The sequence below is a fragment of the Bactrocera dorsalis genome, chromosome 3 (assembly GCF_023373825.1).
Source record: "Bactrocera dorsalis isolate Fly_Bdor chromosome 3, ASM2337382v1, whole genome shotgun sequence".
Taxonomy (NCBI): domain Eukaryota; kingdom Metazoa; phylum Arthropoda; class Insecta; order Diptera; family Tephritidae; genus Bactrocera; species Bactrocera dorsalis.
Genome location: NC_064305.1, coordinates 85966312 through 87119744, shown reverse-complemented (window position 1 = coordinate 87119744; position 1153433 = coordinate 85966312). Strand labels below are relative to the sequence as shown.

The window sequence follows — 1153433 nt, the reverse complement described above, 5'->3', positions numbered from 1 at the left end:
TCACATTCGGCTGCATTCGTTGCATGCGTTTATTGTGCGCGACACATTCACCGCGTAATTGCCCTAAATTTTAATTGTATTCGCGCATAAATGTTGATAGCGCTGAACACGCCGAGCGCGCACGACACTTGCAGCAACCGACAAAAGCACGTGGCACATTAAACAAAGGGCGCAAGAGGGGAGTCAACAGAAAAACAGCCAGCAGCACAACATTTGAGGTTTAATGTTCGCAGGAACAATGACGACCACCATTAGACTAACACATTACCAACAACAGCAACAACAACAAGTGCAGCAACAACAAGTGCAGCAACAACAAGTGCAGCAACAACTGCCACAGCCAACCAGCAATGATTTCCGCTGCAGAAGTGATGGTGGGTGACCTGCTGTCGCTTTGTGTTGGCAATTACGGCTGTTCTTGTTGTTGTTGGTTGCTGACTCCTGCCGTTGAATGCTGGCAATTAAAGCAGTATGCACGCATGAATGACAACAGCAGGAGCAGCACCAGCAGCAGCAGCCTTGTGAATTACATAAATATTATGGCGCAGAAATAACAGCTGCAACAACAACAACAATAAGAACAACGACACAAGCGAAACATGTTGCTGCGTAACAACGGCGACATTGTTGTTGGCGTTAATGGTCGCCACATTTGCTAATGGTATGCTGCTCATTGCTCTAACCCGCATGCGTTGTTGTTGTTGTTATTGTTTTTTTTTATTTTTTACTTGACTTGCGGCACTGCTGCTGACAGTCAAACGCTTACGCTCAGCGTTGGTTCACATACACCAATGCTGAAACATCAGCAACAGCGCAACGGTGGCGCCGGCAGCGACGTCGGCAGCGGCAGACAAAACACCAACGATGCCTGTGGATGGCAGCAACATGGCAAATGCCAACAACAATGAAGCAATTACAACAACTGGCGCTGCAAAAGAGCAGTTAGGCGCATGTAACGCGCTGAAATGAATAATAGTAGTTGCTCCTTTGTATTGTTGTTGTTGTCTTTTTGTTTGTGCTTTGACCGCAGCAAAGTGCGTTTCTATGTTTTACTCCTCCGTTACGGCTGCTCCACTGTGAGGGTCCTGTGCGTGCTCCCATTTTATCCCCAGATTTGACATGACCTGTGCGCGCATTGCCGGGTAATTATTGTCGATGATGTTGTTCTCCCTTGAAAATTGCTTAATGTACACACTGGAACTATTTTTATATAAACAAGTTATCTCAATTTTACGAATTTCGGAAAAAATGTAGCGACTTAGTAGTACTTAGTACTTTACAAGTTCCATATCACACATCTATAATGCACCCTTCAATCCAGAATGCTTGCTGATGGACGGAGAAATGTCCATCCGGAACTCAATTCGCTCAGTAATTTGATAAAAGTATGACCCTTGTACGAGGGTTGCCTATTATATTTAGGGACTAGAGAACAAAACACAAAATTGATAATCAAAAATCGCTTGTCTGTTTTTCAAATATTCCTCATTAAGATCTATGCACTTTCGCAATGGAAGCCACTTTGATTGATCCATTTTGAACGCATCAATCGCCATTTCAAGTATCAAAAAAGATCCACCTCTTACCCTCCTAACATTACGATTCGAGTCGGCGATTGGTTTTCCTGATTTCTTGAAAGTGAACTGGTAACCAAGCAAGCTTCTGTCGAACCCCGCTCCATAAGTGAGCCCTGGCGTTATCTTACTTCTTTTCAGACACCCCAAATACTGACAGTAGTAGATGTCTAACCGTTTAGTGTAGGCGTTGCTAAGATATCTTCGCTAAACAATATGCTGAGTAGGTTTCTGGTACTGATGCTCACTGAATTCCAGAACATTTTGTCGAACCTGTACTTCAAGACTTGTCTGCCATTCGGTCCGAGTATAATAGGCTCAACGGAAGAGTTTTCACCTTGCTCTGGTTTGACAGGTCAGGAGCATGGAAAGGATCTACCTTTATGCAGCTATGACTGAACTTGGCATCTCGAAAAACTAATATTTACTATAATATCAGCTTAGAAACGCAACAATACTCTTGCCAGCTGGTGCTACTTCAATGTATTCGAGTTTCGGTGGTTGCAACGTGCTAGATTGCGATAGTGGATTTACTTAAATTTTAACTGAACTCTGAAGAATGAGAATAAATTTAAAGATAATTCTCGATTAAAATTCATGCATTAGTATTTGACAGATCACGTGGGATTTCAGACATGGTGTCAAAGAGAAAGATGCTCAGTATGCTTTGACATTTCATCATGAATAGACTTACTAACGAGCAACGCTTGCAAATCATTGAATTTTATTACCAAAATCAGTGTTCGGTTCGAAATGTGTTTATCGACAAATTTTGTTCAGCGATGAGGCTCATTTCTGGTTGAATGGCTACGTAAATAAGCAAAATTGCCGCATTTGGGGTGAAGAGCAACCAGAAGCCGTTCAAGAACTGCCCATGCATCCCGAAAAATGCACTGTTTGGTGTGGTTTGTACGCTGGTGGAATCATTGGACCGTATTTTTTCAAAGATGCTGTTGGACGCAACGTTACGGTGAATGGCGATCGCTATCGTTCGATGCTAACAAACTTTTTGTTGCCAAAAATGGAAGAACTGAACTTGGTTGACATGTGGTTTCAACAAGATGGCGCTACATGCCACACAGCTCGCGATTCTATGGCCATTTTGAGGGAAAACTTCGGACAACAATTCATCTCAAGAAATGGACCCGTAAGTTGGCCACCAAGATCATGCGATTTAACGCCTTTAGACTATTTTTTGTGGGGCTACGTCAAGTTTAAAGTCTACAGAAATAAGCCAGCAACTATTCCAGCTTTGGAAGACAACATTTCCGAAGAAATTCGGGCTATTCCGGCCGAAATGCTCGAAAAAGTTGCCCAAAATTGGACTTTCCGAATGGACCACCTAAGACGCAGCCGCGGTCAACATTTAAATGAAATTATCTTCAAAAAGTAAATGTCATGAACCAATCTAACGTTTCAAATAAAGAACCGATGAGATTTTGCAAATTTTATGCGTTTTTTTTTTTTAAAAAGTTATCAAGCTCTTAAAAAATCACCCTTTATATACATTAGGAACCAATGATGATAGGTAAATGACGGATAATGAAATCTCGATTATCACTTTATCATGCGAGAGTATAAAATGTTCGGTTACACCCGAACTTAGCTCTTCCTTACTTGTTTTATATAAATTTGATATAATACACTTTTAATAAAAGGCCACATATAAATATTACATTTAATATGACTTCATCTTTAATTCAAATAAAATCCATCCAAATTTAATATTTTATTTCAAAGCAATTAGTTGGGCAACTAATTATTCATGAAATTTCACACATAAACGCTGATCATTCAATTTGCCTCGAAACGAGTTCGGGAAAAAAGACGAAATTTGCATATTTAACAACTCGACCAGTACAGTTGGACACGCCTAACACGTGTGCATTTAGCTACCGAAGCATAAATAATTTATGTATGAATGGGTTTGTGTGTGTGTGTGTGTTTATGTAAATTAGTAATGTTGTTAGTATAATTGCAATAATTTTTCTCAATTACAATTACAATGTCAATTACATTTGCAAACGATCAGTGAAAGCAAAGGTGGAAGTAGAGCTATGTCGCGTGTATGTGTGTGTGCGTTTGAGCGTGTGAGTTTGTTTGTGTATTCTGCAAGTGTTTGTGCAAATTTACACACACAACGACGTGTTGTTCATTTTAATAATGGAAATTCAATTATACTGATAACTTTTCAATATTTCTTCTAAGGACTAAGGTGTTTTGTTTGGCAAGTGTTTGTCTGTAAATGTGAAGCATAGAAGATTCCCCCCTTCGACAAAAAAAAACCGAGAACACGGTTTATTTTGATACCTTAATACTTCTAAGTATTGTACAAGAAGACTTTCAAAAATCGATGAAGCTCTTTCAACCTGAGGCTGCTAAAATCAATTCTGGCCATTTTGTCTGGTTCATGAAAATTATGATTTGACAGATATTTCAATCTCAGTCTTGCAAAAGCTGGACAATGGAGGAGCAAGTGCCTGGTCAGTTTTATCTCATCTTCATTCATACATACATTAATTGTTAACAACCTAAACAGTTTCAGCCTTGATTCATGCAAGCTTATGGGGCAATGAGCTGTAAAAATTTGTTAAGAGCGAGTACTCAAGTAGATTTCACCGGCGCTAGTTTTTGGTCAGCGCCTAAGCTGATGCCAAGTTCAGACCTACAGCGCTAGAACACAAGAGTATAATGGAAAACCAACTCATTCTCAATCCGATGTAATCGAGAGAAAAGTCTGCCTTCTCTTGAGGTTTCATTGGCTTTGTTGTTTTCAGTAATTTCTCTAAGAGCAAGCATCCGAAAGAGTGTGATTTTGAGGTAGCAAGCTAAAAGCTAATATTATCGCTCTGCTGCCGGAGTTGTTGCTCCCTGAAAGAGGATTCATTTCGAAGCCCTACACCGACTACTATCTTAATGGCAGCCATCTCTCCTACAAAAATGTTATGCTGATCTGGTGGCCTAATGTTATGGTTGAAAGATACCTTATTGCAGAAAACTCACCCTCAAATCTACCGTTTGTGCTCCGATCATTCGTGAACAAGTTCCCTCTTCTCTTCTCTAACGGCTTTCCATCTGCCTACGTGCTCTCCGCCTCGTATTCTTAATTTTCGGGTATGAAGTCGAAGAAGGAGAATTTTTTAATGTCCAATATGAACTCTTTTAAGTATAGAGAATCGCTCATTCGACTTATTCAATGTTCTCAATTCTTCGAGAACCCATCACGGGTTATATAAATATATACCTCCACTGTCATTCTAGTTCTTCATCTACATTTTGAAGAAAATTTAGTTTTTTTCACCACGATGGTAACTATTTTTTACTGTCTGAAAGTTGTGAGAGCTCTAGCAACTTCTGTTTACAAATTATTTGCTATAAGTAAACTAGATGATGTATGATCATGGCTGACGAGGTTTCGATATCTATCATTCTATTTTCTTTATTTCTTAGCGATCATTGGAATCCTGGAGCAAACGTTATTAGTATAAAATATTTTACCGTCAAGTGAGCCAGAATATTTCTGGGTTCGCCTATGACTAGATCTCAATCAAAGAATATTCCACAAAGTTGTCCATTTATGGTGGCTCACGCTCACAAATTTTGAAAATAACACATGCACATTCAATTTATAAAAATTTATAAAAATCTGTCTAAATATTTGTATTAAGGTTAATGAACTTCCTGTGCCAAACCCACCCAACTAACAAGCAATCATTTTAATTTGTTTGCTATTTGTGAAACCAATTTTAATTGTGGCTTTAATAAAACTAGAGAAATGCCTGCAATTGCTGCCATCAATTATAGAAACAGAGATAAATCTATGCATATGTTGTGCGTTGCTAACCATATTTGCAGCAATGCGGTTTTACCTGTGTTACACTGACTCACTTGTAGTTTGCATATCAATATATTTATATATGTACATATATGTATATGAATTTATACAGTATTTATATTTACATACATATATTACATACATATAATATCAGTGTATAAATTTTGCCAGCCGATTGACAGCCTGTGTCTGATTGCCGCGCCAAATGCTTAACCGCCTTGCTTGTTTGCCGCTTGCCATCGACAAATACCTGTACAAACATAATGCTTTAGCAGACTTAACAGTATTTCATAACATATCTCCTGTAAATGCTTGAATGAGCACAGCAGGCTTAGGCTGCTATCACTATGCATGCGCACGTGTGCGTTGCTTGTTGATAATGAAATCTGCTTTAATATGCAATTAAATTATTGTATCCAAATTCAAATTGCTAACTTACACACTTTCGTATAGTTCGGTGAGCAGGAAGTAGCGCAACAGACATTTCGACAAATAGCAGATAATTATTTTCATAAAATGATGATGTGTTGTATGTATTACAAATATGTTTTCAAAGGTAGTTGCGGTAGTCTGATGGAACTCTATCAGCTTTTTGCTTGGAAGTGTATATATTTTCATATTCATACATATATATGAATTAGCAGAAAGTCCGAAAATGTGAGTGAGAAGTTAAAGTTCAAACTTATTCTTTAGTCTTTAATAACTGTAGACTTAAATTGAACTAAAATGTCGTACACAAACTATAAAAGAGTCAAAGTCGGTATATCAATTCGCAATACACTGAACTGCCTACCCAAGAAATTTCAATATCATCACTAGTTTACTTAACTGGAAAATCTCTCTTTCTCTTTGGTCAACCTTTGTGTTAATTTCGTTGTCTGCTCCTGATATTTGGCATTATTCGAGCTGTGACTCTTTAGTGTTTAGTGTGCGTACGAATTCTGACTCTAAAGTAATAACAGTACATTTTTGGAGAGGAAAACCTTGAATTGATCATAGTTTTGTAATATAACAAGCCTTTCAATAAAGACAATAATTCATGCCAAAATTAGTGAAGAAATCTCGTTAACTCAAAAAGTTTTCCATACAAGGACTTGAATTTTGTCGGTCAGTTTGTATGACAGCTATATGTTATAGTAGTTCGATAAAAACGATTTCTTACGATATCGTGGCAATACCTTAAAAAATAATTTTTCCTAAATTTCATGAGGATATCTTGTTAAATAAGAAAGTTTTCCATACAAAAACTTGATTTTGAAAGATCAGTCTGTATGGCAGTGAAATGATATAGTACTCCTATATTGGCGATTCCAACAAATTATCAGCTTCTTTTAAAGAAAAAATGCGTGCAAAATTTCAGTTCGATATCTCAAAAACTGAGGGACTAGTTCACGCATACACAGATAGATAGACGGAAATGGCTAAATCGAGTCAGCTTGCCACACTACTCATTTATATACATATATACCTCACAGCGCCATCGATGTTTCCTACCATTCAGGGCATAAAAATATGACTGACGTACCCCTCGTCCACTCGGCTAAGCACACAACAGATGTGAATGACGCCTTATACATACTTCCCACAATCATTTTCTCGTTCCCAGAATCAATAGCCCACAAGCTGCTTTGCGAATCGCAGCCAAGCTATACAAATGCAGTGGAAAAATCGAAAAAATGCAAAAAAAAAATGAAAACCGTGCAATTGCAGGTTTGCGTTTTTCCACTTCCGTTGTGGCATTGTACTTGTATGTACTGGCTTGTTTTGTGCGGAAATTGAAAATTAGCGCGAAACCGCAAACTATGTCCGCACATATGTATGTATACAAGACTACAGCAACAGCGTTAGCTTCCTCCCCACAATACCAACGCATGCTAGTACAAGCAGATAGGAAATGAAATGAAAGTGTAAACTAGGCGAAGAAAATAGATTTTCCACCAGCGGCGAGCAACAAGTTTGCAAATCAGAATATCTGCGCTTTTGTGTATTTGATACAATGTTTTGTTTCCTATCTCTTTTCGCTTTCGGTTCGATGGTAAGATCATGTATAGACATTATATATGAATGTTTGTATTTCTTTTGGAATTATTTAATTTTTTTCTGATATCATGTATGTCGATTGATATCAAAACTACTAAAAACTCTTTTATATGAAGAGTAAGTATTTTTTTATATGAAAAATTAATATTATTTTTGCTATAAGTACTATCTAATATATGCACATATTTTCGTAGACTTGCCTTATTTTGTTTCCTTTATTTACTACACTGCCCCCAACCGCAGCCAAAATGAAGAGAAATAGAAAACAATTAAATTAAATTGTATCGTACGCTCCAACGCGCTGAGCAACCGCATCCAATATAGCGACTAGAATATGTTTCTTTCTGTTTTGCCAGACTTGTTTTATTGGCAATTAATATTGCCATGGTGAACTCGTTCTGGCTTTGATTTTTCACTATTATTAGCAACGCTTGTATTATATATACACTAACTATTTGTTTAGTATATATATTTCTCATAATAGTTGTACATATTTATATTTGATCAAGTATTGATCCGAAAGTTGTTTATTGAAAAATATGGATGGGTTTGGAATATACACAATTTTGTAGTAGTTGTCTCCGATTCACCATTTCTCTACTCGCTATCCTTGCCCGCTGCTCTTTTATCAAAGTATTTAGTTGAGGTATTGAGTTAAATTAATACAAGAAAGTGAGCTAATATCTAATTGAAAACTGTTATGCGACTATTCTCTTCAATTCTACAAAGTTTTGTTTTACATATTTTAGACCAGTTTTACATTTGCAAATGGTTCGTATGACAAAAAATAGCTGGTACCGAGACAATTTTTGAAGCGTAAGGCAAATCGTACCGCAAAAGGGGTATCAAAAAGATTGAGAATAAATATAACTACGTGACGCTCTTCGTGGTCATGATGGTGATAGATATAATAGGCCCTAGTCTTGCCATTGGCATAATATTTATATGGGAGTACGGTAGGCAGGCAGCTGCATTTTGGTCATCATTAGACCCATCTAGAACCGTCTGGTAACCAATTAAGCCTTATACAGCAACTCATCAAGTTTGGTAAAAAATCTAATTTTATGCTAAACAGCTGCCAGTGTTTCTTAAGTTGAAGAATTGAGAGCCGTAAAAGGTATCCTGTCTCATCAAGCTGAAAGCTAGGCATTCGAAAAGATAATGTTCAAGCGTCTCATCATCATCAGCGTATGTTACGCATTCCACCGAATCAACTTTACCAATTTTCTGAAGGCGGAAGCTTAAGTGTAGGTACCGCGTGATGACACCTACAATGTTACTAAGTTCCCTTCTACAGATTTTTGGTCTGTCTGCCATCAACACTACCACAAAGTAGCTTTGCATGTATCCTATGTTACTAATGTTCCAAAACATGAGAAGTGTTCCTGTAGAGATTTGTCTTCCTCTCAAATGTTTCAAACAGCGGTTGAAGGAGCTGAATATTCTAGAAGCGAGCTAAGTTCTCATTCCCTTCATTTCCTTCAACATAGATATACATTGACTGGAAACTGAATATAAAAAAATAATAAAATATATATTTACATACTACCTGAAAAGGAAGATATATGTGTATAAAATATAGAAATATGTATGTATAATATAAAATATACATATATTAGTTTAATTAAATCGACCTTAATATTATAAAAAAAGTTCAAATCTAGAGAAAGCCAAAACAAATTTTATCCTCCAATAAATACTTATATATATTACACGAATAAATCTTGGGTATCTTAATAAATAAGCACAATACTTTATGCATGCATTTATACATACATACAATACATTAAGCTGAGCTCAAACTACTATAAAACTAATATTGAATTTATGGGCCAAAAAAAACCTATGTACGCGAGAGATCTATCCCTGCCAGTGAAAATGGTTCGCCTAATTCTAAAAGGTCATCAAAAGAGGTGTCTCTCATCCGAGGCTATTGTTCCATTGGAGCGATTTTTACGTGGCGGGTACCAAACCCAGCGCACAACCCTGTGAAAGGAATGTTTCGCCTTCTCACTTTAGCTCGCCTTCAAACGGATGTTCTTTGGCTAGCCGGAGGTACTTGTACAATTTTATTTTACTCTAATCTAAGCTTTTTGAAAAATATGAAAAAGTTTAATGAAAAAACACTAAAACTTCACATTTTGATTTTAAAGTTGTATGGGGTATTCTAGTCCAGAAGTAAAAGATATGTGAATTTTGTTCATAATTCGACTAAACTAGTTAGTGAAAAATATCTCCCTAGACGGTTTTTTATCTAATTCAAATTCAGTGGTTATAACCATTTGAGTGTCGAGGCAACTGGACCGGTTTGAGCCGTGGACGAAACATAAAATCCGTTGTCAAGTCGATTTACTTGACATATGGCAAATACACTTTAAATATCCTCTATCGATTGAAACAACAAAAAATTAGAAAAATAAAATTTTAGTATTTTTCTAAAATTCTAAAAAAATAAAAAGAAATGTCGAACTTTATTTTTGAGTTGCCGCTATTTTCTGAATTTTTTTATTATTTAATTTTGCAGTTACTTGAGTTAGCTGCACGCGTACTAATCAATAACCCATCATAATTTTAGACTAAAATACCTCCTTAAATATGGTTTACGAATTTCTAAATGGTAAACAATCTCCTTGAGACACATTTTTTGGAAAAATTTTTGTAAACTTCTGAACGGTTCAAAATTTATATTTTAAAATTAAGCTGAAAGTCTTGCCTTGCAGCTTTCCTTTCTTCCGCACATAGCCTAATTTTAACCCATGAATTCGTTACTCTCTTCGTTTTGTCTCACCCTAATATACAAGTACATGCACATTTATTTGCACAGCATTTATTTAATAACGCCACTAACAATCTTAAGCACTCGGCCAATGATGGATTACATTGGGCATAGCAACAGCGCTCTTTGTCAATTTCACTATTTTCTTTATAGTTTGACAAGCACCGAGTCTTTGTGATGCCTTGAGGCAATTATTCATGTGGCATTAACTCGGCTGCAAAAGTGCAGATGTTTGCAGCATTCGATGGACTTTGACCAGTGAAAACTTAAAAATGCACACACATACACATACACTTATGCAATTGTAAGCGATAGCCACTGCTTTGGCTTCGGCTTCGGCCATTTATTAAAGAGCAAAGTGCAGTTCATGGCGCTTATGCCCCAAATGTAAATATGTAGATTAAATTGGGCAAAGTTCTTTTGACAACTGCCTAAAGAAGTTTGCCAGTGAAATGAAAATGTGCATATGTATGTATATGTGTTTGTATATCGCAGCGCAGCTTGTGTGCCACATGTGTGTATATGAGTTTAGAGTTTGCTGCAAGTTGTGCACTGCATGTTGCCGATTTTCCTACTAAATTTGGTCTCAACTGCCGTGCGATGTCCATTGCATTCGCACTTTTGTCACAATTTGCCAATATACGTGTATCAGTTAACACTAATTCGTTCGCACACAATCCCGTTCGAATGGTGTTATACGGTCATGTATCTACTTACTTTGTCCATTTCACTTTGATATCCTATGCGCTTGCCTAAGTACTTAAGTCCATTGAGCGCAAAAATACATGTGGCAACTGTGTGCATTTGCTTGTCTGTATGTATGGGTGTGTATGAGTGGAATGGCTGTACAAGTCTACATATGTACTCGTTTTGGCGGCAATGTGGAGATGCCTTAGCCAATTTTGGTGTGTCGGTAATTTCGGAATTTTCCTGGTTTCCATTGAATTATAGTCACTCATTCATTTTCCCCGAAATGCAGTTATGTATGTACAAGTGTTCGAATTGTGAGAGAGGGACAACGCAATGGTGTCATTAACTGTAATGCATGTCGGAAGCGTTCGAAGCATTTGTGGATACGAGCTCAGCTAATTTTCCGTGACTCTGTAGCTTAGTATACTCATGTTGAATACTTCTGATCGGTGGGATGGACGAAGGTATAAGCTCACAATTGTTTAAGTCTTGAGATTCTGAACGCGGGACAATCAAGAAGGAAGTGTTGAGTTGTGTCCATCTTATCTTCTTCCATATAGCGTTTGGCCAATGACCTGTTAAAAACCTCACAACCAGGGAGAGGCTAGCATTAATGAGAGCAGAGAGATCACTAGATCTCTTTCTACTTTCTTTTGCGACAGCACATATACCGAGGGTAGTCCAGCATTGGCCAAACTTTCACAAAGCCCAGCTGTCTAGTAGTAGAACCCAGGAGGATACGGACCAGCGGTTCTAGGACTACTTAACTTCTCTGAAGAAAGCTGCACTCCGGAGCATTAAATCTACTGTTCCTGTTACTGTTACTGGTACTACAATAGCCAGAAAGCCTGAAGCTGGAGTTGATAGAGAAATGCTAAGAGTAAACCTCTCCACAAACTTTCACCTCAAGCTTTGCCCCATTCGTAAAGAATGCCCTTCTCATCCAAAGGCTTCTATTTTATATATTCTCAAAAATTATTTTTTGAAACCAACAAGAACGAGCGGTCTTACTTGAGCAATAATATGGTAATTATCCAAAGCGTTTGGACTTTACGTGAATGAATTCTTAACTTGCCAGATGTACCTTAATTGCCTAGGGTAGGTCTCTTATAGCAAGAAAAAGTTTATAGACTGAATTATTAAAAATCTTATGTACGAAGAGGTTAAATGATGACATCTATACAGCTGACAGCTGAAGATAGTGAACTCTCTCTTTCGTTCGAACAAATCCATACAAAAACCACATATGTACATATGTCCCAAGTTGTATCCGAGTATATATGTATATACCTACTTATTCTTAACACAATAACAGTTGATGCCTCTCTGCCTTGTTTTCTTTCCATTGTAACTAGCAAGTGTCTGCCGCAAATTTCTCGCTATTTTTGGCAATTTGTTGAGCAAATAACCTCGAGGTAATTCTATCCGTGCAAATATCGGTAAATACATGTGAGCATATGAAGACGCTGTAGAATTGTGGAACGAAAGCGACAGTGCAAATATGCACAAGTGCCAATAGATATTTTTTGTTGTACATGCAGACACATTTATATGGGTATACTATATATAGTTAGTAATATATTGTATGTACCTTATGAGTGAAAGTCAAAATCAATGGAAGAAAATATATCCAATAACAAGGATTTTAACATGCATTTAGCGGCCAAACTGGGTAAGAGCTGTAGGACCTGTAAATTAGACGGTTGGATCATGAGACCATATTAGTCAACTTGCAATACTTCATATATTATTAACAGACAGTTTACTAATGAATTTAAAGAGATTACTATCTGATAATAGATCTCGTAATTTCAGTTATGATTTGTCTATATTCCATAGGGAACGAAAACTTTTTCGTTAGGATTTCTCAAACCGGTTTTGAGGTTTATTTTTATACAGAGAAACATTTTTTGAAGAAATGCGGCATACATTTCCTGCAGGGTATGTACTACTATTTGTACATACAACACAACTGCAATAACGTAAGTGCAGCCAATATAATATGTCACATCTCTCACATTCTAGTGCTAAAACTGGGCGAGATTGGATTATAACCATGTCTACTTTTAGTATTTTACCGTTACTTGCACGCATAAGTTTATTGAATCTTACAACAGATCACAGCTTAGATAGCTTAGACAACTTAAATACGAAAAATTGACATTGCCTGTATATGCCAAACGCCTTGTATCCTTCACTATGACATGCAATAACAGTAGGTATTTAATCAAGTTTTTTATAAATATTTGCAGCACTCATTTTTATAAATAATAATAAAAATAACTATTGAATTCATTACCCCGCTGCGGTCGTACTTAATTATTTGTTATTTGGCTTTTATTACACAATTCGTTGAAAAACAAATAGATATTGAGTAGAAATTTCAATTTTCTCAGAAACGTCCCCAACTGTTTGCTAATGCCAATTAAAGCCTTGGAAACCGTATAATCTGTCACCAACACATTGCCATGACACCCATACAAATGAATTTTCCAGCGATGAGCGTGCCGTTATATACATACGTCAAATTGTGGCAGCGCTCACTCTAATTGTACGCGGAAATGCCCAGTCACTGACTGATCCAGCATCATTTGTATGCAAGTTGCGTTTCATTTGTTGGTCGCGTGGAACTGTTTTTAGCTTCAACTGTATTGTTAATATTTGTGTTGTTGTTGTTTGCGTTAATATTGTTGTCATTGCGCTAATGTTGTTGTGTTTGCGTTAATGTTGTTGTGTTTGTCTTTAGCCGATTTCAGAGAATTAGTGTTTTGTGTGCGTTCTATGAATTTTCTTTTTGTTCACATTCATTTTCCGCTGGCTATGTGTCGCCTCGCTTCCGTTTCGCTTTAGTTTTCACATGATGCCGCCCCCCCTCACTGCCGTTTTGGCGATTTCAATTTGCGCTAAGTTTCTTTGGCTTTTTAGTAACTGTTTGTTATCTTGTTGTATATTTGAAATTCTTTTGTTAATTTCTTGGCACTTTTGATTTGAATTTCCGTACTGGACATTTAAAAAAATTAAAATAATTAAAAAAAAAATAAAATAATTTTATGAAAAATTTTAATATCAAATATTCTTTTTTAGATATTTCATTGAAGTTCTTTGAGGTGGTTTGGTATATCAATGACCATTAAATTTTATAAAAAAAAATTATAAAAATTCTTTGAAGTCATTTTGACTTAAATACTGTTTCATTATATTAACATTTACTCTCTTAACTCTCTCAAAAGAATATCTTGATGACTCTATTTATATAAGTGTAAGCATATGCAGTAACCAAACTCTACTGTTGAATATCCATTTTCATTCCACACACTGCCATTTCGCTTTGGCTCAGCTCCTTTCACATCTACTGCAGCTATTCCCCACATCGTTTGAATTCTTTTGCCTCCGTTCTGTGACTTTTGTACCGAAAATTGTTATTCTATGGAGCCGTTTGTACACGAAAGTGACCTCAGGACAAAAGTTAAATATTGCCTTATTTATCGAATAAATATGTCTGCTAGGCATTCTCACGTACACAGCAGATTTTCGAAAGTTTTCGAATACTGCAAATATGCAAAGCCACGATGGCAACGAAAGCAAAGCCACACCCATACAAGTATATCAAATAATGTACTTGCTCCTTACTTATATGTGTTAATATATATTGCTGTGTACATATGTATGATTTTGCAAATATCGAAATTGCTTACTCAAAGCGTTTCGTATGGTCACAGCTGCTGCTAAATCGGCGACAAGGCAACGCAAGTCTAAACTTGTGCTGAGGAGTCAAAAGCGATAGCACAATCATAGATTAATAAAGGCGATTGCTTTTTTTGCTGCATTGACACGAATGTTGTCAAAAATTGATGTGTGTAAGAGTGTATTGGCATATAAGTATGGTTATGTATGGGATTGTGTATCTGTGCACTGGGTGCACTGGGTTCATTGCCTTTCGTGCGCTGTTTATTAAAGTTACTCATACGCACTCGCGGCATATTGAAGTGAAGTAAGTTGTTAAATAAGAATAAAAGTGTATATATGTACATACATATGTAAGTGACTATTTTTACAATTGTTTTATTGAAGACGTTTTGTCGATTTTATTTTCAAAATTGGTGAAAGTTGAAAAAATATTAGGAAAATGGTATTTTAAATATTGACTGCGAAGGCATGGAATGCAAGAATATACTCGTACATACTACGAATTTGGAGATGCGATGGTTTTGTCTTAAACGGAAATTAGTTGTTTCTTAAAAATAGTTCAAAATATTAGAACTGGGAATATGAAACATGGAGATTACATGGAGAGACCAGCTTAGGTTAGGGGTTTGCGCAACTGTACTGGTTCCTTAGGTATAAAGATCAAGCTATTGATATATAACACAATACTCAGAGTGGAAATTGAAATCTGCGGGAGTATAGAATATTATACAAAACAAGAGAAAATGTTAACTTCTCTTCCACAGAAGCTATAATACCCTTCACAAATATTAAAGATCCCTTACAAAAACTTTGATCGATAAGTTTGTTTGGCAGTTCTATGCTATAGTGACCCGATCTGAACAATTTCTTCAGAGATTACACATTAACCCATACTATTTAAATTTGATGAAGACATCTCATCAATTGAAGAATCATTCCATTGAAGCACTCAATTTCGATCGTTCAGTTTGTATGACAGTTCGATATCAGCCATTCCATGGATGAAGATGCCTGCGCTTGACACGAATTATAACAGACTCCATCACACCGTGGGGACCCCAGATGTTTAGATCATAGTCTTGCCAATGCGAGACAAGTGCACAAAGATGCTTCATTGATTCCCTGGTGCCTTGCTGTAGACCTTTTCTGCAGTCTCCTTGATCTGTTAGCCCCATTCTGCGGACGTATGTCGCCGTCAGACAGTGACCAGTTAGTATTCCGATTAGTATGCCAATAGGAAATTTTTGCACTTTCGATCTACTGTTTGCACATGAATTTTGTAGTTTTGCGCATAGGTAGCTCATTCCCTGGGGTTTTGGTTTGCTTTACCATGATTTTGTACAGATTTGCTGCTTGGCTGCCTAAAAATATAGTCAGTGTTCTGGCAACTTAAAAGTCTGCCTTTGACGTTATATCCCCGCACCAACTCCATCGTTCATTTTCGAGCCCCCGTCCCTCGCCCTTCTTCATACATTTAACCCTTTATATCGAAAAATCAATTCCCAGCATTGCCTTTGACCAGCAAAGCTACACAAACACATTCAATAAAGCAATCTCTTTCACCTTATTTGCCGCTTAGAAATAGTTATTATAGCATCTTGATGACAGTAATATCCAATTAGCGCAGAGCTGAAGAGCTAAGCACAGTTTTCGCTTCAAAAGTGGACGCGAAGCGTTCAATGAGTTGCCAGAGTCTTTATTAAAAGCAAAGTGCCATAAAAAAATGTGCCGCAAAGCGCGGAGAAAATTTATTGTCGTGCAGTATGAAGACGTTGAGGGCAAACTTCGTCTGACGTTGGTTGCGTAACTTTAAGCAAGAAAGAAAAAAACCTTTCAATTTACTTAAAACAAAGCGGTTTCCAGCAAAAAAGTTTAAAAACTATTTAAAAGGACGTGAAGTAAGAACACCTTAGTGCAAAAAAGTTTCGTTCTACTTGAATGGTGGTAACTTAACCGTTAAAAAACAATGAATACACATGTAGGTATATGAGGCAAAAAGGGTGTATGTGAGGTGGATGTGTTTGCCAGCACATGCTTGTTTAATAGCATCCACGCTTGTGTCTTGCTCAAACGCTCCCAAAGTGAAGTGGAACAAATTATTTAATAATGCTGAAACACATCGAAATATATAGCACAGACGAACACAGAGCAGGTGGCAGCAAGCTTAAAAGTATGCAACAGCAATTTAAGCAAGCTAAAAGCCAACCAAATGAATGACAGTGGCTGGGGCATGTGAAGAGACATATGGAATTTGGCTAGAGGCAACTATTATGTGACCAACAAAAGACGCTAGAAAACACTTCCGAACACGTTTGGCCATCAACAAACTACACATACAACAACTCACACATACCATAGTTTGCTGACCAAAACGATAAGCGCTCAGGACAAGCCATAACATTTACGGTTAAGTTGTGCTGTCGACCGTCATTGGGCCATTGCGCTCACTTGACAATTGAGCACTTCGGCGGCACTACCCAGCACGAAGACGGTCGCCGGGCGCAAGTTAAGTGGTTAGCCTAGCCGACTGGCTGACTGGCAGGCTGACCGGCTGGATATGCGGTTGAGCGACTCCTTTAAGGAGCCTTCGAGCAGCTGCTGTCACTTCGCTGAAACTTAAACCCTAAGAAAGAGTCAACGGCTGCGCAGGCATACTGGCGAAAGAAAGGGGAAAAAGTAATTTTTACTTAGTTAAATGCTTTTATAGTGTGTGTGTTGTTTTTTTTTATTTCCTTCTGGAAAATTTCTTCTCGTCTACTTGGCCACATGGCTGTCTGCTCGCTCCACTCAATTCGAAAATCGACAAAAAGGAAAAGGGCAAAAAATACTACGCTCTATCGTTACAAATAAAGGTCAGTGGGAGGAGGTTAACGTTGAGTGTCAGCACATTTTGTGTTGTCAATTATTTTGCAACAACAACAAAAAAAACGGCATAAAGTTGAAGTAGATCTTGGTAAAAAAAAGGAGTAAATTCGGAAGGAAGTTGCGGAAAGCAAAAAAGTAACAGTATTATTTTATGGCGTTGCCACGTTACTTAAAATTAGTAATAAGTTTAATTTCCACTGTAAAAAAATTTAATATTCTGTAGTTCACGCTACAAAAAAGAGAAGGGAGCAAGGGTTACATACCTTAAATTAAAACAAGTAAGGAAGGGTTAAGGCCGGGTACAACCATACATTTTATACTCTGGCCGAGAAAATTTATTTCAGAATTCCAATATACAGATTGACCGATATTTTTGGTAAAATGTCCACAGTATGAAACGGAAGTTCATTATCTGTAAGTTTGAATAATTTTGGTCCGACTTGAACACTTTTTGGTCATAAGATGGCACACCTAGAAAACATTATTTGTGCAAAGTATTTTTTTTCTATCTCTTACTGACTATATTCCTTAAAATTTGTATTGCTATGAACATATTTCACAGAGACATTAGTGGATACCTGGATATAGAATCCTTAAGCGATAAGGCTGAGATTACATACTAATGAACACTTACGGTTGAAGTTTAGCAAAATGTCTCATAAAACTAAAATTTCGGAATTTGTAATTTTTTATTTACTATTTTTTTTCCTTATTCGGGATTTTTAGTTGATATTTTCGGGATCCCGAAAGTTTTAAATTTTTCGGGATTGTTATTATTTTTTTAAATTATTTCAAAACTTGTTCTTTTTTTGTTATTTTTTTCCACGGTCGTGCTTTTTATTAAATATTATTTTCGGGATCCCGAACAATTTCGACATTATTATTTTTATTTTTTAATTATTTGTAACTTGGTTTATCTTTTTTAATTATTTCTGATTTATTTCCACTTTCGAGTTTTAAAATTCGATTTTCGGGATCCCGGAAACTTTTTTTGGGGATTATTATTATTTTTAGATTATTGCAGAACTAAATTTAAATTTTTTCAATATTCATTACCATTAAATTATATTCTCGAGATCCCGAAAATAATATTTGCGTTCTAATGAAATATCAAATACTTAAACAGTTTACAAAAAAATAACAAATTTTTTTTAAATATTTCAGATTTACTTCCACACTCGAGTTTTTAAAATTATATTTTCGGGGTCCCGAAAAATTTTCGGGATTATTATTTTTTTTAGATTATATCAGAACTTGCAATTTTTGTTGTGAATCTAAATTTTTCCCAATATTCGATATTATTAAATTATGTTCTCGAAATCCCGAAAATAATATTTGTTTTCTATTGAAATATCCATCATTTAGTTTACAAAAAAAATTGTTCAATAATATCATTTCATCAACGCTCAGCGTTTTCTCATTAAAGTGCGCTCTTCTAGAAGTTATGTCACAATATAAAAACAAAAATTCAATTTGGAAAATAATTTAATTTCATGCTTCTAATATTCAATACAAATATAATATTAGATATTGCAAACTGTTTATATTGGTGATAAAAGTTCGAAGAAGTAACAAAATCGCAATTGCTTTAATGGAGCAGAGCAAATGAGCGTTTCGTACGAGGGAAATTTTCAGAGGCGGACGTGGTGTCAATGTGTCACAGTAACGCAGCATATGTCTGTGGGCTCTCTCATAGCTCTCGCAGCATGCCACACACCACACTGCAACACTGCACCACACAAACGTGCTTGCGATATGCACTTCAGAACTTTTTTTTGCTGTATTTTCCAACAACAGCGCGCCAATGCACTTTTGTTGTCAAAATTTTACAAGCTGCGCTCCATTTCTCAGCGCGTCATCAGTTCGAGATCGTTAAAGTCACAGCGCGAAATGGCAGCAAAACAAAATCGCACAGTGCGAGGAAATAGAATCGAAAAGTCATTACTTGTACAGTTACTACGCTGTCAGCGCATGCTGTGCTTTATCAGAAAGCGAAATAGCGCCGTTTGATGCGCGCACTTGCCACCCTGCAACAAAATTTATGGCCACGTTAAGTAGCAGCTACTAAATCTTTGTGACTCTGTGCTACTTTCTGCGCCGCTCACTTCATCAACGCACACAGTTACATTTGCATGCAGAACGTGTGTGTGTGTGCGTATGTATGGACCCCTCCCGCCCACGTGCTGCCGAAATCTCATAAAACACGTTCTCATTACACATTTAATGGCTGCACGCGAAATTATTTTAGCTCGAGCGCATGTCGAGCAGAACTTTTTGTGTTCAATATAAAATAAAGGCATTCGGGTTGTTAGTTAATGAGATTCAAGGTAAATTTGCCTGCCGATGTATGGGGGGGCAGTTTGCGTGCTGATGAAGTTTTGAGCTGTCTCGCTTGGTTTCGTACGAAAAATATGTGCGTGCGATGCCGTTTAGCCTAAATGAACGCTTAAATAGAATTGACACTCTTCAAGTGTCAAAGATTGCAGTGACAAATCTTTCCAGCTGTCAATTTTATATTCAATTTTGTCAGCTTCTAATTGTGTGACAACTGAGACGGATTGTATTGTGATGACATTTCAATTAGAGGTTCAAGAGTGATGACTAATTTACGGTTGCGTGGGATAATTATTTCGTTTCGACTAAGCAATGGAAAATTCTGAACTTTTTTTAATATATATAATATAAAGACTGGCAAAAACGAGTTTATTATTTTTTGTTGCAAACTGAAACATTCATTTGGCATAGCTAGAATGCACCGAATTAGATTAAATATCTATTTTGTTCGATAACTTGTTGCCTTTTCAAAAGCGGTTTTATAAGGAAATTATCTCATAGAAACTTTCGTCCCTATTGGCAAAAACTTGGGATAGCCGATTTTCACCAGTTTCTCGTGAGACGACATCATTAGCCGTATGCAGGAAAAAGCAGTAATCAATTGATGTCATTCCTGACTATATGTGGATACATATGAACATCACAACTAAGTTTCCTGAGCTGCTAGCCAGTCGATGTTTGTTACCTACCATTGTTATGATGAAATACAACCTCTTGTATTATCCAAAATAGACCGAATCAGGGTGATTGTTTTCCTCAGATGGGCTCCTTTTGTTAGCGGCACTGTTGGGTGTTTTCGTCTTTGCTCTTTGCTGGTGTCGATCTTTGACTCTGAGGAGTTTATAATACGAAATGCCATTTGACACTTTGATGGATTACTAAAACCATCTATTAAGGAAGTTTGATAGATTTCTTTTTCTTGATCTTATAGTATTAAGACCCCTTTACACAAACTTGAAGTCTATTGTACTTTTTTCTGTATATTTCTGCCATTAAAACCCTTTTTTGTAAAATTCGTCAGTCGCTCAAAGAACTGATCTGGCCTACACTTGTCGGCTCCTTGAATTTTTTGAGTTAGTATCCCTACGCACTTTACAAACTGAAAAAATGAAATCACATATGAACTCTTTCGCATTATTATGAATATTTTCGTAAATGGTTCTCTAAATATTTCATTAGAGCTCCGTTGAAGCGAACTATTGTCCGACTATGTTCTCTTCAAAAAAGTAAATTTGGCTTTTGATCAGACCAATGATATCGTCGATCGACGATATCGTCAAAGATTGACAGAAAACATATCGGCTCTCTTAGGTCTTTTAAAACTTATAAATTTACTGTGAAAGCTAAGAGTAAATTACTTTAAAATTCAATCGCATTTTGTGCTTAAGCCAGAAGGGCCTAACTTTCAATTAATTGACCTATTTATTCAGATATCATGACGATGTATTAGATTCTTCTTTATTGGCGTAGACACCACTTACGCGATTATAAACGAGTTTAGAACAGCGCGCTAGCCGTTCTTTCTTTTCGCTGCTTGGCCCCAATTGGAGATTTCAAGCGAAGCCAGGTCCTTCTCCACCTTGTCTTTCCAACGACGTGGAGGTCTTTGTTGTTAATATTCCAGGTCTAAAGCTCTCGCAACCGGCTTCGTATGAACCGGCAAAATATGCTACTAGTGTAGTGAAGTCCGTCAAATTATTATATATTATATCGTTAATCCACTTTACTCATTTTTATTTTGAATTCCAGTTTTGATATGAGTTACTTACTTTAAACAGTTATTTTAAACGATGTCTATGTGCACACCTTTAGTAATATTTTCAAGTGGACTTTCAACCTTTTGAGACTGAAGTATTATTTGTTAACGCCAGACAGGTGGCAAATAAAATTACGACAAATTAACTACACAATTAAACTACATACACACGTTTGCACGATTGTAGCGCTTACTTTTCACACGCTCACACCAATACATACATCCATACATAACTGGAATACAAATAAATCGCTGGCGCATTGCTCTATTAAATGCTGCATTGCTATTAACTGGCGGCTGAATAACTCAAGTGCTGCTCACACATAAACACACTTATTTACATACGCACCTTTGCCCGTCGATACCGATTCACGTGTTGTCTGCGTTTTATTTGCACGCCTGTGTGTGTGTACACTTGTGTGATTATATTGAGAGCATGTAAAATACACTTAAGTTTCCACTTAGTTAAACATAGCTCTCTAAATGAGCATATCACAAATCGGTTTAACTATAAGCAGCACACATACATACATATATACACGCACTCCCTTATTTAGCTATGTATATATCAAATACTTGTATATAAGTACATGGCGGCGACGACTTGTTGAATCAATCTCTAGTTGTAGTTGTTTTTGTTTTGGTATTTTTTAAATATTTTTGTGCAACCGCGAGGTGAAAGCTTCAATTCACATTTATCATATATGTTAATCGAAAAGTTGTTGTTGTTGCTATTTCTATACCGCTTAATGTTTGGCACTGATTTCCACCAAATTCACTTCGAACAGTTTTCATACATTAAAGTAAGTATACCTACAGTAGCAGCATTTTGCTGCAACATATACAGTTACATTTTATACATGTGTTTATGCCCTTAAGGATATTCCCGTTAATGCTGGATGGCAACAACATTTTATTTTCATTATTATTATCTTGTGTTACTATGTTTTCTGTTTCATTAATTATTTTGTTGTAGTTGTTGCGCTACTACGTGCGCGGGGGTTGGGGAGAAACTTTCGTAAGTTATTTTTCATGTTAAATTAATATATAACATTTTCACATACATACGTATCTGATATAAAATAGTTGTAAAAATGGCATTAACAGTGCTTTAAGAACATATTCTTAATTACCACTAATATGTAGCGCCAATTTTTTGAGAGAATGCGTTTTTTGACAGGCTAAAATAAGGAAATTTTTTAGAGTTTGAACAAAAAACTGCTACATCAATTATTTTACAATTTTAAGTGTATGTTTATACAATATTTAAGTTTGAAAAATTGTTACTATCAAAGATGACTCCTTTCCTCCACGAAAATAATATTATACCAACGCACCAATTTGGCTTTCGTGAAAAACATGGCACGATTGAGCAAGTAAATAGAATTATGTACTAACGAAATAAGAAAAACATTTGAGCACAGAGAGTACTGTTCAGCTATATTTCTAAACGTGGCTCAGGCGTTTGATAAGGTATGGCATGAGGGCCTTTTATACAAGATTAAAAATATTCTACCTTCAGAATTATATAAAACATTGGAATCGTATTTAAAAAATAGAAAATTTCAAAACTCGGCCATTGCACCGTTATTCCCGGTGACATATCGGAAAAACGATGCGCCCGAGTTGGCAGAAAAAATCATTATAGGATCATCCAAAGTAAAAAATACGTATTTTATTTAAAACTTTAACTTAGAACTTGGACGAAGGAAAAAAACTGAAAATTGGATTTTTGCAGACATTTTTACAAAAAAATGAAAATTTCGAGACATCGTTTCCTTCATCTCATCCTTAATCCAAAGCTTTCAGAATTGTATTTCAAAGACCTCTGTAAAATTTCATGAATATCGGTTGATTAGTTCCCGAGAAATCTTTCCAATAGACTTCAAAAATACAGCTTTGTGAAAAACGCGTTTAAAGACGGTGCACTTGACCTAGCTAGCCTCGAGCGCACAAGTTCTCAAGACTATCTCTGAAACTATTATTCGGACCATCTTGAAAATTTGGGACAATATTCTAAAGGTGTTGTTGAGTTTAATAATACAATAAAACGATAGATTGTTTGAAACCCGTAAACCCATGTAACCCCTTAAGATCGCACAGCTGAAATTTTGAAGACAAAAGACAAAATTTCGTTTGCGGAATTGTTGCGACCGTTGGAAAAGGTTTGCGCTGTTCAAGGTTTAGCAAAAACACAAGTCTATGAGTGAAACAGAGCCTTCAAAGACGGTCGAGTGATCGTTAAAGATATGCCTCGTGCTGGACGGCTTTTGACCTCTTCAACTGATGAAAATATTAAAAAAAGTGAAGGATATCGTCAGACAAGTGTTAGAGAGATGCCAAAGGAGCTCGATATCGTTCGCGAGTCCGTTCGAATAATTTCTGTAGATAATTTGGATATGAAATGAGATATTTTTCAAGTAGTTGGTGGTGAGATTTGAATTTTTGTATCTGATGAAGAGACAAAAAGGGAAATCTATATCTATAAGCAGACCCTTCCCATTACAAATAAGAGTTCATACTTAGAGAAACTTTCTTAAAAGTGCCTAAAGTTCGAGTTTTGTTGCAAAAATATCGTTACCTGGAAAGTAGTAACAAGCAAAATCGCTTACTCCATCTGCACCCAAGGTAGAATACCCTTCACAGATAAAGAACTCATACAAGAACTAAATAAACGAAATTCTCCCATTCAGTCACCCACCACTCCTTAAAAAAAAACTCTATGTACAAATAGATTCTCCCATTCAGTCACCCACCACTCCTTAAAAAAAAACTCTATGTACAAATAGATTTGTACGAAATGCTTAAGAAACATTAAATCGTCTAAAATATCACTATCCCTCTTATAGTATTCAATTTCCTTGATGTTATATTTCAGTCCGAAAGAGCCATTTTACCAATTTAAAGCTGCCTGGCTTTCAACAGTTTTAAGCCGTGTTTATTTCTGTTTGCCAGCTATTTAATGGCACCCCCACCCGCTCATTACTCTTATTTCGACAGGTAAGAACATTTCACTTAGCATATTCACGCACGCGCTCGCATAGACGAGCAAACACATACAAACAAATATATAAGTTGTAGATGTGTGTCTACTTTTGGGATAGTAAAGTTCCCCCAGTTTAATGTCGAATGCGCCTACATCTTGCCAAGGCTGTTAAAATTAAATAAATATTTAATGATGGCAGTGTGTGCGCGCGTAAACAACGCAACGCGAAAATTATCGCATGCGAGCAAATGTTCACGCGCACATACCTACAGAGTAATTGCTCTGGGGCGTTGTAGCCAGTCAAGCCGAAGACAAGCTGTTGAGCTTAACCCTGCAGGTGAACGCAGCAAAAAATAAAATAAAAAATGGAAAGGAAGAAAAAATGAACGAAGAAAAGGGAAAAAATTTAAAATTGCAAAAACGGCACCCTCTCAGAAAATCCATTTATTTGCATACACATATGTATGTATATTGTAGATACGCCTATGTGTGGGGGTGTTAGTGCGGGTATTTGGCTCAGAGCTATATCAGTTTCAAATTACCCAGCTAAAATGCCTAAATGTATACTTATAGATTTACCTTATTCAATTGCAACCGTTATTTGAGGCAAGAAAATGCTATTCTCGCTTATTTATCTGCGATTATTTTCCATTAGGCAACTGCTTTTAACGAAACTTGCCTCACTATGGAATAGCATTATTTTCGGTTGGATTTTTTAAGTAAGAGCAAATTGTATATTTGTGTGCTTAGGTTATATGAAGCAGTTATATATATATGTATGTATGTGTATTAGGGTGTTTTTTTAACTATTATTTTTTTGCAATCCCGTCACGAAATTTGCTTGGAAATACCCTAAAAAATTCCCTGAAAATTTTAGCCCTTAATATTAACATTAAGAACCGGACCAAGGCCTGTAAAAATGTTCCATAGAAAATACACTACAATCGTGTGTTTTTATCTTTAAAGTCCTACAGCTCAGAGGTATTTTATGGCATCGCTTTGACTTTAGACGCATATTTCTCAGAATTGTTCATTCTACAAAAGTCTCAAAAACTCAATAAAGTCGTAACTCACCACGGCGAGGTAGTACGGGGCTCTAAGCCTGATTTCTCCATGAAATTCGCATTTTTTTGTATTTATCTCGTAAATGACAAGAGCTATAGAAAAATGTTCATGACAAACTTGTAGGAAAATTTATTTGCTACAAAAAAAGTCCGAGACCAAAATAGCTATCATTAATACTTCTCGAGATATTCGGCTTTTTAAGTAAGGTTTTCATAGATTTTTAATTACATACCATCTATAAAAATTCTATAAACACGCTTCTTTTATTTTGCTCTTCTCTAATTCAAATCTCTTCTAGTATAGTTGTTGGAATTAAAAAAAGGTACTCCAACAATAGTTTTGAAATATAAAGGGAATATTTATACACATTCAAAAAATAAAATAAAAAGGTTCGAGCAAAATAAAGCTATCTGCAGATTAACAAACTGGCGTTGAAAAAAAGTTGAATTTTATACAAAATTCGTGTTTGACTTATATTCGATTTTTGAGCAGATGGCGAACTTTACGGAGAACTTTATAAAGAACTTGTTGAAAATGTGATAGTGATATTTGTCTTCGAGTAATATCTCAGACGGATTAAAAGAATGTAGTTTTGAGAAAAACGCATTTAAAGTTAAACGTATAGAGCTGCTTGAACTTTGCGGCTATAATGTAAAATGATATAACTCAAAATCTATATATATATATATATATATCGACCTCTACTCTATGTAATTTTTGCAAAAGATTCAGATTTTTTGGTACTCGTATACGTCTGGCATGAACAAGATTCATACCAAAACATTAACCAAAATGGTTTAGTTAATTCATAATGCATTTCACAGTCTTGCGGGTTTCAAAAACTCGATCTTTTTATTGACTTATTGAACTCTACAACGCCTCTAGAATATTGTCCTAAATTTTCAATTTGATCTGAGTAATACTTGTAGAGCTAAAGTGCTCGAAGCCGGTTGGCCAAATTTCTCGAGAACTATTCAACCGATGTTCATGAAATTTAACACAGATATTAAAGATACAAGATACTTAAAGACTTGGATGCAGCATTTGTTTTCGATTACAACTATTTTACAAAATTTTCAGTTTTTTTCCTTTGTACAAGTTTTATGTTAAGGTTGTAACTAAAACAATGTTTTTGTTCCCAAGGAAACCCAAGTAACCCCATAAAGGATATCCAGATTTTCTGTTATCAATCTCATGACAACACGTTGCCTTTAAAGCACTGTTCCTTTAACATGTTCAATGTTATCATTTTCAAGGTGGGAATTGGGGTAATTCGTACGAAATGTTTGTTCTCGTGAATTGTATCTGATAGCAATTAAAATCTCCTAACTGAAACCAATTATACGTTAAAATATGATATTCGAAGAGTATTATGCAAAATTTTAAAGAATTTTCATACAATATGAAATATTAATCACAGCAATTATTCGAAAGTGCTTCGGAAAATATTTCAAGTAAACTCGTTATTAAATTTTTCCCAATGCAAAAACCGAACCGACAAAGTTTTGGGTCGTAAACGATGAACACTAAAACTCACCAATTATCATATTTATAAAAAAGTAGCGACCTAATTGAAGCTACGTGTTTGATTTGGTATTGTTTCTTGCTTTGGATGCGATTTTTTATAAGCTTGAAAAATCCAATTTGCTAGGAAACTCAACTGACTGCTAATAAATCCGAATATTGTTGCTTTTTACGGAACTTTAGAAGGTTACAATGAAAATACTTTAATTAAAATACAAAAAAATGCTGGCTGAACTCATTAATAGTCATCAAGCTAAACTCTGCAGTGTTTAAATAATAATTTGAGTATATTATTAATATATAATGGAGCTGTAGTTATTACTGTCTCTAAAAACAAATATATCCAACATAAAATATAGCAAATAATATACAGATAACATTATTATTCTCATTAAGCCAATTATAATAATGAGAGCTTTGGAGCGAAATGGAGAGAAATTATTAAATATGCGTATATTTGTTTTTGTTTGTATGAATGTAGATGTCTGTCTCTATGTGTGTGTGTGCTTAACTACACAAATTTTAATTTACAGTTATTCAAGCTTTGTTTACTTAAGCCGAATCACATTTAAATTTGCACGTTGTTGTTATTGGCATGCCATAGTTTGAGAGCAAATTAATTTTAGGTCAAATATTTGGCAAATCAATAGAGATAAGCAAATAGATGCGGATTTAATGGAATATGTGACAATGAAAACATTCGAATATCGAATACACTTTGCAAATAAATTTCGAAAAACCCCATTATGTATTGTATAAACTGCATTTCATGTTAAACTGTTGCGAATTTGCGTGAACCCACCACCAACACTGCCACCATAATTTCTATCACTAGCATTCCCATCATTACTGTTACCACCACTGCCACCACCAGCAATCGCCTAAATCCACCGCTATCACCACAACGTTAAGCGCTGATGCTACCCGTTAAACAACCCGAAAGTGCGGGTATTTTATCAAACCGTCGGAGAAAAATAAAAAAAAAAACAAAAAATTTAATTATGCTTAGTGAAGCCCACTGTACACCTGTTCCCAACTTGCTTGCACCCACCTAGTACACCATATGATTTTGTTGTACCGTTATTACTTTGTTACTGTGATTACCTTACACCTAATTGTAGATAGAGTATTCGTGCTTAGCAGAAACCAAATAACTGAATTATTGAGTAACCATTTCACCTGTCGTGTACATCTATCTAGTTCTCTCTCTCTCTTTCTTTATCTTTCTCTCCTTTTCACGGTCTTACGAAATCTCACTATGTATGGTTCAACAACTTCAACGTCATTGCACTACCTTGTAAACGTAATCCCTTCGTATTTCTATACAAACGCGCTCATGTGTGCCCACCCGCCTCTCTGCCCGCCCACTTTTGCTTGTACCTACTCCGTTTGCACCAAATAATACCATTTATCGCTACCCAAAACTACTCGTCCATATTTTATTATGCAACAAACATGATTACGACAACAACAATAACAACAACAACTATACCATATAACAACTAAATAGACTTACCACCAACTTCACCAATTTCCGGTTATTTTCATAGTCACAACGACGAGCAACGGATCTTAGATGCGGACGAACCGGAAGCAAGTGGTCAAGCGACGTCGAAGTGGCAGCGCCATACACATAAGCTGGGCAAGCCGAAGCACGCTCACTTGACGACAACAACAGCAGCAGCAACAACAACAATAGAAGCAATAACAACGGATGCAGATAATCAAGCGGCAACCGGAAACTCGGAGCGCTCAGCCCCACACACAAGCAAAGCGAAAGCAATTAAAAGTAAAACTAAAAGAGTGATATTCAAAGCCAAAACTGCATCGATCCGACGCTTAAAAATGAGCAACAATATTGTTGGCAAAAACATTGGTGGCACTGGTGGTATGAACATTGGCAGTGGTGCTGGCGCGGGACCCTCTTCGCATTTACAGCCACGCAATTATTTTTCACTCAATCGACAGCCGCAAAACTCGCAAAGACCGCGTGCCAGCTTTCCCGAGATAATGCAGCCACGTCTCTCACTGAACGGTACTTTGCGGCATTTGGTGCCATCGCCACGTCCACTCTACCGGGATCATAGTTCGCGCTCCATACAACCGCTAACGGCGAACGAGCAGCAAATGGCCGAATTAGATGGTAGTTTCTATGGCAACACGCTGGGTTGCTTCAGTACAGGCGGCAGCGGTGGTAGTGGTAATAGAGGCGGTGCTATGGGTGCGGGTGGTAGTCGCAGCGGCTTTGGTGGTGGTGGCGAAAGTAATACGGGATTTCACACAACTGAGTTATCGATTACGCCGACTCTAACGGGCGATGAGCAATATATCGATTTAGGTAGCCTGCGTCGCTTCTCGATCGATCGCCAGAGCTTTCTTGGTAAGCGTTGTAATCATTTTAGTGTGTTGGGGTGTTTAGCTGAAAGCTGGGTGGTCTAAACGCATTCACTCATCATACTCATAAGCATTTCCCTGCATTTGTTGTGTGATAAATATTGAAGAGCTTTCATTGGAAAGCTTTCATTAAGCTCAAAGTTCATTTCACGCATACAATTTAAAAACAATAAGGCTTACATATATTTTTCATATTATTGTTTCACTTCAAATATTTAAACATATTCATATACTATCCTCTTTCTTTATGTTCTTAAAAACTATATTTTAAGAGCATTTTTCTTCAAATTTTAGTATAATTATACTGCAAAAAGAGTATGGAGAGTTTGTAACACTTAAAAATAAAGTCAGAGACCCTAAAAAGTGTATATATAAATACTCTGCATGAGGAGCTTAGTCTATTCGTCTGTTTGTATGTTCGTTTGTATATATGAGAACTAGTCGCTCGGTTTTCAAAATATTGTGACGAAATTTTCCACACAGTTTTTTCTCCCAGAGTTAGTGGGAATCGCCGATATTCTCATACAATATAATATAGCTGTCCTTGTTTGAACTGAGGCATTAAAAACAAATTCTTGAAGATTCCAAGTGTAGCCAGGTCCTTTTCCTGGCCTTTACAACGGAATGGAGGTCTTCCTCTTCCTTCACTTCCTTCTGCGTCAACTTCTCTGAGAGCTATAGTGCTTTCATCCACTCGGACCACATGATCTGGCTTCTCTTAATTCAGTGAACATCAAACGGGGTGTCTCTCATCCGAGGATGTTTTGTTCTTTTTACTAGGGGTGTTTTTCTACGAGGCGGGTCCCAAACCCAGCACACAACCCTTGGAAGGAATGTTTCGCCTTCTCAATTTAACCCACCTTCAAACGGATGTTTTTGGCTACGCAGAGTATACTTAGTCTAAGACCGGACGTCGTGAGCTGTAAGCCATATGTAAAAGATTCGATTCTGGCCACTTCCAAGTTCCGAGAACTTCCCTCCCTTTGAGAACTTCTATTAGTGGCCCCATCCTCCAGATATATTTGACAATATATCTTCACGAAATTCGGCTCGAATTATTGTCCAAGACAGCAGTACAACATTTGAAGAAATTAAATTGTAATTGTATTATGTATCATTTCTTTTCGTTTAATTTAGTTCCATAAGTATTTCGGATATACCTTAATTGAGGCAATTAGTAAATTGTCTACACTAATCGACACAATTAAGCGGCTGTCTGAATAGCCTATTCCTTCATATATTTGGTTTTATTCACTTTTTCTTCGTCTCATAAAATTCATAGCAATTCGAATAATCTGTTTTACTACTTCATAAGTCATTTTAACCCTATTCACATCACTCTAATAACCATATACCCGTAATATAATAAAAAAAATCAAATCCATCCTTCATAAACCCAAACACTTCGCCTGGAAAATTTTCAACACAGCGAAATTTTATTATTAAAATTTATTAAATTTTCTATGACTAATCGAACACTGTGTGTCTCCTTACACTTACAGATCTCGGATCGAAATTTAGCATGCCACAGCCGAAATTCGGTCAGAGTGTCTCACAGCAAGGTTTCTTTACATCACACGACAGCCTCGCCACACCATGCGCATCACGTGCCTCCAATCCACATGTGGCCACTGTAAGCACTGCCTCCGAAATGGATTTACTGCACAGCAGCAACAAACAGCGTCGCAAGTCTCGCGGCCGCCTGAAAACGATGTCCGGCGAGCAACCGTTACTCGATTCGTGGCAACGCTCAGCGACGGCGCGCAGTTCACAAGACAACACATTGGCCGGCGGTTTGGCGGGGAGTAATCAATTTAGCGGGAATTTCTGCAACGGCACTGATAGGTGAGCCATACATTACAAGTTTAATTGTGTTATTAATTATGTATAAATATATATATATGTATGTGGGTATACATATTTTGTTTGGAATACGGTTATCCGAAAGTATTTCGATACCGCAATTCGAAAATGTATCTTTTACCTACAATTTGTGCGGAAGTTCATTGTCAGTGATATCGAAAATTGTCTCTCTTTCTCATTGCTTCTATCCCATCTCATTGTATATGCATACATACATATATACTTGATTGAGATGTTCACCCGAGGCGAATAATAATATAAATTCAATGTTACATACTTACGCTCTTATTCAATCACTTAACGTTTCACTATGTTGCTAGAGAGGCAACAAATTGGCGTAACTGTCAATTTATGTTGCTAAGGCATCACACAACTCAAGCTCTTATACGATGTCAAGAAGCGGCAAACCAACCCCTTAGGAAATGTGCGCAATATGCAAATCATTCTACAATTGTATGAGAAAATATTTTTCCAGATTTTGGTTAAGGTTTTATATCAGTCTGTTCCAAATAGACTAACTTGAAGTTCCGTCACTGTTTAGCAAGGTCACAAACCAATTTCAGTAGTGTCAATAGATGACGCCAACGCTACTCTCATAAGTAAATGGGTTAAGAAAGGTCAAACTAGGTGGGAGCTACTATACAAGAATGAAAAATGTTGTTTTGACGAGTTTTCCTGACACTACATTTTTTGTAAAAATTTGTATATTTTTTTTGGAGAAACAAAAACAAATAATAAAATATCTTAAAACCAGATCATCGTAAAGTCATTAGTGGGGCCTAATAAGCGGCTATTGTTTTCATTTCCTGTATATTTTGTATTTTCGAACAAGATCTGAATCACTGATTCGAAACACACACCTACTGAACCCATCCGGATTCAGTGTGATGCTTAAGAGAGCGTCTTGCAGTTTGAGGAAAATAGTTCAACTCTACATTTTTATGCCATGACATATTTATAACTTGCTCATCCACTTCCTCCAACTCAATAGTAATGCTAAGCATGCAATTTGCATTCCAATATTTTAGTGCGGCGCACTAAATCCACTATAAATTTATAGCTTCTATTCACTTACCACTTTTATATAGAAAAATCGATACGACTTCACATAACATAGTAAACATAAAAACATACCTACTAATATAGAGGAGTTAGTATGTTAGTATATACAAATATGTAACACGTCCTCACATTCGCTGCGAATACATGGAACTAAAGGCTTAACTAAAAACCCATGAAAGCTTTAACGTTCAATAAAGCTTAACTCACAGGTGAATGTGTGAGGGTAATTTAAAATGCACTGAATTTCAATGAAAGCTCACATTAATAGCTTTCCAGCGTATACACAATTAATAATTCAATTTTGTTTTTTTCTCTTTCTCTCTCTCACACTCTCACACTCTCTCGTTTTGCAGATATCCCCGCTCACGTTCCGGTACCTCAACGACCACTGCCCCGCCGCATAGCGGCCCCTCACAATCGCATCAATCGTCGCATCAGCTACACCATTCGGCGTCGGTGTCGCATGCGCACCATCAACCGTCACATGCATCACATTTATCATCTACACAACAACAACAGTCCGCAGCATCACATCATCAGCAGCAACCACATCGAACCGCCTCGCAACGATTTCGTGCCGCCACTGCCTCGCGTAAATTCCACTTTGTGTTCGATCCAGCGGGGCGTCTATGCTACTACTGGTCCATGGTTGTATCATTAGCGTTCCTCTATAATTTCTGGGTGATAATCTATCGTTTCGCCTTTCAAGAGATCAATCGACGTACGATTGCCATTTGGTTTTGTCTCGATTATTTCTCCGATTTTTTATATCTCATAGATATATTCTTTCACTTTCGTACCGGTTACTTGGAGGATGGTGTATTACAAACCGATGCGACAAAATTGCGACAACACTATATGAATTCGACAACATTCTACATTGACTGCCTATGTTTGCTGCCATTGGATTTTTTATATCTATCAATCGGATTCAATTCGATATTGCGTTCATTTCGTTTGGTGAAAATCTATAGATTTTGGGCATTTATGGATCGTACCGAACGACATACAAACTATCCGAACTTATTTCGTTCGACAGCGTTGATACACTACCTACTTGTGATATTCCATTGGAACGGATGTCTGTATCATATTATACATAAGAACAATGGATTCGGTTCGAGAAATTGGGTCTATCATGACTCCGAATCGGCCGATGTAGTTAAACAATATTTACAAAGTTATTATTGGTGTACGTTAGCTTTAACGACGATCGGGGATTTGCCGAAGCCCAGATCGAAGGGTGAATACGTCTTTGTGATATTACAATTGCTATTCGGACTGATGCTGTTCGCGACGGTGTTGGGTCATGTGGCGAACATTGTAACGTCGGTGAGTGCGGCACGCAAGGAATTTCAAGGTGAGTACATCAATGTATTTTTCTAATATCAATAAATATAAATTAATTATTTATATATTTACTTGGCGTGAAATATAAAATTTCAAAATTTTATTGTCAATACCATGGTGCCGGCAGTTAATTGGGGTACAAAGCTGATTGGTTTTCACTATATTCTAGTATTTTTTTCAATCCTTTACACTTTTGCCGTCGTATCTTAATTCACTGAAATATGTATGTCAATGTTGTCGTTGCTAATTCGTAAAGAACCATAAATTTTCTGCAGAACCTTTCTCTGAAAATTCATAAGCCGACTCATCAGATGTTTTGTCATCATCCATGCCTTTGCACCATATAAAAGAACGGAAATGATTAGTGACTTGTAAAATTTGGTCTCTGTTCGTCGAGAGAGGACTTTACTTGTCAATTGCTTGACGTTGTTGTTGGTGTTAATACTGGTTCCAAGATAGATGAAATTATCTGGCTGGTTGAGTGACTCCCAAAGATTGGAGACCTAATCTGAAGTCTAAGACAATTAAATGGTACTATTTTATGAAGAGAAATCTGGCTTCACAGACCTCACATAAACATTAAGTACCTAATCAACTATAAGCCGGATGAAAATTGCAACAAACTTTACTTGAACGAAATAAAAACTCGCGTTCGCTTAACAAAACCAACAGCAAAATGTGTGTGTATATTTCTATTTCCATTTGAACTTACAAAATGGAGGTTGAAGGGTTATTCTCCCTCTTATAAATAAATACCAAAGCTTAGCCGTGGATGGAGCAGCTATTTGACATAGTGATAAGACTGCTAACTATGCTGACGATTGGATATGAAATTTGGAGCGTCAGCGTTCGCCTTGGTAGGGGAAATCAAAGCAAATTCCATAATCTATAAGTCAAAATATACATAAGCATTAACAGCAGCAGCAACAACAGTGATAACAGCAACAACAATGGCGATAACCATAAGTTACATTGATGTGCCACGGCTACGGCAACGGCAATCTCAGCGCGATGCTTAAAAGGCGTGTTAACGCCATACAAGCTCTCAGCTAAATGCTTGTACATAAATAAATGAATGACTGCACAACGGTATGACTGAGCAACTGAGCGTATATGTATATGTATAGTAGGTAGGCTAGAATGAGGATAACGCCCTCAAGCGAATGGGTATTGAAATCTTAATTCCACTTGACTTCATTGTCGCTTGGTAATACCGAGCAATAAGAAGAACAAGAAATTAACAACAAGAGAGCACAGTCAAAGTGCATGCTACGACTAGAGCAGCACAAGTGGTTGGATAATAGAGCAACCGAAGAATTGAAGTGAAGTCGGGTATTAAATAGAGGAGCGGAGGTACACAACAGCTGATAGTAGCGCCAAATGTTCAAAGCAACGAGGAGGAGGGGAAGAATCGCGGAGAACGCTTAAAGCTTGAAGCTTTCATTCATGCTAACGGTGTGAGGGTTGCGATAGTAGCTAGGATAATGGCGGGGTTAAAATATATACATATACATATATACATAGACTTACAATTTGATGTATCTATATGGATATTATGAGGCAAAGCAGTGGCTATAAAATATGAATATTGCTGTCATGAAACTAACTGGCGATACTGGCGCCTATTTCAGCTTTGATGCTTTCACCGTTATCAGTCGGTGAGTGAATGAAAGCTACTGACTTTCAATGCTAGCAACGACGACGATGATGTCGACGAATTTCCAGTTGAATAAGAATGCAGATACAGTGCCGTTTTGCCAGTTGATTTTCATTAAGCTCATTTGAAGTTCAATCAAAAGAAACAAAATTATAAAGAAGTAAGGAGGTGTTGAGGTAGGGCGCGGTTCTTGTTTTTTCTAAATTTGTCTGAACTAAGGGCATGTGAAATATTTTTGGGTAGCCGTGAAATTTTGTAATAACAAATGTGATCCATATACATATGTCAAAGAATTAAGACACTCCTTTCCGCGATGCGGATGTTAGAGAAAGATTCATCAATTTCCCTTTTATGATTTCATATGTTTAAAAAAGTAATACTTCTTGATTTCCTTCAGATTTACATTACAGTCAATGTCTACAACGTAACATCGTAATCAAAACATTATATGGGGTTCATGCATTTTCGGAACTTACTTTGCGTGTTTAGTGTTATTAGTCAAGCTGGTTTTGAGATAGAAATTTTTAGCTATTCGTTGGCTGTACCACGCCCATCGTCCAATATTTGAACCACTGAATTTTTGTAGTTGTTATATTTAAGATTTTTCCTCCTTTTACACTTTTGCTCGATTTGCTAGTGAATATTAGGTACCGCAAGAGCTCACTTTTGACAAAAAACAGGGACGATGTTTCATAGCAGTACTTGGAGTTGTTCCAGAGTAATAAACCCGAGTTTTTATATCGATATGTGAAAATGGATAAAACATGGCTCCACCATTTCACTCCGATATTCAATCGACAGTTATTCGAGTGAACTGCATACAATAAATTTGCTCGAAAGCGTGGAAAAATGCAAAAGTTAGCTGGCAAGGTTAGCGCGTCTATATTTTAAGATGTGCATGGAATAATTTTTATTGACTACCTTGAAAAGGGAAGAACCATCAACAGCGACCATAACATAGGATTGTTTGAAGGAGGAAATCGCCCAAATACGGCTACTTTTAAAGAAAAGGAAATTGCTGTTTCGCCAAGACTATGTACCGTATCACAAGTCAGCGAAGTATGGCAAAAATCAAAGTGCCTGATTTTTCAGTTGCTAACGCGTGCAAAGTATTCCCCAGATATGGAGGCTATTTCTTGTTCTCAGATCTCAAAGAAATGCTCGCTGGGAAGAAGTTTTCAGCGAACGAACAGGTGATTGCCGAAACTGAGGCCTATTTGGAAGCAAAGGATAAATCGTTCTACAAAAATGTTATCAAAAGGTTGGAGGGTTGCTATAATCAATATATGTATCACTTTATAAAGGAACAATGTTGAATAAAAAAAAAACGAATTTGCAAAAATATTTTCTTTACAATGGTAGGCCGAACATATGGAACACTTCGCAATTATAAAAAGTGTATAAAAAATGTTAAGTCATATTTCACTAAAAAGAAAAAATTATAGAAAAATTCTTCAATGACTGTAAAATTGTGCTTAAGGCAAACATTACTCAACGAAAAGCACTTATCATTAAAGAAAGATAAATACGGCGAGCAATAAAATTTTTAACTAACAAATTGTATAAAGTTAAATCATAAACATAGAAAACTATTTTCAATAACGATTTAAAAACGAAATTCAGGAAATATATGTGTACATCTATGAGAAAAACATAATAAGTGTCGAATGTTCCGAGAATACTCGTTGTTGGTGTACAGCTATGACGAGTACTTAAACAGCACAATCACAAAGCAATTTGAGAAGTTTTTTGGTACGAAGTCCTATCTCTATTATTGGAAAGTGGAAAAAATATTTTCGTATTTCTAATTAAACTTCAAGTTATTTTTTTTGTATTTTTAATAATAAGTAAATAAACAATTCTTCTATTTTTTTTTTTAATTTCAAAATACAGCGAATTAATTCATTATTTTCACCCATTTTTGAACAGCTTTTTTTCAACTTCCCCGATTTTTTTCTTTTTTAATTTTTTCTAAACTTAACTTTAGTTTCTATATTGTTAAATATTTCTTAAAAATATAAATAAATAATGTCCCAATAAAAGGAAATGAAAGGAACAGAAGCCACCAATATTAATCATAACAAATTTCACATTTTTCTATTAATCAAAACCTCGAAAAACTGGACAACGTCCACTCCAGAGGCCAGTCTTCACCACCATGATATATTATTATCTGCGGTCTATTTGACAAATGTTCTCTTAACCGTTATTAACTACTTATAAATATTGTACAACATGTAAAAACTATTAAAAACGATTACACGATGGCGCAGACTTTGCGAAAATAAATCAAATTTAATAGGCAAAAGTTTCCATTTAAGTAGGTGCGAGTAGATTTATTGAATAGTTAAGTTGAGGCAAGTGATATCTAAGTGCGGGAGCGAGTACATCATAAATATTGGCGAGCCAAGCAGAAGGCTATGAATAAATCGAAGCTTGATAGAGGAGGAAAGTTTCCACAAAAAAGTTATGAGACGTTGGCTGCAAATGAATTATGTTGCCCACACACTACAACCACCACAGCACTTACATACTTGTATATCAAAGTGAACCGCAAGCATAAGTGCACAACGGGCGCACGTGCTACGCATGCCCCACCGCCGTAAAGGTGCTTTGTCACTTAAAGTATCATTAAGTCTAATCGGATGGTAATTTGGCACTTCATTGCGGGTAAACACAAACTCAAAAAGCTGAAGGCGTTGCTGAACTGAAGTGCGCAGAAATCTTTTTTCTGCTGACAAGCAGGTTATTTTGGGGCGTATTTTCGTTGGAGAAATGTGCACCGTTGTCATAATGAGCAACTTGAAATTAATTCAAAATCACGTTTCAGCTATTAATTCGACAACAATTTACTCACACAAACAAACACACACACATGTTCACAAATATCTGCGAGGTGAGGTTAGTGTACAAGGTTGATTGCAGGTTGCTCAAGATAAACTATAAACCACTGCAGAGTACATTGCGTGGTAAATGGTATATGTATGTACACTCACACACATTCATATATATCAGTGTTTGTGTATTGTAATTCTTCGTAACTTCTCACACCCTCTCACTCTTTCTGTTGAATTTGCTTTGCGCATAAAACGACATAAGTCTTATTTTCGGGATTTTATCTTATCTTCGTATTGCTTTCCTCCTTCGTACATCTTTCATCTTAGTCAGCCCCAATCATTTTAAATTACGTAAAGATACATACATATGTAGAACATGGTGGCCGGGTCATGACAATATCGTTTTGACTCGAAATTCTCGATTTAGTACGCGAGCGTTATGAAGGGGAACATTGTCTTGGAATTGGTCTAAAGAAATGACTTAATTTTGGAAAGACGGAATCCAACAATGTTTTGAAGGCATCGCCTTTCATCTTCTGACCGATAAAAATCAAGTCAATTGCTCCATAAAATGGCACAGAGAAAAACAGAAATTCTTGTAAAAATTTAAATTTTCCCAAAAAATGTCCCTAAGGGATATTTTTCGAAATAAAAAATTCGTATAGTTAAAAGCTTTGTAAAGTAAAAATAATTGTTATTGTTGCGAAAGCAGACGACAACGAAATTTCCCACAAAAATAACACGTAAAAAAATATTTTTCCATTAAATTTTGAACTGTTTAAGAAATAAAACAGGAATTTTTGTAAAAAGTAAAATTTCCCAAAAAATGTACTTTAGGGATATTTTTCCAAATAAAAAATTCGTATAGTTTAAAGCTTTTTAAAGTGAAAAAATTGTTAGTACTACGAAAACAGACGAGAACGAAATTTCCCATAACTATAACGTGTAAAAAAATATTTTTTCATTAAATTTTGAAATGTTTAAGAAATAAAACACGAATTCTTGCAAAACTTTAAAATTCCCAAAAAATGTACTTTAGGGATATTTTTCCAAATCGAAAATTCGTTTAGTTTAAAGCGTAGCTCATTCAGAGGGGTTTTTTCATGATTTTTAGATGCTTTAGGAAAAAACACAGTCCACGTCATGTATTCTAAATCCGATTGTTCAGATAATGCTTAGTGTTCTCGATATACATCTGGTTGTTTTAAATATCTATCAAGAGTCCTGAAGCTGCGTTTGATCTATTAGACAATTCCGCTAGCATTTTTCCAATCTTCAAAGCACTTAAAAAAGTAATTCTTTGTGATCTTGTTGAGCTTTCCCTTCGTTGCAGTTTTTATCTGCTCATTCGTAGGGTAGCGTCGTCTTTTTATGGACTTCTTCGGTTTTAGAAGTAAAAAAGTCATAGAGGCCCAGGTTTGGCGAATATGGCGGGCTGCGACATTATTAATATGTTGTTTTTGGCCGAATATTCGCACACAAGCAGCGATGTGTGAGTAGAGATATTTCAATAGTCAATTTGGACCAACGATATTCGTGCTTTTCTTTAAGGTAGCTTCACCATATGTCACAGTCTTACTTAAGCCACTTAATTTTGTTTTTCGAACAAAATTTTTTCCACATTCTTTAGTACATTTTTTGAAAAAACAAGAATATGATGCAAAACAGCTATCAGACATCAACTAAACAATCAAAATGATAGACCTTATCATAAGTAATCATCAAAAAAGTTAAAAAAAAAATTTAAAAAATATTTAATTTTAAATACTCTTATGACATTTGGGTTTTGTTGGGCAAAGCTTTTCTCTTAATTATTAAAGGTTCAAGTATTTTCTGTTTCCTTTACTTTGATTGCTCTAAATATTTTATTATATTTTTACGAAAATATGTGATTTACGGTATGCACAACTTATTTTGGTACTAATTAAATAGTATCCCATTGGCTACTCAACCTACTGTCAGTCTTCTTTCTACTAGTTTGATGCACACACACAATGATAAAAGTCTTGTCACCATATTGAACCAATGTGTGCGCCATGAGTGACGCTGATGACTGCTGTTGTTAAATACATTAGAAAATGTTGTTTTTGCAATTGTTTTTGAATGATTTCAGTTGTCAAATGTTGACACAACAAGCGGCTGGCTTTCAAAAAGTTATAAAAATACGTTTAACTGCTGGCTAGCACGCAGACATACGCTCAAAAATTCACAAAAATTTAGCAGAAATGTACACTTATAAAAATATTTTTTTTTTTTTTTGCAATTTAAATTTGGTTTGCCATGCCTTGGCGACCCGTTGTTGCTATCGTCATGCTTGTTGAACAGTGATTTTTAAATATATGGTATTATATTCGTTTTTTTGTTGTTGTCGCTATTTTTCAAACTTTTTCGCTAATAGCACACTCGAACAGGCACAGCGAATGTTTGTGACAAGCAGAGAAATAGCGGAAATCACACAAATATGGATAGCTTTCATGAGTGCTTAGTGACCAAACAGCGAACCAACACTTTGTGAGTTGATATATGGCATTTGTGCATTACTTTGCATACATTTAGGCGCTGAAGTGTTAAATGTGTGCATAAGTATCTAAGTATTTCTGAGCCTGATTTAGTTTACAAAAATGTGCAGAATTTTGAATTAAAGTTTTTTTTTAATTTGTATACACTTCCAATTGCCCTACATGGCGTATGAGTGGCATTTCTTAAATATGAAGGGAACAACTGTTACCCAGCGAAAGGATGCAAGCATTTTAATAGTAGCAATGCACGCATATTAACACTCAGTCTTAAAAGTAACTCTACAAAGACTTATGTTTATTCTAAATTCTAACAACAACAACAGAACAAGTCCTATAAATCTTGCTTGTGATGCAAGCAAGGGTTTGAAATTTCATTTCGAATTAACTATGCGCACCAACCGCCTTTTTGAAGCGACAAAACTGTCAAGTTTGTTCTCACACCCGCCCTGTCAGATAACTGAAGTGCCATTCATTCACTAAACCCCCGTTATATAATATTAAGCATTTCATACACGTTTTTGTGACACATTTATTTTCGGACATTTAAATTTATTTATGAGTCATTTATCTGTTTCTGTTTCTGTTTGTGCTTCTGTTGCTGTTGCTGTCACTGTCTGTCTATCCTTTTTCTCAAAGCCAAACAACCGAAACAACAACAAAAGTAACCTTATATAACATACATGTTTATTTATCGTTTGATTACATTTTCATGGGCCTTTTAATAATTTGCATAGTTTTGAGTTTTCAGCAATTGACAGCACTGAAAGTAAGCATTGCCCAAGTGTCAAAACTAAAGAAGCACAAAAACAAATATACACATAGTCACACGCAGTTAACAAAATAATCATAATGCGATTTTATGGACTGGAATTTATAAACTAAAAGCATTTCATTGCGCATGAATAATATTTGAGTCGCATTTAAATGAGAAATGAAATGCCAATAAATATTTATCTTAGTGCTTATATGTATGAGGGTTTTACTGCATTTGATCGACTTTGTTCAAGCAATATTTTCCGATTGTTAAATGTTTAATTTTTGTCTTGCCTTTGTCTGTGATTAGTCCAAATATTTATCAGTTTGTGAAAAAATGACGTAAAATTTTATTTTCGCCACCGAAAATGCAAAACAACGTATCATCAAAAAACCGAAATTTAGTTTTTTATTGCTTAAGATTCATTGCATCATATTACGTATATGTAACACAAAATTTTCAGCTTATGCGGTCAGATATAACCGATAGATAACCAATACATAACCAATAGATAACCAATATAATAACCATTTAATAACCATTTTATAACCAATACTCAAATTTTGTGCCAATATTTCTATTTATATACATAACCACTTAATAACCATTTTATAACCAAAACTAAATTTTGTTTCATATCTATTTACAATCGTTTTTCCGCTTATCAACTTATGAAAAGTGATGTTACGTTATTTTAGATTTTAGGTGACGATTTATAGTCTGCTAGTAAATTGTATAATTTACGAACAGCAGTCAATAATATTTATTTAATAGCATTTCTACCAACTTTGATTACATCTTTTTATATCTTTGCTTTTCAGCACTTATTCCTCAAAGGAAAAAGCCTCGTATACTATATATTAGCTTTCTCGTCATATTCTCTATAGTCCGAGTGCAAAAGAAATGTATGCCATTTAAATAGTTGATGATTTGTTAATATAACCTCAACTTTTTATGCCGATTACGCATAATTTCCCTGTGGAAACTAACATGTGTCGTATCCGTTATTAGATATTTATATCCCCAACTGTTGTTGTTGTTGTTGTTGCGCACGCTTTGCTTTTTTATGAGCATGTTATTGCAATCAGCTGGCTTGTTGCTGTTGTTGTTCTATGACTTGCTACTTAGTGCGGTGCTGCTGCCGGTTTGCCGCTAAGCGTGCTTGTGGCGGATTTGCATGCCAAACTATTCACTTGACATATTTTTTCCAAATCATCCCACACACACGCATACGCACATACAAACGCGTTGTCATTTAACCATCAATCACTTCATTTATTCATTCGTCCGTTCGCTTGTTTGTTGTTCGGACGGTTGGTTGGCTGGTCGCTGGGGTGGCAGTGGTGCAGAAACTACCCAAACAAACTAACAAACAAATTATCATAAAATATTTAGCATAAGCTATTCATCATCATCTGTTTTTGCGCCATTTTGCTTGTCACTTTCTTCTCTGCGTCTCGGTTGACCCGCGCTGCGTCCCGTCATTTGACTCACTCAATTTGTATTTGCATAAATATTATCGAGCTGTGGTGGCCCGCTTGTCGCTTGCCGACAGAAACTGCACTAATAAAATGGGGATAATGCTGATATTCCTTCTGCTGTTTTGCATATATTTTCCCCTCACTGAACTCACTAAATTGCTTCAATTTGCCCTTTCCTCACTTAAGTGCGCACATCCCTTAATGCGCGCTTGTGCGAACTGGCTCTGGCTTATGCTCGTTTTCTTTTCAATTTTCTCCTTATCCCGGTTAAGTAAATATGTTCTCAACATTTACTAACGAGTCACGCGTTTGCAGTTTGTCCCTTGTACGCCTCGATACGCAAATCATTTCGAAATGTCATTAATAACTCGAATTAAATTGAAGTTGAACACTTGTTACCTGCTGCTGTCATGTGATGTCCCTTTAACTGCTAATAGCCTTTATTTACATATGTAACGCTTAGGTTGAAGACATCACACTTGTTACTTTATTTTCTATTTTATGGGGATTGCACAAATAATTTGTTTGTTATTGATGTGTGTCCCCAAGAGAGTTGAACTAAGTACATTTGGTGCTCTCGAATCTATAAGTTGGGGACTTCCAATTTATTACTCAAAAAAGAAGTTTTTGGATATGACTTCCAAAAACTAGGTCGAGTTATGGAAACCACAGTTTTTTTTCATCTCTCTTTAAAGGTATTAACAATTTATTGTGTTCACTAAGAAAATTCGTTTTAAGTGCACTTTCAACACAATATTTTCATTGCGGAAAACCTTTTATGAAATTATACATTCTCCATTTTGGTCCAATATCTGCATTTGGGCAAGAGATTGATTCCACGCTAATAAAATGTTTGATTCTTGTAGGCAAAAACTGGTCCGATTGCTTGTTGACATCCAGATTTGAGATCAAAGGAAGGGGTTCTCTTTTGAGGCTATTGTTCCGTTTCCATTAGGTCTTTTTTACGTGGCGAGTCCCAAACTTAGCGCACAAATCTGGGGAAGGATGGTTCGTCTTCTCACTTTAGCTCGCTTTCAAACAGATGTTCTTTGGCTAGCCAGAGGATACCTGGTCTAAGGCCGATAGTCGTGAGCTGTTTGAGCCGTATGTTAAGAATCGTTTCCAATCACTCCCAAGTGAATGGCAATCAGAGAACTTTTCTCATTTTCATGAAATTCTACACATGATTCCATCCTCCCTCAGTCAGGATCGGGAAAAACTTCTCCTATCCGATCGATACCAGCGAAGTTTCAGACAAGCGAAGTTACGACGACACTGACATAGTTCAGTGAATCAAAAGACAGCGGCTACGCTGTCTAGGCCATGTTGTCCGAATGGAGGAAAATACTCCAGCTCTGAAAGTATTCGACGCAGTACCCGCCGCGGGAAGCAGGGGAAGAGAGGAGATCGAAACAAGTAATAGTCCGAACGTGCAAAGTCTGGCGATTATGTGTGATGTGGTGGCACCAACTGGAAACAATTTCAAGGGGAGCATAACTTGAAGACCAAATCACTTTGAGATAAATAACTTTGGAAATTTTTAATTCATTTAGGCACTGTGTCAGCCTATTTTGTTTTCGAAAAAGCGAAAATTGTGTGCCAATCAAATGTAGATATTTTAAGACCGGCCGCATGTGCACAGGGTAAATCAATGTCAATCAAATCAAATCTTTGGCTAAAAATAAAAGGGACTGTGGACTGTGGCGAAGGCTTTACTTGACATAAGAAGCATTAAAATGCCATATTTCATGCAATTCAAAAAAATCGCCCTTCACAAAGAGCCAAGATTCAAGAGGCTTAAGCGCACTCCAGCACAAAGCGATTGCAGAAGGAGACACAAATAGTAAAAATTAAAAGCACACAGCATACCAAACTATGAACTAGCCGCTGCTAACAACGACTGACTTACCGACAGCAGCGGTCAGCAGAGCTGCCACAGTCCACAAAGTGCATGCCGTACTTACTTATTCATGAAAGTATTAAGCATTCCCTTAAGTACCAAAGTATGTGTGCTTGTGTGCCTGTGAGATGGTGGCCCAAACTCGCTCTGACGGCAAAGGAAATGCCACAGCTGCAAGAATCTACGAACAAATGTATATGTATGTGTGTTTGTGCATATAAATTGAGCGTTTCACATGTATGGTATGCGTCATTGTGCTTGCTTATGTGCGTCAGACAATTGTAGTTGTCTTTGTAATCACCTACTTACTTACTTACACACCACTTACTCATTTATGAAAACTCACCAATGATTTGTGGTGAGTCAAGCCAGCGCCTTGAAGGCATTTTGTCACCCCAGACGCAGCGCGTACAATTGATTCGGCTTAACTGGCGAGTAAACAATGTGTATGTGTGTGTGTGTGCATGCATGTATGTATTTGTAGTATGCAGATGGTTGCAAATCATTTACCTACATTTTGCATGTGTAAAATAGTCTCCAGTTACCGTTTATCGCTGTGGTTTCCGACGCTTCCTCACTTCAGCGCCAGACAAGCGTCGAGGAGCGGAGCGACAAGGACGATTAAGTGACAGTGAGGCTGTACATATTGTGACATGTTGTTGTGGTTACTGTTATTGTTGGTGATGCTGGTTGTTATTATTGTTGTTGTTGTTGTTGCTGGTGCTTGTGTAACACAGACAGAAAATTGATTGAATCATAATGTTGATGCTTAAACACAGCTGGTGGCAGTGCGGTTAACAGTGCAGTAGCAGTGAATCTGAATATATTTATTACGTCACACATTAACATGCCACTCATACGCAGTGGTGTTGCAAGTAGTTCATATGCTTTCTGCTGGCTAACTTGAATTTTTTCACTAAAATATGAGTGTTGTAATATGCGAGTTTGAAAGAGTTTCGAAAAAAATTGAAAAAAATATTAAAATTTTTTTTTTAATTTTTTCTTATTTTTTTTTAATTAAAATAATTTTTCTCTGGGGCAATTAGTGTGCGGTGCATGTAAAATGTACCGCAGATGCCATATTGGTTCACAGCAAATGCAAATTATAGTAAAATATGTTAAAATATTGCCAACAATGTAAACAAAAACAAAAAAGTCAACAACAATAACAACATCAACACTTGCCAAGAATTTATAAAGTTAATTACCGTAGCATTAAATTACTAAACGAACCGGAAAACAATTAAAAAATGACTCAATTTACGCCAGTGCCAATGTATGGAGGTTATTTTTGTTATTGCTGCTATGCTGTTGATAGATATTGGCTGTTGCTGTTTGGGCCACAACAAACCGACCATGTCCTGCGGCACTTGCCGCACTGTTGGTGTTTTTTATGCCACACATTCTTTTTCATTACTCGCACCTACACACACATACATATGTACATGACATACACCGGCATGTGTATGTGTGTACAGTTAGCTCGTCTGTAGCAGCCACACGCGTGTAGCCAGCTTGCAAATGAGTTGTTGTGGCAAATTGCATTCCTTTTGTTGTAGTTAAGTATTTTTGGATTTCACATAAATTTTAAGAGCTGCTTGTGTGTGCGTGTGTGTATGTGGATTTCAGTGTGAAATTTCATTGCTGTACCGTATGTTGCATAAACATCAAAATGCAATTATGTTTGTTCGTTTGCCGGCGTTTGGTGTGGCGCAGCGCGCTTTCGTAGGTTTGCAATTGGTAAATGAGTATAATGGGTGGTTTAAATGGAAAAAAATTTAAATTAATTAGATTACTAAAAAATTTAAACTTAAAAAGTAAAATTATATATCAAAGGTATCTTTAAAACGTTAACCAAGACGGCACCGTAGTTATAATGCCCTGCAAAAAAAAATTTATACTGATTGGTTAATACGGCAGCTAGGTGCTTTAGTAATCAGATATTGGTGGTTCCGACAAATAAGCAGTTTTTTGGTGAGAAAAGAACTTGTGGAAAATTTCAAACCGATATCTCAAAAACTGTTGGAGAAGTATGCGCATATGCAGTTGGGCATGGCTAAATCGACTCGGCTCGTCACGGTGATCACCTTTATAAAATATGTATATATTTTTATGGGATCTCCGGCATTTTATGTTGTTTTCGTGTTGCAAACTTCGTGGCGAACTAATAATATATATTTTTGCTTATGTGATGTTTTATCTCTAACTCATTCACTCATACTATAGGGTCTCAGTGCACATTCTCTGTTAGATACAATCGGCGAAGATTTGAAGACTCAACTGCTGCTTCTAGAAAAAGCATGTGCTCTGAAAAGAAATTCAAAATCTTATATCTATTCCTGTGACAAACGCAAACTCTGAACACTCTTTTTCGACATTTCGCCGCATGAAAATGTGTCTGAGGACGAACATGCTTCAAGATATGTACGAGTATATTGATCGGCCTGATGTTGCTGCACACGCATCATCATATTGAAGTCGCTGTAGAAGAAGTTCTCGAAAGATTCTCAAAACTTGGCCCACATCATTTTGTTTTGTGAAATTTTTCTATTCAATACATGAACTGATTACGGTATCATATGTTGAAATAAAGTATGCCACCCATACATCCACGATTTTAATGTGTTTTTTTTTTTTAATTTAGTAGGGTTGTTAAGTCGATTTATATATATTTAATATAATAGTCCTCATCTTTCAAGTAAATGTTTATTGTGGGGTTTCCGGCTACCTTTGCCACGATATTCAGCCGATTGATCATCTGTTTTCGGGTAGTAAGCAACTATCCAAGACTCATTGCCAGTAATACAAGGTGCTTTCCAAAGTAAACAGGACTTTTTGAATCTAACGCCCCCTGGTGGCGCCATCTATATGTCGACGGGTGCGTTAGAATATGCTATCTTTGTCGTTTTTATGACATTTCATTGATTGGAAGTGAAGTTATTGAATTTTAAGTGTCAGTATGTTTGTGTTATCGGTGCGAAAATGAGCTTCGAACAAAGAGCCAACATTAAATTTTGTTTTAAAATTGGTAAAACTTTTACCGAAACGTTTCAATTGATGAAAAAAGTTTATGGCGATGATTTCCTATCCCGTAGCAGAGTGCACGAGTGGTTTCAACGTTTTCAAAGTGGTCGTGAGGACATAAGTGAGATCAACATGTGGGCTAATCAAAATCCGTGATCACCGGAAATTCCATCGAAACTGTGGGTGAATTCATCAAAAATCAGCCGATATCATCATTAAAATTCATGGAAATTGAATTGAACATCTCCAAAACATCGATTTATTGCATTTTGACCGAACATGTGGGCTTAGGAAAGGTGTGTGCACGATTTGTACCACACAAATTGACTGACGACCAAAAATTGCTCAGACTCCAACATTCACAGGACGATTATTTAACCAAAAATCACATTTCAACCATTAACCATTTCCCGTATTCACCTGATATGGCACCGTGCGACTTCTTCCTTTTCGGAATAATGCATTTGCCCATGAAAGGAAAGCATTAGCATAAGTTGTTTTTGCCGAAAAAATAGTTGTTCTGTTTTTTTTTAAGTCTTCACTTAACTTCAGAGAGACAAGCGTATACTAAGCACTAATGATTATTTTGATTTGTGATGTTTGGCATAGATGTTATTGACAGTCATACTAACCTTGAAAATGGGATCTATGGGATGAGGTTCCGCAATTTCCTAAATTTAAGTAAAAAGTCTTACTATTTCTTGCCCACAGTAGGATGATTATGAATGCGGATACAAGAATCAGTTTGAGTATTACCACCAATATGGATATGAGTATGATAACGGGCATGAATATTCAATTAAACTGAAATATAAGTATGAACATAAGTATATATATGAATGAAAAATATTGCAGATAAGAATGTCGATATGGACATGAGTACGAATAAAGATGCAATTATAGACATGAATATGATTATGAATGTTGAATTGAATTCAATTAAAATATATGTATGAGCATGAATATTAATAAAAAGGTAAGAAAGAACAATAATACTAACAATGATAATTATAACGGGATTATGAAGCTAGCAAGTCATGTTAATACACATGTTTGTTATTACCCAACCTTCTATGAACCACACTATTACTACCAGCCAAACGGCTGTATATAAACGTGGGTATGTATAGACCACAGAATTTACTTGCAAAAAGTAACGATGAAATCGGAGCGAATAATGTGGTCAGAGCACATTAAATTTTCTCAACCTTGCCTGGTCGTTTTTGCCACTTCAACGTGCTACATGTTATTGCCACGGTGGTGCCTATGTAGGTACTTGCAGCAACACATTTTCGCTGCGGTTTAACGGTATATTAATAGTACAACATACGAAATGTGAAAAACTTGTTTACCGTTTTTTGGTTGCCACGCCGCTTTTCCTTCCTTTCAGCGCTCTCACCATTTATTACGCTTTTCTCTTGGAGAGCAGATAAGCTCCCGCTGGATATGGCGCTGTCAGGTTGCTGATGTTGCAATTGCCGTGCGACAGGGCGGCGATGGTGTTGCAGGCATGCCAGTGTGTGTGTGTGCGTGTAAAATTTAAAATTCCGCAACATTGACGCAACAAACAATGCGTAAAGATAAAGCGCAAAGCAGAAAAGCGACGAAAACGTCGAAATGTGGAAAGCGCGCGGCATGTGTGCCAACGTAAAGTAACTGAAGCAGTGGTGGAGTAGCAAAAAAAAGTACAAGCAACAATGGCCAACAGCTTAGCTCAGCTGGTGTAGTGGCGGTATGTGACGTCTGATGGCTGACGTCGACGTGCCACATGCCACATGCCGCATGAGATGGAGCGCAATGATAATTTCCGCAGCATTAAGCGCAGTAGTTGTTGTTGTTGCTGGTTTTTGTTTTATTAACATTTATTTTTATGGCGTTCCCCGCTTTTTGGCGTTGCCATTTTTTCACTCAGCAAGTTGCTATTATTGCCGTTGTTTTGTGTTTGTTTTTGCTTTTGTTTTGTATTGCTGAGTTTATTGCAACATTTTGCCCATTTTTGTGCAAATGCATGCACTTTGCTGTTTTTGTGGGTTAAAAGTTCACATCGAACAATGCATGGCGTCAACGTGATTCTGCATACCTTATATATATGTATGTACATATGTGTGTGTGTGTATGTGCGTGCGAGCGTCATTTTGGCATGCTCAAATATTTGGCAGCACTTGTTTGGAGAATGCCTTTGCATAAACGGAAAACGTTGCAGGTTTACTTTATATCAAAAATATCAAGCTTCAACTATCACTAAGAAGATTTTTTTATTATAATATAATTACTCATTTTATTATCGATATATATTTTTTTGGTTATTATCTTCTATCTATTTTTAGGAAGACTCATAAAACCCTTTAATTACTACTTGAAATTCAAGAAAACCAGTTTTTTTATATTTGATTTCTTTATACAGGCATATTAGGTAGTCGAAAAAGTCTTTTCGTATTTTTAATCAAACTTCAACTTATTTTTTTTATATATTGTATAATGAACTTTAATGAACCAAATATGTATCATTTTGGTCGACCACTTTTTACCACTTTTTCTCGGCGAGAAACAGCGACAAGTAATTTTCAATGGCTCCTCTTGAGGCCAACTTTACTCCACTAAGGGAGTTCTGCATTGACGGAAACTAATGGTAGTCCAATTGTGCAAGGTCAGGGCTATTTGGTGGATGCATCAAAACTTCCCAGCCAAGCTCTCCCAGTTTTTGCCGAGTCATCAACATGTGTGTGTCCTGATGGAAGGCGAAGTCCTTCCTGTTGATAAGTTCTGGCCGTTTTTTTTCGATTGCTTGCTTAAATCTCATCAGTTTCCAACCCCCAAAAACACTCAACATACCCTTTCGAGCCGTCAATCCTGGCTTTGCGACCATTTTTTGAGCTTCACCACGCTTGGACCATGATCTTTTTTGCACATTATTGTCGTAATTGATCCACTGTTCGTCTCCTGTTACCATTCGCTTCAGAAATTGATCGATTTCATTTCGTTTCAGCTAAAAACCAGATGTTAGTTCAGTCCATAAAATTTAAGACACAGACAATTCATGTGGCACCCAAACATCGATCATTGTTCAAAACCGTTTGATGATGAATGTTAAGTTCTTTAGCGATGTCATGGCTGCTTATGTGACGATCCCGGTCAAATCTTTTCCATAATTTCATCGACTTTTTCAACTATATGTCGACCAGAGCGAGGCACATGTTTCACATCGAAATTTCCAGAACGGAAGTGAGCGAAGCATTGTTGTGCTACACGAACTGATACAGCATCGTCTCCGTAAACTTCACAAATTTCATTGGTTGCTTGTGTGGCATTCTTCCCTTTTTTATACCAAACTTTTTTTCAACTTCCCCGAATTAATTTTTTTTTTTATGAAATCTCATTTTTCCAACGCTATATGATATGACAAAATGTGATTGGTAGCACTGGAGATATACGACTGCAACGCCATCTATTGACAAAATACGAAAAGATTTTTTCGACTACCGTATATAAATATGCCCAACCAACTAAAGTAACTAAAATATACAAATTCGCAAACAGCGACACCTCAATTAAAAATAGTTTAAAGTTTTTAGCCAGCAACAGTGTACTCTTTTTCGAAAAAGTAACACCAAATGCAACCACGGTGACTGTATTTACTGCTCGTAGTATGTTTAGTTGCGCCGACCGCATTGTTTACGGAATGTTTCTGGTCACGTTTACGCAATTTTCGTTCAGCAAACAATTAACACTTGTCACAAACCGGCTAAAATAATGCTGAAAAGAGCTGAAAAAGAACGAGCCATTGTCAACAGCATGAACTTATCACGCACACATACACACACACACGCATGCAAAACTGAAATTGTCCGGCATCATGCACACGCACACACACGCAGCAGCAAGCATACGGTGGCTACGTTTTTGCCGTTACTCGTCCTTTGTCAGCTTTTAGTCGCCAGTTGTCAACGCCACCACAACAACCGTTAGTCCAGGCTTAGAACAATAGTTGCATGCCACGCTCACTGCTGGCCCGCCACTTGCACAGTACCCATGCCCGCTGCGTCGGCGGTTGTTGTTCTTGTTGTTTTCTGGTTTATGTGTGTATTTAGCGAGCACGTGTCAGCGCCAGTTGGTGAACCGGCAGCCGAGTAAATAAGTTAGCCGTTGTTAGTAAACAAATGTAGCGTTTATCGCTCGCGTAGCCGGAATTCATAAATACTATATGGGATGTTATATATACATACATAGTATAAGTTAGTTCTTTTTAAAATTCGATGTAATAAAATATTTATATGTACATATGGGTTTTAAGGACTAACTTTTGTCTATTCTTCAAAAATAAAGTTTGTAAAAAGATTATTCTGGTCTAAAAAGATGCTGTTGCCGTAGATATAAAATCGATGTTGGCTATACGCTGAAATTCCACCATGATAGTCCTTATGAATGGATAGCTGCCAAGACTGAAAAAAATTCATGAACCGGACTCGAATATTTTTTAATGTCCGAAACACTATTTTGTCAGTATTCCGTTCAAATTATCTCTGATAAATGGACAGGCATGTTGTTTTAATATATAAAATGATCACAGCAAACAAATTAACTTGCGCTGGCTCCACTTCTTTCGCGGCTCAATGGAAACTAGTGGAATAATAGTAAATTGAGTGAATACTCCTGGCTGTCATTGGCTCACATTTATTAGTTCAGTAGTAATAAAATGCTGACTTGCAACTTCTGAATCTAAGAATATATTTAAAGACACGTTTTTGGTAAACTCCACTTGTTGACAGCTCTCTTATGCGGACATAAACACTGGCGGTGTCCGGTTATGGGAAATGTATCTTTATTTGAGCTCACAGTTCATGAAACTATCAATTGCTTTGCCATATTTGGTTTTGGTTCACAATCCTAGGTCATTGTACAGGAAATACTTCCAACTTTAATAACCTTTTTCATTTTTTTTGTGTCCGCTACCCATTCGGCTGGAATCATGTCGGCAGTTGGGGAATTTTTTTCTGGCTCCTCCGAAGACAGCACATACCTCCGTAATTTTTTAACATTTTTGTAAAAAAAAGTCACAAAATGTAGCTGAAAATATGCCTTATTATATCTAAAGAACTTCGCAACATTTGGTCGAGCACTTTCTTTAAAAAAAATCACAAAAATTGCCAAATTTTTCATTTTGTTGAAATGACACGTAAAACAAAAGGTCCGGTATGATGTCCACGATTGCGGCCGTAATTTTGAGTCAAAAAAAAATTTAAAATTTGAAGACAATTTTTTCGAACACTTATTTCGGAATTTCCATTGATTAGAAGAAGATATTTTGTAGACTGGAATTTCCATCATTTGTTCAGGCTATTCTATAGTTCGCAGTATTTTGAAATTTCCATGGATTTCAAGTATATTTGGCGATGAGTTTTTTAAGTTCATGACTAATTCTCGTAGGTAGAAAGGATATATTTGCTTTTGTTAATGCTGTAATAACTTTCTACTAATACAGCTAAATCCGCTCGTGTTTTAAGAATTCTCCGCAGGCGTGGGAAAGCACACTACGCTCGTGTGACTAGTATTAATGCAGAAGGCAGGTAGTGAAATGAATTTCTGGAAAATACGCTGACATACGCCTCTCAGTAAACAATTCTAAGGACAGTCTTTTCCATTCATAGGCTTTTATTGTTGCAAATTGTTCTCAGAATAAAGTATACGCTTTTACATGCAGTTTAACCTTGAAATTAATGAATATGCATTCGATCGTTCTGCTGACCTGCGAAAATCAGCCTTCGCATTTCTTAGAAACAAGTTGCCATTCACCCTACATAATCCCTCACTTCGGCTAGATCGCTCATACCTTCTTACCTGCGGCAAGCACATAAAACGCCAGCAATTTTCGCATCTCTCTCTCAGAACGAAATCAACCTACAGTAGCAGCGAAACAATCTCAACACAAGTCGGAGCATAATGGCTCACTTAAGAACACAAGTCGAATTGCAGAAACTTCTCGAAGAGTTCGAGAAATTACAAGTAATTGCAGATAATGACGAAATGAGTGCAGAATGTCATAGATTCATGCAAGAATTAAATTACCCTAGGAATGAACGTCCAGACGTTAAGTTAATCTTGGACGATATGAAAGTTACACTCACCAGGATTTTGCAGATATGTCCATATGAAGAGCCCAGCAATATTGCGGTAGAGGATGATGGAATCGTCATAGATCGATAACTAAACTAAAGATACGACAACTGCTGGACTTACTGGATTAAAGGACATTTGCTAACTGAGTTAAAGGATGCTTTGCTGGATGAAGATATTTGGTAACTGGATTAAAGGATACCTTGCCGGATTAATATACTAACAGCTTTTGAAAATAATGATTTTGTATTTCTCATACAAATATAAACAATGAAAACGGCAATGCTATCATTTTTTATTATTTTTACGGAAATTTATTTAGGAAACCTTAGAAATTACATATCCCAACAAAAAAAGTACTTGATATATATCATGATATCATGATCACGGCGTTACCAATTATTCCACCGGCCCACAAACCGTGGTTGTTTTTTCTGCTTGAAATGGCATATCTTGAATCTTTTCAGGCTTTTCAGTTCTTCGTCCCTAATACATACCCCTTGGGTTAGAAATACAGAAATAGACCTCATCGCTGAACAAAAATTGGCTCGAAAACGTCGGATCTTCTTGGAACTTTTCAAGAGCCCATAGAGCGTAGCGGTGAAGATCGATCGATTTTGTACTCTGTCAATTCAAGATCGCGACATAAAATGGGCCAAATCATTCCATACTTCAGTCCAAGTTGCTGCGAACGGCATCGAATCGAAAAGATTTGGAGGTACCTCAAGCTACTTCTACACACGATAGCATGTTTTTAAGTAAATGGTTCAATTTATATAAAAAATTATATAAATTCGTATCATTTGTATCGCTGAAGGAATTATCGATATTAATACTTCATCTAATACTATCGCCCGTATTATTTTAAGCTTAGTCACCCTTTCCATCATAATAAACATGCAGTGCACGAAGTATTTAAATTTGTCAGCGCATCATATTTCACTTACTGCTATACCTTGCACAATATGTAAGCGGTTTAATATCGCTGCCAAGTCGTTTATCGCCTACTATCCGAAATATGCGCTTAAATGCCTGACAAACGCAACATTCAAAGTATATCAACTGAAATGTGCGCTTCTCCGTAAAGGCTTCGTGCTGCTGCTGCAGCTGCTGATATTTTCCGAGGGCCAGCTAGCGTAAACAACATCAGAAAGCACACAAATAAGCGCGCAACACACAAAAGTTATGTATGCATAAGAGGAGGAGAAGAAGAAGGCAGAAAGTTGCAAATAAAAATACATTAGAGGCAGCAAAAACAGAGCGGCAAAGTGAAATGGAATGAAAACAAAGCGTCAGCGTCAGGAAATAACACCTAAATTGAATCAGCTACAAGGGTTGGCAGCATGCCCGCTTGTCGGCCTGCCAACTTGCCTGCCTATTTGACTGCTGAGGCTGCCTACCTGCCAGGCAGAGCCGTCAATAATGTGTTTCAATGTTGCAACAAGAAGTTGCCAACAACCACTTATCCACATACAATGCATACTTTTAACTGCAAATGCAAAGGCACTCACAAACACGCACATACATACATCAACATACATATGCGCATGTGTAGAGAAATGCACTAGCATCACTTGCGGCGCACGCTGCGTATGAGTAACTTTGCATTGCCATTGCTGGGGTATGTACCGCGTCAAGGTAATGGCATACAAACACAAGCATGTATGGCACATTCACACACATACACGTATGTGGCATCTTTATATGCATTTGTGTGCGTGTGTGTGTATGTACTTGTTTGTGCCATCCACCGACAATGATATCCTTGGGAAATGCACTTTTCAAGGATATTAGCGTCATGAAGTGCAGAATGAAAAAGAAAAACACAAACTTAGTACAGCGCATAGTTAGATTTTATATATTATTTGTGTGTGTGTGTTTTTACATATTTTCATTTTGGTGTTTTTGTTATTGTTATTGCCGCAAACAGACGCCCGTACGGAAATAGTAGTAGAAAATCGTAATGGGTAGTAAAAATAGAAATTTTGTACAGACACAGACATACACTTACTTACGCAAGCATGCAAACTCTATTATACACACTGTTGGAAGCCATAAAAGATGCACATATATGCAACTATATATAAATAGATGTGTGTATTTATGGATGTATTTGCGCGCAACCCATATTCTAAAAATAGAAATTGCGGCGACTGTTGGCGGCGTCGTTGCGACGGAAATATCGATTGGCAACATGCGGCGTGTGGCTAGGAAAAATTTGGGAAAATTTGAAGTTCGAAAATTGGAGAAAATTTAATCTTTGGAAATTGCCGGTTCTTGTGGATATTAATGTTACTGCATTCATTAGAACACATATTTAGAATTTTTAAAAATATATTATTTGAATAATTTTTAGTTTTTTTTTTTTTATTTAGAAACTAATGACAAAATGTGTAAAATAACTGATAATAAAATAATTATTTGAAGAGTAAATATGATTTTAAAAATATATCACATGATGTGTTGTGATACAAAGTGACATAAGCTTTGCCATTTGTTTGAATGTGTGTTAGAGATACATATTTTGATTACATTTTGATAAAATACCATGTGATATGATGAAAAATCATATTTTGAAAAAATATCATGTGATGTGATGAAAAATCATATTTTGAAAAGATATCATGTGATGTGATGAAAAATCATATTTTGAAAAGATATCATGTGATGTGATGAAAATTAATTTTTTGAAAAAATATCATGTGATGTGATGAAAATTAATTTTTTGAAAAAATATCATGTGATGTGATGAAAATTAATTTTTTGAAAAAATATCATGTGATGTGATGAAAATTAATTTTTTGAAAAAATATCATGTGATGTGATGAAAATGAATTTTGTGAAAAAATATCATGTGATGTGATCATATTTTGAAAAAATAACATATGATGTGATGAAAAATCATATTTTGACAAAATATCTTGTTTTGAAAGAATATTAAGAGTGTGATGTGATTAAAAAGCATATAGTGAATAGTCACATATAAAGTGATGAAAACTCATATGATGAGAAAATGTCATATTATGTGATTTCAATGACAATTATCATATGTGATTTGATGTAATATGTATTACTCTAATTTTTTAATAGTGTTTAACCTTTTAAATGATTAAAAATAACCCGAAATAATGTGATGTTATGATTTATTTGATTTGATAAAATATTGAATAATATTACGTCATGGAATGAAATGGCACCAAAAATATAAATATTATATGAAGTATAATATCTATTACTTGATGTAATAATGTGTAATTTGAATGTGGAATATTGCGATATGAAAGAGTACGATAAAGTTCAAAAGATTGAAGGTCATATTATAAGAAACTTGATATGAGAATTCAAGTAATATTATATGATGAGATTCAATCATTCTGACTTGATATAAAAGGTTTCATTTGATATGCATTGATGCGATGCTCATTACAGAGGTTCTTCTGAACAGATTCAAGGCGAAACTACCGAAATAGTAACGAATAACTCCGCCAATACACAAATAAACCAGAAATCACACAAAAGTATACAAATTATCAACCACAATAAAGTGAAATAAGTGAAAAATATTGAAAACAATTGAAAACAATTTCCTACATGGCACTATGCGGTCACCCCGATTCGCTCGCTGCACCACAAGTTGAATGAATAGCAATAACGGAGCACAAGGACATTGGGGACGAGAGCATTAAGGCGGCAGCAGACAAGTGCTCGTACTTCTTGTGGGGATTAGGAAGGTTTGCTGTTTGGCTGATGCTTTAACTTTAAAGTGAAAAAAGTCACAGAAAATAAACGGAGAATGCTTAAAAGTAAATAGAGAGAAGGGAGAGAGAGAGAGCACGAAAGCAAGTGAGTGAGAGTATAGCAACACCAGCGACTGTGAGGTCGTATGATGCCATTGCAATGGCATTGCAGGAATCAGCACTCGGCAAGAGAGCGGCAGGCAGTGCGGCGAGAGAGCAACAGCGCAGAGACAACGTGAGGTCGTCGTCAGGATGAAGGCAACGCTCAAAATAGCTCAGAAATTATTGTTGATGCTATTTTTAGAATTTTCACTGCAAGCACAAAAACACGCACACACATACGCAAACACAAATGGTGGCGCGTTTTCAACGAATAACAATGGCAGTCATGATATCAACAGCAACTGCAACAACAACAGCACACTATAACAAATAATGATCTACTAAGCAACGGAAGAACAAGCAGCAGCATAATAAATGAAACCCTTCTACATGCTCAGCAATGAAAAAGGATAATCGCATTGGTAACGAACGCATCGAAGGTTACAGGCAACAACAATAACTGCAAGAAGGGAACGATGGCGTGAGTGTAAGCTTGTATGTGTATGTATGTATGTTTGGTGGTGCTGGTTGTTGCAAGCGTTAAACTAGTCAAAGTGCAATTGGGTTTTAGCAGCGCATAATCCACACGGTCACACATACACACATCATGCATACATACATACACAAATACATAAATAAAGTGAGCGCCACTTGCGAGGTGTGCGAAAGGCGAAAAGGCAGTGGGGTGAATTGCAAAGAAATTGGAATAAAAGACTCAAATTCGCGTAAGAAATTTAATTGTTACGTGATATTGTTGAGTGCGCCACAGTGTGCGTGCGCGTGTGTGCGTGTGGCATGTGTTAAGTTTACTGCTGTTCAGGGTTAACAATGACTATAACGAAACTCGTTGAACTTTTGCAACTTGTAACGGATACAAAAGCGCGCCGCCGCCGCCAACATCGATAGCGTGCACCTTGTAAGCTCGGTTGGGGCAAATGGAAACGATTTCTTTTATGTCGCAGCACTTGCACTTTTTCCTTTCATCGAACTGCCTGGCTTTGACGGCCTGGCAGGGCTCGTGACATGCCTTTGTGTATGTGTGTGTGGGTGCGTAAGTTGAGTTGCGGCAACTTATGCATTTATGCCGTGCTCACCTTTGTGCATTCACTGGAGAAGTGCGTGCATTAAAAGCGCATAAATTGCAATGGAAACGCGAGTAAACCCAGATGCTTGTGCCATTTCTCTTTAGCCTGACTTTTGCTCGCCTTTTTTGCAATAAAAGTTGTTTGTGCAACTATGTTGCAGTTTACTGCGAATGAAAACAATGTTGTTGAGTTTACTAAAAGCGATAGGCTGAGCGTAGCATTTTATACATACATATTGATGACAGAGTGTAAATGCTGAAAAAAAGAGTTTGAAAAGAGTTTTAATATTCGCTGTTGTTGATGTAGTGACAGAATTCTGTCGAATTGGCAGCTCTTGACCGAATAAAAAAATCTGGGTCTGTTCCTGTTACGTAGACCCAACTGTCGTGGGAATGGTAACATTCGCTGTCTATAAGCGGTGTCATCTTTTGTTATTCCGGATTACAAAACAAAAATATAGTTTCTCACAATATTTTCCATTAAGATCTATACACTTTTGCATGCGTTTGTCCCAATTCTCGAGACCCTTTGATTGAGATATGCGCTCTGGCCCATCAACCGCCTATTCTGGTGTGGAAAAACATTGATCTCTTAGTTTATTTTTCACATAATGAAATAAAAATAAGTCATTCGTTGCCAAGTGAGGACTATACGGTGGTTGACTCATCAAATCAATGTTTTGACTGTTCTTTCCGTAGATGTGTGAGAGCTAGCATTATCATTGTTAAGAGTAATCCGTTTTCGGCGGTTGATTTTCCTGATTTCTTGAAAGAAAACTGGCAACAAATGGTTATGTATCACTCAAAATTAGCGCTGGTCTTTTTGGAATGGCCTTCAGCTCCTTCCGCGAATTTTGTTTTATCACTTTGATCGACTGAAAACCGGTTCCAATGAGCGGCAATTTCAGTATGAAGAACAAGAAACAATCACACAAAGACAAATTTGGTGAATACGTTGGTTAATCGATGGTATTCATTACCTTTTTAGCTTTAAATTCGGTAACAATCGTAATCTTTTAGTAAAAAAAAATCAGCTTTATCAGACGAATCAAGAAATAACGCTTTTCATATCCACAATATTCACCAAAATCAATCGAACGGACACGCAAGAGATGTCGAGCGCTCTTTCCATCTCTCTAACACTTGCCTGACGATTTTCAAGCATCATATCCCTCAATTTTCTCATATTTTTACCAGTTGAATAGGTCGAAGATCGTCCAGAACGTGGAGAAAAATTTAATAAAAAATAACGACACTAATTTCTGTGACTTTGTCGCGGTTGTATGCAATACAAACTTTGTAACAAAACTTATGGCAAAACTAAGTCTGATATTTAAAAACAAGGGTGGTGCTTTTCTGATTTTTTTTTTTCAAACCTAAGACTCAGAAAGTCTTAATAAAACATGACTAAAGAGCAAATTTTAATAACTATTGAACGGAGTAATGAAAATTTACTATAGAAAGTACTTTCTTTCTAGTACTTCTTTGTATAGCTAGAAACTCATGAAATTATAAAAAATGTATACTCTTAAAAAAAAAGTGCTCTATGACTATGGACATATAATAAACTATGCTATTTTATGTATGCATAGAAGAAGAATATTTTCTCTTAGGTAATAGAAAAAAAATATATTTGAATTTTATGCTGATTTATTCCACGTAATACAAACAGTCGAGCAACAATTCTCCGGGCACACATTAAGCCTGTGCACAAAGGACAGTTATGCCTCCGAATGCAAGTACAACACCAACACATGTATATTCCAAACATTACCTAACCCAACCTTAAAGCCTTATAAACAAAGGCCGTAAGGGTAGAGCAATGAGAAAGTCTACAAAACTAAAACAAAAGTTAAATAGGTTAAAGGGAAAAATAAATTGTGACTAAAGTTAAAAATGCTCAGCAATGCACAAATATAAATATCACAATTTCATATTAATATTTATGCAATGCCTTGTGCCCCATACGAGCCATGGGTGCAGAGAAAATAAATCTACAAAATATATAAAAAAAAACAAGCAGAAACTGCATGCCAAGGGAATAAAAGCGCATACACATACACACATAAACAGCAAAACACACACACAAATTACCAAAAACAAAAAAAGCGCAAGGCACGTAACAATACCGAAACACCAGCCTTGGTGGAAAAGGTGTTAGCCGGTGATGAGCCCAAACCCAAATGCCGAACTGAGCGCACAAAAAAGTGCAGCAGCACAAGGGCCGACCCCAGCAACGTGGAGGCACGTGGACGGGGTGAGCATTTGCTAGTCAAAGACAACACGGCGCTTGGAATTTGTAAACAAAGCGTCGAGCCACTGACACGGCGCTCGCTGGTCCTGCCGCTGCCGCTGCAGCATTTGTGCACTGAGTGCATTTGGGCTAACACACCGGGGCGTATGAGTTATTATTGTTTAGTGGCTGTGATTTGTAAGCGATGAGAACTACATAGAAAGATTGCCGTAGTTATCGTGCGAGCTCCAACTAATCCAGCATGAGTGCAAACTACTTTTTCATGCACGTTTGCCAATGTGTTTGTGTGTGCGTGTGTGTGTGAGCTCACAACAGACGCTTTCATGAAATGCACAACAATAAAAAATGTTGGAAAATAAAACAATTGCGCCGCCATTTCTCTGTGTTTGCCAGCAATCAACGTAGTTGGAAAAAGTCTATTATATCTGCGCATCTCACTGTTTGCTATTGTTGTTGTGCTGTGACAATTCTTTTTTGCTTCATTTGTGTGCCTGTGTGTGTGTACACATAACTGTGGAAGGTAAAATTTATTCACCAGCTGCTTTGGTACCGAGCTGCAACGTGGCAAAGCCGCTATTTATTCTTACCGCTCCACCGCCAGCACCCGTTGCTTGTTTGTATATTGCGCAAGCTTTTCATTTAATCGCAAACAATTCTCAGCAATTTTGTCAGACAAGTGTTAGTGGTAGTGTTTTAGAGTTGTAGCTTCGCTTAAAATGTATGCGCTGGTGTCAGATGTGTTTGCTGCTGTAAAGTAGAGAAATATAGTTTGGAGTGCAAACAGGGTGTGGGAAATTAAAGCTGTTTCCAAAACTGAAGCATAAAATGCATTTCAAGTGTTGCAGCAATGCAATAAGGCAACATTTCGGTTATGTGTTCAGTAGACATACATATATTTTGGAGTTGTCCCTAAATGTTTATTCTTTATTATAAAGTAGTTTTTGAAATTATGAAGAATTATATATATAAGGATTTAATGAAGGACATGCGATGTATAATTATATTGAAATAAGCAAAAATTTGATGCATTGATTAACTGAGCGAGCATCGGTTTCTCATAAAAAATTATCAAGATCGTCGTATTTTCTGGCTCCATATACCCAAATAGAACGATTGACTTTATATGTTAGATTGGAAAATATATAAGATACTCATAAAGAGCTTGCATCAATAACAAGTAGTACTGCGACTACTATTATTCGGTCCGAAATATCCTCGACTTGCTTTAACAGTTTTCGTTAAGCCCATCCTGTTCATTTCTGATTACTTCAATACTTTGCTACTTTTTGTAGCCTACTTTTCGGGATTTTCGTATGCTAATGAGCTGAACTTTTTCCTATATTATTGCAAATAATCTTTTTAACTAATCGCAAGTCCTTCTTAATAAAACAGAAACACAGCAGAAAAAGCAAATTTAAATTTCCCACAAACAACCATAAATATATATCTCCTATATGCTGTATATATTTAACTATATTGCGCAAGCTTCTCATTTAATCGCAAACAATTCTCAGCAATTTTGTCAGACAAGTGTTAGTGGTTGTGTTTTAGAGTTGTAGCTTCGCTTAAAATGTATGCGCTGGTGTCAGTTGTGTTTGCTGCTGTAAAGTGGAGAAATATAGTTTGGAGTGCAAACAGGGTGTGGGAAATTAAAGCTGTTTCCAAAACTGAAGCATAAAATGCACTTCAAGTGTTGCAGCAATGCAATAAGGCAACATTCCGGTAATGGGTTCAGTAGACAGTGGAATTATCCCTAAATGTTTATTCTTTATTAGAAAGTACTTTTCGAAATTCTGAAGAATTATATATTAGGATTTAATGAAAGACATGCGATGTATAATTATATTGAAGTAAGCCAAAATTCGATGCATTGATTAACTGAGCGAGCATCGGTCTCTCATAAAAAATTATCAAGATCGTCGTCTTTTCTGGCTCCATATACCCAAATAGTATGATTGACTTTATATGTTAGATCGGAAAATATATAAGATACTCATAAAGAGCTTGTATCAATAACAAGTACTTCGAGTACTATTATTTGTTCCGAAATATCCTCGGCTTTCTTTAGCAGTTTTCGTTAAGCCCATCCTGTTCAGTTCTGCATACTTCAATACTTTGTTACTTTTTTTAGCTTACTTTTCGGGATTTTCGTATGCTAATGAGCTGAACTTTTTCCTATATTATTGCAAATATTCTTTTTAACTAATCGCAAGTGCTTCTTAATAAAACAGAAACACTGCAGAACAAGCAAATTTAAATCTCCCAAAAACAACCATAAATATATATGTACTATGCGCTGTATATATTTACATTTAATGCCATGTACTGGCTTAATTTGTGCTTACAAAGTCTCTGGACTACGAAGCTAGCAGTATACTTATAAGTAACGGCAAAGGAATTTCCTTAGCAACGCAGCCAGCTGCGGATTGAACTATGAGCAACACGAACACAGAGACAATAAAATCCGTAAGACAAACTGCCGCAGCGGCAATTGTAAATACTTGTACAACTACTTAAATACAAAAGCGACGCATTGAATGGGCCTGCCGCGCTGGTCGAGAGGTCGTGGCTCTGGCCACGGGTGCGCTGCATAGCCCGAAAATTCAATGACTTCAATCCAACCGCAAACTTTATCGTTGTTGCGGCTGTCGCAGTGGCGACTAAAAGTTGTGTCTTCAACTTCTTACTTTATGGCCGCCTTACCACAAGGTTCACAACAATGCCTTGCCACTTAAGGCGACCCAGCCATTGCAACTTAAACTCAATACACACAGTTCAACTACTGCAACATAGTGCTCTCCTTCTCGTTCCTCGGTCACCGGCAACTGCAAACAATTGAACTGTATTGCAATTGTGGCAACTGAAGTGGTTGCAGTGGCAGTGCCAGCTGTTTAGGCTCTCTCTTCTTCTGCCGCCGGGTGTCTCCACAAATTGGTAGCGAGGGGATGTGTAGTTTAATATAGCTCAACTGCTGACTGGTAAGCTATTTGGCTGCACATTGCGGCAGTCCGTGATTTTCCGTTATTGCTCTGCAGTTGCCGCGAACACATGTTGCGCCTAGTTCAACTCAATTCAAACTGTCGTGTTTCGCTTTTGTTCACCATCTTCGGATTATGGCCAAATTGCGACAACATGATAAGATTACAATTTTATGGCTGGTGAGCGATGCGACATTGATGGTGACATTGGTGAGGCGACTTGCGGTTGTGGTTGCGGTTGTAAGCGTACTATACTCGACTAAGAAGGTGCTTTGTGTTTATAGTTCACAATTGGTGCACCGCTACACTCGAACACGAAGTGCACCACAGCATGTGCTTCGGCAAGTGCAGTTAATATAAAGTGAAAATTTAGTTATTCTAATTCGGGCATTTTAAATGCTTTGAACTGCACTCCTCTTTTAGATTTTCGTAATTTTTTTTTAGTTGTTTAAACAAATTAAAATATTTTGGTTTTATTTTCGGAATTTAGCAGGAGTCAGTATACATTGTCACCTCGTCGGCAGCTGTAAAGTTCGCGTTTTTATGGTCAAAGTTTTAGAATTTGCTGCAGCCGATGAGCGCTGCGCATGACATTCGAATTTTATAATATATATACATACATAGCTGATAGAACATTTAATTAAAAAAAATATATATTTTTGAATTTTTGGTGGGGGTAACTCAGGAATTAAATATTTCTGAGAAACTGTACTGTGTTTAAAGTTGCATATTAATGAACATTTGACACACATTTTCTCTCAATCAAAAGCATAACCCGTTGTAATACTTGTATTCTTTACGAAAAGCAAAGGAGCTGCCACCTGTTGGAAAATTTGTATGTAGTCAAATTATGTTTTTAGTTACGGTTTTAGTACAAGCTCATGCGGTTTTAGCTTGCTTATAGTATAAAATACTGCTTTAAGTATTAAAATATTTAAAGTGTTGCCACCTGTTTAAAATTTTAAATTAATAAATTCGATTAGTTCTACAAATTAGTTGTGAAATGCTATAAATTTCAGAAATATGAAAAGATTTGAAACGAAAAAGGAGTTGCCATCTATATAAAATTTGCTCTTAAATTATATTAATTCTACAGATGAGTATTAGCATACCACTAATCTGTTAAAAAAATGTACTTCTGATGAATTTTTTCAACATGGTTGCCACCGGTTTGTTGTAATACTTGTATTCTGTACGAAAAATCAAGGAGCTGCCACCTGTTGGAAAATTTGTAAGCAGTCAAATTATGTCGAAACTTTACAGTTTTAGTACAAGCTCATGCGGTTTTAGCTTGCTAATAGTATAAAATACAGCTTTAAGTATTAAAGTATTTATAGTGTTGCCACCTGTTTAAAATTTTAAAGTTAATAAATTGTATTAGACCAAAAAATTAATGTTAAATGGCTCCGAATCTCACAAAATTAAACTATTTGTAGCGAAAATAGAAAAAAGAGTTGCCATTTATTTAAAATTTCTTCTAAAATTAAATTAATTCAGTAGAAAAATATTTACATCTTAGTAATCTGATAAAAAAAATCTGATAAATTTTGCAATATGCTTGTTACCTGTTTGTTGTAATACTTGTATTCTTTACGAAAAATCAAGGAGCTGCCACCTGTCGGAGAATTTGATTGCAGTAAAATGATTTGGAAACATTATAGTTTTAGCACCAACTCATGTGGTTGTAGGTTGCAAATAATATAAAATACAGCTCTAAATATTAAAATATTTATGGTGTTGCCACCTGTTTAAAATTTTAAAGTTAATAAATTGTATTAGACCAACAAATTAGTGTTAAATGATTCCAAATCTCACCAAATTAAACTATTTGCAACGAAAACAGAAAATGGAGTTGCCACCTGTTTGAAATTTAATCTTAATTTGAATTAATTCAACAGATAAATATTAGCATCCTACTGATCTGATGGAAAACAAATTTAATTATGATAAATTTTGCAACATGGTTGCCACCTGTTCGAAAATGCAAGAAAAAAATTATAAGTAAGATATATAAACAAAATGGTTAAAAAAATCTGAGTTGGTGTCAAAGAGCATAATGCTCAAAATATTTTTGAGCTGTGTTGCAAGCTATAAATCACACTCAGGACGATATACATACATACATATGTATATAATATACCACCATATTAGTAGCCACCACATACTCGAAACTCCGTTCAATACTTAATTTGATATTTTATATTTTGACTGAATTTTTAATTACAATTTTCTTATTTTGTTTAAACTAAAAGTTTTATACCTCCAAATATGCACCCTTTATGGGAGCAAGATTTAAAAATACCCTCGATAAATTCTCTATTAATTATGGTGATCATGAATACATATAGGTGGTATGAAAGTCTGTATTAAGTCAAAGTTAAGTCGCTTTGGAGAATTATCCGTCAATATAACCTTTACAAACACCAACACACACACCAACGCACTTTTTCGTAATTTAAAATTTTTCGTCATTTTAAATCAGAGTCCAGTAATTGCCTTCCTTAAATCAGATTCCGTTAAATGCAGCCTCATGTTGCAGAAAATTATGCAACGCACAGCAACTGCTTAAATGTGTTACGCGACTACAAGCACAATGCACTCACACTTACACAACAACGCAAGCGCCGCACACACCACCACAGACAACTGCGCAGTACCAGCGCCGTAGCAGCGCAGCACCAGTGCATTAAGCGACGCTGCGATCTCTGCATTTAAAAAGGCAACTTTCGCATTTTCAACGTTGAAATGGAGAAATTTATTTGGTTTTTATCTCGCGACATATTTACACCTGACAAGGTGTAACCGCAAGCGGCCAGCGACGTATGCAGTGGGCCTTACGTGCATAAATTGCATTAAAAAGTTTCGCGTGCAACGTGCCTTGGCGTGCGGCAGATAGACAGTCAAATAACGTCAATTTTTAATTGTGACAACATTTCCGGTGATGAGCCTGATGGGAGGGAAATGACGCGGCTGCAGATGCGAGTCAATACACGCGTTTAACGGTTGAGTGTAAATGTGTTGGTTGTTGTGTCGGCAGAAGCGAAGAGCAAGTTTAAGTGCATACGACGACTTTTGGTCCTTATATAACATCTTACATATACTGATTTAAGTATGTTGAAGTTGGCGCACACTGCCTGTGCTTTAAATTTATTCAGCCACACTGAAAGGTTAATGATGCCGTGTCACCAGTTCGCCTCAATATTTACACCAATTAATACGCACACATATAAATTCATCGATATGTGTCTACAGTCGTGGATTTTTCGAAAGTATTGTTCGATAGTAGCAAATATGTGTGGACTTTTTTCTGCACTTTTTGGTAGAACAATGGTTTCTTAAAGGTGGTGGAAATTTGTAAACGAAGACTTTTTCTCATCGATAAATATATTTCTTTTTATAAACGATTAAGGCCGAAATTTTGGTCAAAGGCCGAGGCCACCATTTTGTCAAAAAATTTTAGTTTACTTACTCCTTTGATTAGTATCTACAAGTAGATTTAACATTATTTTAACGAAATCTGTTTGGTGTTTTCAATTTAAAAAGAACTAGTTCAAAATATATAGCTGTAGTTCAGGAGCGAAAAGAAAATTGATGGGAACATAGTCGGTTTTAGTTATGTAATTATTAAAATCAGCTTCCAAAGCGTAATCTTTTCACTTCTTCTTTAATAATGTTCACAGGAAGCTTATCCACTCGCAAGAGGCAAATTCCAAGATCCATAGAATAAGGGATATGGATCATAGAAATTGAAGTGACTGATATCACAGATCAAAGCTTTGTGATATGGAAATGTAAATTATGAGGCTAGTTACCTTTATTTTCTGAACAGAATATATTTCACTTGGGGTGTGCTTTTACGTGGCGGATCCCAAACACATCGCCCAACTCTGGGAAGAGATGATTCGCCTTCTCACTTTAGCTTGCCTTCAAACCTACGTTTTTTGTCTCCCCAGAAATTACTTGATCTAAGGTCGGAAGTCTTGAGCTGATTGAGATTATACGTAAAATAATCGTCTCTGACTACTCTCAAGTGAAAGGTGCTCAAAAAACTTTCCTCATTAGGCTTGTAATGAATTTTATGAGATCCAAAAGAAACCCTCGGCGGCACTATGCGAATTACTCCCTCAGCTATTGAGATATAGATTTGTAATTTTAGATACATTCTTTCCTCTCAAAGAAACGGCTCATATGTCAGAACCACCAATACCAGGCTACTTTAGCCTATAGCTGTCTTACAAACTGGGCATCGCAGCCAAGTGCTGGTATAGAAAATTGTTTCATTTGTCGCTGTATCTTCACGAAGTTTTGCACAGATTATTACTTAAAATAGTATTAATACTTCGATCGGCTCACTATAGCATAAATAAAAATCGTTGTATATGATCTATGAAATATATTTATGAAATAGGAATGCTTCTGTGAAGGGCATCATAGTTTTCAGGAAGACAAAGTTAGAATTATTTCTCGTTTTTTAGAAATCCTCAGATAAACTTTTTCCTTAAAAAAATGAACAAATAATATGTTCTCTCAAACATCATATCATTCGATAAAGTATAGCATCCGGGGTTATTTTATAAAATAGAAATATAAATGGCTCCCAGCGCCTTACTTTCTACTTATGAAGTCGTCTTTAAGTGACCGTAAATTTTATGTCCAAGAAAAAGGTGCATTTTCTGAGTTGTATTGGACTGATGCTGGAGTTCCGCAAGGGAGCGTCTTGTATCTCGTGTTTTATACAATATCTACAACTGAACTGCGGCTCATAAATGATTTAGAAGTAGCAACTTATGGTGATGATACGGCATTTACTGCCACAATCATAATGACACCTCACAGCATTTACAACAACAAATTAATATTGTCGAAAAATTGCTAAAGAAATGGTAGATAGAAATAAATACACAGAAGTCCGGTCAAATAACGTTTACAGCGCAAAATGTACCTCCGTATAATTCATTGGCTCTACAATACCTGAACGTGAAATAGTCATATACCTAGGTCTTTATATGGGCAGAAGACTTACTTGGAAGGTACACGTTAAAGAAAATTGAGGAGCTCAAAGTTTAAACAAGGAAAATGTATTGGCTTTTAGGCTCACGATCACAACTTCTTCTTGAAAATAAAGTTCGATTCTAAAGTCAATTCTTAAACCAGTGTGGACGTATGTACGTGTAATGCAGTTAGGGAGGACGACAAGTACATCTAACATTGAAATGCTCCAAAGATATCTAAAGGGTGATTTTTTAAGAGCTTGATAACTTTTTTAAAAAAAAAAACGCATAAAATTTGCAAAATCTCATCGGTTTTTTATTTGAAACGTTAGATTGGTTCATGACATTTACTTTTTAAAGATAATTTCATTTAAATGTTGACCGCGGCTGCGTCTTAGGTGGTCCATTCGGAAAGTCCAATTTTGGGCAACTTTTTCGAGCATTTCGGCCGGAATAGCCCGAATTTCTTCGGAAATGTTGTCTTCCAAAGCTGGAATAGTTGCTGGCTTATTTCTGTAGACTTTAGACTTGACGTAGCCCCACAAAAAATAGTCTAAAGGCGTTAAATCGCATGATCTTGGTGGCCAACTTACGGGTCCATTTCTTGAGATGAATTGTTGTCCGAAGTTTTCCCTCAAAATGGCCATAGAATCGCGAGCTGTGTGGCATGTAGCGCCATCTTGTTGAAACCACATGTCAACCAAGTTCAGTTCTTCCATTTTTGGCAACAAAAAGTTTGTTAGCATCGAACGATAGCGATCGCCATTCACCGTAACGTTGCGTCCAACAGCATCTTTGAAAAAATACGGTCCAATGATTCCACCAGCGTACAAACCACACCAAACAGTGCATTTTTCGGGATGCATGGGCAGTTCTTGAACGGCTTCTGGTTGCTCTTCACCCCAAATGCGGCAATTTTGCTTATTTACGTAGCCATTCAACCAGAAATGAGCCTAATCGCTGAACAAAATTTGTCGATAAACACATTTCGAACCGAACACTGATTTTGGTAATAAAATTCAATGATTTGCAAGCGTTGCTCGTTAGTAAGTCTATTCATGATGAAATGTCAAAGCATACTGAGCATCTTTCTCTTTGACACCATGTCTGAAATCCCACGTGATCTGTCAAATACTAATGCATGAAAATCCTAACCTCAAAAAAATCACCCGTTATCTTAAGACTTTAAGAAGCATTGTTAGTGCTCCTTGGTATACAAGCTACTTCGAAAACCACAAATACTTAAATGTAACTTTTGCTAAAGACGACTGCTGATTTCGTCGGAAATACCTAAATAGACTTTCTAATCATGAAAACTTATAGGCAATAAATTTATTGGACGACAGTATGGATGTTAGTGTGCTTAAAACGAACTAAAATTTTCGACCTTACAAATAGATTTTAAGTAGTTTTACGAAATTTTAAGAATATCAGCAGGTTTGGTCAACAATATAATTTTTTTAACACAAAAAAATAATACTTTTAATTACATAATACAAAATATTAAGTATTTACAATTTTACGCCAAGTTAAATAATAACAGTACCACATATTACGAGTAAAGTTCTCACCTAATACCATTTACTAATTGAATGTTCTCTCTTCCTTTATACTCTACATGCAAACACACACACGCGCGCATTGTATTGCCGATTGCTGCCGGGCTGACTGTGCTGATGAACTATGCGCCTAAATTTAACTCGTACGCTGCTCAATGATTTACAATTTGTCCGTATACAATGACAACAACAACAACAAAAAAACAATTCCAAATCAATATATTACAACAATGCTCATGCGATTATTGTGCCCGTTGCCGCTGCTACTGCAACAACAACATTTACTGCTATTGCAAACAACTGTGAATGCAGCCAAACTGGACGGCGTGAAAACGTACATGCGCATGCGCCGTGTGCCCAATCATCTGCAGGTGAAAGTCATTAAATGGTTCGATTACCTGTGGCTGACCCAAAAATGTTCCGACGAGGAGCGAGCTGTATCCTGTCTTCCTGATAAATTAAAGGTAAATACACACACACACACACCTCTACACTCACATGCTTACACATTCATATACATATATGTATGCATATGCGTGCATTTGAGCCGAGCATAAGCGCCTATATGTAGACAACTGCTCGAATGGCACATAAACAGCAACGAAATTGCATCGCAGCCACTTCAGCGCTCCATCCACCAGTGAATGGCTGATGTCATTACATTGCTGGCGGAAATATTTTCACCAATGTGTATGACCAACTAGTTGGCAAAAGCATTCAACGCACTTATGCACACGCATCCACACACATACACACGAACACGTACTCATTTTTTGCATTTTAGTGAAGCATTGGCTCGGACACGGCTGTCGGTTATTGGGCATCGGAAATTTTGCAATTGGCAATTTTCGAATTTTTGTTTGATGCCCTATCTGCCTGCCGGTGACTCAAATAGACGCTTTACACACACACACACACACACACGCATAGACTGGCTAATGTAGGCAGCCTGCTTATGCCGGCGCTTAAACATTCACACGCATTGGCAAACACATTGCTGCTGCATTTCAGTTGATTTATGTGTGTTGGTAATTGTATTTCCGAAATTTCACTACACATTTCGCATCTCATTTGTGTTTTTCCCCCTTTTTTGTTTTCTGTTAAATTGCAAATATTTTTCTGTTGCTCCCTCTCCCTCTGGCTAACTAACTTTCCACTGTATATTGCATACTTACAGGCTGAAATAGCAATTAACGTCCATTTAGATACACTTAAGCGAGTTGAAATTTTTCAAAATACCGAAGCGGGTTTCCTATGCGAATTGGTGCTACGTCTGCGGCCGGTACTCTTCTCACCCGGCGACTACATTTGCCGGAAGGGTAAGTGAATTCAAACACACACAGATATCTGTACAAATTCAGATTCAGTTTACTAGTTCGGTATTCACATATGTGCCGTTAATTAAGTGTATTTGGAGCTTTAGTCGCAAAGCTTTAATTTCTTAATTGATAGTTAGCGCTCACACGAGTGCTTGTTGCCTATACTTTGTGTCCCAACTGACGATTTAAACGTGTTTGCGTGCCGTTTGTTAAATAATAAAATTAGACTGGTTTTGGATTTCTATTCTGGGTGTGGGGTTTTGAAACTTTTATATAACCTCGTTTGGCTTCAATTATTGCACTAGTTGCATTTTGTAAGCCCGAAAACCAATATCCTTCTGCAAAAGCTTCCATAAAGTGTAGGGCACAGCTTCAATTGTGGCGTGCGTGGATGATGGACTCATTACAAGATTTATTCTACGTAAATTGCCCATCCGTAATGATGAATACTTAAATAAATTAGTATCTGGTGGCTATCTGGAGGGACTATTGCTCAAGGTGGTGTTTTGTCAAATATTCAAGCTGTACTTTTTCTAAAGAAGACTGAGAAAAAAGCATAAATTTCTATATCGGCGGGTCCTATTATTAATATATTTTTTAAAGAAAAGAATCCTTCGATACTTTGTTCCCCAGAAGCACTAGCGCCTTCAGAGTTCATCGTACCGCGTTTCTGGGGATGCTTTCCATTCACCAGAGTAAATATAGTGTACCACCCAATCCCTCCCATTGTAAACAAGCTTGTAAACAAGATAATAATAATGCTGAAGCATATTGTTAAAAGTTGTACTAAGTCCACTTCGCATTGCACCGGAAAAAGACATTCGGGCAATCGGGTTTTGTGCTCCGAATGTTATTATACTCCAATTCTTAGCCTATCTTATTTTAAAAACCATATCCGCGCTTGGTCGACATGTTCATCTAATGTGACAAAAAAGCACGTAAAAGTATGAGTGGTACAAAGCTTGCAAAGATGGTCGAGAGATCGTTGAAGACCTGCCTCGTTCTAAACGACCTTGAACCTCTTCAACTGATGAAAAGATTAAGAAAAAGTGAACGATATGGTGCTTGAAAATCGTCAGGCAAGAGAGCTCAACAACTCTCGCTAGTCCGTTTTAATGATTTTGTTGGATGTTTTTGGTACGAAACACGTTCTTGCTCTACTCGTTCCGATTAAGCTGAATTTTTTTCAAAAAGAATGCAGTAAGCTGATCATGGAGAGCATTATAAGTGCCAGTGAGATATGGGTTCATGAGTTTGGCATGCAAACAAGTCAACAATCATCGGAATAGAACCAGTTTTCAGTCGATCAAAGAGATTTCAGTTTTTGCTGAAGGAGTTCATTTGAAAAGTTTTTCGAAGACTAGAAAAATAGTTAGCATAAGTATACTATATCTATATCTCATAATTAAGTATTTTACGTTTAAGTTACAATTTCTGGGTACTTTTTTGTCACAATGTATATACAGATATTTAAGTTATACAAAATCCTTTCAACTGAATAGTTCGGTGTTTTGGAACACTTCGTATGTTTATCTCAATGATTCACTTACACATTTTTAAGTAGGTAGATAAGAACCGGTATATATTTCTGCAAGGAATTTAAAATAATAAAAAAAAATTATCTTCAGTACTAAATAAAAATATAGTAAAGTAGATATATACATGTATTTACAATATCTGTTTTTTATATTGAAATTTAAATTTATTAACAAATATTTTCTTTTCACCCATTCTTCTTCCAACAACCATAAAAAACAACAACAATGACGCCGTAACAACACCTTTTAATCTCCACTGGTGCACCAAACGCACGCTACAACAACAATATGCTTGCAAACGAAATTTGTTTGTGTCGCCACACTAATTGGACTGTTGTTGTTATGATGTTGCCAATGATGACGATGATGTCCTTAACTAATCACAACAACAACGACGACCACAACATGATTTGTTCGTTGCTCGGACACTGGAAAATCCAAATTTGTACGAAAATTTTACAACGCATCAATGAAAACCACTACAACAACAACAACAAACACAACAACATAAATTGTCCATAACTGTAATGGTGTGCCAAAACGTATGATATCGTCTATAAACGCACGTTGTGCCGCACTGGAAACACACATCCAACACCACGACCAATTGAACACACAACAACCACACCATCACACTGACATGTTGGCTAATGAACTGCGCGCTGCTGCATTTTGGTCACGAACTTCTCATGCCAAACAAACTGTCAAACCATGCACGCCACACACTCACAACTCATGCTCATACATACACACATATATATTTGTGCTCACATGCATGTGTGTGTATGTTTGTCGTTTGATGTTTCGTGCCAATTTCTTATGCCAACACCAATACCGGTATCCTTACGTTCACCTCAATGACGACGGCGATGACGATAATGAATTGTCTGTTGGCATTCACACGACAAAAACAACGACAAACTACGACTACAACGACAACGACAACTGTTCCTTGGGCCATACTTATGTCAACAATAAATCACCTGCTTGGATATCTTAACGTCACCGCCGGGACTCCACCTCGCCGGCATCGGCACATATCTCTGCCATTGTCATGCACTCATCTTGGACACTTGGCTCTTGGCCGCTGCCTACTATCCGCTCGCCTCAACTCAATCGCCAAAACACTCAACACTCAACCACCGCAAACCACTGAAATCAACACAAACCACTCAAACCCGGCTTAACCCTCTGCAATGCCGTCTGAATGCCGTTATTGCCTACAACCACACTGCCTATCGGTCGACGCATATCATCTCTCTAATCTGCCGGCAACTACAAATGTGCTAATCAACCGCTCACACCGACAACCAACATACGACAACACTACTCCGCCGCGCTGTGCCACCTTCTTGCAACTGCCGCACACACCCCCAGGCGAGGTTGGCAAGGAGATGTACATAGTGAATCGCGGCCGTCTGCAGGTGGTCGCCGACAATGGGAAGACGGTGATGGCTTCACTGAAGGCAGGTTCCTATTTTGGCGAGATTAGTATACTGAATATGGGCACAGCAGGTAAAGAACTTGGTAAATATCAGTTTTAGTGCGCCAGGCGGAACAATATACACGTAAATAAGAATATAAATTTTCTTTTCGTGAAATTTGTGCGATTTCCCCTAACAGTTGTTGTCCATGCCCCTTATATATACACAGCAAACAAGCCAAATATTAGAACTATAAAAAATACGACACAACCATTAAGTTGTCCAACAGTCCCTAAGGCTTCTTTAGTAGCTTCATACACAAAAAAAAAATCAAAACAAAAATAAATGTGTCTGTATCCCTCCACAATCTACAGTTAAAATGCAATTTGGTGTTGCTTGTGTGTGTTGAAGTATTTATTTGTAATTCAGAAATATTTTCGAACTAGTTTTTACCTTAAAATGCCAATTTTATTTCCTCTCCTCTCTCGATGTTGTGCAAATCGTAGTTAATCACATAAAGTCTCCAATTACAGTTTAATAGCACACAGTGGCAAGTATGATAACGACTCAAATTACATACCTACATGAACAGGGTGGCGTAAAAGTATAAGAACATTTGCTTACTTAACACTTTTTAAAAAGAAAAATTTCTTAAAAAGAATTAAAAAAAAAAGATTGTAAAAAAATTGTAAAAATATTTATTTGAAAAGGATCAGCTGTATCTCTGGAAACTCCTCTCAAAAAAGACGTTTCTCTGAACTGGATCCTTTGAAATAAAAAAAAAATTATTTAAGATCTAGCTATTAATAGAATGAATAAGAAAAATAAAATTTTTTATAAAATGACAATTTCGCAAAAAAAAAATCGATTTTGACCTTAAATTATTTTTTATACCCTGAACAGGGTATATTAAGTTTGTCACGATGTTTGTAACACCCAGAAGGAAGGGTCGGAGACCCTATAAAGTATATATATAAATGATCAGTATGTCGAGCTGAGTCGATTTAGCCATGTCCGTCTGTCTGTCCGTCCGTCCGTCTGTCTGTATATATACGAACTAGTCCCTCAGTTTTTAAGATATCCTTTTGAAATTTTGCAAACGTCATTTTCTCTTCAAGAAGCTGCTCATTTGTCGGAACGGCCGATATCGGACCACTATAACATATAGCTGCCATATAAACTGAACGATCGGAATCAAGTTCTTATATGGAAAACTTTCACATTTGACAATGTATCTTCACCAAATTTGGTGAAGATTATTTTCTAGGGCAAAAATGTAATCTCCGAGAAAATTGTTCAAATCGGTTAACTATAGCATATAGCTACCATACAAACTGAGCGATCGGAGTCAAGGGCTTGTATGGAAAACTTTCACATTTGACGAGATATATTCACGAAATTTGGTATAGAATATTTTTTAAGCCAACAATGTAATCTCCGAAGAAATTGTTCAGATCGGATTGCTATAGCGTATAGCTGCCATACAAACTGAACACATAGTTACTAACAGAAATGCACCTGTGAAGGGTATTTAGCTTCGGTGCAACCGAAGTTAACGTTTTTTCTTGTTTTACTATTTTTTTGTAAAAAAAATATTTATCGGTGAGCAAAAATCTTCGATTAAATACTAAAAAAACACATATTTAAAAAAATCGTGTTAAAATTTGAGACTAATCGGCTTAGCCGTTATCGATTAATGTTGGTCACCGATTGTGAAAACATCCTTTTGAGAAAAAAATTTGAAAATTCTAATTGTCTATAACCCTTTAATACATTTACGTTTCATTTTACACCACCCTGTTCTAATACTTTTAACTCTATGTGAGAGCCCTTCAGAAATATTACAGAAAACAAAAACAAATTACCCATATTTGACTAGCATGCGATAAAGCGAGAATCTTTACATATTCTTATGACAGCAAGTGACACTTTCAACTTACACACGTGTACTCACACATACATACATACGAACATTTATCGAAAAACGTTATTATGCCGTATGAATGCCATAAGTATGTGATATTTTTTCTAGATATGCTATTAATATTCATTTTTCATACATATGTATGTATATTTTTGTAAAACTTCGTTATATTTTTATCCTCCATTTTTAGATTTATTTGGCTTTTATTTTATTAGATAAGTCTACGAAATTCAAATTTCAAATAATATTGTTTTTTTTTTTATTAAATAATCAAAATTACTATTTAAAAAAAATTAAGAGATAAGTTTGAAGTCGAACACATCTCCCACAGCGGATATAAGGATGTTTAATGCAATTTTCTTATCGTTCAAAGTCATCTTTACCAGCGGAAGCTCTCCACTAGACCTCTTTAAACCATTTGGCAAACTGTAAGATTTTGAATACTCATTACCGATTAGTTATCATGACGAAACAATTTTTTGTTATATTCTCTATATTTTTCATCTGTGGTATATATTAGCTTTTGAGTAAAATTTTTTTTTAACTAAATATAAAAAGTCAAAAAAATGACATATTTATCGCAGAAATGTGAATATGAAATTAATATCACAGATAAGCGCACCGAATATAATAAGATTTAGGCCAACTTGCAAGGAAGATGAAACTAAGAATTTCAAAGTATTCAGACCTTTTTTCAGAACTTATTATTATACAAAAATTGCACATACAAAAAAAAAGTTTTGAAAAATGGTCTGAACGGCGCAGGTTAAAATATCTTTCCGAAAATCATTTTTCTACCTGACTTCTGCATTTCATTTACCTTCGTTTATAAAGAAAAGTCGAATAAATTTAAGGCGTGTCTCATTGCGAAGCTGAGGAAGAGGCACACACATTAGACCGACTCGTTATTTTTTTTAAAGAAATACTTCTCTGATACCCAAATATTTAAAAGTACTTTTGTCGAGCGTTGAAATTCATAACACTAAAATTTTTCAAATTATTTGCTTCAAAGAACAAAAAAATGTCTTGCACGAAAGAAATTTTGAACATTTTTTTTAAGAATCAGAAATTCTCTATATTCTTCATATGATGGAAGGTTGGTTGTTACACATTTCATATCTTCCAAGACTATCTTTATCCGCGAATGCTCTTCTTCTGTCGAGTTTTGAATTAAGTTCGTTTTTAGTGAGAAAAGAAAAGTGCCCGTAGTTTACAGTTGTGCTTATTTTTACGAAATATTATTGTGATGTCAGCAGGGATTAATGCTCATATAATCTCTCTTGAAATTACTGAGATTAATTGCTTTGAGTTTTATTTTTTTACTGAAATACAAATTGACAACTAAGCAGATATAGTTTGTAAAGGCTAAGAACTAATAGAGAGTTAAATACATATATGCCATTTTGCTCGAACTCATAATGCCACTTTCATAAAAACCCTGGTCCTTATTGCCAAACAATTGGGACAGTTCATTTTCACAAGCTTCTCTTGAGGTGAATTTTTCACTAAAATTATTCGCTGCAGGGAGAAACAGGTAGTATTCACCTGGTGCGCAGATGAGTATTTAAGTTAGATGCATAAGATCCTTTCGAAACAAGATCTCGGGACTTCGCGTTGTCCTCGTGGCACACAATTACTCTTGAATAACACAGGTGTGCTGCTCCTGAGCAATTATTTCTTTCATAGGGTCTAATTATTGACTGTACAGCTCTGAAAAGTTTGGCTGTAACTAAGCAGCTCATAGTAGATGATTCCCCAACAACCCAACCAAATATACAGCTAAACGTTCCTGATCTTTGCTTAGCCATCGTTAGGGCACAATAGACCCAAGGTCGCAGTGCATACCTCAATTAATTCTAGCCATCGTTTGACGAAGTGTGATTTCCATTGACGTTGTGCGAAGTGAACCACTTCTCATCACGAGTTAGATGTACATACATACATATGTATATGTACATTTAGCCAATAGAAATTCGACTCTTAAGTTTTTCTGCTTTGATTCATGAGACACCCCATTGAGTTCCTATTTTTCTGTAAAATTGATCCTTCCAATATTATGCGCCTACGAAATCTCAACTTTAAGCGCTGAAAATATTTATTAAAGTATATACCATACACACATAAAAGCGCTTAAATGTTGTGTTTGTAGATAATTAAGCATTATAATTATTGTTATTAAATCGTGCATTAACATACACTAACACATATGTACATACATATAATATATGCAGCTACAGCTGCAGCTGTTTAAGCCATCCAATGAGTGAATGTCAATCCCGTATTAATCGTGAAATAACTGCAATTTAATTGCATTATAATTACAGGCGCAAAGTGCCGAATGCGCTACAAAAGCAGGTTCAATCAAACACAAGTAATTGCTTTTAACTTCACACATCGTGTATATATCCTTACTATATGGTATACATAATTATGACCGACACACACACACATGAATGCATAGCCAAGTGCTTGTTTGTGTGTGTGTGTGTCGCCAGTTGTCAATGCTGTTGTAGGAACACAGCGTTTGCGGTTTGTCCTTGCTGCAGCGTCTATACACACACACATACACATGCAGACATTTTGTATTCGCGCCTCATTTGCTTATTCTCTTACAACTCGTAAACTCGCTCATTATCAGTTTGCAATTAATATTGATAGCAATAATAGCAGAAATCGAATTATAAACGAATAATTTCATTTCATATTAAAATGCAGCTATGCGCGCCGCCGCCACTTTCAGCTTGTTGTTTAAACTAAGTATGTGTGTGCGTGTCTGTATGTGTGAGTGTTTAGCGCATAATTTCCGTTCATAAAATATGTCAAAAGCATTGTTGGCGGGTAAATTTTTTGCTCCCATTCCCCCCGCCTTTTCGGGGAAATTAATGAAGTTTGCAGAAATTTCGATGAATTTACGCAATCGATTGTATTCAGCGAGAGATAATTGTGGTCCCTTTAAAATAAAGCACACAAGTTGCATTTGTGTTGGTGTTGTAAATTAAATTTTTGATATTTGAAAATTAAGGCTTTAATATTACCATGTAGAAAAAGCCTCATTTTTCATTCTCCGTCCAAATATTTGATTTTTCAAAGAACTGTGTGAACTTTTTCTTCGTAGCCTCTACTTTTGGATTCAACAAAAAATGGTATAAAGATATTTGCATTTGGTAGATATTAGATCGACCCATTCTTCTGGAAATTACATAAGTTAATTTGAAATTAGCTACTTCAGTTTTTTGCTGTTTTTTTATTTACATACATACTACTTTATATACATTTTATACATATATGATCCCACTTAACTCAACTTAATTCTAAATAAATCGTACAAGTTAGAAACCCTACATGCTATTTGCGATAAATAATTTTCTCAGGTTTCTCTTGCAGCCATCTTTACTCCATTAAGTGTGTTCTGCATTGCCCGAAACAAAAGGTAGTCCAATATTGCAAGGTCAGGGCTATATAGTGGATTCGTCAAAACTTCCCAGCCAAGCTCGAGTTTTTTTTTTGTAGCCACTCTTTTTGAAATGGCTCAAAACCGTTTGATGACGCTTGTTAAGTTCCTTAGCGATGTCATGGCTGCTTATGTGGAGTTCCTGATAAATTTGTTTCATAGTTTCATCGACTTTTTCAACGATTGGTCGATCAGAGCGAGGTGCATCTTTCACATCGAAATTTCCAGAACGGAAGCGAGTGAACCATAGTTGTGCTACACGAACTGATACAGCATCGTCTCCGTAAACTTCACATCTTCTCTTTTTTTATACAAAAATTTCAAAAAATAGCGAATTTCTTCATTATTTCACAGCTGTAATTTCCAGTCCCCAATTTTAATTCTTCAGTTAAATGAAGCTTATAATCTCACCTTTTCAACACTATATGGTATGACACAATGTGGTTGGTAGCACTGTATACATATGACCGCAACGATATCAATTGATAAAATACGAAAATACTTTTTCGACTACCCAATATTTATAATATGATAACTTCTCTACGATATGTGTTTTTTCTTGTTCTTATTACATCAAGTTTTAAAGGAAGGCTAGCTCATATGATATAGCTCTTTGTCTTTCATACAACAAAGATAAGTTTCTCTATCGTTAAATAATATGAGAAAGATCTTTCTAACCTTTATAACACAGCAGTCAAACTAGCAGTGTAAGTAAAAATGACAGTTATGTTATGGAAAACTATCCTATTTAGCATATCAATTAAAAAAACCAACAGGGCTCCACAGCATCAAAATGTGCCCTCACGAACGCCAAAAATGCTTCACAGCCATTTTTATCAATTGCGAACGTATTGAATAAATGGAAAAATAATAAAATAAATTCCGGCAATGCTGTGTGCTTAATCCTGCAAACGCAACAGGCGGCGGCATATACTTGAAGGGACACAAATTAAATTGAAACAAACGTGCGACGCGTCAACCGGTCGTAAATATGATTGTTGCACAATGACGGAAGTCCGGCCAGCGTGTGCGTTGCAATTGTTTTTCCATTGTACCGGTGTTTGCTATTGTTGTTGCAGCGCTGCTTGACACTTTATTCTCATTTGCAAATGGGCTGGCACATTAATATTTTTAATTAATTAATTAATTTTACAATGCGGGCGGGCGGGTGTGTGTCTGTGGTGAGGAACGTGCATGTGCGCTGTGCCGACAATGTGCAGGCCTAATGTGCAATTATTGCAACATTAAGTATGTATGAGAGCACGTAAATGAATGTACATACATATCCTTATGTACATATTTAAATATGTATATAGCAATTATTGCAGTTGTGTTGCATGTAAGGTGTCCCTTTGCATTAATGAAAGCTGCCACAAGTATTGAAACAAAAGCTGTTGACGCGGTCATCACAGCTCTGTTTTATCGGGAAAGCCAGACTTCTCTATGCAAGCCTATAATAACTGTGAAATTTCAATTAAATGTATTTAAAATCTTTCACAAAAGTAAACTCTTTTAACATATTGAAGTCGCTGGGGCAAAATCTGGTGAATACGGAGGATGCTACAACAATTCTAACTTTAATTCATGTATTTTAGCCATTGTCAAAATGCTCTTGTGACACGATGCATTGTTCTGATAAAAAAGGATTTTTTTCTTCTGCAAACCGGTTCTTTTTTCACGAGTTTTTTCCTTTAACTGATTCAAAAGGTTGCAATAATATTCAGAATTAATTGTGTTAGCAGTTTCTAAGTGATCCCTAAACAAAGTTTTTCTCACATCCCAAAAAACTGATGCCATAACCTTCTTGGCCGATTTCCGGACACGAACTCGTTTCGAACCCAAATAACTAGGTTCACACCACTCCATAGCCTCTTGTTTTGATTCAGGATCATGGTGATAGACCCAAGTCTCCTCCATTGTAATGAACCGAGGCACAAAATCCACTTTATCCTTTTTAAAACGCTCCAAATTTTGCTGAAAAAGTCGCACTCGAATGTGCTATTGTTCCATTGTTAGCGAATGTGGCACCCATTGTACACACAGCTTTCTAAAACCTAAAATTTTACTTAAAATATGGCTCACACTGCCTAATGAAATGTGTAGAGCCTCTATTAAATCTCTCTCAGTCAATCGAATCCATATGCTGTATTTTGGCTCTGATTTGTGGTATTCATGTGGATCGTCTTCAACGTACGACTGCATTTAAATTCAGCAACCCATATTTCCACTGTTCTAATTGTAGGTGAACAATCATTATACACTTTTAACACTCGTTCGGGAATTTCTTTTGATGCTACACATTCCAAAAATAAAAATTTTATCACTACACGGCATTCAATTTTTTCCATTATAAAAAATACTGTGACACGGCGACACTAAATGGCTAGTAAACACAAAATGAATTGACAGATTGAAATAAAACTTCACATACGCTCATATGAAGAAAAGAATTTGGGCTAGTGGCAACGCCCTCTCTTATCGAAAGACAAAACTTATTGAACCGCCTGGTAATTTCTAAAACCTTTCCGTTAAGACCGGGTAATTTCCAAGTGATTCAATTTCCAGAAGAATGGGTCTATCACTTGTTGTTTCAATGAACATTTTGCGTAGTTTCCAGAATTATGGGTTTATCACTTGTCGTTCTAATGTCTACCTGCAGTTCGAACAAAAATGCAAACAATGGAAAATAAGAGCAAATAACTTAACAAATATATCTTTTTGGAAAACACTTTATACGTTTTTTCATCGGGTTTTTATTCTTGGAAATTCCGCTTATGTGAGAAACTCTGGCTTCGCGCTTAAAAACATTTTTTTTCGTTATTTGAAACTATACAATCTCGTATTCTAGATACATACGAGTATATTCATCATTTTTTCACTAAACTCTGCATTGTACCCAGAGCAGCCTTGGTGAACAGCCAATGATATCTCGTTTCGACATCAGATAACCGGTATCCGTGTTTCAAGCTACGTGAGCGAACAGTAATTTGACTTGCACTCTTAGAAGAAAAAATCCTACGAAAATCACTGCAATTTCACTTTTTGGGAAAAACTAAGTGTAACATATCATTTAACTAAAGAACGAAGAAATGTGCAACTTTTATTCTAGAATCTATTTTAGACTAACAAATTCGAAAAGTGCACATTTTTAAGAAATGAAAACAATAAGAAAATGTTTTTCGATTCAACATATTTTATATTTTAAATCGATGTTTTCAATAAACAAAACTCATTTACCAAAATTGGGTTCTAACATTTCTGAGACGAATATTTGATAATATAATAACTAACTGAACATTATATAATATTTCAAAATCGCCTTACTATGCTTAAGCAAAAGAAGATTGCCTGCTCATATTTCAAAAAAAGTCAGTAAGCAACACTTTTTTCCAGCGACGAAATTTTAGGGTTCGGAAAACCCCAAGAAACACGAAGATACAGCTAATCACCTGCGTTCGACAAACTTAATCCCATAAACCTTCGGTGTAATACAATGGCGGACAATACGCCATTTTGTTTTAGCGTTTTTACCTGCGAACAAGTGCATAAAATCGGATCTATTTCTAACGTCACAAGCAGAGTATTCTGAGTGTTAATACCGAACACAACTAAACACAACAAACTAAACATTACGCGCTTTATACCATACGAAAATATACTATATAATAATAATGGAGCAAACTACTTTCAACAGTGAAATGCGTCAAGCTTTTGAAAATGTTCGCATGCTTAAGGAAGCAAAGAACCAAGAAGAATTTAGCAAAGCCATGGACGCTATGTACCTTACAACCGACGGATATCTAAACGAACTTATTTCAACAGTTATAGAAAAGAAACAAACATTGCTCAGGAATATGGAAATGGAGGCAAGTGAAGAACTCGAGCAAATGGAAGTTGAAGAACCCGAACCGGGTACAAATAAGCGCAAAGCCAAACCACATGATTATAGCAGCTTCGATGGTTATTGTAACCTTGTGCTCGCGACACTTTCAGATAAACCGCCTATTATGCTTGTACCAGTTTTGTCTCATAGCTGCGATGATACTGATGAAGACCAACTAGATGACGATGATAACGATAGATTAATAATTGACGAATCTATTCAAGAGGAACCTGATGAGGATGATGATGTAATTATAATAGACGAATCGTCTCAAGACGAACATCATGAGAATGAAATTATTCTCATAATTGACGAATCGTCTCAAGAGGAATCTAATGGGTATAGTGAGGTGAATAGTGACAGTCCCCAGACAGTGCCAAGAGACAGCGGTGTAGAGATTGCATCCTCAGAGACAGAGTCAGAAAGCGAAACTAGTGAAAGTCCTAGTTTACCAGTATCAGGTGCCCAGCTACCAGAGCAAAATGAAAGACTGAGCGTGAACAATGAACCAATTGACACTGTAAGAACCCCTAGTTTACGCGCAACAGTTGGGGAGCTACCAGAAGAAGATGAAAACTCTGAGTTTATTACGATTGGCCCGAACGGCACACGAGTGCCAAGAACAGAGTTCAACAACATATCTTGGGATTCGGACAGCATTAGTACCAGACACCTACTCAACATAATATTTGGTGAAGATATTTTGGCAACACATACGCTCAGCGGCAAGCCATCTCCGGCTTTTAAAGGCCGGGAGCGACCAGCCAAAGGACAGCTGGATATCAACAAAATAAATGATTTGACTTATTGTGTGATGGAGAAGACAGGCTGCAGTGAGCGCGATGTACGCACTACAATCACAACTAAGTGCGCGGACACCGGCAAGAAATATCGCAAAAGGAATATCAAAATCAGCTATATGGACTTTAACAAGGAATAGCATGTAGGGTTTCAAACTTGTACGATTTATTTAGAATTAAGCTTTAACTAGGGTTAGATTTATATCAAAAAAAATATATTACAATAAAAAACAGCAAAAAACTAAAGTGACTAATTTCATATTTTTTTAAGCCGTGACAGCTTGTTTATATGTGAGTCCGAAAATTTTGGGAATTTTTATAATGATGTAATTTCCAGAAGAATGAAAGAATCACTTGTCTTGTAGTCGGAACAAAAATGATTTATAGGGGAAATAAGAGCAAACAACTTTATATAATTTTTTGTTGGGGTTTTAAATGGAAATTCAACTCAGAAAAAATGTTTGTGTATTTAGTCCTTATACCATCAGAAAGAAGAAAAATGAAAACGACTTTTCTAAAAAATCGAACATGAGAATTTTTAAATGAAAACTAGGATTCTTTCGACAAAGTCAAAATAAGGTCGAAAAATATATATTTTAAGTAAAAATATAAATAAATATTTTTAAACAAATATTTTTTAAATATTTTTAACTAAAATTTTGTGGAAGAGAAAATTGATTGTATAGGGTAGTCGAAAAACCGTAAAATGTTTACACAATAATCGGGGATTAAATTTACTTTTCAGAAAGATTTTATACGTTTTTTTTATTATGTTAATATTTATGGTTGACATGTATTTCAGTGGCGGTTCTTTGAGAAAAAAAAATTAGAAAGTATCAATTTTAAAAGCTTAAATTTTTATTTTCTCTTTTTTCATTAATTTGTGCAGTTTTTATACTCTTTTTCATATTGACTTTACATATTCTTTTTTAATGCGATTTTATTTTAACACACTTACTTATGCATCGAATATTATTGATTTATCATTTTTCTCCAAATATTCTTCTAGAATGTATGTATATGTATGTATGTATGTGTCTATGTACGCTGTGTGTAATTCTATAAGCATACCGTATATTCTTCTATGGAATTATTGAAATATTTTAAACTCAACTCTATCATTTATACCCGTAGTATACACCCAGCTACTGATATATGTATGTAACACGTACAGGCAATACAGGTACCAACACACACACACATAATGCAATTTTGTAGTCAGCCTACAACAAAAATAAAATAAGAAATAAAATTATCTACTTTTAGTACATAAATATTTCAATACCAATAATTATGCATATTTTATTAGCGTTGATCTTCCTCGTTGTATTGCTTTGCCTGGCAGTAACTGAACTGTTTTCCAGCATTTACTTCCATTGCTTTTTGTTTCAAATTAGTTATTGTAGCAACAACAACACAATAACTTGCATCCAAGCATTTCTTACAGTTATTTATACGCACACATTTAAACATCGTTGTTGTTGTTTTTTTTGATTTTGTATTTAGCGCACTTTTTCATAAATACGTATTTATATGTAGAATCATGTTTGCGTATAAATATTTTTTCACATTTTTTAAATTATTTATGCACAAATACATTTTCACACCCACCACCACCACAAACCCTAGCAAATAGCAGCAACATGCTAACCCTTTGAATTTACATTATTGAGCCGATTGCAAAAACTGCCAGAGAATGCGATAATTTTTAATTTATTCCCCAACCAAATGGTCAGAGGTGGCAAAAAATTGTTGATTTTAATAAAAAAATGTTTATTTTAATTTAAAAAAAATGTTGATTTCGTTACGAAAAAACCGCTTGAAATTTGCAAAATGAAATAAATTGCAATTTGCGGTTTTGCGTGTAATTATTTTGAAAGCAAAAAATACAAAAAAAAAATTATGTAAAAATATGCTAATAAAAACGCCTTTTTTGGGTGAGATAAAAAATTACATAAAATAATTATGAAATAGCTAAGCTACACATGAAATTACATAATTTTGGAAAGAACTTGTTAATGGTACTTGAAAAATTAATATAAATGTGCATTAAAATATTTTGATTAGCTTAAATTGTAAAACGATAGAAAATGGTTGACAGCCTTTAGCTCTTCAGTTTGCGTTATAGCTTTAGGTGTCGAAAATTGATTTCAAAATTTAATTATTTTTTGTAGTACATTTATGAACATATAAATCTCACCTGGCAATGATATGTTGTCATTATAACAGATAACAACTTCGGAAATTATTAAAATTACTGCTATGTTAGTGAAGCGGGAGAGTTATCTCCACTGTCAATTTTTTTTTAAACAAACTTGTTTATTATTATAGTTTTAGCGCAGATAAGCGAAAAATTAATTTATTTAAAAATTATAAATTTTGAATTCTAAAACTTATATCAGAGAGATCTAATCACGGTCATAATAGAACATTTAGTATTGTCAGAAATTTTTAAAATAAAAGGAAAGTTAAATATTGGTAATCAAAATGAATATTCAAAAGCCTTTGAAATCAATAGTTGCATGCGATCTGCGATGGCGCTAAGAAAGTTCCACACCTGCTGAAGTGATGCCGGCCTTCCTCCTAGATGAAACTGAAAACGTTTTTCAATACTAGAAGATAACATCCGCATAATGTCCGACAGATGAAAAAATTCAAAAATTTAAACATGGCGGAGTTTTTAAAAATAAAGTTGGTTTTGCCCAAATTTTGAGTATTAATGGCTTGGCTAATTTCAACTATCAGTCAGATCAAAAACTGGTTCGCCATTTTATAGAAAACTATGTTTATATGGATACTGCAGAAAAAATTTATTAGTGGTCACATTATTTGTCTCCGAGAAATGTCTCAAGCAGATTTGACAATTTTAGTTTTCAGAATGATGAAAATATTAAAAAAGTTATGGTGCTTAAAAATCGTCAGGCAAGCGTTAGAGAGATGGCAAGAGGGCTCGGCCTCTGTCGCGAGTCCGTCCGAATGATTTTTGTGGATATTTTGGGTATGAACAGGTCACTTTGGACATACATTACCTATCCCATATTCATGAAGAGTATTATAAGTACCGATGAGACATGGCTTTAAGAGTTTAACATGCAAACAAGTCTAAAATTATCAAAATAAAGGAAAAAAAATATACAAAACTAAAAGACCCACGCCAAAGCCGCCCAAAAATCAAAGTAATGATCATTGATTTTTTCGATATTCGTGGTTTGATGTATCATGAACTTATTCCGGAAGAACAGACGGCCAATAAAAAGTTCTATTTGGCCGTATTGAGGCGTTTGAGTGAGAGCATCCGGCCGGATAATGCACCACCGCATCAAGCCATGATTGTGACGGATTTTAATGAAAAACCCATTGAATAAGATCCATCAACAACTGCATTCACCAGATTTGTCTCTGTGTGAATTTTACTTATTCTCCAAACTGTTACTGTCGCTCCGTGGAATCTATTATCAGTTGATCGAAGAGATAAACCAAAATTCGATGAAAGAGTTGAGGGCCATTCCAAAAAGTACTTAAGAAAAGTGTTTCAAAAACTGGAATATTGATGAAAAATTTAATATTTTGCATTTTACTTTATTATCGGGTATTTTTTGTCACAATATAGACCGATTCTTATCTCTCTTAGTGACAAATTTCCAGAATCTATCACAATTCATAATTATTTTTTTTATTTGAGGACCTGCAAAGATTCGCCTCTGAAAGCTTTGAAAAAATGTATTCAAATATTTGAAAGCTTCGGAGCTATGATTAAGAGCTTTTACAAAATATTTAATAAGACCCAATTTAGTTCGCAATGACAGTATTATTACAATTTTAGGATCAAAAATTGTTTCCACCAAACAGTGTTGCTGTTTTCGAGCAAATATGTCGCCACTTTTAGTCACAAAATCGCTTTGAGGCACAATTACCGCATAATATTTCTGCTTAAAAAAAGCGGAAACCTTGACACAAATTAATGAACTTTTTTAATTTAAAATTTAATTTAAATCTATTAATTTTTATTTTTAAATTTATTTTTATTTAAAATTAAAATTAATTGATTTCAAAGAATTTTTTATTACCAATCTCTAAAAAGAAATTGTCCCAATTAGAAAATAAAATCAATGGAACTTAGCATAGCTTGCTCTTAATTCACCATTTATTCACTAACATCCTGCAGAAGCATTTCATAATCCTCGATTTTAGTTTCAGTTTGCATGCGACCCCATCACACATATACAGACAATTTTTTCGCTGAACTTAATAATTAATGAATTTTCAATTTTTTTACATTTCAACAATATTTTATCCAAAAAATCAAAAATAAATAAGGTAATCGTCGCACTGCCTCGGTACGCTCGGTGGGCTATAGCGACCTTTTCGTGCTGAGCAAAAAGGATATGTGGGACGTGTTGAAGGAGTATCCGGCGGCGCGTGTGCGGCTCGAGTCGATAGCGGTGAAACGTTTGGAAAAATACAAAAAAGCGCCGTTAGAGAAAGGTGTGTATACATAAATATAAAATATGTAATAATAATTAAAACAACCAAGCGTTGCCGTTTGCCCCACCCAAACTGAACCCCATGAAAATATTTTTAGTATTTGTACTGAAATTAAGATTTATTATAATTATTTATTTATTTGTTGGAAACTTTATTTCTGTAAAAAATTATTACACATAATTAGTATTAAGCCAGCGTTAATTGCCCACTAGTTGTGATAATTATATAATTATTTGTTAATTTCACATGTTTTATGAACACACCAAATGCTTCCTACCCAAAAATTGATTCGTATTTCATTATTGTATATATTGCATTTGACAATATAGTAAAATACTTTAATGTAGTTGCCATGGGACGCTGCCAATCGACGCCCGGTTTGGTGGAGAGTTGCGGCCGTACAACATTGGAGGATATGTGGCTGCCACCGCCGTCGGCATTGTCCTTCGCGCAGCAACAACAAATACAACAGCAGCAGCAACAACAGCAAAGTGTATCTTATAGGTGAGTGGGTGCAAGCGGTTAGACAAAAATATGTATACTTTCCTAAAAAAATTTAATGTCAAGAGAATTTGTTGAAAAGTGTAGAAGCAGTGGAGGACAGAGAAAATAATGTAAGCTTTACTTCCACAGACCTCTCTTTTGAATTTACATGTACACTCAACGTAACGGCCAATATATATTGTTCCCTATAAACAGGCATTATAAGTCAAAAGTATTCCTAAACTATGCGGTCAATCTGATCAAATTTTCCCCGGACTGGAGAAAAATACCTTCAAGTATTTTATTACATTATCTTTATTATCGCCTTCAAAATAGGCTTCATTTAGACCAATAGAAGCATGCCAACATTGATGCAGTTTTTCTATCTCGAAAAGTAAAATGTCACAGGTAAAAAAATCGGACTTTCATTTTGTGTTTGACCAAAAAGCCAGATACAGATCTTCTGATACAAATCTAGTATTAACCCACCTCATACTCAAAATATGTACCAAAACGTCTTGAGATCCTCTTCTACTCCTCGAATGTCAACCCGATGATTTTCAAGTACTCTTTCTTTAACTTCTTCGATTCAGACAATTTTTCGATGACTTCGAAACTTTGATCTACTCAAAAACCTGTGATTGTGCATCATCGAAAATCATCCGATATGAGCTTTTCCCCAAAGTAGGACTCACAATAATTGGACCATCATTATTGACTCCCCGAAAGCTCCGAGAGCTTGATTAAGAGCTTCTTATCTGCTTTATAGTCCGAACCGGTAACCAAGTGACTACTCCAGTTCCTGTCTATGGTGAAATCTATCTTCATATATTCTCTGAATATAATTTTTGAGATTTCGAGCTGTTTGCAACTTCCAAAAATCCCTAATCGTCATCGAAGATGTGGCTTAAGCAATTCAAAAGTTTAAGAACCCTCATTTGGCTTAGTAGAAAAAACATTTACCTTAAAATCATGCTAATTTATACACGTATTATAATCTATTATTAATTAAACTAATTAAAATATGTTATTTTCAACTCGCAGTCGTGCTCCCAGTCCCCGCTCAACAATCACCTATACGGAACGCATCACACGCGCAACCGACTCACCCGGCTCGGTCAGTCCTAGTGTACATAGTTCGGACGATCGGCCGCGCAGTCGAGCGACATCGCATCACTCAACACGACTACAATCGCAGCCAAGTCGAACAGGTATGTCGGTGGTGAAGAATTAATTGTTATTATATAAATTAACTATTGTTTTAATTCATTATTATGCCACATAATGTCGAAAACTTTTCCCTTAATGCTTTCGAAATCTTTTCACAACTATTCTTACTTTCCTTGCTTACCTCGTTCCACAGGACACATCTGCGATTCCAGTTCGCATTTAGAATGCTACGGTGGCGGTCTGTCTGCTGCTAGCGGTGGCATCGGTGGTGGCGGCACTACGCCACTACTCGGTTCACATGAAGCCTTAGAAGATGAAATCAAACGTCTGCGCGAGCGCCTGCACACTGTGGAGTCGGAGAATCAAGCTCTAAATACGAAATTATCACAACAACAATGGGATTTAGAGAATCGACTAGCCGAAATCGAGATGCAAATATGCGGTGTCTCGTCCACGTCCAGTCTGGATCCGGAGAATGAGACCGAGGAGATGGAACGCAATCGTGAGAGTATCATATAACACGGGAGCGAGCTGCCCCATCAGCCGATCGGTATGATGTACATATCATGTTTAACATGACTCGCATTGTTGTTGTTGTAGTTAAATGTTAAAATTGTCGTTGACATTTTCGTTGTACACAAACATTTCAACTACTACTCACACACACACAACACAACTGCAAACTCAACTGTGTCACCCAGTGTGGATGCAAGCAGCAACAAATCAGAACACAATAGTATCACCAACACCCTCGAGCGCCCGTGGTCCAGGAAATGTTAAACTGAAAATATACGCTCTTTTATTTATGTATGTGTGCTTGTCGCGATACATCGCATGTCTAACTGTCACTCAATTTTGTGTTTGTATTCCGTAAATTGGCCGAGCGAGTATGCATACAGACGCACATACCCACACACAGACACAATAAACCCACACATTCCTATGACCAGCACCACAACTACCACGTTTATATCTGTATACATACATATATGTGTACCAGCAAGTCAATATGTTTTATTCTCTAAATTCCTTTCATTACATTGTTATGGGAAAATCAACAAACAACAACAACAAGAAACAACCTAACTATTCGGCAACATTTTCAATTTCCGCTTGCAACAATGTTTCTATTTCTGATTGCATTGCCGCCTCTGTCATTCGCATCAGCAATGTCATCATCATACTCGTCATCACCATCACCATCATCATCAACGCTATCAGTGTCACTGTTCGCCAAGCATCAGCGATCATCTTCGTATTTATTCAAAATTTGAATGGTTCCCAACAAAAAACTAAAATACATAAGTGTTTCAAGAATTTTAGAATTTTTCTAGATGTGAATATTCAGTGATTGTTTTTGTTTTTATCAATATCAGAGACTGTGGAGAAATAGCCGAAATTTGCAAATAATTAGAATACAATAAAACATGTCAAGAAAAAGCAGTGATTTTGAAGTTCATCGAACAAAATTTTACATACAACAGAGTCCTTGTAAATAATGCCGTTATCACCTATTAAAAAAAATTTTCTTAATGTTCCAATGGGTCTTTAACATTGTTCGGTCGTTTTTCTTTTACAAAAGTGTATCGTTTGTCTAAGAAAAGCATGCACAATGGTATTCAAGTATTGACCATCTGAAGATAGAACATTTTCTCATTTAAACGGCGATTCTATCCCAAAAAACTGTCCCGACTTGACGAATCGCGCCAATTTTTGATATCCTCTTCTGATGTGAGCTGTAGTGAGTGAGTTTTGCATCAACCGGAACAAATGGTAGTCAGAAGGAACACGATCTGAGCTCTAAGAACGAGGTGGCGTAAAACTTATCAGTCTCTTTCTTTTAAATAGTTTTTAAGCAGTCTAAAAATATGAGGTTCAGCGTGGTTATGATGGAAAATGATTGTCTCGTGATAAAACCCGAATGCGGGAAAAACTGACACTTTTTAAGCAGAATGTGGAGTTGCATTATCACCGGGTGCTGGACCCAAAGTACGGCAGTGAAGGGCCTCCAACCCTAGCAAGGTGGCGTTCTGGCGGTGGCTTCTCTCTTAGAAGCGCTCCAAGTGCTCATATAATACATCTTTGGTCACATCGTCATTCTCTTCCGTTGGAGCGTCGACGGAAATCAGCGATCTATTTAAGAACTTCGCTTTGATACAGATTTTGACTAGATGTCCATTCACCGGGAAGTTGGGAGTGAATGGCAAGACTCGGCGATGGAGGTTCTCTCTCACCACGAATCTCACACCGAATTTTCGCTTTTTATAGGGCCACAAGGACCTAATCATCTCAGTCCTTGCTCCGTCCATCGTATTTCTTGGACGGCGGTGATGTCAGCATTTACTCTTATGAAGACATAAACCAGCTGGACAGCGGCACCTTCCTAATTAAGGATACAAACATTCCAGGTGCATGCCATTAAATCGTTATTCTTAACGCGTTTGCCATGGTCGTCATCAAAAGGGGGGTATCTCTTCCGAGGCTATTGTTTCGTTTTCATTGAGAGCATTTTTTACGTGGCGAGTCCCAAACCCAGCGCACAACCCTGGGAACTAATGGTTCGCTATCAAACGGATGCCATTTGGCTATTCAGAGGATACTTGGTCCAAAATCTTCAGTTTGAACGTGCGAACCACTTCTGGCACGTTTGTTTAGGTAGAGCTTACAAGATCGCCAGAACGGTTTCCAAGCACTAATTGTTAACGAAGAAGGTTTTGAGTTTGGAGGGATTGTCAGAAAATCAACCGCTACGAGCTCTTTTCCTAAGTCGGACCTGCACTTTCAATAATTTGGTCATCGTTACTGACTCGCCAAAACCTTGGGAGCTGGATTGAGAGGTTCTTATTCACTTTGTAATCCGGACCGGGAACTAAGTTATTACTCCTGTTCCTGCCTATGGTGAATGTTAATACGGATGAAAAAATTGCTCCAAGAACCAATTTTTATGGCCAATAGAAACGAGGGTTTTTTCAAGAGAAGCATTATGAGATTACCTTCAAACTTGCCACAAGTTATTCTACGAAATAGTGCGTATTTGGCTTGAATCAAATGACTCTATTCTAAAAAAGACCTTTAATTTAATGCAAAAAAATGAATTTATTTTTCATTTGCCAAAACTAGACGGTTTATGGATTATTTGTGGAGAGTTGATAGGTTCAAAGAAGAAAAAAATTCAAATATTTTCTCATTTCTTATTATAAAATTGTTAAAATAAAACCATGTGGAAAGGGAATCCAAACTATCAGCAACCAATTTTTTTACCGGAAAGGTCTACAATGTTACTCAAGCATTCATGCCGAAAACATACCTTCTAATTTCTTATAATTTCAGAATGAAATTTATTTTTGTTACAGTCTCTGATATTGATTTACCAAAACAATCTATTTATATTATAATATTTTCTATTCCTAAATGTAATATGAATGTTTACTTTTCTCACACACTGTTTACTTTCCATAAAAAACTTTTTAACCAACAATTTAATGCAATTTTGCTCATCAAATGCCCAAATTAACTTACACAACAAACTCCAAACTATTTCTCGAATATCTATGTATATGTTTGAACAACACCAATACAACAATAATACAAACAACAGGAGCAGCGACAACAACCACAGTAACGTCAGAGGGAAAGCGAGAGGAAATGAATGTGTCCACCGCGCTCACATCAACTGAGCCAGAAACATCAAAGTATTCATGGTCACGTTACCTGAACATGTCTACACAGACGCCACCCTCGCGCCGCCATCAACGACCCAGCATGCAAGTGGATAGCGCCGAAGATGGCGATGATGATGATGATGACGACGACGACGACGATGATGAGGATAATGACGTAGACGATGACAGCGATGGCAAGGATAATGAAAATGACAATTTGATTGAGTCCGATGAAGAGGGCGAGGCCACCACACATTTTGGTGGCAGTGCTGGTGGTGTTAGTGGTGGCGTTGGTGCGGATGCTTATAGGCCACACGCCTCTACATCGGACGCAGCTAAAGCTCGTAATCGGCATGCTGATCGGGTAGCCAAGTTTTCATCGATTTGAGAATTTCCGCCAAACCGATTAGCGTTTTATTATGAGTCACATATGCGAAGGCAAGAGCACACGGTGTATGCCCAGATGCGTTGGTTTGTAGGCTTAGAAATATTAGATGTAAATTCTTTTCAATGTACAGGTGAGAATCGTAGCTTTACAGTCAGCATATTCAATAAATGCAATTCGTGTACATCCCAGGTAGCTGCCAAATAGTTTTTGTATGTATTAGAGTAAGATACCACAGAAGCCAATCACGCACATAACCACACACATACATCCATTTTGATTCATGAAAATTGTTGCCAAATATTGCTCGTTTTACGGATTTTTCCTTCGCTAGATACTATGTTCGATTTTGGAATGAATTTAAACGCTTATGGGAACACTAGCAATATAGATACAAGTCAAATAAAATATCGTTTCTTGCAATCTAGTTATGGTACGAAAATCTTGTTAAATATCAGAGGAGCGGACGAGAGCTTAACACTATTTTTTATTAGAATGATTTCTGTACATTTAAGCCTCATATTGTCCACAGTATCTATAATGGGCCTAAACCAGTCTGCTTGTTACAATTTGACTTTACTTGAAGCATAAATGAAATATAGAAATTTCCTGAGATTTTTCTATAAGCCCTTACTCTTAATTCTTTTTTTTGTGGATATACATATATTGAACTCACGTCTAACGCCGTTTCGATTAAGAGGCATACCTAGTTACTGTGAAAATATATTTTTCGTGTTACAAGCGATCTCCAAGAGCGTTAAAAAAGGTCTGTCTCTGATGTATACACTTTTACCTTAACTGACCGAACTTCTTGGTTGATCAAACCTAAAAAACTCTCATTAGAAGATATTGCCATAATTTCTTGCAACTGAAAAAAAATATTTTACCAAAATTGTTTGCGTCTTTTGACGATTTTTGATGATATCAAAAACTGGTAAGCCATTTTATGAAGAACTACATATAGAATGTGCAGAAATTTAATACTGATCGAATCATATGTCTCCGAGTAATCCTTATAGAAATTTCGGAAACTACTGTTACACACAAAGTGCGTTTAGAGATGAACTGATTAAGCTGTCCGAACCAAGCGGTTAAAACTTACAAAAATACAACTCAAAAACTATATACGATATCGATGCAAAATTTTAGACTGTTATTTTTAAAGCTTTGAGCTATCGAAATATGAAAGAAAAAATATGTTCTTTTTAAGTTCACACCAACCTTATGACCCAACGAAATATGAAAAAAAATTTCCTTTCAGACTTCATACTAGGTGCCCCTTAAGAGACATTGCTAAGTATCTTCGAAGTCAAATACGCAAAAAAAACAATCTTCAGAACTCTACATCGTAAGGAGTTATTTCATAATTTAAGCTCTTTTTAAAATGCTGGTTAGCACAATCAAAGAAACAAATTTCGAAAATCTGATTCCTGAAATCTAGTTATTTTCTAAATGAACAAAGTCTTCTCCATTTCGTTAAATTTGATGTCTTCGAGGTTTTCCAACTCTAACTCAAATACTAAAAAGTCCATATGGTAACAATTTGACATTTCTCATTTTGTTCTTATATGGAATATACAAAAGATATGTTAAACTCTTGCATTCCAAGAACGAGATAGCGTAATCAATGCCTCTTCTTCTTCTTTATTGGCGTACACACCGTTTATGCGGTTATAGACGACACCCAGCCCTCACAAAATCGAATTACGCCAGTTCTTGTCTCGAAACATGTTTGTGGAAACACTTGCGCAGTGAATTTTTATATTTACTTCATACAACCCCGCACATGCTCCCAAACGTGATCTAACACTGCCATAAAAACAGTTTTCACGAATCGATCGAAACAATCGACGAGCGTCACACCACATACCCGCGCAGTACCCCCTCAAATAATAAATCACCACCAACAGTCACTCAAACACCCTTAGAATTGCTCACAACTGATGACGCCACACACTCTGTAAATAATAGTTAATCATTAAAATTTGCTGTAAATATAATCATCTTAGATTTTTTTCTAATTGGACGAACATTTAGCTCTTGAACACACACTACCACTGCATAGTATATATAAAGCGGTACAAGTACAAGTGAAAGCGTGTGAGTTGGGCGTGGCATGTAATGGCGCCCAAATGCACTATTGTGCTTTGTAATTATAATCTAAATGAAAGAACTAGATAAAAAGAATAGAGAGTTAGGGTATATTCAAATAAAAATCAATACTGTAAAATATATATACAATTTTAGCGCGTAAGTGTCGTAGTTATGGTAAGACAAATTCTTGAGTAATCTATTATGAATACTTGTAAAATGTATGTGGTTAAGAATGGAATAATCAAAAACTAAGTTATACTCGAAAAAGGTTTACAGTTATTCAAGAAAAAGCATTAGAACAGCATTCACTTACATACATACACATTTACATACGTTCATCAAACGAAATTAACATAATTACGATTCAATAAAACATAAACTTATTAATAATAATTGTCATGTGTATATTGGAAACGATTTACTTTAAATAAATAAAATACTTGAAATTAATTAGGTAAGAAGAAGAAAAAATTAAAAAAGAAAAATCAATGAAATAACTAAGCAAATTTGTACTATTGGAAAAGAACTGCCAAACAAATGAGTAAACAAACAAAGAAGTTAAAAAAAAATTATAAAAAAATTAAAAATAAATTATAAAAAATTAGCTGAGTTGTAAAATTTAAAACTAAAATTATTATTATTAATAATAATTCCAAAAAAGTCGCAAAGTTTGAAAATCAAAGCTTTTCAGCGTCATCGTTAGTGTAGCCAAGAGATATTCACGAAATGACTAAAATTTGCATAAAATGAAAGAAAAAAAATTTAATAGCAGAAATCACCAAAACTAATGAGCCAAAAAAAACACTAATGAAAAGTAATTAATTTGTGTAGTTTTAAAGAGCATAGCAGTAAATATTTACCAATAATTCCAATGACTTGTCTACAAACTACATAAATATATATGTAATACAAAATATATAGATAACTGTGTATGAATAAAAAATAATAACGGTATCAAGCAGCAGTTGCTAATGTGAGTCAGGCGTATTTTGTCGTTTTGTTGTAATTGTATGTAACGTGTGTATGAAAGTTTGTAAAATTTTAAAAATTCGTAAACAATAAAAAAAACTTAGTGCAGACAAATTAAAATTAATACAAATAAACACAAAAAAAAACTAAAAACCAAGAAAAAGAAATTAATTAAATTATAATAAAAAATTACGACATTTTCAAAATAGGTAAATGAGTTTAGCAATTAATATTAAATTTAAAGCAAGCCAACAAACAAACAAACAAATAATGAACTACCAAACAAGGAATGCGAAAGCAAAACTAGTGGAAAATAATTAGTTTACAAAAACTCAAATGAAAACCTAATTAATTAGCACATAAGTAGCAGTTTAAATTTAGGTGATACGTCAAATTTAAATTTATCGCTGAAAATACAATAACAAAAATCATTGAATTTTCAAGGAAGGCAAGTGGAAGTTGGTAAGGTGTTGCAGGCAAGCGGGGCCAGGTTAGAAGCATCTATTTCGGTTGTTCAGAAAAAAACAAAGAAATGGGTTTAAATAAAAACTATTTTTTTTAATAAACAATTTTTTAAAATAAAATCGGGTTACATTTAGCTCAAATTTTTATTAAAAAAATGCACATATTTTTTTTACGAATTCGTAATTTTATATTTTTTTTTAATAATATTTCTTTCAAAAGTTCAATTTTTTTTAATTTTCAAATTTTTTATTTTTTAAACCCATAATTTTTTTAATTCGCTTTTTTCTTATTCAAAAATTAATTTTGTTTTTCAAAAATTTAAAGTTCGTTTCAATTCATAAATTTTCAAAATAAATAATTCCAAAAAAAATAATTCATTTTTTTTTTTCAAAAAATCATAACTTTGCTTTTATATTCATAAATTTTTTATGTAAAAAGTATAGTTTTTTTTCAATCAAATCGAAAAATAAACAAAAAAAATGTATAAAATTAAATTCAGGCTTGTTTTTCAAAAAATTTATTATTTTTTTATAAATTCATACTAAATATTTTTTTAATCATATTTCTTTTTAAATGATAAATTTTTTTTAAATTTCCGTTATTTGAGTTTTTATTAAACTCAAAAATCGTAATTTTCCAAAATTCGTTATTTTCAAAAATTCATTTTCGATGAAAAACTATTAGTTTATTTTCAATAAATTCAAACAATGTTCAAAAAAATTACTATTAGTTTTTCAAAAGTTCATAATTTTTTTATCAACAAGTCATATTATGTTTTCTTTTCTTCAGTAAATTATTTTTTCTATAAATTTTTGTCACAAAAACTGATATGTTTCTGTTTTTGTTTGCAAAAATTTAATCTTTTTGTTCAAAAATTCAAATTTTTTTTTCAAAAACTGATCACTTTTTTCAATTCGTGTCTTCTTTATAATATTTTTGCTACCTTAAAAAATTAAATTTTTAATTGATAATTTTTTATCAAAAAGGCAGATGTTTTTTATTCATTATTTTTTGCCAAAAATTCACAAAAAAATTTCCAAAAAATCATGAATTTTTAAGCTGATATCGGAAAAATTTATATTGGGTTTTTCGGAAAATCGTTGGCAAATTTTTGAAATTTCAAATTGAATGGAAGTAATGGATTCAAAAATTAAATTATATTTGTTTCGGCAGAACTGGTTTAAGTTCTTCATAAGCTTTCTGGGAAAACTAAATACATATTTCTTTTTTAATTTTTTTAGTTAACTTATTTTTTCAATTTTGAAATAACGTACAATAAACCCTAATTTCGGTACTAAATCACACCGAATCTCTCCTTTGTAATTCTAAATTACTTAAAATAAATATTATTGTATATAAATAGTTAAGTTTTTGCCAAGCATATTAACTAAAAATATTTGAATTCGTTGACGTTGACACAATCCAGATAAAATTTATAATATTTGTTGGTGGTCTTCTTTTCGAAAATGTCTAAATTATTATAAGTGTTTGTGAGTCAAATATTTATTAAAAATAGCTAACAATTAAGCTAATTATGTTATTAATTACACAATGAGAATTTTCGCCTTTTTGCAATTAAAAAAGCGCATTTTAAATAAAAGAAATTAATAATTAGCACAATTAATGCAGTACTAGCCAATATTTTGCTCTCCATGAGCAATTTTCTTTTGTAAATATTTTTTTCTTTTTTAAATAAATATGTTTTTAAATAATAAAAAAGTCATAGCCATAGTTAGGCAGCAAATTGTCGATTGTAACAAAGCATAGATGGCGGTAATAAAAATACTTCATAGTAGAGCTACAAGAGAAGCTTGGAGTTCATAGATTCAGCGCCAGCTCATTGTAAAAGATGTATGCACCACAGCAATGGCACAACAAAAATTACCGTTACTAAAAGTACTCATTCCATATTTTGATAATTTTGGTATAGCAAGTATAGCTATGCATTGATTCGCTTCGGCATAGTAATATAAATTTAAGGCCAGATTTTCATCTCATCTTTTTATTTATTAAGGAATGTTGATTATTCTAAAAACTTAAATTTGCATTGCAAAGCAGTACAGAGAGATTGTTGCTTGGAATTATGAATGCAAACAAATTCCACAAAAAAAAATTATGCATTGTAATTTCTATGAAATACAGTGTAAATCTTAGTAAAATAAAATTAAAAAATAAAAACTACTATTTGAAAATGTAAATGTACGACATTTAAGTAAATACTGAAAAAAAATTCAAAAAACCAGTCAAACGTGTAAACTGAATAAAAATAAAAATTTAATAAAAATAAATATTTAATAATTCATAAAATATAATCGCTTATTACTCTTGTCGGAGGGTGGAATATTAAATTTGGAAATACAATTTTTTCATCCGTGAAAGGTGGCAACTCTTTACATTTTTTTAAAGTAAGAACTAACTGCTTTTACATAACATATATTTACATTGATCCATTTTGCAGTATTTTTCGTTGCTGTAATTTTGTTAGGTGGCAACTATGTGCTAAAAAATATTTTTATTAATTAAAAATTAAATGTACTCTAAATATTTTCAGCAAGTTTTGCTTTAATACCTTTTTTCTGTGGTATTTTCTAAAGTTTTAGTTTTTTCGAGTGGTGGCAACTCTATTTAAAAAAATGTTTTTTAAATTAAATATCTCTTTTTACTTTAACACCCTATTTCTGAAAGCTTTTCTGTAGAATTTTCCAACTTTAACTTCATCGAACTGTGGCAACTCTGTTTAAAAACAAAAAAATTATTTTAAATTAAACACCTCGTTTTACTTTAATAGCTTACTTCTTACAGCATTTCTGAAGTCTTATTCTAAATTTTAGTTTTGGTGAACGGTGGCAACTCTATTAAAAAAAAAAATTATTTTAAATTAAAGACCTCTTTTTATTTAACACAGTATTTCTGGCAGCCTTTCTGTAGAATTTTCCTAAATTTTATTTTTTTTCGAGCGGTGGCAACTCCATTAAAAAAAATTCAATTAATTGCCTCTAAAATGCCTGTCGGAAGGCTTTCATATTTTCTAAATACCTCCACAAAGGTTTGTTTTAACGCCTTAGTTTTTATTTTTGTCGATACGTGGCAACTCTATTTAAGAAAAAACTTTATTTTAAATTAGAAACCTCTATAATGGGTGCCGGATGGCTTTCAGAAAGAATTTAAATTTACAAATATCATATAACATTTTAATTAGGCGGCAACTCTATTGCAAAATATGGTCGGAGTTCTTTTTTATAAGCCCAAAATCATGTTTTTATTTTCACTTTACTAAATATGAAATTAATTGAATATTTTAATATATGGCAACCTTTTAAGCAGGAAAACAGAAACAGGAATTGCAGCTACTTGTAAGTATCCATCATATCAAATAATTGCAGATTGTTAGCTCATTTCCTATGAGGTATATAAACCAAGTCTTGAGTCCGAAAGAAAAAGCCAGATATGTGGGTCCTAGATAATCTAAGCTCCTTTGCTTTTATTAAGAAGAAATTACAATTCAAATTTGCTGTATTTCTAGTAATTGATTCACTAATCCTCTTCGTGTTAGCCCAAGTCGTGGATATTCTTAACAAAATATACTTCATTCGTCAATTGTCTCTTAGCTTCCAATACTCTACACTTATCAATACAAAAATAAACCAACAAATTAAGCAAAATGTAAATATTTACCTACAGAAAAGCAGCCACTGCAGGTGAATAAAGGTAAACAAAAGACTTAAGCCACAAGCGCAGCACCGCCTACTTCGACTTTGACGTTCAACCAAGCGACTATGACGTCACGCATTTCCAATGAGCTTTCTCAAAGCATATCACTTCCAACTGGAAGCGCATGTAGCTGAAAGCTCCTCGAAAGCTTATCCTAACCACGGCCCACTTTAAGTCTACCACTGAAACCGACCAACAGTTGCCGATCGTGTCTGAAGCTCGTCACAAGTACCACGGAGAGTTGCTTTCCACAAAAATTTGCATTGTGAGCCAACAACTATAACAAGTGTGCAATAGAAGTAATACAAAACGCGGACAAATAATCGCCAAAAGTGCTAAAAATAGATTTGTTGCGTTGCAAAAAGCGGTGAAATGCAACAATTTGTGTCAAAAATATAAAAACATATTTGAAAAAATTAAAAAAAAAATAGCTGCTCAAATTAGCGATAAGCATGTACTTGTATAACAACAACAGCAATTCGGCCGCTTTTTGCTACTTTTTTGCTTTTATTGTTATTTTATTTTTTTTTTGGAATTTTTCTGTGTCTATTTTGGTCTATTACTCTTAAAGCCGACGCTGCCTCGCGAGCTACTTGTTCGCTTCGCCTCGGCCGCTTCGTCGCAACGCGCCGCCTGCTCAATTTGTTGCGCGCTGCAATTCATTACTCGCAGTCGGCTTGCCGCACCAGCCCATTTGCCCATTGTGCGCTTGTAGGGCACTTGCCACAAGCGCGCTCCACACGCACACCATGGCTCCACTGTATGCACTGTAACTCACTCGATACTCTTTTGATGGCGTTTTTTTGTTTTTTTGTTGTTTTTTTCTTTTTGTTTTCCATCTCAGCATACTTGAACGCCAAGTACCGCAACGTCGTCGCCAGTCAACTCCGCTACATGCCACTTCATTTGGGCTGTAATTAACGTGCGCTCGCAGGTGCCGCTTTTATCTTATCCACATTTGTTGCCTATTCTGCGCTGTTGTTTTTGCTGTTTTTGCTGTCTTTATTCATTTTTGTCTTTTTTGTGTTTTTCTTCGAGTTTTTGTACCGTAATAATTTCTTGCTTTTGTTTCTTTCATGTTTGTTTATTTTTTGCTTCCTCCGACTTTGTTGCATCTTTTATTTACCGCTTGTCTTTGATCCGCAGTTCTCACGTTTTATGGTTTTATTGAAATTCCATCTTTTTGCCGATCATCGGTTTTAAGTTTATTGCTTTTAACTTTTACACTAACGGAAACAATGGACCGGTCTGCTTTGTGCATTTTCAGATCAAATTAAACCATTAAGATAACTTATCGTGTGTCGAAATGCATTGATTCATTTACCACACGTAAATATGTATGTGTGACAGCGATGTATGAAACATAGCAATATTGTTTTTCAGGTGCGGCTTATAAGCTTGCGCGCTTGGTTCATGACACAATAATGGCAGACTGGAATATGTGATGGAGATATATAAGAGAATTGCTTATAATAACCGAAATTATTTCGAAAACTTGTTAGAATCTTATAAAATTTCATGATGAAAAACAATTATAATCGTAAATTAGTCATTACTTCAACAACAACTTTTCAGGCTTTATCTTATAGTTAGGGAATATTTAATAAAATATTCTACTCTTCGTGACTCAGACTTTATTGAAACACTAGAATTAGATATTTTCTCTGGGAGAAATGCTTAGACTAGCATATTTTACTATGCAATTGACCATCACTCTAAGCTGTAATTATTTTAAAAAAATTTTCTCCCGATAAAATTAAATTTTTAGAGTTTAAAATTTACAAGAGATAAACTACCACAGTTTAAACCATCAAATGCAATTTTGAATGTACATATATTGTATGTGCTCAAAAAATGAATACAAATAAAAATATGAATATAACCTTCTCAGGTGAATTTTTTAGTGATCCGTTATAAACAATTTCTTCGGAGATAATATCGTATTCGTACAAATATCTAAAAAAATCCGTAGCAAAACTTAATTTTGATTGTATGACAGCTATAATATGCTATAGTGGTCCGATATCGGACATTTCAACAAGCAAACAGTTTATAGGCAAAAAAGTAATGTGTACAAAATTTCAGAGGGATATCACAAAAATATATAATATTACTAATATTTAGTCACGCAGGCCAAATTGCCTTAGCCCGTCAGGCTGATCATTCATGTACGAGTATGCCATACAGGTATATGTATATACTTTATAGGGTCTCCGACGTTTCTTTTCTATATTACAAACACCGTTGCAAACTTAATATGCCCTGTTCAGGTTATAAGTACAATTTAATTTGTTTGCAGATACTTATTTACCCTGTGGTTAGAATCAAAAAGGTTTAAAATGCTCGCCATAATTTTTCCTTCCATTTGAGCTTAATTGTATTACCACCAAAGATATGATCCTTTCAAAGGCTTATTTTTTCAGTATTTCTTACATTTCCAGAATTAGCTGTTAATTTCCAAAAATCACGCAGTAAAATTCTTAGCAATTTGATTTGAGTCATTGGACAATTTTCTCGCATGATACAAATATATCGAGTTCGTTGCTTAACTCTTCAGCTTGCAACATTTTTTGGAAGCATGTTAGTTTCGTTGAATATCAGAAATATTGTTATAAATAATTAATAAATATTATAATTAATATTGAAATTAATCATTTTGATTCGCTTAAAATTTTTAGTTGTGGAAGTCACAAAAAGCCGAGCTAGAGTTTAGAAAAAATCCCCATCCAAACATATTCTTGAATGGTTAAATTTAGAAAATAAAAAATATGTTTATTTCTAGACTAGCATACCTAGACTTAAAACTAATGTTATGAAGGTCATTTGAGTGTCTTTAAGCAATTCCGCATTTACCAAGGATTAGCTTTAAGAATTTCTATAATCAGACTGTCTGAAAAATACTTTAAATCTACATTCGCTGGCTCGAAATATAAAACAAGCTGTTAAGCTCAAAAAATATGATGATTTGAAAATCAGATTATTAACTTTTAGACTTTTATAGTTTTATCACAAAAAGATTAAAATTGTGTGTCAAGAGCTTACCAATAATTAAGTAATTTTTTTATAACAAGCTAGCAATTGTCTCCTGACATTTTTAACCACCAAACTTAGAGTTCAATTTCTATCTCATAAGTTCTACGAGCACAAGTATTCAAGAATTGCCACAACTAAATCATGATTTTGCTTGAAATGCGTTTAAAATCGTAAAAAAATTAAGTTGGTGAAAAAATACTTGTAATAAATACTTTTTTATTATTTTCATTGAGGAAAAATATTGGTATAAATATTGATAGTAAATATTTTTTCTCAAATTTCAATTTTTTAACTTCGTCTACCACAACTTCTATATAATCTCTTCATTGTGTTTTTATTTTTACTCTCAGCTGCAGTTAATTACGTAATGCAGTGCAAAGTAATTAACGCTGCCATTGTTTTACACTTCTCGGTTGAAATGAGCACACATACATAGTTAAACAAATAAGAGTGTGTATACATACGCCAACATTCGTTCTTTGTCAGCCAATTGGCCCGCTGTTGCCAACAAGGAAGTGTGCTGCACACTCGCCCAACACCAACGCTGTTGCTTTGCTCTCAGTTGCAGACCTCAAGGTAGCTCAATTGTTGGCGATAGTAGCTTGATAGTACCTAACTTGTTGTTAATGTTGTCAGGGTAGTCCGCCGCCTGTCACTTTCATTAACAGCAATGACTTTGGTCACTTTAGTTTTTTCTTTTCATTGATGGCTTTCAGCATTTGCAATTATTTTTCGACTTTTACACGAACGCATAAATAATTCTCAGTTTTGTATTTACTGGCTTTTTTGTTTTTTTTCTTATTTTTCATTGCCAATGCTCAATTATACTTATTTGCTTTTCCATGCTGATTTTTACTGTTGCTTTCGGCCATTATAGCCGCGTGCGCTTTTATCTTGATGTTCGAAAACAAAGCTGACTGAACCAGCTGGTCCATGGTTTTCTGCAACCAGTTGGCTTTTGCAGTGACCTTGGCACGTTTTTGCTTTTATTTTGCTGTTTTTACTTATGCTGATTTTTTAGCGAGTGTTTAAAATTATAAAGCGATAAATTTAATATGTTGCTATGGTCCAAATGAAAGTGAGAAAATATTACTAAATAATATACTAACTTTTAATACCGTTAGCTTTAAGTGTCTCATCATATAGTATGCATAACCTGCTAAGGGAATAATTTTGTATTTATTGAAAATCGTTGCAAGAACTTCGCTTTAAACCTCTCTGTAACAACTTGGTAGCTGGAAAATGCGTATTTTTGAGAGAAGACATTTTATTTTATAAATCAAAAATGTAAAAGAATATGTTCAAGTACAGAATTTAGTACATTTTAATGATCAGTGGTTGTTTTGAAAAAAAATTTCCTTGATCTCGTAGCTGATTTCCTTGAAGACCTCCGAAAAAGATATCTGGCAGTGAGGAAGTTTTTTCTGCTTAAAATTATTCGAAATCAAAAAACTAACAAAAAAGAATGCTACATATACATATAGATGGTTACAGGTTATAATCTAAGGGCTAGTCAAAGTTTTGATACCTGATATAATGGATTAAAATATCGAACAAAAAATGTGTCTCATATTTGGTATTTTTTATCAAACCGAGAGATCGCTGAAGACATCCCTCGTTCTGGACGACCACTTCAACGAATGAAAATACTAAAGAGGTAAAGATTGGTACTCGTCAGGCAAGTGCTAGAGTGATGGAAAAAGAGCATGGCCTCTCTGGCGAGTCCGTTCGAATAATTTTGGTAGAAGGTCTCTTTGGACATTTTTGATCGTACGAATTCCGATCCCATATTTATGGAGAGCATTAAAACTGCCGATGAGACATGTGTTTTATGAATATGACATGCAAACAAGTCAATAATCATCAGCCGAAACCACTCAAAAATCGAACTGATGCTTATTGCTTTTTCGACATTCGTGGCTTGCTGCATCACGAATTTGCTCCAGAGTGACAAACGGTCAATAAGTTATTCTATTTGGACGTATTGAGGCGTTTGCCTGAGATCATCCGTCAAAAAGGGCCTGAATTGTGGAAGAACAATTAATGGATTTACACGATGACAATGGACCATCGCATCGCGCCGCGATTGTGACCGAATTTAAAACGAAAAACGCAATGAATACCATCGATCAAGCCCCGCATACACCAGATTTGGCTCCGTGTGATATTTTCTTGTTGTCCGGATGGATGAAAACACTCCAGCTCTGAAAGTATTCGACGATGTACCCGCCGGGGGAAGCAGAGGAAGAGGAAGACCTCCACTCCGTTGGAAGAACCAAGTGGAGAAGGACCTGGCTTCGCTTGGAATATCCAACTGGCGCCACGTAGCGAAGAGAAGAAATGACTGGCGCGCTGTTGTTGACTCGGCTATAATCGCATAAGCGGTGTCTACGCCAATTAAGAAGAAGAAGAAGATATTTTCTTGTTCTCCCAACTGAAATTGTCGCTACGTGGAATCTACTTACTATCATAAAGAAAAATGCATATCTCGCTTCCAGCTACTTGATTTCTCTTAAATATTAATATTGTTTTAAATATTATACTGAAATTCACTTCAGCGAATTTTGCTCCGCTCCAATTTCGATTTCGAACTGAATTTTAGTTTGTATTTATTGCTTTTGCTTAATCTCAAAGTTTTTTTCTGTTCAACGTGGGCGGATTGCTGCAAGCCATCATTGAAAAAATAATTTCAAATATTCTTTTTTTAGAAATTTCGTATGTGACATATTTATTTTTGAAATTTTTACATTTGATTGCGACACTGGTTGCTAAAAAAGTCAATTAAACTTTTGGATAAATCTGCCCACATGCCAGCGGGTGCAAAAGTCAATGAAATGTGTCAACAACAACGCCTACACCCTCGTGAATATATCTTCAAAGTCGCATATGTATATATTTGTATATAAATATATATTTATTATTTATTTATGTATATATATACTATACGTACATATATATATATACTATATATAAACCTGTGTGTATGCCAAACACTCACCAATCCGCCAGCCACTTGCAAAAACACCAACTGCGACGTTGTTGGCGTTGGCGGTGGTGGCGTTGAACACGTCAAAACAACTCACTCACACACACACGCGCAGGCAACCAATTTTGGCGTGATTTTTCGGCGCGTAAAGCGTTAACTTTTCACGACTCTCCGCTGCTGGGTAACAGCGAATAATAATAAATAATTGTCGAATATTTTTTGCCAAGTATATTTTCTGGCTTGTGTTTCAATAAATTAATTTTATCATCGATTTGGTAAACAAGCCAGAGTTTTTTATAATAAAAGCGCCGTGCTGCTCACTCACTATCTTTCTATTCAATTTCTACAATATTCGCTTGTCTCTATTTTTGCAATTACTTCGTGCGGTAATCACTTGAAACCTTTTTACTTTTTATTGCGGCGCTCACACGTTGAAACCCTCGGGCGGGCATTAAGCTCGTGTGTTGCGCTTTGCGTGCCACCGCCACCGCCGCCACTCACACACAACACCGATAAATAAAAGTGTATTTTTGGAATGCTGTTGATTAACGCTGTGTTTGCGTGGTTGCTTTTTGACCACTTCGTTCGCTACACAACTGCTTTTGCTGCTATTGTTGTTGTTGCCAACACTACTATTTGCTGTTGTGAATTTGCTCATTTTTCAGCTTTGCGCATTTCTCGCTGCGCGAACGAGTTTCCCCATTTTTGTGTTAACATATTTTTGTTGTTTGTGCTGTTGTTGGCATTTCTGATATGAATCTGTTATTGAATTCATTAAGCGAATCTGCAAACACACATATGCCACGAAAAGCGAAATCCGAACTGAATTAAAAATATTTATTTAGCAACAAACAGTTGTGTGTGCATAAAATAAAAATTAAGCTTAGTAGAGCGAGATCGAATGCGATAAGCATATGCTGGAGAACACTTTCACTTGTAAGCGCCATAAAGTTCTGTTGTGGAATAAATTTTGGTAGATATTTTTTATTTCTCTTTTCTTTTGGTTCTAGTTTGTTTAAAATTTCGAGGTATTTAGTTTTGTTGTAATGTGTTTTTAAGCGAGAAGGTAAAATAGTATATTTAGAATAATGCCGTTAAAGGCGGTTTGTATGGAGACTATAAATAAAAAGTCGGATCGATAATCTCAATTGGACTTTTTGACTATCCGGATATATGAAAGGTCTCAATATCCATTAAACGGTATTAAGATTTGATTAAGATGACACGTGTGGATCACTGATGCCATAAAAATAGTCGTCGAATTCGAATCAAACACCTTATGAGGCTTTTACATTACACTCTCGTTAAGTTTCGAAATCACAAGCTGTGCAGAAATTAGCTTGAAGTGGATGTACATAGAACATTGTATGTGCAAAAATGTTTCAAGAGCTATATTCGGCGTTTTGAGTTACCAAACTGCTTTGAAAAATATATATATTTATTTTGAGAATTTTCAATAGGAAAACAACTGCAATCTTGACATTATAGGCACCCTATAAAGTATATCGTCACTTAAAATGCAAAACTACGTAATATCGAAAATTCGAAATTTAGGTTTTTAGTACTTAGAATTTACTACATCATATCAGATATATGCATCGTAAACTTTCAAACTTCTCCTCTCCAATATATCCAATACATAACCGATATATAACCATATTATAAACAAAACTTACATTCTGTTTCAGTTTATGATAACCAATATATAACCATTTTATAACCAAAACTCCATTTTTGTTTCTATATGAGTGGTTTCTATTATATCGATTTTCCTTCACTTAGAAACTTATGAAAAGTGATTTTACGTTAGACATGTCCTCCGCCCGCACTGGTATCATAATTTTTGTGATGATGGTCTCAAATTTTACAAACGTTCTTTTCTCCGTCAAAGAACTGTCGGAACAGACGATTACGGATCACTATAGAACATAGCTGAACAATGAAAGCCAAGTCCTTGTATGGAACATTTTTTTATTCGAAAAGACATCTTTACGAAATAAAAAAATTGATTATTTTTCAAGCTAGCGCTACATTATCCGAACAACTTGTTCAAATTGGAACACCATAGCATATAGCTGTAATCCAAACTGACCTTCAAAATCTTGAAAATATCCTTTATCCTTACTAAGTAATGGTAAATCGACTTGAAGGTTGCTTTTGTCAAACAACCTGGCTAAAAAGAACTAGTAAAAGCTTTTCCTTTGAAAGCGAATTGTTGCCAGGTTAGGTTTTCAGTTTAGTTATGCATAGAGTAGTTATGCCACATTCAATTTGTACTTCCTTTGCATGAAACCTGATTTAGGTCCCCTTTGAACTAAATTGCCATAAGAAGGCGGATGATCCAATATTCTATAGTGATATACTCAAGGCTTACTATGTGCAAAAATGTCTAGAAATATTCAAATAGAATTAGTATATCTCCGCTGAGGGAAAAAGTCGATAAGATTTCTGTTCTTCTTTTTTTTTCAAATTCACCTTGATAAACAAAATTTAACTCTAAATAATACTAACTTCAACATAAACATAGTGAACTGTACATAGACTTACATAGCTTCGGCTTGCATTCAGTTCAACATGAACCTTTTTTCAAAAGTACGTAGCCATGAATTTTTAAATTTTTCGATTAATTTTTTGATATGGATTTCTACCTCATGAAGTCAATGTCTTCATGCCGTTTATTATAGGTTTATTAAAGGTCCTTATAGGTGTTGATTGATAAACGAGGGATGCACCGCGAGCTTGGGTTTATTGTGCACACAAAGACTCACCCAGGAGTCAGTAAATCTGAGTTATTTTAACTGAATCTGGGCGTGATTTTCAGTTAAAGACCTTTGCAATCGATCGGTAATGTTTTCCGCCCACATTTTCAATAAGACAGCAGCTTTATATTCAGATATAATAAACTATTACCTCGTCTAACTCTTAATCGATTTCACAGGTTTAATTTTTTCAAGTTGACTTGATCTGTATAGTAAATTAATTACGAAACAGTCCCAGCTGCGCATCCAGGCAGACTTTACTAAAATACGTTTATCATTTATTATAATTACCTAGAATCTTCTTTTAATAAATATTAATAGTGGAAATTATTCCTCAAATTACTAAATAAATCTAGAGAAGGGCTCAAACTGACTAAACAAGAAACTGCTTTGCTTGAGAAGGGCTTAAATTTATTAAATAAGAATCTGCTTTCCACCTCTCTACTCGCAACTGCAACATTTTAGCTATACCCTAGCTCTCCCTACGTCCAGTTTATCAAACCTGCCACTAATATTATCCCACCCTGCTGCATCGCCATCACTTCTAAAATTTATAATTGATTAGCAATCGATTTATCAACTCGTTTCCACCAATTAACAGCGAATACTCTTCTAGCTGCTATTCTTGTTTTTCCTTTTCAACTTCTAGTATATTTTACGCTATAATTAAAACATAAAAATAAAATTTTAAGCATGCACATCTGCTCATTAGCTTAGCAGCCAAAATTCTGGGAAAGCGTTGACCGAATTTCGCAGATGAGTCGTGAATTTCAATGGAACTTGCGTTTGCGTTGCTAATCCGACGATGAATTTGTCAGTTATGTGTGCTAAATGCAGTGCTGATGTTGGCTGTGACAGACGAAACTTAGAATTTCATAAATGAAAATGTTGCGCAGCGTCTTCCTCCACCACTTCTACATTCACATTCACATGCTTATTCATGCCTCTAGCTCAGTCAGCAGGCAGCGCAATGAAACGCATAAACATATTTGTTGTTGTTGGTGTGGCGCAGTTGCGCTGAAAGTACTGTTATAGCAGACAGTCGCTTCCAAGTTCATCACAGAATGCGCACATATGCTGGCACATACATAAATATATGCTGAGTTGGTAATTATGCCATGCATGGCAGCGCAAACAGAAGACTTAAGACACAAACTCGCAACAGGTAGCTCTCTGGCATTTTGTTTTCATTCGTCTTTTCTACTTTCCGCCCTACAAGCACATCATTGCCAAGTGAGTGTATTATGTAACGCATTCTTTTGACTGCAATTAGAAGCGCGCGTGTAAGCTTATCGCCTGTTTGTGGGCTTAGCTGCTGCTGTCTCCATTGTGAACGTTTCAATTAGAATGCAGTGCATGAGGCGTCAGTTAACTCTATCTATGATAATCAAGTAACTGCTTTTCTGGCACATGTGTGACACACGCGATGAGACACACAAACAAATATATAGTTACATGCGGTATCTTATTGTCAATTGCACACATACATCGTAGCATTGCAGCAAGTACAGGTATTTTTAATGAAGCGCAATAAATTTGGGTGGAAATATATATTTTCACATTTTTTAATTTAAGTAGTAAAATCTCTCTGATTTGTTGCCCAGGCTATTTCAATGCAGCTCTAATTTGAATTTGGTTAAGTTGTCAGAGTTGAAGCTATTTTTTTTTTGTCAAATCAGAGCCTTAAGTACTTCCAAGCATGGAAGTCAACATTTAGCTCAAGGCAGATCAGGTATTTGGGGCGATACTAGAAGAGTATACGTGAAATTTTCTAACCTAGATAAATATACAATGCGGTTGTGAAAACTTCACAGAGTTCTTAGCCAGAGATATCAGCTTTTTTGACTCCAAAAAAATATATAAAAAAAAATTTTAGTTACCTTTCAGCCAGGTCACCATAAAAGTGAGAATTTACACTTTATTAAATTTCAACTCTCAAATAATTTTCCCACCTCCAAATGAGCCTTACTAACATGAAAAACTGCATAACAACTAAAATCAATTTTAATACCCCTTATTATCTAATATATTCCACCGAGTGATGACACCAATCAAAAACGCGACAGTGACAGTGAAACAGCGACAACAACTAAATGATGTTGTTAGAAACTCATAAAATAAACTGATGTCATCCTAAATAAACGAGCAAAAACAAGATTAACATAATAAAAAAACACACAAAAATGCTTTTAAACAAAATAAGCAAGTACGTAGTTATCTAACAAAGCAAATTAAGCATTGAGCGGCGCGCGGCGAGTCAAAAAGCCAGAGCGTTGTAATGCTGACACGCCGAAAAGTGAGGTTATCCGCTTATCGCGGCGACATGCAAAGCGTTTTTGCGAGTGAAACAAGTAAATAATTGTAAAATTACTTAATATTTACAACAAATAAGCAAAAACAAATACAATTTGAGCAGCTAATGGCGGTGTGGTGAGATAAAGCTGCCATTATGCGGTAGCCCGGAGCGTCGTTGACGAACAGTTGGGCGTGGCGTTATGGGAAATATTATTCAAATATTTACAACAATTAGTTCAGGGAAGAAGAAGTTCAGAGAATGCAGTAAGAAACGATAAAAAGTTGACTTTGTCTGCGCCGATGCTGTAATACTACAATTAATAAAGTTTTCATATAAGATTGTGATCGGTCAGCTTGTTTGATAGCTATATGCTACTCGTATAATGCTATCCGTTCAGTCCACTTCACACACTTCAGATTTTTTTTATACATATTTTTTCTCCTTTTTTACAATTATCGTTTATGGAATTCAAAAAGACAGCATCGGTCATTATGCCTCATGCAACGATTTCACTTTTCTTAATATATTTGCTAAGCGCCATCAGTCACCTGTCAATTGCAGCGAGAAGTCAATTCAGAAAGCTTGTGATCTCATGAGTGACATTGTCGCATGAAGACTGACAGTCCGCACTCATCTAAGCACAACAACACACATACACACATACTTATATACATATGTATATAGCGCTATAAGCCACAATAACATTTATGACTGCACAACTTGGCGCGATTAAACTCACCTCAGCGGCTGCGGGCCAAACTCAGCTGACATTGGCATTGAACTTAAAATGCGTGCAATTAGTCATTGTTTGGTCGATTTGTATGCAACTACCCGCCAGCACAAATACATACATATATATTTATTTATGTACAAGCACATATGTACTGTATGCGCGAGGTTCTGTAGCTAAATAAATAGGTGTGATGTGTGTGTCTGTGATGAAGGAAAACGGGTTGAAAATCAGAAAATGACTCGTGCATTAATCGCCATCACAAACAAAAAGTAATAATAAAGCACAAATAAAATACAGAAAAACAACAAAACAATATACAGAGTTCATAAAATCAGTTGAAATGCTCAAATGGGTGTATGAAATTGTTTTCGAATGCAGTCATGCGATTAGCTGTGACTGTGATATTTTTCTTTACAATCGAATGCACCGCAACACCCAAGCATATAAAATTATATTATACATATATTTTTGTGTATGTATTTGTGTGCGTGCTTGCATTGTCTTTGTTTACTGCGATTATAATACTTTTTGCTTAAACTAAAACTAATTTTACAGCAAATTAAATCTGTTTGAGCGTGTGCAGAGGCATCTGGCTTTGTCTGTGAAATTCAGTTCCTGGTTTACATTTTTCTGATTTGATATACAAAATAGATGCATGCAATCGAGGTTAAGCTAATTATAAATAAATAAATAAATTCATGGCAAATTTTGATAAGCAAATGTCTGGCATTCTTTTTATATCGACCCTGTTTGGATAGCTGTTGAGGTCAACCCAATTTTCCATCCCAATTTTCATGTGAAAAATTATAAAAAATTACTACTAAAAGCAAACACACGATTTATTTTACTCATTTTAGAATAATGTGATGTGAGGCAAAATTGCATTCATCGCTGGCAGAAATTTTAAAAGCTCCTAATGAAGACAACACGCAGCTAAAGTATGTTTAAAACCGTTAGATGCTGAAAATTCCTACTCATAACAGATTTTAAACTAAAAGAGTTATCAACTGTTAAAAATTTCAAGTTACAAAAGTTGATAATACAAAAAAAAAACCTGAGATGAACATACTGGAAAGCTTTATGGCGCTTACCGTTGAAAACATTAGTTGAGAGGGGTTGTCAGCTGTTTAAAATTTATGCCAGCCAATTTTATGAGATAAACAACTTATTAAAACTTGAATGTGAAACTAAAGCAGTTTTATTCAAAATTCGATACAAATATTTTTCGGAGAGTTGCCACCTGTTTAGAAAGGTATATGTTTAAAATTTATCTTTCAGCCATTTTAGAAGCAAATGATTACAATTCGAGCAATTTTATTCAACTTTCACTTCAAATATTTTTGTGGGGAGTTACCACTTGTTTAGAAATTTTTGTTAAAATATTTTGGTAAAATAAATGAATTACTCAACAGTAACAAAAGAATAAATATATACATACGTATGTATATATTTATACGATAGTTTACAGTTGAAAATACTGAATAAGGCTGCCACCTTTTTGAAAAGAAAAATTTAAAACAATTCACCTGATTACAATTTGAGTATCACATTGTAAAGCATTTAGACGACTTTCTATTAAAATTTTTTTGAAGAGTTGCCACCTGTCAATAAATTCCTATTCCAACATTTCATTAAAACAAAAGAATTAGCACACCGACAGCAAAAAAGGAAAAAGATGTAAGAATATTTAAAATTAAAAATACAGACTTAATAGGGTTGCCACCTTTTTGAAACTTTTAAAACTAAATCACCTGATTACAATTTTAGTATCACATTATTAAGGTTTTAGGCGACTTTCCATTAAAATTTTTTGCCACATGTCTATAAATTCGTAATCAATCACTCACCCTTTCCATGGGTATCCGGTAGGTGGATTTCCGTACGTCTGTCCATCGTACTACTGCACCCTATACTCGTAGTAGAATTTATATTACAATAGCTGTGTAGCACTAGCGCATGAGAAAGGGAGAGAGCCTCTCGTGCCGAACATCTGCCTACACTCATGTAACGCATTGCTGGCTTTTCCCACTCTGTTTTCCACAATAATGCTTCCACAGCAGTTTTTCTGTCCAAGACTATTCCAAAATATTAACTATTTCGAAACATATAAAATATATCTAGGACTGGCTACAAAAGAGCCTAAGCCAACCCAGTTGTCTAACAAAACCTTTGAGAGATGTTGTACTCGATCTTAAAACTTCATAATGGATATAACGTATTTGAAAAAGCATCTCTTTCTAATTCGAAATGACTTTTAAGCAAGGAATTCTTGAGTCTAACGATATATTTGTTCAGCACATCGACGTGCAGACTACTTTTTCACACTCCCCGGTATATTACCGACTTTCCGAAGCTATTGGCGATTGCAAACATTGTAAAGCCGAACTTGCAGTATCTGTGCTTCCCGAAGTCAAAGTAAGGAGAAGTTTTCCACACCTTCATATCATATTTTCCACTCTTCGAAGACTTCTCTCTCGTAGACGTACGAGGCACTTTGTGCGATATTGCATATCCTACAAGCGCATTAAATTCGCCAAAAATGCATTGCTAATGGCTCACAGGGCAAATTGTAAAGGCAACAACAACCACAACCAACAATATCAGCACCGAAATAAATTGCTGTGACGTTCAAGCAAATATTTTCGTGGGCGAACGGGTGACGAACGTACGTTTACGGTGAATTCGAAAACAATGTAACGGGTATGGCGATATTGGACGACGCACACACACACTCGCACCCACGCACGCATGCACACAGCTGACAACGCGCAGATGAAAGCGAATACTGCGAAGCTGATGTCTGATGGCGGCAACGCGAACCAAAGTCGTAAAATTTTTTATGCGCAATATTTTGTAATTCTAAATATATGTGTGTGTGTAAGCTTTTGTCTGTGTGTGTGTTGCGTTTAAAATTGCGATTTTTACGAACCAACAAACACACACAAACATGTACAACAACTGCAACTTGTGTACACTTCGTGCGTTGCACATTGTTTTTGCTTAAGCCTCACGGTTCTTTTCGCTCATTTTTGGCATTTAAACTTCAAACGATAAACGTCAGTTTGATTGTTATTGTTGCTGCTATTTTACGCAATGCCAGGTTTTATTTGCATTCGCATTTCGTTTTTGCTCGTTATGGGCGCTTAGCAACAACAATTCTAGAAAATACACCAGCCAACTGGCGGCCTGCCTGCCTGCATGCAGAATTGTACACAGCCTTAGTTGCTGTTGTGGTTGTTGTTGTTGCTAAGCGTATTTGTGTCAGTTAAAGTGACACAAAACGGAAAAGGCGGCAGCGATTTCCTGCGCATTGCAACTGTCACGACGCTGACGCAAAGCACTGCCACCACAAACACACTCTCAACACTCGCACAGCCAGTCACACTCATACATGCACACAATGTCACCAGCCATCAGTTGCGGTGCACCTTTTTGGCAATCTGCAGCGAAGCGGATTAGTTTTTACTTTTTACGCCGTCGCAGTTTCAATAATTCTTCAATTTTTTCGCTCGAAAGTATTGAGCCGTGCCGCTGCCACGCTGTCAGTGTGTCTGTGTCGTTGCATTTTCTTTGTTCGCGCGTATATTTTTTTGTTGACAACGCGCTTGCTTCGCACCTGCTTTGGCGCTTAGTTTTGATTGCCAGCGTTCGCAAGCGGATTTTCTCACCATAAATTGTGGTTGTGACATTTCTAATGTATTTTCCCATATGGATTTTCAGTTATTTGTCGAAGTTGTTTTCGTTTCTCAATTGAAGAGGTTTTTCTTTTCTTTTTTGTGTAAAGTGACTTTGTGACGAATTTTGATTGAGTTTTTGGTAGAATTGGCATAAATACATATGTGTATTTCGAATGCAAATTTCGCTTACTGTAAATTTTTCACTTACCTTAAGTTTGCCATAAGTCCGTTAGAGAATATTGTTTGCTTAGGAACAGTTCTGTGAATTTTGAAGATTTTCTAGGAGGTATTTGGTATATAAGTAACTTAAAATATTGTGTTCTTTATTAAAGGGGGTTCGTGGGATCACTTCCAACGTAGAATAATATATAATTCCTCACACAATATTGATTCATAAAGTATTTACTAACTGATCCGATTTGACCCTGTCTAGTCATTAAAAATAAAAAAGTTTGTCCTAGATTAGCACAATTTTTATTTATGTTTCAATGAAGGTCGTACAGTATCGAAAACTTGCTTCATGCGTGTCTTCCATGCACTTCTGTTAATGATGATAACATTAAAAAAGTTAGAGAAACAATGCTTGCAAATCGTCGTGTTGGCATCAGAGAGATTGAGGAGAGGTTCTCAATATCTCTTTTGGATGCACTCAATACATTTTGGTTAATCTTTTGGATTTAAATCGGGCCAAAAGAATTGAATATTTACGTCGTCGAGTAGAGTAGACATTCCACATTCATCGTAGTTAACATTGGATTTAAGAATATGACGTCGAAACTGTGCAAAAGTCTGCCAATTTGCTACAAATATGCATCGACACCCACCGGCCATCCTCAGTCATGCCTGTATTGACTCAGAAGCCTATTTTATAATAAAGATTTATATTGAATTACGTGACAAGAATTTTTGTCTGTCAGTCCGGGTCAATTTTGATCAGACATTTCTACATTTTGACTTCGGTTGTATGGAAATTCATAAATATTCTGGCACCTAGTAGACGTAAAGTTGCTTACTTCTTACACTTTCTACTGCTGCCCTGCATCCCAAGATACTTATGGCCTATACGCGATACGAGGTTACTGTCTTGATTGCTGCTTGGCTGCCTACATAGATGTTCCTGCGGTCTTCTCGATCTATTAGCCGCCGCTTTCGCAATAGCAAAAATCTCAGCTTAAAATATACTGCAGTAGCCTGTCAACTTAAAAGGTTGCCTTATGCACACAAGCAGATCCGTTTTCTCCGGGTTCAACCCCACATATCTTTCAACTTCCTAAAATATATATTAAATACGTGCTAAATCACCTCTGTTTTAAGTCGTAAACTAAACTAAAGTTGTAAAAATATTTTAGGTTTGGCAAAAATTACTAAAAATCAAAACAACAAAATACCAGAACTATGACATCACGACAAGCGAACAGTCTTTTCCGAGTTGTAATGTGAGATTCCAAATGCGAAAAGCTTTACAGTCGTGTAATACATACAAACAAACAAACATACCCACTCGTACGAGTACTTGCGTTAGGAGTATTAGATATTGTCGTAGAACTCAGCATGAGACGCTGAGCTGAGCGCAGCTGGTTACTCAAGCGCGCAGGTGTCAACTCGAAGGCAGCAATTTCTGGAATTTTTCATTTGGTTTCACTCAACCGTCGCACCATAGGTGACTACTTTTGTGGTTCTGTTAATTTATGTGTGTATGTGTATGTGGCCATAATGAACTGGCGACTGAGGCTAAGCAGTTATCGGCAAATAGAAATGAAAAACTGTTCACGGCGCTTTCATTCACAAGTTATTGACTTGTGATTGTGCACAGAACACGAGTGTAGTTTATAGTTATGCTTATGTAATAACGCGTAATAAGTATAAACAGTTAAGCGCATTAAAAAGCGTAATAAATCACTTACTCTTAGATACTTCAATCAAAGAGTTCTATAATTGGAACTGAAGAGTCTATAAATCTTCATATAACTTTTGTAGTTTCAAACTAAAAATACTACAATATAAAAAGGGTAATACTTGAGACTTCTTACTAAGTAGTTAACCACCCACTTGTTACGAAAAAAGTTCATATTTCGCGTTTGAATTATCGAGGTCACACTTTCTCGATAGGTCCGCAAGTTCACCTGTGTTTGACGCAACAAAATTCCGATTTCTTCGTTGCTAAATCTTTGAAGGTGCTTCGTTTCAGAGATCTCTACCTTTGACCCTGCTCAAAACTGAATAAAAAGTTGTCCTTTTTTTGAAAAAAGTGTACTAAAATTATCTGGAATATTATCACGAAACATTTAACCTTCTCAACGGTTCACCTTTATCCCCATTTTGGAAAACTTTCAAAAAACCATTTTAATTGATCGATTAATTTTCTACTCTCAAATTCAGCGTTCTTTATTTATAGTTCCGCAATTTCAACTCAATGTCAAAAAGTATGAGGTCCGAGGTATTTTAGCACTGATCAAGCTAAGGCAGATCATTTGAAAGGGAAGTGTGTAATGAATCAATCGCAACTTCTTTGAAGCAGCTTATCCAGAATGAGATCACTAGACATCCATCGATTTATACTAAGCCAGAAGGAGCTTGTGATTGGTAGTTAACCAGCGTTTGCCGAGCTCGCCTGAGGCTCAAACATCCAACAGTGAACCGCAGCGAAGCTCCTACCAGTTCTCACTCTGCGGCTAGTGGGACAGAAATACTTTTACAAAAGAGTTCATCAGTTTCGTAAAAAAACATTACTTCTTTCCAGTGTATTACAAACAATTTTCTTCAGTGTAATCCGTTTTGATCGCTGATTAGCATTGTCGTCTGCACTTTTTGACGCTTGTTCGCTGTTGTTTACTTTGCTATAACTTTATTTTAAGCCTTTTTAACCCGCACTCTTTGATGTATGATTTCGCATTAAGTTGCTCACTCAAAATTCTACTTTACTATTTTTCGACTTCACAACAACAGCAGCAACTACGCAGCAGCGAACTGACGAATTTTTATTTCTGAGCCAAAAACAAGTTAGTCAAGTCGCAGCAGCAAGAAAAAAGCTCAGCACACTAAGTGAGAAGCTAGGAGCAGAAACAAAAGTCAGCCGATCGCCGGCTAAAGCGGGAACCAGCCACTTTGTGTGTGCTGGTCAAGAGCGCCGCAACACAGAGAGATCAGTTAAGTGAGCGCGTGGTGAGAGAGCGCGTGCAGTGTGCGCGTGCGCATGTGTGTTGGTGAGCGCTCGCATTGTTCATTTTCATTTTCGAAAAGCGAGCATGACGTCATCGTTTTTTGCGATTTGTTGACGTTCTGTGGCAGGTTTCGCAAGCCAAGTCTAAATATGTCTGTAAAGAGCTAAGCTGTTGTTGATTTATCGTTGTTATTGTTGTAGTTGCTTGCTACGAAAAGTGAGTAGGCCGACTTGAAAGGTTGAAACTGTGTGGGTTGGCGCTGAGCTGAGTCGAGTGTGCACTGGTGTTGGTGAACGAATCAAGCGGAGCGGATTTTTGAATAGATTTTTGCTTTTTGTTCAAACATTCGCCAAAACTAATTGGCGAACTTGGCTAAAAACGCGTTTCAGTCTGAGCGCAGCAGTGGCTGAGCGCGCACACCCCAGAATTCGACGCGTGAAAAGTTGGTAATTTTTTGTGAATAAAATCAAATTTATCTTTGTAGCTTTGTTCAAAGGCTTTTAAGGCTGCCTACAAAGGCAAAAGTGTTGGCAAATATTATTATATAATTGTTGAGTAAATTGAAATCGTGTTTAAGTAGTGTTAATTGTAGCTTTTCTTTCCTCAAATTTCAGCGTTAACGAAACGAAAAATTCAAAATCGCAATTTATTAAAAGAAGCTTAGAGTTAGCAAGCTGCTAAAACGCCCAAATAAGTGAGTGCGCAGCAGGTGATTGCCTACCGAATAAATCTCCTCCGACAGGCAAATTGAAAAATTGAAAAAGAACAAAGCCCGCACTCGTGCTTGTGCGAGTGTCTGTGCAGTTGAGTGTGTGTTAGTGTACTTACATATATTTAGTACACAAAATTAAATTAACGCTAGACGTAACTGTGCGAAGTTCACTATGAAAACAAAACGCAAATTGTGTTAAACGCCGAATTTCGCACATTTTGTTCTACTATTTTCACAACAACAACGAGAAAAAAAGAAAAAGAATCCGAATATTAAAAAATAAGTGCACGAATTGCTTCAGTGACAGTGTGTAGTCATCCTCGCGCAGGATGGATGTGAAAGATATTAAAGGTGCCAAAGTGACACACGCCGGTCTGCTGAAACACAACACCGATGGCAGCACCGAAACGCAGAAGATCACCCATGCCGGCTTGGTGGCGCGCAGCCCCGAGGGCACCGCCGCCAAGGGCATGAACATACGCGGCAACGAGGACCTTTGGGTCGAAATACAGGCGAACACATTTCGCAATTGGGTGAACGAGCATTTGCGTCCAACGGGCATGCAGGTGAGTGTCGCGTAGATATATACTTAGAAATGTATAAAAGATATACTCAAAAATATAACGGGTGATTTTTTGAGGTTAGGATTTTCATGCATTAGTATTTGACAGATCACGTGGGATTTCAGACATGGTGTCAAAGAGAAAGATGCTCAGTATGCTTTGACATTTCATCATGAATAGACTTACTAACGAGCAACGCTTGCAAATCATTGAATTTTATTACCAAAATCAGTGTTCGGTTCGAAATGTGTTTCGCGCGCGTGTTTTGTTCAGCGATGAGGCTCATTTCTGGTTGAATGGCTACGTAAATAAGCAAAATTGCCGCATTTGGGGTGAAGAGCAACCAGAAGCCGTTCAAGAACTGCCCATGCATCCCGAAAAATGCACTGTTTGGTGTGGTTTGTACGCTGGTGGAATCATTGGACCGTATTTTTTCAAAGATGCTGTTGGACGCAACGTTACGGTGAATGGCGATCGCTATCGTTCGATGCTAACAAACTTTTTGTTGCCAAAAATGGAAGAACTGAACTTGGTTGACATGTGGTTTCAACAAGATGGCGCTACATGCCACACAGCTCGCGATTCTATGGGCATTTTGAGGGAAAACTTCGGACAACAATTCATCTCAAGAAATGGACCCGTAAGTTGGCCACCAAGATCATGCGATTTAACGCCTTTAGACTATTTTTTTGTGGGGCTACGTCAAGTCTAAAGTCTACAGAAATAAGCCAGCAACTATTCCAGCTTTGGAAGACAACATTTCCGAAGAAATTCGGGCTATTCCGGCCGAAATGCTCGAAAAAGTTGCCCAAAATTGGACTTTCCGAATGGACCACCTAAGACGCAGCCGCGGTCAACATTTAAATGAAATTATCTTCAAAAAGTAAATGTCATGAACCAATCTAACGTTTCAAATAAAGAACCGATGAGATTTTGCAAATTTTATGCGTTTTTTTTTAAAAAAAAGTTATCAAGCTCTTAAAAAATCACCCTATATATATTTAAGAATAATACTTCTGTAAGTAGTTTTCCGTTAATTCTTATGGAGTTGCATGAGTTTCCTAGGGTAAAAAACAGCTTTTTTCGAAATTTGTTTTCTCATATAAAAGATGAAAGATTTTGTTAGAAATGTTCATACACTATTAATAAAAAAATTCTGACATTTTTGGAAAAAAATATTTTAAACTCGGCCATTACCGATGGCTCGAAAAAAGATACGCCAGCGTTGGCAGTAACATGATCATACAAAATAAAATATGTGTTTTAGTTAAATAACCTAGAACTTGGACGAAAGAAAAATACATATTTTTTTTAAATAGTTGCAATCGAAAAAAAAATTCCATAGTTCAAGTCTTTAAGAATGGTATCTCAATGACCTGTGTAAAATTTCATGAAGATCGGTTGAGTACTTCTCAAGAAATCTTGCCAACCGACTTCAAAAACACAGTTCCGAGAAAAACGCGCTTCAAGACGGCGCACTTAGCCTAGCTAGCCTCGTACGCACAAGTTCTCAAGGCTGTATCTCCGAAACTAATACTAGGATAAACTTGAAAATGTAGGACAATATTCAAGAGATATTGTAGAATTTATTAAGACAGTAAAAAGGTCTATTTTTTTAAACCCGTAAACCCATTTAACCCCTTAATAATTGTGCATTCAATACTTCTATTTCGACATTCGAAGATAAATGCTTCGATTTTGAATGCTAACTTCAAAAACAAAAATTTCTTTTTATGTCTCAACCGCTCAAAAAGCACTGCAATTGATACCTTAACAAATCGCTCCTTGTACAGTGTACCTGAAAACACAAAACCCTTCACATAATCGATATCTAAAGATCAAAAGTTCCAATTTTATGCTCGTAAACCGTTTATTGGTATATTCTCGTTACAAATTGTTCTGATGAGAGCACTGCCAGATAAACTAATGGATCAAAATCAAATACTTGTAGGGTATAGTTTTTTTATTTGTGTAGGGAATTATGGCTTAAGGGCGAAGGAAGACAATGTTTTCTTTTTTTTCAACTGTAAACTCATTTCATAAATATCTCTAGAGGGTTCGGTATAAACAAACAACTGGTAGAACTATATTTTTATGGGCAAACTTATTGAAAATTATATCGTAACAGACTTTCATGCATAAAATATAGAGAATTCAGTGCCTTAACAGCTGCTTTTTATAAGCACTTTTAGTGAATTGATATATTTTGTATCAATAATTGAAGTTGCCTCTGTGTAAATGATGGGGTTAGAAAGCTTAATTTTTGTTTATCAAAATCTCTTAATCCCTCGCCATTAGCAACTGTGACGTTCGTTGTCTCAAGGATTGTTCTAAACTGGGGGCAAATTTTCATGACAGGTTTTGAGATAGAAAAGCAAAATATCTCCATAAATAAAAAAAAACATTTAACTGCTTTACTCATCACAGCTTCTCTATTGAAGTTGTAGGCATACTCGCTATAGCTCCTTAGCAGATTCTCCGCGGTTAAACTAAAATACAAAAACCTGAATTATGTTCTAAGTAAACTAAAGTTGGCCACAATAACTCTGTATTCATTGAGTAAGTATTTATTTTAATTAAAGGTATATGTTAATTAGAACACAAATGAGTGGGAAAAATCGTATGCCAGCAATATCCGCGTGGCAAATATTTAACTACTTCTTTGTTAATAACAACAATGTCAAGCCATTATTTAACTCTTTATGGCAGCTTGAATTCGGAAATAAGGCGTTTTCATTGATAATACAAATTAGTACATATGTACCCATGTATATACATATATACATATATATACCAACACATGTGTAAGCAGTCTTTTCCTCGTACTACATTTAGAGCTGGCTCCATGGGCAAACGTGGACTTGTTCGCCTAATATGTTAACATGGCATGAATATAAATTACACCAATCCACCGCATTTGTACACACTTAAGCGCTGATATGTAGAGACGGCTGTGGGGGACGCATGTGGGCTTAAATCGCAATATGTGTGTGATTATGCGAGAACACGTTAGAATCAATGGCGGGTGAGATGTGTGTGCGGGTATACAGCGTACGAGTATGCTGGCATATTTCAAGCAATTTGCGTGTGGGTTGCACATTTTAGGCCATCTTGCCATTGTCACAACCACAACAGCAACAAATCTTATGCTTAATATTTTGTTTTTATTTTTTCGTTCATATAGAGAACTTCATTGTGTTGTGTGTTAATAAGCAATGTGTTTTTGCTATTTAGTCACAATTGTTCAAGTCAGCGATATATATACAGGTATATGCATACATATGTGTGCGTATAAGTTAACTGCAATTACGTTTTGCAATATCCATTTACCTATTTTTGTGCGGAAATACTGCGGAAGGAACCTACTTAGCTTGACATGCATAAATATTTATTCACAACTTTGTATATAACTGTCTTTAGCTGGCATGCCCACACCCTCTTAAGCATGGCATGGTGTACATTTGTCCACCGGAAATGACTGGCGATTTGCATGTGTTCTACAAATAATGCCGTAAGCTTAACTTTAATATGTTAAGTTGTGAAAACGAATGGCTAAAAGTCAGCGAATTTTAAATACATTTAAAGGGTTTGGTAATAGAATTTGAAATGGAATATGTATTAAGTGCATTTTTATACACAAAAAATCTTTAAATTAAGAACTTTTCAAAAGAAAACTGAAAACTGCGACTAGTAATTTTCACAGACTTCTCTTGAAGCCAACTTTACTCCATTAAGGGAATTCTGCACTGACCAAAACAAATGGTAGTCGGATGGTGCAAGGTCAGAGATATATGGTGGATACATCAAAACTTCACCGCCAAGCTCTTCCAGTTTTTGCCGAGTCATCAAAGATGTGTTTGGTCTAGCGTTGTCCTAATGGAAGGCGAAGGACTTTTTTTTGATCAGTTCTGACCGTTTTTCTTTCCATTACTTGCTTCAATCTCATCAGTTGTTGACAGTAAAATGTAGAATCAATGGAGCAGCTCATAGTGGATGATTCCTTTCTAATCCTACCAAATACCTTCAGGGCGTCAATTATAGCTTTGCGACCATTTGTTGAGCTTCACCACGCTTGGACTTTGATCTTTTCCGCACATTGTTGTCGTATTTGGTCCACCTTCACGCTTTAGAAATGGTTCGATTTTATTTCACTTCAGCAAAGAATCGGAGCTGTTAATTCGGTCCATTAAATGTACAATTCATGTGGCACCTAAACATCGAGCTTCTTTTTGTAGCCAGCCACTTTTGAATGGTTCAAAACCGTTCGATGATGAATGTTAAGTTCCTTAGAGATATCGTGGCTGGTTATGTGACGGTCCTGGTCAGTCTTTTCCATATCTTTTCCATTTTCAGAGCGAGGTGCAGCTTTCACATCGAAATTTCCAGATCGGAAGCATGCGAACTATTGTTGTGATACACGAACTGGTACAGCATCGTCTCCGTAAGCTTCACAAATTTCATTGGTTTCTTGTGTGGCGTTCTTCCCCTTTGATACAGAAATTTCAAAATATAGCGAATTTCTTCATTATATCACTCATTTTTGAACAACTTCCCCGAATTTAATTTTTTTTAGATTAAATGAAGCTTAATCTCATCTTTCCAACATTATATGGGTTGACACAATGTGATTGATGGCACTGAAGATATACGACTGCAACAACGTCTATTGAAAAAATACGAAAAGACTTTTTAGACTACCCAATATATAACTTATATGATCTTCGAATGTTACAAACTGCATGGCACACTTAATACACCCTTTTCAGGGTTAGATACAGATTCTTAAAAATTGTTTGGAATTCTGGTGGTTGAGAATTGTAATTGCTTATACTCATTTTTGTATCTAATTCAGCAACAATTTTTTTAAGCAAATATAAAAATTTATGATTTTATGATGCGTTATGACAAGTGGTGAGTCCCCCATATGTTACCAAGTTGTAAAAATTATTTTGAAAATCATTATTGCTAGCAAAAACCATTCAGATCTGCTTGAAGACGTACTTTGCTTAACCTGTGCCACAATCATACTTTTTGTAGCAAAATATGTTAGTAATTGGTCGCCCATTAAAGGAGAGTAAACTTAGAATAATTATCTGCCATTGCTCGTAGAAGTTATGGATAAATAGTATCTGGCGATAGTTTTCCATTGAATCAACATTGTTAGCTGTAGCTGACCATATCGCTCATTTGCTGCAAGACCGGCATAAATCAAAAAACGTGATTTTTGAGTTAATGCTGCAGAATTGTTCGTTATATCATACTTCATGTTGAGTGAAAAATTCATACGGATACCTCTTATATGCTCCGCTTGAGAAGAGGTGTAAGGTTGGAGTCACCGTGTAAGGTTGTAGTCAGTTGAAAACTTTAAACGCGTTTTCTGGAGAATCGATTTTTTTGACTTATGCCGGTCTTGCAGCAAATGAGCGATATATGAAGTGAACTAAATGGATTTTAAATAGAAAAAAATCTAATTAGACTGCTTAATTAAATTCTACGAATCAATTAAAGCTATTATTGATACAGTAATTAATGTCAATGAAATGTGTTGATTTTCAGATTTTTTCGAACAATTTTTTACCCACTCTAGACAAGTGACAGTAGAAAAATGCACTGAATAGCGGTGGAAATCAATCAAACGTACCGAAATGTTTGTAATAAAATATTGCACAATCGCCACCCAATATTGCACATTTATTGTTTACCTGCTTACGTCACAGCAAGCGAAACGATAAATTCCTTAGAGTCGGCACTTTGTGTTGCATGCCGCATGCCAATATAGGTTTACAACAGCTAAATGTACAATAAATAATTTACATAAACTTTTAGAAATGCATGTGTGTGTGTGTGCTAATGGAAGCATGCCATGAGTTGCGTTTGCATACAGTTAATAGCACGCTCTCTCCCTTTCGATTGCGTTGCGTCTCTGCGCACGTTTTCCGTCTAATGAGTTTGGCAGGCGGCTCAAACGACTCGTCTCCACTGTAGTAGCTACTTGTTGTTGCTGTTGCAAGCAATTACCTGCGAGTTGCATAAAATCGTAATTTGATCGCAGTTTAACGATTTTTGCATTTTTTGCTCTCGCCTGTTGCTCCATTTTGCATTTTTGCATATTTGGCACTGTTCAAGCGGAACAATAGCAACAACAACAAAGCAGTGTTAGTAAACCAGTAGAAATTGTGTAGGAACTAGTTAGAAATTCACTTTTTATGCTTATTGAATTTCAGGTGGAAGGGAGAAAAGACGCTTTTATCGGCATTTATTGAAAAATGAACAAATAGTTGTCTCCCTACTTTTCAGTGATCATCGATATATTCATTTGTTTTGATTTTTTTATGAAGATGCATTCAGTAACTAAATAGAAACCAGTAAGATAGGGCTAAGTTCGGATGTAACCGAACATTTCAAGCGGGTTATATGGAGACTAGTTTAAGTTGTTACCCGATTTGATCCATTTCAGCCACAAAGATGCACCGCTATTAGAACATGCTCTCTCAATTTTATTAAAATAATTCCCACGTTTGCCGATATACTAACATAACTGGTGATTTAATTGAAAAATTTCGGATTCCCTTGATCAAGTTTCCGCTATACAACAGCATCTTTGAAAGCAGGTGTCTGGCGTTGGAAAGATTTTTTGCATAAAATGCAAAAAACAAAACTCAAAAGAATAATATTTCTATAGATGCATATAGGAATCGAAGGACTAAACAAAATGTTTCAAAAAAAGTAAAAAATCGTCAATAGTTATCGAAAATGTAATTGAATGATATTTATAGTTTATCGGTTTACTCATAAATAATTCAATTTATCGATATAATTGATGAGAAAAAAATTAATTGATAGAGGTTCCAACGTACGTATCGATATTTTTCGATATTATTGATTAGTTGAAATGAAATTTTATATGTTCCATCGTGCGGAATAATAATTATTAAAACTATAATATATAGATATTTTTCATAGGTAAATATGAAATTGATATAATAGGTTATATCGTTCATATCGATATTTATCGAAATTATAATTTATCGATTTTATTGATTAGTTGAAATGAAATCAATACGTATTGTTCAAATATTCTCAGCGCAAATCGATATTTATCGGTATAAAATTTATCGATATTTATGGTTTATCGTTACTTTTGGATAACTAATCGTATTGATATTATTGATAAGGAATTGGGATTTATGGGTTCCATAAGGCGAACCGATATTTATCGAAAATATACTTTATCGATATTATTGATAAGTAAAAATGTTATGGATCTAGTTTCCGTCGTGCCGTTAGAAGCCAATATAAAATAAAGCAAAGGCAGATAAAAAATACTTATTTTCAGAGATTTTTTTCTAATATATGTACATTCGTTATACAAGCATAGAACATTTTTTATTTCATAAGTCAATTCAACTGCTTAATACAATATTAAACAGAAATTATCGGATCAAATTTGAACCGAACTTTCCAAGAGAAAAAATCTGGAGACAAAATTGTAACTTTTCCAAAGCTTCGAGGATATGTCTGGCATAAAAAAATATCTTCAAAATAAGTCGGCTCTCTTGATGAAAAGGGTGGTACCTTTAAGATTTGCTTGAAAGTACTCATCACCCGACTAGACACTGTAAAACTGAGCATCCTCCAAACTATATATAGTATATATGTACATATATATATAGATCTCTATAGTCTCAAGGTCACTGAGAATCTCCGATTTCACATAAATTTTATTATTGTAAATACTTCGCAATTCAAGCATACTCCGAGCCCATTTCAAGAGCTTGACAGCACACTCATCCCTCGAATGCATTAGCGCTTCATTAAAATTCCATTAAAGTCATTATTAAAAAGCAAAAACAGTTTATTGTCAATGAAATAAAATTCATTCAAATAAAGTCGTAAAATAATTTTAAAAAATTTTAATGAGTGCAAAATGAAAAATATTTGATTGAAATATTAAAAATGCAATGAATGAAGCTAAACCCACAAAATACGAGAAATTCGGAATTTGAATTTGTATTTAATAAGCGAAATGAAATTACAAGCTAAATATAGAATTCATATAGCGCCAAAAAACAACAAATAATAATTTAAGCAAAAAGTACATGCCTCAAACACATACATACATACATATGTACTTATTATATGTATTATAAAAAGCCGTGTAGATAATATTTACCCTACAACAATGAATAATCGAAAAGTAACTACAAAGTGAGAACACTGGCATTACCAAATTCGGCGCTGCGAATGCCAAGGCTACGACTGCTCGGCACAGCCCATAATTTCAGTGCACGTAAATACCTGAACTAATACAACAACAACAATGATATCAGGCGATAATTATCTACAAATAATTACACATGTATGTATGTACATATAAAGTGCGATTAGTGCAAGTACCGGCAACAAAAACAAATATGTGAAACGCAAATAAGGATAAAATCGGAAATTCTTCCACGCCAACTCAGCTACACTCGGGCTCATCGTAATCATTCATTGGGGTTTGACAATTTTCGAGCGTTTTTATGTTATTTATTGTTTTATTTTTCATTTTGTTCAGCTTTTGTTTTAAAGCGCTCGTGACTTTGTCATTTGGAGTTGTGTGACCCTTCACATGCATAATAAATAAGATTTCGTTTATGTCCACTACGTGTTGGCGTGTAAACAAAAGTAGATGGAGATATGTGTATGTGGGTATATAATCCCAAAAATTGCTTAAAGCAAAAAATAAATACAAAAGCTTCAAAGGGTGACGTAATGGCGTTGACAAGTTCTTGAAAAATTTTCGAAAAACTGTGATAAACGAAAACTAGTTAGTATTAATTTAAGAAGAATACTTTTGAAAGCGTCACTTGGAGTACAAACGTTGTCAGTGATATGGGCTACCTTTCAGGAATTATTGATTGGTTACACTGATTGTCACACCAATCACAGATTTATATGGCTTTCATAATGCCAGATAGAGGTTCCTCATACTTCGTCTTGAACTCCGAAGCTGCTAGATATTTAAGCCTAGTTCTATGTATTGTATATAAGGTAGGACAGAAGCAAAGATGTTCCAGCGCGATGATGGCGATAAAGTCAGATCCTTAATGATCAAAGATGTTTTTAAATCATCAAAGCATTTATAGTCATTACACATTTTCTACGTTTATTTATCGAAAATTATTTATCAATAATTATAGTTTATCGATACATATCGATCATTTTATTTATCGGTTGGTTGAGATGAAATTAGTATAGATATGTTTCATTACGCGTATCAATTATTATCGAAAAGTTAATTGACCTACCTTTATAACTTATAGGTTGTCTCACAGATATCTCAATTTATCGATATTAAAGTTTAGAAATTAATATACGTATAGCACATATAATCCTAGGAAAAATCGATATTTATCGACGCGTAATTTATCGATATTTATCGGAATTGGAATTTATCGATATTATTGAACAGTTGAGCAGAAGTTAATATACTTATAATACATATGATCCTGGGGAAAATCAATATTTATCGACACGGAATTATCGATATATTGGTTTTTCATTACATATAGTATGTAGATAACTAACTGTATGGATATTTTTGATAGGAAAAAATTAAATAAATATAGGTTCCAATGTGCGATATCGATATCTATCGAAATTATAATTAATCGATCCTATTAATTAGTTGGACAGTAATAAATATATGTACTTATGGTACATTTCATAATTCAAAACGATATTTATCGACACATAATTTATCGATATTTATAGTTTATCGTTACTTATGGGTTATATATGTATAATAGTTATGCTTGCGAAGCAATATATTTTAAAAATTTAATTTATCGATATTTTTGTTAAGAAAAAATGAAACTGATACATATAATGAGTTACATCGTGCGTGTTGATATTTATCGAATTTATAATGTATCGATATTCTTGATTATTTTAACTGAAATTAATATACGCATTTCATAATGCAAATCGTTATTTATCGACATAAAATTTATCGATATTCATAGATACTTATTCCATCGATATTATTGATAGGAAATTAAAATTTGTAGATTTCATGGAAGGCATCGATATTTATCGTAACAATATTTTATCGATATATGTATATCGAAAATATGCTTTATCGATATTATTAATAAATAAAGACGCAACTGATATAGCTTTATCGTGCGGTTAGCAGCCTGTAAAATAAAGCAAAACAAGGTAAAAAATACTTAATCCGCATTTATTAGTGACGTTACGTAAGACTTCTTTAGTCCTTCTCCATTCTGTAACAAAATCGTTTCAACAATTTCCATTAAAGTTTACCAAATTTAGCACATACTCATTATAGTGCAGTATACAACCAATTATATGCACATACCTACGTCCAATAATCTGCGATCACGTCATTTTCTGATTACATAAAGCAAATAAGAAGCCATTAAACCTTCGGTAGATACAATACCAAGATCCGAAATTTAATATGGCAAATAAAAGCTATGCAAATTAAGCAGCTACAACTTATTATGTTGACTTAAGGAAGCGGAATACCTAGCAAAACAACAAAAAAGTTGAGTTACTTGCAAAACAAGAAATTCCAAAAAACAACTTTAGTGGTACACCAACAGCCAAGGCAGCTCAAATATTTATTGTTGTTTGCTAATGATTTAATTTTTACGCCATAAATATTTCTTTTGTTACTGTTATTAATATATTTCTTTTAAATGGAGCTTTTGTGTTTCGTTTTTTTTAACGAAATTATTTCCCGCTTGCCAGCGGCTCACTCACGCTTTTACCGTTGCTTGTTATACACACACATACGTATATGTATGTATGTGCTTTAAAAACCTTGCTAGAAGCAGAAAGACATTTAAGCCAAATATTTTGCTGTCTGCTTAGCACACGCTTGTTGTTGCATTTGTTGTTATTTTAATCAACTACCAAAGCGTTTACAGGCGCCCAACAAAAGAGCGACGCAACGCGTCAGTCCGCAACGGCAGTGACAACAGCAGCAAAACAAAACACAGCGTTGCCAACAAATGAGAGTGAAATGAATTTTTAATTGAGGCCAACGCACCGCGACGTAGTTTTGGTCCACATTTTTTACGATTTTTCCCAATTATTTTTTTTGGCTTAGTCGCCAACATTAACGCAGTGACCAACTGAATTTGACTTCTTTCGGTGTCTTTCCGCCCTCCGCCGCTACACTTTTTCTACTAATACTTCTTGTTTTTACTTGTTGTTGTCATTCACCGCTCACTCGCTTAGCCATATTAATAAACTTGTTTGTCGCTTGACGCGTTCACCCGCCAACACCACTAAACCGGGCGTTGCGGCCATCACCCCACAGCGCCACTCCCCGCCCTAGTCATATATAGTGAGCCAAAGCAATGAATGAATTTTGTTATGTCTGCATTCGCGCTCCACGCCGCCTGTTCGCTCAAACATTCAGCAATGTCGTTAGCGCGCCAAGTTAACTAGCGTCCATCGTGCCGTCGTGTCGGCTAATTTGGCCGCAGCTGACTGACTTTCGATCGCTGCAACCTTTTTGCCTCACTTCCTCTGGCTGTCAGGCCATTCATAATACTGTGCCGCCTGTCTGTTGGCCGCCTCCATGCGCTGGCATTAGACGCTGTTGCACATACTCGCTTTGGCGCTGCCTTCAATTGCCCGCGTTGTTAGTTAGAAATCGCGGGTCGTTGCTTATTGCATTTACAGTTTGGCGGAGTTCTGCATTTTTCAGCCGGAATGCAAAGTTGGCCCACACTATACAAGTGGCTGTGAGTGGCTGCCGTGGTCTCGAAAGTGAACCGCTTAAGCCGACTTAACTAAATATTTGTTATTGCTCGACCCAACCGGTCTGTGCTGTCGTCACTTGGGTTCAAATAGTTTTACTTTCTTGACGTAAACAAGTATGGTTTTGGGTGGAATTTCATGTTTAAGTGCAAGAAGTCATGTTCTGTATGAATTTGAAACGTGAAATCTAAAATTTCTCTACATACATATATGTATAGCACGAATATGTGTGTACTTAGTATACAGTGGATGTAGTGTGCTTCTTCACCTTACCGCTGGACAAATGGTTTTGGTAGAAAGTCATTGAAGATCTTTGAACCTTTGTCTTACTTGGGCATTAACTATAGGCTCCCAGCACTATCTCTTCACGAAACATGAGAAAAATGAAGAAGTTCTTACTGTAGCAATCATAAAATCGTCATATAGGGGGTGGTGATCTATGTCGATATTCCCTACATCTTTAACAAAAAAACACAGAAACTTCAAATTTAGTGTGGAATGTTTATTAAATTTCTAAAAGGCTATACTTGGCATTTATTTTTTGAAGATTATCTCTTTCAAATGTTGGCCTCAGATGGTCCATCCATTGAGTCCAATTTTCCATGACTCGTTCGAGCATTTCAACTGGTAACTTGCGAATGACACGCGTGATGTTTTACTCCAAGGCCTCAATCGAAGCGGTATTGTTCACATAGTCATAAGACATTACATATCCCCACAGAAAAAAGTCGAACAGTGTAAGATCACATGACCTTGGTGGTCTATCGACCGGCCCAAAACGTGAAATTATCTGCTCATGAGAGAACACGACTTCTCATTAAATCCATTGATTGATTTGATGTGTGGGTAGCGGCGCCATCTTGTTGAAACCAAATGTCGCCGAGATCACGAGCTTCAATTTCCAGGCATCAAATAGTCGGTGATGATGACGCGATAACGGTCTCCATTGACGGTTTCGTTCTCATCGGCATCATTTTTGAAGAAATATGTACCGATGATTCCACCGGCCACAAACACCACCAAACCGTTGTTTTCTATGGATGAAATGGCAGCTCTTGAATCTCTTCCGCTTGCTTTTCGTCTCAAATGCGGCAATTTTGCTGGTTTACATACCCATTGAGCCAGAAATGGGCCTCATCACTGAACAAAATTTGGCTCGAAAACGTCGAATCTTCCAGAAACTTTTCAAGAGCCCAGAGAACGAATCGATGTCACTTGGTAAGGTCGAGCGGCTTCAGATCTTGCACAAGCTGTATTTTGCATGCTTTCAATTTAGGATCTCGTCGTAGAATGCGCCAAGTCGTTCCATACCTCAGTACGAGTTGCTTCAAACCGACTCTCCACTGTTTCGTATACACTCTCTGCTACGGCTGCTATATTTTCTTCACTGTGTGCTGAATGTGGTCTATTCCATAGAATATTATCCAATAGTGAAAGCTGAGTCTCAAGATGAGTGTTGGTGTTGTGAATGAGACGCTCAGTAGGCCGATTATTTTGATCATAAGTTGAGCGCGAAGCACTTTCTTTACAGAACGTGAATTTTCGTTATAATTTGAACGATTTGTAAACGTTGTTCAGGCGTAACTCTTTCCATGATAAAATGCCAGCAATACTGAACAAAAATAAGATGACAGCTTGACAGGACTCACGCGTGATTTGCCACAAAAAGTCTATTGGAAAAAGTGCCTCAACTTAGATCAAACGTTACATATACATATATATATGTATTGGAATGTTATTTTTTATACAATTTAAAAAATAAATTCTTCAAAATTTAGTTGATATTTCAATTTCCAAATATGAAATTTGTTTATGTTTGTTGCTTCAAATACAAAACAATTGCATTTTTGGGCATAGAAAAATTACGAAATTATTAAAATATTTCACATACTTACTAACCACTTGAAATTCATTGAATAAATAAACACCGACAATATTTAAATTTTTTGAACAAACATTTGTATGAGTGTGTGTGTGTGTGCGAGAATATAAGCCAACCAAGCGAATACGAATGACTTCATATTTTAAATTTGTAAATTACTTAGACTCAGGGATATATCTCTATTATATATGCAAATACAGATGTACATATATATGTGTATGTGTATGTGTGAGCATACAAACACTAATCCATACAAAGACATTTACATGCAAAAGTTGGTGTAAAGTTGAACACCTGTCAGCCACGGTCGTCAAAAACAAAAACTCAAACTGTCAGCATACACACACACACAAACGCATAGAAAAACACATGTATGTATGTGTGTGTGATTTAGAGAAGTCGTCGTCATCAAATTGTGCGGTTGATTGTACGGGATGTGGGGGTGTCAACTGTGTGACAACGCCAGAAATGTTGGTGACGATGACAAATGTCGCTGGCCAAGAAACTTTGGCTCCAAAGTGAAATAAGCTAAGCGCACGAGGTGAATTAAATTAAAAAACGATTTTTTTGTTGAATTTCGCCTTTTCGAAAAAATCAGCCTCTTAATGGCTGGCTGCGAGTGCGGCACAGTGAGTGTGGGCGCAATTTTTGCTGTAAAGCAGCTGCGAATGTATTTGTGTGTGGTGAATTTACTACAAATTATTTAAATTTATTATACATATACTTTTGTTAACTGTTCTCATATGATTATAGAACAATATACATGTATATACTTATATATATATCAACAATTATGAAAGCTTAGCTCGGCGTGAGCGTCACAAGTGTCACAATTCATTTTGCAAATTAATTTTTGAAAAAAAAAAATCTCAAATTGTACTTGAATGAAAAATAAATCGTGGGCAGCAATACCGTTATTCTCTGTAAACATATTCTAATTCGCCATTTTCGTAAATATTCTCCACTCAAACGTGCAACCACCCGTTCAACCAGTTCAAGTGGCAACTTGTTATTTATAAATAGTTTTTAATTGCAATTTATTGAATTTTTGCAAATAAATTTAAGCGAAAAATTCGCAATTCAAGTGCAGTTTGCCCAAAATGGGCAACCAGTTCGCCTTCCTTTCCAACCGAATATGGCGAAATGTCGCGTCAACAGACAAGTTTAACAATTCGAAATCGCTCAACTTGAAAACAGCAGGCACACACATAAATTTTTACAAAAACAAAATGTACAACAAATACATAAAACCATCTGCTGTAAAAATCTATATACACATTTATATGCTTGACTTGTTGCGCGGAAAACATTTTTTTCCATATACAACAATAAAAATTGCAAAATCGCACACATATGTACATATATGTATGTATATAGGAACAAAATTTGCTCGTGAACACACCCAAAAATGCGCCCAACTGATGGCCGCGGCCGGACAGGTAGTTATGCACGTAGAAATCTTTTATTTGCAACAAACAGTGAGTCAGTGGAAGTGTTGTAAATTCAACTATGCGTTTATATGGGTTTTTAGCAAAAAGTTTTGAAAATTTAATGCAACTGAACAATGTTAAAAAATTTTTGAAATATTTTTATTAATAAAATGTATTTTACTTTGTTTAATTATTATTTTTTTAAGATAAAATTGCCACTTTTTTGAAAATTTTAATTAAAAAAACAGTACAATGTGATTAACAAACTCTAGACGTTTTCAAAAAAAAAAATTAAAATATTGAGGTTGCCACCTTATTAAAATTTTAATTCAACAATTTCATTAAAAAAAATCTGATTTATTAAAAAAGAAAAAAAAACACGAATAATATATATTAAGGTTGCCACCCTTTCAAATTTTAATTCCATAATTTTAATTAAACAAATATATAGTATGTTGTAATAAAAAACATAAAAATAGGGATATCAAAGTAAAGACGCTTATAAAAAATATATTTTGAAATTTGAGGTTGCCACCATTTTTAAATATTAATCTTTGGTAAATTTGAAATTAAAAATATATGGCGTATTCAAATACATAACAACACGGATATGAAACTATAGGCGCTTACATATAAAAAAAATTAAAAAAATTAAGGTTGCCACCTTTTTGAAATTTTGAATCAAAAAATATGATTTATTAAAAAATATAACAATATTGATATCAAAGTACAGACGCTTAAAAAATAAAATTTAAAACATTAAGGTTGCCACCTTTTTAAAAGGTTTAATTGAAAATATGATTTATTAAAAAATTATACAGAACTGATATTGAATTGTAATTGCATATAAAAAATAAAATTAGAAATATTACGGTTGCCACGTTTTCGAAATTTTAATTCAATTGGTTTTGCGATTTATACAATTTATTGCAATTGCAAGAGGCTTAAGAAGGCTAATAGATTAATTTTATTTCAGTAAATATTGCCACTTGTTAAAATTTTTTGTTTAAATTCCCTTGATCAAATATACAAAATGTTGTGACAGTTTAAAAAAGGCCGATTTTTGGGAATTATGTACAAAAAAACTACTATATCAGTTGTTCTTAAAATTATTTAAATATTTAAGGAATACCATGTTATTAAAAAAAAAGTTTTTCAAAAAAAAAAATTGGAAAAAAATTTGAAAAATTTTGAAAAATTTGGAAAAATGAGTAATAAAAAAAATTTTGAATTTTTTTTTTTCAAGATACACGTGAACTCCAACGGCCCCAAATACAAATATGTCTTCCACGGCTGCAGTGATCCCAGTCCTCTGTGGATGAAACCTGAACAAAAATTTTCTACTAAAAATATTGTCCGTAGAATGACTTACTGTCAGAAAAGTCAAAAACTGACAAAAAAGCGGCGTTTAAAACAAAATCTGGAGTCTACCAAAATTTTGGCAGTTTTGGGCCTGACAAATTTCGATTTTTGATCAAAGGCTTATAGAAAAGTATATACAGAACACACCCGAAAAATTTACTTTGTTTGGATCATTCTTCTCCGATTTTTGGAGTTTATGAGTAATACAAATACGAATATCGTCCAAGTGAGATTCATCTATATTGGATCAACCTTACGACCTTTCCTAACTTAACTTAGTCAATGAATTTGGAAAAAAATAGTTTATAGATATACTGCTGGAGCTAATTGAACTGATTAACTACAGTGTGAAAGGTTCTAACTTACCATTTTTTTCAAATATCGTTTTCAAATTTTAGTTTGTTATTTTAAAAAACAATTTTTTAAATATTTCATTGTATATTTTCCCTTCAAATGGAATAACCCTAAGATTAGTTATCTTTTATTCTCTTATATACTAAATAATTTAATTAGGCCTCCTATACCGTTACCTAATTTGACTCCAGCTTACATAACTCTATTTTCGAAAATTTCAAACAACTCATTTTCACGCACACACATACTCGTACTCACATGCACAAAAATTACCTTTTATCTTTTGGTGTTTTCCTTTTCGCGCAAATAATTTAAATAAATTCATCAGTTGGTGGCACACATTTGTGGCAACCGCAACACAGTAGCCACTGAGCGTAATGTTTTATTCAACAATCGCACACAATGGAAACACCAATACAACAACAACCATCGAGCCAACCAGCAACACCGGCAACACACTGGGCTGGTGGCGTAAGTGATGCGTTGACAGTGATGGAAACTGCTGCTGCTGCCACATGTGATCACACAGGAGCCGCGGCTGCCACTAACAGGCCGCCCCAGTGTGTCCGAGCCAATGAATTTTGCAAGCGAGGCGCTCATCGCCGCCGCTGCCGCTGCTGACATGACACATTCATATGGCCCATCAACGGTGCGGTGTTGTCGTGTCCCTGTCACTTTGGCTGCTGATGCAGTGGCAGTGAGCGGGAGTTGAAGGCAGCCGACTTGGGATTCGCTCAGTTAGTTATATGCATACAAACACTTATGACGTTATGACGGCGCTGTAGGCTCCACGGAAATTCCGCTTCTCATAACTGTCAGCGATGTGCTATTTATTCTTGTTGTTGTCGCTTTTTCATCTACACATTTGTTGTGGTGGCGATGTTTTGGTTGCATTTACATTTGCTTGACTTATTTCTCATGCGTTAAGCGTAACTAAATGTTGTTTGTGTTATTATTTCTAAAATAAATATGGGAAATTTCTTAAACAAATAACTTTTACTTGAAGTGAGTTGAATGCGAAGAAGTAGAAAGTGTGAGCTGAGTATTGCTTTGACAGTTTTTTTAACGTTGTAAATAGTACAAAGTAGATAAGGGAGAATAATTATAGTATTTGTTATTATATCCCATGCAGATTCCCAGAAGCAACTCTTTTTTAAGCTATCTCAAAATGAAATAGAAATCCTGTCAATGGCCAGCGAAAAAGTGAAAACCATTAAATATAGCATCCAACATTCCACTAACCTGCAATGAGAATCACTAACTATATTTGTTCGTGCTCGGTAACTTCAAGTCCCTGTATCTTAGCTCTTTATTCTTCTTTACTGGAGTAGACTCCGCTTACGCGCTTATATCCGAATTTACAACAACGCCAGTCAATCATACTTTTCGCCAATTGGAGATTCCAAGTGTAGTCAGGTCGTTCTTCATCTGGTCTTTCCGACGTAGTGGTTAGTATTCCTTTTCCTCTGCTTGACGAGTACTTTGTCGAATACCCTCAGAGCTGAAGTGTTTTCTTCCATTCAGACAACATAACCTAACTAGCGTAGCCATTGTCTCTTGATACACTGGACTATGTCAATGTCGTCGTATATTTCGTACAGTTCATCGTTCCATCCACAGCGGTATTCGCCGTTGTCAATGCGCTAAGGACCATAAGTCTTCTGCAGAACGTATCTCTCGAAAACTCGTAGGGCAGACTCAGCAGACTTTATCATCATCCATTCCTCTGCACCACATATCAGGACGAAGATAATGAGTGATTTGTAGAGTTTGGTCTTTGTTCGTCGAGAAAGGACTTTAATTTTCAATTTCCTACTCAGTACAAAGTAGCACCTATTGGCAAGAGTTATTCTGCGTTGGATTCTGGGGCTGACGTTGTTGTTGATGTTAATGCTGATTCCAAGATAAACAAACTAATCTATAACTTCGAAGTTATGACTGTCAACAGTGAAGTTGATGACAGGAGATGGTATCTCCTCTATTTAGACCTTCAGCTCGAATCAAACTTCACACGATCATAAAAGAGATGTATGAATCAAGAAAAAAATTATTTTATCGATGTCATTTGCACTGGCGATGCATCAGTCCAATTTTCGGTATAAATACTCACATAGAAATGAAAGCTGAGTTAAAAACGATTTTCTTTTACTATGATTATTCCTAAATTTCGTAAAAGCACCGAGCACATTGAATTTGAAAACATCTCTTAATCTATGTAAAATCTGCGAACCTCTGCGACCGCACCGCTGCCGCGCTCGGTCAATTTGACAGTCGGTCAGGCGGCTCTCGAGCTGTCATTGCCTGTTAAGGGCAAAGGTACACAGATAGACGCCACACCCAGACGATCGCTTGTCTGCCTTTAGCAGCACTCGCCGCTTTAGTTATTATGCGCATAAATATTTGTTTGAAATACGAGCATGTGTAAGAGTGTGTGTGTGCGTGTGTGGACATGTAATTTCGAAACGTTGCCGGTGCACTCGAATGGGCGCAGGTCAGGAAAGGGGTTTGGCTGGCGGTGTGTCGTGTAAATGGCTTTTGACTCGGCCAACTGACAATCGAAACCCAGACAGACGCTCGCGTTGTTCGCAGCTCAGCAGCTCGCCGAATCGCTGTGAAATGTGAAATTTGTTATTTGTAATTTGTAATTCATATGACAGAGCTGGAGTAAGGTTAACACGAACGGTCGCATTGTAACTTTGCTATGAAATTGAGGCGCTCTGTTGTAATTGCATGTGAAATTACGCACGCACACAAACACATACACAAATGGGGCTGCAAGTGCAAGTGTCTACATAAATTTGTGTGTAGACTTGTGTGCGTGGTTTCGCTGATTGTTGTTTGATAAATGCGCCAAAGTGGGTCAGTTTGGTAGATTAGTGTAGAATGCGTGCAAATATGTGATTTTAATGCCGGTATCCTAGCAGTTAAACTATGTAGACAGTATACATACATATGTTGTTATGTAACGACTAGATTGTTATGGGTCGATTAGTCAAAAATTTATAAAAATAAAATATTAAAGTGAGATATTTTGGTACAGGTTTGCGATTTTAACTAAATTACGATTATATAAATATTAATAATCATATATGCAATTCTTATTAACTTTTAAATAGTTTCACTTTCTGACTCATCCCAAACTAGTGAATTGGTGTCTCAAACTTAACTAGTCCGTTCCCAACTAGTTTGTAACTAGTTGAAAAATAAATGAAATACTGAAAATGGTATAAAATAACAGAAACGCAAACAAAAAAATGTATTTAATTTTTTTGAGGTAACGACCTGAAAATTTTTACGTGTCCTTTTCTCCCTAAAAAACTGTATACTCGTATTTGCAGCAACCTGCGATCGGATCACAATAGCACAAAGCTGCCACACAAACTGACCGATTAAAATCAAGAAAAAGAATTTCTTATACCTGTTTATGTTATAAGAGATGCAACTATGAAGGGTATTATAGCTTAGTCGTAGCCAAAGTAAACATGTTTGCTTGATTTTCAATAATTTGGAGGCGCCTATTTTTAGCATTTCCAACGCTGCACCCCTTACAGCTTTTGCTAGAGCATCAACTGCGCAACTGTTTCAATATTTATTGACACTGACTGCTTTGTAAGCTTTACAGCGTCCCTCTAATCATATCTACATACATTTTTCTCAACACACTTGGCCTTTCCCCACCACAACACTGCACAGCTCTCTATTTGTTTTCGTAATTATTTATTATTTGTCATTGCAAAAGGCTATTGTACATAATTTTCCATTTTTCCCGGCACTTTTCAAACTTTGCTTTGCACAGCTTTTACTTTTTTCAGCTTTTTTTTGCTTTCAAACGTCAAATATTTGTCTATGCTCTTGATAGCGGTTGTTGTTGCTGTTGTCAGTGTGCTGAATATTTGTTGATTCTCAAGTTTACTCTAACTATGAGCAAATAGAGATGACAGACACTAGCAAAAGCGCTACAGACAAGTGCTAATAAGACACACATACTCGTACACATACTTGATCACACACATACAAACAACAACAATGTATGAAGCCACAAACACCGAAATCGTAGCGCTAATTAGACCCGTATTCAAGTCCACTTCGCTGCCGCTATAAAGTAAAGTGAAATTTTGTCATGTTTTTAGGGTTTCAAATGGGCTAGTGCGTGGAAATGATTGCACACATACAAGCATACGCATATTTATATGTATATGTGAAATATATGAAGTATAGGGTTTCCCTTTAAAGGCAAGCAAATGTCCTTTAACTTCATCGATATGAAAAAATGACAGCAAAAATTTTCTCGAAGGCAAGTATGTCTCTTCTTTTTCATCTCTAAATCCATGCCTTGATATAATAGACCTCTTTAGCGACCTAAGCCTCTCCAATTGAAAATCACGATGCAGTTTCTCATAAGAAAAATATTACGTTTGGAAGAAGATTAAAACTTGTGGAAGCCTCTATAGAACAGATCACAAACCAAGAATTACAGACAGACTTGAGAAGCCACCCAGCACATACATACATATCGATTGCTACACTCAACGTTGGTACAGTCATACATTTTAAACGACAAACATATCATAAAAGAACAACCACTTAGCTCTCAACTACCACAACACTTAATTTGGCACCCCTTACACCTTTTCCTCTCTCTCTTATATAGAAATATAATTGCACAAAGTGTCACTATTTAACTGCGAAATCTTCCTTCAACGCCAATACACATAGAGTGGGTATAACTTTGCAATATGTGTGGCGGCCTTTTACAGGCATTTCCAAGCGCTACTAAGTGTTAACCGATGGACTACGAGTGCCATACATCGCAATGCGCACGACAGACAAACAATTAGTTATTACAAAACTTATTCATATTTATTTGCGTAACAAAGTGGGGTGCCAATTGACAGACCTCAAAAGTCAAAGTGCTTGACTCAAACTAATTAACTCGCTCAAAGGGCAAACTATTTTTCTCTAATTATGTGTGATTGCGTGTTGGTGAGTGTGTGTGTGTACAACGTTTATTCAAATACATTATTTGCATTGACAACCGATTATTTGTTTTACTTTTTAAATGGAACTTATTTGAAAAGCTTTTGAGGGCACTTAGTTAAGTGAGTAATTTAGAAAATTTTGTACTCAAAGCCTTGAGGACTCAGCGGAAATATAATGAAAAGGGTATTGAATAATATTGGGTATATTTTTCCATATTGACACCCTGAAAATTTAACCAACACACACTGAATGTAGGCAATTTTTAATTCTTGAGGGTTGAGTTGTTTCCACCTCATCTTCTTCGATACAGCTTCCGCAGATGGCGTCTGGTAAGATTCCCAGACCTAGAACACGGATGACAAGGGGACAATGGTTCAAAACTAGTAAGAGGTTAGCCTTACTAAGGGCAAAGAGATCACAAGATCTTTTGGCACTGATCTTGAACCAAAAGATTTTGTGACCGTGCATCTATCTGTGGTGGCCCAGCGCTGGCCAAGCTCCCGCGAAGCCCAACCATCCACTAGTAGAACACAAGAGGATACGGTGGCGCCAACCCACTCTAATTCTACTGATAGCGGCTCTGGATTGAGTTTTCTTGAAAGCTCATCAGCTTTACAGTTTCCCGGGATTCCGCTGTGGCCTGGCACCCATACTCGATGATATTGATAGCGAGGTTAGGCATTCCTTGGTCAACCCTGAACGGGTTAATTAAAGTTAAAGTTAAAGTTCAAGGCTAGTATCGCCGCCCTGCTATCTGAGGGGATGGTTACGCCTCCGAAATAGGTTGAACTCCGGGGCAGTAATTCTACTGTTAGGGTTTTTTAAGCAGAGGTTGTAATGGCTGCAATCATGCAATAGCAAGGAAGTCTCAAGCTGGAGTTGATAGAGGGCTCCTGACAGTAAACCCCTCCTCCAATCTTCCTAATTCTGCATACTCTCTCCGAAAATTCCTTGTTGGCATGCCCTTAAAAATAATTTCTTCATGGAGGCATTCCACAAATACTCATTTTTCAACCGCTCATATCGACGACAGAAAGGTATTAAATCTTTCCGATAAGGGCATCAACAGATTTGATTGAGGTTTTGAGAAGGATTGAGTTAGGTTATAAGCTAAGTCTATGACAAAATCTGAGCATATATAGGGCTCAAACTGTTACTTAAAGGATGATAAATATCACAATAACAACCTTCGTAGACTCTTGAAAAGTCAACTTCATTTTTCAACCTAAAAATTCCTTAGAAAAACTCAAAATCAATGATGCCATTACTATTTTATTTTGTAGGTTATCGACTGGGCCAGCGATTTTTGTGACGGTACTTGCCTGTGCGCACTGGTCGAGAACCTACAAACGCGTCCACTCAAGCCATCATGGAATCGTCGTCCAGCCAATCAACATCATTATCTAGAGAATGCGACCACGGCGTTGAATGCCATCGAAAAGGATCACATCAAACTCGTCAACATTGGTAACGTGGATATTGTAAATGGCAATGTGAAGCTCATTTTGGGTCTCATCTGGTCGCTGATTGTACGCTATCAAATTGGACGTAGCAAGTTCCCGCCAAGGAAGCTCATGCTCGCCTGGTTGCAAGCGGCGCTGCCGGAATGCAAAATTACCAATTTGACCACAGACTGGAATAGTGGTGTTAACCTGGCCGCATTGTTGGACTACTGTCAGCCAGGACTGTTTCCACACTGGCGTTCGCTGGATCCCAAACAGAGTGTACAAAATTGTACGACGACCATGAATTTGGCACAAAGTGAATTTGGTGTGCCGAAAGTTTTGGAGCCCGCATATTTGGCTTCGCCGTGGTTGGATGAACTGTCTGGCATGACATATTTATCGTACTTTATGAAACCTGGTGGACCGGGTTACAATGCGACATTGCGTTGGGTCAATACGCAGACCAAAGATTCTGTCAAAAACTTTACGGTAAATAATTTTGTTTGATTTTACACATATTCTTATAATATTTTGTCTTCAATGTTGTAGACCGACTGGAATGATGGACGCGTTATGTGTGAGATCATTAAGGGGCTTGGTGGTCCAGCGCCTGCACCGGAAAAACTCAGCACAGACCCTTTTCATTATGAGAACAACATAAGGAAGGCGGTTGAAGCTGGTCAGCGTCTAGGCGTTCAGCCTATACTTACGGCCAAAGATATGGCTAACCCTGAAGTGGAACATTTGGGCATAATGGCCTACGCTGCACACTTGCAGTGGGTGCCACCGCGACCACCACTGTCGGACATGATAAATGTATTGATGGAGAGTAATTCCGGACGTGTCGGCGAACCGGTAAAACATCAAGAAATACCAAAGCAGTAAACACACTTTTGACCCTCTCTTGCTTTTGTTTTACAGACGCACTTCCGCATCGATGTGCTTTCACGCGAGATCAGTCTAAGTTCGGTGAAGGCATTCATAGTGCCACCATCAGGTCAGCCGCAGCCCGTGCGTCTCAATCCACACGGCGAAGGTGTCTACATACCCGAAAAGTATGGCATGCATGAGATAGTTGTAGAGGTTGGCGACGATAGTTTGGGTGGACATTTTTTCCGTGTGCTACCACGTTTCATACAAGTTGCGCCTCCAGGCATGGCACCGTGTGCCCTTGGCAGTCTGGTCGAAGTATTGGTCAATGCCACTGGCGCACCAAAGACGGAGGATATTCTGGTCACAGCCGTCTCACCGACCGGCATCTCGCATAATTGCCCGTTGAAGAAGGTCGAGGAAGGTCACAGTGCCATATTTAAACCGGACGAAGCAGGTATCTGGGAAATCGCCATCACCTATCAAGGACGGCACATACAAGGTGGTCCATTCACCTGTGCCGTCTTCGATGCCAGCGGTGTTTCGGTGCATGGCTTAGACGGCGCCATGCCCTTGCGTGCACATTCCTTCGAGGTGGACGCACGTGGTGTTGGTGTCACCGGTGAACTGCATGTGGATATTGTGCATGATAAACGTTCGCTGGTCTGTTCCGTTGAGAAGATTGTGGAAAATAAGTATCGAGTCACATTCATGCCACGTCAAAATGGCAAATATCGCGTCTACGTCTATTTCAACGGCTACGACGTCAAGGGTTCGCCGTTCATTATGCGCGTCGGCACCAAAGGACGTTCGGGCAAAACGCGTAGCAGCCCATTACATGAGAGTAAACATCGCGCCGAGAGTCCCTCAATGCATTACACCTCTACCACGAACACCCGACACAATGACTATAGAAACACATCAACGGCGGCAACATCGTCACTGTCACGTCGTGACTTGCTGAATCACAACGCTGCGGAGCGTCAAAGATCGTATTCACCGGCAATATCACCGAAGATCGACACGCCCGACTATCGCACCACGTCCAGCTATTACAAGCGAGAGAGTGAGGTAGGTAGCAAAGCTTGAAACGGAAATATTAATATGAGCTTGGTAATGCTATAAAGTGCTAAAATCATACCTCGCGTCTCAGTTGAGTTTTAGGCAGCTATTTTTAATTACGGTAACTGCAGTCCTAAGACCCTCAGCTATATATGTAGATTGTATATATTTATTTACTAACAACATCCGCTGTGATTAACCCCAAACTGTAAAACAAAAGTCTGCCCACCGCTCCACACCGCTTTGCACCCAAGCAACCGCTACTAAACCTAGAAACCAAAACCAAATCAGACAACACTAACCCAACACCGTTACTCTCTTCCCTCTTCACATATATGTTGTGTTTTTTGTATCCTTACATTTGAACATTCCCCGCACACTCCACGCAAACTCGCAAACCGCCCAACACCAAATTCTCTGTGTAGGATAAATTGGCAACTTCCCCACCACCACCACCAGCTCCCCAGCCTCCCTCACGTGAATACTACAACAATTCTCCCACTACCAAATACATCAACTCGGCCGATCTATACAACGTAACTGCGGGACGTCGCGACTCGAGAGTTTCCTCGTCGTCGTCCACCACCAAAAACGACTACTACTACGACAAAGAGAACGAACTATATCACCGCAAGCGCGACGATCGTGACTTGAAGTTAGCGCCACCGCGCGAAGATCGCTACGAAGACACAACGTCATCGCACTACCAGCAATCCCATTTCCAACAGCAGCAGCAGAGCCATGTGGCCAGCGCCCGGTCGGCAACAACATTCGCCTCACGTCTCAGTCCGATACCGAGTGTAATTAAATAATTTGTTATTGTTGTTTTATTATATTGTTTTGTTGTTGTTGTTAAAAAATATGTGTCTGTTTCAGTGTTGTATGTTTTTAACCTTGTGCTGCGATTGTTATTGTTATTGATTTCAAGTGCTCAATGAGCTGTCTATTTCTATGAGTAAGACTTTGCTAATTTTTTTGCTTTTTTGTTGGACTTCCCACAGATACGCTCGAGTGAAGTACGCACCCACAGTCCATTGACAATCAAAACTTCGATTCCGTACGAGTCCAATGCGCGCACTTTGAACGCCAGTCCACGTCACACCTCTATCTCGCCGGTGCAACGCCATTCACCCAGCAACGCCTACATTTCGACAGCCACACATCGCATCGGCAGCCCAGTCACAACAACTTTGAATAAGGTGACTAAAACATAATTATTTCAATGGTTTTGTATAAAATAATTTGTTGATAACCTTTACGATCAGAAATTTGGATATCTAAGCGATATCTTCCTTTTAGAGTTCACAGACCATAATTCTTTGTTTTCGACTGGAGGTCAAGTAAGACAATTAGTTATATAAAACTAAAGGCCTTAAGAGCTCTTCTCCAAATTCCCAAAATAAAGGAGAACATTCAATTATACGTAGAGAAAGATTCTCTGTCAATTTACTTCAATTATAGGACCAAACTCCTTCAATCGGGTTACTGCTCACATAAAGGAACTCCATTTTCTCTTTACTGACATAACCATCTATTCATCAGACTCCATACTCTGATGTTTTTTGACTTCATAGTAAATAACTTATTTCTCTCCATATTTCAATATTGCTTTAGAACGGTCTAAATCGCTCCGATTACGAGACTTCTCGCACCGTTGAGAAATCTTCGACATACAAATCGACCTCGAATTATGTTGCCGATTCGAATATACGTGCCAGTCCCTCACTCTACACAACTGCCGAACGCCTACGACGTACCGCTTCTCCTGAGCCGCGCATCGATCATTCCTCGAATGTGCGTGTCTCCTCGATCAAACCGGCCACGGCACGACGTGACAGTTGGGATGTCATCAACAAAACCAAACATATGCTTTCACATAATTCGCTTGAATCTTTGGCAAATATGACAGAAAAGCAATTGAACACGGACCTCTCATACAATCGTCCCGATATCGATCATGAAACGCATCGTAATACACAATACAATAAATTTGCATTGCAAGAGCAAAAGTATCACTCGGATCGACGTGGTTCACGCGATTCTGTGGACGATGCTGAACGTTACAAGTGAGCTTCTTCAGCACAAATACGATTTTCGGAAATAGTTTAAAAGTTATTTTTTAAATATTTACAGACCCAGTGCCATTACAGTTAAATCACATTCGAATAACACTTATACCGACAAATCCGGTGGGTATACGAAGACAGTCAAGGAGTCCAGCGAACATGTCGTTACTGAACGCACCTCTGGTGGTGGTGTCAGTGGTGGCGGCGGCACCGGTAACGGTCATTATGGCTATAGTTCGTTGTCGCGATTTCGCCCCATAGAGAATAGCGCTACTGGTGCCCGTGCTATACGCGTACAAGATATACCGAACGGTGCCATCGGACGTCCCGTGGAATTTGAGATTGACGGTTCGAAAGCGGGTTCCGGCAATTTAGAAATATTGGTCAACGGTGGCCGCGTCACTTCGTCGGTGCGTTCACTGGGTGGCCAACGTTTCGTGGCTAGCTTCACGCCGCACGAGCCGGGCATACACACTGTACAGATCACTTTCAATGGAGAAACAGTGCCAGGTAACACGCATATTCATGTTTTTTAATAGTTAAACATAAGCTTTCTTAATTTTGTATATTTATAACTGTATGTGTGCTTCAAAGAAAGATTAAATTAAAACATTAAACGTTTTTTGATGTCTGCCATAATTTAAAAAATCCAAATTTTATAATTTTTATGCCTATGTCTGATTAAAATGCCGAATTACTAACCTCTTTTACATTAAAAGCGAGCTTTAAAGGTTCTTGCCCAAGATAATTTCAAAGTTCGCTTAGCCAAGACACAGCCACTTGGTTAACTTTGAAAGTTTCTCAAAATATTTTGTAGCCTTGTTCCAACCCAGCAACACAGTTTTGAAAGCTTTGTGTTTTTTTTTGTGTCCAAGTTTTATACAAAGTTGAAGTTACCTTAAACTTTCACAACTACAGTGGCTCTTAAATATCAGTAGCGGCTTTAAACAGTGTGTAGGTGAGACATTTCAGTTTTATAAAATTTTGACGACCTTTCTTTCTTTATGTGATTAAAAATCTAATTATTATTTTTTGTTATTTTGAAGTAACTTAAGAAATTACGAAAAATTAATGAATAAATAATTTTTTGAAAAATTAATTTAGATAATTATTTACAATTTAATTTAAATTAATAATTAAATAATTTATTTAATAAAATTAATTTAAAAATATAATTAATTCATTATTTTTTTATTTCTTATTTAAAAAATTAATTAATAAAAATTAAAATAATTAATATTTTAAATTACATAACACAAAAAATTATGATCAAAGAATATTTTTCAAAATTAATTTTTTAAATAATTTAATTAATTTTGAAATAATTCAAAATTTTTTAATTTTTTTTTTCAAATTTCGAAATAATTTAAAATTAAAAATAATTTTAATTAACTTTTATTTAAAATTACTAATTTTACTTACATAACACAAAAATAGAAACAAATTTATGAACTAAATTATTTTACATTATTCATTTTTAAATGATTAAATTAATTTTAACATATTTTTTATTTACTAATTTAATTATTTTAAAAATATTATTTTTGTCATAAATATTTTTCAACATTAATTAACCGAAAAAAGCAAGAAATTTAATTAATTAATTTTTTTAATTAAATTAATACTTTTCATTTAATTATTATTAAAAAAAACTAATTAATTTTAATTTTTAATTATTAAAAATAAGCTAAAATAAAATTAAAAATATTAATTTAATTAAAAAAAAAATAATTGTTAAATTTATTAAATTTCTGGCTTACTTTTGTAAATTAATTTTTTAGATTTTTTTTCGAATAATTAACAGGTATTTTTAATTAAAAAAAATTAATTTAATTTTATTTTTAATTAAAAAAAATAATTTAATTTAGAATAAAACATAAAAAAATTAACAAATAATGTTGTCCAAATTAATAAATAAAACTATTAAAAAAAATATTTTAAAAATAATTTTTATTTATTAATCTCTTTTTTGTGTTATTTAAATAAGATAAAGTTAATTAATGTTTTTAATTCTATTTTACTTCATTTATTTTAATTTATTATATTTTAGTTTATATTTATTTATTTTAATACATTATTTTTTTTTTGTAATATTTTTGTTTTTACATAAAGTTAACTAAAAAATTGTTTTTATGCAATTTTTTTATTCTTCTGGTAATTCATTTTACTTAATTTTTTATATTTTATATAAATATGTATGCATATTTGTCAACATTTACCATTTTTAAACAAACTCTCTCCAAATCTCGAATCAAACTCTCTCTGAGCTTAGCTCTTCTCAGTACAATTCTGAGCATCTGAGCGCAATAAAGTGATCTCAAACGCTCACCGGTAGCTACGTGCCCCACACCATTGCTCATGCCATGCAACCGCTCTTCTGCTCTGACTCTAGCCCAACTCAAAATGAGACACACAGGTGTTTTGTTTTTGCAAACAACAAAAGCATTTACCATACCTGTACATACACGCACACATACAACGCAACCGACGCTCACTACCTGTTTGCGTCTGCAGAGAGTCAATGATCACTTTGGCCGCCACACTGAGCTAGAGTCTAGCCGCTGAGCAATGGCGTTGGCTTAAATACCTTAACTCAGCGGCAGGCGACAGTCTTAGCTCGCGTTTGCAACGAAACTGACACGTCTGCGGAGAAAATTCAAATAAGCAAAACTGCACATTAATTGGGGGAAAATAAGAAATAAAGTAAAAAAGAAACTATTGTACATAAATTACACAAACAAAATGCAAAGCCAATAGAGTCATTGAAAAGTGAACTATGCCTGTGTTAAAGCCATTGAAAGCGCATTGATATTCAATTCAATGAAATCAAATTGAAAGGAAATTCGCATTGTGAATCATTTCGAGCAGAAATCACAAAGAATTGCAGCGCTTGCAAAGAATGAAAAGTGAAATGTGTTTTTGAAAATGTGTGAAAATATCAAAAGTTTATTGAAAAAGCATAAGCAATGCTTGCAAAATATCACTTCTTAAGCGATTCTGCCTAACGGAAAGTGCTAAAACAACGGAATTTCTACGCGCTGTGTGAGTGTGTGCGTGCATTCCACAGCCATGAGCCAATAGCCGAAATACCACTAAAGCGCAGTGAAATTAGAAAAAAGTTAAAATAGCTAAAACAGCTAAATATTCAAAATCGAATTGAAAAAAATGATAAACCGACGCGACACCAGAAGACAACTCGCCCATTTTCAATGGCCAAATATGCAAATGTTGCTGCTGTTGTTGCTGCCATTTGCTAGCGCTATTTGCGTCGTCTAGCTGGCGGTCTGGCTTGCGCTGCCTGCCTGGCTGGCTGGTTGCTTGGCCGACTCTTTGCCACTGCCAACGCTGCGCCTTGCTTTGCCGCTGCTGGAAAACCAGTTTAATGAACTTTTTCGTTTCGCGTCTTGTAGCGCCAATACGTTAATTTGTTGTTATGCTTTTTGTGTTTTGTTGTTTTGTTTTTAACTCTATCATTCTTGTGTTGTTGTCGCTCAATTGATCTCCGCTGCCGCGTCCAGCGACTTAGTTTTTATTGGATTCTTCGCTGTTCTAATTTATTCATTTTCAAATTTAAATAATATTTTTTGGGTTCGGTGATCCAGTGTTAGACTTAAGCAGCTTTGGATTCATATTTTTTTGGGAGAAGTTGGAGTTAGGGTTAGTTACTTGTCTTCTTTGGTTAGAAATATTAAATGAAGGAATGAATTTTTTTTACTAAAGCAAATGCTATTGGTTTTTTATCTATCAAAGCCTATCCTTAGGCAGGAAATGAGGTTCTTAGCTATAGCAGTTGGTTCATGAGGTTTCTCACTTAGAGTGACTTAAATGTTGATATTTTGAGGAAAACAATTAAAGGAGATTTCGACAACCTTTTTGGGAGAAATTGTGGTGTCTGATACCAAATATTGGCTGGATGAAGGTTATCCAAACTCTTGGACGGTAAGCATCAAAGATGATAAACGTCCAAAATTAGTACATTATCGACGAAAGCATCAAAGTATACAGCTTTCCTGCTTTGATACCTGAAATAAGTTATATTAGTTTGCAAAAAAGTTTGTAACACCCCGATGAATAACTCAGATATCCTATAAATTACATGTATAAATAATGAGCCTGATAAGCTAAGTCGATTTAGCCACATCTGTCTGTCTATCGAACTGAAATTTGCACACATCATTTTCCTCCAAAAAAGCTGCTTATTTTGTCGGAACTGCCGTTATCGGACCACTATAGCATAAAGCTGCCATACAAACTAACCGATTGGATATAAGGTCTTGTATGGAAAACTTTTCCATTTGACAACATATCTTCAAGAAATTTGGCATGTACTATTATCCAAGGCAACGGTATAATCTCTGAAGAAATTGTTTAGATCGGACCACAATAGCATATAGCTGCCTTACAAACTGAACGATTGGAATCAAGGTCTTGTATGGAAAAATTTTCCATTTGACGAAATATCTCCAAGAAATTTGGCATGTACTATTATCCAAGGCAACGGTATAATCTCTGCAGAAATTGTTCAGATCGGATCACTATAGCATATAGCTGTCATACAAACAGAAAGTTTGAAATCAAATGCTTCTACGGAATGTGTTGTATTTGTGAAAGGTTTTATAGCTTCGGTGCAACGGATTTTAAATTTGTCTTGTTTTTAAATAATTTCAATATTTTGTTTTTCAAAATTTTCCAAAAATTAAAAAATTTTGCGAAAACTTATTCATATTATTACAACTTCTCTACAGAGAAAATATTAAGTGCTCATATTTGTTAATCAAATGCAACACTTTGACTGTGAAACTCAAAGTTAATATTATTTATATAAAAAAATGACTTCAACTTAAACTTTAAACCGCCTTCTGCACACACACACACCACTTACAGGCATTTATCTACAACTCTTCCCAAGTGTATCGCTACGCTAGACTAATTTTCTCATCCGCTGTTGCGCTTTGTTGTGTTGCAATAGAGCAGACACTTGCTTACTGTGTACATAAAAGCTGTCAAGTGCGTTCTTGTTGTTTTTGTGTGCTGTGAACCGCACTCATTGATTATCATGTCACCTTTATCTTGTACAAAAACAAACAAACAAACGCACTTTGCTACAGACAAGTTCAAAACTTTTCCCCTCACAGACTCTTACTTACATTTCTCACAAGCGTCAGAGCGAGCGCTTACCGCGCACCGCGCAGTGTTAACGCATACACACACATACGCACGCGCGCTTGCACTTCGGTTACCAAAGCTTTTATCACCTTCGAATCGTATCTGTCTCAAGATAGAAAACTATGGAAACTTCTGCCACATATTTCAACGAGAATAACAGATTTTCTCAGCGCTTTTTAGGTAGCGCGCCAACATTCTCACACACACACGCGCGCACGCCGAGCTATTTGTTCTCGATGCGCGCGGCAATTTGTTCCGACCAAAAAGTTCGACGCATTGCTCTGCAGCGGAAGCGTCTAAATGTTGGCAATAAATCTGTGAAAACGACTAATTGTTGTTGCAACTGCATTTGTTTGTTTGCTTACTTAAGCACACATTTGTTGTTGTTGTTGTTCTACCTGTTGCATGCGCAGCATAACAGCGAGCGGTGTCAGAGACGCTGTGTTCTCTTGTAAATTGCATTGAATTCGCTTTACCTTTCGCGCCACTTCCTTCGCTTCCTCGGCGGTTTCCTTTCTTTGCAGTGTTTTTGTTTTTGTTCGCACAGAAAATTGCTGGTTGTTTTCCCAGCGCATTCGTGCTGTCATGGCTGTCATGGCAATGCACCATAAACACATCAACAAATGTTACTATTTCCATGTGCATGTGTGTGTGTGCGCGTGTGAATAAGACACTGCAACTGTAGTCTCAGGAAGTGGGAATTGCCCATATTTAACATGCCTTTTTGGTGAATATTTCCGTCAAGGCGCGTATATGTAGTAGTGTGTATAAGTATGTAATCCATGCGTTGTGTTGTTGTTTACATGTTTTTTGTAATGCGGCATTCTTCGGAATTTCAATGCCCCCTTCCTGGATTTCTTACATTTTTCCTGCCGCATATTTTCCCATTCCAGTCATTTTACATTGTTGTATTTATTCAGTTTGCGCCCTTCTCTTGGCTTCGTGCATTGATTGGGAGAAATTTCCATTGCATTGGGTTTCGCTTGAATTCCTTACGTTGTAATAACCGTATAATTTCTTAAACGTCACTATTTTTCCCGGTTCATTGGCAATTTAATAACACGCTGGTGGGCTCTTCAGCGAAGAAAAATGTTAGTTAGCTTCTGCTTGAGTTGAGTGGTAACAAAAAAACATGCATTCTTATTATCTTATGGCTCAGAAACAAACTATAGTTCTCATGGTAGGGACGGACGGATGTACTCTACATATTACTATGCTTTTATATATAGTAGTATAAACCCTCTAGCTACTTATTTTTGAAGCAAAAGGTCAATAAGTTATAACTTATCAATAATATTGGGTCACCTTTTTAATAACTCTTCATATTCCTCAAATTTACCTAAGATCTTACTCTAAGTCCTAGTCGAAATTTATTTTTACTCATACAAGGTTAGTTTCTTTCTCAAAGTAATAGAGTCTTATATGTGGGCTGCCTTCAAATCCTTTACATGAGCTGCCAATACTAACATTGAATCTATGCGATTTGAAGTTATAGCTAGCCATCGATTGGCAGGTATATGATTTCTATAGCTATCGACAACTAATTCATGACATACAATTTTTTTGATATTTTGAAGAAAAATGTCTGGTATAAGGAGTTTCAACATTTTTTAACCAAAAATCTTCTTATTTTACCACACTTATAAACTCTTTGAGATCGTGTTTCTTTGGACTAATGATCATTAGCTATAGATTTAAGATTATTTTGACTATCATGCATACGTATACCATCTCAGACTTATGTCTTATATTAGCTGAGTCCTCTGTCAAAAAGAAACCTACCAATTGTTTTAGAAGTTGTTTCTTCCTATCTATATTCCTTTACACCTTTAATGAAAAAACTTCTCCACAAATGATTGCATTTAAAGTTTTGATCTTGATGTCTGACTTTGCCGCATATAACTCACCTACATCATTCTTGAGGTACTTGAGATAAAATACATATGGTACAACGACTACAAAGATATTTTCGTCATAACCAAGCATGAAGGAGTACTTAGGTTTTCAGCAAGCAGTGGTTCTCACATGAATTCCAATATACATATTTTATATTAATGGAACAACTGTGACTGATTATGTTACTTACGAAACCCCGTAGATATCGCTTAGAGAAATCTTTTAAGTAGGAAAAAGGAACGGTTTTTGTTTCATCTTCATATAAAAAAATACGTGTCCACGCTGTTTGTCCGCGATGGACTCCTAAACTACTGAACAGATTTTAGCAACATTTAGCACACTTTGTCCAGATCAAACCAACTTAGAAGATAGGATAATAAAAACAGTTCATAAAAAAAATACAGTGAAATCTCTCTTAAATGGGCGCTCTATTAAGCGGACATCTAGTTACATTAACCTCGCTGATGGGCCGGTCTCACTGTTTGTTGATGTTTATTAAAAACAATCTATTAAAACAAAAAGGCTGGTAACCAGACATTGAGAAAGCAGTCTTAAATTCATTACTCCGTTCCTCAAACGTTTTCGTCTTTATTCGTAAATAAAATTTTCACTGTAATATTAGTGTATTATATGAATAATAGTATCAAATGTATGTATATCACAGCAACGCAAGACCGGATTCACTGGTATAATACATATATTTATTAATATCAGTCATTGGCACACTATAACTCTAGATCGGCATCGGATTCCAATATGTAGACAATGTTTTGGAAGGATGGGTTATATTCCGGTTATAATGAACTTTACACTTTAAGCTTCAAGCTTTGATTAACAAAACATGTCTTTGTGAAAAAAATTCTAATCTCAGTTTACATTCAATACCAATTTAAATTTCTTTACCCATATAAGACTAACCGTTTTCTGTAATGCATTAGTTTGAAAATATAGTGCGCTCCATTATTGTGTATTTCTCCTATTGCTTAGAGCGTTTAGTGTACATTTTCGGCTCGCTTCATTAAAAGAGTGCCAATGGCACTAATTACTTACAAATTTACAAGCGAAGACACATTAATACAAATGTCGAAGTCGGAGCGTTAAGTAGCAGCCACTGTTTAGCAAATATTGTGTTAGCGAGCCAAGTCAAGTTCAAAGTCATTAGGGAAAATGCTTAATGAGCGAACATTTTAAGAGGTTTGAGAAAAGTATTTATATATAATATACAGAGGAAGTAATTAAGGAAGTAAAGAGTGAGAGAGATTATTAAAAAGGAAATATAATCGGAAGATAAGAACAGAATGCGTTGACTATGATCTTATGGTTTAAATATTTGTCGCGATGCCCACGGATTTTACAATTCACAGTTTCATTTTTATATTTATCTTCACTTGCAAGCAAGCTAAAGTATTAGAAAATAAGAAAAAACTTTAACTTCTGCTACACCGAAGACATAGAACACTTCTCAGACTCATTTTTAATCTCATGACAGCGTGTAAATATATTATTATCTTCAGCGGTCGGTTCGGATGGCAGCTCTATACTTTATATGCTATAATTGGCTGATCTGTAGAAATGATATGGACTGTAGTACGAGGGTTGCTATATATATTTCTAGCCTAATAATGTAAATAGGCATATTTATCAACGAAAATGTTTTTTTTTTTTTTGTTTTTTTCGTTGGATTTGGCTCGTCTTGGAAGACAAACACGGCAATTGTATTTTTTCAGCACTTCTTTACACCAATCCACACGGGCCTTTTTTTGAGCGGTTGTCAAATTGTGCGGGATCCAACGAGAACAAACCTTTTTTACGGCCAGGTGTTCATGTAATATCGAATGTATGCTGGTGGGAGAAATGCATAGGCATGCCTCTATCTGAAGGTATGTTACATGACGGTCTTGCATTATCAGTTCACGTATGGCATCGATGTTTTCTGGCACAACGGTTGTTTTTGGACGACCTTCACGGAATTCGTCTTTGAGCGAGCGTCGGCCACGATTGAATTCGTTGTACTAGTTTTTCACAGTGCTATAGGATGGTCCTTCATAGCCATACAAAGATTTTAGTTCATCGATGCACTCTTGTCGTGATAATCGTCGAAAGTTGTGAAAAATGATCGCACGAAAATGTTCACGAGTTAATTCTATTTTTTGGCCGAGATGAATTTTTAATTCCCTGTAAATAAAACAATTCACGATTAAATGACAAAACGTTCTGAGTGATGTTATGCTAAAAAATGTCAAACTTTCCAATGGAAATGTCAGATTGCACCTGACAACACTTAGTGTTGCCTACGTCAGAGATACATATATATAGCAGCCTACGTACAAGAGATGCTCCAATGTGTCCCTGGTGCCTGCTTTGGGCATTTCTTGCAGTATTCTCGATCTGTCAGTCTTATACTATAGACGCGTGTTGCTACCAGACAGTGACCAGTATTCCGCTTCAACTAAATTAGTTAAATAATAACCACAACTAAACATTCGCAATCAATAATCTGTATACATATTAACATATGAATTTGCCCACAAATCCCTTAGTTAAAAGTGCCATTCCACTTTTCAATGCGTCCATATCACTTTTGCATTTTGCATGAGACTTTAAAGCTCCAATCATCTTTGTACTATTCACCTCATACGCTGTTGTGCCCGCCCGACATTCCATCGCCCAGCAAATAGGCGCCTAAGAGAGCTGTATCTCGCTGAGCTTGCTTGACACATATCTTGGCATATTTTGCGTGCGAGTTTCACTGCGGCGACACAACAGCGACGCGACAACAATAAAAGCAAACAAATGACTTGTAAATATTGGCACACATTTTCACATTCTAGCCAAGTTCGGCGCCCCCTTACCTACGTTGTACGTACGCTGTGCGCTAACTTTGGCATTCCCTACGCAGCAGCTTGATTGGCAAAACACGTCGGCAAACTTTGACTGAATGCAAAATACACACACATGACTGTAAACGTAAAAAAGAGTACACAAAAAGCAGTGAAACTGTATTTTGATGACTGCTTTATTTTATAGAAATTGCTGGCGTACATTAAAGTGCGTCGCTTAGGTCTTTTATGCTGCATAAATACAAAAGTGCTTGTGTCTTTACCTGTTGTACCTGTTGTTGAATAGCTGTTAGGTATTTTTATAGCCCGCCAGCCAGCCAGCTGGTTTTCAATAGTGCGCCACGCACTCAGCGAAAAGTGAAAAAACCGAAAAAATGCGCAGCGAAACAACGACAAACGTGCGCGCATGCGCAAAGGTCCATTGAGCGGCTAAGGCAGGCTGGCGCAGCCAGATGGAAGGCAAAAAGCGGCAACTTTGCAAAATGCGCGTGTAAAAAACGAAAATGTTCGATAAGAAATAAAATGAAAAAGTGTAAAGGCGCAGCTGCAACAAATGGGCGCTGCGAAGTAATTAAGTGAAGTGAACTTTTGACCCAAAAAGCAGAGTTTATAGCTATATGAGCTAAATAAAAATATTAAATACATAAATACACAAAAGAATTGTATAAGTGGAATAAAATATAAAACAAAAAATAATTCAAACAAAAAACAAAACAAAAAATATGAAAATAAATAAAAATATAAAAATGATTTTTCTTAAGAAAATATATATTTTTGTGTGAAATAAAAATATTAAAATTTTTTTAGAAAATTTTTTTTATTATTTTTTTTTTTTCAAAAATATTTTTTTTTAATAAAAATGTGGTTTTTGTTGAAGTTTTCAGCCTACGATTTAATCACAAAGTATTTATGCTCAATACATAATATTTTAATATACATAAATTAAATAATAATATTAAAGTTTTATATACAAAATAAAGCAATAAAAGCAAATCAAACAAAAATTCGCGCCAAACAACGCCAACGTCGTGATTTGATACAAAAGAAAATTCCACAACAGCACACTGAGTCAGACGCGCAGGTGCACAAGCACTCAGTACACGGCACAAGCGAAAAAAAAAACACAATAACAAAAATCAGTTGCGAAATCAGTGGAGCGGAGAACATACGCAACATTACGCCCAGCCGCGTTCTTGCACTGTCACTGCCAACAGACAACGCCACAGCCACCGCACACTACCCACCAGCGACGCTATCGCGCCAGCAGCCAGCACCAACAGTCGCCGACAACATCGCACCGACCAGCGCACGTCTTCGATTGCCACTTTTTCTTCTGCTGGCAACCGCATTTTCCTTATCGCCGCCAATAAATTCCAGCACCGTTGTTATTGCCGCAAGTGGCACACGTAACCGCTGTCGCCGGCGCACGAAACCAGCAATCACAACAAAAGCATAAGCGTTTATACGAAAATAAGATAACAGCAACAACAAACACTGCAACGACAGTGGAAAATATTGATTAAAGAAGGAATTCGCGCCAACACAATCGCTGTATACTGTTATTGCTGTTGTTGTTGTGGCATAAAATCCGGAAATTCTGGTCGCCGAAACATCAATACAATTCAAAACTAGCCGCTAGAGCTGCGCTGTCGCACATTCAATTCGGTCGCTGCAATTTTCAGCTACGCCAGTGGAGAGAGGTGAGATTTGCGGCATGACTACGGTGTACTTGCCACACATGCACATTATTTATGTTGAATGCTTATTTTATAAATATTTTCCGGTTTCGCGTAGATTTTGATCGCCTTGCGGCACCTCCAATTAAATAAGTTGTTATGTGGCAACAATTTATTTTGACATATATACAGACATACTAACGCAACATGTTGCATAAACTGTGTGATAGCTCCCGTGCGGTGTCTAAGCTGTCTGTTGTGGCATGCCACATGCGTGATTTGGTGCTTTTCCACATGTATTTTACGATTTCTTTGTGAGCTTAACAATAGAATTTATGTGTGTGCTTTGGACGTTTAAAACGTTCTTTGTTGCTGTAACGGTAATTGCTTTCATCGGTGAAGGCAGATGTTGTTACAGTGTTCTCACAGATATTGCTTGTGAACGGCATTCGCTTATCAATTCCAATTATATGTATCTCTAATGGTTAACAATCATATTCCTCTACATGTATAGATATGGTACATTAGAGCGGGTCGATTTACAGGGTGCAAAAAAAAACAAAAAAAAATCTCATAGGCGGGAAAGGCTTTTCTCTAATGGTTAACGATCACACTCCTCTATATACATATGTATGTAGATGCATATTAGTGCGGGTCGATTTATAGGATACAAAAAAAAAATACTCGCGTATGTGGTAAATGTTCTGTGGATCATTCTGAACTACTGCTTTGCTTGAGAGACTACGGTTCTGGAACCGGTTGCGGGTCAGCAATTTTTAAAGTGTAGCTTTTGAGGGACTTTCAAAATTTGTTCGTCAGTTTTTGAGTTATTCGTATGAAATTTAATACGTAGGTGCATTTTGCTATTCTATTTATCATTTGTCGGATTTGGATAGATCGGACAACTATATCACATATCTCCCATACATCCGAAATTTCAAGATTTTTGAATTTCGTCTTAAAAATTGTTGGCTCGAAACTCAATTCAGATCCATAGTCTTTTGGACAAAATGGTTCAGAGTGATCCGAAGAACTTTTTTCGCATACTCGTTTTTATAGAAAAAAATCGACCCGCTCTAATGTATAAATAGTACTATCTAACACTATTATCTATATACATATATGTTTTGTAAAAAATTGTTTATACCCTGAACCCGAAGAAAACGTCAGGAGACTCTATACAATATATTCTTAAATGATAAGCGCGTCGAGCTGAGTCGATTTAGATATGTATGTCCGTCTGTCTGATTATTCTTCAAATTAGTCCCTCACTTTTTGCGATAAAGATCTAAAATTTTGCACACGTCATTTTCTCATCAAGAGGCTGCTGATTTGCCAAAACCACTGTTATCGGACCACTATAGCATATAGCTGTCATACAAACTGACCGATCAAAATCAAGTCCTTATATGAAAAACTTCTTCATTTGACGAGATATCTTCAAGAAATTTCGCATGGCGTATTTTCTTAGACAACGGCGCAATCTCCGAGCAAATTGTTCGGTTCGGACCACTGTAGCATTGAGCTACCATACAAACTAACTAAATCAGATGCCAATATGATAGCTGCAGTGCAACCGAGGTTAACGTTTTTTCTTGATTTTTCCTCTTTTTTTGCCGCTAACAAAGCGCCGCTGTTGCCAGTTAGTTAGTAAGTCAATCAGTAAGTCAGTTGGTGGTGCATGCAACATTGCCACAACTGCGCCATTATAACGACTTTTATTTGTTTCAGTTCCATTGTATCGCTATTTGCTTTTGTTTTTATTGTTGTTCGCTTAAACTAACTGTATTTGCATTTTATTCATGGCAAAACTACCGTTTGGTATATAGCCCACTTTTTGTGCGTATGTGTGTGCGTTTAAATAGTTCATAACACGGCCCATATTTGCTCCTCTGCCACTTTAACACATTTTATCTGCCGTTAGGCACACTTCGACTCAGCCGCCATATTTGGCTATACAAACATACAAGTTGAATGAATAATCCAGCGGCGCTATACACATTGATATACATACATACATACATATATATATATATACATTTGTATTACTTGTCTATAAACGGAATACTACCGATTTTTTGTTAAAGCCTTTTTGGGCCTCAGCCACATACAGGCATACATATATACATACATACATAGAATAACATATATTTATATACACACATTCAAATTAAATGCGTTCGTGCGCCAAACTCACGCCAACAACGTGCTCTACAAATATTTATGTACAACAAAGTGTGGCGGCGGCTTGGTTAACCCAAATACGTGGCTCACATTTTAGTTAGATAATTATAATAACAATTAGTGAATTATGCAAAAAAATGGCAGATAAATGACATAAGTCTGCTGGAATTGCCATTAAGCAACGAAATTTTTTAACTAAAATATTTTACTCATAATAGTTAGTCGTTAATTTTCCGAGTTATATATTGAGGTTAAGCCCGAAGCAGTGAGGTTAGCACTGGGGCTCCATGGAAGGATTTTAATATTATTTAAGATTAATATCGAGCATTATTTCAAACAAAAATTTATATATTTTGCCTAAAATTGTAAGCTCTTAAGACACTAGGAAAATATTAATCTTCTTCTTCTTCTTTACTGGAGCTTACGCGGTTATAGCCGAGTTAACAACAGCGTTTCGGGTCCCAAACTCAGCGCATAACACTGAGATTCGCCTTCTCAATTCAGCTTGCCTTCAAGTGGATGTTCTTTGGCTACCCAGAGGATACATGACCGGAAGTCGTGAGCTGCTTGAACCATATGTAAAAGAATCCTTTCTGGCCGCTTCCAAGTGAATAGAAATCAGAGATCACCATCTCCAAAATATATGTACAACCAAATAAATACATATAAAAGTACATATGATCAAAATTGACCCGGACTATTAAAAAATTAACTTTCACATATTTTAATATACCTTTATTATCGTTTTGAGCTAACACAAGCATCCCATTTTCATATATTTGTTATAAGGTTCGGCCGGAATGACCTCAGAGCCTTCAGCGAATTTTGTTTTTTTACGGTTTCGACTATTTTTTGGAGCGCCATTCGTTAGATTGTTTGACAGCTTCGACGTTATGTTCTTAAACCCACTTCTCGACATGAGTGATGATGTATTTCATGAATGTGGGGTCCACAGCTATGATGTCTAGCGTTTCTTTTTAGCAAAAATTGCAAAACTTTTGGTACGGGTCTAATATTGACACGCTCCATACCCGAAACATTAGCCAAAATGTACTAAGTTCATTCTAACATTGACACGCTCCATACCCAAAGCATTAGCCAAAATGTATTAAGTCGATCCATAAGAGATAGTCCCTCAAATTGTGAGATATCGCTCTGAAATTTTGCACTTGTTCTTTTTTCCACTAGAATCTGCTCATTTGTCAAAAACGTCGATATCGGACAACTATATTATATAGCTGTCATACGAAATGATCAATCAAGATCAAGTTCTTATATGGAAAACCTTTTTATATGACAAGAAACCTGCACGAAATTTGACAAGGTTTATTCTTCAAAGCAATGCCACTATAGCTGCCTTACAAACTGAACGCTCAAACTCAAGTCCTAATATAGAAAACTTGTTTAATTGAAAAGATAAATTTACAAAACTTCGTTCATAGTATTTTTGAAGACCGGGCAATAATATATGAAATTATTGTACAGATCGGACCCCTATATCAAATAGCTGTCATACAAACTGATTGATAAAAATCAAATTGAAGGTCTTTTTATACCATTTATGCTATAATAAATGTAGCTGTTAAGGGTATTATAGCTTCGGTGCAGGCCAAGTTAAGTTTTCTTATGGCTATGCATAATGAAGTATATTGAACAAAAACATACACATAAATAAGTGCATCCCTAATGCGATTTCTTTGATATTTTGCGCCACCTTCATTACAGAGCCATCAACTTCGCAGAACATTAACTCTCGTAAATTACCGCTACCGGTATTAGATTTGAAAATTTTTTCGCTCTTTTCTAAGCCACTATCAAGTACGATCATTTAAGTCAAAATCACTTACTTACATATATATAACTATATATACATATACATATATATGTAAGTATGTGCTCATTTACTTATGTTTAGTTTAACAATCCACAAACGAAACTGCTTGTGTATGCCTGAGACGAACACTGCAAGTTGGCTTTAACCTTTAAATGCTTGTCGAAATACTCGTCCATCCAGCAAAACAACAACAATAATAACAACGTCATGCCCGCAGCCGCACATACGCGCTCCAATAAATGGCGCATGGCAAAGTAGTTTGCGATTTATGAGCCAAATACTTGTTGGTGCCGCGCAAAAATGCAAAATCGAGCAAAAGAAGAAACAGCAAAGTGGAAAAAGGCAGCAAAGAAAACAGCTGCAATAAATATATAAATAACAATAAACAAGTCAATATATGTGTACATATGTATGCAGAAAATATAACTTTATGCTGATATGAAGTGAAGTTGTGGCTGACTCCACCAGCGCACCATCGCGGCAGTGCACTAGCGCATTGTTGTTGCCAACTTTTGTGGCCTGCAAACGGTAAAACATGCAATGTCAACAGCAGCAGCGGCTTAAGCATAAACACAAACAAACAAACAGCCGTGAGCACACAGCGACAAGCTGAAACAGTCCCCGAAACCGAGTCGCAGTTGAGGTTATGTTTGCGCTGACTCGCCCATCAAGTTTTGCATTTTCAGCTGTTTTGTGCTGGCAACCACAATGCGGTTGGGCCGTTGACTGACGGACGGACAGACGGAGATAATGCTAGTGCGGTGGAAATGCAAGGGTGGGGCAGGGTAGTGCAAGTCTCTCTCGTACGCATTTTAGCCCATCGCCAGTTGGGTTGGTGTAGGGTTTCCGCTGTCACCGCAAAAGACACACCAATGGTTGATGTAGTAGGTGCAGAGGCAGGTGAGCGCACAAGTGTGCAAACAGGTGGACATGACGCACTTATGCACAATTATTTAATATTTTTTAAAATGCATAAAAATTAAAATTTAAATTCGAAAATGCGATTCGACAACAACAATTTCATTAAAAAAACGTTGCGTAATCAGTTTGCGGGGAATTCCTTGCGGCAGCACATTTCTACAATATTGCTCACTGCCACTGTGCTCATACGTAGTATATAATTATGTATACATATACATATATAAATGTATATATATTATATATGAAATAATTTGCGCTTTAAGCTCTGCTAATTGTTCTTTCCGCTTAATAGTCTCGCCGCGTCGCGCAAGCGAACGCGCTAATTGTCTGAGAGAGCAGAGAGAAAATGCAAAAATGCAAAGAATATGGAAAATAAATTAAATGATATTTGTATTCATGTAAAAAGTCAGCTTATTTGCATGTATCACACATCGGTTGCCATTTAATTAGCGCCGACAATACTTTTTGCTCGCTAGTTTTCCTATTATTGTCTGAAAATGACCCTGACTCAGCGCCCTTATTAGCATTTTTGCAAGTATAGCCGCATTTTTGTGTCATTTTTTCTACTGTTCCTACCGGCGATGCGGCTGTTAGTCGTCATTTGCGGTTGCTTGACTTTTGAATGGATTAAAATATTCTCTTTTAAAAATAGTTTCATTTTGCAGACTGTTTAAGGCTGATAACTGTTATAAAAAATCTTATATTTCGCATTTTGCAAATGCTTAATTAGTATATTTTTAACTATTATAATTAATTATATGTTGAGCTTTAATTTAAAGTAATACTTTAATTATTCAACTGACTTTAAATGGGTTCAACGAGCCGCATCCAATTATTTATTTTTTAACTGCTTAACCCTCAAATAAAAAAATATCACGGTTTATTAAAAAAAACAGAATTTCTTGTGTATTAAAATTTCAAAAAGCAAACAGTTTGAGTTAAGGGTCTATATCCTCTTGGAAATAAGAAAAATGTGCGTTTTGGGATTTGTTTTTTTTTTAGCTTTTTTAAAGAGACATTTGATTTAACAAATAAATAAAAAGGATATACATTTATGGGATATCATATACTATAATAATCTGCAATCCATTTTAGAAATGTTTGATGCCCTTGTTCCAGTAACCGATTTTCAGGAGGATCTCCGAAAAAAGGTGGCTGACGTTGAGCAAGATTTTTCTGCTTAAAATTAACTGAAATTCAAAAACCCAAAAAGTTCTTATTTATGCTGTAGAATAAAGATCGAAGTTCTCACACACGTCAGTTTTGAAGAAACATGGACCAAGGATACCACACGCTCACAAACCACACCAAACCGTTGTTTTTTCTAGATGAAATGGCGGCTTCGGGCTCTTCGTCCAAAATGCGGCCATTTTGCTTGCTAACATACCCAATGAGCCAGAAACGAACCTCATCGCTAAACAAAATTTGGCTCGGAAACTACGAATCTTCTTGGAACTTTTCAAGAGCCCATAGAACCAAGCGATTTCACTTGGGAAGGTCGAGCGACTTAAGTTCTTGCAAATGCTGTATTTTGTACGTATTTTTCAATTAAGATCTCGACGTATAACGCGCCAGGTCGTTCCATACGCCAGTCCGAGTTGCTGCTAACGGTCCCGAATCGACTCTTCACGGTCATAGTGTACACTCTCAGCTATGGTTGTTATATTTTTTTCACTACGTGCTGGACGTAGTATATTTGGTCAAATATTATCCAATAATGAATGCTGGGTTTCAAGATGAGTGCTGGTGTTGCGAATAGTACGCTCAGTGGGCCGATTATGTTGACCATTAGTTGAGCGAAGCGCATGAAACACATTCTCTACAGAACGGGAGTTTTCGTAATAAAATTGATCGATTTGTAAAAGCTGTTGTTGTAAAGAGATGACCCGTAATCGGTCAAAATCCAATATAAGTATGGAATATTTCGTAGTTGTGAAGGGTATTATAGCTTCTAAGTACACGTTTTTTTTTTCTTTTTTTAAATTTTCCCTTTTTTTAGATGCAGTTAAAGTAAAATTTACCGCTATGGGCTTCGTAATAATAATTGCATTAGCAGCTAATAAAATTACACATAATTCCCTTATTAAATTAAATGAAATCGAAGAGAAGGGCTCAGTGCACATGTCTACAAGCACACAAAAAAAATAATTTTAAATTTTGAAAAGCACTACTTCATTTAATTTAAAAAAATTGCAAATTATCGTCGGCCAGATTTAACAAGATTATCGCAATTTTCAATTTCACACAATTTAATTCGCGTGCATCTAACATATGTACACACATACATACATATGTGCAGTACATACATGTATTTTCATCGGATCAGCATATTCAGTGAGCACTTCGGCATTCCATTACACAAATTCACTTCAATACTTTTTTCCACAGTCAATTAAATGCACTCAAGTGCTCTTTTGCCCTTAATTTGCAGTTATGCAACACTCAGCGAAATAATTAAAAAAGAGAAAATAGCAAAAAAATAAAACAGTTCAACAGTGTGGAAAATAAACATTACACTAATCATTAAAACTCTCACACATCACAAATCGCCAGGTGATTACCTTGCCAAGCACGTAAATACATATGTATGTAAGCACTTAAGTTTGAATCTAAACACAGCATACATATTTACATACATTTATTCAGACACTCATACATATGTATATGTTTATTAAAACACACATACATGTGTACACGTGCATATGCATTTACATAAATATGTAATTGCAGTAAAACATAAGTGGCGAAACGCCATGGAGATATTTTATTAGAGCTCTCTCGGTAATGCTGCAAGTAATTATGACATATTTAATTATTTCCCATAAATTTCATAAATTAAATGCGCATTTTACACAATTTTACGTAATTTAGAAAATATGATCTGCAAACTTCCCGCTTGAATCGTTTAAAACTTTCAAGTTTGTTAGGTGAAACTCCTAAGTTTCAGTTTAGACTAGTTTCGTTGCAATATAGGGTAGTCGAAAAAGTTTTTTCGTATTTCCAATCAAACTTCAACTTATTTTTTTTATATTTATAATGAATCAAATACATATGTACCATTCTGATCGACAAATTTTTGCCATTTTTCCGCTAGAGACATTATTACATCATTATAAAACGCTTCTGGTTTCTCGGCGAAAAGCTACGACAAGTAATTTTCTCAGGCTTCCCTTGAAGACAACATTGCTCTATTAAGGAAGTTCTGCACTGACCGTAACAAATGGTATTCCGATGGTTTAAGGTCAGGGCTATATGGTGGATGCATCAAAACTTCTCAACCAAGCTCTCCCAGTTTTTGCGGAGTCATCAAAGATGTGTGTCGTCTAGCTTTGTCCTGATGGAAGACGAAGCCCTTTCTGTTAATCAGTTCTGGTCGTGTTTTTCGATTGCTTGCTTCAATCTCCTCATTTGTTGACAGTAAAATGTAGAAACAATTATTCAACCAGATTGGAGCAGCTGATAGTGGTTGATTCCTTTCCAATCCCACCAAACACTCATCACGCTTGAACCATGATCTTTTTCGCACGTTGTAGTCGTATTTGATCCACTTTTCGTCTCCTGTTACCATTAGCTTCAGAACTGGTTCAAGTTCACTTCGTTTCAGCAAAGAATCACAGATATTAGTTCGGTCCATTAAATTTTTTACAAACAATTCATGTGGTACCCAAACATCGAGCTTCATTTTGTAACCAGCCCTCTTTAAATGGTTCAAACCCGTTTGGTGATGAATGTTAAGTTCCTTAGCGTTGTCATAGCTGCTTATATGACGGTCCTGGTCAATGTTTTCCACAATTTCATTGACTTTTTCAACGATAGGTCGACAATATATACCTTATTATGGTAAATTTTCTCTAACAAGCGGTAACTACTGTAAGATAGTAAGATCTTGGGTAAATCTTTCGTAATCCTAAAATTATTACTCTGTAGCTGTTGTCAGAACCAACATCTAACGGTATTCTACTGAATCCTAATATCCTCACTTAAAATTATGCTGCTTTTCGTTGTTGTTTTCATGTGTAAATTTATGGGAAATTAAATAGAACTAAAGTTTAGTGAGCAGCGAAGTGGTGAATCGAAGACGGCTCCTAACACTAGCCTACCGAGCGAGCAAGCACATAGCTGATTGCGCTCGCTTGCTATACTCTTCTATTTAGAGCGAAGTCGTAAAGAGAGGTAACTGTTAGCAACGAAAATGAGGGCGCTGCCTGTCGATTGTATTATATCAATTTTGTCTCAATTAGAATTTTCTCTGAGTCTCACACAATATTCTTTCATTTAAGCGAAAGCTTCAGCTATATCTTTTTATCTCTTAAGCTGATCCACACAATGCACTCTCATATTGATTTTAAAATGGACTGTTCGCGGCTCACAACTCTCCAACACGTTATCCTTTCTCCTCGGTAATTTTATAATGTCTGGCTGGCTTTTCAATAAATTTGCACATCAATTACAATTAGTTGCATTATCACTCACACTCGCATCGCGACTGGTTTCCGGCCGGTCCATCGCAGCATAGTCACCACACACACACACATACACATACAAAGATTGAAAGTGGACGCCATTAGCAGCTGCAGCAATTACCGTTTATTGTTTTAATGCCGCTGCTGGTTGTTGCTGTTGGCGTTTGCTTGCCTCTGGCATTCAGAAAATCTGCGGAATCCGCGATTTTCCTTCAAAGTTGCTGGCGATCATTGCTTGGTGTTGCATGTTGCACAAAAATTAAAATTCATTACTTTTTGCTGCCACCACAACCGCTTTGCTTTATTTGTTGGTTGATGCCGGTTGATAGCGCTGTTCACTGGCTTACTGATAGCTACCATTTCGCTGCGACTTGCCTGTGCTGCACTGGACTTTTTCCTCGTTTTCACTTTAAGGTATTTAATGTGCGCGCAAACACACTTAAACAAACACATATACACAAAAGCACACATACACAAGCATATACATACAAGTTCACATTCATACATACAAATGTTAGTGCTGTTGCAAGCTCATAAAGCTCATGTGTGTTATGCTTTATTATCATTTCAACAATCTTTATTGTTGTTGTTGTTGTTGTCTGCATAATTGTTAAGCGTTTTTGTTGCTGTCCACTTGCACTTTTCCTTTTCCACAAGCGAATGCGGCCTGCTTACTTGCTGCACGCTCGATTGCCAGCGCTGATGCCTGTCCATCATCATCATCACCCATTCACCGCGTGCACCAAGCACGTGTGGTTGTTATTGTTTTATGTTGAAAATGAAAATGTTTATTAGCCTGCGCCACGCCCCACTGCACCGTGCGCGAGCAGCAGCAAAACTCGCGCCATTATTGCTTGATTTTCTGCATGCATATGTGTGTGTGTGTGTGAAAGCGAGATTTTAGTCGCTTAAGCAATTCGCTTGTCGTGTTTTCAACTTATTCATGGCATGCCTTGCATGCAGAAATACCACTGTTGTTGTTGTTGTAGTGCTCATCAATTCGTCACATCGTCAGTTTGCCAAGCGGTCGCCTTGCATTAACATAAAGTTGTACTTTTCAGCATATTTGCTGTTGATGTTGTCGGCAGCAGAGCCAGCGAGCAACGAGAGTCACTGCCAGGTCTCGTTTACTACTTAAATATGAAAAGTAAATACATCTGTATGTATGTGTACTCATAAATATCTATGGAATTATTTGTTAAGCGCCATTTCTCGTTTTCACTGTTGCCATATTGACCGCTGATCCATCGCAATCGGCCAACGTTTGCTCGCACTGCCAGCGGCAACTACGATTTTGTGTCAACAATGGCAAGAAACGCGACACTCATCGCGCTCCGGGCAGTTGACAGTGTGAAAGTGCAACTTGTTTTCGCGTAAAGCGACGCGCAGCCTTCATCGGTGACGAAATGAAATGGCGCTTAAAACAATATTGATTCACCAGCAGCATCAACTGGTGTTCAACCTTATGATTTAATCGTTGCATTTTCATTTAATATTTTTTGTAATTCTGATTTAAACAATCACATTTCAGTGAAATTTATAAATGCACAGATTTAATAATACGTTTTGGAGATATTTTAACTCTTTAAAACAACAACAATGTTGGTATTTGACATTAAAATTGCATAAAGCAACAAGTCCTCCACTTTTCTTTGTCTTCTAACTGTGACTGTCGAACAGTCTCTTTGGTATTGCCTTAAGTTTTCGAGGCATGCGATGGTATTTATCTTCGAATCGTTTCTGTGTTTACGTCACTTTAGTGCTGCCTTCAGTCTTTTAGAGGATTTGTGGTTTCTGAAAACCTTACTTCTTCTAACAATTCAAAGATATAATACTTCCCAGATGTGTCAACACACGTTTAAAAGGGATCGTAGAATGAAAATCTCTCAGCGATTGAACCCAGGCTATACCACCCTCAGAATATATGTGTAGAACTCCTTTTATGTAGACAGTCTTATATAAACAGTTTCTTAGATACTCTGTTCTTTCTCTGTTCTATTTTTGCCAGATTTCGAGTTTTTAATTCATCACTTAAAACGTATTTTTGGAATACGTTCTCAGTCTTAGTTCTTCAGATTATTATAACTAAATATAAACCTGTCGAATTAGGTCAAATTAGTCTGGTAGGCCAATGAGCCACGCATAGACCCGTTTTGGTCCTTTGCGATACCAGATTGAGTTCATTAATAGGAGGAATAAATATCCTAGGATGTCCATGGAGAGTAGTCATCCTATCGGATACCTACGCTTGACAAGAATTTAAACAGACTCTGTGGCTCCACAATCGATACCTCCTCCGGTGTATCAAACCGTGGGGACCCCATATGCTTATACCGCAGTCTTGCCAATGCGAAACAATTGTAGGACAGAGATGACCCATTTTTTCCTGGTGCCTTGATCTAGACGTTTCCTGCATTCTTCTTGATCTATCGGCCCCATTCTGCGAGCGTGTGTCGTCAGCTGTGCAATTAATAGTGGTCCAAATTGTTGAGATATTACTTTTGAAGGGCCATATTCCCATGGAAGGCAGAAACAAGAAATTTTTGTACTTCAGTTCGGCTTAAAAATCTAAATTATTATTAAAGATTTTGTGATTCCGATCCCGACAAATATACACATGAAGGCTGTGTGAAAACATCTGGTCGATCGGTCCAACAGTTTCTGGGAAATTTTTCTCACCACACATTTAAGTTTTGGAAGCCGATTACGCTAAATTAAAAACTTCTTACAAATACGCTCAAATCACCGAAAATAATCAGAATCAATTCACACTTTTTTGGAGAATATTTTCAGATATACTACGTATTGTCCCATAAGGATTAGACGTAGTAAGATTAGTTTTCAAAACGAAAAATGGCAGTCAAGTCTTAGCGTTCCTTGTTTTTAACTATCTTAAAGGTCATGTACAAGTCGATACGTTTGGACCTGTACTGATAGCTGAACCTTCTTTACAAAAAGTATTTTCGAGCCAGAAATACTTTCGCAAGTTTATCTAATATTGATAGCCAAGCTCTGCTTGCCACTAGAGCTCCTTTATATCATGGTTTTTCGATAGTCAGAATGTAAAGACTCAATCGACACCAAACATCAGCGGGTTTTCCAAACATACATCATAATAATTTTCCCTAGTTTCTTACCACAGATCTTATAAATCTTTGGAATTACAATAAATTTGGACTTGTCCACATTTCAAACAGCAGCGAACGAACTTTAACCGAATTTATATCATATATAATGTGTTTCTACACACGTAGGACGTGTCCACATTTCAATACGCTATATGGCTTATTGACGAAGCCATTCATCGAAAAATGAGCCTCATCGCTGATGATGATTTTTCGATGAAAATTTTGATTATTTTCAAGTTGTTGCTCAGACCAATTCACGAACGTACGACGATTCTGGTGGTCAAGCGGTTTCAGTTCTTGCGTCAACTTGTTCTTGTAAGCATGTGGGTCAAAATTCACCACAATGACATCACAGAGATGCCCAAAGCTTGCGAACGATGTGTGAGAGACTGATTTGTGTCTTCCTTTTGTTTGTCTCACTAGCACGGGGACATTTTGTACTGTACTATTCAAATTTTTCCACTAAATTCTCAATTGTTGCTCTGACAGGACGATTATGACGACTATAAATTGGACGTAGCACTCTTAAAGTTGAGGCCACTGACTCCGAATTTCGGTAATAAATTTTAATAATTTCGACTCATTGTTGGATCGTATAACTTTCCATTATAAAATGGCAAACCTCACTGAAGAAAAATTTCACAAGAGCGGGGAAAAATCGTTATATGCCTATGTCTATCAATCTCAGTTATAGACACTCTAAGACTTAACTTTATAAAAGCATCATTAACGTTAGATGGGATTGAAAATTTGTTCGTTTCATAATTTTTTACTTACTACAAAACGTTTTTTAACTGCACAAAATTTGCAAGAAATACAAATGAGTTCAAGTTCATTTGAAATTTTAGCAGCAAAAAAAGTGAAATAAAAGCTCACTTCTTTGATTGTCATGCTAATTGAGAGTTTATGAAAGCTTTATAAATCATATAACAAATATAATTTAAGTAAGAAAGAGTACATTCAAATATAAATAATAAAGCAGTGTTCGGACATTGCAAAAAATAGTAACTCTTACTTAAGCTTTTGCTGTTTACACGGCATTGAAATTTGCTTGCTTTCAACAATTAGTGCTTGCAGGTCAGCAAAAATCCACAAATTCCGCAATTAATGGCTAACACTTTTTCAAACGGCTCTGCCGCATTTGGAAACGCCTTACATAAAGTTTGAATGGTTTTTGCAGATTTTAGCTCAATTTTTTGCATTTTTATGCTTACTTATTTCGAATACACAATTGAAAGCAATGACCCGAACACTTACTTAAGTTAATGTCAGAGGCAAAGCATAAAATAATTTGCCTAATTTCCGAAGTATAAAAAATAGTATTGAAATCATAAACAGCCGAAACGGTGTCAAAGCAATTGCTGTAAGTGGGACCCACCAGCGAGTGGGTAAGGGCAATTTGTCGCCAGCAAGAAAGCCTTGCAGCACTCCGGCATTCACGCCTGCTTGCACAGAGGTATATGGAAATATTTAACTAAGTGCATATGCAGATAAGCACGTGCAAGCGCAAGCCTTGCTTATGAGTACAGAGATATGAGTAATCAAAAGTTCCCAAACCAAATAAGGCTCTGCTGCACCAGCGCTATTGCAATGGAACTGTGTCACGTCGATTGGCGACTTTTACTGCTAACCCATACTTGCACCGTTATTTGCTTTTTGTTTCTATGCAATTGTGCAATTATACCGTTTATCTGTGGCGCCGCCGCTGTTGTTGCCGCAATCACCGTGAATGCGCACAAATTCGCCACAACCCGCTGCTTACACGCCTTGCCATATTTGCAAGAGCCAGCGATTTTCAAGTGAACGAGGCAATCATTTTCCGTTTTGTTAAACATTAAATGCAATAAAAATTGCAAAAAAATTGCAAAAAAAAAAATAGAAAAAATTGTGGAAGTGTCTGTGTGGTTTTTACTTCCTGTCGCCGATTCGTTGCGATTGTAAACAGCTAACGGAGTTATAGTGAAAAAAAGACTGTAAAAAAGCGAAAATTGCATAGATTGCAGAAATTATTTTTCTCTCGCCCGATTAGGCGTGGCCCACTTAAGCAGTGTACTTTAAAAAACATATAATGAAAATAAATTCCGCAAATAAATGCAGGAAAAGTAGAAAGTACGCGGGTAATGGTTGGCAAATAATTGCATTGGAAAGGAAAACCACTTCGAATAACTGTTTATTTAGAGAGCAAACTATATACGAGTTAACACTTAATAAGAGAGAACACTAAATAACGATGAAATAAAATTTGCCGGAAGTTGAGGGTAACCTTATAGTTATTGGGAATTTTCTGCATTCAAAAAAAATCAGCTTACTTTATACTTAGTTAGTTAAGTTAAGTTGAGTTAAGTTCAGTTAAGTTAAGTTAAGTTAAGTTAAGTTAAGTTAAGTTATGTTAAGTTGAGTTAAGTTAAGTTAAGTTAAGTTAAGTTGGGTTGAGTTAACTTAAGTTAGGTTGAGTTAAGTTGTTAAGTTTTGTTATATTGCTTATGTCATGTTGTGTTAAGTTAAGTTATGTTTTGTTATATGTATGTATTATGTTATGTTAAGTTAAGTTAAGTTGAGTAAAGTTAAGTTGAGTTAAGTTAAGTTAAGTTAAGTTAAGTTAAGTTGAGTAAAGTTAATTTGTGTTAAGGTAATAAGATTAATAGATTAATAGTAAGAATTTCGAGAAATGAAACTTGAATGGTTAAGCTCCGAGAACACTGTCTTTTCAAAGCAGTTCCCTAAAGCTATCCAGAAATGTTGTTTGTTTCGGCAATAACCTCTTCAAGTAATTTCTAATATTTTACTTAGTACCTAATCCTACCAATATCGAGCCAAAGCCCCCACTCCATACAACAGTTTCCAAAAACAACTTGCAATTATTTCCAGCAACAGATTTTCCCAATTTTCAGCGAAATTTACCATTTAAGCAATTTCGTTTTCATGTATGTTTTGTGTTACATCGCCAACCAATTTCATAGTTAATTTGAGCCTCACATGCAATTGAAAACCAAAGTACAGTGCAAGTGATGAAATGCCTGCCTCTATTATAAACACAGTGCCCGCCAAAAGTGACGCTCCGTTTGGCACGTTTATGAGTGATCTTGATCTTGGCAAATTGTGAGCTCAATGTGACACACATACAGGCGCACATAAATGAGCATCGTTTAAAAAAGCATCACCAGCTTTGGAATACAATCCTCAACTAGGCTGGTAAAATTTGAAAGCGCTCAGTGTTGGGAAGCGGGTGCATGGCAGCGGGGCATAGTTGATAGCTACCGATTTCACACAGTTTTAGCCAAGCATATCAATTACATTGAAGCAGGTAAATACGTTTGTAGAAGCAATTCCGTAGAGACAAAAGTTAAACGCATTTTAAATGGAAATGGTAAAAGCAGAAGACTAGAGATGTTGGGAAAATAATGTCAGTATGTTTGTGGTTTAGCAAATAAGGTAATTGTGGTGTTCAAATATGGAGACTGTAAGAAAAAGAAAATCGCTGTAGAAAGACAAATGCGAGCTTCGCACAATAAAGTTGATGACGAAAAGATCTATTACTTTTGCCTTGAAAAGGCTACACGTTTTTCAAGTTGTAGTATAGATATAAAAATTAATTATTTTCCCGGATTTGGAAACGTTTTCAAGAACACGACGACATTATGTGGTTAAATCTCAGGAAGCTAAAAGCTTTTAACAGAGAAAAAGTGGAGAGTTTTCTTCCAGTATTAACAGCAACAATGCTTTCATAATAAATATGTATAAGTTGGTTTGAAACTATTTGGTAGAAATCCCATAATCTCATATTAATATTCCTAAATGTGGTGGAAACTCTGATCGTTTTATAAAACATTGTTTCGAGCCTGTACGATCTTATTTATATAGTATACTGCCTACACAACATAAGAAAATTTTTTTTATTGATGATGATCCGATTGAGGGGAAGCTTCATTGAGTATTTGACGGACGTTCCAGTGAGTTCGCTGCGTATGCAGAATCTTCTTGTACATGTAAAGGGTGATTTTTTAAGAGCTTGATAACTTTTTTAAAAAAAAAAACGCATAAAATTTGCAAAATCTCATCGGTTCTTTATTTGAAACGTTAGATTGGTTCATGACATTTACTTTTTGAAGATAATTTCATTTAAATGTTGACCACGGCTGCGTCTTAGGTGGTCCATTCGGAAAGTCCAATTTTGGGCAACTTTTTCGAGCATTTCGGCCGGAATAGCCCGAATTTCTTCGGAAATGTTGTCTTCCAAAGCTGGAATAGTTGCTGGCTTATTTCTGTAGACTTTAGACTTGACGTAGCCCCACAAAAAATAGTCTAAAGGCGTTAAATCGCATGATCTTGGTGGCCAACTTACGGGTCCATTTCTTGAGATGAATTGTTGTCCGAAGTTTTCCCTCAAAATGGCCATAGAATCGCGAGCTGTGTGGCATGTAGCGCCATCTTGTTGAAACCACATGTCAACCAAGTTCAGTTCTTCCATTTTTGGCAACAAAAAGTTTGTTAGCATCGAACGATAGCGATCGCCATTCACCGTAACGTTGCGTCCAACAGCATCTTTGAAAAAATACGGTCCAATGATTCCACCAGCGTACAAACCACACCAAACAGTGCATTTTTCGGGATGCATGGGCAGTTCTTGAACGGCTTCTGGTTGCTCTTCACCCCAAATGCGGCAATTTTGCTTATTTACGTAGCCATTCAACCAGAAATGAGCCTCATCGCTGAACAAAATTTGTCGATAAAAAATTTTCGAACCGAACACTGATTTTAGTAATAAAATTCAATGATTTGCAAGCGTTGCTCGTTAGTAAGTCTATTCATGATGAAATGTCAAAGCATACTGAGCATCTTTCTCTTTGACACCATGTCTGAAATCCCACGTGATCTGTCAAATACTAATGCATGAAAATCCTAACCTCAAAAAAATCACCCGTTACTATATATATATATATCAACCAGAGATTGACGATCAATAATCCTGTGTACTCGTATATACGATCTAGTCTCTCATTTTTTTAGATATCTATCTAAAACATTGCATTAATCCAATTTTCGAAAAAATCGTTCAGGTCGGTTCCCTATATGTGGCTATCATACAAACTGTACGATCGGAATCAAGTTATTCTAGGGAATCATTTGTTTTTGTGAAGAGTTAGCTTCGTTTTTTCTTATTTTTCGATACAAATTTCGTTGGATCGCTCTAAATAACTTTATAAATATTTTCCATAAAACATTTAGGAGAAGTTATTGGGTCTATAACTATATTCGTCGTCCTGTTTTCAGGCTTAGAACGATTATTAAAAACATATATGTATATATGGAATAATATTACTCAAAGTATTGCCCATCTGAAACAGAACTGATTCCCAACTTTTTGCAATGTGTGGAATTTGTCCCAAAACAATTAAGCTGGCTTGACGGCTAAGAATGAATCAAGCCAATTTTTCATACCCTGTTGTAGTGTAAACAACATTTTTGTGAGCGCTTAACAAATGGTAGTCGGTGTCCCGTCTGGGCTATAAGGTGGATGAGTCGAAACTTCCTAGCCGCCATTTTCAAAAGACCAGTTATAAGTCTTTCAACACGAGGCCGAGCGTTGTCATGATAGGAAATCGTGGTCGTGTTTCGGTCGGTAGTATTTCTCATTTATGATCTCACCCGATTTTAGAAGTTCATATATCAGCACGCCTATCTGATCCCAGTAACTACAGAACATAACCTTAAATCCATGTACATTCGGGTTTGCCGTTGAATTGACTGAAGATTACCTGAGATTTTCTTGTGTTTGCCTAAAATCTTACTCGAATAATGCGTCCAGCTGTACATCTTCAAATTTTTTGGGCTGCTCATGAAGTTCTTCGTCTTCCATGGCACAAAATGAAAACCTGAAATCGAATCCATGCAATCCCTTAAGAGTTATTTTGATGAAATGGTAAACTGGATTCAACAACTTGATCCAACAACTGGGTCTCATATCGGATGGTTCCAGCTGCAATTGTCAATTGTCTGTATTAGCATTTAAGGTGGCTACTAAACTTTCGCACGTTGCCCAACAGTCTTCTTAAGTATGTGGCTCCTCAATGCATATAAAATAAAATTCATACCGACATACATTTATATATTGCAAATACTCTCCCGTCCTTGCGGCGGTCCGAATTCCTTGAGCACACCGTCGATGACTTCAGTAAGCTTCCTAAGTGAATACAACGGAATTCATAATTAAAATCTCTGCCACTCGCCATTTCACTTTGTATGCAACTAATTGTTTTCATTTGCACAACATTTTAATTGCTTTCTACAAACGTGCGCGGGGTGGACTTGTATGTATAGAAAATTTTATGAAACAATCTCAAGCCGTAAAACATCTGAAAGCATCTCAATGAATAGTTAAATTACAAAAGCAATTAAACAGTTGCCGGGTGCAAGCACACACAGGAGGCGAAATTTGAGTGCTTGGAAACAATAGAAGCTGTGGCATGCAAGATGCAGCTTATTACAGTTAACTATGGCAAGAATAATGACTAAATTGTAAGATGCGCGCAACTACCCAGAAACTGTTGCACCGTTAAGAGCCAAACGAAGCCACACCAAGCCGCCAACGAGGTGGTCGGTCATTCTAGCCAGCCGGCGGCCGAGCGCACCAAACAATCTCAGAAGGCTGAAGCACCACAATATAGAGGCTACAATTACGCGCCAACAACAACAACCACAACAAAAACACCGTACACCGTACACCGTACATACCTTCCGCGTAACAACAACAACGCAGCGAGTGCAATGCGCTGCCATGCACTTGACCAAAAGGGGTGGCAGTTGACTAGCAGCTGCTCAGTGTTTGTGGCACACAACATGCGAGCGGCAAGTGCATGGCCATTCCCAGCAAGCGCAAGCGCAAGCTCTACATGCCCATTTAGGTACATATTTCGCTATAAATTATGTGTGTGTTTGCGAGTGTGTGCGTGCTGTGGCCAAACTTGTAAGTCATCATCACCGTAATCATCGCTTCCCAGAACGAAAGAACGAACGACGGCGCACACCTACACACACACACACACACCATAAGCACATGCATAGTAAATACGCCTTTGCACGCTGAGTGCCCCGGCACAATGCCTTCATTACGTTTGGGTACATAAGGCGCTTGGTTGTGCTTCTCGTGCTCGATTTGCGGAAGGAGTGCATGTTGCCTGCCACGCTTCGCTGCATCACTGTCGGCATAACTGACGGACTGGCCAACCGTTGGCCTGCTACTACCGGCTGTAAGTAGTAACTAGAAACTTAAACGACCTGCCATCAGCGTCCGGCTGCAGTCCATTTTTGCATGCTGACGCGCCATCCGACAACAACTTCTGGTTCAATACGCTTCGACGTGCCGCTTCGTCATGCTCGGGGTGTGTGTGCTGTTGCAGACTTCAACTTTGGGCATTTCAGTTCAAGTGTCCGATAGAAATACTTTCCCACTTTACTCACGTTCCTCAAGCACTTGGCATACATATCGCATACATATACATAAATATATACCCGGACTGTGCTTACTTATAGTATGTAGGCTGCTCCGGTTGTGTGCACACCTTGCTCGGCTCGGTCGCCGCAAATTCATTAATCTACTCTATTGCCACTACATTATGAATGAATTGGCTAAAGTTTATTACCACAACTCTGACGGCCGCCGCACCATCATTTGACCATCCTGCAACAAGTGGCAATTTTATGAAGTTCACAAGTGCGTCGGTTAGCCGACATCTTAAAACTTCAATAAATTAATTTGATAACTTTCTGCAGGCATAACATAGAAGGTGCTTGATTTGCTCACTTCGTTTCTGGTGTGTGGGTTGCCATGTTGCATGATTTTTTTTTCCAAAAAATGTTAATATAAAAATGTTGAAACACTCTACGTATCACTTATTTAGTAAGCTACTAGCTAGAACGATTTTAGAAATCAAGTCTTTCTACTTTTCCATTATCAAACACTTTGACAGCCAGAATGAGGTGATTCGAGATCCGCATTGTCACCATACAAGAGATAGGATCATGATATGTTCTGACCACATATGCATTTTCCATTTAATAACGGATAAAAGTGATGCAAATTCTATTAAAAGTTGGTCCGCAATCCTCAAAATGGCGGTCGTTATACTTCTTCTTCTTTAATGGCGTAAGCAGCGCGCGCCAGTCCTTTCTCCTTTTTACTATATGGCGCCAATTAGAGATACTAAGCAAAACCAGGTCCTTCTCCACCTGGTCTTTCCAACGGAATGGAGGTCTCCCTATGCTTCTCCGGCAGTTTCTGCGACCAAAACTTTCAAAGCTAGAGAGTTTTTGTCCATTCGGACGACGTGACCTAGCCGACGTAGTCGCTGCCTCTGAATCTCTCGTACAGATCATGGTTTCATCGAATGCTATATTCTCCGTTGCCAACGACCATAAATCTTCGTAGAACCTTTCTCTCATATTGTCATCGTCCATGCCTCTGTACCATGTGGCAGGACGGGTATAATGGGCGACTTATAGATTTTGGTCTTTGTTGGTCGGTAGAGGGCTTCTTAATTGCCTAATCAGTCCAATTGTTGTCAAAACTGGCTCCATGATAGACGAAATTATCAACGACTTCGAAGTAATAACTGTCAACAGTGACGTGGGGACCAAGTGGCGATTGCGACGACTATTTGTTTGATTACAGGAGATATTTCTTACTCTCGTTCACTACCAGACTCATTTGCTCGCTTCCTTATCCAGTCTGGAAAACGCAGAACTAACGGCGTGGATGTTGAGGACAATAATATGAGTAACATCGGCGTACGTCAGCAGCTATCCAGTCTTATAAATGATTGTGCCTTCTCGATTCAGCTCAAATTATTCTCTCCAGCAGTAGATTGAAGAAATCGATAGGGAGTCGTCTAGTCTGGAACCTCGTTTGGTATCGAACGGCTTTTAAAGGGCCTTAGAGAACTTTATATGCGATGTTGAGGGAACAGGTTGGAGAAGTGTTCCCTTCATAACTTTGGTATGCTCTGGGCAACAGTCACTAGAACAAGTTAGTCCGCAAACCGCAAGACTTCCATTAGCGAAGAGACATGGGATAACAAATACATTGGTTATTTATAGCGATGGCAACTTTGATTTTACATAATCTACTCTCCCCTCCATGTTTTTGTTTTTGCTAGGAAGTCATTATCTTCATCAATTTTATAGCAATTACGAAGCTTTCAACACAATAAATTTTCCGCCGCAACTGAGCAATTTAACAAAGCAAAGTACCGTAATGCAATTAAAAAGTGGGTTCATGTCAACAACGCACAAACAGCAAGATAAAAAACGAAGGCTTAGTAGGAAACGTAATTAGAAAAAATTAGGAAGCAAAGGCCTACAAGTGCCATAATAATAACAACGGCAACTTCGAAATTCCTAAAGCAAAAAAAAAAAACTCATGAAGAAGAAAGCATAATTTAAATAGCTCTTAAAAAAATGTATGATTTATTAAGACAGTAAAACGAAGGAGAAAATATTTCAACCTCCAATGGAGAAATATAGTTTTTATAATCTAAATATTTCAAAAGATTTTTATAGAAGAAAGTTTATGACTATATTTCCTTAAAATATTTTCATGACAACTAGTTACTAACGTTTCCGTATTCCCTCTCTACTTGCAGGTTCACCGTGGCACGTTGAAATCATGTCCACACCCGGTCTAACAGCACTGGGCGAATCTACACGCCTTGTACCCGCCAATACGCCGGCGGTTTTTGAGATACTGCCGCCTCCTGGACAAAGCCTAAGCAAGGGCGAGTGCGTGGCTACAGTTTTGACACCGAGTAAGTCCAAACTGAATGCCAGAGTCACCCATGAGGCGGCAAATGGTGCTGCACGCATCGAATTTGTACCCACCGAAGTCGGTACGCACATCATTGAAGCATCAATTGTGGGCACAAAAATAGCCGGCGGTCCGCTGATCGCCAAAGTCTACGATGCCAGTCTAATACAAGTGACCGATGTGAATGGCGGTGTTGTCGGGCAACCGTGTCAATTCCGCGTCGATGCGAGCGCTGCTGGCGAAGGTCAGCTAGAGATATCGATTAATGAAGGCGAAGTACCGAATCACGTCCAGGTCGTTGGTGGCGGACGTTGTTTGGTCTCCTTCACACCCGAACAGGCTAAATCACATCTGATTGATATTAAATTTAATGGTGAAACTGTACGTGGCTGCCCGTTTGTTTGCCCTGTGGCGGACACTTCGCGCGTCATGTTGAATCTCTCGAATCTCGAGTTGGTACCCGTCAATCGGCCGGCATCGTTTCATATCACCGTTAGCGGTGGTGGAGCTGCCGAGTTGGCGGTCAGCGTACGTGGTCCGCATGGTGAGTTGCCGGTGCGCGTGACCGGCGACATACATGCTGGCTTCACAGCCGAATTCACACCCACCGCTGTCGGTGGTCACTCGATCAATGTGGAATATAATGGTTTCGCTGTGCAAGGTACACCATTTTTGGCAAAATCTTATGATGCCACCAAAGTAACGGTGGGCAGTGTGTCGCGTGGTACTGTTGGTCGTCCAGTGCAGTTTACGGTGGACGCTGGCGATGCCGGCGAGGGTAATCTGGAGATTACCATTTCGGCGAAGGGGCAGAACATACCGACGCAGGTGCATCCGCAAGGCAGTGCAAGGTGACTATTGACTTTAAGCCCAGCTCGTTAACGAAATTACTAACTTAATATGCTTTCTTCCCGTCCCCTTACAGATTCTCCGTTTCGTTTGTGCCAACTGAGGCGTGTGAACACACCATCAATGTCACCTTCAATAAAATGCCGGTGCCAGGTTGTCCGCTAACGGTGAACATCAGTGGCGGCGTGTCCGGTCCACAGGTGTCACTGGGCGGGCCCGGGCCGGTGCATCAGCCGAATTCTTTTGTTATCAATCACGCTGGCGGTCGTTTGGAAGACATCGAGGTCAACGTTGAAGGTATGTATGCGTTGCGGTGTTAGCGCACTCTCCAGCTCTCTTAAGTTTTTTTGTGTTCCCCCATTTACATATATTTGTGTGTTTATCTATGTGTATGTACTAATCCCTTACATATCGTCGTTCCTACACTTGTCACCGTGTTCAGTTGCTCATTGAAATTGGTTTTATATTATTTCGTTTTATTTTTGTTGTTTAAATTTTTTTTTCCAATTTGGTTGTGTTAATTCTTTCTAAGTTTTCGTTATTCACAAAATGCAATTTCTAGTCACACAACAACACTGTTTTTATCATTAAATAAACGTTTTACCTTTTTTTTTGTTAAACCGCATATTCGCCATCTTGCATATTCATGAGGCATGCAACAGATAATGAATATTTATGATGTAAAAAAGTGTTTAAATACCAGATGAGAATGAAACATTCGGTTGAACTTGAAGTTAAATGCAAACTTAATTTTCTCGAAGCTGTAAAAGAAGAATTTCTTACAGAAATGTAAATTAGTTTGGCAGAGTAGTATAATCGCAAAAAATAAAAAGATTTCCGATCTGTTTCTCACTAAGACAACTCATATATACCTATTGGCCTTTATATATGGTGTAGAGTCAAATCGATGTTTCAAAATCTTTTTATTAAGTATGTTGGGACTAAGGGATGTATTGATACGGTTCAACCTACACACAAGGACATGTTCTGAGCATAAAAGTATTATTTGAATTTCAGTGCTAGATTTCACAGATTAAGTGACATTTTTTGTAAATAGTTAGCTAAAGACATGGGGTCCACATATTTATTTGGTGAGTTGTCGTACTTTGAGCAGTTTCCAACAAAAATGTTATGTGGGGAGTGGGCGGAGTTATGATCTGATTTGAGATATTGACATACGTGGTTTGGGTGATATTCAAAGGGCGAGGTCATGCCCACTTTTTAAAAATTGGTAAGCCACAAATGCTTCTTCCTACAGTTGTATACCGTAATAAATTGTAGTAAGTCTAGCCTCTCACTATGCAGTTGTGGGGGTTCTAACAGGTCATTACACAAGCGAAATCCACGCTGTGAGGTTGAGAATCCTAACATTTCCTTCTTGAACCTAACTTTAGGGGTTACATGGGTTTCCTCGGGTAAAAAAACAGTCTTCAACATTTTTTACTCATATAAAAAATTAATTATTTCATTAGAATTTTTTATTGTTACAAACATACACTATTAACAAAGAAATTCTGAAATTTTTGGAAAAATATATTTTAAATTCGACCATTGCGACATCGTTTCCGTTGACCCCTCGGAAAAAAAAAATTAGCCAGAGTTGGCAGGATAACTCCTTAAAGATCATCTAAAGTGAAAAAATGCTTGTTTTAGTTAAAACCTTAACTTAGAATTTGGATGTGAAAAAACTAAAAAAATGGATATTTGGCAGACATTGTTACAAAAAAATAGAAAATTTCGCCACTTTTTTCAAATAGTTGTAATCGAAAAAAAATCCAATTCTTTAAGAATTGTATCTCACAGATCTGTGTAAAATTTCATGAAGATCGGTTGAGTTGTTCCCGAGAAATCTGAGCAACCGACTTCAAAAACACAGTTTCGAGAAAAACACGTTCAAAGACGACGCACTTAGCCTAGCTAGTCTCAAGCACACAAGTTCTCAAGGCTGTATCTCCAAAACTATTACTCAGATCAACTTGAAAATTTAGAACAATATTCTGGAAGAGTTGTAGAATTTAATAAGACAATCAAAACAAAATCGATTTTTGGAAACCCTGAAACCCATGTGACCTCTTAAGGGATGTTAGGTGCTGAAGATGATGGAAACATCTCACTACTTCCTTCTTGAACCTAACCTAAGCTATGGCATTTTATAGGTGTTCGTTTAACGGTATTTTGTATGCGTGGTAGTGATCGGATTGTTCCCGTCTACAACACCAACCTTTTTATGGTACCAAGGGACATGTGTACCAATTCTACTCGCCCCATTATTATGATAATTTATATTGTACATATAAATAATAAATGCATATCTCTCTTGATTAGTATTACTGTGGCAAAAATACAGCAAAAAAAGTTTTCAATTTCATCTGGTTAAGCTTATAACACAAACCTCAAATATTCTTAAGTTCATTATCTAGCAGCCGCAACCACCTCACGTCAGTCAGAAAATACGCATGTACATATTATATATCTATAGTATATATCAGAGTTAAGAGATACTAGAAAATCACCTATAATAACTATGAGCACACCCCTCAAATCTACTTGCATTCATATGATGCATTGCATTTAAGAAATAAATGATGAAAAAAAAACGAAGGAAGTCCATGCTGTGACCTAATTCTTGCAATTAAATTCGCTAATATCTTTTTGTTTCGGATTTCCAACTTTTAGTCAATTTATTCGAGAGAAACTGTGAATATGACTTAGAAGTAGCTTAACTGTATATAGAGGATAGAAATAGCATAATTTTGATCCAATGACCTTTGCACTTGTCTGGATAATATTGATTTAGAATATGCAGTACTATAGTTGTTACGCTGGGTAGGTTTCAGTTTATATTATTCCTTTACCTCATATGGGAGTTTAGCAAGGTCACCAGCTCTCTTTCTTCCGTTCATACTTTGTAAAACGTTGTCTCGAAATTGGCATTTAATCTCAAAGCTGACCTGAAATCGATCAAAGGATCTGCTTGGGTTTCATAAAGTCAAAGCACTTTCGCCTAAAAGTCGAATCTAGTCTAGTTGTATAAAAACGATAATTTGAAAAAGAAATGTTATTTTCTACAGGCAAACCGAATCTAACGAAGAGTAGTAGTCAAACCAACCATTCCACCGTTTTCACAATGCACTTTTCTCATTATTTTCACCGATAAGGACAAAAATTAGGGACTTTATTGAATAGTATTAATAAGATCCATAAGTCTATATGTACAAGTATGTACCTATATGTGTCTATAACCTATGTCATATGTGTCTATATATCTCCTCAGTCTCCAAAATATTTTATTTGTAAATATATCACCTCAAGTTCAGAATCTTATGACCGCTATGTTTGCACCTTTCGAGTTTTCGAAATTCAGTTTTCTCTTAATTTATTTTTATGCAATAGTAATAGTGTTGTTATTGTTATTTTTTATTGTTAAATATTCGATTCTCACTTTTGATCTGTATTATATTTCAGGGCGGCGAAAACTATTGTACTAGACACTCTTTCTACTTATACAATTATTTGCATACCATACTTATATATATAAAACTATATATTTTACGTACATAAATGCATATATGTATGTATATATACATATGTATATGAAATAAAGTACACACATACAAGTACATAAACAGGAACTAATAGCACACTATACAAACACTTTTTCACTCGCTCTCTATCTTTCGCTCACTTCTTATTTGACTTGATTCACTTTAGTGAAACGCAATGTAATGATTAGTAATGTAAATTGGTAAAAAGTTTTTTCAATTTTTTTAACTAACTTCTTTTTTTTAATTTTAATTGAAATTTATTTTCTTTAAATGGAAGTAACGAGAAGTTTTAGCCTTCAACATTTTTTTAATTTTTCCAAAATTATTATTTTTTTATTCAAACGGTCTTTAAAGTTTTTCAAATACTTCTTACTAATTCTTTATGTTTTATACTTTCATTTTTATTATAATGTATTTAATATATGATTTTATTAATGTTGACAATTAAGGGAATTATTATTTACAAATAAAAACATACTCACAAATAAAAAAATAAATAAAATTATGAGTTTTATATTCTATTATATTTTTGAGGATTTCCAACGTATAGCAAGTGGCTGTCATCTGAGTTGTTTTACTCAAAAACGCTTAAATGCAAAGAGTATTATTGCTTTATTAGACATCTTTCGTTCATAAATCTTAAGTTAGAGGATAGATCTATGTTGAAAACTTATATCACTATTTTAAAACAAGAAACTCAAAAGAAATTATAGATCTGGAAATCAAACCATGAAACACTTTTGGGAAAAGAAAGTAATGTAGAACGCCTTAAAGTCTTCTTAAGCCTGTTTATGAATGTTTATTATCATTCGAAAGATCATTATTTGATATATATTTTGGAGGATTATTTCTTTCAAATGTTGGCCAGGGTCCTTCTCAGATGGTCCATCTGTTGAGCTCAATTTTCGATGACTCGTTCGAGCATTTTGACTACTAAATGACGAATGACAAGCGTGATGTTTCGCTCCAAGCACTGAATTGAAGCGGGATTGTCCACAAAGACTTTAGACAAATGTCGCCGAGATCGGGAGCTTAATTTTTAGGCATCAAATAGTCGGTAATCATGGCGCGATGCCGATTGTTACTAACGATAACTTTCTCACCGGCATAATTTTTGAAGAAATATGGACCGAAGATTTCACCGGCCCGCAAAACACACCAAGCCATTATTTGTCTCCGGATGATATGGCAGCTCTTGAATCTCTTCAGGTTGCTCTTCGACTCAAGAGCAGCTACTTTTTTACATACCCATTAAGCCAGAAATGGATCTCATCGCTGAATAAAATTTGGCTTGATAACGTCGAGTCTTCTTGGAACTTTTCAAAGAAATGCGCCGAGTCGTTCCACCGCCAGCCCGACTTGTTACCAACAATGGCGAATAGACTCTCCACGGTCTTCGTGAACAAGCTACGGCTACTATATTTTCTGGACTGCATACTGGACGTGGCTCAATTTTTTTTCTCCGATATATCTCACTTTTCGAATCATTCCGTCATTTATTGGTTACCTAGAATAACGTGGCCTTCTTTCTAACATATGTACATATGGCACGCATGAACATACATATATAGTTGACAAGTACATATGTACACATATGGGTGGGGGCTAGAGAAGACGTACATACATGCCATTTTTTTACAGATGGGGAAGGTTGGGGCAAGGCTTCCGCCAGGAGCCAGGAGCTCTCATTCAACTCTTGTTACCGACCACTGTAGATGTACTTCTCTGAAGTGTGGATGCTTTATTTTCATTCCGACAGCAGAGCTGAACTCGCTGACAATGAGCTCGAAGCTAGTCAGCTAGTTAGGTGTGGAGAACCTCACTAGCAGTATAATCAAGCTATCCATAATATTATACTACTTGTCTGGGTGCCTAGTCTCATTAGTCAGTCTATGGTGAAAAGATAAAAAGTAGTTGGAAAATATTTTTAAGGAAACCATTAAAGAACGTCATTTGATACCTGATTTCATCAGTTGTCAAATACAACTCTCAACAGATTAGCTGTCAATTAAGCGGCAAATGTCAAAATATGACTCTCTCAACTCAACAACTCTCTTTAGTTATAATATAAAAGATTGTAGCTTTAATTTTTTTAATGTATATAAAGCTTTCGATGAGATTGGTTGTTTCTAAAATTATATAATTTTTATGTAAATTTTATTTGACATAATTTTTCCTTTTAAGTATGCAGCTACTAACAAAAATGGCTTCTAAATATAATATTATTTTATACCCTCCTAATACCCTCGTATTATATGAAACTCAAAACATTTGTACATATAATATATATATGCAATATATAGCTATGTAGTCAGTAGTATCTAGTACGCAAGCTTGAAAAATCGCATTCCCAACTTATCAAGTAGTTTTTAACAGCAAAAAAAGATTTTTTTCTAACTTAGTCCAAATAAAGTCTGCCAAATGTTATATAAACCCGCTTTATCAGCTATGAGTAAAACACTAAATGACGCTCATTTCATATAATTAGTCATTTATTTTCTTTAATAAAAACTAATCGAGCTTTTTTTCAAAATTTTTTCTCATTTATTCATTTTGAAACAAAACACACACATGCCAAACCCCATAATTAATAACAAAAACGAAATAAATTTGAATAACAACAATCCCAACTAACTCTGCCAATCCGAAACTAAAACAAACGTATTTGCTTTTGCTAAACAAAATATAAATACTTTACCCGTATTTTGCAAATTTCAACAAAAACCACATTTTTACGACGTTAACTCTATGCTATGTTCGCGCAACGAAAAAATAAAAAATAAAAACGAAAAACAAAAAACAAACAATGAAATAAAAAACTTTTTAAAAATTAAAACAAAAAAATTAAAAAAACTAAAAAATTTCCAAACTCAACCATAAATCAAAATGCAACAACAAAATCAAAAATAAAAATAAAAACAATTTGCTGTAACAAAAACAACAGGACCTGCCGGTCAGTCAGTGCCCGCACAGGTTCACCAAACCTCGGAGGGTATCTTCAAGGCAGAGTTCGTGCCACGCGTTGTCGGCGAGCATCGTGTGAATGTCACAGTCAACGGTTTGTCCACCGCTGGTAGTCCCTACGCAGCTAAGGTAGGATCATGCAATTGTATCGCAAGATTTCAGACACTAAGGTCCAAGGTCACAGCATTTTGGCTCCATAATGTAAACATGGAGCCAAAGTGTTTAGACTAATGGCCCACAAAATAAGTTATGATTTTACATACTTACCCTTATCATATCATTACATAGGTTTACGACGTGAATGCCATCAAAGTGAAGAACGTCAGCAATGGTACGGTTGGTAAACCGGTCACATTTCTGGTGGAGACATCGCAAGCGGGTCCAGGTAATCTTGAAGTCACCGTAAATGGTGGTCGTGTACCGACTTCCGCGCAGGCGCAAGGACAACACACCTATGCCATTAGTTTTACGCCACGTGACGCACAAAATCACACAGTCGAGTTACGTTTCAACGGGCAGGATGTACCCGGGTCACCGTTTACATGTCGTGTTTCGGCTGCTGCGCGCATACAATCGCCAGAAACTTTGGATAAAGTTAGTGTTGGACGGTTGTTTGAGTTCGTCGTTGAGTCCGATACGGAACCAAGTGTTGAAGTGCTCGGTCCGGCTAGACGCAGTGTGCCCGTCAAGATCGACGCGCTGGATGGCATTGGCTATAATATTAAATTCGAACCTGTCGAGGTTGGTGATCATTCGGTGGAAGTGCGTTTACCTGGTGGTGGGCATGTCGAGGGTAGCCCATTTCTGCTCAAATCCTATTCGGCCGAGAAGGTCATTGTCACCGATATACGCCCGGGAGTGGTTGGTAAAAGTGTAAGCTTCGGCATTAATGCCAGTCAGGCCGGCGCGGGCAATTTGGAAATCATCGTTGCAGTTAATGGTAAAAATGTGCCGAATTATGTGCAATCAGAAGGCAATGCGCGTTTCAAGGTGAACTTCAAGCCTACTGAGGCTGCGCCACACTCGCTCTCGGTGCGTTTCAATGGTCATCCAGTACCCGGCTCGCCATTTACATGTCAAATTGCGTCAGCTCCGATTAGTTTGCCACGCGCTTTGGCTACCGGCGAAGGTCTCAAGCAGGCAGCTATAAAAGTTGATAACACTTTCGAACTAGAGGGTTTCGAAGGTGTAGAGCCGCAAGTTTTTGTAACCACGCCATCTGGCGACAATATTATATGTCAGTTGAGTCCACAGGGCGGCGACGCATACACAGCAACTTTCCAACCCACAGTTGTGGGTCGTCATTTGATTAGCGTGACCGCAAGTGATAAACACATCAATGGTTCACCCTTCTCGTGCAATGTCTTCGATGTTTCACGTGTCAGCATCAGTGGTTTGGATCAGCAATATGGTCCAGCCGCGTTGGGTGTGCCCGTCACCTTTAGTGTGGATGCCGCTGGCGCTGGCGAAGGCACACTTGAATTAGTAGTTTCGACAGACACGAGCACTGTAAAAGCCGAAGTGGTCGCCTGTGCACGTGGTCTCTATGATGTCACCTTTGTGCCGCAGACCACAGAACCACATTATGTCAATATTACATTCAACGAAGTGCCCGTCGATGGCAGTCCATTCCGCGTGGATATACAACAGACAACACAGCACATACAGATCGGTAGTTTGGCCACCATTGATTTTCCGACAGATGATCAGATTGCAGAAATTATGGGTCCCGATCATAAGCCAGTGCCTTATACCATTACTAGACAGACGGCCGAGTTCCGCACTCACATGACCGGTAATTATTTGATACGTTTCATCGATCGCGATACACGTCAACACATCGGCACACGCACACTTACGGTCTTTGATCCATCGTTGGTGAAGATCACTGAAGTGGGTGAAGCGATCTGCCAGCAACCAGCTAGCATCTCAGTATCACTCAATGAAGCCGGACAAGGTGAACTGTCTGCGATTGTCAAATGTGGTGCTTCGGAGGTACCACATTCCATACGCGGTCCATCGAAGACAGGTGTTTACGAAATCGTCTATCATCCGACACGTGTGGCACCGCACAAGATGACCATACTCTTCAATGAAGTGCCGATTTCACTAAAACCACTGGAGATCAATGTGCTACCTGCGAATGTTGGTAAGGAAATCAGTGTATCTGGACTCGGATTATATCAGGCACGTGTTGGAAAGACGACATCGTTCGCCATCGATACCGTTAAGAGACCAGCACGCGAATTCGATGTAGTGGTATCTGGTCCAGGTGGTCAGGCTCTACCTGTCCGCTGTTATCAAACTAAGAGTGGACATTTACAAGCTGAGTTCACAATCACGAAACCGGGTCAGAGCATAGTTGGTATGTGGTTTGATGTAGGACCTTTACTTTATTTAATTCAATAACACTTTTACAGAGGTGCTTCATCAATCTAAGCCACTGCCTGGCAGTCCATTCACATGTGAAGCTTTTGATACCAGCCGTGTCGCTGTACAGGGTGTACCAAAAGGACAGTTGGCGCTGCACAGTCCAATCTGTTTCACAGGTTTGTTCACTCACCTTAAAGTGTCAATTTCATTTTATGTAAAAATTCCCCTTTCTCAATTTTTAGTGCGCACTGATAATGCCGGTATTGCCGAACTAGAGGCCTTCGCCGTCTCCCCAACCAATCAAAACCTGCCCGTCCACATTACCGAACAGTCAGAGGGCATATATAGTGTTGAATTCGTGCCATCCCAACCGGGTGCTTATAAACTAACAGTTATGTACGGTGGCGAAACCGTACAGGGGTCACCTTTCACCTTTACCGCCTCCGCTACAGGCGTAAAGACCGACACACGCGCAGCCGGCAATGGTCTGGAGGTATGCCAACGCAACAAGGAAGCTTCCTTCATTGTCTACTGTCCCATTGCTCCGAATGTGCAAATCGAACGTGTCGACGAGTTTGGTGAACGTATCGAACCGAAAATCAAGGTACATACTATAGCATCCACTTCATTAAAGCTCATTTAGTAAAACTCCAAATAAATTTCCAGGCACTAGGCAACAATGAATGGCGTATTTCGTATACTATTCTTTCCGTCGGTCATTACGAGATACGCGCCAGCTGTCCGAATCGTGGTAACTTACCGGGCTCACCATGGAGCATTTCCTGTGTGGAAACTTCGAAGATTACACCTGTCGGCGGTTGGGGCACACTGCTTGATCACGATGGTCGCCTCATCTTACCGGCGCGTATAATTTTTGATGTGGAGAATGCCGGTCCCGGCGAACTGGCCTGCTCCATAGATGGCATTGAAATACCCGTAGACAAGTTAAGCGATGGCAAAATGCGCATCTACATATCTGCTGATAGTTTGGCACCGGGTGAGCATGATTTAGACCTCACTTGGAGTGGTCTCACCATTGTGCAATGTCCGCGCAGTGCTTTTGTCACTGGCCAACAAGCCGCCGACAAAGTGGTGCTCACAGGACGTGGTCTAGCGGCAGCACAAGCTGGTGAGGCAGCACATTTCACAATAGATGCCACAAATGCACCGGCCGGCCGACCCGAGGTCATACTGGTGCATCAAGACAATACTTCGGTGCCAGTAAGCATGGCGCAACCGCGACCAACGGAAAGTATTTGGTTGGCCTCCTACACACCGCAAAAGTCATCTTCAGGTCCGCTGACCTTATCAGTCAAGTGGAATGGTCGTCTCGTCAAAGGTTGTCCACTCACAGTCGCCGTCGGTTCTTCGATGGATGCTTCGAAAGTTATCTGCTCGGGTGAGGGTCTACGTCACGGCATTGTCGGTAAGGATATTAAGTCGTGGATTGATACACGTCGTGCCGGTCCCGGTGAGTTGACAGCTCACTGCGCTGGACCACGTAAAGTGGCTTATTGTGAGCTATATGATCACGGCGACGCCACATTTACGCTAAACATCAAACCACAAGAGCCGGGTAGGCATTTATTGACGATCAAATATGGCGGACAAAATGTGCCCGGCTCGCCGTTCGCGCTGAAGGTCGCTGGTGCACCAGATGCTAGTAAGGTAAGGCTCTCTATATTAATCGAATATCGATCAAATACCGACCGAAAACGACTTACTTTTCTGCCTCAAATGGTTTGAAGCAAAATGTACTAATTAGTCGTTAGATGTACTAGACAATAGACGATATCCTCTACTATTCCGAACTTTCTTTTTCCAGGTACGTGTCTATGGTCCTGGCATCGAGCACGGCGTTTTAGCCACCTTCCAATCGCGTTTCATCTGCGACACACGCGGCGCTGGCGCTGGTCAACTGACAGTGAGAGTACGTGGTCCGAAGGGCGCATTCCGTGTGGAAATGCAGCGAGAGAGTCAAAAGGATCGCACAATACTCTGCAAGGTATGTAAAAAGAAGCGGAACTCTTCTTTTCGTTACATTTTTTAACTCTCTTGTGTCTCTCTTGCAGTACGATCCCACAGAGCCGGGCGATTATCGCGTCGAAGTGAAATGGGCTGGCGAATTTGTACCCGGCTCACCGTTCCCGGTTATGATATTCGACACAGAAGAAGAGTTGCGACGCTATTTGCAAGGTATATGAGGCCAGAGTAGTATTAGCACAATTATACTGCCCAGCCCTGCCCTCAGTCAACTAACACAACAACACTCACACCCACACCAACACCAACACCACAACCACCAAACATTACCAATGCAACATAATACATTACCAGCATCACCGCAACACTATTATCGTTCCCAACAACAAATACGTCTATCGCCACTGCTGGGCAGTCAGTTACTGAACCAGCATTACATAAGCAATCCGGATTTCATCTACGATATGGGTTCGCGCAGCTGCTTGCGACGTCGCTGCCGCCACGACAGCAATTGCGCGCTGCTTTGACGCCTGAAAATAAATGGGTTCATAAAGGAAATTGAATATGTACACTAACGGTTTAGGAAGGTGTACTTATTTTCGGAAGAAAAAAAATGGAAAATCACCCAAACGAAATTGCGGTTCAATGGAGTAACTCTGCGGCTACATACGATACTACAAACTGGTCACACAAATCAAGGACGAGAGAGGGCAGCCAACTCACAGTAACCACAAGTAAAAGTGAGGCATTATTTTAAATTTATTTTTTTTTAATATTTTATAAAATATTTAAGCGAAAATATTGTGTGGAGTTGAAGAATATAACAAATAATTAAATACTTAATTAATTAAAATTAAATTATAATTAAGCTATGATCCGCCCAATAGCGTGTATTTAAGCAACGAAATCTTCCAATTTGTTAAAAATGCAAAGAAAAAAATACGAAATTTATAAGAACAAAATTATCTAAAAAAATTTAGAAAAATTTGAAAAAAAAATTAAGAAAATTTTGAAAAAATTAAAGAAAATGTGAAAGCACATACATATACATATGTATGTAAGTGTGTACTTACAAAGCGATTTATATGAGCTAATAAATTTTAGTGTTTCCATTGTTTTTTGGTGAGTATGTTGTTATATATTCAAAAAAAATAATAATAATTGGAAATAATTAGAAATCATGACAAATTATGATTTTTTTTAGTTGAGAAACGATTTAGTATTAAAAAATTGTTTCTTTAAACACTCTTTCTTGTGCTTTTTTGCTAACAAAAATACTAAGCAACAATTTACAAAAATATATTATATTAAACTATGATACAGTTGATTAACCATTTTATTTTATTTAAAATGTTTACACAAATATTGAATAGTAATAAAGAATATATTTTAGCTAAATAAATGGCATTTTGAATTATAATATAAAACAAGGACATACATTGCTTCGGTTGTGCCGAATAATACCCTTCACAGACAAAAAATTTTTCCATATAAGGACTCTATTCTGGTCGGTACGTTTGTTTGTTGTCTAAACAATTCGATTCCGTGAAGATATCTTGTCAATTACAAAAGTTATCCACACAAGGACTCGAATTGGATCATTCAGATTATATGTCAGATATATGCTATAATGGTGCGATAGTGTTGATTCCGACAGCGTTTTAGAGAGGAAAGAATGTGTATATAATTTCATATCGATATCTCAAAAACTGAGCGACTAGTTCAAGTATATGGAGTGGTACGGATTTAGTTCAGGACGCTAATCATCGTTGATGACTCGTCAGAAGCTACCGGAGCTCGGATGGAAGGTTTTATCGCTCCACCATATACATAGCCCGGATATAGCGCCAAGTGATTACCATCTGTCCATCTGTGTTGGTGTGAAGTTGAACTCAAAAGAGGCTTGTGAAAAGTGGCTGTTCGAGCTCTTCGCAAATAAGGAGGGTGGCTTCTACGAGGGGGGTATTATGAAGTTGCCGTCCAAATGGAAACAGATTATCAAACGAAACGGCGCATATTTGAACTAAATTCGTTCACTGTAACACTTTTTATAAAGCATTGAATAAAGAGCAAAAAAGCGGAAGGGAGATATTTATTTTATTAATATATACTTCGTAGGGTCTCCTCCCTCATATTCTGGGTCTAACAAACTTCGTGATAAACTTAATATACGCTATTCAGAGTGTAACAAGTGATATTATAAACTTTAAACAAATTTTTTTTTATTTTTCGCTCCACGACAGCTGGCAATCCCAACGTGCTGCCAAACGCCTTAAAACAAGCTTCAAACAACTTCAACTAATCTAGTCAATAACCGTAAAGCTTTCTGTCGCAAAATACCGTGAAAGTTAGTAACCTAAAATTAAACCTCCTGGAACCAAATCTACAAGCGTTGGTTCAGTGTAAAGTCTACAAAAAATTCTTGCAGAATCCTTTCTACACAGAAAAACATAGAATTTAACGTAAAATTTGCCGACAAAATATTTGCTCAATATGCCATAATTGTGGAGAATTTATAGACACAAACGTTATAAACAGCTCATAATAAAGGCTGCGAGAGCAATTGGCGCCCTCTAGCGGTCGTTAGTTATTCTGATATACTATTATAGAAATATTTGGAAAAAGCTAACTCCACAAGAGTTTCTAATGAAGCCTTACATAGATAATGGTCACAATTAAAATAATTATTATTAAATAAAACAATTAATTTTTTTATATAAAACTTATCGTAAATTATTTAGCAAAGTCGCACACCTCTTATGTCTGCTTTTGAAGCACATAAACCAACCAGTTAACTGTTCTACTGTGTTAAATTACGATATTACATTTAGTCTCCACTTATTCTAGACACAAACTCTTTATTGCTATAACATATTATAGTGAGATGGAATTGAAAGTAGCATGCAATAAATTTTAAAATCAAGGAGTACTCACAAATTTACAAAAATATTTATGTACATATGTATATGCTAAAAATTTTCATTTATTTCTTGCATGTAATTTTCTACATATATCATGCAAAAGTTTTGACATTTACTTGTACATACATATGTATGTATGTATACAGAAAATAATCTTTCCTTGCTACCGAAAGGCTTCTTAAGAATTTAACTATTTGTAGAATCCTTTCAAATTTGAACTCAAAAATGAACTTTAACAGAAGAATGGTTTATGGCTACATTACATTTAGTCACAATTCTTAATTAATGCCTTCAAAATGGGCTGATTTTAAGCTAACACAAGTCAACGATTAAATCAAAATTCCATAAGTACTGTTCCGTATTAAGTGAATTAAGTACTGTTCAGTGAATTTTGTTTTTTCGGGTTCGGTTCATTTCCGGAGCGCCTATCGAGTGATTTGTTGGACAGTGTCCTTAGCTACTTTGTTAAGCTTGTCCTCTGTGACAGCTTTTGAATCTCTTCGGGTTACTCTTAGTCCAAAAAGCGGCAATTTTGCTTGCTTATGTACCCATTGAGCCAGAAATGGGCCTCGTTACAGGACAAAATTTGGCTCGAAAACGTCAGATCTTCTTGGAACTTTTCAAGACCCTATGGAGCGCAGCGATGTTGCTTGGGAAGGTCGAATGACCTCAGTTTTTTCACAAGCAATTTAAGACCTCGATGTAAAATGCGCCAAGTCGTTCCATACGTCAGTCCGAGTTGCTGCGGACGGCGCCGAATTGACTCTCCATGGTCTTCGTTACACTCACAGCTACGGCTGCTATATTTTCTTCATTGCGTGCTGGACGTGGTCTATTTGGTCGAAAATTATACAATAATGAATACTGGGTCTCAAGATGGGTAATGGTATTGCGAATAGTATGCTCAGTAGGCCGATTATGTTGACCTTAAGTTGAGCGAAACGATCGAAACACCTTCTTTACAGAACGTGAACTTTCGTAATATGGTTGAACAATTTGTAAACGTTTTTTCTGGCATAAGCCTTTCCATGACGAATGACCAAACAATACTAAACACTTATAACATGACAGCTTTACACGACTCACGCGTAATCTGTCCAAAAAGGCTATTGAAGAAAGCACCTCTAAACAATGATCCAACACTTTCGGCTGATATCTTTAGGGACTATTTCATACATAAGTACAGGGTAGGCCATTTAAAGTTGACCCATTTGTTTCTAAAAAAAAGAACAAAAGAAAACAATGTTTTTTGTTCATTTCAAAAATAATTTATTTTGGTCCAAGGGGATTTGTTTCAGCTAATATTTAAAAATTAGATCGCGTAAATGGGCACCTTTAGCTTTGACAGCTAAATGCACTCTTTTTTCGACATTTTCCATGACTTTGGCCAATGTTTCGGGATGATATGGCGGCTGTTTCACGTCGAATGTGGCTTTCAGTTGAGCTAAGGTCTTTGGCTTATTAGCGTATACCTTGGATTTCAAATAACCCCACAAACCCACAACGAGAAATGTGCCTCGTCTGACATGATGAGTTTTTCGCCAAAAGTCAAGTTCGTTTCAGCATTTCGATGGCCCATTTGCCAAAATTAAGGCGTCGCGGATAATCAGCTGGGTTTAGTTTTGTGCCATTTGAATTTTATATGGAACATCTTCAAATCTTTATGAATTATGCGTCGGAGAGTGGTGCGAGAGATGTCTAATTCCTGAGAGCGGCGATAACTCGATGTCGATGGAGTCTCCTCAATACTGGCTCGTACAGCTTCGATATTTTCATCAGAACGTCTTGTGCGTTGTCTGGATGCATGACTGGCATTACTGAGATTACCGGTGTTCACAAATTTTGCGTATAAAGACTTAATTGTGTTCTTAACTGGAGCACTTTTCACTTTATTTTTTTTGCGAAACGCACGTTGAGTTAACACAATTGAAAAGTTATTTTGAATATAAAGCTGAACAATTTCAGCGCGTTCTTTTGGAGTGTACTGTTCCATGGTATAAATTGTCTTCGAATGACGCTTCTAACGCGGTATGACATTAGCCGATTTGTCAGCGCTGTTAAAAGTTACAGCGTTGCCAGATGGGTCAACTTTAAATGGCCTACCCTGTATGTGAAAGCTCGGTTGTTTTTCACCAATCGAAGCTTCAGGCGAGTTTTTTGAGGTCTCTCAGAATGCTAGTAGATGTGTTGAAAATTGCCGAAACCTCTTTTTTACGAAAAAAATAGCCTCTAAAACATTAAACTTAAATGGCTTAAGTGAAATGCACACCGCTGACTTTTGCATAAATAGGCGACAGATAGCTTTTAAAATGCATGGACTTTACCCCAATGAAACATATAAATGCAAATAAAATAAAATATTTGCATGTTTTCTTATCTGCTCCTTACACAGAAGCCAGCGCCGGAATCATCCCGGAGATAAGACCAGCCCAGCTTGAACTCAAAACAAATTTGAATGTTGAAAGAATAAATAAATAAATAAATGAAATAAATAAAAACGCATGCATCATACTCACGGGCACTCGCATAATTGCATGTGTATGCAACAACAATTTCAGCAGCAACGCTGCCTGAATGGCATTCCCCTCGAGCGCCGTTGCAAGACCATTCAGCGCACGGCATCCGCAGGACCACACGACGCAATTTCGGCGCGCATTTTAATGCGAGCTAAAATGGCAGAAAAAAATGAAAATAATAAAAAATCATAAATATGCATTTGGGCGAAAAAATGAGAGAGGAAAAAACGGAACTAGCACAATAACACCAACAACGGCGAACAAGCATGTTTGCGTACTCATTACAATAATTTCGGGTGAAACAACAAATTTGTAATGCAACCGAAAAAATATGAGAACGTAATCTATGCGCTGCAATCAGCTGTGGCCTGCTGCTGCCTGCCGCTACCGGTTGCCAGTTGCCGGCACAGACCAGCAAGCAAGCATTTTCGAATACATGCCGTTGTGGCAGTGGCAACGATTGCGGCCAGCAGCCAGGAGCCATGTGGTAGTCGAGCGCCGCAACTAGCAGGAGCTGCTGACTGCTGCATCAGCACCGGCAAGGCAAACGCCTGTTGTCATGCCACAAATGGCCGGGTGTGCGTGTGTGTGCGGCGATGCAATGGAGTAGACATCCTTTTAGCCACGTTTTCACAACTTGCTCGGTTGATTCAATTTTTCAATTGTATTTTTTCCTTCCAACGATTTCTTCGCAGGTTTTTGTCTTTTTTTTTGCTGCTTTTGGTTTGATTACAATGCCGGGCATGCATAGGAAATATGATCATGCATATGCTGTCGTGTAGAATGTAGAACGAGTTGAATGGTCGCGTACAGAAAATGCATCTATAAGCTGACATATGTGAACAGATGCGGTCATAAAATTGAATACGCTTAAGTTTAAGGACAGTGAGCTTGTTTGCGGATGTGTCAAAGCTTGGGGGAAAGGTTTATAGAGGGGATATACTGTCAAGAACTCTATACCAATTTCAGCTTCAGAGTTCCTATTGCAGTTTTTTCAAAGCTCGAGTTACTGCCATTAAAGTAGCGGTAGACTTACTGCTCTGGAATGCAGCCTCCTTCAGAGATGTAACTATTCACTCTGATAGGAGAGTGGCGCTACAAGCCATCAGCTCACTGGCCGTGCGTTGAAGGCTGGTTAAAGTGCAACTAACCTTGTTATCGAGAGCATCGAGTCATTTTGTAATAAGACTAGCATGGGTGCCAGGCCATAGCGAAATAGCAGGTAACTATAGAGCTGACGAGACATCCCCCGCTATCATTATAATGCAACCGATAGGTGCTCTATTCTCTAAGTGTGCTCTTTTACTAGATAGGTGGAGCTTAGCCAGCGCTGGGCTACCATAAGTTCATGCATTACCGCTCGAGATCGATCATAAAAGATCCACTGAGCTCATTGCCTCTTTATCGTTGAGAATCCTACCGAACGGCAGCTGTAAAAGCGGTATTGAGGAAGGCGACATGCAAAAATTTTAAGGCTCTCATCTTGATTGTCCCGCGTTTACGAAATCAAAGCTGAAATACTTAGGATATTATGATTTCAGAGATCCCACTGAGCTGGTGGTATCAGAAATTAACCGCCTACTGATTTACTAGAACGAATACAGGATGACTTTACACAGGACTGTAGTCCAAGTAGCGTCTTTGGATCAGCCATCGAACGTAACTTAACCTAACCTGACATAACCTGACTTCTTAAATAACTTTTGTGTTTGATGATATTTATAATTTCTCGGTAAGAGAAAATGAAATATTGCTTCCTTGTTTCAAAATTACATGTTAAGAGACTGGCCTGAACTTCAAAAATTAAATCGTGTTTCGTCTGGTATTTGACTAAGTCTCTTGTTCTAAAGACGTAAACTAAAAATAAGCCTGCTTGCCCTTCTTACAGACTTAGAGCTGATGTCATATTGTAAAATCGTATCGTTCGAGAGTTTCTGCTATTTTCGGATCTATAATAAACTATTGACGTCAATATTTACGAAATTTCGTTTGCCCGTTCTGAAGGCTCCCCACAACAATAAAAATAGAGCGAAAGATTGAGCGAAAAACTATTTACGGGCGGAGTGAGGTCGGGAAAAGCAAGAGGAGGGTTTGGTTGAATTTTAAAGGTTGCTATTAAAAAAAATTATATGACAATGATGTAGGTAAGTGAGGTTAGGTTAGTCTGGATTTGGTCCTTTGCGATATCAAATGGAGTTCAGCTTTGCGGTCCATGAGGAATAGTCATCATTTAGGATGCCTGCGCTTGACGCGAATTTCAATAGACCCTGTGTCCTCAATATCGATATCTCTTTCAGTGTCTCATATCGTGGGGAACCCAGATACTTAAAGTGTAGGCCTGCCAATACGGGACAAGTGCACAAGAGATCCTCCGATGACATTTTCAGCAATCTTCTCGATTTGCCAGTTAGACGTGTGTCGCCATCAGACATTAGCCAGTGAGTAATCCGATCATGTTCCTACGGTATCTTCTATCGAGTGGCAGTAGGAATTTTGTATATTTCCGATTCACGGTTTTACACATGACTTTTGCTGTTTTGCACACAGGTAGCTCGTTCCATCTGGTTTTGATTCTCCTTACCATGCTTCTGCCCAGATTGTCGTATAAACAAAAGATGGGTTTTCCAATGTTCATCACGTTTTCGGGTATAAGCGGTACACCATTCTTGGCAATCTCACCCACTATCTCATAATCTCCGATGCCTTTGTTTTATCATCATCTTCGGCATTAATCTAGAATTATTATTTCGAGAAAAAATTGATCTTAGCGTTCCCACTTCGCTGTCTGTTGCTGTGCAGCATACGCAGATTGACGCAGGCATGTGTCGCACATTTATTCATTCGTGTACTGCATGCAACTGCTGTTAGCATACAAAAGTGCCAACAAGAACGACACCAGCTACAACAACAATAGCCATGTAGGAAGCTAACAAAGTGCAAAAATGGAATAAGAATCAAATAAATCGAAAAGTAAGTGAGGTAATAAGAAAGCGATCAGCATCGGTTGTTGCGTATCGCCCATTTTTCTGCCGTTTTACCACAGACTCAACACACACACACACAGCCACACAAGCACAAAGCACAAGCGAAAGCAGGCACGCAGCCACTTAGTTAACTGCAAAGATGCCTTGAGGCCAACACTCGCACTAGTTAGTGGTGCTCACCATGTAAACAACGGCACTGAGCGACTCTTCACACACGCACACATACACATATGTAGATGCATGTAAATATATGCAGGAGCATCAATATTTGTATGTGGGACATAGTGACACCGCCAGTGGCAACAGTAGCTGTTGCAGTGGCAAAAATTATTGCAGACAATTCAGTGGGGAAGCGAAGAAAAGCAAAAAAAAAAGAAAAAATGGTAAAAAAACAAGCGATAACGGCGAAGATACAAAGATGATGACGCTGAGGGCACAGATGACAACAAAAAGCAACATGCAACGCAAGTGCCACACATGCACACCCACAGATATACTCATCATTTGGTTACATGATACACTGAATGCAATGTGAGTACTTGCCACACGTCATGTCACCGCTTTGTATATACATATGTGTGTTAGTGTGTGCATAGGTGCCGTTTATTTCGCAAACTAAAAAGGTGTGTCAAACAAGCAAACAACAGCAACAACAAGGCAAATAGCTGAAACAACACTGCTGCTTGAGAAGCAGAATCCTTTTAACTGTGCAAATACTTGCCGCAGCCGGTGTATGTGCGTGTGTGCTTGCGCCTTTATGTACACTCGTCCAACTCGAGACGCACTTAAGCGTGCCACAAGAACACATGTTGACAATTCACCATGCAGATAAGCGTTCCTTTTCGGCTACTTTTTCGTTTGCTCCTTTGCCTTTGCCTTTGCCACTGAAACTTTGCACTAAGACTACACGTCGACGTTGCATGTCGTCCTGCAGCAGAGTGGGCGCGAGCAATTTACAGCTCACACACACAAAGCCAGCCATAAATTTATTCCATGTGTGTGTGTGTGTGTCTGCGTATAAGCTTGCCACACACTTGGCAGTCATGTCCTTGGCCAAGAGCCTGTCACATTTGCGCAGAACAACAACAGGATTAAAGTGCACTCACACTCCCACAAATATACAAACACACACATACACAAATACAGATATTCAGTCACACGAAAAGCGCAATCAGTTTGCGAGGTGCGCTGCGGCGGCGGCTGTGTGTGGTGAAAAGCGCAAGCACTCAAGGATCGAAATGATTTAAATGATTGAATCAGCTGAAATTGCTCTCTCGGCTTACGGCCAGGCGCACGCACGCAAGCAACCAAATCTGCATATACATGAGCATGTCTGCGTGTGTGTGTGTGTGTGACAGGACATTTCCGTGTGGTAATTGCAGTGGCGCCTCTTCGTGACACGCTCGTCCACCCGCGCTTTTAAACGAACAAAATTGAGTGCGATATGCAGTGAGGGCAGGCAGCAGCAGCGGCAATCCCGACATTTATGCGGCAATAAGACATAAGCCACCGGCATTAAGACATTGTAAGATAATGCAGCAATGCGTCAAGCGGTTGCATGCGAGGGGCGGTGTGAAGCCTTATTGAGTATGTAAATATCTTTTGGTTGAGGGAATCAATTTAACCTACATGCCACTTTGTCAAGGAAACACCTTATCAAGTCTTAATTGAAAATGCGATGGGAAAGGAAATCACTGTTGCTTAAATTAATCACTTCGGCTATTGAACGATTTAAATTTGGATTGTTTTCCTTTACATGGTATTGTTTTTGTTATTGATAGTCTACAGATTGTTGCTATAAGAGAATGTAATAAGGTGGGTGGTACTTGATGAAGTTCTACTACAAATAGCAGATCTTCCAAAATTCTAGAATTAAAGCAGTTTTTGAAAAGCAAGTTTTAAGAAAATATTTTCCACAAACAAAACGTTTTGGGAAATTTGAGGTTCGTAAAAAAGTCGGCAGCAACTTTCAGAACAAGTTCCATTAAAAATTACAAGGTTTGGTAAAAAAACAGAATTTCTGTGATCTACCTAGCAAGCAAAAAGCCCGCAGCATTTTAAGAAGAGCAAATTTTTTCTCACTATGGTTTCTAAAGAAGCCTTTACATCGATAATAGCGATCTTTAACACAGTTCTTTTAATATTTTTTTAATTCCAAATCTTTCGTCACACAAAATTCTATATCTTTTGGGCGAATTTTCCCAAAGCTTTGAAACTTTTACACGTGTCTTTTGTAGGTTAGGCCCAACCAAAAAACATACCAATTTAATTCAAGTCACTGCTTTTCATACAATCTCAAAGACACACCACAAAATGTAAGCATTAACTCTCCACTTGATATTTTTACAGAAGAGTATAGGTTTTTGATGCGATCTTAATTATCGGCCAAGCTATACGGCGGCGAAGAACTGACAAGGTGCATGCATCTTTTTCTTTGCAAGATATGGTCGGATGAAAACATACCTGACGATTGGAACCTGAGTGTGCTCTGCTCAATCCAAAGGAACCCCTCAGTCTGCGCCAATTTATGTGGGTTAAGCTTCCTTAACATTGCATATAAGGTTCCATCGAGCGTACTGTGCGAAAGATCGAAGCCCACCGTCAACAAACTGATTGGACCTTATCAATGTGGCTTTAGATCTGAAAAATCTACTATCGAGCAGATTTTCACCATGAGCCAAGACCCAAGAAAAGGAAGATCAACACATACGACATCTTCGTTAATTTGAAAGTCTCCTTGGGCACCACAAAAAGGACCTGCTTTATGCCGCTATGTCTGAACTTGGTATCCCCGCAAAACTAATATGGCTGTGTAAGCTGACGTTGAGCAACTCCAAAAGCTCTGTCAGAATCGGGAAGGACCAGTCATCGCATTCTCAACTTGGCTCGGACGTCACTATTGACAGCTTTAACTTTGCAGCCGTAGATAAATTCGTCTACCTTCTAACCAGCATCAACACCAACAAAAATATTAGCCTTAAAATCCAACGTAGAATCACTTTTGCCAGCAGGTGCTACTTTGGGCTGAGTGGTAAAGTCCATTCTCGACGAACAAATATCAAACTCTAAAATTCATTTATCATTCCCGTCCTGCTTTATAGTGTGGAGGCATGGACATTGACGTTATGAGATGAGTTGGACTTAGAAGTGTTCGAGAGAAAAGTTTTGTGGAAGATTTAAGTTCCTTTGCGCATGAAACAATTAGTTGTACGAGATATACGGCGATATTAACATAGTTCAGCGAATCAAGAAACAGCATCTGCGCTAGCTAGAGTTGCCCGGAAAAGAAAACATTTCAGCTATTGAGGAAGACCTCCACCCCGTGGAAGAGATCAGGTGGAGAAGGACCTAAATTCACTTGGTATCTCGAATTCGGTCCAAATAGCGAAAAGAAGCAACGACTGGCGCCCTGTTGTTAACTCGGCTAAAGAAGAAGAAGAACCGATCTTGAAAAATTTTTCGAACTCTGCTAATGCAGTGTAATGTTTTCCTTATCATTGTTGTTTAGGCTGTAGTTGTAGCAATTTAGACGAAATAGCAGTCGGACTGATTTCTGATCATATTATAAGCATATATTATTTGCTTGATCATTAGATAAGTAAAAACACGGGCTTTCCGCACTCTCTGCTGGACGAACTCTAAACAAATAATGTACTAGAAGATATTGTCCACACAATATTTCGATTGAAAAAAATTAAAAATTGAAAAAAATGTGACATAAAAAAATTTTATTTCAACCTAAATTATACAAAATTTTTGATCAGATACGGAGAACTATGTATATACCTAACATGCAGAAAAAAATTTATAATGATCGGATCATTTGTCTCCGAGTATCACTGCAGCAAATTTGAAAAATATAATATTGAGATGAACGCTAGCGGTAACACAAAAATTATATGAGATATCGTTTCAAGGTATAACCTAACGAATAATAAAAAAAAACATAGGTTTCGAAATTGTTTTCCTTAAACCAAACAATATTGTTTCAGCTGGCGCTATTATTAAGCTCGTTTTGAGAGTAATAAAAACGAATTTGTGGTGAAATAAAGCAAGGAGAGAGAGTTGCTCTCTCGTTGAGAGCAAAATTCATATTAACTGTCAATTGGATTGGTGACTTGATTCGTTTCTTTCGCTCTCTGTTTCTCTTTGTCTCTCTCTACTTAAGCATGCCTTCGTGTATCAGCTTTGCTGAGAAAGAATTTTAGTAAGCTGATTCAAAATTGTATGGAAATATAAAAGAAAATAAATTCAAATTGACAGACAAGGCTGCACCTGCTGACTATACACAATAATTCACCGCCGCCAAATCTATTTATTTTATTAATTTTCTTATTGTCATTTATCATCATTTTATTATTAAATGTCAACGTGAGAATCTTCAACTATTTATTACAAAAGTTGCGACGGAAATTCCGACTTCCTGCAGCGTTTTAAAGCTTTAAACAATGTTCCAGTTAAGTTGTGTGGAAGTTGTGCCTTTGCAGCAGCCTGTGGAGCTCACACTTTATCTCAACTAAAATGTACCTAAAAACTGTTTAACAACTATAACTTATCTAACTAACTTATTTGCATGCCAAATTGTTTTTTGTTGTTGCAGGGATGCATATAAATACTGCAGAACGAATTGTAAATGAATATACATATGTACATACATAGATGTACATACATATGTATATATTATACCAAGAAAGTGACTCCGCACAGCGAGGACATGCCACATTCAGCACAGCCAAGCACACCAACAACTGCTTAAGCGTACAAATGTTGTATGTATGCAAGTGCATGTATGGATGTGCATGTATGGCTGTATGTGTGCGTGCAAGTGCGTGAGATCACTTGACAGAATTTAATTAGAATTTCCAAGTATGCAAATCCAATAATTCATTCAATAAAGTAAATACTTAAAGGCTTGTTGCTATTTTGAATGCATGCATATTTCATTAAATTGTATACGCTTATTAATTGCTCGAGTGCCACCACCCATTTTGGAACATTAACAACAACAACGACTCATGCTTTCACCTACTTCGAAAGCTTTAAGTGCTGCAATCAATTTGAATGAACGCATTGAAGCGAGAAATCGAGGAATGAGCGAAGTCGCATGTGCGCACCGACACAGACACAGCTCAGCGTAGCACGGCATAGTAAGACTGGGTTTACACACGAAGACTTTAGTCGGTCATTATCGGAATGTTTTTTTTGGGATTGTCTATTTCATTCACACGGGTGGTAAGAGTTCGCCAACTCGGAGAAATTAAATAAATAATTTATTGATATTATGAAGGTAAGGGGTTGCTATTATGATTTAAAAATGATTTCGGGCAAATGACCGTCCCGGTAAGCTAGAATGAATTCCAGTTGAAAGGCCCATTTTTCGACCACTTTTTGCAGAAATTGAGGCCATAACGCGCAATCATCAATCATCTCTAGTTTATCTTCGTAGACAAGTGCCGTCACATAACTCCACAAAAAATATTCCAACGGTGGTAAATCGAACAATCTTGACGGCCACCCCTTAGACCCACGCTTTCCCACGGTTCTTATAAAAATTGAGATCGGTTTTTATGTGTTTTTGACCCATTCACCAAAAGGAGGACACGCTTGATGGTCGTTCAGCTTCAAATCATGCACGAATTGGATTTTTTAAGCCCGCGAACCAAAAAATTCTTTTATAAAATCTTCCATAGAGTGGACAGGCAGAGCTCCAATTGATCGACTATTTCGGGTCTTCTTCAATACCCTGGTTCACAGTAGCAATAGCGCTCGACGTTTATGACGATGCTCATTATCCGCTGGAGTAAAAATAGTGTGAAACCAATTAATGGTTGCTTAGCATACCGACTCTGCTGCGCGGTTATATCGACCGAATATTGGACGCAGCTCAAGCACATGCGGCACTATTCCTGCGTCTTTCGTCAAGGTCCCTTCGCCAGAAAAAGAGCTAGAAATACAAAAGCATAAATTTGGGCGACAAAATTCTGCCAGTATAAACACAGTCTAAAGGATAGACAGTCGTCCCGCATTTCTCTAATGGGGTAAGTGAGTGCACAATTGCATGAAATACGACCGACCGAAGAACGATGGCAATGCAATGTGAAAAAGGCAAATAATGTAAACGTAAATAGAATAGACGAAGAAAAAAATAAATAAATAAATATGTATATAAATAGAATAAAAATTGGACAAACAAGCGAAACAATCGAAAGGACATTCGAGCGTAACGAAGAATGCGACAGGCAAAGACGCATGGGGTGGTCGGGGGTCGCACGAATAAATGTTGTATTTAGAAATAGTAGCTGTGCTTGCCAAGCGCGCCGTTGTTGTTATTGCAATTATGTTTTTATTATTGTTATTTATTTATTTTTGGTTATTATGCCTTTGCCAGTTTTGGCTTTGTTTGCTTTGCTTGCTTTGCTTGCTTTGCTTGGCTTGTGCGCCCTTATTATTCCAACATTGTTTTTTTTTCGGCGCTTTTTTATTTGCAAAGTAATTGAATTTTATGCACGAAACAACAGCGACGAGTGGAGAAAAAATGGCGAAAGGCGAATGGCAAATGGCGAGTGACATTTGCGCTTCAAGCCGAGCAACCCTTGAGTGCTAAGTTTTGCCTCTTCTTCGCATTTTTCTTTCTCATTGCGCGCCCTTACTCAAACTCAAGTAGATTTATGCCTTTAATAAAGCGCATATTTTTCCATCAATTTAATTTCATTTAATTTAATTGAAGCCCGAGCACAGTGAGCCACTCAGTGCGGCGTCGAGTGCGGTAAAGGTGCGAGTGATAACGGTAGCGCGGGTGGCGTGGGTGCAATTGACGAAGGTGGTGGCGTTGGCAGGGCACTCAGTCACTCGGACAGCAGGCTTTGTAAGTGTGTGTGTGTGTGTGCGGCGCCCTCATTTAACGGTACTGCGCGCGTTGCATTCATTTAAATCCTTAAAACTACGAATGCGAGCAGCTGCCGCGTTGACAACGACACAGCCAAATCCCACGCGCCTCACTTCGGGCGCACAAGTACACGAGTGCGCACATACACCGGCTCACTCACTTCGCAGTGCACAGTAGTGCTTGCTACAAGTTGTAGAAGCTGCAGGCCGCAGGGCACTGTTTGCTCCCAGAGTGCGGGCGTGTAAATATAAATATGTGTGCTCGCTTGTCGGCAAGTCATTTGCGTTGTTGTTGTTGCGGTGACATTGCGGTGACAAAAATCACTCGCACTCTGTCACTATCTGTCGTTGCCGTTGAGCGCTACGGCGTTGCTGCGCTCGTATTTGAATGTAATTAAAATGCCAGCCCTACCCCTAATCTCCCAAAAGCCACTAAAGCCAGTCGGCGAAAGCGCTTCTCCCCCTCCACCACCTATGCGTTCTTATTACACTTTCACCATTCAACTGCGCTGTACACACACACATACAGATGTACGTGCATATGTTGTATTTGCTCGCCCGCACTTTCGCTGACAACATCGGTGGCGTTGACGACGCCGTTGTTGCTGCAATTGCCGCAGGCAATTTAACTTTCTGCGGCTTTGGTGCGGTTTCTGTGTCAAGGATGCGGCTGCAACAAAAGCCATGTGACTTGCAACGACAACAGCAACAACAACAATAGCAGTAGCAACAGCAACAACATCAACAATTACCGTAGCAGCAGCAGCAACAACAACAACAATAACGGTAGCAACAACAAAAACAACACCAATAGTAGATGTTGCACCAGCAACAACAAGAACATAACCAGCTGCAACAACAACAACAAAAACAACATTACGAACTACAACAACCACAACAATTTTTTTGAAATTACAGCAACGAAAACAACAACAGCAGCAAAAGCTAAGGCAACAACAACAAAAACAAACAACCTGTGACATCTCAACAACAACAACAGCAACAGTGACGTTGACGACGCCAACGACAATGAAAAAATGCAAACAAGAATAACGGCTCAGGGGATCAGCACCTCGGTTGCCGCTGTTAGTTTTAGTTGCTGTTGACACGTTTACGATGAAGTTCAAAACTCATTGCAACGACAACGGCGTTGGCAGCGGCAACGGCAGCAGCAGCAACAGTAATGGCATCAGCAACATCGTTATCGTCTTTATAGAACAATTCCGCCTGCTTTCGGTCTCGCTTCGTGGTGGCGTGGCGTGGCGTTGCATTTGCTTTTGTTTATGTAAAAATCAGGAAGTCATTTTTCACACAATTTCAAAAGTTCTCATCTCGCTTGCAACGCTCCAAATGCTTTTGTTGTTGTTCCATTTTCCACAATCTAGCTGCCTTGTGGGAGTATGCACTTATTATAACTGTTTGCTGTTGTTGTTGTTGTTGTTGTTCGCATGCATATTAAATATTCGGTTTTAGGTTGTGCAACATCAAGTCAATTTAACCAATTTAAAGTGCCACAAAATTTTTAAGTGATGCTTTTATTAATGAAATCATTTAGTTTGCACTCAAGCGCATTTCGGGTCTTTTATGTGCGCACTTCGTTAAAGTTCAGTTTCACTTCCCCACATTCAAATTCATTTTCCCACAAAATTGTGTGGGGAGAAAGGAAAATTCATTAGAAATGGCAGTAGGAAACCTGGCAAGGCGGATGTGGGGTTGATAGATTTAGTCCCAGGAAAATGTCAGTGGAAGAATATAGCACAGCCACAACCACAACAACAACACTAATACATAAATACATCAATTTCTTAAAAATTATTATCAGAGTAAAAATTTATTACTTTGACTTCAATGATCCGCGGTGAGATCCATATTCTTCTGAGTTTCTCATAGAAAACTTGCAACACTTCCGGTGAGTATTCCATTCAAAATTCGAAAAGTTATCACATTTGCCATCGGAAAAACTATTTAAAAGTATTTGATACATTTTTACACTTCTTCAAAAAAGGAGAAGAGAAGATGATTTTAGCTTTTTCAAAAATGAGATGAAGTTTCCTTAGAGGGAAAGTTAGAGGCGGAGTTTTCTGCATAGCTGTAGAATAATGGATCAGTGTGGCGTTTTCAAGCAGAGATGGCTGTCATTACGGTGGCAGTATATGTATTGCTTCGAAAAGAAGATTTTTTCAGGGATGTGACCATCCACTCTGACAGCAGAGCGGCAATTCCAGCTTCAGGTTGGGTCACAGTGCGCTTAAATCATCAGCGTACGAGGCTGATAGAAATTCCCTCTGCTCGTTGAGAGAGTTTCGAAATGTAGGAATTAAACGGCAACGTGCAGAGGACACCAACCTGCGGAACCCCTTCCTTCATTTTTCTCAATTTTGAATTTTTACCTCAAAAGAGTACGGAAAATTACCGATTGCTCAGGTAGTTCAAAGTCTACCTCTTCAACTCTGGACAAAACACAGATTTTTCGATGTCCTGAAGAAGCGTTGTGTGGTTGACTGTGTCAATGGTTTTTAATAAGTCCAACTTTATGAAAATCTTTCTTTCGTAGGGTTTTTTTTTGGTTGAGGACATGCACTATCTAGGCATTTATGTCGCTAAGTACTGTGGTGGTAGAATACACTTTACGGAAGCCATGCTAGTGGTTTGCTAGACTAATGTGGAGAGTGAATGTCGCGAGTAGCAAGTCCTGAAGTGTCTTTACTACGGCAGAAAGTAGAGTTATCGGGCGATAGGACTCCACTTTGTGGGCGGATTTCCTAGGTTTCGGTAGTGGGGCCATACTTCCAATTTTCCGCACATCGGGTATTTGAAGAGTGACTAGTGGCAAGTTGAGGACCTTGGCTAGGAAGCTTACTTCCATCGAACCTACGTGCTTAAGCATTAGCATATTTATTCCATCCGGGTCAATTGATTTGGAGGATTTATTGATGAGACTCCAAACCTCCTCATCGGTGAAAGTAAAGGGTGTGCATTCTTTTTTTGCATTTTGTAAAGCCGTCGTGATGGATTTGTCTATTAAAGGATGCAGTGTGAATTGCCGGGTAAAATAGCTCGCGGGTCCCAAGAGGAATGGCCATTGCATTGAATTTAATCTTGATCATCATGTCTCTTCGGGTTGGACAAAGCTTTAACAGTAGCCTCACGTCGATGGAGAGGTTGCAAGACTTCAGGTGCTCTATCCATTTTGTCCGCTTATGTTGATTTACCATTTGCCGGAACTCCAAAATCAGATGGTCTGATGCGAGAGCAAGCATATGTCGCCAGATTATGCCAATGAGTTTTTGGAAAATGTCTGCCGAACCTGCGAACCTATGTCTTTTCTTTTCAATCCATCTTCAGAAGTTCAATAGTCACTCGTTGCAGCGCAAGAGCTCTAATTGCCTTCTGAATCTAGAGTGACTCTCGCGTATTCTCGTGATAGATGATGTTGCAGTTAAAGCCTTGCCTATCCAAAATTGGCATAATTCTAACCACACCTTTTGTATGCCCATGATATCCATCTAACTCAACCTTTCCTCATTGTCCCACTCAAACGAGACAGCACGATTCCAGGGCCGAATGAATTCGATGACATGTTGCTCTTACTAGCTGTATCCTAATTGCCTATATGGATCAAAATGAGTACAGACTTTTCACAAATACACAGGTTCCACATGCTACTGCTTCGTAGTAGAGACAATAACTCCTACAACTGCTTGTTAAAGTAAATGAATAAGGATTAATTACGCCAAGGCCAGGAATGGAGCCATGTGTAGAACTTCACACAAGAGAGTATCCTGAAGGCCATTCACTTAAGAGTGGTCAAAACGATTTTTTACATATGGCTCAAACAGCACTCGACTTCCGGCCTAAGATCAGAGAATATTTGGCAGCCAAAAAACAGAAGGCGGAAGATCCCTCCCCAGGATTGTGCGCTGCTTTAGGACCCAAATGAAAAGAAGAAAAAAGCCTTGGATGAGAGAACGAGGGCAAGATGACATATCTTCTGTCACCAAACAACCGGTCTTCACACTTGCGATTTGGCTTCCACGTCACTGTTGACAGTTATAACTTCGAAGTCGTGGCTAATTTCATTCAAATAAAATGTATACATTTAAATGCTGAGGGTGACGAACTGAGTTGATGTAGTTATCTCCGTTTGTTTCTATGCCCTTCTGCCTCATACGGGGACAATTTCCGAATAAATCGCTCAGATTGGACCACTATACGACAAACTGCTAGAAAAAATTGACCGATCAAATTCAAGGTAGAGACCTATTTATACCCGTTTATCCTACCAAACATTTACTTGTGAAGGGTATTATAGCTTCGGTGCAGCCGAAGTTAATGGGTTTTGTCATTCTATTTATTGTTTTGGTTTCTATTGAAGCTCTATTCTTTTATATAGGGTGGGCCATCTAACGTTTTAAATTTGAATTATCTATATTTCGACATTGGAAACGTCAAATACCATTTGGAAAGTGACAGATATTCAGTAAAATGTCTAAAATTTACGAAATGGGGAAAAATCATCTTTTCGGACGAGGCTCATTTCCACCTCTATGGTTACGTTAACAAGCAGAATTGTCGCATTTGGGGCACAGAAAACCCGCACGTAATCGTCGAGAAGCCAATGCACCCAGCACGAATCACTGTATGGTGCGGATTTTGGTCTGGTGGAATCATCGGCCCATTTTTCTTCGAAAATGAAGAAGGAACCGTAACCATCAATGGTGAGCGATATCGCGCAATGTTAACCGAATTTTTCTTCAAGCAAATTGAAGAGGAAGACTTGGTATATTCATTCAACTTGGGCGGGTATATAGCCATTTGAACTCGAACTCTTTTAATAAATGCGAAGACAATTTAGCAAAGGAAACGATTTCTCAACCACGCCAAATATGCCACTAAAAATAAACATTTTGATAGTCTCATCTCGCAGCTAATAAAAGCAGCCGAATCTAAGAATTAATTAATTTCTGGAAGAAGACGCAAATATTTGTCTGCTAATTGCAGCAGCTGCCACAAAAATAGCTGAAATGAATGCGCTCACTTTCACTTTCCCCGCAACTAGCGGCGTCATTCCTAGCTAAATACATTGATGCAGACATACAAACAAGCATATGCAAGCAATCATGAATTTCTATCTGCAATTATTGCACAATATTAAACGCCCCTAAATTTCACAGCACATTAAATATTTTCCTAACCTAAATAGCGGCGCTTTGATTTATGGCCGCCATGTACACTCAAGGCGTTCTGCATTCTTGGCGCAAGCACACACACACACACATACATATATATATATATAAACATACAAAAATATTTAGTTATGTGGCACAAACAAATATGTACCGTTAGCTGTGCAGCGAGCGTGCAACTATAAATTTTCCACAAACGACAAGTGTTGCCTGACGGAGGAAAAACAAATTTACGCTTTTCGCTGGAAAATGCAATACAAACACACGCGCACACACACACACACAAACATGCGCACGTACACAGTACAGGGATAATGACTTTATGCATTCTAAAAGTGAAATGAAGAACACTAAAACACTGGAAACGCCAGCGCAGGGCGACGACTGCCGAGCGACAAGCGACAAGCGTTGAACGCCAATTAAGACTTTTTAAAAGCGTGTTGAGGTCAACAGGAAAATTAATGCCGCAACTCGATGGCTTGGCCTGGCGCGCTGTGATGTGGCGCGGTTTGGTTTGGTATGGCTGCCTGACCGGCCGGTTGCATGCCGCGCAAAGTGGCACACAGCTGACGAAGTGCTTGACTTCGTTGGAAAATATGCTCATAATTTTTAGCGCGAAACAAAAACGAGCAACAACAACAATAATCATAATAATAACGGGACGCAGCGAGAATAATGCGCAATGTGCTAAAATGCTGAATGCGAAACAGAAAGCGAAAGAGCAAAGCAAAACGGAAAAGAAAACGCGGAAGACGCTGCGTCAACGCAGAAATAATGACTTTGTTCTACTGCCATATGAGTGTGTGGCAAGTGTAGGCCGCCTTGCAGCACCAGCACTGAAAGCAGCGAGAGTGAATGGCGCCAGCGACCCGTTTCTGCATTGTGCCTGAGCGGTCAAGGTTTATGCCACTCGACGGCTTAATTGGAATTCACCAGTCATCGAGCTCGTAAAAACCACAGCGACCTCAAGACCTCAAATGAGTTACAACATGTCTACCTGTGCTTTCATGCTGTGTGTGTGTGTTTGTGTTTGTGTGGCAGTCAGCACATCAAAACCGACGCGGTCGACATATTTAAGCGACGCTACGGATTTAACGAGCTACTTCCGCGTACGCCGCTGACCGCACACACACACACACACATACACACATACAGCGCATACAAAAGGCTTGAGTGCTTGGCGTCCTGCAGCAGTGAGTGACGTGACTCTGGCGAAAACAAATAAATGAAAGTGAGAAAGAAAATGAAAATAATGAAAATAGCAAAAATAATAAAAATAAAAATTAAAGCACTTTGACCCAAAATGAGTTTTCGGTTCAAATCCGTCAGGTCAGCACGCCGCTGTGTGCCCGGCTTTGCGCCATCAAAACCAGCGGCCAGGCCAGCAAGTTGGCCCGCAAGCCGGTGGCGTTGAAATGATTTATGGTTACGACTTTGGCAGCTCAGCTCCTCGGCGCGAACGCTGGCAACATTTCGCATTGTTCCACACACACACATACACAGGTTGCTGCCCAACACGTAGTTTATAAATTTTTCAATTCTATTTTCATTTTCAATGCCCATTTTCATGTTATTGTTTTACGATATACAGCAACTACACACACACGCATACACTCACATACACACAGAGACAAAAGCATACACTTGCGAGTTTATTTGACCGTGCACGCTTGGCTTGTACGACTGTCAACACTCTGGCTTCGTTAGCCGCTTGGTTGGTTGCACAGTTAGTTGACTCGTTTAGTTGGTCGGTTAGTTGGTTAGGTTGATTTGGTTTGTTTGCCAATAAATTTCGTTACCTTCTTGCACTTGCTGCAGTCGGGCGCTCAAACACACGCACACATACACATATAGACACTTATACTGCCGCACATAACTGTCTATCTTCGAAGCTAGTACAGCGTAATATCTCTGAACGACAGTTATCCATGTAAGTGTATGCACCAGCGAGCAGCAGCAGCAGCAGCAGCGCTCGTCGCTCAGGTCACGATGTCCCTTTTGAAAGTATAATCGAATTTATTTTCATTCAACGCTGCGGAGGATGCACCAGCCAAGCACCGCACACACACACACATGCGCACTTAAGCGCCATTACTTATGTATTACGGACACGTACTTAACACACTGCGTTTCATGAAATCCTTTTTGAAGTGCGCGCACTTGTGGCAACTAAGAGAAGAGATTGGCATACTTTTGCCAATTTCTCTTGCTTTTAGTTTTTAATAATTCGAAAGTGGCTTTGGACGCTTTACAGCCAGCAGCGTGTGCATGCACTTCTGGCTTCGCTCTCTACATCTATACATATGTGTGTGTGTCTCGCTAACGTATCCGTTATTTAAGTGCATAAGTTTGCTTAAAACTAAAGCAGTTAAGCGCGTAATACGCAACAACACCTACAGGTGATAAGCCCCCGGGCTAGTGTGGTAAGTCCGAGGTGAGTGCTTAATGTGTGGCATGTAAAGTGTATGCTGCCACATAACTGTAAATATATAGGAAGGAGTTTATTTTTAGGAACCATTAAAGTTAATACACTTTAAAACTGACTTTGAAAATGGTTTAAATGGTTGAAAGTTTACCAGAAAGTGAATCTGAAGTGGCTGCTTCTGGATATTAGCATTTTTGAGAATTTTTTGTTTTGAAGAAATGTTTGAGATCTTTTTGACCGAAACTAAATAGAGATATTAGTGATTCGGCATTTAAAGGATAACTTCCTTGAATATTTTTGGATCACTGGGTAGAATTATTTTTTCATTACATACATACATAAATAAAAGGTGATCCATTTCAAGGATCCCCACTTAAAAAAAAACTCCAGAAACTTCAAATTTAATGTGGAATGTTGATTATCATTCGAAAGAATATTCAGTGCAATTATTTTATTGAAGATTATCTCTTTCAAATGTTGGCCTCAGATGGTCCATTCGTTAAGTTCAATTTTCGAAGACTTGTTCGAGCTCCGACTAGTAACTGGATGTTTTGGTCGAAGGCCTGAATTGAAGCGGGATTGTTCGCAAATTCTTTAGACTTTACATAATCCGAATAGAAAAAGTCTAGCGGTGTGATATCACACGATCTTAGCGGCCAATCGACCGGCCCAAAATTATCCGCACACCGAAGTCTCCTCTCTATAAATTCATTGATTGATGCGATGTATTGGAAGTGACGCCGTCTTGTTAAAATCAAATGTCACCGAGATCCCAGGGTTCAATCACAGGCATCAAATGGTCGGTTATCATGGCGCAATAACGGACGGCATTAACGCCAGCCCATTGTTTTTTCTGGATGGAATGGCAGCTCTTAAATCTCTTCAGATTGCTCTTAGTCATAGATGCTCCAATTTTGCTTGTTTACGTACCCAGCCCGAAATGGACCTCATCGCTGAACAAAAAGACCGAAAACGTCGGATCTTCTTGGAACTTTTCAAGTGCCCAGACGAAAGGGATGTTGCTTGGGAAGCGCGTGCAACTTCAGTTCTTGCACAAGCTGTATTTTGCACGCTTTCAATTTAATATCTCAACGTGATATGCTCCAAGTCGTTCCATAGATCACCCCGAGTTGCTGCGAATGGCTCCGAATCGATTTTCCATGGTCTTTGTGTACACTGCCAGCTACGGCTGTTATATTCTCTTCACTGCTTGTTGGTCATGGTCTATTCGTTCGAATTTTATCCAGTAATACTGGGCCTCAAGATGGGTGATGGCTCAGTATCCCGATTAAGAATGTGCATTTTCGATTTGTAAACGTTGTTCAGGCGTAAGTTCCGTTTCTCTCAATTGGGGATATAAAAGCTGAATCGAAGAAGGTTCTGATGGCCATCACGACGGAGGATTTTTCCAAATGCTTGGATGACTGGAAAATTCATTGACATAAGTGTATTGCAGCGGGAGGGGATTACTTTGAAGGAGATTAAATGGATAAAATTCACCTTTCAATTTGATCACAGTATCTTTTGCGAAATCTACTCGACATCGTTTTGAAAAAGATTCAGGTCTTTTGGTGCGAGTCCAGAGCATTGACATGTTCCTTACCAAAAATATTAACCAAAATGTTTCGAGTTAAGCCATAGAGATGTTGAGACTCCCTGCAATCACTTTGATGCCAACATAATGATTTCAACCACGTTTTTAAAGCCTTTTTGAAACTGTCACATTAACAGAAGAGGGTGGACGTCTTTATTCAAAAGAAAATTTATCGATTAGGTTTGAGCGACCACGTCCGGGTCAAATTTGATCCGATATATGGTACTGAAATAACGATCATCCTCATGTATTTGATTTACATACTATATTAAAAAAAAAAAAAAAAAACGAGCATTGACAATTTTCTTGCTGAATTATATTTATATAGAAAACATGGATATATTTGTAAAAACTAATTTAAAGCAGAAGCTGGAATAAAAGAATATAAAATTGTGCTACTACTATCTACTATACTTAAATCATGACCATAACAGCCCATGAGGCATAAAAGAAAAATGCCAACCAGAGGATATTTAATGTTATGAACAAAAAGGAGGGGAAAACTAATATTTTATTGTTACAAAAATACACTATTAACAAAGAAATTCTGAAATTTTTAAACTCGGTGACCTCTCGAAAAAAGCGTGCGCCCGCGTTATCAGGATAACTCCTTATAAAAACTAATATTTCAGTGAAAATTTCGCGACATTTTTTTCAAATTTCAAAACAAAATTCCTTCGTCCAAGTCCCTTAAAATTATATCTCAGAGACATGTGTAAAATTTCATGAAGATCGCTTTAGTAGTTCTCTAGAAAACTTGTCAAGCGACTTCACAGTTTCGAGAAAAACGCGTTTAAAGGCGGCGCACTTAATTTAGCTAGTCTCGAGCGCAGAAGTTCTCAAAGGCTTTATCTCCGAAACTATTACTCTGAATAATTTGAATATTTATGCCAATATTCTAGAGGTATTGTAGAATTTTTTAAGATAATAAACAAATTCGATTGTTTTGAAACCCCTTAAGTCACTTTGATGTGCAAATTTTTTCACAAAAAAAAAAAAATTTTTTAGGCAAGCCGCCATTTTGTCAAAAACTTTTGACTTGTTTTTTCGATCATCACCTATACTTACTTATAGTAATAATAGTTTTTTTTGGTTTATAGATTTGACATAATTTTAATAAGATGAATCTCACACATTTTTCGGAGGTCCTCCTAGATCGCCTGGGATCGAATCAAGGGTATCCAAACTTCTTAAAAAAAAATATATGAATTTAACGCTTTTTCTAACTTCCGAATGGATATAGGCTCTTAAGGCGAAACATCAAATAGTTGACACTTAACGAAAGGGAAGCGTTTATGAACCAGTTCTCGGCAATCACTTTCGGAGTCGCTTGGAAACCACGGTAAACTTGCACTAACCGACTAAATTAGAAATTTTCATGCTCAATGTACTCACATGTAGTGATTATTGTACATACATAAATACATATATTACCCGTACTTTTATATACTGTTATTAAAGTGACTCAATTAATAAGATATTAAAATAATCTAGATACAATAAATTTAATATCCGACATGCGTTTCACATGACAGCTTCCAGCCAGCTTAGCGAAAAACGATAAAAAATCACGACTAGTCAACAAATTAAAAAGCAATTAACCGAGCGAGCTATTTAAATTATAATAATACACAGCTCATTAGCACATTAACGGCACTCAAATTCATTAGAGCGAGGAGATGTTCGATGTGCAACAAAAATTAAATATTTTTGGTTATTTGTTTAGAATTTATGTGACTTATTTGGTAAGAGCTGCGTAATAATAAAAGTTGAAGGCAAAAAAGTTGGAATAATAAACAGAAACATAATTTCAAGCATTTTGATAAATTTTATTCTTACGACGCTCGTTAACCTTACGGTTGTTTATGCAAAGGGGAGCCTTGACAAGGCGTAGAAATTTTCTAATGGCAAATCATTACAGCTCACTTAACAGCAAATCGACAAATGCAAAGCTTACAAATTGGATGAAAAGTATTGTGTATATATTAGTGCGTGTGTGTGTGTGTATGAGTGTGTGTGGGTTAGAAGCTGGGCGCCGTGGCAAGAAGGAACGAAAGAATGAATGAAAAATGCAAATGAACACACAAAGGCACTCATTAGAAAGTCACGTGTCGCGGAGGGCATTGAACACGCGCCGGCACGAGCTGCCTGTATATGACATACATACAGACAAGTAGCCAAAACAACCCGTGTAGTAAACAAGGAAGCGTCGCAGAAGTGGTAAAGCCGAGCCGAGCCATACAAACACATAAATTTTCTATAAAAATAGATAGCTGTTGTGCGTGTGTGTGTTAGTGGACCAACAAGCAGTCCAAATGGCGTCAACAGAAAGTGAGAAACAAATTAAATCGATTTAAGTTTGCTTTGCGCGCTTTTTCTCGATTTATTTTTTCACACTTTATTTTCTGTTTTTTTTTTTATTATTTATTTTTCTATTTCTGTTTTAATTTTTTTCTATTTCTGTTTTTGTATTATTTTCTATTTGTAAACTAACGAGCCAGACGCCATTAATGCAAATAATTGGAAGGCGACGAGTGTCTGCAGAGCGTGTCATTCAGCTGGGAATCAGGACAGCGGTTGGGCGGAGCGGCAGGCGTTAATGAGCGGCTTGTGGAGGTTGCAAGAACGTATACATACATTTGTGTGTGTATGTGTGTCTTTGCTTGTATTTGCCACTACTTTTCATTACACGTTCGCATGGCGCTACAAGTGTGCGCGTGTGTGTGTGGGTGTATGAACTCACGATCATGTTGTTGACACGAAGTAAATTAAAGAATATGAAAAGGCGCAAAATTAAGTCTCATTGAAAATGTCAAAATTGCAGCGCGGAAGCCACAAGCGCGCTGCTCGTGATTGGTGGCATGACACCTAATTACAAAAAATTGCAAAAAAAAGCGCAAAGTAGGCGGAAAAAATTAAGTGAAAGTTGCGGTTTTCCGGGGAAAACAAAAACGCCCGCGCAAACACAAACAAAAACACGCAAATTTGCGTTTACAACAACAAACAGCGCAGTAAGTAGCAGCCTTGCCACTAAAGCCGCCACCGAAATTAGAGGATTTGCGTCGCTCAATCTCAGCGCCAAGCTCAACTCAAGCTGCAACCTTGAAGTTTCAACGCCGAGCGCTCTGTCCACAGTCCTCACTGCTTAGTGCTGAGCACTCGGCGCGGTTGCACAATTAGCCACCGCACAAATCCACACATATTTACCGTAAATTTGTATGTTTGTGTGCGCATGCATAGGAAATTCGCTTTGTAGCGCATTCTGTATGTGTGTGGTGTGTGTGTGTGAGTTGTTGCAACAAGCGCGTTGCAATTACCCAGCGGTGAGTGAGCATTGGTTGTGCTTTGCTCCGGCTAATTAAAAATTAAGTACATTGCGCATCCAAACATAGGCGAAGGCTTGCATTGCAACGACAGCAAAAGCAACAACGACAACAACGGCGGCAACAATAGCAACAGCCGCAGCAGCAACAATGCTAACAATAAAAGCAACAAAAACAATCAGAGCAGCAACGACAGTGATAAATATGTATGCTTGCAGCCAAGCAGCCAGCCAGGACGGCAGGCAGGCAGTCAGGCAGTCGGCATCCACTCGCTTGTTTGACTGTTGTGTGTCTGTGTGTGTGTGGGTGTTGTGCGCTTGCGGATTGTTGTCATACGGAGCATTGGGCTTAAATAGTTAGCACGAACAGGAGTGCTGAAAGTGGCGTCAAAGCTGCTCGTGCGGCAAGTGAATTGTGGCTGCCGCAATGGCAATGCTATGGAGATGCATTATTTAAGCGCCGCAAGCGGCAAGCGGACGTAATGCATTTGACCGACTGCAGACAGTGGTATTACTACTTTCACAATTAAATTTATATAATATTGTGCGGCAAAAAATTAAGTTTTAATTTAATTGTACATGTTGCAAAGTGGTGAACTTTTGAGCTTTTGGCTGCTGAAGTGTGCCAGCAATGCAATTACATAGATTAAGCTGATTAAGCAATCAGTCGCTCAAATAAAAAACTTTGTGGTAATTGAGAATTTGCGGTGAATCTCGGATATCTCTGGTATCTCTGGTTGTACGCAAATTAATTTAAACCAATTAAATGTGAGCATTAAGAGGTGTTGAGTAGTGTGGCGTGGCCAGCATAATATTTGAGGATTTTAACTGAAAAGAAAGTGTGGTGGAAGTCCCAAAGGTGCGTGACGGTTCCAGCTCTGTAGAAATTTTGGTAGAAAATAAGAAGAAAAGTAAACTTATATTGCACCAAAGCTGCAATACGCTTGACAATTGCGAATATTACAATACAAAAGGGTATACAAATATGTTTAACTTGATTTGGATCGGTACGTTTGCATTGTAGCTATATGCTATAGTGGTCCGATTTGAACCATTTGTTCGAAGATTGTGCCACTGCCTTCGATAATAGTTCATGTCGAATTTCGTGAAGATATCTCATCAAATAATAAAGCCTTCCATACCAGAAGTTACGTTTGATCGTTCAGTTTGTATGGCAGCTACATACTATAGTGGTCCGATCCCAACAATTTTTTCGGAGATTTTACCGCTGCCTTATATAATTACTAATGTCTAATTTCATGAGGATAACTCGTTAAATAAACAAGCTTTCCTTACAAGAGTTTGATTTTGATCGATCAGTTTGTATGGCAGCTATATGCTATAGGTGTCCGATCTTAATAATTTTGTAGAATATTGTAGCGTTTTCTCTCACAATTATCTGCTTCAAATTTTGTGAAGACAGCTCTACAAATAAAACTGTTTTCCTTACAAGCACCTCAGTTGGATCGATCAGTTTGTATGGCAGCTATATGCTATAGTTGTCCGATCTGCACAGTTTATTCAAAAAATATAGCGCTGCCTAGGACAATATTCTGCGCCAAATTTCATAGCGATATTTTGTCAAATCTAAAAGTTTTCCTTATAAGAACCTTAGTTGGATCGGTCAGTTTTTATGGCCGTAATTTCTTGTAGTGTTTCGATATCGACCGCTCCAACAAATGAGCTGGTTCTTGAGAAGAAAAAGGCGCGTGCAAAATTTCAGATCGATATCAAAGATTGTGGGGCTACTTCGCTTATATACTGACGGACAGAGAGACAGACTAACCTGGTTTAATCGACTTAATTCGTCTCGCTGAGCACTTATGTTCAGAAGATCCAGAAAGACTATGGACTGCTTTATATCGTTATACAGCAGTGGAAATGGCGCGATGTAGGTGATCATCTTTTGAAGTGGTTCTTATTTTAATGGATTTTGTAAGACCAGAAACAGATCTGAAGAACTGATACTTAATAAACGATGATTTGGAACAGACGATAGTAAAGTTTGGATACAATTATTTGTGTCCAGAGTTTGATGACCTCATTCCAAACACTCAAGAACTGCAACTCTACTCTACTCCAGGTTCAATTTAGGGACCTTCTGTAGATTGATCAGGATTTTCCATCTACCACTTCTTCTATGATAATTGTATCAGAGAGAAAGCGACTATATGCCTTATAAAAGTACTCCTAGAGAGTGAGTTTTATAGAAAAGGATACTGAAAGCTGGTACTATTCTATACCTACATATATACTATTATGTATACTAAGATACTGAAAATCATACTATTTATTTAAGAAAATAACATAAGGAAACCCAAAGTTGTATATAGTGATAGTTAGTTCAGAAGCTCGTACTTAAAGCCGCGTTATTAACAAAAACCAGAGAATGAGCTCTCATCTCTTTGGTGGAAAGCTTGAGAAACTCAATACTAATAATGCTCAAAGTCTTGAGAACTGAATTAATAATTAATAATTTTAGTATTTAGGGTCTCATGTAATTGTCAGCAGGCTTTGAGCTCAAATAGTGTCAAGGTAACATTTCGAATTAGGAAAAATATTTTCTTTCTAGAGAGGATAGGAGGAGACTCGGTGTCTAAACCAGTAAATGAGAAGAAGAAGTTAGCAAGAGAAGTTCGACTATGCCTCAAAGGAGCAACTCAGGTCAAGCTTGTCTATAAAACTGAATTTTCTGTAAAAGAGAAAATCCTCTATATCCTTATCGCGGCGTTTTGTTTGCGTGTAAAGTTAGCAAAATTGTTATTTAATTGATGTTTTCAAACAGAGCTCGCCGCAGTCACCAATTTCGCTCAAAAAATTTTCGGATTCAACACACTCAAGTCCCTCGATAAACAAGATTACCGCTAACGCCTTGCAACATGGCAAAATTTGTTGTATAAAGGCCACTTTTTCAAGTCTTTAAAATTGACTTTAAATAAGGCTGCGGCCAAGAAATTCAACAATCCGTTTTCATCGATAAATTAGCGATCGCACATAAATGAACTACTGTCCCCGCGGGCGCTGTTGCAATTGCGTTACGCCATTAATACGCTCGCTATTGCCACATGCTCGCATTAATCATAATTCCTCGGTTTCAGCTTGGTCTCGCTAATAACCGCTATGAGTGCACACAACCATACCGACAGACACAAACACACATATACACTGAGATGTGCTTGTGACTTTGTGCGCTGGCGAGTGTTGCAAGCATTGTATTGTCCTGCTAACTCAACTGCATGTATGTGTGTGTTGTTAAAGCCGTGTGCGCGAGTGAACATGCGAACAAGCGAGGAGCGCACAGCCCAAAGCCACATGCGGCTTTTGTGGCATTTGTGCGACGACTGATTGCCGCATTGTTGCAAGCAAATTTGCTATTTTGCCTTTGTGCAGCCAATAAAATTGCAATAAATTTGCAATTCAACCGCAACCAAGCAAAAGTGAGAGAGACCCACCGCCAAATCTACAGCGACAGACAGGGGGAAGCAAACGAATGCTTACAGCGGTATCTGCAGCGGTGCGCGACGTACTTGGCGTGGCACAATGAACGTACCGTACGTAATGTACGAAAGAGTAAGTGGCGGTGCATTTTGTGGTTTCGGCGGAACATGCACGCAAATTATTTGCATAATAGCCTGCGAAATACGCAGCTAATTGGCAGTGTGCTCAGCGGCGGCGCTACGCTGGGTGCCGACGCGTACATGAGGGCTGAGCGGCGTGGGCTGCGAGGGTTTGGCTGGGCGTGCGGGGGAGGTGAGACAAACCACACACAATTCAATTGCGAAAATATGCAAAATATGCGCACACTGCTTGCTCGTCTGCGGCGGGTTCGATAGCGCGCTTCCAGCTGTTGATGTGTGTGTGTGGGTGTTTGCGTGTTTTCGGCAAATTTTGGCAAAATGGAAATTTTGTAAAATTAAATGCAGCACAGTTGCTTTAAAGTGGTCATTATAATGCATAAACAGCGAGTTCACACACACCCACACACTCATACTCATACTCTTACTGATATAATATGAATTTGAGTGCAATGCGCGTCATGCAGGGTAGTTGGCTGCGGCATGGCCTAACAAATTCTACAAATCTCACAAATTCTGCAAATTGAGGCATTAAGCATTCACAATTCATGCACATTGTTAATTTCTATAAACACACACACACAGCCACACAGCGATTGTGGCGCATTAGCACAGCAGGGTAATTCACTCGACACTGCAGCTGCTCACACCTGCCAGTTGAAATTGCACTGAAGGCGACACTAGCACCCACAGGCCACCTAGTGACGGGACAGTACAACAAAAGCAAGAAAAAGCGTTAACTTTTGTTACACTAAAGCTAGCTATACCCTTCACAGCTGCATGCTATATAACAATACATGTTATGAAAAGTGCTTTATCTTGCTTTCGATGGTTCGGTTTGTATGACAGCTATACCTTATAGTACTCCGATCTTAACAATATTTTTGGATATTATAGTATTGCTTTGGAAAATAAGTCGCGCCAAGTTTTGTGAAGATATCTCGTCAAATGAGAAAGTTTTCCATACAAAGACTTGAGTTTGCTCGATCAGTTTGTATGGCAGCTATATGCTATAGTTGTCCGATATGAATAATTTCTACAGAGTTTACATTATTACTTTTAGTAATGATACATTCCAAATTTCGTTAAGATATCTCGTCAAATAAGAAAGTTTTCCATACAAAGATTTGTGCTTGATCGGTCAGTTTGTATGGCAGCTATATCTTATAGTTAACCGATCTTAGTAATATTTTCGGAGATTTTAGCATTGCTTTGAAAATAAGTCTGGCTAAGTTTCGTTAAGCTATTTTGTAAATTAAAATAGTTTTCCATACAAGGACTTGAGTTTCATCGGTCGGATTGTATGGCCGCTATATGCTATAGTTATCCGATGTGAACGATTTCTTCAGTGTTTACATTATTCACTTAGGTAATGATTTATTCCAAACTTCGTGAAGATATCTCGTCAAATGTAAAAGTTCTCCATATAAGCACTTAATTCCGATCGTTCTGTTTGTATGGCAGCTATATGCTATAGTGACTCGATTTCGACAAAATCGACAAATAAGAAGCTTTTTAGGAATAAAAGAACGTATGCAAAGTTTCAGATCGCTATCTTAAAAACTGAGAGAGAAATTCCCATATATGTATACTGACCGGAGGACTGATGGACGAGCTAAATGGATTCAGCTTGCCAAGCTGATATATAAGTATGTATATCTCGTTTTCTTCTGGCAGTTACAAAGTTCATGGCAAATCTAATATAACCTGTTAAGGGTATAACAACGATTGTTGGAAATTTTAGTTTCAAAATTTTGCACCATTTTATTAGCTGAACCATATGAACCCACACACACACATCTACATATGTATAAATGCATGTAAAGGAGTTGCTAAATACTTGGTTAAAATCCATTTGCCATTGTAGCGAATTCACAAATTTTCACAAATAAGCCTCAGCAGCAGCAGCAAAAGAGGGATCAAAGGACATGCAAGCAGCGCCTCATTGTGTGAAATGCAACAAAGGCATTGCACACACGTGCAAACGGTATCTTTAAATGTGACTAAGCATGCATCGCAAACGAGTACTTTATTTGTACAAACAAAATGCTCGCATTTGCAGCATCCTGCACGTGCATGTGTGTGTGTTTGTGTGAGTGTGCCGATAGGATCTTCGAAATGTTATCTTGATTTGTGTGTGATTACACGGGCGGCGCACACACATACATATGTATATGTGTGAGTGTAGACAAAAGTGTGCATGCACTTTGGGAATTATAGCCGCCACACAATGGCTTTAATACAAAAAATGCAACAAAAAACCTGACAAATATTGAATAGATATTTACCTTCTTAAAAATACAGAGAATAACAAAGTGCAAAAAGGCTGGAACTAACAAAGACACACACACACACATGCATACATGACACATAAGTACAAAAGTTACAAAGGTATTACATTTCTTGCCAAGTCTACGGCACATCCTGCTCTGTGTTGCAACTTTAATCCCACATTTTGTAGTTGTTGTAGTTTTATTGTGTATTTAATTCGATTGCCGCCGGTGACAGCGCCCATTGGGACGGACAGCGCTGTGCAACAGTTGGATTTTTGCTTTCAGTTTTACCTACTTTTTGTTGTTGGTCCCTTTGCTGTTCTCTATTTAATGCTGAACTCGTTGCCTTTGGCTTTTGTACGTTTCTACTTTATTTATATATCTCCATATCGCCTTTTATTTAATTTTTTTGTTTGTGGATAGTTTGAAAGTTGAGACTATTGTCAGCTAGTTTAGCAGTTGTTACAGTTTTCGGTTGTACCTTTTGCTTTGTTTTTTTTTTGCAGTTGTGGACTGACTCTATTTTTAAATTTTTGCTGTAATTGTGTGGCAATTCTACTTCATATACATTTTCTCTATGTTTAAGTATTCTCAAATTTCTTTTCTTTTCCTTTTTGGCATTGTGGCTCGCTGCTGGTTTCAGCATGTTTTATTTATAAACATTGACAAGTCACTGAATTTGGAATTCCCGTTAAGTGTGCTGTTAATTATGTCCGTTCGAAGTGTTGAATATCCTTGTTTATAGTTTTTGTGAATTTTTGGGTATTTTTCTTTCGGTTAAATGAGTTTCAAATTAACTAGGGAAAAGACGTTTCGAGGAACAGCAATTTCTGCTAATTAAACATAAATTCACATAGCAGTTAAATGTAGTTAGCTGTGCGAAAATTCAATAAGAACAATGTATATATTTTTTAATTGAATGGAGTTTCTACCAAGTTCGTAGAAGTTCCAGGGGCGGATCCAACTCCGGAGAGTTGCCTCCCCAAAAGTAAAAAGTTATGCGTTATTTTCATCATAAGTGACAAAATTATATAGTTTCCCCCTCAAAATTATACTCTGGATCCGCCACTGGTTTCATCTCAGTTTCGGCTGAGAAGTATGATCAAATTTTTTGAAGAGAACAAATAAATTTTTTTTGAATAATGTCCGACGTTGCTAAGACTAAAACCGTCCAACGATATCAATATCATCGACATAGTATTTCTCTAAGAGCAGATTGAAGAAGTCATGCAAAAACGAGTCACCTTGTCTGAAACCTCGTTGGTATCAAACGGCTAGGAGAGGTCCTTCCCGATCCTGATGGAGCTTTTGGTATTATTCAAAATCAGTTTACATAGGCGTATTAGTTTTGCGGAGATACAAAATTCATCAAATTCAGACGTAGCTGCATAAAGATAGCTCTTTTTCGCGCTGTTGATGACGGCTTTAAAATCGACGAAGAGATGGTGTATACGGAACTTCCATCTTGAAAAAAGACTTGAGGCATGGAGAAAATCTGTCCGATAGTAGATTTTCAAGATACCTACCGGTGGGCTTCAGTCTTTCACGCAGTACGCTCGATAATACAATATGCGATATTACGAAGGTTTATCCCACGGTAGTTGGTGCATGTTGTGAGGCCTCCTTTTTGTGGATTGGACAGAACACACTTAAATTCCAATCGTTGGTCATACTTTTGTCGGACTGTATTCTACAAAGAAACTGATGCATCCCACTAATCAGTTTTTCACCACCGCATTTGAATAGCTCAGCCAGCTCGCGCCACTTTATTGTTCTTCAGAACGTCTGCTCCATCGTCATCGATTAGAGAATCGAGTTCACCATTTCCTGGTGTTAAGCTTTCACTGTCATTCTGTGTATTAGCTCTGTGGATTACTTTAACATTTTTAAACTACCTCAATGAAAGCCAATACATTTGATATTTTCAAGATTTACTACTTTAACTACATGTAAGAAGACTAATAAGTAACGTTATTTTGAATGGCTTTTCTGAAATCGGAGTCTAATGTAAAGATATCGCGACCAAGTCCACCAACCTCTGCCGAAAGTCATTATATTTGGTGGAAATTTTCTGTGAACATGCTCTAGTTGAGCGAACGCGCCAAAAGTAGCAAGAATGATTAAGAAGTGGTGATTTGGCTTGAAAGACGAATAATATCCTACGCGACCGAAAAAATCTGAAGTTGAAAAACTGGAAGTATTACTAGTTGAAGATATCAATCATAAGTGAGCTCACAATATCTTTGTAAAATACTAAATCAGTAATTTCTAAACGTTTCAAAGCAGTCGGATAACTTAAAATGCATGGGAAATGGGTGGCATATAAATTAAAGAAAGGAGGCACTGAATAACTATTTTGCATGTCAGAAGTCATGAAAGTCACAAAAAAATCGTGTGTGAAACCTGGCCAAATCAAGGGCACAGCCGACTATCCAGGAGGATAAGGTAATGCTCTGTATTTGGTCGGATCGGAAGAACGGGTTGTATTATGAACTTCTAAAACCGGATGAAACCATTAAATTCGAATTCTACCGACAGTTAGTGATGGCCGAGAAATTACTAGAATTTGCGATTAGACACGAGACAGTAAGGACGTTTTACCTCAACCGCCTTACAGCCCAGACCTAGCTCCTTATGATTACTATTTCTTACAGTTGATGCAAAACGTCTCCACTGTAATACGATTCACATGAAAACAAGTCAGCAAACGCGATGAAATCCAGAAATTCTTCTTCTTTTAGAGCTTTTTGTTGTCAAGAGATCTTAAATTATAGGGCGAGTATAGCCAAGGCAGCTTTTTTTTTAAACTAAAATAAGTAAATAAGTTTAATTTGAAATATGAAATGGACAAGTTTTCGTTCTAGGAGACAAGATGTTTGAGAGTGAAAGGATTGGAAGATATATTAGAAGCATATCAAGACTTATGAAAATTACTAAAAAAAAATCAGCTGGGAACTTTTCAAGTATTCATTAAAGTTTAATTACAAAAAAATTCTCGCTCTTACAAATATGTACTATAAAGATTATTAACAGGAGTCTATCCACCCTCACACCACAATTCACGACATACAGAGGGTACATATCCCTTAAACCTTAACATATATTATACCAAACGAGCAACCACAATCTAGTGTCGCTTTCACACGCCTCGAGTATTGCGTTTGATGATGAAATCATAATTTTTACTGCAGAAGGCAAAGGATCAACTTGCATTAAAAAATGCTGTGCCACCCTCAAAATTACAACGCTTACGTCAACTTATCAATAAAGTGAGTGACACAGGCTATGCTGATTTTCTAATATTTTATAGAGTAAATCTGATTTATGCAACATATCGATCAAAATATACATAATCCCATTGATTCCGCATAAATCTGGATGTAATGAAAATCAAAATGAAAATGTGACAGCTTTCTTTATCAGAACCTTGCGCGGCACAAAGGGGATGTGCGTCATTAGCATTAATTTACAAACGCGTTTAATTTAAGGAATTCCCTGCACTGCGCCAACCGCCACCATTACCCAACCAAACACACACATGCACACATAATGCGTACATAATCATTTCGTGAACGCACGCTTTGCGGCTTTAGATAAAGCATAGATATGAAAAAAGATAATTGCTGACTTACTTGCCAGCGCTAGTTCCCTAGCCACCCACAGCAAAGCCACACACACACACAGCAACACAGGCGCAAACAATGTAGCCGAAATCCTCGGAAATATTTCTCTATTAAAAGCGGATTTCCTTGCCACACCTATGCGGCTGCAGGCAGCAAGACGCGCTAACATGCTTTAATATTGCAAAAGCTTTGTGCTTTGCCTCATTTATGCGCGCCTCAACCCCCTTGTCCCCACACAGCGCTTTGTTCTGCGCAGCACGGCGTAGCATAGCCAAGGCTCAGCTTGTGGCCCGCATTGCAACAGGAAAATTCGATTTTTCACATTTATCGCTGGCGCGCGGCTGACTAGGGCTTTTAGCCTGTCAGGCTTTTGTGTTGGCTGGCGCACCGCGGGGTGCCTGCAGTTTCTTTGCAACATCATTTTCATTTTCATTTTTTTCTGTTTTTTTTTTGTTGCGTTCCACACTATTTTTCGCAAAGTCATTTATTCCGTGATTTTCGCTGCGCCATGTCGCAGTGAATAAAAAATGAAAGTGCAAAGTGCCAACTGAAAAGATGAGGGAGAAAGTGCAAGGCGCATGGAAAACAAGCGCGCACTGTGAAAATCAAGCATAACCGTCATGCCGCATTGAGGCATTAAGTCAAAGACATTGGCCGACCGGACCCGCATCCATGCAGCGCTTGCCTCCAGCAAAAAAACCAATGCAGAGAAAAAAGAACAAGTGGCAAATCCCGCTATCAATTGCATGACAGCGTAAAATGGTGGCGGCGCGCGGTGCGGCGGTCGAGAGATTGCTGCAAATAAAAAACGAGCCGTAAATGCAAAAAATCTGCAGTGTGGCAGGAGCAGCGCACATACGCGCGCCCCTGCATGCAACTGCATGAATCTGGCAATTTGTCACAAACGCTATCAAAGGACATTCGCTGCGCGCACGCACATATGCGCACACACATGCGCGCCTGGAAATGTGTGGTTCGCGCTGTGTGGCGGCAGGGTGACTGATTGACTGGCGACTTTGACTGGCGCTGGCCGAGTTAGCGGCTGTAAAGCACCGCTATATGCGGCCGCGCGCGGATCACACGTATGCATGACCGTATGTGTGCGCGCTTGTCAGCACGCGTTAATGTCCTTCGTGTTACACTGCCATTATATCAATTTTGCAGTCGATTTTACTTGCTTTTTTTCGTTTCCATTTTTAATGCTCTCACGCGCGTATATCTACGTACAGCGCCCAGTAATCAGCAACGTTGAATCCTTTGTTTGCTTGTCAGCAGGCTGGCAAATTGAATTGCGTCGCGCTTAAGTGAAATTGACGATTTCAGCGTTGGCATTGGTGTTGGCGGCGTTGATGACAGCGTCTGTTGCCACCGCTGCGCGATAACCTTGAATGGGCGCGCATACTCACATACATATTTATATCTATATACATAGTATATAACTTAATGCTCGCTGCCTTAAACGCCACATGAGCTGCCTCTATCACCGCCCGCGCGCACTTATTGGTGACGCGTCGTCGCGTCTGTCTACCAAACAATGCCCAACGAAACCCCGTAATTGCAGTCTATTCCAGTTAAGTGTATTTTTGGCAAATCCGCTGGCAGTCGCCGCACCTCGCTTCTTTAAAGCGACAATTTAAATGCCTTTTCCAACTTCCTCTCCGTCGCTTATCCGCACCCCAGTACACCTGCACTTCGCGTCACCCTTGGCTTACTTGTTTAATGTAATTAAATTGTAAATTAAGCCGTTTAAATTTTAAAATCAATAGCTATGGCTTGGCATTAGAAAAAACTCCCTTTATTTTGACGCGCTCTCATATGTGGCACGGTGCTTAAGCCGCACCGTGGAAGGACTGCGAAAAGGTCCTCAGCGTGCTAGAAACCAGTAGCTGTCATTGAAAAGGCTCACAATGCATTAACGAAAAATGCTTCTTCGGCGGAAATGAAATTACACGCACACCAGACAGGGTGCCACTTTGAGCGGCGAAACGCCCTTGATGTGGGTTCGACAGACGGCAAATGCGCAAATGATAAAATTAAAATAATAAAAGGCATTTGATATCGATTTCCAGTTTAAAGCAATTTTATGCGTGCCTTTCACTTACTTTTGATGATACAGTTTGTATTTAATTTCTATTCAATTAAAAAAAGTATAAAATGATTGAGGTTTTTAAGATACGATTTTTTTTTTGAAATTCGAATTTTATTATATATGGTATATACCAGTATATATTGCTCACGTTGATCCATCATATCTTTTAATTTTTCGAAACCTTTTTTGTAGTATTATTAGCATATTGCTTAAAAATAATAATTTCTTTCGAGCGAGCATTCGCTTGAGGACTGACGCAGAAAAAAAATCGCTGAAAATTAGGTCAAATTCAATTCAATCGTATTCATGCTATTTTGCAACTATTTTCTTAAAAAAAGTACGATCGTCCTTTTTCAAATTTTCTTCAAATAACAAAAGGTTTTAAGACCGGAGCATATTCTTCTAGAACCCCCAGAGGTGGTCTAGTGACTGATGCCCAGAGCATACTGATATTATGAAAGGAACACTTTTCCAAACTGCTTAATGGAAGTGAAAGTATAGCACCAGGAAGATGACCATGAAGCGGACGTTCCATTGTCCGCTTATACAAAAATTCGAATAGCAATCACCCAGCTAAATAACAACAAAGCCCGTGCCTCGTTGATTGACAGCACGAAAGGAAGCTGCCTTTATACCACTATTTCTGAATATGGTATCCCCGCAAAACTAATACGGCTGTGTAAACTAACGTTGAATAATACCAAAAGCTCCGTCAGGATCGGGAAGGTTCTCTCCAACCGTTCTCCGTTCGATACCAAACAAGTTTTCCGACAAGGGGACTTCCTATCGTGCGACTTCTTCATCTGCTCTTGGAGAAAATAATTTGAATGCTTATCTGAATAGAGAAGGTAAAATATTCTAACAGAGTGTATAGTCTCCAGACCGGATAAGAAAGCGAAGAAAAGTGAACGAGGACAAGATGAAAATCTCCTGTCATCAAACAACCAGTCGTCACACTCACGACCTGGCTCCCACTTCACTGTTGACAGCCATAACTTCGAAGTGGTAGATAGTTTCGAATATATCTTGTAACCAGCTTTAACACCAGCAACCTCAAAAACCAACGAAACTAACTCTTTCCAACAGGTGCTTCTATGGACTGAGTAAGCAACTGATAAGTAAAGTCCTCACTCGACGAACATGGACGATGACAATAGCTGATGAGTCGGCGTTACGAGTTTTCGAAAGAAAGGTTATGCGGAAGATTTATGGACTTTTGCGCATTATGAACGGCAAATACCGCAGTCGATGGAACGATGAACTGTATGAGATATACGACGAAATTGACACAGTTCAGTGAATCAACAGTGACAGCGGCTACGCTGGCTAGGTCATGTCGTCCGAATGGGTGAAAATACTCCAGCTCTGGGAGTATTCGATACAGTACCCGCCGGAAGAAACAGAGAAAGAGGAAGACCTCCTTCCCATTGGAAAGACCATGTGGAAAAAGACCTAGCTAAACTTGGAATCTCCAATTGGCCACTGTTAAAGAAAATTATTCTATTTCAACTGACGTTTTAGTTAAGCAGCAGTGCGCCTGTTTCAAGCCACAAAATAGAGGTCGCATTTGGATGGGTTAAATCGTTGATCCGTTGTATTGCCTAGAACTCATATATTGATCGTAAAGACCTTCATAAATCGACGAAAGTATGTCTGCCTAGATATTTAAGGCTCGCTCTTGCAAAAGCTGGACAATGTAGGGAAAAATGTCAGGATGTTTCCACCTCACCTTCATCAATACAACTTTGCCAATTTGCCCCGACAATATTTTTAGTCAAACTCCGTGAATGTCTATTAGATAATGATCAGGAAGAGTGCATACAACTGCGACAAGGAGCATTGCTAAGAGAAGATGGTTCAGGAGAGGTGGTTCAGTTGATCTCCTGCGTTAGATTTTATAACAGAAAGATTATTGACAGCAGTGTTCCGATAATCTAAGACTAAACTTGACGGAGAGCTCCCTACAGAAAGCTCCGACCCCAACTTACCTTTCGAGGTTTGAAACATCCGTGAGAAAGCTCACTACGTTTCTTCTCCAGCAAAATCATTAGAAAGAAAGAAGCCATCAGGAGTAGACTTTGTACTAGTGGCCCAAGTTGTTATGGACACAGACGAAGGAGGATCGAATTAACGCTGTTTGAGTTCTTTCATAGACCCAGCTTTTCTGAGTTTTTGGGCAATCTTTGCAGCACTGCTTTCCGACTCTATCCACGGTAGCACTGTGTAGGGACATTTCGTTGTTGTTATCCGTAATGCAACGCAAATGCCATTAAGAGCCGTTATTTGAACACGTTCATACGACAACCGAAGCCTTCCTTACTCAAATCTTAATATTTTTCACGCATGAAAGCTTTCTATCAAGTATAACTTCAAGTATTTCACCTTCCATCTATGAGAATCACTACGTAACAAAAGTATCTTTCTATTTCTAATGAATATTCCTCTTTACGTCTCTAATTACTTTGTATTTAGTCTCTACTTCTCCTAATAACAAACATTCAAGCAAATCTCCTCAGCTTCGACATGACATCTACAGCTGTACACTTCGTGTTTCTTCCTAGAAAATAAGTGTCAACTTCCACCAAAATCGTCTGCTCTCACTCCTTAGACAACCGTGTGCGCTCAGGTGATGACTGTTTAGAAGGACTGTACACTTCAGTCAATCAATATTTCCACGAACACCCGCGGTGGTCCGCTGCCGTAAAATTAATTACTTATTCTACTTGTATATTCATATTTTACGCTTGAAGAACACAGAGAATTGCGTCACCATGCCAAAAACAATAACGCACACAAATCTGAGATTAAATTGTGCGGTCTATGAAATTAAATGGAAAATCTGGTGCTCTGATTGCAATCCAAAAAATTAGATTTCTTATTCCACTCATTTCCGCTGGCGCCGCAGTTAACTGCGTATTTACAGTTAAACATCCAATTAAGCAAAAGTGTCGCATACCTTCGCATATATATGTATGTATGTATTTGTATTGTACATTCACTTCGCTCATATCCTGCAAAGGAAATTGAATTTCGAATTATCACAAAAACCACTTCCTGGTAGTGAGCGGGGCAAAAAGGTGCTTATGTTTTGTTCGTTTAAGTGCTGCGCCAGTCATGGCAATTAGCTATGTTTCTGTAATTCTTGTTTCGTAAGTATTATATTTGGTAAAAAGGTTAGCTAACTTTTTGTTATGAGTGGCGTTTCGTGCCCTTCCAAAGAAAATCAGGCAAACAATAGGAAAAGGAAAGGAAGCAAAGGCAGCAAGTTGTCTGCTGCAAATGACAAAATGCCCGAAATAAATCGCATGTTTTTAGTTAATTAGAATTGTATTGGATTTCAATTAAGGAAACCGTAATTCTAAGACGAAAAATGCGAAAATATTATGTCACTCAAAATTTGTTGCGCAATTCTATGTTAAAAATATAATATTTGATATAAATTATAAGTGATGAACCGAATAATTTTTTGAGTTTTGAGTCAGGTTAAAACATAGCTCATTAATGACTTGAAGATTCAGTTTCGATTTCTTGATCATCACTTCAGTTGTAGAGAAAACTTTAAAATGGTGATAAACTGAAGTCATTAAATATCCTCCCTGATGATTTTCTCCTGGAAAAAATGAGGAATCCTTCAAGCTGGGTAAGAAGGAGTGCAGCCATCCTGGCCTCAATTAGTGCTGTCTACTATCGTACCTCTGTAACTTGCTATCTCGTTTTATAAGCATTTGGTGATATCAATGAATACTTATATCTACTTGTATTATGCTTTTAATAGATAGTCATTCAAGGTTTAGTACCTGATGCGTTCAAAGTATTTTGTGCCGAGTTTCATAAAGCAGACATTTCAGTTTAGCTGCAAGCTAAGAAGCCGTGGCAAATGTTGTTATAAGGTAGACCTACATATTTTTACCGCATGCTCTGCAAAAGGTCGATGACCCTTTATAGAGCTGTAAGCTGTATTTTGATCGTTCCCAGTGGACATGATATAAACCTCACCTCGGATTCATCTAAAGAGATTCCTAGCTTAGCTTTCGTCTGCTTTTCGTTGCTGAACATGTTCCTGTGGCCGGAAACCCATATTATGAACAAGTGAAGCATTTGGTTACTTTCTTTATCCTCCCATAATTATTCCATAGAACTCCACAGGTTTTTTAAATACCTTGAACGGGGCTGGCTGAGTTTAGCATCCGGATATGGAGAGAAGTGCCTTTATTACAAGTATTAGAGTATTCTTCCGCCCCTACTCTGCAGTTCATTTTGGAACGGTATGGATAGAGACACTATAATCCTCCCTACTAAATATTTTCTTCATTCACGTCTATAGGGTAACCTCACCCAAAAGTGACTATTGAAATCTAACCTTGGGAAGATATAATCTGATTTATTTTGGTTTAACTGATATATGATTATTTTGGTTTTACTGATATATCCATAAATATGCTTTATTTAAGAAAAAAGACATCGGATCTATTGTTTATCCTTTGAACTCTAATATAATATCCAAAATATCTAGTTAGACCTGGTCTGATTCCTAGGAACGCGTGTGCATGCAAAAAGAGTTCTCACTGGAAATCAAATCTCCAGCTTAACTTCAAAATTCCATTTTCGAGAACCTGTGTGAAATGCGTTCTTGAAGCAGTCTGGTAACACTAAATTTTATATTACATACAACCTGATCAAAATTAGCCAGACTGTTCAAGACAAATTTTTGTGTTCCTGAGTAGATCTCCATAAATCAATACACGTGTATTTATGAAACACAATTGAATCGTTGAAACATATTCAGAAGTATTTTTGGGCATAAATTCTATCAAGAACATAAATACATACTTGAATGACACAGATCATTCAACGAAGGTCTTAAAGACGCCCAAAACTTGCCTCGTACGAATTATCCACCTCCTCTGCTTACCAAACTCTGTTAAAGAAAGTATGCTTCGAAATCATCGAGCGATAGCAGAGGATCCCAAAATCTCTTATGAATCAATTTAGGGTATGAAGTATTGCAATGTTAGATTCGTACCAAAAGACCTGAATCCCTTACAAACGACATCGATAACAGGTTGCCACAGAAAGGCTTGACAACGTAGCTTAGGATGATACTATTTATGAATATGATTTCGAAACTGTTCAACAATCTAGATAATAGTGCTCCAAAAATGAGTTCAAACTAAATTTCGTTGAAGGCACTGAAGGTCAACCCAGCCGAGGCATTTAACAAGTGTTTCTATACACTGGATGGATTAATTGTTGGAATCACACTCAAAAGGAACCTATTTTTACTTTGACTTGATTGAAGACTTGTATCAAAATAAATGAATATGTTGTTTCTTCTCAGTCCGGTTTAAATTTGATGACATGGTGTATATAACATATGTGGTGTTAAATAAGTACCAGCATGTTAATATGAGATTTTTCGACAAAAAAAAATTGGCACAAAGTTTAAGAAGGTACCAGACGAAGGATTGCCAGATTTTTTCCGGAAGCATCAGAATAGGGAATATTTCGAACTTATACAACAATGAGCTTTAAAAATAAGTGAAAATAGTGAAGAAATTCGCTATATTTTGAAATGATTTGTATAAAAGGGAAGAATGCCAAGCAAGCTACCAATCAGGCTAGACCACATATACTCGTATCTTTGATGACTCGGCAAAAACTGGGTGGGCTTGGCTCGGAAGTTTTGATGCATCCACCATATTGCCCTGACCTTGCACCATCAGATTACTATTTGCTTCGGTCAATGCAGAACTCCCTTAATGGAGCTCCCTTAATGGAGCTTCAAGAGAAGCCTGTGAATTACTTGTCGCAGTGTTTTGCCGAGAAACTAGAAAAGTTTTACACTGATGGAATATTGTCTCAAGCCAAAAAATGGTAAAGAGTGTTCAACCAGAATGGTACATACAACTATTGTATTTGTATTTGTTTATTTATTTATTGTTTTGATCAAAATTACGAAAATACTTTTTCGACAACCCATTATTTAGATATCAGTTGAACTAACGATCAGAGTTTGTTGTGCAGATTCGATTACTAAAGAGAGTTCTCACCAGACTATAATTTATAACCTATTCTATTAATTTGACATCGCATCTTTTTCCAAGGAACTCAATTAGAACAATTTCATAACTGTGTCACAGCAAAAGCCAACTTTTACACTTGGACTCCTCTGAAAATAATAAATCACTTTAAACAAAAGATTTGATGTTTCTCTTCTCTGAAGAGTCAATTTAATTAATGGTTCTCCATAAATGCACTTCGCTTTGATATTTATCTGACACTTGTGACCAGCTGTCGATTGTTTATGGCAAAAAGCATAAATAAATGTGTCAAAGCGGAGAAAAATAATGCGATGTGCATAAAGGTGGAATAACAAGAAATGGAACGCAGGAAAAGGATAAACTAAACTACAACAACAGCAAAAACAACATAACGAGGCAAGATGTGAAACGTAAAAGCCGCTTAGTGCACCGACGATTATGCACGGGGACCGCCTTCTGCGCACACTGTTGCAAGATAACGCACACAGAGCGAAAAACGGAAAATGCAGACACACATAAATGTGTGCCTCGATGCATGCAACACAATGCAATAGTTTGTTGCAGCATTAAATGCTGGCATACAGGAATTTTTTTTCTGCTCGTTTTTTGGGTTTATAATAAATTGCACATTTGATGGCATGTACTCGTATGCGTGTATATGTGAGTATGGGTGTGTGAGGTTATGAGTAAGCGTATATGTGTGTGTGTGAGGGTATGCGTGTTGCGATGTGTGAAAATTGTGTGCGTATGCGATGAATTACTGCAACTTGCAGCGCGCAAAAAGGACACACATTGTGATGCGTAGCTGGAATACGGGACACAATAACGGCAAAAATGAAAATTCCAAATAAAGGCGAATCAGAGCAATTACGTAGGAGACAATGTTGTGTTAAAAGGAAAATGTTGCAGACATCAGCCATATTACCACACACTCACATACACACATACATATGTATATACATACAAACCTTTAGAGACATTGGAGTTATTGGCTATGCTGTTGTTGTTGCTGTTGTCTGTTTTTGTTGTTGTACTTGTTGTTGAATTACTATTGCATGTGACACATTTCCGCACAGAATTTTATGATGCGAATAGAAATGTGTACGGCGTAGACGCATTTGCCGCTTGCCGCTCGTGTTGCATAAACAAAGGCGCACCAACGACAATGCAGGCGAAGAAGGCGTAGACAATAAGCAACAACTTTATATACATATGTGTGCGTGTGATTCAGTTATGGCAAAGTAGTTAATCCACACCACATTTGCACTCGACTATTATCCATTTGTGTGCAACATAAAGTTATCCTTATTATCCTGCGAACAGGCAACATGCAACATGCAATTCGTAATACCTTTTCTCTGCCACAAGAAGTTTATTAGCATGAACGCTTACAAATGTGTATACTCGCCGGAGTACGAAGGATGCTCGTTGCTTGTACAGCTCGAAAACTCTATGAAGTCATAATATTGTACACACACATACACACACATTCAAGCTGACTTGAGAGTAAATATCTCCACATACATGCATACATTTGTATAGGTTGATCATTTATATTTATGCCTTTATCTGCTCATACATACATACATACATGCGTGTATAAATGTGAGTGAGTGCGCCCCAGAGTGGTCTCATATTCGATTGCCTTGTCCGAGCGAGCATTTTTATTGGTTTATGGAAAATGTGCGATAGAGTTTTATCTCGGCCTCGGGCTATTGTTACAATTCCCAGGATACTTTTACGCAACAATGCGAATATGTTCACATACGCACACACACATACACTTTCATAACTACAGAACATGCATGTAATTTATACAACACACACAACAATACATACATATGTTCAATACACACATATATCACACTGAGGACTAAGTAAAAAAGCTCGTTTGCTTTGCAAGTTTATGCCTTCTTATGCCCGTTAGCCGTGCTGCCTCTGCAACGGCAATGAACAACGGTTCGTTGGTTAAGAGCATTTGATGCTGAAATTGTTATGTGCGCATTAAAGTGGGGATTTTCTATGGTCAAGCAATATAACTGCTCATATACATACCACTACATAGTAGTAATTCCTTGTGTGTAAGTACACACACATACACATGCACATGGTGGAGAAGGGTTGCATGTTATATGAGCAAATAAGTATGTGTTAACAGTTGCACACTGGGCGTCAAATGGATGGTTACTTGAAGTTGAAAGTCGTAGTGAAGGGCTTTAAGGCGTAGAAATGCTCAATTACTGCTGAATTACAAAAAAAAAAATCTTGTTGAGAAATTAGTTGATTTTGCGATGCTTGGCTTTACATCATTCAGACTAAATCTTTCAATATTTTGATAATGGTTTGAATATGTCACCTGATCAAATTTGACCAGGATCACATAAAGTACGTATATTAATCCAAATTCTTATTATCGTCTTCAAAATAGGCTCCTAAGCTATTACAAGTATACCAAAGCTTAATCACATTTTCTATATATCTGTTATAGGGGTGATCCATTTAGAGGTTCCCTCCTTAAAGAAAAAATCACAGAAACTTCAAATCTAATGCGGAATGTTTTTTATTATTCGAAAGAACGTTCTTTGGCATGTATTTTTGAAGATTATCTCTTTTAATTGTTCACATACCCATTGAGCCAGAAATGGCCCTCATCGCTGTACAAAATTTAGCTCGAAAACATGGGAACTTTTCAAGAGCCTATAAAGCTTAACGATGTTGCTTGGGAAGGCAATGCTGTATGGCGTCTTCAGTTCTTGCATTGTCTTAATTCCAACGCTTTCAATTTGAGATGTCGGCATAAAATGCGCCAAGTCGTTCCATACCAAGCTTCGAGTTGCTACGAACAGCACCGAATCGACTCTCCACGGTCTCCGCTGGTCGAACTCTCATCTCGATCGACTATTATCTGATAATGAATGTTGACCATCGCACGAACTGCCATAAAAAGGCTATAGAGAAAAGTATCTCTACTTAGATCACCCGTTACATAAGCCTCTGCGGGGACAGTCTTCAGCCAATTTTGGGTTTTTCGGTTTTGGCCCATATTTGAGGCGCCATTCGTTAGATTGTTGTAAAGTTCCGACGTCACATTTTTAAACTCATATTGTACCACCAATAATTATACGTTTGATGAATGAAGGCTTCTTAGCTTCATTGTGAAGCATCTCTTTCACGACCTCCGCTCGTCGGCGTTTTGCAAAAGATTCGCACTAGTTTATTCTAGAAGACAGTCCATCCGTCATCGCGCGCAAATATTGGAGCTGTGCCCATCCACTTTATGTAAGATTTTACGGAACTATCTTGCTTTGCTGGCTTACAAAACTCAAGGGTTGAAACCGAACGACTATTAATCGCTTCGCATTTTTGGTGAATAAGCCCAAAGCGAGATGGCCAGCGATTAAGCCCACTTCTTGTACGTTAATAAAGAAAATTCCGGCGTTCGCAGTAATAATAAACAAGCCATTGTTGAGAAGCCTTTACATTCTCAAAAAGTCACTGTTTGGTGTGCTGTATGCGTAGAGTGAAACATTGGTCCATATTCCTTTAAAAATGAAACTGTTAATGACTGAATTTGAGAATTTCGGCGTGAACGACCTTTGATTCCAACAATATAAGGCTACATTCCATAACGCCAACGAAACAATCAATTTATTAAAGAACTTTTTGGTGTGCACATTACCTCGCGTCATGGGCTTGTGGAGTAGCCTCCAAGATTGCGCGATTTTCTATCGTTGAACTATTTTTTGTGAGGTCATGTGAGGTCGCTTGTATTTGCAGATAAGCTTGAGACGATCGACACCTTGGTAGAAAATATTCGGCGCGACGACACGAAACGTGATTGAAAATTTGGTCAATCCGATGGAAATTATTCAATTATATCATTTTTAAACCATAATGGCAAGGCCAAAAAATACTCGGTTTCGAAGTCATTAATTGCTTTCCTCTTCAAGAGATCGGGACTACAACTGGCATATTACTTTTATCCAAAAATAACAATATTCTTCTAATTTTTTCGCCAACTGCCTCAAACGCGACTTAACGAAATCGTTTTTCCGTAACAAAATCCATCCATTTCGTATTATACACGTCCTTCTAAGAAAACTTCTTCTACACAACAATTACTCGCACTCATGCACTTGACGCGCACTGTGTATTATGTCATCATAATAAGCGAATTTATGTACTATTCCCAACACAACACAACCCAATCTGATAAGGTTTGGGGAGCTTGGGAAGCGCCGGCAACTTTTTATGCACAAAATGCAAGTTTTACTATAAAACATTTACGTCGCCTGCCATTTAGAACTAATAAACTTCCTTACGAGTATATAAATTTTGCCATGTATATGGCGATTATAAAACGGATAATAGTGTGAAAATTGCCATCTGATATTCAATAGTTGTTAAAGTGACGGCTTAAATTCTTTGTAAGAGTTAGTCATTTGTGGAATTGACGGAAATGTCGCTGGTCTTCGCAGACGGCAAAATAAGTATTATACAAAGGATATGTGTGGACAGTTGTTCAAGCATGCTTAAATACGCTGACAGATTGAGGCGTTGTATTTGTTCCAATTTATGTTATAAAATGAAGGAATTTGATGACGTGGCTGTCAAATATAGACTTTAACAGATAATAGATCATGAAAATGTATCTGAGCTTAGGCTATGTGACGTCAAACAAGCAAGGGTAGTGTTGATAGATGTAAGGATATTTCGAGCTTGAGAGACTTTAATTGTAAAATGCTGTGATTATTGTGTTGAATTACTTTTTTGTAAACTGGAAAATCATTGTTTTAATGTCTAGGATTAAAGTATATGGATATCGGATATGAAATTTTGAAAGATTTACCGTGGTTGACCCATTAATTGTACCACAAACTGTCTTTTTAGTAATATTTTTACAATTTGAAAGAAAAACAACGAAGCCACGATATTTATGCTTAAAGAAAGTAATTCGTGGAATTTATTCTGACGATTATGTAGCCTAAAATGTATACACCCAATTTTAATACAAGTTTACGATATAGTAAAGCGAGTACCTTTTCAAAAAATATTAGGTCTACAACTTTACTTTCGCCGTTTTCCAATAGATGTCTCTGGGCCAATGTAATATTATCACAGACATACAATTTTTCTCATATCTCTGGTTGAAAGAACTTGCTGTGCTTTTAAAACCTCAGTTGAATAAGTTTATGTTTATCTTGTTTTCTGAAATTCCAATTCTTTTCGCTTTGTCAAAACTAGCAGTATTAGGAAAATGTCGAATCGAACAAACAACTAGATCAGTTAGATTAAAAGCGAGTATAAAGAGCTTATACGAGTTTATCGAGGTGCTCACATACTTTCTTGCTTTTAATTCAATAGGATAGCTTTATTGTTGCTTTCGTATGTTGATTTTTAGCAAAAGTGCGGTTAGCAAAGGTAGCAAAAGTAGTAGAGTGGTGAAACGAACATACCTGTGTAGTGAAAACGGCCGTGCCTAATTTAGTATTAAAAGGTAATCAATGTATTTGTTACTAAAGAGCACAGTATTCGAACGTTTCTCAAGAGGAGTTGACGCCCTCAAAATCAAAGCAGAAGCATGGACTGCTAACCATTCAGTCTCCTATTATTCTTCCTTGATATATTTAAAAACCCATTTAAATGACTTGATCAATATGAGAGTGGAAAAATGTGGGACTACCATCTTTGTCCCGGTAAAATATCGATAATTTTTTTTTTGAATTTTTTGATAAAAACTATTTTTTACGTTTAACAAAGAGTTAATTACATCACGAACACAAGTTTTAAAGGGGCACAGGTCATTCAGTGAGGATCGAAAAGTCCTTGAAAATTTGTTTCATGCGGATCCCTCATCTACATATGTATCTATCTTAATGACGATAACAACAAAATGTTAAAGCAACAGTGCTTGAAAATCATAGTGTTGGCAACAGAAAGATGACAGTGGATCTCAATATCTCTTATGGATCGATTTAACATATTTTGATCATTGTTCTAATGCGTATGAAGAGTATCAAAGCTAGACTAGTACCAAAAGAACTCTATCTCCTTCAAAAACGTTGTGTAAAGTCGCATAAAGTGATGCTTAACCATTATCTGAGGAGCCTGTATTCACCAATTGCTACATTTGTGATGAAAAGATGCGAGTTTATAATTTTGACGTCGAAATTCTCCAATAAGCTAGCGAATGGCGCTTCAAAAATGAGCCGCAACCAAAAACTCGCTAAAGTGACTGATGGTCCTCCCAGCCGAGGCTTATAACACCTGCTTGGAAAATTGAATTAGGCGTTGGCGATCTTGTATTGTCACAAAAGGAACTTAATTTGATAAATATAAACATAAACTATTTAAATTATTTATAAATACATACCAGGTTGGTTTTGAGTGGAATGGATGATATGAGCTCTCCAGGGCAAAAATGTACTTTACTTTACATGCATTGATTAATTTAAATCCAGTTGCTAGTCTTGCAGATTTTACCAAAATTACACAAATTTCAATGAAATTTATTATTCAAGTTAAATAAATCAAACAGCGAAAGGCTTTAATGCACATGCAAATATTATCTGACAAGCTTTAAATCAATAAATATTTAGTCACATGCTACTAAATTCATTTCTAATGTCTGCCAGTGTTGGTGAGCGTGTGTATTTTAAGTATTTTATTTCATTACAAACACTTTTATGCATTCACACACCATTTTCTATACAGCCGCATGGATCTATGAGCGCCAAACGCCATTGGCGAAACACCTCCATTCAAGCGCACACATCCTCACACACACATACACCTGCACACGTACATCTGCCAAATTTATCCCATCACGCTGTCAGCTTTACTTATCGGTGATTTTAAGCCCAAACTAAACCGTAAAGTGTGCAACGAAACCAAAAATCGAAAAAAATAAAAGCAAGTAAGGGAGGGCTAAATTCGGGTGCAACCGATACTTTTGTACACTTGCAATTTGCAAGAATCCAAGCCAGGGAAAGAAGAGAATTGGAATGCAGCAATTTTATGAAGAAATATACTAAATATGTACGTATAACTCACACACTGACTGACATATTCGGAAATGTTTGAAAATCCTGATATTAGTTATATGGGGGCAAGGTTAAGTTTTCGCCCAATTTTTTTTTATTTTAGGCACAAAGATATGCTGTTATAGGTGAAATACGCTCTGTAATTCTCATTCAGATAACTCAAATATTGGCAGATATATGCAGTATAAGTCACTTGGAAGCTCGAAAATATATATGTATATTGGGCAGTCGAAAAAGTATTTTCGTATTTTGTCAATAGATGTCATTGCAGTCGTACATCTCCAGTGCTACCAATCACATTGCGTCATACCATATCATTTAATATATTTAACAAAAAAAAAATCGGAAAAATTGATGTTTGATTAGAAATACGAAAAGACTTTTTCGACTACCCAATATATATAACCCTACATCTATCTCAATTCTTTTTTAAGTGATACATCCAACCGTCAGTTGAACAAAACCATTATACCCCGTAGCAACATGTTGCAAGCGTATAAAAAGCGATAACAAGCACGGCGTCTGCCTCGAATCCTATTACGTTCATCGAATTGAGTGGCCATTTATAGATGTTGAACAAACAAACTGCGGCGCAGCATAACAATTGTATGGCAAAAAAAAAACTGTGGCAGGTTCGTAATGAGCTGCAAAAGCCAAACACAAATAAACCAGCATATGTATATGTGGGTAAATATGAGCTGGACTATGAGCATGTATGTGCGTGTGTGTATGAGGGCATTTGAGCATGAAGCATGTAATAATTCACTGTAGGCAAACAAATACCCGTAACAATAGTAAAAATTTAATATGAAAATATTTTCGCTGAATATAACGAACAATAAACTTACAAATGCATACATATGTACGCATGTGTGCGTGTGTTTGTATTGCTAAGTGGAATGATGGAAAAACAATTTTATTGATTTAATCCACTATGCAGTTGAAACAATAATGGAGTTTTTCAATCACGCACACATTTAATAGTGTAAACCTAAAGCCAGTGGCGCACACGCGCACACAAACACAAATAAAAGTGAGTGTGCAATAGAGATTATAGCGCTGCAAGGCCGCATAGTAATAATGCTGGAGTTTAATCAACTGATTACAAACTACTTTCTTTAGCAACTAGTCGGCGAACTATGCTTTTCTATACAAGAAACGGTTGTTTTTGACGAAACGTGTTCTCCATTAACTCTACCGCAAGGCGTCAGAGAATGTTCTTAGAGACAGGGAGGCAGTAGATACAGTGACTGCCGGAAAGCGACTGCATATATACCGAGTTCCGGGCCGCAAGGGCATTATAGGAAACGAAATAACTGATGAAACTGCCAAAGGCTTCAACACCGCTCGAAAACACAATAATGTTTCGGAAAGGGCTGACAGACGAATTAGAATGGTTGTCTGCCCAGTCACAGGTCACAACATGCAGGCCTCAGCATTATTGAAAAATGTAGAAAGCGCAGGGAAGAACATAGTCATGAAAAAGACGCTGGAACACCTGCTCTGCTTCTGTCCGGCCTTATCTAAATCTTGGCATAAATACCTGGACTACATCATCTAGTCCTTAGAATTAGATAATAGGTATCCGTTAAACTTCGCAAAAAGTGTAGACTGAGCTTTCAAATGCCTGTTGGTCCTATTAGGTACTACTTGTTTGGTATTGGAGAAATATAGATTATTGGCCGTAACTCATTATTTTATTACTTCACCGTTTAGTTCGATAAATAGTTGTCATTTCGAAGATGATTTTATAATGGTTCCTATGGGCAAAAAAAACTGGGACCTTTGATTTACACGAACTCTTGGACTAATTTTTTACCAGCAAAATTGCTCACTCTAGTCAAAAACAGTTCTTAACCAATTGCTGTCAAGTCCAGTCTATAATGAAGACGCATAGCAACCTCTCAACTAAGTTCGCAAAGCCTCTGACGAGTCACTATCGAAGTGTATGACCTGACGTCATCTTGTTGAGAGAAAATTCCTCTACTATTAGCCCAAGCTGACCGCTTCTTTCCCCCAGGCAGGCCAATTGTTAATAGTAGAGGCTAGCGTTAAGAGTTTGGGCATAGGGCAGCGGCTCATAGCAGATGATATCCTGGCAATCCCATCAAACACGTAGCAAAACCATCCTGACCGGCAAACCCGACTTGACCACCGATTGTGCGGACTCATCGCGATTCATTCACGAGAGGTTTTTTGGGGCGTTGTTTTAAGGGACACAGTTTTCATCGCCAGTAAGCAATCGCTTCTGAAATCAATCGATTTTAATTATTTTATTGATATTTTCGTCAATTATCTTCCTAAAACGTTCTGCATTCTTGACACCATAATTACTGGAACAAACCGTTGAAACTGAAATCTCGGGTGATTGGCTGTTAATTATCAGGATCCTACACTCACATTTCCAGCCGCCTACCTCGAAGGAAAACTGAATATTAGGACCTAATTTCTCTAAACTAGTGCCAATCGTCACTCGTCAAACTCAAGTAAACACAAACCTCTCAGAGATAAGTATTTCTTCAGTACGAAATCTTATGTGTCTAAGTCCATAAAGCGAAACATAATCGCACTTAGCATATGTATTACATAAATAAGTGAGGATTGCATCGCAACCTAAGGTCTATTGTGCCTTAAATTATGGTCAAGTGTTTTTCGGCCTAATTCAACTTAACACACTAGTTTTACAGTAGTACCATCTATAACTAGTTACACGCTCTTCGCTGCAGGGCAGCTATATAATGCATCTATGCATGAGTTTGTGTGCGTGCATGTAAAAATATTTATTCAAATGTGTTTGTGTTTTGTTGTTGCGGTGTGTGCGTATGCGTGTTCGCAAGTCCCTCTGGGGCAAAAACTGTAATCCACAAGCTAACAAAACAGAATGCAAAAACAATAATACAATAACATAAATGTCTTTGTATGTATTTATTCGCATACGTGTGTGCATGTGTGTTTTTTCAAAAACACTTTTGCATATGCTAGAAATGCTAAGAATTCACATATATGTATGTCTATGTTTATCTATGTTTTTGCATCTCAATTCAACAGTATAGTTCCAGAATTTCAAATAACAGAAGACAATCGTTGGCAATATTTTGCCGCCAGTTAAGTTGTAGGATTTTTTATTATTGAATTGCTTTGTCTTCGACAATCTCGTCTTGCTTTATTTACATGTAATATATATGTACATACATATATAAATACAAATAGAATTCTTTGTGATTTTCTTAGTAGTATTGCCAGTATGAAAAAAAAATTTTAAGGCGATTGTGTAAATTTTACTTTTTATGGGAAAAGGCATTAAATTCTTTATGATCCTCAAAGCGATTATTAATCTAGAAAATAAAGTACTTCAGAAGTGGAAAGGGAGAGAGAAGAAGCGGAAAATAGATCATTTTGGGTAGAAGACCGTCTTTAGGACAAGAAAAAAGTAATAATACCAACTTAATATTTTATTTGGAAGAATTCTCGATAAATGTCTCAAATTAGCCTCGGATGAATTTGAGTTCCGAGAGAGAAAGGAAAGCCTCACCACATAGAAACACATGGGGGATTACAGCACCTATTTATAGATATGTCTCTACCGACAATCGTCTCTTAGCCTTTACATTTGCATATACATATCATATTTCTGAGAGAGAAGGCTGAGAATTCACACGTGCCTGTAGTAGTATACCCTTAGTAGATTCAATATATGGGTAGGTAATAATATATGTAAAGGTAATACATTTCTAGATTCCTTACTTTTTTAAAGAAAAAACACAGAAACTTGAAATTTAATAGAGAATGTTTATTATCATTCAAAAGAACATTATTTTTTGAAAATTATCTCTTTCAAATATTGACCGCAGCTACGTCTCAGATGGTCCATCCGTTGAGTGATGATTTGATGATTTTTTCGAACATTTCGACTTCAAACTGGCGAATGACACGCGTGATGTTTTCTCCAAGGCCTGAATCCAAGTGGGATTGTCCACATACATTTTAGACCTTAGTTTCCCCCACAAGACAAAGTTTAACGGCGTGTTATCATACGATTCTGGTGGTCAATCGACCTGCCCAAAATGTGAATTTATTGCTCACCCAAGTGTTCTCTCAATAAATCCATTGATTGATTGATGCGATGTATGGGAGACGGTGTCGTCTTGTAGAAACCTTATCGCTAAGATCACGAGCTTCAATTTCAGATATCAAATAGTCGGTTATCTTGGAGCGATAACAGCCGCCATTGAGGGTTAGGTTCCATCCGAATCAGTTTTGAAGAAATATGGATCTATGATTCTACCGATTCACAAACCGTTGTTTTTTCTGGATAAAATGGCGGATCTTGAAGCTGTTCAAGTTGCTCTTCTTCTTTATCAATAATAAAATTTTGTGGCAACTCTGTTGACTATAAAGCCATATATGTAAAAAAGTAAGCATCTTCAAAGGTATGTGCCGCTTTTGGCAACGTCTCATGTAAGTACGCCACGAACATCTGTAATTGTAAAAGCGACGACCGCCTCTCCGCCCACAACACAACGCATCCAGTCTCTCACTTCGTTCTCAGTCGCGTGTTCGAAAAACTCTTATAAATACACATTCGAATGTGTGCACGCGTGTTTAGACTTCTAGCCCTTGCATGCCGAATTGACATAAAAGTATTTGTAAAAATGAAGTTTTTTGCATTCGATGCGTTCAAGTGGAATTGCCAACGTTTTACCCAATATCATCGTAGATGCTCATCCACAAAAGCAATAACTACATGCGTAAATACACTTGTATTCGCAAGCACAACAGCTTGAGCTCACATAACTGTAGATACATATATTTCTGCATGTACTTGTGTGTAAGTATTTAAGTATGGAGATGAGTACATTCACTTCGTTGCATTTCGGATTTGTATGCAGATTTCCCTCCTTCGTCGCCACTTCTGCTCAATCACTCACAGCACGTTCAATTTGTCTGTCCGTGCACTCAAACAACCGCTTATCCGATTGCGTAAATCCCCACTAGAAATTGATAATTAAGTTAATACGATTTTGAGACTATTTCAAAAGGTCAGTTTTGGTACTTGAATGGATCATTTATGGTATCACATCATCTTTGAAATTTGTCAACTTCCCGTACAATATTTATGGACCTTGATCTTCAAAACCATCACCGAATTTTACCTGCTTCAATTTCGTCCAAGTTTTGAAGTCAATTTGCGGTTTTGCTGGAAAATTTTGTCCTCATATTCATAATCCCAGGCCTTGTCATTAGTAATGATGTCTTTGATGAATGTAAGCTCCGCAGCTAACTTGCCAGGAGTCCCTTTCGAACTTCGTTTTTGCAAAAAGTCAGGTCTTTTGATCCAAATCTAACATTGACAAGATTCATACCCAAAACATTATTCAAAATGTGTTGACTCTATCCATAAGAGATGTTGATATTGTTTTATTTAGATCGATAGGAGCTATTTAGATGTAATCTCTCTAATGGTTTCCCAAACAATTCTGCAACTTTTTCAAAGGTTATGTAGTAGCGCATCCCTTGGAAATACAGAATTTCGAGAATTCGTTGTCCAATTTTTTTAAGGTAAAAGCCGACAGTCAAACTTTTCCTATCATAAACACTACTTGGCTATGATCAAACCAAATTTTTAATCGTCTTTGTTTGTGCGCTCGATTTTAATAGAACAGTCCGAGTCAAATTTGACCAGACGGTATATATTTTCCAAGCTTTATCTTAAGAGGAATACCAACAGCGACTTATTCCCCGAATACTTGTTTTCATATAAGTATCTTCTTTTTTTAATGGAACAGTCCGGGTCAAATTTGATCAGACGGTATATACTCTCCAAATTTTATCTTAAGCGGAATAACAACCGCAGCTTAGCTTAATCCCCTAATACTTGTCTTCATATAAGTATCTTCTTTTTTTTAATGAAACAGTCCGGGTCAAATTTGATCAGACGGTATATCTTCTCCATGCTTTATCTTCAGAGGAATACCAACAGCGACTTATTCCCAGAGTACTTGTCTTCATATAAGGACCTACCTGCCCTGTTAGCCATAACCAAAGTAGATAGCTTAGAAGAAGCCTTTCTATACAAGACTTCAAGCAACCCTTTAGAAATTGAAAAATTGTCGAAAGTTTGAGAAAAAACATTAATATGCTTAATATGCTTATATTCCACCGAAGGTAATGCAACAATATTCTGAAAAGTATAAGGGGTCAAACAAAGTTGACAGCTGTCAACAAAAAATATACAAAGGCACTTAATTCCTAGCGGGTTCCTTGCAATTTGTTTCAATTTTCCAGTATTTGTGCGCATATTGCATCTTACGATTGAGCCGATTTCAATGATTCATTGGGTTTCTCCTCTTCTTTTATTGCCCTGTTCCCTCCGTGTTGTTGTTTGTGTTGCCTTCGAAATGAAATATCGACTCTGCAATGACCTGGAGATGCTTGCCTGTTATGAGTGGCCTGCAGTGTTGCTGTTATTAACCGAAATTGTTGGCATAGTTTTTATGCATGACTTTGTTGTTATTGCTATTTTGGTTGTTGTTTTATGAAGTATTTTGTCATTTTCATTTGGGGTTTTCATTTTCATTTGACTGAGTTTTCGATGTGCCACAATTGATACGCCGATCAATGGATGACTGCATAAACACATACATATACGTATATATGTATGTATGTTTATAGGGATTCATATGAAGGTGAGTAAGACACTCCTTGCTTCACTGCAATACCTACTCAGCTGTCGTCTGCTCACCGTCTCCTCCCAAGATAGTTTGTCTTGTTCGGAATTTTTATTATTCCCTTGTTGTTGTAAGCATTTGTTGCTTTTGCATGGAATTGCTACGATGATTGAGCAGATAGCAACAACACAGCCAAAGAATTAGGTATCTTCGTGCATTTTGAAATTGTTTGCTTTTCGAAGTATTTGCTCTGCTCGTTTCTACCATTGAGTTCGAGTTTCTTTCAAAGCGAAGCAGGCACTTATGGTACAAACACACACACAGGCACACACACGAATTGTGCGTACTTGAGTGTGTGCGTGCATTTACCTACTTAAAGTGGGCTTAAAGAGATCTTCGCTTGTAGATTTTAATTATTATCCCTCAAACGTTGAACTCAAGACGTTAACCGAGCAAAGCCAATAATAGCAACAACAAAAGCGAAAATTAGGTGTGACCTCAGAGCAGCCCGTCCGTAGATAAATTGTGGCGATAATTGGCTCAGCGCAGACTTCCTTACACACCCATACACGTATACATATAAGCACACACACTCGCAGTCAAGCTGGCGAATCGAAGAATCGAAGTGAGACGTACGTTTGTCATCTGGGAATCAGTGCTTAAATAAGAAACTAAAGCAATTTCGTGCATTTGTGAGCCATACGGATTTATATGACTTGAAGTTACGACCTGAACTAAAGATTACCCATCAGCACTATTACGAAGGTTGCTCTGACTCCTCGCACCCACCAAGCCAAAAAAAAAAGTCGTACATACTCATTGCTTATCTGGCTTCGGTTTTATTTTATTTGCCACACATAACCACAATTTCTCGATAGCGTCGGTTGTTATTCTAATGCTTTTGGAAAGCTCTTGGTTTGGCTAACAACTCCCCAGTTGCTGATAAACATAAAAATCCAGCAATTTAATGGAAGTGCATTCAATGCGAAATGCTCGATGTGTGAACGAAGTGGTGCGAAATGCCCGCCAAATATATCCATTGAGTGTTGAGTGTCAGTGGAATCATTAAAATATCGTCGCCATCGTTGCGGACCAGCAGAAGACGTTCAGGATGAATCAACCCTTAAGTGTATCCTTTGGACTGTGGCAAAGGCGCTCGATATTAGATTTCTTTGGGTGCGATATTGTGTGCGGCACAGTGTTTCAGTTTGCTTGCAAAGGTACCAAAAATTTGTTCATGTCTGTCAGCAATTGCCGGTTGGCTATATCGATCGGATATGATAATCTCGTCGAAATCAAATCCTTATAGTTAAATCTGCAATGAAGACTGAATGTCAAAAAATATGATATTTGAAGTGTTTTAACTTTTATTTGGCCAAGGCGGAACATTCGAATAGGTGTAGAAAGAGTCCTTCAATACAAGACTTCAAGAAAACCTTTAGAGCTTTGAAATGTCGGAAAATTGAAAATAAAATTCGAATAGAAAATGTTGAGAGGCTTTTTTCTCATTTTCTAACAAGTAGCTGATGCAATCGCACCGCGTGAATGCCAACGGACTGTGTGCAATTAGAATTCCTATAGCCCATGAAAGGTGGGTTTTACTGAGGGCGATCCCGAACCTCCTACGATTTGCTGGACCAGCAGGATACTTCCACTGCGCTATTGCTAGTAGTTGACGAACGCTTGCTGAGCTAGTTTAAGGTCCAATCATACAGTAGTGAGCCGCATGAATCCAACAGAGCTAGTTGATTATCTAAAAATAGAGAGACAGGAAGAAGCTAAACATAGCAAGCACGTCCAGCTTAGCGTAGTTTGCCAGAAGCCAGTCTGGAACGAAGAATCAGCGATTATCTTTGCGCTGTCCTACAATCGGAGCGAAAAGTCACCGCTCTGAAAGAATCGTTTTATTGATAGTTGTTATCCAATCACAAGAGGTTTTTTATCGGACGTCGATAAAGGACCTCATTACAGTTATGGACAAAAAAATAGAATCAATCCGTGGTACTAATTTTCCATTCTCATAAAAAATTAAGGATGAATTGATTTAAATTCAACTCAGTTATATTTTTTAATTATGATTACTTCATATCAAGTGCCTAATGGTAGCCAGTAAAAATATTGGGGAACAAAAGAATTCATAAATATTACAAAAACAAAGTTAACAATATATTTCAAAAATTGGATGGACAAAAAAATAGAATCAAAAACTTTTTCAATAAAAGAGAAATATTTTTTAAGGGAACTAATTAGGAAAAATTGGTAGTAATTTCAGGTCAGTGTATTCGTAACGTGTAATCCCGATGCACTAAATCTTCTAAGCATAGACCTAATTAGGCCTACCGAAAGTGTTTCTGTGGAACAGAATACCAGACCTTTGTACCTTCTCTCACAGAATTATGCTTTATTTTTCGAGGGGGGAAGGGGGCAATATTTTCCTTAACAATTTTTCCGTAAGTTTTTTGATGATGATTAAGATCTGCTTATTTACTCTGGCCAAGGCCATAACGCTAGCAACCACATGAATCTGAAAAACTCACTTTTCGGCAAGACGCGAAATATGTTTTCGGGTCGCTCTCTTGTTGGAATTGCCAAAATGGCAAAGGCCCAAATTCAGCCAGAATGTGAGAATATGAGCATTATCTAAAACCTTAACGTATATATAGCGGTCTATGTTATTTTGTTTCCAAAATATAGGTTCCCGGGAACACAATATGAGAAACAATACTAATACCAATATATTAGCTCCCCACAGCGTTTGAAAGGGACCTAGTAGTTGTAGCGGACGCACATTTCTCTTTGTTTTTTTGGACGCTCGGACTCATGCATAACTATCATTTCCTATCATATTAATTTTTGCATTGAGACTATAAACTGTCGAACCCATTTTTTCATTAATTTTCAGACGCACTAAGGTAATGTGTCGTTTTGCAAACTGAGTACAGATTGTATCTATGCCATTTCTTCAGCATTGGCAACCTTAGGGAACCATGTGCCAAAGCAATTTTTCTCCACAAGTCGTCTTCTTAATACTGGTTGCTTCGACGAAATTTTTGCAAATAATTCTTATTGAAGGCTGCAGATGCCTTTATATCTGGTACGTCGCATCGGCAATCATGCGCTATTCGAAACGACCTTGCGCAGTCATTTTTTTGTGATCGGGCTCTTTTTTTCAGACATTTTAAGGCACAAACGACCAAATATTTGAGACATATTTCATATATTTTACAATTTGCCGGTTCCGCATGACCATACCCTTGCCAAATTTTGGACGCAACAATCTTTCCCCCTCTAAACAATGTTTGCTTGACCCATTTTGTTAAATAAATTCATAATTGATCCAATTAATTCCATTCCGACAGATCTAATTAAAGTTAATATAACTACTTTTTAAACGCTTTTTTAAATTCAAACATTTTTCATTTATGAAACTATCTTCGCCCTATCTGATTCTATTATTTTGTCACTGAAGCACGATGGCATGCTATTTCACACTTTTTAAATTACAGTTAACGCTGTAAAACTCGCCACTGCTATCTTTTCTTATTTTTTAAAAGTACATATATTGCCTTTGTTATTATGCCGAAAAGTACTACATAGATGAAAAATTTCAAAAAAATTATGATATTGTTTTCAAAGCAACACCTTTGATTCTATTTTATTGTCCATAAAACTGGTAGCAGTGTGGAATGTGGCCAGTCGCCATATCAGCGATCTAACCGCCTAACCTACAACATAAATCATCGATTAATATTTGTTAGAAAAGGTTAACGATTATTAAAAGAAACACGTATCTGAACAGTCGGATATCCTCACGCACACTTTGACTTAAAACTGAATCACTTGGATTCCTGGAGTCGCAAACCAGTTCCAGCGGGCTTCTTCTCTGCCCATATTACCGACGAGGGAGTTTTGGGGATAGAAAAAAACCATTGGAGGAGGAGAAGCCCGTGAGCTTCTTTAACTGCATGTGTTAAAATCTGCTGTCTCACTCCAGGAGACTGGACGCATTCACTCAGATACTCAGAAGCGGCGATACTAGCCTTGGAACTCATTTACAATGCGTTCAGGCTGAGTCAAGAGAGTGGAACTGGTGATAAGACTATAGTATGGATTCCGGGTCATAGTGGAATCCCATCTCTTTAATAGCTGTCGCAAAAGCCTTTTCGGCCAAAGATCTGTTCGCAGGAAGGTGTAATGATCGTCTTTGCCCTCAGTAAAGCTATCCTATGATCTCAGTTGTTGGGCTTTTAACAGGCCTTATTGGTGTTCATGCTGTAAGGTTGGGACATTTTACCAGACGCCAATTTTGTAGAAGCTGTATGGAAGAAGATGTGGTATTAGTAAAGGTGATTTTTTTAAGAGCTTGATAACTTTTTGTGTTAAAAAAAAAACGCATTAAAATTTGCAAAATCTTCATCGGTTCTTTTATTTGAAACGTTAAGATTGGTTCATGAACATTTACTTTTTGAAGATAGATTTCATTTTAAAATGTTGACCGCGGCTGCGTCTTAGGTGGTCCATTGGAAAAGTCCAATTTTGGGCAACTTTTCGAGCATTTTTCGGCGGAATAACAGCCCCGAATTTCTTCGCAAATGTTGCTCTTCCAAACGCTGGAATAGTTGCTGGCTTATTTCTGTAGACCTTTAGACTTGACGTTATCCCGCCACAAAAAATAGTTCTAAAGGCGTTAAATCGCATGATCTTGGTGGGCCAACTTACGACCTTACCGGGTCCTATTCTCTGAGATGAATTGTTGTCCGAAGTTTTCCCTCAAAATGGCCATAGAATCGCGAGCGTGTGTCCGGCATGTAGAGCCATCTTGTTGAAACCACATGTCAACCAAGTTCAGTCTCTTCCATTTTGGCAAACAAAAAGGTTGTTTAGCATCGAACCGATAGCGATCTCGCCATTCACAGTAACGTGCTCCAACAGCATTCTTTGAAAAAATAACGGTCCAAATGATTCCACAGCGTAACAAACCACACCCAAACAGTGGCATTTTTTCGGGAATGCATGGTCAGTTCTTGAACGGCTTCTGGGTTGCTCTTCACCCCAAATGCGGCAATTTGCTATATTTACGTAGCATTCAACCAGAAATGAGCCTCATCGCTGAACAAAACACCGCGCGCGAAACACATTTCGATACCGAACAACTGATCTTGGTAATAAAATTTCAATGATTTGCAAGCGTTGCTCGTTAGTAAGTCTATCATCCGATGAAATGTCAAAGCATACTGGCAGCATCTTTTCTCTTTGGACACCAATGTCTGAAATCCACGGGATCTGTCCAAATACTTAATGCATTAAAATCCTAACCGTCCAAAAAAAATCACACGTTATTTTCGGTCGGAGAAACAATGTTTACCCATTACGATCCACATAGTAAAATATTCCTTTAATCAGATTAAATTTTAAACAGTTACTGATTAAATTTTGTGCGCCTAAATTATTGATAGCGTCTCACTGTTATTTGCCCGTCCAATCATCGATTGGTTTGTCCGATTCGTTACGCTGTTCAAGAAGATTTACATAAGTTTATGGAGCGTGTTGAAGGCAAACGAAATAAATTGCAACGAAATCCTATTAAGCCATTTCAGCAAAGAATTCAGCACTTGCACTCGCCCACGGGGCCACAAGCGCCGACTGGCACACAGACCGTGGCATATGGATGAATGAATTGTGGGTGCGAGGACAGGCGGAAATCAATAAATTGTTGCAAAAGGATATTGCATTAAGAAGCAGCGCCAGCAGTCGGGAAAGAAAGAGCATAAATAGCAAACGCAGCAATAATATGAACGCGCTCAGTCAAGCGTGGAGGTGCCGCGTAATTTATACTAATTCGAATATCAAATACGAGGAAAACTGAAAATCTGAAAATTGAAAAAATAAATATCGCAAGAAAAATACATTTTTGCCTTCACTTCAACGAAGCAAAAGGAAATGCGTCGCAGTTTTGAAAATATTCCGCTAAAGCTTAAATTTCAGTCTGGCAACTGTAAATATTTGGCACAATTTAAATGGAACTGACACAACAATGCTGTTAATTTTAAGCTTAAACTGAGTTGCATTAATCCTGCCGCAGGATGCTGCTGCACATGGCAGGCGAGCGGCACTCCAGTCGGGCGTATCTGTTGTTGCGCCCACTTGAAGCCGCCTGAAGTGCTTAATGCATTTTCCGGCTCGGAATGTTTCGCTTGTTGTTTTTCTAATCTCATTCATGTGTGTTTTTTTTTACTTGCCTTTCGCCTGCTACGAATTCCAGCTCATGCATGAAAAGTATCGGCGTCAGTCAAGTGCAACGAAAAACAATTAAAGTGAGTGTATGATTGAGTGCAATGCCAGATAAAATTTCGAAAATTTCAGTATTGAACACAAAACCTAACAGTAAAAACACGCAAGCGCCAATGTGTGCACACTTAATTACAGCGGTGTGCAACTTAATAGGAGTACGCTGTTAACCCAGTGATCATGATTCTTGAGACCGTGAAAACGTTGGGCTCCATAAACGTCATGAATCATAACTAATTTGAGCTCCCAGCGCTATAAGTTTTCCATTTGTAGAGATAATGTTTAGAGTTATGTATGAAAAAGTACTGAAATCACCGATAAGGCGATACAGCCTCCCTGGATAGTTAAAAACCTGTATATAACTCAATATCATTACGGCTTTTTTATGTAAAAAGACCCACTCAAGAAACCTCAAGTTCACATACCTTAAACCCGTACCATTATTATCACACCTTCTTGAGAGATGATTCACAGACTTCTCTCTCTCTCTCACACTTCTCTTTCTCTATCTCTTATGGAACCACTATAAAAGAGTGAACGGACCTTTCCCATGACGGTTTCGTGTTTCAATCCTTAACTATTTCGGACTGGGATGCAATTGTAAGTCAAGAGCTTATATAACATTGTGATTCGTAAAAATTGCACACTTTAATTGTCTTCCACTAAACTTTGAACATGCTTAGAACTAAGAATCTGCTTTTTTTTGCCAAAAATGTTCGAAATTTTCAGTGTTCAGAAAAACTGGAACATACATTGGAGAAAAATTACGCTTAAAGTCTCTTCTCCGCTCATGTCTTAGATTTTACTTCGATATACTGAACTAAAAGAGATACACAATGACTTATGTTTTTGAGTAGAGAATGAGAGAATGCATTTGTAAAGAGAAGTTTCATAGTTACATTAGGACAAGGTTGGATGGCTGATCCAGAGGTCGCCCTTAGATTGCTGGATCCAATCTTTGTTAAGTCATAAGACAAAAACTTCATTATTCGATATAACTTAAAAAAATGTTTTGTGGCTGAAACAAGTTTGCTTAGACTTTTAATTTTTATTCCCACCAGCTCGGTTGGATATCTGAAAGTATTAGCTCCCAAGTGTTTAAGCTTTGATCTCGCAAACGCAGGATGTCTTTAAATGCTTTACATCGTTTTCTTCCAAACAGTTTTTGCAGCTGACCTCCGGTAAGATTCTCCACATTATAACATGGACGCCGATGAGGCGATAAGGTCTCACTAAAGTGAGACTACTTTTACTAAAAGAAAAGAGCTCATTGGATATCTTACGATTGATCTCGGGCCAAAAGTATCTTGCGACAAGACACGAGCCAAAGGTAGCCCTACGATGGCCAAGCTCCCGATAACCTAAGCTATCCAGTAGTAGAACATACAGGCTGCTTGGATCCCCTCTTTCGTCTCAAAATGCTTGCCCTTTATTTTCGGGTAAGGGAACCAAAAAGTCCGGGATGGCCACATCTGGGCTGTAGGGCGGCTGCGGAAGCGTTGGGATGCCGGCCTTGGTTATATAGATGTTCACAAGAAAGGCTATGTGAGCCGGGGCATTGTCGTGGTGCAACTTCCAATCAGCGACGATGTCTTGTCGGACCCGATTGGCCCTTCTTTGAGTCTCTTGAGAAATTTCATGAAAAACTTGACGTTGTCGGTTTGTCCAGGAGGGACAAATATATGGTGGAAGTGGAAGTCAAAAAATACAATGAGCATCGTTTTCAACGCATGATAGTTTTGTTACGAAATGATTAGATACTCTCGATAACGAGGTTAGACAATCCTTAACCATCCCTTAATGCACGGTTAGTAAGCTCAAAGCTTGTAGCGCCAACCTGCTCTATCAGATTGGATAGTAACTTTCCTGAAGGAGGCTGCACTCCGGAGCAGTAAATCTACCGCTGTCTTCTTGGAAGCAACATCGGCTTGAAAAACCATGAAGTTGAAGTTGATAGAGAGATACTTAGTAAATTACTGCTAACAAGATAAAAATACCTTACAGTGACCAGCTTGAGCCACAAAAGTCTCAAAGATCGATAATTCACTATAAAGTAAAAAAAAACGCTTAACGTGTCTATGCTTATGAACAACACTGTATAAATTCACATTTGCCATAGTTCTTATGCCAATAGATATGCATGTGAATTTTTCACATTTTCAAACATTTCCCATAAGTGTTATCGAGTGCTATTCGGGGGCACAGACGCCACACACATATACACTGAGGCAAGTGGCTTAAGAGCACCAAACTCTCTAGCTGTAAGGCACTTCGGCACACGAATTTCCAATTGCGGCTTATTTTTCACATAAAAATTTGTATAACGCACACTCGTAAAAGGCAGGAAAGTATTAAAATGCATTTATGTTCGGCGCATTCTTACATATAGACATTATATCTTTATGTGCGGCCATATGTATGACGCACTTCCCTTTTATGATAAGTGAAAATTACATTAAGTCAATAATTTTCGGAAATATCAATAAAAAAATTTCAAAGCAAGCAGACAAAGGGAATTTACAACAAATCTAGCAAATAGCTTATCAACATGCACACTCATACAACATACACACACTCATATGATGGGGAGTGATTGCCATGCGTGGCACTCAAGCAATCTTTTTTATGGTACCGTTATAAAAATGTTTCTTCGTAATTTGCTTAAAGTTCAAGTTCAAAGCTATCACTTCAACACTTTTGAAGCATTTTTAATTTTTATCGGCATTTAAGGCCGCACATCGCTCTGAGCGTGTGGGGTTGGCCGGCAGCACCATTAAAGTAATCCATAGCATTCCATCCTTCCCCCCAGCACGCTGCACGCTTAATACATTGGCTCCGTAAGCTTTACAATCACACTTTTGTCACGTCGCCATAATATTTCCTCCCCTTACAGCGCCGCTACGTTCTCACCCTCCCCCTTGGATATGCTCAATAAAACTCTTCATCCATCTTTTCGCCGCCTCCCGCCACCACCTACATACAGTTGGCCGTCTTTGGTTCCTTTCATTTTCGAGATTTCATGATAGCAACTCCATTAAATCGTTACGGTGACATCGGTGATGTTCACCAAATGGCCGTTCAATTAGTTTGGTATTTGGTTTGGTGATACCATCGCCGGCTGAAATTTCCATAAACATTTATTGGGCGGAGAAGACAAAAGCACCTCAGCTATGGGGTTTTAAAAGCACACATACACACTCCTGTGTTTATGTAATTGCTGAGTCTATGTATGTATGTGTGTGTATGTTAGTGTGTTGCTCCAAAAAATGCTGGTAAGGTGAAGCGTGACAAATGCCACATTTAACACCTCAATGTGGGGGTCAGCATAAATCCCTTTGGGGAATCATTTATTTGGTGAAGCGTCGGCAAATGGATATTGCATACGTGAGAAAAAGGCAAGAAACCACCGCAGTTCATATAGAGTAGTTGGGGCAGAGTGGGGTCTTGCATTACTGGCGTGTGTGTCGCAAGCACTATCGAAATGGAAATGAAACGCTTGGCTTAGCAGCCATTTTCAATTTTAAGCAAATTGCTTTGTTTAAATTGTATTTGCAGTGGAAGAAGTCATGAAATGCATAGAAAACAATATGGAGTGTAATTTTAGAAATGAAAAAGTATTTGTTTAAGGTTGCAATGCTCGAAATTGCTTAGGTAATAGTCACAACACTGTAAAGGCTAGAGGAATGGAGGTCTCGTATGTAGTTATATTTCTGTTGTCGAGTTTAACTTGAGAGCAGAAAAAATTGATTATTGTCAACCTATTCGGTTGAAACTTCACTTGAAACTCCGTTCAAAAATATTTATGAAATGTATTTGTACCAGATCTATAAGACTTGTGAGTAAAATGTACCTAAATGATAGAGTTTTTTGAATATTTTCTATTTTAAACATATAAATAAGTGGATCGATAACTATATTCACATGGTTTGCCATGAGATGGCATGCCTTCCCGAATGTATTCCCGTATTTCAATGCTCTGAACGTGTGAAAGAAAAATTCCACATTTACATCCAGCGTAAACAACAATAATGGAGGATAGAGCCATGCGTAGAAGTTCACGCAAGCGAGAAAAGTTCTCTGAGCGCCATTCACTTGGGTGTGATCAGAAATGATTCCTTTACATATGGCTAAAGCAACTTACGACTTTAGGTCTTAGACCAGGTATCTTCTGGTTAATCAAAGAACATTCGTTTGAAGGCGAGCTAAAATGAAAAGGCAAACCATCATTCCCCACGGTTGTGCGTTGGATTTGGAACCCGACCAATGAGAAGAAAGAAACAGCCTCAGATAAGTGACCCCTTTTTGATAACAACATTGTTAACGTGTGAAAGATATTAGAGTATAGGCTAACATAACCGCCATCCAAGAAATGAGATGGATTTACAAGTGACCATACAGAGGAGTGCAAATGCGGTGCATTATTCGTGTTGGGAGAAAGACTCCGTTGGTGAGTACTGGCATACACCCCGGCGGTTAAACGGGACCCGAAATATGGTTATCTCTAGCACTAGAGTCCAGCATAGAAAAATTCATCAAGCTATCTCATCATCTCCGGATCGAAAAGCACGCCTTCAGTCTTTAAGACTATCGTGCGGCTTTTTCCATTTACTGCTGCAGAAAATTATCCGAACTGCAGAGCTGAATCGAGAAGTTACAATATTTTATAAGAATGTACAGCTGCTGGGGTCGATGATATAGTGAACGAGGATGAGACGAAATATCTCTTGTCATCAAACAAACAGTCGTCGCACTCGCGACCAGGCTCCAATGTTACAACTACGAAGTCGTATGATAATTTCGTCTATCCTGGAACCAACATCAATACCAACAACAACGTTAGCTTCAAAATCCAACGCAGAATAATTCTTGCCAAAAGGTGCTACTGCGGACTGAGAAGCCAACTGGAAAGTAAAGTCCTCTCTCGACGAACAAGGACAAAACTGTACAAGTCACTCATCATCCCGCCCTGATACATGGGGCAAAGGCATAGACGACATGATAAGTCGACGTTACGAGTTTTCGGGATAAAGGTTCTGCCTAAGTTATACGACGACATTGACTTAGTTCAGCAAATTAAGACACAACAGTCACGCCGGCTAGGTCATGTCTTCCGAATGGATGAAAACACTCCAACTCTGAAAGTATTTGACGCAGTACCCGCAAGTAGAAGCAGAGTAGAAACACTTGGATACACTTGGAATCTCCAAGAATGACTGGCGCGCTGTCGTAAACTCGGCTATGACCAGGTAAGCAGTATCTATGCCATTAAAGAAGAAAAATTACACAGTAATATTGAACCCTCAACTTTGTACTGAGAATGTGTTTTTGCGGGGACTTCTTCCACAGACCCATAATATGAAAAAGAGCTCACCAAATTTTTCGTTTGCTAACCTTCGTAACCTACGTAACACATCTGATTTGTTATGTTAAACATTTCTAAGTTTATCTGACCTGATTTTATTTATTTTTATTGTAACCCAACTAATTTTGAATTGTTTTACTCACCCTCCAAACATATCCTCTTTAACGGCTTGAATAGGAGCATCTGTTTGTTTTTCACATTTATGTAGCCAAGTTACAACAACCTCAATCAATCTTCGACCACTTGGATCTGTATCATTGTTTTATTTAACAGCTGCTTGTTCTATCGGTTACCAAGTCAATATGACAATAAGCAGAAAGTAAACAACCGTCCCTTTCGAGAACCGCTGTTATCACAGCGCCCACTCCAACATATTAACCTACTCTCCTGCTCTTAGCATACACTCAAGGGTACACTTGGCAACCACAAGTAAGCCACTTGCAAACAACCATGCCCATTTGTAAGTACTACGTTCATACATATGTACTATGTAAGTATACAAATGTTTGCTGGAGCCTCGATGATTGTCAAATATCATCTGGACAGCAGCTGATTGCCATTACCCAAACAAGCAGTCTATGACAACGGAAAGAACCATGTAGACTTCCAAGTGCCATAAGTGCCGCCTACCGCCTGAGTAAGCAGTAAGCATCGTTCGTAAGCGAGCATCCTTTTTTTCCGATACGTTCGCTACAGCAAACGAGTTTGACGTACACGACTGCGCCGCCGAGTGTCAAACGAAATGATGTGTGGTTTTGAATTACATTTTAAATACCCTTAAACACTTGAAGCAAGCATCATTTGCTACACAATCAACTCGACCGAAGCGAAATGGCGGCGCAAAAGTGTCAACGGCAAAGGAGTCGAAAGAAAAAAAAGCAGAGCGGCAAAAAATGATTGGAAAAAGACGCTTACTCAACTGGGATATTGAGGAAATTTAATACATGAAAGAAGTCAAAGTAAACATAACCGAATCCGGGCGCGGGGGACGTATGTAACATGTTGACGGCATGGCTGGTAAACTCAGCCTAACCGCTGAATAAACTGGTACATATATTTACGTAATATACAGGGTGGTACATTTTGCGCTTTTCTCGACTGAATGCGAACTTTTGTGAATTGTATAGCTTGGGAGATGGGGTCATGTGTAGAAGTTTCAGTAAGTCGGTGCAGTTTTTCACTGTCATTCACCTGGATGTAGCCAGAGACGATTCTTTTATATATGGTTCGAGCAACTCACGACTTCCAAGTATTTTTTGGATAGGCAACAAACTTCCAGGGAAGCTAAAATGAGAAGGCGAACCATCTGCGGTGGTGCAAACAGTTTGAGACCCCCTACATAAAAATTCTTTCTAACAAAAAATTAACCAAAGCCTCGGACACGAGAATCCTCCTCCAAAACGGTTTAGCACATAACTGAAAACGTTACTGCCAGGTCCCAGCTTAACTCGAACGCTCCACAGTAACTTCCAGTTCATACACACGCGGGATCCATTTGAAGACGCTGCAGGCGTCTTCCTTTGATCTGACCCCGTCGAAACAGCACGTTTGCTGGACCTACCGTTGGATGACCTCGACTACAACTTATCTGAACTTATTGGGGACTAGAAACCCGTTACAACAACAACAATCTGTAAACCTTAGACAACACAATGCACTGGAGTGAACCCAGCCAGGCCAATAAGAGAACAAGGCTTCTAATATACATACTTATATAGTAGAAAGAACGTTTTACGCTCTAAGCAACCGACAAATTTGAAAATGGTAATTCAAGGACCACCCTGTATGTACGCCTTTAAACTGACACAAATATGTGACTGTGACACCTTTTTGTTTAAAAATTCGATTTTTTCCGCAAATAGCATAAATGTGTAAGCATGCTTTTACAAGCGACGAAATGGCATGTCGCATCCTGTTAGTGAAATTTTTTATATGTCATGCTACAAATGACAGCAAGGACCCGGGCCGCACACGCACACACGCGCTCCATGAACCACCCGCATGCGTGCCATATGCCTTCAGCACAATTTCACTGCTGTCGATCTCTGTCCAACGGCAAAAGTACGCAGCTAAGTACATATGCGAGAGTGTATATATATATGTGTGTGTGTGGGTGTCCAGTAGGTGCCATAACCACCAAGCGAGCAGCAACTGGCGCACATCCTGTGCACACACAGCGGTCGATCGGATGTTTAGTTGATTGCTTGGCCTATGTAAGCTGACAGCAAAAGCGTGGCCAGTGCTCGGTTGAGGCCGCTGCTGCCCTTGTTGCCTTGGCCGCCCCTACCGCAGCGCTGGCTCCTTTGACACCTTTTTTCGATTAGACCCCCCACACATGTCGCACTCTCTCGCCAACACACACACATACACACAAAGACACACCTAAACCGGCGTTCCGGAAATTGCAAAGGCATGTTTTACGCTATTAAGCAAAGCGCAAAAAAACGAATTTGCACAAATGCGGCGAGCAGGCAACAGCGGAAAAAAATTATACCATGTTCACCCAGTAAGGCCACAAAAACAAGGCATATCCTTTTTGGCCACCGCCGCCGCTGCAAGGGTGCGGAAAATCAATAAAGTTCCATTTAAAAAATTCAGTGGCATGTTTTGCATGCCACCGACTCACTTCAATAATTTCTCACCAAACCAATTCAATTATGAATGCCATTGAACGGCGTTGGCATTGGCGTTGGCATTGGCATTGGCAATGCGAGTTCGAACAACGGTAGCGCTCAGGGCCAACGGCGTCCATGCTGCTGCGGCTAACGTTTGTGTGTGACACGTTCCAGCGCCAATTCAACCCAATTTGTTACAGTTACTTTGCTTTGAGCTCTACACGGCTCGTCCATCGGTAGATCGTGCAGTCGGGTGGCCGGTCGGTGTGCCAAATATGCCTGCGGTCTAAAAAAAAAATCACTGCATATTTGCCTATGCTGATTTTGGCGCTCTCTGCTCGCCCTTAGGTTGCTGGATTTGTGGCATATTTCCAATTTTTCTCAATTTCTATTCGTATTTCTGAAATTTGTCCTCTTTTTGTGTTTGTTTGCACGCCGACATTTTTTGTTTTCGCCCATTTTGGCTTAGACTGGATTTGCTCTGATTGAATTTGGATTTTATCAGCTTACATTTTGGGCTGTGCCATGCTGCTGCTGCCGGCATTCAAAAGTGTAAAATTACGCCTTTTAAATATGCTCATTTATGTACATATGCATGCATTGATTTGCTTATCTGTGTGCGTGTGCTTTGGTTCATTTATTAATGATTTGGCTGCACGCCATGCAATTGCTGGCAAATAAATTAATTTTATGGTGCTTTATGACAGCTTTATTTGTTATATGGACACATAATTAGTGCTCAATGGCCGCACATATTCAACTTGCATCTGAGTATATTTATGTGCCTGTTTGTCCTTAGATTATTCGTGCTTATAGCTTCCCTTTCCCGCGCGCTTTCAATGCTCGCCTGACAAGCCGACGTCAATGAAATTTAGTGCGAAATATTATTCATCGCTGGCCACAACGCAACACAATACAATAATCATTTCATTTCAGTTCACAAACTAGTACAGTGCTAATTAAGTAATTGAAACAAATGTTGTGTGAAACAGTTGAAGTGAAGAAATTAAACATTATGGCAAATGAAGCCGAAACGCTTTAGAGCTGTAGCACTGTTTGATAGACCGGAGACAGATCAGCATTGATATTATACCAAGGGTTTTAAACTGCTTATTTCATCTTATGGATTATTAACGTCTGCAAACTCTTCAACAGATACCTCAGAAAATCTTACCTTTAATCTCAATTTAACACTCATTGTCTGCTTCCACCTGCAATGATTAACATTCAAAACTATAGGCTGACCTAATGACGGTTTTTTATATTAGGGGGAAGCACCAAAAGCTGAAGTGTGGAACTTTAAGCCACTAAACCTAATCTCCTCTCAACTCAAGACTCTCCCACGGCACCACCAGATTACTTCGTGGGAGGGACAAGACAGCCTCCCTCCCTTAAGCCTCCTTTATTGTGTGGACTAATGAATCTGTCAACATGAATGCTGACGCTTCGCTGACAGCTTTCCATTACTTAGTAGACTGGCACAGAAGTGTCGATATATTATCGATAGTACAACACCACCGAATGTGCTTTTTAGTTTTTCGCTAATATTTGCAAAGCGAGGGCAATAAAATAATACATGTTCAGAGTCTATATACTCTATCGGTGTCGGCCAGTTCGGTCTAATGTCATTGTGGAATATGTAAAGCTAGCTTCTAAAGCATTCATGTTCAGTAAGTAATTGGGGCAGATGGGTTCCCATGTCCTCTATCTATCCATGAGTTAGATATGCCGATGTTTAGTCCGGGGGTCCAGCGCTCTTAAGATGAGAGATTCCACCACTGCGGCCACATAATGAAGTTTTTGTTCCTCTCTCCTTCTTGCCTGTATTGTTTTAGACTGATGGCTGATATAATCGCTTGAGTTCATCTCCCTGGATGTTAATAGGCGGAATATTCGCTAATTCTTCAGCAGCGTTGATATGGCCGCGAAAGAACTTATACACGGAATTTGCAGAAAGGTATAGCACTCAAATTATTGGCCGGAAGCATACGCTTTTCATCGCCTGTATCCATATTGGTGCATTGCTTATTGAGTCAAAAACCAACCTTGAGGTGAGCTCAATTAGATGGCTGATTCCTAGTCAGAAATAGAATTATATATTTGATCTCTGGAATGGATAGTGACCTAACCACTTTGCTACTGAGGCCCAAACTGACCTCGTCTCCTGCTCATAGGAGTTCCAATAGTAGACACGTGTTTAACGGTTTTTTTGTTTTCCCCGACTGAAAAAGACGGGCTGTAGTTAACTGAAAAACGGGAGTAAATTCCTTGGAAGATTGCGATCGGGTGGCTTAACGCTTTATGTGCCGTTAGAAAGAACGGAGATCTCATACGCCTTCCCTCAGGTTGTTAACTATTTGACTCAGCCAATGTAATTCGGTCGAAAGTATTGATGGAAATCGGGGCTAAATCGTCGAGCCGATGTATGGTGGTTAGCCAATAATGAAAAACTATTAGGTTGTAAAACAACCTTCCTTGTGACAACATCGGTTAGAAATGGTAGTGGTCGAATCGTGGTAAGACGGCGCAAACGTTTGCCAAGCCGAGACTGACGATCAGAAAAGGTTTGATATGTACTTTGGTGGGATAGTCAGAGAATAACCTAGAGCTGTTACTTTGTTGCCTAAACTCTTAGTATGACTAACAACAATTCTAACTGTCTGAATGGAAAAAAAAAAATCACCAAGAAAGCGGTACAGATTTGGCGAATGAAAGATAAACTGTGCTCCGTCACTACCAGACTGCATATTTCGGTAGTCACTCGCCAGATGTATTCACCTTATAGTCCGGGCACGTTATCAAATGATCACGCCTGTTCCTGGCGATAGATTTTGTTTGCAAAAATTCCTCTCAAGGGAAGCATGAGAAAGTCCCAGTTTTTATGCAACTGTCCAGGTTTTTTCTGCAATATGAAATTACGAATAAATGACAACAGTTTTGAGAACAGTAAGAGGCGTGTAGCAATATGAAATAGATACGGAGGATATAAGATGGCGTCTTTTTAGCAAAATATCAACATCGCCCTCCGATAAACCTGCAATGGCTTCCAGGACATGGCTAAGCCTCGGTGGATTCAATTCCCAAAGTTGATTTTGACATCGTGGAGGGAGTTGCTCCCAAAGGTACCCTCCAACCGCTGATAGAAGGCATTTTTGGTCACATCGTTCTTCTCTTCCGTCGGGACGTGGACGCAAATCAGCGGTATGTTGAAGAGCTTCGCTTGCGGATTGTGGCTAGACGTTCATCCATCGGGTTGAATGACAGGACTAGGCGACGGAATTTCTCTCCAACCACGAATGCCACAATGGCCTGCTCATCTTAGGCCTTGTCCGGTCCGTTCCACTTCTTGGATGGCGGTGAAATCAGTCTTTACTCTTACGAGAACATCAACCATCTGGGTCAAGTGCATATCCGTAAATCGTTATCCTTAATGCACTTGCAATGGTCGTCATCAAAAGGGGGGTCTCTCATCCAAGGTTCTTTCTTCTTTTCATTGGAAGTGTTTTTTACGGGTCCCAAATCTAGTGCACAACCCTGCGTAGGAATTGTTGCCTTCCAACGGATTGTTTTTGGGCACCCCAGATGTTTTGGGCTACCAGAGAATACATAGGTCTAAGACCATCGTACCAAACTAATCAAGATTTTTTTCCAATATTGTTCATTTAGGAACACTTGTAAGTTTGGCGAACCGAATGCGCCTTTTATTGTAATCTTTTAAGTAATAGATTCACAATATATACCACCCTAATGTACACGCATACATATATACAAGGTAATAAATATTTGTTGACATTCCTTATTTTCCCAAATGTAGCATTTATCTAAACAATACTGTTAGTGGCTGTACTAAGGCATTTTGTGGTTTCGGATTAATTGACTCAGATTGTATAGAAACATATTTACAGGCGCACACATGCATACACCTATATACGTATACAATTCTGAGGCATATTTGTGTCCACATTAGCATGCATTGTGCCTTATTCATGTTGCATGTCTGCACCATACTAATCCCTATGCAGCCATTTTGATACCCGAACACACACACACACACTAATACATGCATGTACCTGTGTGGTAGATATAAATTAAATTATTTATGTTTGTATGCTTAGGCTTCTGCGAGTGAATCCATGTTTGTAAGTATGTATATATTTATAGGTGTATATACGTAAGCATGTGTGCTTGTATATATGTATCTACGTGCACACAATTGTATTTACGAGTTATTTACGAATGCACGGCTGGCCATATGTGACACTGCTGTTTAGAATTGCGACTAATCACCGCGACCACCACTGGCGGTCTGTTTGCGTTTGAAGTCCAAACAAATTGGCATAATTTATGTGAGCCTTTGACTAATTCTCCCTGCTTAATTTGGGTAAATTCGCCCGCCGACAGCAGCAGCAGCAGTACTTTAGCGACAACAACAACAAAACAGGCAACATTGATTATCTTTTGCTCGCAGCCAGCGAATGCCACCAACAGTTCTTGGCCGCTGTTATTGTTGCTGTGTGGCGCTCCTGCTTTCTTGCCCACGCTGCCACGCATTCAATCATTTTCCGCCCTTCATTGTTTACTTTTTTCGGAATTGTTGTTGTTGTGAAAATTTCATAATTATTCACTTGCTTTCTTCAGCGGCTCCATGCTACTATGCGCCCGCAACGCAGACTCCTCAAATATTTAATTTTCTAAAAATCAGTGAAATTCGATACTGTCGGCTAGATGATGTTGCAGGATAACGAAATTTTCAAATTAAAGTGCATAAAGCGGAATGCCGATAATTATGGTGTGCGTATGTAAGCAGCCATGAAGTAAATGAGATGCGTGGCATATGCTTGGATGTGCGTTTGTGTGTGTGTGTGTAAAAATGCGCTCCTTCGACCGTATGTCCTGTTTCATATTTTCCAGCGCAGCGCAACAAATCGATCTGAGAGCAAAAAAATAGTAACGCAGCAAAAAAAAAAATTAACAGCAAGAAACAAGGAAGGTTAACTGCGGTTGCACCGCAGCTATGATACCCTACACACGTGCATTTCTTATAGCATAAGAGGGTATACAAATGTTATTATCCTGTTTTTGAAGTAGATCTGTCAGTTTGTAGTACAGCTAAAGTTGTAGTGGATTTATCAGAGCAATTTTTTTTTAGAAATTTTAGCGTTGCTTTGGAAAATGATCTATGCCAAATTTCAGGAAGATACCTCGTCAAATAAAAAACTTTTCTAAACAAGAACACGATTTTGTTCGTTCAGTTTGTATGGCAGCTATATGCTTGAGATTTTAGCGTTTCTCCATCCAGTAATCCACACTTAATTTTATGAAGATATCTCGTCAAATAAAAGAGTTTTCCATACAAGAACTTTATTTTTATGAGTGGATTTGTATGGCAGCTATATGCTATAGTGGTCCGATCTAAACAATTTCTTCGGAGATTAAAGCGTTCATTTTTACAATAATCCATGCCAAATTTCGTGAAGATATCTCACCAAGTAAAACAGAGTTGTCCATACAAAAACTTTATTTTTATGAGTGGGTTTGTATGGAGCTATACGCTATAATGATCCGATATCATTTATACCAACAAGCTTCTTAGAGAAAAAAAATAATTTGTATAAAATTTCTGATCGATATATCAAAAATGTATTACTATTGGGTTTTTCAATAGGTACTCTACAAAAGTAGACCAATAGGAACACATTTCACTTCAGTAAGGTTTTTCATTTCATCATGGAAAGATATACGATCCAACAACGAGTCGAAATTATTAAAATTTACTACCCGGTTTCGGAGTCAGTGGCCTAAACTTTAAGAGTGCTACGCCGAATTTATGGTCGTCATAATCTGATCCTGTCAGATCAAGAATTGAGCATCTAGTGGAAAAAATTTAATCCACAAGCACAGCATAAAATGTTCCCGTGTCAGGGAAGACAAAGAAGTGCCCTAGTGTCAAGAATATTGCCTGCCGCTAGCGCATCAATTGTGGAAGACCCAAATCAGTCTCTCACAAGTCCTATGTTTGCAATTTGGGACTGAGCAATAACTTGAAACTGATCCGGATTTTCATCGAAAAATCATCTTCAGCGATGAAGTTCTTTCTGGCTGAATGGCTTCGTGAATAAGCAAAGTATGCGTTATTTGTCAGGCAAACAGCATCCACACATACTCCAAGAGTCACCATTGCATCCGAAAAAATATACGGTTTGGTGCAATTTAGCGGCGGCGGCGTCATTGGCCCGTACGTCTTCCGTGAAAGATCAGGACCGGCACTTACTGTGAATGGGAATCGCTACTGCTCAATGATAACCGAATATTTTTGATCCGAATTGGATTATATGAACCTGAACAATATGTGGTTCCAACAAGACGGCACCATCAGCCACACAGCGAATGTCATAACCACTTTATTGAAAGCCAATTTTGGTCAACGCGTTATCTCAAGAAATGGCCCAGTCAATTGGTCGCCTTGGTCGTGTGATTTGACGCCGTTAGACTATTTCCTTCGGGGCTACGTCAAGTCTATGATCTAGGCCAACAAGCCAGCGACGATTGATGAACTTCGTACGGATATCGAACGTGAAATTGCAGTAGCATCGGCCGATTTATGCTTGAAAACCGTCGAAAATTGGGTTCAGGGTCTGGACTTCTGCAACCATGCACGTGGTGGCCATGCAAAAGAAATCGAGTTCCATACATAATGAGATCGAATGTACTTTTACAGGAATAGAGAGGTTTACCGATATCCAAAAACCGTACTTTTGTAGCGCTCTTATTGAAAAACCCGTTACAAACAGGCCGAGTCGACTTAGCTCGTCACGTATTATTCATATGTGTAATATGTTTCTTTCTGAGAGGCATAAACTTCGTGGCAAACTTAATGCATCTTGTTCACGGTATAAAAAACAAGCGTGTGTGTGAGTCTGCCTTTGTAGTTGCATGCCACAGCGCCGTTGCACATTCATAAAATTATTAACACGGCTGCTGTTCGCGCTGTGCCGTACATTGTTCACGCCATATGGCACAACACGGCAAGGATAACAACAGGATAACAACTGTTCGGAGCGTAAACGCAACAGAAAATAATACCGTAAATCCCCTATTAAATAAATGGGAACAACAACGCTAATAATAATTTGCATTGCAGCTGAATGCCAAAGTAATTTCTGTGTTTTATTATGCATTCATTACGGCTGGCGTTCGCCCAATTTATGAAGTGCCTATGTACATACATATATCCATGCAAACTTGGCTGTGCATATGTGTCTGTGTGTGATTCAGTGATTGCAGCGGCGCTGATGCACAGCAGTCACCAAAGCGGCGCACGGTGTTGAAGTCTCGGCCGAGGCTTAATAATTATGCGCGCAAAACAATGCCGACAACGCAGCCACTCGCACACACACGCAAACACACAATTATAGTGATACATGTGCCTGTGTTGGTGGCGCATCCGTTCACAAGTGAGCAACCAATAAATACCTGTGCAATTTGATTTATTCACTCGAGCGCATAGATTCGCAATTGTGGAGGAATTTATAATGAAATTGAGTAGCACAAATGCCGAGTGCTCGCATCGCCGTTGTTGCTGTTGTTTTTATAATGTATGCGATCCAATTTCCGAATAACACAATTACAAATCCACACACACGCACACACATTGATGCCACAACCACTACTATTATTATTATCATTATTATGGAAATTACGCTGATGTTGTGATAATGTAGTGTCCACTTAATGCTGGCAATTGCTTTTCATGGCGAACTCGCTTAAAAACTTTTATTGCTCAGATAAATATAAAATTAAGCTCTATATAAATTGATTTAAAATACTTTGTGAACAAACATAAAACAACTATGTATGCGAAATTAAATATGTGGCATGTCTGTAAGGCTTTTTTGTAATGAAGGTGTAAAACAAATTAAATCAACAATATAAAATATGAAACTGAATTATGATGGCTGCTTTGATCACTGTCGAGCCGAAAATAGACAAAAACAAAAGAAATATGTAGTTTCTTAAACAATAAAGTGAAAAAGTGGCAACATTGTCACTGTTCATATTTCACCAAAATCTTATAGCAGAATAAACATTTTGCAACCACTTCCACAGCAAAGCAATGGACTCTTGATATAACTACTATTTCAAAAAAAAAAAACAAAGGAAAATGTTAATTTCGGCTGCACCGAAGCTATGATGTCCTTCACAGGTGCTTCTTTTCGTAGCATAAAATAATATACAAGATCGTTAAATTGATTTTAATCTGCCAGTGTTAACAGCTGTTACATGTTAAAGTGGTTCGATCTGAACAATATGTTCTGAGATTAAAGCTATGCCTTGATTAACAATGTAATCAAATTTCGTCACGATACCTTGCCAATTAACAAAGTTTTCTCTACAAGAACTTGAGTTGAATCGCTTAGTTTGTATGAAAACTGTATTCTATGGTGGTCCGATATCGACAATTTGGACAAATGAATAGATTATTGGTGAGAGAAGGACGTGTGCAAAATTTCATATCGATATTTCAAAAACTGAGAGACTAGTTCGCTAATATATTTTATTTGGACGGACATCAGACAGACATGGATGATAAATCGACTCAGCCCACCTCACTACTTATTTATACATATACTTTATAGGGTCTCCAACATTTCACACGAATTTTATATACCTTGTTCAGTCTATAAATATCTTCTTTAACTGTTTTTTTTTTTTTTATCAGAAGCTTGCGACATTCGTCACTATAAATTCCCATACACCTTTATCATTCCATTCACCGTATTTGCTTGTTGCCCAGAAATTGAAGAATTTTCTGATGTTCACTTCCGAAAAGAAAACTGGCAACGTGGTTCACTCCCTACTCTCCGAATTTGTTTCATTTATTTATTTTTTTCTTCTATATATGGTAGCAAATTATAAAATTTATAACAAATTGCCAATTATATGAACCTTTTTATTACTTTTATATGTTCTAGGCACACTCCAGTCAGGGCCTTTTTATGTTTATTTAATATACATATAATTTCATAGATTTTTGATTTATATAAATTCTACACTATGAAAATGCAGCCCAATCGAAATATTGTAGTACTTCAAAAGAGTGTAAGACAATTTTCAATAATAAAGCACCGCAAAATGAGCAAAAGTGGCAACATAGCTGAAATTGTCGCAAGACGTCAATAGATAATTCAGAGAACTCATCTGTACGCTGTTACTCCCATGGTCAGAAGCGTTTCAACGGAGAAGTTTCCCGGAACCATACTGCAAATCGTTCTAAAATTTTATTGAAATCGGTCCAGCTGGAGTCTGTAAGGAACATCTTTTTTTTATATATCTAGAAAGTTCTTCGTCTTGCTCTCATCCCATTGGATAATATTATATAAATAAAATTAGGTAAATCTCATTACATTATTTTATTAGTTTCTGTATCTAAGCTACTTTCTTTCAAAATCAAGCGAAGACAATTGCAGATTCAAGTCAATTCACGCCCATATGTAGAAGGACTATCTTTTAAGTAAATTTTTACAGGTTTCCCAACACTAAACTGATAATGGTACAAAAGTATTGCAACATAACGGATAAATACCATTGGAAAGTTGATCGAATTTAGATATCCGCTGCTTCATCAAAGTAAAAATTTCGTAAGACTCGTTGAAGTTTAATAAAACGAAATGGAAACTTATAACAATTTTGACCGTAAATTTGAAATTTTAACTAGTTACAATATCATTAGATAGTGTATTTCAGCTTTCAAAAAGGTTTTCGAATATCTTAAGCTTTATTACTAGTGATTCATGAAGAACTCTCTCTACTTAATTGGAGGTCTCTTTTTATGCTTCTCCTTTAGTTATGCTAATTCCACTTCCGTTCGCTTTGTCCCAAACATATTCTAAGTATACTAACCTTCCCTAATCTAACTTCAATAAAAGAAAATCCTTAACTACATATACTTATAGTATGTACAGTAATGTGACAGACAGACACTTTCATATTCACTTCATTTCAAACTTAATATTTTAGCTTGTGGCAAGCAATTGCATGTCAGTCACTAAATTTGATCCGTAACACGCATAATAATCCTTTACCGCAATAACTGTCTGGAATGTCCGATGAAAACGAAACACAAAATATATATTTTATTTATTTGAAATACAAAAATGGTAGAAAATGCTTTAAAATGTTTTATGCTCAGACACGTGCATATGTACATATGTATGTGTCTCTGAAGTATTTATGTGTTTCTACTGCCATATCCTTATGAAAAGTAATATGAGGGGCGTTTCGACCCGAAAAAGGGCGATGCGAACACATGTCGGCTTTTGGCAGTTTATCCGCTACTCAATCAAAGTTCAGCGGCTACCTACAAGCATATTGTGTTTGCTCTCCAGTGTACTCGGTGTTTTTATATTTTTATTTTTTTCCGGATTAATTTGTTGCTTGTTTCACTCGCTTATTTACTGATCAATTATGAGGTGAGGGCAGACCTTAAATGTATGCTACATGGGTTAGCTTGTTCAAGGGTTTCAATAAATCGCCATATGGTGTTGTTCGAATTATTGCCGGTGTTTGTTGCAATAAATATTGCATTGTTGTTGTTGAAATTACTTGTGATTATTTTGTTTGCCGCCTTAAACGATAAACTTCAATGATTACATGATTTTTTATGAAGTGTTCCGTTGCAAACAGGCGGTCAATCTGCGATTTGTGAAAGAGTTTATAAACACGCTGACATATTTATGTTCACACATATTTACTTATGTGTAAGTGAGTATTGATGTCCGTAAGTAAAAATAGGGGTTTCAATCTTGCAAGGTGCCAAGATATTTATAAATGAATATAAACAACAATGAAGTAGGTCGGATCTGCAACTGCATATTTCGGAACGATATTCCCTGAAAGCATTATTCCTTTAGTCTATGTCTACATACGAAGTGTTTAAAGCGAGATGTAGACGATGAAGGAAGAAGATCTCTCAGCTTTGTGTTCTTATTCATAAGTTAACACCCGAAAATTTTTGTTTGAATAGTCTTGAGTTGAAAGTAAGTAAGGATTAGTTGATTAAAGCCCCGTACTCCAGTTTTTGATTCTTCCCATCTACTTTTGTTGCCCATTGATATTAGGAACGGCATTAGTTTCACTAACCCCTAGAAGCGGCCTATGCTTAGTCCACTTAATATAAAGTCTCCTTCATTTATTGGGAGCTTCGACTCAATTTCTGAATATTTCGCTTAGCCGAGTTCATGATGGATTCCTTCTTAACAAAAGAATGTCTCTTGTAACGTAATATTCACGGAACGAGCTTCTCTATTATTTCATTGGGTTCACGACATCTTGGAGTATGATTGTTGATGTAAATACTGACGGCATCTTCTTTTTATTGACGTAAACACCACTTACGCGGTTATGGCCGAGCTTCCAACAGCGTCCCCGTCAATATTTCTTTTCGCTGTTTAGCGGCTATCGGAGATTCTACGTGTAGCCCGGTTCATCTCCACCTGAACTTTCCAAGGGGCCTGCTTTTTCCAGCGAGTACTGCATCGAATACCCCCAGAGCTGGACTGTTTTCGTCCATTCGGAGGACATGACCTAGCCAGCGCAGCTGCTGTCTCTTGAAACGATCTAGTTTTGAAGCGGAGGTTCAAACAAAAACTCTCGTGGTCAAACCGCGGTAGGCCGGCGCAAACGGTGTCACCACTGAGAGTATGTCTGACAAGCTAAAATGTCTTGCTTTGGGTTTGGTAGGGTTGGCAGGGGATCATCCCCTATGAGATGCTCCCCTAAGGCCAAATTCGTATTCGGACCTGTACTGTCTACCATTCAAAGGAAGCAATCGTAAAGAAGCGGCCAGCTTTGGTTAGTAGGAGGGGGATTGTGTTCCATCAAAACTCCGACGGCTTGGTAAAAAGGTTCTATTGCAACCTGGAGTCACCAGATTACCATCTGTTCCTGTCTAAGGCGAACGACTTCATCGATGAAATATTCACCTCTAGAGAAGCTTGTCAAAATCGACTGTCCCAGTTTGTTTCCAATAGAGTCTCTAAAAAGGCCGTATGAAATTACTTCCGAAATCAGTGCATATTTGTCATAAATTGGAACGTTTTCTTGGACTCGAACCCACAATACACAATTGTTAGTCCCGTACTAAATCAAACTGTTATCACAAGCGTCAGCAAATAATCTTTCTGCTTACGTAACTACACTTCTTTGTTCTCACACGAAATGAGATCACTGTAAAGTCGTCGACGCGGAAAACAATCAAATTCCAAATGAAAGGCATTGTTTAGGCGGCAAGGACAAGGTAGTCTTGCCATAGACATTTTTATATTTTCATAACACAAATTGCTTATATCAAGGCTGGCGGATAATATTATTGCCCTGACAGCAGTTGTGAAAAATATCTGCGAAATAAAACATAAAAACTGGAAAATGTGGTGCCGCGCACAAGCGCAAGGATAAGGACGAGTCAGCGTGTTGAAAAGGATATGACGATTTAGTGTGACGCCAATCAAATGGAAAACATAAAAGCAGGAATAAAATGAAAAGAGCAATCAGGACAAAAAAATATTGAAAAATAGAAATAGTTCGTAAATACATTTTGAGCGATAAATTTCAAGTGAACAATAGTTATTCATTTCAGTAATCACACATACGCACACACACACGTACTTGCGCGCTGGTGTACATGTGTCAGCGATTGTATTCTCGATATGAGGTCCATTGTGTTTGGGTACAACGCGTGAAACAAAGGTGGCTCCAATGAAAGCCGCGGGATAGTAATTGATGCCGAACACAATCAAATAAACGCACACACACACACATACAAATGCACGAGAGCGGCGGAAAGCTCATACACACAAGCGAGCACGGACTCAGCGGAGCACTGCTTTCACACATTAATCAAATTCAGCCGAGCTCCCTAAGACAATGCTTACTCAATTTCCACACAAAGCGCTCACTGCACAGCGAGGACCTGATTGTTTTACGAGTATATGCGATTGATGAATTCTTTAATGGCCCTCGTTGGCAAAAAATGTCAAAAAGGGAAGTATCCGATTACAATCTCGCCTGCGTGCGGACAAATGCCACTCGGCACTAATGCAAAAAATGGCATAAATTAGCTAAACACCAATAGCGCGGGGTGAAGCGGCAACGCTCGGGCAGGATATACGTCGCAGGAAGTGACTTTTTTCGTTTGCTTGTTTGTTTGTTTTGCCTTGATGGCGCAAACAGCTCTTAATTATGTAATCAGCGATCAGTTGCTGCAAGTCAAAGTCATTGAGAGCGGAAGCGCTACGCTGGGGATGTTGAAGTTTACTCAAAATGCCAGCTGATTAAATGCAAAAATCATACATTTTAATTTTAATTGAAATCGCAGACGAGTAAGTATGCATGTATGAGTGAAGGAAAAATGCGGAAGGAAGGAAGTTACTTCCAATTGTGGTCAACTAACGTTTAAGTTTGGTTATTGATTACTTGCTCACAGAAAACTTTAAAATCATATTTCAATGTTATCCTCCGATAGAGTTCTTTTATGAATGGAGGGAAAAAATACATAGTTGGTTGGTTGAAAAGGGAGGCGCAGAAACGCTGGTCTCCTAGCGGCCGCACTAAGGGCATAATTAGACCAATTAAGCTTAAAAAATATATATAGTTTAATAAAATATACTCATAAAAAGTTTAAAAGTTCTCTTCTTCCGAGAAAAAAATATGGTAATTTTAATCTTCCAGTAAACCCACCGAGGTTAGTTGTTGCCTTTAAGAATCCTTATTAGTCCAGTAAACCCGCCGAGGTCAAACAGTCTTGTAACAGATGCTTTGAGTTTGATTTTATTAGAGGTTAGTTTCTGTCTTTAAGGGTTCGCATTAGATGCTATCATAGTCTGATTATATGTTAAAGGAAATTCCGCATAATTTGCTTTGTAAACTACTTTAACCAAAGAAGACTACTATTTCGTTTGATATGAACGTCACAACTGACAAATAAGTCATGATATGACTCCGTGAATCATTCATTAGATTACTGAAAATATTTCGTCTCGTCGTCCTTAACCAATAGATCCAATCGCCTTGCCACCATACAAAAAGAATAAATTTAAAGAAAGCAGAAGAAATATTATGATTGTTTAGGCCAATGATTCCATTGTTATTAGTCTTGGAAGAAGTTAAACGATCTTATAAAAAGTGCTTTGAACAGCTGAACAGCCTATGAAGTTGTAACTAAGTGCACATCAACTGGGTACTCGACCACAGGCTTACAGCTAGGAATGGACTGGCTGACGAGCTTGCCTTCCCGGCAACTTCCACCTGAATATTATGACCGGGACCCTGTATTGCGGTGTGTCATTATATGTACCATACAGTAGCTGCTCGGCAAGAAGGAAAGAGTAGGCAGGGACAAGTATTGGCAACAACTCCAAGGCATGTCCCAGACAAAGTTGCTAATGGATGATTACAACTTTAGCAGGTTTAAAAATGTAATCAATTTCCCAAGAAACAAATTCCGACTACTTGCCGCATTCTATATTGACCATTGAGAACTCAAAAAGTTCATATTTAACACGGTTCTGGCCTCTTATCTGCGATATGAAGCTGGAAACTTCCTTTCTAAGAAGCGATCACATCACTCCTATAGTACTTAGCAGTATATTGGATTTCACTGATGTGCTGAGACTATGTTCGACTTGAGGAGGGCACAATATACCTTAGGGTACAGAATTTGTCTGGAAAGTAATAGGACTGATTTTCTTCCGCCGCGATTATACTTCGAAGCGTTCGCACACCGACTGGGTTCGGTAGAGGGCGTTCCGAGCTAACGAACGAGCGGAAGGTCAGTTGTCTCTGAGCACCTAAAGAGTCAGGACAAACATTTTCGAATCACGTGTTTCTGTGAGTAGTGCAAGACGAAAATACAGCATTAGAGCAGAGGTACGCGATTATGTGTCCGATTCTGTGTGAAACTCGGTAAATCTGCGACAAAGACGTTCAATATAAACAAGCAGGGCTTACCCAGATGTTGATTTAGCAAGAAGTGGTGTGTTCGATGGTATCAGACCTTTTTTGGAGGACCGGGAAGAGGTCGCTGATGAAGACCGTGCTGGGAGACCTACGACTTCGACAAACACCCACAATGTAACTGGTGTGCGCAAAATTTTGAACTCAGGCCGTCGACTAAAGATTCGTTTAATTGCCCAGATGTAAAGTTTATAAAAATCTGTGGTTCATGACATTCAATCAGGTCCGACAAGTCATTGCAGGCGATTGCAAGTTGCACCGCCAATTCTACACTCTTACCAAAAGATCTGAGCCGAACCGAAAAAACTAAAATCGCTAAAGCCTGTTAGATTGAGCCATGACAGCGCTTGTATTGGCTCATAAGGAGTCTATTTTCAAAGCGATAATAAAGATTTGTGTTGAAAGACGTGAAATTGTCTGCAGTCCGGATCAAATTTAATCATATGGTATATGAAGAGTCCACTCGTTGCCGTTCGTAGCAACTTGGACTAACGTACGGAACGACTTGGCGCATTCTACGTCGAGTTCTTATCTTGAAAGCATACAAAATACAGCTTCTGTAAGAACTGAAACCGCTCCACCTTCCCAAGCGACATTGCTACGTTCTATGAGCTCTTGAAAAATTCAAAGAAGATCCGATCTTAAAGAAATTCAAGAGCTGTCATTTCTTTAAGAAACAACAACGGTATGGTGTGGCTTGTGAGCTGGTGGAATCATAGCATGAGAACTGACTATTTGATACCTGGAATTGAAGCTTGTGACCTTTGCAACATTTGCTTTCCTCAAACCGGCGCCACTTCACACACATCATAAAATGAGTTTAGTAAAAGAACAATTCTCAGTTGTTGTTCCCTGTATTTTTTAAGTCTGAATGATCAATAGTGATAGTGGAGACTGACTTTCGAATTCCCATCAAAATGCTCTCACAGTCCTAACCTATAATTCCCATAAAAATTGAAAACGTATACCACAAATACCTTTTCAATACGATATATTCAAATCTTAAATTAAAGTTTCTAGCCTGTTGACTAAAAAACCTCAAACTTTTAAATTTTTAATTTCCATATTAAAGATCGCAAATACAGATTCCGTTCATCGTATCTTTTTCCCAATTATTCCCAGGTGTCACCAGTGCTATCTTCTGAAAAAGAGAATAACCCACCAATCATCTACCTAACACAACATTATAAGAACGCAAGCTATTAAGACACTTCCTGCAGCTGATAAACCTTTTCTTTTCACTTTCAATACCAAAATGTTTAGCAGTTAGTTTCGAACGCATTCCCACTTTTATGCCACAGCTATTTTGAGATAAAAAGCTTATCTCCGGAGAATACACCCGACGAAAACCAACTGCTATTGTCTGATTGCCCACCTTGAAAAGAACACTGCGACACACACAAACACACTCACAAGCGCACACAAATCCAAATTACTGCTATCTCACTGTCATTTAAAGTGCAATCAGCAACAAACTCAAATTTACTATCAACGTCACTCTGTCGCCCGGCGCGGCCAAAGGACCCACATCACGCACATAAATAACTCAGCCAAACGAAATGGCTCGGCAACAATAACAAAACACACAAATGTAGAAAAAAACCAAGCAAACTGAAGATGAAAAAAATTAGGAAGCAAGAAAAATTGTGAACGACAAGCAAACGACAATCCATTTATCCTTTAAAAAGGTCCTTAAAACAAGTCGCACATTTTGTCGAGTTTGGTTTTTTTTCTTTCGGTCTTCTGGATATTTTTGCTGCTTGTACAAATGCGGCCAATAACAGCGGCGATGCTTAACAATGAAAGTATCACAAATTTCTTTAAGCAGTGATAAAAGCAGCGCACAAAAAATGCAGAAAAAAGCGAAAAAGAAGTAATAGAGATGGAGAAAGAGATACCGGCTGACAAGACAAAGGGAATGCATTAGAAGCTGCAAAAGTGATTTCGAATAAAAACATCTGCCGGCTGCTGGAAGACTGGTCATTGGCTGCTTGGCTGCAGTTGATGGCCTCAACAAAGTGGTTTAATGAAGGAGCCGAAGAGCGTGTAGTTAAATGCGGAATAACAAAGCGGAGGATTTAGTTACGCACAGACACATCGACGCACACAAACACACACACTCTCACAAATGTATGTAGCACCCTATATTTTATTTATGTGGTATAATGTACATGGCAAATGAATTGTGAGTAAATGCAGAGAACATCGAGACGCTGCAAAAAAAATGCTTAAACACTCTTCTATTCTTCTTCCTAATCGAATGCAGCCTGCAATCATTGTTGCATGCCACCGAGCCATTATCCAAGTAGCACTCTTAGGTGAAAAGAAACAAAATGTCGAAAATTGATTTTGCAGACGGTGCAGCAGCGTGTAACAAACAAGCAACGCTGCTGCTGTGCCTGGGTGCGTGTATGTGCCTGCGCTTGGGAGCAAACCGATGAGCATATAAGCAGCTTGTGGCACGTTGTGTGTTTGCGGTAAAAGGAGCCTAATTTCAGATTCGAATGCATTTAATTTGTATGTCCGAAATCTAAATGCATTCTACGCTGTCTTTGGAGGCACAAACAGGCATACATACATATTTGTGTTTGGATACATATTTACCAAGCAGCAGAACATGTTTCTCCTTAGGTAAATGCCCTTTAGGGAAATTAAGATGAATAACACCAAGACGATGCATAGTTATGAAATGACATTTTGTTTGCTGAAAAATAGTTTTGCTTATTTTATTTGAGATGAGCTATCAATCTGTATGGGTATTCTTGGTCGCATCACCATCTGGTCAAATTTGACCCAGACTAACAAAAAATATAACTATTTTCATGCATTTTAGTATAAATGTTTACTATTCCAATCAAAATATGTACATACATATCGTAGATGGACGAAGCGCATGAGACACGTTTTCGATGACTTCACGATGTTCACTAGCTGCTTTATGCCGCTGAAATACTTGTGTTCGTGATAGAATACGCGCCTCACAACACCTTTGGAACATTTTCAACGATCCCATAGCCATGATTTCATGAGAAATTCAATATTCCCAGCGAGCTCGTTGTTCGTTATCGCTATCAATTTGCGCATGCAGTTTAAAGGAATCAATCCGGTTCAAAATTAAATCAAGTGCTGAGGGCACTCTTAGAACATTAGTGCATCAGAGACAAAGGAAAGTGTTCAGAGACTCGCTGAGCTATGCATAATAGGAGCTTTAAAAATAACTCCAACGGCAGCTCTTCAACTTGTACTAAACCTGCCGCCTAAAAACCTCTTCGTTGAAAACTGCGCTGCAAAATCGACGAGACGACTACTGGCTGCAGGCGCCTTTACATATAGAACTTTCGGCAGAGCTAGAGCTACTTTCATCTAGAAAAGAATGTTCAAAGTAAACATACAAAAAGGTGGTTGGCGTAAAGGTATATTAGCTACGCGCAACACTTTAAACATCTATGGATGGATCGAAAAGACCAACTCCGTCGGTGCGAGAATATACACTCCAGAGTTAGGCATAAGGCAACCTTTTAAGTTGCCAAGCCATTGCAATATATTTCAAACTAAGGGTTTTTTTATGCGAAAGCCGCGGAACTAGCCTCTAATACACCTGCAGGGAATTCCAGAGTCAACATCTACGTAGGTAGACAAGCAGCAATCAAGCCAATAACATCGTACCACATATCGGCCAGTAGTATCTTGGAAAGCAGAGCGCCAGTGGAAAGTGTTGCCAGAAGCAAGCAACTTCACTTCTTTTGGGTGCCAGACCGCAATGAAATAGTAGATGGGATTGCCAAGAATGGTGTACGGCTAGCATCATAAAACGTGAATAACATTGGGAAACCCATGCATTGTCTATACGACGATCTCGACAAAAGCACGGTCAAAAAAATTAAATCCCGATGGAACGAGCTGCCTGGGTGAGAAGCTGCAAAAGTCCGATTGATCGGAAGAACACAGAATTCCTATTGCCACTCGATAGGAGAGACTGTAGAACATGATGAGAATACTTAACTGGTTACTGTTTGTTGGGGACATATGCTGGCGATGACAGAACGAGAAGACTGCAGGAAATGTTTAGAGCAAGGCACTAGAGAAACAATAGATCATCTCTTGTGCATTTGTCCCGCATTGGCAGGACTACGCTTTATTCATCGGGGGCTTCACGATATGAGATAATGAAAGAGGTATTGATAGTGAGGCCACAGAGTCTGCCGAAATTCGCGTCAAACGCAGGCAACGTAAACGATGACTACTCCTCTTGGACTTAGCAACTGAACTGCGTCTGGTCTCGCAAAAACTAAACCTAGCCTAAGAGTGCTGAGAAAGGCTAGAGGTGGCACCATATTATATTCCGAATCAATCTAAGTTTCTTATATTATTTTGCATCTAATTATTGCTCCAACTACTATACAGGAAGATAGATTTAAAAAACCTAGGAACCAGCCAAATTGTGAAGTTATTTCTAAAAATCGGTCGAACGGTTCCTTCGAAATGATTCGTGTAGAAACAATGAACCACACAGTCGTTTTTATGCTTATGGATTATAGTTCATCAATTATTGTCTCAAATTATAATCGTCAATATTTCTTAACACAAGTTCTGTTCTTGGACGACCATGATTAAATTCATCCTACGTCGAGATACGGTCAACCAAATATATTCGGGTTAAACTTCTTTCTATTCCATCACTCGGTATATGGCTTTATTTAAATTATAACAGTTGCCAGTTCTATTCGCCACTCTATAATACTTAGCAAATCGTGTCAATTACCAGTTTAATTCTCAAACAAAATATGTAGAAAAGTCGCGGATCGAATACAACACGAAATTTATTTTCACAATTTATTCGCTTCCAATTCCTACTGGGTACATATATCACGCATATTTATATCTAGATGAAAGTGTATGTGTGTTCATGTATAAATACTGGATTTTAATGAATGGGTGTGCATTGAGTAATGAATGAAATTTTTATGGGCATTTGTGTTACTAATTTTGGAATTTCATTTGCTTTTAGCAGCAACGAAGTCGAAAATCGAAGAAACGATATTCCAACCATAGAATTGGACGCAAAACATGAGTAATAGGAAGAAGTCTGCATTGCATTAGACAAATTAAAGCAAAACACATAAAATCTCTAAACACACAATCCTTTCTAGGCGGGCAAATGGCCAGATTTTATTTGTTTTGCACATTTTTTCTTGTTTTCTACAATTTACATGTCTATCTACTGTTCTTTATAAAAGGTGTATAAGAAGGATTTTTTACCGAATTTTATCCTGCTTTCTTCTACAAGTTGCACTCCTCACTAATCCTTGTCTTTGATGCCTCAAGCAAATTTTGAAGCAATTGTATCTGTCTGTCGGTATTCTTCCTTTCAAAGTAAGCATTCTTATCGATTTTTTAGATATTTTATGCGCCGAGCACAACTTCTTACACACAAGCAAACATTTAATGCGTAAAATATAAGATACGATCTTTTATTGCCTGCTCTTAGTAAGCATTTGGATAATTGCTATTAATTAAAATCACTTTCATATACCCAAAGATACACACACATATAAAGTATGCACAGAACCACAAAAATGTTGGTTGGTATTTGTTTCAGCCACTTTGATGATTACTGCGATAGAGATTGCCAAAGACCGAATTTCCGAATTCTCTTCTATTCGGAGCGTAAGTAATTCAATCAGCATAACTCGACGTGGTATTTGCAGTTGTATTTGTGTTCTATAGAAGTATGTGTGCTTTAGAGAGCGGTCGAAAAGCGGCTTAACTACAAATTTAAATATCCACTGGCGTCTATTTGAAGTATTAATGGACATTAAAGGATGCCTGAACAGTTAGAAGTTGGACGATTTAAATTAGGTTTAGTTTTTAGGTTATTAAAAAGGATATAGATTAAATCCTGTTGAGAAAATGAGATTAAAATGTTTCCTCACGAAGTCGTCTATATTCTGGCGCCTAAAAGTGTTTTTGTCAGCAAATTTCTCTTCTGACTAGTTCAATAAGGTCCAACATTCGGATCTTATCTCTACTTAAATATAATATTCTGGAAGAGTAAGCGAAAGCGCAAGAGCAGTTCAATTTGGAGCGCTACTTTTGAGAATCGTGTTAGACTGCGTTCACACGCGGACGCTTTTGACATCGCTTATTGCTTTAACGCGGGTGACACGAGTCTGAACTCGAGCATCAAGAAAATTGACGGCTGAAGCACAACGCGAACTCCAAAAACTTTACGGAGGTGCTGCTAAGCAAGTTAAACAACGTGTCGTGATTGACTTTGTCGCTTCAACGACTACGATTTGGATATTAACGACCGTTTGCGTGAAGGAAGTGAAAAACAAACTTCGAAGACGGTGAATGAAAGATCTTACTCGATTAGGATCCGTGTCAGATTCAAATCCGTGTCATTGCAAAGAGACTACATGCGCTGGTAACGATTAACAAACAAGAAAATTCGGTTCCTTATGACCTCAATACTAGGAGAGGTACGAAACCCCATTAAAACCTAGCAGGAAACGCTTAAATGGGAAATCCTAACCCACCCGCCAAATTTCCCAGTTATTTGACGGTCCTATTGTTATTTGTTCCGCTCTATGGCACATGATCTGGCGGAGAAACAGTTCTACTCATAAGACGACATCGAAAAATGCATTTTATATGCAACAACTTAAAAACTGGCGAAACGAACAAACAACTGGCATAAATCTAAAGAATTTAGAATATGAAACGATTATGCCACTTTAATGATGCATCAACTTACACATTTACAACTGTCTTGTACTGAATTCAATTGGATAACTTTAGATATAACATTTGGTAACTTGTGAGCCTTGAAAAAATGCCAAAGCTTCTTTGACAGTCATACAAATGTCCAAAGCGTGCTGAATAATATTGACATCACTTAAGTTATCAGCGATTTGCTGACACTTTCCAGCACATTTAACTTAACTTCGTGTATTAATATACACACGCACAGGCATATATACATTGTTCGAACATTAAATGTCAATTCACTTCATAAATTGTCGAACGTATAATGGATAGCATACACAATGACCTCTTACGAAAAGTCATCGCTGATGATCAGCTTAAACTAATGGACTGCGAAGTATTGTGTGCAGTAATGAATGTACACTGTGCCACTTACTAACACTACTATTGTAATGGACGCAGAATAATGTATCGGTAAAAGTGGAATGTAAGTCAGAAGAGCAAAGGATTTTGTGTGTTAAGCTGGCTTTGTAATCATGGCGGTGGAATAAGAACAATAAGTGCAAAAGCAGCGCACTAATAAATCAGTTTTAAACACGTGATTGAAATACGAGCGTAAAGGGCAGTATGATTGAGCTTTAAAATGCTTATTGATTTTTTGACTTTGTCATAAAACGCGCATATTTTTCGGCATCCAATTGAATTTTCAACATTAATGCAGCATGTCAGGGGGTAGATGTGCTATACATCCTAAGTTCTGCCATAAATTCTGTTACAAGTTCAGGCCGTTATAAAAATGAAACCATAATATATATTTTTATAAAGATAATTTTATTTACTAGACACATTAAATAAGTGATATACAAAATTGTATTCGAAGCGGTAACCTTTTACTTTCACACAAGCCCCAAACGGTTCAGTCATTGATCAATAGCAGCACGCACAGTTTTTATCGGTATTGGCAACACTGCTCGAACCAAACATTTTTTGAATCTAACCATATTACTTTGAAGTATTCGACAGGACAAAAGGAGGTCTCTCACCCGAGAGTGTTGTGCTGTTGTCATAAAAGGTGTATTTTACGTGGCGGGTTCCAAACCAACCTAAGTTCTTGTAAATGTTTGAGCTCAAATTTTCAAAGCAGCTCCCTTCAATCTAGACTTTTGAAATTGGATTCCAAAATAGTTTGATACCAGCTTATTTTATGATATCTATTAAAGATATAAACCCTTATAAAGACCAATAATGAGCATAATGCGACATCTGAACTCATTCCAATGCAAATGTGTGAAGTTTTCACCTTTCAATCCACCCCAAATTGACTGCGATCTCTCTATCGTAATTTGACCTGTGCAGCTGCAATCGCTGTCGCACATCACAACACCACAGCATTAACACCTTTAAGTGGTTTCGAATTACTAGCAAACCAATAATGAATGTGTGTTCCTGTGACGACGAGCGAAAATCACGCAGACCGATTGTAGCCAGTTTCAGCCACAAAACAGCTGCATTAGACGCGAGTGCACAAACATGACACCAGACAATTAAGGAAAACGCAGCTACAACTGAGTCCATATACAAAACTACATATGTCTGTGTATACATATTGTATATGTATGTTTAGATATGTATCACTGTATGCATACCTTCATAGTAACCACACTCATACATACACACCGCCACTTAAAGGTGCAATATCTGTGCTGGCTTCCTCTCTTGAAAACCTGATATGCCCAAGCTCGCATCGCATATGTATATCTTCCAGATCACGCTTCTGCCACGCGTGCCACATCTTCCGCCAACGGCGGCTGCCACATTTGATTTTGTGCGTCCCGCATTGATAATCGCTTTGTTAATGATGCCCAGCATCTAATGTTACTTTTTCGCTTGCTCTGCTAATGATATTTCGGCTTGAAATTCTTTTGATTACACTTCCGCTCGGCCTAATCTGCCGTAACTGTAACACCAGCGGCGGAATCGGCGCAAATGCGCGCTCGCACCAAAAGCTGCACCGCATGCTGTGGTGTGGTGTGGAGTGTGTGTAAATGAGAACAGCCGGCGATGTGAGTTGAATATTTCATTTTGATGAGCGCTGATGATGCCGCAATTTTGTGGCGGCGGAATTATCTCGCTTTTCTAATTAAAAATCAATCAGAAGCATTTATGCATCCCCGGCATGAGGAAAGTTAATTTTTCCCTCGTTTTTACTCCATTCCACCGATGCTGGTAAATCGGATGTGGAGGCATTGATAATTTGCGAGTTCATTAAATTTTGGAAAATTAAAAAACAGATGAACTTTTAATGACTAAAAGCCAGATTCTGATACTTGAGGAGAGGTAGGTATATTTTTTCTCGGTTATTGACGTTGAAGTGAATTTAATATGCAACAGTAATTATTAAGCTAAAAGTTTTTAAATAAAGACTTGTTCAAGAAGATAAAGGTTGGATATATTTTACTTGCCCATAGTATTATAGTCTATTTAATCATAGCAACATTTGCGATACTTCCAATAAGATATTCATCATAACCCTTATTGATCGCATTCGACAGAGGCACTGCAGGCCCAAGAAGCATCTGTCCAACAGGGACATGATCTCTTGCTCAGACTGCCGGTTTCGCGATTCTTAATTAAACTCTTTTCCAGTTATAGACTTTTGTCCTGTTGCTTTCATAAGACTCAGTAAAACTTTTCATTACTACTCCCAAAGGTAAGTTTTAACTAACCAATTTTAAAGTTGATCGTATTGAGTTGATCATCAACCCTTTACTACTCTTCAAAAGAATCACTTTAGAAATAAATGATGTTAGAACGCTAATAATGTTACTCGTATTATATACCATTTTAACCACTAAATGTTTGTCGACTTCGAACTTCAAGGTTCATATAGATCTGTGAGTAAATATTTTTTTTCTTGAAATATAATAAGTATTAGTTATACTTAGATTACAATCGCCAAATTAGATTGCAAAAAGAACTTTCGGTGAGCGTAAGTTTTATATGAAATTTTGTATACCCTTAACACATGTCACCGGTAGAAAAAATTCCTTGATTCAAATTTGGTCCGGATTACTAACTATTTTAATAAAAATATTTATTATTGGCTTCAAAATTGGATCATGAACGAATTTTGTTATTTTTTTCGGTTTCTGCTCCCTTAGTAGATTGTTGGATAGTTTCAACATCATTTTTTAAATGTCTCGTCACCGACAAATATGGGTTTGATGAATTTTAAAGTACTCAGCTATGTGACGAACATCTCATCTTCCACAGTTCTTGCAAAATTTTCAGTCTGTACGAGTCTACCATTGACAAACCTTATACCCAAATATTTAATCAAAATGTTTTGAGTTCATATATAAGAGTAGTTGAGATCTTCTGCTATCTCTCTGATGCTGTTACAATTCTCAAGCACCGTTTTCTTGACTTTTTCAATTGTATCGTCATTAACACAGGTGGATGGAAGACTCGCATGAGACAAGTTCTCGATTACTTCAAGTCCAATGCCTAGGGCAAATCAAATTGCATTCTTAACTTAGATAGGCAGACATCAATGCTGTATAATTCCAAATAAAAAGGATGATACATTTAAAACATGTGGAAGAAAATGGGATGCCAGTGATGCTTCTAAATCAAATTGTGGAAATATTTTGACATTTTGGTTTTACTATAGCGTGCAATTATTATTTTAGATTTTATTTGCCATTACCTTTGATTTAAATAAGAAGGCTCTCAAAGGCCTCTCAAGGTTTTCTCGCAGGTGACTGAATTTATTCGATTTTTAAAGGAGTCTGCTTTCAAGCGAAACTTCAATATGAGGGATAGCAAAAAATATATTTAAAAGTGCAGGAAAATATTATTCGAAATTCATCGGGTTTAAAAAATTATGAAGTCGAATAAATAATGGGTAGTCGAAAAAATCTTTTCGTATTTCTAATCAAACTTCAACTAATTTTTTTATATTTATAATGAACCAAAAATGTACCATTCTGGTTGACCACTTTTTGCTATTTTTTTGGTTGAGACATTATTCCGTCAGTGTGAAACTTTTCTGGTTTCTCGGCGAAAAAACTGCGACAAGTAATTTTCACAGGCTTTACTCTATTAAGGGAGTTCTGCCAAGCAAATAGTAGTCCGATGGTGCAAGGTCAGGACTATATAGTGGATGCATCAAAACTTCCCAGCCGACCTCTCCCAGTTTTTGCCGAGTCATCAAATATGAATGTCGTCTTGCGTTGTCCAGTTGAAAGGCGAAGCCCTTTCTATTGATCAGTACTGGCCGTTTTTGTCGATTTCTTGCTTGAATCTCATCAGTTTCTGTCAGTAAAATGTAGAATCAGTCGTTTAACCAGGCTGGAGCAGCTCCTAGTAGCCCAATCCCACCAAACACTCAGTATAACCTTTCGAGGCGTCAACCCTAGCTTTGCGACCATTTGTTGAGCTTCACCACGCTTGGATCATGATCTTTTTAGCACATTATTGTCGTATTTGATCCGCTTTTCGTCTTCTGTCACTATTCGCTTCAGAAATGGTTCAATTTCATATCGTTTCAGCAAAGAATCACAGATGTTAATTCTGTCCATTAAATTTTTCACAAGCAATCCATGTGATACCCAATCATCGAGCTACTTTAAGTAGCCAACCTTTTTTAACGGTTCAAAACCATTTGATAATGAATGTTAAATATGTCATGGCTGCTTATGTGATAGTCCTGGTCAATCTTTTCCATAATTTCGTCGACTTTTTCAACGATAGGTCGACCAAAGCGAGGTGCATCTTTCACATCTATATTTCCAGAACGAAAGCGAGCGAAATATTGTTGTGCTACACGAACTGATATAGCATCGCCACCATACATTTTATAAATTTCCAACACCATATGATATGACACAATATTATTGGTAGCACTGGAGATATACGACTGCAACGACATCTATTAACAAAATCCGAAACGACTTTTTCGACAACCCAATATTTTCTGATTTTTTGGGGACTGTCAAAAGTAAAATAAAGAAAGTCGAAACTGTACGAATTAGTCCTGTGGAAACCCTATGCTTGGAAGTAACAGGGAAAAAAATTGATTTCAAGATCATCAAAATGTCTAGATTAACTTTCTAAATCTTTTATTTTTAATTTACCCGAATAGCATATAATCTGTAGAAAACTTAACAAACCCAAGAAACTGGCTTCTGTTATTAAATCGAATTCAACAACTTTCGAAATTCTTCGGAGGAAGTAATGGAAATTAGATCTAATGTGGACTGTAATCATTAGTATATTGATTGTAGTCAGGATTGAAGGTTGGCAGAAGTTATTTCATAAAAAATATAATGATATGTATAAGTTAACTAAGAATTTAATGACATAAAATTAAAATTTTCGATTTTTAAAAATTTTTCATGTCAGGTTCTTTTAGTTAAAACGAAAATTCAACTAAATATAATTCTCATAAACAATAAGCAAACAAATATTCATAGATGCAAAGAACATTTCAAGAACATATTCACTTCGGTAGAGTGTAGGCTGTAGTAATCGAAAAAATGCTTAATTCAGCACTTAAATATGCATTTCAAATAAATTGAAACGTTTTCCATATTTGACAAAAAACCATAACTCAACACCAGAAACACACACACACTTACGAAGCTTCGGGCTGTCAGAAAAAAGCTTCAATATAAACAAAAGCGCCTACTGAAAGGCGTTTTTAATAATGGCTAAATAAAACTTAATTAGCTGAGATTTACATAAAATTTTGGTGAATTGAAATTCAGCAGGCCACACCAACAACAGCGAAAATACAATGCCACTGACATTTGAAGCAAAATGCAAAACAATAACAACAATGAAAGAGCTGCGGCATATCATTGGCGGTGGAATTAAAGAAATCAAGTGAAGGTCAGTTGGGTTTCAGAGCCAGCCAGCAAAAAAAAAGAAAACAAAATTCAATTACAAATGGAAAAAATAATAGTTACGCCCACACAATGAATTTTAAGACGGCCGGCGGTAAATAATATGATTGAGGTACGAGTTCCGCTCGTAAAAAGGCTGTTAGCTATTAGCACGGCTATTAAAACACATTTACTTTTATTATGGAGAAAATGTCGGAAAATGCTTACAATAGAAACGCCGACACTTTGACTCAACTGCACGCACACTCGCACACTCGCACACATGCACACATCCAAAGGCAGCATTTGTTGTGGCAGCGATATAAAACAGGCAATTGCCGCTATTTTTGGTGTCTCATTTCTATTTACTTAAAATTTTTACACAACTTGAAGGAAAATAGAGACGCGCACACGCATACACTTGCAGTTAAGTTCAAGCGATACGCAGCCAAAGCGCGTAAACATCCGTCAAATTCACAAGTGTTCCTATAAATACGTCGATGTGTGTGTCTACGTAGTTTTGAGTGCCTGCGAGCCACTTGATGCACTCAATTTCCTCATTTTTATGCTTCTGCTATTTTCTTTTGCTTTCTTCTACATCTTTTATTTATTCTATCGGCAAAGTGTAAAACTGAGATGTCAGTGAATCCAAGTGAAATTTGTTGTCTATCAAAGACCTGCCACTGTTTGTTTATTATGCTGGCGAATGCCAGAAGAGCGCCAAGCGGTGTGCAGATAACAACCAGCGGTAGCGCAAAAGATAACAAAAACAAAGCGTAAAGTAATGAAAATATAAAAGAAATTGAAAACACACAAGGCGCATTTGATAAAACGCTTTACCCACATATTTACTTACTATTTATTTATATATTCGTATATTGTTTTTGAATACAGAAGCGACTTGTAAAATGCTTGTTGTAACTACTCAAAGTGCTTCCTTACAAATAAAAAAATATTTTTCCAATTTTGAAGTAAGAAAATTTGCTTGAAATTGATTCAATAGTAAGAAAGCGTTGGAAAATGTTCAAGGACATGTTAACTCTCATGAAAACTGAGAACCCAGAAACAAATAGAGAAATTTAAAACTGATTTCATATAGTCCTTCCCTATACGATTTTCTATTTATGGTTGAAAAGTGGTCACCGACCGAATTCGGTCGGCTATTTTGACTTTATTATATGGTGTGTATTTCTTCACATATATCTAATTTAAATCTTTAGATATATTTTCTGAAAAGGGTTTTCTTCTGTATGCCTAATAGTATATAGATTAAGTGAAAATATTACAATTACACAACTTCAACAATTAGCAAATAACAGATGGAAAAGTAAAACACAATGAAATATAACTAAGCAGATATGGCCAAAATATGACAAGAAAAGAACTAACGACTTATTAAATAGGTCCAGGAAAAATATCTACAGACTAATTGCTACCATAACGGGGCATAACAGGATCGACTGTCATAAACAGCTGTTGTAAACACACTGGTTGACAGATCGCGCTAATTTTTGGTATCATAATTAAGGACAGTTTTACCAACCTAGAAAAAAATTCCATATAAACAGAAGATTTAAATGAAGAACTCTCGATACTTTCTAGGCAGGGTGGACAAGTGTATGCAGTGTCGGTAAAAACACATTGGACTAACTCGATATATATATATGTGTGAGATATTCCGTCATAACTTTTTACATAAATGGATAGAAGAATAATTTTTTATTGCAAAAGAAAGATCGCATCTTCTATATAAAGGGGTCAGTAGGATCATCTTTTTTCCATTTTTGTTTTTTTGATTTTCTGTTCCTTTATACCCTTAGAATTAATGCAGAAATCCACTTTACCAATGGAAGGCGTCGAGAAAGCCCTAAAATAATAATACCGCTTGACGTTCGGAGCACTCGGAGTTCACACCACAAACTTTAAACGCGTTTTTCTCAAAACACACTTCTTTAAACTGGCGGACATGATTGCGGTCGAACTACTCAACTGATTTGCTTAGTTTTTTTATGTTCACAAAACGTTTAGCTATCGTCCCTATATTTTTTATAATTTATTGACAATGTTATGACAAAATTTATGTAAAAAAGCATGGGGAAAAATTAAAAAGAAAAAAATTTAATTACTTTTTTATTTATCAATATTTTTTTCATGATTCTAGTAGGGACGACAGACGTCATCAAAAAATTCCGAAAAAATTTGTTTATACACTCCACGATATACCTCATGATATGTGAAAGAAGTTATATTGTAGAGTAAAAATTACTATGAAAAAAATGACAAAAAATAGGCCAGATTACCCTACTGACCACTTAAGAAACAACTCAATTTTATTGTTCAACTTTTATTTAAAGTTTATAAATTATAACAGAAGGGGAAAAAATGAAAAGTTCGTGCGACATACTAACTCATCGTACATTGTGTCCGATACTATATATTATAATCGTATAGATATAATATTATATCATGCGGATCCATCTGTATATGAAGGAAAATTAATCTATAAATGTCTCATGTCATTACTGTTCTATTATACGGTGCAGAAACATTGACAATGATGAAACGAGATGAGAAAAGACTTGAAGCATTCGAGAAAAAGTTCTACGCAAGGTCTTGGGGACTATCCACGTGAACGATGAGTACCGAAGAAGATGGTACCACGAACTATAAGAGGTGAATATTAATAAGCGCATAAAAATACAACGATTGCACTGGTCAAACTATGTCATACACTCGGAAGACCAACCAGTGAAAAGATCGTTCCATTCCATATCAATAATGGGCGGAAAAGCAAGGACATCAATGCACCTAATGGATGGGCCAAAGACTTAGGGACCTGTCTGCGGGGATGCACTGGCGTGACCTCGCAAAAGACGCAACGGGCAAAGTTTTGTGTTATCGGCCCAGACCGACACAAAAAAAATTATCACATTTATACCTTTTGAGGCTATATTTTTGCCTAATAGTTTGCAAGTATTTTTTAAATATGGAGGATTTGAATTATCTAATTTATCTCATACTGATTAAAATCTTAAACTTGTGAGGACCTCTAACTCTTATTTCTTTGGTTAATAAAAATATTTTGTTGCTTTTTAAAGCGTTTTTCACTCTGTATATTCAAATAAATAACAAAATTATGTAAAATTCATTTCGAATACAGTTTTCCGAAAAGAGTTATTGTTTCAAAGAAAAGACATTTGCAACGAAACTTTTACTCAACCGTTTTTCAACATCACCCTTTACCTATCAAAACCACTAAAATACAATAAAAAGCAATAAGAATAATTTATATAAGGTAAAATAATCGAGTGCTATATCAGCTATCAGTAATTTATTAATAAACCTTATGAACAACGAATACATCTGTAGATTTTGTGATAGCCAAGGCAACAGGTGCGATCGGGTTCGTGCCTTAACTCTTTTGATATTACATACTATAGTATGTTTGCTTGTAAATTCATAGTGCATTGTTCAAAGCATAATTAGCGTGGAAAATTAATGCAGCTAAAGCCAAATTTACGACATTAAGTCGAGTTAAATCGAAACCAACAATAACGTTAGGTTCATGCCAAGCGCGTGGATATTAGTTTACCACGAGAGGTCAGACCACAAAAGCGCCCATATCACTTTATAACAAGTTCTAGACATTTTATTTATCTACTTGATATCAGTGTCGATGATTTCGAGTGTATAACATTTAAAATAAATATCACGACATTCATACAAATGACCACTTTAAGGCACTCAGACGCCGCTTCAAAAGTTACAAGTACTTCGTCTGCTCCATTGACTATGAGCATTTTGAAATCCAGCTGCGCTTGGCATCGTCTCAACGACGCTTAAGTGCATACGAACAAGCTTATCTGTGTGTTTTGATGCTTCACAGCGGTTGTCATGTGACTTTGATAAGCTATTGCATTCCCATGGTGTGTATATATGTCAATATCCATGGAAATTTCAAGTATTTTTTTATTTATTAATTACCCCTTATTTACTATGCCCTCCATTTATCACTAAATATTTTGCTGTTCGCGTATAAGTGCACTCAAAAGGAGGCTTAGGGTGTAATTTTCAAGAGATCTTGCATGTTCAAAGCTTCTTGCTAACTTTGTAGACATTTAAGACTCGAAAAACGGTATTTTACGGCAAAAATCGATATCAGTCATCCCGAAATCATAAAATAACCGGTAAAATAACCTATAGAATAAAATAATAAAATAAATTCGGCGAAAACCACAAAAAGGTTTGTCCCTATCACTGGATTAACTTATGTTAGAATAATTGTATCTTTTTTGGGTTTTATTACAGAAGACATCATTTTACATAGTTAAGACCATTTTCAACTATTCGTGCTAAATTTGTCTATAGATAGAATATTCTGGATTCATTGATGAATAGTAGGAGATATTTTGAAAAACCACAGCAAACAAGATTTTCTTTCAAAGAAAACCAAACATAAAACAATAGTAACACATAAAACTCCATCGATACTGTCATCTTAAGAGCTTGATAACTTTTTTTTAAAAAAAAACGCATAAAATTTGCAAAATCTCATCGGTTCTTTATTTGAAACGTTAGATTGGTTCATGACATTTACTTTTTGAAGATAATTTCATTTAAATGTTGACCGCGGCTGCGTCTTAGGTGGTCCATTCGGAAAGTCCAATTTTGGGCAACTTTTTCGAGCATTTCGGCCGGAATAGCCCGAATTTCTTCGGAAATGTTGTCTTCCAAAGCTGGAATAGTTGCTGGCTTATTTCTGTAGACTTTAGACTTGACGTAGCCCCACAAAAAATAGTCTAAAGGCGTTAAATCGCATGATCTTGGTGGCCAACTTACGGGTCCATTTCTTGAGATGAATTGTTGTCCGAAGTTTTCCCTCAAAATGGCCATAGAATCGCGAGCTGTGTGGCATGTAGCGCCATCTTGTTGAAACCACATGTCAACCAAGTTCAGTTCTTCCATTTTTGGCAACAAAAAGTTTGTTAGCATCGAACGATAGCGATCGCCATTCACCGTAACGTTGCGTCCAACAGCATCTTTGAAAAAATACGGTCCAATGATTCCACCAGCGTACAAACCACACCAAACAGTGCATTTTTCGGGATGCATGGGCAGTTCTTGAACGGCTTCTGGTTGCTCTTCACCCCAAATGCGGCAATTTTGCTTATTTACGTAGCCATTCAACCAGAAATGAGCCTCATCGCTGAACAAAATTAAAGCGCGAAACACATTTCGAACACTGATTTTGGTAATAAAATTCAATGATTTGCAAGCGTTGCTCGTTAGTAAGTCTATTCATGATGAAATGTCAAAGCATACTGAGCATCTTTCTCTTTGACACCATGTCTGAAATCCCACGTGATCTGTCAAATACTAATGCATGAAAATCCTAACCTCAAAAAAATCACCCGTTAGCTTATAATCGTATATAATTATATCCCCAAACTTCTTCAAACACTTTTCCCTTGAAACCCAAAACGATCTCGCCTGTAATTCTTTACTCGCTTACCGTTAGCTTTCAATTTGTTTGCTTGCATATTTACTTGTAATTCTCATTTCGAATTCATGAATATTCGGTGTCATTTGTAACGCATTAGCACGACGCCGAGGTCAGCAGTCATCGGTCGGCAATCAGCGGACGCAGTGGTGTATTTGACAAGCGTTACACGCAGCTAACCGAAGCTTAACACGACTAATCGGCTTTGTCAATGGTTGGGCCACGATTTACATTTACATAACGGCATGATGTTTAACAAATTCTGTAATTAATGCTATTGTTTATCATTTCCTATAATTTAACGATTAGAATACCCGCAAACAAAAGCGTGTTTCTAACGATGTGTTATGTAATGAATGCAGATTACAAATTATCTTAGGCCAACCGGTTAGATAATATTATATTATGTAGTAGCAAAGTATTTTAAATAGCTTTTAAATATTTAATATAGAAATATTTAAGAAACAAATTTATTGGACTGTTTAAATTCTATAAATATACGTGTGATCATGAAATTATTAAGGTGATATGTAAATAAACGTTGTTAACAATTAAAATAGCTCAACTACGTTTTTGTTGAATTTGAAAATGTGGATAACACTTTCATTTTGAAGCCATGTGGCATATTTTTTTGAAACATCTTATATTTTCTTGCCTAACTTTGATCATTTGGAGAGTATTTTCAAAATCTTTTATATGTAATATTTTTGGACAAAGTATAATTATCATTCGGTTCAGTCTTTAGTCAAAATTGGGTCATCTATAACAATCGAGGTGAAAAACATAGAACAGAATCTTACTTCAAAGCCTTAAAGCTCATATTACGTTTTAAGTGACATCTGTCTAAAGAACAATATAAATAAATGCTTGCCTCAGAGAACGCAATAATACCCAGCCATATCTAACGAATATACTAAAAAAATTACTTAGAAATACAATTTTTGGCGGACCAAGTTATTTAATATGATTTAAAGTCCAAAAAATATCACGATATCAAGTGAGGATCTAAACCAGTCAGCGAAGTTCTTTGAATTCCAAAACGTCATTATACACCTGACAAGTCATCCAACAAGGTAACTATTTGGTAAAAACTCTTCATAGATCAATTACCTACTTCTGGCGTGAGCTAGTAGGTAGGAAGGATATGTAACAACGCACATTGGTTTTTATAACCCCAGCGTGAAACCACATGTGATTTAAATCTCTTCACTATATCATGTCCTCTCTAAACTACACCGTGGATGTCTACCAATAAGACATCGACTTGTTAACGTCCTTATTTCATTTTTAATTATCTGCATACAGGGTTTGTCCTGAAAGTAATAGGACTGGGTCAATTTCTTTAAAAACTTTCAAAATAGACTTCTTTTGCGTCGATGCAGCGTTGTTCCATTTCCAAGCATTGAAGGCGTCACGGAAGGTATTCTCCGGAATAGCTTTGAGAGCCGAGCTGAAGGCCTTTGGATCCCCTCTGTCGTCTCAAAGGCCTTTTCAGGCAAGAAAACAAAAGAAAATCCGGGAAGGCCGTTGGCGCCGGCGTTGGTTAGGTATCTGTTCACAAGAAAGGCGGTGTGTGTGTGTCCGACTCTCCAGGTGCTCGGAAATAACCCAGTCGGTGCGCGCACGCTGGAAGTAGAGTCACGGCGGAATAAAATCAATACTATTACTTTCCAGATAAACCCTGTAAGATTTGAGTGAAGGTTGTTAGTGCTGGACTCGTACCCTTTTAGCTTCTACCTGAAATTTCCACAAAACAGTGCTGAGTAGAAGTCCCAAAAGATGTGCTTGAAAATGTAGTTTAGGACCATACATTCATCAAACGCCTCTACACTGATCTTGAAATGTGGACTTATGAATGCGACGTGAAAAATGTCCAACAGTTTAGCAAATGACGCTCCAAAGATAAGACAGAACCCAATAAAAACTAAAATTCACTCAAGGCACTGAAGGTCGTTCAGGGCTGGTCAAATAGCGCTTAACCTCACATCCAATAGCATCGAGTGTCTTTGTTAAAAGACTGCTATGGGTGTCAGGCCAGAGCGGAATCGCAAGAAACTGTAAAGCTGATGAGCTAGCAAGAAAAGTCACCTGTGAACTGCTATCGGTAGAATGGAAGAGGGTCGATGCTCGCATATCCTCTTGTGTCCTAATACTAGATAGCTGTGCTTTGCAGAAGCTTGGCCAGCGCTAGATCACCAACGGTACATGCGATCGTAAGAGGTCTAGGGATCTCTTTGCCCGCAGTAAGACTAACCTTTTATCATATTTGAGGCTTTTAACGGACCATTTCCCTATTGACGGCTACGCAGTAAGGCTGGAAATCCTACCAGACACCATCTGCAAAAGCTATATGGAAGAAGATGAGGTGGAAACAACTCAACGCTTCCTTCATGACTGTCCCGCGTTTGGGATGTCAAGATCTAAACACTTGGGAGCGCATACCTTCTGTCATCATAGCGTTTTGCTAATTTATAAGTTCGAACACAGGAGTTCTTTTTTCTACGGCCTCACAGAGAACTACATATAATAATCTATGTGCGATCTTTGATTTAACCTAACTAAAAAGGTCGTCACAGACAAAGATTATAATAAGTAAGTATATGGGAAATTGGTATAAACGTTGACATAATTTTATTGGGCTCAGCGGAACTTATTTTGAATTTGTACTAAAATACATAGTCATTAATAATCCGGGTTAAATTTGATCATACAAACCGTTTTGTTTTTGTTTTTTTTTTTTTTCAATTACAAAACTTAGAAATTGTACTAGGTTGCCAACCAAAATTATTTTCAAATTTAGCCTTTTCATTTTATAGTTTAGGTGAGTGAATGTATATGGTGATAGGTGATAAGAATCACTTATTAAATTAATACGAATAATAGCTTATATTTCTTACAAACCTAACAGTTTAAAATAAATAAAAATCAAAGCAAAGAATTCCCATTTTTCATTTATTGACAAAACATAGTAACCTAAAATATATAAAACACACAAAAAAGGATCCCAAAACTCCAAGCTTGACCGCGACTGCGTTTCGCACAGACACACATACACACGCAGCTTGAAGTCGCTCGTTTTCTAATTACATTAACGTTTGAGCGCCGCATGAAGCGGTTTGCCTAAAAATGAAAAATAAGAACGTAAACGTAATCCCCAAACTCCTTAATTAGCCTGCAACACACTGTGCATGCGCGCCAGCATAATGCTTTTTTAGGATCACGGCAGACGCAGCACGCAGCCAAGCGACGGGAGAACTTCGGGCGTCACATGTGGTCAACCGCATAAGTTTCATTTCATTATGAAACCGAAAATACACCGAAAATGCACAGAAAATATAGAAAAATATGTGTGTGTGTAGCGTAAACTTTACAAAAAACCCCACAGTATGAATTTACAACACAGCAGTGAGCCACATAAAAACAAAAACAACAACAACAACATGGTAAACAACATGATTATTAACAGCAACAACCAAAAATTTAACAAAATTCAACGAAAAGTTCGTAAAGTAGAAACAAAAAGCAACTTCAAAAACGGCAGACAAACACACACACACACACATATACCTTTAAATGCATATACTCACACACACACACTTACAAATGCGTAAACTGATAACAGCTTACAAATAGATATTATGATGGACGAGCAGATAAAATTTTGTAAAGCGAAAACCACAATGAACGTTGACGTCGTCGCAGACGTGGCAGACACCACCATCAGCACCAACAACAACAATAACAACAATTGTGCTGCAACAAAGACAGCAATAATTTGAGTAAAGTGGTCGAAAAAGTTATGGGCAGAGCGCTGAAAAAGCTCGACTCAACTAAACATTCATCAAAGTGGACGTACAAGGCAACCAAAACAAACACACACACATACATATATATTTGTATAGTATATGTGAGTGCATGTGTGGCAGAAAGAAAATACAAATATGTGGCAACATGATTCTTGCTTGCTTGTTGGCGCTTGGCTGCTACATGCATTGTATGCAAGCTTGCCAAGAAGCTGCTAGGCGGCGAGGTACGCTAAGCGCATATATATATATACATACAAACACACTCACATACTTACCTACGTACATGAAGGTATGGCGTACCGGAAAAAATTCTGATGAGCGTCTAATTTGTGAGATTATGACAGCGGCGGAGCTCGTGCGCCGCGTGATGAGTGCGTGTTCGGTGGGAGGGGCGCATGCATATGCACTTGGACAGGCAGGCAGACAGACAGACAACCAGTACGTTGCATAGACTGACAGACGGCTGACAAGAGCTGAGTAACTTCAGCAAGGCAAGCGACTTGAAGGTCTTACTCACTCACTCGCTCGCTCGCTCCACCACTGATGAGCGCACGGTAATAATGCAGACAGTTATAAAACTCTTTTTTAATATAAAACTTATTTTCTATAGCTGAAAAAAGAAATTATCTACTTTCTTCTTACTTCCCGAAAAAAACTTATTATTACTCACATTTGTTACTTTTTGTTTTGCTGCTTGTTTTTGTTAATTCCGGCGCAACACAATCAACTGTTGAGCAGCATCAGTCAGCAACGACTCACCCCAAAGTGTGGCACCAGCTGTCAGCTCACCATTTCAGCTTTTCAGCCGGCGAGGATGGGCTCGTGCTGCCGCCGCTGCTTTGGTTGTGGAAGTAGTTGTTGCTGCTGTTGTTGTAGAAGTCGGCGGAGGGCAATTTGCCAACGCCAAAAGCCTTAAAACTTTATGTTTCGAAATTTTCGTGTTGTTGGCCGGAGTTGTTGCATTTGTACGGTTGTCGTTGTGTCACGGCATGATTTTTATTTAATTTTATTTGTGAGTCGTCTTTATGACTTTGTTGCTGTTTCGGTTATATTCGCTGCGCAAATTGAAATTATACACTACGTCGGGGCAATTTTGTTAAATTTGAGGGTATTTCAATTGACTTTGAAGCTGACTGACTGCTGCAAACAGCAGTGAATGTTTTCCAAAGTCATGCAAAAACACATTTTCCTGCAAACACACCGACATACATACATACTTACAAACATAAAAACACACATATTTTTATATACGAGTAAATGTAACTCATTTGTCGACAGTTATAAGCGTGTATGCGTGTGTATGTCTGTGGTGGAAATCGTATATAATTTATTTAATGACAATGCTTTTGGTGTTGTTGTTGTTGCTGGTGCCACTATCATTAATATTAGTTTTATTGCTATTACTCACATTTGTCAGCTTGAAAACCCTTTTTGGAGAAAAAAATTGTAATTCATTACTGAGTCACTTTGAAATTCTTCTTTAGATAGTATGAGGTATGGATAGTGGAGAACGTTTTGAGACTGACTTATCTAGTGTGACAGCCTAAAAAGGAGATCTTTTGCACTTCAAGAAACTACTTTATTAGTTGTCTTCAAATTTAAAAGTATATTTTTACATATTTTAAGAAATTTGTTAGCCAAAATTAAATACTTTTCGAGTTACATGTGATCTTCGACGACACTAAATAAAAATCTTCCATTCTTGCGGTGAGCAATTCAAACACGGCGGCGTAGAACTGACAAGGTGCATGCATCAGCTTCTTTGTAGAATATGGTCGGAGAGAAGCAGGCCCCAGTACTCTTCCCAATCCACAAAAAAGGGACCCCACAATCTGCGCCAATTACCGTGGGATAAGCCTTCCTAATATCGCATATGAGGTCCTATCGAGCGCAGTGTTTGAAAAACTACTGCGCACCGTTGACAAACTGATTGGACCTTATCAGTGTGTCTTTAGACCTTTAAAAGGTACCATTGATCAGATTTTCACTATACGCCAAATCTTGGGAAACACCCGTGAAAGGAAGTTCGACACACACCACCTCTATATCAATTTTAATGCTTCCTTCGACAGCACGAAAAGGAACTACCTCTATGCTGTTATGTCTGAACTTGGTATCCCCGCAAAGCTACTACGGCTAAGCTGACTTTGAACAACACCAAAAGCTCAGTCTGGATCGGCAAGAACCTCTCCGAGACATTCGGTACCAAGCGAGGTTTCAGACAAGAATAGTCCCTATCATTAGACTTCTTCAATCTACTCTGGAGAAAATAATATAAGCCGTTAGTTTTGCTTTCCCCAGACAGAAAAAGGAAGCGAAGCAAATGGGTCGGGTTGCGAACAAGAACAAGACGAGATATCTCCTGTCATTCTAGTCCTGCTATACGGTGCGGAGGCATGGACAATGACATCATCTGATGAATCGGTCTTGGGAGCGTTTGAGAGAAAAGTTTTGCCGAAGATTTATTGCCCCTTGGGCAATGGCAGCGAATAGCACAGTCAATCGAGCGATATGAAATATACGGCGACATGGACATAGTTCAGCGAAATACAGCGGCTGCGCTGGCCAGGTCATGTTGTCCGGATAGAAAAGAATATTCCAGCTTTGAAAGTTTTCGATTCAATATCCGCCACTCCGTTGGATTAGGTGGAGAAGGACCTGATTACACTTTTAATTTCCAATTGATGCCGGTGTCAATGTGAATAAAGAAGAAGAAGAATAATCAGCGATTCGATTTGAGGTCGGAGGTCTCCTGGGCGACCGAAAGAGGTGGTGAGAATTTCAAGCCGATCGTAGTGAGAGTTTCCAAGAAAACGCGTTTGAAGTTTTGGGAGCCGATTTCATCAAGTAGAAAAATTCTTAAAAATGCGCTCAACTAACGAGCTATTTGTCGGATCAATATTTTCAAATATATGATATAGAAATGGGTATTTTGAGTTTCAAGTTGACTATCCGCTTAAAATAAACTCTATTTTTGTCAAGAGTTGAACAAGCCAGTATATTTTATTTGTACTACTTGTCTGTTCGATTTGAAATTATCCAAGCATTGAAGAATTCAAAAATCTGAACAAATCAATTCTACAGATAAAAGTGATAATATATAGTACTTACACGATTGTCTAAATATTTTTATCTACAAAATCACCAACAACGACGCTTCAGTCGAATTTGTAACCTCCCCACTTGGCGAAGTAGGGTTGCAAATCGCTTGAGTGTCGTGTTAATATTGTTTGGAGCGATGATGCTAATGTTGATGAAGATTTCGGCTAATAACACAAGCAATGCATTCTGAGTGGTTTTGAGCAAAAAAAGCACAAAAAACGACGAAGCATCAGTCAAACTTCTTGGGCGAAGGGTGCCGATGAAATTTCAGCAATAAGCAAATGCCACATTTGTTAAAGCACCAGGAACAGGACGCAGTGCACCCCACCAGTGCAGCGACAACTAATGCCCGCATTCTCCCCGCACATGACAAATGTGCGTTTGGCAAATGGAAATGTATGCACAACACTTTACTGCTTGTCACGCAGTTATATGCATGTATGTATGTATGTGTGTGTGATTGTGGATGTGTTGCTCGCCATTATATTCATTCAAATATTTGCACTACACAGTCCGTCCACGCAATTCGCTCGTATCCTTGTCAACGCCATAACTAAAATTGCAACTTATCTGTTTCCCTACTCGCCCGTTGTTGCTATTGTTGTACACCGCTCTGCTTTCAGCAGAGGGTTACACAGTCTGCGCCCCCTACCCAGCGCGTCATTTCGCCCTGCATTTGAAGGCACTCAGCAACCCTCGACTGAGCTGAACTCAAAAACCACAGACTGCAACATGTTGTGTCGCCCCCAAAAGTGGCTGATGATTTTTCATATTGAAGTGGAAATGAAAAATGGTCGCACGAATTTCGCAGATTAGCCGGGCAGCGCAGGCACACATACATGCAGACAGAAGTCTGGCAAAGCGGGGTTTGCAGTGAGTCATATTTGCTAAGCGCAAACAAGGGTACATGCATATATATATATATATGAAATGTTCTTATATATATATACATATGTATATATGTACATATATATATATATATTCCACTTACATATATTTCCGGCTACATACTCACATATCTACATATGAGCATGAGTAAGTAGTTTTTTGGCGTTCGCAATGAGAATGCACATTGCGGCATTGTAATTAAGCAAGAGGGTGGATTTAATTGAAGAATCGGGCATGCATTAATGATGATGACTGTAGGATGTGTAATTAACTGTAAAAATTGTCGAGGAAATATGCAACTTTGTATGTGCAGAAATACACACACATACACATAAGCCACAACTAGAGCGCGCTATTAAGAGAAAATGTCGCCATATTAAATATTTACTTGCGTTCCACACACACATACTAAGCGGCATTCGTAAAACTAGGGTTCGCACCCCCACATGGAATGCATGCGTTTTATGTTTATTTAATTTAAATGGTGCAAGAGATTTTAAAATTGCCACTCTCACATGAATTTGCGGGCAAAATTGGCAAAAGTTGCAATTTTAAATTCGAAATTTTTTGTGAAATAACTAAACAAGAACAGAAATAAGAGCAACATACTTACATATTCATTGCTATTTGTGTGAAGAATTGTTTTGAAAAACTCTGTGAGGAAATAAATGAAGACAGTTGAGGACCAGCATAAAAAACCTGTATGTCAAAAGTCAAAAATAAGACACAACAACTCAAAACCCCATCTTTTATGAGGAACGTCGTCGAGACTTTGTTTCCTAAACATCACCTTTTTTCTTATGCTAAGCCTAGAACCGAAGTCGTAGAGCCACCACAGCTAGTTTGTGAAGAAGAAATATTAGTCATAGCCGGAAAATTTAAAGGCAGCAAAGCGCCTGGATTAGATGGCATACCAAACAGAGCCTAAATGGAAACCATGACTCTGAAACCAAAATTATTCTCCAAAATGGACGATGAGTGCTTAAAAGAAGTGTTACTTCCCGACCTATGGAAAGTCCAGCAATTTGTTCTACTTATGAAACCAAAAAAGCCTTCGGAGAAACATTCATCATATCGACCTTTGTGTATGCTTGACACAACTCACAAAGTGTTCGAAAGCATAGTAAGAAACCGCTTAAAGTTAGCAATCCAGAAATCTTGCGGATTATCAGAAAAACAATACGGCAAAGAACGACATACAAGAGATGAAAAGGCGGAGCAAAATAATATTTGGCACTGATCAGCCTGAATGAATGGCTTCAACTTAACAAAGTGGACAAAGATAACCAAGGCTCTGTAGGATATGAGCTATTTTGAAAACAGGAGACTATATTTCGATACTGATGAGGGCATCAAGAGCTACTCTATTTCGAGTGGGGTATCGCAATGCTCGGTCTAGATCCCTTTCTATGGAACCAAATGTATGATGGGATGCTAAGGAAATGACCTTATTGTGGTAGCAGTGGCTAAACACCTAGATGACATAAAAGGTCTGCGTTAATGGTTCTCCTCAGTGAATTTAGAACTGGCTGAGTAAAAGACAGAAGTCTTGTTCATAAGTACTAGAAAAGTGTAAGAAAGTACTTATATCTGTCACCAAAGGGGAGTGTGAGATTCATTTACAGTCACAACTAAAGTATATGGGAGTAATAATGGACGCAAGGCTCAAATTTAAGGATCAGCTAGAATACATTGAAGGTAAAGCGAATAAAATCCTAAACGCCTTAACAAAAATTATGACAACTAAAGGATGCATGAAGTCCAGTCGGCGATTTTTACTCGCAAAGGTAATGAAATGAGTATGGATATAGGCGCTTGGCTTTAAAGCATATGTCAGACAAGTATGTACAGTGCACATGGTGACGGCACTAAGAGTTATCAGTGCTTTCTGAACAATTTCAAAGGAGGCAGCAGAAGTAATAGCCAGTATGATGCACATTGACATCCTGAGTGACAAATACGAGCAGATATACAAGTTAACAGAGTCGTCTATAGTAACCAAAAGAGTAGAGAGAGTCAAAAAGTTAACAATATGGCAGTAGCGGGGGAGAACCTCTTTCAAAGGATGGTGGACCCGTAGACGGATACCGGACATTCATTCGAGGATCGACAGACGACATGGTGAGCTAGATTTTCACCAAACCCAAGTAGACATGGGTGCTTTATAAGCTGCCTGTACAAATTCCAGCACGGCTTTAGTCCGAATTGTCCGAGGTGTTCGAGTGCTTTGAAGATAAAACTGAGACATATTGAGCAGAGTAGGCGTCCATCAGTCCATGACTAAGAGGAGACCTAAATGTCTTATCATTCCCACGAAGTAATACTTATGTAATCAGGTAGTTCCGTGGGAGAGTCTGGAGTTGGGAGTAGGTTAGGTTCAGCGGATTGACGTTCCGTACTCCGGCTTTTGGCTTAAAAACTAATAATAATAATTAAATACTAAATATATTTCCTTCAATATTTAGTATGAGATAATCTCTAGGATAAGCCGTAAGCCCTGGCAGCTAGTGCTTCTTACTCTGTAAGATAATAATTGTATTATTATTTTTCTTTTAATAAATAAATAAAAACATAAAAATCTCTAGGAAGAGAATTGGGAATCATTTTGTTCTCAAAGAAAACAGGTTTTAATCCTCAAATGAGCAAATAAGAGTATTTCTCTTTTTCTCTCATTTGTAAGGATTTTTGACTATTACAATCAAATCCCAATGCAGTTCTCTATCATTACTTTCGACTAGAGTGAGGTTTCAGAACTAACCATTACCTTAATGTATAATCTAATAATTTGTAATGTTTGAGGCTAAGTTTGCAAACATATTGTTCTTGTAATCCACAATACCCGCAACGTTTGAAGGCGAACTCGAACCAATTCGAAGACGAAGGAAATGATGTTTCCTCACAAACCAAATTCAAAGAAAACCATACAGAATCGCCGCGACTGAGGGCTATTGTCAAAACGTTTGAAGATCGCTGTAAACGTTGTATTTTCACCCATCATACCTAGAAGAGTCTATCAGAGGAGGACAAAATGTATATCAATAAATTAATAAGTGTTTTCATCCGAAAATAAAAAAAAAAATTTACACATAAACTAGAAATGTAATTCTTCTCTCCATCGATCATTAATTTCAACAAGTACATATGAGAAATTGCACTTTCCCCACACAAAGAGGTTACACCGATGTGACCCTCAGCACTTACAGAGCTGTTTTAATAAACTGTTAGAAAAAAGCAACAACTGCAGTGATTCATGCATTTTTCACACATTTGAAGCATTTGTCATTCAATTGACAAGAGAGGCAATCTCGAAGATCGATCTCCGCGCCATGATGCGACTCAATCAAAAACATGTGTGTTTGCTTCCTTGCTGTTGGAGATGGATCTAAACATTATTGTTTGTATGTATTAATGCACGTACAGCGCATACAGCGTAAACATTTTACTAGCCAATCTGGGAAAGTACTCGCTTAGCAACATAACACACATACTTTGGACATATTTATCTGGATATATGCAAGCGAACATGCATGAATGAATAAAAATGTACTCGTAGATGTTGTAAGAAAATTAACTTTAGAAATTGTGTGGCGTGTAGGAAAATTCAAGGGATTCAAGTGGTTCTGTTTTTAGTGGACCTTCGGACGTAGCTCGGTGGGTAATGGAAATTGGGCAAATACCGACTACATGATTCCACTTTTCAACTAGGAAAGAGGGTTCAAAGTAAACATAGAAAGAAATTGCTGGCGTGAAGGTATGTTAGCTACACGCGATGGCTCGAAAATAGATGATGGAGTTGGCGCGGGAATATACTGCCCAGAGTTAGGCGTAAGGCAACCTTTCGAATTGCCGGACCACTTCAGTATATTTCAAGCAGTGGTCTTTGCTATTGCGAAATCCGTGGAGCTGGCTGAGAAAGGCATTGAGGGCAATGAAATAGTGGACGAGATTGCCAAGATTTTCATTCGGAAGTACTCAAAATTCCTATTGGCACTCGATAGAAGGGACGGTTGAAACGTGATAGAAATACTAACTGGTCACTTTCTGGTGGCGACACACGTCACACACATCGTTAAGGTATCAATAGTGAGGCCGCGGGATCCTCACAATGTGTGCTTACGAAGAAAGAAAACTGCTCAAACAACTATACGAATGATTTTCCTACAGGGTGCTTGTGCGTACGGCGGTGATTTTCCAGCTTGTGTGTAGCGAAGCAGAAGATCACTCGATATTCGACGCCTTTAGCATAATTTACATACCAAACACCGAGCCATCTCGCTGCCAACCCAAAACGTGCATACAAAGAATATCTATAAGGAAAAAAGAACGTTGTGCCCAACAAAAAAGAACATAAAACCAGAACAAACAACAACAAAGCGAGCACAGCGTATGCACTTATAGTGCAGTGCTGCACTGAAAATAACATCAAAAGCAAAACTAACAAAGCCAGCAACAACAACAACAGCGGTCATATAGCACCACGCAGCTAGTACTTTGTATGGCTGCATTGACCGCGTGTACCATATCTCATAGATACCAAATGCATAGCCGCTGCTTCACGAGAATTTTTTCCAGGCAGTTTTCCTTTTTACTCCGCTTTTGCCGCTCCACTGCAGCTTGTTGTTATTGATTGTAAGCTTGTAGGTTGTTGTTGTTGTTGTTGCTTTTACTTTCATAAAATGCTTCAATAGCTTCCTATGCCGCTTTACGCAGTTGTTGTTGTTGTGAATGTTGTTGTTGCTTTAACTATTGTTGTTGTTTCCATTGTTGTAGTTGTTGTCATTGCAGTTGCATCGGCATTTTGTTTGGCTTCGTTTGTTGTGGAAAAACTGCAGCAGCGGCAACGTACCCACCAACAACAACAACAACAACAACAGCACCTACTACAACAAATACAGCAACATTAACTATTACTACAACAACAATGTGGCAATATGCACGTTTGCATGGCAATCAATGCATTCGAAGCATAAACAACATGTTGTTGCTTTGTTTTTGTTGTTATTTTTTCTTTAGCTTCTCGGTTGTTTGTTTTATCACCAACAGCAATCACAATTTTGTTAGTTTTCTAATCCCTCTGTGCATTTACATTTGCTTCTGTCGCTTTGTTTTCTTTGCCAGTTTCTCCTTGCACTCTCTCACACTCTCTTTATCAATGCGTGTTCTCAAAATTGTTTTTCTCGATTCTTAACTTTGCCCCATTTTCCAACTTGTAAAGATTTTCTATTTGTTATGCTATTGAAAATATTATTTCCTTTCAGCTTGTTTGCATGTTTGTTTGTGTGTATGTGTGTGTGTGTGCGTGTACGGAAATTGAGAGTGAGAGAGGCAAGCGAATATCGAAGCGATAAAAGCACTTTAAGGTAAATTGCTGAAGCAGGGGCGTTCTACTTACCACACATGTGTGAATGAAATTGGATTAGTTTCTTGTTTTTGTACGCTTTTCTTGAGATTGGGGTCGCATTCGGTCTTGAAGTGGCTTGCAATACTTTTTTAGGGGTCACAAAGGTTTCCTCGGTTAAAAGACAGTCTTTATTCAACAATGGCATAATGTGCAGATCCAGAAAAACGTGGGTATTTTGTTTTCCATGTATCACTCTGAAATACACTTGCCGCTATTACTTATAATGTAGGCTTCTTCTTCTTCTTTATTGGCGTAATCGCTCTTCCTTTTCGCTGTTTGCCGCCAATTGGAGATTCCAAGCGAACCCAGGTCCTTCTCCACATAGTTTTTCCAACGGAGTGGAGGTCTTCCTCGTCCTCTGCTTCGCCCGTCGGATACTGCGTCGAATACTCCTGTTGGAGTATTTTCATCCATTCGGACGACATGACCAAGCCGCTGAATCTTAATTCGCTGAATCATGTTAATGTCGTCTTATATCTCGTCTTATATCGTTCAATCAACTGCGATATTCGCCTTAATCTTTTCAATTTTAAGTATTTCGGCTAAGGTTGTCCAACATCAAAGTAAGTAGGATAATTTTTTTATTATCAGTCTGGAAACAGAGGATGAACTCGTACTAAAAATGAAAAATATAAAAAAATTAGTGTTCTCAGGCATTAAGAAGATTCAGAATTTTACTGGATGACACAGTAACCACGTAACCACGTAATACGAGATATGACAATTAAGTAATGAGACTGATTCCATAAAAACCGTATATTTGAAAATTATTCTACAACTCTGCCATCCCCTTCAAATTAGTCCCTTTGGACAGCTATACATCGATTCCAACGCGTTTTCCATGCCTCGTAACATTTCTGGAACGCTTAACTGGGATGCCCGCGAGTACCCTCGTCACGGCCGCCTGGGTGTCCGTAATTGACTCAAGATGGGTTCCTTTGACCACCGATTTTGTTTTAGAAAACCAAAAAAATCATAGGGTGACATGTCGGGCGAATAAGGCGGCTGTTGCAACACGGCGATCCCTTTAGAGGCCAAATACTGGGACACGCTGAGAGAGGTGTGGCACGGCGCGTTGTCGTGATGAAGGATCCAGTTACGAGCGATGTCTGTGCGCACGCTGTTGACTCGTTTTCGCAATCTTTCGAGTACTTGGCAATATAAGACTTAATTCACAGTTCTTCCGGGTGGAACGAATTCTTTGTAGACGATTCCACGGCTATCAACAAAGGCAATAATCATCGTTTTCACCTTCCTTCCACCTTGCTCATGCGAGCTTTTTTCGGGAGGGGGCCGCGCGTAGACAACCATTATAAGCTTTGGCGTTTGGTTTTCAAAGTCACAGGTTTACCACAAGCGCGGCAATAAAATCAGTGTCATTACTGATGATAAAATGAGGGAACATTTATACAAATCTAGTATTCTTACAACACCACTGGTCTTTCAATATCCACTTCCGCGAATGTAAAGCATTATTGATCAACTTTCCAATCTCATCCCAAAACATTCTGGTTTCCATGTCAAGCTAACCAAATTTATCTCTTCAATGACCCTCTGAGTGAACCTAAGAATCTTTTTCGAAAAAGCAAAAGTTTGTACAAATAATATATTGTAACATTCAAGGTTCCAAATTTATGGTTCAACCAAAGCCAACATTCACCAGCCTACACATTTCCATACAAATGAAAACAATTTACTCAAACCAATTGTACCCCCAAACAAATCTTACAGACTGCTACTTCCCACACAGCGCCACTGTGTTTTATTGGCATTGCGACTACAAAGACATTTTTGGCAATAAAGGATCGAAAACAATAACAGCAGGAACTATTACACGAATAAAAGTTGGAGACAAACCAAAAAACTGTAATAAAGTCCAAAGAGCAAAACACGAAGGACGAGCCTACAAACTGAATTTACTAAATTGCTTATACTATGTAAGATACACACACTCACATACACACACACAAACACCCACACATGCCACCAACAGCAACGCCGGCCAATATTGGCAATTGGCAACACGACAGAGAGCAGGACTTTGCCTCCGATTACAAGAGAGCGGGCGAGAGAGAGAGTGCGAGAGCGCTGGAGCTTGTGAGTAAACTAAAACTGTTTAAATAAGAAATAAATTTGCAACAACAACAATGCGAAAGGTGAATGCAAAGAAGCACGTAAACAAAGCCGAGAGCATAAACAACCAGCAGAACCCACAGCCATAAGAGACGACAGCAACAACAATAACATTGGCAATGCAATGGTAAATAGTAAACAAGCGAAAGCAGCATGGGGAGTGTGGAGTCAACGCTGCGAAGGAAATGTAGCCATAAAAACGTGCACGCTAGGCAGGCAGTGGCAAACATAAAAGAGGCAGAAGCGTCCAAGCAGTCAGCGCGGAGGCGAAAGAACAAGCGCCGCGCAGGACGATCTGGCCGATTCAGGAAGCACAACAAAGCAATAAGGTAATAGCATAACAGCAATGCAACAACAGCAACAATACACAGATACAGCGCACACGGTGGCAGGGCAATATAAACGGAGAGTAAATGCTCTGAATGTTTATTGCCTCGCCGTTGCACGTGTAGAAACTGCTGTTTGGCTTGGCCAAAGCCGAGTGCATGTTCGTGTGCCGGTGTGCGATTATCTGTGTGCATGACTTTATTGTTTATAGTAGAGTTGCCAAGGGCGGCGGATGTGCGACTGTGGAAGGGAATCTTAAGTTTTATAAAGCACACAGGAACCGGGAAGAATTCCATTCGAACGCTTCTTAAAAAGAAGCTAATATTTTCATTTCAGAAAAAATAATTAATTTTTTAACAGTTATTAACAGTTTTTAAATTTCACGTACATATTTGTCATCTCCGCTATGATACCGAGATACCAAGTGTAGCTTTCTCCACCTGATCTTTCCAACGGAGTGAAGGTCTTCCTCTTACTCTGCTTCCACCGGCGGGTACTGCGTCAAATACTTTTAGAGCTAGAGTGTCTTCATCCATACGGATGACTTGACCTAGCCAGCGTAGCCGCTGTCTTTCAATTCCCTGAACTATGTCAATGTCATCGTATAACTCATACAGCTCATCGTCCCTTCAAATGCGATATTCGTCGTGGCCAAAGCGCAAAGGTCCATAAATCTTTCGCAGAACCTTTCTCTCGCAAACTCGTAACGTCGACTCATCAGTTGTTATCATCTTGGATGCCTCTGCACCATATAGCAGGACGGGAATAATGAATGAGCTTGGTCTTTGTTCGCCAAAAGAATACTTATTGGCAAGAGTTATTTTTCAATACTTGGATAGATGAAATTATCTACGACTTCGAGGTTATGACTGTCAACAGTAACTTGGGAGCCAAGTCGCGAGTGCAACGACTGTTTGTTTGATGTCTTGCCATCGTTGGATAACAGATCCATTAACTTCACTTCTTTATGTATAAAGGCCTGAGGCCATGGAGTAGAATTTGCCCGCTGTAAGGTACGAGTACGTAAGTATGTATATGCCTGTCGTAAGAGGCGACTGAAATCCAATATGCACAATGTCTGTATTTTTTGCCTTGCCTGAAAATTTCCGCATAGTCTTGTCAGAAATGATGCTATAACACTCAGCTTAAACTGATATTATAGACTTTGAATGAGTTTCTTTCTAATGAAAATACATTTGAAGTTCAAGTGACAAATGTCACATGAGTCATTGAGTTTTTGGGTGCTCAAATGGTAGTAAAAGGTCTGTCCGGAGACTGTAACATACTACCACGGGGAGCAGTTAGCCGTTGGAGTTCGCTACAGTCTGCTCATCGGGTTTGGCCCTTAGGAAAAATTCGTGGTAGCTCTGGTTTAAACCTAAAGGCAGGTAGAATGAAATATTCAATACAGTGTGAAGTCGCACTGTGGCCGAATGCCGGACTCAGAGCACGGCAGATGTTTTAGATCGACCTCGAACCCGACCAAGGAAGTTCCACCCGACCATAAAAAGAGATTTTAACTGTGTAATCACAAAAAATTCAGCAAAGCAAGCGCGTTTCAGACAAACTAACCTACAATATGGTTATGCGCCTAAAATTATGTCATTATTATTATTAAAACACTATATTTCGAATTCATTTGAAATCTTTGGCACAAACCGAGATTGTAAAAATTGCTACGCACTGCGAAATCTGCTAGGACACAACAAACACCCACAAAATGTTGGCAACTCTACGCCAACACTGTGCTATCATTCATATAGACTTTTTTTCAACGTTGCTTTATTGGAATGTAGGCGAAGGCAATATTGATTGCCGCGGCCGGGCAGAGGACGAAGAATGCATTTGTTGACGAGCCGGCAACGGCAGTGTGCTGCAGGGACGAACGATTTTGGTGGTTGTTTGTTTTCATACCTAAAGCGCTCTCACAAACACACACAAAAGACGGGCAAGCCAGCCGGGCAGCAAGCAAGCAAGCAAAAGCAATCCAACAAACAAACAAGCAGATACACATTTGTTACTTCACATACACATACTCTCATGAGAGCACGAAAGTGTGGTGAAGAGCTACATTATGGTTATGGCTAAGCGTGCGACGACGTAAACAAAAATTTGAATTTTTCAAATCAGTTTTTGGCGGCACTCCAAGCGGTACAGACCGGTCAAATCGCCAGCAAGTGTTTGCGTGCGTACGTGTGTACGAAATTTTACGAACGTTCGTGTGTGTGAGTGTGCGCGTGTGTTAAAGCGGGTGAAATACACGTAACGTAAACACACAACGCTCGACGTGATTAAGGGAAGAAAGTGAAGCGCCAATGAAATATATGCAATTGATGAATGGAACGCCGGAATCCTGTGCGCGGCAGGATATGCATACAAATCGCATAGAATAAATGTAGTGAAAGTGAAAAAATTATAATTGACAACAAAAACAAAAAGAAAGTTATTAAAGTGCTAGTAAAAATAACAAAAAAGAATTAGAATAAAAATTTTGCCAAATTTGATTTAAAGTAGAAAAATGTACAGAAGCTGACCAACATGCAAGACTGTTGACCACATACACCCCCGTAGGCAACAACAACAAGAAAAACCAAAAATAATTTCCTTACACAAACGGTAAAAACGTACATTTCCGCACTTAAAGCAGTCATTAAGCACACAAAAAGCCCAGAAATTGCAACTAATCTCCGCTGCAATAAAAAAACACAACAACAACAACAACATAAACAAAAGAAATTACCTAAACGCAATCATTATGAACATGGAAGCCAGCAGGAGTGCCACCCCCATAAATCAAATCACTTCCACTGCCAAAGCCACCATCAGTTTCAGTGCTAGCAACAACAACAAAAACACCAGCAACAAAAATCACAATAACACCGCTTCCAGCAACAACATTTCGAGTGGCTCGGTTGTCTTTGAGAACGGCACACTCATGGGTACCGTCTACGACTACAACACGAGCTACAGCAGCAACTGTAGCAGCAGCAGCAGCAACAACAGCAACAATAGCATTAGTAGTCATAGGAATAGCAGCTATTACCAACAGCCGGAAGGGCAGTTTGCCAGCATACCGGAGATTGTAATCAACGGCAGCTACAACAGCCATCAGAATCTACACCACCACCAACAACAGCAACAACAACCACAAAAGCAATATCAGCAAACAGAGGCTCACATGGGCGATTCAAGCGGCAATTGTGATGATTCCGCCATTGAAAGCACCGCACTACTCTCCTCCACCGACAACACCAACACCTTCCCAACGATGAATGGCGTTGTAGATCTGGATGCCGTTGAGGCGTCCGATGCCGTGGTGAACGACGAATTCGAGCAATTCCTCTTAAATCGCAGCACCTCCGATAGCAACATACTCGAGTCCAGTATTTATAGCGAACTCCAATTTCCGCCCTCAATCGGTAGTCTCAGTATTGGCGGCGGCGGCGTGGGCGCTGCGTATGTGGGCGCTGGTGCTGGTGGTGTTGGCGCTACTGCTGCCGTTGGTGGTTGTATGGGCACATCAATGGCTCAGCAATGCCAACTGGCGGCCGCACGCGCTCAACTGCAATTGCCGCCAGTGCCAGCGATGAGCGCAGCAAATGCCGCCAACGCTACAAACCCCACCACCAACAATAACAATAACGCCAGTGTAACCGAACTAGCCGAGCTGCTGAACACGAGCACCTGTTCGCGTGACTCATCATCGCGTGCCAGCAAACGCTCACGTACGCGCAAGTCGCACAAATCGAGCAGCAAGGCGAAATGGAATGCGAATGTGGCAGCGAATGCGGCACAGGGTGCTGCCACAGCAGCAGCGGCAGCGGCTGCTGCCACCTATCCACCACAATATGCGGCCATATTTCTGGATCATGGCAATATGACGGCGGCTGCCAATGCAATGGGACAGATTGCAAGTGCGGCAGCTGGTACGCCCTTCTTGAATGCACCGATTGTGGATGCCGCAACGGCGGCAGCATACTTGCAACAACAGCCGTATCAGCTGATAACTACGGCGACGGCGCCATATGCGCATCTCGGCAGGCATCTGCACCACAGGTGGGTGAAAAGCAGGACTATATAAATATATATATATTTAGTATAGGAGAATGCTGATATACAAATATATGTGAATATATATATACATCTATAAATATATATAAAAGTCATTTACGCATTTAATTAGCTATATATAATATACTTTCGATATACAGCGCTTTTACGGCTTGCCTGTGTTGGTTCTTGAGTAATTCCGATGCTGCCTTGATTGAAAGTGTGGTGACACACAGCGAGTTTATGCGCATTTTTCAGCTTAAAGCCCATAAGTAAATATGCAGCTTTAAACATCACATTTTTAAAGCTCATACTTATGCGGGAGAGTGACATGTATACACGAAAGAGAGTAGGTCACGTTTATATTATGACATTAAATGTCATTTACTGAAAACATAACATGTTAATGCCATAACGGTATTTTTATTAAGGAAAACTTAAAAAACTTGACATGTTGCATTTTCATGTCACAATTTTTTGTAGCAGAAAGAGTATACAAGCCATTAGCCACAGAAAAATGTACTTTTAAAGCATACATACTTTCTTTTTGTGCGAAAATATTAAAAAGGGAAGCGTGGTTTTTGCTAAGATCGTTTTTAAATTGACCTATTTGCAATGAAGTTTCGAGTTTTGTGATAAAGTTTTGAGAGTATGGAGAGCGCATGCGCAAGCCACACATGGATCCCAAAGTAACCTTACCTTTAGACTAGTTTTTGTTGTTTTGCAAACTTCATTTAGTTCTTGATCGAATTATATGGATTCCAACTTCTCTATATATACACTCAATGCTAGAAAATATGTTTTCAACAGCAATTCCCTACATTTAAACATTAAGAGTTAATTTTGCAATTTTGTTGATTTTTAGTGCCGTAAATTATATATGCTCATTAAATAAAGATAACTGTTTTATATTTGGCTGATATTCTAGAACTTTTTAAGTAATGAGGATCATCAAGGCATATATTCAATATTATGTTAGCATAAAAATCTCAACTGTATGTAGAATATTCTTCGTTTTTCACGCTAAGGAGTAATATTAATTGCTAGAACAACACATAATGCATGTTCTCAGCACGTAATGTATAGTTGGTCAAAGGATCAAAGCTAACTAATGAGAAACAATATTTTTAATCAATTACCTGACTTGCGAATATACAAGCTCTGGGTGGGATCCAAATATGTTTCTTAAAACACGTGTTGCCTCTGGTTGAACATGTTGATTATAGACATTTTTGAATGCGCTGAACAGAATATATCAAGTTTGTAACAAAATTTGTAACACCTATAATATATGTATGTATATAAATGATCAGGATGACGAGGTAAGCCGATATAGCAAAGTCCGTCTCTCGGTCCCTCTACCCGACCATCTATATAGGCGCGAATTAGTCACTCAGTTGTTGAGATATTGATCTAAAATTTTGTACCCGTTCTTTTCCTTCCATGAACCTGCTAATTTTTTGGAACCGCCGATATCGGACTACTATAGCATATAGCTGTCAGCCAAACTGACTGCTTAAAATCAAATCCTTGTATGGAGAACTTTTGCATTTGCCGAGACATCCTCATGAAATTTAGCATGTATTATTGTTCAAAGCAACGCTTCAATCTGCAAACATTTTGTTCAGATCGTATTACTACAGCGTATAGCCATAGTGAAAACCGAACGATCACAATCAAATTTTTGTATAGGAAATTTTTTATTTGAAAATATATCTTCACGAAATTCGGTATGGGTTATTGTCTAAAGTAGCGATACTATATATAAAGAAAACGTTCAGATCGTATCACTATAGGGTATAGCTGCCATACAAACTGTACGATCAAAATCAAATCCTTGTATGGAAAACTTTTTGATTTGACAAGATATCCTGATGAAATTTAGCATGTGTTGTTGACCAAAGCAATGCTACAATATGCGAATATATCACAGAGATCGGATCACCATAGCATATAGCTGTCATACTAACCGAACGAAAGCGATCAGGTTTTTGTATGGAAAACTTTTTTATTAGACAAGATATCTTCACGAAATTCGGTAGGTAGTATTTTCCAAGGCAATACTACAAACTGTGAAGAAATTGTTTAGATCGAAGAACTATAGCATATTGCTGTCATACACACTTACAGTTAAAAAAACAATATAAAGGTATTTTTATGCACTTTTGTACTATAAGAAACACAACCTTTAAGTATATTACAGCTTCGGAGCAGCCGTAATTAACGTCAGTTTCTGTTCCTTAATTAACTTAATAATCTTTAATAAAACATTTAACATCAAGTTAACGTCGCTAAGGCTTTCTAATTGCCCAGTATACAACGAAAGAAGCAAACAATTTACGTTTCTATAATCAATACTCCTCTCATGCACCCTTGTTAATCCTTAAAACACTGCTGATTTAATGTAGTACTATGTCCCGACACAGCATGACCTGTAGCATAACCTCCAATCTCCGCCAGTATCTCAAGAAGCTATAAAAAGTTTCTAAAGTCACGTGTACTTCACTACTCTCAACAACATATGCGTGGTATGAGTAGCCAAACAGAACATGTCTCCGCCGCAACTACGCCTTTTGCTTAGAAATCGTGCTGCTGCAACGGAATGTGTCCTTAAACAAGACACACACAGGCACACATACCTATATACATACATTGCGACAAAATCAAGTTATCACGCACGAAATCCACAAATCAATACCAACATTAACCAACATAATTTAAGTAATCAAACAAAACACACGCACACACTCGCACTCACACACACACACATGCATATGCATGTCTCCAATTTATGTGTTTTGCGAGCAAATGAAAATTTATCGCTTTAAGTGTATCGATATTTGTGGGGCGCACGGCAAAGCGTCAACAAATTTCCATCATTTTTATTCCTGTCACAAACGCAGCCAAGTCGGGCGTTTGCAAAGTGTGAACAGTGTTGCTTGCGGCGGCGCAGCTATTTTCGGAGCTTAAAACAAAGGACGATGTCCTTGTAACATGCGTTTTTATTGCATGCAGCACACACAAACGCACGTATACCGACACACATTCATACAAAGCAATGTTGGCAAGCAATATGACGAGGGCGGGGCGGCGAAGTTGATGATGATTTGTTTTTGGCTTCTTCATTGCGACGACAACTTTTTCAATACATTCCCATTCATTACAACTACTTGCTCCAGTTTCTTGTTGTTGTTGCTTTTGGTTTCTTTATTTGTTTTGGGTTTCGGTTGTGCTGTGTTTCGTGCCACTGCCGTTTGCTGGCTGCGCCAAAAGTCCACTCGAACCGCAGCGATGCGAAGTTAAAGTGGCTCCTAAATCAAAGTCAGTCATCCAAAATGTCGAAAACCACCCCAGCAGCAGACGGAATACGTGTAACAAATGAAACAAAAGCAGAACTATTCCGAAATGAAAAAATGCGCTCCAAAAAAGCCAAAAAAATGAGGGAAAAAATCAAACGGACACCAGCCAACGTACGCCAAGCATATGCATATGAAATACATAATGAAAAAAAAGTGGAGCGGAGCACAAGAACCAGAACAAAAACGAAAACGAAAACGGAAAAAATCAGAAATATTGTTTGGAGCGGGAAATGAAATCAAGCATCTCTCGAAAAAGTTTCAGTTTGACAGGCGCATTTAAAATTGTAATTGGCATGCTCCATCACGATGCGGGATGGATGGACAGACGTGCAGATGGACGGACGGACAGCCAGAGGCCAGACGGACAAGCGGATGAATGTCTGAATGGGGCTGCTCTTGACTACTTGCCGGTTTGGCTGGCAGCTTGACTGGGTAAACGCGGCGCGGCGCGGCATGTGTGCGCGCGCTTGAGTGTGTGTGTGGACGACGTGCAGACAGCCGCATGACTTAAACAAGCGCGCACACAAAGCGCTTGCATGTATGTGTGTGCGTATGCTGTGTGTGTAACATTTGGGGGCAATGAAAACCGGGGGAAAAAAAAACTTGCGCGTTGAAAAAATTCACTCATAAAAGCGCGCTGCGGCAAAGCTTCGGGCATCCAGCAGTCGCAGCAGCAACGGCGGCGCAGAAGATGCGGCAAACTTTTACGATTTTTTCAGCGCGCATTCTTCACTGCGTACATGCTATTTTTCGGTAGCCTCCCCAGCGCCAACGTTGCGTTGCGCTTGCCGCGCTGCCTCACTTATCATTGCCCGAAAATCTTGTCACGCTAACGCATGCAACAACGCACATGCATACAAATGTGCCACAATGTGGCGCAGTAATGTGGCGCGCTGGTTGCTGCAACGTACACACAGTAGCATTGAGTGGAGCTTAACGTGGAGCCTTCCCGGTATTATTGTATTGTTTAATATGTGCGCGCATAATAGTTGGTGATTGTCGCTCGCCGCCTGCCGCTTGCCGCACTCATTGTCTCCGCGCCTTGCCGCCGCAATCTGCGTCGCCACGCGCTTGAGGCCGCCGCCACCGTCACCGCCACCGCTCAATAGTGCTGCCTTAATACGCTTTTGTGGCATATTAAACGTGCGCGACGAGGAAACGCATTTATAGCGCTTCATTGTCGACAATTTCATTTCATTATTATTTTTGTCCCTTTGAGCGCGCTCTCATGCATACATATACACACGCACACAAGGTGTATATGTTTGTTGTATTGTGTTGCTGCTATTATTTTATGCTACTTTATTTTATTTTATTTCATCTTTTCTCACCGAGAAACTTTGCGCTTGCCTTGCCATTCTCGGCGCAGCGCTGGCAGTTAGACAGACAGACAGTCATAAGCTGCTATGCTTACGTACTTACTTACTTGCTTACTTATAAGTATATGCTTGCGTCGTTGCGTATTCACTGCCAAGCGTATGGCGTGCGACTTTGCATACACACTTTTGTCCATGTTTTTTGTGTGTGTATGTGTGTCTGTGCGCGGGCTTATGAGGAAATAGCGCCTGACAGGCGAAGCCAATAGAAATTCCACAAATGTCGCTATACTTTTGTAACACACAAAGCGCGAACTATTTGTAGTTGTCTTTGTTTTTTTTTTTCTTGATTTTTTTATTTTCTTCATTTTTTATTTTTATTTTCCTCATTTTTCTATTTTTTTCTACATTTTTTATTTTTTTATTTTTTTTTCTGTGCCTTGTAATACTTTCACAGCTACTTAGTTGTCATAGCAGAAGCGACTCGACTCGTTCTAAGCAAACGTTGTAGACTTTTCTCTGCAATTTATTTATATAATTTTGCCTGTGTGTTTTCTTTTTGTATTTTCTGTTTCTGTTTTTACTGCTACTTAATTTTTATCTCTTCCTGCCGTCAGCCATCAAACATTTGCATGTCGCTGCTGCCAAAAAGTTTTGAAATGTCTGCTTTTTACTATTTGACACAGACAATGTTGCAGCTGAAAACGTGTGTACTCCTTTGAGTATACCAGTTCATTTACTCACACACACACACACAAACACACGCAGCAACAGAAACAGAAGCAGCAGCAGCAGAAACAGAAATTAATGCGCGCGTCTGTACGTGCGCCCGCCATAATGGGTGGCCCTTGCATAAATCTACTTCACACCGCCAGCCGTTGCACAAGATGCTAGGGCAGAGCGTGGAAGTGGGCTGACTAAAAGATGCAGTCAAAAGCAGCAGTCACAACAACAACAACAACACCAGCAATCGGCAACAGCAGCTGCCTTTGCCGCTGACGCTGCCTCCGCAGTGCGAATTGTGAATTAGAGCGTACACAATAATAACAAAAAACACGATTAATTACTTTAATGATATGTACGTTGATAATTGTATGGTACTTAGTGTCGTTGGGCTGCCAACTAAGTGTTGTAATTGACCCAATTATATAAATATATATACACATGTGTATGTGCGTGCGTGTGCGCTGGTTTTCCGTGTGTGTGTGGGTAGTAATTTGGCATGAAATTGGGTAGCTACTTTGGATTAAATCTGAATCTGAAAGTCCTCCTAACAATAATACGAAGAAAATAATTTAATGCTATAATTTGGTCTGCTACGTGCCTAGCTAAATATGTCTGTATGTATGCAGGCAAGTACTGTGTATATGCGCTAGTTTGTTGGCTTCCTGTTCTAAGTCATTACAATTAAAGTAATAACAACAAAATGTTGACTTAGAATGCACCCAATGGACTATAATATTTCACATATAAGACGTTTCCATACATGAACTTGATTTTGATCGCTAAGTTTGTATGGCACCTACATATATGTTATAGTAGTCCTAACGGAACAATTTCTTCGGTGTTCGTATGATCATGCTTTGTACAATAATACATGCCAATTTCAAAAAGATATTGGGTAGTCGAAAAAGTCCTTTCGTATTTTGTCAATAGATATCAATAAATATCGTTATATCTCCAGTGCAAGAACAAGATTTTGTTCGTTCAGTTTGTAAGGCAGCTATAAGGTACACTGGTTTGATATCTCGACCATCCCGACAAATTAGCAGCTTTTTGAGGAGGTAAGAACGTGTGCGAAGTTTCAGATCGATATTTCAAAAACTATGGAACAAGCTGGAAGGATATCTACAGACAGTTGGATAGATGATCGACTAAATCTACTCAGCCTGTCACGCTGACCATTTATTTATACGAGTAGTATGTATATAATATATAGATTATCCGATGTTTGCTTTTGATTATTAAAAGCTTACTCCTCGTTGGAAATATCGCTAGACTTGCGTAATACTTCTTTAAAGTTGATATTTAGACATGTTTCAGTTTTAGATGATCACAGTTGTAGTTAGAGAAGATCGAAAAGCATGTCCTTTATGTTACTTGTTCACATTCTCAATATAAAATTACGTACTCCTAGCCAGAGATCGATGAAACCTTTTTCTTGAATTATTTTGTTTCGAAAATTGGTTAACTTCAAGCTTTCTACCATCGAAACTTCCAAATCCGTGAGCTTTCAGGCGTTTTCGCAGTGCTGAGAAGCTTTAACATAATACGAGCATTTACTCTCGCTGATGTGAAAGCTGTAAGAGAGTATTTAATCTTTAAATAATGTCAATTATTGGTTGAAATTGGTGAATAAGAAACAGCTGGAGCTTTATTTAGAGCTTTTGCTGTTTCTGGCAATGAATAACAGCTGCAGCTTTACTTAGAGATTCTTTCTATTTGTATTTTCCGTAGAAATATAAAAGGGTTTTGTTGATGACGATTCCAGTATTAAACCAACTCCAATTAGTTGTCTCCAATTATTTAACTGATGTATTTTTCAAGTACTTTACGTATAAGACTTAAATCTTTCTTCGTGCTTTCACTCCTCGCTTTATGTGAAAGCTTTTTGTACACTTTGCATTCTACTTTTATCAAATATATTATATTTCTCACTGGAAAAGACAATGCGCGCAAACGAAAGTTCGTTGTAAAAGCTTATGTGAAAGCTTTTTCTACAATTCCGATTCTACTTTTATAAAATATATTAAATTTCTCACAGAAAAAGTTAAGTGATGGGTTTTTTTCAAGCAATATGCGATTAAAACTTAAATATTTTTCCGAACTTTTACTCCTCACTTTATGTGAAAGCTTTCTCTATACTTTGCATACTACTTTTATCAAATATATTATATTTTTCACTGAACAAGGCAACGTACGCAAACAAAGGGTCGCCGTGAAAGCTTAAGTGAAAGCTTTTTCCACAACTCCTACTCTACCTTTATCGAATAAATAAATTTCTCACTAAAAAATATAACTGATGTAAATTTACAAGTAGAATACAATTAAAGCTTAAATCTTTCTCTGTGCTTGCACGCCAAACTTTATGTGAAAGCTTTTTCTACGCTTTGTATTCTACTTTCAACAAATATATAATATTTCTTATTCAAAAAGACAATGCGTGAAAACGAAAAGTTGTCGTAAAAGCTTAAGTGAAAGCTTCTTTTACAATTACTATTCTACTTTTATCAAATATATAAAATTTCTCACTGGAAGAGATAATTGATGTTATTTTTCAACTACTCGGCGTTTCTTCCTCTGTGCTTTCACTCCATAATTCTCCCTTTTCAGTCCCAGAAAGTTCTTCGAAGCTATTTTCACACCCTGTTTGTGGTCTACTTCTTTACAGAGAACATAAATTACTGTTAACCATACTAGAAATACCAACAGATTTGATTAAGCGCTATAAAACCATCAGTACTGACATGTAAATAAAGTAAAATTAAATTAAAATTTGGCAACATAAAAAACACCGCAAATAAATTAAATCAAATTGTCAATAAAATTAACTTTTTTTCACATACAAATTATTTTTTCAATTAATGCCATATATTACACATAAATGATTGCAATACTTTTTCGAAGTACTTCAATGGAGTTTTTCTCGCGCTCACAACGCAATCAAAATTGACATCTTCAAACCACAAACCGACTAAACCACAATTGCACTCATTTGCTCTGTAGAGACTCTATAAATTATATATTATACACAACACATTGTCTGTCAATCAGAATTAACAAAAGGTATTTCATTTAAGTACCATACGAGTACATTGATAAAGGTGCAATAAAAGTAGGAAGGGGAGTGCGGAAGGCATGAAATCAGATTGTTGGCGAAAGTATGTGAGGAAAAAAAGAATGTTTATAAAAAAATATATATTTATATATTTTTTTATACATTATAGATATTAAAAATGGTATGTTAGTAAAAAAATATAAATATTTATGATACATAAAAAATATATTAAATTTGCTTAAAAATACGAAAAGACTTTTTCGACCACCCAATATTTAATTGCAAACTAAAACAAATAAATATTTTATTATTTTTTTTCTTCAACAGAAATTAAATTATAATCATTTAACGCCATAAATTATGTGTTAATTTAGCTAAGGCATGCCGAAAAAATTAAAAGAAAAATTTTGATAAAATATTTGTTCGCACAAAATTAATGTCATAGTGCAGCATAACTTTGATGGCAATCAAAATGCAATTTATCAGTGAAAAATTCTAACAATTTAATGGTAAATTAACTTTGTTGCAAGAACCGTAATCAAATATCAAATAAAATGCAGAAAAAGCCGCTACAGACACTGAAACAACACTAACTCATTAAAAATCTGAGCAATCAAAGGCATTGACAAAAAAATGACGAATTTTCAAAAAAAGCACAAATTTACAAAAACAAGCAGAAATTTACAGAAACAAGTACAAATTGACAAAAATAAGTAAAAATTTACAACAACAAGCACAAATTTACAGCAACAATTACAAATTACAAAAACAAAAATCACAAAAATGCATGCCCTTCTGATCATGTGTCTATGTATTTGTATTGGCATGCGAAAATATTTGCGCCGAAAAAACCAAAAGTTCTCCACAAAAACGGCAATTCAATTAAAATTAGATTATAAATATTCGCTTTGTTAATACTTTGTTTCAATAGGCATTCCTGCCATGCAAATAAAAGGCAATACATATCTCATGTAGTCAGGCAAAGAGGACATAAAGCAGGCGCTTGCAATTTATACAATGCCAATTTCGGCTTGTCAGAAATGTGTGATTGAAAATCAAACACTTTTTAAGATACTTTTTTTTATAGTTTATGACAGCTTTGTCATTTTCTGACATTTTCAGTAGGAAGAAACCTGCATATCAGGCCACACGACGCGTGCCGAGGACTTACGAAGCTGCATAAATGTGATAAAACAGCGCTGGCGGCACGGAAAATCGAATTTTAAAAATTATTTTTGAGAATACTAATAAAATTAGTTGGCAATGCACGAAATTTACATATAATTCTTGAAATTCTTTTATTTTATTTTTTTTCTTTTCCAACGTACATGAACCACAACTAAATTTCACGCTAAATGCTGGCCAATTCACTGTTAACGCATAATTAAATGGCTTACAATGTAACAACAACAACATGCCGTATTTAATTAAACTGCATCTACAATTCAGTATTGTGTGAATTTTTTCAATATTTTTCCAATGCAAATTAATTTCGGCACAAAAAAATTCATCAAAAAATAATAATGATTGCAAAGCATTTAGTTATTGTAATTAAATTAGTTTCTTTGTTGCAATGCAATTTTCACAACATTGCTGCATTGTCGTTGGTAACCAAGGGCATATATACAAAGGTATATAATATATATACAAATGTATATATGTGTGTATTTGTGTTTTTGTGTAGCTGCAGCGCGCTGAGTAAACTAGTTAACAAATCCTCTGATAACCGCGAAAATTTACATTTACTCGGCGAACTTAATTATGCAGAAAAATAAATTTGCATAACTGCAAACAGTTATGCGTACAATAAAATTTATATTGCGCTGCCCCGCATGCACACACACACACACGCACACACACACATCAATGTTAGATTAGCATTTAGAGTGGATAAAGTTTGTAACTACAAATAAGATTCCAGATAAATCAATTTTAGCGCTTTGCAATGAAAATAATGAAAAAGTAACCGTATTCGTTTAATAAAGTGGATTTAAATTAAAATCGCACATAAAAACATAATATTTATTTTCGAGAGATTTACAATGTTTCAGCAGGATTCGTTGTGTGGCAATCAACATATGTGAGTGCATCAACTGTTATGCACTTGGAATTAATATGATTTTAGTAGTCATCCGTTATGAGAGCTTTCAGTGAAATCGTTATTTTGAGCACTTGATATTTCTAACGGTACTTTCTTTGTGAACTTAAATTGTTAACTTTCATTAGACGAGAAAGGCGACTCAATACGGTATAATCTGTTATGACCGTTATGTATTTTTAACAGGCTTAAAGTTTCAAAGCAGTTTAGAAGCATACGCTTGCATCGCTTACGGCATATAATACAATATTAAGTATTCCAACTATTTCACAAGATTAATGACTAAGAGCTTTCAGCTACTTGGTACTTTCTTTGAGACCGTAGATTTTTCACTTTCATTAGATGGGTCTGGCGACTCAGTATCATACTATATTACATATAAATAGAAAGTAAATTGAACTTCAAATCGAAAAGCTTCGTCAACTGTCTTATTTGAAACTTTGGCCAGCTTTCACTTTACTCTTGAGCTTAAATTGATTTTCACTTTTTTCATTTATAGAATGTAAATTAAATTTGAAGCCAAAAAGTTTTGAAAACTGTCTCACTTGAAGCTTTTCTGAGCTTTCACTTTGCTCGGAAGCTTAAATTGATTTAAATTTATTCCATAAATTGTAAGTAATTGAATTTCAGACTAAAAAGCTTCCATAACTGCCTGCCTTGAAACTTGTTTGAGCTTTCACTTTTCTCTGGAGCTTTAATGAACTTTGATTTATTCCATAAATAGAATATAAATTGAATTCGAAATCAAACAGCTCCGATATCTGTCTTACCTGAAACTTTGCTGAGCTTTCACTTTGAACTGGAGCTTTAATGAATTTTCATTTATTCCATAAATAGGTTGTAAATTGAATTTCAAACCAAAAATCTTTCATAACTATCTTCCCTGAAGCTTTTCTGAGCTTTCACTTTGCTCTGGAGCTTTCATAAAATTTCTTTTATTACATAAATAGGGTGTAAATTGAATTTCAAACCAAAAATCTTTCATAACTGTCTTCCCTAAAGCTTTTCTGAGCTTTGACTTTGCTCTGAAACTTTAATGAATTTTCATTTATTCCATAAATAAGAAATAAATTTAATTTCAAACCAAAAATCTTTCATAACTGTTTTCCCTGAAGCTTTTCTGAGCTTTCGTTTTGCCCTGAAGCATCTAGTAAAGCTCACTTATTCTATTTAGAAAAAAAGATTATATTTTTATGCTTGAAATGTGCTAGCTACATGTAAAAAGAAATTCATTAACCGGTTGAGAATAATAAGCTCAAAATCATGTACTGTCATACATACAAAGCACGCTCTTTGGTTGCAGTTTTTTAAACAAAAACAACATAGCAAAATAAATTAATTAAAATTTAAAAATTCTTCAAAATTCTACAAAACTTAATTATTTTGAATTCATTTATTATATTTGAATATAAAAGTTGACTTTATTAAAAATTTTTTTCTTTTATTACGAGTACCATTGCATATTTATGAGCGTCAAAAACAGGCTCTACTTTTTAATTCGTATAATAACAATGGCAGCACTCACACACATACACACTCCTACATAAGTAATTATTCATTTTCGGAAGCTGAAAATATTTGTTTCGTTAGGATTTGATTTCGCATACGCTTGCAAAATCAATTCAAAAGCGAATTTCCAATGAATTAATTAAAATATATTTTAATTAAAAATATGCCACAGTCCAAGTTTTTAGCGCTATAAGAGAAATTTTCAAACAAATTAGAATTTATATTAAAATTGGTGTGCAATCAACTGCAAGCAGCAGTGCACATGCACACGCACACACACAAATAGCAATGGCAAATCAATTTAAGTAAGCGAGTGCATATGTGTGTGTGTGGGTGCCTAGTTAACAATCCCTATGCACAGCAGTTGCCATATGTCACATTTGACGGCATATCTATGCATATTTATGTGGCCAAACGCACACACATAGATAATTAATATATATATATGTGTGTATGTATACCTTCGTATGATTATCACATTGTCGTGCCGCACACTTGAACGCAATCGTAGTCAAACACATACTCCGCACAATTGAAATTTAAATTGCTTTTGTCAGCTGAAGTGTGTAAAATCACTTTAACATTGATAACAAGCAGCAACAACAACAACAACAGCAACAAGCAGCAACAGCCACAATAGCAAAAAGATAATGCACGTATCACTGCAGCCATGAGCAGCAACAGCAAATCAATTTGATGGACACTTGCATTAGAGTGTAGCGGTCATTTAACACAAGCAGATTGTACAATATATACATTTGTGCGTTTGTATATATATATAATGCCACTACCGTTATGCTGGTGGCATTGTCATAGTGATACGGCCAAGTGCTGCCGCTTATGAACCACAAATAAGTGCCATACAATCTTGATTAACACAAAATTATTATATTTGACGAGCAGGAAAATTTGTTTGCTCGCTTTGCTCTGTGTTTGTACACACATACATAAATAATTATAATTTTATATATGTATATACTTAATATACACTGGACAATTGAAATTAGCATACGCTCACATATAAACATTTTATAGGGTGTCAAACGTTTCCTTCTGGATCCTACAAACTTGATAGTATACTTAGTATACACTTTTCAAGATATAGAAATTGGGAGATAGTTTTTTTAAATGTGATTTTAAATATTAAATTGTTACTAAAATATTTATATATTTCTTTCATTGAGATTGCAGCTTATTATTCTCAACCGGTTTATCAACTTCAGTTTATAGGTTGCTAGCACATTTGAAAGTTTAAATACATAATTTCTTTTGCTAAATGGAATAAGTGAAAATCTATTAAAGCTCCAGAGCAAAATGAAAGCTCAGCAAAGTTTCAAGATGGGCAGTTAAAGAAGCTTTTTGATTTCGATATGAATTTACTTCCTATTTATGATGTAATTGAAAACTTATTAAAGCTTCTGAGCAAAGTGAAAGCTCAGCAAAGCCTCAAATAAATTGTTATTGAAGATTTTTGACTTTAAATTCAATTTACAACCTACTTATGGAATAAATCAAAATTTATAAAGGCTTCAGAGCAAAGTGAAAGCTCAGCAAAGTTTTAAGGAATGCAATTATGGAATCTCTTTGACTTTAAATTCAATTTACAACCTATTTATGGAATAAATGAAAATTTATTAAAGCTCCAGAGCAAAGTGAAAGATCAGCAAAGCCTCAAGTAAGACTTTTCATTTTAAATTCATTTTCGATTATATATATGGAATAAATGAAAATTTATTAAAGCTCCTGAGCAAATTCAAAGCTCAGCAAGGTCTCAAATAAGGCAGTTCTGAACGTTTTTTGATTTGAAATTCAATTAGGTCTGATTTATAGAATAAATGAAAATTTATTGAAGCTCCAGAGCAAAGTGAAAGCTCAGAAAAGCTTCAAGTAATGTAGTTAACAAAGCTTTTTGGTTTGAAATTCAATTTAGATCCGCTTTAGGAAATAAATGAAAATTTATAAAAGAAAAGCTTCAAGTAAGACAATTATGAAAGTTTATTTATATTTAATCACAATTTTGTAATAATAGTGGAAGTAATTGTAAAGCAACTTTTTGGACTGCCCAATATAAATCGATGTATATACTTTGTGTGTATGTATATATGTATATTGAAGATAATGCCAGTTGACAAACCAATCATTTAAATGTGTTTTCATTATAAATGAACAAATATGCCTACGTACGTGCTGATATGCGCTATTTTGCTAACACATATACTAAAATGTATGTATCATGTATGTATATACTAAATGTGTATATACAAGAACAACATAAAGTGAAGATACCAGCTAAAATGACCTGAAAATCTCAAGTAATCATCTAATTGAGCGTACTCACATTGTCCACACAGCCGATATATACAGATTATTTGTATGCATATGTGTATATAAGTGGATATGTAAATATGTATGCACTTTAATATATATATATGTATGAATATGTATGAATACTGGCATATGTTTGCTGTTACACATTTATAACGTACTTAAGTACGCCTTTGTCAGTTAGTATGTCAGTTTTTACAGCAAGACACACACACACATGCATTGCTGCAACACAGAACTAAAAGGCAGATGATTCAGATTTATATGCTAATTGACAGCTAAAAGCAGCTTAAGCTCTTTACATGCTTGCTGTAAATTTTACATTAACACGAGCATACATACATATGTATGAGCAAGTGAATATGGATGTACATATATAAAGGAATATATACATAGGTAGAGGTGTGCATGGCAGCTAAGCGCTTGCTTGAGAGTCTGTAGAACAAGCAAAGATGCGGTGCTCGTAAGTCTTACTGTGGGCGCTGCCACAAATGCTGCTTCAAATGCAATTTAGCTATATTACAATAACTCGGCAGATAACTCGATATTTTATGTGTGCGCTTGTGTGTATGTGTGCTGCAGCTACAAGTGCATGCGAGTACAAGGCAAATAGGCGACATTGTCTTGCCGGCACTCAAGCAGCTTGTCGCTTTGTTAAGTAAACAAGCGCTTGATTTACAAGCATGCTTGTAGGCAATCGAACTGGCAATGTAGCAGAGTGGCTGCAACAACAACAACAGCAGCAACGTTAGCAAGCAGTGCAGCAGTCAGGCAACACTTACAAATGCAACCAAAGACATACAAACACACATATGAGTATATGTATATGTGAGTGTAGAAGCTTTAGAAGCACTTGTGTATGTATGAGTGCAAGTCCTTCTCTGTGTATGTGTGACTTTGTGTGGCTAACACAAATATTTATGCCAAAGATCTATATGCTGTCACACACACACACACACGCAAATAGCTTTAAATTTACTTGAATTAAATTGAACACACAAAACTCTGCTGGCGAGCATAAACTGTTAATTACATTGCCACACTTACAAATTCATCAAACAAAAAATACAAACACACACACATACACACGCATATGGATACTTTGTACAAACAAGCATGCAATAACTGGCAGACAATTGGCCCAAACTGAGTATAAATATCACTGCCACTAATTGCTTGCACAAACAAATACTAACAAGCGCACACAAACACCCAGACGCAGCTCTAAATACACACACAGTTCTGTATGTATACACACACAAACATACATAGTTAGCTTTCTATTGATATTTCTTTAAAAAGTTTACCTCAAGCAAACGCAGCGCTCATCAGCAGCTCCATTTCAGCTGACCGTACGTCGCCTTGGAGCCGGCAGCCGGCTAAGTGAGCCCAGCGCTCCATTTGGGCGGCCAGTTGCTGGTGTGTTTGCTCAAGTCATTAGCGCTACACAAACACCATTATTAAGTTTTACATGCAGACTTCGGCCGCAGGCAAGGCAACAACAAAAACAACAGCACTTAGCAGCCACAGCAGCTGTGCAGCCCCAAAATTGCTGCATATTTTAAGGCAGCGAAGCCCAAGCACTCACAAATACAGCCAGCAAATGAGCATACTCAAATACATTGTTGAAAATTCAATAGAAGAAAAAGTTGGAAATGCATTAAATGCGTCAAATTAATTTGATACTCGGCCGAGTTCGTACACATACATAGATGTACATATGTATGTATGTATGTACCAAAGTTTTATATTCGTATTAGAAACCCTTCGAAATTGTCACTAAGCCTAAATGGCAGCTGTTTTAGTGCTGTTGTTATTGTTGTTGCTACCTTTTGTAGTTACAATTTATTTGTTGTTATTGTTGTAGCGTCGCCTTAGGCACGTAACAATAGCCACTAACATTTTGTAAATTTATTTATTTGACAATTTCTAACGAACGTTCGACACGTAGCGCACAAACGCTCATAAAGTGCTAGAGATATGAGTTTTATACCCGTCCATCCACACATACACACGTACACACTTACGAATATGCTTTTATTGTATCACAAAGGAATACTGGCACAAAAATGTCACAGCATGAAATAAGATTGCTGTATATGGCAATGGCATATTGAATTAAATATTTGCACCCAACGAACATTTGTGGCATGACGCAGCAATTCGAGCAAAAAACTCAAACTTGTCGCTAATATTTCCACTTATGAAGTGTATGCCTCAATTATTATAGATTTCAAATATTAATAGTTCTCAGGGACAATATTACACTGCCAAGTTTGATCCCTATCCCCTTTTTGATTTCAACCATGATAGGTCCACATAAAATCGCTGTCAGCGCTAATCAGCTGATTGTTGAAACGGAACACATTTAGATCAGAACCACTCAGGGGTGGATTCAGAGTAGAATTTTGTACTTGCAACTCAAAATCCTTTTCGTCGCAGAGTGTCACTTATGATAAAAATAATGTATAACTTTCAACTTTTGGGGGGAGATGGTAACGCTCCGCAGTTCTCCTTCTATAGATCCGCGCCTAGAACCACTAAAAATTCAGCAAAGGATTTACAATTATATTGTATTGTAGGTTAGGTTAGCAGTTATAAACAAGCAAATACAAAATTGCTGGATAAAAGTGTCATAAGAAGAATTGACAGCGTCAATATTCTGATAGCTGTCATTAATCATGAAATTAATTAGTGTTTTACAATTACAATTTGGCGACTATATATATTTAGTTATACATATTGAATAACAAGTTGTAAAAACCCCTTAAAAATTTTAAAAAAAGAAATGCCACACAAACTAGGAAAAGTTTAAATTTTGACAGCTGTCATTAATCACAATATTATTTAGTGATCACTAAGCAAATAAGTTATATATTCTATGAGCGTAGTGGATTATGTTCATAGCATATTTTAAAATTAAGATCAACTGATAATGACAATTGTCAAATTACAAACGAAATTTACTGCTAGAGTGAAAAATTGCATGAGACTAATGACAATTGACAGCTGACAGCTGAAAAGTGACAAGTCACCAAAAACCTGCAATTAAGTGTATTAACAATGATTTATATATTATGTATTATAATTATATTGTGTACTACAACCACTCAGAAATATTTTAGCATATTTTACTAATGACAAGTGACAGCTGACAAATTGATTAGAACCAATAATGTAATTATTTTAAAGTAAAACCACATACAGTGTTAAAACTTAATGATTCGATTATATAAAGCATATATATAAAAGACCAGCGTAGCGAGTTGAATCGATTTAGCCTTGTCTTACTGTCAGTCGGCTTTTTTATAAGCGCACCAGTACCTCAGTTTTTGAGATATTGCTATGAAATTTTGCACATATTATTTTCTCTCAAAGAAGTTGTTTACTTGTTGGAATGGTCGATATCGGACTACTATAGCATATAGCTGCCATACAAACTGAACGCTCGGTATCAAGTGATTGTATGAAAAACTTTTTTATTTAGTGAGATAAGTGCACGAAATTTGGTACAGATTATTTTTAAAGGCAAGGCTATAATGTGCGTACATATTGTTCAGATCGGAGCTCTATAGCACATAGCTGTCATACAAGCTATCTAATCAAAATTCAAGTTCTCATAAGAAAAACTTCTTTAATTGTCGAGATATCTGCACGAAATTTGATATAAATTAATGTCCAAGGCAACGCTATAATCTGCGGTCATATGATATTCTTCAGATCAAACTATTATAGCATAAGCTGCCATACAAACTGGCCGATCAAAATCAAGTTATCTTTTTACACCCCTTTTATGCTATAAGAAATGCACTTCCCTCTGTCTAAAATTTTTATATTTTTTTAGAGATTTTTTTTAATTTTTTTTTTTTATTTGTAAGTATTAAAAAAATTTTATTTTTAAATTTTCAGTTTTTTTAAAATTAAAAAAAAATTCAAAATTTCTTATAATTATTTTTTTTTAATAACCTTAAATAACGTCAAAAAAGCTCGCTGGTTACTCAAAACAACAAAAAAAAATTTTTAATTTTATTTTCAAGCAAACTCTTTTACTTACTATAAAAGCCCACACATACAACGAACGTTCGCTTTTCTTCAACTGTTCGCCCATGAGTGCTGACTAAAGTGACATTTGCCACCTCCTGCTGCCAGCTGCGACACATCTTTAAATATTTTGTGCATTTTCGTTACACCTTCAAAAGCCGCCAACACCCAGTATATAGTACTATATACCTCATACTTTATCGTATATATAGTTATAGTGTGTTGTCTATTTTATTTAACTTAAAAAAGTTAAATCCCCGTGCACACGGCGTGTCACTTGATTGGCCTGTGTTAGCAATGGACTCACCGATGGCCAACAACAAAAGCAATTGCTAAAAGTTAGCTAGCTATCTAGCTAAAAAGGTAGAGGCGCACATGTATGCATGTGTGTGTTGGTGTGGCAAGAAAAGGTAAAAGAAATCAGTTGGTGTCCACTTACAATTTGTTGCCGCCACTCGTCGGCCAGCGCGGCTGCCTGCCGACACTTGTCCACCCTCAACCACAGCCGCACGAACTTTTTCCATCTAACTAAGTATACCTGTGTGTATATGTGTATGTGTGTGTATGGGTATTAAGGCTTCATGCGTTGCTATCACAATTGCTTTGGCTTTAGCTATTGTTGGTTTTCAGATTTTTTGCTCACCACTTTGCCATTGGTACTTTACCGCAGCATTGCGCGCTGCTGCGCACACCCGCCCGCGCGCTCTTGCCGTCTGCAGTGCGCCGTGTACGGTTCGGTGGTTGTGCTGTATGAACTTTGGTTATCTGACACCGCAAAGGAAGTCCATCAATATCATTTTTCATGCATGTCTTGCGGTTCTGTACGGTGCTTGTGGTCATTCATGCTGCTGCCAATCTTGCCCAGCGCCACACTCCGCACACCTCCACTCCTCGCAGCGTCCAGCTGCGACTATCTTCATTGCCTTGTCGCTGTGCTCGTTCTATGTTTTTTTTTTTTTTTTGTTGTTTGCCAATACTTTTCATTGCGTTTGTTCTTAACTAAGTACATTGCTGTTATTGCTTTTATTGCCTTTTGGCTTGTACACTGTGGTTATTGCAATTTTTTCTCGCCGTTGTTCTTGCCATTGTCTTTTTTGCGGTTAGCCAGGTTTTAGGTATTGACATGACTCGTAGATACATTAACTAGCATTCTCCTGTGGCTGCGTCTCCTCCACTCTTTTTAACTTTTTATTATGGCATTTTTTCATTTTTTCCAATTCTTTCTTCGCCTTTTTGCTATTTTCCCCGTTTTTCCATTTTTATTCGTTTCTTTTTGTTGTTGGCGCGTTTTGTTTGCAATTTATTTTGAGACTTTTTGCCATTCGCTGTCAAAATGGATTATTTTAAGTTGTCTGCTTTCAGTTTAAATCTTTTTCGCAAAAATTTCTTGCACGCGCAGTTGGTGGCAAAAAATGGTCAAGCGCGTCTTTTGGTTGGCTGGCTAGCTGACTGGCTGGTTGGCTGCTAGGCGGCGTTCTGTGTCGGGCGTGCGGTTGCATGAAGTTTGGGCATTGCGCTAATGAATCACTAAGTGGCATCGCACCGCAAAAAGCTTAGAACTTCTCTAGCTTTTATGAAAATTGAATGACGTCGGTTTATCCAAGCCACTTAGTCACAGTGTTGAAAGCTTTTTTTCTTTCTCACTTTGATTGCCATGAAATAAATGGCGCTCAGTACGCCATCATATATGGAATTACCCACAATGAGTTGAGCGACATGAAAATCTTATTGAGTGTGCGATTAAAGCGTGTGTGCTTTAGTTTAATGGGCAAAAGTTATGTCCCAGCGCAAAAGCAATAAATCTCATGTAACAAATGTTTCGATGAAGAAAGTTGTATGGAAAATGTACTGTCTTAGTCCGCGGGGAATACATCGAATTGCGTAGAACTTGTTGTCAGAAATATAACAACTTAAAATTGGTTAGAAAAACTGTTATGTGGTATAAAAAATGTTACTAAAGTGTATGTGGCATAAGAAAAATCATACTAAAGTGTAATGAAGTGTAGTGGAAATTTTTTAAATCATACAATACAGAATCGCATATCACTTCTTATAAAGGTTAAAAAATTAAATAAAAGATTTAAATAAGAAAAACTGGAACTTCAGGTTTCCTTTAATACCTTTCAAGGGTGCATTTATTATAGCAACTACATATATTAAGATATGGTTACTTCTAAGGAAAGCAAATTTTGGAAATCATTATCTTGATTTTGATCGATAAGTTTGTATGGCAGCTGTATGCTATAGTATTCTGATCTAAACAATATGTCGGGAGCTTGTAGCGCTGCCTTAGATAATGATTTGTACCAAATTTTGTGACGATATCTCGCCAAACAAAAAAGCTTTCTATACAAAAACTCGCTTTTGAGCGATCGATTTGTAAATTCTTGTCACTTGTAATTGCTGGAGTTTGGTGACTAGTGACCACTTGCCAAAAAGTCGTAATAATTGCGCCGAGTGATAGCAGATCATTGATAAGTCGTGATTGACTTCTAGCATCCAGGCTTACCTATGACTTGTGACTTATGACTCCTGACAATTGACAATTGACGAGCAATTGGGGTTTTGTGACTATTGACCACTTACCTAAAAGTAGTGAAAATTACGCTTACTATTGGTCCAACCTTGCCTATGACTGGTGACTGGTGACTGGTGACTTATGACTGCTGACTCCTGACAACTGACAACTGACGCTACTTATCGCTGCCATTACTGACAACTTATTATGGTCATTAATAACAAATTTTTATCCATATATGACAACTGGCAGTTGACTATAGGTAAATCCCCTACAACTATTGTTCATAAATGTTGGGGGGTATATGACAACCGACGGATGGTAAGGTAAAACTATAGAAAATTACTACAAACCCAACGTAACTTAAAGCTATTTCGAGTGGTTTGGTCACAATAGCCACTATGACACGATCAAATGCTCAGCACTACGATTTTTTTTTAATTTCTTTCAATAAAGTACAAAAATTTAATTGAAAAGACAAACATTTAAAAACTTCTGTTACAAAAAATTTATAAAAATATTGTCAATATGCGTAAATATTTCAGCTACATACTATACATATATGAATTTCCAACAGTATGTCCAATTCAACTTCGCTTTGACAAATAAATTCATGAAATATCCAATAACCATATTAATATTGCATTGAAATGAAATTGTTGCAAATTAAAAGCATTTAAAATGGCAAATATTTGAAAACAGCCTTCCCGCTGACGAAATTATTCCGCTGTGCGCGCCGATAAAAAAACTGTATACCAAAAAACAGCAGTAAAAACGTTGCCTACATTGCGGCGCGCATGGAAAAAAACTCATGTGAAAGCTGTCAATTTAAAAACACCAAATAAAATACTAATTAATTTCGTTATTTCTGTTTACCCTTCTTCGCACACTTTTTAAATACATAAATTTTTTTAAATACATACATTTTTTTAAATACATATATGCAGTTACGCCCACAAATACATTAACCCCAGCGCTTTACATGAATTCAGGTCAGTATCGCTGCGCACTTTTAGGGGCGCTATTTCAAAGCAAAAGCATTTGTGCGCGGTCACTCTGCCGCCCTTTACTACTTTTAATGCAGAAACTTATCGCCGACAAATACAAATAAATTTACAATACTCATCGTAAGCTACTTTTACGAAAACTTAGCCAATAAAATGTTATTGCCATCATCAAGCACTCTCGTCCAACTAACGCTCAATTGATGGCTATCCAATTTTCTCATGGTCCATAGCGGCAACGCAACCATTGTTTAGTGCCTTTGCCTTTGCTTTGTGCACAGATATCTCTGCAACCCGCTTCCCTCCTCTCCTTGCCCTTACGTCATTTATTACTACGGCGAACAAATCATTTTCATTCATTGGCTGGTGCTCACGCTTACACATGTTTTTCGTTGTGAGCAGAAGTATTTTGCAAATTTTTATCAATGAACTCAACGCTCAACAGCTACTCTACACAACATTAACCTCATTAAAGCAACCCTGCTCGTGTGATTTTCAGATGCTGCCTTTTTTCGTTTTTTCTTTTTTAATTTGCTGTTTTCTCTTCATTTCTGCGCTCGCTGGCTTTCATGAATGAGCTGCACTGATTAAAATTATTGAAGCTCAACTCCTTTGCTGGCGCAGTTTGTGCGCACTTATTTATTTACTCTGGTGAAAAAGCATGCGGAGTGCAGTTGTTGTTGCTATTTTGTATTATTTTTTGTTATTTTTGTATTTTTTTTGTGTTTTTTGCTTTGAAGTATCGCATTTCCTACGAAAAAACTGCATTTCTTCGCATTTTTATTATTATTCCATTTTCGCTCTTCTTCCTCTACTTCGTTGCGCTGCGAGTTCAGTCACTTCAAGCACGGAAATCCCCCACATTTGCTGGAGTTCAAAGAATTTTCATCTTCAATGAGCACAGCAAGGAGTTTGAAACTTGCAATTTGAGATTTTATATTTCTTTTGCTCGCCGCTCGTTGCTCGCTGCTCACCGCTGTGTAGTTAAGCAGTTGTGCGGCGCGGGCGGATAAGTAGTTGCGGTGCGGGGTTGTGATGCGATGCGTTGGTGATGAATTGCGAAAATCGCAAGCAAGTTACTTAATGCAGTGGCAACTAACCCTAGCGGATTTGGGGTGCAACGCAAATCTCTGCTCATATTTAAGAGAGAGATTGTGTGCGCGCGTGTGTGTGTGGGTGTGTTTGTGTGAGCGGATATGAAACTGAATAAACTTGTTGTGAAGTTATCAGCAAAAAAGCAGCAGGGTCTCAAAAAGTGGTTGATGATTATAGAATTATGCGCAGCGAACCACACACACACCCACACATACATGTACACACATACTTACATATATAACACATATATAGAGATTAGCGCGCACACAAAATCATTTGCCATAATCATCATCATCAAACAAGCACATGAACATTATTTTATTTAACCCCATTTTCACAGCTGTGGCTCAAGCGCGCGCTCGCCCCCGCGTCTGCTAGCTGCCCAGCGCTGCTGTGTTTGTGGCTCGGTGCAGCTCAGGAGCATCTAATAAATTTGCTATTTTAATATTTCACATTATTTTATGGTAATTTTCGGGTTACAGCGGGAAGTGGGTGTTGCTGGTAGCAAACACACACACACAAACACACAAGCGCAGTTACTTATAAACGCGCGATGTGACTTCATAACACCAATAACATTACTAAGCGCGCAGGGGTGGCGCTCGTGGGTGCAGGGGTCGCGCGCGTGTGTGATGCGAGGCAAAATGGAGCGTCACAGCAGCTGCTGCACTAAATCTAGCTCGCACACTAACAGCGCGCACGGCTTACCGCTATCTGTGCCTGAAGGGGGGTTGTCAGCGCGTCCCTTGCCGGCGCTGGCCAACGCCGCGCGCGCACACAACAATTGAAATTGAATTTTAATGCTGCCGAAAAAGTACGAGCGCTTTATCATTGCTCATGCAGACCCGCGCGCCAAAGTGTGGGTTGAAGTTGCGCAACAACAGCGCTGCCAACCGCAAGCTACAAACGCAACAACAGCAACAATGGTGAATGCAGTGGCCGCGGCGGCGATGGCGTTGGCAAAAAACGCTGCGTCAAAAATGAGAAAATTGGTTTTATTAATGCAACAAACGAGTGTTGCATGCGTCAGTTGACACTTTGCGCGCTGCCACTGACGCAAGCTCACAGCGCCTACACCGCCGACAACGCCTGCCGCGCGCCCAATGTTCAAATACAGCAAGCAAGCATACAAAATAATAACAACAATAGCAAAAAAACACATTTGTAAAGGCGTGTGTGTGTGTGTCTGGTCGTGCAGGGTGATTTCCGCTTTTTCGCCGTTTTATATCTGCCACTTCAACAACCCTTATCAGCTTTGTTTTGTCGGTTTCGCTTTTTGTGTTTTTGTATTCTTTCTTCCGCTTTACCATGTGTTTGTTGTATTGTGTTGCGGGTTTTCGGATATTGCATGCGGTTTACCAATTTTTTTCACATTTACCGCAAACAAATGATAAGCGGCGCACAAATTTATTCGTTATTTTGAATTTCAAATTTATCACCGGCGACAGTAAGCAAGCGACAAACAACAATACATAACAAAAGCAACAACAAAAACGCATACAAGTGGAAAGTGGGAGAAATGTGATGCTGAAATGTAGCAAAGCATAGCGCGTATTTAATTTTGATAAATGATTTTTGCGGCTAAAGGTTTTTGGCATGCAACATACAAATAAGATATTCATTAGCACACACACACCGCCACACACGCACAAACCACACACAGGGCCGAACATGCTAAATACCGTCAGAAACCAGCAAATAAATTAAAGCGCCGCCGCCGATTTACACAACAATAATTGTAATTTTTCGGTTACTCACAAATGAATACATACTTCATCAAACTTTCCGCATCCTGCCACTTGCCACACGGTTGCTGTGCTGCTGGCGCGCCACCCGCGCCGCCAACGCACCGAACTCAGCTGTCGTTTATGCCGTGTTTAAACATTAATTACCGCCTTTTCAGCTCCTTCCTGCGCTCCCTCGACACGCACACACACACACACGTACTTAACTACACACAAACACACACACCCCGTGCCCGCGTTGAAGCGAAAATTCCGAAAACCAAATGATTGAGTTGGCAGTGATTTGGCATAACAATGGTGGCGGCATGGCCTGGAGCCCTACAACCAAACTGCCGCTCAAACAAAAACAAGAAAAAAAACACATTAATAACAATGAGTGTGAGTAACGGCGCATCAGCTGCCACCGTTTTGCTGTGCACAGACACTGGTCCATGCGGGCCGCACTCAATCTTATTATTATCATATATTTATCGATGCGCCAACGGCATTCGGAATTTAGCTATTAAGTACATAAGACATGCCACAAAATGTTGGTGGCAACAAATTATGTGCTTATAGCTGGCGTAGGGTTGCCAAGTGGTACGTTTTATGACATTTTTATCATTTTTTGGTAAGAAAGTGCTGGGTGCTAGGTGTGCAAAAGAGTACTGAACTCGTGTAAAAATAAAGAGCGATTTATGGAAAGGTTTTGCCGTTCGTCAATGAAACTTACGTCCTAGTTCTTCATCCTCAAGACAGCAGTGTCGACGTAACCGAAACAGACCCGAAGTTTTATTAATATGAAGCCCGACAACTAGGCAGCATTTTCGAAATTATTTCAGGAATGGTTTCTGTCGCTACATTGCTAACCAGCTCGTTCTAAGCTAAAAGTTTAAGGATGAAAATAAGGCTTATAGCAAAATTCACTCTAGAATGTAGATTACATATTAGTACTGTAAAACTCTGTAAGTCTACATTATTTTAATATTTTTTTTTATATTTTTTTTAACGTTCCAAGATAAGTTGAGTGTTCTATTTGTCAGTAAAAAGCTCCTCAGTTTGCCTATGTTTCACTTTATACTTTTTATCTTGTTTTAGGATAATCTTTGTAATTCTGAGATCAATTAAGTCCATGTTATTGAGAGAAACCAGTAATGAAATTAGTCTCTTCAATCATAGTTAGTTTGGAGTTAAGACTAAAAACCTATACTTTAACTTTAACCTATACTATTCCTCTTTCCCCTTCGTATACGAAAGATTTAGTTCCTTACAGCAACATACTTCCGACACGTATGAATATGTCTTAAAATTTTCAGTTTACTGGAAATTTTTTATATATTAAGCTTTGAAAAGCTTTAAAGCTCTTAATTTTAAAAGCTTTTAGCTTTTTTGGATTAAAAAAATCTTATTGTCGGATAAAAAAGTTCAAATATCTAAAACCATTTTTGGCAAATACAAAAGTCATGGTCTAATATTCTTCCATGCCGAAAGCTTTTATACTCTAGTAAGCTTACGAAAGCTTATTACCGGCTTAAAAAAGTTTAAATGAAATCGTTATTGGAAAATTTAAAAGTCATAGTTTAATTTTCTTTTATACCGAAAGCTTTTCTATTCTAATAAGCTTATACAAGCAATGCAGCAGACCCATAAAAAGCTTGTAAATCCAGAACTTGGTATATAAAATTTGCCACAAAGTCTCGATTTAGTAAAACTCGAATCCCTGCATGTACACGAACTAGTCCTTCAGTTTTTGAGATGTCGACATGAAAATTCGTAAGAAGCTTCTCATTTGTCAGAACCGATTTCGGACCTCTATAGGATATATGAAGCTGCCATACAAACTGAACGATCCAAATCAGGTCCTTATATGGAAAACTTTTTTGATTGACAATATATCTTCACGAAATTTGGCATGAATAATTGTCCAAGATAGCGGCACATAATCCGAAGAAATTGTTTAGAATGGACCACTATAATATATAGCTGACATATAAACTGACCAATAACAATAAAGTTAACGATTTTTATACCCTTTTATGCACCTGTGAAAGGGAGTATTGATTTGTTGCAGCCGCAGTTAAAGTTTTTTTCCTGTTTTGACAAAAAACGTTCTGCGCTAATTATAAAAGACTTCCAATAAAGTTTGGTTAGGTCAAAGGGTCGATCCTAACAGGGAGCTCACTTGGACAGCTTAGGTTATTTTTGTAAAAAATATATGAAATACTTTTAAAAAATATATTTTCGATTGTCTAACAAGTATTTCAATACCTATTAGTTCAATCTAAGAACACTTGAAGAAGAAATCCCGGTATGAACTCACTAATTCAGAACTCGTAGAAGCTCCAATCAAATGATCAAAAGTTAAGCGCTCAACAAACGCGCGCTAAGCTCTTACAACTTGGCAATCAGTAAAATATATTACCCACACAATAACAAAAAAATAAATAACAGTTGCGCTGCATACCGCAATAAAAACACATACAAAAAGAACGTAAAAACAGTAGCAGAGTCGCTTTGGGGTCGAGTGTCACACGCATACAAAAGTTTGATAGAAATTTTCCGACAGCAACGAGTGCAGCGGACACACACACACCGGCAGAGGGGAAATCTGGAAAAATATTGCAGAGATTCAAATAAATAAAAACGCGGCGAAGAAGATGATAAAGAAAAGGAAACGGCAGCCGCAACAGCAACAACAGCAGCAGCAGCAAATAAATTATAAAGGTACTTTTAATCAGCTTAAAGGGACTTACAATTAACCAAAGAGCAGTAGCAAAGATAGTACGTGCATGCAGCGCACCAAGAACAACAACAAACATACATATACATATATATACATGTATATACATTTATAGACTGAGATACGCGCGCTTGAATGTGTGTGGTCGCCGAGGTGAAAGGGTAATGCCGAGCAGCGACAGAGCTGCTACGGCGCAAAAGCATATTACAGCAACAACTACAAAGCAGAAATGTTGAGGAAAATAAAATAGCGCACCAAGTTAAATGAATAGTAAAGCATAATTTATTATACTTAAGATCGCACGCACAAAGGCAATGAAAGCGCGTTGGCATTTAATGAGAAGCTGTGCGGCATTCATATGCCACACACAAACGCACAGAGTTGAGAGTATGTGTGGCTGCTTTTTATGGCATGACACTAGAAAATAGTGAATGTGTTGGCGCGTAACGGTGGCTAAATCTAATTAGAAGGCAGCAAAAGCCTAAAAAGTTTCACGCTGCTACCTTTATGACCTTTTTCTATGCGCGCACGAGCACACACACACATGCATACGAACGTACAAACATGAGTTTCATGTGTATAAAAGCTTTCATACACACACACACATATGCAACTGGCAGCACATGGCTTTGGTGTTGCTGATACTGGCGCGTTGTTAGTTATGCGGGCGCAATGCGCTTAGCGAGTGATTTTTTTCCAGCTATTTACTTTTTATGCACAAATAAATTTTTTCCAGCTTCTTCCAAATTGCTCATACCCACACAGCAGCAGCTCAGCAGCTTTCACAGTCATATGAAATTCACATTAAGCTGGCGCAAACTTGTGGGAAAAAATATTTTTCGTTATCATTCTGCTATTACACCACCTATGAACACACACACACTCTTATATGCACACAATTACATAAAAACCTACATATTTATGTAGTTATGTGCCTTTGTAGGTAACTAAGTGCAATGCCATTTCAACTTAGATAAATGCACAGGAAGTGAAACACACACACGCACACTTCCACACTCCAAACTTATGCGCACATCTCCTCTTGTCGGACGTACGCCGGTGTTTGTGTGTATGAGTGCGACATTTACAGTAAGCTTAGTTGAGTAACACAGTTTATGACTAGCTTTGCGCAGTTTGCTGACTTTTGTCAAGTCTTCATTAACGTCACCGTCATAATAATCAGCGACTTTTCATAAGTCCTCATTATCAACACCACATTTTATACATTCTATGCCAGCGCTGCCAACTAATACACACCGTTATCTCCGTTTGTATGTGTGTGTGTGAGCGCATAATTGGACATTAGTGTCATGAAAAATTACTGTTAATTTAGTAGCTGTTTGTTTAGCTCACATGGTGATAAATAACAGTGAAGAGCGCAGACTAAGGAACATGTCAATTTTATGCGATTTTGAGGTTGGAATTTTTTGCTATGGTATTTTCGGAATTTTACTAAAGTTTTGAACAGAATTTTTTTTTGTTATAATGTGAGTTCTTAAAAATTTTATTTGCACAATTTGAGGTCACATTTTTTTACAAATAACGGTAATGAGAGGAGACTAGCGAAAAAGTAAATTTTATATTATTTTGAGTTTAGAATTTTTCATTATAAAAATTTCAGAATTTTTTTGGAAAATTAATTTTTTTTTTGTAATTTGAGTCTCTTAAAAACTGAGTTTAAACAATTTGAGTTAAAAATTTTTTTTCATGTATTTTTGAAAAATTTTCGAACAATTTTTCAAGTTTACCATAGTTTAAAATTTTTTTTTTTGTTATTTTGAATCCTTTACAACTTTTATTTATAAAATTAGAGTTTAGAATTTTCGAAATTTCAATTTCAAAATTTTCAATTTTGAGATTAGAATTTTTATTGTATCTTTTTTCAAAAACTGAGCCATTTTTATTTTCCTTTAATTATAGAATTGGAAAATTGCCTTTTCCAGCATATTAGACCATAAAACGACCCCACTACTCCCCTCTTTCCGACATCAGATCGACCATTTCACCTTTAACTTTGACTTTGTGTTTTTATAGCTTCTAACTTCAGTGATAAGTGTGTTCTTAAAAGCTTCAAGAAAGCTCTTAAAGCTTTCGGTTGAGCTTTTATTAATAATTAATTTCTTAATTATTTAAAATATTAGGTTCTGACTATAGATTGTCGTAAGTCTCAATAAAGCTTTCTGAAAAAAATATTTTTCGGTTGAGCTTTCACCTTTAATTAATTGTATAATAATACTATCGTTCTTAAGATTTAAGTTTTACAATTTTTGTTTGCTTAGGGATTTCAATAAAGCTCTCAGAAACAGCTTTCGCTAGAGCTTTCACTTAAAATTAATTTTATAATGGCATAAGCAAACTTAAGATTTTGCGGGTCGACTTTATTTTTTGTTTTTAATTTCAACAAAGCTCTCAAAATAAACTGAAATAGTAGTGTACTAGTAAACTTCTAAAATAAATTTAAAATAGTGCCAACAAATTTACAAAACAAAATAAAAAACATTTAATCTGCACAATTTGCAACCAATTTTCGCAATATTTATAGCAATGCTTTCCATTCAAGCAAAATCGATAATTATTTCTTCACACAAATCCTGCCATGGTGCAGATACTGTCGATGAGCTGCCACCTCACATTCATATTCTCTCTGGAAACGCTCCCTCCTTGCAACAGCATTGCTATTAAAATTACTGCGCTAGGGTATTTTGCTTTTGTAATTATGCTGAGTACCTCATTCGACGTAGCCACCTACACAGTGCTGCACACACACACACACACGCGCGCACTTATGCATGCTTTCATAACTAACTAACTAACTAAGTAATTCAACGGCAATGTTTGTAGTGAGTGCAACTTTTTATTATACAAATTGCTACGAGTATCTATGATTTGAGTGGAGTATCTCATGCGCATAGCGCTTTTTTAATTTCCATTCGCCAAGAGCGGAAAGCGTGCATAAATGAATGCGTAGGAATGGAGTACTCAGAGCCGTACTTTATAACGACCCAGCAAACAAAAGTTGTCCACTTTGTAGTATAAGAGCTGAAGAGCAGTGTTGATAAATTGTAAAGAAATTTAATAAATATGCCACGATGGTCGCAATTTCTTTTCGAAAGTTTGCTGAGGACAATTTCGAATTATTATTGCTGGCACATACAGTTTGATAAATAATACAATTTTTGAAGTGCAGATATGTAGTGAAAATCTTCAAAACAAGAAAAATATTTTCAGTATTTTAGTTTAATTTTGATTAAATATTTTTTAATAATTCAATAAAACTTGCTTCTATGACTCGAAAATTTTGACAATTTTTTCGAAATACTAAATTTAACATTACATTTTACGACATTTATACTAAACAAAAAAAAAAACAAAAACAGAAACAGAAATCTTTAAAAAGCTCAGAAATCGACAAATGATTTCGAAAATTTTTCATTAATCACATAAAAAAAAAACATTAAAAAATTTAAATTTCAAATATTAAAAAAAAAGATTTTCAAAACTATTTTGAATTATAAAAAATCCACAATAAGAACTTTCAAGCTTTTAACAAAAATTCGGAAATTTAAAAAACTAATTAAAATTTCAAAAACAAAAAAAAAATTTCAAAAATGTTTTGATTAAAAAAAACACAAGTTATTATTGTAAAATTTCAAAAATTAAAAAATTCAGATTTTGAAAAATTTTTTGAACACTAAAAAAATCCACAACAAACATTTCAAAATTTTTAAAAAGTTCGGTAATTAAAAAAAATTTAATTTAAAATTTCGAAAATTAAAAAAAAAAAGTTTTTGACAAATATTTTTGAATTATAAAAAATTACGCAATAAAAATTTCCAAACTTTAGAAAAGTTCGGAAATCCGAAAAATGATTGATTGAAATACGCAAAAGTGCTGTCGTTTAATAATTAAAGAAAGCAGAACAGAATTTTCAAAATATTTTTGAACTTTTTTTAATTACAAAAAATACAACAACAAACACCAAAAATTTCCAAATTACAAAAATGTTTTTTTCATACGAAAAAATTTCAAAACAATTTTAAAAATTCAGATAATCGCAAATAATTTTAAATCTATATATTTTTCAATTTTAAACAAGTTCGAAAAGTTGAACTACCAACTCTTAATTTCAAAAAAAGAAATAAATTTTGAAGATTTAAAAACTCAGAATTTAAAACTTGTTTTTAAATATTTTTTTTTTATAAAAAAATTCGAAAACATTTTGAAAATGTGAGAAAACCGCAAACGATTTAAATACATATTATTTTTTTTAATTTTAGAACAGTTCAAAAAATTTCGAAAAGTTAAAAAATCAGATTTTTGATGTTTTTAAATAGTTTTTATGTTATTAAAAAGGAACAGAAAATAATAAATTAGAAAATTTTTCGAAAATTACAAATTCGAAAGTAGAATATCTAAACATATTTAATAAATGTTTGACAGATTTCTAAACCTTTTTGGGCTATTAAAACTGTTTTTATTTGCTTATCTTAGAATTAAATTATATTATTAAATATTATATTTACAATTTTTATAGTTTAGTATTTTTTTTTCTTCAAAAACAATCTTATAATTAACTGCACTGTAATTTTTGATACAAATTCTAGCACTTTCATTAACAGCAATTTTTAAACTTTAATTATTCCTTTCATCATCAACTTGTTTAAAAATAGGACACCGCTGAATACACCCAACTACAGTGTATGCTAAAAGTATACAGTATATGCCCTCATTATTTTAGTACACATTCTTACCTATTTTCCGCTTTGTTCGCATTTTTGTCTGCGCATTTTAATAACCTGCTTCCTTTTTATTTCCCTCATAACCTAGACGTTTTGCTATTCGCCATATTTGCTTCGCCATTATTTTATTATGACTTTTTTGCGCACATTTTTCCATGATTTTTCCATATTTTCTCTTATAAATCTCGATATTTGCACAATTTCACTTTATTTCGTTTTATTTTATTTTCCTCTTATTTCACTGTCTGGCTTGCGCTCATTTGGTTTCTTTGCACTTTGTTACCTACATATTTTCGCTATCAAATCGTTCGCCTCTAAATCAACTCACTTTTCACATTTCCGATTTTCGCTGCGCTTTTCGCACATTCACAGCACACAAACTAACGCGCGGCGGCTCAAGCCACCTCAGGCGGCTCACCTCCAACCCTTTCATTCATTAATTTACACACTTTTGCACTTTGGCGCGATTCTTTCTATGCGAGCGCCAACTTTTTGCTGCCTTCTTTTCTTTCAATGAGATTTTGCGTTTGTTGTTGTTGCTTTTCACAGCAACACTCCAACACAGAATTTCATTAGAGACTTGCAAGCGCTTAATTACTGCTGAGATTTCTCACGCACTGTCGGACCGAAAATGGGTTGAATGGGCTGACTGACGCTGACGCTGCCGACAGCTTTTGCCTGCGACTCGCCTATGGCTTCCTGCTTTTGACCCCAGCTTAACTACTCTAAACCTCTGCCAAGCTGCCATGCTGCCGGCCATTAAACGCAGCGTTAAAAGTAGCAGCTAGTGTCAACAAGACACAAAAAAAACGTATTATATGGCAGCATTAAAATTAAATATTTCGCCAGAAAAGCGCAAAAACGCTGAGAGGTAATGTAAAGTAATGTTGCAGCGCATTAAATCAAAAGTCGAGCTAGTCAAGCAGCCGTGGCGCGTTAAAGCTTGAAGGCGCACGTTGACGGCTCTTCGCTACTTGTGTGAAAGTGTGTGCGTTTGTAAGCTTAAGCCGCACAGCGCACAGGTGCAAAAAAGTCAGCAAGGCATTAAGCGCATTTTCTAAGTATTGTTTTAAACTTCTCATTATATCCGCAGCCAAGAGCGGCGAGCACTTACTAGTTCATTTTGTCGGGCTTTGTGTGGCCGCATGCGTCGGTGATTTTCAAACACTTCATTGTTTGCATGTGTGGCAGCGAGTGGAGACATATGTGGCACGCTAAATGTGCGTGCTTCCTGCCCCAACAAAGCTAGCGCCTTCATTTCACTACAACTATTTTTTTGTCGGAGTTGGTAGAACTTTTTTCCTGGCATACCATTTCCAAATCAGCTGCAAATCACTATGAACGCCTATAATTTAACTGTCTAATTCAAAGACCACTAATGGGCGCCCTTGTGCTGTTACAGATGCCGAGGCATAGTGCTCGCCTCACGTATGTCTCATACTTCACACGTCTGCGTCGGCACGCAAACGCATTTTGCTTTAATGTATCCTCCTTTTTAGTGCCTCAGGAAGTCACTTTACTAACCAAATATACACTTGCGCAGGCGCTATTGTCCGCTGCGGCTTTGTTTGTCATTGGCGTTGCATTTGCGCATGCGCGTCAAAGCATTGCGGCTCATATCAATGAGCAGCCTGAGTTGTCAATATTCTCACAATTTTCCCACTTTGTTCTATTGATTTTTAATGCGTCAGCTGTGGCGGTATTTCTTTGGGTTGACAATCTTTTGTGCTGCATAATGTCGCTCAGGTGTTGAAGCGTCAAAAGACTTCTTGCGATCATATATGTATGTATGTGATGGTAAATATTTGTACTGGAAATCATACAACATGAATATGCCCCAACAGGTGTGCGCGTTTTCAATATTTTTGTGCATAGCGGCTTTACTGAGTAAAAAAATTAAAAAAGGACTATGAATAAGTGAAGTTAAATATGCTTAAATATTGGAATATATAGTTACAAAATATGTAGAGCTTTTAAGAAAGCTTTTAAAAATTTAGAAATCAGCAAAAGCATAAGAATTAATAAAGTTGCGTCAATATTTTTATAGTTTCTAATCTCAGATATGAGTTTGTCCTTAAAAGCTTCCATAAAGCTCTTATAGCTTTCGGTTGAGCTTTCATTTATAAATCAATAATTTCATAATAACATACGCGTATTTAAAATTCTGTATTCTAGATTTTCTTGATTGTATATTTTCTCAACTCAACAAAGCTCTTAAATAACTTTTGGTTAAGCTTTCACGTTTAATTAATTTTAACTTAACACTACCGTCTCAAAATTTAGGGTTCTGCATTTTTGTTAGCTTAATGATTTTGAAAAAAATCTCAAAAAAGCTTTCGCTCGAGCTTTTACTTATGATTCTTTTACAATGGTATAAGCGTGCTTAAAATTTTACGTTCTCATTGAATCTTTACTTAAGAGTTTCAACAAAGCTTCTAAACTCAGCTTTTACCTGAGCTTTCATCTGTAATTCAATTTATAGCGTCATTGGCTTATTTAATATTCTAAATTCCAACTTTAACAGATATGTATTTAAAGAACTAAGCTTCACGCTTTAGTCTAATTTCTTAAATGAAGGTTTAACGAGAGTAATATTAAGAGCTTTTTTAACCAAAGTGAACAAAATCGTTTCAAACTACCAGTCTTAGCCTAATACTGGAAAATGGATTTTGGGATGTCAACGAAAATAATATAGGGGATTTAGGACTTGAAGCTTTTAATAAGCGAAAGCTCATTTTATTTTTTTATATTATAATTTAATGCATGAAAAAAGTTATATATGCGACAATTCTCGCTTTTAGAACTTGGCTGTGATGAAAGCTCTGCAGATTTCGCAACTACGTCAAAAGCTTATATACTTAGAACTTGAAGAGGTAAATTATAAAAGACATTTTATTTTTGGTAAAACATTTTCTTTTAATTGTGAAGTTAAGATGTGAAAGTTTTTGTAAGCTTTTAGAGCTTGGCTATGGTGAAAACTCTACCAAATCCGTAAGTGCATGAAAATCTTATAACATTTGAACTTGTAGTAATAAAATATCAAAAAAATTGTTTTTGATATTGAATGTCTTATTTAGTTTATGAAATAAAACCGAAAGACTTTTAAAAGCTAAAAAGCTTTTTTTAAGCACAAAAGCACTTCAGAAAATTATCTAAAGAGCTTTTTTTAAACATAAAACATTCCACAAAATAATCTAGAAATAAAAATAAATAAAATGAGATACAGCCGAAAAGCTTTTATAGGCTAAAGAGCTTTTCTTTAATCAAAAAATTACACCAAAAAATAAACTAAAAATTAAAATGTAAGAGAAAGCCGAGAAGCTTACATAAGCTAAAGAGCTTTTCTTTAATCATAAAAGCTCTCCGGAAAATCAATCAGACATAAATAATTAACGCAGAAATTTATCATTAATATAACAATTATATAAAAAATAAACTCATTACCAACAGCGTTTCATTAACCATTTCTGCTTTAAAATGAAAACAGCGTTCACAAGCAATACCATAAGCTAGCAGTACCCTTTCGCTCGACTACCATATAATCCAGCATTAAAAGGCAATTAATTAATGACAATGTCAACCATAAAGCCATTAGCTGAAGCTAATTTAAAAATACGCTTAAAAAAGGAAAAATAACGCGCATTTCGCTTGGGAATAAAAATGTATTAAAATGTCGTAACGGTAATAAATACGCATATACACATATATACACACATACAGGTCTGTGTATGTGTGTGTGTGCTAGCAAATGGACATTGAAACAAATGTGGCAAAGACGTGCTCAAATTGTAATTACAAAAAATATAATTGATGTACACGCACACATACATATATACACATGTGCAAACCCAACTTGCAACATTACGCAGCTGGCATGTGGCAAGTGACCACACAACAGCAACGGCGCAAGAAGACAGATTACTAAAAATAACAAAAAATACAATTTTGAGCCAGAATTATTATATAATTTTGGTGTCCCCTAAGCCTTTACGCCGCTGGCCGCAATGTTGCATAAACATTGCTGCAAAGTTTGCAGACTGCCGTTAGTTCAGTCCACTAGCAGCTTACGCAACTGGCAGTTAAGAAAGGTAACGAAAATTCAATTAACGGCAGGTCTAGTGGCTACCAAGCAACCAGCTTTAGGTGCCTAGGTGTGTGTGTGCGCTCATCAATATGTGGCAGCCACAAATGCAGCAGCAGCAGGAGAAGCAGACGAGTTGTAGGCACACTTTTTCACACATATTTTTCGATTTGCTTTTCATCTTTATTTTTATCTGCTTGCCAGTGTAAATGATAAATTCGAAATTGATGGCTTTTTCACACCCCGTCATAATTTAGTGGCAATTTTATGAGACAAATTGTAAGCAATGCTGTCACTCGTGCGCTCCGAGGCTTATAATTAAATGCCACATGGCACCTTCAGGCCAATTCACATTAAGACTTTTTCAACAACCCTCCTGCACTTTGATGTAAAAATAAATTGAGAACGCAGAGATCGGTGAAATAAATGTGTAGCCGAAGATTTATGTGGGCATTAGAGAAGAAAAAATTGATGAACCGAAAGTATTTGTTGAATAAAATTTTTGTATGTCTCTGGAACACATACATATGTGGGGCTTCTGCTCGCACGCCTTCCAGCAGTCCTCATAAAAATTCCTTCAAACAACGCTTGGCTTTCAGCAAAAATCTCTAATATTCTACAAAAATCCATAGTGTCTTCGCTGTACGCTCTTAAACGCCTTTGTGATGCATGCAGCTAGCACTGTCAACCCGTTCCCCGCTCCACATTTGTCTAGCAGACTTGCAGCTCACACTTTTTATGGACTTGGAAATTGTTATTTGAATGCGTTTGCATCAAATGCCTTTTTACTACTTCAATTGCTGCTTTTCAACGACTTTTCAACGCACAGTGCCGATAATAAAAAGTAGTAAAAATTGTTTTTTTATTACTCGCCACAATTTATGCTCGTAGAACTACCGCATGCAGCCTCACTATGTGACGGTATGTGTGCTTGGCTATGCGTACACGTGTCCATTAATTGAGTTTATTGTGTCGCTGTGTGAGTGTGTTTGTGCGGCTGTTATAAATTCTTCGCATTGCTGCAGGCTGGCGAGCTTCAAAGCACATCAAATGCATCACAGCGCCTTTGTTTTCAAAGTTGTTAATGCTTTGGACGTTTCTTGGTGGTTTCTATTTTCTACTTTTAATTTTTTATAGCCTTTTTGTTTTTGTTCAATATTTTTTCGTTATTATTATGTTGCAATAGCGTAATTAAAAGCGTCATTAAATTATCAATTTGTAAAAGTTTCAACAGTTTTTGGTTACTGTGCGCCTTGCCTTTGTTTTGCTTGATTGATACGTTCAAAATTTTGAGGTCAGAGCGTTGCAAAACGCCTATAATCGAAAGTTGAAGGGAAGGTCAAGAGGTTTCATGGCATTGTGTTCAGGCTTTAATGATTGCTTATGAGGAATCATTAATTTATGCGTTAAATTGATTAGATTAAGAGTTTGAACAAATATTAAAAGGGTGATAAGTTAATCAGTATTTTAATTTGCTTTTTATAAACAATTATATTGAATTAAATTTTTTTGGTAAGCCGAAATATTTTTCTATCATAATTAATCCTTATCGTTTACCGTTATCGCTATCGCCTGTTACTCTTTGTTTACATCTGTGGTCCCTTACAGATTTGTATAAATAAAGCTTTTACAACTATTATGAAAACAAGCTTTCACAAAAAGTTTTAAATAAATTTAATAAAAGCTTTCAAAGCAACTTTTTTATTTACAAACCACATTAAATTAACATAATTATGGAAATCCTTAAAAAAATTTTAGTTCTGCGATAACCAACAATTATATGTTATAAAAGCTTTGACATCTTTTTTTGATAAAAGAAGCTTTTACAAAAAACTTTATATAACTTTAAAATACTAAAATCTTGCGAAAATTTGAAAGCTTCCAAAGTAACTTGAAAGAAATTTTCTTTTTTAATCTTAATGGAAAAGCTTTTTCATAAGTTACCTTTAAAGTTTGCATTCGGTTTACACGAACACTTTGTTGCAACTAAGGTCACCAGCAAATTTGAATAAAAACAGCTTTCGCGCTTTTTTGATACAAAAGCTTTCTCAATAAGCTTTAAATAACACTAAATATTCAAATATTGGGAAATGAAAGCTTGCAAAGAAACTTAAAATAAATTTCTAAAACAAAGAATTAAAAGCAAAATCTAAAACATATCGAAAAGAATAAAAGCTCCAGGCTTGATTTAATATACATACATACATTCATGTTACAATGTAAACGAAATTTTAGTAATAAAAATTATAAATGAAATTTGAAACATTAAAAGCAATATAAAAGCTCTAAAGCTTGATATATTATTTACCTATCGGCTTATAACTAACTAAAAAAAATTTAATGTTGAAGAAGTATAAGCAAAAGTAAAAAAGCTCTAAAGCTTGATTGGATATTAAGCTTTCAATATAAACATATATTAATTTCAAATGCAAGCTTTAAAACTATAAGCCTTCATCAAAGCTTCAAAGTTGTATAATAAAAAGGTGAGCTTTTACAAAAGCTTCAAATAATAAAAAAAGTGAAAAACTTTAAATTTTAAATATTTCTAAAAATAAGAATATATGTCATATAAAGCTTTCAAAAAAGCATAAATTGATATCATATATCCCAAAAAAAAAAGCTTTAAAAACAGCAAAACTTGACTTAAAGTACTAACAATAACCTTAAGTTATAAGCTTTCATCAGAGTAAAGCTTAGACAAAGCTTTCATGTAAAATGCAACGAAGTAATTAGAGCTTCCACAAAAGCTTTCAGGCACGCTTTTAAAATGTTATAAAAACCATAAATTCTTTCATTACTTAAAATTAATTAAAAAGGAAATTTAGTGGTGTTAAAAAAAACTATTTCCCGCATTATAGCACTTAAGGGGTAGGCAGTCAGATGCATGAAAAAGATTTGGAGAAACAAAAACTAGCAGACGCCTGCGATTTTCCTCTTTCACTGCCAAGATATATCGCCTTTTTTACAACACTAAATTAACGAGAAGAACAACACGCCATATAATTTCAATTTATTTTCAACACCATAAAGAATATCGAACCATAAAACAATATTGGCTCTACTAAACACAATAAAATAACAAATGAGTATGGCCACATGTGTGCTTGGTCTACATACTCTACACACGATATACATATAAATATGTATGTGTACCTCTGTGTTCTTTTAATTATGGAGCCCCAGCACAAAATTGAATTTACAAAGCAATCAATTAATCCCCTTACAGATCGGTAGCTGGATAAATATGGCTGGCAAGGGCTAGCTGCTGCATTATTAGTAGGAGTGTATGTGTGTTCGTGACTACAGAGTGTACTATGAAGTGACTCTAACATATGGCGTTTTAATGACTTCACAAAGTGCCGAGGGCCAGCAAAGCGAAGAAGCACGAACGGCAGGCACAACAATAACACTAAACTATTTTTTGTGCCAGCAAAGGTTGCAGCAGCTTTAATTTGACAACACTTACAAGCAGCGTTTAATTTGTGAAGCAGCAACACATAAGAAAACAACAAACAAAAAAATCAAAAATCGAAAGCGGAAAATCAAAGAAAAGCTGAAAAAATCGAAGCTTTCGTGTGGCGCCGGCGGCGACAATGCTGCGATTCGACACGCACGGGCTATTTGCATCATTTGTCAGGCGCGTAATAACAATTTATGTTTGTCAGCTAATAGTACAACAACTAGCTAGTGTACAACAACAACAACAGCAAGCATAGCAGCGCTTGCATGGCAAGTAGTGGCATGCCACGGCTCTGATAAATAGTGTGAGGTGCTAGGTGTAGGCCTAAAGAAGTTTGGCAAGCTGGAAGCGCTTAGTAGCCAACAAAAACAACAACAACACGCTGTTGTAAGCCAAAGTTTGTGATTTTGCTGCCAAGCTATTTTTCTTGCTTTGTTTTTGTGGCATTAACGAGCTGTAGCTTCAAGCACTTCGACCAACTGCAACCAACAACAACAGCAAACACGTATACTGCGCCACAAATCGATTGCGCTAGTGAACTAAGTATGCCTCTAGATTATATTCCAAGCGACGCCTCATTTTTCGAGTGACACGCTCGTAGCACGGGCTTACCGCGGCGTTCCACATGTGTTATCAGCGTGCCGCACACACACAGCAATTTACATATAGTATACTACAGTTATGTGTGCGTACGCACTTTGTAATCTTAAGTGCTTTGTGGCGCTCCAACAAGCACCAAAAGCTGGTGTGTGGCGCACAGCCGAAAAGCCAATACGAGTGCGTGTGTGTAGTTGGCTGCGCGTTAGCATACATTCGGGCGTTCGGGGCGTCACCAAACGCAACTGAACTCGCCGGTGTTGGCTAATTTATGATGCGCTCGCTCGCCTTTAGTTGTTGTCATTTCATGTACATATTTTTGGTTATTTATTGAAAGCGCTCGCAGCCGCAGCTTGTCGCACTGAAGTGTGGCTAACAAACAAACACACACACTCACATACGTACTTTCATATTCACATATATATGTATATTCACAGTCATTGGAGTAAATGTCCCAAAAGTTGTGTTTTTGTGTGAAATTTAGCTGACAACCGCTGCCTGCTGTTCACTGCCTGTCACAGATTACAAAATAATATCAAAAATACAACAAAAAAAATTTGAACAAAGCAGAAAGAATAGAATAATTTCAAATGCAATGCAGCGCATGACGATCAAATCAAATGCTCGTTTATTGAAAAATATATGAGCACAACCATTTTATATGTACAGACGTGAGCGCACAACTGTAAGGCCCTGTAGCGCAGAGAAGAAGCGCTGCTGAAATAAAGGGTGGGAAAATTGGTTGAAAAAGATTTTTCTTACCGAGAAACCACGTTTCAAATTTGCTAAGAAAAAATCTTCATAAAAAGCGAAAAGGTAATGTGTAGCTTTACTTTCGGCCAATAAGAAGACTACTACTGATTTTAATAAGACTTTGAGAGCAACAAACTACATTCGTGTGCTGTACGATAGGCGTACCACAAGTTCATAAATCAACTCATAGAACAGAGAGATCAAAAACGACCGGTCTTTAGGCGAGCGTTTCAGAGAAAAAGACAAATATTCCTAGATATTCTCGCTAACTTTCCCAAAAACTTTCGCTAACTTTCTCCGAACTGCCACGAATAGAGTCGAATAGACTCGAAATGTGATCCCAAAGACCTCAAATCTCTCGCCAACTTTCCCAAAAAGCTCCGAACTGCCACGAATAGAGTCGAATAGACTCGAAATGTGATCCCAAAGACCTCAAATCTCTCGCCAACTTTCCCAAAAAGCTCCGAACTGCCACGAATAGAGTCGAATAGACTCGAAATGTGATCTCAAAAATCTCAAATCTCTCGCCAACTTTCCCAAAAAGCTCCGAACTGCCACGAATAGAGTCGAATAGACTCGAAATGTGATCCCAAAGACCTCAAATCTCTCGCCAACTTTCCCAAAAAGCTCCGAACTGCCACGAATAGAGTCGAATAGACTCGAAATGTGATCCCAAAGACCTCAAATCTCTCGCCAACTTTCCCAAAAAGCTCCGAACTGCCACGAATAGAGTCGAATAGACTCGAAATGTGATCCCAAAAATCTCAAATCTCTCGCCAACTTTCCCAAAAAGCTCCGAACTGCCACGAATAGAGTCGAATAGACTCGAAATGTGATCCCAAAAATCTCAAATCTCTCGCCAACTTTCTTAAAAAGCTCCGAACTGCCACGAATAGAGTCGAATAGACTCGAAATGTGATCCCAAAAATCTCAAATCTTTCGCTAACTTTCCCAAAAACTCCACACTACAACTGCAGCATCGCTCTTTCTCGCCCAAAACTCATAAGCCTGGTACTTTTCAAGCACTCCAAGTTGTTTCTCTGTGCTTTTTGCGGCCACTCAACACACCTCAGTCATCGTCGTGCCCTACAGGGCTGCCAATCAAACCGAAATGTGATGAATTGAAATCAAATGACGTGGCATGGCATGGCATAGACAGGCGAATTTTATGGTGAAAAAAGCGCGTTCAGGCAATAAAATGTGCTTCTAACAACTGCATTTAATCATCGCGCGTGAGCAGCGAAATGACAGTGACAGCGACAACGCAAACAACAACAACAATTACACAACAACACGGCATATGAAAAACCATCAACGAATGTAATCGAAATCGGCAGCAGCAATACTTCACACGACTGTTTAGTTTTTCGGTTTTACATGTAAATTTCTATTTTGATTTACGAGGGTGCGATATGCAACACAATTTTTTGGAAGTGTCTGCCGTTGCTCACAACATAATTTATATATTAATAAATATGTGTGCGTGCATATATACAAATCGCCGACACTTGTGCTGTATTCCGGCTTGTTGATGCCCCAGTTTTTGCATATTCCACATGTTGTTGTTGTTGTTCCGTTAGATTTGTATCGCTTGTTAGTTTATTTATTCGATCGTTAGGTTTTACATTTTCCATTTTATTTATATTTTTGTTGCTGTAATGTTTTATTTTTGTTATTGTTATCGCGTGTGCTCTCGTGCGCAGTGATTTTTTCACAGCCAAACAGTTTTTTTACGAAAACACAAATTTTACACATTTCCCCGTTTTTTGCCTTCGAAAGTTAGAAATTAAATAAATTCGTTTAATTTTTTATAGCTACTTTTTTTGGTGCAAAATATGCCGTTAAAAAACGCTAACACAATGATTCCGATACAGTTTGATGTTTCAATTTTGCAGTATCGTTTGCCGAGCGCAGCGCTTTCGGTGCTTGAAATTGAATGTAATTCCACTGAAGAGCTTTTACTCGTTTCAAATGGCTTAAAATACATAACTTATTGTGGGCATACATACTCGTATAAGTATAAGTACATACATGTATACATATGTATATGGAAAATAGTAATCGAATTAAAACTGATTGGAATAGCATTAGCGCTGAATATTGAGACAAGTTTTAAGCTGGAAAATTTTTCCTCAATTTTCCGATATCACAACAGTTCAAGAGCTTTTGAGGCTTTGTGGAGGAAAATAATAGATTTCAAATATAAACGATTTTTTTCAAAAAAGGTCCTGTTACTAAAAACGGCTTCGCAACAAATCACTCACAGCAAAAATTAATTAGATTTAATGCTCGATGGTTTTGATTTGAACTTTTATTCCTCGGAAATTTTAATTTTCAGATGAGTTAATCGAAGAGGATTGGTTTATAATCAAAAGAGGTTAATAAAGAAGAAAATAAAAAATTCAAGTTATTTAAAATCAACATAATTTAATTTTACTTTTCCTTAATTTACTTAACTTAACTTGACTTGACTTTACTTAACTCAACTTAACTTAACTTAACTTAACTTACCTTAACTTAACTTAAATTAACTTGACTTGACTTGACTTAACTTAACTTAAATTAACTTAGCTTAACTTAACTTAACCTAATTTAACTTAACTTAACTTAACTTAGCTAAACTTAACTTAACTTAACTTAACTTAACTTAACTTAACTTAACGTAACTTAACTTAACTCAACTAAACTTAAATAAACTTAACTTAACTTAACTTAAATTAGCTAAACTTTACTTAACTTAACTTAACTTAACTAAACTTAACTTAACTTAACTTAACTTAACTTAACTTGACATGAGCTTAACTTAACTTAACTTAACTTGACATGAGCTTAACTTAATTTAAATTTTAACATTTCTTTCTATGTCCATACTCGTACATTACTTTACTTAACTGAACGTAATTTTACCTAACCTGACTCTTACAGCGATACTTAACTAAGTAAATGAAATTCCAGTTGGAAAACCTGCTTTTCACACGTTTTTTCGAACAATACAAATTTTTTGGTTCTGGTTTCAGGCAGCAATTGAACAATTTATTACTCAATTGAACAACTTTAAATAATAAAAAAATTTTAAATATATTTAAACTTATTATATTCTTAAAGTACGTCATAAATAAAAACTTATTGCCTCCTCCTTTCTAACGAAGGGAAAACGTAAAACAAAATCCTTTAAATCAATCTCGTATCCAAATTTTTTTCTCTTCCACCAAATTATGGAGTTTCGAACTGATTATACTTCACATTACTCAAATCCCCCACCTTAGCAATCAGTGAGCACCTGCGTTGAGAATTGTAAAGAAAATCGCTCAGAAACAAAATGGCCATAAACACCTTAGATTTTTTTCGCTTTGAACCGCTCAAGCAAAAGGATATAAATCTCGCAATAGACGCGTTGACCAACCCAAAGAAAAAAAACGAAAAGAAATAAACGAAAATGGAATCAATTCTAATAAATTGAATGCATTTCTTTTTTGTTTGCTGCCTTTGAGATTATAGAAATTGAAGTAAGTACTCGAGAAAAAAGTGCGGTGCGAAGGCAGGCGGCAAACAGCTGTCCATTTACTCGACATAAATTATAGTCAAATGAGTGGCTGACAGGCAGACACAGCGCACACAAACACACGCATTGCCGACTAAAGAAATTAAGGTTACACACACACACATAAAAGCAAATTTTAACAAGTTAGGTAGATGCTTGAGCATCATTGGCATTTAGGCAGGTGTTGCATGTCAATAGGATGAAGAGCGCAAAAAAACGAACGGACGAAGCCGAGGAAGAAACGAAATTAGACATAACACAAAATAAGGATCACAATTTTGAGCATAAAAGCCTTTGCATGTGGAGCAACAGCAGCAGCGACGGCCGACCAGTGTGATACTTTGCTGACACTGAGCATTAGAGCTGAAAGGCGCTGTGACAAGCAGACAAAGGTGAATGTCGGCAAAGTCCTGTGACCCTGCCAACATCAGCTGCGCTACCTGCACGCCGCCTAGCGACGTTGGTGGACAAAGACGCAAGGAGTTTAAGCGACGACAAAAAAACACACTATGATTCACTGTTAGGCACTTTGCTTATTGTTTGCCGCCCCCCTCTGCGCATGCATGTGACGGCTTGCGTGCGGAGGGGTGTGTGTGTAGGTAGACACATTAATTCCAGCAAAGATTTTCCACTTTCCTGCTTGCTTGCATACTTCTCTAACTGCGTGTGTGTGTGCGTGAGTATTTCCAATCGTCTAATGACTTTGTGTGACGCACAATTTCTACCTGCCCAGCAGCGGCGCTGGCGCTGGCTGTCTGTGGCATGCAACATGCAAGATGCTGATCAACAACAAAGAGCGCTGCTGATAATGGCGCTGGCAGCTGATGCTGGTTGGGGATTTCTCTTTTAATTTCTTGCTTATGCCTTGCTGTGTCAGCTCTCCGCGTTGCTATGTGCATGTGGCATGCAGTGTGGCACACTGAAAAAAAGCAGAAAAAACGCCAGCTGCATTGTGTGCAGGTAGCGCAGAAAAAAATATCCACTTTATTTATATGTGTGTGTTTATCGCCAGCCATTCAAAAGTAACCCGCTGTCAACTATAAATATTTTTTCCGAACTATAAAGTGCAAACAGCACACACACATACATATACATGCATGTTTATTGATAAAAAAATATTGTACATTCAAGCAGCAGCCATAAATAATAATTTATTTATTTTCATATTTCATCTCTTCCTCTTTGCAGACGCTTCCTTGACACACCCACCGCCGTTGTGGACAATCCGACCGGTGTTATCGTCGCTGGAACGACTGGTGGCGGCTCTGGTCCGGCTGCCAACGGCACAATGGTCGGTGGTGCGGCCACCGCTGTCAGTGCCACCTTCCGCAAATGCTTCTCACGTCCCATTGTGCCCTTTATTATCGGTATATTTGCGCTTGGCGGCGCTGCGTGCACGCTGGGCGGTGTGGTGCTCGGTGCGACGGGCCTCATTGAGCACACCACCCAATATTTGAGCGCTTCACTGCTGATGATCGGCATCGGCCTGTCGCTACTCATTGTGGCCGGCATCATTTGGCGCTTGTGCACACCTAGCGATGCGGATGAGTGTCCCTGCTATCGCCTGATGGAGACCTGCCGCAACTGTAATAGTCCCTATTGTAATAATCGCATACTGCCCGGTGGTTATTTGTATCCAGAGTTCCAGCATCGACCGCCGCCGCCATCGTACTTGACGTCGTTGCACGAGTGTGCGGCCATTGGGTGAGTAGTGCGAAAATAAAGATATGAATTCAGAACAAAAATACACAAAAACAAAAATTGACTGACATTCATTTTGATTGCATTTTAACGCCTTGAATTATGCTTCCATTTACAGTTTAATCAACGGTGCTGTCTACAGCGGCCTACGTATGAACACACCACCGCCTTTATATCGTTCCACGAACTCTCTGAGGTATGTACACGTGCTCGGCAATAATATTGTTATAAATTAATTACTTAAAGCACTACACTGGTCAACATAGAATTTGGAGTGAGTCAAATAAAATTTTTAATTGGAATTTTTAAGTTTTATTTTGCACATGCTTGAGGTTTAAGACAAACCATTTTGATGTTAGGTAAAAATGTAATTTTTAATTGCAGAATATAATTCGAAAAAAAATGGTTACGGAAAGTGTCTGGTACTGAAGTGAATAGTCAAAATTTGGGGATCCCGAAAATCGGTACTTTTCTGCATAAATTCTAGATTCTTGAGAAGGTTAATTCTTTACTGGTATAATTTCAATTTCTCGGCTTTCTTTTGTTCAGACCTTACGAGAGTAAAAAAAGAAAAATTCCAGGATCTCGCAAACTTGGATATTTCATTTACTATAAGTTGCAAGTACAATTATTTCTTCCCGAGTCTTTTCCACATTCGTGTGTCTAAAGTACCAAAAAAAATTAAAAAAAAATCAAGTATTTCGGGATCCCGAAAATCGGTACTTTCCTGAATGAATTCTAGAATCCTGCGGAGGTTATTTCCTTACTTTTCGTTTAAATTGCAAATGCAATTATTTCTTTTCTGCCGCTTTCCCATTTTCTTATGTCTAAAAGCAGAAATAAAAAAGAAATCAAGGGAATTCGGGATCCAGAAAACCGGAAGTTTTGCGAATAAATTCTATTATTTTAACAGGCCTTTTCCATTTGCTAGTGTCTGAAGGACGACTTAAAAAATTAAAAATTTCGGGATCCCGAAAATCGATAGTTTCCTTCCTTCCTTTTTCCAAGAATTTTCCATTTACTGATGTCTAAAGAAGAAAATAAAATATAAAAAATTTCGGGATCCCGAAAACCGATATTTTTGTAAATGAAGTTTAGGATCTTGAGCTGGTTATTCCATTTTTTGTTAATTTTTTTTTGCATTGAGCCACCACACAAATATTACATTTTTACTTTTCGATAGCACAAGCAACAATGCAGATCTTTATAGTCAAAAAGCCTACTTGACGAAATCCACTTAAAATAAAAAATAAAACTAAAATAACTAACTCCAGTTAGACTCACGCAAAAAAAAACTATTTGACCTGTGTAGATAATTATCTAAATTAACCCAATCCCTCAGCGAATAATTATTTAACTAATAGACCAATTTTTACGCTCCTACTCTTTACAGCGTTTTCGTGCCCGGTTCGAACAGCAACACGCACACGCTGACAACGAACACACCCACCACCACCTTCACGCCCACCACAGTCATGCCCAACAACAACAACAGCAACAGTAACAACAACAACAATCAGTCAACACAAAGTGGGCCACCGAACTATATGCCACCTGTCGCGCTTCCCAACGCGACGACAGCTGCAGCTGAGCTGCTGCCCGAACAAACGGCGCTCATTGAAAATTTACAAACACAAATGCAAACGCAAACACAAACACAACAGGCGCTGCCGCCAGCGCTGACCAAAGAGATCAATTATCTGGAATTGGACTAAGTAGCAAAGGGAAAAGCAAAGCGAGGCAAAAATCTATAACCAATACATATACAATAACATAGAATGTTGTTAGCAGCAGCAGATATGCAGCCGAAGCCAGCGACAAAGTGAATTACTAAATACTTGTAGCAGTTAGTGACTAAAGCCCAGTCAGGCAAACTAAGGCAATTGTGCTGCAATGCAAACGCAAACAACTCTACATGCATACATATATAGTATAATAAATATATATAAACACACACACACATACAGTATGTGTGTGCAAAGCAAACGTGTTCATGTTACATATAGAAAATGTCGGGCAGGCGGCTCATAACTGTGTTGCCGGGGTTGCGCGGAGTCGCCTGTCAGCCATTGACTGATTTATTTAGTTTTAAATGTGTGTCTGTGTGAGTTTAGTGCTTAAGTTCTAGCTATTAGCAAAATAATAAATTGATATAGTGTATATTTAGAATTAAGCTGTGCGCCAAACCGAACTGAAATTGCATCTCCGGCTAAGAAGTCGCTTACACGATTTGCATGCAACTGTGAAAACACGCATACACACCTGCACACACACACACACACTCTCACGAAACCGTTGCAAGCATGTAGCAACTAAGACTAACGGCTATCTTAAGGCAGATAGCAAGTGTAGATGTATGTAGGTGTTTAAGAAATTTAAATCAAATTTACAACAAGTGCAAGAAGCTGTTAACTTTAGCAAACACAATTTTAAGTACACGCATACACACTCAGTTGGAAAATGGTAATTTATAGGCATGCGTTTTGTTGGAAAATACTTTTTGGCTTATTTTTGATGAATTTGATTTCCTATAAATTTATAAATATTCCAATGCGCAAATGCAATTGTGTGTGTGTTGTCTTTAAAGAAGTTAGAAAAATATGCAAAAGAGTTGGTTATTCACACACACACACTCATACACTAACACCTAGTAGTTATAATAGTTTTATATGTACAAAAATGATTTTAAATGTAAATAATTGAAAGAGCAACAAAATGTGTTAATCTCACAACTAAATGTACAGAAATGCAACAACATGCAAGTGAACAACAAATGCATATATGCAACACCGATATATATACACCTAGTGTTATCAATTCACATGTAATCGTATATACATACATACAGACATATACCTTATATACACACGCGTATGTTTTATATATTTAAAATATATAAATGTGAGTTTTACATACATACATGCACACACATATATACTTGGATATGTATGTGTTGGTAAAGGCAAAGGAATATGTTTCCACCACTGTAACCTATTCGTGAATGTTGTTTTTAGTATTTTTCTATGCCAAATTTTTTAATAAATATAAAGATATTATTATGATATGCGATTTCTTTTATTTTCATTTTGTTTGGATCTATTGGAATAATAGTGGACAAGGTTGCGAAAAATAATATTTATTTTCGTATCTTTTTCTTTACTGGTGTAGGCACAGCTTACGTGGTTATAGCCGAGTTAACAACAGCGTGCCAGTCTTATTCTTGCAATGAGGCGCTAATTAGAGATTCAAAGAGATTCTCCACCTGGTCTTCCCAACGGAGTGGAGGTCTTCCTCCGGTGGGCTTTGCGTCAAATGCTCTCAAAACAGAAGTGTTTTCATCTATTGAGACGACATCACCTAGCTTGCGTAACCGCTGTCTTTTAATTCACTGCACTATGTCAATGCCGTCGTATATCTCGTACAGCTCATCGTTCCATTGGCTGCGGTATTCGCCGTGGCCAATGCGCAAAAGACAATAAATCTTCGATAGATCCTTTCTCTGGAAAACTCGTAACCCTTACTCATCAGATATTGCACTTTACTTTTGTCTACTCAATCAGTGCCTGTTGGCAAGAGTTATCTCGCGTTGGATTTCGTAAAGCTGGCATTGTTGTTGGTGTTAATGCGACGAAATTATCTACGATTTCGAAGTCATAACTGTCAGCAGAGTTGTGGGAGCCAAGTCGAGAATGCGACGACTGTTTGTTTGATGACAGGAGATATTCCGTCTTGCCCTTGTTTACTACCGCCTTCTTCTTGCGTTACACTTTCACTGCCATTCAGCAGGCTGGAGAAGTGTTCCGCCCATAATTTTCGTATGCTCTGGGCGTCAGTCGTTAGATCACCTCTGGCGGTTCTACAAGAGTATCCTCCGGTCTTGAAACCTGTAGTCGACGCATCTCTTCGTAGAATTTTCGAGCATTTCCCCTGATTGTCTAGCTCTTCGTACTCGCGTCTCGCTTTCCTCTTCAACTCTCGATATCTATCCTATTTCGCACGTGGTCGATTGTAACGTAGCAAGCTAGGCCGTCTGTTTTCTCTCCACTGCGACACGGTATTCCTCATCGTATCAGCTGTTCTTTTGCCTTTTCCGAAAACCTATCGTTTCATTTGCAGCTGTACGTAAGGAGCTTAAAGTGCCTCACCACAGTTTCCTTACATCCTTCAAAAGATCCAGTTGTGGGCAGTTTTCGATTGACTTTATCGTACGTGGCCTACTTTTCATCACCAGTAATCACCCGGATCAGATGTGACGATTCACAAATGGGAATTCGGTGCGTTGCGCTAGCTCCTGTAGCACCTATACATCGAGTTTGTTTTTACATCCAACCTTACTTAAACTGCTTACATGATTGTGGGACTCGACGACTCTCATTGCTCGATAAATTTAACAATTGGCCTTCCAGATCGTTGTGCATCTTTGACATAAAAATTTCGAATTAGGTCTGATTGGCCGTTACAGTAACAGGATCGAGAGTTCTATTCAAATTTTAAGCCTTCTGGCTTACGTTCTGGCTTTTATGTTGTAAAAAAAAATTATTATTTTTTATTAAATCTCTACAAGCATCATTTTGGCCAAATATTCTCCATCAACCTATATAAAAATGACATTCAAAAATTTTTAAATGTTTAAAATACGTGCTTCTCTGAAATAAATATGTTTTGCCTCTTGTGGAAAAGCCTGAGATATTCTTGACCACTATTTCTTTATCAAAATGCATTATAATTCCTTTAAATCGTTACTTCGCCTAAAAGTGTCTACTCAGAATATTATATAACTATATTTTGAAGATTCGATTTTGTTTAAATATTTTATCATATTAACTGTTTAGCCACCACTGTAGATTTTCATTTACAAACAAGCTCAACAGTTTCGGCAAATGAAGGTTTGTGTCTTTGATAAGCGTGAATATGTAAAACATCGTGTCGGTAAAGCAAGCCGGCGCAAAAACATAGAATACGCGAAAAGGTTTTCTAAAGAAAAAAAAATTAATTAAAATGTGTATTGTAATATGTAAATAGTAATGAAATATACAATAGTCAATAACAATTTAAGTCAACGTGGCTTTAGATCTGTAATTTCTATCTGTAATCAAGTATGTTGAAATGATACTAGTCTTCTATACGCCATTATCAGCTTTCTAAGCTTCAGCTCTGTTCTGTTGTGAAACGATTTGCAAGTGTAAACAATAAGTTAATCTATATCTTTACTGAATTTTCAACAGTTGTATTTTCGCTTCGCCACCCTCCAAATTTTTGGCATGTCCAATACCGCTATTAATGCCTCAATTATGTTTTAGTATTTCAATAGAATATTGTCGATTGATGTTGATTATAACAAAGCTCGGAGCTTCACCTTTACCACAGTATTCGGTCGATTGATCGTCTGTTTCCGGGTCATGAGCATAGATCCAAGAATCATCGCCAGTAATAATACGTTTCATGACATACTGGTTGTCGAAAAGTATTATATTGTTTTAAAGACGTTAACGCATCGCTGTTTTTCAAAAAAATTTAATGATTCCAGAACCACCCGTACTTTCACTTTTCTTAGGCCCAAATGATCTTTCAAAGTGGTTTTTACTGATTCCTCCGATATTCCAACGATGCCAATAAGATATCTGACTGTTATTCGTCAATTCTCAAACATTAGTTCATTTGTTTTATTGATGTTTTCATCATCAGTTGATATTGATGACCATCCTGGACCTGGTTTGGCGTCAACGCGTTCTCGAAATACTTTCAATAATTTACACCAAAGCAAAACAATTGCTCGCCTCAAACAATTATCACTGATCACGTTTTCCAATATTCCGAGAGTTTCGGCACCAGAACTTGCAAGTGGATATACGAGTATCTTCTTAAGAATGAGTTTTCAATTTCTCGCACCTCCAATCCTTTTAGCCATAGTTTGCAGCCATGAACTATGTAAGATATACCGCATAACCCAGATATACGTTATTAACTAATTAATTGAATTGCTTAATTATCAAAAAGTGTCTAACGGGTGTGAAAAATTAGGTCATTTAAAGCGCTTAGAATTACTTACTCAAGCAAGCCTCAAGATGTTCACACGGTCCATCCCATACATATGTCTCTGTCCGAGCGCCACCTTCGTCAAGTATTTTAAAATGCACGAGACAACCAAAATAACTGTGTCTCGAAGTGTCGCACAGGAATGTAACCCATCGGCTGTTGTTTCTTTTAATAACCGTATATCCCCAACTCTGCATGGGTATATGTGTGTACCGTAAATATTTGGATTGTAAATGTGAGAAAAGTGAAACCACGCCTCATCAATGGAAAATGCGTTACCAACAAATGCCGACAAATCTATTAGAATGTGCATATGTCCATAACACTCACTTACAAGAAGCAGCGCGATGAAAGGGGCTTATTAAAAATTTATAAAAGTTATTAACAAGGGAAAGGACACGTTTATAAATACAAGCACACACACACACATGTGGCGGAGTATGAGTAAATAATTGCTAGTATGGGAGCAAAGTGTGTTGCTGCAATTATATACGCATATATATCAATACATCGAGGACCTCGCCGATGTTGGAATAAAATCAGCAAACGTTGCATTGTTTCAAACAGTTACTTTTCCAGTTTCGGTACGCACGTTTCGAAAAAATATTGCTTCTTTTGAAAAATTGTATAGAAAGATATTTAATTGAAATTAAATATGTTTAAGAAAATACTCATCGGTTCGGCTATTGCGCTCGTGTTGGGGATCTTTGTTGGTTTTATTGGGTTTCCAAAGTTATTGAATAAAATGATAAAAGGGGTAAGATTTGGTAAAAAGTAACAAAAGTGAAAAAGAGAGTTTAGAAATTGTGCTTTAAAGAGGTTAAAAAGTGGACTTAAAGAACAAATTGCTTTGACAAAGAAAAATATAAAATGAAATTTCAAAATATATTTTTTCGCAAAAATGCGAATATGAAAAAACTTCGTAAAATATAAAATTTTATGTTTAGCAAAATCTTAAATAAAATTTCAAAATGTAAAAAAAAAGCAAAAACAACAAAAAAGAATTAATTCAACTTATTTTCCTCTGTACAAAGAATTAATTTAAAGAATATAATTTGTTATGAAAAATACGAAATATTTTAAACGGAAAGTACACAGTTGGGAAAACTCCTTTCATCAGAAAGAAGAAAGATATTGCTTTTCCGCGAGATAAAAGACTACCAAAAAGCCATTTCTTTTGAAAACAGTTCAGTGAGAACCCAGCTAATAAAGCTTAGAGTAGCCAAGGTCTTATACAAATATCCGAGGTGAAAAAGTTGTAATTATAAGAATGGCAATTGTAAACTTAATAATATAGTTATGTATATATTTATTTGAAACATTTCAATTTTCCCCGTGGAACATCAAAAACGTGATACAAATTTTTAAATAAATTGCTAACTCGGAGGGTTCTTTTTTAGACCCTACATAAATATGTAGAATAACAAGTAAAAACTTGAGATATTTTAATTATAAGGTACTTCGATAAATCATCAATCGCCTTCTCTCATAATAGCATATATACATTGTGCCAAAAAAGTACCCAGAAATTGTAAATAAAACACAAAGTGTTTAATTATTCATCAATATTTATTTCCTCGCCTTCAAAGTAGTCCCCACCAGATGTATTTTACTTATGCCAATGATTTTTCCAGTTCCCGAAACACTTTTCAAAAGTACTTTTTGTAATGACCACCGGCTCCTTCAACGATTTTTGTTTTATCTCTACCCCCGACGGAAATCGGGTTCCACGGAGCGGTAATTTCAGTTTGGGGAACAAGAGAAAATTACACGAAGCCAAATCCCACACAATTCCGACTGTTTTCGACAGATATTCTCACCCAAACGCATCAATACGACCAAATAGTACTCCTTATTGACCGTCCGTAAGAAATTTTTGACGGATCAAACCACAAATATCGAAAAACAAAATGATCATGACCTTTATGTTTGAGTGGCTTTGGCGTAGTTTTTTAGTTTCAGCTCCTTTTTTCCCCTCCATTTCGATGCTTGTAAACTTGTTTGCATGTCAAACTCGTAAACCTTTGTCTCGTCGGCAGTTATTATTATTATTGCTCTCCATGAATGTGGGATCGGATTCGCACAATCAAGCATGTCCAAAGAAACCAGTTTACGGTACTGCTTTTTGAAAAAAATTCAGCTTTATCGGACGCGTGGAGCAAGAACGCAAAATACCACCAAAATCAGTCAAACGAACTCGCGAGAGATGTCGCGCTCTCTTGCTATCTCTGTACTACTTGTTTGACGATTTCCGAGCATCATATATAACCTTCAGTTTTTAATATTTTCATCAGATGAAGAGGTCGAAGGTCGTCCAGAAGGAGACATGTCTTTAACGATCTCTCGACCGTCTTTGAAAGCCGGGTATGACTCGTAGGCTTGTGTTTTTGATAAAACTTAATCACCATAAGCGTTTTCCAACATTCGCAACGATTTCATACACAAAAGTGGGTTAGAAATACAAAATTTTAAACAGATTCTTTCTTCGAGATTTTTATTATAGGCATTGGTGGTTCCCAAAAAAAGTGATTTTTCATAAAATACATATACCTTGGCTTAAAAATGTAAATTTAAATTGTAAAATTAATGTCGGATCCGAAGCTGATCAATGCGAGGAACCAGTTTTAAAACGTTTTTTGGCGCTGATCGCGTGCTGTAGAGCTCATTTGTATTTTAAGTCTCATATTGTTCATACAAAGAATTACCATAAATGTAGTAGCACAACATTTAGAATAGCCGCTATTAATAATTTCAAGAGAAAGCTTATGACGGGAATCTCCTAAACCATTATTATTTATTAACATATTCAAGGCCAAATTTATGTCGGCAATTTCTTAATCTATCGGGAAGTAGTAAATACCCGTATTTGTTTACACCCCTTTTCTCTCTTACGCACAAAATATTCATTAATTAATTATATTTCTTGTTTTAAAAAATTTGTTATTCGGATTGAGTCCTTTGCGGTTAAACAAAACAAAACAGTATAATTCAACGCTGATTGAAATCAGCTTTGCGCTCGGCTGGGCTTTGAGCATCCACTCGCAAGTACGATTGGTGCGATTCAAGAGCTCACTGAAAATTGACCTTATATGAGCTATTCATAGTTCTTCATGTATTATCGAACGAAAGTAATGCGACGTCTTAGCATTAAAGAGGTCATATAGAGTCTTAAGGGGTTACATTGACTTTCTCGGGTAAAAAACAGAATTTTTCAACATTTTTTTTTTCTCTTAAAAAAATTATATATTTTTTTAAGTTTTTTATTATTACAAACATACACTATTAAAAAAGAAATTTTGAAATTTTTGGAAAAAAATATTTTAAACTCGGCCATTTCCGGTGACCCCTCGAAAAAAAGATGCGTCTAACTCCTTACAGGATCATCTAAAGCGAAAAGATACGTGTTTTAGTTAGAACCTTAACTTAGAACTTGGATGAAGGAAAAAAATCTGAAAATTGGAATTGTGGCAAACATTTTTACGAAAAGATTAAAATTTCGCGACTTTTTTTCAAATAGTAGTAATCCAAAAAAAAAACTTCGTCCAAGTCTTTGAGAATTATATCTCAAGGTCCTGTGAAAAATTTAATGAAGATCGGTGAAGTAGTTCTCGAGAAATCTTGCCAACCGACTTCAAAAAACGTGTTTAAAGACGGTGCACTTAGACTACCTAGCCTCGAGCGCACAAGTTCTCAAGGCTGTATCTCCGAAAGTATTACTCAGATCAAATGAAAATTTAGGAAAATATTCTAGAGGTATTGTAGAATACATATAATACAATTAACAAATAAATTGTTTTCGAGCTACGTAGACTTTTTTCCCTTCCAATGACTATCGAATCGAAACATTACCAAACAAATAAAATGCAGCTCCAGAACCGCGGATAGATATTTAAAGTATCCAGAGTCATATGAGAAATATTTTACAGGAAAAAGCACTATCTGAACAATCAGTACGCCTCATAGTTAGAATTACTTCAAATTCGACTAAGTCTGCAACTAACTAATATTAAGGAATTTGTCGGAATAAAAGCAAGCCTTTCAACTGTTCATCGTACAATCAGAAAAATTTTAGAACACCTAAAGCGTCTAGAAGACAAGAAAATCCCTCTCTGAATGAACTACGCAAAGAAAAACGGCTTCGATTCGCGAAAGAATACATGACGTGGACTGTTCAATCTGACACTCGACTTCATGATTGGCGTTCAGTTGTCTTTACTGATGAATACAGTTTTAATTTAGGTGGCCCTGATGGCTTTCAATACTATTATCACGAATTGCGGGAAGATGAGCTATACTTAAGTCGCCACCACAGCCGAGAAGATAGAGTCACGGGGTGCTATCACCTTTTATGGAACAATTAACTTGATTTTTATCGATCAGAAGATTAACGGCGATCACTTCAAAACATTGTTGGTGTCCGTATTTCCAAAATTAAATAATCTCTTTGGTACAATTCCTTGGACTTTTCAACAAGGCAATGCTCCTATTCATAACACTCGAGTAGTAAAATCGTTTATTGCGAGTCAAAATGGTTGGGACTGGGTAACACGGAAGGTATACGAAGGAGGAAAGCAATACCATGATAAGGAAAAATTTACTGAAGCTCGGAGCGAGATTTCCTTGACCTGCATAGATTCCCTGTATCATTCTATAAAGGACCGGAATTCATTACTGAATTTATTTCTTTTTAATTTCCAACAAATCAAATATTAACACGAACTAAAAATTTAAGTTAAGCAAAGAATTGAACTGAAGAAAAAACTCTAAGAAACTACCGTTTCTTTTACAAAAAGCAGGCACCTCTAAGAGTGAATTTACAGATGTATTTTATAAAAGAAAATTATTACTTAATTTTCATTTATTTTTATAAAATTGTATAATGTACTTCTATTTATTAAATTCCTCCAAAAAGCAATTAAATCTAAAACCTGGCAGCGAACCGCGACAAATGTGGGAGAAATTTCCCATCGCACTGAATTTTTCAATTTACGTCTTCAACGTAACAAATCCCGATGAAGTGCAAAATGGCGGAAAACCACATGTGCAAGAGGTCGGACCATTTGTATTTGAGTAAGTGCCGTTAGCTAACATGTAACCCACTCCAACACATACACATACACATACACATACTAAAATACTTCAAATGAATATTAAATACAATATTTAAATGTCATAAAGGGAATGGAAGGACAAATACGATTTAGAGGACTTTGAGGATGAGGACGCGGTGGCCTACAATATGCGCAACACATTCATTTTCAGACCTGATTTGGGCCTGAGCGGCGAGGATTTAATCGTGATGCCACATCCACTTGTACAAGTAAGGCGTTTTATCCATTTCACTTGTTGTACTTGTATTTTTAACTGTCGAGTACACTTAAACCGCGTTACAAGATCATGGCTATAGCCGTCAAGCGTGACAAAGAAGCCTTGATCAACATGATATCCGAGGGTCTGCAAGCGCTATTTAAACCCACCACGCCATTTGTGCGTGCACCGTTCATGGACATTTTCTTTCGCGGCATCGATGTGGACTGCTCCATCGATCATTTCGCAGCCAAGGCGATTTGTTTGAATTTTCACACCGGCGCCATCAAGGGAGCGGAAAAAGTGAACTCAACACATTTCAAATTTTCGCTCTTTGGCGGGGTGAGCATGCCGTTGCAATAATTAAATAATAATTTTTTATTTAAAATATTCAACTGTTATATAATTTTAGGCGAATCACACCGACGCCGGTCGCTATAAGGTCGCGCGTGGCGTCAAGGTTAGCCGTGATATTGGACGCGTGCTTGAGTTTGACGACTCTGACGAGCTGAGTGTCTGGGATGGTGATGAGTGTAATCAATTTCGCGGCACCGACACAACCATCTTTGCTCCGCTAATGAAGCCCGAAGAGGGATTGTGGTCGTTTGCTGCCGATTTGTGTCGTTCTTTGGGTGCCGAGTTCGAGAAGAAGACCACTTATGCTGGCATACCGGCATACTATTACACTATCGACTTGGGCGATCCAAAGGTGAAGCTCAATTGAGACATCTTCTAATAGCTGTATGTATTTTAATGAAATCGAATATTCATTTTTTTTTTTCAGAACGATCCAGATAAGCATTGTTTCTGCAAGGATTATCCCGACGACTGTCCACCCAAAGGTACCATGGATCTCACCTTGTGCAATGAGGCACCCATGATTGTCTCGTTGCCACACTTTTTCAAAGCCGATCCGCAATTGGTTGCGGACGTAGATGGTTTGGATCCAGTGGAGGAAAAGCATGGCGTATTTATTGTTTTCGAAAGGGTAAAACTTGAATTTAAAGCGTTATACAATAGCATAAGTACATATCTGGAAAATAGTGGAGCAGCAATAAGAAGATTCTTTGGGTTGTGGCTTCGAAACTTTGAAAGTTGACAGTATCAGCAGCATGAATGGAGTTCCATGATTTTTTGGTTCAAAAAGCTTTTCTTTTCGACAAAAAAAAATATTATTTCCTACTTTAAGAACGATTTCAAATACTTAATACTATAATAATAATATTTTTCCACACTTCAGATATCTGGTACACCCCTCTCTGCCGCTAAGCGCCTGCAATTCAGCCTCTCCGTGATGCCCGTGCCGGAAGTAGAAGTTATGAAGAACTTACGCACACTCACCATGCCGCTCTTTTGGGTCGAAGAAGCGGCCAGTTTGGATAAGACATGGACCGATATGTTGAAGAAAAAGGTTTTCTTGTAAGTAAACAATGTAATTTGCTTAAATTAGCGAACTTTCCAAAATATTACCACGCAGAGTCATCAAAATAAATAACGTCTTTAAATGGATGTCGACAATTTTCGGGGCCTTGGGTTTAGCAATCAGCCTCTATATGCTATTTGGTCGAAATCAAATCACCACAACCAATGTCACACCCACAACCGAAGCCAGCACGATCGATAAACATTGAATTAATTAACGGCTAATTTAAACTGTTTAAGTGACGTGGCGATAATAAGTTAGAGAATTTAGTTGAAACTTAGTCAATGTGTTGTCTTATTGTAGTTATTGTAGTCCGTCATATATAGATACATATGTACATATATTTTTATTGTATTGCAATTCAATAAATGTGAAATAGAAATGTGACGATTTTTGCAATCATTCGGACAGTTGTCGCGATTCTCATGAGATGCCTTGGTAATGACCACCTAGGTGTTACCACGATAATTTGCAGCACTTAAATAACCCAATGCTAATTGGGTATTACCAAGCCAAGGGCATGCATGCATAGAAATGCCTGTCATTATTTATGCCGACGTGTTAGGTCAATTAGTAGTATTTTTATCATTGCATTTCTCCTGGAACAAAAAAAGCTTCAAAAAGTTTAATAAAAAGTGTGCTATAACATTCACCTGTCAGCAAGTTCAGCTAATGAGACGAAGCCACGTTATTATTGCTAGTTAGTGGCGCAATTTTTTCATTTGAACTTTCGAGAATCTAACTTTGATTCCCACACATGATATAAAAACTGTTCATAGAATGTTTTTAACCAGGCCCAGCTATGATTAATAGCGTGCTTTTAATATGTAAATACAAAAAAGTATATTCTACATATAAGTATGTACTTTAAGGCACTCGTTTTGGATTTTCAGTTTTTGCGCTTAAAAAAATTATATAACGTAAACGATTTTTGTCAAAAATATCGGTCATTCTACCAGATATATTATTGAAATACTGGGAGCTCATTTTTTTATTGTTGATAATAGTATACTCTTTTAACAAAAATGGATTGATTTTGTCCAGTACTGCCCTTAGATTCCATAAATCTAACTTAAAGATTTTCGTACTTCCAGTTGACTTTATACCACATATATCGGCCAATATGTGAGTTATCTTAATAAAATTGAGAACTTGTTACTGATAACAGTACATCTTTGTCCTAGAAATAGATCAAATCAGGTGAAAACTTGCCACAGTCCTAATAAAACTGAAATCCATTGATTGATGCGATGTGTGGAAAGTGGCGCCGTCTTATTGAAACCAAATATTTCCGAGATTCGTGCTTCATTCTCATCGCCATCATTTTTGCAGAAATATGAACGATGATTCCACCGACTCACAAATTCTAGCTCTATTGGATCACCCGTTATTTGTAAAATTACTTGTAAACATATTCTCTAGATATTTCCCTGGCTTTGATTCATGCAAGTTGCAAGAGTATAAGTCCGACTCGGCTACACCCAAAATTAGGGCTTCCTTATCTGTTTTATTTTATTTTCTAAATGTATCACTCTATCTTATCTTTTGTAGTAATGAAGAGAGAACAGTAATTAAGAAGCAAAGTATTATAACGATTAAAAGCTAAACAATAATTTCTATGCATATGGTAGATTTTCATTTTAGCAACAAATTTAAAAATATTTATCGAACACGATATAATATATTAATTTCAGGTATAACTTACATAAGCCTACTGAATAATATGAAGCTCAAGGCCAAATAACAACATAATTAAAACCCAACATTTAAAATCCTCAAGGGCTTTCCCAGAATTGATTATTTAAATCCTCTAAAAAATAATAACCAAACAATGTACTTCCCAGAAACACACTTTGCTACCTGCCTCATTCATTACTGATCCCCCGAGCATAGCTACCGTCGTGCGTTTCTACCTGCGCAAATTTCTTAAAACACGAGCAAATTTCGCAGTCGCCGTCAAAACGTGTTACAACGTTCATAAAAACGGATAAACTCTCCCTAGTGTCGAAAATTAGTAAATTCATTCAGCATGAACGTGGAAGACCCAAAGCCAGATTTGGCTGAAATCTACAGGGATTTCAACGTACTGCGTTCCATAAAAGATCCCTTAGAAATGAGAGATAGGGGTTATGACCTCTATGAGAAACTCGATTATTGTGTAGAACCTCATCCAATCCTGGCCGATATAAAAAAGTGTGTAGGCAGACTGATAGAGATGACATTTATGGAGGAGGATGCGCGCGGTGATTATTTAACATTAACAATCAGGGAGTTCGTGAAAGCTTGTAAAGGTTGTGGATCCTATTTGCATTGATAAACATATGATACTTTTTAAAATCTGTAATTCTAAATTTAAGGTATTCAATATGATAATTATAAAAGTATTTTTCAAGGAGTTTGTAAAAGTAGAAAAAAAATGGAAATAAAATATATTTAATGAAAATAATTATTTAATTGTTTAAATTACTTTATGCCTCATTGTTTGTTGCAGAACATTATTCTTGTTACTTAATTTAGTAATAAGTAACACATGGTGGCCATCGATTGAGGCTGAAAACTTATTACCTGCCTGTGCCGGTTTTAAATTGTTTAGATGCAAGACATTTTTTTAACAATTTTTTTCTCCCAAATTTACTCTCTTCATTTACCTCTCTTCTAAAGAGGGCATACTATTCCTTTGATTGCTCTGATTTTGGTCAATAAATTTCATTCACCCAAATTCATCCTTACTTTAAGTAAGTTTACGGAAGAAATCTTAAAAAATAGTCAAATATATTTCTTTCCATTTCCAGAGAAAATTTATTAACGTATGTAATGTATGAAAAGATAAGGACTTCCACGAACATAGTTAAAAAAATGTATGTTTTGATTTTTGATTTGAAAATTAGGGCTTTTTTCGAAATTATGTCAATATAAGGGGGGAACTTAAATATTTTAAGCAAGTAAAAATGGACTTAGTTCGGGGTAACCGAACATTTCATACTAATGCAACTTGCAAGCCGCATTTGTCTCAAATTTTTTGTTTCTAACCAAATTTCATGTGCAGAATCATTGAGAATGTCGAAAAAGGGTTCAGTTTTATCAAAAAAAAACTGCGTGTGGTACAAAGGCTTCAAACACGAGTAGGTCGAAAGATCGTTGAAGACATGCCCCGTCTGGACCACGACCTTTTCACCTGATGAAAATATTAAAAAAGTGAAGATGCAGTGCTTGAAAATCGTCAGGCAAGTATAGGGTGATTTTTTAAGAGCTTGATAACTTTTTAAAAAAAAAAAACGCATAAAATTTGCAAAATCTCATCGGTTCTTTATTTGAAACGTTAGATTGGTTCATGACATTTACTTTTTGAAGATAATTTCATTTAAATGTTGACCGCGGCTGCGTCTTAGGTGGTCCATTCGAAAAGTCCAATTTTGGGTAACTTTTTCGAGCATTTCGGCCGGAATAGCCCGAATTTCTTCGGAAATGTTGTCTTCCAAAGCTGGAATAGTTGCTGGCTTATTTCTGTAGACTTTAGACTTGACGTAGCCCCACAAAAAATAGTCTAAAGGCGTTAAATCGCATGATCTTGGTGGCCAACTTACGGGTCCATTTCTTGAGATGAATTGTTGTCCGAAGTTTTCCCTCAAAATGGCCATAGAATCGCGAGCTGTGTGGCATGTAGCGCCATCTTGTTGAAACCACATGTCAACCAAGTTCAGTTCTTCCATTTTTGGCAACAAAAAGTTTGTTAGCATCGAACGATAGCGATCGCCATTCACCGTAACGTTGCGTCCAACAGCATCTTTGAAAAAATACGGTCCAATGATTCCACCAGCGTACAAACCACACCAAACAGTGCATTTTTCGGGATGCATGGGCAGTTCTTGAACGGCTTCTGGTTGCTCTTCACCCCAAATGCGGCAATTTTGCTTATTTACGTAGCCATTCAACCAGAAATGAGCCTCATCGCTGAACAAAATTTGTCGATAAAAAATTTTCGAACCGAACACTGATTTTGGTAATAAAATTCAATGATTTGCAAGCGTTGCTCGTTAGTAAGTCTATTCATGATGAAATGTCAAAGCATACTGAGCATCTTTCTCTTTGACACCATGTCTGAAATCCCACGTGATCTGTCAAATACTAATGCATGAAAATCCTAACCTCAAAAAAATCACCCTTTATTAAAAAGATGACAAAAGAGCTCAACATCTCCCGCGACTGATTTTGGTGGATATTTTGGGTACAAAACATGTTCTTACTCGACTCGTCCCGATAAAGTTGAATTTTTTTTTCAAAAAGAGTACCGTAAACAGGTCTCTTTGGACATGCTTGATCGTGCGAATTCCGATCCCACATTCATGAAGAGCATTATAACTGCCGATGAGACATGGGTTTATGAGTTTGACATGCAAACAAGTCAACAATCATCGGAATGGAGTGAAAAAAACGAGCCGAAACCAAAAAAACCACACCAAAGCCGCTCAAAAATCAAGGTGATGCTCATTATTTTTTTTTTCGGCCTTCGTAGTTTGATGCATCATGATTCATGAATGTATTCCAGAGCAACAGACGGTCAATAAGGTGTTCTTTTGGCCTTATTGAGGCATTCGCGTGAGAACATCCGTCGAAAAAGGTCGGAATTGTGGAAGAACAATTAATAAATTTTACAGGATGATAATCGCAGCGCATCGAGCCACAATTGTAACCAAATTTAAAGGCAAACACGCAATCGATCAACCACCGTATTTACCAGGTTTGGTTCCGTGTGATTTTTTCCCTTCTCCAAACTCAAATTGTCGCTCCTTGGATCCCTTATTTTCAGTCAATCAAAATAATAAACAAAATTCGCTGAAGAAGCTGAGGGCCATCCCAAAAAGTGCGTACGAAAAGTGTTTCGAGGACTGGAAAAATCGTTCGCATAAGTGTACTACATCTGGTAGGGATTACGTTAAGGGCGCCAAAATAAATATTGATGAATAATTAAATATTTATTCCCTTAATGTTACATATTTTATCTTTAATTTCCCATAGGTTTTATTATACTATGATTTTTTTTTGTTCTGAAAAATTATCTACTCTCCATTTCGACGATTTCCAATTTTCCACTGAAATTTCTGTATCCGTTAAAAATATGGCACGCGGTTTTAATTTTGAAAAACTATATATTTAGAGACAATTTTAGTTGAACTAATTATTCTCTTTTTGTTTGAAACTTTTTTTGCTGAAGCTGGAGGAGAGAGCTTTTCTGAATACCTCAACTATAATCAGTTATCATTTGTGCATTTCAGAAGCCTTAATATCGTTTCGCCAACCTTCTGTTCTCAGATTCATATATCCATTGGCTGAAAAATATCTCAGATGACTTTTAACTTAGTATATTTACTTTTATCGTTTAGATTAATTTACGGATTTCGTACATAAATTCTTTGCAATGTCCGGCAGGACTATTATTCTACCTTCATTCATAAGTCAGTTTTTCTTCCATTAAAAATGGCAGAAATAAATATTACGACATTTACATCCCGCTACTTCCTTTGGCTTGAGTTTGACATGAGCTACTGCATGCTCGTGACGTCATAAATGAGCGATGAAAATTTGACTGTTCATTTAGTTTATCGCGTAGTGGCTCGCAATCTTATACCCTATCGTGCCTCCGTCTAACTAGTGCTTCACAAAACACAAAATGCAAATTTTAAATTTCAGAATATCAATATAAATGTTTATTAATAATACCACAGCTCTTAAAACTAATGCAAACATCATTCAGTAGAGGAGGAAAACATTTTATTATTATGTTAAATATTTTATTTTAGCCTATAAACCTATGCTAATTAATGATAACAGCTAACAAAATATCGATAATTTATTGGTATTCATTATTAAGCACATACAATTTTAAACAACAGCGAATTTATATACAAAAATATTTAATTTCCACGAAAGTAAACTCACATTAAAAAAATCAAAAGAATTTCACATACCTTTTTAAATTTAATTTGACTTTGGTTTGTTGTATTAAATAATTTAGCAAATCTTTTTTTAAAGAACACAATTAATATGGTAGAATATGGATAAAAAAAATGTACAGTAACTCAAATAAAGCCGCAGAATAAAAATTTAAAAATAATAAATTTTCTTCGGCAGCTTTTATTCATTATATTTTATATATATATTTGATAGTTGTCACACGCTTTTGTACACATAATAATTAAATATATATTAAATAGTTTTATGTAGTTACAATATTTACAATAACTTTTTCTACACAAAAGAAAAAGTCGAAAATATTTGCACACACACACACTGTAAAAAATGAAAATGAGACTATGCGCTCTGCCAAGAACAGACTGCAACTGCAGAGAGAGAGAAAGAGAGAGTGAGAAGAAGTATGGCGGCAGTATTGTGCACATACTTAGACACTCTTTCGTAATTGTATATCACCGAACTAATTATTGATGAGAAATTAGTTGAGCTTTTTTACTTTGTGTTGAGCATGGCGTATGCTATGTTGCATGACTTCGGGGCGGGAGAATAAACGTTTCAGCAGATAGTAGATTAGGTAGATAGCGCCCATGTAGAGAGCGACTACATCGATAAGGTAGTATTGGATCCAACTGAAAAGAAAAATTATTATTTTAGTGAGATTTATAGAACTAATATTTGAAAAGGTTAAGAAATCGGTTACATAACTGGCTTAGATTAGGTTAGGTTAAAAGGTCGATACTAACAACAATCTTATTCCGGCAAAAGACTCGGCCCGTCCCTTGTTGTACCTAGAACTCCTATTAAATTGATCGGAAACACTATCATTCATAAATGGACGAAGTTTTTCTTCAGGCGGCTTATGTGTTCTAGGCAGTTGACAATGTGGGAGAAAGTGCCTGGATGTTACCTCCTCACGTTCTTTCATAAAACTTTAATAGTTTGCGTCCGACTGGATTTTTCCTTTACTGAATAAATGCCTATTGAACAGGGTAGAGTAAGAACTCCTACGATTGCACGATTGCGGCAAGATGAGCTTTGCCAACGGCAATATAGTGCAGTAGATTTCCTACAAGTATGTTTCACTCTTGGCCAGAAGAATCGCGTAGTCACACAGAGGGTAGGCGTCAAGCGAAGTGTATAGGTCCAAGATGACAACGGGGATCTTTCTCGTTTCTATTCCGATATGAGGGCAGTAAGGGCGCTTCCTCTGAGCCTAAAGCTAAGCTTGACGGAGAGCTCCCATTATAAATCCCATATATTCCTCGATCCCATCCTATATATTCTTCGAATGTATGGAACGAATGAACGAAAATACTAGTACGTTCAAACTTCTTAGCGAGTGTGGCCTTTTTGAGAGCCCCCAATATACGAATACAACACGAAACATTATGCGTTTAACAATGGTTTCGTAGAACCAAAAAATACCTTTTGGTAAGAGTCTCCGAATTTTATATGGCTCTTCTACAACTGTATAAGTAACCGATGCCTGATTTAACCTCTCCTCATTATTTGGCTTCCATGAAAGCGTTCCATCAAGGATAAGCTCTAGGTATTTCACCTTTTCATCGGATTGAAGGTGTGAGCTCTGCCTTAAGTATCTTTAGATTTTTTATTGATACTCGAATTTTTGAAGCTTAATCGTTCTAAATGGACTCCTATTCTGCTTTTCTCTAACGAATAATCAGTGAAGCAATATCCTTTCTAGAAAACGCACTGTTGCAACTTTTACAAGAATGCTTCAGCTTCTGTTCTAAATTTAATGCCATTAGAATATAAATTCCGCAAAAAGTTTACTCATTACCGATCTGAAATTAAAAACTATGACTCTTCTTCTAAAGATCCATCTATTCGTATTATTGAATAATCTCGTTAAAATTTGTAAGGAACTTTGAATATAAATAATCTTCAAAACCAATTTTCGAACATGTTTCTCAACCTAATCACTTAATGAAATATTCAATCAAGTTGCTGAGCTTACCTCATATTTCTTGCCGGCGATTGCAAGTGGTAAGCTCCTTTGTGACGCAAAACATATTCTGTCCAGTATATGGATGTTTCCAAGGGAGTACTACGCTGATCTGTCAGCAATCTTTGGCGGGATCTGCAACGTTTACAAAACCAAGTTAGTATTTTTTCCTAAGCATAATTATATATCTATACATTACCTCGCCGCATTTCTATACTGCGGATCATGTATGACCTTCATTAAGCTCTTGTAAAGCTGACTAACAGTTAAAGTCTCCAACTGTAATTTGATCGCATAACCATCCACCTCCGCCTTGGCAGAGTTCACATCGTGATCGCAGAAGACCGGCATTGTCACAACTGGCACACCGTGGTATACCGTCTCGAACATGCTCAACAAACCGCCATGCGTAACGAAGGCGCGTAGTTTCTGATGCCCCAAAATATCCTGCTGCGGCAACCAACGACTCAGGCGCACATTAGCCGTGAGATCTTGCATTTCGGAAGCATCACCCTCATACTTCCAAAGCACATGATATGGCAGACGTGCGAACGTTTTCACCAACAAACGACGCAGCGACTCCGGCATGTTGGCGGCCTTCACTGATGATCCCATCGACACATAAATGAAACCTGATTCGCCCGCCGAAGCAATAAACTCCTCGAGATCTTTAGGTAGCGGCTTAGCGGGCTTGCAGTGTATGCAAGCGATTTCGGCGACGTTCGGATTGAGTGCACGCGGATATGACACCACAGCGTGGCCATTCTGCAGTATGAAGCTGACATTTTTCGAGATATCATAGGGATGCGGAATATTTGTGTCGATGCGTTCGCGCATCACGCGATAAACGAACGCCATGACTAACTGTTGGGGAAGAAGCGTTGGTTACTTTTTATTGTTAGTTAAAGGAGTAACTATATTATATACATTACCTTGTGCATAACATCCTGAAAGACTTGTATGCCGGTATTCATCGCCCGCTGGAAGATATTCATCGTGTCCGTAAAGCTTGAATAGAAATTCGGCGTTACCGCATATGAACCGGGATTACCAGACTTTGCCAGACTGCCGGTGTAGAAGCCCACCGTATTCATATACATGAACGGTATTTTGTATTGGTAGACCATGCCGAGTGCACACTCTGGAAAGGCGCCATCCAAAATAGCTAAATCAAAGCTGCGATTCATGAGCTCCCTAGTTTCGGCATCCTCCAGCATCGCATCGCAGGACTGAGTGAGAGAAATAATGGCAGAAAATGTACTATATAAATATTTAAAAAAAATGTGAGTAATAATTTTTGGAATATATAAGTACAAACCGATATTTCAGCAATTGCTAATATAATTTCTTATGAATTTCCATTAGCAAAGTTTCTCAAAAACAAATATGAGTTACTTCATATTGAAGCGTCGCCGCACGTAATATTGGGCAAATGCTTAGGCTTATGTATAGTTTGGTACGTGTGCACCTTGAAACGCAAATGCAACAATAACAGCAAACACAATAAACTGCGACTTATGCTGTTACATTTGCAAGCATAGACAGTGCGAGTGTTTTGTAATTTAGTACGCGACTCTGTTGTAGCCGTTCGCCGGCTCGTGAATACTCTTAGCAGCCTACTTTATGTTTCTAAACATGCTTTTCATATGAGATATAAATTTAAAGCAGTTTCAAGCTGTTCTTTGGGAGTTTCTTTCATTTGGATTTTATTTCACGAACAATTGAGCATAATTTTTTACTATATTTAAATATAGTAATTACAGGCGTATTTATGTCGATGATAAGTTGAAAATAAATTGAACTTCATAAACAAAAGTTATCATTATCTATTAATAGCTGTAATTTCCGTAAATAATGACTTTATATTATGTGCTTCCACTACCAAGTGCTGATATACCCTTCATTAAATGAGGCAACAATTTAAAACCGCAGACATAAGTGACTACGTAGAGCAACCCTTGTACAAATGCCACAACCACCCCGGTGAGGCCTTAGATTCCGAGCGAAAGAGTGAAAAGCAGTAAGAAATAGTTTCCCCATATTCGATTTAAGTGGTTGTTGGTATTAAGGCAAGTAGTTTGGAGAATTGAGTCATTCATGTAGAAGTTCACGCAAGTACGGAAAGTTCTCTGATTGCTATTCACTTGGAAGTCGCCAGAAACGATTCTTTGACATATAAGGCTAGCATCACCGCCGTCCAAGAAATTCGAAAGACGGGACAGGAACTGAGGCGAGTAGGTCCTTGTGGCATTTACTACAGTGGTCATATAAAGGAGCACAAGTTCGGTGTGGGATTCGTGATGAGAGAGAACTCCGTCGCCGAGTACTGCCATTCACTCCTGTGGATGAACGGCTAAACACAATCCGCATCAAAGCGAGCTTCTTCAACATATCGCTGATTTGCGCCCACGCCCCGACGATGTGACCAAAGATGCCTTCTTTGAGCGCTTGGAGCGGATCTATGAGACGGAATACATGTCTCTTAACATCGACTCGAACCACTATCTTGTTGCAGCCAAGATTTGCACCGCCTCTGTGCCACAAAAAACGCACGTCAACAAATACAAGGAGGGTTTGAGGTCGAGAAGCTTCAATCACAACAGATAGCCGAACGATTTTCTACTCGATTTGCAATCCTGCTATCTGAGAGCACTCGTCAACAACTCGGTATAAGGGAACTGTGGGACAGCATTTCAAGCTCCTTACGTACAGCTGCAACCGAATACATTGGTTTTTGGAAAATACAAAAGAACAGTTGGTAAGGGTGGCGTCCAATTCAAGATCTCACAAAAAAATGCTGACTTTCGTCCTTACCACGTTACAATCCAAGTATTTATCTATAAGCAGTTATACAGAAATTTCTGTGATCCACCCTAATGAAGATAAATTTGGCGTCGGCCTTAGACTAATTAGACTCCATAAGGAAACATATGAAGACCCTTCACTTTGCCGTATACCGCTGACCGAATTCCAAGATATTCAAATTACAATTCTATATCCTGATTTAGTGCTTAATAAGGCACTCTATAGGCTTTTTTAATGGTGTTTTGTGGTCGTGGCAGTGGTGCGATTAGGCCCATCTACGAAATTCTTACTTTATTGCCCAAGGAACGGGCATACCAAGCTGCACCAAGATATCTCAATTTTTACTCAAGTTACAGCTTGCACGGACGGATGAACAGACAGAAAGTCACCCGGATTTCAACTCATCTCGTTATCCTGCTCATTTAAATACAATATATTAATCTATCTCGCTTACTTTGAATATAATTGTTATACTTTATAGCAACATGTTGCAAGTTGTCCGGGTCAAATTCGATTAGTGCTTTATATTATCTTCTTTTTGGAGAAAAATATGTTACGTCTCTTGTTTGTTAGAAATATAGAACTCTATAGAGGATATAACTTTTCTGCTTTCTGCTTAACCTCACACCTCGTTCATAAAAAGCTTCTGAGGCTTTACCTCAGCACTACAAACTAAACCAAGTAATTATAACTAATGTTCAATAACTCACTTGAAAAGCATATCGGAATGCGTCCCACATCGACAAAGGCATTTCACCAGACATACGTGAGCCCAATAAATCCCAGTTCGTATAATTTTGTATGTACTCAACCAAGCCGGCTGGTGTGATCTCGTGCAAGCCGTTGATGTGAAAATCCGATGGAAAACCATTGAGAAATGTTATGTTGTGACCTCTGAAAGTTAGAAGAAGAAGAAGAATAAAACAGTTATAAATAGTATTTCAATATAAAAGTGATGAGACTAAATAAAATTCAAGTCAGGTGTTAGGAAAAGCTTTTAAAAATCTTAAATACGTGACTGACTGCATCACGTGTTTGAGACTAACCGAACTTGTGGGTAATAAAATTTTTGTGGAAGGAAAAATAGTTGACTTGAAATCAAAATGGAGATAATACTAACACGTGATGAATTGAAACAGTTTCCCTAAATTGTTCAGAGTTTCTAGCTATGAGAATTTAAAGATATAAAAAATATATAAAAATCACGTGTCACATTGTTTGTTTGCGATGGACTCTTAAACTACTGAACCGATTTTAATGAAATTTTTAACACTGTGGGCAGTTTGGTCCAACTTGAAAGATAGGATAGTTTATAACTCTCCTTATAGTCGCATTATTTATTTATTGCAAATTATTTGTTTATTATTAGCAAAGAGCTATCCACCAGTTGGTGGCGCTAAGAGCGGTATTGAGTGCGGTATGTTACAGTAGATGGCGCTACAAACATTAAAAACATTAAATGAAAATGCGTTGTTTGAAGTTTATATTATTTGTGGTAAAGTTATACGAGTCTATGACTTCCAAAAAAAAAAAATAAAAATTGGGCGGGGCGAAGTTCGCCGAGTCAGCTAGTAATATATATGATGATAGATTGCTTATTAAATTTACTGGAAGATAATATGAAGAAGATGTAGAAAAAGATTTTGGTTTTTCTTTTACAGTTAGAAAGCGTCCAAAAAGCTCTTTAATTAAAATACTCATGATTTAAGTTTAATACTTTTATTATGAAAATGAAATTTTAGTGAAATATTAAAAAAAACGTGAGAACCAAGAAATTTTAACATATACTGATTACTTTATCAATAAAAAAAACTTCGTGACCTTTTTAAAATTTTATTTTAATTAAATCTGTATTATTTCTTCCATAAACTTGTAACACACTCACCTGTGTATCAGTCCTTTCGCCAGCTCCCAAAAGGGTATTTTATGTGACTTGGTGCCGCCCATTGTGACCATCAGTATGTCGGCAGCCATGATGTTGGTGGCAAAAAATAGCAACGCCACGCCATACCACACTCGACACGCCATGTTGAAATCTAGCATTTTCGATAAGAAATTAAATATATTTCAAAATTTAGTATTTTTTTGGAAAAATCGTGCAACTTTTCTTTAAACTAAAATAAAATATTTTTAAAAAATTTCCGAATTATTCAAAGCGCCGACTACGCAGAACTCAGCACCTGCACCGCCCTTTATAGAGATTGTTGAGCGATTTAGATATTAATCTAGCGGTAATATGGATGTAATTGTTGTATGGCAAATCGTTCGTAATTACACACTTTATAAGCATTTAAATTTTTGGCTACATTTCTGCCATACATATGTACACTGCTGATGAAAAAACTAACAGCGCTGCGCCAGTAATATGCAAGATTTGGCTTTGAGCCATTCAAACGTCAGCGTGCTGTCTGTGTGTACGCGTCCGCACTTTGATAATGGTTACAGTAATCGTAAGTACATTTCCGAAAGGCAAATTTTATTGAACACTCAACGGAGTCGCTTGTGACGCAAGCAAGATTTCAATGTGTCGCTTGTCGAAGCTTTTTAGTCAGTATGTCTCATGGATCGCGCCAAATGCGGCAAATGGCAATAAAAAGTGATAGGTATATATGTATATTGTGTTGGTTGTGGTTTCTATAAATTGAACTATAGTTGGATTGTGATCAATTTTATCTATCTGACTTCGAAATATTTGTATGGGTCTGGTAGTAAACGAAGGCAAGACGAAATATCTCCTGTCGTAAAACAAACAGTCGTGGCTCCCACGTCCCTGTTGAGAGTCATAACTTCGAAGTAGACATAGTTCAGCGAATTAAGAGACATCCGAATGTGTGAAAACACTAAAAATCTGAGAATATTCGACGCAGTACCCGCCGGGGGAAGTAGAGGAAGAGAAAGACCTTCACTCCATTACGGAGACCAGATGGTGAAGGACCTTTCTACACTTAGAATTGCCAAGTAGCGCCAAACAGCGAAAAGAACCACCACGTAAGCATCGTCTACGCCATTAAAGAAGAAGATTTAACAAATTACTAAGGTACATGAAAATAGATGCTATTTAAATAATTTTATTATTCTTCAAATTTTCTTCACTCTAAAATGTCTTCTTCTTCAAAAGGCCAAAGAGCTACTGCGACTTTATTATAAGCTTTATTTTGACATAATTTTCTCCTTTTCATTGATGTGTATTTTTTTTTATTATAAATATATAAATTTTAATACAAATAATATTATATTAACTACATGTAAACACTGCTATTCCTGTGTAAAATTACTCATACGCCCTAACGCACTGAAGTGTTTAAAACACACTACAGCAAATTGGGAGAGAATCAAAATATAAATATTTGCAGTGTGATTAGTAGTTGGTGTGATTTAGTGAAAAGTTTAGAAAATTGTATTTTTGATTTATTAATGTTATTTTTAGCCTCGCTTTTAAGCAAATTATGGAAAATCACCGCAAAAAGTTTGTATACAGCGTGGAAAATCACCTCGAAATTAAAAATAAACATTACTAAAAGCACACAAAAACCATAAAAAATAAAGATAACTCCGAAAATATGAAATTTTGCATAAAATAACATATTAAAGGAAAATCAAATAAAATATTACTTTGAAATAAACTCAAATATTCAGCAATATTTAGAGCTTTCGTATAAATATGCAGCAAGTTTAAAACTAGTATTTGAATTAAAAATCAAGCTTATTGCATAACAGTAAAAACCACATTTTTTTCGAAATCTACAAACTCAATAAGAGGATAAATACATTCGTCCATTAACAATTCACACAGTTTGGAAGCTTTTACTAACAACGCGCCAAACTGAAAAAAACGCCGTAGCATTTGCGCATGTGTGTGCGTTTAATCGACCATGACCATATTGAAGCATTTGTTGTAGTTTTAATTCTGCAATAGTTGTTTACGTTGTGTTTTTCATGATTTATCCAACGAAAGCCAAACTGGCTCGAGGCGTTTTCAATTCGACCATTCTAGTTCAAACGCTGATGTAATTACATGAATTTATCACTTTTTTCACTCAGCTCACCATATATCTCTATTGTGTAATCATGCACACTCATATGTGCGCATGTGTATGTAGAGTATTTGTTTGCACGCTAGTTAGTAGCCTTATCACACACATGTCATTGTCCGTGCCGCTGCTGGTTCATGGCTGTTTGAAACGGTTTTGAAAATGCAACTCGGCTGCGCTGAATGCATTTTAATTTCCAATGCAACGAAAATCGTTTGATTTTCTAGAGATTGAAAATATCATGCGTGTAAAAATACACAAGTATATAGACACACATATAAATAAATAGACACAAGCTTAACCGCACGGGTCGCAGCTTAATTGCACATATCATTTTCTTTTTAGAATAGATGAAGTTTATAATTTTTTTAATAACCAACCAATTATTATTTACAAAAATTAATTGACCACAAATATTTAGGTTCATTTATCAATGAAGTTGGCAAAAAACATGCATAATATTTTTCGATTTCTTTTTGTATTCAATTAGACTTACTAAGTGACTAATTTACTTAATTTCTTAATTAAATAATTTCATTTAAATATTTTGATAATAAAAGAATAAAGATTTAAGTTTTAGTTGTTGCTTTTTCTAACATATGAAATGCTGTGTCCAACTCTTTCAAGCCGTCTAAAAACATTGGTGAGTTTTTGTGCGAAATTCCGTCTCAGAAACCGACTTAAATGAATTAAAATATTTTCCGAAAAATTTTATACAAAAAAAAAAAGAGTAGACACTTATTTTCAACTTTTCTCACTGTTTAGTAATTCCAAAGAATAGTTGATAAAGAATTTATTACTATTTTATAATGGAAAAACAAGAAAAAATGTTAGCTTCAGCTCCACCGAAGCTAGAATTCCCTACACAAATAAAGAAGTCATACAAAAACTTAGTATTGATCGCTCGATTTGTATGGCAGCTATATGATATAGTGGTCCGATCATGGAGAATAAGTTCGGTGGTTAAAGCGATGCCTTTGACAAATATTAATACCGAATTTCGTTGTAATAACTTGTCAAACAAGAACTTAATTTTGATCATTTTTTGACAGATGTATGCTAGTATAGTGGTCCGATATTGGCAGACAAAGATAACTAAAAATCTGAGAGACTTTTCGTTTGAAAACTTCTTGGTTTATTCTAACTTTAATACAAAGAATTATGTGTACAAGACAGCGGCAAGTAACCTCGTTTAGGGAACGAACTGGCGTTCGCACGACAATCAAGTCTACGGAACCGGAACTGACCCGGACTTTAATTTGGTCCAAAACTGTACTTCAGAGATGTTTTCTAACTCTATCACGAAACGAACTACCATAATAATGATAGCCTTACTCAAACTAGAGTACTGTTACTATTTCACGTTCGATATTCGTATGAAGTCAATTGCCACTGGCTTGTTGGCATAGAGCATAGACTTGACGTAGCTCTACAGGAAATAGTCTAATGGCGTCAAATCGCACAACTGAGGGGGCCAACTGACGGAACCATTTCGTGAGGTAACACGTTCACCAAACTTGATTTTCAATAAATCGATTGAAACATACGCTGTGTGGCTTGTGACGCTGTCCTGTTGGAACCATACATCCAATGCGGGCCAAAAATTTTCGTTTCACATGGAGCGGTAGAGTTTCCCATTCACAGTAACGTGCCGGCCTCGAAAATCAAGGAAGAAATACCACCCAATGACGCCGCCGGCCCATCGTATTTTTCGGGATGGTGACTCATGGAGTACGTCTGTATTGCTGCCGGGCAAATAATGCATATTTTACTTATTGAGGAAGCCATTCAGCCAGAAATGAGCCTCATCGGGGAATATGATTTTTCGACGAAAATCCGCATCATTTTCAAGTTGTTGCTCAGCCCAATTCATGAACATACGACGATTCTGGTGGCCAAGCGGCTTCAGTTCTTGCGTGAATTTGATCTTGTAAGGATGTAGGTTAAGATCTTTTCGCAAAATTCGCCACAACAACGGAACAGAGAAGCCCAACGTTTGTGACCGGCGTGTGAGGAACTGATTTGGGTCTTCCTCAATTAATGCGCTAGCGGCAACAATATTTTCGACACTGTGGACACTTCTTTGTCTCACTGGCACGGGAATATTTTGTACTGTGGCTGTTGATTCAAATTTTTTCACTAAACGCTCAATTGTTGATCTGACAGGACGATTCTGACGTTCACAAATTGGACGTAGAGCTCCTAAAGTTGAGGCCACTGACTCCGAATTTAAATAATTTCGACTCGGTGTTGGATCGTATATCTTTCCATGATGAAATGGCAAACCTTATAGAAGAGAAATGTCAAAAGAACGGGAAAAATATGGGCTCGCTTGCTGTTTCTATTAGTCTACGTTTGTAGCGTCCTTATTGAGAAACCCGTTAATTTAAGTTCTGAAAATTGTAATGTATAAATATATACATACATCTCAAATCATAACTATTTCTAGCAAGCAGAATTTATGCTGGAAAAACAGCAGCAACTAGCAGAGGAAAAGCTCAGAGCGTAAAAACTAAGAGTGCAACTACTTTCTGCTAGAGGAATTTCTACTATCATTTTGATATTTTTCTGCTGCTTTTTCATTATTTCGCTATTTATGAGAGTAACTGTCAATCTTCTTCTTCCTAATAGCTAGCAGCTACCAGCAGATTAGATAGAAACCGCATAGTAAATACTATTCATTTTCAATCCTCCCCAAACGCACATATCTATTCCTTTTAGAATTTAAGCAAAATTTGCAAAAAACCACACCGCTGCACCAGCAAATCAATCATAATTTGATTAACCGAAAGCCCGACTCTGTGTTCATTTCATAATTTCGTATTTTTGCAACCGCAATTAATGACAAAAAACCAGTCGGTTGTGAAGCAAAATTATTATTATTACGTTCGTCGGCAAATACCGAGGTAAGTATTGCTGCTTGTGTATGTGTGGTCATTAGAGGCCGCTTCGCCATGGCGCGTGCGTTGACGTGCCTGCACACCAGCGATTACATCGAAGCGTCGCAGCGTCATCACTAAGTATGCCATCGAAGCGTGTTAGCGCAGCGAAGCAGAGCCGAAAGTGAATTACCGCAAATACTCGTACGATAGAAGTAAGGCAATGCAATTACCCGATGAGAAAGTGACAAGTGGAAGCACGCACTATTGCGACTATGAAGCCGAAGCGGCGCGTCGTCAGCATGCGGTAAACGGCGTCTAAGTTGAGTGAATAGTTAACGGATGCGTTTAGCTGCACATTACATTGTAACGAGTGACGTTTAAATCAGCTGCGAGATCATAATCAGCTGCCGGACGTTTTGAATTTTTGTAATCAGTAAAAATTAGTTCACTTAGATTTTAATGATTTTTTAAAGAAACCTTTTGTGGAGAATTCAAATACTTTTTATTATAAGCTTTTGTATCTAAAGCTTTAGTATCTAGAAAATAATAAAAATAGTTTACTTTACTTTACGTTGCTTTTACTGCACTGTCTTAATTTATTTTTTTCTGCTTTCATGTTTTGTAAAGTTGGCTAAAAAATATAATTATTTTTTTATTATAAATTTTTGCTTTTTCAAAACATATCCGCAATTGCCTGACGATTTGGGTGAGTGGTTTGTTTGTTTACGCCATTATTATATTGATTAGCATTTAAATTGTCAAGTGCGCGTGTTTCAAATGCGATTTTAATCACCTCTTCTGCCATTAGAGGAATTTTGGTGCAATTTAAAATTATTTAAATATTATGAAAAAGTAATTTATTTATTTATTTCATATGACTGAGTATGTATTGGTTTCTAGCGACAGTTAAACGAGTAAGTGACGTAGAAAACGATGAACTGTCAATGAGACACTAAGGAAGCCTTATTTATAAGGCAACGGAATGTTGAAATTAATATCAAAGTCATATGAAAAGATTAATACAGAATATAAAATCTAGTATAATTTATAATAATTTCAAACTGAAAAAGTTGGTCACAAGAACTTGATCTTGATCGTTCATATATAAATAATATGCTATAGTGATCAGTTTTGTCAAATGAGCTTCTTGAGAAGGAAAGGTGATGCAAAATTTCAGAACGGTATCTCAAAAACTAAGGGACTAATCACCTTACAAAGAGACGGAAAGAAGAGACGGCGAACGTAATATATTCTGTTCAGAAAAAGATCTACATATATTTTGTATCTTCGGATTGAATTGATAGTTTTTTTAGTCATACACCCAATTTGGGTCAAATATGCACCGTGCTTTTAACGTAGTTTCATAATACCATATCGAAATCTTAGTTTCTGTTGGCAAAAAACTTGTACAGTCGATTTTCACAATATGGTCACCCTGATGCATTGAAACGCAGATGTGAAAACTGCAAACTTGTCAGAACACTCCTCTCCGTACTACGTCAGGATGCCACTTGATGTCTCCCATCGAACACCTGCATAGTGAGGCCGTATACTCGCGTGGTATTTTCGCAGAAATCGTCCTGCTTGGAGCGAAATCGTTTCCTAGGAGCATCAAGAGGTCTTCCTTAACTACGTCGACGTAATAAATCAATACAAGGACCATATTTCGGACGCAGCTAACTTCCAACATTCATTGACCGCGATTCACAGTGAAGCCATTAACGCCTTCACCGCCTCCCTCTCAATGAATGACTTACTTGGAGTCAGACCACCACCTATTGCAAAAGATGAGCTCGAGAAACGAGAGTAACTCTTGCGTAGCTTCGTTCTGGATACTGTAGCAGGTTAAACTCCTACTTATCCAGAATAGACCCTGACATATCAAACATATGTACAGCGCGTAATGAGGCTCCCGGCGTCGGGTTGTGCAGGACAAAACCATTCCCGTCCTCTTGCAGAAAGCTGGCCGCTCCTAGACGGAGGTAAAGGAGTAGCGCTTAGTAGCTTAAATTGAAAATGGTTATATTGGTGCTTCTTGGACATCCAAATAACAGAACGAAAGAATTGCGCATGATAGGTCCCTACAGTATCAGGACCAGAAATACAATTCATATTCACATCTCTGTGTCTAGATCTCTCAAACTAAGTTTTTTTCGTACGAAATCTTATATTTCTTCTTCTTCTTCATAGCCGAGTTTACAGCAGCGCGCCAGCCGTTCTTCCTTTTCGATGTTTGGCGCCAATAGGAGAATTCAAGTGTATCTAGGTCCTTCTCCACTTGATCTTTCTTCCTCCGCTTCTTAATGAAACCAACTGTCAAACCGTCAGCGTTCCTGACGTCACGAACTAATGCATTATCTGCCAGTTTCACTGCAACAAAAATACAAGAAGAATCTGTCGTATTCTCTAGAGGCATACACATTCTATGCTCAGTAACCTGCAACTTCTGTGACTTCTTGCTATCGTTTCCGAAACCAGAATAAACCCTACTTTTACAAAAGCAATATTAAGAAATAAAATTTATTGATGGAACCAAAAGCAATACCGGCCTAGGCCTGAAACGATATTATAGAAACTGGTTATATTTCAAGTGTATGAAAAATTGGATTAACTGTTAACGTCAGCCGATGTTTCAAAAGAGTTTTAATTTGAGTGTGATAATTAAGATTTGTATCATATTCAGGAGGAAGTAACGGATATCAATAGTTCAGATCGCTACTAATAGCATTACATAACAATGCATTGCGCACTATTTGAACTTAATTGCTAACAAGCTTTATCTACTAACACATATGCAACATGCAACAATGTTTCCAAACTGAATGACAAATGCAATGGTATTGCCGACCAGCCTAACTACAACTAAATATGAATATTAATTATTTAACAACTTCCATTGGAAATCCACTACGGAATGCGACAAATGACGACCTACAAACGGTGGGGAAGTACTCAGACTAATGAAAAACTGTTTAGATGCAAAAACGTCAATATATTACACATTAAATTGGGACGCGCTGTGACAACTGAGCGACAGTTCCAATACAACAGCGGTCATAAACAACCAAAAACAATACGAAATAAGCGATGAGCTGATAGTAGTTAACACGATTCACTGCCACTGTCAGAGCAGGCGCACCGCCGACGACGCGCCAAAGCTGATGATGGGCCAAGTGCCGCGCGTTTGTAAACCAAATGTTACAATCAAGCAGTCAATAAAGAATGAATGAATGAATGAAACCGAAATGGTTGATGTGTGTATGTGCTTTTTTGTAAATATGTAAAGGTGTGTGTAATTGTGCGCGTGTAATGACAATGTGGATTACAGGCCGCCAATGCGGAGGCGAAAATTGCACGTCAGCGTCAGCTTATACCTCAATTATACATATGTGTGTCTGTATGCTTGTGTGCTATCAAATAGATATATGCATATTTTTGTATAATTCCACGCAATTTTTAATATTTTTATTGTTATTGTTATTATTTTCATTATTAACATTTTATTGCATTTGCTTTGGTCTCGCTTGCCGTTGCGCTCATTATTATGTATGCCGCCGAGTGTTTTTGAAATATTCAATAAAAAATACTTTGGCATTTTTAATGCGGCAGCATAGCCAAAAGCTGGGCCAACTCAACTTGAACTAAAGCGAAAAGTATAATCAATTATTTTTGGCTTGTTTACTAAGTAAACTCGCTGTGCAAATGCTTACAGACAGACATAAGTAAAGTGTGCCATAATTGGTCACGGTGTCGATTGCTTACGTAAATGCAGCCGAGAAGCATAATAAAAGTTTTAATACAAAAATTATTTGCATTTAAGTAAAAAGTTTATAACGCAAATCGAAAGTAATGTAAAAGTAAGGCAACTTTTTCGGGCTGCCAAAAATCCATTCGCGATGTTTAATGACTCAATTTAATTGCTCGAAAGCATACTTTCAATAAAATTTATTCAAAATTTACTTTCAGTTAATAAATAATTATTTAAAAATAGCTTGGAACGGTGAATATAGTTTTTTATTACTAAAAAATGCTTATTCTTCCTTTCAACGATTTTGATTGCTATTTTTTGCAAAAAGTTTCGCAAATTTCATTTTCATGCTCCAAAAACGGTACTAAGTCGCTTTAGCGGTTTTATTCATTGACGAATTTCAAAAATGTTACTGATTCTTTTTTGCAAATTTATCGAATTTCATATACATATTTAAGGACTTTTTCCGAAAAGCTTAAGGTTATCTGACAAATTGTTTCTGAGATATTACCGCATTTGTACCTGTAAGAATTTTTTAAGTTACTGTAAACGGCTTTAGGTAAGTTAAACTTCTCCGAAACCACTAGAACGGTGAAAATTATTGAGTTTGTGCGCTCGATAGTCTACTGTGCCTTATATCACATATGTATATATAATCCTCGTCCTCTCCCCACTCTCTCTTCCTCGCGCAGCAACTCCTTTATGATGTGTTGCCTCACTGCAAAGCATGTTTGTGGCCCCATCATTCTGGAGCTGACACAGACCGGGCTAGTTTGTGGGCCAATGTTGTTAGCGTTCGTCTGCAAAGTGAATGCCTGGTTGAAATCCGGACATGGGAGGACAGGAGCTTCTGTTAACTTGTTCTTGTATTCAAATATTGATTGTTACTCAGGTCCCCATTTCCAGTGCTACTCATGGTCGCGAAGTCGGGCTCAAAGCGTCGATATTATCCCAAGTAATTGACGTACTTCTTTCACGTTAGTTGGGGGCCTCAGCTCCTGGATGGTTGCCACTTTCTCGAAGTCGGTGTGGATGCTTTTGTCACTGATCACGTAACCTAAATATCAGAGTTCCTTCTTGAAAAACTCGCATTTCTCAGGGTTAAATCGGAGGTTGGTCTGGTGTAATCTCTGCAGTACCCTTCGTGAATTCCGTATGTGTTCCTCGAATGTAGAGGCGAAAGCGTCTGGTTCCATCTCAGAGCCTATGGCCTGGTCTAGTACACTCTGAAACTTCGCAGGTGCCGAATGTAAGCCGAATAACATACTCAGATACGGTGAAAGCTATGTATAAACTCTAAAGATATCTGCCAGGAGCCGTTCTTGAGATCCAGGCTGCTAATATACCGTGCTCGTCGTAACTTCCCTACTGCTTTATGCCCCGGTACCCATATCAGGTTTACATGGTCGCAAACTGATAGACGGTTCAGCCTTCCTATACACTTCTCTATTAATTGCAATTTGACTACATAAGCTGAGATTGCTTTTAGTGCCGCTTGACTACCGCTGAGTATAGCGATACGCTGATTGCGATATTTGCGATAGAGATTGATTTCTGAATACCGACTTAAAGCAAAAACTTCTGCTTGAAAGATGCTCGGAAAATGCTTCAATGCTTTCCGGTGTTTTTGAGCCGCCAGTGAACCACCGGATAGTGCTGCCCCTCAGAAGTACTTTAGTCGAGCGTGGAATCACTTCGCTCCATCTTACTGCCGAGGGTAACTCTAAACTTCTTTGTAAAGTTTACCCTCTGCGTAATGCCGTCTCTTGGAAGTAGAGACAGTCGTGTATCTTGCCCTAAGGCATTCATTTGTTGTGACGACATTATCTCCCCTTTGCCAAAACCCTCTGCTGCCATGAGTAGCATGTTATGTTTCGCTGCCTATTTGATCACTAGATGCAGCATGACTGCAAGCAAGTGCTGCGGTTGTGCAAGTGCGCATTGCCCCTGCATCGCAGACGTAAACAAGTCTTTGCAGCTTCTATAGTTGAAGACCGAAGACTGCATTGTCCTCGACGCCAAAGCAACCACTCCATAAGTGACGAAAGCCCTTACGACCATGGTATACAGCCACCTGAGGATACCTGGCTTGCAGCCCCAATATCTGTTAGTAGATATTTATTTATCAATAAAATTTTTAAAAACAATTTTCATTCTTCAAGCCACTCTGAAGTGACAATTTTTTGAGAAGCCGCTTTTTTGACAAAAATTAGTCCCACGATCATCGCCAGCGTTTATTTAAGGAATTACAAATTTTCTGGGTTTTGGATTTGAGATAATTTTAAGCCGAAAATCTTGCTCACCTTCGGAGGTCCTCCTGGAAATAATCACCTACACTTTTAAAAATTATTTGCAGATTATTGAAGTGCACGATTTTCTGTCATCTGACTGCTAACAGCTTTACTACTCACTTTACTAGTCATCATTTTTTAGCAGCTTATAATTTCAAAAACTGCCTTTAATTTGCTGCCATTTCTCCTATAATTTATTTGCAAACGCTTATATGCAATATATAACAATTTGCTAACAATGAAGATTCATCGTTTTGAAGTTTTAAGCACATGACATCAGGCACAACAAGTCATTCGGCTAATAGCCAGGGCCTTTCAGCACAAGTTGCGCGCTTAAGTCTTTTGTTTTTTTGCTATTTTTTCTACAAAATAAAAATATATTCGCAGACGCTAAATTATATTTTTATAAGTGCATACATTTATTTATAATTTGTAAGTACTTTTGTGAAGCATGTGTTCTTCAAGCATGAAACCTGTATTATTGCTATGCCGCTTGTAGTGCTTTAAGTATAACGAGAGCGACGCAGAAAGGAAACGGAAATAGAGTGCATTTTAGAGTCGAATGACGTTTTAAAAACCATGAATGTTTGGTAAAAAATATGAAGATCACACATGCGCGACATTCAAATGATATTTACTAAACAACTGACTTTTTCTCGTCCAAAAAAGTCTAAAACCTGCAGGAAATCAGGAAATATACAATTTTGAAGGGGTATCCAGCGGAAAGTTAGATTTATTTGCAAAGCATTTACGTTTATAAATAGTAAACTCTAACTCTAAATTGATTTTTATTTCACCGATTCAAAGTCCAAAACGACGATTTTACATATCAGAATTGCTGTAACGCTCAAACAAAAAGAAAACGGACCAACTTATCAAATTAATGGCAAAGCCGAATATCAATGACATCAAGGTAATGATTTGTATTTTGTGGCATCAAAAGTACATGTTGTATTACAAGCTTCTAAAACTGGATGAAGCCATTGTTGGGAAATACTATCGACAGAACTCATGGAAATTGAAAAGAGCATTTGCTGAAAAAGACTCGGTATTTAAAATAGATTTTATGCATTCTTGGCAGCCAAGCCGTCTGAGTTCTTTTGGGATCCAATTCACAAAATTCCCAGAAAATGGGAAAATATTAAAACTTCAAATGAGCTAAATTTTGAAAAAATAAATTTTGTATGTTTGTTATCGAAAATCCATATTTAAACCGGCACTTTTTTATGATCTTGCCATTTCGTCTGCAACCTTTTCTTTCAACTTATGAAATCGAAGCATTTATTATGCGCCAATAAAAGATGAAATACGAAATTATTCCACTGAAACGAATTAATTTAATGCAACAATAAATTATGTGCCCAAATTGCTCTTAAAGCGACTGTAAAGCTTACCTTTTCATTGGAAAAAAGTATTTTTGGACAGTCATATATATACATACATGTACATATATACAAAATACTTATGTGAAACAATAAAAATATTTACATGAATAAACACTGTTGCATTATCCACTCTGCAATAACAGCACGTGCGCACATACAACCACATACACACATATACATATACACTCGAATACATACACACAAATGGACACATATAACTCTCATTTAGCCTGACTAAATTGCAATTAAACTTTAGTTATGGTGCCATGAGGTAACAGTCGGCAAACCAGTTGAAATAACAACAACAGCAACAACAACAACGGCGTGCAGCCTGCTCTGAACACCTTCACCAACAGCGAAATGCATTCACTTTAAAGAAAATAATGAAAGCACCACACAAAAACAACATTAAATTGCACCAATACTTGTGCATTCAACAGCGAAGCCATACATAACGGTAGTGCAGAGCAGAGCTACCGCCTTTAATGCCGCTCGCCAGCGCCGCAGCGTCTTGATCGGTGTGTTTATGTAACAGTAAGGCGCTGTGCGGCCACAATTGCATTTGCGCGGCTAAATAAAACAACAACAATAACAACGGCGACAACGAAAATGCAATGAAAGCCTTGCAATCGCGATATTTATTTGGAATTTGTGTTTCATTTTCCTTTTTTTACTTGTTTTTCGTTGCTTACTCACCTGCGGCGGCAGCGCCACACCAATGTTACGTTACGTATAGCCAGTGCCGTCACACAAGCTCGTGGCATGCCGCAATTAAATTACTCATAGCAGCAAACGGCAGCTGTCATTCGACTTTTTTCCTCTCCGCATCTTGAAATGATTATTTGCGGATATGTTGTTGCCATTTGACCAGTGTAAAAGTAAAAACAGTTAGGGGACGATAAGATCTGATTTTCTGCGTTTCTTCGTCGCTTCGTCGCTTCTTTCCCTCTTCTTCAGCAGTTTGAGCAAGTTTTTTGCCCAGTCAGCGAATGGTAAGGCTGTTTGCTGAGAAATGAAACGGATTTCTAAAAGTGATTTCAAAGTAAGAGCTGAGTTTGGAGAGCCTATTAAGTATATGTAGTTTATCCGTTTTCGAAATATCGATCAGAATTATTTTTCACGCCCTTTTCTCCTCAAAAAGCTGCAAACAACTTCCATATAAGCTGACCTATCAAAATCAAACTAAGATCTTTTTATACTCTCTTTACCTTTAATTTTCCCGCCAGGAGCCCAAAAACAGAATTTGAAGTAAATAAGAGACCTCACCAATGGAGCTAAGCAAGATTTGTCGGTATACCCACGAACTATTATTATTTTCAAACGGGATCCTTTTTGATTCGCCTTCGAAACGACTATTTCATATTCCTCAGCAGTGTTTCAAACCTATGTACTATTATAATTCAACACTTCGCCTTTGAGCAAAATCCGTTTTTTCGATAGCTATTGGAAATCCCATAACATATTATGTCAAGTTAATTTTTTTTTTATTCTTACAAAATTCAGAAAAAGTATCAATGTCCCCCATTTCACTGAAACTATAAAGACGCACGCCAAAAAGTGAAAAGCCGGTGTAAAGCTTCCAAAACTCAACATGAAAAAAATTTTGTTATCGTTTTTTGTATGTAAATAAGCGAACTGACAAAATTCGCCCCGAGCGTTTCTTCTCTAATTTATAATTATGAGTCAATAGCTGTTGTTGTTAGCTTGTTTCCAACACATATATGTCAAGGCCAATGCGTTGACCATCGGCGCTTAAGCAGCAGCATCAGCTGTGGGTCGCTGAACTTTCGACAAGACAAGGTGCTTCGTTTGATATCTAGCGCATGCAGACAAATTTGAATTTGTTTACGATATTTTTCCAAAAACAACAATAATAATCAATAATAATAATTATACAATATGTATAAGGTATTAAATATTCCACAATATGTCAATATATTGGGTAGTCTAAAAAGTCTTTTCGTATTTTGTCAGTAGACGTCGTTGAAGTTTGATTAGAAATACGAAAATACTTTTTCGACTGCCCAATAATAACCAATAACATTTATATAAAGTTCATTTCCCTTAATTTGTCGTTGGGTAACATTAGATCACAATTCCACTACTAGTTATTTTGAGTATATATGTATGCGCCTGTACATAGTATTTACTTTTTTCTTAACACAATGCAATATGTAATTTTTGAACAAGAAAACTCGAAATTGCATTAAACGACACCACAAAATGCAGGCAGACACGAAAGCGTACGAAAATAATAATATTAGCTTAATATACTGTTATTACATGAACATACAACACATAGACGTATATATACCCACACTTGTTGCATTTGTAATGTTACATATTCGCTGTTCATTAAGGAAATTATGACAAAGAATTACAAAACAATATTTGTTGTATATTATTGTTTCATTGCTCATTAGGCCACAGCGACTTTGGTTGAAGTTTAGTAATTTCTGGAAAAAAAATTACTATACGATAATAGTAATACTATAATACGAACAAATGAAGAAATTACTGCAGAAAGTCTAGTCGCAAAGGCAAAACGCTGCTTATTTCAAGTATGAGAAAGCGAAGACGAGCAAATCTCTCTCTTGATTGCTCCGAAAGTAAGAACTCCTGAAGTTCCCAACTAGCTACAACTCTCCAAGGAGAGGTTACGTGTATACGGGAGTCAAACGTTTCATTGGGTTAGTTGTCGTCAGTCAGTTATGGATTTGATTATTAACAAATTTATTTTATTTGTTTTTTTTCATTTATAATTAAATTTTATACAATTTTATTCCAGCTCATTTATAAATGTACTATTCATATTTAAATAAAGTGCATATAAATTTTATAACTTATTAGTTTTTGAAATAATATTTTTAATATATTTCCCAAATTTTTTTTATTGTTACAATTATTTGACTCCAAAAAAATTTATTAAAATTTATTTTTTTCAAAAATATATTTCTTTTAAATTTTTAATTTTTTTTGTTTAAAAAAAAATTTAGTTCTATTTTATTATATATAAAATTAAGGATTTTTAATTCATTCATTCCATTTTTACTCAAAAAAATTTATTTAATTTTTTTTAATATTACATTAATAATTTTTATTTAAATTTTTGGACTAAGAAACATTTTTTAATTTAATTTAGAATTTGTATTAAATTTTTTTTACTTCAAAAATATTGGCCAAGTGAAGCAGTGCAACTCGGATGCGCCTTTTGGAAAACTAAAATTTTTTGGTACTCAAGAACGATTTCAGCAAATGGCCACAGAAGGAATGCATACTAAAGAAGTCAACAGCATTCTAAAAGACAAGATAAGTCAGACCGATAGCTCAAGAGAATAATAATAATAAGAGAAATACAAGCTAAGCCCTTGGTACCATAAATAAGTATAATCGGAACGATCTGACGATCAGAATCGATGACAATTTGCCATCATCACCCAAACAGCGGAATTTGAAATTGACACAATATTCCAGTGACGATATTTTCACGCAGTTTCTTAATTAAATGGCAGACAGTCCACTAATGGAGTTAATTAGCAATGTTTGTTTGAAACGGCAAGCACTAGAATTAAGCATTTCAGACAGTCCTCTAATTGAGTCGGTTAACGATATACTATGGAATAATTTAAGAGCGGTTTGGTATGACTTAAAAGCACTAAAATAATAATAAATTTGAGAGGTATATACTGATCTGTCCACCTATTATTAAAAATCCCCTTTGTATGAAATTATGTAAAATACCTCAACATAATTATAGTTTTATGGCTTATAATGTAAGCAAGAGATAAAATTCGGTCGCACCGAAGCTATAATACCCTTCACAGGTCAAATTATAGCATAAAAGAGTATAAAAGGTCTGTGTCTAGACTTTGATCGATCAGTTTGTATGGCATCTATACATACATATGTTACAGATATCCGATATTGGTTCAGTTACTAGTGTATAGCTTTTTGGGGACAAAAGACGTAAGAATGTACACGAACACCATGGAGAGTCGGTTCGGTTGTTACGTCGAAATTTGTGCAAGAACTGAAGCCGCTCGACCTTCCCAACCGACATCGCTTCGCTCTATGGGCTCTTGAAAAGTTCCAAGAAGATGCGGAGTTTGTCGAACGAAATTTTGTTCAACGAAAAGGCTCGTTTCTGAATCGAAAATTGAACTCAACGGATGGATCATCTGAGATATAGCCGAGGTCAAAATTTGAAAGAGATAATCTTCAAAAACTAAATGCCAAATAATGTTCTTTCGAATGATAGTAAAATTTGAAGTTACTGTGTTTCTCTTTAAGAGTAATGTAGGGAATCTCGAAATGGTTCACACTTTCTACGATCTGCGAGGTTTCCTTCTCGGTGTTACAAACTTAGTGGCATACAAAATATACCCTGTTCAGGGTATAACATCCAGATGATCACGGAAATATTAAGAACAGATACAAGTGTAACTCTTAATGAGTTCGGTAGGCATTTAACGACGCATCAAACCAGTTTAACCAGGGATTTGCGAAATTCATACGAAAGAAATATTCCAAATGGCAAACGCCATAAATTAAGCTACATATTTACATATCCACAATGTTGCTTTTGTGCCACAGTTTGTCTGAAATTATGCCGACCACTCATGCATATTTAACATTGACAGTGAAAGTACAAGTGAGTTAGCGTGTGTTGGTGTGCGTGTGTGTGGTCATACATAAATGTGTTAATGTGCGAATACGTGTGCGTGTGTTGCGACATAAGACGCGGCGGCCGCGATGACGACGTGTTGTTCCAGTTTTAGTTGCCGTTTTACTAAATATTTATTGTGTTTTTGTTGTTGTTGTTGCTTTTTGCTATTGTTTTTACTCTTTAGTTCCTCCTGCTACACAGCCAATGAATGTCAATTTCGCCATCGAACGCTTGAACGCCAAAGTGGCCAAGAGCGCTTGCATATACACACACATATATATACATACATACATGTGTATTTGTGCAAAAACATATAAGCGCTTTATAAGCAGCGATTACATGAATTTTCATAAATTTTAAATAAGCGCTAAATATTCCAATTCATTAAAAATACAGTTACCTCATCGCTCGACATTATTTGAAAAGCAAGGTTCAAGCTTACGACCACATATATGTATTTGATCATAATATATATGAAGAAAAAAATTAAAAAAAAAAAAACCGTTCGTATTGAATTTCGCTGCGCGATCAGCTGATTTGTCTAGCCGGTGAATGACTTTAGCAGCCGAGCGGCATACGCTTGCGCAGCGCCAATAATTACCGCATCACTTGAATGCTCTCCGCAGACGTCACTTTGTTGGCAGTTGTTATTGTTGTAACGTTTTACTTTTTTCCAGTTTTTTTGCACAACTCTTTTGCGCCAATTTCGCGTGGACGCTATAAAATTTATTTTAACATTTCCATTTATAATCTTTTTGCTCTCTTTCTCTCTCTCGCTGGCTCGCTGCTCTTTTGGCTTGTACATTTGCATAACGGTGACATCGTAGCCAGCGCCGTTGCTGACTTTGTCACTTTTGGCTTCGCCGTTTTTGCATTTTCCGCCTTTTTCTTCAGCAGCGGCCCAAAATTGTTATGTGTTGTTGTTGTTATTATTATTTTTTACCCATGTATACATAGTAGCTTTGCATACAAGTATGTACTGCTTTGTATATATGTACTTACATATATGTATGTATGTATATAAGGCTTGCTCTTTTGGCCTGTAGCTTGTAACACCACTGTATATGTCGCTGCGCAGGCGCAGATTGCCAAAAAAATTCGACGTTCAGTCAAACATCACATTTAAATTTGCGCTTAAATGTTAAGTGAAAAGAAATTTAAGCGCAAAAATGTCGGCAGTGCACACATACAAAAATTGTTGTTGTTGTCAGCTGTAACTCCATGGTTGACAAAAAAACTTTCTATGTTAATTTTTTCGTGAATACCTTCTTTGTTCGTCGAGGCGAAACGCAGCCACTGAAGACTTTTCAATTTTAATTGTTTGCCAATCGGCAGTGCAGTCCAACTTAGGAGATTCGAACGCTTCGCAATCGGGTAGAACCACAGGCATCTCGCTATATATGTTGCAAAAAATAATATTTACAAATTTAGGAATAATTATAGTACAGTATATTGTAGTAGCTCACATGCATATACCATACATGCTGCTGGATCACACAAAGTGTGCAGAATCTCCCAAGACAAATCAAATATTTGTAATCCAAAGGACCTAAATTTTTGCTCGTCCAAAAGCTATTACGAGGATGGAGTCATGTGTAGAAGTTCACGCAAGTGAGTAAAGTTCTCTGATCGCCATTCACTTGGGGACTTATTTTTCAAATATCTCACGACTTCCTATCTTAAACCAAGTGTCCTCTGGGTAGCCAAAAATATCCGTTTAAAGTCGAGCTAAAAAGAGAAGGCGAATAATCCCTTCCCAGGGTGGTGCGCTGGGTTCGGAACCCGCCACATAAAAAAACACCCCCAATGAAAAATTACCAACAGCCTCGGATGAGACACCCCCCTTTTGATGACGACCATGGCAAATGCATTAAGGATTACGATTTACGGGCATGCATTTGGAATGTCCATTACCTTAATTGGGAAGGTGCACCGCCCAGCAGGTTGATGTCCTAATAAGAGTAATGGCTGACATCATCGCCGTACAAAAAGTGCGATAGACGGGACGAGGAGTGATACGAGTACGTCTTTGTGGAAATTAGTAAGATGGCCATATAAAGGCAAATTGGGTGGATGTCTTCTGTGAGCTCCTATGAGAGCTGCCGCCACTACAATAACACAATCATGCTTAGATGAGGCTGATCGACTTTGCCGGTGCCCAAAATATGGTTATCTGTAGTCCTAAATTCATGAAACTACCTGACTGTCTCCGGATCGAGGTCCTAACATCGCTCCGAGGTGCTAACATTGTTTCGGACCACTATCTTGTTGCAGCGAAGATATGCACCCGTCTCTGTGGAGCAAAAAACGCACACAAACAAGGACAATGAAGGTTCAACGTCGAAAAGCTGCACTCACAACAGACAGCTGACGATTTTCTATTCGACTTGCACTCCTGCTCTCTGAAAGCACTCGTCAACAAATCGGTATAAGGAAACTATAGAATGGCTTTTCAAGCTCCTTACATACAGCTGCTGGTTTTAGGAAATGCAAAAGAACAACTGGTACGATTAGGATAATCGTGTCACAGTGAAGAAAAATCAGACTGACAACCTCTCAATGTTGCAATCGACCGCGACACGTACAAGATGAGATAGATGTTGAGAGTTAAAGAAGGAAGCGAGGCGCATTTGCAGACAAAAACAGAGAGAGACCGAAATTTATGAATACGAAGAGCTTGACAAGCTGGCCGACAGGGATAAAAATTCCACGAATTCGACGACTAACAGAAGGTTTCAAGACCGGAGCATACTCTTGTAGAACCTCCAGAAGTGATCTATTAATCGATGCCCAGAGCATACTAAAGTTATGGAGGGAAAACTTCTCCAGCCTGCTGAATATCAGTAGAAGAACCACACCAGGAGATGGTGAACCCGATTCCCCAATCGATAACAATAAAGCAAACGTTCCATTGCCCGACTATGAAGAACCTCGAATAGCAATTACACGTCTGAAGAACAACAAAGCGGCGGAGGCTGATGGATTGCCGACCAAGCTATCCCAAGGTAAATTTTTCATCTTTTTACCAGCTCAGCTTAAACCCGTTAAAATCAAGCCAGCAAACCAAGCAACAATATAGATTTACACAAGACAGAGTTCACACGCGAAATTGTTTGGCGCTCAACTTTGTATAATAGGTTGTTGACGTGGGGACGGAAAGGTAGAAGGACCGTGTCACTGGAGCTTGGCTGACTGGCAACAGTTTGCTGCTATGCAATTCGACAATCCTTGTCATTTTGAAATGAAAGCCTTGAATTTTTAACCAAAATAGTCTTAGATGTGTCATCTGGCCCATTGAAGAAATATAAAACGGACGAGATATTCTTTTTGTAAAAAACGTGAAGGTTATTAATGGAAGCAACACACAAGCTTCAGAGTAAGTTGGATAGCAAAAGAAGTAATTAATGTATTGAGAGCGCAACTCTCATTTGAAGGATAGGTCATTGCACTCATGATCAGGAAATGTTTAAAATTTTGGAATTTTTGTTAAGAACTGAACTTTCATTATAGCCGATTTCAGTTCGCCGATGAGCGTACAACATTTAAGTTCCTATTATTAGCGATATTCGCAAGACGCACTTCAGAAGTACGAGGAGAACCCAATTATCTGCACCAAAAATGTAAAATGTGAGGTAATGAAAAGGAACTTATTCCAATATCTTGAAAGAGACCCATACTGGATTGTTTGTCACTTAAAAGAGGTTACAACACAAAGAGAACCGCGAACACTGGCTTTCAATACTTCTTTCTGATTGACGCCTAGTAACACAAACGACTGTAGTCTAGTGCACTGAACATCTCTTACATAATTTGACTAATCGACTTCAACTACTGTAACATAGCTCTCTTCTAGTCGGTCTTTCTGACACAGATTATAGTTGTGCTTCTTCTCCCTTAATGAAATTAACTCAATTGGTAGGAGCTTGTGGGTAAGATGACCCATCACATATCTATAGCGGGAAGTCTCACAACTACAAACAAAACTCTTACTAATTTCTCATTAACAACATAATATATTTAACAACCTCATATCATTTTGTGATTTTGTAACCTTTTTCCAAATTTCTTATATTTTTATTGACCTTCGAAGACATTTGCCCTCAATATTGAACAGATAAACAATATTTTCTTCTTGTTTTCTTGGTAATATTTTGTTTAGGGCGTGAGAGTTAAGCGCACTAGTCATGTAATGACATGTACAAACATACTTATAACATAAGAATATGTATGTACGTACATGTGTTTGCTTTTATTTTTGTTTATCATGTTTTGTTTTTGTTAATTTGAGCAATTGCCTTCCACTGACAATGAATTTTATTTGCATGTCACACGAAATCTAATCAATTTATCAAAATCGTTTAACAAATGTTATGCGCCCTAAGTGACTTATAACAATGCAACGGTAAATGAAAACAAAAAAACTAACAACAAAGAGAAACAATTAAATTGCGGAATCAAGTGATGCCATGAACAGCAAAAGCATTGAAATGCAAAAAGGAAGTGCAAATTCCATAAAAAGCGACATCGTGTAAGAGACAGCATAGGCACACACACCTATACTCACACATGCATACACACACACAAATATTAATGAGTGTAGAAGCAGTGAATAGTCGAGTGAAGCAAGCAGTTGAATGAAATTGGCAACAAAACCCAAAGAAATGAGAATTTTATGCGCAAAACTACGCAAATGCACAACAACAAAACACAAGTACAATATAAAAAGCAAAATACATACTTATATTCACAATATAACAGTATCATTAGCGTTTGTTTGGCGCGCTTCGCAAGCCTTTGGCATAGAGATGAGTTATTATTGTACAACAACAACATGCATGCGCAAACAATGTCGACAATCAATAACGTGTGTATAGTTATAGCGACACAAGACACAACAACAACAACTGTAATATGCTGTTAGATGTTGTTGCATGTGCAAAAATGTTTATGCATTCCTTGTTTGACAACAAAATGTTGTGGATTTACACACATAACCACTTCCAATGTGTGTGTATGCGTACGTGTGTGAATGTATGAAGGCTGCAGGTGTGGTAATAGCCGCATCAATATTTCTATTTGTAACTCTTAACTTTTTATATGTTTAATTATATTTTTGGTTGTCAAAAAACTTTAGAAGGCAAGTTATGTGTTGATGGGGTGTCCATAATATTTCGAAATGTTTATGGTTGACGGCATTAGTTTGTCGGCGTATTTAGCAAGTAAAATTTGACAACGAAAATGGTAAAATTGTAAATATTAATATTAGCCAGAAACAAAGCTTAGAAGATTATTAGTGGAAATTATGAAAATTAAAAATAAATTAAAGTTAAAGAAAAAATTAAAGTTAAAACTTAAATTTTAATAAAAATTAAATTTAAATTAAGAATTGAATTAATTTTAAATTATAAATAAAATTACAATTAATAAATAAAATAAAATTATAATTAAAATAATTAATAAAATTTAGAATAAAATTAAAGTTAATACAAATTTGCATTAAAATTAAAATTTTGTAAAGAAAAAAATTAAAAAAAAATTAAAGTTATAAAACTAAAATTGAATTCAAATTTCAATTAAAATAAAAACAAAATTCAAACTAAAATTTTAAAATTAAGAATGAAATTAAAATTTAAAATTAATTTTCTCCTGCCGTACTTTGGGATCAGCACCCGGTTGCAATGCAACTCCTCATTCAACTGACAAAGGATCGATTCTTTCTGCATTCGGATTTTAATCACAATCAGAACGATACTCCCCGAGGGACCAGTCTACATAAGCAAGCTGAAGGGAACTCCAATGGTTCCTGTTCTCCGTGGTAGCAGAGTTAAGTCTCCCGTTAGACCTCGAAGCCGAAACTACTACTATTTGCGCTTCCACACTGCTCTGACTATTGTCCAGTGGTTGGATCCCACTCGAACATTTCACACACACACCATTTACGCAAGAAGTTAACACTAATACGACCCCAATTGTTCAGCATTCCGATTAGTGGAGATCACAACGCTAACATCTAAACGTCCATCAGCCCCCATTACCATCCAAATCCCTAATGTCCGAGTACATCAGGCATTCTGCAATAAAATTCTTGACCCGCACCTCATACAAACAACCCAACATATCAGATAGGTGCCTCTGGTGCAATAATGAATTCAGAGACTCATGCCCCATAAGCAGAAAAGCCAACCTCAGACCAAATCTAATGTCTAGGTTACCCTCAACAAACCCAACGCCCCGGATGTACTCACAAGTCATCCGATCCTTCGGGCTATTGTCCCAACGGCCTTGCTACCTACACCTTACCCTATCATCTAGAAGCCTCTTGTGCTCTAGATTTCCCTCTCTCTCCACGTCATCGTCGGAAATCCAATCATTCCGCAGCAATGACACACTCAAGCCTCTTCTTAGCCTGAATGCAGCAACAGGCTGTATGACAATCAGTTAGGGGTGCAGCTAACACTCCATGCAAACATGCAAGCATAATACAACGGCATCAAGAGGAGTTTTCCGCAACACTTTATAAGTGGCACAGGCCACAAGCAATCACTCTGCAAACTGTGTCGTACTACGCCTACGAATGGCGCGACTGTAAGCACATGTGTGGAGTGAAACATCTTATTTCACTCATGGTCCGCCCAATGTATTTGTTTTACGTCACATACCCGTTCATCCGGACAGTCGGTGGAAGAACCGGCGACAATCTGTCTTCCCGCACCTAAACGCCAAGTATTTGCTATTTGTAAAAATTGTCCTCCCACACGCTCTAACTCAGACCGCAAGCCCTACATTTACAGTGGGGCCCGATCTGCCCAAGCAGAGAGTCCATCATGAGATTCCAAATACCAAATACCGCAGATGGATCTCTGTGGGCAGCCATGAACCGTTCCGATCTCCAGACTCCCATTCATGCCGACAAATAAGTGCTTTCTGTCCGAAAATTAGCTTCGCCAAAGAGTATTTTCCGGACAGCCAAGCTTCTCTAGTCATTGGAGCACTCGACCCCAGCTTAGGTAGTGAAACGCCACTTGAAGTCAACAAATATGCCAAGAACATATTTGTTGACATTCTCCCTAACAACATTCTGAACATCAAACCATACATCCTCTACACCGTGCTCTTTCCTCAACCCATACTGCTATCCGACCACATAAACCACGTAAGCTTCTGAAGCCGTTCCATTACTCTTTCCAGCACTTTTTCAAGTACTTGAAGGAGACTGATGCTTCGATAAGTACGAGGATCACTCTTGACCTTATCAGGGGACTTCAGGAGAAGACAAATCCTAACACTTTTTCACTCGAGTGAAAAATATTCCTCCCAGACGTACTTCCACAAGCTTTTACACAACTCTCCGTTCAAACCATCGAAACCTAGGGACCTCCTCCAACTCTCCATCATCTAATGGAGGGACAGGTACCTCTCGTGCTCACTCGCCTCGTTCACAATGTGGATACTATTAGCCACCACCCATTCGTTTAACCTCACCGCGACTGTGGCTTTGATACCCAGACGTGTGCCGGGACACCTTACTAAACCACATGGAGTAATTTTTGTATGACAGAAATAAATTTCGTCACACATTTTAATAAACAAAATATAGGCAGTCAAAACACTAAACAATCATTAAACTCCATTCATAAAAAATTGCCATCCACCTTCTTTAAACTCGCTTTCAATTGTTGACTTAAGTACCGCTATTTTGCGTTTACAGCTCAACTGTACTTGAGCGTTGTAATTGTAGTTGATGAAGTCTTTCGGCAATTAGCCGTTGCTTTGTGCCTGTTCGTCAGAGCGATAAAAGCGACAGTTCACCGCCCTGCGACATTAACGCCTCTGACCTTGACTACAATTGGCCAAACGAGACCGATGATGATGATGATACCACACCGTTGTCAATGAGATGCGCATTTGAAACGAAATCAGGTTTCTTTGAGACAAATTAGATGAAATTTATTTTTGTAAGGCGATTTGCGGCTGTTGAATAGTTTGATGATGGATTTGTGACAGTGAGTTTGTAGTTCAACGGAGGTCGCTGTGAACACTAACTATATAAAACTTACTACATATGTAATCTGCAAGTGTGTATGTATGTAAGCATATGTTGGTGTGGAGTATGGGTTATATAACTTTCAAAATATTTATTTTTTTCAGGGTTTGAGTATATATTTAGGTTCATTATTTCGAAAATTTTCATATATACAAGTTTGAAATATTTTTTAAATACATATATTTTTAATATATTTGTAAATGAAACTCATAAAATTAAAAAAAATTTTAAATCAATAAGATGTCCAAAAAGAGGCATTAAATAAAATTTGAATATTTTTAAATCAAAAAATCTTCAAAAATGTACATTAAATTAAATTAATTAAAATTTAAATATTTTTCCAATCAAAAAATGTCTAAAAATGGCATATTCCATGCCAAAATTAATTTCCGACCTTAACTCTCGACAGACATTCGTTACAAAAGTTTTAATGAAAAATTCTTTTCATAAGCATATTTCCTTATAATTAAATTAAACTGATTAAATTGCATGTTTTTGTTATTTTTGCTAACTGAAAATGCTTTTCCATCAACGCATCACTTCATTGTAATCATTCTCTTTAAATAATCACGTATTCGGCTGGGTTCAGTAGACGACCTTGCTTGCTTACAACTGTCAGTTCCTCATTAAAAAATATTCCTATCTAGCCATTTTGCCAATTTATAAACTGCTTTTGGCGATAGCCGCCCGAACAGGTTGAGGTTATGAATATACTAAAGGAAAACTGAAACAAGTTCGCTTCTTAAGTCTTTTATTATCGCCCTTTATAGCCCTTTATAGCGAGTTTAATACAGAGCTGTGTGACAGCACATGTTGTTGTACAAATTTTCCATGATTTTAAGCAACTTCGAGCTATTTTCTGTAAAGTCGGCAGTGTAAGAATATGCAGGGCTTGTGCAAAATTGAGTGCGAAAATTGCAAAAAGGAAAATTGGTGCGAAATTTACAGAGTTTCAGACCGAAAATTATTTTTTTGTCTTCAAGCGTGTTTTATTAACAATTTTAGCACATTTTAGTCTTAGTACTTCTTTGCCCACATCACCAACCTATAATTAACCACTTGCAGCGACGCAGCGAATGTCACACGGCACTGTGCCTGCGATTTCTCGCATTTTGCAACATTGCAAGTGGAAGTTAAGCGCGCTGGTACTGCCACTTACAAGAGTGCCAATTTCGCAGTTGACCAACGTCATTTAATAGCTATCCGCGCGCGTCATGCGAGCGGCGCGGCGCGCTCCCGCTTAGTGGGTCACACATGCACGGCGCTATCGATTTGGAAAATGTAAATCTGGTTTACAAAGTGTTTTCCATTTTTTTCGATTTCGGTTTCGGTTTTTGCGTGTTTCACTTTTGGGCTTTGGTCAGTCACATGCACCAATATAATGCTGGTAATTAAGTAATTGAATTGAATTCGCTGGAACTTGTGTGCAGGCAAACTTGATTTTTATGCGGAGGAAAAATGTGTGTGCGTGTGTGTACAATACATTTACACCTACTTGCGTACATATAGAAAAATAAAAAATCTTATTTTATTTGGAAAACAACAATTGCATTAGTGTGGTATTGCAATTGTGTGTAGTAACCCAGTTGCAGTTGTAATTTTAGTTTTGACGCTACAACGTGACTAAACCAAATTTGTTAAATAAACCGCTTACTTTTTACAAAAAAAAAAAGCATTTGGTTGAAAATGCGAAAATAGTGATACAAACTCACATTTTGAAAAAAAAAGTTGTTGTGAAAGAGAAAAATTATTTTTTTATACATCCTTCTTTTGAAAATAATTGAAAAAATAAAATAAAAAAAATATTTTCATAATTTAATTTTTTTATAAAAGTAACTTTTTATTTTCAAATCAGTTAAAAAAATTTAAAAAATGTTGGAATGGCTTAGTAAATAAATCATTTTCCTGAGTTACAAAAAAAATATTATTTAGATAAATGACTGTATTTTATTTTAGTAAGTTAAATTTAATATAATTTTTAATTAATTAATTCAATTAAATAGAACAAAATACAATAAATAAAATAAATTAAAACATAAGATAAAAGAATAAATGAAAATAATATCATAACTTATTTTTTTATTTTATTTTATTTTATTCATTTTAATTAATTTATTTTATTTTGTTCTATTTAATGAAAATAATGTAATAATTTTTTTTATTACCTATATATACTTTTTTTAATTTTTAATTTAATTTTCTTCTATTTAATTTAATTAATTAATAGTTATTTAATTATTATTTTTTAATTAAATTAAATCTATTTATATTATTTTCTTCAACTAATTTTAATTTTTATTATAATTGGTGGTCAAATAATTAAATATAGTTTAATTTTTGAATAATTGACATTATTTTGTTAAAAAAAAATGTAATTAAATTTATTTACTTTAATTTGATTTTATTTTATTTTAATAATTTTCAGTTTTGGTTTTACTTTTTTCCACTTAAATTAAGTTTTTTAATTTCATTTTATTTTATTTTCATTAAATAAAAATAATTTCTTAATAAAAATGTGTATCAATAAATTGAATTTATTAAAATTAGCAATGAAACAACTTGATTTAATTTAATTTTGAATTATTATTTTTTTAATTTTTATGTTTTTATTAAATTAATTTAGCTTATTTGTTTTTTTTTAATTTCTTTTTTAATATTATGTTATTTTTATTTAATTGAAATAACTTTTTTAAAAGCATTGTTAGTCCATTTAATTGAATTTTAAACCAGTTGAAAGTATTTTATTTTAGATTTTTTGATATAATTTTATTAATTTCATTAATTTTAATTTTATTTTAATTATTTATATTTTTTTTAGTTTTGATAAACTTATTTTTATTATTAAACTTAATTAAATATTATTTAATTTATATATTTTTATTTTACTTTCTTTATGTTTTATGTTATTTATTATAAATTCGTTAAATTAAAAAAAAAAATTATGAAAATTGGCAATGAAATAATTCAATATAATTTAATTTTCAATCCCTTGACATTATTTTTTTCTCATTTCTTTCTTTTTTATTCAAATTTTTTTATTTTACTCCAAATTTTCTCATCGATTTATTTTGGTTTGATTTTAATTTTTTTAAATTTTATTTTTTGTTTTTTTTTTTACTTAAATTTTTGTTTATCAAAAAATTAAATTTTATTTTAAATAATACAATTTTTTTAATGTAACTATTTTTTTAGTTTTTTTTACTTTTTTGATTACAAGGTAATTCCATTTAATTTAATTTTTGAATAATTTGGCATTATTTTATTTTAAATTTGTTGATCTAATATTTTTTATATATATTTTATTTATTTATATATACATTATTTTATTTATTTCTTTTTAATTTCATAATCCACTTCTCTCAGTTTTTTATTTTTGTTTATTTATTTTTATATTTTATTTTTATTTTATAAGACCACTATTTATATTTTTATTTAATTTAATTTAATTTTCCCTGCATTTCTTAATTTTCATTGAATTAATTAATTTGTTTTTGCAACTTACATTTCCTCCTACTTCTCAGGGTTTTCCTTAACTTATTTGTCTATTTTTTTTGTATTTTTCCTTCGCACCCGTTCCGCGTCGAACAAGTTTCTTCCTTTCTATTCGGTCGCGTGCTCTGAGCTGGTCTGTCGTGCAGCCGCTGTTGTCGGAAGTTAACGTCCTGTTTTTCCTTAAATAGCAGTTATGTATGCACCATGCGCAGCAATCAGCGCGATTCGCTTGCAACACAGCGCGACCAGAAGTTGCAACACAGCTTCACTTTTCGTTGAAGGCTTTCAAAACGGTCACTGACTACTTTATACATTTGTTTTAGCTTTATTTTGGCTCAAATATATGATTTCATGCTTTTTTGGCGCTTCATATACATATATAAGTGTGTGTGTGCGAATATTTATGCATGCATGTACAGATCAAGGCGTTTATTTTTTTGATTGCGACAACACACTTTCACCACTGGCGTTGCACAATTAAAATTTTAAAACATGCGAAATTATTATTTGGAAATTTTGCAACAAATTAAAAAAATTTAAAAAAATTCACAAAACTATAACGGTAATTTGAAATCGGAATTTTATTTCATATTTTTTAATTAAAATATATGTATGTATGTGTTAAACGCTTGCAGATCCATGCAACTGCTTGTTGTTGTTGTTAATTTTTTTCTTAGTTTCCGCAAGTTTCTTACAATTTCTTTGCTCTGTTTGCTTGCTTTTTAACATGTAGCGAGTAGCGCCACCGAAGAAAGGGAAACCCAACGGAACTGTTGTCACTTTTTCACGCTTCACTTGTTATCAACAGCAAACGCTTTGTAGCGAGCAAAAACGCCAAATAATATAACAGTAATTTGTTATCGCAGCAAACAACAGCGAATCATTATTATTGAAAGAAGCGATTGAAGACTTCTTTTCGCTCGGTTTTTTTTCTCACAAAATCCTGCTTACGCTCGCGCAACACAACAACGGGCCGTCCGTGGTAAAACGTCGTAAACGCGCCAACAGTGAAAACTAACTGAACGCGCATTGATAAAGTCGACAAGGTTTTGGCCAAGTAACAGTAATAGCCAGTGCTGATCGGCAAAGCTCACTTTGGCCGCCGCGAGCCCAACTTACAACTCGTAATCAGTCACTTGAAGTCGAGCGAAGGCATGGAGCGCTGAATTTTTCGCTATAAACAAATACATACACACATATTGCAACGCCAAGCTGTTTTAAGCGCTTCTTTACATGAATTACTGGCTGTTTCAGAGCGGCGTCGCAGCAACAATATTAAGTCGCTCTTCGCTTAAGAGTGCGAAATTAAAGAGCTCAACTTCGTCGCTTTTTGAAATTGAAAATAGTTTTCCAACTCCGATTTTAAAGTTGACATGAAAGACTTAAGCAGCAAACTTGAGCTCGTCGCTACGATCGCCCTCACGGATTGTAGAGGATATTTATTATACAAAAACATTTAATATACATAAATACAATTTCCGAGAATATTAAGTAAAAGAAAATGCTTACGACTCTCGCTAAATGTCACTTTATTTAATAATCCCACATACATTAATAGTATTTTTTGATATTAATTGTCCTATCAATACATATAGCTATTCTTGTTAGTTACCGTTATATAGACAAACCAATTACATCAGAATATTGCTGCTGGTATATACTAATAAACGTTCACTTCTGGTTTTTGTAATTTCTTACGCATGGTATATTTATTGTTTTCATATTATATATATTTATTATATATAGAATACAATAGGCGGTTATCAAGTGGTCAATTTGAACATAAGCAAATATGTTTTATGATTATAAATGTAGCTTTATAGTTTACCAGTTACTTATGTATTTAAATAATTACATAACTAGATCAGAATGTGTCACATAAATTTTTAATATTAATTATAATAAATTATAAAACTATGGTAGGACTTAGTTGTTGCGCCGTGATTGACGCAGATTTTTCTCAATTTCAAACTGTCGTAAATCGGTGCGTTGTAGGAAATCCTGGCGCTCCAAGTAGCTGAAAGTGCATATTATAAGTAATTATAAATGATATTTCATTCAAAAAAAATCAAAAACACATACCCATCTTTGCCTTTGTTAAATGTTTGCAACTCTTCTTCAATACCTTCATTCTGTTTGAAGCTCTTCCAGTCTAATTGCGACTTCTCTAGTACTGATATTTTCTTCTTCTTACCGATCTGGTTGAGTATGGAGCCTAAACCGCCAGCGCTGCTGCCACCTGCCATTGGTCTTTTTAAGCCTACTGGCAAACCGGCTCTCAATGCAGACGTGCCTGCTACAGGGCGTTTCACAGTGTCTTTGTTTTCTTTAACGCTGTCAGCGTTAACAACTTTTTCTACACACACTTCTTCTCCCGCAAAATCTAGAATTTCGGTCACAGTAACCTTATCAGGTTTTTTGGTTTCGGCTTGCTTTTCGTTAGAGGTAGATTTTTCGTCACTTTTAACTACGGGCTTTTTTTGACTATTAAGTCCATTAGTCACACTGGCCGTTGATGCACCATTTACGGTTGCTTGTTTTTTAGTTGTTGTTTTTGATTCGGCATTTTTCGGTTTCACATCGCTAAGGAAATCTGCCCAGAGTGCATCAGATCTAGATTTATCCTCTTCCTCCGATTCCAAAGTATCCTTTTCTTTACCACTATGTAGTCGCTTTGCAGCATCTGTTTGTCGCGTGTTACGCTTGCGCTCTGAGTCGGCAGTTGTCGTACACTCATCATCCGTATCACTCGAATGTGCCTCGTCTTGGGCACGTGCACGTTTCCGACTTTTCACCTTTTTCAATTGTTTCTTTGCGCTTTCGGAATTTTTACGAGTTGATTTTTTTATTGTATTTTTGGAGTTACTGCCCTCTTCATCACTACAACTAGAAATTTCACTAGAAGCCTCTTCTGAAACTTCAATGCCGGCTTCTTTTTCCGGACAGAAATCACTGTCACTTTCATCACTGTCATGTAATTCCTAAGAGCAATCACGTATTTAATTAAATATATTCTCAAAATCACAAAACTTAAATACTTACTACTTCGGGGTCCATTTTGCGAGTTCCTGCTTGCAATATAGTTTATAAAATAATTTCAATTAATACTCCACGACAGTTGCTGCAAATTTAAGTTTATATGTACATATGTGTCTCTCGAAAAATCACTTTTTCATTTCTATTCCGCTTTTAACTTCTCTTCGGTTGTCAGCGCAGCATTGTGAGCAATTACCAGCTGATGTCTAAAGTGAGAGTTGCCACAGTTTGAGTAAATTTAATTAAATAATTTTAATGTGATATGTGCGGAACGAAAAATTATAGTTTTCATAGACTCAGTAGCAATACGCTTTAGGCCAAAAAAAAGCTGAAAATTAAAGAAATTTTGTACGTGTCAAGGTTTACTTACTTATTTTACAGTTGTATCAAAGATTATTTAATAAAAAATTATATGACAATCACAACTTTTGGCAAGCGATATTATTTGTTCACCACAGATGTCGCTGAGCGTCACATTTAGCTGTCAATTCAGTGAAAACCAATGTTTTTTAAATAATTACGAAGGCGGCAATGTTTTGAAAAACAAAGATATATTGCATTCAAACAACAATCAAAAGAAATGGACACGAAAGCCGATAAATTACAGAAAAAGGCAATTCGAGATCAGCAAAAGCGTATCAAACCTGGCGAATGCCAGAAATATGTACGCATGGTCTTGGACAGCAGTATATTAAATTCGAGTATTCCGGGACTTGGTTGTGAATTAAAATTAGAAATCGAACAACTACAAATAAAATATGCAGTACGCGATTTACCGTCTAAATTTTGTATCATTTGGGAACGTCAATCGGGTCAACGGGAATTGCTGCCAAATGAATGTTTAGATTCGCCGCTGAGCGCAAAGTGGGAATCGGAAAATCAAGTTATGCAATTTTTTTCTAAACAAGATCTGAAGAACACAACAGCAGCTGAAATAGCGAAGAATATGGAAAATAATTTTCCAGATATGCAACCCACTGTAGCCTTATTAGCAGATCGAAATAAGAATGCGGAATTAAACACTACAAATTCTGTGCTCATAGATTTACAAGTCTTACATCAAGTAGCCACAATACAAGTAGCACCAGTGTCTAGAGAAGTTGCTGCTACCTTACGTCGTTTCACAAAAGCCATAGCGGAAGCACCATTCAAGCAACAGAAAGCCGAGACTTTGGGCACATTTAAAAAATTCCTAGCCAACGATAAGAAACAGTGTGTACGTGTGGTGGGTACAAACGGTTTAGGGCGCCTTTGGCAACAACATTTAAATCGTTTGCCTTTAGTAACCCTGGAGGTAGCTGAGACTATAATCGCACAATATCCATGCCCCAAAAAACTTTTGGACGCATATAAACGGGATGCAGATGAGGAGAAAAAGATAATGGCCGATTTGAAGATCAATCGCGGTGGCCCACAGCCATTGCAGTCGGATAGGCGTATTGGACAGGTATTGAGCGGAAAGTTACATATGCTGTATAACAGCAGAGATCCCAATGCAATTATTTAATCATAAAATTTCAAACTTTTACGAAAAGTGTAATATTTGCATGCACGAGCGCTAGGAATTAGAAAATATATAATTAATTTAGCAATTATAGAAAATTTTACTTCGATTAAGTTATACATTAGAACAATGGATTACATAATATTTTTTACCACTTGTTTATTGTTTATTCCTTAACGTTATATATTATTATACATAAATTAGGCTTTTTCAATATATGTTTATGTGTTTAATTAGTCATTTGTTCATCAATTTTATATGGTCTAATGTGAGGCCTAGCACTAAATATTTATAAGTATAATTATTAAATATAATATCGTAAATTAGAATATTATTTGGTTAATTATGCACAATTGCTAATAGTATTTGTTATTCAGTTATAATTAAAAATCACATATTTTCATATTCCGTAATTTTGTTATACAATATTCACTAATTTTTTCTATCATTTTTGTAGTTATGTATATATTTGCTTAAGTAATTTGACAAATTGTACATTCAAAACGCTGTGGACACGACGGTTCGCCAACAAAATTTTATTATTAAGATTTTTTCTTTACTTTTGTCCCTAAGCGTTTGCCCGCATTAATTAAATCATCCGAATTATAAATGTTTTTAATTGTTATTATTTTTGTCAATTACGAAATTTTATAAAGAATAAAATAACTGTTCTATGGAGTTTACGTACACATATTTCGATATTAATTGAGTTTTAAAATCTTAGCGAATATTGTGATTGTTCTTACTTTTTTTTGGACATGCCATTTCTTTTCTATTTGGCAAATGTGAATCGATATTATTTAAAAAATCATACATACATACACAGGAAAAGTACGCGACATACGAACGTATTTGTAATAGGAATAAATTTAAAGATAATTACTAAATATAATGAAATAATTTCCAACTGATTTTTAAAAATCAAATTAAGAATTTCATGAACACGTATTTAATAAGGAAAGTCATCACTCTTTCTAAAATCACGAATATGTGAAAATGTTTTAGTTCGCCGATTTGTTTAAGTTACTGAAACCTGACCAAATAAAAACGTATTGTGAGATAATTTCAACTTGATATGTGAGCCAACCGTTTGACTTGAAATGTAATTAACAGTTATGTAAATGCAAACATTAAGCTATGTTCCAATATTTTTGTCATAAGTGAAGTTTTATATGTTTTACTTTTTTTCTAGCATTTTAAGAAAATATTTATATAACACTAATTGGCCGAAAATTTGTACAAATTTTTAGACAGTTAAAATTAAGTTCGTTGGCATGTAGCATGGCATGGGTTTCACTCCGGTAGTTTTTAGTATTTGATTATAATTTAAAAAGCCCAATTATATATGCACGTTATATTTTAGTATGAGTAGTGAGTAATTAATTTAGTTCTAATTTTTACAATGTTTGCATGTGCTCATGAATCACCATATTTCGCTTACTGACTAATGATGCATGTAAAGTGTTCTTCCTTTTAATGAATGAATGCTTTGACAAATACTTGTATTTATAATTTATTTAATTTATTTGTTTGTAGGTGTATATAATTTCGATAAATAGTCAATAAAGCAAATATTAAACTAAAGCAGATGTTATGTATATTTGGATATGAAGAGAATAATGAATAACTAAAACATATTTTTGTTAGAAAACTTATTACATAAACACATGTAGAATATAAATTATCATTATATGAACATTTATGGACTGGTAATCTTGTAACTATAAATATACATTATTATTTTAATATTTTTTACAATCGTAATAATTATTATTTTTTACTTAAACTCTATGCGATTATCACTAAGACTTTACGTGTGTGTCTGTATGTGTATTTGGAACTGTCCGTCTGTCAGTTATTCACTCACTTTGCCATACATCCCCCCGTTTTAAGCGTCCGCCACATTTCTATAGTGTAGCCAAAATTCGTGTAAAACCTAAGCACGCTGACACTATCGTTTGGCCTACACCCCACACCATTGCATATATTGGCGACATTGGCAGACTGGAGGCTCGATGCACGAATGCTATCACTGCGCTACTTACTATGCCACTCATGGCAGGCGATAAAAATCCCATTACTAGAATTAGTATAGAAAAGAAGCGTCCGAATTTATGTTTGCGTAGGGTCACAAAAGCAACCAAAGCCGCGCATGTGTGTATGAAAATGGAGGAGAAGAGCGCCCAAAGAAATATGTGATACCACATTTCACGAAATGTATTGAGGCCATTTAGTGAGCGTAAACCCATAACATCGGCAATGGTGTCCAACTCATCGGTGTCATCAGCGTCGGACAACATTACAAGTTGAATGGTAGACGTGTTGACGGTGGTGGCGAGGTTATAGGTGTAAATGAACGTAAGAGGCGTGTACTTATAGGTAAAGTTGAACGGTGGCTACTGATCGATGTTGTTTATATTTATAAAGTACTTGATTAACTTCAATATAGTATATTAACGTTGAAATACGGCGTCGTTAATTAATTTGTTATAGTTGTATCTTTTTTTTGGTTGTATTTGTCGATTTTGTTTTTTATATTACTTTACTCGATTTGAATCGTACTTATGTGTAATAGACGAAAATATCACAAACTTATTTGCTGATGTACCACTTTGGCGGGAGTACAAGTATGGATGTAGCTGTTTGATAAAGTCGCTCTGCGGTGCCGCTTTTAACTAGTGCAAATCTCGCCATCACTGGTATATTCATATAATGATTCCATCGCTACACTGTCGATAGGCTTTAATTCACTTGGTTGCCAACATTTTCATGTAAACCCTTTTGCGTTCACTTATAGGTCGTAATTTCGATGTTAGCAAACGTGCTGATATATTAAAGATGTCATGGAAGGCTTTAGCATGGCGGAATATTTTTAATCGCATTATTGAACCTAAAAAATTTAATTAAGGAAATTTAATTATCGATATTAACAAATATTATTAAACTTAGACAACAAACAAAATACCATACAATTATATACGTACATACATGACATGAACAAAATGAATACATTAGTAATACATTTTTAAGAGATAAGATGCATTTCCTATTCTTTGAGTAATACGTATACTTTCCGCTTTTTTGTTCACAAATCATTAACTTTGATCTTTAGACAACTAGAGTACATGTATGTACGAGGTATCGAATTGTTTCATTCAATGTTATTTTTTATTAAAATGTTCACTAAAACTTTACAGTGCAATTATTTTTATTTACCTTTTAATCAGCCCCACAATCAATGTCTTCGACAGCTGCTTTCCCACATACAATTAGTTTGCGTCCTACAATTATGTATGTGAATCTCCACGTTATTGCCAGAGAAAAACATCTTTAACCGATTTGATTTGATTTCTAAACATTGCTAGTGGTTATAATTTAAATGCACATTTTTAATTCAGTTTTCCACAAATACTAATCGATTTGCAAATAGCAAACCATTACTCCCTACTTCCACTCACTTTGTTGTACACCGCCCGTTTTGTTCAGATTTGCTTCAAAACCATCCTAATTTCTTTAACACTATTTAGGTATGCAAATACTTGTCAGTCACTATTGTAGAAAATTTGTTGTAGTACCTTATTTTTTCGAAAATCGCGACCAAATTTAATTTTCTGTGCAAGTTATTATTTTTCTGGTAGAAATCGCTTCGTCCATAACAAAGAAAATTATTGTGCATCTTCTTCTTCTCGTTTAAGGAGGCTACCAGAGTAGCGATTTTGTGAAGATAAAACATTTTCTTAAACCATTTATTTGCATAAAACTCAAACTTATTAAAGTAACATAGATATTAAATAAAAATATGTATTTAAATAAGTTATAATATTTTACTATCTACTTTACTATTGATCTACTGAGATCGTTTTATGAAAAGAACTTATTTAAGCAAGGTGGTAACATACTTTTTATCAACAGCTGTTCCTATTACTATTCACAATTGACTACTTTTCATTTTGACGTTTAAGAAAGATAATAAAACAAACTTGTTTGACATTCTTTAATTGACATTCGGTTTTTTTAGAAGCAACGCAAAACACGTGTAATCAATAACTTTATTTCAATTGTTTTGTTAAAAACTATAAGCCAAAATGTATCTGATGTACACTTTAAACGAAAAAGGAGAGCGTGTTTACACGTTGAAGGTAAATTTAATTTTCTTCGGTTTAAATTGAATATAATAATAATGATATAAATTTTTCTCTTTAGAAACGCACTGAAGATGGACATCCAACAATCTCTGCTCACCCAGCACGTTTCTCGCCGGAAGATAAATACTCACGCCATCGTTTGACCATCAAAAAACGTTTCGGTTTGCTGATCACACAACAACCTGAACCAGTCTACTAATTTTGATACCTATATGATGCCTGTACCTTGATAAGTTCGTTTTTAAGTAAATAGGATACAAATATGAATAACATATTTTATTAACTAAGGCTTAAATATGAGTAAATAAACACTTTATATTAACTAAAAAATAACAGTACCAGTCAATTTATTTCAATCAACCTTACGTTTCAAACCTGCTGTAAAATCAAATAGTTGAGGATTTCGGAACTCTCCACGCATATCAAGCACGTAATATAGTGCACGATTTTTCACTTTGATAGGCAATTGATTGCGTGCTGTCTCACGAGATTCCTGTGCAGAAATACATTTCAATGGCACGGTCATTATGCGGTTTCTATTAAATGGACCATAGGTAACAAACGCAACATCTTTTCCACCTTTACGAAGTATAAGATAACGCACCGAACGCAAAGTGAACAACCAAGTGGCACACAGAATACCATAGCCTACAAACAAATATAGTTAGTTTACATTAAAATAGCAATGCAATTCGCTATACAACCTATTAAGAAAGAGATTGTTGTGATGCCATTTCTGTATTTGTTTTCGCCTAAGTTTATTTTTTGATACCAGGCTAACTCTTCGCCAGGTATTTCCTGCACGGGCGCATCTTTAAGGGTTGTGAATGCAAAATGCGACAGGTAAGTCCAAAATACAAATTGACACAATCCAAAGATGTTCAAGACATTGTAATATTTTGGGTTCTCATATTTGAAAAGTACCACATCCTTCGAAACATTAGTGTTCACATTAAAAGCGGGCGAAGATTGATTACGCGCCGGTGTTCTCACAAGAATTGTAGGTTTATTTAACAATGATAGTGCTTTATGAGTAACCGGCTGATTTAGGTTTTGCGCAAGAAATGGTGTACGATGTAGCAAACGACAGGTGCTTGTACGAAAAATATTAGCAGTTGAATTTACGGTGATATGTAATAAAATACTCATTTTGCAAATTAGATCTTGCTGTGCACTATGTAATTACGATAACCTCAACATTTTGTCTATTTTCTTAGTAGTAAATTCTTCAAGCAACAGCTGTTTGGCGGTTTGTTTTGATACAGTGCCAGAGTTGCTGCTCAACAGAATGACTGTAGTGCTATTTTTTGCAGTTTGAATATATGCATTTTTTAAACGTTTTTATGAATGGTTTGTGGTTTGCAATATGGGTTTTAATTGAATTTTTGTTTTGTGAGTCAAAAAAGTCTTGAATGCTTTGATTCGCTAAAATATACGCTTAAAATTATTATAAATATTAGGACACTGTTGTTATAGTTACGTTTTGACTTTCTTGTGGATTTACAACCATGCAAGGTGTTCGGTACATTCGCCTGACAGCTGTCACTTGCCTGCCTGTGCTATTAAACAAACTCAGAATTATTGTTGTTTGTGAATGCTAATCTAAAGGTGTGTGATTGCGGACGATCGAATGTCAGTTGAGGAAAATTAAATTCGATTGAAAAATAAACAATTATTGCAAAAAAACCCACTAATAGTGAAATAACACAGTAAATAAATTATATCTAATTCTTGTGAAATTCTATTGCAAAAACATAACTAAAGTGAGATTGTTATGAATTTTTGGTACATTGGATACAGAATTTTCCCTTCAGAGTGAGTTTGTTTCTAATTTACATTGCTACTATTATCCTGCGTTATTATATTGTTTGCTATAGTATTTTCGATTTACTAACTAATTATAGCTTCCCGCCTTTAATTTCATTAATTTTTAATTGCAAATTATATTCTCTACATATACAATAGAGTTGCCAAAAATTAACACTTGTATTTTTATTAACAACATCAATGAACATTTCTTATTGAGTATTATTTATAGATTTTAAAATAATTTTAATTAGTATTGTTATTTTAAAATATTGCTTATTATCTAACCCCACAGGATGTATTTATATGATTTATGTGTTATCAATGATCGCATATCCGGTCTCTGATCTCTTAATAGCTGAATGAATGCGCTGTTCTTTGCAAACAAGCTTTTTATTTTCTAGACGTATTACTTCTTAAAATGTTAAGTTTGGATTAAAATCTCAAATTGAACAAAATTTGTTATTATCAATCTAATAAAATTGCTTACATTGTGCTACCAAAATGGCATGCCAAATTGCTTGGCAACCCTAATTGGAATGAGGTACATGGCTTGAGGTAAGAATCGCCCGAGAAAAATATATGCTGAAATTCGTTATCGTCATTTATTAAGTAGCTTGAGCTAACCGATTCTATGGATAAATGTAATATTTATGCATATAAGAAAACCTGAATTGGTTCGAGAAATCCAAAGCAAATATGGCACACATTAAAAATGTAATAGGGAGATGAAGCGATCAATAAAAATAAGATCCGAAATTTTGACCATTGGCACTATCAACACATTTGAAAATAGATATGTACATAGAAAGCAATCAGGATAAAATCATAACGACGTAATTTACCACGATTACGGGAAACATAACCTCAAAATTTTCTACAATCGATATTATAGAGGCAGAAAAATAGAAGCAGAGCGAGAAAATGCGAACAAGCTCTATATACATATGTACAGGCACACATACATACATCTATGCAAATAATGCTATACCAGCAGATATCGAAGAGCACTCCGCGATACATACATACATAAATATAGCAAAGAGAAATAAAACCGTTGGCGAAAGATAATGCCGTGCTTAAATCTGAACCGATTTCGATACTACCGTAAGAATTACGGTTATAAGTATTAAGGTTAAGACGGCACTAAGATCGTGTCGAATGGGTCAATTTTGGAAAATTCCAGTTTGAACATGAAATAAATTTCTGATTTTAAATAAAACCAATAAATAAGCATTGATACATACATATGTGCATATACTAACCGATATGTGCGTTAAATTAAACAAACTAAATTTACGCTTAATAATTTTCGACCGAATCCAATATGGCTGCCTTTGGCGTTCGTGTCGCGACATCGTACATTTTGCTTACATGTGGCGTAACTTTGTATTACGTACTATCAAGAGAAGCCAAGCGACGTATTGGGACAGACAGACATACATTTGCACATTATAAATTTACTTCGTGTTTGTAAAACTTTGATGTAAAATGTCAGGGGTTTTAGTCCAAGACTAGAATATCTTAATTTTCGACCCTATTGCCGTATTGATGTACTTAACTGTATAGTCTTCTTTTATTATACTTAGGGAATACAATAATTGGTATACATACATATGTACATATACATAGCATTGTATACTTACTTAGAGCAAATATTGCGGGGCGGGACAGTGTATAGGCATACATATATATACATATCTAGTACCTTTAATGATATTTACACAAATTGCATGATACAAATTTTGATATGTTTTTGGAGTATGTATTCGCATACATCTTTTCAAGACGTGTTTATGTCTATATTTACAAACTGACATGAATTGCCTCTGGTATCCGAAAATTCGGACAATGCTCATACCGAAATTAGAAGATGAACTCAAACATTAAATATCTACACATTAAATAAATATATGCATATTTATAGTGATTTTAATATTATTTTTATTTTGTCGCCAACCCAACATTCGGCTGCTCTTATATGCTTGCTTTATTCGCGTTCGGTTTTTTCCATACATTTTCGCTAAACGGGGAAACGACGAGTCGTTAACCAAAAAAGCGACTCTGTCATATTGTTATTTGTTGGTTAAACTACTGTGATTTTTATTATTAGCTCAAATGCAACTAACTGTTTTACATGTTATATATTTCATATATCGGTTATGCATATCGGGCTATTTCTTTTTATAATCCGTTGGATATAATTCCCTCTGAAAAATGTCTATATGCGTGCCTACACCTCTGTACATACATATATATTTATATATACTTTTCTCATATCATTCCATCGCATTCATACACATTGTTGTCACCGATTATTCAGCGCTGTTTTGAGCAGGCAAGAGCTGGTGCTCTTTCTGCTTTTATACGAGTATACCAATGCTTTTCGGATTCTGTCTATGGTTGTTTGTGTATATACGCTGCAATCTACCATACCCGTGATTATTGCTTTGGACTTTGCCTGTTTTCCGTTTTTGGTTTATAACTCGGTAATTTAGTTCGACCAAATTTCGTATTTTAACCGACTAACTGAATTACTACCGAAAAGTTACTACTTCCGATGTATGCAAATGTCCTTACAAAAATTTATAATATTAATATTATTTTTTATGAAATTCAATATGCTCTCTGTTTTGTTGAAAGATTTTTCTAAAATTATCACCCGAAATTCTGGTTCATATGCGTTTTAATAACATTTAATTAACCCACAAAATACTCGCCGCACACTTTCGCTTACTTGCCTTTCAATAAGAACGTACTACATACGCTTCAATCTGCCAGCTCGTCAGCGTTTCTTACGTGTCCCTGAGGTGCTTTGCTCTTCGGCTGCGTACCTGAATTTCTAGCATTCAAACTAGAAGATTTTGGAAAATGTTGCCTTTCTGAAAGTATGAACAAAGATATTTCACTATTTGACCCGTCGGTCTTGGTGATTTGCACGCTTTTCGCCATCTTCGTGCATAACCACACTGTAGCCAGGCAGCTGTTTGCGCGCTTATCTGCTTGCTGCTGTCTACTTATCTTTAGCATCTTACTGTGGTATTCCCATTGTTACACTCGAAATAATTTTCCACCTATTATCCTGGATCAAATTTTCTATCACTCCACGATTTTTTATAAAAATCTTTAATATAAAATTTAATAGTGATGTCACCTACTTCTCAAATTCTCTTAATTACTCTCCGCATGTGAGTTCAGTGCTCTCTTGCGCTCTGGTATGCCTTCAGGTTTTTCGTCTGTTGGTTTGTAACCAACACAACTGTACATACGGGCAGATTTCTTAATATTTCTACAATTGTGCAAAAGGTGCGCTCTAGTGAGGAAGATTTCAAAATTTACGTAAAAATATAGAGCATTTAAGAAATTTCGTCGAGCGAAAATGGTGTGAATGGGGTCTGAGTTGGATATTGGTGAGTTATCTTTAGTTATAGTACTTACGTGTGCGTGTGCAGGTCTTCACGGTATACATACACAATCGGGTTGGTATTATGCATATACACATATACATACATACATATATAGGTATAAGCAGATATATTGTACTCAAACTTGTGAAAAAAAAATTGTCGAGGTGGCAACATCTTTTAACTTTTTTTAATATTTCTATCAATTTTTTTTTTAAACTTATGCAAAGAAAGTATACATATTTATCGAAGTTTTTCATAATTTTATTTTTTTTCCTTATAATTTTTTTGAAACTAAGTGCCACTAATTCATATTGTAAGAAATTAAAATTGACAAAAACTAACCATTTTATAACCGTTCAAATAGTAAATTACCTAAAATTGTTTAATTAAATAATTTTCCCTATTTTAGTTCATAAAAAATATGTATGTAACGCATCTTTGTATGTGCCTCATTTAGTGCTTTGTTTTGCTCTCTTCATTTGCTTGAGCAGACAATTAAATGCCGCTCTCTTTGCACGCTCTTGTGCGCTCTTTTATATGCACATGCACACACACGAATATGCACAGACGGTAACGCACATCTGCCGTGCCCACTGGCGCTGGTCAATCACGCCGTCAGTTATCGGTCGTAAAGCTATAGTGCCAATGCCGTCAATATCTTCCTTGTTTTAATTTCTTTTTGAGATACAAATTTTATTTTTTGAAGTAGAAAATAATAACAACAACAGTAAAAAGCACAACTTCGCTATACGTAAGTCGCTCCTATAAGTCGATTCATTCATTAACTCGCACGTTGGGTTTGCGTCGCTTCTTCGCGCTATTCCCCTTAAAGCTATTGTCGTTTGTTGTTTTTGTTTGCGCTCCAGCCAACAGGTTTTGCGGCAGAATTCTTACGCAACGAAGCTGGTGATTTTTAAAGTGTCACCCGTATGGAAGTTTCTTTTTCGGTTATTTTCTCTAAAATGTTTGATTTAAGAAATTTAGCATTGTTTGGTCCGACTATTTATAAGCACATCCATCTTGGTTCGTTGTGGAACCCAATACAAGCCCACACATCCATACACACATACAGTTATATTATAATGCAGAGACAGTTTTCGCTATACACACGTGATATACGCAATTTTATGATTTGGGTTGGCCTCAGCTGCCTACCAGATACCCAAAACGCGTATAAAGTATTGCTAACCTTGCCAGAGATACCACAATTTTGTGTATCTACATATTGGCGCATAGTGGTGAGTTTGTTTGTGTGTTACGCTCTCACTAATGTTGTTCGTCCGTCCTCACCATTTCCGAGATATTTATTCAATTTAGTATTAATATCCGTACACTCCGCACCCATGTAAGGGGTATATGAATTAAATTTTTTTATAGCGTATAGGTTTCAAACTTAAGATTAGGAACATCCTTATCAACTATCAAGAAGCGTAGGTACTTTTTTATCTAACTTTTCTTTACACAAATGATGATATGATGATATATCTATATTACATATTTGCAAATTGCACCCTGGCCACACCTATTTTGTTGTTCCTATCTGTATATATAATATATGCACATGTGCGACTACAGTCGTGCATTATTAATTGGCAGCGTTGTTGCTATATTAATTATAGAAATGCCTGTGTGTGAACTTTCTTGGTTTGTTGAAATTTTGTATGCGAAATAATCGACTTCTTAGAATGTAAATATGCGTGAGAATGTTGATTAGTATTTATCACATTCTTATCAAGGTCATTAAAGGATAAGAGAACGCTAAGCTAGCTCAGAATATCGGTTATAATAGAGAGAGAAAGAGAGAGAGAGATAGAGAAAAAACATCCAAGGTTTTTCGACTAAAATATCTTTAAATAAGTAGACATAATTCGACTGATATTTGGAATTATGAGTAGTTCATTCAAAATCCTGTGTCAAAAATCGGACGTAATACTATATAGAGCTGAATATAGTGATTTTGGACAATAATAAAGGTGAATGTGGCCAATTTTTATAGTCTCCTTCATAAAATACAGACATTTGATAGTCCTAATCCCGAGCTCGTTCATGGTTTTGCCGGTTAATAAGGGAAGAAAATATAGTTTCCTTTAGATTTTTTTCATATTCTGAAGACTATATTCAGTTTTCTATGAATTTTATAACATCTAGAGGGATCGCGGCGACTATGGGTCATATATGTAGCTGTCAGACGAACTGATCGCTCAAAATCAAACTCTTGAATGGGACATCTTTTCATTTCACAAGATATCTTCATGAAATTTGGCACGGTTTCTTCTCTAACTCGATCTTACACGATCAAGAACTTACTTACTCAATATTTATTTCAATTGTTAGCCAAAATAAGACTACATTCTCCCACTGCTGGATTTCAATAGATACTTCTAGGTGAGTATATCCTCTAGACGAGAATGGCATAATAGGGGAGGAAGATACCATCTCAGTCTATACCGACGGTTCCAAAATGAACTGCGGAGTAGGTACGGGAGTATATTCCGATGATCTCGACATTTCTCTCTCTATCCGTCTACCGAACTCGGCTAGCATCTTCCAAGCGAAAGTACTGGGCATAAAGAAGGCTTGCAAAGCTCTATTGAATAACTACGAGCGGATACATAAAGCAGCAATATACACGGTTAGCCAGGCGGTTCTTCTGGCCCTGTCATCGCCCACGACTAATTCCAGCATAGTCCTTAAATGCAAGAAAGCACTGAGCTCACTAGAAGCACATTTTCGACAACGAAAAAGCAGGTGATTTGGCAAAGGCAAGAGCTTTCCTAAACGAATCCGAGGTAGAGCTAATACCAAGCCCGCTAGGATCGATCAGGAGAGAGCTCAATAAACAATTTCAACAAATTGCAAATAACAGAGGGAGAAATATAAGAAAATGCAATATAACAGAGCATTGGCCATTTGGAGAACATGCGAACATCCAAAATGGGTATGCCCTACTACAGCATCGGCCGAGTAAATGAGTAGGGAATAAGGAAACAATTTTCCACTATCTCTGTAATTGTCCAGTCCTATCGCAGAACCGACACAGAACACTGTACAAAAGTATATCGGACATTAGTAAGAAGAATAACATAATGTATTAAACGAAGTAAAACACAGAAGGAAACGTCGGAGACCCCATAAAATATACGTATGTATATCTAAATGATCAGCATGACGAGCTGAGTCGATTTAGCCATGTCCATCTGTCTGTCTGTCGGTATATACTCGAACTAGTGCTTCAGGTCTTAAGATATCTAACTGAAATTTTGCATCCGTTCTTTTCTCCCATACAAACCGATCGATTGGTGCTTGCATGAAAAACCTTTTCATTTTATGAGATATCTTCGCGAAATTTGGCAAGATTGATAGTCTAAGGCAATAATACAATCTTCGAAGAAATTCTGCAGATCGGACCAATATAGCATATACCTGAACAATCGGGTATTATAGCTTCGGTGCAACCGAAGTTTTCGTTTCTTGTTTTAATAATCTTCAATATAGAATATAGTACTCCGTTCATACTACAGTACAATGCGTTGCTATATTTCTGCACACCACTGTTTTTGGGTGGCAGTGCGGAATGAGTGTCTACACTACCTTATGTTGCTGTTATTTCGTACGCAACTATTCAAATACATTGTATTGAAATACACACGAACACACGGCTTTGCCGCTAATGCAGAGATCCTTTGTTAGCTTACTTGTGCTCTTCGGTTTTGTTAGTGTTTCGCTAGCAGCGCTCTCTAAGCTGCAATGCTGGTGTACGTTTGAGATACATAACTGTAAAAACTTCTTTGATGAATAAGAACTGGAATCTTGCCTTGAGCTTACATTTAGAGGAATTTTTGAACTTTTCTTCAAAGGTATTTATGGATAAATATGCAGTTATGTATAAAATACATGTTTATACATATGTAAAGGCAAGTTAATACCAATATTCGTTAATTTATATGTACATATGTATATTTATACAAAATTTAAAGTGGCAACTATTTTTAGTTTGATTTTTTTTTTTTTTTGAAAAAATGTTATATACATACATACGTATTTTAAAATAATGTAGTACAATTTTTCATCATAAATCTTGAATCGATTTTACAAAATCGTCGACCGTATACACATCTACTATTTCCAACCGATTCGTGTGCATACAATGTTTATACTTTCACCCCCTCTACCTTGGATCCACATGCCGACGAACCATCTATTTATATAAGTATGTGTTCGTTTTTCATACGAACGAGTTGCTTCGGCTCTGGCTGTCTTACATATTTCGACTGGCTCTCCGGGTGCTCGTGCGTTGGCTTTGCTTGTTTGACAACTTTGTCGCTTTCGGTCTGTGCAAAAATTTTCTACGCTACATGGTTTTCCATAAATTAACATTAAATATATAAAACAATGTTTTTTTATGAAAATGACAGCATTTTATTTATTTGGTAGCAGTTCCTAAGCGCAAATAGTCTGGAAGTAACTGCAAAGCAAAATAATAAAATATTTTTATTTTGGAAAAATAGTAATATTTTGTCTAATTTTAATTATTTGTATTCCGTTTGACATATGTATTTTTTGGTTTTTAACTTGACTTTTGATTCTTCATTTAAAATGTCGCCGTAAATCACTATCTCGCTCACACAACTCCAGCTGCGCTAAGTTCGTTTTCGTTCGTGGATTGCTGAATGTTTGTTAACTACACACTATGTTTGTGTGTGTATGTATGTGCGGCGGTCTGTTAATACCTGCAACTGTAAAGTTACTATACCGACCATAAATTCTTGAACTATTCCATAATTTGTAAGCGGTTTTTCTTGATTTCTCAAGTCCGAGCGTTTGAAAGGCGCATATGCTTATTGAAAGCTCGCTTGCTTATCTGCTTCATCATCTTGAAGAATCTGCCAGTACTTACCTCTGCGACTTATGGACCCCGTTTTAAAACTGTAGCATCTTATGCTTGCTGGAAGTGCCGAAAAATCGGTTAAAAAGTTTGAATTGTCGCCTAAAGTTAGCGTCCACATGCTGCGGAGACTTGGTGTAGATCGTATCTGTGTGTATACTTGCTTGTTGGTGTGTTTATTATGTGAGTGTGTTTGTTGTAGTTGCAGCAAATGCATTTGTGCAACATAACTCTTCAGCTTAGCCGCAAATTTTGTGTCGCTGTTGCTGAGGCGCCACCGGTATAGCCAATAACTGTTGTTTTGGCGCTGGGTGTCGGGGCGCATTCACTTCTATGTGTTTGTACTGTGAGCTTTAACTAAATCAGCCGGGTTTTTATGTATCTAAATAGAGTTTTTAAATCTTTTTTTCAGCTATATTTGTGAAAAACCGTTACCACTCAAACAAATTGAACTTTTTTCTACTTTTTTGTATTTTTTTAGGTTATAATTTTTTTACGCTGCTTTTGCTTTCATTTATGCTTTATTTTTTCGTTTTCAATATTTTAAAAAATATTGGTTTGAGTTTTTTTAATTAAATGTGACGTTCATTAAATCCTATTTTCTTTCTGCTGATTTAAGTAGAAAGCTTGTGGCTAGTCGAAAAAGCTTTATTTTAGTGGTGCTTTGTTGTTAAACAGCTTTCGCGTTGCTGTAGCTGTCATCAGCCGAACTATATTAATTGTGTAATATCGCGAATTTCTCAGACATGAAGTCAATTTTTGCATAATTTTCCTGCACGTATGTATGCATCTAACTATATTTAAATATGTATGTATGTATGTATCTATATTTATATGTATGTATTATATGTTTATATGTAATTATACATATTGCCTCCAATATTAGAGTAGTGTTTCGTCTGCGAGTTATCTGTGCTTACATCCTAAGTCCACCATTTCATTGCCAAACCACTCGTTTCGTCGCGACTAAACGCAGTTGGGATCCACATACGTTCCACATGTTACGCCGTTACTATGTTGCTTAGTTTGCGACACTTCTGCATAACTTTGTGCATAACTCATAAAATATGCCGCTATAACATATATTCATCTATACATAAATAAATAAATATTGCTGCCACCTAACCTATAAACCATCGGTTAATCACGTAGTACTTCCAGATCCCTAGTACAGCGTTTCGCTCGTTTTATTTTATTAGTCCACTTCTCGACCTATTTTACATTGATCCGAGAAGCAAAAAAAAGCAAAAACTACCTGGTGCTAATCGGCATACGAGAAATCGTACGAGCTATCTATCTATCGTGTTCAAGCAAAGACGACAGTTCGTTCAAAATTTTATGCTCGCTACATTTTCAGTTCTTTGTATCACGTGAAATTGTCCGGTTGTGTTTTCGTTTCACTCGTGTCTAGCAGTTGCAAGTTGCGCCTGGGCGTTTGTTGTTGTGTGTTCTTGTATGCCTGTGTGCATGAGAGTGTACGTGAAACACAGCATTAGCAGACAACAGTTTTACGGACTTGAAGCGCAAGTTGTATTCTGAAATATAAGTCGGCAAAAAATCAAATTTTCGAAATCTATATTTTTGTATGTAAGAATGTTTATAATTTATTTATTTTTTTTTAGTTTCTTTAAATAGTTTGTTGTTTGTTTTAATATTGGCCACTCATTTTGTTTACATGCTCTCTGCTGCTCTCTCTCTCCCTCGATAACGCTCTTTTTTGGCGTTTACTCTTTTGCGCTCTTTTTTTCTGCAGTGTTTGTCGACTTTTCGCGTGTTTCATATAATCACCGCTGATTCTATACTTTTGGTCTATGCCGCGTTGTTGTCTTCTATCTGATTTTTATGATTTACCGTCGTTTTGTTTTTGCAATTTTTATTGCACATTTTCTTTTTCGTTCTTTTCTCGTCGTATTCCTTAATTATGGCATGTGGCTTTCACTGTCGGGTTACTGAAGTCACTAAGTCGTAATTTCAACCTAGGCTTAACTCGATAAACCACTTTTTTGTACATTATTCTACCTTTGCTTTGATATTTATTTGTCGCTCAGCGTGTTTAGCTGTGTTAATTAGCAGAAATTACTCATAAAATTAAAATTCTTTGTTGTAAATTACTCGAACCTTCTTTAAACCTATGCATATTCTTATGTCTTCTCCCCCACAAATTATTTAATGTAATTTTATTTTTTTGCTTTCAGACAACTTTAATGCATAACGCAGAGTAAATACTTACACCCACAAGCCACAAAATGATGGAAGTTAAGCAGAGCGCACCGACCGACTTTAATAAGCTTGCAACAGCGAGTAGTAATGGCAAGCCCGATGACTTGGATGTCATGTCAGAATTGGAGACAACAAAACTGAAAAGTGATTTATTGAATACAAACGGTAAATAGAGCGTTGTAATTGCGTTTTAATTGATGGTGCTTTGAGTAAATTGTTGCACAAAATACCTCTTTGGGGTGGGCTTAATTGCGACTTCTTTAGAAGAAGTGCCAAAGAGATAGGAAAACAAAAAAAAACCGTGCCCACGACAGTCGGGTATAAGTAGCCGGAACGTACCCGGATTTTTATGCGTTCAATGGACTCCGCACCTCGAAATTACTTCAAGACTGTTTTCTGACGCTACAACAACAAAAGAAACAAAAAAAAAATTTCGATTGAATCGAAGTTTTAATATCCTTTAGGGGTGCATTTTTTATAGCATAAAAAGATACAAATTATTTGATTATAGAGTTCGATCGATTATTTTGTATGTCGGCCCAGGAAACATGCTGTTTCGTCGCGATCGGACCAAAGGGAGAAGGGTGTCAGATGAGTAGGGTTAGTAAGGCATGCAGAGAGGTGACAAGTGTCATGTGGGTACTCATTGCGCGCTGGGCAAATATTTGACACCTTCGATACCTTGCCAAATAAAAAAGTTTTCTCTACAATGACTTGAGTTTGAGTGGTCAGTTTGTATGACAGTTATGATCTTTAGAGGTCTGATTCGCGGTGCTGACAAATGAGTAGCTTCTTGGAAAGAAAAGGAAGTGTGCAAATTTTCAACTAATATCTCAAAAATTTACGGACTAGTTCGAGTATATGCAGACGGTCGGATATATTTTTATAGGGTCTCCGATCTTTCTTTCCGTCTCATAATAGTTTTCATACGTGCTCAACTCCAAGCTCCATCTCAAATAAATATTTACAGTTATGCATCTTTTTAACACCCCAATCTTTTTAGATCTGCAAAAAAATGGTTTAATCGGTGACGGGTCAAACGGTTTCGTCGATGCCGGCGATGGTCTGGATCTCGATGAACTAATTGATTTAAATGAGGCTGTCAATCCTGAATTGGAAGAGGCGTTGCTGCGCGAAGACGATGATGATGATAGTGGTGCAAATGTAGTTGATAAATTGCTGGCCGAGGTGGTGCCGAAAGCGGCCGCCGTAATTGATGAAAAAAAGGCTGACAAGGTCGAGGATAGTACAACGCCTGCAACAGCTTGTCTGGATAATACAGGCGATGATCTGGATAAGTTAATATCGAAAATTAATGATCTCGAAGATTGCATTGAGACATCGTCCTCGGACAAGGCTGAGGCAGTGAGTAAAAGTGCGGTCACAGCTGAGAAAGCGGAAGCAGAAGTAGCTGCAGAAACGTCAAAGCAAGTATCAGTGGAGAAGGAAGATGCGGTGAAGGTTGGAAATGCCGAAGAAGGTAGTACGCCGGGTAAGAGCGTTGAAAAGCCCGAAGGTGATGATAAGGAGAATGTCAAAACATCAAACTCAAATGATGAGAGCATTGAGGTTATCGAAGGAGAGGAAAATAAAGAAGTGAATGCAAATAGTGATAAAGATAGCATAAATGAAGAGGGTGATAAAATCGAGGAAGCGAAAAATGAAAAACAAAAAAATAATGCAGAAGACCCGTTAGAAAAGGAGCAAACTGAGAGCGACAGCACAAAGAAAGACTGTAAACAAGTTCTTGATGAGATTATAGAAAAAAGTGTCGGCATTACAGCAAAAGACTCAGCCGAAAAATCAAACCAGGAAGTTAAAGAAGTCGCCGAAACGGAAGCTAAAGAATTACAGAAAACATCAGCGGAAAACACAAACATTGAAGATAAAGAGTCCATAAAAGCCGATGGCACTAATGCCGAGGCGGACCCAATTGCTATCGAGGTGGAAAGCATTAACGCTAAAAGCAAAGCGGGAGAGGCGGACGACTCCGATGACGACGTTATTTTCTTTGAGGGCAAGGCGGAAGCAAAGGAAACGAAGGAAAGCAATGTTGATACAAACAAAAAAGCTGACGGTCAAGCTGTCCAATCCATGGTGGTCGACGACGATGATGATGTTGTACTATTGCTTGATGATGATGATGAAACGTCGTTGACAGGGGCAAAAAGCACAGACACCACAGAAAAGCCAATAGCGTCTGAAACTGATAAAAATGAGAGTGCAACAGCTGAAACAAAATCTAAGTTAACTAAAGACAGTGGTAAGACTACAATTGAACAAAAAACGGAAAATAGCGAAAGTGTGGCTGATAAAACAGCGCTGCAGTCAGACAACTCCGACAATGCCTGTGACAAGTTTGAAAGTGAAAAATCAGCGCCGACGCCACAAAGGGACGATGAAACAAAATCCAAATCTTCGGAAGCTGTCGATGAGACAAACAGTAATTGTAGTAGTAGCAGCAATTTGTTACAAGAAACACAAACCATAGACAAGGTCGGTACAGCTGGTAGCACTGGGGACGATGATGGCGATGCCGCGGATGAGCCGGAGAATGAAGAAGACGCCGACGATGCCGAGAGCAGCGGCGCCATTGAATTAGTGGAGGATGATAGTCGTACCGCTGGTGAAGAGAAGGCAACCGAGCCACCGAACAAACGCTCACGCTTGAGTCTTGAGACTGATGAGAGCTTAAAAGCCGATGAAGAGTCGCGTAGCAGCAATAAATCCACCGATTCTGCACCTAAACTTGATCCGTTTGAGGTAATCAAGATTGGGGAGGACAGTAATGACGGTGAGAACAGTGAAAAGTCGTTGGGCGTGCCAACAACTGTTGCAACAAAGCGAACGCACGACGAGTTAGAACAGAAAAGCACAGACGAATCAACATCCGAAGCGACGGAGGAAGTGGCAAATAAAAAGACTAAAATAGACGAGACTGTTACGATTGAGGAAGCTATAAAAACAGAAACAATGAATGTGACCAAAAGCGGTGTGGCCACAGATGAAAAGCTTGCAACAGAAAGCAAAGTGGCGAAAACGGATTTGGCGGATGAAAAAATCGATTTCGGCAAAGTATTGCCTCAACTTCGTGCCATAGCTTCAGACATTCCAATTCCCCTCTACCCAGCACCCAAGCTCTCCAACGGCGATGCACCCAGATTAAGTTTGGACTTCTTCAAACGGTTTCGCAAGAACTTCGACAAACTCACCAAAACCGATTTGGAAGAGTTGGTGCTGCAGAAAGTTGTCGAAGCCATCGTGCACAAAAGTGAGTTCGCCGAAATGCGCGAAACTATCGACAAGCAAGAGAAACAAATCACAGCGCATCGAGCAAAAATCGCCGAAATCTCAAAACAGTTTCGTGATTTGGAAATGGTGCACAATCGTGTGCTAAAAGATATCGAAACAAAGAATTCACAATTCATAATGCCCGTCAAAATTACACGTGCGGTAGGTCTACAAGTGTACGTACCGAACAAGCGCGGCACAGACGTTGTTCCACCCAGTACTCAAACCCACGTGTCCACATCGCCACAACGTGGTCAAATGCCACCACCGTCTTCGCCGCCGCGCCAACCGAGTATCGCGCCTGAAACGCGCTCGACGCTGACCACTGCTGCGGTGGCAGCCTCTATGAATGCGCGACGCGGTTGCGTACAAAAGGTAACACCACAGCGCCCCGTGGATAACGGTACGTCGCCAACACCACGCCCACCCTCATATCGCATAAATCCTGGAGTTTTGCAAACGGCCTTGACACAAGGTTCCCAAACTACAGCTCCTGCGGCGGCGGCGGCGGCGTCGTCGTCACAACAAGCCGCCGGCTTGCCGCGTGTCTTGAACAAGGGTGTGGCGTCGGGTCAGCAACGGCTGGTGCGCTTCCCTACCAATGAGCAAGTGCGTGCACAACACTTACAACAACAACAACAACAATACGCCGCGCGCCAGATGGCGCAAAATAACATGTAAGTATAGTTTTAATGAGTTTTCCCCTCACATTTGCCAACTATTACTTATTCTGAGAAAAAATACTAAAAACTTTATTTTATAATTCTACAGACGCAAGTTGGCTCCAAAGACTAATGCTGTTGGTCCCTTACCCACACAGCAGACACAGTTCCGACGTCCGGTCGAAGCGACGGCTGCCCCGCCTAACGCGTCCGTAGATCACTACATGAACCAATTGAACCAAGCCTCACCCGCAGTGGGCAGTGTGACAATAGCAGCGGCCAAACCGAAGGAGAAAGCTGTCATTGATCTAACCGACGAGGATGAGGTTGCCAGCGCTGCAGCGACAACGACCCCTATGCAACGGGGCGTCAACACCAACACACAGATCTTGAATAATAATGCGCGCGCAGTGCCACCGCTTACGCGCATGCCACATAATTCACAGGTAGCAGTGCGTTCGACAGCGGTGAATGTGCGTCAGCCACCGGCGGCAAAACCGAACAACAGTGCATTGATGTCGAATATAAGCACGCCGCCCGGCACCAGCATTACGCGTGTACACATAACGCCAGCGAATATGCCAGCAGCGGCACCGGTACGCAAATACAATCACCCTGCGCCACTGCCAAACACACCGCCGCAACCCTACAATCCGAACTGGAAGCTGCCACCGCCACGCCCTACCATACGCATTAGCAATCTGGAGAATGGCATTGTTATTTCGTGGACCATGGAGGATTCCATGGAGCGTTTTGCCGAGTGCGTCACCTATCAAATTTATGCCTACCAAGAGACATCGGGCCCGCCGGCGGTTGATTCATGGCGCCACGTGGGCGATGTGAAAGCGATGTTACTGCCCATGGCCGTCACGCTAACACAGTTCCAAGAGGGTCAACGTTACTACTTTGCGGTGCGTGCGGTGGATGAGCACAAGCGTCTGGGACCCTTTAGCTTACCCAAAACATGGACTTAAGCATGTGGCTAGGAGTTTTAAATTTTTAGACACGTTAGTTAAGCATAGGGAAATAGAGAGAATCGCTGTTTCATATTCGCATGAGTTTTAATTTTTATTATTTCATTTTATTATTTTATTTTTTTAGATATATTTTCCAGTTTAGTTAAGTGTTTTAATTATAGGCCTCACAACCTCATATTTATTGTTAATGAAAGCAGAATTAACCGTTTTGTGCGAGTATGTAATATAAAAAAATATAATTGTTAGCTATAGCTGATAAGTTTCTTTTGAACTAAAAACAAGAACAAAAACAAAACACAAACTAACCTATACAACAACATCATCACAGTCATGCGTTAAGAGAATTGCGTTATATAAGTTATCGATTATTTTTCACCCCCTATGATAATGTTTCGGCGAATTTCAAACCCCCAATAAATAGAATATATATGTATGGTATGTAGTCTAGTACTAACGAATTACTCGTAATTCTAAAATTAGGTCTCAATTAAAATAAATATTAATTAAAATTGAAATATTGGCATATTTGAGTATATTAATTGCAGCATATGTTTAACATAAGTATTTTTAATCGATATTAATATAAATATTATACCTAATGACATAGTTACATAGTTCAGCAGAAAAAGCAAGATATTGAAATTACACTCAAAATAACACAAAAACAAGCGAATAAATTTATTTAATTAATGTATGAATGGATTTCATTTTTAATTGCATATTTTTGGAATGTACTCGTACTATTATGAGAAAAAAATAGTAAGACTTTGTTCATAATTTTAAAAAGTTATTCTTCAAATTTATATCGTCCCCTTCAAATTAATCCCCCTTGATTCCAATACACTTGTGCCAACATTTTTCCCAATCCTTGAAACAGTTGTTAAAGGAAATTTCCGGAATAACCTTCAATTCGCTTAGTGATTCACGTCTAATGGCTTCAATTGACTCAAAACGGTTGCCTCGGAGCGGTCGTTTAAGTTTGCTGAATAGCTAGAAGTCCTTCGGAGCTCATTGAAGCTCTGGCGAAAACTCACGAAGAATCAATGCAGTATGAAGGACGCATTATTGTGCTGCAAAAACCAAAATTTGCCAGCTCATATTTCCGAACTCTTTTTACGAATAGTTTCGCGTAAATGACGCATAACACAGAAATAATATTCAAATAATTCGGAGTTCACCACATCTCAATAATCGAAAAAAACTGTCAACATAACCTTGATTTTTGCCCTGCTTCGTCGCGGTTATTCGGCTTCTGCTCAGCTTCGCCACGATATTCGGCCGAGTGATCGTCTGTTTCCGGGTCATAAATGTAGCTTAACGGTTCATCGCCAATAAAAATACATTTCATGACATCCTGGTGGTTGGAAAGCATGGTTTCACTGACGTTAACGTCACGCTGTTTTTCGAAAAAATTTAGTGTTTTTGGAACTAGTCGTGCTTTCACTTTGCTCAGGCCTAAATTATCTCTCAAAATGGTTTTCACTGCTCCTTCCGATATTCCAGCAATGCCAGTGGGATCTCTGGCTGTTAATCGTTAATTCTCAAGCACCAATTCCGTTATTTATTGACGTGTTGATCATAAGTTGATGTTGATTGCCGTCCTGGACGTGGTTCGTCGTCAACGCATTCTCGACCTTCCTTGAATACTTTGTAGCAAACAAAAGCACTTTCTCGTGACGAGCAATTATCACATACGAATTAACGCAAAAAAACCTCATGAACCCAATTACCAACTCGGAATCGGTGCTGAACCGCAAAAAATCAAATCATTTCTGAAGCAGTTGGTTAACGGATGATGAAAAGTGAGTCACGACAACGTCAAGTGAAAACGGTTGTTTTCGAATCGCGATGAGGCGGGACAAACAGACACCGAGCCTGGATTGACGGTCGGGATGGCTTTGCTATGTTTCCGGTAGGATTGAGAATCATCTATTATGAGTTGTTCCTCTGCTCCATAGTTTGAACAGCATTGGTTGGGAGGTTTCTAAGCCATCAACCTTATAGTCCGCACCCGACACCAAGTGATTACAACTTCATTTACAACAAGATATTGCAACCTCGTTTGAATATCTTCTTCTTCGTCTTTGTTGGCGTAGACACCGCTTACGCGGTTATAGCCGAGTTTACAACAGCGCGCCAGTCGTTCTTCCTTTTTACTGTTTGGCGCCAATTGGAGATTCTAAGAGTAGCCCGGTTCTTTTCCACCTAGTCTTTCCAAAGGAGTGGAGGTCTTCCTCTTCCTCTGCTTCCCCGTCGGGTACTGCATCGAATACTTTCAGAGCTGGGGTGTTTTCATTCATTCGGACATGACCTAGCCAGCGTAGCCGCTGTCTCTTAATTCGCTAAACTCTGTCAATGTTGTCGTATATCTCGTACAGCTCATCATTCAATCGAATGCGATATTCGCCGTGGCCAACGCGCAAAGGGCCATAAATCTTCCGCAGAATCTTTCTCTCGAAAACTCGTAACGTCAAATCTTAAGATATTGCCATCGTTCATGCCTTTGCACCATATAGCAGGACGGGAATAATGAGTGACTTGTAGAACTCGGTCTTTATTCGTCGAAAGTAAAGTAGTCTACTTCTCAATTGCCTACTCAGTCCGAAGTAGTACCCGTTGGCAAGAGTTATTCTGCGTGGGTTTTCGAGGCGGACATTGTTGTTGGTGTTAATGCTGGTTCCAAGGCAGACGAAATTATCTGCAACTTCGAAGCTATGGCTATCAGCAGTGACGTGGGAATCAAATCGACGACTGTTTGTAACAGACCCATTTGCTTCACATCTTTGGCCAACCTGGAGAAAGCATAACTAACGGTACGGTTGTTATGGCCAATAATATCGATGTCTTCTGCGTACGGCAGCAGTAGCACACTTTTGTAAAAGACTGTACCTTCTCTGTTCAGCTCTGTAGTTCGCATTACTTGTTTGAAACCTCGTTTGATATCTAACGGCTCGGAGAGGTCCAGAGAGGAAATATTGCTCTGGTCTGTTCGAGGATATGTGGAATCTATCCGATATGCGTCCAGCCGAGTTTTTCTTCTGTTGACTTTAAAATACAAAATTACTTTAAATTTACAAATTTAGTTTCGAAATGTCATTAAAATAAATCCTAATGTACCCATAGAGCCTCTGCGGGGACATGCAACCGTTGCACTCACCGCAGATTCATTAAGCGGCTGCACTCAAATTTGTAGGCAAGCAAATTATTGGTTAGTTTCCAAATATGCTAGTGTGCCATGAAATTTGTTATCCAAAATCATGCTGAGAAACATTAAAAACATTTCAAGGAAATAAAAATTGGCGCAAGTTTGGTCACCTAATTGCAAACGAAAGCCAACAATTTCCTCACTCAAACACGAAGGAAAACTAATCGAAATATGTTTGTGACTTTAATGCCTAGTAGGAAAGGTCAAAATTTCGACAAAATCAATGAAGTGGCAAATATTTTACTTCACGGGAGGTTGGATTTGGTTTGTACACCTGATCTTCATAGTTAAATTTGCAGATTCGGCTTTCGAGGACCCCGAATATTTTTACGGAGAAGAAATATTGGTTCTTGCTTTTATTGAAAGTCCATTCACTGCACTTTTGGCTTAAGTAATCAAAATATTTTACAGCCAAAAAGAAAATATTTCATTAATTCAGCTGGATGAGTCTGGAAAAACAAATAGGACCTATAGAAATAATGTTTTTCTTTCCATGGATGACATAAACAGTTATATGTATGATAAAAAAATATGATGAACGTCACACGCTTACAAAATTGAAACAGAGAGTGAAGCAAGAAGCAAAGATCAAAGTAATCCTAAACCACTTCCTCAAGATGTAGTTACCTACACCCATCCTTTGAAGCGCGAATTTTAACCGACTTGTTAGTTTTTCTCAATTTCCTCCAGGGTTTACTGTGGATTATATGTATCCATGTGGATTTATGTACACTCATGGTCTCCACGACAATCACTTAGATTTGGCATAATTTCAAATATTGTGAGTGATTGTTTTGTACCAACTTTCGCTCTCTTGCTTTGATTAAAAGCAGGTCAATGAGACTCAAAGTCAAAATCAAAGGTTGTCGGAATATCCTTCAGTATAAAAGCATTAAGGAACATAAATAGCGCTCTTATTCTAGCAATTGAAGCGTTTGATTGTTGAATACGGACTTGTAATTAAAGCTGTCACATGAAATGTCATCAGGAATGATTTGACTTCTCAGACTGAAAAGAAGCTTAGATTTGTATATTTTAATGAAGTTGGTTAGATGGTAAGCCATTTTAGTTTTAATTTTAGGCTCTATTAAAAAATTCTTAGACAGTTTCACAACTATAAATGTTAATATTGCTAATATTGAAGTAGAGGTAGCAGGTTTTACGTAGGTTGCCTTTTATATTTCGAGATTAGAGAACAAAAACAAATATTAATCACCGAAAATCGTTTTTTTGTTTTTCAAGAAGAAAAAAGTGACCTGCGACCTGGATTGAATTCACCATAACATTGACAAAGACTCGTCTTTGCAGAAGTTTAAGCGGCAAAAATTTAATTAAGTTACTCAGATAGACCACGTCGAAAGTTGTGAAAAATAAAAGTTCGAATGTATTTACGATTTAATTCCAATTTTAGACCCATGTGAATATTTCAAGTTACTGTAAACAACAACAGCAAATAGCAGTCGTATGTCAAAACGTTCTAAGTATTATAGCAACAAAAATGTCAAACTTTACGATCAAATTGTCAGTTGCTGGAATGCAACACTAGGGTTGCCTGATTATAAAAGGCAACCTACGCATGTAAATATACCACTTTAGGGTCACTTTTATCGACTGCTTGCGTTTCTACAATTACTATCTATCTAGTAGTTCTATCGTTTAGTGATTTCAGAAAATTTAAGAGTTTAATCGTAGCCACTTTTTTCAATCTTCCCAACTTTAAAAGTTAACAGAGACGCTCCAGATCCTTAGAAATCATGTCCATGAAAATGAAAGCGCTGTGTACTTATCCTCGCTATGAATACGAAACTTGCTCTTTCACTTTGAAACTTGAACATCTCATAAAATATACGAGATTTTAAAATCTTATTTTACTCGCATTGAGTCGACGAAATTATCGGACAAGATCTTTAGAAATGGGGATTTCCTTGCCCTCAATTTCTATGAGAGTTTGAGAGTTCATCTCTATCTTGACGCGCGTGTCAGAATTTGCTTGCTTTATTTTGCTTATCATGTAGTGTACGCTCTATAAAAAATTGACTGCCCAAAGTATATTTAATATCCGAGGTCCATGTAATAAAATTCTTCCGATTTGTAGATGTTTAAAATGCTTTCGCTAAACATTTCCTTTTGTATTTAATGTGTGCCTCGACCGACTCATTGTCATTGCCAGTAGGGGGCAAGGATAAAAGTTCACGTCGGCTGTCCTTGAAAATAAACACGATGTAATCACACATACATCCGGATAAGCGATTTCAACTGCACTCGGAGTTAATGGCTGCACTCAAGCGTTCGTTTACACAAATCAAATTCGTTACGAAATGCGAACGAGCGCGTTCAATGCGCCAATTGCAAACAAATTTCCATACATGCATTTATTCATACGAGGATGTAATGTGAAAAACAATTCGCTAGTGAGAGGCATTGTCCGTACAATGAGCAAAATGGCAAAAGGGGGCGTTTAAAAAGTTAAAAAAGTTGAGTTTTACCCACAACTCTGGTATTTTTTGGTTTGCCAAAATGGTATTTTTGATCTGAGGGAAAAACTGGTAAGTCTTGTACAGAGAATTATATATAAAGCAACCAGAAAAATGGTACGGATCGGAGCATTTGTCTCCTATTCATTACTCGGACCAATACGAAAAATGCAGTTTTCAGAAATAAACTGAGAGAGGTGACAGAACTAAGCGTCTATATTAGAAGACCGTAATTCAAAACCTATTTGAGATATCGTAAGTAATTTCAGCACGTTAATTTAAAGTTATGACCTACCGAACTATGAAAAGACCGTTTTTCTTCTTACATCTCACACTAGGTGTGCTCCTTAAACGAACCTAACCTCACTCGCCTGCAATATCTTTAGTTTCACTACAAGGAAATTGCGTCAATTCACAATTGCTGCTTAAACGCTCGCAAGTTTTCTTACACAGCTTGTGGGTATGTAGTTCCCGAAAGGCAGCCATTGATTGCAACGGCGATATTTTAAATGCAAGGCGTCATCATCACATTTCCCACTTTAATAACGACCGACAAACTCAGACATTTCACAAAGAACCTTGACATTCCCAACCACCAGTCAGCAAATATTGTGCAAACCGGTCGATTCACCACACCAAGCTAACAATATTGTATATCGGTACCACAACCACCAGACCCACACCACTTCTACTTAGCAGAGAGCAGCAATGAAGAGCTGCACCAACAATGGTGGCGCGTCGCCAAATGCGAAAAGTAAGCAATAAAATCATAGTTCTTCAAAGTGTGGATGCGGTTTGGTGCAGGCACGAGCAAATTTGTTTAAGTGGGGAGAATGTGAGGTGGTTTGTGTGAGGCCTACCCAATCAGTGGAATGCGCTGTCAACTGTTGTTTGTGTAATCGTTTTTCGCTTTGGTTTTGTCCGCTTTTCCATTTGCTTTGCCGCTCTTTACCTTGCTCTTCGGCTGATTTTTATTTTACAGTTTTTTACCATGGATTTTTTAATTTTTACTTTTACTTTAATTATTTTTTTTTTTACTTTCTCTCATTACAGTTGTATGCTTTTTTCTGCCGCATAAACCTTGAACGCGGACACATTTATGTGAAGGAGAAAACGCTGAAAGCCCACTGAAGGACTTTCGAAGCGGCTGCAACAAGCGCGCGCTTTATTTAGTTTGTGTGGAGAATAGTGGCTGTGGTGAGTTTCGCATTTGCAAAAGTACTCTGTGGTGAGCAGGGATAAATTGAGAGCAACGCTTGCGGTGGAACGCGGAAGAAAGCACACACATTGATTTGTTTATAGGTGTGTGAACATATTTTTCGGATACACGTGTCAACTGTGACAACAAGACATCGTGTTGCTAGCAGTAAATTGACCTCAAATTAATACAAATATGAAACGGTTTCCATATTATATTACTGTGAGCAAAAAATAGTGAGACTTTGTTCATAATTTTTAAACTTCTTAGTTTAGTCTTCAAAGTCGATGTTGTGCTCCTCAAAGTAATTGCCTTTGGTCTCAATGCACTGGTGCCAACACTGCTCTAATCCTCGAAACAGTTTTTAAAGTCAATTTACGGAACAGTCTTCAATTCCTCAAAAGGGTTTCTCCGGTTCGGTTGAGTTTGCTGAATAGCCAGAAGTCACTCGTAGTGAAATCATGAAGAATCAAGGCAATATGCGACGGTGAATTATCGTGATTCAGAAACCAAGAATTGTCGGCCCATATTTCCGGCTACTTTTTACAAACATCTCGATAATCTTGATTTTTGGCCTGCATTCACGTGTTTTTTCGGCTTCGGCTCGCCTTAGCCTCCATATTCGGCCAAATGATCGTCTCTTTCCAGGTCGTAAGCATAGATCCAAGACTCATTGTCAGTAATAATATGTTTTATAACATCCTGGTACTCGGAAAGTATTGTTTCACAGATGTTATGCGCCGTTGTTTCTTAAAAAAATTTAGTGATTTTGTAACCAATGGTGCTTTCACATTTCTTATACTCAAATGATCTTTCAAAATGGTTTTCACTGATCCTTCCGATATTCCAACGACACCAGTAAGATCTCTGATTAATCGTCGATTCTCAAACACCAATTCCTTTATTTTATTGACGTGTTGATCATCAGTTGATGTTGATGGCCGTCCTGGACGTGGTTCGTCGTCAACGCGTTCTCGACCCTCTTTGAATAATTTGTACCAATCAAAAACACTTGCTCGCGACAAACAATTATCACCGAAGGCCTTTTCCAACATTCTGAACGTTTCGGCACCAGAAATTTGATTCCGCACACAAAATTTAATGGAACTTCTTTGTTGAATAATTTCACTCATCGTAAAAACCGTAAAATTCACTTTATGTACTTCAGAAAGACAAGCTTATACTAAACACTAATGATTATTTTGATGTGACATTTGACACAGATGTCACTGACGGTCATACCAACCTAGAAAAGGATCGATGAATGAGTTTTCACGCCAAATTTAAATCAAAAAGTCTTGCTATTTCTTGCCCATAATAGTATATAGGATATATGTATACGAAGTGTTACGAATATAGACCAATATATTTAAATACGTACGTATATATGTAATCATATTTCTACATTTATTACATTATATAAACAATAAATCTTTTGATACCCACTTCGTTGCCAATCATATTCGATTTACCTGTATTTGTTGTACTTGTATTATTACCGAAGCTTTGCATAATAACGCTGTCAATCGATAATGAATTATTTATTTTGCCTAACTGTAAATGTCGACCGCTTAATACATAACTGTGGGCGCAGAAAAGGTGTGCTGCTTCTGTCGTCAATGCGCAGCCCTTTGAATGCAAATCACTTCCATACTTTGATACCAAGGCTCGATTGGCTCGTGCTGACTTTGCTGCAGCGCTATACCGAACCGTTATAAGTATATCGTGTCTTGTATAGCGCAAAAACAACAATAATAACGGCAATGTATGCAAGTCCTTGACAACTTTCACGGTTGCAAAACACATATACTTTGGAATTAATTATCAATTTGGGCTCATGACAAATTGCTAATGAAATAAATATATGTAACTGGGCCACTGAGCGGAAATTTTTTTTACTTTGGTAATATGTGGCAGCTATGGATTATAAACGTGCGAGGAAAAGGCCGATTTTGCCTGTAAAAATTGAGAGACACCTATTCTAGCCTTTTGATGTTAGATAATGCTGATATTCCGTAGTGTGATTTCTTCATTCTTACCATTCATGTCTTTAATAGGTTCAGCCTACTGAGCGTACTATTCGCAACCATTATCCATCTTGAGACCCAGCCATCATTATTGGATAATATTCGACCGAAAGATCACGTCTATCACGCAGTGAAAAAAATATAGGAGCCGTAGCTGAGACTGTGGCAGTCGATTCGGTGCGTTCTCAGCAGCTTGGACTGTCGTATGGATCGACTTGGCTCCAAGAAGGCATTCGATTCAAAGGCTGTGATTTCAACCAGGAAAAAAACAACGGTGTGGTATGGTTTGTGGGCTGGTGGAACCATCGGTCCTTATTTCTTTAAAAATGATGCCGGTGAGAACGTAACCGTCGCTTTTGATGGGTGAAATTGAAGCTTGTTATCTTGGCGACATTTGGTTTTAACCAATCAATCAATGAATTCCTTGAAAGAACACTTCGGTAAGCAGATAATTTTACGGGCCTGTCGATTGGCCACCAAGATTGGACTTTTTTCTGTGGTGATATGTAACTTCTAAAGACTATGCGGACAATCCCGCTTCGACTCAGACCTTGGGACAAAACATCACGAGTGTCATTCTCCAATTACCAGTCGAAATGCGCGAACGAGTTATCGAAAATTGGTCTGAATGGATGGAACATCTGAGACGTAGCCACGGCCAAAAACTAAATGCCAAAGAATATCTCTTTTTACTTTAAAAACTAGGGAACCTCGAAATGGATCACCATATACATATATGGTGCCGAAGAATATGGAGATACAAATGAGAAGGGTCTTCCAGAAGATTTACGATAAGTTATAAGATCGCTATTGCGACATTGTATAAGGGTCATAAGGGCCTGATGAATTTTTATCCGAAACCAGATTTACGGGTCGAGTTAAGCACCAGGCAATAAAGGTGTTGGTAGGAGTGTTGTAGTATTGCAGCCGCCATCAATATAAGTTGGCAAAATATAACTCAAAAACCACGTGGGCTAAAACATACTGCCAGAATTGAAGTCGAATCTAATCAAATTTAAAATTGACACGAATAAGTGAATAGGACCAAATGATGTCCTTTTTCCCCGCTAAGAAGTCAAGCTTCTTGAAGTCTGAAAATTATATTTACCAAAACTTTTTATTGTTGCAACCTAACCTAAATCAAGGTAAAATTGCGCTGTTGCATAGTATATCATCTACAATAACAATAACAATAAATCAACAAAACATTCACAGATGATTTTTGAAATCGGAATGCAAAGAATGTGTCAAAAGGCGATTCTGCGCAGTAGACAGTGAGTGCAATTGCGTGGGTTGCCAATGTCAAATCAAATGCTGAACTCACCACAATAACAGTAAAATAGTAGTAAGTCCGCTAGAAATCAAAGACTTAAAGCCCAAGTGCCTTCGACACTGTCAAATGCACAGTTATTCCAACGGAAAACGTAGTGTTCTGCTGTTCCATGTGATGGACGCAATCGAGTGTGCTCTTAGCCAATTCGAATTTAGTTAAGGGATGACTGGCGAATGTAACGGAAGCGTTTCTTTCGAGCGGTGCGCGATTATTTATTTGAATATTTGTTAGTGTTAAGAAACAAGAAAGTTATATTAAGATAGTGTATTGTTGACGGGTGAATTTGGAAGTGAAGTTGTACTGAAGTATTATTTCTAAAAGTGAGTGGATTATGTGTCATTATTTGTGGAAATCGGAAATTTACAGAAAATGAAAAAATCTGTCTTATTTAAATTAAAATCGGTTTTATCGTGTTTCGATGTGGTATTATACGTAATAATCAGTAACTAAAAATATGGAAAAATATTAAAAAAGTTCAGTATAATAATCGAAAATATGAAATAGATGTTAGAATTGTTAGGAAACAAGTGAATCGCATCTGTTGTTAAAACAAATGTGAAATATAGAAGTAACATAGCTTTAGTGAATAATAATTATAGCCATAATAACCACAGAAACTTCTTCATCGTAATTTTTGGAGATGACAAAAAAGTAAGAATATTTATACAGTGACTAAGTAGTTATAATCAATTTTTATATTCTTTATTTCAAAAGTTATTATTTTTTTAACTCAGAGCTTTATAACTTCTATGAGAATGTATATGAACTTCGCCAATGGAATTTTATTTAAAAGAAAAGTATCCATAATAACTTAACGAAGGTAATCTATTCTCTACGAAAATATCTAAAATCGTTATAACAATAATTTAACATGATCTAATTTGACCCGGACTGACAAAAAACCAATTTCACGTATTTTCATAGAAATCTTTATTATGGCTAATCCAATACAAGCAAGTCGAAGTTTGATCCTATTTTCTTTCAACAACAAAGATTGTTGAAGAATTTCGACGTCATATTCATAAACCCACGTCTCGTTAACAGTTCTGATGCGTTTGCTAAGTTTAGAGTCCTCAGCTGGTTTTTGTAAAAACTTTAGGTCTTTTGGTATGAGTCTAACCTCGGCACATTTTATCCCCACAATAACAACTAAAATGTGTTCGGACTATCCACAAAAGATGTTGACATCCTCTGTTATCGTTCTGATGACAAACTGACTATTTCGAAATAATTTTTCTTTAACTTTTTCGATGTTATCGTTTAAGGTGGATGTCAACAGGCATGTGGAAAGTTTACGCTAACTTCACGATCTTCACTGAGTGGTTGTACTCCTCAAATACTTGTGTTTATGATTAAGTCGATTCTTTAAAGCACTTCTGCAACATTTTCAATCTTCTGTAATCGTGATTACCTTGGAAACATAAATTTCAAGTAAACTTTTTCCATAGTACATATCACAAGACAAGCTTTTCAGGCCGGAAACTGCTGTCACATTAATTGACATTTAGAGATCAAATTTCACAGGAGCATAGATGAGAAAAAAATGATATTTGGTTTTTGGATCAGCCCCAGTCAAATTTGATCAGAAGTATTTTTAAATGGTACGTCCCTTAAATTTTGCGTCTACTTAAAAGCTTGGATCTGAAGTTTCATCTAACTAAGAACTGTCTTGAAAATTATTTGGACATTTTTTTCTGCCATTGCAGCAACAAGGTGGAGGGTTCTTGTAATTTTTGTTACTTATATTGACCTATGAAAATCTCTAAAAATATTATTTATAATTTTCTTAGTGTTTAGACCTTCAGATTTCTTTCATGCTAGAAATATATGCGGTGGTTTTCTGTTACTATTAAGTATTGTCAACGAGCAGAACAAGTTTTCTGTAATGGATATTGTTGGACCAGTTAGTAATTATTACGATTTCTTCCAAGACCATAACCGTTCATATTAGTACATAAAATAATTAAACAAAATATTAAGAGGAATTCTTGTCTAGACGCCTAAGTTTTAGACATTTTCCAAACTTAGATAAAAAATTAAAAATATTTTTACTATTTATTTTTTTTTTATACGATTTTTATTGACATTAAGGGAATATGAAAGATATATAAAAAAAAACAAAAATTGCCGAATTAGTGGCGGTGGTAGTGGGGGTTCCAAAAAACGGTGTTTTCAATCCTTGTGGCCTTAAAACAAACAAAATAAAAAAAGTTGTTCATTAGTAAAGATGTTGATAAATGATTGACGTTTGTCAAAGAAAAAATCACAAAACAGCTTCGACTTTTTGAATTTTTTCGAGCTTTTAAAATTAAAAAAAAATACTTAAAATTAAAAAAAAAATGTAAAGTAAAACAATTTTCCAGTTTTTTTAATTTCTAGACAAGAATGCGCCATTAAGGCAGTAAATGAGATTTTTTGAGAATCCTCACATATTCTTGCGATTTCCAATGCTCTAGGTTAGGTTAGGACAGGTTGTAAGGTTTGTTTTCGCTACAAAGATAGCGCAGGATTACACTCGAATAGCTGTGAATACTGGTTCTTTCTGATTCCCAAAACTTCCGGAAATGGATTACAATACTCTTATAGATCGACGATGTTCTTTGAGCCTATCAAAAATTTATTCAAGGGGCTAAGATCAACCACTGGAACGTCGCCGGGTACGTCAAAAGTATGAGTACCGATATATTTTAATCTCAATCTAGCGAAAGCTGGACTGCTGAAAAGAAAGCACCTAGATGATTCGAACTCGCTTTAGCTACAGCTCGCGGCAGCTTTGGCCTTTTGCGTCCGACATCTCATGTTAGATTATTAAACATCGTCCAGTCACCAGAACACCTGCCATGGCGACGAGATGAACCTTGCAAGAGCAAGTAGTTCGGTGGATCTATAGCTCACCACTTTAGGCGAACAGGATATCATAGCCCATATAAGTTCTGAAATTGAAAACACACCATGTAACATATTTATCTGTGGTAGATTTAAGAACTCTGCAAATAAGTGTGTTGAGTATGTGATTTACACCAAATAATATTGGGTAGTCGAAAAAGTCTTTTCGTATTTTGTCAATAGATGTCGTTGCAGTCGTATATCTTCAGTGCTACCAATCACATTGTGTTATATCATATAGTGTTGGAAAGGTGAGATTCTAAGCTTCATTAATTTGAATATGGGGAAATTGAAAAAAATGTATAACTGTTCAAAACTGAGTAAAAATAAGAAGACATTCGCTATATTTTGAAATTTTTGTATAAAAAAGGAAATAATGTCACGCAAGCCACCAATGAAATTTTTGAAGTTTGCGAAGACGAATATTATTAGTGATGTTATAGGATAAGGAAAATATTGGAACTGGTTTCGAGCAATAGATACGCCGACAAAAAATCAGTTTCATCGTCTCTTTACTATTCTTGAACTGTTTTCACAGATAAAGAGTGCAAATATAGTTTTTTACTCTTTTTGATCTGCTTTCATAGATAAAGAGGCCAATTATAGAGGTCAAGTTGAGAGAAATTATTTTTGTAACAAAAAAAGAATTTTGTTTTGTGAAATATTTTAATTTTTCATATCAAGTAACACAAAACTATCGAATATTTATATTTAAATGCTCATACCGGAAAAAAATGTTAACCTATTCACAATTAACAAACAATTCCATAGAGAATAGCGCGCTGATTTTCAATTAAATTTTTATTTAAAGCCAACGGCAGCGAGTCTTTTTTTGGTTACATAATTTGACATGTAATCGTAGATGTTGCAAGCGTCAATCGTCAACGTCAACCCATTAATTGAATTAAAATTACAATGACAGGTATTGTGAATGTGTTAGTGAATGGCCGAGCGATGGCTGGAGGCATATATAAATGCAAATAGAGATAAAATAAAACAGAATACACAAAAAAGAAAGCATAAAAATTTGCTGGAAAAGAAAATACATACATACTTACATATGTGCAAGCACACATACATAGCAAGCATAACGGCAATAACGGTTTGGGGTGATGTGGTTGCGTTAATGCTATTAGCAACATGACAATCGGCGTTTTTTGCGCGTCACAAGCAGTCAACTACCCTTTCACATGCACAAAAGTCGCTACTCGCACACATGCATACAAACATATGATATGAAACGGGCGCTGCATACAAATGTCTCAGCCTTATATTGGATTTGTATAAAGAAACAACACACCTACACAGGCAGGTATGTAGATGTGCATGATATCGCGCGCGTTGTCATTGTTTGGCTGTGCGACCTCACCTTGTTGCACGGCCGCATAAACAAACAGACGGAAGCCATTACCACGCGCCACTCAAACGCAAATATAAATAAACACTCCAGCGCAATGCGAGAGGAGAGATATAGCCACATTGGCCCACCCGCTGTGTAAGCATAGTTTTGGGCGCCTTTGAGTATTGCCGCGTGTGTTTGTGTACAGAATCGTTTTACATGAAAAAACATAACCGCTTGCGTTGTGTAGTGTACCACGCTCGCCTATTTATGTATGCCAAAGTAAGCAAGCACCACTCCTCAGCGTCGAGCAAATAGGTTTCCCATTTCTGTACGCATACAAATGCGAGCGCGGCGCATGTGTGTGTGTGTAACCAGCTACCTTTGGTCAGCAAAACATAAATTTGGTTACCACACACATACACACGTACATGTATATGATGACCAAGTCCTGCGTCTCAACCAGACTCACAGCCAGTAGTGTAATCCACTAGCATAGATAGGCATAAATGTAGTGGCCGCTGCGGCTACGTGCGCATAAATCGCTCGATTTCGCACACTAACACACACACACACACTTATATGTATATGAATGCATAGCACGACTCCCTGTTGGCCTTCAAAGTTAAATTTAGTGGATATCTGCCAGTTGACATTATCGCATCATGGGTGCGTTAGCTAAACGCAACAACAACAACAACAACAATAACAACAACTAAAACAAAGAATAACAACAGCAGCAGTGTGCGCTCCAAAATAGCATGCCTTCCAACTCGACGCACTCACACTTTTATTAGACACTATGGCATACAGCCGTTTAGTGTCGCTGGCAGGATTTATGAGCGCCGTAAATGCGTTGCTTAACAAGCTAGTGCCCCATGCGCTCGTATATTTATCACTAATAATAGTGAATTGCATTAAAGTTGCGTATACGCCGTGTGTGCCCGCATACGCTTCGATATATGTAAGTACATACGTACATATACACATACAAAGTATGTCATACATATACGAGCATATACATACATATATTCGACTGGGTGTTGCCGCTAAGTGCCAAGTGCAGGCGAGCATTGTAGGCCCATTATACAATGACAATGACAATGTGTGGGCGCACAGCCTATTATGAGTGCCTGTGTGTGTGTGCGCATGACCATAAAGGGCTGGCTTAAGTGAATCTAACAATAAAGGCAACTGTTGAACGAAATACCGTTACACATTGTAAAATTCACAACTACCATGTCGCAACAATTTGGTCACAAAAAAGGCGAAATCGGCTTGAATGTCTGTTAAATCGATTATTGATTGTGAAAAGCTGTCGTCTTTGTTGTTATGAATTTCTATGCCGTGCGATAATATTGCCTACAGAATGGGCTTTTAAACATTTTACGCTTTTAGCAACAGCATACACTGCTGTATATATACAGCTATGTGACCTCCACAGCCTTTTGTTCCGCACTTCATGTTTGTATATAAAAATATATATTTGTATGTCTTTAGTTCACACTATGGCTCACATCGCGTTTACTTGACGCAGTATTTTGTGCCTTTTCTATGCACTATCCTTCGACACATACTAACAAATAACACTTTACCTTTCTGCACATTTAACATTCAGCCAATTTTCCTTTCACATCATCACAATAATAATAAAAATAAATGTAACAAGCCGCTATTGAGTGTTTCTGTGTGCGAAAAAGTCGTTTGCTTTTAATAAACCACGAGGCTCGCCCTATGTGTGCTTCGTGCGAGAGCATAAAAAATTCAATATCTGCTTGCTGCTTCCGTGTAGCTTTTAGCAGGCGGCAATATTCGGTTATTTGGTTGGTTAGGAGTTTAAGGTTTGCTGAGCCGTATGTCAGATGTTCAAAGTAGGCGGTATATTTTATATACTCACTATCACAGATCCCTAAAATTTAGTTATATAGAATTTTTTAAGACTTAATCCACTAAAGTCTTTCAGCTTCAGATTTCGAAGATTACATATATTCACAAAACTAACTTCAAAGGTTTCTTACTCCAGTAAATCTCAACAAATATAGCAAATCTATCATCTTCAACTTACGTGATTTATTTTTAACTTTGATGATTAAAAAAATACAAAAATATATACGAAACTTTCTCTGAATCGCCTCCCTTCTTATCTTCTTGCTTCGACCAGCCATGACATCGCTAAGGAACTTCACATTCGTCATCAAACGGTTTTGAACCATTCGAAAAAGGCTGAATATAAAACGAAGCTACCGATGTTTGGGTAGCACATGAATTGTCTGACAAAATTAATGGACGAATTAACATCTGCGATTGTTTGCTGAAACGAAATGAAATCGAACTACTGAGGCGAAGAGTAATAAGAGACGAAAGGTGTATGAAATACGACAATAAAGGGGAAAGGGATCATGGTCCAAGCGTAGTGAAGCTCAACAAATGGTCGCAAAGCCAGAATTGACGCCTCAAAAGGTTATGCTGAGTGTTTGATGGAATTGGTAAGGAATCATCCAGAATGTACTTCTCCAGCCTGATCGAACGATTGATTCTACATTTTACTGTCAACAAATGATGAGATTGAAGCAAGCAAAAAAACGGTCAGAACTGATCATCAGAAAAGGCTTTGTCTTCCATCACGGCAACGCTAGATCACACACATCTTTGATGACTCGGCAAAAACTTGGAGAGCTTGGCTGTGAAGTTTTGATTCATCCACCATATATAACTGACCTTGCACCATCGGACTAACATTTGTTTTGGTCAATGCAGAGCTCCCTTAATGGAGTAAACTTGGCTCCAAGAGAAGCCTGTGAATATTGGTTGACGCAGCTCTTCGCCGAGAAACCAGAAGGGTCTTACACTGATGGAATAATGTTTCTAGCGAAAAAATGGCGAAAAGTGGTCGATCAAAATGTTACATATTCGGTTCATTAAAGGTCATTACAAATATAAAACAAAAGTTGAATTTTGATTACAAATACGAAAACACTTTTTCAACTACGCTATTAAATTTTGATATTAAAAAAAACACAAAAATAAATTATACGAAACTTCCCTGTAAATCGTTTCTATATTCTTGGTTCGATTGGTTTAAATATTCTAGAGTCTGATACACATTAGCAAGAAAAATGCTCTAAGTACATAAAATAATATTTTGAAAAAGTGAGGTTAAGTTGGCAAAACTTGTTTCCTAAAGCAGGTTACACTTTTTTTGTAGATTTTTTTCAATATCATAACATATTTACGCTTAGCCAAACCCAAAAACTTTATTAGTGCATTTTTTGAAAAGTGAGGTTAAGTTTTCAAAACTTCGTTCTAAAGGTTATTAGCATTTTTTTCTATTTGCTTTTGGCTCGATTACATAAAATATTTAATATTTGAATATAAATAAACACGAAAGAGTCACAGAGTAGACTAAGTGAGTGTTTTGAAAAAGTGAGGTTAAGTTGTCAAAACTCTGTTTTAATGCATATTAACAGTTTTTTCTATTTTTTTTACCCGATTTAATAAAACATTTAATATTTTAATACGAAATAACAGGAAAAAGTCACTAGATGCATTGAAAAAGTGAGGTTAAATTGCGGTTATTCTTATAGAGAGCACTAGATAAAGTTCACGTTCTTGCTTCAAAGTATCAACGTATCATTAAATAATATATCATCAAATAATAATAACGCTGTAAAATATATATAAAGCCCTTAACTGAACTTAACACAAAAAACATAAATTATCAAAACCCCACTTAAAGCATTCTTCCCACTAGCGACCAGCGATCATTCACAGTTGAAATTCAATTTAAAGCATCGCTCAACTTGAGAAGCCCGAAAGCGCTTTAAAATTCGCATTTAATTTGCTGCTATTTTAATGCTTCAAATGTGCGCCTCTCAGCTATGCGGATATACCAGGAAATCCTGTTATACGCATGGCGGTATGTGTGCGCAAACTGACGCAGGCGTTGCTCTTGGCTTTGATGTCGCTGATGGCATTTTATTGCTATGATTATTATAGCTTAAAAGCCAATGTATTTTATTGCACAAATTAATAATAAAACATGAATGAGAATAGCAATCAATCAAAATCGGAAGCAGGCTTTAGGAAAAGCACGCGAAAAAAAGAGAAGTGGAGCGGCAGAGTGGAGGAGATAAATTTTTTTTTTTTTTTAAAACAAGGCAAAAATACTGATAAAAGTGAGCAAAACAAAAAATTCCGTTATATGCAATAAAAACCGTTATAAAATTATGGCATTTGTTGAAAGTATATTTTCTATTAGAGCGGGTCGGTTATTGCGAGCATTATTGCTCTCACTGAGATGCTTATACCATAAAATAATTTCCCCAGAATAATGCTTTGGCATGTATTTTTTGAAGTTTATATCTTTCAAATGTTGGTTACGACTATGTTCTAGATAGCCCATCCTTTGAGTCCAATTTTCGATGACTTATTCGAGCATTTCGACTGGTAAATGGCGAATGACACACGTGATATTTTTCTCCAAGGCCTGAATCGAAGCGGGATCGTCTGAATAGACTTTAGACTTTACATATCTTCACAGGGAAAAGTCTAACGGTGTGATATTACAAGATCCTGGTGGCCAACCGACCGACCCAAAACGTGAAATTATCTGCACACCGAAGTGTTCTCTCAATAAATTCATTGATTAATGCGATGTGTGGAAAGTGGCGCCGTCTTGTTGAAACCAAATGTCGCCGAAATCATGAGCTTGATGGCGAGCGATGATCTCCCGGCCCACAAACCATACCAAACCACTGTTTTTCCTGGATAAAATGGCAGCTCTTGAATCCCAAATGCGGCAATTTTGCTTGTTTACATACCCATTGAGCCTGAAATGGACCTCAGCGCTGAGCAAAACTTGCGTAGTCAAACGTTAGATCTTCTTGAAATTTTCAAGAGCCCATAGAGCGAAGCGATGTCGCTTGGGAAGAACGAGCGGCTTCAGCTCTGGCACAAGCTGTTTTTTGTACGCTTTCAATTTAAGATCTCGATGTAAAATGCGACAAGTCTTTCCATACATGAGTCCGGGTTGCTGCGAACGGGGCCGAAACGACTCTTCACGGTTTTCGACCACAATTATCGGCTCATCCTTATGTACATATGTGTATTTACATTCATATATGTATGTATGTAAGTTTATGGTATACGCGGCACTGAAACAGGATATGCGAGCGATGATGATACCCCATTAAAAATGTAATGCCATTTGTCAGGCGGCCTTGTGACTTACAGAATGTCATGAAAGAGCGCTGAGACCAGGTGGAGGCTGAGCGTACAGACATTTTTTGGTGGCGAAATGGGCGCGCAGGACAAGCTCGTAACAACGCACAAAACTCTCATACTTACAAGTATATACAAACATATATGTATACACACATACAAACATGCGCAAGCGAATACAAAAAAAGTTGAAAAATGTGGGGTAAAGCGTTGGAAAATGAAGTGTGTGGTGGAAAATGAAATGGAAAATCCTAACGAAACACAAATAAAAACACAATTTTAATGAAGCTTATGTTGACACGTACGCGCTGATAAGTGAATGTGTGTGTGCGTGTAGAAATACGCAGCGCAATTTGTGGATACACAAACAAAGATATTGTATATACATATATGTACGTATGTATGCGTGAAAAAAGTGATAAAATGAAAGAAAAATACGCAGATATTCAATAAACACACACACACGAACATCCAAGCGCATACCGTTACAGCTGCGTGCGTGTGGCGAAAAAATGCGAAATATTCGTGAAATAAATTGCAAAGCAAGGAAGAAGCCAAAGAGAATGAAATGAACAAAATGCTGAAGTCAGGTGTTTCCCAATCAAAGGGACCAAAACAAAAACAAACAACAACAACACTAACAAGTAAAAAGTAGCGGAAAATCCGGACAAACAGAGCAAAAATGATAGCAAACTGGGATAAGAACTTCCAGATGAAGCATAAAAATCGACAACACGAGCTATGACAGAGTAAATCAGCACAACGGCAGGGCTGTGGAAGGAATGCGAAGAGGCGCAGGATATGTGTCCACACACACACAGCTGCACAAGGGTGCGTGGCAGCGCAGGACAGTCCGAATGCCACTCGGAGTAGGGTCACTACAGTGTAAACGTGGCTGAGCTGGGGTATGGCAATAGTAAATCGCTTATAGCATTAAAATAAGGGAAATATTTGCGCGAACGTTCGAGAATTGATTGCTCAGTTTAACTTAAAGCCTGAAAAAATGTGCCACAGAAGAATGCAAAAGAAAAATCACAATCGCCGCACACACACACACGCGCGCTTTAGCAAATGCAGAGCAGCCAAAGGTGCGGAGAGCGCGATTTGTCTTCGGCCGACTGTTGGCTGTGAAGTTAAAGATAGACCTTACTGCGTCCGACATTTCGCATTTACTTACTGGCTAAGCCTAGTTATTAAGTTTGTTGCTCAGTCGCTGTTCCTTTCACCAACTTCGCATTGTGGTCGCCCGCATAGATAACGGCATAGGCAAGTGCTGACAAAAAGGTCAACTTGTTTGCGCCGAATTCGAGGAAAAACCCAAAAAGCTGTCGAAATATTTTGCCAGCGATAAGCTGCGCCGTTAGGCGATGGTGTACCGTTAGTGAAGTTGTTGTTGGCAGGTCAATCAGTGTATAAACTGTAGAAAACGTGCCACCGACAGACCAACTAAAAAGCGTCCACATGTAGTTATGTATGTATACATAAGTAGTTGTAAGCAAGTAAAATGGAACTTTTTCATAGACACCTTCGCATACATACAAATACTCAGACACACATACGAATATGGACCATGTTTCTCATGTAACACATGTCGTTTTGTGCAAATGGCGTGCGTGTGTTGGTCGTGTGGCAACCTTGAGTTGCTCGTTAGTGCCGTTATTCGCGTTGCTAAGCCGTGGCCACTGGCTAGTTGTCAAGTGCAAGTATTTGCGAGTTCGTCTGCGGCAGGATTTGTGGCATGTAGGAATTTTGCAGCTTTGCAGATTTTTGGCGACTTATGCGCTCAGGTGCCTTGAATTTGAAAAAATTATATCGAAGAATTTGTAAATTTATTTTATTTATTTAGATGAAAACCAAAAAAGGATAGAGCCATGTGCAGAAGTTCACGCAAATGAGGAGAATTCTCTGAGCGTCATTCACTTGTGAGTGGCCAGAAACGATTCTTTTACCTATGGCTCAAGTAGCTGACGACTTCTGTTTTAAAACTAAGTATCCTCTGGTAGAAGGCGAAACATCCATTCCCAGGGTTGTGCGCTCGGTTGAGAGAGCCCCCCTTTAAATGACGACTCTGAGAGTATTCGACGCAGGACCCGCCGGGAGAAGCAGAAGACCTCCACGCCGATGGAAAGGCCAGAACCGTTCATATTTGTTTAAAATATTTATGTTCTCTCTTTATATTGACGTGATTTCTTAAAAGCCCTAATTCAGCGTCAATAGATGGGCTCCCTGTAATACTTATTTCTAAATTAAAAAAAAAAAGAATGTACAAACCATGAGTGTAAGAAGCAATTGAAATCATTAATTTCATTAAATATATTTTTTCCATTTTTTTATTTCCATTTATTCTCTATTTTACAAACTGCATTAAAAACATTTTTTAATTAACATATTGAATACCTCAAATTTTGAATTTCGGATTTTAAAAAGTATTATGTTATGTGTCTATCAATGATAGCATCCACAAAGTGTACAAGATTTCACGAATTCTCTAATTGTTTTTGTTAAAAACGGACCGCGAAGTTCCTCGCCCATATATGTCATCGCTATCAGTCTGAGTACACATTTTTTGATATCGGCCAGGATGGGATGAGGCTCTACACAATAACCGATTTTCCAGTGGAGTTCATAACCCTTATCTCTCATTTCCAAAAGATCTTCTATGGACCGCAGAATGTTGAAATCTCTGTAGATTTCAGCCAAATCTGGTTTTGTGCTTTCCACGTTCATGCTGTACGAAGTTACTAATTTTCGACACTAGGGAGAGTTTATCCGCTTTTATGAACGTTGAAACACGTTTTGACGACGACTGCAAAATTTGCTCGTGTTTTAAGCAATTTGCGCAGGTAGAAACGCACGACGGTAGCTATGCTCGGGGGATTAGTAACGAATGAGGCAGGTAACAAAGTATATTTCTGGGAAGTAAATTTTTTGGCTATTATTTTTTAGAGGATTTAAATAATCAATTCTCGGAAAGGGTTTTAATTTTGCTGGCATTTGGCCTTGAGTTTCACTGCATTCAGTGCGCTTATGTAAGTTGTCCTTGGAATTTATACTAATACTCTTCGATAAGTATTTTTAAGCTTTTGTTAAAATGAAAATCTACTCTACATCGGTGATGGAAAATAGGGGATGTTTAGATGTTATTGTTTAGCTTTTATTCATTGTAATACTTTCCCTCGTAATTACTATCAAAGATAAGATAAAAGCATATATTTATAAAATAAAAAATAACAGGTAAGGAAGAGCTAATTTCGGGTGTAACCGAACATTTTATACTCTTGCAACTTACACGAAACAAAGCCAGGCAAATGTCTTTAGATATTGGCAATATTAAAGAATCTAGCGAAAAGTTCAACAATCAAATTTGGTATAATATTGGGTAGTCGAAAAAGTCTTTTCGTATTTCTAACCAAACTTCAACTTATTTTTTGTATATTTTTAAAGAACCAAATATTTATCATTTCGGTCGAACCCTTTTTGCCATTTTTTCGCTAGAGGCGTTATTCCATCAGTCTAAAACTTGTCTGGTTTCTCGGCGAAAAACTGCGGCAAGTAATTTTCACAGGCTTCTCTTGGAGCCATGTTTACTCCATTAAGGGAGTTCTGCATTGACCAAAACAAATGGTAATCCGAGGGTGCAAGATCAGGAATATATGGTGGATGCATTAAAACTTCCTAGCCAAGCGCTCCCAGTTTTTGCCGAGTCATCAAAGATGTGTGTGTTCTAGCGTTGCCCTGATGGTAGACGAAGCCTTTCCCTTTGATCAGTTCTGACTTCTTTTTCGATTGCTTACTTCAATCTCATCAGTTATTGACAATAAAATGTGGAATCAATCATTTGACCAGGTTGTAACAGCTCACAGTGAACGATTCCTTTCCAATCCCACCAAGCACTCAGCATAATCTTTCGAGGCGTCAATCTTGGCTTGGCGACCATTTGTTGCGCTTCACCACGCCTGGACTATGATCTTTTTCGCACATTATTGTTGTATTTGATACACTTTTCGTCTCCTGTTACCATTCGTTTTAGAAATGTTTCGATTTCATTTCGTTTCAGCAAAGAATCGCAAATGTTAATTCGGTCCATTAAATTTTTCACAGACAATTCATGTGGTACCCAAACATCGGGCTTCTTTTTGTAGCCTTTTTTAAATGGTTCAAAACCCTTTAATGATGAATATTAAGTTTCTTAGTGATGTCATAGCTGCTTTTGTTGCGGTCCTGGTCAATCTTTTCCATAATTTCATCGACTTTTTCAACGATAGTTCGACCAGAGCGAGGTTCATCTTTCACATCGAAATTTCCAGAACGGAAGCGAGCTAACCATTGTGTGCTGATACAGCATCGTGTCCAGGTAAACTTCACAAATTTCATTGGGGGCTTCTCTTTTTTATACAAAAATTTCAAAATATAGCGGTCGGTTGATTAGAGTGCAATATCGATTAATATAACACCTTTAGATATATGTTTATGCTGACAATCCCACTTTGATTCAGGCCTTAGAGAAAAAACCACACTTGTCATTCGCCAGTTACCAGTCGAAATGCTCCAACGAGTCATCAAAAATTGAACTCAATGGCTGGACCATCTGTGACATTGCTGCGGCCAATATTTGAAAGGGATAATCTTCAAAAAATAAATAGCAAATAATGTTTTTTTCAAATGATAATGAATCACCCATTAAGTTTGAAGTTTCTGTATTTTTTCAATAAAGAAAGTAGGGAACCTGGAAATGGATCACCCTTTATATATAGTTACTATAAGAAACGCCTCTATGAAGGTATAGCAACGGTGAAACCGAAGCTAAGTTTTTTTTTGTTTTTATTTTACCTGTAATCCTTAGTAATTATAAACTAATCAATTAATTTTCTACAATTTCCAGCAAATTCTCGGCATAATCCACATTCATACATAACTGGAAGCTATACATAACTGTTTCTGAGAACCCCTTGGCCGAGCTCTATACTATATTGTTGTGTCGTTACTAAGGCTGTTGCTTACATGGTTTGTGTGACGTCAAAGACAAAAGCTGAAGTGTTGCGTTTGCCCGACATTCGAAAAACAACACAAGTTGCTTTCAAGACAATGAAGAAATCATAAAAGAACAACACGGAAAAGCAAACAAAAAGATGGATTAGTGCATTTATGAAAACCAAAAAACAAAACTGAACGCTTTTCGTAATAAAACAAAACAAAAGTGAAGCAAGGGTACAAGCAAAAAGGAAAAAAGTGTTTGCGACTAAGTGACATCAATGCTAAAAAGTGAGACAAAAGTGTATACAATAAGAGTTATGCCAAGAATAACACATAAATATGTCTATATGTGAATGTGATGCAACCGGAATAAAATGAGGAAGTAAAAAACCGCTATTATATTCTTTCATCAAAGCAACGTCAGCATTTAAGCCTACACAAACACACGCATAAACACAAAGCAACCTTATAGCATAGACTACCGAAAGGCCGAGCGACCTTCCGTACAAGCGAACTGGCACTCAGCCAACTCTCAGCAAAGCTGCTTCTTCAGCAACGTATTTTTCATCAACACGCTGACACTGACGCTGAGGCGCAGTTAGCGTGTGTTTGTGTTGGTGAGTGATTTACGCCTACGACAAAGGCAGGCTGAGTGTCTCACAAGCGGCCGCATCCTTGCATCATCAACGTCTTAACGGAATCCTGCTCATCTCGAAGGAATCGTGCTAGGTGTGCCGCACAATAAATCGCAATGGCAAGGTAAGTGCCAGTGTCCTTATCTCTTTACAACCGACTGAGTGACTACATATACATACAAGTACATATGTATGCCTATTTACAAACACATATCTACACATATCTGAGGGTTTCGCAAAAAGAAAACTCATTTTGCCCCACACTTTGTCGCCTGCGTGCCTCCTTAAGCATTGTATTTTCTTCTTCGCTGTTTGCTGTTTACTTATTTCTTACTTTCTTCATTATTTGTATTTTTATTTTTCAATATCAAGCGACCCCACGCTTTCGTTCAACTGACAGCCAGCACCTCAGCGATATCCTTTCAGGCATTTCAATCAACTATGCCACATCGCGGCGGAGCTCTTCAAGCACCTAAAATATTCATTCGCTCCTTTAGCGTTGCGGCAATGTGTCGGTTTGGCGGCGTTGGCTTTTTCGTTGGCAACAATGGCGGCGGCAGCGGTGGCGTTCATTCTCCATTATTTGTTGTGTCAGTCAATTTGGTATGACACGTTTGGGGATTTGTTGCTGGCAATTCGTATTATATCAAGTTAGTCTCACCGGTAGTATTTAGTTGTTGTTATTTTTTATTATTATTTATATTACTTTTGTTATTTTGCCTTGTTGTATTTTCCCAAAGAACATTGTGTTACTTTTTTATCAAGGATAATGGTTTCGATACTAATTGGTTTGGTTTAGGTTTGGATTTTAAGCTCACTAATGTGGACTTAAATTGATTTGAGGCACTTGTCACAACATAATTAACTTCATATTTATACTAATGTTATAATAAAATAGTTACTAAATTCATGTGAACGATGTTCTCAAAATAAGAAGGCCATACGTGTTTTAGAACTTGATGATTATGAGACACCAGTCATCACTAATATAACTATGTTACTGTCAAAGTTCAGAACAAAGTGAAACTGCTATTCCATATTTTTTCTCCTTCATGGAAGCTCTTTGACTTTTGACTTACATCGACCAGCTTTAAATTATATAGCCGAACACGAATATAGCCGCATCAGTCGAATCTACAATACTTTCAATCTTCTTGCAATACTCGTCATCCAATCGGAGAGCTAATGATCAATATATAATTATATTTCCGAATATAACATATATATAGGCGTTTATCTATCCAAAGATAGGTTAGGTTAGGTTGGGCTGAGTCCCCACGTTGACGGGTGGATCATACTTAGACTGCTAAGTACAGTTTTTTGTGAAGCCAGATAAAGACTCCTGTATTTGGATATTAATTCTCGGCAGTACGCTTTGAAACCATCACAAATCTGATCTTCTAAAGTTTCTTATTTCTATGTCCACTACTTCACTTCGATGTTTAAAGGTGTGAGATCATAAAAAAGCTTTATAAAAAGTTAATTTTCATGCTCTTTCTGAGCAGTTTTATGAATCGTATCCAAGAATGCCGAACGATCGTTGTCCAGTTAGAAATTCTACAACCGTTGAGGTCGAGGTTTGCTCACTAGATTTCTTACGAAGTCGCTCTACTCTTGAAAATGATATCAACATGCCGAGTTCGCCTGTGATCCGACCAGCCAGTGGTTAACCGCAAGAAGCCAGTGAGATGCTTCATTTCCAGTTCCCACGAAACAGCTAGTGAAAAAGATGGTCAGGTACGACCTAGCAAGCTCATCAGCCTTACAGTTTGCTGTAATTTCTACTTGTCCAGGCAGTCAAACCAATCTAATCATGAAGTACCTCTTGTTGTTGTAACGGATACTTAATCCTCTTTATATAAGTTGTCATTGAGGTCATCCAATGGTAAGCCCTGGAAACGCGCTGTTTCGACGGGGTAGGACCATAGGGAGACGAGTGTCAGATGAGAAGGGTTAGCAGGGCAAGCAAAGAGATGGTTAGTGACAAAGAGATTAGCGGGGCTCGTTGCACGCTTGATATATGTTTTATATGTCAGGGTTGATTCGGAATAAGTAAGAGTTTAACCTGCTACAGTATCCAAAACGAAGTTGCGCAAGGATCAGTCTTGATTCTTGCGGCAAACTCGAGCCCTCGAGCAATGGGTGGTGGTTTGACTCCAAGTACGCCATTCACTGAGATGGGGTCGGTGAAGGTGTTACTGGGTTCACTGTGACTGACGGTCAGTGCATGTTTGAAGTTTGTTGCGTCCGAAGTTTAGTCGGCGTATTGTTTTTATATCGTCGACGAAGTTGACCAAGGACCTCTTGATGCTCCCAGGAGGCGTTCCGCTTTAAAGCAGGTGACTGCAGGATGGATTTAGTGAGGGAAATGTTAGGTTTCGTGCAGCGAGGAAGCAAGAAATCGTTTTCCATTGCCCGAGGTCATTAGTGCAATCATTAGCGTACGAGGTGATAGAATTCCCTCTGGTGGTTAAGGGAGTTTCGAGATGTAGAAGTTAAATAGCAACGACGATAAGAGACCACCCTGCGAAATCCTCTGTTTATTTTTCTCAATTTAGAGTTTTTACGTCGAAATAGTACGGATAACTGTCGACCTTTCAAATAGTTTCGTAGTTCAGCTCTTTAGACAGCGGAGATGTTTCAGGGAGCGAAGATTTTTCGATGCCCTCAAGTAGCGATGGTGTGATTTACTGTGTCAATGGCTTTTGATAAATCCTCTACTACGAGGATCGTCCTCTCGCAGGATGGTTTCTGAATAAGATCATGAACTATGAACTATCTGGGCGTTTATGACGCTGAGTGCTGTAAAGGTACTGTGCACCTTTCGGAAGCCATGCTGGTGGTTTGCTAGGCTCAGGTGGTGGCACTGAAACTACCAAGATAACAAGATTTGCACCAACTATTATTAAAGATCAGACGACACCTACGAGGCACAATTAAAATGTCGAATAATTCATAAAAAATGATGTTTCACAAAAAAATAGTTTACTCTTGTCCACTATAGTAAGGTGCAAAAGGTAAGTACTTCAAGAGAGAGCGCTTCATTCTCTAACTTAAGCATTTACACCCAAATGTGTGTTTGTGATTCCCATTTTCAATCAGCACTTTACGCAAAAGCTTAAACATGAAGGAATATCCCACGACACACCTCCGTTTATACCAAAAAAAGCTCTGAAGCACCTTGTCTTTAACACGCCTACCCCAAAAAGGGTTGCATTTATTATCTGCCCTGATGGGTGTCACGGCATGCGCTAGTTTTCTGCCACACCAACTCCCCCCGTTCTCGATATCTGTGCGTAGCATATTTGAAATATTGTTGGAACACGCACGAAATTCCGGCTTTCCGCTTGTCAATCTAAAGGAGCCAGGCATATGTAGTAGTAAGCATTAGCATATACTTATATATACATGTAAAGCCAGATGGGCGGGTCACACTAACAACACGATTACGGTGCATGCTTTTAGGCGTTGGAACACATGTGCATGAGTTAAGTTTCTTCGCCTCGACATTGGCTGTTTAAAAAATGATTTACTTTTCATTTCACTTAAATTGCTTGACATTTTCTGATATCCTTGTGTGTCGGCATTTTAGTGCCGGTGTGTTGGTGTATGTGTGCGCTTTTGGGTCGATGATGAGTCGGCAACTTCATTGCCCGGCGGCGCGCAAAGGTCTGACTTGTTAAGTTCGAACAGCTGTTGGCGCGCTGCGACGGCTCACTTAGCCCCGTCAACTGTGCGCCTTAAATTCAAATGTCGCAAATTTCCCATTTCGCTGGGATTAAAGTTTTCGTGCACTAAGACCTTCGGCGCTGCCACTTTTCGCTTGCGCTCCATTTCACTCACTCACACCCACGCTCGCTCGCTTATTCGTTTTCATAGCGTCTGACGAATGCTCGATTCATTTGTTTGCATTTGCATTTGAATTTCGGGTTTTGAATTTGTTTGCTTTGGTCGGTTTTGGGTTTGTTGTCAGGCCCATTTCTATTGTGCGCCCATGCCACTCGTCTGTTTCCGCTCATTCGTGCCTGTCGTAGCTCCTTGCGGGTCTGCCGGTTAAATGGCCCAGCACTTGGGTGTCTGTCCGCTTTGTGAGCGTGAGTGTGCAGGAATTGAAAGTGTTTTAGCTGTCCAACATGGTACGCTCGAGGGGATGTGCGGAGCGTAAGTTCAAAATGTGTATAAAGTGACTATGGAGTTTTAAAATTATGTAAATTTTCTTCACCAACACTTGGCCGACGACACGTTTGCCCACATTTAATGTGTTGAAATTTATGGCTTAAACTCTTCCAACCTTCCAAGTAATTTGAGAACGGCATGCGGTTGACTTGTAACTGTATTTTTGAGTTTTTTTAGGAAAACGAGATTACGTTACTTTTAAAACAGTAAAGTTTCTATAGCAAATATTTTTTAAGGACCGAAAGGAGAATATGAATACAAGGAATATATCATCATCTAAAATGCAAAATAACGTAACATCACTTTGCATAAGCTTACAGGGCGAGGAAAGGCGATATAAAACCATATTGAAAGAAAATTTGAGTTTTGGTTATAAATTGGTTATATATTGGTTATCATACACTCATAATGATTTTGAGTTTTGGTTATAAAATGGGTATCAATGTATACCAATCATACAGTCATATAGATAAATTTGAATTTTGGTTATATATTGGTTATTATAACTGACAGCGATTTTTGATATTTTTTCATGATACGATATTTGACTCCTAGTCAAGCAAAGACATATAATCTTACTTAGTTGGGATCTATTCTTTCAAATCTAACATACCATAACCTTCATATAGAAATCAAAGGTATATATGTATAACCCTAACCCTTAAACTTTTAATATAAGGAGCACGGTCTTGTATTATTCCTGGACATTTCTGGAGCGTTCAACAACGTGTCTACCGAATCTGCTCAATAGTCAATAGTTGTTGATCCTGCTATACAATGCGGTATCAGAAGCCTTTTGACCTCTAGAAGAGATTTGAATACGAGCAGAATGGAACGATGCTAGAATGGCCACGGAAGTCTATGAAGGTACTCCGCAAGTTGGAATGCTATCTTCGCTTCTGTGGACATTAGTAGTGAATAAACTGCTAAGGGACTTAAGATGGCAAAGTCCCGAAGATAGAGGGATATGAGGATGACATTGCAATCTTAATAACGCATAGGTGTCTACAGATCCTTAGCAGTATTATGACAACCATTCTCAATACAGTCCAGATTTGGGCATCTCAAGCGGGTCTGGGGTTGAACCCGTAGAAAATGGAACTGCGTGTGTTCACAAGAAAGCACAGAATTTCTCTATGGAAATTCCCTTCGTTAAATGGGGCACAATTGACATATAGAACCTTCGGGAATAGCTCGGTAAGTAATGGGGGCTTGTCATTGTCAAGCCACTAAAGCATCGATGCAATGAAATAGAAGACGAGATTGTCAAGAATGGTGTACGGCTAACAGCCGAAAATTTGATTAACATTGGTTTAACCCATGCATTGACTGTAGGAACATGAACGGAATACTACGTGGTCTCTGTCTTGTGGCGACACACGCACGCAGAGTGAGGTTGACAGATCGAGAAAACTACAGGAAATATCTAGAGCAAGGCATCAGGGAAACCAATGGATCAAATCTTGTGGACTTGTCCCGTATTGGCAAAAACTACGCTGTAAGCATCTGAGGTATGATGCACAGGAAGTGGTATCGATAGTGGCTACAGAGTCCCTTGAAATTCGGGTCAACCGCAGAAAGACATGTTATTTAAGTCAATTTGAGGGACAAAGACTCGCTTAACGACCACGGAAGCCTCAAGGAAGGAATTGTACAAATTCTATGCAGCCTTTCGCTTGGAAACAAGTAGAGAAAACGCAATCGAACACTGTCCGTAGTATGTAAATTTACAGAGTGGTCATAGTTGGTACTATATAAGCGGCGGATATGAGAAGATATGTTTTTTTCTGTTTAATGTCACTAAAATAAAGTGCGAACTAGGCAACTTTCCAAAGAGTAGCGCTCACTGAATCTTTTTGTAGGGTTTTTACAGCAAAATCATTCTACAGAACCCTAATAAACCTTTAAAATCCTCTCCTAGATACTCAAAAAAAGTGTAGATTTTATCACTAACTACAATATCTCATAAAAAGGCACATATTCCAGTTGTTACTTTGTTGCAACATGTGCCAGCATATTCAGCCACTCATAACTAATGCTCGTGCCAAGAAAGCAATTCTCCACTTGTAGCCACTTTGTATGACTTCGGCATAAATTTTACACAAAATGGCGAATGTTCCGCTTAGCTGGATTTGGTGAAAGTTAAATGCACATTGCATTTTGCATTTTAATACTCTCATTTTTTAATTTGCATGCATATGAATTTTTTCCGCACACGTGTCAGCATGTTTGAGTGTGTTGGTGTGTGTTGGCGTGTGTGTGTGTGGCGGCCGGTTGCATTTGGGTTTGCATAAAAATGAAATGCGCCGTAAAATAATATGTGTCAGCATTAAAATGCAGCGCGCACAACGAAAAATGCCAGAAAAGGAACATGCGGATTTCGCACGAGCAGTTCGCTGAGCTCAGTTGTGCTTAAACATACATATGTACGCACATACATATATATGAACATACGTGTGGTCGTTGTAGTGGGCGTATGTTGTAAGGTAAATGGCAGTGATGAGTTTTTGATGTCCGATTTTTATGAAAACTTGCACTCGGAACAGTTGGTGTTGATGTGAAGCATAGAAATATGCTGCCAGTTAAGGCTGAGTGATGTTTGGACCTTATTTCGGGAAGATTATGCTAAGCTTATTACAAGAAGTTGTGTGCTAGTAAACTAAATTCAATGAAGAATTATTGGTTTGATCAGCTTCTCTATTCCAGAACATTTTTTTTCAGAAATGGGACGAGAAGACTGTCATAAATGGGTTAATAGAGCAAATATGGGAAAGGTAGTTTTAACAGATCTTTGTAATTATGTGGTGATTGTTCGAAACCTCGGCTTCAGACTGACATATAGAAAAACAAAAAAAAACAACATTTTCAGGTATTTTTACACATACACATATTTGTTATAGCCTTCAAAATAAGCTCCTGAGCCAACACAAACAATCCGATTATTGATAAAAATGCTTCGGCTGGGATGATCTTCAGTGACTTCAGCCAATTTTTTTCGGTTTTGGCTCATTTTAGGATAGCCATTCGCTATATTATTAGACAGTTCGACAGGAGATTCATATATCCACTTTTTATCATCAGTAAAGATGTGTTTGATGGCTGTATGATCCTCAGCCACGTTGCCAATAATCTTTTGCGACCTCTTCTCGATCGTTTCCATGACAGTCGGCTCTACGTAACCGGAACGGAACCGGATTTATATGTCAACTTGGTAGAATTCTACTGCTACAACAACAATAACAAAGTCTTCTCGTCGTCGTTTTCTCAAAAATACAGTTGTTTTAGTACTACTCTAATATTGACACATTTGATACCCTAAACACTAACCAAAATGTGTTGAGTCGATCCATGAGAAGTGTTGAGATCCTCTGCTATCTCTCTGATGTTAACATGACGATTTTCAAGTGCTATATAACCCTTTACAAGGGTGTCCGAATTCGACACGCATGAGGAAATGTTCCGATGACCACACGACCTTCAGTTAACGCTTTGTCCCACTCAAAACTTCAGATTGTGATAAAGTAGACTGAACTAAACGAAGCATATGATCTCTAGATCAAATTACATACAAACAAAAACCAAACGTTTAAAAGTATAGCGAAGGATCGGATAAATAATTCATTCGATTTGCCCGCGCAGCTTAAATGGGCCAGTTCGGGTCAAATTTGATCAGATATTAATTTGACTACTTTATTGCGGGAAAAAAATCATAAGCTACAGAATAAAGACTGGTCAAACTTTTGCACTTTAGTGTCCAAATGCCTATCAAAGGAAGCATATAGCGTATCTTGTGTAGTGTCTTTCAGCGAAGTGAAATCAAAACGATTTTATGCTAAAAACAATAAATTACTTCTGAAGAGACCGTGCTGAGCTGCAAATAATGAAATCAAATAAATTAGATCTACTTCAAAGAAAACATAAATATCATTCCTGGTGTTAGATTATGTATATGTATATATAAATAAATATGCATATTAATACTTGTTTTCGTTAGTAGGAACCCGCTGTTAATTAACTAACGGTCGAAAGGCCACCGGATAAACAGCAAATGTTCGCTTTAATTAAGCCGTGTCAACAGCAAACACAAATTAATACTAATACAAAAACAAAGGAGCAAAGGTATTATTGAGAAGAGGAAAAATAATAACTTACATATACACAGTTATGTATATTTGCAACATATATTTTTTTGAAGCGTTTGAACCCTTTCATGCTGACTGTTACCTGTGGGTTTGACCTTTACTCTGAAAAAAAGTAATTTAAAATATACATTTCTTAGAAAATGAAGACAAATTGAAAAAATTTAAGTGTCATCATAAGCGTGGTAATAAATGTTGATGCCCTGTTTGAGACAAAATTTCTCAGCCGATCTTTTCCAAATACTTTTTGAACGGTCTTGCACATGAGCTTGACCATTGTCATTAAAAAAAATTACTGCCTCGTGTCTAGTCGCGAATTACGGGCACACCCATCTGGTTCCACCATATACTAAGCATAGCATTACCTTGGTCTCATCAATATTCGGCTTTATAGTTGACTTGGCTGCTTGGTCAAGTTTCACATACGATTTTTTGCGTTTAGAGTTGCCATAATGGATCCGTTTTTCGTCACCAATCACCACCAACTACGAACAAAATACGATGACTTTCGGTAGAGATTTTCTTCATACTAAAACTCTGAGTAAGGACTCCCCGAAAAAATACATTTTTAGGCACAAAGTTCGACATATTTTAGTTAAAAAAAATGTATATTTTACCTTTCAATGAGCGGCTGGTAAGTTGCCTTTGAGCATACAGAGAGTCAGGACAAACATTTTCGCCCGACGTGTTTCTGTGAGTAATGCAATCCCGTAAAGTCAGCGTTCATTCCGAGGCTCACATCGCCTTTCTTGTGAACAGCTATCAAAACAAGGCCGGCATTCCAACACTTTCGCAGTGACCCTATTACTTTCCGAACAAACCCTGTAGACCTACTGGTCCTTATTAATGCCAGATGGAGGTAAAAAATTCGTCACAGGACGTGAACGTTGCGAACTTTAAGAGCGACTTGATGTCTACGTTTGATACTTCGTCCATTTTTCTGAGCTCCGAAGCTTCTAGATACTTGAGATAAGTTCTTGTTGTTGTTGTTGTTTTAACGGATTATCTAATCCCGTTAGGATGGTAGGGGTCACTTGTGTTGTCGTCCATTGACCCAAGAAACGTGCTGTGAGGAGGATGTTAGATGAGTAGGGTTCGTAGGGCATGCAAAGAGGTGGTCAGTGTCATGTGGATACTCGTTGCATGTTGTGAGATGAGTTCTAGATAGCGCTGGGTAAAAGCATCACGAGGTGTTCCAGCGACTCACTCATGTATCTTCCCTACTTTCTCACTTTCTGAATTTATCGTATTTATTTATGCCCATCCGGCTCGCATGTGATGCCAGTAAGTTGTGAGCTGTCCAGAAGCCAACAGCCATCCGGAAGTTCTTTCGAGACAGTGTGCATCACAAGCAAGCGAGCTTTCCTAAGGCACTCTTGCACATAATCTGGATGATCGTGCATATACTTAAGCCATTCCATTTCGAACCGGTCCGCTTGTTAGCCCTTTCGGAAATTTCATTGTAAATCGTTCTTAGTGACTTTCGTATTTCCTGTACTTGTTCCGTAGCTAGACGGATGGCACTTTTGGTAAACTCATCAGCTGCTTCATACGTACCATAGAAGTCTAGTGATTTTCCAGGTTCCACTTGATCTGTCTTCCAATGTAGAGTCAAATTGGTATGAGCTGGGTTATAGGGATAAAATGTTTCGAAACATATTATTTGGAAATTTATGTTTTTCAAGACATAATTGGTTTGGCACTCTAAGACTCCGAATCTTTTGCTTACTGGGTGTCTGCCAAACTCCATTGGTTAAGCTAGCACACTACTATGACGTCAGGACACCTTGAATCCTTTCGAAAATTGCATCTAAATGCAACTAATAGAGCTGCAAGCAAATTGAAAATGCAAAACAAAACACAACAAAACTGAAAGGAAAAAATGTTATGCATGTAGGTGAGAATGCATAAACTAGCGAAGAAAAATTGCTGCTAAAAACAAAAACAAAAGCAAAGAATTGCACAACCCACACACTCAGCTCGTGTAGTCACATTAATTATTCACTCAGTAACCTTTGAAATGCAACAGTGTTATGTAACTGTAAGTGGATGATGACGCTGTAAGAGAGCGAGGCGGGGAGAAGGCGTGAGAGCTAAACAAATGGCGCAAAATGAATGCGTCAATGCAGCAATGAAATGCAAAGAAACTAACAGAAACACATACACTTGTAAGTATATCCATGCGCGTCTGCCTACTGCTACAAACATACAAGTACTATATATAAGTATGTGGGTGGTGAGGTGGGCTCATGAGTGCTCAAATAAACGGATATGGATAAGCTTATGCGAGCTGAAAGGACAAAAGGTGACAACTGCTGCTATTACGTCTGAAGTGCAAGTGGGAGTGTGTATGTGTGTGTGTGTGTAAGTATCATTGACGTGGACTACTGCCGCCTGCTTGGCTCACAGCTACACCTGCGCTTGTATGCCAAGGTTTCTTGCACGTAAACTAAGCAAACTGAAGCCCCAATGCAGCAGGGTCAGTTAGAGTTAATGCTGCTTTGGGAGTAAACCTTTTCCTTAGCTTCTTATGAAACTTTGTGAAAGCATATGTGCAATTTTTTGCTGCTATATAAGTTTGTGCTTGCGTTTGCGCTGCTTTTAGTGCTTGCTTGTTGGCGCTTGCCTTGCTCTCAAACAGAGCTGCCTGCGTTGAACTTGACTGACGCTTGCTTACGTGCTTATTTGGTAGTTGTTGCTGAACCTTTAAGCTTAGCTTAAACTTAATAAATGTGATGCTGCTTGGGAAGCTCATATGAAGCGTGGGCACGTACATCGGAAAAGATTGACCAGGACCGTTAAATAAGCAGCCATGACATCGTTTTGAACCATTTAAAAAAGGTTAGCTACAAAGAGAAGCTCGATGTTAGGGTACCACATGAATTGTCTGTGAAAAATTTAATGGACCGAATTAACATTTGCGATTCTTTGCTGAAACGAAATGAAATCGGATCATTTCTGAAGCGAATGGTAACAGGAGACGAAAAGTGGATCAAATACGACAATAATGTGCGAAAAAGATCATGGTCCAAGCGTGGTGAAGCTCAACAAATGGTCGCAAAGCCAGGATTGACGCCTCGAAAGGTTATGCTGAGTGTTTGGTGGGATTGGAAAGGAATCATCCACTATGAGCTGCTCCAGCCTGGTCGAACGATTGATTCTACATTTTACTGTCAACAACTGATGAGACTGAAGCAAGCAATCGAAAAAAACGGTCAGAACTGGTCAACAGAAAGGGCTTCGCCTTCCTTTGGGACAACGCTAGACCACACACATCTTTGATGACTCGGCAAAAACTGGGAGAGCTTGGCTGGGAAGTTTTGATGCATCCACCATATAGCCCTGACCTTGCACCATCGGACTACCATTTGTTTCGGTCAATACAGAACTCCCTTAATGGAGTAAAGTTGGCTTCAAGAGAAGCCCGTAAAAATACTTATCGCAGTTTTTCGCCGAGAAACCAGAAAAGTTTTACGCTGATGGAATAATGTCTCTAGCGAAAAAATAACAAAAATTGGTTGACCAAAATGGAATGTACATATGTATATGGTTCATTAAAGTGCATTATAAATATAAAAAATAAGTTGAAGTTTGATTAGAAATACGAAAAGACTTTTTCGACTACCGAATATCTTTCTTATATATCTTTCATAGGGTCTGCGATGTCTCCTTTGGGACGTTACAACTTTCATTCCAAACTTAATATACCCTGTTTAGGGTATAAAAGGTAGAGTTACCCAAGTAAAATGGGTTGTCTCTGAGCCGCTTCGGCTTCAAACAATCTTTACTTGCGGAAATGTAAATTTATTATAGCGCGCTTTTATCCACATATGAGTAAAATAAGGCAAAATTAACTTAAAGTATGTATGCGCTCTTTTTCTGTAAACCTTTACCAGTTGTGGCAGCTGTCTTTGCCAGCTGGATGTGCGTACACCAACAGCTGTCGATTACCATACAAGTCGCTTCATTGTTTACTGACTCGACTATAAAAGTAGTTTTGTTTTTTGTTGTTCTCTTTTAATTAGCATTCTGCGTCGCTGTTTTTAATTGTTGTGATCCTATGTCTCGTCTGTGACCCTTCAGCCAGACCCTCTCACATATATGGTAAACATATGTGGCGTAAACATTTCAAACGATTTAATGCGCTAAAATGTTACGTATACGCCCCGGTAATGGCTTAGACGCTTGGCTAAAGCGGATTTTCATTACATCGCACTGGCGAAGATACAAAATTCACTTAAACACATACACACACATACCGTGAGATTTACTGTCTAGTTATATATAATGCTTGAAACGATAATTCAGCCCTCACAGGTCTTATGTTCATCCACTCATTCATTGCGCTGCTAACACTTCTTCATCACCTTTGTGTTGCGCTTAGTCGTTTCTAGTTTCAATTACCGTCAGTGCCATGGCCAATGTTGCTGTCGCCGCACACAACACAATGTGCTTTATACACTCCGCACCCCCTTCCTCTCCCTGCCTCAGCTTATTATTTTTATTTTCTGTTGCTGACTTTTTTGCTGCCAGGATTATTGGCGGCTCAAGCAGGCACAAGCAGCTGTCGTCTGCGTCCAGTTCGTGGGTCTTCGTCGGCTGCGCTTCTTCAGCTCCTTCTCTCTAGTCTTTGCGTGGCTTAAAGGTCGCCGCTTGCGGGTGCGAGGCTGTCAAAGTCCGTTCGGCGGTTTCGTCAGCAGTTGTTGCTTACCGTTAGGCAAATACTCGACCATAATGTGCACGTCGATTAGGAAATTGGAAATTGGTTTTAGTGTTTGTCGCTTTTCTTCATTTCTTTTTGCACACTTTCTTTTGGTATTTTGCTCTTGCTAATACTTTTGTTTGCTGGCGCGTGTATGTAAATCGCAGACTGCTCAGTCAAAATGAAAACAAAAACAGTTACCCACACTTAGCGTTTGCTGCAAATTAATATTGAATGACCTTTGACGCCTGCAGCCTTAGACCGAAACCTCAACTCACGCTTTGGCACACATACATGCATACATATACATCTACAATATGTGTGCAATAGGATATGCTTATAAACAAATCGAATAGCTGTGGATTGCAAAGTGAAAGCGGTGCTGGCTGTTGTAATATACTTAGCTAGCGCAATCCGCTTATCGTTCTGAACGCATGCCAGTAAATTTCCATGCACTTATTTACGTCTCTTCTTTATTTCCTTCTCGCTCAGAAATCACTTAATATTGTGCTGCGGAAATTTGCGTGTGGCATACACTGGCGAAAAGTGATTCTTCTTTTATTTTTGGGAAAATTAAATTTCTATAAAAGGACAATCATCAAAAAATAAACATAATTTCAGTTTAGTATACAAGTTATGAATATTTTTGTATGCCTTATTGGATAAAAAATCGAATGAAAAAAAGGTTATGAAAGTTTAATATACGAGGTATGAGCAATGAGACTGATTCCATAAAAACCGTATATTTGAATATTATTCTATAACTCTGCCATCCTCTTCAAAGTAGTTCTTTTGGGCAGCTATACAGCGATTCCAGTGCGTTTTCCATGCTTCGTAACATTTCTGGAACGCTTCGACTGGGATGTCCGCGAGTACCCTCGTCACGGCCGCCTGGATGTCCGTAATCGACTCAAAATGGATTCCTTTGACCACCGATTTTGTTTTAGGAAACAAAAAAAGTCACAGGGTGACATGTCGGGCGAATAAGGCGGCTGTTGCAACACGGCGATCCCTTTAGAGGCCAAATACTGGGACACGCTGAGAGCGGTGTGGCACGGCGCGTTGTCGTGATGAAGGATCCAGTTACGAGCGATGTCTGGGCGCACCCTGTTGACTCGTTTTCGCAATCTTTCGAGTACTTGGCAATAGTAGACTTGATTCACAGTTTTCCCCGGTGGAACGAATTCTTTGTGGACGATTCCACGGCTATCAAAAAAGGCAATAATCATCGTTTTCACCTTCGACTTGCTCATGCGAGCTTTTTTCGGTCGGGGGGCGGGCGGAGACTACCATTGTGAGCTTTGGCACGACTAAGAGCACTATCACCATACACTCTTACAATTTTAGCGTGCGTTTCCGAAGCTGTTTCGCCCAATCTGGCACAAAATTTTATAGCGACGCGTTGCTCTTGATTTCGTTTTTCCATTTTCGTGACGAGCACTACAAGCACACGTCTACTCAACTAGCTAGAGCGATGATATATATATCAATGGAGAGGGGAGGAATGCTGGAAAAAGAGAAAGAGAATTTCACAGACGGTCACAGGTTTACAACAAGCGCGGCAATAAAATCAGTCTCATTACTTAATTGTCAAACCTCGTATAAAATAATGACAAAAGACTCATTGTTTGAGAGGAAAATTTTTTCTGAAACGAAACTATGGCAAATTCCGATAAAATGTACGACTTTTTCAGTACTTGAAACACTTTTCATAAGCAGTTTATGGGATGGTCTTCAGCTCCTCAAGCGAAATTTGTTTTATCCCTTCTATTGATTGTAAACGGGTTCAACGGAGCCTCAATTTATGTTTGGGAAACAAGACAAAATTTCACGAAATCTCACGGTGCCATATCTGGTGAATACGGTGGTTGATCGATGGTATTAATTGCGTTTTTGGTGCTAAATTCGGATATAATCGTGGCTCGATGCAATGGTGCATTATTATTGTGTATAATCCATGAATTGTTCTTTCACAATTCCGGCCGTTTTTGACGGATATTCTTACGGAAAGGGATCAATACGGCCAAATATAACTCCTCATTGACCGTCTTTTGAGCGACTTTGGTGTTGTTTTTTTGATTTCGGCTTGTTTTTTGCCTCCATTTCGTTGAGTTTTGACTTGTTGGCATGTCATAAGAGTTTGAATAATGTAGGACCGGAATTCGCACGATTAAGCAAGTCCAAAGAGAACTGTTTATAGTACTCTTTTTAAAAGATATGTGCACTAAAATCATTCGAACGAACACGCGAAAGATGTAGAGCTCTTTTGCCATTTCTCTAAAACTTGCCTGATAATTTTCAAGCATCATATCCTTCAATTTTTAATATTTTCATCAGTTGAAGAGGTCGAAGATTTGACAGAACGAGGTATGTCTTCAACGATCTCTCGATTGTCTTTGAAGGCTTTGTACCACTCGTAGGGTTGTATTTTTCATAAAACTAAATCACCATAACCTCTTCCAATATTTGCAACGATTTCGCACACGAAATCTGGTTAGACATACAAAATTTGACACAAATTCTATGTAAATAGAAACAGCTGATTTTTGTTTACAATATACATTTTTAGCTTGAGTCATGTCCGAAGAAGTGTAAAGTTGCCAAAACTATTATACATAGCTTTATGGTTATCATGTGGGGCCAGTTGATCAATAAAACAACAGCTTTTGGAAAGCAGCCATTTTGTCAAAAAGAAGCTTTTTTTACTAGTGCTTGTATTTATCTATAGCAATAAAAAACAATTTTCCTTTTCGGTTTTGAGATAAAAAATCTTTTTCATCGCCTGTCACCTTTTTTCAGAGTTCTTCTAGAAGATCGGTTACGCAATCAAGGGAATCGAAATAATTTCTGAAATAACTTCATTTTAAAGGAACTTTTGAGAGTCTTTCAAAGTTTTGGATTAATTAGAATTATAAAATATTTGATTGCATTACCGAATTTTCTCTCAGTGCATACATAACCCGAATAAATATGACAATGTATGGCCATATTGAATGTCCGAGAGAAAGCTTGTAAATGTTGCCTATCATTACCATTATGGTAAGCTGTGCCATTGCATTTGCACGATTGTCATTAACATTTTTACATGCAAACAAATTACAAAAAAAAAAGAAAACGAAGGAGGAAAGAGGAAACAGAAAACATATGTGTAGCCGACAGACGTAGGACACAACTACGAGTAAAGACGGGGAATAAATGAAGTGAAATACACACACATAAACACTACGAGTGAATACGAGTACGTCAACCTGCCTGCCTGCCTGTATATGTGTATATGTTTATGTGCGTGTGCCTGCGTGTTCGAGGTGAATATGGTCAGAAATGACAGCAAAAAGGCAGACCAATGGCCAGTGGAAAACAGCATCTATCCGGGAAGGAAGGATACCGAGCAGCAGAAGGAAGTTAAGCCACATTTATTAGTGCAAGTGTGTGCGTGTGTGTGAGAAAATGTGACTGAGCTGCTGGTGTTGAGAAGGAAGGTAATGTTTCGTTGGATAATGATGGAAATGGTAGTGAGGAAAATAAACTGCCGTTAGTCAGCATATTATGGTGAGCCGGAAAGTGTTTGTTCGTCAAGCGTTACGGGGTAAATTGTGCAGGAAACGGGCATATACAAAAATTAGTATATTTATCCATGCATATGTATATATATAAGTATGTAGGCGTACTTTTTTGTATTTTTTGTTGGAAATTCACAAAAATTGCTTGGACGTGAACATGTATTAATATGAAATGTAAGCATGACAAGTGTAAAACGAATAACTTAGGGAGCCTATGCTGTTTACAAGTAGGGATAGGGACTGCGGAGGCACCCTGTGGAGCAATTTCGATTTGGTAGCTTTAAAAAAATGGGAAAATGGAATTTGTATATTATGAAAGTTAAATTAGAAGAAAGTATACACACATTTTCCGAATACAAATAGGAGAAAATTTTATAATTATGTATAGGGTGGTTCATATAAAAATTTTATTTTTTAATCGTTTCTTTTTGGATAGTGAAAGTAGCTGAAAAGTAAGAACACCTCTTTTTTATGATTGAAAAATATTCTTAGTTTGCTTAAAATGCTAATGTTTTGAATGCCAGTGTATTGAAAACACTGAAAAATAATAATATCCTTTATAAATAAAAATGATTTCGTACAAGAACTTGCTTCCGATCGTTCAGTTTGTATGGCAGCTATAAGCTATGGTGATTCGATTTGAATAATTTCTTCGGAGATTATGTTATTGCTTTAGATAATTATATAGACCAAATTTTGTTAAGGTATCTCATCAAATGAAGAAGTTTTCTAAACAAGAACTTGCTTTGGATCCTTCAGTTTGTATGGCAGCAATATGCAATAGTGATCCGATCTGAGAGATTTCTTTGGATACTGTATCATATCTAATGGTAATAGCTCACGCTAAATTTCGTGAAGATAACTCGTAAAATAGAAAAGTTTTCCATACAAAAACTTGATTTTGATCGTTCAGTTTGTATGACAGCTATACGCTATAGTTGTTTGATATCAACGGTACCGACAAATGAGCAACTTTTTGGAGAGTAAAGATCGTGTGCAAAATTTCAGAACAATATCTCTAAATTTGAGGGACTAGTTCGCGTTAGTACCGAGAGACAGACAAAAAAAAGAATTTTGGAAGAACCAAAATTATGTACGAGTATTTCATAAAATTTCAGATTTTTTAGTCACATTTCGAGTGAGTCCATCATGAGTTTGTTTTTGAAAATTTTGTAATTTTTCATCATATAAAAAATATGCATACGAACCACCCTGTATATATAAATGTCTTGCTTTGCCATTTACGGTTGTATATCGGTGAGTTTCAAGGCTGAGGCCTTCACGGATATTAACTACTTAACTTTTTTGATTACAAAATATTTCTTGCTGGGTATGTTTGTGAAGCCTCGGTTGTTTTATTTCAGGACATTTAGTTGTAGGTATAAGAAAAGTATTACCAACTTAATCATTAGCTAATAGAAAAAGTTTTACATAAAGCAACTAAAGTAAAGGCAGATTTTAATACTTAACTTTACGCACTCTCTTACTAACATACGTACATATTTACACACTAACACTTACTCACTTTCGAATGCACTCTATTTTGCATGTCAAACTCCCGTCTTTTGTTTTCGTCGTGCCGTGCAAATTAATTCTCGCTGAAACATGAGAAAATATGTGAAACGCTGCAGATTAATTGGCTTAATCAGTTTGTATCGCGCGCTCGTCTCACATATACTCACATACTCACCCTCCGCTGGGTTCTCGTTCTCGTTCTCGTTAACCTTTGCGTACCGCAAAGGCATTGCATGCCCAGACTGCGGTTCTGTAGACATACCGTTACATGGTAGGGGTAATCCAAATGTTGTGTTACATTTCACTGTTATTCATCAGTGCTGTCAAAGTAATCTGAATAAGTTATAAATAAAATTGGAAATCTGACAAGACGACACGCCATTCGCAGTTCGCTAATAAGTATTTGTTGTTGCTGTTTATTCTGCAAATTATTTTTGTACATTTCTATTTAGTTCTGTAGGAGTCAAACTGATTAGCTGATTGACAGTTTGACATTCAGTATCTTAGGAATAATGAAATTGTTTTTATTTCGGGTAAACACTTAGAAGATTTGAGATTTCAAGATGTCAATGAACTTGAGGTTTCCCATTCCTTTCATGTTTGAGTTTATTACTGTAAAGAATGCGTTAAAAACTCGTCCAGGATCATATCTTCACCTAAGTATCGTTCATTCAATCGCTGTTTTCATTTTTCGGAACGCTTTCTTAATTACCTGGTTCTTTCTGTAATGTAAGGTCTACTAAAAGGTACTTCCATACTTTACCAGTGGATGACTTTAGAAATAATATAGATAGGGGTACGCTATACAGTGTTAAAAAGATAAGACTACCTACCAAAAGAACTTTACAGAGAGAGTGATTGTTTGACTCAGCTTTGTTTAATCTCGCGCCGAAATATTCATGAAAAAAAGGAAAATGTCCCTCATTTTACAGTTTTCCTTCGATAAAGACGAAAATGAAAGACATGTTCTTTCACTGCGACTGTACCTCGGGTCGTCCGCGCACCGACTGAATTCGGTAGAGGCCGTTCCTAGCTAACGAACGAGCGGCTGGTCAGTTGTCTCGAGCATCTGGAGAGTCAAGACAAAGGTTTTCGCTCGACGTGTTTCTGTGTGTGGTTCAAATGAAAATGTAGCGTTCGTAGGAGCAGAGGTATGCGATTAAATTCTGTGGAAACTCAGTAAATCTGCTACTATGGGCGGCGCACATACAGCCGGAGTCTAAACTTAAAGCTGTACTGTAAACAATTGGAACGTCTGCAGGAAGCAGCTATGGAGAGGATTTGTGCTCTTTCAGATCAATGCCACGCCACAGCTTGGTTCGGAAGATCTTATACATACACCTTATGGTCCGGACCTGCACCAAAGTGACCACTTGCTGTTTATGTCTAAAAGAGAATCAGTTTCTTGGAGAAAATATTCGCCTTAAAAGAATCGTGTGAAAAATCGACTGTCTCAGTCTTTTCAAATATGTTTGAGGGTTTCTGTGACAGTGGATTATGAAATTACTTTCAGAATGTCAGTAATCATATCTGCAGATTTGTTCTAGATCGGATCTTTCTAATTATGCTAAAGAAATCCGTCAATGTAATACGGATTTGTGTTTACATGAATTTATATTTTGCTAAGTTGGAGTTTTTGGTTATGCGGCAACTTAATTTATAGGTAGCTTTGGTTTCTTTGCTTCGAAAACTTCCTGTAAGGGGTACCTCGGGTAAAAAAAACCTTTTTTCAACTAAATCCTTCGTTCAAGCCTTTAAGAATTTTTTCTCAAAGTTTTGTGTAAAATTTCATGAAGATCGATTGAATAGTTCTCGAGAAATTTTACCAACCGACTTCTAAAACAATGAAAAGCCCGTTTAAAGACGGTGCACTTAGCTTAGGTAGTATCACAAGTTCTCAAGGCTATATCTCCGAAACTATTACTCGGATCAACTTGAAAATTTGGTACAATATTCTAGAGGTGTTGTAAAATTTAATAAGACAATAAAATATTAGATTTTTTAAAACCCGTAAACCCATGTGTTATTCTCTCAGTTATGAGCTTTTTTTGCAGTTTACAATTTTATTCCACAGAATTTTTCTTAAACAACTATTAAAAACTGATAAGAGAACTTCAAAAAATGGTTTGCTGGATTTTTATTTTCAGTTTCAGTCAAATTTAAGGTGCCTGAAATTAATTAATTGCAACTGTTTGCTTGAATTATTACCTCTTCATTGACGTGCTCTTTCTGGAAATTATTTTCAATAAATTTGCGTAAAATCCTTTGAAATTTTTCTTCAAATATAATTGAGTGCATTGATTTGTGCACTTTTCAATAAAAATGTGCTTGTAGTCAGAGCAATATAAAAATTCACCGAACGATGTCGAAAGTGTTGATTGAGAGCTGCATTTTAAGCTTTTCGCTGTCGCAATAACCCAACTGGAAGTGACATGCTTCAAGTGTGAGTGAAATTGACAATATTCTTAGGTTGAAGACAAGCCAGCGAGAATTTAATTTCAAGTGCAGTTGAGATAAAGTATGGTACTGACAGTTTTTGGGTTGAGGAATACTTCAAATTTGATAATTTCATATCCAAGGATGAATTCTAACCTTAAAATTTTTGTTCTTTGGTTGAATAATTTGAAAAAATTTAAATCTTCATATCCAAGAAAGATTTCTAACTTTAAAAATTTATTTTTTTTGCCATAAAAACAACTATTGTCTGTTTTAAGAGTAAAAATGTAGTATTTAAGTGTAAAAACCTCCAACATAACCTCACTCATCGACATAGTCAACATAGATGTTGCTCTGTATATGAAAAGTAAGGGACTATTTTCCAAGTGGGCAACTGCGAATACTGTACCGCAATATTTTCTTCCAACACACCGTTACACTTCATGCACTCTCAGGCTAAGAAAAATCCGCTCGCATAAAAGAAAATCGTCTACAAAGAGTTTCTCGAGAAATTTGCACATGAATCGTTTTACGAATACACACATACAGACTCGTGTCTCATTCAACTTTTGTCACTTGTAAATGCGTATGAATTAAATCCGTCACGCCGAGCTACGAATATTTCCAATTGATTTGTTGCCAATCGAACTGATGATGTGTGCACTGTCGGCAAAATGACGCAATAGCAGCAAGGTAGACATCCACGTGAAGGCAGGAGAAATACAAAATACAAATGCGATAAATCATAGCAGTTGTAAATATGCGCCCAGGGAGCACTTTTGCAGCGCCAGCAAGGCCGCAGCTGTGCTGCTTCACAAAGTGCGCTGCAATTTGCTGTTGTTGTTGTAGTAATACTGTTTATTGAATTTCACCGATTTATTGATGCGTCAAGTTGGACTGCTTGGCCATTTTTCAATTTATTCTATTCTGCACATTTGTTAGTATTTGTTGTTCTTTTGCTTTTATTAAACATTTTTTGTTTTGCCTTGACCAGACAGAGCTTGCATTTGAATACAATGCATTGTGCTCACAGTTGAGTTTATTGCTTGATGTCTGGGCATATTAGCAATTTTCACATCAATTGCTTACATTTTTCATTAAACTCAGAAAATTCCTTTTGAAATCACTTTTATTCAATATAAACGAATTTTAGACTTTTGTGCGCATTTCATGAACAATTGAGGTTAGAAGTGGAAGCTGCTTTATTAAGAAGTTGAGGTAAAAAGCAGCTCTCAAATAAGACTGACTTAATAGCTGAGGAAATTTAAATAAAATAATATCAGATTTGTAAGAACTCGAAATGTTTTATTCAAAATAACATAAATTCCGAACAAAGTGACCTCTTGTTTTGGCAAGTTGTGAGATTGGAGCTTATTTTACAAAATTTGGTTAAGTTATGTTAATCTGATAGGCATAGAACAGTTTTGTCCTTTGCGATACCATCTAGTAGTTCAGTTACTAGGTCCATGAGGAGTAGTGATCCTTTACGATGCCTGCCTTTGACTCGAATTTCAACAGACTCTGTGGCCTCACTATCGATACCTCTTTCAGTGTATCTTACCGTGGGGACCCAAGATGCTTACAAACGTAGTCTTGCCAATGCGGGACAAGTGTACGAGAGATGTCTGATTGCTTTCTGGTGCCTTGCTCTAGACATTTCCTGCAGTTTTTTTGATCTGTCAGCCGTATTCGCCGTGTGCGCCCATCAGATAGTGACCAGTTAGTATTCGGTTAATGTTCCTACAGTCTCTTCTTTTGCCAATATGAATTTTGTGTATTTCTGATCTACCATTTTGCTCATGACTTTTGCAGCTTTGCACCCAGTTATCTCGTTCCATCGAGGTTTGCCTTTCTTTTCCTTGCTTCTGTTCAGATCGTCATATAGACAATGGATGGGTATCACAGTGTCGAACACATTTTCGGGTACACCATTCTTGGCAATCTCGTCTACTATTTCTTTGTCCTCAATGCATTTGTGCTCTGACATCCGCATTAGCGGCCGGCATATACTGGGGTAGATCGGTAACTTAAAAGGCTGCCTTATGCCTAACTCTGGACAGTATATCCCCGCACCAACTGATAATACTTTGATATCGACTTCTAGATAGGTTTTTGAATCAATACAAGCACACCAACACTTAATCCAACCATACATTCACTTGCTGTAAGCCTGAAATGGCTTCAAAGAACTTAGGACTTTTCGGTTTCGGTCTATTTTTCTAATGTCATTCGTTTCATTGTAAAGCAGTTTTGTTCAGTTCGTTTTTGCATCAGATTCGGGTCTTTAGTGTGAGTCTAATATTGACACGCTTCATACCCAAAACATTATCCAAAATGTGCTGAGTCGATCTTTAAGAGATGTTGAGATCTTCTGCTATCTCTCCAATGCCACCAAAACGATGTTTAGGTACTATTTCTTTAAGTTTGCGATGTCTTTAACAAAGGTTAATAGAGGACTTGCATGAGGCTGATTTACGGTGACTTCGCGATCTTTTCTGAATGCATTGAGCCACACAAATACTTGAGTTCGTTATAAAGTAGACTCCCCAAAACAGTACTTCAAAATTGTCACCGTTTCCTTGGTCATGATTCCTGTGGAAACATAAAATTTCAAGCAAGCTTGTTAACTTTTCGCGCAGTTTTTGTTAAGCTTGATCTGTTGGACCTAGCTGTCTACATAATAGGTTTTCTATATTTTGATGATAAGTTTATTAATATTCGTCCTATTTAAGTAAGAGACTTTTCTAGTATTTTAACCGACTATTAGTCCAAAAAATGTTTTCTGTAATATCTTTAGTCTAGATCCGCAGTGTACGTAGTTAGCATTACCGTTAAGTGTATGTACATATATATAATTCATAAATTTTCTGCTCAATAAAGTCGTTCATTGCAACACTTTAATCCGTGGACTCCCACTTTTCTGCTTTAATTGCTGACAGCTGTTAAATGTTATGGAACTTTATATCCTTTGACAAAATGAATTAACAAGGGGATTATTTTATTTTACGGGACAAATTACAAAAGGGCTTAAACAACGCTCAAACAACAATCACTGCAAATCGCTTCAAATGCAACCCAGAAATCACTTAATCTCGTGAATTTTATTTCAGCCGAAGTTTGTTTGCAGGCATTTGTACAAGGGGTGCAAGCACTTCCCTCCCGCCTGGTATATATTATTTACATGATTTCCTCTTCGACTCCATTTTATGGGTCATGTCCAACATGTTTGACATGCAACTTCATTGTACGTCCCTCTAACACTCCGACGTATGTGTGGTTGTACGACTATTTTGAAGTAAATTTGACGGCCCAGCAAACAGTCAAGCTAAGGACGCGTGACCAATTCGGACTCACCTACCGCTTTCCATCGGCTCGTAATATCAGCTGTCGGTATTTTTGATATTGCGTGTTTCATGACTAACGGTAATTAATGCCAATTGTCGCACTACGCGAAGCAGCAGCACATGCAGTCAACAACTGTTCCACATCAGAACACTCCATCACACTTCAACCCCCAACAGCAAAGGCCGTAAGTAACACACTCCGGTCAACCGCCAGCAAAGCCAAAGGGGCACAGCACCGGCTGTCAAAAGCTCGAGCTACGAGCTACCTACATAAATAATACAAACAAAAATTCCAAAATTGTTTGCATTTTTTATACACAGATTTGCCGAAAAGTTACCGGAAGCCTTGCCGTCACAACACAGCAAAATGGGTTCGCCTCTCGAAACCCCAAACTCCACGCTTCCATTTCGCTTTGCATGCTCTTTCTCGTATTCAGCGTTTTTAATTTACTGTGTATGTGTGCGTTTTTCGAGTATTTTCGTCTAAATTATAATTTGGGCAATAGAACTCGAAAGCTCACCAAATAAAAATTAAATAAGGACATAAAATATAGGAAGGAAGAAATTCTCATTTCGGGTTTTTTCTGGGCGTAGTGCTTGAGAAGTATTTTTTTGTTTGGCAAAACGTTCGAATAAGAAAAGGCAATAAAACGTGGCGGACAAACAGAAATTAATGAGAATATAATTTCACGCACAACAAACTTTCCATCATAAAGGAAATCGTTGTGGGCAAAGTGTTGAGTGCGTTGGTGTGGTGGGGGCGCAAAAAAATGGTCTGGCTTTGCGTTAAAGGGTAGCATTTGAAAAAGGAAGTCGGAGGCAGTGGTCGGGGGGTTATTTCCTAATTAAGTCGTAGTAGACCGGGAGTAGTCACAGTGGGCAGTAAATGGTGAAACTGTGAGAGAACTCTTAATGCATGCAGAGCAGATTTCAGTATCTTAGAACTAGCATGCGAACTGAATGCAGAAATATACTGCAAAAGTTCTGGATATCTTGGATTTCGAGAAGTTATTTCTAACATAAAAACTTATTTCTAACATAATATTAACAGACCCATTCTTCTTTTTCTTTATTGGCGTAGACAACGCTAACGCGGTCATAGCCGAGTTTATAACAGCCCGCCAGTCGTTCTTCCTTTCCACTTGGTCTTTCCAACGGAGTGATGGTTGTCGTCTTCATCTTCTACTACTTTCCTCGACCGGTATTACGTCAAACACTCTCAGAACCGTAATGTTTTCATTCATTCGGAAGACATGACCATAAATCTTCCGCAGAACCTTTCTCTAGAAAACTTGTAGCGCTGACCTCTGCACCAAATAGCGTGACGGTTATGATGGGTTACTTGCAGAGTTTGGTCTTTATTCGTCGAGAGACTTTACTTTTCAACTGCCTTCCCAGACCGAAGTAGCACCTGTTGGCATGCCATTTTCAATGATTCGGGAAATTTGTATAAAGACTTCAAGGTAGCGTCCAGAAGCGGGAACTGTATTTAATACCACTTTCCCACTGATATCAAAAGACATTTTGTCTAAATAATGGGAATTCTTGTTGAGGAATTATTTAGATTTCAAGCCCATTTAAAGAAAAGTTCTACTTGTCCTGGTAATTATCTGGATACGGTTTGGTCGTAGCGCTGATTCTCGTACCAAATATAAGCGTAGGATCCCAGTTGCAAAGCTGTGAATGCTGGTCATTTGTGCTTCCCAAAACTGCAAGACTTGGATGACTTTGTAAATCAACGAAAATTGTTAGTCGCCTTCGATTTCAACATCTTCAATAAGTTGGTCAAGTATCTAGATTATTCTAAATCGTGTTATTCCACTCGGCATATTGCATCCAACAAAATATGTAATCTCTCCGCATGTGATCCTATTGAGCAGTGGCTAATCAGAACTCCAACTTTGCCTTGTTAACCGCAGGTAGTTTAAAGAACCCCTAGCGACCACTTTTGACTATAAGAAAATTAGAGCTCCACAAGGTTTTATTGTTGACCAGCGTTTGACAAGTTTTTGGGAGGTCCATAGAACGAATGCTGGTGCGCAAGAGGGCAGCGGAGTACCAACTCGTTGCTAATCTGTTGAAATTAGAGTAATGGCGCTCTCTCCCGCAAGCTCCTCGGCTTTTCAGTCTCCAGGGAATTCGGTGTGACCCGGCACCCAAGCAAGTCGGGATACAAAATAGCTTCATACTATTCCGAAAGATACCAAACAGTTCATAGCAAGTCTTGAATATGAAATTCTATAACTCGGAAATATAAATACTCTACACCTTATTTATCGACAACCAACTCAGATTCGAAATGTTTTTGAGTTTGCCAAAAAGAGCGCTACGTTGGAATGCCTGAACAATTATTAAGAGAGGAAACCGTACGAGCTAAGTTTAGAAGAAGGAAATACCAAGAATCAAACCATTTCCAATTGTTTTTAAATAATAATAACCCCTGGATTGCACCTTACTTCGAGATGTATTTTTTACTTGCTGGGATTCTTAGTGAAGACAAGTGATCGATAAAGTTGATTTAGATATCGTACGACAGTTACTGCCTCGGTTTGAACATTCTTTGTTGAGGGAAGATATAATATGTATAGATTTGGAAACTTTCCTATCGAAGTTCAGAAATAAGTTTTGAAAGTAAACGAATATCGGTCTGCCATTTTAAACATTTAATCTGTTTAAGGGGTTACGTGGGTTTACGGGTTACAAAAAATCGAATTTTGTAGTACATATCTTATTAAATTCTACAACATCTCTGGAATATTGTCCTAAATTTTCAGATGATCTGAGTAATAATTTCGGAGATATAGGTGTGAGACCTTGTGCGCTCGAAGTTAGCTAGCCTGAGTCTCAAATCTTTGAACGCGTTTTTCTCGAAACTGTCTTTTGAAGTCGGTTGGCAAGATTTCTCGAGAACTACTCAACCGATCTTCTATTTTACACAGGTCTTTGAGATCCAATTCTTGAAGACTTGGACGAAAAATTGTTGTAAAAATGCTGTTTTTTAGTCGAGGTACATATGTAGGTTCCCCTTAAAAAGGCATTTTCGTCTATACAGTCCTCAGTAAACTCATTTCCACGCTCTATTGAGGAAATTTCGACAATTTTTCTTAGCAATTTTAGCTAAACAACTTTTGGCAATTTTTTTTCACTTAACATTAATACCCCTCATTTGCCCTGAGTTGTATTAGATGTGCGATTTTCCAACGTTTTCGGGTAAACGGTTTTTATACGCAGCATTTTCATGTTTAATAAACATAATGAATACGTAATGGCAGAGCCAAAGTCCATGACGAAGGGTTGAGTGATGCGGTTAAAGCGCAAATTGTTGTGGAAAGGACTTCAGCTGCGAATGCGACAGCAACAAATGAAGAATTATGTGTATGACGCAGCGCCGCTGTGTGGCAGAGTGAACAGTTGGCATTTGCAGCGCGGCTGGCGGGGTCATAAACAACCATTGTAGAAGTACTCGCACTCGTACTTTAGGTAGTCGGCTTGATTGTTGGGTTTTCAACGGTCTGGTCTGTTGACTTTGTTCATTGCTGCTTTATGAAAAATTATTATGAGCTCAACGCAACGAATATTTATATTTTTCGGGTAAACCGAAGGTACTTCGCACGCATATTTTTTGGTGCCCATTCCCTTTGTATTGGCAAATGAGTTGAAGACCAACACACCAAATCGTGAAATGTCGGTATATTTTTATGAATTACTGTTTTCGTGGCTTTTATTTTCGTTTGGTGTTTAAGTATTTTTGAGTATGGTTGCTCGCTATTTTATGATTTGCCAGATAAGTAACGCTGTGGGTGTCCGACAAACAAAAGCTAAGAATAATAATAAAAACCCTCCACTTTGATATGCAGCTAAAGTCGTTAAGGCTCCGAAAAGCTTATCACTCGTATAATTTTGGGTGCTGTGAATTTTTTATGGCGTAAGTCAACAAAACGAACGTTTAAGTGAACGAAATAAAGTCAAGTGAGAGCGTGAGAACGATCGCATAAAGCGTGAAAGTGGCAAGTGGTTACCGTAATGCTGTAGTACAGATTGAGGTAACCTTTTATAGCGCCTTAATTCGTTTGTGGCAGAAATCACCAGTGTGACTGAGTCTTTATAGGTTTACTACAATTTGCATACAATTTGATCGGATAGAAAGAGCTGTGGTCAATAAGTTTTGACCATTCCCTCTTCACTTCAACTCAAGAGGATGCGATGGATGAGGATGGTCATATGACCTCAAGCCAATGCTACGACTAAATTCTTAGGTGTTATACGACCTCTGATTAGCTAAAGATCGTAAACTTTATTGAATTTCTGTTACTGTTACTGTTAATAGTTCTCTCGAATATCACAAATTGCTTCTTTATTATCTTCGCTAAAGAAATAGGAGGTCAAAAGAAGAGACTGTCATAGAGTAAGTCAGGCCGTCGTGAAAACGGTACCAGTGTTCTCAGCTTACACCTCGTCTAATCTCTAATTTTGTACCTTTACTTACCTCCTGTGGTTTTCCAATGTAAATTTTTAATAGAAGCCTGGAGATCGATTCTTGGAGATATATATTTTCTAGAGACATCATCTGATCAAATTTGACCCGGACTGACAAAAAACCCTTCATTTTCATATTGGTTTACTACAAATCAGCTGGGATGACCGTCAGTGCCTTAGGGGAATTTTGATTTTTTCGAGCCAGGCTCATTTTTGGAGACGTTTCGCTAAATTATTGGATTGTCTCGATGCCATATTCATAAACTCACGTTTTGAAACTACTCGATGGTTGCGTGAGCATTTTATATGGACCAGTCCGGGTCAAATTTGATCAGACACTTTGTCTGCTGATACTGTTGAACAATTTAGAGTAAGCGATGGTTGCGGGCACAGTTTATGCAGACCAGTCCGGATCAAATTTGATCAGATGCTTCGACTGCTGATATTGTTGAACACTAGAGTAGGCATAGCTTACACAGCCACAATATTTAATTTCCAATAAACTTTGCTTTCTACTAATATTATTAGAGAGTTAGTGTATGAGAATCAATCAATGAGATATCGAATAAAAAAAATTTTGTATAGAAAAAAGGCAGTATTCTACTTGATGCTTCAATTAAAGAGCTTTATATAAGGACTTACTCAATTCGCGGTGAAAAAGGAGAGTTTTAAGATATAGTCTACGCATTTCTCTTAAATTTACTTAACAGTCTGTCAAAGATAATGGAATGACGAACGGGATGTCAAAAGACTAAATATTGCCCCTGAGTGGAAGTTTGAGCATTGCTGCTGTTATGCTTTTTGTTTAAAAATATTCATACGGTAATTATTTATTAATTTTATACAGTGTATTCTCTAATTACTTTTTCCCGAATTAATCTTTGTGCAGTATTTCCCTGCCGTTTCTGGCTCCTCTGGCACGCTACTCTTATAATTGAAAGAACGAACTTAATTTCTCGCCTGCATAAAAAAGCGGTACCGCCCGGAGCTTTTAGCAGGTCGCATCCGTGGAGACCTGACATATTTTCCACATCCTCACTGTTCAACAACTACTATACAGACACACCACACTCTTGTAATTTAATATTACCGCAAAGTGCTGCCATTTTAATTTTACTCTTTCAAATAGTTTTTTCTTTGCGTGTTTAGTATTACCCATACACACACACACACACAGCTTTGCTGACTCACTGCGGGCCGTCCAGTTTGCACTTTTGCGCACATCTTTTTCCACTCTTTCATTTTTATCCTCCCATTCATACGCTTCACACCAATGCGGGCGCTTCTGCTTTGTGGTTGTGAACGGACCAGAGTTAAGTTTCTTTTAATGAAGACATTTCACGCGCATAATGAAGCGTTGCACGCGCTGGCGACTGAGTGGGCAGAGGACCAGCCGCTAACCGCAGCGCAGGCAGGCGCTAAACTCTTGCGCGACCGCAAAACAAGCATAATAACTCACATACCGGTTATATGCGTGGGTAAGTATGTCCAGTAGCAAAGGCAGTCATAAAGTGGGTGTGTTTATGAGGGCGAGCGGCCGCACAATATTAAAAGAGAAACAAGAAAAATATGAAAGAAATATGTAGATAGTTGGACATAGTTTCTGGGGCTTCTTGCTTTGTTATACCCTTAACAGGGTGTTTTAAGTTTGCCAGGAAGTTTTTAATACCCAGAAGGAAACGTCGGAGATGTTATATAAATAATCAACGGGACGATCTGAGTTGATATAGACATGTCCTTCTGTACATACATACTGTACTGGAACCTGTTCCTCAGTTTTTGGGTTACTGATCTGAAATTTTGCTCACGTCATTTTCTTCTCAAGAAGCTGCTCATTTGTCGAAACTGCCGATATCGGATCACTATGATCCGAAACTCTTAATTCGCTGAACTATGTCAATCTCGTCGTATATCGCATACAGATCATCTTTCTACCGAATGCTCCCTGTTGCCAATGCGCAAAGGACCATAAGTCTTCCGCAGACCTTTCTCTTGAAAACCCGTAACTGCGGCTCATCAGATATTGTCATCGCCCATGCCTCTGCACAATATAGAAGGACGGGAATAATGAGTGGCTTATAGAGCTTGGTTTTAATTTGTCGAGAGAGACCTTATTTCTCAAATGCCTACTCAGTCCAAAGTTGCACCTGTTGGCAAGAGCTATTCTGCATTGGATTTCGAGGCTAACATTGTTGTTGCTGTTACTGCTGGTTCCAAGATAGACAAGGGAGACTAGTCGTGGGTGCCACGACTGTTTGTTTGATGATAGGAGATATTTCGTCTTGCCCTTGTTCCCTACCAGACCCAATTGCTTTGCTTCCTTATCCTGTCTGGAGAAAGCAGAACTAACGGCGGGGGTGATGATGCCAATGATATCAAATGCAACTGTGTAGGGTATAATAGTTGCGGTGCATTCGAAACAAAAGTTTTTTCTTCTTTTTGTTATTGCCTGACAAGGCCGTTGGCCCTAGGGTTACTTTTTTCGTTTTGTTGTTTTTTGTTGCGTTTATTGTCTTACTTTGTATGACCACAGCTTTGTTGCTCATTACGGCTGAACCTGATTTCTCGTTTTGTTGTTGTTATTGTTCATGGCATAGTCTTTATTACTCCAGTTGGCTGCCAACTCAGCCACAGCTGCGGCGTATATAATTATAATTAAAGCGCGTCGATGCCGGCGTCCACCATGACATCCGGATGCGGATACGAAGGCATCAGCCATATTCTAGATATCATAAAGGCAAACTCATTTTCATACTCAACTGCCTCAACTGTACTCTCTACTGCTACCTCTACAAGTAGTGAGCTTGCAACATTCTTCTACAGTACTGAACCCACCGAGTGCTGTGCTGCATGCGCTGGCGCTGGTGTTTGCGGTTTGTCAGCTCGGTTGGCAGCCGGCTCGTTCCTTCGGCTAACACCACAGCGCCACATTTGCATTTAGCTGAAGTGTTGCTTTCTTGGCGTTATTATTTCTACGCTTTCGTTATTGTTCTTGCCATTTTACTGTCTCTCCTTTAATATTACATTGTTGTTTTTGTTATGTTGTGTTTCATTCCAATCTATTTGATTATAATGTAATGATAATTTTTTATTACGCCTTCGTTGTGAGTTAGCGTTGAGCTCGGAGCTTTAGGATTTATAGGATTTACGCAGATAATTGAACTGAAAGGGCGCTATTTAGACGAGAGACTGTTTTAATGATTCTCATATTAGCATGATTTTATATATTTCATTTCACTGACAGTTTTCTAGCTCAGCTGGTAGTGGCAGTACTATTAGCGAATGTGCTCGAAAGTCGGACAATGTCAAAACTTTGAGTACCTATCAGACATACTCACGAAAGTTATCAGCTGTTCAGCGGTAACTCGAAAGTAGTAAGGTGTTCCATAACCTAACCTAATATGGAGAGGTATACTTGATAATTTCAAGTGATCAGCTGTTCAGCGGGCGTTTGAAAGTAGTCAGGTGCTACAATAATCAGAAAGACCTATTATAAGGAGAGGTATACTTGAAAAAGTCAAGTGATCAGCTGTTCAGCGGTGACTTGATAGTATCAAGGTGCTCCATGTACTATCAGAAAAAACTAATACTAGAAGGACAGGTACTATACTTTAAAAATACAAGTTAACAGCTATTCAGTGAGCGCTTGGAAATATCAAGGTGCTTTGTTTGTCAAATTATCTATTATCTAAGGATAGTCATATTTTAGATTTAATGTTTAAAATATTATAAACTGTTGTATTATTTATTTTGTTTATAAAATTCTGTGGTATAACTGATTTATGACATATTTGCGTATTTCAAAAAAATCCATAAAAAAATGTTTTAATACTAAAATTGAAATATTTAATTTATTCAAAAATATTTAAACAGTTAGTAGTCCTGTAATGTTTCTTTAACTCTAAGCATTTTCAAAGTTCTTTCATTTGACACCATATTAAAAGTATTCTGTAATCTTATTAAATTATAATGTAAAAAAGTGGCAACTCTCACTTAAATTTTTTTTCAAATGCAAGCTTTCTCAAATGTCTTTAATTAGAATAACCATATTTTTACAATAACTTTTTTCCTATAATTTTCAAACAGGTGGCAACCTTTTAATTTTTTTAATTAAACTATCCGTGCATCGTAACGACAATCTAAATAAAAATTAGCTTAAGTGGTTTTGTCTACACTTAAGTGAAAATTTGCATGCTTTTGCGAGCTTGTGTCGATGACCTTACTATTCTACATAAAAAGGCTTCTCCTCTGGCTAAAATTGCAATGGTGCATATACATATACATATGTATGTATATAAAATTATATGTATTTGCTTTTATATAATCTCTTTTTCATCCCACTATAAATAATCACTTTATCAAACCGGTTACTTTTTTGCGGCAACATCATTAGCGGCAAGCGGAAATGCAGCTCTGCAACAGCTGTTGTGCACAGCGAAATGTCAAAATCAAATAATTTAAATATTTTGCTTCCGTAAAATTTGTTCGCGCAGCTGTTAAAGTGCTACTAACGCTAAACGTGAATAAATAGTGCATTTAAGTGAATATATTATGCAATATAATTGAATTATATAATTAGTGAAGAGTGTTGAAAAGTAAATAAATCCATATTAATTTGTTTGCGGACAATCGTCGAAGTTGTCGGCCAGTGCTGGTCCAAAAGGTATGCTGCAAATAGTCAAGCTGTTTCTTAAATTTTGAGGATATCATTTAAAGGAATAGTGCCAAGTGTTTATAAAAAATGTATATAGTTAAATTTATTGTTAGTGTGGAAACCAAAACTATTGGAGGTTATGGTACTTTATGGTTGTAGCCATTTGCAAGCTTGCAGTAAGAAAGAAAGACTTTTTTTGTGATTTTTTTTTTTTGAAACATTTTATTTAAAAAATAAGTACAAATAATGTACACTTATAGAATTTAATGTACTTTAATAATTGTTGGTTTATTTTAAAAAAATGAAAATATATAAAACAAGTGACAAAACGTGTGCTTCAATGTATAATTGGCATCCATCTCTAAGAAATATAAATTTATAAATGTATATTTATATAGTTCGCATGGTACTTAAAAATTTATAGGAGAAATAAATCGCCTGTGATTCAATTTCATTAATAAGAATGCCTGCTACAATTTCATATCTCAACATTGTTGCCAATGGCTGCGGGAAAAAAAAAAAAAAAAACAAATATATGTACATATATACATACATATAAATATTACACAAACGGAAAGTTACACAAAATATCATAAAGTAAATATGCAAATCATGCTGACCGCTCCATTTCTTCATTCCTTCAACTATCGCTGTTTACAGACAACTTAAAGTGGTAGAATCTTAATTTCCGCCATGAAATTAGGTCACAACAGAGTTAAGTTGTTAGAAAAGTGGCGGCGAAGGAGCAGCTGCTACAGTTTTGTAACCAAAGCCAACGGTCGTGACACTGAACATCGAATACCACAACAGCGATAAGTGGTTGTAAAGAGGGAGAGAGAGAGCGGAAGATACAAAAATTAGGCGATAAATTCAAATAAATTGTGTTAATTTAACCGCAAGGGAAGTTTAACTTGCTCAAATGGCGCATAGCAGGAGCGGAAGTGAAGATGGTGTGTAAGCCGAACGCAGTTTGTTAGTCACTGTAGTGTGGTCTGTAGTTTGTTTAAGCGAAATGTCCAAGTGTGAGTTGGTATATATATATATATATAAATTTATGTATGTATGTTCGTATATACATATTTTCCAAGTGCCTGTACGTGTGGATACGAGGTCAATTGTTGGCTGGCGTGCTGAAAGTTAGCGCTGCGTGTGATATATGGTCCGCGAGGCGAAGCGCGTACTCGGTTCCCATTTGAATCGCAAAAAAGCGGAAGATTTCGAAATATAAAACACATAAATGTGGCGAAATTATCCCTGCGCGTGGCTCTTCAACTCACTCCGTTCGGTCCGTTTTATTTTTGCAGCACTCAAATTACATTTAGCATTGTAACAATTTGTTTTATTTATAATGAGACATTTTGTATGCCATTGCCATGCTTACGAGTGCCGCTGTGGAGTGCATCGTTTGTTAGCTGAAATGGAGCGGAATTGGAGTGCCCGCTATTTGCATTGCGGTTGCGCTTAGTTGTGTTGCTGCGGTTGGTGCCGTGGACCAAAAGGAAATTGTAAATTGCTGTGACGTGGAAACGAATTTCTGTGATTTCTCTGAGAATTATGGGGATTATACAAATATAGTAATTTATTATTCTTACTTTTCGAAAGTAGAACACGTATTCTAGATGTGCCTTAACGGAATATTTTATGTGATTGAAGATACATTTTCTTAAAGGGGTATTCGGTTGCAAATTAGAAAACATACGTTATATTATTTTTCACTAGGGCTGCCCAATTCCTTTTAAGTTGGAGTATTGGGAGTCGTGGTACATGTTCTTTCTCATTCGGCTGAAGGTTGGGTATTCGCATAGATAATGTTCCAGCGTCTCATCATCCTCCGGCCATGCCCTGTATTCCTTCGAATGCACTGTGATGACCTCTACAATATTTCCCTTTGCCTAGAAGTAGGCGCTTTTTGGTATGTCCATCAATAACACTGCTCAAAGAAACTTTGTGGTATGCTCTGTGTTGTAAGACCTGACGTGCTCCTCTACGGTCCACTGCTTCAAACAACTCTTGAAGGAGCTGAGTGACCAGGGAGGCTTAGTGGAATTGCATTTCCAGCTGTCTCAGAGTAAGCCAGCTCGTCTGCCTTTTCATTTTCTTCTATTCTTACATGACCGGGTACCCAGATGACATTAAATTATGCCTACAAAAAATCTAGTCATTTCCTGTTTGCATAGCCTAACGTATTGAGACCTAGTGTTTTCGCTATGGAGAGCCTTAATTACCATTTAGCTGTTCACTACAATGTTATTGTACTTTCTGGTCAGAACAAAAGTCCACTTGCCACTTTCTGTTATCCCCAAAATTTCGACCTGAAAGACCGGGTCGTAGTCATTTAGTATGAAGCTGCATGCCGTGTATGGATTACTATAGGGAAATCCTGCTCTTGTTCCTGGTTCAGCCTTTAATCAATCAGTGAATATGTAGATATCGCCGTTGGAACTGTTGATCACAGAACCATAGGCTTAATCTGCTCTACAGGGTATTGAAAATTATGTGTCTAGTTCCTCATGCGTCTCCTTTTTCTTGCACGCACTGCTAGCTTAATCCGAGTTCATTAGCGTTGAGTATGATACCATGCCCGTAGAGCCGCCAAGCCTGGCTACAGTGGCCTAAAATTATGAGCCGGCTGGTCGTGAGCATTGCTTCATACCTCGCTGCAACCTATAATAGCCGGATGTCGAGGATAACCTCCAGAGCCTTTGTTGAAGTAGAGTTCCATGCGCCCGTAATCTCCAGCAAGTAGACTTGTTTCACTTGTTCCAGGGGTTTTATACCGCACTTTTACGGTATTGCTATCCACCACAGCGCCGCATCATACGTTGGTATGCGGCGGATGACGTTTGTATAGAGCCAATACACCATGTGAGGTCGACAATGGCTCTTCGGCAGAAGTTCCAGATTCGAAGGGTCTCAAAAGCTCTGCTCTCAATACTTTTATACATGGTAAGAAGCTAGCAATAAAATAGATGGAGTCAGCACAAATCTAGAATTTTAGTAGATTAAGTGGTGATTGAGTGAACAGGACAATTATCTAGAAAAGATGGGGTTGCCAAACTATTGGAATCTCGATTTGGAGACATTCAATCTTTAATCAGGTCTTTAAAGGAATTCTGAAGCTGATTTTTTATTGATTCGTAAAAATACCCCATTTTCTTTGTTAAGTTCGAGTTCGAAAAGTTTTTCTTGAACTTCTGCTTGAACATGCTCTGGCTGCATATCGTTCATTACTGCAATTCATGCTTCAAGAATTCAAATTCAAATTTCCCTCTGAAGTCATGTAAAAAAGTAAGCTTTTTCTGCGTCAAAAGCTTTCCTTAAATGAGTTTGCACTTAAATGACGACTACATCACTTGTATGTAAATGCCATTTCGTATATAAAATACAAGCTTATGACTCCACGACGCCTAACAAAATCAACACAAAATAAATAAATCATAAACTTAATCTTATTCTTGAAATATGAACCCAAATCCAAAGATGCACAAAATAAACGCGATATCCGCACGAACAATATATTTAACTAAGCGATGACATTTATTAAAATCAGCATGAAATGTTTACAAACGCTAACCGAGTAATAAAATGCGGAATTTATGTACTTTGACTGCCAAACAAAAGATTAAGAAGAATGGTGAGAAACTGCAAGGGGAAAATATGAAAAAATTAAAATGCTGACTTTCACCTGTAAATAAAACCAGAAGCGCGGATTATATATATTTACATCCATACAGAAACGAATCGTGGATCTAGAGCGACTACAAGGTGCGGAAAACGCACGAATAAACTGCGAAAAACGCCATAAATCTTTGCATAAATCACAATCAACACCGAAACATTTGTATGTACATACATATATACACAACCACGTTCTTATTTTCTAAGGCCACCTGGCGTTATTCTTCCCCCCAATACCGATTTTGCCATATCGCCCGCCATTTTCAATGCCAAAAAACTTCGCGAGCTTCCGCTTTCTACGCAGCTTCGCATCATCTACAGCAGCCCTAGAACTGTCGCGACTTCGCAACAATCACCGAATGTCAACGCCAATATTGACAATGAACTTCGCCAACTCCGTGTCGTCTCTAACCTCATTGTTGGCTCTTTGTTTATACATCCCACCTTGCCGTTTGGTTCTGTTGGCATCCCCGGCCTTTCGACTTGTATAATTTGTTTTTTCTTTTCACTCTATGAAACACATACAAACCTCATACATATATTCCTGTTTTTTCGAAATCGCTCTTCATTGTCTTCCTCCCCACCGTTAAGGGTGTCAATACTCTCCAGTGCCTCCCATCTGCTTGTTTCATTGTTGCTTCACCTTCTCCCTAAAGTTAGTTGAACAGTACTGTTTATGGCATTTATATGTTTCGTTACTCACTGATGTGTCTATTAGAGTGCGGGAAATTTCCCTCCACAGCGTTAGGATTACTCTGTCAACATGTTCCTTAATTCGTAATTGAAAGCAATTGATTTCTTTATTTTACAAAAATGTGTCTCACCTTCCTGTCTACAATCTTTTTTTATGTTCGTGTGTAGTTTGAGCTCTATGAGTTTGTCTCGGTTTTTCAGTTTCCAATGGAATTTCGACTACAAAATCGTTGAAAATATTTCAGCAGTGTTTTGGGGAGTCTACTTTATCACGAACCTAAGTATTTGTGTGGAATTCGGTGAAGCGTGCTTTATGGGATTCGTCTATCTGCCTTTGTTAATGACGATAACATTGAAAAAATAAGAAAAAAACAGTACTTGAGGAACTCAACTTCGCCTATGAATCAACCTATTGTGGTTAATGTTCTCGTGACGAAGTAAAACACCAGAATTTTTGGCAAAAATGACGCTGAGTAAAGGTCGGTCGGTATAGGGATGCTTGACAAAGTAGCTGAGAACTCTACATTCATCATTCGCATCGTTACTTCTAACAAGTCGAGGGTTTATGAATATGACGTGGAAATTGTGCAAGAATCTAGTGAATGGTCTTCCAAATACGAGCCGAAACCGAAAAACCAAAAGTCGCTGAAGTCGATGAAGGCTGATATAAATGTATCAAAAATTAGATTAAGCGTAAGCAAACTTGTATTGGTTCAACAGCCTATTTTGAAAAGGAATACTTGAAAATGTAGTATTCTTTGTTAGTCCATGTCAAATCTGATCAGGTGGTAAGCATAATGTAGTGTAATGGCGAATCGAAGACGGTTGGAGATAGCTTAAAAAGCGGTTATAGCACAATGAGGTATCCCTATACCCTTTTCTATTGAATTCAACACCAATTATCATAGCTATGAGATATCTTCAGTTAACCAAATATCATTGATTTCATAATTATCTTTTGTTATGTTTACATTACATCTGATTTATTTCATAATTTGAGGCCTTAGTTTCAAACTGCAACAACCCGAAAAGCAATTTAAATCTTAAATGATCCATATTTTTCCAATTGAAATAATTATATTGTATAACACATGGTTAATGTGAAATATATTTTATGTAAACTAAGAGCGTAAGCTAAATTCTATTTAAATTATTACGATTTACGTTATTAAATATTAATTAACGCCACCTAAAAATTATGCCACGCAGATAAACTGAATGTCGGATTGCCCGACACAACACATATATTCCTAAAATATAAATATACATAGGTATTATTACAGTGGAGGGCAAAAAATTTGATAATATAAATAATTAAATAACCTGAAGGTATTCGAATAACCGCTGCTCTAATTGTCTCACTTCATTCAGTAATCTCTCAGAAAGGCCTATCCAATTCCATTTGAGACCTCTCAGCGAAATTTCAAAGCTATTTTACAAAATATTGTGGTTTTTTTCGAAGATATAGACAAGAACTAAGTACAAGATTTAAAATATTGATCCATGTCAAGATTCTCTACTTTTTTAAAGAAAAAAACACAGATGTTTAAAACTTAATGGGGAAGGTTTATTATCATTTGAAATAAAATTCTTTCGCATTTAGATTTTGAAGATTATCTCTTTGTAATGTTGGCCGCGGCTTCGTCTCAGATCACCCATCCGTTGAGTCCAATTTTTGTATGACTCGTTCGAGCATTTTGACTGGTAAACGGCGAATGACATGGTACGCGTAATGTTTTGCTCCAAGGACTGCATCGAATCGAAATTGCTCGCATAGCTGTAGATTTGATACATTCCCACAAGAACAAGTCTAATGGTGTGATATCACACGGTCTTGGTAGATAATCGACCAGACAAAAACGTGAAATTATCTGCCTACCGAAATGTTCTCTCAATAAATCCATTGATTAATGCCATGTGCTAGAAGTAGCGCCGTCTGGTTGAAACCAAATGTCGCATGTATTCACGGGCTTTAATTTCAGGCATCACATAGTCGGTTATTATGGCGCCATAACGGTCGCCATTGACGGATACGTTTTCACCGGCATTATACAAATATATAGAATAAAAATGAACCGAAGACTCCAAAGGGCCACAAATCCCACCAAACTGTTGCTTTTTCTGGATCAAATGGCAACTCTTAAGTCTCTTCAGGTTGCTTTCCGTTCCAAATGCAGTAATTTTGCTTGTCTTGAGACAGAAACCGGCTTCATCGCTTCAAAAAATTTGGCTCGAAAAAGTTAAATCTTCTTGGAAGTTGTCAAGAGCCCATAGAGCGAAGGGATGTCGCTTGGGACGATTGGGCGGATTCAGTTCTTGCACAAGCTGTATTTTGTATGTTTTGAATTCAAGATCTCATCGTAAGATGCGCCAAGCCGTTACATGCGCCAGTCTGAAGTGCTTCGAACGGAGCCGAATGGACTCTCTACGGTCTTTGTACGAGTATACACTCTCAGATACGGCGGCTATATTTTCTTCACTGCGTGTTGGACGTGGGCTATTCGGTCGAATATTAAGCAATAATGAAGGCTGGGTCCCAAGCTAGGAGATGGTGTAGCGAATCGTCCGCTCAGTAGGCTGATTATATTGACCATAAGTTGAGCGAAACGTGCGAAACACTTTCTTTGAGGAACGTGAATTTTTGTTATAAAGTTGAACGATTTGTAAACGATGTTCAGGCTTAAGTTTTGCCATGATGAAACGCCAAACAATACTGAACAAAAAACATGTCGTCCGAATTATTTTGTACACCACTGTATACTTAAATGAGAGAGCTTATGAATGCATGTATGCATGTAAAATAATCCTTTGCGTTCCATGAAAATCATATTCATTACGATTTCCTGGTATTGTCGGTTGCTTTCGCTGGTTATTTTGCGTATTTCAAAATGGCATTTGAATAGTTTAAGCGTGACCACAAAGTGGGGGCGGGAGCAGCGTACGCAGTCGACGTGAGTAATTGCAAGAATAAAGGAGTCAGTTGGTGAAATATTTAAATATGAATAAATGGCAAGCATTCTAATACGAGGATTTATGCAAAGGACGCATTAGGGTTGTACTAAATGTCACGAAAACTGTTTTTGAAATGAGTTGTTAGCTATTTGAAGAATTGTAGGTATGGTTAGTGATGGAAAAAAGCACAAATCGGGTGGTATTAGAAGTAAGTTGGACAGTCTCAAATATATTAACAGTTAAATAACCTCGTGTTTTAGACTTTATCATGAAAAAGAGGTTGCCATATTCCAAAAAATGCGTTTGAAGTTATAAGTAATTCGTATACCCAGCTTTGGAGGTATCGATTTGATTTGCTCTTTTATATCTAGCAGACTGCTCATTTGTCGAAACCGCCGATATTGGTTCACTTTTAGTTCCACCCTAGTACTCCCGCTAAAAACGTATTTATATGCTAGCAATGGCGCTCATATATGCAACGAGCCATGCGAATGTCCTTTTATGCTGCGATCGCTACTGTGTCGATTGTGTGGCCTGCATTACCGCCATATTTCCGGAATGTGACCCATTAAAATGGCATTTGAAAATAAACAGTATTATGATAAGTGCCCCGATAGTGTGCTTGTCATATAATTTTTATGCAACGAAAGCCCGCGCACGTACCAGACGTGTGCGCCCGACACGAGTCCACACATGCGCTCTGCCACACACACACACACCAACACATAAACACTAGTTCACATTACGCATATACATAGGTATATAAGTATGTGTGTGAGCGTGTACTCGCACTCTTGTGCTTCGCTGTGTCCTTGTGGGCGACCGTTGGCAAATTGTGCGACACTTAAACTGCAATTAAACGTTTTAGTAGTTGCATAAAAATAGCGTGAGCATTTTGAGTAGCCTCTTAAACGGGAATCTAATTCAATGAAAGCGTATATAACGAGTTAGCGCTTGATTGATTTATAACAGCACTCGATATTCGCACGATTCTGAGTATTTTAATGCGGCAAATGAGTTCTAAGGCTCAGTAATAAATGTTTTAGTATGCTTTGGATTTTTTAGTGAAGTGCTTACTTTTGAAGACGTAAACTTTCTTAAGATCTCTATTTTTTATAGTTTGAATATTAATTTATGGCACATAATCAAGTTCAATGACTTTTCCATATTTTCTGCTTTGAAACAACAATTGCTGATTTATGGAGCTTTAATCTTCCAATAGATAGTACATGAATTATGAAGGAAATTTTATATATTACTGTTAAGTCCGTTAGTACAACAATAATATGTAAGGATTTTACGATTTTATGGATAAGTATAACCTACGTGGTGTTATGAAACACAATATAGTTGATTGATTGGTTGGTTGAGAAGGCACACAGGAGTGCCAGACCGCATGTACTTGTGTACTTGTGCCACATTGTTAAGACTATGCTGTAAGCCTCTGGGGTCACCACGGTATGATATATAGGGTGATTTTTTTGAGGTTAGGATTTTCATGCATTAGTATTTGACAGATCACGTGGGATTTCAGACATGGTGTCAAAGAGAAAGATGCTCAGTATGCTTTGACATTTCATCATGAATAGACTTACTAACGAGCAACGCTTGCAAATCATTTAAATCCTATCCAAAACACTGTTGATTTGATAAAATAACTGATATTTTTCTACCTCAACTGCCCAACGTCTTTTAAGTTGGAACAATGGAAGTCATCGAGGAACAAATCCCGTCTTAACCGGAGAGAACAAGGCACCAAAAAAATAATGGAGCATCTCTTGTGTATTTGTCCCACATTGTCAAGACTACGCTGTAAGCCTCTGGGGTCACCACGGTTAGATATACATGAATAGGCATAGATAGTGATAAATAGCTCCCAAGTGTTTAAGGCTTGACCTCCCAAACGCGGGACAGTCAAGAAAGAAGTGTTGAGTTGTTTTCACCTCATCTTCTTCCATACAGCTTCTAAGGATGGCGTCTGGTAGGATTTCTAGACTTACTGCATGGACGCCAATAGAGAAATGAGCTGTTAAAAGCCCCAAAGAACTCTTGCGATCGATCTTAGTTCAAAAGGACTTTTGCGGCAGCACATGTATAGATGGTGACTCTGCGAAGGCCAAGCTTCTGCAAAACCCAGTTATCTAGAAGTAGAACACAAGAGGATACGAGAGTACCGACCTCCTCCCGTTCTGGTGAAAACGATTCTGGGGTGCCTTGTTTTGCTAGCTCACCAGCTTTAGAGTTTCCTGCGATTTCGCTGTGGCCTGGCACCGATATCAGTCTTATCACAAAGACTCTGTTAATGAGTTCAGGGCTAGTAAAGACGCACTGTTATCTTAGTGGATGGTCCCTTCTCTGAAGGAGTCTGTACTCCAGAGCAGTAAATTTACTACTTACTTGGCTACAACCTCGACCTGGAACACACTGCAATAGTCAAGAAGTCTGAAGCAGGAATTGATAGAGAACTTCTGACAGTAAAGAAAAGTGAGTGAGGATTTTCGTGTGTTCATTTACATATTCTTTTAGAAACCCAGACTCTGAGTCTGATGGCAACTTTCGAAGCCATACATCTTCCGACGATGTCTACAGGCAATATGTGAAAGATGGCGGTAAGTGCCATGGTTGGAGTGGACCTTAGCGCATCGCTTGACGCTCTCGTGTTTCTTTGAAAGTGTGGTCATTTATAGAGATCTCCACCACATAAAGACTCCATAGAACATAATGGGCTTTACCATTTTGTCGTAGAGCCAGAGGTTCTCTTTCGGTGAGAGACCCCACCTTTTCCCAATGGCTTCTCTACAGTTGTACAAGGCAATCGATGTCTTTTTGGCTCTCTCTTCGATATTGGGCTTCCATAAAAGACTCCTTCTCCAGGATCGGTATTTCAAAAACTGAGTTCGCGTATATAAAAATAGGCGGACTTATGAACATAGTTTAATCGGTTCAGCTCGTCATATTGCTTCGTGGCAAACATGAACATACCCTATTCAGGCTATAAAAGTCGTTGAAACTAGTGGTATTTTTGGACAAACATTCACCAAACGGAGAAAACTGCGGTCTAACCACCAGAGGGATCATTCCGACAGTTAAATTGGTTTTTATGCTTTTAACTTGTTTAATAATACTGAAGTACAAGTAAATTTTATACTTAATTCTTAGATTCCAGGCTAAGACTATAGTAAGATATCAATAATCGCCTCTGTTGTGCGCTTGATATCCCCGATTTGTGTGCTCTACTTTCTCTGTATTCATTTGTATTAAGATTACTGCCTCCTACATGCTCATATTTTGGATTTCTCTAAATAATTGAGTCGTGTCCAACAAAATGCTTTCACAGAAATTTCTAAAAGCAAATCTACATATGTGAATGTGAGAGATTAATTGCGAATATAAGCACATTTGCACTGAGATATGAGACGAATGCAATTTAGTTTATGAAATTCCTGCAGCAACCGGCAACCGAGTGTACAAATGTTATAAATGAACAAAAAAATGTGTATATATGTGTGTGCTTCAATGCACTGACGATCGTTGTAACTGTTGTGGTAGTGACGCAAAGCTCAATTATGTATATAATACAGCTACACAAGCTCATGTGAGCTAAGGCATTAACTTAGGAATGCAGCTACAATTCCTTTCTCGACCCTGACATATTTTAGCTTCTGGCGCGGAAGTTTTGCCAAAAGATTTTTTTTTTTGAATTTTCTAATATCGTATTTATCCATAAGAATTTTAGTAAGATGTAAACACGTGTGTTTTTCTGTTGTGGCATGGACGCGTATTCATTTCTTTCTTAGAAAAATTTTTGCATTTTGTTCAACGCAAAGTATGAATGACGTCATCAGAAAACAATTGGATTCTTACGGGAACTAAACTTTTAATTCGTGTTATTACATATGTACCTGCCTAAGAGTTTTTTGCTCCAACAGTTTTTAGATATTTTTTCAAATGATTAATGATTGCATTGTCGTGTTGTAAAAACTAAGAGTGGTCGGCACAAAATATTCCAGCGTCTCTTACGAATAGCTTCGCTCTAACGACGTATAACACTTATATAGTGTTCCTTGTTGACAGTTTGGCCAGTCGGTAGAAATTCAGAGTTCACTACACCTCGATAATCGAAGAAAACTGTCAACATAACCTTGATCTTTGACCCGTTTTGACGTGGTTTTTCGGATTCTACTTACCCTTGCCACGATATTTGGCAGATTGATCGTCTGTTTCCGGGTTATAAATATAGGTCCAAGACTCATCGCTATTAATAATACTGGTAGTCTGAACACTTTTTTTCCACAGGCGTTAAGTCGACGTTGTGTTTCGAAAAAATTGAGTGATTTTGGAACCAATCGTACTTTCACTTTTCTTAGACCCAAATGATCATTCAAAATGGTTTTAACTGACTCTTCCGATATTTAAACGGTGCCAGAAAGATCGCTGACTGTTACTTGTCGATTCTCAGGCACCAGTTCCTTTTTTATTGACGTGTTGATTATCAGTCGACGGTGATACCCATCCTGGACGTGGCTCGAAATTGTCAAAAGTGCCATTCGTCTGGCTACCGAACCAGTGTAGGAAATACGCAAGTCGCTGAAAACGAGATGCAATCAAATTCTCGTAAGGGCTGACAGACGGATCAGAGCGAGATGGAATGCCTTAAGGACATGCAGAATCGCCAAGAACATATGCAAGAGCCCTTAAGAAAACACGCATGCTTTCCACTCACATGGTTTCGAAAGGACTAGCGAAACCGTTGTTGAGTAGTAATGATAGGTGACAACTTACTGGCATCACAAGTGCGCCGAATGGGCATGACAATAATAACGATACATACAGAATGTGAAGAGAAGTAAGCATGACAGAGACGCCGGAACACCCGCCATCCTTCGGTACAACATTATCGTGGACTTTATGATATCTAGGAGCTTTGCAGACTGTATGAAGTATTAAAATTAGATAATAAGTGGTTCTTAAAGTTCACAAAAAGCTTTGACGTCCTATATGACGAATACTTCAACTTAAATTGAACTGCACCCTCATTACTAAGGATCAGTAGAGTACGTCTAACTATGGCGTGATGAACGACTAATAACTTAACTTAAATTCAGAAGCTTAAGAAAGCACAATTGAACTTTACGAATGTATATATAATCACTCTAAGAGAGACTTAAGGGGTTGTATACACTAACTTGCAAAATAAGTGCTTTCAAACCTACTTAGGAGACTTAGTTACCAACCTAAGTATTGTTAGGTCACCAAAAGAGCAGACCTTTGTAGGATAAAATCAAGTCGCATATACCTTATCAGCAAAGTTTCGGAAAGTATTCTTCTTCTTACTTACTCTTTCCTAAACCCATTTTCCGTGGGTAATGTTGTAAACAGGCAACATTTTGCATACTTCATAAAGCCTCTGATATACAGTTCCTCCTCCTGTAGCGCAATTCCTTCAAAACAGTTCTGAAGTAGTAAGCATTACTTTATTATTATTTATTATTTTTATTTTGCTACCCAAACCGTCATAAAATACACTTTTCTCCTCAACAAAGCAATTTCTCGCAATCAATAGTTGCTAACGACAGTATCCATCAAGATATTTGTGAGCCATCAGCAAATCATTAGCGACAGTTGGGGAAAAGTATAGATATGATGTTACTTTCAACACTTGTTCACACAGGCACTTCATATGATGGCCTCCCACCCACCCCACTATAGCTCCACACTTTTACCTAACTCACATCACTCCCACTTATCGTGCCACTTAAGAGAATGTAATGTAACTTGCCACTTATTTGGTACAAATTTCCTCAACCGCACCATCCATCATCTGCCACCATTCCTTACGACTTAGCACTGCACGGAGCGCTCCGTTCCTCAGCTCGGCGCTGCTCTTGCTGCGCACTGAGCGTAAATGTTGATTAAACACTTCTGCTATTATAAGTTGGCAACTCAGTTAACTGTTATTGAAGGCACAGTCACTTGTGTTTCCTTGGCTGCAACGGCATACCCGCAACACCAACTCCACTGTAGCGACGGAAGAAATGAAATTCTCTGCACTCGATAGCGAGGTTTTACTCTCTTTGCCATTTCACCGATTCTTCGTCCTGGCTAGCTGGTCAACATAGTACACACACATAAAAAAGCGCAATCATTATCAATGACGGGTTCTTCAGCGCACTCATCATCGTCATCTTCATCATCAACAGCGGCAGCAGCGGCATCCTCAGTGGCAGCGCCAACGTCTGCAGAGTTATCAGCCACTCCACCGTTGCCAATCGCTGATGACCCGTCGGTTGGTAGAAGTGTTGATGCTTTTAACTGGGCAATCAGCAGCCACACCAAGCGTTATTTCTCTTGCTGAATTTATTTTTATTGCCATCGTTTATTCCACAGATTTCTCTTCAAGTCAAGCAGTAGGAATAATAAAAAAATATTGTTGCAGGCAGCGCGCTTGGTGATCAGTGCTCAGCACTCACCACTCAGCACTGCATCAATACTCAAGTACTTAGTTATCAGTTGCTGCCTTCACTTTGGCCTCATTCATTATGAGAGATTCTTCTTCTTCGTATTATTTCTTACCGCTGCTGTGGTCAATGGCTATTGCTAGTCGGTTGCTGACAATTCGGAGGCGTCGACTATGTTTAATGTACCAAATATTGCCGTTTTCTTTGGTCAGTCATTTTGGCTTCATTTTCTTTTCGAGTGGGTTAGAATTGGTTTTAGTTTAGCGCAATGAAAATACGAAGCATGACAAGACATAAGTCCTTCAATACGCTCTCATTCCATTATTTCAAAAAAATATCTGAATGAATCTTATCAACATACCAGTTCAAAAGAAAAAAGGAGGATATGGGAGGAGGGAATAAGGCGATGAGGGATATACTTGTATATTGCCAAAATCGAACTCCGGATGCCGTTAGTACTAATTTCCTTAAACAAGAAAATAACTTTGGATTTTTGGTTCCATTTTTGAACTAACAAAGAAATGGTATCCTTGAAATCTATAGCTGAAACACTCTTAACTCTAAACTTGAACTTTGTAGAACAGAGCATTCGAAACTTAATACCTCTCTCAACGACCTAATATGGTATCACTTTATAAGAGTTTCGTCACTTCTTTTTACAACTTATTGGGATTTTTTTATGCAGTGGTATTCTCTCAACAGAAACACCATATATTTCAGTAAGGTCCTCGCACCAGCGTAGGTGAAAAATGGTCTGACTTAACATTCCTTTCTTCTTCTACTCCAGCTCTGAAAACTTACATCACTGCAGAGACTGATGGTCTTCTAATAACGTAGCTTTTTCTCTACTCATATATAGACGAGGGATATCTGGCTGGGATAAAGCTGCTAGAGAAGAGGCGCAGTGAGCTTTTTTCTGATGGGTCGAAGCTTAGGAGGTTAGAGGCGTAGTTTTCTTGATATACTATACTACCGGAACACTGTAGCATTTTTCAATCAAATGCAGCCTCCTTTAGGGAGGTGAAGGTCCTGTCGCAGTGAATGTAATACTAGCTTTGAGTTCGCTTATAGTACGCTAAAAAGTAAGTAAGGAGTACCTAAACTTATTATCATTAGCGTAGAGTAACTTTATTATCAGATTCATCAGTACGACTGGTCATAGCGAAATCGCTGGAAAGTGCAAAGCCGATGAAGTCTCAAATGAGGGCATCCTGGGCCCGATTCTACTGAGAACGAATAGTGTCCCTGTTGTCCTATGGCGGTCTAGTGGTGGACCTCTGGACTTCGTGTGAGCAGGCGCTAGTCAGTGTGCGACTTCGGGGTCTTTCTAGCCTAGTGTGGAACAAAGTAGATCTACTGAACTATTTGTTCTCAGTACGGTACATCTTTTCGCATTCGTAGTGGTCTCACTAGACATTGCGTGTATGCGGTAAAGCAAATTTTTTGCGGACGTTAACTGTCAAAGTTTTATGTTCGTATTTTGCAAGACTGAGCTTGAAACGTCCCGACGGTCGTATTTATATTTGGCGAACTTGGTCAAATAGCTGCTATTAACATCAGGCACCTCAACAAATTTTCCTAGCTTTGATGATTTTTGAGAGTCTTTTCGAAGAACACTTAGGAGTATCATCATAGACTGGCGCTTTCAGTTGTTCAAGTGGGATACGTTTTTGAATGGATCTTTTACTCCAACCTAACCTTCTTTTAGAAGATCTCTGATACAACTGTTTAAACTGACGTAAGCTTCCTCAGATTCGGAAGGACCTCTCCGAACCGTTGATACCAAATATATGGCGCAGACGCATGGACAATGACATCATCTGATGGGTCGGCCTTAGGAACGAACGATGAGTTGTACGAGATTTACGACGACATTGCCATATGTAGTTCAGCGAATCGAGAGACAGCGGTTGTGTTGGCTAGGTCATGTCGTCCGAATGGATGATAACACTTCGGCTCTGAGTGTATTCGATGCTGTGTCCGCCAGGGTAAGCAGAGGAAAAGGAAGATCTCCACTCAGTTGGAAAGACCAGGTGGAGAAGGACCTGGCTACATTTGGATCTCCAATTGGCACCAAACAGTGAAATGGATGAGCAACTAACGCGCTTGTGTAAACTCGGCAATAATCGCGTAAGCGGTGGCTACGCCAATAAAAAAAAAAAAGAAGGTGATGCCATTTGTGAAGTTTGAACCTATTCCATTGCTTTTATAGCCAATCCTCTAAGTTGTTTTCAATTTCTTCGAACGCTCATACAAATTCTATGGTCTCCCTCTATAAAAAAAAAAATATTATAACGTGACTTTCTTTCTATTCTCTCCTCGTCTTTGTGTTTGTGCTTCGGTTATCAAAAGTCAAATGCATTTTTATTTATCATTTGTGCTTTACAACCCTTTCGCCTTTCAACTGGCGCACAAAGAGATCGAGTTCCGCAATCTAGATGAGAATCTTCAGCCTTGAGGTGCAAGCCGTGGACGAATCGCACAAACAACAACAAAAGTAAAATAAACAATGCAAAACATCCGAGTATTGACACGTGCATGACTTTATGTAAACATTTGTATGTATATATGTATATACATACATGCTATTTGTGTGATTGTGTGTGAGTTTGTGTGCAAGAATGCACAGATAGAAATCGAGAAATCCGTATAAGCTGACAAAAAGCTAGAAATTGCTCTCCATTGAAAATTTGGCTTATCGCGCAAATCGAAAAGCCAGCGACGACAAATGGCTGTGGAAGCTGCTCGACATAGTTGAGTATATACATAACTATATATATGTATATATATATATATAAATGTACATATGTATGTATATTTAAATGTTTGTTTGTGTTGTTGTGCTGCATGCTGTGCGCTCTACTGCCGTCTGGACGGTTGTTCGGTCCATTGCATTGAAGCTGTGACCGAAGGCTAAAGATATTTATCAGTTTGCTTACTTCATTTCCTTATGTACATAAGTAGATATGTACATACATACATACATATTGTATGCATGTGTGTGTATTCTTATTAACCATGTTCATTGCTTCTTTGCCGGAATAAAGATAATATCAACAAATGTCTGTTGCAGTTTTTACACTTTCTTGTACATGTGTGTGTATGTGTGTGTGGGTGGCATAAACATACATACATATATACAAGCATGCAACATATACCGATATATATCTGCATGACTTTGTGCAAATAACCAAATACAAATACAAATATAAAGCCAAGCAAACAGGCGCACAAAGCAAACAAATATCAGCAACAACAACAACAATTGCAACGGTAACGCCAACAAAAGAATGTGTCTCTTATTCACCATTCAACTAATCTTTGCAATTTCCCCCAAGTGATAAAACAGCCAAGCACAGTTAGTGCCTGCCGCAAAGGCGCTGCATTCGCGTACACCCACACACATCTACACGCCCGGCCGCCCAACCGCGCAACACTCCTGGCCGTTGCGTTGAACAAAAGTACCGTTGAACTATGTCCTTTCTTTGTGTCAAACATTGCGCTGAGTCATTCATTCATTCAGTCACTCACTCATTCATGCCGGCACTCGCTCTTGATGTCCCGTTGTCTGTCTTCTCGTCGCCTCTGTCTCATATGCTTTTGCTTTCTTCATTTTATTTTTACTGTTCGCGCGTCTGCGTTGAATGCATTCACTTCCGCATTGATGGCGAAAGTTGCCAGACTTTTTTTTGAAGCTCTTCTTGCAATTGCTTATTTTTATTTGTAGTGAAGAGGGCGTTGTGGGAGAAACAGTGCTGTAAGAAAAATATCTTAGAATTATTTGTTATTTTAATTGCAATTTAATTGCTGCAAGGATTCTTATATATGTATGTACATATATAGTGCTAACTGTTAATGCACAGTGGAGTCTATTTGTGAACGTATTTTTGGTAAATTGATCTCCTTTTTCTTGGTTGGTGAGATTACGACATCAACGATTTCCATTATATCGTATCATCCATTATCTAGTATTGTAAGGATTGATTCGAGAAACCAAAGGAGGTCAACTACATACATCTCCATTTCTGTATAAAGCTCGCTTTACCTCACGGCTCCTTCTTAGATAAAGTTCGCAAGAGACCAACTTATCGCATTAAAGTGGATTATTTCTTTTCATAATAAAGTATGTGTGTCCAAGGATAGAAGTACCGAATCATGAACTTCTGTCAACATGAGCGGCGAGAGGCCCAATTGAGTGATAATTTGGTTCATGAATCGAACAGCTTGCTTCTTAATTGCCCTCTAAGTCCAAAGTTGTTCCTTTAAGGGATACTGATTCTGGGTTGGACTTCAGCGCTGACTTTCTCTCGATGCCTATGCTTCTTTTATGACGTATATGTTCATAACTGAACACAATTACGATTGTCAATAGCGCCAAGTGAGCTAAAAGACTGACTGTTTGCTCAATAATAATGGATCAGCGTTCCTTAGATCAATGATTTCAATATTTTATATCCGGACTTTTTAAAGTCGATTAAAGAAGCTCTAAGTGAGTTCTGTCATCACATTTTTTGTGTATTTGGAGAAGCACACATTGCAAAGTTCTAACCGACAGATTTTATGCATGAGAACCATCAGAGAACCTACAAAATATGTACATAAATATAGTATATAGTATAAATGATCACCGAGACGAACTGACTCGACTTTATTATTACTGTCTGTCTGTATATACATGATCATGTCGTCCAGTTTTTGGAGATATTGATATAAAATTTTACAAATATCCTTTTTTTCCAAGAAGCTGTTAATTTTTCAGTGTTACCGATATCGGGCCACTATAGCATACAACTGGCATATAAACTGGACGATCGGAATTAGGGACTTGTAGGAAAATCTTTTTCCTTTGATGGAGATATATTCACAAAATTTGAGATGAGTTTTTGCACAGGCTAAGGCAACAATCCCCGAAAATATTGTTCAGGTCGGACCGATATCACATACAGTTGCCATATGTTTTAATAGCCAAAGGAGCTTTATTTTTTATTGTGATTAAGAGTAGTGTCACTGTTCACAAGACCAATAAATCCTGGAATTCGAATAAAATAAAATTTTACTTTCTTAAATGATGATGAGATACAAATTTAAAAATTATTTTTAGTCTAGTCTATACTAAAATGTCCCACTGTCTCTATAAGCAGTTCGCTGTTTCTATGCAAGGATATAATGGAAAACGGAGTAACCAAAAGGGACCGACAACTCTGAGGCTATTCGTTCTTGCTAACATCTTGCTTTAGTTGCTATCTGATAGAGATATGTATACTTATATCTTTTTCCATATTCTTCTTTGTTTATGTCTACATTAGAAAGGATCGATTTTTACTATAAAATCTCATAATTATGAAATGTTCGACGGATCATTCTGAACAGCTTTGCCTTAGAGACTGTGCTAAGTCGAAGTTTAAAAGATCTGAATAATATAACCATTATAGAGATATTTTAGATGGTTATCCGATGTTTCTGATTCCGACATATGATCAATAGAATTGCAAAAGGCGCCTACGTATTAAATCTTATTCGGATATCTCGAAAACTGCCGTACACGTTTTTATGATCCTAAGAAAACTTCGCCTTAAAAATCGAACAAAAACAACACTCTACAAGTGCCTCATTATTCCCATCCTTATATATGGTGCGGAGGCAAGGACAATGGCATCATCTGATGAGTTGGCCTTAGGAGTGTTCAAGAAAAAAGTTTTGGGGCAAATTTATGGTTCTTTGCGCATTGGTAACGGCGATTCAGTACCCGCCGGTTGAAGTAGAAGAAGAGGAATCCGTTGGTTAAATCAGGTGGAGAAGGATCTGAATGCGCATGGTACCTCGAATTGGCGCCAAATAGCGAAAAAAAGAAACGACTGGCGCGCTGTTGTTAACTCGGCTATAACCGCGTAAAGGATGCCAGTAAAAAAGTTCTTCTTCTGAAGAAGATCGACCTACTCTAATGTTCATACATATGAGGAAAACCACAATCAACAGCTGTTGTGCTCTTCCTTATAAAAATGAGCTTGTTTGTCCAATTGGCCTACCGCCTGCTATTCTTTTACGTATACGTTGCGTATCAAGGATAAATACCAGGAAGAGTAGTAAGAAGGACAAACAACACAAAACTGCTATAAATCCTCAATGTTGTTTGCTGGCTTTCTCTTTTCTCTTCCACTAGGAAAATAGCAGCTGAGCTAAGTTAGTATTTGGAAATATTATCCTGAAAGTCGTATATTTAGCACCCACTTTCTTTCACTGTTTGTCTTTTGACATTTCTCAATTTGTCGTCGACACTTGTTGTGGACTGTCGCTCGTGCAGTTGTGCGCACGCAATTATTGCACACACTGTTGCTGCCAAATTGCCATATTTTCATCAACTTTTGTTGACTTTTTTTGTTTTTGTTGCAAGTTGCTTCGCTCCATTGCGTCAATGACTCAATTAAACTTTAGTACTCGCACTGCACTTCGGCTAACGGTTAACGGTCACCGACACAAATGTAACACTAACAGCAATAACAACAAAGACTAACTTCAAGCAATGCTTGCTGAGGCTAACACGTGCAATAACAACAACGCAGTTTAAATAAACATTATACCGAATTGAAAAAGCGAAAAACAAACAAAAACAAAAGCACAAAATGTAAATTTACAAGTAAACTTTTTCTAACTAACTTCATTTCGTTTTGTATATTCTCATGCTCATGCTCTTCTCTCTTCTTTTCTTTTTTTTCTTCTCATTGCAGGTAATGCATATTTATGAATTGAACACTCTGACATTTTGCGCTCTTCGCTGCTGCATTTATCGGTATGTATGTATGTATGTATGTAAATATTGCAAAAGTCCTTACTTTGTTGCCGTGCAAGTGAACTCGCTGCATGCGCCAGAGTCGGAGTCGGAGTCAGCTGGGCTCCAGCTGGTGTCGGAAGTTGTCGGAAATATGTCAAATTTGAATAATGGAATTTATTAAATGTTGGAAAATTATTATTAGATTTGCTTGACTTAATGCAATTTCATTATTATACATGCTGAACCGAGAGAAAAGCAACAAGAATGTTTACAAAAAGTTGAAAATGGAAGGGTGTTAACTAAAAATTGACAAGGAGCAAGGCTCAACGTGCAGGCTTTTTGAATATCGTATGTGAGTTTTAAGAGATGGGTGAGTGTTTGAGTTCACACGAGTTTTTGTTCGCAGAATGTTGGGGTTATGTGTTTAGAGTCAGGAAGACATGAAATTTGTGGAAAGAAATAATGTTAGGAATAATTCATAGTTAAACATTTTTTTTACTGATTATTTGGAAACATATTTTCCTTTTCAATTCTCTTCAGAATAACATAACTTTCATGTTTTAATTTTTTACAAAACCTCAAAATTTGTTTGAAAAATACTTCTAAACAAGTTCTTGGTTTTTTATTTCATATCCGTGCAACATGTTGCTACAGAGTATAATAGCTTTATAGAAATATCGGTCAATATGTGAGATATAACTGGATTCAATCGGGTCAATACTTCCCTTAGCTCCCATACACCTACAGGGTTTGTCCGGAAAGTAATAGGACTGAGTCGATTTAAAAAAATTTATTGAACCATCCCTTACAATTCTTTAAAAACTTTCAGCGTGATTTCCAAGCATTGAAAACGTCCGGAATAGCCGTGAGAGCTAAGGTGCATGCTGCTAGGATTCCCTCTGTCGTCTCAAAATGCTTGCCTTTCATCGGCCTTTTTAAGCAAGGATTCGGATAAAAGCCCGCGGGCCACATCTTGACTGTAGAGCGGCTGCGGAAGCGTTGGGCTGTTTACAAGAAAGGCGTTGTGCGTCGGTCGGTTGTCGTGGTGCAACTTCTAATCGGCTGAGATTTCTTGTCGGACCCGATTGACCCTTCCGTTGAGTCTCTTGAGGACTTCCACGTAAAACTTGGCGTTGACGGTTTGTTCAGGAGGGAAAAATTAATGGTGAACGATGCCATTGATGTTAAAAAAACAATCGTTTTCACTTTGGATGTTCTCATTCTTCCCTTTTTTGGGCGAGGAAGACAACGACCTCTTCTCGGCCCTCCAAAAAGGCGTGGTGCTACCGAAACACATCACTTCTTGCTAAAGCAACATCTGGATAAGCCTGCTTGATCAAATCAAACGTTTCTGTCGGTGATTTACCGACTTTCACGCAGAATTTAATTCCGCACATATGGTCTAACACTTATCTCAACCACCCCTTTCCCAACCACTTCCCGACCAGAGACCACCCGTACATAATTTTACCCTCCTTTTTTATATGAACTTTCTTTTTCAATAATTTTCATCCTAGTTTTATTTCTTTGGTTTCAAAAATTTTCGACTTTGGTCTAATAATTGTTGTTTAATTTTATTATTTTTATCAATTTGTGGCAACATTTCATACATCACTTTATTTATTTCCATAACGTAGTTGAATGAAATGGTCTAGTCATTTGAGGAGCGTTTGAAATAACTTAAATATTTTCAAGTTAACAATCATATTATAATATTGCTTTAAAATATTTCCTATAGATATTTCAAGCTTTTTTACCCTGAAAATTTTGAACATATGGTAACTCTATCTTGCTTTTAAGAATGTGAAGCAAAACTGTAATACTCTTCACAGGTGTATTTCTTTAAGCATAAAATTTTATAAAAAGATTTCTATCTTCGTTTTGATTGTTCAGTTTGTCGGGCAGAAAAGTTGACTCTTGGGGAGAAAAGAACGTGTACAAAATTTCAGACCGAAATTATATGACATTTATACAAAACCCTTTGCCACTTTGCATTTTCTGTCAACATCTTATGTTCTTCGTGGAATTGCCAAACTCAAGAAGTAAAGAACTAAAATAAGTAAAATCAGATAAAATTTGCTTTAATTTTACTTAATGATCGGTCTGTCCCGTATTTATTGTTACTTTGTTTCAAAAATAATTTTTCTACAAATCTGAACTCATGAAATATTTTTAAAAATTTTCCGGCGAATATTTTAGAATAACAATTTACTTGGGTAAATGAACTCGTCAGAAGAAATTTTGCTAGTAAAACCAACTATGAAAAGTTAGTCCTTTGCACGCACAGTTGCCACACAAGGATTATTTCCATAAATGACATTACGTTAAGTTAGTTCTATTAAACTGATGGGTATAGTCCCAACCACTTAGAGCGGTACCCCGCCTCTGCCACGTTCATGCATTTTTTGATGATCGCCTTACGAACTTCTCTTTCCTTGCATTGAAAGCGTTTCTTCACAAAAAATATAATATCTTTGATTTGCAATGGATCCAGTGGCAGCTTGGGTATACCGCTCGGTTGTTGATGTTTCGACGATAGTTTGCCGGGCACCGAGTGTGTTGCCAGCGTATCATAATCGAATAATATCGTCAAGAGTGATTGTGTGCAGGCCTCCAATGAATCCCATAGAATAGTGTAGAATTCTAACTTCGATATGAGGGTGCCATTCGGTCCAATATGCATGAATGTTCTGCCATCCTTTCTTCTCTGCTCGTCTACTTCATTATATTCCATACTTTTTTCAGCGCGAGATTTGCCCTCCTCCGGATTGATTTCGTTGTCGTATTTCGGGTATAGCAATAGTCGATGTCTAAATGGAAGATCTTCTATTATAGGACGGCCTGGCAGCAGGTCTTCTGCGAATATATGTGTCGGCACTTCAATGCCGCTTTGATTGTAAAACCTGCAGTTGCAGACGTCTCTATTTTAAAGAAAATGATAAATGAGAGTTCAAAACTTATTTGTGTATTGAAAATTGAAATATACCTTGACGAATTAGAGTGATTAGACATTATTAGGTACTTTTTTAGAACAGTGCTAGACTAAATTTCTGAGTGACTATGAATATGTGTTTGCAGGCAGACGTCCAATAATTTTGTTCATATGTGAACAGTGAAAGCAATCATTTCCATTACAGCTATTTCACATTAACCTGTTGAAACAAACTAACTGCACTTCCGCTCTGTCACCGAAAGAATTTCTCAGCGCTCTCTGAAGTTTAACTTAGCGTTGCCACTTTGGTACGATTTATTAAGTCTCACTCACGTTTTCAAAGTCAATGCCCATGATAGCTTTAAAGCTACTAGAACTACTCTTTGCTTTCGAAACTTTGAACATTATGAAATTTGCTCGCTTTTGTACCAATTATCCTTAAGGCATGTAAAAAAACATAGACTCTTAGAAATACACGAAGACATTTCGCTAGAAAATTGTCTACCAAAATTTAATCTGATTCTTAACAAAAAATGTATAAAAATTTAGTGGCAGCCCTTTGTATGTAGGTAGGTAGGATTATGCTGAATGAGAGCCAGGCCTTTATAGGTTAAGTAGTGCACTCTCCTTTATTTATGGAGTGAGAATTCCTTTTTAAGCAGAGTAAAAAATTTCCTGTGAATTTCAACATTTCATAGCACTTTGAACTTCTTTTTTATATTTAAAGGGTGATCCATTTAGAAGAATGAAGGGTACCTTTTTAAAGAAAAAACACTGAAACTTCAAATTTAATGGAGAATGTTTGTCATCATTCGAAAGAATATTCATTGGCATTTATGTTTTCAAGATTACCTCTTTCAAATGCTGGCCGCGGCTACGACTCAGATGGTTCATCCGTTGAGTCCAACTTTCGTTGACTCTTTCGAGCATTTCGACTGGTAACTGCTGATTGACATACGCGATGTTTCGCTCCAAGGCCTGAATCGAAGTGGGATTCTCGACATAGACTTTAGACTTTACATATTCCCTCAGAAAAAAGTCTAACGGTGTGATAACACACGATCTGTGTGGTCAATTGACCGACCTAAAACGTGGAAATATTTACAAGAGATTATCGCCAAGATCACGAGCTACAATTTCAGGCATCAATTAGTCGGTAAACATGGTGCGATAACGTTCGCATTCTCACCGATGGCGATCCACCAGCCTATAAACCCCATCAAACCGTTGTTTTTTCAGAATGAAAAAGCAGCTCTTCAATCTCTTCAGATTGCTCTTCGTCCACATGTTACGTGATCTGTCAAAAAAGCCTATTAAAAAAAGTACCTCTACTTGGATCACCCGTTATTGGTAAGATAACACATTATTGACCTATGTACGAGTATCCACTATAAAAATCACTAAGTAAAAATAAACATTATAAGTTGTGTATGAGCACTAGAGTGGTTCGAATTTACTTATTCTCGGCACCAACCGATATATTTAAGATTTTACTTTTCCTTGACTTTGTGAAGATTTTTTTGTAATGCTAGATATAGTATACGACATAAGATCAATAGTAGTTCGAAAATCGTTATAACAAGTTTAAGGGTTTTAAGATAAATACCTATCAATCACAGAAAAATATAGTTTCATGGATACATCTTACGAATTCGCCGATATTTTCTTTATAAATCCAGATATAGATTAATTGCTTTTTACTTTAGATATCTGTGGCTTGAGAAGGTACAGTCTGAAATCAATATTTTTTGCAAGAAACTTGTCACACCTTGACATAACTATTTTAGTTCTATCATCTCCAATAAAACTTTTTGTATTACAAAGTTGAGGAATCTGCTCGAAATTGCGGTGAGTTAAACGAAAAGCATGCGTGCGCCCATTTTTATGCTACATTATAAGAATGTAGCTAACATTTACCAAATTTGGTTAAAATTGGTCGAGGGGATGCTGAGGTTTTATAGACAGTTGGTACTGCCGTGTCCGTTTTGCATAATCCCAATTATCAACATTTAGTTAACATATCTCAATTTTTACTCCAGCTATGACCCGCACGGACAACTGCTGAACGTCAGATAGATATTCAACATTAAGTTAATTTCAATGTAGCAGTACGCCTAAATGTAGGCAATGTTCTTACTTACTCCTTCCCTCATTGTTATTTTGCTTTCTAACAGAACTGTTGGGACAGATGTAGAAAAAAAGAAAGACATTTGCTAAATTTTGTATCAAAAAGTTTGATGTAACACGGACTTGAAATCTTGGTATGAGAATGTTATTAAATATACCATTTAGTATGAAGGGTTCGTTGTTAGTTTGACTAAATTATTGACTAAGAATAATATGCAGTGAACGGAATAAATACATAATTATATAAGATAAGCCCGACTTTTATCGATTCTGTCCAACTTTTATCAAGTACGGTTTTTATGAGAAGTCCTTACCTACGCAAAGATAGGTGTAATGCCTCGAGTCTTTAGAATATTAGAAGGACTTGTGCTCTTAGACCATAGACAGACAAAAATGTTCTATAAGATGAAGTGCGAAATACGTAGAACGTTCAGTGTAGCGGCGGTAAACATTGTTTGCTTGGAACTAGGTCGGGAAGTTAAAAATTAGACACATTAAACTTTAAATTCACACAACAAGAAATAATACAAAACATCTGATTATTGCAACAAAAACGTCGAAATAAACATTTATACAAAATTACTTAATTTAAAACTTAAAAAAGAAATGAAATGAAGAACAGTTAGAGTTTAGGAGATCGTATTGCGCAGCGCACAAAATACTATATCAGCTATCTTTCTAGGATCTAATTGTAGTTTATGGCTTGATATGCAGTTAAGAGAGTGGGTTCGCAGCGTTTCTGGACCGAATACCAGAAAGAGGAGTACATTTATACAATCGCTTAACCCTTTCGATCCGAACGGGTCCTATGTGTCCCAGTGTATTTTCAAAGAGACCTAGCGTAGAAAATAAGTGGTTAAAAAAGTTGAAATTAGTCCCTTTTCGTAGCTTATACTATTCTTAACGGTATTTGTTTACATTCGTGGTATTTTAAATAAGAAACACGTGTTCATTTGCCAAAATAGAACGAATGGTTGGACGCGTATTTCATAATTCGCAGTGAATTTAGTTGATATTTTTGTAAGTTTATACTGTTTCTAAATTGACTGAAACCTTAATAAATAGTTTGTGTTAGTGTTTTTGACATATTGTGAAGTTGGTGAGTACTAATTTATATTGTATTTTTGTAATTATTGATATTTATAAGTTTGTGGGATATATGTGTCCCATCAGTATTCCTTGTTGGGCTAAAATGTCCCAGTCAGGATCCGACGCACACATTTATTGTCAAACGTTTTATTTCTATTAATAATTTTGTAACTTTTGTACAGACTAAAAATGTCAAATCAATAGATCGCAATACGATTGCTAATATCTTGAGTCTTCTGATGAAGGTGACGACTTTTTCCGGCATTAGTAGTGATGAATATAAGCCTACAGATGGTGAGGAGTCTACTACTGGAAAGCAGTGATGCTGAGCATATTGATCATCAAGACGAGGATGTAGGAGATAACTTACAAGAAGTAAACTCTGCATACAGTTTTCATAATACCATTTGGTCTGTTCCCAATGTGGCTTTTGTTCCAAGAAAAACAGTGAGCAGCCCTCGAGTTCCAGACATAGGACAACGTTTTAAAAGGACTGATAATCCTTATGATGTATTCATGAAAATTTTCCCAGAAAGCCTTTTTATGCGTATTACACATGTACCAACGAACGAATAGAAATTTTTCGAAAATCTAAACCGGTGCATAAAAATACAATGCTTACAGATATTGGAGAAATAAAGATTGTTCTTGGTTGTATGATCATTATGTCATATAATCGTCTACCATCCATTAGACACTATTGGTCAAAACATTGTTCTATGGGAAACGATGCTATAAAATCAGCTATTACACGGGATAGATTTCAGTTATTGTCATCGAAAATGTATTTTGCTTCACCTGAAAAGCCAGAGGGAGCATCTAAACTATACTATATTGAAGATATGTTGGAGTGCCTGAAATCTCGATTTTTAAGTTCAAGGATGGAAAGCGCATACCAGAGTATTGACGAAAGTATGACGAAGTTCAAGGGCCGATCTTCTATGAAACAATATTTGCCGTTGAAGCCCACTAAGCGTGGCATTAAAATGTGGCTTAGGTGTGATGCTCTTACCGGCTATACCTATGACTTTAATATCTACTGCGGTAAAGAAGAAGGAGTTCTCGAAGGAACTCTTGGCGAACGCGTAGTTAATAAATTAGCTGCTACAATACGAAAAACTGATGTCACATTATGCTTCGATCGGTTCTTCACTAGTATCAACCTCCTTGAAAATTTGAATTATGCCGCGTTAGGAACTGTTATGCCAAACCGTAAGAAATTACCAGTAATTAATATTAAGCTCAAGAAGGGTCAATGTATTTTGCGAGAAAGCAACACAGGCTTGATGTTTGCGAAATGGCATGATACCAAGGAAGTAATCGTTGTAAGTAATTGTCATTCATCTGAAATGTCGACGATAGAAAAAAAAACTACAAAACGGTCAAAAAGTCAATGTAGACTGCCCTGAAATGATAAAATTTTACAGACAGATAATGGGAGGGGTTGATCGAGCTGACCAAATCGCAGGCCAATACGAATTGGACCGGAAGTCTACCAAATGGTGGAAAAAAGTTTTTTATAGACTACTTATGATGTCTGTTGGAAATTCCTGGGTAATCAGTTCTCAACTTGGACGAAAACAAAACCCACTAATTGAATTTATGATAGTTTTGGCTGAAACATGATTGAAGAGGGAAAGAAGAAAGGCATGTGTTCGTCGCAGTGGTATATCTGGTAGAAAAAGAAAAATAAGTGCTGGGCATCTACCGATACAAATTTGCAATCGGAGGCGTTGTGCTGGTTGCGCAGAACAAAAGAAGGAAAGACGTACAAAAACAATATGCGAAGAATGTCAGATTCCACTCTGCAAGGACTGTTTTGCACCTTATCACAAATAAACTACTAATTTTCAAATATTTTCATTAATTTCAAATTAATTTTATTTTATAGTCTAATATGAAATATGTATTTCACTTTTGTTAACCGAAAATGTTCATTGAATTACAAATAAAATTAGCTTTCATATAAAAACCAGTTTGAAATAATATGTAAGCCTTGGGAGCATTAAGTACTGATTGGGATAAATATGTCCCATCAAAAAATACTGACGGGACATATATGTCCCAACCCTCCCTCCGCCTCTGATTCATTTAACTCGTTTTTTAACGGAAAAATACGTTTTTCCTATACCTGTCATCTCGATTTATTATGCGAAATATGTTTTATTTACTTCAACGGCTTTTCGGATCGAAAGGGTTAAACGAGTCCCAATTCATATTTTTATATATGATGTACGGTATACTCGTTCCATTTGGTCCAATTATTATTTGCGCTCCGTTTTTACCACCCACCGCTTGAGCCGCGTTTTCGGCGACTTGTGTCACAGGTTCAGTCGCATATTCCGTGGCTTGTTCCACAACTACGTCGGTGTGCGGCGTACATGCTTCGGCGACTGTTGCGGATTCCGCGACTAGTGTCATATTATACAATTCTAATTGTTGGACATTTGTAGGAGGTGACAAATGTGCTGGTCCACAGTGCTCTGGCGGCATATACCAGCGTCCAAAATTGGGTAATGATTCGTATACGTTTGGCTTCGTTACCTTGAAGTATATTTCAAACCGATGGGTTTGTATTGTGGGTATATTTTCTTTTGTTGTATTTTTTGCTGTCAAACAAATATTTTTTGGGGGATCAGCAAATAAATCCTGTCTTACAGTGATTCGAGCCATAGTTGTGGCTTAGTTAGCACATATTTACCATGTGAAGCTTAAAGACGGTTTGATGCGGAACATTAGTTTCGCTTAAATTTTGTATGGATTTGCCAAGGAGATGTATATTTGGGTAGGTTGAGTGGGCAAATTAGCTTTCATTTTATTATTTTTAGGTAGGAAAACTTGTTAGTCGTGTTTCACAAGCAATAAATTAGCATGCCATTAGGAGTTTACAATAGAATAGAGATGAAGTTATGGTTGAGGTTTTTTAAGTATAAAATAGGGCTTTTATGTGATGTAAATGTTGATGGAGCTATTGCCTACTATTTGGCACATAGCTTTTAGAACGAAAAACATATTCAAAGTTAATTTATGGCATAATTTTTGAAAAAATATGGCCTGATGATTCCACCGGACCACCAACCCCATCAAACCGTTGTTTTTTTCTGAATAAAATGTGAGCTCTGAGACCTCTTCAGATTGCTTTTCGTCCCAAATGCAGCAATTTTGCTTATTTACATACCCATTGAGCCTCATCGTTGAACAAAATTTGGCTCAAAAACGTCGGATATCCTTAGAAGGTTCCAAGAGCCCATATCGCGCGGTTTCAGTTCTTGTACAAGCATTATTTTATATTATTTTATTTAAGATCTATTAATATGCACCAAGTCGTCCCATATGCCAGTCCGAGTTGCTGCGAACGGCGCCAAATCGCTAAATTTTCTTCATTATGAGTTGGACGTGGTCTACGTGCACGAAGCGCTTAAAACACATCCTTTACAAAACGTGAATTTTCGTTGAACGATTTGTAAATGTTATTCAGGCGTAAACATTTCCACGATGAACTGCCAACAATACGAAACAAAAATATCATGAAGACTCATGCGTCATCTGTCAAAAAGATGATATTAAAAAAGTATTTCTACTTGGATCACACACTTATTCTGTGGTTAGAGAACTACGTTGAACGATTTTTGGTTCCAGCTGTCGACTATAATGTTGGAAACTTGCAAAGCTTAAAGTCGATGAAAATTCTTTTCAGACTTTAATAATATATCTTGAAGGTTGCTCGATATTTTCGGTTAAAAGTTCGTAATAGGAACTGAAGTGCACATATTCGGTTTCTGGAGGCTTAAATATTTTCTTCTGATTTGGACAATTTTTGATCACAGGGTGGCACACTTCAGGAGCACAAAGTGTTGCTCGTTGGTTCCTGATTTGTATACTGGGAAGTGAAAGAATCAGATCCAATTGTATTATATGAGAAGTAGGCGTCGTAATCTGGTTTAAATCATTATATGGGTGAGTTATAATCTGATATCCGTTTTCAAGAACGATTTACTCGGAGTGAATTTGGTTATTATAGCTTTAATGGTTTAGGAGATATCTATGTTAAATTTATTAGAGAGCGGGCCACGCTCACTTTAGAAAAATTAGCTCAACTGTAGATGCTTCTTCCTAATAAAAATGACTTTAATGGCTTTGGAGCAGATTTTCGCAGTTTCAAAACTGAAAAAAGTCACAGGGTGCTAAATATGAGAAAATGATTGCAAAGCGATGAGTTTTGTTTCGATTTTGGCGAAAAAGTCAGTCATAATCATGCTGGAATGAGCCAGCACATTGTCTCATTGAAAAATCCTTGAATTTGCTGCCCACAAATGCGGTCATTTACGATGAAACGAATCGGCAAAGTGGTTTTGTTATTGACTCTTTGACCTTGTGAAACGAAATGATGTACCACATCACGGCAATCAAAGAAAGGGATGAGCATATCCTTGATTTTTGATCGACTTTGGCGTGGTTATTTTGGCTTCGGCTAATTTTTGGATGCCCGACATTTTCAAAGTATTCATGAACCCAACATTCGTAACCACCTTTTGACGAATAGAGTAGTAGTAGGGTTCTCAGATAGGATGTGAAGGTCGCAACTACTCGTTTTTGCAAAAGTTTCAGTTTTTTCAGTACGATTCCAGCATAGGCATGCTTTATAGCCTAAACATTAATCACACTGTGTTGAGTTGATCCATCATAGATGATGAGACCGTCTGAATCTCCCTGATATCAACAAGACCATATTCTAGCACAGCTTCTTTAGCTTTTTCGCTGCCAAACACCCACTATAGAGATCAAACTTCAAACGAAGATAATAAAGGTTGCGCCAGTCTTGGAAAGAATTTTTTATCGATTCGGCTTACGCGTGTAGCCAAAATGGACCAGTCCGGGTCAAATTTGATCAGATGATAACTGACTTAGAACTGCAAAAAATGTTGAATGTAGTATGTTTTTATTGTATTTTCTGAAGCTCTAATTGCATATTTATCTTTTTGTAGTTTCTTAAAATAATTTAGAAGCTCTAAGACTGTTAAATGAAATGGAAACCTTTCATTAAAATTATTTTGCTCAATAAGTTCTCAAATTGTTGTAATATTCTTCCTTGAAAATTTGCTCACAATAACTCAATATCTTCCTTAATTTAAAATATATTCATAAATGTTAATTTCGATAAATAATATTGGCAGATTACATAATCATCTCTTAATACATAAATTATTTTTGTGCAAATTACACACTAAATATAATTGCATTCCGTTTGCCATTATTGTAAAATATTACAACAAAAATTTTATTCCTTAGAAGTCCGCATAAAATGCCTCAAGCTGTTCACCACAGAAAATATAAAGTCCTACTCATAATTCATAAGCACACCTTAGGACTTGCAATTTCAGGACTAAACGCACACATTTGCATTTCGAAATCAGATAAAAAGCAATAAATTGGCATTTAAATATTGCGCAATAAATTGAAATTCACTCAAAGAAAATTTAATGGAATTAAATTATGCTTGTAAGAAGGAAAGTGAGCACCTGTGAAATTGCACGTGACCACATGAGTGTGTGTGTGTGCGCGTGTGCTCGTAAGCCGGAGAGTGATGGCCGGCGGCTGTTAACGTGATTGCAAATGTAAAATTTATTGCATAGCAAATGCAAGCCGGTATTTAGTTCTAATTGATATTAATGCCAGCAAATTGGCAAATCGATATATTTAATTAATTAAGCAGCAGTAAAATGAAAGTGAGTGAAAACTTTTTAAATTTGGCATACATACTCGTATGTAGAACTTGCGGCATTTTCAATGTGAGTGGTGTTGTTATGTAACAAAAATATATGTATGTATATAATTGTGTTGTCTTCTAAAAATGGTCAAAATTTGATTAATTTCATTTAAAGCGTATCTTATGATGAATATGAATACTGAATTGAATTCAAAGCAAAGCAGTCACTTTCTTCTTGTAGTAAGTTTCCAGGATACTGCGATCCTCTGTTCTGACAGTTATTGAGTGTCTGTCTACTAGGAGTTGCGATTACCAAGCCTCCGAAATGTTGTCTCTGTAAGCACTAATGTCTATAAGTGGCTATTTGTTCACAACTTCTAACAATTTTTGTTGCTTTTGATGGACGCTTATACCGTTAATAGTTCCCTGTAGGCTACTATATCGAAACAAACAAATATTAAGATTAATTTATTTCTCATTAAGCTAATCATGTTTGAATACTGTTTGCGAACGCACTCACCCAACATGTCATAGTTCTGTTATGGCCTGTCCAAAAGTTGTCCCGGATTATTATCTTTAGCGTACAATTGGGATTGAATTAGTCTCCAACACATAACTTTAGGATACAATTGGGTATTAATAAGAACGAAATGTTTAAGGTATATGTTATCATTAGTCGCTGTTTGCAGTCCTTCGATTACAAAAGAGTGCTATACGAGGTATGACAATTAAGTAATGAGACTGATTCCATAAAAACCATGTATTTGAAAATTATTCTACAACTCTGCCATCCCCTTCAAAGTAGTCCCCTTGGGCAGCTATACAGCGATTCCCGCGCGTTTTCCATGCTTCGTAACATTTCTGGAACGCTTCGACTGGGATGTCCGCGAGTACCCTCGTCACGGCCGCCTGGATGTCCGTAATCGACTCAAAATGGGTTCCTTTGACCACCGATTTTGTTTTAGGAAACAAAAAAAGTCACAGGGTGACATGTCGGGCGAATAAGGCGACTGTTGCAACATGGCGATCCCTTTAGAGGCCAAATACTGGGACACGCTGAGGGCGGTGTGGCACGGCGCGTTGTCGTGATGAAGGATCCAGTTACGAGCGATGTCTGGGCGCACCCTGTTGACTCGTTTTCGCAATCTTTCGAGTACTTGGCAATAGTAGACTTGATTCACAGTTTTCCCCGGTGGAACGAATTCTTTGTGGACGATTCCACGGCTATCAAAAAAGGCAATAATCATCGTTTTCACCTTCGACTTGCTCATGCGAGCTTTTTTCGGGCGGGGGGCGCGCGGAGACAACCATTGTGAGCTTTGGCGTTTGGTTTCCGGGTCTAAGAGCACTATCACCATACACTCTTACAATTTTAGCGTACGTTTCCGAAGCTGTTTCGCCCAATCTGGCGCAAAATTTTATCGCGACGCGTTGCTCTTGATTTCGTTTTCCCAATTTCGTGACGAGCACTACAAACACACATCTACTAATCTAATGGAGAGGGGGGGGATACCGGAAAAAGAGAAAGGGAATTGCAAGGTCACAGATTTACCACAAGCGCGGCAATAAAATCAGTCTCATTACTTAATTGTCAAACATCGTATGTCTCTTCATTTGATATAATCCAGCAAAATGTAACACCTCGTCCCATTTTAAAACCTCAAATATGTCATTAGTCTTTTTTTCCTTTCGATTAATCCTGGGCTCATCCTGGACTTGTACCTCTTTTTGCAGGGTGTAAGATGATATATATATTTAATATATTTTTTTTCAAGTTGACCTCAGCTGTTAAATAGTAAAATTCATTCCTTTTTCAAACTACAACACCGTTACATTTCCATATAAAAGAACCTCATTATTTGCCATTTCCCAGATCAAAAGTTCCTTACTTCACGCAATTTCACGGCTCCTCCACGCATCTCCACTGACTCTTCATTCACTTTGATTAATGATCACTTCTGCGAGTGAAGAGTGCCATACCAACAACAATAAAAACAACCATTTAAGCCAAGTTAATTAGCACAATTTGTCGGTCATGATTATTGTTCGCATTGTTTCGCCGCTTTCATCCTTTTTATTGCAATTGCATTGTTGTGTTTGTTGCTATTTTCGTTGCGAGAAAATGTGGAATTCTGGCTGCGAACACTTAAGCACACAGTCAATTGGTGGCAATGTGAGGTGAGGAAATCGCAGTATAAATATAGTTATTAATAACTAAACGCGAGGGCTGTAATCAATTTGTACTTAATTGCCATGCAGCGCCGCAAGTGTGTGCCAGAAAGGCAAGTAAATATGAAAATACTGAAAGTATATTTAATGTAACATATAGACATATACTTAAGTGTACTGAGTAATTACTGGGTAGGTTGCTTTCTCATTGAAATCAAAGGGAGGGCATTCCAATACGAATCTGCGTATTGACGATAAAATAGAAAATACAACTCGGAAGTATTTGTGCAATAAAATTATATCAACTATAGACAGCCTTACTGGCAGGGCGCTGAAATTGAATTTATATCTTTTGTACTTAGATCTAACCTACAAAAGTGATGTGTCGAAATTTCATAGATTTCGGTCAATTCGTTTATCAGATTTCCAATTTTGAGGGAGATACAAATTTATTATACTCACCTGATTTCGTTTCTAAAACTATAAGACAATAATCGAAATGGACATAAAAGGTTATCCATTTCGAGGTTCCCTACTTTTTAAAGGCATAAAATAGTTGGTTATCAAGGTGCGATAACAGTCGCATTGACGGTTACGTTCTAAGAGGTATCATTTTTGAAGAAATATGGACCGTTGATTCCACTGGCCCACAAACCACACCAAACTGTTTTTTTTCTGGATGAAATGAAAGATATTAAATCTCTTCAGGTTGCTCTTCGTCTCAAATGTGGCAATTTAGCTTGTTTACATACCCATTGAGCCAGAAATGGGCCTCATCGCTGAACAAAATTTGTCTCGAAAACGTCGGATCTCCTTGGGACCTTTCAAGAGCACATAGAGCGAAGCGATGTCGCTTGGAAGGTCGAGCGGCTTCAGTTCTTACACAATCAGTACGTTTTTAATTTAAGATCTCGACGTAAAATGCGCCAAGTCGGTTAATACATCAGTCCGAGTTGCTGCTAACGGCGCCGAATATACTCTTCGTGTACATTCTCAGCTACAGCTGCTATATGTCTTTCCGAGCTTTAAACTTTTAGTATGCCTGGGCTTTTTTCCAACCATTTTTCAAGCACAGACTTTTGTAAAACACCGCTCTACAAAAATATAATTCCGACGCAACTATTGTATTGAGCTTCTGGAAATACTTAGCGATACTCCAGCTGCACTCAAAGCGATCTCATCTTGCGAAATTAAATTGGTACAGGTTCTAGAGTGTATAAAATGGCTGAACAGCCTATCAGTCTGTAACCGGGTTCATATAGTCCGGATGCAGGGATACAAAGGAGTACACGAACGGTAGGTTTCCTCACTGTAAACAAGGTTGAAAGGTTGAGAGAATGGGCAGGTATAGAAATTCCAGCTAACCGGCTTGCGCCAGAGAAATAATAAGTTTAAACCAAGCGAGGCTGTAACCTCCAAGGAACAGAACAGACTTTCCCGAGACAAATTCCAGTGACAATTTACATTGGGTAATTCAGGAAGCATCTGTTTATCACGGGTATATTCTCTTCTGAAAACTTTCGGTCCTGAGTAGCCGGAAACTCAAGAATACCTTTTTTTAGTTTGAATTTTGATTTGCATATCCTTGGATCCATCAATATATGTAAAGGGTAGAGTGCTTTAATGGTATATGGCAAAATCTTGGAAATTATGGGAGTGCTAGCTATGTGAACCCTTGTGAAAGAGGGAACAAGCCTTAAATGGAGTTTTTTCAGAATCTACTTCTTCTTTATTGGCGCAGACACCGCTTACGTGGTTAAAGCCGGGTTACCAACAGCGCGCTATTCGTTCTTCTTTCTCGCTGTTTGGCGCTAATTGGAGATTCCAAGTGTAACGAGGTTCTTAACCATCTGCTCACCTGCTTCCTCCGGCGGGTAATACGTCGAATGCTTTCAGAACTGAATGTTTTCATCCATTCGGACGACATGACTTAGCCACGAACTTCTCAGAATAAATCCATATAAAAAAGCAACGTTAGATGATATCAAACATAGTTGAAATCTTCGTGTATAAATGGAATAAAATAATCTTCATTCTCTCGGTTCGCACCAAATACGGCGACCAATATGTCAATAGACCAAATTGCAGAAATTTTTGGTATAAAAAAACTCTAAAACACCCGTTAGATAGCTTTCCCAATACCATTTCGGATCACACGTGTTTTTTAAATCTGTCCGTAATATGTTAAAAAAGAAAGGGAGATATTTGACTGAATATAGGGAATAATGTCTGGTTTAAAAACTCAGAAATGTGAACAACTTACGTTTCTGCCCACTTCTGTAAACAACTTGCACTGCCTGTTGCAAATATTCGCTACGCAACATGCTGCTGCAACATAACGCCGAATGTTGCGGAAAGCGAAACTGTTATACGAGCTAAGAAATGTTTGCGAAAAGTCGTGGCAAAAAGGTAAAGCAGAAATAAACAAACATTTCGGTTGATGTTTAAAGGAGAGCGGAGAATATATGCTGTGTGAGAGCGCGCACTGTAGGCGCAAACATATGGCGCACAACTACAAACACAGAAAGGTGTTAGAGCGCATTCAATATCTTAATAATTACGCATTATATACCGCTTTGTTTTGCGTTAATGAAGGGATGCGGAGGTAAAACAAAGCATATGCAAAATCAGGGAAATGACAAAACTGCTTGCAAATAAATAAAGACCAGAGAGAGAGTGCGAGAGAGAGTGTATGAGTGTGAGATGAACGCAAAAAGATACAAATATACTGAACGCGTGCCGCAACTAAGTTGAGTGGATGCTAAGAGCAAAGTATCTGCGGTGAGTAATAAATTTAACAAAGTCACACACACACACACACACACAAACGCTTAATAAGCACAAAGTCAACGACAAACAACACAAAGTGTGGTGTATGTGCTAAAAGAAAAATCCATGAATCAACAAACCGCCGAGCGCACTTATTCATACGCTTTCGTTATATAGCACGGGCACGAGCAAACCGAACGGGCGAGTAAGTGAGTGAGTGAGCGCAGCTCCGAAGGCCGTTGCTGGGTAGTCAACAGTGTGTGTTTAATGGGGAGTGGTGGGAGTGTAGCAAAGTGGGCAGCAGCAGCAGCAGCCACAGCAACACCAAAGCAAGTAACAGCAGCGGCGCAGCGTTCACGGTACAACAACACGAAACGTTGAAATACATCGCTGGCCGTGCGATTACTGCTGTCTCGAAAATATTCAGTCGAAAAGTTACTCTTTTAGTGTGCGGCCGCTCCGTAAGTAAATCGTAAGACTACGCAGTTAAAACGCGTCTCAAGTGTAATATTGAACGGTACGGTTATTTTGCCCATACCTAATCTAGCGCAAAATCGCTTAAGTTGGCTTGATGAAAAGTGATTTTGTTTCCACCAACAACAGCTGTTTGGAGTGGCAACTAGATTTTGCAAAAGTGTTGCAGGAAAAAAAAATAAATCTCAACAAAAATTTGCCAATAACAACAGCAACACGAAACCCGAGTGCAAAGTAATGAAAAGTCGATGTCGTTTGATACGTGCCAAGTAGCAACAACAACAACAATGGCGCATATGTGAAGTGAGCGAATGCGTGTGTACGCGAAGTGCTGTGGTGAAGAGCGCGAAGCACCAACGAAATACACTACTGTGGCTGTGGTGCTGAGAGAGCGTGCTGCGCGCGATTACTTCAATTCGTTTAACTAGGCGATTGAATACGTTACGATACATTGTATATTGGCGAGTGTGTAGATTTCGCTTGTGCTTAGGTTAAAAGCAACAAAATATATCTTTGTTATTAAAAGTTATTCGCAAGGCAGTGTGAATTCCAAGTTGAAAATTGCTTTACAATAGAATATACACAGAAGCAAGTATGTGTGTGTGTGTGCATTTCGTGAGCAGTGAAAATGAAAATAATTGCAGTGATGAAAGTAAATAAGCATTAACCACAATTTATTTGCGGTCAAACGCCCGACAGCGCCAACGAATATTCGCAAAATTCGTTGACGAAACGTGTGCTTCTTCTTCTTATTTGCGGCAGCAGCAGCAGCAGCGACTGCGCTGGTGTGCGTGTGTGCGGCATACAGGTGCAAGTGTACGCGCGTATTTCGCAGTTATACATCACTACACACGTATATATCCATATAATATATGAATACGTAGCTATAGTACGACGCCAGCCTGTGTTCGTGTTCGCATAGAAGTTGCCAGCGCAAAGCAGTGGCAAATCGGGCAACTAACCAGCGAAACAAGCAACCAGTCAGCCAACTCACGACTGTAACCAACCAACCAACCAACCAGCCAACCCATACCCGTATCAAAATCGCATTGCCCAATTTTTGTATTGCTTCATCGGCGCGGCGTATAGAAGCTGAAATCGAGTTGAAAACCTATTGCTTGACGTGTTCGCATTTTGAAAGTATCTCATAGATACCATTTGTTTGTTGCTCGTCCGTCGTTTTTGTTTTTTTCTGGCTTTTTTGCGCAACCTCAAGCCAACAGTGTTTTGAATTTGTTGTTGTCGGTTTTATCGACAAAACGGCCGACAACTTGAAGTGGAAATAGAGCTCGAATATACAAAAATTGAAAAAAAACGAAAAAAATAAAATATAGAAAGTGAGGTGAATGCGACGCGAAACAAGTCGGTACGAAAAAAAAGTGTGTGTTTGTGCAAAGAAAGTGCCAAACAAAACAAAATCATTAATAAAAGTCAGTTGAAAATCCAATAAAAAAGTCGCGTGCTCAGCAAATGAGAGGTGAAAATCATTGCAAAGTGCAGAGAGAAAGCGTTTTTTGCAACACCCAAGAAGCGGCGATCAAAGCAGATAGCGTAATAACAAAAAAAACAACAACAAACGTGCACTACAAAGCCAACGTTAGCAACAGTGGCAGTGGCAGATGTGTAATATGCATACATACATAATAAAAAAATATGTATGTATGCATGTGTATGTGTAGCAACGCAAATTTGCAGCATAATAAAATATGCAATAAAATTTGAAGGCCAATAAAAGCATCAAAAGCTGATTAAATATTCAAATAATCAAAACAAACAGCATAATTACATTGGAATAACAACAAATATTTAATATTAAACAGTGAAATTAATTATAAAAGTTATATGCAAGTGAAAATTGTTAATAAAATTAAATAGAAATATTAAAAAACCGATAAGGTTATTAAAAAAAATAGTTTTGGTCAGTTTTGAAAATATACAAATACACAGTGAATACAAAATACGCAAGTACAAGTGTTTACCAATTATAAATAAATTTCGAATTATGCTTCAAGCGTGCAAGTGTGAAAAAAAGTTTAAACAGTAACGGAAACAGTGCAAATTTAAACAAAGTTGTTGTTTTAATATTAATCAATAAAAACGTGTTATGAAATAGAAGAAACCGCAAAGCTATTTGAGAACAATACGTGTTTCAAAAGGAAAATATTCGAGAGAAAGCAACGTGGGATGAATATGTTTAATTTATAAGGTAGGGTCCCATAAGATTTTAATAACAAATTGTTAGGGAGATTAAATAAAAAATATTGGCTTTTTTGTTGTGCAAAAAAATTTGTATAAACTAAAAAACGTTAATTTCAGTTGTATCGAAAAAAATAAAAAAAGTTTCCATAAAAGAATTTGATTTTAATCGGTCAGTTTGTAGTGCGGTTATTTGCTATATCCGCTCATATCCTCAGATCGCTTCGCCCAAAGAATCATAATCGTGCCGCTGTCCGATCTGATTAATTTTTTCGGAGTTTGGGTCGTTAATTTAGATACTAATTCGTGCCAAATTTTGTGATTGGATCTAAACAATTTGTTCGGAGGTTGTGTCAATTAAAAAAAATTCCATACAAGAACTTAATTTGCTTCGTGCAGTTTGTATTTGCTATAGTGGTCCGATATCGGCGATTCCGAGATATGAACAGTGCAAAATTTAAGATCGAGATCTTAAAAACTGAGGGTTTTATGCACAGAATGTTATTATCAGAACGAATTCAATAAAAATAAGAACAAAGAAAATAATAGAGGAATACAAATAAGTCTTAGCCGGGTAATTATAATTCAGAATTCATCTGAATTTAAGTAGTTTCTGCTAACCAGACATTGAGAAAACGGCCCTTAGAGTATTTGTTAGAGTTTTTAAGTTACGAATTCTTCACAATTCCCCTTTATTTAACAACATTCTTATTTATTCTTGCGGAGTTATAGTGAATTGTGCAAAATTTTGTGCTTTAGATATCGCAAACGATTTCAAAAAGAAGAATATGCACACGTATATATGTTCCACTTGCTGCTCATTTTATTTCCAACTTCGCACTTTGTAAACAGCTTGTTTGATTATTTCTATTTTTTTCATCATTCACATGTGCTCGCTTCTTAATTTTTTTTATTATGTCATTAGTAATTCGTTCTCTCTGCCAGCTGCTGCTGAAGCTTGTGTTAAGTTTTAGTAATTTTATTAAGTCTTCTGTTGCTTTTTACCTAATTCTTTACTTGGTTTTTGTTAAAAATTTACGTCTCGCTTGCAGTATGTTTTTTGCTTACAAATGTGCGCGAAAGAGAACAAGTAAAACCGTTTTCGGAGCGCAGTAAATTTCCAAATTCGACTTTATAGCGTGCCTCCACACCTCACCTAAGGGTGGATTTTGTGCGAAACATTTTATGTTTTTCATTTTAAACTCATATATACTAAGTAAGTAGATATCTTTGCCACCTTTTGCAGCTTTGTCTGAGATCTTTGTAGACGCCCCGCCAATTTGTGTTAATTTAAAAACGGCTGAGTAACGTACCGCCGCCCGATATTTGATGATGATGATGTGTATTTCGCCAAAACTGGTTGTTGATTATTTTTCGTATTTCTTCTAATGAATTTGTTCGTTTGATGTTGACTTTTGCGGTGGCTAGTTCGCGTTCTTTTTCTTATTTTTTTGTTTAATTTATATCTCGTTTTGAAATACATACATATGTAGATTTATCGCGGTTTTAACATTAGTTTCTGGAAATTTCAAGTAAATTGCGATAATTAAGTAAATTTATAAGTGTTGCTTTAAACGAATCTAGTAATTTCTGCGAATTAGTGAATTTCCAGTTTTGATTTTAGTCTCAATGCACGTGATACAATTAGTAAATCCATTAAAACTGTCGTCAGTGGATAAGGCCATACATATCTGGCCAATTTCTAAGTAAGTCATTCAATTATCTACACTTTGTCATGTTTTTCTACTTAGAAGTTAAGTCTAATTTAACGAGGCAAATCTAACGTTTTATGATTGAACACTGTTCTTATCGTTTTTACTTGAGGTCAATTACAGGCTTAGTGCGCTCCACGTGTCCGGCTGTTTTGTTTCCATTATATTGAGACATTTGTTAGATGGAGAGTTCATTGATTGATAAAAGATTATCTATAGTGGAGCTTCTCTACTTTTCTCAAAAGGTATTATTCTAGTTTAAAAAATATGCGTTTTTATCTGAATTTTATGAGTTACAGTTTTGGGCTCAAATCCCAGCCGATCCAATAGCTTGAATAATAGTTTAAAAAAGGTTATTGCTTTGGATTCAAATCCCAACCGATCCAACAGCTTCAATAGTACTTTAGAAATGGTTATAGTTTTGGGTCCAACAGCTTGAATAATAGTTTAAAAAAGGTTATAGATTTGGATTCAAATCCCAACGGATCCAACAGCTTCAATAGTACTTTAGAAATGGTTATAGTTTTGGGTAAAATCCCAACCGATCTATTAGATTGAATAGTATTTCAAAAATGGTTTCTAAAAGTGCTGATCTTTCAATTGTAACATATTTCTAATACGACATGCTTCTCAAACGATCTGCCTAACGTTTGCTAAGGGTTTCAGAATTGCTAGATTATCCATTTGTTGTATAACAGTACATCTAGATAAGAGAAGATCGACCAAAACCTGATAAATGTGACTGAAACTTAAAGAGATATATGACATGATATGATATACTTCTAAAGAACTTAAAAAATATAATATCTTCCATATAAAATGTAATTCATAAAACAAGTAAAGGAATACCATAATCATACCACATATTATAACCAAAAATATATTTAAACTGATTTGGGTTTTGTGAAGAGATGTTTGGTTAAATTATAAAAATCACACTTTCTCCTTCTCTCTTGCACTTTTTTTCACATTAAAGCTAAATATTCATTTGAAACTGATTCAGAGTGAGTTTACTAATTAACGCCTCCTCTTGATCTGTATTAAATTAGCACAGTATAAAATTGTGTGAACAGAAGCTTTTTGAAGTCATTATTAGTAAACACGCTTCTTCGAAACTTTAGAAAACGAAAAACTGCTGAAGTGTAAATAAATAAATTCTACTAAATATTTTCACAAAATGTTAACAATTCCACGCAAATCACATTAGTCAGACAGTCAATTCACACAGCAAGGTTTTGTGGTTGCGAGCGTCATACGCAGTTGAATGTTTTGCGCGTGTTCCATTTCCGATTATTTCCTCGTAAATTGAAATAATAAATAAGCATTCGTGAAAAATCCAAATTTAAACACTTAAGCTTGTTTATTTATTAAGTGTAAATACCTGAACACTTAAACGGCAATGCAAACGTTAACGGAATTGTTATATACATTTACTTAAGTATGTATTGTAAATCCACATAAATATATAAGAATTTGCCTCGCAAATATGGAAATCTGTAGCGGGTATATCGTGCATAAATCTTACTAAGGATGAAAAGTTGTTTTGCTGTCAGCGTTCAGTCAACCTAAACGTTCGTTTCACGCAAAAAGTATTTAATTGCATGTGATCACTTTGTGTGCTTAAAAATGTATGTATGCATGACTCTCCCTTTTGGCTAAGCTATAAAGATAACTGGTCATATAAATATGTATATTCGTGTTATTATTGTTTTTTATCAGTTACTCTGTTGAACAGGTACACTTTACTCAGGTTTCATAAAACAATTCTATATTTTCTGACGCCAAAAGTGTAACACGTGATCATACGGCTAAAATTAACTCAGATTAACGCATTTAATCTGAAGTAAACTACTAAATTTTGTAAGATTTTGCTACAAATAAGTGTCACTTTATAACCCTCTAAATTTATGTTAGGTTAAGCTACACTGACTGGCTACACTGCCACGCCATACATACGAGTAGACCTACAGGTCCTTTGTTATGCCAGTTGCAGATGTTTTGGGAAGTTTAGCAGATACTTGATAGCTAATTATGTTTACTTCATCCGATTCCTTGAACTAGGAAGCTCCTAGATATTTAAGACGAGTTCTAGGTAAGACTAGGCATTGCAGAGGTGGTATTCTAGCGTCTCTCTCGTGCCTACTTCTTTCTGACTGTCATCGTTAATAATACCCATATGTCTCGCATGTAATGCCAATAAGTCGTGACCTGTGACTAGGCTAACAACCGTCCTACAGTCTTTTCGAGACCGTGTGACTAAAAAGCTTGCGTGGCTTTCTTATGATCCCTTGCGCCTAATCTTACCGATCCGGCATGCCCGTAAGGCATTGCATCTCGACCTGATCTGTTTGTCTAGGCTTTCAGAAACTTCGTCGTCTATCGTTTTTAACAATTTGAGTATTTTTGGAACTGGTTCGATAGTCAAGTGTACCCTACTAATAAATTAAATAAAATTTAATTATACACAAAAAATCTCTGTGCAACCCTAATTAAGGGAAAACTGAACATTTTTGCGGCTTCTGAAACTAATTTATAACAGCATTGGCTTTCTGGATTAAAGCTTATCATACATATGATCTGTTTTGGATTACTCCCTGATCATAATATTCTCAGTTACAATATAACTTTTATTATACCAGATATCTAATACCCAATTCTCAGTGGAAGGTTCGGGAATACTGCTTTCACTGTTCAAAGAGAAGGCAAATAGAATGAGCTTTCGAAACCATGGTTGAAGAAGCTTGGTCACTATGAAGTCGAAGTAACGAGTAATAAAAAGAAGATTTTTTGTTCCAAATATTATGTGGTTTCAAGCACGTATTAATATTGGTCGAGAGATTATGGCTTGAGATTTGTTACTTCAGAGATTTTATATAGTATATCTTATGTAATTTTAATAAGCAGCTGATGATGAGTTTCTTAATCAAATATTATAAGCCTTAAGAGAGAGAAAGTGACCTACAAAATCAGAAAAATTTAACATTTCTTTTAAACACTGCCCCCAGTCTAGGCACTATTAACCTCCATCTGTTACATGAACAGAAAATGCAAATATCATTTTTTTGTAATTAATGCTGACTAAATATCAAAGCACCACAATTGCAGTGTCATGGTAGACTTCTTCGTTTCCAACCTCCGCCTCCACACATCAATGTCATTATAATATACATATATATGTATGTATTTGTATGCTTATGGCTGTGCCTCATTGGGAAGTGAAATTCGTAACATTCGCGATATTTATCTGCGGTTTCATGGACGTCGATTTCACCCACAATAGTCGTTTTTATTATAAGTTCATGTTTGTAAATCTGTAGCTGAGCGCACTGTCTGGCTGTCGTTAGTGTCACTTAAATTTACTTTGTTTATTTTCTCTTGCTGGCGCCTGCGCTTAATCGCCTACCCACCAGTTTAACGCGTGCTCTGCCATACATGCACTTCCTCTCTCACTCTCTGTCTCGGCCGCTCGTGCTCATTTGCAACTGTCAATGAACAGCTGTCAGTGTCAGTGCAATGACAGCTTTGAGTGCTTGCACGCAGTGTATGTTTGTCAGCACTAAACTGCAATACAAACAACCCTCCAATCATCAGCTGGTTACCTTTGCCTTTTGCTCTCGCTGGTAGCGAGTTACAAAGTATATGGTATGCAGCTCATGCCGCCTTGAGTTCGATCTTCTCCGCTGGTATATATATACATATGTACATCCAGTGGAGGTGTGTAGCGTCGCGCATTCCTGTCTGCTGTGTGACCACAGTCTTATGTTTACCCCTTTCGATAGATCTCTTTCTCTGCACTTTTCAAGCGTTCATTGCTCGTTTGTTTTACATATTTGTTTGAGATTTTTGTTGAACTCGCCTGGTAACGCGGTGTTTTTTGCATATGTTTGTATGTACATATGTGGTATGTGTGGCAATATTGCAGCTCAGAACAGCTGGCTTCGCTCGCAGCTTGTTTCATAGTAATTGATTTCTGTGGCGCATGCCGCTTTTCGTGTTTATTTTTGTTTTAGTGCAAATTTTTGCATTATTGCTGTGTGTGTGTGCGTCTTTGTTATTCTTTTCTTAAAAATCAATAACTCGTCTACATAGTAATGAGTGTCTATATTTCAGAATTGCCTTTTATCGCATTAAAATTTGCATTTCAGATTGTGGAATTTTTTTGTTTTGATGTTCAAAATTTGCATTGCTTTGCCATAAAATTTTTAATTTTTCAATTTTGCTTTGTCATCGTCGCATTTGAATTTTTAATTTAAAGAAATAGTAAATATGTTCATATCGTCGCGTTAAATGCAAAACAACATCATAAAAAAAACACGAAAATCGTTGTCTGATATAATGACTAATATATAATCTTTTTATAACCAAAACTCATAAATTGTTTCAATATGAATGTATGATAACCATTATATGTATAACCAAAAACCAAATTCAATATGAGTGCATGGTAACCAATATATAACCATTTTATAACTAAAACGCAATTTTTGTTTCAATATGAGTGTATGATAATCAATATATACCCATTTTATAACCAAAACACAAATTCAATATGAGTGTATGATAACCAATATATAACCACTTTATAACCAACTCTCAAATTTTGTTTCAATATGAGTGGTAGCAACGTTTTTTCTTCGCTTGTAAACTTAAGAAAAGTGAAGTTACGATATTTTACATTTTAGGTGACGAATAATATACATACATACATACATATGTATCTGTATCTACAGTATGTACGCTTGTTGTTGCCTATCTGTGTCTGATTTCTGTTTTATTCACCCGTTGACATTGAAATCATTGTCGATATCAGTGAGCACTTTGTTGCTCTCACTGTAGTTGTTATTGTTGTGTTTGTTTTGGTTGTCATTACCGCCGTCATATGGCTCGGTTGTTACTACTGGCTTTATTTTATTATATTTTTATTGTTGTTGTGGCTTGTTGTTGTACACGAATTCATACTGCATATCATATACTTAATTCGCCGAAGCTGATTCTTCTTTTGTCAAGCCCGTAAATTGCGCTCACAAAAAGTGTGTGTGTATGTATAGTATTTGTTGTAATGACAAAGATATTAAAAATTAAGCTTTTTTGTTTATGCATTTGAATGTTCTGTTAATTTTATAAACGATATTGAACAACCAAATGGAGTCAGTATTTTTCCTGCCTCCAGTCTTAATGAGTTTTATTGCTTGACTTGAGCAATCCAAATTTTTAATTACATTGTAAATAAAAAATTAACGCTATGGTGCTTCAAAAAACTGGAAATAAGTTAATTTTTGGTATTTTAAAATTTTGGTAAAAATATTAGAGAGGGAGCTCATAATATAAAAATTGAAAAAAAAATTATTTTCGGGCCAATGGTTGGTTGAAAAGAGTAGGTCAAAGGCAAGGCGGTCAAACCGGAACCAAGCGGAGCTCGTTAAAGCAAACAATTCTTTTTAATTTAAGCTTTGAACAGCACTGAAGAAGTTTCCAGAAAATTCACCGAAATTGTTGTAATCAATCGTTTATCGTTTAGTTATTCTTACAAGTCCCCGGTCTGACAAATACATAGTTAGATGGTGCTTCTGGAACTAAATAATACGATGATATAAGTTTTAGTTAGCTTTAACCTTCAAAATGCGCGGTTACAAATTTGACAGCTGTCAGTTCAGTAGTTTGTGAATTATATCCTTTTGAGTGAAGCAACTTCTGTTATTGTTAGAAGAAAAGGATATAAAGGAATTTCGTGTGTTTATGAAATATTGATTTTTGAAAGGAAAAAATACAGTTGAAGCAAAAACTTGGCTTGATCACTCCTTTTCGGGCACTGCTCGATGAAAATCAACCATCAGAGTTTGCTTTGCTAAATTTTGACGTGATGAAATGGGCACCGAAGCCATGGAACGCAGTGGACGCCCATCAAAAAAACATCAAAACGTCCACATAACTGCTTCGAATGACCGTAAAGTGTAGTTGTTCCAGATATCAGGCACTCGAAAGTTATCAACTAAACATGTAAGTCAAACCATGGACGAATACTTGGGTATGAGAAAGCTCTCTGCAAAGTGGGTGTCGCGCGAGGTTATTTTTGACCAAAAACAACGACGAGTTGATGTTTCGGAGCAGTGTTTGGAGATGTTCAAGCATAATATTTATACCCGAGTTTTTGCGTCGATATATGACAAGGGATGAGATATAGCTTCATAATTTCACTCCGAAGTCAAATCGATAGGCATATGAGTGGACAAAAACCTGATCCAAAGCGTAGAAAGACGCAACAGTCGGCTGGCAAGGTTATGGCGTCTGTATTTAGGGATGCGCATGGATTAATTTTTATATAGGAAGGACTATCGACAGTGACTATTACATAGCGTTATTGGACAGTTTGAAGGACGAAATCGCCGAAAAATGGAACTAGCTTCTCAAGAGTAGATACCTCTTTCATAACCTCTTTTATAATATTGAAGTCTTTTTCAGCAAATTTTTTAATTCTCCGTTCCTTCATACATATTTTTTTAATTTTTGCTCACTTTTTCGATTTATCTTCGAATTACTTTGCATTTTTGCTGCTGCAATAAAGTGTCACAAAGTTTCACATTCACCTTCATGCCACCATTTCACAATAACCGCACGTAATTGCTTTCTAAGAATATTCAGTCAGCTAATATCTTTATGATTGCTTGAATTTCGTCACATGATATGCATTATCTGACACTGTCAGCAAGTCTTTATAATGTAAATACTTAATTTTACATTAGTCGTGTAATGCCTTCTGTGACAAGAGGCACGTAGTCTTCTTTGCGGACAAGTGACGTTCCCAAGCTTAAAAGCTCACCTTTCTAACACTATATGGTATGATGATTGGTAGCACTGGAGATATACATACGTCTGCAACAACATCTATTGTCAAAATACGAAAAGACTTTTTCGACTACCCAATATTTTATGATGGATATTAGTTTTTGTTTTGTGAACTTGGCTGCGGTTGTGCTGCATCCGGAATGAAAAATTCCTCTGAATTTTGAAATATTTCAAACACATTTAAGTTGTTTCCAGCTTCTTAAAAAAACCACAAAGAACTTGATAAAATGTTATATTTGAACTTCTGTTGTTGTTTTGCTGGTGTTTCGTGTGTGGAGCGAATTTTTTGACACACGATTTCAAGATAATATCCACCATAAATATTTAAGGGCTTCCGATTATTGTTGTTTTAGGAGAATTTTTGATTGACGAATGAAATTCAAATAATGGAAGTATTGTCCAGATTTGCAGTGAATTTGGAAACATTAGCTATTAGGTGATGATAAGAGAGAATTTTTTGTAATATGTGAGGAAATATATTCTCAGCACAAAAATAAATGTCTGAAAATATCTAAGTAGCAGGGAGATTTAACAGTTTGATAAATAGCAACGATATACCACGGATTTTAGTCTATCATGCGAATACATATCGAACAGGCTTGGCAAATCGCGCCAAATGTTTTCACTATATACAAAAATCAGCTTACTTCCCCAAGCTAATGCCCAAATGTAGAATGTTTAAGAACGCTTGTACTCAAGACTCGATTGATGTGTGGCTTATTATATGTACATATGTGTGTATATACAAAGCTGGCGTGGTTGTTGTGTGTGTATTTATAATCTTTCGCTCACTTTAAATTAGGCCACTGAACACTGTTTGCAAGCCTTTATTCGCACAAGCACTCAAACATATGTCCGATTGCGAATATATACTTACCATACATACAAACACACACATACATTTGTCTACTTCGCTTTTGTTAAGTAGTTGAAGGTCATCAGAAGCACTTATGCAACGGCTGTGAGCGTCTAGCCTACATATATTTACATACATACACATCCACATACACTCCAAGTATACATATATAGAAGTACGAACATATTGTATTTCGGCGTGACTATCAAAATTCAAATTGAATCAAATCAAACAACAATGCACTCAATTTATACACACATATGTACATACATATATATAACGTATTATACTGGTATATGGTGCTTGCTATAGAATTGACCATATGTTTAAGTATGTATGTAAGTATGTACTCAGTGTAAGTAAGTAAGAAAACACAATGCAGTGCGAATATAGAATTCAGCTCAGTAAGTTTTGTTTTGACCGCTATTGTTATGCATACATACATACATACTTACGTATATATTGACTCATGTAGGCATGTCTGGCACTGTGTTTGCTGACATGATTTCGTTTTATTTGCACTTGAAGTGCTCATTCTTACATTATTGTTATGAGCTTACTCATTGTCTACCTGATTTAGCTGCTTAAAAGTCTGGAATCTTGATTATTTGATTATACACATACCCACACATATATACTATATACAGCGGATTTCCGACATTTCCTTCTGGGGGCTATAAACTTCGTCGTAAATACCATGTTCAGAGTACAAAAATGATGACGAGTTTCCGGCCACTGCCTCAGCCATCAATGATTGGTATGCTAAGTTTAGATGTGGTAACATTCACACCAAAAACGGTGAGCGCTGTGGACGCTCAAAAGAAGTTGCTACCGATGAAAACATCAAAAAAGTCCGTCAAATAATTTTGGATGACCGTAAAGTGAAATTGTTCGAGATAGCAGGCACTCTAGTTATATCAACTGAACGCGTAAATCGTATCATTCACGAATATTTGGATATGAGAAAGCTCTGTGCAAAGTGCGTGGCCCGCGAGGTCACTTCTGACCAAATATAACGACGAGTTGATGATTCGGAGCAGTGTTTGGAGTCGTTCAAGCGTAATAAACCCGACTTTTTGCGTCGATATGTGACAATGGATCCATAATTTCACATCGAAGTCCAATCGACAGTCATCCGAGTGGATTTCATACGAAGAACCTCATCCAAAGCGCGGAAAAATCAACTGTCGGCTGGTCAGGATAAGGCGTCTACATTTTCGGATGCGCAAGGAATAATTTTTATTGACTACCTTGAAAAAGGAAGAACCATTAATAGCGACTATTACAGAACGTTGTTGGGCCGTTTGAAACACGAAATCGCTAAAAAACGGCCGGACTTGAAGAGAAACAGGGTGCTGTTGCGCCAAGAAAATGCACCGTGTCACAAGTCAGTGAAAATGGTGCCAAAAATCAATGAATTGGGCTTCGAATTGCTTCCTCATCTGAACCCCAGCGACTATTTCTTGTTCCCAGATCTCAAAAAAATGCTCGCTGAGAAGAAATTTGCGTCGAATAAAAAGGTGATCGCCGAAACTAAGGCCTATTTTAAAGCATAAGACAAATCGTACAATAAAAATGGTATGACAAACTTGAAGGGCCGCTTTATTCATTGTATCACCTTTGAAGGGAACTATGCTGAATAAAAAAATCGAATTTCTTAAAAAAATGTGTTTTAGTATGGTAGGCCGGAGTTTTCAGTTGACCTTTTTTCTTCACGGAAAATCACTTTGTGGTCTTTTTTTAGCGCCGAGAGTCTTTCGAAAAATATTTGGTGTTTTTCAAAAACTTTACGAAATATCTTAAATATTCTATAATATCCTTAATTTTTTAGCACAACTGATACCGTAATTTTATTTTTAAACTCGAAAAATCGCATTTTTTAGGCTATTACAAGTGGCGTGCCCCTTGAACTCCTCAAAGAAATCATTTTCCTCGACATTTCATCGTTGAATATCTAACCTTCAGCTATTTTTGCATGAAAATTGCTGCTCATTTTATTTCCATTTAAAGGAAAAATTAATATCTTATTATTTATTTAATGTCATCAAATATCTTTGGTTATTAACAGCTCAATTCTTTATAGTATTGACAATATTTTTTGTTCACAACAAGTGCAATAAATCAAATTGATTAAATACCCGTAATATCATTAAATTAAATCAGCTTTTTACTTTAAAATAGTCATTAGTTGCATGTTTTTTACTAATCGCATTAATTCCATTTATTTCCTGTTAATTAGTATATTAATTTTTTGTGCTTTTATTTGAATTGTGCTTTCTTTTTCATAATATTTTTTATCAACCAATTTAATTATATCAGCCACGCTTTATTGATTTATGCAAATGAGCTACGTGAGTGAGTGCAGCGTTTGCAAAAAACTAAATTTATGCATAAATATAATTTTTTTCTTAATTTATGGTAGCTGAGTGACTGGTGAACATTTTGATAGTGTTTACTATGTGAGCGATACCACGAATAATAAATTGTTATCAATTTGTATTAATATATTCTTTTATAAATTTTTTTAGCTCTGAAAGTATTTTTTTATTAATCAATTATTATTTTTTATTATTTTACGTACATTTATTTAAATTAGATTGATTTAGTAGATAGAAGAAAAAATTAAAACGATATGCCATTAAAAGTTGTGGTTAAATATTTAGTAAATATTTACAAGGTGCGTCAATGCTTAAACTGTTATGTGGATATTTACGTAATTTAAATAATATTTGAAAACGGAATTTCTGTATAATTCTAATTTTAGCTAAGTCACCGAAAGAAGTAACTCTTTGATCCCGCGTTTGCTACGAACTCTCGATATTACATGATTTGATTTAATTTGAAAAGATATTGGTCATCACCATTAAACCAATCAAATCATGTAATATCTAGAGTTAGCAGCTTGAAAAATATCTCGGTTTATCGTGAATAAAATTCTTCAGCTTCTGCATTAAAAGTTCTTGGCCATTCGATGTTTATGATAGAAGAGGTTATATTGAGTGTCTACACAGATCTTCGATTTGACTTCTGATATATTTTTGTCTTTTTTTTTAAATACAGTATATTTCAATAATCCTTGAAGTTAGTGCACAATAGACCTGAGATCACAGTGTAATCCTCGTATATTTATCTTAATCCCTGGACATTATTCTAGAGAAAAACTATCATGCTAAACGTATCGCCATTCTCAATAATAGTAAATCAGCACTTCTGATAATCTCGTTCGTTTAAATCAAATCAAATGGGACTGGAGTGTCTACTTAACACGGTTGCCATGAATAATACTAGTTCATCAGCAGGGATCTTTCGGCATAAAGGCATCAATGGTAATGATATTGCCAATTTTCTACTGAAAGAAGTTGATGTTTTTCGATGTGGGCCCCAACACAATAGAAGAGGAGCTACTGGAGGAAGAAAGGGCTTCTAGAAACCGCTAATGGCATCAAATGCCTGGTTTAAGCACACTAATTGTTCTCTCAGGTATATATTAATGTATCTAATATGATTTTACCCAGGCCACTGTGGGATAACGTGTAATTTGCAAAGATTGGATTACTGTTCTTTGGATCTACATACATATGTCTGAGCCATGAGGAATGAGGAGCAACTAAAACATGTACTCCTTAATTAGGAATAAGGAGCCAGGCTCGGGACATTCAAATTGGTGAAAGAACATATCATATCCATTAACCTAAAAGTTTTACAACGGCTCTTTGATTCCACTGGGTTAAAACAAGTGCTGTGATAACAGAATAAACTATAGACCACAGTACAGGTCTCACCTGTTAATCAATTTAATCGATTTATACTGACATAACCGATATCTCCACCTTGTATGTAAATTTGAAGCATCAAAAGGGATATCGAATTAAAGGTTCTCATAAATAGAACTCCAAGAAAATGGCAATTTAGATTTAAAATTGGTCAAAATACACAAGTCCAATTTTTATATACCCAATTTAGGATACTTTCTATACATATAGTAACAGGTTTTTTGATAGGGACGCTACAAACGTAGACCGATAGGGACAGCAAACGACGCCATATTTTTTCTTACCCTTTTAAAATTTCTCTTCGGTGAGGTTTCGCATTTCACCGTGGAAAGATATACGATCTATCAAGGAGTCGAAATTATTAAAATTTACTACCGAAATTCGAAGTCGGTAGCCTCAACTTTGAGAGCGGAGTTTTCAATAAGAGCACTACAAAAGTTTTCTTTATAAATAAACGGCACATTCGTTCGTGCTCTATGGGCCACCATTATATTATATAGCGATTAGGATTAGATTCTTCCACCTAATCTTCTAGAGTCCGCATATACGAAATAAATTTATTTCTATCTCCAGAAATTTATTGACTTTACTAGGTAAATAGTTACGCTTTATATAATGTGAGAGCTGTCTTTGATAGCGCCAAGTGTTACTCTCCAGCGAATCGAACAAACTATACTAGTTGCTCAAACAAACGGGCAGTATTTGTGGTGCAACCCTGCGCTAAAATGTCTTCAGTATGCAAAACCGAACTTGGTAGCATTAATGAAAGCAATTATACCACTCTAATGGAGTCTCCGCATACTCTCTTACACGACTTACACTCGATAACTTTTTCGCTGCTTTTACTTGTACATCTAACTGTTTTGACAAGAGAGCATAAGTGAACTGGAAATGGCGAATCGAAGAGAGCTAGTGCCACATAATGCATATAACAGATATCCTGTAATTCTTTACAAAATTATCCGAGGATATTTAATCTTAATGAAGATTACTTGATACAAAAGACGATAATGTGCTTTTCGATCACAAAAAAAGTTTAATTATTTAAAAACCACCTTCATTGTTATTTAATAAAAAATATATACTTTTTTCCATTTTCAACAATTTAAGTACAATACAGTAATTAACGGAGCATATTAATATCTGCGCGTGATTGCATCCCACAGTTTGACACGTAATTTCATTATTTACTTATAATAATCAATATTTTTGTTTGCAAACAAATGCTAATATTTGCATAATAAACTATTCCATAAAATTAAATTCTATTACTTTGTTTTTGTTTACATTATGCTATTTCGCATTTGACAAATGCCTTTCACGTCGACGAAATAAACGGTGCATGCGGTGAGAATAATGGAATAATAATAATTTTAAATGCAAATCTAATTTATACTTTTGTTCTTTGCACACCATAAATGGAGTGTAGGTAATTCATGGCGCATGAATTATTACAATGGACATTTATTGGCATGTTTCTATATATTAGTGAATGAGAGTTAAAAGAACAATCAAACAACATATGGTCACCTAAAATGCAAAACAACGTAACGTCACTTTTACAGACGAAGGAAAAATGACAGAATAGAAATGTGAAGGGCATTAAAATTTGAGTTTTGGTTATAAAATGGTTATTATATTGGTTATATATTGGTTATGTATTGGTTATGTATTGATTATGTATTGGTTATATATCGGTTATGTATTGGTTATGTATTGGTTACGTATTGATTATATATTGGTTATGTATTGGTTATATATTGGTTATATCTGACAGCGAAAGCTGAAAATGTTATGCTACATGTATGTAGTATAATACAGCGAATCGTAAGGAATTAAAAAGGCAATTTCGTTCTTTTGATGATACGTTATTTTGCTTTTTAGGTGACGATATATAGTTTTTTTAATGCGATTATAAATATACTTATGTATTTTTAGTATCTGTATATTTAAGTATGTAGCCAAACTTATGTACATATGAACATATGCTTTTTCGTTAACACACTCTTAGAAATAACAACAAATTTGCATAAAATATATTATCTCAATATTATTGGCGCTGATGATTTTAATAATATGCATACATACATACATCTCCACGTGGGCTTATATGCAAATGATATTTAAATAAATAAGGTGGGGAATATCTAAAAATTATAAAAACATGGGAATACAACAAGCTTACATGAAAAAAAAATATTTTTGTATAAAAACTCAGTTTTTATTTGCTCATATTAATAACAGCGTCCAGATTGTCTACTATTAAAATACAATACTTCTTAGTTGTATACAATTTTTTTGTTTGTAAGATGACGTTATCACTAAGTCAAATTTACGGATAAATAATCAGGTATATTGGATAGCACCTTTTGGATCAACAATAATTTAAAATTGCAACAATAAGCCAGCTATTTCGTCTTCGGAAATACCTCACAAAATATGGTTTAGACTTTCCTTGCCACTTTGCTTAGAAAAATACTGTTATAAATTGACCAAAGAAGAAAAAAGGTTAACGACAGCTGAACCCGAAGCCATAATACCCCTCACATGTGAATTTCTAAGATCTAAAAAGGGTTAAAAATATAAAAATCTTGATTTAGTCGTTGAATTTGTATGGCAGCTATAAGCTATAGTGCTCCGATTGGAACAATATTACTAGAGATTGTAGCGCTGCCTTGGATAGTAGTCCATGCTGAAATTATTAAAGATAGCTTGGCAAATAAATAGTTTTCCATACAAGAACGTCAATTTGATCAGCCAGTTTGTATGACAGCTATATGTTATAGAGGTCCGATCTGAACAATATGCACCAGGATTATAGAGTTGATTCACATAATAGTCTGGGCTAAATTTCGTAAAGATATCTCGTTAAATAAGTTTTCCATACAAAAACATGATTTGGATCTGTTAGTTTCTTTGACAGCTATATACAATAGTGATCCGATATCGGCGATTCCGACAAATAATCAGGTTCTTGGAAAGAAAAGTGTGTATACAAAATTTCAAATCAATATTTCGAAAACTTGCGTACTTCCTCGCATACATTAAGACGGATATGGCAGTATCGTATGTGCTTGGATTGTGACATAATGTGTTGTTGTATAAGAATGTGTTAAAGCTTATTATTAGCACCAACTAATATTTATATACACCTTATTAACTAATTGTGAATATTTACTAAGCTTGCTTTGCTGTTAACGGCCAAACGAGCTCTCTTGGCAATAAATATTTATTTTCGTTCTAGGCTGTATATGCTAATGAGCGCCTAAGTCAACTCATCAGCATATTGTCATTATAAGTTGGCTTGATTGTGAAAAGCTTTGCACTTTGAACTTATCATTAGTTAATTTTTTACAAAAAAAAAAAAAATTAAAAATTTCAACCAAAAACTGCGAAGCTAAATCAATATATTAGCTCTTCGAGAAGTTGCAGGCGATCATCGAAATTTTGGGTCGGCGCTTTCATAGCAACATTAATTAATATGGCAACAATATAGTAAAATAATTTTTTTTTGTATAGCAAATGTTATATTATATAACATATACATATATATAATAAATAGTAAAATATATATATTTTTTTATTCTAAACATTTCTTTGCATTCCAACTTTCGCGTTTTTCATTAGAAAATAGTAATGTCTCACTACATTTTTTTAAATGACAAACCTTTTCAGATTCTGGGTACTTAAAATTTATTCACCGCCTTTAGAGCTACTCAAATATTGTGCTAGCTTGTATTTATTGCTTCAATATTTACCCACTTATATATGTATATCTACCTGCTTATGGCACTCGTTTATCTTACTTTTATTATTCGCAAACTCGTTATGACATTTGTTTATGGAGATAAATAGTTAGATGTTAGATAACATGTGTTTATTATCCATATCACTCATATATTTAAAGTAAAATATATTTACCCACACTAAATATGTATGTATATCTACACATATAAATAGTATATACACACAATAAAAAATTAGTTGCTAAAATAAAAATAGAAACAAAAGTTAAGTAACATTTTATGAAATTCCAGTCTAAGACCAAGTATCCTCTGGGTAGACAAAGAACATCCGTTTGAAGACGAGACGAGAAGATGAGCCATTCTTTGCTGGGGTTGTGCGCTGGGTTTCAGACTCGCCACGTAAAAAACCCTACCAATTAAAAAGGAAACAATAGTCTCGGATAAGTGACCCCCCTTTTAATGAGGACCTCTGCAAACGGGTTAAGGATTATGACTTGATGCCATGCTCCTGGAATGTCCGGTATCTTAATTGAGAAGGTGTCACTGTCCAGCTGGTTGATGCCCTACTTAGAGTGAACGCTGATATTACCGCCGTCCAAGAAATGTGATGGACGAGACAAGAACTGCGGCGAGTAGGTTCTTGTGGGTTTTACTACCGTGGTCTTAAAAGGGGCGCAATTCGGTGTGGGATTCGTGGTGGGAGAGAGACTCCGTCGCCGAGTACTGTCATTCACCCCGTTGGATAAACGTCACAATCCGTGTCAAAGCGAAGTTTTTAAACATATCGCTGATTTGAGCCCACGCCCCGAGGAAAGAGATGGGCGATGTAACCAAAAATGCCTTCTATGAGCGCTTGGAGTGCAAATATGAGAGCGACCCTCGAGACAGGTACAGATACAGAAGGTATCTTTGGCATAAAAGTCGATAAATTTAGCCTCCACGAGGAAACATCCCCAAATGGGTTGAGGTTGATCGACTTCGTCGGGGTCCGACATTTGGTTATCTGTAGTACTAGATGGGATGGGACAGATACCGAAAGCTGAAGAGGGAAGCGAGACGCATTTGCAGACAGAAAAATAGGAAGGCCGAAATGCGTAAATATGAAGAGCTTGGCAAGCTGGCCGACATGAGTAATTCTTCTACGAAAATATGCTTCGTTCTCAATTTCTTCAATTCCCTAAAATAATGCATGCATTCTACAACAAAGAAAAACGGAATTGCTATTTTTACTGCCATGATTTTTCAAGCTACACTTTTCTACATTTAATTTTAATTTATAATATAATTTATCGCATCGCCAGCGGCTCGGCACCCCTTTCCACAAGTTCACATTTGCATACTAATTTTCAATTTTCTCTATTTTTATGCACTTTATGCAAATCTACTTGCTTTTTTCGCACTTCACGTTTCAATACTTATTAAAATATTGTGATTAATGGATTGTCGTGTTGCCTGTGAGCGGCTCATTTTTTTAAATTCAATTTGGATTTTATTCGAACTACAACAATTGCAACGATTTTTATTACAATAATTTGTTAGTAGTGAAGCTTTATTCAAGCCCAGCAATTAAACGCTGCACGTGAGCTCATGTTAGCTGTAGCTTTCCCCACATGTTGCTCTGGCTGACTGCTGTCGCAAACCTGTTCCATTGTCGATTTATTAAATTGCGATAAGTTATCGTTATATGAACTGCTAATGTACGTTTTTTATGTATTGTAATATGCAAATAATTTAAGATTTCTTTCCAGATTATTATAAAAATATTAGATTTGAGTTTATAGTCTTCAAATGCTGTAGTTGCTTAAAAAAGTTTAATTTCGTTTAAAGAGCAATAAAAAATGTTTGTGCGCTTACGCTTACGCTTACGCGATTTTAGCCGAATTTACAACAGCGCGCCAGTCGTTTCTTCTTTTAGCTACGTGGCCCCAAATGGATATTCTAAGCGTAGCCAGGTTCTTTTCCACCTAGTCTTCCCAAAGGAGTGGAGGTCTTCCTCTTTCTCTGCCTCCCCCGGCGGTTACTGCATCGAATACTTTTAGAGCTGGAGTGTTTTTATCCAGACGGACGACAAGATCAGTGTAGCCGCTGTGTCTTAATTCGCTAAACTATATCAATGTCGTTGTATATCTCGTACAGTTCATCGTTCCATCGACTGCGGTATTCGCCGTTGCCAATGCGCAAAGAACCATAAATCGTCCGCAGAACCTTTCTCTCGAAAATTCGTAACGCCGACTCATCAGGTGTTGTCATCATCCATGCTTCTGCACCATATAGCAGGACGGGTATTATGAGTGACTTAGAGAGTTTGGTTTTTGTTCGTCGAGAGAGAACTTTGCTTCTTAATTGCATATTCAGTCTGAAGAAGCCCCTGTTGGAAATAGTTTCCAAATTCAAAAGAAAAAAGTTTCGGTTTTATTTATGAATTCAGTAAATTCTTCTGTATGAGTCCATAGGTTGCCCTAAGGTCTACTGTGCCCTTGACTGAAATAATATGAATTCTTTCTGCAGCTTAGAATCTTGACGCTTAAAAATTGCTCTTATCTTTCATGACTCGGCCAATTTACGAAAAATGCGAACTACACCCCTCATGTTGGTCAGGGGAGGAAAGTAATCATTGGGATATTAAATATATATACATACATATACATTAACATACCAACGCGTACACGACCAAAAACAACGTGCGACTCCCTCAAGCCCCCAATTAGCGCTAATATATTATAATCGCCAGTCTGAAATTCACACATCTTAATTAAACTTGTTTTACCGTTCTATTTCATGTTGTTGTCGTTGCACATACTTGTTGTTTAGGTTGCCAACGAATTGTGTATGCATTAGCTAATTAACTCACTTGCATGGAATATCGATTTCATTAAGTGGCTGCTGTAATTAAGCTAATGCCTTAATGCAAATCAGCTGTTGTTTGAATTAGAAGCAGCGAGTAGTAAATAGTTAACGGTTGAAGCTTGGATGGACCTGATGTGTTTGGGAATGTGATGAAATGCAACTGGCAGCCGTTGGACTCGGCAGGCGGTAGGGTGGAAGGATACGCTGTACAGAAGTACCGACAGTGGCTGTTATCGATTAAAAAAAACTAACGGGGTAACCGATTTCAAAACTTGAAATTTCAGTGCATTATTTTATTGATATTAATTAGCACTTACAATCTATCTGGTATGGCAAAGGACCAAACCTGGGTTATGCGTGGCTCATTGGCCTACCAGATTAACCTAACTTAACTCGCAAGCACACAATAAAAAATTGCTGCTAGAGTTGCCACAAGTTTAATAAGAGATTTTCGACACCTGCTATCATTTGCTTAGCTACACTTCCCATCCGTAAAAGGCTCGTCTGCTAACACTCATTAGCATTTTAATAAGTTTGGGTTTTCTGAAAAGAGTCTATTATTTTTGGAATAAATTATGAGCACAAGAATAGACTGTCTCATACATATTCAGTAAGTACTTCTTTCCCATAGGCGATTACCACTGCACACATTCTCTTTTGTTAATTCTATACTGGAAACAAATGAGAAACGAAATCTGATTTCGCGTTGGCTAACTTGTGATTAGTCACGTACTAAACTTTAAGCAAGATTGTACGAAGATGACTTAGAATTGCTAAAGTAAATATTTGAAATTTTCATGATTTAATTTTAGAAGTGGATGAAATCGATTGCCAGCCACAAAAATGTGTGACAAAGAAATTGAGTGGCGCTCACATTAAGCAAACAATGAGTCTTAAAAAGAAATACGATTGTGAGATTTGAGCAAGCTCACAACAAAAATATATTGAAGAAGGCTTGCCATATGTTTATTTTTTATTACTAAAATTACTAAATAATGGAAATATAAATAAGTAATGTATCTCAAGTCTAAGAAATATTTTTTAGGCTTTATGTTTAGGTAGAGTTGCCACCATGTTAAGCTTTTAAAGTTATAAAAAAATTAATTAAATGAAAACCAACATAGTTCTGGTATCAAATTGAAGAGCGTTCAATAAGCTCACTGAAAGACAAATTCATTTAAGAGGGTTGCCACTTGTCAAAATATATATATATTTTTTAAATAAATTAAACGAAAAAACAAGACAATTGGCGTATGATATTGAAGAGCGTTGAATAAGCTTACGGAAAGCAAAACGTTATTTAATAGGGTTGCCACTTTTTACATTTTTTTAAACAAACAATCTTAGGATACTATAATTTATTTTTTGAACTTAATTTTATTTCCATATAAAAAATTTATTTCAGAAGGGTTACCACCTTTTTAAAATCTTTCCTGTGTTATGTTTTTAAAATTTATAGGGTCCTAAAATTATCATTTTGAACTTAATTTCATTTTCAAATAAAATATCTATTTTAGCAGTGTTGCCACCTGTTTTAAACATTTTCTGTGTGAAGTTGTAAACAAACTTAATTAAACAAGAAAATATCATAATATTGGTAGCAATTAAAGGGCGTTAAATAAGGCTAAGGAAAAAAAATTGTTTAACGGGGTTGCCACATGTAACTTGGTTTTATAAAATCATTTAAATTAAAAAACACCAACATAATGGGTATTAAATAGTAGGTCCTTGAATAAGCTCAAAAAAGTAAAAAATTATTTAATGGGGTTGCCACTTGATTAAATTTAATATTTTTAACTGAATTTCATTTTCAATTAAAAAATCAATTTCAGAAGGTTTTTGAAAATTGTCCTGTGTTAAGTTTTTAAAGTTATCAAAACGCCAATCTAATAGAAGGACGTTAAATGAGCTTAGTAAACAAAAGAACTTAAGAATGTTGCCACTTATTGACATTTTTCTATTTAAAATAAATTAAATCAAGAACCATCAACAATATAGGTATTAAATAGTAGGGCATTGAATAAGTTTAAAAAGCAAAAAAAATCATATAAGAGGGTTGCCACTTATTTATTTTTTTTTCCAAAAATGTATAGGGTAACAAAATTAACATTTTTAATTTAATTTCGTTCTCATTTAAATGAGCTTAATAAAAATATTATTAAGAGGGTTGCCACTTAGTGAAATTTTTTTCCAAAAAATTTATGGGTACCAAAATTAACATTTTTAACTTAATTTCATGTTTAATAAAAATATTTTTTAAATAGGGTTGCCACCTTTTTAAAATTTTAATAAAAATAAATTGATCGAATAAATTTAAGATTATGTGTTATTATATTATGTATAATTTGAATAAAATTTAAACATCAAAAACTATAAATCTTGAATATTTTCTCCATGTTTGCCACACCCAGTAAGTTTCAGTTTTTTCTTTGTTTAATTCTATATAATATATATACAGTACATACCTGTACGAATGTTTACTCATATGCTCACTTATATTTATTACCTAAAAGGATTAAATGCACTTATATACATACATACAATCAGTCAATATAAAGCGATACCCATCTCAACTCGCTTACTCGATAATACGAGTACTCATTGAGAGTCAGCGGTTATAATACCAGACCGAGCACACGAGTGAGTGTGTCGAGGGCTCTCATAATTTAATTGACTCGCTTAAATTCGTACATACATATTACTGTATGGACTTCAAGCACGTGCTAGCGAGTGGCCACTTGTATCTGGCATATAATAAAAGCCTTTAGAAATACAGTTTTCAATTAAATGCAATGTCTAGCTGCTTCACTTGTGATAAGTACTAACTAATCTCCGCTTTGGAAAGTGGGTTTATATTTGAGAACTTTCATTTTATAAATAAGTGGATTATGCAATAGAAATACTCTAACTTCGAGTAGTATAAAATGAGTATTAGGGTTGTGAATTTTACATGAGAAATATTGGGTAGTCGAAAAAGTTTCTTCGTATTTCAAAAACTTGACAGTTTTCGCTTTCATTGCACAGAAGGCCGCAATTAACGTCCGCAATGACCTAAACCTTCACAATACCAGTTACTGCAAGTTAAAAAGTACTAAATATGCCTTTATTAATCATATTTTTGTGGCATGAAAAGTGCTATATAACAAGTAAATCGAAAATTTTTAGTGCCGGCAGGTGTTTTATGGCAACTATTAACCTTCAAAAGTACATACAGCACAATATTTATATACTTATATAATACCTTTTTCGCAGTTAATTAAGTATACTTAATGCGTTCATTAATTACCTGGCATTAAAAAACGTTTTGGTGGTAAGCTAGACAAGTGAACATTAAGGTGGTAGCACAGTAAACAGCAAAAAAGAATTTTTATACGCAAAAAAAAAATTATAAGAAAAAATAAACAAAATCTAATAATAATAGTTACTCCATACTTGGCATCTCAAGCACAAAACTAAACCCTTCACTTGACTTCCAGCACCATCGAGGCGTCCTCAAAGAAATTTGCGCACCAAATAATCTGCGCCTCAACACACTTGTCACGGAAATTCAATGAAAAATGATTAGCCCATAAATTTCAACTCAATATAATTTACATCATCAGTTCATAAATTTATTCCACTCATATACGCGTCGTGGAATTTTGCTAATTTGTATGCATGCCTGCCGGAAAGTTACACAATGTCCGTCAGCGGCGACGTGCACGAAATCGCAAACAAACTATTTAGTGCCGCCTTTTGTTACAATTTCTGTATGAAGTTTGCACAAGAACTGTACAAAAAAAGTGCAAGCGACTAAAAAATAATCAAGAAACTGAGGCAAACAAACGAGTTGTGTGCTTCAAAGTGATAATAACTGACAGCTGTCAGTTGCCAACTGCAGATGTCAGTGAAAAAGGCGTGACAGCAACGCTTTGCGCGGACGCTGTGGGTGTAGTGCTGCCGCTTGTTGTTATAGTTGTTATATATTTTTTTAATGTTTTCTTTGAGTGACTGTGTCACTACTTTGTTATTCTTTGTGTCTGTATGTAGTATACCGCCAAGCCTTGTGATTTGTCGCAGCGCGCTTTGCAGCTGTCAACTTTTAAAATGTTACTGTCAGCACAATTCGAACGGTACACCAAGAAATGTTAGTCTATTGTTTTTGTTAATTTCTCGTGGTCTTTTTTCTCAAGGAAGAAGTCTGTTTTTGACAATTTTTTGTTAGAAACCGAAATGTTGATTGAATTGAGGTACAAAAATTGCATGTCTGTTAGGGAAGTTGTTGAAAGAGGAAGTGAAAAAAAATTAATATAAAAGTTAGTGAAAACAGTGACCATTTTCTCGTTGGCTTGTGGCAAAATTGGTGTTTTGGGATGGCTTTATATATCTTTATATCATATTTCAAGCGTTACGACCTCTTTAGTGGGTGTGAAGTCTCTCTAAGTAGCAACCGTTCTACTGAAAAGATTCTTATGACCAAAATCTCATTGCACATAAGAACCCCAAGAGCAAAATCGGTTGTTAAAAGATTTCAGTATATCGATTGTTCTTACCAAAGGGTTATATCAGAGTTCTGTTTCAAAGGAAAGCTCTCACTATTCCAAACAATAATTGCGAAAGATAGGTATAACTTCGTAGTAAAAAGCTCGGTCGTTTACCACTCAGTTATAGTCCTTCCTACGATATCTATTAATGTTGAAATATTTTCAAATTAGTTTTAATATACATCGAAGTTAACTCAAAAAGAACTACTTATACATTATATTCTCTCAATATCAGTTTGAAATATACCATGCCACCTAAAACATAGTACGTTAGGTAACAATAAGTATAATTCCAGCTGATTTTGAGAGAATATAATGTCATATTACATATAAAAGTTGTATCAATGTTTTCGGCTTACGCTGACACATACATCTAATGCATAATAAATGTATAACCTATGTATAACCAGTGGATAACCAATGACTAACCAATGGATAACCAATAACTAACCAACGGATAACCAATAACTAACCAATGAATAACCAATGTATAACCATTTTATAACCAAAACTCAATTTTTTTTCAATATGACTATTTTCATTTATATCGTTTTTCCTTCATCTGTAAACTTAAGAAAAGTGATGTTACGTTATTTTGCATTTTAGGTGACGGTATATACATTGTGATTAACCTATGAAACGGCATATCTCAAAATAGAAAAAAAAATGTATGCGCACCACTTTTACATCGATGCTATTCGCGTAAACTATTTAAAGAGAGGTCTCTCTTAGCACACCCTGTAAATATAAGTACAATTTCTAATTCTTACTGTACTATGGCGTCAGTTGTTGTCTATAGTTTAGTGGGTTAGGTATGCATACTGTACATTATACCCATTTATATGCAACACAATACTCGCGAAACTAATAACAATAGACGTAACAATAATAGCAGACAGTTAACGTCCAACAAATTCTAAAGAAACTAAGAAAACACTTATTTATCAATAATAACCACAAATTTAGCGCGAAATAGCTTAGGTGGCGCGTTCTTCAACTTTGTGAGCTCAAAAGTTACGGAATCCGATATAGTTGACACATATAGTATGTCAGAAATGAAATATTCTTAAAGGATAAATAGAAAAGATCTTGTAATCCACCGTTATAGCTCTTTTTTGAAGGAGGCAGGTTCTAATTATCTGAGATATTTATCAGAAATTTCGCACTCCTCCTTTTCTCCCCAAAAAAACTGCTCATTAGCTGAAATCGCCTATACTAGAAGATATATTTTTTTAATTCGCTGCCTTTCCTGCGGTGTGCTGGATTTGTATCCAGAAAGTTACTCTGTGGTCTATTTTTACAGCCTAGGCAGTTTACTGCTTTTTGTGTCCTAAGAATATTCGAAGTCGTTTGCAATTAAATATCATTCGTCCGGCATTTCGAGTTCTAGTATAGCGTCGTAGCTGATGTTCCACAAGTCTGGGGCTAGAATTGGTTCTTTTTTTCGAGTTCGTCGATCATATCCACTCATTTAGCGCTGTTGAGGGCGTTTTGGGCATCTAAAGTTACCAGCAACACTGTTCTTTTGTATTTATGCCATCTGCGTTGTCGGCTTCTACACTTTCAATGACATATTTTACAGCTGCTAGAGTTGATCTGCCTGGTCTAAAGCATTGTTGTCTAGGGGGGAGTCCTTCAGCTTCGTTGATAATCGCATCAAATGTAGGTTTCAGTAGCTTTTCATAGAGCTTTACCGCTGTCTCAATTATACAAAGTGACCCGTATGCTGATGGCAAGTTGAGATCTCCTTTTATTTGACTGCTTAGCAGCAGTGTTGTTTTTTTCAGGGTTTAGGAAATATTCCGGCCTTGAGGTAGGTGTTATACATATTCAACTGTACTGTCGGACGCTCTCAGCAGATTATTTCATTTCTGTTGGGATCTCGTCCGGGCCGTGTGATTTGTTGGTCTTGAGCTTGCCAGTGGTTAGTTGCAGCTCTTCGAGAGTGAACTGGGGGATTTGCGGAAGTCTTAGAGACTATAAGTTTAGCTGTCATGCAGGCTGACTGATCATGTTCTTGTATGGAAAACTTTTTGCCTTTGTATGTCATCATGAAAATTGGCACAAATTATCGCCGAAGGCAACTCTACAATATCCGAAGAAATGGTTTAGATCTAACCACTATAGCATATAACTAGCTGTCAACGCTTTTCAAATTTACCGTTCAATATCAAGATAAATAGCTTTTTATATCCTTTTTTGTTATGAAAAATATATGTGTGAAAGGTATTATGGTTTGATAGCGCCATCTATTGGTGGTATTGTAATAGGTGTATGACTTGTTGAAACCAGGATATGTTATAGATTAATATTGTGTAGATGATGATGAAAATCTATATTCTTCAAATAAATTTGAGCCTTATTAGGTTAATAACAGATATACACGCCTTAAATATAACTCTTATTTGTACCTTGAACTGATATTTTTTCTTTTATCTATTTTCAGGTAAGTCTTCAATGCGATTGTCAGCGGTATGTGAAAACATCATTGTTTATATTATCTTCAATTTTAAGTGTTTGTAAAATGAGGTAAAATTGTTAACGCAAATAAACATTATTTTCAACACCAACTGTATACAGAACGCTCAAGTCATTAACGGGAATGACTCAAGCACTCATTAAACATATATGTATTTATGCATATAATAATAATAAGAAAAATATTCATGCATATGTAAATAGGTGTGTATCTATTTAATAATACACAGACCCATTAATTTATGACAATGTTAAAAATAATTTTTTATCAAAAGCAATCAACTTAAAAATATAATTTGTGCTTATCAAAAGAGACGCTAAATTGACTCAGCTACAATTTTTTGTATGCCTTGGCAAAATCGTTAAGGGGCTTTGTTATCTTATCAGCAAAAATTAAAAATAACAAGGCGAATTTTATGTTATCAAGATAAGCAATAACGCTTAAGGGACAATAGAACGCTTCACAAACATTTATAATTTAATAAAAACATAAACCTTGCAGACATATAAATAGCGGTACATATTGAAACATATATATGTATGTATGGTCGTATTTATGGCATAAACTTAATGGCCTCACACGGCGTATACGTTACCTGCAATTAATGGCTAAGCAAATAACGCCTGGTGTGAAGTCGCTTGAGTTGAGTAATCAAATGTTAATATGAAATTAAACTGTTTGTTGATTTTTTTGCGTATTGCCTTATTATGGACACATACACACATATACAAGCATAGTGTGTGTGATTTGCGAGCCGGCGAGCTTCAATAAGCATGAAATAGGCTATTGAGTTGTTATGGCTCAATTCTATTTAGCTTGAAGCAATAATTCTAGTAAGGTGGTGTCTAGAATGTAATTAAGATTATGAAATTTAGTAAAAATTAATGTTTGTAATTTATAATACATCTACATACATACATATGTACATATGTATGTATATACACTTGGTATTTCTTTTGAAGAAATTCCTTTGTAAAAGTCTTAGAAGGACACATTTCTTTTCAAAATAATGTGCAATAAAAATAGCGGTAATCTTAAAATGCAAAAAGAAAAATATTGCGCAATATTTTCAACATATGTAGCGCGCAGAATCGCTATAAATATGTATAATATTTAGATTTAGTGACGTCCATCCATCTTCCTGCCCTTCCTCTTGTGTATAAACACGAACTTGTTAAACAATTTTGAAGTTATCGAGCCGAAATTTCGCAAAAGTTCTTTTCTCCCAAAGAAGCTCATCATATATTAGAGAAGCCGATTTTAGATCATTATAGCATATAGCTGTCATACAAACAGAACGATCAAAGTCAAGTAACTATATGGAACACTTTTTCATTCGACGAGATATCTTCACGAAATTTCGCACAGATTATTGCTTAAGGCAATGATGCAATCTCCGAAGAAAAGGCTCAGATCGAAGCACTATAGCATATAGCTGCCATACAAACTGAACGATAAAAAGCAAGATAAAAATATTCTCTTATGTCAAGTTTAATGTTTCATGCTCAACAGGGACCAGGGCCAGGGTAACAGCGTCATTCTTGCCAGATTTTCTAGTTAAAAAGTAATATCTTCAAATTTTGTTTAATGGTGGAATTTTTCACCGAGTTTGTATCAGCTATTGTACACTTTTTCTATAAAAAAAAATTATTTGATCATGAAGTTTAAAGATTTCCTTATCGAAAACATATGCTACCTTCTAAATACACTGCCATTTACGAGTATATCATGCCAGCACACAGACAATATACATATCGCTGCGCTAATTCTCCTTTTGTTGCCCGCGCCAAGCCACCCACCTTGCGCCACCTCACGGCAAAGCCGGCCGCTGCCTATCGAGCTTGCACATTATACAACAACCTGCATATATGCATACACACATATTTACTTGCACTATTGTTAACATTATTTATAAGCTTTCGTTACAAAGCAACCGCATTACAGCAAATACACACGCGTACACAAACACTTTGGCGTTTAAGCGAGGTGTTGCATCGTCGTCGCCGTTAAATGCGCTAAACGATTTCAACTTGTAAAAATTTCCATTTGCTTGCTTGACGCTTTAATTCAATTTCCTGCCTCTTGCTCAACCGCAGGCGACCTTTACGACCCACTTACGCCGGCAGCGGCGCTCACGCGCTTTCACCCGTCCACTTGCGGCACGAAAATGTCCCAAAAGTAGAATCTTAGCGCTCAATTCGTGCTTTGTTGTTGCTGCTACTTGCGGGGGAAATGAGGTAGATTTCAATAATAGAAAGCGTAAGCGTGAAAGGTGTGCTATGCCCCTTATTGGGGTGAGCAGCCACTCCTTGGCCGCCATGCATTCGCACTTGATTAATGCATGAAAATATTTCCAGTCGCGCCTTTTTTGTTTTTGCTTTCTTCTAACGTCTGACGTTCACATTTCTCATTCGCTACTGGCAGTGCATGTCTCTATAAGTAGTTAGCGTCCAACTTGGCACACCCTTTGACGTCAGTAGTGTTATGCGCGCGATTTTCTCGTCACTTGATTTTGTGTTCTGGTCATTTTAATTGTCTTTGAGAGCATCGAATTCCTCTATAGTATACGAGTTTGCCGTAAGAGATTTTCTATAACTGAATTGTATCAATTCTTCGGTTTGGAAATGTAATTCAAGTGTTTGAGGCTAAATTTCACTAAATGTGCCTTTTCAGCTTCATGTACCGGTTCTACTTCTATAGTATATTATTCCTCTTCGAATATTCGTAGTTATGCAATTTTATACATAAATATTGTAGAATCTCACTCGAAAATAATTAACCCTTTAACAGAAAACAACCCTCTCACGGAAAGCCCGACGGCATTGCTGACCTTTGCGGCGCCAAAGTTAAATTCCAGAGTTGCCAACAATTGCAAGACGGCTTTAAGTTCACTGACGGGTCAAGTTCCATTTGTTCAGAATCCTGGTCCCATGTCACAAGAACATTTGTGGTAATGAAAAAGCAGACGAGTTGGCTAAGTTAGGATCCTGGATAGACGAAACCGTGGCAGAGTTATAATAACGTTCGTAGGAAACGATCAAAAGAGATGGCTGTAAATGCCGCTCGTTCGTTAGCTAGGAACGTCCTCTATTGAATTCAGTCGGTGCGCGCATGATCCGAAGTACATCCGCGGAAAAAAATCTCTCCTATTACTTTCTGTACAAATCCTGTATGTTAACACGAGGCTTTTCATTAAGGCTGTGAAAGTCAAAATCGTTCTTATATAGTTATAAATTTGATAAAGCTAAGTTTCCATCAAATCTCTCCTTAATTTATGATTTTCGAAATTTCACCTAAAAATAGCTCTGAAAGACGGTTTTTAGTCATAAAGGAAGAATGAATGTTCAAACAGCAGCTGCTTCTAGGGATTTTATTCGACCAAGTGCTGGTATATCGGCGATCTAACCCTCTTGGGATCAATAAGTAGGCGAAGTAAAAATTCATGCCTTGAATGAGGTCATTACCATATCTCATTGCTTCAGCACAATTGCAACAAATATATGTTACATAGCGAAAATTATAAACTAAAATACATTAAATAATGGACGATGAGTGCATATTTCCATTATTTCCCATATTCTCTTAAAATTTGCCAAATAGCTTTGTACTGAGTATTATTCCCACCCTGCTTCTTCTCATTTGGCGCTGCAAAGCTTTGGCACGTAGAATTTTCCATTAAAATTCTTCAGCATTTCTTTGCATATACGAGTATACCATGTGCACACACACACAAATCTTGAAACATATATGCATTTCTTTATTTTCCGAGTTGAAAATTCCGTACATTGTTGTTTTTGCTGAATTAAATATTTTCACTTGGTGTTTTGTGACTCACGCGACAAGTGCAGATGTCTTGGCATCAATTTCTCTCATTGTTTTTGTTGTTGTTAAGGTTGACAACAAGGATGGACGTTTGCCTCAACTCACTTTAGTGTTGTTGTTTTTCTTTTTTTGTTGTCCTGGTGATGTTGATGCCCTTACGGCTGATTGTATGTTCGTTTCCTCAGCGCAGGAATCCATTTGGATGGCAGCTGATGTTCATATATTCTATCAACATCGCCGGTGTGTTGTTGTTGTATTTTATGGTAGTTGCTTTTAATGCAGAATCTGGAGTTTAAGTTCTAACAGCAAGCGCTTATAGGAATTTTGTGAGTGTCAAGTTTATATGAGTTGATGTGGGATGCGGGAGGAAGACGGCATGGAAATGCCATTTGATAATCCTGTTGAGTTTCTAGAGTTAAAGAAGGATGTCAAAGCTAGATATTATCAAAACAAAGGATTGGAATAATTATTTTTTTTAGTTATTAAGGATTAAAATTCATTGTTAAGTGGTTATGAGGGTAGTTCCGCTCTCGCAATGATCCTAATTCTATTGTGTCTGCTTTTATTGCAACATTTGTATATCTACCGACGCGTCGTTTTCCAATAAATGAGGTGTACGAGATTTTACTTAGCAATGTAAGTCCATAGAATTTATGCGCAACCACAGCCGTGTTCAAATTTGCAGCAGTTTCTTTCAAATATGGTGCTTAAGTTGGTAAACTGTTTCGAAGACCTCGCTCTGTGGTCTAAGCTAAGCCGGTGATGCGACATACTCAAGTCATACTCATACTTTTAGTCCGCTTTTTATGCAGAGTAAGGCCTCTTCTTTGGGTTATTCTCTCAAAATATCACTTTCTCATAATAGTTTCTCCTCTCAACTTTATATTCAATAAACCATTTTATTATTTAATTACCTTTGGCGCATTGTTCTTGTTGTAACGGAAATGTAGGTCAATAAATCACCGGCACAAAATATGCAAATTATGAAATTCCTGGATAATTGAATAAACTGTAATTGTTGTAATTATTTGCTAATTAATTCGTATTTTCTCATGTAATATTTAAATGGCCATTGCCGTTTCTTGCCGCTTTAGAAGAATAACAAATGTAAGGAAATCAATTACCGTAAGGCTTCCTTGAAGTTGTTTATCAAAGAGTAAACAAAGAGTAATCTAACATGTTAAAATTGACGTTAAATTAAATTTTGAAAAATTTCATATTTTTTCGAAAACATACTGTACTAGTATGAGCAAAAAATAGTAAGACTTTAAAAATTCTTAATTTATTCTTCAAAATCGATGTCGCTTACTCAAAGTAATCCCCTTTGACCTCAATCTTCAATTAACTCAAAACGGTTTCCTCGAAGCGATAATTTGACTTTGCTGAATAGCCGGAAGTCACACGGAGCCAAGTAAGGCCACTTCGGTGGTTACGGTACGAGATTGGTTGAAAATTTGGCGAAAACTCACGAGGAAGCAATGCAGTATGCGACGGTGCATTATCGTGTTGAAAATAACAATAGTTATCGGCCCATAATTCTGGCCTCTTTTTACGAACAACTTCGCGCAAACGACGTATAACACTCAAATAGTAGTCTTTGTTGACAGTTTGGCCGGTCTGAAAGAATTCGCAGAGCACCACACATCGATAATCGAAGAAAACCATTAGTGTAACCTTAATTTTTGGTTTGCCTTCACTTGGTTTCTTTGGTTTCGTCTGTTCTCGGATCGTAAGCATTGATCTAAGACTCATCGTCAGTAATAATACGCTTCATCACATCCTGGTAGCCGAAAGCATTATCTCACAGACATTAACGCGTCCACACTCAAAAAACAAAGTGAACATATTTCTATAAGAAAAATATATACATGCAAGATTTTATATACCATCTGTTACATATCCAGTGACCTGGACTGAAATAAACAACATTTTTACATATTTTAATACAAACCTTTATCGAGGTCTTCAAAATAGGCTCCTGAGCCAATACAGGCATGCCAAAGGTTGACCTAATTTTCCATACACTTATATTTATACTTATATTATATATGTATATTATAAGCTTTCGTTGAGATGATCTTCAGTCCCTTCAAGAATTTTTAATGGTTTCCACGGGAAGTCTAACTTAAGCGAGTACGATGCCTGAGTGATGCCTCATGTTTCGTGTTTGGCAAAATGTCAGTCAAAATCATGCTAGAATATGACGTTGCATTATAGTGGTAAAAACTCTATTAATTTTCTGTCCACACATCCGGTCATTAACGACAAATTACTTTACATAGATGCCTCAAAACATGTTATAATTTACAGTATGACCCTGTGAGACGAATATTGAGCTAAACCACGGTAAAAAGAAAGCGTTGAGTATCAACTTGATTTTTGAACGATTTCACGTGCCTTTTTTTCAGAGTCGGTTAAATTTTGAAGCACGATTTCCTGATTGTTTCGATATCATATTTACAAATCCTTTTTTGCAACAGATTCAGTTCTCCTGGTACGAGTTTTGAACTAAAATATCTTGAAACGATCCATAAGGGACATAAGAACTTTTACAATCTCTGTCTGTGATACCAAAACGAAAAGCACGTTTCCTAACTCTTTCCATGTTAGTAACATTAAGGTAGTTGGATGGGCGATTCGCTAGAGGCAAGTTCTCGATGACCTCACGACCTTTACTGAATGTTTTATGCTAGTCTAATACTTATCTTCGAGATAAAGTGGTCTAGTTAAACTACTCGTGGAATATCTTCATAGCCGTAATTTCTTTGGAAACACAAAATTTCAAGCAAATTCATATTTGGAATTTTCATTCTATAGTAAAAATCACCAGACAAACTTTTCGCATTGGAAAGAAACAGCTGACAAACACACACTAATTGATATGTGGAAATCAAACATCACTCGAATACAAAAAAGGTTGCACCGATCGACTAGTCTGAGTCAATTTTGATCAGAAAAAAAATTCGTTTTTTGTTTTTCAATTTCCAAAAAAGTTGGGTCTAGAAGCACTTTTCAAGCATATTTTAAGTCCAATGTGTATCATATTTATATACAAATACACATTTTCTATACATTTCTATAAACTTATTAAATATGCAATAAAAATGTTAAACATTGTCGGAATTTCCAGTTGAATGCCAAAACCTGCCTTTGGAATCAAAACAATCTGATGTTGTTGTTAACCGCACGAGTTCGTTGAAATTTGAGCTAATTAAAATTGCTGATTCATTCTGACACATACACACATATAATAACAACAGCAAAAACAAAAACATAAATATATATTTATTATATTCTAGAAATTTTCCAAACTTTGTTTCGGAATATTAGCCACTGAATTATTGATGAGAAACATAATTAAAGATAAATAAAAATTGAAGCGTTGAGTTGAAGTTGAAGTTGATTTATAAAAATGTTGGATACATTTTTTTTCGAAGATTTTTCAAAGTTAAGTTTTTCATGTCGTAACTTTATTTCGTTCGCAGTATTTTTTCTAAATATACTATAATTTTTTTTCTGCAAACAATACAATGCATGTGAGATTGTTTACATATCACGTTTTCATTGTTCCACGTCTGTCAAGTATAGCAATTTTCATTTGTAATTTTTCCCACTAATATTGAAACATTTTTGCAGCAACCGCAAGTCAATGCACGATTCTCATTGTTGCTTGACTTTTGCGCGTTTTTAAGCAAAAATGCAAATATACTTTTATACTTTTGTAATATGTAAATGAAAATGTTGTTCGTCGGCATGTATGTATGCCTGTGCTTAATGGCGAAAATTTTCCTCCATAATGACAATGAATTGTAAATATTTTCACAAACATCAAAAGCCGCAGCGTTTAAGCCAACAACAAACAATCGAGGGCAATGCAATGCGAAATATTCGAAATTAACTGCGATCACGAGAGGCAAAATAAAACGAAATCAAGATGCAGTAAAGCAAAAACAAAACGTACAGAGTAGCGGCGAGAATTGCATGCAAACTGCCTGACAATTGCGAGAAACAGAATGTGCAAGGTGGCAAAAATGACTGAAATGTGCGCATTTGAACGAAATGCGCAAAAAAAAAAATAAGAACAAAAAAAAAGAACGAGAAAACAGCGAATACACAGGTAAATAATGAAGAAAATCAACAGCGAGAAAAACGGCTAATAATGATGGAAAAAATCCGAGTTAATAAACCTACTTAAAGCTCATTTGCAATTTAAGTGCGGAAAAAAGTGTGCGAACGCGTACTTATGTACATGGTATGTATGTATATATAATATACATATGAATGTAAAAATGAAAAAACAAGAAAAGATATTTACATCGGCTGGATTAAAGCTGTAAGACCCTTCACATAAAAGTTTTTCATACAAAAACTTGATTTTTATCAGTCAGTTTGTATGGCAGCTATATGCTATAGTAGTTCGATCTGGAAAATTTCTTCAGATATTGTAGCGTTGCCTTGGAAAATAAGTGTTGCCAAATTTCATGAAAATAACTTGTTAAATACGAAAGTTTTCCATACAAGAACTTGATTTTTATCGCTCAGTTTGTATGGCAGCTATATGCTATAGCAGTTCGATCTGGAAAATTTCTTCAGATATTGTAGCGTTGCTTTGGAAAATATGTCCTGCCGAATTTCTTGAAGATAACTTGTTAAATAAAAAAGTTTTCCTTTCAATGGCCTGATTTTTATCGGTCAGCTTGTATGGTAGCTATATGCTACAGTAGTCCGATCAAGAAAATTTCTTTATATTTTATAGCGTTGACTTGGAAATTAAGTCCTGCCAAATTTCGTGAAGATATCTCATCAAATAAAAAAGATTTCCTTACAAGAACCTGATTTCTATTGGTCAGTTTGTATGGCAGCTATATGCTATAGTAGTCCGATCAAGAAAATTTCTTCAGATATTGTAGCATTGCCTTGGAAAATTAAGTCCTGCCACATTTCTTGAAGATATCTCATCAAATAAAAAATTTTTCCTTGCAAGTACCTGATTTTTATCGGTCAGTTTGTATGGTAGCTATATGCTACAGTAGTCCGATCAAGAAAATTTCTTTATATTTTATAGCGTTGACTTGGAAATTAAGTCCTGCCAAATTTCGTGAAGATATCTCATCAAATAAAAAAGATTTCCTTATAAGGACCAGATTTTGATCGGACAGTTTGTATGGCAGCTATATCAGATATTGATCCGATATCGACGGTTTCGACAAATGATGAGCTCTTGTGGAAGAAAAGAATGTGTGCAAAATTTCTGATCGATTTATTAAAAACTGAGGGACTAGGTCGCTTATATATGTACAGAGAGAAGGACATGGGTAAATCGACACATCTCATCGCGATAATCATTTATATAATATATCTATGTAGTTTTGTAATCACTCCAATTTTTCCTTCAGAGTGCTACAATCTCCCTAGCAAACTTTATATACCCTGTTAAGGGTATAAACACATGAGCAAAAACAACACTCTGCAAGCAACAATCGTTGAAGATGCTGTGGACTATAATATATACATACATATATATACATAAGTATAAATGTTAAATATATGTATATGTTTCGGAGTATATACACATATACTCATACCACGACTTAATGAAATATTTTAATTTTTTTGTTGTTGTAAAAAATATGCATTTTTTAACTCGCCATCCGCTTGCCGTGAAAATTTGTTTGCGAGCTTATTACTTACTTATTTACATCTGTTGTTGCTATTGTTGTAGATTTATTTTTGCACGCATGCACAAACAACAGCTGTTGAAATATTTAAGGCAAAAATTCGTTGCAATTCGTTGCATTAATTATGCGCCAAAGTTGTGGAATAATGGACTCCATTGAACGGCATGAAGCCTCTCCATCGCGCTCTTCAGAACTTTTGTGTGAAAATAATACAAAAAGGTAGACAACAACAAAGAGCGTTGAGTGTGAAGCTATTATGGTAAAATTAAAAACTTTTTTATTTAACTGCATTTTAAAGTTCACTTATTGGCCTATAAATGAGTGATGACTCATACGTGAACTGGACTCTTTTGCTTCACAAGTCATTAACAACAACAACATGGTAATGAAAGCATGTCGTAAGCGTTGTAATCGGAAAATATATAGACAGTGTTGTGAGTTGAGTGCACTAGGCGTATTTTTAGGCGCATATTTCAGCATACTGTCATCACGACATTATTGTCATTAGGGACCGCACGCTCCACTCATATACCATGTACCATACAATACAATTTTCCTAAAAAGTACTACGATCAATGCTTGAATTTTCCTATTTTTGAAGATGAATCTCTAATCTAAGCCTACAACACCAGTGAAATGAACATGAGTTAGATCAACATAAAAGTATACTACAAAAGACTGTATACGTAGGTCGACATTAACTCGCCGTGAGCGTGCTAAGGGCCTATCGGCTGACCGTTATTTCTTTGCGCCCCCGACAAGTTAGAGTACTGATTTCTGACTTGAAGGACTAGCACTAACTGCAACTGTTTGAATGAAATCGACTTATATGGTAGTAGTATCATTATACGCTGGATAGTCTTCCTAGAGTAGAATATTAGAAATGCAGAACTGAATCTAAACTTAAAAACTTTTTTGCACTCATCATAGCTTGAGCGTTACTTTGGGTCAGCGCTAATACAAGAACTGTACTTTGAGGGTTCTCATATTTCTCACCCATGAAACCATACTGTTTACTGGTAATAATGCTCTCGAAGAATGCAGTGAGTTGAGAAAGAGATATGTTTTTAAAGAGCACCAGAGCAGATTGCATAAAAATAGTTGAAGCATAAGACCTTGAGTCATTCATGTGGATAGGACAAACGTAGGACAATTTCCAAACAAAATGAAGTGTATCGTTGTGGAGTAGAAAACTGAATATGTGTGTGATATCATCCCTGGGGCTGGTGCACAAATTTTGGGAAAAGTATTTGGCAAATCATCTGGACCAGAGTGTTTCCTCGCTTCCTTGCTTTCTCAGATTCTTTAAGATTCAGCATAACAACATTAGACTCACGTCTTTTGCGTTCTGAGAGCTTCGCGATGTCTTGGTTTAGAACATCCTTTCTGATATCAATGGCGTTCCTTTTTATGACAGATTTAAAACTGTTAAATTTACTTTTATATATAGTAAGCTTCAAATTCTGGGGCATTAAGCAGACCTTTAAGCCTATGTACCGTAATTCTATGATCGCCGTTATTTTCAGAGTCAAGATCATCCTTAGTGACGACACTAATCTCCAAATTGGACGTTTGGAGTGACTGTATGAGCCGCAATTGACCCATAAAACCGACCAGCACATAGTTCACAACCCCATTTAAAAATTTGGCACGGCAACCGGAGTATGCGTTGAGATATTGGAAGACCTCTTCACCAACTAGAGCTGTGTTTCGAAAATTGATCCAATAATTCGGCGTAATAGAACACATGGACAATGAGACTACCTGATGAGTCGGCCTTAGGAGTGTTCGAGAAAAAGGTTTTGCAAAAGATTTATGGTCCTTTGCGTATTGGAAACGGCTAATATAGCAGTCGATGGAACGGAAACCGTAGGAGACATACGACGACATTGACATAGTCCAGCGAATTAAGAGACAGCGGCTGCGCTGGCTAGGACATGTTTTTCGGATGGATGAGAACACTTCAGCTTTGCTACATACTCTCTCAACTATCTCGCCCAAATAAACACAAACCGACCTCTAACCACGTTAACTATGAATCTGAAGTTGTCTGATATTTGAAAACTAAATTTTAGATACAAAATTTCTTTTGCTATAGTGGCGCCATCTAGCGGTGAGGCTAACTTCGTATTGGACCACTCTTGCAGCCGAAGTATAAACATACTTAACATGCTACATACTATTAAGAAACTTACAAAATTGCCAGAACTTGAAAAGGCAACATCATTAAAATGCTGCGAAATCTCATTTGGTGCAACGAGACATTTGTGCGAGAGCAAATTGCATTTTCCACTTATTTAAAAAAAAAATAACAAAACTTCTGTTACAACAACAATAACTGCAGTACAATTTGCATACTGTCAGCGGAAAGTTGGTGAGTTTTGCTACAGCCAATTTGTCTGTTGAACTAAAAAGCAGGAGGTACGAGAGAGAAGAAGGTAGCGAAGAAAAAATGAGAAACATGGAAATACAGCTGAGTGCATAGAGTACACTGCTACTGTTCAGTCAGTCACGGATTCAAATCCTGCATCTGAATATTCTTCCAAAATTTCTTTAAGGCGACTTCAAGCTGTTGATAGCACATCTGAGAGGAAATATCTTCCAAAAAAATATTATCAGCAACTCAAAGACAAGCTGAATTTTGTAGGGCTCCTCAAAAAAGCACCAGAAGTGTGGCCATAAACTGCAGTAATTTAAATTTTTAAGAACATCTTCGGTAGAGTTGATGCCACGCAGCAATATACAACTCTTCTCAGTTAGCTAGCGGCTGAGCCCACCCGAAGATTGGGTAGGTGGTTGTGACATAACTACTTTATTACCGGCTACTTGCAGCAACTATGCTTGCTTTACAAAAAAAAAATAAATTGTAGTTCTTAGCATTTGTTGCTGTAAGTCTACTTGCTCGCTTACATGAAGTCTTGGGTAGAAGCTCCTCGTTTTATAAACCCCCTTGCAACTCCCAAAAGAGTTGTTGCCTCCCACTCTTCCTGGCACTGCATTTGTGGCGCAAATATTAATGTTGCCATGTCACTAAAACCGTGTTGTTGTTGTTGTGGCTCCAGTGCAGTCAGCTCGTCTGCACCTCTGCATATTTCATGTGAACATTCGTTTGCTCTCTAGCGTCCATGGATGCATTTTCTTGAGTTTATTGCTACCCACGGCACCTCAGGAACTCTCTTCGTTGTTGTTGCTGCTTCTTATGTCACTGTTGCTGTATAAACGCCATTAAAGTTGCAACAGTGTATGCACTAATTAAACAGCTTGTCTGCCATTAAGTAGTTATGCCAGACACGCCCACTGAAAACACCACTCTACCTTGCGGCACAACTTTACCTAACACTTGAGTGCATTCTCTGGTTTGTGCCACATGCGTTAGTTTTGCTTTTTGTTGTTGCTATTGTGTAATTAGTAAATTTACATTTGTTGTTGTTATGCAGCAACAAGGGAGGCAGCAAGATGTCGTGTCTGATTCCCGTGAGTGTGCTCTGACGGCGTCTAAGATTCTTGAGTTGTGTGTGCGTGTGTGTGGACAAAATCTTAGAGCTCTCCTGCTTGAAGTGTCTTGCATTAGCATCTTTGTGAATTTGTCTTTAAGTTGTGGCCAGCGTTTTTATTCAGGCTCATAGCTCGAGATAGTGCTGCCGGTACTATGGTTTGGTGGAAGCCTTGGGAAAGTGTCAACAATAGTTGGAAAGATATAAAGAGTTTTTAAGATGGGACACCTTCCAGGTGCTTAAATAAGATGCAGTCGAGTTAGGAAGACAATCATACAACGAAATTTCTTTCTTTTTTGCTTTCGTTCGCTCTGCTTTTAAGTAGCTCTTAGGACTTCTAAACTATCTTCGCACCATCTGAATATAATCTCTTTTCGTATCTTGATCAGCTGTTCTCTTTGTTGTCACGAAAGTTTGTTAGGAAACCGGCTTTTCGCATGTAGGAGACGTCCGTTCCATTTTACATTGTTTCGTTGGATAACTTGCTTATACTTTTAAGGTATTTTCATAGCGCCACTCTTAAAGAAAATCTCGTTCATATTGGCAAAAACCTGGAACAGCCGATTTTTACAAGCTTCTCTTCCGTGTTCACTTGGTTCGAAGTTTGAATTCTTTAAGTAGATGCATAAGAACCTCTTAACTAATCTTCCGGAGCTTCTGCGAGTTATAATCGATGTGTGTAGTCTGGCCTATTGACCAAAGTCGACCGCTTCTGGGCGATTGATTTCTACTGGCGACTCAAATTTGAGAGTTCAGGTGCGAATTGGGAGTTTCGCGATAAAAGAGACCTCATGGTGCATGACTCCCTCCTAATCTCACCAAACGCATAATAAACCCTTCTTGGTTCTTAATCCTGGTTTGGTGATCGTTTGTGCCGAGACCCCGCAATTCGACCCCCGCTTTCAGTTGACGTCGTCGTAACTGACCTAATTTTCATTACCAGTAACAATTTACTGGTTTACCGTTCGTCAATTCGCAGGTGGAAATTCTGTTCGTGAGGATTTTTACGGTAACTCAACCATATATACATCGATCTTCATTTTGTATCCAGCCTTATATAAACGGTTCCAAATGTTATCCACAAAACCATAATTACCTGCGGTTGGTTAACTTTAGAAATTACTTTTCTTAGCCTGCGCCGATTTTTGACGCTGAGGAACTTTTTTAGTAGAAAGCCTATTAGAAAATATGTATTATACTGCAAAAGTAATGGAGAGTAATGGACCTAATATAATCGGGTAGGCAACTACTGCCGAAAATTCGACCGAAGCAGACTCTTTTTTTTTTAAAGCAGATTCGCGGATTTTAGAAGTATTGAAGAAGAGACGACGAACCGTAATTCCACAGAAAAAATTGTCACCATATTTCTGGGATTTATAAGGTGTGATTTACAGCAGCCACCGACTACCTGGAGGGGGAGAAATGATCAAAGGGTTCTAGGTTCAGACTAATTGGACAACATCCATTGTGTTGAGCTGAGATACTGCTCTGAACTGGTGACCAGGGGTTGAACCCCATACACACATCACATACAACCATCGCTCACACAAAAACGAGCCTAAATTCCCAGTAAAACACCTTCGTCGCTTAAATAATTCGCGCGTAAATGAGACTAATTGGACAGATTCAACGTTGATTTCCTGCAAAAAAAATATTGTTAGGCGAAGAAACATGTCCTATCCAGGTTTTCCCAAATATTTCCCTCCGTTCGACATTTTTTTGTTTCCAAACGGACTAGCTAGGCCAACATTTTAGTGGAATTCAAAGGATTGTCACCAGGAGACCCACTTAGTTGACCTCCAGAAAATTTACAGCAGATTGCTTAAAGAAGAATTGTTGGAGAATTGAATGAAGAATCCAAATATATCGAAGTAGCAGGGGGTTGAGAAACTGTACAACATTTTTCCAGAGCTTTGCTTTTTTTGAGGTTAAGTAATTACTGAATCCTCGTAAAGAGACGATCTTGTATATTGTCTAAAAATATATTTAAACTGAGTACATTTTATGAAGCCAACTTGTTTATTTATGCACTTTTATTACGTTTCGCTAACCATTTTTCGTATAGTTTTATAAATTATGCTAAAGGGAAGAATCTCTTTACATGCAACAACAATAAGAAGTTCACTCGAGCGCCAGTTAGATGGCATTATGGAATAAAAGTGGGAGTATATTCAACTTTTAGTGGTCTTTCAAGTATTTACACACACACGCACACACACACATATGCATACATGGGTCATTAACCGCCATGCAAAGCAAAATCATAGAAACAAAAACATAACTTCAAGAGACATATGAAAATGCGATGCTGCCATCTCGCGTTTATGCATTTGCGAGGGGAATGCCCCTGCATAATATTCATATGTGCGTATGTATGTGTGTGCAAAGACAAAAAAATTGCCGCAACTTTCAAGCTGAAATGGCAATTCAACGAAGACACACACATCTATGCTCATATAGTATGAAGGGGCTGGTGGGCGGAACGCAGTGGCAAGCCCAAAGGCAACTGCAGCGTAAAAGCCAACAACAAGCAAACAACAGCGACAACAAGTCCAAATGCCAATGCCGCTGGCAGCAACAACAACAATGCAACAAACAACAGAAGCATAAATATGGCAGACGAGAAGAGTAACTGTTACTAACAACAACAAAAACAGCGAGCAAGCATAGACATTAAAGCAAGAACAACAAATTGAACTCACGCATACACACACACACATATGAAAACATGAGGGCTTTGCAGTGACATGCAAAAGCTAACGAAATGTTTTTCATGTAAAAATTGCATTTCAAAACTAAACGGTGAAATTTTCACATATAAAAATGCTAGTAAAATATGAAAATTGCAGCAGCGCGGGGCATAATTTGCAGAGACTGCTTTCCTGCGGCATGTAGCTACAACTACAGCAACAACATGGCAACTATTGCGCGAAGGCTTTGCGGATGCCTTCGGGAATAGCGCAAGAATGGCTTAAGGACACATAACTGTCTGGAAATATACGCTGCAGCTTCGTGCTTGCAACAGCTAACGGCACTTCTTATAGTTTTGTTGTTGTGTATGTAATTGTAGCCATAAGTCAGGATCGAAATAGTCGCGGGAAGCACGCTGCACACGAAATGAGTTGCAGCAACAACAACAACTAATAGAACTTTGCATGATGGCAGTGTCCGCGTAAAATCAAGAAATTTCCTAATTTTGAGAAGAGGAATCAGCCATAAGGAAGTAACATAGAGCATAACAAACTGAGGATGTTTAAATTTCAAGCATTTGAGAGCTCGTGAATACTTGTCGGAAGATGTAAATATGAAGCTTTCTTATTTGAAAAAGCCAATTCGAAAACATCTTTAAGACCTAAAATATAAAAAATAAAGCTTTGGGATACCAAAAGGAGGATATGAATAGTGCAGCGGTATTCCTCCAAAGGAAATTCAGACGGCATTTTGGCGGCACTCCCTCGAGTTGATGAATCATTATGTGGTTAGTAAACATGTTTTTATCGAATCAGAAAGTATCGCAAGAAGACCATTTCATCGATATCCGTATGTTCGTGTTCAAGAAACAATCGCGGCTGTTGTTTCGTCAATTCAGGCAAATCCAAGAGTTTTGAATCGCAACTTACGCAAATGGTCATTACAACGAATAAATCATTATGACTTAAACATTTTTTCCGTACAAAGTTCTAATAACAAGTCGGTTAAATCCTTTAACTTTGACTATTCGCCTGGAATTTTGCAAAAAAAAAATATTAAAATTTGAAAAGAAATTCAAATATCAAGAAACTCCACTTATCGCTGGCCCCCAAGGTCACCTGACCTGACTGCACCACATTTTTTTTTGTGGAGTTATGTCAAGCAAAAGGAGTATAAAACTGAGCCCAGAAATCTGACTAATTAAACAGTCTATTAAATCGTTAATTAAGGCAATCCGCACCTCAACCATTCAAAAAAGTTTTCTCTCCCTTCAACTCTCTCTTTATTCTTTTAAATAAATCGATTTCAAATTAAGTTTTACTTAATCTATATATAAACGTACGAAAAGCTTTGTATTCAAGCGATATAAATATAGGAAAAGAGGTAATGCTGCAAGAGTTACCTATACTTGATCTTTAACCTTATACATCAGCTGAGGATACAGCTGAACTGTCGTTAGACGAGCGCCTTATTCAAAGTTTCTCGAAATTTTCATGGATCATATGGAAACTCTTAGGACTGTTAAAGAACGGAATTATAATGACCAACAATACGTTCGTACTTATGGTATTTTGCAGCGAGATATTGATCTTATATACAGAGGTCTAAACTAGTTGATGTATTGGATCATGCGAGATCTCTTACCGATGAATATCAAGATCAAGAAAGCAGTACTAAGGTCTGGGAGAACTGAAAATCCACGCTACTTATAATGGGTATGCTGTATGAGATACTGCCATTACATACAACATCTTTCCAATACTACTCCACCTCATATGTCTCAATGATTATTACTTTCATACGATCTATTGATTTCGAGTAGAGTAATAGCACGAGTGAATGCGCCACTTATTGAAAATATCTCTGTTGATGAAGAAACTGTGTCCGAAAAGGTATGTAAACCAAATCCTCGAGGTCCTCAGGTTTTCAGTGACATTTGACTACAGAATTCAATGTTTTAGTATTTGAAATATTATGAAAATATTCAATTTATATTCAATACCATACCAGAGGTATTCAGTTAGATGAAAAATAAATTGTCGTGAAACACCTCAACGAGCATTTGTTTGTAACGTTTTCGACATTTGGTTGAATCTTTAAATTCTCTCTCTTACCTAGTACCAATACAAATTGCTATAATCTATATTAATTCTCCGGAGATTATTTTATGTGAAATATATTGTTCTGTTGAAATTTACCTAGAACACATTATATACACGAACTTACCTTAATCCCCAATTGTCTCGTTTCAGGTAAGCTTCTCGCAGTATTTTTCCACAACAATACTATTTGCTTATCGCACTAAACTAAAAATACCGTTCAATGTAAGTATTTAAACAAATGAAAGAAACTGAAAACTGAATAAATAGCATGGCGAGTAATCGTCTAGACGGTCATAAACTAAAAAAAAAAACAAAAACAAAAAAAAATACTTTGATACAGCTAAGTAAGTAGATAAAACCTAGATTGTGATAAAGCTTTAAACAACAAATATGCAAAACCATAAAATATAATAAAATATAGATAAAAAGCGCTGTAATGAAGAAACAAAAATAAAATCTGACCCAGTTAGAGAAACGTAAGCAAATAATGGAGCGTAAAGTAGTAATAAAAGTTAATATTTGAAGCATGAAAAGGCGAACACAACTCGCTCATACTATGTAGAGATATAGGCAATGCAAGCCGACTTGGAGCGGCCGCATGACTAAATGGAGAAATCCGGTTGTGCTGCCACTTGAGTTATAGTCAGAGTTCAAGCACCAAATACACTATTGACCTTCACAAAGCTGTTCAAATATACAAGTACATACATACATACATATAATGTACATATATAAAGACATATATTTGTAAATACATAACAATATTTGTACGGCTTTAAAGAGACTTAAAAAGGAAATTGAAAGTTTTAATTTTAGTGGAAGAAAATAATTAAAGAAAAGTAATTTAAACTCATACAAAAAATATATTAAAATAAATTTTTAATGGTTTTAAAAATTTCAGAAATCGGATAAAAATATTAAAACCGTTCTTCCGTCCTTACCTTTGAGAGAAGACAAAATTTTTGTCTTTACGTTTTTTGTATGGAAAACTTTTTTATTTGAGAAGATATCTTAATGAAATTTAGCACTGAGTATTGTCCTAACAAAGGCTATAATGCCAGAATATCTGGTCCAGATCGGACCACTACAGCATATGGCTGTCATACAAACTTACCGAACAAAATCGAGTTCTAGTAAGAAAAACTTTTTTATTTGAAAAGATATCGTCACGAAATTTGGTATCGGATATTGTCCAAAACAGGGCTACAATATCAGAACATATTGTTCTGATCGGATCACTATAGCATATAGCTGCCATACAAACTGTCTGATCAAAATCGAGTTCTTGGATGGAAAACTCATTTATTTGATAAGATATCGGACAGTACAGCATACATACTGATGATAAATCCATAGATGAGCTCATAATTCTGAATTAGTCGCATTACAACAACAACAATTGACGATGATTTGCGTCAAACTGTTTATTTCGTAAACAAATATGTAAAGTTACGCCGTAAATTGCCAGCGACATGCGATCAGCATGGCAAAACACGTGGTAGATATAATGCAAAAACTAAAAAAACAACAACAAAAGCAAAACTTCTAAATAAGTCAGCACGAACTATATAGTATACTAAATCCAAAGACAATAAGCTAAAAAAATGTAGCAAAACCCTAACAATAAAACAGTTAAAAAAACTAAAAAAAACCCAACAATAAATTCGCTTAAAATAAATGCATACAATACAAAAAGATAACAATAGAAACAACAAAGCGCAATAAATGCATATCCAGCGCAGCAATAAATAACAGACACTGTTCACTGTTCAGGGTTACCAAGCAGATTAGAAAGTGAAGGCGATACAAACACACACAAAAAGAAAACGAAACACAAAAATGTGCATTTCGGGAAAACTTAGCTGCGAAAAATACATAAAAAGAAAACGCAATGCAACAACAACAAAATAACGAAATTATAATTGTGTCACGTGCGCAGCCACGAAAGGCGAAGGAGTTGGTAGCACCAAGTCAACGAAAAAAAAACGCAAACCGAACAACAAAAAATCCAGCGTGTTGAGAAAAAAGTGCAAAATTTTAAAAATTCAAGAGACGCTGCCACGAGCATTCGTACTTGAAAGTTGCTAGCGACGAGCGGCGCGCAGCGACACATTTGGTGTTGAAATCGCATTGGGGCGCGAATGTGTCGGCCGCAGCGGCGGTGGCAGCTGCAGAAAGTGCGATAAATTTCAATTGCAGCACCGGCAGCTACAACACCAGCAACCACAATGGCGGCGGCGCAGTAACAAAAGCCGACGCAAATAAATAAATTGCAAGCGACAGATAAGCGGGAACTTTCAGCGAACGCAAGCGGCGCTTTGCCAGTTGCCGTTGAAAGGCGCCAGCAGCGCGCTACGGTGCATAAAGCAAGCGGCAGCACAAGCGAGTGTGCGTGTATGGGTGTGTGTGTGTGCGTGTGAAGCGCGTGCAATTGGCATTTTCATGGTTAACAGTCGAAAAGTTGCCGCCAATGAAAGGCAAAAGGCAAAAACCAAACGAAAACTTGTTCCACTTTCACGGCAAAAGAATTCGCATAGTGAAAATGCATGAAAAAAACGCACAAGCATACATACATGCACATTTGCCAAACAAGCAAAACTCATGCATGGGGAGCCAACAAAAACGGCGCAAAAAAGCAACAAACGCTCGCGCGCACAAATGAAACACGAAAAGGCAACTGAAATTAAACTGCATTGCTGCGCCTGCTTTGCAACACTTTCGCTACAAAGCGCCAGCTGGCAGCAACAACAAGCAACTAACAGCAAATTTGCGCCGCCACAATGCCACGGGTGCGCAGCATTTTGTGGCAGCAATGAAAAGTTTGTTTTTGCAGCTGTGCACTCGGTTGTTGTTATTGGGTTTGGCTATATTGCGGCTTGTAAATGCATATAATCGGCCATAAATCATTGAAGAGATAGCAATTGTGTGTTAAAAATGCTTTCGATATGGATTTTTGTGTTTTTGGCCTCCACACCCAAAATATTACTCATACGCTGTGGCGCACTGCGTGGCGAGGCGAAATGAAATTAAGCGCTTTTAATTGCTGGCATTTCGCAAGCAAACTGGAAATATTGTTGCGCTTGTGACCACTGAGAGCTCTGACGCTCAGCCATGATTATAAAGTTCTTTGTGATAAGAATTTTCTGCCAGACTGAGCGTTATTGCAGCTTGATTTCGATGTGCTTGTATGCGAAATGGATTGTTATGGCAGAGAGACAGGCAGCAAATAATGCGAAATTCCGAAATAATATTAACATTAGTTATGTGCATGATGTATGAATGTTGTACGTTTATATATTCGTAAAAAATGGGCGTGTATCGTTTTTGTATCATAATTCTGCCATTATTGCTGTCAAACTTATGACCGCTTTAAAATGACGGTATCCACATACTCAGCGGTTTGTGCTTATTGTAGTTGAATAACTTTATTATACACCGAACAGCTTGCTACGAAGCTCTGAACTCCGAACTTTGAAGAAAACGTCGGAGACGCTGCAGATGTGTATATAAATGATCAGCTTGACGCGCTGAGTCGCACTTTTTCCGTCTGCCTTTCCATCTCACTTAATTTTTCAGATATCGTTCTAAAATTCTGCTCACCTCCGTTTCTTCGCAAGATGACGGTCATTTTATGGAATCGCCGAAATCGGAGGTTTGTAGCATATAGCTGTCATATAAACTGAACGATCGGAATCAAGTGCTTGTATGGAGCACTTTTTTATTTTACAAGATATCTTCATGAAATTTGACAATAATTAGTGCCCAGAGTAATGATACAATCTCCAAAGTTTTTATTCAGATCGAAACAGTATGTCATATAGCTGCCATACAAACTGACTTATAAAAATGAAATGCCTGTATAGAAACCTTTCGTGTTTCACGAATATCTTGACAAAGTTCACCAAGATTAATTATCTACGGCACCACTACAATCTCCGAAAGTATTGTACATGACGAACTAGTATGGCATATTGCTGCCATGCAAACTGACCAATCAAATTTTAGTTTTAGTATGAATATCTTTCATATTTGATGAGATATCTTCACGAATTGCCCAATAATCTATTGTCTATGGCTCCACTACAATCCCAGAACATATTGTTCAGATCGGACTACTACAGCAAATAGCTGCCATACTAACTGACCAATCGAAACCCATTTTTTGTACAGAAATCTTTTTATTTGACACATTTTCCTTTTCAGAATTTGACAAAAATTATTGTCCAAATCAACGTTGCAATCTCAGAACACAACGCCTTAATATGGTTTACTTTTATCACGTCAAATTCAATGAAAGCTGTTGTCAAAATAATGACAATTTATAACAATATTTGTGAGTCGATTTTTTAAACAAAACTTATGTATTTTGACATTCACCAAACGAGTAACGAGTTGGTTTAAAATGCCGCCAGAGTTTGAACTATTTATTATTGTCATTTGACTGCCACTTTCGTAATTAAATTTGACATATTGCCAGTCGCGCATTAGTGTTGAGAGTCGGTCACACTCCAGCAATGACCGGCACTAATTTTTTTTTTATCAATATTTTTTTTATAATATTAAAGTAGTACATCAAATCAATCAAAACTCATTAAAATTTTACTATAAACGGAATAACTCTAATAAATTATTATGAATATGATTGGAAAGATATTTCTACCCTAACAAATCCCAATAGGAAATATTTACCATGCCATAATATTATCCTCGAATGAAATAAATTCTATGGTATGTCTGTATATAACCATATACAACCACCTCCATGCCCAACTATCGAACAGATCTTCTGACTAAATATTTATTGCATGTAACTCAGAAAAACTATGTTATGACATTTTGATTAGAATTCGCTCTCTCGGTACATCGTTTCACATTAGTGAAGCTCGAACTGGTCTTCAAAAATGTAAAACAGTTTTCGTTCTTTGTCAAAATACTGTGGAATTCTAAAATATCATACACGACGACAAACATTTGCTGATAAAATTATTTTAGTGTTCAGAGACCAACAAAAGTTCTGGGTTCAATGAACTTTTCTTTTCAACAACACATAACACTTTATTATTGTTTTACTTCTCTCTAAAACGCACGCATTAACACTTTGCATTTGCTTGAGCAAAAATCTATTATGTTAGAACAACAACAATAGTTAAATGTTGTTAAAACAAAAACATTAGTGGTTCGGTGTTGGCACCGTCTGCGAGCAAAGAACAAAAAGGTGCACAGGCAGATACAAGTTTGATGGAAAAAGAAGTGAGAAAAGAGAAAGATAGAGAGAGAATGGATACTGCACAAAGTTCGAACGAAAGAGTGAAATGCTTTTAAGAAAACGAAAATGAATTAAAGAAATGGAAAATTATGCTCTCTGCAGAGAGAGAGGGAGAGCTGAGTTTTATTATTCCAGAAACAGCGTTGCAGAATTGAAATTTTTAATGCGTATTTCGAGAGATCTCGACTTTAATATTGTTTTTTTTTTTTTTTATTAATTTATTATTATAATGAAAATAGGTTGAAGTTTGATTAGAAATACGAAAAAACTTTTTAGACCACTTAATATTTGTTTTTTGTAAAACTTTGCATTTTTTATTGTTGAAAAATTATGCAAAATATTTTTCTACTTGTTCAACTTACCTTGAATCTATAACTTTGTCTATTAAAATAATTTGGCTAAAAAAATTATATTTTTAAATAGTTTACAGACTAAGCAGGGCTTAAAAAACAAATTAAAATTTTATCATCAATAATTCTTCTCTAAAACTATGTATTCTATTTTATGTTTCTGCAGTAACTTATGGTCCTCTTCAGTGAAAATATACTAACGTCAGGAAAAGCTGAGCTCGGATGCCGCCAAATATTATATACTTGTAGTTTCTTTAAGGTCAAAATGCGTGGACTTATTTTCAAAAATGAATTTGAATTCAATACCCGTTATTCGTCGAAATTGTCAATCGATTACTAAAAGCCGCCATAAAACTAGTTGAAATACTGAAACAATTTAATCCAATTTCACTCCACATCACATTATTCTCAGTAAAAGATAACCACTTATTTCATAAAAATATCTCGTAAGTTTATCCACATTTTTGTTATAGATCCCGACATAAGTTTAAAGCTTGCCATATTCGGTAACTGGGGACCTTGAAAAGTTATGGTACGATTTCTAACAATTTTCATTGAGAAGTGTCTACCTTGGTCTATGCAAAATCCTATTCCGATATCCTCATTGGTGTTCTATTTATTTATTTGAGTAACTCTGATGAAATTTTTATTATGCTGGAAAGTAATTGTGGTTTTAGTCCAATTTCACTCAACCTGAAAATGTGACATAACGGTGTAAAAGTAGTGCTTTGCACAAAATTTGGTTAAAATCCGTCGAGTGGTTTTTGGGTTGCTACAGTTTATCTAAAAGTGTCCAAATCATAAAATCACTTTGTCCCCCCAGCCTAACAATATTGATGCAAATAATTAGTTTATAGCATTATTACACAACCATTAAGTGAACAAAATTAAAAAAAAGGTATAAAAAGCGAGATCCTTTGCTGTTTGGCTTCAGTAATATTTTACTTACGGAACGAATAGCAGCTCAAAAAAAATTGAATGAAGCAATGACCGAGCCTTACATTTTACATGACTTAAAGCCAGTTAATGTGACAGAAGATAGTGCAAACAATTTTTCTGAAGAAGCAGAACAAACTTTAGTATTCCCTCAGCACTTGGAACTAGGGAGTGACTATGCAGATCAAACGATTGTTCAGAATTCACCCTTAAAATGCTTTTCCGACGAGTTAGAGCAAAGCACTGAAATTCGGAATATTAACTCAAATCCACCGCTCACATATGGTGAAAAAAATGAAAAATGCTATGATTTACATATCTTAGGACTAAATGGCACAGCCGTATTGCAGCAAGAATACAACAAAATTGACTGGGACACAGTTTCCCATGTTACACGCGCACTTTCACGGATGGTATTCGACCACGAAACGCTTGCTACTCATACATGTTCCCTCTTGTCCATACCGTATCTCACCTCACGAAAACCGCAACTGAATCCACTCGTAGTGGATGATATCATATATTGTGTAAAAAATGTATTTAAATGCTCTGAAAGAGAAATTCGTAAGGCCATCAGGCGATTGTGCATCGAAGAGAGAGTATACGTAAACCGTCGAAGGAAAAAAGAGTATTTAAAAAATGGAAGAGCACAGGTTGAAAATGAAAGATCACAGGTGTAGTTGACATAATACATTGTAGGATGTAGTTTTGCCTAAATTTTTTAATAGATTACAAAGTAACTGATTTGTAACAAGTGTGTTAGCCGTGCTCCGTAATAAACAGTGTCCAATTTCGACTTAGTGTAAGTGTTATTTAAGACTATCTGACTTAATTTGCATCTCGAACTTCAATCGAGCCAATATTTTAGAATGGTCTTCTGCGCCATCTAGCGGTTATTTTTATTCTTATAAGAATACTGAAGCTAAAATGAAATTTTAATGAAATTAGTTCAGCGAATTTAGTAAACATTGTATTGTAAATAAATTAGTTATATCAAATAGAATGCTCTTTTTAGACACTTATTATATTTTATGTATTGATAGTATCCCGAAATGGATTTTTGAGGCCTAAAAATAGACATATTTCAAAGCAGTATTTCCATGCAGCCTGTCTCCCGAACAGTCCCTATATTTTATAAAATTAAACACAAAACAACAAAAATAAGAGATTCGTCAAATTTTATGTATATTTTTCTCTCTCAAAATTTGCAAAACTTATTTGCATCTCTCAAATTTGTAAATTTTTTCGCTTCGTCTCCGCATTTTGAAGAGATCACAGCTCGAATTGTTTTCTCTGAGCATTTAAATCGTTTCTGTATACAATAAATTATATCAGCTACTTTGTCTGGATCCAATCTGGGCTTTTTTGTATCTTTATGCTTATAGTACAATGGCGCGATCCTGCCGCTGAAGGAGTGCGTAGCAAGCGTTTCGGCGCCAAATACGCACATAAGCAGTTTTCGTGTTGCAAACGAACTGCTAGACCAACGAATCTTGTCGTACTTCGCTTTCGGTATCGTTGTACCGTTCGGTCCTAGTTTTATCATATGTGCGTCCTCATCTGTTTCTTGCTCAGTTATATTCGAGCTGCTGATATCGTCAGTTATTTCAGTTGAGTACTCATCGGAGAGTTGTTCTCTGTCACTCTCGTTGTCACGTTCATTCGGTTCTTCTTTGATTAATTGACGTTCAGTATTAGTCACTTCTTCTCTTACTTGATCGTGTGCCGATGTTTGCGCTGTAACTTCTTCTTGTTTTATCTGGTGGTTCTGAATTGTTGGTGTTATTTGTACTGCAGTTTCTTCTGGTTCTTTCTTGAATACAGTTATAAGTACGGTGTGTGTTTTGTGTGGAATTTCCTCTTCGTTAGTGTTAGGTTTTGCATTATCAACGTACATGTATTTTGAAGGTCTTATTATTTCGGGTGCAATATTTCTTACGTTTGAATGTGTTACATACACCGAATTCAAAGGTTCCTCGTAGGGAATACGTTGTCTTTTGGCTGCATTGCTTTTATTTTGTAGATTGCGTCTGCGCTTCAGGCATGTGGTGAACAGAGTGTTTGGTAAGAGAGTGTTAGAAATTTTACGCAATATTTGACCCATAAAAGTCTTTTAAAAATACAGTGTTTACTAAAATTAATATTTGAACCTCTTAGAGTTTTTGTAGCCAGCAATGACCGCATGTGTATGACCATAAAGCGAAGGTGGCTCGGCTTTTATGCTTTTTTACAAGTATCAAGCAGGTAAAATGTTGCTTCTATTAAGTTGAGAGAGAGAGAGCGAGAGCGTGGGTTACATACTATGAATTTAGGACAGTGTGTTTGTAGGTATACAAAAAAAAATCACGCTTAATACTTATCATTCTCATCTCAATCAGTTTATTCGAGAGAAAATATATTCCATGTAACTCTGGATAACTGCTCGTTTGAGTTCGAGCTGTATTGTACCTTTCACCGAATCACGAGCTTTCATTTTGCGAACGAAAGCTTCTTCGTAAATTGTTTATATGTTTGACCGAGAGCAGAAAAGAGAAGACTATTTGCTTTTGGAGTTACAATCTTTTGAAATAAGCTTCGCAAATAATTTTTGGAAAAAATTTGGGTAAATTTTCAACTTTTAGACCTTTTACCTTTGACAAAACAGTATTATTTTATATTTTTCCTAGCTATGGAAAAATAAAAAAATAAAAATTATTTTTGTCTAAGAAAATTAAAAATATTTAGAAGGCGAAAGAAATTTGCATACTTTAAAGAATAAAATATTGGTGTCGGAATATAATAGATTTCTTGAGGCGGCCTTAGGAAATTTTCAGTTGATATTTTACACTCGCCTTCAAAGTAATCCGCACTTATGCCAATGATTTTTGCAGTCCCAAAACTTAAGAAAAGCATGTATGTTTTCTAAAGAATTAATAAAAATTAAACAAATTATTATTTTGGTGATAAGTTACTTGAACTTGCCAAGGATTTGCTTTAATCTGGAAGCGAAGAATACCAACTACCTCTTTAAATTTATTTATACTCTAAATGCGGAGTTTTTCTCTACTTTTTCAAGCGTATTTTGACAATTATTCCTTTAGAAAATTCTATATCTTTAAAAACCAACTAAAACCACTAAAGGTAATCACTCAAATTTAAGCAAACGTATTGAAATCAATAAATGATCCAAGTTTAGACGAAATAGAAAGAGGATTTCTTTGTTAATAGTGTATGTTTGTAATTTCTAATAAAATATTTCATTTTTTAGATGAGAAAAAAATTATTGAAAAAAGGCCGTTTTTTACCCGAGGAAACCTATGTAACCCGTTAATAACATGATCGTAATTTGATACTCGTCAAAGCCTCAGTTCGGTTGGTTACCTGGACTGGCCTTGATTGATCACCACATTTTACATAACGTGATTATTTCGATTTCTACCGCTGAGTATTGTGTATTGAGCAGGTAGAAGAAAAAGTAATATTTTCATTAATATTTCGGGCATATGCGGCATTGAGGTATCGGGATAACTGGGAAAAAAATCAGAAAAATACTAAATTAAGTAATTTGTGATAATGTGTAATGTAAAATATTTAATAACCAAAATTTTAACTGGTTAATTACTGTACTAATGACCTAATTATCTTCTTTGTGCTTGTTAAAGGTTTCCCCTTTATATTCATATTATCATATGAATGATATTTATATGCAAATTAATTTTCTCTACTTGCTTTGCATGTAACTTTTAAACATCGAATACATAAATACATGTATATAATACACAAGTTTATACTGATAATCGCTTAGCCTTGAATTTGGTCGTTGATATCAAATTGATGGCGATACTTTACGCATATATGTTTACATACACATTCTACACTTATGTACTAGATTTTTAAAATTTCCACATTTATTTTTATATTATTTCATTGTAAAAAAAAACAATAAAAATAAGAGCAAAAGAAAATATTACAAAAACAAGCTGCACCTCCCCTAACCAGTGACTCACTCATGCTGGTTTTTACAGCTTTTCAATGACTCTTTTTTGTTTAATTTTACGGACATTAGATGTCGCCACTGATATTGCTCATTCGCATGTGTATGAGTGCGTTGTTATTATTTAGCATTTTAATCACTCTTTTCGCATCATCTCCATTGCACTGCGGCTAGGCGCTTGGCATTTACGCTTTCGCTTTCAGTTGCAAATGTTTTCGTTTGCTAATAAATTCATTTTTACTTAGAGCCTCTAATTGAATTTTGGGATTTCGTTTGCTGAATTCAGAAATAACAAAAAAAATTACAAATTTAATGAGCGAAATATTCGTGTAATGTGATCTCTCATTCTGAACAACTGTGCCTAAGAGCGAGCTTTGCCTGTGGGTCTAAAATCAGTTTCGTGCCAGCGATTTTTATGTCGAAGTTTAAAAAATCTGAATAATCGGTTGTATAGGAGTTACGTGATATAGTCGTTCGATCTGGTCGATTCCGACAAATGATCAACAGAATACCAAAAAGCATCTACGACTTAATTTTCAGATCCATAGTCTCTTGGGCAAATTTGTTCAGCAGGTTTGGTAGAACAATTCCTACATGCGCAATTTTTTTGTTGGCTCCCTGTAAATCGACCCGCTCTAGTATATTATATTTATACTCCTATCATCCCGTTGTCAACAAGTTGTTCCATAATGTGTTTTGGTTAAAATTTGCATCTTTAAATTTTTGAGACTTTTAGTACATAGCAATATAGTAAAAGCACTGTGAAAAGCTGCTCTATAAAAGCCCACTGTCATCTTACCATTTTGTGCAAGTTCCAGTCAAAATTTCATCTTTGCAATGTTTGAAGACAGTGTCGTCTCATTTTTCTCTCTGGTGCTCTCGCAAGATAGTGTGTGGGTGGACCAGTCACAGATAATGGTTCTGGCAGTATCAGTTTAGCAATGTTTTTAGCTCAGTTTGTCCCTTTTTTTGGGTAAATTGTCTGACAACGCACTACCTTCTTATAGGTAAATCTACAGGGCCAGAGACCCATTTAAGTTTAAAATGGTTATATACTTTTCAAATACAAAAGGATCAATGAACATCTCTTGGTAATAGTACAGAAGTAAGTAGTTTGCAGTAATCCGGGTTTATTTCGCTTTCCTAGATTCTATTGTCGTGTAAATCGTCTTAAGGTCTGCTTTTACACTATATATTGTATAATTAGAAATTGAGATGCATTTCTTAGTCACTGTGGAGTGAGTAAAAAATATGGGCATACCACTGAGGGGTAACTTTCTGGTGATGTTTGTCTCTTTGTTAAAATTCCTTCCCTCGGCGACATTTCTCTAGGAAGGTAACATAAAGTTAACAATATATGGCATAGACCATAGCCTTGACGTAGCCATACTACAAATAGTCTAACGGCGTCAAATTGCACGACCGAGACGGTCAATTGACTGAGCCATTTTGTGAGACAACATGTTCTCCAAACTTGGTTTTCAATAAATCGATTGTGAAATTCGCTGTGTGACTTGTGACGCCGTCCTGTTGAAACCACTTATTGACCAAGTCCATATCATCCAACTCTTGTCAAAAATATTCGGTTATCATTGAGCGGTAGCGATTGTTATGCACAGTAACGTGACGATCTTGATAATCGCGGAAGAAATACGGCCCAATGACGTCGCCGAATTCGCCACAACGACATCACAGAGATGCCCTAAGCTTAAGATCGATGTGTGAGAGACTGATATGGGTCTTCCTCTTGCTAACGGCAGCAAAATTCTCGACACAACGGACACTGTTTTGTCTCAGTTGCACGGGAACATTTTGTATTGTGCCTATGGATATAAATTTTTCCACTAGACGCTCAATTGTTGATCTGATTGGACGATTATGACAACCATAAATTGTAGCTTATTTTAATAATTTCGACTCGTTGCTGGATCGTATATGTTTCCATGATAAAATGGTAAACCTTACTAAAGAGAAATGTCAAAAGAACGAGAGAAAACATGACGTCTCTCTATTGAAAACCCCGTTACATGATTCTTGGTTCTGGATATGCAATTTTGAGAGACCTTCATTGGCTGTTGGATTTGTCATACTTCCAAGTCGTTATAGCATTAAATTTTTTCGAGAATCTGCTATCTCTCGCTGTGTAGCTGGCTCTCTCTCAAGTATAAAAATGTTGTGAAGGAAAGCTTTGTTGTATTTATATATTTAATATTTAAGCTTTACTGGAGCTTAAAATCCTTTCAATTATTTTTATCGAAAAAATACAATTACAAATAAGCCTAGAGGCCAATCAAGCGCTGAAAGAAAAAACGTATATAAACCAAAAAACAGTTATGAAAGTTTAGCAGCAAAAAATTGTTGCATGAATCAAGCAATTAAAAAAAAATCAATTTCAACAGAATATTTCATTGGCATTCAACCATTGCAATGGATTACATTCGCAGTGACAACAACACAAAAAATATAGTGAAGAATAAAAATGCGTAAATAAATAAAAAAAAACGCAGTTGGCAACGCAGGCTATCGCTGAGCAGCAGCAAATAGTTGAAGTATTTTACCGGCCTGCAACTGCAATTCATGAATAAGTAAACATCGCAGATAAATATGTATGTGTTGTATATATAAATAATGCTTTAAATGTTTGCATATACACATATTTATATGTGTGAGTACCTCTCACATGCGACCATGCAACAATCAAAAAACAATTACTCATGAGAATTCACAACATTTCATAGCAACTAACGTTCAATAAATAAATGGCAACGCCGGCAACGAGAACGAACGCATAAAAGTGCTGCATATTTCAGTTAAAAAAACGGTAAATTCATGCACTCATAAAGTTTGTATTTGCCCATACATGTTGCATGCCGCAAAATGCACACAGCCGCTACGCGTTTTTGTATACTCCCGATTTCGCTCCGCGTCGCTTAAATGCCTTAAATATTTAAATACCTTTTTTGTTTATTGTATAATTTAATTTTTTGTTAAAGTTTTTTTCGCCTTATTTTTATTGTTTTCGCTGCAGTTTTCATTAACATTCACAGCCCCATATTGTTGTTGGCGCTTTTTTGTGCAGCATTTATGTTATTGCTCACTTGAGAGTACTTGTTCCATCGCGCTGAGTTTTTTCACGTTTTATTTAATTGTGCTTTGTTGCTGTTGTTGCTAGTTTCAATGTCGGCTGCTGTCGCTTTTGTTCGACGTTAATGATTTCATTGACCCGTCGGGAATATACGCAATGTCGTCGAAATGTGAGCAGAGTTCATAGTTGATTTTTGTAATTTTAAATATTTTTATTAACTTAATAGTGTAAAAGGAAATGAAACAATTTACTATATTTAAATGATGATCCATTGGTAGGTTCCCTTTTTTCTTTAAGAAAAACGACGTATACTTCAAATTTAATAAGGAATGTTTCTTATCATTCGAAAGAACATTCTTCGGCATTAATTTTTTGAAAATCAACTTTTTTGAATGTTGGCTTCGGCTATGTCTCAGATAGTCCATCCCTTGAGTCCAATTTTCGCTGGGTCGTACAAGCATTTCGGCTTGATAACTGGTTAATGACACGTGTTATGTTTTGCTCCAAGGCTTGGATTGGAACGGGGATTGTCCGCACAGCCTTTAGAATTTACATATTCCCACAGGAGAAAGTCTAGCGGTGTGATATCACATGATCTTGTTGGCGAAACGACTGGCTTATAACGTGAAATTATCTGCTTACCATAGTGTTCTCTCAATAAATTCATTGATTAATGCGATATGTGGGAAGTGATGCCGTCACGAGCTTTAATGGATTCAATGATTTCTGAGAAGTTTTTTTTAGTACGGAATTTAGTTTTTCTAACGCTGACAGTGAACCCAAAGCTAGATAAGGACTGCATGAGCTCATTAGCGATTGCATCAGACATCCATATTCCACTTGTCTGGGCACAGCGGAATAAGCTAGTTGTAGAGGTCACTTTTAGCCAAATCCTATTAGGATCGGAACGAATAGGTGTTCCCTTAATTCGTGCATTCCGGGTGATGGATCTATAGGTCTTGCGCAAGCTCTTTAAGCATTGGTCAGCAAGCAGCAATTATGGGCTTGGGAAAGTCTTCTTTCCCAGAGTGGATCGTTAAAGATCCATGGAACTACTTAGTAGGGTTTTCATGGCCGCGACGTTAGGTGTCCTTACTGGACACTGTCCCCTTGGCACTCAGGTGGTGAAGCTTAAGATTTTGGAGGACACAAATTGTCAAAGTTACAGGGAAGAATATGAGGTGAAATTATCTAGACACTTTCTTCTTCACTGTTGAAGCATCTTAGTTGCCATACTTCCTACGAATCCAGCGAATTGGCTGGAGTAGATATTAGCCGTCGCAATAAATTTGTGACTGGCTCCAGGCGCTTTGCATTTGTGGCCTCACGAAAAGCAGCCTTTATATCTAACTTAACCTTATGTCTTATAGCAACTCGTACTTATACAACGAGAGACATAGATTACTAAAGTCGGCTATTGGAAAAATAATGCATTTATTTTTACTAGTTACTATAATAATTTTTTATAAGCTTTAAGTCTTGACCTCCCAAACGCGCCTCAGTCACGAAGGAAGTATTGAGTTGTCTCGACCTCATATTCTTCCATAAAGCTTCTGGAGATGGCGTTTGGTAAGATTCCCAGCCTTGCCTTATGGACGCCAATAGAGCCTCTTAAAAGCTCCTCAACTAAGGAGAGGCCAGTCTTACTCAGGGCAAAAAGATCATTAGATCTCTTGAGATCGATATTGGGCAAAAGGGCGACAGCGCATGTACCGATGGTAGTCCGGTACTGGCCAAGCTTCCGCGAAGCCCAGCAATCTAGTAGTAGAACACAGTAGGGCACGGTACCGATAGCAGTTCTAGGATGCCTTGCTAGTTTATCAGCTTTACAATTTCCTGCGATTCCGCTGTGACCTGGCGCGCATACCAATCTTATCACAAAGACACTCGATGCTATTGATAGCGAGGTTAGGCACTCTTTGACCAGCCCTGAACGTACTGCTAATGAGTTCAAGGCTAGTAACGCCGCTCTGCTATCTGAGTGGATGATCACTTCTCTGAAGGAGGCTGTACTCTAAAGCAATAAATTTACTACTACCTTAATAGCTGCAACTTCGGCCTGGAAAAACCCGCAAAACCTGAAGCTGTAGTTGATAAAGAACTTCTAACAGTTACCCCTCCGCCAACCTTCTTCCCACACTTTGAGCCATACGTAAAGAACCTTACTGTCCCTCTCCTCCAACGGCTTCGTTACACCGACAACTCCCTCGCCGGCATGTGGGCAGAGAAGGAGCCGCTAGAGTTCAGTTTGGCGACTCCATGATCTAAGTGATCCGGTATGAAGTCAAATTGTATGAGGATTTCTGAGTATTCAGACATGTGTTCTTTTAGGAACTTACTTTCTCTGAGTCTGATAGCAGCCATACACTTCACGACGATGTCTACAGACAATGTGAAAGATGGCGTTAAGTGCCATGGTTGGAGTGGACCTTAGTGCATCACACATGCTGATGAGCGTCGCCCGTTGAACGCTCTCAAGTTTCTTTGCAAGTGTGGTCTACTCTAGAGCCCTCCATCAAAGATTTTTAAATAATGCTAATTAATAATTTTTTACAGCATCAATGACTAAACAATTTTCTAAAGAACAAAAAATCAAATATATTTTGATTCCACAATTTCGCTATTAAACAAGTGAATAAAAAATTATTAGCCATTTACTATGCTTTCTGAGTATTTGCACATTCCAATTCACCGCATAAAACGAATATGTAATACAAACACACGCTATCGGCAGCATTAACTTGCAACAGATTCCGGGCAGCACAAAGCAAACACTGTTATTTCTAGAAAAGCAAATACGAAAGCCGCGTTTAAACATTTTTTCATCAGTATTTTAAAATTTGGCGCAAATGAAAGCAGCAAACTGCTTAAAACGAGTGAAATTCCATGCTTACAAAACAACAACAAAAAACAATAACAACATTGCTGTCTAAAAAAAGTTAACCACAAATTTGTCAATATGTTCTGTTCGTTGGTTTATTGATTTTTGTGGCTTACTGCAACCACGAACGCAAAGAAAACATTAAATAAACACATATAAATGTGCAACAAAATTTTAATAGAAAATGTACCAACAAAACAAACACAAATAAGGCTCAAATGTTATACAAATAGCGCAGTGCTGAAATTGCTAATTTAAAACTGAAAGCTGATGCGCAATAAAAAACGTAAGTATTCTTATATTCGATGTGTTAATTTGGGCTCTTGATTTTTATTGATTTTTGCTAAATATTTTAGTCAACACATGGTTGCATTTATTTGAAGAATAAGTGACAAAATTTTATTAATTTCATACAAAATTAGTTTATAGCCTTGAAGTTAGTAATTTTAATAGAGTTAAGGGGGGGATACCTTTCGAATTTTCTAAAAATTAAAAATTTTTTTTTCGCTCTAATCAATTGAAAAATTTGGGATGCCGAAGTTTCAGTGGCTTACTCCGAATATTTTCGGAGAAATAGGCCCTAGAACCATTGTACTTTATGCTGCGGTCTACATATACAACCTGAGGACTTTGAGGCTCGTTTCATCGAAAATTCGAAATTTTCAAAACCCCTCTGCTATGCACTTGATAAAAGCTTTCAGATTAAAAAAAAAATACTTTTTTCGTTTCGGATAGGAAGCCTAGCCATGAAGTTGACGACAGCAAAAAATGCCAATCAACGGGATGGTTGATATTTCTGCCATTTTGTTATTTTTTTAACATAAAATAATTTTTATTTTGTAGTTCAATAATATCTCTTAATATATATGCAAAAAAATCGGATGTGACTATTTTTATTCTTCCATAAAAAATTACATTTTTGACGGTACTAAAGGTACTTAGCGTAGCCTTGAAGTTGACGGCAGCAAAAAAAATTGTCAATCTACTGTTCAAAATGAAAGTTCAAGGTTAGGTTAGGTTAAGTTTTCCAGTAGGCCAATAAGCACACATAGACCAGTTAGGTCCTTATCTATACCAGATGGCGTTCACTTACTAAGTCCATGATGAGTAGTCATCCTTTAAATGCCTGTGCTTGACGCGAGTTTCAACAGACTCTGTGGCCTCACTATCGTTACCTCCTCCAGTGATGAAAGCTCAATATGAAAGCAATTTCTCCAGAGACATTTTTAATCCAATTTGCCACACTTTTTATAAGCTACGACTGGAATAAACTTCAGTGTTTTCAGTGCATTTTTATGCATTCGGTTTAAGCTTTCTTTGGAGCGTCTGGCCCAAGGTTATTGCCGTCGTCTCATGCCTCGTCACCAGTAATGATGCATGGGTTGCTGCTCAGCTGTGTTGTAAAGCATATTTGTTTTACCTCTACCCGACTACTCGACTACTTGGGAGAGATGCTTACCTAGCACCCAAAACATTAACCAACAAATTCGAGTCGATCCATGAGGGTTGTTGAGAGCCTCTGCTATCTATTTGATATCAACATGACGAATTTCAAGCACTATTTCTTTTTTTTTGTTTCGACGCTGTCCACATATGGCTAAAGCAACTCACGTCTTTCGGTCTTAGACCAAGTATTATACATACATATATTTTGGAGGTCTTTCCCACTATTGTGGGTTTGAGATCCGCCACGTAAAAAATGCCTCCAAATGAAAAGGAAACAACAGGCCCGGACGAGAGACCCCCTTTTGATGTCTATAAGGATTTTCCAATCTTAAAAAATTGTATTGAGCCGGTTGGTAGTTTGAATGGAGCAGTCCGGGCCAATTTTGATCGAGTGGTATTATAAAATTATGTATGTATGACAACCTCGGAATCAAAGCTCATTTTTCATGATTTTCTTAAGCCAGGGTTTCTTATATTGTTGTTGTTGTTTTATCGGCTGAAAAACTTCCTCTGCTAATTTCCAAGAATGGTGCCGAGTTGACAGTCCTTGGCCGGATAATAATCCGGGTCTATTTCGATTACTTAGACCCGATTGTCGTCAGAACGATTCTCTTCACAGTGGTCGGCAAAACAGATTTTATTGAAGTTCCGAAGCCAGTGCTTGAAACATTTTCCTCGAGTTATTTTTAGACGAAATAAGATTACTCGGCACACGATTCAATTCAAATTTCATCTTTTTGGTATTACTAGTTTATGATTTGGTAAAAACATGCTGAAATTGAACACATGAGGCACCCTGTACATTATTTTTTTACACAATAGCGCTGCTTTGTTGGAAGTTGTAGCTTTTTTTCGCCACTCTGCTGGTATTCTGCCAATACAATTTGCTCTAATTTCTCCCCTAAACTGCAAATATTCCGAAATCCAAAGAAACTAACTGTTCGACGCATTCCTCCCGAAGCGCGGCATTCGAAAACAAATCAGTTTGAATATACGCGAAAGCACTCAGCAAATGGCTGCCTGATTGAATTTCGTGCGCAATAAACGTGATGAGCACAACAAAAAAAGGAATAATGGCAGCGGCAAAAACAATAACAATGCACAATGCACGGAGCAAAATTATAAGCGCGCAAAGTGCCGAAATCGAATGAAACTTTGCTTTTTGTGCAAAAGTGCTTGCCAAACTGCTAAAATTCAAAGCATTTCTGCATTTCGCACCCTTCCACGCCAACGCGCCGCCCCCGCGCTGCAATTGAACACAAATATTTCCACATCAACAATTATATTCAGCGCGCACACAAACAACAAATGCATTTACGCTACAGCACGTTCCGTCAGCCAACGATCTACAGAGTTGTTAAGCGGCGCGGTGTTGAGGCGGGCGCGGCGAGAGGGAAAAGTTCGTAAATTTGATTTTCGGCAAAAGTGAAAATATTCTTGATTCGCGCACAACTTTGCGCATTGTAAATAAAGTGCAGCAACAGTTTGCGCGCGCCACCTCATATGCGTGTGTGTAGGTGGCGGCTGCAGTTGTGACTGCTGCCACATTGGCAAACGCGGCGGTTGCGTATACGCCGTGGCGGCGCGCGCGCTCTACCTTGGGCAGCCCATAAATTGCCAATATTACTGAGAAGTGCGAAATATTAAAAATAAAACGTCGCGTTCCATTTGTGCATTCGTTCATTTCTTAATTAAATGCTGCGGCGCGCAATTTCTCCACACCAGTCATGGGAAGTGAGCGCGTATAACAGAAGTAAAAACTTTTTAATTTATTTCGACATGTTGGCGTGAACGCTACCCTCGCGCGCACACTTCCGTTGCCGGCGCGCCGCACCGGTGGCACTTGCCACAGCAGCGCTTACTGTTATTTCACCTGCCTTTTGTTATCTTTAGCGATTTATTATTTTTTGCGCGCTTTGCGCTGCGCCGCGCTGCCAGCACATAAATATAAAAATCAGCAGCAGTTGGCAGCTGCTTTTGGGCGACTTTCGGTTACCTGAGCGCTGTCAGTTGGTGAAATGCGCATATTTTAGCACTTTGTGGCATGTTTTGTAACGGTAACGGCAACGGCTCTTTGTGCAACTTTTTCGCTACGCGCTCGCTTGCCAATTTCACAGCGCCCGAAATGGCGCGAGCGGCAAAGAAAAATTGCTTTCAACGCGCAAATTACAGCCGCTGACTGACCGCTGGCCTTGCGCTGATTGCACTTCGCGCGCATCGCCGTCAGTGGGCGCGCGTATCAGCTTGCCTTTGTTTAACCGCAAACTAGTTTCCTAAACTGCTTTTGTTATCATAGATTTTCCATTTTGCGGTCCACGCGCCGACACAGTTGTTGCGCTTTGACTTATCGTCTTTAATCATCGTTTTTTGCTCACTTCAGTCAGTTTCTTGTTAGTCAGCCACCGCTATGTGGCAACTTGGTTGTAGCTGCTACAATACCATTAGCCTTTTGCTCCTTCCTTGTGCTTTTCCCTGCGTGCTGCCTGCTTCTAGTCTATGCTGCGTCTGAAATTCAATAACTACGCCAACGCGTACAAAAACGACAAAAGGTAAAGTTGTGCAACACTATGTTGCCCCTCTTGCAGCAGCAGCAGCAGCGGCGTAAGAGCGCAAAAAGTGTAGGGAAAGTTGAAAACAATAATAAAATTGTAGAAAACCGGCTGTTAGTTGCGCTCCCTCTGCTGCATTTGCGGTTCGTGCGGCATATTGTCGCATGTTGCAAGTTGTAAGTTGCGCACAGCTGCCACAGCATCGGCACCCACATTACGGCAATACGGTGCAATATGTTGGCGTGCATGAAATATGAGAAATAAATTGAATTTTCTGATTGCAAAATGTTGAGGCAACGAAAAGCAATGTTGGTGCTGACACGAAATGGGCTGCCAGCTGGTTTTACTCTTTTGGTTTTCGGTTTTATTTTACTTTTGTTTCAATTTTATTTTATTTTTTGTTTCTATTGTATTTTTTGCTTGGGTTAGTGTATCAACAAGCCTTAATTGTTCAATGTATTTCTTTGGAAAATGTTGGATTTGTGTCTCTTTTAATCCTTGGCTGGCATTGATTGGTATTTTGTGGGATTTGCAGAATATAAAGTTTCCCTTTATTTTTTTTTTAAGAATTTAGAAGAAAGTTGAGGTAATCCAATTTGAAAGTGTTTTTTTTCCTTTTTGGATTTACTCATTTAGTTTCAAAGATTTAAGTCAGTGTTTTCACTTAACTTACAGACTTCAGATTTCATAATATTGGAACTGGGTAGGCTATATATGGGAAAGTTGTATTAATACTTAGATGTTTGAAAACCAAGAAGAACACCCAGCTTTTAGAAATTTTGAAGTGAAAAAATTGTAGATAAGAAGCAATAGGGTTTAAATACAAAAATTAGGAGACTTATAAAAGCTTAAAATTAAAAATATTTTTGTCAGTGTTGCCACCAAATTGAAATATTTAGTGAAATAATTTCTATAAGGACAAAGAACTATAGCAATATGGCTAACAAAGTAAATAAATTTGAGAAAATTATAAAATATTTTTAAACAGAGTTGCCACCTGATTAAATTTTTTTAATATTATATTTAGTGAAATAAATTGTAAAAGAATAAGCAACTATAGCACCATGGCTAACAAAGTGAAAAAGTTTGAAAAAGTATTATTAAACAGGGTTGCCACCTGATTAAAAATTTTAAGTCAACAAGCGTGCCAAAAAATTGAAATACTCATTAAAAATAAAATATTTTAGTCACGGTTGCCACCTGTTAAAAATTGTATGGCCTGCTAAAAAACGAAATACCGATTAAAAGGTACCACAGTTTGATGAGAGTTACCACATGATTTGTGTTTTAATTCACACAATTTGGTAAACTAAAAAACATTACAATGTGTGACAGTTATCTTTAAAAAAATATTAACAAAAAATAAGAAAAGAAAAATGTTGCCACTTTAATAAAATTTTAATTTATTAAAAAATGAAAATTTAAAAAATTTTAAAATTGTAGACATCAAAGATTTTTAAGGCAGCTTTTGGGCATATTACAGCACATGTGTTTTATTAAAGAGAGTTACCACACGATTTGAATTTTTAATTAGATTAATTTGTTTAAAGAGTAATATTACAAGTCGTGTAAAAAGTTATTGAGTAGTGTAAAAAATTATGTTGAAACTAATTTTGAAAAACGTTGCCACATATTTCAAATCTTTAACTTAAAAAAAATATTGTTAAAACGTACGCATTAAGATAAAGTTTCTTGAGAAAATTTTAGGAAATATCACAGCTTAATGCTTTTGAGTAGGCTTGCCACCTAATTTCAATTACTAACTCAATCAATTGGCTGAAATAACAAACTATTACAATTTGGATAACAAAAATTAAAGTGTTCGAAACATATTTTTTGAAAATGTTGCCACCTTTTTAAAAATTTTTCCTTTATGAAAGACTATAATTTAAACACATAAAAAAAAATGTTGAAAATAATTTTGAAAAGTGTTGCCACCTATTAAAAAATTTTGACATTATAGAAGATTATAATTTAAAGATACATTGTATAAAAAATGTAATGAAATTATTTTTGAAAAATGTTGCCACCTATTTAAAATTTTTGACTTTATAAAATATTATAATCTAAATAAAAATAAAAAAATTGCTTAACATAATTTTGAAAAATGTTGCCACTTATTTAAAATTTTTGACTTTAAAAAAATTATAACTGTTAAATATGTACATATAGAAACTTTTTTGAAAATAATTTTGAAAAGTGTTGCCACCTATTTAAAATTTTTGACTTTATAAAAAATTATAATTTGAACATATGTAGAAAAAAATTTTTTAAATAATTTTAAAAAATGTTGCCACCTATTTAAAATTTTTGACTTTAAAAAAATTATAATTTGAACAATTTAAAAATTGTAGACATCATGCTCAAAAGTGTTAAGAAAATTGCCGCTCATGTAAAAGTTTTCATTTAAATTAAATTATATAGAATAAGTATTTTTAATTTTATCAGCATTCTCCAATCCAATATTACTCACTCTCCAGTAAGACTCACTCACAATTTTTTGAGTTTGTGGTCTTTAATATATTTCGTTTTTCTAACAATTTGCATATGTTTATCAAATAGTAACTACAAACGGAAACAAATGCGCTTTTTCCATGATTTTGTTTGTTTTTCTATATATTTACATGAGGAATATACATATGTACATATGTATATATCTATATTCATATATGTATGTGAACTTGATTATTTTGCCAGAAGTATAAAAATAACAATAAAATTCAGAAACGCAAATATTGTAGCTGTGCTGGTTTGCTTTATGTGGAAATTCTTATCAAATTTGCAAAAAAATATTTTTTTTGTTTTGGTGAATTTTAGAAAAATTCGTGCCTAAAGCAAAATTGAATAAAATTTGTTTATAACACTGCAAAGGAACATGGTACACATAACGGAATACACACAAAAAATGTATACTAAAAATACAGAAATATAAAAATTTAAGCAACACAAACCAATTTTTCAAATATGTGCTTCCCTCTAAAAGCTGCTTTGAAAAACGATTTCTGGAAACAATTCGATTTACTAAACAGTTAGAAGTGGAATTTATAAAAATGTAAATATTGGTAGTGCACAGTCGAATATGTATTTATATCAAAGGACCTCTACACAAAAACAAACGAGCATCGAAACAGTAAAAATGTTGTGGCATACAGCAAAGCACGCTGTGGCGGCACGTAGCTGTCGAACAAATGTGCAAGCAAACAGAGGCATTTCAGTTACTATCTTCATTACATACGCACACTCGCATTCCATATGAGTTTGCATGTGAGTAAGTGAGTGTGTGTGTATGATTTTGAATATTTGCCTTTGGTGGATTATTTGATTTCAGCGCCGGTGGATACAACAGGCGGCAAGCAAACGTGCCACACAGTGCAAGCAAACAAGTGCAGGGACGCGGAAAGGCGCGAGAGCGACAGTCGAATCCAAAAATAACAAAAATGAAATCAGGAAGACGAAAAAAAATCTGTAAAATCATTGGTATTTTTCATTTAGCTGGAGATATGCGTTAATTGCAAATCAAACGGCTTTGTTGTGGTGATGACGGTGGTGGCAACTGTGGTTGCCGTGGTGAGAAACATACATTTCACGCAAATTGAATGCAAATTCTATAAGTCCCTTATACATAAAAGAATACAAATACATTACAAAACTAAGTACTGTGTTTAATTTCGTGAGATCAAGAAAATGCGTGTCGGCCAATGATTACACTAATTTGAATTTAATCAAAGTAATGATTACTAATGGTATTGATTATTTATAATGATGAGTACCATTAATGAGTACCACTATTTTTACCGCTTAATTATCAATGACCGCTGTAAATAATCAAAGAGTAATCATTATTTTCAATAAGAGTAACCAAGCATTACTGCGAAATCCAAGAGTTATCATTAGTTTTATAATTAGAAGAAAAAAGTAAAAGTAATATAAATTGTGGTAATCTAAAAAATATGTAATTACAAGTAACCTTAAATGCGTTTATTTTTCAATAATTTTAATGCATTTCAACATTTTTTTAAAAAATAATCATCCATAATACGAAAATTAAACAGTAATCATTATTTTATTAATTACACGATTAATTGTAATCTAAACTAATCTTAAATACATTTATTTTACAAGAAATTCAATATGTTTCCACAGTTAATTGAAAAAGTAATCAAGCGTAATTAAAAAAATAAACAGTAATCATTACATTAAGAATTATTCCATTACATTAATCTTAAATGTGTTTATTCTTAAAAGAATTTAATTCAAAAAAGTAATCATCCGTAATTCAAAAATCAAACAGTAATCATTATTTTTCCAATTACACTATTAATTGTAATCTAAACTAATCTTAAATACATTTATTTTACAAGAAATTCAATATGTTTCAACAGTGAATTGAAAAAGTAATCAAGCGTAATTAAAAAAATAAACAGTAATCATTATTTTTTCAATTACATAATTAATAGTAATCTAAAGTAATCTTAAGTGCAATTATTTTTCAAGAAATCCAGTATATTTTACAATGAATTAAAAAAGTAATCAAACTTAATTAAAAAAAAAAATGAATTACATAAATTTAATTATTTTCTATACAGATTTGCTTAAGATAACAATTTATTTAGTAAAAAAAAAAATAGACCAGATACTTATAACAAATTCAAATTTGCCTATTCAGCCATTTAATATGGATTGTGCACTAAAAATAAATGTAATTATTTATTTTTAAATATCACAATGCCACATTTATTTCTGATTACTGGAATTTATATTTATATATGTGTTTTTTCTGTATAACCCGCCTGCGTCACAGATAAGCCTCGGCTTGGTATTTGCTCAGACAAGCTTTTGTCATGAAACGTTCGCTGACTTTCGCAGAGTTCAAAGCCACTAACCGACGCATAAGCGCTGTGATAAGTGCCAAAGTATGTAATTAAAAGCACTTTCGATGTAGTGTGCATAACTGTAAAGATATGTGCAAATACAATGAACTATATGAGATGATATCATTTATTTGAAAGTATTAAAAGTATTTTATATATATGTATTTGTAGTATATAAGTAGGGGTCTATAAATAGGCTGAAAAAAAAAACAACTACAACTGTGATACTGTCGTTTTGCTTTTTCGTTCACTCGTATTTTTTAAAATCAGTAAAACAGCACTTAATGCGAATAAACAATTATGGGCAAAAAATAGTAAGACTTTTTAATTTAAATTTCGCAATAGTCGTTTCTTGGTTGGTATGATAATCAGTGCCATCTGTGCCAAATGCAAGTGGGATTACTTTGAAGGGACGACGTAGAGTTTGAAGAATAAATTAAGAATTTAAAAAATTATGAACATAGTCTTGTATTTTTCGTTTATATTATATTAAGCTAGGATATTGTTTTACATCTAAGTGGAACCATTTTTGAAAGAAATAGAAAAACTTGGATCTCAAAAATATATAAAATATGTATACCACTAACATATATATTCTTCTAAAATTTATTTTTTATTCTTTCAGGTAAATATGTCAATTCTACCTCAAACCCGACTTTCGTAAGTACATTCATAACTACATACGTTTACAAACTACCTGCGTTTGAAGCTCATTGACAAATAGTCTCATTCAATAATTTCCTCAAAATTAAGATCGATGTAGCGTTATCTGGGTTACTTAAAAAAAAACTGTTTTCGTACTAGACGGTATCGCAACTCGCCAGATAGGCAAAAATATGTCTTATACGTAACCTGTTAATATTTTATATTGCTTAGAAAAATTTGAAGAAAAACTAATCCGATCTGGTCCAGAAAAAGTAACAGATTATGTGCAGTCAATTCTTTATATTTGAATGCATCGAAAATTAGAGGCTTCATTGACAAAAAAAAAAAACAATAAAAGTTGCTAGCAGAAAAAAGAAGGAAACATCGGAGGCCTTATAAAATATATGTACTTGTACTAATGATCATGCACGAAAAGATTTTTCATTTGACGAGATGGTTCACGAAATTTTATGTAGAAATTTTCCAGATCTATTCCTATTCCTTACTTTTCTAAAAAACAACACACAGAAACTTGAAACTTATTGGTGAATGTTTATTGTCATTTGAAAGAACATTCTTTGGCATTTATGTTTTTAGTATAATCTCTTTCAAATGTAGGCCGCGGCTACGTCTCAGATGGTCCTTCTGTTGACTCCAATTTTTTTGATGACTCGTTCGAGTATTTCGACTGGTAACTGGCGAATGGCAGTCGTGGTGTTTTGATCCAAGGCATGAATTGGAGCGAGTTTGTCTGCATCAAATAGTCGGTTATCATGACGTGTTCGTCATTGACAGTTAAGCTCTCACCGTCATCATTTTTGAAGAGTTATGGACCGATAATTCCACCGGACCACAAACAACACCATTACGTTGTTTTTACTGGATTAGATGGCAGCTCTTGAATCTCTTCACGTTGCTTTTCGTCCCAAAAGCGGCAATTTTGCTTGTTTATGTACCCACTGAGCCGGAAATGCACCTCATAGTTGAACAAAATTTGGCTCGAAAACGTCCGATCTTCTTGGATTTTTCTCTCTCGAGCTCATAGAGCGAAGCGATGGGAAGGTCGAACGGCTTCAGTACATACACAAATTCAAAAGTATTCTCTTGTATAAAACGTCTTTATATATAAAGGGTATGCTCGCTTCCTTGAAAACCAAAATTTACGTTTTTAATGTTAATATATCGATCGAACTCTTCCTTTGTAAACAAAATAAATTTGTTGTAAATAAAGTCAACCACATTTATTAATTTTTTTTTTCGAAAATGAAAAATTCTCTTGGCGGTTGACATAAAACCGCGATTTAATATCTGCTGCAGGCTTACGGTACATGCAGCAGTAACTGCGCAAAGCATATATTGCAACTTACAACATGCCACATGCAGCATATGAGACATGCAACTTGTTTACACTGCGGCAAATAGAGCGTGAAATCCTTAAATGTGTATTAAATCCCTTTGTTGTTGACTGAGCGCCACTTACTGGCAAAGGCGGCACATATACATACACAGAAGCAAATATATATATATAGATATATACATATACAGCAAAATAAAAAATCCCTCAGTCCACTGAAATTGGAAAGCAGAGGTGAACGCACACCAATTTCGAGCGCGTGGCAGTAAAGCAAATAAAAAAATATATAAAAATAAGAGAGAGAGAGTAGTAAAAATAGTTGGACAGCGTAATTAAAACGTAAAGAACATTCAATTAACCATTTAAATGGCGCAACGAACCAAACGGGGATTTAAAGCCAAACCGCGCTGGGGGCAAGCCAAGCCGAGCGCGCGCCAAACAAACCGCCAGCAGGCTTAGCGGCACACACGCGCGCCACCGCCGCCGTCGGCTCGCCGCCCAGTTGTGCGCTCATGCATACAAATCCCAATCGGCACATTTCGCATGCGACGCGCGCTGGCAGCGCAGGCGGCCCCGGACTCATGCGGGTCGCTGGTTTAATTGTTTTGATTAAAGTCCATGAGTGGCTGTGCTGGCGCTGGCTCTGGCGCTAACGAACGCGCAACCTGCCTGAAATGAATAGCCAAATCTGTATTCAAAACAAAAGACCCGCAAAATCAACAAAAATGTAAGATGAAAAAACGGCGCTGGAAATTAATTAAATTACCGTGCATATAAAGTTGTGTTTTCATTTATTACTGCAAAAAATGTGGCGCTGTATCCTTGTGGAGCGACGCGGCATGCCACATGGTCGGCGTGCATATTCACGCGCACTTAATAGTTCATTTGCTGCGCATTAAAGTGCATTCGTAATTTCGCGTCGCGCTGCTTAATTGACATTTGATGATGCCACGCGGGTGCGCTGCCTGCCACACACACGCCTTTAGTTTTCTATGCCATGCCATGTTATGCGCGCGTGTTGACTGTATGCTAGTATATGCGTATGTGCTTGTGTGTGTCTGCGTTCAATTCAATTAAGCGTGTGGGCAGCTGCGCAATCTACAGCTACATTCATGCAGCATCATTACTCGTGCAAAATGCAAATTACATTAGCGGCAATGTTGCATATTGACAGTGAAACAGTGTGGCAAGGCTGCAAGCGCAACTGTCACTGCTTATAAGTTGATATGCATATATACACGCACACGTTTGAACTGAGCCTTCTGGCCTAATTGCAAATGCCATCGAAGGTCGCGTTGGGTATACCTATAACTGTGGTTTCTAGCTGCTTCACAGACACTTTAGGCAGAAATATGGGAGAAGTGGGTATGTAGGTGGCTCAAAAGTATCCAAAGAGTGGAAAACATAAAAAAACGCTGTGACATTGTCAATAGCTTTTTATACTAGTTCTCATTCTAAGTTGAAGTGTCTGGAATTTTTTTAATTTTCTATAATTTTTTTATTGCACCAATGATATGCTACTTATATCTTAAAAGATCAATGGATAAGTCCCCGGCCTATCATAGTTAAAAATTTTTATGGCAAAATTCGTTTTTTTTCTTGTTCAACATAGTCCCCTCCTATGTTGATGTTTAGCAAATACAGCAACCCTCCAACTTTTCAATACCATTTTTGTAGTACGATTTATCCTTTGCTTCAAAATAGGTCGCAGTTCCGGCGATCACCTCGTCATTTGACAAAAATTTCTTCCTAGCGGGTGTTCTTTTGCGATCTGAGAACAGATAATAGTCGCTGGGAGTCGCTGGGAACTGAAGAATACGGTGGAATCGGAAGTAATTCCAAATCCAATTCATGGCATTTTGGCATCATTTTCACTGATTTGAACACGGTACATTGTCTTGGTGAAAAAGCACTTTCTTTTTCATCAAATTCGATTTTGTCTAGTTAATTCTAGTAGCGCTATATATGTGTCAAGCCAAGCAGTTTCCAGTTGGCTTACTAAGATAGTTGATATTAGAATGAAGCTTTGTTATTAAATTAACTTATTTTTCCACTACTAATCAGCTAACAGATTAATTTAAGACTGGTTTTGGTATTAACTGGCCTTTGTATCCTTTTACTGTTTGTGGCCAATCGGAGATTCCAAGTGCAGCCAGGTCCTTCACCATCTGGTCTTTCCAATGGAGTGGAGGTCGTGCTTTTCCTATGCTGCTCTTAGAGCTTAATGTTTTTATACATTTGGACGAACCTAACCTGCGTAGCCGCTGTCTCCTAATTAGCTGAACTATGTCAATGTCGTCGTATGATTTGGAGGAAGTTGTTGCAGACCACATTTGGCTCCAACCGGACGTTCGGCCATAATATACATACAACGAAACCTCCAAGGAAACTTTTGGTATGCGTATTATCTTGTTGGAGGATTTAGTCATGTGTAGAAGTTCACGCAAGTGAGGAAAGTTCTCTGATCGCGATTCACTTGGGTGTGGCCACAAACGATTCTTTTACATATGACTCAAGCAGCTCACGACTATCCTCTGGGTAGCCTAAGAACATCCGTTTGAGGGCGAGCTGAAGAGAGAAGGCGAAACATCTCCTCGCCAGGGTTGTGCGCTGGGTATGCGACCCGCCACGTAAAAAATCATACCAATGAAAAGTAAAGAAGAAAAAGAATTATCTCGCATCTTAAAACTGTCGTCTGTCTTCCAAGATCGTGTGATTTGAGACCGTTGCACTATATTTTGTGAGGCGAAACATTGACGACTTAGTAGAGAATATTCGGCGCATTATTGTTCATATAGAGCTTCAACTGTTGGCAAAGGTGATCGAAAATTTGGGCTTCTCGGCTGGGATTCATACGAGCCTACCGCGACGGTTTCCTGCCCGAAAGTATTTGCTCCAAATTAACATTATCGTGTCCTGAAGAATTGTAGACACACACTTCATACTCCGGCAGAAAACATTGTTTTTCTTTCGCTAATAAACCTGCGACGGAGCCATAGTGGTGTCTCATCTTCTTCCCATTCTTTTTGACTTTTTCAACGTTGTCAAAAGTGATTACGTCAAGGTTTTTTCTAAACAAATTTGTTTGTGGTTTATGTAATGAGCTAGATTAAATCTATTTTCCGACCGAATGCTACTGATTACTCATTAAAGCCTCTTTTATAAAGTTTAAAAACGTTGCCTACCTTTAGGATTATGTTCCAAGATTGAGGATAGCTGCGTTTGCAATATATTGTCGTATCTATGAATTATTTTAAAAATCTAAACGAACAATTTGATTTTGTAAAACCTTATATAGCAGCCTCCCAAAATATGAAACTACCGATAATTAACAGAAGCGCTAAACTTTTCAAGACCGCCTAAATATTTCTCAAAGCTCAGAAGCATCAGCCTTACCTTATACTAAAATACCACATCATGCCATTGATATTCAATTAATTGAAAACAAATTTGCTCTTTGCCAATTTTGGTTGTTTACTCAACTGAATAAAATTTTACTCTGCATAGCTAATGGCTTCTTTTATTGACTGCAGATATCACTTCTCAAAGCTACAGAAAATATAGGAAATTCATTTATTTAGTATTTGCAAAATCATACATCGTCGCCCAACAGCCGCAGTCACTGCGCCTTAAAGTATGCAATAAAAATTTTACTTGCACTATTTGCAGGCCAGAAAACTATTTGCCTTGCCACACACAGACACTAAATTCAACCGCAAAACTTTATTATCTGTATCTATTTATTGTATTCTCACGTATATCTCCATATGTGTATGTATTGGTGTACTCATACAATACTCCTAAATCCATTTTTATTAGTGTATAATTTAATATGCTCACGAACGGCTCAACATTGTTGGACTGTTTAAGTCATCCCTCCTTCTCCCCTGCTCACATGTACTCACTGTATTTGCAGACGATATGTTTTAGTTTATAGTGTACATGTGTACATTTTAGCCAACTAAAACCGCAACCAATTTAGTTGAGAAATTTCGTAATTAAACTAATTTGTTTGCTTTGGTCATTGCCGTTTATTGCTGCGGTTTGAGGTGGCAACAAGCGAGCTGAGTGTGAGCTCCATTTTATTTAGTTAGTATAGTTTAGTAGGGGTACGGTTTTCAGTGAAGAAGTAGATAATTGTTTCCATTTTTATAAACTATTTCTAATGCTATTTGTTTAAGCCTTGATTCAGAATATAATTTGCATAAGTTCAGGCTAATTTTTTCGTAAAAAAGCAATATTGAATTGAGTACAAATGTGAGTCTAGACAACACTAGAAACTTGGGTGAATGGATTGTGCACACGTTTTGGCAAAACATATTTCGAAAGAACCCCGGTTTAGTTAATACTTTGCATAAACGGTCAATCCTTTTCCATTAAATTTTGTGTACTGCATACAATTTTGGAGTCGAAATGGTTAGAATGTTAGAAAAGGTGATCCTCGATCAAGTGAGCAAGTGATTTAGATTGGTAGAAATTATTCACAGATGGCCGAGAACGGGTTGACGACGAACCACGCCCAGGACGGTCATCAAAATCAACCGATGATCAACACGTCAATTGAAGGAAAGTTTTGATACTTGAGAATCGATGAATAACTGTCAGAGACTTTACTGACATCGTTGGAATATCGGAAGGATCAGTTAAAACCATTTCGAAACATCATTTGGGACTAAAAAAAGTGTAAACACGATTTGCACCAAAATCACTTAATTTTTTCATAAAACACCATCGCGTTAATGTCTCTGAAACAATGCTTTCCGACTACCAAGATGTCTTGAAAGGTATCATTACTAGCGATGAATCTTGGATCTATGCTTAGCACCCGGAAACAGACGATCAATCGGTCGAATATTGTGGAAAAGGCGAGCCGAAGCCGAAAAACCACTCCGAAGCAGGTCAAAAATCAAGGTTATGTTGACAGTTTTCTTCGAATACTATTTGAGTATTATACGTGGTTTTCGCGAACCTATTCGAAAAATGAATTCGAAATTATGAGCCAACAACTTTCGGCTGTTGCACGACGATAAAGCACCGATTCTTTGTAAGTTTTCCGCCAAATTATCAATAAATATCGTGTCGCAACCACCATCTTTGCCTGATTCAGCTCCGTTTTGAGTCAATTGAATCGCTACGCGCCTTGAAGGCTATTCTGGAAATTTAACAACATGTATTAGGGCCAAAGGAGAATTATGATATGATGTTCTTAGGTTACCATTTACCTCTATAGTTCTAAGATCGAGTTACTTCATGATTGGACTGGTTTGTGTTTAGCGAACTTCTCGGGTCTAGTGAGCCCTCGCCCTCAGAAAAGTTCCCTTTAAACAGTTATATGAGTTCTAGCTGAAATCTGCGCAATCGGGATCCCTTCGGTAAGATTAAAAATTTTATCGTACGCCAGTTGCTTAAGCTATGTGGTAAGAATCATCTCAGCACCACCTTACCCATAATTCCGCTTTTGCCAGATCAAGGCTAAAATATCAAGGATCTCACACCTTTAGACATCCAGATGAAATAACGGCAATAAAAATAAGATACCTAAGCAGATTTGTGATTCAAAACTCTTTGTCGACAGGCTTCATAAAAGACTGTACTTAGCTGTCTAAGTGTGATCTCCCGCCATCTTTGTGTGATCAGCCACCTAACCTAACAATCTGAACCAATTAGAACAATTTTTCCAACCATTTTGTTATCAGTCCAATTTTTTCTAGGTTATGTTGCACTACAGCGCAATTATTGACTTCATGTGTTATATATTGTACATACCAAGTACATGTTTATATACACCTCTCCATTATAGTCCGGTTTAATCTTGCATTGTTTCACATAACAGTTTTGTTTGCATTTCCCACCGCACACGTGCAAATATCGCGCTCTAACGCTCGCACACACACATTGCGGTCAACGGATATCACTGCGCAAACACACACATACTCACCCACGCTTGCATAGAAATGTGTCAGCTGTTGACTTTGCCAAATATTTGTTTAGTATCATGTTTTGGCTGAACGTGAAAAATAAAAAAATGAAAAACCGTTATGACCACATGCAATGTCGGCAATGAAAACTGTCACAAAATAATTTCATATCTACATACATATTTGTGAGTGTGTGTTTAAGTGTGTAGGTGTATTTGTTTATGAAGAAATCGTTGGTTTTTGGTCAAACAAAAGCCATTCATTCACTGGCATTGTTTGCTTGCCACTGCGGGTGACGGCGCACTGGGGACAAATGCAACCCTGCGGGTAATATTTGCTTGAATTCGTCTAAAGCGAAGCAGACGAAGGTGAATTTTGCTTACTATTTGAAATTCTAACAACAAAAAAGTAACTGAAGTAGTTTTCAATTCGAGTAAAAAATGAAATGAAAGAAGAAGATCGTATAGAACCGAATTCCATAGAATACGTCGGATTTTCTTGGAACTTTTCAAGAGTCCATAGAGCGAAGCGTGTTGCTTACCAGGTCGAGTGTCTTCAGTTCTTTCACAAGTTGTAGTTTTACGCTTTCAATATAAGATTTCGACGTAAAATGCGTCAAGTCGTTCCATCCATCAGTCCGAGTTACTGCGAACTGGGCCAAGGCGACTCTCCAGGGTCTTCGTGTAAACTCTCACCTATGGCTGCTAAATTGACGTTGAGAAAACAGATTTGGTTGTTATTGGAATTCACAAAACAATCGGTAAATTAGATATGGTGGCTGGCTATCACGCCATAAGTAGAAAAACCAAATGGAGGTACAGTTTAGTACGAGTTGTAGACTTCGTTATATGGGACTTCAAAGGTTTTTGCTTTAATAGAGTTGATATCCAATTTCTGAGATTGCCTCTTATCATAAGACATTTTATCGTACCCAAATTCGTCTCTGGGTACTTTCGACATTTCATTGAGTATAGTTTTTAGCGACTTTCTTATTTTCTGTACTGATTCGGTAGCCAGACGTATGCCATTTTTGACATTACATCACCTGTGGGCTCGGCTATCGACGTATATGTTGCTGTTCTTTATATTGTTTCTCTGCGTACACAAAGTCTTTCATCCGTCTGGAGAATACTCTAGCATTCCTCTACCTTAAAGGGTCTCCTAAGCTCTAATCCAAAAGCCGTTTTTGACCCTTCCGTGTAGATGTTGAAAGATCCGCTAGTTCCGTTCAGCTCCTGCGACATCCACCCTCCTTCAATGTTTTGACAAAAACTGTTGGAAAAGATCGTGCCGAGCTATCTCACGTTTAATTTACTTGTCGGCTAGGTAACCGCGCGCATTGGATTCAATTATGGCTGTGGTGCGATCTATATTATAAATTATTTTTAATAACTCACTCTTTGATATACATATGTATGTATCTCGAGGGTAATGGTATGTTCTACTTGAGAAACTATCTGCAGCAACTCAGAAACCGTTCGATCCATATTAACGATATTTAAGACTAGGAATCGGGGCGACTATTTGTGAGAGAATTTCAAGAATGAGCAATATCGAATATGCCAAATGTGAATTCGTAACTAAAAACTATCTACAGTAACTCAGAAACAGCTCGATCGATATTAGCGATATTTAAGGCTAGGAATGGGGGTGATAATTTTTTGGAGAATTTCGAGTATCAGCAATATCGAATATGCCAAATGTGAATTCGTAACTAAAAACTATCTTCAGCAACTCAGAAACAACCCAATCGATGTTAACGATATTTAAGACTAGGAATCAGGGCGACTATTTGTGAAAGAATTTCAAGAATGAGCAATCTCGTATAGGCCAAATGTAAATTTCTGGTATAAAGTTGAGACATGTTACTATGAAACTGCCAATGTTTCCGGTAGCCGCTTGAAGTTTGTATACCCTTACGACCTTAATCTTACCACCTCAACTACTACAATCAAGTTGCCCGCCATTACCCCGCATACCGCCACAAATCGAGCTCCCTCTAATTTCCGTTGCACGTCAGTCAATCATTTTGGTGCTGCCATTCTGGTGCTTCAAACCACTCCTGTCTCTTATATTGCCATCAAAAAGTTTTATTGCCGCTACAACTTCTATATTTTCATATGTGTGGGTGTGTGTGAGTATATTTGGCGTAAAGTTGCTGTTTTATTTGCTAATTTAATTTGCCGCTTTAGTCAAACACAAAGCTAATATCAAAAGCATATTCATCGCACACACTCACACACACACACAATTAGTGGAAATGTGGAATTAAACAAACGCAAATTCGTTGAGTTGCCTTTATGCTGCTCGGGCGCCTGGGCGCCCGGCTTTTTGTCGTTGCTGCAGGGAAAATTAGACAATTTCTTTTACGAATTCCATTTGTGCATCGCATGCTTTTCACTTTGGCATTTATTTGCCGATCGAAAGTTTGAATGCTTCTGCCGATTGCCTTTGCGAATTATTCATTCATGACTGATGGCGTATTTGAGTGGCGGCGTATTGAGTTTCGTGTGGTTTTTGCTCATTGCGCGCGGGCTTTGGTGGGTGCGAAGCTTCATTTTTGCATTTCGTTTTTTATAATTAGCGTAATGCTTTGTTGCTGCCTTTGTTGTTGTTATTGTAGTTAGAAGTTTCAATGTGCGGTTGGAAAGTTTTTGTGTGAAATTCATAAAATATGAGCGATTTGCATTTAATAATTAAAAGCCAATCTCGCATGCAAGTTTCGTGTGCTTGGAAGCGAATTCGAAATAACTAATGAGGAAACTATTATTCGCAAAGTTTTTGCCACTAAGAAAGTATTTTGGTGTTGGAAGAAATTGCTGTTGGATGCTGCGTCTTTATTACTTCATTTCATGCCGACAATGTTGCCGTTGGCTGAAGAGATTCTACGTCTTCGGCTTACACAATTTGTAGCCTACATTTAGGCGATATTAAAAGATTCGAGGAAAAATAATATAGATACCGAGCTCTCTGAAGGAACCAGTTTAAAATGCAACAAGCTGCTTTAATTTGTTTCTGGGAAGAGTGATTACTTGTTTAAACCGTTTCGTATCGAAGTCTTCCAGGTACAGCCTCGCCTGTCAAGGCCCAGGCACTTTCCTCATTCCATAGCTCCTCTCGTAAGTTGTGGAAACTCTATCGGATTGGGCGCCACAGCTTCTTTCGCCAGGAAATCTGCTAATTTAGTTCCGTTGAGGCCTCTATTCGTAGGGATCCATACTATATATTATTTAAGCGTACAAGATTGCCTGAAGTGCCGTTTCTTCTCTATAATAATCTCTGCACGTCTCCTAAGGGCATAGACGTCACGTTGAACCGTTTTGTGTCGCTGACAATTTCGTGGAAATCTGCAATCTCATCAATACCGACTCCAATTTCCTCTATCGTTTTCGAGCCGTTTATATACCATAGCATTGAGGTCCTGTGGAGATATTCCTCGGAGTTGTAGTCCTCCCAGTAATTTTTGCAGCCCAGCGAAACTTTTCGATGTAAATTGTCTCGTTATGTCCTCTACTGTCAATGATAGCTCTCTCTAATGGGGCTTTGCTTCTAAGCGTTTAGTACCCAGTACGAATCATGACTTGACGAGAGCAGATCTTTAATACATCTTTTTGCTGTCATCTCCCTAACGATATGGAACGGAGTGATTCCAGAATTACCTCTATTGCAGCAGTTGGATGCTTACACATGCCAGTCTCTGCATTTTCGTCAAATGTTCTCCCCACCGTTCTTAGGAAGGTTCATGACTCCACTGACGCCGCTCCATATATGATTATTGGTCTGCCTATCATGCTGTACATCCAGCGTATTATGACTGCTTTACAACACCGGATTCTACCAGCTGGCAGCGGATGCTAATGTAAGTTAGCAGATCCAGGAGCTCATTCATAACTAGGCTCCACAGGTAATGTTACAGCACCCCCTTTATCGTTTCTAGTTGGATACTACCTGAGCCTATATTTGTTCAGCGACCTTCGTTCTGAGAACGGTATTCACCCACCTTATGATGGGTAGATTAACTTGTCTACTTTCCCGTGCTCGAGTACCAATGAAAGGGGAGAATAAGTCAAAAGCTCCTTTTATGACGAGAAAGGCGCATAGTATCACTTTCCCGTTTATTAAAGAATCCTCATGTCGCTAACAAGACTTTACAGAACAATGTCCGTAAACCTACTAGCACTGTGGATTTTCTTACAGGGCAGCTGAGTTGGAAAGATTAAGATTCAAGAAGTCTTTCGTTGGGGAATGTTCGAAAAAATTTCAAAACTATGGTTCTCTGAGTAGAAAAGCAGGCTCAGAAGCAGCAAGGAAAACATATTCTAGGGCAGATCAGCAAATAGAACGCATTAGCCTAAAGGATCGATTCAACCGCTAACGACATTAGGATGTAGATCATAGCCTTGGAACCGAAATCACTGCTAGTGCTATACGAAACCGATTCCAGGATGCTAGTTTGAATACTCGGAGACCCGCAAAAAAGCCACTTTTGACCAAGAAAATTAGCCAATAACGCCTACGGTGGGCCATAAAGCACCAAAACTTGACTGAACTCGATTGGCAAATAGTACTCTTCTCTGACGTGTCCAAGTTTAACATAATATCTAGCGACGGGATGGCGTACGTAAGGTGAACGTTATAGCGAAGAGTACGTGCAGGCAGCTCAATAGTTTGGTCATGGACTTGGAAGACTGGTTCTAATAGATGGAAGAGTAAACGGAAGTAAGTGCCAGCAAATACTGACGATATTGACAAAGTACAGCGAATTAAAAGACAGCAACTACGCTGGCTAGATCATGTCGTCAGAAAAGGACGAAAACGCTCCAGCTCTGAAAGTATCTGACTCAATAGCCGCCGGAGGAAGCAGAGGAAGAAGAAGGCCTCCACATCATTGGAAAGGCCAGGTGGAGAAGTGTATGGTTGCACTTGGAATCTCAAATAAAGAAGAAGACCTGCTGGGGGGAAGCAAAGGAAGACCTTTACTCAAAATCACTTAAACTTTTCAGCAAAAAATTTAATAAATTTATTTTTGTGTTTTAACCTTCATTGCCTACAAAAATGCCGTTGTCCTCGGTGCTCTTCAGACTGCTTCCTCTCTGTATAAAGCTACATATATACATACATTTGTATATAGTATTTATGTGCAGTATACATACCTACCATGACCACAGGGGCGTAATCGCAATCAATTAAAATTTTGCTACAATGCAAGCATGGCTGCTAATTGAATGATGTCAATTTAATTATTTAATAATATTTGACAAAATTGCACACACGCACGTCAAAGCTATTTAATTGCGTCGCTAAGTGGAGCTGCATAAAGTCATATACAAACAAATTTACATATGTATGTTAATACTTCATTAAGCATTAATAGTCGCAACTTAAACTTGGTTAACTGTAAATATGAGATGTGACGTTAGCACAGGGTTAAATACGATAAAGCTAATGCAAATGACGCATTATATAATTTATGCAGCAGTAAAGCAGGAATAAATTAAATTCCTTATAAATTGAAATGAATAATTAATAATAATTAAGATTTTTTGGGTATTAGCAAGCGCTCAGAGAGCCGAGCAATTCTTTTACGACTTTTTTAAATATTACAATTTTCCCTTTGCTGTTGCAAAAGAGTCGAACTATGTGGAAACAAAAATGTAAAAAAAAATTAAATAAAATAAAAATTAAATTTACATTTGTAAAACATAAAATTTTTTATAAATTAAGAATATTTCATTTATATTTTTTGTTTTAACAATTTGTTTGTTTAATAATGTATACCGTATGACCACTTTCGTAGCATAAGTTTCTGCTAAAAATTTCTATTTATTTTCCTCAGCAAAGCTGGCAAAACTTTTAACACAAACTGCCCCTAAAGGTATGCTTTGAATATTTAATTTCAAGCGACATGCTTAACTTGTGCAAAAATTGTATTAATTGCTTAAATTAAAAGCAAATTTTGTATAGTTGCAAAAAGTCCCAAAACCATATAAATACGACGGCCAAAGCTAGTTTTATTTAGACAACTAAAAGCTGCCGAGAAGGCTAGTTGTCCGGCTTCAATCTGGAAGCATGAAATTTCTCTTAATTTTCGGTGGTAATCCACTGAACACTTCACCAAATAGACCCGCAGATTTTGATATATTACCATTCTAAGAATTCTACTTAAATAATATTAATTCTTCTATCATTCTATCAATTTTCTTTCTTCTATTCATCTTTAAAATTTTTGTTTCCTACTTGGATAAAAACACATAACTTTTTTTTCTCGGAAAAGTTTATCAAAAGCATTTTAACGCTTTTCCGTTGTTGTTCATGTAACGTCGTAATTTGTTTACTTTTACATACCTTGGCGGAATAAAAAATCCAATCCAACCTGACTGCTTTTCCGTTTTTATCTCTAGCTATCAAGCTTAATACTGGGGGTCTTCCACTTCTTCGGCTTCCCCCGGTGAATACGGCGTCGAATATTCTCAGTGCTGCAGTGCTTTCGACCATTCGAATGACATAACCTAGCCAGCGTAGTCGCTGAGCTATGTTAATGCCGTCACATGTCTTATCCAACTCATTCTTTTTGTAGATTTTTCGCAGAATCTCTTTCTCGAAAAAATCAAAAAGCCAAATCCTTTTAAAGAATTTCAAATTATCGAGATTACTTTCAATCCTTCTTTAAATCTGATTTTCCTAATAATTGTTATTATTAAAAATCTGATGAATCCTCCATTATAACTAATTTACTCAGGCTCCTCAATGTAGGCAAGGTTTTTGCTTAAGATGCGTGTGTAGCAGAAACCGTTGCCTACATTTGAGCGAGTTTGAACTTATATTCAGGGGTTATATGTATATAGTTAGAAGCTCCAAAAAAATGACTTTTCCACAATTTTTCCTGAGAAAACTTTAAATTTATTGATCCAAAAATTTGTACACATATCACAATATCTTTCAATTGTGTTTTAAGACTTAGTATTAGTAAAAATATTTGTTTGGAAAGCAAAGACAGCAGTGGCAGCTCCTTAAAAAAAAAACACGTTTTGTGGTGATCACTATATCTCTGAACTGGATCCTCTTAAATGTATCCTTGATGAAGTTCATCAATACAAAAATCTTATATGCGACACTTCCCAGACATCGTCAAAATACGCTCGACCTCGAACGAAACAAAATCTATCGAGTTCTACACACACACCACCACAATTCTCTCTCTACCCTCCCCAAGCACTCTCATTAATTTTATTGGCCTCTTGCCGCTGCTGCGTCGCTGCACAACAATTGTCATATTTTGTTTCTCGAGTGTCGCCCATCAACACAAATTGAATGTGAAAAGTTTTGCCAAGCAAATCGTTACAAACTCTCCAAATGCATACAATCCGGCAACGCCATAAAAGTACACATGCCGCCTGCTGGCCACCGTGTACGGCTCGCCTTGCTCGGCAGTTGGCTTGCCGGCTATTCACACTTTGTGAAAGTCCCGTTATTGAATTCACGCCGACGCCTTGTTGTTGGTGTGTAGAAAAAAGCCGTTATTTAAAGTAGAAATAAAAGGTACACATGTATAGCCAGTAGTGACTGCGAGGCAGGGTTTAACGTCCGCAAACAAGTGTTTTACAAAATGTTTTCAATTTGACATGCTGCCACCCCCCTCACACCCGCTTGTTGCTGCTCGCACTCCACTTCAATGGTTTTTCCTACACTATTTGCCGGGCATACAAGTTATTCCGAACTGATTTTTTTGTTATTTTTTATATTTTCATTTACTTTTGTTGCACGAGTGTTCGAAACTTTTGTAGTCGTTTGAGTGGCACTGTTGTTGTTGTTCTCTCTTTTCATGCCTACATTTGACATTGATTTTCTTTGGCAGTGGCGGGCGGTTTTTATGATTTTACCGGAACAACGTTATCAGCGTGACTGTCATAGAATATGACAGCTTTAAGTGAATATGAAAACTTGTTTATCGATTTGTGCTTCGAAGCGGCTTGACGGCTTAGGCGATAAGCCATATAGAGTATGGGAATGTTGTATATCCTTCGTATTTTTTTAATCAACTAAAATTTATTTCTTCTATGTACCTACTGATTTTGTGAGAGACTGCAATAGAGCACAATTTGACCTTCTTCAGACATTTAAGAATTTCTCCTTATCGTCTTTCTAAATCGTGTCCTTTAAACCGCGCCCTTCTTTTGGACGGAACTATAACGCGAGAGACATTATCCCGATTCCCTAGGGATAACCGTCCTAGGACCACCCCTTGTATTATCCTACTTATAACCATGCTAGGGCCTCTCCTGGTAATATTTTAATATAATATTTTTACCGTGCGGCGGTTTCTCAAAAAAAAAATACATCGATTTTTGAGTAAATTTTCGGTTTCACCCAGCATGAAACACTGAAGACCCCATAAAATATACATATAAATGAGCAAAAGTGGAGTCTCTCATCCGAGATTATTTTTTATTGGTAGTGTTTTTTACGTGGTGGGTCCCAAACCCAGCGCACAGCATTTCTCATTTTAGCTCGAGAATGTTTTTTTTTTTTGACTCCATAGTGTATGTGACTCGACATACTGCTACCTCCACCATAGGGCTTATCCATAGCTGATTTATTAATTCCTCCTCCACTATCTTTTATTGTAATGCCTTGAGTCTCTCATCCGAGATTATTTTTTATTGGTAGTGTTTTTTACGTGGTGGGTCCCAAACCCAGCGCACAGCATTTCTCATTTTAGCTCGAGAATGTTTTTTTTTTGACTCCATAGTGTATGTGACTCGACATACTGCTTCCTCCACCATAGGGCTTATCCATAGCTGATTTATTAATTCCTCCTCCACTATCTTTTATTGTAATGCCTTGAAGTATTTTGGGGTTGTGTGCGATGTCAGCGGTCATCAGTCTAAGGTCTTCTTACTTTTTTATTAATATTTTTATTGGAACGTTCTTTTTTCATGACCGCCCGCCCGCCATTTTAATTATATAAATAATATCCAACGATTACCCTCCTTTTTTAAGCGTTGCGATCTTAAGCTGCTCAGCTACAAAAACAAAAATGTCAACAGCCAAAATTAAGGATTAAATTAAAGTTTATAATGTTTAAACGTTTTTTGTTAAGAGTAGATAAAATAATTTTTTTAATGGTAAAGAGTGAGTCTGAATTTTTGTGATAAGCGGATCTCTAAATTCTTTAACAAAACTAAGAGCGCCTTTAGCTTTAAAAACCGTGGAAGATGCGTTAAGATTAAAATTGAGTTTGGGGTCCATAGTTACTCCCAGATCAACAAAACTGCATACTTGCTCCAACCTAAAGTTTTGTATTGCTTATGAAGTAGGGTCTATACTCGTAGATCTACGTGAAAAGCACATTGTTTTACATTTTTTAAGGTTAATGGCATGTCATTTCTATCACACCAAGAAACTAGGTTGTTTAAGTCTGTTTGCAACTGACATCTTTCGCTGTTTGAAGTATACGTTTTAAAAAATTTTACATCGTCAGCATATAATAAAACTTTTGAAAACTTAACAACAGATGATATGTCATTAATAAATAACAAGAACAGAATTGGACCAAGATGGCTACCTTGAGGAACGCCTGAAGGAACATTGATTATGTCAGAAAAAGTATCGTTAAATATGACTTGTTGAATTCTATTACTAAGATAAGAAGCAATCCATTTTAAAAATATTGTTTGAAAACCATGAAGATCAAGTTTATTCAAAAGAATTGAATGGTTTACTTTATCAAAAGCTTTACTAAAATCTGTGTGTATAACATCAGTATTCTTATTCTCCCTAAAGCCCGTTGATACGTGTGATACAAATTCAAGCAAATTAGTTATTGTAGATTTCCCTTTACGAAAAACGTGCTGAGAACAAGAAATTAGTGGAGAGGTCCGGAAGGTTATGCCGTCTGTTATAATTACTTCAAAAGTTTAGGTATTGCAGACAACTTTGCTATTCCCCTATAGTTTTCAATAGATGACCTAAATCCACTCTTATGTAAAGGAATTATAAATGACTTTTTTCATATTCTGTTCAGCCGGTCATATCTAAAGATTTCGAATTCGCTGTTGAATATTTCATTATCAAAAATGTGAGGCTTTAGCCAAGTTTCTGTGAAAGCAATGATTTTAAAGTTACAATGAATGCTATTTAAATACAAATCAGTAAGTTTTGTATTAAGACCTCTAATATTTTGAAATAATCAGCGAATTATTGTTAATTAGTTTTTTGTATTCGCGGGATTTCTTGGCATTTTAGTGATAACTACTCATCACGTTTGTGCTCGAATTCGCGCACAAAGACCCCAGATGGCCAGAATGAGTTGTCAAGTATCTATTGAAAATTGTCAGCGGGAACGTTGATCTTAAACGACGAAATGTCCCTGTTGTATTTGAATTTAAATTTACGGATGTCTGTATCTACCGTTTTTAATTTCGACGAGATATAACTTTTTATATCATCGACTGTGGTATCCGCAGCAAGTCTCGAGATAAAAATGTTTTTTTCCGCGGTACTACAAATAAGTTTTTATTAGCTGACTTGGAGGTATTTGGAGGCGGATCTTGAGAAGTTTTCCGCTTACCGTGTTCAGTAACAGTTTTCTCTGTGTACTGAGCAGACGGAACCTTCTCTCCTTGGGGACAAGGGGATGAAAGATTAATGAGGTCAATAGGCGGTGGGGGCATTCTTTTTAAGGTAGGTATAGTGATATACGTTTAGATGAAGGTTTTGGATTCTCTTCCTGCACACTCTTTCAGTTCGGAAAGTTACAAGTCATAATGAACAAAAACAATATTAAATAAAAATATAAAAAATGTTGATAATAAAAATAAAGTGAGCAATGACAAAAATATTTATAACAAATGAATGCAATAAAAATAGTTTGTTATCAAAGATAACAACCAATGTAGCGAGCAGTTTGAGATGTACTGTAACACACGAAGAGTAAGAAACTCGCGAACAGTGGACAAAGATGGAAACGAATAAAAACAAGAAAGAAATTTAAGTAAGCAAAGTAAATTAACACTAACAATTGCACTATTTAAAATGTATTACAAAAACAAATTGAAAATGACTCGGCGGAATAAACTAAAAATAGCCAACACACAATTAAAGTAAATTTAATTTCCTACTTTCCTCATTGAGGAGAATTATTTGCTCAGACCATTTATGTACTAATTTCGTAATAACATATCTGTTGCTTTATTCTGTAATTTTTAGTCCAATTAAGCTGAGGCTTCCAAAAAAGCTGCTGGCTTCGAATTTTTGTAGGATATGGCTCTTACTGGTTACTCAATCGGTTACTTTTGATAACGCTTAATTCTTGTTTAAAAAAATTCCGTATGACTTTAAAATTTCTATCTACCCACGTAGAAAGCTCTTTCTCTATAAATAATGCCTCATTTTTCGATTGTCTCAAACAACCACACACATACATTCGACACTATTTTCCACACTACACACACCAGTCGATTAAAAGGTGCATACCATCACCGCCAGAAAGGCAAATGACCGCTCTACTACTGCAAAATAATCGCTTCACTTCCTCAGCTCCGGCTTTATGGGTGCATGTGTTATCAGTGTCAAAGCAAGACCAGCCAGCTACTGCGAGCATTCGCATGTCAAAGCACCAGCGCCAGTGCCAGTTCGTTGCCCACTCAACTAAGCAACACAATAAGCCAGCGGCCGCACTGTCTGTTACTCTGTCACTCAGCCACTCAGTCAGTGAGTTAGTAAACTATTGATTGCTGGCTGGTGTGGCTGGCTGAGGAAGTGCTGCTATGTGTCGTCGATCAATGTTACCTACTATCAAAACTCACTGCGCGCCAAATAGCAGTTGCCTCCACTGCTCCGCGCTGCACCCGCACTAATCCATACTGTCAATCAGTTAGCACAGCAAACTGCCAACGGCAATCAGCCGTCAGCCATGAACTCATAGTTTATGCATCATTGCCTGTTGACTTGCTTATTTGTTGTTCACATCCCACACTGGCTAACTGCAGAGCTTCATCAACTTGTGTGTCATTGTTCTGCTACACAAATTCTATGTTGCTGTTAATGTTTTTGTTGTTGTTGTGCATTTATATTTGATATCTACTATATATTATATGCTATTTTAGTTTCCGCTTTCTATATGTTACTTGCTTCTCTTCTATACAAAGTGATCAATAGCGGTGTAGATACGTACATTCACCTTTGTTGTTATTGTTTTTGTTGTATTTTTGTAGTGCTGATTTTTGCTATATGGTAATTATAGTGAATATGAATATTAAGTGTGGTATTTTTGGCGCATTGAACCGGTGCCTCAGCAGTCTGGCAGACAAACAGCAAGCAGGTGTGTTGTTGGTGTGCAAAATATTCATAAAATGCAGTTCAAGGCTAGGAAATACTAAGCGTATAAATTTACAATAGCCATTATCTTCTTATTCAAGCGTTTTGTGCGAGCAATGATATGGTGACGTTTATTACTCATACGCAACGCTGTGCTGGCAGTGACAGACAGTAAGTTGTTTTTCAAGCATACTGTTAGTTTAAGTTCAATAATCTGTTGCAAGGCTACTGATGTTCTTCTGAGTCAACTATGTGATCAAAATTCAGCCGGACTGTGTGAAAAAATAACATGTTCACGTATTTTAATACATATATTTACTTTTGCCTTCAAAATTGGCGAATAAGCCAATACAGTTATACCAAACAATTAGTCAATTTTTCCATACACTTGTGATAAGCCTCGGCTGGGATGGCTTTCATGCTTTAATATTTCATTACCAGTAACGATGTGTTTGATGAACGTAGGGTCTTCAAGTACCAAAATATTAACCGGTTCATATCCAAAATTTTAACCGAAAAGGGTTCAACTGCGCCATGAGTGTTGCTGAGAACCTCTGCTATTTCTCTGACGTCAACACAATAATTTTTAAGAATAAGAATCAGACGGTCGATTTCATTTGTTCTTCTCGCTTTTCTTACCATTGATTTGACTCCTTCACTCCTTGGAGTCTTTCCATTTTTTATTCGACGAAATTAACGACTTTCTTTGGCTTTTAGCTGAAACTCCACCGACTTATTTCTTTTAATTGCAATGAATCTGTAAGGAAATGAAGAGGAAGAAGAAGATACAAACGATATATAGCGAAGCTGACAATAAGTTGTGTCCATATGCTGTATATAACTCACACAATTTACAAGTATGTGCATACTATGCATGAGTACAGTATAATATATTTAAATATTTTCGATCATTGTTTTCGCCGACTTTCGCTATCCACTCTATCATTCCTTTTCATTTCATTCCTTTTCACCATACGAACTGCATAATCTCTGCTAAATGCTTTTGTGGCATATCCGTCTCATCATTATCCATTTTCATTTCCATTTTCATTACTCTTTATTTATTTTATTGTTGTATTTTTTAATGGCGCTGCGTAAAAATCGCCGCTCATTAAAACTGCGAATCCTTTCGGCGCTCGGCAGTGCAGCTGAAATTGACTAAATATAATCCGAGAAACGTGTCCGTTTAATTAAGCTTGCTGACAAGTGACGAATGGCGTCCGAATTGCTGAGTGCTGAGGTCGCTTCATATGCTGGCAGTAAGCCAGCCATGTCAATTAATTACTCGCAATTAATGCATTGTCTTCATTCCTTTGATAGATTTACATACCTTCGACTGAATTCTGAAATTAAAAGCGAGCGCAAATAGTCAAAATAAAGATCGTGAGAGGCTAAGATTTATTGTACTTTGGGGAGCTTGCATGTAACTTTTGAGACGTGAGAAAAAATAAAATTAAGTAAATGCATTTTTTTTTTAACTTACTTAACGCTTAATGACCGTTTGCGTAGTTTTTTCTCTTTAATTGCTCTGAGAATATTTTAAGCTCTCCACTCTTTCTTGTCTTTCATCTGTAGCTGATTTTAATTTTAATAAGGGTTTATTAAAAAGAAATAGTTATATACAGACATTGAAATCGAAAAGGGTTAAAAAAGCTATTGAATGCTTTTAAAGGAGTTGCCACTTGACGAAAATTACTTTTTATTATTTTTTTAATAATGTTATGTTTTGGGTAAAAATTTGAACAGGTGTTATAAATGATCTTGTTGAAAATAAATTTTGAACAAAGTTGCCACCTGTTAGAAATTTTTAATTTTTATTAATTGATTCAGCAACGCAACTGTTATCTTCTGATAAAAATATGAAATGGTGTGATAAACGATCTTTGAAAAAATTTTAAATAAGGTTGCCACCCGTTAGAACTTTTTATTACTTGATTCAATAAAGAAATTGCTATGTTTTGGACAAAAATTTGAACGATTGTTAATAATATTGTTGAAAAAAATTTTTAACGAGGTTGCCACCAGTTAGAATTTTTTATTTTTTATTAATTGATTCAATAACGCAATTGCTAAGTATTGGGTACAAAATTGAACGGTTTTTAATAATATTGTTGAAAAAAATTTTGAACAAAGTTGCCACCTGTTAGAAATTTTTAACTTCTATGAATTGATTCAATAAAGCAATTTTTATGTTTTGGGTAAAAATTGGAACGGGTGCAATAAAAAATATTGTTGAAACAAATTTGAACAAGGTTGCCACCTGTTAGAAATTTTTAATTTTTATTAATTGATTCAGCAACGCAACTGTTACCTTTTGATTAAAAATATGAAATGGTGTGATAAACGATCTTTGAATAAATTTTAAATAAGGTTGCCACCTGTTTTAATTTTTATTAATTGATTCAATAACGCAATTGCTATGTTTTGGGTAAAAAATCGGTTAAATCTTGTTAAAAAAACTTTCGATCAACGTTGCCACCTATTAGAAATTTTTTAGTGAAACTTGATTTTGATCGATCAACTTGTATGGCACATATGTATGTAAATGATATGCATAGTTGTCGGATCTGAGCAATATGTTTGGGGATTGTAGCATCGTCTTCAATAATACTCCATGCTAAATTTCGGGGAGATATCTCGACAAATGAAAAAGCTCGTTTTATTTTCGCTTTTTCCATTTCCTACAGGGTCTATGAGGTGAAAACATTTAATGAACATAAACCCGTGCACCTTATATGACAGTAATTTTGCCACAAAAAATTCTACAAATTATCTCTCAATTTTATTATATTCTCAAGCAAATGAAACCGCAATTTTGTTAAAGCAAAACGGAAAACAGAAATGAATATGAGCATGTGCGAGTGTGTGAAGAGGTATATTTATGGGTGCTTTCATATAGACTTATATAAGTATATGTGCGCCAGTGTGGAAGGCGGAAAATTTTAGCAAAGCGTAAATAATTTCCACATAAACTTGGAAAGTCAACAATGCAACTGAAAGCATTTTCCACGGCAAGCAGCGTGTGGGCGCTCGAGCAAGATGAGACTACAGAGGCGACTGCGACACACAGAAGAGTCTTACAGCGCCAAGCAAAGCAGGCAAGCAGGCATTCAAGTACGGATGTGGAGATATGCTATGCATTATCACAAAGATATGTATATATGTATTATGAAATATATATAACAAAATCTGTATATGCCTGTCTATATAACTTTAAGAGCCAGATCCTTTAGCAAATTATGAAAACAAAGACCAGAGACTATAAGTGGAAGAAATTTAGCGGCGCAGCAATGCCTTTACATCTGAGTAGAAGCATATGCATTGCAAGCTTCTGAGCAGACACAACGCTAGTAATAAATATATGGTGGCAGACGGAAGGAGCCACGACAGCGTAAAGCCTGCTCCTCCATGCATATAGATATATAATATATATACACATATATGTATATAAAAGTTGAATGGAGATATTTTCCAATCCAAATGCCTTGCAACGTGCACTTGAGTATCGGTAGTTGTCTGGCAACAAGCTAATGCACACATACATACTTGTATATACATATATATTTGTACGTATTTATATGGAGAACGATAATGGCGAAATCAGTACGCGTCATCAACGTTAACATAATAGCAAAGGTATAGAGTTATTTAAGAGTTGTCAGTTCGGTTATTTAAATACTATAAATATATGTATATGCATATATATATCTATATACATATATTATTATTATGTATGCAACAACAGTCTGCTTTATTAAATATAATGTCAGTCTATTTTTGAAATGTGAGGAACCAAACAGCTAACAAAGTACCATATAAATTTTGGAAAAGTAGTGTAACAAGGTTGCAGTCAATGCCTTCAGAGGCTCATCTGGTCTTATTGAGAACATGTTTTTACCAGATTTTTAGTGATACCTTTTCTATTAACTTAATTCAACTTAACATAACATAACGCAACTTAACATAACGTAAAATATCATAATATAATACTTAACATAACATAACGTAATGTATCTTAACTTAACATAACATAACGCAACTTAATATATTGAAGATATCATAACTTAAGAAAACATAACATAGTAAAAGTATAACATATCATAATATAACATAACATAGCATAACATAATTTAACGTAACATAACATAATATAACTTAACATAACATAACACAATTTAAATAATGTAACCAGAATTTATCATAACTTAACATGACATATTACGAAAAACATGATTTAACATAACGTAAGTAATTAAGTATAACTTAGCACAACATACGATAATATAACATAACATAACATATTATGTAAAACATAAAATTGAGTAAAATAATTCAAAATACCATAATATGGTATAACTTGACATAACAAATCATAACATAAGCAACATAAACACAAAAAATACATACCATTTTTCGCTGACTTACCATAATGCCACAGCTGGTTGTACAAAATATTGCAGCTTGGCATAACAGAATAACAGCACATTGCATAACATAACATATTGGCGCATATTAAGTCAAAAACGTAAATTGCATCCTTCTAAGGTAGAGTCAAAAACACGCATATGCCCACACAAAAACATGCAACTAACCGCATCTCAAAGTCTTGCAAACAATTCACGGTTCACTGCTTGCCTCCCAACAGTCTGATAGTTAAGTTAAGTAAACAAAGGAATTTCGGGCTAAACGTCAGCCTGGAATAAGGCAAGTGTAAGCCGTGGTGTATATGTTATGTTGCTTAGACAGCTAAATTCTGCGAGTTTATTGCATGCCGCACAGCTGTTGCAACAACCTGCACAAACATGCAGCACTCCAGAACTCAAAGGAGCTGCCTTAAAACGCTTGGCTTTGGGTCGCTTGGGACTCTCTATCCAAATGTGCTTGCAAGTTTTTTGTTATCTTTCGGCGTCTTGTAATGTAATGTAATGCTTTTGTTGGAAACTTTTTAACTTTTGACTAAAGACATCGTGGAATTGTATTTGTACTAAAGTAATGTGGAAGATTTAAGTGCGAAAAGGGAGCAAGTAAATGGGAACAACCGACAAATTAGTGTCTAAAAAGAAGCTTTCGATAAACGCAGTGATAAAATATAATAAGAGACCGTCGACAAGCAGCGACTGGGAGCACTACTTCTGTAAGAAACTATGAAAACGAGTTTAGTGAAGCTAAGATCTGGTAAAATTTAAAGATTCAGACATAAAATTAATTGCCTTCACACTTTAATTCCCTTAATCCCAGCCAATATTGTTTATCGCAAGAGCTTTAAATAATCCCTTAAGAAGCCCATCTAGTATAACATCCCCAACAAAGCGATTTTAAGGAATTTAAAAAATCGATCTTAAACATTTTTCAAATTTTAAGCGTATATATCTGGCAGCACGTGCCTTTTTGAAATGACAAACCCAAGACTGCCTTCTTAAGGCACGTCTAATTGCAGCCGTGGTACAAACCTCAGACCAGGCAAACCGTACATTGAATAACCAACATGCTGCGGCAAACAACTGAACAGATAAAGTGGATTTTGTGTTTGCTTCTGAGAATTCGTAGTGCAGAAAGATTTTGCTGTTTTATTTTTGATATTTGAGGGTCAGTAGGAAATTAAGAACTTTTGCACGTCTTTAATGAATTTTTTTTATTTAACTTTTTTGCTATAAAAATGTGTTTATAAAGTAAATAAAATATGATAGAATTATTTTTAAAATATTTTTATATTATATGGCAACCCTTAATATTTTTAATCAAATTTTTATTCAACTTTTTTTACTTTTAAAATGTATTCATATAGTAAATAAAATATGTTATAAATATTTTTAAAATATTTATTTTTTTATTATATGGCAACTCTTAAAGTTTTTAATGAAATTTTCATTTAATATTTTTGACATACAAATATATTTGTTAAATAAAAAAATTTAATAAATATTTTAAAATACATATTTCTTTTATTAAATGGCAACCCTTAATATGTTTCGGCATTATCTAAAAGTATTAATTATTCATTGATATTTGATGTATAACGTATTTCAAAACTTAATTTACAAATTTGCTCATTTATCTTCAAATATTTATAAGAATTAAATTTCTTTGAAGATTTTCTATACAAAAATAATGTGGCAACCCTTTAACATTTTGCTTTTAAATTTGTTAGCAACAGCAATTACACCAATCACACTCTTTTTATATTTTTTATAAACAATTACCTTGTTTTTGAATATCTTTTGTATAAAAATAGTCTGGCAACCCTTAAAAAATTTTGCTATTCAAGTTTTTAACAACAATAATAATGTCAATATCACTCTTTCACATATTTTTTATAATTAACTAACTTGTTTTTGAATAATTTATTTATAAAAATAATGTGGCAACCCTTAAAAAATGTCATTATTAAAGTTTTTAACATTAATTAATAATATTCGCACATATTTTTATCTTTAAAATCTTATTTGGAGTATTTCATTTACCTCATACTTTTAAATGCTAAAATGTATATGCATTTTTTTAAATGTGGCAACCCTTTCGAAATTTTACAGTTGTTATTTTTACTTTTGTTGTTACTAGCTATTACCATGACATTATTTACTGTTATTAAAACAGAGTCCTTTAAAAAAAATTTGAAAATATGGCAACACTACAAAAAGTATTATGCTGAGATAACAAAATAGTATGTTAGAGAAATCTTTATGGTCATATTAACCTAAAAAGGAGTAATCCTGACGTCTTTCGAAAATAACATTACAACCTACATTATAGGTGGCAACTCTTTTGAAATTTTACAGCTTTTCATATATGTAATTGTTATAAAAAAAATCGTTGGGTATTGTTATTAAAAAAAATACATTTTTTCCATTAGTAAAGTAGAGTAATTTTAGAAAATTCTAAAAATATGGCAACTTTTTAAAGATGCTATACTGAAATTTAAAATGTCTTGATTCAGAGATATTTTTATTGAAGTATTTAGCTTCTAGACTTAATCGTGTCGCCTTGCCAAACCTGCTGTTCAAAATAACGGTACTTTCTACAATCGGGATTTCAAATTTGGCTGTGTGAGCCATCCCTACTGGCCATCGGGCTTGCAAGCTGCATCAGTTATTGCCGCTTGGTTAAGCAGCTTTTGATTGTTGTGCAGCATTACTCTTGTTCGCCCATCGAACACAAAATTCCTAAGATGCAACATGTTCCAAAGTTCGTAACAGCCGTGGAAGCACACACACACTTTTGGCTTTGCTTTGTGAGAATGTGTGTGTGTTTTGTGAAAGACAAAAAAGCATTGTGGTTGGCAAACTGTTGCAGCAAATGTTGCATTGTATGCGGCAGCTGTTGTTTTCCAAGGCTCGAAGCAAATTCTTGCATTCACACACACACGTACAAACACATATTTATCCACTCATTTGCAAATATGTGCTGTGTTCTACCACTTGTGCGCTCGTATTCACAGTATTTGTAGAAAATCTTCTGCCTTGCCACAATGCAATACGATTTTGTGCGGCGCAAGCCAGCCGGTCGCATCAACAGAGCGGCTGAAGCAAGCTGGGGGGGACTGTGCGGCATTTGCCTCAAATTGCAGTTGCGGTTTGGCGAGCAGCCCACTTGCAACCCGCTTGTCTTGCTGCATGGCTTAGTACTTTATAAATATGCATACACCCACACCCAGCCACACATACACACGCGCACCCTTGCATTTATGCATTTGTACTTGCGTGGATGTGGGAGTGCTCTGTGGCAGCCTGTGCGCGCCTTGTCTGCCATGTGACTCATAAGTACCGCAAATGGCATGTTTCTACACTCTGCCGCTCACCGCAGCCCACACAACCGGTAGTTTGCCGAAGCTGTCTTTGCCAGTCGCCTTGTCGGCATTTCTTGACTTGTTGTCTTGTGTGCTGCCACAAGATACTAAAGCATGGAATTGAAGCGAAAAAAAAATCATAGAAATAAATACAAAAGCATTTTCAAATGCAAAAGCGGAAAACAAAAACATTTCTCTCATTGCATACACACTATGACTCAGCGCTGCAGCAGTTGCAAAGCTAAGGTATATATGTATATAAATATATGTACGAATATACAAAAACACTGCAGCTCTTGTCTGTCTGTGGTGCCTGTCGCCCTCGTGTGCACGGTTTTTTGTGCTCGTGTCTCTAATTAAATTCGCTTGTTTCCGTTTTTGTTGCAATTCTGAAGTCTATTGTGCATAATTAAGTTTTTATGGCTACATTAATATGCGTGTATGCTGTATAAAAACTCATCACATATTATTTGAATTTAGAAGAGAATTCAGAAATATTTTTTACTTATCGAAATGTATGTTTTTCTCTTTTCAGGTAAATTAAATTTCACTGAACAGTTATATTTGTGAGTAACATCCAAAAAGAGCCAAGTAGCTCTTCTACCTAGGATTGTTTTATTTCGTAAGCATGCAAAATTGGTGAATGGAAGCCTCCACATAGCGAAAGGGACAGTGATAAAAAATATATAAAAAATATTATTAAACAAATATTTATTTTTTTTTTACAAGTTAAAGGTGATCCATATCAAGGTTCCCTATTTTTTTAAAGAAAAAACACAGAAATTTCCAATTTAATAGGGAATGTTTATTATCATTTGAAATAAAATTCTTTGGCATTTAGATTTTGAAGATTATCTCTTTGTAATGTTGGCCGCGGCTATAACTCAGATGGTCCATCCGTTGAGTGCAATTTTCGATGACTCGTTTGAGAATTTCGACTGGTAACTGGCAAATGACAAGTGTGATGTTTTGCTCCAAGGCCTGAATCGAAGAAGATTTGTCTGCTTAAACTTTCACAGAAAGAAGTCTAACGGTGTGATATCATACGATGTTGGTGGTCAATCGGCCGGCCCAAAACGTGAAATTATCTGCTCATCGAAGTGTTCTCTGAATAGAACCATTGATTGATGTGTTGCGAGGGAAGTGGCGCTGTTTTGTTAAAATTAAATGTCGCCGAGATCATGAGCTTCAATTTCAGGTATCAAATAGCCTGTCATGGCGCGATAACGGTCGCCGTTGACGGTGTCATCCTCACCGACTTCATTTTTGTAGAAATATGAACGAATGATTCCATCGGTCCACAAACCACAACAAACCGTTGTTTTTTCTGGATGAAATGGCAGCTCTTGACTCTTTTCAAGAGTTCATAGAGCGAAGTGTTTTAGGCAAAGGTTGGCTGCGGTTCTCTAAGGCAGTGGAGCCTATTTCAGGAAAGTGAAAAATCGATTTAACAGTAAAGCAGATAGTATTGTCTAGTTTGCGACCTAAGTTACCATACTCATGGAGTGTCCATCTTCACTATTAATAGCATCAAGCTAGTTCATAACAAGACTCGTTTGGGTACCTAGCTATAGCGGATTCGCTGGAAACTACAAAGTTGATTAGCTGTTGTTGTTGTAGCGGCAGAAACATTTCTGAAGTAATTCGAGGTATGGTACTGGGTTGAGCAGTCATTGGGCCAGATAAAAATATGAGTCCGTTCTGATTACTTAGACCCGTCTGTCCTGGGACAGTACGGCGGTAACCTCAGCTCCACTTACAACGTATTTAAAAACGAGCTTGAACCTCGTTGTCCTTCTGTGTTCTAGCACTGAACTTATGTATATTACATGTAAGTTCACGGTTGATGACCAGCAGGGAGCTCCACTGAATTAATCCTATCAGCAAGGTTTAAGTAATTGCCTTCTCTATTGTCCTGCTTCAAGACTGAGTGTCAAAACATCTCGCAGCCATACCGTTGACAAAACCAATCTCTCGCTGAAACTCATATTAGTCTGCTGAAGTAAATTTATGATTAGAGTAATAGGTACCAAAATGGACGGTTTTTATGAGCCGTCAAAGTGAGAAACCATATAAGCGACTTATCACAGAACCGACCTTATAACTCAGCCTAACCTGCCAAAGATCAACGTCCTCTGCATGTTTTAGAGATGTTAGGACCGTTAAATAAACCAGAAAATCCATTATGTTTTAACCAAAACCTTATTTCGTCGTCCAATTTTGTGTCGATTTAACCATGACGTCACGTCGTGTCTTTTGGGATACCGACGAAATTTCGCAGACGTCGTTGTATCCTTAAGGATCTATCATTGGTCAAAAGGCCCCGAATAGGACTACTATACGATATAGCTGCCACGTTAACTGAACAATCGGAATAAAGTGCTTGGAAGGAAAGCTGTTTCATTGATGAGGTATCTCGCAAGCCCTATCTACGAAGATATGGTGGGATCAAATAACTATAGCATTCCAGCTGTGATACTGACTAAAACGATCGGAATGAAGCTATTGTAACGAATCTTGTATATTAGGGAAGGGTTTTATAGCTTGGATGCAATCGGACTTAGCTTTTTTGCCACTCTCGCTTGCACAATTAGACTTTCAAAAATAAATATTCGCATAATTTATGCAATTAAATTTTTTCCCGTATTTAATGCATCTCATTGCTTATAATTAACCTATAACAAGAGAGACAGAGGGAGTGAAGGAAAAACTAGTGAAATATTACAACGCCATGCCACTAAAAAATAATAATAATAAAATTAGTCTCAATTTCAACATTTTCAGCTGCTTCTTCATCTTCGCTCGATACCAATCTTGCCAACATAATATTATTTTTTTCGTATTTATACTTTCAAATGAGAGCATCCAATTAATAATGCCCCGCTGCAGCGCCGGCCGCCCGCGTTGCACGTACTCTTCTCCATATTATTACAATATTTTGCACTTTTGTATCATCAACGGTGCAAAGTTTACACTTCTATGCGGACATGGCATACATTTTAATTAAGCACTTTTTATGCGATACTCGACAGCTGTAAAAAGCACTAATAAGACCAGCAAAAATTACCTGGAGTGGCTACGTAACGGCCATCTATGTGTGGCACTATACTAAAAGAAACGCCAGAAAAGCTGAATACGCAGCGTAATGACGACACGACCCGGCCAGCACTGCCACTACGCGCCCTCCTCCCTCTTGACACTTTCTCGCTTGCCGTGTAACCGAAAATTAATTGACCTACTTTGCACAACTGCGCGTTTTACTTAACACTAAAACTCACTTTGCAGCAGCAGCATCGGCAACAAGCAGAGTCTTTTGTTTCCAGAGATCGCCCTGCGCGCAGCCAACTGCTCCCTCACCTGCCCTATGTTGGTACCTACTTTTCACCTATTTGCCTGCGCCACCATCACCAGTTTCTAATGCCGTGCGCTTGTGTGTGTGGCAAGGTGTCTGTGTTGCAAGTACAACTGCGGCTGCTGCTGCACCTTCGGTCTAAGCGTTTTTTGTTTATATTTTTGCTTTTGTTGTGGCTTTAGATTTCATTCGATCTGCCACAACGCTCGTAGCTGCAGCCGGGCTGCTTGTTAGCTACCTGCATCTGATATTCATAAAAGTTCCTTTCACTTTTGCTTTTGGAGCGCAATGGATTTTCTAAAGCACCGAAGCAATGAATTGAAAGCGGCCGCCTTTATGGCCAGCTCTGGCTATGGCTTCTGATCTTAAATTCATGCAAATGCTGATAATGTTGACTTGTGTTGACGACGACGACGACGACTACGACGACAATATGCATGCAACACGCACACAGTCGCACACATATGTGGCGCACAAAAATCTATGCCTTCATTTAGTTGCAAACAGCTTGACGCCTGTGTGTGCGTGTTGCCAGTGTTTGCGTGTCGGAAAATTGAGATTTATAGGTGAAACAAGAAAATGGTGTGGCAAGTGCTTAGCTGTAGGGATAATACAGGAATACGGTGTCAAAATGAAGTGTGTCAGGGCGCACGGAGTTGTGCCACAGAAAAGCATGCAAAATGCTGTAAATTGTTTGGAAATTCATGGCTTTTGCGCAGAATATGAAAAAACTATATTTTCGGTGACAGAAGCCATGTAGCTGAAGACAATGCCTCTTTGAGAGATTGAAATTGACCGAAAATCGTTCTGAAGTCTAAATGTAGCTCTCTTTCTAGGCCATGAAAGCTTACAAATGTTGTTGCTTAAAGTTGGTAGCACTGCTTGCGTTGTTACTATTTGCAAAGAATGTGCTATTTTTGTTGTTTCATATGAGAATTATTTTCGAAAATGCATGCAAAGGCGTTGAGATCTTCCGCATTTCATATTTGGCACACAAATTTTGGTTCTATTGGGAAAAATGTGCGAAAGCTTCTGAAAAGCTTTTAATGAACATGTGGATTTGGAACAAAAGCTTAGCTCTTAATCGCTGTCATTCTTTATCATTAACATATGTACTTACTCGATGGCAAATAGTGTTTTACAGTTATCCCGTTGTTGTAGTGCCGACCAAGGAGATTATACAATTCGTGTTATAGAAATTCTGTTCCAAGGGGTACACAGAACGACGAAAACTTGTGATTTTCTGAAAAAATTCTCTCCTTACTGTCGAAAGAAAAAAAAATCAAAATTTGATGCATAAGCGGACTTCATAAGGGAAATCGCTTCGCTCGAAGAGTGTTTGAAAAGTACCAAGAAGATCCGCAGTCTTCTAGCCAAATTTTGTTCAGCGATGAGTCCCATTTCAGGCTCAATGGGAATGCAAACAAGCAACTTTCCCATACAAGCCCTTGATTCTGATCGTTTAGTTTGTACGTCAGCTATATCGGGCATTCGTTGAAAAGAGCAGTTCCTTCAGGAGACCAAGCCATTTAAAAAGAAAATCAGCTTTATTGAAAATTGTTTTCAAAACAACACAGTTTCAAATTCCTCGCAGTTCCGTGAATAACAATAATTCCCTTCACAAAGCTTTCGCTTCACTTGCGGTGCAATTCGAAATCGAATTAACAATTAGCTGTAAATTTAAATGTATATTTCACACGCAAGCACTTGCAACTACAGAATTGTACATATGTATATGTATATACTCACATAATGAAGGTATCAATCAGTTCCAGCAATCTCCACCTTCGACCTAATTAGCAGCATGTACACTTGAGTTGTTGTTCTCATTTAACCATGTGACAGCTTCGCGTAGCTGACTTTAAGCGCATGTCACAGCGTTTGGTGTTGGGCAGTCGAGGAAAACCGACGCTGCAACAATGAAATGTATTGATACTTGCGGGTGTTATTGTGGTTGTGTATGTGTGGTGATATCTCATGGCATTGTGTGCGCTCGTACGCGAAGGAACTCAACATAACGGTAATTATCAGTTATAACAATACACTGTTTAGTGCAGCTACTGACACTCATGACGCTGTGATTGCTCTGCCGCAAGTGGTGGGATGTTATTTGAGCGAGTACAGTAAATTAGTACACTTTGGCAGATTTTGAAATTTTTAGTTAATTTTAACTGTTTAATTAGAAGATAACTGTTTTTTAACAATATAGTGTATCAATAGTACAAGTATATCAAAATTGAAATTTCCACGTCCCTCTTTATTCTATTATCTAAATATATACAGGGTTTTTCAATAAGAGTGATATGCTTTGGTAAGAAAACACTAATGGTTAAGTACATTCAAAGTTTTTTGTGAAGCACTACCGATACAATTAGGTACTGAATATAACATCCATCGTGCTTCATGACTTTTTTTGCAGGAACGAGTTCGATGAACCCAATTTGCGAGTGCTATTTCCACTAAATCATGTCATACGTGATAAACAGCCTGTTCAACGTCGACTTCTAAGGCTTAAAGAGTGTCTGGTTTATTGGTAAAGGCCATTGACTTCAATTAACCCCACACGAAGTTGTCTAATGGGGTTAAATCACAACTTTTTGGAAGCCACTCAATGTTACATTTTCTTAAAATAATCGAATCTCCAAACTTTTCTTGCAATAATTGTGGTTTGAGACAGTCCCAATTCTTGAGACCGTCTTGGGATCGAAAAATTGCGGTCTTCAGCAATACTTGTCCCAACAGCAGCAATATTTTAAATACTTCGAGCAGTGCTTTGTCTTATTGGCATTTGAACATTATGTAAAGGAAATGTACGTTGGAAATTTTCAACAATTCGACGAATAGCGAATATAATTAGACGATTTATGGTCGTAAAATGGCAAAAGCGCACGGAGAGCTGCACTTGGAGAACGATTATTTTGATAATAGAAATGGAAACTTTGTTCTTGCGTATATCTTCCCATGATGAAATTGTAAGCATTACTGAATAAAAGATTTACAGATCCAAAATGACTGAAACCATATAACAAATCATATCGGTACCTAGATAAATGTCGTTAGTATGTGAAGCCGACTTTATGTTAAGGTCATAGATCCGCGAAGAATACTCATTTCATGGGTATGAATTTTTTTCTATCTATTTTATAATGAAATCAATCTAAGCCTTTGAAAACGTAAAGTTTGCAATCAGGTGGCAGCACTATATATTATATTTATATAATTTTAAGCTAGTCTAAGCGAATTTACCCTACGACCTTTTTTAAAATATTTGCTGTAATTTGTATATTAATTACTCGCAACATCTCAATTTAAGATATGTGGCAACGCTATCAGCTTTTAATCAATCCTCTTGTAACAAAATTTTAGAAATATGAGTAAAAAAATTTTTAATTTCTTCAATTTGATGTTCATAAAAATATTAAAAAAAAGGTGGCAACCTCGTTCTAAGTTAAACTGTAAAAGTTCCAATAGTTTTAAACGTGGTTTAAAATTTTCATATTCTTAAATTTTAGATTCAGTTATTTAAAAACTATTGTATTGTTAATTAGGCGGCAACTCTGTACAGTAATACAACTTTTTTACTGAATTTTTCAAAATTAAAATTCTGTTTATTAAATGGTTATGATCAAAAAATTTATCAATACTGGGTCGTTAATGACATGTCTAAGTAAAATGCAACCTTTTTTATACCCACAACTTTACCCATAATTTTGCCTTGAATTTAAGCCTCAACTCCCCTCAATTTTACCCTCAACTTTACCCTGCCTCGATGTTTGTTTCATCCAGAAGGAAGGAGACAGCGGCGACCTTATAAAATGTTTATATAAATGATCAGCATGCTGAGCTTAGTCCATTTATCAATGTCTGTCTGTCCATCTGTCTGTGTATATGTGAACTAATCCCTTTTCCCGCTCGATATCGACCTGAAATTTTGCATCCACCCTTTTCTCACCAAAAAGCTATACATTAGTCGAAACAGCAGTTATCGGATCACTATAGCGTATGACTGCCATACAAACTGAATTATCGGAATATAGTGCTGGTATGGAAAGCTTTTCATTTGATGAGATATCTTTAAAAAGTTGCCATGGACTATTGTCAAAAGCATCGCTATAATCTTAGAACATATTTTTTAGATCGGACCACTATATCATATAGCTGCCATACAAATTGAACGACCAAAGTTTCTATAAGGAAATTTTTGCATTTTAGCTTTGGGTATTATGGCTTCGGTGCAGTAAAAGTTAACGTGTAAGAGTCCAAAAATCGGAAGGAAAATCGTGCGTCAGCAAATTTTTTCGTTTCGACATTTTCATAATTCAAAATACCCAATTGATCATATATCACACACACCTAAGCAATTAACCAGCCACTTTGAATGCTTGCGCTAGTCACGCGGTGAGTCAAGAAAATTTTCAAGAGCTTTCAGCGTCAGCGGAAATGCCATAATGAAGAAAAAAAAGTTGTTCTAAAAATAACAGCAATTATTTTGTTTGTGATTTATGTGTGGGTTCTTGTAATGATGTTGTTTCTGCTTTCTTTCACACTAAGTGAGCACATAATCTACTTTACATTTACAAAACGCATTAAAAGCATAAAAAATAAAAAAATAATCTTACAAACACACACAAACATGTTTACTATTAGTAAATGCCAACATCAGCTTTAAATTGAATGCCAGCTGCTTGTTTCGCACGCACAACGTGTATTTGCAGCTGTCTTTCTCACTCCCGTTTACATTATCCTTTTTACTTCCTTGCTGTCTTCCTTCCGGTTTCGGTCATTACTGAGTCACAATCTGATTTGTAAGCACATTTTTTTCTTCAGCTTTAAATACTTCAATATATGAGTGTGCTTAGAGACCAGATCCCCGCGCTGCTGGCCGCGCATAAGTGCCGACATGTGGTGCGCCCGGTCGTATACGTGATGTGATAAAAATCTCGCACTCAGCGCAATAAAATAAAAATGAGAAAAAAATCTTAAAAATACAGCAAAATGTAGGAAAACGGAAACGCACAATTTAAATTTATGATTTAATTAAAAGCTCGCTTGTCACCGGCCAGCGTTGGGGGTTGCTCTTTGTTGCCCCAATCTACATTTTATGCACATTGCTGTGCCTCTTCTTCATGCACGCGTAGATATGCTTTTTTCATCAACGCCATTGTGTTGCACGCATCAGTCTAGACGACACTGTAGTGCCACTTGTGCGTCAGTCAAGCGTTTGCGCTCTTGTGGCAGCCAACGCCGGGATGACTCACGTCACATGCTTACCCCATCATGCTACACATCCGTTTTGTTGTTCCTGCCCCGATGTTGAGTTGATGTGATTACCCAACAACCGGCACAGCTGTGTAGAAGACTCCAACAGCTGTCCGCTGCCGCAGTGACGTACAAAAGCTACGGAAAATACTAGCAAATAAAGGCTTGCAATTTTGTGCGGCTACAAGCCAAGCATATACAAGTGTTTGTGGTGGCAGATTTATATATTTGTATGTTGTTGGATATTTTCTTGAGTTGTAAGCGGAACTGTGATGTAAAGAGATGTTGTTGGGATTGTTGTTGCTGCTTGCATTGACTGCTGCTATGCTCATATTCTGAGTTTGTATTATGTTGTTGCTTCAGTCCTTTTTACTTCTGTATGTTGGTTCATCTAAGAAGGGAATCGTTTCTTGAAATGTTACATTAAAGTCGGCCATAAATATATTGAAATATTGATAAAATCTTATTTGTAATAAAATGACAATAAAATATTGCCTACAATTAGAGCTCTTTTTGGCGGAACAAAACCATAGAAAAAGGGTACTGTAATCCTTTTCGCAGATAGATCAAAGTAAAAAGAGAGTGTAGGAGGTGGAAACTTATATCGGGAGCACCTCGCAATCAGCTCTTGTTTCATGTTACCAGACCATTTTAGCGTCTCTCAAGCAGAGGTGGTTGTCATCAAAATGTATTGCTCCGCAGTGTAGCTTCCTTCAGAAAGATGTGCATTCACACCGTTAACCGAGCGGCTATACTAGATTTAAGCTCGCTGAATGTACCATCAAAACTAGTCAAGGAGTGCTTGATCTCGCTATTCGAGTTTAAGTGTGCCTAGGGACTATGGAATTGTAAAAAAATGCAATGCAAATGAACTTACTAGGGAGGACACCCCTTACATCAATTTCATCCCCAACCTAAAATCTTTTTTGGTTGGACTTATAGTACCCCATTTTCTGAAAAGGGGTCGATGAAGGAGTAAATAGCTTCACTGTGAATGGCAGTCAGTTCATGTCTGAAGTTTATGCGTCCGAAGCTTGGTCAGTTTATTGTTTTTTGTCATCGACATAGTTGAGAAAGGGCCACTTGATACTCATAGGAGACGGTTCCGCGAAGGCACTCAAGAAGAAACTGCTTGAATAGTTAATTGTGCTCCTTAACTGGGACCATTATACAGATGTTCGTTGAAACACATCAACAGGCATCCGGTCGTAGTCTGGAGTGCAGTGTTCTGACATGTTTGTAGCTTCCTTGTCTGCGTTTCACTTTATTCTGGCGACCATATTGGTGTGGCGTAGTGAAGGACCGGCCGGCAGATTGTCTTGTATGTTGCCAACAACGTTTCTTTCTCTTTCCCTCATGTGCTGCTGGCTAGCGACTTGAGAAGTACCTTAGGGCAGTCTAGTATAGCAAACTGCTGTGGATGTAGAAAGTGGAAAAAAGAGTGAGAACGGCCAGGAACGCATTCTATGCATGTGGCTAGATGCTCGGCACAACCTGTGGACTTTCTCCTTCTCTCATGCACTGGTGCTACATAGGTATTATAAGGCCAGTTCTATGGTGCAGTAATATGGTATGTAGGTCAAAAATACACAAGTCTCCTACTCACTCTTAAGAGGAGACGCTGTAGGAATATGTAATTGTCACTGGCCACAGTCTGGTGACGGAACATGCCTTCAGAATGAAGCTAACAGATCCAGATGACTATAGGAAATGTCAAGAGCAAGACACCAGGGAAATAATGAAGCATGTCTTGTGCACTTGGCCTGCGCTAGCAAGGCAACTCCTTAAACGATGTGAGACACAGGTACCGATGGTAAGACCGTAGAGCCTAGTGAAATTCGCAAAAAGAATGCTTACAATTTGAAGATCTAGTGGAAAACCTATTTCCTCAAAATACTAGCCAAGATTTGTAAATGAATTTATAGAGATAGAAATGTGGAGCTTCATCATGCCTAAGCTGAGATCACATTCGAGCTCACGATTTAAAGCATTCTTCTTTATCGATTGTTCCATTAGTATTGTCGGGCAATATTTGCTTTTGTCCCGAATTTATGTAAAAGGTTTTAGCTGTTCTCCCCTTTAATCCCCTCACAACCTCTGCTCAAAGCAAATTTTACTTTGAAAACCAGATTTCTCACTTCTCATTCAATTTGTATGCAAATTTAAAGCTTCAAGTGACATTTGTCGTTGCGCACGTTTTACACTGAATTTCGCACAAAAATGCATTTGCAAAATATAATTTATTTACATGCGCATATTTCCGATAATGACTGTTGCACTTATGCAAAATTCTTTTCGCAAAATTCACTTACATTTTATTCTCACGTATCGGAAACTTTGCGCTCAGACAAAAACTGCGATAAGTGACTGCAACTGGAAATGTCAAAAAACGAGAAATTCCTCGCTACAACAACTGCGACATAGCACAAAGCATGAGACTACAAGAAACAATGCTGCCAGCCAGCGCTTCTCTAACGACGTCAGAAGGCAAGAACTTTGCGCAACAAATGCATTTCCTAGCAACGCCAAGCAATTGTAAGCAATAACGGTTATGTCAGTAAAGAAACAGAAAAAAATAGCAACAAGCATAAATAAATAAAAGCAACAACCATATCAGCAACCGGAAATAAGAACTGAAATTGCGAATGAGCAAAAAAGCTCAAAGTCATACAGTGCGCGCATAAAAAGACGACACAGTCACTTGTACGTGACGGAGTGACACGACAGCAAATAAGCAAGGAAGCAGAAAAGGAAAAATATGCATTTTTTGTCGATTTCGGCACGCACTTTGATAGTATAGCATATCGTAGAAAAATGAAAAAATGTAAAAAATTAAGTTCAACTTTTTCAAGTTGTATTTCCTATAACTTTTTTCAATATTTTTTGATTCAAGAGTTTTTCATGGAATGTATGACAATTTTGTTTATTTATTATTTATTTAGTGTTTAACGAACATTATCGATATTTTTCCATATTTTTTTATTTTATTTTATTTTTTTTTTTTTTTTAATTTTTTTTTTTTTTAATTTTAAACAAAGCAAGAAAAACGTTAACTTCGATAGCACCAAAGCTAAACTTTCATACATAAAAAATATGTTCCACACAAACACTTGAATTTGAATCGGTCTGGGAATTATTTGCTTTCGATGTCCAAACTCAACTATTTCTTCAGATATTGTAGCGAGGCTTTGGGTTATAATCAGTGCCAAATTTTGTGAAGAAAACTTGTCAGATTAAATTATCCATATTGAGAGAGACCTGAGTTCAATCGGCGAGTTTTATATGATAGCTACATGATAGCGGACCAATATTAGATGTTCCGACAAGTGAGCAGCTTCTTGGCAAGAAGAGTTCGTGCAAGAATTCAGAAGTATGTCTGAAAAAGTGAGCGCGTATATATGACGGACGGACAGACGGACAGACGGACATGGCTAAATCAACTCAGCTCCTTACATTGATCATACATATATATACATTTATAATATATTTCAGAACTGGAGTGTGTCCATACATTCGGACGACATGACCTAGCCAGAGTAGCCTGTGTCTCTTATTTCACTGAATTATATCAATGTCATTGTATATCTCGTACGGCTCATCGTTCAACTGAATGAGAAATTCGTCGTTGCTAATTGGCAAATCTTCCACAAAACCTTTCTCTCGAAAACTCGTAACGTCGACTTATCAGTCATCAGTTGTCATCGTCCATGCCTCTGCACCATATAGCCGGACGGGGATAATGAGTGACTTATAGAGTTTAGTTTTTGTTCATCGCGAGAAGACTTTATTTCCCCGTTGCCTACTCAGTCCCAAGCAGCGAATGTTGGCAAGAGTTATTCTAGTTAATTTTGGTTCCAAGATGGACGAAATTTTTTACGTGGTGGATTCCAAGCCCAGCGCAAAACCCCTGAGAAAGATGTTTCGCCTTCTCGATTTACCTCGCCTTCAAATGGATTTTTTTTGGCCACCGATAGGATACTTGGTCTAAGGCAGGAAGAAGTGAGCTTTTTGACCCACATGTGAAGGAATTGTTTCTGACCATTCCTAAGTGAATGATGCTCAGACAGCTTTCCTCACTTGCGTGAACTTCAACAGATCGCTCCATCCTCCATCATTTTAGAGTTAAGCGGAGGGCAAACACATTTTCATTTTCACATTTCTCATTAAATAATATTAAATCATAATGTTTTAATCATTGAAAAGGTTTCTTGTACAAAAATATTCATAGGTTTCGTATTTTTATACAACTTTTGTCCAATTTCTCAATATATTCGACGATAACCTTTCGAAAAAAAAGATGCGCCCACGTTGGCATGATAAGCTAAAGTAAAAAAATACGTGATTCAGTTAAAAGTTCAGTCTAAGAATTGACTCTCAAAGACCGATGTAAAATTTCATGAAGATAGGTTGAGTAGTTCTCGAGAAATCTTGCCAACCGTCTTCACAGTTTCGATAAAAAATCGTTTAAAGACGGCGCACTTAGCCTAGCTAGCCTTGAACTCACAAATTCTCAGGGCTGTATCTCCGAAACTATTACTCGGATTAATGATAAATGATGATAATTTAGGACAATATTCTAGAGCTGTTGTAGAATTTAATAATAAAAAATCGAATCTATGTATGTGTAATTCGACTTGAAAAATTTGTTTATGCTTTAATGTGAATCATTGACAAAATAGGTAAGCTTAAACTAGCAGCTATAGAAGGTAATAAAGGAAAATATATATGTATATGTATGTGTACTTCTCTTCAGTGTTAATAAATACATGCTTGAGGATTTCGAACAAACAAAATAATGGTGGTAGGTGTGCAATACATTTATGATTACTCGCATTGGTGTATATACATATAAGTATATATATGAATTTATATATGTATGTCTATATGTCTTTTGTTTCTTGTTAATAAATTCCCTTTTGCCCAAGGTGTCTGCATGTCTTTTAGTGGATGGTTACGCACATTAAAATCTCATTAGTGTGCGACAAGTTTGCTAGATTTGCAGTTTCATATTGGCAAAGCATTAGCAAAGGCAAGAGATGATGCAGTGTAATAGTATTTTTGCTATATATTTTTTTTTCAAATACATATATGTGTAGATATAAATAAAATGTATGATATATTTTTAAATGACTTTTCGGGTACGAATTTTAGCTTCAGCTTCATTTCGTCCTTGAAACTAAAATTCGGTCTCAAAAAGCTGACTTAAATTCCTTTAAAAATAAGGTGCTCAAACTAAATTACATTTTTCTTAATTTTTAAATATGTCTTAAGGTAAAAATCTTTCTCTTCTGATTTTTTTTATCTTTTATTCACATACATACTAACTTTACATATTTTTTTCTCATACATATATTTATATCACATACCGAGCACCGCCATTTATTTCCGCAACCCAAAACCATTCGCGATTACCTGAACGCACGAATCATGCACTTGCTTATCAGCACGCTGCTATCTTACTCACACTCAAGCTAATGACATATTAGCGGAATTTATTATTATCAAATCAATTACACTACACGCCTTTCATTGACGGCCACTTGGGCCATGCCACTGCCAGCGCTGCCTCCACCGCCTGCCAACGGACGCGCTGACAAACTTTCGCAATTTATAATTTCGCAGCAAATAAATGTCACAGCCAACGCTGATGCGCTTATATTCACATAAATGTGTGTGTGTGTGCGTGTGTTTGGGTCTTAAGTTGATTGGTGGGCGGTTTTGCGGGTACACCATGGCGTATGCGTGTCATTTGACAATTAACACGCAGACAGTTCATAAACGTGTCACCGCTGGCAAAAAACACCTGTGCGTGAGTAAAGTGTTTGTATGTGTGTGTGAGTGTATTTGTATGTGTTTGTATATGTATGTGAATTGTGTAGTTTTAATTAAAACTTGCGTGCTATGAATATGTGTCATAGACACAAAGGAACTAATGAACCTACATACGATAATATACCGCTACGCTTATGTATGTATATATATGTGTGTGTGTTTTGCTCATATGAATGTACAAAAACAGGTTGACAAACATTTAATTAAAATGCAAAGATAAATTTAATTAAGGAAGCAAATATAAAAATGAAATACAATAATAAAGCCAGCAAGCAGTTAAAGAAGTTGCCATAAATAATGCAGAAATAAAGATTATTGTAAATAAAACTGCTATTACACACTCATATATACAAATGCTCATATATTATTTTAGAAATGTATAGCCTGAACAGGTAAGTAAGCAGAACTGGCAGAACTGGACGTTGGAGACCATACAGCGTATATACAAGTGAAAAATTGACCAACGTGAGGAATGGAATGGATTTAGTCGTCTCGGTCTGTTTGTCTTTTGAGATATCCATCTGAAATTTTGCGTATGTCGTTTTCTCCTCAAGAATCTGCTCATTTGTCGGAATTAACGATATTGGACCACTATAGCATATATCTGCCATACAAACTGATCGATCAAAATCATGTTTTTGTAAGAAAAACTTTTATACTTGACAAGATACCTTGACCAAATTCGACACATCTTATTTTCGAGAGCAACGCTAGAATCTCTGAGAAAATTATTTGGATCGGTTCACTCTAACATATCGTTGCCATACAAACTAATCGATTAAAATCCAGCTCTTATATGGAAAACTTTTGTATTTGAAGATATATCTTCTCGAAATTCGGCATGGATTATTACCGAAAGCAACAATATAATCTCCGAACATAGTATTCCGATCAGCCCACCATAGCATATAGCTGTCATACATACTGGCCCGTGAAAATCAAGTCTTTGTATGTAAATATTTTATAATTGGCATGATACCTTCACCAAATTTAGCGTAACTTATTTTCTAGACTAATACTCCACAAGTTCCGAAAAAATTATTCAGATCGGACCACTATAGCATATAGTTGCCATACAAACTGACCAATCAAAATGCAGTTTTTGTATAGAAAACTTGTTCAGTTGACGTTATTATCTTCAAGAAATTTCATTTCTACATTTTTATGCTATAAAAAATTCATCTATAATGGGTATTAAAGCCTCAATGCTGTCGAAGTTAACGTTTCATTTATTTTTACACATAGTTTTTGCTCTTTTCGAAGAATTATTTCAATATTTTCAATGAAAATCTCTGATTTATGCTGCCATTATTGTTGTTATTACTGTTGTTATAATATAATTTCAATGTGCTGTGACATTTTGCATTTCATTTGATTATTGATAAAGCTCATTGCTTTAATGCCATTGTCATTCAGCGTTCAATTGTCTCTCATGAAAGTGTCTGCCCGTGACAGCTTTTGTCAATGGTATTGTTTTTGCAATTGTCAAATGCTCTGCAAAAGCATTGTCGAAGTGTTGTGACGGCTGACAAATTTAAATATTAACTCAATTGTTTATGTGGCGCTGGTGTCCACCCACATGTACTGACAAAGACTGAGTGTGTTTGTAGCAAATGTAGCTGACAGTTGATGTGTAGCGCAAGCGATTGTGTGTGTGTGTGTGTGTGCAAAATAATGTGACAGTCGAGTGTCCTAGATAAATGCTTAATGTGTGTGTGCTTAAACATTTTGCATTGACAACCATATTTTGCTCACACATAAATCCATAAATAAATGATAGAGTCAGCGCCTAGTAAGCCTCAAGTTAAAGCGAATTACTGACTTAATTCCGCAATTGTTTGCCATTAAATATTAAAATAATATTAAATATTAAATAATAATTATTTCTTCCCTAATCTAAGCTTGCCACATACATGAAAGATTTTCATAACCATATACATATCTTCTAAGAATGTGCTTATTTCTCAAACGACTTTTAATTAAGTTCGTTTTCAAAATATTTGCTTAACAAAATTTGCAAATTGTTTAATTCTATTTAATTTTATGCTTTGCATTATAACGATCTCCCCCTTCCTTTGCTTAATTTTCGCCATTATTACTTGCTTTGCATAAACGCAGCTGAGGCTGAACAATTTCGTTGAAATGACACTCCAGTGGCTTCAACTGGGGAAATGTGTGCACAAAATAAAAAACAACAAAAATGTTGGGAAAAAAGTTTAAAAGGCATAAGAAAAACAATAAAGAAATTTGCATATGCTTAAAATATTCATAAAGATAATTCAACGCTGAGCGGCGCTTTGGGAAAATGCGTCGAACAGGAAGTTGCGTACAAACAATGAGCGCTTATATACCTACATATACATTATATATGCATATATGTATATTGGGATATATTCTAAAAATACATACATATATTATCGTGTTTATTCATATAAATGGTAGATATACTTACATATACATACATTCCATTGCTTGTTTACGGATGTAACACACCCCATATAGTGAAAGTTACGTATACGACGCGTATATCCTGAATTAAGTTCACTTCCCAGAGGCTTTTGTGTTTTTGTTATTTTCGTTTTATGCTTTTGTTAATGCCCTGTAGAAAATTATTGAATTAGACAAATTAATACAACAAATTTAATTATACATACTCCGTTCTTCGTTTTGCAACTAAAGATGAAGTACAAGAAGTTCAAAGAATATAATTTAAAATAAGCTAATATTGTACATCAGAGGGCTTTTTGAAAACTTTTGTCCACTTCATACTTTATCTTATTACTATAAAAAGTTCAATCAAAAAAGTTATGACTGTAATTGAGCCCAAAGTGGCGGCACTCTTACCTCTCTGTGACCATACTAATGCTAAAAGTGAAAACTAATATTTCTATTGAAATTTTAGATGACGGGAAAATTTCTTAAAATTCATAAAAGATGCAAAAAAAAATATTTTAAAAAATATTTAGAAGATAATTTTAATTGTACCGAAAATAGGTACAATAAGAATACCGTAATTCGGTACAAAAAAAACTATAACAAAATACTAAGTGCAAATTTACTTAATTTTGATTAAGTAAAGGTACCGTAATTCGGTATAAATTAGAGTACTGTAATGTTGTAGAAAGAAATTAACATAATATAAAGTACCTAAGAATCGCACTGAAAGTCACTTAGTTTAGGTAAACAAAAAGTGCCAGAATTCAATACGAACTAGAGTACCGTAATACGGTAAAAAAATTTACTAGAATATAAATTGCGTACAAATTATTTTGAAAATTACTTCATTGAATGTAGATTAACAAACTACCGCAATTCGGTACAAATAAAAATACCGTGATTCGGTACAAAAAATATACTGAAATACAAAGTGTCGACAAATCTTTTCGAAAATTATGTACTTAATTTATGTAGGTAAAAGTATGTATAGTACCGTAATTCGATACAAATTAGGGTAACGTGGTTCGGTATAAAGGCTATTAACAAAATATAAAGTACCTAAACATTAGTTGTAAAATCTTTTAATCTGGTATACTCAAAAAGCTGCATTATGTTACGAATTATAGTACCGTGATTAGATAGAAAAAAAATTAGTGGAATATAAATTGCGTACAAATCATTTTAAATATTACTTCATTGAATGTAGGTAAAAAATTACCTCATTCGGTAGGAATAAAAGTACCGTGATTCGGTACAAAAAACTTTCTGAAATATAAAGTGCGTACAAATCACTTCGAAAATTACTTAATTTAGATAAAAGTGAAGTACCGTAATTCGGTACCTACAAAATACATTCAACATTACTTAACTTATTGTACGTAAAATAAAAGTACCGAAATTCAGTATGAATAAGAGTATCATTATTCACTACAGAAAACGTACCAAAACGTAAAGTGCCCACAAATCAATTCAGTATTACCGAACGTAAAGTACCGTTTTTCGGTACTAAAATGTTCTCCAAAATATAAAGTGCGTAAACATTACTTTCAACACTACTTAACCAATTGTACGTAAAATAAAAGTACCGAAATTCGGTACGATGAAACTCCCGAAAATATAAAGTGAATCAGTTGCACTGAAGATATGTTGAAATGGGATTTGTTTGAAGAACCTGCACCTGCATATTTTAAAGCCAGTTTATTAGCTTCAAAAAATGTATATACATATGTATGTACATATGCATGAGTTTATGTGTACGTGTATATTTACTTCAGAAACAACATGTTTTTATAGTTATAGTGAATTCTAGCTTAGGTAGAAAAAATTAATTTAACTCTAAATCAATTACCATTGATTGCCGTGTATTTCCCTGCAGGGCAGTACTTAGTGTGTCACTTGTAAACTCGTACACTTAATGCGCATTGCTGTCCTACGCAGTGGTCGACCACGTCGCCTTTTTACTTTTCGCTTTTTGTAACACCATTAAAAACTGGGTCAGCAGCACATTGTGTCGTTTGTCGTTTGCCATGCGCTGATAGCCGGAATAGTTAGTCGCAAACACCAAACCGCAGTGCCAGCATGCGGCTGCTGTTATTGTTGTTTTTGTTTCAAAATTGTTTTATTTCATTTTAATTTTTCGTAACTGTTATCGCTAGCTTGAGCTGCCATTACCGTTACTTCAGCTGCCGCCTGTCAGTCACTGACTGGCACGACGCAACTCCAAATGTCACTTTAGCCAACACAAGTGTGACCATCCGTTTTTTGTTTTTTATTTTTCAATTTTATCACATTCCATTATATTTTATATCATTTGATTTTTATTTTATTTGTATATTACTGTTTCAGCTGTCCGTCACAGCAACTGGCGTGTGGAGACCGGCATGCCCACACACATGAATATATTAAAATGTGCGCACACATTATTCCCTTTAACGGCATTTGCCACTTTGTCCCATTTGCATTATGCTGGCGGTCCTTCTGCCGCACTCACTCACTCACACACGCAAACACACACTGTGTATGTTATAATAGCCAGGAAAGCGTAGTAGTGGCGGCAGTAGTTTCCATTATTGTTGTTGGCTTTCCTACGTCTCCTTGCCATTCGGCTTAATGGCCCCCTCGCTGCAGCGGCCATAAGAGACACTCAAAAGCGTCGCAACATAGCGCAGGACACATTACATCTTATCACGTGACTGACATTTTAATATTGCATACGGTCATCCTTTTCGTAGCAGCTGCACAGACCTTTCCCTTTGTTTGCGCGTGTGTGTGTGCGTTTATTATTTGTTTGCCGTAAACTATTGCTTTGTTTTGTTGTGTTGGCTCAGCGCTACTTTGTGAAATTGAAAATTTCTTTTAGTGTTGTATTATATTTTTTTAAAGTTTTTTTTTTGCTTTATGTCTGTTTTTTAATATTTTATTTAATTATTATTCTCATTTTTTTCATTTCGTCTCAACTGACCACCTTTGTGCTAGAAAGCTTTGGTTCGCGTTAAAATTGAAAATGAAATTAAGCACTTTGTTTGTTTGGCTTGCGGTATTTGAATTGCTTTATTTACTTCTCTTTTTTTTAATATTTTGTGGCATTTTAGCTGCGCCAGCTGCTTTTTATATGCTTAACTCTTATATCTTCTTCTATGGTCTTCATGGCGTATGAGTGACCTGTAAAAATCTTTACATTTCAGAAGTTTATGGCACTTTATGAAATATTATTTGTAAATAACCTCCAGAAACCCTTTGTAGATTCAAGATTCGAGCTTGGTGGGCGATATTTCGTGTATAAAGTATACACGCTACTATATCAAATTTGATCCGGACTGACAATTTCGATTCCATTTCATATATTTTAATGTTATCGCCGTCAAAATATGCCACTATTAAACCAATATAACGATTTAAATGGTTAAATGGGTTTTTTCGCTATCAGCTCTGCAACATTCGTTTAATTGCTGAATAGCTTCAGAACATTAACCAAAATATTAACCAAAATATTAACCAAAAAATTAACCAAAATTAACTCGATCCATAAGACATTTTGAGCGCCTCTGCTATCTCTCTGATGTAAACATGATGGTTTTCAAATTCGAGAATTTCTTTAATTTTTTCGTGTTATCGCCTTAGACAAGCTTTCGACGAATGATTTGTCAGCAGAAGCTGTCTTCAGTGTAAATGCGTCATTTTATATATTCACGAATTTCATTATATCGAATTTCGGTACTTTTATTTTGCGTACAATTAGTTAAGTAATAGTGATGCTAATGCTTACGCTCTTTTTATTTTGAAAAAAAATTTAGTACCGAAAAACGGTACTTTACGTTCATTAATTTCGAGGTCATTTGTGCGCACTTTATATTTTAGTACGTTTTTTGTACTGAATAATGATTTTCTTATTCCTATCGAATTTCGGTACTTTTATTTTACGTACAATTAGTTAAGTAATGTTGAATGTATAATTTACGCATTTTATATTTTGAAAAAAAATTTAATACTGCAACACGGTACTTTTATCGGTACCGAATTACGATAATTTACTTTTACCTAAATTAAGTAATTTTCGGCGTAATTTGTGCGCACTTTATATTTCAGTAAGTTTTTTGTACCGAATCACGGTACTTTCATTCATACCGAGTTGCGGTAATTTGCTTACATAAATTCAGTGAAGTATTTTTAAAATAATTTATACGTACTTTATATTCTGAAAAATTCTTTTACCGAAGTTCGGTACTCTAATTCGTATCGAATTGCGGTACTTTTAGTTTACCTAAACTAAATGAATTTCAAGGCGATTTTTAGATACTTTATATTTTTATTAATTTCTTTCTACTAGATCACGGCACTCTAATTTGTACCGAATTACGGTACTTTTATTTAACCAAATTTATGTAAATTGAAGCACTCGTTATATTGCTAATTTTATTTTTTACCAAACCACGGTACTCTTAATATACCTATGTTCAGTACAATTAAAATTGTCTTCTGCATTTATGAAAATTACTAATTTCTTTATTTTGTCATATTTTCGAAATATGAAATCTTCTCGACGACTACAATCTCAATAGAAATGAAACGTTAAAACACTCGCCTCAAAAATAACCAAAAATTCCATCAACTTAAGTAGTTTGGAGTGCGCTTTCATCAATTCCTGTAATCACTCTAATTGGCATACAAAATTTCAGCTAATCTACAGTTATACGATTAGCTAAGCACTGCATGCCGGCTCGATTTCTCAGCGTGCAGTTTGCCAATTGCAATTTAATCAGCTAATCAATTATGTGGAAACTGCAAATATGGAGACCTCAACCGCTGAAAGAGCGCTTAGAGTGACTCGTTAGCACAGCCAGAAACTCGTTGCAAGCAAACGAAAGGAACAACGTGAGAGCTCAGGTGGAATGCAGCACCAATAAGTGGTTGCAAATCGATTTGATTTCGCATTGAGGAACTCAGTTGGATTGCTACGCTGTTGTTGGTAGAAAGGCTATTGGCGGAGTGCAGCCCAATTCCATGAAAATACCTGCAAAATGGTATTAAGTAGTAAATTATGATTTTAGCTGCTTCTGATGAGAGGGCGTTCATTTCATTTGACGAAAGTTAAGTGTAATTAGGTGGAAGTACAAATTTCGAAGTTCTTATATAAAATTATATGAACATATTGAAAGGACCTCCGCTAATTATAAAATTATTGATGCAGATTTTCAAAGAACTTAACCTCAACCAACACTGATTTAATATTACCATTACCATTAATTCCCGTCACTATCTTCTCCAACATTATTATTAATCCCACTCGTAGTACTCGTTTAACATGCAAATAATTGAATGTGGTGCTTTTGTGGCATGCCACATTTTAATTGCAAAAGAATTCTTGCAGTCGGCATACAAATAATCACGTGCACATGCTTTGTGATGTTAAATTAAATATTTAACACATTAAATGTGCAATTTGCATCAAGTATCATTTACCAAACACCAAACAATTAATGCGCGGCTACAAGGTGTTTAAAACAATCAGTTGAAAACGTTACATGATATAATTAATACTTCAGTATTGTATTTAATTATATAAAGAGCATACAGTTGCACAATAAATGAAACGCAACAGACAATATTTTGAAAACAAAGTGGCTTGACACTGAACTGATAACCTCGCTTTGTTCGCTGACTAATTTTGGGAACTGATAAGATTCTAAAACCACTCGTGAGCTTCGCCCTCTAACATTGTTGATGATTAGTGTGTGGGTGAAAACATAAACCTAAGTGTATGGTAGTAAGCTGATTAAATAAATATTTAGAAAGTATTTATATAAACTTATTAGTCTTACTGATAACCCTTCATCGTTTTATGCAAGTCGCTATATAATGTGAATATTCCTCGAACAATATATACACCTAATATTATTTTTAAATAAAAAAAAATAAATAAATAAAGACATGACTACCGACTGTTTCGAATTATTGTGTTAATATTTGTTTAATTTCAGAGGAGACTGACAAACTGGTTGAATAAACTGATTCGCTTATAGTATTGTTTTTACAACTCCTTATTTACCTTAAATTTTGTTCACACACGGAGAGTAGTAAATAATTTATATCAAAAAATACATCAGCATATATTAAGCGTGAATTGAATATTTGTTTTCCAGTTTAAGATGCATCGCTTTATGCTTTCTTCCTACCTAGCTTCACTGCGGGTACCAAATATGAAACCCAATATTAGGCAAAATTTTGTAATCATCACGTGACGACTTAAATATTACATACCTTTTTCGACTACTGTAAAGAAGCCACTCATCTTTGAGTTTGAGATACTTTTATCATTATCATTTTTGCAAATATTGCAATTTGCATTACAATTCATTACATTTCAATTACCATTACTATTTAAATTACCAATAGCAATACCAATCCGACCACAATAGCCTATTTCAATTACAATTACAATAACTATAGATAATATTACATTACAAAAAAAGTGCTTGTATTAAGTTTTTGGATTACCATTACAATTACCAATAGCATTACTAACAAAATCCCCATTACTTACGTTATTACTGCTGTAAATTCTGACCCCTACATTAAAATCAGAATTACCGTTATACCTCTTAATGTAATTATAATTACAATTACTGTTAAAATTATCAAAATTAATTACCAATATTTTATATATTAATCACATATTTACATTACATTTACAATAACTATACCTAATGTTACATTAAGCAACACGCTTGTTCTAGGAATTATGATTACCATTACAATTATCAGTACCATTACCACCGCAATTATCATTACATTATTTATTACTGATAAAAAAATATGATTTCGTATATCCAAATTACAAGTATCATTATCATTTCTTCTGTAATTATATTTAAAATTACTAATACCATTACTTTGTACTTTTTACAAGCCTATTAGAATTACAACTACAATAACTATTGCTAATGTTGCTGCATCATACAGTTTCTATAAATTACGATTACCATTACTATTATCAGTACCATTACCACCACAATTACAATTACTTTATATATTACTGCCAAAATTTATTATCACACCTATTCAGATTATAACTAGCTTTATCATTTCTACTCTAACTAAAATTACTATTAAAATTACAAATACCATTACTCCAATAATTACTTTTCTTTTCCTTTTTACGAGCCTATTAGAATTACAATTACAATAACTTTAACTAATGTTGCATTAAGCAACATGCTGGTTCTATAAATTACGATTACCATTATCAGTACCATTACCATTACCATTACAATTACAATTACTTTCTTTATTACTGCTAAAATTTATTATCACACTTATTAAAATTTTAGTTAACTTTCACATTTCTACTCTAATTACAATTAATACTAAATTACCAATACCATTACTCCCATAATTACTTTTCTTTTACTCCTTAGTCCCACAACTGAAATTATTATTGCACTTACAGGTCTATCACAATTACAATTACAATCATCATTCCAATTACCATTACTATTCGTGTCATTGCAATTCAAAACACATTGTCGTTTTATTATTCACCATAAATCTTCCCAACTTTGCCCCTCCTGACAGCGCAATCACACTATCAGCTTGCTTGCCCATAAAACTTATCCCTTAAATCAGAGAAACACATTGAAAAGCCACTCGACAAACACTTTCAATCCGACAAATTTAAACAATTTAATTGCAAATTCAATTCGCCTCAACTACTTAATTACTTACAGCATTTGCATTTGTTATGACAATTGTGCAATAAGTTCACTTGATTTATATCTGCTAACGTCAACAATACCTAATTGCACTCACTCGTATGCATATGCATATGTATTAGTGAATTAGTGATGTGTGAGCGTATTTATTGAATATTTAATGGGACCGTTAATACTTGTACTATATATAGACACAATAAATTTAATTGAATAATTACATATGGTACTCATACTAATTTAATTTTTACTTTGTGTTTTGATTTTCAGAATTACGGAAAATTCGATTAACACGATTTGCGGTGTAACAACAAAGCAAAATGGTGAGTTGAAATGAAATTTTCTAGGCAGAAATTAAATGCATTTCAGTTATGTGATAAGGTGATTGTGATTTGAGTAATTTTATGAAATTTGCGAAGTATTTGAAGCGTTTAATTAAACCTGCTTTCGGATGAGTGAAGTTAGCGATAATAATTTTTGAACACGGAGACATGATTGAAACTTAAAATCTCATCTTTCTAACACTATATGGCATGACACAACGTGATTTATAGCACTGGAGATATACGAAATATCTTGCCAAGATACGAAAAAACTTTTTCGACCACCCAATATTTTCACTATTTCTCTCTCTTTTAGTATATTTCCTAATATTATTGTTTCTCTTTTGAACTAAGGTATACCTCTGCACTACTTCCGACTCTTTGCCGCTCGATTCTAATAAGTTACTCACTATAATTCTTCTTCTTCTTCTTAATTGGCGTAGACACCGCTTATGCGATTATAGCCGAGTCAACAACAGCGCGCCAGTCGTTTCTTCTTTTCGCTACGTGGCGCCAACTGGATATTCCAAGCGAGGCCAGGTCCTTCTCCACTTGGTCCTTCCAACGGAGTGGAGGTCTTCCTCTTCCTCTGCTTACTGCGTCGAATACTTTCAGAGCTGGAGTGTTTTCGTCCATCCGAACAACATGACCTAGCCAGCGTAGCCGCTGTCTTTTAATTCGCTGAACTATGTCAATGTCGTCGTATATCTCGTACAGCTCATCGTTCCATCGAATGCGATATTCGCCGTGGCCAACGCGCAAAGGACCATAAATCTTTCGCAGAACTTTTCTCTCGAAAACTCGCAACGTCGACTCATCTGTTGTTGACATCGTCCAGGCCTCTGCACCATATAGCAGGACGGGAATTATGAGTGACTTATAGAGTTTAGTTTTTGTTTGTCGAAAGAGGACTTTGCTTCTCAATTGCCTACTTAGTCCGAAGTAGCCTCTGATCCGAGGCTGGTTATGACTATTCACTGGGCGTGTTTTTTTACGTGGCGGGTCCCAAACCCAGCGCACAACCCTATGCAGGGGATGTTTCGCCTTCTCACGTTAGCTCGCCTTCAAACGGATGTTCTTAGGCTACCCAGAGGATACTTGGTCAAAGACCGAAAGTCGTGAGCTGCTTGAGTCACATGTAAAAGAATCGTTTCTGGCCACTCCCAAGTGAATGGCAATCAGAGAACTTTCCTCACTTGCGTAAACTTCTACACATGAGTCCATCCTCCCTCACTACTCACTATAATTACCAACTAAAAAATCATATAGTGACCTTTGTAGTTGTCTCATTTTTCTTTCACTCTCTGTACCCTTTATTTATCTTTTTTCTTAAGTAAGTGCGCAAAGAGCGGAAAGAACTAATTAAGTTCTCTAAAATCACAAGTTAATTAGCTGCTAAAAATGTTCTGCCAACTAAGAAAACTCGCCCTCATTATACCCAAAACAACACGCGCGCTGTTATTTCGGCAATTAGAAGGAAATATTTTAGAAAAAGCGACCCAAAATGACAAATTACAAAGAAAGCAACTGCTTGAAATCACAGCAAAGAAAGCGTGCAATGGAAATTCGAAGTTAATAAAAGCACGAAATAAACACGAAATTTTAAATTGAGTTTGTTTTTTATCGTTCTTGTTCTTATACTCATTTGAGCGAAGGACAGCAGAAGAATGAGCTGACTCAAGCAGACGCCAGTCATTAGTCACATTTGCGGCAAAGCAATAAAACACTGACATATTTATAAGCGTAACTTAACCGTAGGAAGATGTGTCACAATCGAGCATATGCCGAGTTGAAAATGCATAAACGCGTAATAAATTTTCGAGTTTCAAATCTGCAATGTTCACTTGGCGCCAATGTGTTCATTAAGTGTGTGATATGTTCATATAATTATTAACGAAAATCGAAAATTGCTATTTTTGTCGCAGTAAATTGCACTGAGTTTCACCAAATTCAATATTCAAGGCCTAAAATTAAAAGTGTGTGCTTATTTATAACCTAAAAATATGGCTGCAATTAACTGTCCATTGACGTCAGTGTTATATTTTAGGCAATTTCTGGTATTCTAATTAGGTGTCGAAATTTCGCTGTACGCAGGTTTTATGTTTCAAATACTCTTATAAATACTTTTATATAAAGTTGTGTGTGTGAACTGATTATTTTTGTAAATTTATTCATTCTAAATGACGTCATTAAGTTGTGTGTGTCAGTGGGGTAAAACTCAGAAAGTTTAAAACAAACAAACCAGTTGATTGCCAGCTACTTAAACTGTTACATTGTATTTACAAATGCAAAACAGAAAGGAAAAAACATTACCTGAGAAACGGTAGTCAATTAATTTTTTTTTTTTTGAGCAGGGTTGATAGCTATTACCGGTGTCATTGGCAAGAGCTGGGGACTCTCAGCAAAGGTAGTACTTTGGCTATTTGAAACCATAGTTAGACCTATAATATTTTACGGAATTTTCTGTTTTGTGAGAGTGCCTCTTTGTCTGACAGTCTGGGTACTTAGATGACCATGCGCTTGAATACTCCGGAATAATCGCACTCTTTCAATTCAGTTCAAAATACTCCGCTTATCGGATCGTCAAATCTAGCCCTAACTGTCTCTCATCTGCTCACATACCCTCAGAGAAAGCACGGCAAGAACTCGCTGGAGGAGAGGGGCGGTGAGCTTTTTGATGGAAATAGGGGATTGGTGGAGGAGTACACTGTCGGAAGCTTTCCATCAGCTGCACTTTTGGGCTTTCTGTGCGAAGGTGGTTGTCATGAAGGTAGAAATAGAACTACTCTTTCGGAACGCTGTCTTCTCCACGGTGGTGATTATCCACTTCAAGAGTAGGGCAGCGATAGCATTGAGTTTTTGTAGGTGGTATTACAATAGACCATAAGGTTGATGACCTTGCTAGGGAGGCACCTCTCCTCAATAACTACAGCATGGGTTCGTGTAGAAGCTCCGTTGGCAACTTGTGGTTCAACACTGAACTTTTGAACCACAGAACAAATCAGCAAGCGCTGGTCGACTACCAGAAGCTATACAATCACAACATGCTTCTGGCTCAGGGTAAATCGTAAGAGGCTCAATGTCTAGCACCATCAATAAGTTTTAAATTGAGAAGAAGTCTCAGTGATTTTGCAAAGTTTTCTGGACAGTTTCAGCAACTTGCTTCAGAGTGTTTGGAGTCCACAGGATTTAAAATCACTCAAAAATAAATTAATTACATACTATATATTTAAGAAAATACAAATAAAACATGACGTAATTTTAGATATTGTTAAAACCTTAACAACGTACACTATTTGCCGTAAAGCTTGTAATACCCGGAAATAATCGTCGGAGACTCCATAAAATATATATATTGTATAGTCGAAAAAGTCTTTTCGTTTTCCAATCAAAATTCAACTTATTTTTTTATATTTATATTGAACTTGAATGAACCAAATATGTACCATTTTGGTCGACCACTTCTTGCCAATTTTCCGTTAGAGATTATTCCCTCAGTGTAAAACTTTTCTGGTTTCTCGACGAAAAACTGCGCTAAGTAATATTCACAGGCTTCTCTTGAAGCCAACATTATTCCAATAAGGGAGTTCTGCATTGATCGAAACAAATGGTGCAAAGTCGTGGCTATATGATGGATGCCACAAAACTTCCCAGCCCAGCTCTCTCCGTTTTCAAAGATGTGTGTGGTCTAGCGTTGTCCTGATGGAAGACGAAGCCCTTTCTGTTGGTAAATTCTGGTCGTTTTTTTCGGTTGCTTGCTTCATTTCATTTCAGCAAAGAATCGCAGATGTTAATTCGGTTCATTAAATTTTTCACAGACAACTCATATGGTACCCAAATATCGAGCTTCTTTTTGTACCCAGCCTTTTTTAAATGGCTTAAAACCGTTTGGTAATGAATGTTAAGCTCTTTAGCGAAGTTATTGCAGCTTATGTGCTGGTACTGGTCAATTTTTTCCGTAATTTAAATTTTAAACAAATGATTTTTACTGACTGGTTAATAATTTCCTTCATAAATTCCCAGTTATTAATTAAAGCGCAACTCAATTAATATTTGCTCAGATGAGCACATTACATTATGCCTACACAAATTCTGCTTTTAGGCGTTAAATTCAATGTTTTAGCAATTTATTTCTGTAATGTTATTCACCGTTAATGCTGATGCTCGCCGCAGCTGCCAGAGTAACGGCAACACAATTTGCGGTGGAGAACGCATTAACAAATAACCAAAAATCCAATCGCTTCTCACCTCACAGCCCCACACTGGGGTCAATAATGTGAAAATTCCTAATTAATTGAAAGCATGGCCTGTGTGAAGTGTAAGTTTGACAGTGCGTGTGAGCAACTCCAGGCTTTAAACACGCACATTATATATGCGTGTATGTGTGTGTTTTTCTAGTAATCGTCTATCCAATAATAAATTGCTAATACTAATTGGAAACATGAAACGACAAATTCATTTAAAATCTGCGGGGAGCAAGCGCCAGCAACAAATAAACACACCCACACACATGTAGTAGCGCCACACGCACACCAATGTAGATAAGTGTTTAAATTTGGCAAATTGTAAAAAACCGCAAAACATAAATCAATTGTGTTTGCCCATGCAACGCCCCACAGTTTGGTCGACACACTTACACATGGACACACAATCACAATTAACCGCCATTGTTTTTTCTGGTCTGCGGCTCAACTTTGGCGGCGCGAAAATATACCAAAATGCCAAAGCAACAAAAACGCGCTTATTAAAATACTTATTATTAAACAACAACAATAAACTACGTATAACTGTAAATAAAGTTCGCCGCGGCAACAACAACTAATCGGATATGAAGCATTTACAGCGGCTGATTAAGTAATTTGTAAATTGCGCACAACGGGGGAGGTGAGGGTGTGCAGCAAACACATGTTTTTCCGCTCCCCTTCGTGTCCATTGCACAGCTGGTCGCTAGCCGACGCACATGTGGACACATTGATACTTGATATACACCCCATGGTGGGCTATACCATCAAAGTATATCGCACTTGTTATAGTGGGGTTGTTTTCTGGTGTTCATTAATATCTGTCGGCTCAGCAGCAGGCGCTGCGCGAATTCGAAACCCTCACTCTCTCATTTTGGCACTTCATTAATTTCGCAGGCGCAGCATATGCCGTGTAACCGTTATTTGGTGCTGTTGTTAATGATAAATTTATCATTTATGAAATTCACAGTTATCTATAATTGCTCAATATGAGGTTAGAACGTTGGAAAATAGCGAAAAATAATTTTTCACAAAAGTTGTGTTTACTAAACCAACAGTGAACAGAATTTATTGTAAATTACAAAAATATAATGTCATAATATCATTTACACGCAACTGGTATAAATTATTATCAGTTAGTGTATCCTTACGGAAATTGGTTTCCGTTGTATGCAATTACTTTCAAAGCAACTGCTATAAATTACGGATTTGGTATAATTTAAAATAAACTGGTATAATTAATAATCATTATAAAAAGCAAAGAATAAGTAAAATTTTAAACCAAAATCCTTTTTTTGGAGCAAATGCTATAAATCATAGATTTTTGGTATAATATTTTAAACAAACTGGTATAATTTGTAAGCAACTGGTATAATTCATAATTAGCAAATATAACTTTTTAGGAATTTATACACAATGCAATTGAGCAGCATTTTAAAAAACTGGTCTAAATTTATCGGATTTGGTATAAATTGTATGCAATTGGTATAATTTAGATTAAATGATTATATGACTTTCAAAAAGTTTTTGTAATTTATAAGCAGCTGCTTTATTTTTATGCATCTGGCATAAATTGAACATACTTGGTATCAATTATAAAGAACTGGTATAATCTTTAGTTGGCTAATATAACTTTAAATCACTTGGTTTTAATCGTATGAAACTACTTTTAAAGCAACTGCTATAAATTGTACGGATTTGGTATAATTTGTAAGCAACTGGTATAACTTATAATCATCTGACCTCAATTTTAAAGGTATTTTTTATAATTTATAAGCAATATCATTGTTTTTAAGCAACTGGTACAACGTAATTTTGGTATAAGCTTTTAAAAAACATTCGTATTCATAAATTACTTTCTCGACCAACGCACAAATTGCCTGAGGTTACTGAAACAAATCAGTATTTCATTTGCGAAAATAATCGACTCGCAAATCCTCACATTTGATAAAAGAATCATAAATCACAGAGCGAAGCTGAGTAAAGAAAACGAGTGCAATGTTAACCCACAGCGTTTGACACAAATTCAGCAACAAAATCAACAAACACATGTGCAAGTGGACATTGTTTTAGGCATAGCTGCACAGCACCAAAGGCGTTTGAACGCAAAGCAAATTACTCGAGTGCTCATGTTACGTATACGCCCTGGCATTTCGCCGCCAGGCGCGATTAAATTTATTTTAGCGACACTCAACTTAATCTTTTTTGCTTGTGCCTGGTGCAAACACAAATCAGATTCATAAAAGTTACTTTCCACAACACCCCGTCTTCCCCCGCGCGGCCTCACGAGAATTGTTGCAAAGAAATTTATCTTTTACGCGATTTCACACCATTTAATTCTTGTTCATAAGAGTTTAGAGCGATGATGCGTCTGCGGGCGTTGTTATAAACCATGCTGACTGGGAATTGCTAATGTGGCCAAGGGGCGTGGCCTACATGTTGGCATGTGTGTGTGCGTGCTGTGATTAATGACCGTGTGAAAAGTGCGATAATATGTCAACTTAGTACAGCATGTGATCATCTTGTTGCAACACACTTGCATTTTTTATATGTGCTGAAGTCAAGTGGGTTCATATCTTTTTTGGTATTTGATTAGATTTATAGCTGTGACAGATTTTTATACATTATTTACAAGTTGAACAAGTATTTACGCATTTAAATATATGGATTGCAGTAATTCTTTTCGTTTTTGCATAAAATCTTTTTATAAATGACTAGTCAGGTATTCATTTCTTCGGTTTTGGCTCGTTTCTAGATTCCCATTCGCTAGATTGTTGAACAGTTTTGACGTCATTTACTTAACCATGGTCTCCTAACCAGTAAACATGCGTTTAATGAATTTAGGATACGTAACTATATTGTATATAATGTAATTATATAATTTATAAGCAACTGGTATTATTTATTATCAGCTAATATAACTGTAAAGGAGTTGGTTTCCATTGTGTGCTACTTCTTTTTAAGCAAATGCTATAAACTATACGGTTTTGGTATAATTTTTTCACAACTGGTATAATTTATAATAATCATTGAAAGTTGAAAATTAGTAATCTTTTTAAGCAAATTCCTTTACTTTTATGCAACTGATTTCAATTATACGGATTTGGTATAATTTGTAAGCAACTGGCATAATTAATAATTAGCACATTTTAACTTTCTAGGACATTATACGCATTGCATTCAACTGAATTTTAAGCAACTGCTTTAAATTATACGGATTTGGTATAATTTGTAAGCAACTGGTATAACTCATAGCATGCTTAAATAACTTTCAAATAATTCTAATAATTTATAAGCAATTTCTTTATTGTTAAGCACCTGGCACAAATTATACGTAATTTATAAGCAACTGGTATAACTTTTAAGCAGCTGATAACAATTTAGAAAATATTTTTATAAATTATAAGTAATTCCTTTGCTTTCAAGCAATTGGTATAAAATGTCTCCCTTCCCACCTCTAATCGATGTAATTTTTCCAAAAGACATAGAGTTTTTGGTACTAGTAGCACTGTCAAAGGGAAAGTGCATTGCTGCAAGGTGCGCTATGAGGCTTGGAGAAGCTAGATATATAAAAGGGTCCGCGCAAAAAAAACGCTTAAATTCTCTTCTTGGTATAAATTTGAATATTCTTTAGCCCACCGGATAACTGTAGTTTTTTTTTCCTGTAGAAGTGACTGCTGGTACAGGTACACAGTTCAGCCTCCATCAGATAGGTGAACATTCACTCCGACTAGAGCTAAGCTCGTTAGCTGTGCCCTCACAACTTGTCAAGAAGTGTCTGTCTTCACTAGAAAAAGCATCAAGCTACTTTCCTATCAGACTCGTTTGTGTGCCCGGTAATAGGGCATCGCTCGTGACTGGAAACTCGATTAGCTAGACAGAATTTACATAGAAATGGGAACACTTTGGATCTCCATTGGCGTATAGCGAGATCGAGTACCCGCTCCTGTGAGGGTTCTTTTGACCTAGAGTAGAACGCAGTAGTTGTACTGAGTTACTTGCCCTGAGCAAAGTTGTTCATGCCGCAATTGTAGAAATGCTTACTAGTCTCTGGTGCTAAAAATTTTGTCGGGCGCAAGTTGTCAACGTTATATGGATGAGCTGGATATATCCAGGCACTTTCCCCATCTCGTCAGTTTTGCTTTCGTCGTAGACATAGCCGAAACTGATATTAGCTGTCTCAACAAATTTGTGATAGACTCAAAGCGCTTTGACGATCTGTAAATGTATTATGATCCAGTTTTTAGGAGTTTTAGTTACCAGTGAGTACCTTGTTGGGATCGACTTTCTAACTTAACCTAAGGCACCCAATTGCGAAACTTGCCCTGTATATTGGCGAAAAATAAAACATTTTCTCCCTTAGAAGTGGGATTCAACCAAGTCCTCGTGAAAAAACAGCAACAAAATATACCAAATTTGCAGCACTTCCCACAATATATTTTCCATATTTGCTCATTAAATTTGCCAATTCCCGTTTTCGCCTCTTCATGTCACTCCTTAACTCTCCGCACCATTTCTCTTTGTAATTCAAGCAATTTGCAGTGCCGTTCAATCAACCAGTTCATTATCAACAGTCAACAGTGAATGGTTAACGGTCCACAGTCTCAAAGTTTCAAACTTCAATCACTCAATTACTTTGCGGTAATGGATACCAGTCACTACACACACACACACATACTATATACATTCATAAATGCTCGCCGAGCGCAATAGTTCGCAGTAGTTGTTGCTGCGTTGGATTGCACGCTTTGCCAGCAACTTGTTTTGATAAATGGTTGTCAAAATTTATTTATTTTTTCCACTTGCAACTGTGGCAGCAATTGGCGACTATGCAGCATGCTCGTGACCAATCGGCGACGACGACTGCCTGGTTAGTTATAGCAGACTTTGGTGAATGTCATCTACGGCGCATAGATTTCTGCCTTCGATTTCGCCGTCGCGTCACGCATATTTGCACAGCAAATGATGCTGAAAACACTGTGGCGGACAAGCCACAAACATTTGCTGTTGTTGCACACATATTTTCATACTTTTACTTATAACTAGCATATAAATGTATTTATAAAAAGCGTAAGCGCTGCAAAAAATATTGACACAATCTATAAAATTAAGTGCCGTCTGTTCAACATTACGCTCACTCCTCTCTCTTGCTCGCTGGTCCAAGAACTTGCCAATATTTTCTGTTCTTGTTTTTCTTTGCTGTTTTTGTTGTTTTCTTTGCTGTTATTGTTGTTTTTGTCGCTGCAATTTCTCCATCATCAATATTAACCGCTTTCGGCCCAGCCGAGCGACAAGAAAATATTGCAAAAATCAACAACAACAACAACACGATTGAGTACTGTTGCTAAGAGCGCCTTGGCAGTCAACCACTAAGTGCTCGTATATAAATATATATGTAAGTATGTATGCCTGTACGGCATGTGCAGATACATAATTCGTATTGTGATAAACTCCAGCAGCAGGCAGCAGGCTGTTGTCGTCTCCGTCCACCGAAGATGATTGATAGCTGCCTATGCCATTATGCTGCCAAATTAAGGAGATTGGAAATTTCATTATGATAACAATGGCAACATGACACGCACAGGCAAATAAGCACAGCCGCGCAGAAAGCATATAGAGAGCGGCGTGGTACCGAAGAAAAGCGCACGAATTGCTGAAATTTCACAGTGAACAATTGATTGATTAAGAAAAAGCCGTTTTGCATGTAGCAAAAAATTAATAATAAAAATTTTGCTAATGAAGAGTTCTTAAGCAAAAATTAATGATTTTTAAATGATAAGAAAATGTATATACATATATTAGAAGAAAAAAAATATATAAAAAAATTTTACATAAAAAGTTTTAATTTTTATTAAAATATTAATTTTAATTTTAATTAAAATTTTTATACTTCATTAATAATTTCAGTGTGACTAATTAATTTATTTTATTTTCATTTGTAACCAAATTTAATGTTTTTGCTAAATTTCAGTTCGAGTAGTATACCCTGAACAGGGTCTGTCTTTATTAACGCGAACAAGTACCCCCGTTTTGGAGATATCGTTCTGAAAGTCGTCACACTTTCTTTTTCTCCTGAAGAAACCACTCATTGTTAGATCTGACTAAATCGGACCACTTTATCATATAGCTGCCATACAAACTGATCCATAAAAATCAAATCTTTATATGGAGAACTTTTGTATTTGACGAGATATCTTTATGAAATTGAGAATGGATCTCCAAGGACATCCGAAAACATATAGCATATTTTTTTTGCGTGTGAGGGAGTGGAGAATGTCTTTCGAATCCTCAGTGCTGTCGTCACAGCCACGGTGAAAGCCACTTGCATGCCACTTAAAACTCCCCTCTAAGGAAGCGGCGCCCAACCTGGAACTGCATTTGCATTACTTCAGAGTGGCATTCCATTTTTACATCTGCGTTCAGATCCCTTGTTTTGCTGCGCGGCAGAAATACTGTGAATTTCTGGTTAATCCTCCAGTTTACTTCACTCTTCAGCAAGGCGCTGATTAAATTCTCCGCGGTTATTGAGCGGTTGGCTCTCTACGTCCTCTACGCCGGTGCGCTTTTAAAGAATGTGTGTTCAGCGTCGTCCTCTGTCACGTCGATGTATAGACATGACAGCTCTTCCCATTCCTTGAAGGTACTTATTGAAGTATCCGATAATTCTTCTTCATTACTGGCGTATATACCGCTTGCTCGATAATAGCCGAGTTAACAATAGGCGCGTCAGTCGTTTCTTCTTTTCGCAACGTGGCGCCAATTGGAGATTTCAAGCCAAGCCAGGTCGGTCTCCACCTGTTCTTTCTAACGGAGTGGAGGTCTTCTTATTCCTCTGCTTCACCCGTCAGGTACTCATCGTTTCATCGAATGCGATATTCCCGTGGCTAACGCAAGTTAATTTTTACATTAAGTAAAAATTAGTCAAAAGAATATATTTTGAGCTGCACCGAAATGTGTACTCTTTATTTATACTTTTAAGACTGACTTATTACATGGTTCTTACTTCTATTTATACTAACTAGTACGTTTACTTATTACTAGTTGATAGTTTGTTTAGATACAGATTATATTATTTGTTTAGGTTGGTTTACATATGTATATATTGTTAGCTTACATAAATTTGTTTTGTTTTAAGATAAGGTTGTTGTGGTATTCAAACTCAATATTGTTTTGATACTTGTTTGTTTAGGATTGCTTGTTGTAGTGATACTGCATTTCAATTGTTCCAACTCAAGGTTGTTTGCATTCTGTTTACTGAAACAAAAGGTTGTTTTGATGTTTGTTACTCTTATAAGGAATACATTTCTTAACTCGCACAAAGGACCATAAATCTTCCGCAGAACCTTACTCTCGAAAACTCGTAACGTCGACTCATCAGATGTTATCATCGTCCATGCCTTTGCTCCAAATAGCAGGACGAGAACAATGAGTAACAATAGAGTTTTGTTTTTGTTCGTCGAGAGAGGACTTTACAACCTCCACTGTCCGAAGTAGCACCTTTTCGCAACGCAAAATAGTTGGATTTCGAGGCTGACATGTTGTCGCTGTTAATGCTGGTTCCAATATAGACGGAATGCTAATAGCTTTGTTATTTTTTTAAGCTCCCACTGCTTTGTCTTTTTGTTTACCAAACGGTCGATTGGGGCATTGCCGCTTATAACTAATATTGCATAGCCTGACACTGTTCGGCAGGCTAATGCAACTATGAGGGCTGCGGTGTGGTGCACTCTGGCCACTACCTCATGCCGGTTTTCCTTTTAAGGCGCATCTACCCTGATCTCAGCTCCGTATAATAGGACGCTGATAGTCGTCGACATTAGGAACTTTCTCTTTCCTTGCCATGGGCCGCCTATATTGCCTATTCTGCTAAGTTGAGTCCTTCGGCGTGCTGGTTTTGTACCCAGTAGGTGTCGGGTCATAAGCCTAAATAGTTTACTGCTTTTTGTGTCCTAAGAATATCCGTAGACATTTGCATAAATTTTTCAAGGGTGTATGCTTACTTGTTAGCAGTTAGCTCTGCTTTTTTCTATAACGCCACTGGAGGTTGTGTCAGTAGAGCCATGCTTACGTCCGTATCATGACTTGATTAAGCTTTCTTAACGTTTCTTATATGTCTCGTGTTTTATTACTACTGCAATGTTGTTCACGTAGTCAATTAAGTAAGATTCATCTGGCATTTCAAGTTTTAGTAAAGCGTCGTCGCTGATGTTACACTAGTCTGGGCCTAAAATGAATCCTTGTGGTGCTCCTGACGTGCCCGCCATCTGTCGTGAACTCTCTCTAGTTTCGTACAGAAGTTACCTGTTACTAAGGTAGATCCGCACCACGGCTCCGAGGTAGTCAGTGATTTTAAAGCTTTTTTCGAGAGCGTCGATCATATCCACCCCTCTAGCGCTGTTCAAGGCGCTTGGGCTATCAAAAGTCGCCAGCAATACTATTCTTTTGTATTTATGTTATCTAAGCTGTGCGGCTTCTACGCTCCAGTCTTCCAGCTTCGTTGATAGACTGGAATCTGAGTTTAAGTAGTTTTTCATGAAGCTTTCCCGCTATGTCAAGCTTGCATAGTGGATATTCCGGCTTCGAGGCAGGCGTTGTTTTGTATATATTCAATAGTACCGCGAGTCACTCTGCAGCGATTATTTCCAGAATTTCTATAAGGATCCTGTCCGGTTCGGTCTGGGTATAATATACATATGATTAATTATTTAAATATACTTTGTTTTATTTTATATTCTTTTTAATTTAACATAATTTTTTTTTATTGTATTGTTGCTTTTTATTTACTGCAATTTGTTGACTTTTTTAAGTGATTGTATTTTATTTCATTTTTACCCAATTTTGCTTTCACCTTCTTTGCAATCTTATTTCACGACACTTACCTAAATCCAAGCCGCGTACTTTTCCCACTCCCTAAAGTATGCAACGCTTTAAATTATCGTCATTATCCCCGCAGTAATTTCGTTTCTCTTGCCTTGCATGGAGTTGTTCCCTGACATTTTCAGCCTCGTCATTTCTACTTTTTACATGTTTGTCGTAAAATATGACATCAATTTACAATTTCGGCGAAATTTTGCGACGGCGAGCAGCAGCACGAATGAAATGTAGGAATTTTTAGAAAAAAAGTGTCTCAAGATAAGCGGGGCAAGTTGGTTGATGTGTGATTTGGTGGAAGCACGGCCTGCAAGTATTAAACGCCTGCAGACGCAACAGTAAATTTATCAGCAATTTGTTTTGGGAATTTAGATTTATGTGCGTAACAACCGCAATGTCACTACAGACGACAGATAAGCCTTGATTAATCTGTTTCGCTTTAATTTAAGCGTTGGCAGGTTGACTTTTTCCGCGTAGAGGCGTATGCTCTGTTAATAACCAAGTATTTGTTAAGAAATTACTAAAGCGCGACTTCATATATGTACATACAAAGGGACTGTTTGAGGTTATGTCCAACTTGGTTCAACTTAAATCTGATTCCTTCACACACATATAATAATAGAAGTATGGAAAATATAATTGTAGAAGGCTATATTTTCCAAACCACGCTTGAAAAATATGTTTTTATTATAAAAAGTTCAAAATAATGAGCTCAGCCTGCCACAGAACATATGTTACATGTGAGGTTAGGTCTAACTTGGTTGAAGGTTAGTCGGTTTTCGACTCCCAAATATACAAAGAAAGTATATATAGATATTTTACAGAGATGATTTTTGAATAAAGATTTTCGAAAACTTTCGTAAAATGATTCAATATTTTTTTAAAATAAAAATAACTTACACAAAAAACTAAGCTCAAGCTCCTGCATAATAGCATAAATATGGCAAATTTCTCGCTTTTATGCGCATTTCCCTTTTGACCGCCCATGCCTAAACCTCAACATTTAAAAAACTTGGAATATGGACGTAGACGAAGTGCTTGAACCAACCTATAAAGGTTTTTATTTAAGACAAAATGGGGCAACCACTGACAGCAACACCGCTGATGACGAGATGCCGGCCACGCGCTCTTTTCAATTAAAACAGAAACCAGAACTTGAAACCGAAACCGAAACCGAAACTGAAACGAACAGGAATGTTGAAAAACAAAAAGACAACAGAAATAAAGTAACTTCTTGGAACACGACAACAGCGACATCTGAGGAAATCGATTATTCTGATTTGCAATTGCAGCTTCCACAAATACATGTCTGGTACCCCACTAATAAAAATACGCTAAATAATCGTCTTCATACATGATTAGATCACTAAAATACAATCGAGTATCTTTTCTTTCTTCTTCTTTTCTGACCGCTTGCCTGGTTATAGCCGAAATGGAGGTCTTCCTCTTCCTTTGCTTCACCCGGCGTTTATTGCGTCGAATACTTTCAGAACTGGATGAGTAGTATATCTCATAAAGCTCATCTTTCTATAGAACGCGATATTCGCTGTTGCCAATGCGTAAAAGACCATAAATCTTCCGCAGAAACTTTCTCTCTAAAACTCGTAACGTCGACTCATCAGGTGCCTCTGCACCATATACCAGGACGGGAATTATGAGTGACTTATAGAGTTTGGTTTTTGTCTGTCGAGAGAGGACTTTGCTTCTCAATTGCCTACTCAGTCCGAAGTAGCACCTGTTGGCAAGAGTTATCCTGTGTTGGATTTCTAGGCTGACATTGTTGGTGGTGTTAATGCTGGTTCCAAGATAGACGAAATTATCTAAGACTTCGAAGTTGTGACAGTGTGTTTGATGACAAAAGATATTTCGTCTTGTTCTTGTTCATTACCAAACCATTTGCTTTGCTTCTTTGTCCAATGAGGAAAAAACAGAACTCATGGTGCGAATGTTGAGGCCAATGATATCGATGTCATCGGCGTACGGCACTTGTACCCTGTTGCAGAAGATTGTACCATATCTATTCAACTCTGCAGCTGGAATTATTTTCTCCAGCAGTAGCGAGTCGCCCTCTTTTGGTATCGAACTGCTCAGAGAGCTCCTTTCCGGTTCTGACAGAGCTTTTAGTATTGGTAGTATTAGTTTTTAAGGATATCAAATTCCGACACAGCGGCATAAAGGCAGCTTCTTTTTGTAATGTCAAATTCAGCTTTAAAATCTAAGAATTAAATTTTATAAAACTTAAATTTATTGAACCCATATCTGCGTTAATAAATCATATCTGATTGCCAGAAAGATTTTGGGTAAATTAGATTGGCGGTAGTAGCTCCTAAACTTGATCGCAGACCAAACAATTATTTTAATTTCAGGACTAAATCTGTGATTATGAATTCCTATGCAAGGTCAAGTTTAGGTATTTTATGGGATTTTGCTTTGCCTAGGCTTCTGGTTATACACAAAAAAGGGCACATTACGTTTGTCACGAAGTATATAAGTCATACGAATAACAAGCTGCGTTCATTTAGAGTCATGTTCGTCTTTCTGTTTATCTGCCTGCTTTAAATTATATACGCGAACAGCTCAGCTTTTGAGATATCGATCTGAAAATTTTCATACCTCTTTCTTCTCCCCAAAAAGCTGCTCAAGGTCGAAACCGAAGTCGTTGTCTGGGACTCGTTTTTATGTGACGATGCATTTTGAAATTTGGCAAATATCCGAAGGAATTGTTGAGATCGGAACACTATTTCGTGTGTAAAAAGATTTTTATTTTTATTTATGAAGAGCGTTATGGTCTGGACAAATCATTTCTTTTATTATTGTTAATTATTTTCCACTTTTTTTGATATATTCCATATCACCTTTATGCACCCATTATCAAGTCGTGTAAATACCTACATATGCCAACAACTCAACTTTTCTATTCTTTTAGGGTTTCTTTGACTGTACCGTGAAGAAGTGGAATCTAAAACAGACAATATTTGTGTGTTTTTGTTATTGCAGGAATATTTTTTGTACTTGCCTTTGTTTCTGTTTTTCTGTTTATGCTTTATATTTGAGTTTTTAGGAGATGAGAGAAGTGAAAAATCCGACAGTTTCGACCTCACTTTGTTATATTCTCACGCTACTCTACCCTCGTTGTCTGATTTCATGGCCAGGGTTCCCCTACAGTTAATTACAACCAAAACTGGTAATGTAAAGAAAAGTCTTGAATAGCTGGTTCTATTACAACCCAAAAATTGGCATATAATTTCGTACATATAGCTTCTTCCTTTTGAAAGGGATGATGAAATATTTGTTAAGTTATATTAGGTTATTATTATGGTTACTTTGATAACTAAAACCATAAAGGTAAAGCTATATTCTAGTATATTTTTACTAATTGTGACAGCATGGCAACTCTAACTGCATTAAAAACATATGTTTTTGACAGCTTGAGCTTGAAGTTTTAATCAGTTCACTCTCTTGAAGATGAATTTATAAAATGTGGTGTCGCTTCAACAGCAAATTCAGAATGGATTTCGCAATAATTTTTCGTTGTAAAAGTTTTTGGACTAAGCATGGGCACTTGTTCGGCGTTACAATATAGAATTGTCTTCCAAATTTTGAACTAAATTCAGCTGAAGTGCTGAGAAATATATCCAAATATAACGAAGTGAACCGTTGATATGTGACAAGTCGCCTCTTAAAATCGATTCCGAATTAATAATTTATGATATCTCACAGATTGGCTGCTCATGTTTTCAATTTTGAGATACTGAATTCAATATTCATTAATTTCCCCTTCTGATTCTCTTCTTAGTATTCTCTTTCGTATTTTAAAAGCAAATAGGCTATCATATTTTCTGCTTATCATAAAATTAAATTTGTATAAATATGATAAAGTTTTCTGGCTCATCATCATAACATTCTCAACTATTGACCCTGAAACATCAACACTTTAAACACGCTGCAATTATGGACACCGCGACCAGTCCAAGTAATACTGAATTAGAAAACGAAATTACTGAATCAACAGAAATAGCACTTGATTTGACTTTAGCTTTTGAGAATGAGCCACCAGCGACAGCACCCATTGAAAAAGAACTGCCAACAAAACGCCAAAGAGATTCTCAAACCGATTTGAATTTGATGGCAAAAAAGTCGAACCCGGACGAAAATATAACAGTTCAAGAACAGACGCAGCTAAAGGAAGTAAAACCACCAATAGTACAGATACCACATCATCCGTTACGAGACTCTGCGTTAGAAAATATAACAGTTCAAGAACAGGCGCAGCTAAAGGAAGTAAAACCACCAATAGTACAGATACCACAGTATCCGTTACGAGACTCTGCGTTAGGCGAACATAACGGCATTGATGAGATTATGCGATCTATGGCTCTTAAACCGATCTTTGAAGATGTCATAGCAGTTCTACATGGGGAGCCAATTGACAAATTGGGTACATTGAATACCTCAAATTTACAAGAAAGCGTCCGCACGGCGCCTCACACCGAGTTAGTGCAGAAAACACTTAATAAGGTGAAGGAACGGAATAAGGAAAACCAACTTTCCAATAGTGCGAATGTGAATGAAGTCTTCTCTACCAATGACGGGTTGCCTGATTTTGAACTAGGACCGAATGGAACGCGATTACTCACAGAGGATTTGCGAAAAATTAGGTGGAAGGGCGTATCAAGTGCCACGCGTTCACTTTTGGATGTAATGTTCGACCCCGAAACACTTGCCACACATACTCTGAGTGGCTATTCTTTGCAGGATCGCATTTGTCCACTTAAAGGTCAATTGGATCCGCTTAAAGTTAAGGATTTAATATATTTTTTGAAACAGAAATTTGATTGTTCCGAAGGTAGAATCCGTAAAATAATAAGTCAAAAGTGTGCGGTAATGAATAGGTTATCAAGTAAATTGTTTTAGCGCCTGAAATGTATATATGTTCTGTGACGTGTGAATGTTTTTTGTAGCCTTTCTTATTATCCTTTTCCTTATGCAGGAGTATTAGCATTATACCGTTCAAAGTTATATTCTGTCTTATATTTTGTTAACGGTACTTCCACTTAGTTAAACTATATCATATGATAAAGCCACACTGATAAGGTCCAGTCACTTTGTTGACTGTGGGCTTTGGTCTTTCACCCCATATGCTCGATAGAAGCTCATATGCGTTGTTAAGAGAGATGTTATCCCACGGTAGTTGGCGCAAATTGTGTGGTCTCCCTTTTTGTGGATTGGACAGAGCGCACTTAAATTCCAATCGTTGGGCATGATTTCGTCGGACCATATTTTACAAAGAAGCTGATGCATGCTCCTTATCAGTTCTTCGCCGCCGTGCTTGAATAGCTCGGCCGGCAAACCGACGACCTCCGCCGCATTGTTGTTCATCAGACGGGTAATTGCCGTTCGAACTTCTTCATGGTCGAGCGATGGAACGTGTGCTCCATCGTCATCGATGGGGAAATCGGGTTCACCATTTCCTGGTGTTATGCTTTCACTGTCATTCACTGAGCTCCATAAGTTTAATATACTCTGGACATCAGTCACTAGATCACTTTTTGGGGTTCCACAACGGTATTTTCCCCGCCATGAAACCTTTTATTAGTCGGCGCATCTTTTAATAAAATTTTCGAGCCCGTAGGCGTTCCAGTTTAGGATCTTCAGACCACGGTTAGGTCCTGAAGAAGCTACTCAAGGTGAGAAGCGATGTTCGGGACAGGATTATGATTTTTAGCTGCGTTTTTGACAACGTCGGCGTAAGAGAGAGGGCATTCTCGGATTTGGGGTTGTGGTGTGGTTTATGCTGAGGCATGAGTGGCTCTTTGTGGAAGAGCCTTGGAGCTCTTGGGGGGTTGGCCTTTTTTGAGCCCATGCGCATGCGGTATACGCTCTTCACCGCTGAAACTTTCATTCTTAATTAATCGAGAATGGTTTGGTGGTAGAAGTATTCCAGGACACCTCTGAGTACGGCATTAAATTAGATCCTTGTCCTGGTGGAGCTGGTTGGTCTTATATCGTATGTTATGCTTTTCCGTCGATGGTTTCGGGGTAAACCACAATGGCTTCTGAAATGATTTTGGCGGCCCGGATACGTATTAATGCTTTACGCAGATCGCAGCTAAATTTTCCGACGATTCCTTCCTTAAAATTCGTCGTGGTGGAGAGCTTCTTTCCTTACGGGGGGCGAGGTCCTCGATTTCGTTATAAGCATTGGTAGTAGTCGTCTCTAGGAGAGTTTTTGAGCAACTAAAATTTAATAAACAGCATTTATTGTATACATTTCTAAATACTCAAATACACTGCTTCCTTCATGAAGTTCGAAAATTATCCCTCAGACTTGTTACTTTCCACACTGGAGCGAAATTTCAAGGCTAGAGTTTGTAATTTTTTTTTTTTAATTTTTTGCAAGTAATATCAAATTGGTATAAATATGACAAATTTTGTTCGCTCACCATCATAACATTCTCAACTATCGTCCCTGAAACATCAAAATTAAAAAATACTCTGCAACTATGGACTCTGCGACCAACAATATTCAAATAAAAATCGAGAAAGTCGAATCAATAGAAATAACACCTGATTTGCCGCACGGGATGGAATTAAAAGAAAACATTGACCGACGCGAGTCGGAATCAAAACATCAACAACAATATGATATCAAGGGTCCATCCAATGCCGACTTGCAATTAAAACGCCGAAGAGAATTGTCAGAATCGAAAAGTCAACAACAATTTTATAATAAGAGTCCATCCGTAGCGGAAAAGCAACTAAAACGCCGTAGAGAATTTGAAGCCAAATTTAACTTGCTTGTAAAAAAATCAAAAAGAAGCAAATACTTCACAATAGCCAAGGAAGAGTGTTTGCAAGATGAAGTTAAAGCCCCAATGGTATATATACCACTATACTTAAAGGGTACACCAGAATCAAGAAGACATGACTTGAAGCACATCAAGCTTTTGCCATTTGAAAGTATTAAAAAAGAACGAGAGGATGAGCAAAACACAACAAGTTTTTCAATCAAGAAACAACTGAACTTCAACGATCTCGCATTATTGTTACCCAAGCAAATGGGTACCGACCATGCTGATTGTGGTCTTAGCAGAATATCAGGTATTAAAACGGAGCCAATCGACGATTTGGACACATCAAATACCTTAAATTCAGTGGAGTCGCTTCTATATACATCAATCCATCCGTTCCTTCAGCGAGCGCTTGATACAGTTCATGTCAACCAATCCAGTGATGGTTTGGAAATAGGACCTCATGGAACGTGGCTATCTATAAATGATTTGAAAAAAATTAACTGGACAGGAGTATCAGCTGCCACGCGGTCGCTTCTGTGTATACTATTCGACCGCCAAACTCTTGTCAGATCCACTCTAAGTGGTAAACTCTCGCCTGCTTTTCCGGACCGTCCTGCCACGGAACAATTAGACCCTCGCAAAATACAGGATTTAATATATTTTATGAAATGCACATTTCAATCTACAGAACGTGATATTCGAAATGCAATAACTATGAAATGCGCGGATGTTAGAAAGTCTAACCGAAGACATAGTTTATCCCAGTCAAAGTTGAGAATATAGTTTTAGTAGCTTAAATATATGTCTGAATGTTATGTTATATGTGAGTATAACTGTAGTTGTAGTTATTCAATTAAGGTTAAGAGATTAAGTTGTCAAAGAAATATGTATTTTATTGGTTTATAATAATAGGTGTTGAGCCAAACTCAAGACGTTAAAAGTGGGGTTAAAAAAATAATAAAAAAAATTAGTTTGTATAATGTTTAGTATGTGCTTTGATTACATTTTATGTACTGATAATAAATTAATTAGAATTTTTTTGAGAAAAAATGTATGTATATAAGGCGGTTTACTCGTTCAGCCTCATTTTAAAATTATTCTGAAGACTTAACATATGTTTCAGGCATAGAAATCAAAGAAAAAAACCTGATATATAAACAGTTTTTCAAATCTTTCTTTTTCAAAGCATACTTTTAGGCGACTTTGTAGTCCAGTCAAGACTGCTTTTAGCCCTATCTTAGTATTATTATATAAGAATTCCTTTCCCCCGCAACATGTTACTACAGAGTATAATAGCATTATTCACCTAAAGATTGTGGCTGTAACCTAAAACTAATTGAATATGATATAGGGTGATATAGTTATATGTTTGTCCGTATTTTCGTCAGTCCGTGCAAGTTATAACCTGAGTAAAATTTAGATATCATAATGAAACTTGGTATCTTTGTGCCTAAAATCAATAAAAATAGCCGAAAACTTGATCCAGCGCCATTTACAATAATTCATATTAGGATATCGAACATCTGGAGGACTTTACTCCAAATGATTGGTGATTCTATGTGAGGAACCATAATGAAACTCTGGTGACATTGAAAGCATACAAAATACATATTGTGTAATCCGCTCGATCTTCCTAAGCGACTACGCTTCGCTCTATGAGCTCTTGAAAACATCCAAGCAGATCCAACGTTTTCGAGCCAAATTTTGTTCAGCGATCGATTTCAGAGGGACATTTCAAGCAAAATTGCCGTTTTGGGATGAAGAAAAACCTGAAAGGATTCAAGAGCTGCCATTTCAACCAGAAAAAAACAAGGGTTTGGTGTGGGTTGTGGACCGGTAGAATTATCTGTCTATATCTTCAAAAATGATCCCTGTGAGAACGTAATCTTCGGTAGCGACCTGAATAAATCGATGTTCGTGATCTCGGCGACATTTAGTTTCAACAAGACGCCATTTACTTGAGAGAACAGCAAGATCGCACGATTTTATAGGCCACGCAACAAGCCCACGACTACGACTTAATAATGTGCTTACCGAATGTATCCTACAATAGATTATTTACGGCCGTACGTAGCGCCGTCCTGTTAAAACCGTCAATTTCTAGTACAATTCCCAAGACAGCCGGCTCTACAGTACTACAATACCGGAATCAACTTCGATTTTATTCAGCTATGGTAGTCATTTCGACGATTTAACCTTGTTTGAATCGTCAAGTAACTCAGTAATATTGTCATCGGCAGAGCAACACCTAGCAGAAGGGTTGCTCTGTAGCCTCCTGATTCGTGCTGGCATTAATTTCAACCCGCCCTGCAGGAATTTTTTGCTACGTTTGCGCAAAAAGGCTCCACATTAATTCCATTTACATTTTGATTAGATGCAATTCATGCAATGGTTGAAGCCATCTGAAGACATGTTCAGGTCTTAATGCTCATAAGTAGTGGTCCGCATGTTATATAACCCCATGCTGCCAACGCACTAATGAGACGACAGCCTCAACGGCTGTGCAAAATGCACACAGCTCGAGCTCAACTAAGCAGCGTGAGTCCCCGTCTGATCAATCCCCTACCAACATAACCTTCATCCTGGTTCGATCTCCGTACGAGGGCCACAAGGCAACTCCTAGTTCTCCGCACTGTCTATTACGTGTGTCAGACCGTAATACATCGGATCACATCAGTCATATGCTGTTCTTGTTCTGGCTGGTTTCGTTTCGCGACGTATTCCGCCCTGAGCACCACACGTCATACCACGATGAATCTGATTACAATTGAACTGCGACAGACTAACGAACAAGATCAAGGAGATAGTTGAATTTATGAACCAGCAAGGCATATCGCTGCGATCCAAGAAACCAAGCATCAACTACATGGATACTACTTTGGAATGTCAGGAAATAGCTATCAGGTCAGGCGACGCTGAGCCAAAAAACACTTCGACTTCATTTCTAGGGACAACTGCAGTAGCTCGCCCTTCATCGCTGATAAAAGCATAACCTGGCGAACTATGCTACCTCTCGCATTAGACCATATGCTCATAATAATCGTGATCAGAAAACACGTCGACTTTATTTCCATGGACAACAGTAGCTACGTTGACTTTAATAAAGTTAAGCTGGTCGACTTCACAGAAGTCACTGAGAGCACCTACCCATTCCTATGGTCATATTCGTTGGCGAACGTTTATTTCGCAAGCTGGTCGCTTAACGGTTAACCTGATTGGCTTCACAGAAGTCACTGAGAGCAGCTACCCATTCCTATGGTCATATTCGTTGGCGAACGTTTATTTCGCAAGCTGGTCGCTGCTGCTACTGCACCACCAAAGCACTTAGCGTCACAAACGCCAAGATAGCCCTGTGAGAGGACTGTCCTATTGGGCATTGAACACCCTTAATTAACACCTTCACTGACTAACTCTCATGGAATGGTGTACTTGGAGTCCAAACACCACCATCGCAACATCGCAGAACAAGAGATCGAGTTGACGGGTGAAACAAGAGTGAATCTAACACAGCTCATTTTCTGGACCTCCCGTTTAGTGACCCCGTTGACATTACTGGCGCCTTCATTTTTGAAGAATTATGGGCTAATCTTCATTCCGTAAAGGAAAACTGCGAAAGGAACTCGATGTCAATCATAATAATGGCATTGGCAAAGAAGTAATCAGAATGTTAAAAATGGCACTTCGAAAGGCAAGACATTGTCATTAAAGAAAAACAAATTTAGGAGGATATTGAAAACCTCGGTCTCCTGGGTCTCATGTTAGGTCACTTTGATGGCATTATTGGTGCCTAAATTTCTGAAGAATTATGGCCAAATGTCCATTCCATAAGGGAAAATTATGAAGGGAGTTCGATAGCAATCATGGGAAATTAATGGCTTTGGAAAATAAGTATTCAGTATATTAAAATAGCATTTCGGAAGGAAAGACATTGCCATTAAAGGAAATAAAGGAAGACCAATAAAACAAGAAATATGCTTTATTCAAACTTTCTATTATTCCAAAGATACATACTTTACAAGGATTTTGTAATTAAGAATTGAGTGATAATTGACTTTGAAAACGCAGTTTCGAGAAAAAAGCTTAAGTGACCTCGAGCAACTTTCCAAGGCTGTATCTGCAAAACTAATACTCTGATCAACTTGAGTAATCAGGACTTGGACTATGCTCACACGAATTCTGTTCGCAACCCAGTGAAACATAAGAACAGATCAACCTATACTACAAATGAATGTTTTAAGTATGGAAGTAGCTACCATAATCCATACTTTGCACATGTGAAGAAATAAGAAAAATCACATTTTCCTATTTCTTCTAAGCAATATCCCAGCTTAGATTTTGACAAAGCTTTTTTCGTGAAGCAGCCATTTTTGTTCTCAGAACAGAGCCACAGAACAGTGTATGCATCCTTTACCTGACTTTACTGCAGAAAAATGGGTGCAAAAATTTACTTGCTCAACTTAAAGACCTGTCGTTAAGCAAGATAGTATATACACCGGTAAAATTTGCAGTTTACTATCAGAACGATTCAATAAGAAAGACTTCAACTACAACTCAGAGACCAGAAACTTTAAAGCATGGACTCCACAGTAGAAAATAAAATGCTTCTTAGAGAAAAGGAAGACTTTTTCAACATAATAGAAAGCGCAATCAATCTATCGCGGTATATTTTGGAGGCAATAGGTCCAATGGATACAGATAAGGATGGTTATGGCAGTCCTTCTAACCCACCATGCAAAAGCGTCAGGATGAATCTAGGCATATTTAGGGAGCTGCAACGTTCAGAAATAGCTTACGCTACAATACTAACGTTGTTACTAAATTGGAAACAGGACAATGAAAATGGAGATCCCACAAGCCCCTTAATGGTGGTCAAACAGACAAAGAAGCACTGAGACGAGCCACAAACTATGGAGAGTACTTATACTGAAAAATTGGACTCAAATCGAGCTTGTTTGCTTTATCTGAAGCCACTCGCTCATTTATTCTGGAAATCCTCAATTCACTAGGCGTAAGATAAAAATTAAAAAGAAAAAAATTGTAAAATTAATAATTATAATATTTCTTTTTAATAATTAAATTAAGTAAAAAATATAAATGTAAAAATTAATAGGAAAAAAATTAAATAAATTAGCCACGACTCAATCGTGTGCAAATATTTTCGTTCAATACATTCACGAAACCGCAAAACTTTCTCTAACTTATTTTTAGGGTACAGGGTAGCTGGATTCTACTAAAGCGGCAGTCGTAAAACATAAACACAGGCTTAGGGCGAAAACAGTTAGACATTTTTCTTACTCTGATTTATCAGGTCTTGCTAGAGGAGTTCTCAGTCCAAGTGTTGATCAACCTCTTAGTCTGTACGTAATCGCTCTCAGTTTCTGTCAGACTTTTACAACACAAACAAAAGCTGCTTGGTGCTCTCTGATATTGTTCAACGAAGTTAGGAGAGAAATTGATGAGAGAGTAAGAAATTAAAATCAGTATAAATCGTCTCTTTGAGAGATTTTGAGAGACTAAAACTTATTACTTAAGCTTTAAAATATTCCAAAGCTGCTTCTCTTTGGTGATATACGTTTGAGGTCGAAAATTATTTTTTTTTTTAGAGGTGGCGCTATCCACATTGTAAAGAAATTTCAATTTGTAATTTTTCCAATTTTTTTTTTTCAAATAATATCACATTGGTATAAATGTGACAAATTTTGTTGGCTCACCATCATAACATTCCCAACTATTGAGCTTGAAACATCAACATTTTAAATAATCTGCAACTATGGACTTTGCGAACAACAATATTCAAATAAAAAGCGAACAAATTGAATCAATAGATATGCATTTAAAACGCCGAAGAGAATTCGAAGCCGAATTCAACTTGCATATCAAAAGGTTAAGGAGAGGCGAAGGCATAACATTAGCCGAGGAGGACAGTTCGCATAACGAAGTAAAAACTCCAATAGCACAATACCCGTTAAAGCACCCAGGACGCGGAAAGCGTAACGTGGTTGATGATCTTCTGCGATTGCAAGGTATTCAAAAAGAGCAAGAGAATGAGCAAAACACAACAAGTTCTAGAATTAGAAGGCAACTGAACTTCAACGACCTCGCATTATTGTTACCCAACCGAATGGGTACCGACGATGCTGATTATGGTCTTAGTAGAACATCAAGTATTGAAGCGGAGCCAATGGACGATTTGGATACATCAGATACCTTTAATTCAGAAGAGTTGTTTCAGCGTGCGCTTAATACATTTTTTGCCAACCAGTCCGGTGATGGTTTTGATTATTATACTGATACTGCAAGCCATTTCGGAAGAAATAGCATATTCTAGTAAAAATTGGGAACATTGTTTGAGTCCCTTAACTAAGTATATTATATGTATGTGAGTATAATTGTAGTTGTAGTTATTAAATTAAGGTTTATAGTTGACTTTGAGCCCAACTAAAAATGTTAAAAATAAATTTTTAAAAATTAAGAAATTAAAAAAAAGTTGTTTACATAAATAGTAGATGTGTTTAGTATTAGCTTCGACATTTTATGTATTGATTATTATTTAATTGGTATTATTTTGAAAAAATTATAGTTATAATGAGACAAACACCTTCGTTTTCAATGTTCTAAAGACTCAACTCAGACTCAACAGCTGTTTCAGGCATATAACATATCTTGGTGACCAAATAGTTCAAACATTTTTTTTTTAAAGAATATTTTTAGGAGAATTTGTAGTCCTTAGCTTTTTGTATAAAAAATGTGGGGGAAATGCTCCAGAAAGGCGAAAATAACGGGATGAATAAAAATTCGTAGGATAATAATAATTTGAGAACTTAGGCTCGATTATAGAAAAAACTACGAGCAAAAATTTTTAAGAATTTGTTCATAAAATCGCCGAATGCACTTTATGTACTTCAGAAAGTAAAGCGTTGGGACCAGTTGGGTCCAACTACCGTGGGATAATATCGAATATAAGGTTGTATCGAGCGTATTGTGTGAAATAATAAAGCTCACATTCAATAAACTGATTGGACCTTATCAGGTTGGAGCGAACTCCAATGGCTCCTGATCCCCGTGGTACCAGAATTAAGTCACCGGTCAGACCTCGTAGCCAAAACTACTACCAGTTGAGCTTCCATACTTCTCTGGACTGGTGACCAGGGGTTAGACTCCATACCCCCATCCCATGCACCCAACAATCCCCCTTACCTAATCTAACCTAACGTTTTACTCAATTGTTTTCGCCGCCTAAATATCTCACGCGCAAACCTATCAAACGTCCCTAACAGTTCGGCATTCCAGCTAGTGGGGATCACTCCGCTTACAGCTAGCCGTTCACTAAGCCCCATTCTCCTAAAGCTCCTGATGTCTGAGTACATTGCGCATTCTGCAATGACATGTACACAGTCGATACCAGAGGTACGCCATCGCCGCAATGGACCAACATGCTCCGAGGGAACTCTCCTTCTATAGAGACGCAAGCTCCCCGCTGTGAAGAGTCCAGAACTACACAATCATAGTTCGGATTGTTCACAACTATTGCGGCGTTAACCCCAAGATCTGTAAATATCCTAAAACTGCCAGGGAGACCCCTAACCACACCATTAGTGGCGTAGGGCTCCTGGAGTAAGGCAACACCGCACCCACCCTCAGACATAGAACTCCCCAATTCGCACATAACGGCAAATGACCCCTTGCAATTGAGTTGAAACAGCGGGTTCATTAGTGCCTAACAAGTGCGCGCTCCACTATGCTGCAGTATACTGGGCAAACAGCGGACATCACAAGATGCCCAGCCGGCTTACCTCTGAAGTGGCAGTTGCGACAATGCGGTGCATTGGTGCAACGTGCAGCTTTGTGACCCTCTTGGCCACACCTCAGGCAGACATCGGACTTGGCCCGACAATCCGCAACCTGATGGTCAAAGCCCATACACCGGAAACAACCGGCAACTGGGCTATCCGCACGAACACGGAAGGAGAACCACTTCATGTAAATTCTTCCAGCCTTCAGGAGAGTTGACATAACCTTGTCACTTCCTTCCAGGACGACGTTCGTCATACCCTCCTTAACCTCTCAGCGTTTGCTGACAATCCTGATGTCAGCTTTATTAGCCCCAGGACAATATCCCTTAATGTTGTACTCGAAGAGTCCCTCCATAAACTCTTCAAGCGTAAGCTTAGTGTCCACGCCCTGTACAACGGCCCTCTGTCGCCTCTTCTTATTGATGGACATACTAAGCCCGACCTCCTCGAACTTTTTGTTGTTCACCATCTTCTCGCTCTCCTTAATGAAGGGAGTCCGAATGATCACACCGCCATCCTTCATCTGTTTCAGTGTGTGCACCCGCACACCAAGTGAAGGACCCACTTCCTTCACAACCTTTTTGGCTACCTCCTTGGAAGAAGTGGCAGGAGCCTTACTTCGCACTACGACAGACCAGGTCTCTACTGGTCTAGGCACTTTTGACGCTATTGCCTCAAACACAGGCGCCGGTGTGACAGGCGCCGAAGATGATGCAACTAATTGCATATGCTTGTGGGATGGCCCACAACTCCCCTTCAGGGCGTCAATTTGCCCACGAAGATGCGCGTTCTCCTCTATCATGGATATGGCCATAGCCTCATACCTTGATGTCAGGTCCAACAATCTTTTTGTTGCTGGAATACCCAAGCCCGCCTCTAGGACTACATCCCTAATGTCCCCGGATATAGTTGTCATAGCTTCCACTTGCGGGGAAGTATCCCTACCCATAACATCCCCTGTACTTACTTGTACCGCTGCTGCCGCCTTCTGTGCGATGCCTCCACACGCTGGGCGTTTCTCCCCGCCACTGCTCTCCTTCCGACCAACCTCCTGTGAATCCTTGGCAGTGCTGCTGTCACTGTCCGAGGAACTGCAATTGCTGCTTCGCTTCCTGTCCTCCTTTGCTGACCCTTTACGGGCCTTCTTTTTCGGTGGTGGCGGCTTCATTGGTGGTCCCTCGGAATCCGAAGAAGCCTCCACTTCTACCGTTGTGACGTATTCGTCCACGTCCTCTCCTTGGGATTTTGATCCCTTCCTTTTTGGAGGCATTTCTGCCCCGCAAAATTTCCCTGAATGGGAAAGCACTGTTTGTAATCCCTTTTTTTTTATGGCAAAACCCAGGCGGATTAATTTCAGGGAAAACCCAAACCTCCGCGGGATTTTCTTGTCACTGTCACTGCACTTAGTGCTTTAGGTAGCACATACACTTTTGCCACTATCGCAGGGATTAATACTTTGTGTGGCATACGCACACTATTCTCAAGGTCACTACCCTTTTTGTCACTATTGTTATGTACAGAATCTACACTTTTTTGACACTATTCCTAGTGTCCTTCACTTTGTGTGGTAAAAACACACACACAATTTTCGCATTGTCACAACTATTGTCACTATATCGATCGTTAATCGCCGCAATGCTTTAATGCTTTACTAGCTCGCGTTTTTCCGCGCACACGTCGCTCGCCTCGGCTGTTCAAACGCAACTGTCACTATTGACAACTGTCAATGTGTTTTTACGTGAGTATCTGCCACTAGTAGGCTCAAATCCACGGTGTTTTCTATTGCTAGAAACACGTAGATCAGTATAATGCGCCGATCAACGCCCCAAAGCATAAGTGCATGCACAACACTATACCTTGGGAGAACCAGAGCAAAGTGCCGCAACACACTTATACTTTGGTTCCAATCGGTTCGGGTGAAAACCAAAGGAAACACCCTAGCCACCTTGGTCGGGTACGAGGCCTACCTAAACCTCTGCCGTACTTTAGGTCCGGCACCCAGCCGCAGTGCGACTCCACATTGGACAAAAGCCCTTCCTGCATTTAGGTTTAAACCACAGCCACCACGAATCTCCCCAAAGGGCCGAACCCAATGAGCAGATTGGAGCGAACTCCAAGGGCATTACTGCTCCCCGTGGTACCATGTTTTAGTCTTTGGTATGACCTGTAGACCACAGTGTTACCTGTGATCTACTGCCAGTCGGGGACCCTAAGAACTCCTAGGAATTCCTAAGGACCCGGCTGTATGATGTGTTGTTCGTCATTTCGTTTTTGTGTTTGTTATATAATCGCAAACCCATTTAAAGAATATGATAATCATTTCAATATAGCACTTTTCTGACACCTCATAACCATGTCGACATTATAAAACAGACCTGTGAATGTCGGACATAGTGCATTTGGATTTTAGTCGCCTTTTACGACAGGCATGCCTTACCGCGGGAATATTCTCAATCCCCCTCCCCGCAGGGGGTGTCACTATTGACAGTCATAAGTTTGAAGACGTAGATAATTTCGTCTATGTTGGACCCAGCATCAACACCAGCAACAATGTGAACCTCTAAATCCAACGCCGAATAACTTTCGCCAACAGATGCCAATTCGAACTGAGTAGGATTGAAAAGTAAAGTCCTCTCTCGACGAAGAAAAACCAAACTCTATAAGTCACTCATAATTCCCGTCCTGCTATATGGTGTAAAGGCTTTTACGATGACAACAACTGATGAGTCGACGAGTTACGAGAGAAAAGTTCTGCGAAATTTTTATGGTCCTTTGCGCGTTGGCCACGGCGAATATCGTATTTGATGCAACGTAGAGCTGTATGAGCTAGACGACGACATTTTTAAGACGCCTCCCATATTTATGCTTCTTATTTTCGGGTTTTCAGCTCTACCCTTGGTTATTTTTCAGTAAGCTAAGAGTATAAATCTATGAGGTATATGCAATGAGAAACTGTATTTTGTCAAAAATAGTTAAAATCGGGTTCCGAATACCGGCCAAACTGCGAAATATCCAAGTAAAATCTAGTAATCATTTGTTCTCATTCCAAAAATGGGCAAAACTGTGTCAATACTTCCCTTAGTGAAAAAGAAAAAGCAAATTAAGGAAAAATTAAGAAAAAAACAATCGTGTGCTCTTCGTAGTAAAACTGTTCTTTACACATGATCGCTTGCGGTTTCTAAGCAGTGTTGTTGTTTCTTTTTTGCAAGATAAGCAAGAGACGTTTTCTCTCTGGCATCGATCAACGGTATTATCGCATAATTTCCTTGGTTTCCATCTGAGCTTGCTATTATTGTTACGAGAAGTTATTCGAGAGGCTTCTGTAATGAGAAGAATTTAACAAGAGCGTTGTTGTGGAATGAACGTTTTCTGATCTGTTAAATTTTCGTTGCCAGCAAATAATGTGTACCGAAGCTTATTGATAAGTGTCCAGTTAATACATGTTACAAAAAAATTTAACAGAATTGGATATATCACTGTCTTATATCACATTAATTTCACCAACTTTTACTTTACTTCTACAAATAAAAATATCTGTGAGAAGAGTGCAACTTACAAAGATAGAGTGCGGCGGTTCGATGACGGCAATTCTCATGTTCCAAAAAGTTGTGGAACTCTGCAAATATTTGTGCGCCACTGTCCTCCACTCGTACACCATGAAAGTCTAACGCACTGTTCAATTGTATGTATGAGTTTAACACGCGCTCCTTTCAAGCGTGTCTAATTGCAAAAGTTTTCATTTATGAGATTTGATTAGAAGTGAGCGGCAAATTACAAGCAAAGCAACGAACCAAGAGAGCCGAAATGTATGAACCGAGACTTTACTAATGTTTAGTGAAAAGCACAGACTTGTGAAGATTAGTCATAAAGATTACATAGAGCGTACATATTGTATAAAGGTCTGTGTATAATTTTAAATGTGTGAAATAGCAAATTTAGCTGCGCCGAGCTTGAATGAGCAGATTTACACTGCTGGCAAGCACCTAAATATATGTATTAGAAATGAACTTTGGCAAAACTAAAAAATAAATAAAAAATGTATTAAGTCTGGCGTTATTGGATGTCAGCGGTCGGTTGGTTGTTTGTTGCGCGGCCGGCAGTCGCTTGTCAATTCGCTCGGCCGCCATAGCCTGCTGACAGCCACACGCCAGCATATTATCGCTCATGCTCCAGCTATCCTTCGCATTCGCATAAAGGCGAACACTGTTGAAGTAGACAAGTGAAATTTATTTAAGCATGAATTGACAGCTGGACAAATTGAATTTTCAATGCAAGTATGCTGGTGATGCTGGCTGGCGGCAAGCAGACTGCTGTTGCAGCAGTTTTTCCTCCGCCCACAGCCTTCTACATACACCACCTACCACTACTTGGCGCGCCGCGGGCAGCGTGTGAAGTGAGCAACTGACTGGCAGCGCCGAATAAGATGAATCGAATTCATTGCGAATCGGACAAGTTGAAACGACTGGATTGGCACATCAGACATTCTCATAAAACTAAAATTTTCCATCATCAATTCATCGTTGTTTGTGTGTTTGTGGCATGCAAATCAATGGTGTTGCAACAACAACAATCAACCAACCAACCAATTGGTACACTTCAGCATGCAGAAGATTTATGTGACTGTCGACGATGGAAACATCACACAAAATTTTGGTTAGAAAGTGTGGCGAACTTTACAGCGAAGAAGTCTATAAAATCGATTTGTGGCCCAGACAAATCCGTTTTGGTGCGTTGTGTAGGATGAAATGTGTGTTCTCAGTTGAGAAGTAAAAAAATTAATACACAATGACACTTTACTACTTGCTGTCAAGCAGCGCTAGTTCTCTCCTCGCAATATGTATTATTTGCTCTCTCACTCTCTCCGCTCTGTAAAATTACATCTCTTTGTGTTTTTGTTGTATTTTTTCCAAATATTTTACAGTTGAATTGTAATTCAGCATATTTCTTACAGTCCACTGCATCGCAGTCTGCTTTAAGAATAGTAAAAATTTGCAAGCTCATAAATCGTGGCTCTGCTCGTTTATCGGAAGAATTTATAACCTTGGAATTTCTCTTTAATCAAATCATCTTCCAACCTTGCGTAGAAATTTTCAACATTTTTTATAATATTTCTCTCAAAACTTTCTAAGATATCTGCCGCTAATTTAAATTTGACCCGAACGTACAAAAAATGGGAAAATGTACATAGCTTAACACAAATCTTTATTATTATATGCAACTTCCATACAACTGTTATATCCCTCGGCTGGGATGACCTTCGGTGCCTTCAGCGAATTATGGTTTTCACGTCTTCGTCTGATTTTAGTAGAGCCATTTGTAATATTGTTTCACCGATGTCATATTCATAAACCCACGTCTCGTCACCAGTAATGATTGAAGGGTCCTCAGCCACGTTGTCATCCAGTCTTGTATTTTCTTCTTTTGAAACGTAATCTTAAATAATTTTAGAAAATCTTCAACGTTTGCCTGACGAAACTGACGATATATTCGAGTTCTGTAAAGTAGATCAGTGGTACCTTCTTAGTACACTATTTTTTTAAATGAAATTCCTAAACCAAATTCACATCAGCACCAACTCGAGTTTAACCTGTGGCGTTTATGGCGAGGTCTCATATATTTTTAAGTTTTCAAATAAAATGGTAAATTAATTGATGATGAAAACCCTGTCTTTAAAACAGTTTTCTAAACAATAACCATGCAAGGCCTCTATAATCCGTCATTCAAGTTAGCAACCCCTGGATTTTTAATCGTTTCATGACAAGCAGTAAGGTCTTTATAGTGAAACAAAGTTTAAATGATGCTGGGTGTAGTGAATATTGCTTTCAATATTTCTTTATTTATTGGTTCTGCTTTTTTAAAGCCTAACAATAAGTTATATCATCTTAAGTGTATTTAAAAACTAGACAAGCTGAAGCAAATGATTGAACTGTTTTGGTGATACGTTGCCCTTTACTAGGCAGGCATATCTGTATATCTTCTTGTGCGTATTTAATCGCAGGACTGTACTAAAGCATAAGCCAATGGGCTTGAGTAATCTCGGGGCTTAGATATATATACTTGATTCTGCTTTTCTCTACTTCTTTCCTTACTTTACTTTGGAATACCAAGATCTTTATTGGTCTTAGCTAAAGTGTAACATTCTAACACTTTTGTTCATTCACAATTATACGTTAGTTGGTCATTCTTATGTGCTAAGCTAATATTCTTGATGATATTATGAGGCATTTCTTACGGATCACTAAATCTGTCTCATCCGTTGATGATGTCAATACCATATTAGCTACAGGAAGATCTGCTGTATATATGATGTACAGTGTTGGGCTTAAAACACTGCCCTGTGGTACGCCAGCCCTAATCTGCGGTTCATCAGATATGAAAACTCCTACTTTAACCATAAATTTTCTATTATTTAAATATTTTATATAAAAGGCATATGAAGAATTTGAATGCATAGTGAATGAAAATGAAATAAGATAAGTAGTATTTTAAGACTACGACGAAAATGATATTCATGGTATTGGTGTCAAGATTAAAATTTTCTGCACTCGTAAATTTCAAAAACAAATTTAAAATTTTTTTGTTTGTACATATAATAAATCGTAAGAACGTATGTTTGAGGATATTCTTCGAAAATTTTAATTTGATCCGGTATATAGTTTCGGAGTATTTCTGAGAGTTTTTAACTTATTGTAATGGGATCCTAAAATCTTAAACGTGTTTTTCTGAATTTTCTACTACACGACCTTCTTAAATATGCATAAAGGATCTGTCAGTTCACATTAAAGATCATAATCTTTGTTACATGACATGCTATCGTTAAAAGAGCGGCGAACTATGATTTAATCAAAGAGATAAGAGATACTCATTATCAACTAGTCGTTTCCTCACTGAAAGTAATAATTATGATTATATGATTACTGGATTTTTCTGTAAGTTGATAATTTTCTCTCTGAAGAACATCGGCTCCAGCGATGCAGGAATATCTTTCACAAGGGTGAAACTAAATCTGACAGCGTAAGCAGCCAGGTGATTAAATTCCACAAACAAGTTTTGCTATTTTCTTACCCACTGTGATATAAACAATTTTAGAGTCGAATGGAGGTTACTTAATAAGGAAGCGGGATATTTTATGAAGATCTTTATATTGATTGGTATTGTTTGAATAGCTCCCCAAGAAGCTCCTTATTTGAGGGAACCGCCGATAACAAATCACTTAACCTAAAGTGACGGAGGTTCCAATAAATTAGGGACTTATTGCGGAGAAACCGACGTGTGAGAAATTTCAGATTGGTATCTGCAAAACTGAGGGACTGTTTTGTGTGGCTAAATCGACTGACCTAGCCTCTTATATCATTTATATATTTTTTCGAAGTTCTAACGTATCCTTGTAAATGTTATAAACTTCGTGCCAAATAACTCCCATACTGGCATAGTAGGCATTGAATAATAATATTATTTTCATAAGAACGCTATATTTAGACTCCAGAAAAGCAAGAATTTATTGCTTCTGTTTACACGCAAAACTGTTATAAATATAGGTGGAGTCCATCCCTGACTTGCTCAAAAGCAGGCAGTATGAGAGAAGAAGAGCGGACTATAAAACATCTTTTTTGCGAAAGCAAGACTTTGTCGACGGTTTCATGACGATTTGCCAGAGGGAGTGAGGGAGTTTGCTCAGATAAATCTTTTCATATTGATGAACTTGATCTTAAGTTTATGGATGCTTCAGAGAGTAGACAATTGCTTCGTCAGATGGGTGGTATAGAGTGCAGACAATATTGTAAGGGAATTTCTGTCCCAGTGATAACACAATAAGCCTCTTAGAGGCATAAGTGCGTCGTTAGATAGCCACTCTACCTATGTATAAGAACGACAGTATGTAAAAAGGATGTTCTGAAATTTTGCCAGTAACTCTGATGGAAACAAAATACCTTTTACAACTTTTAGCGTTTCGAGTTATGAATCGGTGATCCGTTTACTCCCGTGAACCCATGGCACTGAATCGGCTACTTCATTGAAGTTCAGGTTATGTTGAGTCATAAACATCTCTAATTGCTTTGTGGTAACCCTGTAGTGTCTACTAATTTCGCCATCATCTTTTATTTCTTAATTTTGTTAATTTTTTTTTGAAAAAACTTTAAGCCGCTGAGTCATGGTCGCTGGCGCCGCACACACCAAATCAACTAAAGTGCAGCTCCCCTTGTCAGTCGCCGCTCTTTTGTGACTCGCCAACAATGTTTGGCCGGCTTCGCTTTGCATTATTTCCACATTGCTGATTCATTAATTCGACGTTTTATCATAGTTTCCAGCATAGCTCAAGCGTGAAATTCGTTTGCATTTGCAACATTTGTTATAAGTCTACAAAGTCTACAAAGTATGCGTCTTTCCGTGTGTCCTTCTGCGAGCGAACACAATGAAAACGAATGGTATGGCATTTGCCTTGCGGACAGCAACGTTAAAGTGCCAACAACGACAACAACAACGAGTGGCACTGACTACGCACGACTATCAGCACTAATACTGCCGCAAATAGCCGGCGGCGGAGATAGTACAAATAGTGAAATTAGCAGAAGTGTATTGTGCAACAACAACAACAGTAACAAATGAAATCAAAACAACATTGGCATGGCAGTCTTAACCTGCTTGTAGCACACAGCAGTGGCGCACATTACGTGAACCGCACTCCACTCCACGCCACGCCACGCTTGCATAAAATTTATTATTCTCGCTACTGCAGACAGCTTTAATACGCTTCCAAAGCCGGCATTGCCATTTGACATCACATTGCTCACGGCCAGATTTAGTCGATTTGGACATAATCATTGGCAGCGGCAAGCGTGTAGTGGCGGCAGGGAGTCGACTGTTACACGGCAACTCAAGGCTGCAGGCAGCGGGGTCGCGCTGCTCGTTATGTGGGATCAGTCAGGATGAGCTCTGCTAAGGCTGTGTGTGCGCTAGCTTACTTCCGCTTGGCGTTGCTCCATCCAGCATTTACGAGTTTGGCTATTTTTACGACTTGTAACGAAATACCACGCGTCTGCGTTGCGCGCCGCATCTTCGTCTTGTGTTCATAGTTCCGCCGTGCGCTCGTCCACGCTCGACTGCTTGACGTTTGCTGCACATTTTTCGGGTGCAAAGCGGAAATCACTTTAATGCAATTGAGCTGAAATTGCTGCGCATTTCCATTTCGCCATTGCCGGCGGCGAGCTTTGGCACAATGCTGCGACTGATTGAAAAATGAATAAGTGAGTGATGAGCGGAGCATGCGATATGCGAGCTTAAGTTTGAAACGTATGTATGTACTTTGCATGTATCGTTATTAGGGTGGTCCTCAATAAAATAAACAAACGAAAGTTTTTCGATTTTTAGTCTTAAAACAGTCTCAACACTGTCGATATCTGAGTTGGTTAAGACAACCTGCCAAGCAGTGTTTAAACTTTATCAATGAAGGCTCGAATGTTTTTCTTTTTTTTCACTCATCAATACCCTCAATACCAGCTCGAAGACCCTAAAGTTCCTTTTGATGTGGTTAGAATTAACCCGATGGACCAATAAGCCACGCGTAGACCAGTTTTGGTCTTTTGCGAAACCAGATGGTCAGCTCAGTTGTTAAATCTAAGAGGAGTAGTTATCCTTTACATTGACCAGTTCGTATTCCGCTTCCTTTAAATCTGGTAAGGTATTCTTTAAACCCTTCGCAACTTTTTTAAAACCAATATTTAAAGTTGTGCTTTAAAACAAGCTCGAAGTCTTTAAAGTTCCTTTAAATCCGGCAAGATTTTTGGTACATACAACATAGAAAGATATGCTTCGCTTGAGGTTTTGTCTGGATCCCCATTTCCAACTCTTTTTTTGAACAATACCACACTACAATAAAAAAATTAGGTTTCGCTGTCATATTCTTGGTATAATCTGAGCCTCGGAGGTTTGAACGACCCAGTTCATGGTCTACAATCGGCATCGAAATTTATTTTTCTCGTATTTCTATCGAAGTTGTAGTTAAAAAGTAAAAAAGAACGTCCCAATATTACTTTAAAAGACCACCTTAATGTATTTATAGTTAGCGTAATGCCAGCATCTCTTCCTCACTGACAATGGCTATAATTCTCAAACATTGAAATATCTTCTAAATGGATTAGTCGTATGAAATGAAGAGACGAAGACACACTGGGATTAGTGTGAGTGGGCAAAAACAAAAAAAAAAAAATAACAAAAAAAAGAAGCACAAAAACAAATTCGAGTTCAGATGCAAAGGAAATGCATTCGTGGCGCTCTTAACATCCGTTAGTTTACCACTCACATTTTTTTTTTCTTTTTGTCTTCCAACTCATTTTAGGTGTATTTTGTTTTAACTTCGTTACTCGCTTTCGCTGTCATTTAAATTGCTATTTTTATGTTTTGCACTTCTTCCTTGCATTGTTGCCTCTGTTGATCTTATCAGCTTCTAATTCAACAAAGTGCTGAAAAGTTCGACAACAGTTTCCCCGTACGTTCGTTTGTACTCGCTATTGTGCTCGTAAAATGACAGCTTACAAAGTGAATGGCAATGATAAATAAGCTCGGTGCTTTGTAAACGACCACAGTATTAATTTGAATTGTCGTTTTCAATCGAATTTCGAATTCTCTTACCGAAATGGCATATCGAATTGCCATCACTATGAGTGAGATTAAAAAAATTCCAACTTTTTGCGCTCCATTTGCGAGCGTCTCTTTGTTGTTTTATTTCGCTTTGCTGCAAATTGGATTTTTAAGTACTTCGTAAGTATGCATTTAATGCAAAGTGGCAACAAAGGAGAAACAATATAAAATGCATTAGAGAATTTCGTTTTAGTCAAAACGAAAGATAATCTAATATTTGTTGTAAAATGGTTGCTTTGAGCGATCAAATTATTTCGGTGATTTGGCAAATGACGCTTGTTGTTAGGGTTCGATCATTAAGTTGTCTCGTTGGTTATCAGAAAATATGTATACTCTCCTGTTGAAGATATTCTAGTTCTTAAGAATGTTTCCTTTTAATATTTTAAACCACTTGCGAGGTAAGACTTATAAGAGCTTAGACTTAGACTTAGACTTCAATTACTTTTCACAAGAGACTTCATCTCTTTTGGATGACTACTCTGCAGTAATTTAGAACGCCTTTCGGCTTTGGGGGCTCCATGTTATTGAACAAAAAAATGTCCAGATAGTGTACTTCACTGCTCAAAACTAGTCAAGGAATTTATGATTTCGCTAGCAATGTCAACAAGCTACTTCGATATTATTTGGATGTCAAGTCACTGAGAAATCGCTGGAAATTGCAAGTCCTATAAAGCTAGGATCGACTCGATCTTCTCCTGTGCTCTTGTTTTCTAGTGCTGGAACAATCTCCAAAACAGCAAGCGTAAGTGTGGTTGCAAATGCGTCTGACACAGAGTGGAACACACGAGCTCTTTGGAGTTGTTCTATATTAACAAACTTAATCTCACCGCAATTGTGGGGTTCTATCAGGATTAGAATAGGTATTCATGACGTAGGGCTAAAATTCATGCCGACGCCAACTGTTTTATAAAAGGAGAGTGAAGGAGGAAATATTAAGATACATTCTTCTTCATCTTCCCGCACGCTAGACTGAGCCCCTCGTTTGGCGAATCAGACCAGGAAGAAATCGGGAATCTATCCTTTGGAATTGAACGAATTATTGCAAGCTCAAGGCCGTTTACGGAGTTAAGTTTGATTTGTTTCCTTTTCTGGAAACTTTTATACTCCGCTACTATTTGTTTCTGGCGCTTTATTTCAACTTAGTAAACTGAGGTGCCAGCACCAGCCTGATCTTTGGCAATCTTATCTATTATAAAGCTCTTTGGTACCGGCTTTTCCTCAACTGATTTAGGGATTTATTTCTTCAACTGCGCTGATTTTCTCCTTTAGTCGCCAGTGTGCTTTGGTTGGTACTCATGGCTGCTTTGGAGTTGATGATTCCATATTGGGGTACTTTGGTTGGTACCCGCTATATTATCTGCTCTGTCATCCGGCGTTCTGTGGCTGATATAACCGCAAGCACGCTTAATCGTCTGCTTACTGGAGGCAAGGGGTTTACCTTCAAGGGTCTCTTTTCGAAGTTTTGTAGTCCTATATGCGGTTGTTAAAGTCATCCTTGTTATAGCAATGGTCGTCCATGTATAAAAAGTTGTTGTTTTAGTTAGAAAGAGTTGGTCACTTGTCCCCAGAATAGTTATGAGTAGAGAATGCATTTAGTAACGCCGTTCTTGACAGGGGCACTGGAGGGAATTTTCGCGATCAGCTATTTTATAACCGCATTCTGACCATTCAGCTATCACGAGGTTTATATGGTGTGATTGAGGGTATTCTTAAACTTCCGCATCAGGAGATGGGCGTAAAATCGAGTGTTTATATACTCGTATCCATATCTCCATTGTGAGTATTATGAAATATCCTTCTTTGTTAGGGGAAGGCATGTGCGTTCTCATTTGCGTTGCGCCAATTACTATCACTTAAGCCCCTTCGCCACAGAGACTTAAGATTCTTCTACAATTGCAGAAAATTATGCAGAGCTGAATGGCCTAACTATAGATCCAAGGGCTTCACAAAATTTTATATTAAATTTTATTCTATAGAATCCATCATAAATTTCTGAAATTCTAGGTTTAATATGAATTTTATATTATATATTATAATAAAGCCGAACTCGCTCTCATTGACCAACAATCAACATAACGGTTCCCAATCAGTCACTGAACTGCTGACGTGCCAACAATCACTCGATATAGTTCCTCATTTCCTCCACTGATCTATTGTGTTTCTTCTTTATCCTTGCAGGCTGTCATTATGAAGTTGTCTACTTGGAATTGTGCTGGTCACAGCGTTAATGCAACAACAGTGTCATGCCACATATATGCACCTGCAATCAACAGCAAGACCGTGAGCGCCGTTAATTACAATTGCAAAGATGAGGCCACCAGCCATGCAAACAGCCGCGTTGCAGCCGAATAATGAGCTGCACAACGACACACAGCGACAGCGTTTACTACAACAGCAACAACAGAACTTAGCACACCTTCCGCTACACTTGCGACAACAACAGCCGCAGCAGCTACAGCTACAACTGCAATTCCAGCAGCAACAACAACAACCGCAAACCACACTACTCAACCAGTCGAGTTACGATCCAACAGCGGCGGCGACAGCGCAACAAGCGCGCAACAAATACTACTTCGAGCAACACGAGTTCACAGTCGACAAACCGTTGAATTTTGTTGCGACCACAACAACAGCGTCCGCGAAAGAGGCTGTGAATCTGAATGCGCGCCGAAGTTCCGTAGCGTCCATTAGGCTGCCCCTAGTCGATGAGAAGTCTAGGCAGGAGCAATTACTGCAACGCCAACACGCGCAGCCACAAGCGCAGCCGCAACCGCAGGGCGCCAGTCTTGATTGCATACAATTGCTGGACTTGAGCACTTCACCGCCACATGAGCCAATCTATCCGTTGCAAGGTAGCGTATCTGCGTACTTGCCACAACGGTCTTTAGCGGATGTGCCACCGCCATATCGACGCGCCTCCGCAGCCAGTGTGGCACCAGTGCCAACGCATCGCGCCTCCTACGCCAGCCAGTACTCGCGCTCATCGTCGAGTGAGGACGGTTCGATAGGCGGCGTTAACGCTGCGCCCTACCCGAACTCATATACGCGCGCCAACAGCGCATTCGATGACGCGGCTGAGCATTTCATAATCAACTTTCCAGCCGCAGACTCACCGTCACACAATCAGAACGATTGCGTTATAAATTTGCCGCTCTCCGAGACCGAACCGTTGCTAACGAACATCGAGGCCACAGTTGCGGATAAGCAGCGCTCCATACGTCTGCCGAAGAGTAGTGCCTCATTGATATTCACGAAGAAGGATCTGTTGCCGCAACGCACCGCGTCTGTGGCGCCCTACCAAGCTGCCAATACGAATAATAATTGCGCGACGCAGCAAAAACAACAACAAACAAAGCAACCGAAACCCAATCAACCGAAGCAACAACAACAGCAGCAGCAACAACAGCAGTTGCATCATAGTCTGAGTTTGCGCTCCGCTAACGAGTACGCGACGCGCAAACCCGTCAAGCATCTACCAGCCTCATATCAGCAGCATCAACCACAACAACAACAGCTGCAGCAGCAACGACGTAGTTTACAATTAAATTACAACAACAATCTGGTAACCACATCCACGTGCTGCAGCGCGAACAACAACTACTGCAGCAGCGCCACGGGCAAGGGTGTGAGAGCGCCCAGCGCCAACGCCGGTGGCGGTGGCAGCAAGAGTGTTGGTGCTGTTTTGCATAAACATCATCAGCCGAGCGCTGCATTAAGCGCCACAGTGGCAAAGGCAGAAGAACAACAACAACAGCAACAAGCCGGTCAAATTAACACAAACACGGCTGCGACAACGCGCAAGCAACACGCGTACTCCTGGTACGCCCCCGTCTACACAGCACTCGAGGAGGAACTGGAACAGGATTCTAGAGTAAGTAGCGCGGATAGATGCCTATAGACATATATGTATGAGAGTGACCACTAGCAGCGGCAGAGACTCCCTGATATTTATATGCTTGAATCAGAATTTTTGACTATTATTTCTCGTCCGAATAGCAAATTCTCAATTTCTAAATGTAGTAGTTCCTTAGTAATGGAGATTAGATGTCAGAAGATACTATGACCTCAACGAAAAATAACATCAAAAATATAGGTTGGTTAAAAGTCCAATTATTTGAGCTGCTTGGGTCTGATTCGCTTAAAAGTTAAGATTTCACGCAGTGTACAACAGTGCGCCAGTCGATCTTCCTTTTCGTTGTTTGGCGCTAATTGCAGATTCCAAATGTTGTCAGGTCCTTCTCCACCTGGTCTTTGAAACGGAGTGGAGCCCTTCCTCTCGGATACTCTCCGAGCTATAGTGATTTCATCCATCCGAATGACACGACCTAGTCAGCGTAGACGCTGTCTCTTGATTCACTGAGCTCTGTCAATGCCGCCGTTTATCTCATACAGCTCATCGTTCCATCGACTGAGGCATTCGCCATTCAGATGTGCACAGGATCATAAATCTTTCGCAGAATCTGTCTCTCGAAAACTCGTAACGTCGACTTATCAGATATTGTCATCGTTCATGCCTGTACTCCATATTGCAGGATGGGGATGATGAGTGACTTGTAGAATTTGGTCTTTGTTCGTCGAGAGACGAATAAGGCCTAAACATAAAAATCATAATCCATGTATTTATCGCTAGAAATCGAACGTCTCACCACGAATGACTATTTCTCTCTGCTTATGTTCAGTTTTTCCGCCTCCATGTGTTGGCAGGTCTCCTGCGTCCTCGAGAATGGCCGATGCCTTTCCATTGACGGTGGGGAATCAAAATTGTTTCTTCCTTCTGACAACTGCATGAAGTCTGCCCAAAGCGAACCGAAGCAGTGTATACTGAAGCTAAGGGGCTTACATTTCTAAACTTCAGATGTCGCTTGATGAAATAGGTGATAAATTTTGGCCGTTTTGAATGGTCTACATGAAATTTTAGAAGGTTTTGCTCAGAAAGAAGAGCATTGAGGAGGTGTTATCCTACCCGGTATTGTCAAGATCTACAAATGTAGACTAAGAATATAAGTAATCTGTTGTGTGATGTTATGGGATAGCCAAGCCTCAGAAACACTCGTGGCTCTTAATAGAAGTATCTGAATATTCTGAATCTGTAATTTCTTTCAAATAACTTCACAAAATTTTTCAACACTGAAAATTTGAGTGTAAGCTACAAGAAAGAGAAAGTAAAAAAAAAATGTAAGAAAAAATATAAACAAATAACAAAAAAAATATTAAACTTCATGTCAAAATTAAATTGATTTTTCTGATTTGTTCCAAACACGTAGGATTCTTCGCCAATCCACAACCTGGCCAACACAAAGAAACAACACCTCAACCACTACCAACAGCAACGGTCCTCACACAACTCCTCGACGGCGGCCGACAATGAGACCGTTGCGCTGCTAGAGACGCGCAACCAAGTCAACATACAGGCGCAACTGCATGCGCAGGCCAACAGCCACGCCCATGCGGCCAAAGACGGCAACGACATCAGTGCTGTTGGTGGCGGTAACGGCGTTGGAAGTGGCAGTGGTGTCGGAGTTGCACGCAACGCGAAGTACGAAGCGAAATACGCAGGCCTGGCGCGACGTACAAATGGTGGCGGACCGCAAGCGCCCACAACATTACCGCTGTCGAATGCACATAATGCTACTATGCAGGCCGAGATGTCCGGAGGCGAGAGCGGCTACACAGACGCGCAAACAACAGCGCCGATGAACGGCTTTGATGGCGATGTTGGGTTGGTGAACTCACTCGGTGGCACGTTGCCGCCACGCAGGCGCATAGAGAACTTTCTGAAATCGCTGGTTGGACGCAAGTCGTCCAGTGCGCGCAGCAATAGCGGCAATTCGATCAATGGTGGCAATGTGGATGTGCTGAATTGTCGCGCAGAAAATATTGTTTCGCAACAGCCGATGCCCTCATCGCCAGAGATCAAGATTACGCGAACGCCATCGGAACAGAACATGGTGCTGTTACGTGAAACGTCGCAACGCGGGCGTCAATATAAGCAACAATTGGCGGCGGCGCAAGAGCAGCGAAAGAGCGATTGTGGTGGCGGCGACAAGCTAACCGTGAATGGTGCAACGCAGGGTAGCACATCATCGCTGAATGTGGTGCAACAGAAATTGTGGAATATCATGCGGCGCGAGGGCAGCGCGGCCAGCTTGTACAACGAGAAGTCGCACTCGATCGTGCAGTACCGCGGCCTGCGCAAGTGTGAGACTGTATTGGCGCTGACGCGGCAAACCAACTCGCTGTGCTCGCCCATATTTGGCGGCAGCGCGGCGGCACATGTGGGCGCCAGCGGCAGAAACAATGGAAGCGCCAATAATGGCGGCGCTGGTGTAGCGCGGCACAATAGCTGTAGCGCCGGTGGTGGCGGTAGCGCGTGCGGCGGCATGAGGCGCACACATACCACTGGCAGCGGCATCTTCAGCACAAGTGGCGTCGAACAAATACGCCCGCTAAATCGGCTGCGGAACAGCGTGACGAGTATCAATGCCGCAGCGACATGCTCGCGCTGTTCAAGTTTGCTATCGCTGGCCGCTTCCGGATCGCGCTACTCACTCAATGTGGCGGCGAATGCAGGCGCTGCAAGCGCGTTCGCACCGACTACTGCGACGCAAATGCACACATCCGCTTCTCAACAACAGCTGCAAGCGCTGGCAGCAACGCTTGATTACAAGCCGCCACCACACTCTTCACAACAACATCAACAACAGCGCGAACGCAAAATTAGCAACGTAAGCAGTAGTCAGTTAAATAGTAGTAATTATATTGTATTAAGTAGTAATCGCATTGCTGATACCACTGTCGTCGAGCACAATGCCGGTGGCAGCGGTGCCGGCAACAGTAGCAGTGGTAATTGTTCCCGTAAAAGCTCGGCCGATGCGCCAAGTACGCACAGCGCGAGCAGCATCACACCGCCGTCCAATATGACCACGGCTACGCTCACCTCAAGCATCACATCGCCGCATGCCAGCACACCCACAACGCCCGTAGCAGCAGCAACAGCAACAGCTTACGCGTCAGTTGCAGCCAGCGTAGTCGCACCAGATACACTAGTAATCACACCCACCGCCAACGCCCCGCAAGCACCGATAGCAATGTCTCCGTACACGGCCAACAACACTAACAACAGCAACACCTCAGGCATACTCGTCGATCTGCCCTCATCGCCGACCTCGCCAACATCGGTCGCTTCGTCGGCTGGCACACCATGCACCTCCGCCTCCTGCTCATCGGCCACCACGCCCGCACCCACCTACGCATTGCCGCCAACATCGCAAACATATCCCTTCACCATAACCTCCCTACTGGCGATGTCAAAGACAACAATGGAACGCGATGCCGGCGGACGCTGTGCGGGCGGTGCGGATGACGAAGATGTCGCTTTGACGATAAAAATTTCATCTGCGGGCAAAGGTCCAACGGACATTGTCGACGGCAGACACTATGCGGCACCGGCAGCACTGCCGTTCAAACATTTCGAGCCCTTCACGTGCAAGCTGTGTTTGGTAGATGTAGAAGCGAAGGAGGAGGCCACCACGCTGCAGCAATGCGGCTGCGAATTTTGCACTGAGGTGAGTACAAGCAATAAAAATATTATTCGAATACCTTTGGTTAGCCAGAGCTTACTTTTTTAATAAGGATTTTATTGATTGAAAAATCTTAGTTTTATTTAAGTTAACAGATATTCTCTTTATGAACCTGTTCATTCCAATAAAGGCTGAACCTGGTCACAGGGGGCCCACTTAGGGAATCTTTGGTGTCCCAAAGATTTCTTCTGTAGTTGTCTATCAGTTTATGAATCCCTGTGTAGGGGTTGTAACTATCTCTCCTCGGAAATATGCCATCAGCACAAAGTTAAAATTTTCCTTGTCCAACAGGTCCTGCGTTAGGAACTCTGAGAAGTGCAATATATCGATATCGAGGCCTCTAACCTATATTCTGTATGTCCATGTTTCCTGGATCAATATGATGGCCAGGTCGTCCGAGTGCAATCTGGTAGCGGTAATAGCCTCAGCTGCCATCCCGTGATGCAGGTACAACCGGGCAACTTCTATGACCCTCTTTACCGCTATCTTTATTATTACCACCATCTTGTTCTTTCAGCTCTTTGAGAAGCTCTTTGTGGAGTGCAGTGCAGATCCCCGTCTCGCTCGATAGGAGACCCGTTCGGTATTCTCCTACGACTGTAGCAGTAGAAACTTGCTCGACTATGCCTGTGCCGGAATGACCGGAATGACTGGGCGCCTCATCCACCAGGATTCTTCATATAAATTTGCATTTTCTGCCGTAGTTTTAGACTTCCAGATCCTCATTACCATGGCGTTTTCAGATGTTTTTACACAACTCATTATTATTATTGAGCCTCCATCATATGCTCTCAATACTGTTATCGTTTTCCCGCCAATCCGAGGTATTAACACCCTCGTTTTGATTTCTAACAAGACCAAGCGTAAACTCGTTAGGCTTACCTGCGATCCTATGAAGAAACGCCATCATGCTGTACTTGGACGGTATCTCGTCACAACTCTTTGCCAAGAAGTATGGGTCTTTCCATCCCCCAAGTTCGGAGCAACCTCCGGTATATGTAAATGGGCAGTATTTCCTCAACCCTCTTTGCCCAGAAGTCTGAGCTCTTCCATTCTTTTAAGTTCGGAGCTATCTCTGGTAGGCAGGTGACCATATTCTCGACCATCCAATCGACTTAGAGTAGAGGTAACCTGAAATAAACGCCATAAAATGAGACCCTGTACCTAGACCCCTGCAATTCTCATCCATGATGTTCTCCTGTAGCTCAGTGAGCTCCTCTGACTCCAAAGTCTTCCGCGGAAAGTAGCAAGGCTGTACCGCCATCCGTATGCTTCTTAGAGCCTCGGAATATTTTTGCTCGCCTTCAACTAACGGAGGAATTTATAGCATAATGTTGTTCTCCGATTGCTTGTAGCTAATTCCTCTCCTGCATCTTCGATTTTGGAGATCCTTGGGGCGTTATTTGCATATACTATTAACAGATATGTGTCGTTTGATCTCTTAACATCTACCTGTCTGTTTTCGTATTTTTCTAACTATCGAACTAAAGCACGGCTCTAAAAAAATCACCCAACCTCGCTAAGGTAGTTGAAACTGAGAAGCGTACACTACGTGAAGTTCAGAATACCCAATCAGACAGCTTAGTGATATTTGGCAATGACTCAGTCATATTTTTCGCTGTATTCTTTCCGCACAACTATCCACCACCTGCAGTCTCACCTTACCAACTAACCATTACATATGATTTTACTATGGTTCATTGACCACAGTCGTCCTACTGCTCGTGGCGAATGACAACATCTCTCAAACCACAACAAAATACTATAAGCCAACGCCAACGGCAGCAACAAATTTCGCTTGTTTGCCCGACTGGCTGTCAGTTGCAATTTCGCTGGTTCTCCACTCAAACACATAAAAATATACATATATGTATGTATGTATGTGTGAACATGGTTAAATATGCACTCGGGTGTGTGTTTGCCCGTTGGCTGCCGCGTGTGTGACCTCCATCGCATATATTACGAGCAAGTAATTGTTGTTTATTTGTATGTATGAGCGCTGCAACTGCAGTTGGCAACGCCATTGGGAATTCACCTTTGCCCACACACACATATACCTACATACATACATTTGGGTAGGCAAAGCAAAGCAATTTCGTAGCTTCATGATGCTTTCACACACACATGTATGTAAGTATAGGTATGTGTTGCTTGTGTTCCTTGTATATGCGCGTGTTTGAGCAACGGTGTATTTATATGCGTGTGTGTGTGTTTTTCAGCAGGGTTTGCTAAGCACTCGTGAATTGATGATGTCTTTCGACAATTCATCCGTGTCTCGTTTTCTCCTACCTATCTGCTGTTAGCTCAGCATTCACAACAACTATACTGAAAGCAACAACAAGAACAGTAAAACCAACAACAACAACAGTGAAAGCAACAACAACAACAAGCAGCTCTTTTGTGTGACATTAATTGCTCTTCAAGGTGCAATTAAATACGAATTTCATTGTGTAGTCAGCATTCGGCATTCAGCATTCTCATTTCGCCATTTTCGGGTATTTTCCCAGTCAAAGTCATTGCTTATGCTCCACTACATCTATGTAAATATGTTTGTACTCGTGCTCAACTGTCAGTTGTAGCAGTTTTCCTGGCAATCTAATTTCGTGTAAATCGTTTTGCCTGATGACTTTCTATAGCTTTTGAATGACACAATAGATCCGAAATGAATTGCCGGATTTTGTCGTTGTGATTTGTAGTGAATGTGTGGCAAACAGTGTGTTTCATTAAATGTCCTACTTAGCAACTACCGTTAGTATACGAAGGAGTTAACGCAAGGATAAGGGTAAAGTCAATCTGAGAGTGTCATTTTGTGCTCAATTGAATTTATTGTTTGACAGTTGTAATTTATTGTGATTTTTATAAGCTATTGAAGCTGGTTTATAGTGTGTAAATGGTTAGCTGTGGCTGCACAACATAACCTCAAAAGTTGCTTTGAAACCTGAAATGAGGTGTTGTAAGGAATTACTGTGTTACTTAAAGGTAACCGCTCGCATGTTAACTTAGTATTAGAGGTGATAAAGCTAAATATTTTGATATGAAAATCTATTTGAATGAATCCAAACAATTCTTAAGCACAGACAACGAGTCTCAAAAACTGTTTTTGTTTGTTGTTTTTATTTTAGTTGCATAGCATTGTTAAATTTGAATATTGCAGCGACTTTTGTGACGTCTTTTTCTTGAAATTCCTATAAATTAAGGACACACGTTTTTGTTGTCTTATATATTATTGGCAAATTACAGAGTTAGAGGACACTAAGATTTCAATTCTAGTTCAAGTTTATTTCAAAGGCCTTAAATTTTACTTTTAGAATTATTCTGATCAGCTGGAGAGAGATAAATATCTATCGTATTGTTGAACCGTGGTCCAAGTCCTTTAATTTAGTCCATATTGCTCCATGTCTTCCTTATTAAAGGTACTAAAATTAACCTGCTTGCATTTAAGTGCTTGAAATATGCCACAAAAGGATGATCAAATATGACCCATATTAAGAAGAAACAACAATTTCTAGTATTCAATACTAGTAATTATTATCATCTTCTAAATAGGCTTAACTTGAATTAATGCAAGCAATGCTTAAACCAATTTTCAGTGCCTTCAGCGATTGATTTTAAATAGCTTCAATTATGACGCGTTCTCCGAAGTAGATTTTCAATTTCACAAACATAATAAAGTCAGAAGAAACCAAAACTGGCAATTACGGTTTCTGAGTTTCTCTCGTTTCTTATTTGGGCGAAAAGTCTTTCACGATCATATTAGAACATGACAGCGCTTTATTGATGTAATAAAAACGATAATCATCACCTTGAGCTTTGATCGTATTCAACGTGATTTGAACGTTTGGAAATCATATTCATGAATCCACCAACGTCAAGAGTAATACCACGTATGATGAATGTAGCATCGTTGTCGTTTTCGATGTCAATTTGACGTTATGGTTGCAAAAGATTTAGGTCTTTTGGTACGAGTCTATTATTGACACGCTTAACACCCAAAAAAGTATCCGAAACATTATTCGAAATATTATCCGAAACATTATTTAAAACATTATCAAAACATTATCCAAAACATTATTCAAAACATTATCCAAAACATTATCCAAAACATTATCCGAAACATTATCCAAAACATTACCCAAAACATTGTTCAAAACATTGTTCAAAACATCATCCAAAATATTATCCGAAACATTATTCAAACCATCATCCAAAACATTAACCGAAACATTATCCAAAGTATTATTCAAAACATTAACCGAAACATTATCCAAAACGTTATCTGAAACATTATTCAAAACATCATTCAAAACATTATCCAAAACATTAACCGAAACATTATCCCAAACATTATCCAAAACATTATTCAAAACATTATTCAAAACATTATCTAAAACTTTATCCGAAACATTACTCAAAATGTTATGCAAAATATTATCCAAAACATTATTCAAAACATCATCCAAAACATTAACCGAAACATTATCCAAAACATTATCCAAAACATTATCCAAAACATTATCCAAAATATTATTCAAAACATTATCAAAACATTAACCGAAACATTATCCAAAACATTATTCAAAACATTAACCAAACCATTATCCAAAACATTATCCGAAACATTATTTAAAACATTATCCAAAAAATTATTCAAAACATCATCTTAAACATTATCCGAAACATTATCCAAACCTTATCAAAACATAGTCCAAAACATCATCCAAAACATTATCCAAAATATTATTCAAAACATTATCAAAACATTATCGAACACATTATCCGAAACATTATTCAATATATTATTCAAGACATTATCCAAACATTATCCGAAACATTAACCAAAATGTGTTGAGTGTGTGCAATTTTCAAGCACTGTTTCTTTAAATGATTCGATGTTATCGTCATTAACAGTCAATCCCAGATATTTATGCCCTCGTTTTGATTTCTAGCAATACCAAGCGTAAACTTGTTAGGCTTACTTGCGACCCTATGCAGAAACGCCATCATGCTGTACATGGGCGGTTTTTCTTTGTTCAAAACTCTAAGCCTTTCCATCCTTGCAAGTTCGGAGCGATCTCCGGTTGCCAAGTGGCCGTCTTCTTGTCCTTACAATCTGCTAAGAGCAGACGTAACCTGAAATAATCGCCTTGGAATGAGACCGGGTACCCACACACTTGTAGTTCTCATTCAGTCGTAGGTAAACGACTGGCATGAATCAAGTTTTCGTTGACTTTACGGTTTTTGCAGAATACTTCGTGCCACTCAAATGTTCATATTGGTGATTAGAGAGTCCACAAGATACTTTGGTAAGATTTTGAACGCTTCCGTAGCTGTTTTTCCCACGAATATAGAAAAGGCTCTGTGTCAAAAAAAAATTAAATGTACCAGTCCGAGTCAAATTTGATCAAATGTAAAAATCTTGGATCTCTATGGATCATGTGAATTTAGAAAAAAGAAGACAAAGCAATATTCTACTTTATATAATATACAAACAATTTCAATGTGAATTCTCGCTCATATTGACTCTGACAATCGGATAATCGAATCAATGGGCCCATATTTCATATGACCGTCACCTACTGTCTTGGCCTCAACCACCCACTTTTTATAATAACAATTTCCAATTCTCCTACTTAAAACTGTAACTTATACTTCACTTAAAGATTTACTTTACTTCCAAGACTTAAACTAAAAATTGATTGATTCTCCCAGAAAACTGTAGCAATACGGCGATATCATTTATTACTAACGCAAATTGCAATCGGCGAAAGCAATCAACTTGCCACAATGTACGTTGCATTCATAAGCAGTAAGAAGTGCCATGGCAACAATAAGAACAATAACAAAAACATAGCAGTAGCAAGAGCTTAGATGAGCAAAACTGACCAAGCACAACGACATGCCGACAGCTGCAGCTACAGCAACAGCAAGCGCCAACAACAGTATCACTCTCAACGGTAACATCAGCGCCATGCTACATCATCATTATTGTCAAAATCATCAGCATTACCGTTAGCTGCTTGATCGAGGTAGTCAAGTCACGCTTGCACCTGGCAACACTAAATCGAACTCAATCACCCACTCCACCAGCTGATTTGCCACATTAAGCACTTCCAGCACTGCCACATGCTGTGGCGGCACCAACCTTTACCTTTGCAGTGCTTTCAATGCATTCCACAATCGAAATTGCAGCAATAAAACGCTACTTAAGCGCTTCTTTTTACTTCGCTGTGTGGGCAAGTAAAGGAAGCCGGAAAAAGAAAGCGGAAAAATCAAAGGTGGGACTCTCGCAATTCCAGTGAATGGTTAGCCAAGCACAATGCCAACACATCATTGCAGTTAAAAAGTTATTGCTGCTGTTATTGTTGTTGCCGTTGCATGCACGCACGAAGCACGAAGCTTCACACGCACACACACATACTCTTAAACTCTCGTGAAATCGTTTCTAATAAATATCTTACATTTGATAATGCCCTTAACTTCACTTCACATGTGATGATGCTTTGTGGCATGTGGCATGTGGTCCTGGCCTGGGACATGTTGCAACCTTTATTAAATTGTTATTTTTATGCTGCCATAAAATCTGTTATGATATTTGATGGCGAATGGTAGACGAAGAAAAAGAGAAGAGCATAAATATTTACTTACGTGTGGCAACTAGTTTTTAATTCAAATGCAACCCTGATATCAATTCACCACTTTAAAAATATGTAGAACTGAAATTGATTGATATAATAATCCGATTTCCGGAGTTGTTGGAGAGTCACTACGATGTGTGTGGTCTGTTCTTGTCCTCACGAAACACAAGTCCTCTACTGCTGGTCTTAGCCGGGAGCAAAATGGGTCTAATGAAGGTCTTAGTCTGTCCATTGATCATAGTTCGCCGCTTCTGGTCTTAGCCGGGAGCAAAATGGGTCTAATGAAGGTCTTAGTCTGTCCATTGATCATAGTTCGCCGCTTCTGGCGAGTTGCTGTTGGCACCTGTCCCAATTAAGAGTTTAGCCGTAGTGGATACCACCAAACACGTACCAAAATCTTCCTGTCATCAAGCCGTTTGCGTCGGCTTATCGCGATGGTCAGTTAGAAAAGTATGAGTGAAGCCTCTTTCGGCTCTCGTTTCATTGTTGTGTTCAAACCATTTGGTTCACTCAATGAATCTACCTATCTGTGTATGCTTTTCGTAGATAGACAATCAATATTAGGCACTTGATGGATTTCAATAGTTCTACGTCGGGTTTATGATAAAGCTGCAAACTCACAGAGGAATCACAGAACGGAATCAACGAATTCGAAATGGTCAGTTATAGGCGCTGACAGTATCAGAACCAAAAACACTGTTCACTTTTCCTTGCGCAAGGAACCATAAATATTCCTCACGAACACTTCTAAGGCCGCCTCATCAGATAATGTCATTGTCCATGCCTCGTTATCATATAGAAAGTTGTACTTTCTCTATTTAGCCCAGCAGCTCGTATTATTTTCCCTAGCAATAGATTGAAGAAGCTTCCTTGTTTGAAATCTCGCTTGGTATCGAATGGTTCGGAGAGGTCGGAGGCTTTTGGTATTGCTCAGATTACACAGCAGTATTAGCTTTGCGAGGATAACAAGTTTAGTCATAAAGGCGTAGAAGCAGAAGAGGTGGTGTGTTTCGATCACTATCAGACACCTGATCGATTGTGGATTTGCGAGGTCTAAAATGACACTGATAAGGTCCAATCAGTTTATAGGCGGTGGGCTTCAGTCCTTCACAGACCACTCTTCATAAATCTTACACGTGATATTAAGGAGGCGTATCCCACGACAATAGACGCAGATTGTGGGGTCTTCCTTTTTGTGGGTTGGACAGAGCACACTTAGGTTCTAATCGTCGGGCATGCTTTTATCCGGTCATATTGTGCAAAGAAGCTGATGCATGCACCTTGTCAGTTCTTCAGCGCCGTGTTTGAATAACTCGGTCGGGTAATTGTTATTCGAGCCTCATCAGTCGGGCATTAGAGCGTCTGCTCCATCGTCATCGATTGGGAAATCGGGTTCGGCATCTCCAGATGTTACACTCACACTGCCGTTCAGCAGGTTGGAGAAGTGTTCCCTTCAGTATACTCTGATCATCAGCCTGTAGATCACCTTTGGGGGGCCAACAAGAGTATGCAATTGCACCATATAATTTTCAAAGCGTTGCTGTCGCCATAAAGCTTTCCAATAAGCAATTGTATATAATATACAAATTATTTTCCATATTTCCAAAGAATTCATTTCAAAAATAATTTGACTAAATTCCACTAAATTGCTTTCACAATAAAATCAAATATTCCAGTCTCAACGCATACACAGCCCACATAATTGTATTGCAGACTGCTCCCGCGCCTAAAAATAGGCTCGACTTTCTGGTTGCTCTTTTGCATGCACAACAGCAAATGGAAAATCGAGACTGCTCTAAAATTTATTAGCTCTGCACAAAGGCAAAAATTAATATTACACTGAAAATTCCCCAACATTCCTGCACATACAGTTATTTGAGATATTAACTTTTATGCCACAACAGGCTCCACTGTTGACTCCTTTATTTGGCGTTATAAAACGGATGTGTTGCAACAGGGCAAGGCAAAAAATAGGGTACTAGAATATTCAACACGCAAGCGATGTGAAGCATATTTTCAACTAAACATACAAACACACCCAACTTCGCATATTTGTGACATACTCTCTCACATACATGCCGCACACTCGCACATGAGAGCACTGCAGTGCAACGAACACCTTAAATAATGCTGCGAACAAAAGCAGCCAGCGCCAGCTAGCTGTGAGGAACGAGCGCAGCTGCAGAGATGTCGAGATGTGGCTGCCAAGGCAAGTTAACTTCAGCAGGTGTCCAACCTGGGAGGCGTGCTAAACTAATTTCCTACTGCACCTAATGCCACAACAAATTTTCTTGTTGTGTGCCATAAATAAATTAACGCACTGACGCGCAGCAGGTGGTGGACCAGGTCAGCGTGTCTTACCGTGCGCTTTGTTAGACTTTATATACAGCTCGTAAGCTTCTTTTGTCTTGAGTGTGGAGTACTAAAATTTGAGTGGCGACACGTTGAATGCAACGCTGCAGTGTGCTTAAGCTGAGGGTGTGAAAAAAGAGCTATGGTTGTATCACATATGGTTCATAGCATATAGTTACCGTTAGGACTTCCATTATATTATCTACCGCATATATTCACTCAAATTTGCTTTGTGTTAAGTTGCCAGGACAGTGTGTAAACGTCAAGTAAGGTATTTTCATAATGAAGCTTTCTTGTTTTGCTTTCTGTTGGAACCAAATATTGTCAAGATCAACTTCTTCCAATTGCGGCCATAAAAAGTTGGTTATCATCGATCGATACCGCCCTCTATAGACAGGAATGGTGTCACCAGCTTCAATTCGAAGAAGTACGGCCAATAATTCCACCAGAAACCTCACCAAACTGTTCATTTAGGTAAATGTAATGGTTGTTCATGAATAATTTGTGGATTTTCTTCGTACCAGAATCGACAGTTTTGTTTATTTACTGCACTACTCCGATGTAAGTGAGCCTCATCGAAGAAAGAGATTTTCTTAAAAAAATCTTTTATCGTTTTCAAGTTGTGCCGAGACGAAAATAGCAAATGCGGTGGTCCAACGTCTTGAATTCTTGAGTGAGAACAATTTTATACGGATGCTACCCCGACTCCTTACTCAAAATCCGCCAGTTTATGGTTTAAAACAGTGCCAATCCTTGAGGACGTCTTGAAATCGACAAGACTTACCTGAAACATAGTATGATCCCAAATTTTCATTGCATTTGATCCTCATACCATAAAAGAGCTGCTCCTCAAGGATGAAGTAGTGAATAGGGAGAGGTATTGGCAACAACTTCCAGGCATGTGCCATGCCAAGTTACTAATGAGTGGTTACAACCTTAAAAAACTGAAATATATAATCAACCAATGGATAAACTCAGGCTACTTGTCGCCTTTTGCACAGGCTTTTGTCCAAGAAGCACTTATATAATATAACATTGGCCTAACTTCTCGAACGATTTGCCGGTTTTTCGACCTGGAGTCTGAAACTCCACAACACCTGCTAATTGACTGAGCAGTCTGCAGGCGCAGGATACAAGCCCTTGGATCCATGTTTCCAAATTGAGATCACATCACCTCAATAGCACCTAGCAGTATATTACAATTTATAAATTTGCTGGGGCTAAGTGAGTAGTTGTGACTTAGAAGAGGGCACAATAGACCTTAGGTCGCGGTGCAAACCTTATTTGTTTATCTAATCTAATCTAATCGCTTTTGGAAAACCCGGTATATACGCGAACTTGTCCCTCATCTTTTGAGGTAAGGATATGAAATTTTGCAGGCGCTCTTTTCTCCCCTAAGAAGCTGCTTATTTATCGAAACCACCCTTATCGGTTCACTACAGGCCATAGCTATCATACAAACTTAACGATTAAAAACGAGTTCATGTATGGAAAATTTTTCAATTTGTAAAGATATGTTTACAAAATTTAGTAAAAATTATTACCCAAATTCAATCCGGTTGGATGGGATCACTAAGAGATATAGCTACCATATAAACTGATCGATCAAAATGAAGTTCTTGTATGGAGAAGGTTTTTATTTGGCAAGATATATTCAAGAAACTTGGTATGAATTATTGCTTAATGTCATGCTACAAGATCCTAAGAAATTATTCAGATCAGCCGACAATAACATATAGGTACCATATAAACTGAACAATCAAAATGGAGTCCTTATATGGAAAAACTTGTTTAATTGAAGAGATATCTTAACGAAATTTCGTAATTATTATTATATAGGACAACGGCACTATCTCCGAACAAATTATTAAGATCGGCTGACTGTAGTATATAACTGCCATACAAACTGAACGATCAAATTCAAGTTTGTGTATGGAAAACTTTTTTATTTAACGAGATATCTTCAAGAAATTCGGCATGAGATATTGCCATTAAATATGGTGCCATACCCGAATAAATAATTTAGGTCGGATGACTATTACATATAGCTGCCATACAAACTGAAAGATCGGAAGCAAATTCTTGCTTAGAAAACTTTTTCATTTGACAAGATACCTTAACAAAATTTGACATAGATAATTATCTTAAGCAATAAAGTAACATCTGAAAAAATTGTTCAGATCGGACCACTGTAGCATATAGCTGCCATAAAAACTGATCAATCAAAATGATGTCCTTATATGAGAAACTTTTTTAGTTGAAGAGATATCTTAATGAAATTTAGCACAGATTATTGCCTAAGAAATTGGCACTATATCCGCACAAATTATTCAGATCGGACCACTATAGCATATAACTGTCATACAAACTTAACGCTCAAAATCAAGTTCTTATATGGATTTTTTTTATTTGTGACCAAAGCCAACTATGTTTTTTTTTCTTCTTTATTTTTAATTTTTCTCAACAAAATTTGCGTCTTTGACTCTGATTTTCTAATTAACTTAGAGCGCATTTTCTTAGCTTTTCAGGTTTTACTACACTTTCTGCTCGTACTACTTTTATTTCGTTTTTTTTTTTTTTCTACACCTGAGCACATTTAAATTTTATTTCCCTTCCATCTTCTACTTCCCATCAGCATGCACGTTAGTTTCTCTTACTTACCATTCTCTTGAGTTGGAATACTTGCGGGATTTAAAAATTTTATTTCTCACCAATGTTGCACAATTTATTGCCACAAATCGGATTTGTATGCTTAAGCATCACGCCCAACGCAGCAACGCCCTTCGGTAGCTACAAATGATTTGTTAGTATTAAATGCCACACCCACACCGTCTTCATTTCAGACTCATTCCCACTTACGCCTTTCTCTCACTTGCGTTTCTTCAACTGTCTTTCGTCTTCCGAGGCAACTGAGTCCTTGAGACCTTTTAGTCAAGTTACCGAGCATTTGATTTACTAACACACTCACTTCCTTCTACATTTTCCTAAATTTACTCAAATGTGTGCTTGCAACAATGTACATGTATGTGTGTGTGTTGTAATATACTACCGTATTATGTTGGCATATTTTGGTACGTGTCTGCTGAGTTTTCAGGCTTTCGGTTCTAAGCACATTGCCGAAATGAAGTTGAATGGCGGCGCAGCGCACGTGGCTGCCACAACACGCAAACACACCTACAAAAGCATTTATTTCTTTACACATGTAGTGATACTCCCCTGCCGCCCAGTGCCGCTCCGGTATTCCACGGGAAATACCTGGCGCACACAATTACTCACACATGAAACCATACATTCAGCGATATATACATTTGTATGTATGTACGTAGGTGCATGCTTGAGTACATTCGCAATTCCCACGTGAATTATTTGCCACTATCTTGCTTTCGTCGAAATTTAATGAGCTGCGAACGTGTTCGTCTGGCATTTCTTGCCGATAAGCCAGCCGTTCGCAATTGCGCAAATATTTCTCAAATTAGAAAGTAGAAAATTTCATTAGTCTGTCAGTTCATTTGTCGGAATTTTGGTGGAAATAAAATGTACCGTTATTTTGAGCTTGTAGCAGTCGCACAGTAATCAAATTTAGAGCGGCTTTCTTCGTGTGTTTCTGGTATTTATTGAAGCAAATGAATTTCGCAAAAGTTTTCGGTTTTTGGTTGATCTTCAAAGAGTCACTACAGACATTTTTTCTATGCTAACATAAATATTCTTTAAACAACTTTATATTGAACAGCATTCTAGTGATGATAGAAATATGGTTTCAGCTAGATTCGCCGTTTGGGTCACACAACGAATAGGTCTTGGAAGAATGACGACTAGATCCAGCCTTTTTGATTAAAGTAAATATTATTTCAAGGTGCAATGTAGGTACAAAGGTTCATGGCTTATTCAAAGGTTCATGACGTCATATTAATATTCAACAATACCAGCACGGCTCAACCATTTTTATCCCGAAAGTTGAATTCCATCGGACCAACCTCAATTCGTAAGAGCAGTATGGGCAGAGAAACCGCGTGTCGACCTTGACCCTTTCGAAAAGCCTTTGGCCAGTATTGGCTTTGCCACGTCGGCACCGGTTGGATATCTCAAGTTTCACCAAGTCTGAAACCACTAGATCTTTTCATATGCGTTTTGGTGGCGTTCTTCGTCGACTAATGGAGGACACCCAAACGTACATTTTGCAAGCTGGAGTGTTTTCTTCTACTAGGCCGATATGTCCAAAATAGTGATAGGGAGAAAAAATGCTTCGGATAATTAAGACTACTTATCACTTTACTTTATCACCCATGCTTCCGCGCCATACAATAGGTCGGATATTATGAGCCGTTCCCACGTTAGTCGGATCCAAGTAACCGGAACGGACCTAGATTTTTATCAAACCAAGAACTGTCAGCTCCGCACCAGTCCTCGAAACTACTTCAAGAACATTTTCTGCTGCTACAACAACAGCAACGGATATTATGAGTGACTTACAGAGCGTTAGTTAGGTTTTGCGGGCTTTTTTAGGGCTTTCAGAGCCCTTGATACCCCTTTTGGCAAGAATGATTATCCGACTGATTTCGCGGCCGACGTCGTTCTTAGCATTTTTGCAGGATCCTGGGTAGGCGAGTCTTTCACTACCTCGACGTTATAACTGTCAACACTGACATGATCTTCCAACATTTGAGATCCTTCATTTAATGTCAGGAGTTACTTTGTCTTATGTGCGTTCACCACACAGCTATTTGTCTCGCTTCTTTTTGAATATTTTCTATTCTTGAGAAGGTTGCACACACGGTCTTTTTGTTGCGGCCGACCATGTCGATGACAAAGGCGAATAACCAGTGACTCTTGAAGAAAATCGTGCCAGTACGCTTAACATCTGTAGCGCGGATTATGTTCTCAAGTATTAGAAAGTCAATCGATAAGGGGTCGCCTTCTCTGAAATACAGTTTGGTATCGGACAGCGTGGAGAGGTCTTTTGCTTTTCTAATATTATTGTCGTATTGTGAAGATTTCAGCCATTCGTACTTTTAGTATTGCCTTCTCAAGCTTGCCACAGCATTTCTGGAGGAACGGATTGTCATTAGCACAATGCGGAACCAATTTTTGTCTGAGAAAACATTTCAAAATACAGGGAAATTCATCTTTTTTCGGAATTTGCTCATACTGAGCCTTCGAGTATGTTTATGTTATGGAAAATCTCCGTATAAGAATTATATTGTCTAATGGCTGCTTGAAGATGGCCCAAAACTTGAAGGTAGAGATAAAATCAAGTTTAATATGACTTATAGAAAATGAAACTCGGTCTAGCATCTAACCAGGATCTCTATCCTATTTCGCATTTTAAGTTCTCTGTTCTTCGATTTATACTTCTTAGCTGATGGATAGAAATTATAGAATACAAGTAGATAACAATTAATTTAAACGAAAGTGAACTTTTCCTACCTCAAGCAGCATTTCGTCGCCCCTGAAATGCAAAACAACGTGTCATCAAACAAATCCAATTTTAGGTTTTATATTGTTTGCAATTCACGACATCATATTATGGCCATATGATAAAATTTCAGACTTCCGCTCTTAGAAATAACCAATATATAACCATCTTATAACCAATATATACCCATTTCATAACCAAACCCCAAATTTTGTTTCAATATGAGGGGCTTCTATGTATTACATCAGTTTTCCTTCGACTCTAAACTTATGAAAAGTGATGTTACGTTATTTTGCATTTTAAGTGACGATTTAATTGAAGAAATTGCTTGGTTTTGCTAAAATCAATTCATTAATGTCTCAAAGCAGGTTTGACACAACTTTCTTCTTCGCATATTTATTCATTTTTTTTATTTATTGGTTTCTTTTTTACTTTTTTGTTGCCAGTCAGTATTTGTATCACTCGAACAGCTCTTACGCTCCCGTGAACTTCACTCAATTCATTTGCCGCACGCAAACATTTCGCTATAAAATATTTGTTTGCTGGTATTTGTTGAAGTATCTCATGTCATTTTTAGTAATGCTGTTAGCAGCATAAATATTTGCTGCCTTTTTTGTTGTTGCTATAGATATTTGCAGTGTTTTCATTTAGTTTACAATATTTCTTTTTCATTTGCTGGCAGTGCTGCGGCCCTTTGAATGCTTATATATACAGCAGTATGTGTATAGTTGTATGTATGTATATAGTATATAGTGGTATGCGTTTGATTGTGTCTTTGTATGTATGTGTATGTGTATGTGTGTGTTTGCGCTTGTCAGCAATTTGTTGCGTTATGCCTCCATCAAAATGTTTTGACTCACTGATTTGACAAATTTGTCAATCTCAGCATAAAAAGTAATAATAACAACAAAAACAAAAACTGTCAAAGTGAAGTCCTGTATACTCACATATATGCTCTCATGCACATGTCCCTTATATTTATGTGTGTGTGCGCATATATATGATTTTATTTATATATATGTATTTGTTTATGAATTTCCACGGTGGCTTGTGGCAAAATGAAATGAGGACGTGCGTGGGAAACTAAAAACATAGCCAGCGACCTCCCTCATTCATCAAATAAACAAAAAAATACCCAGCTGGAAAGTTAAATATCGATGACTCCTGTAAAAAGTTGCGATAGTATGGAAAGGCCTAGAAATATAATATTTATGATTATATAATAGGTTATAACATAATGGATGGATTCTTCTGCAGTGGAGGTTCAGCAAACTGGACACTATCTTGAATTTTGTTTCTCACGATATTTGAAACCTTTGATGAAATAGTTTGCACTAACTTCTTCAAGACAACATTACTGTTATCATGTTTTTTGACATTATCTAACATTTTTTCGTTGGTTGACTATCTCTGTGTTGAGAGAGATTACAGAAAGAGTTTGGACACTTAATTCAAGAGATTTTTTAACCCATGTCGCTGTCATATGAGCAAGTTTTCGATCTTACTGTGAACCCTGTCAAGGTTTTTTTAACCTTAGATCTGTTTTTCGAAATATCTAATCATATCTGGAAGATTTATTATGACATAAACTGGAAAACTTTGATTTGGGCTAACAAAAAAAAAAACTACTTCTTCACGTATTTTGATCAAAAAAAAGCTTTCTTATCACCTTACAAATAGTCCGCTTTTGTGCCAATAGGATTTGATAAAAATCTTTCTTATCACCTTTCAAGTACTGCTTTCCCATACACTTGTTATAAGGCTGGAATGGCCCTCAGTGACGAATTTTGCTTTTGTTGATTTCGACTCATATTTAGAGAAAGATTGTTAAACACTTTCCATATAATGCAATATTAACCCACGTTTCTCCACCAATAAAGATGCGTTGTATGAATGCATGTATATGAATGTTGTCAAACATCTCTTTTCTAGCTCTACTCGACGTCGATTTTGCAAAAGACTCAGTTTTTAGTTACGAGACTAATATTGGCCCTCCTCATATCCAAAACATTAACCAAAATGGTAGCATCAGAGGTGATATATGTACAATTGGAAAGACATCTGGAGATAAATCTAGAAAAAGGAAGACAAAAAGCAATATCTAGTCCGAGTCAAATTTGATCAGAGGTGATTTTCAATTGGAAAGACATCTGGAGTTCGTAATGAAGAAGACTCGCCAATACACTTCTGTAATAATATATTTTCAATAATTATCAATAATTTCCATGATTTCATCGGAAGCACAAAATTTCGAGCATAGTTTTGTCATGAAAAAAATATGCCAGAGAAGCTGTGCGCGTCATAAACAAACAGCTCCAAACACACATTATTAGACTTATGAAGACCAATCTAAGAACAGACAAGACAAAATCTTGTCCGAGTCAAATTTGATCAGATGGTATATTCAATTGGAAAGACATCTGGAGATCAATCTAGAAAAAGACAAGACAAGACAAAATCTGGTCCGAGTCAAAATTGATCAGATGTAATAACCAATTGGAAAGACATCTGGAGATCAATCTAAGAAAAGGAAGACAAAATCTAGTCCGAGTCAATTTTGATCAGATGGTATATTCAATTGGAAAACTGTTTTTAGGCAAAAACATCAAATTTAAACTCAAAAGATCGCCTATCAGTACTGTCCCAGAGATAAATAAATTAAGCGAACTTAATCCTGAATTAGTGCCGAAGGTAACTTGATATCAGTTAATACAACGAGGTTCCATGGGGATCGGATAGATCACAAAAAAGCAACAACTTAAACAGAAACACCAAATATGATTGCCAACGTGCAAAATAAAAAATCTAACGGTATTCATAATGCAAATTGCCACAGCTTCATATACACACACATATATATGTATATACATACAGATGAATAGGTGTGCGTATATACTTGTATGTTGCACGGTGTGTATGCAACGCCAGCTAGTCATTTGTTAGCCGCGCTCTGAATGCTGCGCACTTTGCAGCTTATGCCTCACGTGTTTAGTTATTTCACGTTGTTGTTGTAGTGCCATTGTTGCAGTTATTGCGTGTTTAATGTTGCTAGGTTGTTATATTGCGAGCTACAATTTGTCACAAATACCGTTATTTTTTTTTGAAGCACACACGCGCTCATGTGCCAGCCACCACATTTGTAAACTGACACAAATATACTGACACATGAGTGTGTGTGTATGTATATTTCTGCAACATGTGTTGCCAAGTGTGTTGCACGCATGAAAAATTCGCCGACTCGCTGCGACGCCGCACATTATACGTGCCCCAAATACGCTACTAGTGCTAACGGCAACAAAAAAACTAACAGCAACTTGCAACACAACTAGCAACTGCCAACTAGTGACACTCATTTCATTGCTTCTGCGTAATTGAGGTATTTTTTTGCGCTCGAATTATTGCTTTATGGCAGTTATGGCGTGCTCGCGTTGCTGTTGGCTGCGAAAAAAGGCGAAACATGGAAGAAAACACGAATTAAAAGTGATTACTTCAAATCGCTTGGCTATCAAGCAACTTGCCTCAGCTTACCTCAACTTGCCTGCCACACCCAACAACCCTTTGGGGCACCGCATGCATGTCGTTGCGCACTTGCCGCTTGTTATTGTCTGTGTCATGCAAACCTTGCCACCTGCCACTCCCCGCCCACGCTGATGTTTGCTGGCAGGCTAGCAAGCGAGTAAGTGAGTTATACAATTGTGCTTGAAGAGGAAACGCATTGTTAGTAGGTGTGCGGCAGTGGAAATAGTGCAAGTGGCATGTCGTCGCCGCTTTTTTGTTGTTGATTTATTGCACGTCTACACTTTTATTACCTTGACAACACTTTTTACTTGTTTTACTTGACTTTTCAGCAACGGTCAGTGCGTGTGCATGTGGCACGGTTTGTGTGTCATATTTCGTTGCCTACTTGAAGGCGCCACAACATTGATTTCCTTGCATTGCCCTTACTTATACTTTCGCTTTTGGCTTGTGTTGTGTTACTGATATATGTTCATGTGTGCATGTATGTGTGTGTGGATTTTGTGAGTATCTTGTTTTCATTGTTCGTGTTCACTTGCTTTCTTCGTTTATTTCACCCTTACTTAAAGGCTTGCGTATGTACTCGTATGTGGCATGTGGCATATGCTATTAATATTGTGATTAGTATACTGACCTCTTTTGCTTTTAATACACCATAAATACCGGTGCGAGGAGAGCAACAACTCCGATTGTTTTGCCTTTCACCTTTTGTTTCCTTTGTCACTTCATGCCAGACATGGGGAGCCTAAGGAGAGCACTTAATGTTTTGTGTTTTCTCGTCAGTCAGATTCAAGTAGAGGCTTTGCTAAGGAAAGACCAGTTGGTGAAGGTTTAATGCAAATGGCTGTGCTGGAATATGCTTTAAGTCGGCTTTAGGTGGACATATGGCAAAATGTAAGAAGAGAAAAAATCTGATAAGAACCACGCACACATTCCAAACTCTTCAAAAGTCACTGACTTGCTTATGTAAAGATGAAGGTGACACATCAGACCTGCAAGTCTATCGGTCCAAAAATAGAACTAAGCACTTGCTTTAAAGAAAGATTTTATGTCTTACAAACTCGAACTAAATTTGTCAGATACTATTTCCTCATATCTCTCTAAGTATGCTAGTTAAGCTTTAAAGAATTTTGTAATTGAAAAAAAAAAAAAAAAATTGCAGCAATGCAAATTCTCATGATAACTACAAATATGCGATAAGAATAGCCCTGTTAATTGCAAAAATGAATCTAAACGTGGTCTATACCTTCCTCGAGTCTAATACACCCTATGATCAAATTTGACCCGGACTGACTGAAAGAAGCTCAGCAGTGTTGTCAAGCAGCTCTGTTGCAATCTTTATGAGACGCCGTGTTTGCAAAAGATTCAGGTTTTTTGACAAGTCTATCGTTGACATTCTACATACACAAAACTGTAACCAAAAAATTATGGAGGCGATCCAAAAGAGATGTTGAGTTCCTTTGCTGTCTCACTGATGCGTATGTGATTATTTTCAAGCACTATTTCTTTACATATTTATATTGTACGACTTGCATAAGGAACGTTTTTGTTAGATTGATAGATGAGGAATGCACCGCGACCTTAGGTCTATTGAGCCCGTGCGTTTTCGTTACATTCGCGACCTTTGCTGAATGCTTTGTGCCTTGTGTTCGACATAAAGTAGAATCGCCAAAACACTTCTGCAACAATTGAAACAATACCGTAGCCAAAATCACTACTTGTCACTAATTACCATATGGAGATCAAACTTCAGCTGAACACAAAAACAGGGCCAGTCTGGTTCAAATTTGATCGTATGTCATCATATAACCACTGGTCTCATTAACGTTTTACTGTAAGTATTGGACAAAATATGGAATACATTTATGATATTGCTTGATAATACTTCGATCCATAACCTCTTTTAGGCACAAAGACAAATTTGTCAAGATATTTATAACGGGTGATTTTTTTTGAGGTTAGGATTTTCATGCATTAGTATTTGACAGATCACGTGGGATTTCAGACATGGTGTCAAAGAGAAAGATGCTCAGTATGCTTTGACATTTCATCATGAATAGACTTACTAACGAGCAACGCTTGCAAATCATTGAATTTTATTACCAAAATCAGTGTTCGGTTCGAAATGTGTTTCGCGCTTTACGTCCGATTTATGGTCTACATATCATTTCTCATTTCTGGTTGAATGGCTACGTAAATAAGCAAAATTGCCGCATTTGGGGTGAAGAGAAACCAGAAGCCGTTCAAGAACTGCCCATGTATCCCGAAAAAAATGCACTGTTTGGTGTGGTTTGTACGCTGGTGGAATCATTGGACCGTATTTTTTCAAAGATGCTGTTGGACGCAACGTTACGGTGAATGGCGATCGCTATCGTTCGATGCTAACAAACTTTTTGTTGCCAAAAATGGAAGAACTGAACTTGGTTGACATGTGGTTTCAACAAGATCGCGCTACATGCCACACAGCTCTCGATTCTATGTCCATTTTGAGGGAAAACTTCGGACAACAATTCATCTCAAGAAATGGACCCGTAAGTTGGCCACCAAGATCATGCGATTTAACGCCTTTAGACTATTTTTTTGTGGGGCTACGTCAAGTCTAAAGTCTGCAGAAATAAGCCAGCAACTATTCCAGCTTTGGAAGACAACATTTCCGAAGAAATTCGGGCTATTCCGGCCGAAATGCTCGAAAAAGTTGCCCAAAATTGGACTTTCCGAATGGACCACCTAAGACGCACCCGCGGTCAACATTTAAATGAAATTATCTTCAAAAAGTAAATGTCATGATCCAAACTAACGTTTCAAATAAAGAAACCGATGAGATTTTGCAAATTTTATGCGTTTTTTTTTTAAAAAAAGTTATCAAGCTCTTAAAAAATCACCCTTTAGTTCTAAAGGCATTATACCGGAAACTTAAAAGAAGGGTCGAAAATCGTAAATCGAGGGTGTTCAATTCTCTGAGTTAGTCTGAGGACATACATATGTATCTGGTTTAACAGATTTTATTCTTCTTTTAATTTACAAGAAAAGTCAACTGAAAGCCTGAAACGTTTTAAGGTCTCCACCTACAAGTTTTCAGGGTTTTCAAAAGAAAAACTTCAATAAAATTATAAAATATCCAAGTTAATTAACTGTTGAGTTTTCGTATGCCATTCTGCAGTACGAACGTAGTCAATATAATCACACTATATATCTATAAAAAAACAGTAACAACAAATCCAGTTTAACTATGCTGTTGTAAAGTCAATGAACTCCCTAGCTAACCGACTAACAGCGTCAGGTGAATGGTATAACCGCCTCTGTACAACAGTTTAGATACGCAACAAAAGACACAACAACCACTCTCGCATGCGACTCTGTCGGAACTACATGCAACATCGCGCGTAATAATGAGGCGGTTCGAGAAAGTGATGAGGTTGTTGATTGAGCCTCGCAAAATGAACGAGCAGAGATTTGTTGACTGTTGACGATGCTGTTGACGCCGTTGACGGAAAGGGATATGTAACGGAATTCCACATGACACACTTTTCAGAACTTTTCCACTTGCCGGAGTATGCCTAGAGTTACAAATACAGTGACACAGATTTACATAAATGTAAACAAGTCGTAGGAGGGGTGGTGTATGGGAAGAACGCTGAAAGGAGGAAGTATATGGAACAGCAGCCAACGGTGATGGCTTGGTATAAGCAGCATATATGAAAAGGATTTACTCATAGAAAAGCTTTAATTATTTTTTTTTATTTCGCAAGACATCTTTACAAAATTTGGTGATAATTATTGTCGAAGACAACGCTTAAATCTCCCAGTTTATTGTTTGAATCGGACCACTATGGTATAAAGCTGTCCCACCAACTAAGTTATCAAAATGAGGATAGAGAGTGGCTTCTATGTAGCCGAAGTTAAGAGTTTTAAGTTAAGAGTTTTTCCTATTTTTGTTATGATTTATAACAAATAATTTTTTACAAAAACAATGCATACCGATAAATTTTTATATAAAACCGTTTCTCTTACAGAATCCGTCAGAATCTTTTAGTAATTGGAAAATTAACCGCATTTGTTGTTGGTTGTTACCACATTGACTTCGATTTTGCATTTCCACTTTTCTTCTAGCACTCCCTTTAAGTTATAAACCGCCTCAACTATGCAGTATACTTACAAAACATGCATGTATGTAAGTAATTGGTGACAGCTGTTCCTTTGCAACGCTACTCAACTTCATAACACACATATTTCGCTTCAAGAAGCGCGTAAAAAGTTTTATTTTTCCTTTTGCCTGCGGCCCATATTCAAAAGTTACTCCATCGTCGCAATCAGAAAACGCAAGTTTCAATGCACTAACGGTTTCTGTTGAGGGAAGTTATAATTTCGCAAGAGTACATGCGTTTGCACAAGGGTTTCTACATCAACAGCCGCTGATTTATAAAAAAAAAAAAAACGAAGGGAAAAATAGCAGCCAAGTACTTCAACTTGCATCAGATTCAATCAGAATCACTACACTCATGCGTAGCTCATGCATTGACATTACAGTTACATAGAAATGTGTGTAGACTTGAGCAGTCTTTAACTACCTGTCAGCATTACTAGTTTTTGTCTAGTGCTAAAAGGACGAGCTTTCCGTAGTAATTCTAACTTGCTTGTATTCTGATCTTAAATCTGAAATGCTGAGGCGATCTCATGATTATTTGGCACCTTCGAAGCACAAACAAGAAACAATTCCTTATCTAATTGGCAAAACAAACAATAATATTCTGTCTCGTAACCCTTGAAACTTCAATCTACTTAGATGTATGACGATAATTGTTCTCTTTTCAGTTTTCTGTAACCTGTGTGCTTTCAAATTGGAACTAGGAAATGTTGAAGGTTTAATTTTTTTTTTTGTTTTTTAATATTTCTTAAGATTAAAAATGTCCTCTTGTTCTGTAGATATTAAATTCTGATAGATTATATATATTTGAGCAATAATTCGGCGGTCCTCTGAACTAGTCTCACATAGCAAGGTTAATCTCGTTGTCATGGTAGTTGTTCTGACAAGGTTCAATACGCTCTGATGCTTTGAGTTTCATATCTTGTCGGACCCAAAGTAGTATGAAAGAAGATGAGGTTAAATAATCTAGGCACATTCTGCCCAACTTTATGATTTTACTAGACTGAAGTTGTAACGTCTCATCTGGTAAGAAGCGATGATTGATATCAACCGCTTCACAACTTTGTGATTGGCTAAAAGCGCTTTGTCGGTCTATAAAGGTCTGCAGATCTATATCTTGGCTGTTTGGTAGTCACAAAAGACCAGCGTTCTCCGCTTTCCATTAGGGATCCTACATTACCTTTAATGCGACGATTAGCTATACTAATCCAACCCAACGTTTTGGACTCTTAACTCAAACGTCATTTTAATTACACGCAAATACATCCAGCTTAACTCATCCAAATTCCATGTAACTCTCTTGAAATTCACATTAAGATCAAGAAAAAATTATATATTATGCAGTTGTAGTATAACCTCGGAAATATTTCACTCAGAGTGGGTACAAAAGTACGTATAGTTTTATAGTCAAATAATATATTAATAATTTCAACTGCTTATACGAAAAAATATAGCTGACTAACAGTTGAGCTTTCGGCCCACATTGCTTCTGTGGCACATTTCAACTAGCTAACATCACTGTTTGGTGAATAAAACACACACATAAGTTCTCGTTTGTACTCGTACTAACACACACACACGCAGGTGTGTATCTCTAGCTATAATTCTAATTACGTTTGACTCACTTATGCCTGCCGCAACACATTCACACGCTCAAATTCATTCAATTCCAGATAAAACAAAGTTGTGCAATTAAGGATTTAGTTAGTTGTGGCGGCGCAGGAATAAGTTTTGTATGAGACATGTGTTTTTGATAGGCGTGCCTACATTTTCTGCTCAAGAGTAAGACTTTGTGAATGTGGTTGTGTAGCCAAAAGCTTAATTGAAGGATAAATGTAAATATTTCACAGAAATGAGAGTGTAATTTTAATACAAAATAAGGCTTTAAATAAATTTATCAAACACTTTCTATTAAATTCTTTTATTTAATATTTATTAATTTTTCTTCTTTTGCAGGTAAGTTCTTTAATAAATGCATCTCCTAATTGTCATCTTCAATTTTCAAACAAACTTGTGAGTATAAATTTAAATTTTGATTGATTATCATTATTTTTTTTGATTTGGTATTCCGATCTAATATTTAGCTTCAGAAAATTCATAATTTTTAATTATTTGTATTGACGTATTGTCTTATCGCTCAACCGATGCATTAAATAATAAGCTACTGATCCATATAAGGACTCTTTTTTGCTTTTTTGAGATTTTATACTTTATTTAATAAAAGATACAAAATAATATAAATTTACAGAATTTAACGCATAGTACTTTAACAGCCGGTGGTTCATTTTTAAAAAATTTGGATTCCCTTGCTACTGTAGGCTATATATGTCCTTCTCCGAAGGAAGTTCGGCGGTGCTTAAAGTTATCTCAAATTCCAAAAGTAGTCGCCTTGTCTGAAACCTCGTTTGGTATCGGAGAGGTCCTTCCCGATCCTTATGGAGCTTTTGGTATTGCTCAACGTCAGTTCATACATCCGTATTAGCTTTGTGGGGATACCAAATTCAGACATCGCGGCATTAAGGCACGACGAGTTGAGAATCGTTCGACTGTCTGTTGTGATTGCAGCTTCTCGACGTCGAATCTTCCTTGAATTGCTTAGATATTCCAAAATCCTCATGAGATAAGCAACTTCCGTGTAAAGTAAGCGAATTCTAATCTGTCTCATTGACATATTTTTTAAAAAGCTTAAAGCGAAAACGCTAAACTATATAATAACGAATGAGGGTTCCACAGAAGCAGTTTGATAAAGTCATGGATATTTTTTTTAACAGCAAAAGTTTTTTACGTTAGTGTCCCTATTAATATCTCATTTCATATTTGCCCACAATCTCAGCATACCTTCATAACTCAAATCCAGTGCAATTATAAATTCAGCCTCGGGCTGTCAACTGCACAAATCAGTGCGAAAAAACTCAAAACCACAAATGCTCGAGGCAAATCCCAGCTAATGTTACATTATTTATAAACTTTGCCATGCCCAAAACTTGCACGGCAATTAAGTCAGAGCAGCGGACTGCGACTGGGCAACACCGATTGTTATTAACTCGCGCTGTGGCTACAGGCAAAACAATATTGCGGCTAAACCCATTTCGGATCACAGCAGCAGCGCCGCTCTCTTAATGGGACCACGGGCTGCTCCAACAATGAACGATTGTAAAATACTTCGCTGCGCCATTTTGGCTCTTGAATAAATGAGTGACAATTGCGCTAATGCTTTCAGCGAAAGGCTGAAGCTGCAGGTACGGGAAGCGGAAATGCGTCTGCAGGATGTCGGAAATGCGCGCTCAATGTATGTGCTGGCTGTAGGTGGCTTTGTCAATATACGTTTGTATATGACTTTGTTTGCATGTGTGCATACTGTGTGCATAGATGAAAATGGGAAATCTAAACGATTCGCAAATAAACCACACAGCGAATGACAAGCAGTTAGCGAGCACATAGATGCCCCGCCACAAGCAGCAGCAGCTCATTTCATATCAATTAGTGTGACGCTAAAATGGCGAACGCCCCGTCAATTGACGGTGCAGTCGATGTATTGCAGTTGAGTCACGACAAGGGTAATACAGAAAGTACACAAAAGTACAAATTGCTTTACAGATGAGCCAAGCGGAAAATTGGTTAGTGAAATACCAAGGCGGTACTAGTGGTTTTGGGAGCAGTTACCTGATACGTTTGATCGACGCCACCGGCTCATATCGTTCACCAAAATTGGGTTTCAATAAATCGATTGTGACATTCGCTGCATGGCTTGTGGCGCCGTCCTCTTGAAACCACATATTGTTCAATTCCGTATCATTCAATTCGAGGCACATATTTCGTTATCATTGAGCGGTAGCGGTTCCCATTCACAGTAACCTGCGGTTTTGATAATCACGGAAAAAGTACGGCCCAATGATGCCGCCTGCCTCAGCCAGAAATGAGCCTCATCTGCTGAAGATGATTTTTTCAATGAAAATCCGGATCCCGGATTACTTCCAAGTTGTTGCTCAATCCTATTAACGATTACACGACGATTATGATATTCAAGCGGCTTCAGTTCTTGCGTTAATTTGATATTGTAAGGATGTAGGCCAAGACCTTTCGCAAAATTCACCACAACGATGCACAGAGATGCCCAACGCTTGAGAACAACGTGTAAGAGACTAATTTAGGTCTTTCTCAATTGATGCGCTATCGGCAGCAATATTCTCGACACTTCGGGCACTTCTTTCTCTCACCGTTACAGGAGCATTTTGTACTGTGCCTGTGGATTCAACTTGGTTCACTAGACACTCAATTGTTGATCTAGCAGAACGCTTATGATGACTATTAATTGGACGTAGTTCTCTTAAAGTTGAGGTCGCTGACAGCGAATTTCGGTTGTCAATTTTAATAATTTCGACGTGTTGTTGGATCGTATATCTTTCTATGATGGAATGCCAAACCTAACTGAAGAGAAATGTCAAAAGAGCGGCAAGCATTTTATTAGAAATTTTTACCAGTCCTTCTGTCATTATCTGTATTCATCTATAGTGATAAAACATTTTTTGGTTTTTGGATTTGAAAAAAAAAATTCTTACCACTATATATCTTTTTTCGGAGATCTTCTTAGAGATCGGTTACGGGATCAGGGGAATCTAAAAAATTTTTAAATTAATCGCCGAATATTAAAGTACAAAGTTCGCTTGGGACGATTTTTTTACTCGGTCACGATTCATCGAGTCCTCAAGTCGTTTAAAGCTGCCTCAAAATTCCTTTGAATTTTTGAAAAGACTGTTGGCCATATGCTATACTCGTATTATCAACTCTAATAAACTCTAAATTTTTACCAGATTGATCATAAGCAAGATAAGATTTTTTTCCTTTATTCATCTAAAATTGCCGAGGAACTCACACAACCTAACTTTCAACAAAAACTAAATATAATTTAGTTGTTTACGTGTCCATAGTACTTTCCGCAGTTCCTTGTATGATTCGTACATTCATTGCTTTGCTGCAGGGAAATGCCTCTTCACTAGACACATACAGTTCCGCCAACAAATGGTGTGCTTTACTGTCCTTCCACTATTGCCTCTGCAATCAATTGCCTCGAGGAAGTGGACAAGCACCTACAGATTTACTGCCAACAACATGCAGCTGCGCTTGTCATTGTCATAACAACACCACAAGCAACAATAGCTATAACAACAACAAGTTTGCAAGTAAAGCGCTCGCCACAAAGTAGAAGCTTCTAACCAGTCATGTGACAATCTACATGTGTATGTGTATGTGTTTGGTTGCATCGGTATACTCTGTGTGTTTGTGTATTTGCTATTTGTGCATTTGCTGCTCACATAAATCACCGATTCGCTATGATTTGTGTGGTGAATTAATGTTGTTAAGCAGACGCCGGCTTTCCATGCCATTTGCATGCTTTTTTACAGTTATCCTCTGCAGCTACACACACACACATACACATATACATATGTATATAGGCGTTGTGTGCATATTTATGAAGTGCTATGCAAATTGACTCTGCATGTGTGCTTGCGGTGACGTAGGCGTGGGTGTGTGCCAGCAAACATAATTGCATGCAATGCCAGCAATTATCTTTTACAAGCCAAAAGCAATTAAAACTCCATTATCATCTCATTTTAGTTGAGTCTTCGTTTGTCGCAAATTGCATGAGATATTTCAAATGAGCAAATTGGCTAGCAATTATATGCCCATGCGATTATCGGTGGCGCTTAAGGAGGAGATGCATTTTTTATTAAAAAAAAAATATTATGAATATATATGGTGCCCACTTGGTTTTAAAAAGGAATTAGCATTAATAAAAAATATGTGAATATTTTTTTTTCAGAGTTGCCACTCTTTTTTTATGAATTTTTTTTTATTATTTTTTTTATCAGTAAGAGCTGCCTATTTGAGTTTAAAAAAGAATTAGCATTAATAAAAAATTATGTGCATTTTTTTTCAGAGTTGCCACAGGAGTTTTTTTGTTTTAATATGAATATATATTTTTTATATTTTTATCAGTAAGAGCTTCCCACCTGAGTTTAAAAAAGAATTAGCATTTATAACAAATTATATGAATATTTTTTTCAGAGTTGCCACTTGTTTTTATTTTTTTTTTTTAGTTTTTGGCAACAGAACAGCAGAGATATAAAATATATATATTTTTTAACTATATAGTTTCTTAATACATACATATGTACATATGTTGTGACAGAGTTGCCACCATTGATTTATTGATAACAATTCATTATCTAAACCTCTACACATTTAAGAATTAATAGATACTTATATTTATTATCGTTAGTATAAATTAATAATAAGTAAAAAATTTATAAAATTGCTTGCGGAGTTGCCACCAGAATGTTTTATATATATATATTGTTTTTTTTTGAATTGGTATTGTATTGATATAAAATATTTATTAGTATATTGATTTTTTACTTAAAATATATTTTTATTTCATCTACATACATATGTATGTATGTATATGGTCTGTTCTGAAGGGGTTGCCACCAGAAATTTATTGGTAACTCTTAAATATCCAAGTAACTGTTCATTTAAAATTTAAAAAATATTTACATAATATTTGTATTAAAAAAGTGATTACGAAACTTTTTCACAGAGTTGCCACTTGATTTTATTTTTGCAAAATATATTATTTAATAACAACTAAAGCTTGTTTCGAAATTTCTTTTAGTGAATTAAAATATTTTTATTTTAGTTATGTAAATCTCGTGACATGGTTGTCACCATTAATTTTTTGATCACAATTAATTAACTAAATATCTATTGATTTAAGAACTCAAAATTGAGTTACATAATCTTTCATATTTAAGCACATAATTACGCATTTAAAAAATGATGGAGTTGCCACTTTATTTAGTTTTTACTTACAAAAATGAAACAATAAAAATAGCTTTGAGAGTTGCCAATTTGCGGAATTGCCACTTTATTAATTTTTTAACATATGTATCTCCATTTGGAAATACTATATAGTAGATACAGAATATTTAGTAGCATAGTAAAATATAGACCTAAAATATTATATACATATGTATGTATGTATGTATGTACATTGCAATATTGTGACAGGGTTACCACCATTCATTTGGTTTTATAAAGAATTATTCATTTAATTTAGAAAAAAAATGTTTTCGTATTTATAAATGGGTTTATACAATAAATTTAAAAAAAAATTGAGAGTTGCCACTTGTTTATTTTATCAAAAAAAATTTTAGAATTACGACATTTTAGATGTAAAATATTTAGGTATATTAGAATATAGACTTAAACTTATTTTTTATAAGATGCTTTGTTTTGACAGTGTTGCCACCCTTTGATTTTCTTAATATTTATTCATTTTAGATTTAAAAAGTGATTTCATATTTATGAACTTTAATATACATAAAAAAATATTTTTGGTGTTGCCACTTGAATTTTTTTAACAAATATTTTTGTATATAGTATAATATATGTATGTACATACATATGTATTTAGATTTTTTTTAGAAGTATATTGAATTCTATGTATGTAGATCTAAAACTAAATATTATAGAAGTTGCACTATTCTTTGAAATTACTTAAGGAATATTTTCCGCCGAGTTGATTTACGGGTCATATTCGGGTAACTTTCAGGTAACTTTCGGGTTACTTTCGGGCTACTTTCGGGTAACTTTCAGGTCACTTTCAGATTACATTCCGGTAACTTTCGGGTCCGTTTCGGTTAAGTTGAATCGACCGTCGTGGGAACATGGAAACTCTTGTATTTGTAAATGGTATTGTGGCAAGTTAACGCTATTTCTTATTGTATTAAAATGTGATTAGTGCAATTTTACCCATACATATACATAAATATGTATACATATATATAAAATATATACATATCTATAATATAATGTGTATGTATGTAATAAAAACTTATCATCTTGCCGTGCATTTCGTAAGTAGAGATTGCTCAACAATGTACACCTAATTAACCTTCAAGTGTCCAAAGCCGTTATTTACGTCAGACAAATCCGTTATTCTAAGGTCAAAATAATGTCAACCTGCCAACCACTTGGCCACAAATCGGTTAAGCTCAGTCGGGGGTAAAGTGCAAGTGAGCAAAATTATTTTGAGGCCAATTAAATGAAATTCTCCAAAATAATTAATGATTGCTGAGGAGCCAACATACACAACCACATACTCACACACACACACACACATTGGAAGCAAAGAAATTGAACCATAAATATTTGCATATAAATGCATACGTGTGCGCATGTGTGAGTGCATAAGAATAGAAGCATTTATAATGAAGGCATAGAGGGCTAAAGTGCATATGTGTATGTGAATGTATGTGTGTATTTCTGTGTGAGCTTGCCTGTGCCTTAAAATGCAAATGTGGCACAAATGCTTGCCAATATCAAATATGAAACACCGAAACACACACGCCCACGCTCACACTTAAGCACATTTCAGCCACAAGCAACTAGCACTCTACGGTGCGTGTTTGCATGCGTATGTGTGTGTGTGCGTCTCAACAGTGAAGCTTAAATGCGGCGAGAAATTTCACTTTAATTCCTCCTCATGCATTATGCATTCGCCATAACTATTTGTAGCAAACGCCATGCGGCAGCGGCTGCGGCTGCTGCCCTAGTTGTTGTTGACGCGCGCGCCTAGTCTGACGGCGCCTACAATGACTTTCGGTTTCCCTTGCAACGCCATCGTGCAACGAACACATCCCACCCCCCTGGTGGCGCTGGTAATTTGCATTTGTGAGAGCAGCCAGCAAATACTTACTCTGTGAAGTGCATAAGTGGAGCACTTGCAATCACTATTATATCAACAGCGAACAGCAGCAGCAACAACAACAACCACCACAACACACACTCATCATAATACATGGCAGCAACAACAAGTACAACAATTGCCACAATGGCAACAGTGGCAACAATGAATGCACAGTTAGGCGCTGTGGACCGGGGGTGTTGGCATAAACAAAAGCTGTCGATGTGTTGCTGCGAGTATGTAATTTGTATGTGTGTTTGCGGTACGTCTATCATTCATTCAAAATTCAAGCAACATCACACACTCTGCTATTTGCATGTATGTGTGTCATGCATAAATTGCCTCGGTTGGCGGAAGTTTCGGAAAATCCTCGAATGCGTGCTTATCGTGCCTTCCTTTCCCCTCGCTGCATTCCTGTGCTCGTTTGTTTGTATGTTTGTACATAGAGTGTGTATGTATGTCTGCCTGTTTGTTTGCTCGAATGCGCGTATGAATGAATCGCTGGCTGAGTGAATGACTGAATGAGTGCTGTTAAAGTTTGAGTTTGCAGCTTGCAATTAGTTGAATGTAGCATACGGAGGGGAGCCTTCAAGTTAGTAGCTGAAGTTGGCTGCAGTTACAAACGAGAGGCGTAATATTATTTTTTGAGCGTGAAATAGAAAATTCTGTTGAAATAATTTTTTAAGTTTTTCTTTAAAAGTGTTTTGGCTTTCGGAAAATAGTCCTCAAATAATTATTCAATTTCAATTGTATTAAAGGAGTTGTAGCTACTATTTTCATGAATATTAAATTTGTAACAGCCAAATATATAACATATATACATATATGTATGTATATAAAAGCACAGTGACACTTTCAAAAAATCGATTCTTTATTGTTTATTTTGATATTAGTTCATATTTTCAAAAATATCTTGTGAAATTGGCAAAGTCGTATTTTGAATAGTTTTTGAACGACAGCGTTCTAAAGAACGGCCGCTCGCAGGTATTTCTCGAAACGACATTTTTCAAAATTGTTGACATCATAACTTAATGAGAAATTGACCGATCGACTTTATACTGAAACTGAGTATTCTTGAGTATATTTATACAATGAACTACCATCTTTTTAGTTGGTTGAAAATTGTCACTTAGTTTTCAAAAATCGTAGGACTTTGTCTTGGAAATACCTTCAATTTTTTGAATTATTTTGTTTCAGCTACTCAATTAGCATTTGGTGAACTTTTTTTTTCGGCTTCCTTATTTTTCAATATTTTTGTGAAAAAAAATCTTAAAATATGGCTGAAAATATACCTTCTTATGTTCAAAGAACTTCGAAACATTCGATCGAGTACTTTCTTCAAAAAAAATTCACGAAAATCGACTAATTTTTCATGGGTTACACTGGTATAGTCCAATTAATGTTTTCAAAAAGAAATCACCCGGAGCTAAATCAGCCAAACACGGTGGTTGCGACACATTCACTTTTTACGAATAGCTTTGCGCAAACGACGCATAATTCTCAAATAGTATTCCTTGTGCACCGCACCTCGACAATCGAGGAAAAATTTTGACTAGTTTTGACGTGGGCTCATCTTCACGTCTGTGTCTGGGTCGAGAGCGTAAAGTCAAGACTCATCACAAGTAATAATACGTTGAATGACACTCTGGTAGTCGGAACGCATTATTTCACAAACATTAACGCGACGCCCTTTTTCGAAAAAAAATTAGTTATTTTGGAGTCAATAGTGCTTTCATTTTTCCGAGGCCCAAACGGTATTTCAAAATGGTTTTCACTGATCTTTTCGATATTCCCATAATGCCAGTAAACACCAATTCCTTTATTTATTGACGTGTTCATCATCAGTTGATGTTGATGGCCGTTCTGAACGTGGTTCGTCGCCAAAGCGTTTTCGACCCTTTTCGAATAATTTGTACTAATAAAAAACATTTGCTCAGGACAAAAAATTATTACCGAAGTCTTTTTTCCAACATTCTAAACGCTCTAGCTTCATCACAACTGACCACTAATGATAATTGTATGTCCTTTTTTAAGAAAAAATGCACCTTTAAAGGGTATTATAACTTCTGTGCAGCCACAGTCAACGTTTTTTATTGTTATCTATAGTGTTGCCTTCGCAGTACTTGGATGATTACTCAGTTTGATGAGGAACAGGCTACTGAAATTGATAAGTAAATTATTTTACTAACACGTTTTATAATTCAATCAAATATCTTGTTTTTGAATACATCTGACGGATTTCCTAAACTAAATTCTTAGCTCAAGTGTCTACTCTATTACAAAAGGGATGTTTTTTATGGGATTTTTTGCTTTTATAATTCTTTTTTCTCTAAAATATAGCAAACGGAACTTAAGACTTTTTTCAGAGCACCCACTAATTTCGTTCGTCTACTACTCTCAAACAAGTTTCAGATCGGCCCGAACAATGTTGATATCCTTTTTGCAGATTTGCTTATTCTGAGTCGAAAAGAAAGCATGAAATTGGCAGTGGAAGATTTATTCCAAAAAACCGTGCATTGCGAAGAATAGTTCTCTCCAATGTTCCAAGAGTTTTCGCATCTAAGCTCGTCATCGTCTATGTTTCTGTATCGTATAGTAGGAAGGAAATGATAATTAATTGTTCGTCGACAATGATACTCGTATCTGCTTCTCAATTATCCACCGATCCTAAAGTAGCACCAGTTGGCAAGATTTTATTAAGCGCTTGACCTCTGAGTTTATACAGCAAACCCAAAACATGTCTATCTTTTGACAAAAGAAAACTTTTCGTTAAATCTCCTACCATTATCATTATATGTTCTAACTACTATCTAAGTTGTATATAACCAATTCACCAAAGGCATCAATTTACCCCAAAACAGTTATCACGCGCTCACCTATACCAAAAGAACGTTCACACACAGTTAAAGACAAGTGGAGTGGAAAGCAGGCAACAGAGGAGACACCAACGGCAGCTCTGTTAACTACAAAGACATTTATACGCGGTGTTGAAAAAAGTTAATATCAGATCTCATCCAGAAACTATGCGCAAAGGGGAGCACGTGAAATTGCCATTTGAGTGTCTACTTCCAGCTAATTTTAAACGGATGTGACACAAACAAAAAATATGCTAAACGCCAGAGATATAGGATACTGCGACAAAGGACACAAGTTGACACAAACGAAGCAGCAAAAAATGCAGAGAAGTTGGCGACAGGAAATCAAACCAAAAAATAGTTGTTGAAATGAGCTGAGACAGCTTTATGGGGGCGAAGCTTTTTAAAATGTTCCGGGGTGCAAATAGTTGACTGAAAATAGCCAGTTTGGCTTGCTATTAGATAGACTGATTGCAATCTTTGTAGTTTATATTATTGTTGCCCACTTTAATCCAGCGCCATCGTCAGCGCCATTTAATAGTTAATCTCACCATTAATCTCGCTTCGCAATTTAAGTGGCACTCACTCCTGACATCTTATCTGCAGTTAATATCGGACGGTTACCACCACTGACTCCCACCGCAATGCACTCAAAGTGTCTGCTGAATTTTCAATTATCAAACTGCACTCCCCACCTTGTCTTTGTTACGAGTGTTGAGTGCTAGCAGCGACTCAAAGTAGACCACATCACCACTGACAGTTGCCATTGACGCCAACACTCAGTTGTTGCAAGTGTTGCAATTCGCAGTTGAAATTGTGTAGCCGCAGATGATGCTCACCATCTCTTGCCGCATTTTCAATGGTGTATTTAGGCCATTTTTCAAATTTGGTTTCCACCATTTTCACTCTCCATCTGCCTGATAGCATCTTATAGTGCACACAAAGCGAGGGTACATACATACAATGTATTTACAAAGCTGCCGCACTTGGTCTTTCCACAGCACAGGAGAGTCTGTAAATTGCAAACTACTGTAGGCAAGGCTTACTTTCGGCAGCTCGAAAGGACAAGCAAGGCAGTAAAATTTTTGATCTATTAGTTAGTTTAGTACTCATCCACAAGTGGTTTATTTTTAAGATATTTGGTAGTAGTTTATTATGGGCCAACTTGTAACTAGTTGTTTCATCGTATTTGTTAGGTATTGGCTAAAGCTATTAAATTCATGGTAATTTAAGCCTAATATCTTGCTAAACTCTTTTGAAAAAGTTTGTTACTAATTCTATTTTGGTACAATTTTCTAACTAGTTCGAATTGAAACCAGTTGCTAACTAGTTTATTGCCGAAACGTGGAGAAGGCTAAGAAATTTTCCAAATTTAATACTTATTACTAGTTCTATTTCAGCTTCTTTTGTGACTAGTTCAGTTTGACACTAGTTTCTGACTAGTTCACACTCAAAGCATTAATAATGTTAAGTAAATTAAGGCAAACAAATTTTCCACGAACTTAATACTTATTACTAGTTCTCATTCAGCGTGTTGTGTAACTAGTTAAATTTGACACCAGTTTCTGACTAGTTAACACTTAGTATTAATAATACTAAATAAATTATGTAATTTGAACAAATAAGCAGAAAATATATTTTGATACACTTGACAACTAGTTCAACTTTGAACTAATTTTCGCCTACACTTAAACTTTAATATGTACCATACTACAACATAACACCCAAATATTGTCGCAGCCATTAGCATTGACATTATTGCCGTCGATTCTCACTCATTGTGCGGCTGTCTATTCATTTTCGAAATTATACCACTCATAGGATTGCGTGAATTGACGCAAGTTCTTCGCAAAAATCTGCGCCACTTTCGTTTGTTTTCGCAAAATTGGCTGTGACAGTGAATACTGAAAGCTTTGAGTGGCGAGTGCTGATTGTATTGGGTTGCAGTGAATGCTGCAAATTGTCGCAACAATGCCAACAGCCGCCTGCTTATTGTGCGGCATGTACTGTGGCAACTTTATCCCTGGCCACTCGCTCGCACTTTGTTGCTTTGTTTTTCTGCAACAATGTGTGTAGTGCCTTTCATATATCTGCAGTACCAATGCATATGGTATATGTATGTGTGTAGGTGTGGCATACATTAGCTATAATTTCTGCTTGCCAGTGTGTGCTCGGAAGTAAATGCTCCGCCATTGTGGCAAATAGTAATAGCCGCTGCCGCTGCTGCTGCTTGTGATAGTGAAATTACTTATTGGCAACATCGTCAAGGACATTATACTTTAAGCAGCACTTGAGTTTGTGGAACAAACGACGACGAAAGCACATTAAAATATTAAAATTATGATTGCATTTCTTATCTTCGTCGGTTGTGTAACGCCCAGGAGACTCGCCTGGTGGCAAGTAATTTTTATGTTAAAGCAGTAAACTCTCTGTAAGCGCGTGCAATGGACGGAATTTCGCATAAAATCGGTAGAAAAGTTATAAGAGCGCTCGTTTTTGGTTACAAAATGCTTAATCTATGGCGTTGCACGCGCGTGTACTTGTGCTACTTAAGTCTCCGACAGATATGGCAATATCTTATAATTTTTGTTTTCTCTACTCGTTTCACTTTTAAGCGGAAATTTTTGCTTAATTAGCCATTAGTGTAAAAGTAAGTGGGAAAGGTATTACAACTGAAGATGAATCTCAAATTGGTTTCCCAATATGTGTCAAAAAATATCACTGCAAGAAAAATCACGAAAATTCGTGTTTTTAAACTTGCAACTGAATATGAGCACTTAAGGAAGACTTTTTTTTTATTTTAACACGCCTCTTTTATAAAACAAAGCTGTATAGTCTCTCGCATAAAAGCTACTGGCTACTATAACTAAAGTTTCCATTACATATGACCACTAAATGTTCAGACATTCCAATGAAGCTATTAAACCTTTATTTCCGCCTTCATTAATTCACTAAAATAACAGCAGCCCGCTTACCATTCGCAATTGGCACGCTCTTCGCACTTCCTTTCCTACTTCATCTAGTAGCAGCAACATGTTTGAGCATTTCTCTAACCACTCACACCCCACTCAGCCAGCCAGCACTACCAAATAGATTAATTACAGCAAATGAATTCATTAACAACCGAAAACAATTTGCGAAACAAAGAAATGCAAATTTGCGATGAGCGCGGATTTCAACCAAAGCGTTTTGCTGCACTCAACCAAACAAACACAGCGCCGTTCACGCCATCACGGGCATCTCCACACTGCCCCGCGCTGTGGCTGATTAAGGCGCTGGAGCGATTTCATGCGAACAATCTGGCAGCATGCTCAATGGCAGCGCCAGCAACAGTTAACCAACGAAAACAATGAGCAAAAAACAAAGCAGCCTTTAAGGCGCAAATAATCATTTATTTTCAAAGTAAAACCCTAGAGTCTAGTTGAGTGTCTGCCAGCTGCTGCTAGAGTCCACTTGTGCTTCACAGCGGCACACACATACACATACACACTCGTACAATAGCACCCTCGCTATGCCCAACTAGGCGAGGGGCGCGTGGCTTGCAGCTATGCGCTGAATGCGAAGCGCGTGAAAATTTCCACTGTTTAAGAAAAACTACAGTGAACGGTGAAGGCAATGGCGACGGCGATGACGATGGCGAAAATGCGCGCAGTGGCAAAAAATTAGTTTACGGAAATTGCAATTTTCCACTCAGGAAAACAATAATGGGCGGGTGAGCGCCATGACGTTAACGTGAAGTATGAGCTACTTTTTTGCTGCTGCTGGCCCTTGCTTGGCTGCGCTGCGCTACTTGTTTTGGCGCGCTTCAAGCTTAAGCCTAACAAAAGCGAGCAATAGAAAATCAGTAGAAAGGTTACGCGACGCATAGACGATTAGGTACTGAATTGGTGCTTAAGCATGGGTGGCGCGAAGGGAGCGTGGTGCAGAGGTAGGTGCTGCTTGTTGTTGACGATAAACACATATATTGTTGTATTTCAGGTATTTTGTTGTATACTGCGCAACCAAAAGCACGTCGTAATTTAATTTTTCAGCGAATACCACTAAATAACGGAGAACCACCGAAGAAGAGTGATGTCAAAGCCAATATTGAACGTGCGCTGAGCCGTTTGGATGTCGATTTATCAGACTTCAGACAAAGTATTCAAGTTCTTGTGCAATTTAATATGAAAATAAGAAGGCGTGTCTGTGGAGAATGAATTTGTTTCTAAGTAAAAAGTAACTACAAAACCTTCCACAGTTTTTTCTATTACGTAAGAAGGAACCTTTATAATTTTAATAAGATAATAACACGATTTTATTAACTCAACTGTGAGTTTACTTGAATATTTTTCCTTTTTCTTCTCGTTTTTAATATTTGTGTCCTTAGAAGCACTTGTGATGACAAATCTAAACTAACCATTGCCTACATTTGGGCTATTTTAGCAAAGACACACACCCAATATTGGGTAGTCGAAAAAGTCTTTTCGTATTTTTAATCAAACTTCAACTTATTTTTTTATTTTTTTGTAATAATAAATCAATGAACAAATATGTATCATTTTGGTCGACTAGAGACATTATTCCATCAGTGTAAATGGAAATTTCGAAATTTCCAGAACGGAAGCGAGTGAACCATTATTGTGTTGAATTGATAGGGCATCGTCTCCGTAAACATCACAAATTTCATTGGTGGCTTGCATTCTTCCCTTTTTTATAAAAAAAATTAAATATATAGCGCATTTCTTCATAATTTTCACTAATTTTTGAACAGCTGTAACTTTTTTTCAACTTCCCCAAATTTAATTTTTTCGGTTAAATGATTTCCAACACCATATGGTATGACACAATGTGATTGGTAGCACTGGAGATTTATGTACGACTGCAACGGTATCTATTGACAAAATACGAAAAGACTTTTTTGATTATTTGACTATCTATGATAATCATTGCCTACATTTGGGTTCATTTGGGCTATTTTAGCAAAGTCACACACCAAATATAAGCAAATTTTCAGCATATAGTCTTAATTATTTTTTCTAAAAGAAGTTGAAAATGGTAATTCTTTGGCAAGCAAAATATAGTATTAGTTGTTGGTGCAAAACGCACTTGTCTTGACTTTCAGATCGCTTAGTCCCGTAACGGAGCAGCCTGCGTTAGTTAAGGAGTGCACAAAAAGCTTGCTAAGAGTGGTAACCTGGTTAAAATCTTGTCGTGTGTGAGGTCCGAAGACATTTTTAAAGAAGTTTTACGTCTCTTACGTACATATCGCACACTAACTATAAACGAGTCAAATTTTTGAAATTTTCAAAATAAAATTTTTTGTCAATGTTTGAATTTGTAAAATACATTTATTGACTAGCCCAAGAAATTTAATTGTCATAACTATCTTACTTAACCAGAAAATCTCTGATAGGTCTACTTTGGTATTGATTTCATCCTCTGCCTCCCGAACACATCTAATTTCTGACTTGTGAATATTAAATTCATCTTCATATTGATTCTGATAAAGGCTGTGAGCGTTATATGTAGTTACTCGATACCCACCAGATACATAACCTCAATATCTTTGCCAGCCTCTTCTGTATTCTTCATAACAACGAAGCAGAGTTCAGAACCTTATTAACAGCTGGTAGGAAACTAGTCCGAAAGGTTATATTCTACACAGAATTAGAATCTCTCGGGATCCTAAGCATTATTTCGATCTAATTAAGAAATATTTATTTTGAACTTGTGCTTGGTTTCTTTAAACAAATGGCTGAACTATCCTCTGCAAAAAAGACCAACTCAAAACTCCAAACTAAAGTAAATACTTTTTATTCGTATACTCCCATAGCTTTACTTTCAGTTTAGCTTCCAATAAAAATGTCTTTCATATCCTTGCTGTATCTTAAAATTTCTTTTTCTCTCATTTCCTTTCAATATTTTTCTTTATTTTTTTATTTTGCTTATTGCTCAAGTTCTTGCATTTCATTTTTTCGCGGTCAGCATATTAAATGTCTCATAGCTGCTGGCGTTTTTCGTGTCTTCGGTAGCTGTGCGAAGGCTAAGTGCCACATTGATATTATTATCCTTGTCCTCTAAAACAAGCGCAGCCATGTCGCTCTCTCAAGGTCTAATACACGAAAACTACATATTCTGTATATGTATTAAATATTTTATAAACACATATAATATATAAATTGCCACAGTGTGCTTACTGAGTGGCAGAAAAATTCTTAGGCTTTTATGCAAAAAAGTTTGAATGCCGAAAAAAGTAATGGGCTGCCTTAGCCGTAATTTATTTTGTGCTTTCTCATTTATGTTGCTTTTCGGACCCGAAATAAATTTGATATTTTTGGTGTGTATTTAGCGGCTGGAAGGTTGCTTAATGCGCTCTTCACGTGCTTGTATTTCTGACTATTTATTTCCTCTTTTTTTTGGTGCTTGGGCTTGACTTTAAATTACTATTTTTTTGTACTAGGAGGCGGTAGTAATTTATTATTTGCTTGCAGAAAATTATGACTTACTTTTGGTTGTTAATCAAAATTAATTATGGCGCTGGCGGCCTCGCTAAATTATAATATTTTTGAGTTTTTGTACTCAACAAATGATCGCTCGCTTCCGTTCTGGAAATTTCGCAATTTCGATTTACACTGATGAAAGTTTTACACTTTTGGAATAATGGGAAAAAGTGGTCGACCAAAATGGTACATATGTGTAAATTTATTAATTAGTACAAATATAAAAATAAATTAAGTTGAAGTTTGGTAAGAAATACGAAAAAACTTTTTCGACTACCATTGGGTAGGTAATAAGGTAAATTATTGTGCAAATTTCTTTAAAATAAGACCTTTGTATATAATGTCATAATTCCTAGAACGAAAATGTATATCGTCGAGTTCCTTTAAGCTCATTACAAAATTGCTAAGGTGAATGAAATCAATTTCAGATAACTTCTTTGAACTTCTGAAAGAATGAAAACCGAGCAAGCCAAAAAGAAAGTTTTTTGAATTGGATTTTAAGAGGCATTTTATTTTATAAAAAATAATGTAATTACATAAAATTTACTGTACTTTAATAATCAGGGATTAATTTTGACAAATTTTGGAATAGCAGGGCCCCCAAAAGAAGGTAGCAGCCGATTAGGAAAACTTTCTAGCTTAAAAATTATCTGAAATCAAAAACAACAAAAACTGACTACATTACACGACTAGAGGTAGTGGTAAAAGGTGAATGGCGACTTTCGAATTTCAAAAAAAATTTGTTTACTTCAGAGTGGCTAAAAAATCAAAATTATTGCAAAAAATTTCTTCCAAGTCCAGACATTGATCCCAATTTTTGACGGTTTTCAAGCATAAATCGGCCGATACTGTTGCAATTTCACTTTCGCTATTCGTACGAAGTTCATCATGCTGTCGTGTTGGAACCACATAATGTTCAAGTCCATTGAACAGTAGCGATGCCCATTCACAGTCCTGATCATCACTTCGGGACTCAATGGTGACTCATGGAGTACGTGTGGATTGTTGTCTGATCAATAACGCATACTTTGCTTGACGAAGCCATTCAGCCAGAGATGAGCTGATTTTTCGATGAAAATTCGGATCATTTTCAAGTTTCTCAGCCAATTCAGGTTGTAGGCCAAGATCTTTTGGCAAAATTCGCGACAACGACTGATTTGGGTACTCCTCAATTGATACGCTAGCGGCAGCAATATCCTCAACACGTCAGCGCTCCTAAAGTTGAGGACACCGACTTCGAATTTTGGTAGTAAATTTTAATAGTTTCGAAGTCTAAAATGAGTCCGTATAAGAGCCAACAGTCTGCTGACTGCTTGGAAAAATAAATGGCTCATAGCTCTAGACTCCCTTTTAAATTTTTTTTCGACCCGCCGTCTTTGAAAAAGTTTTCAAAAACTGCTGAACACACCAACGAAGCGCCTTAGAACAGCATACACTTTGTAATTCATGCCATGCTTTTATGCCAAATTAAAAAGCATAAATTTTAACCCACCGTGATACGCGATGCCACATTTACTACAAGTACACGTAATGACTTTTGAGCCACCAAATAACTTTCATATCTCGCACTGATACCCACTACTTAGCACCCGGTTTAATATTACCACACGGACACAGGAAAATAAAATAAAGGCGGAAAAAATCTTAAAACTCCTTTCATTGCTGATTGTCCGACAAGCGCGCTTACCGTGCAAACGTTTGCGGCACTTCAAGTCATTACTGCCCATTCGCCGGGGCTCACATTTATGGCCACACTAAAGCTGTTACTCATACGCCCTGTCGCGGTGACTTCCGGTAATACCTGCAGCAATCAATTTTTTTGCTTTTCAGTTTTTTTCATTTTTTCTTATTTTTGTTTCCTACAGAAAAAGTAGTACGTGTAAGTATTGTGTGCTTTTAGCCCCTCCTCACAAAAACAGCGGCATCAACACGCAGCGCGGCTTTACGAGTACTTACGAGGCACTCCCGCTGCTTTTATGTGCCCTACACCAAGTCGGCGTCGCTCGTTTCGGTGCTGCGACTGGTGTTGGTGTCGTTGAATTCGGTTTAAATGGCCTCATCATTGCATCCGCAAGGCACTACACTTCACGCCACTTCGGCCGCCTGTGCACTTCAGTCAGTATTTTATACTTACTTGGCCACTTTTCGGTCGCTTCATGACAACTGTCGCGCCAAAATGGCTGCAATCGAAGCACTCGCGCATACTCACGCTCAACTTTTGACACTTCGCCATTGTGTCCGTTCGCGGGCGGGGCGGAGCGCACCGGCTGGCGCAAAGTATGCTTTGGCTTTGGCATAACAGCGCCTTGGGCCATCGCGAAGCCATGTCGTGGTGTGTCTCGCATGCGATTTGCATACAAATGCAGGTCACGTGCTTTTATGCGACACCGCGTTCGACGTGCCGCGCGAATCGTGGCGCGGCACATTGCTGCGAACATTGTGTATGAGGAGATGGTTGATTACAAGGTACTTGTGGAGGAGTGTGTGTGTCTGAATTGTTTACTTATAAGGAGTTATAGCCCCTGCTCTTTTTTATTTACAATTTTTTTGTATTGAACCTATTACATATATACAAAATGTGTATATTCTTTAATTTTTATATTTTTCCCTGTTTGCCACTCAATAAGAAACAACAAAAATACCGGCTTATAACTTCGCTTTTCATCGAGTGCAATCTATGCTTTCTATTTCTACTTTAACTAGGCCTTTGAGCATTGTCCCTAACTTTTACTTACAATGAAATTGTTATGATTTTTTCGTTTTTCCTTTCATTCTTTATTTATTTACTTTTCCATTAAAGCATTATTTCTCCTCGCGCGAAATTTAAAGCGTCAGTGCTTGCTTTTATGGTTGCTCTGGCAGCTGTTTGTTTAGCTTTTGTTTACATTTTTACGCCAACCGCATCCCCACCGTGCGCTCTATTGCTTTGAAATGCCATTGCGCTCCACTTCCTGCACCCACTTCCTTCCTTCACTCAACCGCTTTTTGCTTTCGCTGCCTGTCCTTGGGTGTCATAAATTGCTTGCCGCCGCATTACTTTTGTGATGAACGCGGAATTTCAATCGCAGACACATTTTTGGTGTGTAAACAGCGCCCAACACACGTCCTGTCTCCCACACCACCACACCCCCTTAGCCAGTTCCACCTCTAATATCTTCTTTATTTTGTGACATTCTTGTTTTATTGCATTATATTTGACTACTCATCTCGGCTCGGGTTGGCATTCCTTCCGTTTCCACGTTTTACGCTCTGCTTCATATTTCAATCTTCCGCTTAGCGTTTTCTTCTTGCTTCCTTCGCGTCTTTTGCATGTCTTTGTTGACTTTGTACTTATTCATGCTGACAAGTGCGTGTGATGGATTGTCAATTGTGTGTGTGTGTGTGTGAAGTTTATTATACTACATTTTAGTTCTTTTTTTTCTTTATTCTTTATGATTTCTCTTGAGTTCATTAGCAGTTTCGCATTTATGATTCATTGCGCGTGTGCGAACTAATCGAATTTGTTTGGAGTTTGAGCACTTTGAATGGCATATTTCATTCAGTTGTGCAGTAAATCACTTATCAGCGGATTTATAGTAAGTGCAGAAAATTCAATTAGAACTCCTTGAAGCTTAAAGCTGTCTTAAACTTTAGTAACTAATAGGTAGGTTATATTTTCATCGATTATATTTTTGCATTGTACTTCAGTTTGCTTTGTTATTTTAAAGAAAAAAACTTCATGTTTAAGGGGGAATGTTTATTATCATTCGAAAGAACATTCTTTGGCATTTATTTTGTGAAGATTATCCCTTTCAAATATGGGCCGCGGCTACGTCTCAGATGATCCATCCGCTGCGTCCAACTTTCGATGACTCGTTCGAGCATTTCGACTGTTAACAGTCGAATAACACGCGTGATGTATGGTTCCAAGGCTTGAATACACATAGACACATAGACTTAAGACTTTGCGTATTCTCAAAAAAAGTCGAACGGTGTGATATCTCACGATCTTAGTGGCCAATCGACCGACTCAAAATGTGAAATTATCCATTGATTGATGCGATGTGTGGGAAGTGGCGCCGTCTTTTTGAAACCAAGTGTCGCTAAGATCACGAGCTTCGATTTCATTCATCAAATAATCGGTCATCATGACGCGATAACGATCATCATTGATGGTTACGTTGTCACCGGCATAATTTTTGGAAATATGGGCCAATGATGATTTTTTTGTGAAATGGCATCTCTTGAATCTCTTCAGGATGCTCTTCGTCCCAATTGTGGCAATTTTGCTTCTTTACATACTCATTGAGCCATAAAAGGGCATTCATCGCTGAACAAAATTTGGCTCAAAATGTCGGATCTTCTTGGAACTTTTCAGGAGCCCATAGAATGAAACGATGTCGCTTGGGAAGGTCGGTTCTTGCACAAGCTGTATTTTATAAGACCTCGATGTAAAATGCAGTCAAATCGACTCCCAACGGTCTTCATCTACAGATGCTATATTTTCTTCACTGCGTGCTGGGCGTAGGATATATCTTTCTAAAAAGGGTTTTGAAAAAAGTACTTCTATTTGCATCACGTTACGACTTTACGTAGAACTTATAGTTAAGGCTTATCGGTATGTCATTGGAATATGTCTGGCAGAAATCTAGCTATGTCTCGGTTAGGTTCTGTTAGGTTAGGTTCGGCTAAGAAGTAGATACTGAGAGCAATCTCACTTGAATGCTGGTCAATTGTGGTACCAAAAACTCCAAAAAATTGCATATTAAGACCCTTAAAGATCGTCAAAGCGCTCGGAGCCTATCACAAATTTTTTGAGATGGCTAGTATCAGTGTCGGCTATGTCTTCTGGTTCATCGAAGTCAAGTTTCATCTCCACCTCCATCTTGAAGAGCCTGGACAATGGAAAAGAAAGTTCTTCGATGTTTCCACCTCACACTTCTCAATACAAGTTTGAGAACTAGCGTCCGCCAACATTCGGAGCCTTACTGCATGGAAACCTATTGGACAGTTTAAAAGAAGTGTCTAATTTAACAATCATGTAGAACAATATAAAAAGGTGGCAACTCTTTGCTAGCATATTTTCTATTGTGAGTCTTCTTAAACTCTTTGAGTTTTATTATATACAGGATGTAAAATATTATCTAATGAATTTAATTGATTTAGAAATTTAAAAAAAAAAACATGTGGCAACCCAACTTCAAATTCCCATATTTTCAACTGAAATCACTCTTGAAAATCCGTAACTTAATTTATGATTAGTAATGCTTTCATTCTTTAATAATTTCACTTTATTTTGAAAATGGTGGCAACCTTATAACTTTTTTTTAGCAGTAACATACGAAAATTTTATTTATCTAAATAAGTAAAAAGAAACCAAACTCATTATCGCGTTTTTTGCTATTTTTTTATGTACCATGAATCAAAGCCTCTCTTATAACATTATTTATAAAGTATACGGCCAGAGACCCCTGTCAAATCTTATTTTTTGATAACTTTTTTTTAAAATAAAGCCCGTTTTTTTTAATTTTATATATGCAATCACATTTTCGATTTAATTTTCCTTCAAAATTTAGCAAAAATTTGCATCAAAATCTCCAACTGCATCAAAAGCTCCACGCTCATTTGTAAAATCCGCAACATTCTCACATTAATTATGCGAACTTAGCAATTACGCCAACACACACTCATATAATTATGCATGCACACACACTCTGACACATATGTATATACAGATGTATGTTTTTTTATATGAACACTTGCAACGTGCAGCTCGTGCATGTGCTCCCACAACATCAATTTGCTCGCGCCCCCAAAAACAAGGGTCCCTAAACGCTATGCGCTGCACAATTCTATGGCTCCCCAGTTGCGCGTCTCTCCGTCTGTGTCTGCAAAGTAAAGCGCGGCGTTGGAGTAGTTACATTTGCTTATTGCCGCTGTGACTGACTGGCTGGTGGCTGCTGGCTGCTAGTCGTTACATCCATTTGTTGTTGGCAACAACATTTTATGGTTGGCAGACAGCCAGCCACCAACCACCAGCCACGAACCACGAGCAGCCAGCTACCAAGCGTCAAAGCGCCAATTACGAAACCAACCGACAGTTGTTGTTCGGCTGTGAGTTCATAACGCGCGTGCTGAAAAGCAAAGCGTGTTGGTTAGCGATAAGTGTGGATATGCAGGAGTAGCTGTGATGGAATCAGCAGTTAAGATGTGTATTGGGGTTGTTCTAATGTGTATGGAATAACATGTAATTATTTTTTTTTTTTTTTTAATATCATAAAAACTCGATTGTACAATATAGTGAAATTGTTATAGAATATTTTTATCGTAGACTTCGAAAACAATTTTTGAATCTTATTCAAAAAAATTTTAGGAAGATATTTTTTCAAATTCTATTTCACATTTTTTACAAAAAAAACATAGTTATTATTTTTAAATCTGTGCTGGAAGTTTTATTTTTAATGCGATTTTTTTAATTGTTTGGTCATATTTTATACAACCCTAATAAAATAGTAAAATCAAAAAAAAATTGCTTATTCCAACTTTTCTGCTGCACATTTTATTTGTAATGCAAAAATATTAAAAAAAAATTTCGGTGATATTCGGAACAACCCTAGTAAAAATTTAAAAAGAAAGAAACTTAAACTTATTTTAATTGCTATGCTCCAGATTTAAATAGTATTGCAAAAAAAAATAATTTTCGGTTATATTATGTACAACCCTAATATAATTGTAAAATCAAACCCAAAATTGCGTATTCCAATCAATCTGCTGCGTATTCTATTACTAATGCAAAAAAATTTTAAAAATAAAATTTAGGTGATATTCTGAACAACCCTAATCAAAATTTAAAAACACAGAAAAAGTGACTTATTCTAATTACTGTTCTTTAGATTTCAATTTTTTGCAAAAATAAATTTGTTTAAATTTTTGAATAATATTATGTACAACCCTAATGATAATTTAAAAAAATAATAATAATAATATTATGCTTGTCAAACTACTACACTCAACTTTTTTAATTATTCGCATAAAACCCCGAAAATCAGAACACCCCTAATAACACTAATAGCAGACGCGGCAGCCCCACCACAGAAGTCTGCCAAAAAAACCGAAAATTTACCCTCCGCGCAGCATATGAAGTGTTAATTTTGTTGCTTCTGCCTGATTACCGTTGTTCTTTGGTGTTTTTGTTGCAACTTTTATGCATTTATTTGCATGAATGTATGTATGTGTCGTGTTGCAGTTAACAAGCTCTGCAGCTGCAACGCGCCACCGCCACACCGCCACCATGTGGCTTGAATGCCAGTCAGCATTTGTGCTTTATCTCTTCTGCTCACTGTTGTAGCACGCAATCGTCTGTATGTGTGTGTGTGTGAGTGCGTTAGAGTGCATGTACACCCACGTGGCATGTAAATGCGTCAAGCGTTTGGTGTTAATAATCGTGTACTTTTTGTGTCAAATTTCAGTGAATCGCAACGCCACGGCGACGCATCGACACCAGAGAGCTGTGACTCGTGCATAGTTTTGGGTTCATTTAAGTTTTGCTTTTCGAACTTTCTGCTGTCACCCTGTCCCTACAGCCCACCCTAACAAGTGCAAATAAATATGAATGTCTCTGCAAATGGGTGCGTATGTGTGTGTGCGTATTTCCTTGGAGTCTAAGTAATGTCGCTCACTTTGTTGCAAGTAGATTAAAAGTACTTTGCGTATGCAACATGGCTGTGTGGCACCGAGTTCACAGAGTTACCCAGCCATAGTTACTTGGAAATACTTTCAACTTAAGAATTTATAAATATCTCCCTGCGCTTATGCCTTCATGTGTTCATGTGTTCTTGTATGTGCTCTTCTATTTGTGTTTGGTTGTATCTGTGTATGTGTGTGTTGCATGTGCCGTAGTTTGTTATCTGCCCACACAAAATGTATTATTACTAACTAAATATATGATATGTGTAAACTTTTAAGCTTTGCACGACTTCTTGTTGAACTTTTGCGCCTTCCATTTGCTTTGCGATATGAATTTTAAGTTTCCAACGAAGCTCTTGAGCCCGAAAAAGTTTGAAAGATGTTTAGCAGAATTACGCAAACAATACAGATTTACTCATCGAGAGCAACTAGATGCCACGTCGAAGTTATGCTGATATTTGGAATAGTCCTTTATGTATGTGTGTGAAAGTATCAGCACTGATTGCTTGCAGTTTCATAGCAAAACTCAAGTCAGCTGTAAATGGATAGTTTATTTAAGTTAAGACTTTCTTTACTTATATATGTATATATATTTTTTTAAACAATAAGAATATAATTTCGGGATTTCAAGTGACTTCACAACTCTGACTTAACTATAATAAAGCACTCCCACTCACTGTGGAAACTCCAAAATAATTAATACATAATACAATCAAATGACGTCGCTTTTAGAAATCTTTATATCTTTGATAAGAGTTTTAGATTAAAATGATGTGATTAAAAGGGATTTTAATACACTCCTGACAACTTAACACTTTTTGCAATAGTTGCAGTTCCTGTCTAAACCATTAGGTTAGATTAGGTTTATCCGGTATGACAATAAGCCACGCATAGACCAGTTTTGATACTTTGTGATATCAGAAGGAATTCATTTGCTAGGTTCATTGGAAGTATTCATTCATTCAGCATGCCTGCGCTTGACCCGAAGTTTAACTCTACGGCCTCACTATCGCTACCTCTTCCAGTGTTTTATACCATGCGAACCCCAAATGCGTAAAGCGTAGTCTTGTCAATGCAGAACAAATTCACAAGAGACGCTCCATTGTTTCCCTGGAACCTTGATTTTGACATTTCTTACAGTCTTCTTGATCTGTCAACCCCATTCTGCGAGCGTGTGTCGCCACCAGACATTGACCAGTTAGTATTCCGATCAGGTTCCTACAGTCTTTTCTACCGTGTTCCAATGTGAATTTTGTGTACTTCCGACCTAACGTTTTGCACATGACATTTGCAATTTTCCGCCCAGTAGCTCGGGACGTGTTTTGATTTTATTTAACATACTTCTGTCGAGATCGTCGTGTAAACATGGTTCCCCAATATTGATCAAGTTTTCGGGGGTTATCTGTACATTGTTTTTGGCAATCTCGTCCACTATTGACCTCGATGCCTTTGAAGCCTGGCACCCAGTTGAAAAGAAGTTCCTTGCTTCTGGCAATACTTTCTACTGCTGTCCGGCTTCCCAAGATACTTCTGATCGATTTGTCATACGAGTTTACTGCCTTGACAGTTTATGTAGATGTTGACTGTGGAATTGCTTGCAGGTGCATTAGAGGTCAGCTCAGCGGCTTTTGCAATAGCAAAGACCTCAATTTGGAATATGCTGCAGTGGTTCGGCAACTTAAAAGGTTCCTTATGCCCAACTCTGGACAGTACATTCCCGCAACGAACCCGGTGTCCATTTTCGAGCCTAAACCAGTAAGTATTGTAAATGAAGCCGTAAATATAGCCGGAATAAATGCCAACAATCTCTTTTGATTTTTTGTCCGAAAAAAAATTTCAGAGAATGCGAAACATTGCATATTTAGGCAAGCGAGGTCACAACTTAGTCTGAGATATACATTTTTATGTTATAAGCAGATTCCTACTTCGAAAAATATAAATGTGAGTTTCTATGAAGATTTCCTTGAATGATATTTCGTTAGCTACTAGACCCGCAGCTCAACCCGTGTTGCTGAATTTTGTGATTGTAAGTAAAGGGCCTTCTTCGGTCGCTATGAGAACAAAATTTTCGCACACGAGGGCTTAACTAACCGCAATATCGACAATTTTGTTTGTTTACGAAGCCATTAAACCAAGAATGGGGCTCACTTGAGAAGGTGATTTTTCAAGTTTGTGAATTTTTCGGAGAACTTGAATTTGCGTAATAGTTTTGGACAATTTCTAAGCACTATATCAAAGTGAAAGCGTCATGATGACGCTAACAGCTGTCCAAATCACGTAGTTCCTCACTTTTAAACATAATTGAGTTGAGTCCACTTAATCATGATTGTAATTGGTCTATTGACTAAAACACGACAAGGAAAGATCAAGAGGCCGCTATCAGGAATATGACATATACCACAGATCCTTAAAATTCATGAATAAAAAATCGTGTGTTTTAATATACATACATATCTTTCGTGAGTAAATTCCTTCAAAAATATTTTCTTATTTATAAACATAGCAATATCCCTAAGCCCAAACATTTCAATTTACGTTCAAACATAATAATAAATAAAGAAAATTTCACACAAGTGGTGTCACCCTAATACTAAGTAAATAGATAAATTTATATAAATTTGAAATAAAATATATTAAAAACAGCAATAAGCCCAACAACAAGCATCTACAACTATACCACCGAGAATTGCGACGGCATCACCACGGCGTATACGTAACATGCATTACGAAAATTTGCCAGCTGTCGGTGGGCTGTCAGCATAACAGCGTTGCATAAGCATAAATCGTTATGCCAATTCAATTTACGGTATTGTTAACTTGTCGCTAAACGATTACGAAAACGACGGCGGCGACAAGTCAACGATAGAGCCTTGTGCAAATAGTTCAATCTGAGCTACAACTTCGGCAATTGGCAGCGAGAACTTGGCAGGCAGCGATAAATGATTGCGCAAATCGATTCGTGGCATTTGGTTACCCGGCTGCTCGATTTGCAATTCGCCATAGTGACGGCGCATCATTTTCGTGTTGTCAAATGGCAACATCTGACACACGTTGCTGCTGCAGCTACCAGAAGCGCATTTGTTGTTGCGAATGCTTACATTTTGCACCCTCCGCATTGCATACTTATTCTCAGCAAGCTGCGATATACAATTTCCACATCTCCATTGCATTGCATGCTAGCCTCACGTGCAACATCAATCATGCCACATGCGTTGAGTGGGCCCAATTCGTTGGTTGCACGACGGCGGTGTATTGGAAAATTGTGAAATCGAATTTTGCGCTTCATATTGGAAAATATTTTTCAATTTTCTGAGATGCACGCACACACAGACTCCGGCTCGTGCACTCGAGCAAAAGATGCTAGAAAAATTGCAAATAAATGCAACAAACATTGTGTAGCCAAAAGCAAGCGCATATGTGCAACATTGAAAAATTGGTATTTGTGCAAAATCAAGTTCACAAAAAGTAAAGAAAATATGTAATGCTCGACCTTATCAGCGCAATAGCAACAAATTACTGTAACAAGTGTAGCCGTGAGCTCTTAAGGTTACGTTGCATGCAACAGCGCACAGTGAGCGGGTATATGAAGTTTGTCATGAAGTGTGTAACACACAAAAGGAAATAGGTAGGAAACCTTATAAAATGTTTATATAAATGATCAGTTCGATGAGCTGAGGCGATTTCAGCCAAACTCGTCTGCCTATCTGTATGTCTCCATATACACATATACGGGCTAACTTAGTTTTCCAGATATCGGCTTGAAATTTTGTACATGTTCTTTTCTCACCAAGATGTTGTTTTTTTGGTCGGAATCATCGTTATCATGCAACTATAGCATATAGCTGTCATACAAACTGCCCCATAAAAATTAAGTCCTTATATGGAAAATTTGTTTATTTGATGAGCTATCTTCACGAAATTTAGCAAAAATGTTTGGTTAAGATAACGGCACAATCTGCGAAGAAACTGTTCAGATCGGACCACTATAGCATATAGCTGCCATACAAACTGTTCGTAAAAAAACAAGACCTTATATGGAAACATGTTAGAGAAACTGTTCAGATCGGACCACTATAGCATATAGCTGCCATACAAACTGTTCGTAAAAAAACAAGACCTTATATGGAAACATGTTTTATTTGATAAGATATCTGCACAAAATTTAGTATAGGTATAGGGTATGTATAACGGTACAATCTGTAAAGAAATTGTTCAGATCGGATCAATATAGCATATAGCTGTCATATAAACTGGCGGATCCAAATGGCAATAGAGATCTTTTTATACACTTTTATAAATGCAGGAATACTGTAGCCGCCAAACAACTGAAATTAGCTTGTTTTTGTTGTTGTTTGTTATTACAAAAAAGCTGTATATATAATCCTTGGACGCTGAAAAATTATATACAGATTCAGCGTAGTGCAGTGACCTTGATTTGTACTTCATTCAGGTCTAAGACTGTTGTTTATTGATAAATGGCATCATAACTAATAATAGAAGCATGTAGAGAGAGCAGGATGTGCACCAAGCGGAAAATAAGAAATTACCGCTATTCATCTCAAAGGGTTTGAAATAACCTGCAGACCAAAATTTAATCGAAATTCAAGTATAAACTTGCGATATTTACTTCTTTGTCACCATTACAATTTTAGACAGCTTGTGGTGCACACTCATATACCGTTACATATGCTAAATTTAGATTATATTTCATGTCACGCATACGCCCAGGTGTACGCCACATAAGTCGAGCTGCTTACGAACGCACATATTAAAGTCTATACACACGCATGTAAATACGCACAGGCATGCACCATTATTTACCTGCATTTGCCATGTCTTTGCGCTCTGCTGGCGCACAAAGCAGCAAGCAGCCTGTTGCAAGTGCGTCATTTGTATGCATATGCGCGCATGCTGCTGCATATGCGCTCGTAAATACACGCAGCTTTTAATGTAAGCAGCTGCATTTGTGTATACTTACTCTTTGGAGAGGCAGCTGTATGTACATTTGCTCGCTGTTGGCTTATTTCATTTTGCTGCAGCTGAAATTTGTCATTGGCATTGACGCAGCCTCAAGCGCTGCACAACCAACTGGGGCAAACTATTTCGAATTTTTGAATAGTTTTTTCGTAACTTTCGTATACCGTTTTCAACACCTTTGCTAGGAGCTGCGATATTTACGCTCATGAAAATTTCATTTGCCTCTAATATCATTGGAAATGGCGAATATTATTGAACTGTGAGAAATGCATTTGCGGGAATTGCGCCGTGAAGCGCTTGGCAGCAATAATTTTGCATATACTTTGTTGCTGATGGCGAACTTTTGAAATTGATGAGGCACTGATATAAATTAGTAGCTTTTAAAAATATGATTATATTCATTATTTGCCGATAGGAGAAGAGATAATGAGTTACTTCCATTGCTATGTTAAAAAGAGCGTGGCTTAAAATCACAATTTATTATAAACAAAATTTTTACTTCACTCAGAATGGGATTCCTTAATTTGCATTTAGTTAAGACCATAAATAGTAAATTTTTTTACATTTTCCAGTCTTAAAAATATAAAAGAAATTGAAAAATAACTTAATTTGAATCAAACAGTTTGTATTACAGCTATATGCTATAGCAATGCTATCTGAACAATTTCTTCGGATAATGCGGCGCTGCCTTGGATAATCCCGTATGCCGAATTTCGTAAAAATATCATGTCAATTAAAAAAGTTTTTCATACAAGGACTTGATTTGGTTCGAACAGTTTGTAAGGCAGCTATATGCTATAGTGGTCCGATATAAGCAGTTCCGACAAATGTGCAGCTTTTTGGCGATAAAAGGACGTGTACAAAATTTCAGATCGATATTTCAAAAATTTATTGTTAAAAGCCTCGTAGCAAAGTTAATATAACCTGTAGTTACAATATAAAGAGCAACTAAAATGTTACTCATACGCCAGCTACAACCATACCCACCAGCATCCATGTTCCACTCGCAACTACTAGTACGCGTGAACTGCTCGGAAGCGGTAACAATAATGAAGCCATCCACGACTACAACAACGCACACAGTCCTCCGACCGCCGCGCCCACCACTTGTCCCTTACCCCTTCCGCCCTTCATCGATTGCGCTGACTCTCAACAGCTAATCGTCTTTGTGTTCGCACTGTTTCACTAATTCAGCTTACTTAGGTGTAAATTCGATTTTAATTAATAGCCAGCAACGAAAGGTACAACAGCAGCGAAACAATAACAACGACAACAATACTAAAGTAGCATTAGTGAGCGCGGCAAAAACGGCACGGCCAACATTTATCCATTTAGTGGTGAGCAGCGAAGTGGTTTGCTGCGTAAGCGACCACTAGATGACGGTGGCTAAGCACGCGCTTAAACGCACAGACAATAAATGCGTTACACACACACAAGCGCAACAGTATTCTGTATTAATGTGAGTCGATTAGCATAGCAAATGCGTTGATTGAGGCGCATAAAATGCTTAGGCCGCGGCAACGCCAACCCCTTTTTTTCAACGGCAATGCGCGTTTTCACTAGCAAGTGCTGCGTGTACTTGACGGTGTGCTGGTCTAATTGTTTGTATGTGTGTGTTTAATTATGTGGAGATTTTTTATCGGTTTGCTACTTTTTTTTCTAATTTTTTTTTATTATAAAAACCGAAGTTAAGCGAAAACTTTTGGTAGTCCTTTTTCATATTTGTATGTCTACTGTCTTGATTACGTGTACTTTTACTTAACAAAAATTATCATTATACACATTTTTTAAAAAAAAACGTTTTCTTTTTCTCCTTTCAGGTGAATATCCATTTTTAAATACTTTATTAAACCACCTTTTTGGTAAGTTTCAAATCATTTACTTTTATTTTTGAAAGTTTAAAATAAAAGACCTTTACAGAAATTGCTTAAGAAGGTTATACATATATACAAAATGTTTTCGAATTCAATTTCCTGAAGAAAAATTTTCAAAATTTGTTAAAAATTTTTTATGTAAAATTTTTTTTCATACAAAAATAACACAAAATGAACTAAAATGTCATCAAGTTGATTACTCTCGCAAATTCTATATAAGATAAAACATTTTTTCTATGAAAATAATTTCAACAAGTAAGGATCCTTCCTAAGCTCATGTATAACCGAGCATTTCATACTCTTGCAGCTTCCAAGAACTAAAGCCAGGGAAGTACCCTTAGGTAGATAAGACTTGTTAGTTTTATGGGTCTATGGCATAAATCGGCCGATATTGCTGCAATATCAGTTCAATATTTGTACGAAGTTCATCAATCGTCGCTGGCTTGTTGGCATAGACCTTAGACATGACATCAAATCGCACGGCCGCGGCCAACCGACTGAACCAGTTCGTGAGATAACACGATCACCAAACTTGTGGCGCCGTCCTGTTGTATACACATATTGTCCAAGTCCATAATGTCAGAAAAGGATTCTCAGTATTTCAATTATATATCGCGCACATTGATTTTGATCTTAGCGCCATCTATAGTTTTCACTTTTCAACCTTCTTTCCTTAATGCTTACAAATTTCACAAAAAATATATTTACTTTTAGCGTTTCATTAATTATTTCTGCAAACTCAAAAGATTATTACATCCTTATTCCACTTCACAACTTTTTTATCAGCATTAAAAAAAAAACTAAAAACTTACACACTAACACACCCACAGGTCAACAAACCTTTATCCCAACATAATTATAACTGCTGTAATTTTCTAATTCATTACTCAACCAACATAAACGGCAGACATTACCTTTGAGTTGCCCGTGTTTCATAGCACCCCAATACTTACTTGGCCATAACGGCGTCCTGTTAAATATTCAAATGAAATTAGAGCGTTAGGTGTAGTGGCTGCCGCGCAGCAAACAGTCAGCCGGACCTGTCTAGACCGGAATATCAAAGAGAGGAAATGAAATTGCTGAATCAGTCACACCAAACAGCATAACCCAAAATGAAAAAAGCTGGATTACACACACACAGAAAGTATTGACACAGCAGCAAAATTGTTGGCGATACACAACAACAACTGCAGTTAGTTAAAAGGTGTAAGCAAGCAGCGAGAGTCACGTGGAAAAGCAAATAAAGGCAAAGGTAGAAATTTAGCTAAACAAAAAATGAAAAAAAGAGTAAATTAGAAATGCCAAATGAAAATGGTCATTGGGCGTGGCAAAATTGAGGCGCTCACACGTTTCCAATTATAATTTTTTTCTTTGTCTCAAATTACTGTACGTGTGCAAACATCAGTTGCTTAGCGAGACTTTCACACACAGGAAATGTACTTAAGTACATATATGCGTGTCTGTCTGTAGAAATACGCACGTGGACGCAATTAAATTTGTAAAGTTGAAAGTTCTTCGTAAATTAGTTTTGCCAAAAGGTCTACTTTATCTGCTTGGTAGTCAAATAAGTTTTACTAAAGGTTTTTTCGGGGAATCTCGTTCATTTTTGTTTTCTGTGTTCTGTGTTCACTAAGCAATAGGCAACACTGTGTGAAATGGTTGAAAATTTTTTTAATTCCAGCAACTAGTATACACTGAGATTAAAAATTACCCGGGTATGGTAAATATCAATATTTCGCCTTCAAAGTAATCCCCATGATATGTAGTAAACTTATGCCAACGATTTTTCTAGTTCTCCAAACACTTTTCATAAGCACTTTTTGCGATGGTCTTCAGCTCCTTCGGCGAATTTTGAATCTCTTCGATCGACTGAAAATAGGCTCCACGGAGCACCAATTTCAATTTGGAGAAGAAGAAAAAATCACACAAAGCCATATCTGGTGAAAGTGGTGGTTGATCGATGGTATTCATGGCAGTTTTGGCTTTAAATTAGGCACAATCGTAATTCGTTCCGATGGTACATTATCATCGTATAAAATCCACGAATTGTTCTTCCTCGACGAAGGTTTCACGCAAACGCCTCAATATGGCCAAATAGCGCTCCTTATTGATTGTTAAATCCTCCGGAATAAATTCATGATGCACCAAACCAAGAATATCGAAAAAACAGTGAACATCACCTTAATTTTTGAACGGATTTGGCCTGTTTTTTTTTTTGTTTCGGCTTGTTTCTTTCTCTCCATTCCGACGATTGTTGACTTGTTTGCCTGTCAAACTCATAAACCGTCTCATCGGCAGTTTCAATCCTCTACATGAATATGTGATCTGAATTCGGACGATCAGGCATGTCTAAATAGACCTATTTACGGTACTCTTTTTGAAACAAAATCAGCTTTATCAAGACAAGTCGAGCAAGAACGATTTGTATACCTGAAATATTCACCAAAATCATTTAAACGAATTCGCGAGAGATGTCGAGCCGTCTTTTGCCAGCTCTTAACACTTGCTTGGCGATTTTTAAGTATCAAATCCCTCACTTTTTTAGTATTTTCATCAGTTGAAAAGGTCTGTGAAAGCTTTGTTTCACTCGTAGACATGTTTTTTTTTTTGATAAAGCTGAATTAACATAAGCGTTTTCCAATATTCGCAATGCCTCAGTACACGTAATGCGATTACAAATACAAAATTTGAGACAAATTCTATGTTTGAAATTTGTATCCATTGTAAAAATTGCAACGCGCTACTGAGGTGTACCCACTTAAGCAGCTGCTGTCAACAAATTGGTTAACAGATCACGCTCATATTCGGCATAGCAATTAAGGACAGCCCTATCAACTTAAAAAAAAATATTTTTTGGAATACCATTTAGCCGGGGAATTTAATTACAATTTCCGGGATCTCTTTGTCACAATGTGGCATTAGGTTTAAGCAAAAACATAGTTTGACCAATCGAACAGTAACTGGTATAAATTACTTAGACTGGCATAATTAAGCGGAAATGAAATAGCAAATCATATAACATTTAACAAGTTATTATATACATATTCATATGTATTTAGATAATAGTCCTCCCAAATACCTAAGTTACTACGATGGTGAACAACTAAAAGTATTTTTATATGCCTGCTTGAGGCAAAAATATTTTATAAATCAGCTACATACGGTCCAAGTTTTTTTCTCATGACATTGGCGGAAGTAAAGGAACAGAAGAAAAATCATAGCAGCGAGTACGCTGATTATAAATACAAACACAGAAACGAATCAACATTAGAAGCTGCTTTAAGCACATAACTACATATCAACACACCCATATACCCGTATACATGCATACTTACACATGCTAACATACATAACTGCATAGTTTTATAAACCCTCTGCTAACAAATGAGTTCTAGCTTATCTAAACTCTGTGTAGTTTTTCGCTGGCGCAATGCTGTTTACAAAACCAGTTAAGTACATAGTTACTTATTACACATACACATTTACAAACATATGTGAGTATGATATCCTTTATTTATTCGTTGCTGTCACGTTTTCCGGGAAGTTGATATCGCGTAAACACCTGGAGGCAAGATGAAATTACAGATTACAGCTTACAAAAACGCGCAGCACTCAGAACTTTCATACTCCACAAGCATAGTTTGTGGCACGAGTATGGGAACGCAAGCGTTAGTAATGACTAAAAAAGCAAAAAATAATAAATTTGTACAAAATGATATTTTTTGTGTTTTACTTTTGAATAATTGTTTTTGTTTATCTGCACCGCTTAGCTGCCAGTGTTGTAACTTTCTGACTTGACAATGAACTCCGTCACATATCATTACTGCTGAAACCGCCTCTTTACCCTATCTCTATCAGACACAATGTGGATTCATTTTTTTGCGATTTTGCTTTGTTTAGCTTTGTACTTCGCTTAAAAAGTTTTAAAAAAGCTTACACAAAGCAGCAGGCACTTAAAATTCCTCGCGCTTGGGCTAATTGAGCGTTTTAAAGTCCATTATTTTTCAACTTTGGCCAGCAAATGTGTTCATACACTTAGTATGCAGACAGTAAATCTATTTATCTTTATATGTAAATGTTTACTATTTGCAAATTGATGCCTTAAGTTCGCGAGATTTTCCTCCTAAGCACCATGTGTGGCGTGGAACTATGAATTAATTGTGCTTCAGTGCTTGAAATTGATTTTGTTTTGTTTGGACAGTAGTGGTTTTAGTCGAAGGATGAAGGTGATTTAAGTATTTTCTTAAAAACAGTTTTTTTTATCTAATTTAGTCGAAAGGTTTAGTAAAAGGAGCAACGCTCTAGGCGAAAATTTAGTAGAGTTTATAGAAAAGTATTCCTTGGAAAAATGTATTGATGGCGCCATTTTTTGCGCACTAAATGTTATGAAAAAGTACGCGATTACTGAATCAAAAACCTTCATAGCTGTAATGCTCTCTGACATCAGAACAACAGGACCTAGCCAACGCAGTCGCTGTCTCTTGATTCGCTTAACTTTATCAATATCGCCGTATATCATAAATCATAAATCTTCCGCAAAACCTTTCTCTCGAACACTCTTAAGGCCGACTAATCAGATGACGTATTTATCCATGCCTCCACGCCATATAGCAGTACGTTAATGATGATGATCAGATGATGATCTACCTGGCAAGAGTGATTCTGCGTTGGATTTCAAGGCTGATATTGTTGTTTGTGTTAATACCGGTTCCAAGTTAGACAAAATTATCTACGACTCTATGACTCTCAACAGTGATATGGTCGCGAGTTCGACGACTATTTGTTTGATGACAGGAGATATTTCGTCTTGACCTCATTTACTACAAGACCCATTTTGCTTTGATTCCATATCCAGTATGAAGTAAGCAGAGTTTAGGGCGCGGATATTGAAGCCAATGACATTGAACTAAACTAAAACTTACCAATCCAAACGAGGTTAGATCTTCGAAAGTACAACCCTTGGTCGAATAAAATCCGGGTCAATTAACGTAATGTATAACCAGGTTTATGGGAATTGGGTTAATGATATCAATCTCAAAGCTCTACACTCTTAGAGATGATTTTACCTTCTCTATATAGTTCTGCAGCGCGTATTTTTTCCATTAGTAGGATGAAGAAGTCACAGGATAGGGAGTCTGCTTGTCTGAAACCTCGATTAGTATCGAACGGCACGAAGAGCTCCTTTTTGATCCTGACGGAACTCAACGTCAGCTTACACTGTCGTATTAGCTTTGCGGGGATACCAAGTTCAGACATAGCAGCATAGAGGCAGTTACTCTCAGGTCAAGAAATTTACATATTCATTTAAGCAACAACAAGATTACCCAGTTGAATTCCATGCAATACCGGCTGTTGTGCTAACTTTATCTGTTTATGCCAGTCAATTTGACTTATACCAGTTGTGTGTTCGATTCGCCAAACTTTCAAGAGAACCAATGTCTGACTGATATGATGGTTAATGTGTAAAAATTCTGAAGATTTTTTTGGTTTTTAAATTTTAAATGAACACATAATAAGTTATGTTGTCCACGGCGAGAGCACTTTTTTGTGAGACATCCAGGGAACAGGTCTCAACGGCTGAATTTTCAATATTTTTTCTATCAAAGTTTCAGGAAACATTATTCAAATATGCGCCTGTGATATGCCATATTATATTTTTTAAATATATGATCATTTATATTATATTAAAAAAAAAAAAAACAATAGTATCTCTTTTTGGCCCTCCGAAATCCACCTAACCCTTAACTACTAATACCTGCTCTGCCCAATAGACGGTTATCCGGCTGCACTCGCTTCAAAAAATGCACGCTCTTGTTTTAGCAGGACATATTGTGTTATTCACACACATACAGGCGCATATTTTATACAGTGCACTCGCATAATATGCAAATGGTGACATGATTGTCCATTATGCTAAACAAACAAACGCCAATTGATGGCGGTCGGCTGCATAAACAAAATGAACGCAAAAATGCCAATTCGTTAGTCCGGCAGCAGATTAACATACACTCACTTAATTCGAAACAAATACATAAATAAACACACACCCAGGCAAACACACACACATACACACGTATGCAAGTTAAGCCTTGAACAAAGTGCTCGCCTGCCACTACAAACAATTTAGCATAAATTTGCATACTTACAGCCATTTACAGGCAGCCAATTCATATAGCCACCAGGCATACATACACACCTATACTTTTATCTATGGTTTATGCATTTAGCAGCAGCTTTTTTCAACAACTGCCTAACTGCTTAACTGGCCGAGTGCAAATCTACCCAATTCTACCCACTCCATTGAAATCTTAACTGGCAGCTCGTCGCTTTGCAAGCACTTTACAAAAACAAAACCAGGCAAAAACGAATAAGTACGAGTACATTTCGACGAAAAACCGATGCGCCTTTGTGCCGCATAACTCAAATGTCCTGGCTTTCATCGAATTTCACTTCATTTGGCTATTACTTACTGTCTCGTTTGTTGTTGTTGCTACTGCTATTGCTGTTGTTGCTTTTGCTTGCTGAAAGTTTTGCTGCTGCAGTTTTTCAACTTCATTCAGTTTTATTTCTTCTCGATTTGTTAGCACCGGGTTATCCTTCTTGCCGCAGCCGAAGCTGAAGGCGCTGGCGCCTGCAACTCAGTTTCACACATTTCTTGTTTTCTTTATTTGTCGAGCGATTTTATTCATACACTTGGCCCTTGGCTGCTGTGCTATCGTTTTGGCCTGGCCTGCATTTTTTGCTTACTTTAAGGCCAACTGTAGTCAACAGCAAGAGCAACAACAACACCGCATTGGCCAACTGCCTGCATCCTTTGAATAGTTTTGCGCATTTTGTTTGCTTCAAAGCAAAAGTTTTCCTCGGTTCACTAACTGTTTTCGCTCCTCTCTTTCTTGTTTATTTTCTAGCTACTTAGCATAGTCGCTTTTTTATTTGCTTTGCCTGTGTATATGAGAGTTTATTTAGTTTTAGTCGGCCTTGATTTGGCATTTTAAAGCAGTGGCTCGTGCTTGGTGCTGCTGTCTAATGGGAATTTTGGGGTAATGGATTTAAACGGACATATTTTTGTTGATTTTTGATGTGCTTAAGCTTCGCGTTTTCGGTGTAATTTTTTAGTTTTATTTAAGAGAGATTGTAGCGGCTTCTGAACTCAACAACGCGATCGTAGAGACTGCTGTGCAGTCAATTAGCAGGTGTTCAGGAGTTTCAGGTTCCATGTCGCAGAACTGTCAATTCGTATAAGTAGCTAGGCCCATCTTATATAAAGCTTTTATGGTTCTAACCATCCATCAGCAACTTGGCTAGGCGCTTGCCTTAGAGTTGTTGTTAATAACCCTCCCTGCCCACTACTTCATCCTTGCGGAGCAGCTCCTTTTTGGTATGGGGACCAACCGCAATGAAAGGTTCGCGTCCTACCATTTTGATGGATGCTGCAAAGCGGTCGAGTTCATCAGCCAGTTCATTCCCGACTACACCTTTGTGACCCGTCATCCAGATAAAGTAAGCTTGTTAACGATTTGATAGAATGTTCCTCCGTTCTATACCCTCCTGCATCAGTAGCAATTAGATCTCGTACGCAGATATCGCTTTTTTTGCTTTTTTATTGACTGTCATTGAATATAACTGGCATGTACGTTGCGATAGTTGCGTTGGAGGTTTATCTCTATTCACCGACTTATAGCAAAGACCTCTACTTAGGATATGCTCCGAAAACTTCCCATAGGAGTGGAGAGTTTAGTGGGTGATCCTGCGACTCCTGCATCAATTCCCTCCGACGTTTTCAAGCCGTCGGTGTACAACTTGTTGGTACTATTCCTAAACCGTGGATCGAGAGCGGACTTCAAGTGACTTCATATGCCGCCGTAGGATATGTGCCCGATAGTCTGATGCAGGCGAGCTTCTATTGTTGAAGTCCTACCGAAGCTTGCGATGCTTTCGATAATTGATATTCGGACGCACGATTATAATGTACAACTTGGCTTGCAGTTCCAGAATTACTCAGCTGGTCGATGGCTCACTATAAGTGCTTTACTAGCTTTGGCCATAGTCAGGTCAACATGATGCTTACACCACAGAGTGGAATCCAGCTTGAAACCAAAGATATTAGTCATATCTATCTTTCCAAGGGTTAGGTTCCTGAGGCCAAGCAGGGATCTCCGTCTTGTAAAAAGGACGATGGTTGTCTTTGAGGGGTGGATGTTCAATCCAACCCCATTGCACCATCCCTTAGCCGGGCCTAATCCCCTTTGTAAGATATCGCAGAGACTGTTGTCAAATTTTCCTCTGGCTTTAATAACAATGTCGTTCGCATATCCTTAACGGCGGATCCCATTGTTGGTTATCAAAAGGAGTAGTTCGTTCAGAACAAGGCTCGATAATAAGGGCGGTAGCACTCCACCCTGTGGGTAGTCTCTTGTGGTGCCGAGACGAGTTCTGGTATCCCTTACTGTGGTTTCAACTATTCTGGTGCGCAGTACAGTCTCTTTTCATCTGCGCACCTGTGCCGCCCCTTTTTTTCAGTGCTCTTGCCACGTGAGACGTCTTATCACCTTCGATGTCTAAGAAGGCGCATAATATTGCTTCCCCTCATTCCAGCGAACTCTGAGTCTCCGATGATAGCTGGTACAGATCAGTGTTGGTTGATCTGCTTGCTCTGTAACCATAATGGTTCGCATACGGGGGTGCCGTTTTCAGCGCCTTCGACCTTATTTCAGAGTCAATGATCTTTTCCAAACTCTTTAGTAAAGAGACTTGGCTTGAAGGACTTCCCCAGTTAAAAGGGATAAAAGCATAATATGACGAAGAGTGAAGAGAGGTCTGTTCAGCCATTTTTTTTGTGTCAAAATTTTCGTTTCTATTAACAAGTTCTGCAATCCGTCTTCGCTTTGCTCGTTGGCACTTCATTAATGTCCACTGTTAAGCTTCGATACGAGATTGATTACATGTTTCTAGAGCCATTAAAGAGCCTTTATTATTAAATATTTTCTAACATTTGTCATACATATATTCACATGTTTAGCCAACACCGGCTCTCTTATATCGCAGTTTACAGTTTGATTTCTCTAAAATACTCACATTAATACAAATAATACTTTATATTTGGTCTTTTAGCTAATTTGTTCGCAAATACGAATTAGAACTTCCCATTACGACCCGAACTCCAATGCAATATGCCAATATTACTTTCATTTCTTTAGTATACCCGATCGTTCTCACTTTCAGCTTTGTGCTACTAACAAATACTTGATGCTTTGTTCGCTACTCAAACCGTGAATTTCCGGTACACAAATATGGGTTATCGGAACTAAATATATCATATCGGCAAAAATAAAAAAAAAAAATAAAAACAGTGCAAAAATTCAAAATAAAAATTTTTTGGCAAATATTAGCTGCAACATATTGAAAATTCGCAGCTGCGATGAGCCTAAAGTAAACAACAACAAAACAAAACAAAAGCATGCCACAAAACATCATAATTTATGGCTGGCAAGTGTGGGCTTCCAGCACAAAATGCACAGGAAGTCATTGCGGCATTAGTGCAGGATAGATTGGCTTTTAAAAAAGGAAGCACAGATAAACAACAGCAACAACAACCAGAACAACAAGGAAGCGGAAAAGCCAGTGAAACTGAAGCGCTGATGAAAGGGGTGGCAGCTAGCGGCAGTTAGCAGGCCAATATGTGGAAAGCGCCATAAACATGCTCGCGTATATTTTGTATTGTATTTGTTTGTCTGTTTGTATTTGTTCGTCTATTTGTATATTAAAATTTATGAGCTGAAAATAATGGCTTCTGCCATAGTGATGATGGCGTCTGGCGTTTTTTTCCTTTTCCTTATTTCCATGATTACAATTTTTTACGCCGCCTGTTGTACAACAAAGTTGCACTGAATTGTAGGTTATTATTTTTTTCTGCCTTTTTGTTGTTGTTTTTTTTTACTTTTTTTATTGTTTTCTTTCTGCTTTTTTATTGTTTATTTTGTCATGCTGTAACACTACACTACTTTTATTTTATACCATTTTACTCGTTATGCAGCTTTGCACTCCACAAATAGCGCTACAGGCGCGATATTCGAAGGGGTTGTAACTCCAATTTTCACAGCCAACAACAATAAATGAAATATGGAGCGACAAAATTTGCATAAATCAAAACAGTTTGCAAGGAAATGGATAAAAGTGCACAGAAAAAAAACGATAATAAAAAGATAAAAAATAAAAATACAGAATACTGTACAGAATAAGATGTGTATAAGCTTTGCTTCTCATTTTGGGTAGGGGTTCAAGATGCCCTATAAAGATATCTCAAAACATAATAATAAAAATGTATATATATATTTATGAACGAGTACTTTTAAAAGTTCACTTTGGAAGCTCTTTTCTCAGCAGTGTACATTCCGTTTTTAGCTCAAAAGTGGCTATAATATGTAAATGGAATCCTGTCTTCTCTAATCTATCATGTCTTAAAATTAGCCTCAAATAATAATGAACCATAAAACATTACCTACAATTAGGCGTCGCCAGTTAATATTACAGCCAAGTCGCAAACCTAATGTGTTGTTAGTTAATGATTAATGGTCACGTTCAACTGAAGTCGTCAACCTTTAAGTAGGGGCATAGACTAAAGGTTTTATACTAATATGAAAATATATTTTAAAGAGTGAAAAATGGTCCCATGAAATTTGAATAGGCTTGTGATTTTATCTCAATAAATCTAAAATGAAGAAAGAAATTTTATGAAAACTAGTATTTTCGGCAGAAAAAGTATTTTCGTATTTCTAATCAAACTGCAATTTATTTTATTTTTTTATTTATAATGAACTTTAATGATTTTTGGTCGACCACTTTTTGCCATTTTTCCACCAGAGACATTATTCCATTAGTGTAAAACTTTTCTGGTTTCTCGGCGAAAAACTGCGACGAGTAATTTTCACAGACTTCTCTTGGAGCCAACTTAACACCATTAAGGGTGTTCTGCATTGACCAAAACAAATGGTGGTCCGATGGTGCAAGATCAGGGCTATATGGTGCATGCATCAAAACTTTCCAGTCAAGCTCTCCCAGTGTTTGCCGAGTCATCAAAGATGTGTGTGGTCTAGCGTTGTCTTGATGGCAGACGGAAAACGGAAGTGATGGAAAACGAAACCTTTTCTGTTCAATTATCTCAGAAATTGTTGACAGTGAAATATAGAATCAATCGTTCGACCAGAATGGAGCAGCTCATATTGAATGATTCCGTTCCAATCCCACCAAACACACACCATAACGTTTCAAGGTGTCAATCCTGGCTTTACAACCATTTGTTGAACTTCACCACGCTTGGATCATGATCTTTTTCGCACATTATTGTCATATTTGATCCACTTTTCGTCCGCTGTTGCCATTAGCCTCAGAAATGGTTCAATTTCGACATTTATAGGTTCTCCGACATTTTCTTCTGGGAGCTAAAAACTTTGTTAGAAATTTAGAATACATACTCTGTTCAGTGTATAAAAATAAGATCCTTAAGTGTGTTTTTTAATAAAATACAATAATTTATCAAGAGATTAAAGTTTAAAATTTCTAAATAAAATTAAAAAAAAAAAATGTGATGCCAGTCTGCAATCTTCACATTCACCACATTTCCCATAATTGAATATTGGAAAATATTTCTCAACAATAATCCCATTTGTTAGACGCAACAAACACAGATGCGCTGAGCGCTCAAGCAGCCCGTCACGATAACATTATTGGCAGTTTTTCTTTATTTTTGCCTTTTTCCTATCCTTCCTGCCACTCGAGTATACCACTCCATCATTTGCAGCACAAATATCCGCAGATATTGAATTCAACTGAATTTTTGCCGATAATTTAAAATAAAAACTCCGAGTTCTCGATTACCTTTCAGCAACCGTTGGATGAGTATAAAAGCTTACAGCAACTCACGTCACATCCATCAATGGCGAGCCAAAACAATCCATGTCGGTAGCTAACATATACTATATAGTATGTGTGTTTGTATGAGCTTCAGCACCTTCATTTCGCTCATTCATTCAGTTGCTCACTCGCTCGTTCGAATGCTTACAGTTACATTTGTACAACTCCAATCAATTGAATTTCAATGGAATTCTAAAATATCTGACAGCCGGAAACGGAAGTGAAGTTGGACTAGCGCAGATGCACACCAACACACGCGCATATAAATGAGTACAAATGCGAGCGAAATTCAATTGACTGACGGTGGTGGCTAAGTGGCGGTTGCGGGGACGGATGATTCAATGGTTAGCTGCGGCGGCGCGTCTCTTCCTGCTGCCGCTGTCTATTTCTGTTCATTTTTGTGTGTTAATGTGCGTGTATGGCTCTGTGTTATTCCGGCTTAATGAAATGTAACGCAACGGCGGCCGCTGTGGTGGCTGGTGTGTTGGCGCTGACGGACGGCGGAAATGCGCGTTTTAATCGAAAATGTTTTGTGGCATTAATAACGGTGCATGCATGTTTGTGTGTGTGTCTGTGTTTGCGCTGCGCACTGGAGCATATGCTAGTTTTCGTACACACAGCAACCGAACCGAATCGCACACAGCGCGCCACATTACGGGGGTATTAGTGTAAAAGCTCATTTCCGCTAAACAAAATGCACAAAACTTGCTTAAATATTGCAGATGTCAAAGTCAAACGATGGCCAACGAGGCGGAAACCGAACCACCAATATGCTTCGATACGCAAATGGCTGAGCTGCTGTGGACACTTTGTGTGTGTGCATGTGTAAAAATAAACTGATCATTAAATTATAATGCGACGAGGAATTTCCGCAATGCAGTGCTTTTTTTTTTTGCTGAGAGGTCGCTGTGTTTGATGGTATTTAAAATTTCAGCACTAAATGAAGCGAAGCCAAGGGTAATTTGCTTTGGTATTAGATTCTATATTTTGATGATGCATACATATATGATATGGTTTAAAAATGCTTTAACTTACATGAAGATGATTATTACGCGATTATAACCGAGTTTACAACAGTGAAGACTGATTTCTTCTTTTCATTTGAGGTATCTTTTACGTTGTGAGTCCCAAACCCAACGCATAACTCTGTGGAGGGATGTTTCGTCTTCTCACTTTAGCTCGCGTTCAAACGGATGTTTTTTTTGGCTACCCAGAGGATGAGCCGTCCAAGGTCGGAAGTCTGGAGTTGCTTGAGCTATATGTAATAGAAACGTTTCGGGCACATCCCAGTGAATGGTGCTCACTCTCGTAAACTTCTACAAATGGCTCCATCCGCCCAAAAACGCAACTAAGGTGACTAAAAATATAAATAAAATTTACGGTGCTGATGTTATTACAGCCAATATGCAACTTCTATTTCGTCGATGTCGTTCAGTTAATTTTAATGTCAAAAAGGAACCACGCTTTGGAAGGTCGATTACTGAAAATATCGATAAAAGAATAAAAATCATCGAGTTCGACCGTCATGTAAGCTCTGTTTGGAGTGTCCAGGAGCTAAACATAGCGCAAATAATATTTGTTACTATTTGAATAGGACTGGATATGAGTTTCGTTGTATGACTGCCACACGAGCGAACGAAAAAAAAAGCTCATGGACCTAACTTCAATCGTGAAATCGCCACTGAATCGCATAAAAATCGATTCATTTCTGAAGCGAATGGTTATTTTTGATGAAAAGTGGATCCCTTGCGAAAGCGACAAGCGAAACTCGTCGTTTTCGAACCTAACTGAGCCCACGTAAATAGGGACCAAGCGAGAATTGATGGTCAGAAAAGTGTTGCTTGTGTTTTTTGGGATTGTCGGGGAATCATCTAGTAGATGGCTTTGCCTTACGCCTAAACTCCTCGTTTGGACAGGTACTATACACAGTTAAACCGACTAAAAACCACATTGCCAGGAAGAAACCAGCTTTAGTCAATAAGAGGCGAATTGTGTACCATGAGGTCAATGGGTGGTCACATCAATCTAACGCTTTGTTGAGAGATTCCTGTGCATCTAACTTATAGGCCGAGCCCAACACCCAGCATCCTGTTTCTGGCCATAGCGATTATTTTGCTGGTGCAGGCTTTTGTCAAAGCGCCGAGTCTTTCTAAGCTTGAAAAAATTACGCGCAAAATCGCAAAAGTTTTCGCACTAAATGGTGCATATTTGGGATAAATCTGATTATTCAGGCCAGGTTAAATAAAACCCTCAATTTAAAGCAGAAATAATGCAATTTTTTACTAGACCTTATGTATATTGATGATGATACGATGATCTCATCCTCTATTTCAGTTACTTTTGGTTTTCGTGGTTATGATACTCATCTATGTAAAACGTCGCAGTATAGTAAGACTTTAGAGACCAGAAGCCTCCTAAACCTTGTTTTTCTATGCCAAACGAGGTCTCAGACAAGGCAACTCTCTATCGTGCGACTTCCACTGCTGGTAAAAATGATACGAGCTGCAGAGCCTTTCTCCGGGTTGGGTAAGAAAACGACGCAAATGGGGCTTGTAGTGAAGGAGGGCAAGACGAAATATCTCCTATCATCAAACAAACAGTCGTCGAACTTGTGAATTGGCTCCCACGTCACTATTGGCAGTCATAACTTCGAAGTCGTAGATAAATTCGTGTATCCTGGAACCAGCATTAAAATCTCAAGCAGAATAACGCTTGCTAACTGGTGCTACTTCGGACTGAGTAGAAAATTGAGAAGTAAAGTCCTCTTTCAACGAACAAAGACCAAACTCTATAAGTCATTCATTATTCCAGTCCTGCTATCTGGTGCAGAGGCTTGGACGATGTCAATAACGGATGAGTCGACGTTGCGAGTTTTAGAGAGAAAGATTCTGCGGAAAATTTAGGGTCCTTTGAATACCGCATTCGATGAAACGATATGCTGTCCGAGGTATACGACGACATTGACAGTTCAGCGATTTAAGAAACAGCGGCTGCGCTGACTAGACCATGCCGTCCGAGTGGATGAAAACACTACAGTTCTGAGAATATCCGATACAGTAGCCGCCATGGGAAGAAGAAGAAAACATCCACTCCGTTGGCATGTTTGTCTGATTTAATTTAATTTGATTTTCCACCAAACTTTGCAAATTTGCTTTAGAAGTTTTCGATGTAAGTCAACCTTAATACAGCTAATGTCAAGTACATCTTTTTATAGCTAATGCCATTTAAATACAATTTTTCTGTCTTTATTCCCCCGATCACAGATTTAAGCTAAACTAATGAGCTAAATCAATTATTATGCAACTAAATAAGCAAAACAATGAAATAATCTAAATTAATGAACTCCTACTCACCAATTCCCATGCGCCATTTGTCATTAATGCCAGCTATTTCGGGGACAATACACGATTATGCTATTTCGCTAAATTGAATGAACGAAATAAACACAACTACAATTGTCACCCACACTACGCCAACAAAGCAATATTCCGACAATTCAACAGGTCGCAGGCTTAGCATTCAATAAAATTTAATTTTCCAAGCGCTTAACCGCAATTAATGCGCTAGGTGACAACAACAACAGCAAAGCAATAAAGGCAAAAATAGAGCGAAAACATTTACATACAACAAAGTAACGGTATTCTCAATTCTATGGTGTACTGTGCTCAAATATAGACTTAAATCGTCGCACGAGGCCGTAATAGCGAACAAACAACCGTTAGCTTGGCACTTAATCGCCACTAGCCCACATCCAAGACACTTAAGACCTTTACGACATTTTTATTCGCTATTTTCTATTCGTTCAAGGACAATCAGCACAGTTGTCGTCGCCGGCCTGTGTGCTGAAGTTTTTCTGTATTTGTCTTGGCAAAGGCCGCATAAGCTGCGGTAACAAGTTGAATGATAGTTATGTCAAAGTTAAATGCTAAATTATTGCAGCAATTAAACGACATTAAAGAGACAAAAAGCGAAGACTGTGTGTCGTCAAGAAGACAACAAGAAAATGCTCACCGTCATCAGCGTCCTCATTTGCATACTTGCATTCGTATGCTTGTATGTGTGTGCGCGTAAAAGTCGTCTTAGCCTTCTTCTTACTCGCATACAACATTCGCGCACTTTTTACCTTGCTCTTCGTGCGGCCGCTTCGTCTTTTTAGCCGCCTTTGAGGCGCACGTACACGCTTTAGCGCTTTTAATTAAGCGGATTTGCCTGTCTTAACCGAGCTTGGTCGCCGTCGTCGTCGAAGTAGCAGCCGCCGTATTTGACTTGCCAGCTGTGTTGTGGCTCTACCAACCCATTTCTGGTATCTGCTCACCTCCTTTCAGAGACACAGTTGGAAAGTCGAAATATTGCAGCAAAAGGTGTGCTCAACGGAAGAAGGTCACAGTGGCGTGAGAGGCTGAGGTTGAGGTTGCCGCTGAGACAACGTCTACGGCTGAGGCTTGCGTCGTTGGCTCGCAGTGTTGAAGTAGATACGCAGATGCGATTTAATGCAGCAAATCGTGATGAAATATGTAGGAAATGTTTCATGTTGAAGCCTTTGATGAAAATGTGCGGTGCGCGATATTTATCTAGGCAGATTAGCATATGTCTAGCGCGGATTCACACCAGCTTGGCAAGCATTGAAGCGACATTAGAAAAAGTTGCAGTTTCTTTGGCTGCTTAAGATTCGTTTGAGGTGCGGAGAAAGCCTTGTATTATATTTATTTTAAAGTGTATGCTTAAGCAAGAAAATGGTGTGTTTAGAAATATTTTTCAAGAGGACACTTCAATTATTAAAATAATTCCAAGACAATGCCAAAAAAATAAACAATAGTATGGTTGATGCTATATGATAATATGAGGTGCCTTGATAGGTAGCGAAACTGTATGATGTGATGCGATGAGTTTGATACGATATGACTGACTATGATAGGATATAAATGAAATGTGAAAAATCAACTGTTGGTACCGTGACGCCTAGCAAAGTTGTGTGAAGTGATTGATATAATGAGTTTGAGTGATATGAGTATGATGTCGAAATGTGTGATATGATGTGACATGATAAATCTTTATGATTTAATTTGATGAGTTATGTTGTGATATGATATGACTCATGCGTCAGCTTATCAAGTGCTTAAGGGTGACTTTATCATGTCAATGATATGACGAGCTGCGAAGCAAAGTAATATGATATGATATTATATGAGGCATAGCAAAGTTTTACGATATCATGTGGCATTGTCATATGATTCGGTATGATATGTTATGATAATGTATGTAATATGATGTGACATGATGACAAAGTCACTTGATGGAATGTCATATGATTTGATGTGTTATTTTATGATATGGATTATAATATAATGTGACGTGATGAGAAAATCACAGGTGATGTCATATGCTGATTTAGTCATATCATACATTGTCATTTGTTTAGATGTGTCATTTTTTTTATATGAGATATGAAATGATGTGACGTGATGGCAAAGTCACATGTGATGTCATATGATGATACAGTCATATTATACATTGTAATATGATTGGATATGTTTTATTATTATAAGGTATATAATGTGATGATATAGTCACATTATACATTTATATGATATGATGTGACGTGATATAGTCTTATATCGTAACGTAATGTGGCATGTTATGACATACCATAGTCGTTTGATATGACCTGACATGAAATGATATGATTTTTTATAAAGTTAACAAATGTAAAACAAACATAAATTAACAACGCTCGATATCATGAATAACCAAATGGTGTGACTTCAAAGAAAAAAATCGAGTCTCATAATCTCCCACATAAAGTATTTTTCAAGATTGTCACATTACCAGTAAAGAAATAAATCCGAAATCGCCATTTATATGAAATTTTTGCAGACAAGCAAAATAATTCACTTTAGCTTTATCTCTACTTTTCAATTTTCCTCTTCCCCCTTCCTTTCGAGGCAATTTCCCGCAATTTTTTATTACAGCAATAATTTAAAAAATCGTGTACGCCTCTTATCTTTATTAAAAGTAAATTTTATTATCCAAATATTAACCTAATTAACTGTCAAGCGCACACATTCAAAACACACACACACACACTTATACAATTGCCAGGGACTACCGTGTAAACAGCGTAAGAAACTTGCAAAATTTGAGCCTCTCACTGGCTTCGAAGTGGCACTCCATTGTTTGTGAAATGCCTACTTCGTGGTCGTTGCCATTTCGGCGTCTTTCTGTGCTTTCAACTTCTAACTTTGCAGCAACAAAGCATGAATATTCAAGCTTTGCAAAAAAATTTGCAAACAGCTTTTACAGCCGCAAAAACATAATAAGTTGACAAATTCTTTTTTGCTGAACTCACGCACCAACATGCACACATACAAGTGTATGGGGATTATTATAATGAGTGTGTTAGCACTTTTGGCATTCTTGATGAGTTCCTAACTTTTTCTCATTGCCTTGGTCGCCTATACTGCCTGCAGCTGCCATTAATTTATGTATTATGTTTGGTAGACCGTGCATACTTCGATTGTTGTTTATTGATGTTTGGCGTTTTCATTGTGGGAAAGTTTGAAATTGATTAATTTTTCAAATTAGATGTTTCTACATGTTTTACTTCAAGACCTACTACTTTTTGATGGCATTTTTTCAAATATAATTAAAACTTCTGGTTACTACGTTTATATGCGTTTGGGATATTCGTCATATGGGGGAGCTATAGTTTAAATCAGACTCCAAAAGGCTGATGAATTGCTTTTTTCAGAAATATGTATACATATTTGAGTGTTCATCAGACGCTCCAAATATGTAAGACCCTGGATAAAGGTAGTGGAGTTGCGATTGAACTGCACTGAGTACCTCAAAAGTCAAGACTACAACGGCTCATTAGAACCATTTTCTTAGTTTAGCAGGTGCCATACTTAAATATCGTCAAAGGAAATAGTTGAAAAGCTGCCACCTGAAATTATTGAAAAAAAAAAAATAAAAAAAAAAAAATTATAAAATAAATGAACCCTATAAACTAAAAAGTGTTTCAGAATATTTACACTTAAAAATATTTTCAGAAGGGTTGCCATCTGTTTAAAATTTCTCAAAAAATTTCTAAAATAAGTTAATACTTTAAATTAAAAACGCTTCAAATGCGCATAATTCAAAAGATTTTTAAATGGGTTGCCACTTTTGACCATTGCGAAATAAATTTAAATGAAAGAAAATTATAAAATAAATGAGCAGTATAAACTAAAAAATGTTTCAAAATATTTATAGCCAAAAATATTTTCGGAAGGGTTGCCACCTGTTCAAAATTTGTTCAATAAAACAGATTATGCAATAAGTTAACACTATAAATTGAAAAAGGTTTCTAATGTTTATATGTCAAAATATTCCTAATAAATTTTAATAAAAAAGGTAATCATTAAATAAATGGAAACTATAAAATATAGAATATTTCGAAATATTTACCGTTAAAAATAGTTTCAGAAGGGTTGCCATCTGTTTACAAATTTTTCAATAAAAAAATATTATAAAATAAGTTAACACAATAAATTAAAAACGTTCGAAATATTTATAATTCAAAATATTTTCGAGCAGGGTTGCCACCTTTTGACAATTGTTTAATAGATTTGAATAAATATAAACGCTATTAGCTAAAAAAATGTTTCAGAATATTGAAAATTAAAAATTTTTTCAGAAGGGTTGCCACCTTTTGACAATTACGAAATACATACGAAATAAATAAATTTTAATTTAATTTGTTAAATGAAATATTTTTTGATAAGAACATCAAATTAAATAAGATAGGAAAAACAAAATTCTTTAAAGGCCATCCCAGTCGAAGCTTATAACCAGTTTATGGAAAATTGGACTAAATTTTGAAGGCAATAATAAAGATTTGTATTAAAATATGTAAAAATGTGTTTTTTGTCCAAACAAATTTTAATCAGATGAATGAGTCCAATTTGAAGATTTCTTTCAAATACATTTTTTACTTTTGCCTATTGTATTTTTCCCTACTCTTTATGGTGTCACATTGAATCTGTAAGCTTTTACAAACCCTTCCAAATGAATGTGCCACATTGTGGGGCACATACGCTATGTAATTCCAATAAAAAAGGGCAAATAACAGAAGACAAGAAGGTTAGCGATAGCCAAAGGTAATTGCAATAACAGCAATGACAACAAAGCCGACCACCCAGCCGTCCGTACAAAATCAACAAACACTCGAAAAACGACACAAGAAACAATGGAACAACAATGGCAAAGTAATGAAAAATTTCGCAGACTTTGGGAAAGAAAACAAATGCAATTCACAGAGCAAATGTAATTTTATTGCCTACAAGAAAATGAACGAAAAAGATAAATATTACGTGTGGATACACGAAAGCGGCGAATGAGTAAATGAAAGATATATATTTATGTAGGCGAGTGTGTGATTATGTGACTGTGTGACCAAGTGCAGGCTTGTTTTAATATCACCTCTGGATCATGCGAATTGCGTTGACGTGAAAAGCATAACTCAAGAACTGGATAGTTATGTGACATGAAGCTGTAGGAACTGTACGCTGGTCCGTGTTGGAAGTGAGCGCCCTTCTCTTCTTCTAATTGAAAGCTTATAAAATATCGGAATTTTCAGACCGTTTCCTTTCGAAAGTTTTAAGTTATTAGAATTAAATAGCAATTTTTTTTTTATTTTAATATACTGTATTTTGGGGAAGAGCTCACAACATTTAAAACATATCCCAATTGGCACCATAAAAAGCGAAGTGAATGGGTTTTCCCATTGGGTACATTTTCATTTATTTCATGCATTTGATGGTTGTAAGATATGATATACAGGGTACTCACGCACTTGTCTACATCAATCTTTCATACAACAGCCACCCTTCCGTGATGAAAATCGTAAATTTTATTGCAGTACTAGGCTTTTCAGCAACGATGGCAAGCAAAAAAATAAATGTACAGTCAAATACCAATAAACATACATATATATGTATATTAGAGCGAATCGATTTTATACTTTCATATCTCGAATGCGGTAAATATTCTACGGATCATTCTGAGTAACGTTGCCCAAGTGAATATTGGTCTAAAATCGATTTGAAACCAGCGAATTGTAAGGCGAAGTTTAAAAATGATGGTTGTATGGCAGCAATGGGATATAGTTGTCCGATCTTTCCGATTCCGACAAAAGAGCAAAAGAATGTCAAAATTTCATTGGATTATCTCCAAACTTAACGAACAAATTTTTATGATCCCTAAAATATTTGGCCTCAAAAATCAAATCAAAAATCGCTCTCTCGAAACCGGCTTTAGATCTATAATCCCTTTGGCGAAATTCTTCAAACTGATCCGCATAAGCGATTTTTTGTGTTTTTGGCTCCCTATAAATCGACCCTCTCTAATGTACATACATATATAACTGCTTGTGCCTACATGTAAACATTTCTCAAATATATCTAATATTTATATTCACATGTTCCTGCAGCGCCTTAAGGTCATTAAATGCGTGTGCGCTCCATTCTCTTTCCAAACTTTGCGTTTCTATGCAAATTTCCGACAACGTACGAGCTCGTGTTTGAACTCGTTTAACTTGATTGCCTCAATTTCATTAGTGATGTGCGTGTATGTCAAATTGACTGATACGAGACGAAGCGAAAATCACGAGTTGTGGGGTAGAAGCAGGCACTTCGGAAGCAGTGAGAGGAAGTGGCAATAATTTTGAAGCACGTTTGTCAAACTGCGACAGAAACGCAAAGTCGTTGCACAGGAACTGCTGCTTTTAAATAGATTGCCCACTTACCTACCCCGGTCATTTATTTGGGAAACCCTTTTATGGCATACAAGACATATTCATTAATTTGTTTACAAATCGGTTTGAATTTGAAAAAGAGAGGGTTAAAATATGTTAGGGCTGTATTTATTTGTATGGAATTACTATTTTTTATGGAATGTAAGATTTTTGGTTTAAGTAGGCAATTTTTTAACTCAGATATTTAACATTAGCTAAGTCTTAGCCCTAAATAGGAAGAAGTTTTTTTTAATGTATGTTTTGGTACTATTTTGGTATACTAAATAAGATTAAAAAATATTTCTTTGAATGTCGAATGAACGGTAAAATGTAACTAAATGCAAGAGATCTTCGCCTAAAATGCAAAATAATATAACACTACTTTTCATTGGGAGAACGTTATAATAATATAAATAGAAAATTGTATTTTGGTTATACATTGGTTATATACTGGTTATGCATTGGTTATATATTGGTTATGCATTGGTTATAAATTGGTTATATATTGGTTATATCTGAAATATATATTGGTTATACATTGGTTATATCATTGTGGCATTTCACCAAATAGTCGCGAAAATAACTGAATATCAGTTTTATACACAAACAAAAGTTATCAGGCGCCAGAGTATAAAATACAAAAATCTCTCCCTTCCCGTGAAAAATGCATGACCCTAATGCACAACTTAGTTACTTGATACGTTGAAAAACCACTGCTGGATATTATTATAAAATTTCCATGGTCTTTTATAATATTACAATAGGAAACCTGAAGAGTGTTCCATCAAAAATAAGAGTAACATACATACTCTTTATATAACATGTGAAAGAATATTAAATGTCAAATTTGTTTACTTTGGAAAATGAAACTTCCTCTTTGTGCTTAGACAAACATATTTATGCATTGTACTTATGTAGACGACACCAAGAAATACATCGGTTGGGTTGGTTGAATCACCCCTTTCATTATAAGCTGACAAATATGTAACACACCACACCATAAAAACTCGTGTATGTATGTGTGCATGCAAATTGGTTACGCACACCAGTTCATATCCAAAATTATGGCCACTTTTAATGTTCAACAATTCGGTGTACATTTATTAAGTGCTCAAACTTTTATAGCTGCTTTTTATTGCTGCGTGCCTTTTCTAATGACACTGTCACGCTGTCTGCCACATTCACTTACATGCGATGAATGTATGTATGTATGTACATATATACATACAATAATAAAAGAAAAAGAAATCTGCAGCGAAAATATTTCAACACATGCGACAACCTTTTCAACGAAGTCATATATGTATATGTATGTACATATAAACATACATACATACATATATGTTTAATATTTTTATTTTTTATATACCATATTCTTTCTTACATGCATACCCATATACCTGTTCATGTACATATGCGTATTTTTTGGGGTTTCTCTGTTTTCTTTTTTCTGAATTGCCCCAGTCTTTACCATTTTCCTTCATCGTCCTTCATTTTCAGCTCACGTTTATTAATTAATTTGTTTTGGCTTTGTATATATGTCTCACCTCATATTTGCGGTATCCTACAACACGTGGCTAAATACCCTATATTACATATATGGATATTTTCTCCCAACATATTGCAAGTAATATTCTTAGGTAATTTCATGTCCTTGTAATCAGTGTAGCACACACCACATCATATACAATATATATATTTTAAGCATTCGCAGCTTGATCGTAATTAAAGGGTGTTAGCATTACTCAGCAGGAGGCTTTTTGTGGCATAATTTAAGGATATTAAAGGATTTACCGAAAAATAGTTTTTTTTTGTTTTTTTCTTGTGGCAACTTGATTGCTTTTATTATTATATCAAAATAAATCATATGATTTGTATAACTATAATCAATACTTTAAACTGGAATTGCATCAAAGGATAATTAATTTGAATTATGCTGAAAAATAAAAGGCATTATAAATATATGTTATATATTGAAAATAATATTTCAAATTACCATATAATATCTTGAGTGTATTGGTCGTCAATTAGTTCACAACTTGTACCATTCAAAGTTAGATGGAAGCTTATTATCGCATTCTTAACAACTGCTTTTTCAATTTGTTATTGCTTTCTGCAAAAGAAACCCGAAACTATCACGAAAACCTTTTGCATATTTCTTTACGCGATACTATTCGCTCGACTGATCGGTTGTTTCGGGATCATAAGCATAGATCCAAGTCTCATCTCTAGTTATGATGCGTTTCATTACGTTTTGATTGCCAGAAAGCATTGTAACACAGATGTTAACACAGCGGTCTTTTTCGAAAAAAAATGAGTGTTTTTGGAAGCATTCGAGATTTGACTCTTCTCAAGCCCAATTCGTCTTTCAAAATAGCCTGCACCAATTCAAATGATATGTCCAAACTATCAGGAATGTCTCTAATAGTTAATCGATGAGTTTCAATCACCATTTCTTTGACTTGTTTGACGTGATGTTCATCAGTCGATGTTTTTGGCCGATTTGACACCACATTTTTCTCAACACTCTCAAAACAGGCTTTGAACTCGTTATTCCACTTGTAAACACTTTTAGAAGACAGAGTTTAATCTCCAAAAGCTTTTTGCAATATCCTCAATTTTTCTGCAAGCAAAATTTCATTTCGCAAGCATAATTTAATCGCACTTCTTTGTTCAATAAATTCAGGCATAGTCGAAGAATTCACTTTTTGAGCCTCACAAAACGACGAAAAAAGTACAAATAAATATTTTGACGTGAAATTTGGCATAGATGTCACTAACAGTACTACCAACTTGCAGAAAAAAATTTACCGATTCGGAAAACACGCGAAGTATAAATACATATATTCACCTTTCAATTTGATCAGAGTCTTCCCATTTTATTTATTTGCTATTAATTAGTTTCACAGCAAAAAAATATATGTTTTCGTGGTAGGACTATAAAATAATTCCCAAATAATTTTGTAGAAACTGACAAGTTGAAGATCTTGTCTAACTAAAAAAATTTGGATTCGTTTCGTAAACATAAAGCCGATTGTCATAGGACTATGTTTAATTTTTTCATTGAGTTGGGAATCTAATAATTGAGTATAGCGATCCGCAATGTGTCAAAGCTTGGGAGAAGGTTGGTCGAAAAACTCACAGTCAGGAACTGCCTATCAACCCCGGCCTCTAATATCCTCACTATTGCAGTATTTTTCAAGCCGAGGTTGCATCCATTAAGGTAACAGTAGATTTACTTCTAGATTCACTCTAGAGAAGTGACCATCCACTCAGATAGCAGGGCGGCGATACTAACCTTGAACTCATTAAGAGTGCGTTCAGGGTTGGTCAAGGAGTTCGTAACCTCATTATCAATAGCATCAAGTCTCTTTGTGATAAGACTGTTATGGGTGCCAGGCCACAGCGGAATCGCAGGCTATTGTAAAGCTGATGAACTAGCAAGAAAGGCACAAGACCGATCACAAGATGTCTAGTGATCCCTTTGCCCTTAGTAAGGCTAGCCTCTCCCTAGTTGTGGGGGTTTTAACAGAACGTTGCTCTTTTGGCGTCCATGCTGTAAGGTTGAAATCTTACCAGACATTAACAACTCAACTTTTCCTTCTTGACTACCCCGCGTTTGGGCGGTCAAGTCTTAAAGACTTGGAAGTGCATACCTTCAGACATCCCGCTTAACTGGCGGGAATGAATATTAAAGTTCTTCTTTTTTATGGCTTCACAAAGAACTACATATAGCAGTCCACATGCGACCTCTCTAAATCAGCCATCTAACCTAGCCTATCTCAACCTAGTATTTTCCACTAGGTGTAGGCACTTAAAAAGATGGTTATTGTGTAATATTGCAAATTTTGCCTCAAGGCTGTTTGTTGACAAAAAAGAAAAAATTTTTGCGTTGCTATGAAACAAGTGTGGGGATAATTGGTATTCGCCTACCATTATTCAGCTAGAAAGCTATTTGATCTATCTTTAACACACTCGGTTGAAAGACACCCACCAACTTGCCAACGAAAATCCATTAGCAAAAACATAATAAAATTTATCATTTCGCAAATAATGAGACAAGAGTAAATAATGTCGAAAATAAACTCCAACGAACTACTTACACATTACGCTGTTGACAAAAAAAAACGAAAATCCTGAAAGAGTACGTTGTTGTTGCCGCAAATCAATATATAAATAAATGTTGTGCTTTTCCACGCAGAAAATATGCGTAGCTACAATGGAATGCTGGCGAAACGTGCCGAGCATAAAGAATATAAGCGAAGCGGGATGAGTGAGGATCTGCAGGACAATGCCAACCATAAGGACTAGCTTATGGTTGTGTGTAGGTATGAGTGCGTGTTTGTAGAGGCAAGTTAATGGAGTAGACTTGGTGGGGCAGCTTGTGGACGCAAATGCCGAGAGCACGCTCGCCAAACACATACCAGCACACACTTGCTCGCTTGGTATTCATGAGGGCCGTGCGCAGCAGATGGATGCCGGCCAACAACAATGGCAAATAATGACAAACTACAAGAGCAAACAACGATAATAACTCGTTAGTGTTGTTAGAGAGAAGAAGAAGAACACAAGCAAATAAAATGAATATATTTGTATTTGTATTTGCACAGATGCAAAATGCAAACAGTTCGTCAACTAAACTTGACTGGCTTCAGCTAAAGCACTTCGCTGTTGTTTTTTTTATTTTTGTTGTTGTTTTTATTTTCCTGTGTAAGTGGCGCAAATATATTTTCTTTAACAGTTTTTGTGCAAGCTCAGTTGATCAGCCAACGAAGCGAATGCGAGCCAAACGGAGCAAAGAGCGCCTTTACTGACCTGACCCTTTCTTGCCTCAATGGCAAAAAAAAACTTTAAAATATGTGAAAGTAAAAATAGTTGGACCACGAGTTCCCTTTGCTGCTGGATGATGAATAAATGTGAAAGAATATTGCTTGCTGGTCCCCCATATATAAACCATATGTGTTGCATTTGTTTGTATGTGTGTGTGCATAAATGAGTTTTCCACTGAGGCCGCGTCCATATTGAGATGCAAGTCACATGTGGCAGCGCGGCGTGCAAAAAAATTGATATAGGGTGATTTTTTAAGAGCTTGATAACTTTTTAAAAAAAAAAAAACGCATAAAATTTGCAAAATCTCATCGGTTCTTTATTTGAAACGTTAGATTGGTTCATGACATTTACTTTTTGAAGATAATTTCATTTAAATGTTGACCGCGGCTGCGTCTTAGGTGGTCCATTCGGAAAGTCCAATTTTGGGCAACTTTTTCGAGCATTTCGGCCGGAATAGCCCGAATTTCTTCGGAAATGTTGTCTTCCAAAGCTGGAATAGTTGCTGGCTTATTTCTGTAGACTTTAGACTTGACGTAGCCCCACAAAAAATAGTCTAAAGGCGTTAAATCGCATGATCTTGGTGGCCAACTTACGGGTCCATTTCTTGAGATGAATTGTTGTCCGAAGTTTTCCCTCAAAATGGCCATAGAATCGCGAGCTGTGTGGCATGTAGCGCCATCTTGTTGAAACCACATGTCAACCAAGTTCAGTTCTTCCATTTTTGGCAACAAAAAGTTTGTTAGCATCGAACGATAGCGATCGCCATTCACCGTAACGTTGCGTCCAACAGCATCTTTGAAAAAATACGGTCCAATGATTCCACCAGCGTACAAACCACACCAAACAGTGCATTTTTCGGGATGCATGGGCAGTTCTTGAACGGCTTCTGGTTGCTCTTCACCCCAAATGCGGCAATTTTGCTTATTTACGTAGCCATTCAACCAGAAATGAGCCTCATCGCTGAACAAAACACGCGCGCGAAACACATTTCGAACCGAACACTGATTTTGGTAATAAAATTCAATGATTTGCAAGCGTTGCTCGTTAGTAAGTCTATTCATGATGAAATGTCAAAGCATACTGAGCATCTTTCTCTTTGACACCATGTCTGAAATCCCACGTGATCTGTCAAATACTAATGCATGAAAATCCTAACCTCAAAAAAATCACCCGTTAGAAGCGGCAGCAAAAAGTGCTGCATGTATGGTTATTTTAACATGCAACGTGCTTCACACACACACAAACACATACAACAGGGGCAAGCGAAAGCGGTCAGTGATGAGCGAGAGGCGTAGAGTGCAGTGGCTAAGACCGTCAAACAACCCACACGCTCGCTTCTGATTTTCCTTTTTGTCTTATGCAATATGCATGCGTACACACACACACTCGTAAACACGTGCGACGTGCGCCTAGCTGTATGCCAGGGAAATCGGTCAGCCAGCGCAAAGTGGGGCATTCGGCGAGAACGCGCTTAGCATTCTACATCCATATGGGACATAAGAAAAGTTAAAAAAAAAAACTAAAAAAAATAAAAAATAAAAAAAATAATAATAAAGCAAAAACTAAAAACAGCTCAGCTTGTGGTCAACAAGGCGCACATTACGTGCCGCACGACACTCGCCAGTGAGTCACAGGATTTACTGATTGCCTCAGTGGCCGACACGCTGTGGGGTGCATTTTGTCGTGACCAAGCGCTGTTTTTTCACCTTCATCACCATCACTTCACCATCGCTGCGACGCACTGCAACCGCACTAAGCTCTGTGGCGCTCTGCTGCAATTGTTGCATGCAATAAAAGACGGCTGTGCCCACATATGTGTGTGCTTAATATGTTTAGCTTGCGATTTGTATTCCCCTTTGCTGACTTTTTTTTAGCTTTGACCATTCGCTCGCCTCACTCTTTAATATCTCCATTGCATATTCCTCATTCTGTTGGTTGTTTTTGTTTTTCCTTCGCTTGGTTCGCCGTAAGTTTTGCAATTCTTAGCTGTCAACTTGTTAATGGTTTCAGCAATTGGCGAAATCGCATAAATGGGTGCATGAGAGCGCTGTGAATTGCAAATGTGGTGATTAGTCAACGAACCAAATGAAGTCTTGTACTTGTAAATATGCGATTAGTATTAGAGATGTAATATTTCTGGGAACAAACTTTTTTTTGCTCTAATGACGTTATATTATATATATTAATAGATATTAGGTTGTCAAATATCTCCCTTCCGCCTTTTTGCGCTTTATTCAATGCTTTATAAAAGTGTTACTGTGATCGGATTTAGTTGAAATATGCGCCGTTTCGTACAATAACCTGTTTCCATTTAGACAGCAACTTCACAATACCACCCTCGTGGAAGCTCCCCTCCTTAATTCCGAAGAACTCGGACAGCCGCTTTACACAAGCCTCTTTTGAGTTCAACTTTACACCAATAAGTGCATTCGCCATGGACAGGAACAGTTGGTAATCACTTGACGCTATGTCCGGGCTATATGGTGGATGCGATAAAACCCCCAATCTGAGCTCCCGTAGCTTCTGACGAGTCATCAACTAAGTGTGTGGTCTGGCGTTGTCCTGGTGGAACACTACACCCTTCCCGTTGGCCAATTCTGGATGCTTCTGGTCGATCGCCTGCTTCACGCGGTTCAGTTGTTCGCGGTAGATGATAGAGTTAAGCATCTGGCCATATGGGAGCAGCTCATAGTGGATGATTCCCTTCCAATCCCACCAAATACACAGCCAAACCTTCCTGGCCGTCAGTCCCGACTTGGTCACTGTTTGGGATGATTCATCGGCCTTCGACCACGACCGTTTTCGCCTGATATTGTCGCATGTCAGCCACTTCGTCGCCAGTCACCATCCGCATCAAAAATGGGTCAAGTTCGTTCCGTTTCAGCAGCATATCGCAAGCGTTAATTCGGTTTTTTGCGTCAAATCATGCGGCTCCCAAATATCAAGCTTTTTTGTGTATCCAGCCTTCTGCAGATGGTTTAAAATGGTTTAGTGACTAACTCACATCTTCTGGCGATGTCACGAGATGCCACGTGCCGGTCTAACTCGATGTTTTACATGATTTAATCGGTATTCGTTGTCACAGGTCTTCCGCCGGCTGGCTTATCCATGGTGTCGTTTTCGCCCGTTCTGAATCGTTGAAACCATTCCTCCGCAATTCGAAATGATGGAGTACCATCCCCCAAAACACAATGAATCTCACGGAAAGTTTCTCTAGCGGATTTGCCTTTAACAAAGGAAAACTTTAAAATAGCGCGAATTTCGCCGTTTGTGAACGCATATAACAGTTGAACGCATTATCCAAATTAATCATGCATAGCGTCGTTTTGTAGGTTATGTCAAGACCTTTCAAAACTGTATAGATAAGAGCTCTATAGCACTTTATACATAGCCGCGAAATTCATAAGACAAAAAGGCGGAAGGGAGATATTTGACAACCAATATATCTAAGGTGGAGTGAAGAGACATAATGCTCTTGCATTTATTTTGATCTTGTCATAACCTCTTCATTTGATCTTTGGTATTTCAATGTTGAAATTCTTTCTCCATTTTATAGCGAATCGGCCTTTCCTTCGGCTGCCTTGTTGATTCCAGTCGATAGCGTTCCGAGTGATTGTGACTGAATCTCGTCTCACAACGTGCCGGAGCTAGCCCCATGTGCATGACTATAAGTCCGTATTGGAGGCGATGACGGGCTAGAAAATGTGATAAATGGAGTCGAATGTCTTTATTTTGAAACGCCAAGTAACGATCGAGCGACTCCAGACTGCATGGAGGTCGCCGAAAGCTTGATTGACTTTCTTTATACGGTTAGTGATGTCTACCTTTGAGCCTCTGCTTACTTATATAATACTGCCAAGAGAGAAAAAGAATTGTTTTGTGTTCTATGATATCGACTTGGAAGTTAGTGATGCTAATCCCTTCTAGAACCGTGTGCTATTTATGATATCCATTTACACGACAATCGGGTCTAATTAACCGGATTTTTATCCGACCAAGGACTCGGCACCATTCCTCGAAATTACTTCAGAAATAATTTATGCCGCTACAACAACAACCATTTTTATTTCAGTGTCATAAGAATTAATTGCACCAAATGCACCACAAAAATCTCATTTTATTTAAGAGACACCGTAACTTTTGCTCTAAAAGTACCAGCGTTAACGCTCCCTCTGAGGCCCATTCACTCTCTCAGCACCTTTAAAGCATAGAAATAAAGCTTTGTGCTACAAAACGAAATGAAACACACAATAATGAAATACAAATAAAATAACAATCAAACAATTGCAGATAAACGTAAACATTTGCGAAAACTAATAACAAAAACAACAGCAGCTGCTACGCTTTGGTGTTGCAACTACAAAGGCTTCAATCGCAATGCGAATAAACGCTTTAAATGCAGCTGTTGTTATTGTAATTGTTGTTGCCACTGACAGTGATGGAGTGTCGAGGCAGAGGAGCAGAACAAACCACAGCAACGGCAACTAAGTATGACGGCCGGGCTGAGGAACACACACACGCAATTTCCATAACAATACACGTGATCGAGTATGCATGCGTGTGTGTGTTTGTGCGCATTGCAACACTGTGCAGTTATTGCCATTGTACAGTTAAAAGTTTTCACCGCAGCAACTGATTTCCAACGACCAGCAAAAGCAACAATTTCCAGTTTATTTTTGTAGAAAGCAAAAATATCCACAAAAGTTTAGCTAAGCGCTTCGCAGTGATTCAGAAACGTGTGTGGATAATCCAGTTGTTGGGAGTGAATAAAGGCAAATAATGGACTGAATTCTATTCGGGTGCAATTCCGACTGCCATTCATGTAATTGTTAATGGGAAGGTGTTGTTTGGATGAAGCCGTTTTTTGATCTTGTAAAATAAAAACAAAAAGGTTTTTCGTTTATTTTGGAATTTTTAAAAAATATTCCTTACTATACTGAAGTTTTATACTTAGCATCCGATCCGGTCAGTTAAGTTCGAATGAATGAGGAACTTGAATCTATATATTATAAAATCTCTAACGATCCTTTCCCTAAATATTGAAATAGCAATTTTTTAGAGGCCAATCGTGCTTATTCTTATTAATTTCTGGTAGCCTGGTTAAAAATTCCTCAGTTTTAAGATTTTTTTTAGCGGAAATTAATAAGACCGCATTTATACAGGAAGACTTTGGTTGCTGATTACTGGGAAATTCTCTATCAGTGTTGCCCATTGCATTCCCAAGGCTGATTCGAGTCTTGAAATTCGGGTTGGTGGAATATTTTCTGCATTTCTTTTCATATCTTATTCTCAAATTCAATTCAACTCAAATATATTAAAAACTCGTTTGAAATCGAACACAATTACAACCATGGAAAGCAATTCAGAAAGGAAGGGAATGACGAATCGGGCAACTGGGAACTGGTTTAAACAAAAACACAATGCGTATTGCCCGTGAATCAGTCTCTTCTTCTTTCCTCGACACGCACTTGACCACAAAACCCGGTTTGGGTGACAGAAAGAGTCCTCGCATGAACATAGTCTTGTATTTCTGAAATATACGAGGGCTGCTATAAATATTTCTGGCCTAATAATGAAAATAGGCATATTTATCAACGAAAATAGTGTTTTTTTTTTGTCGTTGGATTTGGCTCGTCTTGGAAGACCCACACGGTCGATTGCTGTTTTGTTTCGGGCTCATACGCATAGATCCATGGTTCGTAATCTTCATCGATCTTATAAACGTCTTTTGAAGCACCACGATCGTATTTTTTCAGCATTTCTTTACACATCCACACGAGCCTTTTTTTGAACGATTGTGAAATTGAGCGGGATCCAACGAGCACAAACCTTTTTTACTACCAGGTGTTCATGCAATATCGAATGTAGGCTGGCGGGAGAAATTGATGTTTTCTGGCACAACGGCTGTTTTTGGACGACCTTCACGGAATTCGTCTTTGAGCGAGCGTCGGCCACGATTGAATTCGTTGTACCAGTTTTTCACAGTGTTATAGGATGGTGCTTCATAGCCATACAAAGATTTTCGTTTATCGATGCACTCTTGTCGTGGTAATCCACGTCGAAAGTTGTGAAAAATGATCGCACGAAAATGTTCACGAGTTAATTCCATTTTTTGGCCGAGATGAATTTTTTAATTCCCTGTAACTAAAACAATTCACGATTAAATGACAAAACGTTCTGAGTAATGTTATGCTAAAAAATGTCAAACTTTCCAATGAAAATGTCAGATTGCACCTGGCAACACTTAGTGTTGCCTACGTCAGAGATATATATAGCAGCCTATGTATTACATTATTCAAAGAGGCTCAAGATGGCGTTGACCATGAACCACGGCCAGGACGGCCGTTAACATCAACTGCTGCTCAACAAGACCATGAAATAAAGGAATTAGTGCTTGAGAATCGACAACTAACAGTCAGAAATCTTACTGGCATCGTTGGAATATCAGAAGGATCACTGAAAACCATTTTGAAATATCATTTGGGCCTAAGAAAAGTAAAATTATGATTGCTTCCAAATTAACTAAATTTTTCCGAAACACAGCTAACTTTGCTTTCCGACTGCCAAATGCTATGAAACGTGATATTGCTGGCCATGAGTTTTGGATCTATGATTATGACTCAGAAATAAGCGATCAATCGGACGTATATCGTGGCAAAGGGGAACGAAGCCGAACCAACCACGTCAAAACAGGTCAAAAATCAAGGTTATTTTGAGAGTTATTTTCGATTATCGAAGTGTGGTGCACTCCGAATTCCTTCTGACCAGCCAAACTGTCAACAAGGAATGCTATTTGAGTGTTATGCGTCATTTCCGCGCAGCTATTCGTAAAAAGGGGCCGGATTTATGTGCTGACAACTCGTGGTTTTTGCACCACTATAATGCACGGTCGCATGCTGCTATTGATTCTTCGTGAGTTTTTCGCCAAATTTTCAAACAATATCGTGCCGCAACCACCGTATTCGCCTGATTTAGCTCCGTGTGACTTCAAACAAAGTGAAACAACCTCTCCGGAGAATCCGTTTTGAGCCAATTGAAGCCATTAAACGTGAAGCGCATTGCAGTCCATTTCGGATATTGACATTCACAACTGTTTCGATAATTGAAAAAACGTTGGCACAACTGTATTCTGACCAAGGGGGATTACTTTGAGTGGAACGACAAAGGTTTTGAAGAAAAAATTAATAATTTTAGAAGTATGAACAAAGTTTTACTATTTTTTGCTCATAGTAGTACATATTCTATTTACTACCTATGTATCAAATGTGAGGCACTCAGTCTTGAACCAAAAGTACCCACTTTCTACGATCTACATCATTCTATGCCTCTGTTTGATCAAAATGAGAGATTTCTTAATGAAATTAAACGAAATATGATTTGTTGATTATTGTCATAAAATATCTTACTTCGGCGCTAGTTTAATATTAATCATCTTAGCTTTAAAGCAGATATTTCGGATAATAAGAAAGCTATTGTAATGAACCTACTCACTTGGGTTCTCCATGGAATACTAAATCAGGAGGTAAAAAATTAAAAAACTCTCAAACATAAATAATTAAAATATTAAATATAAACTCAAACAAACCGTCTGTTGCTGAAACAACTGCTTGAAGCCACATAATCATCGTGTGGCTAGTGAAGTTGTCGTTATTTTTCGTTGTGGCGAACAGTTGGCCGAAATCGCATTTGAAAATTGCTGCTGGTGGGCAACAATTCAACAACAAACTTTTGCGCCCTTACAATGTCGTTGTAATCTCCTTCCATACAACATTACCGCGCCGCTCCCTCGATATGCGCACAGACTTACGACAACTCCACGCGCTCACGGCTGCTGCTCCGTAGCCGAAGTTTTTCTAACGGAAGCGGAAATTTCCAGTTTGTGGTTAGTTTTTTAAGCTACAAGTTTCAGCAAATTTTTTCTCTCTTTTCCGTTCGGCAAAAGTTGTGAAATTACTTTTTTCATGTGTGTGTGTGTACGTGTGTGTGGCGAGTGGCAGGCTTAAGACGCATCCTAAACTGTATCCATCCTTTGCGTTGCCGCAATTAGTGTGTTAGTTTATTTTCGTCCACAGATTTCGTTATTATTTTGTTGTTGTTATTGTTGTTGCTGTTTGTTATAGCCATAGAAACTTGAAACTTTTAAATTTTTAATGGCCACCACTGGTGCATAATTGCAGGCGCCACTTTGCAATTCAATTTGTACGCTTTTATTGTTATTGTTGTTTTATATTTGTATAATGACAACACTAATTTGGCAACACTTCAAAAAATGCCGAAAATTACGTTATTTTGTAAATGCAACTCTTTAATAATTGCTCCCTCTCTCTTTATCCTCTCTTTACAGTGCATGAAGGCCTATGTGGACTTCGAAATTACCGAAGGCGCTTACGAGATCTCGTGTCCCGATGCTCAATGCCCGGCGCAAGGCATTATGACACTACCCGAAATCGCCAACTTGACGACGACCAATCTGATGAAGAAGCATCATCGATACCGACTCAATAAAGGTAACTTATTTGCTGCTATTGGCGGCCCTAACCTACAAATTCAGCTGGCTTATATGAAAGATTAAAAAAATACTAAACTTTTTGCCTTCTTTCGTTTAGAAATCGAAATGGATAAGACGCGCACCTGGTGTCCGCGTGCTGGCTGCGAAACGGTTTGCCTCGTCGGCGTAGGTCCACATTCCGATGCCACACCGTCCACCTCGACCGGCGGTGGCAGCGGTGGCACGCACACAGCCACTTTCACTGACAGCCAAGGCGCACAACAGTCGCTCTGCGCCGTGCAGTGTCCGTCGTGCAAAGATGAGTTTTGCTCGGCCTGCAAGAAGGCGGTAAGTACTTGTGACACTCGCTTCAACTGCCAACCTTTATGGGGTGTGTTGGTTATACCTACCCATTTGTGCTTTTAGTATTTTGTTATTTTTACCTTTTAACGTTTTTTTTTTGTGCTTTTGTTTTTCAGTGGCATCCGAACATGACTTGCGAGGAGAACAGTCGTCGCTTGGTGGCGGACGGCCAGGATGACATTGGCATACCCTTCGACAATGACCTCATCAAGTGTTGTCCCATGTGCGCTGTGCCCATCGAGAAGGACGAGGGTTGCGCGCAGATGATGTGCAAACGTTGCAAGCACGTCTTCTGCTGGTACTGTCTGGCCAGTTTGGATGTGAGTACCCCCATAACGAAAGTTAAATATTTAAATAGTACAGCGCTTTTGCTAACATTTACGAAATGACCCAAGTTGGTAGTGAAAACAAGCGTTATTAGTTGATTAAAGTTATGGGCTCTAAGTGTTCGCTTTCGGCTTAAATTGTGGTACTTAAGAATGTAATGTTTGCTGACCTGCTTTTTTGAAAGTTTCCTATTTTGATGATGAAAGTCGAAATTGGGACGGACCAACATTCAAAATAGTAAGAGAAGATACATAGTATACGCTCGAGACATTGAAGAGATGTATCTACTCTTTGTCTCTGGCATTGAGTTATTTGATGATTAGACTGGTTTGGGTGCCTAACCACTGCGAAATGGCAGGAAACTGGCAGGTTGATGAGCTTGCTTGCTCAGGTACTTTTGTCTGACTATCTGCGGAATAGGAACGTGTAGGAGCTTCATTCGCTTCTTGCGGTTAACTGGGTCAATGGTTGAGCCTCAGGTGAGCTCATAAGCACTAGTCAGATACTGGAAACTCGGATATCACAGATAGAAATATAATACCTAGCGCTAATAGCGCACGACTTAGTTTTGTTTTGAAGCGCTTTACACTAAAATGTTGGACAGTTTCGACGGCTTATTCACAAACCCTCTTTCTTGTCATCAATAATGATAAACAGGGTTTGCCCGGAAAGTAATAAGACTGATTTCCTTCCGCTGCGACTGTACTTTGGAGCCTGTGCGCACCGACTGGATTCGGTAGAAGACGTTCCTAGCTAACGAACGAGCGGCTAATCAGTTGTTCCCGAGCACCTGGAGAGTCAGGACCAACATTTTCGCGCGTTGTGTTTCTGTGAGTGGTGCAAGCCGAAAATGAATGAAAAATCGTTAGAGAGATTAAATTCTGTGTGAAACTCGGTAAATCTGCGACAGAGACGTTTGGTTTGATCAAGCAGACTTACCCAGATGTTGCTTTAGCAAGAAGTGGTTGGCTTCAGGCCGTTTTGGAGGGCCGGGAAGAAGTCGCTGATGAAGATCGGAAGAATGAGTAAATCCAAAATGAATACTCATTGTCTTTTTTAACATTGAAGACATCGTCCACCATGAATTTGTTCCTCCTGGACAAACCGTCAACACCAAATTTTCCTTGGAAGTCCTCAAGAGACTCAAATAATGGTTCAATTGGGTCCGAAAAGACATCGCAGTCGATTGGAAGTTGCACCACGACAACGTCCTGGCTCACACCGCCTTTCTTGCGAACAGCTACCTAACCAAGGCCGGCATCCCAACGCTTCCGCAGCCTTCCTACAGCCGAGTTGTGGACCTCCTGGACTTTTCTTTGTTCCCTTGCCTGAAAAGACCGATGAAAGGCAAGCATTTTAAGACAACAGAGGGGATTCAAGCAGCATACACCTCGGCTCTCAAGGCTGTTCCGGAGAATACCTTCCATGACGCCTTCAATGCTTGAAAATCACACTGGCAGCGTTGGATCGCCGCTGAAGAAGCCTATTTTGAAAGTTTTTAAAGAATTTCAAGGATTGGTTCTATAATTATTTTTCAATGGACTCAGTCCTATTACTTTCCGGACAAACCCTGTAGGGTTGTCAAAATCGCTTTTGCAAAAGATTCAGGTCTTTTTGGTCTGACATTGACACGCTTCATACCTGAAACATTAACCAAAGTATTTTGAGTTATTATTCTTCTAGTTACTTACTCTACTAAGTTCGCTTTAAACATATTTGTCTCTCTCTTTCATCCTCACAGGACGACTTTCTGTTGCGTCACTATGATCGTGGTCCATGTAAGAACAAGCTCGGACATTCCCGTGCCTCTGTGGTGTGGCACAGAGCACAAGTGATTGGCATTTTTGCCGGCTTCGGTATATTGCTGTTGGTCGCTTCACCACTGCTACTGCTGGCGGCACCCTGTATTATATGTTGTAAATGTCGTAGTTGTAGCGGTGCACGGATCGATGAGGGTGATGCCGAGCTGGACGAGGCGACAGCGTTACAAAGGTGAGCAACTGATCGCTTATTTGTTGTTGTTTTATGACATTTAATTTCTCAGTTCCATTATGTAATACAAAATTTACGCTCTCGTATTTTCAGTCTTTAGAAGGCATCGACGCACCGAAAACCCGAATTTGGACCAAAAATCTAAGGCACTATCGAACTAACAGAATGCTCTGAAGTTCTTCTTATCACACAACGGGAAAATATTTAAAGTAAAAAGAGTCACTTGCGAACCACTTTTTAGCTGATTTTATATAATATTTATAACAACACTAATATCAGTACCTATGTATGTATGTGTATGTGTACATAGTTATAAAAAAGTAAAATCGTGTACAGAGAATAAGCAAAATCCTTAACCGGCTTAACAAAGTTATTTGTTTTAAATCATAAATGTGTTGCAATGTGCATAAAAGCGAAATCCCAAAAAAATTAAAACAATATTTTTCACTTCCGATATGCAATAAACAACAACAAACCAAACACAAAGAATAGCGCATGTTGGATTACCGGGGATTTGTGGAGGGATCAATGCTGATTGGTTATTTGTTTTCCTGCATTACATAATTAACGGATTCAAGCAAATAGCTGCACAGGCTTATATGTTATGTGCATATTTTTTAAATATGTAAAGCGCAGACTGGATTGTTGAGCGGTATATTTGATTTGTTTTTTTTTTTTTGCTAGCCAAGCGTTTTTATACAATTTTATTTATGCTAAAATATTTATTTTTAAATTTCCTAAAAGCAATTTTCTAGTTTTTATTGAAAGAAAATTATTTTAATTATTTTTTTTTTTTTTGCGAACCACGAAATTTTAACAAAACTCATTTTTTTATAAATTTTTAAATATTGTTTTTTTTACATATTTTTTGGAAATTTATATAATTCTATTTCGACATAAAATTTTGATTTTTATTTACATTTTGTTAATTATTAATATAATTTTTTTTTTGGCTCTTTCGAAGTATAAAAAAGTCCGCATAACAACAAATTAATCGCATTAAATAATTTACATAGGACTTATGTACATTAGGATGGTCTTTAAGAAATCAATTTGTTAATCCTTTTTTGCTGGTTATTTCGCAGCAACAAAAAGTCTGCATAACAACATATTAATCGCATTACATATTTTACACATGTGCATTAGGGTGGTGCTTAAAAAATCAAAGTAATGAATTATTCTGTTCCTCGTACTTAAACTATACTAAAACGCATATAACTGAAATATGTTCTTTGTTATGCTTTTTATTAAATCGATTCAGGCGTATCAAAGTAGGTAACAATTCGGATTACCCTATCTACATACAATTGAGTTTTAAATTATATGTTAAATGATATCTCTGAATATACATATGTAATAAGTTTGAGAATTGGAAAATTTGATGCGAAACTGTACTTTTTATATTTAAGTACCACCCTAACATTTTCATTTATCACTTGAAATATTTTTTTTTTTTGTTTTTGAAAGAATTAACAAAAAAATAAAATTTTTTTAAAATATTGCCAAAGTGTTTATTTTAAACAAATTTTAGTTACATAGTCGCGAAAAAGGCATTAAAAATAAAAACAAAATATTTTTTTCTCAGTGTATCATCAACGACCGCTATATTTAGCAGTTAATTAGTCAAAGTATATCTAATAGATTGCGTAATTGAAAAATTTGTTGCAAAATTGTACTTTTTAAATTTAAGTACCACCCTAACATTTGTATGTATTCCTTGAAATATTTTTTTTTGTAAACAAATTTCATGAAAATTGCCAAAATGTTTATTTGAAACTAAATTACGACAAATAGTCGCGAAAAATGTATAGAAAACTTTCAAAAATCAAAAAAAAAATGTTTTTTTTTTTTTCAGTGGACCCTCAATGACTCACATATTTGGGAGTTACTTAGTTAAAAGAATTAGATTTTGAAAAAAAAAAAATTTTGTAATTTTTTGAAAAATTTGAAAACGAGTAAAATTAAAAAAAAAAAATTACAAAAAAAATCAAAAATTTTTTCAAAAAAAAATTTTCAAAAAATGTTTACAAAAAAAAATTTCAAAACACTTTTTTTAATTACTTTAAAAAATAAAAAACGAACAAAATTTTCAATTTTTTTTTTGAAAAATTTCAAACACCTTTTTTTAATTAATTACTATCAATAAAACGTAAAAATTTGAATTTAAAATATATAAACGCTTTACAGTAAAAAAATCTGTTAGTTACAAAGATAAAAATAAAAAATAAATATTAACAGTGTACCCTCAGCAATCCACACATATGAGCTCAACAAGCGCGCTATTTCTTTGCTTAAACAAATCTTGTACTAACTGCATTGTACTTTGAGGTGTACGCTAACGGTACTCCACCAAAGAGTACACACGAGCGATTATTATTCTCATTGCAGCGGCAGTGTTGAGCGCAGAAGACCAACTTAGACATTAGGGTGTTACAAATGCAGTATATTGTATGATTAAATGCATGTAGGTGTATGTGCATATGTATATATACACATGCGTATATATGTATATGTGCTTAGGTATGTATTATACGTTGAGTATGCATTATGCGTTAACTAAATTGTGATATTTACAGTGATTCGATTTGTAATGAATGTTTTTTTTATATTTGTTCGCGCAAATCGATAACTAAAATAAAGTTAAAGGAACGCGAATACTATGATTTGCTTTGTTGAAAATGAGAAAGAAAAACAAAGAATGAAATGCTGAAAAATTTATGAAGTTTGTGTTTGTTATTTAAAAAATAAACGAAAAGTTGTCAAACACAAGCGACTTGCGTGCAGAAAAAAACCCTTAGTACAATCCAAGCTTGAAATAACTTTCTACAAAAATGCTTTGCCAAATACTGCAAATGTTTTCGAAAGTGAAATATTAAAAGAATTATTTGATTTGTGTTGAAAGCATTTTAATGTTACACAATTGTACAGAGAGCACTCGTTTTTTATATATGAAAAATATATATAAAATAAAAAATAAGAATAAATTTGAGTTTTATTAACAAACGATTTAAGTATTTATATTAAATATTACTAAATGAAAGCTTTTTTGATTTGTTGTTTGTATATAACAAGGAAATATAGTATATATATAGCATATAACAACTTTCGTCTACATTTTCAAACATTATTTATGAGAGCAACTGTATAAACATGAGGGTGTGCGTTATTTCCCAAGTTTTTTTTTTGTTAGCAAGTTTCAGTTTTTGCTCTTAACAACGTTATGCAACGGAAACAAACTTTTTATTTGCAATTTAAACTGGGCCGAAATCATATTTCGCTTCACATGTAGATAACTCTATGGTGTCTTTGATATTTTCCATAAAAAAATGCACTAACAATTTTAGAAAGATAATATTCTAATAAAAAATTTAGCGTGCTACAAAAAAGCTCTTAATAATTTTTTCCATAAAATTACTCATTTTATAGTTATGCGCCGTTAAAGTTATGCTTCAAATGTACTGATCGTTTTTACGAGTGAATAATGCTTACTGCGTTACTCATACGCCATGGTGCTCAATGCTTGCTCAGTGCTCTCGTATAAATGCTCAGTTCATTTGATGTATGACTTTAACTGCGTATAACTTATAAACGAGTGGTTTTATGGAAAAATTCATTAAGAGCTTTTTTGAAGAGAATAGAATTTAGTATCAGAATATAATATTTTTAAAATTGTAGAGTTATACGTTTTGGAGTTAAAATATTTATTACAAAAACTAAAACAAAAACCATGAAAAATGTATGGGAAAAGAATTATGATTTAGACAAGGTTTAAATTGAAAAAAAAAAATGTTTTTTGCTGCATAACGTTTTTAAGTGCAAAAACTGTAAATTCAGGTGACGTTTGGAAAGAAAATAAACTTGGAAAATAATGGACAACTTTATATGGATACATAAACTATATATGTATGTAACTAACGACACAAAAATTTTGAAATGTAATAAAAAAATAAAACAAAAATATTAAACAGCTCTACTTTTAATTAACTGTAAACTATAAAGTATTACCACACTACACATACTCTGAAAGGTAATTTTATTTTATTATAACCGTTAAACTTTCGAAAGCGCATAAACGCTGTTATTTAATCCTTATAGTAGCACTACGAAAATATAAGCGCAAAAATAAAGCACCGCAACAAAAAAAAATATATTTAAATTTATATATCGTCACCTGAAATGCAAAATAACGTATCATCAAAAAATTCGAAATTGAGTGTCTTATTGATTACGCTTCACTACTTCAAATTATATACATAATATTAAATATGTTCAACATTTTCTGGTTCTGCGGTCATATATAAACCAGTTTTAACCAATATTAATATTTTGTTTCACTCATGTTTATTCCGTGTTTCATTCATGCCACTGTGAATTTCTGAAAATGTTGTTACGTTAATTTGCATTTCAGGTGACGATATATAAAATTAAAACTAAAAAAACAATATATATATAAACAAAATCGATTAAAAATATAAAATTCAAAGACATTTAACGAAAATATTTCACTTACAACTTAAAAAATAATTATATACTTAGCTTATATACATAGTGACATAGACTAGCATTTAGCTTATTTAAATGAAATTATAGCTAGCCACGCTCATATACAAGTATATATATGTAAACACAATCAGTTATATACGAAAATATATATTTAATAAAATAAAATTATTAGAAAAAAAATAAATAAAATAATAATAAATATTTTCAAATGTATATGCAGTGTATGATACGTAATTAGGCGTATATGAATATGAATGTATATGGCATAAACGCGCATATATGTATGTATGTAGTTAACTAATTTACATATAAACAATTCGTATAGCAAAGAACAAAATTTATTATACACACGTAGAAACATAAAACTATGCATATGTATGTGTGTAATACATATTTACTGCATATGTCGGTGTGTATGTATGCACATGCATGTTTAAAAAGTTGTTGAAAGTATGCTAAAGTTAGAAATTGTATGCTTGTATGTGGTTTGAGTCGCTGTTTGAATTGTTTGTACTCGCCTCATGGCAAAAAAAAAAGTAATAATAAATAAATGCGAAGCAACAACAACAATGTGCGTGCCAACAAATACGGCATTGTATATGCTAAATGAATTTCTTTAATTAGAAAATTATATAAATGAATAAATTTGTTTAATTTGTAATGATCATTATTATATGTATACAAACAACTTCAGCTACTATTAGACACTAATACCGATTGATTGATTGATTGATTGCATTGTTCTCGATTTAGCCGATCTTAATTACCGAAATACTTATTTAGAATTGTAAATGTATTTAACTAAATAAATTAAATATAAATATATATATATAGTATATACATGTATAAATTTACATATATAACAAAATTGAAATTTAAAATAAAGAATACACGAAAAATGTGAATAAAAGAATTGGTATTTTAATTTATATGCAGGAAGAAGGGCAAAAAGGTAAGAATTTATGTAGATTTATGGATGAAAGTGTTAAAAGAAGCAGAAAATATGCTAGTTTTTATAAACCAGACTGATGAGCAATATCACAGAAACGAAAAAGGAGCAAGAACAGAAACAGAAATGTATCAGCAACAGAAATATTTTCTGTTTTATCGATTAGCGGATTTTAAACCTAAACCTAAACTTTTTGTCTATTTAAGATATGGCCATTGCCTTAAGCATAAAATCATACCAACAATTGATATATACAACTGTACTCAAATACGTCGTCGCTGAAGTAAAGGACCAAAAGTGGATTGCAAGGTTAAAAAGTGGAGATTTTGGCTTGGAAAGCATAGAACGACCAAAAAATTTTAAGATTAGGCACTGGAAGAATTATTCGATGGAGATTGTTGTCGAATACAAGAAGCGCTCACAGAACATTTGGTAGTCACTCAAGCAGCCAATTCGAAACGTTCAAAAGCAGCCGGATAAATTCAAAAAAGCATATGTATTGAAGCCAAGAGGTGCTTAAAGGCCGTATGTTGAAAGTGCTGCTTAAATACTACAAAACAAGTAGTTTTTGCATCGGTGACTCTTCTTCACCAATCACCAATCACCAATCGTTTCTCCTTTTAGTAACTTGCTCCAATTCGAGAAACCAAGTGCAGACAGTTCCTTTTCCACCTGGTCTTTCCAACGGAATGGATATCTCCACATTTCTCTGCTACCCCTGGCGGGTACCGCATCGAATACTCTTACAGCTGGAGAGTTTTCATACATTCGGATGACATGACCTAGCCAACGTAGCCGCTGTCTCTTAATTCGCTGAACTATGTTAATGCTGTCGTATATCTCGGACAGCTCATCGTTCCATTGAATGGGATACTCGCCGTTGCCAAAGCTCAAAGGACCTTATAATCCGCAGAACCTCTCTCTCGAAAACTCGTAACGTGGAATCATCAGATGCTGTCATCGTCCACGCCTCTGCATATCAAAATATTACTTAAATTCATCCAAGTTGAAAAATAAATATTAATATTACTTTTCCAGCGCTTTTTTTGCTTCTACCAGCCAAGCTAAATCAAATTTTTAAATTTTACTGCAAAGAAGAATAAAATTTTGTTGCGCTTCATTACCGACACTTTCAGAGTTGCATTCACCTTCTATTCGTCGCACACAATATTTTAGATGATTTCGATTGCCGACCCTTGATTTCTTTACAAATCCAATATTTTTGTATATTTAAGTTAAATTGTTATGATTAATATTTGTATGTATATATTTTGTAACATTCATATTCGCAGTGCAAAATAAAATTCGTCACGAATCTGCATCGAATTTTTAACTTCGATAAATGTAAACAAACACAGGGTGAATCATGTAAATAGATAACTCAATGCTGAAGCAGCTGATTTTGTTTGTATCCCTTCCACATCATTTATCTGCAATTTTGTTTTTGATAAGTCAAATTGGAAACACACCGGTAGAATTGGCACAACAAATAAAATTTTCCATTTAAAATTAGCTTTTGCATTTTTGACGCGTTTTAAGAGAAAATCTAGTTTTCAGCATGGAGGACCAGGCATGTCCGCGCTGCAAAACAACAAAATACCGCAATCCCTCACTGAAATTGATGGTCAACGTTTGCGGCCATACACTTTGTGAATCCTGTGTAGATTTGCTGTTCCTCAAGGGTTCGGGTTCCTGTCCGGAATGTATGGTGCCATTGCGGCGCAACAATTTCCGTGTGCAACTCTTCGAAGATCCTATGGTGGAGAAGGAGGTAGATATACGAAAACGTGTACTACGCGATTACAACAAAAAGGAGGATGATTTCGCTACGCTACAAGAATACAATGATTACTTAGAAGAAATCGAGACTATTATCTACAATCTTTGCAACAACATTGATATAATCGGCACCAATAAACGCATCGAAGCTTATAGGCGTGAGAATCGTGAAGTTATACAAAGAAATAAAACGCGTATGGGCCGAGAGGAGTACGAGCTGGAGGAAATGCTTGAATTGGAGCGTGCGCAAGAAGAAGCACGCAAGCAGGAGTTGGCTGAACTCGAAACTGAGCAGAAAAAGAAAAAAGCGCGAGAGAAGGAAGCGCTCATCGATGAACTAATGTGCAGTGGCAAAGATGCCGCCGAGATTGTAAATGAATTCGCCGAAAAGGTTGAAAAACTACGCGAGGAAGAGAAGAAACTGCCACCACCCAAACCAGCAACACAATTCTCGACAGGAATAAAATTTGGACGCACAGCGGATCAAATGTTCCTGCCGTTACCAAAGGCGGAAGAGGGACCACTCTATGTGCATAAAGTGCCTACGCTTTATACGGAAGGCCCAGCTGCGCCAGCTACCGCCGAAATCGAAAGCAAAGGATTCATTGCGCACATACGGCCCGAGAATAGTGCTGAACGTGCCGGTGGTTATAAAGCGAACTTGGCTTGTCAACGTGCTTTGCAAGAGGCATTGATGGGTCTCTACTTTGGTGCACCGACAGTTAATTGACACGAAGTTGAAAATAACATTATAAACGAAGAGCAGTTGGAGATCAACCCTTAGTAGTTTTTTGTATAACAAAGAAATGAATTTCAGATTCTTTAATTTAACAAACTATAGGATACACAATTTACCATAGACATATAGTTGTATACAATTAAGTAATTTATAATAGGTTTACAAAACTTGCTAAATTGAAATGTTTCCTTGAATACCAGCCGTAAGATAATATAAAACTTGAAATCCATTTAAAGCATTTTATTATAATTAAAAATTTTCGAGCAACATTTCTTGTAAATGGCGAAAACTGAAGTTCTTATAAATAATACTGTCATAAGCGAAATTCGAGACCATTTTTCATAAAATTCGGTCGTTTTGGTTCGTTACAAATATTTCTCACATGGATAAGTATTTGTTTCCTTAGCCACTTTGAAACTCAGGATGCCATGATTATTGTTCCGATAGAATCCAAACTGTTGAGGGATTGACTGGTTGTGATAATGTATTCTTCGCTGAAGCTTTGTCTAGTACCATCAAATAAAAACGAATGTATACCACTTACATAAACCAGTGTAGTTAAGATTCCGACTGACTATAACCCTAAAATTTTAGGTGTGACTTTTGACAGTCGGTGCTTTTTCACTCCTCATATGACCGCGATTATCGCCAAAGTACAGAGCCGCAACAAAATCCTCAAGTCGTTAACCGAAACACATGGAAAAAAGAGAAAAAAAAACGTTGTTGGCAACATACAAGGCAATCCATCGGTCGCTCCTTAGCTTCATCGCACCTAGTATATAATCGCCAGAATGCCCCTGCTGGGTTATTTTCGCATCACTGCACTCATCTGCTTGGAACGGAACCGCTTTGTAGGAGCATCAAGAGATTGGATATTGGGACAATTCACGACAGCCGTTTCTACACACCGGAATTGACCCGGATTTTATCCAGCCAAGGGCTGTTTTTCGGCGATCTAACCCGGTTTGGATCGGTAATCTCCGCTTCAGTAAATTTATTGTAGGAAAGTTTCTTGACCATTTCTTAAGCGTTTTTTATATGAAGTTTTTACATTTCTTGAGAGCTGGATACTAAGCTTATAACTTGAAACTGGTCACTTAATTAATAGTAAAGTCGAATGTCAAGAATCGATTCTTAATCGACTCCGACTACTGAAGATCGATTCTGAAAACTCGAGTATTTTACGAGAAAACTCGATTCTCGAGTAGAATCGGAATCGAGTTTGCCATCCCTAATCGGTAAGTGTTAATCAAAGATTGTCGTAAAAGAAAAACATCAAGAGGTCAGTCTTTAACTAGGTCGAGGACATCAAACAATGCGCTGACCAGATTTCGGACGCAACTAACTTCCGACAAACACTGACCGCCATTCATTAACGTCTTCACTGACTCCCTGTTGTTGTTGTTCTTGTTGTGGTTCGGCTGGTATCACTGACTCCCTCTCAGTGAATGGCGTACTTGGAGTGAAAACACTACCCACCGCAGATGAAGAGCTCAAGTTGTTGGGAGAAACGAGAGTGACCCTTGCACAGCTTCGTTCTGGATACTGTAGCACATTAAACTCCTAGTTATCATCCAGATATGCATGCACTACTAACTCTTTGGTCCAACCCCTTCGAAACAGCACGTTTCTAGAGCTTACCGTTGGATGACGTCGGTGACAACTTATTTAATCCTTACTATCCTAAGGGGGATTAGTTACCCGTTACAACAACAACTATATATTATTTTACATCCTTGAGGAATAACAACAAAGAAATTGAATTGTTTAAAGCCAAATGATATGTGGAAGATATTTCAAAACTTTTACTTCAATGTCCTTATATTCTGAGCAAGGTACATATATTGAGTTTGCTGTGAAGTATATAATACCCGGAGGCCCTATAAAGTGTAATGACCAGACGACTCGAGTTAACCATGTTCGATTGTTTGTATATACAAGTTTTTGAGATATCGATCTGAAATTTTGCACACGTGCTTTTCTCCCCAAGGAGCTCCTTATTTGTGGGCAACTCCATTTCGGACCACTATAGCACATAGCTACCATACAAACTGAACGATCAAAATCAAATCCTTGTATGGGAAACTTTATTATTATGGCTCCGTGCACAACCGAAGCTACCATTACTTTCCTTTTTTACTTTTAAAGAAATAAAACATGCCAACTTCATTTAATATGTATGTTTTCTTTATAATCATAAGTGTTTTGTTTTATTGAATACTTGAGAATGACACGCATTTATTGTTATAATTAAGATTGTTTTAACTGCGTAGAGCAATTCACATTACTTATTTTACTTCATACTTGACTTACACATAAATCGACACTTATGTAACTATACGTATGTATGTATTGTAAGTATATAATAAACAGAAAAATAAACGTACACTTTATAGACAAACACAATGTTACAAAGTTATTATTAAGAAAGGGGGGTGTGTGTAAATGTAAAATTATCATAATGATTTAACGGTATACTTACATACCGCGTACTAAAATACAAGTAAATATGTATTTATGTGTATATATGTATATTTTATATATAAATATTAATTAAGGTATATGTGTATGTACGTGTAAAGAATTGGCAATTACTGAATCGATAAGGAAAACGTAATTAATTAATAATATGTATATCATATGCAGATCATATGAGAAAGGAAATCACACGTTTACTGACAGGTCTACAATACAGTTGACAACTCAAAGCTAAAAATATGAACGATACAAACGAATTGCATCAAATCGTTAGGACTACAAGCTAACAAAGCGCGTAATAAACGAAAGCATACAGTGAGTTCAAAAGAAAATTCTACCAGGCAAATTTGGTAAATACATTTATGAAGCGCAAAGAAAGCTATGCAGTGTTGCAAGTGTAGAAATAGTTGTACTTTCAACGCTTGGAACAAGTTGAGGCATTTAATTTTATACATTTCTTATTTACTTTAACATTATGCGTTTCGCTTTATTGCTGTAAATGGTGCAGAAAACATTTTTAAATAACTGCAGCAGCTCAATAAAATATTCTTTGTTAAAATATTTGTTTGGCAAAGAAATTTCGTTTATAAAATATATTGTTTGGTTAGGTTTGTTGGGCTTTATTGCACTTTCAGCAAACACACTGTGGAATGTTGTTGCTGCACTTCAGACGAGTTTGCAACATTCATTAGATAATTACTGTTATATTTCAAAGAACATTTTACTTGTTTAGTTGTAATGTTTGCTTTCTTTTATATATTTGCTTGCTTTTTCTATATCCAATTATAACTGTGTTGTTATTTTCACAGAAAAACTAACACAAAGCACACAAAAAAATGCAATAAAAATAAAATAACACAAAAATCATGCAGCAATAAATAACTGTTAATTACGTTTGATTTTTTTTTTATAAAATTACTGTTCGTTGTAATTTTACTACATTTTCCGGAATTTTACAAACTTTAGAAAAAATGTCTTTTCAAACACGCTAGCCTAAATATTCATACACGCATAACATAATTATAATTCATGATTTTTATTTTTTGTTATTTTCGAAAATTTAGACACTTTTTCCATTTAACGTTGTTTGCTTTTGCTATAAATCATTTTATCAGTATTATGTGTGCTATGTTGTATAGATAAGTTGTCTGTATGTTTGTATTAGTGTGTGTATAATGCATGTTTGCGTCTCAAAAATGTTATTTTTCCTCTGTCTTTGCCTTCATTAAATTTATATTTATTTTAAGTTTGCTTTTCTTTTTGTTGTTGGCGCGCTAAGTTAAAGTAAAGAGTATGTAATAATTAAAATATATGTATGTATGTATATGTAAATTTAAAATACGATATTTCTTTTTTCACGCATACGCCTGCGCAAAGTCACATCACAGGGTGCCCTCTGCTCAAACGCTTTCCTCCCAACCAAACAGCTGTTATAGTATATTGTTTTTTAGCTGTTTTATGTTTTAGTTTTTGTTTGTTTGTTTGCAATTTACAGTTGATTAGTTATGTGTGTGTGTGTGTGTGTTTGCGGATGCGCGTTTACGTTTGAGTTTTACACGTCGGCGTATTTTTTTCACAGACAATTTACTCTCAGTGTATATTTGCGTAATTTGTTGTTGTAGTTCCATTCTAAGTACCAGCAATGAGTTTGTCAGTGCAGCGAACAGCTTATTTGTGTACCGGTAGGTAGCGGTATTCAACTTCCACTAGACCGAATCGTCTGCAAAAAAGAACACGTTGCGGATTACTACTTTTGGTTTCGTGAAAATAAAATCAGAAATATGGTACGTTAAGGTATGAGTACAATCAATGTTGTTGTTGTAAAGAAAAAAAGGGTCATATGGTCAATTGTGTCCCCTTTTATATTACATATGGTCACAAAGGTCCAGGACTCTGAAGCACTCTGTGCCGAGCAACTCTTTTAGGGTGTGAGACCCCACCGCAATGCATGGTTCTGGCCCCGTCATCCTGGAAGCCAGCGCAGAACGGACTATTTCGTCGGCCAGCTCTTTGCCGGCTACCCTTTTATGCCCCGGCACCCAGATTAGGTGTACACGGTTGCAAACTGATAGGTGGTTCAGCCTTCCTATACACTCCTTCACTAATAGCGATTTGACTTCATAAGCTGAGATCGCTTTCAAAGCCGCCTGACTATCGCTGAGTATAGCGATTCGCTGGTTGTGATGGTTGCTTTGGAGATTGATTTCTGCAGACTGATTTATAGCAAAGACTTCTGCTTAAAAGATGCTCGGACAGCATACCATTGGTATGGATAGTTTTGTATGCGGTCCCGCAATGCCTACCGAAGTTTTCGAGCGGAGAGTGTAACACTGGATAGTGCTGCCCCCCAGTAGTAGGTAAAACTTAATTTACTCGTTTCAAGGTGTAATGTAAGTTAGAAATACACATTAAGGGATTAAATTACAAAAACAAAGAAACCGCAATCTAAAGTATCCATAGATGTGAATAGGAGACGGTATGGTGAAAAAGAGCTATGTTTTTGAACATCATAGGAGGTGCACAAAAACTTTTTGGGGCTTATATAATGAAGTAGTAGTAGTAACCAAATTCTACAATCGATAATTCCCAATTTTTGAGGTTTTACCTCAATTCCATTATTTTTTTGTAACTCACCATGATACCACCATTTGGTCTTTTTCGGATTCTTATTGCAGGTTTTTACGTATAATGTATTATCTGGTGGACGCTTCTTTTCACGGCAACTACTAAGCATCGATGCTATGCTCAGACAGACAGATTGTACTGATAGCGCTGGCGACCAATCTTCTGTCAATATGGAAAGGCAGATATGTCCATTAGAGTAGACGTGCGGATGCACAGGTATATTGTTGCCAATAAACGTCACCTGCGTTAGATAACAAAGTGCATATGATAACATTGTAATAAATCAGTGTCATAAACATATATACTATATATACATACATATATAATATATATTTGTAAAGACATGAATTTGTAAAAAAAAATATGTGTGGGTGTGCGAGCTCACCTCTGGCGAATCGAAGGGATATTTATTGTTGAATTTGAAGAGTAGCTGAAAGTTTTCGCCCTCATACAGGGTGCCCTCGAAACCGGCAATATTTATTTTCCATCTAAAAGAGAGAAATTTATAAAAATTATAAATATATGTGTATAATGTCAAAAATTCCAACCATATATATGGTAGTATATGTGTGGCAACTTACTCTGATAAGTTTTGTCCTATACTATCGGTATCGACGGTAACACCCGGTGGCGGTTCCTTTATCAGCGACATCAACTCTTTGTGTAATCTTCTCTGTAAATAGAAAAAAAGATATGGGAGTATTGTTAGAAAAAAAGCAGCAACAATGCAGTCACGTTCCACACCATTTATAATTAAAAGTGTAGCAATATTTATGCGACAAAGGCTGCTATAATAAAATTTCGATTGCACCGGTTGAAATAAAATGGCGCTTATTTGCACTGAAATATACGCACTTTCGGCCTTCAGTTAAAAGCCTTAGAATAAAATGGTAAGCGTTTAAGCTTCTGCTGAAAGCTTCTAATACCCTGAACGTCGGTGACATTCATGTGCTTGTATGAAAAACTTTTTTATTTGGCAAGATAACTTCGAGAAATTTGACATGGCTTATTGTCAAAGCTATTGCAGTCATACCCGAAGAAAATGTTTAGATCGGGCCACTAGAGCATATAGCTACCATACAAAGTGATCGTTCAAAATACAGTCATAGTATGGATAAGAAGCGCATTTGACTAGCTATTCTCACGAAATTTGACACGGATTACTATATAAAGCAACTGTATAATCTGCGAAGAAATTGTTCAAATCGGATCACTATAACATATAGCTGTCATACAAACTGACCGATCCAAATAGAGTTTTTGTATGAAAAACTTGTTTATTTGTGAAGATATCCTTACTACATTTGGCAGCAATTATTGTCCTAGAGAGCGCTACAATTTCCGAACGTATTGTTCAGATCGGACCACTATAGCATATAGCTGCCATACAAACTGGCAAATCGTTTTCAGATCCTTGTATGGAACACTTTTTATTTGATGAGATATCTTCCCGAAATTTGGCACAGATTATTATTTACGGCATCCGTATAAATCCTGAACAAATTGTTCAGATCGGGCCACTATAGCATATAGTTGCCATACAGACTGACCGATCAAAATCAAAATAAAGATCTTTTTACACCCTTTTATGTCATAATAAATGCTCCTACGAAGGGTATTACAGTTCGGTACGGCCGAAGTTAACAGCTTTTCTTGTTTTAAATGCCTAAAGCTCAAGAATTAGCGCCGAAAGAAAGCATTTTAATATACGGTTCTTATCACTGGTTTTGATTTCCAGACTTAGGAGGCTTTTCAAACGTAATAAAAAAGTGAAATTATGAAATTTTTAAAATATCTAAAGATTTAATTATAAAATCTGAAGAAACTTTGAAGGTATCCAGTTTGTGAAATGGTGGCAGCTTTTTATACAATATTTATTGGCATAAAAAGAAATATGGAGAATAATGTTGAGACAATTACACAAAGAAATTTATTTACATATAAATATACATAGGTATATGTATGTTTATGTACATATGTATGTATCTACGGTACGTAAATATTACACTCCTTTGACGCAAACACGTCAATAAGCTTTTATAGCGTCTAATTATCGATAAGATAACTTAATTTTTCTGCAATGCTTGAGCAAGTATACACAAACATAGGTGTATTAGCATGTGATATTTGCATTTTGCTCAAATATAATTTATATATATAGACCTATTCATATATAAAAGAAAACATCTTCTTATTTTGACAATTGAATTTGATAAACAATTGTTTATTGTGTGTTTACTTTAGATACATGTATGTATGTACATATGTATACTTTATAACCGTAGTGATGATGAGTACTATTTATTTTAGATATTTGCGAAAAACAAAACACAATTAATGAGCTGTTCTTAGTCAACATTGTTATCGTTGTGGTATTGATAAGATAGCGGAAATAAATTTATTTATATCGATTGACGGTACAAAATTTGCACTTAAAAATGGTGTGGTTAGTGTTAAGTACCGCATACTCGAAAAGCCTATGAAATGACAATGAAATATAGCAAAGTAGCTTAAGTGGGGATTTTTCAGTTAGTATTATTGGGTATATAGTAGGTATGTATATGAAATGTTATAAGGTAATAAGAACTTAAATGCATACATAGTGAAGGAATTTAAGGTGCAAATTTTGCACATGTCCTTTTCTACTCAAGAAGCTGCTGATTTGTCGGTATCGCCGATGTCGGACGACTATAGCTCATAGCTGCCATACAAACTGATCGCTCAAAATCAAATACTTGTATGGAAAACTTTTTTATTTGACAAGATATTCACGAAATTTAGCATACATTTTGATCTTAAGTAATAATATAATCTGCGAAGAAATTGTTCAGATCGGATCACTGTAACATATAGCTGACATACAAACTGACCAATCGTTTTCAGCTCCTTGTATGAAAAAATTTTTTAATTGACAAGATATCCTCACGAAATTTGACATAAATGATTATTCAAGGCAGCGTCACATTATCCGAAGAAATTGTTCAGATCGGACCCCTATAGAGTATAGCTGCCATACAAACCGATATAACAAAAGCAAGATAACTATATTTTATACCCTTAATGCTACAAGAAATGCACCTACGAAGGGTCTTATAGTTTCTGTGTAGCCGAAGTTAACGTACTTTCTTGTTCTTTATTGATTAAAATAAAAAAAATGATTTCTTCTCATCAAGAGTGGCATCTTGTCTAGTTAATTTTGAACATGAGCGGAAGTGATTTTAGAAAACTTATCTATCTAAACAAAAAAGTACCCCAAATGCTATTTTTAAAGATTTGTATCACCAAAATGTACATCTGTTGAGTGAAATAATATTTAGACAATCACACGCTCGTATTTAAATATGTTTGTGTAGCTAGCTTCTTCAGATAAGGATATGTAATCATTATTATTCTGCAAGTAATTTTTTTATGTACGCAAATTAACAAACACGTCACCACTTAAACAAAAAATATATAAATTTCATGACGGGAAAGTATTAAGTTGTTTTAGATCTCGCTATGACATCATTAGTCACACACTACTTAGCCCATACAAGTGCTATAGATGACTTGTGTTTCTGTGGCTACTCCACCGTTTGAAAATGTGTAAAATTCCATGGAAATTCATTATGCATAAAAATGTGTAGTAAATACAAAAAACAAAAAAAGCCACAGCAGAAATTATGAATAAATATTACATTTTATCAGCAGTCATATGTTCGCTGAAAACAGCTGATGGCGTTGCAAATGTCAATTTTAGATATTTTTGTTTTCATTACTGCTGCCAATAAAACATTTTGTAATCATATGGTGAGGAGATTCATTTAGTCTCTTAAAGTAATAAGTTAAAATGAATCGAAAACATATCGTCGAGTATTTTAATTCTAATTCCGTAATTTAATTTTTGTTATAATCCAACATTTTTTTTTTTTTTAACAAGCGAAAATATTTAAGATTTTATGATTTTACGTTGCGTTATGATAAGTTGTGAGTCCCCTAAGTGTTGTCATAGGCAAAGAATTTACTCAATTCCAATTAGAAAACATTAATTAAAATCCAAAAGAGTTACGAAGGCTCTCTCAATCAGTACAGCACTTCTCTAAGTGGAACCAAGTCAGCATGAGGATTTTGATTATAAGCCACGAATCATGGGTAGACGATTATTTAATATAACCCTAAATGTAGGCAATGAATTTTCACCAATTTTAAAAAATAACAAAAATCATTTTAAGGATTTATAACCATTTATGAATTTCAAGGAATCGATTATTGTTTTTCATATGTATAGAATGTATATATATTCATCGAAAATTTGAGGTTGATCCCGAAAATAGTATCCGAGATGTGAACGTATTTTTAAGAATTATGTATTATTAATTAAATTAATATAACCCCTACTTTTATGGGTTTCCAAAAATTTTTTTATTGTCTTATTAAATTCGTCAACACCTCTAGAATATTGTCCTAAATTTTCGAGTTGGTCCGAGTAATAGTTTCGGGGATACAGCGTTGAGAACTTGCGCACTCGAGGCTGGCTAAGCTAAGTGCGCCGTCTTTAAAGGCGTTTTTCTCGAAATTGTGTTTTTGAAGTCGCTTAGCAAGATTTCTCAAGAACACTCAACCGATCTTCATGAAATTTTACACTGATCTTTGAAGCAAAATTCTTAGAGGGTCTTTTGTTTGCGATTACAAATATTTAAAAAAAATGTCGCGAAATTTTTACTAAAAATTTTCCTTTTTGTAAAAATGTCTGCCAAAAATCCAATTTTCAGTTTTTTTTCTTTCGTCCAAGTTAAGGTTTTAACTAAAACACATATTATTTCACTTTAGACGATCTTGTAAAGAGTTATCCTGCCAACGTGGGCATCTTTTTTTCGAGGGATCACCGGATATGGCAATATATGGAATATCGCAATGGCCGAGTTTAAAATATTTTTTTTTCAAAATTTCAGAATTTCTTTGCTAATAGTGTACGCTTGCCACAATAAAAAATTCTAATAAAATATTTAATTTTTTACATGAGAAAATATTGTTGAAAAAATATATATATATTTTTACTGATTTTGGTTTTAACATAATTTTAGGCGGAAAAATCTTCCCCAACTCCAGACACATTTCTTCAGAGGCTCTACTGGAGATTATTTACGGGGAGTTTCTCAAAATGAATCACCGATTATGAAAGTGAGTCCATAAAAGTTAATTTTTTAATAAATAAAATTTTCTACAAAAACAAAAAAAAATCACAAAATCGTGTATTTTTCTGATGTGCAAATGGATATAGCGCCTTAATGTACAATTACATACATATTTGATGATAAACAATAAAAATTCTTTCAATAAAATTACTGCTTAATTAGTTTACTTTTTCAGCAGCCCTCATTTAGATCAACATTTTGGCTGCATTAAGATTGTTTGATTAATTTGATTATTTTGTATCACTTTTTTTTCCTTTTAAAAATAATTTTTTTTCCTTTGCTCTAATATAAAACCTTAAACTGCTGTCAATACTTGCCTCCCATCGCGTGTTGTCCAAGACCAGCGGTTTGCCGCATTTCGTGCGCGGCTCTTTGGTCACCTGCGGTTCACAAGTGATGATTTCCGATTTTGGCAACTTGTCTTTCTTGCTCTTGAATATTTTCAACATTTTGTCGGCGTGCAATTTTATAACACTTTTGTCACTGTGTTGCTGTTATTGTTGTTTTTATGTACTATTTTCGTAACAACAAATTGCAGTACGAAATTTATTTATATTTGTTTTTGTTTTGTTTATTTGTCCTACCAAAATCTGGTAGATATGGCAGCGCAGACCGCGTGCACGGCGCTAGTAATAAAGTCTTACTGTTTTTATGTAATTTTGCGGCGCTGATGTAATATTTCTAGATTGCGAAAACAAAATGTATTTATTTAATTTGAGTTTGTAATTCAATTAACGGTTAATTAAGTCGCAAACACTGAGGCACTCGACTATTTCTGCCGCCGACTTTGACCAACGCGCTGTGACTGAATGATGCAGGCGAACAAGTTTGTATTAGATAATATGCATGTTGTTGTAATTTTACGTTTTTTTTTTTGCTTTTGTAAAACACTTTAGTCAATGCATTTGCAATTCAGCGGCATTTGCGCGACAAATTGGTTTAGACGCTGCAACAAGCACCACCGCACACACACACACGCACGTGGGCACTGAGAAATGCCACAATTATTGCACAAATCTTGTCGGCGAATTGCAATTAATTTTGCCACCCCTGCATGTGGCCCACACTTCACCCGACGGCGACACACAACGCTGCTTTCGGTTTGGCGTACTTTTTAATAGATTTATAAATATGTTTTGTTGTTATTGTTTTTTAATTAATTTTTTAAGTGAGTCGTGTGTCTGCTGCTGACTTGCGTCGCGAAAACTTTCTCAACTAACCGAAAAAATAATTACTCCTTTCGAAACCACATTTGTTCAAATAAAAAAAAATAATATTTTTTTCTATATTTCAACTTTTTGTTTTAAAAACTTTGTTGTTGCTTTGCAAAATACTCCGCACGAGCGCTGCGAGCACTTGCACGTACCAAACACGAATATTCGCTGGCGACTCAAGGAAATCGCTAACAACAGCACCAGCGGTACGAAAACGAGCGCGCAAGCAGAAAAGAAAAACAAATCGGAAAATAAATGAGTAAAAAAGCGAAATAAAACGTAATGAAAAAGCAATGCTATCAGCGCCAGCCATAGCAATATAAACACACGCTGGTTTAGTGTGGCTCAATATTTTGCTTCGATTGCAATTCACCTTCCTGTGTGTGTGCGCAAGTGTGTGTGTGTGTGTGTGACTATGATTTTTTTATTGTGCGCTCGCTTTCGTGTGTTTATTATTGTTATTTTTTTAAATACCTTATCAGTACCCCCTTCTTCTGCTTTACTTATTTTCATCATCTTACTTTGGATCGCACAAAAAATTGCCTGAATATATGTACATATGTATGTCAATTTCACTGCAAATGAGATTGAAAGCGCTGATAGCGGTTGATATTAAAGCTTAAGATTCGAATAGGCTTCTGCAGCCTTTCTGGCTGTCTCAACTACTGTGGTGTGGTGTGAGTTACTTTTTATCTACGTTCCAGTCGTCATTTTTCGATTGATTGATCCGCCTTTTTGGCGTTGCCAATTTATGATCTATGAGTTTGTGTGCGAGAAGTGACTCAATTAATTTTGCTTCAATTCTATTATTCAAAGCTTATAATATTGACAAAAGTTGCCTGTTTGCACTTACAATATTACAACTTGTTTTTTGGACACTGCGAAGTCATTACGGTTCTCTGTAGAAGACAGTCGGAATTGTAATCACTCTACTCTCAATTCCTTGGATAAAATGGAACTTCATGTGTTAACAAAACGTTGGTTTCCGTAGAAAAAAAAATACTGTCCTCACCAAGTTTCGATTGATCAACATTCTTTGGACTCCGCAATAGAGAAATCAACCATTGAAAAGTGGTTTGCTAAGTGTGAACGGGGCGAAATGAGCGCCAAGACGAATCAATGCAATAAACGGCGGGAGGAAGGAGTACAGGCTTGATCTTAATATTGCAGTCGATGACGTTTAAATTTCGACTGTCAATAACCTCAAGATTTTAAGTGTGACACTCGACAGCCTAGGCTCCTTCACTTCTCCGCATTTACTGCTAAAATACAGAACCGCAGAAAATCCTCAAGTCGCTAGTCGACAGCACATGGGGAACACGTTGTTGGCAAGAGGTCGGTCTTTCCTCAACTGACCGCCATACACAGTAGAGTCACAAACACCTTCACCGACTCGCTATAAATTATGTACTTGGAGTCAAACTACTATGCATTGCAGACGACGAGCTCGAGTTGTCGTGACTGTTGATTGACTTTTGCGCAGCTTCGTTCTGGATAGTGTAACTCAAACTCAAAACGAGTCCACGCATGACTCTAACCACCTCTTTGCATGCACAGCTAACCCTACACATCTAACACCCCTCTGCCTATGGTTCGACTCCATCGAAACAACACGTTTCCTGGACCTACAGTTGGATGACCTCGATGACAACTTATCTGAATCTTACCACCCTAATGTGGACTAGATAACCGTTACAATGACAACCACAGTACCCGGGATGATGAAAGCAGTGGAAAAGTCATGAAAATAATTTTGGTTGACCGTAAAGTGAAGTTGTTCGAGATAACAGACACCATAAAGATATCAACTGAACGCGTACACCAAAACATTCACGAATATTTGGGGTATGAGAAAGTTCTGCACAGAATCGGCGCCGCGCGGGCTCATTTTTGACCAAAAACAACGTCGAGTTGGTTACTCGGAGCAGTGTTTGGAGATATTCAAACGTAATAAGCCAGAGTTTGTGTATCGATATGTGACAATGGATGAAACATTGGCTTCATCATTTCACTCCAAAGTACAATCGACAGACATTCGAGTGGACAGCCCACGATGAACCCGCTCGAAAGCGTGGAAAAACGCAACAGTTAGCTGGTAAGCTTTTTGCCATAATTTCGCTTTTCTGTGGCAGCCAATTTAAAATCGAATAACAGTTAATAAATCAACTGCAATAACATTTATATCTTAAACAAACAAGCAGAAAGGAATTTATATTTAAAGACATTCCACACTAAAATATGTACATATATGCACATTCGTACACTCCACATGGCCGCATGCCCCTGAACCTGGTTATTTGCATACATAACTTCATACATATATACTGCTATACGCATAATTTTGTTTTTTCTTTTTGTTGCTGTTATTGTCGGACAATTAAGACTACTTGACAACTTCTGCAACGACAATCGAAAATATTTTTTTTAATACATATATGTATGAAATCGGTGCCGCAGATCAGTTGGTCAAGGCTGAGTTAGGCGGATAACCTTAAATGAATCATATACTTGTATGTATTTAAATAAGCAATTATTAAGTAAAAGCTGATTGGATTTAACAACTGTTATAGTGTATAGGGATGTACAAGTGGAAAATGCTTGGCTACATTCGAGAAGCGTCGAAAAAGTCAAATTGTGCGGCATAAACTAAATTAAGCTGCTCGTTTATTTTTTCGGCTTTATATGCAGTTAATAAACTTGTTGGGAGTGCTAGTCAGTATTTGAATAGAAAATTGAAGCAGACCAACGATAAGTGGAAGGAATCAGCTCGATACAAAATTCGTTTAAAAATTTTTGCTTCTGTTGAACACGTTCATTTCTGTTATTAACTCCTAAGTTCATTGAAAGTTATTGCCTTCCAGAAACCGACCTGCGAAACATTTTGAACTCCTTGCTCCAAAAATAAAATTATTTGAACGCAATCACGCGCTTTAGTTTTCGACAATCTTATCGACTTTATGGCAAGTTATTGCCCACAATTTTATCGAACACACACGCTAACAACATTCTTATCAAAATGAAATGCGCAACGCGGCTGATAAGATACGGTCGGTGTACTTAGCAAGGCAATATTGTAAGCCAACTTGTTTACCAGCTACAATATCGATAAGGAAATATATAATAATCATAATTTTTGTAAGAAATTGTTTGCGAAAAGGCAACGAAATATATTTATGCAGAAATAATTGCTTTGAATGATTGGAAATGAAAGAAATGAAAAAAATTAAAATTCAAATAAATAAATAAAATTCAATTAAAACCGTTTGCTGCTGTTTATCATCAACTTATCGGCTAAGTGCGCTTCTGAGAAATTACAAAGGCCGTGTGAGACAGAAAGTCTATCCCCGCTGATTGAGTGGGTGTAAATGAAGGTGGCAATGAATTAATGTGAGCGCCGAGGAGTCAAAGCTCAATTGTAATAAGATCATCAAGGCAGTTTAACGAGAAGAAGCGAGCGAAAATTTATTGCAAATTATTTCGATATTTGTACAACAAATACAAAGCATAGCGAAGGAAAATAAAAATTAATAAGCAATTAGTTGATTGAAGTCGCGAGAGCAGCCGGTAGCAAAGTCCAAAATAATAGACATACACACATACATGTTAGATAAACAAAAATTTAGATGAATGTGGCAGAAATAAATTGTATATAAAATATAATATACATATCGTCACCTGAAATGCAAAATAACGTATCATCAAAAAATTCGAAATTGAGTGTCTTATTGATTACGCTTCACTACTTCAAATTACATACATAATATTACATATGTTCAACATTTTCAGGTTCTGCGGTCAGATATAAACCAGTTTTAACCAATATTAAAATTCTGTTTCACTCATGTTCCATTTTATTTCGTGTTTCATTCATGCCACTGTAAATTTCCGAAAATGTTGTTACGTTATTTTGCATTTCAGGTGACGATATACAGATATGCATACACATACTACATGTAGGCATTGCGGTTGTTGACATATGCATATATATACAATACATATGGAAATAAGTAATATATTAGATGTGCTACAATAATTGACCTGATGATTTTTTGCCATTGGAAACAGCATGCTGTATTTTTTTGAACAGAGTTGCCATCTACCGCTTTAATTCGAATTAATAAATCAAATTATGTACTTTGAATAATAATTTTTCAAATAGCTTGAATTATGCAAAAAAATATCGATATTTATTTTGGAAAATGTTGCCACTTATTTTCAAATATTATTTTTTTTAAAAAAAAATTATGAATTTTCAATACCGAGTTTCCAATTAGCTTGAAATAATAATAATAAATATAGTCTATTTACTTTTCAATTTATTTTGGAAAATGTTACCACTTATTTCGAATATTATTGTTTGTTAACAAAATTATGTATTCTTATAAGGATTTGACATTTAGCTTGACAAATGCTAAAAAAATCGATGTTTTTTATAAATTATTTCGGTAAACGTTGCCACCTATTTTCAAATATGATTATTATTAATTAGCTTTAAATATGCTAAAAAAAATTTAAATTCTCTAACAAATTTTTGAGAAAATGTTGCCACTTATTTTCAAATACTATTGTTTTAAAAAGAATATGAATTTTCAATAACGAGTTGCTGATTAGCTTGAAATGTGCTAAATAATCTATATATTTTTTAATTTATTTCGGAAAATGTTGCCACCTATTTTCAAATATGATTATTATTATTTAAAAAAATTATGCATTTTCAGTAATAAATTGTCAATTAGCTTGAAATATGCTATTTTTTTTAAATTATTTTAGAAAATGTTGCCACTTATTTTCAAAGAGAAATGTAACCGTGTCAAAAAATTTCCAGTATTTAGTCATATGCTTAATATATGTATGTATATAAGGTATTTTTAGTAATATGTATTACAAAATTAATATTGAGTAGGGTTGCCATCTGATTTTGCTCTTGAATATTTATTAGTTATTTATTTGTTAAAAGTTTGAAAGATTTATAAAAACAAAACGTGATTGGAAATTAGATATTCTTAAATGTTTCTTTTATAAATATTTCGGGGTTCCCCTGGTTACCGTCAAGACCCGGGCTATAAAAATATTAATTATTCTAAACCTTTTAAATTCTTCCGATAATGTAACATGGCATAAGTATACACCATTAATTTCATACCTAATTAGAGAATTATTTGGAAGTTTTGTAGGTTAAATATATCAAGCAAGATTTTACCGTCAACCGATTTTAGTCAAAAAATGTTGTTTGAGACTCGAAAAGCATATAGACGAGTCTAATTGTTGCATGTCAGTTGTAAATAGAACTAATTTGAAACTGTAAAAGACGGTATTTGCAACATCTCAAATCATCTCAGCGGTGAACTCCCGATTAATTAATGTCTAATTCTAATTCATAATCATTGCATCAAACTATATGACAAAATAACTGTATTGCATTCTTATTGCGCAAACATGAAATGTGCATAACTGACCTAATAGACCCACTCATTCATATTATAATATATAGACTATGCTGACATAAATTGAACAATCGCGAAAAGCTTGCAATAAGCAACAGCAACAAAGGAAATATCTATTAACATAGCGATCCGCACATGCCACAACAGCCTCAGCGCTCTTCTTTACATAAGGAAATTTACAAACTTACAGCGGCAATCATTAGCAAACAATAAATGGTGATCGAGTGTGAAGCGGTTAGTTGGCTGTCAATTGTCAGAATCACTTTCAATTGCATTCTTCAATTGGTTAAAGAAACGATTGTGCATCGATCAGCACCGGCGCGCATGCACACCGAGCACCGGTATGCGCTGGGCAAAGGCAGCTGAAGCGCATAGCTGAAAAGAGGCTAACAGCCAACGGCACTTGGAATTTGAAAGAAACGTGGTCGGGGGTTAAAAGTTACGATGTCAAGCAAAATGCAATTAGGAGGCAGCAAATGAGTGGATTTTGTGGCGGTAGAAGATTTGTGCAAACATATGTTCTTACATTCGCACAGTAACGGGTTTTTAAAAATTAAGATTGCCACTTCGCTCGTTTTCATTTCAAAATTACCTACCATAATGCTTTGTAAGCTGTATTTAAGACTGATTTTTATAAATAGTGAGTTTCAATGACAGTCTGAGCTTTAGCAGATAAGCAGATGTTTATCAGTGTAAGACTGTGTAAGAAACCCAGACATGCATTGCCCTTGACTAAGTAACTACATACATACACATACGCCATATGTAAGGCGCACCCATTTGGCGGCGAAGTGCCGCAAGAACCGGATACAATAACGTCATTAATGACAAGCCTTCTTACTTTTGTACGAACAGATCACTTTTGCGTGATATAAAAAAATAAATAAATTATTGATCATTCACGCCATCAATAGCTCAATAACCATTTGCGCACGTGTATATCAAATGATGCGTCATAAAAGATTGTTTCTTTTCTTTTACAGAGTCGATTCGGCGCCGTTCGCAGCACTACGGTCTGACGTATGGAACGATTTGGCTCATTTTACGATCTTAAATTGAAAGCGTACAAAATACAGCTTGGACAAGAACTGAAGCTGCTCGAACTTCGCAAGCGACATCGCTTCGTTCTATGGGTTCTTGAGAAGTTTCAAGAAGATCCGACGTTTCGAGCCAAGTTTTGCTCAGGTCCATTTCAGGCTCAATAGGTTTGTAAGTAAGCAGAATTGGTGTATTTGGGACGAAGAGCAACCTTAAGAGATCCAAAAGCTGCTATTTAATAAAAACGGTTTGGATCGATTTGTGGGCCGGTAGAATCATTGATCCATATTTCTTCAAAATTGATGCCGATGAAAATGTGGCCGCCAATCGCGAATCGTAACTTCGACAGCCAAGTTAATAGAACTATAAATAGGCCTGAATGACAGCACCATTAGAACGCATCTTCAGTATAATTTTCATATACCAACGCATAAGTGTGAACTTTCGCACCCATCGCCGCCTATCACAAGTTGATATTATCGATATTGCGCAGCATATAATACTAAATAACAAATAAGGCAGGTTCTTTTATAAATATTAGTGAGCCAGCGCATTCATTAAAACAAAGAAACGATGCGCTTGTCTCCAGACACACGTGCACTTTTGTCTGACAGTAGCTTTGTGCTTTCTAAAAATCGTAATTTAATCATTCTGTCGGCTGTCAAGCAAAAAAGTTGTGTCACACAAGCTTGCTTTATTTCTACAAAACCTTTTTTTTTTGTAAATAAAACAAAGCAAAATGCATTTACGCAGTGTCTAACAGTGCGATTAGCACACACCCTAAATTGAACTTTGGAAAGTTATAAAATGCGTTTTTAAGGCTCACGCTTTGTTTGTGCGTAAATTATGGGCAAATTAAGTAATTTAGTGCGGTCTTCGGTGTCAGTGTTATGACGCCTTCGTGGACAGATTTGTCGCTGTCGATAAAAATAACACTTTTGCGATAATTTTGTACTGAGAGTGATATTTATAACCGCAAAAGGAAAGAAACTTAACTGTTTTTGTGTGAAAAAAGGCAGCGAAGACATTAATTATTTTGCAATTTCTTTAAATGACAATCACATGACTGCAAAAAGCAATTAATGCAAGATGAATTGCGTCACAAAATGACTTCGGAATAGAAGAGAGTAAGTTAGCGCGATTTTGCAAAAGATGTACTGTATCTGAAGACGAAGGAGTCAGAAAATAAGATACGATAAACAATTCATAAATGGTATAAAAATTAATAAGACAGGCTGAAAAATATGTTTTTAAGTTTTTTCCGAATAGGGAACCTAATTACGACTTATTTCATTTGCCTTACCGTCCATATTATATATTTATTAAATAACCGATATTTAATGGATGATCGAAGGTACTTTTTCAAGGGTTGTTGAAAAGTTCCAAAAAGATCAGACGTTTGACTGTTTTTGGGATGAAGAGCAACCTGAAGAGATTCAAGTGCTGCCATTTCATCCATAAAATGGATTCCTGTTGGAATCATCGGTCCATATTTCTTCGAAAATGCTGTCGGTGAGAACGTTACCGGCAATAGCGATCGTTATCACGTCATGATAACCGACTATTTGATGCCTGAAATTGCAGCTCGTGATCACGGCGATATTTGGTTTCAACAAGACAGCGCCACTTCTGCGATATGTGTATCAATCAATGGATTTATTGGGAGAAAACTTCGGTGAGCAGATAATTTCACGTTTTAGGCCGGTCTATTGGCCACCAAGATCGTGTGATATAACCGTTAAAGTTATTCCTGTGAGGATATGGAAAGTCTAAAGTCTATGCGAACAATCGCGCTTCGATTCAAGCCTAGTAGCCAAACATCACACGAGTCATTCACCAGTTATCACTCGAAATGATCGGACGAGTCAACGAAAATTGAACTCAATGGATGGATCATCTGAGACGTAGCCACGGACAACATTTGAAAGAGATCATCTTCAAAAAATAAATGCCAAATAATGCTCCTTCGAATGATAATAAACATTCGTCATTAAATTTGAAGTTTCTGTGTTTTTTTTTATAAGAAAGTAGGAAAAGTAGGAAATCTCGAAATGGATCAGCATTTGCATACCGTATATCACTCTATATCTCGATTAATTTTAGGTAATACAATCTACTGTTGGATGAACAAAACTATTATATTCTGTAGCAACATGTTGCAAGAGTATACAAGTTGTTAAGTAAATGTTAATGTTTATTTTTTTTAATTTAGAAATTTTAATGAAAATAATTATAAATTTAATCGAAGATGTGTTTGTTTACATTAACAAAAGATTTCAACAGCAAATGCTTATGAACATTAGTATCTAATTTATGATAAAAGTAGGCCTGAATATCGATCTGTTTCAATAGCAGCCATAAAAGTAGCAATTTCTTTTCCCTCACACGATTTCAGCACTAAAAACCGTCTAATACTAAATAAAACAAGCAAAATTGCAAAATAAAGTGTTGATATGCTCATTTTGTTTACAAATATCTAATGTGAAATTATTAAGAAATGCTAGACATGGAATTTCTAAATTATTGAGCAGTTTAATAGGCGCTGCAGTTCATTTACAGCGAACATTTGCTTAAAATTGCTGCTTTTCTTTAGCTATACAAATCGGCAACTGGAAAAGCGCTACTTCAGAGTAAATACATGGTAATTTATTACAAAAACAAGCACAAATAAACGAAAACATTAAAAAATGCGTGTAAACAGCAGACGCTGGCGATGTTTATCGAAATGTTTCAACACCGCAGGCCGCTGAGCGCGTTCATTGCACGCAGTCACACATATATCCACACACACACATGCATATGTATTGTATGCAGATCGCTTATTGCGGCTTGTTGCCCTCTCAGCAGCACTGGAAATGCTAAGTGCGGCCAATGAAAGTTCAACCGTAACAATTCACGCAAATTCCAAACAAATCGCACAAAGTCGACAGCCGACAGCCGATAAATATAGAAATGTTAATACAACGACTAAACAAGTACGCATCAATTATCCGCATACACACACACACATACATGCACGGCGGCAGCTAAAAAACAAGCACTGAAAATATGTTAATAGGTGAGAAACGCCGGCAGCCGCGCTGACTCCGAAAACGCACACCGGGGCGTATGATTCACCGAATTATGGCGAAAAAGCTTGACGTCAAGTTGACGGATTGAATGAAAGCGAATATGCTTGCATAAAAAATGCAAACATTTTCAAAATATTGTATATGTGTGTTTATATTGTATATGTGTGTTTATATTGTATATGTGTGTTTGTTTGTATGTTTCTGTTTTAACGTTTTCTCCATATAAATACGTTCTACTCATTGTTGTCTGTTAATTGCGTTAATTGCATTGCACAAATTTACCGTTATTAATATTTATTGCATTTGCTTAAATGGAAAGTGAGTGCAAGTGCCTCGCAATTAGCAATTTCACAATATGACAATTTTAATAGCTTGTAAACAGCTAGCTGCTTATTATAAAAAAATATTATGGTAATCTAATTATTATATAAAACAATTGCCTAAAAAGCATACATACATATGTATGTATATGACATTCACATTATAACAGGTCGATTTACAGGGAGCCAAAAAACAAAAAAATCGCGTAGGCGTTCATTCTGAACAAATTTGTCCAAAAGCAGCGATTTTTAATGCGAATTTTTTTGGGATTATAAAACTTTTTTCTGTTTTGGAGATAATGAATGATAATGAAATTTAATATGTACGTGCTTTTTGATTTTCAAATGATGATTTGTCGGAATCGACAAGATCGGAAATCTATATACACATATCATATACTATATCGCCCATATAACCCATAACGCAGATTTATTAAACTTCACCTTAAAAATGGCTGGCTCGAAACCGATTTTAAACCCATAGTCGCTTAGGCAAAGTTATTCAGACTGATCCGTAGAACATTTCCCGCATACGTGATTTTATAGTAAAAAAAAATCGACCCGCTCTAATGAACATAGGACATATTGTCACCTAAAATACTAAATGCTACTATGAAATAATAGTTAAATGAACCGCTTTTAAAAAAAGCAGATATTTTAACGTAAAAATTTTCGATTGAAATTGAGGGCTTTTTACTACTAAGTCAAAATAAGAAAAAAATACTTATTTTTAACCAAGAAAATTAAGTTTGTTAGTTTACTTCAAATTTCGAAAAATATTTTTTTTCTGAAAAATTAAAAAAAAAAAAATAAAAAAAATCATAAAGCAAAAATATTAAAAAAAATCTGAAAAACTAAAAAATCATACAGAAAAAAATTTCTGAAAAATTAAAAAAAAATAAAGAAAAAAATTAAATAAAAAAATTATTAAAAATTAAAAAAAATGAAAAAAAAAAATAATTAAAAATTTAATAATTGTTTTTAATTTTTTTTTACATAAATTTTTGAATTATGTGAAAACGATGTTAAAATAAAAGCTGTCGATCTTTTCATTACCTGCAACTTTTGCCATTAAACTCATACTTTTGCCGAAAATCGAAAAAACCTCTTTTTAATTCTTAAAAATTCAACCAGACACCTTCCTTTTCTTTTTTCTTTTAACTATATTATTTTATATCCCCATTTCAATGGGTTTGAACCAACAATTCTTTTCTCTTTTTCCATTTAAAACCAATATTGCACCCTACTTAATATCCGATATAACCAATTTATAACCGAAATTAAAATTTTGTTTCAAACAACGCGTTTTCCTTATTCCGTCTAGTGGCGAAAAGTGATGTTACGCTATTTTACATATTAGAAGACAATATATAATAAGCAAAGTACAATAAGGGTATTCACACCGCACATCTTAATCTGGTAATTCGTCAGTTGATACTTCGATAAAACACTCAACAGTGAACATACTTTTTGCTCTATCTCAGTAAAGTAGAAAATTTTATTAAATATTTAAAAAAAATTGTTGTAAATTAGGTTCTAGGAAGCAGAAAATGTATTTATTCGCAAAAAATCGCAAGAACTTTTTAGGCAACGACGCTAAACAAACAGCTGATTTGATGTTGCCAAGTAACGAAAAAATCATTAAGCTTGCCAGACTACTGGGTATAACGCTAATATATTGATTTAATAAATAAAATAAAGAAAAATGCACCTAAAAAGTACCGAATAACGACAAACAAATTAACAAAGCTGCTATTAATACCCGTAATAAAATATAAAAACAATGAAATCCTCTAAAGTCTCTTAGTCACTATGAGTTTTTCCAATTGTAAACTAATTTCGCTAACATATTTCTACTCAGACAAGTTGCCGTGTCGATAAAAGCGATATCTGCTCGGTTTAATGAAAGTTTATGACCACTCCTATACAATTTGATAACTGCACTCATGATACTCATAAAAGTGTGCAAAAACAATGGTAACTATATGGAGATAGTGACTGAATTAATATAGCTGCAATTCACACAAACATCTCTGGGTAAATAATGAGCAAACAAGAATACGAGTCAATAACATTTTTATTGCAGCTTATAAACTTTTAAAGTAGCTTAATAAAACCGCAGGTAATTGATAGGTTTGCTTTTATTAATCGGTACAGCGTTAAAGCGCTTTTTGAAAATGAGCAAAAAACGTAACTGAATGTGCTATAAGTTAAAATTTTAATTAAGAATCAATTACTGACATTTCTAAGAATTATTCCGTGAATCCAAGTAAACTATGGGGTATATTTACTATACACGTGTGCTTTGAGAAGAGATTATTACAATGTTACAAAATTCCGAACCTGCGTTAGATGTGCGTCTTATTCAGTAGGTGAGGTTAAGTTAGGTTAGGTTAGCTGATCTAGAGAGATCGCACATGGACTACTTGTGAAGCCATAGAAAAGAAGATACTGTGTTCGATCTTACAATTAGCATATACATATAATCATTCCCGCCAGTTCGGTGAGTTGTCTGAAGATAAGCGTTCTTCCAAACGCGGGACAGTCAAGAAGTAAGTGTTGAGTTTCCATCTTCCACCTCGTTTTCTTCCATACAGCTTTTGCAGATGGCGTCTAGTAAGATTTCCAGCCTTATAGCATGGACGCTAATAGAGCTATGGCTTGTTAAAACCCCTACAACTAGGGAGAGGCTAGCTTTACTGCACTTGAGTGGCACCTATGTAAGTCGTATCCTTACAGTACAATCAAATATATACGACCCTGGGATGACGATTGATACTTGAATATTCGGCTGGAAGCCCTAACAACCGGAGATAAGCACTGAGCGCTGAGCAAACACTTTTGAAAAGAGTTAAATGAAAAGAGTTGGCTTTAACCGATTATAAACAAGTGAGACTATTTGTAAGTGATAGCTTATAAATATTGTGGCAACACGATAGAAAAATTCGCAATGCAAATGAACCTAAGAGGCTTAATTTAATAATAGAAGCTATTTATTATACATTAAGCAGTGGCCAGCTAATTTACTTCAAAAAATTAAAAAAAAAACTACTAAAACACTCACGTTTAAAGCAATTATACACATGTATGTATGTATATGTATCAGATTTCCAATATGTGACAGGGAATAGCGGCGATCAAGGTGAATGTCAATGTGCTTTGGCTACCACATGGCAATAATCCAATTAGCAACACATATGGGCGACAACAACAAAAGAAAATCCGCATAAAGCGAATAAAAGCATTACACGGTCTAACGGTAAACGCAACAGAAAAGCAATAGCTTAAGTGGGCAGTCGAAGAAATTGCCAGCAATTTGAAAAAAAGATTGATGCAAACAACAATTACCGTGAACTCATTAAAGGCCACACCAACGATAGCGTTGCATGCATTTTGTATATATGTATGTATATAACGGGTGATCCAATTAGAGGTACGACCTGGGGCATTCTACACTACATTTTAAATTGAAAGCGTACAAAACAACCACTCGTGTATGAACTGAAACAGCTCGACCTTCCCAGCGACATCGCTTCGCTCTATCGGTTCTTGAAAAGTTCCATGAAGATCCGACGTTTTCGAGCCAAATTTCGTTCAGCCTCATGTTCATTTCTAGCTCAATAGGTATGTAAACCAGCAAAATTTTCGCAATTGGGACGAAGAAGAACCTGAAGGTATTCCAAAGGTGACATTTCATCTAGGAAAATGAACAGTTTGGTGTGGTTTGTGGACCGGTGGAATCATCGGAAGAATGTTCTTTCGAATCATAATAAACAATCCCCATTAAATTTGAAGTTTCTGTGTTTTTTCTTTAAAAAACTAAGGAGCCTCGAAATGCATCACCCTTTAGATCTATAAAAATATATCTGCATATGTTAGTACTTATATAAGTGCAATTTGCAGCGAAAGTTCTGCGCACTGTTGCCGCTACCTTAAACTTGAGCGAGAACAAAGATGCATACTGAGAAGAAGAAGAGGAAGAACAACAGCAAAAGAGCGTAAAAATGTGGCAGACGAAAAATGCAATCGATTTTATGTACATACGTTCGCCGAAGCATGACGTTGACGTATGAAAAACGCTCATTGTTAATTATAAGCGCCTTACCACAGTGACGTTTTCTAACAAATGTAAATACATATGTATATATACATGTAAATATAAATATCTGTCAGCAATAAGTATGTACAACAGCTGGCCGTGACACTAGCGCTACTGTGCAATAATCGTGGCAAAGTCGATGCTGACGGATTGGCTGTCAGCGTGTACGTCATCGGTGCATGAATGCAGTTCCTGTGTTCTTGAAAATCTACACGGCTGGGTATGTTTGTATTCGAAATGCAATTGTGAGTGGCATATACATATATTTGCATACATATTATATCTGTGGTGTAGGTTTTTGATTGGTTTTGTTTTACGTTGTTGTTGCTGTTATTAATTTTTACGATTTTTTATTATTGCTTTTTAATATCTTCATTGTTGATATTGTTTTATATCGCTGTTGTTGTTGTTTCATATTATTATTGTTCTTGTTTTGTGCATAAAGCCACGTTCAGGTCATGTTCCGAGCAGCTGACTGGATTGGACTTAGTCCAAACGAATGGATGGACGTGCAGTTGTTGGTTTTGAAGTCGTGACACAGAAACGTTGACTCAAAAAATATAAAAGCATGTTTTTCAGTTTCAAATTAAAATTGATTTGTCATTAAATTTACTGTTTTGGTCATTAAAAAAAAGAGTCAAATTCATTTTTGGCTTTTTATTTTGACAAAAATAAATAGGACTGGAAAATTATATTATTATAATACCCTTGACAGATACAAAAAATGCTTTAAATGAACTCCAATCGTTCAGTTTGTATGGCAATTTTATGCTATAGTGTCCCGATAACAGCGTTTCCTACAAATGAGCACCTTCTTGGGACGATATCTAAAAAACTGAAGCTCTAAATCGACTCAGCTTGTCGCGCTGATAATTTAGATATAAATTTTATAGGTTCTATAGGTAGCTAGAGTGTTCCGATCTGAACATTTTTGTCGGAGATTTTGGCGTTGTCATTTTATGCCAAATTTCGTGATGATAATCTCTCAAATAAACAAGTTTTCCATTTAAGGACTTGACTTTGATGGATCAGTTCGTACGACAGCTTTATGCTATAGGATTTGTCAAAATTTCACATCGATATCTCAAAAACTGAGGGACTAGTTCGTGAATATGAAGGCATAATTTCATAATTTTTACATATTTTTTTGTATAGGGTCTCCGACGTTTCCTAAGGTGTTACAAACCCTGTTCAAGGTATAAAAATTATAGTAGAATAAATTGAACAAGTAAGGAAGGGCTAAGTTCGGGTGTCACCGAACATTTTATACTCTCGCATGATAAAGTGATAATCGAGATTTCATTGTCCGTCATTTACATATTTTTTTTATTTTGCTGTAAAATTAATTAGAATTAAATTCTGAGAGATTTACCGATATTTTCGGTGAAAAATTAGGTTAGGTTAGGTTAGGCACTGAGTTCTTCGTGTTCGATATCAGAGACCTGAAAATTTATAGTCCGATCACGACAATTTTTCCACAAGGGATACCTCAGCTCAAATACCGTATTTGTGTAAAGTTTTATTCCGCTATCATAATTGGTTCCTAATGTATATATTATACATCAGATGGAATTGAAAATAGCGTTATATTGGAAGAAGGCGTGGTTGTGAACCGATTTCGCCCATATTTCGTACATGTCATCAGGATGTTAAGAAAATATTACATACCGAATTTCATTGAAATCGGTCGAGTAGTTCCTGAGATATGGTTTTTGGTCCATAAGTAGGCGACGCCACGCCCATTTTCAATTTTTAAAAAAGGCCTGGGTGCAGCTTCCTTCTGCCATTTCTTCCGTAAAATTTAGTGTTTCTGACGTTTTTTGTTAGTCGGTTAACGCACTTTTAGTGATTTTCAACATAACCTTTGTATGGGAGGTGAGCGTGATTATTATCCGATTTCTTCCATTTTTGAACTGTATATGGGAATGAAGGAAACGACTCTATAGAGTTTGGTTGACATAGCTATAGTAGTTTCCGAGATATGTACAAAAAACTTAGTTGGGGACGGGCCACGCCCACTTTTCCAAAAAAATTACGTCCAAATGTGCCCCTCCCTAATGCGATGCTTTGTGCTAAATTTCACTTTAATATCTTTATTTATGGCTTAGTTATGACACGTTATAGGTTTTCGGTTTACGCCATTTTGTGGGCGTGGCAGTGGGCCGATTTTGCCCATCTTCGAACTTAACCTTCTTATGGAGGCAAGAAATACGTGTACCAAGTTTCATCATGATATCTCAATTTTTACTCAAGATACGGCTTGCACGGACGGACAGACGAATGGACGGACAGACAGACATCCGGATTTCAACTCTACTCGTCACCCTGATCACTTTGGTATATATAACCCTATATCTGACTCTTTTAATTTTAGGACTTACAAACAACCGTTATGTGAACAAAACTATAATACTCTCCTTAGCAACTTTGTTGCGAGAGTATAAGAAAAGTTTGACCAAATAACATAAAAAAATAACGGGAGGATAATTTAAGACGTTCTTAAGTCCGGAAGAGAGTTAAAAACGGTTTATAAATGACAAAGTTTCAGATAATAAAAAAAATCTAAAACTTTGAAATTTTACACAGGTTTTTGAGATACAATTCTTAAAGACTTGGAAGAAGGAGTTTTTTCGATTACAACTATTTGAAAAAAAGGTCGCGATTGATTTTTTTATAAAAATCTCTGCCAAAAATCCAATTTTCAGTTTTTTTCTCGTCCAAGTTCTAAATTGAGGTTTTAACTGAAACACGTATTTTTTCACTTTAGAAGATCCTGTAAGGCGTTATCCAGGCAACGTGAGCGCATATTTTTTCCGAAGGGTAACCGGAAATGGCGTCACAATGGCCGAGTTTAAAATATTTTTTCCCAAAAATTTTCAGAATTTCTTTGTTCAGAGTGTATGTTTGTAACAATAAAAAAAATCCAAATAAAATATTTCATTTTTTATATGAGAAAAACTTTTGAGAAAAGGCTGTTTTTTAGCCGAGAAAACCTATATAACTCCTAAAGAAAAAACGCATGCACATCTGAAAACAGTTTTTGAACATTTGAAAACATTTTTAACAAATTATCAACATTAAGGTAAACTAAAGTCTTTCAAAATATATATTATATAACAAAACAATGTGGCTAATCTACCACAGCAACTCTCTTTAGTTATTAAACCAGTTAGACCTAACCTAAAAAATCACGTTGATGCTGTGTATGGTAAAAAAAAAGTTTTAAACTCAAAACAAAATAAAGGTGTCCGCAGAGTGGACGCTCAAAGCTGAGCTGAGAGTAAATTCGTGGGTGGAGTAGATGGGAAAATACGCTAGGCTCGAGTAAAAGAGTCCACTCTGCGGAAGACCTAAGGAATGTAAATAACATATTCGGAAATAATTGAAAAAATATATATATAATTGTAATTAATTTTAATAAGAAAATTCAATTTTCTATATAAAATTTTTTAATTTTCCAAACAAGCTTCATTTGCGCTATCTCTTTACTCTTTAGCTTCATTCACTTTTCTACTTTACGTCTATTCGCCACAACAAAATGCGATTGCAATGGCAGCAGTGGCGTGTAGTTGACGCGTGCAATATTAGAAAATAGCAGATTGCAATAGCAAAATCAGAAAAAAAAGGGGAGAGCACAAAGCGAAATCGCAGCGAAACTTGCAGTCGACGGGCGAGCTGCTAACCAAAGCGCTAAAAGGCACGTGAAACGCGCATGCACGCGGCGTAGAAAACAAATCGCCGCCAAACAAATACACACGCACACACATAGTGCATACAAATAGACGAAAGTTTGTATGAATGTGTATATGTGTGTGGATAAGCAAGTGTTAATAGCCGGCGAAACCGGTCAGAGTCTAAGCGTTTAATCGCGCATTATGAGCGAGTGTGAGCAACTTTTTTCACGTTGAACTTACAAAGTTTGCAAAAATTATTCTTTTCGCGCTAAGCGATTATGTTTGCATTGCATATTATTAGATTTGCGTTTATTATTCACTTTTTTCAAGTCACTTATGATTTTGTATATAGAATATACATATGTATGCACATTTTGCCTTTGCTGGCGTTGACGAGTTCGCGAACCATTCGCTTTAATCTTTAGCACTGCACTACCGGAGAGACATGCCACTGCTGCAATTTTCAGGGGTTTATCAGAGATTTGCAGTGTGCAGTTTAGGCTCTCCCACATACAAACAGACAAAACCATATTTGTTTTTATGTATGTGTGTAAGCGAAGTCAGCGCGGCGAGTAAGCTTTTGCTTGGCAGTTGTCTCAAATCATACGCTGATTTCTTAGGATTTTTCCCCGACAACCTGACATTTGGTTTGGATAGCGTGACAAGAGAGAAAATCTGTCATGTCACATTTGTTGTTGGTGAGTTGCCATTTAAGCAAAAGCAAGTGATTAGCTTTGATGCTGTGAGTACTTGCTGGCGGGAATTTAGTATGAATCATTGTTAGCGTTGTTGTTGTTGTTTTACATCCATAAAATTACATGAGAGTTACATTAATTTTTAATTACTTCAAACGAATCTAACGAAAGCGCGCTTCATTAATCACGCATTCATGCAAATACTAGGAAGTATTCCCATGCGATGACATAAGACCGGCCGCAGTGAGACTAAACAAATAATGCTGAATGCAGATATGGAAATGATTTATCACCAAAATTAAGTGGAATGACTTTTATGGAATTTCGGTGAAACAATTAAAGACTGCTTAATGTAAATAAACAAAAACAAAACGCTTTGTGGACACTTTTTCAGCTAAATAGCTAAAAAAAAATACATCAGATCTGGCAACATCAGTTTATTTGCTGTATATAAGGAAGAGGGCGCGTTAACAGAGAATCTGCCAACACAATACCATGTGAGAAACTATAAAAAAAAAGTTGGTTCCAAGCTATTGAACAACGCCTAGACTGCGTTAGCGAGCGAAATGTGTTTCATTTTATGGGATTTTTTGTTGGTAAAGTACCAGGCAGAGCTCACAATGCCCTCATATTATTATATAATAAACGAATGTGGGTGCAAATATGTTGTATGATAAAATAATATTATTCTGAAATATTCTAAAATGCTCTCGGTTTTTGTTAGAATCGCTGATAACTATGTATTTGGCCTCATGGCATTCTGCTAACGATTTATCGTACAACGGCCAATTCAGCTGTCCATAAGCTCAGTCGGCTTAACCCTTGTGCTCGTTAACATAATTACAATAATTATAGAAGAACTGCTATTTAAATTTAATTATTCCCCAGAAGGTGTTAGAAGCAATTTTCGTTACGAAATTTCTAATTTGACAGCTTTGATCTAAGAGCGACACGAGCATGAAGAGTTTATAAAAGAAAAAAAGAAGAAAAAAAAACAAAAAAACACAATAAAGCCTGAATACATAAAATACTAATATACAGGGTAGTCAATTTTGGAATGGTCGGGAATATTGGGTAGTCGAAAAAGTCTTTTCGTATTTTGTCAACAGATGTCGTTGCAGTCATATATCGCCAGTGCTACCGATCACATTGTGTCATACCGTATAGTGTTGGAAAGCTGAGATTTTAAGCTTCAAAAACCAAAAAAATGATAAAATTCGAGGAAGTTGAAAAAAGTTTCAGCTGTTCAAAAATGAGTGAAAATAAAGAAGAATTTCGCTATATTTGGAAATTTTTTGTCAAAAACGGGGAAGAATGCCACGCAAGCCACCAAAGAAATTTGTGAAGTTTACAGAGGCGATGCTCGCTTCCGTTCTGGAAATTTCGATGTGAAAGATGCATCTCGCTCTGGTCGACCTATCGTCGAAAAAGTCGATGAAATTATGGAAAAGATTGATTAGGACCGTCACATAAGTGGCCATAACATCGTTAAAGAACTTAACATTGTTCACCAAACAGTTTTGAACCATTTAAAAAAGGCTGGCTACAAAAAGAAGCTCGATGTTTGGATACCACATGAATTGTCTGTGAAAAATTTATTGCACCGAATTGACATCTGCAGTTCTTCGCTGAAACGAAATGAAATCGAACCATTTCTGAAGCGAATGGTAACAGGAGACGAAAAGTGGATCGAATACGACAATAATGTGCGAAAAAGATCATGGTCCAAGCGTTGTGAACTCAACAAATGGTCGCAAAGACAGTTGATATGTTATAATGAGTGTTTGGTGAGTTTAGAAAGGAACCATCCACTATGAGCTGCTCCAACCTGGTTGAGCGATTGATTCTACATTTTACTATCAACAACTGATGAAAATGAAGTAAGCAATCGAAAAAAACGGCCAGAACTGATCAACAGAAAAGACTTCGTCTTCCATCAGGACAACGCTAGACCACACACATCTTTGAATACTCGGCAAAAACTGGGAGAGCTTGGCTGGGATGTTTTGTTGCATCCACCATATAGCCCTGACCTTGCACCAACGGACTACCATTTGTTTCGATCAATGCAGAACTCCCTTAATAGAGTAAACTTGGCTTCAAGAGAAGCCTGTGAAAATTACTTGTCGCAGTTTTTCGCCGAGAAACCAGAAAATTTTACACTGATGGAATAATGTCTCTAGCGGAAAAATAACAAAAACTGGTCGACCAAAATGGTGCATATTTGGTTCATTAAAGTTCATTATAAATATTAAAAAAATAAGTTGAAGTTTAATTAGAAATACGAAAAGACTTTTTCGACTACCCAATATATCTATATATGTATGTATATGTAACTGCACAGCTCGACGAGCTGACGAGGTATACACTTACATACGTCCTTTTATCCCTAAGGATCTACTCTTTTTTCTTTCGCCGGAACCGCTGATATTGGACCACTAAAGCATATATGTATAGTACATATCTGCCATACAAGCTGATCGATCGAAAGCAAGATATAATACTTTTTATCCACTTTTTTGCCATAAGAAATGCATTAGTGAAGGATATTATAGCATCATTCCCACCGAAGTTAGCATTTAACATTCGATACGCTCCTATTGACACCCCCGTTATAATAAATAAACAATCGAGTTGATTTCTTCTCATCACAATTGCTCACAATCGGCATGAATAAATGAATAAACACTCATGAAGCTTAAGTATTGTACCATTTCAGCGATCAACACTTCAAACGACTACTAATTGAAACTTGAGTTTGCCCAAAGAATTTCGCGTTTATTAATTGTGTTCACATTATGTTAAGACGCAATTCAACTGGAAATACCAAAAAGCTGTGGCTGTGGCTCACGTACACGTGCGCGCACGCTTTTCGCTTTGCCAACAGCGTTTCAAATCCATTAGCTTAAGCTTGGCAAGACAGCAGGCATAAGAAGAAGCAAAGTTGCTGCCGAAAAGAGCAAAAGTCGGTGGCGAGGGGAGGGCGGTGGATCAAAGTCGTTCACCCAAAGCTAGACAAATTGGTTGGGCGCGTGTTGTTGTTTCTGCGTCTTTTTGTGCAGACTCAGTTAACAAGCAGTTGTGTGTGTGTGTAGTGTAAATATTGTTAGCTGTTGTTGTTTTTGTTTCATTATTTATTTCATTATTATTATGCATATGAAACGGGTCATTTTCACCTGTGCTCGTTTATTTTGTTTACAAAAATGTTTCAACATTTTCAGCCAGCAACGCGCAGTTTACACAAATTACTTAACAGCTTTTAATGGCGATAAATAACTGAACTTTGCGGCATGTATGCACAGATACACATATGTATGTATGTATGTGCCTGGTTAGAATAAAGTTGGTTAGTTCAAATGATCGCCTGGAAATTTGAAAAATAATTGCGAAATTAAATGAAGTGGGTCGAAAGTGAGTTAATTAAAAAGAAAAAAATTCTAAAATTGCAACACGTTTTGCTCTAATTGTGCGGCAAATTGTGTCAATTGCGCTAGTTGTCTTTTGGAGCATCGCAAAGTGGTTTGGCGGAGAAAGTTGGCCATACAACCTTTTGCTAAATGCAGTGTAATATAGTAAATGACAGCATAACGGTAAATATGAAGAGCGACAAAATTACAGTTTATTAGATAAAAAGAAGAAAAAAGTCACAGGTGTGTATTTTTATAGTACAGAAGGTAGAAAAATGTATTTGAACTTGATTTTTAACGGAGAGTTGGTATGAGAGCTATATGCTATACTGGTCCGATATCGGCGGTTCCTACAAATAGGCAACTTCTTGGTTAGAAAAAGATCCCAGATCGATATTTTAAGGGACTATTTTGTGTATATAAAGACGGACGGACATATATAAATCAACTCAGCTCATTTATATATAATATATAGTTCCTTTCTAGGCCTTACAAGCTTCGTGGCAAACTTAATATGCATTCTGGGTATGAAAATTGATTTATAACTTAAAGAAAATTATTTTCGAAAATTTAAAAAAAATTTTTTTAGTTAAAAAATTTGTTGATCGAAAAACTTTTATAGGAGGATATGTTGTACACATCTCTTTCTTCTCGAAAATGTAATAAAAAAATATATACATACATACAAGGTATACTTAATTCAAGCATTATACTCCCTTTTTTCAGCACGCAGTTATCTACTTGCAAAAAACTCGATTTTTTTTTTTTAATTTTACTCAGTGTTCTCATAATTCCGCCATTAGCATTCTTGCTCCACCTGTTTTATTGCAAAAAATGGAACAGTAGGCCACTTTTGCTATTCTTTTTCAAAACAAACAATATCTTGTGCCCATCTTAATGAGCATGAATAGTCTCGCGCTGGTTCTTAGCGCTTTACGACTTATTTATTTACGTTTTCCTCAACGATAAGATACCGAATAACACACGCATTTGCTTATTCTTGTAGCGTAAGCTCTGTTTGTACTTTGGAATTAGCTATTGTTGATGAAAAGTGCTTTGGTGGGAACCGAAAATCATTTTGGACGTGCAAAGACTGGTTAAAAACTGGATTGAATTGGTAGAAAAAATGCTAAAAATTAATAAAATATTTATGAGTTGGAATTTGCAGTTTTTGAAATCATCGGTTCATACATACATATGTATGTACATACTAAGAATGGATTATACTATTCAATCTGCTGCTCTTGAATATTTTCTTTTAAAAATTTGCAAAATTTGTAAAAAAAATTAACTATAAAAATAATAAAGACTATTTTGGAGAAATTTTACTTTTGTATATCCAAAATATCCAAAAAAAAATTTCAAAAAATATAAATATTAGTCAAAATATATGTACATATATATTTTCTTAACAGAAATTAAAAAAATATATTTTTTAGTTGTAATAAAAAATATTACAAATTAGTAGAAAAATGTGTTTTGAGAAATAAAAAGAATTTAGTAAAAAAAATATAAAAAAAATAAAATAAATAAAAAAAATAAAAAAAATAAAATAAATAAAAAAAATAAAATAAAAATAAATAAAAATTTACAAAAATATCTTTTTGAATTCTTTTAAAAAATTAAAAACTTATTATTTAGAAAATTTTTTTTTATTGATTTGATAAAACAAAATATATATTTTCGTAGAAATTAAAAAAAAAATATGAAAAATTAAAATCAGGAAAAAAAATTTTAACTATAAAAATTTTGCTTTTATAAAAAAATCCAAAAAAATTGTATTTCATAAAAAAAAATATATACTTTAGTAGAAATTTAAAAAAATATATGTTTTACCGGTAATAAATATTTTTTTTTGAGTATTTTTCGACTAAAAATTTGCTAAAATTGTAAAAACTGCTTATTTATAGAAAAATATGTTTTGAGGAAAAAATTCAATTTGGTAAAAAATATAATTAAAAAAAAATTTAGTTCATAAAACTTTTTTTAATAAAAATTATAAAAAAAATTACAAAATTAAATTCTTTCTTTTAAAAATTTGCTCAAATTTGTTGAAAAAACTTTTAACTACAAAAATATTAAAAACATTTATTTGGAGAAATTTTACTTCTGTAGATAAACAAATTAAAAAAATACAATAATTGCGTAAAAAAATATATATTTTAGTAGCAATTTAAAAAAAAATACATAATTCTAATAGAAATTAAAAAAAATATACTTAAAGGAGAAATTAAAAAAAAAAATACAAATAATGGTGTCTTTCGAATTTTTTCAAAAAATTTTCAAAAACTTTTTTTAGCAGAAAAGTTATTGTTTTGAAAAAAATTCAATTTTCAAAAAAGTAATTTAAAAGAAAAACAAAGAAAAAAATATTTTAGAAAAAAAAACTTTTTTTTTTAAATTTCATTATTGTAGAAGCATTTCAACATACATATATATTTTAGTACAAAATAAAAATCAAATACCTATAATTTAGTAGAAATTTAAATTAAAATGTTTTCGAAATAATATTTACTCACAAAATATTTTTTTTTTAATAATTGTTACTCAAAATGTACTGAAATAATAATATTATTTCCAAACCGTAAATATTTTCATTAAAAATATTTTAAAATTTTTGTTCGTATATAAATTTATAAAAAACATTTTTTCCAAAATAAAATAAAATAAAACAGTTAAACAAATAAAATCCTTTTTTTTTTACAAAATTTTAAGAAAATATTTTTTTTAAATATTTTTTTTTTTTAATAATTTTTATAACAAAAAATGTACTTAAATAATAATTGAATCTCTAAAATTAAAATATTTAAAAAAAAATAAAAAATATTTTAGCACTTTTGTTCGCATACAAATGTATACAATACGTACATACTTACATATGTGCAACGCAAATAATATTATTTGCCGTTTAACAAAATTGTTGCAAACTATACTATTTTTTGCCCAAATATGGAAATTATATGAATTCTTAACACACCTAACTGTTTGCTTGCTATTTTAAGCACGCAGAACAAGCAGCGATAACAAGATTATGAGACAAACCGCTGAGAAAACGAAAATTCATACATATTTACATACATACAAATATTGTATGTTTATAAATATTTATACCGAACTTCTAATTATTTTTTTCAATTATTATACTTTTTTTTCTCAAAATAAGATACACAAGTGTTCTTATATGCTGGTATGTATGTGTGATATGTTCTGCAAGCAAATTTGAAAGCTTTTAATCAACAAAAAACGCCACAAAATACTCATATCTTGGCGGTTTCTGGGGTTTCGAGCGAATGATCATGTTTATACATAAATTGACCATAAATGCGTGTGGTGCAGCATAGAAGAGCGTGTTTATGGCACATTTATTTGCATGACCATATGAAACTATCAATATCTGTAAACATACATACATATATGCATGTATGTATGTGTGTAAAGCAGCGTTGTCCACGGCCTATGCGCACAATAGCGCACGGACAGTGCCAGACACCTCACACCAACATGTCGCGACAAGTGTCTGTGAAAGCACGATCGTGCAACTGTATTCAACTTCGTAGGCAAGAAAAGCAGAATTTAGCGCTCAGTTGACGCTAGAATAACCAACACAAGCATAACGTGCACACAGTCACGTTGGACAACACTGGTGTAAAGTAATCGTTATGTGCTTTGAATTATTTTTTGCAAAAGCACTTTTTATTGTTTCTCTGCGTTTTAGTAATTGTTTTGGCGCGTGGCCAAGCAAATGCGCAGCCACACTTACTTTTTTGCTTGTATGCATGTATGTACATATGTGTATGTGCGTTTATTAACCAGCATAAGCAATGCTCGACCGGCTAATTATGGCGCGCATATTCGCAGTGATGGGAAATAGATTTATATTTTGAAAATCTCATGAAGTTAAGCGTGTAGCAACCGGCAAACGCTTGCCGCAGCCACCAAACGCCGATGAGTAACAGGTGAAAAGTTGAGTTGGAAACAGACGAGCCACAGATGTTGGCATGTTACCAGATAATGTTCTATTTTTTGCACTTTTTGTTGAATTTTTTTAAATTGTTGTTGTTTTTTTTTATTTTTTTTGTTGTAGTTTTTATATTAATTTTTTTGTTGTATTTTTTATTTTAATTTTTTTGTTGTATTTTTTTTAATTTTTTTGTTGTATTTTTTTTTAATTTTTTGTTGTATTTTTTATATTTTTTTTTGTATTTTTTATTGCTTTTTCCCATTTTCTCTATTTTTGTTATTCATTTTTTTTCTTTCAAACATGTGATGCCTTAGCACAGACCCGTGTCTCATAACATAATTAGCATTTAACATGTCTAGCAGCCACAAATGAAAGTGAAGTGATCGCGATAGTCTAGGTGAAAGTCTAATCATCCGAAGCGTGGGTGCACACAAATAGAGCAGACAGTTTTTTGGACTTACTTGTAGATCTGTATGAATTTATTATAATCTGGAATGCCCGTTTCTTATCGCGGATTTTTTCATTATTTTTTCTTCTTCTTCTCAAGCTCGTGATTTTAAACAAAAATTAATTATTAAGGCATATAAGCATCTATATTTGCGTATGTATGTATATTTGCGACATGAAATAGTTATGATTCAATGCAAATAAAAGATTACAAAATCTCGAATGCGTCAAGCAAAAGTCACCAAAACAAAACAATCACGTTGCCACCGAAGCGTACATTCAAATTATTTATTGCGCGAAATTCGCATAAAATTTGGCACACATGCAAACAAAATTCGGCTATTTCCCTGTTAAGTAATAACGAATTAGTAAATATTTAATGAAAATAAAGTAGAAAAAAATAAAAATAGATTTCCGCGTTCTCGAGCGCATTGCGTTGCAGTTACGGGGTTTGAATATAATTTGTATGCATTTTATGCATCCAGATATGTTTTATAGCCTCAAAAACAAAATGTTAAGGATAAAAGTTGAAAAATTCAAAAAAAAGTTGAAAGAATTTAATTTATTTTTTTGTTTTTGTTCATAAATCTGAGATTTTAGTTATTAAATTTTTATTATTATCGATTGAAAAGAAAAAAAGTACTGAAAGGTTTCTAAAAATGCTCTGCAGAGGGTTGCAAACTTTTTAATAAAAAAAATTTTTAAACAAAAATTAATATTTAAATTTTTGATCCCAAAATTGGAATTTGGTATTTTCAATATTGAGATGAAAAATTTAAAATTTTATTTTTAAAACTGAAAATTTTGTTTTTAAAACTGGAAATTTTATTTTTAAAAATTAAAAAGTTGAACACTTTATTTTTTAATATTAAAAAATTATAAAATTTTAAAAATTCAAAGTTTTATTTAAAAAAATGAAAAATTTTAAATTTTATTTTTAAAAATTTTGAAAATTAAATTTCCAATAACCGAAATCTAAATTTTTTTTTATGAATTTTGGGATGAAAAATTATATTTTGAATGTTGTGATTAAAAATTCAAAATTTAGTTTTTAATTGCAAAACTAGAATTAAAAATTCAAAATTTAGTTGCAAAATAGGAGTTAATTTTTAATTTAATTAAAAAATTTTGGAATACAAAATAGATTTTGAATTTTTATTCCAAAATTGGAAGTTGGTGTTTTCAATATTGGGATTAAATGTTGAAAATTTTTAAAAAATTTAAAATTTAATTTTTAAAAATTGTAAATTTTATGTTTAAAAAGTGAACATTTATTTTCCAAAAGCCACAAATTTTATTTTTATTTGCAAAAATGTATTTAAAAATTATAAATCTAATTTTGAAATCATTTTTTTTTTCAATTTTGACGTTAAAAATTGTTTTAAATTGGTCGGAATTCGGAACTACATACATATAGTATATTGAAAATTTAATTTTTAATTCAAAAATCGGACTATAAAATGTGTTTTTGGAATTAAAAATTTCAAAATTATTCTTAATTAAGATTTTCAGGATTATAAAAAAAATAAATAAAAAATTGAATTTAATTGTTAATTCAATTATTTTGTATGCATTATTTGCAACCCTAATAATAATACTAAACATCTGCGGTTTTGAGGTATTTCCTGTATCTAAATGTGCTTAGAAATGATTCACACGTGTTTAAGCTCAAACAAATAAATATTAATTTATGCAAATTGCCATATTTCTGCAACAAGACAGATGTTTATAATAAAAAAAATTACGACGAATTTAAAATATCAATAAAATTTTTTTTAATTTAAGCATGAAAAACCATATTCGTTTTTGTTGTATTTATAAGTCTTTGAAATAGTTTGGTTTTTATTTTGTTTTCGGTCAAACTGTTAACAGTGTTTGCGACTTAAATAGCATTTAAATAATTATGATTTTTTACAATTTTTATTTACATTTGTTGTAATATATTTTTTTAATAATTTTTTTTTTATTTTCAATACACTATTTTTACCTTCGTATATTTTATATACACAACACTGCTTTTAATTTCCCTAGTAACAAGCAATAAATTTTCAAATTTTCACAAAAATAACATAAACATTTCAACACCAACAATTTGCCGCACACTTGGAACACATTTTAACGCACGAATTTTGTTTAATGTTAAATGTTGAGATTAGTGAATATATTGAAAATATTTGCAAAATATTTCTGTTATTAGAGACTTTTTATCGTTTCGTTTTATATATAGAGCAAAGTTTATTTCGTAAACTTGGCGAATTCGCGTGCCAACCACAACTGATGCCAATCGTGTAGAAACACCAGCCGCCTCAGCTTGCCACAACAACGCGCACATTTAGCTACAACCATATTTACAACAAAAATAGAAAAATAATTAAGGAGAAACAAGCAAGATACAAACAACCGGCAGTGGCGAATAAGAGGCAAAACAAAAGAAAGCAAGCGGCATGGCGGTAAGTTGCAGTGAGGCAAAATGGCAATGGGATAAATAAATCCATAATTAAATAAGAATGAAGAGAATAAACGTTAACTTCGACTGCATCGAGCCTATATACACTTCACAGCTGCATTTTTTATAGCATAAAAGGGTATAAAAAGACTTTTATTTTGATTTTAACCGATGAGTTTGTATGGCAGCTATATGCTATAGTGAGCCGATTTGAACAATTTCTTCAGAATTTATGCGAATGCCATGGATAATAATCTGTGCCAAATTTCGTGAAGATATCTCTTCAAATAAAAAAGTGTTCCATACAAGGATCTGAAAACGATTGGTCAGTTTGTATGGCAGCTATATGCTATAGTTGTCCGATCTGAAAAATTTGTTCGGAGATTGTTGTGTGGCCTTGCAAAATAATATATGCAGAATTTCGTGAAGAAATCTCGCCAAATAAAAAAGTTTCCCATACAGGGACTTGAGTTTGATACGTTAGTTTGTATGGCAGCTATTTGCTATAGTCGACCGATCCGAACAATATATTCGGAGATTGTAGAGTTGTCCTGGAAAATAATATGTGCCGTACTTCGTGAAGATATCTCGTCCAGTAAAAAAGTTTTCCATGCAAGGACTTCAGTTTGATAGATCAGTTTGTATGGCAGCTATATCTTATAGTGGTGCGATATCGGCGATTCTGACAAATGAGACAATTTTGGAGGAAAAAAGAGTATGCACAAAATTTCAGAACGATATCTCAAAAACTAAGAGATCATTATGGTATTCTTTGCATAATAAACGAAGTTGTCTGAAAAAATTAATCATTTAATTAAATATCCACACTGATTGGAAAAATTTGGAAACTTATTTCAAAAAGCGAACTCCACCACACCTACAAACAGCACATTCGTTACACTGTTTAATTACAGCGCGCGAGATAAAATCAAATCAACTGTCCACTAGTTTTGAAACCGGCTAGCAAACTGGTTGCGAGAACAGCTGGACAACATGCTGACCAGACGGACACTTGATTAGCCGCTCATGCGTGCGCTTGTATATGCCAAATATGAGAAATAAAAGTGCGCAAAAAACTGCAAACAAGTTTCAGCATAAAACAAACTTCGTTGAGTGGGCGCTGCCAACAACAACACAACCCAAACAGGGCTGAGTCATCTGTGTGAGTTGTGAAGAAAAGGCAAAAAATTGGCATGGCGATCAGTGGTTCATGGCAATAAATAATTAATTGCTTTATGCTGACAACAACAAGGCAGTGAGTGATATTTGGCTTTTGCTTGTGGTACAGCATGGCGTATACGTGATTGACTGCGGAACAGTGGTAGGGCTTTGAGTGGTTTTTTGCATATGTGGTTATATGGGGGAGGAGTTGCGGTGAAAGCTTAATTCTATTTTATTTGTGTGGTTATAAGTTTTTATTAAGTGGCAATACTTTTACGCCATTAAATGAAAAATTGCGAATAATTCATGTTGAAATTTTACTTGCACAAATCGTTTCTATGCATATGTATGCAGGTGTGTACTACATTTTGAGTCACAAACAAATAATTTCTAGCAACAACAACAAAAATCAACAACAATTGACGAATAATCTTCAATTATGCAAATCAAGGTGCATCTAATGGATTTAAAATCAACGCTGGTCGACTTGTGCCACAGCAACACACACAACCACCACAGCTTGTCAACTGTCAACATTTCCGCGTGTGACTTAGTGCAAAAATATTGCGCAAACTTGCTACCTGGTAGACATTTAATGACAGTCACGTGTTCCCCACTTACATGCAGGAGCAAGATGTTTATGCAACACATTTCGGACATACATTGTATGTGCTGTGGCGCCGTATAGTAAAAGACTGTGAAAGTGTTCACAGCTGTGATGTGAAGTGCAACACAAAAATCGCATGCAGCACGCTATCAGCCATGTAGGCTATTTACTTGCCCCAGAAATGTTGCATAAACAGCTAAATTAGCTTTTTTAAGTATATTTAAACCTAAATTTTTATATATACACGAAAACATAAAATAAATGTTAGCAAATTTTCCTTTAAGAGGTAATATTCACTTGCAAACCAAAAAAACGCGACTTTTTGTGAATTTTTTGAGAAACAAGAGAAACAATTTATATTATAAATAAACTAAAAATGCAAACCGTTAATTTCGGCTACAACGGAACTTAATACCCTTCACAGCTGCATTTCTGATAGCATAAAATTTTTATCAGCCGATTTATATGACAGGTCTATGTTATTAAGGTCTGATCTCAACAATTTATACGGAGATTATATCGCTGCCTTCTTGGACCAAAATCTATGCAAAATTTCCCGAAAATATCTGTAAAATAAAAAAGTTTTCCCATACAAGAACTTGATTTTGATCGTTTAGTTTACATGGTAGCTATATGCTATAGTGGTCCGATCTGAACAATTTCTTCAGGATTTATACGGTAACTATGGACAACAATATACACCAAATTTCGTGAAGATATCTTCTCAAATAAAAAGGTGTTCCATACAAGGCATTGAAATCGATTGGTCGGTTTGTATGGCAGCTATTTGCTAAAGTAGTCCAAACTGAACAATTTCTTCAGAGGTTCTACAGCTGACTTGGACAATAATTCATTCTAAATTTCGGAAAGATATCTCGTCAAATAAAAAAGTGTTTCACACATGAATTTGATTTTGACCGATCAGTTTGTATGAATCGATATCTCAAACGCTGAGAATAAAAATTATTTTATTTATTTTTCTTTTGACTAATTGACTTATTTTATGAGACATTAATTAATTATTTTATTATTATTATTTTTTTATAAATAAATATGAACATCATAAACATTAAATCAGTAATATTTAGTTTTATATTTTGTATGTCACCTCTATTTAATCTCGCTCCAATTAGACGCATATTATAAACGATTAAAGCCCACCAGCGACAATTGCATAACTGATTAAAATGCAAAATAAAAACATTAAGAAAAATTTAATCAGTCATGTGTGAGCCTAGTGTAAGATTATCAGCTTCGGTTCCACAAAATAGCGGGTTTTTTCACTTTGTAAAATTAATATTTTTTTTTCAGTTGAATGCAAATGTTTACAGTGATTTATTGATTATATTCCGTTGAACTTTTGTGTTACTAAGTATTCGAGAGATTTACAATTAGCAAAACTTAAGTTTGAATTAGCAACTGAGGGAATGCGTAAAACATTGTACATTCGAAATCATATATGATTATCAATTTAAAAAAAATAAACACATTGTATGAGTAAATGTACATATGTACATATGTGCGTGATCAGATCACTTGAGATGTGAATGAACACAAAATGCTCATAGCGCCATCAATGGAAGTGTTAATTTATTTTTAGAATGTATTAAATGTGTCAGCAAGTATTAGCATGAACAAATTTGTTTTGTGTACTATAATTGTACCAAAACAGCAGTAAAATAAATTCGGTCGAAATGTAGCAATAAATAGCTACAAATGTTTCTTAATAGGCATGTGTGAATAATTTTAAAATAATTAATTTTTTCAGGAATATGGCAGTATTATCAGCTCGAGACACGCCATTAAATAGCGCTAGGGTCAGCGGCGTACAAATGCTGAAACGATTAGCTTTTAGAAATATTAGGACGTGATGACTAGCAAGCAAGCACCTTATGTGTTTATAACTTAAAACAAGTTTAAATTCATTTATTTGGGCAGCTACTGTACATAATTATTATATTTGTGTATGTCCTGAGGCTACGAATCAATGAAAGTTTAACAGAATATTCTGAAATGCCATACTACTCTTATTTTGAATAAAAATTTCTCTAAAAACAACACCCTTTCAATTTATTATCGCGTTTCTTATCACCGGCATTCCGAATATAAATAAATAATGCCAACACATTTGGGAAGTATGCAAGTGCACTTGAAGAAATATATATATACAACCAATCTTACTTATTTAATAAATATTTCGACAGCATTGCGTTTTAAAATGCAAATAACCTTTTAAATAATACGCTTACCATCGTTACTGGATCATTCAGCATCTAAAAAACAAGCAAAATAAAATCGCTGTATAGAGTAGATTTTAGCACATGACGAATTTAGCCAACATTTACTACACAAAATAGGAAAACAATCCATACTAATAGGGTATGCTAGTAAATCTGAATTGAATACGTTTCAACAAATGTTAGCTTAGAAAGCAGTCAAAGCTAAGGAGAGGACTTGTCGATACAAGCTAACAAAACTACATTAATTCCAAAATTTCCTGCGGTTGATAACAAAAATGCTCAGCATTTATCAACAAAGAGCTACACAAACAACAAACAACAATTTTTTCACAGAAATGCAGTGGGTGGTGACGCGGCCGATTAAACAGTATCTAGAATATGTCTACGTTTCTTTAAATTAATGAACCATATCTTTGGCGGGTTTGGGTACAGCCACCTACTTCTTTGAATGGAGCACTCCATTCGTTATTTTTTCATTTGTTTGTATTAACCTTCACTATATAGACATTTGCAGCCTTTGTCCAGCAGCCAGCTGTTTGCTTTGTCCATTGATTTTCATATGAAATCGTTAAAGTCCACATACACAAAACGCAAAACAACAAAAAAAAGAAATATTCTGACAATCACACTTTTTAGAACTTACCTCAGATGGCGACATTGATGACATCTTCTTCACGTTCTAATCCTATGCTCTTTAACCGCTAATCTATGGATTGATCTCACTGATTTGCAAATGTGTTTTAAAATTATTTTTTTCGTACTTTTATGTTAGTTTGTAATAAAAATTTCTTAAGTCTATTTTAATTGTTGACAATCACGAAAAATTTCCCATTTGACAGTTTGCTTTATTCTACTGATTGTCAATGCTAGAGATGTGCAGATACCAGTAAATATAAGATCGATTGTGGTTTATGAAAATTACAAGGAAACTCCTTATTATTTGACTTGATATGACCTAAGAAAAGTAGGGAGAGAGTAATGAAATGCCAACAGGTATTCTACCTAAAACTCCGTAAAACGGTACGGTAAACGGTAAATTATCATGGCAAAGCATATATTTTCGACATCTGATATAAAATTATAAAAATGCGAAATTTATCGATAATAAGTTTGAGTTCAGTTATATCTGCCTTATTCTTTTCGAGTTTGTTCAGCTGACGACGATGGTGCTATATTTATTGAATTTTTAACAATGTAGCTGTAAAATATTCGAAATAAATAATGATAATTTGTAAAAAATTAGAAATAATTGAAAAAATTTATAATTGGCTTTATTCATTAAACTGACAGGTACTGCAAATGTGCACAGCGCCATCTGACGGTTGATAGTATAACAATAGAAAGATTTAGAAATAGTGTTGCCGATGTTCGTGTGTTACAATTCTAGTACTGATAGTACCAAATGTAGTTTTGGAAAAGGTACCGGTAAATAAAAGGGAGACACCGTATGTTAATTTGGTTTTACTATTCACAGAGAGCAGAACAGCTGTTTTGACAGATACTCAAAATATAAAAACGGGACTAGAATTTTACTATTAAAAAACAATTATTTTTTAGGAACGTTGGCGCATTGTTGTAAATTAAGAGATTTTTAATTTAAAAATATTTTAGGTTATACTGATTTATTTATATAAAAAAGTTGTTTTATAGAATAATACGGACACATATATATGTATGTACATAGATAAATTTATTGCCAGACATGTACATATACATATGTATGAAATTATCACACCGTTAACCGTTACAATTTACTGTTACCCGCCAAAAGTTCACGCGCTATTTTCACAGCATACTTTGCTGTGCCTGGTGAGGTCGTAACACCATAGCCACCATGACCGTAATTATGCACCACTTTCTGGGTGCGTCCGTTGGCCAAACGAAGGATCTCACTTTCGACGCGCACCTATACGGACAAACAAAAACATTTAACATATTTTTGAATATAAAAACTGCAGAACTGCAACTCACCACAGCACGATGTGGCCGCAATCCAACAGCCTCGCGTACCACCTCGGCGCGCTTCAAGCTCGGCAGCATGCCATAGCAGCGCTCCTTGATCGCCATTGTATCGTATTTGCAGACATTCAAATTGAAGCTGTCGTATTGACGACAACCGCCGAGCGTGACCGCTTCGAAGCCTGGCAGAATGTAAGTGTCATAGTCACCATAAAAAGCCAGCTTGACCCATGGAGCGCGCACCTTCACCACCTGACCACGCATCGGTACGAGTTGAGCGTCATTGCACAGCTCTTTTGCGCCCAGGCCGGTGCAATTGAAGAGCACATCGAAGTTTTGCTCCGACACCTCCGAAAACGAGCTAACATGTTGACGCGTGACTTGGCCACCAGCCGCAATAAATCTGATGAAGTAAACGATATTAATAATGTTAGGTTAACTTGATTATTTCGGTTAGATTAGTAGGTCTAACCGATTTGCGTCGCTTATCGTGATCACCAATAAACCACTCTGTTATGTAGATCATATGAGATCTTATAACGAGTTTTTCAATAGATGTATTGAAAACCAAGTTTGGTAAACCTGTTATCTCACGAAAGGGTCCAGTCATTTGGCCGCTTCAGTCGTGCAATTTGACGCCGTTAGACTATTTCTTGTGGGGCTACGTCAAGTCTGTGGTCTATGCCAACAAGCCCGCGACGATTGATGAACTTCGTACGAATATCGAACATGAGATTGGAGCGGTATCGTTCAATTTATGCTTGAAACCCGTCGAAAATTGGTTTCAGAAAAAAACTTTTGTAGCGCTTCTTTTGAAAACCCCGTTATTTTTACCGCAGATCTCGAGGTATTCCTAAGTTTTAAACATATAACAGTTAGAAAATATTTGCAAATCTTACTTCTTTGTTGCATATGGCAGGAAGAGTCGACATTCAGTGAGGCAAGTTGTAAAGAAAGAACCGTACTTCCAGTCGCCCTGACACAGCTTCAATTCCTCCTCAGTGGCTTGTCGGTAAACCGGCAATAAATTCTCAATAAAGGGGTTCTAATGACAAAGTAATGAAATTATCAAAATGTTTATAATAAAAAGTAGAAAGTTAAGAGCGCGTTATCAGCGCAGTAACAGTAAATATTGCTATCAATTTATGATGTTTAGAAAATCTTAATAGCAACGATTATATATGTATATATATGTAAGTACATCAAACGCGAGCAATCGATTACGATAATAAAGTTTATGCATCCAAAGTTATAAACCTTATACAATCAAATTTAGCATACCCGCACGATCTTCGGCGAGGTGGACGAGTAAATGTAGCCTGAGAGCTGACAAACGCCTGCGAGCGGTGCCTCCTTGGAGCGCCGTATGTCGTCCCAGTAATGAAAGGCATCTGTAATCCACTGTCTGCATAAATCCACAATACAAATAAATAAAAATAGCAAATATATTTTCACACAACAACAACAACATTTTGCAATAATTTACTGTGTAATCTCCCTGGTTGGTCCCGCAAAACTTGTGCCGGGCCTAAAGATGCCAGCCGCTACTTGGCTGGTGGTCTCCTCGTTGAAACGATCGGCGAGTATTGTGATTTGCGCATTTGGATAATTCTGCTGCAATTCCAGAGCGGTTGTCAGACCCACAACGCCACTGCCCAAGATGCCGAAATGCATTTTGTATACTCACACTTATTACAATCAATTTCACTTCGCAAAATAAAAATGAACGAAAATGTTCAGCGATCGGTATGCCACGCCCAGTGCTAGCGACTGCGCTGACTATTCCAAACTGATCGTGGGATAAATATTCACATTTATTTAGGCGGCAGCAAAGAGCAACATTGTGTTTGATTTTTGTTTATTTATTTGCTGTTCGCAAGCTCTTGCTTTGGTTATCATTTATTGTCACAATCGCTTCAAGTTGATTATGCGCTGGCTCTCTGTTTTGTTTGTACGCGTGTGTATGTGTGAGTACGTATGTTTTTGAGCACCACTCCAGCGCTCTTCTTAGTTGTTTGTTTGCTTATCCGCCACTTGATTGTTTTCAATCTTATCACTACTGATGATTGCTTAGGTCTGCAAGCTTAGACTATTCAGACATGTGGAACCAAAAGTGACTGCCGATTACATACTTACTCAGATACGTGTTTATAATAACTAATTAACTACTAAATATTTATGGACAAAGCAAACAAATTAGTATTTTGATATTGATTGTGGTAACGCTGCGAATCGCTAATGATCGCTGAGAGATCTATTTTGAAGCTCTTGATGTGATACCTATTTTTATGATGATGACAATCGCGCAAGGTTCGCCTAGTAATCTCCATTCGGTTAGAAACTATTATTTTTTTAAAATCTGTTATCGAAAGGGGAACTTTATAAATTTTATTTTCACTCCTAAAGTGTCTAAGATTATCTCTTCTTCTATCTTCGATTTAAGCCCTTTATTTTGAAGATCTTGTCTCGGCAAAGAGTTAGAGTGACTGTACGAGTATATATTTCAATCTACATATGTATATAATATATTTATTGAAAGAGTAGAGATTTTTGAACGGCTTTGTGTTTTTGTTGTGTTTCATGGGAGACTATTTTCGTATCAGATTGTTCAGACTAACTGAGGTAACCCAGAAAACTGTACCTATTTAAGCTGTCATCCATTGAACAAAATATGGTATGCCAGCGAATATAATATTCAACAGCCTTTTCGGTTCGAACAAGATGGGCTTTACAGACCAATATTTGAGGCCTCAATGAGAAATTATACCGTGAATATACCCTATTACTTTGTCACCAAGTTGGAAAAGAAAACGACAAAAGCCCTGTAAAATATATACCTAAGTACTATAAATGATCAGGGTGACGCCTATGTATTACTTCGAGGGAGGGACAGGACATTCAAGTCTCCTCTATTGTGCCAACTGACGGACACCTAATCTTTGGAAAAAAGTTTCAGTTTTGTCATTATGAATGCTGACGCTTCACTAACAGTTTTCGATTTATCCCTCGACTGACAGATCGACTGTACAACTACCGCTGAGTGTCATTTTTAGTTTTTCTATGGTATAATACATGTTCAGAGACTTCTAAATACATACTCTGGACTCGTCAGACAGTTCGGCCCAATGCCATTGTGGAATCTGTAAAGACAGCTTCTAAAGCACCCATCCAGATCGTATGTCTATCCACGAGTGGATGTCCGGTAGAAAACTGTTTGTCTACCGCACTTTGGATAAAGAATTCCACCGCTGCTGTCACATTTTGGTGCCCTTGTTCCTCTCCTCTGTCTTTTTCGATACTGTTTAAGGCGCTGATAGCTGATATAATCGCTCGAGTTCACCTCCCTGGATGTCAATGGGCAGCATACTGGCTAATATTCAGCAGCGTCGGTTGATATGGTCCGGAAAGCACTAATTACTCGAATTGCAGAAAGTCTATGCACTGCAATTATTCGTTTAGCTTTTATATCCATTGCCTATAACCATAATGGTGCTGCATATAATATTACGGAACTCATTGTTTTCGCTATTAAAAATCGTCGGATCCAGTCTCACAGAAGAGAACCACTGGCGTAGACGCTTTAAGCACTCATTGCATTTATTTCATTGGTTCTATTGTTTAGCCACTGCTATCACTATGAGTTCGTCCGCATATACTATTAGTTTCACGTCTGTTTTTGCTGTCTTCATAGTATCCATATTATACACTAGTTCCGTAATATTGGGGCTAATACTGAGCCTTGGGGTAATCCACTCCGGATAGAGTAGCTCTTGATGCCTTCGTCCGTATCAAAAATCAGACTTCTGTTTTTAAAATAACCCAATATACCTGTAATGTTTATGAGGTATTCAGGGGCGCGTTTTTCATCTAGGGTTTTGATTAGTGTGCTCATTTTTTCCTGTTGAAGGTATTATAGATATGCATGGTAAACAGCGCGCAATACTTTTTTTTGCCACCTTTCCATCTTTTGCCACCTACGGCACGTTTAGCAGTATCGCAGTTCTTCATGTGGTTCCCTTGGTTTTGAAAGCAGAACTAGACGCTGTACTTTTCAGTGGTCGGGGAACACTTCGTCCTTTATACAAGCGTTGAACATTTTAGCGTACAGTTGAGGTTTTGAGCTTTTAGCTTCCTTTAGAGCTCTGTTGGGTAAGCCATCTAATCCAAGTGCTTTGGCGTTTTTAATTTTCTTTGCTATGGCCAATAGCTCTTCTTCCGTGACTTACGGGAGTGACTTTGTTTCATCGCTTGACATAGGAAATCCGATCGTGTTTTGGGAATGATGTTTCGACGACTTTTTCCATAAAAGATACATCTTTAGTTTGCTGCTGTATATTTTTAAATCTCGACCTGAGATTTTGCACACGTCTTTTTTTCCCCAAAATGCTACACACTTGTCGGAGCCGTCGATATGGGACTACGATGGGATATAGTTGCCATACAAACTGATTGGTCATAGTCAGTCCTCCAATGCAGACTTTTATATTTGATAAAATTTCGTTAAGGCAACTCAGATTACTATAGCATATAGCTGCCATATAAACTGATCGATCCATATAACGTCTTGATTGGAAAACTTTTTTATTTGACAAGATACTTTCACGAAATTCGATAGTGATTATTATCGGAAATATCCAAATACTTATATTGTTCTGATTGGATCACTATAGCTTATAACTGCAATAGAAACTGTCCGATCAAAATCAAGATAGCTTCATCATAGAGCATAAAAGGGAACAACGTTATGTAGAGCTGCACCAAAGCTAAAGTTTTTTCACAGATATTTTCCCAAAGAAAATCGGTATTTCTTCTACGATATAGGCGCAGGCGAAACTTCAGATTTCCTTAAGCTATAAGCTGCCATTTCCTCTTTGCCCTAAATGTCTTCTGTTTAGTATTCAAACGACTTTTCCAACATTAAGCGGATATTTTCTTGTTCCCCATATACGCCGCTCGCGAACACGTCAATACAATAACAATTTTAATGTTATATAAATTTTACGCATGAGCGTTTTTTATGCGAGTACATTAATGTATGAATATACTTGTATATAGGTTTTTATATGTAAGTTTGTCTGTCTATGCGCGCTTGTAGTTGCCATGTATCGGATTTCCTTCATTGTACTTCAACTTTGATTGAAGCCCTTCAGCGTGGCTCTTCATTATAATTCGCCATCAATATACCATCAGTAACACTCTAACGCCCACACAAAATAACGGGACAATACATAACAGAATATATTACTGTTTGTTTGTAAAAAGAAAGGCATCTAAACAGATACATGTGTTGGTATGTGTGAGTTTTTTGGAAAATAAAAAAATAAGAACGGCAAATGTTTACACACCTACATATATGTAAATATATGTTTTCACGAAATTATATAACTTGAAGCTGAGCAAATGCCTTTATAAAACTTTTTAGATCATGCGTATACACTTATACATACAAACACAGCAAGCTCTGGGCGAAAAAACACGCATGGAATTTTTCTGTTTACCTTTGTAATCAAATGTGGCACTTTTCACTCCGAAAACCAGACGGACTTAACGCTCCAATTCGTTGCTTTTTGACAAAAGCTGCACGCACACGCACACATAGTCTGCTAGCGAACGACAAACAGACAGAGCAGGGCACAGTGAGCACAGTGAGGCGCGGAGGGCTGAACCAGATCTGACAGCTGTTTGAGAACGGCTGTCAAATGCCTGTATTAATCAGCCATATGTGGCCAGCTGCTTTGTTGTTGGCTATAGTTATACGAGAGTCTACACATACATACAAACATTTAGTTATATATGCGCTTGAATGGAAATCCAAAGCCTACTATCAGGCGCTGTGCAATAGTCTGATGAATTAATGTTGCTTAAGATAAGGGAAAACAGTAAACATACAACATACATACAACAACACAACCCCGTGCATATATACCAGCACATTACCGTTAGTTGTGGGACAGTTAGTAGTGTAAGTGACGACTTGTCATAAGCATACTGCCAAATATTTGTCAGTCAGCCAGAGAGTCGCGCTCATATAAGCACAGTTAGCTTGTCACTTGCACGCACGCAGCAGTTGAGGCGAAAACTTACGCACATTTCGCCATATTGTGTGTGGGCGTAAAGCTGCCAGCTTCATGCGCCGTGCTGGGGAGAGAGTGAGAGCGCAAAGGAGCGCTGCTACTTTGGCTTGATGTCAAATGTGGCTGACAGTGATAAGAATCAGCTTTAGGCAGAGGGACGACGCTCTCTCCTATGATGCTATGAGCATGTGCGAGTAAATGACAGTATATAGCATGACCATATAACACATACACATACATGTTCATATTTATATGTTATACTGTTAAAACTGGCAATGGCTTGCTGTCTGTCACAGTGCTCTGGTAGTTGCTTTTGTTGGTGCAAAATATTTTAGAAATATACAATGTTGAAGATTTTTGAATAAGATGTGACTTTTAAGAATTATTTTCTTCATTATCAGTGAAAGTTTCTTCAGAAGATGGCATGGAGTTATGCTCCGGTACTCAAGATTGGAATTTTTGATGATTGGAATATATAGAATATATTTTTTCGAAGCTTTATTGTGCAGATATTAGACTGAAACACGCAGCTATGAACTAATGAACTACTATCTGTTCACTGGGCACAGAAAAGTTAAGGAAAATGAAGCGAATTAGTCTCTTAGTTTAGAGATATCGCTCTGAAATTTTGCATATGCTTTTTGCTTCACGAGAAATTGCTCATTTGTCGGAATTATTGATATCGGATCACTATAGCATATAGCTGTCATGCAAACTGAACCATCAAATTCGTGTCCTTGTATGGAAAACTTTTTTATTTTAGGAGATATCTTCACGAAATTTAGCATACATTTTGACCTTAAGTAATAATATAATCACTGAAGAAATTTTTCCGATCGGACCACAATAGCATATAGCTGCCATACAAACTGAACCATTAAGCTCATGTCCTTATAAGGAAAACTTTTTTTTTTTAGGAGATAACTTCACGAAATTTGGCACTGAATTTTTTCCTAAGTAAATATCTAATCTCTGAAGAAATTGTTCCGATCGGATCACTATAACATATAGCTGTCATACAAATTGTATGATCAAATTCATGTCTTTGTATGGAAAACTTTTCTATTTCAAGAGCTATCTTCCCCAAATTTTGGCTTGGATTATTTCTTTAGGCAGTGCTATAATCTCAGAACATATTTTCTGGATCGGATCACTATAACATATAGCTGCCATACAAACTGAACCATTAAATTCAAGTTCTTGTATGCAAAATTTGAACCTGTGCATGGTATTCTAGTTTCGTTGCAAACAAAATTAACAGTTTTTATTGATTTCTATTAATTTTTAACTTTTTTGCCATCAAATTCCACTTTCATGGAAGAAACCACTGTGCCATGTACGCTATAAAATGCACGTAAAGATTGTGTGAATATAAATTATTATCTGTTCACAGCTTTAAACACATACATTTGCACATTTCTAACTGTATATTTTCACAAGTACAACAAAATTATATTCTACGCTCCCATTCATTGCTTGGGAAATATCCGATAACTCAGCGCATGCGTCAAATACATTTATTTCATAAATGAGTTTGTGGTCGCCATGAAGCTTACGAATTTGCCGCAAATACGAAAAACTAAAGCTTGCAAGTTCTCATTGTTTGAGGTACCTTTTCGAGCGTATCATCGATTTTCACAAGCAAGCGGACCGAGTGTAATGGCATTTTCCATCGACAACGGTACAAATAAAGTGGGCCGTTAAGAGAAATCGGTACAGACAACACAAAAGATACACAAAAGTTGCGTATACGCAACGTTAAACAACACACAGCTGCTAAAGTGCCGTTATAAAGGTGTAGAAACGAAGCTGGGAATTTGATTTTGTAGTGAGTACATTTAGCGGGGAGGCGGTGTTGAAGGTGAGACGCGCAAACGAATTCGCCGCCGCAGTGAACTAGCAGAGCGAAAGCTGAATCGTAGCAGCAAGCACCTACAATAAACGCACAATTCGCCGCATTCGCCGCAAACGCTTGCTGCTCAGTGTCTCAACAGCGAAGCAGTCATAGTCAGCCACAGTGGCGCAACGAATTTTCCTTTAGTATCCTTACGGACGTGAAAAACTGAGTAGTCAACGCGAGAAGAGGCAACAAACGAGCGTGCGAAAGCAAAGCAAAGTAGCAGAAGCCAAAGTATATAGAGTGTTGTAGCAAAAATTTATGCAAAAACGCGCAGCTTGTCTGAAAATTAAGTGCGTGTGTGTGGAAAAAATTTCGAAATTCCCAAAAGTTGTAGAAAAAGTAGTTGTAAAAGTAGTTTAACGGGCCACCGAGCTTGCGAAATAGGTTGCTGCCGAGTAAGCGACGAAAAAAAACTCACAAGTCAAACTCGCTTGCGACCACAAAGCGTGAAAAAATAAGTATACCAGCACAACTGTGTGTACATGCGTGTGTGTGTGTTTGTAGCAGCTGCCAGTGACGAGCAACTAAACCATTAAAACGCTACTAAACAGTTGATTATATGTGCGTGCACATGTGTATGTGTGTCGATGCTTGCTGGTGTGAGTACGTGAGTTTCTTGGAATTGCAACAAATTGAATTCAATTGAGAACACTAATCGCGCAACGCCAGCTGCCACTTCACAAAAGCAGCAAAAGCAACCAAAAAACAACAAAAAACAACAGTAAAAACAACAGCAACAAAAACCCAAAACCAACACGGGCACAAGCAGCAGCGCCAGCTAGCAATTAGGCCAGCCCGAAAGCGCAGTAATAAAACTAAAAGGTAACGCAAGTAAGTAGTTAGCCCATAAATATACCGAAATCGCAGAGGCAGGTGCGATTTATTAGTGCAAAACACAGCTGCAATGCAACAACACAAATACACGGACACACAGACATTTAGAAAGAGAAAGTAGTGTTACAGCTAGACAGTGGGACTGACAGACTAAGTGACGAGTGGATGAATGGACGGTTCGATGCATTATAAATATAAACGTAATGATATGTAGGCACAGACAGCTGAGTAGAAATGCCAGTGCACGCAAACTGAAACTTACAGACACAAACATACATATTTATCCATAGATATATATATGTATATCAGCATAATATTTAATATTGTATATAAAGCGACTTATAATAGCTGCACGCGCACACATACACAAACTCATACTCACTTTCACACACACTCGCCTTCATCTGCGCCTATACCCAACCCAAATCCTGCGCGCCATCCAGCCAGCGAGCCTGCGGCCAACCCATGCACCTGACTTCCTTTTCGCTATTTTTAGCTGAAGAAAAAATTATCGATTTGCTTGTAAGCCAGTGGCTGCCATATAAAGTGTCTATGTGCATGTGTGTGTGTGTGCGGTTGGAGCGAAATCGCGCACACAAGTAACACAGTAACGGTAAAAAAGTTTAAAAGAATGTACTGTGATCATTGGACGTCTGCACGGCGTAATTTTCATATAAATAACGGTTTATTATTGTATGTGTGTGTGCATGTGCGCTAGGCATTGTACCGTATGTTTTGCGCGCAGCTGTGCGCTGCCTAGGCTCTTGCGTCGCATTTATTTATTTATTGCAATGCAACGCGGTTGAGGCAGTGCGGATGACCAGCGTGGATAGCGATTTAGCTCAACACACAGACACACATGCATATAGGCAATGGACAAAAAAAAACTTAAAAAAAGACAGCGCACATTCTTCGCAGTTTATTGTGCGGAATTTACATACCATGACTTACGCGGACACTTACACACATATTTGTGAAGTTTCGCTTTGGGTGCCTAGAAGTAGGCAATAAAAAACGCAATGCTTTGAGATAAAAATTTAAATTTCTCAGAGACAAAGGTAATGCATACTGTTTTCATTTGTATAGATAAAATCCCAGCGGGATATGGTAGACATTGGTAAGCGAGCAAGGTAAACGATGCAGCATGATTGTATCGCTTACCCCGACCGATGAAAATTAACACGGCGATGTCCTACGAAAAGTAACAGATCACCCCTTTCGCTTACCATAGGGACGAAGAATTCTTCGATGCCAAAGTAAACGAAGAACTCTTCGATGCCAAAGTAAACGAAGAATTCTTCGATGCCATAGTTAACGAAGATTTCTTTGATGCCACAGTTAACGATGAATTCTTCGATGCCACAGTTAACGAAGAATTCTTCGATGCCAAGGTCAATGGGAAAAATTGTATATTTGTATGAAAATAAGTATTATGTGTACAAAAACTCATCTTATAGGCCACTCACACTTTTTGTTAAAATAAAAAATGCACTAGATTCAATACAATCGTTATAAAGGTTTTATTTTATGCGAAATGCACTTAAAAATTGTTATAACAAAATGTGTTTAACTGAACTGAATTATTACAAATTGAAATAGTTTATGTATGTATATATAAAATATTCAAAGGTTGAAAACAGCAGGTTTTAAAAAACGTTAAATATACATATACATATACAGACGGGTAACTAGCGGAAAGATCCGGGATGCTGCCAAAGCGGAGATGTTGGTCGCTACTCATTTAGCCATTATGGTTTTCTTTTATTTTTGTGGCTGAGTCTCTTTTCGTTTTTTTTCAAGCAACGAGACTTGAAGAAACGGCCTTTGGCGAGCTTGATACTTTTTTGAATTTGGTGAATATACTCCGATTCGGTAAAGCCTTCAACTTTCACACATTCTACAAAAAGAGTATGTTTATAAATTTGAAGCTATGTCCTTCAATGTTAAAAACAGGAAAAACTTACCAAATAGTAACCAACTTTTTGCTTGATGATTTGACGAAATAGTGAAAAAATTTACTTATAAATTTTATTCTATCAATTTGTATTTGTCGTTTTTCACGTACTTACTTGACTTGGAAATATGAACACAGTAGAATTTAGCCGCATAGCTTACTTTTATGCATTACCTGGTATCGAAGAATTGTACATAGAATTTTCTTCGAAGCATTCTTCAAAGAAAAATGTAAGCAGTGAACCATTATCCCGCTGGGATTAGATGAATTTCGCCTATCTGAATAGAAGATTAGATAAATATATTTCTTTTTATTTTATATCTTTTTAAATTTAATTTATTTTTTGAACAATTTAAAATTGTATTTTATTTGTTCATGATTTTTTGGAACAGTGCCTTAATTATTGTTTTTAGCCAAAAAACCAATTAAAAACAAAAAAATCAAATAAAAAACAATAATTTTTTGTAGCCCCCCGTCGTCACCTAAAATGCAAAACAACGAGTCAAAAAAAGTCGAAATTGAGTTTTTTATTGCTTATGATTCGCGACAACATATTACATAAATGTAGTATAAAATTTTCAGCTTCCGCTGTCAGATATAACCAATGTATAACCAATATATAACCAATGTATAACCAATATATAACCAACATATAACCACTTTATAACCGAAACTCAATTTTTTTCAATATGAATGGTTTCTATTATGTCGTTTTTTCTTCGCCTGTAAACTTATGAAAAGTGATGTTACGTTATATTGCATTTCAGGTGACGATAATGTATGTATGTATGTATATAAATGAAGATATAAATATTTAATATTCAGATTAGAAAATATTTAAAATTGTGGAAATTGTGCGACAAATATCCAACTCACCAGATACCCAGTGCTTATGGCTGACATTTTCCCGAAAATATCTGAAAGTATCAGCAACTTATTACAGACAAAAAATTCCTTTAGACAATAATTTTTATTTTATTTAAAAAATAAATGAAAAATATTTCAAAATTTATCAAATATATATTTACAGCTAATGATAAATCATAGATAAATAAAAATAGAATATTTATATATAAATTATAGCTAACTACGAAGCTATAACCACTCGTGCAAACAGCAACGAATTTCATTTACACTGCTTTTGTTCGCCAATTCCTAACTCAATTTCCCATTTGCCCACTCATTCATCATCGCATCAATGACACTTTTGGCACGTTTATTTTGGTAGTGTAAGTAGTAAGGTATTTCATATTCTTATTCCAGTTGACTGAATTCACACTTCCATTTGGCATACGCAAGCGACCCATAACCCATAAGCGCCTGAAAGCATACTACACTTTTCCGTACTTTGTCACTTTGCTGGCAAACACGCGCGCTATCAGCGTCATCACAATCGTCATTAACAGCCGTGAGCGCGCATAAATTTACGCTTCCATAAACATATACAAATATATAATAAATAAGATATATATACATACTATATACTATATAATACAACACAATAGCAGTCACAAAGCATACAAGCGCTTAAGCAAGACCGCGTTAAGCTGATAAAAACTACAGTACGCAAGTAAAACACGCTCAGCTTTTGCAGCTAGCAGCAGCTTGAACTTTATTTTTTCGCCCAGTTTGCTTCAGCGGCCTCAAAATACACATACAAACGAATGTAAGTAGTGCGCCAAGCCAATGCTAACTCGTCTTTTATACTATCCTATCTATTATGTAATACTGCTAACTACACATTAATTAATGTAATTTACACATTTAATTACTTGTAATCAAGTTGCCTTTTTTATACGCTCAACAGTCTATTTTATATTTGCCGCGAAGCTTGTAAGACCCTGAATGAAAAGTCGGAGACCCTATAAAGTCCGTTTGCATGTATGAACAACTTTTTTATTTGACAATATTTTTTCATGAAATTTGGCACGACTTATTTTACAAGTCAATGCTATAAATATCGATAAAATTGTTCAGATCGAAGCACTATAGCATATAGCTGCCATACAAACTGACCGTTCAAAAACAAGTTCCTGTATGAAAAACTTTTTTATTTTACGAGATATTTTCACAAAATTTGGCATGCTTTAATCTCCAAAGCAACGCTATAAATACTGATAAAATTGTTTAGATTGGATCACTATAGCATATAGCTGCCATACAAACTGACCATTCAAAAACAAGTTCTTGTATAACAAACTTTTTTATTTGACAAAATATTTTTTATGAAATTTGACAAAACCTATTCTTCAAAGCAATTCTATAAATGCAGATAAAATTATTCAGATCGAAGCACTATAGCATATACCTGCCATACAAACTAACCGATTTAAACCATTTTAGTACTAAAACTAACCGATTCTTTCACCATTTTATTACTGAAAGGTAATGTAGCTTCGGTGCAACCGAAGTTAACATTCTGTCTTCTTTTTGTTGTACTTCCCAAATAAAAGAATTAAACCGTATCATACATACACACCCACTTATCTCGTTGCCTATTTTTCCTCGCAATTTTAATTCAAATCTATTTACCCCTAACGCTTACTCAACAGTTATTTCTTAAAATTCTTGGCTATGATGCTACTAACTTGCTTATGTGTATGTACAGGGGTGTGTGTGTGTGTCTCGTGACAGGTTGTTTGGTTATGAATTCGGTTATTTCTGTGAGATTAATGAGCCTGGTGCGCGCCGCCTTGTCATTACATTTGTGTCGCTTGACTGGGAAATGCGCGAGCGCCATGGAAACCATTAACATTTGCTGCGTCTGTGTTTGTGTGCTCGTGTGTTTTGTGTGCCCTTCTGGTAAAGCGCCTGCAGCGCAAACAATTAGCTTCGGAATAGTAAATTACATGTCCCACACACATACAAACATAGACTTTTGTGTATATGTGACCATCTGACATTTATCTTCAGCTAATTGATTTGGCTTAATTGGTGCTTGGCAAATATTGGCGGCATAAGCGCAGAAAGCCACAACAAGGCTTCGTTGGGTATTTTTGAATTGCTTGAATTTAGTTATAATAAAAGTTGAAGCGGAAATTTATTTAATTCTCTTACTATAAATTTAGCCGAATTGCTCTTCCGCTTGTGAGACCTTCTTTGTCGGTTTTATACTTTCTCATTTAGGCCTCTTTCTTTTTTTATCCGCATATAGGACACATACTTATATATTTTCCTTTTAATTCTTGGTATCTATTCCTTCCCGCTCGGGTTGTGGTCAATAGCAATATTGCGAGTTAGGTTGACTGCTTTCTCTCCCCTGAGACACGACAGTGCTCATCGTGCCAGCTGTTCGACTTTTAGGAAAGTCAATGGTTTTGCCTGCAGCTTTACATTAGGAGCTTGTTCCTCTATACCAAGTTACTGATGGTGTTCTCAAAGAGAAGGAGTGTAAGTCGAATAGAAAACCATTTCGCTATAGTTGTGATAGCAGCACCCAAGATTATTGGATACATGTCGTCCATCTATCATAATATTATCGATCTGGTTGCGAACTCTTCGATCCAGAGATAGTGAGGTAGCTTGGTGAATTTTTCTATGCTGGAATCTAGTACTACAGATAACCATATTTCGTGAGAGATTTTACCATGGCGGCTGAATTTTTCAACTGTTGCGCCAAAGATGCCACCCAGAGGTTAATAGTAAGTAAGAGAGTAACCGTTGGGTATCAAATGTCTAAGATTTTGTATATATGGGCTAAATAACAGACTCTCGGTTATATACAGTCTAGTCAAGAGTATTTAACTTGGCTCAGGCTTTGGGCTTTTTACTTGAAAATCAAACTGAAAACAATTTAAGGCTGGAGATGGTGCTATACCAATGTCATCTCCTTTGAGAATTTAAATAATACAGTGTTTTTCCAAGTTTTAGAACAATGCTTTAACAACAAAAAGAGCACACTTAACCCCAATTATTAACCTTACTCAATCTTTCGACAATGTGAGAGATTATTACAAAACAATAATAACAATTTAGATATACAATTTATCAGGCTACTCAAATCAGATAACGCTAAATTTTACGGTTAAATAAAAAATAACACACGACACGGTTTGCTATTACATTTAGCCTGGTTGTGCTTACTTTGACAGATGAAAGAGCACAATGAAATGTCAACTTCCCTCATCAGCGTCATTTCTCAGCGAACATTGACACTTCTGGGTATTGATTAACACCTGAACTTAAGGATTAATGTTTGTATATAAAAACCAGCATAATCTAGATAACGGCATGTGTTCATGAACATAAATATATGTACGTACAACAACTCTGCAGAATGTGCCGCATTGACAATTATACAACCAAAATATCACGTAAATCCCGCAAACACCACAGCAAGCAGCAAGAAATGTATCTCCAGAGCTGGAAAGCACAAACCACAAACGGGTGAAACAGTTAAGATACAATACCAGCGGAGCGGAGAGTGCAGTTGTTGTGTTTTTTATAACCGTACACAGTTAGATACATCGATATATACATATGTATGTATCTATATACTCGTATATACAAATATTTGTAAAAAACAGTTGTTCGGTTAACTGTTCACTGTTCACGAGAGGAAATTGGAACGACAAATTGTCACATACCAAAAAGCAGGACTGTCAAAATAACAGCAACGAGCGTTAAAACAACAAATAAATTAGCACGACAACAAGAGCAACAACAGCAGCGGCAGCAATAAAAGCGACTACTTGGCTGTATAGCACACTTAATGTGACAGTGACAACATTAAAATCCCCAAATTGCGACGTCAAAGCACATACACACGCTTATACTGATATCTCTGTATACATGTAGATAAGTATGCATGTGCTGGAGCGAGCTGTGTTGGGATACGTAACTGCTGACGCAACATTAAGCCATAATGTACGAAAGAGTTTCGAGTTGAGGTAGGAAGGCATGGGTTTTAATACATAAAAGTGGAAAATACAACAACGAAACAACGAGAATGAAAGTAGCGGATCTGCAGAGGGGGAAAGTTACCAAAACCTATGGTAAATTAAACAAACTCGAGAAAGCAGCTGCAAAATGGTGTAGGAAATTAACGAGCACATACCAAAATACAGATATTTTCAGATACAAAGTATAGTAAAAAAGTAGCCCCTATAGGAAATATTAGGTCTAGTGAAAATATATACATTATTTTTCCAGTAGATTGTATATTGTTCTAGAAACCAGAGGCAAATCACCAATTGTAATCGCAGGCGACTTCAATGCGTGGTCGACCGCTTGGGGTAGTAGGCGCACAAACCACCGTGGGCGTCTACTACTCGAATTCCTCGGTCAAACGAATCTTACGATCCTGAATAGCGGAACGCAAAATACATTTCAAAAAGGAAACAAAGGCTCCATAATCGATCTCATGTTCGCCAACGACGCCCTTAGTAGGCACATTAAGTGGGCGGTGTCGGACATATTTACAAATAGTGACCACATGGCTATTATTGCCGAAGTCTCATATGCCGGTGGGACGGAACGCCGCAGCAAGAGCATATGCCAAAAACGAACTTGGAAACAAGAAGACTTTGATGTCGAACTTTTTGAGATGGTCTGGAGTTCAGAAAATATACAAGGCGAAGACGCCACGCACTTGGTATCCGCAGTGCGAAAAAAACTGTCCACAGCCTGCGACGCAACCATGCGCAGGACAGCACACTATACCAACCGAAGACCAGTGTATTGGTGGAATGAAGAAATAGCTGGGCTCAGAAAACTCTGCAACTCAGCTAGACGCCGCCTACAACGTAATCAGAGTGAAGAAAATGAAAGCAGTCTTAGGAATATATTTAAAAGTCAAAAGAAGCTTCTGAAGTCGGCCATTGGTCGCAGTAAAAAGAAGTGTTTTGAAAAGCTCTGTGAGGAAGCAAACGAAGACCCCTGGGGAACAGCATATAGAATATGTATGTCAAAATTCAAAAACAAGGCACAACAACCCAGAAGTGCATCCTTCATGAGAAATGTCGTCAAAACGTTGTTTCCAAAACACGACAGTATTCCTTATGCTAAGCCTCGAACCGAAGTCATAGAGTCACCTCTGCTAGTTAGTGAAGAAGAAATATTGGCCATAGCCGGAAAAATTAAAAGCAGCAAAGCGCCTGGATTAGATAGCATTCCAAACAGAGCCCTAAAGGAAGCCATGATTCTGAAACCTAACTTATTCGTAAAAATGTACAATGCGTGCTTAAAAGAAGGAACATTTCCCGACCCATGGAAAGTCCAACGATTGGTTCTACTCCCTAAACCAAAAAAGCCTCCGGAGGAACCATCTTCTTATCGACCTCTGTGCATGCTTGACACTATTGGTAAAGTATATGAAAGCATAGTTAGAAACCGCTTGGAAATAGCAATCCAGAGAGCCGGCGGATTATCAGAAAGGCAATACGGCTTTATGAAAAAGAAGTCTACCATTGATGCACTAAACAATGTGGTTGACACCGCGAAATGCGCAGTAAGTGGCAAGCGATGGAAAGGCGGAACAAAAAAATATTGTGCGCTGGTCACCCTGGATGTGAAGAATGCCTTTAACTCAGCAAAGTGGGCAAACATAATCAAAGCTTTTTATGACATAAGCGCTCCTCAATATCTGATGAAAATTGTCATAAGTTATTTCGAAAACAGGCGACTGTTATTCGATACAGATGAAGGCACCAGGAGCTACTCTATCTCGAGTGGAGTACCGCAAGGGAGTAATAGTAGACTCAAGGCTCAAATTTAAGGACCACCTAGAATATACTGCAGGTAAAGCGAACAAAATCCTGAATGCCTTATCAAGAATGATGGCAAATAAAGGCTGCGTGCGTTCCAGCCGGCGTTTTTTACTCGCAAAGGTAATGAGATCGGTTGTATTATATGCGGCTCCAATATGGATCCAGGCGCTAGGCATTAAAGCATATGCCAGACAAATAAACACAGTGCACAGGCTGTCGGCACTAAGAGTTATCAGTGCTTTCCGAACAATTTCTAGCGATGCTGCTGAAGTAATAGCCAGTATGATGCCCATTGACATCCAGGGTGACGAATACGAGCGAGTGTATAAATTATCAGAGCCAACTACAGGAGCCAAAAGAAGAAAGAGAGTGAAAAGCCTAACTATATGGCAGCAGCGGTGGCAAACCTCACTCAAAGGACGGTGGACCTACAGACTCATACCGGATGTCCATTCCTGGATCGACAGACGACATGGGGACCTGGATTTCCACCTAACCCAAATATTAAGTGGACATGGATGCTTTAGAAGCTATCTATACAGATTCCAGCATGTTTTCTTTTATTGCCCGCGCTTTATAAGTGCAAGGGAAAAACTTAAAACTACACTCGGTGGTAGTTTTACGGTGGAAAATTTGACGACACTCATGTGTCAGTCCACTGAGAACTGGAGAGCTGTCAGCGAAGCGGCAGCCTCAATCATGACGAAACTAAGACATATAGATCAGAGTAGGCGTCCGTCAGTCTGTGCCATAGTAGAGACTTAAATGTCTTATCACTCCCACGAAGTAATACTTAATCAGGTGGTTCCGTGGGAGAGTCTGGAGTTGGGAGTAGGTTAGGTTTAGCGGATTAATGTTCCGCACTCCGGCTTTTGATGCTGTGCGCCACAAAGTCAATCTGAAGCTACACGCATCGATTTTAACTCTAACAGTTACATCTTCAGAAGATCCAGAATGTTAGTTAGTGAACCCACTCTATAAAGGTTGATCTATTTCGAGATTCTCTACTTTTTTGAAGAAAAAACACAGAAACTTCGAATTTAATGGGGAATGTTTATTATCATTCGAAAGAACATTCTTTGGCATTTATTTTTTGAAGATTATCTCTTTCAAATGTTGGCCGCGCCTACGTCTCAGATGGTTCATCTCTTGAGTTCAATTTTCGATGACTCGTTGATGACAAGTGATTACTACCTTTTTCTGTGTATGGAAAATTATTTTGCTAGGGAATTCGCCATAAGAGAAGTGTGTGAAATTTAACTATTCCAGTTTTGTGCCAAAAAGGACGAAAGAGAGAGCCTTTCATGACAGTAGCGTTATAAAACTACCTTAAAGCTAAAGAAATTACGCCTATTCCGCCTCCATTGGATAAGTCTAACTACGTATACTCCCAAATTTAATGCAAAAATGAGCGATTTCTTTGAAAATAATGCTCTTTTTTGATTTTTAATTGGAGACGGGTTGAAAGACCTTTCTTTTTTTGTCTAAAAAAGTTGTTGCTATTAGAAACTTTATCAAAATAGAAAATATTAACGCAATCTACACTCTGAATACCATTGTTCTGTGGAGCATCGTCAGTGAAGCATTAGTGCTTTTGTACAGACATTTGTCATATATACATATAAGTATATTTGTCCCGCCGAAAATATAAATAAAAAGGAACAAATTTGATGACCGGTCATAATAAAAATATCTACTCTCAGAGCAGCGTAGTAGTAGACAGTAGCTGAAATTAGGCAATCGATATTTTCTGCGAATTTGATAAGCATCTAATAATTGTTCATACCAACAACAAAAAAAAAAAATAATACAAGCAAACCGGCGACAATCTCACCCAAAGACCACAAACACGTTGTTGGTGTAGCGCTGTCTGGGACTTTATTGTTGTTGGTCAGTAGCGTGTAACCTTTTCATAGACTTTACTCAAACCCTACACTGACCCAGCACATGCACATGACTGAGTATCCCTTATGACAGCTGAGTGGACATAAGAAAAAATTGTTAAAAAAGTAAAAACCACAGAGCAGAGAGGGTCAATATAAACTAACAACAACTGAAATTGATTAATCGCCACATTTACCGTTTTCTTTCACACACAAAATTACATAAATGGAAATTTAAAACCACACTCTTGTGTGATCTCCGCTCGCTGTCCTTTCATTCTTCTAGCTCTACTTGATGCCAGCATGACAGTTTTTAATATTAGTGTGTGGGTGTGTGTGTGTGTGTCAATTTCAATGATGTTGTTTTTGGGGATAATTTGTCATCGCTTATCTTGTTTGTATAAATCACAATGCATGAGGTCAGTCACAAAAATAAACGCATTTGTAAACAGCACAAAAAGTTCGTATGCAAATATATACTTTACTGTTTGTGGGTATATGTGTGTGTATCAAGTGTCTGTGTGTATTAGTTTTTATCTATGATCCTTTGAGTCCAGTCACGTATGTTCGTTGAGCAAATCATTTTTGTTTTATTATGCTGATTGTTTGCTTTTGACGGCTGTCGTACGCCACTAATTGGAATTTCTAGTTTTATACTTGAAGGGAGTGGTTGTGGAGGTACGAAAATTTAACAACGCGGGTTTTATTTTGTTTTGAGCAAAGGAATATTTTTATGGGAAAAGTTCTACTGGTTATTGTAAAATATTTTTGTTTCAAAAATCGATTGCCCTCTTAGAATGCAGTTTGAAGAAGGAAGCAGATAATTACTAAACTCTTAGCATAGATGAAACGTCCTCTCTGTGTCGAAGGTCACGAACTTGGCTACGTCTTTTGAGTTAAAGGTTTGAAACTCGGCTATGTTGTTTACTAATATCAACTGACATTTTCTTCGTTTTTGAGGATTTTAAATATATTTTGACTAAATTTTTTTTTTGGAAAATTCACTACTTTTATGTAGAAACTCTTTAATTATAAAAAGCAATAATCAGATTTCATGAAAATACAATTAGGATCAATTATGGATGTTAAAATATAAATGAAATGAAATTTAATTAAATTAATTAAAAAATATGAATATAATTTAATCAAAAGAGAAGGTCTAGCGAGTGGTCTCTTTTCAATATTCTACGTTGTAAGCTTTTGTTCAGCAGTTTAATCGCAAATATATTCTCATGATGCTCCCAATGGAGGAGGTAACGTCAGCTAAATTTTTCGATTATTTCGCTTACAGTAAAAAACTTTAGATCCCGGTGGAGGACATCGCTTCTCACATAGAAAGGAGCCCCCCACTATGGTAGAACTTTATTTTGAAAAGTTTGAATAACTTTTAAATTTAAATTCGCTACACTCCCAGATTTGAATACCATACGTCCACATCGGTCTAAGTATTGTCTTATTAATTAGCAACTTCTTCTTCAGACTGAGGCAGGATCTTGGCCTAAGGACCCAGTATAGCTGCGTCAACTAGCTGATATAAATTTTTATTTTTTTATTTCGATAACCAATTTGCGTATACTACAATTTTTAGCAGTGAAATGGGTTGTGTACTTAGCTAAGTCATTTGAGCTGAAGGTTTGAAACCTGGCTGTGTCAAAATGAATAATAATATAAGCTGTCATTTTTAATGGCTTATTTTTAATTACACCAATGACTATGTCTTATTGATTATAAGTGTGAAAGCCGGCTGTTACAAAATTGGAAATAACGTAAACTGTAGGTTTTGTAGTGATTTCTGAGAAAGTATTACGAAGTATCTTCTGGCTTAATTTCAAAATTTAAATTACGAAGATTTGTCATAAATAATTTACAATTTTAATACTTACTTCTACATATTTCTGTTTAATTTCTCCTAATTGCATATTTCCAAACCTGTAGTGGTTGAAATGGGTTAAGTACTTAGCTACATCGTATAAGTTATATGTAGGTTCCAAACTCGACTGTGTCAAAATAATATGAACCCATATTTTTGAATATCTTCGGGAGAGACCAATAATGAACTTATAGTAAATATCTTTTATTCTTTTAGTATTCCAAAAAAAAAGGTTAACAGTCAACAGTTTGATATATGAAGTAAGAATTTTTTCTTTCTTTAAAAAAATGTCCCCAAGAATATAAAATCTGACTCCCAAATAACCAATAAAATAACAAAAAATTTATATGTTTTCCTTATGACCTACATAAATAAATTATAAACCGATGTACATAGATAGTGCATGCCTGTTGATGATTGCTAACCACAGTTACTGGTTTTCAAAGCCAACAAGGACATCTATTGGGTTTACTATTCACACAAATACTGCTTGCCAGTTCAACCAAGCGCTATTGCACACACAAACAAATAAATAGTTGCAATTTCTTCTACTTAGCAGCCGCCTAAGTACTCTTTTATTTGCATATATGGGAGTACATAAGTGTATGTAAGACTGCATGTGGCAGAGACGAGAATTGGGTCAGTTAGTTGGGGTAGCTTATGAACTTAAGCAATATGAGCTGCTCATATTTCCAAAGCCACTACGCATTGTCAAGGCATTCTGAAATGTGAATAAAGAAATACGAGCAGCGTTTGGTCTTCAGCGTTTATAATGACTTACATAGAATTGTATGCGTGTGCGCTTTTGTGTAGTTATGACTGAGCTGCTGCATGCAAATGCCCGTTTTATTTGATATTTTATGCTTATTATGCTCGTGCGTATATTTTCTCGCTCAAAGCTGTGTGGAAGCAGCAATAATTCCTAATATCATATATTCCAATATACAGCGAAACGCCTTGGGTCCTGTTTGCATTGCGTGTGACAGTGCGTATAAGCAACATAAATTTCCATCGATGTGCTGAAGACTGTTACTGGAATATGTTTGTTGTTTATATGAGAAGATTATTTAATTTGTAATTATAACGGTAAATTTTAGGTTTTTGCAGCTTGTAAATTCTTGAGGTATCGTTGGAAAAGACCACTGATACGTGCCATATTCATATGATATATAGTAGCTACCAACAAACTGTTCGACCAAAATGAAGTTCTTGTATGGAAAACTTTTTTATTTCATATTATATCTTCACGGATTTTGGACTATACTATTATTTAAACCAACGCTACAATCCGGGAATATTCTACTCAAATCGGACCACTATAGCATATAGCTGCCAAGGAAACAGTCAGATCCGAATCATGTTCTTGTATGGAAAACTTTTTTATTTGACAATATATCTTCACGAAATTTAGCAGGAATTATTGCCAAAAACTATGCTTTAAACTCCGAAAATATTGTTCAGTTCAGAGCACTACAACGTATAGCTGCCATACAAACTGCCATTATGACATTGACATTAACTCTTTACAAACTCATTTCCTGCAAGCAAATAATTCAATGAAAAAACCGTTAAAAATCATTTTGTAAATATTTAAACTCTCTTTAAACAAAATACTTGTGATGAGATTAAAAGTTTTACACGAACTTGAAAACGAAATTCCATTCACAAACTCGTTAGAAGCAGCCAAATAAATCTAATTACATTTGAAACAGCTCAAGTGTGCTTGGAAAGTTAAAAAATCAGTAAACAAAAAGATCACACGTGCTGAGAGGCTGGCTGATACACATGCGATAGCAGCTACATACAAACATACAGTCATGTTTCAATGTATGTATATATAAATGCATGAACGAAGGTGCGTTCTTACCACCAGCGCTGCTGTTGTGTGTAGCTTCGAGTGAACTAAAAGAATAAGTTTTCGCAAACGCACACATACATACACATATATGCAAAATCGAGACGCCTACATGTGTCTTCTTACACTAGACGTGCCATGAAGATAAAAACAACAAAGCAGCGCTTCCTTGCACACAAATGTACGAATGTCTTATATAAGTATACACATGCATGCATTTGTGTATGTGTTTGCGTGTGCTTCACTTTGCCGAGAGTCAACCCAGTTAACGCTTCCCTGCTTGCTGCAAGCGACGCTGATGACATCAGCCGAATGCATGAGCACGCAGCAAGAGCGCTAACACACATACATACACAAATGTAAATTTGCATTTGGCTTCATTTACTTTTGGTACCTGCCTTGCCTGCGCCTGTGTATATGCTACGCTGCGCCTTGTATGTGTGTGTGTGTTTGCTGCCGCCGTGCAAGCCAGCGCAATAACGTCACACCACGAAGTAACAAATAAACAGTAGCAACAACAAAGGCGACAAATGTGAGGTGGTTGCGCTGCCGTGAGGTGCAGAGGTGGCATAATGACCGGAAACAAGTGGGCATCCAGGCTATGACATTTTGGCGGATGAAGTGGGTCGTGGCATGAATGCATTTCAAGTGATATTTCGCATTACTTTTGTCAGATGTGTATCACCACCATTGCGAAAGGTGCACTTTGAGAATTCATTAAAACTTGTAGTGTTGCAGGAGTGGTGTCTAGATGGACATGTATTTGTATGTGTTCGAAGGAAAGGCTATTTTTGGCGTAGATTTTTGCTGGACTGCGCTTTTACCCGAAAATGTAACATTGGAGATAAGAAATGATTTTTTCTTCACTGATATGGAAGATTTATTCTTTCTTCAAGTGTTCACTTCAAATTGATATTTATGTTTACATCAAGCTTTGGAAAGTGGCAACAATCAATTTTTTTTGCCCTTATATTACTATTGGGTCAAATTTATAGATTAATTATTCGATATAGAGTCTCTGAATCCAAGGTATATTGAAAAGAAAAATAAACTTTAAGATATCTTTGAGATTTTACAGCGTTGAGCTAAGTTAAAGATATTTAACTTAATTTCCACAGATAAACATTAATATGTAGGACTGGGAATCAGAAAATCTAAACTATACTGAGTTCTGCCATAAGTTATATTACAAGTGTAATATATTTTTTAACAAAGTTATTTTGATTCAGTAATGAATATATTAAATGTACGAGTATCAAATATTATTCCAAATGATCACCTTTCGCTTTCACACAAGCCCTCAATTCGATTCTGTAATCGATCAATAACTGCACGCAGCACTTTCTATTGGTATTTTCGATGGTTTTGTAACCCAAAACTTTTGAGACTCTCCTGTGGTGTATTCGACAGGCAGCTATGATCCTAAATTGTAGGCCAACGAGTTCAAATCTGGACTTCCAGACGGCCAATACTCTGTAGCTATCAAACCTAGAGTATTGCTATTAATTCACTGCTGTGTGGTTTGTATGTTGTCTGCTGAACCAAAATCATGCAGAAAAATCAAATTCCCTCCATCGAGGAGAGTTTTTCTCAATTCGCTTTCTAAAACATCTTGGTGTTACACTTCTGACCCGGTTTTAACATCATTTTTCATAGAAGTGGAGAAGTGTAACGCTTTTACAGAAGATTATACATTCTACATCAAACCATTACAAAATCTGGAAGGCTTTCTTGAATGAACGCCCTATTAAGCGGACATACACCATGCACATTGTTGATGTTTTTAATTTATATCTTATTTTACTACATTAATTTATCATCGAAATCAAATTGAGTTGAAACTAGATTGCAGTTCCGCGGGTTGTTGTCCAGGCTGAAAATTTGGTTGTGTGCACGGTTAAAAAAAGCAATCAGCTGATAAATTTTAATTATTGAAAAAAATACAAAACTAAAACCACGAACAAGTATAAGAGCTGATCGCTAATTGAGCCAATCGTTAATCGATTTGTCGACTGTGAGAAAGGCAAGAACTGGTTTCTCAATTAGAATCTTAATGTATAGTATGTTTGTATAAGGAAAAAGGTTGGTTTTAAGTACGTCAAATTCATAAGTAGTTAAATATCAGAAAAGAAGAAATCTAAAATATAAATATTTGTAAAATCCATTACCTGGAAAATTCCGTTCTAAAAATAAAAGTGTTCGGCTCATCTTCAGTACTTAACATAGTAGATATATTTTGTCAAGTCAAAAGTTTAAGAAATTGTTTACTTCTGAAAAAAAAAAAAATAAATACCACATTTCATGGCAATGTTATGTTTTCAACATCAAACATTGCATGATTTCTTGATTGCTGTTTAAGAGTTTTTCTCAATTCCATTTTAACAACTATTTTTAGCATTTGGTATACTTTCTGCATTTGATATATGCTCCCTTGGGTAGCGCTATTTTCTCTTCTTTATGCAATTTCCTATGAAATTCTTGTTAGTGCTTTGGATATCAGGCAAAATGCTGGTAGCTAAACTCTGCAGAGAAAAGAGAAAAACATAACTGTCATGCAAAATTACCTCAATTTTTGTTGGTCATATATTGCTTATAAATATTTTTCTGAGAACTGATAACAGAAAAGCCCTTTAGACTTCTGGGAAATTGTGTAAGGTATGTCGATATATTCCGAAATTTGATTATTGAAAAGGTAATACAAGTAGAGTTGTTTCTTATTCGAATCCGCTGTTATACATATTTACATTTTTATACCAAGAGTAGTGTATATTAAGTGTACCATAAAGAAGAGAACGCCTCAGACCTTATAAAATATATATATAAAGTGATGAGTTGAATCGATTTAGTCATGTCCGCCTATGTGCTTGTATATACGAGAACCAGTCTGCCAGTTTTTAAGATATTGACTTGAAATTTTGCACACGACAAAACTTTGTATACTTTTTTTGATATAAGAAATGTGCCTGTGAAGGGTATTAAAGCTTCCGGGTAGTGAAAGATAGGATATTTTCTTGTTTTATATGAAGTTCGTATTTCAAAAAAATAGTTTAGACTCGAACTTCAAATGTTAGTCAGGTTCTGAACCTGTTCGATTACAAAATCCACTATCTAATACATTTTATATTCAGTGATTAACTAGAACTAGATCACTGATAAATTCGCGGATAAATTGTTCCTTTCGGATATGGCTACCACACAAACTGAGTGAAACAAATCAAGTTTAAAAATTTTATATCGTTATTTGGTATAAGCTTTGCACCTGTGAAGTCTATTTAAACTTGCGGGTAGCGGAAGTTAGGATGTTTCCTTGCTTTGTGTTGAAGTTCATATTTCCAAAAAATAGCCAAGACTCACACCCAAATTTTTAGCTAGGTGCTGAACCTGCTCTATTACAAAAACCACTATCCAGTAAATTGTATCTTCAATAATAAACTATAACTTAAATACCCAATCGGCACGGTCTAGTCTACGATTTGATGATTTCGATATATGACTTTCATGATACTTACATGTTATATGCTGAACACATTGTACTACCCTTATGCATAAACATATAGAGAAAGCAATTTAATCTAAACTGCGCAGAAAGCAAAAAGCAGAAGCAGGAAATTCGATACATGCCGGAGAGACAGCGACGGGCGGTGGTCTAGGCAGTCACATTTCTGTGGTCAGTAGCGAAGCACGAATGTGTGTTTGTAAAAAGAAGAGAATATGAAAAAAAAAAATTATCAAGAGACTTGGAATGACATCAGCTGCTGAAGTGTAAAAAAAGATGCGCAAAGATAAACTTAGAGTAATGATGAGTAGAGGAAATGTTGTGATATCGAGCTAAAAAGGGAACGAAAGTGAGGCATGAAAAGTAAGCAGACACTTTCAAGGACTCTCCAGCACACCAACAGTAAAGTAATTGGTGTAAAAACTCAATCATGCAGGCCAGCTACAAGCATGCAAAGACATGGTGGAAATAATATAAGCATCAAGTTGAAATTTTTAGTGCCTTCAAAGCGCACAATTAATCTTGATGATGCGCTGGCAAAGGTCGCATACAATGGCAGTGACCCAGAGTTAGAGCCAGCCACCCACGATACCGAAAAACCGCACAGACAATTGTGGCGTATTAAGTGCCCGGAAGATGTCCTCAAGGTGCTGGCATTTGTGGCATAAACAAAAGCGAGAATATCTCAGAAGAACGCAGACAGCCGGGCGCACAGTCATGCATAACGCTACAATACTTGTATATGTATTGTCAAACGTACACACACACACGCACATATGTGAAAACATCCTTGAGCAGTTGCTGTGGCGGCGGAGGCCAAGCATGTGATGCGAAAAGTGTTGGTCATGGCGTATGAGCAACATTGTATGCCATGTTGGTAAGCAAATCAAGGGCGACATGAACGATGCGATTTGTTCGCGCTGTGACCTTCGTTCGTTACGCTGTTCGTGCTGCCACAACCACAAGGTATGATGTGTACTTTCGAACAAAAAGAAAAAACAAAAAACAAAAGTTAAAGTTTTCTGCCGCCAGCAATTTGTCAAGCGCTTCCTACACGCTTCGCTTCGATTCGAACTTCGTAGGAGTAGCGATCGAAAAATAGAAAAACCGAGTAGTGAAGAGAAATAGTTACCCACGCAATGCCATATAATGCATACATCTACATAAGTACCGAACACGCCAAGCGATTACTTGCTATTCCATGAAATGAACAAGAAAAAAGGCACAGAAAAAAAAAACAAAAAACAAAAATAAATAAAACGGTACATTGCTGTGCAATGTTGACTATTTGTTCTTCGTGTTTGCTCAACATTCCTTCGATTGGCTTTATTTTCTCGCCTGCGCCTTGATGCGCATTTGCAATGTTCTACGATATTCATCGGCGGCGCGGGGGCGTATGAGCAACAAATTTCCATTGTGTACGCATAACAATGGACTAATGCATTTCCCGACTCACTGCGCTGCACACACACCCCCGGGCACACTCTCTCACTCAAGAAATCGCGTAAAACAAAATGTAAGCACTCACAGTTGGTCTCGTAAATCGCTTAAGTGTTGTGTGCCTGTTTTGTTTGCGCGTGTGTGCGTGCTTAACTTTGGATTGGGTTTCAGCTTAGTTGACTGTGCGGAAATTAATTTATTTCTCTTCCATTTCTCGCGTGAAATCATCTTCTGGAAGTGTAGGCGTAAATATTCATAATAAATATTTGTGCGCGTAAATGGAATTGAATTTAATTGAATTGAAATGAATCGTCTTAGAGAAGCTCATCTACTCGCATATGTTATTAGATGTTAGGCATAATTTTGAGGCAGCGATTTGTTTCAATCGCTTGTTATTGGAATGCATGAAGAGTTTTGGGTAATCCGCTTATTTATTGGTCTGATCAAATTTGAGCCGGACTGGTCCATTTGAACTACTTGCAAGCAGAATCGATAAAATTTTTTTTCTGGATTGCTACAACCTTTTTTATGTACGTGTGAAGTTTGATGTACACATGTGAAAAAGTTCGTCTAGCGGCTTTAAAAATTTTTTTTTTTTGTAATTTTGTGATTCGATTAAAAGCGGGGCCACGGAATCGTTGAAAATGTTGCAATTTCTCTCGAACACAAATATTGGAGTACTTAGTGAAGGTCGTGAAGTCATCGAAAACTTACTTCATGGGAGTAAAGAAACAGTGTTTGAAAATCGTCTTGTTAAGAGGGTAGTAAGGTTAATTCGAGCGAAAAAATGCATATTTTCAATAATTTTTTTTAAAGACACAATCAATATTTATTTATTTGCATAATTATAGCCTAATTATATGATATTTAAAGAATATTCTGTGAAAGTTTCATAAAAAAATATTAAAAAATGAGCCGGTGACAGAGAATCTTCGCAGAAATTCCAAAAAAAAAAATTTATTCGCCGTGAACCGCATACATGTAACTCATGACTGGATCATCTGAAATTAAAAAACCAAATTGATTTGATTAGTTGATAAGTTTCCTCACGTACGCTTTCGAGTTTTTTTTAATGATTTTTCAATTTTTTATAACGCTCGGATCTAAAATAATAAAAAAATTAAAAAAAAATACCTTACTACCCCCTTAATAGCAGTAGGAAACCTCAACACATTTTGATTAACATTTCGGTTAATATTTCGGTTATCATGAGAATTCAGTGTTCGACTGGTACCAAAATACCTGAATATTTTGCGGAGTCCTTTTGAGGATGCAAAATGGATACTTTTTTCATGTCACTTTGGACCCTATATTAATCAAAGGCATCATTACTGTTGACGAGACGTGGAGTGTTTCATATGACGGTCTAGCGAATAGCGCTTCAAACTTAGCTGAAATCGAAAAAAAACAAAATTCTGCTTACTTGTTTTGGCTCAACAGCCTATTTTTAAGGCAATAACAAAGATTTTAAGATTTGTATGGTATTAAAGTACCTCAAAATATATTTTTTTCAGTCCGGTTCATATTTGATCAGATGGTAATTTTGCTATTTCGCTCCCTCACCCACTTTCTTGTTGTTGTTCATTTCTCAATACCCCAGTCTATCTTCATGGGTCCTTGGCTCCGTCTACGTGGATAGAGATCACATCACCTTCATCGCACCCAGCAAGCTTCTTGAATTGTTCAGAGTGCTTGACCTTTATGATCATATGTGATATAGGAGAGGGCCCAATATACCAAAGTTTGCAGTGCATAGCCTCAATTATTATCTATCTATCTACGTGCTGTCATCACAAAATTTACAGTGCTTTTCTATTGTTCTTACAAAGATAAAGTTAAATTCACATCTTTTTTATTACTCGATAATGGGTTTATAAGTCCCATTAGATTATTTGACTTCCTAGTTTATATGTATATCAAGCTTCAAGGAAAATAGTACTTATTTAATGACTTTTCACTATTTTAAGTGAACCTCATTCATATCCACATAATCTGAACAAAATGACCGTCTATCGCCCTTTTGGCTTCAAATGTTATTTCTCAGGAAATTATGGAGTGAGGTATATGACTGAAATATAAAAACTGACCCTTAACTTCACATGATAACCATATGATAATCAATTTGTGGATATACAGACGCACAAGTGATTTTGAGTATAGCTCTTCGGTTTTGATGAATAAATAATTTTTTTTAGATTTTTTTAATGCCTTTCTCGAATGAAAAAATTATTTAATTCCAAATGAAATTAAGCTAGAATCTGGAGTAGAAATTATTATAGTAATATAATAAATCAGTCTCTAAAGTGGGATTTATTTGGCAGATACCCAACCCACACAGATGATTCAAAATTAATAAAAAAAATACTACCACGAATTACATTCAAGAATCGTCTGTTGCATTAAACTTCACCAAATGCGCACTTATTCTATCAATATCCACTACTTTTCTTTTACAATTTATATCAGCCAACTCTAAGAAATGTCATGTTTTTAATATTTTTCTAAGTTCTAAGTTAGTTCTTGCTCTTAATACCTTGCCAAGTTTCACCTTTCACTTTTAAATCATACTTGCGTGCTTTACCCGCTAACCCACTTAGCCGCGGTTAGCTAAACTTGTACGCAAAGCCACACTTGCAGACAGAAAACAGGAAATTTTAAGTCTAGCATTTCTTCTACAAACCGTTAACCAGTGTTACTGCAAACATATGCGCTTAAGCCAAAGCATTAGGTGAATTGAGCGCACGAGACTACTTAATCCACTTGCAATGCATGCTTGAAGATATATAAGTAGGATGTATATAGATATAAACTTGTGAAGATCGTTGTATGTGTAGTATATGTAGTACATCAGTAGAGTGTGCAGTAACATAGCTCAGGTTGAGATTATCGTAGAACTGTTGCTTTTTTGGTTGTCACTAGTCTAAATTAGACGGCGTAAAACTGATGAGGGATCATATCGTCCGTATGGATAAAAATACTCCAGCACTATTCAATGCAGTACCCGCCGGGGGAAGCAAAGGGAGAAGTAGTGAAGGACCTGGCTACACTTGGAATCTCAAATTGTTCATATAGGACTACTAAGTCGTATAGCTGTCTAACTGACTGATTAAAAGTAAGATATGTATATATCTTTGTATACCCTTTTATGCCACAAGAAATGTACCTATGAAGAGTATTGAGGTTGAGGCAGCGGAAGTTAACTCTGATTAGATTCCTAAGAGCCTATTCGAGCCTAAAAAGTGTTCTTAATAAACATGTATGGTGGAGAAATGTCGGATCGGAAACGTTTTTAGGCAAATTTCGTAGCGTGAAAGAGTCCTAGTACTGACGGATCACTCAGTGGTCACTTAACAGGAATCAAAGTCAGAACATTTTGAAGTTACTGAGAACGCATCAGAGCTTCTAAATAATATTTTACAAGTACAAATCACTGCTAAGTTTCAACTGAATCGTTGTATGTGGTCTTGAATGTTTTAGTTTGAAATTGCGAAAGGCTTGAGACCAAACGTCAACAAATAAATAGTTGTAAAAATATATAAAATTTCTAGTTAATAATGAGACACAGTTCCCCAGAAATCTTTACAAAATGATTCATTTGCCTATGCACACATATATACTTATGTACATATATGTAAATGTATATGGCGATGAAGTGAAGCAACAGGTTTACACATTGAGGCGACAGAAAAGCAAGCGTAGGCCTACACATTGCGGGTTTCAAGCGGCTGAGGGTATGAGAAATGCAATTTACTTATGTGCTTAACTAACACTTAAGGAAGCGAGTCAGCAAGTAAGTAAACGCTCAAGTACAGGCATACTTGTGGCAACTTAGAAATGCGTGCAGGAATGTTTAATGAAGCAATATTGGTGTAAGTGGCTGTGTGTATATGTGTGTGATACGGCATTGATACGCTCTTCCTTGACACACATATGTATGTGTATGCAAGGCACTAAAATATTAAAACAATTGAAGAGTAAATTAGAGTGTGTTTGTACTCGAATAAACTGGAGAGCAAGTGAAAGTCCATTTAGAGTGAAACTTATTGTGACAAAAACTATAGTCTTTACTTCACTGCTTTTATACACTATCATTATTTTACCTCTTCAGAGCATGTTAAACTTAAAGCCTGTTAGATCTGGTTTTCTTCAAAATGTCTATCTATTTCTAAAACTATGCTTTTCCAACTCTAACTAGCAATTCATTTCTTAAATAAAAAAAATCTTTAAACTTTTCTAAAATCCTACTTGCAGATGGCTGGCGGTGGGGACCCCAAGTGGCAGAAGGATGCGGCCGATCAAAATTTCGACTATATGTTCAAATTGCTTATAATCGGCAACTCAAGTGTGGGCAAGACAAGTTTTCTCTTTCGCTATGCCGATGACAGTTTCACCTCAGCTTTTGTGTCGACGGTCGGCATCGATTTCAAAGTGAAAACCGTGTTTCGACATGACAAACGCGTCAAGCTGCAGATCTGGGTGAGTATTGCTACTCAAAGAGGACAAAAAAATGCAGAAAGGAGAAATAGAATAATTGAGAAAAAATAAGAAAAGGAATAATAAGAAGAAAAAGTGGCAAAAGGAGCAGCGAAAGTAGAGAAAAGACAAAAATAATAAATAAAAAAAAAATCTGTCAATAATTGCAAGTAGGAAGGGGAGCGTAACGAAGCATAGCCGGGACATGCACGTGATTAATTGTGTATATGCGAGCGTAAATAATTTAAAAACTCTCCCTTTCTCTGTAGCGCATGAAAAATGAGTTTCTGCAAAGCAACATTTTTTATTAATTGAAAATTGTGTTTTTGTTGTGTTGCGAAGATTTTTATAAATGGACACTGGCGGCGACAAAATAGCACAAAGAACTAACCATTAAGCATGAATAAGTTTTATATTCTATACGCAGCTGTATAGATGCAGGCAGGGGTGAAAAAAGATATAAATATGCAGCAAGTTGCTTAGCCATGGACCTCTTTGTCGTCAACTATTTCCATTTAATGGCATATCATTTATGACCTTGACCAGTTACGCAGCAACTTATAAAGACTCAGTGGTCTGTAGTTGAACACGGAGGGTTGTGCTGATAGTACTTGACGTCAATAAAAGTACACGTTTTATAAAGGAACTTGGTTGAAAGAAAGCAATAGAGCTAAGAAAAGAAGATGATGGCCATTTTTCCTCTTCTATAATGGGTGATCTTACTTTTTTAAATTTAATGGAGAACATTTATAAAGAACATTATCTTGCATTTATTTTCTGAAGATTATTTCTTTATTATTCTTTCAAATGTTGGCGGCAGCTACCTCTCAGATGATCCATCCATTGAGTCCAATTTTCAATGACTCGTTCGAATATTTCGACTGGTAACTGGTAAATGACACGCGTGATCTTTCGATCCAAGGCTTGAGTCAAAATGGGATTGCCCGCATAGATTTTAGGCTTTACATATCCTCATAGGAAAAAGTCTAACGGCGTCATATCACATGATCTTGGTGGTGAATCGATCGACCTAAAACGTAAAGTTATCTGCTCACCGACCAAAGTGTTCTCTCAATAAATTCATTGCTTGATGCGATGTGTGGGAAGCGGAGCCGTCTTGTTTAAACCAAATGTCCTCGAGATCTCGAGCTTCAATTTCGTTTCACATTGGCATCATTTTTGAAGAAATATGGGCTGAAGATTCCATTGTTCTACAAACCACATCATACCGTTGTTGTGGGTGAAATGGTAGCTCTTGAATCTCTTAAAGTAGCTCTTCGTCCCAAATGTGACAATTCTGCTTGTTTACATACCCTCATCGCCAAATAAAATTTATCTCGAAAACCTCGGATCTTTTTGAAACTTTTCAAGACCCTATAGAGCGAAGCGATGCTGTTAGGGAAGGTCAAGCGGATTCGGTCCACACATGCTGTACGATTTGTGGTGTTTTTCGGTAGCACCAGGTTTTTTTGGAAGGCCGGGAAGTGGTGCTGATGAAAGAGCAAATGTATTCATTGTTCTTTTTGACATCAAAGACATCGTCCACTATGAATTTGTTCCTCCTAAACAAACTGTCCGCGCCATGTTTTACGGAAGTCCTCAAGATATTAAAACGGAGGGTCAATCGGGTCCAATTGGCCTCGGCCCCCAAGTCTATTCCGGAGAATGCCTTCCGTGACGCCTTCAATGCTTGGAAATTGTGCTGGCAGCGCTGCATCAATGCAGAAGGAGCCTATTTTGAAAGTTTATAAGGAGACGTAACTTTTGGAAGAGCCGGATTTGAACATTCGAACCACCACATTGAAGTTGTTCACACGAGTTACCTCGGCTTTACGCTGCTTCCATCGTTTCAAAACGAAAATAAATAGTAATTGTTTTGGTATTCTAGTCTGCTCTGTCTTTTCTATTTATTATTCACCATTTTCTATTTTAATTTTGCAATCAGTTAGATTGTAATCACATAGTAAAGGCATCTGGCAAGGTTCTCATGCAATAACTGCCTTAATAACTCTTTAAATATTTATAGCTTAAATTACCCTGCGAGAAATGGACTAGAACCAAACTATTTTAGTGCTACCACTGGTAAGCGTTCTTCCTTTTTTTAAAATAACCACTAGTGAGTTTTATGTTGCAATACCCCACAAAGTTTCAAGTAACATCTTCTGTATACCCGCTTTCTTCTAGCAAAAGAACTTTTATCAGTTCACGAACGAACACGAAACTGTAGTTAATTAGCTTATGCGACCCGCTTAAATAAATAATGGAGTGTTCGATTCATATACAACTCTCAAAAAACTACAGAAAAGTAGTAGTTAGCGCGTAGTGACAATGTCTCCTGTTCTGATTGCATTACATTTCCGCAAGGATCCTCATTCGCCTTGGCTAGCAACTTTCTGAGTTGCTGAAATTTGCATACAGAAATGAGTATGTACTCGGAGCGCTGTGAAGGTGTGCGTATAACCACCGTGCTTGCGGTCGCACTCATTTAACCTTGTCCTATTGACTTTTACTTATCAGTTAACGAACACTACGCGCCACCGCAGCATTTACATACGCTCGAGTGGAATGGCAAGAAAATGGAAAATGAAAATAAATACCCTCACTCTTAGTTAATGCAGTTTGTTAACTGAGTGTCAGTTTCATTTGCAATTGTAGTTGTGCCCGCCTTTGTGCATAAATACATATAGACGATTTTAATCATATAGCAACAGGTGGCTGGTAACATAACAAAACCTTTCATAAATAACATCTTTTGTTATCTTTCTTTTCCACAATATATCCTCAATGACTATCAATTTGTAGATATTGGAAGTACATATATAGGTGTTCGTAATTCTAATTGTAATTGTGTTGTTGCTACATGTACATTATCTACTATCTCTGTTATTAGCAATGATGCGCACGGCTGAATATTAACTATAGGTATATGCCTAATATCGGAGCAAATGTGCTTTCGTTAACTTTTTCATTTCTATTCATTGCTTTTGGTCATATAATAATAGCAACAAAAAAGGTAAAATACCCTTAATAGGTGTATTTTTTTTAGAATTAAAGGGTACAAAAAGATATTTACCTTGACTATAGATCACTTTGTATGGAAGCTTTATGCTATGGTTAGCCAATCTAAACAATATTTTCGAAGATTGCCCAATCACTTTAGGCTATGACTCTTGTGAAATTTCGTGACGATATCTCGTCAAATAAAATAGTTTTTCATACAAGCACTTGATTCCGATTGTTTATTTTGTATGGCAGCTATATGATATAGTGGTCCGATCCCAATAATATGTTGAGATATTATACCTTTGCTTTAAAAAATAATCTCTGCCAAATTTCGTGAAGATATCTCGTCAAATAAAAAAGTGTTCCATACAAGGACTTTAAATCGATTGGTCAGTTTGTATGGCAGCTATATGCTATAGTAGTCTGATCCTAATAATATGTTGAGATATTATACCCTTACTTTGAAAAATAATCTCTGCCAAGTTTCGTGAAGATATCTCGTCAAATAAAAAAGTGTTCCTTACAAGGACTTAAAATCGATTGGCTAGTTTGTATGGCAGCTGTATACTATAGTCCGATCTATATAATTTCTTCGGAAGTTCTACATCTGCCTTGGACAATAACTCATTCCAAATTTCGTAAAGATATCTCGTCAAATACAAAAGTTTTTCATACAAGGCCTTGATGTATTGGTTCGATCTCAACAGTTCGTTCGCAGAGTCGTGAAGATCAAACATTTAATGTTATACCGCTGAAAATTGTAACAGGTCTCGAAGTATTCATACCAAATATGTTTCAATTTATGGGAATTCAAAAGAAGAACACTTCAGTCTTTAATTTCATCTTCTAAGCATTGTTAATCCTTAGGAACATGATTTGGATTTCCATGAAACCATCCTCTCTTGTTACCGCAAACACAATCTGAAAAATTTTCTAAATTTTTGCTGAATACAAACCCTCTCTTTATATAAATTAGCTGAATTTGAAGTAATAGGAAATAAGTCCTTAATTTTACCGAAACTACCATATTCTGTATAAAGAATATTCGATCATACCAAAAAATTTCAGTTATAAATTATACCAGAACCCTCGAGATTTTCAAAAAAAAAAAAATGACTAAATTTCTATAATGCGTGCGATTCAGGTTGGTCGGAACTTATTACTTTTCATTTTTTCTCAATCAATTAGGTCAACTAAAGGGTGATTTTTTAAGAGCTTGATAACTTTTTTTAAAAAAAAAAACGCATAAAATTTGCAAAATCTCATCGGTTCTTTATTTGAAACGTTAGATTGGTTCATGACATTTACTTTTTGAAGATAATTTCATTTAAATGTTGACCGCGGCTGCGTCTTAGGTGGTCCATTCGGAAAGTCCAATTTTGGGCAACTTTTTCGAGCATTTCGGCCGGAATAGCCCGAATTGGCCAACTTACGGGTCCATTTCTTGAGATGAATTGTTGTCCGAAGTTTTCCCTCAAAATGGCCATAGAATCGCGAGCTGTGTGGCATGTAGCGCCATCTTGTTGAAACCACATGTCAACCAAGTTCAGTTCTTCCATTTTTGGCAACAAAAAGTTTGTTAGCATCGAACGATAGCGATCGCCATTCACCGTAACGTTGCGTCCAACAGCATCTTTGAAAAAATACGGTCCAATGATTCCACCAGCGTACAAACCACACCAAACAGTGCATTTTTCGGGATGCATGGGCAGTTCTTGAACGGCTTCTGGTTGCTCTTCACCCCAAATGCGGCAATTTTGCTTATTTACGTAGCCATTCAACCAGAAATGAGCCTCATCGCTGAACAAAATTTGTCGATAAACACATTTCGAACCGAACACTGATTTTGGTAATAAAATTCAATGATTTGCAAGCGTTGCTCGTTAGTAAGTCTATTCATGATGAAATGTCAAAGCATACTGAGCATCTTTCTCTTTGACACCATGTCTGAAATCCCACGTGATCTGTCAAATACTAATGCATGAAAATCCTAACCTCAAAAAAATCACCCGTTACAATAAGTTCTACAAAAAATAAATCTAATCTAACCTCTAAATTCGTCTCTACCCTATTCAAAGTAAGCAATCTCTTAATGCAAACTTTGTAAAAATATTCACATTAAACTTTTGACTCGGAAATTTTCAATTCTGTAAGCCTTATGCCATATTTATATACCCAAAACTATGCTGTCACCAATGTTCCTGCGTTCCACTAACCATACACTATACATTGAGTGTAATTCTCCCACACAGCTCTATGACTATAAAACTGCAACTTGTCGCCAATAAAAGTGTTAATGCACAGACATTTATTGAGATGCAATTAAATTTATTTTTATACGCTCAACGGTACTAATTTCCTCCTACATTTACTTCTCTCTCTCTCTCTCTCTATCTCTTACGTTAACAGGATACAGCGGGTCAAGAACGCTACAGAACAATAACCACAGCATATTATCGTGGCGCCATGGGTTTCATTCTGATGTATGATGTCACAAATGAGGAGAGTTTCAATTCCGTACAAGATTGGTGAGTAATTGTAGAGCAGTGAGGAAAAACAAAGAAATTGGCTGATGAAGTGGAAAAACTGGAGATTTAAAACCATGTTACGAGAGAAAATACTTTACATATATTATAGATGACTAAACTTTATACTGAAATGTTAGTACTGATGATATACATATTAGTATATGGCGAGAAAAAAGCATCGGGAATTAACTTCACTTGACTTAAGAAATATTATTAATATTATTAAGTAACGAAGTTTTTGCTGTAAGACCAAAGTCTTTACAGTTAATTGTAATTGATGCCACAATATGCTGTCTAAAAACTATACTATTAGAATTTTTGTTATGTACGCTGTAAAAAATTTTACTTATACTTTGAAAAAACATTTTCGTAAACTTTGAAAGATATTGTTCGAAAGACTCCTTAGTTTCTTCAGGTTGCAGACCACAATTGCATCGTAGTGCGATTTACAAAAAGGGAAAAATATCATAGATACTTATAAAGAAAGTGGCTAATAGATGAAAACTATTAATTTTTTTTTCTCTCTCTCTCTCACTCTCCCATGTTCAATTCAAACAGGGTGACTCAAATCAAGACATATTCCTGGGACAACGCACAAGTGATACTTGTCGGCAACAAATGCGACATGGAAGATCAGCGAGTGATCTCATTCGAACGAGGCCGACAGCTGGCCGATCAGCTAGGTGTGGAATTCTTCGAAACCTCAGCCAAAGAAAATGTGAATGTTAAGGTATGTAAAATACAGTAAAAACATATAAAATTGTATTATTTAAATTTTGCAAATATTTATTGCAGGCTGTCTTCGAACGACTGGTGGATATAATTTGCGACAAAATGTCGGAGAGTTTAGACTCGGATCCGACGTTAGTGGGCGCCGGGCAAAAGGGACAACGACTGACAGATCAACCTCAAGGCACGCCCAATGCGAATTGTAATTGTTAAACACACATACACAAACACATACTTAAACACATACATAGGCACATATATACATAAATAGACACATGTAGACACAAATAAACTTAAATAAATAAATAAATGTAAAACTATATAAGCTAAGTGAGGCAGTAATACATATACATATATAAAAGGAGTAATTCTGTTGACTTATGTTGTCCGGTTTTTGTTGTCTCAGTTTTTAGTGTTTTTGAAGAAGAAGACACTGAAGAATAGATGTAATTAAAGCGTGTTGCATGTAAATGTGCTGAGAAAAAAGTATGAAATTATTACAAACAAGCCGTTAATGCTGTTGAAAATATAATAAATTGTGTAGAAAACATTGTCAAAAGGGGCACAGCAAATAATGAAAACGAAGAAGGTTGCCAGATAAACAATATTTACAAGTCTACAAACGAAACTTTATTGAACAAGCTATAAATAATTAACTAAATAAAAAATAATAATTAAAACAAATAATATTAAAAAAACGTTATTAAAATAAAAAAATAATATAATTTAAAAAATGTATTTAAAAAATTATATAATATTAATGAATAATGAAACTAAACAAAAAATAATAAAATTGAAATATTAATGTGAAAAAAATTAATTTAATTAATAAATAATTAATTATTATTAATAAAATTAATTAATTAATTAATTGATGGAATATAAAAAATTAATATAATTAAAAAAATTACATAAAAAAATATTTAATTAAGAAAATTAATATAATTTAAAAAAAGAATATGTAATTAAAAAACTAATTTAAAAAAAATAATGTAATTAAAAACTAATTTTAAACAAAAACAATAAAATTAAAATATTAATGTGAAAAAAGTAATTGAATTAAAAAAATGAAATTAAACAAATTTATGTAATTAAAAAAATTAAAATAATTTAAAAAATTAATTAATGAAATTTAAATAATTACTATATGTAAAAAAATAACATATTAAAAAATTAATTAAAAAAATAATATAATTAAAAAAATTAATGGAATAAAAAAGGAATAAAATTAAAAAAGTTAATGTAGTAAAGAATAAATGAAATTAAACAATTTTAATGTAATTAAAAAAATTAAAGTAATTAAAAAATTAATTTAATTACAAAAATTAACATAATTTAAGAAATAATTAAATTTAAAAAAATAATATGTAATTATAAAAAATAATTAAATTAAAAAAATAATAGTGAAATTAACACAATTAAAGAAAATATTAAATATAAAAAATTAATGTAATTAAAAAATTAAAATAATTTAAAAAAATTAATAATAAATGTAATTAAAAAAATTAAAATAATAAAAAAAATTAATGTAATTAAAAAATTAATATATTAATATATGTAATTAACTAACAAATTGTATTGGATATACTGTGCAACTTGTATGCGAAGTAATTTGAATCGTTGAAATACATACATATGTATGTACTCGTAGTGTTGCCGCCGCAGAAGATCGTTATTTGTGTATGTTTCCATGAATATTATATGACTAAAAGGTATTTAACTGTAATGTAATTACACTTAGCAACACACACACATATATACAAATATACAAACATGTATACAAATGTTGAAATTGTGCGCATGTGTGTGTATATGCGCAAAATTTGGTGAAATTCAGTAAAAAATATAAAAAAATTGTAATTACAGCTGAAATTTGCAGAAAAAAACAACAACATGACTATGTAATAACGTTTATAAATTACAACAAATACAATAATTACTAAAATATTATTACCATAACAATTACAGTTACGCTGTTAAAAGGCTAACTACAAAAGCAAAATAACAAGACAACTATAAGAAAATTCTGAACTTGTACAACAATAACACAAAAGAAGCTACACTTTTTACAAAAACAAAACAGAAAAATAATATATAATAAAAGTAATATCATTAAAATAATATTTAAATAATTTAGTTGTAATTTATTTATATTGTTAAAGACAAGCAAACACAAACAACAACACTACACCAAACAAACACTTACGCCCACACAACCACACACTGACCCACATACACTGCATAGCTGATGGAGGAGTCGCTATGTAACGAAAAGTATTAGCCGCAAAAGACACTTTTTTACTAAAAACTAAAAAAATATATAAAATAACTGAGTATAAAGCTAAGCAACATAACTCGCAGCGTTCAAATAAAAAAGCATTCAAATTACATAAATATGTTTGCAACAAAAATGGCATATTTAAATGGTTCGAAGGTATACATACTTTCATTGTTGGCATGTGTTAGTGACTAAAATAGCATACTTTCTGATAGAATCATTTAGCAGCTGCAAAATGCAATGCAAACAAATAGAAATAATCAACAGAAAATTTACATTTCAATGGAGAATTCATTTTGCTTAAACGCAATTGGCTGCCTTGAAGCTCTAACATACAGAAATTTGCTGAAAATATCCACTTATATATGTAATCGATAGCAGAAATGAAAAACTCATACTCAAAATGCAGTATTTACTAGGCAACTAATTCAAATATATGAGAGAAAATCCAAACAAACATACATACATATACACACATACTTGTTTACATTTACATTTACATAATACATACATATAAACATACGCTTAACTTATTATCATTGCATGTTTTATTGTAGTAAATATATATATATATGATCATAATAAACAAAAATAAATTCAAAAGAAAACGAAAACAAAAACACATATATAAATGAAATGATTATGACTATTGAAGAAATACAGTTATGATATGTCAGAAAAAAACACTACAAAAGTTGCGTAATATTTTCTATGCAAAAGCTAAATTTTGTAAGGTTGACTAGGTAACGACAGTTCGCCTGAGCGGTCCTATAATATATAGGAACATCTATCCCCAGAACAAAAGGAACATTTCATCATCAATTCTTCCCAAGAAAGGTGATCAATTAGAGTGCAAGAACTCGCGAGGTAACAAGATAGTCAGCATTCGCTTAGCACCGAGATTGAGAATAGAACAAGCAGGCTTTCGTTCAGAATGTTTTTGCAGGGGATCCGTAGAATGAAGCCCCTCATCTATCTCATGGTTATTATCATCACGCAATCTAGAAAATTTTAGTTTGGGGAGAGGTCACCTCAAAACTAATTAAATTATAAAGGGTGCTATACATTGAAGAGGGATGGGATGTCGCATTTTCTACAAAAAAGAACTCAGTAGAAGTGGGCATCTGATAGGGCTGCGTTCTGTCAACGATTTTGTTTGCCGTCGTATCGGATATCGTTCAGGAAACATCTCAGCTCGAAATGGAAGTATTTAGTAGGGTATAAACAGATGGCTCTTAGACCTAAGCTATGCAAACGATATAAATACATATGTTAAATCGCACAAACCTTTGATGACATGATAAAATAAAACTAGTAACGGTGAAAGGAACTATAGCTAGGAACTATATCTAAATCACCGAATTAACATCAACAAAACAATTTCTTACACATACAATGCACAGTACTTCCAAGTTGATGGCATATAACTTGAAAAAATAAAATAGTTTTATTACTTAGTTAGTGTTATATCTGTAAACAGAAGATCAAAGAAAAACATAAGAAATCATATAAAGAAGGCCAAACATGCTTTCGGCATCATCAAAACGATCTGTAGATTTTCGACGCGCTCATTATTCGGCATGCTGAAATGCTTATATTCAATCCACATTTCTATGCGGCTGTATCCAATCTGAAATTTTATGGCCTCTGGCATCAAATTGATGAAAGTTTTCACTAACCGATACCTTCCCAATATATGCAGTATTTTCCGCTCCGTCAGCGTCTCATATAACCACGCGAAAATCCAACACCCCTAAGGGCTCAAAAGAATGTGGGGTTAGCTCGGGTATATTCTGAGACGAGGATTAGACAGAATCACGTTATCAACTGGAATCCACAAGGGAGTCAACGGAAAGGCCGATCCGAACCTGGAGAAGAAATTGGAGTATCGAAATATTTAAGCTCCGAAAAAAGTTGGAAGCAAGTCAAGAGGCTAGCATAAAATTGAAATAAATGAAAAAGTCTTATTGTGTTCTTTCGTTCCTCCCAGTCTTCTTGGGTTATTATTATTATATAGGTTTATTATTTAAAACCAATTTTTTTTGCACAAGAACAACGTTGACAAGTTAGTCAATTTTATTGTCAAATTAATCGTTCTGGAATAGCAACTTATTGTGTGCTTTGCCATTTTATGGGCATACATAATCCATATGTGCTTGTCATTCGTCGAGTTGTTGAAAATTTCGAGCGTACATTTTCTTTTCATAATGTTCAAGTGTAAATAAGGCAAATAACCGCTCGAAATAATAAAAATATTGTTCCCGTTCAGTCAAGTGTTGCCGAAGGCCACTAGTTATCAATTCCAAGACGTTCTCAAGAATTGGTATTGTATCAAACGCCAACCTGTCTGATTTTGAGAAAGAAATTGGGCTTGAAGCTATATTAAGTCCTCAAATTACTCATGAACAACCATTACATTCACCTAAATTGGCAGTTTAATGTGGTCTGGTGGAATCATCGGTCCGTACCTCTTTCGAAATGAAGCTGGAGACACCGTTACTGTCAATGGAGAGCAGTATAGTTGGATGATAATCAATTTTTTATAGCCGCAATTGGAAGAAGTTGATCTTAACAACAACTGGTTCCAACAAGACGGGGTTACGTACCGCACAGCACGTGCAACAATCGAATTATTGCGAGAAAACGTACTATTCATGACATAAGATTTGATTTAGAGGAAAAAGTACGCGAAAATTAGATTAATCGAATTCCTTCCTGCATAAAAAACAATTATTGTTTAAAGAACTCATATCCCTTTTATTGAAAAACTGTGCAGATAGTACACGTCACATGTCAGGATTAAGAGTTTGCCCGGAAGGCTCTAGTAGGTGATTCCATGTCAATCTCACCAAACATATAACAAAATCTTTTTGACAGCTAATCCTGGCTTGACCACCGTTGACCTCATGACGGGTTTCGTTTGACGTTGTCGCAAAAGATCAATTTTACATAACCAGTAACAATCCACTTGGATCGATTTAGTTGCGAGTGACGCCTTATGTAATGGATTCAAAGTGTTTTTTTGTGCAAGCTCCTGGGTAATTTTAATAATGCTGACATGACGATTGGTCTAAACGATTTTCGTTACTTTATTGATCTTTTCGATGATTTGCCTTCAAGGGGATGTTGCATTTTTGACATAAAAATTGTCCGGGTTTGGCTGTAATATTATCTGGCAATTTGTCAATTCCATTTCAAAAGAATTGCGCTAAGAATGAATCAATCATGAATTCCAGTTCTGATGTGAATCGTATTCTAATTAGGGTGTTCTGCATTGTCCAGAACATTTTGTAATCCGAAGGATAATACATAAGAGTTAGCTAGGGAAATATCTTAATAACAATTTGAATAAAAATTATAATGAGATTGAGCCTAAAATAGTTGAAATCGATTTATATCGTTCACATCATATCGTCGTATTCATATAGATATGTGTCCTATAAATGTAGGTTCCCTGGCTGTTTTTCGGTAATTTTCCTTGAACGTCATCGTTTTTAATTTTTTATTTTTCAGGAATTCGATGAAACTCTCGGTTGTCATAATCTTGCCAGAGCCCTATTGCATTTTTCTCACTTTTCTGCTCTATTCCATATACGAACAGCTTGTATTCATCTCATTCTATACAAACATATCCATTCTAACACATTCTCCGCTAACCTATAAATTGGTTACCTTTAGATCGAAATAAAAATCGTAATATTGTATATTTTTGTCAATTCTTAATTACATTTATTTATGCAATTCATTGTGTTTAAATTAAATATTCTTTACGGCATAATATTGTACAATAATTTTCCAGTTATTGTAACCGTGCAACGCTGGAACGTAAGTAATATACACAGAGAATATACGGGTAAATATGTATTTATGCTTCGCTTTGTTCCGATAAGTTTGATATACTTTTTTGTATACATATATAACTATTTATATTTAATATGTTTATTTTTCCATATAAAAAACTAGCATTAAATGATTTTCTTGATTTTGTGTGTTTTTTACTGAACTTAAACTAGAATGTATACACATATCTGAATGTTTAGAAATCATTTTCAATTACTTTATATATTTTTTTCTAATGGAAAACTGCGGTATGAGTGTGTCGTATCGAATTTGTTCATGCGTTTATGTGTATGTGTGTATTTTTTTGATAACTTAGGTACTAAATATTATTATTTTCTAAATATAGCCGTGTGTTTGTATGCTGTATATATAATATACAAATTTCTTTTCATTACATAACTACTAACTACAATAATTTCAAGAAAATTATTTTTCGGGGAAATAAATTGAAAATAAATTAAATAATATAATATAACAAAATAATAGTAAAACAATAATTGCAATCACTGGTTGAGTATTTGTTTTAGTTTTTTGCTTCTAAATAAATTTTAAAATGCCAGCGGTCTGAGAGATTCAAGATTTCATTACGCGTTTATGTACATTAAATCTCTTTCTTAAAATAAACTAGTAAATAAATTAAATTTATAATTTTATATAAATAATTACTGACGTGCGTCGAATTTTGTGCAAGATTTTTATAATAAATGCTTTGCTTTCTACTTCGATGTCACTTAAAGTTGCTCTCTTCTATTTCTTTTGTCTTAAAAACAATTCTAAATATATCACTTACTTTATTTATAATTCCATGCGATCAAAGTTGACCAAAATTTTAACTAAAAGTATGGCATAAGAAGCTGAATGGAGTTACACACTTGGCAGATGCTCTCTGCTTGCCTTCTACGCTGTCCGTATTTTACATAAAACTAGTTTTAACTACCTCTCACTTGCTTTTTACATTCTCTATATTTACTTTATACTTTACTTTATCCAACTTTACTTTTCTTTTATCCAACTAAATTCGAATAAGCTCCAAACTATGGTCGAGGCACTCTTTACGTTTACGTTTCAATAAGGTGGTTTGGGAGAGTTGAAATCAAAATGCAAATTAAGCTATACTCATACTAAACAATTGAGGTTATGTAAATGCAAATTTTTGTATTGTAAATGATTCTTAAACTCCTAGAAATGCAGCTGATACGATATTCTGGCAAGATATTTAGTGGGTAAGTTCCGTAGGCTGAAGAGAAGTATTTGAAAAGATTACATGTCATTTCAAATTGCCTTATTACAATTATTTCAGTCACGTACTCTCTGCTGTGTGAACAAAAAGCTTTGCGCTAGCTGCATGAAAGCTTTAAAAAGCTCTTACCTGTAGAAAGCTCATACCGGTAAAGCTTTCCCTCATAACTTACGATAATTAGTATGTGTTCAGGTTAAAAGGTTCAGTTAAAAGCTCCAAAAGCTTTTGCACATAATTGTTGGAACTACAAATATTGTAAAGCTTCAGAGATTTTTTAACTCACAGCGCTCAATAATTAGTTGATGCGATTTTTGTGATTTGAATTAAAACATTTTTGTGAGCGTTAAAAATTATATGTAGGAAGGTTAAAAGTACTCAGAAATAGCTTGAAATTTGGACAACTTTTTAAAAAGCTCATATAAAAAATAAAACTTAAGATTTAAATTTACTGTAAATTTTGGTTCCTGCCTTTGAGCTTAAAAGTTCGTCCGTTTAAGCAAAAGACAATCGTATATGTGCTATCGTGCTTTGTATTAGAAAAATTATAAATTTACTGAAACTTTTGGTGCCTGAAAGCTTTAAAGCTTTTGAAAAATATTTAAGTTAAACTCGACATAATAATTCTAATGTTGTGAAAATAATTCAAATATACTAGTATAATGTTTGCTTTGGAGCTTTTTTGCAGCCTGTATGCATAAAAACTTAAAAGTTCGTGAAATTAAAATTTAAAAGCTTTTGAGCCCAAGTTTTTGCAGCTTTTCAAATAATTCTCTTCAGCCTATTTTTTCCTACTTGACTTAATATTTGATAATGATTGGTGAAGTTTAATATAATTTATGTTATTAATTTTTTGCCCACGAACACTAATAATCAATTATATTAAGATGTGTGTGTTGCTTTTTTACGTTGCTTCAATTTAATACTATACAAGGATACTTGAAAAATTCAGTCTGAATTACGAAAATATACACTACTACATTTTCATAAATCCTTACGGCTTTCCGACATTTCTAATAGCCTTAAAATGAGTTTACCATATATTCTATACACGAAAGTAAATACTTATAGATTAACTTAAACTAACCTTAACTTACAACTAAATGCGTTTCATACAAAAAATCTATGCTAATGAAGGAAAAAATATATATCTCTACTTATAATTTCGAAAAGATATCATATCTTCTCATTTGCGTGTTGAGGGAAATTATAAAAAAATTATTCTCAATTCGACGACTTTCGAATCGACGTTTTAAATTTTATGTAATTTTTATTTTATTTTTTCAAAATATCAATACTTTCGTTTAATTATCGTTAATATTTTAGTCTATTTGCTTTTCGCGCGTTTTGCTTTAACAGTTTTCGTAGCTTTTCAACATTTACTTTAGTGTTTTTCTTTAATAAAAGTATTTGTGAAAATATGTTAGGTTTTGTTGTTGTTGTAGTTTTACATTTTCTCTATGTTGCAGACACTTTAACTCAGGTTCAATATTGATGCGTTACAAATTACATTATGGACCGCGCGAATAGCCGCTATATTTTGCATAATCCATTCTACCGCATTTCATCATTGGTAAGGAACTATTCACACGGTCCAAAGTTTAAAGCGGTCTTCACCACAGCTCTCTTTGCTAGTGTTTTTCTATACAGTTATATCTTGCTCTCTCTTTTTTCCTACAGTTATATGTTCTCTCTTTTACTTACACAACTAAATATTTACAAGAAGTGTCTTCAGCTGTTGCTGTGTCTCACGTGTTAGATAATATACGCAAGTTTGGTAGCATTCTCTGACAAATATCCCTTTAACTTTTTATAAATAAATTATTTTTGCCTTTGATGGTTTAACGAAAAGTCAGTTAAGGGGTCATCCCAAGTCTTGGGCCAGAAAATTTAGGATCTTTTTTTCATAACATGTCTATAAAAGTGCTTTTTTAAGAATCGAATTTGATTTAAAGATGTATCAGTTAGAAGATGCAGCTATACGAAGCGCTGAGAAGCGAACTTGAAACGCATTTTTCTCAAATTTGCGGTTTTCAAACTTTCCTTTATGCCTAAACAACAGATCGTCTCACATGGGATGACCTCCTTAAGGTATTGTTGATGATAGAATCTCTCCAAAATATATTGCTTATCTGGTGGATTTTCAGTTTGGCTTTGAAAATCATTGATCTCATTCACAGGTCGAATTGAAATATCAAGAAAACTTAACAGAGAATTTGAGTTTTTAACTTCTAATAAAGACACACTTTCTTCATTTTAACTCCTTTCTCTCTGAATATCCACCACTCTCTTGGCAAGTTACCACTGATAACTTGGGGTAGAACTGTTGAAAAACTATACGTCCTGAAATGTGGTGGAAACAGGACTTTTCGACGAGCTGGATCGTGCGAATTTCGATCCCACATTCATGGAGATCATTATAATTTTCGATGAGGCATAGGTTTATGAGTTTTACATGCAAATAAAACAACAATTATTAGAATGGAACTTATTTTCACTCGATTGAAGAGATAATCCAAAATTCGCTGAAAGAGCTGAAGGCCATCCCAAAAGGTGCTTATGAAAAGTGTTTCGAAGACTGGGAAAATCGTTGGCATAAGTGTAGTACATCTGGTGGGGATTACTTTGAAGACGCAAAAAATAAATATTGTGGTTTCATTCACATAAAATGCCTGAATCATTGCAACAGTAGAGGACCTCTTTTATAGCGCTGTTAAAAATCGCTAGCAACTTGTTAAATGTTTTATTTTTGTCTTCAGAAATTTTAAATATGGTGTATCCTTAATACTTTAAAACAGTTGATATAGTAATCTTTAATTTCCAAAAATTATCTTTTTATGCTGCCACACTATATGAGCCCCCTAGGACGAATGCTCTCAAAGTAGAAGCGCGAAAATTTTACAAAAATAATCAAGTATACTTTGATTATTTGAATAAACTCAAAACTCACCAAATTATCAACATTATTGTTCCCTAATTATATCTGAGTCCACTCTTTCCCTATTCTTTTGTTATTCGTCTCATTCCCACACTAAACATTTCGAGTTTCATTTTTACATTTTTATATAAGCTTCATGTTCCTTTTTTCACTATTTCTGCGTTACAATAAATACATAGCTTAACTATTTGTTTAGTTTTTCTATTTGTTTTCATAACTTAACTTACTCCTCTCAATACTTGCAAACATATACATTATGGAGCTCTCGTCTAACACTAATGATCAACTTAACGAATACATATACAAGTACATACATATACATATATATATAGCACTTACAGCTGTGTGTTTGTATGTATTTATACTGTTACCTTTACATACTTAACTAAGTTGTTGTTTTTCGCTTTTTTATTTCTATTTTAACAATATTTTTTTGTTTTTGTTTTTCTACTGACATCGGCCACTGTAGTGCGGCGATGGCACACGACGTATAGTTGCGAAGTGTTGTGTTTGCTCTTGTTGGTATTTTTGTTTTTGCTGCTGTTGCTGCTGCTGTTGTTGTTGTTGCTGTCTGTTTGTATCGCTTTTCAACATTTTCTGATTAATTTTCCAAAGCTGCACTGGTATTGGTTGTTGCAATATTGTTATTGGCAGTGGCGTAAATTGTGCGGACACACGATGTGGTTGTTGTTGTGCTGGTGGCTTTAATGACACTTCTGGTTGCATTAGCGGTAGTTTATGTTCATTTATTATTGTGTTTTTCTGCAATTGCTGTTGTTGTTGTTGTTGATGATGTGGTCACACGGTCGTCTCATCATCATCAATGTTCCTCCTAAACACACACACATACGCACGCACAGATTGGAATAAAATAGAAACAGTTGTGAAATGGTTTTAGATTACTGCTGGTTGAATCAATACTAATTAATAGTGGTGAAAAAAGTTAGTAAAAGCTAACGGTGCTGTTTTGTCAACAGTTGTGCGGCGCTATAAATTTATGCCTTTCATGAAATGCGGTGCATGTGGATGAATTTGAAAGTTGTGGTATACACATTTTAGTTATCGTTTTGGTTAAAGTTTAGGGTAAAATTTTGGTTATAGTTTTGGTTAAAGTTTTGCTTAGAAAACGAAAGATATATAGGGTGGACCATCTAACGTTTTAAATTTGAATTATCTATATTTTGACATTGGAAACGTTAAATACAATTCGGAAAGTAACAGATATTCAGTAAAAAGTCTAAAATTTACGAAATAGGTCGCTATTCACTAGAAAAAAGCCGTCTACAGTTCACAGATTGGGCAGGATGGTCAATTTTACCGAAAAATCATTTTTTGGGATGAGGCTCATTTTCACCTCGATGGTTACGTTAACAAGCAGAATTGTCGCATTTGGGGCACAGAAAACCCGCACGTAATCGTCGAGAAGCCGATGCACCCAGCACGAATCACTGTATGGTGCGGATTTTGGTCTGGTGGAATCATCGGCCCATTTTTCTTCGAAAGTGAACAAGGAACCGTAACCATCTATGGTGAGCGATATCGCGCAATGTTAACCGAATGTTTCTTCAGGCAAATTGAAGAAGAAATTTGTGTGTTATGGGACCAGCAGCTAGTAGAGATTTTTCAAAGAATTCCAACTAAAGTTTCTTGAAACATAAAAAGAAGCAAAATGAAGCGAGTGTTTGACTTGTTTGATGTTTTTTTTAAGTAAACGGTCACACTTTTAAAACGAGTGCGGTTTAGGTTGTATTATTCAAAAATTGAGAAAAAATTTTGTGCAATATTTCATGAAAGGCATAAAGTAGAGTATTTCATAATCCAAAAGTTTTCTTTTGAAAGTAATAACAATATATTTGAACTATGAAAGCTACAAAGTTAAAAATATTAGTCATTAATACAAATCATTATTTATGTTAAAACACTTGTATTATTGTGCTAAAACTAAAAACTTAATCATGCAAAATACCAAATTCAGCGCATATTTTACTAAAAGGCTTCGAAAAAAACAAATAAAAATAGAAATAGAAATACATACAATAAAATCTGAAGTTTTCATTAGTTAGTGTTTCCTCATAATCCTCTGAAGAGCGAAATGTAAGTTGATAACGTGACGCAACTTTTAAACAATTTTTTGTCGTAAAACACATATATTATCATACACAGTAGATTTTGTTTTTGTGTTAAGCAGTTCTTAAGTGGTTAGCAATCTGCTCGAGGAGAGCCAACTAATCTGTCAAAGTAAATACTTGATTTTACGTTCAGTATACTTTTGACACGGAAATTACTGAGAAACTTACATATTTCCAAAACTCACGTTCTGTCCATGAACCTTATAGCTAAGTTTTTCAGAACCTCTTCAATGTGAGACACATTAGAAATTGGCGGTAAAAGTCATATGCAATGTGCTGTTTTGCTAATTTTGGGGCGGTAAGTCAGACCAATGAAGTGGACTATTAGGACTGAAACCAGTGGAGATCGGTTATGCTGATAAAAATATTGAAAGGTTTGATTTGCTGATTGACCTTCTTAACTTCGATTGAGAAATCCTTGGTGCAACAAACCTTGTGTTGAATGATATTAAGGGGCTAGTCTTGAGCCCTGAAGAAAGTTTACACATTGTCAATTTATTCTGGAAGTAGTTTAGGCTAGGTTAGATATTGATCTAGAGAGATCGCACGTGGACTGTTGTATGTGGTTCTTTGTGAGGCCATAGAAAAGAAGAACTACTGTGTCCGAAATTGTAAACTGGCAAAACGCTTAGTAGCCAATGCAAATTTTTACAGGAGTTTCATTTTCATTCCCGTCAGTTTGGTGGGATGTCAGAAGGTCCGAAGTGTTTTAGTTTTGACCACCCAAACGCGGGACAGTCAAGAAGGAAGTGTTGAGTTGTTTCCATACAGCTTCTGCAGATGGCGTATGGCAAGATTCCACCCTTACAGCATGGACGCCATTTGAGCAATGGCCTGTTAAAACCCAAACAACTAGGAAAAAGCTAGACATACTGAGGGCAAAGATATCTCTAGAATTCTGGCGATCGATCTAGGGCCCAAAGGCTTTTGCACCGACCCGCTCCCCTTCTACCAATAGCGGTTCAAGGGTGCCTTTCCTTGCAAGCTTCAGATTTACAATTTTCTACGATTCCGCTGTGGACTGATACTCATACCAGTTTTATCACAAAGATTAATAACGAGGTTAGACACTTCTTGACCAACCCTGAATGCATTGTGAATGAGTAGATGGTCACTTTTCTGAAGGAAGCTGCTCTCCAGAGCAGTAAATCTACTTCTACCTTTATGGCTGCAACCTCGGCTTGGGAAACACAGCAATAGCCAGGAAGTTTGAAGTTGGACAATTTGAGGTATAAGTAAAGGTATGCTTTTCTTCGAAACAGTTCCTTTGACTATTTAATTTATTTCTATGGAATATTGTTTCAATAAATATATTGCTTTTCATAGACACTGTTTATACTACTATACTCCAAAGATGTGTGTGAAATAGGGTAGTATTAGTGTATATATGCTTACACATGTACGACGAGTGTATGTAAATGCTCTTTTTTAAGTAAATATTTCAAAAGTATATCTACATAAGCATATCTACATGTGATAAACGCAAAATAATGTTAAAAGCCCATTTAAATACTAATGCATTAACAAATGTAAAAGCAATTATATAAATTACGCACCGAAATTTGTTGTGTTTGCACTTATCCTAATTGCGCTTTGTGTGAATTTAGGCGTTTAGGCACATAAAAATGTATATGTACATATGTATGTACGCTTATCTACAAATTAATAGAATTTGTGCCTTCCAATTTCGAATTGCATAAAAATTCTATGAAATATTCTAAATATTTAGGCTTCAAAGTTTTATTAATTTTAATTATTTGATGGCTATGAAAGTTGTTGTTTAGATGATACATGCATACATTCCTGACTACTTGTAACGGGTGATTTTTTTGAGGTTAGGATTTTCATGCATTAGTATTTGACAGATCACGTGGGATTTCAGACATGGTGTCAAAGAGAAAGATGCTCAGTATGCTTTGACATTTCATCATGAATAGACTTACTAACGAGCAACGCTTGCAAATCATTGAATTTTATTACCAAAATCAGTGTTCGGTTCGAAATGTGTTTCGCGACAAATTTTGTTCAGCGATGAGGCTCATTTCTGGTTGAATGGCTACGTAAATAAGCAAAATTGCCGCATTTGGGGTGAAGAGCAACCAGAAGCCGTTCAAGAACTGCCCATGCATCCCGAAAAATGCACTGTTTGGTGTGGTTTGTACGCTGGTGGAATCATTGGACCGTATTTTTTCAAAGATGCTGTTGGACGCAACGTTACGGTGAATGGCGATCGCTATCGTTCGATGCTAACAAACTTTTTGTTGCCAAAAATGGAAGAACTGATCTTGGTTGACATGTGGTTTCAACAAGATGGCGCTACATGCCACACAGCTCGCGATTCTATGGCCATTTTGAGGGAAAACTTCGGACAACAATTCATCTCAAGAAATGGACCCGTAAGTTGGCCACCAAGATCATGCGATTTAACGCCTTTAGACTATTTTTTGTGGGGCTACGTCAAGTCTAAAGTCTACAGAAATAAGCCAGCAACTATTCCAGCTTTGGAAGACAACATTTCCGAAGAAATTCGGGCTATTCCGGCCGAAATGCTCGAAAAAGTTGCCCAAAATTGGACTTTCCGAATGGACCACCTAAGACGCAGCCGCGGTCAACATTTAAATGAAATTATCTTCAAAAAGTAAATGTCATGAACCAATCTAACGTTTCAAATAAAGAACCGATGAGATTTTGCAAATTTTATGCGTTTTTTTTTTAAAAAAAGTTATCAAGCTCTTAAAAAATCACCCTTTATATATTGTATATGTACTTAATACTGTACTTTATATGGTAACTAAAAATCGCATGCCGAAAATGATTAATTTCAGCAAATTTAGTTGGTTGCTTTTAATTTAATGAATTTGATGAAAATAAATGGAAATTGATAATGTATTATGGAAATTTCTATAAATGTGTCTAAATTAAAATTTACGAGTACTTAGTACTTGTTAGTATGTAACGAGAGTGTTGCAAAATGTATACACATATGTATGAATGAATATGAGCGGATTGATGTTTGAACAATATTCGTGTTTATTGTGTGAGTGCTTATGTTAATGTGTATGTGTTTGTGTTTTTTTGTGGAGCCTTTGTGCTTGGGAGCGATATTCTAATTTATGCTATACTTTTTGTATTTAGTTTATGCCAACATATAGATTTACGAAAATATTTTTGGTGGGGAATTTGAATAGAAATTAATCACCTAATTCATAAACTGAGCTTTTGAGCTTCAGTTTATTTTGTGATTTCTACGAATATAAAAAACTATAGATTACTGCTTGCCAAAATTTGTTTTACTCCTAGTTCCGACAAACTTCGAAGACATTGTTTCTAAAACATTTAATTTTTCAGTTTCAGTTCAGTTCAGCTTCTAGGAAACCTGTACTTCTTTTTAGAAAAAACTACTGAGGGGTGATCCAAGAAGAGGTACTTTTTTCAGTAGCCTTTCCCACGCGCGCTCCGCTCAACTTATGGTCAACACAAACGGGCCTACTTAGCGTACTATTCGCAACATCTTCACCCATCATGAAACTCAGCATTCATCATTGGATAATATACGAGCAGGTAGACCACGTGCAGCACGCAGTGAGGAAAATACAGCAACCATAACTGAGAGAGAGACGAAGACCGTGTAGAATCGATTCGGCGCCGTCCGCAGAAAATCGGACTGAAGTATGGAACGACTTGACGCATTTTATGTCGAGATCTTGAATTGAAAGCGCACAAAATACAGCTTGTACACGAACTAAAGCCGGTCGACCTTACCAAGGGACATTGCTTCACTCTTTTTGCTCTCGAAAAGTTTCAAGAAGATCCGACGTTTTCGAGCCAAATTTTGTTCAGCGATGAGGCCCATTTCTGGCTCAATGGGAATGTAAACAAGCAAAATTGCCACATTTGGGACGAAGAGCAGCCTGAAGAGATTCAGGAGCTGCCATTTTATCCAGAAAGGACAACAGTTTGCGGTGGTTTGAGGGCCGGTAGAATTATCGCACAATATTTTTTCAAAAATGATGCCGGTGAGAACGTAAACGTCAAAGCGACCATTATCGCGCCATGATAACCGACTATTTGATAACAGAAATTGAAGCTCGTGACCTCGGCGACATATGGTTTCAACAAGACGATATAACTTCTCAACATTGAGAGAACACTTCGGTGAGCAGATAATTTCACTTTTGGTCCGGCGGATTGGCCACCAAGATCGTATGATATCACACAGTAAGACTTTTTTGTGTGGATATGTGAAGTGTAAAGTCTAAAGTTTGCGGACAACATTTGAAAAAGATAATCTTCCAAAAATAAATGTCAAGGAGTGTTCTTTCGAACATTCCTCATTAAATTTCAAGTTTCTATGTTTTTTTTTTTTTAAAGAAAAATGGGACCTCGAAATGGATTACCTTTTACTATATCATACTAAACTTCTGGTTCTTTGAGATAATTTTCACCACGGCATTGCGTACAAAAGAAACCCGATTTATGTATCTGTCGAGCTATATTTGTTGTTAAGAATTTTACAATTGAAACCAGAACAAAGCCGAGCAATTGAACTTAAAAGAAGAGAATATATGGAAACCTTAACACATTTATTTAGACGCTCGCGATTCTGTTCCCAACTAATTATGCTAACCTAACAAGTTATTTGTTTGACTCGCCACTCTCCAAAGCTTGACAAATCGAACACAGCTTGTGCTAATATTTATTTTTACTGGCAAATTACACAAGAAATCTAGCGCTGAATAATTGGGGATATTGAGGTAATAATTTTATTTTTACAATATTAATAAATATATATTTATTTTGTTTACTAAATTTTTCGTTTAATTTACTATTGATTTGCATTAAAATATGTCGATTACAATTCATATTCTACAACACAGTTATATATGTATACTATATATTTATTTTTCCAGTATTATTAATATCTGTTTAGCTTTTATTGTATTGATATTAAGTGCAATTAGAGAAAATTATTTGAAAATATTATTTGAAAACTATTCGAAAAGTGCAGAAGTTAAGAAATTTACACTAGCAGTAAAGAAAACAAATTTTAAGTGTGAAATTTGAAAATTGTCGCTCTTTAACTACGTGTACCAGATTGTCAGAGACCAGGGATATCGGCGACGCCAGCGATGCAGCCAAATAATGTCCAACTGCAAATGTGTGTGTGTGTTAATATGTTTATAATAAATGCGAAAATTAGTATGTACAATGTGATTTGGGTTCAAAAATGAAATGCAAGAAATTCAACAAAACTTTTGTAAACTGCGTTGGAATGGTGTGTTTCAAATGTGGCTACTGGAATGTTCATGGATTTTGAAAATCATACATGTGCCGTAAATTAGATAATTGTCAAACATCTAAGGAACATTAATTCGAATTGAAAATAAATTTATTTATTCATTTAACACTTAAAATTTTTCACAAAAATCATAGACAAGAAAAAAATAAATAATAATAAAAACTAAAATGATTTAAAAATGATTTTCTGCAATGATTCTCTTCAAAAATAAATATTTTACTTAAAGTTTTTGATTTCCAACAGTACCCAAATGTACCTAAAACCACTTGAAATTTTAAACAAGAAAAAATGAGATGGAGTTGTATTTGCCTTATTATTTAATACAAAATAGGCAAATATTACAAGTTCTGTATTTTATAGGGTACAAGAGCTTTGTGTCTTATGCGCTTCGGAGCTTTACCATATATTTTGCAATAGTCTCGGCGAATAGCGATTGTTAGCCTAACATACTATATGTTGGTATAGTTTCAGTTTAGGTTAGTTGGCTGATCACTCAAGATGACGGCGAAATCACACTTGAACGCTTATGTAGAGGCTTTTTGAGGTCTGTTGAGAACTCCTTGTGGTACTTATCGACGAAGCGCTTTGAAGTCATCAGAAATCTGTTTGGGTGATTTATTTTCATTTCTGCTATTTCACCTATATGTCTAAGAGTAGGACATTCAAAGTCTTTTAAACTTGATCAGGCAAAGGCGGGGCATTCGTGAAGGATTTTATATCTTCTTCCAAGTTGCTTATGCAAATGGCATCTGATAAATTTCTTAAACATCTCCATAGGATGGTGTCTCCTTAGAACTCCAAATAACTATTGAAAGCTGAACTTTGTTTAGAGCGAATAGTTCGTTTGGCCTCTAGCGTTTTACTCTCGGCCAGAAGGAGCTTTCGACAGTTGCTTGTAGCTAGCCAGCACTTGCTGAGCTCGACAAACTATTTAGTAGTGTTCGCATAATATACTGATCCTAGATTTCTCAGCAAAGCTTTCTTTTATTATATTTTTAATATATACACTTGTTTCCAAAGTAAAGAGAAGCACTCTTATGAAGGCTACGAATGCGTTTATAATAAAGCCGGATTTGATGTCATGAAGAAAACATATTAGCCGTAGCGGAAAGTGTACTCGAAGAAGTTCGCAGCAACTCAGACTGTCATATGGAATGACATTTTACGTTGAGATCTTAAATTGAAAGCGTACAATATACTGCTTTGTGACAGAACTTAAGCTGCTCGACCTTCTCTAGCGACATCGCTTTCGTTCTATGAGGTTTTGCAAAGTTTCAAGAAGATTCGAAGTTTTCGAGTCAAATTTTGATCTCCGATGAGGAACATTTTCTGCTTCAATGGGTATGTAAGTAACCGAAATTTACGCATTTGGACCGAAAAGCAACCTGAAGAGATTCAAGAGCTGCCATTTCATACAGAAAAAAAACAACGGATGTTTGATATCTGAAATTGTAGCTGCTGATCTCGGTGACATTTGGTTTCATCAAGATGGGGCCACTCCCACATATCGCATGAATCAATAGATTAATTTAGAGAACAATTCGGTGAGCAGATAATTTCACGTGTTGGGTCGGTCGATTGGCCACCAAGGTCGTGTGATATCATACCGTGAGACCTTTTTCAGTGGGGCTATTTGAAATCAAAAGTCTATGCGGACAATCCCGCTTCGATTGAGACCTTGGAGCAAAACATCATGCATGTCAATCGCCAGTTACCAGTCGAAATGCTCGAACGAGTTATCGAAAATTTGACTCAACGGATGGACCATCTGAGACGTCGGCGTTGGCAACATTTGATAGAGATAATCTTCAAAAAATAAATGGGAATGAATGTTTTTTCGAAGGATAGTAAACATTTCTGTTTTAAAAAAGTTGCGAATCTCAAAATGGATCACCCTTTATCTCTTAAAATGGAACAAACTGTGGGACAAAATCGACATGGTTTATTCTAGTGGTTCTGCTAGCTAGATTATCGTACTTGGAATGGAATTGGAGACTTTGATCGAGCTCCGAAAGTAAGCAGTACTGGCTCATGGAGCCAGTCTAAGCAATATTTAATATTTTAAATTAGGGTAAAGTAGCGAAAAGAATGTAGTAAGAACTGAGTATATCAGTAAAATTTTGTTTTATGGAGTGCTCAGATTTAATATAAAAATATCAATAATATGCCAAGAGGCTCTCAAGGCGACTTAAACCAATTAAATTTTTTTTTTAATATTTTCAAAAAATTTGTTATGATTAAAACACTTTTATTGTAAATTCTTTTTGAGTTCAACAGTTTTAGTTTCCAATGTAATTTTGCAGCATATGTTTTGTGAAAAAAAGGATAATTATTCTAATATTATGAATAATTCAAGCCAATGACAATTTAATGACATGAATATGGCTGTAGTTTTTCCCATGAAAATGCAAAGTTTTGCAAATGAGCGTTTTTCCAGCATATTCAGAATTAATTTTCAGCAAAGAAAAAATGTAAAAACATTAAAAATAAAAAAATAAAAAAAGTGACGTCACAACACATAAAACTACGGTAAATTGAAAAGTGCAATAAAAAACAACCGAAACTTGGTAAAAACAACAACAATCAAAGTGCATTTACATAATCAATTTTCAAAATGCATATCACGCACATAACACAATAACAAAAACAAAAATAAAAAAAAAAGGTGGATATGCAAAAACAACGAGGAGTAAAATTAATTATTATTTATGCATGTAAATGGAAATCAACACAAAATATTAGTCAACATAACATTATACATACATATATACAATTAGTTGCGGAAATGAAGTGATTTTTAATGAAGTCTAGATAAATGTAATGTTTGTTATTGTAATTGTTGTTAGAACATGAATAATGATGCTTGTTTGTTACCTCTGAACTGCGTTGATTGTTGTTGTGGTTGGATGAAAATGTAGAGTAGAGGCGAGTAGAGTAGAGTGGAGAGTACAGGAGAATGCGAAAGTTTTTGCAATTTTTCGTTTGCGTTTTTGTTATTGTTTTTGATTTTTGCACAGATAGTTTACGGTTAAGCGAGTAGTTTTTGTTGTTGTCACAATTGTTGTTGTTGTAGTTGTTTTGTTTAGCATGTGTTGTTTTTGTGTTATTAGCATTGTTAGTTGGTGTTGTTGTTGGCAGTGTGCAACGGTAGTTTGGTCATGTGGTGTGAAATGCGTTTGTAACGGAATTTTGATGCAGCGCGTGTGTTTGCATGTGTGTGTGTGGATGTGTGTGTTGGCAGACGTAATGGACACCACAGATTTGTATTTTTGGTAAATTTAGGCAATGGCGTGTGTGAACGTTGTTGGTGTTGGCGCAAATTGGCGGTTGAGTATGCAATTTATGGTCATATTTCGGCGGCGCACAGAGTTGCATTATCGGTGGATTATTTAATTTTTTTTTGTTGCATATCCATCATAAGGCCGCATTGTATAAAATTATTATTTTAATTTTTTTCGAAATTTTGTTTTTCAAAATTAAAAAAAAATTTACAAAATTAAAAAAAAAAAATTTTGAAACAAATTTTGAAATTTTGAAAATTTTGTTTGTTAATTTTTTTTTTAATTTTTTTTTTTAATTTTTTTATGATCCCCAGCAACATTCCGTGGCATTTCGTGTCAATCAGTTTATTTGGTGCCAAATATATTATGTTAACGCATTGCCATTAACCAATTTTTTTGTAATTTTTGTTGGTATTGTTTTTGATATTTTTGTTGTTATTGTAGTGTAGTATGTATGCATATAAATAAATTTGCGTTAAATTTCAATTTATTGCCGTTGCAGCGTTGCCATTTGCATTTCGTTTGCATTTCGCCAAATTTGCGTTTATTTGCGTGCGGAAAATACAGAAAATTGTAATTAGATTTTCTTTAGGCGTTCCCATGACCACCTGCGGCCATTTAATATTGTCGTGCAAATTTGTATTTATTTTTCAAATTAAATATGTAATTTTATTTAAGTTTGTTGTTTTTATTTTTGGTAGCATAATTACAAACATTGGGATTGCGGTTGTTTTTATTGTTGTTTTCGGGGTTAAATGGGTTGTTGGGGATGGCAAAGCGTATGGGCGTGAATTACAAATGCATTTTTGTAATGAGCGTGAGTAAATAAATATTGATGGATATGTACGTGTGGGTGTGCATGTAGTGGTGAGTGTCAGGTTTAAGTTTTGAGGCAAACATAAATTTAAAAATGTTTTGTAATTTTTTTTTCAAAATTTTTGAAATATTTTTTTTTTTTTTTGATATTTCGTTGGTTTGTAGTTGTTGTCGTAATTTTTTCATGTCATTGTTGTTGCAATGTGTACGTTTTTTATGTCAGTTATTGTAGTTGTTGTTGTAATTTATGCGTTTTTCATGTCATTTGTGGTAGTTGTAGGGTTGTTTGTATGTGTGTGTATAATTTTTTTAGTGGAAAAAGGAGAAAAAATAGAATGAGAAGTTTTTGTATTAATTAAAGGAGTTTAATTGTGAAGGATTTGTTGTTTTTTCTTTATATATATGCATGATTTATGATGGGTTTAATTCTTTAATAAATATTTTATTACTTAAATAGACACCGATAGTAAATATTATTGTAATGATAAATGTTTTTGTTGTAAAATAGTTTTTGTAATATAATTTTAAAGCGTGAAATTTGATTGCAAACCGCAGGAAGTGAAACGATTTTTTCGCAGGTATAATAAACTCGGCATTTGGTTGCTTAATAACTGTTATATGCAGTGTATAATGTGCGCTTGACATGCACACGTAGAGGGTATTTGAAAAGTATACAAATTATAAAATTAGCGGTTAATTAAGTTGATTCGCAATGCCTTAATGAGCTTTTTAGTGGAAATTTCCTAAAATTTTTCATAATTAAAAGCTTATTTATTTTATTTAGTAATCGCGCATTAAATGATTTGTTTTTTTTTTTTTTAATTTTTCTATAATTAGATATATTTTAAAAAAGTAACGAGAAAAGTTGGCATATATTTCGGCGTATTCTTATCATATACATATTTCGATAGACACGCTGCAAAAGTAGACCGATAGGTATCTGCCATTTTGACATTTCTCTACAGTAAGGTTTGCCATTTCGAAATTATTTACATTTATTACCGAAGTTCGGATTCAGTGGCCTCAACTTTAAGATCCAATTTATGGTCATCATAATCATCCTGTCAGGTCAACAATTGAGCGTCTAGTGGAAAAATTTTAATCCACAGGCACAGTAAAAAATGTTCCCATGCTAGTGAGAAAAAGAAGTGTCCGTAGTGTGGAGAATGTTGGGCCGAATTGGATAATGTAACGGGATATGCAAGTAGTACCCTAGAGTCATAAAATGTACCAATAAACTGGAATGTAATTGCTTTACGCTTCATTTCGTTGATAAACGGGATTTAGGGACGCTAGAATATGATATGACCTGAATAGTATACGGCAGTCAGTAATCAGTAGAAGAGTTATACCAAGATGTTTATAAACATCTATCACTTATTTGAAATAAAATTAGTTCTATGAGTTTAGGCAGAGAAATCGAGTTGGTAATGACAAAGTCGTACAGGGATAAAGTTCTTGACACGTTTGCTCGAGACTTACGCGGAGATTTGGCTCGATTACTGGGTATCAAAGAACCTAAAGGTCTGCTGAATGCTTTACATCTCTGCTTAAAGCTATAGAATCATTCTTATCGTACAAACTATGCGAATGGTAGGAGCCACTGCAACGCATATTTTCGAAACATTGACAAAATAATACAGAAAGCGATACCAGCCTTACGTATGTTACTCGTACATACTGCAACCCACAGGTAATAGTCATTAGTTCTTCCACGGAGAACGCAACCACTATGTATGAACAATATGACTAGACAGAGAAATTTTAATATGCAAACTGGAAGATAATATATATCAGACAGAATAGATAGGTTCCGCAAATACCTCTGAATATTTCGACAATCAGAGTGACTACGAACAAACCCTAGACGACTACATTAAGGAGATAGAGAATCGCTTTCATATTTTGAATGTAAGCTGGTGAATGAACATACAGTTAAGGTACTAACTGACACAGGAAACTACATTCAACCTAAATTTGTACAGAACCTCATGCCGAACGAAAACTCATTTGATGCTTGTTTAACCAACCTGATCTTACTATTATTTTTTTTACTTAAGGCTGTCTTTTCAACCTTTGTTTATGGAGTCCATTTTATCACGAACATAAGTATTTGAGTAAATCAACGCATCCAAGCATGAAATCATCGAAAACTTGCCTCATACAAGTCGACCATCCACTAACGACGATCGAAAAAGTAAAAGGGATACTGCTGGAAATTCGTGGTTGTGGAATCAGAGCGATAGCCGAGGATTTCAACATCTCGTATGGATTGACTCAGTACATTTCGGTTAATGTTTGGGTATGAAATCCTAAAAGATTCAGATATTGGTATGTGTTATTGCTAGATATGTTGGTATATGTCAGTGCTAGACTCATACCAATATATCTGAAACAACGTGGAGTAGAGGTCGCAAAAAAAATGCTTGATATTATAGCAGAAGACTCTTCTAATGAGCGACAGTTTTGTAGAAATTCATGCTTCAAACTCTATGTTATTCGAAGAAAGGCGCTATACGTAGATATCTCATTTACAACTTTGTCAGATCAGAATTTGACGATAAAGTCCTGGCTAGATCTGCTTTCAGTGGATTAACACCGAGCATAGTGGAGTTTTGAGATGATGCCGTTGCTGAGCTGTCGGAAAGCACATATTGCACGTACGATTCAAGCTTTAGAGGCGAGTATTAAGGTTCTGTTGTTAAACACGAAACCTTTACAAAGGCTTTGAATAATAGTCAAATCCTTGATGGGATATTTATGCCTTAAAAAATTTATGTTCTTTTTTATTTTGTTTTTTTTTAATTTATTGCTCAGAAATTAGCCATATTAAAATTATTCCCCATCTTCGAAAATCGTTTCACTTGCCCGTGCAAAAAAAATAAATGAATTGAAATAAAGAATGTGCCCAGAAAAATGCCAAATACTACGATAATTGTAACACCGAGTAACCAGTAACCAGTAACTAGTAACGATTAACTAAAGTGTCTCTGCATAAGGCAATATTAATGCAAATTTGATTACTCACTCTGTATCCGTTATGCTGGTGAGCGGCGCCAAGGGCTGCATGGGCGCCACAATGCTTGAGGGCGGCGAACTGGCGCGCGAACCATGCCGCGAGCTCGAGTTCAATGTGTGTCGCCCCAGCATACCGGGATTGTTCATGTCGTTCACCGCATGCGCGTGCCCATGCCCGTTGAGCATCTGATGCGAACTGTGTAGGGAGGGAGATGGATTATGTTGATGGCTGAGTTTACGCGCGGCGGGTATGTGATCCTCTTCGGCTGTGTATGGAAAATGATAACCGTTTTTGTCCGAACCCTCCGACATGCGATCGGAGTGATAGTCCGCTACAGTCGGTTGTTGATGCTGGTGCTGCAGCTGTTGTTGCTGCTGCAAATGGTGTTGGCGCTGTTGTTGCGCCTGGTAGTCGTTCTTCAACAACGAATGCACCGAATGCATGGAATCGGCGGTACCAACATACATATGCGGTTTCTTAAGACTATAGTGATTCTCGCGAGAGCCATATATATCGGGCGCAATACGCTCTTTGGACATGTACGGTGACTCCGCTTTGGGGCCCATATAGCCGAGTGTGCGCTGTTTATCGTATATGCTGTCGCTGAGGTAAGCCGCGTCGGGGTGGAAGGAACGCATGTGATTAACTATTTGAGTGCCACCATTGCCGCCACCACCGCCACCACCACTGGTGCTACCGTTAGCACTGCCGTTATAGTCCTTTTCGCTGCCGTAGTGACTCGGTGGTTTGTAGTTGCCTGCCACGGGCAAAGTGTCGAACTGTCCATAGCTGTCCTGATACTCCTTGCGTCGATAAAGGTTTTCATGTTCGAGCGTGTCATAACCGTTATCGTTACGTACATTCTGCAGATTTTCTAATATCGATGGTGGCATATTAATTTTATTATGATGCTGTTGTAGGTACGAGGTGTCGGTGAGATCTGGATTGGGCAGTGGGTTTGGTGAGATGGTCACTTTTTGACCATGCACATGTTCATTGTCCGAGGCGGTTTCTTGCGACCAACGGCCCACATTTGGCGGTGACTGCAAGTAGGCATCCGGCAATTGGCTTGACCAACGCGGCGCGTACACAGGCTTATTAACACTGGGGAAGAGTTGCGGACTTTGCACAACATTCAGCTCAGGTGGTGTTGTCGCTTGCACATGCTCGGTAATGTTAGGCAGGTAAGAAGGTGTAGCGCTAACACCTGTACTGCGATGAGTACCCGATGAGCGTGCAGTGCGGGATTCATCATCATCACTTGAATGACTCGAGGCGAGCTCTAACGAACGCCCATCTGTTTCGGAGCCGGAGTCGGAATCCTTGCGATGACGACGTGATTTCTCTTCCCTGCGTCCACCACCACCACCGCCGCCGGTAGATGAGTCGAAGCCACGCAAAAAGCTGGGCGCATCGCTGGCTGAATTATAGTTGGAGGTAGACGTAGAGGTCTGACGCAGCTGGCCGTCGCTGTAAGAGAAAATTAAAAGACAAATAACAAATAATTAACAGAAGGGTTTAGTATATGTAATAAAATGGACTTTAAGGCTGACAGAGGTTATTTAAACATCCTTCTAGTATATTTTCTTTGTGCTACTATCTACAGAAGCTTATTTAACAACTCACCTGTATGGACTGGAGCTCGTTTTAGCCGTACTTCGTGAGGTCGTACTCGAGACACTGATACCCACATTTCTTCTCGCTGTGTCATAGCTGCCCGCTAGGAAGTTATTGGGTCTCGTTGCACCATTTACATTATGCGAACTATTGCTCACCACCAGTGAAGAGTCTAAGAGCGGCACTTTCCGTCCCATACACCGCAAGAAAGTGCGTTGCAGATTTTCTCTCACCCTTTTGTTGATAATGCAGTAGCCAATGAGACAGAAAATGGAATGCAGCACCACCACGCCCGACAGCAGAATACTTAACATTTGTGAATTCTCAGAGGCAGCTAAAACGGCCAAAACCCACATGACGCCCATCAGTGGCAACGAGACGACGGATAACCAAAGCAACGTGCGTAGATTGCCAAAACCGAGTACGTGATCTTTGAGCGTGAAGGCGGCTTTCACGGAAACAAACAGTATGAGTAGATTCACCACCGACATGCCCGCAATGGGACCGACCAGCCACCAAACAACCGGTTCGTAAACAGAGAGCCAACAGCTGTGCAATAAATAAATATGAAACAGAGACGAATTAATTATGCAAAACAATTCAAAGTTCAATTGCCAATTTGGGCGGAAAATACTCACAACAAACTATTGCCATATTCATGCGCCCGCACGCCCACTGACAAGCCGACCACAATGGCCGGTGCACCATAGCCCATAGCAAAGTAGAAGCCCATCGGGCCATGATTGATGTCACGCATCTCGGTGAGCATGCGATACAGATGCACACAATCGACTGTAGTCCAGGCGAATGCCGCCAGCCAGAAGTAATGCAAGCAAATCGCAATAAGCTTGCAGGGGAATTCATTTTCGAGCAGATTGCGACGTGACTGCATGCCTACGAAGAATAATAGCTCGGCGCAGAATACACACAGCACTATATTCTGATGTATGGTGTTGGAATTGGTTTGCTGACCCCGCAGCAGCGCCAAAGCGATGAGCACGCTCAGCAGCACCGGCAGTGAGACCATAAATGCTGAATACGAAGTAATTTGTACCAATAATGAAGGCTCAGGTATATCTTCGGGATCGATAATATCCACAATCACCGCATAGTTGGAGACGTGTGTACAGGTACAGTTCACAATAATCGGTTGACCATCCAGTGGCAACTCATCGAAGTCGGGTACTTCGGTTTGGCAGCCGAGACGTGTCCATTGGCTGGTGAATGAGTTCCAACGCACGCACTGTGGATTGGAGCGTGGTCCGAAACGCGCTGGCTCCACATCTAGCCACATTTGCAATTTTATGGGTTGCGACAGATGTGGTGAGCCCAGAGAACGATAGATCACATTTTGTTGCGTTTGTTGCTGTTCGGATGGGTAGATAACTTCCACTTGACGCTTGACGAGTCTGCGATTACGGTAGATGGCTTCATTCTCACCCTTTTGCTGTTCACTGGAATCTACATCAAAGTGTGTGCTCCCTACTTCTGGTGAATCCACTACCTCTTCACCAGTATCACCATGGAACTCGATATTCTCATCGTCGAAGCGTACACTAATGTGTGGTTCCTCACCGCCATCGCTTACTTCCACCGCTTCGTTGCTTGACACTTCGGCGGATGCTTCCTGTGAGTTGCTTGTCGCCGGGGGCATGATTTCATGCGCCGTAATGCGTATATTCTCAATCATATGCTCCTCGCTGCCACTACTGCTCGTCTTAGGCACGTCGAATACCTCGATAAATTGTTGTTCATTGGAGTCGGTTTTTTGTGAGGAAATTTTACGGTAAGGTATCTCTATACGTTTCTCCTCGGTGTCGCTGGATGGCACTAAAATGGCTAGTGAGAGTATAGGTGAAGCGACTTCAATATCGACACCCCAACGTCGTGTGATCGTCTCATCGTACATATCGGGTAAAAGTTGCCCTACATCTTTGTACTGTGCATATGAGATAATGGCGCGATAGTCGTTGGCGTTCTGAGTTACTTCATTGCTGCCGGGTGGCGTGATGCCCAACATGTCCAGTGGCACCAAAACTTTCGTATACTTATCGAACTTCGTTTTATCTTGTATGTAATTATTGTATTTGGGGAATGTAATGACGGGTTTCTGCTTCGATGAATGCTGCAGGAAACCACTGGTGTCTGGTAGTATCACACTTTCCGTGGTGTATGCATTCGGTTTGAGATTCAGCTTAGTTTTGTGGTATTCGCTGAGCTGTTCGGGTTCGTAGCCAAAAAGTGATTCGGTAGTGATAATATCCAAAGCGAATATCATATTCCGTTGCACAATCTCGAATGGATTCGTGTATGTATCATGCTGCGAACTAGATAAGACTACCATGTACTTGTTGAACGCGTCCACGAGATCATCGGGTCCACGCTGTATCAATTCCGTAGCACGTTTCCACTCTGCGGCATACTTACGATCCAAAATAACGCTTGCGGCATCTACCAGATTCTTAATGAAGTACTTATCTTGACTATGCGTCAGGTTCAAACCGTTTTGCATTAGTTCGTAGTTAATTAGCTCCTGCAGTATGCCTTCGGTAACCAGCAGATCAGCGCCGTAAAGACGATCATGTGTAAATTTAAGCTCGTCTGATAGATAGTCCATCTCCAGCTCATTTGACCACATATTGTTGCCTTCGTTTATCAAGAAGGAGGATTCCATTTTGTACCGACGACTATCCTTCACCAACTTCTTCTTAACCGCGCTCGAGCGATCGACAGTTTCACAGGCCAACTGCAAGTTCTCCACCATTTTGATGGCAACGAATGAGTTCAGCTCTAGCTCCAGCTTCTCCAGTTGCGAAAGCTGTTTACGTAGTTCAACAAATGGATCGGATGTGCAGTTGAACATATCCGGCTGGTTCCAGCCACCTGACATGCCATCACATGTGCGTTGACCTTTACCTCTAGCCGGCGAGGGACAATTCTCTATAGTTGTGCTGCCAAGCGGTGTACGTGGCCACCAGATGCCAGCCGCGAATGAACGTGGACAAGCGTCATAGACCACCTCACAGCCATTAAGTGTTACCTCAGCATATGGGTTGGAGCAAGAGTCACAGCGTCGTCCAATAACACCTTCACGGCATTCACATTGTCCAGTCAGTCGATTGCATGCACTGCTGAAGGAGCCAATTGAGTAGCAATCACAGGGTATGCATGCAGTCTCATTTGGCGGTTGGTAGTGATTCGTTTTGCAATAACACTGACCGGTGGTCTTATTGCAGTCTGGATGGTAGCCTTGTTTCAAGTTACATTTACATGGTCCACAAACCTTTTCACCCCACCAACCGCCAGGACACGGCTGCTGCACGGTCTTCTCACAATATTCGCCATGTTGCAAGGAGCTATTGCATTCACACTTATAACCGCGTGGTTCGCTGATATTCGCGCGGCACACCCCCGCTGTGCAAGGTTTAACGGTGCAGATGGGCAGGCAGTCGGGTCCTACGTAGCCGGGCAAGCAATCACACTGCGATTGATCCCAAGTCGTTGTGCAAGTAGAGTGTGGTGGACAACTTTCAGGGCATTCGGCACGCGACAAACAGCCGTCTTCGACATTCTCACGTATAGTAGGACGCGATAACACGGACTGCGAGGCGCCAATGCGCACATTTTGTATGCAACCTTCGAAGGGCAACATATCACCAACCGCACCTATCGAACCGTCCGCGCTACCGATCACAATCTTGCCAACATAAAGGCCCTGCACCTTTTGTGACATTGGCACGACGCCTGTGCGTTGACCGTAATCTACAGAAAATTGTACCTCGGATCCAAGCCATTTTACTTCAATGCGATGCCAGTTGCCATCAGAAAGATAAGCACCAGCCAAGTACATCGGTTCATTGTCGTAGATATAGTAGAGTATGCCATTTTTCAAGCAAAGTACTGCCGAACTATTCTGCCCGATTTGGATTTGCAGCAAAAACGCATCCATCTGCAAAGTACGCATAGAGAGTGACGTGACCCATGGTAATTGTATCGGTCTCAATAGTGGATTAAAACTGAGACTGCCATCTCCGGAGAAACGCCAAGGTGCTGGTATAGTCTCTTGACATGCATTACCAGCATAACCCTCCGGGCACTCGCAGGTATAGGTATTCCAACCTTCACGACAAACACCGCCGTTGAAGCATGGCTCCGAAGAGCAGAGTGGTGCCTTCTGTGGACAGCCAGAGATGGTGCCATTATCTGCAACATACGAGTTCAGGTCTATGTAACGTTCATCAATGCGTAAATCCGAAATGCAACCAATGAAATCCTGATTCTCCACCGGAAAGTGTGCGGGTATACGCGGCAGACCACCAAGTTGTAGTGGACCAGTCAAATCCAAGAAACGGTGACAGGTTTCGGTGAGTAGCGCACAACGTTTGTCTAGTTTGAGTGTCGTCTGATTGGCACAACTCCAACGATCGCCTAGGTTGCCAGCCAAAGCTATCGCCGTATCACATTTATCGAGCACGAGTGTCACAGTCCGGTTGAGGTATATCACCTCCACATCATGCCATTCGCCATCCGACACCTTCGCCTGTTGTACGACTGACACGCTCTGCTTGTTGTCGCCCAATGAGTATGAAAAGCTTACATGACCCTCAAGTATTTCAAGCGCGATGAAGTCGTGCAATTCATTGTACCGTCCATTGTAAAGCAGCAAGCCATTTTCATGCACAGTTGCAAATCGTAACTTAAGATTGAAGCGGTGTCGCTGTTTAAGACTTTCGAACGTGAGGAAGGAGTTCTTAGAGAACGAACGTGAGCGGAGTTCACATGTTGCCGTGTAAGGTGGTGGCTGTGAGCTCAAGAATGAGTTCATGCAGGAATAACCACCATCGCAGGCGTCGGACATGCAAGGCTTCAGCGTCGAGATATCCGTTTCACAGTTAACTCCAGTATGCTTTGGCGAACAAATGCAAGTGTAGCCGCCTTCACGTCGCACACATGTGCCGCCATTTCGACAGGGGTCAGAGTAGCAAAGATCCACTTCCGTATCGCAGAGATAGTGCTCTTTGCTGCCAGTGAAGCCCTCGGGACATGAGCATGCAAAGGTATTCACCGGATAAATGGGACGGAAGAGCACTGTGTCGCTGTGTATGAACTCTGAGGCATTACCGAACTTCAGCACTGTAAGGCACTCTTCGAAGTTGAGACACGGTTCGCGCACGCACAGATTGTCATCGAACGGCAGCACTTCAACTGTGGCGAGACGTGCCAATATAGCGCGATTCAGATAGACGCGTTCTTGTAGATATTGTGGTGTGTAAAACTCCTCGTGTGAGACATCGGGACGCTTTGCGGAAAAACTCACATTCAGTATGCGAGTTGTCACATCGGTATCATCTTGTATGGAGAAAACGAAAATATTTTCCTTTGGACATGGAATAATAGCAGCCAGACCATCGAGAAAAAAGTTTAAAAGCGGCGATAGAAAAGCCTCTTCCGTCATTTCATTAAGGCGTACTGTAACGGAATTGAATAGCATGTCTTCGGTGATCAAACGCACAGAGAGCTGCATAATTGCCTTGGCTTCATTGATGCCATCCGAGACGGAGACCTCCATAGTTGCAAACTTCGGCACATTCGTATTCAGCTGTGGGCTCAAGATTAAACCGCCTGAGGTGGTATTTAAACGCAAAAGGTTAGCGTTGTTGCCAGAGAGTATGCGATAGGTTAGTTTGTCGGTCACGTCAGCGTCCGATGCAGGTATTCTGCCGATTTCACCACTAGGGAAGTGATCGCGAAAATTATTGAAGATCACCTGGAAGTCGCGTAGTACTGGTGCATTGTCGTTGACATCGGTAACCAATATCTCCACATGCGCATCGTTACGCAACGGTGGACTGGCGGCGCGTATAACCAACTCAAAACGTTTGCGATTGGATTCATAGTCGAGCTCAGTCATGGTCAACAACTGTGCGCGCTCTGATCCTGGCCGTGTGACCAAAGAAAATGAGTTCGAGTCGTCGCCTCCAATAATAGAGTAGTGCACCACTGCATTGACACCCTCATCCGGATCGTGGGCGTGTATTTCACCAACCACCGAACCAACAGGAGAGTTCTCCGGCACATAAAGCGTAATTTTGTCCGAAGGAAACGTCGGTGGTGAATCATTAACATCTTCCAAACGTATTTGAACTTCTACAGTGCTCGATAGCGGCGGTGAACCTTTGTCTACAGCAATAGCAGTGAGATGATAAGTGGCTACACTCTCACGATCCAAACCCTTGTTGGTGCGTATTGTACCCGATGTGGGATCGATAACAAACGAACCGTCCTCGACATCGCGATCGCTTAGCAAATACTTTATGCGACCATTCAAACCAATATCTGGATCAGTAGCAGATACTTGAATGACCGAGGTGCCGACAAGCGCATCCTCCAGTATGGATGCTTGATATAGTGGATTCTTGAAGACGGGCGGATTATCATTCACATCTGTCACGCTTATCTCCACATCTGTAGTATCACTAAGTGATGGATTGCCACCATCCTTGGCGGTGACGGTAAGCAAATAACCGCTGGTAGTTTCGCGATCCAAAAGCGCATTTGTCACAATTGCGCCAGTTTGTGGATTGATCGAGAAGGGATCTGGACTGCCTAGTCCATTTATGCTTTCCTCATTCAACGAGTACGTGATCTGTGCATTGATGCCAACATCGCTGTCGGTAGCCGAGACAACCAAGACGGTGGTGCCTATGGGCGCATCCTCGAAAACTGAAGCGCTGTAAGGGGCATTCTCAAAAATGGGCGCGAAATTATTAGCGTCGGTAATATTAATATTCACAGTAGCGGTATCGGAGCGACCACCCGAATCTGTAGCTGTTACAGTTAGCACAAAACGCTTCTCCTGTTTGTAGTCCAAGGATTGTGCAATAGTAATGAGACCGCGTCCATTTTGTGAAGTAATCGCGAAACGACCACGCGTATTGCCAGAAGTAAGTTCATAATGCAGACGTGAGTCCTCATCCGGATCGGTGGCGGTGACTGTAACCACAGGCGTCCCCGGCGGCTGATCCTCACCCACATTTGCCTCATAATATTTCGGATTGAATGTGGGATCATTATCGTTCACATCCTGCACTGTTATTACCACTGTGGAGCTTGCAGACTTCGGCGGCACACCGCCGTCTTTAGCAACAACTTGGAATGTGTAACGACTTTGCTCCTCACGATCTAATGGCTTGATCGTTTGCACCCAACCGGTGCGTGAGTCGACAGCCAGCGGAAAGTTATCATCACGTTCTGATATACTATACGCGATCTCGGCATTGGCACCCTCATCTGCATCATAAGCCTGTACGCGAATTATGTTGTAACCCACCGGCACATTCTCCAGCACAGACTCCTGAAATTGTGAGGTATAGAAACGCGGCGCATTATCGTTAGTATCGATCACATTCACCAACAGCTGTGTGGTGTTACTGCGCGATGGACTACCACCATCCTGTGCGCGTATAACCAATCGATAGCTGCGCACGCTCTCATAGTCCAACGGTTTGACGAGACTCACATCGCCACTCATCGAATCGATCGAGAATTGTGATTGCGTATTGCCGCCAATGATCGCATAACGTATTGCCGCATTGTTGCCCTGATCGGCGTCGGTTGCACGTATGTGCGCCACCACATTATCATCGCCCCACTGATCTTCAGGCACTTGCACTGTGTAGGTGCGTTCACTGAATTGCGGATAGTTGTCGTTGTCGTCCAATATTTTCACGATCACTGTTGCGGTAGCGGTTTTGCGCTCACTCTGCGCCGAAGCCATATCCGAGGCGGTCACAATGAGATTGTAACTGTCTGAAGTTTCGCGATCCAACGTACTACGTGTCGATATCACACCCGAGCGGGCGTCAATGCGAAAAATAGGTAGCTCTTGATCTTGCAATGTGCCAGTGCCATCTGTTAGAAGAAATCAAATATGAATATTATAATACAGTCATGTTAATGTGAATGTTAAAGACTAGTGGTCAAACACTTTCTGTTACTCACCAGTTACACTCTCAATGCCATATTCAATCTCTGCATTCTTTCCTATATCCTGATCTGTGGCGCGTAAAGTGATCACCGTCGAACCTACTGTGGCGCCTTCGCGTATACTGGCCTCGAATTGCTCAGCTTCGAAGGTGGGACTATGATCATTACAATCCAGCACATTCACTTGCAACGTTGTGGTGCCCGAACGCGGCGGAAAACTATCGTCTGTAGCAACTACACGAAAATAGTGCACATCCATAAGCTCACGATCCAAACTTGCCGACGTTGTGACAACACCGGTGCGCGAATCCACTTTGAAGAGCGACTGCGAACGCGAGTCCAACAACGAAACCATGGAATATACTACCGGTGAGTCTTCGGGATCGCGCGCACGCACTGTTGTCACAGCTGAACCGGCCGGCTGCTCTTCCAACACAGAGGCGACATAGAGCGCCTGTTCGAAGTACGGCGACTGATTACGCAGCTCACGACGCACGCGTTTCGCTATGTCGGTGTCATTGAACTCCTGATAGTGATAGACGATCTTCAGCCGATGATCCGAGTCTACGATCTCATTGCGATTGCAACGTATATTGAAGGTGATGCTAACCTTCCATATAGATTCGCGTATGCAGACATCACGGCTGGCCACCAAATCGTGATTCTGATGTTCGATCGCAAAACGCTCATCATTCACATCCAAAAAGTTCACCTTGCAATACTGGCAAATCGATTTCGGCAGAAAAGCGTTGAGATTGTTAATAAACTGCGAACGCCGCAAGCAGATTTGATTCCATTTATCCGTTGTGTGTATGGCATAGGAGGCATACGTCTCCGAAATCCACTGCTTCGCATCCGAGATGCGTCGATGCAGCGACGGCTCCAACTGCAACGGTTCCTTCGCGCGTCGCTTACGACTGAGTATACGATGACGCATCTCATTATCGAAATTATCGCCGAATATCAAGTCGCCATCGCGGAACTCACGCCGACTGTTATTATGATTGAGCATATCCACGTCCGTGCTGCTCGGCGTCAGCTCGACGCTGTTACTCGTATGCGCCAAGTAAGCGCCGAAGTAGCGCAGATCGGGTTGTGCAATGGTGTCGATATAACGTCTGCGTCGCTTCGAATAACCCGTCTCCTCCTCCTCATAGTGCCGGCTATGCATCTCCTCCTCTATGCGTCGATCCTCGTTGCAGTCACGTCCCGTCACAAAAATACGCACCGGCAGGCTGTAGTAGTCTATGCTACGCAGCCGATTCGACGTCGAGTCCACATAGAAGGTGAACAGATTCGGATAATAGATGCCATCGCATTTCAATTGCTTGCGTAATTGTATCTGGCCATCTTTGTGGTTGACGGCGACCAGGTGATGTACGAAATGCGCCGATTTGTGTGCGTTAATTTTGTAATGCCGCTCGGAGCCGAGTTTGTAGACCGACGCGTTGAAGACCACCGTACCAGCCGGCACGTCCTCGTGCACGATTATCAAATAGCCGTGCGCCGCGTGCAACAGCTGTGTGGTGGCGAGCAGGAAGAGCAGCAGATATGTGTGTAGCCAGGAAGCAGCAATGGCGCGTGGCACGTGACTTTTGCTGTACGCACCACCGACCCTACTGCTATCGCCCCCACTGCTACTCACTTTACAGCAACATTCTTGTGTACAACAACAACTACTGCCATGGTTGTTGTCATCTGCTTCGCTACCCTCCACAACTTCATTACTACAACAACTATCAGCGTTACCTATACAACTGCTGGGCCAACTCTTCTGCTGGCTCGCTGTTACAACTAACATTTTCCGTTACTTGTGTGTTTGTGTTTGTTTTAAATGTTTATACGCCGTTGGCGTATGCAAAACACCCAATTGGTGGGTGCGTCTGTGTGTGTTGTGGTTCGCGTTTCAGCAATCAACCGCACCGAACCGTTACACAGCGTTTATTAAATACGCACTCGCCGTGTGCTGTGTGTTGTTGTTAGTGGCATCTGAAATGAGCAGAGCAGAATAAGCAAATCAGCTGGATTCGTTACATATTTACTTAATTGGTTGAAAGTTGGCCAGTGTATGTGTGTGTGTGTGTAAGCAATTATACTAATTTACGTATTTAATATAACACATTATGGTTTATCCTAAGGAGATGGCTGCCCACCGTTAGAGTAGGTTGACATTACAAAAACAACCGCAAGGCAGCCACTTGCATACGAACGATTAATTTGAGCATATTCTAAGTATTTGTTGTTGCTGTTCAGTGTGTCCAATTATGCAGCAGTCGTTTGAGTTTATGCAGAAGTATTTATCCAAGCTTGCATTTCAAATAGAGCATGACATTCGTATTTATATGCAAAGTAAAATGCAAAATAACGTAACATCTCTTTTCATGAGTTTACAGGCGAAGGAAAATCATTATAATAGAAACCGCTCATATTGAAACAAAATTTGAATTTTGGTTATAAAGCGGTTATATATTGGTTACTATACACTGAAACCTAACTTTAGTTGTGGTTATAAAATGGTTATATATTGGTTATTATAGCTGACAGCGATTTTCGATTTTTTTTTAGAGCCGTTGTTTTGCATTTTAGCTGATGATATATTATGAAAACTTTGTCTGACGATTTTTACAATAGAAAACAACCAAACAAAATGTTTACCGGAAAATATTTATATCCAATTGAATCACGGTTATGGAATCATTAAAAAACTTCCAACAGTCTTTTGAAGAGTTTATTTAATCATGATCACAAATATTTGAGTAGCAAAAAGTATTCAATGAAGGTCGTTCAGTATCCAAAACACTTGCCTTTAGCGAAAAAGTTAAAGAAACAGTGTCGTGTCAGAAAAATTGTCATGTAGACATCAATGAGGTAGCAGAGGATCTCATTATCTATTTAGGATCGACATAACATATTTTGGTTAACATTTTGGATATGAAGCGTGTGAATGATAGACTCATACCAAAATACCTGAATTTTTTACCATTGCGACGCCGAGTAGAGATTGTCATTCTTGAGAATGTAGCTGAAAACCATAAATTCATCAAACGCATTATTACTGATGACGAGACGTGGGTTTATGATGACGCAACTAGCCAACAATGTCGAAAAATAACATGAAACCGAAGAACCCACATCAAAGTTGAAAAATTAATCAAGGCGATGAACAAACATTTTTTGATTACCTTGAAGCGCTTCACTATGAATTTAATTTACAGGATCAAACGGTCAATAAGGAATACATTTTGCGATTTTGTGGACAAACAATTGATGAAGCGTAATACGCCCGTAAAATCTTTTATGATTTTGACTAATTTTTTTGCAAACCTCAACACTCGTATTTCTCAGATTTTACTCCTCGTGTCTTTTTGTGTTTCCAAAAGTGAAAAATCTGCTTCAAGAAACGCTATAAATCCATTGAAAGCCATAGGTGGAAGATCCAGCAGCAACTCGGATCGACGCATGGAACGACTTGGCGCTTTTTACGTCGAGATCTTTAATTGAAAGTATACAAAATACAGCTCGATTGCAAGAACTGAAGCCGCTTGTCCTTCCCAAATGACAACGCTTTACTCTATGGGCTCTTGAAAAGATTCAAAAGGATCCGACGTTTTCCAGCCAAATTTTGTTCAGCGACGAGGTCCATTTCAAGCAACAAGCACAATTGCCACATTAGGACGTACATAGAACAACCTGAAGAGATTCAAGAGCTGATGAGAAAACACTTCAGTGAGCAGATAATTTAACGCTTGGAGCCGGTCGGTTTGGTGGCAAGATGGTGTGATATCACACCGTTAGACTTTTTCCGGTTGGGATATGTAAACCTCTAAAGTTTATGGGACAATCCCGCTTCGATTCAAGCCTTGGAGCAAAACATACTGCGTGTCATTCGCCAGTTGCTAGTCGAAATGCACGAACGAGTCATCTAAATTGAACGAAATGGATGGACCATCTGTGACGTAGCCGCGGCCAATATCCGAAAGAGATAATCTTCAAAAAATACATTTCGAAGAATTTCTTTCTAATGATGATAAACAAACCACATTAAATTTTTTGCTTTAAAAAATTAGGAATCTCAAAATGGATCGCCCTTTATATGAAACTTAAAAAGGCAAGTGAAAGTTCACCACTTTGCGTGCCATCTTAGCCTTTAGTGGTCTGATAACGGCGATTGCGACAAATGAACAGTTTCTTGAGGAGGAAAGGACGTATGTAAAATTACAGTTTGATGTCTCAAAAGCTGAGAGACTAGTTCGCTTGTATACAGACAGACAGAAATGAGTTTAATAAAAAAATGTCAATAGTTGTTTTAAGCATTATTTTGTTAGACGGTCAGAAGATAAGGAATTGACATAAGTCTTTCAACATTTTTTGTGCGTAGAAGAGCTACAGTCATTGAGGTGTATATGAGAAAAATAAAGCCAATAAGAGACATTGCAAAACTCGAGTTATATCTATTCTGAAATGAAAAGGTTTTTTTTTTTTATAAAAGTTCCATTTTAATATCAACTTATGTCAATATATTTTATTAACACAAACCTCAAAGTATTAGTGTCTATCATATGTATGTATGTATGTATATGCTCAAGGTGTAATTGCCGTAAATTCGCTTGTCAAAAGTTTGAAAATTTAGGAAATTCAATTAAATTGTAGGAAGCACATTCGGTAAATAGGAGCTGTTAAAAAGCGAAGGCAACGCCAAATTCGGCGCAAGCAAACAGGTAGAAGACAATTAGTGTGAGTCAAAGTGCAGCGGTGCCAACACAAATACACACGATGTAGGCAGAAACGCGGCAGAGACGGGGAAAATGAGTTTTTGGCAAACGACAGCGACGATTAATGTAATGTGTCATAAATCAAGGTAACAAGAAAATAAGGGAATACCGCGAAAAACAACAAACAGCCAAGTTGTTGCCGCGGCAAACCGCAACATAATTACAACAACAGCGAGTGGCAAGCGCGAAGCAAAAGCTTAAGTACCGCGCGCAAACAAGTTCATATGAGAATGTTTTTATAAAGTTTGACACCACTTAAGGCGGCGGCGTGCATATGTTGCAACACATGCGGATTGAGTGTGGCATGCTACTACATTACATGGAGTATATACGTAATATATTAGAGGAAAGTAATATTATGAGGTCATGCTTATGTAGGGGTGTTAGTAAGTTCGAGATATTGTAGGAGAATGCAGAACTAATATTGTCTTGATTTTTGGAGGCGATTTAAGTATTCTTATAGGGGCTCTATGCCTTAGAAATATATGTTCTGAGTACGGGCTCTTTCGAGTCCGAAGCCAAAGGAAGCGTGTGCTGGAAGCGGATTGCGGAAAATTACAAACGAGCGGCTTTTTGCTTGATGAATTTTGGTTTCAAGTATGGATAAGAAGAACACAGCCTATTACTATGTTGAAAACACAATTGTACGAGGGTTTGCCTTCAAGAGATTTGCGTTAAGAATATTGTCCTCAAACCTTGATAAGTAACCCACAAAAAACCATTGTACGATCGTTCGCTTTCAAGAGATTTCTAAAAGTCATCTTTGCTCTGATTTGTCTGGCGACCTTTCCTGCAGTAGACCGTCCAGACTTGCTAGGTTAGGTCAGGTTAGGTGGTTGATCCATCAACATGTTGGAAGATCACACTAAGATTGCTATGAAGAGTCTTTTGTTAAGCCAGAATTCTCGTGTAGTTGAATATCATCTAACGGCAAAGCGTCTTGAACCAATCACAAATCTGCTTTGGTAATTTATTTGTATTTCCTATATTTCACCTGGATGTCTAAAAGTATCAGATCCAAAGTCGTTTAGCCTTGATTTTTCATAAGCAAGACATTTGGGAAAAAAGTGTTAATATGGTTCCATCTCTACCTCTTCCAAGTAACTTCTAAAACTGGTATCCCATAAAATTTGTGATCTTAGCACATGACTTCCGGTCGGAGTCCAGTCGAATGTCCAGTTAGAAATCCTAAAATCATCGAAATGTGGACTTTGCTAAGAGTGAAAAGTTTACTAAACCTCTTATGGTTTATTCTCCGCTTACCCAGCTGGTCTGAGACCAAGCCAGCCATAGTGAACCGCCATCAGCTAACGAACCTCCTACCCGTTTCCATTCTGCAGGTAGTAGGCTGAAGTATTGGCTCCAGCAAGCTCATCAGCCTTGCAGTTTTCTACAATTCCTGCTCGGGATAGGCACCCTAATCTGTCTAAGAACTCGTAAATTATACAATTTTACTCTTTTATATGACCAATGCTGGACTTTGGAGGTCCCTCTATATCAATCGGGGAGTCAATGTGCAGGAGATTTCTCGCCTAACAACCTGGTAGATATGGTCACTTTTCTGAATCGAGTTAAGCAAAAAGTATAGTTAACGGTATTGTTAGTCGCACTACTGAGAACAGAGAGCGATTTCTGTTAAGCCTATGAGATGATGATTATTGGAACTCAAATCCAAAAATGATCGATATTTGAAAAAATCCTAAAGACAACATTTTTGCAATGTTGCTCACATATGCCACAATACCTCGCACATACTGCGCCGCATGACATCACATAAGTTTGCCGCTTTTCAGTAATTTATTAGTTTCCTTCGGCAATCATCAGACCACATGTGCGGCCCGCTGAGACTTTACAAGTTTAAAATGCAGTAAGCATATACGCTTATAAGCCTGCAAGTGGCATGTCGCATGTTGCATGAGCAATATTTTCCCGCCTCAAATAAGGAACTCACTCATTTACCGCACCGATGCATAGTGTTTGCTGCTTGCCACCGCCCTCTGGCACATTTTGAACACCTTTCAGCCCACATTAAACACCTTCGGCTACAAGCACGAACACACAGCCGTACACGACAGCGCATATATTTTCCGTTCAACGAACCATGAAAACGCTTTTGCCGGCGTGAACAAAACGAGCGAATTTCAAATTGAAGAAAAAATTATATTATAAGCACAAAAACAACAACAACACGCCGTGTGAAGAAGCAGCAGCAGCAAATGTACACAGGAATTGCAACAGAATAGCAACAATAACAACCGCGTTGCGCAAAATATGTGCATTGCAGGTGAATTATGGTTAATTCCGCTTTTATTGTCTTTCTCATTTTGCATCATTTTTTTGTTGCGCGTCGCTCGCTGTTCCACGCGACTTATGCCACACGCAGACAATATATCAACTTGCTGTGTTTGCGCTCGCCGCGATTTGAAAAGGAATTTAATTAAATACATAGTTTTATAGAGCTTTTTAATTTAATTTTTTCCATTTGTGCGCTTTTCAATTTCATGCTACGTAATTAACACGCAATGTGCACCAAATGCACACACACACACGCGCACAAACTTTTGTTGCATAAGTTGCCAATGTACATTTTGCCGTTTGCTGCTTTATCATGCCGCCCATGTGGCATGCAACAGTTCAATCGTTCAATTAAGTGAGTGAGCGCGCGAGTTCATTTGCGCTGTCGAGCGCGTATGTCTATGGGGCGTGCATGTGTTTGTGTGCGTGTGACGTAATTCAATTTGGTGAAATGGCAAAAGTTAATGGGTGAAGAGTCGCTGACAATTGATGCATTGATTTTACAATTTCATTAAAATTTTAAATAAAGTGTTCTGAAGTGCTATAAATTAATGTTGATTTTATGTGGGAAAATGCCCGCCTTTCCCATAGCGCTTTTGGGAAATGTGGAAACAGTCTAAATTAAACGGAAAAATGTTGATCAGAAAGCAAAGAACTGCGAAATGGGAAAAATTATTAATATTTTTTTTGATGTTTTCTTAACTTATGTATCCTGTATGAGCAGTCAGTCGTTTGGGTTTGAAATCTTAGTTGAGTACAAAATGAAAATTACAAAAATTTTGGTTTGAGAACCTCGACTGTGTTTTAGTATACAAATGACGATTTAGTATTTAGGCCTCCTTATAACTTGGTTCAAATAGAGAGTATTCTATTAAATGATCTTTAACATTTTAATGACCAAATATTAATATTTTTAACAGCTTAAATTTGTATAATCCAACTGGGATATTGCTTTCAAAAAAAAAAACAAAAAAAAAATACTTTACTGATCAAATTTGACCCGGACTGTATCTATTAATGTTCTTTAAAATTGCTTTAATTTTTTAAAAATAAAAATTTGTTATGATCAAATTTGACCCGGATTAAAAAAATCACTTTTTCACATATTTTAATACAAGAACTTTATTGTCGATTTAAAGAGGACATCAATATAAGCATACTCACACTTATTTACACTTTCAATACAATTGTTATAAAGGTTAAAAAAAATATTGCTCTCTGATCAAATTTGACCCGGACTGAAGAAAAACACTTTTTCACGAATTTCACACTTATTTACACTTTCAATACATTTGTTATAAGCCTTAAAAACATTTTTACGCTCTGATCAAATTTGACCCGGACTGAAAAAAAAATATTTTTTCACGTATTTCAATGTAAATGCTTTATTGTCGCCTTAAAAAGGACACCAATATGAGTATGCACACACTTATTTACACCTTCAATACAATTGTTATAAGTCTCAGTGCCTTCAGCTAATTTAATTTTTTTCGGTTTTGTCTCATTTTTAGGCGTTGTTCGCTGGGTTTTTAAAACGACATATTCGTAAACTCACATCTCGTCACCAATAATGTTGCGTTTGATGAATGTAGGGTCTGTATCTACATGATCAAATATTTATCTTCCAACCTCTACTCGTCGTTTTTGAAAAAATATCAGGTCCGGTTGTGCGAATCCAGCATTGACACACTTTATACCCAAAATTAAAAAAAAAATTTACCAAAACTTTAAATAAAACTTCAACCAAACTTTTAACCAAAATTTTAACGAAAATATGAAATTTGAGATTCTTATCTCTATGATACCTACAATACGATTCTCAAGCAATGTTTCTCTAACTTTTTTCAAATTTATCGTCATTAGCAGTGATAGAGGGACTATATGACTGAAGAAAGTTCTCAATGAATTCACCACCATTGCTGTTTGTCTCACTAAAATACTTATGTCCGTCCAAAAGCATATTCGTATCTGCAACATTTTCAACGATTTGGTAGCCATTGGAAAATCCAACCAAACACGTCGCTCAACTTTTGGGTTTCCGATGGTAATAAACGCCAGTCAAACTTTTCGAGTTGTGGTAAAACAGCTGTCAAACGCACACTAATTGGCATATGAAGAGAAATTTCAGACGAACATGAAATAGGTTGTACCAATCTGTGAAGAATATACTTATAGATTCGGTTTGCGCACAAAGTTTAAATGAACCAATCAGGGTCACTGTTTTTACGCGAAAAAAAAGATAGAAATCCACTTAAATGTTCAGTACTTTCGCTATATCTTTCTGCCTCAATTCTAGCAGGGAAAGGGCTCTTGTTATCCACTTTATGAAATAAACAACTCTCTACATAGAGGATTTTGAAACTTCCGGTATCTTTTAGTAGAAACCGAATCAAGCAAATCAAGTATCTCTATTTTAAGATCATCTTGTTGGGTTCTAATAAGATAATGTTTAGGCCTCTAACTGACATATTCATGGATTGTCATATATATAATTCTTCTGGTAGCAAAATTGATGTTGATAGACATTGGTTCCTAGTACTATCTTCGGATTTTGTGAAAGTAAGAAATTTCCTCTCAGAAAAGTGTTGGTGAATATAGTTTGGTTGTTTTGAGAATTTTTTATTAGAGGAAATGGCAAATTTCTGAGCATATTTCTGTCATTAAAGAGCTCCTCATAATATACGTATATATTTATATAATAGGAACATGAAACAACCACAATTAAGCTCGTAGAAAGAGTAAGAGTCTTGGATCCATGTTTCCAAATAGGGATCACAACGATTAGGGCTAGGTGAGTCTTTTGTGATTTAGGAGAGGACAAAATAGGCCTAAGCTCAAGGTGCATTCTTCATTTATGAATCTAATCTAACCTAAGAGTAAGAATGTTCACCGCATACCGAAAATTCATACTAACACAAATTATCCTTCTCGCTGAAACATTGACCTCTGAGCATATGACAACCTTTCGACTGAAACGCAAAACATTTATTGTGTTCAGGTTTCGAAAAGTTGATCTTCCATAGACTAGTTCCTTACAGTTGCTTAGAAACGCTTACCTTAAACGGCCATGGTATTGATAAGTGGATGAACTCAGAACTTCGAATTTGACGAGTACCACTATGTCTACTAATTAATATGCTCATGAAAAGATTGTCGGATGGAGTCGAAAGAAGCTTCCACTGTGATGACTTTTCAATTAAATGACATGAAGTGAAATTTTTTTAAGTAAGTGGTATGTTTTTTCAAGGCAACTCGCTATCTTTGCACAAGTGGTAGAACTCCACAAACAAGTTTGCACAGACGTATACGTACAGGCTTTACTGTCTGGTGGCTTGCCGACTGCAGTCTACCAACTCTCGTGGTCGAAAACTTTATGTCGCTCATTAAATGCTTTACTCGTGCAATTTGTCATTTCTTTCTGACTTTATTCTGTTTTTTTTGCTTTTGTTTTTCACAACTGTGTGTTTTCAGCCACTTTGCAACAACGAACTTTCCACGTGCCTTTATGTACATACTCGTACATATACTGTACACGAAGACATTAATGTATAACGGTTATGAGTTTTAAAAGTTTTAACAAATTCTCGGCTTGTCACCGAAACCAAATTATAGTTTCATGCAGTTGCTCTTCCTTTACTTTTCATTATTTTTTTATTGTCGTGCAGACGTTCGCTTTTAGCTCATTTTGCATTTATTCAAATTAAAAAGGAATAAGTGAATAAAGCAAAACATCGAAATTAAATTAGTTCAAAGGTTTGGGCCAGCAGCAGCGCCATGACATGCTTGTCTGCTTAGTTTGCTAACTTAGTTTTTGCTTTCATCGACTTTATTTGTCAAACTTTGAAAGTTTAGAATTTGTTTTTGTATTCGTGTTGTTGCTTTTATTCCCTTGACATATGTAAAGTTCATGTGCGCTCGTTTAAATGGATTTTTCTTTGGGGAAATAAGTGGCCTGCTCGTAATTCGGCATAAAAAATTTAAATGGATTTCTAAACAAAAATCAAATGGGTAAAGGTCTGCTGAGGGATTGGCCCAAAAAGCTTTTGACAAAACATTTAAATAAATTACGGAGCCAAATTGAAAGTAATTGGCCTTTAAATTTGTTGAGGGGACTATGGAATGGGCCCGACAGACCCACAAATCCACAATTATTTTCTTTCTATAGAAGTAACCCATACCTTTAGCTTATTAAACTACGACAGTGAATGCTTGGAAGTACTGAAAATTACTTAGAATAAGTAGATAATCTGATCCCATTTAAAACCTCTGAGGCTGGAACTGTAAAGTGTCGGTACGTGTCCATGTCTGGGAGAGAACCCAACAATTTTTGAAATTACGTTCTATAATGTTTAGGATTAAAATCGAAGTCCTTGTTACCAGGGAAACTGTTAACTCTAAATTGATTCGAACGTTTTTTGGGGAATATAAAATTTCCTAAGAAGGCATATATTACAAAATACAAAATAATTTTTGTATTGGGTTGCCACCTGTTTGAAAAATTTAATCCAATGAAATTAAATACAAAAAGTTTAAAAATGTGAGTATTATATAAAATACAAGAGTTGATAATATATTTTGGGAGTGTTGCCACTTGGGTAGAATTTATTTTACAATTAAAATAAAAAAGTGAATAAAATACCTCAACATGGGTATCAAATTAAACAGGCTTACTTAACCGATCTATTAAATATTGTTTGAAGGGTTGCCACCTGTTTAAATTTTACTTTACAATTGATAAAACAAAATAAATAACATAACACAAGATGGGTATCAAATTAAACATGTTTAAGCCATATTTAAGTAAAAATTTGTTGAGAAGAGTTGCCACCTGTTTATAAAATTAGACAGATTAACGCAAGATTTCTGTAGGCAATGTGTTTGAGAAGAGTTGCCATCTGTTTACATTTTACTTCAAAAATAAAGTGGCAAAATAAATAACTTAGCACAAAATGGCTATCAAACAAAATAGGCTTAAAGAAGATTTGTGTTAAAAATATTTTTAAAAAGGGCTGCCATCTGTTTAATTTTTTATTATTAAATTATTTAAGTAAACGCTACAATATGTGTATAAAACTAAACAGGATAATGCAAGATTTCTATGGGCGATATTTTTAAGGAGAGTTGCCACCTATTTGACAAACTTAAATTAATTTTACCAGGGTATTTGAACAACATAAACACATTTACATGTAAATATATGTATGTCTTAAAAATAAGAATTGATGAGCTCTAGAAATAGTAAGATCCAAGAAAGAAGCGAGTTGGGCTATAAAGTTGGATATAGAAGCTACAAGTGACGGCAATAATTTCAACAGCTAGAATTGCTGGATATTTTTTATTTTTTCGATCGTCGGAATGGAATTGAGAAAAGTCCACTAAAACCACTTAGATCCATACATGTGATTGGCATCATTAACAGTCTTGTATAGAGGGATCAGTAGCAAAAAAATTAGACAGCTTCCAGCAATATCAGAATTTATACCCCAAAATTTCAGCAGCAAAGCAATATGATAGAAGTAAATTAATTTACACACGTGCAAGTGTTGACTCAAATTTCCATAGACACTTTCAAAGGCACACATTAAAATCTCATAAAATATATTACAGGTTTGCAGAAAAGTAGCACAACAACCTGAACGCTAATTTTCAACACTTTCCTCTGCAAAAGCAATTAAAATGTTGATAATGCGAGTAGAGCACCGCCAAGTTGCAAGTAGAATTAGAAGCCACAAGGCAAATTTGCCACACACACACCTAGCTGCTGATGCCGAACCCATTATGTGCATATGTATGTACGAGTAGTAGATGTATGTGTGCACGAGTACATAGTGTATGCGCTAACGGTATTAAGAGTATAAAACCGTAATCTATTTGGCCTTGATTATCTGCCACGGCTGCTCTTAGACCGTCGTAACACTTTCTCAGCGCAAGCGCGCTTAACTTATAATTACTGCCAAGCGTTCTCGGGCGCTAATGATTTGCCGGCAAGCGTGTAATCAACAGATAATTTCACTTATGTGCTTGGCATAGTTAAGCAAATAAATTTCAACAGATTGTATGATGCTGATATGTGAAGAAAGGTAAATAAACTAACCGTTAGCGCCTACTTACTACATATATGGTGGAATTAATGGGTGTGTATAAGTGTTCGTGGGAACATAAATTAGTGGAAAATTACAAATTTTTTAGTAAAAAGTTACTTTTAGGTAGAATTTTGAAACTTTACTGGCTTCAATCGGTTATCGTAAAGCTTTTTAGTGGTTCCTATGTGAAAAAGCTTCACTAAATATCAGTCATTCAGCGGTAGCCACGAATTTGTCAAACGATAAAAAGCCTTATAATACCATTAGAAAAGAATTTCTGGTCCACTAACGAACTTTGCTGCCAACTTAATATTATGGAATCTTTAAAAATCATTTCTTCTTCTATAATTTCCATTAAAATTCTGTCTGAGTTCGCTTAGGTAACTCCAACAGCTTCACCTTCAACTCCTTCACCTTTTCCTAACAAATCTTTGTGTTCTTTTAAAGCTTTCGCTTATCGTTTATTTGTTTATACGAAAGTGCTTCGTGCTGTTTCGTAAATATTACTCGCTTTTTGCTATAAACTCCTTCATTGACTATTCCTTTTATTACATTGCTGCAGGAAAAATGTTTAATTTTTAGCAGTTTCCTGTCGAGCGTTTCACCTTTCTGGCTGTCGTCAAAAAACTTTCGCCTCCACAAGGATACTATGTATTTTATGCGAGTGTGTCTGTGGCAAGCATTTGCGTATGTGTGATTGTGTGCGTGTCTGATTTTGGCACAATCTCCTTATAATGTCTGCTAAGCATCTTGTTGTGTTGCTTATTTGATGCCATTCTCTTTGGTGTCTCGTTTCTGCTCTTCTAGGTAGCTTAGTAGTAGGTGAAATTGACGCAAAGCAATGAAGGTGAGATTAAAGTATATCGATGGAGGGATTTCTTTGACGGAAATGGAAAATACTTCTTTGTAGAAGGCTTAGGGAGACAGTACTTGGAATTATGATTTGAGTTTTGAAATATTCAAATACGTTTTTCATATTCACTTTAAGAAGTATGTAGAAGGAAAATTGAAAGACTTAATTTTTTTCAATTGATGCCGATACAATTTTCATATTTATGGATTTTAAGCTACCTTGAGAAAATGGAGACATGTATAGAAGATCACGCAAGTGAGAAAAGTCCTCTGCGCGCCATTCTTTTGGGAGTGGCCAGAAACGATTCTTTAACATGTGGCTCAAGCAGCTCAGGACTTCCTGTCATAGACTAGTCACTAAAGTGGGAAGGCAAAACATTCCCTCCCTAGAGTTGTTGGCTGGGATAGGATAATAATCAAGTTATATTAACTCTTGAACTCCAATATAAATTCATTTTCAACTTTGATCTTTGCCCAAAAGGTATCAAAAATAATCTCCAAAGATTTAAATCGTTCAAAAATTTAACTTGTGAAATCAATCGGCTAGTTGGTTAGTTAGTTTCGGTTAGTTCCCACTATGATTATGGATCTACATATAGTACAGATCCTGAAGACAAATTCTTCAAATTTCTTTAAAATTTTCTATCGGTTATTTTACTAGTTAGTTTCGGTTAGTTCTAACTAAACTGTAGGTTATGGACCTACCTATAACAGATCTTGAAGATAAATTACACAAATTTTTGAATAAATAATTTTTTTTATTTTCATATTTATTATTGCTCTCGGTTAGTTAGTTTTGGTTAGTACTAACTTATATTAAGGACTATAGACCTATATACATATATGGACCCTGAAAAAATACATAAATTTTTCTGTAAATAATTTTGAACCTACTCTATTTTCTCTCCATACGCATCTCTCTTCCGCTTCTACTCTCTCCCTTTTCTTTTAATTATCACATTGACTTCTTATTGAAGTAGACTGTATATAGCTCTCTTAATTAACATATTCAATGGTAACTGTAATACCAAATACTCACAAAAAATGGTAAATTAGCATTCTAAAAGCAGAAAGGTCACGCATACTTAAATTTTTTTCCAAAGTTATTTTGCCTTTCGCCATGCTTAAACTCACAAAATACATATTTACATATATCTTTTTACATGCCAAACTAATTAAAAGCCCTTGCACCAGGCAAAGCAAAGCAGCAAAAGTCAAAGGCAGCGAAATGAGCAAACAAGCAAAAGAGCAAAGTATGCAGTTATGAGTCTTTCATTAAGTTCAAGTACTTGCATAACGGTATCTGTACACATTTTTGCCAACTTTTAAAATACGCGTAAAAATTTTAAATAGATTTTTGCTTTTGGTGAAGCACACAAACTTTAACTATTAGATTAAATAACTTTGCGTAGTCTGTAGAGTCATTATCCTTGCGCCCTGAAGTTTTGCTATGAGAGGCTGTCTTCACATTGTCATACGAGCACATTGCGTGATATTAGAGTGGCGAATGAGAGCTCAAGGGGGCAAAATTGAAAAGGCAGTACCAGGAATGATAGAAGAAATGCATGTGAGTGTGTTTGTAGGAAGGCTATGAGACTATAAAAGAAGACCCAGTAGGAAAAATTTGAGGCAAAGAATAATGCAAGAAATCTGTAAATGTTATGTAGAATTTCTGAAAATGGCGTAATAAAATAGAAATTGTTAAGAAACCTATAAAGAAAGCTTTAGAAAAATATGAAAAAAGTAAGTATGAAAAATAAAATTGTTTGAAGTTCGAAAACAAAAAAATATATTAGATTCCGCAACTTAAAGGTTTACTGCTTACATATATTATTGTTAAATTTTTTAACTGAGTTAGGGGATAGTACAAGAAAAAAGTTATGAAAATTGGCTTTTTTTTTGCATATGCTTAATTTGCGAAAAAATATGTGAAACTTCTTTAAACTCATGATTAGCAACGCTTTCGGCCATACCTTTAACTAAGTGAAGTCAAGTTATTTATATCTGAGTAAAATTATTACTATATCTTAATTTCCTACAGGTCATCTATGGGTGTAAAAATTTGATTGTGATCACGGATATGTGTTTAACTTGTTGAAAATGTTTACTCTGTGTTTATTTTCTGCTGGCGACGTTCCTGAGGTCATTATATAAACTATTTTATAAGAAGCTTAAACACCCAGAGGGAAATAGTTTATATTAGATGACAATATGATATGGTATTCGAGAAATGAAAAAAAATAATAATAAATTTAAATTGGAAAAATTGGCATTTTGTGTAAGAAAAATAGTTTAAAAAGTGGGTGGAGACATGCTTTTTTAATTTATTGCTAAGAAGATTTGAAGCAGATTCGTTGCAAGGAAAGAGTTCGACCATAACTCAGAATAAATTATACTTCAAACAACCAAACTAACTGAATTCCGATCAGCAACTAACAATTTTCAGAGTTAAATTTTGCACCTTGAATTAAGATCCCACTATCGAGCTGACGGATAAACACTGGTAGTATAGCTACCTTCTAAACTCTTATTAACGCTTTCACTATCACCAACTATTTCCAGCTTGGTAGCCTCAAACACCTACCTACATGCACTCACATCCATAGCCATTTATTATATGCTCTTGCCACAACATGAAAATAAACATTGTATAATACTTATTCGTAGAACATCGCGTGTCGTTTCCTACTTTGTCTCCTGTCTAGACAAAGTAATTTTTATATTGCATACCGCATACAAAGAAAATAGTGAAATAAATATACAGCAATTAAGAGTCGGACGCGGAAAGTTTGCTGGCATTTTGAAAGTTTGTATATTTAGTATTAAGCGTCTTTTCTGGTTTGATACAAAATATGTAGGAACTGGCTGACAAGTGTATATAAACAAGTGCCACCTTAATTTCACGAAATTTAGTAGGGACGATGGGTGTCGAAACAGATTTATTGCATCATTGACTATAATTTTTGCACAGCATACTTCGAAGTGGTTCCACAAATGAGGGCTACGGTTAGTCCTAAACCGACTGGGAACAAGATATACAGTTTTTAAGATTTATTTTTCAGTTCAGAAGCATTTGTAGTAAATCACGAGTAATTTAAAGAAGAGTAGGAGAGTAATTTTCTTCATTAAAAGTGGAAACTTAAGCCAGATTGATGGTGAGCAAGGCTGTGCTATATGTTTGGCAATAGGAATGACAGGGAAATATCTACTAAGAGCTACTCCTTCCCGACCAAACTCTTAATTCTGACTGATATTATCAATTATTGGACCATCTCAAGGAAACAATCGCCCGTAGCAGCTAGGATTCCGGCTAATTTATAAACCGGACGTGGCTCTAAATGATATATCCTGCTTTTGAAATAAGAAGCTTTTTGAAATCGGCCGTTACTGTTTTTTGCAACTAATGGCAGGGGTTCCAAAGACAGTAGCCCTCTAAAATTACCTTCGAAATGGCAAAAAATTGAAAGGTGAATTTTGCTCATTTCATTTCCGTAAAAGTAATCCCCTGCCGCTGCAATACATTTATGCCAACGAATTTTCCAGTCATCATAGCACTTGGAAAAATACCGCGATTGTGGCCATCAAGTCTTCTTCGATTCAGCTTTTACATATATGCTCAATTGAGTCAAAACGGTGTCCTCGGAGTGGTCGTGTGAATTTGCTGAATAGCCAGAAGTTACACCAAGGTAAATCGGGCGAATGCGATGGTTGCGGCACGTTGAAAATGTGGCGAAATCATCACGAATAACCAATTCAGTATGAGATGGTGCATTATCACACTTCTTTGTTCAATAAATTCACAGACATAGTAAAAATCGAAAAATTGTACCACTTCTCATAAGCTACGTTCGGGCACTCCATCTGGCATCGCTAAGGACCATAACTAGTTCGGGCGTGTCTCATGAGCCTACCAGAATAACCTCACCTAGTCTAAACTGTCGAAGAAAACTCTTCAAGTTGACCAAATCGGATCATTATAACAATGCCAAATAAAAATTTAAATTTAGTACAGAATACAGAATAAAAAGGTCCGTTTTACTAGACAAAACATAATACTCGTTTATACTGCTACTAGATGCCTGGTTAAGCATTAAGCTTCTTCTGTTATATTATTCGACAATTTCAGTGGCCTACTACTCGTAACCTCAGTTTGATTTCTATTGTAAGATAAGTATTGACCATTATTTTGAAATAAAGTTTTGATGTGAGAACAGGCGTCAAATCAAATCCGGGTCCTACTTGCAGATAAAACGCTCCTCCTTAACTTTTCTAACTGCCTGTAGCCCCTTTAATATGTTAAGGTATATTTTTATAAGCTATCGTCAACTAAAAATATGTAGCACCAAGTCTATCTTGCAAAAATTTAAGAAGTAAACACCAACGCATCCCTCGCATGTGCGAGTAAACAACTGTAAATGTCTGCGGCTTCTCACTTTTTTTGTGAAATCACCCACATCCCCTTGAAAGCAGCCGCAACAACGACTTGAAATGTTAAGCTTTCGCCTTTGATTCTTAATTTCATTTGTTATCTTTTGATTTGTTTACCGCTAAATTTAATTAAAAATTCATTGCACTCAACTCAACAGTGCCACAGCGTCAGCCAACAAACGCCAACACGCAGCTAAGCAAACCAAGGCTCTTCTGCGCAAGTTAAGGAGTGCGAGAGTGTGGGAGTGCTCAAGTGTAGGAGAGTGAGAGTGTGTATCTATCTATTACACTTATAAATCTATACATTTCCTTACAAACACATATACAAGTGAGAGAAAGTAAGACCACAGTGAGTGAAGAGTGAGAGGGGAATAAGAGATCCTACTGCTGCTTGCGCGCTGCTCGCAGACACCACTTTGCCCTCCCGTTGTTGTCGCTGTCACCTGTTTCTCAACCGCCACGCCACGTGGACGCCCACTCAGCGCCACCACCGTGCACCCACACACTCACACACAGTCTCCTACTAAGTCGCAGCAAGTGCTCGCAAGATAAATGAACTCCAGCGCCCGGATTTAGTGGCAGCGCTGGCGTTGAAGGCGCGCAAACCAAGCGCAAATATACGCCTACGCATACAAAGGCACATACTCACACACACATAGCGGCGGTTTGTGTGCACAATTGCAACAAATTAAAACCATCCTTTAGGCTTACAAAGTGCGCAGAGCGAGGCAGCGCCAAAGCAAAATAAAGTAAGCAACTAACGAGCGATTTGATTATGCAAGTACAAGGACCACAGTATACTTGTACGCCAGTAGGCACATGCATGTACATGCGCGTGTGTGTTGGTGCTTGAGTGGCGCACCTGAGGGAAAATAGTTAGTGTTGTGCGGCGGCGACGACAGCAGCAACTCTTGCAACTGCCGCATGCCAGTCGAAGTTGTGCACGTGTGTCTGTGCAACCCATCTTTTTTGTTGTTTTTTGTTTCTTTTTATGCATTTTTGCATGCCGCTCGCGGCGAAGTTTTGCATTTTTGAACTGTCTCCATGGCATACAACTTCCTTTCACGCCGCTGCACTTTGAAGTTGTCGTTTGTGCTGCGCAGCGACGGAGTTGCGTATAAGCCGTGTCGCATGCCTACATACATGTCGCAGTTTAGTACATTAACAGCGGCATATTTGCACACTTCTAGGCCGGCAAATAAAATGTAATTAAAGCTTAAACCTAAAACCAACAAATACATGCAAATTTACATACCGTTATATGCATATTAATATAAAGTAAGCAACTAATTTTGCCTGTGCACTTTTCGGAGTTAACTGTCTAGCGATAAGCCGAACTTACTGTCGCTGAAGTAGTGACAAGTAGCTGAGGAGCAGCTGAAGAGCAAGTGCCAATTAGAAGCGGCTGAGTTTAGAGCGCGTAAGTAATATTGTTGTATTTGAGTTTAATGTGTGTGTGAGGAAGTATGACTAATCCAATGGTTGTGGGTTCGCTGAAAATTAATTCGTAAATAATATGCGAGGTTTTGGTTGACTATTTTAAAGCAATTTGGAAATGTGGTTACTCTTCATAGAAAAAAGACTTCTTTAATAACTTTTTATTGCCAAAATAAATTTTTTTGTCATACTTTTTATAGGTTTAGCAACAGGTTTCGTTAATTCTTAGACACCACCTCGAGCTCCTGATTAGGGATAGTACAATCAACTGATACATCGACGGCTCGCAAACGGCGGAGAGAGTTGATACAGGAGTCCCAGGAAACTCTTCATATCTACGGGAAGTTTTCCAAAAATTTTTCAGGCAGTCGATGTATAGAGTTAAACCTCCAACGCAACTATCGCTACCAACGTATAACCATACTTAGCGATAGTCAAGTGACACCTAAGGCAATTTTTGCCAATGAGATCATATCGCTACGGCTGCATAGCCTAGCTGTTACGTTCAGTGCACCTCATCTGGGTGCCCGGTCACAAAGGTATAGCCGGGAATGAACTGGTTGATCAGCTTGCCCGCTCTGCAGCATCTACCAACATTATAAGATCTGAACCTTTATTTGCAGTTGGTCCCATACCATAGAGGGGCTGCTAGGCAAGAAAGAAGGAGTAGGTAAGGACAGGTATTGGCAACAACTTCAAGGCATACACTATGCCAAGTTGCTAAGGGGGAGTCTAACCTCAGCAATATGTAATCAAACTTCCAAGGGACCAATTCAGCCTATTTATCGCATTCTACTCCGGCTACTGCAAACTGAAAAAGCTCTTATATAACATGGACCTAGCTTTTTCCGTAAATTGGCGGTTCTGCGACAGTGAGCCTGCAACACCTAGCTGGAGCTAGGCAAGTTTTTCTGATTTAGGTCGACTTTTCCAAATCTTGTTCAACACAGTATCCATAAACTGATAACATGAAACAAAGTGCCAAGAGTATATCCTGACGTGTTCAACTCTTCGATAACACAAGATTCCTTGCGAAAATACATCTGGAACATAAAATTTCAAAGCAGCTTACTACTTTTATACAGAATACTTTGTATTGATTGACGACAAGGTAGCATACAAAATTTGATCGGCATGATCTGATGATGATATCTGATGACATGATTGATGTTCTGACGCCTCTATTAAAAAGTAAGCTACAAGAAGCCTTAAGCTCTAAAACGTTCAAGGCAGGAATTTCTTCTAAATTTCAGTATTTTCAGTGGACAGGAGTTTCTTGAGCAGCATTGCAAGCGTAACTGAATGTTTCGACGCACTCATCGAGTACTCATGCATAAATTACTTTTTAACTGCCAAATTAACATTTCAATTTGCTTTTAATGTCTCATTTGGGACTAAATTTTCTTTACCAACTCAACCTTTATTTCATTGCGCTAAAATGTAGGCAGCGGATATTAAAATTTAATTATAATTATAATATAATATCTTAAGGGATATTCGACATGTGACAGTTTTCGAAAAATCCCAATGAAAATGGATTGATTAAGCTATTGTAGCAAATGGCGCTGATTAATACCTTTAGCTGGGAAAAAAATTAAAGCAAAATTGTCCAAAGTTCACGTAAATTATTTTGAGAAATGTTGAAGCAGTAGAGCTAATTCGATATGGAAGATATATTGTAAAATATACCAGCATTCTTGAGTAGAACATAGAACACGAACATGTTCCAAATATAGATATACACCCAAGAAAGTATCAGGAACTCTTCACTTAAATCTCCTGCTTATATGGAAGGCTGTGTGCGTTCCAACTGACGATTTTTAATAGCAAAGATAATGAGATCGATTATACTGTATGCGGCTCCAATATGAATACAGGCGGTAGACATAAAATCTTATGCTAAACCAATGAAAGCAATGCAGTTACAATACGTATGATATGTGCTTTCTGAACTATATCAAATGAAGCTACTGAGATATTAGCCAATGTGGTACCGATTAACATCCAGGGAGACGAATTCGCGCGAATATACAACTTAGCAGAGACATCTACCACAGCAAAAAAAAGAGGAGAGAATCAAAAGCATCACAATGTGCAGCAACGGTGGCAAACTTCATACAGAGGTCGGTGGACCCACATACTGGTTCTGAACATACATACATTCGTGAATAGATAGACAACATGGAGATCTTAATTTCAACCTTACCCAAATACTTAGTGGCCAAGGGAGCCAAGGAAGCTACATACTCAAATTTGGTCATGCCTTTAGTCCATATTATCCGACGTATACAGAGTATATAGAAGACACTGAACACGTACTTTATCATTGCCCTCGGTTTTTACGTATAAGGGAAGAACTAAGAACCACAATTGAAGGTAGTCTCAAGTTGGACATTTCAAGTGCAATTATGTGCGAGTTCTCTGCAGAATGGAAAGCTGTTGGCAAAGCGGCGGCTCTAAATTTAAGGCGTCAGTCAGTTCGTGCAATAGAAGAAATTTAAATGTCTTCTTCTATCCCAGTGTTTACTTATACTTAGTCCAGTGGTCCCCTGGGAAAGACATGAGATGGCCGTAGGTTAGTTTTGGGGATTAAAATTTAGCGGATTTAAGTCCCGCACTCCGTCTTTTGATGCTTCAACCTATTATAGAAAAATAAGCTATAGCGGTTAAAAAACAAATCCAGGATATCGGGATATACTGTGGGTTTTAGACTAATTATTAATATCTTCACAACTCTATTAAATAATATTAGGTTTGTAACAAAATGGCAGCACTAAATAAATTCTTAAAAAGGATGACTTTCTCATTAACAGTCCAGAAAATAATATTTACTACAGAACAGAAATTAAATTCACCAGTGAAAGTGCATATCATCTACATAATATCGTATATATTTACATATATGTGTGAGAATGTGTGTGTAACATTCAATTTCAGTCATTACGATTTAAATTACTTAAGAACGAAAGCGGCGCCAATTAAAGAGAGGAAGTACTTTAAGCATTCAGCCGAGCGGTTAACGATGGCAAATGATGTGTTAATGACAGACGGAAACGATGCAGTGGAGAGAAATTGAGAGTCAACAACGACGACATGCACACAGCATACAAATAATGCGATTTCGCTGGAATGGGGGCAAGAGAGGGGCCCCAAAGGAAATGCAAATGCTGATGCAAAGGATACAGGCGAGTTGTAAAGGAATGGCATCAAATAGAAATGAAAGGAAAGGGAAGGCATGGAGGTGAAGTCAAGAAAATGACATTACAGCGGTAAGCAGGAATTGTGTGTTTTTGTACGCTTTCCTCATGCATACACACACATGTCGCCACAAGCTGGCTGGAGCAACATGAAGTATGCGCACAGCAATGTCCTTATGAGCAACCGAGCAGCACGGTTGTCATAAATGGAGGACACCGCAAAGGCAGCTCATCAGCGAGACGCAGTCAAGTACACAACATAGCACGGCGTGGCATGGCATGGCACGGCACAGGATGCGGAGACGCGCAGATGCCGTTGCAGCAGGATGTACTTTTTTAACGCAATTGTGTCGGCACAAACACATTTAAATATGTGCTTATTCCTTGTATTCGTGCATGTGGTGTAATGTGCTTGCAACATGGCCTGCACATGCCACAGCGCAAAGACAGGCGCTCGGCAATGTAATGTGACAGCTTTATGAATTCAACAACAACGAGTTGACTTTGCCGCTTCCGAGCCGATTGTTGTTGTTGTTGGCTGGCTGACTGCCGCACAGATATGACCATGAGTTGTTGCAACAGCGGCAGCCCTGACAGTTGCCTCATTTGGCACGCAAATGCAAACGTAATGCCGGCAGATAAGTCGCAGGATACAAGTGTTTATCGGCCTACACAAGCAAAAACACACATACGCACACACGCACACGGATGCATATATCACATATATATCGCGCATGCATAAATATTTGGTTGCGACCATGCGTCGTGCCGAGAAGTTCCGTTGCATGCAATGAGCATGAAATTCCTACTTAAGGCTTAAAAGCCCAGCAGCTACCTCTGTGTGTGTGTGTGTGCGTGTGTGAGTTAGCACGTGATGTTGCAACCTTTGCATAAATACCACAAGCAATGCGTTGCTTTCATATATTTTAAACTTTTTTCCATTTTTATTTTATTTTCTTTGTTTTTTTTTTTTGTTTTTGCCTGAGTGCTCGTGCAGGCCTGGAATAGGAAAACCGCACGCAATTAAACTGATGGCAGATTTGCTGCATTCAGCTGTGCCTGCCTCACACCGGGACGCATGTGTAGCCGTGTAGATTATTGAAGTCTTAGCGAAGATACAGCAGAGAAATGAAATGAAAACACAACAACAATACAACAAATACAAAACATGCTCTGCTTGCGGATCAGTAGAAAGGAGGCACGAAGAAAATCAAATAAGTGTGTAGATAAAGCAGCAAGGCAGCCGAAGCCGCTGGCTATTCGTGTTCTGTGCAATGCAACTTGTGCAAAAACGCTGGCAACTTATGCAAAAAAAGTTGCAACTGTGGCACAAAAAACACAAAAAAAAGTATGCACAAACAGAAATTACATTTATTTGCGAGTTAACAGGCGGTGGCAGCTATTTGTTTGTCTGTTTTCTTTTTCTTGCCTGCTTCTACATGGCACAAGTGTTGCTTCACAGCATTTTGAAGTGTTGCAAGAAATGCAAATTCCTCCCTAAAGTGACGCAAACGCCAACGGACGTCGGTGGCAAGTGGTCGGCAATGACGCATTGATGGTTGATGGGCAAAAGACTGTGGTCCGCAAAGACAGTGGCGGACGTAATTAAAAAAACTAGTGGTAAGATTTAATAACTATTGGCTTAAACTCATCATGAATAGAATTCTATAACCATAAAGTATTATACTAATATCACCTTTTTGCGAATGGTGCATAAATTTGTTGAACGAAAAATTTTCGGAAATCAAGAAAAATAGCTATACTCTATATTTAAATCCTAACCTAAATAATATAAATACCTTCACAGATGCTTTACACATTTCTGGGATTTTCTCTGTTATTTTTGACAAGTATTATAGACATTATTATATATGCAAAATCCATTTCTAATCTTAATTATATTTCAATGATGAAAAAATTTTCTGCCAATAGCGCGAAGAACATTTTTAAAATAAAGTGTTGCCTACATTTCGGCGTGCAGTGAAAAGGTTTGCTTTAAATAAACAGGTCTATAAAGAGAGAGAGGGCTAGGAATTATATTGATCTTTAAAATGAAGCAAATCAAGCTTGTACTGACTCAAAAGTAAAAGGATGATGAGGTTCTAACCATATGAAAGTTAGAAAAAATCAATTGTTTTGTAATTTTATTGGAACTACCGGTTGGTTGAATCGATTTTTTTTTTTGAAATTTTTTTAAAGAAATTTTTAATAAATAAAAAATTCCAGAATTTAATGCACTTCATTATGAAAAATATCGGATTCCCGTACGCAGGCGATCACCAGGAATACCTCCAAAGAAGGCTGTCTGGTGGTATGAAAGATATTTCTGCTTAAAATCTCCTCAAATCCAAAATCAGGCGTTCAAATAGAAAACCGTCGTTTTCCAATAAGTGGCGCTAACATTTAATTCGGTTGATAGATATGATCAGAAACGTTACATAGCCAATTGAGGCATCCGTCAATAAATCTATAAAATCTCGCTGCTTTATAACTACTATGCTTTGTCTACTTTGTGCCTGAAAATAGTTAAATTCGAGCTGAGAAAGTGTCATTCGCGAGAAGTACTGCTATTTCAACAATTTCATTCGAAAAAAAAGGCTGCTCAGGTGCGTCAATTGATTGTAAAAACTTCTGATGAACGTTGTGTTAGTGAAGAAACGCCTTGCGAATGGTTTCATAAGATTACAAATTGCGAACGTGATGTGGAAGACAAGGAATGTCCAGTACTCGCAAAAAAATTTGTTCAGCTCGCCATAATGTACTATGAACTCTAGCAATCAGACGAAATCAGTACAGGAGCCCTCAATCGATCGCAACTAATACGTTTGAGCCGAGCCACGAAAGAAAAGCGCCTGCAATGCTCGGATAATTGTTTCCAAGGCCGTAAAAACAAACTTGGAATCTTTGAAATGGAACTTAATACCCTGACTGGTTGGGACTAATAAAATTTTTGAGATTCGACTGAATGACGGCTTCCTGGAAAAGTCGTTTTTGTTGAAAATTTTACAGTTGTGAGTTAATGGAATGGATAAAAATCGAAGAAAGAATTTTTTTCAAATTTTGTATATAACCATTTGTTCCTTATTTTTAAGTCCTGTTTACTTTGGAAGGCACCTTATATAACCAAATTACAATTGGTAGTACAAAGCCTTTTAAGACGGTCGAGAGATCGTTGAAGACATGCCTCGTTCTGGTCGACCTTTGACCTCTTCAACTGATGAAAATATTAAAAAAGTGAAGGATATGGTGCTTGAAAGAGAGCTCGACGTCTCTAACGAGTCCGCTCGAAGGATTTTGGTGAATATTTTGGGTATGAAATGTGTTCTTGCACAACTCGTTCCGATAACGCAGATTTTTTTCAAAAAGAGTTGATTGTGATGGAATTTAAGGCCAAAAACGCAGTGAATATCATCGATCCACCATCGTATTCACCAGAGTTGGTTCCGTGTGATTTTTCTTGTTCTCCAAACTGAAATTTCCGAACCGTGGAATCCGTTTTCAACCGATCGAAGAGATAAAATAATATTTGCTGCAAGAGCTGAAGACCATCCCAAAAAATGGTAAAAGTGCTTCGTCAACTGGAAAATCGTTCGCATAAGAGTATTACATGTGGTGGGGATTATTTTGAAGGCGACAAAATAAATATTGAGGTTTAATTAAATAGTTTGCATTTTATTTAAAATTTCCGGTTACTTTTTTGTCACAATGCTTATGTCCAACTTGAGTATACGCAAATACAAGATTATAACACACAAAATTTTTTTTTACGCATATTGTCCACCGTATCTTGAAAATAAACACTGAACCATTTCATTCTGTACCCATTCTTTAGCAGTACCACAAAGCATCGTACCATCCACCACCCCCAAATTTATGTTTCGTTATATCATTATAAACCAACTCCTTTTTCTACATTCCGCCACCACTGTCTCTGAAAAATCTCTTCAAACTTTTGCAGTGCTTATGTTTTAGCGCTCAACTGCTTGCTGATAACTGTGCTGGCACGTAGCAACAGCAGTTGCAGCAACCACTTCACTACCAACCACATGCATTCCTACAAACCACATATATATACCACATATATATAGGTACTGATGTATAGGAATATAACTTCTTCTATGCAAATTTATGCAATGCACGCTTGTCATCGCTCTGCTTTAAGTTGCATTGCTTTGCTTGGAAGCATACGTAGGAACATCCTTCAGACATTACGCATGTATGTATGTGTGGTTATTAAGCTCACTTTGTCATAATATGCCACAGAAATAAATACGTGTGTGCAATTTTATTTGCAATTTTGTGAGTGTGAGTGAATACTATTAACAAAATTACTTTATTGTTTGTTACTTATAATGGCATTTGCTTTACCGCTGCGGCTTTGACTGTTGAAAAAAAAGCTATGAGTTTTGAACAATTTTCAAAAGTGCGGTTCTTTGTTGAGATATAAGAGTTCGAGGGGAGTTTGAAACGTTTGTTGTTGAATTTTGTCAAGATGTTTAGAGAGTCGGAATCTAATACTACACCAACAATACTGTCGTTTTTTATAGCTAAATGAACTCCCTGAAAACTTGTATTTGGTAAAACTATCGAAATATATTCCAAAATATAAAAAAACATACATATGTATATGTATTTGCCTTCATTAAAAACTTTTTACTCAAAAATTTGTCTGCCAGCAGCTTTCGGAGAAAATAAAGTTTGAATGAAAAAAGTCCTTTAAATGATTTTCCATTGAAACTAGTGTTATTTAATTATAAAATTGTAGCTCATTTAATGAAATGCCGCAGCTGTCTACTCTCTCGCTTGTTGCCACTCACTTTTGACGGCATTCGTTAGAAGCTACTCGCAGCTGCTTATGAGGAGCAGAAGATAAACAGTCACATTGAATGCACTAATTGAAAGGTAAACGTGGAGATAAGGTAAAAGACTATGTCTTAGCATGGAAAATACGAGTATTAAACTCAAAAGCTCAGAAAATTTATTTTCGTTTTCATTGCCAGAGACAAGTGCACAAATGCGTTACGAGCTATTTTTATACATAAAGTGAGGTGATTTACTTTGCTGGTAATATTATACCCATAACAGATGGAAACTGTTCCAAAGCGTATGTGTATGTGTATGTAGTGGTATTGACGTAAATGGAAAGCACGACGAAGTGTTAAATGCAGCGAAGCACTTATTATAGTTATATAAGAAAATGCATAAAGTTCAGAAAAAATTGTTTTGGTTTTTTAAACTTCTATTAAATGGGTGACTCTTCAAGTGGGGAGAGTTAAGTAGTTGGCTGTCTTACCTTAACTTTTATGCTGCTATTGACGGCAAGTAATTCACTATGTTGTTGTTGTGTATAAGAGAACATATTGTGGCCAATCTGTAAGAGAGAGAGCGGAAGTGTTAGTAAATAATTGATTTAAATCAGTTTGATTTCAAATCTGAGAAAATTTATCTCTTAATCAGTTAGTTCAGCACAACTGCTGGAAAATTCCGTGGAAGTGAGATATTAAACTATTGTTTGTTAAATATTTGTTTACGATATATTTCAACTACATATTTCCAAATATAATATTAAATGCCTTCTATTTGTCAATCTTTGGAGAGTAGTGAATCGAACAAACTATACCAGTATTTGCGTCCTCCACTATGATCTTCTTAGCCCACCTTTTGTACTTATTTCCGAGTAAGTTTGTAAAGTAAAACACCATAAACTCTCTTATTTACCATATGAAAGGTGCGTGACTTTGCTAAATTTGAGCATTGCCTAAATGTAGACTATTTTTCGCTTCACTGATATTCGTTGCATACATTTAGGATAATAGTAAAATTATATGTAAAGTGTATAATATAGATTAATGTGGCAAAATAGGAAGTGTTTGTACTAGCTTAAAGAGCAAAAGGTATTTATTTAATAAATATATGTGACACTTGGGATATACCCAAACAAGGTAGTTGAGCCGAGCGCATAAACTCTGTGATGGTTGAGTGAGTGTTGCCTACAAGTATTTATAAATTTCGAAGCCTTTAGTCAACTACGAAGGTTATGCAAGGTTTTCAGTTTACATTTTAACCCAGTACACAGGGATTATAAGGATTAGGCACTTTGGTTATGGGTGCCAATAATTGCTTACGAAATTACATTTTACAACTGCTGACACAACTCGATTTTGAAATAGAAAACAAGTGACTTAAATTACTTTTACTTTAATTGAAGTGTGGCTGCTCTTGGAGTGAGTAAAGGAGGGCGAATAAATTATCAAACGAGGATATACAAATACAAATACAGAAGTAACTCTAAACTAGGCATCAGCAATTTGCTGGGAGGAGTTTTCGCTTTGAATACAGACATATATGTACTTAATATGTATATTATATGAATGTAAGTATATATATAACATAACAGCAACTGAAATTCATGGAAATGTATGCGGTGGGAAGTTCGCTGTATTCCCAAGGGAGTCGGCGTGCGGGCGGCTTTCAAACTTTTACGATTGACACAAGCGCATATGTCAAATTATTTACAAGCGCCTTTGTGTGAGTGTGCGCTTTTTCATAATATTGTATGTGTGGGTGTATGTGTGTGCTTGTAGATTATAATATTGCTGTGTAATCTTGCGTTTAAATGACATGCAAATTGTCGATATTGTTTGGCATATGGGTAAATATACTTATGTTTGTTTGTGTGTATATGGAACTGTAAGTAATTACTTTTATGACGCTGAAAAAGAGAAAAGCGTAGAAATCAAATTTTATGTCAAAAGTTTTGACAAATTTGTGTAAAATAATTTGAGAGCTTACGCTGCCAGATTACTAATAAACATGGGAAGGCAAAAAATACCAATAAACAAGAAATTTGTGTAGTGGCATGTCATTAATGCGAAACTTGAATTAGAAAATTTTTTTTAAAGTTAGAAATGCGAAATTTGAATTTGAAATTTTTTTTTTATGTTAGAAATCAACTGTTAATTTTCGAATCCAACAATTGACAACTTTCTTTGCCCGATAGTATAATATACTAATGTTTTTATTTTCAGAAATTTTACAACTTTCAACAAAAAGATATTTGTTTAGACACGAAAATGAGTTTTTGAAATTTTTTTTTTAAATAATGCAGATGACTTATATACTGCAATTTGTCTACCAGTTTTTGAGATATTGTTGTAAAATTTGGCACACGTCTTTCTGTCCACAATAACTTGCTTATTTGCCACAACCGTCGATATTGGACCACTATAACATATAGCCACCAAGCAAACTGAACGATGAAAGAGAAGTACTTGTAAGGAAAACTTTTTTATTTAATAAGATTTTTTAACGAAATTCGGTATGTATTATGGTTCAAAGTAATGTCATAATATCCGTGAAAATTCTTCAAATCGGACCACTATAGCATGTAGCTGTCATATAAACTGACTGATAAAAATCGAGTCTTTGTATGGAAAACTTTTACATTTAACAAGATTTCAACACGAAATTTGGCGTATACTATTTTCTAACATAGCGATATAATTTCAAAAGAAATTGTTCAGATCGGAGCGTTATATCCTGTAGCTGCCATACAAACTGATCGCTTAAAATCTAGTTTTTCAATAAAAACATTTTTATTTGTGTAGGGTATTATTGCTTCGGAGCAACAGACATTAATGCTTTTGGTGGAGTACATGCATGCATGCATGTATGTATGTATATATACATACTGCACAACACTTTCTAAAAAAAATTAAGAATTTATGCTATTTCATTGAGCTAGAAATTGAAAAATGACTTTTGCCATATTTGTCAGGCACTTAACTAGCACAATGGAAAATGATTGCATGCCCAACTCGAAATAAATATATATTTATGTTTATAATATAACGACCTGCCTGCTTGCAACATTTTCAATTTCGACAAGGACATAATTTTTCATTACACTGACAGAGCACTTGCATGCGCACAACCACATACGCATACACACACATTCATAACCCTCCATACTCGCACATTCAACCACGTGTGCGCTTTTTGTTAGATATTTCCTATTTTTAATTTTGCTAAAATTCTTCGCGCCACCAGCCACCTACCAGCACTTATCTATATATGCCACACACACACTCACATGCACGCACATGCGATTGCAGTACAGTTGCGAAAACACAATAGACACAATCAATCAAAGTGGCTTTGGCATTATTTGGAGGGTTTGTGCAGTGACAAGCAGCCGGCTAGCACTTGCTCGCAACCCTCCTGAGGCGCGTACCCATTCACCCAACTCCCCCAGGAGCGCGGGCACTGCACAAAGGCACTGTGGCGCTGCGTCGCTTCGTCGGTTCGCTGCACAACAACTAAAGACGAATAATGAGTGTTACAATGAGCACTTTGTTTGCTTGATTTCACACACACACACAGACACGGGCACAAAAGTGGATATGTGCATTGCATATTATTCGCGATTTAAGTATTTAGTATCCTGTTTTTTCGCGCAATATTTCATACTTTACAGTTATTTTGTGTACCTTTGTGCAACACATTTCCTTTGAATCGGTGCAGCTTAAAGAATCAATTTTTTCAATAAAGCAAAATGGAGTGCAAAGCATGGACAAATAAATGCAGCGCAAATGGAAATAAAAAATTGTTAGTGTGTGAGGGGCTTTGAAGTCTGAATTGAGTATGAAATTTAATATTTTAATAATTCAAAATGACACCACTTTTACTTAAGCTTTGCTTCGCTTACCGTTTCGGGCATTAAGAAGCGCCTTTAAAGACAAAAGCTTAAAGCCGGAATGCTTTCAAAATAAAAAAAAATGTTATTAAAGCTAAAGTTCTCTTTTTTATTTCGTATTTAAGCGAACCAAATTATAATACCCTTGTGTCAGCTAGTCTAAGTTGCTAAGTCGCCTGCGAAATAAGTAGCTTACCGAACAAAGGTACAAAATATTACAAATGAACTAAATAAAGGGTGGTTCGAGGTTCCCTACTTTTTTAGAGAAATAGGTACAGAAGTTTAAAATCTCATGAGGAATGCTTATTATCATTCGAAAGAACATTTTTTGCCATTTATTTTTTGAAGATTATTTTTTGACAAATGTTTCAGTTGGTCCATTCGTTCAGTCCAATTTTCGTTGACTCGTTCGAGCATTTCAACTGGTAAGCAGCGTTGAAACGCGTGATGTTTTGCTCCAAGAGCTGAATCCAAAGCCTACAAACCACATCAAGCCGTTGTTTTCTCCAAATGAAATGGCTGCCCTTGAATCTTTTCGATTGTTCTTCGTCTCAAATGCGGCAATTTTGCTTGTTTACAAACCGATTGAGCCAGAAATGGGTCTCATCGCTTAACAAAATGTGGCTTGTAAACGAAGGATCTACTTGTAACTTTTCAAGATTCCATAGAGCAAAGCGATGTCGCTTGGGAAGGTCGAGAGGCTTCAGTTCTTGCACAAGCTATATTTTGTTCGCTTTCAATTTAAAATCTCGACGTAAAATGTTCCAAGTCGTTCCATACCTTAGTTCGAGTTCCTGTGAATGGCATCGGATCGACTCTCCACTGTCTCGTGTGCACTCTCAACCAAGGCTGACGTTTTCTTTACTGCGTGTTGGACGAGGTCTATTCGATCGAATAATATCCAAAAATGAATGCTGGGTCTTAAGATGGGTGATGGTGGGGCGAAAAAAGGGCAATTCTTGGATCACCCGTTAGTGTGCCTTTAGCTGATAAACTTCATTTACTGAAAAATATATAAAAGCTATCCGGTTATCGATATCTCCACGCGCTATATTGAAATTTTACTAATTTTACATTTAAAAATATCGTGGATTGCATGGCTTTGGATGGATTTTAAGAGAAGGATTCCACGTTTGATATTTCCGCAGGCTAGCCTATCTCTCTTTGATTATGCTATTATATTTGATTTATGTCAGCTTGTTGTTCGATTCGCCACCCTGGAAGTTCTGACGAATGATAGAAGGATGTGAAGCAATAGAGGCAAACATTTAAAAGTGGACTTAATCAAAATATTTGCAGATGTCTTATTACTTAGCAAGGTTGAGTCTGGTATTTAAGTCAACCAACATAATATTGAATAATTATTTGTCCAAAAATAATGCTGTTATTTAAACTGTATGCCTTGATTAAGACCTAAAATATCAGCTGCATGGAAACTTCCGAATGTTACTGTAGTTCAAAATGATATTTTGTCACTGTGTAATGAGAAGAAATACTTGACTTCTTGAAACTCCTGGCGTTCGGAAAGATACTAGGCAGATCACTGCTAATATATGATATGAGTTGAGATAGTTTAAAGGGGCACCCCTAGTGTTAAATTAAGAAACTTTGAGTTATATAAGGTGTAAAGAATTCAGGGTCAATTTTCGTTTGGTAAGAGAAATGAAACAAAGAATTCGTTTGGGAATGAAAGTTAAATGAAGATCTTAGAAAGAGCTAAAGACTATCCCAAAAATCAAGTTTGAGCAATATTTCGGCTATTGGAAGAAGTTCAGGCATAAGTGGCTAATATCGAATGAGGGCTATTTTGAGGGCGACATCATTAATGTAGAAGAATGAATAACTATATATTTTTTTTAACGAAAATTCTCATCATTTTTTCTCTCAGCATTTATTTTTTCCCTCGCCAGTGGTTTTTCCTTAATTCCGAGAAATTGTCTTTTCAAGCAATTACTCTAAATGTGCCTCTTAATTTGTTGTTATAAGTAGATGTTATTGTGATCAATAGCGGATTCGCGAAAGATCTTACTTATTTTATCATTTCCGAACGCCTGTTTTTCTGTAGTAGATCTTCATTGCTTTCGTATGTCCTCATCCAGGCTATGAGAAAGTCATCGATTATTTCTTATTAGAGATTTTTTTGTACTATCTGTATTTTAGAGCACATAGTAAACTTGAATTGGACTAATAAAGGGTGATTTTTTAAGAGCTTGATAACTTTTTTTAAAAAAAAAACGCATAAAATTTGCAAAATCTCATCGGTTCTTTATTTGAAACGTTAGATTGGTTCATGACATTTACTTTTTGAAGATAATTTCATTTAAATGTTGACCGCGGCTGCGTCTTAGGTGGTCCATTCGGAAAGCCCAATTTTGGGCAACTTTTTCGAGCATTTCGGCCGGAATAGCCCGAATTTCTTCGGAAATGTTGTCTTCCAAAGCTGGAATAGTTGCTGGCTTATTTCTGTAGACTTTAGACTTGACGTAGCCCCACAAAAAATAGTCTAAAGGCGTTAAATCGCATGATCTTGGTGGCCAACTTACGGGTCCATTTCTTGAGATGAATTGTTGTCCGAAGTTTTCCCTCAAAATGGCCATAGAATCGCGAGCTGTGTGGCATGTAGCGCCATCTTGTTGAAACCACATGTCAACCAAGTTCAGTTCTTCCATTTTTGGCAACAAAAAGTTTGTTAGCATCGAACGATAGCGATCGCCATTCACCGTAACGTTGCGTCCAACAGCATCTTTGAAAAAATACGGTCCAATGATTCCACCAGCGTACAAACCACACCAAACAGTGCATTTTTCGGGATGCATGGGCAGTTCTTGAACGGCTTCTGGTTGCTCTTCACCCCAAATGCGGCAATTTTGCTTATTTACGTAGCCATTCAACCAGAAATGAGCCTCATCGCTGAACAAAATTTGTCGATAAAAAAGAAAAGAACCGAACACTGATTTTGGTAATAAAATTCAATGATTTGCAAGCGTTGCTCGTTAGTAAGTCTATTCATGATGAAATGTCAAAGCATACTGAGCATCTTTCTCTTTGACACCATGTCTGAAATCCCACGTGATCTGTCAAATACTAATGCATGAAAATCCTAACCTCAAAAAAATCACCCGTTATGATGGGATGTATAAAAATTCGAGCTATGTACACTGTCGCTTTTGAAAATTTCGCCAACGTTAATATAAGCTTAAGGCTCTTGCAAAAGTCCAGAGCTGGCATAGCTAAGTTTTACCTTTTTACCTTGAAAATGAATGTATATTATTGTTTGCGGACTCCAGAGTATTGTTGATTGCGCGCTTGTGTCATCTCAGTGTTTCCATTGAAAGCACTTTACGAGTAATTTGGGCAAATACTTTAGCCTCCATCGAAAAAAACCGGCGTATTAAACTTTTTTTCTTTTCCGAACAGCTTCAAAGTCGTAATTTCTGCTCTAAATGCGCACGAAATGTGGCCTCTACTTTAAAGACAAAAAAATGATCTCAGTTCAGAAGACAAGTTTGTTGCACAGTAAAGTCAGCAAAGGCTGATGTGGCTAAGTGTTGTTGCTTTTGCAACTTTCAACCTCTTTTTCAACTACGTTCTAAGTAGGCAGTGATTTTCTTGCTACTCTCTAATTTCTCACTCAATCGCTTCCACCTGAGCGGCCACTTCCAGTGGCAGTGTTTCAACTGATTTATAGTCTAAAATTTTTTTTAGCTTCTTCATTGTTGAAACCGTTCTCTTAAGGCTGATTTTCTGCTTTTGTCTTGCTTTCTTTTTTATTTGTTGTTTGGCATCTTCCTTTGGGCTTTTCGCAAATGCCCAACCTGCTAAACTGCATATTTATGTGCGCCATTGTGGCAGTGTAAGTTTGTGTATGTGTGTGTGCGTGATGAAAGCTCACCTAGCCGGTGGGTTTTCCTCAGTTCGTTTGTCACGCCCATTCGTCTCTGCCCACCTCTGCTGCAATGCTTGTAATGCAGTTTGTGTAATGCAATTAATTCTTGTCGAAACTGTCATGTAGAACGATTTATTTATAATCAATGTGGCTTATCTAGCCCAGCCTAGACTTGTCAAGCTGACAGTGCATATTCCTAGTTGGCGCATGATTGTGATATTTAATCAATTATGTACTTACGTGGGTATGTATGTAAATATGGACAAATAAGTCTGTTCGTGGCTTAATCAGTGTCGGTAAATACAGAGTACTTAAAGTATATATGTATATATGTACATACATATGTATATGTGGTAAATAAAGTTTAGTATTTTAAAATTATTAAAAAAGATCGAAATTTCGGGATTGAAAAATTGTTAATACCAAAGTTTCGAAATTGTCTAATTGGGATTAGATAACTTACATTTATAATAATACAAAATTATTGAAGAGTCCCGAAATTTCGGGATTGATAAATTGTTAACACCGAATTTTTCGGGATTATTTATTTGGAATTAGATAACTTACGACATGCATAATATGACAAAACTATTGAAGAATCCCGATATTTCGGGATTGGAAAAATGTTGATTATCTATTTGGATTGAGATAACTTACGGCATGTATAATATGACAAAATTATTGAAGAATCCCGAATTTCGGGTCTGGAAATTTGTTAATCCCGAAGTTTCGGGATTATTTATTTTGAATTAGATAACTGACGATATGTATAATATTACGAAACTATCACAAAATCCCGAAATTTCGGGATGTGAAATTTGTTAATCCCGTAGTTTCAGGATAGACCTTACGCAATAGATGGAGTATATGCATGTATTTTAATTTTGTTTAGTTTAGAAATAAATTAAATAATGGTTTAATTTGTCAAAAGCTTCCTCACTAAACGAAATCTAATACTAAACCCATAAAACTGATCGCCTATTCAATAAATTACTTCAAAAACTATAAGAGAAAGTAATGGTACAACTAATTTCTTATTTTAGATACTTATTTTAGATATAATTCTAAAAGTTATCCGATTTTATAAAAAAAAATAATTGTGAACATTTTACCGAAATTGAGCAAAATTTGCTTCAATCTGGCAACCATTATTGTCTGTTAAATGACTCGCCCCGCAATGCGCCAAAACAAATTGCATCCACTAAACTGCTCTTTAGTTGCCAAGGGGGCTTACTAAATTGCCTGGAAAGCTAAAAAAAACATAATAAGAGCTAAAAACATAAAATAAAATAAAAAAGGAGAAGAAAAGGAAAATAACAAAAAAGTTAAGTTGCTTAACTTAAATGTCCACTTAAATGGCCAACTCGCCGACGGTGGACGCGCATAAAAAATACCCGCTAACAGGAAAAAATTTAAAGACAAATGAGGAACAATGAAAAAGGAGAATGGAGACAAAAACAAGAATGGCGAATAATTGTGGCAAAACGTGCTCGACGCGCAGCGCTTGGATTTTGTTTTTGTAGTTTTCTTTGCATTCTTCGCGCTCAGGCACTTCACTATTATAAGCTTTTTGCACTATGCTATTTGTGTATGCTGTTTGTTGTTGTTGTTCTTGTGATGTAGAAAGGAACAGGTTAATTCTTCGTAAGAAGCAGCACGGAAATACTCCAAAATAAATGGAAATTAAAATATTATGCTTTAGTGACATTTTCGGGCTGACTAGTTGAGATTGTTTAATACACAGAATAAAAAAATGCAAGTAAATATTTATTAAAGGTATATAAATTCCAAAAATCTCTTCATAAATATTATCTTTAGTTATAATTTTAAAAAAATTTTCAAAGTCTAAAAATATTTATTAAAAATCACAAGTAACTAATTAAAATTAAAAAAAAAAAAATTATAAAATTTTATGTTACAAAAACCAACAAAAAACCTTTTTTGACCCTTAGAACCATTTATATTTTACCATAAATGTTTTGTAGACACACAATAACAATTTGTTGCAATAAAAGCATTCAACCTTTGTTGCTGTTGGCCTTTAAGAACTTCCGCTCAATTTATTTTTTATCTCTTTTATTACTATTCGTGACATTATTTTGCATGTCTTTTGTAGTAATTGTCGTGCCATAAAAATATGGAATCGTCCAAGTGTTGTTGTTAATTATGTAATGATAAAAGTTTATTCGTTGCAATAATAATAATAACTAAAGCAAAAAGGTGCGAAAAAGACCAAAAGTTTCCTTTAGAAGTGACTATGTATAATTTCTGTAGAAAACAATATAACAGAAGAAAAAACGGTGTTCCCGTGAAAAAAAATACCATATCCACTCTACCCAGCTTCTAAAAAATACGAATAGAACACATCGACTGATTCTTAAGTTGTCAAAAAACTATGAAATTGCAACCCATTCTTGGCAGAGAGGAAATTTTGGAGGTCACAATTGAATCGCTCAGGTTTATATTTGAAAAAATTTTTGTACAATAATACAGAGATACTTGAGAGCATCGTAATTGTATTTCAGATGATCTTGATGGTATTTGTCCCGTAGCAAAGTGTGATCTTTCTTCAATCAAAACTAGGTTACAGCATCGCAGAGGCTACTACTTTCTTATTTTTCTGTGCTCATACGAGAATGCCGACAAGAGATACTTGCATGGGACGAAACCGTTGGAGAAGAAGCGTAGTAAGCCTTTTCATGGATGAGTCGAAAATGAGAGAAAAGGTTTGAATGGAGTTTTCTGTAAGAAACTTTGCTTCAAGCGTTGTTTTAGGCTACCTGATCATTGTACGGGTTTTGAAGGCAAAGGTGGCTGCTATTAAAGTAGCATTCTTGCTCCGAAACGCGGAGAGGCGAACATTCACTTCGACAGCAGGGCAGCAATACTAACTTCAAGCACAATCACTATAAGCTCAAAGTTAGTTACACTCCTTGCCAGACAAGTCTGGGTGTCTAATTATAGCGGAATCGCTGCAAACTGTAAAACCGATTAACTTTTTGGCAGCGATATCCTCTTGTGTTCTAGCTGAGACCTTCAGTAAGCTCGGCAAAAGCTCCTTCTGGCACAGAGTGTACCTTAAGAGGTCCTCCGAACTTTTGCTCTTAGCAAATCCTTTTTAAATAAGCTTACTCTAAATTAAGAATAAGTTGGGTCTCCGATATTATCTTGGCTAGATTCTCTGACCTAAACCTCTGGACTTAGCGCGAGCTTAGCAAGCGCTGGTCAGCAACTAGGAGCTGTGGGCCTACGAGATGATTCTAAACTTATGCAGAAGGCAGCGGAACCACTGAACTACTTGCTCTCAGTAAGTTTCAACGTGCCGCAATCGTTAGAGTTTTTACTGGTCTTTGCCACATAGTTAAGCATGGTCGGACGCTAACTGTCAAAGTTATTTGAAGGAAGTTGATGCGGAATTATGCAGATGCTCGCCTCTATTGTTCAACTTTTGTAAACCTTAAGTTGAAACATCTCGTTAGTCATATCTTTTGCGAACATGCCGAAATAACCGGAATCAATATCAGCCAGCTTAACAAATTTATGTCAGGCGCACAGCGATTTGTCGATATTTGGGTTTCACAATGAAACGGCGTTCTCAGCTGTCCAAGTGGTATCCTTTTTGTGATTGTTCGTTTCAATAACCTTACAATTGTAAACCGAACGCCTGGATTCGCATTTACTTCACAATGATCTGACTGAGTTAAATGCTCTATAAACATATGTAAGATAGAAATGGTCAGATTTTTCACTGGGCAAAAAAGAAGCTGCTTTCTCACTAAGAAAAATTGGAAAAATTTAGATCTTTTATTAGGGTTGAAAAGGATGCTTTGAGACCTTGTCACAAATGAAGAACAAAATTAAGTTCAATTTTAATTAAGCCCTTTTTGAGCTAAATATATTAAGCGCATTGCACTTAGAGTAACTAACAATCAAACGGTGGTCCCCATAGAATCTAAACAAAAAGTACAGAGAATCCAGAGGTCTGGTTCCTTTCAATCTGACTCTATTTCTTTCGTCGCCAACAAATACTTGAGCAGTATTTACAACTTCGTTAAGATCTTCTTCATTGTTTTCCAAATTCTATTATACAGTTAAAAAATGCTTCAGTAAGAGGCTTAAGAAAAGCCGCAGCTCAAATCCAAGAAACTTAAATTTGATTAAAATAGCAATAGCGAGCGCACAATAAGAGATTTAATGCTGATTAAAAGACTCAATTTATTTTCAAAGATGCACAAAGTGCGTGCTACTAAAAGGCAACTAACGCTAATCACTTTTAATTAATCAAGTAATTTTACTTATAATTACATAAGTACTCTTTTGCCATAGCTGCTCCGCAACAAATCATTAAAATCAACACTTTGATGAATTAATCAAGTCGAAAATTGTTAAGTAGGCACGCAATTGGTGGGCACCCCAGGGAGTTGAGAGCAAAAACAAAAAAAGGGAAAAAAAACAGCAGGAGAGCTTGTTAAGATGTTAGATAAAACCGAATGATTGTATTTCATTCAATTTGCTGGCATATACATATAAGTATATAAACGTGGTTATATATATTTCTTTACACTTGGCAGAAGCATAGTCTATAAGAAGGCACTGAGATGCAGAGAATTTTGGCTAAAAGGTTTCAGATATGCATACTTACATATAAAGTAAGTATGTATATAAACATATCTTAAAATATAACTGTCATTAAAAAATATATCTACATATAAACATTATCGCTTGCAACCAGCTCAACTCTCATTCCATACGCTCTTTCACGTTCGAATTTGAACTCCACTCATTGGGATCACCGCTTGGTCGCTGTGGTTGTTGGCAGACTATTTACTGGTTGGCTATTTAGTAAACTTGTTGAATGCGTTTGGTGGTTTTGCCATGAATTTATGCTGCGGCTTTTTGACTAATTAAACAGCTTTGTTGCTGCACAACGAACGTCATATGCGCTCGCACGCCCCCCTTGCGACTCTTTTGGTCGGTCGGTCGGTTGGTCGGTTGGTCGGTTAAAGCATTTCAAACAACAAATTGTTGTGGTAAATTCTATTGCTTTTCAGTTTATGTTTATTTTCTTTCATTTACTTTTTATTTATGTCATGCATTTTGTATTTTATTTATATTTATCTCTCTCATTTTTAGTTTCATTTATTTCGGTGTCCACCTTTTGAATGCCGCCCATAATTTATTTGCTGTGCCGAGTCATTTCGCAAGCCGCTTTGCCGACTGCTGCAAAAACTCTGCAAATAATAAATAAAACACAATTTGCCGTTACCAACTTACAGCTATTCAAATAACGTAGCTAGCAAACCAGAAAACCAAAAACAAAATGGAAAAAGGAAAAACCAAACTGCGCATAACGCAAGCTTGCCACAAAGCTGCAGCCAAAGCCAAAGTAGCGGATTTACATGCATTTAACAGCGCCCTCTCCGGCTCCCACGTTCTCTCTGTCTCTCTCACACGCTATTTATGCATTTTCTCTGTCCACACTGTCGAAGTGCAAATTAAACAAAAACGGCAACGCCGAAAAGCAGCGTTTGTGGCGACACTAAACCAGATTCGTGCATGTGTTGGTGCTGCTGCTGCATGTGTGTGTATGAATGTGTCGTGTGGCGCCATTTTAACAAGTTTTCGCACACATGCTCGTACATACGGACATTTATGGGATTGCGCTTTGCTATTATTGGCCACTTTTTCATTTATTCGCATTCTCGCAGTGAGTTTTTATGTTTCGTTGCAGTTTGAATTTAGCTTTTTTGGTGTTTTTGTATTTTTTCTTTCATGTGCGGTATATGGTACATGCCTGCAATTATGCTTTGCATTTAGCTAGCAAAAAATTGCCACCTGCCACCTAGGCTCAATCAACTTGCCACATGCCACATGCCACATGCCGTGTCGCCTAACGAGTTTTGTGGCGCTATGTGACGCTTAATCGCTGATAACTGTAAATATGTATAATTTTTTGTGTATATGTCGCTAATGCACTGCAGTTCGGGAAAAGATATATCGCACGTACTACTTGTATTTCTGTGTGTATGTGTGGGTTTAGTAAAAGTGGATTGATTTTATATCGGCTAGATGGTTGACCAAGCTCTGCTTTTGCTTGCGGTAAGAGCATCGATTTTATTCGACAAATGGTGTGTTTTGAACATTTCAATCCACCTCCAAATTTTTTTTGTGTTTTTGGAAGCGCCTCTTATGCTACAAACGAACTCCAGAGCTTGAAATAGCACACTGAACCCGACCGCAACCTTAGCTCCACAAATCGTTTCAATGCTTCAAATCAAAAATCTGCTTTATGGACCTATATTCTCTACCAACATTAACTACTTTTCGTTATTCGCCGTTAGAAACTCTTAACACGGTTATTCACTTGAAGCGTAAACAACAAAAAAAATTTTCGCCAAAATATCCGTTGTTTGGGCGGGCAAAAAAATATGAAGATGAGGCATTACTCTATGAAAATAATTTCCAAACGAAAAGGAAGAGCTCACAGAACCTCTGGGAGTCCCTCAAGCAGTCATTTCGATATGTTTAAAATCAGCTGGATGCATTTAAAAGCGAGAAAATTAGGTGTCCTCTGAACTGAAGAAACATTGAAAGACGATTTAGCATGTTAGAAATGCTGCTTGAACGCTACCAATAGAAGTTCGCTTTGGGTCGGATTGTAACTTCTGATGAAATATGGATCTATTAAAACAGCCCTAAATGCAAAAAACCATATCTGAAACTTGGCCACCCAGTAAAATCTACAAATCAACGCATCTTTGCTGTCACCTGCTTGGAGCGGAACCGCTTCCTAGGAACATCAAGGAGTCATTCGTCTACTACGTCGATAACATCAGATAATACTTCGACCATACTTCTTCTTCTTTACTGGCGTAGACACCGCTTACGCGATTATAGCCGAGTTAACAACAGCGCGCCAGTCGTTTCTTCTCTTCGCTACGTGGCGCCAATTGGATATTCCAAGCGAAGCCAGGTCCTTCTCCACTTGGTCCTTCCAACGGAGTGGAGGTCTTCCTCTTCCTCTGCTTCCCGCGGCGGGTACTGCGTCGAATACTTTCAGAGCTGGAGTGTTTTCATCCATCCGGACAACATGACCTAGCCAGCGTAGCCGCTGTCTTTTAATTCGTTGAACTATGTCAATGTCGTCGTATATCTCGTACAGCTCATCGTTCCATCGAATGCGATATTCGCCGTGGCCAACGCGCAAAGAACCATAAATCTTTCGCAGAACTTTTCTCTCGAAAACTCGCATCGTCGACTCATCGGCTGTTGTCATCGTCCAAGCCTCTGCACCATATAGCAGGACGGGAATTATGAGCGACTTTTAGAGTTTGGCTTTTGTTCGTCGAGAGAGGATTTTACTTTTCAATTGCCTACTCAGTCCGAAGTAGCACCTGTTGGCAAGAGTAATCCTGCGCTGGATTTCCAGGCTGACATTGTTGGTGGTGTTAATGCTGGTTCCTAAATAGACGAAATTATCTACAACTTCAAAGTTATGACTGTCAACAGTGACGTGAGAGCCAAGTCGCGAGTGCGACGACCTGTTTGATGACAGGAGATATTGACCATACCATACTTCTGATGCAACAAATTTCCGATATTCACAGTGGAGCCATCAACACCTTAATCGACTCCCTTCACTACCCATTACAGACGAAGAGCTCGAGTTGTCAAGAGAAACGAGAGTGACCCCTGTGATGCTGTTGCAGGTTATACTCCTACTTATTCAGAATAGACCCTGACAAATCAAATACATTTCCAGCGTGCAGTGAGTCCCCGAATGATGCTGGTCACTTCTTTGCATGCGCTGCTAACCCTCCTCATCTGACACCCTTCTCCCTTTGATCCGAAACGGCACGTTTCCTATCGTTGGATACAGCAGCTGATGGCTGAGCCTGTATGAAGTTGTCTTCAGTATCACATGTGAACACAGTGCATCGAAAATATTATGGGGAAAAGTTTGCTGTGTCAGATTTACTCAGATGAACAGGAAAGATATGGTAATTATTTCAAAAGATGCAGAGACTTATTTACGACTTCAAGATATGATTAAAGATATATTTCTAATACTAGCTGACCCCGCAGCCGTTGTCCTGCGCGAAATTATGTGTTTTGAAATGAAAAGACAAAAATTCATATTTTATTGATAATCATTTATTTGCTATTTGTCTATATTTTTCTTCAATGTAACGCAGCTTGATAAACAAATTTTTTGGTTTCTGTTCCGGTGCGTAAATGTACAGAGAAGATGGTTTTCCAACTCTTGAGCACGCCACGTATATCTGGCCGTGTGAAAAACATAGCATTTCCAAATGTATGCCACCCAATATGCGACTATTCTGTTGATCGTCATTTTAAATTCAATTTTCACTGGAAACGGAATACTTTTGAACCGAATTGGCAAATCGTTAGAACTCAAAAGAAATCCGTAGAATCAAGCATTCTGTCCCTTATATTTGATAGGTGCATCACAATCAGATTGCGATGATGCGGTGGCATACCAGGCCTCTCCAAAGAATTTACAAATTCCACTGGTAATTCACGGTGTCGTCTTCATTGTCAGACGATCGATCGATTTGTATGATTGCAAGTCTCCTGGAATTTGACTTTGAATTTTCCAGTTTAAGTCAACAACATAGGTATTTGTGGCAGCTAAGATTGCTCGTACACTCAAGGAATCGTACTTACGACAGTTTGGCCAATGTTCGTATAACATTCGTGATGAGTCCATCTTTCGTGAATTGATAAACGGCATATGGATTGATATCAGACCATGGGAAGTATCAATCAGTATTGACCCATTTCCAATTATTAGCGTATGCAATGTAAAATGTCTTCGGCAAATGTAATTTTTGGTCGTATCCCATAACGCGGATTTGAAGGCTGATCATCGCGAAATGTGTGTGAACTTCAGTGGCTTTCGTTTTTCAGGGTGGATTGTGTAAGTTCATTCTAATGCATTAGTTGAGAACACACTGGATGTCCATCTACTGGATGGACCCTGCTTTCTGCGTAACAATTTCTTCGATGATGCAATCCCATGTATAATATCAACGTATTTCGAATTAGAGCAATGTTCTCGCAAACGGATCACTGACGGAAAGTTGAGAAAAAAACTCGCTAATGTTAATTTTGTTGCTGTTGGTGTTTCTGTTGACTGTACTGTATTCTCTGGGTTGAAATAGACTCTTTGGTCATTCCCCAAATTAACTTCGAGACGCACAACAGTCGGAAAATGTTCATGAATTTCAAAAGAAATATCCTACAAAGCACTTTATTTCAGTTCACGTATCGACCGTGTCGTTTAAAACCAATAACCGCCATGTTGCTTCCTATGGTGACGTATTTACAAACGCATTTTATCGATTACACCAAACTACAATACGCAACATTCACATGACTTTTGAATGTGAATTAGACAATAGTGGCGGAATATGGGTACGACCCATGTGTTGTCAACTTTGATGTGTTGTTAACTTCGATATTTACGCCGATAGAGTGGATATCCATCATTTCCAGCTTGTGTTTCAGAAAAGCACATGGATAATGTTTCGCGCATTTATTGTCAGGCATACAAACCGAAGTGTGATTGTGGTGTCCGCAAGGTCCATGAACCATGTTGGTTTTCGTCACTTCATATAATACTGGATCTTTCTCTGCATCATTAATTTCCGCAGAAATGAGTTCATCAATTTGATCTGGTGTGACAACCATCCACCATCCAAAGAAGAATATGTACGTGCGACAAACCTCTCTTTTGCTACTCAACAGAGTACATTTAGCATCTAAACAGTACCACATATAACAACAATACTCCAAGATACACACCATCAAACATCGTAACTGTTGTTTGAAAACTCGTGCTGTGACATCGTGACGATCGCTTGCTTATTGACCGCGATCCATAATTCCGCACGTATGTCACCGCATCCTGGGAGTACTTCTTGCCTTGCCTTGCCTTTGGCTGCCATACTTTGATGGACCGATATTAGGGCGACCTCTTCGTGGCTTCGTAACAAATTTCAATCTGCAATTGACCTCTTTGTGTGAAACGCACGTAAAGTTTTCACTGAATAATTTTTCTTTTCAATAGCCGGAATAAAAAAGCAAGCGACCGAAATTGAACTATTCAAATAATTTACAAATCAAAATATTGAAAAACAAATCATACAAAAATGTTTATGGAAAAAAGATACTTTTTGGAATTTTTGAAAACTTGATCCACAGATATCGCCTTTTTCTTTGGCATCGTTTTGTTTAATACACGTTTACACCAATTTAAGGTTTGAATATTGGATACTGCGATGGGAGCGCCATCTATCGGTCAACATTTCAAATATAAAAAATTGATTAAAAATGAAAAAATAATTTAAAAAACATTTTCCAGTGGACCAAATTTTAAATATAAACCATTCCCGAATCTCCTTGAACGTACACACAAAATTTCATCAAAATCGGTCCATCCGTTTAGGAGCAATCCCAAGGCAAACACACGGTCAGAAGATTTATATATATAAAGATAAATTGTGATGTCTTTTTCTTGAGCAATTAGTGTAGATTAGACCACCAGATGAAACCATGCCCCAAATCTTGGAAAAGACTCATGAAAAGAGGATCGACACATCCCACCTTTCGTTGATTTCAAAGTAGCATAGGGACCTGGCAGCACTTGGTATCTCGAGTTGGCGCCAATTGGAGAAAAAAGGAAACAACTGGTGGTCGTTAAGCAAGTGTTTAAGACAGTTAAACTCGTGAAGGTGTGCTGTTTTTGTTTTGTGTTTTGATATACTTGTATGTACGTGTGAAGAGAATCGGTATCTACGGTCTGATTTCAAGCAACATTGATCATATCCGAGCAATCTTCGTACAAACACAAATCTTCTGATAAATCTTAGAGAGATTGTCATATAAAAATGTTGATTTTTCTTTAAATTTATTACATTCAGTAACCGAGCCTCACTAACTGGCCACATGTATATAATGAACTACATATGTAAGTAGTAGTAGTTCTTGCAAAAAATATTTCAATATTTTTAGACGACATATGTAATTCATAAGAAAATTATTTTAATTAAAATTCCTAGTATTTCTAGTGTCACTAGCATTAAATTGCCATATGCCGGCAGTAATCATAACAATAAAAAAATTTAATCTTAAAAAACACTCCACTCACTTAGCCGGCCATAAATAAAACCGGATCAAAAGGCAAATAAAATGGAAACAAAATATAATTATGATTATGATTACATTGCCATTAATAAGGAATCAAGAAGATTACGAGCAAAACAACACGAAACGACAGAACAAAACGTACCAAACAATAAAGAGCAGTAATTTGATTGAATGCGAGGCGGACAGCACAAAACAGAAAACAGCTAAAAAAGCCATCAGTGGAAATGAGCAACAAAAGAGTGAAGATGGCACGAAGGCTCCCCGTTGTTTCGCATGTTTGGCCAACTGTTGACTGCCACAGTCGGTTCATCTACCAACTTGTCTGGGGCGTTTTCCGCACACACGCGCATACACATTTAGACCGGCACAACCGGGAGCAGCGTCAGCGCCGTGAACATGCGGTGCGTGCGGCGTTGTGAACATGAGAGAATGTGTGTGATTGAAGCGAAGTAGTTGTGTTCACGAGTGTACGCGCGGTGGAGCGCAGACTGTTGTCAAGCTAGATAGCACAGCCACTACGGCGAGTCCGGCAGGCTGGTCGGCCGATCATGCCAGCAGTTGGCGCGCAGTGCACAGCGCCCAGCGTGTCTGTGGTCAGTGACCCAAGCAGTGAGGCGTCGGCCGTCGAACGCAAAGTGAGTGCCGCTGTGCCGCATTCGAATTGACAGCTTGAACATAAGCGGCAGAAGACACGTTTTAACCGCTGTGAGTTCGTTGTTTATTATGTTGTTATAAGCGAGTGACCGTGCTCGTCTTTAACTATGGTTGTATTGATGTATGTATGTTTTTGTAAATGACGAAGTGAGTTTGTAAACGATGGTCAGTTTTGTTTTATGCTGCGATGATGAAGTACAGGTTTGTCTTTGTATCATAGTGAGAAGTAATAAGAAATGTGTTTGTTGAAGGGTGGTTCGAATACAAGTTTCCAGGGCAGTTTTTTAATTTCAGTGAAAATTTCTCGATATTTGTTTTTTTAATAGTTGTAATCGAAAAATTTCTTCGCCCAAGTCTTTGAGAATTGTATCTCAAAGACCTGTGTAAAGTTTCATGAAGATCGGTTGAGAAGTTCCCGAGAAATCTTGTCAACCGTCTTCAAAAACACTTGACAATTTAGAACAGTATTCTAGAGCTGTTGTAGAATTGAATAAGACAATAAAAAATCGATTTTGTGAAACCCGTAAACTCTTGTAACCCCTTAATATTATGATCTTACACCTTTGATTTCATTCAGACAACAATTTCTCACTGGATGGCGCATCGTCGTAAAAGTTAGAAAGCATTCAGGTGATAGCAGTTCTAGGTTATGTTATAGTGACTCAAACTATTTATGATTTTTTTGAGGAAGGAAGGTTTATAAAACATTTTTGGAAAAGTTCTACAAGTTATTGTACCACGACGACACAGCAAACTCAAAGAGTTAAAAAGAGGAGAATAACTTTAAGTTTTGAGGTCCGCACCAAAGTAGTCAGAGCTTCGTATTTAACAGTTGAAGATTACTTAGCAATCTCTCTTTAAAGCTTTTATATAATAACTCGATAAGTCTTCACAGATTGGATGAGTAACGGGCTGAGCCGATTTAACCATGTCTATCGGTCTGTCAGTATATAAAATAGTCCCTTAATTTTCGAGATATCGATCTCAAACAATGCAAACATCCTTTACTCAACAAGGGGATGCTCATTTGTCGGAACTGTTGATATCGGACTACTATGGCATATAGCAGTCATACAAACTGAACGATCGGGATCAAGTGCATGTATGGAGAACTTTTTTATTTTATGAAATATCTTGACGAAATTTGGCATAGACTTTTACCTCCGACATCGCTTCATTCTCCGAAGAAAATTTCCAGATCGGATGACTATAGCATATAGCTGTCATACAAACTAAGCGTTCTAAATAAAGTGCTTGTATGGAAACTTTTTGTTGTGAAGGGTATTACAGCTTCGGTGCAACCGAAGTTAACATGTCTTTTTGTTGTTTTTGTTTACATTTATTATGACCATTATTTATTATTACTTAAGTTATTTTTGACGCCATTAATTTCTGTAGCATTGCGTGTAGCATCTAAGTAAGCTTCTTCGCTTGCAATTACCTCGGGGTAAATTCTTTGCGTTCGTAAACTGAAATTTAACTTCCCATCGACAGTTTGCGTATCGCGTGTTCACGAGTATTACGCGCTCATAATTATATAATATGTATATAGTATATATATACATATATATAAATGTATAAGCACCGGCGTGTAGCGTGTTGTTTGGCTTCGTAAAACTCTTTTCCGACTTGCTAACTTTTTCATTAGCTGTTGCCTTCACACTATACACTTGTTGTTGTTGTTGTTGTTGCACTCTAACTAATGTTAATGATGGTAGAACACGTGCAACATGCTAAACTTCTTTTGACCAAGCCGCAATGAAATGGTAATTAACTTTTAATTCTCTTCTCTACTCTTTCCTCACGCTACAAAGTCACTGCCAATCCCACTGGCATTGCGTTCTTTTGCGTCCTTGCTTTTGTTCGGTACAATTGCAAGCGACCATCGACAGCCGGAGGGAGATTGGCGCAGCATCAGTTTGAGTAGCCGTCGGCGAAATTTTTGCTTCATTATTAATGAGCAGCGGTTTCCATGTGTGTGTGCTCGTAAATATGTATTTTTATGCTTGCAGCATACAGTTAGTTTTTATGCATTGGCTGAGTGCACTATAAATTATGTGGAGATCTTTAAATTTGTTATTTTAGAAGGCTCTTTGAATGCATTTGTAAATATAATCCTGTTTTTCGGGTTTTTTCTTTTAGTACTAATATTCTAATTCTAATACTACAAGTTTGAGCAGTGTAAACCATTAAACGTAACTATGAAATAGACTACTTGGGCAGCAATCTTCGATGAAATTTTAGAAAAAATGTTTTGCGATCAGAGAAAGCACTTCACAGTAAACTTTTTTCGACAGAACTTGAAACCTTTTGAATATAAAAAGTTTTTCGGTTGGTGGTACAGCGTTTTATGCCATACCAGATCCTTAAGTAACGAGGTGGCTTGGAAGTTTTGCTACTGTCAAGCGTCGTCTGTGTTTTGTGCCACCTGATGAAATGCCATCACCTAGTCCATGAGGAGTAGTCGTTCTTTACAATACCTGCACTTTGCGCGAACTTCAAGGGTTGCTATGACCTCACTAACGATACCTCCTTCCGGTATCCCATCTCTAGCGACCCTCAAATGCTTGTAACGTTCCCTGGTATCTTGCTCTTGATATTTTTTGCAGTCTTCTCGATCTCGATCTACGAAAAATTTTTAGGCTTATTATAAATTTAAAATGTCGTGCCTAAAAAATGGAACCAAAGTTTTATTTTACAAAATATTGTCAACACAGCAGCATTTCTCAAAAGTATTTGGGTGCTTAAAGATCGTAGTGTAGGCATCAGGCGTATGTCAAGGCATCACAATGTTTCTTGTAGATCGACTCAACACATTTTGGTTAACTTTTTGGGCACTCATACCAAAAGATCTGAGTCTTTTGTAAAAACTACGTCGAGTAGAGGTCACAAAATAAATGCCTCAATGTCGCTAAAGACCCTACTTTCATCAAACGTATCATTACTGGTGACGAGGCGTGGATTTATCAATATGACGTCGAAACTCTGCAACATTTTAACAGATACCGCTCGTAAAATGTGCTGAAACCGAAGAAACAGAAATTCGCTGTAGGTATTTCATTTCCTTCAGGCCATTCCAGACAATACTTAAACCAAGTATATGGAAAATTCGATTAAGCGTTGGCTTGCTTATATTGGCTTAAAAGAAAAACATTTTAAAAGCGGTTATAGAGATTTATATTAAAACATGTGAACATGTAATCAGTTCGAGTCAAATTTGAGTTCGGAATTCTATGTGAATTCTTCTATTTTATAGTGGCATCAGTTGAATCAGATTTATAAGAGTATAGAAACGTCAATCTTTGTAGATCAGATGATATGTTAGAACTGGAAAAAACCACTTTTATCTAGTGGATTGTTCCACCTTAATGTAAAATGCCATATCCTACTAGGCCTTTTACAATAAATGTTCTATAATAAAACAAAATTACGAATATTCCTAAGATTATAAAGAATTTTTAAACGAATTGTTGAGGTTAGTAAATATTATTTTAAAGAATTTAGAGATCCGCTTACCACAAAAATTCCATTCGGATAAGTTAGAGTCCGTTCAAAAACAATTTTTACTTTTTGCCTTAAATCTTTTACATTGGGATCCAAGTTTAAATCTTCCCCCTTAGACTAACCGTTTAAAACTTAAAAATCACCAGACAGTCGCTAGTCGTAGGGAGATGCTTGGTATTATACTCGTATTTCTTGTAAAACTCATCAATGGGTCAGTCTGTACCCCATCCCTCTTATCTGATATTAATTTTAACGTTGCCCTTCCCTCTACTAGGCAGTTTAGATCCTTACTTTTAAAATTTTCTAGAACAAATTTTGAGTTAAACGAACCATTCCGCCGTATATGTCATGATTTCAATTCTCATTCCAGCACATTTGATCTAACAGACTCACTCTTTACCATTAAAACAATTATTTTATCTACTCTTAAAAAGTAACATTTAAAAAATGATAAACTTTAATTTAATTCTTAATTTTGGCTGTTGAAATTTTTATTTCTGTGGCTGAGCAGCTTAAGATCGCAACGCTTAAAACTCTCTTGCTTTTTATGACTCGGCTAATTCCGCTCGTTCGCGGATTACGCCCCTCGCGTTGGTTGGGCGGGAGGACGTTAATCGTTGGGTATTATTATAGTATTGGAGTAGATTTCTTTACTTACCCTTTTTAAAGGCGCGTAATGTAAACTGAAAAGATAGAAATACAGTTATTAGTAAAAATTTAAGGGACTAATTCATAGATAAAATATAAATTAAGATTAGTAAGGGAGGGCTAAATTAGCTGAACAAAACTATTATACTCGCAACATATTGCGAGAGTATACAAATTTAATAAATTAAACTCCTCGGTGCATAGATAAGGAGCCGCTTGTCAAAATATATCTATTTTTTGGCATAAAAATACAAAAAAAAAATATCATGTAAACAGCAAAACATAACAATAATTTGTTGTCTTTTATATCGAAATATGAGAATATTTTGTAAAATTAAAAACAAAAAATGATATGCAAATATTCTCCAGTCGATCTGCGAGACCTTGCCTCGCCACTTCCCCGTCCACAAAATTCCCAGTCGTATACTCTCGAACGCGTTGCATAATTTTAAGGCTAATTAACATTTCCACATGCAAAATAGAAGACTTGAAGCAGAAAAAGACAACAGAGCGGCGAAGAGAACGCAGCAGCGGCACAGCCGCGCACAACGAAGCGGAAACAATAACAAAGACGTTTAATGTATATATATGTATATGTGTGCGTTCTCTAACATCATCTACACCTTTATATAGCCGCACGCTCGAGCAGCTGCGGCGAAGAATTTTTTCGGCAGAATGTCTTTACACAGCACAGAAGCAGGGAGGGCAGGCAGCAAAGCTATGCTGAAGGTGAGGCAAATCTTGGTGTAACGCCCACAAATGTTGCTGCAACGCTGGTGAGCGTGCAAACGGGAAAAGTAAGCAAACTAAAATTAAATTAAGCAAAAGTGTGGGAAAATGCGTTCAAGCATAAATGAAAACACGAGAACAAAAAATAGGCGGGAGCCGGAAAAATTTCAAAAAAAAAAAAAAATATATAAAAAATATTCTCAAATGATGGTACCACCGTGAAATCGGCAGTGAATGGGAGCAGAGCAGAGTTTAACAGCAGGATTTTCAGGTAAAAGTAAGAACACAATACATATATGTAGAAGTATATGCTTGAGCTGCTTTGCCGCGCAGCACATGCCACTTGGGGCTGGCAGCGCGGAGGCAGAGCTTTGTGGCAAAAGTTACATGTAATGCCACTATAAGTAGCAAGTAATAAGCTGAAATTTACATGCCGCTGCTCTGTACCTAATATCGGATAATAATCTATCTGCTGCTAAGTATATAGCGCGCACGTATATATATGTACATATGTATATCTGTATGTGATTGTGTGCACCCGTGTCGGTGGCGTGTGAAAATGTGGCGCGCGCCCAGGCGTATGAGCGTTGCTGTGCCATGGCTCCCGCTCACAGCTCGTGCAAGACATCTGCAGAGATAAACGCTTGCTTCGGCGAAGCGTTGGAGTGAAAAGATGTCACGGCCAGCAATCAAAGCGTATTAGTAGTGAAATTAAGTGAATGAGCGTAATTTGCGGATTTTGGCTGGCGAGGCTTTACTTTCGTTAGAAAAAGGAAAAAAGGAATATGTAACAACGAAAGAATCAATTAATCGATTCGTCACTAGTGAGCTTTGTTAATGATTTAAAAAATAAGTTCCCAAATGGTCTCACTTCAGTAGCACTCTAGTCTCTTAATTTGTCTACACTGTCACTTCCTAAGTAGTATGTATATCTTGCATTGATTTACTCTAAATAAAGCTTTTTTAAAAAAATTTTTGAAAATCAAAAATTACAGTTTTTAAGTAACTGTGGCTCTTAGTGCATCTTTCACATTTTGTGAACCTTCCTCTGTCTCTCATTTTGCAAAGAAGATCGCAAAAAGAATTTAAGCTACAACCAATTCGTCGCCTGGCGCAAATATTATCAGAACTCCCACCGACGGTGGGAAAATGGATCAAAACGGATGAAACCTCGCCCACTCCCCATATAACGGTACTGTTAAAAACTACTGAAAGCGCAATAAATCAATAACTAACTACGCCAGACCCGCTTTATTGGAGACGTAGTCAAAATTTTACAATAGGCATGGCACTGTCTATTTTTAGGCCAAAACACATGTCTCGAGACCTACCCGATCGATTAAAATTTAGTATCCGGCATTCTTTTGAAATTTGTAGGATAAAATTTTGCTCTAATAATTTCTTTAAAGCACGCCACCTTATGACCAAAAATTTTTCAAATCCAACCAAAACGGTTCAAGTCCCTAGGTACCGAATATGTGGGTCCCAGTATCTATAAGTGACCTTAGACCGAAAATGTGGGCTAATGTGTGAGATATGCAATTGAAACTCAGATATAATCCTTTTCTGGCAAAAGTTGTTCTGTGTATTAAAAATGGGTGCAATCGGGTCAATACTTCCCTGAGCCCCCATATACCTAATATAAATATTTTCGAACTTCCAGGTGACCTTATGCTGGATATATCGGCCAATACGAGTATGTGAGTTAACTTAATAAAATTCAAAGAGCGTGTTTTTCTTGTAACGGTACATATTAGTGCTTAGGGTGAAAACTCGCCCTAGACTCCATATTCCCCCATATCAAAAGCTACTAAATCAGAGTTTAGAACATAAAAATGTTTAGCTTTCATAATACAATGATTTCTAATTACATAAATTATATTTAGACTCCACATTGACCATTTTTATCTAGCATACAATGCAATCTCAACATCAAAACATCAAGAAAAATTTACTACAGATATAATATCCATATCCATTTTTATCGCTTTGCTACTGATCGAAAGTAATTTATGTAAGTGCTGAGACAATACAAAGGATAAAAGGATTTGATTTTTCAAATGAGTGCCCTTTTAGAATTTTCCCTTCGATTATCTAAAATTTTGCTGAATCCTCCTTATATATCAAACAGCTCATTTAAACCGCAGTAAATAGGATATACACATACATACATGTGCCTGCATGTTGTTGTTCGCCTTATCGGCACACTCCACTTGGCCTGCACACAAATTACAAGAGAAAGCAACCAAAACTAAATGAGCATACACTTGTGTATCAACCTGCATATTTTACAACAAACATACAATACATTCATTCTCCTAAACTTGTGCATGTTTGTTGTTGTGTTGAAAACAAAAGGCACAGGTAGTGAGTGCGAGCTTCCGCAAACCAATTTCCATTTCCTGCAGTGTTGCTCATAAATTCGTTTTTATTTAAATTCTTTTCATCTCTTGCTTGTTCGAGTTATGCAAATAAATTCGGCAGAAACTTGAAATAACAGTAAATTTGTTGAATTCTCTGCACATTGTTTATATGGGCACAAATGTGAGGTTAGAACAGGGGGTTCGAAAATTTGTGGCTTTGAAATGTGAAGCGTCTACTATATTTGAAATGAATTGCTTGTAAATTGTGTCACTGAAGTTTATGCTCCTAAATGATATGCTGGTTGGGCTATTTATTTCTAGTATTAGTGTGCTTTATGATATTTTGAAGATTTAGTATAAGTTTAAGGTTAGCTAAAGACAATAGCTCGGTATAATGCAGAAATTTATATAAATAATCTATATTTAGAGATCCCTTTAGTTTAAAATACTTTGACAACGAACACCTTTTAGTTAATCTATAGACTCTCTGCAATTCTCTGCAGAGACCTAGCACAATCTTTAAATAACCCAGTTTGGTCCTTTGCTATAGTTCGTTACAGCTATGCTAGATGGAGTTAACTTACTAGGTCCAAGAGGAATAATCATCCTTTAGGATGGCTGCGTTTGACCTCTTACAGTGTATCATACCGTGGGGATCTTAGATGCTTACAGCGTAGTCTTGGCAATGCGGAAAAAGTGCACAAGAGATGCTCCATTTTTTCGATGCCCTGTCCTATGCATTTCCTATAGTCTTTTCGATCTGTCAGCCCCATCTTGCGAGCGTGTGTCGCACCAGATAGAAATATTTGACTTTATACCGCTTCTTTTGGGTTTTAGAGTCGCCAAAGCAAACGCTGGTAGCTTTTTCTCTGTCCACATATCCTCGAGGATATTATGGGAACTTCTTTACAGATGGGTCAAAACTTGGAGAAATGTTCGTGGAAGGATCTTGTCATGAACTCTGTATCAATTTGAGGGTCAGACTTCCTAATGCAGTGTTTTTCAAGCCGAGGTTACTGCCGTTAAGCTAGTAATAGATTTACTGTTCCGGAGGATCCTCCTTCAGAATAGTGAATATCTCCACTGATAGCAGGCAGTTATCAGTGCATCGAATCAACTTTTGATAAGGCTAGTATGGACGCCAGATCACATCGGAATCGCAGGTAACTGTAAAGCCAACGAGCTGGCAAGGAAGGGTACCCTAACTCCCTTTTCAGTAAAAAGGGAACGGGTCAATGCTTCACTCTCCTCGTGTAATCCACTATTGAACAGTTGAACATCGCAGGAGCTGAATCAGCGCTGAGCTACTGTCGGTTCAAGCGCTGTGACAAGATACTTTTGGCATGAAATCGACCATAAGAGATCCAGGTCTACTCACGCAGATTAACCTCTGCTTAGGACCATTGTCTTATCAGCGTCCATGCTGTAAGGTTGATAATCTTATCAGACGCCAGCTTTCAAAAGCTGTATGGAAAAAGATGAGATGGAAACATCTTAACACTTCCATCTTGATTGTACTGCGTTTGCGAGATCAAGCTAAACATTTGGGAGCTTACACTTACAGATATCCCCCGAGCTGGTAGAAATTTAACTAAATTAAATGGCTGAGTCAATTTTTATGAATTACAAGGCGGTTTGCTGACTTATAAGGTCGAACACAAGAGTTCAGTTAAATGTATTTATAAAGTACTGCATATAGTAATTCAAATGCGATCTCTGGATCAGCCAACGAACTTAACCTAACCTAATCAAGGTACAAAATTCGTCTGGAAAATAAGAAATTTATACCAGAAGAGCATACTTTCAACACACATTGAAATAGAAAAAAATTGATGAGGTTCTCTCTCGATGAAGAAAACTCAAGGTAAGGAATGATCTGTAACGGAGTTCGCGATTATTCTCTTCTTGTTCCTGAGCGCATTCACACAGGAAAGCTTTCGACGCTCTACACATTTGTATGTACACTAAGGGTCCAAAGATAAGAGAACCGTGTCCCTCGTGCTCGGACAACTACTTTCTGTTCCTGTTATCTCCATGGTTGCAATTGCGCTCGATTTCAAATGGATATTTACAATCTTCGTGTGAAAGCAATGTGCAACACCAAAATAGTATGCCATGATAATAAGTAAGAAAAGTGTCCGTGTGAAAACGCCATCTTAGAATATTATTTTTGACACAGCGAGCTGCAAGAAATTCATGACATCCCAATAACTTCGAAATTTTAAATTTAGAGATAAAAAAAATTGTTAGTATTGCATTTTGGATTAGCGCCATTGCATGCAATAAGCAAACCTTTCAAAATGCCTCAATTGCCATTGAGATATATTTACGCAACATAAGTAGGCACTCGTGCGATTGAGCACATTCGTGTGCAGCGTAACTGTAAAACTATTGTTTCGCATTGAAAAGGTGCATCGCATTTGCCAGACTTTTCTTATTTTCCATGCCGGCTGAACAAACGGCACAGCGAACAGCCAAAATATGCAAACATAACCCCACAAAAACTGCACAACAAAGCGCAGTTATTCATGTCCGCTTATAGAGTGAGCTACCGTTAAGCGCTGGCAAATCGCAGCGATAAATAAACGATTTCAAATGTCAATAACTCACTAGCGCTGCGCATACAAATACAGGGTGCCAAAGCAAATGTAAAAGTAAATAAAAGTGTGTGTCCATGCATATATATACTATACATATATGTGTGTGTGTGCGTGTGTGGAGGACCACCCGTGGCGCTTTAAAAAGGGGAGGGCACTGGGTTGAATACGCGCAGTCACTGTTCGCACCTCTGCACTGGCGCTGCGCGTGTTTACACTATTTACAAAGCAAACAGTTGCCATTTCAATGCAACGCCGAAAAAAATACAGATAAATGAATATTGAAAAAAAATGTGTTTCTGTTTGTTGTTTTTTTTTGTATTTTCGCAAACGCAATTCATTTCCATTTACAATTGTGAGCATCAAATGTGCGAGCGCAGATATTTTACAGTTATATTCAGTTCGAATTTACTTTTACAGTTATCCGTACATAATACCCGTTCGAGAGGGTTCATTTCGAAGCAGCTGCTCGTGGATATTCACATGAATGCCCCCATTACTGTGTGGGCCTACAGGGTTGGGCAAACAAAGGGGACTCATATGAATGAAATTATATGTATATCATAAATACATACATACATATGTACTTAGTATGAGAAATTAAAAAAAAATACTTTAAGAGTTTAATATTCCCATTGTCAAAAGGTTTCATGAATATTGAAGACCCCATAAGCTTTCCAAACCCCATAAAACTCTGAAGTCTTTGACTAGATCTCTGGTGGGAATTTTTCTGAAACAACGCTTAGAGTGTTCTTTCATCGCCTTGAAGACATTCATGATACTCTAAATGAAAAGAACACGCCTCGCTTAAAATAACATCAGTAATATTTTTGCTTAGTTTAATTGGTTGGTTGAAAAGCGAGAGCGCATAGAACCGTATGTGACCATACTTAGGCCAGCGTTAGGTCCATTGTGCCCCCGAGAAGTAACCAATTTAAGCCCAGCAACTTTGTAGATTTGATAAAAAATCTGATTATTTTGCACACCAGCTGCCCAATCTCTCTTAAGATAGAGTATTCGGAGCCGTGGAATATGCCCCTTCACGTCCAGCTGAAGGCTTGACATTCGCATAGATAATGTAGCAGCGTCTCATCATCCAGCGCTTCAGGATTCCCAAATTCTTATGTACTATTTTCTGAAGGTGGGATCTCAAGGTTAGGTGCCCCGTTATGACCTCTAAAACGTTGTTAAGCTCCTTTTTTAAGCTTTTCGGTATGTCCACAATGAACAACATAACTGTGTATTATGCCTTATGCTGCTTGTGATCCACGACCTGACGTGTCCCTGTAGAGTACATTGCTTCAAACAATTCTTGAAGGAGTTGAATGGCTTGGAGCAGCTTAGAGGGATTGTGTCTACATTCTGAGTGGCCTGAACGGCCCTTTCATTTCCTTCTATTCTTATATGACCAGGTATCCGGATGTTATTAACTTTTGCATAACCTAAAGCAATGAGACTTAGTATTGGCAGAATGAACGGCTTTAGTTGCCGCTTGACTATCCACTAGAAGGTTTATGGACTTGCTGCTTACAGTAGAAGCCTACCCTCTGTTATGCCCACAATTTCGGCCTGAAAGACCAAATTGTAGTCCTTTAGTTAGAAGCTGCATTCCGTGTATGGATTACTGCAGAAAACGCCCGCTCTGTTCCCATTTCACCCTTTGATCCGTTACTGAATATGTAGATTTCGCCGTTGGAACTCTCGATGGCAGAACCTTCAGACCTTTAGATTTGACATATCGATCTAAAATTTTGCACATTTTGAGATAAGGGAGTTGAAAAAAGTATGTACACTCAGCTAAAGAGTATAGTTAAAAGAGAGTAGTGAGTAAAGATACCTATTAACCGACCAAACCATTGATCCTTATTGATCATGCTCTAATACAGAGCGCTTTAAAGGGATCTCATTCATCCTGCATTCGCATTTACTACACCATTCATTGCCTTAAATTTGTTCGAGCAACGACTGAGCTTTTGTTAAAACACTTTTCTCTTATACATGCTTTGGTTTTGCCACTGTATGTGTGAATTCATGAGTGGATGAAACACTGAGCATAGTTTTCAATCCGCATATCATTGCATTTTTCAGCTGCTGCGGAAACTCAAAATTGATTCTGCACCAACAACAACAACAACAACAAACAGAAAAACTTTTCAAGCGAAAAATGCATACAAATACAAACAATTTTCCAAACTAATCCGACACAACTCAATCAAAAGAGAGCGAAAAAACCCGACAAACAATAACAAAAACAAAAAACAAAACAAAGCTGCATGCAAACTTGCCACACATAGGGGCGATCAGCATAAATTCCTTTTGCGCATTAATGTATGTATCAGGCACACATACATACTTATGCACATGTATTAACACATATGTACATATGTATAGAGAAGAGCTTGAAAAAGTTTTCAAAGTGATATTTGCAGATTGAACTTATGTGCACAGCCTATATTTATGCCTGACACGAGTATATGTACACACACTTATACATTTCAAAATTTGCGTCTGTGTGTTTGTGCAAATATTTGTTTGAGAATATGTAAGTTTGCGTTGGGTCAACCACAATCGACAGCCCGGGACAGCCATTTAACAATGTTAAATGTTCACAATGTGTCGGCAGGTTGTTGGCGTCAACAAGAGCAACAACAAAAACAACAAAAGCAAATAACAACAACAACAAAAGCAATAACAACAATAACAAAAGCAAATAACAACAACAGAAACAGCAAAAGGATCAACAAAAAAAACGAAATCAAATTAACTGTTCGACAAGCTTCGCTCGCCAGTCGGACAAAACAAAGCTCAACCAAATTTTTCCCAGCTGAACACACACACATGTACATATATTTAAATACACACTCAAAAAACACAAACACACACATGAACATATAAATTCAAACCCACAGCATCACTACCAGCCATTTTGAAGTGCTTTCGAGGCTGAAAAAGTATTTTTGACTGACTGTGGATATATTCATGTATTTGCATGCGATGAGCTCCTATTTAATTCGCTCGGCTCGTTTTCGAAATGTATCACGTTTCAAGTGAATAATTTTATTTCGGTGTATATTTGCAGTGTTTTTTGGCATTTTGTCATTTTCATTCACATTCAAATTCTCAATCTCATTCACTTTCGCCCGCCCGCCCGCGGTGCGTGCCAGTGTACTGCAACAATATGCAAACAATAAAAGCGACCGAACAGAAATGTTTGATATTTGTTTAATTCTGACCGCGTTTTTCGCCACCCCCGACACCCCTCCCACCACTTTGCATGTGACACTGTTTTGGGTTGATTTCGGCAATCGCCCTCTGGATTTAATTGCGTCACTTTATGGTCGAAACGTGACATAATCATAAACTGGTTGAGTTCGCAAATTGCTTGGGGTCTAAATAGTAGTGACATATATGTATATATGTATATATATACAGCTACTTATATAGAGGACGCCACAGACATAATGAGTCCATGACATACTTGTTTATGTATTGCGAAGTGTTGGCGCAATTTTGTAGTATTCTTATCGTGAAATTATCACTTTGGTATTTTGGCGCTCAAACATAAATTCTTTTCATGCAAATTAGTGACAAAAGCAGCATATTCTTGTTAATGGTTTATACTCAAAATTGTGTAATATTGTCAGCTATTTCAGACCAGGTTATGAATCATTTTTGTATCTAGGCCAACTTAAGGTTAGGTCATATGGTAGTAATTTTCACACTCTGAAACACTTAAACTGATGCATAAGGATCTTTTGTGAAGATATTACTAAAAAACAAGAAACTTAATAGAAAGCATAATGAATGTCAGTTTACACAGGCGTATTAGTATTGCCAAGATACTAGCTTATTCAGATGCATTCCGACATCGCGGTATAAAGGCAGCTCCTTTTCGTGATATCAAAAGCAGCTTTAAAATGTATAAGAGCCGATCGTCTTTTCACGGGTTTTTTCCAAGATTGTGGTTTCCTTGTGTACTATTTTAGATTCCATTTTACTTTGGGAACTATAACTCAAGCAGCAAGTGTTTTGTTCCTAATCAGTATGACCGAAGTGAATCCAGCAAATGACTTCGGAATCTTCCAAGAAAGTGCACCTTTATTTAAATTACTACATCAAGATGGTGTTTTTCTGTCTACATGCATTCGGGTGCTGAACCGGTGAGGATCGCGAGAGCTCAGCAGCCGTTAGTCAGCAGTCGGTACTTGTGGGGTTGCGAAATTCTGCTGACACAGAGTGGAATATAAAAATTACATATGTAGACCTCCTAGCACTGCAATGTTCAGTGTCTCATAACCATTGGCCCTCACGTGGTGCAGTTAAAGATTTTGTAAGAAGCAACTTGCCATAGTTATATGGAGAAAGATGAGAATAAACATCTACGCACTTTCTCTTCTACTGTTCAGCTTTCGTCAGACTAAGTTTGTTGCATCGCGGGCGGTACTTTCTACGAATCCAGCGAATTAGCGGAAATTGATTTTAGCCGCCTCAATAAATTTGAATTTGTGGCAGGCTATAAGAGCTTCGTCGATATGTGACGATCCTTTTGAATCATATTTTGAAGTTTTAGCCTTACAACGCACAGACATCTCTGACTGTCCAGGTGGGACTATTTGTCACATCAGGAGAAATCAGCCTATTTAACTGCCTAACCTCAGCCACTATGAAGAGTAAATTTCACAAAAAACGACTTTTTTGGAAAGCCGCCATTCGACAAAATTCAAATTTTTGAGTAGTCCTTCTATCATTACGTGCTTTTATTTATAGTAATAACAATTTTTCTTGGCTTTTAAATTTTGAAAAAAGTTGGAACAGAAAAGTCTTCCCTACCGATAAAAACTTTTTTTCGGGGTTCTTCAGGAGAACGACTATGGAATGAAAATCCAAAAAGTTGCAGAATGAATCACAGACTATTAGAGTATTTTAAATTCTTTAAATGTGCATTATACTTTTTACATCTTTACGTTGTTTGTCCGCGATGGACTCCTAACCAACTGAACCGATTTTACTAAAAATTATCACTGTGTCCAGTTCGAACCAACTTAGAAGATAGGATAGTGGAAACCATTCATAAATAAAAAATACAGTGAAAGCTCTAATAAATCGATGCTCTATTAACCGGAAAACTCTATTAACTGGACAGAAAGGCTGATAACAAGCCATTGAGAAAGCAGTTTTAAATTCGTTATTTTTTTCCAATGAATGCATATTTGTATGAACATATTGAAAATTAAACCTCAAGTACAATCTCTTGGATTCTTATACCGACAAAAATGTTTTCACCTTTATTCGTAAATAAATATTTATTAAAATAATATTTTCACTGCGTTGAGTATAAAAAAAATCAAGAAAAATTCGTTTCAAAAATATTTAGTGGATATAACCCCTTAATGTGAAACTTTGTGATTTGACTGCCGACAAAAAACTACCCTTTTTATCCTTTTTTGAAGACAAATGCTTAGGTACGAAAATTACTCACTTCTTGGATTCTTGCCAATGTTATTCATAAAATTTGGTGAAGTATATTTTTCCTTTACATGTAGCCAATGTTGAAATTAAACTCTTAAATTATGCTTTTATGCAAATATCTAATATGCATACTAAATATTTTATTGTTTTACTTCTATCACAAATGCATACTTAGCCATGAATGCAAATAGCTAAGCATTAAGAAGCATTTACAGTGCATATTAGCATAAGTGTCGCTCTGACAACAATTTGTCAATGATGCGGCATACAAAAGACGCTTCAAGACTTAAACACACTTCGTGGCGATCCACAAGTTGCACTGTCTAAATTAAATTAAGTGTCAGACAGTCAATTCTGCGCTGTTCATTAAAGTGTCAGCAGCAATTAAATGCATATTAAGACGGCATGTCGACTTCCAAACTCGATTGAGTGTCGACACAATTCAAGATGCAGCAGCAAAAACGAAGTTGTGAATTCTCAAAAGGCAAATTGCTATATACATAAATGTGTATATAGTATGAATATATGTATGTATATGAGCTTCTAAGAGTGTGTAAGTGTACGGTATTTAGTAAATGTGAGTGCAGAAAAAATTAATATATTTCCTTTTAGTATATATGTTTATAAGTATATAACTTCGAGTGAGTAAATAATACAGCTCAAGCGGTCATAATTGTGGCAAACCATAATGACCTCCTTAACCGCAACACACACACATACACATCCACATATGCTTCAACTTCTGTTTATTATTTCTGCGCTGCGCTTGTCTAATACACTCAGCGTAGTGGCGTAAATAGTTTTAATTACATTTTACGAGCTTTGGAAAAGAATGCGTTGCAATCATGCCATGCAAATTCAACTTTGAACTTTCCAAGTGTGTGTCCGAGTGTGTGGGCCAGTGAGTGACTACTGTAAGTGGGTTAGCAGTCTAAAGATGCACAAAATACTAATGATTGAATGTAGTTAAGTAAATATTGCTTTTATAATTGACATCCTCATTATTTGTTCATGATGCAATCACTTTTTATGGTACTTGAGCAAATTCGTTGAGTAATTCTTCAAGTGTGTGCGCATGTGCATGTGCTTGTGCTGCGTAATTGTGTGAGAAGCTGTTATATAGAGGATACTCATGAGTTAGAGTCTTTTTACAAATAAAAGTTATTTCTGTTGTCATCGAAAATGGTCACCATCAACCCAAATAAAACCGAGCCTGTCACCGAAAATGGTCGCCATAACCAAGCCCATTATGTTCTATGGAGTCTTTATATGGTGGAAGGCGCTCATCAGCATAATGGTCCACTCTAACCATGGCAGCTAATGCCTTCTTGCATATTGTACCCGTTGTCGCAACGTGTATGGCTGCGAAAGTTGTTAAGTGACGCAAAAAATCACGTATCTAAATTCTCGGATATCCCCACATGCTTCGACTTCATACCGGATCAATCTCTCTGGAGGCTCCTTCTCAGCTAATATACTACTCCGGACAAAGAAATGACCTTTCACTCATATAGCAGAGCAGCAGTACTAGTCTTTAACTTAATACCAGTGCGTTCAGGGTCTTTCGAGGAAAGCTAACTTCACTCGAACCGCTACCCGCTTATCCTCTTGTGTCTTACTACTAGATACATAGCTGGACCTCCGCTGGGTCAACATCGGTAGATGTGCTGTCGCAAAAGCCTTTTAACTCAGAATCGATGGCAAGAGATCTGGGGATATTTTTGCTCTCAGTAAGGCTAGTCCTTCCCTAGTAGTGGGGCTTTTAACAGGTCATTGCCCTATTGGCGTCTATTTTACAACGTTGGGAATTTTACCAGATGCCTACTGCTGAAACTGTATGGAAGAAGATGACGTTGAAACAACTCAATACTTCCTCATTGACTGTTCCGCGTTTGGACTTAAGACTTGGGAGCGCACACCTTCCGACATCACCCTGAGCTGGAGGGAGGGGGAAATTAAACGCTTGTGCAAATTTGTTTTGAATTCTAAGCGTTTTGCTTATTTATAAGTTCGAACACAGGAGTTCTTCTTTTCTATGGCTTCACAAAGAACCCATAGCAGTCCACGTACGATCTTTTATCAGTCATCTAACCTAAACTAACCTTACAAATAAGTAGATCTAAAAGACTCATGTAAAAATTTTAATCGGATAATTTTACCTGGCTATAAAATTGTTTCATCTAAAGAGCTTAATTTTCAGTCCTTTAGAAACGAGTTCGAAAAGTATATTTTTTCAGTGACCCCTAACCGACTTTGTTTTTTCTTTCAAGTAATTTCAAATATTATGTAAGCCAAGCTTAACTCTTACACATTCATAAAACCAAAATTTAAAATACATATATTTTTTATTATCACTAATCTTCAATAAATACTAATCTCTTTGCAGCACAAAGTAAACCATAATCAATTTCAAAGAACTGCAAGGTACTGACTTTACAAACCACCTCAGTCACTCCCTAATAGGTATGCAAAGCCTCCTTATCTACGATACACAAGCTTACGAATTTCAAAACAATTTTTATTTTACATAATTTACTATGCATTCTATATGTATACGTAAGCATATATTTATATACACACAAGTAATTGTTGTTTGACGGAAGCAATAAAAGTACTTTGTCTCTCACTGCCTGTGTCTCTGTCGGCCCGTAAATCTGACATGAACACGGTATATACATATATTGGAATATATTCGAAAGCATTTATCATCATTAAAGGACATTTAATTAATTCAAACAAATGTGACAAAGCAATTTTTCTACTTGCGCAGTCATTTATCAAATTGATAATACACACATACAGGCACATAAATAAAGCGGAGTTACATATATGCATATACTTCAATATATGTATATATATAAGTAATAGTATAAAATATATGCAACGTGAAAGTAAACCGCTTATTCTCACCCTGTTCCCCTCTATTTTGCTACACGAAGTAATTTGCCTCTCTGCGTTCTAATCAGATTTAGCGCTAAGTATGACTAAGCTTATTTTATAAAATATACTTTGGCATGTGTGTATGGGCTTGCGGATAACTATCCATTTAAGTAGTTAATGTCAATGACACAGTCAATTAAATCACTCATGACTTGCCAATATTTTTCACCGACTAACTAATATGGTATGTGCGTCGGCAATTATAGTCCCTCGATGTTCGGCTGGATAAGTAGAGTCATTGAGGGTATGGCGGCTGCAGCCGTAGTTAGTTTTAAGCCGCCATAATATTTGTAAATAAGATTTGTGAGAGCTTCGATTGTAACAATTTTTCATAAAAAAGCAGACTCAACAAAGTGTGAAGAAGAGGCGAATGCAGCATTTCTTTTCCAGCGCTATCAAAAAGTGTAAAAATTTTATTGGAAAAAAAAGTCACCACATTTTTATGTAGTTGTAGGTATAACTGATGCTAAGTATCTAAACAATCCATTTTACATACATATCGACACCTAAAATACAAACAACGTATCATCAAAAAAAAATCGAAAATCGCTGTCAGATAAATAAACCAATACATAACTATTTTATATCCAAAACTCATATTTTGTTTCAATATGATAGTATGATAACCAATATATAACCATTTTATAACCAAAACTCTATTTTATTTCAATATGACACTAAGATAACCGATATATAACCATTTTATAACCAAAATGATAACCAATACATAACCATTTTATAACCAAAGCTCTATTTTATTTCAATATGAGAGTATGATAACCGATATATAACCATAATGATAACCAATACATGTCCATTTTATAACCGAAACTCAAATTTTGTTTTAATATGAGAGTATGATAACCGCTATATAACCATTTTATAACCAAAATGATAACCAAACCATAACCATTTTATAACCAAAACTCATATTTTGTTTCAATTTGAGTAGTTTCTATTACATATATCGTTCTTCCTGCGACTGTAAGCTTATGAAAAGTGATGTTAAATTTTGCATTTTAGGTATCGATATATGTATACATACATATGCATGGATCTCCGATAGCATATATGTATGTATATTACCTGTCCAGGCTTGTAATGTGTCCATCCAATTAGAATATACAATCCAAATTACTTGTCCAAACAAAAACCGTATAAATTCAAATATTTATTTTATTAAGGCATTATTAGAAGTAAGTAATTTGATACAATAACAAAATAAATATTGCATTCATTAGCATACAATTTGCAATAGCCAAGGCAGAAAGTAAAAATAAATGTCAATTTCACGTGGAAGTGAAAAAAATCTACAAAAATATAGACAACGAATTTATTCAAAAATTGCTATGTGAAGCGAAGTTTAAAATCAAATTGGTGGCAACTAAAATATAACAAAATTTACTTAAACAAAGAATTATTAGAAAAAAAAATTATTAGAAAAAATTAACAAATTGAAAGCTTAAAATAGTAAATAAGCTATAAATTATTATTATTATATTTTTATTATTTTATCCCACTAATGCACAATTATGTAAATGAGCCTCGACCATTTGCATTTCGATTATGCAAAAGCTAAACTGGACCGCCAATATGCCCATTTATATTGACATTTATGATTATCTAATTTCCACACAACGACAAAAACAATTTGGTTATAAAATAATTTCAATTGACCCATTTCTTGCAGTGGCAGAGCGATAAATATATATATATGGTATGCTAAATGGGGATAAAGAAAAGCCTGCGGCGACACACGCGCAAATTTATGACACAAAGCTGATGGTGCTAGACACTCGAAGGGACGTGATGTCGGCCACAAATGGCCTCAAATGATAGTTGATGACGAAGGAATTGCTGCTTTCGAAAGATAAATCGTAAAGAAACGGAAAAAGGTTGATAAGAAAAGACATATTTTTAAAGCCTTAAAAAATCACTTAGAGTTCAGATAATATTTGTTTGAAAAAATACACTACAAAAGCTGTCGCAAAAGTGCCGCAGAGCTTTTGAGATATTCCCTCCACTTGCTTAAATTTTAGTTGATTACTTGAATATTATTTTTTTTTTTAGATTTTAGTCCATAATATTTGGGTATTTTCTATCCCATAATAGTCTTCTCTCAATAACTTACGAATTTTCTCTATCTCACAGTAGTCTTAAAAAGAGTTTCAGATGAGTATGTAACTTTATTCGACTCAAGTGATATTTCTATTAGTTAGAGTTTCTCGTTTCTATTAAAATCATCATATTTATAATAATATTGTTACTCATAGTTAAATTAAATAATCTAAACAGGCTTAAGATATATTTTTGTGAAAAATATTTAAGAGAGACTTGTGACCCCTTTGAAATTTTTATATAAAAACATTTATAATACAAAAATGCCAATTGTTTGACTGTCCAACTAAATACTTTGAAAAATACTAACCTTTAATTTTTTTGGCATTGCCACCCTATTGAAATTTATAAACAAAAAAAAAATACAATACGAAAATTCCCACTACTTGGGTATCTAACTAAAGAGTTTCAGAAATACTAACCTTTTAAATTTTTGGCGTTGCCACACTTTTGAAATTTATAAATACCAATAATTGTACAATATGAAAATGTCTTCTGTTTTAGTAACCACCTAAAGATTTTGAGAAACACTATTTTTTGAATTTTTTGGCGTTGCCACCCTTTTCAAATTTATAAATTAACAAGTAAGGAAGGGCTAATTTCGGGTGTCACCGAACATTTTATACTCTCGCATTTTTTGTTAGTCGGTTAACGCACTTTTAGTGATTTTCAACATAACCTTTGTATGGGAGGTGGGCGTGGTTATTATCCTATTTCTTCCATTTTTGAACTGTATATGGAAATACCTGAAGGAAACGACTCTGTAGAGTTTGGTTGACATAGCTATAGTAGTTTCCAAGATATTTACAAAAAACTTAGTAGGGGGCGGGGCCACGCCCACTTTTCCAAAAAAATTAGATTAGAATATGCCCCTCCCTGGTTTGTGCCAAATTTCACTTTAATATCTTTATTTATGGCTTAGTTATGACACTTTATAGGTTTTCGGTTTCCGCCATTTTGTGGGCGTGGCAGTGGGCCGATTTTGCCCATCTTCGAACTTAACCTTCTTATGGAGCCAAGAAATACGTGTACCAAGTTTCATCATGATATCTCAATTTTTACTCAAGTTACAGCTTGCACGGACGGACGGACGGACGGACGGACAGACGGACGGACAGACGGACGGACGGACAGACGGACGGACGGACAGACGGACGGACGGACGGACAGACAGACATCCGGATTTCAACTCTACTCGTCACCCTGATCACTTTGGTATATATAACCCTATATCTGACTCTTTTAGTTTTAGGACTTACAAACAACCGTTATGTGAACAAAACTATAATACTCTCTTTAGCAACTTTGTTGCCAGAGTATAAAAAAAAATATAATACGAAAATTCCTGCTGTCGGGATATCAAATTAAGACTTTGAGACATATTTAAATTTTTGGCGTTGCCATCCTTGGTAATTTCTAAATAACAAAATTTACCTACTGTTTGGTTATCCAACTAAAGAATTTGAGAAATATTTAATTATCAATTTTTTGGCGTTGCCACCTTTTGAAATTTATAAATAAAAAAATTGTGTAATAGGAGAATACCAACTGTTTGGGTATCCAACTAAGGCAAAGTACATAAATTTATTTTTTTTGGCTTTGCCACTTTTTTAAAAATTTTGAAGTAAAAAAAAAATATGCAATACGAAAATTGGTACTTCTTGAGTATCCAACTAAGGAAATACTTAATTTTTTAATTTTTTTGTCGTTGCGTGGGAAGCTTCCAACCTTAAAAGTGATCTATCAAAATTCACTAGAACTTAGCTAGTGACGAATATATGGCCATTTGATTGCTGGATTTTGTAACAGATATCTTATTCCGCCGTCTCAACATTGATACTCAAATATTTTACTAGAGTTTTTGTATCAACGGTCGTAGAAATCCTAAATGCTTTGACTCTTTTTTAAGTAAAAATTGTTTGATTTAAGGTTGTATACTGATTACAAATCCCACGACACTTGCGCTTTCACATTTGTAAGAATTCTCAATCTCAACCGCTTTCCCACCGCCCACGTTTTAATTTCCTAGTGAAAGCGTTCTTTGGCGTTGCACCCAGCTCCCTGCAGTTGTCATTTGAGACCAAGAGGTATTGCAAACAATTCTATTAACCCTTTCATGCATTCAAACTACATACATACATGTATATAGCGGTATATAAAAAAACATTTATATATTGTATGTATTTAGCACACTTGATATGCCAGTCAGTTCCTTGGTAACAATGACTGGTGTTATCTTATTCCTTCTACAAATGCTGACAAATTGCTTTACATTTATATAATTTTCAACAGTTTGCTTTCATCTTTATTTCAACTCCCACCACATTCTTGGGTAGCACCACTTCAATTACCAATTTTCACCCTCAATTTTCGCAGACATTGTAATTTGTTTCCCTTAATTCTACAAGTGCAGTCAACTCATTGCAAATTATACACAAATACATACATATATATAAACATAGATGTGTGCATGTCAGCTCTTGGAAAGGGGAGCAAAATTGGTTGGGATGGTCTGCATAGAAATTTTGGTTTACTTTTTCCAAATATTTGCTTTAAAAATTTTTATAGTTATATTAAATATGGCAACACTTTTTTAGAAAAACTACTTTTCAATGTTTTCCATCAAGTACAAATAAAAGTTGGTTTCAAAAATAAATATTATATATTCAACAAATATGATTGCAATTACTTGGCAACACTGTTGTGCCAAAAAATATGCACATCCATACATTTACATACACATAAACATAAGCACACGCACACCAACAATTTTTGCGTTTACCACAGCCAGCTTCATTTGGTTTTTATGCTTGCCAACTCAGCGTTACCACCCCGACCCACACCTGCCTCCGCCTCAGCACATCTCCTTGCTATATTTCGTAAAATCTATGGCACATTCAACGCTAGCAATCCACCAAAAATTATGCTGCACATTTTACCTCGAACTCACGGACAGCTTCGAGATTTCATTAATGGACGAGCGCAGAAAATATTTAGGGTTGTTTGCAGTCTTGGCTGTGTGTAAGCAGGTCGCCCGCCGCCACCTTTTGGGTGGTGCGACGCGCATGCAGATTTGCAGCTACTCAAAACCGAGGCTATCTGCCCGATTGCACAAATAAGCAGTTGGAAATTATTACGCTGCTTTTGGTGTTTATTATTTTCAAATTCAAAATTAGATTTGATTGCCAATTGGGGAGCCATGTGCCGAGCGAAGCGGCAATAAATGCGTGTACAATTGATTGCTTGTTAATTGGCGAAAATGTTGAGAGTAAGTGGGTCTAAAGAAGTGTCCGGAATTGGCAAAGAATTTTCATTGAGGGCAGACAGAAATGTTTTAAGAGTTGTCGAAGTTGTCGAAGTTATATTTTACTTATACTCACTAATGTTTATTGGTGTTGTTATTAAAATTGGAAATTTCATTCATTAAGTTTTTATTAAGATGTTTGCACTGCACTCTTGGTTTATTAACAGAAGCGTGGAACCACATAAAGCTTATACATAAGTTTATTTGGATATTCACCAATGCCTAAACAAGGCGCCAGAGGTCGCTCAAAGTTATGGTTGGGAGATAAAAATTTCTACGAAATACTTCTCAGTCATCTTTTACGAGTATTATGTATAGCGATATTTTTTAAGGATAGGGCAATATTATAACAGATACGACAGAACTTCATGTAGAACTATTTGTATTTACCTAGGGTTTTAAGTTTAAAGCTTAGATTTTGGCTTTTTTCATATATTATTAGATCCATAACTATATTTCGTTTCGCCAAGAAATGGCATACTCTGATTATTATTTTATTATTCAAATATTCTCTGAGAGATTGAGGAATCATTTTGCACGTCGGAAATGCAAAATATCATATGTGAAACCAGGCCAAACAGTCAAATCAGCGGCTAAACCGCATATACATGATGCCAAAACAACACTCTATGTTTGTTGGGATCACTCTTTATTATGTGCTTCTAAAACCTGAAAACCATGAAAAAATTCAATAGAGAATGCTGCCGACAACAATTCATCAAATCGAAACGAGAGATTGGCGAAAAATGTCCGGATACCGCGGCTAGCCACAAGGTAATAATTCTCATAATGGTGATGATGAGTCTCGTTTTGCAAGACCGATAGAAAACTATTTGGAAAACTGCTGCTAGTGAGTTTTGGCTCATTCACCTTATAGCCCAGATCTTGCTCCTTTTGACTACTATTTCTTCCTTTTGATGAAGAATGTTTTCACTGGAATACTGTTCACGTCAGTACTGTGTTTAACAAACTGGCTTGATTTATTCTTGGCCAACAAATTTTATAGCTTTTCATGGACAACTCTTTGTGAATACTACCTGTGCATGTGTTTTCTAAATAAACGTTAAAATTTTGAATAACAAAAGGATCGAACATAGATTATCAGCCTATGAAATAGATCACCACTGAATTTTACGGTATAGAAATTGAGCTGATACAGGATCGCTTGAAACAATCACTACATAGCTCTTTGAGAAAAATCCATGAAAAAATAGAAATTGGATTTGACTCAGTTTCAATAAGTAGTTCGATGACTCTATAGGGAGTTATATTCAGTTTTATCAAAAACACAATCTTACGAGTGGTACAAAGCTTTCAAATGCGTTCGAGGGATCGTTGAAGATATGCCTCGTTTTAGAAAAAGTGAAAGTTATGGTGCTTGAAAGTCGTTCGGCAAGTGCTAGAGGGATGGCAATAGAGCTCGACATCTCTCGCGAACCGTACGAATGATTTTGTTGGATATTTTGGGTAAGAAACGCATTCTTACTCGACTCGACTCGACTCGAAACGCGATGAATAACATCGATCAACCATCGTATTCATCAGATCTGGCTCCGTGTAATTTTTTCTTGTTCTGAAATTGCCGATGCGTGGAACCCGTTTTCAGTCGATTGAAAGAAAAACGAAATTCGATGAGGGAGCTGAAGGCCATCCCAAAAGGGGTTATGAAAAGTGTTTCGAGGACTGGAAAAATCGTTGAAGAAGAGAAATGTTTTCATCTGGTGAGGATTACTTTGAAGGGAACAAAATAAATATTTTGCGTTTTACATATTTACAATTCCGGAGGATCCGAATTTCTTCTCAGAGATAATATCATGCGATAGTCAATATTTTAATAATTATTATTACAATTTAATATACTTAGCCATAAAAACTCGATCCACCAAAAATCCAACCGTCACTCGGAGTCTTCGTTAAGGGTTCTACAGCCCCCATTAGCGCGTTTTAAAACAAGCAATCCAAGTTTCAAGACAATTATCTGATATTAGTTTGACTATTTTTCATTAAAATATCTTATATTTAGCAGAATTAATGCATACAAATTAACTATTAACTAGTTACAGCATTGTCGGTCACAATATTGGTTAGTAGTAATTCACCAAAGCTATTAAAGTAAATATTTAACGCGAAAGCATATCCCAGCGCATACATACGCGTATGTAAATCAGGCGCCAGCTGGTCGGGAGCGACATACGCATAACGAAATTGTATTGAAAAGGCGGCAAGTACCAAGGATACATAATTACAGACTGGCATATGCCGCCTAACAGCCTAGAAATCCGGCGAGGGTGAGGGTGTTAGACGATGCTACGCACACTCGAGCAAATTACAAATGCATAAACCGCACCACAATTGCAAATGCGCAGACAATGTATTGTGTTAACATTATTATGAAGCCATAAACAGATACACAATTAAATACATGCACACACTCACATGTACATATATATGCATGTATTTGATTTTAATGTGTGTATAGAGCACAAATCATAGGTCAAAACTACAACAGGGAAAATGCAAATAAAATTTGAGTATAATGTTGGCAACTCTACTACAATGTCATGTGGCAGTGATTTAATAGAGCTCCTCGCATATACTCACTGCTACATACATATATGTGTTTGTTGGTGTGTTACTTCCAATGTGCTGTCGCTGCCAGCAGCCTGCTGGCAAGGCGTAGTAAGCATGTTGTTGGGCGAGCTCTTCAGCAAATTCAAGGCAAACACTTATTTGCTTATTGACAATGCAGCGAAACGAGGGAAATTAGAAGCAGCGTGCGCCGGGCGGCCGCGCACAGACAGTCCAGACAGGGTGGAAGTGAAGTGCACAGCGCCGGCAGCGTGACGCTCCAGCCGGGGTGGTTTTTCTAGCCGAGCCAGAGCCCTAGCCTGAGTGTTTACTTTATGCAGGCCGCTGCTGCTGCTGCTGCTTCTTCCTTCACTGGCGCATACTTTTCCACCGGCACATGTCCTTTGCAACGTCACCGGCACACAGAAACAAGTTTGCCTCCATATATGTATTTATACTCACAGATATATTTATGCGTTTGTTTATTTGTATGCGCATGCTCTGTTGTTGTTAATGTAAAATTCATGGATTATGCTTTGCTGCTGTACTGCTGTTATTGTATTAAAACACGTTTTCGCCGCTGCACTTGGACGTCGTCGCACGGCAGGCGCATCAAATAGGGGTGGTTGTTGAACAACAACGACAACAATTACAAAAACAACAACGACAATACAAACGCAGTGTGTGCGCTTACTTTAATCCCCTTTGGCACACTTGATAGCTGCCAACTCAGCAACTCCCAGCCGGCAGCCACTCCAACACGCTCACCGAAACTCCAACAACTCGCTGAAGGTTATACATTTTATAATAAACTCTCAACTTTCCAGCCAGCGGCCGACACAAGCGCGACGTCTACTGTGTGTGTGCGTTTTTGTTTGTGAATGAGGAAAATCCACCACCGTTTTTCTAGACTACGTCTCAATCATGAGTCATTCAGGTGTTCGTCGCACGGCGCTGCTGCCAGTGCCGTTGTTACGATGAGTCCTTTTTACTACGCGCTAACATATGTACACACTTTATTCCATATGTATATACATATATGTTGTGTTTCACCGTTACCGGTTGTATTTGTGTGCGCAAGGTATTTAGTGTGAGAAATGTGGCGGTGGAGGTTATTTATTTTGCTGGCGCTATAATTGCCTCACACGCACACAAATATATTTATAGTTGTGAGAACGTGCTTTGTAAATATAAGGATATTCTCATTAAGGAACTAGTTGTGCGCTAACTACTTCCGAAATCAGTGGAGAGATTGAAACATGCAAAGAAGTTGTGCCAACTGATGGCTTGGGCTTAAGAAACGCTGTGTAATGTGGTCTTATTGAAAGGAAAGTTTTGAGACTCGACTACCTAAATATAATTGCACTACCTAGTACATGAAACTGTCGAGGTTAGGCCGATTAATATTATGTGTACTGATAATATATAAGACAATAAAGAAGCTTAACTGGTCTCAAAGTTCCAAGTAATATTTTTCGATCCAGCTTGGTACTTTATAGGTTATTCAATGTTTCCTTTTGGTTCTTATATTATTCGATGTTTCCTTTTGGTTTTTACAAACTTCGTGAGTAGATAAAAGTCTATATCGGTGTGGTCAACAATGTTTTCTAGGATGTTTGCCCTCCATCATTAACTAAGCACTAACTACACTTTGAGTTAGTGTAGATATTTGTGAACTGAAAAGATTCCTGAAATATCCATAAGCAATTTAGAAGTAACTGACCAGACATTCAGCATGCGCCAAATCTTGGAAAAGATCCGTCAAAAGAAGATCGATAAACACCACCTCATCGACGATTGCAAAGCTGCTTTTGACAGCACGAAAAGGGGTTGCCTTTATGACGCTACTGTCTCAATTTGGTATCTCCGCAAAACTAATACTGCTGTGTAAACTGACGTTGTGAAATACAAAAAGCTCCATCAGGATTGGGAAGCAGCTCTCTGAGCCGCTTGATACCAAACGAAGTCTAAAACAAGGCAACTCTTTATCATGCGACCTCTTCAAGCTACTGCTGAAAAAAATAATTCCAGCTGATAAATAAAGAAACCAAGTGTGAAGGACCCAGATCTATAATAATGTTCCGGCAACGGATCCAATGTTTCCGCGAAAATATAGGAATATCAGAGATCCACTTCGAGTAAAAAACCAACGATTCTTATATAGAAGTTCATTGACCTTTTCCACTGTTCATTTTCTTTTGCCTCACTTCGATTTACTGCGGGGACTAAACGAACTGGCGTTTCATGCGGCTGTGGCTCCAAGTGACAGGCGGCATTTGAGTTAAACGCCAGCATAATTTCGCAGCCGCCGTTGTTGTGGATTTCAGTGTTTTGCGTGCCTCAGGAATTTTCTTTTTATTGCAATTTTCGCTGACATTCTCATATGAGGGCATTGAAAAGTGTGCGCGCAGCATTCAGGCGATTTGGGTGCCATTCATGCTTGGAGGCTTTTTCAAGTAGTAAATTTACAATTTCTACCATACATGCTTGTAGGTGTATGTCTTTGTTTTGAAACGTGAAAGATATGTATGTAACTTGCATGTATGTGCTTACGAAATATATACTTAAATACATATAAACTAAGATTTCATGGGTGAGTATGTGGAGTGATTGAATACAAATACATGAAAATTACATACATATATGCATCTTAAAACATGATAAAAGGGTAAAGTCGTACTAACTGTCAGGCTCTATACATAAAAAAAAGCATACATTTTAGCAATTCCTAGACTCAGAAATATTGGGAAGTCGAAGAAGTCTTTTCGTATTTATAGATGTCATTGCAGTCGTATCTCTCCAGTGTTATCAGTCACATTGTGTCATACCATATAGTGTTGGAAAAGTGAGATTTTAACTTTCATTTAACCAAAAACAAATTAAAACCTTAGAAGTTGAAAAGGTTTCAGCTGTTCAAAAATTAGTGAAAATAATGAAGAAATTCGCTACATTTTGAAAATTTTCTATAAAAAAGGGAAGAATACCACGCAAGCCACCAATGAAATTTATGAAGTTTACGGAGACGATGCTGCTGTATCAGTTCGCTCGCTCGCGTTCTGGAAACTTCGATGTGAAAGTTGGACCTCGCTCTGGTCGACCTATCGTTGAAAAAGTCGATGAAATTATGGAAAAGATTGGTTAAGACCGTCACATAAGCAGCCATGACATCGCTAAGGAACTTAACATTCATCATCAAACGGTTTTGAACCATTTAAAAAAGGCTGGCTACAAAAGAAGCTTGATGTTTGGGTACCACATTAATTGTCTGTTAAGAATTTAATGGACCGAATTAGCATCTGCGATTCTTTGCAAAACGGGCAAAACTGATCGAAAGAAGGGGCTTCGTCTTCCAACAGGACAAGACTAGACCATACACATCATTGATGACTCGGCATAAACTGGCAGAATTTGGCTCGGATGTTTTGATGTATCCACCATATTGCTTTGACCTTGCATCATCGGACTACCATTTGTTTCGATCAATGCAAAACTCCGCAATGAACTTACTTGTTGCAGTTTTTCGCCGAGAAACCGGAAAAGTTTTACACTGATGGAATAATGTCTCTAGCGGAAAAATGGCAAAAAGTGGTCGACCAAAATGGTACATATTTCATTCATAAAAGTTCAGTATAAATATAAAAAATATAAGTTGAAGTTGGATTAGATCATTTCGACTACCCAGTATACTGTATACTGTATAGAATATTTGAAGAAACTATACCAATAAAATCGATCAGCTTTTCAGGGTCCATCAAGATATTAAGTAAGACAAATTGCTGAGATAAATGATATTGGACCAGTACGAAGAACTCATATAGCATTAAAGAATATGTCATCTAAAAAATCTTATCCAAGGAAGTTTTTCTTAATTTTGCATACTGGTTCTAGCATGGCAAAAAGCTAATTTGATACCAAATTTTGAGCAATATTAATTCTTAAACAGAGATTTTTAACGCAACACAAAACTTAACAACAATAAAATATATAAAATTCGTCAAAATCTACCTTTCTCCAATCATAAATGCAAAATCTGCTAAAAGTTCAATTCAAACAGAGCTTCAATACGCGCTGAATATTAATTCAGAAAATCGATACTTTCGTTTCAATATCGTGTTTTTGGTGACCAATATGAACTCACTCACAGTGAAAAGAAAGAACAAAAAAGAATAAAAAAAACTGAAAAATTATCCACGAAATCGAATGCCTCACTTGTTTGCTCAAATTTCGGCTGGGAATATTTTTTACCCGGGCATGAGTGCAAGCACACCCCGCTGACGACGGTGAATGTCAAAGAAATATTGTTGGAGCTGCGAAAGTAAAAGCTTTGCCAGCGTTAACAAAAATAATAACGACAGCAAGTGCATTAAAGTGCTGCAGCATAGAGGAATATATAACAGACACAAAAAAAAACAACAACAAAAAATCGGAAAAGCATTCAGCAACCAGCTGTGTGGGGAGCTGTAGAGCTGCGGGCGGCGAATATTTATTTGTCACATGTAAGCGAGCACATCCATCTAGACATGTTTGTATGCTGGTCTGCGTGTCGCTTTATTTGCGCATATTTGTCGAATTTCAACCCTCTCAATTTCGCAATGATGACTCCACTTCACTTTGGACGCCCGACGATACAGACACAGTCACACGCGCACACCCACACAACACCACATACGTTGCTATTGATTCTTGTTGTTATTACTGCATTCGCATGCCATTTTTCCCAGCATATCCTGATTCGCATCTGCCTCGCTGCCATGTTGTTTATATGGCGGTTTCCGTTTCCTTGTTTGCTCTTGCGTGACTGTCGCTCGCCGCAATGTGCGCTGTGCTTCAATTCGGCTGCAAATGTATGTGTGTGTATGTGTGTGGTCATATTTTTGTTTGTCCAAATGCGCCTGTATCGGCTGTCGGGCTGTCTACTTTATTTGTCTGCATTTGTGCCCGCGAGGGTGGCTGGACGTCTGTTCGTTCGATTTTGTTTAGTCGAAAGGTGAAAGTTTACTTTTTGGGTAATTCAAAGCAAAATTCCACTTTTCGTCTGCGTTGCTAACTTCGTCGTCATTATTTATTTATATTTGTAAAGCATTTACTATTAAAGCTTTATTTCATATATATGTGTGTATGTGTGTTTGTTTATGTGCAAGGCTGGTTGGAGTGACGTTATAGTTTCCTGTCTAAATGCTATAAAGCATTATAAATGTGAATTTCCTTGACTTGGTGTTTGCCTTGTTTAGCCAATATCCTTTGGAGCACTAACCAATAGTTTAAAAACTTCGTGCAGACAGCGCAATAAAAAATCTATGGCGTGTGACTAATATCCTTCATAGCACATTAACTAAAATTGAATTTATGGCTTCACTGACATATTTAAAATAAACTAACAACTGAATAAATTTGTTCTACATGCATAAGTGTTTATAAATTCTAAATACATTTACTTACGAAGATAATTTGGTAATTTTGCCTACTATATATAGCAGGGTACATTCACTTGCATATCGATATTGTTGCAAATAAAAAGCGATTTTTTTTTTAAATTCATAGGTAAAAAAAAATTAAAGAAAATCATTCGACTTCGAAAGCGTTTCGATTGATACATATTTTATAATATTTTATTGAACTTAATTTTTTTCAAGATATGGCAACTCTATAAAAAATTTGTACAAATTTAAAACAATTATTTTACTCTCCGGAAGGTTTATTTTACAGAAAAATATTTTGTTAAATTTGAATTTGATTAAATTTTAAGATTTTTGTTTTTTTAAAAGGTGGCAACACTGTTCAGAAAATTTTAAAGAAAAGCATTCAACTTTGAAAACGTCTCGTTTGTTAGACATTTTTGTATAGATTGATAACATTAATTTGTTTAAAGGTGGCAGCTCTATAATAAAATTTGTGCAAACTTACAACACTTCTTTTACTTTTCGGAAGGCTTACTTTTACCAGAAAAATACTTTGTGCAATAATTATTTCAAGTTTTACAACTTTAATAAGTGGCAGCACTGTTGAAAAAACTTGAAAGAAAAACACACATCTTGGAAAACATCTCGTTTGATACACATTTTATAATATTTTAATGAACTAAAATTTTTTTTAAATGTGGCAACTCTATTATCAAATTTTACAAATTTAAAACTCTTCTCTTACTCTCCGGAAGAAAAATATTTTAGAGAGAAAAATATTTTATGCCAAACTTTGTTAAGTTGTAAAACTGTAATAGGTGGCAGCACTGTTAAAAAAATTTAAAGAACAGCATTCTGCTTGGAATACATCTCGTTTGATGCACATTTATTAAATGATTTAATAACATTTATTTTTTTGAAAGGTGGCAACTCCATTACAAAATGTATTCAAATTTAGAATGCTTTCTTACTCTGCGGAAGGCGTAGTTTTACCCAAAAAAATACTTTCCATAATACTTTGTTATATGAAAATATCAAATTTTTATGAAGTTGTGTGGTTGCCACCCGACTAAAATTTTTTATGTAGATAAATGTTATATACAGATATCTTTGGAAAACAGAAATCGAAAAATAGTTGATTCGATTATAAGTATTTTTTATGAGATGGCTAAAATAGAAAATACTTAAAATGAGTCACTTGAAGAGCTTGAGCAGGAAGCAGGAAACAATGACATACCGGTAAATAAAATAGTCACAATATATCCGCACATCCTTGAGATACAACTAGACAGGAGTAAATGCCTTGCGGTTCTTTTTATATGCAAATCTCGAAGAACATTACGTAACACATATGTATATGTAATTATAGTATATATGTACATATGTACATACATATGTATGTATATACCATATAGACTATACTTTCTTTATAAAATATTGTATTTATCTTGGAGAATTAAATATTTATTTACACAGCAAGTGCGATGAGCATCACCAGCCTGATGCCGCCTTGGGGGTTGCATTACGCCTTCGGAGGGTGATTAAACAAACATATGGCCAGTAAGAGAACGTATTCCACAAAGTCATGCAAAGTTGTGGGGAGCCTGAACACAAGATGTGCCATAACAGTAATGCTTATAAGGGAAGTTGTTGTAGAAATTGTTGTAGGCAAACATATTGATTTTATTCACTTGTTACTATTCAAGGCTGTGCAGCTGCTAGTGGCAGCAGATAAGCGGCAACAAATCGAGTACATTGTGAAGAATGAAGACGCAATCTACCTTTGGTGGAGAATAATTAAAGGTGATTAACCTCTGTTGCTATAGTGATTACTCACAAACATCGATTGCTAAGCATATTACAAATGTTGGAACTGAAATTCAACATGCAGAAGTCAGAACCAAGAATCGTATTGACCGATGTTTTCGAACTATTTGACACATAGTCTATATATGTATGTTTAAAATAAAAGTTCAAAATAAAATATTTTTTCTTTTTAAAAAATTGCTGAATTCTAGCTATAGAAAAATCAACTCAAAGGACAAAAAAATATATTTTCATAAACCGGATGCCACTTACCTCATGTCATTGAAATATCCTCAGCATGCAGTCACTATACATTCAATATTCCGCACGATGAGGAAAAATTCCAAAAATATCAAATCCAAGTTAATCCACAAATGAAAGCTTTGCTATTCAACACACTATCACCAATCACCACTATTTAAGATTTGTTATTTGTTGCCACAGTTGTTAATAAATAAATTAAGACACAGGCATTCACAAAATATTTTGCTGAAATTAAAGAGAGAAAAATCCGCATTAGACCCATTTTATTAAATAGTATTTTTCTTGCTTTTATTTGTCTATTATAAAGCCATTTATTTATAGCCGATTATTTAGGCATAAATCTTCGTCAATTGAGACATAAATCGTCACATAGAAATGTAAATTAACTAACTGAATGAGCTATTTTAACTAAATGGCCAGCATTTAAGTAAGCAACTCAGAAAAAATCACTAAAAACAAATTAGTAAAAGCAACAACGTTTGTATGTATAATAAATTGAGTGTGCGCCGGCAGCGCGAGCATTGACTCTTGCACAATTCATCCGTAGCTTACACACAAATATTTACTTATTTATGTATGAAAATAAATATATACTTTTACGTGGAATCCACTGAAATAGTTCAAACGCTTTTAGCCAAGTTCAACGACGAAGCAATGATCAAAATAAAAAGCAAAAACTTTTCTCCTGACGCGATTACTTAAATTCCTCGGGCTTTTCGCACAAAATTCATCATAAATCATTGAACTTTGCATTGCGAGTAAATGTCACAGGCAAATTAGGAAATTATATACATAAGACTTTACTCTGCTGTCAACGTCATTCTGTGCTCACCTTAATGACAGTCATTAAACAAATATGTAATGTGTCAAGTTCTTGTCATTAATTACGCTAAGTAATTGTCGCTCTCTTCAATTTCTTCGCGTAAGGAAAATCGCACAAACAACTGGCAGAAATCGATTTGTTTAGGATATTTAAAAAAAATTGGAATAGCAAGCAAAATTGGAGGAAGTTCAGAGCTCATACAGGGAAGAAGAGAATAGTGCCAAATCGAACACAGCTACCCTCGAGATCTTCCGAAAAATCTGAATATTTGTTGGTTATTTTTTATTTTTGATTAAATTTACGCATTTTGAAATGAGAAGTTTTGAAATAGAAAACTATATTGATACTTCATATTGGTCATCACAGTCACCAGACGTCAATCGAATAGGGAACGTTTGCTTTTTTATGAAACATAAAACATTAAGAAAACATTTAACGTCAAAAAAAGGTTTCATTGGTTTACCCCAACGTACCTGGTGGCCGCTATGGAATATGCGAAAAATTTAGTTGGAAGTTGCTATCAAAGATGTCAGAGTGTAATAGCCAGCGCAGGAGTGTGGAAGCAAGTATTAAATAAACGTTAGCTATATCATAATAATGTATTTTCTATAATTACAACATTTTTCCTAAAAACGGTATCTACACTTTGGAAAAAGAAATGCTTATTTTTTGGATTTTCCAATAGGCATAACATGATTTCTAAGTGTCGTTTCGACCATTTTTAAAGTATCAAGATCTGTATTTTTTTTTATATTGTGTCAGTAGTTTTTAAAAATTCTTCAAAGAAAGATAAACAAAAGAACAACGTTTACAAATTTTTCAATTTTATTATCAAAATAATCGTTCTTCAATAGCAAATTTTCGTGTGCTTTTTACATTTTACAACTGGACCGTGCTCATTATTCGTCGAATTGTGGAAAATTTCTTATTGCCGTTTAGGCAATTTATCGATGTTCGACGTTCTCATGAATTAGGACTGTCTCAAACCACCGTCTGGATTATTTTGAGAAAGAATTTGAGCTTGTACCCGTATCACTCAAGAACTGAAGCCATTGAATCACCTTAAACGTCGTGAATTTACCGTGGAACAACTTGAAAACAACAATGTTTTTTTAAGAAAATCTGCTCCGATGAGGCTCACTATCATCCGAGTGCTGCGGTAAATAAATAAAACTGTCAGTTCTGGTGCAAAGGAAATCCACAAAAAAATCATAAACAACCATTAGGTTCGCCTAAATTGACTGTTTAGTGTGGTTTTTGGTCTGGTGGAATCATCGATTCTGACTTCTTTCAAAATGAAGTTGGTGGCACATTTACTGTCAATGGAAAGCGGTATAAATCGATGATAACCAATTTTTATGACCGCAATTAAAAGAAGTTAATTTTGACAACATCTGATTCCAATAAGACGGGGCTACGTGCCACATAACACGTGCAACAACCGAATTATTGCTAGAAACGATGAATGGCCTCCAAGAATTTGGGATTTAGCACTATTAGACTACTTCTTCTAAAGTTATTTGAAGTCATTGGTCATTAGCTATAAGCTTCCGTAGTGAATATTTAATGTGATATTCATTCGAGTTCGTTTCTGTGAAAGAATCGATTATATCTTAAGTTAATAAAAAGCATTTGAATATCCTTAACAATTACTATTTTTTTTCTCGGAAAGAAATCATATCACACTTTTTGGAAAATCCTGTATACCGGAGAGTTCGCCTGTGTAGGTTATATGCGACTATCTTCAACTTATGCCACGAAAAGCATTGAAAAGTGTGATAAGAGGCCCCAAACGAACCATTTGTAATACTGGTGGTTATTTCAGCACATGAGTCGTTCAAAATTGGATCCAAAGGAAACATTCCTGTCTTCGCTTCTGTAGTGTTATGTAGAACATTTCGGTTACAAAGCGGTTATTCCAAAGAATCAAGTTTTTAGTTTGCGTTTTCTTAATGAATACCTCCACATTACACATCTTTCGTTATTTATGCAGCTTTGAAATTGTGAGACGACTTTTTCAGAAACAAAACTTATCACCGTGACGAGTTGAATCCATTTAGCCATGATCTCTCTTCTTGCTGTTCGTCTGAACTAGTCGCTCAGTTCTTGAGATATCGATCTGAAACTTGCATACGTTCTTTCTCTCTAAAAAGCTGTTCATTTGTCGGAACCGTCGATACAGCACCACAATGCCTTAGAGTTGTCATACAAATTGAACGAGGGGAATTAAATGCTTGTATGGAAAACTTTTTCATTTGATTAAATCTCTGCATGAAATTTGGCATAGATTTTTCTCTATCTAAGAATAACTAGCTGCCGGGCTGATCGATCACAAACAATATAAAGATCTTTTTATACCTTTTATGTTATAAAAAATGCAGATGTGAAGGATATTATAGCTATTAAGCAGTCGAAGTTAATATTTTTTTCTTGTTTGTAATGAAAAATAATTTTATATGTTTTTGTACTAATTTTGTCATAATGTTGTTTATACAATTATTATTATAACGATTTTCTATTTGCTGGAATCTTATAATTTATTTAAATTCCAATAATTTTTTTAATACTTTCGCTTAATACCAATATGAAACCGTATTGCTCTACATAACAAGTACTCAGTTCAGCAGAGGGTCTCAAACAAAACTCATTATAATCCAAAAGTGACTTCGATCTTCTCTTTACCCAGCAAATGGCAAAAAGGAAGCGAGGCGAAGAACGTTGTTAAAACTTATCTTGAAAGTTGAAGCAAGAAATTTGTTGCATAAAAATGCGGAAAAATCTGCTTGCGGCAATAAAAGTTGCCATTACAAGTGCTTGCATCAAATATGTAGCGGAGAATGGCTGTGTGCATGTGCTAGGCCAAGAGGCGAGGGGGAGAAGTGCATGTAAGACCTTTAAGAATAACACGGCGCGCTGATGCTAGAGGCGCACGTACAACAATTCAGCGGATAAGCTAAACTTAACGCGGCTTTAGCCGCATTCTGGCTTAAAGTGAGATGACGCACACAAACACACGCACACATATACACAAGCAAAAGCAAAGAATGCGCGCAAAAACAGGTGGTGAGGCAGCAAAACGCACAGCGAAAATGATATGGAAATGCATGCAGATTAAAAAGCGCTAGAAAATCGAACAAAAACCGACGAAGGCTGAATGTGAAAAAATGAAAAACGAAAAGGAAAAAGAGTGCGCAAAGGAACAAGGTAAAACTACAAGTACAAGTTGTGGTAGCAGCACAAAGCACAAAAAAGAAGCAGAGGCATGCAGAATGCAAAGTCACCTGTGCAATTGCAACACGGGCTTGCCACTTGTCCATCAGCGCGAGCTGCGACAAGAAAAAATACCAAATGCAACAGCAACAACACTAAAAGCAATACGAGCACGGCGAGTGGCGTGGAGTTGACTGCAGTGGCAGTGATGTAGCGGCACTTCTTGGCTTCCCATTGCCAAAGCACACAAATATATATGCAAGAAAATGTGGCTGTGTATAGGTGTGTGTGTTTTTTATGAACTATGCAGTTGTACATGGACTCCTGCAACGTCAAAGAAAGGAAAAAACACTGCCAAGCGACGACCAGGTCATGGCGGCAGCAATGAGCTGGTGTTGGCCACAATTGAAATAGTGGCAGCAGCAAGTAGCAATGCCAGTAGAAGCCGCAGTGGCACTAACTCCGAAACCGGTTAGGCAACTTCTTTCCTTTTTGCTATTAAAATTTATATATTTTTCTCACTTTATTTGCTTTTGTTCCACATGTTCCGCCGCTTGTCTTACTCGATATCTTTTATCTATTTTTTCGCTGCACCGCGTCGCTTGATGTATGTGGAGCGCTCGTATATCTTCGCTCGAGTAGGAATTGAACGAGTTTCGGACAGCAACAACAACAAAACGGGCTAAGACAGCTATCACCTATCGATAGCACATTCATTATCTACATGCAGAAGTATGTGTGTTTGTGTGCGCGTGTGTCGAGTGGCATACAAACGCTCGCTTAGCGAAAGGAATGTATTTCGTGTGGCAGATAACTCGAGGGCAGCTGCAATTTTGCAATTCACAATTCGCTTAAATTCTTTTATTTTTTTGCTAACTCGTGGCACTAGAACATATATACACATATAGAAACATTTATATTAGGGTGCGCCCAAAAAAAATTTAATTATTCTTCCTTAGATATTCTGCAAAATATTATCCGAAATAAATACGAATACCCTTTAAGACGAAGTTTCGACACTGTTTTAATATTTCAGTTTGTATGGCAGCTATATGCTTTAATAGTCCGAAATTGGTAGCGATGTCATCTCTTAAGCTGACGGAATCCTAGTTGTCTATAATAAGGGACAATCTTAGCTATTTATCTCGAGTAAGTTCCCGTTTCTACCCAATACCATGGATTCCATCGAAATCCTGAAAAAATAAACTTAAATTCAGCCCTCAATTTTGCATTTCTTTCCAAAAAAGAGTGGGTGTAGGGATGAAGTGGACAACGTCCGGTGTGTTTAACAAGGGTACCTACTGACGACAGCCTACCCCACGGCGCTCAAGAGCACAGCGGATCAAATCAATGCGTTAATCAGCGTCCTGAAAATGTCAGTACCAATTTGCAATGTAAAATGAACACAATAACCACCTTGGTATGGTTCGAGGCCCATCTAAAACCTCTGCCGTACTTTGAGTCCGTAACCCAGTTACAATGCAATCTCCATTCAACTGATAAAGTGACAATTTTTCACGCATTTGAGTTGTAATCAAAACCACCACAATGCGCTCCGAGGGGCCAATTCGCATGAGCATGTCGGAGCGAAATCCAAGGGCTCCTGCTCTTCGTGGTACCAAAATTAAGTCTACTATGAAACTACAACCAGTTGACTAATACAGACATCACATACTCAGAACACTCATACAAAAACTAACCCTAATTCGCCATTTAAACAACTCACGCGCAAACGACTCCAACTGTTTGGCATTCCGACTAGTGGAGATCACATCGCTAACATTTAAGCGTTTATCTTTCCAGCTAATCCCCATATTACACAGATCCCTAATGCCCGATTACATCGTTCATTCTGCAGTTATATGCACCAATTCTTCTACCTTCGTCCCACAAAAAAACCCGACCTATCGATAGGTGCCTCTGATGCAAAAATGCATTCAGAGGCCAATGCTCAGTCAGGATCTGAAGTCTGGGTTACCCTTAACAAACCTAATATCCCGAATGTACTTATGAGTCACTCGGCCGTTAAGACTAGCGGAAAAGAACAGGACGATAAGTATCTATATGGATACCTCCAAATTAGATAATCGAGTAGAGAGCGGTGTCTTTTTAGCAAAATTATATACCAGAACTGCTTTCCGACGACGAGGCCGCTTTAGTGTCTTCCAAGCGGAGATCACAGCAATTGAATAATGCCTTCTTGTTTTGACTTCTTTATGCTCACAACAAGCAATACATATACAAGTATTTATTCATAAATACTTAGAAATCACTAAAATCTCTTAGGATTTCATTGGAAGTGAAAGAATGAATCTAATACCATATTTCTAAGAACCTCTAATATGTTCCTGAACATAGTGATCCTGGTAATATGAAGCAGACGAACTACCACAATTAGACTCCGATAAAGAAGGAATTTATATGCCGCTGGCTACTTGTGGATATTCAGTTGCTAAGTATGTTCTAAATATAGCTGAGCCTCGGTGGAATCAATCCTTAACTTGCTCAATCAGCAGGCAAACGTGACATGAAAGGAATATGGTCCCCACATGCTGTCTTATAAAACTCAAAAGGAATGACATCAGCACTCTAGTAGCTATGCCAACAGGTCACTGCCTAATTTTCATGTCAGCAAATTGGAAATACCATACAATGACTATTTTCGAAGTTGTCAAAAGGTAGAATAGACTTCAGGATAGCGTCTATGCGAATGTAAAGCTTTGTGAAGGATTTCTTGACGTCTCTTTAGTTGCACAAATACAACTTTTTGTATTGATGAACTTCATCACAGTCAGAGGTTAGTTCAGAGAGAACATAATGGAGCAAGGGGACTTTAGTCCCGGTGATTTCACAATGAGCTTGCTAAAGACCTAGGTGAGTCGTCAACCATTCGCTTTACTTATCTATCTACTAAACACGCTTGCCAAAAAAGCGAAAAAACGTGTATAATAAAAAAAATTTTGTTTTTTGGCCCACCCTAATATATATGTATGTACATCAATAAAAGTGTACGAGTAATTGCCGCCGCAATAAGTGAGTGGGGCTTCAGTCGGGGCTATTGGCCCGACGTATAAAGTGGTAAAATTAATTCTGTGCGAAATTGTTGTGCGTCGAAAATGCATTTGCTCTAAGCGCTTGTTCACAACTACACGCGTACATTTTTTGTATGTGTGTTAGCGTGCATGTTCATAATTGCGCGTGTTATTTAATTATATGCACGTATGTATGTGGCGTGTATTTCTGTGGGAAAATAATATATCAGAGTGTTGCATTTATAAAACATGAGCAAGCGGATAAAAGTTGGTCTAAACAAATACTGCCGGCATGCTGAGAGATTATCGGCAGCGTGTGCTGCTAGAAGCTACCAAATGTACATATACAACTATATATATATATATATTTATATGTGTATAGGAATGTGTCTGCTTGCTTAAGCGCCAGCAAAACCATTGTCGGCTTATAAATATAACAGAGCTTAATGAATAGAGCGAATTATTAACACATCTCTTGTTTATTTAAATTTATTTGCACGCGATATTTTCTTTTGCAATAGTTTCAAGCGTGGATAAGCTGTTATTTTAAGAGATTAACACTTTTTTCTATAATATTTTGCTTCTATTGTTTAACAAATTTTATTTATTCGTGCGGAAACTCTTATTTTTTTTGTTATAAAAATATATTTATTGCAATAATTGATGGATATATTCTAGTTATGTTTGCAGATTGTTTTACGGTACTTTTATTTAATATATTCACGACTTATTTACTTGAAGACAGCACTCTCAAAAAATATAAAACTGGTGAGAAGTGTTTGTGAAGTAAAAGTTGAACAAAATTTTAGCGAACAGCAAAGACCGCTTTTTTCGAGTTTATTGAAAGCTAGGAAAGATTTTTCGACAAAAAAAAAAACTTTAACTTCGGTTGCACTTTAGCTAGAATACGCTTCAGAAACAACAAGTTTCCATACAAGAACTCGATTTTGATTGGTCAGTATTAGTCAGATTATAGCTACATATATGTCATTTTTAGTGGAGATATCTTGTCGAATTAAATGTTTTCCATACAAGAACATGATGTTGATCATTTAGTTCATTACTAGCTATATGCTGTATTCATTCGATATCGGCAGTTCGATATAACGGATATAAATAGAGAGGGAAAGACGGACGGATGGGCTAAATCGACTCTTTGACACCTTGGTTTATACTCAGTTTGGTTTGCCATATCACAATGAACAGACTTATTCTGAACGACGCGTCGCGACGTTTGCAGATCGTTCGATTCATGTGACACATCACTCGGTTCGTTCAACATAATCACCCTACAAAGTCGATAATTTGAGCAGCTATGGATCGATTTGTTGAATGGAGTCATGTGTAGAAGTTCACGCAAATGAGAAAAGTTCTCTGAGCACCATTCACCTTGGAGTGACCAGAAATGATTCTTTTACATATCGCTCAAATAGTTCATGACTTCCGGCCTTACACCAAGTACCCTCTGGGTAGCCAAAGATCATCCGTTTGAAGACGAGCTGAGAAGGCGAAACATACCTCCCCAGGGCTGTGCGCTGAGTTTGAGACCCGCCACGTAAAAAACGACCCCAATGAAAAGGAAACAACAGCCTAGCGCTGTAGTAAACTCGACTATAACCGTGGAAGCGGTGTCTAGGCCAACAAAAAAGAAGATGGATCGATTTCACACAACTTTTTCAATAGTGGATAATTTACATCCACAGAGATGCCGTAAAGCGCGCACCGAAGACGCTATTGTTGCTGTGGAGAGGAGTATCGAAGAAGAACCGAATGAGTCCATTCGCCATTGGGTGTCACAATTGAGGTGAAAGATTTTATGGAAGGACGTTGATTTGCGGGCTTACTAAATCCAGCTTTTGCAAGAATTGAAGCCTAACGATCAGTAAGCGAGTCGCACGTTCTGTGAAAGATCACAAAACAAGATTGCCACCGATTCAATTTACACAAGAAAGTTTTGATCAGCGATAAAGCTCACTTACGGGTACGTTAAAAATCCTAATTGTCGCATTTGGAGTGATGATGATCTTTAAGGCATTATTGAGACGCTGTTATATCCTCAATAAACCACTTTTTGATGTGCTGTTTGTGCGGAGGGAATCATTGGTCTTAGTATATTTATTCAAAAATGAAGCCGCCGGTCATAATTATACAGGCATTGGGAAACAACTGGAATTGTACATAAAAATAAGCATCGTTGGAAAAATTAAAATCAAACACCTTCCCATATTGATCTTAACTGGAAATTTGTTTTGCTGTTTTTCATGCAAGAATTTTATGGGAAAAATTAGCAAGCTTGGACACAACTGAGAGGTTATAAATCTAACAAATTTTTATAAGACTTACTTAAAATTAAAGAAAATAAGAATAATCATGTTTCCTTAACTTTCATTAGAGGTCTCAGTGAAATCAAACAAATCCAAGGATCACTCAATCGTGAGCTTCTCAGTGATTGTTGTTATTGTAGCCGCATAAAAATTTACAATAACAGCTTCTGGAAGCACTGTTGGGATTAAAACAACATTGAAATCTGCAGCACGTATATCCTTTCACTTTACTGAAAAGCTACGCCTATACATACATACATACATACTCGTAAGAGTCCTAATGTATTAACCTTTTCAATGAAACCCACCAATCCAATCCGACCGTTTCAAAATAAACTCAATTCACTATCATTAATTTTTAAGTGCGATTATTGTTCACTTTTCTACGAAAGCGTGATACGCAAGGCATATTCGTAATGCTTACAGGTATTTACGCCAGTGTGTGTGTGTGTGACTGTGTGTGGGTGTAAGCATGCGTGCAATGTGCTCTGCTCTGTTAATAGTGTAAAATGGAATTTCCTACGTTGACTGAATAAATACGAAAACGCACAATCAATAATTCAAGTCACATAGCGGCGTAGGCGGTATACATACGTACATATCTATTTACATACGAACACATTTAAATATAATAACAAAACGTGCGAAAAGAGCTGCTAACTGCTTATAAGTAATTGCCTATAAATAGTTGAACTTCACTGGAAGAGAATTGATAAAACTGATTATATATATATGTATGTACTTATATCTATGAATATATTTATACATATATACTTATGGTATATGTATGTATTTAAGTGGAATTTCTGTTACATCGTGCCTTTGATTCTTTGAGCTTTGATAATTTATTTATGAAAGTAATAAATATTTACGCACACACACATACACAAGTACATAGGTTTAGAAATTGTTTTACAACTTGTTGCATCTGAGCAATGACAAGTGAATATTTTCTTCTTTACTGCTTTAAAGGTTATTAAACTTCAAAAGTATTTGTAGAAGTTAGCTTTAACTTGCCAATATGTACGTGTGTAGGTGAAACTATTGTTTTGAATATACATACAAAGTACTCATAAGTAATAAGAATAATATGTATTATACTCTATTATCTATGTATTTACTGTGTATTATTAGTAAAACATTTTTACGAAGAGATCTAAAATAATCGAATTTTCTCAATAAAAAGTGTTCCATATTAGCAGATGGAGACTTTCTATATTTAAGGAATAGAGGAAGAGAGAAGCTTCCTAGTGCAAAGTTCATATATGATCATCTTTGCGTTCTTTGAGATTTAAATAATCTTCTTTAAACCTACAAATTCCATATTGAAGTTAGTCTGACGGTTTGTTTTCCATTCCATTTCTATCTTCTCGAATAGTTTGGAGAAAATTTCGACATTGTGCAAACAAACCATCGTTTTCAATTGCTACCAGAGATTATCAATGGGGTCTGGATTGCATGAAGACCAGTTCATTAAGAAATTAATTTTGGTACGAAAGAAATTTTGGTACATTCCTCTTTTAATTGGCCGCGTAATATGTTTGTTTCGTATTCTTGCTGAATTTAGAGGCATGTTGTCATCGGAATATGGAGATATGTACTCTCAGTATAGAAATATACTGGTGCTGATTCATATGACTCTCATTTTTCGTTATAGGTCCAACACCCCTGCATGAAATAACACCCCATATCGTTATATTACCGCAGCCATGCTTCAGCTTGGTACTTATGAATTTGGGGGCAAACCCTTTACATCTCAGAGGCCGTACGTAAGTTTTTCTATCTGGTTACGTTTAATTTATTTTCATTTCATTCAAAAATAAGACTCTTTCCCACTCCTTTAGACTCCCATGTCGATAATTTTTTGCGAATTAAAGTCGTAGTATTTTAGGACTTCGCTCTGATAGCAGTGGCTTCATCTGAGAAATCTTCTCGGAGAATTCTTTTTCTCATAAACGTCTATAGATACAATATTTTTAACCGTTGGTGAACTATCATTTCTCCCAAAAATACGCACGAGTTTTTATTCGCTTTTATTCGCTTTTATTTGAGAGATATTTTTTGATTTTTTTTTTTTCGCACGATTCCCTCGTCATCTCTGACGGTGGTTAAAGAAGGTATTCTTGCGTCTGCGGTATTGGAATTTAAAATACTAAACAGTGTAGAGAACCATTATATAAGTGATCTTTAATGATTGCCCAATCTCAAAATAGGACTTTCTATCATATAATATTATATTATTACTGTAAAAACAATGGGGGTTTTGCGAACTTTAAAAGCAACATAGAACCTAACTTTGATACTTCATCTAGTTCCTTGAACTGCGAAACTCCTACATATCTAAGCAGCGTCTCTATCAAGCCTTATTTTCTGCACTTTCTATAAGTAACATCCTTACTAATGCCCATCCGGTCCATCCGCATACATGTGATGCCACTAGTTTGCGACCTGTTATTAAATCGACAACCGTCCTGCAGTAATATCAAGATCGTGTGAGTAAAAGCAAATTTTTCTTCTTGCACATGATATTGGCGACCCTGCACGCCCTGAAGACATGACATCTCTCCCTAATTCATATGTACTTATGTCAGCCCATTCGAAAATCAGACATACATAATATATAATACAAGCTTTTTCATAATAATCTCAATTTTTTAAACCACTCTGAAGCGGTAACCACAAAAAATAACCCTAATTTTGTCAAAACTTAAAATGTTGACTAGTCTTATCTGAATTCATTTATATTTGTAAATAATTTATTTTTCGATTTGGGATTTGAGACCAGAATCTTCCTCACGACTAGATGCCTTTTATTTATTAGAAAAAGAAATTCTTAAATATTTTACAAACAAACTCGAGCAAATTATTTTAATCTATTTATTATTTGGTAAATTTATAAGACAATCGTCATTAACACTGTGTTATTTAAACTGGTAGACTTGTCTACCCATTCCTTCTTGCATTTTATACCCCGGCATATTAAATTGTCCACGAAGTTTATAAGATCCAGCAGGAAAAGTCGGAGATCCTTTAAATTGCATATCTAAAATACACTAGTTTATAGGGCCACTGAATTTTTGACATATCAGTCTGGAGTTTTGTACATGTTCTTTTCTTTCTAAGTAGTTGCTTTTTCACTGAAAACGCCGATATCGTACCCCTAAGGATACAGTTTTCATACAAGCTGAATGCTCAAAATCAAGTACTTGAATGGAACGTTTTTTATTTGTCAATATATTTTAAAGAAATTTTGCACATATTATTATTTAAACCAACCGTATAATCTACGAATAAATTGTTCAGATCGGACCTGTATAGCATATAGCTGTCATATAAATAGATCGATCACAATGAAGCCTTTGTATGGAAAACTTTTTTGTTTGAAAATATATTTTCACGAAATTTTACATGGATTATTGCTTAAGACAACGTTAGAATCTCCGAATAAATTTGTCGGATCGGGCTATTTTAGCATATAGCTGCCATAGGAACTAAACGTCAAAAATCAAGTTCTTGTATGGAAAACTTTTTTAGTTGATAAGATATCTTTATGAAACTTGGTAAGGATTGTTATAAAAGCTAGTGCTACATGCTCCAAACGTATTGTTCAGATGCAGTTATTAAAGCATATAGTTGCCATACAAACAGCTAAAACAAAATCAAAATATTTTTTATACTTTTTGAAGCAGAAGAGGGTTATAGCTTCTGTACTGCCAATGTTAATGTTTTTTCTTGTTTCTCTAAACTAATATATTTCTTCTATTGACATACATATATACATATTCGAAACAAAAAAATTCAAGTTCCTTCCAGAAGTAGCTATGTACATAATTAGTGTCTTACATAGAGATAAGCAATAAAGCTGATCTTTTGAACTATTGGCGCTCACTTCATTTACAGCGAAATTTTTTTGCACAATTTCTGCTCATTTAAATAGACATATTTTCGCATTTCTCTATTTAAGCATGTATACGTAACGGTATATTGGCAGCTTATGTTGGTATTGTGCCACTTTTTTACGCTCAAGTGTTTACAACTTACTATCATTTGAATTTCGTGGCGTTTGCAGTTGAAAGATGTGTGTCAAAGTGCAGTTGTTACCAAGCGAATTGCAGCGCTTACAAATACACACAAAAGTAATTGGCAAGTTTCACCAAAAATTCATATTTTAATTATAATGATTTTTTATATTTTTTTAGTTGCATGAAAAGTGGCAAAATTTTTCAAATATATATATTTTTTTAATAGTGTTTAGTTTAAAAATATTTTTTTGCTTTAATAATATTTTTTTTGTAGTTTAATAAAATATTTTTTTTAACTTCCACTTGTGGTTTACAGTGAAATTCACAATATCTGGCATATATGCATATGTATGTAATTATTTTATATAAAATATAAACATCTAATTTGAATTATTATTATTATTATTATTATTATTTTTTATATAAATCTTACATACTTTATTCAAATATGTGTGTATATTAAGCTGCTCAGTAATACACATATCCAAGCATACTCGTATATGTTTGTATAACTCCACGCCGAATGGTCAGCACAAGCACTCGCAGATAATCTCATGAATTGCACAACTGTATTCGAAGCCAAACTTAACTGTTTGAGCTGTCATTTAATATTTCTTTTATTTTTTAATATTTTATTTTCTCACTTTTTGGCCACTTCTTGTTTGTTTATTTTGACTTTTTGTTGTTGTTATGCTACTAAGCACACATATCTATGAATTTGTATGTGTTTGTGTGCACTAATATATTTGGAGTTTTGAATTTTCTTCAATTCACACACGGCGCACAAATTTTACGAGTAGAAAATAATTCAAAAACCAAACACAAAAATCAACACCGACAGCCTGACACACTCGAGTCGGCCCACAAAGATCAAAAAGCCAACTTGAAACCGAAGTTACATTCGCCAGCACGCCAACACAAACACTCGCATAGCACACACATACGCGTGCATGTGTGTATGTGTGGTCACAGCGAACGTCTCGCAACGAAATAATTCGAAAATGCTCAGCTCAATAGCAACGACGACCGCAAAGTCAGCGATAATAGCGTTAGCGTCTGCTGCTGGCAGCGCTGTCTGCGTCGCAAACGCGTTTAGACGCACAATTCACACACAAATATTTGCCAAACAAGCGGTGCTACGACTTATACACACATACATATACACAGACACATAAACACACGGATAACTGCGAGTGTGTGTGTGTGTAGTGGTTTGCTTGCTTGCGCGCTGATGTCAAAAAACCGGTAAGACGAAAAGGCCAACTTGCCACTTTGCCACACTAACGTCGTTTGGCAGTTGTTGTTGTTATTGTTATATGTTGTTGCACATACGCTGATTGCAGTCGACTTTTAGCACTTAAGTGTGTATGTGTTTATTTTCTTGCACTAACCGCTTTCATTATTATTGCTGCTACATGTATGCTATTCACACACACTTACATATATATTATATGTACGTATATATTACACATACTCTTATGTATTTTGTTTTGCTTCACTATGTCGCACTTCCTCCCCTTTTTAGGGTTGCACCCTCACTATAAATACTCCCTTTTATGGAGTGTGTTGCTGTGTTTAGTTCACAGAGCACGCCGTTGCACTGTACTTTTCCGAAACACGTCCGAACACCACGAGCAGTCAACCAAAACTGAAACTCATTCACCGATTTGAGCGTTGGTGAGCATAGCGCAGCGCAGAACCGACGTTACGTTGGCGGCAGCGGCGTCGTCGTCCACTAAGACGAAAACTACCACCGTTATGTGTACATAGCATAGCTGTTAACGAATGGTAGCGTCTTATTAACAGTCGTTGCCGTGGCTGCAGTTGTTGAAATGTTGTTTAACAGCAATTTACTCAAATCGAAGAATGCTAACATTAAAGGAAACCAGGAAAAGAAATTATCTTTGGTTGCATCGCAGCTATAATTCAATTCACAGGTGCTTTACTTTTGGCATAAACCAAAAAAAAACATATTTTCATAAATCTATATATGCTATAGTGATCCAATCTGAATAATACATACGTACATACATACGTTCGCAGATTGTAATGTGAATATGCAGATTTACACAAAAAATAGTAAGACTTTGTTAATAATTTTAAAATTTTTAAGTTATTTCAAAGTCTATGTCGTCCCTCTACAAGTAATCCCCCTTGGCCCCAATACATTTATGTCAACTTTTTTCCAATCGTCGAAACAGTTGTTAAAGTCAATTTCCGGAAAAATCTTCAATGCGCGTAGCGATTCACGTTTAATGTTTTCAATTGACTCGAGACGCCTTTCCCAGAGAAATCGTTGGATTTTACTGAATCGCCAGAAGTCGCACGGAACTAAATCAGGCTAATATGGTGGTTGCAGCACGATATTCGTTGAAAATTTGGCGAAAATGGAGTGCATAACACCTCGATAATCAAAAAAACTGTCAACATAGCCTTAATTTTTTATTTGCTTTAAGGTGTTTTTTCGGCTTTGGCTCACCCTGGCCACGATATTCGTCCGACTGATAGTCTGTTTTCGGGTCGTAAGCTACGACATTCTTGTAGCCGGTAAGTATTGTTTCATAGACTTTAACGTGATGCTGTTCTTCCAAAAAATTGAGTGATTTTGGAATCAATCTTGTTTTCCACCAGTAAGATATCTGACTGTTAATCGTCTATTCTCAAATACCATTTTCTTTATTTTATTGCGGTGTTGATCATCTGTTGATGTCGATGGTCTTCCTAGACATGGTTCGTCGTCAACGCGTTCTCGACACCCTTTGAATAATTTGCATCAATGAAAAACACTTGCTCGCCACAAACAATTACCACCGAAAAACTTTTCTAACATTCTGAACATTTCGGCATCAGTTTGACATTTGATTTCGCACATAAAATTTAAGGAAACTTCTTTGTTGAATAATTTCACTTATCGTTAAAATCAGAAAGACAAGCGTATAAGCGTATTTAAATAAAAAGTCTTATTTCCTCAAATGAGAGTGTTCTCGATACAATGACTTGAGTTTTATCAATCAGGTTGTGAGACAGCTATACGCTATACTGGTCCGATATCAGTGGTTACAACAAATTAGCAGCTTTTTGGGAAGAAATAAGACGTATGCCAAATTCCAGATCAATATCTCAAAAAATAAGGGACTAGTTTTTATATATCTATATACATAGAATGTCATGTCTAAATAGATTCAGTTCTTTTCGATGATCATTTACGTATACTTGCGTATACTTTTCATTTATTAATACTTTAGAGGACGTGTCCTTCAGTGTTTTACAAACTTCGTAGCAAACTTAATATACCCTGTCAATATCATCATTTTGTTATACTTTAATATGAATCAATGAAGCAATGAAGCTTATTATAGACATATTTTATTTCTAAAGCAAATTCTTTGATATTGAACGATATTTTATGTTTTTTCCTCCAAACATTTTAACACCCTTATTTGGCCAGTAAAACCTGAAAAAAAACTTCCTAGGAAAAAAGACCTAGAAAGAAGCTTTCTCTTGAATGCGCAAAATTCTGAAAAATGACGAATCGAACAAACAAGTAGTATAAATGTAATAGAATGATATAATCAAGAGTAGTAGAATATCAATCTGTTTCAACAACCTGCCATTAGGCAAAGAGACACTCGAGCACTCCCTTATACTTCACAACTTCGTTATTATTTTTATCTTTTCAGCTTTAATTTTGTGGTAAAAGAGCTTTACTCATCACAGCCAGCACTGTCGAATCGTTCAAGACTAAAAGCTTTGAGAAAACTTTATTTTTAAAATTTTATTATAATGCTTTGATTATCTCTAATCAGGCTAGAGATAATTGCATGATCCTTTTAATAATTCTCAGTTCCTCCAAGAACCTTCCTTAGACTGCGTAATAACTAATGAATATTCACTCTCGGTTTTTTGATTGTCTGATATACATATGTATTATAAATCGTGAATTGAGAAAAATATATGAATGCGAAGGCTTGATATTCCGACTTTTTGACTTCTCTACAATTATTCACTCACTCACTACAAAGTATATCATCTCATGATTGCGAAAGTTTTCCACATATGTTTTGGAAATGTGCACCTCTGTTACTTAAGGACGAAATATAGAGTGGCAATTTGTGGCTAAACATTTGCTATATAAAATCGATGCCTTAAACGGCTTTCACAACAAAATTTGCTTTAATTACAAAACCGACTGTTTGCACACTCGTAAACGTATATTCGGATATATGACGCTCTGTCTCCCGCCAAACTTTCCTATACACCGACTTACACCGTTCATGATATAAACAAATATTCGTATTTTATGACGACCATTTTTGGCATCCACACTGAATTTAAATCCCGTTAACATCTGTTGCGCGCTTTCACCTGCGCCCGCGGCAGATATTAAAGTTCGCGTTGCAGCGTCCTATATTGGCTTTCCTTCACTTCAACGCAATTTCTTTTTTTGCGGCAATGCGCGCCAATGAATATTTATGAGCCGCCGTTCGGCAACGCTGGTGTGTGTGTGTGTGTGAGGAAATTCCATACGCGACACCACTATGGTTTCGTTGCAAATTGAATTTGTTAGGCAAATTTCTACTGTCACCATTCGGGCGGGCTTCATGTGTTTCCTGCCATTTCTCATGCGTGGGTGTATGAGCTTTTCGAGGCAGAGCGCCCGTTATATTACATATGAATGTGTGTGCGGGCGTGGGTGTCGCGCGTAAATTCTGCGGGAGTTTTAAATAATCAAATTGCCACCGCTTGAGGCATGCAGATAATAACTTAGGAATGAAATAGTGAGCTATAAATGGCCTCCAGAGAGCCAGAGTCAATTAAGAGGATTCGAGTGCAAGACAAAAAATGAGTGAAATATTTTTAGACCTCCAGCGGTTACCGGTTTAATTCCATTTCGCTTTTAATTTAGTTGCTAACTGAGCTATTGTTATGTGGCTTTTATTGTGTCTCGAAATCCCATTTAAATTTTGCTTATGTTTTGGTTAGTGGCCACGCTGGCCTATGTCATTTCGCTGCTGTGTATGTGTTGTTGTTGTGCGACTGCATGTGTCCCTATTATGTTAAATATTGAATATTCATGCAGTAAACCGCATGAACTATGCAACATCTTGCCTGCAATGACACACACACACACATGTGCTTACATAATATGGAACTATATGGATTGTTGGTGTGTGTTGGTTGTAAATGGAAGTTATTGATGTGTAAACCACGCTCGATTTCCTTATGTAACAGTTGCCAGCGTTTGCAATTTCCGGCTGCGGCATATTGTTGCAAGCTGCTCCCAAGTATTTACTGCAAGAATTTTTAATTGAAAATGCCTTCAATTTATGGAAGCGACTAAGGATTAAATAATTTTGTCATAAGAAAGTACATGCTGTGCTTCACAGGGATTTCTAGTGTTGACATTCTGCCCACATTTTGTTTGATGATTGGTTCTTGCCACCTAACCCATAAGCGAGGAATAGAAAATGAAAACAAAAGAGAGTAAGAGATCTTTACAAATTATATAAGTGAAACACTTAAAAAAATTTCTCAAGCAAGTGTACTTATTTATTTACATATAAGCATATTAGGGTAGCACAAAAATATGTTTTTTTTTCAATATGACGAAAACACAACCCTGACAAAGTTTGAGCCTTGATATCAATATTAACAAGTTACATGGGTTTCCTAGGATAAAAAACAGCCTTTTTCAAAAATATTTTCTCAAATAAAAAATTAAAAATTATATCAGAAAATATTAAATATTTTATTAGAATTTTAATTGTTATAAATATACATACATTATTAACAAAAAAATTCTAAAATTTTTGCAAAAAATATTTTAAGCTCGGCCATTTCGACACCATTTCCGGTGACCCCTCGGAAAAAGGTTGCGCCAGCGTTATGAAGATAACTCCATACAGGATCATTCAAAGTGGAAAAAATATGTGGCTTAGTTAAAACCTTAACTGAGAATTTGACCGAAGGAAAAAACTGAAAATTCAACTTTTTGCAAACATTTTTACAAAAAAATTAAAATTTTATTCAAAATAAAATGAAAGACTATAGCCTGTTTGAAAAAAAAGTTGCCTAAAAGTGACACACCCTAATGTATATTATATATTATTTTATTATATTCATATATAGTATATACATACGTATGTGTAATCAAGTATGTGCACAAAAGTTTTCCGCTTTTTCCGAAAATTCTTTTTCCAGTTCATCCTCATTAAAAACTGTCTAACATCCGCTTATTCAGCCACTTAGGCACGAATGCGAAAGTTTAGATAAGGTGGTATGAATTACGCATTTATATTTGTATATCTGCCCGTACATGTGTAAGCGCGTATCCACCAAGGAACTTGTGTAGCTCGCACAATTTCCAGCGTTACGCAGAAAAACTTTGAAAAGGCTTTACTTGCGTAAATTACATGCATGCACTTGTATGTATGCACATTAGGGTGGTACTTAAAAAATTTAAATAACATTTCTTTGCTCTAAGCCACTCAACCAGTAACAATATGGTTAAAGATATCTCGTGTGAATGTTGGTGGCAAGTAGAGGTGGCTTCAGAATAAAAAACGACAAAAATTTAATACTTCTTTAGAAACTAGAAACCAATAAAGAAAAAATATCCCAAAATTTTTAAAAATTATTTGTTTTCATTTGTCTTGAAAATTGTAATATAATATAATTTTTAATGTGAAAAGTAGACAGATAATATTGCTGAAACAAATGAATAACTTCGCCTTATGTTTAATTTTAAACCAAATCTATGAAATATATTAAATATTCAATTTCTACCCACTCAGACTTCACCTCCTGAATTTCATATTAAATGCTCAGTTTCTACAATTCCAACAGTGTTTGTCCGATTTATTTACAAACAGTCAACTGCTAAACATTTGCTGGTCTCAGCAACATGTTGCTGTCAATACGCTGCTAATAACTATGTTAGCATGACAGTCTGATTCACTGCGAAAGTGTTAAGTTCAGCTATGTTAACTAAAATTGAAAATTATGTTAATTTATAATTCACTCTTAAAAAGTTAATGTTCAACTTACTGTTAAAAAAGTATGTTAATGCTATTTCACTGTTAACCACATAGCAGTTAACGAACAGCAGATTCTAACAATGATGTCGTCGGCGCTGTTATGCTTTGAGCATTAACGAAGTTGGCTTTGGTTTTTGCTTTTACGCTGCTGGCCACACGGCAGCAGCATTGCGGCGCTCACCAACACCAATTGTTGAATGAAATTCAGTTTTGGTTGACTTTTCCTCACGGTTGGTTATGTGGCGGATAGATTTGTGGCTGAAACGTGAATTTTAACGAAAGAAAATAACAAAATTACGAATATCAAACTTTAAGGAGTTCGCAAATAACTTCACAACTGTATTATTATACAATAGTGATTGTGAAGCAAAATAAAAGAGAAACAAAAAGCGTAAGAGACATACGAAATCAACTCAAAAGGCAGACAGTGCAATAGCGTGTCCAAACAGTAGTGTGGCAAGTTGGCTTTTAGGCTTACCGGTTTTTCGACAGCAACACTCGTGCAAAAAAATAATAAACAAAGCCACACACATGCAACAACAAATTTACCACAAAACCAAAATGACAAAAAAAAGTCAAAGGCTTTTGGCATTTGCGTGTGTGTGTGTATGTGTGTATCTTAGCGTCTCGCAGTTTTTGCGCCGCCCGCGTCGTCAACAGAAGCGCTGGCTTTATTGTCTTTGACTTTGTTGTCTGCGAAGAATTCACGCCAGCTTTTGCTGCCTTTGTGCGACTTCTTTGACCATGTGTACATACATATGTGTATAAGCCCCGTTCTGCAGACGCCTATGTGTATGTGGCGTTAGCTTTTGATCTTTTTGTCGCCGTATTTCGCGTGTGTTTTTTGTTGTTTTTTTCAAGTTTTGTTTGCTCTATAAGCCTTTCTGTTTTGTTTGTGCTTTGCGTGTGTGTTTTTAAGAAACCCAAGCATCAAAACATAAAAGCATAATATATGAGCAATAACAACAACAAAGTGTGAGAACCAAAAGCGTGGCTTGAAGACTGGATAACAAATCTTATTTTATTATTGCATCACCAAAAGCAAAACGGAATGACTTAACGTAAAATCTTTGACCATAAGTGGTTCTATTGCCGTGCAAATAAAGCAACACTGTGACTTTGAAAAGAGAGTGTGTACTTTCCGTTATTAGAAAGGACTTAATTTTGTAATTCTATGTGGAGATGGTAAGTAGTGCTTCCAAAACTGAAAATGCTCCGTTGGTGGCTTATTTGGCTTTTTGAATTTATTTCACTCATGAAATATACTCAAGTTTATTTAAAAAAAGGTTTCGACAAAAAATAAAATTATTTTCTTTCTGAAAATAAGCGAAAACTAAGTATTAATACAATATTAAAAATGAAATATTTTTTAATTTTAAAGTCATAACCCAATGGAATGAACTATCTAGATGCAAACCACCAAAAGTCATGTGCAAAACGGTAGATCGGTAGTAGCCTAAATTCCTATTGTCACTCGATAGAATAAACTGTAGCTGAATGGAGCTGACAGATCGAAAAGACTGCAGAAATTGTCTAGAACAAGTCACCCGGGAAACAATGGAACATCTCTTGTGCATTTGTCCCGCATTGACGAACTACGCTGTAAGCAACTGGGGTCCCAACAGTATGATACACTGAAAGAGATATCGATAGTGAGGCCATTGAAATTCGCGTCAAGCGCAGGCATCCCAAAAGATGACTATTTCTCGTGGACTTAGTAACCGAACTCCATCTGATATCGAAAAAGACTACAACTGGTCCATGCATCAGCTACCAGGCCAACCAGACTAATCAACCTAACGTTTTAAAGTTGAGAATATTTTTTTCTTAGTTTTTAAAGAGCTATATACTTTTATTTTTACTTCCTTAAGTTACTGGATTTTGAGGTATGTGAACTTGAAAGATATTACTATATTTAAGTTTTGTTAATTTTTACGCACCACGTGTAAGCGACAGTGTCCGATCAGACCATCTCCACAGAGCCACAAGTCCCTCGCAGGTGTGTGAGCTAAGAAGAAACCGCCAGGGAAGGTTCTGCGATATAGTCTTCTAGATTGTGGGAAATACAATCGAAGCGATGAAGATTTTCCATACGTCCCTGTCTGGGGTTCCTCTTTAAGTCTAATAGCAGACTTCGCAGCCAAGCACCTTCCAGCTATGTAAAATGTAGAAAGCATTGAGTGTTCGTATGAAGTAATTTTTAGAAAATGTTTTTGTTAAAGAAATTATTAAAGTAATTTTCATATTTTTAGTCCATTTTATTAGGATATTTGCAGAAATTGGAAGTCATGTTGAGTAGATAAACATTGCTTGCGAATATACCGAATTTTACGTTTTCAAAACATATTTACCTACAATTTCTGCAGATATCCTTATTAAAGTATGGTTCAGTAGAAAACTTTGTGATATTAGGTATTTGATATAAACTATTGTGATTAAATTTGAATTTTTATTTTATACTTGCCATGTTTTTCGAATCGTTAAAGGTTTTTTTGTAAGTTGTTAGTACTGTTAGTGATATCTATGTTGAATTTTACGTCATAATATTCCTTAGTATTTGATATACGCGTCGTTCTGTGAGGCTCTAAAAATGATTTCTCCGATTTTTACTAAGTCTGAATTTATTGAACAAAGAAGGGATAATGCATATTTTCAACAAATATCGTTTCGCAACTACCGTATTCTCCTTATTTGGTCCTGTGTGACTTCTGGCTATTCAGAAAATTCACATGACCACTTCGAGGAAACCGTTTTAACTCAATTGAGGTTATAAAAGGTGAATCGAAGAAGACTCTGATGATCATCACGACGGAGGATTTTACCAAGTGCTATGATGACTAAAAAATTCGTTAACAAAAGTGTCAAGTTACTTTGAAAGAGATGAAATGGACAAAATTCCCCATTCAAATTGATCACAGTAGTATAATATGGTATCTAAAGTAAATATTTAAAATTGCTACAAAATCTTTCCTTTTCAGATATTGGGCGACAGTTAGAAATTGTTTGTCATTGCTATTTCTAATTGATTTTTCATGCAGCTGGTCAATTAAAGCTGTCCTATCAAAAATTACGCTTAAAAGAGCAGCAAACTGCTCTCTAGCACTATATTTCAACTATTTGCTGCATAAAAAATTCAATTAAGTCCATCAAGCTATCAGCAACATGCCAACGCGAACCACTTAACCTTAGCGCTCACTTTGTGTCGTGTGTGTTTATTTTGTGTGGCGACGGAATATTGTGACAACTTATAGCCAGAGAAATAAACAGGAAAATGCGAATGTACTCAGTAAAATAGCTATATAGTAAAAGAAAATGTAGAGCATGCAATCGGTTATTGTACAAACGGAAATTCAATACTCATTTAATGGATTTAATTATAGCAGTGATCTGTTTGATATTTCCGACTTCGTATGCTGTTCATACAAGTTTATTAGAAGAAAAAGTAGATGTGAAGTAACAACAAAATTATGCACTTAAATTCAATTTACAAGAGTGCAGCAAACACCTCATTAAATTGGCATAATCGCTAACTATGCTACATTTTATTATGTCAATCTATGTGATTGTTCGATTCGCCACACTCCAAACTCTTTCCTCGTTTATACTATATTATTTTACATGTTTCTCTTAGAGTCAGTCGATAAACAGTCTGAGCTAATTTAACGCATTCTAAGATGGCGTTTTAATCCAACATTTTAATTCCGACCTACTGATGATATGGCGCTCACCAGCTTCAATTAACGATTGCAGCTCCTAATGTGTCTATTTTCATTTGCTTCCATTTCAATTTACTGCCTTTTCTGGTTTATTGTAATTTCTTCAGTTTCGATAGCCTGGAATGCGGCTAATCCGCATTAAGTCTTGCTTAGCCACAACTATTTGTGGCAACGAGTGGATATTGTATGTACTATATATACATATGTAAGTACAAAGTTGCATATTACATACATTCATATATACTATAATTAAGACAATTTTAAAGAGTTTTACGATGTCTGCAGCCTTCTTTGAATTTAATGGTAAAGGTTAATGGCCATTTGTGTTTAGAAATGGATCGGAAATACGCACGAATTTTTATAAAAACTAAGAACACTACGTATTTAGTATAAGTATAGTTCAACTTTTAGAGGAAGACTATTATATTTCTGTATAATTGAAGTAAATGTTTAATTAGAATATTTTTTTATTCATGGGAAAGAAAACTTAATTTACTGCTGGAATTAAATATACATATTAAAGTTCTGATTTTCATCCTAAAGACTTTCTAACTGCCGAGTTTTTCTCGTTTCTTGCTTCGACTGGTCATATATGTGACATAATGCTGACTGTTTTAACATACAATATATCTGTGCTTCTCCCTTTTTCTCCCTATCTCTCTCGATGGGAATCTTCAATTGTTCAAAAGAACATTAGAGTTCTTTTCTGTCGTTTATGCCGTGCAAATTATTTGAAAAATCGTATAAATTTAAATATAGTACAGGAAAATATTTGTACATGAATTCAATTATCACAAGATCAAACTGACGCAATAACTGAAGCCACTTGATCACCAGAGTCGTCGTATGTTCGTGAATTGAGCAGAACAACAACTTGAAAATGTTCCGGATTTTCATCGAAAAATCATCTTCAGCGATGAGACTCATTTTTAGCTGGATGGCTTCGTCAATAAGCAAAATATGCGTTATTGATTAGGCCGTACTTCTTCTAGGATAATGAAGACCGCCACGTTACTGTGAATGAGAATTTCTGCCGCTCAATGAATATTTTATATATTAGCCAAATATTTTTGGTCCGTATTGAATGATATGAACTTGGAGAATATGTGGTTCCAGCAAGACGGCGCCATAAGCCGCACACCAATGTCAGATTCGATTTATTGGAAACCAAGTTTGATGAACGTGTAATCTACCGAAATGGCTCAGTCAATTGGTCGTCTCGGTCGTGCGATTTGACGCCGTTAGACTATTTCCGGTGGATCTATGTCAATAAGCCAGTGACAATTGGTGAACTTCGTATGAATATCTTGCGTGAAATTGCAGCAGTATCGGCCGATTTGTGCTTGAAAACCGTCGAAAATTGCATTCAGCGTCTGCGTACTGCAAGGGTACCCTTAGTGGCCATGCAAAAGAAAGCGACTTCCATACATAATGACATCGAATTTACTTTCACAGGAATCAAGAATATTCCATTAATATCCCATACCGTTTTTGCTTTATTTGAAGAAGCGCTTATTTAATCACACTATATAGGCAAAAATATTCAATTTATTGAAATTCACAAGTGGATATATGTACCCTTTAAATATTTCTTCCTTTATTACGAAAAATTATTGAAATTGTATAAGAAATAATATACAAAACCTATACTTTCGAATTTAAAATTATAGAGACAGTAAAATTCCAAAATGTTGTGTAATCTTTAACCGGATGGTAATCGGTGTGCAAGTCCTTTTCGGAGGATCAAAGCGAATTAAATATACCCGTACTCGTATACATTTATAATTTGACCATAAAAGCAAAAAGCAAATATTACCGTTATTTTAATGTAGCTAAGTACCATAAGCGCATTGCGTACATAAAAATCCATTTACAAGCGTAAATATTTCGAAAGCAGGAATTAACATTTATTGCAATTAACCCACAAGCGCATGAAATATGAAAGTGGTGCAATAAATAAACACAAAATCGTACATTGAACTACTTTAACCCAAAGGTTAAGTGCAATTATACATATACATACAAACATATGTATGAACACATAATACACAATGGCCAACTGCGCACACGCACCTAATAAATTTCAAATTACAAACATATCCGCCGCGAGCATTTATAAAACTCCGAGCACGCGCTGGAAAGAAAAACTCTGTAAGCAAGTCTTACTTACACATATCCTCATGAAGCCAGTGCAGAAGTCGAAGCAGAAGTAGAAGCGGCAATGCATATCCTGGTCGTATTATAATTAGGCGCCAGATGGTCCAGACACACGACACTGCAGATGTCTGCTGGAAATGGAACAACAACAAAAGCGAAATGTAAACATTTGTTTGACTGCAATTTCTAATCTACAAAGCACACACACACACACGCAATAGTGTGTTTGCTGCATTGTTTGCGCCCGAGCAGGGGGTGGCCGAGAAGGCGGTGGTGGCCGCACAAACCTCATGCGAGCATAAGTCATAAGGGTCCGGCAAATGCATTAACAATGTTCCAGCATGTGTAGCGGTAAAGAGCAGATGATAAATCGAAAAGCGAAGAGTGCAAAGTGCAGTATAAAGAACCGAATATGCTGAGTAAAGAATGGCAAAACATGCAAGGATTAGGACGAGCAGCAAAAAACATTACTACTAACGCTTAGCTCTTTGAAGAGCAAGTAGCAGCAGCTAACACACACATGCGCTTATAAATATTTGTAAAATGTATGCATGTTTGTGTAAATGTGTCAATCGCTGCTGTGTGACTATGATTAAGGATAAGTATGCAAATGTATATAAAGGGTGATTTTTTAAGAGCTTGATAACTTTTTTTAAAAAAAAAACGCATAAAATTTGCAAAATCTCATCGGTTCTTTATTTGAAACGTTAGATTGGTTCATGACATTTACTTTTTGAAGATAATTTCATTTAAATGTTGACCGCGGCTGCGTCTTAGGTGGTCCATTCGGAAAGTCCAATTTTGGGCAACTTTTTCGAGCATTTCGGCCGGAATAGCCCGAATTTCTTCGGAAATGTTGTCTTCCAAAGCTGGAATAGTTGCTGGCTTATTTCTGTAGACTTTAGACTTGACGTAGCCCCACAAAAAATAGTCTAAAGGCGTTAAATCGCATGATCTTGGTGGCCAACTTACGGGTCCATTTCTTGAGATGAATTGTTGTCCGAAGTTTTCCCTCAAAATGGCCATAGAATCGCGAGCTGTGTGGCATGTAGCGCCATCTTGTTGAAACCACATGTCAACCAAGTTCAGTTCTTCCATTTTTGGCAACAAAAAGTTTGTTAGCATCGAACGATAGCGATCGCCATTCACCGTAACGTTGCGTCCAACAGCATCTTTGAAAAAATACGGTCCAATGATTCCACCAGCGTACAAACCACACCAAACAGTGCATTTTTCGGGATGCATGGGCAGTTCTTAAACGGCTTCTGGTTGCTCTTCACCCCAAATGCGGAAATTTTGCTTATTTACGTAGCCATTCAACCAGAAATGAGCCTCATCGCTGAACAAAATTTGTCGATAAAACACATTTCGAACCGAACACTGATTTTGGTAATAAAATTCAATGATTTGCAAGCGTTGCTCGTTAGTAAGTCTATTCATGATGAAATGTCAAAGCATACTGAGCATCTTTCTCTTTGACACCATGTCTGAAATCCCACGTGATCTGTCAAATACTAATGCATGAAAATCCTAACCTCAAAAAAATCACCCGTTATAAGCTGCCTTGGAGCTCCTCTTTTGGTGCACACATCCTGTTATGTGAACAACTTTCTAGTCGTTGTTGTTAAAAGTCCTTAGCAAATTCAAGGCAAACATTTATTTGATTATTGACACTGGCAGCAGCAGCGACGACGTCAGACAAACCAGTTCCAGCGGGGATGGAAGTGAGTGAAACTCTGCGCCGGCAGCTGAACGTTAACGCTTGAGGGTGTTTTTTCTAGCTGAGCATTGCTTATGATTTTCTCAATATACAGTGGTTGTTGGCAGTGTTCTTAAGTAGTAAAAAAAACGAAATTTAGGAAGGTGCTATGGACTTTACCAATCTCTTTTAGTGAATACGCCGACAATGAAATTATGCTGTAAGTCTCGAGATAGTAGTACTAGAATTAATTTTAAGGATTTTCGATCATATATGTATAATTAATTCTTTCGATCCCAGAGATATTCCGAGAGATCCTTATAACCCTTCAATGCTAATTCGATGATTTTAAATCAAAAGTTATTTCGTATCTCGAATGATATCGCTACTAACTAGCTTGAGCTAGACTCAACGATCTTACTTGAAACTCTAGATCTTTATTAAGAATATGGCTATGAATAGACCCATTGAGCTCCGCAGTGGTAACCCCTTAAGCCTAATTCAGCAAGTCAGTAGATTTGGTAAAATACTTTATATTTTTTTAGTGTTCCAAGACCTGAAGTTTTCCACCAGCGTCCATTGCTTCAAACAACCCAAATTGAGTGATCCAAGCAGCTTAGAGAAGTTCTGTTTATGGCTTTCCAGGACCGGGCCAACTCGTCTGCTTTTAGTTCGATGATATTTACCGATGTACCTACTAAGAGTCTAGTTAATGTCTCCTTCCTTAACCTAATGCAGTGGGACTTAGTATAGCCTTGATTGCCGCTTGGCTATCCACTAGAAGGTTAACTAATTTGCTGGTAAAAACCGAAGCTAATATGGCAGCTTCTGTTATGCCAACAATTTCGGTTTAAGTGAAACTTTGAAAACTTAATTCGTCATAACTTTGATTATATAATTTACTAGAGGACCCGCCCAAGTTTTACTGTGGCTGTTACATAGGTAGTACTACTAATACCATCTATATGATTTCTATTAGTTAGATTATAAATATTATTTAAGGAATAATCGCATTTTTGCTGAAGCAACTTGTGTTAGTTTACAAATAAATGAATCATAAAGAATTTCGTGCGTTAAGAAAGAATTGGTTTTTGGGGTAAAATACTATTGAATTTGTGCTGTGCATCAGTGAAATCAATCGAGTCCAATCGATTGTCAGCCTAGTGGACTGCATATTAAGAAACGGTTCTCAAGCGTGAAAAGACAAAAAAATCGGCTGGCAAGGTTATGGCATCAGTCTTTTGGGATGCCCGTGGTATATTATTCATCGAATGATAAATGAGCCAGATTTAATTCATTGCATTGTGTGTTTGATTGCAGTTCTACTCTACCATTCCTAATATTTAGCAATTTTAATATTTTTCAGGAAGGATCAGTTTAAAATTGTACGCATATATGTATTCATCGTTCCCGTTTAAATATTGCATTGCTCTGTGCAATGCTTCGAAAAGATTTCTGTATATCTCAAATTTTAATAGACCTTTTCATCAACACTTCAGTTATGCCACTATTTTTTATGCCAGACCTTTTGCAATTGTAAATTGCCTGTCAAGATACCCCCTCCAATAGTTAGCAGGAATGAAAAAAATATTATAGCTACCCATAGATGTATTGAATGACCCAATTTATTACTTAAGAACGAACAACTCTGTCCACAATATGAAAACTTGATCTACAGATGTCGCCTTTTACTTTGGCATCGTTTTGTTTAATGCACGTTTACGCCAATTTAAGGTTTGAATATTGGATACTGCGATGGTAGCGCCATCCATCGGTCAAACCTTTAAAATTAGCAATTAATTACAAATAAAAATTAATTTAAAATAACATTTTCCAGGGGACCAAATTGTAAATCTAAACCATTCTCGAATCTCCTTGAACATACACCCAAAATTTCATCAAAATCAGTCCATCCGTTTAGGAGCAGTTCAAATGCAAACACACGGTCAGAAAATTTATATATATAAAGATTTAAAAATTTAATAAATTTGAAAAAGTTAATGTTTTTTGTAATAGTGATTAACTGATTATTACCATGATTTAACCGTTAAATTGCATCCTTAACTACAGTGCTACTTAGGTGAGCTATGTGCAAATAAAACATATATTTATATTTCGAAACAGGTGGCAACGCTTTAATTACATTTTATTCTTATATATTTTGTCTAAATAGCACGTTAAAAATTCATAAACATTAATGAATTTTTTTAAATGGCAATAAGGTGGCAACCCTTAATTTTTGTAAAATTTATTTTCATTCCAAAACTTACGAAAGTTTTTTTCTAAGCCCAGAAAACAAATATTTTATCCTTAATCAATATTTAAATTTTTTAAGTTCTAGTTAAATACACATACATGTGTAGGTGGCAACTCCATAATAGTTCCTAATTAAACTGAAAACTTTAATAATATTAAAAATTTGATGATTATACTTTATTTTAAATGCTAAACTAATAACTTTTTAAAATCAGGTGGCAACTCTGTAAACATATTTTTGTAATATGCTTTTTAAAATATCAGGTTTTTGATAACTTTATTCAAAATTTTTATAAAATGTGTATGTCCATAAGTAAATACTCTTTTCCGATTCAACACATCTGGCAACCCTTATAATTTTTTTTAAAACTTCACCTTTAACTGACACAAAACTGATATCACTTAGATTACAAGTCATTGGCAGGTCCATAGTATCATTTAAAATAAAGGCGTTCAAATAAACCAACGTTTAATTTTCCTACAGGGTAGCCTTTGTTGTTTATACTCGTTTATTAAAACTCATTTTGCAGTCTCTGCAGTCAGCCGGCAGACGGTAGTTCCTCGAAACAGGGGTGACTCTTTGTATTCCTCGGGTATTTGCAGCCCTCTGCGGCACTTGACTGCAGCCAAACACAACAACAGCTCAGCCGGCAGGCACTTCAACCTGGCCCTTGCAACTTCAACGACGCTGAAGGTTACTCAACGCTTTGTAATAAAGTGACAGCAGCGAAGACAGCAGAGACTGCGACGCAGACGGCAACGCCGGCAGCGTTCGTGAATGCGGAAAATCAACCACCAATTTTCCAGAAGGAGTCCCAATCATGAGTCATTCAGGTGTCGGTGCTGCAGTTGACGGCTTCACACACACTTTAACATTGTGCTGAGCGTGGGCCTGCCAGTCACATGTTAACACCAACGTGCACACAACCTCTCACGTTGCACATTCGCTGATTGTTTGTTTGTATTTTGCTTGCGTAATAATTGCATCATAGTTGTGCGGCCAGAGCGGCGTAAACGCACACACACACGCACTTGCTTGCTGGCTAACAAGCTCGAGGCACGTCGCACACGAATTTGTCGCCTTTACGGCTTATATGTCGCACGTTGCATGCTGCACACTGCCTACACTCCGTGCTGTTTTGCTTCTCAGGATTTCTCGCCTTTATAGTCCTTTAAGTGGTTTCTGTTTTCCATTGCGCCTTGACTTGCTTCCCCACTTTGCATGCGACAAATGCTTGTAATTTAAAATCCTTGTTTGGCTTGCGGCAATTCTACGTTTTCCTTGTAGCCGTGATAGCCGTTTGTGTTTTCTATATAACGGTATTATATGTCGCTGTTAGCTCTTTCACATTCACCATTGACATTTGCGCGCTGGTATGGCTGAGAGTGCGGAATGTCCTTCAGATCCTTGAAGGAATGCCTGCGCCTTTCGTCTGAAAAAATTTTGCAGTCTTTGCAGGATTCCGTTAGATGTAGTATTTATGACAGGAAATGTGAATTGGTTCTCGGAGTTATATAACTATTAGCTCGTTTCAAAATGGTGTTATGCAATTACGGAATTCATGGGAATTTATGTTATTTCAGGAACTAAGATGTGCGTATTCAAATCTATCGATATATGATGAATAGGGAACTTAAGGAATCCTTTCGTTTTTATACATATAATTTTACTCACTTTGAGATATCAGTTTTCGTATATTCTCAAGCAATCCAAATCTTTGTCGATAATTTTAAGACCATTCCTTCAAGTTCTTTTTTGGAAAAGGCAATTAACCGAATATTTATAATAGTAAGATAAAGATAAAGTACAACCCAGACTGCTCCATTAGAACTTCTGTGTTTTGAGAACTCTACTTCATCATGAACAGTAGTTTAGTGGCTCCAAAAATTTTGAAAACTTGAAAAAGTTAAAGAAAAATTCCTTGAAAATCGTCATGGTGGGCTCAGCGAGATAGCAATGGATCTAATCAACACATTTTGGTTAAAGTTTTCGATATAAAAAGCGTGAGACTTCTACAAAAGCCCTCAATATATTTCAGAAACATCCTCGAGTCCCAAAAGAGCGCTGAGGGTCGTACATTCATCATAGACATCATTACTGCTGTCGAGACGTGGGCTTATGAATTCAACGTTGAAACTTCCAATATCCAGCGAATGTCACTCCAAAAATCTGCTGAAACTGAAGCTATCATGTCAAAGTCTGCGTATTGTTCATCCTGTCTTTTTGATTACCTTAGTGTGAGTCACCAAAAAATTGTTCCATGGTCGTTTTGAGGCGTTTGATAGAAGCGATTCATCGAAACGGAAGTCTTTTGGGGTTGGGATCCCTGGGAGTTTTTCTGTTTTCTTAACTGAAAAATTCTTTTCGGTCAGGTCAAACTGATCTAGAGTGTATGACGACATCGTTTTAAACACGGTACATATTTAATTTCCTGGATGGTACTGAGAGTTGGGAGAATCCCACTATATTATCAAACCCTCTGGAAATGCGTACTCCTTCATGGTCTCGAAAAGTGGTTTAAAATTATTGGTTATATCATCGAGTTGCTAAGCTTCCAACCCCAGTTTAAGATTTATAACACAGAAGTATATTTAGAACTCAGGAACTTAGAGATTGTTAGATAGATTAAGAACTTATGGAACCTTGGGTATTTTGAAAACTGCGATAGCTTAGCATTCGCATTATTTTACTTTACTATCAAATGGAGATAGAATTACACATACATATGTACATATGTGATGAGGAATAAAGATTTTTGTCTCCACTGAAAAAAGTGCTGGAGGATATGCGAAATACATTTATTCCTAGTGTCTGTTCGAATTAGGACTCTCTTAGTTCTAATGAATCTAATACAGTTTTCGTAATTGAAACAAAACGAAGCATACCGTAGGAAAGGTTCAAAAATGTCAAATACATCAATCATTTCCTTCCTGCTCATAACTCGCCGAGTTTCGAGTGATATAATGGCTGAAAGCTATTGTTAGATGGTCAGTACCAAAATCGGAAACAATAAAAAGCGTTTATAGGATAATTAAATATCAGTGCCTGCCAGGTCTTCTTGCTAAACTCATCAAATATTGACCGTTATTGCAATATTCTGTTGGTCCATAGCCTAAACTGGAACCAGAGTAAGAAGTACTCGTAGACTCAGTATGGTTACTAAACGGAGGCATAGAGTTCTCAAGAGTTAAGTTGCTAACGACTAGACCTGACTACACGAAACTTCATTTGAATATATATTAATGTATAAATTGTACAATTTTTTTGCAAGTTATATATTTTTTTACTTTACAGTCTGTTTGCCGTAGTCACAATTTTATTTCGTAAAGGTGAGCGCACATTCGCCGCAGCGCTGCTTGTAATAAATTTAGTTCCTTCGTCATTATTTCCTTGTTAATTTGCGCATATTTTCGCATATTTTCGCAAGTCAACCCTCTCAATTTCACCAGACGCCTACCGCCCATACTCCTCTCCAGTTTCGGCGTTGCGGCACAGGAGTCCGAACGCCATCATTACTGCACATTAACGAGTGTCCTTTAGGACGCGGTGCAAAGGATATGGATTTCACTAAACGGAGTGGGTTCATGTATATGGCTGTGTGTCTGTCTGCGTTTTCTTTTCGATTTACCATTTTTATGGTGATTTCCATTTCCGTGTTCGTTCTTGCGTGACTGTCGCTCAATGATATTTATTTGCGTTTGTATGAGGGTGTGTGTGAGTTTATGCCGAATTCGGGGTCTGCTGCGGCTCTTGTGGGGTCTATTGCTGTTGTTGTGGGATATTTTTCTTTGGCGAGGTCTACTGCTATAATGTGAGGTATACTGTTGTTGTTGTGGGGTCTGCTGCTTGTGTTGTGGGGTCCACTGGTCTTGTGTGGATTGCGTTGTTGCCTCTGCGCGTGGCCAATGACCATCTGGCGGGACACCGTCTGCACAAGTTCGGCAATAAAGGTAAATAATTTTGTGGATAAATGCGGGCGCGCAGTACGCGTATGGGGGTTGAACGCAGCCGATTTAGAACTTTTTAGCATTCCTCTTTATTCGGTAAGTGTTTAACGTCGTAAATTGAAGCTAAACCCAGCAACGATAATGCGTTGACTGTGGCAAGCGGCGCAAGGAAAATAATTTTGGAAATTTTGTGGCTTTGAAATTTATTAGACATTCAAGTGGAGAACGCAAATAAAGCGCCTTTAGTGTGTGACTAATGTTCGCGGCAGCGATTTGATTACAAAGGCGCTGCCGTGTTGAGATATTTTAAGGTGTGTGCCGCAGACAACAATCACCAGCGACTAAGAACGAGTTTAGTTAATGGGGGATAGAGTAGACTAAGTGTGAGTCACCGAAAAAGTTTACAAATATTAAGTCGAAAATAAAGCGCTGGCAAGATAGAAATAGTAAAAGTATATAGTATAGGTATACATATGTCTATCCCTACCTACTAGTTACTAGTTACGAAAGGGAAACGCTAGTAAATAATATATGCAATTTTATTGTGAGTCATAGCTTTTCGAATTATTGTGCTTTTATTTTAATACTTGTTAATAAAAATGGCTTTCTGAGTACGGCAAGCACAAAGGAAACAAAAACTTACTTCAGTGTGTGTGTGTTGTGGAAAACAATAATAACGTAAAAATTTATGTGAATTATGCAGGCTACACATGCAAGTCGGCAAACAGGGCAACAAGGCAGCAGGAAATCAACATAATATCACACACAAATGCTGCTCGAGCTCACCTTAACATAGAAAAGGTCCTCAGAGGCAAGCAGATGGCTTGTTCGTGGCCATGTACGGTTTGTATGTATGTATGTGTGTGCTCTTTCGGCGCCGAAATGAAAGGTTGGTAGCGCAAAGTAATATAGGTAAGGGACTGAAAAGGCAGCTTATTTGGTGCAATATTATGTAGATGGAATGCACTTCTGCGCAAAGAAGGAGAGGAAGCGCATAAAAAATACGCTAAGCTATAAATACTAAAGTAAAAAAGGAAATTACTAAAATATTCAAGCAATAATAGCTTTTGGGATATGACATGACTTTTGACATCGAATATTATATTTATATATGTATTAGTGTGGCACTGGAAGGCTAAACAACATAATATGTCTAATATGATTTATAGTTCTTCAAAGGAAAGTGGGAGAGCCGCTTTTAACCGCAAAATCATCGTTAATGTGCTAAGTCTTAAGCTTAATGTGTTGTCAGGTCTGACGAAAAGCGTCAGAAACATTATTTTCTTAATTCCGGAATTTCGGGATTCTGAAACTCCTATTACGGTATTCGAAAGTAATTGCATATTATATATTTATTTTGAAGCATAATGTGTAGCAAAGCGTCAGAAACCTTATTTTCTGAATCCCGAAATTACGGGATTTTGAAATTACTGTTTCGGGATTCGAAAAACATATGTACATATATGCATAATAACAATTTATAGTGAAGCAAAAACAAGTTTTCGAAACAATTAAATCTCATATAAGAAAAATGTGCAAATAATTCCGAAAGTGTGCAATTTTCTTTGCAATAATGTGCATTTAATATTGAATCTAAAAAAAATTTGCACTCTCAATGCCGACATGAGCGACGAAAGCATTGCTTTCACTTTTAATAATTATTTTCATAAAAAAATATAGTCACGAAATTTCGGGATCCCGAAATCAAATTTTAATAATTTACAACGTTGACAAATATTTACCTCTTTCACAGTTAATAATTAGTTCTTATGAAAAAATAGTCCCGAAATTTCGGGATCCCGAAATCATATTTTTATAACTTACAATGTTGAAAAATATTTATCTCTTTCTTCGTTAATAATTAGTTCTTATAAAACAAATATTCCCGAAATTTCGGGATCCCGAAATGAAGTTTTAATATTTTAAAACGTTGAAAAATGGTGATATTAAAATTAATTTTTCGACATTTTAAAACAACTTGAAGAGAGACAAATCGAAATTATCGAAACTAATAGCTAAAAGAAGATCTAATTATAAAAAAATTAACTATTTAAATAAAACTAAAAAACTTAAACAAAAATATCAACTTCGGATTCAAGCTCAAGTATTCTCATCGCTTATAAATGCAATAATTTAAAACCATTTGCGTTTCACTTGCCTCATTTCCATGATTTTACAACTTTCACTCAGTTCAGTTGAGATTCACTTTCATTTTGGCATCCCAACTAACATAACCTAAAAACAAACAACAAAAAACAATATAATTCATGGCCTATTTAAATGCAGCTCCCTAAGTCCAGACATTTACACACACAAGTAATAAATTCAGCTTAATTCAATAGGCCCAAAAGCATACACACAGGCGCACACGAACATAACACACATATGTACATACACTCTCGCTATCTCTCTCTTTCACTCACTGCCACGCACTCTTGGCTCAGTAAGAAGTAGATAAATTAACATTTTCCGAGCATAAATATAAATGCGGCTTTTGTTTTAAATTAAAAATATTTAGCAGCCGACGAGACTGCGTGTTCCCACATCCACACACACACACACGTACACAAAGACATGTGAATGTATGCGAGGATTCTCGAGTTTAATTTATATTTTCAAAACACTTGAGCCAGCTGCGTAGGATTATTTATACATTTCAGTGGATATGCGCGCAAATCCTTGACACTCTTGGAATAGAAAAGCACTGTGATAGCAGCAATAAACAATACAATAACAACAGCAAGAAATATATTCAGCGGAAAATGAAAAATAGGCGGGCAAACAAAAATTTGCATTATTATATTGCATTTTTAGAGAAACGGGCGCCAAAAGATGAAATATTTGAGCGGCCCACTTAGAGGCCTACTTGGCACACATATTAATACATATTTACATGCATGTATGTATGTATATATTGTAAAATTTACTAAGGATATAAAAATGTAGCTGGCGCCGCACGTACCGAGCTAAGCATGTGGGCGCGATGACTGGACCGGACCGCGACCAGACATTTGAGATGACTTGATGCCAGCAAGAAATGCCAAATGGTCATTGTGGGAGAGAGCGCGTTACTGAGAGTGTAGGAGAAGGTTAGTGAAACGTTGGCAGAAAGTCAATTAAGTTTAAAATAATAAACTTGCATAAATATATTAGAATATAAAATGAAATGGAATATGTAGGTTTTGCATATATGTGATCCGAAATCAACTACAATGCTCTTTTCCATTCTGGCTGCCAACCAGACACTGCACATATCATGTTTGTACATGTAAATATGAGATTATGTTGGTCTTCGTATCCACAAAAAAAAAGGAAAATTAAGGAAACAACCAGTCTTTTTTCCCATACTTTCAAGAGAGGTAGATAGGACTGGAGGAGAGAGGCTACGATCATTTTAAAAGATGAATCAAGACTTGCGGAATGGTGAAGAAGTATATAGTAAGGAACTATCTATCGACTCCACGGTCAAGCTCCTTAGACTGTCATTATGTCAGCAGAAAAGCGCAGGCTCTTTCAAAGTGGTGACTATTTCCTCTGATATTTCAACGGCGAAATTAGTCTTGAGCTCATTGACCGTAAGCTCGAGAAGCGAAATATCGACTTATTATCTCTGGCATCGAATTTTTTATGATAAGACTGTCTTGGATGCCTGGTCTCAGAGGAATAGTAGAAAACTGCAATGATGATGAGCTTGCTGGGCCAGGGGGACTTCAGTCTCACTAGCTGCAGAATGGGAATGGGTAGAAGCACCACTGGCTTCTTGCGGTTCTCTACTAACTGATTTTGCCTGAGGCAAGCACGGCAAGCGCTCGTCAGATACTAGCATTTATGAATCGTAAGAATTCTAATAAGTTGCTCACCCTCAAATAAGCTGATATTTAAAGATTTACAGGACTTATAATGAACATTGCTCGATCGCAAATCATTCGATAAGATTGAGCAGAAGATGCGATAGAATCAACATACCAATTTTTTCTCTAATGCCACGCTTTTGGCAGTTCAATGTTGGCTTATTGTAAGCCCCGGGATGAATAAAACTTAAACATTTTAAACATTCTTTTGACTTAAAAAAGGTTTAAATCATAAATTTATCAATCATTTCTATCTTAAAATAAAAAAATACTGCCTCTAACACTTGTTCTATAAATCCTACTTCAAAACACTCCAAAAGCAACATTATAATAAACAATTATTGTCGGCTACTTGATTATAAAACTAAATTGGCATTCATAAACTCTCTATCTAAATTGTTCATATTTTGTTATGAGTTCGTCATAAATAAAATTTATGCGCATGCAACATGACATGTGTGTGCGTGGTATACATTTCACATAAATCCCGCAAAAAGACACTCAAAAGCAAACCCGTACAGCTTGTGACCACAATGGAATTAGTGGATTTATTTTCATAGCTCCCAGCTGGTGTAGTTAATTTTATTTTGCTGTTGTTGTTGCTGTTGCTGTTTGACGTGACAACAAAGCCAGCAACACAATCGGCAACACACACACATGACTGCCAGAAAGTGTCGATTGCGGTTGACCCGTTACATGAGCACTTCACACATTCGCAACTACAATCAATAGCAGCCATTTGCAGCATGCTAATAGAAATACACACACCATTACATATGAACACAAACATATGTAAGTATGTATATGTGATGGTTGGTGGGAAATCGCATGCTTAGCAATGTAAGTTAGCATGTGGAAATCAGCATATATCAAGCTTGTAAATAGAATTATTGTTGCGCAAATAAATTGCACTCGATAACTGGCAAGTTTTTGCGATAAATTATATCTGGAAATATTGCTGCGTCACTATGCATTGCTAGAGTGCTGATAAATTCAAATTAACGTAGGGGAATTATTCGAAGGATACTAGTTTGTGAATATTAGTGACGCTATATACTAGCAAGAATCCAAGCCGAGGAAATAGCTTAAGGGTCAAACCGTCGACTAGGCGATAGGAACCCAAGCAATTAAATACAGTTGAACTTTCATAACTCCAGTCACCATAATCCGCAAATCCACTTAGAGTTAGAGAGACTTATGAGAGAGTTATGGAAGGAAATCTGTATGAAACTTGATTTCTATTGGCAATTCAAGAGTTCGAGTTGTGGAGAACTTCGAGTTATAGAATTTCAAGAACAGTACCGTTATTTAGAGAGTGGGCGGAATTATCATCCAACGCCCACTTTTTCAAAATTTTCGGAATTTTTTCATTTTGCCCATCTACGAACTCGTAATTTTTTTTTGCCAAAGAATATGTCTACCAAGTTTCATCAAGATATCTTAGGTTAGGTTAGGTTAATCTAGTAGGAAAATATGCAATGCATAGACCAATTTGGTACTTTGAGATATTATGTAAATTTCAGCTGCTAATTACAAGAGGAGTAGTCATTATTTAGGATGCCTGTGCTTGACAGACTCTGCGGCTTCACTATCGATTCCTCCTCTAGTGTATCATACGGTGGGGATGCTTACAGCGTAGTCTTGCTAATGCGGGAAAAGTGCATAATTTAGTCTACATTGTTTTCCTGGTGCCCTCCTCTAGACATTTACTGCAGTCTTCTCGTTCCATCGTGTTTTGATTTTCTTTCCCATGTTTCTGTCAAGATCATCGTATAGACAATGCATACGGATATTAGCCGTACACTATTCTTGGCAATCTCATCCATTTTATTCGATTGATGAATTTGTGGACTGATCGACATTTGTCCGAAGGTTCTATATGTATATTTATACTCTCGCAACAAAGTTGCTAAAGAGAGTATTACAGTTTTGTTCACATAACGGTTGTTTGTAAGTCCTAAAACTAAAAGAGTCAGATATAGGGTTATGTATACCAAAGTGATCAGGGTGACGAGTAGATTTGAAATCCGGATGTCTGTCTGTCCGTCCGTCCGTCCGTCTGTCCGTGCAAGCTGTAACTTGAGTAAAAATTGAGATATCATGATGAAACTTGGGACACGTATTTCTTGGCTCCATAAGAAGGTTAAGTTCGAAGATGGGCAAAATCGGCCTGCTGCCACGCCCACAAAATGGCGGAAACCGAAATCCTATAAAGTGTCATAACTAAGCCATAAATAAAGATATTAAAGTGAAATTTGGCACAAAGGATCGCATTAGGGAGGAGCATATTTGGACGTAATTTTTTTGGAAAAGTGGGCGTGGCCCCGCCCCCTGCTAAGTTTTTTGTACATATCTCGGACACTACTATAGCTATGTCAACCAAACTCTATAGAGTCGTTTCCTTCAGACATTTCCACATACAGTTCAAAAATTGAAGAAATCGGATAATAACCACGCCCACCTCCCATACAAAGGTTATGTTAAAAATCACTAAAAGTGCGTTAACCGACTAACAGAAAACGTCAGAAACACTAAATTTTACGGAAGAAATGGCAGAGGGAAGCTGCACCCAGGCTTTTAATAAAAATTGAAAATGGGCGTGGCGTCGCCCACTTATGGACCAAAAACCATATCTCAGGAACTACTCGACCGATTTCAATGAAATTCGGTATATAATATTTTCTTAGCACCCTGATGACATGCACGAAATATGGGTGAAATCGGTTCACAACCACGCCTTCTTCCAATATAACGCTATTTTAATTCCATCTGATGCCTTCTCTGTATAATACAATATATACATTAGGAACCAAAATAAAAAAAAATATGTAAATGACGGATAATGAAATCTCGATTATCACTTTATCATGCGAGAGTATAAAATGTTCGGTAACACCCGAACTTAGCCCTTCCTTACTTGTTTTCTGTAGACAGTAGCCGTCCCGCCGATTTCATTGCGCAGTTTTCAGCGAAGCGGTCCATAAGCGGCAGATTTATAACCAATTCAAGAGCCGCGTTTGGAGTTGCTGTTGAGTTCCTGAACGCTTTCCATTGGTTACCGGTAGGTAGATTTCCGTACGCGTATCCACCATACTACTGCAACGTAGAGCATAATTGGTCTAACAATAGCTGTGTAAGACCAATGCATGATAGAAGGAGAGAGTCGCTAGGTTGTGCCGGCATATAAGGCATTGATAGCTTTCCTCACTCTTTCTTCCACAGCAGTTTGCTATCCCAATCTACTTGGTGCGGTCCTTGTGAGGGAGTTATGTTCCATTTATCGAAGAGAACCCCCATAGAGGAATATTGTGCTTTCTTGTGAACATAAACAGAACCGTTTTCTCAGATCCCAGACCCACTGGCTATGACCAATTCTGGACTGTATTGAGAGTGGTGGTACGCTGGCCCCGTTCTCAGTAGAATGGAAATGGATCCGTGCTCTACTCTTCTCGTGTGTTCTACTACTAGTTAGCTTGACTTTGCGGGAACTTGGCTTGCACAGGACTACCATGGGTTCATGCGCTATAGCAAAGTTCAGTAAGGCTTGCCTGTCTGGTGAGAATAGAAATTAAACACCTAAGAAAATTTTAATTGACCAAAAGCGCTTATTAGATCGGATACTCGTATAGGAAGTTCATTATCATGGCTTCACAAAAGCCTTCATATTATAGGTAGTACAAATGCGATCTCTGAACCTCACTCGAAACTACTCTAACCTAACCTAGTTCGCTGGTATACAGTCAGACGAACATGCCTAACTCGACCAAACTCGACAAAATATATTCGTTAGTCATGCGTTTTACTCCTCCTTGGATACTGTCCTTATTTCCTTATATGCCTAAATTCTCCTACGTTCGAAAAATATTTTTAAATCCCTCTCTGATTTCGATCACATTTCTTCACAACTAATATTTCCATCAAGCTTAGTGCCTTGCAGAAACTCCTTCCTTCCTTTGTCACTAAAAATCACAACTAGCTGCTTGATATTTGTCAATAAAGGGACAGCCTTACAGACTTACCTAATACACTAACTATCGACCTTGACACTTTTCCACTTCACTGCCAAGTTGCGGTTACAAGCGCGAATACTCATACTCGTACGCACATAACAGGAAAATCAAGCCAACACACACATTGGCGGAGATGCGTATATAAATAAAAATTTCCCCGTTACAATTTTATAATCCACGCACGCACTCACCCAGATACACACCTCACTGCGCCCGGTCGCACATGTGTCGCATGCCGGCGCTTATTTCGCCGCTGCGAACACTCAATCAGCCAAGCAACGAGCCAACCAACCAAGCAAACGAACAAGCGCAGAGGAACTCGGCAAACTTATCACATTCCATCACTCATACGCCTAAGTGGGCGCGCATTTTCGCACGCTCGAGAGCCGTGGCGCAGATTTATGCTTTCAAGGTGGCAAAGTAAGTAGTGTGTCTGTTTATTTGTTAGTAAGTATCGCTTACAATGCACATACACACATACATACATTTGCTTTTACAACAACAACAGCGTGCTATCGAAGATTTGTAGATTTACTTGTGCTTCGGTCTGTCAGTCCCGCGTGAGTGTGTTGCTTTTCGCTCAGCCACTTCGAAGTGTTGCCACTCGCTCGAGCGCTGAGGGCCGTGAATGGGGGCTTCAGTTATTTTGCTGTGTGTATTTGTGCTTTTGCTGCACTTTTATGAGCAGCGTGCGCTTGCTGGCTTGGCTGTGTGGCTCTTCTTGTTATGCTACTTGCCACTCGCTTTCGTTTATGCATGAATGCATTTTCCCACACTTTTGCTTAATTTAATTTACGCTTCCGCTCTTACGCCCTTACGCTTTCGAGCTTTTTGCTTTGACTTCTTAAGGCAATTCGAATATTTTTACTCATACCTGAGAGAGTTGCTTTGCTTTGCACTTTTCTTATGAAATATCTCGCAGAAATTTTTTATTTCACACAATTTTATTATTCACAAGCATTTATGTATATTTTCCGTTGTGATATTAAAATTTTTATGAGGTCATCTTAAGATTTCAATTTTTGTGTTTGCTTGCGGTCGCTTTAGTTTTCTTCATGTCAGCAAAGAGCAAAAATTTCAATTTGCTGATAAACATTAATGCCTTTGAAGAATTGTAAAAAAAAAAACAAAAAAACAGTTTATGACATCATTTGAAGTGTGAATGAGAACTAAATAGGTTATACATAAGACCTACATGAAGTAGTTTTGAGGTATTTTGCTGTATGAACCATTCCTTCTTAACATGTCTTATTGAGTTTGGATTTTTAGTCAGTCACGAAACTCTATTGACTATGTAGAGGATAGTAGGATGCGCCTTTGCTTAACATATGTTAAGTAACTCTACTGAATATACAGAGGATGCTTTAACATATATCAAGTAGCATACGTCTTGATATTATCCATTATATGGAGGGACTTATAAGTTTTAAACCGACCTAAAAGCAGCTTTTATATTCCATGAGACGACTATTCATAAAATAAATATACTTCGGGGACAGTTATCGCATTCCGAAGCCTTCTCCGTTAGAAAAAGCGTTTTTGTGGATCTTTAGTTCTCTTCTAAGCAATAAACCATGATGTTCAGAGGCAGAATATAATTGGATTTGTATCTTAACGCATTTCTCTTCCTTTTTACGATTTAAGCCATCAGTAAGCCATTTAGTTTCCAAAATTAATTCAAACAGGCATTTTTTGCAAAGAAATCCGACCTAAGCATGTTCTTATTTTCCACTCTTGAAACAAGCTGCTTTTTTTAAGTTGATGCTTTGAAAAATATATAAAGTCTGGCGAAATTAAATCCTTTATTTTTCCATTGATTTGAAGATTTCATTTATTATATTCAGAACTATCCGATTTACCTGAAACGTGTACTGTTTTGTTGTATAACTGGTTACTATACAAAAAGTAGTATAATAATTCGAATCTCAGAGAACCCCCCCGCCCCTTTTGGCCAAATAATAGGATAATCGATTTTCCCTAACTTTTCTTGGGGCTACTTTTTCAGCAGCAAAATTATTCGCTATAGACAAGAACAAGTAGAAAATACTTGATGACCGGGCCAAACTATAAGTTCGATGCATCAGATTTTCCCAATCAAGCTACAAGAGCTTCTCACTTCTCTCAAGTTAATACCGATGTGTGGCTTGGCGTTGTCATTACTGCTCTTGGCCAAAACTGTTCCTCACCTATTGGCCAAAAGTCGACACTTTTGAGCAATTGCTGCCTTCAGACCGTCTAATTGCTGACAATACAGATCTGAATGAAGAGTTTTGTCGTAAGGAAGCAGTTCATAGTAGATGATTACTTGCCGATCCCGCCAAACACACAGCAAAACCTTCCTGAACGTCAATACTAGCTTGGATACCGTTTGGACTGGCTCAAAACGCTTTGAGCTTTCCCATTTTCACTTGAAATTCTCGTAGATGATCAACTTTTCATGACCAGTAACCACCCGCTTGAGAAATCGATTTTGTTGCGATTTAGTAGCAAAGGTTTTGGCATCAACTCGGTTGGCATTCACACATCGAGCTTCTTTTTATAACCAGCTTTGATTAAATTTTTACAAATGTCTAACTCCTGGGTAATCTAAGCTCTGCGTACTTACAGACTCGACAAATTTTATTATTTTTATCGAATTTTAAAATCTGAATATAGAAAAAACTAGTAATTTTTCATACTAAAAACTATTGGTCGTCCAATTACATCCGCATTGATGGCCAGCTTTAATAACAACACTATTACCCCATCTCTTATAAAGGAAATACAATCGGTTTCATCTTATCTCCAAAGGGAAAATACCGATACATATCATAATCGAAAAACCTTTCAAACACCAAAAAGGTATTAAAAGTGCGAATTTATTTCTTGCAGAATACGGCATTAATCTTAAGGAGCTCTTTCAGAAGTAGAATTTTCAGCGACTTTACAGTATTAAATATCTCGGTGACGAAGACATGATTACTACAGATCCATAGAAGCCAATGAAACTATTATAGAATCATCTATAGAAGAAAAATCAGCTTTAAATTTTTAGCTTTCATATATACAATCCACGGATGATGAAAGTGCCGATGACGACTATAATTCTAGCAGCGAATATTTTTTTCATCGTGTAGGTACACACCAGGAAACGAATGATTCAGTAGATATTATGCGATTTACTACGCCGAAGATGATTTTAGGAATTCCAAAATCTTTGGAATAATAGGGTCATTTAAATAAGAATGCTTTTGGCTCCCAGCGTTCAGTAGAAATGAGAATAAGATCCACCGATCCATGACCATGTTCAAAATGTGAAAATTCATCTTGAGGACATGCATACCGTTTGTCCTGGATATAGATGTGTTTTACATGGAAATCTTGTACTTCGTTGCATTCACATACATACATATGTCACGTCAGTATCGTGGTATATCTACGAAAGATCTTCCTGTACCAACAATGCCTCATGCTTTCAACCTCTGCTAATGAATTCTCAATGACCTAGTAATTTTATGTTTCGGCATAAACAGCTTGAATTATTCATCAGAAGCTGTTGGATGGTCTACGGCAGTAGCTTGTGACTTTGTCATTAGTTTAAAAGATTCAATCTACAAAACCCTGAAAATTTAGTAACGAAGATTTATTTGTAACTGGCTTTGTTTCGTGTAAGTTGCAAGAGTATAAAATGTTCGGTTACACCCGAAATTAGCTCTTCCTTACCTCTTATTTTTTATTTTATAAATGATAAATGTATGCCTTTAACTTATCTTTGATAGTAATTAAGAGGGAAAGTATTACAATGAATAAAAGCTAAACAATAACATCTAAACATCCCCTATTTTCCATCACCGATGTAGAGTAGATTTTCATTTTAACAAAAGCTTAAAAATACTTATCGAAGAGTATTAGTATGAATTCCAAGGACAACTTACATAAGCGCACTGAATGCAGTGAAACTCAAGGCCAAATGCCAGCAAAATTAAAACCCTTTCCCAGAATCTATTATTCAAATTACTTGTCACCCCTTGCTACCTGCCTCATTCGTTACTGATCCCCCGAGCATAGCGACCGTCGTGCGTTTCTACCTGCGCAAATTGCTTAAAACACGAGCAAATTTTGCAGTCGTCGTCAAAACGTGTTTCAACGTTCATAAAAGCGGATAAACTCTCCCTAGTGTCGAAAATTAGTAAATTCATACAGCATGAACGTGGAAAGCACAAAACCAGATTTGGCTGAAATCTACAGAGATTTCAACATTCTGCGGTCCATAGATGATCTTTTGGAAATGAGAGATAGGGGTTATGAACTCCACTGGAAAATCGGTTTTTGTGTAGAGCCTCATCCCATCCTGGCCGATATAAAAAAATGTGTTATCAGACTGATAGCGATGACATATATGGGCGAGGAACTTCGCGGTCCGTTTTTAACAGAAACAATTAGAGAATTCCTGAAATCTTGTACACTGTGTGGATGCTATCATTGATAGACATATAACATAATATTTTTTAAAATCCGAAATTCAAAATTTGAGGTATTCAATATGATAAATAAAAAATGTTTTTAATGGAGTTTGTAAAAATGGAAATAAAATATATTGAATGAAATGAATGGTTTCAATTACTTTATCCACTCATTGTTTGTTGCAGAACATTCTTTTTTTTTTTAATTTAGAAATAAGTACTACAGCGACCCTGAATTAGGGGGTTTAAGAAATCACGTCAATATAAAGAGAGAACATAAATATTTTAAACAAATAGAGAAAACTAAGTTCGGGTGTAGACGAACATTTCATGCTCTTGCAACTTGCCAGCATTAAAGCCGATGACAGTCAACCAGAATTCAACTCAACTCGACATCCTGATCATTTATGTGTGCATTATGACAAAAACGCACACGGAAATTGTAATTACAATCCCCTTATGAATGATATTTCCAAAAAAATTTTCTTTGTTGGTAGAACTGTTCTTAATTGTTATGCGATGTGACTGTAGCCAGGTTCTTCTCCTTCTGGCCTTTCCATCGGAGTGGAGGTCCTCTGCTTCGCCCGGCGGGCACTGCGTCGAATACTCTCAGAGTCGTCATTAAAAGGGGGGCTCTCTCTTAGGTCGAGCAATTTAAATGTTTAGCATATTTCGTTAGCCGCTTATCTCGCTTAATGACTTCTTTAGTAAACATATTTGTGGATTGCTGAGACCTACGATTGTGGTGGGTCGAAAAATTGCTTTGTCGGTACTTGGTCATAACTTATTTACTTCAGCAGCTAATCGAGAGCGAATGAACTCTGCCACATTGCCAGTAGGTTGATGTGGCAGGTTACGAGTGTGAGAAGAGAAAACATATAATAACAATACTACTTTAACAGTTACTCAAACAAGGTGAACTTCTACATTTGCGACTCAAAAGCTTAATTAGCGAATTTAATATAATAAATAGCTTACTATAATATATTAACTCAACTCCAAGAGCTCCCTCACGCAGGTGCCATGTTTTACCACACCGACTATAAATTATTAACCAAATACTTCAAACTGAACTTAAATACTTTGAGCATTCATTGATACCCGCTCTATTGCACTTGCAGCACCAACGCCTTCCAAACCCTTCCCTCCACTTCCAAATTGACGCTACTTTTCGCTTGGCTTCGCAGCTTTCGCGTAAATCTCGCGAGGAAAGTTGTCAGCACTTGTAATTGTCAAACGGCGAATCGCCGAAGTTAAAGCCATGAATAAGGCACTTGAATTATTGCTGCTTGTTTTTGCTTAAGCGCTCGCTGTAGCTTCGTGAAAATGCAAGTAAAAGTTACAAAAAAAGAAATTAAGTCATTTTTCTTGCATTGGCTTTTTGTGTCGCGCGTATTTAGCCCAAAGTTTCGACGCCAGTAGAACGCGGAAGCGTTACTTAATTTATCGCAGTTCTTCTCGCTACTTTGTAATAAATCCTCAAAATCTAAAAACTTTTTACATTTCGCGTTACTATCAGGATGCTTGCATGTAGTTGTGGCGCAGTGTGGCGCACTCTAAATCGACTGAAAGTATTGACTGAGTCACTGCTTAAAAGTCGGCAGTTGTTCCGGATATTTGGCTCCTTAATTGTGAAAACAGTAATATCGATCACAGAATTTCTTTCTTTTTGCTTCGAGGAAAATTTTATGAGCAATTTCTTTTTTCTAACTATTTGAAATAGCCTTCCTCTTGTACTCTAATTATACAAGCAAAATTTGGGTAATAAAGGGGGATCCATTTCGAGATTCCATACTTAAAAGAGAGACACAGGGGGAATGTTTACTATTATTAGAAAGAACAATATCTCGTTCGAACATTTCATTTTGCTCCAAGATCTGAATCGAAGAGGGAATGTCCGCATCAGCTACAGTCTTTACATATCCCCACAAGAAAAGGTCTACCCATGTGATAACACACGATCTTGGTGGCCAATCGACCGGTCCAAAATGTGAAATTATCTTCTCACCGAAGTGTTCTCTCAATAAATGTATTGACTGTTGCGAGTATGGGAAGTTGCGCCGTCTTGTTGAAACCAAATGTCGCCGAGCTTCAATTTCAGGCAACAAATAGTGGGTTATCATGATAACTATCGTCATTTACGTTACGTTTTCACCGCCATCATTTTTGAAGAAATATGGACCGATGATTCCACCGGTCTACAAGCCACATCTAACCGTTTTTTTTCTTGATGATACTGAAGTCCGTGTACCTTTTCTGATCGCTCTTCTTCGCAAAGGAGTCAATTCTACTTCTTTGCACACCCGTTGAGCCAGAAAAGGGTCTCAAAGCTTAACAAAATTCGGATCCTTTTGGAACTTTTTAAGAGGCTCTGTGGAAGCGATGTCATTTGGGAAGGTCGAGCGTCTACACTTCAAGGGAATCCAAAAAAGTGGATATAACACCTTCAATTAGTCCTAAAATAATTCACATCTATAGGAAGTCGCAGCGGATATTAGTTCGTCAACATATACTATACCACTCTCTGGTGGTCCACCTCACCAACAACTCATCTGCATAGCAATGACCTTAATATGGAAAAGCCTTTAAAAAGTTTCGCTAAATTCCAAATTAGAATGTCAACTTTTAGATCCATAACAGTCCAAGTCATAAAGTCGACAGCAACAAAAATAAACATGTGCAAAACTAACGGAAGTAAGCAAATAACGGAAACTCAATTGTGCGCTCTTGGCGCCGTGCAGCAGCAGAAAAACAAAAACAAAATCAAAATGAGGTAGAATAAATAGAAAATAACAAGTGCAAATAGTTACGTAAGTAAATGGAAGGAAATGGAGCATTTGCATAGAGGCACGGCGCCTTGCCAACGGCACATCCTACACTTTCGCTGTTTTCTCTGTGCAAAATTATGGCCGCGATGCCCTTGTGACTATCTCCGAGTGACTGATGGTTTTCGCACATTCAACCAGAGTTGCACGCCAGGATAGTGTAACATGCTAATAAATAATGCGAGTCTTCTTGTTTCACTTAGAGAGTTTATTTCACATTATTTTACCGTTGCTTGGCTTGTTTGATTCAAGTTGTTTCCTGAGTTAGTGAATTGTTTACGTTCAGCAGCTGACAGCTGCAGCTCGAGATATTTTTATAAACTGCACCTTGACTGTTTGCAGATTGCTGGTACTCTTGCCCTTTAATTGTAAAAGGGCACTTAAAGTCATAAATTTAAAAGAGAATATACAGAGAAGTGCTATCGGATCAAATTTGTTCCGAACTGGTCCAACAAAGTTAAAGAAACAGTGCATGAAAATAGTCGTGTTGGTATCAGAGGATCTCAACATCGATTAGAGATGTAACCTTTGGGTTAAGCCTATGCCAGATTCGAGACCTAATTATCATCTTTTGCAGATATGACGTCTATATAGCTCTCAAAGCAGTTGCTTGACAACGTAGTTGAGGACCCCGCTATCATCCAACTGGAGACGAGAATATGATGTCGACACCGTGCAATCCAGCTAATGGCGCTTCAAAGTGAGACGAAACGGAAAAACCACAGGTCACTCAAGGCACTAAAGGCCATCTTAACGGAGGCTTAAAACAAATTAATAGAAAATTGCATTGGCATTTGCTCAAGAGCCCATTTCAAAGGCGATAATATGGACTTGGAATGAAATACTTTTATTTATTTTTTTTTGTTTTGTCAGTCCCGGCCTTATTTGAGCAAACGCTATATGATTCCAATCTCTTTAAAAACGTCTTGATTTTACGAGTTAGTATAAAGCTGTCGTCCGAATGGATGAAAGCACTCTAGCTCTGAGAATATTCGACGCAGTACCCACCGTGGAAAGCAGAGGAAGAGGAATACCTCTAATCCGGTGTAAGTGGAGAAGGACCTGGCTAAACTTAAAATGTTGTAAACTGGGCTATAACCGCGTAAACGGTGTCTATGCGAGCAAAGAACCCAGTACCTACCCAGATTCAATCCTAGAGTAATTAATACCATATTGCAAAGTGGAGAGCTGCTAAATGTGAACAGTATATTTGGAATTGAATAAAGTTCTTTCCAATCGCCTTGCAATATTGTCTGAAAATAACTCGATGTCAGCGCGACGATTGGCAGTCTTTTAATTAATTTGTGAGCTGTGCGCACCTCGACATGTCTCGCCGAAGAGCACTTGACATGCAAAAGTGATAACGCATGTCGCTGACAACAAGTGTCTGTCTAGCTGGGCTTCATACCGCATTGCATAATACAATGCTACTTAATCAGCGATTCCACACGGCAAGGCTATCCACATTTGAAGGTAGTATGTTGGAACGTTGGTACCAGTAGTTATACGGCAGCTGCTTCCAGCTTTGTTTATTTTGCAGTTAATTGAAAAGAATATTCTAGTGGATTGAAGTTTCTTGTGGTTGCAAGCTGATATTTCAGTTGTTATTTAATGAGGGAAAGTGTTAAAGACGTGTATATATGCCTCTCTTTAGGAAATTCCATTAAAGGATGTGTGTTGTTGTTGTTGCAGTTCTATGAAGTTGGATGATAGATATATACAATACTTGTTGAAAGAAATTTATTGAGGTTTTGCTCTGCCACCTATGGTCCATTGTGCCCTCTCCTAAATCACACATGGTCACAGAGATCACACATTCCATCACTCTGAACAAATCCAGATATTAGCTGGGCGCAGTGGAGGTGATATGATCCCTGTCCACGTAGAGTGGATTCAAGGGCCTTGAGCTTGACTCTACAAATTGCTGGCTAATCTAAAATATAGTTTGCACAAGAGGCTTGTTGCAAATGTTTCTTGAATCAGCAATGCCCAGTATAGAGCGCGACAAGGAGACGGAATTTGTCTTGGGAGAAGTTGATCATATCTATAAACTTTCTAAATCTTGTAACCTCCCAAAAGCAGTTTGACTGTAGGCAGCCTCTCGTAGTATCAAGATGAATCTGTCACTCCTCTCCAGCAGTTGCAGCTATCCTGGTACGCAGTACAGCTTCACTTCATTTTTGAAAAATAAAATCCAGGAACTTTTGGGTATTATGGTGCAGATTTTTGACATTCGGTTTCCCAGTTATTCTGCTGAAAAATCCTATACATCTAAAATAACACCCTCTGTAAACTTCAAATGCCGCTTTATGCAATTTGCTGTATTTTATTACCTTTTTAAACTTAATTGAGATTATTTATAAAATTAGTAAATTTTCCTGGAACAAAAACGCTTCTCTATGTATTCAAACTCTGCAAATTTTCAGCTTTAATACAGCAGTGAAAATTAATATCGCTTATTCTAAACCCACATACACATAAATATTTATGAAAAACAAAACTCTGTTGGAAATTAATTAGTTGAAAGGTTTCCGGGAAATTGAAATTATTCAAATAAACCTTTTCCTAAAGTGAAATATTTTGAGTGAAATAACTTTAATACAGTTGTAAATATATATAATTATGTTAAAATAGTATTTTACATGAATAAAAAATTTCACTTTAGTGTGTGTGTGAGTGTTTTCTCTATCAATAATGAAATGAATTACATCTATAAACGCTCCATTTTATGAAACAGCATGGCTTCAAATAAATAGTTGAATTAATTACCACAACATCTGCACCTTATAGTTTGATATGGCCTTAGCCATGTGGCAACCTTGTAGTGGAGTGAACTATTATAGTTTCATGATTTAAAAAAAGAAAATTATTCTTCAGCAAGATTACCAACTGTTTCAAAATGTATGATATGTTGATTAGTAAGTCAAGATGGGCATGAAGGGAAAGATATGTATTTTAGAAATATTTCTTAGAACTATCAGTATAGAGATATTTGAGTATAATTAACACAAACACGATTTTTATCGTCTAACAATTTTTTGAGATTTTTTTTCTACCTGGAGAAGTGTCACTTTCTTCACATGGAGTTCTACAAACACAAGTTATTCTTCAGAAGTGCATTTTATTGTATTAAATTGGTTTAAATGTGGTATAAATCTAGTATTTTTCGGATCTGTTCATTTTTAGCTCATGAAATATATTTATTACCAGTTAAATGTTTCTCTCCAGAGTAAAATATATAATGTATTTGTAGCCACACACATGCAAATTTCCTTTCACGCTGCGCACTGTTTCTGAAATTAGTTGTTAGCATTTCTAAACTGCTTGCTACAGCCAACGAAAATTTAAGCTCATGCCTACTGCGGACGACAATATCGTATTCCCTACTACATATATGTATATGTCCAAAAAAGATTTACATATATACATATACCTGTATATACAAAAGCATTAGGACAAGCCAAAAAAATTAACCTATCTCAGCAATTTATGGGTTAACATACATACTGAGAGAAAAACATCGACACAAACAGTGTTTTTTTCTAATTTTAAAAGATACCGGAAAGCATTCAAAGTTTTCCATATAAATAACAAGTAAACTAGTATACTTTTATTTAAAATACCTTCTGTATATACGCTCACTTTAACACATAATTTCGATAGCTAAGTTTGCTGGCTCACTCTAATGAACTGTGGTACGCAGCATGTGAATGACAGCAGGTTGATTTGAATTTCAATGATATTGCATTTGCATGTGTTGGTATTTTCAAAATTCTATTATCGATTATAATAATTTGATAAGCCTTACATTTAATTAAATTGTTATTCGGCACAATTAGTTGTGGGCGTGCACTTGTGTGCTTCATTTCAGTTTCACATGAACATTTCAGGGCTTCAAAACCCACAAGTGCAGATTAGATGCATATACATACATATGTGAGCTGGAAGGTATCACTAAAATACTGTTATTTAATTATGGAATGTAATTTATATAAAATGGTGTTACAAACTGTTTTTTGTTGCTATCACAAAAAGATGTGTTGTTGTATGGGATTTAATAGTACCTGTTTAATCAAAATATACAATATTAGAAATATTAAACATAATTTATTTCGTTGTTATACATAAGAAAAAATTTGAAATTCAGAGTTTGGCAACTCTGCTTGTTAAGAGAGTGAATAATTGTGAGTCCTAAAAAAAATTAATTATTTTTGGTGAAAAAAGATAGAAAATTAACAAAATCTGCTCGTCAATCCGGAGAGTGCAAAACGCGGCATTCAGGTATATTGGAGTGCAGAACGAGCGACCTACAATCACTGTCTAATCTGGATTTGAAGGTTTGTCATTTCGTCGATATCACTTTTCATTGGACACAGAGGAGAAAACCATCAGCTGTTTGGGAGACTTTTTTGGCGCCACAAAAAATTCTTATATTACCTTAGCCTAAAAGTATACCAAAAATTTTGTTCAACAATTATACCTAAGGCAACGAAGTTATAGGGTTGCCAAGTATTGTTTATTTTTTATTTTATATTTATATCTTTAATTGTTTATATGAATATAATTATAAGCAAATAACCAATTATGCCAATTATCAAGACACCACCTCCAGGAGGGGGTAAATTAAGTAAAACTGCCAAAAAAGATGTCACAATAGAAGAACTTACAAAGAAGCTAGAAAAAATGGAAGAAATGTGTAAAAAACTCTCAATCGAAGTAAATACTTTAAAAGCCGAAAATATAAAGCTTAAGTCCGCTGATGTGAAGAAAATCCAGAATTTGGAAAATAAAGTCGAATTCTCAACGGATGAGGAAGAACTAGCTAGAGAAACGGAATGGATTCTAAAAAAAAGACCGGCTAAAAAACGAAAAGCAGAGTATTCTCCTGATCTTCAGGAAAAAGAGAATAACGCCATATCAAACCCGCTTGCCCCAAAAAATAGTACGCGGCCTCCACCAATTATGGTGTCTGGAGATGCCAACGGCAATAATTATCAGCAACTATATGCTATTGCTAAATCAGAAGCAAAAAACAATTTTACTATTAAACTTCTGAATAATGGAATATATAAAGTAAATACTTTCTCCGTAGAGGACTATAGATGCATATCGAAAGCACTTTCGTGTAGAAATATATCTTGGTATAGCTTTGAGAATAAGCAAACGCGGCCAATTAGAGTTATTGTAAAAAATTTGCACAATTCTTATGATCCAAAATCGATTATTGATGACTTAAAAGAGCAAGGATTAAATGCACTGAGTGCTGTCAATCGTCTCCAATGGAAAACTAAAACTCCCCTCGACATGTTTTTGGTAACATTCGATCCCATGGAGAACATAAAAAAGATTTACGAAACTAAAACAATATTAAATTCAATTGTTTCTATTGAACCGGTAAAACTCCCGAAGATGATACCACAATGCAAACATTGCCAGTCATTTGGCCACACACAAAACTATTGTGGCAAACAACCAAGATGCGTTAAGTGTGCCGGTAAGCATAAAACATCTGAGTGTTCGAAACCAGAACACCAGCAGCCTAAATGCTGTAACTGTGGGGAAGCACATCCAGCCAACTATCGAGGGTGCCTTGTTGCCAAAGAATTACAGAAAATACGAGCTAACACAATTAGCCACAAAAAAGATGATGGTCTAGCCCAAAAAGGAGAAGGTCCTGTAGACTTTAGAACAAAAAACAATGAACATCAACAGCAAGAAGATCCAAAAACTACAGCTGAAACATCAAACAAATTTACTTTTGCTCATGTTCTAAAAACAAATAATAATGATAAGATATCCAATAGCAGCATTCTATCACAGATCTTACAGAAACTTAATAAACAAGAGGAATTCAACACTTCATTACAAAATCGCTTAAGCAAGCTTGAAAAATATCTTTTTAATACCAAAGATGTCTAAGTCTATAAAAATTCTTTTATGGAACTCAAATGGATTAATCAAACATAAGAATGAAATCGAAATTGTACTGAACTCAGAAAATGTTGACGTATGTATGGTATCGGAGACACATTTTACGTCACAAACCTATTTTAAAATTAAAAACTACGAAACTTACCACACAATTCATCCTAGCAATTGCGCCCGTGGCGGAAGCGCAATACTAATCAAAAGTACGATCAAACATTTTGAGGAAGAAAAACTTTCATCTGATAAGTTTCAGGCTACAACAGTGACTATTTACGGAGTTAAAAGTCCACTCTCACTTACCTCTGTGTACAGTCCTCCAAGGCATCAAATCCAATTTGAAGAGTACCAACACTTAATAAACAGACACAGGTATAGATTCATAATGGGTGGAGATTTCAACGCAAAGAACACGCACTGGGGCTCAAGGCTTACGACTACAAAGGGGAGAGAACTCTATAAAGCACTGCAGTCAACCGGAAGTTACGCATTCTCGACGAACTTACCATCATATTGGCCATCAGACAATCAAAAGATTCCAGATCTGATAGATTTTTTCATTGTTGGCAAAATATCCCGGAACTATTTGTCGATCAATCAGGGTTATGATCTTAACTCGGATCATTCCCCAATCTATTTAAACTATAGTGAAACGGTCATCTTTAAAGACAAAGCAGCGGCCTTGTATAATAAACGTACAGATTGGGAATATTTTAGAACAATGATGGAATGTTACGAAAGTAAATATGACTCTATATTAAATATAGACCAGTTGGAATCTGAAATTTTTCACTTTACAACAAGTATACAACACGCAGCTTGGAAAAGTACACCGGAATTAAAGAAAATGGCAATAAACTCTCAATATCCTAATGATATAAGGGAAACAATTAAATTAAAGAGAAAGCTACGACGTAAGTGGCATCGAACTCGTTGCCCAGCTGATAAATCTATTTTAAATAAAGTCTGTAAAGATCTTAATCGGAAAATTAAGAGGTTTAAAAATGAAAGTTTCACAAAATATCTTCGTTCCCTAAGCAATAGAAAAAATTCTGACTACTCTCTTTGGAAAAGCTGTAAAAGACTACAAGCACCAGAAACTCAAGTATGTCCCATTAAAATAAGTGCTGATAGCTGGGCCAGAGACGATTCAAAAAAAGCAGAAGTATTTTCGGATTATTTAGCCAAAATATTCTCCCCATATGAAACACACGTTGATTATCCTACTGCTTCCAGTCAAGAAAACGAAAAAATCCCATGTTGCAGAAGTAGTGAGCTAAGTGAGGAAATCAAAAATCTTAAAAACAAAAAATCCCCAGGTTACGACCTGATTACTGCCGAGGTCCTAAAACAGCTTCCTCAAATAAGTATAGTAAAAATTACCAACATTATTAACGCAGCTTTTCATCTTAAATACGTGCCAACTTATTGGAAAGTTGCTGAAATTATCATGATTCCAAAGCCAGGAAAACCAGGATATGATGTATCTTCTTACAGGCCCATATCACTTCTACCGATAATATCGAAGCTATTTGAGAAAATACTCATAAAACGTATCAATAAAATCATTGAACGGAAAAGCATAATTCCAGCGCACCAATTTGGGTTTCGAGCCAACCATTCTACGATTGATCAAATCCACAGGATAACACACATTATTGAGAAAGTCTTTGAGGAAAAAAAAATTCTGTTCTGCCGTATTTTTGGATGTTGCAAAAGCGTTCGATAAAGTTTGTCACAAAGGACTGCTTTCGAAACTGAAACTAATTTTACCGAAACAGTATTATGACATCATAAAATCGTATTTATCTGATCGCTACTTTCGCGTTAAACAAGGAGACAAATATTCTGATCTTAGGGACATAAAAGCTGGAGTTCCACAAGGTAGTGTGTTGGGTCCTCTTCTTTATATTATATTCACGCACGACCTGCCAATAGACTGCAATTATACAACAGCCACATTTGCAGATGATACCGCGTTGCTTGCTGTTGGTAGTAGTGAACACGAGTCCACTAAAAATCTCCAAAAAGCTGTAAATAAAGTCGTACAATGGGCAAAGAAATGGCAGATAAAGCTAAATGAAGCTAAGTCTGTACACATTGTTTTCACATACAAGAAGATACAGTACTTACCAATTTTCATAGACGGTGCTCGAATACCGTACTTTAATTCCGCAAAATACTTAGGAATGACGCTTGACACTAAGCTACAGTGGAAAGTTCACGTAAAAAACAAACGTAAGGAGCTGGACATGCGACTCAAAAATTACAATTGGTTAATCGGTAACAAATCAGTGTTATCCATCGAAAATAAGTTACTTATCTATAAACAAATACTCCGACCGATATGGAGCTATGGTGCACAACTCTGGGGATGTACTAACGCAAACAATAAGAAAGTCATCCAACAATTCCAAAACAAAGTAGTTACTAAGACTAATTGTCCAAGCGCCTTGGTATTGTAAATGTGCTGATATAGAGCGTGATCTAGGCGTAAACTCGGTTAACGCAGAAATATTAAAAATTGCAACAGCACATAGTGCAAGATTGCTACAGCATTGTAACGAAGAAGTAGCTAAGTTAACTTCTGGAGATGGTCCACCAAGACGACTCAAACGCCTCAAACCCAGCGATCTTTTAAATTAACCAATACTCTCATAGTAGTTTTGTGATTTTGTAATTATATGTTTAAGTCATATTCAAGTTGCTTGTTAGTCCTTTCTTTTATTTGAACTAGTTGCAATGTATAAACAAAATAAAAAAAAAAAAAAAAAGTTGATCTCTGACATCAAGTAACCCAGAACTATATCTGGAGATCTTCGCTATGTTAGGCGTTACTAGTTTTAAGGAGTTATATCCACTAGATTTTTCCGATTTTTTTGCATATATATCGAATGTAAATATACGCGGTTTGACAATTAAGTAATGAGACTGATTTTATTACCGCGCTTGTGGTAAACCTGTGAACTTGAAATTCCCTTTCTCTTTTTCCGGCATCCCTCCCCTCTCCATTGATATATGTACCATTGCTCTAGCTTGTTTAGTTCGCCTCCTGCGTCAAGTTGAGTAGACGTAGAGTTGCGAAAACGAGTCAACAGAGTGCGCCCAGACATCGCTCGTAACTGGATCCTTCATCACGACAACGCGCCGTTCGTCACCGCCCTCAGCGTGTCCTAGTATTTGGGCTCTAAAGGGATCGCCCTGTTGCAACAGCTGCCTTATTCGGTTTCGTGGACTCGACTGTCGTGACAACAATTCTTGGAGCTCCTATCGTCGCACTCGCGCCGGGGTTCCCACGTCACCGTTGACAGCAATAATATCGAAGTCGTACATAATTTCGTCTATCTTGGAACCGGCATAAACACCAACAACAATGTCAGCCTCGAAATCTAACGCAGAATAATTCTTGCTAATAGGCGCTACTTCTACTGAGTAGGCAATTGAAGAGTAAAGTTCTCTCTCGATGTACAAAGATTAAACTAAATTACTACTTAAAGTCACTTATCATCTCATCTTAATGCTATATGGTGCAGAGGCATGAAAGATGCCGAATTAAGTGACAGCGGTTACGCCGGCTAAGTCATGTTGTCCAAATAGAGAAGGATCTGGATACACTTGGAATTTCCAATAGGCGTGAAACAGCGAAAAGGAAGAACGACTGGCGCGCTGTTGTAAACTCGGCTATGACCTCGTAAGCGATGCTACGCCAGTAAAAATGAAGGAATACATAGGTATCTATGGTCCATGAAAGTATTTAAAAAAGTAATTTCGCAATTTAGACCCTACTCTACATAAGTTCATAGTAAGAGAAATATACATTTGAGTAACGTGACCACCTCTGCCACAGAGATTGTTACCCGCACTTCGAAGTCCTCAGCTAAACTAGTTAACTTCCTTTCGAGGACTGAAACAATTGACAGACTTCAAAAGTCTTTAAAACAAGGTCTCGCCACTCAGCTGTCAAAAAGAGTCAGTTTACCTAACGGTATAACTTTGTACTCCATAAATTTTCACTTCCCCCTAAAAATTACAATCGAATTACACAAATGAGTGATGATTTTTATTTCACTCATAAGAATATTTATTGAATTTTGTCAAGAGAGCTGGCTGTAAATAATAAAAATACAAATATTTCAGTAAAATTTTAGTAAAATCTAAATTTTAAGTGCAATTAAGGAACGATTATTAGCAAATTGTATGCAAATTCTGAATCACATTTCAGAAACACTTCTCGTTGGATTAATTTAAGTTAACTTAGACGAAGAAAGCAACAATTGCTGATCAGCTGACATGAAATCGATTGGACTGCAGCTTAAAGATAAGCGATTTAATAATACCACTGTGCTCGAATTGCTGCGGTGAGTGCAAGAAAAATAATTATTAATTATAAATCTTAGTATAAAATATTGTATGTTGCCAAAGTAAAAGAACTATTTTTTTTTACTACAGCGAACACATTTGGGGCTGCAAGCGTGGACAGTTTGCTGAGAAGGTAAGTATCCACCTCTGCTGCCGTGTTTATCAGTGTGGTCTGTTTGCTATATGGTTTTTTGTAACGGTTGTAGTAAATAATCTTAACGTTTCTCTCATAAATTTTCTTTTGTAAACTTCCTTTTCAGGAACGTAAAATGCTTCTAAAATGGTACAGACTATTGGAGCGGCAGGAAATTAAACTCGAGAAGACTATCTACAATATGGAACGGGAAATACATAACTTGGAGAATGGTTAACGTAACAGTATTGTTATCGTAATTTTATTTTTTATGTATTACAAAGTGTTAGTTCCTAATGTGTGTTTTGTTTTAAATTATTTGTGTGCTAATAAAATTATAAGGTATACATATTATAGTAATAACAGTTTTAAAATTGCAATGTGAACGTAGCTACATATGTATGAAATCCAAAGAGAGTAAGTACGTTAACATAATTCAATAGTTGAAGAAATACACTATACAATACAGATCAAGGTTATTCTGTTCTTTTTGTAAATTTTGATTATAATAAGCAACCTTAACACTATAACGTCTAATAATCTATTGCTGAGTTCCTGTTGAAAGAGAGTTTAAATCCAATTAGAGTCTTATCTTACTAAGAGGATTTTTTACCTAGACCACATGAATTACCCGGGCATACTAACTCCTCCATACGACGTTATGTTATAGCCTTGAAATACTTTCAGTTGCAAACGAAATATATTTATCGAAGGTCTTTCGCTTCGAATTTATTTTTCTCATTTTTGATGTCCTAACAAATCAGATAATTTCATTAATGATTTCCTGGATGGAATAGTTATAATACACATCCTTCAGCACACACAGCTTACAAACCTTTGCCATCTTCCTGACCGCCATTGTATGGTAAGTCGAGCATATATCAAGACCACCAGATACACGTTACAAGTTTTATACTTAAGAAGACAAAATGTGACAGCTTAAAAAGAAGGCAATTTGAAAATTTTAAAAATATTTTATGGGTTATTTTAAAAGGGTATATTTATATATCATATGGTAAGTTTTTAAAATTAACCAGAAAACTTTTTGGTCAAAAAAATAATTTTTTCGAGTTATACGCAATCTCTAACGGCGCTATACAAAGGTTCTCCACTGCTATAGACCCCGTCTTGCTCTGTAGATAAAACCTAAAACAAATCTGTACTAAAGATATTGTTCGTACATAACAAAAATTGAAAAGATGGCGGCGTTTTAAAAAAATAAGTTGAATTTTACAATATTCTATTCGAGATCCGATCAAAACCACTGGTATGAAGACATTTTCACAGAACACTTAAACATATTTCGATTGTGACAGAGTCAGTTCTCTCTGAGTAATCACTCCAAAACATATATATAGTACTAGAGGACCCGCTTACGTTTTATTGTGGCTGATACATAGATAATACTACTTATACCATCTATATGATTTCTATTAGTTAGATTATAAGTATTAGTTAAGGAATAATCGGATTTTTGATGAAGCAACAAAAATGAATCAAAAAGCATTTCGTGCGTTAAGAAAGAATTGGTTTTTGGGGTAAAAATACTATTGAATTTGGGCTGTGCATCAGTGAAATCAATCGAGTTCAATCGATTGTCAGCCTAGTGGACTGCATATTATGAAACGGTTCTCAAACGTGAAAAGATAAAAAAATCGGCTGGCAAGGTTATGGCATCAGTCTTTTGGGATGCCCGTGGTATATTATTCATCGAATGATAAATGAGCCAGTTTTAATTCATTGCATTGTGTGTTTGATTGCAGTTCTATTCTAGCATACCCAATATTTAGCAATTTTATTATTTTTGAGGAAGGATCAGTTTGAAATTGTACGCATATACATATGTATTCATCGTTCCCGTTTAAATATTGCATTGCTCTGTGCAATGCTTCGAAAAGATTTCTGTATATTTCAAATTTTTTATCAACACTTCAGTTATGCCGCTATTTTTTTATGCCAGACCTTTTGCAATTTTAAATTGCCTGCCAATAGTTAGCAGGTATGAAAAAAATGTTATAGGTACCCATAGATGTATTGAATCACCCAATTTATTACTTAAGAATAATATCCTCATTATAAAAACTTGATCCACAGATGTCGCCTTTTACTTTGGCATCGTTTTCTTTAATGCACGTTTACGCCAATTTAAGGTTTGAATATTGGATACTGCGATGGCAGCGCCATCTATCGGTCAAACATTCCAAATTTAATAATTGATTAAAAATGAAAAAAATAATTTAAAAAACATTTTCCAGTAGACCAAATTGTAAATCTGAACCATTCTCGAATCTCCTTGAACATACACACAAAATTTCATCAAAATCGGTCCATCCGTTTAGGAGCAGTTCAAATGCAAGCACACGGTCAGAAGATTTATATTTATAAAGATAGTTCGGTGAAACTAAACACCAAATAAGAAGGAAGTTACAAACTAGCTAACAGTGGTTGGGAGTAATCAAAAAATTATTCATTATACCCCGAAAAGGGTATATTAAGTTTGTCACGAAGTTTGTAACACCCAGAAGGAAGCGTCGAAGTATATATATATAAATGATCAGTATGTTGAGCTGAGTCGATTTAGCCAAACCGAACGATCGGAATCAAGGGCTTGTATGGAAAACTTTCGCATTTTTGTTCAAATCGGATTACTATAGCATTTGCTTCCATATAAACTGATCACATACATAGTTACTAAAAGCCCAAACAAAAAGAAATATCTTCAAAGGGTAAATTTCTTTCACATATTTAGTTAGAAAAGGGATATATGAGCAAAACCGCTTATTAAATCATGATGAAAGTCTAAAGCACCTTATCTGAAAATATTTTAATATAATCAAATTTATTACTAAACATTAAACAAACAGTGATTACAGGCGCTTAAATACTTTCTAAAGTGACTATAATTTATATTTCAAAACACATGCATATTATATGATCGTTATGTGAATAAGAGATTTTTGTCAAAACAACTCAAATAGATTTAACGCTTTTTTACCAAAATTACTTGCATCGATTGACTTGTTTTGCAAAATCCTCAAAATACATAACGGCGTTAGTTTCATTACAACAACGCACAAACATGACACTAAGGAACCTAACAATAAACATTTTTCTACTAATAGACCTTGAGGGACTGACACTCCACTTTACTTAAAATTTACTTTTAGCGTTTTGCGGCGATTACATTTGGCCAGCTCTTCGAATTTGTGTATCTCATATTCAATCAGATAGATTTGCTTCTCGAGTTTCATTTTCTTTTTCTCCAACTTTCTATAGATATCCGCGAGCTCCTTGCGATCCTGTCAAGCAAACAAAGCACAATTAACAAAGTAATACCGTTGTTTTTTTGTACAAATCTTACCGATTTTCTGCCCAATCTATGTATACGGTTGCCCCAGATTTGTTCGCTGTGGAAAAGTTTTTTTTGCGATTAATTATGTGAAATTGTGAAATTTTGTAAGAGTAGGCTCACCGCAAGAGCTTTAAAACATTGTAGCGCTTTCCATTGCGCATTATCTCCAAGCCGATCGACTGCATGTTGCCCACAACAGAATTAACAGTTAGTTGTAGCCAAATATTTACAACGAAGCACAACAAAAAATTTTGATTACGCTTCGAGAGAATTTTATTTATGTACGTTTGTTCAGAACAAAATATTTATAATTTTGAAAATGAAATTTATCAAAAAGTTTCGGAATTTCGCCTATTCAAGGTGGTGTTTGTGGGTATTTAGCCTAAAATACTCACGCTACCGACAATTAATTTAACTAAGTATACTAACTACCACAAATGCTTTTATCATCCATGAAAATCCTACGATTTTGAAAATCAGTTTCAGCTGCCATCAGTTTATTTCATAAAAAAAAATGTCAAAATTATATTTTTAAAAAATTATTTTTCAAAACAAAAAATTTCATTAAAAAAATGTCAAAATTATATTTTTAAAAAATTATTTCTCAAAACAAAAAAAATTGAACATGCCAATTGAAAGACGGCAAGCAAGTTTTACTAATTTTCGCTATCCCACCAACTACGGACAGCCGATCAGATTGCCCGGCATAAAACTTTCACAGGAAGTGTTGAGGGAATACGAAAGACGCGATATTCAAAACAGTTTGGTAAGTGGCTGGAAGATGAAAATATTTAATTTTTTTAATCTTTGTTTCTTCTTTTTTATATGTATTAACCTACTTTCTTGTAATAGAGGAATCAATAATATGGATGAAGCGAAATCAAAATATTAATTCAATTCGAATGGAAGCTGATGGAACCACTTTGACTTATGTAGAAGAAGAAGTTTAAGAGCATGATTTAAGTATCTTATTATCTTATCTTATAAACAAAATCTTCGGATTAAAACCGCGCGAAATTTGCTGAGGGCTTAAATAAATACATAATTTTCAGTGTCTTCGATTTTTTTGTTATGTCATTCCTCTTTATCCATGAAAGTTTTACGTTTCTTAAAATGCATCTAGGAACGTCTGTATCCACGGATGACTTCGAAACCTCTCACTCTCTCTATTGATAGTTTTGGTTATTTTAAGGAAAAGTCTCTGAAGATGTTAGCGCTCTCACCACTTATAAAATCGCTAGTCGCCTCATTGTGTTTAACCATATTACCATATGAAATATCAGAACTTTTTCGAATTAAAAAAATATGTTAAAAATCAATTTTTTTTATTATTTAATTGTTTTTGTTAATTTTCTCTTTTTGGATATGTACGCTTGGAAATATTGTAAAGAAAAACAAATAAATCAATTATAACTACAGGGTGCCCATGCCACACTTCAACACATACTACTGTGGGCAAAAAATAGAAGGTTAGGTCAGGTTCTGTTTGATGACTGATGTGGAGAGATCGCACGTGGACGGTCAAGAAGGAAGTGTTGAGTTCTTCCCACCTCATCTTCTTTCATACAGCTGCTGCATATAGCGTCCAGTAAGAATCCCAACCTTAAAGCCCCACAACCAGGGAGAGGCTAGCCTTACTGAGTGCAATGAGATCGATATTGGTTCATAAGGCGTTTGCGACAGCGCATATACCGATGGTGGCCAAGCTTCCGCGAAGCCCAGCTATATAGTATTAGAACACAAAAGGATACTAGAGCATCGACTCGCTTCCATTATACTAATAGACGTTCTAGGTCGCCCTTCCTTGCTAGCTCATCAGATTTATAATTTCTTGCGATTCCGCTGTGGCCTGGTACTCTTATCAGTTTTAGCACAAAGACACTCAATGCTATTGATAGCGAGGTTAGGTATTCCTGGACAAATCCTGAACGCACTGTTAATGACTTTAAAGCTAGTAGGGAAGGAGGCTGCACTCCGGAGCAGCATATCTTCTACCTTTATGGTTGAAATCTCGGCTTGGATGACACTGTAATAGTTAGGAATTCTGAAGCAGTAAACCCCTCCACCAACTTTACCGGCAAGCTTTCACCCAACCACCTCACTGTCCTTCTTCTCCAATGTCTTCTTCCCACTCACAACTCCATCGCCGGTATATGGGTAGAGGATGAGCCGCCAAAGTTCGGTTTGGTAACTCCTTGATCCAAGTGTTCCGATATGAAGTCAGAGTGAGTGCTCAGACACGTGTTCTTTTAAGAACCCATATTCTCTGAATCTGATAACAAATTTCGCAGCCCCAAACCTGCCGACGATGTATACTCGTAATATACAGGACAGTATCCACTGACTTGTCTTTATATTTATCAAGTTGTGCTCATGATAAATGATCCTTTGGAATGAGCTTCCTTATGTACCAAAGCGAAGAGGCTGATGATCCTAAAGTCCTTTACCGTAACGTGGGGGCTCCTAGCAGCCTTCAGGATGAACGTAACTCTGACTCGTCTTCAAACCTCGAGATGTAACCCAGTCTAATGCAGTTCGAATATATACATACATAAGTGCCAAACAGTTACATGACACCTTAACACCCTGCTGCAGCTACGCCGGTGTGATGAAATCCGAATCTGCGAACTTGAAAGGTTTGAACGAATTGGTTGCCCAGGTCAAGTGCCGTTCATCCAGAAGGTGGACAAAGGCCACGCAATCATCTTACAATAATCCCAGAGACATCCCCCAGAGGATGTATTGCTCGTGAAGTGAGCATCAAGAATCATCCGAATTGTATCTTCTTGGCTTGGGGCCTACTTCCCATTTGCGTGCTTAAGATAACCCGGAGAGACAGTGGACAAAGGACTCATGACAACTCTTCACTCTTTCGCAGAAGCTGTTCCGTAAGGTACTCTTTGCCTTTCTTAACTCGGATTTGTATATTGCAACTCCCGTTTTATACAACACCTATTCGTCAGTTGACCCACTCTTACGGGCCTTGTTAAATAAACGACTGCAGGACGCTATGATTTTCGAGAGTTATATAGTCCACCAGATAGGTTTCCCTCTGTCCTTCGGTGTTGTTAGTGGATAGAAGCTTTCCAGTGCAGTTTTTCATGTCGAGCTGAAGATTTCGACCCACCTGTCCACGGTGTCGGAGTTCACCACAGGGGCGCGTGGGAGAGTTTGTCGGAGTCTCTTGCGGTATATTTCCCAGTTTGTATTCATAGGATTTCTAAAACATTTTCTAGTCGAACATTCTCCGACTAGATGGAACCCGATATACCTATAATGATAGAAGGAGTGACCCCCCAGTTTGAGTTCAGTGGGGCAATTATTTCAGTTAAGGGTGAGATTAGGATCCTCCTCCCTGCTAGCAGTCATTACAAATCAACAGGTTCTCACTAACAATGACATCAAAGAGCGACTCACTTCTGTTATTGGTACCCGATCTGTCTTCGATTACATGTCGTGAGTTGTCATCGGAACCAATGATGACATCAGTTCTTCTTTGTGACGCATCAGCCATGGTCTTGCTCAATACTTCATCGTCGTGCGCCATATATGCAGAAATTAACCAAAAACCTCTGGCGTCGCACTACAGTTTTGCCGTCACCACATCAGCATTGCTGAAATTGGGTAAAAAAATATTGTTAATTCATTTCGGACCATCATACAGGCTCTGCTTCTACTTGCTTCGTTGGTCACCAACAACTTTTTATTCGTTCTGAATCTAGAGATGCCGTTACTGGTCAGCCGCGGTTCGTGCATCAGCATAACATCGGTTTCGTTTTGCTTTAGACATAGCATTTAATTGGCAGAGGCTTCGCCCTCGCATGTTGTAGGTGAATACGGAGTTATCTCATCTTTTAGTCTCCAGAAACGCTAGTTCAGCGCTCCCATCGTGCCCGATCCAAACAGCTCTTCGAAGCGATTTGGCAGGTGTTATTTTCAACGGTAATGGTAAGAATTGCAAAGAAATTCTTCAGATCGATTCACTCTAGTATATACTTACCTGATATATGTACAAACCAAACGATCAAAGTAAAATTCTTATAAAGAATATTTTGTTTTTGTGAAAAGTATTATAGCCTAACGTTTATTCTTGTTTATATTCCTACATATGTATTCTTCGTTTTCTTTATTGGTGTAGATCTTAGTTATAGCCGAGTACATTCGATTATATCTTAAAGTGATTTCCTTATAAGTACAAGAATTTCATTAATGAAAGTTGATGTTGACATTCCTATATTTAGCGGACTAGTTAAAGGTCTTACTTATTTTTTTTTTGTTTTTTTTTTAATTCTAAATAGTTCATATTGAACATTTAATAACACATAAGTAACATAGATCAACTTAAGTGGAAACACCTTTACTCGCCTGAAGTGGCTTTTTGATTAAACTACTGCAATCTTTTAGCTCTGACACGAGATAATGCGCTCACTTCTGCTGTGCAAATACTGTGTTATGACGAAAAGATTAAAGAGCATTGAACAAAACTGTACTTTAATCTTCGATAAGAATGTGTCAATATGGTTATCAACACTTTTATTAATATAACCGATTCATTGGAGTTGAGTTTTTTTTTAATTTTTTATATTCAGGCTTCTGAAGACAGCAACGATCGCTACTAGAGCATTTCTAGAGTCAATTATTTTATTGTCTTCACATACTCTCTGTGTTAATTTTAATAGTTTCCACTCAAATACCAACGCGCTCATGCCGTTGTGGATTGCCGTTTAGGATAGTTCCAGACCTGGATTTTAGTCTGGCCAAACAAGATGAACAATAAATTGCCAACGAAGTACATGCCGCTAGCAATGTAAAAGACAATACGCCACTGTAGCACATTTTTCTGTAAATGCAGGCCGTTAAATAAAAAAGTAAGCTTTCTATATAAATAATAAATAGAAAATATACGAACCGCATCTGTAACAATGAAGCCCACCGCCAGTGGGGCCAATAAGCTCATAATATTTGCCGCACTACTCGCCATGCCCATAAGGACACCACCAAAGTTGGGGGCTAAATCAATATGATTGATGAGGAAACCCAAATTGCCGGCCGCATTCACACTAACAGCAATCACCAGCAAAATCAGTGCCAACTCGCTCTGATCGGCGCGCATATAGCCGAGTAGTATGAGCGGTACTATAGGCACCCAAAATCCGATAGTATTGAACAGTTTCCGACTGACATTAATACTGATGTAGCTACGTTTAATCAGAAAACTAGATAAAAAACAAAATACGAATGTCAACAACAAATCAGCCAGATAAGGCGCTGCGGACATGAGCGCATTGCTCTGGATATCTTGTCCCAGTATGCTCTTCATATATGAGGGGATTTGTGTCATCAGTGTCCAATAGCCCCATGCGTAGGTGGCCTGCGTCAGCAATACCACCCAGAAAGGCACAGAGCTGAGTATCTTCAACCAAGGTGTCTTCATGATTGCTTGCTCATGCTCCGGTTTAACCGTTGTCGCAATTGCGGCTTCAATATATAAACGCTCCGCCTCAGTCATTGATTTGCATTCACTTGGTGTGTTAGTGCCGACAAAGTAAAAAATGAAACCCCAAACTACGCTGATTAAGCCAGCAAAATAGAATATGCCCGGCCAACCGAATGTGGAAGAGGCAATCCAACCGCTGACGAACATCATCAGCACAGTACCAAAAGCCATACCGCTGTAGCAAAAGGTGCCAAGTGAGCTACGCTCCTCGGCTGGTATCCATTTGGAGAGTATTGTGTGGATCGATGCAAACGTGCTACCCTGGAAGAGACCTTGACACAAACGCAGCGCACAGAGCAGTTGCCAATCGCCCAAACGCACGCTCAGCGGCGTGAGTAAAGCCAAAATTGCACTTAGTGTTATGCTAAGGAGCAGCGTTATTTTACCACCAAATTTGTGCGCCAACTGACTGCCCGGTATTTGTGTTACAAAATAGCCCCAAAAGAAACTGCTGAGCAGGTAGGATTTTGTCTGCTCGGACCATTGGTACTCCTTGCGTAAAAAATTATGCTTATGAAAAAATATTATATTTTTTTTTAAGTTTTCCTACCTCAAAATTGGGGTTTGCCGAATTCTTATCCATCATTGCTACTATCGCTACAGAGAGATTTGCGCGTTGCGCGAACGCAGCAGCGGCTCCGAGAAATAATAAAATACATTGCACATGACGAGCGCCAAAGAACGGTGCTAGAAGACGGAGATATATTTTTTTATATTAAAATAATAATTATTTAAAAAGTATAGAGTAATGTTTTTGTTATGTATCAAAATTAAGCACATTTCTTACTCAGATTTTCCGTTACATGAACTTTCACAATTTATTCAAATTTTTTTCGCTCGAAATAGTTAGCGCAGTGCGAATGTTTGTACAAACCTTTATTTTCCATTTAATATTCAGTTTTAGTCACACTGGAACTTAAAGTTTCGAAACCACAACTTATTAATTGAAATGCCACCAAGCAAGTGAACTGATTGAGTACGAAAACCATATAACCGTTTTTGCTTTTTTAATGGGTTATATATGTAGAGTGGACAGCGGCAATGGCAATATGATTAGTGTAGCTTAAAAAGTACTTTAATTCAATTATACTTTCAGTGGTGGTAGAAAAGTATCGTTTTTTCCAATTTGTAAATATAAATAATTTGTATACCTCGAATAGAATATATTTAGTTTGCCATTTAGTTTGTACTCGTAGCATCTAGAAAAAAACGTCGGAAACTCCACAGAATAGAATAGAACAGAAATTAGATGGGGTTTGCACAGCCACATATCATCTATTATGCCCCTTCCTCCATCACATGTATTCCCAAAAGATGTGATGTGTTCTCCATTTACATAAATGGATTTTACATAAATGGATCTAAGAGCCTTGAGCGGAGACACCATTAAACATGTAAACCAATGAACAGCGTGACGAGCTGTGTCGATTTTTTTGATTTTGCTATGTACGTCTGTCCGTCTGTATGACCCATATATAATATATAAGCGAACTTGACCGCCAGTATTTGACATATCGATCTGAAACCTCGCACACGTACTTTTCTCACTAAGAAAGTGTTCTTTTGTCGGAAACACCGAAATTGGATCGCAACACCATACAGCTCCCATACAAACTGACCGATCAAAGTCAAGTTCTTCTAAGAAATATTTTGTATTTGAGAAGGGAATCACGTCGTAATAGTCAAATATCAAAAATTTTGGTTGAAAATTACACCAAATGTTTGTAAAAAATGTTTCTTTAGAATAATAGAAAATTTTAATAAAATCTTTAATTTTTTATATGAAAACAAAAATAAATAAAATTGCACTTTTTTACTCGAGGAAACCCATATAACTCTTAAAGTGTAGGCGATCGCTAATCCTGTTTTGGTATGAAAGTGTAATTGGAACATTCCAACTTTTCATTTTAAAATTTTCATGTTTTCGAAGGTAACCTCTATGAAAATTTTGCAGATATTTTATGTTTTTACAAATAATCGGTACCTAGTTTACTAAAAATAGTTCATTCGTCGAATATAGTTGTTTCATCACAAAAATAAGTTTTCAGGAGAGAAAAGTAATGAGTAACTTAAATTAGTACCATGGGGTTTTGAAATAAAAAATCTCTCTTAACATAATATTGCCATCAGATGCATACACTCGACATTTCTTCTTCTTCTTTACTGACGTAGACAGCGCTTACGCGGTTATAGCCTAGCCAATAGCACGACAGCTGTTCCTTCTCTTTGCTATTTGGCGTTAATTCGACTTACCAAATACACTTACCAAGTCCCTCTCCATCCGACCTCTCCAACGAAGTAGAAGTCTTCCCCTTTCTCTTCTGCCACTAGTGGGTACTGAATCGGATACCTTCAATACTTGAGTATTTTCTTACATCCGAACCACATGACCTACACAGCGTAGTCGCTAACTCATACCATCAATCGGTCGAAAAATTGTGACAAAGGTGAGCCGAGGCCGAAAATAACAGGCCAAAGCAGGTAAAAAATGAAGGTTATATTGACAGTTTTCTTCGATTATCGAGGTGCACTCCAAATTCCTTCCGACCGACTAAAATGTCAACATGTAATATTAGCTGAGGGTTATGCGATTGTTTGGGTAAAGCTATGGGTAAAAAGAGGCCGGTGTGACTGCTGGCTATTCAGCAAACTCAAACAATCGCTTCGGAGCAACCGTTATGAGTCAATTGAAGACATTCAACTTGAATCGCTACGCGCATTGAAGGCTATACCGCAAATTGTCTTTAACAACTGTTTCGAGGATTTCAAAATACGTTGACACAAGTATTGGGGTCGAGTGAGATTGCTATGAGAAGGGCGACATAGATTTTGAAGAATAAATTAAGAATTTTAAAATTATGAATAAACCCGTACTATTTTTTGTTCATAGTAGCTTTCCTATGTATTCAATAAAGTTGTTTTTAATTTGTCTCAATTCAAGTGAATTTCAAAATGAATATTACAAATTTTTGGCTCAAATTGCGAACTATTACAAATTCGTGTAGATTTTCAAAACATTTCTTGCATAAACTTATCAGCTTTTATTACTAACTTAAACTTCAAAATCAGCTTTGAATGCGTTCAGTTGACCATGAAATGCTTTCAATATTCTTAAATATATTTCCAGTGAAATTTATAGCAAAGCAAATACGAATTTATTGAAAACCAATCATAATACAATGCAAGCACTTTTGTAAGCACACATTTCTAAGGAAGCAAAAGTAAATTATAATGAAATATGTTTTTGTTCATATGAAGAAAATACAAGCAAACAATTACTGCAATTGTGTAAATTTTTACATCGATTCACAGAATTCCATATGAAAACAATACATTTTCTATTCAAACAGCATATGCCAAAATTAATTGTAGAAGCGAGTTCGAACAAGAAACACGTTAGCTTCGGTTAAAGCAAAGCATAAAATTATTATTTCAAGAGCTTTATTTTGATCAGCCAGTTTGTATGGCAGCTATATGCTATAATGTTCTTACAAATGGGCTGTTCCAACAAATGAGCAGCTCCTTGGGGAGAAAAGAACGTCCAAAATTTCAGGTCAATATCTTAAAACCAACCTATACTTTAATACGAGTATATCTCTTCGGGATATAAATATATGCTTTATAAGCCTTTTTTTGGAATATAAAATGACCACGTCCAATTGACCGGTCCAAAACGTCAAATTCTCTGTTCACTGAAGTGTTCTCTCAATAAATCATCAATATATGATATGCGATCTTGTTGACCAAATTTCTCCGAGATCACGAGCTTCAATAACAGGCATCAAATAGTTAAACACGCCGAATCTTCTTCGAGGCGCTGTCGCTTGGGAGAGTGGATTTGGTTATCATTAAGCGGTAGGGATTCCCATTCACAGTAACGTGCCTGTCTTGATCATCACAGTCTTGATCAGAACCGTAATTTTTTTTGGCTGCAGTGGTGATTCATTGAGTACGCTGCCTGACCAATTACGCATATTTTGCTTACTCACGAAGCCATTTAACCAGAAATGAGCCCCATCGCTGAAGTAGATTTTACGATGAAAATCCGAACTTTTTTAAAGTTGTTGCTCAGCCCAATTCACGATAACACGACGATTCTGGTAGTCAAACGGCTTCAGTTCTTACGTCAATTTCATCTTGTAAAGATGTAGGCCAAGATCTTTTCGCAAAATTCGCCAAAACGACTTCACAGAGATGCCCAACACTTGAGAACGACATGTGAGAGACTGATTTAGGAGTTCCTTAATTGATACGTTAGCGGCAACAATACTGGCACGGAAACATTTTGTACTGTGTCACTAGATTCATTTTTCTGCTATACGCTCAATTGTTGATCTGAGAAAACGATTATGACGGCAAGAAATTGAACGTAGCGCTCTTAAAGTTGAGGCCTCTGACTCCGAATTTCGGTAATAAATTTTAATAAATTCGACTCGTTGTTGGATCGTAGATCTTTCCGTGATGAAATGTTATTTTCTTCACTTGGTGCTGGACGTGATCTATTCGGTAAATTATTATTCAACAATATGTGTATCAACATGGGTATGCTCAGTAAGCCGATTATGTTGACCATAAGTTGAGCGAAGCACTTGACATGACTCAAGCATCATCTGTCAAAAAAAGGCTACTGGAAAAAGTACCTTTACTTGAATCAACCGTTAGTTAAGCAGTAGCTCATATTTTTGTACATGCATATAAGTATGTCGGAAGAGAACGCTGAGTTCCTACAACAGCGTGAGTTATCCTTAGGTTTTAATTAACGATGACAAGGCAGAGTATTGTCACTTAGCTTTTAATTAAATTAGAAACGTGTGAGGACAGTAAGTAATTTCGCTGTCAAATTAATCAATAATTAATTAAGGTAATAGTGTGTGGTTTATCATCAGGTAATGTGGCACTCAAAATCTATTTTTGTGATTCAATTAGTATAACTTCTGAGCCGTAAATTGACTTTTAAACATAACTTGCATACTTTCCAAGTTTTGGACGAGTTTTTACACCAAAATTCTTTAAAATTTTGTACAAGTGACTAAAGTGGCTTCCGAATATTTTATAGAAGCTTTATGACCATTTTTCGTATTTACGCATACACATCGAGTATTCAGCAGACTTTTGAAACAATGTGAGTAAACAACACCTGCAATAAAATTTAAATTTTCCAAAGTCTTGTTCTATATTCGATAGTTAGAACACTAAGCTAGGATGCAGGAAGTCGTCGCTCACGATTTTCATCGTTCCAATTTCATACCAACTTTATAGCCGCTACAAAGCTAACTAGTCGTAGTCGTAGTCATTTAAATGGAACTTTAGTTCTAAACTTTTTCTTTCTACCCTCCTCCACCTCCTCCTTCAGTGTTTCTAAAACGCAGTGTTCCAGTGCTTTGTGTTTGCCACTCCTTGTGCACCCACTAGTTGACCTATCAATAGGTTCATCCGCTGCCAATAGCAAACTGCAATTTCTACCTCACTTCCCGTTTTTTTCGCTTTTGTCAGTGGAAAAGTGTGGCGTGAAGTCAAGTGTTGAGGCAACTAACAAACAAAAGCAGTCAGCTGCCACTTTATCCATCCGCCACTCAATGCTGTCTATGCTGAAGATATGAAAGTTATCTCGCTGCTACCGAGTTGCGCCATTGGCATTCAAGTATTTTAGTTGAAAAAGTGCGGAGAAATTAAATTCGCCATCACCGCCATGCATTGGCACTCTCACGAGCGTAAGTGTTGTGAAATTAATGGGGAAGCGTAAGCTTTGTGGTGGCGCTACCATTGACAGGCTTCTAATTAATTTGCCACAACAGCCCGGCTTGTCGTTTAAGCGCTGGAGTACGGCTACAAGAGAATGGGTGTCAGGCGCAGCACTTGACACGTGAGGGCGTGATAGAGCATGTCGCTGACAATTAGGCATGTCACCAGTCCACTTAGGTGGTGCTTAGATAATAACAACCACACCATAATTCTACACCCTTCATTGGGATTAGGTAGGTTTATTGAGTTTTTGTTGTGTTAATTATTAAGAATATAATATCTATTGGATTTTAAGCACTTAGTAATTATACTTGTAAAGAATAGTAAGAAATAAACAGCTTATCTAACCACTTGTGTAACTACTTAATGTTTATTTTCAGCTTGAAGCCGTGGATTTACATAATCATTTGGCAATGAAGTGTGTTATTCAATGTGTACTTAGCTGTAGTTGTTAACACTATACTTCCGTAGAAAGATCATAGTCAAGATTTTGGAAAGCATTTTTATAACTTAAGAGGATATATTATATATAAGGTAGTCGGAAAAGTCTTTTTGTGTTTCTAATCAAACATCGACATATTTTTTTTTATATTAACAATGAACTTTAATGAACCAATTATGTACATTTTGGGCAGCCACTTTTTGCCATTTTTCGCTAGAGACATTATTCCAATTGAGTAAAACTTTTCTGAGTTCTCGGCGAAAAACTGCGACAAATAATTTTCACAGCCAAATTTACTCCATTAAGGGAGTTTTACATTGGCCACACAAATAGTAGTTCCATAGAGCAAGGTCATGGCTATATGGTGAATGCATCAAAGATGTGTGATGGAAGACGAAGCTCTTTGTGCTGATCCGTTCTGGGCGTTTTTTTCGACTGTTTGTTTCAATCTCACCAGTTGTTGACAGTAAAATGTAGAACAAATCGTTTGTCTTGACTGGGGCAGCTTATAGTGGATTATTCCTTTCCAAACCCACCAAACACTCAGCATAACCTTTCGAGGCGTCAATTCTGGCTTTGCGACCCTTTTTTAAGCTTCACCACGCTTGGACCATGATTTTTCGCTCAATATTGTCGTATTTGATCCACTTTTCATCTCCTGTTACCATTGGCTTCAAAAATGGCTCGATTTCATTTCGTTTCAGCAAAGAATCGCAGATGTTAATTTGGTCCATTAAATTTTTCACAGCCAATTCATGTGGTACCCAAACATCGAGCTTCTTTTTGTAGCCAGCCTTTTTTTAATCATTCAAAACCGTTTGATGACGAATGTTAAGTTCCTTAGCAATCAAAGGTAATATGGCAACTTCTTCAGAAAAACATCCATTTAATATGGCAACTCTTTCAGAAAAAAATTTCTATTTCGGGCCTAATTTCACTCGCTTTTCTATTACTTAACAAATTTCATAGGAGAATCCAGTTAATCTGGCAACCCTTTCAGAAAAATATTTCTAAATCGGGCCTAATTTCATTCGCTTTTCTAATACTTATTAAATTTCAAAGGAAAATTCAGTTTATCTGGCAACCCTTTCAGAAAAAAATTTTTATTCGGGCCAAATTCCACTTGAAATTCCAAAAGAAAGTTCAGTTAATCTGGCAACTCTTTCAGAAATAAATTTCTAATTCGAGCCAAATTTCACGCGCTTTTCTCTTACTTAACAAATTCCAAAAGAAAATTCGGTTAATCTGGCAACCCTTTCAGAATAAAATTTCTAAGTCGGTCCTAATGTCGCTAGCTTTTCTATTACTCAACCAATTCCAAAGAGAAATCTAGTTAATATGGCAACCTCTCCATTTTCTACTAGCACTCATGCCATATTGCCTACATTCTTCGCATAAATTACATTTTCTGCGCAAAAAATAAGAAAATCCAAGCAAATTTGCATATCATTCCCTCACACCAATCGACAAAGACTCACACACACATCGTGTCAAAGCGAAGCATTGTTGTGTCGAATTTCGGCTAAAACTACACACAGTTAATGAAATTACACAAGCACAGGGCAATGAATGGAATCCAAGATGAAATGAAGATAAAAGTGATACGGAGCAAATAACATTAGCACAGAGCGGAATTTGTCAGCATTTGTAGTGCCAAAGAATAACTGCACAAATACGTTGCACACTCACACATGAACCAAATATATATACTAAAGGGTTGCAAGAATTAATTCACGCTATGAATGCAACAGAGAATTTATGAATTCATCTCATAACTCGAGTTCAGCGCCGACGCTGAGTTCGAATTATGTGAATGCAGATACAGAGAAGACATTGTGAGTTGTTGTTTATCGCTAGCAGGTAGACTCAGCTCATTCGTCTCATAAACAAACCCAACTCACACTCATATCATCAACCAGCAGTGAATGCAAAGCGTTAGCGTTCGCTTAGTAGTGGAATAGTGTGTGATCCTCACTTATTGTTATGTGAATTCATTGTTTCTCTCATTCTATTAACCGAACAGTGTGCACCCATAGTGTTCAGCTAAGCAAGCAAATAGAGAAGATAAACGGAAGGGTTTTCCCCACAACATGTTTGCCTGCATTGTACTGGCCGTAGACGCTTAACCGAGACAGTTTATTAAATATTTAAATTCGTCATTTGTTTTGTGTATACGGAGATAAAAGGGGGTAAAATAGTTTTGGCAGATTTTTATTTTAATATTTTATATTTTTCATCAAAAATAATGGATGTAAGTAATTGACCGCGAAATTCAGTGCAATTGTTTGCTAATATTTGCCATGTTGTAATACAATTTACACCTGTGTCTCTGTTTTACAAAAATAGGTAACATTAGATGAATCTGCATCGTCAACCCAGTCGACGCCTGTACTAAGGCAGCAGCTTAATGAAATTAAGGATAATATAGTGAAAGGGAAATATACAGTAGTTATTGAAGCAGGGAAAAGCAAGGTTTGGGAAATTTTTGGCAAGGTTGAAAATAGTGGCAGTTTGGTAAGAGATGTTGTTGCATGCAAAAATTGTAACAGCGTTTTTAAGTTTATGAATAGCACGTCTAACCTTGTGAAACATAAATGCTATAAAAATTTAAAAAACCGTTCGGATAACCCAAAGATATTAGTGGACAACGACACAAAAAAAAATGTTGCTGATACGTTCACTGAATGGGTCACTAAAAATTGTAGACCATTCAAGATGATCGAAGATGCAGGACTGAAAAAATATACGGATCTAATACTTTCAATTGGAGCTAAGTATGGGTCGAACGTAGATACTGATCACCTATTACCTCATCCAACAACGATATCCAGAAACATAGACAATCTATACAATATAGCCCACGATTCCTTAAAATTAGAACTAAGTGAACTTAGTACCTTTGGACTTACCTCAGATTTATGGACCGATAATTATTTAAAACAATCGTTTTTGTCTATGACTATTCATTATATAAAAAGCGGAAAAATTGGAATGAAGCTTATTGCTTTTCGATCAATGGATTTTGAATCTTGTAGCAGTAAGTATTTCTTGAAACGGTATATGTATATTTGCAGATATGTATGTGTACGTACTATATGTGGTGTCAAGTACAACAATTTGTTGTATTTCAAGAAATGTTTACCACAATTGCACACTAATATTTCTGTGCTCGCAGCTGTACATACATACGTATTTTCAAATCAAACTTGATATTTCGTAGATTGATGCATTCGAGGTTTCAGGCAACAACAAAATACATGGGATTTTCATATGAGGCTACCTGTTCAATATGCCTTGATACCATATATGTATTTTTTTTTAATTTTTAGTTTTTCATTATACTTGCGAAAGTTTCATATTTAAAAACGAAGTGTAACTTTATTTAATATAGGTGAAAGAATTATACAAAAAGTAAAGGCGGCATTGAAGGAGTTTGATTGTAGTCTTGATAAGGGGATAATTGTTACAGACAGGGGCTCCAATATGAAAGCGGCATTTAGTACATACGATCACATATTCTGCGTCAGTCATATGCTGCACAACATAGTTCAAAAATCTATTGAGGAGTGTTCAGATATATGGGAAATATGTAAAAAGTGCATCAAACTTGTAACATATTTTAAAAAGTCTGGAGCTAATGCACAACTAAAAACCACACTAAAAAGTTTTTCTGTAACTAGATGGAACTCAATCTATTATTTATTGCAATCTGTTCAAAGCAATTGGATCGATATTATAAACATTTTACAGATAAAAAGTCAAACCCATAGAATAAGTAACATCAGCTTAAATACTTTAACAGATATAATAAATATTTTGAAAAAGTTCGAAGAAACATCAAAAGAATTAGAAGGAGATAACTACCCTACTTTAAATTTAGTTATTGTGCATGTTTACTTTTTAAAACGAATATGTGAAACAAATAGCGATGATGATTCAGAATGCATAAAATCGTTAAAAATTAAACTCAGCACATTGATAAATGATGTCGTAATTAAAAACTTAACAATTTTTCACAAAATTGCTTTGTTTTTGTTTCCACCGACTAATAAATTGTTACAGTTTACAAATGAAGAAAAAAATTATATAAAACTACATTGCAAAAACATGCTAGAAGCATTGATTATTGAGCAAGGTCAAAGCAATAACGAAAGTAGTCAATTAAATTCTCTCTCAAATAATAAGGAACAACTTTTCTCAGGATTTCTTCAGCCTTCAAATCCAACAAATAATCTTGATCGAGTTCAAAATGAATTACTATTATACGAAAATGTTAACGAAGTAATGCACGACAATTTTGATGTTTTACAATGGTGGGAATTAAATAAACTTAAATTTCCGTTACTTTTTAAATTGAGTTTAAAAATCTTAGCAACACCGGCTAGTAGTGCCTCGTCTGAGAGAATATTCTCGAATGCCAAAAATTTACTTTCTGAAAAGCGTTGTGTTATTGGGTCTAACCCTGTTACTGTAGGAAAAATCATGTTTTTACATACGAATATGTAAATTAATTAATTATTTCTAGAGTTTAAACTAATAGGAAACACATGTGCAACATTGAAAACGAATTTCTGAAGTCATTAATTTTTTAAAAAAAATATTTTTAAGTTCAAAAAGACTGGTGAATGTGTTACACATTTTTTTTTTTAAATAAATGAATTATGTATATATTTTATATTTTTGTTAGATAAATGAATTGCTTCTTTTTTGTTTAAGTTTTTAATAGCGCAATTTTTTTAAGTTATATGAGACTGAAGGGCTTTACATTTTATTTTTTAATACAAGAATTATGTGTATATTTTTTTGTTGAATAAGTGAATTTCTTTTTTATTTTATACATATATCTTACATAAAAAAAAATACATATGTATCCATGAAATGAACGCAAATGTAACTAATAAAAATGTGATACTTTGGAACTAAAAGTTGTATGTATTTTGTGATTTAAAAAGAGTTTTTTTTTTCAATTGTTCCAAAGGACAGGTTTTAGTTCTAAAATATTTTTATTTTTTATAATATTTTGTTAAATCTATTAATCCCTAAATAAACTTCATGAAAAAATGCAATAAAATTTAATATTGGAAACATTTTTTTTATCCACATTCGTATGTAATTATCTATGCGTATTTACATACATACTTCTTTCTAGTCGTGCAACTAGAATAACTCGAATTAACAGTTGTTAATTCACACGAACATCATTCACTCATCCAACATCCTTCTTGCACAGAATTAATTCACACCAACAGAATGAAATGCTTTGGTAGACCAATTCTACAGAGAGTGGATTGTTACTTGTGAGAGTGCTATGAGTTGAGCGAACTCGTTGTTCTTCTCACTCATGAGACTCGGTCCTTATTTCACCCAAACATGAGAATTCATTTTTACGTTGTGTGAGTGAGTGCAAGTTGAAATTTTTGGACAGTGACTCAAAGTTTGTTTTTTGCGTATTCATGCAGCCCTTTAGTGTGTATGTAAATAAGTCATGCCTTGAAGAATGCTTTATAAGCGCGAAGACAGCAAGCCGGAAATAGGAGTAATTCATTTACCAGCACAAACAAAAACAAAAAATAGTTAGGAAAATAAAATGTGCGAATAGATGAAGCAGCTGAGTATTATGTTCATATAAGCTGCTCCGGGAACTGCTCAACGCTAAAGGATATTAATACTTCACTCGCAGGCAAAACGCAATTTATTTTAGTTTTACTTTTACTTCACTGCGCTTGTACTTAATAGCGATTTTTCACAGTTTCTCAAGCCACTCGACGGACCGGCTTGACTTCAAAGGGAAGCGTATATGGCTATATTCTACTTTATAGTTACACATATGTATATACATATATGAACATATGTATGTATATATATGAACATATGTATATATGTATGCACACATCTAAATGTCCACTGTTACTGGCAACTTTCTCGGCAAAACTTGCCGCTGTTTAGACATGTTTACACATATAACTGTTACTTGAACTGTGAGGGAAAAGTTGGCTTCTCATCTTAAATACTCTAGACACACTTGATGCTTAGTGGACCGCTAAGCTTTATCCTACACGAAAATGTACATATGTATTAGTATGTGAGCGGCATGCATAAAACATGTTCTTAACCGCTGAAGATGCGCCCCAAGTAAACTTTTCCATATTTCGGTCTCAGTTGCATGCTCATTAAAAATTTCATAACCCAGATTTCGTTCTTCCTTCCGCTACTTGGTCACGCACAGTGCGTCTTAAATTATGACTAAACGCTGGTGCACACGTGAGGCGCTTAGCTGATGAAATGCGTTTGTCAAACTGTTGTTGGAGACATGTTTTTATATTTTAAAATATATTTTTTAAGCAGTTAATAAAATTTATTTTTTTAGACAAAACATTCTTTAAGCCTTAAAAATTTACTCTGAGATCAAAGGCATCTTCTCTGGAACTAATATTGGAAAATTAAAAAAAAGATCTTGAGTTTATTCTCCAAAAGAAAGGCTTATGTTCTGTCGTCGAAAATAAATGAAAACAAAAAGGGGTCCATGGATGTGCGACTATACAAATAATATTTTTTATGATATCCGAAATAAAAAACTATAGTACTTCACTACAATTTGAAATAGTTTTTGTAAATGTATATAAAAAAAATTTAATTTAGTTCTCGGTATACATATATTCTATACAAAAAATAATCCCTTGACAAAAACAATAAAATATTAATAATTGGACTCACCCATTACTCCTACTCTTACATTTCAGTGGAAATTACATACGTTACCTGCCACTTACACTTCAATGCCATCACTAACCCGAAACTTCATGTTCAACGACTGTCAACTCCTGCAAGAACAACACAACGAGAATTATTCACAAATTAATTATATAACGATTGATTATCAACACTTCAATGCTTATAACACTTTCATGTTCCCTGTCTTGCTTATTAATTCACTTAATTTAACACATTAATATTTTAATTTCCCATTCCATCTCAGCAAACCAGCGAAAACACAAAAACCCTCAATTTAATACACTAATCGGAAATAATCAAGCGGAATTTCCTATTGGAGTTGACAAGTGAAGTGAAGCGGAGAGTTTTCGTTTGTGGAAAGAGGCTAGAGATCAAATATGATACAACTAACGTGTGATCCAAGAAAAGGTTCTTTTTCAATATACTTTTTTTTGACAGATCACGCATGAATCGTGTCTAGCTGTCATACTATTTTTGTTCAGTATTGTTTGGCAGTTCATCATGGAAAGACTTACGCCTAAACAACGTATACAAATCGTTCAACTTTATTACGAAAACTTACGTTCTGTAATGAATGTATTGCGGGCGCTTTGCTCAACTTATTGTCAACATGATCGTCCTACTTACCTATCCATCTTGAGACCCATCGTTCATTATCGAATAATATTTGACCGATTAAACCACGTCCAGCACGCAGTGAAGAAAATATAGCAGCCGTAGCTGAGAGTGTACACGTAGACCGTGAAGAGTCAATTCGTCACCGTTCGCAGCAACACGGACTGATGTATGGAACGACTTGGCACATTTTACGCCTAGATCTTAAAAGGAAATCGTACAAAATACAGGTTGTGCAAATACTGAAGCCGCTCGACCTCCCCAAGCGACATCGCTTCGTTCTATAGGCAATTGAAAAGTTCAAGAAGATCCGACTTTTTCGAGCTTAATTTTGTACAGCGATGGCTAACTCAATGCGTAAACTGAAGGGATTCGAGAGCTGTTTTTTCATTCAGGCCGGTGGAATCATCGTTACTAGTCGAAATGATCGAACGAGTCATTGAAAATTTTTCCAACGGATGGACAAGCTGAGTCGTAGCCACTGAAAACATTTGAAAGCCATAATCAAAAATGTTTTTCTTTACTAAAGTAAGCAACCTCGAAATAGATCACCCTTTAAAATCATAAACAATGACGTTGAAGTACAATGAAAAGAAGAAAAAACGTTAACTTCGGTGGCACCTTAGTTATAATATATAAAAGATTGCTTACAAGACCTTAATTTCGATCATTCAGTTTATGTGGCAGCTATACGCTATGGCGATCCGATATCGGTACTGACAAATGAACAACTTCTTGAGGACAATTCAATGCGATGCCTTAAATTGTAATGCAATTTCAGATCGATAACTCCAATACTGAGGGACTAGTTGGCGTATGTGTAAACAGACACACTTGGTTTAAGCGACTCAGCTCATTATGAGACGTTCCTTGTAGAGTACAAACATGGTGGCAAACATAATATAGCCGGTTCAGGGTATTCAAATTTTACATAAATGAAGCAGAGATAAATTGAATTAAAGAGCAATAGCTAATAGGATTATTGTTCAGTAGTTGTATCGAAAGTACTATATGTGATCATGGATATTCAGCCAAGAGAGGTAACGACAACTAAATTCTTTAACGGGTTTTTTTACAGTGGACATTTTTAGGTCTCAACAAATTTAATATAATATGGAGATATAAGATTTTAATAACATTATTATAAAATATCAATCAGCTGAGCTCACTCGTAATTGAATTCTACGCGACCAGCTCGGTCAGAGTATTGCCTCATGTATGAGTAGCTTATTCTTTAGGCTTCAATTATCTCGATTTTCAATTATCCAAATATTTTTCTCTCGTACTTGTTTGACAGCAATGACAATGTAAGATCTTATCAGATTTCGTGGCTTGGGATATAAACCACTTGGATGGACTTTTCAGTTTTACATAGCGGCCTTGACCTACAGGCAGGTTGCCGTAATAGTAGAGTCAGAGTTAAAAACTAGCAGGTCAGCTATTTAGAGAACGTTGTAGGCACAAGAACGCTAGGATCTCAGATACGACTCAGCATCACGACAACTTACGTATGGTCAGGTTACGTCAGTATGATTTTAGCAACAGACAGTAAGGCACAGTTTTGCCCTTAACTTATATAATAGGCTTAAGGGCCAGACCTTGTCAAATGATTCATGAATACCAAGGAAAACTGTAGATCAGTATTCTAGAACAAAAGAATATCCATCGCCTCTTTGCATTAATTCACTCGGCAGTAAACAATTTTAAAATGCACAGAATAAGTTTATTTATTGATCAAGCTTTTAAGTGTTTCCACATGACGACACTCACTCATCTTCACTATGCAAACACTTAAAAAACTAACCTCTCAAAATTTTTTTACATAAAAATTTATCTACTAAATGACACAATTTCTTATGACAATGATCTGCTTTGTGTAAGCTTACGCCACTAACGCGAGCTGTAGAAAGGAAATTTGCGGGCCTTCACTTTTACTATATGCGCCTCTCTGTAGTTTAACGGAAACTTGGCTTTAATTTGATTTTGTTCCTCTTCTAAGTCCTTGAACATGTAGCGTAGTCTCAAATTTTGCTGCAAAATATCATAAGATAAATTTTTTAGAATATATTGCTGTCAGTGACAAAACTGCATTTCAATTTCACCGATTTTATGTATCCTTGCTTCCCCGCTGTGCAGGCAATGGGACGGCTGAGTTTTGAATAAAGATTTGTGGTGTATTTATAATATTTATAAAAGTGTATATCAATATGTATTAGTCTGGCTTACACAAAAAATTTTAACAAAGCCATATTCTTCTGGTTCGTCAGCACTTTCCTCGTAAGACGTGACATGTGTGTAGGCGTTTGATCTTCTACGTACTTCGGTTTAACAGTGCAAAATATGCTTCAAATTCAATGCTAAAATCGTGCGAGTTCAAAAAATAGAAATTTGTATGTTGGTGATTTTGCTCATCTATAACTTTTGTTTGAAGAAGAAATAAAGAAAAAAGTATAAATGATTTGTTGTAGATAAGTCAGAAAAAACTTGACAAGAGAGTGAAATTTGAACTTATGTACAATGCCTGCTTTTTGTAGAGATAGTGGTTGATTTGGAAGTTTTACAGTGTGGGAAGGTGTGATATCACAGCTCACGATGACTCTGAACAAATATTGTTGATAGTATTTAAGTAACTTTCAGGTAGTACCAAAGGATACTGTATCGAAAAAAAATACCACAATTTTTTATAAAAAAAAGAAAGCCTAAAGAAAAATGTTCAAACGACTTAGATTACCATTGAAAACTTCATTATCAAATATATGAAAAAAATTGCCCTGAACAAAGAAAAAAATACATTTTCAAGTATTTTAATATCAATTTTTATTATCGCCTTCAAGATAGGCTACTGAGCCAATACAAGTGTTCCAATGCTTAATAAAATTTTGCACTTATAATAAGTCTCGGTTGGAATGGCTTCAGCGAAAAATATTCAGGTATTATAGTACGACTGTAGCGGTAACATGCTTCATACCCAAAAAGTAACCAAAATTTGTGTGATTCATACCCAAAATATAACCAAAATATGTGTGGTTCATACCCAAAAAATTAACTAAAGCATTTTGAGTCGATCTATAGCTAATAGCTGAGATATTCTGCTATTTTTCTGATGCTACAATGACGATTTTAAGCTCTGCCCTTTTAACATTACCGGTGTTATCTTCGTTGGCAGAAGTGAATGGGTGACGCGTTCAATCTAAATAAGACTTGAGACATTGCTAAGGCAACAAAGTCGTCACCATTGTTTTCGGTGAACTGTTATGAAACTTCTAGAAACGAGCTACTAAAAATATCCACCAGATCGTCTTAAAGATATGCATAGAGTTCAGATATTTTTCAAATAATTTTCAAAATAGCTAACGCCAATAAACACTAACATTATATTTCATGAAGAGTCTATCGAAAGTGATATCGATAAAAAACCTCTACGAGCTGATTTAAGTGAAATTAGTTAAGCTACAATTTTATTTCATACCAATACATACACAACTACAATGCATATATTTAAAATTTTCGTAAAAAAAGTTAAGAATTCTCGGTTCCCTTCCATGGGCTTTGCCAATCTTTCACATCCTCTACGGCGACTTTTTCCAGCCTTTTAATTTTTTGCGCGATTTTTAGAATTTCACGTTTTATGCGATTTTCCTCCACCTGTAAATCCTCGAAGAACTCGCGCAAAGTTTGAGTTTGCTGTGAAAAAAACAAAAACATATAACATCGGAATGGGTAACTCAACTTCCTCAGTTGTTAAACATACCATACCTTTTTAACGTTATGAAATCGATCTGACCGCGCACTATTTGCTGCGATTCGCTGCCTGAAACAAAATCAAGTTTTCAAACTCACGAAAATCATATTTACTCATACTCACTGTAGCGTTGTTAGCGCGGACATACGTCGACGATTTCTCAAGATTTGTTGCTGTGTCGAAATCATTTCACAAAACATGTAATTACCCGAACGATTGAATGTAAAATTTTTCACAAAATCCAACAAATATTTTAATTGTAATTTTGTGCTTACAAAAGTTCAAAGAATTTTCAAAAATTGATCGGAATGTCACTGAAAAACTTAATCGTAAAAAATTATGATGTAATTATTACACTGTGTTAAAAATCTGAATCAATGAGTAATAATGTGCCAGTTTTCTGAAAAGATCTTCATTTTTGAAATGAGCTTAAATTGGTCTGGTAGACTGATAAGCCACGCATAGTCTTATTATAACTATGAACAGATGAAGTGCCTTCACGTAGTCCACGAAGAGTAGTAGGAAACCAGTGCTTGATGTGAATTCCAACAGATTCGATAGCCTAACTCTCCATACGATACCTCGTCCGGTGGGCGTCCAGAAACTTGTAGCGTCGCATTGCCATATTGACATAAGATGATTCATTGCTTCTCTGTTGCCTTGCTCTTAACAATTCCTGTAGTCCTCACGATATGTGAGCAGCCTTCTGCTGGCTTGTGTCGCCACCAGACTAAGAATAGTTCGCATTCCAACGATTTTCATTCATATCCTTCTATCGAACACCAGTAGGAAATTCGAGTAGTTCTAATCTACCGCTTTACATATGACTTTGGCACTTTGTCCTCGTATAGATCGTTCCACCGCATTTTGGTAATTCTTGACATGCTCCTATTAAGATAGATGAAGACTACGGTTATCGGTCAAGTTTCCGGATGACAGCCATACAGCACTCTTGGCAATCTACTTCCCTTTCTCGTCATCCTGGATAGTACATAGCATTAATAGAAGAGAATGTAGTGGAAGAGAAGTCGCCTATTTTTGGCAACACTGTCAACTGCCGCCCTTCTTCCAAAGGCACTTTTAGGAGATAATCAAAATGGAGTTGTTGTTTTGACTGTAGCTTGGCTGTCCACGTAGTTGTGAACTCTAGAGTTACCAGCAGATGTTTTAGAGGCTTTCCCAATAACAAAGACTTCTGCTTGGAATATACAGAAGGTATGTGACAGTTTAAAATTTGCCTTATGTCTAACTCTGAACAATATATCACTGAACGAACCTCGTTTTCAAACGTACGTGCAAGGTTTTGGGTTTAAATTCCTTAATTTCTTACTTATAAATTCTTCTTGTATATTTTATTTTCTATCAGTTTGTCTCTTTCTCTCTTTCTTTCCCTCCATCTCTCTATCTTTCTTTCAATCTTCCTCTATCTCTTTCTCTCGCAATAATGAACTGTTTCCCCTGAATTTTCTAAACTTGAGTCCATTTCTCCTCACGAGTTACAAGTCTCGGACCTTTTACAAAGGAAAGAGAGAACAGAGATTATATATTACTTAGAAATGTTAAAGACCGTATCTTAGACATATTCAAAAAGAAAGATATATCTCTCTCTCTCTCCCCCTAAGCATTACAGAGTTTTCCTCGAAGAATAATTTCAACTCGCCCAAAAATTTAAAGGGTTGCTAAATAGTCTTTGAACCTCAAATGTGATATTAAAAAAAAATTATGGTTTAAAAATTACAATAAGAATTACTACACTGTGTACTCAGCCTTAGCTCATGTACATACATACATATGTAATGGCAGTATGACAACCAAAACAAAATAAATCGACACATTTATTGAATTTAAACAAAAAAAGTTCAGAGGAATAAAAAACGACAATCTAAAACTAAAAAAAATTAAATAGTTATATAAAAAATCTCGCGTTTTAAAAGAAACAATCGTAAATCAATATGAAATCGCCTTCCATGGAAGTTGTAAACAATTCCTGCGGCGTTAAGGCCTTCGATGTGCTGCGGTGGGTATTCAAATGAAAACAATAAAAACAAAATTTTCAATTCCTTAATTTACTGAACCGTTTCAACAGCCGGCATATTTGCATGATGGGCCAGAGATCACCGAAGAACGAGGTTGGTTAAATGAGTCTGTCTACATATTTTTGTTTTTGTTTTTATTATTATTTAATATTCACTTCCCCACAGCCGCGCAAGATGTTGGTGCGGATGTGCCGGAAGCTGTTGCGCGAAGAGAAGCGCATTGTGAAGCGAATCACTCAAATTGAGCGTGAAATCGTTTTATTCGAAGCGGAAGCGGCTATACGCAGACAGAAACCGAGACTCTAAGGGTGAAGTGTTAGCGGTGGCGCAATTAATTTTCTTAAGTTGTAGCTTAAGAAACAAGCCAAACACCGTCTGGGCTATTAGACGTCTGGGCTATTAGACGGTGTTTGGCTTGTTTCGCGTATTGTAAAAATATGTATTTGATTGCTTAAAAGTTCATTAAACAAATTAGCTGTGAATTAAAAATTATACTTTTCTTCAATAAAATTCTTATAAATACTTATTGAATATTATTGTGATGAATTTAATGGTGGAGAGTAGCTAAGCAAAAAGAATTATAAAATTACTTTAACAAGAGCCCGTGGTATTATATCGGATAGTCGAAAAAGTCTTTTCGTATTTTGTCAATAGATGTTGAAGTCGTACATATATCTCCAGTGCTACCAATCACATTGTGTGGGGGAAGTTGAGAAAAAGTTACAGCTATTCAAAAATGAGTTAAAATAGTGAAGAAATTCGCTATATTTTGAAATTTTTGTATAAAAAAGGGAAGTACGAGTATGCCACACAAGCCACCAAGTCAGTAATGGACTCATCAAAGTTTGGAATAGTCTACCGAAAGCTTCAAAGTGATGATTTAGAACCAATATCAATGCCTCAATGAGTTCGGAGAGAGTAAGAGGGTTTACAAAGACTGCAATATTTTGTTAACCATCTTACAGGGCTTACCTACTTTCACATTCGCTGCTTCCACCTCAATTACTTATCTTCAGAGTTCTAATGGTTGACGTTGAAGCCTTGCCATCTCTTTTGATAAATAGGTCGACTCAGCAGTTTCATAGAAGCATATATGATCAGTTAGTGTTCTAGCTCAACCACTAACGTCCGAGTTAATATAGAACAACAAACGTTCGAACTTGTCAAAATCCAAGCTTGTATCTTGCATTTTCTCAGAGCCAAAAAAAGTTCGAAGCATATGTTCCAACCCTTTGTGTCTATGAATTTAAGTGTTTTGAAGCATTCAAGTCTTTCATCATGCATTTTGGAGTCAACTAATATGCTACGAAACTCTTCAAGCATTCTTCAGCACATGACAACATCGCTCTCCACTCAATACTGCATCTCCCTACGAAGCAATTTTCTAAACAAATAACTCTCCCAAAGGTATTACATAAAAATAATTTTCTTATTTATAATTGTATGTTCAACTCTACTCAATCCAAATAATTAGTCCAGTTAGCCCCCATTAAACATAGGTAAGCCATCAACCACAAAAGAGTCCTCGTCATACCTGCACAACTGTTATCTACTCGCAGACCATTATGGTTACTACTATTGTATTGTATGTACAAGTATGTGTATAGTAGTTGTGTCTATAGAAAACATTTAGCTTTAATTTCCATCGAAGCTTCTGAAAACTCCAACCGCAGTGTTTTCTATTCAACTATTTCACTTCGCATATCTCCGCACTCCCGCTAAATCGCAACAAATCAACGTAATTATTTGCTATTGTTTGAATGCTCGTACTATTGTGTCCTTGTTCAGCCGCCCGACACAGTTCCTCGAATCTGCATAGTTCGAGCGCTTTCATTGTTCCCTTGCATGTGCACCACTACATTTACAATTGTATAGTGTGTTTATCAGTTGCGCTTGCCCAGGTGATTTTTCACCAGATGCCGACATAATAGGTATGTTGTGTTGTAGTGTGGAAGTGATGTTCGGCACATGTAGAGTATAAACGGCTTCCTTTTGTACCCCAATAGAGATGGAAAAAAGCTTTGTCTCTAACGCTTTGTTGTTTGTGGTTAATTTATTGAAAACGCAATCATTTTTATCATGCCAAATGACTGCTGCATTTCGAGCGGGAAGTATTAAGCTCTCATGCAATTTAACTTAATAAAGTTTTACAATGTTCTTTTAAGGTACAATGCTTTAAAGTGATAAGAGAACATTTCTGTAAAACTCAAAATTCAAAACAATTTTATGAAAAGGAAGTGTTGATACTTTTTGGGAAAAATAAATCGGATAACTTACTACTAAATTAGTACTATCATTTTAAAAGACAGATAATTTTACAAACTTCGTTAAGAGGCACAACCAGTGATAATCTAAAAAAAAATATCTATTTCCATATTTCGATAATTTTTGTCTTAAAAGTCCCTTTTAAATAATTTTTGAGTTAATTTTTAATCTAGGGACCTATCCGTGCCGTTTGATACCAAACGAGTTTTTAGACAGGTTGATTCCCTCTCATGCGTCTTTTTTAATAAAAAGCTGGAAAATGTGATAAGTGCCTCTAATCTTCATCGCCGTGTCACTGTCTACTCTGAAAGTACCATACAAAGCTACAGATGATATTGAAATCATAGACCTTAACAACAATTTTGTCAGTGCAGCCTTTTCAAACCTAGTAGGAAACCCAAAAAGAAGCAAATGAGGTTAGTCAGTGCCCGAAGGCCACATACAAAGATTCCTCTTGTCACGTCCCCGTTCTCATGACAGTCGGATCTACGTAACCGCAACGGATCCGAATTTTTATCCGGCCAAGGACTGTCAACTCGGCAGAATTTTGTCGCCACAACAACAACAACATTCCTCTCGTCTTGGGAACTGCGTCACTGTTGGCAACTATACATTTGAAAATGCTAAGGACTTTTTATATCTCTTAGCCAGCATAAATTCCATAAATAACCGCAGCCCGGAGATCAAGCGCAGAATAACTTTTGCCAATAGGTGCTACTTTGAGAAGTGATCACTCTTGCGACGAACAAAAATTATGCACTATAAGTCTATCAGATCCGGCCTATTATATGGCGCAGAAACATGAACGATAACGAACCGAAATGAGAAAGCACTTGAAACATTCGAGAGAATTGTTTTTCGCAAGATCTTTGCAGCCGTCCGCGTCAGTGATGAATGTCGAGGAAGATAGAACCACAAATTGTATGAGCTCTACAGCGACATACATAGATATAGTTAAGCGCATGAAACCCCAACAAATGTTTGGTTAGGTCGTTCGCGTGGAAGATGATACTCTAGCGAAATGCTCCTTTGGCGCGAAATCCATTGGTGGAAAACGGAAGTTAAGGTGTCCAAGCAACCAATGGAAGGAACAAGTGCAAAGCGACTTGTCTGAATTTGAGAAGTACAGCTAGCGTTACCTAGCAAAGGATAGAAGCAACTAGAGAAGTTCCGTGTTCTCGGCCCAGACCGATGCTCGCTTTTTTAAGCTGTCACATTAGGTGTGTTCTTTAAGCCTTATAAAAATAAATAAAAAAATATACAACATTAATTTCGAAATTTTAAAAATTAAATTTCTATAAACTTACTGATTTGGCTAAAAAAAAGTTTATGATTATACAGACTAGTTTTAATAAAAACCAGGTGGCAACTCCTTTAATAATTTTTTGGGTAATTTCACTCTAAATACACTTCGACCACTTTATCATTATCTTTTAATGTTAAAAATATTTTTTTCCTTATTCCCTGAGACATGCCTTCAAAAATTGAATTACTTGTAAGTAATATGACTGCTACAATAGTAAGCAAGGGACCAAATTAATTAGAATTAAGTCAAACGAAGTATCAAACTTTTTATTTTTAAACATTTTTTTGGAAATTCAATATTACTAAGCCATAGCATAAAATTTCAAGAGCTGAAGCAAACCTTTCCACCATCAGTCAAATGCTCTACGCCTCACTGTGCACTTAGCTTAAGGCCACTTGCTACCTGCAATAACGGCAGGCAAGGGTAAGCTTAAGTTCGAAACAACCGTGAATACGTTACACATGTGTACTATATCGCAATGTGGAAACTCAGCGCAGTAGAAAAAAATACCAGGAAAAATATTAGGATTAGCTTTGGGCTTTTTGCTTAATTTTCAAATTGTAGCATATTTTGAGAACCAATAAAAGCCCAAAATTGTTTAAAACTTTATAACCCTTATAAGATATGTATATACCATGTACATACATATATACGTACTCATGATAATTGTTCTAAAAATTTCCAAGCATTAAGGAAGTAACAGAATTAACCATTTTAATATTCAAGTAAAACCCAAAACTGCAGAAGAGCATATGAACTGCACTTTAGCTCTTTAAATACCTTTAATGAGCATAATTTTCATGGATAAAAATGCGAGCACCAAAATTACCAACTTGCTGCAATAAGTTAATGAATGTAAAGGAAAAAGAAACTTTCCCATCCACTAAGTTTGGTGATAAGCGCTAAAGTATGTATGATTATTTGCAAAAAAGGGTAGCAAGGCGGCAGCAAACTTTTGCGTCCGTAACTAACACGCGAGTTATATAATATAAGTTCAACTGAATAAATGTACACAAGCACGCATCTAAAAAAGTTGCTTTCAAGTTTTTGTAAGAAACTTTTTATTTGACTTTGGAGGCTTGGGTGAAATTTATACTTTTTGGGCAATTTTTTTGTGCCGCTCGGAGTGCTTAGCTTTGATGTTTAGTGAAAATTATAAAAAATTACTAAACTGGCCTAGAAAGGGTTCAGTAAGTTGAGAGAGAAAAATTCATAAGGTATTTTATTTGATTCTTCGTATTTTTGAAGAACCAAAAATAAAAATAAGAAAGGTGGGAGTTCATTAGAAACAGTATATAACAATGAGAACTTTAATATTCATTAAGGGTGAGAACTTGCTAAGAAAAGCAAAAAAGTCACTAACTCTTGCCTCAGTAGCTTTTTAAAACCCATAGTCAGCATAAAAATATTTTAAAATAATTGAGAAACGATTTTTTTTATTTTAGTTTCACTTTAGTTCATATGCATAATAAAATATCAGACAATCTCAAAATTAATTGTACTTGAAAATATTCTCTTCATGCTTCTTTTTCATTTCCTTTCCTTTTCTTTCTCTCGCTGTGTTCCTGTCTCTTCTTTGCTTGTATTGCTAAATGCGTAAAACGTTCGCATCCCCTTTGAAATTTCCTTACCCTTTCTTTATTTTCAAATACTTCCTGCAACAATTTCTCTCTTTTTTCCACGTTGCTTATGGCACCAAAGGCTTCTTCCACATATGCCTTAGCTTGATCTTCATGCAGTGTAATATCAGAATCTCCACGCTGCCGCCTCTCTGCGCGCTCTCTTATTATTTGGTCCATTTTCTGCGCTAACTTGTATTTGGATCGAATAGCCTCCCGCATTTCTCGATTTAGTTGGCCACGCGCTAAAAACGGTATACTCTCATCTGTATATTCCTCCAACCATCTTTTTATTAGCAGCTTTATATCTTCGGGACCTTTGGCTCTCATAATCACCGCGCTCTCGGTTGCGATTTGTATCATAAAATGATTGAGTGATAAATCCTTACTTTGCATTATAAATAATATTTTACACAATATATATTGTACTATGGTGTTTGGTGCTCTGTCTAGCTCCCGCGGCTGCAAAAATCACTATGAACACTCGTCGCTGAGATCAGCAGGTTTTATAGGCCGGTCGCGTAAAGAAATGGGCTCAAATGTGGTAGTAGTTCACAGGTAGAATGTTCATGTTCATGATATTCAAGCGCATACTTTCCTGCAATTGTTAGTGTGCTTTTCAGGTAGACGCATATTCTCTCAAGCGTTGAAATAACAAAGAAACAGTGGATTCATTGTCTGAGCTCCGACAACCTTAAAATTAAATTAAACTTCGCTTTTATTCTTCGATAAACCTTTAACAATTTATCTACGTATTCAACAATAGTTTTGTTTTTAATAATTTTCTGCCTATTTTTTGAGTCAGGTAGAATTACCTTATCTTTTTATTAAGAAGGAACAAAAGAGAAAAACAATTGTTTACTCCTTTCAGTGGAGATAGAGGGCTAGGATAGATTTTCTGCAATAATTTTTAGACATTTTTCAAAGTACAACGGAATAATGGTAAAAATTGAGACTTTGAGAATATTTTATGCATATAAATACATACATACATATGTACATATGTACATGCCAGTATGCTGTACTATACATTTGTTTAAGAATTTCTTTGAAAAACACTGCATAAAGAGCCGCTAAAATATTCCAGGCCACAACCCAACTTATGGTTTTGGTAGTAAAAATTTCACCTGAAATGAGCATAATAATTATCCTTTAAATTGTTATCCCCTTGTTTCCCGCATTTAAAAAATCGTTCGCTGGAGGTATCAAGGAGAACGTCTTATAACAGCAGAAAAAGTCTGAATTTTCATTTCAAACTTTGAGAAAATATTTTTCAAGGATGCAGGAATGGGTTGAGTGAATCTTTCTTATATGCAGTGGAGTGAGACAGGAATGAGTCTTGTCGTCGCAATTCCTCCTTAGGGCTATGTTTATACTTATAGATATTGTCCAAAGGCTTTCCAATGCTATTAAATGTTTAGAAAGAGAGACCTGGATACACAAGAATATAAAACTGAAAATATTAAATGCCCTTTTTCTCATTTGTATTATTGTGAACCTTGGCTATCTAAAAGTAAACTTCAAGCATCTAAAGGGTGATTTTTTAAGAGCTTGATAACTTTTTTTTAAAAAAAAAACGCATAAAATTTGCAAAATCTCATCGGTTCTTTATTTGAAACGTTAGATTGGTTCATGACATTTACTTTTTGAAGATAATTTCATTTAAATGTTGACCGCGGCTGCGTCTTAGGTGGTCCATTCGGAAAGTCCAATTTTGGGCAACTTTTTCGAGCATTTCGGCCGGAATAGCCCGAATTTCTTCGGAAATGTTGTCTTCCAAAGCTGGAATAGTTGCTGGCTTATTTCTGTAGACTTTAGACTTGACGTAGCCCCACAAAAAATAGTCTAAAGGCGTTAAATCGCATGATCTTGGTGGCCAACTTACGGGTCCATTTCTTGAGATGAATTGTTGTCCGAAGTTTTCCCTCAAAATGGCCATAGAATCGCGAGCTGTGTGGCATGTAGCGCCATCTTGTTGAAACCACATGTCAACCAAGTTCAGTTCTTCCATTTTTGGCAACAAAAAGTTTGTTAGCATCGAACGATAGCGATCGCCATTCACCGTAACGTTGCGTCCAACAGCATCTTTGAAAAAATACGGTCCAATGATTCCACCAGCGTACAAACCACACCAAACAGTGCATTTTTCGGGATGCATGGGCAGTTCTTGAACGGCTTCTGGTTGCTCTTCACCCCAAATGCGGTAATTTTGCTTATTTACGTAGCCATTCAACCAGAAATGAGCCTCATCGCTGAACAAAATTTGTCGATAAACACATTTCGAACCGAACACTGATTTTGGTAATAAAATTCAATGATTTGCAAGCGTTGCTCGTTAGTAAGTCTATTCATGATGAAATGTCAAAGCATACTGAGCATCTTTCTCTTTGACACCATGTCTGAAATCCCACGTGATCTGTCAAATACTAATGCATGAAAATCCTAACCTCAAAAAAATCACCCGTTATTAATCGCTACTTTGAAAAGATAACGAATATCTAATGGCCAAGTCGAATATCTAACGAGTACTTATGGCAGCGTAGTATACAAAAAAGAGATTATGAAACCTGAGTATCGATGGTTAGTTCACATGTCGAGGAAGAATATCAGTAAGCCTTACTCACTCTGCGTTAGAATGGAAGCCGATCGCTGGGCAACAGAAATCGAGGCCCACAGAAACTTATATGGGAGAACAATCCTCAGAAAAGCCGACAAGTTATTTAATGAACTGACCCATTGATTCAATTTTTAAAAATTTTGCGTTAATTTTTTACCAACAAAAGGCCCTCACATAATAATACGTATATGTATAAGCATATTATACTGTCAGCTGCCATATTGCGTCAAAACTATCGAAAAACACTTTTACAATGCCATATTCATTGCTGCCATAAATAAATAAATAAATATTTCGTCTAGTAATTACAGTTGCCACTACACAATAATTCAGCAAATATTTCCAATAATTGTTTTGTATGAATTATTGCGCAATTTTATTGCTGCTGCCTAAAGGTTTTTGCATTAAGCAATAAATCACACGTTCATCAACAGGCCTTGCAATAACACACATAAACTATTTATTGCGCCAACACATGCATATAACGGTGAATTGTAATACTACACTGAGCGACAGCTAACAATGCAGTTGACAAATTTCAATTGAAATTACATGTTTGCTAAGCTAAAAATCAAATAGCGACACACACACAAACAAAAACACATAAACTTATTTTCATTTGGTTGGCGAACCGCAAACACTTTCACAAATGGCAGTTTTAATGCAATTTTTCAATTGTGAAATTCAAATGTTTTCACATTGCATACATCATTGATAGTTGTGGCCAAGTTTTTTTCACACCAACACACACACACACACATGCACACATTTACAGTTTATGGGTTGAGATTGAGATTTACTGTTTGTAGGTTTAAATTTACTATTGTAGGTCGTAATTACAGATTGCATGTGCGAACTCTACTCGATTTCACTAAGCAATTAAACTGGACATCTGTGTATATACATATGTAGAAATATATATATGTACTAGGGTGTGTGTTATTTCCACAGGTTTTTGTTTTTTTTTATTCAAACGTGTCGAAAACATTTTACTTCTCCCATATATTTTACTTGTGATTTTTTTACCCTTTGCATTAAAGTTTTTATCTTCGAAACAAATAAATCTACAATTTCGTGGAAGAAATATTCGAATTCAAAATTTTTTCCTCTCCAAAAAAGGTATTCATATTTTTTTTCGTAAAAGCCTTACTTTAAAAGTTATACGCAGTTAAAACTATACATTAAATGCCCTGAGCATTCAAACCATATGCTTTCTGCGTTGCTCATACGACATGGTGTACTATAAGACTATGCTTCTTCTGAAGCATAGCTTTAAAGGAAGCTTTGTATCAAAAATGTCATTTGGACCTTTTTTGTAGAGCGGAAAATTTTGCATTCGAATTTCGAAATAGTTTTCGAATTTTTCGAAGTTGTAGATTTGAACGAAAAAAAATGTAGACCTTTTTTGTAGACCGAAAAATTTTGCATTCGAATTTCAAAATGATTTTCGAATTTTTCGAAGTTGTAGCATTGTACGAAAAAAATCATTTGATCCCCTTTTGTAGAGCGGAATATTTTGCAAAAGAATTTCGAAATAATTTTCGAATCTTTCGAAGTTGCAGCTTTGTACGAAAAACTCATTTAGGCCGTTTTTGTCCTGCGAAAAATTTTGATTTCGAATTTCGAAAAAAATTTCGAATTTTTCGAAGTTGTAGTATTGTACGAAAAAAATCATTTGGACCTTTTTTGTAGAGCGGAAAACTTTGCATTCGAATTTCGAAATAATTTTCGAATTCTTTATTCTTTCTAAATGTATTTACTTTAATGCAAACGATCATAAATGCCATGCTCTACATATGTATATCTACATAAGGGAATTAAAATGGTTTAGACATAAGTTTAGTAGAAAATAAAAAGCATACTTACATTAAATCCTTTTTTAAAGCAAAAACTGAAATTTTCGTAGGCGCTTGGGAAACTACTTGCGAAATCATGGACATCTTCTTTACTGGCGTAAACACCGCTTACGCGATTATAGCCGAGTTAACCTAAATCATGGACACCCTAGTATATTTATATTATATATATAAACAGCATTTTGTTTACAGCTACACAAACACACTTTTTCATATATGTATGTTTGTGCGTTTATAATATTTACTCGTTTTTAGCAATTCAGTAAATTTTGATGACAGACAACGTAAAAGTAACGTACACAGTTATTTATATATAAACACATAAAAATATATAATTTACAAAAACAAACATTTTTTCTTGCAATTAAATTTTTTTATAACAAAAATGTATGTATTTACACACAAATAAAAAACATACAGAACCAAATAGCTTTGTTTGTGTGTGAGTTTATTGCATAAAACTCTCTTCCAAACAAAGAGTGCTGACATTAACAAACACACACACATATACATATGAAATTCTGCTTGAATATTTGTGAAAAAAATTCGCCTGAAAGTTGACTTTCAGCGATTTGCTCGCATGTAGGTCAGCTAGCGCTTAACGAGTGGCGTATTATGTACCATACCTCGGGTACTTTGACTAAAAAATACGGTAAAACAAATACAAACACACTTTTCTATAGCAGCAGAATAGTTATTGCGGATCTTAAATAATAATAAAAATGCATATGCGCTTTATTTACCTGCAAGTCATAATGTATATAAAATGTACCAAACCCAAATTCCTGCCCAAAAAAATATTTGAAAAACTGATTTTTTCAACATGCGTTTACATGTTGAATTATGCTTTCAAATAAATATTTACGCAGCAAATTTGCTTATATGTGTGCAAATATGTCCGCAAAGGTCGTTATTAGTAAACTAATGTAAAGCAACCCAGCAGGAAATTTCACCGAAGCTGGATTTGCAATCTTCTTTGTTTTTGAAAAAACTTTAATTTTTAATAGCGTCTTTATATACATATACATATATTTATTTGTGACTAAAATATTAATTATATGAAAATTTAATATTTATTAAAAAAATTGAATTGAAAAAAAGTTTGCATGACTAACAAAAACATTAGTAACTTGTCAGCTGTGAAAAAAATGTCCAACTTTCTTGGTGTTTTTATTTATTCCTCCTCGCTGCAGATATTTTAACGAGAATCCTGCTGTTTTTCCCATAACTGCATAAGCATGCCTCAAGTAGTTTCCGAGAAATTTACCGGTGTGACGTAACTGGACTTGAAAATTCGAATTAATTTCAGTTTGTCGAAAAGACAAAGCAAAATTACAAGTATCCTTTGCAATTAATATTATGCAGGTCTGATGAACCAGAATATCACTTGCTGTATAAATACTTCACTGAAACTATACTTGATGCCTACACTGGCGATTTGAAGATTTTTTCCGTAACAATTCGATACTCCACCCTAAAATGAACATGTGGGAAATGTAAATCCAATCCATCTTTCTTATCTGTAATGAATATATTTCTGCTTCCCAAATAGTTTGACTACCAATTTGCTCTTCGATCTATTTAAACTTACTTTTGAATACGAACTGCGTAAATGCTCTCTTTTAGATAATTTTCGAACAATCCTGAATCGACATAATCGGCCATTGAGATCGAACGAGGGCACTCAGAACTACTCTATTTCCAATGGAGTACAGCAAGGCTCGATTTTAAGCTCACTACTATGGAGCCAGATGTATGACAGGTGCTATGAATACATCAACAAAAATATATGAAAATAATCTCATATGCCGATATCCTCATAGTGGTAGCAGTGGGATTTGGATGAACTTCGCATCAAATGCAATGACTGAATAACAGGTTTGCGCCAATGATTTGCTACCATAAGTCTTCAGCAGGCTAAGCAGAAAACAGTCTCGAAAAAGTCTTGGTCATAAGCTCAAGTAAAATGGAAAACCACAGCCACAATTGAAGTACTTCGATGTAATAGTGGATTCAAGACTCAAATTCGAGGAGCACTTGGAAAATACGACATGTAAAGCAAATAAAATCTATAATGCTTTATCTATAATGATAGTAAATAGAGGCTGTGGAAGTTCCAGCCGACGATTTTTAATAGCTAAGGTAATGAGAGCAGTTATACTGTATGCGGCTCCAATATGGGTATTAACTCAGTGCATGGGCTTTCTTCAATTCGCGTGATAATTGCTTTCTTAACCATATCAAACAAGGCAGTGGTCCCATATTAGAGATAAGAAATGGGATTAGATAAGGTTTCGTGGATTAAAGTCGCGCATTCCGACTTTCGACGCATCCTCCTACTATGGTATAAAAAAAGAGTATTTCCCTATACAATGCCTCAATGGACCTGCATTTTTAGGCATTGCCTTTGATACCTTGATGACAACAGCGACATCTCTCTTTAGAGGACAGAGACCTTCTACTGTTACTAAATTCTTGCTTTCTAAAGATACCCGCAGGGATGTACGCATTCAAAACTTTTACATGAGTAAATTGTTTCCAAACTTGTAGCCCAAAAAATGGAAACTGAAATATCTTTCGCTAGATTAGTAATAGATCGAGCACCACATAGGGTCCCACGGCAGTCGACTATAGATAACCTCAATGCAATCAAATTCTGTTCGCAAAGAACAATCAACTACAACTACACAACTATTAACAGCAAAAGGAGGTCTTATGACTCTAAAACAGCAAACGAATATTTTGTTGTTCAACTTCAACTTCACTTAGTACCAAATATTTCAAATTTCAATACAATATATATAACTCCATATCAATTTGTTGCTTTTTTTGATGATTTGCATATTTGACAATATGTTTCAACTCACGCGCTATAAAATATTTGGTATTTGCAATTATCGAGATCCTTTGGTTTCGCTTAGCTGCCAATTTTGCCGCAGCGATATTAAACCACGCATAAAACACAAACAACCGCACCACCCATTTTCAATTTCGGGTTTCAATGTTCATTTGCATGCAATCGCCCAAAAACAGTTATTGCTAATACTTCAGGCATTTTGAATTGTGAAATTCTTTCGCAAAATTCCATGTCATCGATTTAAATTCCAACCGAAATATTGCCACATTTTCGCGAATAATTAAACATATACAAACGGTTGAGTGCATTGGTGAGTTTTGAAACATTTATTTAGTTTGTATTTAGTTGGAAAGGTGTTGTTGTAGAATGGACCATAGTGGGGCGGCCAAAAATTGGATTTGTAAAACCCTGAACAATTTCAGATAAATATTTATAATGTTCGAGAATGTTTGTCTCTTATAATTACTAGAATTAGCTTTCTTTATAGGAAGTCGGATTATATTTTTCTAAATATAGACTTTTTTCGATGCTTTCAGGTAAGATTGCCTTTTAAATGGAAATGCGGGAACACAGCTAAGCGAAATGAGAGTACTGCCACAAACTCAAACTATACCTGAGGCTTCAAAAATTTTTGAAAAAATCGTGAAAGCAAGCTTGTTCTTCAATGAGCCCTGCATACCTCTCTCTTTTTGTTTGACAACTTGGCAAACTTCTTTCTGCCAATTGGAAGGCAAATTGGGCGCTAACAAAGGTATATACCTTACGACAAGTTATCAAGAATTATTGATTAGAATAAACAACAAGTTATTTGGTTGAACAGCTTGGACAATTGTAGAAGAGCTCTCGACGAATTCGCAGCGGATATTGTTCAAAAATATTCCAGATCAAATTTGACCCGGACTGACAAAAAACAACTACATTTTCAGGTATTTCAAGTCAAATATAATCTAAATAAGTGACTTCAAAATTGGTCCTGAGTCGTGGCTATATTAACGGTCAACGACTAATCCAATTTTCATTTACATTTATTATAAGCCTTCGCTGGAATGGCTTTCAGTCCCTTAGCGAGTTTCGGTTTTTTCTTCGATTTCGGCTCATTTTTGAAGCCCCATACCCTAGATTATTGGACAATTTGACGTCATAATCATAAATTCACGTCTTGCCACCGATAACGAAGTGTTTATGAATCGTCAAACATCTCTTTTGAGGTATCTACTCGCTGTTGTTTTTGCAGAGAATTCATATATTCATGTAGAATTCTGGCATTGACACGCCTTGTATCCAAAACATTAACCGAAATGTGTTATGAGTTGAGTCAATCCATACAACAGAAAAGTTGAGATCCGCTGCTATATCTTTGACGCCAACAGGACGACTTTTGGGCGTAATTCCTTAACTTTGTCAATTGTGGATAGAAGACTTCATGTGTGTCAAGTTTTCGATGATTTCACGACCTTCACTGAATGCTTTGTATCTCTCAAACTCCTGTGTTCATGCTAAAGTAGACTTCTTAAAATATTTCTGCTACATTCTCAATAATTTTGTAGCCGAAGATCTATTAAAAACACAAAATTTCAAGTTCTTGTGGTTCAAATGTTTTTTCCAAGACAATAACCATTGAAAAAATGTTTCACGTCGCAAAAAACAACTGCTACGCACACAAATTGATATTTCTAGATCAAACTCCACACGATTACAAAGGTTGTACCTATCCACGTTCCAGCCTGGGTCAAATTTGATCAGTTGGTAACCAAAGCAAGACAAGAAAAGAAGACATTTGGAGATCAAACTCTACTCGAATACAAAGGTTGTTTTAACTTACAATCTACTATCCAATCCCAGTCAAATTTGATCAGATGATAGCCAAGCGAATTTTATCAAAGTATGACTGGGAAAGAAAAGACATTTGGAGATCAAACTCCACACAAACACAAAGGGTGTACGAATTTTCATTCCAATCCGGGTCAAATTTGATCAGATGGTCACAAAAAAATGTTAACCAAATATGACTAGAAAAGAATAGATAGCCCATAAAACAAGTCGAAGATTAAGTATACAGAGACCTACAGTCACATTATCCGTCTCTAGACAAGTGCTCTCTTGTTGCTCTTCCTTAATATTAGACTCTTGGGAACCTACTGGAATCAAACGAGAAGTGAAAAAAGTCATAATTATAGTTTATTGAGGTAATTTTTAAAATTTTTTCATTATACCGTAAGTAAAGTCAATTCTACTATTTAGTTGCACTCTTAATAAGTAAACCTTGCTTAGAAAGGAAAGTCGCGCAATTATGTATATATATATGTCTACATACATACATACATACATACATACATACACATATATCACACAAATAAAATACACAGAAAAGGCCACCATAGTACTGCCAACGCGTCTCTGCATAATAACATCTAATTGCCGTCTAACAACAACCACAACAACAAGGAACCGTTCACAACAAAGTAGCCGACATAAATGCATGTAATTTCCACATTTTTTATCGCAAGCACAAGTGTGTGCACGTCTGTTTATTTATTTATGTAGTCATGCTTGGCACATGTAAGGTTAATCACCCCTAATGGCGTTCTTCAGCGGAATTCATATTGCTTTAATTTATTCCGTCAGCTGTGGCGGAAAGGGGGAAATGCCTAAAAACGGCGAAACTCGTGAGTTTTTACTTTCCTTTGCCTTTTTTCTGGCTGATAGCCCACTCAAGCACTCTCACGTCCTTTCGTCGTTATGCAGGCAGGATCTCAGTCGCTTGTTGTAGCAATTCCTTGGCAATTTCTTTGATTTCCTGCACAATATGTTTGCGCCGGCACCCCATAAAATACAGAAATACAACCCGTCCAAGTCGGCTTTAGCCTATCGTGCCATTGTGGCCTTTTACTGCTAACTCATTTCAATCGTGCTTACGAAGGTCCTTAATGCCATTTTGTGCAAGTACTTGGTACGTGTGCGGCATTCGCAGTTGTCTTCAAACACTTGTCGACTTATGTACTCTTATAAGGATGGCATGTTATCATGTGCAATATTATGTAACAATGTAACTAATTTTATTATTAATGCATAATTACACATAAAGTCGCCTTTACCGTTATGCAGACGTTTGTATGTTTAATGTTCTTCAAGTGATTCGCAATTTCTGGGAATTTTGTTGAATGGTTCTCGTTGGCAGTTAGAAATAATTATAGCAATAAATATTAAAAAATATAATAAATAATAAGAAATTCTGATATAAAGGCGGGATATAGTACATCACAGATTAGACCTTTTATACTCTTCATTTGACACCAATATTGCCATATCGGAAAATTTTTATTCATTTATGTTGGCAGCTATTTCCAAAATTGGAACCGAATTTTACTTAAAAGTAAAAGTAACGAGCCAATATATTAGACTATATTAAACAAACATGTGGCAACACTCTTACTATATCATATATGAAATGCTTTTATATCCCTCTTTACTTTAATGCAATACTGTATTTATTGATTGATGAAAATGTCGAAAATGTGGCAACCCTATTCACTAATTTTAACAAATAACACTCTTTCCTAAAACTCTTGTCTTAGTTATCTACTATGATTTTGTTTCTTGCAACCGTTTTTTATAACTCACAACATTTCTTTGCATCAAACTTTGAAAAAGGTGGCAACCATATACAAACCTGTATATACATACACATATGTATGTATGTATACTTTGTTTTGAGACTTGCATCCAATTCACACATATGTATATTGTCGGTCCACACCGCAATATTTTGTTAATCATTTAAATTTTTCAGAAAAAAATCTAAATAGGTGGCAACACAAATTTGTGTATATTTAATTTTAAGCTTTCATATCCTCTTTAATTTAATGCAATGATATATTGATTAACTTATCTTATAAATTTGATTATTGTTTAAATTTTCAAAAATGTGGCAACCCTACCCAGTGATTTTTACAACAAAATTTTTTTCTCAAACTCTTTTTAGTTAACTACAATTGTAATAATTTTTTGTCTTACAACATTTTTTTGTTTTAAAATGTTTGAAAAAGGTGGCAACCTTATATACATAGTATGTATATGAATGCGTATTTAGTTTATAGACTTGCATCCAATTCGCATCTATATTGTTGGTTCATATCACACTATTTTATTTATGACATATGTACATTTTTTAGAAAAAATTCTACAAAGGTGGCAACACTTCTCAGTGCAGTATATTTAATTTTAAGCATTCATATCCCTCTTAAATTTAATGAAATTATATATTGATTCACTTACTTTAGAAATTTGACTATTATATAAATTTTTAAAAATATGGCAACCCAGTAATTTTGCCAATTACACCTAAAAATCTTCATAGAGATACCCTTATTGTAGTGATTTTTTAATTTAACAGATTTGTTTACCTAGAAATTGTAATTAGGTGGCAACACTAGTGGTAAATTTTTCTTTGTTTCATGCTATGCGCGCATAATTGTATAAATTTCAAAAATATATTAATGCCTTCACCATAACGATGATTTAAATATTGTGACTATGAGCGGCCTTCGTTGCAGTCGGTCGATTTCGCCCACAGAAAAATCTTTCCGCTTCTCTCTCAAATTCTAAAATGCACTATTGTGCCTTCGTGCAGACATTTTTATTACATTCTCTTTCCATTCAGAGGTAATGATATATGAGGATATTATATGGTTTTCTTATTTCTTCCCACTGCTCTCAACACTGCTAATAGTCTTGGCAATTAAGCGTCTGTTTCCTCATTTTGGTAGCATGATTTTATATTCTGTATATTTGAAGGAAAGGAAAACAGCTTATTTTATATCTGGAGTAATATTTTCTCACTTTGCTGTTCCGCGAAAAGGCCTTCCAAACTGTCTTGGCCGAGCGGTCTCGACGCCTAATCAGATACATTATTTATTTTGGTATATAATTTTTCGATTTTGTTGATAAACTGCCAACGATAAAATCGTTTAATTTAGTAGTGGCAATAGTTTAAACTTTTAAGCTTCCTTAACTAAACTACATGACTTTCCTTCCCTGTGATGTTCCATATTACTGGTATGCAACAAAATTTTCCAAGAATCATTACGTAAAATAGCTGCCAAGAAAAAACAAAAACTTTTTCTCAAACGAAATGTCAGCAATCGCCTGCAGCGCGCTCGTAAAAACTTCAGCAATTCTTGTCAGTTTTAAGGGAAATCGAAATATAATCATTGGAAACATGCTACGAATAAATTAACATATTTCAATATTATTTCATTATCAATGAATATGAAAGTGATACGCACTCAATTAATTACGAAGTATGCGAAAAGTCGACACCACAACAAAAACAATGATTGCATAAGGGCAATTTAACAACGCAACAACACGTCACAAGGACTCAACTCACACCTCAGCCAAGCACTTAATTTCAATTTGTAGCCAACTTATTTACGCTGACAGCATACAAATTACTGACAGACGGCGAGCTAGTGACAGCGTCAACGCGTTCATGCCACTAGCGAAGGCGAAGGCAATCGATGGCCATTCGCAAGCTCAATATGCGATTTTTATTACAGCAAAAGTTTTCGTACATTAAGATAACACGAGTGCTTACTTAAATAAGCTGTACTTATGTACTTACTTGACAATGCAACGGCATAAGTATATAATGTGAGTAGGCATATATGTAACATATATATGTATGTTTTTGGCTGTGTGCTTTTGCCGTCCAACTTTATATCCATGTAAATGAGTAATGCACCATTAATGTCATTCGAAAACGTTTTGCCAGCCGAAGGGATAATAAAGTTTGAAAGTTTTCGATTACCTTAAGGCAAATAGCCGACATTTTTCCAACTCAGCTCGGCTCTGTCACTCACACGCACGCGCACATACACTCGCACGCAAATGTGTGTCAGTGTGCATGCTCTCGGGCGACAAGCTGCACAGTTTCGCCTTTCATATGTAAGTACATGCACATACATATGTTGACATGTTCGCAGCCGTAAGTACAGAAAGAAGCACATAAGTACAATCGAGTATATGCACATAAGTAACGGTATATTTTAGTTTATGTGTATGCCGTTTGGCAGTTAATGTTTGTATGAAATGGATATTTATGGCTACCACAATTTCAAATTGGCAAATGTGAATGACTTTTATGGTTCCCCTTAAATACTTATGTGCATATATACTATATATACTCATACATTAGGGTGTGCATTATTTCCTAAGTTGATTTTTTTGCAAATATTCACATTCCTTTAAAAGTTATTCATCAAATGACCTGGTCATTCATAGAAACGCTGCAGATATTGTGTGCTGCTCATACGGCATGGTGTACTCTTTGAATACGGTACATACGATGCATACATTTAACTGAGTATAAATTTTAAAGGAATGTTCCTATGGAAAAAATCGTCAGTTCTTTTTGTTGTTGTTGTTTGTTTGTTGAGTGCTAAGTGCTAAATTCCAATTCTAAATTCTGTATAAGACTGTCGTATTTTCAAAATTTTGGGTTAATTTTCCTTGGAGATCAAAAATTTAATACTAAATAAAATCTCAGCTAAATTTTATTTTGTTTTTGTAAATTTCAAAATATTTAGAAACTCGGTAAAATGAAGAAAAAAATAAAAAAAGTGATTTAGGCACGGTTTAAATTGAAAATAAAGAGCTTGTCCATGTTGGATTCCTTTTTCTAGAGCAAAAATTGAAACTTTAGGGTGTAGTATTAAAAAAAAGTAAACTTGTGAAATAACGGACTCGAGAAATACTGAACACCCTAATATAGACAAGCCTACCCATACGTATAAACATTTATCGACATCTGTAATTTATGATGATTTCGAGTTGTTGATATGACCCGATACAGTTCAATTATTTGTTGCACATTCGTCCTAATACACATATATAAATATATAAACACAAAAGATTTATACCGTTACTTAGTTCGTTATTAACTGTTTAAGCAGCAAAGTCTTGTTAGTTATCAGAAAAATAAATTAAGCCAATGGCCTAAAGCCAACTTTTATACATGTTGAATACTCCTACGTGACGTACTATACACTCAAGTTGATTGGTATAGTATTCCTCATGTCAAGGTAATAATATTTTAGACGAGTTGACAGATTTTTTGTATAATAATTTTAAAAGATCTTCAATTTCGAATTTTCGGCGTTAGATTTCACATATAAATACATATTGTCAGTTGCTAAACTGATATGATATAGCTATGCAAATGTCATTTACACGTTCTTGAGCACTTTTTCGAAGCATACATTTAGGCGAAACTTACATTAATTTCGGGATATCATTGGGATATCGCATGGATTGTTAATATACTTAAATAGAAACGTTAGTATAATTGAAGTCATACCATCGAAGTCAATATATTGCTGAAATCGGTATATATCTTAATCAATTGAGAACGGACTAAACTAAATTTTGTATATAATTCTCAAGGCGTTTTCGGTAGGTAACTTTGTACAACTCTCCACTTTTCAATAGCTATCTTCATTGTCTATACCTAAAACACTTTAGATCTTGATAATACAAGCCAAGACACTTAGTGATATGAGACTGCTTGCAGATCGCAAATAAAAAATATTGAATTTTACGGTATAATGAAATGTTCATAAAATATATTGTACTAGGAGAACCCAAGAAGCTATTGACAAGTCTGCGCTCAAGCTTCATCTTGGGCAAAGGAAATACTACATATAAAGGGAGAGAAGATGTACCTTAGAAAATCTTCTTTCTTGGGTTCTGCTTGAATACCACTTCCTTCATCACCATGTCGAGTTTAATTCAAATTATTATCTTTCAATGTGGAAACAGACCACAATATATTCTCCATAGAACAGTTACACATACTCGTATGGTCAAAATAATAACTACTTTCTTTAAGCCTACAGTCATGATTGAATTTTGAATGTTTGGGAAGTACACAAATGCAACTGTGGGTTGGTTTAATAAAATTCGATATGGTAATACATTTTATAGTGGAAAGTAAAAATAATGTTGAAACTCGCGGTCGACCAAAAAAGACATCAACAAGAACGGACATCCGTGTCATCACTCTTGCTAAAAAATATCCAATTATATCTTCAAGAATAACATCAGCCGATATTGGTAGCATAATATAATATCTTCCCGAACTGACCGACGAAGGCTACATCGAACTAATTTATCTGGCATCAGAGCTAGAAGAATGCCATTATGGCAAAATAAATTTAAAGGTAAGATTACAATGTGCGAAAAATCATGCAAATTGACAAAGTTGCGTAATATCTTATGGAGCGCCGAAACTAAAATTAATTTGTTTGTCCGAAAATCAAAGAATTTTATTCACGGTTTAGAAAACAGACCGTTAAACATGATAGAGGCATCATAATGGCCCGGGGCTGCTTTTCGTGATATGGTGTAGGACCCATACATCGTATTTCAGACACCATGAATAGGTTCCAATATAAAGATATCTTAGAAAACACTATGATGCCATATGCTGAGGAAAGTATATCACCAATATGGAAATTTGAGCAGCATAATGATCCTAAGCATATTTTGAAGTTGGTAAAAGATTGGTTCCAGAACAATGGTGTGAGTTCTCTTAAATGGCCAAGTCAATCCACCGACTTGAATCCAATTGAAAACCTTTGGGAGGAGCTAAAGCAACGGATTGTGAAATAATCGTTCCAAAATAAGGATCCATTATGGAAAGTTGAAAAGAAAAACTTAGTATGAGATTCCAGCTGATACGTGCCACAAATTTGTCTCCAGTATGCCAAAACGAATCTCAAAAGTATTTGAAAATAATGGCAGATAAACCGAATACTGATGAGAGAAGTAAGTAAAAATCAAATAAGAGACTAAAACCTCAAGCTAATACATTTTTTTATTCACAGATACCTGATGTACATACTTAATAGTTTGTTCAGCCATTTTTACAGTCTTCAAATTATTTGCTAGAAATTTAAGTTCCTATTTCCAACTATAATTACTAATATATCTATTTTTGCTATTTAAGTCGTATATGAAATGAAATGTGATATTATTTCTCTTTAAACATAAATAAAACATAATTTAGTCATTGAATGCTTCACAGGCGTATGTACTTATTTTTTGACTATGTGTGTACCTTAGAAGTTGCAATGTGATGTAATCTGATCTACCCAGCAATTCTTTCTCTTTTTTATTATACATACATAATACATATCCTGAAGAGGGTATATTACCATAACCATCCATCGACTGGTAAGTCGGACTATATATACTCGAACTAGTCCTTTAGATTTTGTTTTATTGGCTTGAAAATTTTCACATGCTTTTTTCCCAATGAGCTGGTCATTTGTTGGAACAAATTATATCGAACCACTTTGATAGCTGTGATGTGAACTGATCGATTAAGCTCAAGTCCTTGTATACGTGTTAATTTAGAAAAGTATTTTCAGGAAATATGATAACAAAAACATTATTTTCAAGAAATTATTTATATTAGATATCTTCACAGTGTTTTATTTTTCTCTCTTTCAAGTTGTAGACATTTTTGTTCAAACTGAAAATTAGTGGCATAGAAGAAAGCTCTCTGTAGAGATATACATTATTTTTAACATCCAATATCCAATTTTGTATTAAAAAAAAATATATAAATTAATTTACTTTGACTTAAAAAATTCGAATTTTATGAATCCCAATCATTATTTTGTATTTTTTGTGTTTTACTTAAAATTCAATTCATCAGCAGCCAAACAGGTGAACTAACCACTTACCTTTAAGTCAGACGAGTTGAGAGGCCTTTGAAATTCACTGACCTGCATCGAATTATCGAAAATCACTGAAAGAGGTGCTCACTGCGCTCTTGAATTTTATTTTCCTAAAAAAGGAAGCAACGAGGTCGTAAATACAATATTCGAAAAGTAAATTGACCATAAAATTGTGAAGCGGCCTACGTGTGCACACTACAAATAAGAGCGTTCTACATATGTATAATAATATAAAACATGATGTTAAACAACCCTGTGGGAAAAAGTTGTATGGTAGCAGTGATTAGTCCAAAAACCTCTATGAAAACTGAAATATAAAATTTTTTTATTGTATGGAAAATGCAAGCGTTAAAATTAGCTCTAATAAAGTTATTACATATAAAATTTTCGAAAAGCTCCATCTCCTTGCAATTCCTACTCGGTTGATTCGAAGTGAGCATTCAGCACACAACCATATGTGGATTTACATAAATGTATAGGCAGTTCGTTGGCAATTTATCATAGGCAGTGGCTTGGCGTTGGTCGCTCGGTGCTTTTGAGCGTTTTTCGTTTTCTCCTCAAAGGTTGGACAAGGTTCACAATAATAGTGCGAGCGACCAAAGGCTTATTTCAACGCATGCAACTTTTTGCTTTTCGAGCCCGTTAAAATCGTCACACATATGCGCCCATTGCAGTTTGCTGCACCAATTTTTTAAATAATGGTTGCAGTTGCTATATGCACCCGAGTGTGTGTGTGTACATATACATATGTGCCTGCATGCGCTTTTTATGAGGCTTGTCTGCTCTCGACATTCAATTTACCTTTTCATGCATTTCTCACGCAAACATACACACACACATGCATATACGTTTACATTCACATATTATTATGTACAAATACGCTTGTTCGGTGAGTTTGGGCCGTTCGTGCGTCACCCAGTTTCCATAACATAAAAGCGAGCACTTTCATTATTTTCCATAACTACAAGCTTTTTGTTGAGCGCGCGCCATATACATTTCATTGTCTCAATTCTGTAAATAAATAAATCGATTTTTTTTGCCAAAGCATCACTTATTTATTTATGTCATTATTCAATTTGCGCAGAAATTCATGGAAATTCAATATTTGTTTGCTCTGAAAGCATTGCCAGCACAAAATACACAAAACACAAAGTATTTAAAGTGGCATACACTATATGTTTGATAGATATTTGTTTGTGTATTAAATTGTTAAATTACAAAAAGTATTAAATCAAATAAATACCATTCAAGTTATGTCGTTGCTTGGCAGAGGCCACAAACTTTTCATTTTGTTTGTTATTTTACTAAGCTTTTTGTAAAGTTATTTCAATTTATTGAATGTCAAAATGCGATTATAAAGGGTGTTTTTATACAAGTTGGGCAATTTCACATTAAGCTAGTGTAATATTTTGAAATTTTTTCACAAATCTTCTTGTGAACTTTGATATCCAAATGTCAATTTTGATGTGTTTGGCAACTGATTGGCAATTTATAGTATGTGAGAATGGATTTGATTGAGTTCTTTTGATTCAACGGTTTCGAAATCGTTGACAGTTTTGCAAGTGTTTTGGGAAGTTTATTACAAACAGCAAGTCTTTGAGTGGCATAAAATATTCGGTAGAGGTCGTCAATACAATGAAGTATCTCAATACTCAAGTCATTGTTTTTTGGAAATTTTGTCATCTTTTTTGTTTTGAATTTTTCAGCAACATTTTCTCGAGAATCGGCTGTATGAAATTCCTATTCAGGGAGGAATTTTTCTTAACAAAATCGTTATCGTTTTCAAGTTGTTCGAAGGCAAGATCAGCAAACTAACAACGTTTACGGTAGTCCAATGACATCGGTTCTTGTGTGAGAGCAATTTTATACGGATACTAGCGCAAAACCTTTTTCAAAATCCGCCAGGCTGTAGTTTGAGACAGTCCCAATTCTTGTGAACGTCTTACAACCGACAAATTTTTTTCTCAGCAACATTTGCCTGATTGACTGATCTTAATAGCACTGAACTTTAAATAAAGAAAATGTGCACTCGAAATTTTCAACAGTTCGACGAATAGATAGCACAGGTGGTTGATTATTACGAACTTAAAATGGCAAAATTGTACAAAAAGCTGCAATTGAATGTTCGAGAACCCTGATATTAGTTATATTTACAACACAAGCTGCTTCATTTTTTTTAACACTGAAAATCTAAGCTGGAAATATTAATATGTGTAAGCTCTTTGCCTTTATTTATATAATATGTTTTTTTTTTTTTTTAACAAATACTACCTAAGAATGGATTCCAGCAAATTCAAGCATAGGCAGCCGCATATAATTTCAATAGGAATAATTATATAAATATGCCATACTCTCTTCACTGCTTAATAATTAAAATTCTTAACTATTCATTGCAACTAAACAGCATTTATGGCAATTAATTGCACTTAGAATTGCTTTTAATTGCATTCATGCACCTCAATTATTCACAGCTGTAATACGAGTATATATAATATAACGTACAAGTATGTATATAGGAATATGCCATAACAAATATACAAATTCGAATTTGAATTTCGATCATATTCTCATATTATTTATTTATGAAATTTGATTATTATAACACCATTTGGTAAAGCGTACAACAAAAACACATTTAGCATGCTTTTTATTATTCAATACAATTAGCACTTGCTTGCCACACCCACCCACGTCAACACCGACAATTTGCTGCGCATTTGAGTGAGCATTCCGATCTTTCACGCCAAGTCATGAAAGAATCTCGTGTTATTTTCACTGCAGCACTTAACGGTTGTAGTACTGTTAGCAGTTTTATAATAGTGCTGCTACACACATTCATACAAACATTTATTTATAGCTGCTGTCCGCCACACACCGGCACTCCAAGCATCACTCATACGCCATGGTGTGACGCGCAAATATGCAAGCAAATAACAAGTTTATTGTGTGCTCACTCATAGCTGACGCGCACAAGCTTTGCCGTTAGCTGCACTAGTGCAATCTTAAGCTATTTTATTTGTTTACACTTCATTTTTCGTTGCGAATTGAAGCACTTGTGCATAGCATATGGCAGCAGTGATGGTTTCACTTAAGTCGGCTGGCAGGTACATACGCGGTGCTCTGTATGTTGTTGGTAAATACTTTTTCATGTTCTGTTTTTTGAATGCTTTTCAATTTTTCAGTTGCCATAAGTTGACCGCGAAGGTATTTACTGTACTTTTTGCAAAATGCAATGCTTCCATTGGTGACCTTTGAAACATTCATTTTACAGAGCAGAACAGTGCAGTACAGTTCAGTTTGTTGGTTTGAAAATTTTACATCTAGTCGTGTCTAGGCCGTGGAAATAATTGCTTGGGTTCTTCGATAATATACTTCAGGCTTAAAAAGGTATTAAATAAACAGGATTCACTTATAAACTGGTTCAGGAGCCTTCCATGTCTTGACGTCTTTAAAAGGCTTTGAGGAATAATTATAAGGAAGGGCAAGGAAAATATCAGTTCGTGTAGCACAACAATGATTCGTTCGCTTCCGTTGTGGAAATTTCGATGTTAAAGATGCATCTCGCTCCGGTCGACCTATCGTTGAAAAAGTCGATGAAATTATGGAAAAAATTGAGCAGAACCCTTACATAAGCAGCCATGACATCGCTAAAAAAGTTAACATTAATCATCAAACGGTTTTGAACCATTTTAAAAAGACTGGCTTTAAAAAGAAGCTCGATGTGTGGGTACCACATGAATAGTCTGTGAAAAATTTAATGAAGCCAATTAACATCTGCGATTATTTGCTTAAACGAATTGAAATCGAACCATTTCTGCAGCGAGTAGTAACAGGAGACCAAAAGTGGATCACACATGACAATAATGTGGATAAAGATCATGCGTGGTGAAGCTCAACAAATGATCGCAAAGCCATAATTGACGCCTCGAAAGGTTATGCTGCGTGTTTTGTGGGATTGGAAAGGAATCTTTTACTATGAGTTACTCCAGACTGGTCGAACGATTGATTTTACATTGTACTGTCAACAACTGATGAGATTGAAACAAGCAATCGAAAAAAAACGACCAGAACTGATCAAAAAGAAGGGCCTCGTCTTCCATCAGAACAACGCTAGACCACACACATTTTTGATGAGTCGGCGAAAACTGGAAGAGCTTGGCTGGGAAGTTTTGTTGCAGCCGCCATATAACCCTGACCCAAAACCATCGGACTACCATTTGTTTTGGTCAATGCAGAACATCATTAGTGAAGTAAAGTTGACTTCAAGAGAAGCCTGTAAAAATTACTTATCACACTTTTTCGCCGAGAAACCAGAAAAGTTTTACACTGATGGAACAATGTTTCCAGCGAAAAATGGCAAAAGGTGGTTGACCAAAATGGTACATATTTGGTTCTTAAAGTTCATTATAAATATAAAAAAAATAAGTTGATATTTTAATAGAAATACGAAAAGACTTTTTCGACTACCCAATATATTCAAAATGTCACTTTCCTGGCTCTTTGTAGTCATGCGATTCCCTTTATACACATATTGTGTTGCTGGAAAATGCACATGTTACACCCTATGTATGATAAGAATCTATAGTGGCAACTAAACTGTGAGAGAGCTCTTTCGGATATCGGTTAGTCTACAGACATCTAAAATCTTGAGTATAACGCCAAAAAATTTCCTTTAAATAAAATATGTATATTTAAAATACTTCTTACAGTTACATATTTAGCTCTTTGACCTTTTTCATATATTATACGGCAAGAAAACGATTATGAGCTAATTATATGAATCTACAGTGGCCACCAAACTGTCACAAAGCTCTTTTTGAATATTGCTAATTCCTAAAAGAGCTAACATTTGGCTGAAACGCATTTGGTTATACTTTTTAGACTGAGAAATTTTAATAGCGGCCAATTCTCTGTCAATAATAGAGAGGCTGCTATAGATGAGCTGAACTTATGAGAACACTAAGAATATTTAACTAGCTGGTCTTCGGTATGCTTTAAACAGGCCGATCTACATATTGAATGACTAATGATGTGATGACTAATCGCATAAAAGACCTAATTTTTGTTTGCTCTTGTATGTATTTTTAGGAGGAATGGCAGACTGTCTGCGTCAAGGTTTTGTTTCTAATACCCTGAATAGGATGTGCTAAGTTTGTCATGATAATTGTAACAACCAGAAGGAAACGTTTTATACCATATAAATTATATATTTAACCATATTGTCGAAATTGCTGATATCGGACTGCTATAGGATTAGACCGATCAAAATTAAGTCCTTGTATGAACAATTTTTTCTATTTGACAAGATATCTATTATTCAAACGAACGATATAATCACCGTATATATTTGGCAAATCGGCCTATTATGGTATATACTTGTCACACAGGCTAAATGACTAAAATCAATTTCTTGTATAGAGACCTTTTGTTTTGTAAAATGCATAGTTTCGGTGGAACCTAAATGAAGGATTTTTGTTGTTAAGGCTCGCTGCGATTGGACCTGCGAGCTGTACTTGGTCCATCACAAGACTTCGCCGCATTAAATATACAGATTTTCGTTAACAACGATAAAGACCTTTCAAGGCAGCTGCGTCGTCGAACAACTATATTTCATTCAAACAACAAATAAGGCTTCAAAGGACTCTACCAAATATACAAAATTATTGCTGTCAGTATTTTTTGAATAAACAACTAACTGCTTTCCTAAACCATCCTTAGCACCATAACAAACTTGAACGTTGCCGGCCATTAAAGTGATGCGGATGTCTTCAATTAAGTGCACTAAAAGAATTACTTTTAAATTTCCACACAATTTTACGACTGCACACTCAAATAAAGCGTTATTTAAGTGCTGCTCCATCTTCGTCATTCATCCGTTGGCTGAGAGAAAAATACAAATGGTGTCATTGACCCTACTCAACAGTCTGACAGATCGTTATTGAAATTATGCCACATTTTCCGTACCGAGCAGATGAAACGTGATAAATTCTCGAATATTTTTGGACACGTTCGTAGATTCCCAAAGCAATTGGGCGCACATACACACCAAAATCAACGAAAACTTCAACTGGGAATAGACGCACACGAACACACGCACCGACAGACATTTATGCCAAGACGAGTTGGAGGTAGGATTTTAAAATTTCATACAACTCAATTTTGTTGGCAGCAGTTTCTTATCGCACAAAGCTGAATAAATAAGGAATTGCCGGCAAAATTATGGGTTTTATCAGCAGGATAAATAAAATATGATGAAAGTAAAAGGCATAAAGATGAATGCAGCCAAATAAGACTAACGGCAAAGTACGAGCTTAAATAATCAAGTTGAACTCACACACACACACTTGTGAACAGAAGTGTGTGTCGGTGGAAACAGTTATATAAGAACTCCCACATAAATATACAACTACAACTGCTGAAGCGCACATCTTGAGTGTAGCGAGTGTAGTGTATGGTAGGTAAGTGCTGTCCAATTCGCCGAGGAGCAACGAAAAGGATGTTGAGCAGTGAGCCAGCAGAGATAAAAGCAAAAGTACGCAATTGAGAGGCGGCGCGCAGTGGCAAGAACAAGCAAATGAAATATGAATCTGCGCAAACCCACAGCCAAACACACACACATAATGAGCACACATACAGGCATATATGTATGTAGACTTTTATAGCAGCGCAAACACGTTGCAAAGAACGAGCGAAATGAAATATAAAAAAAAAAATATTTTTATTTTAATTTTTTTTTTGTTGAAGTGGTGAACCAAAGCAAAGACAAGAGTATAAAAATAACAGTAACACACATACATAAATTTATATAAATACATATGCAACTCGCGCGACATGAGAAAAACTCAACAAACGCTTCTTGTGGCGTCTCCGCTGATAATGAGTGGATAAATTCGATAGCAAAAGGAAAGCGCAAAAGTTTTTTCGCCGCACAATTGTTTGCGCGAGATAAATACTAAGCCACTTGCCGTGCGCTCGCAAGGAAACAAAGAAACATGGCCAGCAAGTGTCGTCAGACAACTGTTGAGCGTCATTGTCTCATTGTCGAGGCGGTCCGTAGGCGCGGCGCAGCTGTAAATGTCCTTGTTTCGGCGACAATTTGCAGATAATGGTTATTGTAAATAACAGCATGCTTGACTCGTTTTTTGGGCGGCCCGACTGGGGGAGCTGCCTGCTTGTGCGGCAAGTATTTTGTTTCTAAGCGGCACACAGTTCAAGTGGCAACTTGATAACTTGCAGCAAAGTCGTGTGGTTATGAGTTTGTGGCAGTTAGTTGTTGTTGTTGTTATTTTTCATTTTTGCAACTCACAGTTATTTCTTAAATTTAGTTAATTTGTGTTTGCTTTATAACCATACAAAAGTTGCGAAATATGACGCAGAGTGCTTTGTAGGGATTTCGAATATGAGGAGTTAGAGAAATATGGTTTGGCAGAAAGGTTAACAAAAGAGAGAGCTAAAAAACGTTAATTGCCTTCATAAGTATACTTCTTGTAGCATAAAGGGTATAAAAAGGTGTTTATCTTGATTTTGATCGGTTAGCTTATATCGCAGCTATATACCATAGTTGTCCGATCAGAAAAATTTCTTCGGAGAGTGTTTTGTTTCTTTGGGCAGTAATCGGTGGCAAATTTCGAAATTTCACTTGTCTTGTCAAACAAAACCGTTTACCATATAAAGACAGATTTTGATTGTTCAGTTGTTATGGTAGCTATGTACACCCTATAGTGATCCGTTTTGGGCGGTTAGGACAAATGAGTAACTTTTTTGGGAGGAAAAAGCAAGCGCAAATTGTCAGATCGGTTCCTCAAAGATCAAGATAAAGATCATAAAAAAGATAAAGATCAAGATAAAAGTAAAGGTAAAAGTAAAGGTAAAGATAAAGATAAAGATAAAGATATAGATAAAGATAAAGATAAAGATATAGATAAAGATATAGATAAAGATAAATATAAAGATATAGATAAATATAAAGATATAGATAAAGATAAAGATAAAGATAAAGATAAAGATAAAGATAAAGATAAAGATAAAGATAAAGATAAAGATAAAGATAAAGATAAAGATAAAGATAAAGATAAAGATAAAGATAAAGATAAAGATAAAGATAAAGATAAAGATAAATATAAAGATAAAGATAAAGATAAAGATAAAGATAAAGATAAAGATAAAGATAAAGATAAAGATAAAGATAAAGATAAAGATAAAGATAAAGATAAAGATAAAGATAAAGATAAAGATAAATATAAAGATAAAGATAAAGGTAAAGCGAAAGTGAAAGTAAAAGAGAAACCGAAGAAAAACTAGAGAGAGACAGAGAAAAAGAGAGAAAGAGGGAGAAAGAGAAAGTGCTTTTGTGTCGCTCTTGACAAATGCTTACTTTCAAAAACATTTTTGAAAATTTTGACCATAATTTCAACAATAAAACTTTTATACTGGTACAAGTGAAAATTATACTAAACTAAATACAAGTACCATGCCACGCATGAATGTATAACTAAACACTAATACAAGTTATACGAGTATAACACTGACTTATAAACATAGCCAATTATAAATGCAGCCATATTTAACAATTCATATTCCATTTACATATGTTTGTATGTATGCATGTATCTAATTATTGCTTTCAGCAAAGCGCCGCTCATTAGTCGCATGGTTGGCCATGGCAAAATGCAGCGGCTGGCCAAAAACATTTTCCATTCCGCCAACCATGAAAGCGATGCTACTGCGGAAAACCAACGCTGCACATATACACATAAACATATTGTACATAAAAGTATGTATGTATGCACAAATATATATTTTGTATATATTTATGTTGGCTATGGCTTATTTGTTGTTGCTGCAATGCATTGTTTTGTATTAGCTGCTCGGTTGCATATCAAAATTCTGCACTTTTTTGTGCGCTTTTCTTTACTTCATTTGCTATTTTTAGCAATTAGCTTGTTTTCGTGCTTCACTACGTGTTGCATGCCGCATTGTGTACGTCACGCCAAGTGCGCAAAATGAGTTAGCAATTTGAAAATATTTTAATTAAATCTTTTGGCGTAGTTCATATTTGTAAAATAAAAGTTTCGTCGAAATAAAGTTATAAAAGTGCGGCGATTGGGGGAAGCGCAACAGCTGTATTTTTATTAGTGTTGGTAACTTAGCTGCTGGCATGCGGAAATTGGTTATTGGAATTTTAGAGAAAAAGTTAGATATTTTAAAAACAAATTTTTATATATGAGGTTAATGAGCAATTAGACTTTTATTTGATGGGAAAACATTTAGATAAAACTATTATAAACATACTCAAAAACATTTAAATAAATATATTTTTAATTACTCTCATTCCGTTAGGTAATAAAATGAAAATGAAATGGACAAAAAAAATGATTATAAATTTATTCGTCAGACATATTGAAATTTTGCGTAAATAATAGATTATAAATGCTTAGAAAAATTCGAAAAAAAATTATTCGAAATACATAGGTGGCAACTCCAATATTTTTTGTTTTTGGATTCTTTAATACCTGTTTGAGAATTTTAAATTCCTAAAGTAATATAAAGTGACTTCTAATTGAACAAATTGTATGTAAAGGTTGCCACCTAATTATAAAAATTAAAATGAAATTGAGAAAACAATTTATTCATCAAAAATATTTAAAATTTGCATAAATAATAAGTTAAAAATGCGTAGAAAAATTTATAAAAAAAAATATATTCGAAGTAGCTGGCAACTCTAAATTGTTTTTAGGACAAATTAAGAAAAAATGCATTTTAATTTATTCGTGAAAAATATTAAAAATCTAAATAAATAATATATTTGAAATGTGTAGAAAAATCCGTAAAAAAAAATTATTCGAAATAAGTGGCAAGTCCAAATTTTTTTATCGTTTTTTTTTTATCACCTGTTTGAGAATTTTAAAAAAGAGAAAACTAAAATATGGGTAATTATCAAAAATTTTTTGAGTGCAGTTGCCATCTGTTGAAAATGTACAGTTCCAATGTTTTACTTAAAAAAATGCAATTAATGTAAGTAAATTATTAACATATGAATGCAACCATAATGCAATTTAAAATGATTTCTAATTAAAAAAAGTCTATGTAAAGGTTGCCAATTATTTACAAAAGTGTAAACGAAATTTTGAAAAATTTATTCTAATTTTATTCGTCAAAAATATTGAAAATTTGCGTCAATAAAAAAATTACGAATATTTAGAAAATTCATAAAAAACTATTCGAAGCAGGTGGCAACTCTAAACTTCTTTTTACGTTTTTTCTTACCTGTTTGAGAATTTAAGGTAATAGCAAGGAAGAAAACACTAAAACCTCCCAATAGTTGGCAAAACTTGTATGTTTGAATGCAGTTGCCATCTGTTAGAAATACATACAGATGCACATCAAATTTTTTGTACTACAAAAATTCAGTTAGTTGAAGCAAATTATTAAAATTTTAATACAGCCGTAAAGCAATTTCAAACGACTTCTAACTAAATGATTGTTTAGGGGATGCCACCTTTTTTTTAAAAAAATATTTTAAATTGATAACAATATATTATTTTTTGAGAGTTATTTTTGTATGAATGCCAACTGTCGAAAAATGAATTTTTAATTTTATTCGATAAATAATTTAAGAAATTCCAGTATTAATATAAGTATGTACATACATAGCTGGGCATTTTTGAAAGTTTCGAACTGATGTTGAATAAATGAAAACTGAAATTTGTAGTCAGTACTTTTCGCCACTGTCATTAAACTCTCTCTTTAAAACATACACACGACAGTTTCACTTCGGTCGCATTATTCCTCTCACTAAATTTATTGTTTCTCTACTTATTATGTCTTAGCGCAAATCTGGAAAAATACTTAATTTTACCATTCTTTGTTATGTTTTAAGTTTTATTCTCCTTATCAATTTTCGCATTTTCACCTTGACAACACAACAATAATGAACAACTTAACAGCTTCTTCATATACTTTTAATAGTTCCAGATAGCCGCTGTGTATAGCGCCGTTTATTACTTACCGTTATAAAGTTAAAGATCTCACACGGGTTTCGAATTATCCTGCCTTTGTCTCAGCCAGCCACGGCTGTTCATGCAACACTTCACTTTTTTACAGTTAAATAGTATATTAACATTTTATGTAGACACTTCCGACTCTCATAAAAGTGGCTATAAAAAAATTACAACTTCGCGCTAACTATTTCACACAAGTTGCCCGTTGGCTTTGAGCCAGGTGGTGGCCTCTTATCGGCACATTTTTCAGCGCCTTTTCATCATAACCCCTTTTGGTCTCTTCACTGCTGCTCGTCGCTCTTCCGCTTGCTGCATTTATGGTCAACAAGTGTTTGTGTTCACAGCGCTCGGCTTTGCACCTTGCTCCATTCACTGCACCACTGAGTGGCTGAGTCATTCATCGCCTCTGCACTCCATAGAGGTGATAATAAAAGTTTCGACAAATTTTCGGCTTGTCATGGAAACCAAATTAAACTTTGCCAGCAACTCGGTTGTATATACATGTGTGTATGTGTGTGTGTGCTTTTTCGTTTCGCTTTAATGTTAAAAAATAACAAATTCATAAAAAAGTCATTCTCTACTCGTTTTAATAACAAAACTATCGGACAGCACTGGTGATATTTGTGATCTCAGCAGAGACAAAGTTTTGATTGTTGAAAAGCATATATCATTGCCAGAAGTTATAGTTTTCCTCTAATATAAATAAAAAATGGTTATGGGAAAGTTCTTCTTGCCCTCATTGTGTGCCAATTGGCAGCATATAGCTAAGTCCACTATGAAGCATAACATATGTATGTATATCTTCATTATATTAGAATTTTGTTGCTAAAAATGTTTGTGACTTTTTTAGTCTATAATGCCGTCTTTATATATCAATTTGAACCCTTGTGCTTGTACTTTCTTCTCAAGTATAAAGTTTCGATTTGAAATGCTTAAGAACTGTATCGGATCCATTCACACCGGTTAAGTAAGGTTAGGTTAGTTTAAAACGCCGCTCCTGCTGCAATCGCTAACAGGTTTCTCAGAGTGACAGCCTGGAACGTCAGTCTATTATGTTACCTAAAATTCCTATATTATGATCATAAATACCTCATAATTCGGCGAGAAAACTAAGAATCAAAATAGTTCAGCCACAGTCTTGCAAAAGCTAAACAATTGGGAATAAAGTGCATGGCTTTTTCTACCTCACCTTCCTCCATATATTTTCCTAATCTGTGGATGCTTATTGTACAAAGTCCAATAAGAACTCTTACCTTATTGGCAGCAAATGGATCTTCTGTGTTCTATTCTAGGTCAGCAGGATTCGCAGTCTTATAGGAGCTTGTCACTGTTCCTCGCCGTCTCTTGCCTCCTCATCAGCTTTGTCCGTTTCCAGCGATTTCGCTTTGACCAGGCACACCAACGGACCAAGTTTTTAGAGATATAATTGAATAATTAGTTAGTGTTAGAAGGCCCTTGGCAATATTTACATCTTGGTTTGGTTTAGGTAACTAAACTTGAGCTACAAAGGGAAACAAAAGAGACTTTTGTGATTCGAAAGGATTGACAAACAAACGGCTCGAAGGTCACGATAAAAATGAATATTCGACATACAGTCCCGAACTACTTTTCGCACTTTTTTAAAATAATTACCATTTGAAAAGAAATCTTTGGTGCTTCACTTTATTTCTCAACCTCCATCAACAAGAAATAGGACAGAGAGACAAAATATCGACTAAAATTAAATAAAAAATATTAAAAAATATGTATCGAAGATTTTTAAAATTTTTAGTCATTAAACGTAATCGCTCAAAGCTAAATAATTTTCCAAAAAATTATAAAAAGTTAAAAAACAATATTTTTTCAGAGGAAATTTAATTTAGCCATCAGGCACTAAATGCAATAAAAAATCACTCCTCAACAACTTTTCGCATACGAAAAATTAGAAATCAAAACACCATGCACATACAAACATTGCAGCGTAAAACATATATGCAAATTAGTTTTACATTGACGTTGCCCTTGCAGCGCTTTGTTTGCATTTTAATTAAATTTAACTTCAAACTGTGCTCTGGAGTGCTCTTGAGCTCACAACTTTCGGTGCCAAACTGCAAACAAAGCATATGGGCTAACAAATTTCAGTAGAACTGGATATCTCTTGTGTGACCTTTTGAGGCTTTCGTATAACCTAACTCATACTTAGGCATATGTAACGGGTGATTTTTTTGAGGTTAGGATTTTCATGCATTAGTATTTGACAGATCACGTGGGATTTCAGACATGGTGTCAAAGAGAAAGATGCTCAGTATGCTTTGACATTTCATCATGAATAGACTTACTAACGAGCAACGCTTGCAAATCATTGAATTTTATTACCAAAATCAGTGTTCGGTTCGAAATGTGTTTTATCGACAAATTTTGTTCAGCGATGAGGCTCATTTCTGGTTGAATGGCTACGTAAATAAGCAAAATTGCCGCATTTGGGGTGAAGAGCAACCAGAAGCCGTTCAAGAACTGCCCATGCATCCCGAAAAATGCACTGTTTGGTGTGGTTTGTACGCTGGTGGAATCATTGGACCGTATTTTTTCAAAGATGCTGTTGGACGCAACGTTACGGTGAATGGCGATCGCTATCGTTCGATGCTAACAAACTTTTTGTTGCCAAAAATGGAAGAACTGAACTTGGTTGACATGTGGTTTCAACAAGATGGCGCTACATGCCACACAGCTCGCGATTCTATGGCCATTTTGAGGGAAAACTTCGGACAACAATTCATCTCAAGAAATGGACCCGTAAGTTGGCCACCAAGATCATGCGATTTAACGCCTTTAGACTATTTTTTGTGGGGCTACGTCAAGTCTAAAGTCTACAGAAATAAGCCAGCAACTATTCCAGCTTTGGAAGACAACATTTCCGAAGAAATTCGGGCTATTCCGGCCGAAATGCTCGAAAAAGTTGCCCAAAATTGGACTTTCCGAATGGACCACCTAAGACGCAGCCGCGGTCAACATTTAAATGAAATTATCTTCAAAAAGTAAATGTCATGAACCAATCTAATGTTTCAAATAAAGAACCGATGAGATTTTGCAAATTTTATGCGTTTTTTTTTTAAAAAAGTTATCAAGCTCTTAAAAAATCACCCTTTATGTGCTTTTATGGGTTTCAGTTACTCTGAGTTTCATACAAGCGGATACATATTAAGCAGGCGAAGGCGCTAAGCGATGAGGCATTCAAAAGTGGTGTTGGCAGGTGTTAGAACTGGTACAATTGTTTATGGAGTGTCTTTTCACTCACATAACAGACAGTATATCAGTATGTAAAATAGTTTCGAGAAGTCAAAGTTTGAGCATAAAAATGTGCATGTCACTTCAAGAGCGGGCACCTAATTATGCGCAAATAAATGCTTATTCTAGGACTGGGTAAGTTTACTCATTTTTCCCTGTTAGACTGTAATTGTGTTTTTGGTTTATAAATAGTAAGTAGTTGGAGGCTTCATACTCAGTGCATGAAGGGAATTCAGGGCTAAAAAACTATGTTATATTCGCGAGTTAGCCTTTTGGATATATTTCTGGGAGTAGTAAATGAAAGTTGTATAACATACATACATATAGCTAAGGACACATAAATAGCACACTTGGTCATCAATAAGAAAACATTTATTTATTCCTTAGGTTTATCACTTACGGATTTAAAGAGGAATGCGTTTTATTTTAAAAATTATTCACTTTAATATAACTATAACACTGAAACAATAAATATTTTATTATCGCCAAAAAAAAACGAAAACATCAACATCCTATACGACAGCTTGGACACATAAATAGCACAATCTGAAAAGGGGGTTAAAAAAAGCTACAAAAATTTATAAAAATTATTAAAAAATTGCAAAAGATTGTTCATTTCGTTAGTATTTTGTACTATATCCATCAATTTTAAGCACCCGCTCACATCTTTTCTGCATGCGGTCCACCAGTTCTTGATATCGTTCCTTTGGGATTGAATACCAAGGCTCCTCAATTCCAGCCCAAAAATCATCAAAATTTTTGATTTTTTTCTTTCTAGTTTGAACTTTCTGTCAATTCATAAATTTTCTATTGGTTTCAGGTTTGGGTTTTGCGCAGGCCACTCATATATTTTAAATTTTTTATTGCCGAGACCATACTTTACTACCTTTGCGGTGTGCTTCGGATCATTGTCTTCCATAAATATCCAGTTTATGGGCATGGATTGAAATACATTTTATTTTTCAGTATATCCAAATACTAAAACTGGTCAATTTTACCATTTATTCGAACAATTGGCACGATGCCATGCCATGAAAACACGCTCCAGACCATGATACTTCCACCGCCGTGCTTAATGGTTTTTTTGGTATACCTAGGTTTAAGGGATTGACCTTGTGGCCGACGTAAAAATGATTTTTCAACTGGAACCTTCCAATTTATCTTGGTTTTGTCGTTCAAAAACACGTTATTCCAAAATTATGGTGGTTTGTCTCCGTGGGCCTTTCCAAATGCCAGTCGAATTTTGATGTGGCGTTTTGACAGGAGTGGTTTCTTGCTGGTAATTTGTCCAAAAAGTTGAGATAAGTTGAATCGTCTTCCTACAAGCTTTCTGGACACGTCCACACCATATTCGTCATTAATTTCGATCATAATTTCGCTGGTTGACTTAAAAGGATCCGCTTTGCTCTTCCGTACTATGTATTTGTCAAGACCAATATCGGTTTTGCGTGGTCTTGGTTTTCTTAGTATCTTTTTATTGACACAAGGTGGGTCTGTTTTGTTGCATAAAGAGCATTTTATAACATTTTTGGAGAGCAATATTTTATTTTAGCAATTTTGACTGGGTCTTTTCCTTTTTTGCTCATATTGGATATAAGGACTCCCTTTTCCGGCGTGGAATGTTTTTTTCCTTCTCATTTTAACGAAATATCGATGAAATAATTATATATTCGCAGAATTAAATTAAAAATATGCGAAAACCTCACACAAAATTGAAAAAAAAGTACGAACTTAAAAATGTGCTATTTATGTGTCCACCTCAAATCAACACTATACGCAATAAAATTGTCGCGTACAAAATTTAATAGAAAATAAGCAGTATTTTTATGCAGGGAAATGAGCATCATAACAGTGACAAGTAGATACATACCAAATTTTTATTGTTCAGCTACTTTAGGATTAAAAAAAATTAGAATTAATATGGGATTCAGATGTGTGCTATTTATGTGTCCATGGCTGTATATAAAACTGCCATCTAAAGTAAATGTCGCAGTACACAGAGATGCCACCTGTTTAAAAATTTTAATACATACACAATAACAACAGATGCAAATTTTTTAAAAAATAATACTTTTGTCTGAAATATTTTTGAAAAGGGTTGCCACCTGCTTAAGTAAATATAATACTTCATATGACCAAAGAACTACACTACAAGGTCATGAAACTTAAAAGCAAAAAAAAAATAAAATTTTTGAAGAGTGTTGCCACCAGTTTCAACTTTTTAATTAATAACTTTGACAAAATAAATTTAAAATTACAATAGTTTTAAATTATGGTTTAAAATAACTTTTCTGTCTGAAATATTTTTGAAAAGGGTTGCCACCTGCTGCATTGAGTATTTTACTTCATAAGATGAAAAAGATACACAAAGGCTCCTACAACTTAGGGAGCAAAAAAAGAAAATTTTTGAGGAGAGTTGCCACCAGTTTAAATTTTTATTTAATTATTTTGATAAAATAAATTTAAAACTGTTATGTATGTACATATATCAGATTAAAACGTATAAAAAACATTTCTATAATTTTGCCTGAAATAATTTTGAAAAGGGTTGCCGCCTTCCAAATTAAGTATAATATTTACTATTTGAGCAGAGTTGCCACCTGTTTCAAAATTTTATTTCTCAAATAAAATAGGTGGAAATTATAATTTTTAACTAGTAAACAATAATATTTCAGAATAAAATATTTTTGAGAAGAGTTGCCACCCTTTTAATTTAATTTAATTTTTTTTTGTAATTTGATAAAATAAATGAATAATATTGAGAAAAATATCAAAATAAGCATGTTTAGGAATATTATCTTGAAAGAATATTTGCTGAGAGTTGCCAGTAATTGAAAATTTAAACTCAAAAATATTGATAAATTAAAAAAATTTATTATTTGATAAAACTTTGAGGAATATATAAATATTGAAAATCACATTATTATTCACATTACTTTACGAGCAAATGACATTATATAAGTACACACTACTTATATTTTAATAACTAATATATTTACACACACATACGCAAAATTAATGAGTCATACAAATCGCTCTGCAGATTATGATTGAAATGTATGCAAATATGCCATGAGCCTGCACACAGTTATATTGCTGTAAATGAATTTCCACAATCATAAATACAAATATTGACAATATAAATAATCAGTGCAATGTTGACATAGTAGAGCAGGCACACTCAAAACTCATGTGAAATGAGCTGATTGAAGTGTTCAGCAGGAAATTATGTGTAGCAATAAGAAATTAACTCATGCAAATAGCCAGCTGTCGAATTAATAAATTGTATATGAGCAATTTCATGCCTGCTCAGCAAACAGAAGCACATACATAACTAATAAGCTCTGTGTGTGTGTGTTTGTATTTTGTGCAAATGAAAAGCATAAATCTAACGCAAATATATACATATGTAGATAGTTTCAAATGTCTCGTTCGCATGCTTATGGTAGTATGAGTGCATACAAATATTATAATTCACTTATTGGTGATATTTCCATGGTAAAAAAGACACCTTTCTCGTATACGCATCGTAGACGCATGAATAGTCTAAGCCAAAATTTTAAGAAGAGGTGTTTAACAAAATCTTCCCTAAATCTTAAAATTATTTAAAATTAATAAAATTTTAAATTTTTTAATAAGTTTTTAAGAAAAATTGGCAACCCTCAGGAAAAAATATAACAATATTATATGTTTTGAAAATCATTTCCCATTAATGAGTTTTAAACTTAACAGTTATTTAATATTAACAAAATTAAACGTTTTGATTCGTGTTTTAAAAAAGGTGGCAACCCTTAAAAAAATTTTAACAATATCAAACTTTTTAGAAAATCACCTCCCATTAATGGTCTTAGTCCCTTGCCATTTAGCTTGTTATATCATTTTATTATTCATTATTTTTTTTTAAGTAAACGTGGCAACCTTTTCGAAAAATTGTATTTATCTCTGAAAAATTCACTTCCCATTGATCGTCCTAAACCTTAACAGTTATTTAGGATTAATAAAACTTTAAATTTTTTAATTCTACTAATGCTTTAAGAAAGGTGGCAACCTTCAGGAAGAAATATAATAAAAGTATACGTTTTAAAAATAATTTTACATTAGTAGGCTTAAACTTTAACAGTTATTTAATATTAGAAAAATTTAAACGTTTTAATTCGTGTTTTAAGAAAGGTGGCAACTCTTGAAAATTTTTAACACAAGAAAACTTTTGAAAACATATCTTCCCATAATGGTCTTAAGCATGTAGCTGGTCATATCAATAATATGTACTCTATAAAATTTTAGGTAAATGTGGCAACTCTCGGGAATTATGTTAAACTTTAAATTTTTTGAAATATTACATCCCCATAATTACTTCGAAGTAACAGGTACTAAATTATTTAAAGTCTTATTTAAATTATTTTTAAAGGTGGCAACCTTCGCAACTCATTTCCTGATAATAATAGTACAACTTTAGAGTTATTTAATAAACTTACATTTAAAATAGGTGGCAACCTTAAATAATTAAATTTTAACTAATATTTTCCCAGATAAATATGTATGGCATAAAAACAGTGATATCACTTATAACCAATTAATGAGACCAATTCAATTTTTTTGAAAAACTTACAACCCACCATTTCCACTACCCTGTGAGCCTCAAAACTGTGGGAATTCATTAAGTACCGTAATCATTGCTGATATGCAATTGAATTTCAATTGAGGCAGTGCTTTCACATGCATTCTCCACCACAAATTCCAGCTGAATGTGTGCGCTTAAGCGCTAATGACAGCAAATATGTTACTAACACACACATACATATAAACTCACACTGATGCTTGGACGTGCTTAGCAATGCGCTTGCATCCACAAACGACAGCGAACTATTGACATTCATTTGATGGAATCGTTTGGCTGCTCCACATCTGTTTATACCTGTGTGTGTGACTACGAATCGCAGTCAGTACGTCCATGTTTGTCTGGTTAAATGGAGGGTTATCGGCAGCCAAACAAGCGGCATCCCAGTCGAGCCGCGCAGAATGCAGAGCGCTTTGCGTTGGCATTCCGTTTGCCATGCGGAATTTCACTAATCGTCAGGGGTCGCTGCAAATGCCTTTGCGTCAGTAAGGCATTAAGATAGACCATCAATACATTTCGCGCTTTCTTTGCCCTCCCTGGAAACTGGTTTTACAGCGAACGCAAAGCAGTGCATTGAGAGAAGTGCGCAAAGGGTTCATTTTGGTGTTGGCGTACAAATGCAACTGGGTTACAAATGCTTTGCACACACACACTCACACGTGGCACAAATGCATGAGTGTGTGGCATTATGTGCAAAGGGATATTTGGCTATTTGTGAATATTTATTTGGCTGATCAGAGTGATAATAAAGACTTCAACAAGCTGAGTGATGTCAGCGAAAGCGGAATTTATTACTAATGGCAAGCCAGAGTTGGGATAATGGAAAAAGTACCGTGGACCACTTAATATGTGTGGTTCTAACTCATAATAATGACACGAGTTTGGCACAATTTTCATTTTCCATTTTCCATACACTTGTCTCTGCTGTGAAGACCTTAGGTATCTTAGGAAATTTTTTCATTAGGTTTTACTCACTCGGAATGGGAACCATGCTGCCTATTTGAGCTCCTATGGACCGTGGAGGTCTTCTGTTGGCCACTCTGGTGGCGATGGCTCCATCCATGATGGAGTCTTTTGGCGCAAACACAGCAGAAAAACTCCTCCGAGCCCGAGTTGGACTCAATGCAAGCATGAGTTAAGAAGATACGGAGCAAGCCTGCTGCAAGGCGTTGCTCCAGTGGCAACAAACTTATACTAAGACTTATTGATCTAAACAGCGTTCGATCTCCGAATAAACAGTCCTTGACCAATTCATACTCGGGTCAATTTCGGTGCGTAGATCCGTCTATTGTGGGAATTGACCCTACCCTAAGGAAACGACTATTTCTCCTACCTTTCTCGTTTCTTCGCTGTACGGAACTTAGCCCTATCCACTACTAAATCCGCAGCGACCATATTCACAAACTGGGCAAAGGAGTACAGACATGACCACAATATAGCAGTCGATGGCGTTAAGATTTCGACTGTCAATAACCCCAAAATGTTAGCTATGATTTTTGACAGTATGTGCTCCTTCAGTCTTCATACGACCGCGATTATCGCCGAAGTACAAAGCCGCAAAAAAATCATCAAGTCGCAAGCCTGCACCACATGGAGAAAGGGCAAGGAAACGTTGTTGACAACTTACTAGACAGTCAGCAAGGCGGTCCTTAACTACGCCGCACCAATATGGTCGCCTCGATGCAGTGAAATGCAGATGAGAAAGCTCTAAACTTGCAAAACACTGCACTCCGAACTATGACAGTACGCCTCTGATGTCTCTCAACGAACACCCGCATAATGGGGACCAAATGCTCTCAGTTAGGGAGCATAGTGAATTCTTCTCCAAATTTCCTGCTGAGGTGCTTTTGAAGAAATCATCTCTGCAGTCATCTGCTTGGAGCGGAACTGCCCCCTAGGAGCATCAAGAGGTCATTCCCCAACGACGTCGAGGACATCAAGCAATACGCCGACCAGACTTCGGACGCAACCAACTTTCGACAAGCATTGACCGCCATTCGCAGTGGAGTCACAAACACCGACTCCTTCTCTCTAAAAAATGTACTTGGAGTCAAACCACCACACATTGCAGACGAAGAGCTCCAGTTGCCGCGAGAAACGAGAGTGACCCTTGCGCAGATTCGTTCTGGATACTGTACCGGGTTAAACTCCTACCTATCCAGAATAGACCATGACATATCTAATACACTACAATATATGACCAGCGTGCATTGAGTCCGCATGACACTGGCAACCTCATTCCATGCCCTGCCTCATCTGACACCCTTCTCCCTTTGGTCCGAACCGGTCGAAACAGCACAATTCATGGGCCTATCGTTGGATGACGTCGACGACAACTTATCTAACTTTTACCATCCTAACGGGTAATAGGTACCCGTTACAACAATAACAAGGAATGTACGGTAAAGTATATTTTTACTAATGGCAGCTTTCGCATCTATGCACCTACCTGCGATGTCCATGGGCAATATGTTCAGGAATGGCTTTAAGTGCCATGGTTGGGGTGGACCTTAGTTCACCACACATGCTGATGAGCGCTGCCTTCTGAACCCTTTCTTTGCAAGTGTGGTCTTTTCTAGAACCCTCCACCACATAAAGACACCATAGAACATAATGGGTTTCTCTATGACGTCGTAGAGCCAGATAATTACTTTAGGTGAGAGACCTCATTGGAGCCTCTGTAGCAGTATAAGGCCATCGATGCTTTTTTTGCTCTCTCTTCGATATTCGACGTCCAAAAAAGCTTCCTATCTAAGATCAGCCCCAGATATTTCACAGTACCCACTGGTTGCAGACGGACGTCTCCCATTCGCGACAGCGGAGGGTAGTATTGTACATCTTTTATCACTATCCAATACTATAATATATTAGGATGCTGGCCACTCATTATAGAAGTACTCTGGCGTTACAGCAGATCAGGAAAAGTTTAATCTCAAAGCAATCCAGCTCTCTGAATGACAATTTCAGTTTTTGATAACTTTAACTTTTGTCTCTAATTTTCTCTTGCACTAGCTAAACGATTTAGCTGAAACACTGTCAAAGACTGCAAACGAAAACTTTCGCATGCTGACATCTCCATACATACTTCAGCGCAAATCAAATTCATTCATCGAATCAAATACATAGAAGTGCCGAAAAGTGGTACGTGAAAGTGGCAACGCTGCAGCCTTTTACATGCTTCATACGCCTCAAATGAAGTCAAGAGACAAGCAACAGTGGAAAATGTCAGAAATCCACATGCAGCGGTGCATATATAAGCATTTGTATGTATGTGTGTTAAAACAAATACTTTCAAATAGCATATGCACACCCACATGCACAGATACATGAATAGCAAACTGTGTTAGGGCGTGTTTGGCACTCTCAACTCGTGCCCGACCAGCTCTCCTGTCTTTTATGTGCAACGAACTGCAAACTGTTGGCACTCAACTTCAAATTCGCATCGAAACTTCAGAGCGTTTTGTTGACTGACTTCGTTGTAGGAGTAGTTATTACACCATGACCACCGCCGGCAATCCAGCACGAGTTGTAGCTTTTGAGTGCTTACTATATGTGTCGATGTGTGGATGTGTTGGAAAAACAAGCTAAATAGTGTGAAATTTAGTTCTTCGAAATTGAAATTGTTGAAATTCGGCAAAACTTATACAGCGTTGCTGACACAAATATTGAATGTTGAATTTGGCAACAATTGGCAACGACCGATGGAGTTTGCACAAGAAATTGTCATGAAATGAACTTAAAGTTATACACACATTGGGTGGGAATTTATTGGAGTTCGCTGTGTGAGAATTGGCTTAGAAATATATACTAAATATACAAAGGTTGTTGTGGCGTCGGAGTGGGTGATTACATGTCACACATATAAATTTCTATACAATTTACTAAGTCCAAGTATTATCATATTAATGAAGTTTTCGTACTACAAAATTTATGTTCTAATGTATGCTTGAGTTTGATTGATCAATTTGTATGACAGCTATATTCTATAATGGTCCAATTTTCGTGATCCCGACAAATAAATAGCTTCTTACAAAGAAAAGGACGTGTGCAAAAATTTAGATCGATATCTCGAAAACTGAGGGACTAATCGACCACTTAGACTCAGCTCTTCAGGCTGATCATTTGTATATACTTTGTATATATTTACTCCGACGTTTCCTTCACGATCTTACAGACTTCGTGGCAAACAGGTATACCCTGTTCAGAATATCCAGAATATAAAAATTGTAATTAACGCAATGACTTGAGTATACCTAACTCATTCATTGAAAATTCATTGCAAGTTCTTTTTCTTCTTTCTATTATCATCATTTAATTGAAAGTACATTATCCCTTTTATGATAATTTTAAGTTAATGAAGTAAATTACTCTAAATAATATACCTTTCAGATTCACATCACTTTAAAACACTTTTCTCTCCACACCAGTCGCGCATAATGCGAGTGGCAGAGCGTTGAGAATGTCCGCTATCACGAAGCAATTAGTGGCATTTGCCATTTAACTCTATGCCACTTTTAATTAAATTACCAGCTAAGCATACGCCGTGCAGCATTTTACAGCATGTAAAAGTATTAGCGCGAAAATGAAATAAAAATGTTATCTAGCAGTTCTCACTTTGTGGTCACGAACGAAGCGAACTTGCAGGGTTGTGGTTGTGGTGAGGATATCAGAAAACGCGCCAACAAGTCCAGCGATTATATAAAATTAGCAGATATTCGCAATTTAAAGTGATCTGACACTTAGTGTATCAGAGGGTTTAACACCAACAAAAAAAGTAATATTTCAAAGGTACAACATAGCGTATGATAGATGTCATTACTCTAAAAGCAGCAATAATGTTCGTTTTTGTTGAAACTAATGAGCAACTTAAACTAATTTCATGGTTTGAAAGATTTTGTACATGTATACCTACTTTGATATAAAATAAGTGTCATCACTATGACGTATGAGCTCTATTTCTTTTACATATACGCTTGTTCATTTATGTCTATGTATTCATTTTCGTTCATTTTCTGTATTCGTTAATTTAAGTTCAAGTTTGTATTCAATGTTAATGTAAAGTCAGTTGACAAAAAGCAATAAAGCCGAAAGGTCCGGTTGACTCAAAGCGAGTGTCAAATATCAGAAGTGGAAAGAACAAACTGTGTCTATACAAGATGGACTACAATTTACTTAATATGGCGCAGTTGAAACAAGCACTGCAACAACTGAATCTTAAAACGTGTGGCAACAAAGCGGAGTTAGTGGCCAGACTCCAGGAACTGAGCGGGGATACGGTTAGACCAGTCATAGAGTCCTTGATTCCAGTGGATACAGCAGGTGTCTCCAGGAGAGATGATGGTCAGGAGGAGCCGTCAAGGGGCGACGATAGGGTCAGGACGCAATTGGAAGTGCAGGTCAGTAATCTGTGTAGTGTTGTGGAGTCACTGGCCGCACAGTTGCAGACTCTTCGTCCAACGATGCCGAATATTCCAGACGGCGGCACATCTGTACACGCCAGCAACGTACCGTTATGCGAAGCGCACATTTTACCATGTACAACGTACGCGCTGCCGCCGCAACCACTTATGCGGTCAGCGCCGCCGCCGATATTCTCTTTGTCACCAGGGCAACCGAGTACTCCACTAACACAACAGTATTCATACCAACAGTTTGGTATGCCCGTACAAGCAACTTCAACGTTCGCCGCGCAGTCGTATGCAACAACAAAATCAGGTGACTACGCCAGAGCACATCATCTAACAGCGCCGTCTGCGTACATGAATAGAGCAGTGCCGTTGCTGTACCCTACATGTTTGAGAGCAGAAGAAGCAGCGAGTTCATCGGTGGCAAGAGAGAGACGCTTTTATTCACCCAACGAAGTAGCATCAGTGTTGCCAGAGTTCGATCCATGCGACAACATCTATTCATCTGTACAATTCATCGAGAGAGTCGAGCAGCTGAGAGACTTGTATGGTTGGGAGGACGCGTTGCTGATATTCTCCGTTCTCAGTAAGCTCAAGGGTGTAGCAAAACGGTGGGCTGATGCACAGCCTGTGTTCCGCGAATGGCATGAGTTTGTGAGTATATTCCTAACTGATTTCCCTTATGTACGAAATTCTGCCGACGCTCATATTCGGCTAATGAACGCAACAATAGGAAGAGGGGAAAGTGTTATCGAATTTTATTACAAAATGCTCGCAATGGGTCGTCGCGATGGAATCGATGACTGTTCGATAATTCAATATACGATTAATGGGTTGAGTGATGATAACTTGCGCAAGACATTAAGCGCAATGCGATTTGCAAAATGTGCAGATTTGTTGCAATCAATATTGAATATATCGACCATTAATAAGAGTCGCTATGGTAGGTCAAATGAATTTGTTTCAATGCGGGTTCCACAGCAAATGCCAACTGCTGTGGTTGAATCAAATAGAAATGGTATTGGGCCTGTTTGCTATAATTGTAGGGAAAGGGGGCATATCGCCCGAAACTGCAAGAAACCAAGAAATAAATTTAGTGAAGTGAACCGAAATGAGCATGTAAATCAGATAGTGAGTGACGAGTGCATTGAAGTGACAGAAAACAGTGGTGCATCAGTAAACAAAATTGTTCCTAGTAAAAAATGCACAGAACTCCGTAAGGATGTCATTATCATTGGTCAAAAGCATGTCAGCTGCAGTGCGCTCATTGACTCGGGTAGCGGTAGGTCGCTTGTTAAGCGTTCAATTGTAGGGAAGTGTGGTGAAAGTACATCAACATGTTTTGAAAAGCTGATTGGTTTTGCGGGAGGTGAGATAGTTTGCAGGGAAAAGGTGTCGGTGAAAATAAAATTTGATAAGGTCACGCGTTTAGTTGATTTATTGGTTATAAATGATGACGTAATGGATTACGATGCCATAATTGGTATTGACATACTGTCAAAGGGAAAGGTGGTAATTGAGGGAGGTACGTGTAGGATAATGGCAATTGAAAGAAGTGACATCGACGTAGGGAGTGAGTTACAGTTTAGGGTTGAGCAAGAACTACTTGAGTTGTTAAATACGTACGCACATTGTTTTGGAGAAAGGCTAATTGAGTTAGGGAAATCGAAGCGGTTCAAAATGGATATCCAGGTAACGTCACCGAGGCCGATTTCGAAAAAGCCGTATGGTATCCCCATTCCAAAACAACGTGTAGTAGAGGGTATTATTGAAGAGTTGCTACAGCTAGGGATAATTCGCAGGTCTTCCTCATTGTACGCTTCACCAATTGTGTTGGTGCGTAAGCAAAATGGGGAGGACAGATTATGTATCGATTTCCGGGAGCTAAATGCGGTAACAGAGAAACAGCCATGGTTGATGCCCACGGTAGATGGAGTTTTAGCCACGTTGTCAGGCAAGAAATATTTCACGACGTTAGACCTCATGTCAGGATACTACCAGGTAGAACTGAAAGAAAGTGCTAAACCTTTCACAGCGTTTGTGACTCATAATGGCCATTACGAGTTCAACCGAATGCCGTTTGGGCTTCGGAATGCGCCATGCGTGTTTCAACGAATGATGTCACAATTAATAGAACCGTTGGGGAATAGAGTGGTGTGTTATGTGGATGAGGTTGTTATAGCGACGGATACAAGGGAAGAGAATGTGAGGTATTTAGAGCAATTTTTGCAAATTATTCAAGAGGAAGGGTTAACGTTGAGGCTTTCGAAATGTTCATTTCTTCGTCATAGTGTGAATTTTTTGGGCCATGTGGTAGACGCGAATGGTATTCAACCGGGGGCTGTGAAAACGGCAGCCATTAGAGAGTATCCGACACCGAGTAGCCAGTTAGATGTTCGACGCTTTTTAGGTTTGACGGGATTTTTCCGCAAATTTGTGCCTGGGTATGCCTTGACCGCCAAACCGCTCACCCAGCTTACGAAGAAGAGTGTAGAATTCGTATGGACCACAGCATGTGAAGAAGCATTCCAGCATCTGGTTCGGTCAGTGACAGCAGCGCCAGTCCTCACCATATACGACGTCTCGAAAGAGCATGAGCTGCACACTGATGCCTCCAGTGTTGGCGTCGCCGCAATTCTACTTCAGACAGAAGCCAATGCAAGTTTGCAGCCGATCGCTTACTACAGCAGGGCATGTACAGCCCAAGAAGCGAAATATCATGCCTACGAACTAGAGGTACTTGCTGTTGTGGAAGCGTGCCAGCGTTTTCGAATGTTCCTGTTAGGAAAGCGCTTCAATGTCGTCACTGATTGCCAAGCAATAACAACTGCAAAACTATCGAAGCCGATGATACCTAGGGTGGCCCGATGGCTCCTTAAGTTACTTGAGTACGATTGCAATATAATACATCGGGCTGGGTCGTCTATGGGTCACGTTGATGCGATGAGTCGGGCACCAATCAAGGTGTCAGAACAAGTAGAAGACGTCGGGGCCAATATATTGATGTTGTCAGTTGATGATTGGCTGGCTACAATGCAAATGCAAGACGACAACCTCAAGCATATTATAGGCGTATTGCAAGGGATTGTGCAGTCCGATCAAAGGTCCAATATAAATTCAGAATACACGTTGAAAAATCACAGACTGTTTCGCAAAACTGGGAAGGGGGAGCTGTTGCTTGTTGTGCCAAAGGGAATGCGTTGGAGAATAGTAAAGATGTGTCATGACGATGTGGGTCATCCGCGAGT

At 36.7% G+C, this 1153433-nt stretch overlaps 23 protein-coding genes and 2 long non-coding RNA genes across 46 annotated transcripts; 13 read left to right on the top strand and 12 right to left on the bottom strand.

Moving 5' to 3' along the window:
- The first annotated feature begins 28843 nt into the window (after positions 1-28843).
- LOC105229714 (cyclic nucleotide-gated cation channel beta-1) lies at positions 28844-122169 on the top strand. Of its 2 annotated transcripts, none has more exons than XM_049453710.1 (11): positions 28844-29512; positions 31029-31371; positions 32805-33811; positions 71102-71253; positions 71967-72108; positions 75024-75161; positions 89446-89613; positions 89943-90117; positions 91141-91307; positions 91460-91816; positions 121812-122169. In XM_049453710.1, exons 1-10 carry the CDS (start codon positions 28978-28980, stop codon positions 91783-91785), a joined length of 3153 nt encoding a protein of 1050 aa, XP_049309667.1. In that variant the 5' UTR covers positions 28844-28977; the 3' UTR covers positions 91786-91816; positions 121812-122169. The 2 variants fall into 2 exon arrangements, with proteins under 2 accessions (XP_049309667.1, XP_049309666.1); XM_049453709.1 differs by lacking the exon at positions 121812-122169 and adding an exon at positions 94865-95005 and having other exon boundaries at positions 75024-75173.
- LOC109579783 (transcription initiation factor TFIID subunit 11-like) lies at positions 91829-95349 on the top strand. Its single transcript, XM_049453729.1, has one exon. The coding sequence runs from the start codon at positions 94768-94770 to the stop codon at positions 95314-95316; it is 549 nt and encodes a 182-aa protein (XP_049309686.1). The 5' UTR covers positions 91829-94767; the 3' UTR covers positions 95317-95349.
- On the top strand, positions 121668-196524 carry LOC105229673 (filamin-C). 4 transcript variants are annotated; one of them, XM_011210099.4, is made up of 17 exons: positions 122238-122475; positions 145542-146192; positions 146253-146558; positions 146625-147644; positions 148061-148435; positions 148637-148834; positions 149250-149701; positions 149769-150211; positions 183448-184459; positions 184534-184754; positions 190947-191095; positions 191255-193331; positions 193387-193515; positions 193582-193943; positions 194006-195007; positions 195165-195344; positions 195412-196524. In XM_011210099.4, the coding sequence occupies exons 1-17, from the start codon at positions 122239-122241 to the stop codon at positions 195541-195543; spliced, it is 8946 nt and encodes a 2981-aa protein (XP_011208401.4). In that variant the 5' UTR covers position 122238; the 3' UTR covers positions 195544-196524. The 4 variants fall into 4 exon arrangements, with proteins under 4 accessions (XP_049309662.1, XP_049309664.1, XP_011208401.4 ...); XM_049453705.1 differs by lacking the exon at positions 148061-148435 and having other exon boundaries at positions 121668-122475; XM_049453707.1 differs by lacking the exons at positions 190947-191095; positions 191255-193331; positions 193387-193515; ... (2 more) ...; positions 195165-195344; positions 195412-196524 and adding an exon at positions 187923-188502 and having other exon boundaries at positions 121671-122475.
- A 123017-nt stretch (positions 196525-319541) lies between these two features.
- On the top strand, positions 319542-370987 carry LOC105229672 (uncharacterized). The gene is made up of 4 exons (XM_011210098.4): positions 319542-321550; positions 367411-367926; positions 368042-368119; positions 369317-370987. The coding sequence occupies exons 1-4, from the start codon at positions 320250-320252 to the stop codon at positions 369636-369638; spliced, it is 2217 nt and encodes a 738-aa protein (XP_011208400.2). The 5' UTR covers positions 319542-320249; the 3' UTR covers positions 369639-370987.
- Positions 370988-374480: 3493 nt separating this feature from the next.
- Positions 374481-381043, top strand: LOC105229713 (sensory neuron membrane protein 1). Its single transcript, XM_049452284.1, has 8 exons — positions 374481-374716; positions 378872-379029; positions 379138-379279; positions 379354-379608; positions 379679-379975; positions 380051-380254; positions 380507-380685; positions 380744-381043. Exons 1-8 carry the CDS (start codon positions 374615-374617, stop codon positions 380895-380897), a joined length of 1491 nt encoding a protein of 496 aa, XP_049308241.1. The 5' UTR covers positions 374481-374614; the 3' UTR covers positions 380898-381043.
- Positions 381044-386436: 5393 nt separating this feature from the next.
- On the bottom strand, positions 386437-422996 carry LOC105229671 (2-hydroxyacylsphingosine 1-beta-galactosyltransferase). 2 transcript variants are annotated; one of them, XM_049452067.1, is made up of 8 exons: positions 422665-422996; positions 421980-422292; positions 393316-393466; positions 392141-392324; positions 389558-389854; positions 388825-389489; positions 388638-388760; positions 386437-387288 (listed from the first exon to the last, which is right to left on the bottom strand). In XM_049452067.1, the coding sequence occupies exons 3-8, from the start codon at positions 393456-393458 to the stop codon at positions 387138-387140; spliced, it is 1563 nt and encodes a 520-aa protein (XP_049308024.1). In that variant the 5' UTR covers positions 393459-393466; positions 421980-422292; positions 422665-422996; the 3' UTR covers positions 386437-387137. The 2 variants fall into 2 exon arrangements, with proteins under 2 accessions (XP_049308024.1, XP_049308025.1); XM_049452068.1 differs by lacking the exons at positions 421980-422292; positions 422665-422996 and adding an exon at positions 419981-420096.
- Positions 422997-423481: 485 nt separating this feature from the next.
- Positions 423482-425170, bottom strand: LOC105229670 (craniofacial development protein 1). Its single transcript, XM_011210096.4, has 3 exons — positions 425012-425170; positions 424052-424950; positions 423482-423986 (listed from the first exon to the last, which is right to left on the bottom strand). The coding sequence occupies exons 1-3, from the start codon at positions 425024-425026 to the stop codon at positions 423896-423898; spliced, it is 1005 nt and encodes a 334-aa protein (XP_011208398.1). The 5' UTR covers positions 425027-425170; the 3' UTR covers positions 423482-423895.
- A 307-nt stretch (positions 425171-425477) lies between these two features.
- LOC105229669 (crossover junction endonuclease EME1) lies at positions 425478-427233 on the top strand. The gene has a single exon (XM_011210094.4). The coding sequence runs from the start codon at positions 425586-425588 to the stop codon at positions 426510-426512; it is 927 nt and encodes a 308-aa protein (XP_011208396.2). The 5' UTR covers positions 425478-425585; the 3' UTR covers positions 426513-427233.
- Positions 427234-428083: 850 nt separating this feature from the next.
- LOC109579787 (transmembrane protein 170B) lies at positions 428084-430200 on the bottom strand. Of its 2 annotated transcripts, XM_049453905.1 has the most exons (3): positions 429968-430200; positions 429726-429870; positions 428084-429399 (listed from the first exon to the last, which is right to left on the bottom strand). In XM_049453905.1, exon 3 carries the CDS (start codon positions 428807-428809, stop codon positions 428417-428419), a length of 393 nt encoding a protein of 130 aa, XP_049309862.1. In that variant the 5' UTR covers positions 428810-429399; positions 429726-429870; positions 429968-430200; the 3' UTR covers positions 428084-428416. The 2 variants fall into 2 exon arrangements, with proteins under 2 accessions (XP_049309862.1, XP_049309861.1); XM_049453904.1 differs by having other exon boundaries at positions 429726-430200.
- Positions 430201-430486: 286 nt separating this feature from the next.
- On the top strand, positions 430487-430987 carry LOC105229667 (H/ACA ribonucleoprotein complex subunit 3). Its single transcript, XM_011210089.4, has 2 exons — positions 430487-430648; positions 430713-430987. The coding sequence occupies exons 1-2, from the start codon at positions 430595-430597 to the stop codon at positions 430851-430853; spliced, it is 195 nt and encodes a 64-aa protein (XP_011208391.1). The 5' UTR covers positions 430487-430594; the 3' UTR covers positions 430854-430987.
- On the bottom strand, positions 430916-431905 carry LOC105229668 (transmembrane protein 223). The gene is made up of 2 exons (XM_011210093.4): positions 431359-431905; positions 430916-431302 (listed from the first exon to the last, which is right to left on the bottom strand). The coding sequence occupies exons 1-2, from the start codon at positions 431801-431803 to the stop codon at positions 431007-431009; spliced, it is 741 nt and encodes a 246-aa protein (XP_011208395.2). The 5' UTR covers positions 431804-431905; the 3' UTR covers positions 430916-431006.
- A 318-nt stretch (positions 431906-432223) lies between these two features.
- On the top strand, positions 432224-448596 carry LOC105229666 (activating transcription factor 7-interacting protein 1). 2 transcript variants are annotated; one of them, XM_011210085.4, is made up of 4 exons: positions 432224-432469; positions 442948-443137; positions 443976-446940; positions 447035-448596. In XM_011210085.4, the coding sequence occupies exons 2-4, from the start codon at positions 442999-443001 to the stop codon at positions 447897-447899; spliced, it is 3969 nt and encodes a 1322-aa protein (XP_011208387.2). In that variant the 5' UTR covers positions 432224-432469; positions 442948-442998; the 3' UTR covers positions 447900-448596. The 2 variants fall into 2 exon arrangements, with proteins under 2 accessions (XP_011208387.2, XP_019847136.2); XM_019991577.3 differs by lacking the exon at positions 432224-432469 and adding an exon at positions 435314-435870.
- A 23876-nt stretch (positions 448597-472472) lies between these two features.
- LOC105229665 (uncharacterized) lies at positions 472473-811477 on the top strand. Of its 2 annotated transcripts, none has more exons than XM_049453109.1 (9): positions 472473-473317; positions 669005-669057; positions 709573-711265; positions 712659-714959; positions 804487-804649; positions 804749-804978; positions 805110-805313; positions 807062-807312; positions 807406-811477. In XM_049453109.1, the coding sequence occupies exons 3-9, from the start codon at positions 709703-709705 to the stop codon at positions 807410-807412; spliced, it is 4719 nt and encodes a 1572-aa protein (XP_049309066.1). In that variant the 5' UTR covers positions 472473-473317; positions 669005-669057; positions 709573-709702; the 3' UTR covers positions 807413-811477. The 2 variants fall into 2 exon arrangements, with proteins under 2 accessions (XP_049309066.1, XP_049309065.1); XM_049453108.1 differs by lacking the exon at positions 472473-473317 and adding an exon at positions 543116-546218.
- LOC105229664 (early boundary activity protein 2) lies at positions 528821-532585 on the bottom strand. Its single transcript, XM_011210083.4, has 2 exons — positions 529732-532585; positions 528821-529666 (listed from the first exon to the last, which is right to left on the bottom strand). The coding sequence occupies exons 1-2, from the start codon at positions 529755-529757 to the stop codon at positions 529084-529086; spliced, it is 609 nt and encodes a 202-aa protein (XP_011208385.2). The 5' UTR covers positions 529758-532585; the 3' UTR covers positions 528821-529083.
- LOC109579785 (early boundary activity protein 2) lies at positions 597634-604719 on the bottom strand. Its single transcript, XM_019991575.3, has one exon. It carries the CDS (start codon positions 599428-599430, stop codon positions 598525-598527), a length of 906 nt encoding a protein of 301 aa, XP_019847134.2. The 5' UTR covers positions 599431-604719; the 3' UTR covers positions 597634-598524.
- Positions 685983-689342, top strand: LOC115066422 (uncharacterized). The gene has a single exon (XM_029551763.2). The coding sequence runs from the start codon at positions 686121-686123 to the stop codon at positions 687081-687083; it is 963 nt and encodes a 320-aa protein (XP_029407623.2). The 5' UTR covers positions 685983-686120; the 3' UTR covers positions 687084-689342.
- A 2752-nt stretch (positions 811478-814229) lies between the features above and the next one.
- Positions 814230-815500, top strand: LOC105229663 (CDK-activating kinase assembly factor MAT1). The gene has a single exon (XM_011210081.4). The coding sequence runs from the start codon at positions 814323-814325 to the stop codon at positions 815271-815273; it is 951 nt and encodes a 316-aa protein (XP_011208383.1). The 5' UTR covers positions 814230-814322; the 3' UTR covers positions 815274-815500.
- A 1947-nt stretch (positions 815501-817447) lies between these two features.
- LOC105229661 (ubiquitin-conjugating enzyme E2 W) lies at positions 817448-860231 on the bottom strand. Of its 7 annotated transcripts, none has more exons than XM_011210079.4 (6): positions 860027-860231; positions 859393-859416; positions 820967-821058; positions 820771-820873; positions 820395-820626; positions 817448-819480 (listed from the first exon to the last, which is right to left on the bottom strand). In XM_011210079.4, the coding sequence occupies exons 1-6, from the start codon at positions 860048-860050 to the stop codon at positions 819467-819469; spliced, it is 489 nt and encodes a 162-aa protein (XP_011208381.1). In that variant the 5' UTR covers positions 860051-860231; the 3' UTR covers positions 817448-819466. The 7 variants fall into 7 exon arrangements, with proteins under 7 accessions (XP_011208381.1, XP_011208379.1, XP_029407610.1 ...); XM_011210077.4 differs by lacking the exons at positions 859393-859416; positions 860027-860231 and adding exons at positions 825877-826240; positions 854917-855207; XM_029551750.2 differs by lacking the exons at positions 859393-859416; positions 860027-860231 and adding exons at positions 825877-826240; positions 844791-844861.
- Positions 860232-861050: 819 nt separating this feature from the next.
- LOC105229660 (D-aspartate oxidase) lies at positions 861051-863128 on the bottom strand. Its single transcript, XM_049452069.1, has 5 exons — positions 862829-863128; positions 862624-862747; positions 862242-862387; positions 861355-861745; positions 861051-861289 (listed from the first exon to the last, which is right to left on the bottom strand). The coding sequence occupies exons 1-5, from the start codon at positions 863014-863016 to the stop codon at positions 861128-861130; spliced, it is 1011 nt and encodes a 336-aa protein (XP_049308026.1). The 5' UTR covers positions 863017-863128; the 3' UTR covers positions 861051-861127.
- A 5937-nt stretch (positions 863129-869065) lies between these two features.
- Positions 869066-900934, top strand: LOC105229712 (ras-related protein Rab-3). Of its 4 annotated transcripts, none has more exons than XM_049451954.1 (6): positions 869066-870138; positions 873368-873770; positions 893607-893831; positions 899241-899359; positions 899918-900089; positions 900155-900934. In XM_049451954.1, exons 3-6 carry the CDS (start codon positions 893607-893609, stop codon positions 900299-900301), a joined length of 663 nt encoding a protein of 220 aa, XP_049307911.1. In that variant the 5' UTR covers positions 869066-870138; positions 873368-873770; the 3' UTR covers positions 900302-900934. The 4 variants fall into 4 exon arrangements, with proteins under 4 accessions (XP_049307911.1, XP_049307910.1, XP_049307909.1 ...); XM_049451953.1 differs by having other exon boundaries at positions 869066-870147; XM_049451952.1 differs by lacking the exon at positions 873368-873770 and having other exon boundaries at positions 869067-870147.
- Positions 900935-910548: 9614 nt separating this feature from the next.
- Positions 910549-1030753, bottom strand: LOC105229711 (protocadherin-like wing polarity protein stan). 3 transcript variants are annotated; one of them, XM_049451602.1, is made up of 11 exons: positions 1029557-1030753; positions 1015718-1015933; positions 986162-986186; positions 962886-962963; positions 934544-936517; positions 927181-934453; positions 926552-927091; positions 924935-926395; positions 920684-920690; positions 917602-917660; positions 910549-911213 (listed from the first exon to the last, which is right to left on the bottom strand). In XM_049451602.1, exons 5-11 carry the CDS (start codon positions 936327-936329, stop codon positions 911180-911182), a joined length of 11160 nt encoding a protein of 3719 aa, XP_049307559.1. In that variant the 5' UTR covers positions 936330-936517; positions 962886-962963; positions 986162-986186; positions 1015718-1015933; positions 1029557-1030753; the 3' UTR covers positions 910549-911179. The 3 variants fall into 3 exon arrangements, with proteins under 3 accessions (XP_049307559.1, XP_049307557.1, XP_049307558.1); XM_049451600.1 differs by lacking the exons at positions 917602-917660; positions 920684-920690; XM_049451601.1 differs by lacking the exons at positions 910549-911213; positions 917602-917660; positions 920684-920690 and adding an exon at positions 921468-921698.
- Positions 1030754-1075038: 44285 nt separating this feature from the next.
- Positions 1075039-1075824, top strand: LOC125777448 (uncharacterized). The gene is made up of 3 exons (XR_007422315.1): positions 1075039-1075343; positions 1075435-1075477; positions 1075605-1075824. It is a non-coding gene; the product is annotated as an uncharacterized LOC125777448 (long non-coding RNA).
- Positions 1075825-1082903: 7079 nt separating this feature from the next.
- On the bottom strand, positions 1082904-1085357 carry LOC125777348 (putative inorganic phosphate cotransporter). Of its 2 annotated transcripts, XM_049452066.1 has the most exons (4): positions 1085201-1085357; positions 1084877-1085013; positions 1083739-1084818; positions 1082904-1083669 (listed from the first exon to the last, which is right to left on the bottom strand). In XM_049452066.1, the coding sequence occupies exons 1-4, from the start codon at positions 1085211-1085213 to the stop codon at positions 1083532-1083534; spliced, it is 1368 nt and encodes a 455-aa protein (XP_049308023.1). In that variant the 5' UTR covers positions 1085214-1085357; the 3' UTR covers positions 1082904-1083531. The 2 variants fall into 2 exon arrangements, with proteins under 2 accessions (XP_049308023.1, XP_049308022.1); XM_049452065.1 differs by having other exon boundaries at positions 1082904-1084818.
- A 13988-nt stretch (positions 1085358-1099345) lies between these two features.
- Positions 1099346-1100454, bottom strand: LOC125777247 (uncharacterized). 2 transcript variants are annotated; one of them, XR_007422200.1, is made up of 4 exons: positions 1100374-1100454; positions 1100084-1100275; positions 1099960-1100005; positions 1099366-1099888 (listed from the first exon to the last, which is right to left on the bottom strand). It is a non-coding gene; the product is annotated as an uncharacterized LOC125777247 (long non-coding RNA). The 2 variants fall into 2 exon arrangements; XR_007422199.1 differs by lacking the exon at positions 1100374-1100454 and having other exon boundaries at positions 1099346-1099888; positions 1100084-1100358.
- An 832-nt stretch (positions 1100455-1101286) lies between these two features.
- LOC105227707 (uncharacterized) lies at positions 1101287-1101916 on the bottom strand. The gene is made up of 3 exons (XM_011207198.3): positions 1101723-1101916; positions 1101614-1101668; positions 1101287-1101541 (listed from the first exon to the last, which is right to left on the bottom strand). Exons 1-3 carry the CDS (start codon positions 1101797-1101799, stop codon positions 1101377-1101379), a joined length of 297 nt encoding a protein of 98 aa, XP_011205500.2. The 5' UTR covers positions 1101800-1101916; the 3' UTR covers positions 1101287-1101376.
- Between the last annotated feature and the right edge of the window lie 51517 nt (positions 1101917-1153433).

Coding starts and splice junctions, on each gene's coding strand:
- LOC105229714 (XM_049453709.1), top strand. CDS start 28,978: ATGAGCAACAATATTGTTGGCAAAAACATTGGTGGCACTGGTGGTATG. Junction 71,254..71,966: donor GTCTTCCTGATAAATTAAAG/GTAAATACACAC, acceptor GCATACTTACAG/GCTGAAATAGCAATTAACGT. Junction 89,614..89,942: donor AAAAGCGCCGTTAGAGAAAG/GTGTGTATACAT, acceptor TTGACAATATAG/TAAAATACTTTAATGTAGTT.
- LOC109579783 (XM_049453729.1), top strand. CDS start 94,768: ATGCCCAAATTAACTTACACAACAAACTCCAAACTATTTCTCGAATAT.
- LOC105229673 (XM_011210099.4), top strand. CDS start 122,239: ATGGATGTGAAAGATATTAAAGGTGCCAAAGTGACACACGCCGGTCTG. Junction 184,755..190,946: donor CATCGAGGTCAACGTTGAAG/GTATGTATGCGT, acceptor CAAAAACAACAG/GACCTGCCGGTCAGTCAGTG. Junction 193,944..194,005: donor GTATCGAACCGAAAATCAAG/GTACATACTATA, acceptor ATAAATTTCCAG/GCACTAGGCAACAATGAATG.
- LOC105229672 (XM_011210098.4), top strand. CDS start 320,250: ATGAACATGGAAGCCAGCAGGAGTGCCACCCCCATAAATCAAATCACT. Junction 321,551..367,410: donor GGCAGGCATCTGCACCACAG/GTGGGTGAAAAG, acceptor TCCTCTTTGCAG/ACGCTTCCTTGACACACCCA. Junction 367,927..368,041: donor CACGAGTGTGCGGCCATTGG/GTGAGTAGTGCG, acceptor TTCCATTTACAG/TTTAATCAACGGTGCTGTCT.
- LOC105229713 (XM_049452284.1), top strand. CDS start 374,615: ATGTTTAAGAAAATACTCATCGGTTCGGCTATTGCGCTCGTGTTGGGG. Junction 379,976..380,050: donor TCGACTTGGGCGATCCAAAG/GTGAAGCTCAAT, acceptor TTTTTTTTTCAG/AACGATCCAGATAAGCATTG. Junction 380,686..380,743: donor TTGAAGAAAAAGGTTTTCTT/GTAAGTAAACAA, acceptor ATTACCACGCAG/AGTCATCAAAATAAATAACG.
- LOC105229671 (XM_049452067.1), bottom strand. CDS start 393,458: ATGGCGTGTCGAGTGTGGTATGGCGTGGCGTTGCTATTTTTTGCCACC. Junction 389,855..392,140: donor CATTCCGATATGCTTTTCAA/GTGAGTTATTGA, acceptor TCTCTCACTCAG/TCCTGCGATGCGATGCTGGA. Junction 387,289..388,637: donor TCGCCGGCAAGAAATATGAG/GTAAGCTCAGCA, acceptor TTTTCTTTTCAG/TTGGATCCAATACTACCTTA.
- LOC105229670 (XM_011210096.4), bottom strand. Junction 423,987..424,051: donor TTTAACAAAGGCAAAGATGG/GTATGTGTTTTT, acceptor ATGCACTTTCAG/CTACTTGGAGCGCCAGGATT.
- LOC105229669 (XM_011210094.4), top strand. CDS start 425,586: ATGGACACGAAAGCCGATAAATTACAGAAAAAGGCAATTCGAGATCAG.
- LOC109579787 (XM_049453904.1), bottom strand. CDS start 428,809: ATGTTGTCCGACGCTGATGACACCGATGAGTTGGACACCATTGCCGAT.
- LOC105229667 (XM_011210089.4), top strand. CDS start 430,595: ATGTATCTGATGTACACTTTAAACGAAAAAGGAGAGCGTGTTTACACG. Junction 430,649..430,712: donor AGCGTGTTTACACGTTGAAG/GTAAATTTAATT, acceptor TTTTCTCTTTAG/AAACGCACTGAAGATGGACA.
- LOC105229668 (XM_011210093.4), bottom strand. CDS start 431,803: ATGAGTATTTTATTACATATCACCGTAAATTCAACTGCTAATATTTTT. Junction 431,303..431,358: donor AACAATCTCTTTCTTAATAG/GTTGTATAGCGA, acceptor ATTTGTTTGTAG/GCTATGGTATTCTGTGTGCC.
- LOC105229666 (XM_011210085.4), top strand. CDS start 442,999: ATGATGGAAGTTAAGCAGAGCGCACCGACCGACTTTAATAAGCTTGCA. Junction 443,138..443,975: donor TGATTTATTGAATACAAACG/GTAAATAGAGCG, acceptor CAATCTTTTTAG/ATCTGCAAAAAAATGGTTTA. Junction 446,941..447,034: donor CAGATGGCGCAAAATAACAT/GTAAGTATAGTT, acceptor ATAATTCTACAG/ACGCAAGTTGGCTCCAAAGA.
- LOC105229664 (XM_011210083.4), bottom strand. CDS start 529,757: ATGTCTAATCACTCTAATTCGTCAAG. Junction 529,667..529,731: donor AATCACTCTAATTCGTCAAG/GTATATTTCAAT, acceptor TCTTTAAAATAG/AGACGTCTGCAACTGCAGGT.
- LOC109579785 (XM_019991575.3), bottom strand. CDS start 599,430: ATGGGTCAAATATTGCGTAAAATTTCTAACACTCTCTTACCAAACACT.
- LOC115066422 (XM_029551763.2), top strand. CDS start 686,121: ATGGACACCGCGACCAGTCCAAGTAATACTGAATTAGAAAACGAAATT.
- LOC105229665 (XM_049453109.1), top strand. CDS start 709,703: ATGAGGCCACCAGCCATGCAAACAGCCGCGTTGCAGCCGAATAATGAG. Junction 711,266..712,658: donor AACTGGAACAGGATTCTAGA/GTAAGTAGCGCG, acceptor CCAAACACGTAG/GATTCTTCGCCAATCCACAA. Junction 804,650..804,748: donor TCGATACCGACTCAATAAAG/GTAACTTATTTG, acceptor TCTTTCGTTTAG/AAATCGAAATGGATAAGACG.
- LOC105229663 (XM_011210081.4), top strand. CDS start 814,323: ATGGAGGACCAGGCATGTCCGCGCTGCAAAACAACAAAATACCGCAAT.
- LOC105229661 (XM_011210077.4), bottom strand. CDS start 826,008: ATGTTGAAAATATTCAAGAGCAAGAAAGACAAGTTGCCAAAATCGGAA. Junction 821,059..825,876: donor TGGACAACACGCGATGGGAG/GCAAGTATTGAC, acceptor TTCTATTTACAG/AGAAGATTACACAAAGAGTT. Junction 820,874..820,966: donor ATAGGACAAAACTTATCAGA/GTAAGTTGCCAC, acceptor TCTCTCTTTTAG/ATGGAAAATAAATATTGCCG.
- LOC105229660 (XM_049452069.1), bottom strand. CDS start 863,016: ATGCATTTCGGCATCTTGGGCAGTGGCGTTGTGGGTCTGACAACCGCT. Junction 861,746..862,241: donor CTGCCATATGCAACAAAGAA/GTAAGATTTGCA, acceptor TTACTTCATCAG/ATTTATTGCGGCTGGTGGCC. Junction 861,290..861,354: donor TGCGGCCACATCGTGCTGTG/GTGAGTTGCAGT, acceptor TTGTCCGTATAG/GTGCGCGTCGAAAGTGAGAT.
- LOC105229712 (XM_049451954.1), top strand. CDS start 893,607: ATGGCTGGCGGTGGGGACCCCAAGTGGCAGAAGGATGCGGCCGATCAA. Junction 893,832..899,240: donor GCGTCAAGCTGCAGATCTGG/GTGAGTATTGCT, acceptor TTACGTTAACAG/GATACAGCGGGTCAAGAACG. Junction 900,090..900,154: donor AAGAAAATGTGAATGTTAAG/GTATGTAAAATA, acceptor TATTTATTGCAG/GCTGTCTTCGAACGACTGGT.
- LOC105229711 (XM_049451602.1), bottom strand. CDS start 936,329: ATGTTAGTTGTAACAGCGAGCCAGCAGAAGAGTTGGCCCAGCAGTTGT. Junction 927,092..927,180: donor GAATATGGCAATAGTTTGTT/GTGAGTATTTTC, acceptor TTTATTGCACAG/CTGTTGGCTCTCTGTTTACG. Junction 926,396..926,551: donor ACGAGCTCCAGTCCATACAG/GTGAGTTGTTAA, acceptor TTTCTCTTACAG/CGACGGCCAGCTGCGTCAGA.
- LOC125777348 (XM_049452065.1), bottom strand. Junction 1,084,819..1,084,876: donor CGGCAAACCCCAATTTTGAG/GTAGGAAAACTT, acceptor TTTTTACGCAAG/GAGTACCAATGGTCCGAGCA.
- LOC105227707 (XM_011207198.3), bottom strand. CDS start 1,101,799: ATGTTTTGTGAAATGATTTCGACACAGCAACAAATCTTGAGAAATCGT. Junction 1,101,669..1,101,722: donor TCCGCGCTAACAACGCTACA/GTGAGTATGAGT, acceptor ATTTTGTTTCAG/GCAGCGAATCGCAGCAAATA. Junction 1,101,542..1,101,613: donor GATTTCATAACGTTAAAAAG/GTATGGTATGTT, acceptor TTTTTTTCACAG/CAAACTCAAACTTTGCGCGA.